This window comes from Hetaerina americana, unplaced genomic scaffold, assembly GCF_022747635.1.
Source record: "Hetaerina americana unplaced genomic scaffold, ioHetAmer1.1.p SCAF_5, whole genome shotgun sequence".
Lineage (NCBI taxonomy): Eukaryota > Metazoa > Arthropoda > Insecta > Odonata > Calopterygidae > Hetaerina > Hetaerina americana.
In genome coordinates this window covers 3,167,397-4,320,829 of record NW_027287095.1, presented here as the reverse complement: position 1 = coordinate 4,320,829, position 1,153,433 = coordinate 3,167,397, and the positions used below count along the sequence as shown (strand labels likewise).

The 1,153,433-nt window shown below is 39.4% G+C and overlaps 3 protein-coding genes across 6 annotated transcripts; all 3 read right to left on the bottom strand.

Annotated features, from left to right (window-relative positions):
* Positions 1-217,594: 217,594 nt before the first annotated feature.
* On the bottom strand, positions 217,595-788,584 carry LOC139693490 (uncharacterized). The gene is made up of 6 exons (XM_071591664.1): positions 787,373-788,584; positions 457,194-457,408; positions 360,065-360,181; positions 236,329-237,062; positions 228,060-228,127; positions 217,595-218,298 (listed from the first exon to the last, which is right to left on the bottom strand). The coding sequence occupies exons 1-6, from the start codon at positions 787,878-787,880 to the stop codon at positions 217,853-217,855; spliced, it is 2,088 nt and encodes a 695-aa protein (XP_071447765.1). The 5' UTR covers positions 787,881-788,584; the 3' UTR covers positions 217,595-217,852.
* A 123,244-nt stretch (positions 788,585-911,828) lies between these two features.
* IFT52 (intraflagellar transport 52) lies at positions 911,829-929,849 on the bottom strand. Of its 2 annotated transcripts, XM_071592789.1 has the most exons (7): positions 929,754-929,849; positions 929,391-929,521; positions 929,093-929,310; positions 928,718-928,859; positions 927,483-927,801; positions 924,501-924,743; positions 911,829-913,983 (listed from the first exon to the last, which is right to left on the bottom strand). In XM_071592789.1, exons 1-7 carry the CDS (start codon positions 929,766-929,768, stop codon positions 913,702-913,704), a joined length of 1,350 nt encoding a protein of 449 aa, XP_071448890.1. In that variant the 5' UTR covers positions 929,769-929,849; the 3' UTR covers positions 911,829-913,701. The 2 variants fall into 2 exon arrangements, with proteins under 2 accessions (XP_071448890.1, XP_071448891.1); XM_071592790.1 differs by lacking the exon at positions 924,501-924,743.
* A 17,646-nt stretch (positions 929,850-947,495) lies between these two features.
* On the bottom strand, positions 947,496-1,151,809 carry Cbp53E (Calbindin 53E). 3 transcript variants are annotated; one of them, XM_071592097.1, is made up of 13 exons: positions 1,151,677-1,151,809; positions 1,065,541-1,065,809; positions 1,006,383-1,006,468; positions 979,163-979,252; positions 977,062-977,148; positions 974,571-974,627; positions 972,335-972,418; positions 970,729-970,784; positions 966,499-966,544; positions 964,583-964,594; positions 959,059-959,115; positions 958,577-958,648; positions 947,496-948,194 (listed from the first exon to the last, which is right to left on the bottom strand). In XM_071592097.1, exons 2-13 carry the CDS (start codon positions 1,065,704-1,065,706, stop codon positions 948,030-948,032), a joined length of 978 nt encoding a protein of 325 aa, XP_071448198.1. In that variant the 5' UTR covers positions 1,065,707-1,065,809; positions 1,151,677-1,151,809; the 3' UTR covers positions 947,496-948,029. The 3 variants fall into 3 exon arrangements, with proteins under 3 accessions (XP_071448198.1, XP_071448199.1, XP_071448200.1); XM_071592098.1 differs by having other exon boundaries at positions 1,151,673-1,151,807; XM_071592099.1 differs by lacking the exon at positions 964,583-964,594 and having other exon boundaries at positions 947,497-948,194.
* Positions 1,151,810-1,153,433: the final 1,624 nt, after the last annotated feature.

Genomic DNA, 1,153,433 nt, shown 5'->3' with positions numbered 1-1,153,433 from the left:
AAAATACCTAGGTGTCACATTCACCAAAGACTTAACTTGGGGGACTCACATACGTAAAGTCTGCGGTCAAGCGTATAAAAAATTGGGATTCATTAGACGCATTGTCGGCAAAAGTGACTCGAAGGTCAAGGAACGTTGTAACCACACTCTTGTAAGGCCTCATTTAGAATACGCATGCAGCGTGTGGGATCCGAGTGAAAAAGGTCTCATTCGGGAAATTGAGAAGGTTCAACGCCGGGCAGCCCGTTTTGTAAAAAATTCCTACGATAAAACGCAAAGCGTCACCGAAATGCTCATGGATTTGGGGTGGGAATCATTGGCTGAGAGACGATTCAATGCAAGATTGAAATTATTAAATAAATTTAGATCCGCATGTTTCAGCACCGAGGTCTCGCAAATTATTCGTACTCCTACTTACATTAGTCGCTTGGATCATGCATATAAAATTCGGGAAATAGATGCCAGAACTAGCCGACTCAAGGACTCCTTCTTCCCACGGACAATACGGGATAGCAACTGCAGGGTTATAGATAGCAAAAATTCCACTTGCCACCCTCAGCGTCTAAAAAATAATTAGTTGTATTTAAATGCATGCTCTTCCACTAACCTTATGTGTTTTGTTATAATAACACATTCTTCCCGAATGACCTCATTCATGTTCTGTTCATCTGTTTTTAAGTTTCCCTTTCAATCCCTCGTGCCTCTCCGCGGGGGGAAATTCCTGCTACCTGCAACGTTGGGTCGCATTCCCTGCCTTTTAAAGACTCTTTGGGGGCAGAGTGTTTCGTGGTGCATTTTCATGTGGTGTTTCAATTTCTTGCTTGTTGTGTCCTGGCTTCCGTGTTGTAGGATGTCTTTCGTGCTGCATCATGGGGTGCAGTTTTTTAGTTGTTTTGCGGTTTATGTGTTTGCATGAGTATTGGATGAAGGGATTTTTGCATGAGTGTGTGCGCTGCTGTTGGTGTAATTTTCCGTGTTGTTTTTTTTTTTTTTTGCATGTGGTATTTTTCTTTTTTACGGTTGGTGACCTAGCACCCCCCGCCACACGCCCTTGCGGCGGCTTGCGGGGTATTATGTAGATGTAGATGGGAAGAAGGAGTCCTTGCGTCTCTTCTTTCCTAAACACAAACTGATCATCCCTTAAGTAATCATTGTTCCATTATTTATCGTGACCTCATTACTGCTATGACTTGACGAGCACTTCACCTATTCCTGAAATCAAATTGTGCATCCACTGATTAATCAATTGATCTCTTATTATTTAAACCTCCTATTATTTCTTAAACCTTGATATTATTACCTAAAACCACTTCATTCACGTTTTTGTAGACGCTAAAGAATTCCGAGGGAATGTTTTTGCCTCTACGGCCGTATTTGATTTCAGTTGATTAATACCTTTCTATTTTGCAATGAATTAAGCATGAACCTAAGCTACCGTCATCATCACCTTGCTGTCAAAATCTTTCTCAAATATACCACTTTTTTATTCTTCACAATTCCATTATACTTTTCTTGACTTAGTTAATAATCCGCCTAATCATTAATGATGTGCACGGATTTCTCCTCCTAACTTCCTGAAAATGGTGTAAAGGGCAGCCATACCTCCGACTTTTCTCGTTTCCACGTTCCTTCTAAATTCTGTGACTGTTTCCTCGTTTCTTTTGTCCTTTTAGTTTCCTCAGGTAGTTTTTACTTGAGTTTATTTTCCTGCGTATGTCTAATTGCGTTTCTACATTATTCACTTTTTACTGCTTGTCAGACTTGCTAATCATCTCATCTGAAATCCATGGTTTCCTTGCACTGTTTAAGTTTACTGGTCCTATAGTTTTTCATGTTTGAATTTTCTTTGTGGAGATGATCCAATTACCATTTTCTGCATTCCATTTCCTATTCTGTCTTCTTGGTTTTTTCCCTTTCAACTTAAGGCTATGCTACATAAGTACTAAATTTTGATCTGAATCCACATCCGCTACTGAGAAACCTTGGGAATTATTACAGCAGTTCCTGAATCAGTTCCTAGCCATATTTTAGTCTGTTTGATAATTCTTTTTGGAATTCTCTTTCTAATTATTAATGTAATTCTCCATGCATAACTACAACTTTTATGGTGTTTAAATCAAGTGTTTTTTATGAGCTAATCATGTCTCCTGCAGAACTCTGTTGTTTTCTGCCCGCGGACTTATTTTGTGCCCACACCAATAACTACTTCACTCCCATCTTTCCTCACTCTCGAAATGGTGTTCTAATCCCACATAGTTATAAAATGAATCCTCTGGGTAATATCCCTAAATATTTCTTTCAACGATTGTATACTATGTATATTTATTCCCGGGGATCGAGATGGTGCGGGGGCTAACGTACTGGCTTCCCACCCTGAGGGCGCGGGTTCAAATCCCGGCGGTGTTGAATATTTTTCAGAGGTATCTCGATCCCTACTTCAGGTGCTTTGTGGAGGGCATTTTGAGTGAGTACGCCGTCCGTCGGATGGGACGTTAAACTGCGGACCCCTTGGCACCTTTCGTAAAGAGTAGGCAAATGCCGACGCCGGGTTTCTCTCCACCCTTCATCCTTTCCTGTCCATCCCCTATGGCGCAAATGACCTCAGCTGTCGGTCGCCTCCCCTCAAAACTACTGCTATATTTATCCCCATCCATATTACTTATTAGTATGCAACACTGAATTATGACCACGGTTTTGGTTCAGCTTTCACTTCTACATAAAACATTCTATCATTCACCGGGGTTACATTTGCTACGCTTCTTACTGGCTTTTTTTTCTTTAAAATTCTTGTCTAGCTTTCTTCCAATCCACTCTCTACCACTCTATAATTTTCACTTCCAACTACTCTTCAATTTCATCCTGTGTGTCAATTAAAATATCGGTATTTTTTCTTAAACTTTAAATCTTTCGATTTTCTATGTTCCTATTCTTAACACTGTTCTAATATTCCAACCCTATTTTAACTGGCTTAGGCTAATTCTGTGTTTTATCGATTCTTCTTTGGCAATGAGGATGGCAAAACTAATCCCGCACAGTTTACGTTCCTCCATTGTCTGTCACGGACGCTGCGATGGCTAACTCCGTCGTCGTCCTCAGGGCGTTAATCAACTGAGTTAGCCATCGTAACTTTGGCAGGTGATAACATTACTCGGCAAAAAACCTGTACATCTACATCTACATCTACATAATACCCCGCAAGCCGCCGCAAGGGCGTGTGGCGGGGGGTGTTAGGTCACCAACCGTAAAAACGAAAAATACCACATGCAAAAAACAACACGGAAAATTACACCCCAGCAGCGCACACACTCATGCAAAACTCCCTCCATCCAATACTCATGCAAACACATACACCGCAAAACAACAAAAAACTGCACCCCAGGATACAGCACCAAAGCCATCCTAAAACACGCAAGCCAGGACACAACAAGCAAGAATTTGAAACATCACTACCACATGAAAATGCACCACAAAACACTCAACCCCCCAAAGAGACAGTAAAAGGAAGGGAATTCGACCAACGTTGCAGGTAGCAGGAATTTCCCCACGCCGGGAGGGAAGAGGGACTGAAAGGGACACTCAAAAACAGATGAACAGAACACGAATGATATCATGCGGAAAGAATGGGTTATTATAACAAAACACATAAGGTTAGTGGAGGAGCATGCATTTAAGTAGAACTAATTATTTTTTAGACACTGAGGGCGGCAAGTGGAATTTTTACTATCTATAATCCTACAGTTGCTATCCCGTATTGTCCGTGGGAAGAAGGAGTCCTTGAGTCGGCTAGTCCTGGCATCTATTTCCCGAATTTTATATGCATGATCCAAGCGACCAATGTATGTAGGAGTACGAATAATCTGCGAGACCTCGGTGCTGAAACATGCGGATCTGAATTTATTTAATAATTTCAGTCTTGCATTGAATCGTCTCTCTTCTAATGATTCCCACCCCAAATCCATGAGCATTTCGGTAACGCTTTGCGTTTTATCGTAGGAATTTTTTACAAAACGGGCTGCCCGGCGTTGAACCTTCTCAATTTCCCGAATGAGACCTTTTTCACTCGGGTCCCACACGCTGCATGCGTATTCTAAATGAGGCCTTACAAGAGCGTGGTAACAGCGTTCCTTGACCTTTGAGTCACTTTTGCCGACAATGCGTCTAATGAATCCCAATTTTTTATTTGCTTGACCGCAGACTTTACGTATGTGAGTCCCCCAAGTTAAGTCTTTAGTGAATGTGACACCTAGGTATTTTACCGTATCAACTACTGCTAGGTCACCTCCAGCTAATTTGTAAGCAAATCCCGTTGATCTTTTAAAGAAATTTACCACTGAACATTTATTATAATTTAGAGTCAATCCCCAGTTAGAACACCATTTAGTAATGCAATCTAAATCCTGCGCTAGAATAAAACGATCCTCATCCCCAGATATCTCCCGATAGATCACCGTGTCATCCGCAAACATCCTAATGTTACTTTTCACTTCGCGGTTCAAATCGTTAACAAAAATCAAGAAAAGTAACGGCCCGATCACACTTCCCTGAGGTACCCCCGACGTGACTCGAACGCTGTCGGAACTAGCGCCATCAAGGACTACCCTCTGTTCCCGCTCTGAAAGAAAATCTTTAACCCAACTTATAGCGCCCTTGTTTATACCCGCGACCTTTAATTTATGAATGAGTTTACCATGTGGGACCTTATCAAATGCCTTTTGAAAATCTAAGAAGATGGCATCCACTTGCCTACCTCTCTCACCAGATACAAGTAAATCATGTGTAAATAATCCTAATTGGGTTTCGCAGGAGCGGGTTTTCCTGAATCCGTGTTGATTGTCACTTAAAAAGTTAATGTTGTCAAGGTGTCTCATTATTGAACTGACAATTATGTGCTCTAATATTTTACAACAGATAGAAGTGAGAGATATAGGTCTGTAATTACTGGGATCCTCCCTGTCACCACTTTTAAAAATAGGCGTTATTTGCGCGGTTTTCCAAATCTTAGGTACTTTGCACTCTGTGAGGGATTTGTTAAATATAAATTCAAGGTACGGGGCAATGTTTGGAGCTAAATGTTTTATCACCCTAGCTGGTATATTTTCGGGACCCGGGGATTTGTTGGGTTTAATCTCATTAAGTAATTTTAGAATTCCTTGTTGGTCCACTGTTATTTTTTCCATGGGTGGAGTATGTATTGTTTCTTGGAGATATGCGGTGGCAACATCATTCGAGAAAACGCTTTGGAAGAATGAATTTAAGATGTTAGCTTTAACCTCGCTGTCTGTATGAATTACATTGCTACAATCCCTTAAGCAAGCCACGGTTTGTTTACTCCCATTTACTTCCCTAACATATGACCAGAAAGCTTTGGGGTCAGTGTCCAAGTGCTCGCAAAGTACTTTGCGTTTAAATTCCAGTAAGGCGCTACGTAATTGTTTTTTGGTTTCAATTTTAGAGGATCTATATGTGTCCCATAATTGTGTATTCTCAGGAGATGATGTGTTCACGCCTGCCCTCTTTACCCTAGAGTGTAGCATTCTCTGCTTTCGAAGGGCTTTTCTAACGTCTTTATTGTACCACCTGGGGTCGCGATTTGCTTTAACGTTTTTTATAGGTATGAAATCTACGATTCCTTTTTGCATGATATTGACAAATTCTGTCCAAGTTTCTTCCACGTTGGCATGACTTAAGCGGGTTTTGAACTCGGGTAGTGAAGAGTTTAATTGATTGGCAAAAGATTCAAAGTCTGCTTTATGGTAATTATAAATTTTTCTTTTTGGTTTAACAATCTTTTTTATTTCTATGTCCAAGTGGACATTAATTGCTTTATGGTCACTCAACCCCTCATCAGTTGATACACTAATAATACGTTCAGGCGTGTTTGTAAGAAATAGATCCAATATGTTTTTTCCACGGGTGGGCATGCGTACTGCTTGATGGAGGGAGTTTCTTTGAACCAATTTTATCATGGAATTGCAAGATTCGCGATCGCGGGTCCCAGATTTAACGATATTGTTGTCCCAATCTATACCAGGGAGATTAAAGTCGCCACCAATTATGTTTATGCTGTTGTTATATTTACGTGTAAAATTGTAAATTTGATCGTTGAGGGTCTGAAGTGTTTTCAAATCTGAGTCTGGAGGTCTGTAGAAAGAGCATAAATTTATGTTGGGTTGATTGGTCCGTAGTAAGGTGCACCAAACACTTTCTATGTTATTATTTTCAAATGAAACTTGCCTGCTTTCAAAATGACTTTTAACTGCCACGAAAACCCCTCCTCCGGGTCTTGTATCTCTATCGTGTCGGTAAACTTTGAAATCTATTGGGAAAATTTCTTGGTCGTTTATGTCATTGCACAGCCAACTCTCTGTGCCTAATACTATATCAGCGGAATGAGTTTGGATGATGTGTTCTAGATCCGCTGATTTGTTCTTGAGGCTTCTGCAATTTATAACAAGTATAGTTAAGTTATTTTGATGTTGAATAACGTCCTTATTTGTGCCTGACTGTAGTTTAGGACGCCTTTGTGGGGAAGTGCGTGTCACAATTCTTTCTAAATCATTGCCAGTGTTGTCGGTGACTTTAATATTTTTATTAATAATATTATACGCGCTATCCCCAGATGTTACTGACCCACTAAGTGACCTGCCCTTTATCCTAAAAAAGGCCTACAGTGGTCGAGTATCCTATCCGCCACCTTACTCGCCGCTTCCGCCGTGTAATGGACCCCAGATCGGTTAAGGGGAGTCCTGCAAGATCGGAGGGTTGGTCTCAGGTCGACGAAGGAGGCTCCTATGTCCGAGCAGAATCTCGATAGTCTCTGGTTTATGCCTTCCACTCGGCTCCAAACCAGAGACCCGCGATCCTCCCTCGGAACGATGCTGCAGACCGTTAGTCCCAGCCGAACCCCCTCGACGCCCTGGACGCGCTTCACCTCGGAGTTCAGTTCCCTAAGGGAACGGAGGACCTCCTCGGATCCACGGTCCGTGACGTCGTTGGTGCCCACATGGGCCACGACCTGCAGCCTAGAGCACTTCGTGCCTTTGACCGCCGCCTCGATTGCCTTCGTCACCTGAGGGACTCCTCCGACTGGTATACACCAGGCGGTCACCCGTTGATCGGCGCCTACGCGGCGCGCCCTTTCCCTCAATGGAACCATTACACGACGGACATTCGAGCTACGAATGTCCGTCAAATGTCATAACCGTCAAAAGGCTACTAAGAAAAAGTAATATCAATTAAAATCTGGAAATAAATTTTTTTTCCATTGATTGCGGTAAGGCTTTCGATTGAGTAATTGGGCAGAATTAATATACCCATTGCAGAAAATATGACCAGATTGTAGGGAAATTTCAGTACAGGTATCATACTGTGTAGGTGTATGTAGTGGATGAACAGTCGGAGTAGGCAGTATTAGAAAGTGGTAAAAGACAGGTATGCTCATTATTACCCGTGACTTTTAACTTATGTTCTGAATAAATCGTAAAAGGGTATGGAAGGAACTGGAGTCAGACATTAATAGGGAATTCGTGAAATCAGTTAGGTTTATGAATTTTAAAGCTTAGTTTACCAGTCAGCTAAGAGATTACAATTATTGCATACAGCATTAGAAAATAAGTTTGATGGGATTAGAATCAATTTAAACAGAGGAAACTTTTTATGGTTTCCAAAAGAGGAGAAAGGTAAGTTAAACCTTTAAATGGGAGGAAAAACACCAATGCGCGTAGAAGAGTTTAACTATCTTTGGAGTGCTTGGGATAAAGTTGCTCTAAGTAGTAGAGACATTAAAGAAGGCTGGAGTGAGGCAAAGACTCTTTCAAATGATGGTGGACGGGGAATCGATGGCAGATATGCTGAGTAAGGATGTTAAGAAAAGGATCGTACTTTGTTACGGAGCGTGGTTTTTTACGGCGTGGAAACTTGGTCTCTTAGGCATTCATCATGAGGTAGAGTGTAGATTGAGGTTTTGGAGATGTCCGTGTGGTGATTGACGGGAAAAATAAAATGGACGGAAAGAAAAACAAACGAAAATATGGTCAAAATGGTGGGGGAGGAAATATGGCTGCTGGAAGAATTCCGAAGAGGGTAGTAAAGATAGATGAAGCGAATTTTGAGCAAAGTTGGGAGGCTGAAGACTATGCCACAGGGGAGCTGTTAGACAAGCGAGGTAAAGGACAAAAAGGATAGAGATGATGGACGGAACGAAGACAGAGTACGTGGAATTGAAGAACATTTAACTGTTGTGTTTCTGGTTTTGTTTCATTAAATAAGGCAAAGAAGTGAAGGTTTGTTTATTTTGTCGATTCAAAATCTACCTTTAATATTAGACTACCAAATGTAAACATGCTTTAAATAATTTTGAAAGACTTCTCCAAAGGAATTACTCCAGTCCTTTTAACTCGCAAAAAGGTCACTAAATTGATATCCAAGAAAAACGCCAATATGCAATACCCAGTTTTAATTGATGCTATATATAATTGTTTGCGAAATATTTTTAAAATGTGTACACAATCGCAATAAAAGATAAATAAATTGTGATCGCATTTAAAATTCGCCCTATTTTTTTATAAAATATACAGTAATCTGTACTTTAAACGAAGTGCTGAACTCTACGGCGTGTGATATTCAAACATCAAGGTAGGGCCAGTTCCTTTCGCTGTGCCGGTTATGGTTTCTCAAGTATATCTGGTAGCCGAAAAATCACACAGCTTGGCTGGAGCTGAGGGTGCCCGGGAATCGAACCCGGGTCCTCCAGTCAATACTCCAATGCTATATCCAGGACTACCGCGTACTCTCTTTTTTTGATATTTTACCACATTTATGTCAAAGCAAAGGTATTTTTTTGGAACACGGGCTTCACCAGGACATACGGCTTTACTAGTCCTATGCGTTCAAGAGGTCGGTTAAGAAAAAATGGTTCAGATAACCTTCATATGCAGCAAGTACTGTTTGCAGAGATGAATTTTCCAAGAATTACGTTTGCAAGTGGGATTTCAAGAATCAGCCTTTGATTTTGATTTATATTTTCAGACTAGAACACCACAAAAGCTGAAATCCTGCAGGTGAATAGCCACGGTAGAGAACACAATTAACCTAATTTTTTCTCAACCGCGATGAATTTTGATCGAGTATTTTCTTAAAATAATCCAGGGAAAGGTTTTGGAACTAACTCAAGCTTTGAATATATGCATTTGAATATTTAATAATGATGACGAAATATCGCTTAGTTGATCTGCAAACTTATTCAATTTAATTCTCTATTCTTGTGTACTCTAGAATAAGATGCGCCAAATGAATACTCGCCATGGTGTAGTTAGCCTTTGGGGTGAATATTGAATACCAATATTCATAAAAATAACTCCGAATTACAGTACCTTCAGTTTGGCATTTACTGTTGACCTTATTAAAATATTTCTTTCCATGAACCGTATTAACGATAAAATTAGGTGCAGAGAAATCGCTACCTTAACAGCAACGATTCTTCCATACCAAAATTTACAAAAATACTGGATATTTGCATCAATATTTTTAATATCCTATCGATTATTTTATTTCGGGTAAGCCCTTGAGATAATGAACATTAAATACGAAGTTTATCATCAATTATATCAGGTAACCTAAAAAACACCAAACAATACATGTACCAATTTTATGGAGTAACTTATGCGTTTATTGGTTCATTTGTAATGAGGTCTCTTCAATGCGGATCAGATAGTGGACATAAATATGGAAACAAATTTGTTAAAAGAAATTTTTTAAAGCCCTATCTCTTCGCCCGGAAATATCTCATTTTGCATGCTACATTTTAGCGGCTTTTGAGGCATAATCAATAAAAAATGCATTTACCTATTTTATAATAGTACCAAGTACTCAAAATTATTGTCGTGATCATCCAACTCATAATGACTAAATTATTTAGGTTCCCTTAAAAATCCAAATATTATTCAATCGAGTCAGGAAAAATAATCCTCAAAGGTCAACGAAGAAATACGCAGGGGAAGAAGTGGGAGAAGAAAGAAAGTAAGAAAGAAAAGAAGCCGTTTTTAGGTAATAAGATGAATATATATGGATGAAGAAAGACGAATATAGTTAGCAAAATTGGAATGACAAAAGAAGCTTTCAATCAGAAGAAACAACAGCCAACGACATAAAGTATATAGACATATGGAAGACGGAAGAAAGAAATTCATTCATTCTTTTATATGGAGCATACGTTTCTACGGATGCGGGTCTTGGACAATAAGAACAGTAGAGAAAAGAAGGTTATGAGTGATTGTGATGATATGAGGAAGAATAAAAGAGGAAAGTCAAAGATGCATTAGGAGAGGCAAGAGGTGTATGACTAAGGCACGAAGAGCTACGAACTAATGAGAGGGGTGGCAGGGAAGAGAATATGGACTTGCTGCAAACCATTCTTCAAATGAAAACCGTAGTTAAGATGATGATATGATAAAATAGAACATTAAGTAATTATAAAATACTGAGAAATATTAAGCAGTTAACGTATAAAAGACGAATCTTCTCCAAGTTTTGAAAATAGCACGAAATTTATACAGCTATCTAAAGCAGATTTCAGGCACTCCCGTCATTTTGAGTGTTGCCATATTATCCCCTGGAAACAAAGAGGAGGTATTGATTATGGCCTCCTATTAATAAAGAGTTTTCGTAAGTGGGATTTACTCGTAACATGCACCGTAAAATTGGGGAGCATGCGACCTAGAGGCTTTGCTCTTTTTTTTGTAACTTTAGGCGACGCGTTAATTCGTTAATCACGCGGAAGGTCCACGCATGCATAGTAGGTACGTAGAAAGAGGAGTTAACGCTGGTTAACGCTCCGTGGAGCGCAAGTCCAGCGGGGAGAAGGATTTAATCGCTCGGTGCAGAGCATAAATCTGGGAGAGTGTAGTGATTCCAGTCGAGGCTCTGAAATTAAGTTTCGTCCTTTGTGCGTGGGGTTCATTGAAGGGGTATCGCTTTCAGCCGGCCGATCTCTTGCCCAATCGGCCGAGGCGCGGGCGGGGTGTGGGCGTGGAGGTGATGGGAAAGGAACAGGGGGTGGTAGACGGCGCAGGGACGAGCGGTGGTCGGCTGAAACAAAGCGACAATACGACCTCGCCTCGCATTTACCAGCCGGAGGAGGCTGGGGGCGGGAGGCGGAGGGGGCGAGAGTGAGGGAACGCGGCAATGGGTGGGAGGGAAAGCGGGGACAGAGCCAGGGACGCCACCGGCGTTGACCCATGGACCTTCCTCAAAGGGGTGTCCGCATATTACGTCGCACGTCTCTTTCGGCTTTATCTGACCCCCTCCTTTCACGGCGAGCTCCACGTCATAAATTTCGAAAATTGTACATACCAGCCCATCTGCCCCTTTTCTGCGCCAGTTTTGGAAATCGGGTACAATGGAGTCGAATACAATACTTGACTTTCGGTTGTGTCCGATCATAAGGAAGTAATTTATCATATTGGCACGAAACGTGTTTACCGACTATCGAAACCTACGTGCTTCGAGTGGCGTTAATCCATCCTCAACCCACACAACAATTCATACTCTGCCAATATATACCCAAATATGTATTTTTTTAAACTAGTTACCCCTTAATTACAATGAAAAATCACTTCCCCACTTCGGTCGTGAAACTTAACGCTTATTTTTTTTAAAACAGTGGTTAGCCAGTATTAAAAAAAATATCAAACGATGGATAATTTTTCTTGAAATACATTCAGTTTTGCCTCATTCCCTTATCGTCAAATAAACGTGCTTTCCATTCTTTACATATCAAACTCTCTTACTTTGCAAGTGAACAGCCTTCATTCCGTATTGTACAGCTTAGTAACTATAATAAGCAGCTGTACATACAAATCAGCTTTCCTTGATTGAATAGTGAATACCATCCTTCAAATTCCTTAGAGGGTAAAGTTTAGAAGTACACATTTATTTCACTCTTTATACTTTCGTATTATTTTATAGTAACAAAAATATTTATTCATAGGCTTATAAGAAAATAAAGTGTGAATTTAGAATTGCCTCTAAAAATTGACCTATGATATTTCCATGACTATATGTAAGAACGCGCAAAACAGAAGAAAGCAAAGAGTCATAAAAAATGGAAAAACAAAAATATTTAGTGAAAGATGAATCGAGGGAAATAGGGTGAAAATTTCGTGAAAACAAGTCATAAACTAACAAAAGCGACTAAAGATCTAATTATCTTGGGCCAGTTGCCTTCAAATAAATTCTTGCCTTAGGGTAACATAAGCAGCACATGGCTGGGTTAAGTATATGCAGCAAATAACTCATAAGCTAATTCAATAACCACTCCGCCTTGTTGACCTTCCACGAGAAGTAAACTGTTTAGCATTTCAGGAACGCACTAATCTCGTTAGTTTCTAGGAACGAGAATGCATGAAGGTCCTAATTACGGCTAGCAAGAAAAAAACAACATGATTTCCTAGCAAAAGTAGATGTGAGGCATACGGGCTAAATTGAAATACTGCAAATTTGAGAAACACAAAGAATATTTCATAGCTCCATGGAAATTTTGCGACCTACCACTTCAGGAAAAAACCACAAGAAAATATTTATTTTGCGTTTCTTTTCTGACTTTATTAAATAAATAACGCAATGATTGCTTCACCTTTTTTCTTGTGCCCACGATCTTTCCGTACAAAGCCGTCGTACCATTATTGAAGAAGCTACCGCTTGGTATATGTAATACCATAAATGAGTATCTTTTAAAATGCGCGCATCTTTCCTAAGGCTATGTGACAATACATCAGATTCATTGCAGAAGACACATATCGAACTTACCACTATATGGAATAAAACCATTGATATGTTAAGTAATTTCACGAAAAAAGAGCTAAAGGAAGTAAAGAATGGTTTGAGACGTGGCTTTGTGGAAGCGATTCATATCGGAAAAGAACATACTTGTTATTCCACACATATTCTATTATATTCGACCTAGGTATTGACTTACAAAGTCATCGACTTGATGATGATCATTTTGTAAGTCGAAGCCTAGGTCGTGTATAATAAATTATATGTGGAAGAATAAAGTATTTTCTTTTCCAAGCTAAAGAAAGGTTTCTAACTTATAGAAATGATATTATTATTAGATAATCTACCAGATAAGGTAGGTTTTTGCATGGACAAAGCTACTCAATAAATAATTTGTGACTCCTAACAAAAACAAAATCCAGCATCCTACTCTATATCATGTCCCTCTCCGTATCTGAGTACCTTTTTCCTCCCTTCATCCCGTCCAACATCCCTATCCTGTTCCTTCCCTTTCCTCGTTTGCCTAACATTCTCCCCTCTATTACAGTTTTCAACATCCCACTTCCGGTCAATACCCCCTCATCCACTTCTCCTGCCTCCATAGGATTTCTCCCAACAAACCCCTGTCCTCGCCCACCATACCAAGTACTTCAGCGTTTGTTTTCTTCTCTGTCCATTTCTCCTTCTCCATTCTTCTCCAAACCCACATTTTAAAAGCCTCCAGTCTACGTCTATCTTCCAGCTTCAAGGACCACGTTTCCGCACCGTACATAGCGGCGCTCCATATCAAAGTTTTTACGAGTCTTTTCGTAATATCCTGACTCAACGTCCCCGTCATTAACTCCCTCCTCCTTGTGAAAGCCTATTTGCCTAGCGCAATTCTTCTCCTTACGCCCCTACTACTCTGACCGCGTTGGTCCAACACACTTCCGATATACGTAACTTATCTACCTGCTCTAGTTTTTACCCTCCTATTTTAATGTTTAGCTTAGCCTTTTCCTATCTAGAAATTCACTCAGCAATGCTTGCAACCCCTTGGCTAACTGACAAACTAAAGCTTTGTCATCAGCGAACCTAACTGATTTTACGAATTCAGCGCCCACTTTCATTCCTCCTTCCAGTTCTTTCCATGCCTCTTTAATCATTTCCTCTACAAAAAGGTTGAAGAGCAACGGTAATTTTGGGCAAATCTGTCTTACACCTCTTCCTAACACTGACCATCCGGACACCCCGTTTCCCACTAGCACCTGAGCAGTCTGAGACATGTACAGGTTGCGGATTAGCCTCTTGTCCCTCCAATCTATTCCAATTTTCTTCAACATACCCAATAGTTTTCCCCAATTCACTCTATCAAACGATTTTTCCAAATTTACGAAACAGGCAAATACGTCCTCGCTGTATTCTATATTCCTCTCGATTAAAAATCTCATTACTGCAATGGCATTACGCGTACCTCTCCCCTTCCTAAACCCAAACTGATGATCCCATTAATAATCATTTGCCCTACTCTCTATCGTTTTGTTTATGATCCTGAGAACAACTTTAGCTACGTGGGACATCAAACTTACTGTCCTGTAGTCCTCTCATGATGCATCCTTTATCTTTTTCGGAATAGGAACTAAAAATGATCTCACAAATTCTTCCGGTCAGATTCATTCCTCATATATACTACGATTCAGCCCATATAGCCTCTTCCTCCCACATTTTCTTAAACATTTCAGTAGTTCCGCAGGAATATTATCAACCCCCACGGCCTTATTTAGTTTCATCTCCCTTAATGCCCTTCCTATCTCATCGTCGAGTATGCCTGGACCTAAGCTATCTTCCTCTACGTCATGTTCCTTTTCTATGTCTAACTTTGTTGGTCTAAGTTCTTTTCTATACCGTTCTTCTATGTACTCCTTCCATCTCTCTTGGATATTCCCTGCGATAACTATTATGTTACCCGACTTTTCTATCACTGTTACCATAGATCTTCTTTCTTACTTCCAAATAAATATTTAACTCTACTGTACAGCTCACCAATTTCGCCCTTCCTCGCCAAACTTTCCTTATCCTCACACTTCGTCTTCTACCATGCTTTTTTTGCTTTATTTGTTACCCGCCTCAATTTATTGTTTAATTCCCTGTACTTAATTTTGCCTAACTCTGTATCTACATTCTTCCATTTTCGCCGCTCATCCATCTTTGTAATCATCTCATCCATGATTCATGTTTCCCTAGTCCTTTTACCGTTAACGGTTCCAATAGTGTCTTTTGCGGCTTTCGTTAACCCTTTCTTGATCCTTTCCCATTTTCCTTCGATAGTACTTCGCTCTTTACCATCCGCTATGATTTTCTTTACAAACTGCTGGTAATCCTTCCTCTTCGAACCATTTAATCCTTCTACATTCCATTTTCTAACTCGTCCGTCGGTTCTGCTTTTATCTCTACTAGTAATAATCTATCCATTACCTAAAGGAGATAGCTTCAGGCGTCACTTTGTGGAAACGATACATATTGCAAAGGAAACACTTGGTTTTAATACTATGGCAACCCCTCGTTTGCTCTCGTCCCCGCCGCTGTATATTATTCTACAATTATCACTCCAGTAATCCCCGCTATCCTTCCATCTCACCTCGCATAGACCTAAAATATCGATATTTCCCCTTCCAATCTCTCGCTTAATATTCTCCGATTTCCCTGTCCTCATCATTTTCCTAACATTCCACGTTCCTATTCGAACAAATCCGGACTTCTTCTCCAGCGTCTTCTGCCCAGCTGCTGCCGGTTTTCCTTTGCAAGGTTTTCGTGGGATGACGACCACAGAAGCTGCCGTGCAAGACACACGGCCGATCGGGCCGAGCCCCGTAGTCTCTTGGAATTAAAATCTTTTTACTGACCATCCTTTTTATCTTGGGAATGATGTTTGAGGTGGTTTGCCGTTGCCTTCCTCAAAAGTGTTTTTAACGTGACGCCATCACTTACTGGCCGCCCCACTGGGGCCAGACGCCATTGCAGCCGCCTCACTGAGGAACAGCGCTGGGTGGACTACCTTTCGTCTGGCTCCTAACCTTTTACCTATCTGGCATGGGTGACCCTACCAGGAGCAATTATTATTACTTTCAATAATAGATACTTGCATTTCATTAATAGATATTATCAAAATAAAATATATATATACTTAATAAAATAAAGATGCATACAATTATATATATATAATATTTATGTATATATATGTATATATATATATATGTATATATATATATATATGTATATATATATATATATATGTATATATATATGTATATATATATATATATATATATATATTTATATATATTATATATATATATATATAACCATTAAAAAGTCTACTGTGAAGTGCGTAATACTGCCGTCGTAACCGTCATGATTTTTTTCAGGCAAACGTTCAATTTGTCTTCTTCTCCTGTTTAATCAGAAGCGGTCTTAACTAAACGAAAATTAGCTCTTCCCCGAGGGGTTACACAAAATGTCTATCACATACGCCTTAATTTCCTGTATGCTTTACTGTACCCTTTTGCTTTCCAAACTGGAAGTAAATGGAAGAGACAAAAAATGTATTTCTTTTTCTTTCTGTATTTTCTTTTTCCATTTTATCATTTGTTACAATTCCCTACATTTGCATCTAAAAATATCACCCGATCCGGGCGATATTTAGAACGATATTATTATTATTATTAAAATTCCACATGTGCTGATATACAGTGTCAGGTGGCACACCAGTCCCAAGTAATCACAAAAGATAATAGATAAAATCAGATTTCAAAACACAAATCTGTTTAACAAAACAAGGGAATCCCCATCTCATTTACATCCATCAATCAGTAAGAAAAAAAGATAAATTAAAAAAATTAACCTGTTACATTTACAACGCACATCAATCAAATTATTACATATATTCGTTACATCTTTTCTTCTCTGTTAGGAAAGGGCTCGAATAGTTTTGCAGGTAAGGTGTTCCAATCAACAATTGTTTTATTTAGAAAATAAAATTTTTTTATTCGTTCTATGTGCCCGGCATTTTACCTTAAATTTGTGGTAATTTCTCCCTTTAAAATTTGGGTTACCCGCCTCTTTCCAAAGATCTGCCCAAGCTTTCTCCCACTTCAAAATGCGGAATATAGTATTCCACAAACCCTACTTACTTTCCTTCCAGTTTGTAGGGGTTCCCAGCCCAGCGTTTCTAGCATGTCATTCACACACTCTATCCTCCTATGCTTCCCCAGTACATATCGGGCAGCCTTTCTTTGTTCCTTTTCCAGTTTTTTGATTTTCCCTTCTTCATGAGGTTCCCATACTAGAGATGCGTACTCTAAAATTGGTCTTACCAGGGTCTGATAAGCCTTCTTCTTGGTTGCTCTAATGCTCCCTTTGCGGTTTCTCATCTCCCAATTATGAGTCCGGGGATTCTTCTTTTTTCTATCCTAGGAATCTTGCAATCTGAAAATTATCTAATTTCTTAAATGCAATGGTATTTTGATATCCTTTGTTGATAAAATATGGCCAGTGGGTTTTCATTTAGCCCAACTCTCTTTGAACAACATTATGATAAAGTACGCATTCCAAATGCATAAAATATGATAGTGAAAGAAATTAAATTTGACTATAAATTATACAAGTCATGAAATTATCGATCAGCGGCAACTTCAACTTTATATTTACATGAAAAAGGCATGAGAAATTGAAATATGAAGGTTTTTATCTCATCAACTGCACCACCTTTAACATTTATAAAATGACGTCGTCGAGGCTACATTTACGCAAGGAAAATTCGATAACCTCTTGGCATATACAATCTTGCAATTATGGTACTTCAAAAAAGTGACCAAAAGAGATTGATTATATTAGAAACCAAATCTAAGGAGGGTTGTCAATATTGGAATCGAATTGGTAATAAATGCAGGTGCTTACTAAAAATCATCCTACGTTAACAACATTAGAGTTTAAAATAAATAAAAAATGCGCAATTAGAAGTGAACAATATCAATGAGGGAGGTTTGAGTTTTTAACTATTTTAAGCAGATTTCGAAGATATTTCCATTGTTATTCACTTCCATAGGATAAATAGTTCATGCTTTCAAACGTTGAAATACAGAATCAATACGCTTAGGCATGAATATTTTAAAGATTTAATAATGTCATGATTATCTAAAGTTGTTCTGGTTAAATTATATTGCTATGATCTGTGAGTTACATAATTCATAAATTCTGATAAAATTTACCTCAGCATTAAGTGAGCGGAGTCAAGGAAGAGTTATCGTTACTAAATGAACGTATTTGTACACTTTTGCAGTTATAATCTGCCTTTCTCTGACACATTTTTAGGTTTAATCAATTGATTTGTGTACGCAAAAACATAAGACGAGGTGGCTAAAGAAACCACCTATTTTGTGAATAAAAGCCAAAAGCGTAAAATTTGAAATTGCAACTGAAGAGCAAATGTTCAATAATACCTTCGTATTGAAGTGAAAAAATTGAGGAAAATCAATAAATAAAAACAACGACTAGGCATTACACGATTGGATATAAAATATTTTCAGGATGTAGCACAACAAAAAGAATGGAAATGAGTTGCAACAAAAAGTAGCCCGTAAGTTATAATTCATGATAAAGATATGAATTAAAAAGAAGATACAAAGAATCTCTTCATTTGGAAGAATTAAAAAACTTAATTCATAATCGTTTTTCAACATTTATAGACAAATATTTTTTAGTGCTAATAAATTAGCTTTCAGCAAGCTAGTAGTATGAAGTTCTTTGTTATGAAAATGAAAAATGGAGGAACATGACTCAATATCATTAATCTGCATAAAGTTATATTTTAGGAACATTTGTCGGGAAAACGGTAAACACCCCGGCTTTTAGCTGGCTCCCTCTTATTCAAAATAAGTTAGATATTTAAAAAATTCTGCCAGTATTCTCCAATCGAATAGTTTTGGTTTCATTATTTTTTGCATGGAATTTGCCGGCAGATAAAACTATATTTACTCTGAAAAGGATGTAGAGAAGCAAAAGAAATTTAGAGCAAGAAAATATTTTAAATAAGGAATAAAAAAGTTACAGGAGACCTGAGAACTTACAAAATCATCATTTTAAAGAACTTTTGCCAGACATGGTAAATTAAAAGACCCTAAAGGGAAATCGATTGAGCAACTGAATGTCAGGAGAGTAGGGAAAGGGCGAGAGGGAGAGATTTGAGAGTGAGGAGATGGGAGGAATTCGGGATACACTCCAGAGGAGGGAAGGGGGGAAAGTGAGGCATAGACGGAAATGCTAACGTTCAACCATGTGAAAACCGGTAAAAATGTCTGCGTTCGCTATCCCAGAATAGGAATAGTAGGGAAGATCATCAGCTCAAAAAGCTCAGACACGCCTCTTAAAACTCAATAGAACGTATTTAGTGCAGCAATAATTGGGATATATTATAAACAACAATACATGGCTAAAAAAAGCCAAATGTACGAGTATGTATGACTCATTCTGGTTAATTCATGATACAACTTTATCATGTAGCGCAAAATGTAAAATTTAATAGAAATTTCAGTCGGTAAGTGACGGTGAATTGGAGCACGTATTTGTTCAATGCCTGCATTTATATAAATGTAGATACTTGTACGTAACAGGTATTATGATATATAATGCAACAAATGCGTGATTTTAAGATGAATGGTGACACGAGATACATTGCTCATCTACACATAAAAAGACGTCAAACGTATATGAATATGAAGAATATTTTATGGGCACACTTCCTCGCTTTGCTGCAGGAACGACAATGTAATATTATCCTTTTTTTGCAAACCCTTCACAAAAACAGGAGCCAATAGAACCAAATATTTGTATTGATTGTGTACTAGTGCACTGCGACACCTAACACCAGCCCATGGAAGAATTTATTTACGTATGATGCTGGAGCAAAAGTATAAAAAGTTTAATTTTTCATGAATATTACGAAATGACATTTTAATGGTTGATTGAAATTGCCGAACAGCTCAACAAAGGATCACACTCGAGAGATACTATTAACGCTGCAACATCGATGACCTCAATCCTCAATCATTTCGGATGTGAATCTGTTAACACCAGTTTCACTGATACTTTCAGACCATCGTATGTTTCATCCGGAAATTCTTGTATCATACTTAAATCACCTCAAATTTCTCAAATGTGACAGCCATGAGCTATGAGATTCGGTGTTTATTGATCTATTGGTCAAAGCTTTTATTTGTGAGAAATGGGTGGTGTACAACTTAAACGATGAAGATAAATAAGTTTGGGATAATAAATTGGCGACAATTTAAATGAAAGTGTTTTAACCATTTTTACCATCCGCCCTAAAATAAAGATTTTCCACGCCTTATTAAACTGTAATCCGGCTCATTTATTTAATATGGCAAGGAAATTTCACATGAGTGTTCTTCGCTCCAGGGTATTATTAATGCACAGAGCGTAAAAAATAATTCCCTCATTTAAATTGCCTGAGATAATTTACTTTCATGAACTTCTTGTACTGTTGTAAAGCCTATCAATGCAGCATATTATCAGAAGCATTTCTAAAAACATTGGAACAAATGTTCAATATGCTATTATTTTTTCAGGGCATAGATTTAGGGCTATTAGGCTTGATCTTTGAAAACATCATCTTGATAAATTAGAAAAGCTATGTAGATGTCATCAAACTTCATCAAGGTACCGCAATAAACTTTGAGGAAATCTACCAAGTTTTTCTAATTCCCCATTTATGAAATCTTTGATGAACGGATCAAGTTACTCGCAAGAATAGAATGAGCGGAAATACTGTTCATGCTCAGTGATCCAAACACGGGAATGTGTAGCGAGCATAAGCAACAGCAGTAGTCGACGATCGGTGACCCTTATGCCACAACCGAGGTCGATTTCTAGTTCCTCTGAAGGTGACAGTGCAGACAACTGTTTATTCTAAGAAACATGCAACGGTGGCACCCGCTAGGGTATCTATGTTCGCATAATCACCCTTCTATTACTGCACTGCCTAAGGCTTCCCCAAGCACAAAATGAACGCCTGTTAGGTAAATGAATGAGTAACCAACCGCTATTCACGCTAATTAACCCTACCAGTTCAATGGTGCGCCTTCAAGAATGAAATTCGACGGCAGAATAAGGAAGAAAGGGGTGTGTTCGCTGATACTGCGGCGTCAACTCAGACGTGAAAGGAATGAGAACGCTAGGAATAGGTTTAAATGTATGCCTGTTACATTTTTCAAATCGGGACGAATTTTCTCCGTGTGTTTTGCGTTTTAGCAAATAACCAAGGAGCTGATAACTAAGTTTAATTACCGAAAATAGGCTCTTTTTTAAACGTACAGCTCCAAAATTAGCGAAAATTAAAATTCCAAATAATCTGCAAGGTTATCAGGGATCGCCGAATGAGGCATGCAGTGAGTTTGACGGGATCATAGTTAGAAAGTTACTAAGGAAATTGCTGGCATATATTCATATGTTTACACCATTTCTCTCCAATCCTTAGAAATGTAACGTGAAATGAATACACCAACTTAAAAGTTGTAAAAAAGTACCTATTAAAAAGCTTGCTTGGAAAATTTCAGTTTATCCCAGAAAAGCGATTAGTATCTTTTAGACGAGTATCTTTTAGAAAAAAACTAAGCATTAATAAAGCAAATCCTACTCATAAATATTAAAAAAAGCTAAAATACATACCACTACCAGCCACTTCATCAAGCTAGAAGGCTGTCTGAGAGATGTGGCCATCTTAATTAATTTCACAATCTGAGTTACATTTCCTTTTCCTCCCCCCTGCCTTCCCAGAGAGATATTCTACCCTGAAAGTTACACAGCCTGCGTATACAGAATTGTATCACGCGGATTTCAAGACAGGGCTATTCAGTTCATATCCGAGTGTTCTATATTCTGGAAATGTATACCTCTTTTAATAGAAGGAGAAAAGTACAACAGCCAGCAAATTATCTTGGTACGTTATGGAGGAAAATATAGATACAACACTTGTATTTCAAAGAATCAGGCGAGATATAGAGAAAGTTCGTCATTAATAGAGAAACACACAATAATTTTGAATAAATAAAATAATATTATATCATGATCAAAGGCAGGCATTTCTCCGCCACCACATAAACATAAAAATAATGACGAATAGGGAATGTGTCAGTTATGTACATAGCGCATCAATGACTGTTCATGTGGGGAACAAAGCAGATTAAGCTAGAGTACCATAATGGATTTTGATCAAAAACTGGCTTTTCAAACAGACTCAAAATCTGCGTTTTATAAAAATAAAAGGACAATTGTGATTCCGCTGTTCTTTATACCAATAAAACAAAAAATTTGTATGAAATAGATAGCAAAGAGTTCACCTATTAAAATTGCCAGTGGATATGTTGTCTGAACCGTAACCTGTATATTCCTCAGACTACTCAAGTGCGTGCGGCGGATGACGACTCGGAATGGACAAGGAGAGGCAGATGTGAGAGGTAGAGATACCCCAGATCAGCTGTTTTTTTAGTATACGATAAATACTACGCACACATAGAAATAATGATTTAAAATTTACGCCAAAAACTGTAGTTATGCACCATATCCATTGTGGAATTTATAAAATCAGTTGCGTTTGCGGTTAATCAACTTTTAGTTAGCCTGTCGGTTGAGAGACTACAAAATATGCTGAGTGTATTTCAAAATCACTGGGATAAGCATGAGATGGAAATCAATACAACTAACCAAAGATAACGAAGTTTTAGAAAATTATAAATGCTAAGTTGAAATTTAAAATTAAAGGGCAAAAACCTGAGCAAGTAGGACACCTTACCAATCTGGAAAGTGTTTTGGGCCAAGGTACTATAAATTTTAGGAACATCAGGGAATGAATTGATAAAGTATGCAACTCAAACACTAGTTCGTAATGAGGAGGGAACTGATGATCGGGGCGTTAAGTAAGGATATCAAAAAACAACTTGCTAAAAAGCTTTGATATACTAATTTAGTTATTACGGCGTGGGAACTTGTTCGTTGAAAATGAATAAAAAATTGCTAGATATTAAGCGTAGATTATAGGCTTTTTAGATGTAAATTTAGAAAAGGATGAAAAAGGTAAAATAAACGAAAAAGGAAAGAAAAAAGAGATATTGCACATGGTGGACGAGGAGAGAAAATTTTGGAGAAATACGAAGGAGGCAAGAAAGGTGGATGCAAAGTTTTTAATAGGGGAAGAAATTTTGAAGAATATGCTACAGGGGAAAACGTAGTGTAAGCAAGGAAGTCTGGTGAAAAGGTTAGGCATATTGAACGGAGAGAAGTTGGGAGGGAGATAGAATCAATGCAGAGCTCAGGATGCTTTTTCAAGTACTTGGAAAGATTATATCTTTCGTGAGGCTATCATTTATAGTGGTATTAAGTTTTGGTCAATCATAAACCTAGCTTACACGGTAGACTACTTACATATAACAAACAATTATATCATTAAACAATTTTAGATACTATAATTTAAAACAGATAGGGAATTTCGGTTCATTATTTATTGCAGTGAGCAATGGGGAAGCAAAGTTATCGGCACAGCATTGTGACATCTAATTTTCCCAGGTTAATATTTTTGTTAGCTAATCAACACTTACTGTAAATAAATTTACCAGGAATTCTCTACCTTTCCAGACACAGTATCGCCGTATTAAGTAGGCATTCTAACAAGCATGTGCTGAAAGATAACTAATACAATAGCTGAACCGGGACCGCTATTAGCCAAGTGAGTTCAAGTCCATCTCAGAAATTTAACAAAATTGAAAAATATACCAGTATTTGCTGGAAGAAAGAGACTCAAGGGATTAAAGTAGATGAAACCCCAAATCGGAAAAAGGGGTTTTTAATCTTCCTCGAATGACAAATGGTTATTATATAGCGTGGGGTACGAGTGGGAGGGGATGAAGGTTTCTTTTTTAGATAAGAGGATAATGTCCACGAGACAAGAAACTGAAAGCAATAAGGTTGAATAGATGCATGATACGCTGCCGCAGATGTAAAAGTGCGACGGAGAAGAATAAGTTAAGTGGGGGGGGGGAGGTAGAAACAGTGTGGGAGTGAAAGTAAGAGTTCTTTTGTTTTTTTAAGGGAAAATGGAAAAAAATCCGCGTGTGATGCGAATGTAACAATGCGGAGATAAGGAGAGTCGTGTGAGGCATTGTTGCCACCGTGGGAGACGGGGTGCAAGAGGTTAAGCAGGGAAGGAATGGGCGTGTACTGTTGCGACGGGGGGTAGAAGATGATTACGATGGGGTGCGAGGGATGAAACTGGAGAAAAGGAGCAGGGGGACGAAGGACGAGGGAAAAGGGAAGAGGTGGCGGAGACATGGGAGACACTGCGAGACGAGCAGAGAATCACAATAAGGGGGAGGCGAGGAACTCGGGTAAATGAGGATGGTAAGGAGGACGGTCGGATAGGGAGGCAGGAAGGGTGAGGGAAAGTTGGACGGGGGTAGTGGGGAGGGCTGTGGAGGAGAAAGACAGGGAGAGGGCGTCGGAGATAAGACGGGGGAGGGCCGAGAAATGCTTGGGCGCCAAGTGGTGGGGCTGAAAGGAGCGAGGGACCGAGAGGAAGGGGGTGGAGGGAAGAAGGTGAAGGTGGTGGGTTTGGGGAATAAATTGTGCTTATTTGGAAACCGTTGGGGGATATATAAAGAGACGCTTTTCGAGAAAAAACTCCTGAATATATTCAAGGCACGCCGAAACCATTTATTTCTAAGCCCAAAAATTAAAAATCATTGATTACGACAATTTACGACTAAAAGCTTTATTTTGTGAATTGGTAAGTTCACCACAAGTATTACCCATAAGTCTGAAAATATAGAGAGACAACGTGATTCGCGTCTTAAGTGCGACATATTTAGTTTTTACTATTTATTTGCAAAGTTATGCTTTTAAAAACGATTAAGTTTTAATCATAAATTAGGCCAGAAATAATGTACTTTAAACTCAGTGGATTCTGCGCTAACTGAATATAAAGATTATTTAAGTGATATGTCGAGATCAAAACCAATTCTCAGTATCAATCAATAGTTAGCATATGGTAAATGTCTCTAATGAATGCGAATTCATAAAATCAAACGCGGTTATAAAAATAAGTTAGTATTACTCTATTCACTGTGTTCAATTGTGTAACTCTATTTTTGCATTATTTTAAATTAATTGATCTGACACCAATTTATAGCGATTATTTTCTGTACTTATTTCTCTGGCCACGATGGATGCGTTAGTAAAATCATTTTCCTTCAGAGGAATGGATTAATTTGAAACAACGCTGATTAGTACTGTATAAAGCCTATAAAATATAAGAATAATTATGTGCAGTAAGAATGCTGCTAGGAAATTATCATCCAGACAAATAATGGAAGATAACTGAATCATATGGTTGCACAATTTCAAGATATATTTTATAATTAAAATTGTTGAATCCCTCTCTCAATTCGAGTAAATTAATCATAGACAAGATTAATCGCAAAGTTCTAGACCAAAAGAGAAATGAAAAGGGTATTTCAAGGAGCATTCGACTCTAACTGGTGTCCATACTTACACTCACTTATTTAGATTACACCTCTGAGTTATAAAAAAACAAAACACAGTAATCAACCCGAAGGTCGGTTTGACAGGTGATGGTAGAGTTCACCCAGTACTAAGCCCGACGGCGTGTGAAATTCACACATCAGGGTAGGGGGGCCAGTTCCTTTCCCTGTGCCAATTATGGTTTCCCAGAAAGATCTGGTACCTGCAACATCACACAGACTGGGTTGAGATGATGGTGCCCAGAGAGGCTTTCCCGGGAACCCGGGCCCTCCGGTCTGGAGTCCAACGCTCAACCTTTTGCCTAGTGCGACCCACATCGGACTTATATGGCAATATAAATGAAGTATGGTCTTAGACTACACAGGACCCTGAACGCGTGTTCCACATTTTTTTAAAGTTTTAAAATGCGATTATGGTTTATGGTTATTCATATTATAAGAAGTCAGGTTCCAGTAAAAGAAAGCATGTATTTAATCGGAATTTGGTTTCATAAAACTTCACCAGCAAAAATATTGATAACACTTACGAGTACTCTTCAATTCCAATTAAATGAAATCCATTTATAAATATGTCATGATACTTCAAAACAAAATTTGAAAGTTAAGTACCTATTTATCAAGCAGCTTCAATTGATGTAATGTTACGGTAATATTGTAGTCATTTTATTTTGATTAGGTAAATAGAAAATTATTATTGCACGAATACCCTGAACTCTAGCTTATATCGGAGATGTTAGCCTTGGTTGATGAATTGTCCGCTCATGAAAGATGTAGAGAGGTATTTGGTTGCTCCTGTATCCAATAAATTAATCTCCTAAAGAATAATTCTCACAGTAAAACATACCGTTCGTTTACTTTCTGAACATTGTTGCAAAAGTTTAATGTTAAACAAGGGAGTACTGTCGTTCCTCTAGAACTGATCATACAGGATATTCATTATTGTTATGGTATTATAGGGAGTGACGTAAAAAGAAAATTAGGTACTATTTAGATACTTAACTTTCATTTGTACCTAAAAATTCTTTATTTTTCTAATAAATACCTTTTAAACTATGAGAACGGTTTTAAGATAAATTTCTTCTTATTTTCCTCCATTCTCAATTTCTTGGTTCATCAATTTTTAAGTAATATCATACTAAAAGTAACCCTCTAATAGTTTACTCATTTTGTACTCCATCAAGCTTATTTTCTCCATCCCTTTCTAACCCCTTTCTCCATCCCTTTTTTATCACGTGGGAGTTAATGTGGGCTAGTCTCCTTCCCATAGTTTTGAGACAAAGCCTCTACTTCTATCGATCATATCATCCGTACTCTTAACGAAGGGTTACGCCACGTCTGTAGCAGAAATTTCTCGGTATCCTCTTTCACTGGGCCATTATTCATGATCCCTGTGGGTCGGAGACTCATCGAGGGATAGAGATTTTTTGGCAGAGCAAGGGTAGCGGATGAATCGCGGAGAGTGATGCGAGAGAGAGTCCTGGACGCGAGAGCGCCCTGAGTTAGCACTGCACAAGTTATTCTCGTGATAAATTCATTTTAACGCGCACAGAGCAGAGGCATAGGCGGAGTTGTCAACTGCAGCTACCGAGTCCTGTTGGAATTGGAAGTGGCACGCACAAGCCATGGAATTACGTATATAATTGAAGACATTTAAGGCCACAGCTTCTTAGTGATTCCGAAGTCTTAAGAATAATAGAAGAAACACAACAAATTTATATTCCTCTAATTGGACTAATTAACCTCGGTATCTAACAAGGTTAAGAGGAAAATATCACTGGATATTGCCAAAGAACCATTTTTACTTTAATGGCCACGTAATTAATTTTACTTAAATGTTGCATAATAATATACCCTATCTTCGAAGATGGCCTGTTACACATAGGTTCTTGTCTCGCCTATATAAAAATGGTACCAAGGACTTTTGTAAATCCTAAATTTTTCTAAAAGCCTGGTCATTAATTGTAAATTATCCTTTAATTTATTCCCTAATAGTACATTTAAACGAAGGGTGCATTTATCTTTATTTACATATTCTTTATCAGTATTCCATCATTCCGCACTGGAAGTGCATTTTTTGGTGAATATAACAACAGACAAAATACAACTTCTGCAAACGCAATTTGGTTTTTTATATTTTAAAATCGGGTTCTTTTTAAGTAAAGTCGGGTACATTTTTATTTATTGAGAGTATTTCCGGTGTAGCAATTTCACAAAAAAGGATGATTTACTGGAATCAGTTGCCTTTCGTGATCGCTGCACTAATAAACAGTCGCCGTCGCCGACATCTTTTGACTGGCTACTAGCATTTGGTTTTCAACAGGCAATTTCCGCAGGCATTGTTATCTGATTTAATCGAAAGATGAACGACTACTAAATCCGAACAATGCCTTCGGTGTCTACTGAAACAATCAAGAGATGACTTTCCATGCATACAACTTTGAGTTCGCGCGAATTTGTAGGTGTATTTACATATACACGAGTGTAAATTTTATTTATATATATGGGTCCATATATACTATATATATATATATATATATATATATATATATATATATATATATTATTTGGAAATCTACAAGTTAAGGTAGGTTTTTGGATGGACACAGCTACTAAATAAACATTTTGTGATTCCTAACAAAATACAAAATCCAGTATCCTACTCTACATAGGACCCCTCTTCATCTCTGAGTACTCTCTTCCTCCCTTCATCCCGTCCAACATCCCTATCCTGTTCCTTCCCTTTCCTCTTTTGCCCAACATTCTACCCTCTATTACAGTCTTCAGTCAAGGGTTTGTAGTCTACATGCCACTGCCGGTCAATACCCCCTTCATCCACTTTTCTTGCCTCCACAGGATGGCTCCCAACAAACCCCTCTCTTCGCTCACCATACCAAGTACTTCCTCGTTTGTTTTCTTCTGCCTCCATTTCACCTTCTCCATTCTTCTTCAAACCCACATTTCAAAAGCCTCCAGTCTACGTCTATCCTCCTGCTTCAATGCCCACGTTTCCGCGGGGTACATTGCTACGCTCCATTTCAAATTTTTACGAGTCTTTTCTTAACATCCTTACTTAACATCCCTTTCTTCAACTCCCTCCTCCTTGTGGAAGCCTCTTTGCCTAATGCAATTCTTCTCCTTTCGTCCCTACTACTTTGACCGTGTTGATCCAAAACACTTCCGAGACAAGTAAACCGTTCTACCTGCTCCAGTTTTTGCCCTCCTATTTTAATGTTAAGCTTAGCCTTTCCCCCCCCCCCCACTTTCATTCCTACCTCCAATGCTTCCCATGACTCTTTAATCATTTCCTCTACATACAGGTTGAAAAGCAACGGCGATAATGGGCAACCCTGCCTTACATCTCTTCCTAACACTGCCCATCCGGACTCCCCGTTCCCGACTTGGACCTGAGCAGTCTGAGACATGCACAGATTGCGGATTAGCCTCCTGTCCCTCCAATCTATTCCTATTTTCAGCAATATACTCATTAGTTTTTCCCAATTCACTTTAACAAAGGCTTCTTCGAAATATACGAAGCAGGCAAATAACTCCTGGTTGTGTTCTATATTCCTCTCGATTAATAATCTCATTACATATTGGCATCACGCGTACCTCTCCCCTTCCTAAACACAAACTCGTCTTCCCCTAAGTAATCATTTGCCCTACTCTCTATCCTTTTGTTTATGATCCTGAGAACAACTTTAGCTGCGTGGGATATCAAACTTATTTTCCTGTTGTCCTCCCATGATGTAGCCTTTACCTTTTTCGGAAAAGGACCCTTCCTTTGCGAATATGACTCGTATTTGTTGTTCATGTGGAACCGTTATACCCAACACCCCAGATATCACCCCTAAGATTGGATGGTTGCAGGAAATGCTGACAAATACACGTGTGGTGGCAGCATTGTAAACTCGCATTAGTTGGGAAAACACAAATTAACAAACCAGTCGATGAAAGCTTCAATAAAGTGGAGAAATGTCAGACCATATTTAAGACGACATATTGGAAGGAAATTGAACCAACTAATTACTTGTATTTCACTGAAAAAATACGATTTTAGGCAATTGTAAGTCATTTAATTCATTAAAAATTCCGAATGTTTTCGGATGAAACGAAATTGTTGATTATTATGCTTAGTTCATAATTTTAACTTCACTCTAAGCTATATTAGACGCCTATTTTTCCTCTAGTTCTCTAACAAATGATAACCTCTTTAATACAACCACTTTCCATATCCACTCGTTTTTCAGTAACTACTGTATCCTCTTCGTGTGAGTCTTCCGATTCCTGCCAGTAAGGCTTATTCGTTTTCCTAGTGACGCCGATTTAGAACGCCGAGTTAAACTTATTACGTCCCTGAACGTATTTTCAAAGTATCTTTAGTCTATCATCGCCGAACTATGGTGTGTCATTCTCTCCTATGGATTGTATGTGCTTCATATTTATGCCAACGATCCAGAAAAATCGAAGGGCCTAACCTCGGAGAGGGCACGCACGCCAGAGGAGTGAGCATGTGATGGACGTTTCAACGAGACAGGGAGAGCAGTGAGACCGGGGAAAAAATTACCTTGTAGTGAGTGCTACAGATTTATGACAGCTGAGGCTATCAACCGCGTTTTTCCTTTTCTCCTCTTTTACGTGTTTCTTTTCACCCATGAAGCAGAACTGACGATTTTTCCCGGTTTTCTCTCCTATGTCTCACAGTAGCCTTTAGCCATCAGCAAATTTGCTCCATATTACCAACGGACATTTAGCAAAACTTTAGATATAAAAAGAACTTCAGGCTTCAGGGATACGAACGTAGATGTTTTTTTATCGCTGGGGTCATTACTACCTAAAACGTGATTTTCCTCTTCATCGCAGTTTTCTACCGCCGATCTTAAAACCTGGCATTAACGTTTATGTTGGATTCCATAACACAAAGTTATAGGAATGACCCGAGACTTCCACAATCATTGCCCTAATAGCAATATCAATAAAGAGTTCATAAAATTCATAAGTTTAAGTTCATCATAAGGTTAAGTGATTGAATGCCGGAACTAAGTCCATTCACTATAAAAGTCACGATTCAACCAAAAGTATGACTTTGTCTTCAGAGATAAGGACTAAATACACGCCGTACTAATATTTAGGCCTTGTAAAATCACACCATGAGAAAGCTGTTTATTTCTACAAGTGTAGTTTCTACCTGCAGTTTTTCAGAGAAAACTTATTCTTAAATTATGTATTAAACCACGAGGCCAATCGACTGAAATTCGTATATGCTTAATAAAAATCATTGTGAAATAATTTTAAAATGCTAAGGTGGAGTGGCGAGCATTGCACCTTTTTTCAATTGCAGAGTGTACATATTTTTCTAATTTCAAATTTGCTATCGAAATTTGTTTAAATTCCTTGGACATGGACTTTCAAACATTTTTGATAATATTCTACTTTCTAACTCATCTTAATCTGATTTGTCTAATTAAAATACCAATGCTTTTTTACTCAATGATCATTTGTCTCTATATGCTCCAAATCCGCTCTTGAGTATTTCAGTCCCTCCAAAATGCGAGATTTTTTATAATCCATTCTGAGCCACCAAAAAAAATTGGCAAACACAATTCTTAAATATCCATCAGTTACTTTTAAACGACCCGCCAATTTATTCGATGCTAAAATTCATTAAACTCTTCTATAAATCCTCTGATGCCCACCGATTCGAGGCGATACCTTTCAATTGACTCAAATGTGAAACACGTCCCATTTTCACCACTCTTGTTTCACTTTATAACTGACCGTTTCCCTCCCATCCAACCTAATTCTCTCCTGCACATTCCGTAATTATAATTTACCAACTGAATGGTAAGCTCTTACTCTCAAGCAGGGGAATGCCCCTCAATATTCGCGTAAACAATCACTGCGCCTCATGCAACCCTTATTCCATATAAACCTCTCATATAGTTCTCAAATATACCTCTAGCTGCAATTTTTACTTTTAAAACTGTAATAGCGTATCAATTCCCTCCTTACCCCTTACCTCCTTAGACACACCGTTTAAGCTCAAAAACCTCCAAGTGGTGGGCACCTGGGTACATGCTGGGACCCGAGCCCCTTGCCCACTAGGAGGGGACCCTCTCTCTTCCCATCAACCTCCACTCCTACAGATCACCTCTCGAAACCACCCCTCCCCCTCTCCGATTTTGTTGCCCATCCCTCTTGTCCATCACCCGTGGTTTTAGCCTTCTTCTTTCCGTCAAAAATTGATTTTTGTTTCTCAGAAATATTAAAAAAAAACAAATTGTTTCTTTTCCTTGAATTCATTGTTGTATGGCTGTGAATACATAGATTTATAAATTTACACAGACATTTTATCGGCCGAAAAAATATTAAAAAGCCACTACTTGCAAATTTAGTTTTCGACTGAGTTACCAAGGGTCTATACTTCCATGCTAAATTCGGGCTGAAAATGTTGGAGCTGCCGAGAAGACAGGGCCGAACCTCTAATCAAGGACGCAACCCTGAAAGCCTGGACATCCAATAACCCGTGCGGCATCACCCAATGATCCGTGCGTGGGTCTGGCGGCGCGGTAAGAACTTTTGCCGAGGGCCCGTGATGCAGGATCAGCTATCCGCCTCAGGAGAGAGAAGAGATCAAGACACGCCCTGACCAACCCACCTCCACATTAGCATGGAAAGGGGAGGGGAGCCGCCTTGTCCACTACCTCCTCTCCCGACAAATAATTCCACCCCTTCCCCAGCCGGTAGGGAGAAGCCTTGGGAAAACTAGAATGGAAACATCCAGGGTTGCGTGGAACGGTCTGCCACCCTCTCAGTCCTTTCCGGCAACCCTTTCGACCCTTTCGCCCATTCCACCCCGTAAACCCTTGACCAAGGAAAAAATCCCTGCCAAGGGAGGTGAGGAAGAAGAGAAGTGGTAGTAGAATAAGGGGTATGACAGAGGCTCCTTCTCCCGTGCGGTTAACTGCATATTCAGGAGAGATAGAGAAAGTGAGGAGAGAAAAGAGAGAGAGAGCGGAGAGGTCAGCGAACGGGAAAGGGGATGGGGGTTGGAGCGTGTTGGGAGAGAGATGAATGGATCGGAGATGGGGAGGGAGGGGGTTGGAAGGGAGGGACCAAAATGGAGAAAGGCCATATGACAAGGGATTATGGTGAGTGACTGACTGGCGGGGAATACATGAGTGAGTGGAAACATGGAGCCGAGGCGGAAGAACGTGCGTGTGGCAGTGTTTGTCAGGCGAGAGGAATGCTTTTCCGGGGGAAAGTGAGAGGAGGAGACAGTGGGTGGGCGTGGTGGGGGGTTTAGCGGGTAGTTGCTGGAAAAAGGAATAGGAGGATGGACGAAGCGAGCGGAAGCGAGCCTAAAATGGAATGTGAGCGGCGAAATGGTTGGTAGGTAGAGAATAAAGTATAAAATAGCGCTTTAGCAGTAGTAGGCACTCGAGAGTGGGGAACAGGGTGAGGAGTAGGCCGTGGTGAGAGGAAGGGTAGTGGTTTTTAGACGTTTTCACCCATTCCAGAGCGGGTCCGGCGCATGGGCGGCTTGGCCAGCTGGGAGGCGAAGGGCTGAAGGTGGGGTGTGGGACAGAGATTAGAAGGGTGGGCAGGGGTGGTGGTGGAAGCGATAATTAAGGGAAAGCGGTCGAATGGGGAGGAAAGTGGAGTGGTATGCGACGGGGAGGTTAGTGGGAGCTAGCAACAAAACACGGACTGTTTCGGGAGCAAAGGGCAGAGAGAGCTGGTGGTTGGTCTCTTGCGAAAAGGGACGGCGGCTTCGTACGTATGGGAAGAGTGGGGCTGGAAACCCTTCTTGGAAATTCGATGGGAAAGAAATATGACCAACTTGTTCGGAGGCTTTAGTGGGATCCTTTCCGAGCGCCCAACATTTCCTAACAAAGCTCATCACTCCAATTGCGTCCAATGAAATGTTATCCTTATTCATTTTCATGCTTATGAAAAAGCTTCCCATATAGCTGGAATGCATTTATTCGAGACTAGTTTAAATACGGGGGAACACATATTTATTATTGCTTAATTTATTGAACAAGAATTTAATTTCAGGCTTTGTTATTAGCTGAATGCATGACGCACAGGGTCATCTCCAAAAATAAGAAAAATAAATCCAGGAAAAAATGTATCGTAGGTTAAAGGAAACATTAATAAAATTCTCCAAAATAGCACCCTTGTGCGTCGAAACACCGCGGCACCTCTACCAGTCCCGGCAGGCTTCCTGGAATACGCCGGGGGTGCAGAGCTGCTTGGGCAGCGTTGCCACACTGTACTTGGCCAGCAATCAGTCACAAGAACGGCGCTTTTTCTAGCTGCAGTCTCCAGTTCCTTGTGATCACCTTTCTGGAAAGTTGTCTCCTTTTCCGCAGCCCATCGAGGACTGCCACGTAAAACTTACCGTTCACTGTCCGTCCCTGAGGAACAAACTCGTTTAACTCAATAACGTTTTTTGAGTTGCAAAAGACGATGAGATAAAGACCATATTTCGGGACATATCCTGCTTAAGGCTTATAAGTTTCATTGTTTTCACCCTTATTTTTCGTCAGCGGCAATCATTGGAATGTGAACCATTTTCATTTAAATTGAGTTTGCCTTCTGCTTCTGATGATTAAAAACGTTTTCCATGAAGGTCAACACTCAGGAACAGGAAATCGTCGCTTCTGGCATGGCCGTATCTATAGGGATAATGAGGAATTAATTTCTCATTAATTTTCACGAGAAAATCATCAACAGCATTTGTGTTGTATCGCCGTACATTGACGTGGCTCATCCCGCTCCTTTGAAATGTGGCCATTTGCGACTTAGGATAATTTCGGTTGTGCACTGCTAGTACATTCTGATGTACCATTTCCTAAACATGGAAGAGTGATATAGTCACTTCATTAATAGCAGACAGAAATTACCATTTCACTGAGTAAACCCGTGGTTAAATCTATAATATTTAATTGCATTAACTGATTTACCTTTCTTAATTCCTGAAAGTGCTTTCAACTTTCTTTAAAGGGCGCTTTCCTCGCGACCGGATAAAATTCTATACACTTGCACTGATCTTTCCATCACGTTTTCTGCACCCTATACTTACTTTCAGCTATCAAATACTTAGCTCTTTGTACTTTCCTCCCGTAATCTGCATTCATATTGTTCTGTTTCCTACTTTTATCAATGTTGACAATTTTACTGTCTGTTCTTCCTTGACTTTTTCAACTTCTCCATTTACTTTTTTAATCGTTTCACAGGTTGCATTCTTTAATCCTTGTTTGAGATATTCGCATCCTTCTTCTACTACACTGTTCACTCTATCCTCGTCAATTATTTTACCAACATTGTCCTTACATTCCTCATTTTTATCTAAATCAGATCTTATAATTTCCATTTTCTTTATCTTCTTTTCTTCCTCTTTTTTTCAATTTAACATTGTATTTACTGAGCATTAAACTGCGACTCGTATCCATATCTGCTCCCGGGAAACTATGCGAATTTATCAAGCAATTCCTAAATCTATGATTTAATATAACTGATACGTCCTTAATTTCTGGCATTTTCCGTGTTTAACTATGTCTATCTTACTATTTAAATCAGGTATTATTTAAATCCCAGCAATTTTTTCTACAAAACTCTACATTTCTCCTTCACCCTCGATCATCCCATTCTACGGAAAAGAACTCTCTGACTTCTATTTGGTGTTCGCCTTCGCACACCAGGGTACCACAATGCTATCTCTCATCATTTTAAAAAGTTTTACAGATAAATTGGCAACCATTTCGCCAAGATGATCGTTTTTATTATCTATTGCTAGCTCTCAATGACCTATTTAGGATATTTACATCTAAATAACCTTTATATTGACCGTGCCTGTTCTTATTTCTCTTATTAGTATATTTTCATTATTCTGATCTACATATATTATCCTTCTCCCCAATTTCCTATTCAGTGCTATGAAATTGACTCGTATATGCCGCGTTGCCTATCCACGTCTCCGCTATACATTATTCTGTGAAAATCGCTGCAATAATTTTCTTATCCTTATATCTCACCTCGCCATTTCCAAAACATCCAATTTCATCTTTTCATATACCGCTTTGTATTTCCTATCCCTTTGTAAACTCCCTGACCTCAAAATCGTCCAGAACTATAGGACTCAATGCAATCCGGTTCCGTTACCTTTCTTGTCTTTTCCACTGCTGCTCCTGACGAGATTCTGATTGGCAAGGATTCTTGTGATGAAAACCACAAAGCTTGTCCTCTCCCACTGCTGAACACGACCCGCGGCTCAGTGAATCGAGTCCTGCAATTGCCAGGACTCACGTCAATTTATCTATAAAATTTTCTTTGCATAAATAATTGACGTGGATCCTGTTACCTTCTAAAATAGTTTTTTTAAAATTTGGTAGCATATCACCGATGACTGTCCAGACTGAAGTCAGACGCATTCGCAGCCGCCTCACTGAGGAACAGACGCAGCGCTGACTACCTTTCGTCTGTCTTCTATCCTTCGATCTATCTGACATGTGTGGCTCTCCCAAGAGCTATTCTCATAGTTCCATTCAACATAGTACTCTGGTGGTCGTCAGGACGCACGAGAACTTTTACCAGGCCATGGTTTTAGTCTGTTAAAAGCATTACGCGCAAGCAATGAAAAATAATCTTTGGATAATATTTACGGCAAAACAGACTACCATTCACTTAATTATCCTGTGTACTCATAATACATAAAATATGACCATTATTTTATTTATAAATAGCATGAATATAATATTGAATATATTTTAATGTGTTAAATTTGAGCACTTTCAATTAATATAAACTAAAATACGGTAACAGATTTTTTTAAGCAGCATAACTGAAGTAGCATGGCAAAAATCTCCTTCATAATAAAATATCCGCCCCATTGAAAACATCTCTTTATGTTTTATAAACACTTCAAATCACGAAAGAAGCGAAATTAAATCCTCGGTAAAATGATATAGGCAAACTTTTATCCTCATAGGTAACCAGTAAAATGGCAAAACTAACTATCTGATTAAAAAGTCTAGACTTCTCACTGGCCGAAGCAACCGGGATTGACAACTTCCCCACTGAAAGCCCCTAGGAGGTTAAATATTTACAGTTGGAAAGTTTAAAATATTCAAGGAACATCTGCTACATAAAACTTTCAGGGTGTTAAACTTCTATCGGTTGCAAATACAAATCGATCGATAAATTTTTAAAAGATCTATTTTTTTCACATTTCTTTCAATACGAATTTTAAAATATACACGAGGTTTTATGGAAATATGCAGGACGCCATCGCATTACTCCCCAGAATTTCAAACCGTAGCTGGATTAAGCGGAAATTGAGTTTTATTCTACTGAAATATTGAAATTTTCTGTAAAAAATGATGATATTTAATGGGTGATGCAGAAAAAATAAACTTCATTCTCATATTCGTCAACTAGTATGGACGCCTATCAAATTTAACGTGGTATTTTTATCGGATGTATTCTATTATTTGTTCAAAATTTTTAATAGAGTCCTTTCCTGCCATGGAAGACAAATTATCACCTCAAGAAATAGCTATTTTGCAATCTGCTTTTTAGTATCCCATTTGGTTATAGTGTAGTTGACATAAAACTCATTAAACTAGAATAATTGCATAAATTGCATCCTGACGTATGTACATTTAATTAAATTTAAACATTTCTGAATGTTTAAATTTTGAACACAACAGTCCAATTTAAATCATGAGTGTAGCTCTTTCTTGTATTTGAGAACTATAATAAAGCGTTGAACTCTAGAGCAATAATTATGAAAGATAAAGAATTAATTTATGGGCACTCTAAATTGGGTTTTAGTTACATAAATAAAAGGTGAAGTTTGGTTCTGAAGGTGTATTTTCTGTTGTGACAGTTGAATTGAAAGAGAAAGGTGAACGGGAACCAAGTTTTCCCAACAATGTATCGATTGAAAGAAAATGGCTTTCTCTTGGAGTAAATCGAGTTTCTCATATTTGTGGAAAAGATAATAAGCGGAAATATCATAAATTATTCAAGCAAAAAGATATTTGCCTCAGTAGCCTAAATAGCAGATAGATATAACCCGCAGGAATACCTATCTACATCACTGAGAGCCTTTTTACCCTCACTTCGACTTCTTGTTTTCTTTTTTCGAAACTGAATGCAATAAGAATCGATTTGATAGAGCATATGGCAACGGATTTCGAGAAAAATATCGAACTCGCGAAAAGGCCGAAAACTACGCTACACTTGACATACCCACTAAATAACTTCCTTGGCGAAGTCCTACGCTTATTCCGTCGAATTTTTTGTACTCTGGGGACGATAATTTTCTTATTCTCGATTACAAATGAAGAAACGGAACATCAGTCGTAGTTAAGGGAGCATTAATAGTAAGGTACGTAAAGTAGCAACGAATTGCGAGATTTATGGAAATGGAATATAAATGCTGAAGTTGAAAAGTGATTGAATTAATAAATGAGGAAAAATCAAACACAATCGTTTGCCTGAAATAAGGCGATTATTATTTTTTTGCGTGTAAAAATACTCGTTTTGCCTATTAGAAAGTCTTTTGCGACAAAATATCAGTTATTAAAGAACGCAGTGAGCACGATGTGACTAAACTATATTTCTGAGCCAAATAAGGTTTTCATGTATGCTAAGAAAATTACTGGCATTAAATAAATTTTAAATTAATAAAAAATAAATTAATTCCAATGGCCATTATTAAAATAGTTATGTTGTCATTAATAGGTGCAATTGAATTATGAATATGTTAATAAGTGCCATTGGTTAATATCATTTGGTGTCGCGTTCGTTTATATTTATTAGAAATCAATGTCTACTCTATTTAATGTCACAAAGAACTGCTAGTCTATAATGCATTATGAGTATATAGCAATCTGGAAGGCTGTTGTGCACTTATGATACACGATAGGCTGTGCATTTAAACGATATAAAGATAATTAGCACTAATTTCAAAGATAATTTTGAAATAAAATCATGGATTCCAAATGTTAGCAAAATAATAGAATAGGTTTCAAAAAAAGCTTTTTTAGAGGTAGAACATTAATACCATCTGCTACGATAATCTCTTTTTAGTTTATCGATTGAAAATAATTTTAAAATACTAAATTATATTTTTTTTATTTATCATAATCAATCAAACAGTTTTCAATCCGAAGTTCGTTTTGATAGGTGAGGGCAACCTCCCTAGTACTTATCACAACGACGTGTGAAATTCACATACAGTATAAGCTTCCATTCCTGTACAGCCTACGGCCCAGGAAGATCTGGTACCTGAAAAATCATATAACTTGGGCGAAGTTTAAAGTTCATGGGAATCGCACCCTGGCCCTCGAACGCTTTACCTTAACTATGAACATATAATCATAAACAATATATAGAATCAAAAACAAAGGAAATATTTAAAAAAACTCTTTTTTCTGAGTTATTAGCTGAATTAACCGAAATAAGTATCCCATGTCATGATGGTTGTCTCTCAAGCCCTTTTTTATTATTAGGAACAAAAAGCACCCCAGCAGTGCTACATCGGAGCTTTAGGTCACTTTCACAGCGGTCCAAGAGACTGTCACACGAGTAGCCTTCTGATCTTCCGATAGCACCTTGGTTACCATCTTGGCAAAACTTTCTCATGGCTAAATCTTAAGTAGGAATGCGATGCACAATTTTTTTCTGAATATATTTTACTCTTCCACTGGCATTCTGACAGCTAAAAGTCTATCAGAATCGAGCATTCGTCTCACTTTTTGTACATTTTCGCCGACCTTTGTCGTTATCAGACGTCCGTAAGGTTCTTCGTCGCCAACCTCCTCTCGACTCTCCCGGAACACCTTGTGCCAAGTAAAAACCATTCCTTGGAACATTAATTCATCTCCCGAATCCGATTTTATGGTGGATTGATGCTCTATTAACATACCATCGTGAATTCGTGACCCGACCTTGGAATAGGGGTCCAGTTTAGCAGCGATCCACATACTGTTACCTCTCGTAGTCAATTGAAGCGGGTCGCCGTAGTTTCCCATAACCTTCTAGCACATTTCCTGACGAAATCCCACTTCGACTGTCCACTTTGGTGGGAAAAACTCATTTTCCTTATTTTTGGCATAGACTCAGAAAGCACGGCCAGACTGACAAATAGAATTTGGACTGTTCAACAATGCTGAACGAATGAGAGATCATTCAGTCTGCAGTGACTTATTTTTGAAAATTTTCATACTGTCAATTTGTTATTTTTTAACAGATTTGACTCCCAGAGCACACTAAATGGGAAATTGGACAAAAAATTCAAATCACTGGCCGAAAGTCTCTGTCAACAATTGGTTTGCTAAAAACCAGGTTTCCATCAGCTCATCTGTAAACCTATCGCATATGGAGCTAATCTAATACTGCTATTTCATAACTTACTGCATTCACTTAAACTAATTATATATAAATTCACAGCTAATGTTAGACCCAATAGATCCCACGAACGTGTTCGTGTATAATCGCTATATTTGTTTCACAAATCCAGAATGCAATTTGTAAGGATGTATCATAAATTATTGCCGTAACATCGTCAATCCTCACTTTTGTCCATTTCACTTTATTCCAGCGTCCGTAATATCTTCTATCCCCGTTTTGTGGAAAAAAGTGAGCATTTAAAAGCGAAAGTTTAAAGTGGGACGGAGGAGGAGTGATGAGTGGGGTGGGCTATAGTCTTCGATCAGAGGGATCCGGCCCCGGATTCGTATGCACGGCCCACGGGGCCCAGGTTTAATCGGGGCGAGGGGGCTTTGTCGACAGACCGGGCGGGACCCTCCCTGCGCTCGTCCAGCCTCCTGTCTGAGCTCCTTCCCATCAATCACTCTGATTAATTCCGAGGGAAACGAAGGTATTCGGGACCCCGGGTTTTCCCGTTCTTCGGAATGCGTCGCCATAAAAAAAAGGGGAGGGGGTTGGAGCAGGAGGGTTGGAGAGTGTTGCGCTTTCGCTCGGCTTTCCGGGGAAATTCATTATTTTTCCCTCCATCCCGCGCGCAATTACCGACTGGGGAGGCAGGCGAGGGCTTGGAGAGAGGGGGGGAGTGTGCATAGGCTCGACGCTCCATCTGGACCCGCGTGGTTAATTGGCCGCTTGGGAAGGGGGAGCTGGATGTAGAGGGACGGCCTCTTTCACCTTCGCGATCGCGTGATCATTATGCGCGGACATTTTTAATTCATTTCGTCGTCACTACCCGCCATCATCACTGCCCGGTAGGAACGGGAAGAGTTTCGTGTGGCGGAAATTTTTGGTTAATCGAGGAAAGCGCTACACTGGATGAGTACATTCGCTAAAAGTACTTAATTGAGAAAGCACGTTTTTTTCAGTTTTCTGGCTAAATTTTACGAAGTAAATGTCCCTAAATCGATTTCAGCCTTGCTCGAAATTATCGCCATTAGTGGTTTTAAGTGGCAAATGCGTCTATACAAAGCCCTCAAGCTACCTCATATCACATGTATTGTGGCAGAGGGTTTTCGGGAACCAACGACGGAAGTAACAACAAAGATATGGTATGAATGAATGAGTTTTTTCTTTATTATTTTGGTAGTTAGCCAATCGAGGTAGCGAATTGCTCGGGTATATATTTCCTCCTCAAGGCCATAGTCCAAATTGTACGATTTGGCAATTTTAGCAATAACTTAAAACAAGTACTCATGCCCACAAGGAATCCCATCGAATAAATTAAAAACAAAGGTGTAACGGTCTTTCTTCTTTATTCTCTACCAGTTGGGTTTGTATAGCTGTGGTTTTACTATCAATTTCATTTTATTCTGAATATAAATGACAGGAGTATATGCTGTCTATGACTAATAATATACCATTTCTCTGTATTATAGCCACCTAAATATTGCAATATTTACAAATGATATTTTCTCAAGTGCAGATTTGTGTTGGCTAAATCAATGACTCAAAATATCGTAACGAACCAAGGAACTCCTTTTTCACCAGGAATGAAAAGGAAATGTATCAAATTAGGATAAATACGTGATTTCGATTCGAATACACATAGTTATTAAGCGATAATCTCGTGGGGATATTACGCTACTGAAAATTGGATTTCGAGTTCAAAACCGGGCAATACCCATGAATGTTCCCAAGAAGTCAAAGCATTGTGCTGGCTTATATGGGTAGTAGACCTATTATAAAACCCTTGGACTGCACAAGCAAAAGCTATGAATACACCAAATTACGAAAGTAATTTTAACTTTGATTCCTTTTCAAAATTTATCTCATTATATAACTGCTGATACGCTACGATTTAGACAACCCTTAGTGAATACTATTTTCTACGCGTCTTAACATTCCAATTCCTTCAGTTCACTGAGTAATCAACTTAGTATTTTTTCACAAAGAAAACTTTACTGAAAAAATATTAAAACTAAAATGCATCTTCTTCAAGCAAATGCTTTACTTCCAACAAAACACAAAATCCATCATCCTACTCTATATCAGGTCCCTCTTAATATCTGAGTACTATGAAAACATTATCGATGGGAAAATACTTAATTAATTTATTCAGTGATCATGAAGTTTTACAAATTAGAGCCTCAACCATCGAATTCTGTCTTCAGTTATACGTACCATCTACTTGCGTTCATGACAATAGAAAATCCTACACAATTTCTCAATTCCCTTAATCTTCCTTCATCCGAGGAATTCAACGATATATTGCCTACCAATATTTTCTTTCGCCTTTTTACGTATATAACCTTGAAACTTCCTCTCTTTAACCGCCATAATCATATTTTTGCTATCAGCTTTCCTCGCTGTCTCAGTGACTTATTCTTCTCCATGAATACATTTTAAAGGCAATAATTTTTTTAGTGAAAATAAATCATTTACAGCAGTCAAACTTAATCTAAAAATATAGGACACAATAAGAAATTGTAGCATCATTTTTCAAAATGTTCCTGGGGAGACCTCAAAGAGATTAGCGCCCCCTAGAGTCAGGAAATAGTATAGTTCTAAATCTATAATCACAGTGGATGTCAAAGTTTTGAGCCTTGGTAACGAGAGATGAATAAGAAATAAACAATGATTTCTATTAATTTTCACATAAAGCAATTAGATATTTTTAAGGAAGTGGCCGCAATTTCCATTGCATGCTGGTACCGGAAGAAGGGAATAGTGTTTAAAATAACGAATTTTATTTATGTATCTTGCTTAAAAACAATTTTTCCTACACACAACAATACTGAATAGCATTTCTTCCGAATGGAATCTACATTTGTAAATTTATATTTTGAGTGTTAAATAATGTTATCTGAGCATATAAAGTGTTTATTTAAAATTCAATTTATGTAGCGTTTAGTCTCGCGAGCGTTGGGCCATATTTTATCTTTTCTCGCAACTTTAACAAAGATTGTATATACAAAAAATATAAGTATTTTTGCGGAACATAATATTTTTCATTTTACGAGTTCATAATTTGCTTGCCATGATTTAACGGTTTTTTTTTAAATGAAAGTCTTTAAATATCCATTTTCAAATGTATACGTTCATACACCCACATTCCTTCCAAGTGGTATGTTAACTTCATGAAGGTGCTTAAGGTTTGCGTGTACAGGGAGGAGTAATTCATTAAGACCTCCGAATAGCCACTTCTCGGCAATACCAATATCATGACGTCTCTTTCTCCGCAAATCCCAGCAGTTGCATCTAAAACTCAGTTATACAATGAGGCAAAAACATAGATATTTGGTCCATGTCGAAGCTCGACTTTTATGAGTAGTTATTCCGGTAGAATAACTTAGCTACTATAGAAAATGGGATTAAAAACGAGGAAAATTAAAGCTTTTGACTCTGGAAAACCGACAAGAACAATATTCCTCCGATTTACACGCTTTAAGAATGGTTTAGTAAAATATCGAATCTGAAAATTAAAGTTCAAGAATTCGTTCAAAAGTGTTATTATAATTCCAGAAAACCCTAAAGTTAATGCAACAATGTCGGAGTGTAAAAACCATTCGCCTTGACCGGCATTGGAACCTGGATCTCTCGATGCTCGATCCCAAAATTTCAGAGTTGAAGAGGACGCGTCGATAGCTTAACAGGCTAAAGCGCTCGACCGGACATTGAGGGATCCGGGTTCGAATCCCGGTCTAGACGAATGATTTTAAACTCTGAAATTGTTGCATTGAAATGCATATTAGTGGATGACTCTGATAAAGGTACTTTTGCGTGCCCCTCCGTAGTTTCTCGGAAATTACCCAAAAACTAGTTTGTAAAAACTAAATTTACCGGAATATGAATGATTTGAAAAAGCAGGCCATAGGTAGCTCATGCAGGAGTGTTGCGGCGTTAAAATGTGTAGAAATAAGTGTAAATGATAGTAAGACTCATCATAGAAATCTCAAAACTCATGCATATAAAGTTGAAGTTTGCAGCATGTTTTGATTGGTTATGGCAGATAAGGATAAGCATTTCTTATTTTTATGATATGCTATTTTAACCGACTAAGGTGGGTTTTGGGTGGAAACAGCCTAAGCAATTGTACAACAATACGTTCCTTTGCCTCTTCTAAAAAATACAATCTGACATCCAACATTACTATAGAATCCAATTCCCTTATCTCCTTCCTTCCTTCATTCCATCCAACATGTCTATCCTATTTCTACCCTCCCCTTTATCAGAGTCTTCAGCATACCATTCCCAATAAAAACACTTTTAATCTATCTATGAGACAGGCTAATAGAATTAAATAACCAAATTTAAATAATTTCTTATTGACCCTATTCAGATATTATTTCTGAGCATTAGTTACTAAAATGATAATTTAATTTGAACTCAGGTATCCCACACACGACGCATATGCTTATGGAAACAGGGCAAAAATTATAAATGATGTCTTCGATTGAACATGCGAATTATTTTTTTTAATCCACGGATTTTTATTTACACTTAGGCGAAAATACTTCAATCTCCATGCACGTTGAACTCGTTTCACATTCCTATTGATATTTGCTTCATAATGCTGCGGTATTATAGAATAGAAGAAAACAGCTTGAAATCCTAAATTATTGAAACAAACTTAAATGGGAAAATAAAACATTTGACCAACCTTCATATCAAATTAGGAAATACAGGGTTGCACCCAAAAGTGGTAGGACTGATTTTTTTTACAAGAATTTTATTGACGATATACTTACATCGACTTAATAATCTTCAAAGCATGCTCCTTGAGCTGCTACACACTTAGTCTAACGTTGCTCCTATTCCCCGTACGCCCGCTGGAAATTTTCTTTAGGGATACCGTTGATGACCCTCGTCGAAGCCTCTTGAACGGCCTTTATCGAGTCAAAACGTCGTCCCTTAAGCTGTATTGTCATCAGGAGGAAGAAGAAGAAGTCCGGTGGTGCCAGATCGGGAGAATAGGGCGGGTGCGGCAGCGTATCAACGCCGTATTTGGCCAGGAGCTGTTTGACGACGAGCGCGCCATTGAACGGCGCGTTGTCATGATGAAGCACCCAGCAGTTTGCATGGCCAAATCCTGTGAAATAATGCGTTGGACGTTGGATGCAGACAGACCCAACTGGTCTGCAATTTCTTCTCTGGTTAAGCGTCTCAGCAGTGTCCTCACTCTGTCCACATTCGTGTCGGTTCTTGCCGTCGACGGCCGTCCGGAGCGATGGTCGTCTTCAACGAGCTCCCTACCCTCTTTAAACAACTTGTGCCACTCAAATACTGTGGAACAGTTTAAGGCAGTGTCCCATTAAGCCTGCTTGATCATATTGAGGGTCTCAGTTGCCGTCTTCCCGAATTTAGCACAAAACTTCACGGAATAACGTTGCTCTAAATTCAGATTCATTTTGTTTTTCGACGCGGACAAAAACGTCCTTCACTAAAAACGGTGTCCTCACTCAACGACAGCCCGCAGGCGACTGAGGTTGGTGTCGGTCTGTTGCTAAGACAATTTTGCCTCATAAATAAATCAGTGAAGCAAACCAGATAGATTTCAGCACTAACCTAAATAAATGTCCCAGCAAAATAACTTGCCTATCATAAAATAAGCTATAAGTTTAATCTTAATATTGACTTCATACGGCGAGCGTCCGGCATTATTCCATTACACCACTGCAAGTAATACGGTGCCTTTGTGTACGAGTTAATTGGCGCCTAAATTCATTTCTACCTCTAAAAGAGACCAGTCTCGCGGAGAGCGGCCTTGGCTAATTACAGTCCTGTTTCATGTGGGCCCCGTTTGCCCAACGTTCGGATTCATAAATTATGCGCTTGAAAATCGCTACGACCGTTCGTGCGTTTATAGCGCCTTAAAAACTTTAGGAAAAAGATGAAGTCGCCTGCCAACTTTTGAGCGTAGCGCAACATAACCAAGCAGCATCCATCCGTTGTAGATTGTCAGCAAGACTGGCAAAACACCAGCAATGTTCCCATCACGAATAACAACCCGCTGAATTCCTGAACATCACGAATAAATCAAAGTAAACCCCGATCATGCATACGTAAGAAACATAAAATAAACATTCAAATGTGAAATTATCCATCAATGCTAACTAATTAATTGATGAACTAGTTAGCTATTTAATTAATTGATTTTATGAATTTTGGATCACATATGAACTCCATAGTGTAATGAAGAGCTGCCATGGATGTGATTTATAACATCGTAATTAGGATTATTTCAGTGTTTTTATCGTGATATTATACTTGTAGTGCCGTAGACCATAAAAGCGGAACCATTATGTTTACGTGGTTTCGCCTTTAGGGTTATCCATTGAATGCAATTTAGCCCTCCATATTTACCAAAGTGATTACCTTTTACAGTAGGAAGTCTCAGCTATCCCATTGGCTAATTGGCTACCATCTCTCATTTCTGCGAACTCAACTCCGAAAATAAATCTCTTTATACTGAAAAACTATATTTGTTCGTTTACATTTTCATTAATTCCATATCTACCAGCGTATTCGCACCATGTTTGAAAGGAATGTTATATTGCACTAGATACAGATATTTTGTGGGTTACCACCCCACCCACCTTTTCCTGATATTCAAGCCCTTGAATTTAAGGGCCGATCATATAGAATATCTTTAATATAAGTAATATCTTTAATATAATGTAAATCGTACTATAGGCAGATATTCGAATGCCTCTGTTAAAATAAACAGTTGGATATAAATATATGTATTTATCTAAGGGATTTAATTATTATGTTAAATGTACTTGTGTCGTCATAAAATCTGGCAAAAGTACTCTTCGATACCCATCAAAATATATTGTGAAGGTTCTTCAGAATTCATAAGTCTTGATGGTACTGCAACTCCATGCCCCAATGTGCCTTGTGTATAACATATATTTTAATTTGAATGTAAATGAATATTTGGAATAAAATTAAAATGAAAAAAGCATTGCCTTGTCTATATTCACATAATACTACCAAAAAATGTTTTCCATAAGAAAAAGCATTATTTAAATTTCATCCAAAAAAATGATAAGAGACAAGGGAGAGGGACATTCTACGGCTATTGTTTTTCATATACTAACACTAATAATAAATTGAAGTAGCTTGAAGTTTTTAGACACTAGGTGAGTAGTGAACCAAGGAAATACCGTTACAAAAATGTCATGAATAATTCAATGTGGTTACCCATAAGTTTTTCGTATATTTAATGTGTAAAAGAAACAAAATACGTATGGTTCAGGGTGTTGTACATCGGACGCAGAAAATATTCGTGTATAATTAAATGCAGAACTATTTTTTCCAAATGCAGATAACAAAAGTTACATTTATATGCAAAGTAAGCAACAATAAACAGAATGTGCACCATTATCATGAGGAATTTTATTGAATTAACTAAGCCTTGTTAGAAAGAAAAATTATCAATAAATTATATAGATTCAATATACATAAAATTTATATACATATATAAAAATACACAAACATATATGTGTATGAATATAAATATTTAAATAAATATATACATGCAATATGTGTATATATCCAATTGTATATTATAATAAAAGGTGTTCATCCAGAAAACGTTTTCGATTAATTGGCATGTAAAAGAACCGAGTTCAGTTTTTCCTCCATTCATTGCAACGCATTGCTGCCGAAATTTGGAGAATGAAAATTAACAATATTTTTGAAAGGAAATTGAAATGAAAAATTAATTTTTTTCTCTCAGGCATACAAAGAGAAAACAGAAGGGTACAGCTGCTGCAAACACATTCCTCGAGGCACGAGTATATTATAGAAATAAATGACGGCGAAAATATTAAAGGGTGTCTCATGAAGTACCTAGGAACGTCACACCTCAAGCTGGTATGGGATAGTAATAATGTCATAAGTAAGTGGGAAATGGGAGCGAGGTAAATTAAATGTGACGGAGAGAAATACTAAAATTAATAAAAAAAGACTAGATAAAATTACTAACAAAAAACGTGGAAATGAATAGAGATGTACGTACGTATTAATAAAAAAGGGGATAGGAAAGCGAAAAAGAGGAAACGAAGAAGGTTTAGGATTAGAGAAATCAGCAATAAACTAAGTTAAAGAGCCATTTTCGTATTTGGAATTGAGAGGAACTTCATTGACAGTGGAAAATTTACCATGTTTAAAATTGGTAAAAAGTTCCATGAAAATATTTTTAAAATTTAATAAAGATTAACTAGGGTGAACTAAAGTAATTATAATATATATAATTAAGGTTGAGTGAATGTAATAAATGTATGTATTAATACGATGCTTCAATAAATATCAAAAGAATATGCGGATTCCTGTTAAAGAAAGTCAGATTCAATTGACGCGAGGTGAAGGAATGTAATGCGAAAGTTAAAGAGAAGTGTAATTTCGCTTTACATTTGGAAAACTTCGCAAGCATTTGGGATCCTTGGGATAAATCGATGATAAAAGAGATAAATCACTTTTAGAGTAAATCCCCCAGATTCTTCAAAAATTGTTACAATAAGAACACGAGTATGACAGACATTTTTGAGGAATCAAGTGAGGGGCCGCTTGAGAAACGAAGAGAACAAGTGAAACTTAGGCATTCGGCAACGTTCAGAACACACGATTTTAACTATTGCATGAAAGGAATTATTATAGCCTCAATTTAAATACATGAAAAGGCTAGGCTACAAAGATAAAATAAGAGCGACATCAGTACATATAGATATAAAAGCTGTTCTCTCTTCGGACAATCAGGAATCTTACTCGCTTTGATAAAAAAATGTTGCTACAAGCGGGAAGCGAATTAAACGCTGCATAGGCGTCAGGTGCATTCTTGGGTGCATGTGCTCGTGCATATTAGTTTCTTGCATATGTTTTTGTATCCGTATAATTTACAATACGTTTTGCATAAAAATATAGATGTTTGTGGGTATATATCATCATGCCTTTTGTTGGTGTTGTGTGTAGTTGCACTGCTTTATGGGTGGTGCTCTAGCACCACACGCCCTTGCGGCGGCTATTGGAGTACTTGCATATATTCGCTGTATATAGATACAAAAAGAATTAGGTGAATTAAACTAATTCATAATCGGATTGCACACTGGACGTTTGAAAATGAACAAATTAAACAAAATTAACATTTATTTTATTCCCTGAGATAACAGTTTACTACAACAAACTCCATCTGCCAAGCTAAACTAACAAAAAAATGTTGTAAAAGAAAGTCGAAGAAAATAAAATAAATCAAGTGAAAATATAATTTATAGGACCTGGTGGTCATAAATACCGACTCTTATTTATGAGAAAATACAAAGTTTTTATTTTCATTCATCATGAATTTTCACAAAGCAGATCCTGAAACCATTGAACCTCATTTAGTACATTCAACAAAATGAATTAATAAAAAAAAATTGAACATAACTGTTTTCGTTGCTTATTTTGTCGCTGTTATCTAAAGCTATTATTTTCTCTTTTCAGCCCGTCTTATAATTTATTTAATAACTTTGGACAATCGTAGATTTTTGCCATTATCTGTTTGCCGCAAACCATTCGTGGCCTTTGTCCTAGCCTCTTAGTATGGTACACATCTCGTATTCTCTGGAACTTCGCTTTTGGTATTATTTATTCTTTCATTTGATTCAGCAGTCAATTGTTACACATTATTTATTTTAGTTGTTTATTCCCCGTTTCTGCCATTGGTCAAGCACGGTACGCTGGGAATATTCTCTATGAGTAAACTACCTTATAGACTTTCTTATCGAGCAAGTCTATGGCTAGGCATCACATTTCTTTATTTTGAATAATACTACATTATTACGAACAATAATAAGCATACCTATTGACAAAGGAACAAATAAATATATTTCATTAATTAGTCTATTAACTTTGAAAATTAATCTAGCATTTTCCCTAGAAATTACTCTCATTAATGACTTTAATGGCATTTCCTTTGGCTGTAAGATTTCTTTTTTGGCTCGGCCCCCTTGCCTCAATCTTCAAAATGGACTTCCTCATGAACTACTTCCTCCAGCCTCACTTATCATTAGCCTCTTTGTTCAAGAGACCGCGATGAAGAAGTTTCATACTTCTTTCAAGCATTGACTGAGCTCTTCTTTTATTTCTCTACACTTTCCGCAAGAGTTGTCAATTGAAATTTTGTTTCTCAGCGGTTTTTTATCTAGCCCATTTTCGTCATTTAAGACTCTGCATTATTTCCCTCTCGTCTATGTATCCTGATGGTCGATTTTTCTCCATAAGTCATCATAATCTTCCGACTCACACTGTCAGTTAAGTCTATCTGCTTTTTTGTACTTACAATATTAAAATATATATCCCAGCACTATCATCATAATCTTTCTCTTAATTTAGTTTCTCTTCTAGTCCACCGGTATATTTATTAATTGTTGCACTGAAAATTTGATTCCTTTCTGGTATTAATTGTGAATCGGAGAAAATATAATCGTGTTTATTCAGCCATATGTCGACTTCAGAGGAAGAAATACAGATTTCATCCACTCGGAATGAAGGAAGCGTACCAACATTGTGAATCCAGAAAAAGTGTAGCCCCTACTTTTGGCAAACCAATAACAGCTGAGTGATCAAATCCTCACATTGAAGAAATTCCATCTTGAAGTGAAAGAGGATAAATTAAATAAATAACAGCCTAAAATTTTAGAGCGCTCCCGTATTGTAAACGTAATGCGGACGACTCTATTTCCAGCTTTTCACCCTTTGTTGGATTATTCGGAAAATGTATTTTGGGACACTGATTGTATTGGTTCCAAATTATGATTTTACTTTGCCAATGAAGTGAATGAGGCTATAAAGAAAAAATATTTCAGAGAATTTTAAAATATCTCACACATACATAATTCCACAATGTAATTCAGCGAGAGAAACCAACACCGTCACCTTTTAAATCCGAAGAATTATTTTGGAATGACATTTTTCGCGATAAAACCAGTAACAAAGGTGTTCTTTCGGTCAATAAATAAGAAATTGGATGGATCTTTACGGAGCAAGAATATTCGGGGAAACGCAAATCCCTATTTCTTGGAAGAGCGAAAGACCTCGGCGGTCAGACCCCCAGATAGCTCCGCCCACCCCCTCACGCCTTCCGCTCGTCAGTGTTCAGATTCTCATACGCCCATCGCTTCCCGAGGGTAAAAAATTTGATTTGGGGGTCACGAGGGTAAAGGGATTGCAGAGGGAGTATTGCCAACGACAGGGGCACCATTGATAGAGCGGGAACGGATAATCCAAGCTCGGCCCTCGTCGCAGAAAGCAGTTTGTGTCCAATTCCCCCGGCGATCGTGTGAAGGAGTCATCACTGAAAAACCCCAGGGTACCGAAAATGAGCAGGTTTTCCATTTCGCATCCTTTTCCATCCATGGAAACCAGTTAGCTGATGGGAAGGTAAGGGTTTTATTCGAGGGAAAGTGGTAGGTCGCGCACGAGTTATTTATTAATATTGCCAACTGAAATTGCCCGTTTTATAGACATGTCGTTCGAAGACATCGTTTTCATCATTTCTCTTTATGTCTATAAAAGGTCGAAAGTGAAAATCACCTGAGAGCATCACACAAGTGATCGGCTACACTTCAATTCAATGGTATGAGGCTCAAACTTGTGAGAGTGTATCTAGAGGAATGAAGGGAAAACGAATGCTTTCATCAAACTTCAATGCGAATCGATCTCACCTGAATATGCTTACTAAAGGTATCACATAGGGGACGAAACTGGTAGTACCCCATAGTTCCACACTCACTTGCACAGCAAACGTCTTAGGTAATGAATAGAATTAGAAAAGCAACCTTCAGATAATATCACTGCCGCATGTCTTTGCTAACTGAATACAAAGAGATGTTTTTACGAAGTTTATCGGTGAGTACATAAATTCTCAACTCGCCCAATCCTCCATGCGGCTCCAAATCAGAGCCAGATAATGATTGCACATATTAACGAAATATTGAAATGCCAAAGTTTATAGAGTGGATCAAAATTTTTGCAAAATGACATAAGTTATAAGTTTCAAACTCCCTTCAGTTGCAATTTATTATGCCATAAATTATAATGCATCAAATATTTTTCCTTAAAATGAAAAATATATAACAATTTATCGATTGTAATCGAATTTCCTTTATTTTATTTAACTAATTCCAGCCATATTCTTAATGCGTCTCCTCCAAATGGATATCAATGTGGTATTTCGATAGATTACGGAAACAAAAAAAAGAATTCAAGTAAATTTTATTAATATAAATACTAAGAAACGCAAGGAATCACCACAAAGGCTAAAATTATTGAGCACACAATGCATGAAGAGAGCCAAGCAGTGGTATAATTAATATTTTGAATGATTCCTGCGGAAATGAAGGCATTTTTCGCGATCATATGCTAACATAGAGATGACTCAATACCCACAACAGTGAAGGGATACCTGGCATTTTCGGATTTCTCATACATTGTTATGTGGATACCATTTCATTCATCTCAAAGGGAATGATAGGACACGGCCATCGATATAGGTGAGTGTAATCCTCCGTTGGGGTTTATTGCAATATTTCTGCATGATTTAGGCAAGTAAATGTATGCCAAATTTCTATTTTCTGGATCATCTTCTGCATGCACGCCAAACATTTATGGATATGTGCATACAGACCTGTACATCCAAGCACTCTCTTTAATGTAGATAGGTATATCCTCACTCTTAAACAAAACACTACCATGCACACCACATGAGGCACCCCGCGAAACCGAAGCACCGCTGCCGCCAGTCCTCTCCCCCGAACTCCCAGCTCACTTCTCCAGCGCCAAATTCTCCTTGCAAATCGCACGAGATCTCTGTTACGTCTGGCTCCTCATTACCTCAGGAAAAATAGCGAATATGTTCAAGTTTTGCATGCAAATCAGATTCTTACATGAAATTTTTTCTTAAAAAAGAAAAGTTTAGAAAATATCCTGGAGACTCCTGACCTACATTCACGTTACCTCCTTCCATTCCCAGAATCTATTTTATGCCAGTCTAATTGGGATTGGAATCCCCTTTGGAAAATTTTACTCGAAGCTATATCAACTTCAATTCCGTAACGTCTACTGCATATCAAAAAGGTAACTTTACGAACTGAATTTTCAATAAAACAAGAAAATTACACGCGAATCTAGTCTTTATACTTTATGCACTGAAAACACTAGTTCTTATGAAGACATCATATTAAACATTGATATTAAGTAGATAAATAATTTCTATAAAAATAAAAATCTCTTGCAAAAGTAATTTATTTAATACCTACATTTTAAAGCTGCGGGAGATGTTGTTGCGTCATGTTTTATGGAGTTTTATGGAGTTGATGTACACTGAAATTTCACATTTTATAAACGATTCGTCCTGACTGGTACTCAAACCCGGATTCCACGATATCCGAAAATTGAGTGTCTAAATTTATGTCACATAGATTTTTAAACAGTCGTCTTCAATCAGTAATACGTACTATCACCTATATCTGCCAGTCTTGCAGAAAGATTTAAGAACAACTCAGTCGCAAAACACATTAAACAACTGCAATCCTTCGAAAAAGGTTCGTTTTTATTAATAACCTTTCATAATATATAATTAATAATATTCCAAGAAGGAAATGGCGAAAAAAACACTATTAGTAACACTTTGCGACCTTTCTCATGCCCATATTTTTGGTCACAATTCACAAATCACTCTTAGGGATGCCAAATTCATCAGAGACCATGCGAACACCTGCCCAACATAACCTTCACTCTTGCAAGATTTTCATCACTTTTCAGGTCGAAAGGCGTCCCGAACGATCGGCGTCTTTAAAATCTTCTCTAACCTCCTGAAATACCAAAAACACCCGATCTACCCAGAGCGTTATCATCATAAGCTGCGTTTAGCGTTTCATGAGCCTATTTCCCGGTTTTACACAGTTTAATTTGATGGTGTTGAACTGTTCAATTAGCTGGTTCATGACAAAGCGTAACGAGGTCACGTTCGAGAGGTTTTGTAAACGCACGAACCGTACTCCGTCAAGACTAGGAATCCGCAGCCACCAACCTCCAGCATTCCCTAAGACCCACCTTCCCTCGAACTCAGCCTGAGGAACCACCACCCGTCCATCCGGGAAAAAAAAGTTAGGGACAGACCTTGTAAAACCACCTTTCACTTATAAAATGTAATGAACAAAGTAAATAAAGGCATTACTCCAATGAACACCCAGAGTAACTCAATTATACCCCATTCAATGAGACGGGATAAACAATGTAAACAAAATTAAAAACTATGCGCTGAATATTTGTGAAAATCATCCATAAATGAATGTATTCAAGGAAACCAGGATGCATATCAATATACATTCAATAACATGATGATTAACAATAAATTTATCTTGGCCTATTGGTTAACTTGAAGCAAGGGTTGAGTAGGGTTACAGATCGAATTTGCGGGAATACGAAAAGTATTTTATAATTTAAATTGAAAAGAAATGTTTGCTATTCAGGAGTAAATCTTTCACGGGCCGAGGACCGATCAACGGTCTGAATAAATACAAAGCGGATGCTATTGACTTTGGACTCGCCATGCGAAATAAAGATAAGAGTGGGAGGGTGATTTGCACATTCGGTCATCTAAATCAAGGAAGTAATGAAATTAAAGGGTGTGCTCCGTGATAGTGATTCTATTTCGAAAATAATCACCTTAGGTGAAATTTTGCTGAAAATAAAGTCTTTGGTGACTATGAAAAGAAAGGGAGCGAGTCGTAGAGTATTAACAAGTCGAATGGGGATGATGAGATAATTCCAATAAATATAAGTAGTCAATAAAAAGATTAATATACGCCATAAGAGTCACAGATATTATTTTAGGAGTGAGGTATCTTTAGGTAGAAATTCAAGAGTTTTTTATTAAGAAAAAACAATGAGCTGGACTTACAGGATGAAAACGGAAATTCTAGGGTAGACATGTAAAGACTGATTTCCAATAGAGAAAGGCGTACTACGATACAAAAACAAGAGTCGGTAGACTGGGAAAAAGTTCAATAAAACAGGAATATGTAATAAGTGTTTCTGATGAAGTGAGCCATGAGCAACGGAAAGATGACGATTGGAATGAATGAAATGATGTTATAAAATCATGATAACGGACAAGTAGACGCATCGGATAATTAACAAAGAGGTTTTGTGAAGAGTGAGGAAAGAACAAATGCAATAAAAATCCTAAACGATTTCTTATGAGAAAGGTTTTCAGATGTGAAAGTCGGATGAAGATAGCCGTCATGAGAAAAAGTCAGCAATAAAAACTACGAAAGGATTGGCCGGTTTTCTATGTTTAGTAATTAAACAGACGTAATTGCGTAATTCGTAAGACGAAGATTGATTGAAGGCTTAAGGCATTAACCGATGAAAATGGAACTGAAGCAAGAGCTGCGTCCAGCTAATCCCAGGATTGATCAAAAGTGATAGCGGCCTTTATTCAAATTTTGCATACACAAATGTTAGTGCTAAGGATATTTTTATGCAAATAGTTACATTTTTATTTGGATTTTTTGTCGCAAGAAAAATATCTCTAAGTATCATGAAACTGGAATCGATGAAAGGTGACACATGCATTTGGAGAGAATGTGATAATATATAAATATTTAAAAAAACAATATACATACGTACATCCTGCATTAATTGGGTGCAGCGATTAAGGAACTGGCTACTCGGTTTCGCACATTTTAAAAGTGGAGCTCAATGTAGATAACATTCAATACACAGCGATTTATGGTAAAATGCAATAACCCATACCATATTTTTCCGGAACCAATCGGAATTAAATGTTATTTATAAGTGAATTTGTGGATTCAATGTAGCTATCGATTGCAGACTCATTAATTTGAGTGCAGAAAAGATGTTGGTTTATATTTCACGTTAAATATTTCAGAATATTTCATGTTAAATATTTATTACTTTGGTTTCAACCCCTTTTTTCGTTTTCATGAGATTCAACATCAGGTATTTTAGCATTGAATATCAAATATTCGAAGAGGACGTCCATCAGGAAATCAATTTTCGTTTGTTGATTTATGGTATCCATAGGTTTCCACAACAACCGCACAGCCTCGAAAATGCATCCCTTGTCCATTTGTAAAAATGAATGGTTACCGTCTCCAACAGTCATACAAACGCTCATCTAATTCTCCAGAGAACATTATATATATATTAACCTTATCAACTAGAATCATAATCGTTTTCTGGGTTTTTATTTGTAGCCATACATCATGCCATTCCATATCGTTGGGAAAAGTTTTAATCAATGAAGAATGACGATATTCTTTCATTTATGGTTTTACATACTTTTCGTACAGCACTTAACCTACACAAATAGGCAAATATGTAGTGGAAATTGCAATTCACCAGTTCAACTAAATTTATAAACAGCTTTAATAAGTAATTTCCATCAAAAAATGAAATTCTAGAGCCATATTAATAATTTGCAGCTAAATATATTGCAATCAATCACAGAACTGATTTTTAAAAAACAATCATTTAAAGGGTAAAAAGAAACTCAGCATTTCCACCAAAAGGATTTAATATTTCACGACCATGGTTTCGATGCTACGCATCATCATCAAGTGATCAATTTTCACGACTATGGAAACCATGGTCGTGAAACATTAAATCCTTTTGGTGGAAAGGTCAAGTTTCTTTTTACCCTCTTAATGAAGGAATTCCACAAAGTTAAACCTGAATCTGTTATGTTAAACAATCATGTAAGCACAATCACGAAGACTCAGAAGCAATGTTTTAAATATTTTCCCTTGGAGCCAAAAGACTGCGCTCAAGGTAAACAATTAGTCAACGTACATTTCCTGTAAGCAATGATATGACTGATACTTTTGTTATTCCATTTGGTGAGGAGTCCTGTTACGGCCGAGGAGTGCATCAATACATCGGTCAATTAAGCTCGCAGAGCAAAATTTTGACTTAAATACTATTATAAATCCTCGCGACGCCACTCATACGACAGGGTATTAGAAAACCGTGCGTAGAGATTTAAAATGGAATAGCTACGAACACAGTACTATATTACACACCGGCTCACTAGAACATTTTGAGAGGACAAGTTTTGACTTTTTCTGCCTCTTCCTCTACTTTGATTAGTCAGAGGCTGGGCGAAGGGAAAGCTAATCTGGAAAATCTCTTAAAAGAATAAATTTTGTCCTGCTTTGAATCGAGAATCTTTATCAAACCGCCGAAGCGATCATTCTGGTCATTGCACAATGGCCTGAGTGATACCTATTTTGAGCAAAAATTTACCATTCCATGCAATACTAAATCGTAGTGAAAATTAATGAAAAATGTCATTACAGAGATAAATTAAGGTGATAATGTATATTTTCTTTCCAATGACAGATTACTCATCACAATTTTACATTCGGTAAGAAACAAGCGGTTGCATAGTAACATACTTAATCTAATTTATCTCTAGCAACAGCTACCTATGCATGCAGAAAAAAAAAATAGAAAAATCGAATATTTACATAAAAGTCACTGCATTCATAGGTCTAAAGCTATTGAAAGAGTGGTGGGAAGCAGAGACATTGGAAGGCAATTGTGGAGGGCGAATGATTCGGAGGGAAGAATGAGGAAGGAAATACATTCACGCGGGCTTAATACTGCCCTCGGTTGTTATTTACGCGTCGGCTCAACCCCTCTCCTCATCCTGGTCACCACACTAACACTCCAACCAATCCCGCCGAATAAAATCCATTCATCCGCTGATTCTGCGGTGTTTTCGAATCAAAATGTAACCCTTAAAACCGCACAAAACTCACTCGCGTCCACGTACCCACGCCACCGACGTCCTTTGTTTGTCCACAATTACGAGGAGAGCGAAAGCTTTTATTCCCAGAATTAATAATTTCATCCTGACTGGCAAAAAATACAAGCGAAGAACCATGCGCACTTTTTGGCATTCCGATAACTCTACCAGTCCCGAGTACCACCGACATCCCTCTCTCAATCCTCCCTTGTTTCCAGCGGTAGACAACTACACGTCCACCCTATTCCTGCTCCACCCCCGTTACTTCCATGTTATTGCCTTTCGACAATTTTTCCAAATCCCCATCTCCAATCAACACCCAATTTTGATATTTGTGTTAACGCCGATAAACGGATGGAAGTTGGTTAACGTTGGTGGAAATGGAGTGTAGGTTGTTTGAATACCTCGGAACGAGCGTTCCGCCTCAATAAACGTGGATACTTTAAATGTTATAAAAATGTTTACCTTTGAATTCTTACGTATGATGCTAAAACTGAGAATTTATCGCTAGCTTATATGCATTTACCATAAGTAAATCTATTGAAAATTAATGGTATTGAACTGACTGCAAAGTATCTTCTAATTTCGATGACATTGACGTACTATTCTTATCTGTATTTCCGAGAAATTCATTACAAATCTTACACCATATTGTTTCAATACAAGGAACGTCTAGTATTTACATATTGTCCAGCTCCGCAATGCATCTTAGTATGTGTAAACAATTACCTCAGTTGATATTTTTTTTTAAGAATAAGGTACATACCCTTCATTGCAATGGGAGTGCCCATTTATTTTCTTTATCTCACTTTGGCATTTGGCTCATTCTTCAATGCCTTTATATCGATATGACCATATTCCACCGTATATATATTTCGTTCTTTGTGAGCTCTTTGTTGACTGGATGGTTCTATGCTCCCTCTCAGGCTTGTTCGTCCTTGCCTTCTAGCTTATATCGCAAAATCCTTGGTAAAATATGCTCATATTTTACCATGAAGCCCGGGGCCCAGCAAATATCACGAACTGATCCTCTTATTCCTTTCCCTCGCTTCTGACCGTTCTGTACAATTTTTGAAAAAAATATTCGCCATTCATTTCCGCACTCTGATTGGGGATCCGGTCACTCTCGTCACTTCTCTGATCCCATCCAATCGCACGCAAGGCCTATATCTCCCTCTCCAAGCCTCCTCCCCCCCCCCGCACTCCCATTTCATCCGCGCGTCCCGGTAAATGCGCCCTGTTGTGCGTGGGCAGGAGTGTAAGTGTTCTCCTCACTCACCACCCCACCCACCTCTCCTCAACTTCCAACCCAATTACGGCTCGCGGTGACGAATTCTTCGCCGGCACCGCGATATGGTTGTCTACCGGCCTTTTGAATCGCGTCGTCTCGGTGACGATTGCTCCATTCGGCGGAGGGATTGCCAGAGTCTCGCCGCTGGTATGACTGAATCATAACCATTTCGCGACAAGGTGAGACTTATTAGTTCACGACCATGCGTGCAACGGCAGATGCAATCAATGGCAGTCATGAGCGTTGACACGCGTGAAAACAACAAATGTCGTTTTATTACTCCACTGGCAGTTTCCTTAATAGTGAATGACATGGCGCCTACAAATGAGTGAACCAGTCATTTTGGCTTGAAAATTGCGAGAATATGAAAGGTATTATCAGGTAAGTATGAAGGTTGAATTTTCCGAGTTAAATTTATGGTATTTCTGGAGAAGCTAAGTAAGATATTGGATCACTAATATTCGCAGAAGAGTTTGCAGTGGCAAATAACGCACATGTTTTGTAATGGTTTTTCAAAAGATTTTTTCAAATTTCTATATATATATATTTCTGAATTCGCTCTTTGCCCTTCATCAAACCAACCCATTGGGCTACCTAAAAATAATTGTTTGAGATATCATAAATATTTTTCATGAAACCTCACGCTTAATCGTTAACATTAAAACTTGGAGTTAAATATTAAGAATATAGTATATAACAACTTCAACATTGACGTAATAAAATACTTTCTTTGAAATAATCTAAGACAGCCACGATAGTAAAAACCAGAGGACTTTGAGAAGAGTGTGATGATTGTAGTACTGCATGCTGAGATCAAGTCATTTAACTTAAAGGAATCAATTGGTGAACAAAGCCTTTTTTCACGAACGAAAACATATCAGAATAACGCAATCTGAAGGTGCTAGGACGGGGGATAATATTTTGCGTCAAAAGCAGTGTGTTTTTAATCTCCGCTGACACACACCGTAGCGTTGGTTTGCAGGGAGCAGCGAATGAATGAATGAATAAAGAAACCAAGAATGGATAAATGCGAAAAATACATAATAAAGAGCGCGGTTTTTAAGCTTAGAAAATGCTTACTCGGGTATTAAGTGAAAGAAAAGAAAGAAAGATAGGTTGACAAAAGAATTCATCTCTTGTTTCATTTAACTAAGAATGCATCCTATTTGATTAACTCCAGAATTTTCTAGCAGTATATTTCCAATAGTTTTACCATACCAAATAAAGAATAAATGCAATCGTATAGTAGCATTCTCCTGGAGTGAGACTTCTATTCTTATAAGTCAATAAAAGTATGATTAGTATAAGATCGGTCAACGCCAAAAGTCGAATTCATCACTTCTACAATAATCAAGTAACAATCACGAAAATAAAAAACGAAAGAAAAATAACAGATCGGGAGGGAGATATAGAGTGGGAGAGTCTTGAAGGCAAAGGGACAAAGAGCTGTGGGTATGAGAGAATGCAAATCGAGATTTGCTAATAATCAGCGCTATCTAACTGCTATATCGGAAGTGGATTTTATGACTTTTAAATATTGGCTGATTGCCGCCAATATCTTAACCGTTGGAATAAACTGTGAATTAGGTGACCATTCTTTAATTCATTGTAAAATTCTTGTACCCAGTATTGTGCAACTTAAATTACAGGAAACACTCAATTTTTGTTCCCCATCATAATGGCTCATAATGGCATCATACACCTCAAAGTAAGTTTTTAAGAATCATTGTTTAGTAAGATAATATATGGAGAATCACAAAATATTGGTTACTGTGCGTGGTGGAAAGACAAGGTAAAACATCATTAATTCAAAAACCAAGCTCGAAAATAAGTGAAAGTGTTTTCCTCCGTATGAGATAGATAAGAAGCGACGGATATAGTAAGGAGGACATATGTAGTAGAATAATCTGGGAAAAGAAGGCTTCCACCACAGGAAAGGCCAATGAAACTCAATTTTGAAATTGAGGAAGCAATTTATGAAAGTGATAAGGTATTTGGATCAAACTTCACTGTATTGCGTATTGAAGTTTTGACGAAGAAAACAGCAGAGTGGAGAATATTAAAAGAAGAAGGATTGATTTAAGAGAAAGATGATGACCAATAAGTCGGATCAAATAATTGAAGGAGAAGGTAGTTCTTAGTAGAGAAAGAGAAATATGAACATCGAAAATTCTTAGGAGTAGAAGGAAAGGAATAAGCTATAAGGTTAGGTTTTTGGTCCGATTGGTTAATGAAGACAAACATTTCCACAAGGAGAGAATGAGGAAATGCAAAGGTACGCATATCAAAGCCAAACAAGATCAATATAAAAACAGCAAGTCGGTAGAATTGAGTGGCGAGATGCGTTAACCAAACTTAGGGTCTATGAAAATTGAGAATGATATTTCTCCATGGTTCCAATTTATATTAATTATATGAAATTTTGTACAATGAATACACCAAATTTTTGTTCCAGAAATATTTACCTTCAAGAAAAAGCATTGCCACAAAAAGCAGTTACCGGTGATTCTAGAGCATTCTTATTAACAGTAAGAAATGGTATGGAATAAAAAGTATCTTGTTTAACAACGTAGCTAAATGAAGGTTTGTACTCATAATTTTAGAATGAAATTACAAAATCACTTTCTTGTGTTAGATTATGAAATTTCTTTTGCGTATGCATTCATATTTCCTCAGTATGATAGGTTTTCTACCGTTTTAGGCAGATTTCGGATGTAGAAAATAGTAAGAATCTATCACCCTGTTTTTCAACGTCAACCTAACCATAATGTAGTTTGACTTATCTTTCTGTATTCTTGGGAATTCGCCATAGTAACCTGCGCTTATTGTGGTGTTCAAGAAGTGATCGTCTTAGTTAAGCCGTATTACCTTCAATACCGTATTACTTTCTCTGCATGGTCATTCCTTGATTATTAACCATCTGTATCTTGGCTCACCTACCGTCGCGTTTCAATCCTGTCGTTATCACTTGTTCCGCTACGCGAACAATCCACAGTTACTCCTGTTAACTGTTCCTATTCCCTATCGATTCTTTCCTCTGTATGACTACTTGGTGGCCCACCGACCGTGACTAGGGACCCATGACCAATTACGTTGGTCCAACGCATACTTCTATTTATAATATTCAATTAATCATTTTCTCCACGTTTACTACACTTATCTCTTACTTTTTTAAAAATATTATGTCCACAATTCGCCGGATCTCTTCTCCTCTGGATATATGGATGAATAAAGCTCCGCGCTAATGCTCCCAGCTATCCTTTCATCTCTCCACGCAGAGCCCTTTAATACCTATATTTTCTCTCTCCATCTCTAACTTACTATTTTTTTAATTTTCCTGTCCTCAACATCGTCCTAACACTCAAATTTCCTATTCTAACGAATGCGATATTCTTCTTTGCCTTTTGTGCTGCTACTGTTGATTTCGCTTTGCGAGGATTTCGTGAGAGTACGAACTACGAAGCCTATTCACCCGTAGCCGGGCACGACTCCCGGACCATTGGATAGAGTCTCGTATTTCCTAGGACCCATACTAATAATACTCACCATGAACGGCTCATGGACTTACAATTCAGCTAGTTTCTATTGCCTTTATCAATAGTGTCCCCATCATTCAAAATTCCGTTCCTCTGGGGTCAGACGCTTTTGCTGTCGCCTTCCTGAGAACCAGAGGCTGCGGGGATTACCTTTCACCTGCTCCTTCCAATCCACCTGACTGGAATGGGCGATCGAACCTCGGGCAATTATCATTGCATATCCCTGCAATTAGAGCCATCAGAACTCATCAGCCATTACACAACTTCAAGTTCGTAGTTCATGTTATGTACCTTTAATAACAGGCCTATAAAACATAAAATATAATTTTAATTGATTAGCACTAATATTGTTGGATATCACAAAATTTCTCAATTAAAGAATTTATATGAAGAAATTTCCAACGAGTAATTAAATTATACATATTTAAAATAAAAATTTCCAAAATATTGATTAAAATAAATCATCACCGATTTCAATGGTTCCTCATCGCCATCACAAGTTATTATAATGTAATATTTATTGCTTGATGATGGTCTGGAAATATTTTAATCGGCGGAGCGAATTGGAATGAAAAGTGTGAAACAATGCCACGTATGCTCTATTTTGAATGAATATCCACAATTCACATGATTACCACGCCTTTCATTAGTTCAACAAATAAAATATATCAAGCGTGGTTTTGTGCATCAATTAGGGACCTATAGAGAACCTAAAAGCGTATGAATTAATTTTAAAATTACACACATCGTATTCTTTCAGTAGAAATTATTGAATAATATATGCATCCAATTTTTCATATTTCAGCCAATTTTAGTCCTAATTATCATTCATTTTAGAGGCTCTTTAAAATATTGAAGTGAAGAGTTCTCCTGTTCAGTCTTTCGACCAAATGTTTTCATGAAAAAGGATCTTCTTAAGTAAATAAAAATACTACTGATTAATATCAAGAAAAACCACTCCCCGAAATTCATTCAAGGCTGAAGAACAAATCTAAATTATAGATAAATCCCAAATATCGCTAACAATTTCATTTGAATAGTTCGAAAGTTGCAGAAAGAACTGAATTCACAATTTTAATTTTTGTTTTAATTATTTAATTATATTTTATTTTGGGAAACATTATTTCAATACGCTATTCTTGGGTTTGGGACTTCAACAGTAATTAAATTAATAACTGATTGAGTATTTATTTTCAAAAATATCTATAAAATACCAAAGTACTTTTATTGACAGCAAAAATTTCAAAGACAGCCACTCATATCAATTTTATTTTACGCATAAGTTTTAAACGTATCGGTTTCTGTATTCCATCGAGACACCGAGTACCTAAAATACACAAGTGGGTAATATCGGACTTGCTGAGTGTAAACATTAATCAACTGCCAAGAATGCAATTTCCATGGGATTAAAACTTCAAATTACGTAACAGTTATCGATCAATTGAAACCAATCAATTAATCAGAAATTTACTTCACCTCACTACCAGGTGAAGTAAATTTCTGATTAAATACAATATTAAAAACAGGCAAAGAGGGAATCGGTATGATGCCCTTTTTGATTTCTACATATATAAGCAATTCTACCATGTTGACCGAGAACACTAATCATATACTCTCATCTACATATGATTTAAACTATGTATGAATATACGTTACCAATCTATGTATACCTGATAATATTCAAATGGATCTGGTTTTAATTAAATGATTTTATCTTATGCTAAATAGAGACTTCCAGATTGGGGCGTCGGGTCAAAGGGAAATAGAGAGGGTCGGCCAAGGAGATGAAGGTGATCATCCGATGGGTTCTAAGAAAATGTCGAGGGACATGAGGTGCTAACGGATATAAGTCACCAGCGTGGGTTAATTTCTCTTCCAGCAAGGAAAAAGCTTGACCTAGGATAGTCAACCGTATAATTTTTTTAAAGGCGATTGTTTGAAAGCCAACCTATTAATAAAATACCCAATGAAAAATTCTACAAGGCCGGCGAGACACTGGAAAGTAAAAGAAACGAAATGTTAATATGTAACATGAAGTCGCTTAGAAGAAGAACTTCTATTTCACGAGATAGGAAATCAAAGTATTTTTCAATTAAATATGTAACTTGTTGAAGGGCGATAAAAAGTAATCCGTTAAACAATATTGCTCCAACACGGGTTGTAGTTATTCTCTGTATATTACAATATTGTATGAAATATGTGAGCATAATATTTTTGTATATAATAATATTCTTCCAGGTCAATGAGTTAAAAGGGATCGTTTATTCAACCAAAACTATGTCAGGGCATAACTCCAAATCATGACGCCGTTTTATCGGAAGATGAATATCCACAGCTAAAAGGGCTCTATCACCATGCTTTACCTGTGAGTCAGGTTCAGATATTTGGTGAGCTGTTGAAAAACTACTAAATATTTGGGGGAAAACGAAATGTTTCAAATTTATAAGTGGTATATAAGAGAACTATAGATTTCCTTATCACAATTTTGTTCCCGAAGTCGAGAAAGTGTAATTCAGCTAAAAGCATGTGAGAAAATTAGTACAGCAGGTATAATTTTACATGCAGCCAAGGTAGTTCTAAAAATCATCAGCATAAGTTTGCAAAATAGTACAAATAACTACATAGGCGAATAATATGGACTAAGCTAATTCTTATTCTGAAGCGCTGTGAGGGTTTAATCTAATCCTATGTGAAAGGGTGTGGTAGAAAAGAAAACGCTGAGCTACGTAGAGACGAATCAGAAAATGTTTGAAGCAGCCGGAAGACAGACAGAAGTTACGAGGGAATGACAAAAGTAACAATGTTGGGTAAATAGAAGTTTTATGGATACTTAGAAGTCAACATCTGTTAAGAATAACCCAGAACCCGCCTTTTAATGAGTAGACTACCTTGACTAAGGTAATAATTATTGACAAATTTGTTTTGAGAACGTCACCGGCATATTAATCTCCAAACATTTTTAGTATCCCTATTAAAGAAAAAACTTTAAAAATCACTCGATTACAATGCCCAATATGAAAAGGTTTTTTTTCATTTTACCCAGATTTATTCAATGTCCTCATATAATCACGATTCTTGTATAGGGAAGACATCAAAAAAATATTGTAGCTATACCCAATGTTTTCATGCTTAACTTTGTGGAAATCCATTATCACTGAAGTAAAAATCACAAAATACTTTGCAACATCTTTTGTCCTCTGATGACGACATCAATGCGTCGATGCTAGCAGTGCCAAATAAAAACTGGTGGAAAAATGCATCGTGTCTTTAACTTCAGTGAAATAGTGTAGATTTTCAATAAATATATTTAGTATTACCGTGAACCAATAGAGTCACCCTCAGCATTAAGGTAAGAAGCGTCATTGCTGACTGATTTAATACTTGTAGATTGGATGTGGACATAATGATTTTACTATTATGTTACATTGGCGGAAGCGAGTAAATTATAAATACGCCCAAGAGTTTCCTTAACAGATGCTAATACCAATATCGCGTGTCATTATAAAATATAAATCACCAACCTATTCTTCTTCAACAAAAGGATTGAGACAAACATTGCACGAAAGCATTACAGTACACAATATTGATGGCAGTCTTTTGTGATAATACATAGAAATAATCGATTTCGCTATGAATTATTGACAACGGCAACAGGAGGACAAGTTTGATTTTTTTTCTTTTTCAAAGTCAAGCAGAATATTATCAATCATATCAAAGTTTTATTTCAAATTCTGTTTTTGTTCGTTTATTACACAAAAAATCAAAGAGTACATCGAATATCTGAGTATTCTTTTAGGGGTGATACGTTGTTTTAGATTTGTTTCTCATATCATTTGCAAAACATGTAAGGAACACCCACCTTCCCAAAATGTCAATGAAAAAATACGCATAATTTTCTCTGATTTCCTGATAAAACGTGAATCGAAAAGTACAAATTTCTAGGCACGTAAAAGTACTGTTACATTTTTTTAACTCAACACGAAATAGTCGGCAGTATGTATATATCCAACGGTATTCTCCGAATGAATACTCTCCTTCATATACACCAATCAGTAAGCTCATACATATATTGTAAAAATTTTCGGAGGAGTCTTGATCCCCTCTATATGCATATTTTCATTGACATTCTTTAAAATAGCCTTAACCTTATAGTAAGATTCCAAAACTCAGAAAAGTACAGGGAAAATCTGAATATTTCTAAAGAATCGGCAATTATTCCAATCAATTTTCCAAAAAGGTAACGGTTAATGTTATCCGTAGGGTAATTAAAGCGAATATTCAAGTAAAGTTTTATCAAGTGCATCAAATAGTATCCATTTCGGAGGTATTCGGAGACGGAATGACGAAGGTATTCACTTAAAAAATGGGTAATAGGTGAAAAAACGATATTTTTTGGCAACAATGTATTCATTCTTAGTTATGAGTATTGACCTCAATTTTCCTTGCCCTCAGTCCTTTATCATTTGACTCCCTAATGAACAACTCAAGAATTTTACGACCACCATGCATACATATGGAAATATATTTTTGTGTGTGCGTGTGTATATATATGCGCACATGTATATGCATATATATATATATATATATATATATATATATATATATATATATATATATATATATACTGATGGTTATGTATGTGCATATCAAGGTATGCACATATGTATTCATACCCACATTTCCAGAGATGGAGATGGATAGATGGGCACTCTATCCCGTTCTCATAATATGCCCGGGATGAATAAATTTTATAAATCGCTTCCAATTTGCTATCCCCCATTCTAACCCCGCCATATCTCCTCCACTAACCCATTTCTACCCTTTTTTTGGCAGAAGTTTCAATTTCACGCCCACTGGCCATCGTATAAATCCACATGATGTGACCGTGGGCTCGGAGGCCCGAGGAGTTTTGGGAGTTGAGGAGGGTTGAAGAAGGGCTGGAAAGTGTTCATTGGGCGGGGCGTGGGGAGGGGAAGGTGGGCGAACGGAGGGGGAGAGAGACCGTCCCGCCAGGGTAGGCCTCGGGAAGGGGCGCACGTGAAAGACGGCGGTAAAGGGACGATAAGGGTGCAGATTGGACGCGTGACGCGGAAACTCGCTCCTTCCTGTCCGTTTCCCCGCGAAACACTTATTCGGACAGGGGCGGATGGAGATTCCGGGACGACGATGGTCGTAGTGGTGGCTGGAGTACACTACACACCACCCTTAGTGCTCAGTGCCCGAGAGTAATTGCCTTTCTTGAACTAGCGGGGAACGGGCCTTCGGGCCGGCTCCGCATCCCCGCGCGCCACGCCGCTTCTAGTTCTCCAACTTGAGCCGACTTTAAACTGTTCGTCTTCCTCCCAATGGCTTCGGCCGGAAAGGAAACGGTGAATGCATCCAACGCAAAGAGCTAGAAGTCGGTAGAAGAGAATTTCCCGACTTTTTTATCCCTTTTGGAAGAATTCATTCACAGCGGGAGAAGAGTGAGTCCTGAAGTTGTGTCCTCAAAGGAATTGGAGGACGCGTTTGAAACTCTTTTTTATTAGGAAGGAATGGGAATTCACTCCTAATGGCTCGTTTGCAAAACATGGGGGTAAAAGAGATTGGTGAAGGGGATGTGATAATATCGGAGCATATCAGGTCATATCTAATGTATGTTTGTGTGTGTGTTTGTGTGTGTTTGTGGGTGTGTATGCGAACCTATGTGCATATAAATATTAAGAAACAAGGTACGCTACCAAAACTGAGAGTGTGGTATAGAACAGTATAATGAAGAATATATACAAGATGAAACCATTTATCCAAGTCAATATCAGGCATTTAGCTTTTAAGAGAAAGCGTAATTCAAACCGAAACTCGTGAGAAAAGCTGATTCCTTAGAAAGCTCTTTTTTAAATTACCTTTCAGTTATAAATGGGCGTTATAAATGGGAGTACCAAGATTGGAAAAGGCAAGTACCAATTCACCATTCTCTCCGTTGGTTCAAAAGTAAGATATGTCTCACTAAGAAAAACTAATGCCGTTGTGATGGCTCAGCAAACATTTCCATGCAAAAACGCAGGATTTTGAAATGGACTCAGGCAAAATCGACCAAATACCATTCCATGAGAGTGACCTTAATCATAACCTATGAGACCCAAGATTACGTAGGCTCCATACTAATTTGGAGAAGGAATTTCTAGATGATGGTGCAGATGAATGATTGGAATTCGAATGCGAGGAACTGGTATACAATATAAAAAAGGCTCATGATGACCACATAAACAAACAAAGCTCTCAATCAAAGAAGTTGAATTTACATTGGTAATTTTAAAAACATATAAGAAATATCTTAAAGAAAATAACCATATTATTTAAAATTTTCGATTCAAAACAATGAGCAGGGTTGAGCTGCCATATTCTTTGAGCTCTTCCCAGAGCTCTTCTTACAGGTGCAATTCTATATGTGCAACTTACAGGTCAATTGCAGCATTTCGACTATCTGACGCGTGGATTATGAAAAGACATGAATTTTTTTAGGTATTATTGTTGAAATGATTCCTCTAAAGCGTATGGAATTTTTTCCTGAATTTGGACCCTGAAATACTCAAAAGACGAGCAAAGTGACTGCCAAGGGTCGAGCATTTTCTTCGTCATATCATATAGGGACACTGTGGCTTCCAAATTCAGATGGTAGGCTTATTTCATTCCCAGTATTCATTTTATTTCATCTGGCAAATACCTGAAAATGAGAGTTTCCTTTCTCCTGGAGTAGATTAGAGATTTTATTTGAGAGCTCATGATTAGTTTTGACAGCCTATGGCATTTTCCAATATGACGGATCGAGAAATGCTCACGCCATGTTTCTGTTCCTTTGACAATGCAAAATAAAATTAGAGGATGCATTAACGTTAACCGAAAATATTCCTTCCCCTACCTTAGGTAATGAATATCCTGAGAGAAATGTCGAATTTCAGGGGCGCAATGAACCCCAGAGAAGAAATTTAGAAAACACTAACAAACTAAAGGATTGATACTCGATAAGTGTCATGCCTTTACACTTTTAAGCTCAAGTATGCTTATTTATGATGTCCATTTCATTATACTCCACATTAAAACTTTTCAATCAAACTCCGTGGGTAACACATCCTCTTGTACTGCTCTAATAAATAACAACTCTTGATTCAACATATAAAAACTCTTTATACACACACAAGGTATTTTATTTAAGTATATATGCATAGATGAATATATTTATGTAACATTTGTACGGCACAATAGATCACAAAAATATAAATAGAGAACACGTAAAAAGACACATTTCAGAAATTTTAAGCTTTCGGCCGTCTCTGAGGCCTGTGACTCAGTCTGGTTTGAAGAACCCCTCAGAGACGGCCGAAAGCTTAAACTTTCTGAAATGTGTCTTTTTTCGTGTTCTCTATTTATATTTTTGTGATCCATTGTATCATAAAAATGTTATATTGCTCTCTTGAGTGCTTCTGCGTCATCGATATACATATGTATAATAAGAAGTAATAATGGGCATTCCTGTCTTAGTCCTCCCTTGCCTAACACTACTAATGCTGTCTCTCCATTCATTATCACACTGTTTTGTCTCGCCTGAACTACTTCGTCTTCGATTACTATTTTACCCAAAGCAGCTTAAATAATAGCATAAACAGAGATTGCTTTCTTAATCCTAACAGTTACTTTTACTTCCCATATAGCACGCTCATTTTCCCCTGTCTCTGTTTACTGCACTGCTTCCTCGTACCGCTCTATCCACCATTTTCCCTTGGTCACATTAGCTTCTTACCTCGGTAAATGAATAGCCATTTCTGTGCTTTCTAATCTCTCTCCTAGTTCTGTTTACATTCTTCCATTTCCCTTCGTTCTACTGTATTTCTATTAATAATATTTCTGTAATCCATGATGCCCTAACATTTTCCCATTTGCCGTTCCTAATGTATCGTGCTTCGCTTTTCTCTTTATCCCTTTTTCAAATTCCAAAGAAACTGGGGGAGATGCCGCAACAGTAACTTTTAACGGAGTCATCCGCTAATGTGCATTTCAATGCAACAATTTCAGAGCGTAAAAATCATTCGCCTTGACTGGGACTCGAACCCAGATCCCTCAATATCCGGTCGAGTGCTTTAGCCACTTAAGCTACCGAGGCGTCCTCTTAAACTCTGAAATTTTGGGGCTTTTAAAGGAACTAGATGTTGTGACGAAATACCGTACATACAATGTCACATGTATTCGTAGTCGTGCGCGAGGCGCCACTGTCCACGAGTTTAAGAGGACGCCTCGGTAGCTTAAGTGGCTAAAGCACTCGACCGGATATTGAGGGATCTGGGTTCGAGTCCCAGTCAAGGCGAATGATTTTTACGCTCTGAAATTGTTGCATTGTTATCCCTTTTTATAATATTCACATTTTCTTCTACAGATCCGTCCCATTATCCTTTATCAGAATTTCAAAAAACTCTTTTAAATATCCTTCCGTTTCGCCTCAGGTCCGTGTTCTGCATTCAGTCATATCACATTCCATCTCCTAAGTCAAACATAAACACTCAATTGGGATCCATTTGCGGGAAAGCGTGTGCGAATTTATCTCACAATTCCTAATATTATACCTAACCACAATTTAATTCAATGGACGTTTCCAAATATATCTTGATATTTTCCATGCATAATCATGTATATTGTGGTGTTTATGTTAAAGGTGTCACACGTAGTTATTTTTAAGATATTTTCCGTTAAAAACGTTTTATAGTTTTCTTCCCGTTGTCATTTCTTTTAACTAAACCTCTTCTTACCAATTCCCGTCCTTCCCTCACCTTTACCAAATGTTTTTCCCATGCACATTCTCATTATTGTTTCCTTTAACTTATCGTATTCATTATCTACTTCTTCCTCGTATGGCTTGTTAGCAAGTATACCTGCATACCACTACATCAACCGCCTTCTCTTATATCTACTAATAATGTTCAGTCATTACTACTATCCCCCTTCACGGCCCTTCTCCCCAGGGTTTAATGCAATGCTTTGACTACTTCCACGTTGAGTCTACGCATCTCGGAGGCATATCACTTTGTAATTACTGCTCCAATATTCTACCGTCCCATCTTTCTCAATCTCTCACTTGATGCTTTCCAACTTCCGTCTCCTCAGCATCTCGTAATATTTTAGGTCCGTTTTATCATGGGCGTTTCTCTACCATGTATTCTGCTGCTGACCACTCGACTGAGCAATGATTGCTCGTGATAACGACCACGAACGCCTGGACTCCTATTCTGCCGGGCAGAATACACTCGGCCCGAGTTCCTTAATGTCCAGGAATCATTTGCATATGTTCCACTATCATTTCTTGGGGAAAACAGTGCAGGTAGCTTCCGTTGCCTTGCTCAAATTAGAGTCAATTTCAGATGAATTTTTTGCTACTCATTTTTAAATTTAATTTAGCAATAAAAAGAAAAAAATACACTTCAAAATGCACTAGTATCCTTTAATACGGCGATTGTCAATTGAAAAATGCAATTCATTCGTAAATTCATCAAAACATAATTTATAAAATAATTTCAAACTTACTATGTTTTTGTTCGGTGGATTTCAGCTCATGAAAATAACGATAAAATTACCCTGATCCCACTTCAATTCTAATTGTGGCTAATTCTACTCTGTCCATTCATATCAGTTAAACAGATTTGCTTTAACAGAAAATGAGAGGCTCAATAGAAACAGCATTGAAATGAATCAATTTCAAAATTTGAAAATGTAATTAACAATCAACAAGATTCAGCAAAGTGCCCACCTAGTTGCTATTAAGAGAATATTTATTAATTATAATGCCTAATTGTTACGGATAATTTTATTTCACTATGTCTCAATTTGGTATTTTTAAACTTTACACATATACCGATCAAATTGATTAACATTCCCGTCTTTCACACGATCTAAAAGCAAGGGAGAATGCCTACTCTATGGGCGAAAGTAACTTTTATATACGTATAATCCCTACGTTAACGTATTAAAAATGCGAATTTGTTTTTTATTTTGCCTCTCTCTTCATTACATGTTCTATATGGTGTCCCTCTACTTCCGACAAGATTCCGGCAGGAGACGAACGAATCAACTCATGGAATTACATTTCTGAATTTTTCGGGGGATGAATTTTGAACAAAGGTCCATTTTCTACGTGAGGTATGGCACAATCATTTTCTTCTATAAATCCCATGCATCAAGTGTTAGTAAGCAATAAATAGAAATATATTCCAATCCTTAGGGTCACTGAGAATGCATGTGTAATTTTAACCATTTATTTTTGACGCATATTGTCAATCATGCCTCTAACATTTATGGCTGAGATACGGCGGGCCTGAAAATCCTGAGAAAGTAGAATCACCATTCAGAACCCAATACGACTATTATAGGAAACACTTTCGCAACTATCGAATAACAAGGTGATATCCAGAGCCGAGGCGGCCGAGTTTGCCGGAATCAACGGTGGCTCCAATTGACGAGATGGTGCGCAATAACCGTAGAATTACCCTTCATGAGATGAAGGAATGCCTTAATGAAGAGAGTGGCTACTTCCTCGGGCAGAATATTGTGTCGGAGATCCTCGGTTACAACAAGGTGTCTCACCAAAGGTGTGTGTTTGCATCATGACAATTCACGTCCACATGTGTCCCATCAAACGACCACCCTACTCAATGAATTCGGCTGGGATATCATCGACCACCCTCCTTACAGCCCGGATGTTGCCCCCAGCGACTACTACTTGTTTCCCGCTCTCAAAAAATACTTTGGAGAACAGAGATTCAAGTCAGACGAGGAAATGCAAGAAGCAGTCGTCAGTTGGCTTCGTGATGCGGTAGGAGAAAGGTACGACGCCGGTATTAAAAAGCTGCTCACAAGGATGCAAAAAGTGTTTGTTCGTCAAGTAGACTATGCAGAAAATAGCTAAATTATCAGCCTTTCCAATGATGTAAACAAAGTTAAGAATAAATTTGATTTTTCATGAAAAAAAAGGAAACCTCACTTTTCAAATCGCCCCCGTATAATAAGACCGTTGGTCGATGTGGGCACGAAGAAAGACTGTCTGGATTGATCCTAACCGTAGGAACCATTGCGCTACAAGGCAGTTTTTTCCTATTATCATCCATTTCAAATTCTGTAGCAAAATGAAACTACTCTAAGTTTTCAACAACTTGTCTTAAATCTGAGATACCTTTTTCTATTTTTTAAAGCATAGGTCTTCGTCTTTTAACACAGTTTTCATATATTTATACCACACCCCGCGAGCAGCCCATAGAACCTTAACAGGAAAGGAAATGGCACTAGTATATAAATATACATACACTTGGAGAAGGATGAAATGCTCGTCTAGGGGATATTGCATTGGTTATATTGCAAGCTATTTTGATTAGAATTGTTGGGTTCCTTAAACTCGACTTTGTGTGAAAATAAATTGGCACATATAAGAACGGGTGTTTGAATGAATAAGGTTGGATTCTATTTTTATTTTCGTGGTAATTATTCAATAATTACTGCGTCAGATTTCCTTGTTCCGTGTCAACCCAAATTTCTAAATTCTTTGCCTTGATAGTTTTCTTTTATGGCCATAGAGGCCGTGCCCTTATTGTTTTTCCGGTTACAATTACTCAAATGGCGCCATACACTAGACCGGAAAGAGCACACAACCATTAATACCGTTTTCACCCCAATAAAGCATGCTCTCAAGAATAATGAAATCTTCAACATCAAACTAATGTCCAACAGGACGTTACACCGACTTCTACCATTTTCTTTTCTACCTCAAATGAGTGCTTGGGGATAATGGGCATTCGTGTTGGAGCATGAGTCACTGCAGCGTTGTTCACCGAACAAGAAATCGACTTCAACAGCAAGGATCTCCGCTATCGATGGCAAGCGCCCGAAGCGGGATCACCCACTGACGGGGACAAGTGGGCCAGCCAATCGAGGGAAGAGGCGGGCGGATTACGGAAGCCAGGGACGACAATCGCCGGGCGATAATCCATCCAGTCACGGGCAGGCCCAATCTCCCGGCCGATCGCTCGGGTCGATTGGTATAGAGAGGCTCAATCGGCCGGTATTGATCATGAGAGAAGGCAGGACTCTGTCACTGGACGGACAATGGAGTGGTCTGCATGGTGTACAATGAATGACGGGTAATAGGGAACGAAGTCGCTTGAGGCCAAATTAAAGAAAACCACTGTTGATCATTTCCTACTGATGTCTTCCCTACCGCTTCACTCTCAGCCCTAACGGATACACTTCTGGAGTATTAATTTTAGTCACGTATTCCATGAGACTCTGAAACTGCCAATTACGTGCGTATTTTAGAATACTATAACAATGGCTCAATGGAGGGAATTTGTTTCTTGAAACACGAAGTGTGTATAGGGTCTACGGATTATGGTAAACTTTGAAATGATTTAATTATTGACGATTGGTGTATAAAACGCCGTTAATATTCCCACTAGAGCTAACATTTTTTCCTCCTAATTTTTTAATTGTAATATTTTTGCCAGTTTTCGTGGTATCAGGCGAGGTTTGCTATGATACTGTCACTTCTCGAAGAATATCGAAAGTTTGATTCGTACTGCTAAATATTCATATCTTCTATATAGTATTTATATATATTTGCACTCATTTTATCTCAATCTATTGTTAAGAGATCTTTAAATAAATTTTTAGATGGGATAGACTTCTTAGGTGAGTAGTTTTGAAAAGGGTACCATGTGGCATATTACGCCAAACAAAAGTTTTTCGGTTCTTTAAGATGGAAGAAAGGAATATTATTGCATCAAATACGTATCGATGTTCATGAGTTAGTAGGAAAATATATTCTAAGTGTAGTACATTATATAATTTTTGTAATTCAAGAATAATCAGCCATTCCTAATATTCCTGCTGAATTGAAATAAAAACCGGCCAAAAAAGATATTACCAGTGATAATTTACTCTATTTTCATCGTCCTACAAAAGTTAAACGATTTTTAATGGGCAATTAAATTTGAGGAAAACAGTCTGCTGATTTAATGGGATTTTTGGATTTATAATTGAAGAATGTCAGACTTAAGGGACAGCCATAACAGTTAAAGTGTAAAAAGGCTATTGGAAACAATAATTGAAATTAAATATATGTCCTTTATCTGGGATATCGGACTAATACTAATAGCCGGTTTAAAAACTGAATAATAATAGAATTACCATTTTTCGCCAAATGATCAATACATGGTTTGCATGAAAAAATGGCAGAACGAGCTATTTAAGCTCTGTGTGAAGTCAACATTCAGATCCTTTGGAAAGGTTTCACATATAAACTCTCTCTAATAAAAAATCGCTGTCACTAGGCCTATTTGCGCATGCTCGGCCGAGTAATAACAAAAATAGTTTGATAGATATGGCGATTGAGAGAGAGAAATGAGCAAAGATGTTTGATATGAAGGTATTTTGAAATTATGATCATGCGGAAAATTCAAAATTGCCATGGTATTCTTTAAAAATGATGAATCTGCGCCCATGAAAAAATAGAGTATTGACAATTTTAAAAATAAGCACGTATGATTCAATATGAAAAATACTATTAAAACATAATAGTAACCTTTATTATCACTGATGAATCCATTAGTCTTTCTGTACTAACCATTGGCAATTGTCTTTGGAAAGTTATATTTATAAAAGCAGCCAACCATGTTTTCAATTGTTCCAGGCTCAACTTTTTGGAAGTTCATATTCGTTAAATGAAGAACACAATGTATATTTTCACTGTTCTTTATTTACGTACAACTAGTTTCAACGATTAGGCGTGATAATGACGTCTAAGCGTTGAGACTAGTTGTACGTAAATAAAGAACAGTGGAAGTATTCACTGTTTTCTTCATTTAATGAGCAGCCAATCATACTTATACATGCATACAAGCATTAAAATATGAGATGCTTAGTGGAATCCAAAGATGCAGCCAACAAATTATTAAGGTTTTGACTTTGGTGGTGCGCAAGCGTTAGGATTAGGTAGTAGATGTGGTGGTTAAGTGGAGTGAACAAAGCGTTGGACTAATAAACTGAGGGCAGGGGTTTGATTCCCAAGCACGCTTCTGGGTACCCTCACCCCATTCTATGCGATTTCTCGGGGGCCAGATGTTCCTAGGAAATCATAAGTGGCCCAGGGAAAGAACTGTTCCTCCTTAACTATCTGATGCGTGAATTTCACAAACAGTGGGGCTTAGTACTGGGTGAGTTCTATCTACCATAACCTATCAAACCGACCTTCGGGTCGATAACAGAGGTTGGTATGTTAAGTGCTTAATTCGAAAAATATAAAAATAAAATAAAAATAATCGAAGTGACCCCCAACCTTTATTTAATTAAATAGTTACATTTTGTACCCTTTTGAAAAGTGGTTATTTTTGCTCCACTGACCGTAAGATGGTAAAGAAAAAGATTGAAATGTAATGAAATAATTGACTTTGTAATTCCACACACTTTCGTGTGTGGGATGTGGAATTCCACACACAAAAAAGTGTGGAATTACAAAGTCAATTATTACATATGCCAGAGTTTTTATCAAATGTATCAGTTTGTCTAAAAAATAGTTTAATTTAGTGATAATAATAATAAAATAAATTTCCAATGTTGAAGTTTTTATTACTTTACACAAAAATATTCTACTTCATCAATTTATTATTATAGAAATAACGCATGATAAAAATCCACAAGAAATATTATCTGTTGATGGCTTGAAACGTAATGGAAAGCTTAGACACCCATTAAATGAAGCCTGCATTTCAGTCTAACTTAACATAATCAATTATGAAATTCATAATTATGTTACGGTTTTTGCCTTGCTACATAAAATCAAATAATTATTAAAAGCAATAAACTGTGTTGCACAAAGTCGAAAATTGCATCCTTTTCTTATTTCATGCGTTTTATGTTGCCATGGGATATTTTTCAATTGACCCTAAGTGTGTTAAATGCTGATATAGTCCTTAATTTGTAATTTAAATTTAGAATTATAAAAAGACTAAATTTTGGATTAAAACTTAAATTTAAAAAATCCTACTAATTTTACAGAAAAATATGGAAACATTTTGTAATCTTAAGCTAATTATAAAACCCATAAAAAAATGAAATCCATGAAGCAAATATATGAAGAAATATATATTTAGCTTTTGAAGAATCTATATGCAGAAATAGCATTTATGAGGAATCAAAATGGCTGCATTAGTAAAAATCTGAAGGTTTGGTCATGATTCGTCATTGAATAACAGCTGAAAGGCGCATTTAGCAAAAAAATCGTTATAAATTTTGCATTTAACGAATTTTACATTCGAGAACTTTGTTCGGGTACCTCGTAATGGCGTCTTTGACGTTAACCATCATACCAAAATGGTTGCTTCCAGGTCCTTTCTATTACTAGGAATAAAAGAGTGCGTTTGGTCCACATCGGGGCAGTATTTCACTTTGGCAGTGGTCCGGGTGATCACGTGAGATTGTCACACGAGTACGAGACTTCTGATATTCCGACCTCCTTATGCTGGTTATGGCTTCCCACGTGGGAAACCATAACCGGCACAGGGAGGGTCTGGTAGGAAGACCTGCTACCCGAAAAATCACATAGCTTAGATGGAGCTGCAGGTGCCCTTAGTGCCTTGCCCGGGAATCGACCCTGGGACCCTCCGGTCAGTAGTCCAACGCTCTACCCCCTGGACTACAGCGACCCACACACACACACACTCACACACACACACCCACACACACATATATATATATATATATATATATATTTATTTTTTTAAATATATATATATATATATGTGTGTGTGTGTGTGTGTGTGTGTGTCGCGGTAGACCAGTGGGTAGAGCGTTGGACTGCTGACCGGAGGGTCGCGGGTTCGATTCCCGGGCAAGGCACTCTGGGCACCTGCAGCTCCACCCAAGCTAAAGTGATTTTTCGGGTACCAGGTCTTCCTGGGAAACCATAACGGCACAGGGAAAGGAACTGGCCCCCCTACCCTGATGTGTGAATCTCACACGCCGTATAGGGCTTAGTACTGGGTGATCTCTACCATCACCTATTGATTACTGTGTTTATGGTTATATATATATATATATATATATATATATATATACACATAACCATATAAATATATATATATATTGCATATATATGCAAATTTAGGCATATGGACTTGATTCTCGTGAATTTTTTTAATCAACCCAATGTTATTATATCTCAGGAAATTGAACGATTGATACAGCGTGGATTATAGGATCCACCAAAAATAGTATAGGTTTTCGGTGCTTTCATAAAAAACTCATCATTGAATTTTCAACATTGAGAGGGTAAAATTTTATAGGTGCTTTTAAAATTGCATTTGGTGAAATGAGTTAATGCTACCTCTATTAAATGAGATTACTACTTTATTACTTTTCTATGATGAATAACACAATACGAACAATTAGTATAGATTTATAAGTTTAATTTATGACTCCATATTGACTAGGGTGCATGATTTCAATAGATAATGCATTCGTATGCATTTTCTACTATTAGCTGACGGATATAATTCCACCTGACAAGCTCTACCAACTCATATATTACCTGCAACTAACGAATACTTCACGGTAAAGACATTGAAAAGGTTATATACCTGATCTGTATGAGGCGTACACTACGTAGCATAGTTTGTTTAAGTTCGCTGAGTGAGCTTTTGATTTAAGGCAAGTTTTGGCCAGAAGGTTTTTGCAAACAATTTCCTGAACCGACCAAATACCTAATATCCTTGCAAGCAATACACCTACTCCTGTAAAATCCCTTGTTACAAAGAGCCTACATCTCTCTACAGCACGTTTCAAACATCGATTCAAGTGAACTTCTAGTAAATATCTCTCTCTCAAAGCCCCTTTGACCTGGGATTGACCAAGATCTCAGCACCCAGTTTCGTGAGTTAGCTCTCCGCTACTATGGTCGAAGCGACTCTCAGGGAACAAAGGAGTATAGAATGGAAGAAAGGAAAATAGAATTGAACTACTGTTCTATGGACTTCCATAAGGAATTCTTGGGGTCAAGTTGATACAAATGTGGTCATTCTCAGAGGTCGGGATTTAAAACTAATAATATATAAAAGTTTACATTCCCTATTGTAACCGAAAATATTTTTATCGATAGTGGCCATATCAAAAATAATCTCTGTTATCAAGCGATAGAAAAGGTAAACCGCCAATAACCAATATCTCTCTTTCTTTTCAAAGAATTTTGCCCCTCTTTTAAGTTTAAGAACTCATCAATTACTCTGAATTATCACTTGAACACTGGAGAGTAGGAAAATTATTTTACTGCAGTTTCTTTAACCGTTTATCGTCTTTGCTTGAGTGCACACCGCAATATTCCTCCCTCATAACCTCACAAAAATATATTTTCAACGTTTCGGTTTATTAATGAGTTCATATGCCTGCTAGGATGTTTTATTCCAGCGGTAGAATAAAAAAATAAGTGGCATTAAAATTTAATTTCGTTCCTAGGAGGAGAGTGCCATGGATAGACTAGTTTGTTCATTTTTAATGAATGAATTTGAGAAATATTCGAAAAAGCAGCTAAAGTAAGCCATATTTTTAGAAGAAAAAAAACCTTATTTCTCAAAAAAAGTAATAATGACATCAACCATGGTTAATATTTAGTCATATTTAATCTGCGCAAAATAATGCGGGCCTAGGTACGTATTGAATGAATTACCACATTCAACAGCAGGAATGTATGAATGTACCACTTTTCACTCATGAATTTAGAGAATTTGAGTCCATGAAATTACCAGCGTCTCTCTTTATCAATTGAGCTCAAACAGTTCGTCTGACCTGCAATTCAATCGTCTTTGAGGTCGCACGATACGCTGAGGGCATTCGACCGAGATTTAGTCGACGCCGTATCCATCGGAATACCTTTATAATTTGTGAAGAGCAAAGCTATTTATTTAGGTAAGCTACTCCATGAGAGCGTATACCAGTTGTTCATATGAGCATATTTTTTACCGCATATACGAGAATGCCTTCAATTCAAATGAAACGGTAAAGATAAAGGAATTCAGTGGCGCTTTTTTCATCAAGTTCTTTATCCTTCCAAAAATAAAAATAAGAAAATCTCTCCCAACCAATTTAAACGGTCAACAAGAAAAAATTTAATTGTATTTGCATAAAACCGGATTACCAAGTGGCGTGATGATCAGTTTGAAATTATAAAAAAAATTAATATGAAAAATATTTTCATTATGAAACTTCACTCTAAATATAGGAATAATAGTACGACAGTCTACATACCTGAAACGATCATGATGATTTTTAATTAAATTGATATGCTTCTATTTAAGGTAGTTTTAAGATTGAAACTGAATGAACATCACTACACATTTTAGCATTTTCTAACAAGAGATAAAATGATATAGAACGTCTTTGCTTTAATAATAACATGCCAAGAAACTGCTGGAGATGCCACGACACTAACTTTTGACGTAGTCATTACAATGCAACAATTTTTGAGTAAAAATCATTCGCTTTGACTAAGATTTGAACTCGGATCCCTCGATGTCTCAAAATTTCGGATAGTATGAAGACAGATCGGTAGCTTAACTGGCTAAAGCACTCGGCCGAATATCGAGAGATTCAGTTTCAGATTCCATTCAAGGTGAATGATTTTTACACACTGAAATTTTTGCATTGTAATACGTACAATATACCGGTTCAAGTCATGAATTTCAATGATTGAATTTGAAATGAGATACTTAAGTAATAACTGCGACAAAAAATAAATATGTTTTTTCAGTCAAATAAAATAAAAATGCTGTGTTCACCGATGAACCATTTCTAAGCTATTTGTTGATGGAAAGAAAGAAGTTTATAAAAATATATTCTTGTCATATTATATATGTATGTTTGTATTCTCACACATATTGTATATTTATTTGCATGGAGAATAATGATGAAGTATTTGTGTATATTAATGCGTATTAATCCATAAAATGAATATGCATAGTGCGGTGATTTAAGTAGATGTTGGTAAGCAACGTTTCAGTAACTCATCATTAAAACTGCATCCAACATCCGTTTTTATTATTACGAAGAACTTTGATTAACCAGTTCATACTTTTTTGAACTTCAAAATAGAGCAAAATACAGTTCCTATTTTTAATAACTCTGGTTCTTTTGGTTCGTTTTCAATTTAAATTTTCCTTCCGTGTAAGATTAGATATATTTTCACGCATATTTACGTTACGAGAACCTCTCTTTTGTGCAATGAAGTCCAAGGACGATAGTGTATTTCACATTTCATTTCTCATCCATTGTTCATTTATTGCATATGTAGTGAGACAGTTACAATTATCTATGTAGGTCCCCACAGAAATAGTGATTAGTATTTTATTGGCTCGATCTCATTTGAACATGTTACTTCCGTGAGCGCGCAACGCGTTTTTACCAATGAATATTTCACCTACGATGAAAGATGTAACATATATATTATCAAAAAATATCTTTATCTAGAAATGTAAGCTCAAGAAATAATAAGCTGGTGTTGATCTCGCCTTATTATTAAAATGTTATCAACTCTCTGATTTACTGTCGTCTTCAGTTTCACTCTAATGCTTAGAAAGGTTAAAAAACCAGCGTTAAAAAGAAATTAGGATAAAAAATTTTAAACAGCAGGATAGCATAAGGCTCCCAAAACTGTCCGATAATACTCTTACGACCAAAACAAAACAAAATCCAAGGGCGAGAATACGAAGCAGTTGACGAACCCAATCCTCTGTCCTATCTCCCACCCCCCCTTCCTCATCCTTTGATTATTATCTTCTCTGTAAGGCGCAGGTGCTATGGCTCGATTCGTGCATTGGTGTGCCAGGTGGACGCCAGAGTTCGAAGGGTCTGGAAATGTGTTCCGTCGTGAGTGACAAATCAATGGCGCCAATGAAGAACTAAGATAGGAAATGAAGTATACTGGGGTAAGATGACGTAGAATTATGTATATATGAAAATTCAAACAGGATGGAGGTTAAAGTTCCAATTTTGATTAAAACAATATCAATTGGTGGTGCGGGGATGCGGCAGAACGGTAATTATAACATTCGGGTGTTGAACGGCGGACAAGACAAAGCACGTTGATCGAACATAAATTGACTTGATAAGGGAGGGTCGACTCTTCAGATACTTAGTCCATCAGGGTAAAATTCCGACATCATGGGAGGGTGATCAGCAGTTCCTTTGTGTGTGCCACTTCTGGCTCTCAAGGAAATTATGTTATTGAATAATTGAACAGAGAGAGGTTGACGATTAATTGAGGCGTCACCGAACAAACTACGGCTCTCCGGGCAATTGCCCAGCAGCCTCCTTACTGGCCTACGGCATCTCGGATACACACCTGGTATTCTTCTTCGTACTTTCAAAGGAAAAAAAATCGTTGTGGTAATTCAGCTACCAGATATTCCTGGGAAACGCCATACAACAAAGGTAAGAAGCTACCTATGCGTAACTTTAAATTCCGCTACACTGCATTATACTTAGGAAAGTTCCCCCGCGTATAAAATCAACCTTAGGGATGGTTGCTGTGGTTCTTAGTTGGAATAATAAATATAGTCAGATGACGGTCATGCAAATCTACTACATTTAAAGGATACCTTAAAAGCCACTACACAGGCGTATGGCAGAGCCACTGTGACGATGCAATGATGTAAGTTGCATAAAAAATAACTGAATATTGATTATATCTGTTGCATAAGTACCTATCAAAGTAGCAGTATATAAATATTTCTCAAATGTATTTGATGGAGTGGAATTGGAAAAGTCAATGAGTATATTGCAGAAAAGAGCAAAAGATTAAAAGGAAAGAAGACTAATCCGGAACCTGTATATGTCTCAGACTGCTCAAATGCGAGTGGGGGATGGGATATCCGGATGGACAGTGTTAGAAAGAGGTGTAAGACATGGTTGTCCATTATCAACGGTGCTGTTCAAAGTGCATGCAGAGGAAATGATTAAAGAGGCATGGAAAGGACTGGAGACAGGAATGAAAGTTGGCTAGGAATTCGTTGAACCAGTTATTTTTGCTGATGACTAGGCTTAAGTTTGTCAGTCAGCCAAGGGGTTGCAAGCATTGCCGAGTGAACTGGAAATTCAGTGTGACAGGTATGGGATGAGAATCAATATTAATAAAACAAAGGTTATGCGATTTTCTAGAAAGAAAAAGGCTAAGCTTAACATTAAAATAGGAGGGCAAAAACTAGCAGGTGTTGCGAGCAGGTAGAACAGTTTACGTAAGTTTACGTATTACGTTTACGTACGCAGTGTTTTGGACCAACACGGTCAAAGTAGTAGGGACGTAAGGAGAAGAATTGCGCTAGGCAACGATGCTTTCTCAAGGAGGAGGGTGTTGATGAGAGGGACGTCGAGTAAGGATATTAAGAAAAGACTCGTAAACACTTTAATATGGAACATAGCTATGTACGGCGCGGAAACGTGGTCATTGAAGCAGGAGGATAGACGTAGATTGGAGGCTTTTGAAATGTGGATGTGGAGAGGAATGGAGGTGAAATGGACGGAGAAGAAAACAAACGAGGAAGTGCTAGGTTGGGTGAAGGAGGAGAGGACATCGTTGGGGGGAATCGTAAAGAGGCAAGAGAAATAAATGGATGAAGGTCGTGTTGATTGGCAGTGGAATATTGAAGGCTGTAACAAAGGGGAGCATGTGTAATGAAAGAAAGCGAGGATGAGGCAGAAATGGGATAGGAATATTGGACAGAATAAAGTGAGGAAGGAAATATACGTAGATGAAGAGAGGATTGCTGCAATGTAGGATGTTGGGATTATTTTTGTTAGGAGAGACAAGATATTAATTTGATAGTTGCTTCCATTCAAAACATACCTTAACTGGTAGATAAGATATAATAAACTAACTACATGTTCGCAGAATGAAATGCTATGCATCTTGAACCATAAACAGCCCACAATGCACTGCTTTGCATCCCATTGCATAGGCAATTCACAACGCACCCACGTATTATTTTTCTCTGCTTTGTGCTAAACAGATCATTGATTATTTTATCGCTTTAACATCATTGACATAAAACATGAGCGTTTAAAGTTGGTGACTTTTTTAATATTTTAACTGCTAACAATTACGCAAGATGTAATAATAAAGGGGTACGCGGTGATCCAGGAGCACAGCTTTAAACAACCAACCGAAGGGCCCGGGTTCGTTTCCGGGCCAGCCTATCAGATAACCGGCGGCTGCACTCAAGCTTAATTTTTCGGGTACCAGATCTTTCTGGGAAACCCTAACCGTCAGAGGAAAAGGAACTGCCCCCCCTTATTAACCTGATGTTTGAATTTCACACGCCGTTGGCCTTAGTACTAGATGAACTCTACCATCACCCATCAAACCAACTTTCGAGTTGATTACTGTGTTTATGTTTCAATAATAATAAAATAAACTATAAACGTTGATTAGTGAGGCACAATCCCAGCGTTTAGCATTTTCTTTATAAATAGTCCGATGATTTTTGGCTTATATTGAAGATTTTTTCATCTTAAATAATTTAATTAAAACGCAACGTCATTATTTTTTCGCTGGTTAGTAAGAATTACATCTCGGTCCATTACGAAAGCATACTTGTGCTTACCACTCGTGCCTAACCTAGGTGCCTATGATGTGATACTAAAATCCAAATTTGCCCGAGGAGGAATTCCTCATTATATACGAATGGGGCCTGAGAAGGTGGGAAGGATGCAAAAGATAAATTGTTCACATTAAATTAGCAAGGTATACAAATATCAACCCTACATTACTTCCCGCAAATTGCCGCAAGGGTGTATGGCGGAGGGGTTACTTGCAGGGGGGAGGGGTAGGAATATACCAACTTCTGGCATATTCATTATATTTAAAATAAAGCATCTGGATTCATATATTTAACCAAGATATGAAGGAATTTTAGAGAGAAAAATATAAAAAATACGTGAAGGAGCACCAATCCTGTGTGAGAAACCAGAAATCGTAGCCACATTTTGCTAAGTTTATAGGAGAAAACGACCAAAATAGTAACCTTAAAATTGAAATGTTAAATATTGGATATAGACGACAGCTTAACTACAACGACACGGTGAATGATAACTTTTTGTTAAATCTCCCACTGTCCAGTACCTGTGTTCTTCATGACAAATGCACCTCTGCTTCCCCACCCTCTCCCATGACCTTCGAAATACGTAATGGGCCTTATTTTGTCGTCAATGTACAGCTTAATCCCACACCCTGACATCCCTGCACTATTCAACAAGAGTGCTCCCCACGGGGGTCCTCCTCCCGCTCTCTACGTAGCATTCCCTCCATTGCTAAATCTTTCACTGACCCAACTCCAAACAATTCCACCTCCCACCCTCCATAGCCTTCCAACATCCCCTCCTATCCGAGTACTATATCTTATATAAAGATACAGATGTGTGTAGATGTCGGCAAGAGTGAGTACCTGAAGATGACGCTTAACGTCAAAATCAGAGTAACGTCTAAATAAAATACTTCGGGATCGCAAAGCATTGCTTTTTACTATTATAAGGACCGAAATTACTCCTGAAACCAACATTTAAACACACTACTTCATGCCAATCTAAACTCATGCACCGTAATCGATGGTTTCAGGCGTTATTTTATGGAATCGGTTCATTCTTAAGCGGATAAAATAATAATACTTTGTAATTCCACAGATTTATTTCACAAACACACGACCCGGGTTTCGACGTACAACTGAAGATGACGTTGTACGTCGAAACCCGGGTCGTGTGTTTGTGAAATAAATCTGTGGAATTACAAAGTATTATTATTTTATCCGCTTACTCATGCACCGTATTAATCATACTATCTGCGTAAGATTGAAAATTACTCCAAAATGAATGGGATATTCATTATTAAGTATAAAGGAACCTAAACCACTGTCGTGGTGTATTTCAGCACAAATAGTTATGTTTAAGTCAAGATCAAAAGTAAATTAATGGATTAATAAGTAAAAAATTATTTTTACATTTCTCGGACAAAATTCAAGAAATAAATGCTGAACAAGTTTCCTTTATGATGTGTATCCTTTTCTAACCCCATGCTCCGGGCAAGCATTGATAAAAAATCTAGAACTAAAGATGCCTACGTAACGTATATAAGACCACAAAATTAAATGTGATAAATAAATACAAAACTTAATGTAAGAACGCTAAGACGATGCAATATTTTGATTCGCCATCCCAAATGTGCCCAAGCACAGGCGTGAATTATGTTGCACCAAAGGAAAAGTTTTTTGCTGGACTGTGCCATAAATAATTCAATACATCGACAATGAAGGGAATTCACATGAAAATTTCACCATTTTATCGATGCCTATCGCAAACAAAACAACGCATTACAACTCAAAGAGGCGTTAAGTGCGTGAAGCGCTGAGGGGTGTGTGGCGTGAGCTTTGACCCCAGAGGGCAATGAATATTCAGTGATTGGCGGCCCACCACGGAGAAGGGGGCACAGGAGGGGCGGGGGAGGGCGTGACGGAGAGTGTTCGTTGTGAGTCGAATGATTCAAAAGAGTGTGGTGGGGGGCGAGTGAGATTGGGAGGAGGATTTCAGAGATATATATATACTGGAGGAGACACGCTCAGCGACAGGGCAACGGAAAAGCAGTTCTCAGCGGTGCACACGCTAGACAGGGAGACGAGTCTACAATCTGCATTCATTTACATAATAATCCAGTAACGATCATTTGTGCGATGGACGAATGAAGAATAGCAACGAATATAAGGGAAACGGGTAGGCGATGTATTGTGCGCTGAGAGTCTCAAAATGAATGGATTCCCTGAGTGGAAGATAGGAATTTTTTGCTAGTTAAGTGAATGGTAAGTGAAAATAGAAAATTAAATAGTAGTTACCAAATAATCATGAAGTCAAACAATTGAAATTTGAAAGAATCACTTCGAAAAGTTGTTAGCACATTTTCTACTCCACCATATTTAGTTTTTTTCTACGCTAGTCTGCTTCCGTAAACGGCCCTGCCTGACTGACTGATTAGTCATTGTCATATCAGCCCCGCGGATTGCCGAAAGTCATCGCTTTTCATCACGCATGTGCGCCCATGAAATTAAAGAAGACGACTGAATATAGTGCAAAATAGTAGTCTCAATATAATCTGTAGGAGATTAAACAATTAGTAGGGTTTTTCATGAAAGTATTCCCGAGAAGAAAGGAAATTATCTTGGCTTTACACAGGTCACGCGCGTTGTTCTTACAAGGAGAAAATTTCATTGCGTACTTAGGGCGATATTCTTCTATCTGTCAGACACATAAGAGATTATGACTGATTAAGATCTAGCAGCGAGCATTTCGAGGTACTGATCAGCCGCATCAAGTCCTGAGGAATGTTCCATACATAAAATGTGTGGTTGAAGTCTACATCTACAAAATACTCCGCATACCGCCCGCCGCAAAGGCGTGTGGGCAAGGACCCCACCCGTAAAATTGAATGCAGCGTAAACAATATATGCAATTTATGTAATTTATGAGTTCATATTTTTAACACTTAACTTTGCCTTTCTATTTCTTGAAAACTGCAAAAATATGGTTTTTATTACATTAATTTATATCTCATACGCATTGCACAGACTTTCGAATGTGCTCAGCAATACTTGCAACTCCTTTGCTGACTGGCAGAATAAAGATTGATCAACCGCAAAAAAAAACTGATCTTTCAAATTCCTCACTGGCTTTCAATCCCATCTCCAAACCACCTCATGCCTCATTAACCATTTCCTCAACATATACGTTGAAAATCACAAATGACCATGGGAAAATCTGTCTTACCCTTCTTTCTAATGCTGCCCATTCCAATTATTCATTTACCACTCACACCTGAGGAGTCTAAGAAATCCAGAGGTGCAATTACCAACTGTCCCTCAGATATGCGTCTTTTTTTGTCTGCAACTCATCAATATATTAGTCTCAATTTACTCTATCCAGCACCTTTTTGAAATATTTAAAATAGACAAATGCAGCCTGTTTATATTCTTTGTTCCCCTCTGTTTGTGGTGACCTCATTATTGCAATGGCTTCACGTGTGCCTCTTTCCTTCCTGAACCCATCCTGATAACCCCATAAGTAATAATTTTCTCTCTATCCTCTTCTTTAGCCCCTTAGAACCACTCGTTTCGGCAGTCTTTTGACGAATTCCTCGAAAAAACTCTGGGATAAAATATTAATATTGCTACCTTTCTCTCTTTTAGAATCAGAACTCAGGGACAGAATGATATGACGGAATCTTCCGGCCAAATTCCTCCATCGCAAATATTATGAATTAGTTCATTAAAATGCTTATTTTTACATTTCCTCAAATTTTTGCCTGAATTTCGTCTATTACAATGAAGTATTTCGATTTCAAATGTCTTAACGTCTTTCCTAATTCGCCACTTAGTACATATGTCTGGCCTTATGCTATTCCAAGCTATTTGACGTACTACTTCGACGTCTAAGCTCGCTAGAATAAAGTCTTTACCATTTAGTTCCTCTTTACATATATTCAGTTTATCTCTCTTGAATAATTTTTGGTTCGTTTATTATCTTTCTTAACTTATCATTTATTATTTGCATGGATTTCCGCTTCTTATTTCCAGACGGTGCTTTCACCTTCCTGTACAGCTCACCAAATTCACCCTTCCTTTGTAAACTTTCCATATCCATGCTCTGCGTTTTCCGTCACGCTTCGCTCTCTCTATTTGTTCCTGCCTCATTTTATTATTCAACCCATAATACGTCCTTCTACCGAACTCTTGTGTTTACATTCTCCCATTTCTTTCTCTTGTTTATCTTTCCACTCATCTCGTCCGTAATTTATGATTTTCTAGTCCTTACCTTCTTTACTTTTCCTCAGGTTTTGTTTACGGTGTCTATTATCTTTTTTTGATACGTTCCAATGTTTCTTCTATTGCGCCCAGCACCGTTTCCTCACTCATAAGTTTCTCCATAGCTCACAGTTATCTCAAATAGCATATTTCTAAATTTCCGTTTTCAAATACCCATCTATAATTTTAATCCATTAACACCATGCATTGCCACTAAATTCTTCTAATTACGTTCTTGTTTAGTGCATTATCTCAGTCGATATTAAGTGTACTGTAATTGTTGAACTAACAAAATACGACTTTGTGCACTGCACATTACGCGTAAAACAGTACTAAGTGCAAATGTAATTGCATAAATATGGATATAATGAATAATGAGGAAATCATTTTATACTCCATGCAAGAAAAGAATAAGTAACGACTTCTAACCAATATAAATTATAAATTTAAATCATATACGTAAATAAGGGGAAAAATGAATATTTAAATGATAAAGAACATTTAAAAACAGTTTTTCTCCACTAAAAACCTATGAGCAGAATATTAAAATGAATTTAATAAAGGACTGCCTTGAAATATGTGCTTGATACTGAAGTAAGTTAGATGCATTTTACTGTGTATCCCAAGGTATTTTGATGTAAAAATTCTATATTAACAAGATGTGTTGCAGATTATTATTTATGTTACAAAATAAGAATTTATGATAATTTAATAATTTAAACAACAACATAATAATAATGGTGAAAGTGAAAATACGACTAGCACGAAAATAGAAATTATTATTCAGGGGTAAAACCTGACAGATTACAAAAAGCTGTGGTTTTTCAGCTTTTGCTTGTAAAAGATTTGTTATGGTTTTCTATTTTCCGTCAACACCAAATTGCCTGTAAAGTATTAGGATGAAAGTGGAGCATATTTTCAAATAAGAGCAGATCGGAGTGGAACGCTTTTACGGTGAAGGAGGGAATAAGAGGAAACAATATTATTGTGAAATGACTGGAAGTACTTAAATTGATGAAACCTAACTCGATGAAATAAACGGAGTTAATAATATAATTTGGTGAATATGGAGCAAGAAATGAGTATTACTAGATTATGGAGGCAGAGATAAAAAAAGAGTTAGCCCATTCTTACTATTTTCGATAAAGATCTGAAAAGAGAAGACAAAGAATAATGATTCTCAATCGAAATATAAGTATCACACTAAGGCGAGGAATCATTGAGGTATGTGAAATTGCGGTGAAATACTTATAAAATCATTAATTAAGAGAAACTTCATTGACATGGAAATAGTAAAACCTTTTTTATTGAAAATATTTGAGGAATTTTACGAGCAAAAATCCACCAGTTGTTATAGATTAAATTAAAATTAATTAAAAAGACCTAGATGTACAGAGAAAATGAACAGATTGATGGAAAATCATATAATAAATCCAATTTTGACTTCATTGGCCCGTGTCTCTATCGAGCATAAGAACTGAACAAATGAACTTTTGTACCATTGGATATTTTACAATCAAGCAATAATAATTCCTATATGTGTAACCATAACACAAATTATAAATCTTAAAATAAAATCTTTTTTAAATTCATTCATGAACAAAAGATAGTAATTAATATATTTAGTGTAGCCTTCACTAAAAATATTGGAATAAATATTTTCTCATCGCCTAGGAATGAATATTTTCAAGACGGATTAATCTTGTGTCCATATTCCCTGTTTAAACTACTTTATTTTTTTACATTCTATAGCCTCCTTCCGTACAAGCCATGGGAATCCATTTGCTTCTCTCTCCAGTGATTTTGAACCCTCAAAATACATAATAAGTATGGCTTTGAACGGCAGCGGGCCTAATTTGTTCTGCGATGGCCGAGTCTTTCCGTTGATAAACCTTGTATTTTAATGTTATATTACCAATATTGAGCATTCCAATCCTCTTTTCCTATATCACGTCTATAAGACCTCTTGTACATTCTTCTTCATGTTTATGGCACTTTCTGCCGTTAACCTAATTGGTTTTTCCTCGTACATTAATGAGACCCTATAAAAAAGCTAAAAGTTAATAATTGGAATGTAATGGTTTTCAATTTTGAGTCTTCCTGTAAATCAAAAACTTGTCTCTTGGACAGTTTATTTTGCCAGTATTAATTTAAATGAAAAGAGAAAGATTAAACAATCCCAAGGGAATGATTAACTACGTAATAGTTTGACATATTGCAATTTAATGCCTCAGTATTTTCAGATTCCCTTCTCACGTTTAGCAAATGGCCTGGTTGTCATTGCAATTTTTAACTTTTTCACTTTTCTCTAGAAGGTCATGGGTATGGGCTTAAAAGTATTTATTTTTTTCAAAAGAAAACTTGTGATGTTGAAAAATCTACAATCTAAATTCAAAGATGAAGCAACCCAAGCCAAGAGAATATATTTGAAGATAATCATATTTTTAAAAGGATTACTGATGATGAAAAAATGTGAAAGATGATTCAAGATAAGTTCCACTGGTACTTTTTGGAGAAAGACTATTTTTGCTGGAAGAATTTTTCTTCCTCCGTCATCTATTCAGCTTATGTTTCATGCTTACCAATAAATGAACGAAACAAAATCCCACGTTTCTAAAGCACGTATTATGCCTTTTCTGAACACTAACACCTCTTTTACAACAGAAACTTTCAAGAATTCACTGCACTTTTCAAACGTAAAATTTTATCAAAATTTAATTCTAACTTCAACATTGAGTGCGACAAATGTTACGTACTCTACCTGCCTTTACCACATTTCAGTCCCCTGCGAAAAATTATTATTTCTGAATGCTTAAATGTCAGAGGCACCCTCTCATGGGTTTAAATAATAAAATTAGATCTCTATTTACGTATTACCTGCGGGAATGTATTAAAAGGTAATTTATTTGAACTTTTTGTTAGTAATAAATGATTTGAAGCCAATTTAATATATTACTTGGTAAAACTATATGTTAGTGAGTCAAGTAAAATCCTTATAACTCCGCTTCAATTTCTAAACATCGTTCGAATGCAAATTTTCTTTTCTCACTGTGATAGCAATGGTTTGATGAGAGGCCTACAATTGACAGAGTGGTATCATTACGCAGCAATCCGGAGCAACAATAGTGTACACATAACTGATCCACTTTCAACATGCAACACAAAGAAAAAGCGATTTTTCATTGGTTTAAACAGGGGTGAAACATTTTTAAAATAAATTTAAATTAATTTACAAATGAAAATTCTGGAGATGATATACTTATTCAAATTTAGCCATGAATTCAAATGCAATAATTGTAACGCAATAGAATTTAGAGAATTAGAATCTTTCATTATTTTCCACTCTAAAATTATTGCATTGTAATGTACATTTAGTGGATGAATCCGTTTAAAGTTACTGCCAATGCAATTTCCGCATTTTCTTGGAATTCAGCAATGAAGTATGGAAGTTTCTAAAAAATGTCATTTCCATGCCAGACTTTCCTCCTCGACTAGGTCAGGTGCGCCGTTTTGTAACGACGAATGCTCTTCCGCGAACTTCGGAAATGATTAAATACTTCTGTTGCTACCTAGTCCTAGAGGACTGCACATGAAAATCTCAAGAGTGAGAAGTGTTTAGTGTTCAAGAAATTACGAGGCAAAATATTTAAGTTTTAACGTTTTCATTTGAATCAGCCTATGTGAGTATTTTCGAGCTCCAATTTTGATTATGTCACACATATTTTGTAATCAGCCTCTAATGCACAAAAATTACCCACTGTATATTGGTCCTGCATTTCATGGATGTCTAAATAATTTTTCTGTCTACGTGGCCATGCACTGCGTTACGATTAGGTTTTTCTATACACATTCTTTCCATTTCATTGCTGTTTTCAAAATGTATTTTGAAACAGGTGTTTTTCATGTGACAAGAATATTATTAAAATTTGCATTCCAAATATTATTATGTTTTTATAGTGAAATAAATGTGCGACATTTTTGGTAGAAATGTTAATCCATATCAAAATTTAAAAAAAATAATGACTACGTTATTTTCAATTTTTAAAAGCTTTTCTAATATTTCCAGCAAAAATAAATTAAAGTTTTTTAGGTATTTTAAGAACCATTCAATGTATCGTTTCAAAATACAAAAGATTATTAACAATTAAGGCAATAATACTTTACCTGTAATCAAAGTTTTAATAATAATTAACCGTTAATATTATTTCAACGCACAAACATTGTTGGTATCCAACTCGCACATAATTTATTGGTTTTTTCAACTTTTAAATACCTGCGAGCACAGTTTTTCAAAGTGAAAATGACATTTACTACTGTAAGAACAAATAATGTACTCTTTTCAAAAATTGATATAAAATGAATATAATAATTTTCATATTGTAAAAACAAATGACTCATTACTTTCCATAATTTGAAAATTTTATTAATATATTGTTTTCTAAAGTCAAAAATACCTTATACATTGATCTCATGATTAATTTCTTAATTTTCCCAATTTGGAAAATATATAAATGGTTTATAGGTACATGATATCATTATAAATGACACGCACAATATTTAGTTAGTTTTTCAAATTTTTAATAGTTGTGAAGATGACTTTTCAAAGTATAAAATAAGTTTGATAATGTAAGATTAACAATAATTCAATATATTCAATACACACGAACCACCTTGTCGAAGATTATTTTCGCACGTAGAAACTGGGTAGTCGGTTGAAAATTGTTATATTTTTAGATCTGTTACACGGTATTGGTAAGGTCGTACGTACGAAGGAAGCGGACTTAATATACTGATATAATCTTCCCAAAATTATGAATAAACGCCAAGTTACCACCGGTATAAACTCAGATCTGATGAAATAAAACGTAGCTAACCGTCCCTTAAGTACACAGACATCCACGTTATAATAGCCATGCGGTCGCGATGAGTAGGGATGAAATGAGAACAACGAAACAAAACGTTAAATTCCTACCAAAAGCTTTAACGAAAATGCCGTACTTGTTAAACTTGCATCATAAATTAAGGATAAATCGTTATCACACATTTGCAATCAGATTCATTTCAGGAAACGCATTAGCAGGTACGAATTTCGCGCAGGAAAACGAAGCCCTTAGCTCGGACGGAATTATAGTTCTGTTTTACCTACGAATTAACTTTCCTCATCCTCCCGCATCATACAAATTTTTAACGATCAATATTTCCAGAAAAATCTCCCTCTTCAATGTACATTTGCTTAAATTCGGATTCTTGCAAAACATACATATTCCCATTTCCCATACTGGCGACCAAATACCTCCAAGATTTTAATCTAAAGCTTTTGATAAGCTGCGGTATATAAAAATATCCGATTTCCTTTAATGCCAAAACCTTTGGAACTCGTTTAAATCAGGCTTTTAAAAATCTCATCAGTATTTTTGAAGAATAACTTGCATGATTTCGTTAAATTAACCCAAAATCATGATTTCGTCACAGTTTAATTAAGTCTCAGCCAAAGAAAATCTTTTGAGTATTATATCGCTTCCAAACAGAAGCAAAGTATAATCCTTGATGATGTTTTACTCTGTGTATATTTAAAACAAAATATTTATAACCACGAAAGTGTCTTGGTTTCTGAAATCGATCCTATAACTTACTCCCAGCTAATTCACAAATATAGCGAGGGAATTATAAGGATTAAATCACATTGATAAATATATGACTAAGTATTATGCAAATGGTCGCACACTATACTCATATGAACCTCGTGTTTTGTATTTATTTATGAATATTTTTCTCATTTCTTTCAGTTTCAACCTGATATAGCATGTATTTTATCACTTTTAAGTGCTGCTACAATGTTCAAGTGGATTTTAAATCGATATAATTATGAATATATCAGTCTGAATTTTTAATTGGTGATCTATACCAATTTTTTGTTCGTCAATTGACAAATACATATGCTTTCGGTTTATAAATACATATAAGGCTGGTGTCCCCAGGACCATAACGCTTGCCTGTCCAGCCACTTCCCAACGAGGCGTTTTTCCATTTAATATAGGTGCTTTAAAAAATTCAATCCCAAATCCAAAGGCACATACAGAGCTGATTGCATAGGAGCAAAGTGACTTTTATTTATAATTCAGGAAAAGAGATATTGGCTGCGGTCAATAGTGAAGCTATCTCATATGGAACTCAAGCCTCAGTCTTGGAATTTTCTATTAATACATTTACGTCAACTTATCTTATTTTCTTACATTATCATGCATCTAAAATTGCTCAATTTTTCTGTTTGATCTAACTTCATTATCAGCGTTGAATTCAACTTTATCTGTTTACTTTATTCAAATAACCTCTTCGTAGATACTTTCTTGCATGTGTTTTGGTGATTGGTATATCGATGATTGGTAATCTACTGTACCGGCAATCGATGATTAGCTCACGTCACTGCTCAGTTTCAATGTAGAAAAGGTGGGGTGTACTTATCGACATCCTGAATTCAGCACCAAAATAGTTTTTCGTGATGGATAGGCAAAGCTTTACTGAAATATTTCCACTGTTAATCAAAGAACATAAAATTATCGACGGAGGCTAATTTATCCACAAATGCAAGCTTATTCATTCCTTTCTGTTTTTGATCAAAACAAATGATTAAACAAGAAATTACTATAAAAATACTTTTTCTTCTCAATAACTCATCAAATAATATCTATGAATTTAAAAGCCGTATTTAGTAAAAAAATACGTTTACATATCATTAAAGAACCAAAAAATGTTCAACGGAAATTCTGGAACGATTTAGATTGGCCTCACGGTTAGAAAACTTTATACACTTTAAATCGAAAGGTGTTCCGAAAAAAATGATTATATTTTTAGTTGTATTAACATTCCATTATGAAATATTAATGGAAATATGCTAATATTTTATTTCTTGTAATACGCTGTTTTTATTTACAAATACAAATGACACCGTGCTCTGCCCTTTCAATCAGCATTTCCCATATGAAAAAGAATAAACGCACGAGAAAAATTAGACACAAAATAGATTGGCAATGGTGGAGAAATTTTACAATATTTCTCAGAAGGATAATACATTATTTTACTCAATATTATAGATGAAAATGTCAGGAGATTCTATGAACAGTTTTACAAGAGGGAAAATAAATAGTAAAACAGATTATATTGCACGGATGGTTTCATCCTTTTTTAAAATAAATATATTTTTTCTATTAAATTTTATTACTAAAAATTATTATATACCAATAGGGTTAATATTATTCCTCATTAATATTTTAACTTTTAATAAAACCATATGACGAATATGTATCTATAACTATTAAACCATGACTTCATGAATCTAAACATTTGATTCCAATCAAAGCGGTCTATTTTCATTAGAAAGTGCCAGATGATTCGGTCCCCACACTTTAGATATTACAAAGACGACACACTCGTTTATATCTTAATTTAATTGTGAAAAGGAGGAATTAAAAGTCGTTGTGAATTTTTTCTAACTTATTTGACCTTTTCCTTGTTTACGGGCAATGACTTTCTTACGTGATAAGAAAATAGGACTCTTTGCAACGCTGGGTGTACATATTATTTATGGCTCATAATTATTTCATCAGTCTAAGCGTTTGTACATTTGTTCCACTATATTCCGGCTTTATATTTGTTGATAATTCAGCCCGTGACTTTATTTCATCCTCTCTTGGAATTTCCCATCACTCCCCATACCGTGTACTACCTCATGCGAACATTTGAAGCAGCATCATGAGATGATCTTTCCGATCCAACGACCTTATCTCTCTTTTCAATTCGGTTTTTTTCATCGGCCCACACCTGACAATAGTCCTGCACACTTGTCAAAATTCCGTCTATCCATATCCCTATGCTCCCTTTTCTGCAGTGTCCCTATCATATTCAACTCATTGTGCACATTTTATTATTATTTTACAGTTACGTTGCAAATAGGAGATTTTCCTGGTGGCAACTGTCAAGTTTGGTCACTTTCAACGAAAATTACATATATACACGTACTATAAAAACATAAAAGAGACAAAACATTTTTACATACAATGACACTTCCACATCACATACAAACAAACTTCCACATCACTAACAAAATGCCGTTTACATCACATACAAACAATATTTTCATAACTACAATGAAGTTTATTACCCAGTGGCTGCTTTACATTCAAACTTAAAACCTATAAAATTGGATGGAAAGGGCTCAAACAAACCTCCAGGCAGCAGGTTCCAATCAATTATAGTTCTATTTAAAAAGGAGTATTTTTTCTTATTTGTTTTTTGCGTCCTTATCTTTATTTTGAAACTATGGTCATTTTTTCCCTTTAAGTTAGGCTTTTCTATCTCTTTCCATAAATCTTCCCACGCTTCGTCTTTTTTAACAATTCTATACATCGCGCCTAACCTACTCCTTTTTCTTCTATTTTTCAAACTCTCCCATTTCAGCACATCTAACATTTCCGTGACACTATCTGTTCTTTTGTACCTTCCGAGTACATATCCTGCCGCCTTTCTTTGAACTTTTTCTATCTTTTTAATATGTCCCACCTCATATGGATCCCATACTATGGAGGAGTATTCTAGGATAGGGATAACCAATTACCTTATATGCTATTTCTTTTGTGGCTACGCTACTTCCTTTTAAATTTCTCATTACCCAATGCAATACTTTGAATGCCTTCCGTGTCAAATTATCTACTTGGACTCCCCACCCAAGATCCCTAGTTAAATAAATGGTTAAATATTTACATTGACTGGTACATGGGATTCTTTCTCCAAAGAGGGTGTAAACTTCCTTTTCTGCATTCTTTTTATTTGAAAAATTTATATGCTTACTTTTACTTATATAAATGCCCATATTATTATTTGTAACCCAGTCACCCTGGCGATGTCATTTTGTAATATTACATGCTCTATCCGTCTTTATATAATGCAGTCATCAGCAAAGAGTCTTATTTGGGAATGTAAATTGTTTGGTAGAACGTTTACGTAAAGATAATAATTAATTGCCTTTCCGCGTAATTGCGTAAAAATAATTAATTGCCTTTCATAGGTCTCTTCTGCTTACCTGCTGTCTTCATCTCGCTTTTCAAACGTCATTTAAGCATTCAAATACAACAGTTTAAAGTATTAAATTCATTGGCATTGACCATAATTTGAATCCGGAGCCCTCGAGGCGAGTGCTTCAGTCAGTTAATCCTCGTACCGTGTGACATTGTAGGCAATGACAATGGTCATGCTACAGCTAATTGGTCTCCTTGTTTTTATGTGCCTGCTTTTATTTGCATCTTCGTTATTTAATTGCTTTTACTTTGTAATGTATGCATGTCAAATCGATTATTCATTTGTTTTTTGCGTCAGCCAGGCATTAATAAAATCATTTCTCCGTTTTTGGTGGCTTTTAATAAATGATTACACGTGAAAATTAAGCATCGAATATTTTGAAAATGAAATTATTTAAGCATCTAAGAAACACTGATTTCAAACGCAAATCTTATACTTTATATTGAACACAAATGTTTTTGATTTACATCAAAACATTAGCTGAGATATTTTGCTTCTTTATGACCTTCCTTCTTTACTATGACCACCAGCGGCTATATAATATTCCCTCCAACACAGTCCTCAACTGGCACTTCCCTCATACAATGCCCTAACCAATTAACCTTGCTTTCTTTGATAATATTTACCAGTTTTTTCTCTTCTCAAATCCTTCGTAGCACTTCCTCATTATTCACTCTATCCTCCCACTTGATTCCTTCCATCCTCCTCCACATCTACAGTTCGAAGACTTCTGGATGTAGCACCTTGCCAATCTCTTTCTGTTTCTTTTTCAGATGTGGAGACAACAATTGGAGAAATTATTAAAAAGGAGATGAAAATCTCTGAACGTAATTTGCGAACACATTTCCTAAGAACTAGTAAAAGCTGCCAAAGATGATTTACCAAATCATGAAAAAAATTGATGCAAAGCCATGAATAAGCAAACATTTGCGGGAAATAAGTTTTGACGATGAATCTTAACAAAACCCTGTAGTACTGAAATTTCCAATTTTATTTAGTTTTGACGCCAAAAGCTAGATTCCAAAATTTCATCGAAATTTCGGTAATTTGTTCATATATCTGGGGTCATTTTAGAAGACAGATTTTTGGAAGGCTTTCAACATACATTTAATGCTTAAGGCTCTCCTCAAACAGGCTACTTTAATTTTATACAGAATTATTAGGCGATGACTCTGATGGCCATCAAAGGTACTTTCGAGGTGATTTACATGGGGTGAGGGAAAACCAAAGTTTTCGTACCGTTGAGAATTAATCAGGATTAGAATTAGCGAATTTTTACCCTCCAGTAATAGTTAAATTTAATTAATAATTAAAAGAGAAATTGTTCAAAAAATACCTTCATATACTAATGATGAGAATTTAAAAGTTCATTATATGGATAGGTAATTACAACGCGAATATTCCCGTAATATCGAATCTAAAACCCAATTTTCTTCACTTAAATTGGATCTAATTTTGGAAATTTTAGGGTAGAATAACAAAGATAGTTAGCGATTCATTTTCAACTTTGAATCAATAATATGGAATAGTATAGATCAAAACTTGAAATAGAAGAGAGAGAAAAATGTCAAAAATGTTTTATGTTGTTTACATCAAGGTCAGCCCATGAATGATGAAATCCTCTTGAAAACCTTGACATCCCATGTCGTTTTCGGAAAGGAAAAACTGTCAAGTTTATCTCCCTTCGAACTCGCTCCACACGTCAATGTCACGTCTTCCACATTAGGGAAGTACGTCGCGTTAAACTGAGGATCGAATTGCACGTCGACGGTCTCCGGTGAAATATCTCGTCTTCAGTAGTTCCTCTTTTTTCATGTTGGGATTTTATCAACCTTCCGAATGACGCAGTCAACAAGGAATTCTATTTGCCCGGGAAATAATTTCAATCCCCTTCTCAACGGGATTGGTTCGGGGAGGATCTGTTTCGGAGCTGCCAAAAAGAATCAGCTCTAAATATCAAATGAAACATAAATGGAACGTTGAACATTCGCCTGAGTTCCCATCAAACTCTAATCCCGCCAAATGCAGCGCATCTTCTCAGTCGTATCAGCATAGATGCCACTCACAAGATAACACGCGGGTTATATTATCCACTCTTCACGTTCCTTTGCCACGTCTGGGCACTGACATACTATATCCATTCTCATGAAAACCGCACGCAAGGCTACGTAGCAGTAATATGAGAGAATGACCTCGCGTTTGTTACAAACCAACAGCTATGCCTGTTCTTGGTTAAGCCGGCAAAAAAGAAACGTTTTCGGGAATATCAGAGGTCAGAGTTATGCCTCCCGGATTGCTGACTTAATACCGTAGACTGCGTAGTTACGCAGCTACGTATGGTGACAATTCCGCAAAAACAACGCCCCGAAAGCTCTTCGGTCATATTCATGGAAGTATCTTGAAGTGTAGCACGTGAAAATCTATCTCTGTCCTACCTCCGAAGCACTCTAAAAATAAATTTCTGGCTAAAGCCATGCATCAAATTCAAAAGTCGAAAAGAGAATTTCCCTCCTCCCCCTCGTCTGTGTCAGATGAGAGCCAATAAACTTTGATGTACGTCTTTGGTTTCAATGCTGCCAACAACATAAAAAGCATGGCTTCACAATGCGATAGCGCGGATCCGTCAAAGATCATTCATACTTAAACTTCTGGAGAAATACGCGAAACTTCAAATTAGCAGTTTTCCTTTAGAAGCACAATTACGTGGTAGTCCAAGGAGAACGGTGCGTCTAAACTCAAATTCATGGAGCCATCACGTTGTCTTAAGCAATTTTATTGTTCCAGCGAAGAGCAGTGACAGGTGTCCGAAAGGATACGGGATTAATGGCCTCCCAGACACACTTAAACGACGAATATATTCATATCCAATGTCCTAATACTTTTCCATAAATGTGTGACCACACGTTTTCCCAAAAAATATCTTCACAAATAAATTTTATCCATAAAATTACTAACACCAAAATGCTGAAATGTGTCATTTAAGGGAACTCAGTTAATTGAATGGCATAAATGCATTATCATTTATAAATATACCCACACTGCTGAGATTTAATAAATTTTTTTAGAAGAACCGTAGATATCATTTTATAAAATCATGAATCGGTAATCACTTTATCACCAACCGTCAAGAATAGCTTCACTAAGCAAAATACGATACAGCATTGTGGGCGACGAAGGTACATACAGCGCCAAGGCTAGCCGCGGCGGTTAGATTTCAAGCTACGAGGGCAGACAAAAAGTCTATAGTTCAAAGAGATTTACGAGAATAGAGAGATTTCCCTTGGTAAAATATATTTCATTAATTCTCTCCAAGGAGACTTAATTTTAAGTAAGAATGATAAGCAGAACGTAAATTACCGTCTAGCAAAATTGAATGGCATTCAGTTCCCAGATATCAGTTACCAGTCTTGGTATTCATTTAATTCCTGCATTAAAAATTCAAAATAAATGTGTAAAAGATATTAATGGCACAATGAAAAACATTAAAGTTTTAGCAAAATGTTTAAACGGATTCGGAAAATGTATCATAAGTATTCATAATTAATTTCGGCGAGGAGTTTCTTAATTTACTAGTTTACATATATTTCTAGAGTCTAAGTTTTTCCGAAATACAGTTAATTTTTCAGCTTTTTCAAAAACAAAGTTCGAGCAATTTTTATTCAGAGTATAAAGACGTTTTATGTGTGAGCAAGAGGTTAAAATGTTTTTATGCAAGTCCATTCAATTTTACCAGAAACCACATTTGTTTTCTTGGCGAAATTTTTATGGAATATTTTTATGGCCTCTTATGGAGCAATATGATAAAAAAAGAATTTTGAAATATTTTCCAAACAGACACAAATATTGAACAACCTACCTAAAGACGAGGCAAAGACAACCTCCCCTGAAGCTAAGCTAACAAGTAATTTCAAGTATTGAGAAATCTTACATAGCTGTAAGACATTATTCAATTCCAATTAATCAAAGTTAAATGTTTTCCAAATATTCTATAGATTAAAATGCAACTCCAATTTACTTGGGAAAATAAATTGCTTGAATTAAAAATATGGAGCATATATTACCTCAGCCTATTTTCAAAGAGAAAAATAGCGCAAACTAAGAGGCAGTTCATGAAGAAGCGGTAACCACTATTTTTTGAACTTGAAGTTGAAAACAAGTAAGAAGTGCATCAAACCATTCGTATGGAGAATAGCCCTGTACGGAATAGAAACATGAAACATTGGGAAAGTGGGCCAACAAAGAACAGATGTCTTTGAAACATGGTACCAGAGGAGAATGACCAAGAGTTAACAGATAGAAATTGCGAGAAAAGAGGAAGTACAAAGAGATTCAGAAGAGACAAAAGACCGCATGGTAAACATGGCAAAAAAGAACTAGATGGGTTGAAGGAAAATGGATTGATTAAAAACGTATCAGAAAAAGAAAATGAAGGGAAGATCTAGTGAGGAAGACTAACTGACCAGTAAATAGGAGATATTATCAAGAACTTAGAAAAAGTATCCGATGGCGAGGGAATTGATTTGAAAAATACAGGACAGTGTTGAACCAGTCAAAAATTAGGGTTGAAGTACTGATAATGGTGAATCTGATTTTTTAAATTGTGAAAATGATAAAAAATATTGAAACATGAGCATAGCTAAATGGAAATAAAAGGAAAAAAGGTGATATGTAAATTTCTTCAAAATGTTCGCAACCTTTTTCAATTCCAGTGCGAAGAGTGCTGGAGTTTACTCAAATTAAGTATCAAATCAGGCTCTGTGTCCTTTAACGAAGAAAAACCCCAATTTTTCAGCTGCTTAGGTTTCGGTCATTCGCCACATATAGTGAAAATACCCTTTTTAATTTGAGAATTTATGCCAGTGGAAAATAAATATGTAGAGTACATGATCAAATATGTAAATTCCCTGCTATTTTCTGTACTCTAAATACCCGATGAATGAGGCGTAATTTAATGATTAAATTGCATGTTTGAATGTAGTTCCACCATCAGAGGTGTGATTTTTGACAAATATCATCTCCTAATTTGCCCTTTGCAGGAATGAAGACATTTCAAAGCGATTAACAAATAACAAAATGTAACATTCGGTAAAAGATTTTATTTGTTTTATCTAGGAATTTATTACATTTTTTACTGTGCATTTTTTATGTAATTTTAATAAATACTTGCGTAAAATTGGCACAAAAAAGCGATAAAAATCACTCCATTAAATGCCTTTATTAGTGATAATAGGATCGGCCAAGAAATGGATTTCTTTTTGATGTCGATTCTCAGTTCATTGAAATAACTTCCGAATTGCCCAAACCAAGCTTTATATTTTACCCATCGGGGCTGGAGATTTGGAAAGTAGTTTTCTGCTTTGTTACAAAAATTTGACGTCGTGTATTGGCTTTGATGGAGCGATTGGGGCAACGTTTCATGTGCCATAGACCAAAATATATTTACTATTAACCAGTAACTATTGGGTAGATAAGAATAATTCAGGTTGATAATGGGTAGTCAACAAAATGAAAAGAGAACGTGATAGAAACTGGTTGATTTCAAATAACTATTATGATGTAGGATGTATGAAGTATACGGTCTCAACTACAAACTGCAGCAATACATAAGATTTAATATACCGGAAAGTGAGGAAGAACATTATGATATGCACAGCAATTCAGAAAACCGTGCCGTCGGTGTTGCAACATACTCAAAAACGTCCTTAATCACCCCGATAAAAGCCATGGTACTAAGGTATAGTTAGTGTGGCTGAGAGAGGGTCACGAATATTTTCAGATTTTTCTTTAAAATTAGCATTTTAAAGAGAAATTAATGCCATAAAATTCTCCAAAAACAACTGTACCTAACTGCTACTTAGAAATAAATGGAGTTTAAAGAATTATAGGTAATTCAAGAAATAGCTAATGTTATCCTTTGGGATGGGCAAATGATGATTTACGGTTGAGGATAATGAGATTATGGGATAACAAGTGATAAATTTCAATCTAGTGAGCCACTTGAATAACACCAGAAGAGGTAATAACATTTTTGTCCTTATTATACCTCTGTGGACCTCAGACATATTTCCAGCAATTAATTTATATTTGTAGAAGATACGATAAATAAGTATAGAAGGACAATACTTGGTGAAACTACAAACACTCGTAAATTGAAAGCAATACGATCAATTATGATATAATAATTCGGCAAAGGATAATTGAAATCTAGATACATAATGCGAGAAACAACGCTAATTAGTATGAAGGAGATAATGTTTTAAATAAAAAAAAGAAAACTTAGAAAAACCTCATTCATCCTTATTTAATAAAGTACTTCAACGCACCGCAAGAGTTAATTTAACAAAATAACCTAAAAATATCAAATAATTTCTAATTCATATATAATATTATACTTGAAAAGAATAATGATGAAAATGCTAAGCTAATTTAACAAAATGAAAATCTCTCATCTGAGTTATGCCAGGAGAATTCTCCAGTTACTTTTTAAAATAGGTTAACTCCACCGAAATAATCTGCGTTTAGGTTGCACCTAAAACATAATATAAGTATTTACGATAATCTGGAATCGGTTATCCTAAATAAATATAACATATTTATTCGTTAGTTAGTTCAATTTTAACAACTCAGCATTTCATTCAATGACTGAAGATAACTTAATTGTACAACGATAGCATTGTACGCGTCTCAAGAGCAAATTCATGTATTGTTCATTTTCTTCTTCATTTAATATTTTTTCAATTTTATTTATTAATAGGCTATTAATCATGTTTCCAATAAATGGCTAATTTCATTTATTACCATAAAAACTTCAAAATTTTAACTGGATACTTTTTAACATGAAGATAAGAAGACATAAAAGTTAAACCTGTTTCGGTGGAGTAATTGATTGCTACATCAAGTGAGACTGGGAATTTCATCATCATTAAAAAAATATTTTACTCTAATGAACTCCAATACATTTATCCTCCCAGTCTGCTACATGGCACCTGGCCATGCTTTACCATGAAAATATTGAAGATTCCATTGAAAATCCAGGTTAGATTACTCAAATGACAATTGGCTCAGTCCCTTTAAATACTTTTAATACAGTAATTGTATTTCTATCATTATTATTGAACACTATTTTTTTACCCTAGAAATCTAAGCATGTTGTGAGAACCTGTTTTTCAGGGCTGCCAAAATGGAGAGAAAGGGTACCGTTGATTCTGTTTGTTGCCATTATAAGAGTTTAAATGAACGCCAGTTAAAGAAAATTTTGAAATAAACAGAGAAACGTAACTATGATGAAATGATGAGTCCTGCGGTTCAATAATGTATCCTTCTTTATTCTTGTAAACATAAGGTGGCTAAGTTTCTATCTCTGAAAGCTTGCCAATAGAACAAGAAAAATGAAAATTGCATGAGAATCTAGTACACTACAAGGGAAATTCATATGGATGGCCAATTACATGTGTACAATGTAATTTACAATGAACCCATGTAATTTAATGTACAAATTATTTAATGCAATTTACACTGTACATTTTAACAAGGTCTTCTCTCATATAACCATAACTACAGCTTAACTTTTTTCGTTTGGAAACACTCAAAAAGGAGCGTTGAATTAGGTCAGGCCTGCCGTTTAATGATGGTGCGAGTAAGTTTTGTCGTTATTTCGGATTATTCAAAGAACATTGATAAAAATCACTTCAAAGCTACTATGAACATATTCAACTTGATAAACCTGAAGATAAGGTACATTAGGAAAAAAAACTATTGTTATCTCCAACTTAAAATTCACGAATTATTACAGGAAAGTTAAAAATGGCTTTATCTCAATTTTTTAAATTTTTTATTGACTAATAATTCCACTAAACCGAAGGCGAATGCATTCCTTAAATAGGCATTTTTTTCAAATCGCGACTTTCATACCATTTACTAAAGCAACCGGAATGATTTCGTCCAGCCTGTATATTTACCCCTGAGAATAATGGAGATGATCCAATTAAGCCGCTCACCTCCTCACTCACATTCATTCCCCTTCGCCACAACCTCCAGGAATGTACACCAAGAATGTTGGGAACAAGGCAGTCTATCCATTGGATGCTCCACCTTCCCTGCTCCGTAATCAGAATATACCGCTCGCATTTATTCATTTACGCGCCGTTGTAATGGTGCAAGTGCCTACATGGGGCTTGTTAATTGAATACCCATTTGGAAAAACATAACTGAGAATGATTTACTCCTAATAGTGGCACCTCACTTACTACCTACAACCCTTTAGCAAAAATCATATTTAAATAAAAATTAAATATGACTGTTTACAAACGTGGGTAAAGTAAACTGTAAAAAAGCAAACAGCATGATGATATTCTACGGGTAGTCAATGAAAACCGAACACCCACCATAACACACAGTCCGCTAAAAACTAGAAGATAGCTTTTTAAGCATCGATACTGGCAGTTGCGGGTGTTTTGTTTTTACTTGACTGGTCCTCATAGGTGTATTAATATGCTGGCATTAGTGTAGTTTGAATTTCAATAAAAATGACAGAAACTGCGTCGGTCCAAATGAACTTCAATAATATTGATAAAAACTGCTTAAGATAGACAGGTTCTCCACTAATTCCTATATGGTTTTAATACATATCAAATGCGGTTTGTGCTGGAATAAAATAGTTCCTCTAGTTTTCTAGGTCTAGGTACGTCAAATTTCGAAATTTTGGGTGAAAAGTTTAATAAAAATGATTAGGAATGGATTCATACTAAACCAGGAGCCCTATAAAGATATTTTACTAGTACCTAAAAGGCAATAACACTGTAAAAGTTTAATCGAATAGTAAAAACCGGCAATAATGTAAACACCATTACACTTTAGGTACTTTCTATCCATATGAGGTCCTCGGGTAATTTAAAGCTGCTGAATATTTTCGTTGTTAGCAAAACTGTGGCCATAATTCACAACAATCAAAAAAATATAAATGAGAAATAGATTTCACAATTTCCTTGTATTTGGTGACAAATAGGGGAACACTCGAATATACAACATTATATTTTTTAAATTAGAGACACTTCAAGCTTTGCATATAGTTGCATCTTAAATCTCGGTAAGTTATTAAGTTTGGAATAAACATTTAAGCATTTCATTCACTGCCAAAAATGTTTGAAATATCTCTATTTTTTCACTTATTTCTTCCAAAAAAAGGAAAATTAAATATCCATAATACAATAATCAGTGAAAACAGCAGTAGCCGCGCAGCTAATAGAAGGACAGATATATTAATGTATGAAGGAAGGAATCATTTCTAATTAGCGGCATAACTTAGAGACCTGAGCAAACTTGCCAAACTCGGATGAGTTCATTCGTCAGAAAATTGGTTATATTTAATCCTACCTATGTTCAAAAGTTGAAAAGATAAATCCATATCGTTGTCTAAAGTCATTGATTTACATTTTGAAGGAGGATACGTTTCAAAATTTGATGACTTGGCTTCCATAAAGATAATTCAAAACTCTCCACATATCCTGGGCAAACATGTAGCTTGTTTTGGAGGACTAATGCATTTACGCTCGGAAAAGCAAATGCTTTGTTCTTCCGTATTTTGGAGAACAAAGTATTTTACTTCCAACATGAATCGCCTCCACAAAGTGACGCCTCAAATCATTTTATTCATTTAGTTTACGCTCATTGCTCCCAACTCATTGGTGGCGTTACTTTTTATATTCACACACTACAAGAAAATGATTACAACCGTGTCATGAAAAATGCACGTTGAAAACTACTGTAATTTTCTACTATATAAAAAAACATTCACGACAAGTATCATTTTCAAGTCTTGCAGTAGTCTCTGTTATCGTGGAACAGTTCCACCACATCACACCTGAATCTGCATTTTTTATGATGTACGGCCTCATCTATTTATTTCAACAATTATATTATTAAAAAATAATTGCCAGCTCGAATCCATATTCATAAATATAGGAAAACGGCGCTATATGTATAAGTATCCTAAAGACATATTTCTGTACGCTAAGTACCAATAAAATGCATTTAAGTTGACCCTGAAAAATGTTTAGCATTTGATTTTTTGAAAAACCACTGAATATTTACAAATATGTGTCGAATGAATATGCAATAACTTTAATTGGAACTGGCCTTGTAATATGCCAATATGCGAGAGACATGATATTTATGTGGGGCTAAATAATGTTTGTAACAGCGGAACATAATAGTTTTAATTCAAATTTCATAAAATTAATATCCAAAAAATATGAAAATTTATAATTAGAAATACTAATGTATATAAAAATATTGAAGACCAATATTACTATGTATATAAGAGAGGTAATTACGATATTATAAAAGCTAAATATACGATTACTCGTATAGAGGTATACTATTATTATCTAGCGGTTAAAGTAGGTTTTTCGATGGACACAGCAACTAAATAAATATTTTGTGACTCCTAACATAACACAAAATCCAGTATCCTACTCCAAATCAGGTACCTCTTCATCTCTGAGTACTTTCTTCCTCTCTTCATCCCGTCCAACATCCCTATCCTGTTCCTACCCTTTCCTTGTTTGCCTACCATTCTCCCCTCTATCACAGTCTTCAACTTCCCACTGCCGGCCAATACCCCCTTCTTCCACTTTTACTGCCTCCATAGGATTTCTCCCAACAAACCCCTCTCTTCGCCCGCCATACCAAGTACTTCCTCTTTTGTTTTCTTCTCTGTCCATTTCACCTTCTCCATTCTTCTCCACACCCACGTTTCAAAAGCCCCCGGTCACGTCTATCCTCCTGCTTCAATGACCACGTTTCCGCGTCGTACATAGCTACGCTCCATATCAAAGTTTTTACGAGTCTTTTGTTTAAATCCGTACTCAAAGTCCCTGTCATCAATTCCTTCCTCCTTGTGAAAGCCTCTTTGACTAGCGCATTTCTCCTTGTTACGTCCTTACCACTTTGATCGTGTTGGTCCAAAGCATTTCCGAGATACGTAAATTGTTCTACCTGTTCTAGTTTTTGCCCTCTTGTTGTTGTTGTATCTGTAGATGTCTATGTAGATGTTAAGCTTGGCCTTTTTCTTTCTAGAAAATCGCATAACCTTTGTTTTATTAATATTGATTTTCATCCCATACCTGTCGCACTGAATTTCCAATTCACTCAGCAATGCTTTCAACCCCTTGGCTGACTGACAAACTAAAGCTTAGTCATCAGCGAACCTAACCGATTTTACGAATTCTCCACCCACTTTGATTCCTATCTCCAGTTCTTCCCATGCCTCTTTAATCATTTTCCCTACATACAGGTTGAATAGCAACGGTGATAATGGGCAAGCCTGCCTTACATCTCTTCCTAACACTGCCCATCCGGACTCCCCGTTCCCGACTCGGACCTGAGCAGTCTGAGACATGCACAGATTGCGGATTAGCCTCCTTTCCCTCCAATCTATTCCTATTTTCTTCAATATAATCATTAGTTTTTCCAAGTTCACTCTATCAAACGCTTTTTCGAAATCTACGAAAAAGGCAAATACCTCCTGGTTGTATTCTATATTCCTCTCGATTTATAATCTCATTACTGCAATGGCATTACGCGTACCTCTCCCCTTCCTAAACCCAAACTGATGATCCCATTAATAATCATTTGCCCTACTCTCTATCGTTTTGTTTATGATCCTGAGAACAACTTTAGCTGCGTGGGATATCAAACTTACTGTCCTGTAATCCTCTCATGATGTATTCTTTATCTTTTTCGGAATAGGAACTAAAAATGATCTCACAAATTCTCCCGGTCAGATTCATTCCTCATATATACTACGATTCAGCCCATATAGCCTCTTCCTCCCACATTTTCTTAAACATTTCAGTAGTTCCGCAGGAATATTATCAACCCCCACGGCCTTATTTAGTTTCATCTCCCTTAATGCCCTTCCTATCTCATCGTCGAGTATGCCAGGACCTAAGCTATCTTCCTCTACGTCATGTTCCTTTTCTATGTCTAACTTTGTTGGTCTAAGTTCTTTACTATACAGTTCTTCCATATATTCCTTCCATCTCTCTTGGATCTTCCCTGCGCCAACTATCATCTTACCCGACTTATCTCTAACTGTTAGCATAGATCTTCCTTTCTTACTTCCCGATAAAGAGTTAACTTTGCTGTACAGCTCACCAATTTCACCCTTCCTCTGCAGACTTTCCATATCCTCACACTGCGTCTTCCACCATCCTTCTTTTGCTTGATTTGTCACCCACCCCAATTTATTGTTGAATTCTTCGTACTTCATTTTGCTTCACTCCTTGGGTACATTCTTCTATTTTCTCCTCTCATCCATCTTCGTAATCATGTCAACCGTGATTCTTAGTTTCCTGGTCCTTTTCGCGTTAACGGTTCCAATAGTACCTTTTGCGTCTCTGGACAACCCTTCATTGATACTTTCCCATTTTTCTTCGACAGTACTTGGCTCTTTACCATCCTCCATGATTTCCTCTACCGCCTGTCCTTCCTTTTCAAAACATTTAATGCTTCTAGATTCCATTTTCTAACTCGCCGCCCCTGCCTTAAATTGTAATCAGAGTCCGCATCCGCTCCCGGGAAGCTGTGGGCATTTTTCACGCTGTTTCTAAACCTGTGTCTAACGAGAATATAATCTAGCTGATTCCTTTCTGAGTCACCTGGTATTTTTTACGTATACCTGCGTCTGTTGTGGTGGCTAAACCAAGTATTGGTGATGACTAACCCCTGTCTCCTGCAGAACTCAACTGCTTTCTCCCCTCGGTCATTCCTTGGTCCTAAACCGTAGTCCCCCACCTCATTACCATCTCTTCCTTTGGCTACCGTCGCATTCCAATCCCCCATCACCATCAAATGTTTCCCTTAAGGAACGCACGCGATTATGTCCTCTAACTAATTGTATACCCTATCGACCTCTTCTTCCTTATGGTTGCTCGGTGGCATGTATGCCTGAATAATAGAATAAAAGTTCGTTGGTTCTGCTTTTATCTCTACTAGTAATATTGTATCCGTTACCGGTTCTATGTTGACTACGCTTCTTCCTACCTCTTCATATAATACTATGGCAACCCCTCGTTGGCTCTCGTCCCCGCCGCTGTATATTATTCTATAATTATCACTCCAATAATCCCCGCTATCCTTCCATCTCACCTCACATAGACCTAAAATATCTATTTTTCCCCTTCTCATCTCTCGCTTGATATTCTTCCATTTCCCTGTCCTCATCATCGTCCCAACATTCCACGTTCCTGTTCTAACTAATTTGGTCTTCTTCTTCTGCGTCTTCCGTCCTGCTGCTTCCCGTTTTCCCTTGCAAGGGTTTCGTGGGATGACGGACAAGGAAGCCTTGCTTGTCCCGCACCCAGACACGACACACGGCCGATCGGGCCAAGGTCTTAAGTTGCCAGGACTCAAAATCTCTCTAGTGACCATCATATTTATCTTGGGAATGATAATTCAGGTGGTTTCCCGTTGCCTTCCTCAATAGTGTTTTTAACGTGATACCATCACTTGCTGGCCGCCCCACTGGGGTCAGACGCCGTTGCAGCCGCCACAATGAGGAACAGGACTACCTTTCGTCTGGATCCTTACCTTCGGCCTATCTGGTATGGGTGACCCCACCAGGAGCAATGATTATTACTCCTGCCAGCACATATCTAGGGGTTATCGGAACGCACAAGCCCTTCCACCACATCAAGGTTGTAGTCCGGGGAGGAAGGGCTATATTATAGTAGCATAAGTATATATTAAAATTAGGTATATTTTTGATGAACACAGACTGAACAAAACTCTATTCTTGATTCTCCCTACGAAACATTCTAACAAGCTGAAGTTAGACAGTGTTTTCTTCATTTTGGCGCACTTACATCCTCTCATCATTCAATCCAACCTTCTTATCCTTTTCCTACCCCTTCCTCGCTTTCCTAACTTACTCAACTCTATCCAAATCCTCATGAGAAAATCACCATTCCATAATGTTTCGTTTGTACCTTTCGCATCACCTATGGATCTCCTCTCCTCCTCCACCATATCTAGAATTTCTTCGTTTGCTTCCTTTCCTGTCCATTTGACTACTCGTATTAACATCCTTCTCCACATCTACATTTCTAAAATCAATAATCTATCATTATCAACCTCATACAAAGCGTAATGTTTCAGCGCCGTAAAAAATGAAGCTCATTGTTATAGTTTTATACTAATTTTTGAAATATCATTACTCAACTTGCCTGGCATCAAATCTGTCATCTTTGAAAGCACATTTGCCTAACGAAATCTTTCTTCTTGTTTCCCTCCTCTTTTAAACAATTTCGTCTAAAATACTGCCAACATGGATAAGCTGTCCAACCTCCTCCATTTTTTTTCCTTCTATTTTAAGGGGTGTCTTCATTCTCCTTATTCTCAAAAACCTAAAAGTCTCTATTTTGCTTACATTGATCCTCATACCATACCTATCTTTACGACTTTGAAACTTGTTCAGCAGTGGTTGAAAATTGTTGTACATTAAGTTATGAAATAATTAGGGGTATATAGTTCGTGAAAACCTTAGTAATTAGTGTGCAGATATCAGACCGTGAAACCCACTAAAAACCTTTAATTACTCGTTTTGAAACCTGATTCCAGCAGGAGTACATAACCCCTAATTTAGGCGTTAGATGTTAACTAATTTCTGCAGGATTCAGCCATCTACTTTTGTGGCGTGTATCATCTATTTATTCAATAATTTACTTAATAATATAATATTTATTAAAGTATGTACTTAGTTAACTATGCATTAATTAATTAAAATGTAAAAGCACATAACTGCAGTCATTTCTACAAACGACGTGGTACTTACCTATGACCCCTATGCTCATTTTCCTCATATTTCCCCATCCAAGTAACATTCTACTGTCTGAGCCAAAACAGTTCTCAAAATGCTAGGACAATGTATTTGAGGGAATATTTTAATTAATTTTAAGTGATTTAAAACTGTGCCTAAATATCACAGGGATAAAATTAAATATATTGCTTAAAATATAAATTTAATTTTACTCTACAGTAGACTATTTGATTGTTTATAATTCAACAAAAATCCATAGTTCGTGTAGCTAAATTTTTTCTTCGTGCAATGAATCAAAAAGTACCTTCTAATGTATGATTTTTTCTCATTTTTCAGTTATTAATGATAGCTTTAACTTAAAAGTTAAGCTTTGAATCCACATGCATAGTAGCTACTGCTATATAAGCTTCACCTATCACGACACATTTTACCACTTCACAAGAAAATAATAATATAACATAATATAATATCCTTTAAAAAATGAATGAGATTTATAATAATAATTTTGCAGATATAATTAACTTTGGAGATATTTTGGATATTTGGATTTTTGCAGATCTAATTACTTAATATCAGCACCTCTATAGTATTGAGGGCATGTGCAAGTTACCCTATAACGATGAAGACGTTGAGACCGTCGTAAAGAACGATAGATGGCTGAAGTGAGCTCACTTCTGCTTCTATTGTCGTGACGATTAACCTTCAGTACGCTGATGAGGGCTACTTTGGGGCCGAAATACGCGTATTCGTATTCACCTTTCTTATCCCTTTCCTTATTTACCCTCTACCCCATCCTTTGACTTGTGCCTAAGCCAACTTATCTCATTTGTACTTTGGTTTCGTTTATTGGAAGTTAAGTTTTGTCGTCTTGAACGACCCTTGAAAACAAATGGAAATGCTTTCTCAACCGTTGAAATATTTCAGGGAATATATTTTTACAAACTTGGCAACGCATAGAAAAAAAATAGTTTTACATACAATACTTATTACTACTTTCACGACGACAAAAATTGTATCCTTGAAATTCGATTTTCTCCCTTGGCCTCTCGACCAGAAATCCTTGCTTTATAAAACTTTTTAGCCTCTCAATATCTCTCCTCTCATCCACTTTCTCAGTCATATTCTAAGTCCTCTACAGACTTTCCCTCATCACGTGCTCAATAAAGTTTTTTGACTGCTTTCCTCTCCATCTGAATGACATCCTTCTCTTTTTTGGCATTACAAAAAAGGACCCGGTCCGAGCCCTATTGCTTTCTTTAAAGTTCCCGAAACATATAAAGGTCCACGTTCAATTATAAAACTTCAACAGTTCTTTCATCACTAGTTTTCCAAATTCCCGGTCATCAGTGAACTCCTTTTTGAAAGTTAATTTGCCAGCGCAATTCTTTCCGTAACGATTGGTTTATTCCAAATTCAAAATATTTTCCAATCCTGAATAGTTCCGCCGCTCTATTTTACGTCCTCAAGCGTGCATATATATGCACACTTGTGATTGATTGAAACTTACATTATTTTTAATATAGGCAGTTCATCTACGAGTATCATCTCGTATATCTTATTTAACTCTTTTTTTATCATTCCGTTGCAAGGACACTGCAATCCCCTGGATGGCTACAATATATCATCCGAACCTACCAGATGAAACAGACTAAATAATCTCATCTTTGCTCCTAGGTGTACGTATCATTACATTCTATGTATTGAGGAAAGCATAGTTACTAATAGACAACTATTTTTTACTTCCTTTATTCTCCCATTACATCCCGATTCTCACCATTAAACAGCCCCAATAAGAGTTTCATTCAAATAAAGATCACCAGTGAGACATCTATTCCTTGATCCCTGCTACAACTATTGTATCCTTAATCCAATACAATATTGAGAGAGCAATCTCTAAATCTACAAAACACAGCAAGTTTCAGAAATACTTTAGCAAGCTTAGGGATTTTCATGAAGGTGATGGCATTATGTGTTGCCTATGTATTGTAAAACAAATCAGTTATGTTCAAAGTAGGTGCCACCTTTTCTCTTTCTGGTTGGAAACTAAAAGCTAGATTTTAATTTGATATTTTATCAACAATACCATCTTTAGGAGTATTCACTCCTAAATATTGCTTTGACAGAAATGGAAAAACCATCTTTAGCTTCATCTTACCGCATCCCTCGTAGTTACGGCGGGGATTAATCTGTACGGATTATGGTGCTTATTTGCATTCACTACATAATTGGCAGATTCATAACAATTCAAATCATACAGCAGGGGATGTATAACATTTACGAAAGAATTATGACCAATAAAATGCCTTACAGGCTATATTACTAATTTTACTTTTGAGAGAGTTCATGGCAAATGTACCAATGCTCACCCCTCGTTCAGTCGTAATAATGGATACAAAAATAAAGTAAATGAGTTCGGAGAGCATTTTTCTGAAGTGCACATTAAACTTTATTTAAATTGCAATAGGAATTGTAAAAGGGAATATTAAAAGAACATCCTCTACTTAGTGCATCCTTCAACTACATCTATAAAATACTCGAAATATTGATAAATAATAAATCAAATGAAATGGATGGCAAACGAAGGGAAACTTTGATGATGGGGGATATTCTCGTATGTAGCAATCTTACCATACCTGTGTTGACTATTCAATATTGCAGTAAAAAACAAAGATATCCCAGTCTGGTGACAGTACTACATGTAGTTGCTCCAAGTTTTAAAAGTGGAAGCAGGGCGGCAGTATAGAATTATTGACCAATTAGCCTGAATAATATTGTCTGTAAATTTTTGAAAGATCAGTAATGAATCACATTAAAATACTTGTGAAATACTTGATTGGTTTAGTCCCAATCGGCATGGGTTAGAAAGGGCTACTCTTGTGATACCCAAACGATTGAGATATTTCAATATCTATTTCACGCTCATAACCATAGATGCTATTGTGAGAGACTTTGTTAAAACATTCAATATGATATGTCATGAAATATTGATTGATGAGGTTAGAAAAATGTTGCTGAACCTAAAAGTGACGAGTTGAATAAAAGTTTGTCACAAGTTATCCATTCATTTTGAAATGAAATGAAATGAAATAATTGGACTTTGTAATTCCACACACTTTATTTTAAAAACACAACCCAGGTTTCGACGTTGAACGTCATCATCAGGTGGTCCTCATAGAAGCACGCTGGCTATATATACCTTCTGATCATAGTGGGTTGGTCAGAGAGGGAGGTTGGAGGGCTAAAAAGATTACGATGTAGCTGGGAAGAAAAGAGAATTACATTTTAGACTTCGAAGAGTGGTAGGTAGTGGTAGGAGTGGGAGGGATACAAAATTTCGTTGGCAAGTTCATCTTTCGAACGGACACATTTCAAAATTTCTAACTGCTCGAGCCTTTGACCTTTATCTTCAAAATGAATAATTTTTGTCACAAATTCACTGTTGTGGTCACCTTCGATGAGGTGCTTTGCAAAGAGGGATGTTATGTTCTTATTTTTTACGCATGTTTGGTGTTATTTAATTCTTTCTTTAAATTTCCGTCCTGTTTGCCCAATATACTTTGTGCTACATTCTGAGCACTTTAATTCATACACTCCACACTCATACCATTTGTTTTCTCTTTCATAGTCTCTATAGACTCTTCAAGTTAAATACGAGGTGTGTCCGAAAGCTATCCGACCTCCGTTCATATCTCCACTCGGTGCCACTCTTCGTCATCCCGGCCGTTGCATCCTTCGAATTAGTCCCCAATGGATTGAACCACATGCTCCCAGCGGTGATCCCACATCTTAAAGCAATTCTCGAACGTAGATTTTGAAATGGCCTTCAGCTCCTCGCGCGTCACATTACTCTGAATCGTCTCATCAAGTCATCGAACCGCTTTCCTTTGAGCGTCTTTTTCAATAATAACTTTGTGTTTCGCAAAAATATGCTGCACAAGACTCAATGAAAGGGCTGGCGCGTTATCGTGGTGGTGAAGTCAGTCACCTCGCTTGACCATAGACGCGGTCGTTTTCTTCTGACGTAATCACGTGATCTTTTCAGAACTTCAACGCAATATTCTTTGGTGATCGTCTGACCTCTTGGAGCAAATTCGTAGTGCACAACACACTCACAATCAAAGAAAATAATTTTAAAAAAAGAGGTCAGATAGTTTTCCGTCACACCTCGTGGATATGGTTTTATTGGACATCCTTTTCATACTCCTTTTCTAATGTTTGCTTCTTTCTCACATCTCTTACTTCCATAAAAGTGCTTTGGTTCTGATAGGAATAAGCTTCCTGTCATCGTAGTCCATTCCTTTTCTCCTAATGGTTTCAAACATAAGTTTCCAATCTACATTACTGAAGACTTTCCTGTTCATTTCTAGCCTTCTCTCTAGGACCAAGCGTGGTGCCAGTATATTCTATTTCGTTCCTTTACCTTCCCGGAAGCCAAATTGATGTTCTCCAAAGTTTTCCTCCACTTTCTTTTCTTTTATCCTTTATTTCATCTTTCTTCCTTCTACTTTATTTTTACTCCTCTTTATATTCTCCATAATCCTTCATATGCACATTGCATAACTTTGAAGGTACTGGCATATTTTCAAAGATGAAATAGTAAGTTCCTTTAATGCCAGGAGGTGGCCATGATATTTTGTTATCGACTTTGCTAATGCATTCTCAGAAAATAATTACTTCATTTTTGCATTTCAAAATAATACGTTGGCAAAATTACATTACACATTCACTGAGCTGCCCTTTTGCTTCTATCGTCGAATTTTCATCGTGACCGTTCGAAAGGAAAAGGTCGTATGACGAGGTCGCACACTCTACCAGTTAATTTTGAACGATTTGCGAGGCATTCTTGTTTATTTATACCGTTAATTTAGCTGGAATTTAATGTTTAATAAGATCGTAATTAATCAATATTTAAATTCTATCGAATGAAAAATTATATGATTAAAACATGCCTGGAATTCTTTGAAAAGTGAAAGTTGTAATTTTGAGTAAATAGATAGTCCGATAGTAAATAGATAGTCCGTAAGTCATTTTCGGGTTTAAATATATTATTTCCTTTAATTTCATTTGACGAATGCCCTTGAAAATATGTTATTTTTCTAATCATATTACGCTAGAATATGAACTACAGGTAATAATAGCTATGCGTAAGACAAGTAAAGTGCAGCAGCGATTTGGACAGAAATTTTCTATTCAAAGAGAATTAGAAAGAGGAATTTACCCCAACTTGATTATGATAAACATTTAATTAAGGCATATGATCAACTGAATTCCCCTATAAACACGGAAAATTATGCTGCCATTCTCGCTGATAACATTTTCAACAATAATTTACCAAATATATTCCCATTCTCAAAAACAGCCAACTTTTAGCAAGTTCAATTTATCAGACGGGTTTAAGTCCCTTCGTTCCGCGTGGAATCCAGTACGGAGCGTTGATAAATTATTTTGAGGATAAATACAGTAGCGATGTTAAATCACACTAAATCATCGTAACTTGATATATTTTTTTAACGTTAACAACCCTGTACCTAAGTGAAGACCTTTCGACAGAGGTGGAAAATTAATTAATTAATTTTAAAAAGCCTATCTGTCATTTACGACGCATAATCCCCACGAACCTCCACATTAGTAGATGCATCAAAAGATCTGTACCAGACGAGGATAATATGGCTGGACCCAATATTCAGGAAAGTGATGATCCTACTCCGCCAATGAGGATTTATCATATTCATTCGCCATGTCCAAAAGATCCCTTCCACTTCAGCTTTGTGATTTAATCGGTATGTAAATTTCGATCCTACGAGAGTTTTACGAGCAGCCGATTTCTGAAATGTAAAGAACTTTACGCTTTAAAAAGTACTAAAAAAAGATCTTCGGAAAAGTTATAGGATATTAAAGATTTCCTTCATTTTCCTCTTCATTGCACTAAACGTGAGGGATGACTCTTTTATGGTATCCTCAAACGCTTGATGTAAGCAGTAAAAACTTAATTTAATCAACTAATATTTCCCCAATAAATGTCTATTGACCGATTTCCAAGGCAGGCAAGAAACCATATAGCATCGAAAACTAACTTTTCGTGGAAAGTATATTGTGGTAATTTTATTTTTTTAATGAGCATCAGCATTTTATTTTATACCCTGGGATGGAAAATTCTTAATTTGGCGATTATGTCTACATGCTTTTTCGAATGGAAAATTTTAATTGTTAAAAATTTTATTATTAATTATATTATTTTAAAAATTCATTTTTGCAGCTAAGGCATCAGTTTCAGAACAAAATTATCCCATTCTTGAAGCAGAATATTTATTTTGATGATTTAATTTCCATTCAAATGTTTCGGGCTTTTGAGCCATGTGCCGAGATTATCTCTGTTCCAGCGCAGCTGTACCGCTGGCCAAGCGACATTTCCCGTGATTCGGTAGATACAATTGAGAACCGTTTGCTAAAATATGAAGGTTGCTGTTCAGAGATTTCCTCATACACAATATTGGACCTTTTTTGTTTTGCGTAAGTATTTTTGTATAACATGAAAACTTCAACTTACGTTCAATAAAGGAGAACTAAGGCGAAGAGTCAATCGTAGACCCTTATTCAATACTTATTTTATGTCCTGGAGTCTAAACAGGAGGAGATTGCAACAGAGTTGACGTGTAAATAAAAGAAAATAAATTGGAAATGACGAAACATTTTTACAGAGAAAATTAAAGACCGATCAGAGTATTGAGTGAGCCATTGCATCATTTGAAAGTTTTTGAGCCTACAGTGGATATCAAAACTTGAGCAAAACGTCTCGCATGACAACTAAGCAGCTCCCAAAAGTCCTTGTGTTTTGTTTGAGGTTACGCAAAAGATAAAGAAAAAACGAGGATGCGCTTATGATTCCCTTAACAATTATAAATTTTTAATGACTGCAAGTGACATTTTATGCGGCTTTGAGCATATACCCTCAATACCGCACGAAGAGGAACAACAACCCTCAGGGAACAAATGCTAGAGTCATCATCACTATCAAAGTTAATATAAGAGATCTGTTCAATGGAGAGTGAGCCTTTTTTTTTGACATAATTCATCGTGAAAAAGTTAACTTTTTTATGTTAAATTGAAGGTTAAATATATATTGCATAATTATATGGTGTAAGTTTCATTGATTTTCCTCCAGTTTGGCGTCAGCAGCAGCCACTGCTATTTTGAGGAAGTCGAATATTACGTAAACATTACACATTAAGCTACACTAAGTTTAATTAAATTGGTGCATAGTAAATTTCGCCAAAAAAATGCATGATTAACTCTAAATTGAACAGCCCTCATATTTAAAAAAAAAGCAGATTCTATACAATTTCTATGAAGTACGTGTTATGCACTATGCCTCGACTGAAGTTCTCATCGTTCACTCTACAACGTTTACCTCTTCTATTCCACATGCTACTCTTCCCCCCTTTCGAGCTATCTAAACATGAAATTCTCTTCTTTACTCTGCCAAGGGGCTGCAAGCATTGCTGAGTGAATTGGAAATTCAGTGCGACAGGTATGGAATGAGAATCAATATTAATAAAACAAAGGTTATGCGATTTTCTAGAAAGAAAAAGGCCAAGCTTAACATTAAAATAGGAGGGCAAAAACTAGAGCAGGTAGAACAGTTTACGTATCTCGGTAGTGTTTTGGACCAACACGGTCAAAGTAGTAGGGACGTAAGGAGAAGAATTGCGCTAGGCAAAGAGGCTTTCACGAGGAGGAGGGAGTTGATGACGGGGACTTTGAGTAAGGATGTTAAGAAAAGACTCGTAAGAACTTTGATATGGAGCGTAGCTATGTACGGCGCGGAAACGTGGTCATTGAATTAGGAGGATAGACGTAGACTGGAGGCTTTTGAAATGTGGGTGTGCAGAAGAATGGAGAAGGTGAAATGAACTGAGAAGAAAACAAATGAGGAAGTACTTGGTATGGTGGGCGAAGAGAGGGGTTTGTTGGGAGCAATCCTATGGAGGCAGGAAAAGTGGATGAAGGGGGTGTTGACCGGCAGTGGGATGTTGAAGACTGTGATAGAGGGTAGAATGTTGGGCAAAAGAGGAAAGGGTAGGAACAGGATAGGGATGTTGGACGGGATGAAGGGAGGAAGAAAGTACTCAGAGATGAAGAGGGACCTGATATAGAGTAGGATGATGGATTTTGTGTTTTGTTAGGAGTAATAAAATATTTGTTTGGTAGTTGTGTCCATCGAAAAACCTACCTTAACCGGTAGATTACCTTAAAAAAAAAAAAAACTCTGCATTGCTCATCCAGCATTCTCCCTTTCCTCAGATTCCTCGGCCGTCCAAATATCTTTCAATATTTCCTCCATCCACTTTTTTTGACTTTTTCAGATTTCACCAAGCAACCTCCTATCCACTCCACCTTATCTAAATGGTCATCATTAGTATTCTTCCGTATTCAACCTACTTTCTCAATTCTTCTCCATATTCACATCTCAAAAGCCTCGAATCGATCTCATCGTCGACCTGCTTCTTGAGAATTATATTCCATTGTCTCTTCCGTAGGTCCCTGTATATGATTTGATTTTAACTCTGATCTCTTGTGTGTCTGCCTAAATATTGCTTGATCATTTAAAAGCCAGCCTAGATCACTCATAGTGCTGCACCCTTTTATTCTCAGCTCAAGTGTTTCCCATGATTTCTCCTGCTCTCCATCCCTTAATAAATCTAACTGATCTTTTCATTGGTAGTTGTTTAGGAAATTTAGTGACAATCCATTGATGATTCTCATGACTACCAATTTTGCATGTGAACACTAAATTTAACGTTCTATATTCCTCATGTAATGCTACTTTAATCTTAATTGTAATCAAATATGATCGAGATAAGTCATGTAGCAAATTATTTCCAAATATATAGCACATATCGAAAGCATAAGTTCAGGGCGCTATTCAATTTTTTTCCAATCTCTAAAAGTGTTTCAGCGATTATATTGTTACTTCACGATTCCATTTAATTAGTCAAGCATTGAAACTGATACAAAATGAACTATGCACTTTTTCTATCCCTATCGCTTTTTAGATGCAAAAATTGTCCCTGAAAATAATCATGAGAGACTGATTGTAAAGAATGCACTCTTGGAAAAATCTCTGTCGGTCCACAAAAAGTACTATGGTCCAAATAACGAAAAGGATCCTGAAGTATCACACTCTAGCTCTCAGAACAACAAAGGCCATTTCCAAATGCTCTTGGCCATTGCATATGCAGATTCCTACAAGGAGGAAATCACAGCAGAAAAGAACACTTTAAGTTCATAAAGAACTTTTATATCTTCCCACAGTGACTGGTCAAAACGTAATGAAGAGCTAAATGCAACCCTTAGTTAACAGAAGAGCCCATTCTTAATTACAAACCCCATATGACGAAAGTGAAAGCCCTTATATTTAAGAGGAAACAGATGGCATGGTCGATATTCCCGCATACGTCACAGGAACGTGCACAATCATTCAACCGTTTTGAATCAATATATATATATATATATATATTGCATAAATGATGTAAATTTTTTACTAAGATATGTACAAACAAATTAACCGTCAGTAATAAAATTAGGATAGGAAAAACGCACCGATATAAGTAATGTCTCTTGAAGGATAAGATATTATGGATAGTCAACCACGCATAGTCATTTTAAATCTGAATGAAACCTGGTACCAATCTAGGTTATATTTTATCTTCACAAATATCTTCGGCATGCCAAGTCATTCGGCTCAGCTGAATGACGCAGCGCTGCATTTGAAATTGTTCCGCGAATCGTGTGCATTTAGTATAACTTCATCACTGATAATTTTCCAATAGGGCAGAATGTAGTTAAAAACCGCTCGTTCCTCTGATTGGATCCTCTGCGTTCTAATTTTTATTGAAATCTTTAATGCTTCCCCTATTCGTTTCAAATACCCTTCAACTGAGGATCCTACCCTGGGCACCCTTAGATAATCTTACGTTTACCACTCCGCAGCGAAGACCCCTGTGGGCTATTTGGTTTCCTCTGCAAGATACGGATCAGGACTACACGGCGCACACCGCTCCCGCTTTGAGTGCCCACCCCCATTTCTTCTCCCGCCCACTCCATCCACCGCAACACGCCGCCAGACTCCTCGGAGGCATATCGCGGGGCACTTGGATAGGAAGCGCGCATGCCATTCCGCTGCGGGAGGGCGGGATAATAACATTCATTTCCCACTTTACACTCTCGATTCCGGGAAGAAAATGTGGCGGTCCACTGTTACCCATAACCTTATCGCTATAAATGGTTGATATGTATCGATAGCAGTTGGCATTGATCATTTTTAATTGCTAATCATCGTGTCGAATGCTTCACCATGATCAATAGTGTTGCTGGATACACAGAAATCACACGGCTTTATTGAAGCTGCGGTTTATGAATCTTCCTGGGAAACCACAAGGATTACCCTGACGTGTGAATTTCACATTCTTTAAACCGTCTTTTATATTAACTCTATCATCACCTATCAAAATAAATTTTGTTTTGATTATTGTTCGTTTTTGGGTTGGAGGTATTTGTTGTGACACGTAAGTATTTTAAAATTTTACGCAATGGAATGGAATTGACCGCAATGGAATACCTTGGTGAGCACTCAGCTGTGCCAGTTAGGACTTAATTAGCGTAAAAATATATGACAACATAGCAAGTAAAACCTTTATGATGAATAAAACATCTAGTACTTTACCAAAGGTACGGTACGACAAGTTTCACCTCACAATGTCATATCCATTGGCATAGATGGGAGTTTAAGAACGAATTATATAATTATAGTCAAAGTGGGAGTGAAAGGAAAGGAATGGGATAGTAAGGAGTTTAGAGCGGAAAGAAGAAGATTGAGGGAGAAACGGAGGAGGGTAAACGTACTCAGAGACATATAGTAGATAAAACATCGCACTGGCTAGGGTCTTAACCTAACCAGCGCGATAGCCACACTCGACCACACATTCGAAGGTTTAGAGGTTGAGGGATGGTAGAATGTTGGTGAATGAACCGCAAAATAAAGTTTTAATGATATAGACATCCATTTTCAGAGGTGAATGAGTGTCCCAAGAAACTGCGGGAGCTGCCGCGACAATATCTTTTGACGGAGTCATCCGCTGAATGTGCTTTACAATCCACAAATTGTTCAGTGTAAAAATCATTCGCCTTGACCGGGATTCGAACCCGGATCCCTCGATGTCCTGCCGAGCGCTTTAGCCAATGAAGATATCATGGCGTCCTCTGACACTCCGAGATTATGGCATTGGCTATACATTGTTATTATCATTTTTGAAATCTTTTTTTTGGCTAATACAATTGCAGTAAAAGTTCGGGGAAAGCAATATGTGGTGTATTTTATAATGGAACTTTGATTCAGAATGATAAGGAATATATCCTACCATTGTATTAAATTACCACCATTCTTCAAAAAACATCAATTCGGTGGGATCCATTAACTCCATACGGTTTCCCAGCCCTATTTATCGCCTGTCACCCCACGCCGTCTCTCTCTCTCCCTTCCCGGGAGCATCTGATTCCAGTCGCACACCTTGCCTCCCGGCGAGAATGGATTTCCTCCCCTGACCCTCCAAAGAAGCCAGCCCCACCACCGCCACGCCTCCGCGACGGGGGTTAGGAGGAGAAGGGGGCGGTGATTGGGATCGGAGAGATAAGGAAGGGCGTGACAGGGAGGGCGTAAACAATTGAAAACGAGAACCAGAATCACCTAGCCGAGTAAGCACCCTTCCCATCCTTCCTGGAACGAAGGAAGAATAAACGATAACATTAAGACAGAGCGGCAATAGATACGAAGAAAACGGGCCGCACCCACCTGTAAATCCACAGTTTTTTGCTGTGCAGAAGCTAACCATGGATAAGAAAGTTGTGTCGCGTAAATGAACTTTTCTTGGAAATAAAGGGAAAATGTTTTCCCTGCGGAAAGCGAACGACTGAATGGTCATTACAACAAAAAAGTTTACATTCCATGCCATAAAAAACGAAAGTGAACACCAGGATGACCTCATTCAAGGCTCCATAGAGGTTTAGAAAAGAGGAATTTAGCTAGCCATGGAAGTTTTAATATTCAGTTCGTAGGTTCATTATAAATGTGCCATAAAATGACAAAACGTAGCTTTGGAGTGTCACTCCCAATTTTATGCACAATTTGGAAGAATTTTAAGGGAATTTCTAAATTAAGCAAGAACCATGAGAAGATATCATTTCCACCTTAGCTCAAAATAAATTTACGGGCAATAATAGGGAAAGCATATTTTAGAATATTGAAGTAATTAGATGAGGACAGGGAAATTGGAGAATGTTAAGCGAGAGATGGAAAGGGGAAATATAGATATTTTAGGTCTATGCGAGGTGAGATGGAAGGATTGCGGGGATTACTGGAGTGACAATTATAGAATAATATACAGCGGCGGGGACGAGAGCCAACGAGTGGTTGCCATAGTATTAAATAAAGAGGTAGGAAGAAACATAGTCAACATAGAGCAGGTAACGGATAGATTATTACTAGTGGAGATAAAAGGAAACCCGACGAACTTGGTTATTTTTCAGGTATACATGCCACCGAGCAACCATAAGGAAGAAGAGGTCGATAGGATATACGATCAGATAGAGGACATGATCGCGTGTGTTCCTGCAGGGAAACATTTGATAGTGATGGGGGATTGGAATGCGACGGTCGGCGAAGGAAGAGATGGTGATGAGGTGGGCGACTACGGTTTAGGCACGAGGAATGACCGCGGGGAGAAAGCAGTAGAGTTCTGCAGGAGACAGGGGTTAGTCATCACCAACACTTGGTTTAGACACCACAAAAGACGCAGGTATACATGGAAAATGTCAGGTTACTCAGAAAGGTATCAGCTAGATTATATTCTTGTTAGACACAGGTTTATGTACAGTGTGATAAATTCGCTCAGCTTCCCGGGAGCGGATGCGGACTCTGACCACAATTTAGTTGTTATGTAATGTAGCGTCCGTTTCAAAAAGATGAGACAGGGGCGGCGAGTTAGAAAATGGAATTTAGAAGCATTTAATGGTTCGAAAAGGAAGGAATAAAAACAGTCGGTAGAGGAAATCATGGAGGATGGTAAAGAGCCAAGTACTCTCGAAGAAAAATGGGAAAGTATCAATGAAGGGTTGTCTAGAGCCGCAAAAGGCACTATTGGAACCGTTAACGCTAAAAGGACTAGGAAACCATGGATCACGGATGACATGATTACAAAGATGGATGAGAGAAGAAAATAGAAGAATGTACACAAGGAGTCACACAAAATAAAGTACAAAGAGTTCACCAATAAATTAGGGCGGGTGACAAGCAAAATTCAAGCAAAAGAAGAATGGTGGAAGACGCATTGCGAGGATATGGAAAGTTTGCATAGGAAGGGTGAAATTGGTGAGCTGCACAGCAAAGTTAAATCTTTATCGGGAAGTAAGAAAGGAAGATCTATGGTAACAGTTAGAGATAAGTCGGGTAAGGTAATAGTTGACGCAGGGAAGATCAAAGAGAGATGGTAGGAGCATATAGAAGAACTGTATAGTAAAGAACTTTAAGTAAAAAGTTAGACATAGAAAAGTGACATGACGTAGACGAAGATAGCTTAAGTCCAGACTTACTAGACGATGAAATAGAAAGGGCATTAAGCGAGATGAAACTAAATAAGGCCGTGGGGGTGGATAACATTCCCGCGGAACCATTGAAATGTTTAGGAAAGTGTGGGAGAAAGAGGCTTATGGGCTGATTCGTAGTATTTATGAGGAATGAATCTGGCCGGAAGACTTTGTGAGATCAGTTTTAGTTCCTATTCCGAAAAAGGTAAAGGCCACGTCATGTGAGGACTATAGGACAATTAGTTTGATATCCCACGCAGCTAAAGTTGTTCTTAGGATCATAAACAAAAGGATAGAGAGTAGGGCAAATGATTACTTAGGGGATGATCAGTTCGGGTTTAGGAAGGGGAGAGGTACGCGTGATGCCATTGTAGTAATGAGCTTATTAATCGAGAGGAAAATAGAGCACAACCAGGAGGTATTTGCCTTTTTCGTAGATTTCGAAAATCGTTTGATAGAGTGAATTGGGGAAAACTAATGAGTATTCTGCAGAAAATAGGAATAGATTGGAGGGAAAGGAGGCTAATCCGCAACCTGTACATGTCTCAGACTGCTCAGGTGCGGGTGGGAAATGGGGAGTCAGGATGGGCAGTGCTAGAAAGGGGTGTAAGGCAGGGTTGCCCATTATCACCGTTGCTGTTCAACCTGTATGCAGAGGAAATGATCACAGAGGCATGGGAAGAATTGGAGGTGGGAATGAAAGTGGGCGGGGAACTCGTAAAATCAGTTAGGTTTGCTGATGACCTAGCTTTAGTTTGTCAGTCAGCCAAGGGGCTGCAAGCATTGCTGAGTGAATTGGAAATTCAGTGCGACAGGTATGGGATGAGAATCAATATTAATAAAACAAAGGTTATGCGATTTTCTAGAAAGAAAAAGGCTAAGCTTAGCATTAGAATAGGTGGGCGAAAACTAGAGCAGGTAGAACAGTTTACATATCTCGGAAGTTTTTTGGACGAACACGGTCAAAGTAGTGGGGAAGTAAGGAGAAGAATTGCGCTAGGCAAAGAGTTTTTCACAAGGAGGAGGGAGTTGATGAGAGGAACGTTGAGTAAGGATGTTAACAAAAGACTCATGGAAACTTTGATATGGAGCGTAGCTATGTACGGCGCGGAAACGTGGTCTTTGAAGCAGGAGGATGGAAGTAGACTGGAGGCTTTTGAAATGTGGGTGTGGAGAAGAATGGAGAAGGTGAAATGGACAGAGAAGAAAACAAATGAGGAAGTTCTTGGTATGGTGGGCGAAGAGAGGGGTTTGTTGGGAGAAATCTTATGGAAGCAGGAAAAGTGGATGAAGGGAGTATTGCCCGTCAGTGGGAAGTTGAAGACTGTGATTTAGGGGAGAATGTTAGAAGGGAGGGGAGGAACAGGATAGGGATATTGGATAAGATGAAGGGAGGGAGAAAGAACTCAGAGATGAAGAGGGACCTGATGTACAGTGGGATGTTGTGTTTTGCTGGGGGTTTTGTTGAATTAGTTTTTTTGTCCATCCAAAAACCTACCTTAACCGGTAGATTACCTAATAATAATATCTTTGATTGTCTCAATTTCCGAAGTAATAGAGGAAATACAGTAATACTAGGTTTAGCTACTAGCTTAATTTAACCTCTAAGGCTAGTTGCTCTATATTTTTATTCGAAAATAGCTCTCGTATATAATGGTAGGCTGGAGAATTAGCTACAGCAATCTACTACACATAGTCTAAAGTTTTTGAACCAATACATAATGTAATAATTCTCCACATACTAGAATATATCTACGTATAATTACCTGGTGATTCTACCATTAAGAACGATTGTTATTCTATCAGTTTTCCCAGTATTCTGAGTGCGTATGTTTTCAAAGGAGTTATCACTTCAAAATTTTACTCATTCCCCTTCCCAAACAAGGTGTGTGCTGTTTACTTATTACCTAGTTTCAGATAAGTACATATCATAGAATATTCATAGGATGGCTTTCAACTGGTTTAGAAAATAAGCAAGTAGAGCTAAATTATTACGAGTCAAAACTTTACATGATTTCTCCATAAAGAATAATGCTGAAAGCGTTTAGCCAAAAAGTATTTTTTTTTAATTTGGGAAAGGTAGGAAGTTTGGTACCCATATTTTTTTACTTAAACCATTAAATTTCAACTTTCACCGAATTTTCCGATAAATATTTTGCTCAATATTGATGAAACTACTACTTTTAAGCCAGTGTCAAATGTCATCAACCTTTTTTTTAAGGGCTATGGCAATGGAGTTTTTTTAAGGCATAGGAATAAAATTATCTTCTCTGTAATTTATGACTTACAGGCCAATTTATTTAATGTTATTTGATTGAAGTGATATAAAAGTGAAATAGTTTCACACTTGAGAAATAAATACCCAAAGTATAATATTTTTTCCATGATAATCTAGGTTCCTACATGTACTAATATTTCGTGAAACTTATTATAGATTAAATTTACAAACAAGAAATTCCTAACAGGTTTGAATGGAATTAAATAATACAGTATAGTTTCTTTTGAGGTGTGAGCTCGGGCGTAATTCTTTATTTTCTCCTAATGCTCTGGCAAGGCACGTAAGATTTAAAGAGAGCGATTGCCCCTTGCTTCTACTCTTTCCACTCACCCACAAAAGTTATGGCCCCGAGGGAATCCTGAGGATACACTTAATCATAAAACTTTTAACTTTCCCGACATCATTCTGATTGCGTAATCTTCAAAAAAAGTGTTTGCACCTGGATATAGCTGTTTCCATTAGCTCACAGTTTTCATTAACGGAAAATGGCTTATAGAATTTTATATTTACTAGCCAAAACTCTCGAAATAGCTCAGAAACGGGTTTTCTCCTGAGCTTTGAGGGCTAAATACGGAGAAAATGGACATAAATGATGCAATAAGTTTTTTTTAAAGATGACAGAAATAATTCCTTATACCCATTATATGCTACAACGTAAAACACATTTAGAGTTGTATTATGCAGCTAAACAGACAAATGATAAAGATCTAGATAGTAGTCCTACTAAGCCAAAGGGTCACCAAAAGGTATTTAGCTTTGCATCTTATGATACACGACCAGATAAGCTATCTAAGCGAATAGAGCAGCAAAAGGTAGCATCGATTCAAACGTGATTCCAAAAAAGTTAATGTTGGATGATTGTCATATGCGGGTTCACTATTAGACACTAAAAAATTAATTCTATTGAGAAATTTTGTGAAAAACCTAACGCAATTACTAGCCATACAAAAATAATAATTGTACAATTCTAAATTTGAATGTGATAAAAGATCAAGAGTAAGGTACACCAAATGACTGGCCACAGAGGCACTTCAATAGGATATGGTCATGAGTTATGTTTGCTTTTCCATGGATGTGTTGATTTCACATGTGGTTTTTTCCCTTTTACCGGTGGTGGCCGTAACACCCCCGATACACACCCTTGCGGGGTATTACATAGATGTAGATGTTAAATTTATAAATAATTAAACCATGCAGATATTTAAAAAAGAATAAACAAATCATGTTCACAAACTAACGGCTGTGATTACATTCCGTATTATCCTGCCGGCTTTCAATACACGCAATAAAACTTCAAATAAAAAAAATAGATTTTTCCTCAGTATAAAATTGTGTCTGAGCATCGATTAACATGTTAGCTTTTTTAAAAGTTAGTTCCATAAAAAACGCCTTATTTGCTGTAAATGCATTCCTACGATTTAACCGATTGAAGGGACCACAGCAATGCAATGTCTCATTTTCTAACTTACATAGCCTATGGATTGATACCTGACAAATGATTCCTTATTTCAATCATGCGCGTAATACATATATTTACTTCAGCCCTTTCACACTTAGTAAACTCACCAGTACTAGATCCATGAAAATATTTTCTCCCTAATTAATATAGTTGTAGAGGTTATGTAGGCAACGGAGTAATAGGAAGTAATAGAGCCATTAAAAGAAGTTTTCAAAACGTTATTTTCAGGTAAAAAATGAAATATACCAGAAAAATTCTTTGTATTTCTGAGGAACCTTTTTATTCCAACATGTATTTAAATGTTAATGGTTACAAATTTGCGCTGTGCCAAGGAACTTCTTTAATAAACTGTGTACGTATACTCGCGAGTAAGCTATTGGTGCTCTGGTTAACATATCCATTTCATTAAACATTTCTGCCTATCATTTCACTACCTAGAACTAGCCTTAATGCAACTTGAAAATAGGATGATGTTTAATAAATGTAGTTTTGATCATCTAGAAAATTACATTAATCCATGTCTGGCTACACTGTATTGAACATCCGCATCATGCTCGACAATTCTCTGCATGCATGCAGGTTAAAGTAACAGGAAATGAGTCCACGGGTATGTCTGACCTTTGAAAACTACCCCAGACGCCGGTTGGAGTTTTCGCACGTAACAATGTTGTGCCATTCTTTGAGTACAGAGTACACATGTCAATAGTGCATGCGATTCGGTGGATCAAACTCCCCATTTAAGTTTTCCAAAATCTTGGGCAGTCTGAGGGTGTCAATTGACTTCGGGAATCAAAGTTACAACAGCAAAGATTCCCTCATGCATAGCGTGCCTTAGCTGGACATACCTCCAGGAGTACGCCTTCTATTTCCCCGTGAGATGCTGCAGAGCTGAAATTTCAGTTTTCATACATTCAACCTCAAGCTAGAAATTACAAAGTGGACAAAAGGTGTTTCTTCGAAATTTATTGCCTACCTCATCATGGTACATGTTTGGATTTCTAGTTACCCCAGAAAAAATGATCCGGGGGCTTGACAGAAAAGGTTCATCGTAGGTATCGGTAAAAATTTGTGCCAACGATAATCAATCGTCTCCTTTAATAACGGAATACGGTTAAAAATGTTGCTAACTTTAAGTCAAGTGACCGCCAGCGCATGTCACGGTTTTTTTCTTCACGCTGGGTCATCCGTATCACACGAAACCAGCAAAAATCGCTTCCGTGGTTTGGAGATACATCGGGATGTGAAGCTCATGGTCGGGAAGACTCAAATAAATGAGCGCCGTGCGCCAATTTCCAACAGTCGTGTATCAGTGAGTATGCTCGGCTCGGGATTGAGTTTCAGCTCCAGAGCGGAGCTCTGCTCAGGAAAGCATGCTCCGCTGAATGCCTACGGAGGAATGATTTCGCGAGCGCACGGCACGGAAACAGAAACAAAACACGAGTGGAACTAAAAATCGCCATTCAAATACACTTTAATAACGTTCTTCTTATTAGCTGACTGAGTGTAACGGTAATATTCAGAATAAAACTATAGTCTTCGGGGTTTTCCTATTGTACATAATATATGAATATATATGTATACATGAATATATATATATATATATATATATGCATATATATGATATATATATGATAAATATATACATATATATATATATATATATATATATATATATATGATATATATTATATATCATATATCACTCACTCACGGACCCTCAAGGGAGACGGACGTGTTTTCAAGCAGCGCATTAGCGACCGCTTGAGAGGATTAGTGACCGCTAGAAGGCACACTCCCTTGGGCGAAATGGGAAAGGGCATGGCGGTGGATGTAAAGTGTATTATTTGCCGTAGAAAATTGAGAAATGGAGTCCAGTGTAGTGGGTGTTGCTCTTGGTACCACTTTAATTGCTCTAAGAGTAAACTGGAGGATTGCGTGAGTGATAATTGGCAGTGCAGTAAGTGTGAAAGTCAGAAGAATCGAAGAGGTTTAGAAGAAAAAGAGGAGGTAATTGAAAAGCTGCAAGCGGATTTAAACATCGCTCGTAAGACAATTTTCAGTCTTTCCGCTGAAAATGAGGAACTGAAAGCATCATTAACAGAGATGAGGCGGCGGGTGAAACAGCAAATCGAAGATGATCTCCACTTTGTCCGAAGGTGTGATAAGAGGAAACCGGAAGATTTAAGGCCGACCAGAAGTGGAACAAGCTCATGTGACGCGGATGCCGATCGGGCTGGAGGAATACGGGAAAGCATCCTACGGAGAGAGCAGCCAAAGAAGCGAGGAGATGGAAGGAAGGATAGGATAAACGTGAGACCGAAGAGGGAAGTGCTTCCGATGAGGGAGGTCATAGTGTCAAGGGAGGGGAGGTCTCTTGGTGATCCAGGGCCACCCAAAGTGAAAATATTTGGTGATTCCATAATACGTTTCGTTGGAGATTGTGGCGAAAGTATCAATGAAGGCGTTCAGTGTTTTCCGGGGATAAGAGTGGAACAATTGGACAATAAAATAGCTAATATGGCTAGTGATGGTGATGAAAGTGTTGTCATAATTCACGTAGGGACAAATGACGTAAAAATTGCTAAGTCAGAAGACCATCTAATCGGTTTTATTTGGGATTTGGCGACCTCGGCCAAAAATAAGTTCAAAAGTGCTCAAATTGTCATTAGTGGAATTCTTCGTAGAAGGGACATACATTGAAAGAGAGTTGACGCCATAAACGAAGGAATAGAGTGGGTTTGCGTGCAACAAAGTCTGACATTTGTGGACCCGAATTGTTGGGTCGGTGATAGACACTTGGGCCGCGATGGAGTGCATTTAAACAGGAAGGGATCCCTGGTTTTGTCAAATCTGTTTAAAAATGTCGCACTAAAGCTCAGTGAGCAGGGAAACCTGTAATGGGCACAAGAGGTGGACCTCGCAATACCGAAGGAAAGGAAGGTAAGGGCTTAATAGTTTTGCAGGTAAACTGCCGAAGTATTCTAAATAAAGTATGCCATTTCGAGACGTTAGTTGATGCATGTAATCCGGATATTGTGATAGGTACGGAGTCGTGGCTAAGTGATCATATTATGTCAAACGAGATTTTTCCCCAAAATTTGTCAGTTTACAGAAGGGATAGGGATGGTCGTGGAGGGGGGATATTTATATGTGTAGATAAAAACCTAATAAGTACATTGGAATGGGTAAGAGATGATTGTGAGATGATGTGTGTTCATGTTAAAGGTAGGAATGGAGGGAAAATTTTAATAATAGTTGCTATGTACAGAAGCCCCAACGAAGGGATGTACGTAGTCGAGGTATTAGCAGACATATGCTCGGCTAACCCTGAGGATCACACCCTCATAGCGGGGGACTTGAACCTTCCAGGTATTCAATGGTCGGCAGACGAGGTCACGGTGGGGGGTGGGAAGGCCCAAGAAATCGTTAGTCGTCTTATAAACGAGGAGGGTTTTGTACAGATGGTGGAAAAACCCACGCGCGGGGGAAACATCCTCGACGTCATACTTGTGAGACCGAAAAAGTGGGTAGGGGAAGTCGATGTCCTTCCGGGAATAAGTGACCATTCAGCTGTGCGTATATATCTAAACTGGGAGAGGGCTCAGTATAAGGGGCTAGTAAACAAAAAGATAGTTTGGCAATATAAACGGGGTGATAGGGAAGGGTTCCAGACCTTTTTAAGGGAAAAATATTCAAAATGGGTAAGTGGTGGGCAGAATGTAGAAGAAATCTGGAAAACATTTAAGGGGATAATGGAGGAGGGATTAAATAAATTTGTCCCGAAAAAAATTCTTAAAGAAAATACTGATCCAGAGTTCTACAACCGCAAAATTAGATCCTTGAAGAAAAAACTGAGAGTGATTCACAAAAAACGGAACGAGAGCTCGGAATGGCTCATAATTTACAAAAAATTAGTTCGTGAATTGAATAGAGAAAAGAAAATAGCCAAAGATAGTTTTCTACAGAAAATAATCGAGATAGATAATGGAAATAAATTTTACAAGTACCTCCGGAGGAGGAAAGACAACAGGGAAAACATAACAGCTTTAAAAAAAGAGGATGGGACACTAATCGTCGATGATAAGGAAAAGGCTAATCCGTTTAATAATTGGTATGCAAGTGTATTTAAGGTTATGGTAAATAAAAAGGATTCTGTAGATTCATCTCTGAGTCAACAAGGAGGCCAAAAAATATTAAATACCAAAAGTATTAAAACGACGAGCGCAGAAATTTATAAAAAAATTATGAAAATGAGGGCAAATAAATCAAAAGGGCCAGATGGTATCTCAATTGACTTGCTTAAATTGGGCGGTAGTGTAGTTTCAAATTATATAAATCATTTATTCAATGTTACGTTAAACAATAATGCCCTGCCAAATGCTTGGAAGGAGGCATATGTTACGCCAATTTTCAAAGGAGGAGATAAGGCACTAGTTGATAATTATAGACCGGTAAGCTTGACATCAGTTGTATGCAAGCTATTAGAAAAGATAATGGCTGATTATCTCTGGGACCTGTGGGAGAGTGAGAATTGGTTGTATAGTCGCCAATACGGTTTTAGAAAAGGGCACTCTTGTGAAACTCAGCTATTAGGGTTCTGCCAAGAAATCTTCGACTCTATGGATGCGGGAATAGAGGTGGATGCTATAATAGTCGACCTGTCAAAAGCCTTTGACAAAGTTGACCACGATCGCTTAATGCTTAAGATGGGCCAATTGCCACTACACACAGATGGAAGAGTAATCTCTTGGGCCAGAAATTTCATGGAAGGTCGAACACAAAGGGTAAAATTAGGAGAAGTGTATTCTGAAAAAGCAAGGGTAACATCGGGAGTCCCACAAGGAAGCGTACTTGGCCCGCTATTGTTTTTAATATATATATAAATGATCTCCCAATAAATATTAATTCTCAGTTAAGACTTTTTGCAGACGACTGTATTATCTACAGGAAAGTCGAAAATGACAGAGACCGTGACAAACTTCAGAGGGACATTAATAAAATGGCAGATTGGGTGACAAAAAATGGGATGGATATTAATGTTAACAAATGCAAATCCATCACTTTTAGCAATAAGGTAAATGGAAACCATAGGGAATATAAATTCTCAGAAAATGTCATTCCTAGAAGTGATACTGTCAAATACTTAGGTGTATATTTAACTAAGGACTTAGGGTGGGGGCTAAATGTGGAGTACATCTATAAGAAAGCTTTCAAAACCTAAGAAATGAGAAACGTGAAAGAAAGTAATGAGAAACCTCAAAGGGAGCGTTAGAGCAACCAAGGAGAAGGCTTATCAGACCCTAGTAAGACCAATTTTAGAGTACGCTTCTCTTGTATGGGACCCTCATGAAGAAGGTCATATTAAAAAACTGGAAAAGGTGTAAAGAAAGGCTGCCCGATATGTACTGGGGAAGCATAGGAGGATGGAGAGTGTGTCTGACATGCTAGAAACGCTGGGCTGGGAACCTCTAGAATCTAGAAGAAAAGTAATCAGACTTTGTGGAATGTTCCGAATTTTGAAGGGGGAGAAAGCTTGGGCAGATCTTAGGAAAGAGGCGGGGAACCCAAATTTTATAGGCAGAAATGATCACAAATTTAAGATAAAATGCCGGGCACAGAGGACAAATAAAAAAAATTTTCTTTTCTAAATAGAACAATTGTTGAGTGGAACACCTTACCTGCAAAAATATTCGAGCCCTTTCCTAACAGAGTGTATACTTTTAAGAATAGATGTAAGGTATATATGTAAAATTTGATTTATGTGTGGTGTATGGTATTATATGTTATAGCTTAATTTTTTTTATGTATCTTTTTTTTTCTTACTGATTAATGGTTGTAAATGGGATGAGGATTCACTTGTTTTGTTAAAGAGATCTGTGTTTGTCTGGTTTTATGTATTATCTTTTGCAATTATTTGGGACTTGTGTGCCACCTGACAATGTCTATTAGCACATGCGTATTTATAATAATAATAATAGAGCGAAGGTTAAATATATATACATATATATATATATATATATATATATATATATATATATATATATATATATATATATATATATATATATATATATATATATATATACACACATTCAAACACGAAATCCCGCCAAACGGCGAATAAATACTCATATATACAGAAACAGATATAAGGAAAAGGGATAGGAACACATATAAAGGACGAACACGACGATATATATATATATATATATATATATATATATATATATATATATATATATATATATATATATATATATATATATATATATATATATCTATATATATATGTATATATATGATATATATATATATATATCATATATATATATATATATATATATATATATATATCAATCATATATATACATATATATATATCTATATATATATTCATAACCATAAACACAGTAATCAACCCGAGGGTCGGTTTAGCAGGTGATGGTAGAGTTCACCCAGTACTAAGCCGTATACGGCGTGTGAAATTCATAAAACAAGGTAGGGGAACCACTTCCTCTCCCTGTGCCGATTATGGTTTCCCAGGAAGATCTGGTACCCGAAAAATCACTTGGGTGGAGCTGCAGGTGCCCAGAGTGCATAGCCCGGGAATTGAACCCGGGACCCTCCGGTCAGCAGTCCAACGCTCTACCCCCTGGACTACCGCGACCCGCATATATATTGAATAAATGTAGAATGAAAAAAATATAGTATATTTTATTATGTAATTTTAATGAGTTAAATATAACTAGCAAATCTGAGTTTGGTAAATGAACGTACTGCTTTCCTCTATAACGCATTGTGCGCTTCTTTCCATCGTTATTTCAACTCATACACACCCATCGGTATATTTAAAATTATAATTTAACTAGTATAAATGTGAGCTTTTCTCGCCGTAATGAATGGTAAAAATTGTGAAAATACGCGCATAATAAGTTATATTTCATATATTAAAAGTAGAGGAACGTCGATGACTATTAGTTGGAGAGGCCAATCGTGGTAGTATTAACAGTTTAACTGTTAAATCAGAGTGATTCGAAATCCGTTTGGATCTCCAATTTTATTCTATAATAACGAAAAACATGTAAAAATATATGCATAAATTCTGAAATAACAGATAATGAAATTAATAGATATGAAATAACGAAGAATGGTTATCCATATAATAGAAATTAATAACGAAGATAATGATAATATATAATGAAATAACGAAGAATGGTTATCCATTTTTGGATGAGTCGACACTTTCAAAATGACCAGTAAACCATTGAAATATAAATACTCCACGGAAAAAACGGCATACTGTTCATATAAATATCTAGGACGAAAGTTGAGGTACCTGCGCAACGATCATAAACCCGAAAGATAGGATTGGATCTAGAACAGCGACTCTCGTGAATCTATTCAGAGCACCACATTTATTTACTTTTTTACTCTCCATGTCTGCCACCTTTGTCAACCGAGATATCGATTGAAAAGTTTATTTACTCGTGTTCTTTCTTTGTTCCAGGATCGCAACACCTTTTTTTCACCACACTCTCAGATGACAAACATCTACGTTGACATATGGAAATTTGATGCAGAAATGACTCGGTGAGAACAAGAAGGTACTAAGGTAAAAGTAAGAACATCTACTTTACATTAGATCAGTTACAAGTCGACTAGTCGCTCATGTTCGAGCGGGAGCACTCAGGGTGAGGCTTCTGATTCGGAGCAATGGAGAGCGAATAGCTACGGCCCGCATTTTTTCCCTTCCCCTTGAGAGGAGTACCGAGAGAGAGAGAGAGAGAGACAGAAGCGCGATGCTGATTTAACCAAGATCTCCTTCCCTCCTTGCTCCTCCAAGACACGCCGACAGGCTCTCCACCCATCCATTCCATCCCTCCCTCCAATCGGGGAACCCCTTAGGGATTCGACTGCCTGCCATCATTCGATCGGGGGAAGCCAAGACGCGTCAGCGGGAGACCGACCAACTTTCCACGCATCCCAGTGTTCATTTGTGTGTGAGTGTGTGTGTTTAGGCACCAATGCTCGGCCTGAAAAGACGGCCCGAATATTCGATGAGGAGGAGGGAGAGAGACCGAGGGTTATGTGCAAGGTTCCCCTTCCTGCCTTCCCTTGAGGAGGAGGCAGGAAAAGGAGTTTCCAAAGGACAGCGTCCTTCAACGCTTCCTAATGGAAACTAGGGCCCTAGAAACCAGGCGCCGCGCTGCTCCCAAGACTCTCCGCCGTCGCCTACTCCACCCCGTCGTCCCTTTGGACTCGAAAACACCTTCCGTCGGCCACATCGTGAGCGCGCGCTTAGGGAGAACGAAAACATCCCATTTCTCTTCCGGCGACAGGCCGGGAAGGAATCCTTTTAAAAGATTTAGACCGATGTATCTGTCATTTTTTTCCTCCAAATAGGACAAAGGTCAACACAATTGAAATACATATGCTGTAATAGATACGATTTATTTTTCTTTGTTTAATATTTTAGAGATTAGGAAATTAATCACATATAAGCGAAGACTGGAGGTAGGAATGAAAGTCGTCGGGGAATTTGTAAAATTAGTTATGTTTGCTGATGACCAAGCTCTAGTTTTTCAGTCAGCCAAGGGGTTGCAAGCATTGCTTAGTGAATTGGAAATTCAGTGCGACAGGTATGGGATGAGAATCAATATTAATAAAACAAAGGTTATGCGATTTTCTAGAAAGAAAAAGGCTAAGCTTTAAATTAAAATAGGAGGGTAAAAACTAGAGCAGGTGGAACAGTTTACCTAACTCGGTAGTGTTTTGGACTAACACGGTCAATGTAGTAGGGACGTAAGGAGAAGAATTGTGCTGGGCAAAGAGGCTTTCACAAGGAGGAGGGAGTTGATGACAGGGACGTTGAGTAAGAATATTAAGAAAAGACTCATCAAAACATTGATATGGAGTGTAGTTATGTACGGCGCAGAAACATGCCACTGAAGTACGATGGCAGACGTAGATTCACGGTTTATGAAATGTGGATGTGGAGAAGGATTGAGAAGGTGAAATGGACCGAAAGGAAAACAAACGAGGAAGTGCTAGGTATGGTGAGCGTGGAGAGGGGTTTGTTGGGAGAAATCATAAGGAGACATGAAAAATAGATGAAAAGCATATTGATCGGCAGTAGGATGTTATAGGAAAATGCCAGGCAAATGAGGAATGGGCAGGAGTAGGATACGGATGCTGGACGGGATGAGAGAAAGAAGGAAGTGCACAGATATGAAGAGGGACTTATTGGAGAGTAGGAAGTTGGGTTGCCAAGTATTTATTTGGTAGTTTTGTCCACCCAAAACCTACCTTAACCGGTAGATTACCTCATAATAAAATAATAAGCGAAATATACCCGACTTTCGTATCATTGCAACTAAAAAGAGTGAGTCCAGAAATAAGTTTTTTACATTTACTTGTAAAACCTTCGATATTCACATTAATTCCTAATGACTTTTTTGTTGAGTGAAGGTGGAATCTGTGCTTAGACATTCTTCCGGGGAAAATGGCAGCTTGAACTCAGAGCCGTCCTTAGAGGGAGTTTGATATTTACATATCCTGATAGCACCGATTGTAATGGTGGTTTTTAACGACAATATAAACGCCTTGACGAAAAGCAGTGTACCTGCTTCTACATGCTGGAAAGTGTTCCCATCAGCCAGGACTAAGATCACGATTATCACGAAAGAAGAGCAGAAATAGCATCCAACGGCGTGAGACGTTGAATTCAGATGATCCTTGGTGGAGAATAATCAAGTAATCAGCATATTTTCTCGTCTTCTCTCCTTCTGCCCTTGGGCGAGCTATACTCCTCGTTTATCTTCACATTTTGTATACCTAAACCCGTGTCGGGCGTCTCCTAAACGCTAATGGCCCCACCGACACCCTTGGCTTCCCCCTCCGGCTCATCCCTTACGTGATGGAGCATAGCCCACTCCCCCGAGGGAAATGCTCGGCGAGTTTAAGCCACCCCCTTCCTCCCGCCAGCGTTTTTCCCATCTGCTCTCGGATGCCTCGCATAGTTTTCATCACTAGGAGCTCATTCCGCCAACCTCACCCCACCGATCACCCGTAACCTGTCTTCATCCTCACTACCCACGAACTCTCTCACCCCAATTGCCCCGAAAATCCCTCGTGTGGGGCCTTCCCTCCCTCAGGACCGCCGCCCACACCGCCAACTCACCTTAGCCCTCCTCCCGTCCCTCGAACACAATCTGCACGTGCCCCGCGCCCTCGCTTCATTAGAGACTTCATCAATCGATCCGCCCGCGAGTGGTGAGTGAGAGGTGAGAAATGGGTGCGGGGGAATGGGGAGAAAGTACCGCACCGCCCTTCCCCCCTCCGGACCATCCTCTCAAAATCCCACCCCCACCCGCACACCTTCGGCTGAAAAACCCCGCCGTCTTGTAATACCGCAGACGGGTGATTATTATTGGGGATGTTGATTCACAGTGACACCTCGGGAATCATTAGAAGATAATACCACTTGAAATATCATCCCACAACATAAAGACAATGCCAACACGGATTCAAACAGACGCTGTGGAATGTCTTTGAGCCGTTTTACTCACGGCTGTCTAAAATTAGAGAATAGCAATGATGAAATATACGTACACAATTTTTTCGGATCACGACAATATTTCATATAATTTCAGGAAATGTATATGAAGTAAAAACGAAAATTGGATGAAATAAATGATAAATTTGCAGCTTTACTGACTCCATTTCTAATCTGAAATAAAAAGTAGTCATTGCGGTGCGACTAGGAACAAGCGAACCAGAAGAAAGCGTAGGATCACATTTATCGTGCAAACGAAGGAATTGTCTAAGGTATCACATAAGAAAAAATGAAATACCGAATAAAAATAGCATAAGAAATAATGAGGGCAAATGACATTGGTTTACTGTAATGCATGTCAGGCATCATTTCGGCTGGAAAAAGATTAAATATTCAAATATTGGGAAATATACTATATTGTTGCTGAAAGTATGATGAATGCCAATGTAAGCACGATATAACGCGATAAATGGAGAGAATTAACGGAAAATAATTATTTAGAAAACAGTTATGTAGAAGTTATGTTAACTCTAAATTAAATCTAACAAATCCCCTAAACCGGACGAAACCCTCATAAGAGTTCTCAAAGAACTCAACTACGACACCGCAATATTCTCTGTAAACTCTGTTATCTCGTAGATATCTAGAGACATTGTCACGCAGAGTTAGATGAATGGTACTCTTGGTGAAAAAAAGTAATCCTAGCATAGGTTGAATAATCTTCCAGACCATTCTGCAAGCTAAATTGTTGAACATCTCAAACCTAATGTGGCCTTAGTCTTTTCCCAAACCTTTTGTGCCTCCAAGATAACAGAGCATGTGAATATTGTAATATTTTAGATGTTTTATGCAAAACAAGAAAATATTCAGCAGTAAAAATTCCCCAGAATTAAAAAAGTAATAAGATTTCACCATACTAAAAAAATTTGGTTGCGATGAAATAGAATGACGCACCTGCAAATGAGCAGATATATGTAGGGAATAGTTTTTTCTTCGGAAAATTCGCCATCACCAAAATAAGGGAGGCATAACATCTAATTAATACAAATCTCCCCTTCAAAAATGTATACCCCTCCATTTCCGTAGCTAAATATTATATAAGAGTTTCATTTCATATCGCACGTTCATACCCCAGACCATTGCTACAGCTCATTGTTGTAGTGTGGCTTCATAAGTAAACTGTAACCCTTATAGAAAAATACACATTACAGTAGAATATAGTTTCATATTACAGAATGACAGATTTTTTTTTAAAAACGGAAATGAAAACTTTTTATGCAAGCCCATACATAAAATAAAGTGAAATTATCTGGACTCAATTTGAAATAGTAATTCATTAATCCCATAATTTTCAAAACGAGCATCATAATATTCTAAAACTCTCCGTGCCTGAAATCCAGTACAATCTCTGGGGACACTCCCTAAAGTGAAATTAAGAAATATGAATAATATGCGAACATGAAAGGAGTTTTTCTATTAGCATCAAGACAGGAATTAGTATCTATACAACCTATATCTGCGAGCCAGAATAGCCATATGGAATAACAGAAGGAGACTCCAGCAATAACATACAGCTATTTATAGAGTCATTTATCCGGCGCAAAGGTTACCTTCGAAGCATTTTCTATTTTAAACACCTCAACAATTAGTATCGAAAGACCTATTTGTCATATTGCTTTCTTTTAATAACAGTTTATGATAACCCACCGCCACAGTATTAAACCATTTGACCTCCTTGATAGATGAAATTGTGAATAATATGGTGCTAGGCCCTTCGGAGGGTTGTCAAATGTACAGATTTCCATATAGAAGGCCAATTTCATGCTATGCTTACTTAAGTTTTTCGGACAATTTGGTTTTCTGATACTCGTAAGCCTTGAATTGAGCTCGAGTCGTCCAAAACCATAAACTGGATTGAGCCCGGGATCCTCCATTCTGAGCTATAACCGTCAACTCTTCAAACGCCGTCGAATCATATGCAACTGAATGTCGGTGATCTTACGACACATCGCTCACCTGGAAGCTCCAAGAGGCTAAACTTGTAATCTAAATCATACTATTCATGCTAAATTTCCTGGTACTTGAAGTTGGAGATGTTATGTCAAAGTAATGAATATAGCAATATGGCGAAATAAACAAAGAAGAGAGACCATTTTTTTCTAACATCTGTTACGGATATTTATAAATTTTCCATAATGATAAATGTGTTTCATGTGACCTTATTTAAAAGTTTTTTTTGCCATTAAATAATTCATTGCTCCACGCTCCTCTCTTAAAGTTTAATACTCAAAGGAATTAGATCACTTCAACTATATATTCTATCTTAAATAGGTTATTCGCAGGACGCGGTAATGCGGAAGCAAATCTGCTGGTCATAAAGTGAGAGTATGATCATTCCGTGGAAAAGTAGAAGGGTGTTGTTTAATCATAAAATAATGTTATCCATTTTGCATCACCTCACGTTCCTTCAAATTTTAGTCCTTGATTTAATATTGAAAACGGCTCCCACTCCGTTTGCTCTAAAAAGTAATTATTTCCAGAAAACAACAAGTTAACAGCGGAGTGCAATAAAAGCAAAGTTTGAAATCCGCCTTCTTTTAATTTACCGTTCTTTATCTTCATGTTTAAAGCCGCCAAAATGAATTATATAGAAAAGTACCTGTGGCCATTTTATAGATGTCCGTGTACCCTGTAGGTGCATTAGGGTCTACATGAATGTTTTGAAAGTCATCCCGAGGTGTTTTGTTAAAGATATAACGAGGCATTTCTTAAAGAAAGGGCAGAAGAATGGAGCGAGAGGAAGGGATGTTCAGAAGAAAGTAGAATTTTCAGGCATACAACTAGAAGTACAATATTGAGGGCATAATTTATGCCTAAAAGAGCAGCTCATGAAGCAAATATTTTCTAAATGTATAACGCTGCCGTCCACCTTAATGTCCACAACCCATTAAGAAAATTTGATTTCACATTGAGCAATTTTACCTTAGATTGAAACACATGTATTATGTGTGTGTGTGTGTGTGTGTGTGTGTGTGTATATATATATATATATATATATATATATATATATATATATATATGTGTGTGTGTGTGTGTGTGTGTCTGTATACACACACACACACATATTACTTTTCCAATAAATCTCAACTGCTATTATAATTTCCCCCTCTAAAGACAGCCAGCCCAGGTGCGTACGCGTCGAGGTGAATCTTTCCATTTTAATAAAAATGTTTTTAACAAAAAGACTTTTCTCCGTTAAGCCTTCTCGATCCCATGGCTGAAACTTTCTCGTTCGGAACCGATACACCAGGCAGTTAAGAACTCGTTATGGAGCCAGACAAGGGTGAGATATGAACACCTCCAATTCTTGAGTCTCGTTTAACAAGATTTCTTGAGCATCACCCATATTTTCTTCGCTGAGCCTCTAATTTCATATATACACGGACCTCATTTTTAAATTTATGAAAATTAACTTTTTAGGCACTGATATCAGGAGACTCTTGTGTGTGTAGATATTATGTGTGTGATATGATAGTTGTGACTAATTAGAAATACAGAATTAGATATACACATACATACTTATTACATATCCATTCATGTATTTCAAGACTTACATACACATATAAATATTTCACATTGGTTTAAAACCTATTTACTTTCACAGCAAAATCAAGTATATAGTCCACTGCTTCTAATGTTCACACCAAAGTATTGGCTCTCTCAAAAAAGGACGTCTAAAGTCGAATATAGTATATACACGCATGAATTTTATTATTCACTTCCAAGTTGAAAGAAAATTTTTGATAGAGAAATGATTGAATGATGCAAATGTATACAGAAGACATGCATGATATATGCATACAAAATTGAAATCAACCCAGTAAAAGTAATATTGGCAAAATAAAAAGTTAATATCTATCTGACTAAAATGTGACTTACTATCTATCTGACACAAAGTACTCTCCTATCGGATCATTAGCTAAATAATTTCGATGTTCATTGCGTACTTCTCTGCCTTTGTACAAATATTTGGCCTCAGCCACTTTCATGTATATTTGTGATTCTATTTTTTTCCCGTAACTCCTCTAATTTTTTCTTTTAATGAGAGTGCTTTTAACCACCTTGATCCATGGATTTCTAGTCCTTCATGATGGTACTCTCATCCAATGAGTTTTTTTGATGCGGCTATGATTGATGCACTCAACTTGACAGCACCAGAGCCAAACTACACCTGCACAACGCCCACTTCTTTCGTATATGTCCGTTGCCATCCATCTAATCCATTTTCATCTGTTCATAGCCCTCCATTACCAACTCATTCCTCACTCTATATCTTCTTTTCATTACTGCTAATAATTTATTTTCTCCAGAGCTTCCGAGTTTAGTCGACATTTAGACCAGGTTTGGCCCCTTGTTACTTTTTGAGATGAACTTATTTTTGTTATTTATTTGAAATACATATTTTGACCACTTGAATCAAATTACAATTATTTGTTATTCAGTCTTTCACTCACATCATTTATCTTGATTTTGAGTCATCTCTCCGCGGAGTTTCACGTGCTTAAAAGTGCAGGAAAAACATTTGCTAGAACCAAGAAATATTTTCAAAGCAGAAAAAATTGTAGGGCTATTTTCCGAGCAGACAAGGTCATGAATAGTAAAAATTATGTTGTTTTTATTGCGTAAAGTAAACAATTTTCCGAAATTGTAAAATATTTTATGATATTTTTCGGTCCTTTATTTGTGCCACCTTTGATAAAGGGCAGCATGGAATTTTGGAGTTTATCCAAACCATTTCAGTGTCATTATTGCAGAGAACTCTCTAATCCCAAGGGCCCTCAAAAATGGAACATAGCATTTTTACGGCAGAGTGAAACAAAAAAAGATAAAATGACGGGCCCTATGCTCCGCCAGCATATAAAAACATCACCCTGGTACAAGAATTTGTTTCAAAGAAGTCATTTTTTTATTTTTTGTCACGATTGTCAATGCTTTGCAAAATATATTTGGTAGATTTATTTAAAAAACAACCATTACTTCCACCACAATAGAGAAAAAATTTAACATTAAATTCGTTTGTCATAAATCACTAATGCAACCAAAGTTGCATTAGTGATTTATTTTATTTATTTATTTTATTATTTATTGATTTATATTACCAACGCAAAGTTTTGTCACTCAAGTGAAGACCATTGTAAAAATTACCATCGACGGAAGAGTAAAAATAGTTTTCCTACCAAAAGTCATAGAATAGTAAAGTTAATAAATCTGCTATTAGAATACGTGTAAAACTATTCATACGAGAAAAATTCATTCAATTTGCAAAACTGTGTTTTAACACAAGGATTTTTTTACAGCAGTTCAAAGTTGGTGTCTTCATTTTCTGTATAAAAATCCAAACTCAAAATTGAATTTATTAGTCCTTTCCAATATTGAGCATATATTACATTTCATTGTTTTGGTATAACTGATCAAAAATATGATATATAGAGGTTCACATGAAAGATAATTTTAAAAATCAATAGGAGTTCTTCACCCTCAAATGAGCTTCACTCACACCACAATGTTTTCAAAAACAAGCCGATGCCACTTCTAGCTTTTTGCTTAAACGCATAAATTTGATTATGCTTCGTGCAAGGCTGACATTTCCTTACTGGCCATTGATATTTTCTGAAAATCTGTTTTAATTTCGTCATTTCAACATTCAATTTTTTCAAGGAAAGATTTTGATTAAGATGCTCAATCTTACCAGAGTTCAATGAACTCTGCCTTTAGCTGAGCTCAGAACTGTTGCAATTTTCAAAATAAAATAAAGATGCCAACTTATAGAACTAAAAAGAAAATTACATTCCTTGTTTCAATACATATTTGGTTCGTGTGTTGGAATAGCGTAATTATTAAATTTTATTCGGATTAATGAATCTGTGTAATATAGTTTTTACTGTGGGAAATGGTAAATATTCACCGCCACATAATTTCAACTTTCAAAAAATGTAGACGCAATGGAATTTACTTTTTTGAGAATCTTTGCGATTTCTGCCATTAATTGGCCGTGCTTCAAGACGATTTAGGTACTACTCAAAGAAATACGTTGTAACTTACATTCGTCGTATATTTATACGTAAAAACTACTTAAAACGCCACAAAAGCACCTTAATGTTTACGGTAAAATATGAATCACGAGGAAGAATCAAATAGCTTTGCGATTCTGCAGATTAGAATTTTAACTGTAAACCAGTCAACCTAAACTTTTTCTCAAAAAAATATGAATCGATGCAATACGGCTGTACCGATGACAACATTGTTAAGTGGTCTCATTTCTGTAAATATTTTATCTCGCGACATGTCATGGAGCTTGTAAATAAATTTGTTTTCCGGAATAGAGATAGAAACATAAATTAATAATTAAAATAAGCGAATCATACACTTTTCAAAATAACAACTTCATGTGAAAATGGTAGACGCTTAACAATAAAAATTAGTTAATATTGGTAATTATTTTACCTATATTTTATTAAACATAAACGTGACAACTATATTGTTCATCCAAAAATGAGCCAAGGTAAGGGTAATGGTTTTATGAATCATTTTTATTAAAATTATGAACTCGTAAATGTATCATTCACTGCTTAGATCAATTAATAATTATTCTATCCAAATATTTTCCCTGAAATACACAGTACACATTTTTATGTTGACACGGGTATTTGAAATAATGGGGTCACTGCTTGCATATGGCGACATAATGAGTTTGCGCTAACTTTAGATGCCTGCCAGAAAGTATGATAAAATGTATGGTGATGAAATCACCGATGAAAAACGTAGAAACTGATCGTATACTGCGTAATTCCCTGACGTGCTACTGCTGAAGTCCTTTCCAGTGGTACGTAAATATTTTTTTAAAAGTATTTGTTTAACATTTCCATCTATTAATAATAAATTCAACTTTTTCTTTAAGATTTATGTGAGTCTTAATGTAGCAGTAAAACGATTTAGGAAATCATTTAATATGTACAAGCTGCGATAAAGTGCACAGAAAAGTTGTATTAAGTTGAGATAGGAATAAATACGAGCATGCAGTATAAAGCAAAGATTCGGAATGAACAAACAATGATATTTTTTCTGCTGGTAAGCCATGGACGGCAAGGCATGCTTATTTTTACAACAGAGTTGTAAGAATTTTTAATAGGTAATGATTTACGCAAAGTTTGGATAATTACACATATATCAACTAAATAAACTTGCAAGGCATATCAAATGCTCCCTTAATTTCTAATAATTTTTTGAAATTATAAAAAAATGCAAAAAATACAAAATCTAATTATTTATTAAATGTAAAATTAAGGAAACTATTTTTTTACAAACTTATTGCAGAAAATATAACGATACATCACCCTCTTTGGATTGCGGATGGTCAAACATAATTCTCGTACTCTGCCTAGAATGTTAAATTGACCACATCAAATGTAGCCTAAATTTGGAGGCTTATTTTACGTTTTTAATAGAACGATGTGCAAAACTATTAGTTTCGATAATTCTCCTAGACAACTTAGACACCATAAAAGATTCAAGAGCTTCTGAAATTTATTTTCTAAGGATGACTAAAACATCAGTGAATTCTACTCAATGAGATAATTAGGATCTACACAAAAATAACTTTGTCCGCACGGATATTGAAACAGCAGGTAGAATTAAATGAACGCCCACCCCGGGATCCTTTTTAATATTTCTTTTCATTACTTCAGACTTTTTTTTCCTGTGACTATTATATGCGCGGCCTCACACGATAGAAAACATATTTCCTGTTACATACAAGATTAATTCAAAACCCACCCTCTACAGAGGTGGCAATGATGAGAAAGTTTGAGCGTTAAAGCCAATGAACAAGCCATATGCTCAAGAAACAAGTATGTATTCCTGCTAATGTATTGCTTTTTTACGGTTTGATTGAAAAATTAGCTAAAATAATTGTTTTATTAAAACATGAATTAAATTCACTGAAAATAATCTATATCCTTGATATTATCCTTTAATAAATACTTGGACTCTCAGTCCTAAATTCTGACCGTATTATATAAAAGTTAAAGCTAGGTACCAATGTCATTTGAAGAAAGTACAGAATATTTTCACCAAACATTTCCATGGCTAAGAAAATATTTAAAAAAAAACTAATGAATTCATCAATTCAAATTACTCTGCTTTGTTAGTGTATTTTTACCATGTCGCGTGACTCGTCCTGAGTGACCATTTCAGTAAATCGATATTTTTCTGGTGTGCATATTTAAAATTATATATAAAGAATTAATAATTAATAGTTTAATACCTAATAAGTACATGGTAATGGTTTTAAAAATATTTCAAATCAAGCAATAGATCATTGAATTCTAAATAATACTAGAACAAATTACAGTAGAAGAAAAACTAAATATTAAACTGCCATTGAAACTATATTGTACTATTGTCTAAGTATGAAATTAGCAGGGAACAGCTCAGCGTTTGTTTATTCCAAAACTCTGTTTTATATCGAATAATCGTATTTATTCCTATTTCATCAACTCAGACGAATCAAAACATATTCTATAAACGGCCTATTGCATTTTGCATCCATAGTTGAACTCAAAGAAAGCAGTGAATTAAGACGAAACATGGTATAGGACTATAGAAATAAGATTCAATACTGAGGTTTTTTTTACGAACAATGAGTTTATGCACAAATCTATATCCAAAATGTTTGTTTGAAAAAAATAATTATTAATGATCTTTCGCCTAAATTATTTGTTAATACAATCATTAGCCGAATTATTACATTTGGAATATCAAATAGAAAGTGATATTTTGTCAATGCAGATGCAATGTAGATGATTTTCTTCTAACTATTAACCTGCGCACTACATGTAAATAAAAAACCAATTAGTGTGTTGGGAAAGTTTTATGGATTTCTCAGAAATTTTAAGCACCTTTCAAGCATTCCTTAAACTGTGTATTCAATGGAATGAATCTGTTATTTGGATAATGTAATTACTTTATTGTTATACGAGAGTTTAATACTAAATACTTTTACTAATTTGACTATTGTTCCTGTCGTTCCTAAGTGGATAACACTCAGACCTTTTCAATCCATACATGGCAACATAAGACCTCAACTTCCCGCAGGAAATAAGGTTGAATATCGATTCCAATAGGTAGTAGCAATACCCGAGAAATACGACGAAATGGACAAAAGCTGTTAATATAAATGATTAATAATAACAACTTCGTGCAGTAAGCGCGAAGTAATTTTTATTTTTTTAGCAAAAATGAAACTGAATTAAGGCAGCATTGACAAACTCCGATTCCTATCTTTCCTATTACAATTTTAATCGAACCTTGTATTCCGTTTGGGAACGCCCCTTTCAGGTTCTACGGAAAATGATCTAAAATTAAAATATTTCTCTATTAATTCATTCATACTAGTTACTGTCTATAACCTTTACCATCACGGATGAACGAACAGCCTTCAAAAAAAGTCAAAGCAAGCACTCACGTTTCAATCTTCAAAGATAACGATCTGAAAAGGAACGGAAATTTCACGGGAGATAGAGAGGGCGTTTCACGTGATGTTTAAGGCGATGTTTGACCCCGAGGTGGCTGCAGGGTCGCACTATTTACGGTTTGGGGTGGAGGGCGATAAGCGCGCCAATCTAGCCGTGAAATCGGCTTGAAGATAAGGCGCATTTTCCGGGAGTGGCGTGAGGGCTAGTAGCGTTCGGCGACAAAAAAATCGCTGCATCTGGGTCCCCTGAGTCTCACGTGACTGCCATTTGAATCGCAAACCCACCAACCCAACCACCGCCATTGCAGAGTATAAAGATGGCAAGGGGTCGAGCGATTACTGCCACCCGACACTTCCTTCAAAACATCGTTCTATTTAACCCTCTTCATAAATTTACCTCGGATGCTTGGCACTTTTGACAAGCAGGCGCTTCGAAAGGTAACACCTCACGTAATTCTCAGTTATCTCCCGAAAAATGTCAAGGGAATCCATTACTCACTCACTCTAGTAATTCATAAAAATTCATTAAGGTTTCGCGAGAATCACAGAATACACAAGGAAGAATCAAATAGCTTTGCTTTTTCACTGAATAAAATTTTTACTGTCGACTAGTTTCGCTTGAATATAGCGAATCTGGTCTGCTACAGTGCCGCGAAACTAGTTGACAGTAAAAATTCAATTCTGTGGAAATTTCAAGTTACTAGTTTCTTCGTTGAGCATTACAATGGAATGCCATAATTTGTCGGCCTCGTCCATCTCTTAATTAGAGAATCGTAGAATTGTAGAAAATAATTCCTGATTTAGGGCGGATACTGGTAATCATTGAGTGTATCGATTTCCAATTCTGGATAGAAAACTAGAAACTATTTTTCCACTCGACTATTCCTTTTGAGTTGAAATTTCATTGATGGAATTTTTTATTCTGCGCAAAAAGAATAACCTTCAAAAAAATTATTCTGATCTTGCTTGAGTTTATACCAATTTACATCGTAAAATTATTACAATTGATATCTTGAAAATTACGATTGGTGTCTTAAAAATTAAGATTTATATCGGAAAAATTGTGTCCGTATTTTATGTAAAATTTTATAATTATCGTGTAGAAAAGTTCAATTAAGCAACTTATGCGATTGTGATGTATAAACATGTGAATTGAAAGTGATATGCTTATTTTATTAAATGTATGGTTCAAGTATATCGGGATTTCTAGCAAACCAAATTTGTTATTTTCAAGAAATATTCCATGAAGAGTGATCGTAAATTATTTATTCAAGTAATTTATTATGCCAAAATATCATTTTTATTATTTTGCTAGCATTACTTATAATGCATATTCGGGAAAATATTAATTGATTTGACTTCAGTTTAATATATGTAAAACGTTCAGTTTGCACACGGTAAAGATGGAGGAAGCTTCAAAGTCCATCTAAAGTTGGAAGTTGAATTTTTAGTCAGTAAAGTATTATCGTTTTACATTTAGTAGTTCTCGTAAACACGTAATGTGATCGGAAAATACCTACCCAAAATGCTGTAAATAATATTACTGTGTCCAGGAACATGAGATAATTAAAACTTGAATATCTTAAGCATGTTTAAGTTTTCTGTCGTGCAATTATCATTATAAATTCAATATAAACAACGAAAACCTGGAATTGAAAGATCAATCAGAAACGTCTGTAACTTTGAACTGATATCATCAGGCCAGATGATAAAACACCGCCTTCGATAAACCAGAGAGTTATTATTTCCATATTCTCTGTCATCCTTTCCTTTCTGCTGTTCCCTATTTTCGTTTGAATTGTGTTCTGACACCGCATTAGTCAGTCAGTTTTCATGAATACTAAGGAAATCACTGAAGTATACACATTTGGGTTATATAACCAAGGATTGGTCCGCGCAGATCCAGAGAAAGAGACGGAAGTTTAACCGCAAGCCACATTTCAAAGGCAGCATTTTACCTGAATAAAGTATAATACAAAATTGGGTAAACAGAAGTTCTTCCTTACAAAGAAATCATATTTACATTGCAAACAACATTTTAAAAAACGTGTTGATGTTAAAGCAATAATTATTTTCAAGGAAAAAGATACAATAAAGCGCTGTATTTATTAGTTGCGACATTATACTCTGTAATTAATATTATGAATTTCAAAAAATAAAGGAGTTCGAAAAATCAAATAATTGCACACCTTTAAGTGTATGTGATTCAATCTTACTGGAACCGTTAGTTTACCTTATTAAGATTATACATGAATGCATTATCGAATAGGACTCTCCAAGGATATTTCCAAACTAAATGACTTGATCTTTGATTAGGTGACACGTGATTTTAAACAAACACTGAGCAAAACAAGCAAACATATACCAACAAGCTAAGCTTCTAATATGTAAACACTAGCCACCACATTAAGGGAGCCCCTTTGATTACTATTTTTCCACTGAAATAATCAAAATTCAACTTCTTCCAAAGAAAAGAATGAGGCAAAGAGAAGGTAACGAAATAGGTACATAAGTATACTTGTATACTTTAATTATAAGCATGCTGCTGTGATTATGACGCGAGAAAAATATGAAGAACGATCGAGCCGGACAAAGAGAAACGTCATTTTTGCAGGTTTAAAAAGAATAGGAATAAGCGATGGATGGGAGATGGGGATTCGCGGGGCAGAAGGATCTGGGAGGCGAGAAAGGGAGCAAGCAATTTCCAGATGAGGAGCGACATCCGCGTCGCGTCCACAATTTGCACCGGGGTGGTTTTTCGGCAAACGAGATGGAAGAGGGGGAAGAAATGGTAAGGGGGGGGGAAAGGGGGTGTCGGCCGAGGGACGGTAAGGGCAACAAAGGAAGAGTGCTTCGGCGAAAAAGCTTTTAACGATTCTGAGCCCAAATTACGCCTTCACATTCGGTTCGGAAGGGTCTGCGAGACAATTTCTGGCGTTGACCTGGAAAAACGTTTGTCGCTCACGAGCTCCGCACGTGTTCGCTGCTTCCATCCTTCCGGCATACGCATGGAATTGGGAGGCAAAAACTGGAGCGATGCGCGAGAGAAAGGTTCTCACAGAGAGTGGGATAGGGAGAGGGGGGGCAGAGGGGTGGGGGGTAGAGGTGATAGCGAGGGACTACGCATTCATCAGCGACGACGGGAGGACGAACATTGGAAAGGAACTTTACGCAGACCACCGCCCCAATATTAGTCCGGGGTAAATTAAAAAGTGACCGGTTGAATAACGCATGGGGGTCGATAGGGAAATATTGCCATGGCTGTAGCTGGGGGAGACATTTTTACGGCTTGCTTCCTCTGGGGAAACAAAGCAGCCCCGCAAGAGAGTTTGGGAGCAGGTAAAAGCAGTGAGGTCAAATAAAGAACCTCATTCCGAATGGGTTACATACATTATTGCCTTCTCACCATTGAATGCAAGAGATGAATGAAAATATCCAAATCGAAGCAGTGAATCCGAATTAAATGCCCCAGTTGTCCAAGCGTTTTTTGAAGAAAACTGCTAGGGTGGAGATTTTATGATTCCTGACGCATTGTTGCAGAAAGAGTACCCCAGAAAATTTCCATTAAATTACTGATCAAGAATATAAAAATGAAGCGATTTATGTGATTCCTGATAAATGTGACGAAATATGCGCGTCAAGACAGTTTCACTAATAAGGACTCCAGTAGCCAACAATCGGACCGAAATATTTTAGCTCCTCACTGCAGGTCACTCACAGCAAACCACATATTATTCAAAGCATCGAGTGATAAATCGTTAAAAAATACTTTTCCGTATAGGTTCTTGGAGTAACTGAGTTTGAAAGCGCTCATAAAGTACGACTTGACACGCAAAAAATTGAAGGGTCAATGATGTGGGTAAATTATTTCACGAGCGAAGACGATTGAAGCTTAAAATATAGCGGTCAGCTTCTCTTGAGACTCTTGAGAGGGATAAGTCACCAGACGGCCTTTATATCATGGGCATCTCCAAAGTAGCGAATACCTCGGGGTCAATATTTGACCCCGAGGATTTCTAACGCTAACTTCAACTATGCATTAATAACAGTTCGTTCCCGAAAAATGATTTTTTATCGATGGCGATTTCTAAGGATGCTTCAAATGAATTTAGGTTCATCATGCCCCAAACTAGATAACCATCAGGAAAAAGATTCGACTTGTGTGCCGAAACTTAATGATCGATTCCTCGAATTTCTGGAAAATGAGACCGTTTCTGATTTTATAATTAATTGTTGCGTCCCTTTCATAACCCTGAAAATGTTAATTTGAAACATTTGATTGTGTAGAATGCGTTCATCTCCGTTATTATGCGTATCCACTGTTTTTTTTAAGAATTGTTTACTCTAAAACATATCGTGCGCAAATCTAAGCAATTTGAACGACAAGTGAATGCTACGTTTCTCTTTTCGATGGAACCATATGTTTTTCTAATTTCAGCCGTGAGAAAATGTTACATGATGAAAATTTAAATCAGAAGCTCTGAATTTTCAAAGTACAGGTAAAACTGATAAGCCTGATATTGAATAATGTTACAGTTAACCTGAGTCATTTAATTTCCGTCTAGTCAAAAAATACGGACTAAGAGAAGGTGAGTGATCGTATTTGGAGCAGAAATTCATGGCATGGAACTTTTAGGACACATACTAGTACGACACTTCTTAAGAACTACATATACCCTTGTATCTGCATTCGTATTTAGGAAATATTACCTGGCTTTAATACTAAGGCACAATCCTGCCTACTATTCGAATTCATCTCGCTTCTCACCGATGTAAAAATATTTAAACCTCGATGCAGATGTAAAGGTGGGGTAAATCACCCGCCTGCCTTCTCACGGAAATCGTTAATTCAATTTACACTTCAGTGAGTTAACTATTCCATAGGAAATGGCCATATATTTTTGCCATTTTTGTACAATTTAAATAGATTGAATTCTACTTTAATGGGATATAACTAAGATCAATTCATAACATGTTATTGTATAAGTGAAATGTAATGTCTTCTATGCAATTTTTTCTACACAAAATCTTGTATTTTAACATGAAAAAATTGAAAAAAGAACACTGAATAAAGATGGCTAAAAGATGAAAAGGGTTTTACTTTTCATCTTCTCTCATTCCATAACACCAATGCTATTTCTACAGATAAGAGTAGATTAGTATAAAAAGACTTAATCAGATTTGAATACCTCACGAATTACTGTAAGGACTGTAGACTCTGCAAACTCATTTCGCAGCTAGTATACCTACGCAGAGTATGGATATATCGCATAGTCGTACCTTCAGCGTTTGAGCCAAATCGTTGATGGGTTAGCTGAAGCTAAAAGAAGATACATAAAATTTCCCCTTCGCAGGAGAAATCTCGCCTTGAAGATCCATCGTGAAGCAGGCTTTGACGGGGATGTGTACCCTCATGAATGCGGTGAAGGGTACTCAGACGGTATTATTTAAGTCCGTTCGCATAATATAGTTATACCCTTAGACCCATCTCCAGATAAATTGCGCCTGGAGACTTTAGGTTTGATGTTTTATCCGATCAGAAACCTTTGTTGCAAACCAATCACAACATAATTCCATATGTATTCAATTAAATGACCAAAAATTAGTTATATTTTAATGCTTCATCCCCTTATATCATATCAGTTGAATTTTACTCCATATCGTTAACATATTAGAGGCTATCAACGAGGACATTTCAATATCCCAGCCGCATATAACTGAGGAATACTCGAGATTAATGTAGAAATTAAACCCAAATGTAACCTTAACAAGGGGCCCAACCTCCATTGGAAGAAAACAAAATGATGAAGAACTTTCATAACTCAAGCTATTTGCTTTTAGTAGTCATTATCAGAATCTCATGGTAGGTAGTCAATAATTAGCAGTATATTATTCAAATTAGGTTTGAGGTAACATGCTAGATTTCAAGATGCCTACCTAGCTATATAAGCTTTTCTCTCAAAACACTTGAAGTTGGCGCTAAACGGCGGAGGAATCTCTAACGGCGAGCAATTAAAAGGTCAACACGGGGGTTACTCTCACGAATCCACATTAAGCCAATGTCTTGCACTGCTCCCAGATCTGACCTACTGTTGACATAGGACGTTAATGGAATAACTAAGTTAAGATACAAGTATTTAGTGATGCAATTATTTGGAGTTATGCTTATTGTTAGTGAAGTATTATTAAAGGCAAAATGGAGATGAGAGAGCTTACATGAAACAAATGTTTCTACAGCCTGTCTACTTGGTTGTAATATAATTGAGTTATAAACACTTCATTAATAACCCGACTCCTCCCTATTTTGAAGATACCAGATTTCAAGTTAAAAATAATGACATTATCAGAAATTCTCATTGAAAAATTTGTTATGCTGAAACTTTAAAACTTGATACACTTCTCAGCTAAATTTTTTATTCCTTAATACATTTTAAAATCGCGTATATAACTATATAAGTTTACAAGACAATCTCCTAATGGAGGGTTTATTGAGGGATATTTTGCGAGTATACCACCGGAAAGGACGAGTTTTGACGAATTTTCAGGGTTTTTCTACGTGTTTCCAAGGCGATTAATGACAAAACTGAAAATAAGTGAAAGCGTTTTTTCACAAAAGTGAAAAAATAGGCTAAAATGTTACCAATTTTTTGCTCTACTTGCATCATCTCTGCTCAGTAAGCATTGTATTATAAAAGGAAACGGTTTCCTCGAAAAGAAAATGTTTCCTCATCAATTCTATGAAAGCTCTTAAAAATTATGACATGTTGTTTTGAAGTTAAGTTTCGTTTTCCTAAATTGAGTTAAAGTATAAAGTCATAAACTAAGATTACGAATGAGAGGCATCGACAGAACATAATTTTTATAATTTCGCTTAGTGCCTAAATGATGCCTTTCGCTTAATGCCTTTTCCTTGACATTTAATCTCTTCAATAATATTCATCATATTTAGGTGAAGAAATACCTTTGGAATGACCCTTGAGCTGAGCTGAGATAAGTCTTATCTAAGTTGATTCGTCATGTTTAAGCGACTTTTAATGCATATGGTTGCATATGGAAATATATTTTAAATGGCAGAAAGCAAACACAGTTTCTGTGAATTTGAGCAACATATTTTAAAATCGGCCACATTAACCTTAGATTTCCTTTAAATTAAGGACTCGGCATTGTATAAAAATCCCTACCTTGTAAGACGATAAATCCTATTATGAATTTATGTCGTGCGATGACTGTCCAGTATAAAATTATCTCATGTATATTCATGCGCATTATTTGTAGGGTAAAAATTATTGTCATACAAATTAGTAGCTTAACTTTAGTCTTAGTCCATGGTCCAGCTTTCTTTTTAATTGATTATGTATCCTTTTTAAAAATTTTAAACCATGTTCTTGCCATTAAGTATGGAAGAAAATTCTCTCCATAATTCTTCTTTGTCTAACGTTAAAAAGGCATTGGTGGACGATTTTTTAAGCTGAAGAACCCGCAGGATTAATGGATACATTTAAACGCAATGGCTGCCACTGACGTAATACAAGCAATGCATTATGTGTAATACAAAAAATATACATTAAGTCAATGCAACTTGTGGTATATATACATTACAAATTATGCAATACAATGCAAACAATAGAATTGTAATTGGTAAACTATCGCTTAAGGTAGGGTTGGATGGACACTGGCCATAACTACAATAATTCCCTTGCCTCTCCACCTCAGGACAAAACGAGGCAAAAACACTTCTTGCATCTTTTCAATTCCGCTTCCTTCTTCCCGTCACCGCGTCCAACATATCTATCCTACTTCCTTCCCCTTTCTGGCTTGCCCAAAGTTCTAACCTCTATCAAAGTCTTCAAGACCCCCTCCCTAATCAGAATACTCTGCATAAAATATTCCTGCCTCCATTGGATTTCTCTCAACATCCCCCCCCACTCCCACCCCACACCCCACGCTTCCTCTTTTGTTTTTCTATTTGTCCAGTCCACCTTCATCTTCACCTCCTTGTCCACATTCATCTTCACCTCCACAATTCATAAACCTCCAATCTCTAAGCCTATCATCTGACTTCAATTACCACATTTCCGCGCTGCAAAAAAACACTCTCCATATCAAATTTTTGGGGAGATTTTTTTAAACATCCTTAATTAACATCCCTGCTATAAATTCCCTCTTTGTGAAATCTTCTTTGTCTAAAGTATTCTTCTTCTTTTGTCCCCATTGCGTTACCGGTTTTGGCCAAGAACACTCCCCATGTCCGTTAAATGCTCCACCTACTCCAGTTTAGAATTCCAATTTTAATATTTAGCTTAGCTTTTCTCTTTCTCGAAAACCGTGTAAGCAATATATTATGTACTTATTTTTTAAAATGTAAATGAGGAATTAAAATAGCAATGGATCACCCTACGTTGAGCAACACAGAAATTCCCATAGTATTTTTCTATCATAAAAAATATGGATTACAAATTTCACCGTTTGCTACACCCATTAAATGAGTAAAGAGCGGCCTAGGAGTACGTTCTTCGAAAAATCCTATTTTTGGTATTAAATTCAGTTTTTTTAAATATAAAATTGCTAACCGAACTTCACCCAGTCTATCTCACTCTGCCCAAATGTCGTGGTTGCTCCTATAAATTCGTGCGTTGATGTTTTAAGTCAAATATTATTACCTACAGAACATAAAAAGTGAATTCACATTTTTTAGCCAGATAGCGATATTCATTCCTGGAATAGTTTTCCGAAAGTATACGCAAAATTGATACCACGGATGACTCTACCTCTCCATCTCCCTTTCATTCGTTGTCATTACACTTCATCAGAACCACCCGGACTCACTTTAATTGCTTGCGATCTTTTACGCACGTCGCCGAAAAATGAAGTGGTGGGTGAATTTACGCGCATAAAGTGAGCCAATAAACGCGGCGAGTTACGATCAAATAAGATTCTTATTTTTATTTAAATCCTCAATTTATATACTTATTTGCAAGTTCTACTTATCTAGTTATACCAATTAAAGACTAGTCTAATTAAAACTTACCAACGTACAGTGATGAAAGGCGTCGTAAAAAATGTAGCGATTCGCGACGTTCCAAAGGGATGCGCAAGGAACTTACTCGTACTTTCAAGCTGGTCTGACGATCGTAGGCAAGAGAGAGATTCAGTAACCTTTTTCACAGTGAAATGCACCAGGAGCCAAAAATATATCTCAACGAAAGTAAGAAATCAAATTTTATGTCAGCCTTTTTTAACTTGAATATTAATATCACACCAATAAAGCCTAAACATTTTCAAATTTAAGCTTTGGGAAATTAAAAAAATTAAAACAAATAGTTCTGAATTTTTAATAAATTAAATTAGAGAATGGAATGATACCAAATTATCTTCTGTAAATTCAGGAAAGACGTGTTATATACGAATTTCCTCTTCCGTGAGTCATCTCATCAATTAACTGGTGCAATAGTAGTTCCGTCGACCTCACAGCTTTGAAGTATGCGTTGGGAACTAACTAAGGTCAGTCTTAGTCGTAACTGTATAATACAGTATTAATAATGAGTGATTTTATTTTAATTAATTTTTCTCCACATGAATATGTCTATATCATGTCTTCTTTTTTTGTTCTCTTATATTTCATGGATTGATTTATTTTTTCAATTTAGTAAATCATAACATTAGAATTATATATCCGTAAGCTTATCACACTCCCCTTCATGTGTGAGTGTTTTCCTGCAGTAGTTTTTTGTCAAGGGTAAAAGCTTTATTTTTTAGGTTGTCCAAACAGTTTTTTGTTTCTTTCTGCACTCCTTGTCCTCATGCTTATTTATTGTATGTGCACCATCATTATCTTGTTCTTTTTTATATTATTTAGTACTCAAATGTAATTATATTTCTATTGAATGGATTTGACGATGGATTAGATGGAAGAAAGAGCTGCCACAGTCACAATCTCACCCGAATTAAGCCGAATTATTATTGTTGTTATGGAAACGCAAATGGCCTCTACCTCTTAGCACCCGAAATTATAGCAATAAAATAACCCGATAGCAAAACATGATTCACGGTCGCACATGAATGAAAAAATTAGGACAACCTCTCTACCAGATGACAGAACTATCTAGACTGGAAAGATGAATTCCAAAGAAACTGCGGGAGATGCCGCAACAGTAACTTTTAACGGAGTCATCCGCTAATGTGAATTTCAATGCAACAATTTCAGAGTGTAAAAATCATTCGCCTTGACTGAGTGTTCCAGTTCCAGGGCGTTCCAGGGCGAAGCTTATTTCGTGAAATTTGGCAGAAATTTGTACTCTCACGCAATAATGATCGATTTGGAGAAAAACACATATGTTGTTGAAATGAGGAAAACTCTTGCTGAAAAAACTCTTGTTGAAATGAGAAAAATATATGCTGTTACTGTGCAATCCGCCATAGCCGTGCTCTAGCAGGAATATCCAAGAGCAGCAGGAATAAATGTGCGTTTTGAGGGTAGATACGTGCACTTATTTATAAGTAAAATGTGTGCTGTTGTGGTATTCCAGGATGTAAAATAGGTCTTTGGGAATATGTTTGAAGGATTGAATACATTTTAGCCATTACTTGATTTATTGCAACAATATTTACCAATCCAATTAAACTTTTCCCAAAAATCCCTCGTCACTGGAATTCGTTTTGGAGCAGATCGCGGGTTCATACAATAGAATTTGAGTCCTGACAGACCTAGATATTAATTCCAATTGTGTGATTCTCTGAGTTTCAGTTCTTCCAGGGAAACTGAACACAGGGCAAAGAAATTAAAAATCCCTTCCCCCTAAAGTGTCATTTACGCATTCCTTGATTACTTAGTAGAAGGATAAGAGTTTTCCTCATTTCAACAAGCCTTCGGGTTTGATACTACTCTTCTTTATGTCACTCATAATTTTTGTGATAAGAATGGGAGTCGATCTGTAGAGCTCACAAACTAATGACACTAAACTTCCCATTTCGCAATTCTAGTTTTCATTGCATAGATAAGTTGGACTTAGACACCTAGAGGCACTAAATTATCAGCAAATACTCTCTCTATTTCTATTTATCTTCCAGAGAAATAGGAAGCAAAACAATGAAGTGAAAACCCCTAAAAAGGAATGAGATAACCACGGTATCGAATCGAAGCGATTTTGAGCGGGAGCGGTGAGGAGGCGAGGGAGAAATCTCGAGGATATTTGTCAACATAAACCCGGGCGGGAAGATTTACGAAGTGGGCTCGATGTTGGTCTCGTGTGCGGAGGCGAGACTCACGACTCCGGCGGCAATTCAGAAAGGGCGTCCGGAGGCGGGCGAGAGGGTGGCGGGGGTTGCTATGGTGAGGGCCCGTGGTTGAGAGGGAAGCTGTGAGGGTTGAGGGAGCCAGCGGGTAGGGGATTGGACTGGTGGGGGTTGACGAAACCACCCCTCTTTTTATACCTTCCAGAACCCCTTTGACTGTGGTACTTGGGGTCGACCGGGAACTGCTCCGAGTTCGACTGGGAAAAGAGGCTGCACACCCGCAGTCAAGGCGAAACTTTCTCAACGAGCGAACCGAGTCGTAAATCCAAAGAAAAATTGCGATTCGGGGACAAAAGTTATGAGAGGCCTGCGAGATTATGAGTTATGGCGTAGTTTTCCTCCAACACTTTGCAAGAGACGCTCCGGTGTGGGGGAGGGGGGCCTGCCCTCCTCCCTCCCCCCCTTGTGCTCCAAGTCCCCTTTGCATTCGACGAAAAATTCTCCCTTCCATACCGCGCCTTCGTCATTCGATTCGCTCTGCGACCTGTCATTCCCCTCACGGCAAATCGGAAGGCAGGGGAACAATTTAGGTCTCAAACCTCGTATTCCGTAATATAATTACCGTTCTTTAAGATTCGAAGTTGAACGATGAAAAAGTTCGAGCACGTAACTACGGACAAGATTCAAAACATTTACCAATGACAACCGAAGTAGGGAACCTCCGAGGAGAACATTCAAGGTGATTCGGACCGTGATATTATTATTGGCTTTAAATGCCATCTTTTGCTTTTAAAAGAAGGTACTTATATTTAGAAGGCAATAAGCTACCCGAAAAATCATTTAAGCAGGGAAATCACGGTTATTCTGATCTGATCAATTCTTATCAATGGGGGAACTAGAATAATGCCCTAGTTCATATCCTGAATATCTACAACAAAATATTCAGAGATCCATTTATAATGCCGATAATAATAGGTTGCATGCCAAGAGTGGGTAACGGAAAAGAAAGGAGAAACCATAGGAGATACGCTGGGAAAGCACCTGATCTTACTTCATAAGAGAAACAACTTTTTCAGGTAGTGGTCCATTTTGACTGAGCGTGGTTAAAATTAATAAACATGGACTGAGCATTTGCTGAAATACTTAGACCATACTGCTGTGTACGTACATATGTCAAAACTCTCGATTCGTATCTCTTTTACATCCACTAGTTTGAGAAAAATTAACTGAGAAGACTTTATGCTTTGCTTTATTTCCTTCTCAGAGAGCTACAAATGAACTGAATTCCCGAAATATAAAATAAGGGCTACATGTAAATGCTCATTCACTTCCCTCAGATCGATGATCCACGGATTAGTTCAATGAATATTACGCTGCGCATCTCCCACGACAACGATAAAGGGGCCTCACACAATTTATGAATCTATTTGTACACTTCACTTGCCAAGAGCCGTTAAAGTTTTTACACTCGTAAACTTGGATGTCCAATCATCACTTCACTGCAGCCAAACTTCAGAGTAAACAATGGTTGATATGCTTTATAAGTCACCTTAAGTAAGCTTTATAATTATTATCATTGCTATTATAAGGTAATCTACCGGTTAAGGAAGGTTTTTGGATGGACACAACTACCAAATAAATATTTTGTGAGACCTTACAAGGTGTTACAAATGCGTTTAAGGTGTTAGGTGTCACAAGCTTCATAATAATCTAACGAAAAGGCCAAACGAACTCTTTAAATCGGAACAAATATCCACAAATATCATTTTGATGTCGTAATTAATCTTTTATGGATCAAAAGGGATCAATCATATAGGGGATTAAACCAAAGAAATAATGCTGTTATTATCGCAACAAATGAAAATTTTAAATCCGAAATTTCCTTGGAACGTCCACTGTAGGTGCTTCTCGAAAAACTCAATTTTATCCATTGCTCGGATAGCTGATATAGTTAAGTCTTCATCTGTGCGCGAAACTGCTATTCATACCCAGTCAAAGACAGGACTAGAAACTGCAAAAAAATCAAAAGTTCTAACCACAATATTGTGGCGTCATGTTTATTGCATTTTACCTATTTTTAAATAAGCTTATTTGGGTTTTTTAATTTATAAAGTTACCTTTAAATATTTATTTGTGGAGTACTTCTCAGAGACAAATTTTTGAGGCAAAATACAGCATTATTAGATTTAAACGTCTACATAATTGCATTTTTATGCATGTTGTTACACAACCGCATATCCTTATTAGGACTTTCAACGTACCATTGAGATCTAAAGAACTTCATCTGGTCTAAAGTAAACATTTTATTTCCCTGCTTCTTCTAATACCTCCTTTTTGCCATACCTTTCCTGAGGAAATTGGCCCTTATTTTCCAAATCTACTTCATTTTTATTCAAATTTCAACGCCTAAGAATTCTTAATTTTCTTCTTCGCCGTCTAACTTGCTTTTAAGAACCTTTACTAAACCTTTGCATCTTGGAAGTCTCCATCCTTCCCTAGTGACTTCTCCTTCTTTGATGTGTACAAGCTCATTCAATTTCATGACTGTTAGCAACGTTTTAATAATTTATTTTTCGCCTTTCAGCTGAAAGTCCCTTTTATTTAATCCTTAACGCTTCCTTAAATAAATTAAATCTACCAACTTTCCTAATTATAACATTAACATTTCTTCGTGAATATCAAACTTCTTTCATTGAATATTCCAGTGGAAGTAGAATTGTTTGATGAGGGCTAGTAAACATGCTTATAATACTTTTGTAATCGATTCAATGACGAGCAGAAGGAATAAAATTTAAACCAATTATTCTCACTTTTAGGTTAACTTTTTCATGTAAACTAATATTCATTTATTGGGTATAGCTTAAAATATCATCAATCCTTTGGAAATTTATTTGAGTATAATTCCATGTGAGCAATGTTTCTCATCAGGCTCCGACAGCAAAAATGTCGGATGGCAGAGTATCGGCTGGTGATGCGGCTGTGGTCGGGATTGATGCGAGCGGGTGTGACTAGAATATTCCAGGCATCCATGGAGTTTACTGAAAAGTTACTCAATTAAAATGCAGCATTTACGAAATGGATTATTGGAATATCTAACTCTGCATTCCACACTAAATAATAACTCATATAAAAATGTCTCCACCCGGATTCTTCTTTTAAATTCCTACGTAAACCCAATCCAGCCAGTTCCCGCTGGGCGTAAATAAAACCACATACATTCATAGGCTGAAGCCATTTCAAGAGGATACACGAAAGGAGAAATAGACGTTATTGTTTATAACTCTGAATAAATAGATCTAATGTGGGAGGGGATCGGGGGCTAACGTACAGGTTTCCCACCGAGAGGGCCCGGGATCAAATCCTTGAGACAGCAAATATTTTAGTATTATCCCGATCCCTACTTGAGGTGCTTTGTGGAGAGCACTTCGAGTGAGCACGCCGTCCGTCGGATCGGACGTTAAACTGCGGACCCCTTGGCGTCTTTAGTTAAGTACAGGCTAATGGCGGCGCCGGGTTTCTCTCCACCTTTCCCTTACCATCCATCCCTAATGCCGCAAATGACCTCAGCTGTCGGTCGCCCCCACAAAAAACTACAAACTGATGTTGGATTCTCAGAGCTTACATGCACGAGGTTTTTTATTTACATATTTTTTTTGGATGTGTCCAGCCGGGACCGTAGACTTGATGACACTAGGTATTTTTCTAGGTATTTTACTAGATATTAGGTGGAGGAAAGAACAAAGTGACAAGTAAGGGGAAGATTAAAAACACACGCAAGGACACTTGGGTGTGTTTCGGAAACTGGCCCTCAATCACAAACAAACAATACAAAAATAATAAATAAGGAAACAAACTTACAACCACCGAATCGCACCCTAGTGATCGAGTGGTTGTAAGTTTCCTTATTTATTATTTTTGTATTGTTTGTGTGTGATTGAGATACACGTGGGTCACTATTTTTCCAAACTCACCCAAGTGGCCTAGTGTGTGTTCCCTATATTCCCTTTACCTGCAACTTTGTTTTTCCCTCCCCCCTCCCTTAAACAAACCTAGTGCCAATCAATTTTACGGTCCCGGTTATCTCGTTTGCCATTGCTTGACGACTGTAGGTATGTTCATTTTATTTTGTTTATTTATTTTATTTTATTTTAAAACATTATTCACATACAGTAGTAGTGACATTTTTCAGTGAAAAATATAAAAAAACATGAAAGAGAACAAAAGACAATAACAGCATAACAATAACAACGACAACCAAGCATGGACAGGGGAAAAATTTATATTTTACCGAAAGGTGAGATAAAGCTTGGGTGGTGAAATTGTTGCATGAGAAGTTAAAAGGATCGACGGTGTGAGGGAGTGAATTTAGAAGGGAGGAGAGGTGAAATAACAGTGGGCGCTTGGTGAGAGATATTCTAGGAATAAGTAGATTTATTTATTTATTTTATTCAGTATTAGTCCGAAAACAGCACATTTTGGCCTTTACGTCGAACTATTAACAACGATAACAATGGTCACATTTACAAACACCCAAGCCCTAGATGGAGGGAAACTCACCCAGGCGGGAATCGAACCCGCGACCCTTGGAATGGCAGATGAGGACGTTACCCCGCCGCCACCGGGATAGATTAGGGTGAGGGTGCTGGTGGATCGGGTTGGTATCCTGAAGTTGAAGAAAGATAGCAGTTCAGGGCAATCAATAACCGAGTTTAGGGTGTTGTGGGGGAGTTTTAAATCAGCTTTAAGTCTGAAGCTTTGGGGACTAGAAATGGATAAAGAAGACAGAACAGCATTTGAGGACATATTGCGGTAATGTGGGACTCGGTATTTGACTGTTTTGGTAAATAAGTGAGAGATGCTATCGAGGGATTTATGATTAGTTGGGGATGAGGTGGACTAAATTTGGGAGCAATATTATACTATGGGAAGGACATTAATTAGAAATACGAATGGAGTGCTATTGGATCTTTAATTTCAGTGAAGCCGTAAATAGGGCTAATAGATACATTACTTTATTTTTTACAGTCTGTATGTGGTCGGATTAATTTAGTTTATTGTCAGTTATAACGCCAAGGTCTTTCATGGTTGTTACTCTATTTAAGGGAGTTGAGTTAATTGAGTAGTTGAACACGAGGAGTTTTTTTCAGAGAAAGAGTCATGATGTTGCGTTTTCCAGGGTTTAAGTTAAGCCTCTAGGTATCACACCATAGGGAAATTTTATGTAAGGCAAGTTGAAGGCGAGTACAGTCAGAAATGTTATTAATTTGCTTGTAGATCTTGCAATCATCAGCGTAGAGAAGGTTATGGACCTGGGAGGAGAGGAGTCGGGAAGGAAGGTCATTAACGAATAAATTGAAAAGATATGGCACAATGACACTGCCCTGGGGAACCCCAGACGTGACAGGAGACCAAGAAGAAGAAGCATCCGAGAGTATCACACGCTGGGTTCTGTGGGTTAGAAAGCTAGAGAGAAGGTTAAGGATTCTAATTTTAAATTTATACAGACTTTCTGCAAAGATAATGTACACTCTACTACTAATCTAAACTACTAAAAATCTCGTGGATTCTAATCTAGTAATATGATTATCCTATTAATAGCCTAAGTTTACCGACATAAATTCCACCTCGCAAAACGCCAACACGGGCAATTCCCTTGAACCGCACCTTGATAAAGTCGAGATGTGAAACGACGATAATCTGACGGAAAATTACAACTCCGTGGCATGTTTCCATCTCACCAGTATTGTTTGAGATAGGCCACGTCAATTGCTTCCGCGTCCACCTCAGAGTGGATCTTGTCTGGAAACGGAAAAAATGGATATTATTCTGTATCACTCTTCATTTCTTTTTTTATCCGTACATTTTATCTTGAGCATCCTTCTCTAGCACCAGGTTTCTAAGGCTTCTGGTCTTTTCTGGTCTATTTTTCCGATGGTCCATGCTTTTGATCCATAGAGCGCCACGCTCCATACGAATGTTATCACGTATTGTTTCCTCGTCTGAAGAACTATCTTCTTTGAACACAGCGGTTGTCTTTTCATTGTGAATACTCTCTTAGCTTGAGCTATTCTTCGCTTTATGTCTGTAGTGCTTCTTCCAATCTATGTGATGGTACTTCCGAGATAGATGAAGGAATGTGCTCTAATTTTTGTCTTTTCAGTGTGACTACTATATTTCGATTCTCTCTTCCACACACTCGGATTTTAGTCTTCACTTGCTTATTTTCATGTTGTATCTTTGTAGAACTTGATCCAACACATTTAGTGACGTTCCAATGCAACAATTTCAGAGTTTAAAAATCATTTGCCTTGACTGGGATTCGAACCCAGATCCCTCAATATCCAGTCGAGTGCTTTAGCCATTTAAGCTATCGAGGCGTCCTCTTAAACTCCGAAACTCCGGCTAAAGCACTCGACCGGATATTGAGGGATCTAGGTTCGAATCCCAGTCAAGGTGAATGATTTTTAAACTCTGAAATTGTTGCATTGAAATGCACATTAGCGGATGACTCCGTTAAAAGTTACTGTTGCGGCATCTCCCGCAGTTTCTTTGGAAAATTTAGTGGTCTTTAAAAATTCTCCTAGTTTTCTGCTATCATTGCAATATTGTCAGCGAAGCGAAGCGCATGTTTATCTCTTCTCCTTTGATCCTAATTCCCTTTAATCCGATGCCTTGTGCTTTTGATATTACCCCGTACAGGTATATGTTGAACAGTGCAGGTGATAGGCTGCAACCTTGTCTAACTCCTTTCATTAATTTTAGCCTCTATATGGCTTCCATTTCTCATTCTCATTGTGGCTACTTGCTTCTTGTATAACTGATGGATTATTCTTCTGTCGTTGTAATCTATTCCGAGTTTTTCCAGCAGTCCAAACATCATGTTCCATCCCCGATTGTTGAAGGCTTTCTCCAAGTCCACGAATTCCAAATACAGTTGCTTGTTCATATGTGCTGTTTCTCTATGATGATTCTCAGACAAAGTATGGCTTCCTGATTCCTTTGTTCTTCCTAAAGCCAAATTTGTTTTCCCATAGGTTGCCTTCAATTTTTCGACTTATTATTCGCGTAAGTATTATTGATGCCTGTGACACAAGACTCAAGGTTCGGTGTTCCTCAAATTTCTCTGTCATCGTCTTTTTTGGTATCGCGATCATCACATTCCTTTGAGTCTTCAGGAAGTCTTCCGTCTTTTTAGGTATCTTTGATTATTCCATACAGATTGTCCTTGGCTTTATTTCCGAGGGTCTTGATGCCATTTTGTCTTCTCCAGAAGCTTTGTTTTTCTTAAGGCCTTTTACTGCTCTGCCGAATTCACTCCTCAGTATGTATGGGCTCTAGTTTTCGTCATTTGTTTCACTCTCGTCCTTCATCAGGTTTTCTTCCAACGGCCTCGGACCTTGGTAGAGTTTTTGATATGAATGATTAATTCAATCTCATGAGAATTGCACGCCCTCGCATATTTGGCACCGAAAGGCCATTATCACACCTGCACATGCTCGGTATTCCCCAGGGGGGGAGGGGCCCCCCCGGGGGAATGAGGAGGGAGAAGAAAAACGGTGGCAGAAAGCATATTCCACATATATATGGAATGTATTTGAAAAAAATGCACATAAATAAGAATATAAATGCTCTTGTGTGTATGTGTGGACGTGTGTGAATGATTAACCTCCTCTCACGGCAACTCCGACTTCCTCGCCCCTCCCTCGGTTCAATCTAAACTCCTTTGACCCCTCCTTTAGCATTTGCCTGAGCCCTCCAGACCCCTTCTCGCCTCTTCGCCAATATTCAAAATCCTCTCGCCCTCTTTTAAGTTATAGCCGCCAACTTTTCCTCCTTCCTATCCCTCACAGCCTCCTTCGGCAAATCTCTCCCCCACGCCAGACTTCGCTTCGACTCTCCCGGGCAAACCACCCTTCCTTTCCTCGCCCTCCAAACCCACACCCTCACACCCCTCAGAGTCCTTCCCTGTTCTCCTTTCCCTCCCCTCGCTCCGCAGCAACAGCCTTCTCTCCTCCCCCGATTCCGAAAACTCACCCCCCCCACTACCCCTTTCCTTTTCTCCACCCGCCTCCCCGTCCCTCGGCGCCATCCCTTCTTTCACACACGTACAAGTCGCTCTCCTCTCTCTTTTCCCTCCGCTCTCCTTCCGTCTCACTCCCGCCCCCCCCTCCGCGGCCCCGCCTGCTACGCGCTTACATTCGGCTCGGCCCTAACGACTCCCTTAATGCCCTATCCCTCCGCCACCCCACCCCCAAAATCCAACCAATATCCCTCCCTCCCCCGCTTTCCCCCGCCGCCAGGTCTCCAAACCATCTCGCAGTCACCCACCCCCTCCACAACCCCCTGGTCTCAGAGCCAGCCCTCGGCGCCATTTCCTCCGTTTAAGCCACCTCGCTCTTACGGTTCATTATGTCTCCGCTCTCCTAGACCCCCCGCGCCCCACGCATTACCTCCTCTCCTCTCCCACGCACCTCATAATTCCCCCCATTCCCCTCTTCCCGCCCCCCCCAGCCCACGAACTCTTCCACGCTCTTTCCCCGACCTCTCTCTCTGTCGCCCCCAGCCGTTATTGTCGAAATTCTATAGTTTCCACACCCACGCGGTACATATGTGCCCGTGTACCTATGTCATGGTCGTTCATTTTGCTTCTCTCACTCTGACTCTCTTTCTCATCACAACCATCGCCTCAGTCGGGTACATAAAACATGACTGCTCCTGTTTTCCCTTCGTCTCACTCTGTCCACTGCAATAGATTGAACAACCGTCGAATTTAAAACTCACGCCGGTTCGATGTTGTCGTAGTCCGGTATTCCATTCTTTGAATACGACGAAGGAATCTGAAGAACATGAAAATAATGATCATTATACATACACTGATTCAATTGTGTATGGTAGTCGATAATGAAAAAAAGAACTCATTAACAGACCATATTCGAAACTTTACGCCACCAAAACTAAATTCCAAATCATATTATTCCTATTTTTAATAGAAAACTCGAGGAATATACTTTTCAGGGCATTGTGACCGAAAATTATTTATGAGCAAACAAATATTTACACTGGCACTCCTTAAGTTGGCAGCTATCCAAGCCCTTGAAAAAATCTATGAATCAAATTTAATGATTTATTTGGGATGGCCCTTATTTTGGGAATAATCTACCTCCAAATGATAGGCAAATAAATTTAAGTAAATAACCTCCATTTTTAGTTTTCCTAAAATCGAAGTTTTTAATTTTTCGCATATGCTACTATACCTGCCAGGCTCTGCATAAGAGTTAAAACAACATCAGCTAGTTTGGGCGGTTTCAATTTTTGCAAAGATAATCAATCGATTATTTTACTGTCCTGTCTCCAAATATTTTCAATGGAAGTCCTTTACAAGCACTAAAAATGTATCTGTTCACAAACTTCAAATTGTAAATGTGAGTGAAACTGAATTACAATACGTTATCTTTTCAAATCACGTCATGGCGGTAGTCGACATTCTACGCTGATAAACTTCAAACGGAAAGAGTCAAGATCAATTCCAGAGAATTATGAACAAACATTAATGAATTAACAATAAAATTAAATGCCGACAGGCAGGTTAAAGGACAAATGAAGCTAGTGAAATCTTTGGAACCCGAAAGTATGCCATGTGGAGAATAAAGTGCCCAGAGCAAGCCCCTCCTTTAGAATTCCAGCCATCCTAGTTCGCTGCGCATTGATGTGATTCTAAGAATAATGCATATTTGGTTCTGAATGAAGATTGTAAATTATACCTTTAAATTTGCCGCGCACTCCACTGCTAATGACATTTATGCTTGGATTTATGAAGGGATAACCCAAGATTTGCGCATAAATAGACCGTCTCTTAAGTGTTCAGGGTTTTCCCCGAGCAATTTTAAGATTGCTCATTTATCAGAGCGATATCAAGCCAAATTAGGTTATTGTTTACGCCCATAGCCTTTTCCGTAAAAGACTCTACTGCAAACTGATCAAATAATTCATATTTACAGAGACTGTGTCGAGGGATTTCGTCGATACATTGATCAAGCACTGGGACTCCTTTATGACCTAAAATATTGCCACCACGTGCAAAATGTAATGCTTTTTCGCTCTGGAACCGCTTCAAAGTTGACGCATTTCGGGAAATTTTAGCGTCCTTGAAACAATTTTATATCTATCTCTTGGTGATTATAAATTTTGCAAACTCGTTTGTTTTCATTTAATTGCAAGTTCTTTGGTGATTCAAATGTTAATCAAGAACATAATTTTAGCATGATCAATATGATCTTGGTACATGGAATGCTTTTAACATGATACTTAGCAGTTTATTGTATCATCTTTTTTTCATTCGACTATAATAATTTTAAATAATTATAAAATTAATGATCTTGAATGCAATTCAAATTTACCACCTACACTCGGAGAATGCTACACTTAAGATGAAGTTAGTTTAATAACCTAAGGGTTTTTTAAGGATCTAACCTACGAATCTACATATTTTTAGGGGAATAAACAATACTTATATGTACATAATGTTTTGCATTTCATAAAGAAATAACGCATAGTTTTTCCAGGTTGGAATACGAAGGTTTTCTATTTAAAATATGTTTTTTCCTATTTTTAAATTCCTAAGCGCAGCACGCACATTAAAAATTATTTTACTCTACTGGAATACTCTTAAGGCAAAAGTCGACTGGAATAAACCGTATTGTTAATTAATTAAGTATGCCCTCCTTCATTATCAGTTTTCGTGGAAAAACCTTATCATATTTTAATGAAAAGCATTTATTTTCATTTCTTAAATGTAATTTTTAAAGCTGATTTCAGATTTGTACACGCTACCAACGAAAAAAATGGAAAAGTTCCGAGCGAAACTTTTAATTTGAATTGCTGGTTCCTTTACGATGGGACTCACATTGCGAAGGAATCTATGTACTGATAAAATTTGCCCACGAAAAACGTAAATGGTTTTCTTTATAGGTATGATATCGCTCATTCCCATCAAATCACGTCGGAAGTGGCCGGTCTTACTTGATAGTTAGGTTATGGATGCTAGTAAAAACAGATGTTTCGGTCCGAAACGAACCCTGGATAAGCGACCACCGACCAATCCCTCCGAACACGATCCATCTTCAAACTACACCCTAACCCTTTCCCTTCGCACTCCTCCTCTCTTACCTAATCCCTACCAACGCCGCTACGATCCTAAAAGTCTCACCCCTTTTAAGGCCACTTCAGGGACGCCCTATTGCCCTTGCCCTCTCCTCCGCGGCAATGTGTCATTACTCCGGTATGGGCCAGAGTGAGGAACGGCTGGTGAGTTCGAGGGATTGGGGAGGGGGTCCTGGCGAGGGCTTTGACTCTCCCCGGTAAAGAAGGGCGAGGAGAGGCGGCGGTAATCCTCCTGGGCCAGACTGCCTCACTTTCCCCACGTGGTTGCCCGGAAACCATGGATATTCGGGCCGCCATAACAGCTCAAGGCTGCGCTGCAGGGGTAATCAGGACGACGCCAACATTTAATCTTGCCACTAAATAACTTCATAAAAGCAAATGGAAAAATGTAAGCATCAGGTTAAATATTTACAATACGAATGAAGCTTAATTCAACCTATTGGCTTAGGCATTTCACTCCATATCTAAGTAATTCACAAACCAGCAATACTTTTGAAACAATAAATTTTATAATGAATCCATAAGTAAATGGCCAAGAGAAAATGTTGGAACTCAGAAAGAAATTTAATATCTTAAATCATAATTTAAAATTAAAATAGCATACACTGTGTGTGTTATATAGCATAGCATACAATGTGTAAATTGATTGGCAGTGGTAGAAATGAGTTGAACTTTCGCAGATAGTTGATGAGTTTATTTTAGAGAAATAAGAGTAGGTGATGACGAAATTGGTATCTAATACGGAATATATATTTATAAGATAGGTCAGGTCATATAATGCTTCCTCATACGCGCAGAATAATAAAGCATGAAAATAGTACCTAGAATCTGATTGGCCGGGAAAAGAAAAGATAGAAAATCAGTGACGCGCAACAGCTTTACTTTTTTCAATATTAACTATAAACATCTATCTTTGTAAGTCTTACTGCTTTCCTTTGTATTTCATAAGGTAAGGTAATACACATGACACAATGGTTTGCAAATACCGGAATTTCTATTATCAGGAATGTTCATACAGGATGCTGTGTAAATATTAATTTTCTCTACTGATCGGTTTTCACATAGTGGCCGCCATTAGCGAATTATTTTACAAGTAAATAAATACCGAACATCAATTTCAATCCCAACCGCTTACAACTTATGAACTTCCACCAACACGCCCATTGATCTACTGGCATGTCATCAGAATATCATCCTCAACAATTAAAGGAAATCCGAAACAAGAATTGAAAAAAGACATCTTTAATTAATGATACAATTTTTCACCATGAAAGTTGAATATTCTAAACATATGAGATTATAATTAAATGAAGAATACAATGTATCTTTCCACTGTCTTTTATTCACGCACAACCAGTTTTAACGCTCAAGCGTCATCATCAGGTACAAATTACCAGATCAGGTACTTTTCCTTCACAGATAGACCCGACAAACCCCCCTCCCCACTGTAAACCAACCAATCGCCTTTCCTGACGCTTAACACCCCTCTCCCCCCTCCCCATCAACGCCGATCGCAACCCCATTTTCTTTCCCCTCCTTCCCCCACCCTCTCTCACCCACCCCTCCTCTCCCTCATGAATGGTATATAAATGGACTGCGTCTTGATTAATTTGCACCTGATGATGACGCTTTAGCGTTGAAACTGGTCGTACGTGAATAAAAGACAGTGAAAAGATGCATTGTATTCTTCATTTAATAAACATGAATTTCCACAAAGTTGAGCTGGGAACAATTGAATAAGAGATTACATTAATTACAACAATTATTAATGAAACGGTCAGTGAATATGACAGTATTTGGAACCGACCTTTTTGAAATATACCCAAGAGAAGTAATAAGAGTACATTTCTGGAATGTGAGTTCATGCAAGGCCTATGCAATACATATAGTAATCTAGATTGACATTTATCAATGCTACCTAATGTCGTTGGCAATTAGTTCTCTTCTTTGATGATCGATTAAAGAGTGCAAATAATTGCAATTTGTATACTTTTTCTTTCGGAAGTGTAACGCCAAAGATATAGTAAATATTTTGCAATAAAGAGTATCATGTCCAGATCTTGGCTAAGTTTCATGGCCATACTGCTTCTCGAAATTGAACAAGTTATACTTTCCATGCAGCAAGATTTAATGACTTTCATCGTTGAATGAAAAGTGCCTGTGGCTTAGTGCAATACATGCTGTCATAGATGATACTATTGATGCGTAGTGTCTAACATCAGTCACCAACTATAGTAAAGGTTCAATAAAATGAGCGATATTTTCATTAGTACAGGTAAATGCCGATGAACGCGCGTGCATGCGGTGACTGCAGCACTTGAGGTACATATGTAGTCGCATTTGAAAGATGGTCATTAACTCTAAAACAAATAGAAATATCTGCATCGGTTACCAATTTTAGTTTTGAAGAGTAGGATGTTGCCATTAGCGGAAAAATGCTAGAAAATTTCGCGTTTTTCCTGCTCTACGATTTAAAAAGGTTTTTCATCACGATATGTGAATTACCTGAATAATTCACTCACGAGTCTATAATTATTGAAATATTTTCAGAAAGAGGTGGTACGTGTTCCTAATAATTGTTTTTCACCCCATCACATTTTGCTAGTTGTATTATTTAAAAATCAAATCACATTTTTTTAAAGATTATCGTAAATGATAGACATTTTTCTATGATATGCTCAAATCACTATAGTTCTCCGTCAACACAAAGCACGTAATATAACTATTCTAGCTAGTGAAGGAAGATCTTCGCCTAGTACTAAGACCAAGAAAGTGTGAAATTCTCACCTCAGGGTAGTGATGGCAGCTCCTTTTCCTCTGCCGTCTATGCTCTCCTTGGAAGACTGCCACCCGATCAATCACAGAGCTTGGTTGAAATTTAGGTGTCCAGAGGAGTCACTCAAATTTGAACTGGGACCTGCGGTCAATACTGTTGCTTTCCACCTTCTAAACTACTACGTATCTCCTTCAAAATAACAATGTACCAAAATTTAGGACGTCGATTTATTATAATACAACTCTATTTGTCAAAAATACATCTAAAAATTATATCCAACGGCCAAACCGATAGTTACACTTTAACACGCCTTTTATGTCTAAGAAGCGGTGAATTTCTGTAAGATTTCCTATATTTCCTATCAAGCTGCACTTTAAACTATATTAAGCTCAAAGTTCCAAGCAAGCCATATTCTATGCTCGATAAGAACGTACAAATGATCTTAACATATAATATCTTGTAACTGGCTGTACCATCTGTTGAAGAGTCCAAGAATGTAGCATTAGGGATGCGTTAGGTATATCATTTAAGGGATTAGACGGCTGGGAGTAACTTGGGGTTATGGCTTAAGGAGATCATTCAATTACCTCAAAGACCCCCTCTTTCACAAAAGTGGTACAGGCCTCACCAGCTCCCCTTTTGTAGGCTGGCTTTATGGATTGGGCCGCTCGAAGCGTGGATGAAACCATTTTGCTCCTCAGCATGCGCAAATTCGAACGCGCATGGTCCGTGGGATCGCGGGGATAAGGACGCACACGCTCGAGACTTAAGCGGCAGGCAACCCCTCCCCCGGGGACCCTCGTGGAAGTAATAATCTCGCTTCTCCCAATGTGCTAATAATATTCGGCCCGAGGCTCTTGTCCTCTCGCCGGCGAGGTCGCGACCGAGGGAAGGCCCCACCGTTCCCACCGTCTCCCCCAACACGTCCCTCAACCCATTCATTCCTTTGCCCGCAAACACCAGGGCACCCGAGCTTGCCCGCCGAGAGCACATCTCACACATCTAATACCTCATAGCATTGGCGAAGCATGTTTATTCAACTGCGCCTCCACAGCAGCAACAGGAGAGTATGAGGCTTCTTTTGTATACTTTTCCGCTACCTGTTGTATTTTTAAAGCATGTCTGAGGACTTCAATTGATGAATTTTTTACAGTTCTAAACGGTCATCATGGATATGAAATAATTCTTCACAATGCATTTCAATTTCTTCGTGGAAACTGTGGAGTAGATTTAATGCCATTTCAATAAGGCATTAATTATTGTAACACGTCAAGCGGCAAGTCGGAAGTCCCGCATTTATGAGAATTACTCGTAGCTACACACATTGTTAAAATGCTAAACTTGAGAAACTTATGAGAAATATTGTTTACCTATGATACCGTTTCGGTCATTGACAGCAAATGGTACGACGCATTTAATACGATCAAAAAGTTAATATATATTCTGAAAACATTTTGGAAAATAATAAGCATGGCAATAAATATACTAAATATTTTAAGCTATCAATCCTCATGTACAGCTTATATAGCCAGCTCATTTACATATACTCCTGTGCATAGAATCCTAACATTATCAGCCATATTTTCATGAAAAACTGGAGTCGAAGAATAGAAGAGAAGTAACAATAATTGATGGAGTAGATTAACGATTTGCAAAATAGCTAGTTTAATACCCTCCCATACTGAATTCAGCAGATATTGTTATGATAAACGTACTTTCATATGTCAAATATATAATGGATATATACATATATATATATACTATATATATATATATATATATATATATATATATATATATATATATATATATATATATATATATATATATATATATCCCTCCCCGGACTACAACGTTGACGTGGTGGAAGGGCTTGTGCGTTCCGATGACCCCTAGAGCTGTGCTGGCGGGAGTAATAATTATTGCTCCTGGTAGGGTAACCCATGCCAGATAGGTCGAAGGTTAGGAGCCAGACGAAAGGTAGTCCACGCAGCGTCTGTTCCTCAGTGAGGCGGCTGCAATGGCGTCAGACCCCAGTGGGGCGGCCAGTAAGTGATGGTGTCACGTTAAAAACACTATTGAGGAAGGCAACGGGAAACCACCTCAATTATCATTCCCTAGAAAAATATGATGCACAATAGAGATATTTTGAGTCCTGGCAACCACGGGGCTCGGCCCAATCGGCCGTGTGTCGTGCCCGGCAGCGGGGGAGGCAAGGCTTCCGCGGTCGTCATCCCACGAAACCCTTGCAAGGGAAAACCAGCAGCAGCAGGACAGAAAACGCAGGAGAAGAAGACAAAATTAGTTAGAATAGGAACGTGGAATGTTAGGACAATGATGAGGACAGGGAAATTGGAGAATGATGGAAAGGGGAAATATAGATATTTTAGGTCTATGCGAGGTGAGATGGAAAGATAGCGGGGATTACTGGAGTGATAAGTATTGAATAATATACAGCGGTGGGGACGAGAGCCAACGAGGGGTTGCCATAGTATTAAATTAAGAAGTAGGAAGAAGCGTAGTCAACATAGAGCAGGTAACGGATAGAATACTACTAGTGGAGATAAAAGCAGAACCGACGAACTTAGTTATTATTCAGGTATACATGCCACCGAGCAACCATAAGGAAGAAGAGGTCGATAAGATATACGATCAGTTAGAGGACATGATCGCATGTGTTCCAGCAGGGAAACATTTGATAGTGATGGGGGACATGAATGCGACGGTAGGCGAAGGAAGAGATGGTGATGAGGTGGGCGACTACGGTTTAGGCACGAGGAATGACCGCGGGGAGAAAGCAGTTGAGTTCTGCAGGAGACAGGGGTTAGTCATCACCAACACTTGGTTTAGACACCACAAAAGACGCAGGTATACATGGAAAATGCCAGGTGACTCAGGAAGATATCAGTTAAATTATATTCTCGTTAGACACAGGTTTAGGAATAATGTGATAAATTCCCACAGCTTTCCGGGAGCGGATGCGGACTCAGACCACAATTTAGTTGTTATGAAATGTAGCGTACGTTTCAAAAAGATAAGGCAGGGGCGGCGAGTTAGAAAATGGAATGTAGAAGCATTAAATGGGTTGAAAAGGAAGGAATACAAACAGGCGGTAGAGAAAATAATGGAGGATAGTAAAGGGCTTATTACTATCGAGGAAAAATGGGAAATGATCAAAAAAGGGTTGTCTAAAGCCGCAAAAGACACTATTGGAACCGTTAACGCTAAAAGGACTAGGAAACCATGAATCACGGATGAGATGATTACAAAGATGGATGACCGGCGAAAATGGAAGAATATAAATACAGAATTAGGCAAAATGAAGTACAAAGAATTGAACAATAAATTGAGGCGGGCAACAAATAAGGCAAAAGACGCATGGTGGAAGACGCAGTGCGAGGATATGGAAAGTCTCCAGAGGAAGGGCGAAATCGGTGCGCTGTACCGCAAAGTTAAATCGTTATCGGGAAGTAAGAAAGGAAGAGCTATGCTAATAGTTAGAGATAAGGCGGGTAAGGTAATAGTTGACGCAGGAAAGATCCAAGAGAGATGGAAGGAGTATATAGAAGAACTGTATAGTAAAGAACTCAGACCAACACAGTTAGATATTGAAAAAGAAAATGACGTAGAGGAAGACAGCTTAGGTCCAGGCATACTAGACAATGAGATAGAAAGGGCATTAAGGGAGATGAAACTAAATAAGGCCGTGGGGGTAGATAACATTCCCGTGGAACTATTAAAATGTTTAGGAAAATGTGGGAGGAAGAGGCTTTATGGGCTGATCCGTAGCATTTATGAGGAGGGAATCTGGCCGGAAGACTTTGTGAGAGCAGTTTTAGTTCCGATTCCGAAAAAGGTAAAGGCCACGTCATGTGAGGACTATAGGACAATTAGTTTGATATCCCACGCAGCTAAAGTTGTTCTCAGGATCATAAACAAACGGATAGAGAGTAGGGCAAATGATTACTTAGGGGATGATCAGTTTGGGTTTAGGAAGGGGAGAGGTACGCGTGATGCCATTGCAGTAATGAGATTATTAATCGAGAGGAATATAGAACACAACCAGGAGGTATTTGCCTGTTTCGTAGATTTCGAAAAAGCGTTTGATAGAGTGAATTGGGAAAAACTAATGAGTATATTGCAGAAAATAGGAATAGATTGGAGGGAAAGGAGGCTAATCCGCAACCTGTACATGTCTCAGACTGCTCGGGTGCGGGTGGGAAACGGGGAGTCAGGATGGGCAGTGTTAGGAAGGGGTGTAAGGCTGGGTTGCCCATTATCACCGTTGCTGTTCAACCTGTATGCAGAGGAAATGATCAAAGAGGCATGGGAAGAACTAGAGGTAGGAATGAAAGTGGGCGGGGAATTCGTAAAATCAGTTAGGTTGGCTGATGACCAAGCTTTAGTTTGTCAGTCAGCCAAGGGGCTGCAAGCATTGCTTAGTCAATTGGAAATTCAGTACGACCGGCATGGGATGAGAATCAATATTAATAAAACAAAGGTTATGCGATTTTCTAGAAAGGAAAAGGCTAAGCTAAACATTAAAATAAGAGGGCAAAAACTAGAACAGGTAGAACAATTTACGTATCTAGGAAGTGTTTTGGACCAACACGGTCTAAGTAGTAGGGACGTAAGGAGAAGAATTGCGCTAGGCAAAGAGGCTTTCACGAGGAGGAGGGAGTTGATGACGGGGACTTTGAGTAAGGATGTTAAGAAAAGACTCGTAAAAACTTTGATATGGAGCGTAGCTATGCACGGCGCGGAAACGTGGTCATTGAAGCAGGAGGATAGACGTAGACTGGAGGCTTTTGAAATGTGGGTGTGGAGAAGAATGGAGTAGGTGAAATGGACAGAGAAGAAAACAAGCGAGGAAGTACTTGGTATGGTGGGCGAAGAGAGGGGTTTGTTGGGAGCAATCCTATGGAGGCAGGAAAAGTGGCTGAAGGGGGTATTGACCGGAAACAGGAAACGGAAGGAACAGGATAGGGATGTTGGACGGGATGAAGGGAAGAAGAAAGTACTCAGAGCTGAAGAGGGACCTGATGTAAATTAGGATGTTGTGTTTTGCTAGGGGTCACAAATTATTAAATTAGTAATTATGTCCATCCAAAAACCTACCTTAACCGGTAGATTACCTAATAATAATATATATATATATATATATATATATATATATATATATAATATATGGGTCACGGTAGTCCAGGGGGCAGAGCGCTGGACTACTGATCGGAAGGTCCTAGGTTCGATTCCCGGGCAAGTCTCTGGGCACCTGGAGCTCTAACCAAGCTATGTACCAGATCCTCCTGGGAAACCATAACCGGCATAGAGAAAGGAACTGGCCCCCCTGACCTGATGTGTGAATTTCACACGCCGTCGCGCTTAGTACTGGGTGAACTCTGCCATCACCTACCAAACCGACCTTCGGGTTGATTACGGTCTATGTCTATTGTATATATATGGATAGATATATACAATATGGTATACATGTATATATTACATATATACATGCATACCATATATGGTATATATGTACACACATATGTATGTATGTATATACATATATGTGGGGTAGAGCGTTGGAATACTAAACGGAGGGCTCGGGTTCGACTCCCGGTCATATATATGGACTTCTATATTTATTTTTTATAAAACAAGAATTCTGTAGGTTGCCATTTTATGAGGTGACGGTATAGCTCCGTTAAAACTTAGGCTTACGCATGTTGTATTCACCAATAAGGGGAGAGGGAGCAGTAAATTTCCATATGTGGCCATTTTATTTTTGAACAAGTTCTAGTTTTAAGGATGATAAATAATGAACTACATAAACAATACTAGTATACAAATATTTCGCTCTAATGCCCAGGCAACAATCATTCCAAAAAAGAATGACAGCAACTAAATAGATGTGGAGGATTGTGAATTTATAAACGATGTCCCAACAAACAAATTTCACTATAATTGCAAAGCAAGGTTTTTTTGAAAGTATTGATCATGGCACTTTGAAATAGATGATAAATATCTGTCATGAAAAGAAATTTATAACATTCTAATTCAGTTTCTTTTACCGTTTCGAAAAAAATTATCATTTCAATAATAGTTTACCCTGTGGCGAGCCAGACGGAATGAACTGTTGCGCCGAATTTTCATGAATACCATGGATTCGACTGGGATTCATATCAGCTTTGCGACCTCATTTGAGAATCCCGAGTTTGGGAGGATTTTCATTACTTTTCCGGCTCCCACTTTTATGCTTGAAGAACACTTCAACTTATCTACAACGTCCGCGGAACCTGACTTTAATTTGAAGACCTCTGGAAACTTCAATGAGAGCAGAAAATCATTGACAACAGTTTATTATTTGCTGTGTGAATTTTTTCATATTTCTTATATCCAATACATAATTGTCCGTGGTTTACTGTGACGTAGATTACTAGCACACATATCTCGTTGGCCGCAACTTCTTCACACCATCGTTACTAGAGTACGTCATTAGAGTATATAAACTTCTACCAAAATGTCGACTAACTTAATTGAAAAAAAAATTTCGAAATAACCCACTGGAAAAATAATATTAGAATTGAAGCAGTCTTCTTTTGAGACTAGGAACATGGAAGTATTACGCTTTCAAGTTCGAGTACGAATAATCCATGCTATTGGCTCAGTGGATTCAGGAAGGATATGAATTAATTGAAAATTCTTTGACCACTATAGGCAGCTCTCCTTGAGTTACTCTTGACCAAGAAAAATTTGAGATACTGCACTATGGTATCGATTAAAACAAAGAGTATGCATAGTAAAATTCATCTCAGCAAAGTGCAAAATGAAAAGTAAAAATAGTTTTACAAGTTTGCATCTTAATATTCAATGCAAACAATTTTAGCATGTTGATCTCATAGAGACCATGCTCTGGTTAATTGCACACTCAAGCCATAACACTTGTCACAAAAAGAGTTAATTGTTTTATCTTCGTTTTTAGGTCACTCACATTAACGAATTAATGTCTTTAATGCTTAATTCCAACTAGAATTTCTTCAATGGGCATAAAAGTTTACAGAAGGATGGGTTGGAACACAATCCTTAAAAATATGGAGGAATAAACTTAGGGAAGGGAGATTGGGGGTATTGATTTGTTTGTATGTGTGTATATCTCTCTTTACAATCCTATCTTAAAATATAGAAGGACGAATTGAATTCTTAAAGGTATCCTTTGACAGTCTAGCACTCTAATTTTGTCATTATCTTCCGGTCAACCTATATAATGCGCAATTTGAAATTTTTTATCGACGCAGGATGCAACATCGCACCCTAGAGCTTTTTGAGTACTTTTAACCTGGCTTTGAGTATCTGATACAGGGGATCTCATATCAGGTCACGGAGTACCTAGGGTTGCCTGGCTTTGATCTCTCTTTCAGATTATTTTTATGTAGATCTGTCGGCTATTAAATGCATTTCGGTCATTCCTCGAATGAACGTTTCCTGGATTAAGCCCCTAATATTCGGCCTGCATATTCGATGTTTTATCTGACCAACAAGCAAAGGCATTTCACCTTTATTTTCGCACCACTCCACTTGTTTTTTCCTCCTAATCTACAAGTGTGTCAGAAAAATGAGAGCTTACTCAGGGCCTGTGATAATGGTTCGTTTTCTGTAAGTTTGGTCCAATGTTGGAGATTTATCGTCCTATTGAGATGGACAGGTCGGTATTAATCGCGATAACCAAGGATCTATTGACCACCCACGAGCGTGCATGTCTACGATTCTTCTTATAAAGTGACTAACCGTATGTTTCACTATAAACTTCAAGATCCCAAACTATACACCATTCTTAAATGCTAATTCAATTGATTTAAAGCAATTCGAGTCCTGTTTTGAAGATCTCCCGATGAAAATGGCAGTTAACCACCCATATGTTTCCGCTTGGCTTCAGTTTAAATAGTCATATCATCTGTGGGATCAAGGAATATCAATGGTAGAGCGCTGAGTTTCTGGCCGGAGAGCCCCGGGTTTGACGATTTTGGCTGACGCATCTGGGCCCTATCAGTTTCCTCCAGATGTGTAATTGTTTAGGTACTAAACCTTTCTTGGAAACTGCAGGTGGCACAAGGAAAGTACTGAACAGATAATGTAAATATAATTAGAGAGATCAAGTGCACAGCATATGGATAAGAGATGCGATTTCCTTCACGAACGATAAAGGCTTAGAATAACGTCCGACCACGCTAGGGGGATGTTTTTTGTGTCAAAATTACTCAGGTGTGTAATCACCCCCTGCCACACATCCAGGCGGAAGCTTACAGGGTACTATGTATTAATGACTATAACAAAAATAAACTGGCCCCGTTAACTGACCTTTGTTAACGAATGGACTTAGCACTAGGTAAGCTCTAACCCCACCTATCAATGCAATATTAGTGTTGACTTCTCAGGTTATGTATGGTGATAGTGATGGAGTGACGTTTACGATACTGTTGAGAAAGGCCACGGAAAGCCACCTAAAATATTTTTCCTACAACCTTACGATGGACACACATGAATATGAGTCTTGGAAACTACGGCACCTCGTTGTTCGACCGCGTGTCATTCTGCAGCTATGGCAAGCCATTCGCGATCATCATCACATGAAATACTTATAGAGCAGAACCAACCGAAGCAGCAGAGGAAAAGATGCAGAAGAGAACTGAACCAGTAAGATTAGAGACTCGGAATGTCATTATCATTTTAAGGGCTAAAAAGCTAAAAAATGGACGTATTGCGGGAGATGGAGTAAAATTCTATGGCCGTACGAAATGAGATGAAAACACAACGGAAATTATTGAAGTAATAATTAAATAGAATAATGTAACGCGTAGCAAAAGAGAGCCAGCAATTAGTATTGGGAATTGAGGTGGAATTAGTATTGGGGGAAATGGTAGGAAGAAGCGTAGTAAGCTTAGGTCAGGTTAGCGATAGGATATTATTATTAAAAGTAGAAGCTGAATCGACGGGATTAAGCATTATTTAGGTCCATCAACCCATCAGTATCAAAAGGAAGAATGGCATACACCGGGCATGCGGTTGAATAAAGGAAATATTGAGTGTGTCATCTGGAGGAAGCATGATAACAATTGAATAATAATGGGGCATTTTAATGCTGCGGAGGGTGATGATGGACATAGGAATAAGGTACAGATTTAGGAAAAGAGTAATCCATTCTTACGTTTACAAATAAATCGGTTGCGGATCCAGATCATAATTCAGTATTAATGTAGTGTAAAGTCAGAGTTAAGAGAATTAAACACAGACAATGGGTAAATAAGTGGGATGCAGGGTATTGAACGGGAATAAAACACAACAAAGCGAAGAAGGTAGACGGAAAACTTGTGTTCAGTAGAGGAAAAATGGGCACATGAATGAATGGTTTTCGAAAGCGGTAAACGTATCATTTGGAAGAGTCAATAGGAAAATAACAAATAAATCATGGATTACTCACGATTTGATTAATAACATAGGAGGTCATATGAAATGAAAGAAAAATGTAGAAACTAATGGAAGGAAGTTCAAGAGTATAAATAACATACCGAGGAGAGAAATTATTAGGAAGAAAGAAGAGTTTTGGAGGATTCAGAGTGAGGACATGGAAAGTTTACAAAGGTGAAATTGGTGTACTGTGCTGAAAAATCAACCATAAGGCAAGGATGATAAATCCTTTTCCATTATGAAAGATAAGGAATCACTAATTGAATCAGGAAAGATTCGAGGAAGATAAAAGGAATACATAGATGAGATATTTGGCTAAAAAATTAAACGGGAGGTATAATACATAGAGAATATGATTCAGATGGCAATAGCTAAGGACCAGACGTATTTAATTGCAGTGTAGAAAGGGAATAAATAATATACAATTATTAGTCCTTGGGGATGAACAGGTATCTGCAGATATACTTAAGAGTGTAATAAAATTTAGAAGACAAAGTATTCATTTGATAATTCGTAGATTTGTGAGGCAGAAATTTATCCGGAATATTTTACTAGTTAGTTCCAATTCCTTAAAAGGGAACGGCAACCCCATGTGAGGACTAGAGAACAATTGTTTCACACGCAGGATAAGTAGACTTAGGATCATCAATAAAAAGATAAAGAGGAGGTTTAATGATTAATTAACGGATTATCATTTAGGGTCCAAGAAAGGGAGAGTTACTGATCAGAAATAGAAAGTCGCAGAGATTGCAATCCGGAAGTATTGGTTTCATTTAATGATTTCATACAGGAGGTTTACATAATAAATTCGTAAGAATTAATTCACTCACAGCAGAAATTCAGCGTTGATTGGATGTATAGGGAAAGGGGTAAAATAGGGATTCAGTCCCGTACAGTCTGGATATGCAGTGATGGGCGAAGGAATAAGATTAGAATGTTCCTTATCACCCGTTCTATCAACCTCATACGAGGATGAAATGATAAAAATACCATGGTGAGAACTGTAGATAGAAATGAAAGTCAGTCTTGAATTAATAAAATATCCATGCAAATGATCATGTTTTAGTGATCCAGTCAGCAAAGGAGCTACTGTCATTGCTGGAGGCTTGAGAAAATTTGTGTAATAGGTATGGAACGAAAATCAGTATAAGTACAGCAAGAGATGAATGGTTGGCGAATTATGAGCATCGTGAAATGTTAAAATAGTAGTGAAAAACTAGATCAGGAGGAAAATGAAAATCTTATACATATTTGGTGTGTCTTGAACAAAAATGTTCCAGTAGTGGTTACATAAGCAAAATAGCGCTGAGCAAAGCTTTAGCGAGTAGGAGGACACTGATGAAAGGGACTTTAGATGGAGGTTTATAATAACTTAACTATGGAGCGTAGTTTTGTGCTTGGAAACTTGGTCTAGGCAGATTGGGTTACTTTTAGATGTAGGTGGGTAGAAAGATAGAAAAGGTAAAATGGACGGATAGGAAATGAAACAAATAAGTACTAGTTATGGCAGGGAAATCCAATAACAGAATGAATGAATTCAGAGCATTGTCATTGGCGGTGAAACTCTGAGCAATGATATAGGCGAGAGAATGTTCGACCAGCATTGAAGGGGTTGGGAAATGATAGGGATATTGTACAAAATGAATCGAGATAAATGGGTGCGGGATTGAAGGACAACTTATTGCAGGGTGGGCTGTCAGGTTTTTTCCTGTTAGGTGAGGTAAGGAAATGTAGGAACGTTCAGTCTCTCCGTTCAGTTCCGACCCTAAATGGTAGAACGCCTAATTTATTTTTGTGACTTGAGGCAAGGGGTGCTTTGAAATATTTTTGAGAAATGAGCATGAATAAGAAATGGGTAAGGAAGTCAAGCTTTAAACTGAAATGGGGAAGAAAAACATTTGTTGAGAAGAGGGTATGAGAAACTCTGGGAGGGAAGAATGTTGAAGTTCTTGATAAAAGGAAGAGCATTAAGAAGCGGGTGCATAATGGCAGGAAATATTTAGGTTCTTGGATGGTAAGAAGCCAGGCCAAGTAGAGGGTAGGAAGATCAGAAAAAGGAAATAATTGATGGATCACTATAGGAAGTAAATGGGATATTGTGCATATCAGTTATCAGGGATCCTCTATAATCTAAATATGATGGAGAGATAACCTTTGATCGATTGGCTGATCAACTGATGCATTGATATCACATAGGGTATGTCCCAAAAAGCAAGTAAAACGATTTTTCCGGGTGAAGCGGACGACTGGAGTGGGGCGATTTGTGGCGTGAAGAATCAAGGCGAATGTTTTTTACACTCTGAAATTGTTGCATTGAAATGCATATTAGCGGATGACTCCTTTAAAAGTTACTCTTGCGGAATCTCCCGCAGTTTCTTTCGAATGGTGCGAGGTGTTGGGAAAGCAGCACGACCGGCGTAAGTTGCCTGCGGGTCGTTACAGTCTGCGGATCGCTGCTAAAATGTATCCCTGTTCGAGGGTTTCCTCAAAAATTCACGATCCCACTTTCTATGGAGCGATGGGCGGTAGCATTTTGTGTTAAACTCGGGAAATAATGTTCGGAGACCATAACCAAGTTTATGGAGGCTTTTGAAGATGGAGAAATGTCACAAGTGATGGTTTTCTGCAAGGTAACGAGGAAGTTGGCGATGGGAAATTCCCTGGACATCCATCAACATAACACAGCGTGATGAAGACGTGCAGAAAGTGAGACACATGCTCGATTCTGATTGACCCCCAAGTGCCAGGATATTAGCAGAAGAGTGCAATATTCAAAAAATCACTGTGCGCTGCATTCTTACAGCAGATTTAGCCATGAGAAAGGTGTGCCAAGATGGTCCACAAGGTGCTGCCGGAAGACTGCTTGAGTGAAAATCTTGCCATGGGCCTCTTGGACTAATGTAAGTGACCTGTTTTCAGAGTAGACGGTTACTGGTGACGAGACATGATTCTTTGTGTACGACTAAAGTACAACCTCTTTTAGTACGAGTTTGGGCCCCTGGATAATGCCAAAGAGGCCATGACGAGGCGGTTGAACGAGATTCTCGTGAAGCGTGGCATAGGCGCTAACACCGGTACATTGATGCTCAAGGGTGTTGTTTTGAAGAGTTTTAGTAAATAGTACTTCGATCTGCGATAAAGTTTTCCCTCGACTTATTATACACATTTTTGGGACAGATCATTTTTATGTAGTCGCTGATAGCATTTTTTTTATTTAAGGGGCGAGTTGAAGTAAGTAGTCACGAGGAAAGTGACCTGAAGACAATATAGAGAAACTCTGGAAATAATCAGTTGCATGGAAAAAAATAATAAAAGCGGTCAAGGAGAAGAAATATGTCGGCATGTGAAGCCGAGTAAAATAGCTCCTTGTCGTTGCATGAGCTATTGGATTTTTAATGGCCGATTGCTAATTTAGACTAATTCCGCATCACATTTCGAGCAAAACCTATAGCGGAAATTCATATAGGCTTTGCATAATATTAATGTGCATATTCTAACGGAGAAAGTGAACATGACACATGTTTCCACCCACACTAGAATCGTCCATTTTATTCGCTCAACACTTCAATATTTTGCGATTTAACTGTCATCTTGTTCCACAAGAGATTAAAACAGGAAAACGTAACTGTTTCACAATGGGGAGTGGGTGAGAAATTTTTTATAACAAATCCCGCGTCCACTGCCATACTTGGTGACGGAATCAATCCACGGAAACGCACGGTGGCCGGATGTAAGTAACGCTGCGGTGCGGGAATTGCATTCGTGATGTCAGGGTGAATGAAATCGGCGAGGAACGGATCCACATCAATATCCTCGAAAGCAAATGGAAATCCGCGGGTTGGGAGGGTGCATGGGTTGGATGTGAAAGACTATAAAGAAAAGAGAGGCAGAGTTAGAGAAGAGCCGATTGCCTAATGTGAAAATGAGAGGACTCGAATGTAGAGGGAGTGTGAAATGCAAGGATCTGAGGAGGTAATTAATGATCAGAATTATAACCAACATTTGTGATCCGAGATATAAAACAATATCCCATTTCGTATTTTTAATTTACGAATTGGACGCCGAAACTATTTTCGAAAAGAAAAAACGAATTTAAAGATACTTTCCAACGATCATGTTAACTTCCTTTTATACACGGTAACACAACAAAAGACTCTTTTTCATTGCTAAATGTACCGTATACATCAAAATAACACAGAAGGAGTATTGAATTCACGCACATTCGTGGCGAGAGAGCAAGTTCCTTTCCCTCTATCATGATGTGGTTTCTCAAAAAGTTAAATTAGCCAGGAACTCGTAATGCTTGGATTTTAGATGCGCTAATCGAAAAATTTCGGCAGGGATATGAATAAAGGAATTACCGGTGAGATAATCAACACTCTATCCACCTAGCTATCGCTCCGAAGCAATCACCTGAGGTAATAATTATTTGTCGCTTAGGTGAGACAATACATTTAAATAGTACTTCATTCGAAAGCCCATTTGTCGTTTATCCAGAGATTTCAGCCAGAAAACCATCCAAAAGACAGAAAATTTCAACCAAGACATAGACCCTATGATAAACCAACGCTTCGCACATTGCAACTCTAGTTCATCAGCGCAATTTCTTGATTTTCATGACCATGCAACTGCGATAGGGTGGATCTCATTGGTATAAACCAACACGGAAGCTTGCCTCGAAGGATGGCTTGGATGTCTAACGGTTATACCATTCCGAATTACTGTTGAAATATCTTTTGGTCGAATCTCCATCATTTAAAACGATTAATCAATGCGAAATTACTCTCTTGATTATTTCACCCATTTTGAGCCATTGGAATAAGTCTGCAAAAAATATTGTTGTTTCATTTTGCTTTTACCGTGAAACGAAGATATTTGCGAGTGTTTTTAATAAAAGCCCAAAGAAGCGAGTAAAATTCTTCCGAACAAGGCTCACCGCTTGAATCTCGGGTAATTATTTCCCTTTAATATCATGTTAAAGACAAAAAATAAATGGCTGAATAATATGCTTTTTTGCATAACGGAGAACTCTCAAAAATTCCAATAGTGAATAAAATTAATTTTAGTGGAAGCTTCACCTGGTGTTACGATCGAACTGATAAGGTGATCAATGCAACTTTCTGGCCGTCATATGTAAGTTTCATTTTCGAGTTAGAATCTAGAGCACACCGTTATTCCCCTACCGGTTACCGTCATGTCTCCCACGTTCCATCTATCGTAATTCATTTTTATTGAGAATACTTACCTGGACATCCTCTTGTTTCATTGCCTTAAATATTTTCTTACAAATCTTCATTTCGCTCACTAATAGCCTAAATTGCAGCCATATTTTACAAATATTTCTAACTACAGGCCTCCATGAGAAAATAAACACTATGATAAAGACATTCTCCGGCTCTTCCATTTCCCATTGAAATCAAAGCAAAAACACTTCTTTGCATTCTAATTACGCTGCTGCTGAATTCCGAGGGCCAACACGAAGGATTCTCAATTATCTTTGTTCAGCCGTTCAAAAAATATTTCAGTTACTTTAATCGCCAAATGAAATTAAATAACTCCAATTTAAAATGTTGGTTTCTCAGAACATTATTTATTGTCCTTTTGTTCTCTTATTATTCAATTTTATATCGATTTTAAAACGCCAGAAATTATGACCCTTATCAATAAATTTCTTATTTACAAAATGTGAAATAGTCACCATTTTTTCAGCATTTACACGGTTCACATTATACTATCTCTGTTCCATGTTTTTATCTTCAATTTTCATTTTTTCGTCCAAAATTGTTTGCATGAATTCCTATACATCCTTCGTCACCTACTTTTTTTAATTAACTGGCATTCTTCAAGTTTACTTATTTCCGTCGATGTATGCCTAACGCACATTATTTTTGCAAATGACTTCATATTTTTATAAACAAATTTCATGTTTTTTATAATGACTTGATAACATGATAGTTTGACTCAGGAAGATAAGTATTTTGTTTTAGCCCTCAATTTATGAAAACATGCAAATAAAGATAATTTTCTTTTCTGCCTTTCTCTGGTATATTTTAGAGCGAAGGTTTGGCTGTTATAGCTGAATTTTATACATATATAGGATTTATATCATGGCTTAAAAATCGAATAAATATATCGCAGGGTATCGGAACGATAGAGCTAACATAGATGAATACATGCAGTAAAAAGTTCTAGTTTATTTTTTTAGGAAGTGGCGCAAACACTGCAAGAAAAAACGCACCAATATCCGTGGATTCCACGTATAATTTTTCCCATCAAGAAGAGGCTGTATCTTGCAAATGAACTCTAGCCGAACGCTCTGTGCTCTCATTCAAGGTCTCGATAAAAGATCCGACACCCCCACCTCCTTAATGGATTAGGTTCGTTCGGCGTCACCTCCTAATGAACAACGAACCTTGCTCTTGCTCATTTCTTCCCCGGCCTCTCGCCGTTTCCCCGTAAGAGGAGGGTCACGAGGCGCCTGAAAGGGGAGCCCAGGAGCGCGTCTAATGAATGGAAATCCTCGGAACTCCGCTGGTACTGCGCGGAGCCGCCATTTTCAAAAGGAACTCGCGGGTTCTCGGGGATGAACCTTAGATCGACTGAATATTGGATGATTGGGAACGGAAACTGGGTCGAGTGTTTGGGAGCGGCGCCTGAAAAAATTGCCGGCGGGGTCCTTCCGGGAGTGAAGGGTGGTGGTTGGGAAGAAAGGAGGTGGGTGAAAATGGGGGTTTAGACGAGCGGAGAGGAGAGCGAGAGGGAAGGGGGATGAACACGCGGGGCGTGCCCGCCGTGATAGCGGAAACAACATCCACGCTGAACTCCCACTGGAATCCCTAGGAAGTAAAAGCACCGAATGGAACATCTCCGCTCGCGCGAAAACTCCCCCAAACATCACAGATAATGGACTCGTATGAAATACGTAACTACCTCTATCCTCACCTTCCTTTCACCACCACGGTTCACTCTGGTGTTTAAATCAACTGTGCTTTTATGTACACTCACCGTATAGTATGTACATATCGATATACATATTTGAATATATTTTGACTGATTTCCAAGGATATCACAGACCTTAGTTTGTAATTTGATCCAAAATGACTTTTGAGAGACATTATAATAGAGAGTTGTAATGCTCATCTGTAAAAATCTCAGATGAAAATTAAGTTTAGCAAAAAATCGTACATTTCTGCCTGTATTGTTTGAATGCGTAATTATTTGAAGCACTTTCCACAATTTATATCAAAATACGAGTCCTGGTTGTGAGTGTGCTGGATTGTCAATATTTCTATGGTTATACTCACTGTCAAGTTAATCTCCTCAGCGCAGATACTGTATCTACAGTGGCACCATTAGATTGCGGTTTAACTCATGAACTTCCAGGGTAAATATCCAAGAACTAACGCTTGAGTGCCAAATACTTCAGAACAGAGTACTACGCGTAGGTACCGAGAAGGCTTATATATCCTAACGAAGACGAATCCTATCCTTCTATGCAAAAAAGTCAGTTATAACAACGAACGGTGGATGATATAATTGGGTGGTGTAGATCGTTCGGGAATGGTCTATTAAGAGCTTAATATAGCGATGCAAAATGGATTATTGATATTTGAACCATTAGGGGCAATCTGAAGGAGCAATTGTTGGCAAATGAAATAACTCCTAAACTAATGAATGTTCAGAATGAAAGTGAATAAAGCTCAAAGTGTGTGCTACAGCTGAAATTGAAGTATAATGTTCACGTCAATTAGGTGAAAATATTTTTTCTAAATGAGATGGCTTATATGTACAAATTAAATATGAGAGTCTGTGTGCTATATCACATGCAGGGTGGGGTTTGTTTCAAGAATATAATTTGAAGAAAAATAAGCTGTTTTTGAAACGGGTAAAAAGAGCTAATGGAGAGGGCTAAGAAGCGATTGCAACATAGTCTAAGAATGACGATAATGTACGGGTTGAAAATGGTAGGAGACATTTGAAGATATTAATGGGAAAAGGTCGGCCGGCATAAATTGAATTCGACTGCTGAAAAGTTGGTATATGTAATGCAACCCTTGGATTTCAATGGCAGTGAACATTTTTGAAAAATGGAAAACTGCTACGTAGTTGGTATATCAAGCGTTATTCTAATATTTGGATGAAAGTACATATTGAAAAATTTCTTTTTACAAACTTTGTTCCAAAAAACTGCAAATACGGAATAATTGTATCAATGTGTATAGGGTAGGAGAAAAAATGACACATATCAATTAAAAAGAGAAATATGTAAAGCACTAAAAACCTTCTTCTCGTAGCTAACTGACCTTTGAATGAGTGTTTTGGATGAATTATCTTGTATACCTTTTTAGAACTTTTTTAAGGCTTGTAGGACTCGAAGAAATTTAAAATTTGGATTAATATCGTCAGAGAAAGCATTGGTAGCAGATTGATTAACTACCTGAAAAAATGACAGCAAAAATAGTAATGTATAAATGTCAGCCACTCACAGTAGGGTACGGGCAATAATTTTTTTAATATCAAGATAAATGCGAATGCAGATTGAATTCGATGGATTTTGGTTTGGTCGGCGTTTATTTATTTATCGACTTCACTGGGGCGAGGTTGAGACTTCAGAGTCCCTTCTCCCACCTAACCCCGACTTATTACATTGAAGGCAATCGCAGTTTAAGGAGTATTTGAGGTAAACCTGGTAGGGTGAGGATGTGGGTCATTAAAGAAAGTGAATAAGATGCACCGATTAAAGACATGTATGAAAGATATTTAATACGTTGGTTTGACCCTGTTAACAAAAAAATTAAATTCAACTCAAGAAACAGATAAGGGAAGATCAAATGGTTGGAGAGGGAGGGAGGTATAGACCGAGAAAGTACAGGGTTCGTCCGGAAAATAAGTGTACTGAGCTCAGGAAAAAAAATTTATTACACTTTTACATATCTTAAGCTAATATTCCTCAAAATAGGACCCTTGTGAGTCGATACACTTGTTCCAGCGGCGTTCCCATTCCTGGAACGCTCCCGCGAAGGCATCATCGGGAACCTCTCGAAGAATCGTCGTCGACCTCTTCTCTGCCCTCCACGAACATCTTGTGCCACCGAAAGATCATGTTTCTGGACATGGCTGACTCCCCGTAAGCCTGGTTAATCATACCGACAGTTTCGGTAGACGATTTCCCAAGCTTTACCGCAAATTTGATGGAATAACGCTGCTCTAAAAACTTCGGCATCGCGTTCCGTGACGTGGGTCGAGCGTGGAGGTTCGCGTTAACAGAGCTCCTCACTACACCACAGCTCAGAGCCGACTGCCTTTTTCAGCGTCGCTTGCCAACATACCCCCCTCTAATCGCAGCCCGTCAAAGTGGTGCTGGGCGCGCCTGGAGCGGCGCGCCCAGCCCAGGAGTCAGTACACTTATTTTCCGGACGAACCTGTAATTGGTAATGTTTACCGAAGAAACTCTCAAAATGGGCAAAATTCCTCAGAAACTGAATGCGCAACTGAACGAAGTATGCATGAATTTGGCAGAGAGGAAAGAAATGTTATAAAATACAATATACGTTAGGGTGATTAAAAAGAGAAATTTTTTGAAATAACCTGAATTAAGGCTTTATCGATTCTGGCTGCCCAGAAAGGGAATAGCGTGAATATGATATACAAAGAGTAGGCATAGAAAGATTTTCAAATATTTCTAATAAGTAACTAGGTCGAGCAGCAGAGAAAAGCTTAGAAATATGAGTAATATTTCCTGGTAAAAAAAACACTGCAATGAGATGTATTCTTGCATTTTTACCCTAAATTAAAACATTTGTAAATATATAAACAGTTTATGTCTTTCACATTTTCCATTATTCAGAATAACCGAGCCACTATTAGCTGCATTTTGTGGTGAGAAATTATTTCCCAGCCTTTTTAGCTCAAATACTTACGCTGTACGTGATATTTTCCCAAGAGATTCGTAAAACTTGTCATTGCTTTTTCCAATTTAATGAGTGGTAAAAAGGCACAGTCCATAAAGGCGGTGAGTATAAGTTTGTTTTTGCAAGCACAGGTGGAATAGGACTAAAAAAGTAGGTAGGAATGTGTTCATAAGTTGAAATTATTTCTTGAGTTACTAGAACCATTCATTCGGTCGAAAGCTCTACCACGTCATGTTACATAAAATTTTCGAATAATTGCCGCATTTCCGCTTTGGCTAAAGACACCTGCGCTACCTTCCCCGGCGAATTATGACATCCGCAGCAGATCTTTCTTTTGACCAACACTAGAAACAAGCATGGTATCCGATAATGTAAAGTCTTGTTAAACCTAGAACATTCCGCTTTTTAAGATTAAAACATTCATTAACTTCCATATGAAGACATATTTTGATATTATAATGAAATAATTAAAATCATGTGATTGCAGGCTTCTATTTTTAAACTTGATAATAACACTGTTTTACTCTGTATCTCTCGGGTATTTCAGTAAAAAAATGCTTCCCTTGAAAGAAACCAGAGTTAGCACTTTGCATGATAAACACAGTATCAAAAAATAAATATTTCCATGCTGACTACCTCACCCCTTCAATTATGCGCAAAGCAACCAGCATTTACAATAGTAATAATAAGGAAATGCTAACGGCAGAGCGTTTGCGAGACAAGATGGTAAGACACTCAAAAAATAGAAATTAATCTAATTATAATACCTAATTCCTAATATCAATATGTGAGGGAAAAATTATTAAAGCATGTATGTAACTCCAAATGAAGATAACCGCTTTTGCTAAGTTTGCGTAGCATTTTGTAATTTCCTTTAAGAAAGGTGTTCTTTCGCCTGATATTCGTCTACCTGACAATTTCGTCTTGGCTGAAATGATTGAAACATCAAAGAGGTATTAAAACTCTTAGAAAAAAATAATTTTCCATTTATTTTTAGCCAGATAGATGCATTTTCATCCAATTGCATCGAGCACCGGTTGAAGTCGTAAACGAAACACTCCCATTTTTCCAGTAATTAAAAACTCTTCCGCCATCAAAATAAAAAATCTGCTCCGTATAATCTATGAACACACTAAATCGGCGGTCATCCTGAAACCCCGTCAAAATGCAGTTACTATTGAAACGGTAGTAATTATATGTGGGAATTTCGCGTCTTGAAATAACTCCGCCATACAGTATTTTGTAGCATTCTGCGTAATCAATTTTTATTGTCCATGTCATTAAGTTATTCACCGCAAATACAATAAAATTTCAAAATAATAACCTAGAAAATTTATAAAAATGCCTTAAGATATAACCAACGTGATGCCACAACTTTGACGGTATTACAGTTTTCATGAATGCCATAAATTCTTCTACAAATATAAATTATTGTACAGGGTCGCACCCAAAAGTGGTAGGACTCAGAATTTTCGGCACCAACTTGGCGCACACCTTGCGCATGGCCAAATCCTGTGAAATAATGCGTTGGACGTTGGATTGCAGACTGGTCTGCAATTTCTTCACTGGTTAAGCGTCGGTCTGTGTTCAGCAGTGTCCTCACTCTGTCCACATTCGTGTCGGTTCTTGCCGTCGACGGCCGTCCAGAGCGATGGTCGTCTTCAACGAGCTCCCTACCCTCTTTAAACAACTTGTGCCACTCAAATACTCTGTACCGGCTTATAGCAGTGTCCCGATAAGCCTGCTTGATCATATCGAGGGTCTCAGTGGCCGTCTTGCCGAGTTTCGCACAAAACTTCACGGAATAACGTTGCTCTAAATTCGGATTCATTTTGTTTTTCGACGCGGACAAAAAACTTGCTTCACTAAAAACGGTGTCCTCACTCAACGACAGCCCGCAGGCGACTGAGGTTGGTGTCGGTCTGTTTCTAAGAGCCCCCTCCACCTTACCCTGCCAGGCAGACCCCCCTCCTCCGCTCCGTTCGCGCTAGAGAAAATCAGTCCTACCACTTTTGGGTGCCTCCCTGTATTTGCTACCTTTCCACCCGACAAAATATTGAAGATGTATGCATGCCCAAATAAAATTCTTTTTTAATTCTGAATTATTTTTCAAATTATCTTTTAATTCAACAAAACAACTCCTAGATCGTAAACATGCGTATGCCCACGTTGCATACAGGTACATTACCTGGTAACTGAACTTTGGGGGCGTTGAAGAAAAAACGGTTAATTTACTCCTAGATGCTCAAAATTTACAAATTCTGCTAAGTGCGCCCAATGAGCATTCCTATCAAACTATCCCAAATGAAATGACTAACACAATTATACAGCACTTGGCTGGTTTTTAGTGCAGGCAGGTTTTGGATCTTTATTACTCGACGATGTCTTGGCTAGATTGTTCAGTATTAGGCCTGTATAGCAACACAAAAGATTCTTCGGAATCAGTAAGACATAGATGATAACGACGGAATACAAATATTTATTTTACGTCTATTTTTTCTGAGGATGAGAAGGAGACTTCCCAGGCCCATCTTCCACATAACCCCTGTAGATTGATAACATTGAAGACAATCACAAACACCCAAGCCCTATAAGGAGGAAAACCAAGGGGGATCGGGATGGTGCGGTGGCTAACGTACTGGCTTCCTACCTAGAAGGCTCGGGTTCATATTCTAGAGACGGTAGATATTTTTCAGCGGTATTCAGACCCCTACTTGAGGTGCTTTGTGGAGACCACTTTGAGTGAGTACGCCGTTCGTCGGATGGGACGTTTAATTGTGGACCCCTTGGTTCTTTTCCTTGACAGTAGGGTAATGACGACACCTGGGTTCTCTCCACCCTCCCTTTGCCATCCATCCCTAATGGCGCAAATGGCCTTACATGTCGGTGGCGTCCCCTTAAAATTACTACCATGAGAAAAACCAGCCTAGGCGGGAATCGAACCCGCGATTTCTGGGTTGGTAGGCGAGAACGTTATTCCGCCACCACCGGGGTCAGCAGTAGATAGAAAGATAGATATGTAGAGTATTTATTAGGACGAAATTTAGACCTAATGGTCTCTTCCAGGGGAAATTCTTCTAGCATTATGGGAAATCGATAACAAAAAGGACAATAAAAAACCACCTATATCTAGAAGAACGGAAATTATATAGATATGACTCGAACCCGCGTCCTCCATTTTCAGACCGGACCGGTAAGCGAAGCCTGAAAAAGGAATGAACCTAAATACTTTTTCTTTTAGGGAGATTTAAATAAAATTTTGTACTTTGAGGAGGGGGATTTTTCACTAACTTGAACAAATTTTAAATCAGACCCGGCAATGTTAACCAAAATTGTGGCCCGGGGTTAACAAAGTTAAGGAGGGAAAGGTCATATACGTATAGACCTAAAATAGCTGGTGTCATTTCCGGGTGTGACCTAGAGCATAAAAGGATTTTTTATGCCACGGAATATCAATTAATGAGTTACTCAGATCTAGGAGATGTAGATGGTGGGGTGGATGAGGGGGAAGGCGAACGAGGGTTTTGGAGGGTGGATTGAGAGGGAGGAAGAAGTGGAGGTGGAGTGGGAGCGGAGGGATGAAGGGAAGAGGGAGCGCAATGCACACGTATGCATACTGGCTTTGTTTAGGCGGCGGGAGTTTTGGATTAAAGCCGCTCACAAAGCTGGCGTTGCACGGGCAGTAAGCCCGGAAATATCCGTGAGTGCGTAAAGCGGCTAAAAATTTCTATCTGTTATCTGTCGACCGTCGGGCCGTCCTTAGAGAATGGGAGAATATCGGGTGAACGAACAAAGTGCTGGGGGAGGAGAGGAGGGATGGAAAATGGGGCGAGCTAAAACGCTGTGCGAAAATATTGTTAGCGGACTTCAGCGAGGGTGGATATCCACGGAGAGACTATTAATAGTATTTTATAGCCAACGAATTTATGCAGGATTTTTAAAAAGGCCCTGAAAAATAATCCATACCACAGAAGGCTCAAAGTACTTACGCACAGCAAAAAAAGCGTTTTTTAATTTTCGCTACCTAGTCAAACTTTCTAAACTCTTTTAATTTATCCAATTTCTTAGGTACATTTCTCTCTCTTCACCGAAAACCCAAAATTCTTCCTTTGGCCAGTATTTTAGGCACACAAATTTTGAAATTCGTCTATATTTTCTCTATCTTCCTACAATTCGCGTCGAAATATTCCTCCCTCCCCAAACATAATCAACGCTGTTTCGTCTTTCGTTCCATATCACCGTTTTGTGTATCCTTCGCCGTCCCATATATTAGAAGCTTCAAAGCGAATCTCTTCCCATTTCCTCTAAGAAATTTCTTTCGAGGCATACAACACCTCTATAATATTCAAAGAAACTGCTGGAGGTGCCGTAATAGTAACTTTTAAAGGAGTCATCCGCTAATATGTATTTCAATGAAACGATTTCAGAGTGTAAAAATCATTTGCCTTGAAATTTTAGAGTTAAAGAAGACGCCTCGATAGCTTAACTGGCTAAAGCACTCGGCCGAACGTCGAGGGATCCGATTCCGGTCGAGGCGAATGATTTTTACGCTCTAAAATTGTTGCACTGAAGCACCTCCATAGTATCAAGGTCTTTAGCTATCTTTAATGTCGCCTGTAATTTGCATCCCTACCGAAATTTCTCTTCCGATTGGACCTTAATATATCCTTCATTTAATTCCCACTGTGAATTTTTATTCCACCAATATGAATGCGGATTTTGGGAATAATTCTGATTATAATATAAAAGACATTTTTTAAATTAAATAGACACCAATTAACATGTGACCCTCATTCCTAATGCAACCATGTTAAGGAACAATATCCAAAAGTCAAAAAGTCAAAAAGTCAAAAAGTTGTTTATTTTTCCAAGAAGTTGTACATAACAGATATAAACTATATGGTAATATGTAACATTTAACAAATATATAATATTGTACAACAAACAAGGAAGCCCTGTTTTAGGCTATTGGCCGATATCCGTAACATGCGGGAATATGCCCTTGGCAAACATATACATCATCATGATTGTCTTACATAACTCTTCACAGGATGAGAACAGTGCTCTATACATTTTTGTCTTCAACTCGTAGTTTCTGTTTTCCTTTTTGCCATCCAAAATCGAAAATAATTTTAGTTTCATGAAGGATTTCACGTGTTCCCGGCGTATGGTATTCAAGAATTTCTCTCGGGGTGAAGACGATGGCAGAGTCAGCTATCGAAACGCCTGTGTACTGCAACCTGACCCGGTGGGAAACCCGAGAGAACTTCTTGAAAATTTTAGTTTCCTTTTTCCGTTACATAGACGTTTCCTTAAACATATTTACCACAGAATTTATCACTCCATTTGAAAAAAAGGCGACTTACTTTGGATATTAAGATGACACGTTTTACCTTGATTGGTGAGAAACAGGAGTTTCAGTAATTTTCATGTATCAATCCATGAAGAAATTGCATATTTAGGAGATGCAAATTGAGTTCAAGTGTTCAATATCAGCGCAGGATGAAGTAAAAATATTCTTTTCTAAGTTTAATTTTGGTTCAAGTGCTCATGTTTTTTTGTCTTTTTTGCAGTAATGTACCTTGATAGTATTTTTGCGTACTTTAACCTAACAGGAGCAGGAATTATATAAGCATTCTATTCCTGATTATTTCCCAATTTTAGGTGTGAATTCAAAAATGTGTAGCTGTTATTTCACTTTTGTTTACTCCACCTTAATTTCACTTGACTTTGATCGCAATCCTTGCATAGGTTTTTATAAAGATATTTCTTTCACGCTCGTATGACTCTCCTGAATTTCTTTCCATTGCAGTCTCAACTTATCATAAGTGAGATAGGTAAAGATCATTTCGTTACTTTTCAGACTCTAATTTGAGAAATAATAAATGTAACTCATAGTTTCCTTTTTACGGCTGTGGTTGATACGCACTAGAAACTCCTTTGGTCTTAACCTATGCTAAAAGCAATACTATATTCTACTATAAAAACGAGAAATCCTTGAAATTGTATTTATTTATTTCCATTCAGATAGTTTGCATGCATAAATGGACAAATGCATACATTTGGGCATTCATAGCGGTCGCTTGGAATATCGAGGGTTCCTCAATATGATTGGAGGAGATGAGGCGCTGTGAAATGGGGCTTGCCGGGATAAAACGCTGAACTTCCCCACCCGAGGAGTTACCTCCGAATACCCTCCCTTACTCCTGACCTGTCCCGTCTGTGCCCTCTCCCAACCGCCCACATCTGTACTCGGGCGGAAGGGAGCGGCGAGGTAAAAATCCGTTCGCCCTTCCCTCGGAGTCCGATCCCCTCCTCCCCCACACCCGCTGAAGTTGCACCACGACAAATTTCCCCGTGCAGTTGGATTTACCTCTGCTCAAGTTTTCCTGCTGCACGGACAGATGCGCCCACTCAAATACTCCGCCAGCGCAAAAAACGAGAAACGTACATCGCGGTTGGGAAATTCGCATAGAGATTTCATCGCTGACATATTCGTCCCCGAGAAGCTCGTAAGGAAATAGTTATCCTCCTGCAGGAAAATTGCAGACGATGACATACTTTGGCACAGCGCCAAATACCCAATAAAAAGAAACATGCCGTTGAATTCAGACTCGTTTGTCAGTTTTCCCAAGCCCTATCATACCAAACGTAACATTATTATAAAAAAATATAATTCGTAATGCCCGTTCTATTTTAAAAATGGGATTTAGCAATTTTACATGGGTCTCAGGGCATCCGGGACATCTCAGGATTGGGTTACTATTGGGCCGGTATATGCACGTTGATGGATATGCACAACGGCAAAGGTATACACAAAACACAGATGACTCTGATGAGTCAAACAATAATTTTTTAAAAATTATATAGAAAGGTTATAAAATTATCCTATCATGCAACGAATTCTACTAATTCACGATATGTTCTATCAGATTAATTAAATTATGATATACTGACTGCCATTTTCCTATTTATACTCTTTCTTATTTATGCACTCTGCACTTCCTTCTTTATTTGATTTCCATAAGTTTAAATGCTTGTAAACCATTTTCAGGTGAATATTCATGCTATCGTATTCATATAATTATATATTGCCTAATTGCATTCCTTTTTTTGTAGCCGATAGTTTTATAATATGTCAGAGAGATCTCCAAGTACTTCTCTATCTTTTAATAAATGCGAGAGACCCGTCTGAAATTAGATATAACCAATGAAGACTCGATTATTGGACGACTATAATTAAGAAACCCTGAATAAATATTTTTAAAACCAAGAACTTAAGCACTCTAGTGTATTATTATTCCATTGCATATGCATTACCACTTCTCCTTCATTTGCCTCCACTGTTATAGGGAACTCATTTCTAAAATTAAAAAAATCTTCCAACGTAAAATAAAAAACCCCTTCGGGAAAAACAGCATAATTGAACAGCATTATTTCAATCCGAAATAATACGACGTCATTTCTTTGACTTGATATTGAAAGGAATCAAAAGAGACTAATTGGTTTTTGCTGGTAATAAATCGTAATGATTCACACAGTGAAATTCTGGATTTTTGTTAATCCACCTCAATACGTATCATCGCCCAAATAAACGTGTTTCTCTACCGATGAGCCATATACGTAGACCACCTGCCGTAGCATTTAATTCAGCAGTCTTTAGTGTTTCTCAATTGATTTAAATGAAAGGGAAGAAATGTATTTGTATTATGTTTGTAGAAACAGTCTCAGTAATCGAGTAGGTGGAATATTCCAATTAACTTCTAACAATCTAGAAGTTCGTCTCTAGACAATGCTTAGCTTCCGTTAGTGAATAGATATTTGCGTTTTCCCCATAATACTACATTTATAAGGGAACAAGCTGACGTCACCGGGCATCAAAACCCAATTAACACAGACAACGACGTAAAGAAATTCAGAATTTAATATCTATCAACGAACATAAATTTGCTTTCTGAAATACTTTTAGGCCTTAACACATAAACGAATTTTAAAAATAAAATCAATACCCATAAGACAGACTAGGCGAAGTTTTGGCTGGATTAAAAGGTTTCGGAGTTCAGACACATGAGAGAGTGCATGCCATAGCAAAGCAAAGTAACGTGAGTGCGTTCACCAGATTGACCGAATGTTCACTAAACTCCATCTTTTCAAATCCACTTTGCATCTTCCGAAGAAAATGGGGAAAAAATTGAACACATAGAAACTTAGAAGAATAATGGTGGCCCAAGACAGAAGTAACGAGATTAATGGTGCATTGCATGCACTCGATGAGAAACGAAATAGCCGAGAGAGTTAACTTGATGGGCATTAGGTTTGTGAAGGGAGGGAGGTAAAAACAAAGTTGCAGGTAAGGAGAAAGATAGGGAACACACACTAGGTCACTTGGTTGTGTTTGGGAAAAAGTAACCCACGTGTACCTCAATTTCACACAAAAAAGAAAAGTTAATAAAAATAAAACAAAATTACAACCACTCGATCACTAGGGTGAGTTGAGGAAAAACTGTCACTCTCGCGAATTGTATTCACACACACATGCAGGGTTTGCAAGGATATCTCCTATGCCAGGCATCCGTTGTACTCACACAGGAATGAAAAAAAATTGAAATTAAAAATCAAAAGAGAAAAAAGAGAACCAAGTCCACGTTCGCAGTCACTCAAACACTCGGGTGTACTTAGACCTTAGTGAATCTCACTCATTCACTTGAACCATGCATATTTTAATTCAATGTTTTCCGATTCTCATCTAATATGTCCTGGCCGGTGTTCAAGTTTATATGGACTAACTAAACCATTACAAAATGCCATGTTGCATATTATTGCCAGAAAAAAATAGGAAATAAACAAAAAATGATCATACTATATTAATTTCCCTATTATCTCGGCACCAGTAGACAGTTTTGAAATAATAGGGAAGAAAGGGGGGTGAGATATGAGATGAGATGACAAATTAGAGTTCTTAAAGAAGGTAGCTTAATTTTTTAAGGCCTTTGACCCAACCAGATCTCTAAATATAAAGTTAGAGAATTGGCTTAGGATGACTATCGTTTTAACTTTAAAATACAAGATTATTTTACGATGAAGTGACAGTAAAAGATGAATAATAATATTTTGTACTCATCATTGGCATTGCTGCTTCTAAATTACAGTCTTGAGTGAGTTGATTACGTAACCTGAAAAAGAGACTATCTTTAATAAGCAATCGTATAATAATCGCGACAAGTTTTAGCATAAGGATCCTTCAATTATGAGCAGCATTTGTGCAGATGAACCTCTTCCCGAATATCGTTAGGCAATGGAATGAGGCCTGCTGAAACTCCTTTCTTTTCTGAAAGTTCATAAAATGCAAATGACTACCTGTATAGCACTTGAACAAGTTGAAATGGATATGAAATTTCGCGAGAAGGCTCATGATTGCGAATGGAAACCCATTGTGATTACGCTGCACATAATTAAAACGAGTTTATAGCAAGTAGTAACTTTGTCAATGCAGATGAATCGACAATGTCTCTTGCGTGCGGTTCGATAATAAACAGCTTAACCGTAGCGGCCATCGTTAAATCATTGATAACCGCACACAACTTATGGCGTATATTTATGGTTTGAGCATTTAATAGTTCAAAAGCGCATGCACACACAACCCATTTGTCTTCATTAAAAAACGAAAAGTGGGAAAAGGAAAGACACAAAGGACTTTAAAGGATCGTCCACCATTGATACATTTTATAAACTATTCATTCTGAAAAAAAACTAATTTTACGACTTTAGATAGTTACCTTTGTAGTATTTTGTATTCACTGGAGGAAAGACATCCGAGTGGCCAATTTACATTCAATATTTCAAATATCTATACGCCCAATTTGAATGCTTTTTTCTTAAGCTAAATCTCAAAGAACTAATTAGTTTATTAAACCCAGTTAGATCAATAATTAAATTATATCAAATTATTATTTTCTGCGTTAAATTAATCGTGATGAAAACGCAAAAATCTTTCTATTTCTTCTTTTGCCCTCTTTTCTGAGAATATTTAGTTCAAGTTTATTCTACATATAAGTATTTCACAATTCAACAACCTTCGCTGGCCTTCTCCCGGAAAAAAGGAAGCTACGAGCGCTTATGGCATCGAACTCCATATCAATTTTTTTATCAATCTGTCTTTCCTTTAAGTGTGGATTCATGTTCAAGTCATCAAACACCCATCTCTTTGTAAAATGCTTCATTCCCTCCTATGCCGATACTGACTTACCTTTCCATTATTTAGAATGTCACAACCGTTCATTTTTCAGGTACTTAATTTTTTGCTGAATTCATTTCCAAAAGCAATGTCGTTCAATGTTATTCCGATTTTTCTTGGAGTACGAATTTACAAAATCATCGTGGAATACCGAGTCCTTGATTACAGAATACTCAGGCTACGTATCACAAAACTACTATCGTATGTTTGCCACTTCTGTAAAACAGTGGCAAGTACTGAACAATGAAAAGCTAATGCGAACAATATCCTTTGCTAAATGTTTTATTTATATTTTAGGGCGCTGTCACCACTGGGAATACCCACGTGACAAAAGAAATCCGGTCAAATGCAGATTTTACATACTCAGCAGTAATATAAAGCTTATTAATGGAAACATTAGCCATACGAAAGCTCAGAAATCAATATGGTTTTAAATCTTCAAGCAATTTTCTTTTCTATTGTAGAATATTTCGATCAATGATCAACATTCCCCAACATTGCCTTGCCATACTATTCAAGACATATTAGCTACCAACTCTATTTCATGGTCAAAACAACTACATGTACCCTTTCGTTACAATGTATAATGAGGGTGCATTTCTACAACTTGCAATTCTATTTTCCCGATAGTCCTCCCAGCCACTCAAGCCAGTTCTCAACCCCACCCTCCCTGCTACCAGGTCTTGTCCGCTCACGAAGTCTCATCGATATAACGACAGGGTTTCACGAAGCGATATCACACGGGGTTTCATCAACTCAGCGTGCCGCATGGAGAGCAAATAGCGTAAACTACATGCCAGATGACTACAAGCGCTTCACTCCCCATTTATTACCAGCCCGCTACAACATGCACATGTTGAGCGGGAGTTAAACGTGTTTACCCATATGCGCGCATAATTGAAAGGTCTAATGTGCAGAACTACTTGTGTGTTGGCCAACTCACGCCCTCCCCGAGAGCTCCCTTCTGCTCGGCGGGCGACGGCTGCCCCACGGCCGGGTTCTCTCTCCGTCATGGGCGGGAGAGGAGAGGAATGCGAGGGTTGGTAAAGAGCGGGGAGAGGGGAAGACCTGTAAAACGGAGGTGTGTGTGCCTCTACCGACACTCGACTTTTTAGAAGGCCGAATGTCGGGAGAGGCGCACACACACACACACACTCAGACACGCGCTGAGTCGACTGCCTACTCGTCTACAGATCTCTGTAACTCCAGTCAAAGCGGTAAGTGACGATAAGGAATGGAGTGAGGTAAATTCCATGCCCTATTTCACTGGATGTATGGTGCAAGCTGCTCTCTGGTATCTTTCTGTTGATCAAGGGGGGAGCTCGTAAACTTCTAAATATCTCTCTCGTCCTGAATCACTCAAAGGTTCCGATTGCAGGTCGAGATGTACGAATGCATTCAACCATCTTCATTCGCACTGCGAGCACCACTGAGAGCCAAAACGCAAAAATTCCTCAGTATATCTTTTAGGTAGAGTCCTGTGTAACCATAACCTCACCATCCCTTTAATGAAGTCATGCTTGAGTAATAACCCCAGCATCCCAAAAATAAATATCTACGGACACATGGCTTCAGTCGGTAATACTTAATTCTTTTATGTGATGGGAACCTCTTTGATATTTAAAATGAAATAAGAAAATGCCCAAAAGACTAACAGAGCGGACATTATTTTTGTGTAATAATTCCTGGAAATTATATTCATGTATAGTAAGGAAATGCCTAATAAACTGAAATGATTTTATCATATCACTGCATTAATTTATGATTCACAGAAATATCAATTGATTTGGTTTTTTTTAAATCACGTCTCATCTTCCCATAAAGTTCATTGGCTCAAAATTGGTATTTATACAATAACATTAAAACAGATTAACACTTCGAAATATTTTGATTTTTAGAAAAAGCGTTTGTTAAAGGAAATCGTTGAAATGTTATTGGCATTATATGACGATAGTAGTCATGTAATGGTGTAGGTATAGCATTTAATGTGCAAAAACTTCCCGAGAGAAAACAAGGACGCTTTCCTCCTTTGTTTGTTTTATTCCTCTTTTATTGAGGAGTTATTTGCCACTATTTATTAACTATTGCCTTCTATTAAGAAATAGTACCTTTTGCGGATGAGATGTGTGACATCGGTCACAAAAGCTACGATGATACGAGTACGATATTACCTGATTTAAACGGAGTGTTTTACACCATATCCGCTAGAAAAATAGAACTCCACACGAGACTGGTTTGGAACGAATTTGCAGGACGTAAAAAAATTGAAAGCCTTCTCGTTTGACCCAGCGCAAACCTCAGGGGGCTCGATATCATAAGTGATGTAATGACTGACCTGACCTGATGAATCGAATAACTTCGCAAGTCGGAGCGCGACTAACGAAGGCCGTTACCTGCGCGTGAATAAATAAAATTTTGGAGATAACAGTCACGATGAAAAATTTTGATTTTGTGATCACATTTCAGGCCTAATGGCCTTGTTCTCAAGAAAAATGAATGTCTTATCACTTTGAATCCGTCCATTTATAAAAATGTGTAACAGCTCTCCTAGACTTTTTGCTGCCGGTCTGAGACGACATAGTCTAAGGCAAGGTAAATATGGTATGGTATTATAGAGTTCACCACTTGCCAATTCATTATGTGCATCGTAACTGCAGCTAAGTCAGTATCTATACACGAATCTCGAACTCATAAGTTGATCATGGCAATAAAAAAATTATTTCAAATGAACTTTATTCCAAGTCTCACGCCCCTAAATTAATTTAATCTGAGCGCAAAAACAAGATTTTCCGGTGTATTATGAATGTCTTTGGGTCCACAGCCAATTTATTATATGCTTTTGAGCTAGTCAGCTCAAACTTACGAAGTTTAGTGTGTTATGAGTCTGACATTCATGAGCAAATATTTTGAATGAAAACTTTAATTGATTAAATTACCCTATTAATTGGCATGTTTGTGAGCATGGTTTCACGTATTAACGGCGATTTGACCCATGTAATTTTGACCTAGAAAGCTCAAACTGGGGGTGTAACTCAAATTGAGATACACACCACTATTTATTTTTCTTTTAAAGTAGAAAAATATAATGTTTTAGCCTTGGATTTGACATCTACGTTTCGTTTTTTTGATTAAATAAAAATAAAATTTGGCTTCACATCAGAAAATTCTCTGGAATATTCCATTTGCATTTTACACAACATTAACCTTCCTTTTAGATTTTTTACCCGTATGAGTACTTAGGGGTATTAGGCTTTGATTTTTCCTATCGTCATATGTATTTTTATCAACTAATATATTATGAATCTTCAAACTAAAACAATAAATTCACATAGGAGACGTGGATTTCTTTACAAATAAAAATGAATGAATATTGGGACATTTCAAACTACTTAGTAATTTATAAATCTAATTTTTTTTAATTCATTCACCTATTAAAATCTGCTAATACCATATGCTAGCTGTTCCACGGAAGCAGAGTCCACGGTAATTCCCCTTTTATGACCCTCAATGTAACGATCCCACACGAAATGAGCACGTCAGCATGCTACACCCATCATCCCCTCAAGAGCAATGATCTGAGAGTAAAGAAGTGACGAGTAGTAGTGAACCGTAATAGTGCAGGAAGAACCAAACGTCCCTAAAAGACTCGCTCCAGACAAAGAGACGGCAATCAAAGTAACAAGTACCACTCCTATGTACATTCGTAGGAGCTTGCACAGAGCCGTTAGGTCAAATTTATCAAGCGTTTATCCCCTCAGAAGGACCCATTATAATCCTACGAATTTCAGTGATCCAACAAAATCTTGCATACACTTATTTGATACCGGATGACATTTCCAAGATTCAAATACGTGAATACACGTTTGAATTGCTGTTTTAAATTCCCGCTCTACTGAATGAAAACAAAATTAAGTTATTCGCCGTTGAACCAATCTATGCTTAATGAACCCCTCTCCCGATATATACCAAGAAAATATGTTTAGACTCAAGTCATCTCTTCTAAGTCTGTGCAACTAATATTGAAGATAATACACGAATTAAAATAGAGCTTATAAACGACGCAGGAATCATCTGAAAATCGACCAATTATTTAAGAAATCATTGCTAATTTTGAGACAAGGCGTGCATTACAGGTAGATAGTGCTACCTGAAAGCATGTAAATAAATGAAATTTTTTTTGCATTTATATTAAAAATAAATCTTAAATTAACTGCCACACCTTAAATTATATCAAATTTTCGTGTGGATTTTATCCTTAACTATTGCATGAATTATGCTACTCTTACGCGTACTGATTATAAAAAAGGAATAGATCAGAAGTAGCTTTAAAATTTCATGTAGTTTGAGTTTACGCCTGTGCAAATTTCTCGCTTTCTTTGGGAACAATAAAGTTACATTTTATTTTTTCGATTTAAAAAAACAAACGAGTCGGTCTGTCAAAACATAGGTTCTCTAATTGATAAATTTTGACCGACGTCAACATACACAGGAATTAGATATGTGGATTGAGAATTTGTTAGCATTAAAGTCGCCCAATGAAGTATTCTTTGCCGTCGTCGTTCAGACCCACATTTATTGGATTTTTTTTTGGTTATCAAATTGTATTATTATTATTGTAAATCTAGTCATATTTGTACAAATACACTGTTTCAAAGCTCACTTTGAAGTTTTCCTGAGTTAGGAGAAGCTTCCAGCTGGAAGAAAAAAAAATAATTTATAACTTAACCTACGTGCGGTACATTTTGCAGTGGAGTTGGCCTTTGCGTTAGGCTTCGCAAAGTCCAAGATTGCCATAAGGTTAGATCGCTCGTCTCTTTCACCGCAACCAAAGGCCCATGACGACCATACTGCAAGGGTGAGGGAGTGGGTGCGCGGCGGCGAAGAGGAGCGGGTTGAACCCTGTGCGACGAAGAGGCGAGCCCGCGAGAGAGCTGTGCTAAGAAGCAAGAGCTGTTCCTCTGCGGTGGCGGTTGGCTTTTCCGTAGCACGCCCCTCCACTGTTCTTCCGCCCCCCATCAAACTCCAACTCCCGCCGCTGAAATGAGGGATAAGACCCTAGGGTTGCCTCACTGCCTTTGAGATCAACTTTGGGACCGGATTTGCTTCCCCACTCCCCCGCCTACGCAAAAACCCCTCCCCTTCCCAATCCTCTTTCCCCCCCCGGAGTACAAAGCAACTTGTCCGTCTCGTGTCGCAAACAAAGAGCGAAGTACTGCAAAAGGCGGGGGTGGATGGCTAACGGGGGGTCGCCTCGTACCAGAAAGCTCTTCTCGTCCCCAAAATTACTTTGGATCCTTTTCAAACAAAGAGATTTCATTTTTAGTTTTACTCGAATGAGAAAATAACGAAGCACAGCTCTGGGCCTCGTGTCGAACGTTATTCCACTCCCGTCGTCACTTTATTCAACAACTTCGGATCTGTATAATAAATCTTGAGGTTCTAAGGCGTGGAGTAATTCATTTCTGAAGGGAATAATACAGTAGATTTCAATCGAAATTAAGCCTGCATCGTTAACGCGGTGGAAACTTAAAAAAATGATATAGATTCGTTAAAATAAAGAGACAGCTCAGAAAATCACTTTTGATAACAGGGTATTTGAAAAAGTATTTTTCTGTGGCGTAATTTACAAGAAAATTTTAAGCGTTAGTAATATTTGTTTCCATGAATCAAACTGAGATGTTCTCTTAACCGATTTAACTATACCTCCTCAACACAAAATCACTAACAAATATCGAAATACCTTTACTAGTTTTCGCAAACCAGGAAGCATGAACAAAAGCAGCTTCGAAGTGCTCCGGATATGCATCTAATCTCGCATCCATCGCTTTAGTTATTCAGCACTGCAATGCGGCGTTTCTAAATATCTTGAGGAGATTAGTACTTTGATCATCTTTCCCAATTTATTTGCTCAGAATTTCATTACTCCGAAGAAAAGACGGCGAATTCGGCATTTTCGTACAAAGCCCCGGAATATAAGTAAATGCATAAACGAATCCTGTCACAACCAAAAAGTCAAAAATAAATTAGTTTCTAAGATCTTTTGAAAAGAATCGTATGAGCATGTATATAGACTAGATGCAAACCGAAGGCCCCACCAAGAAAACCCGAGTCCCATTTAAAAACGTGGACAATCAAATTCTACTTCAAAGAAATTTTCCGGATAATACACAACAGGCAGGATGCATTTTAAAGAAGAGAATTCGTAGTTGAAGAAAAAGCCCGAGGGATGCTACTACATATTAAATTGATTGCGCGTAGTGTGCATCCAAAGGTAGAAATGATTATCATGTTCCAAAACGTACCCTCGTGTGATCAAAAATGCCGGAGAGTTCTTGATTTTGCTGCTTACAAAATATATTCTATTTTGTAAAAGCCCTTTACCGTGCATACGTTCCGGAAACGTCTAAATTCTTTAAAATATACTCGGCACAAAATATTTTATTTAACAGCTTTAAGATGACCTTTAGAGAGCAGATAAGGATCAGAATATAGAAGGTAGCGAACCAAAATAAAACATTTCTGAATTCTGTTATAAAAAAAGGTCCCGTTCTATCGCATTGCCCACTCTAGTATTGCTGTATTAGTAGGTGCCGTTCACTCCTCGTTGGCCTGCGAATTATGATTGACAACATTGAACCTGAAAATCATGCTTTCTATCTAAATGCATACATTCCGCTATTATAACAGAACATAAGTGAGGAAATGGGTACACGGCTCGAATAAGAAATAAAAGTTTATCAGCGTTCCAGATTATCTTGAACAAACCTTTTGAAATAAAACATTCATTCCTGTTTTTATATCTCACGCACACTATTTCACGAACTAAGCAGTTACTAAGCAGTAGTTATTGTGGAGGTTACCGACAGCTGAGGTCATATGCGCCACTAGGGATGGATGGGGAGGGAGGAAGGGAGGTGGAGATAAACCCAGCGCCAGCATTACCCGAATCTTAACGAGAAGTGCCAAGGGGTCCTCCGCAGTTTAACATCCCATCCGACGGACGGCGCACAAAACGAAAGTGCGCTCCACCAAGTAAGGACCTCGAACGCGGACCTTCTGAATGGTAATCCAGTACATTAAGCCACAGCAACAACCCGAATATCCAAGACTCCACGTATTTACTAATTAATCCACGCATCAAAATGTCTACTGACGTACTCCCATTATATTTTCGGAATCCCCAATGGAAATGTTACTGTTATATGTAGATTATTATTATTAGGTAATCTACCGGTTTAGGTAGGTTTCTGGATGGACACAGCTACTAAATAAATATTTTGTGACTCCTAACAAAACACAAAATCCATTATCCTACTCTACATCAGGTCCCTCTTTATCTCTGAGTACTTCCTTCCTCCCTTCATCCCGTCCATGTGTGAGGATATATGCTGAATGCAGCAACAAAAGTTGAAGGACATACTCAAAAAATTATTTGATTGTAAGAGATCAACAATGACGAGCAATAATAAAATAATCCGATTTGAATAGACGACCTTATTTAGAATGAATGATGGAATTTGTAACTTAACAATGCATTATTCAAACTGTGCACGAAACTCGTTAAAACTTATCGCAAGGAAGAGCAATTCAGAGAACTCTCCACTTCCCTTGTGGGAGTCGACATGAGTGGACGCCCACACTAGAAAGCATTTGGGTAGATAAAGGAACTTAATACCTGCAGTAGAGCATGATGCATGCATGCTATAAGGCTTGATGCTGTGATCGTATGTTCTCCTGCCGGTTCAGAGAGAGAGAGAGAGAGTGAAACAGAGAAAGAGATGGAAACAAATAGAGCTATGGGAGCGGTCGCAATGTGGCCAAATTACCGCCATTGAATCAGAAATTGACGCACAATATCGCAAAGCAATAGTATTCAATCATTTTTTAGTTAAATCCGTAGTTTTTCCGTTGCGGAAATAATATAAAGAAAGTGCAGGAATGGAAAATTGGAAACTGCATAAATTGAGATAATCTTAGTGCTTCTAATGTACTCTATTGCTCATATTGTCATCCGTTAAACTCGAGAGACTGCATTCCCGGAAATGGTGCCGCAGAAGAAATATCATCGCACCGCTGGGCTATCAGCGTCTCCCGAATAGACGGAATCAGGCTTCCTTCACTTATGTTAATTGCACTCAAGTTCCTTTAGAAGCACTTACACAAAGATCGCCACATGCACCAAATCAACCACGTGCGCAACAGTGCATTGTTTCATTTGATCGAGATAAAACGAATTCCTTCCTTCGCAAAGTGGTTCCTTCTCAAATAAAGAAATGTGTTGAAACCAAGGAAAAACACCACCGAAACACACTGAGTACTAGCGGAAACTGGCTAGGTTTTTAGTGGTGTGTACTCGCTCGTTCCTTTTCTCCCGATCCCCTTCTCTGGGTTTACAAAACCTTGAGCTCCAAGATTGCTGTAGGGGAAGGTCTCGTTCCCCTTGGACGGAGGGAAGAGCGCGGCACACGTGGAGGGACAGTGGGAATTAAGTGGCGTTTACTTTGCAACATTGGAGAGGCTAAAAAATTCGTACGCTAAGCTCATAGTTCAGTCTGCTGTCTGTGAGGCCCGTCATTGGCCTGCGCCAGGGATCAAATTGCAGCCGCAGCAAGCTGCCCGAGAGGAGTAAAACATCCAGCCCGTGTTTAGAGAGCCAAATCCCCTTTTAAACAGAACTGTCGTTCATTTTGGCGTGTTTTGACGATATATTACACTGGCGAGATACATGTCTCGGCCGGTGTCTAGCGGAATGCGTCCTGGGGGGTATCCGATCCACCATTGCACCCCACCCCTGGTCACTCCACACTATTGTCACTATACATGTACTCGTAAGCGTGGGCAAGAGTAGAATTATTTCATATTGTTCAGCACTCATACCAATAAATCACGTTTTTTTTAAGGAAACGATTTTATTTTAATTACAATGGGATAAATAATCAGAGGTGGAGTACTATGCAATTTTATCCTGTCGTCACTGTCGTACGTTTCTCCTCCGTCGTCCGTATTTTTGGGTGGCGACATTGAAATAACGATATTTCAATATTTTTGTGAGTGTGCGTTGTTTGGCGATGTAATTCCGCTAATTGTGTGCTTTCGGCGCTTTGAGGTGTATTCTGGGATCAATCAAGTTGGATTGAAGAGTGTAAGGGAGATGTTGGCCCTGTAACTTTGGTCTGATCTTACAAAAACTAAAGGGTCAACCATAAAATCTGCGAACTTTTGCTGCACACACTAGGAATGCGATCAATTGTAGCTGTGGGACATTATTAAAATTCCACCAATTAAAGGAACGCGTTTAATGAAAGCCTGGAAGGGTTTCGAAAGAAGTGGCGAAATGTCTGCAGACATGATAATGACTTGATTTGATAAATTAAATAATTTTTGAATAATTCAGAAAATAAACTAACGATACATTGAGAAACCACTTCAGAATACCGTGAAGAATAAAGGAAGGAGAACTGAAAGACAAATGGAGAAGACATTTTTTTGTTGCACAAGGATCCATCCTGTTTATTTATAATTTTTCTTGTCAATACGAGTAAGAAGTGATAGTAATGACAAAAAGCTGAGTAAGGGAGACGGAATGAAGAGGAGGATAGGTGATTAGAAAAACTTGATGCAAAGAGACGCAGAGAAGTATCATGGATAATGAACGTAGGATCTCCAAGGGTCTTTGCCTCTCCTCGTTACACAAAAGACAAGGATATAACTAAGAGTTTAAGTAATATGAATAACCATGCAGAATGGAGTGCAGTAGAAGCTATGCTAATGAAGGTTATAATGAGGTGGTAACTCAACGGGAGGTATCGTTCCAATGCCTCCGAGTTACTACGCCAGTTCACAGGAAAATATTTACCAAATATCAGAAGAGCTCATTTAGCAGCGAAATTTGACGTAACATAGCCCTTAATCGTGCATTAAAAGGTTTTTCTGTCCATTAGACATGTTATTGTCGAACAATTCTTTGAGTGTTTCCTAAAAATGGGAAAATATAATTACTCTCGGAAATTTATGATTTATTTTCATATACTATACCACTTACTACTTAATTTATAGTAATTAAGACATATGACACTGGTGTGTAGCACCCTCAGGGCTGTGCTGTGGGGGGCTTTCGATGTGGGGGGAGGCACATGTGCACACAGACACAACCCGCTCGGCACCGGCCACGATATTTCACGCGCCAATATCTATATGAAGGCGTCAAGATACGCATGAATTGGTCCAGTTGCACTTTGACATCTTTAGTACGGCTATGGTGGGCCGCAGCAGCTATTTCGAGAAATGAGCGCAAATGTACTGGTCATCGGCTGCCTTGTAGCAATGCATTGGATGCAGAGTCAGCTCCGAGACCCAGCTGCGTCAACTCTGACTTGGCCGAGAAAATATCTTTACACCGAGCTAGCAAGCGCGAGATGCAGTACTCACGTAAATTGAGAATTATAGTTGTTAATTCCAACCTCCTGACTAACCTGAATCACTCTCAAATCTCTAAGGTCAAAATTAAACATGACTACAAATATACTTACCCGTGAGGAATTGGAAATCAGGGAAAAGTAAAGTTCCACTTGAGCTCATATTTAAGTAATTTTGGAACGTAATCGGATACGATTACTAGATGGAGGAAATGTAATATAAGAGAGCAGAACTTCTGCTCCACTACAATACATTTTCTGTGATCTCATTGGTTTAAGATTGTTGCGATTTGTTTGTATGGCCAAGCCCATAACCAAGCCTCTCCGTCAATGCCAACGGCTATCTACAAGTCCCAAGCGAAATACCTCTTGGCTACATTTATTTAATCCCTTTCCCACAATAAAAAACCTTCATTATCCCGTAAATGTTGTTCCAGGTACACCAAATAACTTCAATACTACAACTAGATCCTCCTTCCAATATCTGAGCTCTTCTCTTCCACGGACAACCAGCTTTCAAAAGTCACTTCAAGAGGTCTTGTCAAAATTGTAGACTACCATCTCTTACCATCTCCAATAAAATTTGTGAATACAAATTGTTAAGCTTGTTATTTTTTCAGAAACTTACACGCATTTATTCATGATCTTTCCTCTTCGTGAATTATAACCATATTTTGTATGCATGTCCTGTTGTTGTATCCTGTTGAATAGCTCAACTCACTACATCACATTGCCATGTTAATGAAGTACCGTAAATTTCATTTAATGAAAGCTCTAACTTCTTAGCATATCAAAATATTTCGCGTGTAAGACTAATGCAGAATCACGGCAATAGTCGCACTTTAAAAATGTTCTAATCAAAGGGAATTAATTTTATTGCAATGAAAGTTATTCTATTTCAATCCGCCAAGTGCATACCCTCGAAGAAAATAAAGTACCTGTAAAAGGAACAGGGGAAGGTAGGACACTGTTTAATGAGGTCTGTCTTTTGCCCCCTCCTATATTTCAACCTGTAAATATTCAAGAATAGAATTCCTTAGAGCCATTCGGGGACGGGAACTTACCTCATTTCCATCCTTCACCCAGCGTCAGGACTGAGATGCGTTGCTGGTTATCTCTCGAAGGGACCAGGAAAGGACAGCGGTACTGCGTGCTTCCAATTTTAGCGTAGGTATAACCAATTTTCATCCAAATGACGAGGACGATAAAATTAAGCAGAATCTTATTAGTCTTTCCCCAACATATGTTGTATTTTATTGATTTTTAGCTTTCCCAGGAATAATAATGGTATCCCAGTAAACACAGAGTGCCGTGGGCAACCACTCTATTCGTGACCCCCACTCCCATTTGATCACTCACCAGAGACTTGAAGGAAAAACTTTTTTGTCTCTCAAGGAAAATTTTATTCATTTAAAACATGAAATGCCAAACTTTAAGCGAAATATCTTTTGTGAAATAAAACCAAATCTCATGTTCTCTTAAGTCTCGAATTTATTTGTTATTTCAAAAACGTCTCCTCCAGAATCGGGAGAAATTCTTTCAAAGGTTTCTACAGATTCTTAAGATAGGCCGATTGTTTTTATGCAGAAATATTTTACGTGTCTATAGACCTTTAGGGTGCTGTGAGGATTCATTATTTCTTTACTGTTCAACATGAGATTTAAAAAAGTCCAATGTAAATTTCTCAAAAAGGTTACGTGTTAAAGAGAAATAAAATTGCATTTATCAGACCGGAGATATTTTAAGAGGCAGTCGTAAAAAGCGCAATATATTTTTGCAGTTATGCACAAACTATGTTAGTCTAGGAATTCTGCCATTTTTTTATAGATACCATTTACTCATGCCATCGTGAATTCAAAAACTCAGTGGTGCAAATTACATTTAGTTTTCACATATCAAATAACGCATAAGGATTTTATAAAAATTGGAGAATTCTTTCTTAAAGTTTTTCCACCAGAATCCACCGTTCTGACTGCATTAAAGGAGCCACGTTGTTATGGGTTTGTAAAGACGGCTCTCAAATCGAAATGTCTCTTGTGCCCTTCGCCCCATCGGCGAAGTTCCGTTGAAAGAGGAGGTTTTTGGGCTGCTGCCGCCCAAGCGACATCTAGGCGCTCGATCCGATGAAGAGGTCAGGGAGGAGGTCAGGGATCCCTCGGCAAAAAAATATGAACACAACCAAAATATTTTTTCGACAAAACTCATATTTGTACAGTACAGGCGAAAATATATGCGTATAAAAAATATAACCGATTTCGACGAATACAGCCCCCGGCGGGGTTTGGGGTGGTTGACGCCGTCGACGGCGGCGGCCGCGGGGCGTGTCCCAGTGGTGGGCGGCTGCGGTGGACCCGGAAAGAGGCAGTGGAGGCGGCAGGCGGCGGCAGGTTTGGGCCGGGGTGGCGGCCACGGAGGTGGTCGAGCTGCGACGAAAAGGATACGGCGGTAAAAGAGAGGCCCTTGAGGCCCCCAACCCCTTCCCCCACCTCCCATCCCCCACCCTTCCCCTCCCCACACCCTCCCGTGCCCCGCAACACCCCTTCCGGGAAAAAACCCTCCCCACACAGACAAGCACAACACACACTGAGACTCGGCACGCTCCCAGGCACGTACTCTCACTTGCAACATACACGCACAAGCACGCACAGTTACACAAGTACACACATAAATATATATTTAATATAGAGAACAGCCAGAGTACAAAAAAACGATCATCACTTAGCAGCTATTCCAATCAGCCATTAGAAAAAAAAATCCATTTAACTGGCGAGGTATCGCGGTTCGGTCACTCCAGGTGACGGATTTTGGGAAAGCTTGTCTCATTTAAATTCTTTTAAAATAAAAAAATATGCATCCATGACACATATTCGGGCCGGACTTGAAAGGCCAACATGACGAATGCTTATGTGTACCGATTGAAAAGGTAAGTCCCTCTTGGGTCTTGCGAAAAAAGGCATAATGAGAACCAACGAAGTGGTTTTTTTTGGCTCGCATATGCCGACACCTCAGGAAGAAGCACAGAGCACGGAAAAGTACTGGAGAGGAGAAAGGAATGTGAAGTTCCCTTCGAACGCGAACGCAACACCTCGCCATTTAAGAAGGCTTGAAAAAAAAACAACCTTCAGAAGACTACGGAAAAGTGCGCAGCGGATGCACCCAGTCACTCATTATTAAACGACCACACTATTGATCCCCATTCCAACACTTACGGTCGCCATGCTAACTATAAATTCTCCAGGGAAAATCCATTGATAAGTCAATCTATAACGGGGAGAGGGAGGGATCATTAAATGGCGGGATAATCTTAGTACATAACTTAGTACTCCGTATTTTTGGTGTTATTGTTTCTTTTTAAATTTCAAAGAAATGTGAGAAACGAATGTAGAAAATCTTTCATTCGCTCCCCATTTTTAAGCGCAGGTAAGTTTTTTTTTAAGTTCGAAATATTGGTATTTATTTAGCTATTTTAATTAAAGTTTTCAGTTTTTTTTTGAGGTTTTAGATTGAGTTTTTTTGATTAAATAGGGTTGAATTTATAATTAGCATTTTTGATAAAATAAATCCCAGTCCACCGCAGAGACTGGAATAATTTAACACAATAATGAGAGAAAGAAGATAAAAAAGTAAAAACATAAATTATTTAAAATGGTTTCTTTACCTGGAAAATTGGCTCCAAGCAGTTCCAACTTGATCCATTTTTACGAAAAGTTGGATGAGGGAGTTTTTGTTTTTTTGAGTGTTTTTAGGGTCCCATTTTCTCGCGTTTTTTTTGTTAACGGACGATATTAATTGAAATTTGAAGAGTACTCTCCAACAAGTGCTTAAAAGTTGTCATGATTAGTGAGTGGGTTGCAAAGAGAGAAAAAGATGCTGGGAATTGAAGGGGGACCAGGATGGGAATTAGGGGTGGAGCTCACTGTGACAGCAGAGCAGATTTGATAATATACTCAAAGGGAGATATGATAGAACACGTTTCTTTATTGACTTTTAGGATTCACTTTGATACGGTTAACATCAAATACACAGAGCTTAAGGAGGTTTGTTGAGATTTTTGGCTTCACCTTTCTCGTCTTACGATTCGGATGGAGGATTACATTCATTATTATAAGTAGACATTCTGTAATAATGATAATAAAAATTGATTTGAGAAATTAGGAGATCAGATTAAATTGTTTACACACAAAATGCTACTACACATTATTTAAGCACATTTGTTTATTAAACCTAAGGATTAATTATTCTCATACTTAATACAAGACAGGTGAATATATGGAGAAAAACTCGTTTTAATTATAATTATTAAAACATTGTAATGGGGAAAGCATTATGGTAGGGACTTTTATCATCATTTACTAATAAGGTCGAAACCACATAGATATATATATAATATATATATGTATAGATATCATGAGTGAAAAGCATCTATTTACACGCTAACATGGGAGTTTCCTCTATTAAACAAACAGAATATTTTCATGTTTTAAAAACATAGTTTTTAGCAAAAGTTAGCTCTTCCCTTGTTTATACAAACAACACAGTATTTTGATGCTATTTTTGTAATTATTTTCAAAAGTACAAGTCATTTAAATATAATTTCCCTTTTCTTGCTAATGAAACTGTTTTTATAAATTCAGTGTGCAGAAAATAGAGGAAGAGGGATGACATTTACACATGCTACACATTCCACGAAGTTTTAAAGCCAGCATCTGTTTTTCCTTTTTTTACTTTAAATTGGCCATGCCTACTCGGAGAGACCCGCCCCTAGAAGACACTCCACTCCTACGGCTCCTTCCTTTGTAGTAAACTCTCCCCGAAGGGAGGGAGGGAGAGTGTGGCAAAAGAAAAGCATTCTCGGGGGAGGGTGGAAAGGAGGGTCACACCCTCCCTTCCCACCCCCTCATTATTCCTCACTTCCTCTGCTCTAACATTCCATCATATCACACCACACACCGCGTATACCGGGCCCCTCCGCACGACAAAAACACCCTCCTCCTGCCAACCCCTCGGCCCACGGCATACCCTTCACTCCACCCCACTGCCACACACCAAAACCCTCCAGACACATCCCACCGCCACCCAGGAAAAGAAACCCTCCCTCCGCGAAATTGTGAAATCCTTCTACACACCATTCTCCACAAAATACACACACAAAAGAGCAACTACAAACTACGAGTCGAATCGTGATCCCCTTGTTCCAATTGAGCGTTCCGTTATCTTTTTTATTTTACTTTAAAAAATACATTGGCCCAAGCGTCTGCGGGACTCTCCAACTGCCGTGTGGTCCGCTGGTGGACGAAGTTTTTGGTGGAGTGAGGTGAAGGGGGAGCCAGGGAAAGGGGTGTGATTGGGGATGGTGGTGGAGCGTTTAGGGTGGGTGGACGCAGGGTTACCATCGTGTTTTTATTCCTACGGTTTCGGGAGTGGGAAATTGGTATGCGGGATGACAGGCGGAAAGGGCTGCATTCTTGGTGCTTCGCGGACGAATCGGGTTCGTGGGATAGGAGTTGGTCTTGGAGCTTTCTTTCCGAAGCATCTGGGGGGGCAATGGGGGGGGGGGGGTCAGGGGGCAGCAGGCAGGTTGGAGGGTGGTCCCGCGACTTTTCCGTCAAAAGAAAGGGATTCGAGTGGCGGAATTGAGGGAGTATGAGGGAGAACAGGGGTTTGCGGGGGGATAATTGGGCACTCTGCTTTGATGATGCGAGTATCGCTCGTCCCATAGAGCTCGCGCGCACTGAATGATGGAAAGACCCGCCGGGGACGTACCCGCGCGCACCACACACTCCAGAGCACAGCTGAGATGTCCAAATATATATATATATACACACACGTACATATTTATTCACATATGTATATACATATATATTCATATCCTTGTTTATACATATATATATATTCATATTTAGGATGATGATGGTATAAAAACTGAACAGCACGACTTCGAAAAATCGACCGCTTCGAACAACACTAACACCTATATTAGCTTCTTAATACAACTCTAAAAATAAGAGGCATACAAAAAATAGGACACTTTGAAAAATAGTAACATTATGAAAACTGATCAAACCACGGTGGGAAATAATGTAGCCTTCACACCACCAAAAACACCAACTCTCTCCCCCTTTTTTTTGGTCTCTTGCTTTTTTTGTATCATTATGATAATTATTATATTTCTTTTTTTTGCGTCTCCCAAAAGTGTTTCTTAAAAAGTCACTCGTTCTCAGCGTGTGTTTTTGGCGATTCGAAGAAATGTTCAGAGCACTTTTCACAGCATCCTTACTATGAAACCAAATCCCTCCTCTCTCTCTTTTCATCCCCCCTTTTGCGACGCACTCCACAACAACACCCAATCACCCTCTCTCCCTTCACTACAGACACGCCCTGTCATTACCCCCACCTCCTCCTCCTCCCCCTTGGGATGTTTATATACCCATCCAACCCCATCTTCCCCCTTCATGAAAACACCACCTTCCACTGCCCTTCCCCCTATTTCCTCCTCTTCATATCCCGACACTCGTGATAACAGTTCCTTTCACACGCAATGATTTCTTTAATGATTTCCCCCCTCTCCTCTTTGGTCTGGGAAACAAAAGTCGAATAAATTTCAATGACAACTGGATTAGGGCATGCACACACATACACACACGCCCGTGGAGGCCCTTGACGCGATCTCAGAGCGGAAATAGTGAGATAGAAGAGAGAGAGAAGGAGAGAGAAATAACGAAAGAGTCCCCTCGCGTCCTTGGCAGCAACAATTATTTTGTGTGAGAACGGTAAAAGAGCGACTTTCAAGAGATAGAGAGGGGAGTGCGGGTGGTATTGTGTTTTCATTTTTTACAGAATTCTTTCCGGAGGAGGACGAAGGAATGAGTGTGGATTCCGGCGCAGTGAGGGCGGGAGGGAAGGAGTAAGGAAGAGGAAGGGTGGGAGAAGGGGGAGGTCCTTCCTTGAGGGGCTCGGGAGGAGAGTGGGCAGAGAGTAAAATGTGTTCGCAGGTTTGTGCCTCGAGCGAAGGAGAGAAATGGATATGGGGTGAAGAAAATTGGGAGGTGAAGAGGAGGAGGTGAAGGTAGAAAAGAAATGGACCGTTCATGGCGAAGAAAATCCGTTCGAGTCCCTATCTTTTTTCATCGATCGACCATACTTTCCGTTCTGACGACGCATTCATTTTCGTTTAAGTGGCATCTCGGGTGAGGGGGAGGTACGCATCTGTCTTAATAAAAGGTACAAATAATGCAAAAATATTAATCGAAAACGCTCATAAAGCTTAAGAGAGAAAGAGAGAGAGAGAGAAAGAGGGAAAAAAAGGAATTACTCGCACGAGAATCCATGACAGACAAGTGAAAAAATATTGACCACGCCGAATTAATGACAACATATTTCCGTCTATCTCCACGCGTTGGCATTTGTTCGTTCCGTGTATTCGTTCACTCATTGTCCAGTAAAATTACTCACATGCAGTGGTGCGCATGCCACTCTACCCAATGGATTCAACAACAAGTTTTTGAATTTTTTCCCCCATTTCATCCCAAGCGGCGGGGCTCAATCAGCCCTTCGACTCCTTTCAATTTTTTTTCTCTTTTACGTAATAACAATTTCTCACGTGCTCCTGACCCCTGTCGGTGACGCAGCGATCACCCCCGCGGTCCCAAGAGAGCGAAGTGCGGGCCTATTCCCTCACCCCGTTCACTCTCCTGACAGTGGGAGAGACGAAAGAGGAAGGAGGAAAATGGCGCCGACCCGCAAGTGTTCGGAGGGCGATCGCCTTTTGTTTGCGTCCTTCCGGAGTGGGGTTGGGGGAAACTGGCGCTCGAGGCCGAAGGGAGCCGTGGGCCTTAAATTTTTTCGCTTATACTATATTACATTAACGCTTTTTTGGGGCCCCGCGATACTACTTCCGCGGCGAGTTTTGGTCCATTATGGTCAAGTAGGAGGTAGGCAGGCGGATAAGGGAAAGGAGGGAGGTCGGTGAGGCTCCAAAGTACGTAATAGAATCAGGACCACAATCCCATTCGCTCCGAGAGCGTGACATTTCGGGTGATTAGACGGAAACCGTTGAAATATATAAGACATTACTTAGAGTTGTTACTCGTGACCACGTAGCCATATGACGAATCTGATGGAATTATAGCGAAGCCAGTGCTACTCTTTAGCCCGGAAAGGAGAAGATTCAATGGGAAATATGATCAATCGATCAAAGAATTAGGAATTCTTAAACAGAAGGGTCCTGTTTCGCAATTTTTAATGAAAAAACCGCGATCGTGTCATAATCACGAACTAAAAATGAAGGTTTATTCCTATAAAAATTAACAAGGGACAACCGAGCTCCGGCGCTCTTACTTTTCAAAAAATTATAGGAGTTATCAAAAGGCCTTGATTGAAACGCCTACAAGGGAGAGCAGTTTGCAACTTCGGTCCATCAACAGTTCCCAAGTGGCGACAAGACCTCGGCAGTGGCCACGCGGTGGTCATTTTCGTGAATACCTGCAAGTGTCTGTGATGATGAACGTTTGAAACTATGCCTTCTTCGTTGTTTGGGTAGTAAGCTCAACGGTAAGCAAGGTTAATCAACGGTGCCCGTGTAGTCACCCGATAAGAGTTCGCTCGAGAGAGTCATTTTGGGGTCGGTGCCCAGGACGGGTGCGCTTCCTCGGAAAGAAGAGAGATAGAAAGAGAGAGGGAGGGAGTGAGGGATGAGGTGGTGTGGTTGGGGAAGAGAGGTGATCGGAGGGGGACGGGTGGAGTGGGCTGTTGGGCGGGGGAGAGTGAAGGAGGGGAAGGAGGGCCCCCGCCCCCTGCCGCCCCCCCACAAACACACACACACAAAGCGTGTCCACCTCCCCCCTCTGACACTCACTCTCCGATATACGCCGCCCCCACAATCGCGAGGACGACGACCCGCCGTCCCTTTCGTCTCCTCCGCCCCCGCCTCCTCCTCCGCCCCCGCCAAACCGCCTCCGAGCCGTGTGTGGGGGTGTGGGGGCAGAAGATAGGAGCCGTCTTCCTCTCTCTCTCTCTCTCCGTCTTCCTCCTCCTCGTAGCCATTCTTCGTCTTCGCGCTCTTCTTCTTCGTCCGGGGGCGGCGTCTTTCGCGTGCGGCCCCCACCGCCGCCGAAGCCACCACCACTCTGGGAAGGCGGCGAGATTACTTGGGCCGGGCGTAGGGCATGGGCCGGAAACGGTGTCTCTCGACGGCGCCGACCCCGAGGCCGCTGGCCGCCGGGACCTTGAAGCCCTTCCAGCGCCCGGCTCCTCCGTCTGCAGCGAGCCCCGAGCGGGCGACCGGGTCAGCCACCCCCCAGTGGAAAAGGCTCCGAGGGGCGCGCGCTGACCCCCCCACAAACCCTCTCATCATGAAAATACTCCCAACCAACACCATCCCCTACGTCTCCTCCAGCCTCCACACCCATATCCCACCTTCAAACCCCCAATTCCATCCCACCAAACCAAAAGAGTCCTCGCTCCAGCAGTGATAAGGGTGACCAAGTTAATAGGGTCTCCTAGCCGTGTCCGATACCTTTGAGTGCGCGATCCGTTCGCAGGCGGCCTGGATGAGTTCATGAATTCGGTCCGAATACCCAAGAAGGTGGTACCTGACACGAAGCCAGAGACGACGCAAACAGTACGTGGCGATGATCTTCCCGAAGTTTGTTTGACTCCCACCCTCACTTCGAGACGTTCAAGCATCCAGCAGTTAACATTCTGCGAGTCCAAATGACGGATCTGCTTCTCTTGGAATGTTATCTTACGCAATGAATGTAATAGCATGAATTATCATCAAAGAGATAAGGTCCTCTGGCTCATAATGCGCATCCATTACTGCTTAGAAGAAGCAATCTTTGACTTTTGATTGGGAGTCTTGCTTGCGCCAATTATCATCTCCCTCGGTATCCTTACTTCGCAAATACATTTCTCATCTCCACGTTTCTCCTTGTCTCTCTTGAGAATGATGACGGGAGTGTGCATGAGAGTTGGGAGTGAGACCTTGTCACATTTTATACTCGTATCACAGGCCTTGAAGCAAAAGTGAGACCACCTCAAGTTTTCAGCTTGAAGGCTACGTGCCACATTCCGATGATTCTCCCAACGTATTTGTTTTGAAGAAGTATCGCCGGCGTCTCAGTCCGTGCCTTCACATTGTGCAGAAAACTAAAGTTCAGGCCGACGAAACCTTGTATTCAAGACAAATAGATGAGGAGGAACGCGGAACAGGAGCCAGCAGCCTTCAACGCCTTTGCGCACAAAGGGAAATCCCAACAGCTATTTTCTTCTCAATAGTCTTAAATCCGATGGGAGCACCATATAAAAATTAGTACTGAAATGTCGCCATGGTTTCTTGACGTCAGAAGAAGTCGAATGCAAAGTTCCAGGTTACTGCCAACTCTCATGGCTGTAATCATGCCAATGTATTTAAAGACAATTGATTGAACTACTAAACTGAGAATGGCTATGAGCAAAAAGTTTGTTGCAAATACTTTTATTTTCATCAATGCGGACGAAGAGAAAACTTGGCCCTTCATTTTCGAATACTTAGCACATAAATTTTAAAAATATCTATATAATTTTCTACTGATAATTTCATCTTTAACGTTATTGTAGTGACCTTTATGTCGGATATTACTCCGTTGACATTATGAAAGTTCCACGCTTTTGTATCAGTCACAGTAGGGTATTGACGATTTATTCGTGATTGCAGTACTTCATAAAGTTATGGAAATGACTGCTGCAGTAGCATCAAACACCGTGTAGTTAAATATCATAAAGAACTACGCGGTGGAAATCTCCGAAAGTAGAGAATGACTGCACATAAATCATAGTTCCATTGAGCAGTAACGTAAAAATCTACTTCACCGCCTGGTGGCTAACTATTCTATTAGTGGTCACCCGACTACATCTGATGTGACCTCTACAATGCACTGCTACTCTACATAAGTAAACTGAAATTAATTAACCCGATTCAACGGAAACATTTCTGCTCTTCTCGTAATGCAGAAAAATACCAACCATAATTTGATCGTCGGGCCATAGAATATTGCGGATTGTAGTAAAACCGATACAAAGTAAAACAAATGGATGAGAGAATTTGAGAGAATACCTAATGGGGTAAAAAATAAAGAGCTTATTCCTGCCACAATAAAATAATGGGGAGTCATTTTCGTCACTTAACTGGAAATGATGACGTGATAATTTTACTGGTCTAAATACTCAACCTAATTATTCCTCTACAACTGACACTATATATGCGACGCAGCTCAAAAAACAAGAATGCCTTCCCGTCCGGCCAAGGGGCTGCGATTCATTTCGGTTAACCGCAGCGAGTGCCTTAGGAAAACTGGAATCTGTAATTCCATGAAACCGCCAAAATGAAAAGAATGTGAGGAAGTTACAGTGTCACTAACTCATTTTCGTACAAAAAGTAGGTGTCGAGCCTAAACAGTGATTCTCAAAGTGTAAGGTAACCAACATTTTCGACCATCTTTGGACTCTATTTGAAGCAAGAACAGAATATAGCATTCACTTTAAACTTTAAGTGTTTATCCATAGTTATTTTACAACACTGCTTTTAGTTTTAGGTGTGAAATGCACATTCCTTTGTAGCTACTTACTTTACATGGAATGAGTACATTTAAGGAACGGGAATTTATTTAGTTTTAGTTTACATAGTTATCAAAATTATCAATAGTTAAGTTGCAGTTTAACAAAACATGTTGTGCTGCAAACTATGATATAAAATAAGGTAAATATGGGTGTCAGGATATTATTATTAATGTGGCAAGGGAATTGAACAAAACGGAATTTTATCAGTTATGCTTGAATAAGATAATTTTTCCTTGTTAATTTGAAAACGTATGTAAATCAAAAAATCAAAATTAAATGAGTATTAAAATCAATTTCAATTCCATGAATGCCATTAACATTTAGTTTTTCAACGGCATATTCTTTCAAGAATATCCTTTTTTGAAATTTAATGGTAGATGACCACTTGTAAAGGAAAATTATTTATTGCCATTAGATTTTTCCGACCGTCAACTTTATTAATGAAATGGGGTGCTCAGAAAAACAGCGCTTTATGTTCTCCAAGAAATTGATCCTTTAAATGTGACGGTGAATAACAACCAGGAATGGGAGTGGACGTTGTCATATTTACAGCTAAATTATAAATAAAAGCTAAACGCACGTGACTCACCAGTATAGCTGTCTGCAGAGTCGTAATAGTCTCCGGCGCCATCGTCATAGTCCTCATAACCTCCGTACCTTCGAGGGAAATCGAAAGAAGAATTGGAAATGAAGAAAAGCAGACACTCAAAAAACAGCATAATCTCTCTCTGTACATGTTTCTGTACGGACGTCTCTCTCTCAATGTAATTCTATTATCACAATACATGCGATAAAATTTTGCGAATATCAATTCTAATGTAACACGTATCATTTGGTATACCCACCTTCAATCAATCAGTACAATATATCCCATCAGTTAATTCCAGAAAACTCGTTCTTACCACGCTTACTTACCTATACCTTAACTTTTCTTTTTACCCATACCTCAAGTTAGTGTGGCATGTCTAATTGGTAAAAATTATTATTTGTTCCATTAGAAATGACAGTGAATTATCGAAACCAGATAAGAAAATGACCGCGAGAAAAATTACAAAGCAGCTTCCGTTCTCAATAAAGCACAGGGTTAGATCTGTATCATTTGTGTGAACTCATGTTAATAGTGTCTCGATTTATTTGCATGCTATTTAGTGTTTTATCGAGAAATTATATTACTTCTAGACGAAGAGTAAGGTTCATTCATAGCATGATAATAAGATGAAAGTGTTGGTGGGAATTTTAGCAATAATATTTTCAGATAATAATTGCAAACTAGATTCCTCTTGGGAGGAGTTCACCCCAGCCGTACTCTTAAAAATGGGCAAAGGATGGGTGAGGGAAATTGGAGAAAATACAAGCAGTAAATCGATTAAAAATGGTGGGCCCCTGACGCAGAGGGAAACCTCTCGTAAGCCCTGATAGAGTGAGAGTGTATGCGACTAGCAAGGATCACTGCTGCATAGTACATCCAAACTAGAGAATGCGTGATTAATTTTCACTTTTTTAGTATTCAAAAATTTTTGTATTATTCTAAATTTTACTACGTGCGTTTGAGTGCTTGAGAGTAGCATAGATCAATGCTGTATAGTATATCCAAGCTAGATAGTACGTGATTTATTTGCAGTCCTCCATTTCATTGTTCTAACCGTTTGCGGTATTTAAATATTTCAATTATTTTCAGTTTTTTACTATATTTATTGTTGGTCTTATTTTCAGTTAATTATTTAATTTTATAATTTTTATCGATTTACTGCTTGTATTTTCTCCAATTTCCCTCACCCATCCTTTGCCCATTTATAAGAGTACGGCTAGGGTGAACTCTTCCCATTATATTTATACGGCCGTAGTTACCGTTCGCTTTGTATAGATTCCTCTTGTTAAGACAAATGGAAGGCTTTCCAGCATGAATAACTATAACGTGCTCTTGAAATGTGTGAAAATGAAGGATGCAAAGAGATAATTTTATTTTAAGTGCGCAAAATATATAACGATGATAATGATAAACGTCTCCCTCATCGATATGGTGAGTAAGACATCCCCTTGATTTATGGGAGTGATATAATTACCTTTTTCATCTTAAGTGACGTTAGCATGTGATTGAATTCGCCGTAAAACATCGGAGAACGGTGGCGCGAAATGAAACGAAGGACAGATATAATCGATTCCGTTACAGCATTTGATATTGTAACCACCACATATGAAAAAGAGTGGTTTTAAACGGCCGATGAAAATTCCAGGGATTTCCCATCCCCATGACTGAAGACCTATGAGTGACTTTCTAATTAACGGATCGTAATTTGTGAAGTCGCCCAAGTTCCGAGGGTGGCCTTCAGATCCGGATGCTTTGAATTCCCGCCTGCGACAGGACCCCCATCTCATACGCCTTAAGTCGATTCCAGCCGGAGTGAGTTCCAGCGAACAGACTCAATTTAAAGGAGCCACTCTCGCACAAAAACATATTACTCTACGTCGTAGTATGAAAAATATCACCTCTTGCCCGTAACATGAAATTAAATGTGGGCACTTTGGCTTAAAGAACGCAGTGTCTTTGAGTCGTCCCACATTTGGAAATCATAAAACCGACTCTGGCGGAAATATATAAAATTCTAAAAGGTAACGAGGCACAAATTAAAAGATACAAAAAGTAAAAGTTGCATAATGGATGAAAAAGTAGAACAAGTGGAGAAAGAAAAGCCATTTCCAGAGAAATAAACGTGGCGCTAATGGTAGATAATTGGAGTTGTAAATGCAGAACAAACTTCGTTAGGGAAAATGAGCATGGAGGGAAATTACTGTGCCCATTTAAGCTGGATGAGTCGAAAAATAGACGTTGGGAAGCAAGTGGATCGAGATACCATACATAGAACGTAATTAATGGACATCAGTCAATACGAATGAACAAATTAGGCGCAAATAATACAGAAATTTCACGGTTTGGCGAAATTCGTATGCCAACACTTTTTTCAAATACGTATGAATTTTTGCACCAATTTTAAGCAATTTCAAGCCCGGATGGTTAATTTTCATACCTTTAACGTTAGGCCCTTGTCCCCTCTCTGCATGGGGCAGGTTAGTAGGCACAAGGGACCAAGGGGTTTAAGAGCCTTTGGCCCCTGTCAAAGGACGCTTCGCACCAACAATCAAGCAACTCAAAATTTCGATCCTCCTTCATGAAGTTCTACATTTATATTGTTTTCCTCTTTCATTAGTTACCAACAAATATCCATCATTTAGCATCTTCAAGAACCCACTCAAAATCCTGTCTGTCTTTTTCTCCTTCTTTGATTTCCCCAAAAATCTTTCTCTTATCCCTACCCTCTGCCTTTATCCAACTTTTTTTATCCATCCTTCACCCTGCATACATCTCCAAATGATATCATTATATTTTCTGGAGAAGTCAATCCTTGATTGAATTCATTTAAAATAAATTAAGTTTCACTTTAAATTTGTACTTGCCGAATTTATATAGACGGGGTAACTTAAAAAATATGATGGGTGTTCCAAGAAGCAGTGAAAGAAATGCGGAAAAACTAAATCTTTTGGATAAATTTAGTGCTAAGTTTACACATGACCCCAAGGGTTCCTTCTTGTGTGTCTGTCTATGTTGAACCAACTAGACGAAATGAGAGAAAACAGCAGCAGTACAAATAGACTCGAATACTCCTCTTCTCTGATATGTTTAGTGACAGCGGAGTGCATAAGATTAAACGCCAATAAAAATCAAGTGTATCTTAAATTCTAATGACAAATTCATTTCAATCAAATAAATTTACGTGACTAAGAATGGTGTCATAAAACACACTGTTTCACGTCTCCGTGGCATCTGGCAAGGTATCATACTTTTCCCTAAGGGTATATCGAAATACAAGCTTTTTATTGCTTAATAACATTAAATTGTTATTCTTACATTCAAGTTTCCTCTCATTCCTAAAAATTATTCCTTAAACCTTAAACATTTTACTAAAAAATTCCAGGGAAGCAAAGGCGCAAATGTAATATTCATAACGGATACGTGTTTCTAGGTACGCACTATTCTCTGTATATCTCGGTTTTTCTCTTATTTCTCGACAGCGTCTTACTATATTTCTTCTATTATATGTCAAGCGTTTACAATTATTGGCCTCCTTCTTGAGTTATTTCCGTTGGCATACCAACGGTAATAACTCAAGAGCATTTATGCTCGATACATTTGTCTGTTTTTAATACCACTTTAAGCGAATATTTGCCTCCTCCTCTTCGTAGGACTTCTTAACTGGGGAGTCACTCCCAAAATTTCGTTTCTTCCATTACATCGAATATGCGTACTCTTCTGATACTCAGTCATCTGATGCTTCCATTTATAAATGCTTAATAACATGGAATTGCACTCTCTATACATATACTGCAGTTGTTTACCTATTAAATCCCTTTCCAAGCTCATTTTGATGTAAATAAAAACGCTAATCCTCGGTGAAAATATCTCCTTTGCTTGAATTATACTGCTAACAATAACTTAAATGCATCTTTCAGCAATAGTGATTTTCCTCCTAGGCTAAAGCATTCTTCCTATAGTTCCACCAAGATTTTTAAGTAATAAGTGCAACCTCACGACCCTGAGTTAGTGCCTCTGGTGAGTCTAGCCGAGTCAGCATTCTTAATGGGGCGTAGGGAAGATTGGCTTCCTTGGAAAAAACACCAGGTGCTCGAGAATATAATGGCAAACGTTCTCAGGACACGGCAAATTGAAGTACTGCATAGATCTTCGCATATTTAACTTTGCCCTTGATGAAGGATTCCTTGCTCAGTATAGCACATGAGACCCCTAACATAACTGGGAGAGACGCTTAGAGCAATCATACTTGACGTTTGACGTTACAGAATCATCGGGAGGGTGAACGAGACCAACCGAAAGTAAAGACGACGTCACGAGGCATTCCGCGGCGAGAGGACCTATCCAAAAGGTCAAGGATCCACTCTTCTTGTTATGCATGCGAAATTCCTGTGCGGGAATAGTTTAAGGACAACGAGCGCAAAAAAGTGCGCCCGCTTGACCTGGATTAAAGTTGAGAGCAGGGAGGCCCGAGATGGCGCCTTTGACACTCGTTGGCTCTCTCGGAAAATGGCTTTCGGATGCCGTGTTTGGCGGTGGCCACCACTTTTTGCTGCTCGGGTCTGAGGGAAGGCTTCCACCACCATTTCTCCACCTCTGGCTTCCGATTATTCCCAAAAACATCTCACTTGGAGGTCGCGCGCATCCGAAGAAAGTCCTTTCGTCTTCACTTCCAAAGAAACCGTTCCCTCGCCCGCCGACACACTCACCACGAACACCAGCGATCTCCTCATCCGTTCTAATTCCACTTTCTCGTTATATCCCTCGACCGCCGGAAAGGAGATTCAACAGTTTCTAGCTTTTACTTCTTGCCTTTGCTCATATTCCGGAAGATATAAAACTTAACATCCACAAGGAAAGGGCAATTTTTTCTCCTTCGTGTGCTTTGCGGCGAGAGAAGATTGAAAGAGAAAGAAAAGCCAAAGCCACAGTCAAATAGCTTACGTCTAGAGCGTAATCCTTTTTCTTCGTCATAATAATAACCATTCTCCTTTTCCATGCACAAATTACTTGTCAGAAGGAACATATATAGGAAGAAGTAAATTCTGAGAACGGGGAATTCTGCAGTTCTTCAACTTCCCACGGCCTTATTCGCGACCGAGCATTGGGCGGAGGATTAGTATCTTCGAAGAAACCCATACTTCCGCAGACGCTCGCGTCGCCCAAGTCAAGATAGTGTAAGTAAAATACTTAGCTCCCGACCCAATGTCGAAGATGCGAATGGTATTTGCAAAATTTATGAATGGAAACATGACGATGTGTAATATTTCGAGCAGGGTCGTTTCACGAGGAATCTGAGCATCAATATTGAGTAAGCTGCCTAATCTTAGATTTGTGGATGTTAATTCTATGATTTCAGAATGTTTTTGAAGACTTGGTTTGAAGACGTTTACCAATACGACGATACTCGCACGAAAGTACAATACACATCTGGCCTCAAATCTGATACGACTCGTATGTGAAGTGTGCGATATGTAAGGAAATTGACCTTAAATGTGCGATATGAAAGGAAAGTTGTGACAATGATTTTCAACAAGCACTTATGCAACAGAAAACATCTTTTTTGAGATGTGATGTTATTTCTGTGAGTGTAATTCAATTCTTTCTGACATCAGCATTCAACTTAGCAAGTCTCCCCCGCAGTTCACAGGAAACTATCAATTCGAGCAATACACCCCAATGAATGCGAGTGAATAGTGGGAATGAAATGCACATAGCAAAAGTGTGAAAGTGGTTACTTGAGTGAAAGTATTTCGACGTCATGAGCTGCTTGACTGAGCTTCAAATGTCATATTCCGCGCGAAGGAACATCTTTTAATTTGCGAGGAGGGTCGTCGATGCAAATACAAAGAGCAGTGGTGATGGCGACCGCAGGGGTAAGACATTGGGAATGGAAGGATTAAATGAACGTTAGGTGAACGATGGGGAGCAAAGAGTAGAGGGAGAATAGTTTATATTGCGGCGCCTCCAAAATTCTGCGGGATAGTGACACTGGCCCCGACACGGCCGAAGGCGAACGTGGCCGCATACCGTCACGTCAAGGGCCTCTTCTTCAGGGAAAGGAAAAGCCATGGAATCGACATATCAAGCAGAGAGTTCGCGCGTTCCACCCACCTAGGCAGAGAGAAAAATGAGAAAAGGGGGAGAGCGACGAAGGCGCGAGGGTTAACAACGCCCGTGTTCATCTACTCGGATGATCTGCAGCAACGCCGCTTTGTTGATTTCTCTACCTGCCCATCTTTCTCGGAGAAGTGGAAATACGAAGGAGGCAGATGGAAGAAATGGTAATTAAGAAATAGTGGGAAGTTGATGGATGTGTGAGCTTGAGGCATTGTTTGTGATACTGGAGGATAGAAGAGGAAAAAAAAATTTAGGAAATATTCGGAGCGGAAAAAAATATTTAGCAAAAAAAATATTCACGCCGACCTAAAGTGCTTTAACAAATCCAATGATACTATTCGAATATGATTTCATTGTATATACGAAATCCCCATTTGATTGATGGACAATCTGCGATAGTAATTACCTAAGGTAGTCACAAGTTCATCGAAATGAATTGAGCATGAGAGAAAATAATGGCAATAAACACCAAAATATAATAAAAGAATAAAATCCGATTGCAAACATTACTTTTGAAACTTTTTTGATTGAAAAATTTTTGAAAGTTATTTGAAAACTTAACGTAACACACCAAAAGTAAAGAGTATTAAGCTGCTCATTCACTCTGTCCGGCACCATATTAGAACTAACTACATTGGCACGGTGAATATCATTCTGCAATTTATCAGCGAAATTAATTCTTCTCTCTGTGAGATGAAAACACTACGAATTATCCATGCACGTACCACATTCACAGGCAAAATTTAAAATATACACATTAATATGTGACTTGATATCGGATGACCTTTTTGTGGCTGATAAGGATATTTAAAATAAATGTTTGAAAATATTTTGCGGCCCCAACAGACTACTGCGTCATTAAGTGCAAGCATGTGCATGCCATAGAGTGATTGAAATGTAAATATGTTCATCTAAGCATCAATAGTGTGACTAGGATAACTATAATGCTCCATAATGGAAATCGTTGATGGAGGTTTTCTAAATCTCTATGCCCCCTTGGATCGTCCTTCCATAAATGACAGCATTCCTATTTCCTATTAAGGTCTCTATAGATTACTCCATGCACAGACAGTCGCATAGGGTTTTCCTATTTCTTTTGAAACTAAAAAAATCATTACATTAAAATTTTTAAGAGCTTTTTTAATTCCATATGCGCTATTATGTTAATTAAAATTCCCTCCATTCGATTCTGTATAAATACTTTTAAACCCATCATTGATTCCTTCGCTCTTCGAATCATTCTGAAAGCAAATTAATCATCTGAAAGCACAGGTCCTTTTTTTTGTTCGAAATACAACAGGAGTTTAATATTGGTAATTACATTTTTGCGCGCGTAAATAACTAGCAGTTAGATAGTTTTCACTCTTTGTAATGCTTTAATTTTTAAGCAGAGGAATCAAAATTTTTTTCCAAAATAAGGGAGGAGCTTTCCCTATTTATGTATTTGATTATATGCAGACGATATTTTAAAATATAATTAAGGTATTATATGCATATATATATATATATATATATATATATATATATATATATATATATATATATATATATATAATGTATAACACTTAGCACTAGTGGACACAGACAAAAACACAGAAACACACAAAAAAAGAGACTCACTATTTTTCGAATTTTCGGTGGTCGTTGCCACCTTTATCAAGGAAGAGAGGGACAGAACTGTGTTTTTGTCTGTGTCCACTAGTGCTAAGTGTTATACATTATTATTCACGTCCGTGAGACTTTCAAAAAGTGTTTTATATATATATATATATATATATATATATATATATATATATATATATATATATACATACATATATACAATATATATATATATATATAGACATATATACAATATATATATATATATATATATATATATATATATATATATATATATAAAATAAAAACTGGAAACAAATTTTTTCTTCGACATTTTTACCAAGATAAGTTCGACTCTTGGATCGTTTGACACAGTTTTAACACATTTTTCAGCAAAATATTAATGCATTGATTGCAATAATCAAAGAAAATGTCTTGCTCTGTATCCCACTGTGAAATATTTGGTAGAAAGTCGTACAGCAGATATAGAGAGAGAGAGATCAAAAATTGAAGAAATTCAGAGCATAGGAGTATGGCAAAATGCACTTACCCCGTGGGGTCGTATGTGTTGTAGGCTCCATAGTAAAGGCCCCCACCACCGGCCCGTCCTCCCAATAGTCCCCCTCCCGCCACCTCTTCTGCACCGTCCTCGTCGGCCCCTGGGGCCCTCACGCCCTCCATCCCGTACGACTCCTCCATGACTGCCCGGGCCCGCTCCAAAATGCTCATCACCTTCTGCTTGGTGGGCGAGGGCCGGGCGTGGAGCACGGCTCCAGGGGGGGCTAAGTGTGGGGGCGGCGGCTTCCGCATAGACGCCACAATGCCCCCACCCCTCACCGGCATGCCCCCCGCGGCCCCGCCGCCACGCATCAGCGGTGGGAAGCGGCCGCGCACGGAGCCGCCCGCCCGGACGGCCCGCCGCGGGATGCCGAGAGGCAAAGCCCGACCGCCATTGGCCGGCGCGGCGTCCACGGCAGCGGCCAGCAGGCCCGGCGGCCCCTCGGCCCCCTCCAGCCCCGTGGGCACCCCCTCGCCATCCTCACCCAGCTGCGCGGGCACCAGCTGCGCCTCCTGCTGCATCGACGACAGGATCTCCATCTCACGCATCTGTTGCTGGCGGATCTCGTCGTTGTTGTCCGGGATGAGGTACTTGCGGAGGGCGGCGAGGGCGTATGCAACGCGGGCGTGAGCCTCGGCCGGGGCCGCGTAGCCCGTCACCTCCACGTGCAGCTCCTCGCTCAGGTGGGAGTACTTGGGGTCACCGCAGGCCCTCAACTCGGCCTCCTACCGCGAAAGCATGGGGAGAGAGAGAGAGAAAGTTGTAGAACGTCACACCCAACCACGATTAAACCGACGAGGAGGTGCGAGCAATCAATGTTCCCCTTCACGTCCCATCATTAACAGCCCTGGAGAGAGACCCGCGCTGCTCCAGCATAATCATTACATACCTAGTCAAAGAGAAGCGATTAAAGTAAGGGAAAATCAGTTGGAATACGGGTGACCGATTGACTCGGAGAATGCAGAAACTTTCTTTTGTGTGGTCTTGTTGGCTTCCCGCTCCATGCTCCGGGGGCAGTACAAGGCTTGCAAAATGTCCTTTACTCATGAATACTTCACTCATCTACGGCTAAATATTAGAAGTGGCATCAGCGATGTCCGGAAAATTGTTTTAGCTAAGGAAAAGTCGTGCTTTACTAGAATATTAATATTATAGAGATATATTGAGTGACTAATGAAGTCCATTGGTGACTGGATATAGTTACTTGGAGGAATATTATCACAAAAAGCAACTGAAAACTATTTGAGCATGTTCTGAGTCTTCCGAGTCTTTGTTTGATCACTCAAGGAACAATAGATGGAACAAATACGATAACCAAGTGATGAGGTGGGTCAATATTAAAGAAATGAAGAGAGAAATTGGCACATGTATGGAAAGAATGAGGGTGTGTAACGATTCAATATAACTGATGTGATAATGAAATGAGTTACTGTACTTTGACAACCGTTGTCGTTTAATGCCTTTTGATATTTCAATGATGGGCAATTCAAATAGTCATGTGCAATGTCTTCATGACTAGACTTTTTAACTTTTGATCATTGACAGGGCACATCCCCCGGTTATCTGCACGAAGGTCCATTAAACTATTGAAAATATATAGTTATTCAATGACTGTAGGAAAAAAGAGTCCAGCAAAGTGTTATAAATATCGTTATTCAATGACTAAATGCAAAGAAGTGCAGCGAAGTGTTGTTCGAAGCGGATTTAAAAAAAATTAACATTTGTTACAGGGAAAAATATCTATTTTCTCAGAGCCATACTTCAAACGAGCTAAATGGAAAAAATGCGATACCGCATTCCCTAAATAATCCTTTTCGTTTGCCATCATAGATGGAAAGCGATTTTCTCAGTCAGAACGGCCAAAGCCGAAGGCCGATTTTATAGGGTAAGCCTCAGCTCTTGCTTAGCATATACTATGACGCGTGAAGTTGAAACATTTAGGGTGACGGGGGTGGATCCAAGCCTTCAATTCTAGAGAAAATACTGATAAAGAGATTACCGGGCAGTATGGGTTCAATCAGAGATATCATAAGGCAAAGAAATGTTCCATAATGAGAGTTTAACGAAAAAGGTACATGCTTTCCCCTTGGAATTAAATCACAATAAATTATTTGTCATTTGATTTACTTTCATTATAGCTAAAGCATAGAATTTCTATTTTTAACACTGTACACGTATGCAGGCTGAGAAGTGTGCATTAAACTCAAGCATTACCAAATTACTGAAGAGCGTATTAAGTTATTCCTTAGAATGTTTTTCATGTACTCTTACAATGAATGCCATTTATATAAAAGTTTAATGGAATAAACATAAACATTTTTGATTTAATGTCACTTTCTCTTCCTTATTCTTCACTTTTCCCTCGTGTACCTAAAAGCGTGTGAGTGACATTCCAATTATACTTTACATCAGGATAAGTTAACTTAGAAATTGAGACCCCGGCAACTCAAATAATGAGTTGTATGAGCAATTAGGCAGTACTCTTTCTTTTCAATAACATAAATACTCTGAAAACCTGTATTGATATATAACAATTACCTTGACACTTTTTATTTAACCATAGAGTACTTGGGGTTCATAATTTTCTCTCATCCTCGAGAAGAACCAAATTAACTTCAAGAGTTCATCAAAAAATCAAAAGAATTCTATTAAATTAAAACTAATCTTTGATGTTTAATGCTTATGTGAGATAAAGTAGAATAAACTCCCAAATCAAAGGCAACGACATCTTTTGATCAGATTTCGTAAACAACCCATTGGCGACGGTCTCTTAAGGACGAAAACAACTTTGGCTTCATGTACTTATAAACATTACGTACTGGAATAAGCCTAAAGAGGGGAGCCGTGCAAGGTAAACGGGGACGACAGAAACAAATTGCTTTGGGTAAACCTCTTTTGAACTCTTTCCTCGCGGCTAGAGTTTCTGGGGGTTGGGGAGGGGGGGCGGGGAGGGAAGGAAGAGAGCAGCACTTCGTAATTTACCGCGCGTGGATAAAGGAGGATACGAAGAGAGGAGGCTACCAGCGCACCCCCCTCTTCCCCACGCCAACGGGTATCATCAAATCCCTCCTCCCGCCTGCATCCGCGACCGACCTCATCCCATCACCACGTGTTTGCGTTTCAAGCGAATGTCGGAGTGGACCAAGCTCGGTGTGCACCAATCCACAGTGGCCTTCAAAACTCACCCCCCCCTATCCTCCACCTTTCGTTTGCATTTCTGCAGATAGATAAACGATGTGGTATACCTGCTCCCGACGAAGTCGGAATCGTATATGTCCGGAGGTCGGTCGCACGCGTGCTTTGGAAGATCCAATTCCGCAGCCAGGCGGATTGATCCACCCGCAGACACAGGCAAGTGCTCACGACCGCACGCCTCCGCTTCCTTTATGTTTCGCTCTGATGATGGAGGGGTCGTCACTTTGGAGAGACTGCGGTAGACGACGTGAGTCTTCCTGAGCCGGAACGGCGATGATGGCATTTTTTGCTTGCTTTACGACAGTCTAGCCATCCCTTCAACATATCCATACCCTCCCCGGATGCCAACCTCCCTCCATTTGAGTTCGTTTTCGGTTAAGATGAAACAATTCGTACCTCCAATAGGAATGCGAATGCTTCTGCAAAGCGGGATGCAAAGCGAGCACCTTGATCCCAAAACGCGGATCAGTTGCACATTCGAAGAATCTTCAGCTATCGGGCCAGAACGGTAATAATGTGACGAGATTTTGGGACACGATATCTGACGCTTTTTGACAACGCAAATTTTCATGAACATATCCGTGAACATTGGGGGATTTTGCATGCAAACAACACATTGCACATACTCCAGGGAAGATTTGAATAGGCGCCCTAGGATAATACTATTCGGCGAGCGGAGGGTATAACCCAATCGAATTCCTCCTTGATTTTTTCTTCCCCCAAGTAATTCACGCCGATAATCCTCACAGATATCTGACGTTCTGGAGAATATATTTCGCCGATTTTTCTGAATAAAAATTGCGCTTCTCCAATTGAGGGCCAACTGGATTGGAATTACCGTTTTGTGTAGCATGAGTGTCCGTGCACATTCCAATACTCCGAAATGAGAAATGCTCCCCGGAGGAATTATTGAAAGAGCGAGTGACCATAATTGAAGACTGGTGTATCTATTGCACATCACCAATATAAGCTGTACGGTATCTATGGGCAATCAGGGACCCGCCACAAGGCCTCATATCATACCGTGTGTTACACTAAAGTTTATTATACTATTACAGTATGAAGAGGATTGCACGTACTCTCCAGATACATTCGGTTGCACGGAGACAAAAGCTAATTGGATTTTTGTTTCACTGCAGTTTGGAACAAATAATTTTTAGTACATTTCCAACTTTTTCACAGTACTACCAATTTTGACAGTTGACATTAAGGCCAATGTAATAGTTGTTTCAATTGATGAGGGACGATCTCATGATTTAATATGCCAAAATGTCCTATTTAGTTCTACGAAATCCGTATGCATGGGGCCAAACCATTTCCCTAACAGTCTATTGATCCCCAAGAATAACTGATTACAGGGAAGTCGCGCCTTTCGGTTTTTAGACGGGTTCCCCGCAGTCAACTTCTGTGAATGCATTCAGAATTTGAACCCGATTCACTTCAGTGAGTGGATTAATATTTTAGTCAGTAAAAAAGCAGTAGTCATTCTACGTAAACGATACACAGTAACCATTGAAACTCTCCCTAGATGAAGAACTTGTGATACTTTATCAAGCAAAAAGATGAATACTTGAAAAAAATGCAACAGATAAAATAGTCAACCCAAATTATACCAGATGAACGAATACTTACGAGTGATAATGCCATTCCCGTCATTTTCACTTCATTAAAAAAGGCATTTGAGACCGCAGTAACGAATAATCAGCACCAATTCACCCATGTTAATAGGAGGTAAAAACTGTGGCGCTTCCAAATTAATTCACAAAGGGCGATATTTCGGGGTAGAACCATTGCCATTTCTGTTCAATTACATATTCATTCGGTTAATCCCATAAATGCCATTTCAATAATTCATTTATACCTCATTAATACGAATCGGCTCGCCAAATCACCCACACGGATAGACACGTACATTGCCGGTCACTCGTTTCGTCAACAAATGTTGTTCCGGACAGCGTATCATGGCTTCACTTTTTGAATCTCCGCCGGGTCCGTCGGTGGCCATCACTTCCTCCTTAGTCTCCCACCCCCCCTCCGGCCGGCCCAGGATCGCCCCTCTGCCCTCCCCCCTTTGCCTCCTCCACACCTCTCTCCTGACGGACGAATTAATGACATCGGCCGCACGGCTCTAGCATCCCAATCAAAATGGAGCGTGGATCAATTCGTTACAAATTGACACGGGGGACGGCGCGGTGGACCGGATCCGCATCGTGACTCGACTCCATTTGGCTCCCGAGGGGACGCCGCTACCTCCGCGGCCCCCATCGCGCGAATGCGTTCCCCCCCGCAATTATCTCGGCGCGGTGCATCATCATCACCGCCCTCACACTCCTGGCCGCCAGCGCGCGCCCTTAAGGCCGGGGCAGCAGCGAGGCCCTCGCCCAGAGACGAACCCCCATTAAATTCGACGCAATATTCGTATTTTTGATGGTACAATGTTCGCGAAAATACATCAACGGATGAATGCGTAGGAAAGTACTAAACCCTTTTATTTTACTCGGGACATTGAAGCAACACCATCATTTTCCCCTTAAGATTCTTGGAAAAATTTAAATTGGGGTTGAGATGCCAAGAGAGCTGGCAATAGAAACCAAAAACAAAAAATGGTTAGCCAAGAGGATTCTCAGTGAAGTCATTCAGTCATTCAGATCCTACGCATGGGATGGTAGGATGTAATGTGATGAGTGTGAGTTTTGATATTCAACTTTTATTTGATATTCATTTTAAAATAAAGTTCAAGGTAAATAAGGTTTGACTAAAGATAATTCATTTTGAGCAATTAAGGGTTACATCGATACTTTACCAAGTTTTTTAATTTATTAAAAACGAAAAATAATTCAAAAACACGAATCACCCTAAAAGTTCGTATTTTTGGATGAAAAAATGCCTCACATTGGAAAGCATCTTCAACCGTCCGCTACATTTCGCACTTGCACCGAGTCACTCGTTAAGGGTCCATTAAAAACAAAATGTGGCCAGAACTAGCACTCGCAGGCGATTGGCGCTTGGTGCGTGTTGAAGATGAAACCCGCACCACTGCGTCTGGGCGGTGCGAGCGAGTTGCGACCTCAAGTCGCGTCAGGAAAAAATTGTTTCCGATACTTTCTAAACAAAACTTTTCCTCTACGTTGTAACAAAACCTTCAATTCTGCACTATTTTACTCCTCTTCACTCCGTACAACAGGTGTCCCCTAGTTATCCTCCTCTATACTTCTCTACCTCGAGTTCTCACCCCTATCGCAGCCTTCAGCCTTTCATCGTCTAACAAAATGCTCTGCGCCCTCTTCTCTTGCCTACTAATGAATTTTTCCATCTTCTCCCCTGTCCACATCACTAGAATTTCTTTCTCTTTCCGTTCCGTCCATTTAACCTTTTCCATCCTTTTTCGCGCCCATTTCTTAAGCGCACCTAATCTACGCTCATTAATTTCATAAGATACCTAGTTTCTGAGCCTTACAAAACGACGCTCCTTATCGTTAATTCTTAATTCATCATTTAAAATGGAACACTTCAATACGAAATTCATTCATAGGTGATCTACATCAAGTACAATTGTAGCATTAATTAAGAGAGGTAAAATTTTCAATACACATTCTGGTTCTTCTAAGGTAATAAGTTCTGGCTTGACAAAGTAAGTAAAAATAATAAGATTATCTTAATACTCTTTGCAATCGTAAACATTAAATAATATGGATGCACGAAGATTCTTTTAATTATTGACCTTCAGGCAGGGGTCGTGGCGATTGTGGGGGGGGGGGGAAGGGAATGGGGAGAGGCGACGAACTTGGAGGGTGATGTGGTAAGTCGAGCTGGGTTGGTATGAGTCGTTGCCTAGGTGAGAAGCCAGGGGGGGTCGGACGGGGGATGAGAAGGAGGGATGCCGTGGTGGGCGATGTGGAGGGTGGATCTGAGTCCACGGTCGTCCCGCGCTCACGTTTCACCGAGCGAATATTAGGCGGTCGCTCGAGCGTGGGCCGCGGAGTACGCCCCGCCGCACAGTTCCCCGACCGGGTATTAACTCGAAAAAAGCCAAAGTGACCGAAGCGCGCCTCAACCCGGCTATCCTTCCGTGCACCCACCCCAGCGCCCGTTTATTTTTACTCCTCGTAGCCTTTCGGTCACGGGCCAGTTGAAGCGCAGATCGATTTCCATTCGAGCCTGTCTCCCCTTTCTCGTGATCGTAACCGAAAAAGAAAAATAAATAACGATATTAAATAAATGAGTAATCCGACAGGGGACGTCCGTTCACTTTGAGCTGGGATGGAATGCCTTTCAGGCCAATGGAATCAGCGGAAAACGTCAAAACCCGATACAAGTCCGCCAGCAACCCGTTTCGCGCCTGTAAACGAAAGGGGGTAGCGTTTTTTATTTTATTTTTTTTTCAAATTCCCTAATTCCAGCGGCAAACGATATAGGTTGAAGAGAATGCCATTCCCTAGCCGTGGCAACAAATTTTCTCCGTTAAAAATAAGTCACAAGAGCGTAGTCTGTAACTGTAGCCAAAGAATTCCTTTATTTACGTGATAATTATTTGGATGACGACATTAATGAACGAGTCACGTTCCTCCCGAATTTTCAGAGATGGATGCAGAAGATATTTCCTTCACTCCTGTAAAATTATTGACCAAAGATGTGCGTTAATGATGGATATTTTGAAAAGTATTTTAAGGGCGAAATATTTTGTCATGTGGATTCTTCTGATGCGCTTTGCCCCCATTAGCTTCTTTAGTCTCACGCGCCCTTTGGAATTAGTAGACTGCCTCGGTAACAACCAGACTATAGTACGTCGTACGGAAAATGAATCGGAATGTGGGAAAGTGCATCCTGGGTGATTACCAAAAAATCGATAAGTAAAAATACTCCACAACCATAGAACCACTAGATACAACTGATTTTGAGCATTGAGCAGTTTCATTGAGCAAGTCTCCTGGACATATTTCTTGTAAAAATAAGAAAAAACAATGTAAAGTTAAAATTTAAAACTATTCACGAAATGGCTCGAAATTTAACACTAACTCATGTTTAACACGATTTGCTTCCTAAATTGTAGTTGGTAAGATCTGAAAATGGATACAATGGTAAGTTGCGCTACTATGCACTCGTATTTGGAAATGAGACATGTATTTCTATTAAATTCAATTTATCTTTGATGAGCAGTTTTCATTGAAGTGCTTTAGGAAGGCTTTTACAGATAACGAAGGATTAATTACTTAAATATTACACCAACACTTAACAAAAAGGCTAACAACTTTTCAATATTTTAAGTGCTTAAATAATTTTAGTACATAAATTTAAAACTAAAAATTTATGGCTTGAGGGGTTCATACAATTAAACAAATCCTTTAGGACAAAGTTTTTTAAACATTTTACTTGAAATTTAATTCTTTTAGGTACTATTTTTGCGACCTAAAATGGCAATTTTTATGGAGCATATATAACACTAACACCGTCTAATGACTGAGTTATAAGTAGTGACTATTATTATTCGTTTAGAGTTAGATAAGGTTATGCAGCAATTGAACAATAAATAGGTATATAATGCACATGGACAGATTTCTCGGCTGGCGGACTAGCGATCCTCCTATTGATATTTCATAATGCAAAGGGAAGAATCAAATAACTTTGCATTTCCTCATATTCTGTGGAGACGTAAAGTTATTTTATTCTTCCTTCGTCATTACAAAGTTACGGCCTCAAATATCCCTCAGGTCTTTTCTAAAACATTTTGGTTTTTATTAGCAAAATGAAATTAAAAGAACAGCTCTGCAATAATAAAATGCAGAACAGATAACAATTTTCCACTAGATATCTAGTGGAAAATTGTTGCTAACTGTTTTTTTATTGTTTGAATTCCACCACATCACGCCTAAAACTACTCAATTAGCTCTGCAATGCTAAAACGCAGTAATTTCATCTCTGGTTAAGTTTTTTAAAGCCAATGCAAAGAGTTAGTGAGAAATTTAAAGAGAGTTGGTAGAAAACCTTTCCGTTCAAATAAACTTCAGAATATACAACAACGTTTCGCAAAGCTTTTAGACACGCAAACAATCAAGAGTAAACCAAATGCGATAAACTTCGTACTATCGATGACTGACAAGAAAACGTTTTAAGATTACACATGTTTCAATCAGGGAAAGATGGTTGAAGAAAAGCGAGTTACAAAATACGTCTTCTCTCGGAGAATTAATTAGTTATGACCGTAATTTAGGGACAGTTCGCCAAGCCACTGCAGTGAGGTAATCGAGAAATGGAAGGCCGGAGTAAAAGAAATCATGGCGGGTGGAAATTATGAAGCAGGACGGAAAAAGCCTCAATCAGTCAGAGGGGTAACGGTGATGGGGGAGATGAACGAGAGAATATATACCAATACTTAGGAGCTGGAAAGCGTCAATGGAAAGAAGGTAAAGAGCACTAGTAGGGGGGACGAAAGATACGAAGAGGAAGCGTGTATATAAGAGGCTGGAAATAAACCTGGGGAACTCCCGCGGGGTCCTAAGGCCCACCACCCCTGCAAACCAAAGGAGTAGGAGCCACTGCCGTCTGTGAACACGCAAGGCCAGGAGTGTAGGACGGGTGGGGAAGATGCGGAGAAGGACATTGATCACAGCACAGAACTCTCAACTAAAGAGGGGGGGTGACACTGTATGCATGACCCCTTAACACAATGTCACCATGAATGCGTTTCAGGGGAGGAGTTAGCCGAGGATTTTAGGGATGAGGAAAGGTGTGGATGGGATTTTGGTGGGATATAACCAAATTGCTCCCTACACGACTCTGAGTTGGCTGCGTTTTTTCTTCCCAGATCTTGGCGGGCGAGTCGGTACACAGTCCCAACACATTCAGTCGCAGAGTTTCCGGTTGAAATGCAAGGGCATTGTATGGGAATGGCGTGGACACGGGTGGTATTGAGCTTCCTTCAAAGGAGGTCACCTCCGCCAAGCGCAATTCGAAAGGTCATTTTGAGGGGAAACCTTTACCCTTCCTGCATCTCGTCCTGCCTCGGGAAAATGGATCAGGCGGTGCACATTTTCTGGAGTAAAATAAAGTATCTTCTCATCAAGAAGAGAGTTTAAAATGAAGACTTCCTCTGGCAAGGATGTCCGACCCCGTCCCCATCGAGTCATCTCTTGGGTATTCTATATTCTTCCCTTGCTCAACTAGCTCGAGGGCTTTTCGAATGTATTAGGGTATTTCGGAAATAAGAGCGCGCCCTTATTAAAATATACGATACGTAATAAGTTAGGCCTTTATTTCAATGTGAAGACTGCAGAAGCATATCTGTAAGCTGACACATTCCAAATTGCAGATGTAAGCTAAATTATTTAAGATTAAATATTAATTTAAATGCATTAGTATGCACTATATTTGGAAGATCTTCGCATTTGTATTTATCATTTGCTAAATGTTATATCGTAAAATGATTTAAAGGTAGTCACATTTCACTTTGGCTGAATATACAGAGTGGAAAATGAATGCGCTGTAAAATAATGTGCATAGCAATAAAGGGATTATAATAATGTGTATAATAATAAAAAATAATTTGTAAGCATCAGAGAAACGTGGGCGTGAGTAAATTTTACAATGATCAAAAAAATACATTGCTGGGTAGAAAAATGGAATCTCTTTTCACCGCCTATTTTCCTAATCATTTTCTTCTACTATTTTTTTCAATTTCCCAAAATTGCTTCCATTTATGTGAAAAGTCTTTCATCGGGCTGTCATATATTTTTTCCTAGTAGATCTACTGGAAAATTAAGGTCTCTTTAATTGGAGTAATGGATTTTCATATTTCCAGTCTTCCTTTGTACGTAAATATATATATAATTTGTGTAAATAGGTGCAAGCCCCTTCCCCCCCAAAATCATAATTCTTCGAAACGCACAAATATTTCAGCAGCCGCGTGTATGAACAATTTGATTTCACTCCACTCCACGCTGCTCGGATTCCTACAATTCCTTTCCCTATCGAGTCTTCCATCTCCTCACCCAAAAATCCCCACCTCATACCTTGCTTGCATCCTCCCACCATAAGGATTCCCTTCGACCCCCAACCTCCACAGACCACCGCCACATTTGTAAGGGCATTAAATTTTCAGGCGACTTGGTATCACTTGGGTAGGTGCTGCGGCCTCCGAACACTCCAGCAGAGAAACTTTCCCATTCGGGAGCTTTATGTTTAATTTCTTCCCCCCAGGAACCATTATTCACAGCCAACGCGGCGAAAATATTTCCTAGAAATCCGACCCCATCCTGTCCTCGGGCAGTGAGGTATGAGACGGCGACGGGGGATCGAGTGAGCGAGGCCCATTATTCGTGGCGGAAGAGCCCACAGGATAACCCCCCACCCCCTATGCCGCCACACCATTCGACTCGGGACGAGTGAGAAGAGATCGTGGCTGTCTCGCGAAGTGGAAGGGTTTTCCAATGTGACGCAAAGGCGGCTTTTTGTTCTAACTCCGTAAATTGTGTTGCCATCAATCTCATAGTCTACAAATCTTCACGAATAGACTCACCTGAGTCTGAATCGAGTTTTCAATCTATTTTAAGAGGTTTTGAAATAAAGAAATAATGCTAGAACAAATGTGTATGTGCTATGTACGGTGAGACTTATTTTCTCTGTGTGCAGGTAAAACTTACCTTACAAAATATTTATTGAGAAAGGTGTGATTGAAAATACTCAGCAAGGAATAACATTATGTGCATGCGTTATGATAAACTTAAATATTAAAATTTGTTCAGCCGGAAGAAATATCAATTTCCTTTTCTATAATACTCTCTTGAATAGTAACATACATATGTTCGTCCTTTATATGTGTTCCTATCCCTTTTCCGTATATCCAATTCTATGTGAATAAGTATATATATATATATATATATATATATATATATATATATATATATATATATATATATATATATAATATGAAATGCTGATGCCAAAATGGTGTCATGAGCAAATTGTTTTCTTTCTGACATTACAACAACTTGTACCTGCATTCAAGGTATTTGATTTTACTGTGTATCTACGACATTGCCAAGACAAGACAAAAAACAAGGGGTAATAGGGCTCAGAAACCCATCACTTCCCTCGAAGCTCATGGAAAAATGATTTCATTACTCCGTAAAACTACTTATCCCACGGATAAAAGTAATAATTGCAGCTCTGGATCTCTATTTTCTCATCCTTAAACGACAAATGGAGACGTGGTCTTTCACCCTTGATCCACCGCACTGGGTTAAGTCCTCTCTCCTCCTCTTTACTTGCCACTCCACAATATTGACTCGGCAACCATCTTCTCCACGCTCCGCGGATTTAACGGGAACAAACCTTCGAAAGGGACAACTGCGTTAGTAGAACGGCAGGTGGACGAAAGTTTTGCGAGGCATCCACGGAGTCGCACGCGCACGTAAATTAACTCCCGTGTTTTCGTGACAAGACAAAGGGGAAGTTGGGGCTAGGCAACACGATCGCTAATCACGAACTCACGTCCAGGTGTGCACCGGGGAGACCGGCTACAACAACCACTTCACCCCTCCAGGACGACTGGCTGCTTCTCCCTAACCCTTCCCGGCCTTCCCTTCAGCCTACTCCGCCCTATTGCCCCCCTCTCTCTCTCTTTCTCGCCCCCTTCAAACCCCTCCCTTCTCCTTCCAACTCCAAGAGCAAAAGGAGAAGAATGACACGCTGGGGATGCAAGGCTGCAGTCGTCCGAGGTGGGGATTCTCCAAATCCTATTACCTTCCGACAGGCAATGGGGTGGAGAGGAGAGTGAGTTCACGGACAGTTCTCAAGTTGGGCGCAAAAATACTTGCCCTCTCTAATCAAGATGTCAGCCTCAGGGGGCCCGGACATTCGTAAAACAACCTCCATACAAATGTTATATCGTACCATGAAGCTAAGGACTGTCTCTGTAACGACAGTCTTAACAGAAATAGATATTTTTCCAGTAATTTTCAGAAGTTTCCTTTAACTTTCAAATACTTCAGTTCAGATGGATTAAGATTAGATTTTTTGAAATTCAGGTCCTTTTTTATCCACTCTATATCATCACCTTACATGCAATAAACCCCTGATATTAAATAGAATACAAATATATAATTTAATGTGGCTTCATCTCATATTTTGGCTTTAAAAGGCTGAAATTGATACTTAATCGTCCAGAAATCTGGATATATATTATAAATATTAGATTGCTATATGATTGTTTTAATATTTATCTAACTGTTTAGTTAATAAATATTTTTTCCAATTTTTAAAGCAAAACATTCATGGCATTCGTGAAAAATTTTGTATTTATAATTTTGTATTCATATTACTGCGTACGGAAATTAACCAGTAAATAGAATTTCAATGTCGACCCCCATTTTAATACGAATAACATTAATGGTTTATATGAGATGGAGGTTGATGACAAAATAAATAAACACATTAAAAACATTTAATTAGTATTTAAATATCATAGCTCCAGATGAAGTCGCCAAAAATACGATAGATGGGCGGGATAATATTTTAAAGCTACAAATGTGATAATGTTTGCAGTTGTAATCAAATGTTCTATATATGTCTTTTAATTCTACATAATCAGGACCAGAATTAAGTATTGAAGCCCATAATTGAATAAAATCTAAAGATAAGAGAATATGTTCATTGTGGAATTCCACAATATGATAGGAAATAATTTCATATACACTTAGAGTATACCTTGTTTGCATGGCCTCGTGAAAGCTTGTAAAAAAACAATATTTTAATCTTTTTCATTTTTATTAGTTTTCGGGGATACATTTATGATTGTTTCTGTTTTTCTGTCGTCACAATTGTAAATATGACAAATATTAGTCAATAACATGGCCAAGGCAGAATGCACTTTATAAAAACCTTAATCACAATTTTGACGACATTTAATGTTCACAGAAAAAGAGTAGTTGGGTAAAATGCCAAGAGCGGTTCAAATGGATGAATTAAAACTATTAATTTTATTTGAATTTACTAAACAAATCGACAAAATAATAGTTTATAAACAATATGAATTTCCTTGGTTCCAATCATAGCACAAGATCGTAGAATCTTGCAGGCAGGTCTTATAATGCTCATTACCTTTCCTTTGACAATTTTGTAGCTGAGAAGAATAGAACCTCGAAAAATGACTATTACCGGGGGGGCACCCAAAAGTGGTAGGACTGATTTTCTCTGGCGCGAACGGAGCGGTGGAGGGGGTCTGCCTGGCAGGGTAAGGTGGAGGGGGCTCTTAGCAACAGACCGACACCTACCTCAGTCGCCTGCGGGCTGTCGTTGAGTGAGGACACCGTTTTTAGTGAAGCAAGTTTTTTGTCCGCGTCGAAAAACAAAATGAATCTGAATTTAGAGCAACGTTATTCCGTGAAGTTTTGTGCGAAACTCGGGAAGACGGTAACTGAGACCCTCGATATGATCAAGCAGGCTTATGGGGACACTGCCTTAAGCCGTTCCACAGTATTTGAGTGGCACAAGTTGTTTAAAGAGGGTAGGGAGCTAGATGAAGACGACCATCGCTCCGGACGGCCGTCGACGGCAAGAACCGACACGAATGCGGACAGAGTGAGGACACTGCTGAACACAGACCGACGCTTAACCAGTGAAGAAATTGCAGACCAGTTTAGTCTGTCTGCATCCAACGTCCAACGCACTATTTCAGAGGATTTGGCCATGCGCAAGGTGTGCGCCAAGATGGTGCCGAAAATTCTGAGTGTCGACCAACAGCTCCGGACCAAATACGGCGTTGCCACGTTGCCGCACCCACCCTATTCTCCCGATCTGGCACCACCGGACTTCTTCTTCTTCCCTCTGATGAAAAGACAGCTCAAGGGACGACGTTTTGACTGATAAAGGCCGTTCAAGAGGCTTCGGCGAGGGTCATCAACGGCATCCCCAAAGAAAATTTCCAGCGGGCGTACGGGGAATGGGAGCAACGTTATACTAAGTGTGTGGCAGCTCAAGGAGCATACTTTGAAGATTATTAAGTCGATGTAAGTATATCGTCAATAAAATTCTTGTGAAAATATCAGTCCTACCACTTTTGGGTGCGATCCTGTATTTGTCTACATCTTTTATTATCAATCGCAAATTAATATTAATAAATTTATTATTATAAGTTTAATACAAAACCAACTAGATAAATATAAATTGAATGTCCAAAATGTGTTGACACATATCATAGTTGGACAACTAGGTTTAGAAACGTATGGATATTTTTACGTATATAAAAAAAGAAGACTTAAGCTGTCCCTTGGGTAGGCTTCTTCATTAGCACATCAATCACAGAGAATTCACGACCATTGTTTTATAAATGAAGGAGACAACTTGCCACTAAAAACACCATTTCACTATTTTCTTGCGATGCTAAATGGCTGTAAGTCGGACAGTAGAATAAGTTTAACATAAAGTTTTTTTTATCTTTGCCTTTTTTGCTTTCCAAAAATATTATGTAGGCTCAGATGAATTAGATGAGAAGAAAAATTGTGAACCTAACAACAAGTTTGCGTTTTACTGACGAAATATAAGCATTTCAAATACCCTTGTGTCGAGTACTCCATGCTTCGGTTTTTGAAAGCCTAAATCAATACTCTCCTCCATAATCCCTTTTCCACTTTGTTGCCTGTTAGTGTATAGCTCAGCGTTTTGCATAAAACTTCAGCCAATAGGTCAAGGTACTTCAATTGAAGAGCAATTGCTACAAGCCAAGCATTTGGGTAATGCAATAGTATTTACGTGTCATAACCTACTTCAGAATGAATCAATTACGGTATGCACATGAATGTGCCTACCGATATATAATCAAAATTTCTAAGCAGATGCATTATTCACCTAATAAACAAGATATAATTAAGTAAGATAAAAAGTGAAGGAATCGCCATTAATCACATTTACTGTTGTCTAAAGAGGCAAATATGTAAACACAAACGAATTTCTGCTAAATACGTTGATACCGAATTTAAATTCAGAATGAGATACACATAGGTGTTCATTAATCTTTCGTTTTCGATTAATATTCTTCAAACTAATCATTTTTATTAATAACAAACACTTACTAGTTTTTATAATGGCTTGCTTCCAATTTGGCTTTTATATTTTGTGCTCAGGAGCGTTGATTTAAAAAATATAACAAGATTATTTTTATATTGTGAAAGCTCTCGTCCACATTTGTGATAAAAAACAGCATAAATTAATTTATTGAAATAGAGCAACCAATTAAATTAATAATACTGCGTTTAAGAGTATTACAAAATATTTTCAAATAAAGTGATGCCACGAAGGCCTCAAATTTAAATAGTGGAGATGGATTATTAGTCAGTGAATCTGGGACAATGTGGATTATAACTTAGAAATTTATTGCATTCGCCATTAAATGGAGGAAGGTTTTTCAGGGAGCCATGTGAATGGCCGCGAATAACGGATCGAATAATCTGCCGAAGTTCGAATGACCTCACGCGAGGCTGAGAAACACTTAAATACTTCCGCCGTGGAGTTCGGTTTAACGAGGATGGGGGAGGGGGCACGGCGGCCAGGATTTTTATTTATTTCTCTCCCGCCTCCCACGCCTCCTCTCCGCCCCCTCTCCCCCCTGCCACCCTCCACGAGCCTTTGCCTCTACCCGCTCCGCACTTCGGGACCACACGGCCGACCTACCGCGCGGAGATCATTCCGCCGACCCTCTCCGAAGCGCGCGGAGGGAGGGAGGACGAGGAAGGCGCACGGCCGCCTCTGAGAGTTTCTCGCCCCCAAACCGACGAAGGTAACCCACCTCCCTCCTCTCGCCCGCACTCTCCTGCTTTGAGCCGCAGCCGCCCGCACCCACTGCTCCCACTTTCCCCTGCACACCTCCCGCCGTATCTCCCCCCCTACCTCTCCCAGCCTCTCGGCGTTTCTCTTGCAAAGCAATTACAGCCGTGGGATTTCGCCGACGCCCGAGGCGGTGAGCGACTGCACCTTTTACGAACGTATTCGAACCACAGATTCTCGAATACTCACCCCGAAATGTTTCGCTCCATGTTTCCGCTGATTTCGTGCTCCATTCTTTTTATCACTTCCCGGTGGGGGAGCTCACAGAGCACTTCTTTTCCGTTTCACTCACCCCCCCCCCCTCTCTTCCAATCTCTGCCTTCTTCTCGAGGAGAGCATTACATAAACAAACAAATGAACAGAAGCGAATTTTCGAGTTTTTTGTACGTCGGCAAAGCGTGATTTTTCATAACGCGTCTAGTGACGCTGAGGTACGAGGGCAATTTCCTTGAGACAATTTGTCACGAGGGGAAGCCGCTTCCCTATTCTAGCTGTGGCCTTTTCCAACAACTTATAAAAAAGGCTAGAAAGAAAAGTTAAAATTATTGTGTGATTCGTGAAAATTTATCGCAGAATTCCTTAGTGACCTGAATTTTCTACGAGGTCATATAGCCAATCGATCTTTCGAAGAAGTGTTCAGCTTCATATGCCCTTAATTTGAGGACAGTTAAAAGGTTGAAAGTAAAAATCATCATGCTCCAAAATAATGATCCGTCGTATTCATAAAAAGTTATCTTATACATTGAAACTTAGGTGCAACAAATTACAATTTGAAATATTAATAACAGAGATGTAATGCAAAAAAATTGGAAATGAATAAAAACGCAATTAATTGAGAACGAATGCTCTTTAGCAATTCTTTTCAAACTTCGTACGAATATGAGAAATACGTCCACCTGTTTAAACATTCGCCACAAAGCCAACAGTTCTACACATGCACATAACTCCGCAAGCCGCCACATTGACGTGTGGGATGGGGGGTGCCAGTAACAATTGCAGAATTATTAATTTATGCATTCACTTGAATACAAGTCAGTTCATTTAGAAACAGGACCACATTTAAACTGTTAAAATAAGAAATTTGTTCAACTTATTCCCTCTTCCAACCTCCCCTCAATGTTCCATGAGATTCTCCTTTCAGCAGTATCGAGATAAGAGAAGCTTAGCATTATTGACTGCTACGTGTACTTCCACTATTACCTTGTTGTATTTCTCAAAAGGATCCAGGTTTTCCATGCTCAGATCAGTGACAATCAATTCCGAAGATTTATCAAATTTATCTTGAATTTAGAATACATTTTAATATCCATGACGGAGGATGGTCCTATTGAAGATAAATTACTACTGCTTTGGGCTATTTCCCATTATTCATCTCTATACGCAGCTATATCCATTATAGACGCTTGTAAATAATATTTAAAATGAATGGCTTTACATTTGCTGCAATCATTAAAAGAATGGTGAGTACCAATTAAAATTCTTGCTCATTACTTCAGCCAACTATGTAAAAACTATTTGGTAGTAAGTGGTTTTCATTTCATAACTTTCTAGAATATTTTCATGATAATTATAGACTGGTAAGTCGGTTTCTTAAATAATTAGAAAAGTGAAGTAATTAATTGTTACTATTAAGTCTGTCGTTTGATAAATACTTCGTTACATTTTTATCCCTCCACACGGGGAATAAATCTTTGAATTCACTTAATTTAATGCCTTCCCGGAGATAAAGAAGTTCTCAGGATGAAGGAGAAGGGGATGATGAGAGGCGGGACGAAGCGGGCGTCGCTCATCTTTTCACTCCGATGGCGGGAGAAGGAAAAACGCCACATGCATTTACAACCGACTCACTACTCGACAGATGCCTTCCCAGGGACTTCAAAGCCAGCTCAACATTTTCCCGAGCATTGCATCAAAGATCGCTCTCGGCTTGGACGAGAAATTTCGCGAGGGAAGGGAGAGAGGGAGGAGGCAAAAAAAGAGATAAAAATAAGTGCACGTAAACCGAGGCTCCATTCACACGCTACACAGTTTACATTTCGAGGACAATCACTTTGTGACGATGGTGGAGGTCCTCCGCCTAAAATACCGGCTAATGAGCACTCGGCGTAAACATTGAGCGCGCACTGCTTCCGTCACCCGTTCCCAAACACCCTCTCCTTGCTATCCTCTTCATCCAGATCCCACTTCGCAGCTCCGTCCAACGGCCCTCTTTTGAGTTCCGTGCCTTACTCATCATCCTCTGTCATGGATTCACGTATGAACAAAAAAAAAACAAGTTATTTCTTGCAGGCCAGAACATGAGTTTGCGTCAGGGAGCGGACTAGGCATTGATTGTAGCGTTCATAAAAGGAATGGACGGAGGTGATAGGCTTTTCTAATTAGATTCTTGGGTTCCTAACCTTGCTCTACAAGTGAGCTCGAATGATACCAGGGGACAACAAGCACTGGAATCCATAAATTACATAGACACTTTATCATTCTTCATGTGAATAAACTTATTAGGAAAATAAATTGGGGAGTCTAAAAACTTTATCTCCTCTAGAAGTAAACTTACTGTACATACTCAAACCTTTTCATAAGTGTCAGTCTCGCTCGTTTTTGTTGTGGCTAAAGAGGCATCAGTACTAGATACTGTTCTCACCGTTTGCTCAATTTTTTCTGAAAATAATACGCAAAATCTAAAGAATTTCTACACACTTATTTAAATTTAAATATTAATATCCTTTCTGATTGTTCGAGAATACTTTCCCCAAATATTTAACGTTTCCTGACTACCGTGAAATACCATATTTTCTTAACTTTTTTATTATTTTTTCTTAAAAAAGAGTTTTGACTAAGGTAAGTTTATTTAAGATGAAGCCGATTTTTTTCTCCTTTTCTATTTATCGCGAAAGGTTGGACTTGTGAGTTTTTGACTAGTTTTAAGGTCCTTTATTTTATCTAGATTATTTTCCATTAGGGCCTTATTTTATTCATCCAAATTTCCATCACACCGAATTTCATTAGATTTAATTGTATATAGAGTATTGCGACATATTTTGTTCATTGCCAATGCTAATAAATGTTTAATATTATAATGGCATATCAAAATAGAGATGAAACACTTAATAAAGATTACCATCTACATTCCATGTCACGAAAAATCAATAAAATTATTCCAAAGTAGAAATTAAAATCTAACTTTCAACTCAAGTTAAAGAGGGATGCGAAACATGTTTGTATGGCTTAGTTCAGGAAACAGACATTGCAATATGAATTTTAAGGATTTTTGCGTTATGTGAGTAAGAGCTTACGAGTAGTACAGAAGTAGTATATAGCCTGGGTGCATCAACAACCTACCATAAAATGGTAGGTTATTGCTAAAAATAGCACTATGTCAGTTATTTTTCAACTATAATTGACTAATTTAAAGCCTTCTTAATTGCATGAAGTAGTCCCAAGTAGCAAAACAACTTTCCTTACAAGTTTTTACCATTTCTTAAAGAACATTTATTCCCTTTCTATCATGCTGTTGCTATATTACGGGCTTGACATATAAAACTATAATCATTTTCCCCCTGAACAATTCACTCGTTACGCGCACGGCTTTATCGTCCATTTTTAACCCCATCGATATTTATCTGAGCTCGACAAATCGGTCCTTTCCAATAGCTGAATATCGACCGAGGAGATGGGAACCCCAAATCGGCAAGACGCCGATAGGTAAACCTTCATATCGCCCTCGACCCTGCACCACATCCACTCCCAGGGAGTCGTCGACAGAAATTAGCCGAGCGGTCGGAGGAGGGTGACTCTGCCCGCTGAGTGCGGAACCACCTCGGGGAAGCGATTAAGCGCCACCCCCCCCAGAGAGCGACCACCGTATGACATATCTGCAGAGTGCGAAAGATAAGGACGAGGAGAGGGGGGCGCGAACGGGGGAGGGTGTATAGATTGTCGGTCGGTCTTCGAGGGGGTGGGGGGGGGAGAGGGCCGAAGGGGGGCCTCGGTGGGAAGAAGGGCTTCGAGCCATCCCCCGCGCGTGCGCAGTCCCGCTCCACGGGTCAAGAAAGGCCGCGGACGTGACATGGACACGCGTGCGGGACGTGACACGGAGCCAGAGAGTTCCGGCAGTAGAATGCGGAGGTGGCAGGGACGTACGGGTGAATGGGGTCTCTCCTTCGGCTCCCGGGCGACCAACCCGCCTTATGTGGGCGCCTTCGAATTCGCGGACCGTGTCCCAGGCCGCAAGTCAATTTAAAACTACATGTTTATTGAAAATTAAATAAAGGGACTATTAAATGAGAAACTTCATTCTTAACATCAAAGTTATTCATTAAATCCTCTTTCAATATAAAGAATTACTTTCAATACACGAATAATGAAATTACGCGTACACACTGATATTCCTCAGGCAAAAATGCCGAAAACCGTATTGGAAAACCAATACGGCATTTATTTAGAGACTACATTATGTTTGTTCAGGTCCAACGTCCTTCTCAAGTCAATAACCTCAGCAACGCTAAACATTTGTGTGCATTTTACATAATGAGAATAAAATGGTTTCATATTAGGCTAATTGTTTTTTTGAGAATTTAAAATATTCACTTGTGTCTGCAGATACGGAAGTTTACTTTGCATGTGACGGAACAGGAAAAATTTCCTAGATGGCCTATTTCCTAGATGGTTTAATTTCTCTAGCCGACAGACTTAGTACTAAATGATTTCTAGAATGAAAATCCAACTTGCGGTTTGTTTACAGTGATCGAAAGGCGTTTATATTTCGCCACGTGAACATAAAAGCACACCAATAAATTATGGCAACGTTGAATACAAATTAACTATGAGAAAATTTCTTAAAAAAACAACTGCAATAAACAGATAATTATCACATTACCAGTTTTCTCGGAGTCCGCAAAGTCAGTTTAAAAATTTACGCATAATTTATCGGAGGACTTCGTGTCAAACTTTGCCAATCAACCCGTCGGATGATAATTATCATCCTCGTTGTATATCATTGCATAAACATTCAATAAATGATGTTTCCAATAGAAGCATTCAATACTTTTAGTTGGCATTACAACTCGTATCGCGTCCTATCATTCAATCAACGAGAATCTCAGTGAAGGTACTCAGCATCTATCTTCCTAACATTTTTATTTATACCATCAACTTATCTCGCTCGATCCATCGGCGACCGATTCGCGATTCTCATTTTATCGCGAAGTCAACTTATCGTAGCTTCAACTTACGACCGCGTCCATTTGTTGCTGCGTCAGCTAATCGCAGCACGCGGAAATCGCTGTCCAAATTAATAGGAACAGATTCTCGAATGATGGTAAATGCAACACGTATTTTTTATCTCGTTTTCGACAGCAATACTCAATCGATGGTTGCGTGATTACACTTGGGAACGCGAGGCCTAATCGACTGAAATAATAATTTCTCAAAAGGGACATACTTACGTCAAAGTTTTCTCCTCAGAAAACGAGAATGAATTTGATATCCATCACCAGCTTATGATATGCTCAAGACGTGCAAATACATTACGATTTTTTAATAACGGTAATTGGTAGTGTGTTCGAAACTCACAATTGTGCTGCAAAAAAAAATGATTACGCGACGACTTATATATGGCATAAAAAGAAACCATGAACACAGTTATCAACAGAAAAGATCAGTTTGATATGTGATGGTAGAGTTCACCCAATACTAAACCCAACGGCGTGTGATCCACACATCAGATTAGGGGGAGGGGGTAGTTTCTTTCCTTGTGCCTCCTTTTGTATCCGAGGAAAATTTGGTCCCCCAAAAATCATACAGCTTGTGGAAGCTGTAACGTTAAGATAAGTTTGTCAGTAGAGGGTACTCGGATGAAAATTACCTTTAATAAACTGAAAATGAGAAAACTTTCCGCCGCTATAAACTGAACGTAATGTATTGGCCACCTATGGAATGATCCAAAAATTACGACACAACTTTCAACTTTCATAGCCATATGTATTGAGTGTAAGGCCCATTCGCACACTGAGTTCACCACAATATCTCTTCCTCGTTGCATTGAGGAGTGCTCAAAAGCTCGAAAGTGCTCAAAGTGATCCCGTTCTTAAGTTATCCATCTCGCTATCTTTTCGAGGAAATTTATCTTTTATTTCTTTTTTGCCAGTTTTCCTGTGGTCACTATTTAGAACTTAACGCTATAAAGGTCCAACGAGATATATCCTATAAAGATCCAACAAGAGGTGTTTCTGAAGCCCGTAATACAGAAAGAAAGCTAGTTTGGCAATGAAAATGGAAGAAAAAAGAAAGTACTTCACAGAAAAGTATATGAATAGATTCAGGCCCTACCCGATGTAACTTGAGAACGTTGTTTATGATTATATGTATCACTCCCTTGAATGAAATCAGTTGACTCTGTATTGAGTTTACTTAGGCCAAAAAAAAAAAAAACTAAAAATTTGTGAAACAAAATTCCCTGAGTAGGGGCAACATTATTATTAATATATTAAATGTAAATTATAAACTGAAATCAACCAACCAGTTGAAATAAAGTTAATTTTATTCTCTCCTAGGATCTCCAATACGAAAACACCGTGGCACGCGGTATAATTCTAAACTACCTGTACCCATGCGAAAGGAATTACATGATGATTCTTGCTGTGCAGTGAGTGGTAAAGAGTAGCCATGTACGATAAACTCCTTTGGATGGACAATTCTGCATTAATCAGTTGAGCCTCAAATCGTGAAGAAATTAATAAATTATTTCAAAGGTTTTTTTTTAAAGTTTGGCTAGAGAACGAGCATAGTTTTTGTAGGATTAAATAATACTTCAATATCGGTTAAAAAATATAAATGTGTTATTCGCTTAAGTAGTGTATATTATAACTGTCTTATTTCTTCTAATTCTTACTAAGATGTTAATATCGTAGCTCCCAAATAATCACAATAACATCCAAGAAAAAAGACTCTGAGAATTATGTATATACGTATTGTACTAACAACCTGACAGGCTTATAAATACATCTTTTGCGCATAGCAAAAGCTTTTATTTAATATACACTCCCTTCCTAATTTTTTACATGATGGCTTCCATTTTCGTTTCTCGCGATCGCCAAACCCTTATCCTCTAGTTCTATTTGAATGGTTAGAGTGTAGACTATGTATATTTATTGAATATAGAAAAAAATCACGCTTCTAGAAAGATTTTTAACTGATTAAAGCGAAAACCTCTTATTGAGAAGTTAAATGGACTAACATTTCAAACCTATTAATTATGTACGGCAAAGAAACATGCTTACCGGATGGCAATGAGTCCACCACGAAAGCAAGAATAGTAAAAATAAAAAAAGACACGATAACACTGAATTCAAGAATTAATCGAAATACTGATATTTCACTCTGTTTTTCCGAATTACGATACCGAGAATTCACGACAGTCCACCATCTTACGAACACCGATCAGAAGGCTTCTCCTAATTAATGTTTATTAAAGAGCACACAAGCAAGCGGAGCACAGTCAATCAAAGTTCATTGAAAGAGCAACATCAATTTTATATCAATACTCGTATACGGGATGGCAATTAAACATTAATATTTTAGGCAAATCAAAAGCACAATGACAATGCTCCATTGCTAGTCACCTTTCTTATGTGTACTCCGACCAAGTACTTTTGCCTAATTGAAATGAACCAGAAGCAGGAAAGCAAAATGAAAACAAACCATCAAAATTTCAAAATTCATGTGACAAAGGGAACCATCATGCTTTCATGCACCGGCGGAATGCCATGGAAACATCGATATTTCATGAGATGCGATCCAAACTCGTCGATAACCATGCTGCTGTCGAGTGGCGGGGTAGCCGGCGGGCGTTGGGTGTTCGAGCGGCGGAGTCTGCATTTCGCCACACGCACTGGTCCACGCCAGGGCGAGAGGGGAGCAAAGGGTGGGTCACGGGAGGAGGTGGAGTGGGGGAGAAGGGGTCGAGGGTTTTCGGTGTCGACCCAAAGGGGGTCGCGGGGTGCCGAGGAGGGGGACGCACCGAGCTAAGCCTCACTCATCAATAACTCGACCAGCAGCGGTAATTATTTCGAGGGAATGGTAGACGGGGTGGGGGGTGGGAGGGGAAGGGATTGGGGAAATAGGAGCGAAGTGGGGAAACGTAGTGGCAAGCCCCCCGGTTGCTCTCTCCCTGACAGATTTCCAAAAAATGTGGACCGCACGTCAAAAGCACCCCTCTTGGCTGATCTGCAATTATATCGATATTACAGCAGGGGGAAAGAAATCTGATTGCGGAGCACAGGGGTAAATGTTAATCATTTACGAACTATTGGCGCTTAAAGGGAGTTAAACCACCGAAAAAACCGTAATTGCGATTTCCAAATATAACATGAGCTTATCTTTAGAGTCTTGGGGAGGATAGTGAATTCGCACTCTTATTTTGAAGGGAACCTGAAACAAGTTGGGCAAAAAGAAAAGAAGCAATAATCTGGAAATTCATGATTATAGAACAAATAATCTGTACATTTTCACTCTGAATTCTCAAACATCAGAGATCACATTTTCGATACTGGTGTCTCTATTTAGGTAATATTTATGGGGATAGCAAATACCTTAACATTGGAGACATGGAGATTAGGGAGTAAGGTAAGGTGAGGGAAAAAGAAAGAACAGATCTCCGAAAGGGAATAGGAATGGGTAATTGAGATAATGTAGGCCAACTGCACGGGAAGAAGAACATTGGGTCATAAGATACATAGAACTGCAACATAAAATGGAAGGAATAAATAAAATGCACAAAATAAAATATAATAACTATTTGATGTAGTTAAGAGCAATTGCGTCACCGAAAAACCATTATGAGGAGAATGGTACTGCGTCACAAGAGATGAAAAACGAAATTCCATGAGTAGTTTAACATGATTATTTCAAAATCCATTAGGTTCGAGTTCGTCTGGAACAATATTTTTACATTTCATGATAAGAGGATTACAGCTTAATTTCTAGAGCGATATGGAGTTGTAAATGCCCTACCTATTCCGTGTTATTCAAAGACCAATTATATTTTTTCGCCTTTCCCCTTCTCAGTTCATACGCCGCTGTAAATCTATTAATGTTCGCCTATGACAGTGCACAATTGGCCTTTCAGATGATTTTATTATTATCTTGATTTATTTGCGACGCTAATATCTGCCTGTTTTATTTAAAACTCATTCATCTCTTTCTGTTTCATTTTAGTTCGGACAATCCTGTTTATTTGACCTTAAAATTTTGTATTTCATATTCGGCCATCGTGTGAACTCTACTCATAAAATATTTCAAAATGACAGTTATTTCATCTTTCTGTGCCGGAACCTTCACATACGGACCATAAAAAATGGTGTTTTTAAAAGTTATGAAAACATCAAAGTTTTATGAAATACATATCGCGCTGCTATTGGTAAAAACGTGCAATATTCAGCACTGGTGGGTCATGGTTACGCGCTTCAGGTAAACCATGTTAAGACATTATATGACCACCTAATGCATCATGCGGTCAATAAATCAAGCTAAAAATAAAATGATACGAAAAATGACTGGCCCTGTCAATAAGGGATGTCGTGGAAATGAATATTTTCCATTGAGGAGGCAGTGCTTAGTTCGTGAAGTGTGCAAAAAAAGGGGAACACAAAGGCTCTATGAAACAGAGATACATTGATATCTGTAATCAATGTGACTTCGAAAGGATATAAAACTCAAACAATGAAAAAAGGAAACTCTAAGAAGAGTACCCGCACAGTAACAATGGAGGTCGAGTTATTTCACGAAAATGACAGCGACTATTTTCTTCATGAGGCTTCCAATAAGAACACGAGTGTTTAATTATCCCTGGATCTGAAATATTTGTTTCGTTTGGAAAACTCTTGAATCGTAATTATAATAAACAAACATCTAAAATTGGCATGGATGAATTAAATAACAATATAATTATTGAAATTCAATGAAAAAAATAAGAAAATTTCATAGCCTGGTAATAATTATGTATAAAATAGAGATTAATGATATCTATCGTATTCCGTTTATCGTCGTAGAGATAAATATACGGGGAGGAATGAATTATATTAATATTCGGAAAAAATATTTGGTCCGTTTATTTTGTATAATACGAGTAATATATCAAGGTTGTATCCGTTAAACAGCACTATTAACAACCACAGGATACAATATTAACAAGTAAAACGATTCGTTTACGGATAAAGGTAATTGAATTGAGATGGATATTCCAGATATTATATATATATATATATATATATATATATATATATATATATATATATATATATATATATATATATGCTTTCGTAGACGTAACACGGAAGTGGCGAATAGTACAATACACAGTAACACACAATATAGAAACCCAAAAAAAGAGAACACTCACACGTATTTTCTTGATATTTCGGAAACAATCCGTCGAAATATCAAGAAAATACGTGTGAGTGTTCTCTTTTTTTGTGTTTCTATATTGTGTGTTACTGTGTATTGTACTATATATATATATATATATATATATATATATATATATATATATATATATATATAAATATATATATATATATATATATATATATATATATATATGTATATATATATATATGTATACATATATATAAATATTTATATATATCAATATAAATATATATATACATACCCTCCCCGGACTACAACCTTGCCGTGGTGGAAGGACTTGTGCATTCCGATGACCCCTAGAGTTGTGCTGGCAGGAGGGATAATAATTGCTCCTGGTAGGGTCACCCATGCCAGATAGGTCAAAGGTTAGTAGCCATACGAAAGGTAGTCCAAGCAGCGTCTGTTCCTCAGTGAGGCGGCTGCAATGGCGTCTGACCCCAGTGGGGCGGCCAGTAAGTGATGTAGTCACGTTAAAAACGCTGTTCAGGAAGGCAACGGGAAACCACCTCAATTATTATTCCCAAAATTTAAATGATGGACAATACTGAGATTTTGAGTCCTGGCAACTACGGAGCTCGGTCCAATCCGCCATGTGTCGTGCCCGGCAGCGGGAGAGGCAAGGCTTCCGCGGTCGTCATCCCACGAAACCATTGCAAGGGAAAACCGGCAGCAGCAGGACAGAAGACGCAGACGAAGAAGTACACATTAGTTAAAATAGGATCGTGGAAAGTTAGGACAATGATGAGGACAGGGAAACGGGAGCATATTAAGCGAGAGATAGGAAGGGGAAAATAGATATTTTAGGTCTATGCGAGGTGAGATGGAAGGATAGCGGGGTTTACTGGAGTGATAAGTATAGAATAACATACAGCGGCGGGAACGAAAGCCAACGAGGGGTTGCTATAGTATTAAATGAACAGGTAGTATGAAGCGTGTTCCACATAGAGCAGGTAACGGATAGATTATACTGGTAGAGATAAAATCTGAACCGATGAAAAATTTGGGAGTTGAGGTGAAGGAAATCATGGAATATGGTAAAGAGCAAAGTACTATCGAAGAAAAATGGGAAAGTATCAAGAAAGGGTTATCGAAAGCCGCAAAAGACACTATTGGAACCGTTAATGCGAAAAGGACCAGTAAACCATGGATCACGGATGAGATGATTACAAAGATGGATGATTGGAGAAAATGGAAGAATTTAAATACAGAGTTAGGCAAAATGAAGTACAAAGAATTAAACAGTAATTTGAGCCGGGCAACAAATAAAGCAAAGAAAGCATGGTGGAAGACGCAGTGCAAGGAAATGGAAAGTCTGCAGGGGAAGGGTGAATATGGTGCGCTGTACAGCAAAGTTACATCTTATCGGGAAGTAAGAAAGAGAGATCTATGCTAACAGTTAAAGATAAGGCGAGTAAGTTGACATAGGAAAGATCCAAGAGAGATGGAAGGAATATATATAAATAAATAAATATATATATATATATATATATATATATATAAACTGTATAGTAAAGAACTGAGACCAACTAAGAAAGACATAGAAAAAGAACATGACGTAGAGGAAGACAGCTTAGGTCCAGGCATACTAGACAATGAGATAGAAAGGGCATTAAGGGAGATAAAACTAAATAAGGCCGTGGGGGTGGATTAAATTCCCGCGGAACTATTGAAATGTTTAGGGAAATGTGGGAGGAAGAGGCTATATGGGCTGATCCGTAGTATTTATGAGGAAGGAATCTGGCCGGAAGACTTTGTGAGATCAATTTTAGTTCCTATTCCGAAAAAGGTAAAGGCTACGTCATGTGAGGACTACAGGACAATTAGTTTGATATCCCACACAGCTAAAGTTGTTTTCAGTATCATAAGCAAAAGGATAGAGAGTAGGGAAAACGATTACTTAGGGGATGATCAGTTAAGGTTTAGGAAGGGGAGAGGTTCACGTGATGCCATTGCAGTAATGAGATTATTAATCGAGAGGAATATAGAACACAACCAGGGGGTATTTACCTGTTTCGTAGATTTCGAAAAGCGTTTGATAGATTGAATTGGGTAAAACAATGAGTATATAGCAGAAAATATGAATAGATTGGAGGGAAAGGAGGCCAATCCGCAACCTGTACATGTCTCAGACTGCTCAGATGCCAGTGGGGAACGGGGAGTCCGGTTGGCCAGTGTTGGGAAGAGGTATAAGGCAGGGTTCCCCATTATCACCGTTGCTGTTCAACCTGTATGCAGAGGAAATGATCAAAGAGGCATGGGAAGAACTGGAGGTAGGAATGAAAGTGGGCGGGGAATTCGTAAAATCAGTTAGGTTTGCTGATGACCAAGCATGTAGTTTTTCAGTCAGCCAAGGGGTTGCAAGCATTGCTTAGTGAATTGGAAATTCAGTGCGACAGGTATGGGATGAAAATCAATATTAATATAACAAAGGTTATGCGATTTTCTAGCAATAAAAAGACTAAGCTAAATATTAAAAAAGAAGGGCAAAAACTAGAGCAGGTAGAATAATTTACGTATCTCGGGAGTGTTTCGGACCAACACGGTCCAAGTAGTAGGGACGTAAGGAGAAGAATTGCGCTAGCCAAAGAGGCTTTCACGAGTAGGAGGGAGTTGATGACGGGGACGTTGAGTAAGGATGTTAAGAAAAGACTCGTAAAAACTTTGATATGGAGCGTAGCTATGTACGGAGCGGAAACGTGGTCATTGAAGCAGGAGGATAGACGTAGACTGGAGGCTTTTGAAATGTGGGTGTGGAGAAGAATGGAGAAGGTGAAATGGACAGAGAAGAAAACAAATGGGGAAGTACTTGGTGTGGTGGGCGAAGAGAGGGGTTTGTTGGGAGAAATCCTATGGAGGCAGGAAAAGTGGATGAAGGGTGTATTGACCGGCAGTGGGAGGTTAAAGTCTGTGATAGATGGGAGAATGTTGGGCAAACGACGAAAGGGAAGGAACAGGGTAGGGACTTTGGACGGGATGAAGGGAGGAAGAAGGTACTCAGAGGTGAAGAGGGACCTGATGTAGATGTTTTGCTAGGAGTCACAAAATATTTATTCAGGAACTCTGTCCATCCAAAAACCTACCTTAACCGGTAGATTACCTAATAATAATAATTTAATAACAATTGTATTAAAATAAATGACGTATAGTCAAATCAGTAAAAACCCCCTTTCCTGGTCAAATATAGCTCATTGAAGTTTCAATGTCCGAGGTCTTACCTACCTCGGAAATATTAGGTATCATCATTATTGTTAATTTATGTCCATAAGCATACACTGAGAAGGAAGTGTCAACTCAAAAGACATTAACATTCATCATTGTTCAAGATTCTCATCACGTCCTTACGGGTGAAGCATATTTTTTACTCAAATTCACTAGTAGAATTTACTCAAATATTTCTCATAATTAGCTCAAATTTCACAAATCGAATCCTCAGCGGATATAAATTTTTATGCAAATAATTTTAACGCTTAAGTATTATATGATCATGCATATATCAGATTTTTGTTGCAATATAAAAATAGTTGCCGAATAAAGATTGCCAATCGGTTTCCTTACGTGCATTACGTACTTGTACACTGGGCGTCGTGGCGATGGAAATCAAAAGCCAAGGGATACATCTAAGCCAAAGTATCAGGCATCTTTCAGGCTGTTGTGAGAGGTAATTTTGATGGGATATAATTCGATCCGCCCGGTGATGCGATGAGCCCGCAGCCAAGTTGGGATAACATGCGTAGATACAGAGCGAGCTTTGGATGTTTGGCTCGAACGGAAAGGCAATAAAGGAAATGATGACGGAATATGGCCTAGTACTACTGATTCCGTTCTCTGAGCGAGTTACTACTTCAAGTAGACCCTCTCACTCTCCTCTCCCGTCATATACCTCCTCTCCCCGTCGTCCCGTGCTTCACCACCTTTATTCCTTCCTCTGTCGGCGCTTACTGAACGGAATTAGCATGACATATCGGCGTAAGAGGGGTTGAGAGCACTACAGGGAATGGGAGGCGTGCTAGTAGGGGCAATGAATGCATGTAGCCCGTGCAAAATTGATGACCAGGGCATGGAGGGATGACTGGTAGGTCTGCCGCGACTCAACAGCTCACTTTGCTGCGGAAAACCACGTATCAATTATGTAAATTAAAAAAACCTCACTACGCTACCATCAAAAGGGTTGCATACGTGGATGATACCAAGGAATGCGATCCCAATGTAACTCGCAGCTTGAAAACGCTATTGACCACGTGAATAAATCGCCCAACTCAAAATTTATGCATACCATGGGTTTTGAAGGGTCTTGCATCACAACACAATTACTGTACTCATGCAATTGCCACCGAGGAGTGGTTTTTCGTTTCCAATTTACCGCTAATAGGTTCGCAGTGGCCGAAGAATCAATGCTTCCGATAAATCTATATTTAATTTGTATTACACTAATACTACTCCGAGCTATGATCTCGGAATTGAACGGCGGCGAAAGGAGACAACTAATTGTGCGCTGTACAAAAAAAATATTTACTCTTACGTAGGAGGAAAAATCAAACTTCAATAGCCGCAACAAATTCGTGGAACAATAACGACATCTCCCACAGATCAAATGAAAGGACGGTGGAAAAACTTTGCAGAAGCTACGCTCGATTGATGAAAGGGTACGGATATACGTTCTGAAGAAAGCTATAAGCAGGACGTGGGGAAAATGGAGAGAGGAGTTAACGTCGGGCGGGCGAGAGCAAAACGATATTGCGGAAGGTAACGTTCCTTCGGGCAATTAGGCGATTAAAAGGGGAGTGAACGAGGGGGGTTAGATGGCATGTAGGAGGAGAAGGGACGGCTGACGTCTAACGTCGTGGGTCTTCAGGGCCCTCCTCGGAGAGGACGGGTGGGTGGATGCCGGCGAGGCATGGGGGAGTTTCAGGGGCGCCACCGCACGAGGGAGGCAAATTAGTCCGGGGAAGCGGACCGGGCATTTGAGGCGAACGGGGGTTTGAGGGTTTAGGGTGTGGGTGAAAGGTCGGAAGCCATGTTGGGAGTCGCCACCATTAACGTATGCGCCGCCCAGCCGCCCACTTGAAATCATGGGGCGTAGAGTAATGAGGGGAGAGGCGACGAGGCCAGAAAAATGTGCAGAGAGGAAAAATTTGGGGGAGCGAGTAAGATAGTGATTGCAAGAACGAAACATGCCATTGCCTCCATAAAATGAGATACCTAGAAGCATTAAAACGGTTTTGAGCCACATGTAAATTCAGGAATACAAATATAATGATATATCAAAAAATTAGTGAGTAGGAATTCAATATTATACTTATATTTTGAATATAACACACAAAATATGAAAATATAGGAGAGTGAGAGATACAGAGAATATGGAAAGAGAACATAAGGTTCGAGAGTAGACGAGAAAATGAAGAAATCGCCTTTTTCATGACAATTTATTTAGATTGAAGATAACTTCCAGTTATCCAAATGGTGAAGGTCGTTAATTAAACAATATATTTAAGCACCCGTTCACGCAAATGTATGACGTAAATATATATGATGGACTCCATCGATAATATTCATTACATAGACGATTCAATCGATGAGAAATGTTTTAATGGTAAAGGAAATGAAAAAGTAAGTATTATGTCGTATATTACAAATTTAAGAGAAACTACAATTTCACGTTCTCAGAAACATGTATGCGGGATCGAAAACGAACATAAAACAATATAAAATATGAAATTAATTTTTAAATTATAGGATTCAGTTCCAACTTGTTAATATATAAATGAAGTGCATAACATTTTTACAAATAATGTGGCATATAATACATAATAACTACTCAGGCTTCAAGGAATGTCACTCAATGCAAGACACAATATTAACCTAGTACGCATTGGCCAGAATTATTAGTGGCAGGTAAATATGAATGAAGGAACTATGCAAAGTCTCACGGATAAGGCGGAAAGCAATAACTAAAGCTACGAGGCGATCGATAACAAATTTAATGTGAGTAAATATTGACAGGATGATTTTCACGTCAATTCAGAAATCTCTGTGGCAAATAGGAGGGCTCTCCGGAATGCTTACGAACCGAACGCCAATTCTCTCTCACCGCGGCCGATCCCCGAGAGGGATGTTTGGCCGTTTGGATGGATGGAGGAGAGGATCGGAGGGTGGGCGGGGGAGAATTGAAAGGATTGCCGTTTGATTGAATGGGAAGTGTCCGAGAGCGGAGAAATCATTCAAGTCGAGAGGGAGTGCTCCATCGGCCTAAGAGCAAAAAAAAAACGGGGAATCCCTTCTCCCCGCGGCGTCGCCTCCAAGGCCGAATCGAAACCTATAAACTTGCCGGCTGTCCCCGATCTTTGCCTGAGCACAGTAGCGGAGAGGAAGGGCGACCTGACGCCGCTAGGGGGAGACGAAGAGAGGCGAGATTTCAAATGAAATACACGAGAGTGACATTCGGCAGCGCGCAAAATTGGACAAGATCTCGAAGGATTCGATTAGAATGGGACAACAGTGAGATGAGACTTCCCGACGCCGATGCGTGTGCTAAGAAACAGATACCACGCCGTGAGAAGTGAATTCGGATCCTATTTCTTAATGTCCGAGTTAGTAAGTTCAATTTCAATGCTCGCTATCAGAGGACCGTTATATTTGTAAGCGAAATAAGGTTAAAGTCTATCTCGGATATTTTTTTAAATAAGTGATTCGGTGGCATTTCAACTGAATAACACTACATTAACTGAATTAATGTTTCAAAACTAACTTTCGATGATATTTTTAAGCGTAAGAAACAAATAAGTAAATTATTTGTTTAAGAGATTTTACAACCACTAATCCAGATGAATTGAATATGCACAATGGTGAGCATGATTTACGTTGTATTTTAAGGGTTGAACTCCAGTAGAATACTTTACTTATATTCTAATTCATAACAATTTTAATCCAAGATTGGCCTGTGTTCATTTCACTCTATGTTTCCTACGATGCGCTTCCTTTTTGATTATGTTATTTTATGATATATTTCAAAGGATTAAATAAGAATGATTGATAGTTAAGGGTAATCAAATATTCATCGTAATTAGAACCAAGGAGTGATGTCTCTTCATACAAGGATGGAAGAAATTTCGTTCCAAATAACAGCCTATTTTTCCTGAAGCTACATTCAGAGTGCTGCCATAGAAGATGTTTTCCACACACCTCCTCTTGGGCGATGTTTTCGTCAGGCCACCATTCGAGCGTTTCATGAGCATATCCTTTTAGCTCACCGCTTTTGTCCCGAAGGATAAATGGAATATCTCCATCCATTTCGCATTAATAAAGACCATCCATCCATGGAAGCATGGCCCCATGTCACGGCCGTCACTCCCCACTGCCACACTCTCTTTGGAGTCAGCGACCATCACGAACACTCCAGGCCACCCCTTACCCATCTCTCGCACCCCTTAAAAACCATTCTCCTCCCACCCCCGCCCACCACCCGCCTCCCTCTCTCATTCTTCAAAAAGCTTTCTCGAGAGGCTACCATCCTCCGTCTCTTTTTTTTCCTCCACCCTGCCGAATAATGCCTAACCATTTCCTGACTAAGGGATTTATTGCAGGAAAAGCGCTCCCAATTGGTCCAATTAGAGCCGCTTGTCTTGCGTTCCCCGATCTCACCTTCCTTCCCGCTTCTTCTTCCTTCGAAAGAGAAGGAAGTTACATGAAAGGAGCGACCCTGATGATCTACGTCCCTGAGGGCTGAACGAGATGGACGAAGGATGGAAAGAGGGATTGCATCCATAAGAGGAGTCCACGTTACGAAAACCTACGCGCAGCGGAGGATATTATACGATCCAATCAAGAAAATAAGTTGATGGCTCCAGAGAAGACCGATCTCAAAAGAACACTTCTACCAAGGCTAAAACGCGAAAACAATAAAAAACTATTTTTCATTAGGTATTACTTCCGCAGATGCTACAAAGGATTACATATGTAATTAGAAAAACTGTGTAAGTTGAATAATCAACCAACACCAGCATTCTGAGGAAATCATTATCGTTGTATTTCTCAAAGGTAATGAAAGTCGCATAGATGGCTATAGCCTAGTATACTGGTAATTTCTCTTCCCCTACTTTCAAAATCATCCTGACTCAAGTTATTTTGGGAGCAATGCTACACCCAATAAATTACCACTGGTATGTAAACCGCTAGGGTATAAGCATTCATCATTAAATGTCTTAAGCATAATATCCTTAGATAAGATAGTGCTGTTAAATAACTATTATTGAATTATTATTAACTATTATTAGCTAGTTGAATAAAAAGTTTGTATTTTGTAAATAGTGGTTTTCTGCGATAATATTAGGATTTTTATTCAAAAAAAACATTGCAGAAATAAATACGTACTACGTAGGTTATTTTTCTAGATAAAATAATTTTCGTCCTATTTCTTCACAGTGCTACAATTTTGGCACCAAAATATTCTTTGCCTTCTCAATCCTATTTTTATTTATGACTATTATTAACGACGAAATAACACAAGAGTCATCTCAATCATGGTTATTGAGATTTTTCATGAATTTGAAAAAACTATAAAAATCTGCATCCACTGACTGACATAAAAGAAATAAGCTTTAACGCCCTGGTGCTATTAAATTCTAGTGGAAATATCCATTAAAAAATGAAGAACAAGAAACTGTATACAATTATAATTATTTTTTTATTTTTAAAGTTTCTGAGAAATGCCATTCCTCGACTGGTAATTATACCCTTGTGATTGAATTGCAAATGAATGAATCTCATAAACTATCACCGATGCACCTTAAGACCACGCCTCCTTTAAATTCAGCTTTCCTTCCTCGCTCGCTATCTCTTCTGGCCAGCTAAAATCGAGCAACTAAAACTCGGAGGGTAAAGTAAAGAGAGAGCGCTTGAAGGAAAAAATCACGCGGTGGGAGAAGCAGCTCGCTGGGTGGAGAGAAGTTGGAGGGGGTTGGGGAAGGTGAATTGGAGGATGGAAGCATGGGATTGGGAGGGAGTACCTTCCCCCAGCCGTCCAACTAACACCCCCCTTCCCGGATGCACCCTCATCACCCTAGCGATCTTCCCCCGGCTCCCTGTCCGACCAAGCACACTCAACCCTTCTCGCCACCCCCACGCTTCCGACCAATCCTTCATTCGGCCGCTCTTCCCTCCCTCGCGGTGGCAACGAAGGCAATCGCCGATCCATCCACCCAGTGGCTGTCCTTCAAAATGGGAGTAAGCCGATCACTTTCCAGCCGGGGGAGAGAGACCCTCCCACTCACACCCCCCTCCCAAGGCGGGTGAGGGGGGTGAGGGGCGAAGGGAGGACAGGGATATGTGGCGCTTCCCTCCCTGCTGAATAATTATCATCACAACCCCTTGGATGGAAGAACTGAATCGGGAAGAGAGAGATAGGGAGAGGGTGGGAGGCGGAGGGGGGGGAAGCTTGGGTGTGGGGGAGAAGTGTGGAGGTGTGGGGTGAATCAGGGGTGAGATGGAATGCCGCGGGAAGAGGGCGGAGGATCAGTAGCCCTATCGAAAGCACACACGCACACGAGAACACCCACGCATGCAAACAGTTCGCTCTCTTGCACATAAGCATTATCCGATATCCGGCCATTCAGTTCAACACGTCGAGAGGCGAGAAATCGGTCAATCCAAGGGACGATGAAAACTGCTCCTGGAAAAAGGTACCGTTTTTAGTTTCCGATTTTGAACAATGGCAAATTTTAGGTTGGGAAACTGAGGATTTTTTCAATACTTAAATGCAAGAGGAAAATTTCGTTTTGATTTTAAAGCCTCCTGATATGATGACAAATGCCGAAATTTGAAATGTTCAGAATTGGTTTGATATAAAATGGAAATTGAGAGAGGAAATGCGATAATTTTGACGGAATGGGTTTCAACACTTTCTGAAAGACGTCATGTAACAATATGGGAGTAATGTAACGCAAATAATATGACAATGGGCAATATTGGAATTTGGAATTAGCAGGGAAGAAGTAATAATAAAGAAACAGCTGACGTAAGGTAGAAGCGTTCGCCCGCCGAATTTCAACGTTTGAATTTAACGACGAAAGTATACACAGTAAATTTAAAATCAACGTTATACCAAGAAAATCAAGTACAAGAGAACACTGCATCACTTTACAAAATGAGAGCAAGACAGATTGTTTGAGAGAAATAAGGGAGTCAAAGTGAACACGATACAAACAATTCGATACATGAAAGCGAAGAAATATGTGCAGGAAATAATGTAAAATCATGAGAAGAGAAAAGGCTGGAGAGGTAAATCGAGAGTAGAATCACTCAAAATCTAGGCTGATTACATTTTTCAAATATCCATGAGTGTAAAGAGATTTGGTTAGAAAGGAATTCTTTTCAAAACGCAAGTTTTGTGTAAGCTCAAAATTAATTTGGGCTAAATTCTTCCTTTGCCATAGGTAAGTACATGACAGGTTAAATTGTACATCATGCAAAACGTTTCAACTACACAAATCTAGCCCCTGAAAATATTTACTCAACAAAATTTGTCAATCTGATTAAAATACATAAAAGTATAAACTCTTCACAAATAAAATTGAAGGAAAAGTGTTTTGAATGTCATGCCAAATATGTAACAAAATAATAAAAAATTAGATTTTTCATATGTAGCATGTACGAACGCCTACTCAAAACATTTTCCAGCAAATTCCGTAAAAATACTTCCTGAATCTATTAACTCAACTTAAATACGGTGATAAAATAGGTTTAAAAAACAGTAACATTCAATTTCCAACCACATTAACCAGGGTTGACAGCCTGATTGTCTCACTGTCTTATAAGTACTAAAAACTTAATATTGTTCAATATTGCATTACTCTATTGCAAAATCCGATTAAAAAAGACGAAATTCCATTGATTAGATATTTTATGGGGACGGAGGTCCAACTGGTCTTCATCATTAACGAGTTCGGTTCGTGGTTAGACAAAAATTTCACTTGGCTCAGAAAACTAAGTTGAAGTAACCAAAATCTAGTAGCTCGTAAAATGCTATTTTAGAAGACACTCACTACCTTAATTTACCTCCTACCTCAGGGATAAACTGAGGATATGAAGCATCACCATCGTGTTTCATTCACATGAAAATATCACTCTCCATCCCGTCCCCCTTCCCCCTTTCTCTTCCTCCATCAATACCTCTGCCACACGGTTAATACCAATGCAAGTCGAGGTGATATATTTGCATGTCCCTGGACCATCCATTCTAAGGAGAGCGGGGAAGGGGCGAGATATCTGTCTCAAATTTGCTGGCATAATCTTCACGCCGAATTCAGTCGGCCGACGGCGCAGTTGATAATGTTTTGATTAATATGCATTTGTTTCATTTAACCTAGAATATTTTATTGCCTCCAAAACATTAATCCAAGTAATATGCTTAATTTTCAAATGTAAAAATGTAGCTAGTATTAAAATGAGACTAACGTAGTTGTTATACTTCTCATACTGCTCTAGAATTATGTCAAAAATCGAATCAACCATACTACCTTGATCAAAAAGTTCCCGGAATAACCACCGTGTGGCGCTCCCATCGTTCCGATTTGAGTTCTGTTTTTTTTTGTTAAATTGGTACATCTGTTGTTGATATTCCCTTTAAATCTTAGTGTCATAACTTGACATTTGCAAAAGTTACGTAGCCAAGAGTACATCTATCTCTGTGTGTGTTGGCGATTTTTTACAATTTCAGAAATGGATTTAAATTTGCAACAACGAACTTGTATTAAATTTTGCGTAAAAAACGGATTTAGTGGCGCACGGACGTTGGAAATGTTGGAAAAGTGTTTCGGCAACGATTCTCTAAAAAAAACGGTCGTTTACCAGTGGCACGAGCGGTTCAGAAGTGGTCGTGAGTCAATCGAAGATGATGAACGCAGTGGCAGACCATCGACATCGAAAGTCGGTGAAAAAATTGATAAAGTAAAAGAAATGTTGGTCAATAACCTCAAATTAACCATCAGAGAAATAGCAGAGGACTTGAACATTGCCTATGGATCCGCCCAAGACATTGTGGTTAATGATTTGGGTTTCCGTCGTGTAGCAGCAAAGTTGGTTCCAAAAGACCTCAATTTCATGCAAAAAAGAGACCGTGTTGACGTCGCAAAAGACATGATTTGCGAGGCTGAATCCGATCCCACATTCATCAAAAGGATCATTACTGGAGACGAGACGTGGGTTTATGAGTACGACACGCAATCCAGACATCAGGCAAGTGAATGGCGTTCACCAAATGAGCCGAGACCAAAAAAACCACGTCGTTTTCAGTCAAAAAAGAAGGCAATGCTGACGGTTTTCATGGATTACAACGGTGTAGTGCATCATGAATTTTTGCCAGAAGGCCAGACAGTAAACAAAGAGTATTATTTGGGCGTTATGAGACGTTTGCGTGAAGCAATTCGCCGAAAGAGACCAGAAATGTGGGCAGAAAACTCGTGGATTTTGCACCATGATAACGCACCGTCGCACAGTGCTATAATTATTCGTAATTTTTTGACGAAAAATGCAACAAATACCATCCAACAGCCACCGAATTCACCTGATTTGGCTCCCTGTGACTTCTTTCTGTTCAATCGAGTTAAAAAACCATTACGGGGAACGCGTTTTAGCAGCCGAGAGGAAGTAATGGAAAAATCGCAGGAAGCACTGATGGACATACCGAAAACCGACCGTAACTTTTGCAAATGTCAAGTTATGACACTAAGATTTAAAGGGAATATCAACAACAGATGTACCAATTTAACAAAAAAAAAACAGAACTCAAATCGGAACGATGGGAGCGCCACACGGTGGTTATTCCGGGAACTTTTTGATCAAGGAGTATAAACTCAACAACGAGCGATTGACTTAGCAGAAATATACATTTTCCTGATAAAGGAGAAGAATGCAGCTTGTGAAACTTTAAAAATTTATCGACAAGAGCAGAAAAAACCATATCTGATGATGACCAATACAACACTGCATGTTCCGATACCAATGCATAATAAAACCATTCTGATTCCACATGCTTGTACTTTGAATAAATATAAGTATACAGGCATATGTAGGTAGCTGGGAATTCAAGAGTAAATATGAGGTTTGGTTGAAATACATGAAGGGAATTCGATCAGCTGCCGGGTAGCCGGCGCGGTATTCTCATTATTTTAGCGTTTATACTTTCACTCAATCTCGGAAGCGCTATTGATTCCTGTTAGTTGGTCGTATCCTTTCAGTAGATCAAGACTCTTAGGAATAGTGTTCTGGCCCCAATGCTCTAGCACTAATCTAACTGAGGATCGAGATGGTGCGGTTACAATCGTAATGGCTTCCAACTCAGAGGGCCCGGGTTCAAATCCCAGCGGTGTTGAATATTTTTCAGGAGTATCTCGACCCCTACTTGAGGTGCATTGTGGAGGGCACTTCCAGTGAATACGCCGTCCGTCGGATGGGACGTTAACCTGCGGACCCCTTAGTGTCTTTCGTAAAGAGTAGGCTAATGCTGACGCCGGGTTTCTCTCCACCCTTCATCCTTTCCTGTCCATCACTAATGGCGCAAATGACCTCAGCTGTCGGTCGCTTTTCCTAAATACTACTACTACTAATCTAACTTCAAAATGGAGGTGATATGATGCTAGTCTTGATCCTGAAAGGGAAAGAAAAGCAGCACAGCGATGTGGCGTGCGAAGAATAAGAAATGCATTTAGGATGCATGTAAACTATTATAAAACACGCAGGGACGAGGAGGTGATTTGAGTTTCAATGGATCTGCGGCATTCGTACCATTTAAGAGGATTGAAGATGAGTAAAAAGTGATGATGGAGAAAAAGAATGGATTTTCATAAAGAATAGAGATGGGTGGGGTCGTGGAAGGAAGACAGATGTGATGAAGCGATGCGCGCAGGGGAAGGGGAAAGATAGAGCTGGATTAGCGGGAGGACGAGCCAAACTGACGGTTGTCCAAGTGGACCGACATAATGATTTTCACACCTTCACTCCAAGAAATATAAGACGAGACAGAGAGGAAGGTTTTCTCACGAGAGGAGAAGTTACCAAACGTATACATGTCGTCATCAAGTAAATAAGGGGGAAACATCCCAAGACGAAGAAAAGGGTAGCGGTGGAAAGATAATGGAGGATTTCAAAAGCTCCAAAAAAAGAATGCGACGAATAAATGTTTGATGGAACTCTTCTTTTCGGAGAAAATTCTTTTCTCTTCAAACTCCTCCGAGGAAGTCGTATCTCCTTTGCTTTAGCTACGAGGGTTACGTACAGCAAGTTTTCTAGTTTTCCTGAAAAATGCTTACTTAAACATGAGGGAATCAGATACACTAGTTTAGTTCGGAATGTAACACCTTCGCCGCATTTCCCGAAAGGCACAGCCTGTAGTTCTATCTTGCTGTCTAGTCACGACAAGTTTTTATTGGATGACTTCACGGTTTGGGATCTATGGTAAAAACACACACTCGAATACTTCCAATACAAATTGGAATTTGATAAATCATCTATGTCCTAGTCAATTATGACATGATCAAGAGGTGTAGGACGTTTTTCTGTTTGAATAGCAACATTTAAATCCTTACTAGCTTGAACAATCAAACCAGATATTTTAATATCTGCATGACATAAAGAAGTAAATAGGCCATCGATCTATCTCAACGTGGAAGCACTGAACGAAAAAAGGTGTTCATACAGTAGCGGGGCTCGGCGCTGCAGCAAGCAATTTGGCATATTCGTCGTTTAAATGAGAATATGCCACTTGAAATTAATTTGATTCTGTCGCTTCATTTCATCATAAATAGTCTGATTAAACTGAAGTGTAGCTATTCTATATTCGTAATGAATCAGAAACATATGAATGAATTGAATGAGCTAACCCACAACATCGTTGAAGATGCCCAGTTGTAAATCTATAACAGAGATTTAATTGCCTGTTGGAGGCTAAGATGAAGATACGTATGACAAAGTATTAAAACTTCAATAGCTACCTGTACGCACGCATACACTATAATAGCATACTATTAGTGCGTTTCGGCCCTTCCGGCGCCCTAGCTGCACAGCCGTGATGGATATCCGTGAGGAGTTAGAAGCAGTAATTAAAATCGCTGCTAACATTTCTCCTACAGTCTAATATGTTACCACTCCGTAAACTCTTAGGCTCTAGCAACAGAGATAACAGAGAATAAGCTAATATCCTACCATTATATCAAACACTTGTTTGACTGTAGTCATATGCAGGTAAAAAGATAATCAAACTCGGCGATAAGCTGACCGCTCAAAATATGAGAAAACTAAATGGTAATACTATATACCATATATTTATGAAGGAAAATTAACAATGAGCATTAAATTTTTCAATAACTTGGATTAAAGAAATGATAGGAGGGCGAGTTTAATATTTATCTCTATTTAAAGAAATAGTTTCGGATTTAAAGATAACATGATTTGAATTATAATATTTTTGGATTTATATACAGCATGTACAATATCGACGTGTAAACAGCGGCTGGATATTTCAAAGATGATGAAAAACATATTCCTCTTTCCAGCGATTACAGAAATACGTATCACTCTTCCCTGCCAAAGTGGCTAAGGAGGAGGGGCTCAAGGACACTGGGATTCATTTTAATTTGTAATTTCTGTGAAAACAGTAGAAAAATAAATCTCATTCAACTTTCCCGTAAAAAATATAGGCTAGGGATCGATATGGCCACGAAAACTATTGTTAAAAGTCTCGATATGGTATGGCATACAGAGGGTTGCGAAGTGTCTCTGAATTGCATGAATTGGGCGTCACTGAAAGACAGGACGAGCGATGCTGTGCAACACGCCGAAGGGGCAGAGAAGCAACCCGCAAACACTTTTCTGCTTAGCTGATTGCCTAACTTAAGGCGGACGGTGCATTTCATGATGGCGTAACATTTTTAACACGATTTATCGAATCCATTCTGTAAACAAAAAAAGGAAAAGGGCCGACATTACCACAGATAGTGCGGAAACTTCGGAAAACAACTGGAAAATTTCCATCTTGCTCTATAATTTTGTGCAAATGAAAAGTCTTCCCTCGGCCTACCTTAAATCGCGACACGTACTCTCCGAAAGAGGATCTATTTAGTTACTGCTATTCTGCTATTTGTCCTTCTTATGAGTGGGATCCGCAATTCCAACTATCAAGCCAACCGAAGAGTCACTCGTGAGCGCAAGAAATTTAATGCAAAATATGCAAACAATATTTAAAAGTTCTCTAGAGAAGAAGGGTGAAATCGGTGCTCTGCACAGCAAAAATTGTTCGTTATCGGGAAGTAAGAAAGGTAGACCTATGCTAACAGTTAGAGATAAGGCGGGTAAGGTAATAGTTGACACAGGAAAGATCCAAGAGAGATGGAAGGAGTATATAGAAGAACTTTATAGTAAAGAACTAGGACCAACAAAGTTAGACATTGAGAAAGAAAATGACGTAGAGGAAGACAGCTTAGGTCCAAGCATACTAGACAATGGGATAGAAAGGGCATTAAGGGAGATGAAACTAAATAAGGCCGTGGGGATGGGTAAAATTCCCGCGGAACTATTGAAATGTTTAGAAAAATGTGGGAGGAAGAGGCTATATGGGCTGATCCGTAGTATTTATGAGGAAGGAATCTGGCCGGAAGACTTTGTGAGATCAGTTTTAGTTCCTATTCCGAAAGAGGTAAAGGCTACGTCATGTGAGGACTACAGGACAATTAGTTTGATATCGCACACAGCTAAAGTTGTTTTCAGTATCATAAGCAAAAGGATAGAGAGTAGGGCAAATGATTACTTAGGGGATGATCAGTTTGGGTTAAGGAAGGGGAGAGGTACGCGTGATGCCATTGCAGTAATGAGATTATTAATCGAGAGGAATATAGAACACAACCAGGAGGTATTTGCCTGTTTCGTAGATTTCGAAAAAGCGTTTGATAGAGTGAATTAGGGAAAACTAATGGGCATATTGCAGAAAATAGGAATAGATTGGAGGGAAAGGAGGCTAATCCGCAACCTGTACAACATGTCTCAGACTGCTCAGATGCCAGTGGGGAACGGGGAGTCCGGTTGGCCACTGTTGGGAAGAGGTATAAGGCAGGGTTGCCCATTATCACCGTTGCTGTTCAACCTTTATGCAGAGGAAATGATCAAAGAGGCATGGGAAGAACTGGAGGTAGGAATGAAAGTGGGCGGGGAATGTGTAAAATCAGTTAGGTTTCCTGATGACCAAGCTTTAGTTTGTAAGTCAGCCAGGGGGTTGCAAGCATTGCTTAGTGTATTGGAAATTCAGTGCGACAGGTATGGGATGAATCTCAACATTAATAAAACAAAGGTTATGCAATTTTCTAGAAAGAAAAAGGCTAAGCTAAACATTAAAATAGGAAGGCAAAAACTGGAGCAGGTAGAACAGTTGACGTATTTCGGTAGTGTTTTGGACCAACACGGTCAAAGTAGCAGGGACGTAAGGAGAAGAAATGCGCTAGCCAAAGAGGCTTTTGAAGGGAGGAGGGAGTTAATGACAGGGACGTTGAGCAAGGATATTAAGAAAAGACTCGTAAAAATTTTGATATGGAGCGTAGCTGTGCACGGCGCGGAAACGTGGGCATTGAAGCAGGAGGATAGACGTAGACTGGAGGCTTTTGAAATGTGGGTGTGGAGAAGAATGGAGAAAGTGAAATGGACAAAGAAGAAAACAAATGAGGAAGTACTTGGTGTGGTGGGCGAAGAGAGGGGTTTGTTGGGAGAAATCCTATGGAGGCAGGAAAAGTGGATGAAGGAAGTATTGATGGGCAGTGGGATGTTGATGACTGTGATTGAGGGGAGAATGTTAGGCAAACGAGGAAAAGGAAGGAACAGGATAGGGATGTTGGACGGGATGAAGGGAGGAAGAAAGCACTCAGAGAAGAAGAGGGACCTGATGTAGAGTGGGATGTTGTGTTTTCCTGGGGGTCACAAATTGTTGAATTAGTAATTTTGCCCATCCAAAAACCTACCTTAACCAGTAGATTACCAAATAATAATAATAATTTAAAAGTTCATGATTTTTATTTTTAACTTCGCCTATGGTTCTGAATCGTTGATAATAATCGAGTTTCAGAGAATAGCAAGTGACCTGGATTTGAGTGGCGAGACCGTGAGACCCATGACCAGGCGGGGTTAACGTCGAGGCTTGAGGTACTCGTGCGGGTGACGGAAGAGAGTACGGGGCAGAGGACACGTGTCGGCGAAGGGGAACGGCTCGGTCGTGGGGAAAATCATCCCCGGAAGGAATTTTCAAGTAACGAGTTTATGAACAGGATGATGTCCCTATCCTCTTTAGCCTTCTCCTCGTGGGAACTGCTTGCACCTCGTACAATCTTGCATTACGTGGCATTCCAATCGAAAAGGTCAAAACCCCTCGGAGTGCCTTTCCATCACCGCGGAGTCATGCACTGAGAGGACAACAAGGGCAAATGATACTTCAGATAGTAAATTGCGTAATAATTTGCTAAAATATTTTACTTAGCTTTCATCCTCCGCAAATGATTGTGTTGGAGAACTGTAAGTTTTTAGTCTATTTTGTAAAATATTAGACAAAAGAGTTTCAGTTTTTCTCATTTTTTCATTCCTGAGAGCTTTAATCAATAGGATTTAAATAACTAAAATCCGGTGAACCAATTACTGAAACACAAAAAAATAGGAAAAAAGATAAAGTTGAATTTTTTCTAACCGTGATTTAGACGGTGACAGATATAGAATTTTTGCTTCCTTCCCTATATATATATATATATATATATATATATATATATATATATATATATATATATATAAAACTGAAAACAAAAATGTGTCCTGAAAGGGTTACACTAATATTAATAGAGACTGCATTCATTTTGTTCTCGCTATAATAAAATAGATTTAGCTTGGGTTTGATCAAGAGGGCGTAGACATTATTTTGGCCCAGAGAATAGCGCTAATGAATGCGCATCATGCGCGTAGCTATGGTTTGATTTGATGGTTTCATTTGATTCATTCCCAAACGCATGTCTAATGGCTTTATTTCCTTTTGCCATCCAATACTGTGCATCGAAAATAGTCGTGAATAAATCTTTATTTAGCGGAAAATTTTAGTAGTCTTCCTCTCTGTTATTATGCACTAAATATTGCCAACCATTAGGTGGAAACTTTCTGTAAAAGTACTACAGCCATTATAAAAGCTGCAATAATTGTACGAGGATTTTCTCGTATTTTTGAGACAGGAGATGTTATATGCACATTGCAGTTTCAGCAGTGCCTCATGTAGTATGAAATATCTGCAAATAATTAATGAATCTGAATAAACCTACGTACTGATTTTTGCTCCTCCATTTTATGTAGATTAAATTGATATTTACAGTTTGCGAACGCCTAAACTAGAATTCTTTTATGTAAAATCAAAAGTTTGATAGCCAGATGTAAACTGACTAACTTTGAATAAATAACTCTCTAGAGTTTCGCATTCAAAATCCGAGGGTAGTGCCTTCGATATCCACTTCAAAAATAAAATGGTGCGACTTTGTATTTACTAAAACATTTTGAAAAGTCTCATTTGACGTAGGAATAGTCTGCATTCCCTACTGTGCATTCGTGAATTTTTTACACCGTGGGGATCTCAAACATCTAGTTTTTTGTCGTGGATTGATGTAAATTAGTAAGTAAATACGTAAGGCAAAACACTTTCTTAATCGATGAGGAAAGATGCCTTAATTCATATTAGCAATCCAATTGTAGTCTTCACTACTTTGCATGAATCTTTGCATCTTTGGGAATACCTGGACTCAGTTTTTGTTTTATGGTGACGATTAAATCAAACATAATGATTTGTGTTCTTCTGTTTCCCTTTGAATATGTATGCTAGAATTTCTATTTATTTCACTACATATCTATCATGTGCAAAATACGGAATATATCCGCAAAAAATACAAGGATATAATCTTAATCATTAAGGAGACTGGTTTGAGTTTGATTTAGCCCACAAACATTGAATAAAATAAAAGAAATTATTCCTTTTTTTACATAATTAGAACGTCCTAAATGCGATTTATCTGCGTGTTAGCCGATATTTATTACTTCCAACAATATAAGTACTACTTTTATAATAACACTAACTCCCTAGACAACAGATACATTGGAAAAGAGCGTGTTCTCGTAACTTAGGTTTATCAGTAACTGAAGCCCAAGAGGATATTTTAGGAGTAAGGTAGCAGCCACGCACGCTCTGTAAGCTCAGATTTCTAGCTGCCGGATTGCGAAGGGGGATTATATGAGTTCCAATGGTGTTCTCCTTACACCCTAGTGGCCGCAAGGGAGAAAGGGGAACAGTGGACATTGAGAATTGCATTGGAGTGTACAAGTTGGTAGCGAAAGAGAGAAGAAAAGCCAATCCGTTGCACTCCTTCCACAAAAGTGAGATTGCCGAGAAACCACTAGCATGTTTGCTAAGCACTTTAAGACTATTTTGCTTTTGCATTATCAGCTAAAGGCAAACATGATATTGAAAAAATATATAACATTTCACCATGGAAGCGATACGAGCGAAAAGCGCACAATCCTTTGAATGCTATAGGTCGCTCAGATGTGCCTTTACTACGCGTAACGCTCAACCGAATTGCGAGCCTTCTCTCGGCACGCAATTGAATACACGTTGGTCTAGGCTCCAGCTTCGCAAGTGGATTTACTTCTTACGAGTAGAAGAAGTACAATTCTCCGAAGCGGCTTGCCCAACACGAAATAAAGTCAAGAAACTTCGTCGGAGTCTTAACGGAGCAAGAGAATATAAAATTCTCAGAGCTCTTACATGCATCAGAAAGTACACATGGAAAGATAAAAAGAAATAAGATCTTCAGCATGGAGTGTGGAGGATGGAAATACCAAGAGCCCATAAAGTGAAGTGGTCACGAGACATTGCATCACATCGAGGGGAGGGAATTACTTCATCGTTTTCCTCATTCCTCAGTAGATGTGGCTGGATAATGAAGAAAAACGTTATACATACATACATACATATATATATATATATATATATATATATATATATATATATATATATATATGTAAATATATATATATATATATATACATATATATATGTGTGTGTGTATTTATATGTACACATATGTTTTGTCAGTGGATTATATATATATATATATACATATATAATCCACTGACAAAACGGGAACTATTGGTAATAAAAGCATTCCCTGGATTTTAACTTGAAGGTTGAAATCGAGGAGAGAGGATGACGGAAGATTGACCGCGGCGCAACTGACCCCGAATCGTATTTCCCCGCTCCAGTTTTGAAATATTTTAATTAAATAAAAAGAGTGGAATATGGTATTTATTATCTTAAAATGACGCACGGAAAATGTGATACATGAACTGTAGTCACGACGATATTACTTGGTTTTAAAAATTATTAAGTTCAAATATCTTCTAAAAACATTAATAGTGAAATAAAATGCTTTCGTAGCCTTCCTTAAATGGAAATATGTTATAATATGAAGATGCAAAAAAAATACATTTGGAGGATTACACTTTGAAAAATCGCATAATTGACGCAAAAGCTTACATTGCCATTCAAAACCCTAACCAAACAATATATAAGAGCGATAAACATTTGTAGAAAAATTTAAACGTGATATTAATTAATTTAATAAATGAAAGATGCGGTCACTCAAAATTTATTTTATTGAATTTTTTTGCTAATTCTACCTACAATAAATAATAATTAAAAAATGATGGATTTTTTAAAAGCTTTTAAATGCTTAGTGGCCTTTAAAATCAAAATCTTGTTCGAATAATTGCACGCATGACAATGCAACGGTGAAAATAAAAAATCACAGCATTCACTCCCTTACTAAGGGACGAATGAATAAAAGAGGATTTATTTTATTCTCAGGACAAGCCTGCAATCGTTCGCAAATAATATAATGTTATTTTCAACGACCATTAACTCACGCTTCACCAGTTTAGGAAGGTAAAGTCTGCATTGAAATCTGTATATATTTCCCGCAAGAATATATATCAAGTTGTCTCAGTTCATCAGCTAGTAGAGGTATTAGGTTCTATTAGCAGATCAGTGAGATAATTAGCATACGTAAATCATTATAAGAATGCGTCCTGGAAATGCAGGACGCACGTGATTGATTGATCGTTTACTTTCCGCTGTTCTTTCTGTATGTGGTCATCTGGGGAAGACACAAAACATATCAATAAATGAACACTTCTTAAAAAATATCTTACCTAATCTTTTCAATTGGCTTGACTTAGGCGAAACTGTTAATTCAGACCATTTAAATTAAGCCAAGTTACGCTATTTGTGCGAGGAACAAGTGACGCCGGCTCAAAAACATATCATCTTGGATGCTCATTTGAGCGTCCTGGTCCTCATAGGAGCTTAAACTGAGGTTAAACATTTACTCCAACTAGAGTGGAGAAGAGATGAAGAGAGAGGCGACGGATGACAAAGTATCCACCGGCAGCGGACAGTGGCGCCTCTGGGCGGCATAAACTGAAAGCGAGAGCGGAGTGAGTTGGCCGGCTGTCTTCTTCCGAGTGGCGATGGGGATCCCGGAGCGAAAAGAGGCAGGTGGGGACGGGGAGGGGAAGAAGAGGCGCAGAGTGACGGGGAGCGGAGGATGGAGTAGGATTAACGGCGTTGCTAGGCAACTGCTCATTTAAAGCGCGCGCTCCAACCCAAAGTAAACTCCATCCCCTCTGTCGCCGGGGGCACGAGGGATGACAGCAAAGGGGGGGTTGGAGACCCACAGAGAGGACGAGGGATGACGGGGGCACATGAGCTTGCAATGGCTTTTGGCATTTTGGATGGGTTTTGCGGAAGTGTGTGCGGATACGCATTATTACAAACACGCCTTCGAACCGGCGTAAAATCAATTCTAGTTGTGGCTGTGGATCGGAATCACTGAATAACTGTCTCTCTCCGTTTCGCTTCTTTCGAGCAGCAGTAGTAGTTATTAGGGGAGACAAACGACAGCTAAGGTCATTTAGGCCATTACAGATAAATGGGAATGGAGGAGTGGTAGATAGAAACCCCGTGTCGCCATTAGCCTACTCTTCACGAAAGGAGCCAAGGGAACACACAGTTTAACATCCCATCCGACGGACGGTGCACTCACTCGAAGTTCTCTCCACAAAGCACCCCAAGTAGGGATCTGGATACCACGGAATAAAAACAATGCCGCTGCCAGGATTCGAACAAGGATGGGAAGCCAATGTGTTAGCCACCGCATCATCCCGACCCCCGCTGGTATCGGATAAATCAAACAATTAGGTGGAGAGTGTGTATTTGTCGGAAATTTTGCGAAATAATATCGCAACTGAACGGGAAATGCGATTGAATATTGACGGTTGATTTCCCTATCCTATCCGTTTTCTCGAGTATTCATGATTCACTCGCAAAAATTAATAAAGCCCCAGGTTAGTTTGACAGCAGTAACCGCTAATAAAAGCTTCATTTTGTCAGCACTGCCCGGATATTTCCCAGGAGGGCCGAGAATCCATATACTTACACAAAAAATGAATTTCCATTCGTCCAGCTAAACAAATCACGATATGGCGGACCAAGGGAGGCTGAGAATATCCAAACGTGCAATAAGTGGAGAGCTCCAATTGCTCGAGGAACTATTACGCTAGAAATACATATATTCCACATTAATCGGCCTAAAGATTGGTTTTATTGAGATCTTATGTTCGGGTATAGGACCTATTTATGAGGCGACCATCTCAGAGTGCACCAATTAGCTTCGGTGCATGGACATTCACCGCATATGTGCACGGTATGAAGGGCCAAAATTTAATTTCCGTCCCCTTTAAGCTGTATCAGTCGAGTTGGGGGGTGGATATACGCCTCGCCTCCCCTCCTCCTCATTCACAGTGGAAATTTGGAATTCCGTTGGCGAGGGTATGCTCCAAAAGGAGACGGGACTGCCGCGTCCTTTGACTTAGTCAAAGGGTGAACGGGGCGCTCGGCTGGCCACCGGGCCCAAAGGACCTCGCCGGAGCCCAAGTCGAACTTGCTCGGAACGATGGAGCATACTGGTCCGATTAACTCGATTTCCAGTCTGAATAGGGCTTAGATATCATTCAGTTATAACGAAAAGCACCCTCTAAAATCTTAAACATCCCAAAGCACCATTTATTAATCAAAAACTGGCAATTACGTTCTTATTCCTTTGATATAAGGGTTTGAAAATGAGTTATCAACTGACTACGCCTGCTTTGCAGGTGGCATTTAGTACAGAGATAAAGAATACCATGAGTCACTATAGATGCGTCTGGCGAAAAGTTATTATTAATTCATTCTTAGATCCTCCGATGCGGGATCCACGAGCCTACGGAGCTGGAGACGCAGGATGGGATCGACCGGGGTTTGATGTAAAGCGTAAGTGATAGCCTCTTTGGCAAACGGTCATTTGGAAGCATCGGCCTAAGAAGATGGGACGTGATAATCTGATGGTTAGAACGTTGAGATACTAGCTTTAGGGCCAGAGTTTGATTCCCGTTGATTTGGACACCCTCACTTTCATGTACATCTTACCCTGCAATCAACCACGAGAACGCATGGCAGGTTTAGCGCACCATGTATTATAAATAGGGGAAATTTATAAAACTGAGCTTTAGATGAAATCAATCCACTATAAACTTTCCTTTCCACAGAAAATATAGTGATTACTGAACAAGTTTTGCTCATCTGTAGAATCTACAGTCCTGAAGATGCTATAGTGTCGCCAAATTAGATAAAAATAATAGCTGTAGATGAGGATAGAGTGAACTTTATCTTCATCTGTCAAATTAACCTCGATTTTTATGCTTGAATAATGTCACGCAAAGCTTACTTACCCTTTGTGTTTATCAAAATTTTCTTATATCCTAAAGGTGTAATCTTCCTGAAGAGTATACCTACTTGATAGAACCGATGAGGTCCAACGCTTCCTCAACGACATCGTGGCGACCTGGTATGACATAGGTATACAAAAACAGCCAAGCCAGGGCCAACAAAAACACTTTGAATGAAATGGCAGTATATAGAAAATAGAGATACGCGTAAGCTTTAAAATTATGTATTCATTTTTGAAAATAAATGTTTTTTTCTATTTTTTAAAACAGTGAGACCCTTATTTTAGGATTAACCTCGTTCTTCCTGTGAGTTCTCTCTTGCCTAGCAATTATTCAATCTCTTCCCTACCCTTTCTCTTCCTAAGGGTTCTTCGCAACACACGGAACCGCCTCATTAGTGGGAAAAAAAACTGAATTCTCCGACAGCTCTTTTGAAATGTATGTATAGCAATTTAAGATTTTGATTTTCCTCTATGGATGTATTAAAGATGTATTTAAATTTAATCCAATATTCCCCGAAGAAAATAAATCCGATAAAACAAAACAACAAACTATATTATCGTTCAAATGCTCTATTTTATAACTATCAAAATGTTGAGGATTGACGATTTCAATCAATTAAATACCTTACTTAATTTTCATTCAGTTTTTACACATACCGTTAATTTTCCAAAATTAAACCATCAAATTCTTTGTCACTAAAACCTCATTATTGTATTGCATATTACTGAAATTAAATTCGTTAACATAGCAGTGGAAAGCTTAAAATATGATTCAGGTAAACTGACTGACAGCTAAGTAGAGGCAGCTAACTAGTTTGACTCCGAAGTTCATGTATGAGGGCTTATTTCAATTAAATCTCACTTACAAAGTTCATCCAATGGAGACCAGCACCAAAGGACCAAATTGCTCGGGAAATTACATGTCGTACGTGTCTAGCGAACTTCATCTAGAATGGCGCAAATGAGTCTCTGAGCCCGATGCCGCAGGGTTGCACATCACAAGCCAGATGAGAAACTACTTCGGAAGCCTGCCGTGAGCCTGGGCGGTTAATGTCTGACCAAAAGTCAAGAATTGGATTGAGCGCAAAATACCACGTCCTCGCCCTCAGTCTAATTACAACTAATTGGAAAAATAAACTGTTTAGAGTCATTTTCCTGAAAATAATGTCGTGCCACTTGGAAGCGTCGCTTATCATGAGTATTAATTGGATGTAGAAAGGCTAAGTTTTGGAATAACAGGGATTATTGCACCGCACAAGGAGTTAAACAAATTTTGCTCAATAATTTACAAACGCAGGTGCAGACTAATTTCGACCCTTTCTTGTTCGATATTTTAAAGCAGTTATAAACCAGTGAAATGTACCAGATATATTAACGCTACAAAACGTTAACTATGGCAATGTTTTGAATGCAAATTAATCAATTGCGATATCGTTATATTTACCACATATATACACCTCCATAGCAATAAAATTAAATTTAAAAAAATAAATGAAAATAACAAGGTTTCAAAATAATGATGATATATGTTGTATGGAGCTTCCAAGAGGTACATATAAGTCGACGGGTCATCAAGTCAAACGGAGAACTCGGGAAATATATATATATATATATATATATATATATATATATATATATATATATATATATATATAAAGGAGATTTATGGAATCAGAATTTCTTCCTTGGTTATCTAATAATGTTTGGTCCAAGCAAGAGCTAAAACTCTTTGAATGTAATTTTTATATATAATGTTGTATTATTCTCAGTATTCGCGCAGAATTTTAAACAGGGGTAATTCTGTCAGAGGCGAAACCCCTGCTCACTCCGAACCACATGCAACTGAATATAAATTAATGCCTAAAATATCTTAAGATGATTTCTTTGCCCTTTCGGAAGTAGGTTAAATAAACGACTATTTTAGCCCGAAAATTACAAATAAAGGCCTTTCGTTCATTAAAAAAAGGTTTTTCGATTCCGACAATTTAATTTTATGTCTCACATTATTTAATTCCAAAAAAGTTCAATAGAATCGGTCTTTGTGACGCAGGTGACCAAATGCCATTATGATCTATTACCTAAATCCGTAAGATGGATTTAGATGTTACATCAACGCGGTTGGCCATGGATCAAAGTATAATATGATTATTTTCTAAGTAATCAAGAGTTACGTAGATCTAAGAGAACTCGTATTCTCCGGTAATATCCTTACTTGATTCTTGAACTCCACATCAGTAATAATTAAAGCTCCAAAACTTACAAATCCATCTATGTAACACCTTTTGGACTGATAATATTGAAAATCTTACAGATCAATTCTTTTGCTATGATGAGGTGGATACAAGCAAGCCCTCCAATATTCTCAGCCAAAAAGCTATTATGTTACCTGGAACTCGATAGTTTTTACTCATACGACAACTGGGAGAATCATGAGTTTCCTGAACTTGTAGATAAGTACTGTACAACTTCCTCAATGAGGACTGTCAGGAAAAGAGATACAGGGGGATTAAGAGGGGACGAAAGACGTTCGTCTACAGGAGTGGGATGAAGGGGTGAGGAGGGAATCAGCCTGAGGATTCTGAGAGAAGAAGTGGGAAGAATGAGGTTTCAGGGATGTTTTAATGATAATGGCTACATCAATAATGACAAAGCTCCTCTTTCATCCAGCTGAATGCCAATTAAATGCCATTTAATGAGCAAGATGGTTCCGAGTCTTGCGGCGCGCTCTCTCCTTAGGCCTACTCACCGCATCACAACCCCGAGGGGGGAAGGGAAATCTAGAAGTCAGAGGAGGAGAGGATTAGCCCCCCTTTGTTGTCCTCCCGCTCCTTCATAACAAGGAGTACGCTACTCCGAGATCGCCTCCTTCAGCCGCCCTCACCCCACCCTGCGACCGACGAAACCGCGAAGACGAAATCGGCTACAGGAAGTCTTTGCACGTACGACACAATTGGTTCCCAAAAATCGCGTCGCAAAATTGAAGATCCGTAAGTCGAATCACGTTTTCCCCTGGTAGTATCGGTACCCCAAGCATCGTACCTTAAGTGTCGTTGAGCGCGAATCTATGGTCGTTTGTCCGGAGTAAGCTTCCTTCTTTAATGCTTTAGTGTACTGGGCCCGGAAAACGCGAGTTGAAACTTCGTAAGTCGAGAAACTCGCGTAAATGTGCTTAGCTCGCCTATCAAGAGTCAAGGCTGGAGCTCGGCCCCCCATGCTTTTGGATTTTCGTTGGAGGGGCAAGCAAAAGTATTTTTTTCCTTTTGCATTTAAATTACGATTTTCCCAATATCATTGGATGGTTATGAAACTGAATTGTACGGCGTATACTACCTTGATCAAAAAGTTCCCGGAATAACCACCGTGTGGCGCTCCCATCGTTCCGATTTGAGTTCTGTTTTTTTTGTTAAATTGGTACATCTGTTGTTGATATTCCCTTTAAATCTTAGTGTCATAACTTGACATTTGCAAAAGTTACGTAGCCAAGAGTACATCTATCTCTGTGTGTGTTGGCGATTTTTTACAATTTCAGAAATGGATTTAAATTTGCAACAACGAACTTGTATTAAATTTTGCGTAAAAAACGGATTTAGTGGCGCACGGACGTTGGAAATGTTGGAAAAGTGTTTCGGCAACGATTCTCTAAAAAAACGGTCGTTTACCAGTGGCACAAGCGGTTCAGAAGTGGTCGTGAGTCAATCGAAGATGATGAACGCAGTGGCAGACCATCGACATCGAAAGTCGGTGAAAAAATTGATAAAGTAAAAGAAATGTTGGTCAATAACCGCAAATTAACCATCAGAGAAATAGCGGAGGACTTGAACATTGCCTATGGATCCGCCCAAGACATTGTGGTTAATGATTTGGGTTTCCGTCGTGTAGCAGCAAAAGACCTCAATTTCATGCAAAAAAGAGACCGTGTTGACGTCGCAAAAGACATGATTTGCGAGGCTGAATCCGATCCCACATTCATCAAAAGGATCATTACTGGAGACGAGACGTGGGTTTATGAGTACGACACGCAATCCAGACATCAGGCAAGTGAATGGCGTTCACCAAATGAGCCGAGACCAAAAAAACCACGTCGTTTTCAGTCAAAAAAGAAGGCAATGCTGACGGTTTTCATGGATTACAACGGTGTAGTGCATCATGAATTTTTGCCAGAAGGCCAGACAGTAAACAAAGAGTATTATTTGGGCGTTATGAGACGTTTGCGTGAAGCAATTCGCCGAAAGAGACCAGAAATGTGGGCAGAAAACTCGTGGATTTTGCACCATGATAACGCACCGTCGCACAGTGCTATCATTATTCGTAATTTTTTGACGAAAAATGCAACAAATACCATCCAACAGCCACCGAATTCACCTGATTTGGCTCCCTGTGACTTCTTTCTGTTCAATCGAGTTAAAAAACCATTACGGGGAACGCGTTTTAGCAGCCGAGAGGAAGTAATGGAAAAATCGCAGGAAGCACTGATGGACATACCGAAAACCGAATATAAAAAATGTTTCGAGGATTGGATCAAGCGCTGGCATAAGTGTGTTGCAGTCGATGGGGATTACTTTGAAGGGGACAATATAGATTTAGATGAATAAACTTATATTTTTAATTTTCTGAATAAATTCCGGGAAATTTTTGATCAAGGTAGTATGTCAAATTTGAAACTTTAAATTTGCGGAATATGACATTAAATATTTTAATTCGTTGGGTTAGCCGAAATTGGACACTTTCCATCTCCAGCTGTGTCCAACAAAATCCTATCACTGCGTAAAAAATATAAAATGGATATGAAAAGCGCAACGCAAAAGCCCAATCTATAGTTAAGCCGACTCTTGAAAAAATGTGAATTTTTTAAATTAGGAACAGGAAATTGTAGACATCTGCTCCGGCAAGAGTATTATATTTTAAAGAAGAAAATGTAAGAACTTGACGCATGACACGAACTAAAGCTCAGCGCTGAAGCTGGAGCAGAAAAACAAAGTCACGTCTTTCTTCATTAAAAAATATATCACATTGACCAGTTAAATATACCCTTAATTGGGAGAAAAAAACAATGAATATTTTCAATGAAATCAGTGACTAAGTTTCTTTAAGGTCCACATTTTTTTACAAGTAGTACAGATCTCAAACGGCTTATTTGCCTACGTTATATATAATCACCTTGGAAAAGAGAGAATATTATATTCTGAATGATATACATTTTTTTTAAATCCTGTGTTATACGTAGCAATAAAATGCATTTGAGCTGGTGGTAAAGTTTTTAAACTTTCAAGTCACGTCCATTCATCCAGTTCCCATCGTCGTCACAAAACTCACAAGCACAGGCATTTCATTATACCTTCGCTGCAGTCCGTAATTATTTTTTCCTACCCTGGGTAAAATTTTAGATTGCCGGTACACGGATGTGACATCTATGGGGCCGAGACACACACGCGCGTTCTCATTGCCACGATCCACGCTGGGGTACGAAGCAAACGCGAAACGGGGAATTACCTCGAAAAACTTGGACAATCAACAGAGTTCCCGAGTACTGGGATAAAGCGGGCGGCGAGTCTCTCGCTCCGGTGACCCCTACCCATCTCCCGTCGACTCTCTCTCCCCCACACCCAATCCCCTCCTCCTTTCCTTCACCCGCCTCCGGCACCGAACTACGAACGACTCGACCAGTACGAAAAAGTTAACGCGTCTCAATTGAGAGCGCCGTGAATCTCATCTCTCCCGAAAGTAAAGTGCGCGAGGCCACTCACTCGTTATAGAAATAAAATGGAGTGAGGCGAATGGAAGTCGGAGAGAGAAAGAGATGGAGACGCCCCCTTTCGAACCATGTCGTCGAGAGCCGATTCAATTCAAAAGGGCATTTCGCTTTAAGTCCTTTGGCGTGCTCCGGCTAATGGCTTTGATCGCAGTCGTCGGTTGGCTCTGGACGGGCGGATTTTTGGCCAATTAAGAGGGCAAGCGGGGCGTCGAGGGGAGACCACCCGCCAATCTTCGTCGCTCTTTTTCGGCCTTCAGTTGTACCGGCCCTTGGTCATGCGGGTGTCGACGCAATCGCAAAATAAAAGCGCTGACCGAGGCCGCCGCGGCGTCATGCCATTCACTGCCGAGGAGCGGTGGGTGGGATTGAACGGCTGTCACAGAATGAGAGAGGAGGTATGCACTGATGCCGAAGGACACACGTTACATCAATAAAAGGGCATCACGACCAAAGGGAATGAAATGGTTTTTTTGAAATACTAATGGCACCTAATTTATACCAAGAGGGGCATCTTCGACAGGCGAAAGCTAAGAAGGTTGCGACGCGGTCGGGATATTTAGTAACGTTACCTACCCTTATAGATCCAGCCATCTTGGATTTGGAAAAGAATTTTTGTAGCAAGAAAAAGACGGCTACTCTCTGTGTCATTCACTCATTAGTGTGATTGCGATTTAAAGAAATCTTTATGATCAAAATTATTTGCAGAGTTTTCCGAAAGGAGAGAGAAAGATATCTTAAAGAAAGACGGTTGTACGAAATGTATGTACTCATTTATTTCAATCCAACCTACATAACCTTCACCTTACTTTACATAATGCAATATCTATATCATAAACCCATTTCACAGTATAATCTGCATAGCAAAGTGGTCACGATAAATATTATGACATTCCTCCATTTGTAAAAAGGTCATAGTACAAGTATAGCAATAATGGAGAAATGAAATTTATATAGTGCCTTCATTTGCATTGGTAATACTGAGGGCAACAATGCACGTAATATCCTTGCTGCCATTCCAGAAATTCAAAAATGGGTTAGAACCCCGTTAATGCTAGTAAATTAGCACCAACAAAGAATATTTAAAACAAGGGAAATGTAGAAAAATTGAAACCTAATTTTCAACACAGAATTTCCAACTCTAGAAAATTTCATATGGAATCCAACTTAATTATAAGATAACTCAGAAATATTATACTGATTATGGTCATAAATAATTTTAAATGCCATTTTCAAGTAGAATACCACTAATTACACTTGCGCACAGTAGATTTTATAAGCAGAATACAGTACACCAAAAGTTCATGCGCAAGAAAGACAAGTTATGATTCATCAAAGTGGTATAATTTATGCTTTCTCCAGTAATTCAATGAGCTAACACTTTTTATTGTTAGTTTACTATAGATATACTTCCCTACATAAGTATTAACCTTATGGCTACTTATTCCGTACTGGAAGCAAAACTAACTGTCTCCACCACACTTTTCTGAAGCATGCCTGCATCGTATGAAATATTGTTTGGGAAATAGTGTCAGTAACGGCATTACGAATGTCCCAGAAGTGATGCCGAACCGAAAGTTGGGCATTACGGCTAAGTGGCCGACGCCGTTAGGCAGTTTCGCCAGGCCTGCGCCACCATTTAATCAGAGCTGCAATAACACACGGTGGACGAACGGTCGTGAACGCACGAATTCACCCGCATTTGCCGAGGCTCGGTAATTTTGCGGCAGATATGGGAACAAAAATATTAGCGTGTTACGCAAACGGGAGGTGCTGTAAATCCCTTGGGAAACCAGCACTCCACCGCTGAGAGGAAAACATTGAGATTTCCGCCTTCTTTCTCCATGGACTATTTCAACCTGGAGTAAGAAAAACTAAATGTTTAAATCTAATTTACCATGTTACCAATGAAAAACCTTTAGTTTACAAATAAAAGCATAGTGAAAATCCCAGCTCTTACTCTATAACTATTGGTTCTCACTAAACTTGGTTTAACTCTTTCAAGCCAAAAACAAAATTTCTAATTTTTTTAATCTATAAGAAATACATAAAAAGCGACCATAAACGATATAACTTTTGAAATAACTACTGGAGCTTAAAGATCATAAAACCATTAATATTGCAATATAGCTCAAAGCTCAAAAATATGGAATTTTGAAATTTTAAATATATTTCCCAAAGCATAGTTCCGCACAAGCTCCAATAATCGTAATTCCCAAGCCCTCAAATATTAAATGAATATCCGACTACCTCTGACTGACTGTTTGGACCATGATGATGGAAGTGCTGTCTACAATATAATCGAGTTCTCCATTTGTTAGTGGGTCTCCCGCGGTGGCTGACCAATAGGCAGAGAGAAAATAAAGCCTGGATCCCGCCCCCCCAGGACCGTGGCCAAGAGAATACCGACGTCTCCGGCAGCTGTGACGCATGACTCCGTCGACTCAAGCATTCAGCAGGAGAGCTCTTGTCAGTGAAATAGAGCGTAAAACCCAGGAGTTTAAAAACATATTGTCGCTTGAAAAACCTCCACTTCTGAGAATATCTCACGCACAATTATCACTTATGAATTCAGACACCAAAATAAAGTGATCCTCTTCCTCTATTAGAGCGCATGTTTGCTCGTCTTGTAAACAAGTATATACACCTATTTTTTGAAGCGAACAAAAGCCTTGATTATTTATATAAATAAAACATGTCTTTGAAAAATTAACGCCCGTTTATCGGTAAGTAAAGAAACTTTACCTGCAACACTCGTGGCTGAATCTCTGTGCATTATTTTTTTTCCATCTCACCTCTAGCTTGGAATTAAGATTGTGAAAGTCAAATTCAATTTTTTCCATCATATTCAGTGCTTTAACAAACATTGTTACCCACTAGTACAAGTCAGCACTAGTCAGTCAAAAAGGTAATCATTCTTTAAAAAATCTGCTCAACTAATTTTAAGATAAGCAAATTAATTTTAAAATCATATGACTATTAAAAATTACCACTTCAGCTATTGATGAGACAAACGCAGGTCTAAATCAAATCAAACCATCATTAGTTCTAAGATTTAAAAGGCAAAATGAAGAATTTATTTGCAGATAATATGTCTAATGGTTGACGATTCACGTCTCAAAGCTTTTATTAGGTGGGAAACAGATGAGGACATACGAGAGTTTGTACACTGAAGATTTCAGAAAGGAGTTCAGAAAAAAAGGAGTTCAGAAAGGGGGAAAATGGTTACGCTGCGGAAACTTGATTACAGACCAGCAAAAAAGAAACTGGCTTAAGAGCGGAGATGCTATGGGAAGGAAGGCAGGAAGGAACTACCTGAAAAACTAGTACATTTTGGAAAGGCCAGGTTAGTTGATCTTAGTGAAAAAGGACTTACGTCAGCCCCCTAGAGAATCCCTGGCTCAAAAATAAGTGTAACCTCCAAAAACCGCCCTCCAAAACAAAGCTGTGTCATTTTCTAGGTAATTGTTTATCCCTAAGAGACATTGAAACAATCTATCAGGTTGGAATTTTTAGTTTTCATAAACTAGGCATTAGAAATTTTAGTGGTAATTTTAAGAGAGAACCGAAATTTGACGTATTCGTGCCACAGGTGGATAAACAGGGGTAGCCAGGATTAAGTAGAGTTACGTTGGAGAGACACCAGGCATCGGAATGGCCAAGAGATCCGGAATTAAACGTACAGTCTGATGGACAGGGTACTTCTCTCCATGCGGTACTCAAGCGTGGACTGGAATTTCTACAAAAAAAAACTCCGCTAATGTCGAGTTGTATTCGTAAAGCGAGCTCTACAGCGTGTTAAAATTTGCTTCAAACAATGTTTCAACAAACCTATTTCCCCAAGGAGTTAATAGGCTTTCCTAGAGATGTACCTTGATTTATCAATACATTTATGGTTGTTGATAGGTTCTAGAAAAACAGTGAAAACTCCTAAGGTTAGGTTGTCAAAGCTACGAGTACATTTAAAAAACCCTCTGAAAACAATTTTCAGTGAAATAAAAACTCAAATTCGAATGGTCTGTAATGCTGCCAAACAGCAATTTCAGTACCCTTAATTAATATCAACATACTCCGTGTATAGTAATAATGAAGACTTGCAGCTGGAGAGAAACTGAGTCGTAGATTTGAGAAAAGGGCATATTTCTATAGTAATTCATCCATGTCGGTAACTATTCTTGGACTCATTGCTCGCATATCTTAAAAAACACAATTTGTCTCTATAGGAGCCTCGACTCGCCAGTAATAAACATTTTCCGCGACTACTGCTCAAAGTAGGAGAAACGAAGCCACCGAGTCGAGGGATGCGAGGCTATATCAACGCGACCAGGCCCTCATCTTTGTCTTTCATTAGTGAAAGAGAATGGATGGGAATTTTTAAGGTGAGTCATCCCCAATTTTCGACACCACCTCAGGGAGTCGGTGGCGTCCACTCTTAAATATTGGGATTTCAGAAGAGGGCGATGCAGGGTGCGGCGTGGTGAAGGAGGGTTGGCGGGTGAGCGTAAGAAAGGGAGGTGGAAGGGGATGAGATGAGCAAGATAAAACGGAGGCATAATGGAGGCGCAGTTCAACCGAGAGGGGAGAGTGAGAGAGACCGCGGGTTGCGGCGGGACGTAGAGCGGGAAGGGAGGAATTTGGCAGCGGGGATGCTTGAGGAAAATAGAAAGGGGAGGAGGTTGCGAGGCGGAGAAGAGGGCGGTGAACAGGGGATGGGGGGGGGCGTCTTTTTGTCAGAGGGGGCGGATTGGTCCCAGCTGCGCCGAGAGTGCTGTGCTGTGCTCGCACCGAGGGAAGAAAGCGGTGAGATGAAATGGGGATCCAGACTCGAATAAAACTTCGTCGGACAATGGATGGCTCGGAGTGCGAGTAATTCAAAAACGGTTGGGCAGTTAAAAAAGGGAAAGGATGAAAGGGGAAGTGTGTGGGCAGGGTGCAGAGAGGGTTGTGACTGTGGGAGAGAAATGATGAGGAAGGAGTTGACAAACAGAAATAATGGACATGGCTGGGTTGGAGGGATGTGATGGGAGTGGGGTCCCGGTGAGTGACGCTGAGGGTGCTCTGCACTCACGCAAATGCATGTGGCGAGGGATGGCAAGCATTAAGTTTAACCACGCATGCATGTGACTGAAATCTATTCTTCAATGAATCTAAAGGAAATTTGAAATATTCGTACACCGGTCAAAATCTATTAGAGAAAATAAATCATTTCATGCATTCCACGCAAACGGTGATGACTGTTGAATTTTTTTAAAGGCAAATTAACAATTACAGAAAGATTTCTAAAAATTGTTGCGCATTGCTTTCGATATACAAAGCACAATACAAACGTACTCAGACCATTAATAGTCCTCGGCTAAGTATTTTTCTTTTAATTTCTTCAATCTATCTATTGTCTTCAAGCCATAGTAAAAATCTTATTCTTTTCCTACCCCTTCCCCGTAAACCCCCAAGACTCCCTATCGTCACAGTGTCAATAACTATTCAACAACACCTTTACCGACTTCTTTCAGAGTTTTTCGGATTCTTCCCACTTACCTCTTCTTTTTTCATTCACCTCCCCAGTCCATTTGTACATTCACCTCTTAGAAGCCTTTATGGGCGCCCAGAACTTGGAGCCACCGGTGTGACTGGAACATACTTTGTCAATGTTTTAAAACACCTCGATGAATAGGCATTTTGTAAAATTTATACTTTATTTTTTAATTTATCTTGCGAAAAGATTCAAAATTATTCAACCCTAAAGATATTGTTTGAATACGCATCGTGGGCAGATTTACAGGTAGCATACTCCCAGCTAAAGGCAAAATGGGAGTCAACCTATAAGAAACCTCAGTAATGCTCAAAATAAGACCCATATTTTTGGAACATATTTATTACATCCGATGGAAATAGCCCATTACTAATTTTCATTAATTATTAAATAAACGTTCACAATTTTGACGATTAACCCAATACCTCCCCTTATTGACGTAAATAATCCGGAACAAGGTTTACTTAATTTCTTCAAGCTGAATAAACACGGACATTATTGCTCAAAATTACTGACGGAAATGGAAATACTCGGGAGAAAATTTAAATAATACTTATAAAAAGGGATAGAATTTGCCGCTGTTCACCATTTGCAAGGCTCTTTTCATTAAGCTAAAAATAAGTGCACTTTTGCATTTGTTGTTCTTCAGAATCAAATGGCTTACATAATCGCCGAATAAATGTGCTCTGAATAAAATCTAGAATACTTCCAATCGGTGTATTCTTAAATTTAAAATCGCTATTAACGAACGGGTCGGCAGGGTGTTCCCTATTTTGCTAAGTACGGAGTGAAAACTTGTTCTCAATGTTTCTCCCGTTTGGGGGCAACGTGGGTCCACCCTCGTGAATCCACCGAAGATGTAAATAGCATAAAATTAATTTAAATACATACGAGCGCGTTCATGTAACTGAAATAATAATGGGGAGGGACAATTATGAAGAAATATTATAATATCGCCTTAGAGAAAATGAAGTTACTTGAATTCCGTAGTTCTTTTTAAAATTATACCCTTCCCCTTGCCAATCATCAAATCTTTTGCTATTAATTCATTTAGGCTTCTATTTATACTATGGGTACTCATTATTGTAAAAACATTTTTCAGTCATTCTTTCCCGCTTACAATCAATTTTCCGAATTTCATTTTGCCCGCCATCAAAAGAGTTCACCCTGTTTCTTACAACGGTACGATTGAAAAACCTGCGGGATTTCGAAAACGAGTCTAGGGCCAACTCTCTTTGTAATAACCACACTATTTTGAACAACTTCATAGAGCAGCTTTAATGAATATTCCGTCTATTAACCTTGTTCTACGCAGTTGAAAGAAAATGGAGAGCAATATTTTAGTAACCGCTCGCCCTCTCAACCGGTATTGCCCTTCCACATTCCTGAAAACTGCTCGAGAGTTCGGGTCCTGCGCGCCGACCTTACCCGCGATGCACTCGATTTAAAGTGCCACTTCTTCCGCGAGGGAAGGGGAAGAAGTGATGCGGGTTGGGGAAGGGGTTGCGAGTGGGAGTGAATGGGAGGCTCCGCGACCACCTAAAAACACTCGATATTAGAATCCGCCTCTCCGGGCCACCCCCTCGTTTTGTCCCAACTCCCACCCCTCCCTCCCTTAACTCCACACTCTTTGTCTTGAGTTACGCTGAAAGATGCACATAAAGGAAAAACTTATCGAGACTCTTCTTTTACCCGATAAAACGAATGAAACCGTGGAAATAAAATCATGGAGCAGGTATCGGGAAACGTTACGGGTAAATGTGACGCCGTACGGGGGAAAAATTGTGCGAATAGAGAGAAAATGTACCAAATATGCTATTCTGAATAGGATCATTTGAAATGTTTTAGACCTTTAAATTTCAACCCACCATTTCCACAAAAAATTCCAATCGTTACCGCCTAACACGTAAGTTCCGTGAACTCCATTCCAAAGGGAATATTCTTTTAACCATTTGCGGAACGGTTTGAATAGACTTTTTTCTGAGAGTGAAGGACATATATATATATATATATATATATATATATATATATATATATATATATATATATATATATGTCCTTCACGTGCAAGATATATTTCCAGTTGGTTAGGTATAGAATGGAGCATGAATTCAACCCGACGGTAAATGGAACTCGAAGCTTTCTACAAGGATATGATATACGAGTCATAATGGCATTGGACGATTTTTACAGTAGAAAATTTAGCTATTCACTGGACGAAAATATGAGGTATGCTGAACTTACCATACGTACCAGGAAATAAACAATTACCAGTAAATTCAAACAAAGTAAGTAGGTGTCGTATTCTGATTTAGAAATATCAATCAAGAACAAAATTTAAGGTTCATCTAGTATTCAATCTAACAAAAAATTGTCAAAACAGTATTTTTACTACTTGGATTCAGCCATGGATTATGGCTGAATCCAAGTAGAAAAAAGACTAATATATCACATCAAATGGATTGAATGACAAATAAAAGAAGGCTACAAGTGTAATAATTATCCAACATATTCATACTTAGCTAATATTAACATTTGAGTCCCTACTCATTATTTGTAATAAAAAAATTCAATGATTGACGGAGGACCTACGATTGATATTTATATTTTAAATTATCAAAGAGATTAAAATAGAATGGATACTTTTACGCTTTTATTTCCTGTAATCCCTAGGTATGAATGAACAAGGTACACTGGTAGTATTACCCATATTAAAGCCGACTTCCCAATTCAACGGCAGTACATTTTATTATGTACAAGGTAATATCAAGAAACTATTCCTTAATGCCATTTCATGGCTTAATTTAACTGAGAAATAAGAGTTTTATTGAATATTCAACGTTCGCAAGTTAGCGTCCTTGGTCTTAAATCCAGGTTGATTTCCATTCACAGAGATGAGAGTATATGTATTTTCAATGTCAAAACCGAATATTTCGGCAGGCAAAAAATCACTAAATGCAGTGCGAACAATTATTTTCATGATTTTAAAATCTTTATTCCTTATAAAGAGCCAGATTAGGATTGGAGGTCTTAATACGTATATGCCCAGCTGAAACGACATGGGTGAAAGGACCAGAAATGTATTTTCTAAGGTGAAATTTTTGTTGACGCATTAAGTAATCATACATTAGAGACTAATGGGTAGGCAGACCGTTCTATCACTCACCAGATGGCTCTAGATGGATTAACTTCGACTTCGGATACACACAGTTCAGTAAAACTATGTGATTTGTTGGCCATCAGATGTTTCTGGGAAACCACAGGCGGCATTGGGAAAGGAACTGGCCCCCCGACCTGATAAATGAATTTCATACACTACATACGTATACTACGAAGAGAACTCTACTACGCTCAACTTTCAAAACAAACCAACATTCCAGTTGATAACTGTGATTGTTGCAGCCAGTATTAACTCAGTGATTAAAGTTGCTCCTGGCACAAATCCAGATTGATGCCCATCCAAAAAACTGAAAAAGTACGATTTTCTGGTGATTGTAATTTTGAAAGAAACCTTTTCTTTCCATCAGGCTGAGACAACGAGAATACCCTCCCCCTCCTCCCTCTCCGATGTCTTTATTTCATTTGCCATAGAGTTTATTTCAGGGCGGGGGGGGGGGGGGGTGAAATATCTGCTCTCACCTGCCAAAAATATAGATTCGGGTTTATTCCTGTGATGGTGAGGACAAAAATAAAGTGCACAGCATTCATTAGGAGTGATGGAGTAAACAGGTTCACGCATGCTCACCTGCGAAATGGAACAACCGCTAGTAGAGCTTCCTATTCCAGGAACTGAAGGACCGAAACCTACAATCTGGACGGCGAAAGCCCAACTTGGAAACCATACGGGATGAATTTTTGGTCCGTATTCCCACCAAATATTAAGGCAGAGGGGTGAGCTTGTGCATGACCTAACCCTTGAGGTGGTGACATCCAATCGAGGCGAGCCGCCTATTCAAGACGACAACCCTCGAGGTCCCTGACAGTGTCCCCGGACGTCAACGCGTCCCCCTTCATCCCCATCAAAGGAGTAGCCCGGGGCGGGAGGGAGAAATTGGGGGTGAGAGCGAGAGTGTTCACTGGCAAGAGGGGTCCCGTTCAATAGATTGGTGGCATCGTGGTTTCGAGAAGTTGAAACGGTACGTGTCAAGATCACCCACTGCGTGTGAAGAACGTAGGCTGGAGGCGGGGACGCCATTGATTCCTCGTGCCCGAAATTAAGGTTTCGCCTGGAAAATGGGTGGCTGTCATATTCTAAATAGAAATAAGAACTGTTATTTCATATTTTTGCGCTTAATATCTACAGCACACTCATGCTCACTGAATTAATCACGAAAAATCTTGAGCAGGGTAGGGGGAAATATCAGAACAACCTAAAGAAGGAATATTTTACATTCAAAGACAAATCACGCTGGTCATCACGGGAGAGTAAAATATGAGACAAGGGGTTCACCAATGTAAAAAAATATCCTAGGGCAATGCATTTGTCGGCTATCTTCAGCAATTCATTTAGCATCGGCAAAACGCTGTTGTCTGAAATTATGTAGTGGTGCTTAGGCCATTTAGTGGTTTATGTTAACAATGGCCGTAGACTCATAGGTGGAATGAATAAATGAAGCCTGGCATTTACTTCCCAAACATTTTTAAAATAAAAAAAGCCTTCCACTAAATGTACAAAGGTTACGTTTCGAAAAAGATGGTTTAATCCCATAGAAATTGGGCATTAGAGGTAAATATTTATAGCTTACGTTCGACCGTATTGAAAATCAGAAATATTACTCCGATGTTGAAATTTTTTAATGTGTGCATACTGAGGTTATAAGGAGAAAATTCTTCCAGCATCTAACTAATGCCTAACAGATATGGATAGCAATGAAATATAGTTGTAACGGAATATTTTAAAATAAGTTTTCATACGTTGAAACGAAAGAATGATGAAGATTGTAGGGACTGAGTGAGTCAAAAATGAAGAAGAATAGGAAAATCAGACGAAGTGAAAGGTACAAATAAAACGCTACGGGGAAAAAGTTCAGTTCAATCTTGGCACAAAAATTAACCTGAAGGAGAGAAAGAAGAATAAATGGGGATAAATTCAGAGGAAATATGCATAATGGAATGCATCAATCAAATAGATAATGAGAAACTAAAAAAAATAGAGTAATTCTGTCTTCCCAATACACAAAATAAAAAACGTTAGGAAATTTATAATGTTTACCGAGACCGGAATTGACTTATGTTCATAAACGAAAGTCCTTAATTAGATTAGGAAGGTAGACAGCCGTGTGGCGATGAATGCTATAATTGTCCAGAAAGACATTTTGATGAGAGAAAAAAAGAGAAAAATCACAGAGTATTAGTCCTACAGATAAGTGCGCAAAATGGTATCCTCCGGACGAAAAACCCCCCTCCCCAATACGGAGAATTTTGTCAAGTCAATAGGGAAGGTATTTCGCCGTCCGTGCAAGAGAAACTCAAGGAGATGAAATAAGAGCGAGATGTCGTATCTGGCCGAAGGTGGTGCTCTTTGGGTGAATCTTGCCGGGACAAAGAGTGATGAGGGTCAGAGGGTAGTTGGAGGTGGGGGCAAGACGGGGGAGGTTAAGGAGCAGGAAAGTGGACATCCTTCCTGGCCGAAATGGCTCCCCGGGAGAAGTAATGAGTGGTTGAGAAAGGACGCTACTGTGCGTGTGTGTTTGTCTGCGTGTAAATACGGGTGTGCAAGGAGGAGATAAGGACAAGGAAGGAGGGGAAGTTCGCCTAAACGAATGGCTTCTAATTAACGTCACATTACAAAAGCGTCGACTCTTCTAGGGCGGAAGGATTCCCCTCCCACTCTCTTCCTGTTCAAGATGCCGCCTTCGCTGGAGGCAGGTAATTCGAGGCCGCCGATGGCTCCGTATGAAAGGTGGGTTGGAACACTTAACTCCTTGCACAACGTGGACGTGGATGCCGGTCTGCCTACGTGCGGCCTGTCGTGACTGATGTCTCTCTATCTCTCACCCGCCCTTCATCAGGACGGAAGGTTCCAGAATTCACTTCTATCCGCGGTCTCGATTGAAAACCTTTTTGAGTTTCCAGGTAACTATCACAAATATTATCATGGATGGAGAACTTTTTCACTTTAAGACATCCAATGAAAACAAATTCAAAATAATCGGGGAATACAAAATACAATGCCATTCCCTCATCCTAAACAATTAACTTATTTGCCTGCTCATCACTTTTGCCCACTTCAAGACGTCTAAAATTCATGTTCTCTTCATCTTTCTTTCCCGCTTATCCAACATCTCCCCTACCCTATATCCCTTCAACAGCCCAACCACCTCTTTATATCAACAACATTTTACCTTCCTCAAATTTCCGCCACCGACATCTCTTCCCACAACCCTTCCCTTCTTTCCTTAACCCCAATTAACCTCACGCTGAATTCCCGTGTTTGTTCTCTTTCACATTCAGCTCACTTGCTCCGTCTCTCTCCTTACGCAACCCCTTTAAGCTGCCGCTTACATATTTATTCATTTCACCGATTTAGACCACACGGTTCTGAAACATGAAAACTTCATTCTGCATAGAAAGGCCTTGTACAATCAATTCTTCATATATCGATAGGTGTTATTATCAATTACTTCCTTTCGGACCACCTCTTTCTGGGGAATGCAATTTTTTTTCGTATTTTCCTGCCGATTTTCGTCTAAAATACTTCCCATAAAGATTTCTCTAGCTGATTAAATGCGTCACCATATTTTTATACTTAATCTCTTATGTTTTTAACACCTCATTACTATAGTTTTCTCAGTAAACTTAAATGCACACATTTGTATTTGTGTGTGTATATATATATATATATATATATATATATATATATATATATATATATATATATATATATATATATATATATATATATATATATAATTTTCTTGGAATTATTACGAGGTTTTTAACGCATTTGGTATCAACAATATTGGAACGCATAAAACAAGGAGTGAAACAAAAGTTATAATGACTGAACATTACTCAAGATTCAAAACCATCGCTAAGATTTTTATCGGCCTTAGGGTTATCAATGGATATACATACGTGACAGAACACGAAAAGTAAATAGTATTCTGCACCCAACTGCAATAACATTATAAGAGTAATAAAGAGAGATGTGTGGATGGAAAGTTACCCACCTTCTTAGAACTGGTGACAGTGATATGGACAAGGTTTCCTATGATCAGTTGACTGACATTACTGCAGAAATTAAAGTCAACGCAACACCTTTCAAGATTTAATTAACTAAGCTGCAAGGAGCAGGATTGTCTTGTTTTAAAATACAAATAAGTAACCATCCAGCACATGATCATGAAAATCGTGAAGTCATGAAAGTAATGAATATGTGGTAAGAAGAGGATTTAATGGCCCAATTTGAGAGAGGAAAAATGTTACCGTGCTAAGAAGGACCAAGTGGAAGAGATCCAGTTCTAATGAATCATAGAGATTATAGGAGAATTGATGAAGGGGAAACTTAAACGTTTTCGAAAAAAATTCTATTTCGTCCAGACATTACTGAAATAAAATTGTGCGCGTGTGTATTGACGCTGTATTGTTATCTTTATTCCGATTTTTTCACATAAAAGATTTCACGAGGAATAAAACATCGAATGGAACGACCAAGTTCCATCCATCACTTTCCTAAGACATGCATCCCCAAATAGACTACAATTATAAATTAAAAAATTTTCTGCATCAATATTTATTTTATTTTCACCACAATTAATGAACGAGGGTAACGTTTCCCAGAGGGTAGGATTAAAAATGGCGTTGATGTCAAATTCATCAATTGATCATCCGTACTGCCCGAAAAAGAAAAGCCCTTCCAAAACTAAAGGGTCGTTAATAATCCTTTTAAAAATCCCCAAGATATCTCGTTTCAATAGAGCATCAATTTCAGAAACTTTTGCATCATAAAAAAAATCATAAAGTTAGTGAAAACGTATGGCTTTTAGACATGAGCTAAAATTATTATGTTTCCTTGAATACCCATCGCTGACACGTTTTAACAAAATAAATATATAGTAAGGATCATTGCCATTAAGAAGAATGAAAAATTAGTGTACTTGAATAGCTGCCCAAACATTAATTTCATAAAAATTGTATTCATCCAATGGTGAATGCAAATGGTTATTACGAATTTTAATTCCAGCTTCGGGTGTATTTGGCTTTATATAAACCGAGTGACTGCAATAATAGCACTAAAAATAGGAACCATAACTATTTATACATAAATGCAGGATCATTGATACCATATTGCTGACCCATATGGACAAATGGTCTATAATCGTTCACCTCCGACCAAATTAACATCGAAAAAGTCGCCATGACATACAGCACGAGATTTTCCATTGTTTTGGATATGACAGAGAGACAAGTAGTTCCAACTAAAACCACCAATAATTATGCATAGGACGCTAACTTCCATATAAAATAATAACGTTGAGTTATGTATAGTATTAGAATACAAACTGTTAATGAATAAATGGCAATAAATATTTAATAAAATTCGACTTCGGAACCGAGAAATATTTACAATTTAATACAAGACCGCTCATGAGTCTCAAAATTTTACCATGGAGTAAATCGAGCTGCGTATAAACCCACACATTTTAATTACCCTAGTTTTAACACCAAACAAACATTTCCAAGGGTAAAAGCATCCATAACAACCTCTTGGACTGGTTTGACCACTAAACTGGCGAGCGTAATAGGAATAGCGGCGGGAGGGATGTGATGAAGGAACGGTTATAGAGGGCGAATCTAAGGGTGGGACGACTTGTGGGGTTTGAATCATTATTATGTAGGAGAATAATAAGAGGGTTTAAAGCTTCAGAGAGGAATTGATAGCCAGTGGAAAGTGGTTTGCGAAAAATCTAGGTTAACCCACGACAGCGTAGAAACAACTCATGTATTCAACTCATCCGACTGAACGGGTATGTCCCGAGGCCGAAGGATAAACTAGAGCCCACGTTTACAATGGCTTTGAAGAAATCCAAATCTCAGCCAGACGTTCCGTATCCAATTAAAATGAATGGAAAGCAAATATTTTGTGCGGAAAAAACATTTTCTCAGTTTGGAGGCGGTGTTGGGGGAAAGGGAGAAAGAGTAACCACAATCGCAGTTTCGTTGCCTATACGTGCCAGCGATATTTTTCTACGATATTGACTTTTCATGACTTTAAATTCTCTTTTGTTTCACCTGTCCACGCGATTCAATAAATTACTTTGCTTCAATCCCATGCGCAAGACAGGAATTTTGCCAAAAATTATCAAGACTACAGAGGAAAAATCAGGGGAAATGAGTTGGCAACAAACGCCCAATTTCATCATTTCCAATTTTATAAATAATAATTTCCAGAAATTGTAAGCTCGGGTGATGTGATAAACGATAAGTCCTATTACAATGGTTCCTGATGGCACTAAAATGGAAAGGAAAAATGCATTTCAGCAAAAAAAATGGAAAAGGAATAGGAATGAGAACTTGCAAATGCATTTGTATTCATAAATTAGAAGAAAAATGTACACTCTTAAGGAGTGTGTTTACAAAACACATTACAAAAAAGTTTTGACCGGAAACATGAAATATATTTTCAACATTTTACTCAAAACGTAAGCGGAGAGTACTCTGCAAATCTAGACCTCATCGTGGTCCAGCAATACATTGACAGCAACCACATATCATAAATCTCCTCAAGCGTGATGGCTGTCTTTCGGAATATAACAAGTCCCGCACCGCAAGTATCTCGCTAATAATTCGAGAGGGACACACGCAGTTCACGGCCTTGCATTTACAATCCACTGCATCCCGTGTAGTATGGAAAGGCGGCCCTGGAGTCCAAGTGGACGCGACTGCCGCAAAACGTGGGAATACACGTGTAAGGAGGTCGATTGAAGAGCTGGAGTCATGGTACCAACTGACGGATGGACATTAAAATTAAATTTCAGTAAATTCAGTAAATTTCTATTTCAGAACATGAGGGAAGAGGGACATAGGGTTTTTGTTCTTTATTTTCCTTTATCATATCGCCCTCCCCGCTTTCAACATTGCTCGAGCAGATCCGACAGCCGATGCGCCGCCATCCCTGACTTTCCGGTTAGCGCCTAGGGTTTACTGCCCTCGGGCACCCTTGGTGTAGGATGTTGGGCCGTTCTCCTCGGCTGCACATTCACAAATTGAGGCGAGGGGAGCTCGGAAACGCGAAACCGATGTGCATCCACTTGCTCCCGGATGTCAGACAAGCCACTCTCGACACACGCTTTTATTTTTTTGAGCGCGCCTCCTCCAATGGTATGGAGACATCCGAGCTCTCAAGTACCAGCCACATCGGTACTAACCTTTAATTATTAACCTTATTCTGCCTTGGGTATAATCTATTGCCATGAAAAAAAAGCACCATTTAACGAACAATATTTTTCTTTCTTCCACTTAATGGTGCAATTTTGAACCAGAGAGAGAGTTTTTATGCAAAACGATTCTTTCTTTTTTTTAAACGTTTTATGGTGGCTGCAGCAAGCAAAGCAGTCAACATGCGATGCACAGAGAAAACGTATAAAAAGTAACGATTTTGGAGAAGAAACAAATAAAAAGTATCATGCATGATAAAAGGATATTAGAAGGGTAACTAGATGAAAGGGATGGAATAGAACTTACACATATATTCTCTTTCCGGTCGTAAAAGATGATTAATACACGCAACACATAACAAGGCCCATCTCCAATAACTACATTCCCATTTCGCCATAGCCACCCAAGGTTTTTATGCCTGCAAAATATTTCCCCTTTCTGCCGAATTCGAGGCTGGAAAATAATGCATAACTTGCTTCAATTTAGGAAAAGAACTGTCGTAAAAATGCTTCCACTTATTTTCAAAATCCTCATTTAAATTACTCGATATCATTTAAACTAGTTTTGGAAGAGCTACGGAAACCGCAGGCGCAATTTTGTGAAAAAACATTGGAGACCCTGAAGCGACATAACAGTTTTAGCAGTCGGCGTTCTTCGAAGAAATCCCTCAATAACAGGTAACTTCGGCGCAATTTCTCCCAGGGGCGAAAAGGAGGCGCAAGGGATTATTATAAGGGGAAGTTATTGCTCGAAATGTAGCGGAAGCGTTGCCGGTACGCCCTCTCATTGCTCGCTCCGCATCTGAGTTGATCGAGAGAGAGAGAGAGCACAGGGGTAATTTCCTCGGGGATCCTCCGCCTGTTTTCAACGTTTTCCCGTTCGTAGCTCATTCCCATCTAATTTATTCATTAAATTATTCGGGGTCGGATCATCATCTTGGGCCAGGAGATGTCAAAATATAACAACGGCGTACACACGCAGTGGTACCCACCGAGGGCCTGCCGGCGAAGAGAGGGCCCCCCACTGCTTTTGGGCGGGGGCCGCTGGGGGGGGGGGAGTCGACCCGGGGGGGGCAGGCAAGCTGATTTGGTGGCGGAGAAGGACGGAAAGGGGCATTGCGGTGGGATGGGACTGGGGGCGAGGGAAGAGGCAAACAAAGCTACGCCCGTGTTCGACTAAATTCCGCGGGAGTTGGGAGGCGGATGAGTAGGGCACTACTTTCCAAACTTCCTTTGGGGCGCGGTCCTGGCATGCTCTTGTAATCCTGGCCGCTTAACAAGAATACAGTGCGGAGGGGGGATTTGGCCGCAAGCGGCCGGGCAACGTGAAAATTTCCATCTTTCACCCCCCCCCCCATGATCGTCTCCCAAGCCAATCCCTTCCCATTCTCCCCCAGCCCACCGTTTCGCATGCCGAAGAAACCATAAAAGTTTGCATTTTAGGGTCTTGCGAAACGAACTTCCGCCTTTGTGGAGCAAGGGGTTTGCGGTCAATTAAAAAGAAAGGGAATATTCGGAAGGGGGATGAGCATTCGTGCCAGCAAGGCGAGTTAACAGAGTGTGTGGGACTTAAAACGAAAGCACTGTTGCCCGTGGTTCTTTCAGAAATGACCATTTGTGCGTCTGGAGACACAAATTCATTGAATCAATCAGATTACAGCTCTTGAAATGAAGATATTAACTAATTGAAATTTAACCGCAGCGAAGAAGTGAGCGGAAAACAAACGCTTTCCGCTCATTTTTTTATAAGAAACATTATCATTTTTTGTGTAACGGTCTGTTAAAAAATAAGGACTCCTCGTCATTCCAGCATTTTCTTCTTTTACGTAATTAATGAATACGAAATTAATTATATGATTTTGTTCTAGCCGCACATTTTTCTTTCCTATGGTAACCAACTATTTATCACAAATACCTGATTGAAAATATTACTACGATATTGAAGCACATAAATTTAAGATAAATCATCCGAGCTAAGATTGTTAAATTACCAATTACTACAAGTACATAGATTGGAATAATAAAAAACAACCAACAGTTTTCTCCTCTAAGGATCATAAAACTTTTAACCGTGTGGCAAAATAATACTTAACGTCTCAGCTTAAACCACTTGCATACGTGGTTGAAACGCTCATCATTGGTTAATATAATCCATTCGTGAGATAATAATATGCCTTAGGGTCTGGCTATCAATTTATTCGCAGAAATAATAAGAATAACAATTAAATAAATTATATTTTGATATTATGGCAAATTATTTTTGAAACCATGTAATCAAACAGCAAGGATACCCTATTTGACCATATTTGGTAATATTTCTTTCCCCGGGCAAATGGTTTCATCCAGTTTCAAACAGAAGCAGCCCCCTGGTCAATTCCACTAAATGGCAAAAAAGAAAAGAAAGCTTCTCTATCGGAATTGGCCGAGGGAAGCAATAAACCAGACAAAATGCTTGATTAAATTAGAAGCAGAATGAAAAGGAGACAAGGTTTTCGGGAGCGATAAATGCTGTCGTGGTGGCATAAAGCGATAGCAGCGAGAAACGGTGGCGGCGGGCTTACAACGGTGAGAACGGCCGCCCGATCGAAGGGATCGAAGGGAACGTCTTCTTCATTTCCGCATCTGCGTCCCCTTCTTTGAACACGAGCCAGCCAATTATGTCGATGGGCCCGGAGAATCCTCCTGCGTCGTCCGCTTGCCTGCCGCTTCGAGTCCCCGCTCCTTCGGAAGACGACTAGCCATAGCCGACTGACTCTCTCTCTCTCTCACCCTCACCGTCGCTTGCCTCCCCGAGACAAAGAAAACATCCGTCTCTCCGATTTCGAGAAAACGTCCCGTGAGAATGTTCCTCTAAAAGCAGAGCATTGATTACCTCGGGCTGCCTTTGTTAAAAAGTCCTTCCATTTAGATTTTCCCTTTCTTTTCGTCTCCGAGACTGCGACTGCAGATCCGCTAGGGAAGGATTCCCGTGGAACACTCGGGAGTTTCGATTATTAGAAAAAACTTTCCATAATAAAACAAATAATGTATTGGACGAAGACTTTACAAAATTAGAGTTCCCTGGATTTTTTTAATGGCAGTAGCAGAAGAGACCATACCTAACAAATGGCGCGATTGAATACAAGCTGCTGAAGTTTATTCATAAAACGAGAAATACGAAAGTTTCTCAAAGGTACTAAAAAGATAAGTAAAATAAAATGCAATAAAAACTTCGCACACATTTTAATGGAAGTTTATTGCTCCTTAAAATGGTGAAAATATATGTTTTCCAACAAAAAATCATCCGCTTCATATAATAAACTTTATTCGTAATTAAAAAAGTAGAGATCAACTGAAAATTAAATATACTTCCTTTTAAGAGTTTATCTCATGGAACTTCGTGATCAACAAACGCATAATAATGACATAGAAGGAATAATCATAAGAATTGCACAATCAAGCACCAAAATCATTAACTAAAAACGAGGTTAGAATTCCAATGCTTGCGTGGGGTTGCGTATCATAAAAATCCTCTATGAAATCTCAGAAAAGGCCCTGTCAAATCCGTGTACATGTCCGTGTCATGAGTGTTCATTAAGACATGATTGCATGAGCAGACGCAACAAGCTTGGCAGCAGACAACGGCAGAAGGGAGGGTGTGCAGGGTGTGCCGTGGAGTCGGAGTCTGAGGCTAGAAATCCACCTCAAACAGGCCAGAGCATTGGACGTGTCGACGGGTGGTCTCCGATCGAGAATGGATGGGCATCCCTGGCAGTGGAACTCTTGTTACTGAGTCATTAACAGATCGATCACAGCTATTATGCAGAGAAGAACCGTTCCACTGCCAACCAGAGCATTCAGTGAAAACTCTACGCAAACTAATGATCTTTTTCAAAATATTATAACCTCTTGAATATGCTCCTCATTCGTGAAGCAGGGTATACTTCATGAAACTTAGTGCCGGGAAATAGTAGTGACGAGGTATAAAAGATACTGTTTTTTTCATGTTCAAAAAGCCTGAAATTTAATCATCAGACATTAACAATTATTTCAAGTTTAAAATGGCCCCTTACATTGATTTTTACGTTTTAATATATTAGCAAGTTTTCCGCGCGATAAAGAAAGTATTCCGGTATTTTTTTAACGAAGAAAATTAAAAATATTATGGGTACTCTTCTACTGATTACGTTTCCATATAACGACTAGTTTCATCCAATAAGGCTTGTGATCAAGTAAGATTACTTGGCCATGCGTAAGGCAGAGTAAATAGCCCCAATTTCGTTATTTGGTAAATCGAAACCATGCGCCCTTTCCTCGATGCGACGCCGGAAACCATCAATTTCGTCTAAGTACACAGGCGCTTTGATTCCTTTGACTCTGTCCCGTACCTCAATGCTTCTCGCGTTCCATAATTGAACGGAACTCGAGTATTAATGGAATAACGCACATGGCATTTTGAAACCCAATCAGACAGGAACAGTTACTGCAGACAGATTAGTGTACATCCTGCAAATTAGGAATAGATGAATATTGGGAGAAGTGGCCTAGTGCAACGGCGGGGAAGGGGGTTAGGCGGAAGGGTCTCACGATAAGGAAGAATGAGTGGGTGGTGTAAAGGGTTTACACGACCGAGGGTGGTGCTAGGAAGGAGGAAGAACTGCTCTAGGACGACCCGGTTGGGCCCTTGCGCGACGAAGAAGAGGGCACTGAACATGTAGCGAGAGACACAGTCGTCGCAAAGGGCGTGGGTGGGTGGGTGGCTACGTATCCCTCGAGCCTCGTACTCCTGTTCCGGTTGCAAGACAGACACCTCGCTTTGGGGAGAGAAGAGAGGGATGGGGGCCAGGGGGATGGGCAGGGGTTTGAGGGACGGGAGGGAGGGTTAGGGCACATTAAGCAAGGGCCTTGTCAACGGTGGCGCAGATGGACCAAAGGGATTAGCGACGTAATGGACCCCGTCGACGGGATGTTCCTCTCAAGGAAGGTCGACTTAGGGCGTCGTTTTTAAAGAGTGATGGGGAGGGGGTTGGCGAGCGGTCCGGGGGGAGGACGATAGGGTCCGGGAAAGAGAGGGGGCGGGGGTTTTAGGGCTCGGGAAGCGCACCGCTGGGACCTTCGCCGCGGTGGAAAAAGGGGTTGCTGCTGCGTGGAGGACATGCCTGGAGAGACGAAAGGGTTTTATTTTGTCCCCGTCCCATTCCATTCCGACCTTACACACCAACTCCCAGCGCTATGCGATTCCCAATCTCCACAGTACACCCGAATGGGACACAAAAGGAGAGAAGAGAAAGGTACAGATGGGAGGAAGAAGGGCATTCGGTGATACACAGCCCGTCGGAATCTGTGATAGAGAGAGAGAGAGAGAGAGCTAAAGAGGGAGGGAGAAAAGCGAAATACAGACCAAGATAAGTATTACACATTGAAGGGCTGGGTTTGGGAGTGATGCGAGGCCAGGTTTTAAGGGATACGTCTTCTCTTTTAAAGAATCAATTAACCATCAATTTGAAAAAATTCAATGCTAGTCCATCTTTCTGTTAATTGAAAAAGGTGAGAAAAATTACTTCACCTCGAAGTTTTCCTCGAATACATGCAGTATTTCTACGATTTCTCAAATATTTAATCTGATTAAATAATAGAGCTAGTATAACATATTTCATCTCATTAATTTTATATTTTATGTATTTAGACCAAGAGGTGGAATAAAATATAACTCTACCAACATTGACGCCTCTTCCATTTTATGTATTTGCACACGATTTCATTGTTATTTTTTATTTTTTTCCATAGGTTTCGTTTTATAGCACTTGATTTTGCATAATACTTTCCCAGATTGCAGGGCATGGTTTCTTACATCAAGTAGTGCATCAATCCAGTAATTTCTTACAAATGTTCTACCAATTGTAATAAATTACAGTAAAAAAACATAAAATAACCACATACCACTCTGGTAACGTGTAATCGCAACCCAGACAATATTTCCTAGTTCGTCATTGACCACCTAAATAATTTGCTGTTCTTTATTTAATATAAGTAAACAGTTATTAAATTATCTGAAATTGAATATGCAAACAAAATAGTTTCAGGCTTATCTTTGTGGAATTCCTTCAAGATGAAGGTAGAAGAAGAAATTTTGTACTTCCACATAAAAATATAATACTTAACACGACCATTGTTCCGATGCGCAACCTCCTAGTCATTTGGTGTTTACTTTTTATAACAAACCCATCGACGCACAAAGACCATAGAGAAGAAATAGAAAACTACGGATAAATTATCTCCTGAGGCTACCTACACCACATGCTTAGCAATGGAATATATTCCTCTCACCCGGAATATATATTCCTTCTTCTAGTAAATCCGTAAGGCTATATTTCTGCGATGTGAATTCAGCATTGAGATGTGTCCATAAAATATTATTCCTTCTGATGAAAATAAATTCTGCCTTTGAGAATTTGCGAAGCATTTTCTATGCATTACCAAATCAATTTTTATTTGCCACCCAAATTTATAAAAACTAATATTTCAATGAAGACGTTTTAAATAGCTAAAAATATAAAGGCTTCACTAAAGGCTAAATTAAATGGATGCCTATTCAGGCATCCAGGGGAAACGAAGAGAAGTTGCAGTCAGGAGTGCCAGCCTAAACGAGGCGACCCGTCCAAGGGGAGCCCAAGGGTGCGCCAGGACGAGGGGAAGGATACAGTTACACGCCAAAAAAGTGAGCAACGCACCCTGTCGTCACTCACAGTGGCGTCAGCTTACAAGTGGCCTCCGCTGCCTCACAAGAGAGAGAGGGAGAGCTTGCGGCCGGAGCGAGGCTCGCGTGTGAGAGGGAGCTTGGCAACGAAGCCCTTTATCGGCCATCTCCCGAGAAGAGCTCCACCTCCTCCGCCCTCCCGATCTCCTATCTCTCTCTCTCTCTCCACACACGAGCACAAGTCAATCCCACCACCCCGAAATCCTTTTTCTACGAGTAAACGGCACCGTAAGATTGCCGCTAGATAGGCACACTCCATTACGGGTGAAGATTAATCGGTGGGGCAAAAACTCGGACAGGGTCGGAAAGGCGTTCACGTTGGAGAGAGTGCGTGGGAGAGCCGATTAAACGATGAAGAGGGAACGATATGACGTCCTTAACAACGTCGCGGCATGCACTAGGATCCAATATGCCATTTATGAGTCATCGTAATTTAAGGAAAAGCGGATAATATACAAGAATACTCGTTCGCAGGGTATTATTGAAAGTTTAAGAATATTCTTAGATAGCATATTAACACGGGACAGTCTATTCCAACCTATGGATTAGGTCTTCTCGGTTGGGGCAATGTGTTGTAGTAAATATGAAAATGATTTATTACCCATTAGGGGAACGTAGTTCGAAAGGGAAAACCAGTCTACTACCTGTGATACAACGCTCAATTTAATAATTTGATGGAAAATATAACTACTATAAAAAATCGAAGCAAATAATGCATTAATATTAATGATTTTAGGTATTCTATCTTTGAAGTTAGATTATAGACAGACATAACTTATACAAAGATAGATTTCTTAGACTCTTACAAAACACAATCCGACTCTGGCACTGTAACAAACCTTTCTTAAATCCCGTATACTTTTATTTCTCCCATTTATTATGTCCAACATGTGTATCCTATTTCTACCCCGTCCTTCTTGACTAAGGTTCTCCCCTTTGCCGCAGTCTGCATAATTGCACCGCCAATCAAAATACTCCTTTACCTATTTTGTCTGCTTTTTCTGGACTTTTTTAAATAATCGCTTCTCTTCCCTCACCATGTCTAGCATTCACTTGAAAATATGTATATTAAAGAAAAATGTAAGATATATGTACTCCATAGATGGTTTTCGGTTTTTCTTTAAATCAGAATTATCCTTGAAAAAACGGTGATTTAACGAACCTGATATTAAGTCTGAGGGGTTCATTTTGATTTTGTGTCGTTCATTGCATGTATTTTATAGTCAGAAAATGAATCCATGATCACAGCTGCAACATGTGTCAACAAACTCTTTTTAATACGCGCTATTTTCTACAGAAGCAAATATAATGCGTAAAATTATTAAAAATAAAATTGACTCGAAGTAACTGCATTCAATTCAGTTTAATTCCAAATGTATAAACAGGGTTCAAAAACATAACTTACTTTTTTAAAGGGGCTTTTTTTGATAAAAGGAATTTATGCTGCCACACACTGTATCATAATGTTTTACTATTATTATTGGCAGTATATAAATATTATTTGGTCAATTAACACCGTCACATTTTTATTACATAATAATTTTATTGCAATCCATAAAAAAATTCTTTTAAATCAAAACCAAACTTTAAATCCTACCAATTGGTTTATTCACGGGTGAACTGAATAACCTGTCGTGGGGATCGTATTTAGCTGCCTGAATTCCATTTCACCCAGAACATTAGGACGATTCTATGTGAGCATTTATTGGAACGTTCAAACTTATTAGACTGTGACAATGTAATTCACTTTTTGATGTATATTTCACCACAGAAAACAAAGGCCGCCGAAAATTTATCTTCAACCTAATTTTGGCCATGATTTTCATTCCATAATTAAGGAAGTTTGTATTTCTGCCCACTCTATTACCATTTTTGGATTTAACAAGCACTTTCACGTTTCATGGACGGGAAATTCACCTCTCCATTTCAAAGTAAAATTATTTTGTCCCGTTTTTCAACTGGACGTGATTCTCCTACGCTCATAACGATGTACAATCCCCCGAAATACACAGGATAGAATCGAGGGAGAGACTAGTTCCCAGGCTAGGACCCTGATGAAAGTGGAACGGTAATCACGGAGGAATAAAGCGGTTTGGTTGGGGGGATTAATAATAATGTGCTATTATATAGCAGTTACTTAGCCAGCCAGCTTCTAACGAATAGCACCACGGTTGGCCGGGAGTCTTTAGGTTTTCGGAAGTAAGCAAAATAATTTCTAAATTATATTTTATTTATTATTCTAAAAATATGAATAGCTGTTATTCGTTCGGAAGAAGCACTTCCCTTGCGTGTAACACGGAGTACCCTTGCATAATTTATCTTACAGAATGAGCAAATGTTTAGGATTAATGAAATTAAAAAAAAGATACAGTCAACGAATAGTCGATTATAACTATCTAATGGAGTCGTTGATTGAGAAGTAAGAATTTAGGAACCTTATGAAAAATCAACCGTAAGAAGGCTAACGGACTCCATAAAATAATCGGTAGAAATAGTTAAAAATGGCTGGAATTATTGCAATGGTTTATTTATAATTATGAATGAAGGGAAGGAAATGTTAAACTAACGAGAGAATGAGAGCTTCGAACTCTACCGAAAAAACTTCATTGGGATTTGAAAAACATAAAACAGAGAGATAATGGTATCAGTGCGTAATTTGAGGGAGTATTATTTCTTAGCATAGATCAGTTAAATTGATCGTAAAACTGAAAGTTACATGAAGACACATTCATTGTTCAACAAAAAAATAAGCTGGTAAGGGTGTAGTTAGCCACCTAATTTGGCGTATAAAAGTCACACATTCGCCATGCTCTCTTTCCCGCGAAGCTCTATTAATCAGAATAACCCAACGCAAGGATTGTATGTGATACCACGTTTGTGAATTGAGGCAGTGATCCAGCAGTCCTTAGCACAATCTATTTGGTACTGGAATGCCACACGCTGCCACTCTCCCTTTTGTTTCAGCAGATAAACGCCAGAAAACTAGTTTTATTGATTATTCTATATACTTATTTATAACTCAATCTATGTTAAATGTGCAGGTGCATAATAAATATAATATTAATAAATAATATACATATATATATATATGTATTATTATTTATTATTAGGTAATCTACCGATTAAGGTAGGTTTTTGGATGGACACAGCTACTAATTACATATTTTGTGATTCCTAACTAAACACAAAATCCAACATCCTGCTCTACATCAGGTCCCTCTTCATCTCTGAGAACTTTATTCCTCCCTTCATCCCGTCCAGCATCCCTTCCTTCCCTTTCCTCGTTTGCCAAACATTCTCCCCTCTATTACAGTCTTCAACATCCACTGCCGGTCAATACCCCCTTCATCCACTTTTCCTGCCTCCATAGGATTTCTCCCAACAAACCACTCTCTTCGCCCACCATACCAAGTACTTCCTCATTTGTGTTCTTCTCTGTCCATTTCACCTTCTCCATTCCTCTCCACACCCACATTTCAAAAGCCTCCAGTCTACGTCTATCCTCCTGTTTCAGTGACCACGTTTCCGCTCCGTACATAGCTACGCTCCATATCAAAGTTTTTACGAGTCTTTTCTTAACATTCTTATTCAACGTCCCTGTCATCAACTCGCTCCTCCTTGTGAAAGCCTCTTTGCCTAGCGCAATACCCCACCTTACGTCCCAACTACTTTGAGCGTGTTGGTCCAAAACACTACCGAGATACGTAAACTGTTCTACTTGCTCTAATTTTTGCCCTTATTTTTTAATATTTAGCTTAGCCTTTTTCTGAATTTCCAAGTCACTCAGCAATGCTTGCAACCCCTTGGCTGACTGACAAACTAAAGCTTGGTCATCAGCAAACCTAACTGATTTTACGAATTCCCCGCCCACTTTAATTCCTACCTTGAGTATTGAGTACCCAAACCATTTAATGCTTCTACATTCTATTTTCTAAGTCGCTGCCCCTGCATTATCTTTTTGAATTGGGGGAGGCACTCTGGGAACCTGCAGCTCCACCCAAGCTATGTGATTTTTTGGGTACCAGATCTTCCGGGGAAACCATAACCGGCACATAGAAAGGAGCTGCCCCCTACCTTGATGTGTGAATTTACACGCCGTCGGGCTTAGTTCTGGGTGAACTCTACCGTCACCTACCAAACCAACCTCGTGTTGATTAATGTGTTTTTGGTATTTTTATATATAAATATATATACTCTATATCCGGCAGGTACTTTAAGACGATAATAGGCTTGTAATATAAATAGTAAAATAAATCACTTTTTGCCAAATTTCCTTAGAAAACTGAGACTATTATTTAATCTGAAAATGTTTTCTGCTCATTTTATGTAATTTTGTATGCCTTGTAAATTTAACTAAATCAACTGTTACATTTTTGAGACCGACGAGTAATAACATTCATTTAATTTCCCATTTAATGTTGTCTAAATAATATTAACGCCATTTAAAGGTGCTCCTCTGACTGGGCGTTTTTGGCCCATTCATTAAGGAAGTATCCACAAGTTTTTTAAATAGCCACAAACTTCACGGATGAGATTGGGATTGAATCCGGACAATTGGAATCAGTTGGCAAAGAACATCAAGCCTTTTTGATCAAAGTGCTTAAGTTATAATATTTAAATTTTTTTACGCTATAAAAATCTATCTAGTCTAGTAATGTATTGGTGTTAATATGGGGCTGTTTACATAACTGTGCATAAAATGATAATTATAAATTCCACGAGAAATTTCCCGACATGTCTGTAAATGAATCCAATACTGCTATATTTTACGAAATAACATTATTTCTTTTGCGATATGAGAAATAAAAACTTTGAGAATATTATTAATTAAGTGAAATGATTATTAGTAATAACTAAATGCTTGTGCATTATGGTCGATGTTGTAGTCAATATCACAAAAATCAATAGATCATAGAAGAGGCATACGTGCATTGATAAATGAAGTACTTCAAAAGTCTATAACATGAAATAGAAAAATTAAATACTATTGCTAATAACTTCCGACGCCTAGCAAACCAATACTTGCTAGTGCAATATCTCCCACCGAAACAAAAAATTCACTGACATGGAGCACTCAAAGATACGGACACGGCAGCACATATTTTGAGAAAATACACGTATACTGTACAAAAATTGCGCTGGAGCAAAGGAAGCGAAGGGAAACATTTATCAGTCACTGTGCCAGGTATGGTGGCAAAGAGCAAGAAATGACCACAAACCAAGGGTCATGTGACTGGCTATGTTTTTGCATGTTCAAGCGTTTTTGCTCATTGCACTCTCGTTTCCCATCTGCCATATTTCTTGTGCGGTATAACAGTCATGAAGGGACATGAGAGTATGAATGGGCTCTCGTAAACTATTTTGTCTAAAAAAACCGTTCATTTAGTATATATCTGCATTAACTACGCATAATCGCGTGAAATGTTCAAAAATTTCATTTACCGACTTTCTATCTCGTACGGACATCATCCACACCGTATTTAATACATTGTTATGTCGAGCGTCTTTTAAAGATGTGAAATGACATGAGATACAACGTGTATATAATCACCTAGATGACCAAAAATGTTTCACTTCCAACAGTTTCATTTCAATATGAAACGATTGAAACAGTAGCCTTCGGAAGAGGGGTACTCGATGAAAAAATCTTATGGGTGAATTTTAATCGTACGAAACCCTGAAGAAACTGATTTGTTCAATGCGCAAACAGATAAGAAGAGGTCTTCATTATAATATTTAGGCATGGGTGCAAGTTAGTAGGCATAGAAAATTTATTTCAAATTTTAAATAGGAATGGACTCCGATTATGAGACTAACGTAACGTTTCGTTCGCTCAAATCCTGAGTCACTCACTAGAATATGAATTCTTCACTCAAAATTAGACACATCGGTACAGAAATATGTGCGTTTTCCAGAAAAACGAAACAGGATCGATAAAAAACAAAAGCACTTTCGAGAGTCTGTTTGGTCGGCATAGTAAATTCCATTCACTCGATCTGCATCCTTAAGACTTTCCCTTTATACCTTGCCATCCGTTCTGCGTCGCGGGAGCCAACAAGGTTTTTCGTGTATGAAGAGTTTAAGCGTGGGGCTACTATCACAGTTTTCTTCGGGACACCATTTTGGCATGTAGATAAGGAAAGCGATAACTGGAAATGACTCAAGCAGTATCTCTCAATTTCTAAGATTGCGAAAACCGGATGTTATTTCAAAACCTCTTTTCGATAGCATCGGGTACGGGAAGAAGTGAAGATGAAATCTATACTATACCCTCCATTTGAAACGATGGAACAAAGTGCTTTGCCCTTTTCTCCGTGGTTCAATGGCAGTTAACGAACGGGTTCTACAATTATGATGGAGTATCACAAAAAACATGAAATGGTACAAGAGTGGAGGTCAAACACAATTTGTGGTGGAGGCTTAATGGTTGCTGTTTACCTTTTCCATAATTCACTTTCTAATTTTATCTTAGATTTATTGTGTAAAAACTCTATTACCCATTTGGACTTCTTCGATAAAGAAATCCTTTTTGCCAAAGATTTTCATCCAGTAGATATATATTGCATTATATTATAGGTGGGATTTTACCCGCAATATACAATATCTCAAAAATAAAGCCCGCGACATTTTGAGTGTCGCAAAAGGCCAGCAGTTGAAAACTTGTTCTAGCTATTGGGTTGGAATAATCCAACCATTGGAGCTGCAATATACTTACATATATACATATATACTTATACATTATCTTTACCTTCCTCCCCCCCCTTCCTCTTTACCAATACGTTTAAAGTACTCCTCCCCTTTCCATCTTCCCACTAATTCGATTGGTCCCCTAACTCCCACAGTTTCATATATATTTGACGTTTGTCTCCGGTTGTTTACTTTCAACCTTGTGTTGGAGGTGTTTTCCCTTCGGTTCGCTGAAGAGGGCCACTTTGTGGCCAAAACACGCGTGTTCGACGCATATCATCGTTTGCGCTCTATACCTGTGTCCAGATTCTCCCAGAATCTGGTCCCTTTTGAGTGCGTGTGTGTTTCTTGAGTACGTGTGTGTGTGATTGGTCTGTGTCAGTCACAATGTGTGTACCTGAGAATATCCTGGAATTGTTAACGGGGTCTTCTCTACAGCCTCGTGAAAGATTCCATCTCCACCTGAAATTCTTAACAGCGTCTCACAGCCTTGTGAAGGATTTCAGTAAGGATAGTGTGCGTGTGGCTGTGTGTGGTCCCTGACGCGGATTAATTTCCCGTAAACCACTACAGAGGGTATTCTGGTCGAGAGGTTGTGGTTGGTCCCTGACGTGGTTCCCGTTAAACCAACACAACAATTGGTCTGACGAGAGTTGCGACTAATTATTACGGCCATTGGAGTTCCTTCCCCCCCTCTTATTTTAGGTGTTTAGCTCTTATGAATTATATACCTTCAATGTGAAAACTCAACTCTTTCCTTCAAGATAACTTAGCAGCTCATTCGTTCACAAATTCAGTGATACCTTAACTGAGGCCTCGAAACAACTCATCCCTGTTCCTTCCCCAAGGTCATCGTTAAAAGATGTATCAATGTGTGCCTCAATCGCCAGGCCCATAAACCCCAAGTTTATTTGATTTACCAGTTGTATTCTTATGTTTTATTACTCCAAGCCGACTCTTCCATTCATTCCCTCGTCACACGACGACGCCTGAAGAAAGACATAAAATTAGTGTAGATAGTCCCAGAGTTTTGCAGTGGGAATATTCACGTGATCACGTCAAAGGACAAACCCAACCGGTGTGTTATTGTTTGTTAGGAATATATTAAATGTGATCGTAATAGACCGAATCGATAACGAGTCGCCAGCTATCAGATTAGCAAAATCAAACAATTTGCTTTCCTCCTCGGGTAGGAGGGCAACGAGTTTATCGCTTAACATTTTTTTTACTGCTGGCCGAATGGCAGATGGAATGGGGTCACTGACTCACGTCCTTGAGTCTCGCGATGCGCAATTGTCTTCGTGCCGAGTGGAGTGAGATGGCGTGCGCAGGAATGGAAAGCGGAGAGCCCGGAGGAAGGCGGCGGCAGACGCTCGCGATCAACAGGCGAAAGGGAAAAGCAGCTTTCGTTTTGAAGTATTGCAACCCACGGCGTGCCGATTCGTTTAATGTAATTCCATTTCAATCAGTTTCAAGGTACTAATAATAGGCCATGCACGTGCCCTCCGTGGAATCTCAATCGTGATAAGTGAGGAGTAATCATCAAAGATTTATCGTAAACGTTCATCAGGTGATAGCCTTGGTTACGCAGATGGTACACACGCATGATATTTATATAACTCCTTGCGTAATTATATATTTTAGTTCTTACTTCCACTTGGTGCATTAATAAAGTGTATCATGTTTCCAAATTCAAAATTTATTAAATGAACTTTCGCCATACTGTGCTGTGCCAAAAGAAGGCGGAATAATGCAAAGTTGTTTTCTCTTTATAATAACTAGAATGGTTGGAGGGAGCGATGGCACATTTTGCACGGCAATTATCAAGAGTCAATGTCATCAATTTTGCCTGCACGTTACAATTTAAATTCTTTTCAAAATCACTTTTTTTTCAAGCTTCATGCTGTTACCAAAACATTTGACCTTCAGTACTTATGTAATCAAATCAAAGAAAAACATTTCATTAATACACTTTTCTCTCGACCTCAAAATCTTTCGAGTGACCGAGTAATGGATGTTGATTAACCGCGCATTGAGTGAATCCTGAAGATTCCTGACTGCATCAAATGCCGTGACCTAATGATGAAAGAAGACATTTCGCTTTTCCACATAGAATTTATTTTATTATAAACTAGTTTTCGTTACATCGTAACATCTTCAAGTGTTACACTGTAACGAAACCTAGTTCAAAATAAAAAAATTCTATGCGGAAAAGCAGTGTCTTCTTTATTCATTAGAATTTCCACCATGTTACGCCTGAAACTGTGTCAGTGGCCTAATGCTTCGGCATGCAGATAAAAAATCCATTAAACCAAAACTATAGTTTAAATTAATTTCAGTATGGCCTTCGTACAGTAGTACTTTATCAATAGTTAAATATTTTTCCATCATTACTTTTGTGTTAAAACCTAAGCTCTGACTTCCAAACTCGTGGCATTACGCCATAAACATTTTACGTCAAATAAAAAAGGTAACGGTAAAACGCGAGGTACATATTGAACTTTGCTCATTACAAAAATGCAGTTAGGTTATTTATTTAAAATGAGGAGGAAAAATCATTAAAGCCGAAAAATATATGAGTTTTTAGAGAAAGCTACACAGGGGACTAAATTGAAACCTTGGTACTTTATAATGCTTCAAAAGTGCGAATAATGGCAATTTAGACAAAAAAAATTTTCTCTTATCTTCAAATGAGAAATTGTGCATATTTTTCTTTACTTGATGGTGATGATGCTTCATTATCGCTGACTGCAAAATACCTACATGCAATTGATAGAATTCCCCAATGGCAATTAGAAGTGCTATTACCGGTAGGTCCAAAAATGAATTCTAATTTCTGCACAAAGAAAACATACTGCCACATTACTCTCGAAGAAATTAGGTGGAAAATATCCTTCCACGAAACGTTCCAAGGGAGATGCAAATCAGACGCGATAAATTTGGAAGATTACCCACGACGCCATCGTGAAAACCACGGAGAGAGAGATTTAACGTAAACTTAAAGTGAGCACAAAGGAAGGACGCAGAAGAAGAGGGCGAGCCGGAGTGGGGGCGGGGGGGGGGGGGCAACTCTCGGCGAGGAGGCGCCGGCGCCACGGTGGTTGCATTCGGCCCGGGAATGTTAAGTGGGAACAAAGAGCCGGCGTGACAGCCCCGCGTGCATTTAATGCCCGTACCCGCATCCCCTCTTCCCACGCCAAGATCCCCACATGCGACCCGAGGGGCCGCTCGCCGCGGATACCGCGGCAATCGTTCAAAACCCTCGCCCCGTCGCCGAGAGGGGCGGGGGGGGGGAGTTGGGCTATGCTTGGTCTTCCACCTACTCGCGCTCCTCGGTCCGGAGAGCGCGTCCCGCGGTGTCATGCAAAGGGCGCTAATCCCAGCGACGTTGGGGACGGGAGTCGGCGGATGAGGGCGCCGTGGAGAGGGAAGGGGCGTACGTGCGTGTCCTCGGGGATGCAGGTGGCGCCTCGGAATGTGCCCCCGGCACCGCGTCGTGTCGCGGCGATTTTTTGCCCGCACGGGATTTGGAGGAGCAGACGGGAGTGGGTGTTGATGCAGAGTAATGAAAAGCCATGATTCTCATCAAGGATGAAAGCCCTTGGCGGTTACATTAAAGCAATTGTCTGTCTTCCCCCAAGGGAACGATCGTTGATCATTATTCCTCTATGCAAGGAATGCTGGCTGAGGTTTTCAGCAATTGCAGTAACTAATTATCTGTTCTGTTTTCGAATGGTAAAGGGCACACTGTAACAAGACTCACGTTTAACACATAAATTCAAATCGCATTGCCACACTCCCGTGTCGATGCAAGGTTGTCGTAATGTCATGTATCACGTTAAAAAGTCCTGTTTAACATTTCCTCAGGAAAATTTTAATTCAACGGTGCATTACTATTTGAATAAAAAAATCCAACCCTCGACGCTGTTCAAGAACGTTAACAATTCTGATATAATCAAGGAAATTTGTCCCGGGAACGTAAAGTGGGAAGCCGTCCTGAGAGTTTTCTGAAGTTATGGCATTTGTTTTTAACATACTACCTTGATCAAAAAGTTCCCGGAATAACCACCGTGTGGCACTCCCATCGTTCCGATTTGAGTTCTGTTTTTTTTGTTAAATTGGTACATCTGTTGATGATATTCCCTTTAAATCTTAGTGCCATAACTTGACATTTGCAAAAGTTACGTAGCCAAGAGTACATCTATCTCTGTGTGTGTTGGCGATTTTTTACAATTTCAGAAATGGATTTAAATTTGCAACAACGAACTTGTATTAAATTTTGCGTAAAAAACGGATTTAGTGGCGCACGGACGGACCTGACCTGACCTGACCTGGACCTGGATTCGGAACGTTGGAGACGGAGGATAGACCATCAGACCTGGATATACCTACAGAAATTTCGACGTACGCCTCCCTTGGAATATTCTACTGGATACTTCTAACCCTGGTTGCTGACATCATTAAATAATCGAGGGACAGCGAAGCAAGGCGCCGGTGGCGCCCAATATGGACATCGTGCCGCTGCCAGCGGACACTATAAGGACTCCTCTCGACCAGCAGCTGGAAAATACTTCTTCAAACCCTGTTCATACTGCCGGCGCTCTAAATATGGACGTTTCCATGCATCATGGCCAATCACATCAGCATCGGCAATCTAAATATGGCCGTCTGCCCCTGCCGCGAAATTCAACGACGACTGGCGACACGTCAAGGATCCCAGAGGAGCCGGGAAGCGTAGCGCACCATTCCTTTCCATTGAAGAAGCAACTAATAAGCGCCCGGTAAGTACGAGTAATAAATTCTCACCGCTCGTCACGGATCCGGACACGGACAACTCTTCTGCTCCCGTGGCGATGGAGGCTGAAAATTCATCTGCACCATCTGGATCCCCGGCAAGCCGAAAAAAGGAACCATGCCCCCCGGCACTCATCATATACGATGTAGTAGACCACGCGGCCTTGCTGAAACTTGTCCGATCCAAGGCAACGGACAAGTCCTTTACTGCAATCTATACAACCGACTCGACGAGACTTCAACTAAAGACTGCGGCTGATTATGCGGCCATAAAGCAGCTGTTGGTGCAGTCAAATGCACAATTCTCGACCTGGGGCCCGAAATCCCTACGAGCCAATTTCTACGCGGTTCGTGGACTTCCGTGCACCTACCCAGTTGAGCTACTGAAAGAAGATATGGACGCCATGGGGATTCCGGTGGAACGAGTGCATCTGGTGCGGCAGGGAACCTTCTTCCTTGTCGTTGTCAAGGAAAACCCTGAATGGCAAACAAAAGAAATGCTTGCCATAAGATACATCGGCAATTCCCGTGTCAGGGTGGCAAAATATCAGCACAGGGAGCCACAAATGTGTTACCGGTGCACCCGATTCGGACACGCATCTTCCAACTGCACGGCAGCCCCGCGATGCTACAAGTGTGCTGGTGCACATGAAGGCATCCAATGTCCGGATACGGAAAGGAAGAAGACTTGTTGCTGTAACTGCGGAGGAAACCATCCTGCATTTTTCAGGACCTGCCCTGTCTACGCCAAACAGAAGGAGATGAAGATGGCTAGCCTCCGGAGGAAAGGCGCACCAACCCAGGGGGCGAAGAACACCGCCGCTGAAACAGAGCTGCCTTCTCCTCAACAGAAGACGCTTGGTACCTTCAACGCGTCGAAGCCGGGAGACCCAACCAACGCAACCCAACGTCCGACCATGTGCAAGCATCTTGACTTTCCTCCACTCTCGACGCCGGCTCCGGTCGCCAGGGAGACAGCAGAAGAAATAAAAATTCCTCTTCTCCAGAAGAGGCGGGCTGCAGACTCGCAGATGCCGACTCCAACTTTGGCTACATCCCTCTCTTCCATCCTGGAAGCATTGACGTCCTCTGCTGCGCTATTGCAACAACAGCTGCAAGCTTTAACTGTCGCCCTTACCACTATTTTCCCAAACCAAAATGGACCATAGGCGAGAATTAAATAAATCTATCATCCTAGCCACATGGAATGTCGGCGGCGCATTGAAGCGAAAGACCCCTGAATTGCTTGCCTTTCTACGGAAGGCAAGAATCTCAATCGTCTGTCTGCAAGAGACTCATCTCCGTCCTGGAACTTCATACGGCGTTCCAGGCTATGCAGTTTACCGGGATGACCGGCAAACAAGAGGAGGGGGCACGGCGGTCCTCGTTTCGCTTGACCTGGCTGCGAGAAAAATTGACCTACCAGCTCGACTGCATCTAGAGGCGACAGCCATTGAAGTAGATACTTCGATCGGCTCTCTCACAGTGGGGTCACTCTATCTCCCCCCAAAACGACCTCTAGCCACACAGGATTTCGAAGTCATCTTCTCCGGGTCACGGCCGTCGCTTTTTCTCGGGGATCTAAATGCAAAGAATGCTGCATGGCATTCAATTACACCGAACCCTCGGGGTGAAGCGCTGCTCACATGGGCTCAGAACAACGGAGTACGCGTCGCGGGTCCACATGGGCCAACGCATCAGCATCACGGCAGGAGCGAAGACGTCTTAGATATTGCGCTGCACCGTAGGCTCACGAGTTCGCTTTCTCTCGTGGCGACACCGACGTTGGACAGCGACCACTACCCAGTCTGCGCCTATCTGGGATGCTGCCCAACGTTACTTCCCCCACGGCCGGTGCGATGCCTGGACAAAACAGACTGGACAGGGTACAGGCAGATCCTGTCCGACATTTTACCGGAACAGCCGCCATCACTGACGTCACAAGCTATGCTGGACGAATATGCTTCTGTCATAACAGCTGGCGTGGACCAAGCATTACAGAACACCGTGCCAATAAAACTGATCCGCCCTTCTGGACATCTGACGCTGCCTCATTCCATCCTTCGCCGCATCCGCGAAAGAAATCGGCTTCGACGACGATTTCAAAGAACCAAATGTCCCGCGGATGGGGCACGGTTTAGAAGAAAACGAGCCGAAGTGAGGCAGCTCATCCAGGACCACAGGCAGACGACGTGGGAAAGGAAGGTTGCTTCCCTCCGAACCGAAGATGGGAGCATCTGGAGAATGGCAGCTTCTCTTCGCCACAGCATTCGGATCGACCCACCGATCGACTCACCTGGTGGCCCTCTTATCACGGAAGACGAAAAGGCTGAATTTGCAGCAACTACGCTGGAGGCCACTTTCACGTCGACTCCGGATCCACTGGTACCGGATGATCCTAGCGACTTTCCTGAAGAGGATGAAACAACGGAGGAGGGCACCATGACGGTAACGAAGGTTACCGAAAACGACCTGAGAGCAGCCCTTGGACGACTACGCTGCAAGAAAGCACCAGGAGAGGACAACATCCCGAACGAGGCCCTTCGACAGATGCCTGTCTCGCTCGCAACTCACCTGATTACGCTCTTTACGGCCTGCTTCTCCATGGGACATTTTCCGGCCATCTGGAAATCGGCAAAAGTCATCCTATTGCCGAAGCCGCCGAAGTCCGCTAGGAACGTAGAGAACTACCGCCCGATCGCCCTGCTAGCGACCCTGGGAAAGCTGCTTGAGAGGGTACTGCTGCCACATCTCCTGAAGCACATCGCGGCCTACTCAATCTTGCCGGCATCACAGTACGGTTTTCGAGAGGAACACTCCACCACACACCAGCTCGTCCGTCTCGTGGAACAGGTGACGGCCGGATTCAATCGGCGATGCTGCTCAACGGCGGCGTTCTTTGACATCAGGAAAGCCTTCGACCGGGTATGGCACGCTGGTCTCAGGCGAAAACTTGCAATACAGCGGTTTCCAAATTGGCAGCGCCGCTTGCTAACATCATACCTGACAGGAAGGACTTTCCGTGTCGCCTGGGGACGCGCGCTGTCACAGCCGAAACAGGTCCACGCAGGCGTGCCGCAAGGATCGGTGCTCGGACCGATACTTTTTAATCTATATACGGCGGACCTCCCGGTAGACCTTGGACGACATACCATGGTTGCCCTGTATGCGGATGACGCAGCAATAGTGACCACTTCGCGGAGAGCACACATGGCGGCAACATACCTACAGCGAGCAGTAGACAAACTGCTGGAGTGGTACGCCCTGTGGCGAATCAGCGTCAACAGCGCAAAGACACAGACGATTCTTTTTTCACCTGGAGGACTGCGAGAACCAGGAGAAATCCTCGTGGGCACCGAGGAGGCGCCATGGAAGGAAGAGGTGACCTATCTAGGCGTGATACTGGATAAAAGACTGACATTCAAAAGTCACGCCCTCGCTGCCACCAGGAAGGCAAGAGGAAGACGACTACAACTCTCGCCGCTGCTGCGTTCACCGTCCCTCTCTATCAAGACAAAGACGTATCTGTACGTGGCGGCAATTCGCCCAATCTTGATGTACGCTTCACCGGCATGGAGTGGCAGAATGACTCAGACGGCCTTCCACCACTTGGAGGTAACGGAAAGAGGGGCACTCAACAGTGTACTTGGGCTTGGCTGGAACTATGCCGCAGAAATTCTCCACGCCTTAACTGAAACTGCGCCCATTGGAGATGTCATCAAGACTCGCGCGACGGCCTTTTACGAGGAGCTTGAAGGCAAAAAAGAAGAGCACTTGCGGTCGATCGGCGGCTTAAAACCTGTCTCCTGGGAAAGGCACAAACGCCCAAGAGCAGCAACGGGACGGGACGACGACCAACCACCATTGAAAAGGAAAAGGATTTGATTGGACCTTCCTTCATCGACGGGCTAAGAAGCCGCAAACACAGCAGCTGAATGATTAAATCATCGGGCAGCTGCAAGCCAAGCGTCAAGAGGGAACGTTTTGGCAAAAAGAAGACGAGGACGGACGTTGGAAATGTTGGAAAAGTGTTTCGGCAACGATTCTCTAAAAAAACGGTCGTTTACCAGTGGCACGAGCGGTTCAGAAGTGGTCGTGAGTCAATCGAAGATGATGAACGCAGTGGCAGACCATCGACATCGAAAGTCGGTGAAAAAATTGATAAAGTAAAAGAAATGTTGGTCAATAACCGCAAATTAACCATCAGAGAAATAGCGGAGGACTTGAACATTGCCTATGGATCCGCCCAAGACATTGTGGTTAATGATTTGGGTTTCCGTCGTGTAGCAGCAAAGTTGGTGCCAAAATACCTCAATTTCATGCAAAAAAGAGACCGTGTTGACGTCGCAAAAGACATGATTTGCGAGGCTGAATCCGATCCCACATTCATCAAAAGGATCATTACTGGAGACGAGACGTGGGTTTATGAGTACGACACGCAATCCAGACATCAGGCAAGTGAATGGCGTTCACCAAATGAGCCGAGACCAAAAAAACCACGTCGTTTTCAGTCAAAAAAGAAGGCAATGCTGACGGTTTTCATGGATTACAACGGTGTAGTGCATCATGAATTTTTGCCAGAAGGCCAGACAGTAAACAAAGAGTATTATTTGGGCGTTATGAGACGTTTGCGTGAAGCAATTCGCCGAAAGAGACCAGAAATGTGGGCAGAAAACTCGTGGATTTTGCACCATGATAACGCACCGTCGCACAGTGCTATCATTATTCGTAATTTTTTGACGAAAAATGCAACAAATACCATCCAACAGCCACTGAATTCACCTGATTTGGCTCCCTGTGACTTCTTTCTGTTCAATCGAGTTAAAAAACCATTACGGGGAACGCGTTTTAGCAGCCGAGAGGAAGTAATGGAAAAATCGCAGGAAGCACTGATGGACATTCCGAAAACCGAATATAAAAAATGTTTCGAGGATTGGATCAAGCGCTGGCATAAGTGTGTTGCAGTCGATGGGGATTACTTTGAAGGGGACAATATAGATTTAGATGAATAAACTTGTATTTTTAATTTTCTGAATAAATTCCGGGAAATTTTTGATCAAGGTAGTATATGACTACTTATCCTTATTTCACCAAGAATATAATCGGGGTTGTGGATAAAAATATATGAATAATTGATGCGGGATAAGCTATAAGTGTATTGTAGGAATAACATCTTAGAACATGCAGGAAATCTTAGGAAAGGAGACCGATTACATCTAATGAGCATGGGCATAAGTAACATAATATTGTGAATGGGAAGTGATAAACACACTGATGCACATAGGTATAATTTTCTACGGAAAACGATGGTAACAAAAATGATTGACGGGATAACCTTTGAAGAATAATATTCATATGAAACTAATGATGAAGCTAGTGTAGCAATCACTTCAAATTGAAGGCACAAACACATTCTGAGTATTTTGGGGTACCACAGCCCTCAAAAAAAACAAAGGGGAATTATTGTTGGAATTGAGTGTCACGGCTACGAAAATATACAGTTCGAGTGAGGCAAGGAGTGGAAAAATAATACAGAGAAGAGTTTAAAAAAAATGAGTTGGCATATAATGAAAACCATCAATAAATCATTTTTTAAATCATATTTCGAGGAAGAAGTGAATAAGAAAATTTAATCACTTGTTTAATACGCAATTGCAGAAGATTTTAATTTAAAAATATTATTTATTTATATTTTTATAAATTTAAGGTAAGACTGGTCCTCGGTGATCGTGGAAATATGATATTTGGGAAAGAGCAATATGCTGATTATTCACACATATACAGGTATACGTATATGGGTATATCTTCGAAATATAACACTCGTCGGTGACGCACAACTATATAAAAACACATATAGATTTTTAAAACATAGAAACACAAAGAAATGGCACTCATATATGTAGTTTTGACGTTTCGACGGCTTGACCGTCATCGTCGATTCTGATGAAGACGGCCGTGCCGTCGAAACGTCAAAAACTACATAAATATATAACTATTTATTTATTTTTAGTCTTATTAGAAGAATGCATATTTCATATTAGCAGAATGCATATTTCATATGATACTTCAAAATATACCTTTTAATTTTATTGGTTTCCTCATATCAATGACTGCTAAACGATCTAAGCTATGAGGAACCTACGGAGAACAACGGGTGACGCAATAAAGCAAGTGTGTAGTGTCCTTCTTAAGTAAGCCAACATATACCTCTTTGGAGAGGGGACGGATTCGACTGAATATTATAATTCGATAAACGGGAGCTATGAGTCGAGATATCTTTAAAATGAATTTGTCACAGTATTCTTTTATCCCTATAGGTTTGACCCTCATTAATTTAAAACTTCATTGCTTTTGGCTGGAACACAAAATGGACTATTTCGGCTTAAAAATATGAGCCTCGAATATTGTGAGCGCGAAATTCAGAAAATGTTCTGCGAACATTATGCCGACTGGATGAGTGAGTTCCCCCGTCAGCGGTATGGTACGAAGTAGAGAGTGCGAGGGCAAAAACGGCGCAAAATTTGGCGCGCCGTCACTCTTTCGCGGTGTGCAAAAGAAAGTCGTCGAAGGCTCCTCCCTCAAAGAAAAGAAGTTAAGGAGCATCCATGGCCTCCTTTGGAGTGGTGACGGGAAGAAGGAGCTAGGGCGAGAGAAAATGCCCCACCCACCCTTCTCCGCGAGTTGTCTTCGAACACATTCCAAAAGATAAGAAGAGAGACGGAACGGGTCGCGGGAAAATAAAGCCGCCTTGGGTGCACCTAGGCGGCTATAAAGAGCTCGTCGCGGGGGTCTCTCAGTCGAGGGAAGGGCAACTCAAAAATCCGACAAGAAGACTCCTTACGAAAAGGACCGAAGCTAATATTAAACGTTACTTTTGGCTCGAGATGAGTCACGAGATGAAGTTGAAGAGATAGGAGGGTTTTGTGAGTGGGATAAATGGGGTTGAGAGAGGGTTGTCGGCGTCAAAGGAGAGGGTGGGGGAAGGCTTGGATGGAAAGTGGAAGAGGGAGTAGGGCGGGAGACCCAAGTCGTGCGTTGCTCCTCCGAGTTGGCTCCCTCTCCGCATCTTTTTACGGAGTGACAAGAAACGTCTGGGAAAAGAGCGGCAGAGAGCGAGAGAGTGATGTGAAGAAAGAGAGAGAGGAAGAGTGATGTGGAGTGAGGGAGAGAAATGGAAGGGTTGGAGCGGGGAGCCTTGTCTTGGCTTTCCCGTACAGGCAGGCGGCGGTGGAGGCGACGTGGAGTTTCAGAATGGGCGCTTGCGGTGAGGGAGGTGGCAAAAACTGGCGGGGGGAGGAGTGGGCGAAAACAATGGTTCAGCGGCGGCGAGAGAGCGCGTTGGGGGCCGGGGGAGGTGGAGGTGGCGGGGCAAGAAAGGCCTAAATTCCGCAGGAATGGAGGGGGTGACTGGGGCTGGCTGGGTGGCCCTCAGCCGCGCAATAACGTTTCGCAATTACAAGATCGCAGGGGATCGGTGGGTGGAAAGAGGTGTACGGTGGGGGATGAAGAGGGTGGGAGAGTGTTGGTGGAGTTGATGGGGACGAGGGGGAAGAGGGAGCGCTCAGATAAGGAGCGAGCGTAAAATTCAGATGCGCGCAATTTGGGATTTTATGTCGGCTCTCTCGGAACGGAAGGCTCGGGGAGGGAGGGTTGGAGGGAAGGGGAGAGGAAATGGGAAATGGTGCGGATGAGGACGAAAGAGGAGGAGGAAGGACCCGTTTATCTCCCTCTCTCCGCTTCCTTCCATTCCCTCCCTCCGCATCGCCTCTCACCCTTAGCCCGCACGTTCTCACTTAAGCAATAGTTGAATTCTCGTTACCGGAGATCGAGTTGCAAAGCACTGCGATCAATTTGTTTTTGGCTCCGCTTCCGTTGCTACGGTTTAGTGATCCCGATCGTCTAAATGCAAGCCTAGGCCACTTTATACCTTCAATTATGCTTCTCTCAATTATGCTTATACCACTTCTCTCATAAAATATGGAAGCAAAAATGGTGGATCGGAGGAATTTTTATGGGAAATGGCAAACTGGAATATTTTAGTCATAAATTGTCTCATTTTGGGACGAGATTGGGGCCGAAACAGTCCCACCTTCCACATACCCTCCCTCTCACAAATCCTTCACAATGGACATCGAACAAATAATTTTTATTCGTACTAAGACGAAGAAAGAAATGAAATTGCCCCGTACCAAAACGCAGAAAATGTAAAGCTTTTGTAAGTATTGGAATTGCTCATTTTTTTTAGCAACTTCAGAGTAAGTTTCACAGGTGCTCGCATTCTCCTTCCGGTGAAATTGTTTTCTTTTAACATTTATTTTGTTATCAAACTAAAGTCTTTGTAGAGTCCACGAATTCACACATACAACGAACTAATGAAGTGACTCTGCCATTCATATTACTCACTAAACTACTTGATTTTAAGAAATCATTAATTATAATTTGATAGCGGATTTGATCGATGTGCAATAAAAAGAGTGAAAATATAAAAGATAAATTCAATGCATAAGAAAATATATTAGGAATTAGCATGAGAATTTAGAAACACAAGTTAAAACTGAAAACAAACGCCTCAATATATCTTAATTTTTGGACATTTGGCGTTCCTTGAACAGCAATTTATTAGTATTTTGGCAATCTTCCAACATCTGAGGCTTTTGGATCAAGTCGTATCAGTATGTAATTAAGCCGAGGGAAGAGAGGGAGAGTAATTTGGGAGAAGAAGCCAGCAGTCGGTGTTATCCCACTCGAGGCGAAAATCAACCGACGAACCCACAGGTTAACGTACCAAATGACGTTTGTTTGAAGCTTACTCCATTAAACAACAAAGTTATAATCGTAATACTACTAAAACTTTCATCGCCCTTTCTAAGCATACACCATTGTTCAAGATTTTTATTTCCTATTCTTGAAATGTGACTTCATCTCGTTTTTTGAAGGATATTCGAGCAGTTCCCTTCGAGTAAATAGTTTCGTGTTGTCATATTCCGGGACATTGTCATAAAGATAAAATTAGCAGGACATTTTGAATGCAATGATTATCCATACATTTTTTCTTTGTCCTAAAACTCACTGTTTGAGTTTGATTAACTTTATAAGACAAAATAAACTTTTATTTAAGCTTAATGCTAGATTTAGTCATAATTCCGGCGGAAACAGACGGTAAAAACTTACTTGTATATTTTCTTTAACAGTAAAATAACTTTCTCATTTTTTTCTAATCTTTTAATTGTAAACTATATCGTATATCTCAATAATAACTGCTATTTCAATATTTTAAAGCACGTTTCGATTTTTCTCGAATGAAATATTAATTAGTATTGGCTGCAAAATTTAAATGGCACCCGCGAGGAATATATGAAATACAACACAACATCGACTCTACGAAGAGTACCAGTCGGACAATTTGGATCACGTTAATCGATCTTGGCTGTGCCTGTGTTTGCCATCCCCCATCCTTGTTCTTACTTGCAACAGCACTCACGCCTTCGCCTCCACCTCGTCCTCCACTTCCCCGAGCATCATTTCCATCTCGCAAAACCAGCGCTTATTCGATATTGGCATCACTACCGATTTACACTCACTCACTCATCAGAGCGAAAGAACCACAGCAATTAAAATCCATAATCCATCATCTGTACTTTTTTCAACTGAAGCAACGAACAGTATAGCCATTGCCTGCATTGAAAATTGGACACACAAATGTTTGCATAAACGCAAGAAATTATGATTATTTTAAATCAATGAATCTGATTTCGATTAATTACTTAAATTTTGGTTTCATTGAACAACTTTAAAGACTTTTTTCGAACAGGTTTTTGACAGAAATGTGTACTGTCTCTTGCCAAGAGAAATCAAATTTTAAATCATATGCTTATAAAATGTACAGCTTGAGCCATGCATAGGGATGAGATTATAAATATAATCAGTAAAAAAATTGAACAATGGATCATTTTAAAGTAATGTTGGAAGCGTATAATTCAGATCTACAAAATGTACATCATACACTACAATGTTTGTACGCCATCGCTGGACCTTACGTCCTCAAAATTGTGAAATATTATTATTCAATCGTCCAAGTAAATTTTTAAACACATTAAATATACCATCTATGCTACAGAGTTCAAAATTTGAAGAGGATGTAACTGTTTCCCGTCCAATTGTTTACGATACTTAAGACCATGCCGTTCAACGCGTAATTACGTAATCGAGGCGGTTTTTGCTCCGACCATTCATGCCTTGGAGATAGAGAGAGGCAGACGAGATCATCCTCCCACTGAACACGCAGCAAGTGTACGTGGGTGCATTTTCATGCATTTCTAACTCGCTCTCGCCGCCTCAGATCCCGCCGCCGGCCACCGTCGTCATCTCCCCATGCCCACGCCTAAGCGGCCGTTCATTGAACAAGCCGTCGGGCCCTCGCCAAGTCACCCCGTCTCGCGAAGGGAAGGAGAGAGGAAACGAGGGGGGGAGGGGAGGTGGAGCGGTGGCGGGGTGAGGGGGAGAGAGGGAGAGCGACGTGCTGTCCGAGCGAATGGGTTGGCACTCGAGGAATCGTAATTGCACCGCCGCGGCAAACGGGTGCCAACCGTGCCTCACTGGCCCGGCACCCACGTCTCACTCCCCCAGCGCTCACACCACTCTCCCTCCTTCTCTTCATCCCTTCACCCACCCCACGGCCAATTCCTGGCGCAACAGTTTCCACCCTCCCCGACCCACACCCCTCCCTCCATCCTCCGATCCCCAGTCCAACGTATGTGCAATGCGATCCCTCGCCCCCACGCCCTCCGCTCCGGTCCCACTTTTGAGCCTCCTCCTCCCCTTTAAACTCCTCATCACCCCCACCCTGCCGCAGACACTTCTTCTTCCCCCAAGAAACGCTGTCACCGACCCTAAGGTTCGTTTACGCCAGCTTTACGAGTCGCTTTCGAAATTAAGTATAAACGAGACGATGAACGGTGCGTTTGATAACGGATCCGCTCGAAATACGCGCAACCACCCATTGTCAGACAAAGAGAAATCAACACAGGGATTTTAAGACCCTTTGGCGGTTGTGGTATTTGACGAATTACTGTTTTCCGAGTCCATTGATATTCTATCTCATGTCGAGTGAGCAGTTACGTATTTATTTCATCAGTTTCGGCAAAATAATGGAAAATCAAAAAAATAATTAAACAAAGATGAACCTTTAGCGTAACATAGCTCATCAATTCATTATGCTGACTTTCATAGTAAAGCTGATTCCTCCTTGAGCCTTAGAGAAATTAAACTCATGCAATATCACTCTGCCTTCGTAATATGTATCACGAGATTTATTTGGTCAAAAATATTTTGGCTAATCAAAAATTATTTGGTCTTTTTATTGTGTAACTTTTAACTTAGAACAGTAGAGAAAATGAAAATCGTTGCAAGCGAGTCAACGAATGCGGAGTAAGATATAAGTATTGCGCTCATGATCATGCAGTAATGATGGATTCCTTCCTAGATGCTAAGGTAGATATCACAGTAGTTACCCTCGAGCGTGGGTACTACTCAAAAGACCAACTTCTCCAGGTCAAAATTATATTTTTCATTTTTATGTTTGAATATACCCTTTCGTTTTCCGTCTGCCATGACGAACATTACGCATTAAATTATGGAAGAGAACACGATTATTGTGAAAACAAACTGTGATGCACTTTCATTAATACATGTTTATTTTGTCCCCATAATCATGTTGTGCTTTGGATTTTGTAGATTTTATGACTGAGACACTGCAATTTAAGACGATATCACTGACATTAGCATTAAAAATATTGTGATATAAAAACTACTCCTTTAATTCCCATTTTTTTTAAATTTACATGCGTTCAGCAAGACTGCCAAGTGCCACGAACCAACGATGATATATTGTTAAAGCTGTCACCACATTCTGTCATAATAGCACAGAAATTGTCATAATAAACTGGTCTTTCGTAAAAAAATAAGACCAGACACTGTCGAAAAGAGCGTGAGTCATTGTCAAAATAAGGTGAACCGTTGCCAAAATGCATAGAGAAATGTTAGTCTAAACAGGCCGGGAAACAATCCAAGTAAAAAGTAAAGCTTACTCTTGGTTGGAGAGTGCCCGTTGCTGAACTGAAATGCCCAGTTTCCCAAGGCGACAGAATCTACAAAAGCAGCTACCCGCGTTCTCCGCCCTGCAGTGTCAGCATGTTCCAGGGTGAATGAGAAACCTACGGTTATTGGCAAAAGCAACCGAAGGACAGGGAGCACATAACTGCCGTGATCTCGGCTGGGGTCGGTGTTGCAACGCGCGGCGGTGCGAAGCACTTAAAAACTTTACAGCCAGCGTCATAAACGCGAGGCGTAAAGCATTCGCGCGGGCTTATTTCGAGCACACGTAGCGGGCTATTTACGAGAGAGTACCTCAAGAACACATACTGCACCCACACATACACTGCCATGCACACACACACACGCCTAATACACACACACAATATTTTACGCCTTCCCGAAGTTCGTCGGTGCTTAATTATTTAAGGGAAACGAAAAATAAAATCACCCCGACGATCCGCGATCTCCTTTGCTTTGGCACACGTTAACTGGACAGAAACTGGGTTGAAGAATAATATCCATTTTATTTAATGAGGGGCGCTCATACGGAAAATACGGCCTTCTCTCGCTGCGAAGATGGTGGTGGAATGCGAAGTATCAATACTTGGCGAATATGCACGAGTATCAAAACAGAAATTCCAATTCCGGACACATATAGTAGACGGTGGGAGGAAGCTTGCGAGCTTCGTGCATAACTTCCCTTGCCAATTCCCTGCAAGCAAGCCTTGACACGAGAGGAATACGTACGTGAATATTCGATGGGAGAGGGAGGGGGATGAAAAGAAAGGAAAGGTTGACGCTTCACGTAAAATCGGAATGCGTCCCCAAGATTATGGGGCCGTCGGTGTGGCACTGCACTCGGTGCACCTGATGTGGAGGAAATAAACACTCGAACTCCAAGCCGATGCTCCTCCGCCCGCTCCCTTGCTCGCTCGCCTCCATTCGCATCCCGGCCTGCCTTCCGTCCGCCCTCGTTCCCGACGGAGGGTTTGCAGAACTATTTAATTTTTTTAATACTATGGGATCGATTCGCGATCCTCACAGGGGGAAAAAAAGCAATTCCGTCGTCGATAGATCAGAAAACAATGCACAAATGCTTCGTAAACATGCGCACACACTCAAATACTGAACGACATTGAGTTGATAGTCGAGCCGAGTAGAACGACTTGAGTTCGGATAATCCAAAAACAACACGTCAAGCGGGGTTCTTTGGCTCGACATTTTTGGGCTATAGAAGCAGCAGATTATTCAGAGATTATGCTTTCCCTTAGCTAAAGAATGATTCGTAATAGGTATTGATGCGAATTACCAGGCTGCTAGTTATTTCAATGCACCCATTTCCTTCGAATTTTTGTTCTCATTATAAAAATATCGCTTTATTCAAAAGATTTTCTACCTGCGGCAACGTTTTGTTTCTCAAATTAAATATACGGCCGGAAAGACCTCATTGTGGAGCCCACTGACCTTCAACGTTTGTGAGTATTACACAACGTATCATTTAATAGAACGAATTCACAGCCGTACGTATAAACCATCGATGCCCAGAACATCAGCAGCATGACTTCAAAGTGGTCTAAATCAGTCAATTTATTCTAGTCTTGGATTAATGCTACTGATTAGATAATTGTGGGGATCGAGATGGTGCGGGGGCTAACGTACTGGCTTCCCGCCCAGAGGGTCCGGGTTCAAATCCCGGCGGTGTTGAATATTTTTCAGAGGTATCTCGATATCTACTTGAGGTGCTTTGTGGAGGGCACTTTGAGTGAGTACGCCGTCCGTCGGATGTGACGTTAGGCTGCGGACCCCTTGGCGCCTTTCGTAAGGAGTAGGCTAATGCCGACGCCGGGTTTCTCTCCACCCTTCATCCTTTCCTGTCCGTCCCCTATGGCGCAAATGACCTCAGCTATCGATCACCTCCCCTTAATACTACTACTTGATAATTGGAATGTAGACGATTTTTTATGGAATTTAAGCTTTAAACTAAAGGCATCTGCTTATTCAATCCGAGAATCGTAATTAATTGCATAAGGCCATTTTTAAACACCATTAAAAACCAAATAAATGAATTATTACGATTGTTCTGAGCTCAAATAAAAGGTATTTAAATTTTAAAAGTAAATATTGTGATGAAGAAAAGAATTTCGATCATAGACATCAAAATTATTTTTGGTATACGTAGGAATAGGGATTATCCCGGGAGCATAATTGCAGCTCCGCTCATACTCCCATTATGTGTACATGACATGGGAATAAGGGTGAGATGAGACCACAGGGGTTTGATGGAAGCGTCCGTTTCTCATGGTTGGCTTTCCCTCCGTGATGAGATGACATTTTTTCCCTGATTCGAGGACTGAGGGCCGGAGAAGGAGAGATGCGCTGCGGAGTGAGTGGGCAAGTTCAAAGAGGAAGGGTAGTGGAGATGAGGAGGATGGGGAGAAGGGAAGCTATATTGAACAGAGAGACTTGCTATGAAATTAAACCACGGCCTTGTTGCCTGACACACCACACGTTGGTGTTCGTCATTGTCTGGAGCCATCCGTCACTCTTTTAAGGTCAGCTATGAGACGCCGTCCTCTTTCTGACTCATCGTCGAAAGACGGCAGGCCTCGTCTGCTACAATGTCTCAATTCTTTCTTGCACAATTATGTCAGGAATAAATTCCCTGCTATGGTAACTGCCGGCGTAATTATAATCAACGGATAAACATGAGGATACATTCAATGCCCCCGTCACAGAAAGCATCAGCCAACGAAGCGAAAACAGCAATCCAAATTTCTCTGATAATTGATTATATATATATATATATATATATATATATATATATATATATATATATATATATATATATATATATATATATATGCATATCTCGAAAAGTTAATTCAGCGCACAATTGGAAAGTCTAAGAAGATTAATTCCATGGTTAAACGAAAGTAATGCTCATTAGGTTAGCCGCACTAAATTTTAAAATACTGTATTTTGTGGGTACATTCTTTGTTCACATTTCTGATACGTATTAATGATAAAAAAGAAGTACGTATAGTTTTGTCGTTTGATGATAACGCGCGTCAGTAAACCAATTATACGAGTGAAGAAAAAAAATAAAGTTACTTTGAACAAGAGGTACATTGAATGCTAATGTCCTATACGTCTTGCCCTACAAGACTTTATCGATTTGAATAATAGACTCCGTACTTCCGTTTGTATTTTCCCTGCCCATCTTGTTTAATGAACAAAACAAAATTCGAGTTATATGCAGCGTTAAATTGATTCGCATAATAACAGGACAGAGAATGAAGAATCGATTCACATCATGTCACGAGCATATATTCACTATTCCAATACAGCACTATATCGATCCCAAGGTCTACCAATATTTTTCCCGTTCGACTATTTTCCTTATTCCCTTCACCTCAATTGGAATAAATATATGCATTTTGTAAATTGCCATCATTTATGGAACTATTAATTTAGCTAAAGAATAGGTATTACGGATGATTGAGACAAGACAGTTGTAAGAAAATTACAGATAATTTTACCAGCAAATATCCTATTACTTTAACATTTTTTGCCTTTAATATCGTATGTCCAATTCGTGAATGGTCGGGCACGTTCTTTTATTCAAATACACGGTTGCATTTCCCTGCTCTCCCTCATTGGCAACATTTAATGCTTGCTATTTTCGTCGAGGATCACGAGATTTCCCGGTCAAGTTCGCTCGGCGCGGGTTAACAACTGCAGATAAGTGTCCTCGATGATGGAATAGGAAACAGTAAAGGGGAGGGACGAAGGCGGGAGTGGTGGCATGAGGGCAGGGGGGAGATGCGGCGGCGGGCGGGCGAGGATCCGAGGATGCAGCCTGCAATGGAGTCCGGAGCGGGAGGAATTTATCGTGCGTCCCCGGGACAGGGCAAAGCCCCACTCCCCTATCCGACCCGCCGCCCCACGCCCTGACGACTCTCCCGCACGGAAGCCCACCCCGCGCCTCGCCCACTCCTCCTCCTCTCTCCCGAACCATCTCGCTTTTTGTTTTTGCATCCGATCCCATCCTCTTTATTTCCTTTTCTGTTCATTTCCCCTGATATTTGACTGAGAGAGCCGAGGACCTTCCGCGTAAGCTCTCGCGACGTATCCCCCCCCCCGCGAGCCGTCCCCGAACGCTTTTAAATTATCATTTCGCTTCGAGTGCACGGGGGACTCTTCATCGGCTTGGGTTGGTTTTGGGGAGCGAAGAGATTTCCCGTGCATTGTTCTCTCCATGCCAGACGGATAAAAGGAGCGATTTTTTTAAAGGCTTTTAGGCGTTGCGATTTCAAAATTATCTCCGCAGGATGAAAAAAAAAATTATGGCCCGGATGAGCACGGTCCGCCTGTACTTGGCTCATCCATCCAATGGCGTGGTCTCGAATTATGACTCCCCACACGCTTGAGTCGTAGGGAAGGGTTGAATTTTGCAGGTGGTCGGATCGTGATAAGAGCCTGCGAGGAGAGGAGGAGTAGAGAAAAATAAGTGATGAAAAAAACAGTCGGCTATGCATGCTGTGGATGAGTACCAATTAACTTCATTCACCACGGTAAACGGGAAGACACCGGACATGCAGAAGTGATTATCTCCCTTAAATTGTGCATTCTCCAATGGAGTCGAGTGAAGTAAATTAGGTCAGAGTAGAGCTAATGCCAGAAAATCCGGCTGCAAACCTCCAAAGATGGCCTTTAAAAATAAAAAAATATTTTTCACACTAAAATTATAATATGAATACGGAGAAATATACTTCAAGTGGACTTACTTCATCCGCTAGATAAAATCGTTAAAAAGCAGACACTTTGGCCCTATTTAAGGTTAGTAGGCTAATTCAAACACTTGATGTTTCTTGACAATGCCGAGTGATGAAATTTAATTTAAATGTTGGTATTTCACGAAATAACGGCTCTGATCCTGCTGAAATCGTTATTATTTATTTAATTTACTTTGAAAAAACTCTATTGTAATATTTGTTGGGATGGTTCTAAAGTACATTCCCAGCACACAATTCTAAGAAAAGTATGTCGGAATAATAACCTCCGATGACTTCGTAAAATGCCCCTAAATGGATCAGAAAAACTAAAATATCAGAGAAAGCTTGTTTTTTCAACTAAACAATCAAACTTCCCTTTTCCTTCACGCCATTAAAGCAAGAGAAATTATCTCATCATTAAAGCAATTAGTGGTAACGGATACATTTCGTAAGGAAACAAAAAATAAACACACCTCAGCATCTCATTTCATAATTAAATAAGGCGAGATGAATTCAGTCGCATATTTTTACAAATCATCCTCATCCTTAGCAGCAGAGAATGGCGGAGTCCAATCAATATACTAATTGCGGAAGGAAAATTGTGGAGAATGGTTTCTCGAGAATTTCCGATCCATTCGAAAATTTCTTCGGTGAAATGGAGAGCAGCGTTTTGCGTTTTCGAATGTTCAAGCGGGCGGTCTGAGCGTCCACGAATAATTTTCACTCATAGCTTAGGTGCAGTAAAGCCATATAAGTATTTAATACTCATAACTTAACCTTTGAAACCTAGAAAAACCATAAATTAATTTTAAAAATATCAGATAACTAATTTTATGTATCATTCAGAAACCTGAATGCTACAAATCCTATAGAGAATTCAATCTAATTGATCATCTATTACGGCCGGAAATGTATTGAACTTTCCTGAGTTTACTTGAACATGCATAAGATATTTCTAAACATTAACTGAAGCAGGAATAGATTCATTCATCCCATGAAAATCTACGTGTGCTCATCACCTGCACGTTCCTTATTTATTTTACTTATTTAGCGACTTTTTACTAAGGCGAGACTGAGACTTCATAGTATCTTCTTTCCCTTAATCCTCATACTTTACAATGAGGACAATGAAAGACACCCAAGGCTAAAGTAGAGGAAAACCCACTCATACGCTAATCAAACCCGCTATCTGTGCATTAGCAGGCGGGTATGGTTTCGACTTCCAGGTATGTGAGGTAATTTTTCTCAGGCTGATTTCAATTGACCGTAGAACAAAAGAAAAGTATCTGAATTAAATTTAAAATAATTGACAATGCATCGATCTGTTCCGTGTACATACGGTATTAGAGTGCATGAGAATGGTTCTATAATTTTCCACGAAAAAATATTTACGGAAGCTGGACAATTTGTTCACAGGTAAGTAAGTATAAATAGCTATGCTCAGTTTCGTTAAACTAGAACAAGACATTTTCGGCTAAAGAATTTTGACTCAAACGACAAAAAAGTATGCCACGTGTTCGAAGCCAGATTTTAAAGCTAATACCCCTTCAACTTAGTGTCGAATTTCTAATAAAATGCTAAAATTTACACGAATGACGAGATTACAAAAAAAGAGCTAAACAGTGAGAATGAGCTTCATGTCACAGCAGGTGACATACACGTATGAGTGTTCACGTTGACTAAAAGTGAACACTTGTACTAGAAACTGAGCTAAGGCAGATGTTAGTTAGCTATTGAGCGACAAAACCTTTCCAAATCCATCCTCTATCACTTGTGTGAGTGTGTGTGTGTGTGTATGTGTGTCTGTGTATGTGTGTATATATATATATATATATATATATATATATATATATATATATATATATATATATATATATATATATATATATATGTATATGTGTGTGTGTAACGGGATAATAACGTAGCGAGAGCTAAATCAAGAGAAAGAGAAGAAAAATTCGACCCCCCACTTGGATTCCCTTTCCCAAACCTCCTTCCCGGCAAACGTCACGCGTCAATCTTCATCCGTAAATCCAGTCCTCCCTCCCTCTCGTCCTTCCTCCTTTGATCCCTTCCCACCCTCCCCTCTCTTCTCTCTCCCATACCCTTCCATCACCACGTGTTTTGACCCTCAACCTCATTCCCCCAACCGTCCCCGCATCTGTCTTGTATCTTTCCACCCTCCTCCTTCTCCTCGAGCGGCTATTCTGTCTTAGCTCCCGCCCCTTGATCTAAGGCTGCGAATGGACAAAGAGGGGAGGTAAGAGTAAAGGTGGCGTAAGGAACTCCCGCCCTTCGCCCCACCTCACCCCCTGCCCCGCCTAAAGTCCTCCGTCCCAAAGGAGTGTTAAACGAGAGTTAAACTCACAAACAAACTCCCTCATCCCTGGTATCCCACCACGCGCCTCCCCCCCTTTCTCGCCTCGCTCACGACCACAGCTCCCTCCTAACGGCAGAGAATATCACCCCAAGCCCCTTCGCTTCCACCCTCGTTCCCGACCACACTTAAAGCGGCCTCAAGCAGCAATGCTCGTGGCATGTGTGACCCAATAAGATATAAAATTATCCTCGCAATATAAATTGATCTATCAGATATATTTTACATTGTTTTCAACTTTCTAAGGCCTTCATACCTATTCGACTATTTTTCCTTAATATTTGTTCTCCTGTTATATTATTTTCGTAGTATTGAGTCTCTTAACTTGCAGCAACCATTGGCAGCTTAATGTTTATCTTTAATTATATGGTGCTGTGTATTATTTATTCTCAATATTTACATTGAATCCTCAAGAATTATATTTTCCATTGATGATTAAAGAATAAGTGTATAAAACTTTCGAAAACATTTTTAGCATTTCTCCGCTTCAAGTAAATTTTTGTTGCTGTTTTTTCTGTTAATGGTTGTGATAATTTTATTGAAAACCAATGCATACCCAAATTGAAAAGCTTGGATTACGAAGTTATAAAAGACGTTTAATTTTTTTCAGTTTTTTCAAAATTTAAGTCACACATCGTCGTATGGAGTATTTAAGGCATCGTATAACACATTCATAAATTGATCTATGATAACGTAATGTTTATGAGCTGAAGAACTCTTTAAGTTAACTGATAAAAACATTTGGATTAGCTAAGCAATAGTTAATGATAACCTCATCATCTAGCGATATGAATTTAAATATACAGTAAATTAATAAAATAACTCTGTTCCCCCTAGCCGAAGCCCGATGCTCTCTGGTTTTTCGAATAGTAGTGTTTCCCCGGAAACCACTCAGAGAAATGAATTTCCCCTTCCTCCTAAGAAAATATTCCATTTATTACTAATATACGCCTGACGTTAAGAGGAGATTAAATTAATATACATGTACGCAAAAAATATTGGCGTAGTTGATGGTGAATTTGAAGCAATCATGTTTATTTTAATAAGACAATGCTTCCGGAGAAATATTAAACTTGATGAATGATAACACTTGAATTACTTACCACTGCTTTTATCAGGAAATTTCCCGTTCCTTTTACAAGAATTCGAAACGTAGGATGTTAGGATTCTTTCGTTCTTAAAGCAGAACTATTTGCGGGTTTTTGAAATGATTTCCAACGGTCACACACTTATTTGTAAGTTTTTATAATACTAACACCTGTTAACTAACGATAATTACCAGAGAAGCGTTAAAGTGATTCTTGTATGTTAGCATACATCTCTTTCCATTACTAGCAAATAAATTTTATAATTGCTTGGTTTCTTTGCTTCGTCCCCTACCTATGTCCTTTAACAAATATAAACCAAAATCATCATCAACTCGCGAATAATTTGTTTGTACATTAGGCCGTTTTGATAATTAGCAAGTAGAGATTATTCGAAATTAAAAACGTAATTCTCAACTCCTATAAAAAGAAAAACTAATTAGATCATGTTTTGAAAAGAGGAACTGATATTGGTAAATAATTGTAGGACATTATCCTAGAATTCTTTCCCATCGCCCTCAACATATCTTCCCAATGACCTTTTCCGCCTGCACTCCCCTCTGTGACACCCCCACTACTCCCAAGCTACAGCCAAAGTCGTTTTATCGCTCGCGTCGCTACATTTGCTGCTTTTCCGCTCTTTTAGCTAACAGCCTTTATTTTCGAGTTTGGAGAAATGGCGCTCACTTGAAGATGGGCCATTTTCCTTAATGCCCGTCCCATTTTTCATTGTATTTAATTATCAGAGACGGAAGCAGACCTTTTTATCTCGCGGGAAAAAAGTAAAAAAACCAGGTCCAAGTAATTGAGTCGGAACCACCGAACAGTGCCTACTTGCTTCACTAAGGGTCTCGCATATAGCCACTCGAATTTCAAACCTTGACACTAATCACTGTGCAAGTCATAATGTTGGTAAACTATTTTAGAAGTGTTGATGTGGAATATTGATGTACATCCCAGAGCAACTCAACTGCCAAACATTTTATGAGTCTCTAAGTTTTTATAAACTCTTAACCCGTGAGCGGCTTTTTAGTTATGTATATTCCATTTACCAGTGTTTACGCGTCTTCGTTGGAAAAAATATTTTTTTAAAGTGTCATTTATACATAATAACAATGAAATTAATGCATGTAAAACTTCAGGACAAAATTAATAATATTATTAGAAGGATGAAAAAAATAATTGAAATTTTTTTTTCATCAGAAAATATTTTTAACCACTTTACAATAAAGAAGAAGCTTTGTAGATAGGTATTGTTAGAGTGAAAAACCATTCCTATCACATAATACTTATCTACTGCAGTGGTATTTTCACTTAATGAAGTAACTAAAGATAGCTATGCAGTAATAGTGCGGCTGTAGTCGAGCAGTTATTTCGCGACATGAAACTCGATAAGCTATATATTGCAAATGCTTGTTTAAAGGTACACAACTTTGCTGCACAATTATGCAACTTCCTTTAGTATGAACCTTCTTGTTGGCATTCCTATCACCATTCAGCTGTCTGCTTATGCCTGAACGCTAAAAAGCACGAACAAATTTGGAACAAGGGCGCCTTGCTAGACAGTATTGCTGTGTCGTACAGTAGCAATATATAAAAGAAATAAAAGTCTCTCTCCATCATTGTGCATTGAGCACTTTTGCGAGTGCTCATTGTGCATTGAGCACAACCCTTGGGTAAGTTTTTATATATTGGGTTGTGAACTGGCATCATACAATTACCGGTCCGCACATGTCGAGGTTGTTTACTACTTATTTGTCTTTAAAAAATACTCCTTTCCCATACCACTTAAAAACTCAAGCACGTGTGCACGTTATGAACGACGCATATATACTAAGTGTGTTGCTTCCGTCGTAGACTGGCGTGATAAGAAACGTAGGGCACTAGAAGACTGGTGATCATCGAGAATCCCGTATCGTACGGATCGTAGTTATCCATATTGGAGTAGATGCACCGGACGTGTTTGGTGTGAATACCAAATATCAGGAATATGCAGCACTAAACCATCTTTTCCATGCAACTCTAGCGGAAAATAATAATAATAATTTAAGACGTCATGAAAGGACCCAAAAAATATTTAAATTTGATTTCGTATGATAAATTTCAATAGCTACGGGACAGGGGGTTATTTCAGAGACATTATCATCCACACTTCCCTTCTCTTCTGGAGGAATTAAATACAAAATACAACACTTCCTGTAGTGGTAAGACTATGTGGCCTGGCCAAAAAATCATAATTTTTAAATTTGTATTTTATTTTCTTATTTTAAATTTATATCTATAAAATTTTCAATCTATGATAATCGGCATTTATTCTTAAAAACATACAAGTTAGTCGCAAATTACAGTTTCCCTTAATTCAATTTATTAAGCATCATTTGTACACTTCTATTCTTCTTTGAATAGGCCAACGCCAAAGAGAATTGTGGATGGTTTTGACAAACCGAACGGTTTCAGGGATAATTATGTGAAATTGATCAATCACGGAAAGGAACAAGCTATGCAAAATTTTATGACATAAACTGTTGAAACCCGGGTCGTAAATAAATTTTTTTAAATAGTGAAATTTTGCATAGTTTGTTCCTTTCCATGGAGGATGGTTTTGTTTTAATTTGTGCTGAAAGAAGATTCAAAGCATTAAATATAGGGTGTAATATTATTTTAACATATTTTTAGAGCTGATAGATGTAAATAAATATATTCGTAAGACAAAGTCACCGTATTTTAATCAATCACTGAATAATAACCTCAAAGATGTTTTCTGCTTGAAAAGGCGTCGCGATATTTATATCATAATGAATTGGCCCTTATTTTTGCCAATCTTCATTCAAACCTTATTAGTTTTATAACTCACAAGCTAGTAAATTTACATCAGGATTACTTCTGATAAGCTTCTAAGGAGAGTTGCTTTAGGCACTCTAATTGGAATCCACGCGTAGGCAAATGGACACAATTTTTGGAAAAAGTTTTAATTGCTACAGCCACAGCTGAACATTAATTTCGGATGAGGAAATATTTTGAGCATGGCGAATCTCATGACTGACCCACAGAGGGGGGAATAAACTTTGCAAATTAAATGTCAGGTTCAAAATTCATTATTTTACTCAACTGCTCCTCTATCGTAACACCTGACCAATTAAGTAAGTGTCTCCTTCTGACTCCATGCTCGTCTCAAAGGCTCAAAGATTCAAGCAAAGACCAAATTACAGGGAAGAGCATCAAAACCTCTTTCCTATAATCCAGAGTCTCCGTTGAAAACGAAACCGCCTTGGAGAAAGAGACGCGTCTGCTTTGGGGTCCAGTTCCACTTGATCAAACGACAGCAGGTGCCTTGGATGAAGCGCTTCAAGAACTCCCTCCAGCGAAACCGCGCACATGTGCGTTTCAGTGAAAGTTTTTTTCTCTACCGAACTCTATTCTTTGAGATCCTCTGTGTTAATGTGTTTAAAAAAATTAATGCAAAATTGGTTTTGATTGTAGTTTCCGTAATTAAATAATAATGTAAAAAAACGTTGAATATCATAGGTTACACGGAATTGATGCTACAAATCTATTTAAGTTCATTGCAGTTGAACAAAAAAGACGAATCAGAAATTGCTTAATTCGTAGTTTTACTCGGGGCGTGAAACCATTTTTCGAAGAAACAAAAATAGGTTCGACCTAGGGCAATCAATATATGACTAAAATGACAGCTTTTCAAGTGAGGGAAGTTCCAAAGAGGCAATTAAAGAGAATTGTATATATTTGAGGCAGACTTAGTTGTAATAAAACTCGTATGATCAAAGTCTACGATTAAATAGTATTTATGGTATTTTTCTTCCGAAAGAACATGTGGGATCGAGAAATCGTTCAGAAATTCCCATAATAGGAAGCATTCATCAAAGGCTAGAAACAAATTACAAATGAAAGCGATAAACCAAAGACGTGAGAGATTTGGTATCATGAAAGGTTTGATAGGTCTTTAAAACTATAAAAATTACTATTATCTTTTTCTGGCATCGGCTATAGGGTCTACCTTACATCACATTAGGGTGGGCCGCAATAATGGCTGGCCTAATTATATCAGCTGAGGCATTCACAAAGGGAGAGAGGAAAAATAAACTGTGCAAAAAAATGAGAAATATAACTTATTTTAGGATCAAGGAGACAAGAATTTCAAGTGTAAAAAATGAGTTACACTTCGTTCTGAGAAACGAAAGCTCCCACAGATTTTCAAAATGGGGTCAACTTTTTGGCCTATGAAACAAGTACCTCGACTAAGAGTGAGAATTTAGAGTTCCGTTGACTTTTATTAATGGCATGAGATATTACATAAGATAAAATTGGTTAAATTTTAAGTCAACAGAGAGCGTAATAACATGCCGGACAACAGAGAAAGTTTCCCCTGTTGTCCGGCAACCTACTCGTGTTTACCGCTTTGCGGGTTGCTAGTACTGTAGGAGCGCACCTGCCACCAACAGCTCTTCCCAGACCAACTGCTGCGCTTCTCAAACCCTTAATGCGGCCGAGGTGGAACACTCAAAACAAGCTGACGCCCGAGGCAGTGCCGTGTCCTGACAAGCCGACCTTCTCCCCCATCAACAGAGTCAACACAGTTTTTTTCACCCGGGGTTAACAATCCTAAGATCAGCGTGTCCCTTCCTGTCTGGTCTTGCGCCTGTTATATTTATTTATTTATATATACAGTATTAGTCCGAAAACAGCACATTTTGGCCTTTAGATCGAACTATTAACAACGATAACAATGGTCACATTTACAAACACCCAAGCCCTAGATGGAGGGAAACTCACCCAGGCGGGAATCGAACCCGCGACCCTTGGAATGGCAGACGAGGACGTTACCCCGCCGCCACCGGGGTCGGCGTGCCCCAAGGTAGAGATCGCATTCCCGCCTCTAATTTTTTGTACATATCATTATGATTTCTTCAAGACTTCACACAGTTTTACTATTTTCAAATAGATTCTTAATCGAGCTGGTATCGCCAATGTAGGCCTTGGTGAGAACACATAGCTTCCCATTACTAATTCATTCACCCACTTTTTCATTTATTCTTTGCACGATATACATGCATGACATTCATTTCCCTGAACTATAATCTATCATTAACAATCGTTTTAGGTTAGATAAAATTGAAGAATGGCAAAAATTATTTCAAGGACAGAACTGACTTAAAAAGTTGTAGGTCCATTACTATCACCCTTTCTGCTTCTAAAGCTGGGCTCGCTATTCTTCATTCCTTTCATTGCGTTTCCCTTCTCGCAGTTCGGGTTGTTAGTGAGAAAACTATAGGGAATCGTCTTCTTATAAATAATGTGGAAACCGGACAATACCGACCGCTATTCAAAGAAGGCAGCCAACTCCTTGGGTCTATATGATCCCGCTCCCCCCCCCCCCATTCCCATCTCTCCGTCTATCTTTTTCTCTATTTCACCTCCCTCACAGTGGGATGCTGGGCCAGAAATAGTCGCCCACCACCTCTGCCCACTCCCAAACGCCCTCGCTCTCCCATCCTCCCACTCTCCTATCCCCCGACCTCGCACTCCACTCACGCGTTCCGGGATGACGGCACGCGGCCGCAGCCTTCTCCTCAAAGTCTCCCTCCGCACTCACTCCACCCTTCCACATCCACCTATCCTCCACACTCCCTTCACAACCTCTCCATCCCCCCCTTTATGAGACTATTTTTAAAACTCCATTTCACGGCATTCCGATTCGTCCCCTTTCCCCACCCGCTTCCCTTCCCCCCTCCTTCGACTACCTCCTTCCCTCCCTGCATCTCTCTCCCTCCACTCCGAGAGAGAGAGAGAGGGCACCAACTGTGACCCAGGGAGGAGCGCGTGCTGCGTGCCCATCACGCCCCCACTTCCAAGGAGTGGAGTGGTGGGAGATAAGTTGCGTAGGGATGGAGGGTGGCGGTAGGGAGTGGCAAGGGGGGGATAAGGGTGGATTGGGTGGATGGACCAAGGCGCCTCAAACCCCTCTGTGGCATCGCCTCGTGGCCTCTTATCAAAGGGCCGCCGCCAAAGTGTCGGATTACCCGTCATTAGGAGCCACCCACTACCTCTCCCTCCTTCATTTCAGCCCCCCCCCATCCTTTTAAACCTTCCTCTGGATGATTAGAGGTGAAGAAGCAGATTGCTCTCGACCACCCCCCCCTTTCCCCAACCCTTTTCCCTCCCTTCATCTTCCAGAGAGATGGAATCAGAGAGGAGAGGTGAGAGAGAGGAAGAAAAAAATATGGGGAAACGCAACAAAGTTAAAATTGGTGTTATGGTGGAATAACGTCAGGGCCTCGGCTGAATAAAAACTCAAAAAGAAGGTTGAGAAGTGATTTATGGACATCTTAAGATGATATTAATGTTTCTCAGTCTGAGGGAGTTTTATGACGTATTTTTACGGCAATAATGTGAAGGTTACATAATGACTTGAACACATGTTTTTTCCTAGATAAAATAGTTGAATGACAATATTTTGGCATCCGATAGTTAAATATTGGCATAATCCGGCCACTTCTTGGGTATACTTGGAAAGTGTTAGGTTTTTGTTGGACAAGCACCTGCTTAAAATAACTAGACTACGGTGCGTCGACTACAACTTCTGTACGAGTATACCTCTTGGTGTACCGTATTTCTCTCTAGCCCTAGTTAAAAGGCTACCCCAAGCAGTGAAAATTTGACACTGTGTTAAATCCAACCCAAAGACCAGTATTACTCTTTCTGAACCGAGTATTTGGCAGAAATTACTTTCATATCCTTTTGATAATTAATCGCTCACTAAAATACGGATGATTTTCATACTACTCAGCTTTATTATTATTACGTATGCATGAAAAAACGATCTATCAGTCAGTATTAGTATGCTGTTTGATGAAAGAATGGTGCTGAGTTCTGATTACATCACAATTCGGACATTTCTAAGGCAATTTATTTTGAGAGCTTAAATTACTGAGAGACGTGGATAAATTTTTTAGTCATATAATACTCACAGAATCCCGATATTAAGAAGTCACGTCTTCCAACCCTCCACCTGATTGTGTTTACTTCATATTCGTGTTCCTTCAAAGTTAATTGTATGGTTATATCTATCGGTTAGATTAAAGAACGCAAGTGTATTAGGAGTTGTAAATTGTGTGATAAATATTGTTTCTCGAAATTATTGACCTTATACCTAATTTTATTTCCCCGAAAAATAAAGTTATGATATTGTCAACAATTTTGTGAATACAATAAAACACAAATTCTTCAAAATCAGCGTGGAAGGTGCGTTAATAGCAGATGGGGGTGTCGATCAGCATGCATATGCAAACTGATTCCAAGAAAGGTATTTAACAGTGTCTTAACTCTTATAATTGGATATGGCTGATAGAAGGATAGAACGCTGAGGAGATTATGAATTGCCAAAATAGTAACACCTAGGCGATTTTCTTTCGGAAAATAATCTTTAAGGCCATAAAATTGAAATATTTTCGGCAGTTAATCAAGACAGGATTCCAACTGAGTATTTAACCGGAGGAAACGCTGTCTACTTTACAAATTCAAACAGTATTTCGAAGGAATTAACTTAAATTTAACTATGTATCGGAGGGTAAATTAATTGAGAGGAGCTCAAAGAGGAGTGGATGGTAATGGCCTCTAAGGAAGAAGTAGAAAGTAAGGGACTAACATAGGAGAAAGATTTTACTTAAGAAAAAGTTTGCTATGATTAACGGTTAATATCACCAGGTGGTACCTTCCTCAGGACAACACAACCGTCAGCTGTTCTCTAAATAATCCCGTCTTCAGGTGCCGTCTTTGCGGGAAATTACAGTGCTCCGCAGGCCGGTTGCTACCCCCTTTGAAGGCAATTAGACGAGTGGATCTTGAGGGCATCAACGACCCGAATGAAAAATGAAGGAGACACCGACCATAAATTACGCCAAGCTCTCTGGGAGAGAGTAGGAAACTTGGTTCACCGAACACTCCGTGAAGAACGATGAGGAATGAATCCGACTGTCCCCCAGTTGACGAGTATTATGATGCCGGGGACGGCATGAGACCCGAATTAATGAATCCCAATAGCCCTTCCGTGGTTTTCATTACTGAACCGAGCATTAAAATTATTATATTATTTAAGTCGCGGCAGCAAACTAGAAATTGTAAGTTGAAGTATAAATTCTGTGCTCTCTGTCCTATTCCAAAGTCTTAGGCATCTGAGGATATCCTGTTTGACTTTCTTACGGGATGTGGATGCCGCCAGATGTATCACAGGGGTAATGACGCTCACCAAAATGAATTAAGCGAATTGCAACCATCAAGCTAAAAGAGAATATTCTCAAAATATTTTTCTTATTAATTCCACCTAATTTAGTGGTTCACAAAACGTGATTATATAAGAATGTGTCCCCACTGGCCAGAAGGTGTACATCTATGACAATGGGAAAAAACATAATTGGAGTACATCATTTTTAGATGTCGATGCAAGAACGTTCAACTGATATGAGCTCATAACATTGATGAAAGTAACTTTTCCCCTTCATCTTCATTAAAACCTGAATATCAGGGTATCTGACTGAGTACCATTCCTAATTGCAAGAGGGAAAAAATATATAAGAACAGTTTCTAAGATTTCTATGGCTCAGGCTCCCGCATACCTCCGTGATTGACAAATGCGTTACAAAATCTGAAGAAAAAGACGAAAAGCTACTTAAATTGCAATAAAAAAGTTACTTTACTAAATATTAAATACATATAGATTATAGTATTAGGTGTGACAAAACTAAAATCATTCAATGTATTAATATGAAAACGAGAAAGTTTTCTTATCAATAAATATTAATTATCTAACAATTTCTAAGACATCGATTTCCTTGGGTATTAAACTATTATAATAATATATCAACATGCAACGCCACCGAAAAGGGGGTACTTGCCATTCTCTAAAAGCGGCCGAGAAAACAATTCAATTTGTGACCAAAGAGACAAGATCGCCTGGAGTTAATGGGAAGTGTCGTTGCACTTCATCATCCCTAGAGTATCTCCTTCGTCACACTTCCCATTAGCGCAAGCGGCACCGGTGCCGCCACGCTAATTCGCACATCTCATTGCACAAGTGTGCCAACGGCAGGTAGCGGGAGCTCCGCCCGGGTAAAGGGGGAGGCTCACCGAGGCCTCAGCTCGGAGACCGTGCCACGTGCCAAGTCACCTCGGTGGAGGGAGTGAGGGAGGGAGTGGGCGGGGAAGGAGAGGAGCGGAAGCAAGGAGGATTTTCCTTCGTTCCCTAAGGGGTCATTTTCCACCCCTACGACTCCCTCGGTGACCTCTCGCGCAAGCAGAGTCGCTTCTCCTCCTCCTCGGGACGGACCAACCAACGTTGGGGACGCATCCCTCACCCCCGTACGTTTCGGCATCCTCGTCCCGTTCTCCTACACTCCGCTCGCTCCCACCGGCGAGAGAGGAGCAAGGTGTATTCTCGGAGCATCCGGCCCTCCGCAACACGTGAGCGGGGCCGAACGGGGGGAAGATGCGCTCTCTGAAAATAAATCGGGGAACATGGCAGACCGGAAGTGCACCCGATGAAATCTGGAAAGCCCGACGTCACCGCATCCGCCGGCCCTACGGCGATACCCACGTTGGTGTGATGCGAGCGAAAATATTTCCCGGTTGGAGATGCGTAGGACAATCTGCATTGTAAAGGGGTCAAAAAAAACAATACGATTCCACAATTTACTATTTATTAACGAACGGCCATGGTTTCGCTGCCGCACAGCATCATCAGGTGGTAGAGAAGCTATGATCGTGAGTTTATGAACTGTGAAATGTGGACTTGCTATTCTTTTTACCTTCCTCGCAAAGTAGAAGATGTGGACGAGCAAAATGGATTTAATTAGATAGGTCTTAAATGTATTCGTATTCGCAAACGCAACTCCAAAGTAATAATTTTAATTATATGTGGATATTATTTCTACTGGTTTCGGTACTAACCAAGTCCACAACATATGATTACGAAGATGGAGATCAAAGTAGACGATTTGAACGGGCAGCAAAAGTAGGAGTAACACGAAAGTGTTGCTGAGACTTATGTGCACGTATATAGATTTGCAGGTGATCAAACCAAGCGCTGACAAAATTGAAAAACGGGAATTCAAAATGAATTCTTAAAGCGAGTTTACAGCGAGCAACCTTTTGATAATATCACGAATATATTATACCCTAGGAACTATATTTAATATTTCAAATAATTAAATTTCTACATCAAAACTGTCTTAAATGGATGTTTAAAAAATTTAAAAAATGGTAGCTTTATTTTTATATTAAAAGTAAATCATTTAGGGAAGTTAAAGATATCTTAATAAATTATTTTTTTTAATTTTAGAAATGTAATATTTTCTATTAATCAAATGGTTACTAATGGTAAGAATAACTACTGTGAAAACCTAGGGAAATGGCATAATCCGAAAAAAATCCATTACGATAAAAGAAATAATCATATGCTTAAACATTTCAATAGGAAAATGGGATGGGTTTTAATCGTCGTTTTTTACGAATATTCCCAAAAATTTTCATTTCAGTGACTTCCATTTGTATATCTGTACATTATTTTTAAAATAATAGCTAAACGTAACCCCCTTTAAGGCATTAATACTGGAATACATATTAATGGTTGAAAACAACGGAAATAACACTAAAAGGGTCGCATCATAGAGCGCCTAGCTTTATTGCTCAATTTGGCAGTACAGTAGTTTGATGTTTCTCTAGCAGCTCATGTAATGAACACCCGTGGTATTTCTGGAGGTGTGCCGAATTTTCGCGGAAGAGGAAAAATGCGAGGAGGCCTAATAGATGCAAGCAAGGGGATGAGGAGATTGGAGAACCGGTCTTCAGGTCGATGCCAAGCCATCTTGAATCCTACGAAACCAAACACGTCCACCTTGGCCCGCTCCGCTTACCCAGGGAAGGTCGCACGGGCCGACGAAGGCTTTTCAGCGATGGATAGTCGTACAATGCGAGGGAAAACGAGTGGAAGCAAGACGACAAGGAAGGCCAAAGGCGAAGGCAGCCGAGATGGCGAGAGAGAGGTCTCTTCTCCCTCCCCAAACTCAGATTGGCACGTGCGTTCGAGTGCGTGGGATAGAGTTTGGGGTGTGTGTTTGCGGTGCGTGAACGTTCGGGTCCGCGGGGTATAGTGATCGGAGAAGGGAAGAGGAGGAGAAGGGGTCAGAGGACCCCTTTCACTCACCTTGAGTTTATCTCGCATAGAGCCCCTGCCGAGGACGGCCATCTTGGTCATCGTCTCCTCCTGGAGCCTCTTCATGGAGTTCCCTTTTGGTCCAAGTAGTTTCCCGACGAAATTGAACTGCAAAGAGCGAAGAGAAAGGGATGAGCGTGGGCTGGATGGTGTCGAACGGCGACGGTCGGTCGTCGAGAGAAAGGCTTCGCCGAGAGTTGGGGAAAGCGGCGATTTGGGGCGGACGGACGAGGCTTTATATTCTTCGATGGGGGGGACTGAGGCGGGCAAAGGAGGGTCTCCTCCCCGAGAATTTCCACGAAAAAGTCATGAGGAGCGAGGCGGGTGGAGCAATCCAAAGTTTTCAAGTACGCCTCGGGGAATTTTTATATTGTGATATAGGAAACTGAGAGCAGTTTTGGTCGTTTTAATTTTCAATTGGTTGGGAAATAAAAACATGGATTTGAATGGAATGTTTAATTATGAATAAACTGTTTGTTTTGGGAGTAGTATTTTTTTATAAAATAAGAAAGATTTTTAAAGCAACACATTTTATTCTAAGAGACTAATAATAATTTTGATTATCTGAGAATGTTTTGCAGGGGTGCCATAAATTTTAATTATTTTCAAATTTAGTATGCGAGCTGAAACTCATGTTAATAATTATCACAGGGAAATGAGAATCAGTATTTGCATGCACGCGTTAAAATTTACCAAAATATCTTTTTGAAGACTAAGAATAGGAAAAAATGAGTGACATATAATTTTTATTATACGAAAAGGGAACATTTCCGAAAGTCACTAATTACACATAAATTGAGATAACACACTCACTTAAGATGAGTACAATATATGAATATATTGAAGCAAAAATATAACTAACTTGGAAAGTATCACTTTTGATGGAATGAGATAATACTTGGAGATCAAATACAAGAAAGCGATGCTTCAAAAGATATATTTCTTCTAATTATCATTATTCAAGTTTATCGACCTGGTATATTATAGCAGAGAATCGATTTTTACACATCTAGAAAAAGGTCTGCGTATAAAAGTATTAGGCATTTGATTACAAATTTATACCAGTAAAAATATTCGCGCAAGAAAGAGAACAACATAAATTTAAAATGGTACAGCAAAAGCATTCAAAATAGAATTCCGCCAAGAATGGCGGAAATTAGATAGAAAACATTACCTCGAGGTACACTGAGAGGAAAAGTGACATGAAGTGAAAAAGAGATTTAGTGTGCAATAAATAACGATGGATGAATGGTAATAGTAGAGAAAAGAAACATTTAACTGACTCCATAGGCTTAAAATTCGGAAGAGCGATCGATTTGCCTTTAGCTATGTCCGGATTTGGCTCCTCTCCGTTAGTATACTCAAAAATGTGTGCTCAAGTGAGAGAAGTATTACCTCCAAGAGAGTACTACTTTACGGAGAAAGGGCCCCTCAATGTAATCGGGACGGGGAGTCGGCTGAAGTCGAAGGGTTGCCGGGAAGAATCTCACGCAGAGAGAGTAAACTCGCCTGCTTTAAGGTGCTGCAGCCTTCACAAAAGCAGGGTTTCCCAAGGCCGCTTAAAAGGATTCTATTTTCCCCACCCACCCATCGCACTGGTAAAGATTACCTCCGGCCGCAGCAGAGCGATGCCCCTGCAGACTTGCCAGAGAAAGGTTGATGATGATAGTCGAAGATGTGACTCATCTGCGACACTCGTCGGCTTCAAATGTTAGACACCGCCACTTTAGGACTCCGGCAAAAGGTGTATAAATTTCTGCTATCATAAGCTGGCAATAGGAGAAGGCTAGGTCATACCAAAAAACAAATATATTTTCTAAATAATCGCTTAATACAATTGGGACGAAGCAATTTGTACGGTATTAATTTGAGGCAACTTTAATTATAAATTAATATCTTTTATAAAAGTAATTAATGCCCTTATTTTTCTAAAACAAAAAATCCTTAAGACAGTCCTATTTTCATTCAACTTATTTCTATATTAAAATAACTATAAAACTAAGCAATTCTATTAAATAATAGCAAAGAAGTATTCTCTATGCTCATTTTTTAGAAAAATTTGTCTAAACTATTAAAAAGGTTTTGTCTTTCTTTCGTATGAAAGAGAAAGGAAAGATAATTTTCAAACTCACAGACTATTAGGAGCCCGGAGACTTAAATTTACTCATAAAATTTAGCAGTTGGGAAATAACGACTTTCCAAACATATTTTAAATTATTTATTCCACATATTTCAATTCTTTCCTTAGCAAACGTTTCCTTGTTATAGATAGAGAAGTAAAATGAGGGTATTTTCCGTAAACTTTAACGTACATCCGCTACGCAAACTTTGAATAGGCCTTCACTTAATTGCATTCCCTCCATAGGAAGCGTAATCTGGTATGTTAATTCTAGCAAAAGTATTTTTTAAATTAAATTTACGAAGTTACAGCGCTATAAAAGACTGCGTTCACCAGAGATTTAGAAAAAAAACATGTAATTCATCATAATTTTATTAAACTTAAAATCTTCACTCATAATAAACGATGATACATTAAATTCATTCTGAAATGCTTCCCCTCTGAAATATTTTCATCAATTCTCAGAAGAAATTATTTAGGGTTCACACTACTTCTTAATTGTCTAGGAATTACAAGGGGATCCATAAGAGCATTAGCAGAAAGCCATCAGCCGAATTCCGAACACGAAATGACATGACGCCTTCCTGTCGCAATATCTCGCTATGAGAAAAGACAAGAGTGGATCCGAATTAAATGTCTGGTCGAGAGACGTAAGAGAGAAACGGAAGCATCCAAATTAACGAAGTTAGAGACCAAAAGAGTAGTCAAGGCAGGAATGAAAATGTCAAGCGTGCGTCTGAGCAAAGCAATAAAGAACCTCAACAACAACAGCTGGTAGGGATAACGAGCTACGCATGTAAACGATGAACTCTTGAAACTAAGCCCATAGAATTATATTCAATGACCAAGTTGTCCCCTAAAGACATTCTGAATAAGAAAGCACGTGAATGTTACAATGTATGAAGGAATTTGTTAAGAAAGCAGCCGGAAAGCGGGTAAATAATTTATTTTTATCAGTATTTTTATATTTAAATGTTCATTTGAAAATCTTTCCCAAACAAAAACATTAGATTTCTTGTTTTTCTCGTAATTTGAGAAAAATAAACTACATATCAATACAATTAATAACAAAGTAAATTTTTATATCAGCGCAGGCGATAAAGATACGGGGAATACCTGGTAGAAGTGTTTGGGCTTCGGTATTACGATTTTCATTACAGCTCCTAATGCAGAAAAAAGTAATAGTAGTCCTAAGCATGTTTAGTGTCAGTGCCCGAGGTCAGGTTATTGCGGTTATAAGGTAGGCAACGATCCATCGCAATTGATACCCAAAATGCGGAAAATAAACAAAATGAAGATTTTTTTATCAGGACGCAAAAAGAGGAGCTCCAGTGTTTCCTTTTAGAAGAAAAATATTCGGCAATATTGTTAGTCGCAGATTTTTAAATACTCTTACATATACCCTTATTTATACTGTTTCATCTAAGCAGACTCAAACGTCTTTGGCTTGTATTTTTAGAATGAGCCCCTCATTTCACGCTAATGAATTTTTCAAAGATACCAAAGCATATTAAAGACTCGGGAAGTGATTTTATATTAAAATGTATCCATGCGACCAGGAGTACATGAAGCACAACTGGGGCAAGTATTCGAAAAAAACTAAAAATAAATTTTATTTCAAATTAAATAATTAATTTATCATCGATGACTGAATAAAATTTATCCGCTTGAGGTCAGCAGAACAAAACGATACCTTGCCGTGCCGAAGATTTAAGACTCTTTTTCGAGCAAAATTATTTAAGAATTCCGATTCAGATTGAGGGAGTGAGATAGAGGTCGACGCCCAGGTTCCTGCTTCCCTCCACCCTTCTCAGCCCCCAAGCAGCCTTCACAAGTTTTCAAGACGTCCGCCCCAACCACTAGAAGGTGCCTCCCCCAGCTTCTCCCCCTTCTCACGCCTCCGCTTCATTAATTCCGCCACTCGGCACCCACCCCACTTCCCCTCCTCTCCCCCGAGTGACCCCTCACTCCACCTCATCCCCCTCTCTCCATTTCCCCATGTCCTCTGCTCGCATTCGGAGAAAGAAATATCTAAAGGGCCCGCGGTAAAAGAGGAGTTTAGGTTTATTTCCTCTTGGTGTCGCCACCTCACCAGTGGTATGCAAGGGAGTCGTGGACGTTGAAAGAGAGAAAATTCCCGAAAGGGAAACTCAATTACATTTAATAAACACCTTAGAAGGGTTTAATTATCGATAGATCAAAGGCGATGAGAATGATTTAATGAAGGAGATAGCATAATAGTCTCAATTTTATCCATGCAAATTCCTTTGCCCATTCCGGGCAATAGCTCCCTGCCTAATAGCACTTAGCTGACTACGTCTTTAAATTACATAAATTAGGAAGTGTAGCTTAAAAATTGATGTGAAAACTTCATTTCAACCAGTTCAAAGGATTACTTTTAAAAATTTTTATCCAACGTTGAAAGCTAGCGAACTGTTCATGACTAAAAATTTAAAGGCCTATCAACATGAAAGAACAAACAGAACATTGAATTTATCGTAAAAATACTATCGATAAGCGATGATATGAAAGGGTATTGGATTTACCTTATGGTACTGCTTCATAATTACAGAATCAAACGTACGTAACTCCTTCTAAATATATCCATATCGCATATAAGATACAAAACATTTTCTAATTGTAATTGTAAGAGAAGAAGGAAAGAAGCCCCTAGAAACAATGAATATGCAATACACTCGTTCTAAGAGAGTTGTAATCCAAAAACAATATTTACCCTTCTTCTGATAAATCCTCAATGAAAACAGCAAGCCTTTGAACAAGGCATATCAGTTCTTCGACGACTAATACCATTTCAATGCCAATATCCAAAGCAGCAGACTTCATTAAGTATTAATAAATCAGCATTTTATCACGCTGGATGCTGGAGTTTAATCTTCCACTCTGCGCTTAGAAACAAAATGCCTGTGCCAACAGCGAAAACGAGGAAACTTTGTGAAACTTTTATTGCTTCAGTCGACTTCATATGCGCCAAAGTCCAATTTAAACCACTAAAAGTGGGTCTTCCTATTCTTTGAAGAATTCTGGAGAATTGTACGTCAAAGTTCGCCGCAAAAAAATGTCGACCTTCTCCGAGCGCATATTCGAACGAATATCGACGCTGATCCGAAAGGAGATTTAAGGCGGGGTCTATTAAAAAAAAACAAAAAAAAATGTATGGAAACAAATCCTCTCCCGAGCACCGCCTTTTACAGTGATGCGACCGCACATTTATTGCAGCACGCACCAAGTTTATTCCGCAGCAGGCAAAGAGACCCCCGCATGCGGTGTCCCACCACGAGATCCTCTTCACCGCTGTTCGAGGAAATACCACATACGTTATGAGTTTGGAGGATAACAAACTGTGGCATAAAACTCCAAGAGATCCATATGCTTTCGTGTTAAATTACGCGTTACGGTTATTCCCCGGGAGCCCAAAAATCCATCGTAAAATTATAAATAGGCCTCGCGAGGGAAGTTGTCGTTCGCCGTTGCCGGGAATCCCCATTTTTAACTCCCCGGCGGAAGTGACTCCGGTGCGCACGCAGAGAGCGGTGTTGTGCCCTCGGCGCTGCACCACCTCGGGGTCAGCACTTTGCTTTGCGTGATTGGAAAGGAATTGAATTAGACTTCCTTCCCACGCGAAAAAAAAATATATTTTTTGCTCTCCTTTTGGCATGCTTGAATTGAAAACACGCGTGTTTGAAAAAACACACAACCAGAGAGGAAAGATTTGTTGAGCCAGGATAAAATTTCTGATTGCAAAAAGCCCAACTAAAAAATAAAACCGTTACCCTAAGACAAACCTTTCTAAAGTTTAGCTATTTTTTCGCTTGTTCAAGACGGGGATGGTAGGATATACAGCGAAAGGAAAGTGTGAAGGGACCAGAATAGGGCCGGCCCGGAATGTGACTCAAGAACTCATATATACACTCATAGTTAACTAACATATCCACCCAATACTGGCGCAAATGAGATATATAGTAGTATGACCAAGTGAAGAGATATCAAACATGACTATTGATTCAAAACCCTTGCACGATAGATGTAAACTCTTGGTCCGTCTTTACAACATTTAGCAGTGTTATGCAGCTGGCAATTAAGGGATAAGAATATTTAAATTGCCCACAATTCTACCGCATCGGCAACTCACACAGCGCAGCATAATCACTATGACTCATTTTCAGGTATTTTTAAGATGTAAAAAGTATATAAACGCCATTAATAGTTCTTTCAACGTCTGCTCCTTTTTTTTAAATGATACATGGCTGAGATAATTTATATCCTATAGATTGCAAGAGAAGTTATATATTTGATTTCAATGCTAATGTTGGAACAGGGTATTAATTTCAGCCAAGGCTTCAGTGTCAGATAAAAATCATAAATATGGTATCAAGAGAGGTAGGATGAAAGAATAGTAATCGGTTAAGGCAAAGGCGGAAATAGAATGCAGAAAATACTATATTTAGTACATTGGTTGAAATATTGAGAGAGAAAATTAGTTTTTTAAACAGTCATAGTAAGAGGGAAAACGGAAACAAGGTACGCACATCCATAGGATAAAGAGAGAGGTATATATTTGGCGAGAAGGTGGAGGAGACAAATGGCGAAGGAGGTGTGATATAGGGTATTGATTTTTTTATCTCTATATATCTCCTCTGAAACCCAACCTTGGAGTACGACAGAACACGGAGCATAACAGTGAATAAAAAAACAAGAATTTAAGGTAAAAGTTTTCAAGATTGGAGTAAGGAGTGAGGAGGGTTAGAAAATCCCTGCCAGGTGTATTTGAGGCGAACTGGAGTTTCTATGTCTTTTCAGTTCAAAATATTCATCGTTATACGTGCAAGGGAGTCACATGATGTTGAAATGTATTACACTACGATAGGATAGATCATGTTAATAAAATTAAAGAGGTTAGGTGTAAAACAGATAGATTTAATATTGATAGAAATGAGCTCTTACGGCTAGTAATATATAATAAATTTGAAACTCCAATAGCCGTAAACAGTTTACCTTTCTAAACAAAGTGAAAATGAAATTAATTGGCTAGCGCCAAAAGTCAAAAAGGGCTAAAGGTAAAAAAGGATAATGAGGTAGGTAAAAGGGGTAAAAGGTAAAAAAGGAGAGGATAAGAAAGGTGAATACGAATACGCGTATTTCGGCCACAAAGTAGCCCTCTTCAGCGTACTGAAGGGAAATCGTCACTACAACACAAGTCGAAGTGAGTGACCACAATAGAATAATATTCCTCAATTATGAAATTTACTGCGGAGGAAACAGGCGGACAACAACAACACTCCCACGGAAAAATTTATTCCTTTCCCACCAAATTGTTTTCCTTCAAATTCCCAGTTTGCATCGATGATGATAAGCAGGGACAAACCTCCATCGGGGATCGCTAACGCCCACGCCAGCCCTAAGATAACACGGCGCCTCGAGACGACTCGCGTTCCGCCAATTACCTCTCGCCTCCCGCGTGTAAATACCGCCGGGCGCAAGAAAAAGCAATTTGCTTCCCAGGGCTACCTAACCACATTTAAAGCGACAGTCGAGCCCCCCCCCCCCCGCCCCATTCCATCCCTGCTACCCCCTCCCGGCTGCACCCCCGCCCGCCGCCACAGTAATTATTAAAGGCGCTGGAAGGGATTGGATCGCGCGGGAACCACTTCCCCGCCAAACCACCTCCTCCATCTCTCTCAAACCCTCCCCACAACACCCCACTGCCAAGGGCGTGAGCAAACTCCTGAAGAGGCCGCGGAGAAAGGTGGGGGAGAAGGGGGGGTGGTGGAGGTTCCCATATCTCAGGTTGCCTTTGAGGGGAAGAAGAAGTGGAAGGGAAGTGCATTCAGAGGAGAGGGGAAGGAGTTGTGACCCAAGCCCCTATGGGTATCCGTGTCCTTCTTCCTGCAGTCGCCTTCCTCCAGACAACATCAGATCAATCGCACGAGGAAATGCACTCACTATACTAGATTATTTTCCGCGTACTTAAACCATTTAATGTTCTGGAATTCAACCAAGGCTACTCCAAATGACAGCATTTTTTTGCCGTCGCTTGAAAATGCATCGGGTACCGCGGTAATAATTTTTTCTGAGGCCACGGATAAGTGCACAGGGAACATACCACCTAGCTTGACTACTTGCAATCAAGGCTAGGACGAGGAAAATTTCCCCTTTCGTAAGAACAAACTTAAACCGAGTAGAGTGATGAAAACAAGTTCCAGGCAGTTCCTTTCAATACACAGGCTAAAAATTGAAGAATATGAGAAATTGATCAACCTTGTGATAAAAAAGGAAGTCATGAAGAAGGAAGGGTATCAAGATCATGTCAAGTTTGTATTCAATTCTTGAAGTTTTAGAAAACATTATGTACATGAGAATAAATGTATAAAAAAAATTTTGATAAGCCATTAATAAACCAGTCCTTGTATGTTTCATCTGAACGCATCATATATCATTAGATGACATATAATTTTATATATATATATATATATATATATATATATATATATAACGATTGTCCGGAAAAACTCATACGAGCGGCACAGGCTGACACAACATAACACAAATAGAAAAGAATAGACACATATAAAAGAACACTTACACGGTAAATTGTTCGAGCTTTCGGCCCTCTCAGGGGCCTTCTTCAAGAGAGACTGACCTATATATATATATATATATATATATATATATATATATATTAATTATAATGTATGCTAAACCTACCAAGAGGAATCTCTTTCAAGGAGTTTCATTTATATCGGTTGCTTTTTCATGAAAATGACATTCATGTTAAGCTTACTGCAACAGAATGATAAAATAATTTCCTTAGTTGAAGTCGTGGTTATTCTTCAATCCTTTCTATTTAATCGCTTTACTAACGCAATTCGGAATGTAAAAAATATACACTAAACCTAAAGGTTTACCAATATAATATGAAAACAACGATCACGTGCGGAGTGATTGAAGTAAAACAGGTGTAAAGACGATATTTCTCAATCCACAGTTATCCATTCGATAGGGTAGGAAAAGAAAACGTTTCTGCCTGCATCAGATTAGTATTTACATTTAATTCATCTCTGACTGATTTCAAACATAATAGCATGACTGATTTTGTGAAATTATCCAACTTTCTTTCCTCTATTATTTACAAAAGTGATTTAATTGATAAAAAATGCAATATAACTCCAGCCTACGGCTAAAGATCTACCATATTCTCAAAGCATAAGCGATTATAATTTGAGGTAACCTGAATGTTATTATAATACGAATATATTGGCGTCTTCTTATTCATTTTATTGGTAAATATTCAATGATATTTTTATTTGCCGCAAACCTTTTGCCACTAAAAACCTTAAATATTCATGTTTTATTTGTGAAACAAGAGAAACAGTCAAACCAGAGTCTGTTTTACTGAACTATGGCAATACTTGGATTATCATCCAGCGAATAAGCTAGAAAAGCACCAATAAAATTGGACCAAGAATATTAAATAAAGAAATATTTTATCAGCTGTTCACTACTCTACATTATCTGAAACAAAATGAAATTATTGTCTTTGTAATTCCACACACTTTATTTAGAACACGACCCAGGTTTCGACGTTGAACGTCATCATCAGGTTCAACGTCGAAACCTGGGCAGTGTGCTAAATAAAGTGCGTGGAATTACAAAGTCAATAATTTCATTCCATGCTAATTTGATGCGTTAATTCCATAAGGTGACACCAAAGACAACAAAGTTTATATGAGGATTGCTGATAATTATTCGTGTATTCATCGGTCCCCTATCCGATGAATAGGCAGGTGAAGGGATCATTTTCATTCCTGCAGTAGATCAATAAGGGATGGTCACGGTTTCCTTTGTACCATAATTAATAGCTTAGCGTTTAAATTTAATGGAAAAAGGAAAATATCAACAGAGATGTTTCTGGATTAGACTCCTCTTAAATCATCATATGAAACAGAATAGAGACGCCGAAAGGATATGAAAGTGCCGTGTCAAGAAAGAAAGAACAAAATGGGGAGCAGTTTCAAATAAATGAAGGCGATGACGAGGAAGGAATATATTGAATAAAATGCATAAAGCATATCTCCAATTTGTCAAGTTTCTCGGCACGAGGAACCTAAGGAATGGAATAATATGTGCGAATGATTGAGATGTGGTACTGAAGTATAAGCGGGTAAACATTTTCAATTGAAATTTTTCTTGAGACACTGAAACATATTTCTAAGTTATGCAATGAAATTATTTAGGTTATTTACTGGAAGATTTAGCAGACTAAGGCTTTTGGCCACATTCCTCAAATATATTGAAACTACATTAGCTTTGATTAATTTTACGCATTGACCTTCATCTCCATGACATGCCAATGTCGAGGAGAACTTTATTTTCTATTCTCTCTTTAAGCGTGAATAATACCACCTGTGAGGGACCAGTAAATAAAAAAAACATTAATTTGTTTTGCTATTTGTTAAACAATCAATTGAGTATTCTGACAGCATAATTAACGAAGGATATTAGATCGCATAGTTTAAAAGGAATTTGTAATAACACCTGAGATAAAAACAAGTCAAGCCTTGTCTTCTCTTGATTCATGATAGCAAAATGAAATAACGAACATCCATAGGAAAGGGCCAATCAACTGCGCTCGGTTCGTTTGAGAGGAACCACTTATAAGGAGATTGAAAGGGCACTCGACATGCCTCATTTTCATTAAATTCCCTGCAACGTCCCTCAAAGACTCAAAAGAGCGGAAATAAGGAAATCCGTCAATGTTCGTGGAGCAGCAAGTATAAAAGCACTAGTTGAAATAAGTCTTTAATTCTCCTTGTCGAAATCCGTCCTTGCATTGCTCGGCGGGACAGGCAACAACACAGAGAAAGAGAGAGAGAGGAGATGTGAGGAAGCTGACGGGAGACGCGCAGCTAGCTGCTTGAGACATGAGTGCTCGCTTTGTGCGGAAGTCAATCTCGGTGGTCATTAAAAGAAAACCTTTCAAGGGATAATGGATGCTCCGATGCAGAGACAATAAAACGAAGTATTAATGCGACGTATTTAGGAGGTAGGGAAAAATAATTAAGCGAGCAGCACTGATGCAAGTTAAAAAGACCTTTAGTTTTAGACCGTAAGTTCAAGGAAATGTTGCATAAAATTATATCGCAGTGGAACGTATCCCAAAGTGTAAAAATGAAAAGGTACCCTTTTCTCATCACTGCTACTTTATAAAAAAAATTATAACAATACTTATTAGCTGTATACAATTTCTTAACTTAAAAAAAATTAAAATTTGTTCATCTAGAGCAAGCTATTTTTTTTATTTTCACTCATATGGTTCGATTGTTCAATGCGAAATTATCGGCGAATTCAAATTTCCTGTTGCCAAGAGACACACATTTAAAAGCTTCTGCCTCTATAATAAATCTGAATATTTTAACATTTCTGTTTATCCATAAGTAAATACGAGACGTTTATCTATCCAACTATCAATATCCAAAGTCATTGGAATTTTGTGAGAAAGTCGGCTCTAAAGAAAACTGGAGTCAAATGAAATATATTTACCGGTTAGGGAAAGCAAATTTATTAAGGTGGTCTAAAAAAATAATCACCCAGGACTGACATTCTTCGAAATTGAAATTTCAAAATTGCTGATGAAACCAAAGTATGAATACAATCATTTGCCGCTTTTGAACACACGTTTTTGCATTCAATCAAATCACATACGGGATAATTTGATTTGCACAACCTTTTTCCTTATATACTTAATTCTCCATAATAGAGAGGGGTAATTTTTACTGAAATTTTAATTTGCTACATATTTTTTTTCAAATAAATCTCACGACTCAAAAGAATGAATGTACATTACATTGCATCGAGTGTTTACGTAAAAATTGTATATATTTTTAGAAATCAGCATTATTTCCCCAGGCATTATTATTAAAATATAATTGATATAAAGACATCTAGCTAGTGGTGATAAAGTATTTCGTTTTGGGATTACTAAAACTTAAGAAGCGATATTAATACATTGATTGGTTTTTCTAAGGTCTTCTTTAATAAATTACTAGAGTTAACTATTATTTATGAATTGTTTCAACGTCGTACACAGTAACGAGTATGCCTGTTTTTTTTCTTTTTTTGGTATTGGGATAAAAAACATTTATAATAATCTCAGAATAATTCCACAAAAATAAACTTATTCTATAATAATCCATATTTAAATAGCCGATGTATACATTAAAGTTTATATGAAATAGGAAATAACGGGTAAATTCATAGGTATATCAATATTAAGAAAAGAAGATCAATTTTGCGTGTATATAAGCACGATATATTTTCCGCAAGAATTATTTACTCAATTACAATCAGATTTGTTTGCGCTTAAAGGAAAATTAAATAATCCGCTTACCCTCCATTCCGATCCTCCGCACAGAGTGCAAACACTTGAACCGTCTCGACTGACCCTCCCCGGCCCGACAAACTCCATTTATTACGCCAGACAGGCGGCCCTTTGGAAAATAATTTGAATAGGCGCGAGATACGCAAACATTAATGATAACAAGTACAACGTTTTATTCAAATTAATAAAATGTGCGTGCGTCAAGGTATTTAAGCGACCCACAACTCCCGCTCCGCGCGGCCAGCCCGAAAGGTGCGCCGAATACAGCCTGTTCCATCAATTTGTTATCTTCTGGAGCCTAATCCAAAAGGAGGAGAGAGGGAATGTAAAGATAGAGGAGCACTTTGAACACCGGCGACAAATAGTTGGGTGAAAAAAGCGGGAATTCACTCGTACCAAGCCGCATAAGTGAGAGGGAAATAAAAAAAAACTGATAGTAAAATTTTATCTTTTTGTGCTCTACATTTTTTGTTTATTAGCGCCATTTAAGAGCTAGATTTCGCTTCATGTGTGTGTGTATACGGCTGTATACATATATATATATATATATATATATATATATATATATATATATATATATATATATGTATATATATATACATTATACATGTAAATAATTAAATAAACAAATAAATATGTAATACATTCACCTGAAGATGCCACGCAGTGGTGAAACCATGGTCGTCTGAATAAAGTGTAAATGTGGAATTGCTGTGTTTTCTTTCTTTCTATACGATAAATATGTATATATATATATATATATATATATATATATATATTAACCATGAAAATAGTAATAAATGCGGAGGTAGGTTTGGCGTGGGATGGTAGAATCCACCCAGTAATAAGCCCAAAGGCGTGTGATATTCATACATTAGAATCCTTCTCCTGTCATAAATACAGGGAATATATATTAATAAATAAATAAATATATATATATATATATACACACACACACACACATATATATATATATATATATACATATATATATATATATATATATATATATATATATATATATATATATACCTCTTCAGTACTCAGAGATGAAGAGGGACCTGATATAGAGTAGGATGATGGATTTTGTGTTTTTTTAGGAGTAATAAAATATTTCTTTGGTAGTTGTGTCCATCCAAAAACCTACCTTAACCGGTAGATTACCTTAAAATATATATATATATATATATATATATATATATATATATATATATATATATATATATATATATATATGTGAGTGTGTGTGTGTGTGTGTGTGTTTGTGTGTGTGTGTGTATGTGTATGTATATACACATATATATGGTAAATATAGCACCTTTATGGCGTTAACTAATGTTCGATTCGATGCACAGGCATGTATTTAGATAAATCCAATAAAATCACTTCAAGGAGTATGCAATACAGCCTCTCATCTCTTTCTTCTGGTTTCATCTCAAAGCTCATCTCTTTCTTCTGGCTATGCGTGCCACGAAACGCACTGTTCTTTTCCTGTATGTTGTTGTATGAATTCTAACCAATGTCCTTTCCTCTTGTGTATTGTCTATTTCTCCTTTGGTGGGTGAAACAGCCCCCTGACGCCATCTCTTGGCTAAAGAATCGGGGCGCTTGGCGACATATAAGACCCACGGATCTCAGGGTAAATTACATATCCTCGATAGCTGCCTTGATAGCAGGACGTGCCTGTGTTCACCGAGTGTCTAAAATCGCCGGCGTCCGAGGCTTCGGTCGCCGGGGTTTGGAGAGCGGCACTGCCGGACTCTCTCGGAAATCGAGGTTCCGATCGTGTTTTGTTTCGAGCGGCGGTTGACCGCCTAGTTCATCAAGAAGCGCGCAGTTTGACTCTCGACTTCTTCCGCCGGGAAGGCCGTACTTTTGTTTTGTTTAGTGGATCAAGACTGACCTTGACGCCTGGTGTAGAGCTTAGGCTCCTTTTGTTTGCTACCGCCGGGTGCGTGTGGCGGGGAGGGAGCGTTCGTGAGTGTTTTATTTCCCTTTAAAGTGCTCGTTTTTTTTTTGTTGCGCTTTCCTTCTTCATGCTAGTGTGCTGAATTTGATTTCTTCAAATGGCTGTGCGCCGTTTAAACACGCTCGCCTTGCAAGTTGACGAGAAGGCGAAGCCCCCTACCCCGTTGGAGGTCCACCTCTTCACGTTAGAGTCGCTGGGCCTCACACCCGAAGAGATAGTGGCGATCCAATTTGGATACAATCGCCATTTGATATTCCTGAAGTTGGCAACCGAAGCTACAATGACTAGGATTTTAGACAATACTCCGCGGAAACTACCGTTTCCGTCTTTAAGTGACCAGAGGACGACAATAACAATTGACGAGACTTCCGGCAGCCCGTGTAATGTCAGGGTTCTTTGTCTCCCCGTGGAGACCCCATTGGAAGACATAACAGGCGAGCTCCAACGCTTTGGTAAAATAAATCGCTCGTGGGAGAACAGGTGGGAGGGAGAAAATATGGCGCGGGTGCTTACTGGCACCAGGGTTGTGCGGATGACGGTCGAGAGAAACATCCCCTCGTACCTCCACATCGGCGGCAACCGGGCCATCATCATCTATGAGGGTCAGCGCCGCACTTGCGCCCGCTGTAATCAAGAAGGCCACGAGCGCAAGACCTGCCCTCGGAACCAGAGAGGTAAGAGCTATGTGGAGGCAATGATGATGCCCTCCAACCCTAACGCCGCCGTGGAGATGGATCAGCCCGAAGTGGCTGTGGAGGAGAGAGCGCGGTCGCTTCTACTCATCGAGGGTGCGGTCCCGGCTGCTCCCGTTGGTCCCCCGCATCTCCCTTCAATTGGAGGGAAATGTCAGTGGGAGCGAAAATCGTCAACGGAGGAAAGGGAACCGAAAAAGAAGAGGACAGACAAACCCAAACTCCTGGTCTCGAATACCGTTCTACAAATGGTTCACATACCTACCACCTCGCCTAATATCACACGACCTCCAGCCCCCGTCTCCGTGAGCTCGTCAAATGAGGAGGGATGGTCTTTCGCCCCCCTTCCCCCCGCTCTCGCCATCGACGCCCTCGCTACGCAATCCTTGCATCACGGGTTTCAAACACCCCAAGAACCTCTGGTGACAGGTGAGGAGGATGCATCTGATTGCGATGTTTTCCAGTCCCCAACAGCTCATCCCTCGATCCCTTTATCATTGACTGTAAAGGAAGCGTCACCGACCCCGGAAGTCGACCCGCATACAAGTTTCTCAAAGTCAAAAATCCCACATACCCCATCTTCTTTCCCCATTAAGGACAGTCAATGTGTCGACGATCTTCCCAGCGCTTCTCAAGATACGGACCACAAGCAACTATCTCCCCTGATTTTTCCCGACCACAACCCTTCCGCAGATGAGCCCCAGTCCGCCACTCCGACCCTCCCCGAGGGTGCGTCCTGCCCCTTGGCGGCCCCCAGCGGTGCTCCTTCGAAGAAGGCCTCCTGTGGAACGCTGCCGAGTTACCCGCTCTACGTGGAGACCATGGCTGGCTCTTCCTCTTCGGACGAGGCCGGGGGGGAGGGATGCGGCGAAATGCCGCGTCCTCGCTCGTCGACCCGTTGGACGAGGCGTCCCGGGAAACGGCGAAGCACTCGTCGCCCGGGGTCGAGTCGCGACCGGAGCGACGCTAGCCACGATCAGAACTCTGGGAAGTGATGTCCGGTAGCCACCCGGTGCCGGACACACTTCGTCCATCGTTGAAGAGTTTTTTTTTGCTGAATGACTGATTGAATCGATAATTTCAACCCTGCCGTTGATAATTTCTTACAATACATAATTTTCCATTGCTAGCTAAAATCTCCCTCCTAATATCTGTGGACCTTGTCTTCCTTTCTTTTTTTTCTTTCTAAATGTTAATGGTCAAATTCACGAGTATGCGTCTGTATGCATATGCTTATGTATGTGCGTGTGGATATGCATGTGTGCGTATGTATGTACAAGTGGATATGTATGTGGTATATGTATCATATATTTATCCATGTATACACTTATACTAAAGAAAAACATGATGTACCCATAATCTGTGACCTGATATTATGCATAATGCTAACAAACTCTGTAATATAGTATTCTGAACCGAATAAAATAATTTATATCATAGCTCAAGTGGTTAAGAGCATCCGCCCTGCAAGTGGAAAGATCCGGTGTTCGAGTCCCGGTTGAGGAAATATTTTTACTCTTGTGATCCGTTCGATTCCGCCTTCCCCACCTCTATTGTGTTCGTCCTTTATACGTGTTCCTATCCCTTTTCCTTATATCTGTTTCTGTATATATGAGTATTTATTCGCCGTTTGGCGGTATTTCGTGTTTGAATGTGAATTTGGCCAATGTGGCTAATCTCTTTCTTCTGGCTATGCGTGCCACGAAACACACTGTTCCTTTCCTGTATGATGTCGTATGAATTCTAAACCACTGCCTTTTCCTCTTGTGTGTGGTGTATTTCTCCTTTGGTGGGTGAAACAGCCCCCTGACGCCATCTCTTGGCTAAAGATTCGGGGCGCTTGGCGACATATAAGACCCACGGATCTCAGGGTAAATTACATATCCTCGATAGCTCAAGTGGTTAAGAGCATCCGCCCGGCAAGTGGAAAGATCCGGTGTTCGAGTCCCGGTTGAGGAAATATTTTTACTCTTGTGATCCGTTCGATTCCGCCTTCCCCACCTCTATTGTGTTCGTCCTTTATACGTGTTCCTATCCCTTTTCCTTATATATGTTTCTGTATATATGAGTATATATATATATATATATATATATATATTTATCAGGAGGTACATATATACTATATACACACACACATACATATTTACATGTATAAATACGTATATTACGAGGTCGAGGAGCATTTATTGGTCGAGGTATCCCAATCGATGTGACCCCGCTGCCGGCAGAAGGCTGAAGGCAGGGCAGTCACGAATTGCGAGATTCAGAGGGAAGCGAAAGTTGGAGCGATAGGCAATAGGGTTGTGGAGCCGCCCGCTTTGGAAGTAAAAGTTGCAATATAAGTGGGTAAATAAAAAAGGAATGGGTAAATAAAAAAACACTCCAATTTTACGTCCAATGGGGCGTGACAGCAGCAATCACGTACCCCCGAAAGCCATTAGCAATTTCAAAAAGCAGAGCACGTTTTGGATTCTGGAGAACGGGACAGAGGACGGCACTAAGATTATTTTCTCTTTATTTTATTCTTTGGCATTTGGCAGTGGCCCAAGGTGTGTCCCTCCTCTCTGTTTTTTCGCCCGCTACAATCTCTTTGCTTTCAAATTTGCCCTCGGAATAGCGAGGCTTCTACTTCCGAATGCTCTTCTCACCTTTGGCTTGACCATGTCCCATGTCTCCCTGAAAAAAACGAGAGCTGGCTAGAACATGCGGGTAGTCTATCCTACCCTATCTACTTCCATTGGCGCCAGAACATTTGCTCCATCGAATTTTGCCTTCTAAATCAAGCGATGTATATTTTATCCATGAAATGAAAGGGGGTGACTGCATTATTTCTGCTTGAGAAGAAATACGGAAAATAATCACCCGTAAAGTTTTGGTGCATACCGAGGTAAAATTCACTATGGAACCTCAAACAGATCTAAATGGGAAACCATTTCATTCGAGAAAATATAAAATGTTATTGCTCCTTTTCGTTTCACAGACAAAAGCAACGTCACCTCACGCAATGTCTCATCGCAAGTGACGAAACATCCTTTGAATGCTCTTCCTACTTAGTATTAACTATCAACTGTAGTTTGATACTACTCCACACTGACTTTACTTCCACCAACTACTGTCTAATTTTGAAAATTTGTGGTTTTCTTAACATTTTTTCGATACTTCATGTACTAATATTTAAGTTTCATTTCTTTATGAATTATTATTGCCTTGGAATACTTTTTAAGAATGAAACGAGTTTATAGTTTGACACGAACTGCTGAAATTAAATGATATATTGAAGCTCATCTGATACAGCTAACGAAGGCAGATTACGTTAAAAGCTAACCATTAGAACGCTTTAGGCAGATTAGACAAGTTTTCAGATGCTACAGACATCAAGGCATTATAAAAAAAGCATGAGCGTCACCATATTGTCAACATGAAAATTCAAGTGTGACCAAAGTTGTCCTTCTCCCTCTTCTCTTCACTTGTCAGTCAGCAGATTAGTTTAAGCTCTTTTCTATTTGAATTGCTATTATGCTTTCCATTTGATTCCTTCGTTGAAATTTCAAAAAAAAAATTTAATAATTTGCTTTGTGTTTTAGAGTTTTGTTCATCTATTCCAACTTTTTCCATTCTAGTAAATATATACCAACTCCATGAGGACGCAAAACGAGGTCAAAATATTTTCATGTTCGTTTTACCGCCTGTCCCACTTTTTTTTCTCTGAATCCATTGAGAATCTCACCAATGCTAATTTTAGTAATCGCCAACTTCGTTCTTGTAAAAGTTAGTCTCAGAGTTAGTTAAAGAAGCTCTCTACTCACTCCGTAAAGAGCAGACTCAATGTTGAAACTCCCAAGTCAACGACAGCAAACATCAAGCTTTATCCATCAACTACATCTATCAGCAATGAGTTCACTTCTAGGAGGTCAATTTCACAAAGGAAGCAAACTTAGTTCATCTCGGATAAAATCGCAATTTCGTGTCAACATGAGGATAATCGCGATCCAGGCCAGGATTCGAAGAAGAAGTGCATTGGCTCTTTAACGAGACGCCGCACAGTGCTCACCGAGTTGCAAATCAAACTGCCTCGCCCATAAGATTTCGTCCACACGCACCACTTCCGCTCCACCATTCGATATGGATTGCAGAATCGTCCCGAAAGAGTCCAAAAATCCGAGTCCTCGTACCTTCTCACACTATTACTCCGTTTCCGACCGCTTCGAAGCCTCCTCGTCCATTTCACTTGAAGAGAGCGCAACACATGTTGCTTAAGGCCTCGTAATCTCCAGCTTGGGCCGTTTCGCCCATTGCCAGAGGGGAGAGGCAGGAGGCTGCCACTTCAATATCCTTCGACAAAACCTCTCAAACGCCTACCTCCCCCTTGTTTCGTTTTTCCCTCCTCCTTTTTATTCCCCCTGGGTCTCCCTCACTCCTTCCTTCCATTCTTTCCTCGCAGTCCTTCCTCCTCGCGCTTATCCAGCAGACATCTCGACAGCTCTCCCCCTAGACGGCCCCCTTCCCGAAAAAAAAACTACTTCGCAAAAATCTTCCCTTAAATTCCCCACTCTTTTATGTGCCTCTTAAGTTCCCTCCCGTTATAGCCCCATTCCCCCAGGATAAACGTAAACATATATTTTCAATACACCGCGCTACCTTCTTGGAAAAAAAAGGAAAAGCATATTTTTTTCGATTCCCTATGAGCAAGTATCCTCGAGGATGCCCCGCGGAATCCTTTTGGAGCAACAGGGGAACTATTTCGATAACCGCGGCTCTCTAAAGTCGTTCGCCTTTGGGCCTTCATCTGTCTTCCTCCCATAACCCCTCGCTTTTTCGCTCTTCCCCGAGACTTCCACGCAGCTCCATCTCCGTCATTTCCCTAACACCCCCACGCCCCTCACACCCTTTGCGTCCCTTCTGCTTCTCGAACGGCCGCGATTGAAGTGATGCACCTTTTATTAGACGACGAATTCGCAATTCCGTTGCCTGCACTTGAGTACGATGATGGTGATTAAACTACCGCACAATATCGGAAACGGAATGACTCGAGTATTTTTTCCTCTCATTTTTTGATCCCCCTCCCCCAACACGCTGAACTCTATTTTCTTTGCGAATGGGCTCTCCCCCAAGTTTGCAGCTTTCGTGACAGCGATGGACGTGAATCCAGGGTCTCACCATGAAAGCCCTTCCCAGGGATATTCTCCTCGAGAAGTTAATTAAAATTGCATTTCCCTGAGTCAGACGGGCGCCACTCTCCCTCGATATACAGATTCATATTGCGATTCGCGCGTCTGGATTATTTCCCACAGGGCTTGGTGTTTTGGAGAAACTTCAATTTCCTCTTGCGCCTGCTGGAGACAAGCGGAAGCAACGCCATCTCAAACAATCAATTCGCCTTTGCATCTCTGTAGTGCGTAGAATGCACCGCTCCGCATTGATGATGACGTGCTATTACAGACTATCGATCAGCGAAAATTCATATTGAATGCTTTTCAAAACGGTCTAGGAGAAAATTAATATTTTTAATAGAGTTATCACTAAAAGGGTGTGCTCCCCATAGGCACCTGCATCAACATCTACGCCGTACCCTGCAAGTCATTCAGGGGGAGTGTAGTCTACTGCTACTAGAAATTTTATATGAATTCAACTAAAATCACTTCAATATCACACTAAATAGAGTTTTCTCAGAAGACTAAAAACTGTAAACTTACACCTGGAATATCGATTATCCCTCGACATTTCCTGCATCCACTGGCTTTTACGAATTTTCCCAACGCCTTCCTCTCCTTTTGCACCCAAATAAAAAAATTTATTTTTTGTGTTTCCATCAATCGTATCATTTCTAGCCTTCTCCGCTCTACAATTAATAGCTACCTCTTTACGATCATCCTCTTTCCTCAAAGACAGAATTTCGGAATCGTGTAGTTCAACGATCAATTTTTGTGCTTCAGAAGATTTTATGACCTTCTGACGTAATATGGGATTCAATTGTATATTCGGTTTAGAAAATGGATGCGCGATCTCATCACCCCGATGGTAATTTTTACAAGTGATGGTACACCTCCCAAATTATTAAATCGTATGACGTTGGAAATAACAGCGGAAGATTAGAGAAGCTGCTCTTTTCCTTGCACACTTTTAGTTCCCTAAAATTACCCTGCATGGCTTTACATGAGGGTAAGATGCAGATTTTGGCCTGAAACTCACCGATTGGTAGTTGAACACTCTGTCCACTAGACTAACATACCACATTCCCCATAAGTTTTTTCTGGCTATGTGTTTTAATAATTCCACGGGTTTCCATCAAAGATTTTATTCACTGAATCTACCTGTATGAAGTTTCGTATTTTTTTTGGCACATGGCAGAGCTCTTTCTCATCCACTTATTAAATTAATGCGTTCTGCGATGGATGTTTAATTCTGACTATGAACGCGAAATGTTGGTTCGACTAAAGAAAAATAGCACGTTCTCTTTTTTTGTCACAGCTATATATTCCCAATGTGTACTTGATTGATGATGGTTTCGTCAGCCCTGAAGGATTGAGAAAGCGAATTCGATAGCTGCGCTGCTGGAAATCGAGGGATGAGTGCCGGAAAGGAGGGTTTAAGAGTAAGAGGGCGTAATCTCCACCAGTTTCTGGCTGTGGAGGGAGTGCCCCGCCGGTGAGTCGAAGGGAGTGAAGGGTTGATCGGGGCAGGACTGACTCCCGCGAGGACTGGCGGACGAGGGGACGGCGGGGAGGGGCAGCTTTATTCTTAGGGAAGAGGATTACGCAGAGGGCGTAGAGGGATGGTGGTTGGAGAAATGGAGAAGGGTAGAGGGACACCGGAACGAGTCCATAAGAGCCACGCACCACACCCGGGAGTAGGGACTTGGCGAAATTGATTCCGAAGTTTCCGGCCCACCCACAAATATCCTGCAGTTGGCCGAACAAATTAGTCAGTTGATGTGAGCCCGGGGGTCGGAGATTGGGATGGGTGACCGGCATTGGGAGCGAACGGGGAGCGGCGGTTTGGACGCAAGGATGTTAAAGCTAGGTGACGGAGGAGAACCTTAATTTCCAATGAGCCAGGATCAACTGTGCTACTTCAAGCAAAAATCTACTTCTTGGTAGATGCTAGAACCGCGCTTCCATTTAAGTATGTGTGAATTATTGCGTGGTAAACTTTTAGTTTCTTCGAAATAAGGATTTTGATGGGCTACAGCACCTTTCGTATAGCATATTGTTATTGCATTGAACCTACATGCGGTTTTAACGCATTTCCCCTAGTAGTAGTATTTAGGGGAGGCGACCGACAGCTGAGGTCATCTCCTGCCAACCCAATTAGGTCCCATACACTTCATTTCTAAGTAAAGAACATCGATAGTGACTGACCAACATATATATGAGTCAGGTTATTATTCTTAATTATTCGGAATAACGCTTTATTCTCCGAAGTTTTTCAAGAGCACCAATCGAAATCTCAAACCACAAGACTATCCTTGCCTACGCGAACTTCTCTGATAAGCTATCTTGTCCTGTAATCCCCATCGTATACACTCCTCTTCCATTTCTAGCTTCCACCCAAACCCACAAACCCCTTACACATCACAAGGGTCGCACGAGCCCCAAAAGGAACCGACTATGCCCCCAGATGGTGAAGTTGCCGCTCATCCATCCCATTCCACTTTTCTCCACCAAAGCATTCATTTTCGACCAATCCCGTTTTCGTTCACCGTTCACTATCCTTTAACCAAACACCCAACGCCTCAATGTCTTTTTTCCCCCTCCCTTGTTCACAAAGGAGATATCTTCCTTACCCATGCACCACTCCCCTCTGACTCAATTACAATCAAGTTCCCCGATAGTAAAATGAACCATTTAAAATAGTGGCACCTTCCTTCCCCTTTGGGCTTAATCTGTGTAACCTGAAACAACAAGGCCAAATGAAGCGTTAACATCGTATCTCCTATCAATTTCTTGGCTCGAGAGAACCTCCAAGCAGACGTAACAGCAAATCGGAGGGAATTAGGAAAGCATGCCCAAAAGAATCACGGGCATGATGGCACATCGGGTATGGAGTAACTCTTTCCTTTAGCCACAGGAATTCTCTCAATCGTGATCCTAACAAAGGGATTTTTTCTTCGGCCGACAGATCTCAATCCACGCTTTGGTCTGGATCTGAGATTTAATTTCTACGAAGCAAAGCCAAAGAGCGCATCCTTTATTCTTCTGCTGGTGCCCTTATACTCCAAAGTTATAAAGAGTATGTGAGACCAATCCCTCTAAGCATCAAAGGATACATTTCATTTCAAAGATAATTTTGATAATATGCTAACATATAAATATCTTCCCTCTTTCCAGAAAGATCTTTTGGATGGAAATTTAAAATGACTAAGGAAACTGAAAAACGGTAAACCAAAGCTACTCACCTGGCTATTGATAACTGAATGCCTGTTACCAAAAGTAACATCATTATCTAAATTTGATTTTTATCACTGTTTTCTTCCTGTTTGCATTAGTATAAATCATTATTTAATGACGGCTATGAGGGCAATCTACTAAACAGTATCTCAAATATATAACTATGTATTTTATTTATCATATTCCTTATCGATAGAGGTTCCTATGGGCATGTGTAACTGAGCTATAGCACGAAAACAATTCCCATTCAGAAAATGGTGATTAAAACTGAAGACGGGTCTTCTCAGAAGCTGGTTATAAGAAACACTCCACGTTGAACTAGTTAATAATGTTTTCAACATTTTAATACTACGAAAATATTAAAATTTTTATACTTAAGACGCAACTGAATCTTTATATTTTTATTTTCTACATATAATGAAGGCAGGAGAGAAAGTATTGTACTGCTAGTAACTTTCTTCCTATTGTTTCTTTTTCCTTCTGCGAGACATTTATTTAAATTTTCGTTTAAGTGGAAAAGTGACGAGTGATTTTCGTCACACGAGTGACAATTAAGTCAATAATGTGTGAATAGAAATTTTTACACTGTAATAATTTACCAAAAATTTAAAAAATATTTAAAAGTCTGTGATCCCAATTTTTTAAACAAATTTAATGTTTCATTAGGTTTTGAAATACTCCATATAATGAGTAATTAAATAAACAAGTTACTAGAGATGTAAAAGCCAAAAGGTAGAGCCAATAGTGTATGCATCACTCATACATATCAGTCATGAGAGATGGTTACATGAAAATCACTGCACGTTGTTTACTTTTTTATCTGAGATTACTTAAGTTGCCCATTAGGGTTTTAAATAAATACGGGATTTAATCATTTCTCCTTAAACAGTGAATGACCTTCGAGAATGAAAATTAATTAATTCATTTTCAAATTTCATGCTCAATTAAATTCCCTGCATATCATTCAGAATTGTGTTCATTATTTACAACTCATTTTACTTGTAATTAAATATCATAAAGTAAAAATTTGCGAATGATATTCATTGATGCATAAGTGTCTTTGTAATTTAAATTGTGAATGTAATCTAAAATTACCTTGTGTACGACTAAAAGTAGCTAATTAGGTTTCATATTAAATAATTACAAAGGAAAATATATGAGGTAAAATTTATTATTGTGGCCCCAGTACTTGGTTAATTTATACTGACTGAAAATATATTTAAAAGTGAAGAAAAATGAAGGGGTCATTAATGTATAACATGTTTCCAAGTAAAAATTTGCGAATGATATTCATTGATGCGTAAGTGTCTTTGTAATTTAAATTGTGAATGTAATCTAAAATTACCTTGTGTACGACTAAAAGTAGCTAATTAGGTTTCATATTAAATAATTACAAAGGAAAATATATGAGGTAAAATTTATTATTGTGGCCCCAGTACTTGGTTAATTTATACTGACTGAAAATATATTTAAAAGTGAAGAAAAATGAAGGGGTCATTAATGTATAACATGTTTCCGAGTGATAAAACGCAATTAAAAATTACTAGAATAAAGGAATACTGCTGTCTAGAACAGAAATAAAGCACGGAGCTGGTAGTAAAACGCGTGACCGACTGGTTTTTTGTTGTTTCCGGATCACTGCTTGTCGAAGCCTACTTAAGCTCCTACAGTTCAAAGAGTCCAAAATAGCTGAACGCCACCGTAACTCATTTGGAAATGAGCTGGCAATTCTCTGCTCCACGTAGGCATCCAATTAAATAGGGGTTGACAATTTCAAAGAGATTAAAAACGAACATGTTCTATTTGTGAATTTATTCGGTACGAATGACATTTGTGCTATAAATACGTGAATAAATAAAACTTTCCTCTATTAACGATGGACATTCATATTCCAGGAAAAAGTACATTATCTCTTACACCAATGACTTGTTTAATTTCAGGGCTAGCTCATAATAAGCCTTTCCCCAATTACAGTTTTCAAAATCAAATACTACACAGTAGTTACCAAAAAATGAGAAAATTATGAGCTTGTCAGGTTTGGAGAGGATTTGATTAAAACATCACATCCATTCGAAACGAAGTCCATAAATCTAAAAATTAGACTGTTGACGATGACGGAGGAAAACGAGTGAATGACTAAGGCGTGCATTCTATATCCAACGAAAAAAAACTAGAAAAAATAATATTTCAATAGTCTAAGGCATTTTGTTTTGTTCTTAGAATGAAATTATCAGAAGAAAACGAAATGAATAAGTGCCGTAACGACCCTCGAGAATAGGCATTCATCTTATTTGAATAAAAATGGAAATTGGACCAATGATATTCAGCGCATCCGTTCAATTCCCGCCCGATCAAATGGGAAATTGGATGCACTCTGGAGAATTCGACGTTGCCATGGATATGCGGGCTAGGGGAGCTCGATGTGGCTGGGTAAGGAGAACATGTCACAATTCAAGTCCTCGAAACTCCTCTCCCTCTCCGTTTTGCAATTCAATATCTGCCGCACCTCACTTCGTCGCGCCACGTAGATGACGCGAGTTGGAAGGGAAGGGGGACGGGTTGGAAGGGAGGGGAGGGCGGATAGGCGGTCGAGGCTGGGGAACACGAGCGTCCTTAATGAGAAGTCGCGATTCGACAAGGCATCCCGGGGTGACTCGAGAGGCAGCCCCACCTCCTCCGTGTTGCACGTGCCTCCCTGTGGGTGAGAGGGGGGAGGGTAAATGGAAGAGTGCTTGGAGGAGGCCGTGGGCACACTCGACGTGGCCCCGAGCACCGGCGCCAAGCCACCTGAGCGACTCACCCCTAGGCGAGGGTTACGATCCAAACTTTGGCCATGGTTCCGCAACTTCAAGGGCCATCCGTTTCACGTGAAACGACGCGTTTGAACATTTTGGGAAACATCCGCAAGTTAACAACACCGTATGCTAAAAGAACCGTCGAGCGGCTTATCTAATGTACTGATAGGGCAAATGTCTACTGTAGATTCGACGGTTACAGGCTCAGGCTAGTAAAACCACATTCTAAGGCTTGGGATAAAAAGATTCGCAAATTTCACTAAAACATTAATACGGTGTCCTATTAATATAATTGTGAATCTAGCAAGTTTTTGAAACCCATTCGGTATCAATTTAATGAAAATCGCACGAAAATGTGGTAGGAAAATGAAAGGATTACAGATTCCTAACATGAACGAGGGCTTTAAATAAATTGGAAAACATCTGCTGTCGGATAATAATCCTATATCTACAAAAAATGGCAGTGTTTTCGTGAATGCATGGAACTGGCCATCTTAGCTCATTTCTTTCTTCGAACAATGATTGTCTTCAAAGGTAAAAGGTGCGTATGTTTCATTACCTTTATCACAGACTAATGGGACTAAGGTTTCATTATTCTGTTCGAAGCCTTGGGAGATAGTCGAAATAGCCCACAGTGCAATTTCTTACCCGCCGATTTGAGGTAAGTCCTGTGTTACATTAACCGCAGCTGATGCCAAAGTCAAACGTATAGTCACACAAAGACTGACAGAGATACGTTATGATATGATAAGTTCACCTCTGGGGATCACAGAAGTTTTGTGGTTCGATTCGCCTTATAAATAGCACTTTTTTTCTGCTTCGAGTCTTGAATTTTCCTCCTATCCTACCAAAATAGACTGTTTCTATTGTTTGCAATCCATTCCGTTTCTTTCCTTTCCAAGTTGAACCAGTTCCAACTCACTTCTTCACTATGAAATCTTCACAACTGCTACTCTTCGTACACTCCTTAAACGCACCACTGAACCAGGGACTCACGGCCAGAGAAAACCTGTCTCACCCAACGAGATACCTCCGTTTCCCATTCCTTCGACTAAAAATTAGATCTCGAATGAGTTTCTCAGGCAGTTGAATGGGTTTCAACGGTGGTAGCTTTGCCTAACGCCTAAGCGTGTGGTGTCAATGTGGGAGAAAATCATTTGCTAAACTAGCACGCATATAACATGATCACCTTAATTATTTAACCTTTGCATGTGCATTCTCGGTGAAAAATATATCCAACGCCAAAAGGTGTGACCTTTATTTTTTCTCTAAATTTAAACCTTTCTTTCATTCGACTAGGTTTTCCCGAGATAAGAACACCAATCAGTGTGATAAGCAACACCCACAAACTGCTAAAAATTGCTGAAATTCCCAATTCTTTCAATATTTTTCCGCAAGTGTCTCACTCGACAATCACGAGGCATCATCCCAAATAATTAAGAAATAACCTATCATTTTTTTACGACGGTGTTAACTCACCAGCGACAAGATGGGAGGCAACAAGGTTCCTCCGGGAGGACGCCCTTATGTCCGAAAGCAATATTTATATATTTTATGGCTCCTTTCTCGACGGACGAAGGGGCGGGGGAGTGGAGATGAGGTGAGGGGGACGTGGCGCCTAAGCGTGTGGCGTCAATAAAAAATATTTGCCGCGTCATGGGTATCGAGAGTATCGTCGCTACTTGGATCAAGATTCTGCTCTTTTCGCGGGAATGCGAGAGCCCTTCAGTGTCGTAGTTAGAGAACGGGAAGGGAAAAGGGGAAGAAAGCAGGGGGAGGGATGATGGCCGTAGCGGGGAAGGCTGTGGGAGGGTTCGCCTCACTTGGCACGTCCCGACTCTTGGCACTCGTCCCCTCCGGGGAAGAGGAAATTGTCAAATTTCGCCACATTAACGTGAAAGATTCTTTTTCTCTGAAGCTCATTAGAGAAGAATTTACTTACCCTCCGCTTTTAAAATGAATCAGCTAATTCGCTCAAAAATGCGGACCGTTGTGCATATGGCCCTGGGGAGTTTGGATGTGACAGCGGCGTTAAACCAAACAAATTAGAGAAAGAAAATGATTTTTAGGCAAAAAACGTGTTGCAAAGACCCCGTCTACTTTGTTTCAAAATAGCACGCCTCAAAAACGTGATGTAAAATTACATTTCACTTGGCTCTTTTGGTCTGTCAGAGCAGAAATAAGTCGTAAAAAAAAGGCAGCAACGAGAGAAGCGACATCTCTCGTCCGCAAGGACCTTTGTTGATACATAAAATGCAAGTACAAAACGAGAGGCCTTGTTTCCTAGCGTCGTTTAGTAATGCAAACACGCAAAATTTTGTTTTTACGCTCCAAGTGGCTCGCTTCCATATTTTCCAAGTCATAGCGTATCAAATTTAGTGGGTATCAAAATATGCGTATCAAAATATGTGTAGTATATTTCACGTAAGGGACGGTTACTTTGAGGAAGCCAATTTCTTATTCATCGTTTCTTTGGTAACGATTATTGTTCGCTAATAGTTAAGAGAGTTTTTCCAAGTTGTGCCACACCACGCGCTTGGGACAAGAGGCTTACTTAGCGATGCCCCAAAGCCCTCAACCCTGAGCGCACTTCAGCCGATCGTAGTCGAGAACTGTCAATAAACTCAGGAGAGGGCAACCACAAGTTGAGTCTCTCCAGCCTTCATCACCCGCCCACCTCCTCTGGACTTTTCTACCCGCCCCTACTCCCGCAAGTGTTATGAGGTCTTCTGCTCTACTGTAAGGAAATACGGGATCACAAGGGTATCCGACGCACCAGGGGTGATACAGTGCAAAGGTACTCCCAGGTCCGAGAAGCCGCGAACTGTAAGCTCTGGCCAAGAGAGAAGAGAGAGCCAAGAGCACGTGATGAACCTCCAGAAATGAGCTTCAAGCTGGCGGCAATATTCAACGATTGGTGGAAGTCAGTTTTTGAAAGCACTCGTTAAAAACTTGGAAAATAATCAAGCCCTTTTGTTTCTGGGAAGACACAACTCCATAAAACCATTTAAATAAAAAAAACCTCTCCTTTTTGAAGGAGGAAAAAACTTTGAAAGTGTCGACTGCTATTATTTTTTTAGAATTTGATTCGAAAATTCTCAAAAATTGCTGAAAATACAAGCGTGAAAGAAAAGAAACATCTCGTTAAAAATTATATTTGGGGAATTCTATTCCATGGAGCCACGGTAATAACACATAAACGAAAACAGTAGCAGAAATGAGAAGATTGAAGAATGAAAATGTTCATTACTGAGGAACGATGGAGATTCAACATAGTGAAGAAATTACAAATAAAGAAGATTTACGGAAGAAGCTGGAATAGCTAAGAAAAAGAAGAGAGACTCTAATTGGAAACGTTCCAAGGGAAAAAATCTCCTGAGGATCATAAATAAAGGAGGCATGGACAGGGAACTACGGAACAGAGCCATGGCTGAAACAATTCATAAAAATAGTAAGTGATTTCAATGTCAGAAAGTATAGAGGAATGAAGCATGACAGCCAGGTAAGTGTAAGCAGTTCAGCTGAAGATGAAACGCAAATGCAATGAGGGCTGAATTAAGGATTTAAAATCAGGGATAAATACATTTCCATACATATCATTTTTAATTGCTGATTGTTTTTCATGGCCTAAGGGCATATCGAAGACGCCAAAGGATGGATGGAGAATAAGACGTGGGAGCGGCTGAGAGTTATTTTCATAGACTTAAAACAAATTAGTTGCGTGAATGGAAGGGGATATAGAGGTATTAGTATCTTGAGATAAGTGATAATTATCATAGTTTTTTAAATCTTAGACTAACGGACGACGAGGGACGAGTAAAAACCATGCAAGAAGAACCCGTATTCTTTGGACTAGGGTCATAAAATGGTACTCTGACGTGAAACGTAATAATGGTAAGAAGGAAACAAGGTGTTTCCCCATAAAATACATGAGCAGTCAACCAGGTTAGTGTGACCGAAATACTCTAACGTACTCAAGAATAAATAATCTTGTCTGAGATTGAAGAGTAACAAACTATCGTGCCTGTTCTAAATTCCTTTCAAAACGGCAATACATTTAGCTAATTCAAATAATGAAAAAAAACCGTCAAAAAACATGCGTCCATACGCACAAATGATTGCTGAGTTGTATTTTTTTCCCTGCAGTCACGGTTACTCTACTACCTAGTACAAACTAGTAGCACAGTAATATTTAGTGGACCGCTATCTCACATTCAGAAGAGTTCACCCTTACCTAAAAAGAAAATACGTCCGGTAACGACCCTGTTTCCGTTCACTTTAGCTTCATCTACTAAAATAGTTGGTTCAGAGCTCATAAATGAGACACATTATTACCACGTGACCTATTAGGCGATGCTATGAGCGGGAAAGACTTCATGAAAGCCGGGAAAAACCACGAATAAAAAATTTACATAATTTTCAAACAAGCCAGAATATATTTCTAATCGCCAAGATTTTTTCTTCATAAAAACTCCGATGTCGTAATAAATGTAATATATGAAGGAAAAGAAGCATCTGCACTTGAATTTTTAATTTATGGGTTCTTTTCTTTGTAGCAAATGCGAGCCTTTCCCTTTCATTTCTCGTCCCTAAGAGCTAATTTGTCATCGCATATTGCCAATAATTTCACTTCCATTTTGCTCCTTCGCAGTTTCAAAAGGAAGAGCATTGGCGGTATTGAAGTACAAAAGGGAGGTGGCAGAATTTAGTAAGGGGACCAAAGGGGGGAAGAAAGGAAGAGCAATAAGATGAATAAGGGAAGAAAGAGGGGGAAGGGAGGAAGGAAAGAAAGAAACGGGGCATGGGTGCGAGGGCGCGAGTGCGATGGGAAATGAAGCTCAAAGGGATGAAGACGCCATTTTGAATACGGGATCAGGTGTTCCCGTCGATCGCCCGCGTCCTCTCGCGGGGCTCCAATGCGACTATTCCTCCGACGGAGGAAGACCCCAGGGGGGAGCAGGGCGACAATAACAGCCACTGTACCCCACCCAAACCAAATAAAACTCATGCCCTTGCGACACACACCGCCCGCGTGAGCACGTGTGATATTGAAGGCTGGAGACATATCTCTGACCGACGGCACCTTTCCGCACATGATTTCACTTTTATTTAAGTCAAAGGACCCCTCATGTTAAAAAGAAAACTATGGTCAATTTACTGCTAAATTGCTGCCCACAGTGAAGTTATTTAACGATGTCTACTGCCGCGGCTCATTTCTTTTAAGCGCCCCAGTCTCAACGGTAATGAAGAGTTAATTCCTTGACATGACCTTGGGCGAATCTAATCGGTTTTCAGAGTGGAATTTCCCGGGACTTTGAAGCATCTCAGTCGGACATATTCATCGACTTCAAAACATTAACCGGAAAATTCATCAACTAATTCCTAACACGATAAACGATAATATCGATTGGAGAGTAGACCACAATGTTTTATCACGTATTTACATTGCCAGCACACACGATTCGCGAATCGATCTCTTTAACCATATGTTTTCATTAGATCTGGTGAAAATTTAAAACATTAATAAGCTAAAAATTAACATATAAAAATAATCTAATGTCAAATTATAACCATGGAGCACTTTTTATATGATATTTATATGACTCATCAATTGCAACGTAACAGAATAAAACAGATTTTGTATGAACAATCCAATTATCCTCTGAGTCTTATTATTATTATTACTCATCAATAGGCTTGCCTGACAAACTCAAGAGCACACTGCATTAAATTTATGAATCCTATCTACACTTTAATAACACGTTCGATTTACAGAAATTGATACCTATGAACTTCGATCCCGCGATGGAAGCGGCGACAAAATAACCGAGCTCAAGGTCGAAACAGATGATATGCGGATCGTCTGGAATGCGAATCGTCAGGCAGTAAATTAAAAAGTGAACCTCGATACACTCTCCCCGTGGTGGCCACAAAGTACGACGCCGACACGTGAATGGTAGTTTCCGAGGCGGGAGGTAGGGAGGGAGATAGAGAGAGTTGGTCCTTGGGGTGATTTTCAACGATAGCGACCGGATGGGGGAGGGGAGGGAGAATATAGGAGAGGAATGGGGTGAGTGAATGAGGCAAGGGGAGGGATTCCGAAACGGAGGGGATGGAGGAGGAGGCGGAATGAATTCTGCCCTTATCTTCCTCTCATCCCTCTCACTCCGTCGCCGTTGGAGATCTTTCAATCGCGGGGATATAGATAAAAACTGCGTTCCATCGCACGGGTGACGGAGGCGAGGGAGGGATGACGGGGGTGGAGGGAGGCTCGGGGGAGGGGTGAATAAATCTAAATAATCGCATTCGTTGGGGTGGGAAGGGTCTGGATCCCATGGCCCGTGCACAACGACACGATCCAGCCCGACGCCCATTTCCCGGCCCCTGGCAAAGGCAGCAACCACTCGGAAATAATGCGATTGTTTGCAGGTCATTGACTTGATATTTATAGAAAATGTCCGACATTTTCCCTACTTTTTACATGAATTCAGTGGCATGCGGTGTACTAATTAGCCATAACACTACCGAATGCTGTTTTGATGCTATTTCAGCATGAAAAATCCCTTTCATATAGCTGCAATTTCAAAAATTTCAAATTTGCTGCAAACATCCATTTCATGCATGTTTTTTTGCAAATATACACCGCAAAGACAGATCAGATCTCCGCAAAACGTATTTTTTTCAAACAAAATTTTACTCCTATACTGTGTCATATAAGTTTGACAACAAACAAGTGGACATTGAATTTTTTAAAAATATATTTTATTTCTTTTTTAAAGAGAATTATGTGTTTGCATTCTTACTCCCTTAATAATATCTCAATAGATTCATATCTCCGTCACCCTTGTAGATTCACCTAGAGTTACGATTGCTAAACAATCTAACAATGGTACACACGAGCCTTTTGCAGAAAAGATCAATATCCTGGCCAAACCATAATTCTGATCAGGCAGGATGAAAAATAAACCTTTCGATTCGTGTTTAGCTGGAGTGGTTGGGAAGCGGCCGCGCGTATGTTAGCTATTAAGTGAAATACGATGTCCGAGCATTGGACTTTCAGGGCAATAGTGCTGAGTGGATTAAATTAAAGGGGACGTCGGGAGTATATGGGGGGGATGGATATGGGCAGTGGGTTGAGAAAGGGGGAGAAGCGGAGGATGGGAAATGCCGAAAGCAGCCTAATCCTCCATCGGCCCCGGAAATCCCTCTGAGGCTAGGGTCCTTTCCCTTTCGCCTGTACCCTTGCTCCCCACAGCCTCCCGCTGTCCCCCCCCCCAAACTCTTCCAACAACCTTCAATCCATAAGGACACGCACACGTTCGCGCCCTCACACATGCACAACCGTGCAAACAGAAGGGGTCAAAAAGCGCCGTTATTCCCGAGCGAGGGCTCTTCCACAGGCACACGATGGCGGGATGCATGCATACAAGCCCCTGCACGTAGCCACACACACACACACACTCCTCTCTCCATTTGCGAACCACACCGCGCGAGATAAGTCACGTGGGGGTCAGACACCCGAAGGGAATCGTCCGGGTGTGGGGTGACCTTCCTCTGTTGAGCGAGCGACCGTATTCCGCTGAAATTCGGACTCATTCTTGTGTGTATTCCACTGTTGCAAATCTCTTACAGCCCGCATTCCCCCAAAAGAGTGATGCTCACGAAATTATAGGAGTGTTGTGGAATTATTTAGGAAAAATGACGATTTGATTGAAGCTATTCCTCAAACCAGTGGCTATCGGGCCGCTCAAATGTTTGAACCCAGGAGAGAAAATGATGAGAACTCAGGAGATGCAATAGTATCTCCTGAGCATATAGTCTAATAGCATCACGTTTATCCATTATAATAGTCCACACATTGATTATTGTTAAATAATTTAAATAAACAATAAAGTTTCTTTTTATCCTCGGTATTTACCAATAACTGAGGATAAAAAGAAACTTAACTATTATTTTATCAAGTGAATCTGTATTTCACTTTATATTTATACTATTTACCATAGTATATTTTTTTCTTGAAAATGTTCCACCTAACTACTTGATAAACTAACGCAAATAAGAACACTTTATAATTTTGCATAGGAAAGAATGTATTTTTTCTTATAATACTTTCGGACCTAGTGATTATTTCATTAAGTGAACCCAACATAATTTATAAACATCAATTCTTTTAAAGATAATAGCAAAGTTGTGGAATCCCAATACTGTTCCTACTCAGTCAAACCGATTGCCTTCCTCTTCCTTAGAAATAAACAAAAGAGCACCATTTGTCGGAAATTAATGTTAATAAAATTTTTATTGACTGAAAATGGCGTTTGTTTTTACCATTTATTATTGTTTAAAATATAAAAATATGGGCACCAATGCCAATAGAAGCCCAAAATTTAACATTGTTTTTTTCAATACTTTCATTTTGCAAACGGTCAATATGTATTGTAGATGCATTAATTTTTGTAACATTTCTCTAACACACCTGTTTTTTATGCAGTAGATGAAAAGGGTGTAAGATGTGCGTAAATTCCTCTCGGGTCCTCCACCGGGTTATATCGTCCATATTGGCCGACGTTCCGACTCGGTCATCGTCTTCAGGGCTCTGAGTGTAAGATGTGTAACGCAATGGCTATTATTTCAAATCGCTCGTAAATGATAAACTATCGTGATGAGCATCAAACCATTACATGAAAATGAAGAGAGAATGGAAGAGTCTAAAATATCCTGGCCCATGGCCAACCTGAATGATTTTCTGGGTAACAGAACTCTCTGGGATATCAAAAATAACGGAAATGGAAATCCCCTCCCGCTTACATTAACCCGCGACACTCTCACGCCAAATGGAAACATAGGGAAAGAGGTTAAACTTCCACTTTATTAGGTCCCCCTCAGGTTGCTATCCTGAGTATATAACAATAAGAATCCAAAGTTGAAAGGTTGTTGCAAAAGCTAATTTGCAATTTTACTTTATATTGCCATTAATTGCGACTCTTCATTGCATTTGAATATTTTAGTCAAAAATTGGTACCTTGATGGAAAATTTCATAGCAATCACATACCTTTCCTTAAAGAAAACAATCATGACAATAATTGGTTATCCTTCTGATGATAATCCCTCTTTGTCTCTCACCCTCTGCCTTCTAGTGGTCCCTCTTCACCCTTGACGACGTATTCCTATCACTGCTAAAATGGTCTACGATTGCGCTCGTGATCCATGATCAAATGATTCCGGTTTAAGACGGTATCCAGCAAAATCTCCGCAAAATCCTAATGCGTACGAGGAACAACGTTCTTTCACCGCCCAGGATTCCCGGGAGCCCCACCGCCGTACATGTCCCACCCCCATTCCATTGTCTCTTAAAACCGCAGCGCCCGAAGAAGGCGGTAAGGATGAAATGTATTGGGGGACCTTTTTGGTTGGAGGAGTTAGGGAAGGGGAGGTTGAGGGGATGGAGGTCGGTGCTCCCGGCGGCTAATGGCCCTGGCCTCAGACCCCTGGGCCAGGGAAGCAAGGACGAGGAGAGAGCGATAGGGGTGGGGAGGAAATTCGGGACACGCTGTGGCGACGGCGTCCCAGGGCATCATCGCGAATTAAAAGCACCCAGATTTTTATAGTGCTTCGACCGGCGTGCTGCTGGGGACAATGCGGATGCTACATTATTGATCTAAGGGGAAGGAACACCCCTGATTCTAAAACTAGAAGGCAGAAGGGAGAGAAACGTCCTCCGTTGACGAAGGGTTCCTCCTTGAGTCCTCACCGGTGGACACAGAACCCGAGTTCAAACCCCATCGAGTCTCATGACACCCTTCACGCAACATCAATAACCCGAGCATGACTTTTCCAAAGCATTGGTTCTCCGGGTCAAATGATGATTAAAATCGATCAACAGCTAGAATATCGCTCCGTATGACATTATTCCCTCATTTAAGAGAAAGAGTCGTTGAATTTTCCAAATAAAATTGCAAAAATAAAAAAAGCAAAAACGTAAAACTGGTGCATCATGAAAAACAATTTCGGTTAAACTAAAACTGTACATAACCTAACAATTTCAGGTTTCACTTTGTGGAATTCCTTCATGATGAGGGTGAATAAAGAAACTTTGCACTTCCATGGTTTCGATGCTGCGCATCATCATGAAATATTAAATCTTTATGTGGAAGTGCGAAGTTTATTTTTACCCCTATACAAAATCTTTCTAGGCATTCCTCTAGTAGATGTTATTTTAAGCTTCTTAAGTTGCTATTTTCTAATAGCAACTTAAGAAGCTAATATATAAATTACCATTTTTCAACAATTTTCAAATATTCGATAACATGCGCGAAATGTTTCATTTTTTTAATTGGTTTACAATACTTTGTTTAGTGAAATTTCCAGCCATACTGACTTGTCACAGAACGATGAAACAAATGGTTCAAATTAGAACAAAATCCACAATTTTTGAAAATATGTGAGCTGCATGGAAATATCCATTATGAATATAATTGGAAACTATCACGAAATATTTTAATACTTTATCCGTTATATTGGTTTCATAAATGCATGTTGGCTCACGGAGATCGTCGACTAAAAACGCATAGATAACAGAGTTTAGACGGATGAATAAATATCTGTTTCATTTGTAAGTTTATGAGCGAATAAATGCATTTTTATAGTCATTACGTAAAAATTTCATTACATCAAACCTACTGTTGTATTATATTCATTCAAATTGTGCATTTTACCAGAGATATTAAAAAAAGCTTGAAATTTCACGTAGTGGGCTTAGTTTTATATGGTGGAGAGCCATTCATGCTCGTCAGCAAACATCGAAGGTTCAAAATTCTCTTCTTGACCAAGATATTACGCTGCGAGATATGCCGTGAGGCATGGCTTACCCGAACTCAAGAGGAAACAAAATTGACTAAGCGAAATTTCAGTTTAAATATGGTGAGATTAGGATCTTATTATCTCTACTCTAGCGTCTTTGATAATATCTAACTTCGCTTTACCTCTCCACTTTTACATATTGCAGATGAGATAGTTTCACCGATTGCGTCACTCTAAATACCCAAAAGAAAGTAAGTTTCATCATTGAATGATACTGTATTGAATAAATATCTAAAGCTCTTTGGTACGTTCATAGTTACCAGGTGCTACTTGGTGAAATAATTAAAAAATTAAAAGAAATAATTTAGTGTTCCACTGATTTTTCGTTTGTTACAAATTTAGTTAAACTTAAAATTTTCGCTGTGCTGGTAAACTATGGTGTACCATGCCAATACACCGTAAGGTAAATGATAGAAAATTTTCTATACTGATACACCAACAAAATGCTATGGGAGGATACACGGTTTTGTGATTTAGATAACGCATTTTAATAAGCGAATACTCGATACATTCATTATAAAACAAACGTGCTGAATGAGGTGAAAGTACAGAGTGAATAAAATCTCAGCTGACATTAAGTCACCTTTTTATGATACTCTGATATATCAATCATTAATTCTGTTTGCCCAGGGTACTAATAAAGTAAATTATTTCTAATATAGTTCTCCATCTCGCTCTGAGTGTTTAAGGATGTCCTACGTAAATTATGCGGCTGTATTAGTGAATATAGTATACCGTTCACAGTAATGTGAGATGGGATTAGAATGCACACCTCTCACATTACGGATAAATCGCCACTCTGATTCTAGAATGGCTTCGGTAAAACCTCGGAAAATTACTGCATGAAATTTTTTCTCCTCTTTTAGAAAGGTCAATAACACGCTGAAGTAATTCCAAACGCTAGCAATGCTAATTTATCATCCTCTTTAAAATAGCCCACAGAAACCTCACGGCCGTTGATGAACCTAGTAAAGCTTGGAAAAAATTAAATTTTCTTCAAAAGTACATCACAAGTGTTAATCACCTTAAACATCAAGAGTCATGTAGCCCAGGAAGTAGCGATGGCATTCGCGGCAGAACAAAAATGCGGTGAATTAATGCATATTAAATTATCACTTCCTAATTTATAGTCTCATAACGCACAAATGGCACGAATTTCAACTCAGATAATTACGATTATCAAATTTGATATTCGAACCGAACATGAAGGCAACATTCTTTGATGAATTAACCTAATCGGAGTACACTTTATATGGTAATTCAAATATCGATAATTTTACAATATTCAGCAAAATGAGTTAATGTTCACGGGAGGAGACAGCTAGCTAGCATCAATTCTCTTGGTAAGTGAGCTAACATATAGGCAACGAGAGGCCCGGGGAATAGATGGGTGGGAGAAGAGGTGCCGAATTAGGGCCTCTTCCCTCCCACCTCTCTCGGACCCATCTCGAGCAGGCTTGAGCGCCATTCTCTGGGCCCCACCTCGCCCCTCGTCCCGTGGGAAAAACGTTATACTCGGGCGAGGCCACCGCCCGCTCGCTCTATGCGGTGAACAATAGGAGGAAGGACTGGCCGGCGCAGTGCCGACGACTGGAAGAAAGAAAACGGTGACCGGAGGCGACTGACTATATAAATATTTCCCCGCGCTCAACATCTCCTTCTCTCCCCTTTTTATTATTTCCCGGTCGGCTGGACTCCGTCGCCGGCGCCCGCGGGTGACGAACCCCCCCTCCCCCCCCATCTTCCCTCCCCCAGGGAGGGCGGGCGCGCGGTGACGTCTCCGTTCGAGTCGCAAGGGGGACACGGGTGCGAACCTTTCACATCTCCTGCCCCCCCCCCATTTATACGATTGTCCTCGAGGCATCGAAGACTTCCAAAAATATTCTAAAGGGCCAATTGCACGGTCGCGGCCCAATCAGTACAGCTATGATAAATGCAGCACTGAGCGTTTTTTTCTGAAGTGCATAAGGATACTTGGATGGAAAGATATTTTTTTAACGTCTTATATCAACAATTGTTAAAATTGGGTATATTCTATTGTTCTTATTACAAAACTTCCCTCTTTTATTTACTCTGGAAAATTGCCGAGAACATTTCATGACAGAACCTCAGTGAGCAAAGTTAATCTGCGACTAATATTCTTGTAAATACTGTAATATATATACGGAAATGTCACCTCGTGAGGGTATTAAATAAACTGATTTAACTTCACCTTGGTGTTTTCTGTTCTTAGGCCCCTTAATGATATCCCAAATGATTCATTTGAATATCCTTTCCATCAGTTTGGGACCAACACAAACATATTAGAATTGCTTAATACTATATACATGATTAGGAATTCAATATGAATATGAAATTTTTATTCACCTGTGCTCATGAATAAACCGTAATAATATCTTACACAATTATCCTTTGATCAAAACAAAGCTATTGCGGGATCGTCATATACTTCATATTTTTCATCAAAATATAAATAAATACTCTTGCATATACATGAATGTATGTTTTTTTAACTTCTGGCGAAATTTGGTGGGTTTCCCTTGGGCTTAAAAGTTTAGATGAAATGCTAATTTTGATGTCAAGTTCTGGTCAACTTTGACTCAACGATTATAATAAGCCTTTGGGGAGCTAATGGAAAAAAATTATTTTATTCGCCGGATTTAATTAACTACTTGTTTCAAAGCCTTAAAGTAGAATTTTTTACACTGAGGAAATTAAGGTTCAAGCATTTATTCTTCGCTTAGCTCTAATCTACCTGATTTTTATTTCTTCCTTCATTTTGACTTTGAACTCCAAAACACCCACGTGGTGTCAATGGGCTTTCTTCAACATTTTATATGTATGCATAACTATCCCATTGAAGTCTTGGATTTTTTTGCTCTTACGCCGTTAAAAATAAAGTTAGAGTAAAAGGTAAGAACGCCGTGACAGCGGTTTCTCAACACCACACACCTTAACCAAGGGTTCCCCTTGAAAAGCTTTATCAAACTGATTTTCATGGATGGAGAAATGACTTCAGCGCCATTTCGATTCTCACTCACTCGCTGTCTCCCGCAGATTTCACGCCTATTCAGATTTCCCTTTCCATTTGCGGAGAGATTTCTGTCTTGGTGTTTTCGAGGTAAGGCTCCCAAACTCTGAAAGTTTATCACAGGAAATTCTCTTACCTACTCTCTCGAAAACTGCTGAGTTATATGCTCCGCCTGGCCTAAGTTCTGAAGATGACGATGAATGAAAAATGTTATTGTCCACTTAAGAAATGTATTCAACTGTGGAGAAGAGAATTTTGGGAAATAATACACACAGATCAAGTACTTCGCCAGCAAGTACTCGTATCCTGATATCCGCAGAGCGGAAAAGGGGGGAGCGGAAGGGAAAAGGGGGAAGGAGGATGCGCTTAAGAGGCTAAATGTAGGTTTAATACCAATTAACCATTTAAAATAGGAATCTTGAGTCTTGCAATGGATTATCAAATGAGTTTTAAATTTATTTAGCATTTAAAACGAAATACATGCTCAACAAAATGTTCACCATTATCATGAGCGTACTTTGTAAGATAGTTCGACTTAAATTTTCCATCAACTGTCCATCAACTCACATTTCTTATCATTTACTTATTATTTTGTGTCAACAAATTTTAATGTAAGTTCTATTTGTTTTTAAAGCAGATTGTTTTTATGTTATATAGCCTGTTTAGTCCTCTTCCGCAGTTATATATAAAGCCACCAAAGAAATATTTTTACGGACTGAATTCCTTCCTTACATCGACATCGACGCCACTCTTTTCAATCGCTCCGCGGAGATCTTCGTTGCTTACTTGAACTATCTATTTAATCACCATACTTATCAGTTTTTCAATATCAACAACCTGTTATTACTACTAATAATTTAATATAAAATATATCTATGATCATGACATTTTTGGGGACATTCAGGTGTATTTGCGGATGTGTTAAAGTGTGTGCAATAAGATAAAAAAGCAAAATGAAAACAAAAACAGGGTAACAAATACTACAGAAGATGAATGGCTGATGAAACAAGTAAAGTTATTTTTCTGGATAAAGCAGCATTTACTTCATTACAGAAGCAAAAATAATAGCGTAACAAGCATTCTACCAAAAATAAGATGTTTAACGAAGTGAAACTACTGCAACAGCTTGAGAGCAAGAAAATTCCTCATCAAACATCTTTCCGAAATATAGCAGCATATGCTCTCAGAGAATGAAAAGTAAGCATTTCCAGTAATAGAATATAGGGGAAGTTGATTATTGCAGGTGTGCTTATTGTGAAGATAAAATTGTCCGTGTGAAACTTTAAAGAATAAAGACCAAGGATGGAGAAGAAAAGGAGGATGCCTCCTGAAACTCTTATGAAGAAGAGACGGTGATCTGGAGTAGAGATCTGTGGCGTGCAAAATATCTATTGAACATTTACATATATTATGTCGTGTGTACACCAAGAATGAAATGTTTCAAGAAGGTAATATGAGATATGAATGCTGAGATGTAAAGGAAGAATGATGGACATAGTCGAAGAATAAAACTGAAAATAACTGCAGCACGGCAATTTTCTGATTAATAGCTGCTTGTGGCGATGGCGTTGATGAGGTAATACCACGACGTTGCAAAAAAGACATCGAGGCATTAATGGTAAAATACGAGAATTCGAATTACGCTGCCTCCGTGCAGGATCATGTAAATACTTGCGTCAGTCGGTTTGGGTGGAGAGGCAAACGAGCTGGAAGGGAGTCGCCTGGGTAAGTGCGGGAGATAGAGTTGAACGGAGCACTTAACGCCCTTCCTCCTCCACGGCACGTCGCGCGGAATGGGCGATACGACACCTAAGAACGAGCAGGACGAATCTGGTCGATAAGAGAGGAGGAAATGGGAACGGAGGAGGAGGCGGAGGATCGCGGGGAAAAGAGGAAGAAGGAAAACTTGAGGGAAAAGGAGAGAATTTTTCGGGAGTTACTGCTTCTGAAACTTCATATCAATGTTTTTTTTAATGTTACGCAAATTTGCGGAAATTTCCCAGTGAATGAGAATCAGTAAACCTTGAGGTATTCCAATTAAGATAATTCTTTGATAAAGGACTTTTTTTGGCTAGTCACCGGAAAAAATATGCAAAAACCCACGTCTTATGGGTGAATGGTTGCTTTTTTGGTGTTTTATGAAATGTCTCAGTAAAGATTAATGGCTTGTTTACCAAAATGAATATTTAAAATACTTTTTCACGAAGAAGTACGGTATAAAAGCGAATGATTTGGTCGCGAAATTTAAAAAAAAACCAATAAACGTTCCTCGAGGAAAACCTGACATTAAGCAAGTAGTAGAAAATCCTATAACACATGGTATAAAACCTGAAGGCCATTATAAAAAAATAAACGATCTATCCGGCCAGGTAATGAAGGTAACAATAATTTCAACGAACCCGTTGATTATTGTGCTTGTATTAAGGAGCAAAATGAAGCGAGGAGAGCTGAGTGTGGTGGATTTAAGTGAGAAGCGCTGTCTATTTCCACGTTAATTTCCGATGCACTCCCGTAAATAGTGTTCTCAGCAGCTTTAAGTGGATTTTATACGGGAAAGCACGGATTTAATGCGGAAATACCCGCTAAGGAGGCTCTCAGAGCGTCATCCTCTACGAGGGGTTCCTAATGGAAAAGAAGGGAAGGGATTCCTCACAGTTTTCGAGCGGATCCCGCCGAGGAAGAGAGCGTCCCCGTTTCGAAATAACTCTTGCCACTTCTCTGCTTGCGTTGCTTCCGTTTCCAGGTAGGGAGGAATACGACGGTGTAGTGGCAACCTGCTCATCGCGCTCGCAAAGGATATCTTGAAATTAGGAGGCAAATGTGGAGAAGTCAGGAATCGTGGCTGACGGATAACAGAAGTCGAATAAGCAAAAGGAAGTTCTAAATGGTTTACTTTTAATATTACTCCAACCAAACGGTAGCACTTAGTTCGGTTTGACTTTTTATTTTTGAGGGTTTTAAAATATAGAAAATATCTTAGCATTCACCCATTTTACTTCGTGCTAAGATTTAATTTTTTAGCAAGAGACTAGCCAGTCATCAAAGATATCAAATCCGATTTCACAACGCTGTTGCCAGTATCGCCTCTCAGTCTCGTTAGACATTATTGACTCGCTAATGGGGATATTAATCTACCGATTGGGGAATTTAGCAGAAAGAAAAAGAAAAACAGTGTATGCCCGAATATGTACTATTTTCATCTTGGGAGGCGTAATTATCATTTGAAGCATTCTCATGGAAGTTTCTGTAGAGAACAAGACTAAAAAGCATCACTACTACAGTATCACCTATATGCTGTGAGGTGATATAGCACACAGCCTTCTCGGCAGCTTTTGAGAGTCTGTTCCAACATATAATTATATTTACAAAGTTCATCGGCACAAGCTCTAAACATATGGACTAACTCTTAATTCTCTTAAATACCTGTAATAAATTGTTGTATTGAATAACTTTCATTCAGCACATGAAAGCGCATTCATGACGTGAATAAAAATGCTATATTGTTTGGAATATTTTTCAGGAATTTTCTAGTAAATAATACAGGAGATTACATTAGATTTCCTATCAAAATGAAGCGTGCAAAATGGATGCGTAAAATCGAACCCCATTCAAAAAATACTATTCAGCTTTGAGAAAAATTCCTAGAATGCTGGAGAGAGGATTGGGCAGAATATATAGATTACATGTAAGTATTCAAATTAAGCTACAGGGTCGCACCCAAAAGTGGTAGGACTGATTTTCTCTGGCGCGAACGGAGCGGAGGAGGGGGGTCTGCCTGGCAGGGTAAGGTGGAGGGGGCTCTTAGAAACAGACCGACACCAACCTCAGTCGCCTGCGGGCTGTCGTTGAGTGAGGACACCGTTTTTAGTGAAGCAAGTTTTTTGTCCGCGTCGAAAAACAAAATGAATCCGAATTTAGAGCAACGTTATTCCGTGAAGTTTTGTGCGAAACTCGGCAAGACGGCCACTGAGACCCTCGATATGATCAAGCAGGCTTATCGGGACACTGCCATAAGCCGGTACAGAGTATTTGAGTGGCACAAGTTGTTTAAAGAGGGTAGGGAGCTCGTTGAAGACGACCATCGCTCTGGACGGCCGTCGACGGCAAGAACCGATACGAATGTGGACAGAGTGAGGACACTGCTGATCACAGACCGACGCTTAACCAGTGAAGAAATTGCAGACCAGTTGGGTCTGTCTGTATCCAACGTCCAACGCATTATTTCACAGGATTTGGCCATGCGCAAGGTGTGCGCCAAGATGGTGCCGAAAATGCTGAGTCTCCTGGCCAAATACGGCGTTGCCACGTTGCCGCACCCGCCCTATTCTCCCGATCTGGCACCACCGGATTTCTTCTTCTTCCCCCGGATGAAAAGACAGCTCAAGGGACGACGTTTTTACTGGATAAAGGCCGATCAAGAGGCTTCGACGAGGGTCATCAACGGCATCCCCAAAGAAAATTTCCAGCGGGCGTACGGGGAATGGGAGCAACGTTATAATAAGTGTGTAGCAGCTCAAGGAGCATACTTTGAAGATTATTAAGTCGATTTAAGTATATCGTCAATAAAATTCTTGTAAAAAAATCAGTCCTACCACTTTTGGGTGCGACCCTGTATATACAAAATAAGGACATCAACAAATTTAATTTTTGCCACAAATGCAGATGGAGTGGGGTGGTTTGTGATTAGAAAGGTCATGGATGAACTTAACTACAGAAAATAACGCATTTATATAAGGCATTTATAGTGTGCGGATTACTGATAGACTTGACCCCTGTTACGTCACGAATTCACGATGCCATTTTCCATAGAGCCATGTCATGCGATAAAATTGTGCATTAAGCTCGGAAAATACGGTTTGGAGACCATGACAATGATTAAGGATGCTTATGGAGATAGAAAAATTTCCCAAGTGATGGTTTTCTGCTTGCAGAGGAAGCTCTGGCACGATAACGAGGAAGTTGACAATAAGGACTGCCCTGGACATCCATCAACAATACAGTGTGATGAAAATGTGTAAAAGAGTGAGACAAATGCTCAATTCTGATTGACCCCCTAATGTCAGGATGTCATCATATGAGTGCAATATTGATAAAACCAAGGTGCATTGCATTCTGACAGAAGATTTAGAGAATATGAGAAACGTAAGCCAAGATGGTCCCCAAAGTGCTGTTGGAAGACTGCTAATGAGGCAATCTTGCCTTGGACCTCTTGGACTACTGTAAGCCACCCTAATTTTTTAGAATAGATGGTTACTAGTGACGGGACATGGGTCTTTGAGTACGACCCAAGTGTAACTAACGCCTTTGAGTTCCATTTTGGACCACTGGATTATGTCAAAGAGGTAATGACGAGGTGCCTGAATGAGGGTTCTGTTGATGACTATCACAACTGGCGGAGGCAGTGGCATTGGTTTGTCGATACACAAGGGCGCTATTATAAATAATTTTAACAATTTGTACTTTGATCTGCAATAAATGTTTTCCCCAGTTTATTCTACATATTTTTGTGACAGCCTTTGTACATTATAAAACATTTCTAGATTTTGCAGCGCTGTCGTGCTACGACCGGGCATGCAGACAGGCAATAGCATTATCTGTGAGAATAGTGATCTCAAATTAACGACTGTGGTCAAACATCGAGGCACATTATACGGGCGGAAAAGGTAAGCGTGAACAAGAACGGCGAAGGGAGTGCTTTCAGGACCCGAAACTCAGTTGGCGGAGCGGAGAGTGTCGCAACGGACGGGCTTGGCGAGGGAGGTGGTCAGGAAGTGGAGGGGCTTGGGGATTGGGGGAGAGGAGGGAAGAGATCGCACGCTGGGGGGTAAGGTTGGCCACCACCTCACTCCCCCGAAATCAAATGAGTCACGCAAACCGGGCTATATATATATAAGCTATTCACAGAATTATATGTTTGAATGAAAGAAGAATACTGGGTATCTGCCATAAAAGTTTTTTCATTTTGTACAAAAATTTCCACGCATGGAGACCTGCGGATGACACCCATGCGTTGGTACATTTTTCAACGCATTGGCTTCATTCGCAGGTCTCCAAGCGTTGAAACTAATCGTGCAAATGAAATCGTTTCCGTGAACAATACCTAGTTTTCTCCTTTTATTCGAAAATGTATTTCTACTTGGTCGAGGCTAATACCATCGAGTGTATTCTACGTCTGCACGTACACGTATCAAGCCATTTCAATGATTATCTAAATAACTATTCATAGGAAAGTTGTCACGGCGCTGGAAAATTAAGTAAAGCATAACGTAAAATTCATAAATGAAAAAATATTTTCCTAATTTCATTTCTACATAAAAAAATAATTCTTACAAAATTTGATTGAATATCACATTTAGTCTCAAATTGAGACTAATCGTAAGTTACAATTATTATAGATAATAAAACTTTCTTCAATACTTCCATTTCCTCATTCTCTCAGGGAAATTTTTACAACGCTTCATTGACATTTTAGCTCATTTAGATATTTAATTTACATAAAATATGCAACCTAATAGTTGGTGCGAGAGACAGTAATCAGCAAAAAAATACAGATTTCCCTATTTCTTCAATTTCTAGTAACTTACTGTCGAGCAATCCCAAGTTCAAAAAATCTATTGTGATGACATTATTATTACCTTTGACTATACAAACATTACAATAAGTAAGCGGGAGTAGGTTTCCCAAAACTGCGGGTCAAATTAAAACGTATTTTATAATTATGAATGGAAATAAATGCATGGATGTCTAAACTTCCCGAATCAGTATCAAATGGAAATCATTTATCGACGGAATCTCGGAATTAAAATTTCCAATAAAGTGGTGACGGAACGTATGGAGCATTTAGCAAAGAACGTGGTTGACTCACTAAATCAGTTTTTATTAGCCTAAAATGCTTGTCAAAGAGGTAATTTAATATAAATTTTTATAAGAGTACTATTGGAGGTAGATGCAACTTCAGAAATAATATAACTGTTACATAACAATTTTTAAATAACTACACTTTCAAGCCAAACTTCGTAACACGTGGCAATTCGTTTCTGCGGTGATCGTTGCCAAAACGGAAGAGGTATCGACAAGCCACAATAAGCTTAACTGACGCCTAAAACTCCATGAAGGAAAAAAAATTGATGATAAAGCAATGGACCAAATGGCAAAGCAATCTAGACATTGGTGAATTCATTTAAGAAAAGTCAGCATTTTTCCCCCATGGTTCATTCAATCTACTTCGGGGTCGGAACCCCCGTATCTGGATTCAACAAAAGAAGAAAAGAATAAACTTGGAAGAATTTCACTTACAACCCAAAACTTCTCCAGACGATAACTTTCCACATTTATGAACGAGAGAACATGGGATCAGGGGGCTGGCTCACAAACTTCGAATCGTTCCGATTTTGACGCCGTCCGCGGATTTCATAAACTCTCTCTCTCTCGCGGTCCGTGAAAAGTGCTTTTTGCGCACTTTCCACGGGAACGCACTACACGCACTTCTGAAGACTGACATTGAGTGGGAGGTTAGATGTTGGCAATCATGGGCCACGCCATCGGAACAGGGCCAGAGATGCGCCTGGCCGGCATCAATGAGGAGAATGCCTCCCAAGAGCAAGAAGAGGAAGATGAGAAGGAAAGAAGGAGAAGCGAGGGGATGAGAGTTGAAAGAGAGAGAGAGAAATAATGAAGAGAAGGGAGAGAGGAGGTGGATGAGGGGAGTTGGAGGAGGAGAACGAAACAAAGGAGGTCGTGGGCGGGGGGGAAAGAGGGGAGAGCGGGGAAGGAAGATGTAGTCGCGGGTCCTTAGTGTGCGAGGGCGAGCGAAAGGAAGGAAAGGAGGAAATCAATAAGAGCTTGAAAAGGGAGAGAGGAAAGAGAGAGAGAGAGAGGAGAGAGAGAGAGGGAGGAGTGGGGAATGAGCGCCCGTGGCGATTCGAAGCACTCCTTGCCACGTCCCGAACCCTTCTCAACCACTCCCTCGCCCGCCCCCAGCACTTCCAGGGCCCCTATCCTCCCTTGGAGTTACATAGGAAACTGTAAATCCCGCTCTTACACGCCCCCTCATCCTGCTCGCTTCCTGCTACAACAAAATCATCCGCACCGCAAGGGCGGACCTTAAGCAACGAGTGCATCCCTCCCTCCCCGACACTCTCTCCGGACGCTGCTCGCTCGCTCCCGAAAAAAAACCCCTCCCCCTTCCGAAACGCCCCCTTAAACCATTCCCCGCCTAAAACTCAACATCCCCCCGCGCACCTAAGAAACCTCCCCCCTATCCCTGCCTCCTGGCCACCACCCTCCTCTTAATCTCACGCCATCACCACATCCACTTCAGCGAGAGTACAGGCGGCCCTTCCTCCTCTCCCTCCTTCCCTTTCTATATCCGTCTCACCCCGCCCCCAACAGCCTCCCGGTAATCCGCAGCATCCCACCCAGACCTCCCCCACGCCCCCACCCACCCCTTCCTTCCTCCCTATCCTCCGAGACAGCCGCCCTTCCGTTTCATCTCATCGCTTCTCCTCCTCCTCCATAAGGTTTTCAATTTACGGCGATTTCCTCCCCTCTCCTCTCCCTCTTCCCTCGCTCTCCCGATCTCTACCTCATCATTCCATAACTTCGCTCCAGGGCCCCCGTTCACCTTCTCATCCTTGTAGGGGATCATCGCCCCTCCCACCTGCGACGGCCGTGAACAAGGGACGGGAAGAGTGCGAATATTATTTCTCTATAAATTCGTGCCCCCGACTCAGTACTGCAAGTGAAGGGTGGGGGAGGTGGAGATGAAAGGAAACGGCATCGCGGGCGCAGTTTCAACACGCTTGGTGTGAACGAGAGCGCGGCGTAGAAAGGAGGCGCGGCCAAGGTGTGAGTGGGAGAGAGAGAGTGCCGTTGGGATGTGGGGATGAAGGCAAGAGAAGGGTGGCTCAAGAGGGTCTACGTCTACCGAGGGGATACGCGTTACAGTAGTGTGTCCATTATCGGAGGCCCGATCCACCGAAGATTTTTACTTTTTGAGACACAAATCTCACTCTAATGGCGTGTATTCCTACATACTGCATGAAATACTTTTGTGGTGGCTTGACCTAGCGAGTTAAAATGCATTAAAGATGTCGGAAGTCGACACGCAAAGTGACAGAGCAACAACAGAGAAGACAGACAAAGGAAAGAAAGTTATCGATTGAAGAAAAGAAAAATATTTTATTTTTTTAAGCTATTTATGCTAATAGACTTGCCATACCTCATCAATACAATGAAATATCCTCTTTTCGTCATAATATTGGGTCGTATATCAGAGAGTTTTTCGATAATTCGAGATAATTTCAGATCATATTACCTTGGATAATCGAGGCTGCCCCTGCCTTTACTTATCTGCTACTTATAAGTCAGAAATATCGGTAACCAATTGTCGTATTTGAAGAAGACTAGCACGTAACCGTATAAATTAGATACAAAATAACCCAATTTGATTCTTATTAACTGATAACTGGAATGAATGCGCGTATTAAATATCAAAAAGTATTATCGAATTAAAATTAATAAAAAACGAAGTAGTCTAGCCACAAATGAAAAATATTACAAGGCCCTGATGCGCCCTTTCTGGAATAATGACGTAGTATGGGGTGGGATATTTATATATACACACACGAACGTGCGCGCGCACACACACATACACCCACATATATATGAATGGTATATTTGTGTGTGTACACGCACACACACACATACACACACACACATATATATATATATATATATATATATATATATATATATAATGGGACGGCACAATAGAACACAAATAAAATAGTAGCATTTAAAAGGACACTCACATCGTAAATTGCTTAAGCTTTCGGCCTTCTACAAGTAAGACTAAAAATATGCTGGAGAGGGGGAAGGGGTATGGTCGGTGGAGGGGAGGTGTGGTGCACGGAATGCTGGGTGCCTGTATATAGAGGGAAATTAAAGACGACGGTTAAGGGTGGGAATATTGAAAGATCAGAAAGCTAATATATACGCGGATTCTCGAGTTCTCACCTCTGTATTGGTGGCTGAAACGGGTAGGGATTTTAGGATGCTAAGAGCAAAACACTGGTCACCGTTGCTGTTCAACCTGTATGTAGAGGAAAAGATTAAAGAGACATGGGAAGACCTGGAAGTAGGAATGAAAGCGGGCGGGGCATTCGTAAAATCAGTTCGGTTTCCTGATGACCAAGCTTTAGTTTGTTAGTCAGCCAAGGGGTTGCAAGCATTCCTGAGTGAATTTTAAATTCAGTGCGACAGCTATGGGATGATAATCAATATTAATAAGGCACATGCTATGCGATTTTCTAGAGAGAAATATGCTAAGCTAAACATTAAAATAGGAGGGCAAAAACTAGAGCAGGTAGAACAGTTTACGTATCTCGGTAGTGTTTTGGACCAACACGGTCAAAGTAATAGGGACGTAAAGAGAACAATTGCGCTAGGCAAAGAGGCTTTCACAAAGAGGAGGGAGTTGATGACAGGGACATTGAGTAAGGATGTTAAGAAAAGACTGGTAAAACCTTAATATGGAGCGTAGCTATGTGCGGCGCTGAAACGTGGTCATTGAAGTAGGAGGATAGACGTAGATTGGAGGATTTTGAAATGAGGGTGTGGAAAAGAATGGAGAAGGTGAAATGGACCGAGAAGAAAACAAATGAGGAAGTAATTGGTATGGTAAGCGAAGAGAGGGGTTTGTTTGGAGAAATCCTATGGATCCCAACTCATTGATCTTGATCCCAAGAAATTCTACTAATGAACAGGATATAATTTGTTCTCTGCTGTGCTGGTATTTCTTCCTCCCCATAGAGTTAGATGTGCATTTATTTCAAGCGTCGATCTTTAAAACATGACCATAGATATCTCGACGAGTACGAGGAATCAAAAGGTCAGGAAAGCCTAGAAAAATGAAAAGGTAGTACATTCATGAGCCGTATAGCAAATCTTTAACATGGCCATCTTAGTTCCAAAATCAACGAAGTTGACTTTGTTCTCGTTCGAACCTCCACAATGTTGGCTCTAATTAATGCTTGTTTTTTAGCTGCCAACGCCAAAATTCAGAAATAACCCGCAGGGCATTGGCTCCTAACATGCTGTAAAATTGTTTGCGAAGTTAGATTAATTGAGGATGAGAAGTATCTACCTACGAGATTCGTTCCATAATTTTCGCTGCTGAGAGAAACTGAAGAGAAAAAAATCATTTTGTGTAGGGAAAGTGGGAATTACTCAGCGTAATTACATTTTATTCTATATTTAATTGCTTTCCTTGGAAATGGTTCCCTTTTGACCCTTCCCAAATTAACAATTGCCTTGTGTGTGAAGTACCCGTTCAGTTTAAAGTCATTTACTTGATGAGGATGCCAAAGTCAACAAATAAACAACAAGCTATTTCCAACAAACAGATTAAACAGTTCCTGTTCTTAAGATTGGTTGACCCCAAATGTTTTATGAGAGCAAGTAGTAAGTCAAATACTCCGTTCTAGAATTTAGCGGCGCGTCAAATATTTGGCTGATGATACACACATAATAATGCACCACCTCCTATTTTTTTCATCTTACATTATTAGCATATAAAAGGAATAAATTTAGCATATATCCATCCTGCGTGCGGTTAAAATGTAGGTAATATGATACATTATCTTCCAAAAAGCCCCAAGTATTGCCATGACTATCTTATTTTATTTTTGTATTACTCTTTCAAATCAGAAATCGTTTCAATAAAATAAGGGTTTTGAGAGATGTGTGTTCCTTTATCTAAGAGGAGGATCGGTTGAAGAGTTCGTCTTTTATTAAATATGATCCGTCTCTTGTACCGTTGGTGGGCTTATGTAAACGTGAACCTGATTACCACACCACACCGTTCAACACAAAAAGATTTGGGGCTTCTATTGCTATTCCGAAGCAGGTAAATACATGAGAAATTAGATGACTGTTTCGTCCCCAAAAGGTAGCATTATTTTCTTACGATAAAACCTATTGCTTAAATTGTTACTGCCAATTTCTTTTACTTATTAAGCCATATTAGTTTAGGGTACTTTCACAGAAGTAAGAGTAATTATAAATATAACATCAAAATAAAGTCTTCAGCCAGATATACCAAAGAAATATATCTGATTTATGCGTATTTAAACACTTATTCAAATTCAGGTTTTATTAACCTGCAGTTAAATTTTGCTACAACATATGGTAAACGTCTTGATCATGGTTGAAAGTATATACATGTTACAATATGTTAGTAAAGTCAGCCCGCAAACAAAATGAGAACAATGTTATGCCTAGATCGAAGACAGAAAGTTGATCAACAAAATTACCCGCCTGTATCTATTAGCGGAAACAATCAAAATTACTATTGATACGAAAACACCGAAAGGAGTTATATTCATTCCATTTATTTTAAGTGTCCTGAACGGCCAAAACTCTGCTGCAAACAGGGTATTAAACCCTACCCGTAAAGTACATTTAAAATAATCTTTCGTCACAACACCGCCCCAAACCTTTGAACTACTAATGCTTCACTGGTGTTATAGGGCTGGAATGGTCTAGAGGTGGAGCAGTGAAATACCTTTAGTTTCGCTAGAGACCTGAGCCGGGGAACTGTCGAGAAAAAAGGTGCGAAGGTGATGCGACGAAAGACGAAGGATGGGGGGCGAGATGGGTGAGGGAGGCAGGGATATTGCCGGCGAGGGAACGGGGGGCGGGTGCGGGGGAGGGAGGAGAGAGGGGGGGAGGCGAGAATGAAGACGTCTCCGTCCCAGCGGAGGAGATAGGGAGATTTTTCCAGAAAGGCGCTCCCGGGAACGCCGGTCGGTCGCGTGAACGGAGAAGAGAAGAATTGCTCCCTCCCAACTCAGCCCGGTAACCACCTCCTCTCCTTCTTCGCGCCCTGATTGAACCACCTCACCGACCCGCTCGCCCGTGGGCCCCGCACACACAGCCCATCCGCCCGTCAAAACAGGGTTAGGAGGGACTCGAGTGCAAAACCGGGCGCTTGAAAGCGGCCCACTATCTCCCTCCATCCTCACCAAACTCTCCCATGCGGCCCGCTCAAACATGACACCTGCCTGCTAGGGCGTGAATGGGTCGCGGGGGTGGGTAAGGGGCTGTGAAGGACGAGGTAGAGAAGAAGAATAAGGAGTGGGGGCCCTGCAAGAGGACTGCGGTGGGGTAGCAGGTCGGGGAGGGGGGGTGAGAGGATTGGAGGGGGAAGAGGACACTCTAAGGAATGCGTGTGTGTGTGCCGGGGGCACCGTTTGAAAGGCGAGCTGCGTGTATTTAGAGCGGGGTGGGTGAGAACGAGCGGAGGACACGAATAGCGACAGGGAGAGGGTGCGAACACGAGAGCACGCATGTGCAAGTCCGACCCCCTCTTCCCGCCCTTAAGAAGGATGCGAGCGAGACACGTGGCGGAAAAGGAGGAGGCGGGAGGAGGGCTCGGTAGGGGTGGTTGGTGCGGCATCGAGGAGTTGAGTGCGGAAGGGCGAGGCGTGGACGGGGAGGGTGCGACCGGGGCAGACGTCTTCACAAGGACGTCGCCGACTTTCCCTTTCACCTTTCCCCATCCCCTCCCCGACGTCCCTCCCCCCCCCCCCCCCCAAAGCCCCCAGTTGCGTCGCCTCTCCATTCGCCTGCGTTCCTAACACGCAACCAACTCGCCGCGCGCCACTTACCGCTGCCCCCCCCCCTTCCGCCCAGACGGATCACGTGCCGCATCGTAATTTATGGGAATTCATCCGCGAATAAATTACGGCCGTTTGAAAAAGTGCGCTTGTTAGCTCTGGAGAATTAATGTGATCTCAAAGAGTACAAAGAAAGGCAGGGTCACAGTCTAGAGCAGAAGAGTGGAAACTGGCTTCAAAATGGGCGATCTGCAGCTAGAAAATGTGGACGAGTTTCTTTCCTTGATTAAGGAATGTAAAATGCAGTAAACATTTTTAGAAATAAGGATAGGAATAGATAAAAAATAAAGATAGGGATGAATAAGGATAAGAATAAGGATAAAACGCCTTTATTTGAGGTGAGATTGTGACTAGATACTCCCTTCATCCACCTAACCCCTTCTTGTTTACATCCATAAATACATCAACAATCATTAAAACAAAGGGTTCAAACAATTTTTACAGTTATTATAGGAAAATGCGGAATTAGAAACACATAAAAATAATAATAATAAATAAAAATGCTGCATTGGCAAAAAAATTGGGTAAAGAGTAAAAAGATATTTACATTTGTGGGAAAAGCGTAAGGATTGTGAACTGAAATCCGAAACAAAGGAACTCCCAAAACAGGAAAACACCCGCAGAGGAAGGAGAGTACAAACAAAATACGAAACTTACTGATGTATTACTAATGTAAGGTATAGGGATAAATAAGAAATGTGGATAGGGATAGTGGACGGAATGAAAGGAGGGAGGAATTATACGGAGTTGGAGAGGGGATTATTGTGGTGAAGGTTTAGTTGTGTTTTGTCATGAGATATAAGGAAATTGTCGCTTTACTGCTTGGTAACTGTATCCATCCAAGAACTAACTTACCTGGTAGATTGTCCATAGCAATAATTATAAGAAAATGTCTTTCATAGTACGAAATTTAAAATTGAAAATAATGGGTTTGCGGCCACATGAATTATAAAATCTCTGGAATATTAGAAATATAGAATGCAACAAAGGAAAAAGACGACTGTAATCAACAGAAATGTGATGCCACTGAAGAGTGATGAATAGGATCAAATGAACAACTGAAATGGCTTCAGTGCAAAGGGTGGGTGAAAAGGGATGACTTTCGGAAAACAGTGGAATGCTTAATGAATTAGTGACTGTTTGTTTAGGTATGGTAGCACTCGGGAGAAAATCAAGAAAGAAATGCTGAGAGGGAAGACAGCAATGCGAGACATAAAAATGAAATGAATGCTTATGATTACATAAAGAGACTAACAGTGTAGGAATTAAATAAAAAGCCACGTCCTACAAACTCTTAGAGTGGACAGCTATTAATATTAGTAAAAAAGCGTCAGAAATTTTCTCCTAACCAAAACGAGCAAAATCTCCATAGACTAAGAGTTTTAAGGAATGTTTTCAGAAACATGGCTACAATTTTAAAGCCGGTGACAATCTGTACAGATTGGAGTGGACTATCCTTTATACTACCAAGTCGTATTTCTTACATTGAAATTAGTAAAAAATAAATTATTAGTTTTGCTAATTACCATTATCAAAGACAAGCGCCAACATTTGATCTATCTCGGAATTAATTGCAGCCAATCAATCTATTCGCCATTCAAAATACATGGTCAATGGATGTATTTTTTCCTATTGATTTCCGGTTAAACAATAAGCAATTGAATAGGCATGAGCGATTGAAATATCAACTGAGCACGAAAATAATTTACAGAGCAAACGCTTGACTGCAGAAAAGCGTTAATACGACTAAAATCAGGCATTCGCAAGTATATTCCAGCTTAATGCAATACACAATTGATACACACAATATCTTAACCACTCGCCACTAGGATTTTAATAAAATGCACCATTGCCGACAAACAGTATGATCACTATAGTATTACGCGAAGTATTTTAAGTTTCCTTGTAAGTTAGTCGTCAGTTAATATTACGTCTTTTCCTCCTTAAGCCTTCATGACTTAAACTCGCATCCGTTCAAGAATACTTGTCAAATATATATGAGTGCTCTGAAATGATGGATCCAAGAGAAGAAGGAAGCACATTCAACCAAACATTTAAAAAGACGAGAAAATTAAATGGCGCCATGATAAAATTTTATATCTCACTCTAAATAGCATTCACCGTAGAAGTGAGTTTGTGATTTTTAAAGAGAAGGGCTCTCTCCCTCTCAACTCAGACGGAAGCTAAAACATTCCTGTCTTAACAGACTTTGTCGTAGAATCGAGTTTTAGGTTTTTATGAGGAAAAGGCGTCCACTCGCTCAGCTTAAAAGGGAGCTACATACCCGTACATATTTCCATCACTTTTATTACCTTATTTATACAGTTGTTACTTCAGAATTACAAGATGTCAAGGTTTAACATAAATATTATTAATTTAATTTTCAAGTGGTGACATGCAACACCGGGAGACGCGTTCTTCTGCGTATTTATATTTCACGCAAAACCAATTGTAATTTTTTGATTGCTGATGACACTGCTTATAACTATTATAAGTTTAAAAATTCGTACTAAACGTTAACGTGTTAATATTTTTCGATTTTAATATCATTAAGATAACTCAAAACCACAAATAAAAGAGCCGACACCATCGCATCGATCAATACATGAGTAAAACCGAAGAACATATCTATTTGGATGCTTAGAGATCATTGTTAAATATTCAAGTCGTCATTCATATTTCAAAAAATGACGGCACGAGAAAATAATAACGTAGTAAAGGAATAAGTAATCAACGAATCTCGATGAATCAGGCGGAAAGAGAATGTTTTGCCTGAATAAGAGTTAAATAAAAATCCAATGCAAAGAGTTATGTAACCATTTTCGCCTTCACCTTATTTCTCTTTTATTGGATTATTTCCCGGAGGACTAAACCCCTCTAACCAACACTTCAGGAAAAGTATTCATTTCTAATTGAAAACTGATTCCTCAATTTTTTGCTCGTGAATTTTGGTTTTGTGAATTTTAATGACTAACAATATCAAAATATCGATGGTATGTAGAAATATTACCAAAACCAGATGGAAAGTGAAGTTAATAAGCGAAAATTGTTGTGTTAATGCTTAGACGAGGCGTATTGAGAAATTGAATATTGCTTAAACACCAAAAATGACAAAGATTGATGCCTCCAGACATTACTTCTCGCAGTAGGAGACGAGCAGTGATTTCCGACGCCTTTGCTTCTAGTGTTGAATATGTGATGACCCGTAAATGGCCTTGAAACACTATCAATAAACCAATGATAGATCAATGGACATGGCCTACTCATTATTATGCATAACGTCTCCTTCCAATCGTGTCGCAATCTCTTATCTTTCTTGAGACAAAGTTATATCTCGGGCCATTATATTTCACCTGAAATGCCGTAATCAAATGTTTAAACTCACTATGAAATGATTCGATCGTAGACAGTCACGATAAAAATGTTCCTAGTATTTTATCAAATATATGACGAATATGATCATAAAATAACGCAAATGAAAGGAAGCTTAAACCTCTCCAATATAGTTATTGTTATACATTGGAGTGTATCCACACCTATTTGATAAGACAGGGGGTGTGCACATCTTTGGAGCCCATGATGATTGCCCTTAATCCTGGGCTAAAATTAATAAACTTCAAATTCACTTTTTGTTCCCACTCTTATTCTTACTTGATACTATACTATATATGCTGTATTTTGCAAAACACTTTGATTCTCTTCAATTGAAAATATTTACATTATCCTTTGAAAATCCCGCTATCTTTAAATTGTTCTTTGGAGTGAATCCAACTCTCAAGTCTTCAAATTATTGGAAGGAAAGGTATATATCTTCATCAAGTTTTCTCATTAATAGCTGAATATAACAAATATTCAATTTTCAGGACAAAGGTTTTCTAGAGTAATAGAATCGACCTACGCAATTCTATAAGACGTTGGAGAAGAGTTTACAAATTCCATATTCGTCCAATTATAATCTTGACACTGATCCACAGAATCATCTAGCATTATAATATATCGTTTAGGGCGTAGTAATATGAGTTTTATGTAAATCAGGTGAGAGGGGAAGAAGCACTTACGTGTGTTATTCAGTGGAGGGAGTCCCATTTTCTGGCTTATCCCCGAGGTGGGATCATTTGAGTCCCATCTGTGGCCTAAAGGTAAGCAAATTAATCATGACCACTGCGGTTCCCTCTTGAGACAGAAATCTATACCACTATCTAAGAGTTATTTGGCCAGACCATCCACCTGGCTAATGTCGCAATTACCGTTAAATGAATAGGTCACCGGGAAATACCACTTCCTGGCAAACACAAACTGGAACATTAAAAAAGGGGGAAAGTCCAGTAGATTTTGTCGCATGAAAGTGTCATAGCACCTGCTGGGGAAAAAAAACTCATCTAAATATTTGTTTTAAACCTCTAAAATCTTTAAACCAAATAATACACTTTCTGCATTAACGTGATAAGGTATTCATGAATCTAACGAAATAGGGGTCACTGATATTAGCGTTATTCAACAACCTAAAGGGAAAACGTCCATCAGGAAATGCATTCAAAGTATGCTCTCTTTAATTCTTCTCAAATTCTTTAGAGCTTAATTAATTGGAAGAATAAATGCCACTTATAGATCTCATGGGTACAAATATGCACTGTTGTTAATTATACAGGATAAACAGAGGCAGAAATAGATTAAAATAAAGCCAATGTCGGAACTCTTTCGGGATGATGGTTTTGTAAGGCTTGTTTTCCTTATTTATGTTAAAATAATCCTATTGACTCACAATGAAAAATATGAACAAGAAACTGCAAAGACGTGAATAAAAATAAATGAATGATAATTTAAATAGTCAAAGTTAATACGTAACACTGTAACAAGTTGTGCAATACGATGCCACAAGAGCATTCCTTACATTAAGAACCCTCCACCTCAAACAACGCTCATCTCTCTCACTTCAAGACCAAAACGGGACTATGATTTACAATTTCCCAATCTCAAAGATAGTCTCATGACGCTATCAATGATGGTTAATGTTTTAAGTTCGTTTATGAATTGTACGTTGAATCATTCAATAAATTCTAAAATATTCATCATTGTTTATTTAAATTAATTTGTAAAAAAATATAGGTCTTTGTTTTCAGCGATTTTTAGAGATCCACTATTAAATTTTCTGGAAATGGTAATGGTGCAGCGTAAAACTAGGCCTGATCGAATCTATTAAATACCAAAATTAGGCATAATATTATTTGACGCGTCGTTAATGGGAACGCAGATATTACATTTTGAGTTCATCTATCAAGTAGATCCTAGGAAAAACAGCCTTAGGTACCCATCGCAGTCACTGATCTAAATCTTCAAAGACTAGAGAGAAAGTCAAAAGTTAACTCATATCGAGGGCAAAATGTTGTATGATGGCATAATTAGGTGACCTAAGTCCAAAATAAAAGGCCCCGATCGAATTCTACGAACGAGGTAATCACGGCATCTTGGTAGCTACCATGAGCCCCGAGAATCTCCTTTCAGCCATACCTCAACCCCGCTCGGCTGGTGGGTTGTCGTCGCTAGTGTACTTCTACGCGGCCCTCCTTGAACGGTACGTCATTGGAGGTCGGTCACCCGTGGCACGTGTCATGGCCAGGGCCTCCCGGAGGGACCCCATCCGACCGAGTCGCACCCGCCCCACCGCTTGCCGAATTCTCATCCTCCTCCGGGGCCCCTCTCCGCCCTGCTCAATTCCCTTGGATCAAGCGATCCGACTATAGCGTCCGTCTGTGTGGGTAGGGCTCGCAACCCCGTCAGGCCCCGCTCAATCAACGATCTCGGATGAGTAAACCAAGGGAGGAATGATGACGTCTACCCCAAGCGAAACTCTGGAGTTATTAACATTCCATGCACTACTTGATTCCTTTCCCACCAAATATCAGAAGCCTCTCTGAAAGGCTACCAGATACCACAAACGCAAAAAGTCAGTATCTCTGAATAGGATATCACGTGTGTTCAAACGGAGAGGAAGAAATCAGTTTTCAGGCGCTCAAAGGCCTGCTTCCTTTTAGAATCTTGAAATATTCTATACACAAAGTCGATTCCATCGTTGGAATTTAATTCCCATTTCTGTGGTACTCCAGTATGCCTGCATGACTAATCTGGCCCAATGCAAAGTCGTACAACGTTACTTGAAGGATGAATGCAGTCAAATAAAATGTGTACCGTATTACGTTAGTCGTGCAGCATTCTAACTTATATGAAATATTTGCATTTCGATTCGAAAACTTTGAAATAATTTTCCTCAGAGTTTTGCTTATAAAATGTTTCCAACCAATGCCTGTTTTACGTCGCTCATCTGGAATTAAGTGAAAAAATACATATCTGTATAGCTGTCTTAAAGCCACAGGTGTGTTGAATGCTAAATGTTAGCCTTCACGGCCAAAGGATCGGTAAAATATCACGCGTCCGATGAAAATGACTCATTTTCATTCAATCGACAACTTCGAGAGGTCAATAATATTTCTTGGAGTTAGCCTTGATGGAAAAACGTTGGACTCTGGTAGAATTGATTTATTTAATGTCCAAACGCGATAATGCTTGGAGTTGGTAATGCGTTCAATGATGTTAGTCCTCCTAGGGAAATAAAAAAACGATATTCTTCTATTTATTAATAACTATGTAAATCTAATGCTTATTATGTTGGTCTTCAACATCAACGAACGTGATTATCCATGAGCTAAGGAAGTGTAACAAGAAGAACTCCAATAAAAGAGAAAGGCATGTATCCATGAAGAGAAAGAGCACAGCTCTCTTTATTTTATTCTGTAAACCAAAGAAAACGAGCCCATCAGGAAAGAAAACACTTGTGATATCCTATGTTGATCCCGGCTTTCTCTTGGCAAGCAATGAAATTAAGGTTGCCTGCCGAAAGTAATAACGCACAGGAACCGTGGCGAGGCACGCTCGTCACCTTTCCCCTCTCCTTTCTTTGGGAAGACGGAAGAATACGCCGGTGTAGCAATTCAAACCTATTCATCAGCCCGGTAGCGTCACACCACCACACCACCACTATTACCATTATTTCACCTTTTATGGTCACCTCCTTCCCCGCATTATTTATTATTTTCCAAAAACCCGCACTGATTCATGCAAAATGGGGGTCCATCTACAAAAAAATCACCGGGCTGATTTTTCGTCCGCGCCCTATTGAATGCGAGTGCTGCAGCGGCAGCCCTTACGCTTCCTCGCCGCGAGGGAGCACAGCCATCCAGCCGAAAGAGAGGATCCGATCGTCCTTTTACCTAACCCACCCTCCCTCCCTCCTTCCGCACGCCCCCGCGGAAATGATGGGCTGCGACCTAAACAATCTCCGTGCCTGTTTACTTTGCACCAGCATTTTTGCTCCGAGGGGACATCTTGTTCGTTCACGAACTCTCCATAAAAAAAGTCTCTCTCTCGCTCTTTCTCAAATCCCTCCACTACCAACCACCCCCACACCACCCTCATATCCTCCCCCTGCCCTCTACCCATCCTTTTTTCAGGGTGGAACGGTCCCCTCAGCCCACACCCCCTCCCACAAATTCCCACCCACAAGCAACCCTCCCCCTCCACACACGCACGAAACCGTCCCTCCTCCCTACGCCGTATCTTTAAACGATGTAATTCAGGCGTCCGCGCGATACACGCGAGGGGGAGATGGAGTTGGGAGAGCGTGGATGGTGCGGCGGGAGAAGGCAGGGGGGGCGGGGGCAGCTTGGGAGAAAGGAGTGTGTAAGGGGGAGCACGGCGGGTCGATGGGGAACCAGGGGAGGAAGGGGTGGGAAAGAGAGAGAGATATGACCGGCAGCGGGGGGTGGGGAGGCGGAAGAACACTCGTATATTCGCGGAAAATGGAGGGCTGAGGGGGGCAAGAGATGAAGGTGGGGCTGCCGGCGCGTGTGTTCGGCTGTGTATCCTAAGGGGGGAAATGGGGGGGGCGCGGATGTTTGGGTTTCCAAGAGGGGTCGGGGAGGCGTTGAAAGGGGAGAGAAGAAAGGATGGGAAATGGGAGAGATGGGAAAGGGGTCGCGATGAATGGAGAGGGAGGGAAGAGTGTACACAAAGAGGAAGATGAGGAAGAGACGAAAAGTTGAGTACAGAAGGGAAGGGGAGAGGGGCGAGAAGGCTGGCGCGTTGATTGGGTGAGGGTGAAATGAGGCGGGGTTGGAAGAATGAAGGGGGTGGGGGTTGTTGGGGTGCTTCAAAAGAGAGGGGAAGGGGGTGTAGCGAAGCAGGACCCCACGGTCTTCTGCAAACCCATCACATTCCCCTCATCCGAAGCAATTGCGTTCCTCTAAGGGTCCTCGCGGACAAACGAGGACACTTCCCTCCCCGAGGGTCACCTTACTTTTACGGCTCTTTGATGGATCACCTAGGGTTTTACTTATCTGTCATCGATCATGATTTCCGTCGTCCATCGCATCGCGGCCTAATCTTCGTTGGGGCATCGTGGGCCATTTCACGGAGATGAATTTGTGTTTTAAGGAAAAGAACACCTCAGCAATGCGGAAGGGATTAGCTACCTTTGGGCACGAATGATGAAGCATTTACTGAATACTTATTTGGAAGCAGAACTTGCAAATGATCATGACCAATTTTATAGTTTTATGGGAGGAAAAATAAAAACGCGTGCCATGTGTCAGTCCTAAAGCATTCAATATTTGAGTATAAATCAAAGTTTTAATGCTTCTCTAAAAATTGAAGCGAAATCGTTTTATGTTAACTCTAAAGTAATTTATAAAATATGAAATTATAAGGAAAGGAAATATGTATTCACTAAGTTGGATAGAATAGCGATTAGGACACAGAAATACTTGAAAGATATCATTATCAGGAAATTAGATAATATAAATAAATGCTCTGTAACATAAAATCTCAAATTCTTGCCAACTGCAAATACCAAAAATCTTTTTATTTTAATTGAAATTCCTGTTCATTTTGTTTAGCAAAGAAAATTAAGTCATCCATGCAATAAAAATGCCTCTTTGCTTATTTTTTTATTCAGATTTAATATATCGGCAGAAAATGACACTTCCTTCTTTCATTTTTGAGTGAAACTCAGAAGGATATATCGGAGGAATCGGAGGAAAAACTTCCTCTTTCTGTTTTAAATTCCACCAAAACTTGTATTTAGTTTCATAAAAGCAATAAAAACCAATTCCTTGCTCATTTTTATTACTCCTAGGTTATGGATAATTGTCTTGTCCATATAGCCTTGTTAAAGCTAATTTCAAAATTACGAGAGACAAAGTAAAAGGATGTTTGCTTTAAAACTGCTTTTTATATTCAACTCTGCCTTATTGTTTTTATGAACAGAATTCCGCTCGAATATAAGGAATTTTCAAAGTTATATAGTCCTATAAGACGTAAGCTGCAACGTTATGAAAATCGGGTAACTCCCAAGGATCTGCACATCGATCAGAGAGAGGCGCGGAGGACAGGCGCCGATAAATCGATAAGGCAGATATACCGACAGGCATCCTAAACTGTAAGGTGCCCCTATAAAGGCAGTAAAACGGCAGAAGGACGGTCTTTCGGCCAGGGGCGCCCTAGAGGAATGGGTTGGGGATATTGCGGGAATCGGGTTATTACGCATTAGCACGGGCTGCTTCGCAGATGACAAGTGTGCCAATCAACCCTCGACTCCCAAGGAGACACCACGGGAGGGACGATGCATTAAAATTGCCTCCTCTGTCAAATGTCGGAGGAACGTTCGGCGGCATTCTCCCTCGGCGAAGCCATGTTGACTGACTGCCCTTATCGTCCCTCGGACCGCCTGGCGAAGGCATTATTCTGCGGCACATCCAGGCTTCCTTAATGCAAAGTCATATGAATTTGGCTCATCCCAGATAACGGAAAATCCACCGTAGCTTGGTGTTCCTGGAATATGATATCGTAATGACGCTACGATCACTAGAGCAATCCTTCGGCTTAAGCACCGAGTTTGAATAATGCTTAAATTATAATCTGAATGAGCCAAAATCCTTTCATGTCGCAATCTTGGACATTGTTCGCACACGCATGAATGCAAAGTATTATTAATGCATTTTTTATAAAGACTAATGCGAAGTCATGCAATCATTACCTGAACATAAAATTGTTATAATATAAAAAGGATTCGTTAACAAAACCTTATTCAAACTTCTGAATTCCTGAGTAAATGAGGGCCATTCAGTTCTTCTGCTTTTCTTGTCCCTGATTAATTAGGCTTATTGTCCCTGAGTCATTTTGAAATCAAATTCAGGGAAGAGCAGACTGCAAATCGAGAGGGTGAACATGTTTCTCGTGTTATTTTTTGTAAATGGTATGACCAGGATGAGTAAATTATACTATTTTCCATTAATTTAGTTCGCCTTTCAATGTTAGACCTGTAATTCTCCCTGCATGATTTTTCTCCCTTTAATGTACCTTAAGTTTAATGTACCTGTGCTTGCGTCAGCCGGAAGATTTTCTTGGTCATTGCAGTCAAGTCGTAGAAAATATACACCAACTAAATAAGGGTTTAGATGATGACCCTCCAATTTGGCATACATTTTTTTATGAATGCATTACGTCAACTCTTGATCGAAGATTTGATTTGATATCCATAGAGCAAAGGTGAAGTACGACCAGATGGCTGTGAGAACAAAAACTGGCGAATTACCATTGTTCTCAATCATCTAAAAATAACTGAGCTAATAAATGTAGAGTGCGAAACAGTTTCAATTTCATTAGGTCACACCTTAAACAAACATGAAGGGATAACTTGTTGATTCTTCCAAAGAATGAGAATCAATTCTAAATATATAATAAAGTGTCCGAAAATGTTCAAATAAATATGCTGCTATGCATCGTGTTGAATCTGCCTTTAGCCATTGAGGACTTCATTGCTTACAGAAAATAACTATCGCCCTGGCGGAAAATTTAAACCAAGTGAATTTGGAGCGTGCAGCAATTAGGGTAGAGAAAAAATCTAAAAAAATACGAAAAAACGAGAAAAACTTAGGTAGGGAGGAGGAAGTGAGAACTTTTTCGAGAGGATTACATGGAAGACAGGATAGGTGAAGGAATATCGTAGCAGTAGAATTCCGAAGACTGTGATAGAAAGAAGAATTTTTGGTGAGCGAGGTGAGTGGAAAAAATACGTATCGACGGAATAATGGGAGACAGGTTATGCTGAGATATAAGAAGGCTTATTGTAATCTGCGTTTTCAGGGCTGTGCCAGTGGGGCTTAGAAATGTAGCAATTTTGGGTCCAATAATAAACTCTTGACCAATTGACTGCTGCTAATTTAATATTACGACATATTATCAGCCTTGCTAAGAGATACGCAGTAAGAGAGAGAGAGAGAGAGAGAGAGAGAGAGAGAGAGTCATTATCTGCCATCTATTCTGTTTTCTTTTAGATTTAAGGAAAATTCAATGGGGCCTCTCATAAATAGATGTTCCACTCACACATACTCAATGGTATGTCCAAGTTTTGATCGGAGTTGAAACACTCGTGAATCACTTAGTGAAAGTGAGAATAACTGTTCAAAATGCGGCGAGACATAAATGACATGATGTCACGCGATCATGCCAATCGAATGTTTATGGACTGCAAAGGGAAAGGAATGAGGAAAAGATGTCTCTTCAACCTCTGTTGCTCCATATTTCCTTTGATATACATAGGCTACGGACTATTCTATTTTTAATCTTATCGAAAATCAAATTATGGTTTTCAAACTGTCGTCAGATAATGCGAAGAGCTAATTGAGAAAACGGATGGATGGAAATTTTAATCGAGTCATAACCGATGCCATAAATGACGGAATAGTGCATGTCTACACCTATTAAAATAAATTACGAACGGAGCATTTGGTATTAATGAACAATATCGATAGTGATGACATATTTTGGCGTCAATTAAGGTGCTTTTGATTGTATTTTTCGACAAGTCAGTACCAAACTTGGCCGTTGTACCTTGCTATAATCTTTGAAATCCATACTAACCTTATGGCATCAAAAGCAGCTCACACGTCGGTAAGGTGATGCGTTATTTCTTACAGGGCTCACTTAAATTCTCAACACTAATCAAATATAAAAAGTAAAAGTTGATTTTTGTAAATTTGATGCTCATGAAATCTTCATTTTTAATAAGGCATTAACTAGTTGATAAAAACTATGAAAGTGTAATGAATAAGCTGACGAAAATACACAAGTAAATTGTAGAATGCATAATAATATATTTTAATAATAAAAATAGGTTTCCGAATATATAATACCGTTAAACCTACCCTAGGTAAATGAATTTCCAAGCTGTACTCGTAACGACCAATAGTGATCCTCCTCTTACTGAGATTCAACCATTATTTTATTTATAATTTTCTTGGTGTGACAAGAGGCGATACAGGAGAATTATGACAATACAATGGATGGACGGATTAACGGACGAAGAATTTCTACGAAGAGTAGAAGAAAATTTTAATATAAACTCTGAAAGAAAGAAGAAACTGCCTCATCGGACACATTTTGAAACATGACTGTCTCATGAAAGTAGTCTTTGTGAGAGAAATACACGAAAGAAATTGTATAGAGTGATCCAAAATATGAGATTTTGGTAGACTAACTTTGGTATGTTTTGGATTGAGAAAAGTTTTCAACTTTTATATTAGTTTTATTTTTTAATATTCTCAAGGTGTTGACCCCCTACACTGCTTAGCTCCACCCAAAAGACAACCTGACCCCACATTGCATAAAAATCCTCATCAACTGCGCACACATTTTCCCTCCCTTCATTCTATCCAATATTTCTATCATTTAATTTCCTATTCCCCTCTTTCCTAATGTTCTCCCCTCTATTACAGTCTTCAGCATTCCATCACTAACCAAAATGCTCTGCACGCACTTCACTTTCCTCATTTTGGTTTCTCCCAACAACCCCTTCTCTCCCACCATGCCTATTACTTCTTCTTTTCATTTGATTTCTGCACATTTTGCTTCACCCATTCTTCTCCGGGCTCACACCTCAAAAGCTTCCAATTTACTTTGCTTATAATCTTGCTTTAGTAATCAAATTTCCGTGCCATACAAACCCAGGCTCCACATCCTAGTTTTCGAACATGAGATACATGAAATAAATAATAACGGATGTTTAGTAAAAGAGAATGGCTGGTGACCTAACACCCCCTACCACATGCCCTGAAAAAGACTCGGAGAAAGGTCTACAGATGTTATGAAAGAAATGTGATAGCGTGAATTTCTCTGTAGAGGACGTGATTGGAGAGTTTCGTGAAATGAATATCAGGATTTATGACCAGTGATAATTCGAAACAGCACAGGCTTAAAACATTCGATAGCCTCTTACGTAAAAATAAATTTCAAATCATGAATTCCCAGGGGTTCCTGCGTATTTAGTGAAACTTGTTATCTTATATTGACATTCCAAGGGATCGCCGCCCAAGAAAACCTACCACTACTGCTCCGAGGCCTAAATTACAAACACACCCATTTAAGTCATAAAACTATATTAAGAAAAGTTTCCCATCCATAATGACATTAGTAAGGTATTTAAAAGTTTATTTAAGATCAGATAGGACAGGCGACAGAATTAAGTAATGAATGATTATATTTCATTAAAAAATAATAATATTAGAAACTATTTGGGAACATTGCTCCCATTATGGTACTTGTAAGTTAAACGTCATCAGTGATATACCAGTTGTTTTATGCTTTGCTTAAAACTAATTCATTAACTAACAAGTTGAGTTTCGCTAATCTGAACCCAGAACTGACTCCAGATATCTGAATCCAGTGGTCCCCTGTCAGAACAATGAAAATGTATCCAATTTGACTCTGAACTCCTTTAGTATAATAGTCAAAACCACTGGAAATTTCTCTATACTGATCAAACATATCTTAAAGCTACCTGCCCTGGAAATGGTACATTTTGGTGGTCCGCACTCCCTTCATATCATTGCTGTGCGCGCGGTGTCTCCAGAGTCAAGGGCGCACCCTCCAATCCGACTTCTCCGATCGAATACTAAACTAAATCAGGTGTGAAATGAAGGACATAAGGAAGAGTAGAAGTTCTTTTCTGATCAAGGAGTAAGGAAACCTGAAGTTGGGAGGAGAAAAATAAATCCACTACGCAATCGGCCCCATTCTTTCCTTCGGCCAGATACACTACCCGAGGGCATAGGTTGGCCATATAGCCCTGGGCCGCTTGCTCAGCCGACTGGAAAATCCCAAGACTTTTATGGCGGAGAAAGCGAATGAGAGAAAGGTAAGCCATATCTTCTCTGTGGTAGGCCGGCGGCCAGGATGGTTCTCAGATAAAGAGTGGAGGTCTTTTTTTTTCGAGTGGGCATCAAAAGAAATGAAAGGAAGACACAGGGATAGTAGACTGCCCTTCCTCAAATACCGATATACGCCGCTTCGTTTCCCTCGTCCTCTCCTAACACGCCCTCAGTGCCCAAAGTGGAGAGTCCCCAAGCGCATTTAGATTCATCTTCATGTATCGAATGGAATCCGTCGTAGCGAAGACGACCTAGATATCATGAAGCATGATGCATGAAATACTCGCGCCCTTATAATATCATACTATACCGAAGTACGGAAACTCGAAATTGAGAACGGTTGCCGAATTGAAGAAGTATGATATTCGCTGCAGATGAAAAATATTTGATCTTTTAAACGAACACTATCAGCTAAAAACTTTGAAATTTTTTCCTCCTAAACTCGCCTAGAGTTTCATAGTTTAGGACACATAGTTTGCTAGTCGAGTCAAGAAACGAAAAATTCTCGAAAACTTAATTTTGCTGATCGGTGTTCCCTCAATCATATTGAGGTAATACGTGAGAATTTATTTGAAATCAGTATATTTTCTACGCGTCTCAAATGCCCATTATTTCCTCGATTTCAATGATTTTTATTACTTTATTTAAAAAATTTATATTAATTGGCCATTAGAAATAAGCTTCTTGGTTACAGCCGCAACGTTTAAGTACAATACAGGGGTCCCTCAGTTAACTATGGTCTTAATAAATTAAATAAACATTTCCTTTGTGGTATTGTAATTTCCTTTACTTGGGCACCTTTCCTAAACGTGGGCACCTGAGTTATGAACATAATATAGACTGAGTTTCATGTTAACATAAGAAACAATTGAATAATTAAAGGTTAGGCAGAGAGGTTAGGGGCAAACACGCCTCGAAGTAAGGGAGAAATAAGAACGAGCAGGTGCGCGGTTCCAATCTCGCGGCCCCCAGCACAGCCTCCTCGTACCCACCACCAATCCCGGGTCCGCACCGAAGCGCGGCAATTTCCACATACACGACCGGCGACTTTGACGGATAATGTCCTCTCGAGACGACAGTCAGAAGGATAGAAGAAAGGGGATGGAGGAATGAACGTGGTGGGGGAGGGAGGGAGAATTCAATCGCCCCCAGAGCGGGGACGGTCCCCGGGCACACAAAAGAGGGCCGACCCACTTGGGAAATAAAGCTCCAATCTCTCCGTGCTCCTCTACCCCTGAATACCTTTGCCCATCCTCCCACCACTCCTATCCGCTCCTCGGGGTGGATGGTGCGAATGTCTCCTCCCGGCCGAGAAGGAATCGGGACCCACCCCTAGTCCTCTGGAGACGAAACGAAGGAATCTCTACTTTTTTTATGACGACTTCAGAATGATATTCTCCCATCGCTACGGCAACCTCTTCTCAATTTCTCTCGCTGTCTCACGACCCTGCGTGGCGTCCACGGAGAGAGAATTGCGCGGAAGGGACTGCATCAAAACCATGAAGCAGCGGATGGGCCCGAGGGTGCATGGGTGAGAAGTTGGGGCGGGAAAGGTGCATCGGAGGCTTTCTCCATACTCTTGTGATGTGCAAAATTATGCCCTAATTCTTCACCTTGCTGCCTTAGGCCGCCTTTTCTTCAAAGGTGACGGTGTCACACTTTCAAATGTGTTCTATTGAGGGAAACCAGAGAAAAATCCTCTCACTTCCTCCAATTTAAGCGAAAAACCAATTCTAAATATCGATGAAGTTCAGTCCAAAATGTTACTTTAAACATTTATCTTATCTCATACTCTACAAATTGGAAACATGACAGCTTTATGAATGCTGTCTTGTCTCAAAGAAGTCATTCAAAGTAGTCAATCTTCTAGTTTTAGGCAATCCTACAAATAATTCATTTTTCGCACGAATGAAAACTAATATCAATGCCAAAAAATGAATCGCACAAGAAAATTTTAGTAAGTTGTGAAGTAGAATCATTCGCAATATTAAACTCAATTTAGAAGAAAAGGGAGGTCGAAAATATTGAGCTTTATTGTTTCTTTGCGGGAACATAGGTAAATAAAATCAGCTTACACTATAAAAGTGAAAGTTATACATATCTAAGTACCATTAAACCCTCTGGATGATCATCAACCGCACATGCTCAGCTTGCTTTAGTCAGTCACAAAACACGACCACTGACGTTCAGTATTTGGAAGACCTGAAACTCGAGGAGGGAGAGTATCATGTTTCGCCTCGCTTTAATGGCCACTTTTGTGACCTTAACGAAATGCAATTCCGATATGTCGTGTATACGATCCGTTAATACTTGCTCAGACTCTTTGGAATACCTTTACGGATACACAAAAATCTGAGTGTGTACTAGTGGGCTTTCTTTATATGGAGTCAGAAATAAATAGCCCGCGAATAGCATTAACATTTTATTAGTCGTAAACGATTTTTCGATGCCGGGCGAATACAAATAACAGTTTATTATTGCGGTATTCATAAAAAAACCTCATAAAATAACACGAAATATTCAACACTAAAATAGAAACCTGATTCATGAGCTTGCCATAAAACCAGCATCAGGGAATGCATGAGCGATGTAAAAGAAACAGAAAAGCCAGATTTGAATATTCTCACACCTTTAGATCATCTATTTTCCAATGGAATTATGTGGATGCTCTTTCTTTAATCATCTCTGTCACTGACATGGACACAGGGAAAAGTATCTACAACTCCCCTGCCAGTAAGAATTCGTTCCCCCGCCAGGTCGTAGTCAGAGGTTTATTATGACGCGATAACAGATATATTGACAGAAAAAAACCTTTGCGAGATTCCTCGAGGACTGCCCACAAAAAGTTGATAACCTGAGACTTGTCCGGGGTTTTATTAGCTCCATCGATGCCGGGTCGTCCCTTGGGGGGAGGGAGGCGCTTCCGTTCCCTGAGGGGGACCTCGTGTTTATTCTCCGGCGGAGTGTTTTACTGTTCCACACCCAAACGGAGGCGTAAGCCCGCAGCGCGCCACCGAATCCAATATGAGACTGCTCAGCTGAGCGCGTGAACCCACTCACCGGTGGAAGGAGCCCCCTACACAGGGAGCAGCGCAACCAATATCGGAAGGGAGCAAGTATATTTGTGGGAACTCGATCATTTAATTACAGGCCCGGAGTGAGGCAACATAATGATTGCCTCTGAGCGGGATTTTAATATCTCCAATACGTAAAATAATCGATCGTATCCGAAGGATGAGCAATCCTGTTGCCGATATCGAGTAATATTTTATCGGGGCAGTCGATTGGTGGCTGGTAATTATTTATTAGGGATAGGTGAATGATTCGAGGAGTGGATAGGGAATGGAGATTAGGGAGTGAAGGAAGAGCGTTGGGGAAGGAACGATATTCAGGCATGCTATTAAGGATGAGCACCAAAGGGACTACATTGTTTTACGTCCGATGCATGGTGTACCGCTCTTGAAGAGTACGTTACAATGCGTCCAAGAAAGAATTAGAGTGTCACTGAAGAATTCCACATTGTCGGGATTCGGATAAATAATTGGCAGGAGGAGTCAGGACACCAGTCAGGGTAACAGCCCGATCACGATTGTGATCGCAACAGCTTTAAACTAAGAGGAGAGAAACTGCAACATGCCTTGGCCGCGAAGTCGACGTGTGCTGCGAAAACTATTCATTGGAAACAGTAAAAACTATACACAAGTGGAAAGATATATTGAATTAGATCCTACTTCAAAATGGTACAAAACTAGTAGTAATGCCATTTCAGACAAATATGCGGAGAAAAAAGACAAACAAGGCTCTTTTAGAATGGTTGTTGCCTGTAAGAAAACAGAGCTGGCGACCGAAGTCAAAATACTAGGATTGAGCAAACCTAAAGATGAAGGATCAGGACCTAAATGAGGAGGACTGACTAAAAGATTTAGAAGCACGGAAATCGGGAATAATAGTCAACCGCCGAAGAAACAGAAGAAACTTGAAATAAAAAGGTTATTACAGAACGAAATTCCAACTGGGTTGTATCCATTTTGGGGGACCATAATTTAAGTTATATTTTTTTCTATTTTTTTCATTTTTTCGGAATTTGAGGACAATCTTTTTCTTGCAATAACTATATAAGCATACGCAGAAAGGATTCATAAGATGGAAGCACTTCATATTTTAGGGTGATCTAGAAATCAAAACTAGCATGGCATTCGACCTCTTAGGCACAAGAATAACTGATTTACGAGATAACAAGGAATTCGCTTCAGTCAGTGCTGCAGTCAGATAAAAACCACAGTAGTTTGGACTCACAAATGGTATGCTTATCCTCAGTAACATATTCCCAGGCACATGTTTTTGGAACAAATCCCGAAAGAATATTCCTTTGTGTGAATCTAGCTTAAGAAATAGGAAATATCCCCCTATTCTCGTGGAGTGAACCCCCATTCCTCTTCACCCCTTCGCTGCGCCAAATGTTACGTGATAAATGACCAAGATGATATCATATCTCGGCGGGCGTAGGAGTAATTCCGCTCAGTCCTCCGGTCCCAAACCACCATAGCCCTGCCAACCTTATCTGGTTCCGAATCTCCGGAAAAATCTCTGGCACGGAAAATTTAAATCCCTTCCCTCCCCCACCTTCCGTCACCAACTGCAACCCCCCCTCTCCATTTATCCCTCCCACTCCACATCACAAGGATACGCGACCATAATGCTCTCCCATCCGTTTTTCCTCGACGCGTGGGCAGGCCGTAATAGATTCAGGTGAAGCCAACTAGGAGGAAAATTTCTAACGAGCGCGGTTGAACTCTTCACTCGCGTCAGGGCAAACGCGTCGTCGTCCGGCTAAAGGGCCTTCGGAGGTGGGCGGGTGAGGGTGGGAGCGAAGAGGCAAATGCATCACACACTCGGAGAAGCGATCTGACCGTCCACTTTTCCGTATGTCCAGAATGAGACAAGCGCACGGGTAAACCGTACGGAATTGAGTAACATGCGATGCGATGGCTCGGGTGAACGAAAGATGTACGAATGAAAAAAATAAACGATTTAGTTTTGCTGTAGGATTAATAAAAGAAAAAATTCAATTTCAAACGCCAAATCTTTTCCTCTTTTTTGCCAAATATGTTTATTGACGTCGGAGGCAGCTTCACTTTTGGTTATTCGGAGAGGTTTTTTAAAGTAAAACATATATGGATTAAAATGCAATTATAAAAAAATAACAGGTTATTATCACCGTCATTCTACTCACGATAGTAATTTTGAATTGATAGATATCGATGCATGTCTTCTAAAAGAAACCTATCTCTTTTTAAAGCACCACACCGATCCAATGCTGCCTTACGCTATTCATTTCTTCAGTTCCACATGCTTCCCGCCTCCGCCCTGCCGCCTAAAATGGAATTATTTCCCTTCCACTTCCGCGCTTATCCAATTTTCCATATTCTATCACGGCCAAAAGCATCCCATTACCCCTTAATATCGCCTCCAGCCATTTTTCCGCTTTCTTCAAATTTTCTTCAACAGTTTTTTTTGAATCCTCCAACGGCCCAATACATTTTCGTTTATCGTCCGCTCTTTCCATCTTATTTTAGCCATCACTTTCCATGCAAACTCAAAAGCCTCCAATTTACACCCAACCACTTACCTCAAAGTCCACGTGTCGGAACCACACAAGGCTGCGCTTCATATTTTACCTTTCACTTTTATTTTCTTTACGCTTTTACTTCAAACGTCTTTGATCTATTCTCTCATCCTTGTAACTGAATTTTTCTTTGGCATCGTTCTCCTTCTGCTTCGTTAAATCTTACGCCCCACTACTAGGAATTGATGAATGGTACGCTAATTTTTAAAGAAAAGTGAAAAGTAAAGTGGCCAAAACTTTAAAAGAGTATGGCGCCATTATTGTTCATGCTTCTCAAAATCCATCCTATACATCCTATCTCTTGTACTAAGTCATCTGTTAGGGAGATCTGAAGTCCTGTCTCTCTTTTCAACGGCAAAACAAGAGCAAACCATACAAACATGAATGGTGTTTCGATACGTTAGGTTAGAACTCACTTAATACGAGCCCTAACGTGAGAAATTCACACATCACGGTATGGATGCATTTCCTTATCTGGAGCCCCTGATGGTTTTACTCGGAAGACCTGGCGTCGGAAAAACAACACAACTTGAACGAAGATGAGGGTCCGCAAAGATGACTCAGGGAATGAAATAGGATCGGACCGTCGGCAGCCAAGCAATTTGAACCACCACGTCCCACACTTCCCTAAAAACTATATAAAACTTGATTTTAAGCATGGAGGGTGGATCTCAGAGCGCGAGAGAACGTTACTCTACACGGTCCGTTGTGGAGCAAATACGTGAGATTGTAAGGTCTCAAGTCAGCACAAACCTAGCCGCACGCCCTCACTGCTCCTTCATCATTGCTTCGTCTTCCCCTATCCTGTGCTCACCCTCACTCCCTCGCGATCACCCTGAGGGGGGTGGACACCCCTATTCCCCACATCAGCCTTCCACTCCCCATTCCGAACGCTCCCTCCCAACGTCCCGCCCTCGTTATTGTGCGTTCGCCGCCGTCGAGTGTCCCCCCGGAGGTCCATAACTCAGCCACGCGTAGTGAATTACTGTCCAACGTGGCAAAGGGTGGCGTGAGAGAGGGTGGGGGGGAGGAAACAGTATGGGAGGCAGGGAGGAAGGGGAATCTACGTGCTTATTGATCTCTCCTTGGCTCTCCAGCGATTTATGACGCCACGGTGGGTGGGCGGGGATGAGGTGCGGGGAAGGATGAAGAAGGGTGGATGGACAGAGGGACCGACCAGCAGACAGAGTGTGCGTGTGTGTGGAGGGTGGTCATGAAGAGGGGGAACATATTCGGAGTCGAAGGACTCCCGGGGAGGGAGGCTTGGGGTTGGTTGGCAGCCGTGAACTCATACCGACGCATAAGTTCGCTCCGCACATCTCACTCTTTGAGGCCAAAGACGCCAGGCTCCACATTTTACACTTTCAAGGTCTACGGCGATATCCCCACGCGGCAATTTGCTCTCAGCTCCACACATCGAGCTATCGGACCGAATCTCCGGTCTCGAGGGCGAGTCTCCGGGACAAATGACACGCTTCTCCACAAGCCCATCGATGTGCACGTATTCCTCTCAATCCCGAACAACGCGTCGTGGCGGTTGAAACGGATCGAGATCGCCTTAAAGTCCACACAGATCGACAAATTTACCGTGGTCAAATTTGCGACACTGGGAAAAACTAAAGAGAAGATAGTTTCAGGAATTTCGTGGGAATTTCACAACCTAGTCTAACGTATTTTGACAGTACAAATCGTATTGCAAAAGAAACACTTGGTTTTTCCACATAAAATATTTATTCACGACCTAGGTTTCGACGCTCAGCGTCATCTTCAGGTATCGTCTACATCTTCGTCACCTGAAGATGACGCTGAGCGTCGAAACCTAGGTCGTGAATAAATATTTTATGTGGAAAAACCAAGTGTTTCTTTTGCAATATGTATCGTTTCCACAAAGTGACGCCTGAAGTTATCTCCTTTAGTACAAATCGTATTTCGATCGTTCGTTTTTTCATCATTGCTGCAAATTATTCAAACTATTACAAAAATCGGCCCAATGGATTAACTCTCCTCTGTAAACGAGAAATTTTACTTCGCACAGTACTGAATTAATTATAATATTTACATAATTTACAATTTATAACGAAGCCTTTGCACTTTCATTGTGAGAAATGATGTTTAACCAGACTATGCTAAATTTTAGCGTAGACATTGAGATATTGGGACATAAAAAAACGTTAATATGGTTTAAGAAAGATATATGTAAAAATAATAGAATAATGATAAATAAAATATATGCATGAATATACATGAATATGATACCATTGAGTCTGGGAACAATAATGACAGAGTTAATTTTTTTGAAACATCCCTTTTAATTTAACAGCAATCAATACTTCATTCAGACCACCTTAAATTTATCTCAACTCCTATCGACACCAAAACGTCATATTCCCAGGAAACTGGTGGCGCACGTATCGAAAAAATTACATGTGCATTGCATAATGCAATTAATTTTCAATATGTCCTCAAGCAAGCTTCGCTAAGTCCCGGGAGGTACGATTGTTTTTCAATTTCAATGTTTGGTGCTTTCGTTTCGTTTTCAAATTTCCTCAGGAACGGATTTAAAATTAAATAACTAGGTCTGGGCATTTGCATGAAAAATTGGCTCGGTCGCGTGAGTAGTTGAGGTGAAATAAGGATTGGCATTCTTTTCTTCACCCACATGCATCTGCCGGCTCGGTGAATAAAATAAACTCACCGAATCACTGATGACTCTCCGCTGGAAGTGAACGCAACAACGATAATAACAATAAAACACCACGACCCGGCGACCTCGAGTCGAGCTCAATGCGACCGCGAGCAAGATGGTGAGATCATAAAAAGTTCAATTCATCAAAATGTGCAGTTCGGGTCCACAGCGTCAGATGCGGGAGAACTCGAGGCTTTTTATACAAATGCTCCCTCGTCCCTCCCCCCACACCCTACGACCCCCGCAACCCTTCCCTCACCTCCCTCCCCTAACGAACGTTATTCCATTCCGGAACCCGCTGCTAGGCAACCAACCGAGTCTCTCCCACGGAGTCTAATTAAAATGTTTCCCCTCGAACAGCCTCTCTCCCACTCCGCCGCGTTCCCACCCCCCTCTCCGATGACGCCTCCTTCCCCCGCCCCCGCTCGGTTGGGGGCGCTCAAAACCGCTTTCCCCCGTCCACTACCGCGCCCTCCCTCCAACTTTTAACCCCGTCCTGCTCTTGAATTTTCCTCCTCCTTAGCACCACCGACACTCGGAAAAATGCCCCAATTGAGTCGAGCGAAAGAGCGAGAGATATGGGCTGGAGGGGGAGGAAGTGGGCGCCCCCGTTGAATGTCTCCACAGGTAAGGGCGTGGACTTAGATTCGGGTAACTGTATTCGGAATGCATTCGCGGTTTACCTTTTCCTCGAGTGGACAAAGAATGTCCTGCCCTCTGGTGGATGAAGACGAAAAAGCGCACACAATTCAAAGAAAAATGGAGGGAGAACTTTTCCAGAATTTAATTTGCGCCTCCAAACGCCGTGCAGTGGATTTTATTCGCGGCGGGGGAATAAAAGAGCTCCGTTTTATCCTTCGTCGTCCTTTCATAAGAATATTGTCTCTCGTCCTCTCTGCCTTAGCTCACGCGAACTCGTAAATCTCATGAAGGGTCGTTTAATCTTAGCAGCATTCCACATCCTCAGTCACTTCCGTAAGTCTAGGAGTTCTTTACGTAAAAACACAGCCTGCACTGGAGTAACTATGCTCCTTCGCGCTTAAAAAAATAAAATTTTTGTGCCGTCCGCAATGACTGATTGCCTAGTAGGGGGTGAAGCTTTTCCCAACAGAATTTTCCCTAAATACTTGATGCGGCTCCCGCCTTTGTGGCTACGAAGCAGAGTAATGCTAGCATGGAAAAATAATTTTGAGCACGGCCAGAGTGGAAGCCTTCGTACCTGACTCTGAGGCTCGGGTACTGCGTTCGCCTCACACTTTGGTATTCCATCCCCTTCGATTACTATTCTTCTCTATCCCTTTCACGTCTTGTGTGCTGTTTCCATAAACTTCTGACGGAAGAGCCGCATCTTAAGAATGTAGAGATAAACGTGGTGGCTTAACGGTAACTAGACACGAAACAATAGGATGGGTCCTGAACATGAGTTTTATATTGGTACAATTTGGAGAATGGAAATAAAACAGGAATTCTTCAGTAAGAATAAAATTGGCAATTAAATTATTTATAACGTTAATAATTTAACCCATACCAAATGTACGCTAGGAACTCAGAAAATTTTAACTAAATGTTAGCAGACAAAGCTAGCAAACAAGTCTAGTTAAATGACTTATTTATCGTCTATGAAAACTAATGAGTTACTTGGGGAGTGAAGATTCCAAAAGTGACGTCTCGTCCGATTCTTAATTGCAAATGGAGTGAGCCATGTGTGCAGGATCCATTTATCAATTTAAATTCACGCTAGTTATCGTTAAGTACAGAGTTCAACATATAACTTAAAGATTAATCACAGAATAAACAACTGTCATTTATTCTTATGTAAAAATTAATTTTCGATAGTCCATATCATTTCTCTAATCTAATTAATGCCGATTAACGATTGTTTTACTTGACCTAATTCTTTTGAACACATAATTACGGGCCGTAATAAACATTTGCAAGAAGGCATTGAGTGAATTAAGCAAGTTCTACACACACTGATATGAGTTTTCTGTAATCAGATATTATTAAAAAAGATACTTATGACATTTACCTTTAGTCCTGGTGTAGAAGTAATCAAGTAGTGGACACGATATAGCTTAGTTGAAGGTGCATAATAAACGTCGATTCCATCATTAGTCTGTCATTACTCTATTTTCACAGCAGAGAAAAAAATGCATGATGAATTATATGTCCCAGGAACTATGAATCTTCTTAGCCCTGTTTTTTATTACCAAAAATGCCGGAACATCTTGCATCATAATAAACATTTTTAGTCTCACATATTTTCAATCTAACTTAACTCCATTTTCAATATCAATTATTTCCCTCCAAATACCTCGCTTTCTCCAAATTCTTTCATCTTTCACAATCTTCAATATTGTGGCGACTTTGTGGAACCTCAAAAATATGTAGCGTTAAAAAATGTTTAACTGGGTTGAATATATCGGTCTCCAAGGGGAAAACATAAATCATTTAAACATATAGAAGCCATCAATATTAATTGCACTCTACAGCTTATGCTTGTCAACGTAATTGCGTTAATAGAAACATCCACCTCTCTGAGAACGTAAATCTTCTGTGTTGCCGGCAGTGAGGGTGGCTCGATAATCTCGATGCTACGTCAATCAGCCAAATGGCGTACACATTTGCATGGGAAATGTTAGCCCTTTGTTGAAAGTTGAAATCTTTCTCCTTTACAACCTCGCTAGCTCCAGTCTAAAGCCATGGATGTACTCATTATCTTCCATCAATTTCACAAACAGTAGCGTTAGGGATGCAAAGCATTCGAAGGACAATTTGTTCAAACTTTAAGAGTTCGGAACACCTTTTTTACACATTAAAAGTCACAAGTCTTGATTTTGTTTCAGCAGAAAGTAATATATATATTATTACAAGGTATTCTTCCGGTTATGTTAGGTTTTTGGATGGGCCCAACTACCAAATAAATATTTTGTGACTCCTAACAAAACACAATCCAGCAACCTACTCTACATCAAGTCCCTCTTCATCTCTGAGTCTCTCCTTCCTCCCTTCATTCCGTCCAACATCCTAATCATGTTCTTGCTCTTTCCTCGTTTGTCTAACATTCTCCCCTCTATTACAGTCTTCAGCATCCCACTGTCGATCAATACGCCCTTCATCCATTTTTCCTGCCTCCATAGGATTTCTCCCAACAAACCCCTCTCTTCGCCCACCATACCAAGTACTTCCTCATTTGTTTTCTTCTCTGTCCATTTCACCTTCTCCATTCTTCTCCACACCCACATTTCAATGCCTTCAATCTACGTCACGACCACGACCACGTTTCCGCGCCGTACATAGCTACGCTCCGTGCATAAAATAATAAGTAATCGAAAGGAATATAAGAGCATTTTTAATCAGTTTACTTTACTTGATTCTATTCTATTCATTCATGAGATAAATTACGAAAATGTTAAGCCTTTCATTCGTACCAATAATCGATTTAAAACTTTTTATAAACGAAATCATTCTTTACAAATTATTATGCTCGATCATTATGGAGAGTGAATTATCGTAGGTTACTGTGTGATATGAGAACGAAGAAGAATAGAGAAATAAGTTGATCAAAGGGGGGAAGAAGGAAGAAATGTTACAAAAGTTGGGAGAGGAGAGGTTAATAGGCGAAATTCGAGGCTGGCAGAAAAAGGTAGGGGATAAAACACTTGGAAGTCTTGGAATGTTGAAGTCTGTGATAAAAAGTAAAACTGAGAAGAAAAGAGAAAATATCCTTTCTGGACGGAATGAATCGTGGTTGAAATGCACGCTGAACTGGAGGAAACACACGTAGTAAAGGAGTATACAATAGGAACTCCGCGAGATAATAAAAGCGTAATAGTTGTCTGGGAAATAAAAAATGCATCAAATAGGCAAAATAAAATAGACTGGTAGGAATACTAGCTATGATGAATACTGCACGCCAACTCGAAGCAGAAAAGACGCATTTGAAAATAAGTGCGAGGCTCCAAAGAAGGGATGAAGTTTGCTGGATTGGGCAAGTAGATACCCAAAAGAAATGAAAGCATAAATATAAGAACCAAGTGCAGGCATAAACGAAACGAAATTATCTCAATCGAGGTCATTCCGCAGCTCTCTCGCGCTAGCGCGTGCTCCGTTTTGAGTCCGCATCAATCAGGAATCCGACGTAAAAGGTGCAGTAAAAGGGGCGAGATAGTGCGCCGCGGGCGAGGCTGAGCATTTATTTCCTGCGCTCACGCATCGACGCAATCACGCCTCCGAATTTACGAGATGAGCTCATCGCATTCGCCCGCTCCTTGAGAACAGTGACGGCTCTCCAAAGCCCTCGGGAAACAAAAAAAAGGCCAGAGGACGACGTCTCTTCCGACGATAGAATTCTAAACGAGAGCTGTCATTCACCGTGCGCGGAAACATTGTGCCCGATATTATTCTCATTTCCTTAAGAATTCGCGTGCAATAAACTCTCCGAATGCGTACGTCGCATGTTGCCAAAAGGATGCCAACGCGGAGCTAATAAAGCATGAGAAAATGCTATGCAGACGCTACTAGCCGTCGACCAGAAGTAAAATGGAGCACGCAAAGGTTCCAGTAGCAATTCATTACAGCAAACTACTAGGTTCTCTTTTCACTTTCTCATCAATTACAGATGAAAATTAACGGCGATAAATCGATACCCCGTTTCGGTATATGGAATCAGTTAATCAAATTCGGGTTCCAAATATTCTCTTTTATGCTGAAAAAAATATTTGTACACCAGACGCTCGTAAATTGGGAGCAAATAGAGTTATGTGGTTGTGATGTCGTCATAAAACCTAAATTATCCTCCAATGAAATAATATCTCGCAGTAGATAACGCGAGTGTGCCGTTTTACGAGATGGATAAATATTTGCCTTCCATGCAAACCAATAAAAATCTTCGTAATTGTTTAAATTTATGGGTATATCTAACCCGATCATAAATAAATACCTTTCAGTTATCATCCTAATTTTACTACTGGCTACTAAGCAAAAAAAATTTCACATCTCAAATCAAAAGGAAAAAACTTAATTTTAACTCAAGGTATTTTTTCAGCAAGTAAAACAATTGGAAATGTAATTTTCCATAAATAGTTACCTTTGTCATATTAATTAATTTGTCCTTTTCAAGTGAATGTATCCAGAACTATTCCATCTTTTCAGTTTGACTTTCTTCGCTCCTTAGAGGTAGTAACATTTTACTTCAAATATTTAGGTTCTCTAATGCGCCACGTCCTTCCTTTATTGCCGTTTTGATGTTAGCTAAGTTGACTAAATTCCTACCAAAAATGCTCGTTCCGTTTGGCAGCATTCTCAAAATTTTAATAACTCTGTCCGAATTTACGAAGCGAAGATCGACATTAAAAAACTTAAATGAGTGTCGAAATTACATTCCATTGAACAAATTGATGATGGGGTGGAGATAACACGGAAACAATAAAACACATAAGCTCAATTTTATTGCGACGCAAAACGGAGTGGAGCGGACAATATTAGGCGATGTTCCCCAATGAATTGGTGAATATAATAGGCAAAATATAACGACCCATAGAGCACATTCATACACCTTTCCTTCACTTCTTTTTGCCCTCCGTTGAAAATACCTTCATCCCTTCCGAATGAATTGACAACAATGATATCATTTACATTCACACACGAGGACGGTTCAATAAGTACCCGTGTTAGAAATGAAGAAACCATATTTTCGTAAACATTTTATTTTTTATTTCTGAAAATACTTCCCTTTTAGAAAGATACACTTCTCCCAACGTCCCGGCCATTTTTTTAACCCCTCCAAAATATAGGATTTGTCGAACTCTCCAAAATACGCCTCTATCTCGGCGATAACTTCCTCGTTTGAGCTGAATTTTTTTCCCGCGAGCCATTTCTTCATGTTAGGGAATAAGAAAAAGTCGCAGGGAGCCAGATCGGGTGAATACGGGGGGTGCGGGATAACGTAGTTGATGCAGTTTGGCGGCGACAACTCCGGATCAACTTGTTGTCCACCGTGAGCAATCGCGGCACCCATCGGGCCGACAATTTTTTCATCGCCAACTTATCATGTAAATTAATTGCCGTTCCGGTCGACACACCCACGGCCTCTGCTACTTCATGCACTTTTGTTTGTCAATCAGCGAGAATCATGGCGTGGACTTTTTGAATGATTTCCTCGGTAACCACGGTAACCACGTCTGCCGGGCGTCCTGGCGCTCCTCATTAAAAACAGATGTTCGCCTTAAATTCGTTGAACCAATATCTGTGGCCATATATGGCGAAGTGTCCCCACAAACAGCATCCAACTTTAATTTTATCTCCGCGCATTTCTACCCATCCAAATACAAAAAGCGAATTACCGAACGATACTGCTCTTTATCCATCTTAGCGAAAATCACGAAACGCGTCTTACTCGAATGGCTGCCAAATACAAACTAACCTTTAAATAATTCTGCAATTTGTTTCACCGTCGTTTGATAGATGGCAGCACACGATGGTAACATAAACTTCCCTCAGTAACGCCCTTTGTCGTCAAACACGGGTACTTATTGTACCTGTATAAATAACCATAAACACAGTAATCAGCCCGAATGTCGGTTTAGTAGGTGATGGTAGAGTTCACCCAGTACTAAGCCCAATACGGCGTGTGAAATTCACACATCAGGGTAGGGGGGGTCAGTGCCTTCCCTGTGCCGGTTATGGTTTCCCAGGAAGATCTGGTACCCGAAAAATCACTTTAGCTTGGGTGGAGCTGCAGGTGCCCAGAGTGCCTTGCGCGGGAATCGAACCCGGGACCCTCCGGTCAGCAGTCCAACGCTCTACCCCCTGGACTACCGTGACTCACTGTACCTATATATGAGTGTGTATATATATATATATATATATATATATATATATATATATATATATATATATATATGTATATATATATATATATATATACATACACACACTCATATTGCCCGGGATTCGAACCCGGGACCCTCCGATCTGTAGCCCCCTGCAATATATATATATATATATATATATATATATATATATATATATATATATATATATATATATATATATATATGTATATGTACGTATGGGTCGCGGTAGTGCAGGGGGCTACTGATCGGAGGGTCCCGGGTTCGAATCCCGGGCAAGTATCTGGGCACCTGCTGCTCCACCCAAGCTATGTGATTTTTCAGCTACCAGATCCTTCTGTGAAACCATAACTGGAACAGGGAAAGGATCTGGCCCCCCTACCCTGATGTGTTAATTTCACATGCCATCGGGCTTAGTACTGAGTGAACTCTATCATCACCAACGAAACCGACCTTCGGGTTCATCTATGGTTCGGTGTTTATGGTTTTATGTATCAAAAATATTGATTTGTGTATTTATACATTTATGCAATCGCATATATTATTTTTTGGCTATGGAAGAACAGGTAACAGTAGGGTAAGGGGTATAGATAGATAGATAGAGGTCTTAATTTGGGCAAAATTGAGGCCAAATGGTGCCTTCTTCAGAGCGAGAGTGGAGATCTATTGACTAGAGGGGAATATTTTGTTTACGTGAGAGCTAAGCGGTATATGGCTCGCCTCGAAACACGGCCGCCTACACACTATAACTCACGAAGGCTTGCTTCGACAATAGTGTATCAGCCATCGTGGATCGCAGTTTCCCACTGAATTGGGTAAGGGAGTGTGAGGATAGCCCACAGGGCGAGCGCTTCTAGGGTCTCTTGCGCATATTTTCGGGAAGTTCAATGCTTGCCACGTGATTTGAAGAAATTTTGGAACGCCAAAAACCGATAATTGGATGGTGCGTCGTAACTAGGGGCTCGGGGACTTTCTCCGTCTATTCTCATCTTTCATCGCGGTGAAATTTCGGATGATTCAAGCGAATTCGGATAAATTGAGAGTGGACAATTGGGGAAGTTCTACCGAGTGAATTTCAATCTCGTTCGCTTGCTCATGAATTTATCAAATACTTTTTTGGCCATAATACAATAAACCGACTTTACGAATTGACGAGGACAAAACCGCATCAGTTTAATAGAATCATTATAATTTGGTGTTATACCACATCAATTCTATCATTTTGCTCGCAGTAAGCTCGCCTTCCGATTCACAGCCTTTATGAGGCAGACTGAAATATGCATGTCGGTAATTAGTCGTTGAATATTCCTCTCCTCACACGCTTCAGTAATATTTACAATTCCATCAAATAGAAAATTTTTCCCTGCGTTTTAAAACGTTTTCATTTTTTTAAGATTGTTTTAATCTCCCTTAAATATTTTCTGAGCTTGATCGTCAAAATTAAGAATGCAAGCTTAAAAAGTATCATCCTGGTCAGTATAACTCTGAAATGTGAATCGCGTTGCTTATTATACGAGGGTCATCCGGAAGGTAGTACCCGTTCGTGAAATAAAGACACAAAAGTAAATATTAACAAACATAAAAAATTTTATTTGAAAGAGGATACTTTAAACTACTTCTCAACATAATCTCCAAGCAAATTAAGGCATTTGTCATAACGTGTGACAAGTTTCTGTATTCCTGCTGCATAGTCCTTCGCCGCCAGCTCATTGAGATACGCGAGGGACCCATCTTGCACAAATTTTTGCATAATGCAGATGGTGTTTAACAATTTCATGAACAATTGTTCGAGAAACATTGGGAAAATGCTCACAGATGTCATCAATTGTGACGCGCCGATCGTTCCTCACGAATTCGTCAACTGAGCTCACCAGTTGGTCTGTAATGACAGACGGTCTCCCCGAACGCTCATCGTCGTGTGTTCCCCCTCCCCATGTTGAAGTTGCGACACCACCGCCGAACAGACGACTCGTCCATTACATTGTCTCCATACACCTCCTTTAATTGGCGATGAATATCACATGGGCGAACGTTTCTTGCATTGAGGAATTTAATCACTGCCCTCACTTCACAACTGGCGGCGTTCTCAATTTTTTTAAACATTGTAAACAATCACAGAAACAACACAGGCAATGCTAGCGTCACGCAACTTGGCTCAGAGAAGGCAGACAAGCCACTGAAGCTATCTGACCTCGTCCAGCGGCTACTCGCGTCGTCAGCACTTCATGCGGCACGAACGGGTACTACTTTCCGGATGACCCTCGTAGATTCTCTTTTCTCTGCCTGACCATATCCGGTGAGCTACCAAGAGTTTCAATTGCAACTGTATTACGTAGATGTGTAATTGAGCTAAAGTTAAAAAACATGAAGCTGGTGGGTCGGTGTGGAAAGATGAGCGGGTTTACTCAGGACAAATATGAACGGCCTAAGTCTGTCATTTGCGTTATGACATAAAATAGATTATCATGACTTTCATATTATCATTCATTACACAAACTGCTCATGATCTCCTTCCATCATTTTACTTGCCCTTCCCGTATCTTATCCAAACACTCAAGTAATTTTGAAATTAATATGCATATGGATATAGGGAGCCGACAGAAATCACAATGGGCAGGTTGTGAACATTTGCTTATCTATTTGAGAAAGAAAACAATAAAACTCATCGCATATTTCTATAAAACAAGGCTATTACAGAAGGCAAGAGACTTCTGCGGCGGCCTCTTGATTCATGAAAGGAGCCGGCGGCTTAAGGATGGTCCTAATTTAGTCGCGAGTGACGTCTTCATGTTTCGGCACTTTTCCGCCGCGGAAGCTGGGTAGTTACGATTCCCTTGGCGCAAAGGAAACTCCGGCTGACACGGCGAGACCACAGGAGCTTGCGTTGGCGGCGGGAGGATATAAGTGCAGGGGAAGGATTTGCCGGGAGAGAGATAGAGAGGCTTTCTCGTGCGATGACACGGACGGGTTGGAATAGGAGCGCGTCCATAGCGCCGAGTCAGCGGAGGCCCGGGCTCCGTGCGAGGAAGATGGATGGCGCGCAGGGGAGAGGGGCGGGGATGGGCGAGCTCCTTCCGCCGTTTAAGGGGCCGCTCTCACTCCCCTCACAGACGTGGCCAACATGAAAGTTCACCCACACTCCAAAACTAGGGCTGCGCGATTTTGCGATGCGCCATGTTCTTGTACCTATGTCGCACTGCGGTGGAAATGCGATGCTGCGATAGGGATGCGAAGTGTGGCATGCGATGCCATTAGATGGTGCAAATGCAACGCGGGAAATAAGTGAAATGTTTTGAACCGCATGACATTTCGACGAAACTGCTACGTATAGCGGTGTTGTAAATTGGCTGCGATCCAAGATGCAAATGTAAAAATGGTACTTTAATTTGGTCGCGTTTTGTCGGCACTTCTCCCCTGTTTTCTAGGTATCTTTAATAGTGCCATAAGATGTTAGAATCAACTGTCGCACAGAAATGCACTTCATACCCTACCACAACTGTGACATCCATCCTATCGTACGGAAAACAGTTGAATAAGTGTGACGTATTTGACGCTAGCTTGTTGGGGGTCGAGGAAGGATTAGCTCCAGCCATGGAAGGAAAAGTTAATCTATACGTCTTCTATCTCTCGTAAAATAACGCTCCTAACCATCGACTAGGAGCAGGTTTTAAAACAATTGATACACATTCAAAGACGTACGTTTCTTAAGTTTTTCATTAAGAAATGTTACTTTGCTGATACACGCTGAAATACTAATCCTTTGAGAATTTTTACTTTTGACTGAAGATACGCGAGAATGACTGAAAAGAAGGTGGACAAGAAAATATGTAAAACTATTATATATATTATATATATATTATATATATATATTATATATATGTAAATAATATTTTCCATTATTTTATGCAGCACTTCAGACAAATCTTATATTTCTATGGCTAAAGAAAAAGAAGTTTTCATTTCACCGAAATTTAAGGTTTAATATATTTACATATATAAAATTTATTTATTTTATTATTATTATTATTATTATTATTATCATTATTAGGTAAGGTACCGTCAAGGTAGGTTTTTGGATAGACACAGCTCGTAAATAAAATATTTTGTGACTCTTAACAAAGCAAAAAATCCAGCATCCTACTCTACATCAGGTCCCCTCTTCATCTCTGAGTACTTTCTTCCTCCCTTCATCCCGTCCAACATCCCTATCCTGTTCCTTCCATTTCCTCACTTGCCTAACATTCTCCCCTGTATTAAAGTCTTCAACATCCCACTGACGGTCAATACCCCCTTCATCCATTTCTCCCGCCGCCATAGGAATTCTCCCAACAAACCCCTCTCTCCTCCCACCACATCAAGAACTTCCTCATTTGCTTTCTTCTCCGTCCATTTCACCTTCTCCATTCTTCTCCAGACCCACATTTCAAAAGCCTCCAGTCCACGTCTATCCTCCTGCCTCAACGACCACGTTTCCGCGCCGCACATAGCTACGCTCCATATCAAAGTTCTTACGAGTCTTTTCCTAATATCCTTACTCAACGTCCCTGTCATTGACTCGCTCTTCCTTGTGAAAGCCTCTTTGCCTAGCGCAATTCTTCTCCTTACGTCCCTACTATATTTGACCGTGTTGGTCCAAAACACTACCGATATACGAAAACTGTTCCACCTGCTCTAGTTTCTGCCATCCTATTTTAATGTTTAGCTTAGCTTTTTTCTGTCTGGAAAATCGCATAATCTTTGTTTTATTAATATTGATTCTCATCCCATACCTGTCGCACTGAATTTCCAATTCACTCAGCAATGCTTGCAACCCCTTGGCTGACTGACAAACTAAAGCTTGGTCATCAGTGAACCTAACTGATTTTACGAATGCTCGCCCGCTTTCATTCCTACTTCCAGTTCTTCCTATGTCTCTTTAATCATTTCCTCTACATACAGGTTGAACAGCAACGGTGATAATGGGTAACCCTGCCTTACACCCCTTCCTAACACTGCCCATTCTGACTCCCCGTTTCCCACCCTCACCTGAGCAGTCTGAGACATGTACAGGTTTCGGATTAGCCTCCTTTCCCTCCAATCTATTTTTATTTTCTGCATTATACTCATTAGCTTTTCCCAATTCACTCTATCAAACGCTTTTTCGAAATCTACGAAACAGGCAAATACCTCCTGGTTGTGTTCTATATTCCTCTCGATTAATAATCTCATTACTGCAATGGCATCACGCGTACCTCTCCCCTTCATAAACCCAAATTGGTCATCCCTTAATTAATCATTTTCCCTACTCTCTATGCTTTTGTTCATGATCATGAGAACAACTTTAGCTGCGTGGGATATCAAACTTATTATCCTGTAGTCCTCACATGATATGGCCTTATCCTTTTTCCTTTATGTGTGTTCCTATCCCTTTTCCTTATATCTTTTTGCATATAAATGAGTATTTGTTGGTCGTTTGGCGGGATTTCGTGTTTGATTGTGTGTGTGTGTGTGTATATATATATATATATATATATATATATATATATATATATATATATATATAAAACACTGATTGGAATGTTTTAGTCAGATTATATGGTGAATATTATGCCGCAAACAAGTGAAAAATAATCAAACTTAACACTCTTAAGGTAATTGGCCTTTTCCACGGTGCGATTGGGACGTTTTTGAACAAACTTGTACAGAGTGCAATTCCTTAAAGCGAAAATAGTCCCTTTCCACTCATTTTCCCTCACTCACAAAGAAAGTTCGTAACCGCGTCATGGCATGCCAAAGTCTCAATATGAATTTAATTGGTAACTAGTTCAAATCAATTGGGACGCGACCGCGTGGGACCTGGTGGATTATACGCGGTCATGTTTGACCCACGAAAACGACAGGAGGGCAAATAGCTTTCCAGCAAAAGGTGCTGGACTGTGAATGGGGGATGCTTAGTGCGTAGATCATGGTTTTTCTCTTTCTTTCCTGGAATGGAGCAGTGGAGTACGTCCGTTCGAGCTATGGGTCGGGGGTTGGAATGTCCCTTCCACGGAGAGATTGATGGGGATGCAATAAAAGGAGGGCAGGGAGTAAATGATTTCAAGGATGGTCGGGCGAAAGGGGGGAGAGCGAGGAGGACGATGAGTTGCGGCGTCGGCGGACTTTTGTTTTGCACCGCTCGAGAGGTGGCGCTGCGGAGGAGATGGCGGTAAAGAGAGGAGGGTGTAGGGTAAGAGAGCGAGAGTGGAAGGGCTAGAGTCGAGTGAAGATGCCGGGCGACAAGGAGCGGCGTGTGCCGAGCCAAGAACGGCGGTGAGTCCGTCCGTCGGGTGAGTGGAATTTGAGAGGGACAGTGGGGTGAACTACCACTCTCGTTTCCTTCTTTAGACGAAAATTCAACCAAACCCCAGCACATGGATGTCTGAACGATCAGGGAGATAGAAATGGGCGTCAGTTGAACCCGCTGTTGCCAGCCTCAGCGTCCTTTATTGCTGGGGGAGCTTAAAAGTAGAGAGCAGCTTCGATGACGGGGGAGGGATGGGAAGGACCTCCTCTTTTGAGCGTAGAAGATAGGAAGCCAGCTGGATGGGAGGGAAGGAAAAAGTTCCTAAAGTCAGTGGCGTTACACCCCAGACGATATTCTTCAAAATTCCCGCTTCATCCAAGCCACTATCTCTGTCAGCGTAGCTATGGAGAACTTTGAGAGCGTCGGCTTGCATCAAAGCTTTTTATACTTGCACGTCATAGGCTCGTCCAACCAATTCTTTATCATTATTAAACCACTATTATTATTTCCTACATTTAACTTCACCGAGTATTATCCATACTAGGTATTCTCAAGCATTACCAAACATGCCTTGAGATAAAAAAAAAACCTCGCATGAGATCTCAATCCATCACATGAACTTTTAAATCAATATTGAGTCAGATTTAATTGGAAGTAATTCGGGATTAAATGCATAACAACTATAAAAATAGAAAAAATCGAGGTTTGCTGAAATTCGCAGTGAGCGAAGACATTTTATGTGCTAACCATTTCTAAAACTTCACCGAGTACTATCCATACTAGGTATTCTCAAGCATTACCAAACATGCCTTGAGATAAAAAAAACCTCGCGTGAGATCTCAATCCATCACATGAACTTTTAAATCAATATTGAGTCAGATTTAATTGGAAGTAAATCGGGATTAGATGCATAACAACTATAAAAATAGAAAAAATCGAGGTTTGCTGAAATTCGCAGTGAGCGAAGACATTTTATGTGCTAACCATTTCTGAAACTTTCCTCAGAGTATTTGTTTTGATTTCGCTGAACATTTCCAAGCTAGCAGAGCATTAAAATTCCATCTCGTTTAATAGATCCAGCATGACGGTATCAGTAGAGTAGGACTAGGAAATACTATGTTGATTTAGGACTTATGACAGGAACTCCAGCCGAGACTTTCCGCACGTAACGTCCTCCTTTTCTTAATTTGCTTTCACATTTTCAGACGGGTAACTCGATCTGACTTACCAAGTAAAGCACGTTATTATGCAGTCGACTGTAACAAGAGGATCGTCACCGCTTCACACCGTCAAGCCTTTCTTCCACATCATTGTTCTCAAACAACACAGGAGAGAGTCTGGATGAAACAGTCTTTTAATTTCCTGCAATTCTTCTGAATTGAGTGCGCACAATGAGAAGTAGATTGAGTTGAGTGGCCGTAGTGGTGGGGAAGGAACCCTGGGAGGTTTCCAGGAAAGACGGGAGTTCTGAGTTTGTTTGAGTGTGTGTGTGTGCATGCGTCTGCGAGTGGGTGAGAGGGAAAGAGGTCTCCCACTAGCTCCATTGTTCCTGAAACGCAGCCAACCATCTCAGCCAAACTCTCATGCGATGAGTTGAAGGAGGTTCCCCGGAGGGAGGTGGGGAGGGGTGTGGGCGAGGAGGAGAGGGAGGGGGCCTTCATTGAAGCGAGTGACACTCTTCTCGTTCGCCCACTCACTTCAGCCCAAATTGGCGGCTGACGACGTGTTAAAAAAAAAAAAAACAGAATAAACGGAAGCGCACAACACGTGCCACGAGGCCCCTTCCATTTTCCGAAGCTCCCTTCTCCCACGCGCCCCTCTTCCACTAGCCGCCTTCCCATCCCATTTCCTCTCTCCGCGGAACTTCTTATCATTATCCGCTCAGCCTCAAGTGACATCTGCCATTATCAGGGAGGCCGGAACGGGGTGGGACCACCAAAACCCCCTCGAGGTGGCGCCCGAGGGAAGTGAAGGAAAAGGTTTATACATGGCAGGCAACGACCCTTGTGTCTGGGCAAGTATTCTATTCAAAAATAGACTAATTAGGTTTGTTTGTAGTTTTGGCGGTGCCACGAGTTGCCAACAATTTTTGAGTAATGAACTAGATTTAACGTGTCACGTCAACTGCGATGAACGTGTGTGACACCTATTGTTCAACTTAACCATTAGTGTTATTTTTCTCATCAAATTAAATTAATGAAATCCCACTTATGTTACCGTTAAAAGTACAAAATACCTAAATGCTGCAGTTGTAAGTCTTCAAAACACCTCCCCGACCCCTTCGCTGAGTAAATAATCTCACGAAATACCTTTAAGTCAAGTATTTGGCGATGCCAACGTTACGAGTTAGTTACGAGGGTCATCCGGAAAGTAGTACCCGTTTGTGCCGCATGAAGTGCTGACGACGCGAGTAGCCGCTGGACGAGGTCAGATAGCTTCAGTGGCTTGTCTGCCTTCTCTGAGCCAAGTTGCGTGACGCTAGCATGGCCTGTGTTGTTTCTGTGATTGTTTACAATGTTTAAAAAAATTGAGAACGCCGCCAGTTGTGAAGTGAGGGCAGTGATTAAATTCCTCAATGCAAGAAACGTTCGCCCATGTGATATTCATCGCCAATTAAAGGAGGTGTATGGAGACAATGTAATGGACGAGTCGTCTGTTCGGCGGTGGTGTCGCAACTTCAACATGGGGAGGGGGAACACACACGACGATGAGCGTTCGGGGAGACCGTCTGTCATTACAGACCAACTGGTGAGCTCAGTTGACGAATTCGTGAGGAACGATCGGCGCGTCACAATTGATGACATCTGTGAGCATTTTCCCAATGTTTCTCGAACAATTGTTCATGAAATTGCTAAACACCATCTGCATTATGCAAAAATTTGTGCAAGATGGGTCCCTCGCGTATCTCAATGAGCTGGCGGCGAAGGACTATGCAGCAGGAATACAGAAACTTGTCACACGTTATGACAAATGCCTTAATTTGCTTGGAGATTATGTTGAGAAGTAGTTTAAAGTATCCTCTTTCAAATAAAATTTTTTATGTTTGTTAATATTTACTTTTGTGTCTTTATTTCACGAACGGGTACTACTTTCCGGATGACCCTCGTATGTGCTAGCTACTGCGTAAAAAAACGCCTGGGAGATTATCATAGCGTACTCGCTAAGTGATCTTGGCGGAAGCTTCGCTAGCGCAAAGCCAGCGAACTCGAAACAAGAATGAGACTACAGGTAGGACGGAGTAAACCTATCATCGATAAGCGAAGGCTGAGTCTTGAGGGACGGCAAAGCTTTACGATAAATGCACTCAGAAGTTTTCAGCAGAAATAATATCAAATATCAGCTAAATATTGGTTTATGCATATTAATAAAGTCAATCTTATTTCACATGTTTCTTTCGAGATTTTGAGCCACAGTGTACACCAATTAGGCGTTTGCCAACGGATAATACCACTCAATCATTAATGAGATCGACATTATGCTGCCACCATATGCCAGCTGGAAATTTTCATTTGAAATTGTATCGACGAGTATTGAGCCAAAAACGCCAATTGAAGAATGTATGCAGCCCACTCCATTATTTAAAGTGTACACTGACCTTAAAGTAAGGTATGGCATGTATTTGTGAAAAATTATTACCTTAAAAACATCATTCCAAGGTTACAAATTGGAAATGATATTGCAGTAGGCTATCTGGTTTTCTCAAGTGTATTTAGTTACTTTATCACTCTACACTGTGTCACACACTTAAAACATAAAATGTAATAAAAAATAGAAAGTAACGAGTGAGTTCCATAAATCGAATTGTAGCTAATGGCAGCGTAGAATAAAATGAATTTTTGGCAATATATCTTTCGGAACCTCCAAATCTAAAGTCCCATATAGTCTGGCCGAAGACCAAAATTCCCAATTGATAAAATGATTTTCGAAACGACGGAGCCATGGGCAGAATAAACGTTGTACATGAATCAATCCGAGGCAGAGCGAATTGCCCATGCAAGAAATACACAAAGAGGACATTATATATCAGTCGTTTTCCTCAAAACTTTCCCGATGGGTACATATTTATGCGGATCAACTTATCCAGAGGCGCTATATCGTCCCTCAACGAATGAAAAAGTAATAGTAGGTATTACAGGTGACACTCCTGACGAAGCGAAACTGGAAGCAACTTCGAAAGGGAGAGGCGTTAGGGAGTAGGACGGGGGAAGTGGATGGGAAGGGAGGCGAGGAGGGGGGGAGGAAGAGAGACGAGCGAGAAATGGGAGCAGTCTAAGGAAAGAGTAGGCGGGGGTGGGAGCGGGGTGTGGAGGTGGGGGGAGGGGATCGGGAGGAGGGGAAAGAGCGAATGAAGGGTGCGACGTTGATTTATCGGAAGGGAGTCGATTCGGAAAAGCTCCCCTCCCATCCCCTATCCTTTGAGCATCCCTCTTTGCTATATTTATTGCGGGCTGGGGAGTGAGAGGGATTGGGAGTGGGGTGAGGGTTGGAAAAGGGCGGTGTAGGTGCGGTGGAGGGAGTATGGGATTGGGAGAGGACGACGGGGAGAAGCAAAGGACTTCCCATATTTTAGGTGACCGTGCTCATGTTTTGACCTCCCCAGTTTCGAGAGAAGGTTTTTGTGTCCCGTGACACTTAATAAGAAACGAAACCCCAGAGCAGTCTCGGGCGAAGTAGCAAATAAACGAAAATGCAATTATAGCCAAGAGCATGAATGTTGTCGGTCGCGCTCTGCTGCCTAGAGGGTCTAGATTAAGGGAAAAATTTTGGATATAGGAAAACAAGATCCGTCATAGTCAGATTGGCTCTTAGCACTGTTTTCTCTCGACGCCAACACAGTACACTTAGAAATCGGGGGTCATATGGAAAGATTCCTTTGGCCTATTAAACAAGATTATTCTAAACTATTAATCAAGTATATTCTAAACTATTAATTAAGATTATTCCTATACGTTTTCCACGACGATATACGACCACAGAGTATCATCGATGTCCTGTGAAACCTTACAGCAGTCACGCACAGTATTAACAATTTGTTTTCCTTCGTAATGCCCTTTTATTTTCTTTTGTGGCCTGTCAGCGGCCAAATTCGACTACATGGAGTGTATAATTCATAAGAATTATATAAATGGATTCAGCTTGGGAAATCAATCGTGGCTCTAATGCAAAAACCAGTCGGCAGTTCCTTAAAAATTTCGCCGTTCCCGAACGTAAGCCTTGCAAGAGCGAAATGCCCCCAAGCCTTAGGTGTGGCAAAACCGAGATAGGGTTCCCCTCATTCCTTCCCCCATTTCGCCCAACGGGGTAAGGGTCTTCCCCCTAAAACCTTCCCTGACTCACACCTCTCGCTTACATATCCCAACCCGTCCGTGGTTTGCTCCACAAAATACAAATCAACCCCACTTTGTAAGCACGTCAGTAATACCGAACATTGCACTACGGCTTTCCTACAAGAAAAATAATTCTTGGAGGAGAAAGGAGTGAGGGAGAAAAAGTGAGTCCCGTTTTCGTCCATACTAATGAGATTCCTTGACGGAAAGTGGGGCGGGGAAACGGTTCAACTAGCGACACCAGAGGGGCGGGGCCCACTCCTTCGCCACCACAGCGAGTCCTGGCCACACGTAAAACGCCTCCTCACATCCTCACATGCATTTATGATTAACTCATCACTAAAATTCTTTTGATGACAAAGCAACCAAATAGCATAGGTTAATGTATAGTTCTACCGTTTAATCCACGCAAAAATTTAAATAAAGCTAATATATACTCCTTTCCAACACTCAGTGTTAAGCCAAGATTATAGGAGTCGTGTGCCTAGTTTGCGTCGCTTGCAGAAGATGTGGGGATGACAAATTCTACAGCAGTTGATTTTGGCGACATTAATCACGACATTCTAGTAGATGAAAGTGTTAACTTAAATTTCACACTCATCATTTTAATTCCGTTAAGCAACTTCAGAAAAATTTGGCTGAAGTGGTGTACATTTCTAAACTTAACCGAGAATCAATTGACGATGAATCTAGAATATAGAGGAAACAATAGTTCTACGATGGAAAGAATTCAATTCGGATTCCAAATTTTTCTCCCAGGTATACGGCTCTGATTCCAATACAGAAACATTGAGGTAAGCGTTACATTGTATGGATTAAGTTCAGTCGACAGAGTCTCGACAAGCGAAAATGTTCAGTTGGGAAGAGGGAGGTAGAGGGACAAAAAAGGGGTTCGATAGAGAGGGAGTGGGATAGGATCTAGGGGGAAAGAATTGAAAAGGAAGGAGGGGTGATTTTTGGGATATTGGAGAAATTCTTTGGCTCCGCGACAGAAGTGAGGTAGCAGCTGAAGTGGATGGGAGCCGTGGAAGGTTGCTCCTCTGAACAGAGCGGAAGGGAGCCTCTTGGAACCATTTCGGCCAATGGGGAGGAAATGAAGGAGTTACGTAGTTAATGAGGAGTCCATTGTGGACGGGGGAGGAAATGAGAGGGGTGGGGGTGGGCGTGATTGAAAACCGGGGAGAATGGAGAGAAGTACGTACAAGTTCGCAAGGTTCCAGATATGACTGGACCCGACGTGTCCAGACTCCAGAGCTGGTAGTGACGCGCGATGGCTTCATTTACTTCCTTCCGAACTTTTCACTCTCGAAATCCGCGATGAGTGGCTCAACAATGAAAGCCCTTATCTGTAGATTCCGAGAAAATGAATAGCCATACGATGATGAAAACCCTAACGGGGATGGGACAGCCCCTTGGGTCAGGCCTTTGGGAACGATTTCGCTTCCAGCGGTGGCCCTGAGAAATCTGAATGCTCGGGCAAATCCGAGTCCTTTATCTCCACCATTGTTATATTCATTCATGCCCAAATCAACCCTTTCCTTTGAGATAAATTTTGGTCCGATGGAACATCAAAATTTCCCTGAATTCCACGAAAAAAATGCCAAAGAAATGTATTCCGACAAATCATATAAAACGCCGAGTTTAAAGGAAAATATATCTAAAATATTCTAATGAACAGTTGAGAGAGACATGCGTACAATGAATTGGGACCCCAATGAGTTAACTAATTTATATGCATGTTTCATAAAAATCCAACCAAATAAAGTTTAAGATTCTACAAAATAATGCGCTGACCAGTTGTAAACATCTCTTTTTTAAATTTATCGGTGATTTTTTAAAAGAATTTTTACGCTTCTGAGGAAATAAATGCCTTTGAAAAAATTATAAAACCCTTCAATTTGCACTTTCATTACTGCATTCGGAAATACTTTCGTCATGTTCCTCTTGTCGCTACGGATCAAAGTTCATTGAAATATAGTCACAGTAGAGAATAAGAATCATGTTAATAATCTTCGTACTACGTTGGAGTGCCTATTGAATTCCGTAGGTAAGCATTTTATAGGAATTTTTCGCGCAGTAAACTCCTGAGGGATTGCCAGAGCTGAGGGATGACAATTAATACGGACGTACGGACGTGGCGGAGAAGCAGGAGAAGGTAGATAAAGGGACTCGACTTACCTTTGGATGTTCCTTGACGGGCACGAGCACTTTTACGGTGACGCGGATGGGTTTCTCGCGGTAAATGTCCACGTATTTGCCGCCGGGGTTGTTGGAGGCCCCGGACCCGCCGCCGCCCCCTCCCCCTTCCCCGCCTCCACCCTCCATCTTGGGCATTCCGCCCGCGTTGGCGTTGCTATTGGTGACCTTAGCGCCCTGCACTAGGCCCCCAGCATCTGAAAAGGAGGACCAGAATTCTAAAAATGAAAAAAATGGAAGACAAATTACAAGCCTCGAAGTGAGCAGGATATTGACACTCCGGAACCTTTTGGAAAGGAAGATTCTTTTACTCGTATTTATATGCATGTAGATGTTCATCATGATTTTAAAGGGTAGCAGTTCATACATATAAGCGGGATATTTGCACAACTGTGTCATATCAATGTATTTTTCCTGTACCGCATGTACTGTAAACATGCGGTCATCCTCCGCGATTTCTGCCAATGAGAAACGCTATGAAAACTAGATGCCATCAGTCTCTTGAAATAAGATTGCTAAGTTCTGCAGTCAGCCCATAGCATTTATCAACGGTGAAAGTTAGAACTCAAAGGCTTTATAATTAGAAATAAAAACAATCCTGTCTCAAATTAGGATCAGAGTTAGAAAATTGTGTTTTTTGTGTTGTAAAGGTTCGGAAAATGGATATACCAATAATATTCAAGAAAATGTCATTCAAGAATAGTACACTCTTTACGAAAAATTGCTAGATATCTGCATGATATACTGGCTGGCTGTGTATACGCCATTGGATAAATGTATTCCTCCCAAAGCTATAAATTATATTTTCCAACGTTAACATTATAAGGCTCATCATTTGGTCCTTTTTAGAAGTGAATGCTCAGAGCTATCATTTCATTACAATTGTAATACTCTTTTAGTATTCTGCTCCACAGAAATATGCTTTGTGATTATTATAAAAGGTACGAACTCATAAACTAATATTCATTGGAAGCTTACTATGGAGGACATAATAAATATATGAATAACACAAGTGATTTCATTCGTATTCTAACACTCAATTGCACGGCTATTTCTCAATAAAGGATTTTGAGAACACATCTGGCTGATGGTTAATTCTTCGCCCGCTCAATTTTGAAAATGTGTCGAAAAATAAGTATTCAAACTAGGTAATAAACTTTAGAGCGGTAGACAAAAAAACGTTTTCAGACGACTCGGGTACAAGCATCTGGAATCCTGTCCAAAACCCCAACAAACAGCTCGCACCGAACGCAAATGTCCACCCAGGCGGACACCAATCCTCGCAGCGAATTCGCAAACAGCAGATCCCTGGGTTGTATCGCGTGCGTGCGTGCGGTATATCCAGAAGACTGCGGGAAAGAGATTCTCTGCGGCGCGACCCGATTTAAATCTGCGGAACAAATCCGACGACGCTTGGCCCATTAGTCGAACAAGCGCTCGGGGAATGTTTTCGGGAGCGCGGTGGCTTCCTTTGTCCGGGGGCAAGAATGCACGAGGGGCGGTATGAGGGGCGGGGGGAATGGGAGGGACGTGTCGAACAGAAAAATGCTGCCGGAAAGGGAGATAGGAGGGAGGGGCGCGGGGATGGGGGTGAACGCGCCGCCGTGCGGTTCCGGTTATTCCGGGGGGAGGACGCCGATAAACGTGGGAGAGAGGAAATCGGAGCCGTGTCGACGCGAGAGAACGACCAGATTACGTCACGGAATGAGAAATAAAATTTGGAATATTTGTACTCATAAAGACAACGCCTCCCGCTGTCGAGCTCCCCTCACCCCGGGTGGCGATTAATCGGGAAGGGTTGAATTAAGTGAAGGGGTGTATATGAGGGTGTTTGAGAATTTCCGCCTCCCCCTCCAAACTCTCCCCCGCGGACAAGGGAATAAATCGGTCGGTCATCGAAACGCGACTCCGATGTGCATCGGGGGTGTGCGCGCGGGGTTGTTTTAAAGGCGCCTCGGTGATTTGATCTTTTTTTTCCTCCCTCCCACGGGGGAACGGGAAGGAAACCATCGGCATGCGACTCGCACGCCCAGCGAAAAACGGATGCTCAGGAGCGGGCAGGCGGAGTTTGAACGGGACGCGGTTATTGCGCTGAAAAAGGAAACAATTCCATTTCGGATACGTCATACAGTTTGTTTTTTTCTTATCGCCATGAATGTTGTTCTCGAAAATTGCCTATCTTTTATATTCGCTCCCCGAGGTGTCAAACAATTTGATACACCTATGTTTTTAACCTAGAAGTCCCTTATTCAGCAATTATTAACACTTGTATCGATTATTATACATTTATTTCGCGTCATATTTAAATAGCAATTAAGATTATTACAAAATTCTCATTCTCTGACGGACCTTCAAGGAATACGCTTAAGCAGCTTATTATCGACCGTTCAAAGGCACAATCCCATGGGTGGAGTGGGAAAGAGCATGGCGGTGGATGTGAAGTGTATTATTTACCGCAGAAAATTGAGAAATTGTGTCCATTTGAGGATGTTGTCCTTGACACCAATTTAACTGCTCTAAGAGAAAATTATGAAGTTACGTATGCATGAAGTTTGGGGTCAGAAAAATCCCATTCAATGTGACTTATAGCATTTTTAATCCATAAACCGAGGATGATACTTCTAAAGATTACATAATTACCAAGCCTTCTACCATAATTTTAGGCAAATAATACAAATTAAGACCATCAATATTTTGGCGACCGCGGATAAAAATTTATTCCGTTTTTTGTGCATTATGTCTAGATATTTTTTCGAAATCCGTATGCTTCATGAAAATCTTCATTTAGGCTAATAATTGCTTCTGAAATGTCACCGACACGGATTTCGAAGTAAAATTGCAAATTATTGGCACATAAATGATACCGGCAATGATTAATTATATTTGGCAAATTTCAAATAAATATTTAGAAGAGCATGGTGCCAGTGCAGTATGCCACTATGTGAGGGGCAAGGCTAGCGAGAACCCATTGGGTCCCTTGAAGGCCATTTGGCAGCCGGGAAGAGAGTGTAAACAAAGCCAAAGCTGAATGGGAGAATTGCAGTTTGCTTATTATATAAAGTTAACAGTAGAAGGCTGTAACTTACATAATCACACGCTTTCGTTGAGTGAAAAACAACCAGTAAATTTAACATTTTTCTATGAACGGATTGATGATTATCATTGTTTACCCTGGTTATCGCGAAGCGAATACTAAATCCTTTTCGAAATAATTTTAGAAACTCATCACGAAAGTTTCTATACGATGAATGCTCCACGGCGATGCTAAGAATCAAGCACTCTTAGACGGTGCGCAGAGGGTTGAAATCGAAACAGTAGAGAGAGGGATTTACCGGATTGGCTGAATTCTTCATGCACCTCAAGAGGGAATGTTTCCAGACCGCCGTGGAAAGGAGTAATTTAGCAAGCAATTGTAAATATTTAGGATCATTATTATGGCTGAAAGGCGAAGGATAAGTTTTATGGATTTTAAAATTAGATCATCGACCCCCGAAGCATTAGATTTCGTGTTTGCAAAGTATTCCAATTGAAACTAAGGTTTATTGGAAAGAGAAGTTATCAATTTCAAAATCAATTACGCTGTGGCCGTGTTAAAATACATAATTCTTTTTTGTGTTCGTTTCTGAGACGCTTCCTGGACTACGATGTTTTATTTCGGTCCCAGAGGTCTCCACCGTTCCATTTACTTAAGGAACAGCAGTTGTGTTGTGTGTCTAATATTTTTAGGTTTTTAGTGTTTGTAGATTTGTATTTTTCCAGGTTTCATGTTCTTTGCAGAGCGTGACTAATTTTGTACTCAGAGACTTCCCTTAAAGCCATTAAATTATTTATTTCTGTAATTGGTCACTGCGCAAGGGTGATTCATTTTTCCTGGTCGTAGGATTGCATTTTTATAGAAGAGGCAAGTACCAAAAGAGTTAACGATTGAGAAATTTTCATCGATATCATAGGTTCGAAAGAACTCTCCCCAAGGAAGCTTATCTTTGTCGATTTCGAACTTAAAGGCATTGCCATTACTTAAGTAAGGGCAAATAATTTCCAAAGGCGTAGTATTGTTAACAGAAATTTGAAATAATTTTTCTTTAAAAACCAGTCGCGATCTGAAAAAAATCCAAGGGGACATTATATTTTACAATGTAAAGATACATTCAGCAATTATTAAATCCGAAAATGTGCTACTCCAAATGAGGGTGAGAGAGAGTTAAATGGAACTAAACACATACTAGTATTTCAGCTAAGCACGACTTCTGCAAAACACATGCCGTCGCGAGTGACTTTCATCATATCAATGTTGAAATCACCACAACATCACATGCAACTATTTTGAAAGTTCATCTTCAAACGCTTCATTCAGACAGCCAATCTTTGGTGTTTTGTACACTAAATTGGACACCACCTTCAATACATATTTATCACTGCATGTATATACATCTGGTTAAAAACCAGAAACTTTGATACATTTTAAGTCCATAGGCTGTTATGGACATAAATCTCATTTCTACCCCTGACTCTACCCGAGCGTTTGTGGTGAATTACTTGAAATCCCTTAAGACGAACGAAGGCTATTGGTGTTTCCTCCCTAAGGCAGGCATCGGCCACTCCGTTAATATGTCATAGAGGTTCAATAATGTACGTGCTGGGCGCGTTGTCATGGCAAATACTGAGGGTTACATGCTCCCGGTCAAAGGGAAAGACTATTTGTTAGACAACGGCATTTTCAAACGCTAAGGGGTTCGAGGTTTGAGCCCCTTAAATTAAGGGGTCTGTTTCACTTATATACGTATCTCAAGGTCAAATACACTCTGAATTATCAGACGCTCAGAAACTTCTTTCTCCCTCGCACAAAACTTTCTTCCTTTTTCCCAAAAAAATTTAATTTTGCCAATATTTCTTAATATCTTGCTGCTCCGTAGAGTTTTCGGTTTATGCTGCTCAGTTTTCCGTCGATGTAAATTTGATGCGAAATGTTGATATTCCAGACAAGGTTTTTGATAGAAAAATTCCGTTTGCCTCAACGAGCAACTAGAAACCCTAGCCATATTAGCTTGCATGAATTTAACCTTAACTACAGGTGGATTTGATTAAAGTTGGATTTCTCGACGAGATCTTAAAAAAAGAAAATATTCTCACTCATGCATTGTAAGAAACCAATGCATAATTATAAAAATCATGAAATATGCAACAAAACCAGCGTATATGCAGATTAGAAAATTAATTTGGAAATAGAATTACACCTACCTAGGACAATTATATCATCATAAAATCGTGGTGATCGTTAATTTAATTGTACGAAAAATGCTTTGCGTTTGGCAAATTTGCTGGTTACAACGTTTATGTTAAATATTCTGGTAGCGTAATTGTATTCAAGCAAAATTAGACAATGATATGCGGCAGATTGGTAAAACAAACTACCTCCAGCGGTATGACAATGGAAAGCGCAGAGAAGCATGAAATTATCGAAGGAAAACGAAGATAGGAGTAATTGCTAAGGGCATGAAAAATCCCTTAGAAAGTTTTTAATGGAGCTTAAAACCCAAAGAACGATCAGCTTCGGGTGACTTCGGGTAATTTGAAAAGACTTTAGGCTAACAGCAGAGAGAGAGAGAGATCGAATCTCAGTCAATGGAATCTGGAGAATCACCGAGTTGAAGAGGACAAGTAATGCCAAAATGCTTTTATCTCAAGATATTGGAAGTCATCGCCCATTTTCCGCAAACGAAACAACGGTTTCAATAAAGAACGTGGTTGTAATTAATCTTGCAGACGTTTACGTTTTTCTATTACCTAGTTATGGACTTTGAGATTGTCTGCCCATCAGCAAACGCTCATTAATATCAACGTATTTGTGCGATGAATGTGATATCAAATGGAGTGTAAAATAAGTGTGTTCTTCAAAATTCCCTGAAGAGAAAATGTGAGAACCTGAGATTAATTAAGCTGAAAAACAAATCAATGAAAAATAAAAATAATTAATAATATTTGAAAACGTTGTAGTGAAAATTTATTACTGCCGATGGCGGGTGGAATAGCCGCAGACGCTGCGTCAAAGATGAGACATGATAAAAGTAACCACGGTCGCTAATGACTTCCATTGATCTCCACTGAAAATATTGCTTATTTGTTGGCCGCAAATAAATTTCTGGCAGCGCTGGCAATGTATATTTTGCGTCCAATCAATGAATTGGATAAAGCATACAACAACTAATGAGCACTGATTGAAGACTCGTCTGTCAAGCAGGATTAACAAATGAATGTTTGTGTATGCGAGGGAAGCCTGTTTTGTTCCGTCGAGTGAGCACGAAAGATTAAACAAGGAAGCACACACACACACACGCAGTTCTTAGAAAGGACTCAAATCGACGATCCTATTCACGGCGCAAAAAAAACACTCGAATTGTTTTTCGGAGAAGAAAGAGGTGTAGTGTTTACGACGCCGGCGCGGTCGACCCATCTCTCCCTTGCCACCCCACCCACGGCCGGGTAAATTAAGGCGACGGGTTATTAGTTTGGGGGGGGGATGTGTCCAAACAGTTAGCAAAAAAAGGTAAATGAATAAAAGGGATCGCATTGCTAGCACAAAGTGGAGAAGTTTAATCCCTAGAAAGGAACCATTCGAATTGAGAGGGGGGACGAGGATGATGAAAAGGGGAAGGGATGAGAAATTGAAGACATGGAGGGAAGGGTAGAGAGAGGGAGGGAGAGAGGTGGAAAGGCGAAAGAAGGAAAGAGAGAGAGAGAGAAAAAAAGATTGGGACGGGGGATATCTCGGTCCAGCAAGCGAAATTGGAGTGAACATAAAGAAGGCAACACAAAGAACGGTGGCAACAAAGGTAGCAAAAGGTTGCCTCCTCCTCCTCCCCTCATACTCCGTCCACCCTATGCTTGCGAAAACACGGCAAAGAGCAGCGCTAATACATGGAAGTACACACATACGCATGTCAGCAGACACACAAACGCGGCGAGAGAAAGTAATGGAGAGGCCAACTGGGAGCGCCCTCCCCAGCACGGCGGGAGAACGAAGGGAGGAGAATGGGAACAAAAAAATGGAAGGGTGAATGCCCCAAAGAGGAATGGAGAAATATATAGTATATAAAAGAAGAGAAACTGGTGCACGTGTTTGGACGGCCCAGTCGAGTTCCATTGAATGACCAAAAGGAAGCGAAAACAGAGACGAAGCGCAAAAAAAGGAACGTTATTTTTTTTACGGCGAAATTAAAGCAAAAACGAGTAAGGTCCCATCTTACGTTTAACCTTTTCCCATATGACTTAGAGGGAAAAATGAATGTTGGACAAATCCGCTGAATTGAAATAAGTCAATGATTAAGATATTATTTCAGCAGAAAAGACCAGAAAAGGATATTTCGTTCGATGAGACAAACAAGAACTTTTGGTATATACAATTGCGATTTATGTGCTTGATGGTAGTAACTAGTGTGAAATTCGGACACAAAAATTCAATTATAAAGCGAAAAGTAGTAATAGACTATAAAATACCATGTTTATTGGAAAAACAGTACTTATTTACTAAAATTATATCCCTTAGAAAGTGTATAAAGTATGTAAAGTATTTTACTAATCTAGCGGTTGGCGACTTTACAGATCGCCTAGTACTGGTTGAAAGCACTAAGTATACATAGCGTTAAATATACAAATACTAGTACGACCAGTATGCCTCTATGTTTCATTGGATGTTGTCTCATAAATATCATTGCCATTACATTATTTAATGGGTCTATGAATAAATTTGCCACATAATGCGTTGTCAATAGCTTGATACCATCCAATAGGGATGATTCTATTGTTATAAATGAAATGTATGCCAAGGAAATTTAAAATCACTGAAATTATGCTAATTGTTATTGCAATTGCAAATTGTTCCACTAAATACGCCAATTTGTACAGAAAATTCAGAATATAGTAGTCGAAATAATTGAAGTTACCGACAAAATTGAGGTGGCAAAAAGAATTGATTTACCAACTAAAAATTAGTCTGGGTTTGAAGTCGATACCAAAAGGCAAATTGGGGTCCAAGGCAGAGAGATACGTATTCGAAAGTATGAGTAATCAGTTTTGTTTCATAACAAGAAACTGTCCCTGTTGTGAACCTATGACATCATTAAATATACAAATTGTTTTTCCAAAATTTGTACACCATGTAAATATACACGTATACCTAAATGCCCAGCTACATGTAAGCATGTAGACAAGTAGGCAGAGTGGAAATGATGAGATATCAAAGTAGGCCTTGAGGAAAGAGCGCGCCTTGTAAAACAGCTTTCACCGGCGCTTCAACTGCGGCATTGAATTGAAAAATCGATTTGGGATGGAATACACATAGAGAGAATAGAATCATTCATTGAATCATTTATTAGATATTGAAATAGGGAATCTATTTTTCCGCGTCAAAAGTTGAAACTTGAATGCAAATGGTTCAGTCTTCAAAGGTCGTTCAATCCAGAACGATTAATTGACCTCATTGAACATTTCGTGGGCTGCAATTAAATTGAAATTATCTCTATGTGAACATATATTTAGGAGAAGAAAGAGAAAGGAGCGAGGGATTTACGACGGCGGGTGGTGAAATACTGTCTCTCTTGTTATCCACCAAAATACATTGTAATAATTCCGTACATTTGTAGCATTGAAATATTCAGACCGATTAACAGCACTCATATCGGCGGGGAAATACAGGTAGCTGTATGTAGACCCAACGTCAAGAACTCCGTGCTGCACTTGCTCCTAGCCACAAACGATGACCCATGTTTTCGAGAAAAGGTAATCACTGGAGATGGGTCATGGGTCAACGGCTATGACCTTGAAACAAAAGCCCAGTCTTTCCAACAGTCAATTGACGAGATAAAGGGGAATTCGTCTCGGCAGCTGATGGCCATTCCGAAAAAGAAATTTGCCAATTGTTTTGAAAAGTGGAAGAGTTGCTTGGATGAGTGTGTGAGGTCCCAATGGGAATACTTCGAAGGGGACTAAGGTATCATTGTTCTAGGCAGGCAATTTTTCTCAAAATATGGTATGGCTGGATAGATTCCAGACAGATCTCTATGGAAGGAAGCAGATCACATTACAAGAAAGCTTCCTTGAACGGGACCTAAACCACGGATATTCTACTTACCGGGCCAACACCGTTACCAATTCAGCTATCGAGGAAACATAATTAACGCTAACATGCGCGGGTGACTTATCCCACCAAGTGCCCCGACTATTTTTCCAGGAGATGGGAGATGTTTCACTCACCAAAACAGACATGAGCGAGGACACAAGAGGAAAGGATAATAGGGAAAGCAATCATTTAATGTCACAAAGGATAGGAACAGTGCGTTCCATGGCGGCACGCGTAGCCAGAAGAAGGAAACGAGCCACATTGGCCAAATACACATTCAAACACGAAAATCCGCCATGTGGCAAACACATCCATTCACATGGATATGGAAAAGGGAAAGGAACAAATATAAAAGAAGATAAACACAGCTTTGGTGGGGAGGATGGAAGGAAGTAGGTCGCATGCACAAAAATGCTTCTTTGATCGGGTACGGGAAATTATATGTATGTATATATATATATATATATATATATATATATATATATATATATATATATATATATATATATATATATATATATATACATATATGCATACACACACACATTCTCCGAGTCTGACCTGAAGAAGGCCTCAGAGAAGGCAGAAAGCTCAAACAATCTACTATGTGTCATTTTATGTGTTTATACATATATATATATATATATATATATATATATATATAATATACATATATATTTACAGGTGTGTGTTTACGTTTTCTGTATAATATACCTATTAGTCTGATCACACTACGACTTACCCACAGACCTCGAAGTCATCCGGGAGGCAATAAAGGGACTACCGAGTAGAAATCGGCAACACTCACTTTCGACATTTTCCCCTCACCTCGAGGGATGCGAGAAACTGCGATAACGGCTGGTGGGACGCAAAACCACCACCATCGCCATTATTTGCGGGATGCCGCGGGGTGTTTGGGGGTGGGGCGAGATGAGAGGGTTAATTACCATCGGGAGATGGTGGAAGGGAGAGACGGGAGGGGTGCATGCGAGCAATTTACCCTTCCCTCCCCAACGAGCCAATCTTTTGTTCCCGCTAATCGGCTGCCCGCGCATTCCGGGGCCACACGGCGAGGCACTCTCGGCTTCGTCCTCTTCTCGGCTAACCCCCTCTCCCTTGCCGACCGCTCAATGTGGGGTTCACGACGGGTCCATCGCTTGACCAGGGGTCCTTCGGACAATGGATGGGATTCCTCTTATACAGGCACAAACATTGGGACGAAATACGTCCGCGGACATCAGATTTGGAATTGAGGGTGGTAGTGCATTAAAGGTTCGAGGAGTGGGAAGCAATATATCATCACAAAATATATACCCATTTTCATTTGCTACCAAAACTCGTATAATTTCGTCTGAATTTCGTCGATATTCAGTTATTTGATGTTTCAAAATCAAATTTCGATCATTTTACAACCTAAATTGATCCTCGTGTAACTCACGGATATAATTATAAAAAAATATTGCAAATTCACCTTAGGGTTACAATATTCAAATGATTCCCAAAAAATATTAATTGCCCAATGTAACACGTAATACCATTTTCATGTATTATGCTTGTTCCAAGGTTAGTTTTTTGGAATCTGTACAAATACTAAGATGTGGTTCCAGACTGTCTGCTAACGTTATAATAATATTATTTTCCCTTATTTCGATATTGAGCAGTGGTACTAACCACCAGTAATAATACCAGCAAATTAATTTTGCCAAGTCAGTTAATCATGGTGTCCAAGACTACAAGGAAATCGGTCAGTGCGGAATTCCCAAGGTCGAAATACAAAAACCCCGTTCCAATATCTTTTCGTCCTCTACATTTCAACTAAAACAGCCTCTGAGATTGAAATTTATGCCACGTGCATACTCTTCGCTTGAGTGCTGCTATCAAAGCGGCGTAAAACTAGCATTTCGGTTGTACGAGCATAGTGGCGTTGCAGAAGTTTGCATTCCCTAAGGATGTGGGGGAGAATGGGAGGGTGTAGAGGGGGGACGCAAGCTCTTTTTGTCCTGTTTGCTGCCCCGAACGTCGCAGCATTATTTAAGCACAACTTGGAGCAGTTACATCAAGAGTAGACATTTCGAGACATGCAAGCAAGAGAACCACAGGGTGACTGAGCGATGCTTTGACACACGGGTCCACTCGCATCAACTAATGCTAGACCTGTAGCAAATAAGGTAACTTTTGTCTCACGATACACATTAGACATGCTAACTGAGTTTTTAAAGCGCAGAAGGAATCATTCAGAACTGTGCCTACAGCATACAATATTCCCATAGTAACTTAATAGTCACACATCCCATCTCAAAATCACAGAGCTATCTAATTTCTAGCACGCGAAACTGTGCGATAAATAAAAATTTTTCAGAACCTCACTTCACAAAAATAAAAAAAATTATATTCGTAACTATGCCAATGCGTCCGTGTTCTCCTCCGATATTTTCCCTCGCGGTGTGTTGGACTCAATGCGTGCAGTGGGAAAAAGCTTTGCTCCGAAAGGGGAATACCTTTTTGAGATTGATCAAGTTTGCGTTTGCAACCTAGTCGGAAGACACCATCGTAGCCCGTCAAAAGGAGAAATCAAGTAGCCTTAAATCTGAATGATAATAATTTTACCATTAAAGTAATTTACGTCAAATGGAAAGAAACTAGAGGAAAGACGTGTTCAAATAATTTATAAAAGAGCTTTACTGAAACAAAGTATAGAAACACTAGAATGAAGACGCATTTCAACGCCTTAATCACGCAAAATGCCTTACCTTTTCATATTTTCTAAATATATCTGATCAAGAAGATAAAAGATTAACAAATGAAATAATTAATTCTTTCCTTAACTTTTCAGATTGCTTTGCTTTAAGAACAGTTTTGACAATAATTCAATAACACTGGCTATTACTATTCCATCAGCACAAAACACCCAGCATATATTAAATGAGAGACTAAGGGAGACGTAAGTGAAGGACGGAAAATGGGAGCGAAAACATGAGGGGAAGGTTACGGTGGAGAGTGTTTTGCGAGGCAATTGTGACGGTCGGAAGTCCCGAGATCCTAACGAGAAAGTTTGCCAATTCCAACCAAAGCAATAAAGGGACCACTACTTACCCGTTAATCTAAAAATGCGGTAACGAGTCAGGTGGTCCCCTCGGCATTCCCGAGCGATAGAGGTCCATAGTAACGGGCAGATCGGGCAGACACCCATGCACGAGAGTTTTGGGCGAGATGAAATACGTAAGTAGTATATCTGCCGCCGTGAATGCTCACCTGCGAATGAGAGCATGATACGACTCTGAAATCAAACGCGGTGGCATCGGAGCTCTCTCGTTTTTTTACCGTTTCAAAGATGCCAAACACCACGCAATCGCAAAATGCCCCAACCCCGATGGATCGTAGATGGGAGGGGGGAGGGGAAGTAGGTCAGGAGGGGAGGAAAGGGCGGAGGGTAGAGTAAAGGGACATGCGGACAGGAATAGGGGGGACTTTGGACGCGGGCATGAGGATGGGTAGGTATTACGTCGCAGGATGCGTAGAAAGGGATGAGGGAAAGTTTTTTGGGAGGGTTTGTGAGGGCAGGGGAAGGGAAGGAATGAGGGAAGGGAAGGAATGAGGGTTGTGGTGGAGGGGGACAATAACACGTGGCAGGTGCGCCTTTGGCGTGGATTGAAATCCCCTAAATCGGTGAGCGTGTATTTCTTCATCATCGCCTCGTAAATTTCACGGCAAATGAAGAGGGCGTATTAGTATCTGTCTTGTGGTAGGCGGGTGGGGGGCTTATAATCCACTCCCCATCCCATCCCCACTCTACGACCCGGGAAGGACACTGTCACGCTCCGGTCCCGTCCGACCCATCCCGGGGATATTTTTTCTCCACCCTCAACGTCGGAGCAGCAGGTGATGGCCACGCAACGAGTACATAAGCCCCCGTAAAGGGGTTGCGGGAGTTAGGGGGCGGTCTGGGAAGGATCCATCGCCACAACGGGGGGCAGTGGGAACTGAAGAGGGGCCGGGTGTGGAAAGAGACCGAAATGAAGGAAAGTGCGGGCATGGGGTTCAATCTCCTCCCATACGTCCGTGTGACCCCCGCCTGCTCGAATGAGAAGGGTCCGTTCTCAACTCCCGCCCGCGAGAACCCTTTTTTTCCCTCCTAACCACCCCACACCACCCACATCCGCTGTCCGTCTACGTGTACGGAGTGGAGCTTAGCGGAGGACTTGTCGCTGGGGAGGGGGGGAAGCACGGATACGACTCCATGTCGCTTCCCGTAAAAATTTCATTCGAGGGGCTTAAGTCGGCGGCCCCCCGGCCGCAAGTGCGGCGGCCACAATTGGCAGGAGGGGTATTTCATAATCCGGGGTACCAAGCATCCACAGGGCACAGGAGGTTAATTCCATAACAAATGGCCCCGTAAACATGTGCACGACCTAATTTTTTGGAGAAAACAGCAACTTTGAGCTACCCCGTCATCTAAAGGATTTTATCTCTAAGTGCAAGAACAGGAATTTAACATGTACGAAGCGAAAATTTAACATATGGGAGAATCAAATTTGAGCCGCATTTGATGATGAGTTGAGCCAGAACGTGACTCACTACAAGGAAAAAACGTTTAGTAGACTAAAATGAAAAGATTGATTGAGGTAAATTTGATTTATGTACCAAATTTATTCTCTGAATACTTCAAAAATATGTCCTATCTCTGTGAAATTCTGAGATCACAGCCAGTCCAATACTTTGGTTAAAATTCTATAGTATATCTGATGGCAACAGAAAAATGGGGCTTTCACATATAAGGGAATAAGGTAGGAAGAAATAGAATAAGTATTGATGATAATTAGAACCTCAATGATTCTTTCTATAAAAATTCAATCTAAGAAAACAGCTCCACATTTTCCCAAATTGCTAAATATTTTTCAACCTTATGCTATGTCATTGATTGTCCTCATATTGAAACATTTCCTTATTCTTTCCATAGTTATTATTTATCCACCAAAACTTGATTTGTGAGTATCCAAAATATATTTTGTAAAATCAATAATAATATCAAATTTAATCACAACGCTGCGCTAATTCATATCATTGATTTATTTTATAGCACTTCATTCAAGGACGGAAATAATAAACCTAACTTTTGTTAAAACTTCAAAATAATTTGTAGTCGGAAAAATAAGGATGATATTAGCAAAATATGGATAAAAAAATTTTAAAAATAATTGTCCCATCTAGCTCATAGATAAAGTGAAAGATCGGTGGTAAAGGTAGGAGTCTTTGATACCAGTTTTTTCGGTGCCTTTGGTAATAGCTTATCTTGATGAACCACTAAGTATTATGCTGTACATAGGATAAACCAACAAAATTAAGTAGTGAAAATAAATAGATAAGTGGGAAGAAGAGTAATAGGTTCAAGATATAATAGAATTGTTCGTTTTAGGCCGTGAGTTTTGAGTTACACGGCGGAAATATGCTAAAAATACATGGTAATTCCTAGAATGCCAGTATATAGGAATTAATTGTTATCATATGTTTCTGGGTGATTATATTTAATTAGGCGATCAACCAACGAATGGATGTTGCGCACATTCCATAATCGATTCAAAAATTATCCGATGAAAATAAACCGTTAGAAAGCGAATGCTAAGGCTTCTCTAGAAGAACACGGCTTAGATTTTAGTGCAGAAGGGTACACCTTAAATAACATTTCACGCCGAAGCTGAAGACATCGCATCTTTTTCAATTACCATTTTTTATGATTCAAACGCAAAAAAAATCAATATCTCGCTACTGGAAGATACCTCAAGTAACCTTGCAATACAAAGGCGGTGATAGAAAGATTCCAAGTAACTACAGACCGATTAAAAAAAATCGAAATTCTGAAAAACTATATAAAACATCATTGTTCACCTTATTTGGCAGTAAAAACATACTCTGCCATGTCCTGCACGGTTTTAACAAAAAGCAGATAGTGTGAAACACGATTAGATATTTTTATTCTTGATGTACTTAAATCATAGGAAGGAAATTCATCATATGTTTAGATTTCAAGATATCCGTCGTCAAGGTCCCTCACGAGAATTTGATACGTAAACTAAGATATTATTGAAACAATTATTGAATGACCATTTTATTAGGGATTTCTCGCCTGACATTAAGAAATATAAGTCGTCTATGTGGTGAGCTCAGCAGTGGCAAACGTAAGTTCGGGATTGCCCAAGTGAAAGGTAATCGGGCCCAACTCGTTATAAACGACGTACTATTGAAGACAAGATCGTTCTTTCAAGATTAGAGAGATCGACTCTAGAAGGGATACGTCTAAGATACCGTTTATTTTTGGAAAACAATTAGAGACAGAAATAGCTGCGAATCATATCAAGTAGAGATTAAAAATCATCAGTATCTATATAAACACACGAAGATATATATGTGTATATGTATAAGCACACGTATTTAAATTGTATTAATATGCATGATTGCCTCTGTTGGTTGGTGTGTAAATGAGGCCGTATGCGCATATATGCGTCCATACATTTAAAGTAGTCGAGGCTATATTTTACCAGAAACATATCATTCGTATCTCATAACTTCACTAGTAATGGTGGCGGGAAAATGTGTCATGTTCTTCTCTTTGATAAGTGTGTACCAGCTCACTGCATGTTAAATGATTTTTCTGTAGCGAGGCTCATGCATGGTGCGTGACTTTGTCAGTTTGTGTGCTGTGTTTACCTGGTATGGATACACCCCCTGCCAAACACCTTCCAGGTGGTTTGCAGGGTACTATGTAGATGTAGGCAATCATTTACAGATAAATAAGGATGACAGCAGATGGCACGTTACTTCCAAATGATATAAGTACGCCTGATTTTGTAATGGCATAAGGAATTGGATATAGGTATTTATTTGGTACTGTACCGTTAACGGTAAGTTTTGGCTGGAAACAGAATGAACACGCCTGCATTTATTAGCCTTGTTTGACAAGACACATCTACATAATACCCCGTAAGCCGCCGCAGGGGCGTGTGGCGGGGGATGCTAGGTCACCACCTATAAAAGAGAATAAAAACACATGCAAAACCAACAAATTCATGCAAACCTTCACCCACAGTGGTGTATATATTAATGCGAAAACCTTTTTAACTGACGCACATGCAAATACATGTCCTATCGACTAACATACACATGCACCTTAAATGTAGACACAACCTGACACCCCACACAAGAATAAATTTTCTCCAATCCCTCGTACATTCTACTTCGCTTTATTCCGTACAAAATACCAACCCCTATCCTCTCCCTACCTCGCTCATTTGACGTCCTCCCCTGTTTCACAGTTTCACAGTCAGCATTCTATCGCCAATTAGCATGTACTGCATTTATCAAGGGTTAGAATTAATTATCAGAAAAAATTCTTCATTGGAATTAGGGAATGAGAAAATATATCCCAGATTTAAATTATTAACTAGATATGATCGATATAGAAATTTTATAGCAGATTAAATATTTGGGTGGTTGCTATGATACTAATCATTTCATTGGGCACACGCCTTTGAAGAATATGCGGGTCATCGAGGGAAAAAGGATGCACGCGCTATTCGGCGGGATGCAGGAATATATAACAAAAATGAGATGTGTTCTACGCTTTAGTTAAGCCACAACTTCAAATACACTCAAGTATTTGTATAACGTTGCGTTCTCCCTTTTGACAGTAAATTGAATGTAACGGATAAGTCTATCATTGGGAGGTGGAGAAGGGATTGAGGAATACTTCCAAGTCAACAGCTCCTCCACCGAAAGACGTGACCGATCTCACACACGTCTTTTTGCGTTTGTTTCGCAATCGCTTTGCGATGAGCACTTCCCGGGCCAAATACTTGCCTCAAACGCTGAAATTGCCGACTCGTTCCTCAGCCACGTCCTCTCCAGCTCCCTCACCTTCTTACCTCTCGTGCCAATTTGGCCAGAGTCGTCCTCACCACAGTAATCCGAGACATAGACAAGAACGAGAGCCCCAGACCCTCCTGCTTGTAATTCCGACCGCGCTCCCCGGTGCAATCGAGTGGCGCGGACATCCAGGGGTTCACGATCTCCTTTGCCGCTATCGTCGCGAGTGGAAATTCACTTATTTCACATAGCTAGGTACAGGTATAGGGCCGGCTTATTGCGTGCGAGTTGACGCCTTTGATTGCGTAATTCCGGAGGTCGGAAATCGTTCCGAAAGCACTTGTATTCCGGAGCCAAAACATTGCGTGAGTCACCGGCAAAACTTTCACGCAGCGGAAGACGTGCCGTCAACGATTCCACGCCAAGAAATACCACGAGTTGTGACACACACACACACACTCCCTGCTCCTGTCCGCGGTTCCCGTGTCTTACTTTCCCTTCCACGTCGCCTTCTCCTTAACTCGACGAAATATGAAGATTTGCCAAAAGTGCCAGAAGGTGCGTTGATTCAGCTGGGGTTCGGGGGGGAGGGGAAGGGGGTGTGGCGGCGGAGAGAGGGAAGGGAGACCAGGTTGGAGGGAAAGGAAGTTCGATCCCGCAGATCGCGCGGAGACTAAAAAAATAGTCACGCGCCTCGACAAAAAATGGATGAGTGGTAAATTAAAATTGATGTTCTTTTAAAAACTGGAAAAGGTTTTCGTTTCCACGCGAACCGAATTCTGGCATCTGCTCCCGGACCATCCGTCATCCTTGGCGTTTTTGGCGGGCGGATTGAGAAACGACTCGGGGTAATTCTGGAGTCTGCTCTCCTTCTCTCTCTCCCTCCGCCCCGCGGCACTCCACCCCCCCCCCCTGCTACACCGCTTTGGTCTCCCCTCTTCCCCCACCGCACCACTACAAGAGATCGCACACCCTACCCCTTGCCCTCTCGCCGCGGCAATCCGCCCCTCCTTCCGCGGCGGATGCGACCAACAAGATGGGGAGAGACCCCAGATGGGCGGAGAGGAGGATAACGGTCTCTATCAAGGCAGAAATATGGATCATAAGACCCACTTCAGAACTTCATCTGCGGAGAGGGGAGTCGATGTGTGCATAAGGGAAGAGGAGACAAAAGAAAGGGCGAGGATCAATTTATTACGCCAATCACACCATATTTTGTAAGACGGTGAAAGAGGGAGGAAAACATCAAATTATCTCTATGTCATCAAGGGTTTTTAGAGAGAGAGAAGGCGATTTTTGTTAGCTAACTGAGTGATGACCCGTTTGCATGGTTCGCTTTGGCAGAAAATTCAGTGCTAAACGTTAGTTCTAGTGGCATATGGCGGAGGTGAAATGATTGATACACTCCCTATACGAGCAAATTATCACCAAAAATCCAATCGGACTGAAAAATGGCACGCATCGAAATCCGTTCCTCAAACCGAGTTTAAAACTAAGCATTATTCTATTACGGACTTAAGGTAACTTCGATATCATTTGTAAATTGAATTAAATATGAGGATATGGGAGCAGGCATGTTCAAAAGTATGGTCACCCGAGACCAATACCTGGCTATTTCACTCAAAAGAGTCCACTGTCTAGCATAGAAATAAAATCATACAATTCATCTTAGATCGCTTATTTACACAAGTGACCATTTATACCCCCTAAAGTGGGTTAATACAAGGAGGCAGATTAAGTTAATATTAAGGTAAACAGTTAAGTGACAGATATGTGCTTAAAAAAATTCTCACGATAGAAAGATGTAGCACTGAATCAAAAATCTGTAATGCGATTACTTCCAGTCCAAATAGTATAGCCTACCTATAACACCGCAATAGACTCAAAGAATTAATGTCTTTTAATAGAAGAACGGATATCTCCGCCGTCACGGATGGAATAATTTACGCTGTGTTTTTATTCAATTTCCGATGATTATAAAATCGAAACATAGAAATTGATTTCTGAGATTTTTGCCAATCTCACAAATGGCTCTTCAATATCTACTGGACACTCTACGCGGTTTACCTTTGAAAGCATCTGGGATTAGAAGACTTCCACTGAAAAGACTGCTTTCGAATTGCAACTGTGGCAGGTTTCCCGGTACAAATCACGTACCTACCTATTCAACTGAAGAGTGAGTGCTGCTGTAACGGAAGAAGTTTCACCAGTGGAGCAGGAAAGCTATCTAGGCACTGCATGATAGGGGTGTCCAGGGAAGCCCCACACAGTAAGTGAGGCTCTCTCTTTCCGCCTCGAGAGACTCCGAAAATGCCTCGTGGTGCTTTGAGAGAAATGGTGGCGTGCTACCGGGAGCGGAGGAGAACTTTAAGAGGGTATCTAGCCGTTGCGGAACATGTGAGAACGTAAAGGAGTAGAACATTTTGCACTAAAGGAATGACGATTCCATTCAAATGGCGCTCGGTGTTGCGAATGGCCCATACGAGGAAATCATCGGGCGGTACTTTGCAAATTTTTTCTTTAGAAACACATGAAGGCTAACTCCTGTCGAGAATGGTCATTAGACTGTTCTAAATTAGCAATTAAAAGTTAACTTTTGAAGAAAGAAACGGTCCCGCAAATCATGTAAAAACTAACTGAGATGGATTTTAAGTGTGTCGGCATTTGGAGAAATATATTTACTCAACGTTCCTCTGGATTTGCTGCGAGCGTATTGGAATCCTGAATTCTGTCATTGCCACGAGAGGGAAACGCTGCGCCACACAATATATGCCCACAGCCACACTCTTTTTTAGCCAGAGCTTTTTTTTAACAAATGTTTCCTGGTTTTGCTTTAATACTTATTTTCAATTTTTAAGCGATAAAATAAATGTGAATTGTGATATATTAATTCGATTAAGTTTTTAATATAAACGTTCACGGAATAAACATTAATGAATGTGGAATAACTAGAAATGAATAATGAAGATGCAGAATCATATCGTCCAGCCACTCGAGTTACAATGAAATTTATGATTCCCCCGCATAAAAATTATAAATATAAGCAAAGCAAATTTTGTAATTGGTCAATAGAATACATAACATTTAATGCTGGTTGTAGGAACTCTAGAATTAATTAACTCTTATGCACTTCATATGATCATTTTATGACTATAAGATTAATTATAACTTATTACAACAGTCAGCGTAATCAAGCATATGGTTTACTCTCAATTTCATAAACGTATAATATTTTATAATGTATTTTGCTCATATTGACATCACGTGAAACAATAAATTCTGGAAGGATCTTTGAGCCAAAAACTTTAATTTGCCACATTATAAGTAGAAGTTTTCATTATAGTTTAATATCTTCAATCGTTTCTTCGCAATAGTACTCTTATAATTGGATGTATACACGGGCAGGAGATAAACGTAGATATCAACTGAGTGTGTGTGTATGTATTATCATATATATATATATATATATATATATATATATATATATATGAGATAATACACACACACACAGGGGAATTGTACCTAAAACATGGGCCTTGCTCTTAGGGAATTTCTAGTGCCATTTATTTAGAAGCACAATTTAACAGTAAATAATAAAATTAAATTAAACAAACTCAAAATAAACTCACGGTTAACAGCAACATATTATAAAAATACCTCTCGTCGGTATTCTTCAGCATACTTGGTAGTTTACTCTTGAAAATCAATAGCATTAAATAATGCATTTTAGGAAATTCCAAATTTTTAGAAAGATAATCGGCGAAATGAGAATTCACATAAATGCTAGTTGTGAGCTGGTTAAAGGAATTTTACTTGTGCCGTGATCCAACAACGCCCAAGGAAGTCAAAAGCCAACTTCCGGGTGAACAAGCCTGCTTCATAAATCCTAATTCAAATTCATGGCACGACGCTTTACGTTCTAGCATTAACACGGCACATTGCTTAACGCATAGCGACTCATTGTTTTATTCCTACTTTTGCATTTCTTAGGCTATTAATCTAAACCTGTAGTAGAACAAATTAGACCATCACACCTAGGCCTAGGCTTTAAGTCTAGGCTATAAGTCAGGAAATGATATCTCCCAACCTATAAAAACCCCACGAGAGTCATACGGGACAAACGAAAAGTGGCTGATAGGCTGTATATAGAGTGAACTCACGTCTTAGTTCTTCTGTTGGCAATGTACCAAGGCTATGGCGTTCAATGATGACAGAGAGAAAGTATTATTGCTAGATCCCGAAGAATAATTTTACTAATGAGAATAACTTTCCGAAACTATGCATCGAATAAAAGGAACTTTAGCAAGAAGAGCATATTTTTTTTAAAGTAACTATAGAGGAATATTTATCGATTGAGGCAAGATATTATTAACTGCTAGGGAATAATTTTTCGTTGCACAATCAACCATTATCCTTTTATCGATCAAATAATAAATTGATTTTATCTCTCGCGTAATGAAATAAATGAAAAATGGTGAAACAACCATTACGATTCATTTCAATGTAATCATCAAGCGAGTTTGAAATGCTATTAACTGGTCGGTACTCGAGCCAAAGAGAGGTTTTGGCATCGTTCCATTACCTTTGATTTCTTCCTCCATTTACTCCTGAAATTAATACGCTGGTGCAGTCTGCATCAAATTCTTAGAATCTTAACCGCTGCAAAGTGACGCTTGACATTTCTCATTTGAAATTTTGTCCGACCTCGAAAGAGAGTCGACCTGTCACACGCATTTCCCCGCCACTTGCTCCATCCAATAGAATATCCTCTCGCCTAACTAAAGCCAGGCACCGCTCTCTTCGTGACACCGAGCGCACTCCAGTCGCCTCTCCCTCTCCTCTCCTCTGCATTAACCCCCAGCGGCGACGCCTTTCGAAGCCTTTCCTTATCCTCACCCTAGAACCCCGCCGTCACTAATGCACAGAACGAACACATGTTCTCCAAAGCACCTTTTGGGGCTTTTCCACAGGAATAAATAAAGCCGATAGCTCCAAAACCTTTCTTCCCTCCTCATTGCATTAATCCGGTACGAATAGTTTTGAATGTATTTACGGAGTGCACTTTGCTTCGTCCAAATATTCACCACGAAATGCATGCCTCCTTTGTTTCATCCTTTGTTACACTTCCGCCAGCCTACCTACCTGAGATTCGAGTAGAATTTCCTTTATTTAACTCCAAGTTCTTCCTTAGGGTGTTCGGGAACTAAAGCTTGGCTAATAAAGGACCTATATAATCATTTCGCATTAACACTAATGTCACTGTCATCATTAATTACAGCTAATCCTCCTTTGCCCTCCTTGCTTCCCTCTTAGATATTACGTAGAGTTAAAGTTATCGGCGTAATTTTTAAAGGGATTTTTACGCATTAAATCTTGAGTAGGCAAAAAATGATCCTAGAGTGGATGTGGATTTAATCCACCCATGCGGATTTAAAAAATTATTTTTATCAAGTTTTCCTTTTTTTCCAATTGTTGATGTATTCGTTTAATTTCATTCCATTCATTAATTCATTTTAATTTTTTCCCAATAAACTTATAAGAAGAGTGGCATTAGTGGTTGTAAATTTTCTATGCAACATCGAACAAAAATATTACTCCCTATACTCTACTGAAGCTGGGTCTAACGTGATGAGATATGAGAACAACTTAGCAAGCATAAGAATTTCATACTCAACATGCAATCACCTTGCGTATGGTCTTCATTTTCGAGTGAAATAACATGCCATTCTTCATCTTGCAACGCCCAATTCCCGCTAGATGAAAATGGCGCCACCATTTAGTGGTCATCTCAGGAAAGGCTACAGAGGTGGGAGCACATTTACTTAATTAGGATTTATCATTTACGATGCAAAGTACCTCGCCCATGAACATAATTGCTATCTGTGTTTTCTAAAGGATATCCTTGTAATCCTTGGATATTTATGGGCTTGCCAAGAGATTTGCTTGACAAATATCATGGATACACCGGCTTCCATCCTTCCCATACCATGAATCTCAGCTACCATCATCATAATAGAGGATTGAAGAATTTTTTCCACTCCCATAAATATATAATTATTCTCTTACATTTGTTCTCCGCTATGCTATTTACTTTACTAATTACATCCCATCTATACACCAATATATGTATGCATATGTATTTATATATATGTGTATATATATATATATATATATATATATATATATATATATATATATATATATATATTATTTATTTATTTATATTTATTTATTTATTTTAAATGCTCACAACAAAATACATGCAAATATCTCAGGTTTGTGCCGAATATTGTATCTGGTCATACAATTGCAATGGCAATTTGGTCAAATAAAACCCTGATTCAAGGAATTTAACAGTTTCAGGCTTGACTTTGTGGAATTCCTTCATGATGAGGGTAAAAAATAACAAACTTTACACTGCCACACCCTTTTAATGTTCTACGACCATGGTTTCGATCACCTGATGATGATGCGCAGCAACTAAACCATTGTCGTAGGACACTTAAAGTGTGTGGAAGTATAAAGTTTCTGTTATTTTTTACCCTCATGATTCAAGGAATGTTTAAACTTGGGAATAATAGATAATTTGAATGTAAAACATCTGAACAATTATGAGTTTTATTTCATGAAAGTTTTCAGCGAAAAAGTCACTGCATCCTTAGAACAGTAAAGATAAAAATATAGGCTAAAACAGTTTTACATAGCCAAAAAATGTTTAACTTAATCGTGCTTGAATCAAATGTAAAAATGACGGGTTTCTAATTATATAAATAGCGCTTTCTTAAAGATGCACAGTCTCTCTTAATGAAACCCACGCGTGGTGTTACTTAGCAAGAAAGTCATCTTGGTGGAACAATCTCTCCCAATCACGTGACATGGAATTGAGGTGGCCCCTTTAAGAAGGTACAACGACCCCGAGGCAATGTTTGGGTGATGAAAGCCTTATTTCCTTTGGTGCTCGTGCGTTAAGAAAATTCTTTGCCCTCATTTAACATGATAGAACTCGGTTTTATTGGGCAAGCATCTTCTCAACCCTATTATTACACTTAAATACGACTCCCAAATAAACTGAATAGTAATTTTGGTGACTCTTTTCTCATTTTTTTTCTGTAATAGTTGCATGTAAAAGATATAATCAACACTAAAGACACCACCTCAAGCCCCAAAATGATAATAATTTACATGAATACGAATAATCTCGCCAATACTAATTCATGAAATATACCCTGAACTTCATGACTGATGAATAAATTAGTAAATAAATCAGATATAATAATGGTGCCCATTATGCATTATCAATATATCACCCATAGCATCCAGGGCTACTCTAGTTGGTAAACAACGGAAACAAAACGTACTATGAATATTTATTTTTTAAACTTGTGAAGGTTATGGTACACAAGAACCCTGTGAAAATTAAAGGTGGAATTACAATCGTTAGAAAACTTAAACATAGAAAATAATTAAATGAAAAATTTGAGGCATTTAGAACGACCGTCTTGTATCACAAAGAAATTTATTGTAATAATAAAATGCTAACCCCTGTTTTTTACCTTGTATAGCTATTCATCTATTAATCAATTGAGATTAAGCTACATAAATAGCGAGCACATTTACCCAGTCACACGTATTCCATGGACTCGAGTACCTGAAGCATATAGCTCATTAGATAGGATATACCATCGATAATTACAGGTTAATGAAGTAGTAAATTACTACTGTAACCCTCGAAAGGAAATGCATAAAAAAGAAATTGGCTTCAAATTACGCAGAAATACTTAGCGATTACCTTTCACGAAACCTCTCTGTGGCTCCAGAGTTTGTAAGTACTTACAAGCTTTCCATATTTGCGGTAACACCCTGATAAATGCAACTAGGACGAGCCATGAAAATATCACGTAGCAGCGAAAAGGCGTCAAACCCCGTGAGTTACCCTGTGAGTTAAAAAACTACTAACGGCTCCAGAATATTTTTAGGCTTCCATCAAAATTAATTCTATTTCATTTTTCAGCGAAAAGATATAAACTAACATTATAATCATAAATTCAGATTTAAAAAAACATCAATTAATAACAGAGATGGCATGCAAAACCTGAGTTAATTAGCTGAGATAATTAATAGCTCCTCCCACCCATCCTACGAGGTTTTTTCCTGAGGAACGAAATCACAAGTACGTGGAGGATGGAGATAATACTATATTGTAATGGAACATCACAGACGTGAGAATTTAGTTATGGAGAATGGGCACAGGCCTTTCGTATTTTATGGAATTTTTTCACACAAAATCAAAACGATCTCAAAGCTATTTAATAAGTCCCAATTTTTTTGTTAAACTATGCATAGATCCCGATCGCAGATTGGCCCGTCAAATTATTTCCATCATATCTTGAGAAAATTTAATGATTCGCTCAATGAAATCTTCCAGAAACTGTCCTCCGGGTTCAATCCGGCGCCCCATAAGAGGGAAGCCGCGAGTGCGAAACAGAGCGAACTCGCAGCGACGCACGAATGATCAAATCTCTCTTTTATTGCTCCCGTCCTCTTCCCCCCCCTTCCCCCTCAAACGCCCCCCCCCCTCACCGATAGGCTCACTCACTCCGGCCCTCCAGGCAAAACAAATACGTGCGTCCCCGAAGGAGCACGTCCTCCCTCACGTCTCCACGAGTATCCTCCGTCCCACTCTCGTATCTCGCGTCCGCCCTATCCCGCCCCTCATAAAACACGACCATCCCGAACCCCGTAAACTCTCCTCTTCGCCAATGAAGTGAATTGAAGAACCTGCCAATGTTTTCACTCTGTTTCTTCCTCTCACTCCCTTTGCCATGAAGCCCACTACAAAACACTCGCCTGAGAAACACGCACGCACACGGGCAACATTTGGGCAACGTTGTGCATTATGCCCACTCTCCCCACCCCTTTTATCCTAATTCATCGACGTTCACCCCCCCACCCCCGCCTCCAACCGTGGCTTCCAGACCTCCTCACCCACCCTTTCCAAGGTCTTTTGAGCATTCGGATCGCGTTGCCAGGCGATAGGCGTCATTCCCAGCGTGCTTCGCGCGGAATATAAAGAAGAGGGGTAGAGGAGCGGGCCGCCGCGACTCCTTAACATTCCTCTCCCCTCCGCCTCCACCCACTATCCCTCTCCCCTTCACATTCTACCCCCCCCCCTCCCCCGGCGATCCGCTACAAACCCTCAAGCCCATCTCTCCATCTCCCCCACGCCCCCCGGCCCCTGCCCTCCCACCTCATCAATTCAATTCCCAGCCCTCCATTCGGCGGTCGGCAGCGTAAACCTGGCCAAAATCCACTTTTTGGCAGCGACAAAAAATTCATGTCGAAGGGGAAGAAGAAGAACGCAATCCTGTATATAGTCTGATCGTTTGGGGAAGTAAATGGAGGCACGGGTCTGCCGTATGCTATATTTTCAGCGGATGGATCGCACGCAAGGCCGCTGCCCAAGTATCAAAATAATGTCGAAACTTCGAAAGCATGCATTCTGACAGAGTTATGTTCGATATCCGTCGTCTAAGCAAACCAAACCTCATTGAAACAAATCGTCAAAAATACGAGTACATTTTTTTAAAGTGCACTAGTGCATTTAATTCTTTCATGATTGTATCATACGCTTCAAGTATGTAACTTCGAACAAGTGATCGTAGCCTTAGCAGACGCGCATGGCCTATCTAAATCGAATACTCTATAAGCAGATAAAAATGAATGCAATTCTTCACAAAAGGACAGGTTTAAATTCATTAGATTCTTCAAAACTTGATAAAGATTTTAGATAACACGAGAATGAGTTATCCTCAAAGAAAAATGTAAGCTTTGAGAACAATTTTTCATTCACTTGGTTCTAATTCAATTAATATATAAATATTTTTTTAATTACTTCTCTTCCTGCAAACTCGTTATGAGAAAGCGACTACATGCAACCGCGGCGGGCGGCTTAGTAATACCAACGCCAACCACCATGACTCCGAGGTCACCCTTTGGACATAATTTTCATCTCTGGCTGTGAAAAACTTAGGCAACCAGGTCAAGTTCAACGAACATTAGAGCACTTGGATATCTGCCATCTGTCAAGTGTGCTCGAGTTTCAATTTACTATCTGGAGTACATCTGAAGTTCTCTAGAAGTCAGAAAAATAACAACTTTTAAAATTTTGCTAGTGCAAAGAGAACTGGCTTCTACTATAAAGTTGTCTCAACTCTCAATTTTTCATTTATTTGCCCACACCTTTCATAAACCAACCTGAAATAATATCATAATTTTATTTCACCCTACTGTGTTTTATTGTACCGATACAATATGCACAAGTAATGCGATTGAAAATTTTTCCAGATCTCGGTTAAAATTTATGGTGACATATTTTTCAAATTCCACCCCATTTGCGCACAGCTGTGACGAGGATGGAGGAAAGGGAGTCTTAGAGGATATCATTTAGAATGCGGTAATACATAAAAATATCCAATCACTCGTTGGAATTATTTTCTCGCTGGTAGGAGGGAAGTGTAATAAATAGAAAGTTAAGTTGCGTTCCAAAGGTATTTTATCGGACGCAATTTACACAAAATTAAAACAGAGTGTTTTTCCTGCACATAATAAGGCTAATTACTATTGGATATGCAGCTTGTACTAATAGATCTGATTGATGAAACAATGATGCATTTGAAATTGGCTATCAGAAAGAACGAGAATATACTTGATATCTCACATAGTATTATCCCTGAATTGACTGATTATTTCATATTATATTTTGAAATATCACGAATTTCCAAGGATGAAGTAATTTTATGAGTTAAGTAACAATGTGAGATGAATCCAAGAGATGGGAAAAAGGAAAAGTAAAAGAATGAGATTGTAAAAAAAAATGATTCACCAGCTTTATGATTTCGCGACCGTCCTCAGACAGCTCTACTCTCTACCGGTGCATGTGCGTGCGTTTCCTATAGGTCTAAGACGCAAATCTGCGGAATCTCTTCATTCAAGGCAAATTAAATGAAACAAGTCATCTATTTTTTTACTACTTCGTCAAATAATATTTTCATATACGTGAAACCGGGTAGATAGCGTGGCCGAATAAAAAACCGAGTTGAGTCGTTCAAAATGTCCTTATGCTTTATTTTTGTTTGTACCTAGGGACACGCAAAAATTGAATTATTTGTAACTAGTAAGAATTATGAATGTATGAAGGAAAGATGAAATTCTGCCAACCACCGCAACATTATATTTTTATCATGTTCTTTTGGGTCAATAACTAACTCACTTGTCAGTATTTTCAATATCAGCAACTCTCCATCCAAATTTGTTTGCTATGGCAAGAACGGGTTAACATTAGGTAGAAGTCAACAACATTTCTCCGCAAGAATGCTTTTCAACTCAATAAAGAAATACAATCAGGGATGCAGTTCTAATGCCAACATTTTTATCCATTTAATGATATGTTATACCTATTGAAACACAAATAGAAAGACACAAATCTCGCTGAAGAGTAGGAGGTTACAGTCGTTCTAATGAAAAAGCATCCCATTACCTTGATCCTTCAGAGGAGTTCTATTTCTCTTCCATGTTATTGCAGAGATCCTTTGACCAATGTAGCGTCCCGCTCTGCCTTCCCGCCCCCCCCCAGCTCTTTCCGTAGCGAGCGATGCGTTTGGGGACGTCACGGAGGGTCCCCAAAGTCCCGCGGTCGAGTGCACGGACCGGCTCCTGGCCGTAGAAAGGCGGATACACTCGCCCCCGGCCACGGGGAACCGCGGCATGTCGCTCAGAGCGGCGGACTAATCCGGCGGCCCATCCGCATCCTGGCCTCCTCAACCCTTTCATCCAAACAGCATTCGCCTGCACGGTCGATTACAGCGCTTTCCGCTTTCTTTGACCTGAACTCATCCATGCGTGATGAGGAGCACTCAAAAATGTAAAACTACCACAAATTACTGGAGCAGTTGTGCAACGAAAAGAGAATAATTATTTACGTGCAATCAAATGAAATGCATCCCTTTGGAAGCCTACAAAATTAAAAGATAAATACTTTGCTCCAAATATATATATATATATATATATATATATATATATATATATATATATATATATATTTATATATATATTTATATATATATATATAATATATTATATATTTACATATATGTATAATATATTATATACTATATTATATTATATATATGTATATTATATATATATGTATATGTATAATATATTATATACTATATTATATTATATATATGTATATTATACATATGTATATATATATATACATATATATATAATATATTATATATTTACATATATTATATATATGTATATATATATATATATATATATATATATATATATATATATATATGTACACACACACAAAGAGACAAATTCGCGTTCCACATTATTTACTCCAAATTTCTTAAATAACAATTTTTATCTTGGAGCAGTACATTTATCTTTTAATTTTGTAGGCTTCCGAAAGGATGCATTTCATTGGATAGCACCTAATATATCCCTCCCCGGACTACAACCTTGCCGTGGTGGAAGGGCTTGTGCGTTCCGATGACCCCTAGAGCTCTGCTGGAGGGAGTAATAATAATTGCTCCTGGTAAGGTCACCCATGCCAGATAGGTCGACGATTAGGAGCCAGACAAAAGGTAGTCCACGGAGCGTCTGTTCCTAAGTGAGGCGGCTGCAATGGCGCCTGACCCCAGTAAGGCGGCCAGTAAGTCATGGTGTCACGTTAAAAACACTATTGAGGAAGGCAACGTGAAACCACTTCAATTATCATTCCCAAGATTTAATTGAAGGACAATTCAGAGATTTTGAATCCTGGCAACTACGGGGCTCCGCCAAATCGGCCGTGTGTCGTGCCCGGCAGCGGGGGAGGCAAGGCTTCCGCGGTCGTCATCCCACGAAACACTTGCAAGGGAAAACCAGCAGCAGCAGGACAGAAGACGCAGGAGAAGAAGACCAAATTAGTTAGAGTAGGAACGTGGAATGTTAGGACAATGATGAGGACAGGGAAATTGGAGAATGTTAAGCGAGAGATGGAAAGGGGAAATATAGATATTTTAGGTCTATGCTAGGTGAGATGGAAGGATAGCGGGGATTAGGGGAGTGATCAGTATGGAATAATATAGTATACAGCGGCGGGAACGAGAGCCAACGAGGGGTTGCCATAGTATTAAATGAAGAGGTAGGAAGAAGCGTAGTCAACAAGAGCAGGTAACGGATAGAATACTATTAGTAGAGATAAAAGCAGAACCGACGAACTTGGTTTTTATTCAGGTATACATGCCAACGAGCAACCATAAGGAAGAAGAGGTCGATAGGATATACGATCAATTCGAGGACATAATCGCGAGTGTTCCTGCAGGGAAACATTTGATAGTGATGGGGGATTGGAATGCGTCAGTAGGCGAAGGAAGAAATAGTAATGAGTCGGGGGACTTCAGTTTAGGCACAAGGTATGACCGCGGGGAGAAAGCAGTTAACTTCTGCAGGAGACGGGGGTTAGTCATCACCAACACCTGGCTTAGACACCACAAAAGACAGGTATACGTGGAAAATGACAGTTGACTCAGAAAGGTATCAGCTAGATTATATCCTCGTTGGACACAGGTTTATTAACAGCGTGATAAATTCGCAGAGCTTCCCGGGAGCGGATGCAGACTCTGACCACAATTTAGTTGTCATGAAATGTAGCGTCCGTTTCAAAAAGATAAGGCAGGGGCGGCGGGTTAGAAAATGGAACGGAGAAGCATTAAATGGTTCAAAAAGGAATGAGTACAAACAGGCGGTAGAGGAAATCATGGAGGATGGTAAAGAGCTAAGTACTATTGAATAAAAATGGGAAAGTATTAAGAAAGGGTTACCGAAAGCCTCAAAATACACTATTGGAACCGTTAACGCTAAAAGGATTAGGAAACCATGGATCACGGATGAAATGATTACAAAGATGGATGAGCGGAGAAAATGGAAGAATGTACTTGCGGAGTTAGGCAAGATAAAGTAAAAAGAACTAAATAATAAGTTGAGCCGGGTTTCGAATAAAGCGAAAAAATCATGGTGGAAGACGCAGTGCGAGGATATGGAAAGTTTGCAGAGGAAGGGTGAATTCGGTGCACTGTGCCGCAAAGTTAAATCTTCATCGGGATATAAGAAAGGAAGAGCTATGCTCACAGTTAGAGATAAGGCGGGTAAGGTAATAGTTGACACAGGAATGATCCAAGAGAGTTGGAAGGAATATATAGAAGAACTGTGTAGTAAAGAGCTTAGACCGACAAGTTAGACATAGAAAAGGAACATGACGTTGAGGAAGATAGCTTGGGTCCAGGCATACTAGACAATGAGATAGAAAGGGCATTAAGGGAGATGAAACTAAATAAGGTCGTGGGGGTGGATAACATTCTCGCGGAACTATTGAAATGCTTAGGAAAATGTGAGAGGAAGAGGCTATAAGGACTGATTCATAGTATTTATGAGGAGGGAATCTGGCCGGAAGACTTTGTAAGATCAGTTTTAGTTCCTATTCTGAAAATGGTAAACGCTACATCATGTGAGGACTACAGGACAATTAGTTTGATACCCCACGCAGCTAAAGTTGTTCTCAGGATCATTATCAAAAGTATAGAGAGTAGGGCAAATGATTACTTAGGGGATGATCAGTTTGGGTTAAGGAAGGGGAGAGGTACGCGTGTTGCCTTTGCAGTAATGAGATTATTAATCGAGAGGAATATAGAACACAACCAGGAGGTATTTGCCTGTTTCGTAGTTTTCGAAAAAGCGTTTGATAGAGTGAATTGGGAAAAACTAATGAGAATATTGCAGAAAATAGGAATAGATTGGAGGGATAGGAGGCTAATCCCCAACCAGTACATGTCTCATACTGCACAGGTGCGAGTGGGGAACGGTGAGCCCGGTTGGGCAGTATTAGGAAGAGGTGGGAAAGGCAGGGTTGCCCATTATCACCTTTGCAGTTTAACCTGTATGCAGAGGATATGATTAAAGAGGCATGGGAAGAACTTGAGGTAGGAATGAAAGTTGGAGAGGAATTCGTAAAATCAGTTAGGTTTGCTGATGACCAAGCTTTAGTTTGTCAGTCAGCCAAGGGGTTGCAAGCATTGCTTAGTGCATTGGAAATTCAGTGCGACCGGTATGGGATGAGAATCAATATTAATAAAACAAAGGTTATGCGATTTTCTAGAAAGAAAAAGGGTAAGCTTAATTTTAAAATAGGAGGGCAAAAACTAGAGCAGGTAGAACAGTTTACCTATCTCAGTAGTGTTTTGGACCAACACGGTAAAAGTAGTAGGGACGTAAGGAAAAGAATTGCGCTAGGCAAAGTGGCTTTCGAAAGGAGGAGCGAGTTGATGACAGGGACGTTGAATAAGAATGTTTAGAAAAGACTCGTAAAAACTTTGATATGGAGCGTAGCTATGTACGGAGCGGAAACGTGGTCACTGAAACAGGAGGATAGACGTAGACTGGAGGCTTTTGAAATGTGCGTGTGGAGAGGAATGGAGAAGGTAAAATGGACAGAGAAGAACACAAACGAGGAAGTACTTGGTATGGTGGGCGAAGAGAGGGGTTTGTTGGGAGAAATCCTATGGAGGCAGGAAAAGTGGATGAAGGGGGTATTGACCGGCAGTGGGATGTTGAAGACTGTAGTAGAGGGGAGAATGTTTGGCAAACGAGGAAAGGGAAGGAACAAGAAAAAAAAATAAAATAAATAGATAACTAGAAAAAGCACTCTCATATTTTAAATTGTTTGAGTTTCCGGCCTTCTACTGGTCAAAATGGATGGTCTTGGCCGGGGACTATGGAGTCTAGGTGGGTGGGGTGCAAGGTTACACATCAAGGAAGGGGGAATACATTTCAGAGCAGAATACATTTCGCAAATATCAGGTATAGCATAATGGAAACGTGTCTGAGTTGTTAATACATTGTTGAGAGGGCACAATGCAATTGATTTTTTCTGCTGTGAATAAAAATGAAAGACACTTCATAGGTATTGGAAAATAACGCAAAACTTCTAAGCCTTGGAGGCTAGATATCTGGTCCATCATATATTTAAATAATGTTAGACAAAATGCGGCAAAAATTTAAATTCGCAAGTACATAGCGGCTTAAAGAATTAATAGAAATGTATACTGTAATACCGGTGTTTTTGAATTCACGGATTCATTTGGTACAGTTTATGCGAGAATGGTGGTATTAATGTGAAAGATAAAGTACGTAAAATTAAAATGAAGTTTGTTTCTATTTCATTGGTTGAAAGGGAGAGTAGAAGCTTCAAAAGACAACGAACTACAATCAATTATTGTAAAATAATTGCATTTCAGCTTTAAAATATTTCTAGATGCAATAAATTTTGTTTTCGCGATTAAAGAAAGCTTTTTATAAATGGAATATATACGAGTACATAGAAATAGGCAAATAAATGTATTATTATAAAACTTTGAAGGCTGTATATATCCAAAACCTACCCTAACCGGTAGGACGTCATTATTAATAATAACAGAGAAATAATAGCTATTTACTCACTTATACTGACACGCTACTTTCAATACTGATTCAGTTGCACTAATTCAGTGGTATAGTGATCATCCATCCATTAGTTGAACTGAATGAGGTGAAAAAATAGGAAAAGAAATGGATAACTGGAAGCGATGTAGCGGAGTCACCGAAGTAGCAAGAAGAAAGAGGTGGAAGGCGGTGTGGAGAAAACGGAGCAAGTGAAAGTGACGGTCGAATCATTGGGCGATTTCTTCCAAATCATTGGGTTGCCTCGAACAATTCGCCTCGTGCTAGGACCACTCGGCGAGAATTGGGAGGCAGGAGAAACCAATGCCTGGCCAATTCAATCCGACGCACAGTCAACACCAATAAAGAAAGCATATTTCACCCATGTCAACCAATTTTTAGTTGGCTAATAAAAGGAAAATAAGTAATTGGCTTAGTTTTATATAGCTATTATTTTCGAGCTAGCCAATAAACTTGATATAAGAGGCAATCTACGCGCAAAGAAAAAAAAGTTATTTTCCCAATGGTAGACGTTAAATCACAAGCATGCAAATATGTGACTAAAGAACATTTTATTTTACCGACCATCTTATAATTCATTGAATAACACGTGATGTTACAACAGAAGATATCGCAGCCAATTTAGATCATCAGAGACCAATTCAGTTTCAACGAAAAGGGCGAAGCATTAGCAATGTTCCGTAGTTTCTTGTCTCACTTCAGATTGAGAGAGTACGAAAATGTAATTCGCCTTGAAAGTTAAACATTTGAAATCTTTCGGGCTGTTTGCTTGGATACTTCATAATTGTCATAGGGAAAGTAAAATACTTAATTAACAGAACCAAGAATGCTAACTATCAAAGTATTTAACCCAAGTAAAAAACAAATATATGACCAGACAGAAAAATATGTAGGGTATTTCTACTCGTTTTATAAGCCCACGCACACATATTCCATCGTTTATGTGCAATCTTAAAGCGAATTAAGGGAAAATGGTTCCACATTCCACCAGCTGATTTAATATTCCAGAGACGACGTTGATGTAATCTCCGCGGTATCAGACAAACCTCTCCATTCCCAAAATGCTCGTTACCGGATGTAGACCCGCGAAGCAATATGTTACACCCTTTTGAATTTCAAATCGAATGTCAGACTAACATTCCGCGCCTCCGCAATTCCCGGTTGATGCATTATGAGAAATGACAGAGAGAATACATTCCACAGAGGGAAATACGTACACTGCGATTATGCAGTCATATAATCGATATGAATCCTGCGTGCAGACTATTCCGAGGAAACACCTGTATATCGATTACAATGGTTTGGCAGAATTCCTAGACATTACGTTGGGATCTCACTCTAGAGTGTAGTTTCATATTCAGGGTGTAAGAACAGGAGTGAGAGGAGTGAAGACTCAGAATGACGTAAAAAACGATAATATTCTCCTTGTTTTCAAAAAATACCATTTTTCAATAAAATATAATATTAAATTAGTACACAAAGAAACTTTAAAGGTATATTCCATCATTCAGCTATGACATTTTAATTACCATAGTTAGAGAGAACTAAATGCATAATACTGAACTAATTACGTATTTGTTCCACCGCGAAAATAAAAAATATACACCACACATGAATCTTACGTTATCATCACTTAAACCATTTCACGCGCTGCAGGTGATACACAGTTCCTCTCCTTTATTATAATTACCAAAACTTTATAAATTCATGAGCTGGATAGCTTAGAAATAAACACGAGATTAAAGAAAGAAGTTAAAAAACAATTCAATTTTTTACACCTCAATATTAACCTTTAATCAATTCAATTTACCTAAAAAAATCTTATGGAAGAAAATAAATTTCAGGGAAACCATTTAACTCATACTATCGAGCCCTATGCCCGCGAGTTACATGAGTATCGCATTCTAACCAACAATATATATATATATATATATATATATATATATATATATATATATATATATATATATCAAACATTGCACTTCCTTTTATGTAGGCGAATGCATTACCCCCTTATCCATTCGAATGAATAATCACCGGTACTCCTACAATTCTGCCTCACTCTCTTCCCTTCCTATCCCTCCACACGCCAATTCCCACAACCTTTCATTCGACCAGTGTTTTGCTCTCAGCATCCTAGAATCCCTACCTGATTCAGCCACCAATATAGAGGTGAGAATTCGTGAATCCGCCTACATATTAGCTTTCCTTTATTTCAAAATTCCCACCCTTAACCGCCATCTTTAATTTCCCGCCCAGCATTCCCTCCACACCTCCCCCCCCGCCCATACCTCTTTCCCCTCTCCACGGCAACAGCATATGTTCAGTCTCACTTGAAGAAGGCCTCTGAGAGGGCCGAAAACTCGAACAATTTACCGTGTGAGTGTCCTTTTAAATGTTGCTATTCTATTCTGTTTGTGTTAATTAAATAATTTGTGACCCCTAGCAAAACACAACATCCTACTCTACATCAGGTCCCTCTTCAGCTCTGAGTACTTTCTTCCTTCCTTCATCCCGTCCAACATCCCTATCCTGTTCCTTCCCTTTCCTCGTTTGCCTAACATTCTCCCCTCTATCACAGTCTTCAACGTCCAGTTGCCGGTCAATACCCCCTTCATCCACTTTTCCTGCCTCCATAGGATTTCTCCCAACAAACCCCACTCTTCGCCCACCATACCAAGTACTTCCTCATTGGTTTTCTTCTCGGTCGATTTCACCTTCTCCATTCTTCTCCACAACCACATTTCAAAAGCCTCTAATCTTCTTCTATCATCCTGCTTCAGTGACCGCGGGTTCGATTCCCGGGCAAGCCTCAGCTTCACCCGAGCTGTGTGATTTTTCTTTTACCAGATCTTTCTGGGAAAACAGAATTCCATCATCAAATACCAAATCATAGGAGCAAAGAGAAAACATGACCACGTGTATCGTTATCTCTAAAAGAGAAAAACGGGAATTTACTGGCGCAGGAAGAAAAAAAGGCTATCCATGAGGACTAAAGCATGAAAATGGGGCAAGCGACGAAGGAAAAGGAGAAATTGAAGGGTGCCCGCATGCACGCATTGCCCGCGATAAGGGGGGCGGAGGATGGCTGGACGAGGAAGTGGTGATGACCAGCGGAGGGCGGTGTGACCACAGTCGCCGCCTGACTTGTGGGACTCTCCGAGATCGATTCCCGCGGCCACGCCTCCTCCTCTCCCCCTTAACGGTGGACCCGAAGGGAGGAACTGGGGGGGTGGGGATCGAGGCCCACGATGGGCCCGCCAGCCCCCCGCGGCCCGAAAACAAAAGAGACTCAGAAATCCACAAAAAGTGCCATGCCCACCCGCGCGAACTACAAGGGTCAAAGCGGTGGGCCGCACGGATGCGGGCGACCTCACCGGAAGGCCGATTTCAGTGATGGCCCCTACCGCACGCCTAAACCCTGCAGCCTCGCCTGGTGGCCCTCCGAGTCCCACTCCCCCGCATTCGGTCGACTCCGCTGCTCGAATTCGAATCCACTCGGGTCGTTAGTGATCCTAGAGTAGCCCACCTGACAAAGCGGACACCCCCGAGGCACAGTATTTATAAAAATCGTGCCCCGGGCAGTTTTATACTGCTTCCAAGGCATAATGGCCACCCGTGGGGCCAAAGGGTTAGATGAATGTCCCTCGGGGACCTTTATCGCAAGATTCAGATTCCACCTTCCTCCTTCCCAATTGCCTTTTCACAGTACTAACTACTTAAGTAGGTAATCCCTTATGCTGGTACAAGTCCTTAATTTAAACCTTAGCTAGTTCCCGGTTAAATGAGGTAACTGGTAGAAAGCAAGTTAACGGTGGTACTTGTTTCTACGATTAAACTATGTGACTGTGATTTATGGGAGACATTTCTGAAATCCCATTTGGTTGGGTGTTTCCACAGTTAAATTAGGGATCTCTCATGGTTAAGTGAGGCTGGTAACATGATTACGCCCGCTGAGATTGGAATGCCATGTATTTAAAAAAACACACGATAGGCAAGTTAATACCACAATTTAAATTAACGAAATATAAATGAGATAGACTATTCGTCTATGCAGTAATTGGCTTTTTTTGTTCTTGTCAAGAGTACCCAAAATTTGCTCGACGAATGCCTTTTCTGTGAGCCATAAAAAACGTTTTGTTATACGAATATATTGAAGCAGGTTCGTGTTACTCCATACCCACATGCACGTGTTCAATTCAAATGTTTAAGAACCTCCGATAAAAATAGAATATACTTATTTTCGTAAAACTATTTACTTCCCTAAATGCGCATGATTGTTTTTTATGCAAAATCAGATATACTATATTTTCAGAATGTACATTTCACCATTATTAACCTATGCCAAATGTGATTACTCCTGAGAGATTAAGTGCAAACACGTAAACTATTACAATCACATATTTCCATACCCAAATGGACTCCTGCATTTTGTAATCTGGGCACAGATTTTATCGGAAATAATATTTCTAGTAAGTTCATATTAATGGTGTTCAATTGAATGTTCAGGATTATTAGTATGGGTAATCAGTGAGATTAAAAACTAGAATTAAATATGTTTAAAGATATTGTTGACCGATAAAATAAACCCACAACAGAAAAATATCTTTACGCCAGAATGAATTTCTAACCTCTCTAATGCATCCGAATCTATAAACATCACCTTATTACTAGCAAGAACAAATATTCATACTACAACTCCAAAACGCTTCATGTATCTAGTTGAGAAAATTTACAATCTATTATTTTTCATCAAACGTCTGTTGTCATTATAAGTTCATTGAATCAACGGAAACAATTAGAATATACGGCTCAATCTAGGTTAACAAACGGTAGGAAGTATCGAATTTATTCCGGAAATAAATATCCATCGATGTATGATGGAACAGGATGACCATTGAACAACTTCCGTGCAGCAAATACTTCAGACAGGAAACATGTTGAAAGCAAGGTGCCTACACGCCTCCTCCTCGTAACGGAGGGAGGTAGAGGACTGCTGCCTGACATATCATGTCTATCACTTTCTCTGCACCGCCTAAGTTGAAGGAAACGACCAACTTCTGGCGTATCCGAGAAGTAGGATTGAGGGAAGCGGTGGGGAGAAGAGAGGGGGTAGGGTGGGTGAGCATTAATTAATACCAGGCGAGGCGTGGGAGGCAGAAATTGTGGGCTTAAAACCCTCTCGCAAGGAAGGCAAAGCCTAGTGTCTACATTTACGTGGTGACGGTGGAATGGGAACTACAATCTGCGATCAAATATTCCCCATAGAACATCGATAAACATTCTCGTTTCTTCTCTTTCACAACCAGTTCACCTTTTCAAGACGCGCTGCAAGGAAGATCTAACTGTTGTTTGAATATGGGGAGAAGAGAGCTTTTGCATAATCTATCGCTGTGAAATAAGCAGAAATTACCGCTCTACAGGTAATCTAAGTAGATTTCCTGGAACACAAAAGATTGACTCCAGATATTGTTCAAAATATCATAGATCAACGACTCATCGGGGATAATGGGACGGAAAGGGAAAAAAACAAGAAAGACTACTAAAAGGTTTAATGACAGCTGTAAATACCATTAAAATGTGCAGGTATCCCGTTAATAGTCATGTGAAATAATCAAAATGAATTATTTAATTTAAAATGTTTGCTTTTTTCCAGAAAAAATATTAATGAGCAATAAATATCAATTACTGATTCAATAAGTTCAAAGTGAACGAAGAAAAATTAAGAAAGCGCGACCTAATTTACCATATAATATTTACGTTTAACCTCAAGATTAGAATCACTTTCGTGCTATATAACGCCACTCAATACTCGTATGAAGTGATACCTCTGATTTCCATTCGGAATAAATTTCCTCAAATACCATACAAGGTGAAAGTGGTGAGCTCAAGTTTTAATTAACAGTCAATAATTTCAAAGGAAAGAGACCGAAAGGTAGAACAAATATCACCAAAATTCAATTAAAATGGTACAAAATAATCTCTTCTTTGCCAGCTTGCCTAAATTAATTGTTTTTCTTACCTTAATTATATTTAAAAAACCATAAACTGACCTTATGTTCATTGAATACGAAATGCTATCAAAATATACGAAATGCTATCAAGTACTTTATCTTTTGTTTTCCTTTCGGTTCATTTCACATTCTCCATCCTTCTCCACAACCACATTTCATTAGCCTTCAATCTACGCCCATCCTCCTACTTCAGGGACCACGTTTCCGCGCCAAACATAGCTACGCTCCATATCAAAGTTTTTACGAGTATTTTCTTAACATCCTTACTCAACGTCTCTGTCACGTGACTAGAAGTGACTAGAAGCTTTTCTTCTTCCGCATATTTTGCATTCCTGCGTGGGAGCCCACATCCAACGTCCACCCTTCATTTATCTCACTGACGATCATTTCTGCACGGACAGTGCACGCGGGGCAGTGCATTAAACTGGATCCTTAGCCACCGAATCGAACAATCACTGTCGGAGTGAGAGAGAAAGAGTTTGGGGGCAGGGGTCCACTGAGTAAGCAGCGCAGCTGGAGGGGGTGGACAAGTTTGTTGGCGAGAGGGGAGAAGGCGAAAGAGAGAGAGAGCGTTTGGTCGTGCGTGCACCAGAGTGGCGTGCGGAGAAGGTGCAGGGAGAGACGGAGGAAAGGTGGAGGCCGAGAGGACGGAGGCAGATAATTCCCGGGGAGTCGTGAACTAATCTGGCTGGCCGTGATGCTGTAGTGGGGCTCGGGGGAGAGGTGCTCAAGATGGGGGGGAGGAAGATAAACGCGGAAGGGGTGGAAGCGTGTACGTGGTTGGAGGAGGGAGAGGGATTGAAGGAGAGTGTGGGGCAGGGGTAGAGTGTACATTTCCCCAGCTGAGGGGACTCACACACAAGGAGTAGCGTGGACAACTGGAGTGAGTGGGAGAGAGGGGTGAGCAGTGAGTTGGACGAGGGGGAGAGAGAGGGAGGGTAGGAGCCGCGAGGGGAGGCAGGGGAAGAGGGGAGTCCCACGAGTGTGGGAGGCGAGGGGACTCGGTTTGCCCCACCCATTTGGTGCGAGGGAGCGGAGAGAAGCCCCCGGGGGAAGGTGGGTGAAAAGAGTGTGGGGTGGGGGACGAGCCGGAGGGACTGCTTCGGCTTGCCCCTGAGGCATCGCCGGAGAATGGTCTTGGAAAGGGGTGGGAACGGACGCGGGTGAAAAAGCGGAGAGGTGCTTATGGGAGGGATGAGGACGGGGATGATTACAAATTGCAGGGGGGAGAGGGGCGCGTAGGGGAGGGAAGTGGCGATGCTTCGTTTCGGCTGTGTGGCAGAGATATATTCGCCACATTCCGGCCGTTGACTCGCTACTACTTCTTCTCCGCTCTATTACTTCGACTCTGGAGTCTACCGATTAAATCCTTGGGTAGTTTGTTACAAGACCTATTAGCGGGCTACGGTCCACACGACACAGTTTTAAGAATGCAATAATTCAATGTTAAAGAATGCAATAACTCATCATAAAATTCAATATTAAAACAAATGAAAAATCATAAACATTAACAGAAATTACTTTTAAAATCAAATTCATTAATTTTTTATGCTGATACGTGACCAATTTTGTTCAATAAAATGTTCAGCAGAATTGTTAGCAACCGTCATCTACGATTTTAATTAATTTTTTTGGAGGCAACCATAGTGAAATAATTTAATATAGAGGCTACCGATAATGAAGCCTCTTGTTTACATTAAATACTCTGAATATATAATTTAAAATAAATAAATTACATCAAAGGATATTCTGAAAAACGAGATATATCCTTATATGTATCCATTGATAAGAACATTCAGTTTACTAAAGCATGATAAAGGGTAATGTGGACGAAACCTGAGAGTCAAATTCTGTGCATCTATATTCATTACGCTATTTATGTTATTAAAATCTGCAAGCTGAGGTACAATGTATATTATTTACACATAGATGTTAATTGCTTATTGAAACAATTAATATTATTTTAATATCTATTGACTCGTCAAGTTGACATTATTTCCTTTCACTTACCATGTTTGTCAGCACTAGCGTCAAATAAAATATATTAATTACATGCAGCACGCATTTCTGATAAAATATTACAGTATTGCAAACAATATATTGCTTTCTGTACTCTATAACTAAATATTATCATTATAAGTAAATATTCCACAGTTACATTCATTACTATTACTTTTCCAAATATATGGATATTTGTACATAATCACGGCCAAGTGGCAAGCTGAATTAAGCAACAATGCTGTATATTCAGTATTAAATCGACCTGGGAATACATCCCCAACGTAAAAGGTACAAAGAGACTGTGAGTGAATAATAAGTGAATTTTAGTGAGTAAAAATTTCAAATTTGCATCATATACGAATAGAATAAAAATTCTTAAAACAGTATTTGTCCGGAAAAATAATGCGTGCATAAAAGAAATTATCCCAACTGAAATGACAAGGTTGAGCAAAGATGACATCCTAAAACAAAATCAACCCGACTGACTGAAAAAAATGAAATAAATATTCAGTTATATAGCCCGTTGCATTGCAAGCCAATTAAATTTATTTGATTCGAAGCAATATTTTTTCAAAATTAGAAGAAAAAAAAACTATTGGGGAAAGAGCTTTGATGCGGAATGAAACGGGCCAGGTGCAAAAAGGAAGAATAACCGAGCAAGCAATGTGAACCAGGGCGAATGCCATTGGCAAAACTGGGAATCGCGGAGTGAAATAGAAAACAACCACGCCGCCGGAGCTCTTCATTTTAAAGTGGGCCAACGGCCGAGATGGGGGAAGGGTGATGTTGGGAGAGGGGAAGAATAGGCCGCTTTTGGGAGAGGGAATGGGATGGAGACGAACGGCTTTGTGCTAGCGCTGTGGACGCCGCTCTCGTGTTTATGCCGTCCTCGTAAAAATCACAATGGCGCGTAAAATGAAAAAAATACAAATAATACTGAGGGCTCGGAATTAGCAAAAGAGGTGTGACAGAAATAAAACAGAAGACCTGGATGTTTATAGTAAAAATAATAAGCGGGGGAGTGATTATAGGGGGAAAGAGAGAAAGAGGATGAATTGGGTTTGGGCCGAGGTCTCCGGAGCGAACGGGGTGAGGTGGGCAGAGAGTGAGCGAGTGGCAAGGTGAGCGGGACATGCAAGAGCAGACAAGAGGAGGGAGAGGAGCGGCGGTGGGGGAGGGAGGGAAGGCGGGCAGAGAGCAGACTAACGACTCCATTAAGGGCCCAAGTTTGAAAGCATCGGATTCTCCATCTCTTACACGGCAGAGTGGGGGAAGGTGGGTACGTGAGCGGAAGGAATCCCAAAGAGTTCCATCGAAGAGGAGATAGGGAGGGAGTGAAAAGTTTTACGGAAGCATCGCTTCAGGAATACCCCCCCCCTCCACGGTAACCACCGGCACGAACGGAAGACGCGATCCGCCGCCGTCGAGTGTCTCTTTCCCTTCGGCACCGCCAAGCAACAACTGCGATTCCGGCGCGAAAGCAGCGAGGTGGGACTTCGGGGGAAAATGAATGAATTGCGCGTGCCTCACGCGTACCCCTTCCCAGACTTCACTGCAAAGGAGGGCCTCCCCCACGGAAGGTCAAAGCGATCGCATCCACCGTCATGTATGTGGGCGCGGAGAGGGAAGCGGTCTTTCCATCGATGCACCATATCCTCTGAAGAGAATTCGATAAACTTAACCCGCAACGTTTTATGTTGTCAATCTCCAGGTGAACGCGATGTTGGAGGAGGGTGGCCTAGGTCTCTCCGAGGTCTCCTCTCGGGGAACGGAGAGGATACGGGACCAAGAGAAGGAAAACAAAGAGGAAAGGAGAAACATTTCCGGTTCCCTAAGATGTGTGTCCCGGGAATGCGTCATCCTGCTAACATTGCGGTTTCCTTACCACCGGGCGAGCTCTATCTCACACACAAGCACACACAGCGAGCATATTTGTACAAAAAAAAAGTTAGAAAAAAATAATCCAAAAAGACGCCGATTATGAGAAAGCGCGCGGGCTGGAAAGAAAGAGAAGCAAGTCCCTCTGGTGGTGGTAGGGAGGAGGAAAAGCATGGGAGGAGAAAGGGTTTCCATATATATTTTTTAATTTTTATACTTTATATGTTTTTCCGGAGCGAGGCAAAGCGGCAATATCCCGGATGGAAAAGCGGGGTCGCGGAAGGAAGGCCACACGGGGGAAGGGGACCGGGTTAAGACGAAATAGTTCGCAAAAGGGGTCGCGAAAGGAGGCTAGGGAAGGGGAATGAGGCGAAGGAAGGTCAGGAGTACCAAGGGAGCGGAAAAAAGAGATTGCATTTAGATTTAAGGCGCACGGAAAGGGAATACATAATCCACCGATCCAGAAAATCATACGGGCGGGATGAGAGTGGATCTTCGGAATGGTAAAGGAGGTGGGGAGAGGCGGGATGGATAGGGTGGGGGCCTGAGAAGGTTCACGAGAGGGTGGAGCGGCTAGAGTGGGAGGGGTTTGGGGGGAGTCGGGGAAGGGGCAGTCGGAGATGAGCATGTGTGCCCTTATTTGCAAAGGAGGTTAGAGAGCGGTAGGTACAAGAAGGGGAGAGGAAAAATGTTCCCTCCACTATGAAAGAAAAGTAAATTCCTTGAGGACTCGACGGATGGGCCCAGACGAATGGGAGAGCGAGGTAAAGACGGAGAGGAAGAGAAAGAGGGAGAGAGAAAGGAAGATGGAGAGGTAAGGAGGAGCAAAGGGAAATAATGGAAACGGAGAGATGGAAAGGTAAAGTTGGACAGAGAGGAAACGTGTAAGAAAGACAGAGAGGGAGAGAGAGAAAAAAGGAGGAGGAATAGATGGATAGAGGAAGATAAGAATCCAGAGAGAGTGAAGGAAAGACAGATGGGTTGAGGGAATTCGGGGAGATGGAAAGGGAGAATGATTGAGAGGAAGAGGATGGGAAGAAGATTGGAACGATAAAGATGAAAGAGGCGATACAAGCGATACAACATAGGGAAATTAAATGGAGTTAAAGTAATGAATAAAGAGAACCCGCAAATGGTGTTGTGATCGCGTTGCAATGAATACATTACTAAAATCCTTTTTGTGTTCCGCGAGGCATCAAGAGAGGCATTAATGCATAAGTCGCCAGAGGGGGAACACGGGAGGTTTGGGAGGAGTGGAGTAACCCCTCACAAGGCACGCAACAGGGGAGACGGCATGGGACAAGACTGTTGTGAGTGTAAGAAAGAGGGGGGGGGGAGATTGGAGGCAGTGGTGGTTTGAGGGCTTCGCTCCGAGCTCAGGGTCGAATTGATTGCACGGGAATGCACGGAGGGGTAGTGGACCCGGTTGAGGAGAGGGAATGGGGAATCGAGTTTGTTAAGTGATGGCCTCTGTTTATAGTCGTGGACTTTGTTTGATCTTTAAGACATACGCTATGTCACCATAAATCACGTTGAAACCGCGTATACCGCAAAAATTAACAGCAGGGCGAAGATTCACAACAGCGATCCATGGGATGAGATTTTTCTGACGACATCCTATAACCAAATATAGGGTCTTTTCTGATACTGCGGCAATTTCACCTGTTTTTTAAACCATTTTATTTCGTTCATGTGTCTTCGTCGTACTCTAAGCATACGGGGAATGGGCGCATTGTCTTTGTGATCGAAACTTATTCCATAATTGACCATTGAAAACATAATTTTTTGGCATCGTACTATATTATCCTCTACGAGTATATGTAAGGTAAGCGATAAGAAAATAGGCCATATTTCAACAAAATGAATTTTAATTCACAGAACTAAGTGGTTTTCTACATCAGTTAAACAGTTGTTTCAAATTGAAATGTATACGAGTATTTTTGCAAATATCTACAACAGTAAAATGCTTAGGTATCACTTTCAATCGTGAGATTCAAATTGTCCCAGATAGTATTTTCAATAAAACACGTAGCTCAGAAATTTAATTAATGCTCTGGACTAAGGAAATTCCTGAAGAATTTGGCAATTTTCTCGGAGGATTTTCAGAATTCGCCATTGTCCTACCTGAATAATTCATTTCTATGGGAAATTAAAAATTCGTTGTTTCCGAGGGTCATCGAGATGAGAGGTTTTTTCCTATGAAACTAAAAGAAAAGTTTTTACTCGACTGGTAATGAGGAGGTGCTCATTAAACCTTCGTCTGAAGGTAAACTGAGAAAGCCCTAATCCCTCAAAGATTTTAATTTGAATGATGTCGAACGAATGGGGATTGGGTGTGTGTTCGGCGGGAGGTTTTGAGATGAGGGAAGGACGGTTTGAAGGCGAGCGGGCGGGAGAGGAGAGTGAAAGCGAACATTCACGTTCGAATGGTTACGTATTTATAGCGCCGTATTGAGAGTCGGAAGAGTGAGGCTGGGATGGAGGGAATTGAAAGGACAAGGACTGTTGCTGTCGGGGAAAAAGGACGCTAGCTTCCTTCGTAGGGGAGGTTGGGAGAGCGGGAGGAAGAGGGCTGGTGGCGTAGTCTCGTTCGTCGGGGGCCAAACGGGAGTGATGCCAGCGGATGACGAAAGGACGATGTAATCGCCGTGGCCAGAAGAGAGAGAGCAGTCTCCAGTCCGGGGCAGACAGAGGGGGGGAAGTTAAAACCACTGGGGTAAGAGGAGGGTGTGTGGAGATGGAGAGCCGATTACCATGGGGCAAAATGGACAAGCCACCCCCGCTCCCGAGGGGACGCCATTATCTCCACCTCTCGCTGGGGGTCACTGGTCCCCGAGAGTGGCCGCCTGCTTGGTTTCCGTTTGTCGGAAAGGAAAATCAAAAACATTGGTTTTCCATCAGCATTAACCAGCGCTTGCTCATTTTTCGTAGATCTACAGTAAACATATTTTAACTTTTGATGATATACACGTATATTAGCCGTCTGATGATCGATTTTTTCACCGAAATCAGATGAGAGAGGACACGTTATAACAAAACGAGGAAGCGGTGCGGTTTATAGGGTTGTGATATCTAGTGTCGGCTTGCCGAGCAACAATCGAAGGGTGGGATGCGAGTCGAATCAGCTGCGATTAGGAGACGATAGAGCGAAGAAACGATCTCTCAGGCGCGAACCTCGTCTCAAAATTGGAAGTTGAGGCAATCATATTCATTTTTCATGCATCAACAATTCGAGTCACTTCAGTAATCATTTTAAATCTAGGAAAATCCATGTAATTTATAATTACGATGCTAAATTTATTTCTTAGGTACCTTATGACGTCTATGTTTGGAAATCGGAACTACCGAGATAAATTTAGAGCAAATATTCGTACACAGTTTTTCAAAATATTTTCGAGGATCATGGCATTTTACCAAACTTAGCCTAAGATCATTCATTGAGTGTCCCAAGTGTTTTAACGGAGAAGTATTAATACGTGCTTTTAAATTGCGTTTTTTTTGTGCATCCATTTCATTAGGTATTTAACGCTGTGACTTTAAGGCTGAAAATATTCAGCGACGGTCAATGTTTCTCCGCTCGTGCTTTCGTACACTTGTAGAAATGTAGATTATTTACATGACAATTCTAGCTAATGATATGCGGCCTAATTAATATCTCAATGGTAAAGCCTTTGGTTATTGACCAGAGAGTACCTGGTTCTATAGCTACGAATACTCTCTGATTCAACCGCTCAGTGTGATTTCCCTTGCCCCAAATCTTCCTAAGAAACCTTAGGTGACAGGGAGATGATTTGAACCTCTACGAATTTCGTTATACGCAAAGGAAGCCTCAGGGCTCAACAAAAGGCGAGGTCTATGATTATGTATAAAAAAAAAGAGCTTAAAATGAATTACTGTGGGAGGAGGTGGATGAGTTGTCAACCGGCTAAGTATTTATATGATGATAACACGCCAATGACTGAATTTTTCTGAAAAATGAAAATTTAACTACATACAATTTTACTACGCTAATAGTTGGCACGCGATAATTAAAAAAATGTAAGTTTAAAAGACTATTCATTGTACTCTTTCTGATAGCATTTTTCTATTTAAATGAAAATTACGATACCCATTTAACATAGCCATACTTCATCGTTCTTCACCAAATCTTCACCACATCTTCGTTAAATATATAACTATTATGAGTACTTTCTCAAACAGCATCTATGAATTACCATTAATAGATCAAAACTCGTATTATTACTTCGCAATAAGTGGAATACTCGGTTAATTCCCAATTTCTAAAACCATTGGCAACGAAATGAAGGCGAAAAAGAATACTATTAAATAAACTATGCCACAAGGCACAATATTTCCGCTTAAATCTCTTTTCGTAGTGGTCGGCACCTTAATTCATGTCTTATCAGCCTCATGACGAGTAATTTCAGTTGAAAGTTTTCGAATATTTTGAAATACCGCTTTTCGCCGGAAGGTGAGGAGAAAGACTAGAAACCTTTCGAAAGTAAATTCTCTGAAGGATAGTGAATAAGCCGCCCAAGCTCTGGTCTTACAAAAGAGAAATCGCACACTTGATACGAAACTTGGCGAGGGTTTTCTCCGGCCCACCACATAAAATTACCCTGAATTTTATGCATAATTTCCGCATTTCCTCCATGAATAAACCAAAGCCAATGAATAAATAAATGCTAACCACCCCTTCGCAAATGTTTCAAACTAATCCGCAACAAAAAGTTTCCACTCGTGGACCAGAAGTTTTGGCAGCGCATCTGCTAAATACGCTGTGTTGCGCTGACGACAGAATGTGCTGGAGGGAAGTGAGTCCTGGTGGAGCGAGGTCGGAGGGGTGATAGGGTTGAAAAGTAGCGAGGCCGGCGAGGTAAACGGTTCGGATCGCATTTTCCGAATGGTATTAATTCTTCTAACACTCTCTTAATTAATAATATTGCAAATCCATATTGAAGTAGGCAATAGGCAAACTGGGAAGCTCGCGTGATTTTGAGGAATAAAGATGATTTCTATGCAAGGTTGAAACAAAGACCTTGAAGGGGTAGGTTGGAGGTGATAGAAGAAAATTTGCGGGAATAAGGAGAAATAATATGGCCTATTTTTTTCAAATTTAAAAAAGTTTAGGTTAGACGCAAACATATAAATTAGAGAAAAAAATAATTTTATCAGCATTATTTATATTTTTGAAAGTCGTCATGTGGACTGCAAGAATTGTTTTTACCTCCAAACTTTTTGCGTCATTTTAATCAAATATCATTTCTGAAATCAATGATTTTAAAATCGAAGCTGAACTTAAATGGCTCATACAGTTGGTGAGGTCTCCCTGTAATCATTACGACTATTACTTAAATGACCAAACGATTACGTGGTAGAGATAGCTCTAAGAAATTGCCCCGAGTATTTTCTCATCTACACGAATGGACGTCACATAATGGCTAATTAATCGATATCAAGAGTGGTGACTGTTAATGATGCCAGTGGAAAAATTTCAACGCTTATAAATATAATCCACTTACCAAGAAATTTCATAAGTAAAGGGTTTCATGATTCTCGCAGTGAAGTATACAACAGCGGTATAAACTTCTCTTTAAACAATGCATTATTACAGAAGACGCTAAATTGCAGAAAAACACAGCTCGTATCACAATACCACATTTCAGAAATGAGAGGAACACCTCATCATGGTGGACACTGCGATATATTTTATTGAACGGGCAGCACATAAAAGGAAAAGGTATAAGATATAATACGATGGGCCAAGTAGATAAGGATGCTAGAACGGGATTTTGTAATTGAAACGTACACTTTGATGTATGGCGAGAAAAGGAGTGGGTGGGGAGAAGAAACAGCAGACAAAAAAAGGCAAAAAATCATACAATATCAAACTCCAGTCAACTTATAAAAATATTTCTCTCCTTGTAATTAACCTAGTATCAATACATACTACAATTAATAGTTTGACAAAATTAAATAAAATTTCACTTAATAATATTATAAAAGATTTCAATTACGAACCCTAAGACTTTTTGTTAAATTTACGGAAGCTAGGGATTTAATTAAATCTTAAACCTTTAAAGGGTAATAATGGCGCTGAAGACCAACTGGTTCAGCTTATTGAGCCTACAGTAACGTAAACGTCCCTTTTCTTAATCTTTTATGGCAATTTCATCTTTTATCTTAATATAATGATCCTACTACTATGCATTGAGCGCCCTTGAAAGAACTTACATGATCAAAACGCTTTGCTAAAACCATTGTCGGTGTATCTTAAAAGTTTTTAATTTGAGATAACTACGTAGATGCGGAAATTTCGTAAAACAATTCACTTCAAATGCAAAAACGATTCCGATGCTTAGGCTACCACAAGCATTTAGCAATCATCTGCGGTATAAACTTTCGCCAACAGAGCATCTCCGACGACACCAACGACTATTTACTCGTAGGCAAGGGGTTGACGACATTTCCGAGCACCGTCGAAAATTCTCGACGAGGAGTACACACTCATGCCCGCGGCCACCTGGGTACCTCCCGCACGCTTTGCGTTGACAGGACACCCATTATCTACCAATCACGTCCACTCCGTTTTCACGAACACCTCTTCACACATGGCTCCCGGGAATGAAACGTTCGCACACGATCCCAAATGAACAGGCCGGAACTGTTGGCGAATTTCCCTCCGGCAAACACGCGTGGGGCCTTTGATTTTTGATTTGAAAGCGGCGCTGTTCCGTCACATGTCCACCGACTATGCAAACATCTGGACCGAGAGAAAATATGATAAAAATGTAGGAGAGAGAGCGAGAGAACAGGAAAGCCTTGAATGGATAGGCAGGATATTTTATCACCTTGGGAGGAGTTTAGGCTCGTCTAGAGGAACTTGGAAACGTTCTGCACGTTGACATTCAGCATGTGTGGACGCGACGATATTTGACGACATGCACCGATGTGTCGATATCGACCGAGGCTCGTGATACACTGGAACCCGATATCTTTGACACCTACAAATATCGACGTTTAAGACATATACCTTGACGTTCTCCAATAAGTCGATACCTACCGACGACATTGAACACGCAATATCCCTCGATATCCCGATAACCTCCGACATCAGCCTAACTAAATCGATTGAACGCAGCATCGCCTATAACCATTTCATATCAAAGTTTGGGATCAAAAGTCATAATTCTCTCAGTTCTAGTGATGCGGAGAGGTGTATTGATTGACCTCTTCCGCATTCGAACCCAAGGAATAAGGACATATTGGGCAAGGGCATGCACTTACGTAAAGTCGGTAATTGGTGGTACAGCCATGTCTGCAGGTTAGGAAGAGGCGTACGCATGTCACAGAAAATAGTCGTTCTCGCAAAGCAATGGTGTGTGTCCATGAATGGAGCAAATAACATACATAAAAGTGTCCGCAGTATGTCATACGCTGAACAGGATATGATGATCACACACTCCTTGAAGCCAAGGAAGTGAGTTGAACTGAGCAGACCCTCCGTTTCTCCAGGGGCATAATTTTGATGGAAATGAGCGGTCGGTTGTTGCTTGGATTCCAATGTTTTGCACTGTTTGAGCAAATTATTGCATTCACGTAATGCCGGCTTAAATATGCTCACAATGATAGCAATAAACACAAAATAAACCACCGATAGATCATCATGTATCGTACATGTCTTGTGGGTCTCCGCGTGGGAGAATGATTGAATTGATGGGACAACATATGTCGATTTTTTAATTATGATTGAATACAAAGTGCTCTAAATTCTAATGGAAGGAGACTAGAGAATGTCCATGACATGTTCAAAGCTGCTAATTTTTTTGTGATCACTTACTGTAAGAGTATCTTAACTAGAAGAATAACTAATATCCATTCATAAGCACTGGAGTTTATCTAAATCAGACGGGAGTTCGGGAGTCATTTTTACAGGATTTAGTCTCCTTTGATGTCTTTGAGCCAGCAAGGATTCCCCATTCTCTCCTGCCCGAACACATTCTTCTCGAAATGATTTTTAGGGAAACTTTTTATTTTCCTTCCACTTTACCTAACATCTCAATCAATAATATCACTATTGAGTCATATATAACCAAAGAATATTATAAAAGGGATTTAAATTGAGTGGAATAAATCTCTTATTATTAATGTTTTCCATACGTTATTCTTAACTATCGATTAAACTGCGTATTTATTATACTTTTTCCGAAAAAAATTGGGAGTGTAAAGTATTAAACTTGCTGTGCATTATCCATTTCGATCAGGTCTATATAGGATGGGAATAGTGCTGTGTTTTCTCATTTATTTAATTTGGTAATTCTTCATTTATTGTTATCTATACGTGACTTATAAATTACTTTTAACAAATTCCTATCCCATTATAGGGCCAACAGTCTCAAGAGGTGATTGGTGGAGAATCAAAGTTCGAAAGGTTGAACTATTTTGGCAGCAGATTGGGAAATGCAACCTGCTTGAAAGTTGCGATGAAGGATAAACATGGAGAGTAAAATCGTGATATGGCATGATGGCTTTTTCAGATAATATTTACCAATCTATTCAGTCTCACGAATTGGAGGAGCTTTCAGAGAGAGAGAGAGACTTCATATTATGAGTGGAACTTGATTCCGAGAAGTGACTTCCAGTTTTAGCCTCATAGGGCATAAGGAATCAGGGTCAAAAAATCTGGCATTCCTTGGAAGAATCACTGTCGAAGAAACTGGCTCCGAGATGGAGCTACTTATCTAATATGAACCGCAGGTGGCATTTCGTGGTCGGCCGCTTGATTGCATGACATCGAGGGTGATTTCCCTTCGTGACTCCGTGGGGACGACGGTCGCAAATTCGAGCGGCTGGCTGTGAAGTGGGGAAGGACTGGGAGGGAGGGAAGAAAAGGGCGATGCGCCTCGTGGGGATGACTTGTGCCCGCAAACTCGCCACTGAACGAGGGAACTCGGGGTGCGAGTGCAGCTGGAGAATGGGAGGAGCCCAGTCGTTGACGTGAGGACTTTGGTTAGACCACTCACCATCACCATGAATTTGAAACATTGGTCGTTGGAGGCACCATAGGAGGGCTTATTAAATGCTAATTGAGCACATTTATAAATTTAGTTATGCACTTTTCATAGTATGAATATTTCAGAAAGTGCCCTCTTCGGAAGAAAGGCTACTAAAAATCCTGTACTCGTATTTAAATCACATTATTCTATGGTAATGAGGTACTAGCGACGACGGCAAATTGCTATAGATGATGGAAAGGAAGTTAAATGTATAAATGTCATAAAATTATGATGGATAAGAAATAAAAATGAAATCATCAATTAAAAAGAAATGCGAAGGGCGGAGACAGAAAGAATCTGTTAACATTGCTGAAAGATGCAAAAACTACTTGATCGAAAACCGAAGGCATAGCAGTCTCCTGACAATATAGGAAGAATGAATGAGAAGAGTAATATCACAGATCCTAGATGTAAGTGTTATAATAAGGGATGTATATGAATACAAATCAATCTTATTCTTCACGACCGATAAAGGTTAATCGCGCACTCCGATGCTGAAAATAAGGATATTTAAGAATTAATTCATTTCAATACTATTTACTTCAAATTTTAGCTCAGGTCCATTGCGTTGAAGTTGTACAAAATTAAAATACGGTTCAATGGTACTTCATTTGCCTCATCTCTGTTGAATGAAAAAATTATAAATACGTGTAATAACTATGGGAAATCATACCCCTATTTTTTTAATTCAAATTTATATCCACACACTAAGACTCTGACTCCATGGTTCTTTGCGTCAACCTATTTTATTAATATGCACTGAACAATTACCATTGTGAGGAGAATTGCATGCAACAAAAATGAATGAATTTCGTCGATATAGGGTGTGGGAGCGGTATTTTTTATTGAAGATATCGTGTTTAGTGGCATTTGGAGAATGAAAGTACAATTCAACAAAAAATGAATGAATTTCGTCGATATAGGGTGTGGGAGCGGTATTTTCTATTGAAGATATCGTGTTTAGTGGCATTTGGAGAATGAAAGTACAATTAACCTAGTTCTCAGCCGAATGCTCGCATTCTCTCGTTACTTCAGTCAGAAAAAATAATTACTTCCACTTCCTTTCAATGGCTCCGATTGTTTCAATGGACAAGATATGTTTGTCTACAAATAGCGAACTTCAAAAATCAATCCACAGAAGGGTTTTTCCTGGCGAAGTTAGAGCTCCTCTTGCACTTAGTCAAACTCCGTATGAATTACTCACATTCACGATCTGATGGCCAGCTGCCTCAATACGCCGCCTAGATTCTTATTGAAACGTCCAGGTACCAGAAAAGAAGAATGCCGAACATCTCTGGGATTCGAACTCTTATCCAGTTATTCCTAGACAACTGACAATATTCCTGATAAAATATTATCACGAGATATATATATATATATATATATATATATATATATATATATATATATATATATATATATATACACACACATATATATATATACGAGGGTCATCCGGAAAGTAGTACCCGTTCGTGCCGCATGAAGTGCTGACGACGCGAGTAGCCGCTGGACGAGGTCAGATAGCTTCAGTGGCTTGTCTGCCTTCTCTGAGCCAAGTTGCGTGACGCTAGCATTGCCTGTGTTGTTTCTGTGATTGTTTACAATGTTTAAAAAAATTGAGAACGCCGCCAGTTGTGAAGTGAGGGCAGTGATTAAATTCCTCAATGCAAGAAACGTTCGCCCATGTGATATTCATCGCCAATTAAAGGAGGTGTATGGAGACAATGTAATGGACGAGTCGTCTGTTCGGCGGTGGTGTCGCAACTTCAACATGGGGAGGGGGAACACACACGACGATGAGCGTTCGGAGAGACCGTCTGTCATTACAGACCGACTGGTGAGCTCAGTTGACGAATTCGTGAGGAACGATCGGCGCGTCACAATTGATGACATCTGTGAGCATTTTCCCAATGTTTCTCGAACAATTGTTCATGAAATTGTTAAACACCATCTGCATTATGCAAAAATTTGTGCAAGATGGGTCCCTCGCGTATCTCAATGAGCTGGCGGCGAAGGACTATGCAGCAGGAATACAGAAACTTGTCACACGTTATGACAAATGCCTTAATTTGCTTGGAGATTATGTTGAGAAGTAGTTTAAAGTATCCTCTTTCAAATAAAATTTTTTATGTTTGTTAATATTTATTTTTGTGTCTTTATTTCACGAACGGGTACTACTTTCCGGATGACCCTCGTATATATACACACACACACATATATATATATATATACACACACACATATATACATACATATATATACATATATGTATACATATATATATACATATTTATATTTTTCTCAATACACTGTCCCAAATTGCATCGCCATGCATACACCAGCTTGATATTCTTCATGTCAGGGGAGGAAATTTGAAAAGAAATATCGCACGGCTCCATCTCCCGAGGTCTCTGCGAGAGAGGTTTCCAAATCTCTCACCCCTTGGCTCTCACACCTTTCGATTGTTTCGGGAGGGGGAAAGAAAAGGGGTGGTTCCCCACCTTCTCTTACTCCTTCACCACAACGTCCTCCATCCAATCCCCTTCCCCGTAGTTCACTTCGTTTTCCCGCGTCGTAATTCCGCGTGGAGGGGTGGAGGAAGGGGAGATCACAGAGAAGAGGGTCTGTGAACGAATGGGTTGATGGAAGCCCCAATGCACACAGGAATGACGGTGGAACGTGGGATTGGCACGGGGGCGGGGAGGAAGGGGCAGCGGGGGCGAGGAGTGGAGACGTAAGCCGCCGCCTCAGGGAATCAAGAGCAGTGTTTTTCACATTTTTTTCCGAATCCATCTCCTCCTTTAGTTTTTTCCTTTTATTTTCATATTACGCTACCGCCGGAACAACGTAACTCACTTACGATCCCGGCGGAGTGTAAGTAAGCGTACCCATCGCATCTTTCCAATATTCATGCTTCGATATACTAAATCCATTTCCGATATCTCGATGCTTTTCGGTTCTACTTACCCATTATCCACATCTACCTACCGGATTGCGATGCATCTACGAATTTTGGTGCCTATAGGGAAACTTGGGAGAGCTAATGAGTATCTGGAACATATCACGGGCTCTCTCAATCCGAAGAATACGTGGGCGGAGATGAAAAAAACGGTGATAATCTAGTGACTTTGAAACAAACCTTTGCTCCAATGCGAATTTATTTGCATGGAAAAATACTAACGAATATCTCAGAAATTCTTACAACAGCTGGGTCTAGCTCATTTCAAGTATAATAATTGTTACACATGAGTCAGATACGCATATACTTACGAATACTTCTGATTTACGTAAATTTCTCAATCTTAAAACTCACCTGCATTAGGACTTGGGCTAAATATGCAGCACCAGAAATGAAAATACTGTTTAGTGCGCTAATACTAGTAGTATCTCTCAGGAAAAAGGAACGTACTCTCGTAGAGGTCTGTTCTGTTTCCAATGTTATCTCCTCACTAAATAAAGGTAAGGAGAACGATATGCACATCTTGAGTAGGTATCTCCTAGATGAAACAACTATACCCCTCTGCTATTTTTACATTTGATGGGTGTAATTGATTGTGTTTGGCGAACAAAAGCCAAGATTCGCTGAAGAGAGCGACTTGCGTGAAAAATGAGCGACGAGCGAAAGCTATGAAGGTAGCAAACTCATCACTCTTCAACTATGAGCCAAGAAATAAGGAAACGAAATCTTTTGATAACTACCTTCACTTCTCATTGGAACCAAGTACGAACTGGCTTTACTTATTGACACGAGATTCCATTAGAAATATAAAGAGTCATCGAATCTCCAAAACCTATACTATATTATTTAGAAATTCATCGGGAAAGAGCAATTAGCACGGATCGATCATTGATAGAAGAATCAATATTTAAAAAAGTTGATGACTAGCAAACGCATGGCTTTTATTAATTTTATGCATCATATATTTATTTATTCTAGCAATTTTTCAAGTTTCTATACTTGAGTATTCAATGACTTCTGGATTCTTTGTCTTGTTTCATTCCATCACCATCTTTCTCAGGCCATAGTCAGCTCTATCCCCTAAGCATTATGTTTATAGCATTAACACAACCTGCGGTACACAAGAGTATATTAATAAAATGGAGGATGTTTTCTAATGAGTGGTATTTATTTCATAACTGAGTCACCTGGTGGTAAGTTCAACGGCGTATTGATTTCAAACACGATGCGAAATCAGTTCATATGTCGAACAAAATAATGCAATACTTCCATAATTGCAGAAGGTTTTGACTTTTAGTAATTTAAATTAATTTTATCTCTATACGATGCAATAAAACGAGATTTAATTTTATGATAAGGACTGCGAGAGTTATTTTTTAATGTTTATGTAAACAGTGACACGCTAATCTAATTGATAGTTGCCTAAACGGAATTCACTGTAGAAACATGTTATAGCTCGCCATTTATTCTTTTAACGGCTAACCCCTTTCGAATCTACACATTCCTCTTCTTTAAAATGCTCCACTATTTGTTCTAGCAAAAACCATCTGTGGCCTATTGAAATGAAATAAATAACTTCTCGACACAGAGTTACGCCAGAGAAAATAAATTTCATCAGTGGTCATTATTGCTGCTCGACCAGTTTTATTTTCCCTCTATAAAGGCCTTGAACAAGCTAGCGGTCCTCTTGTTTAGTGCAATTTTTGTTTGCATTACATTTCATAAAATAAAATATTTTCCCATATTCATAGAACTTTTATGTTAGTGAGTAACTACACTTGATCCCGTCATTTTTTTTTAATTTGGAAGCATTAAAAGTGGAGAGTTCCCGCATTTCAGGCAATATAATTTATCTCTCGTACATTCTTAGCCGTAACATTGATTTACTATTCACATGAATAGCAGTTGTAACAGTTAGGTTGTTAGATTTTTCGAATCCTACCCGGAGGTTCCCGGGATCGAATGCGGGTGATAATCCGGGATACCACCAGGTAAAAACACTCCCATGTTTTTTATGGTATAGTAATATTTGAGAAAAAACATCGGCATGCAGAAGGTATATTACCCGAGTATATTGCTTGCGCGATTATCACTACCTTATGACTTAGCAAGTTAGCCGTAATATCACCTTCCGAAAAATAAAAATGTACATTGATAAAATATTGAGCATGCGTTCCATTTTATTTCTTTGACATTTTTGAAGCTACATAACAATTTGCTTGCCTTTATTTCAAATAAATTGGACCTTTACACCCCGCCAATAAGGTACGCCTTGTCTCTTGTCAAACCAGAGAAAGGTAAAGTGGTAACGATAGGGATATTTTCGAATCACTGGAGATCTAAGGGGGAGAAGGACATGGGATCGTAAAATAGACGAAAAAATGATACCATAATTTGAGCAAACAAATTGTTAAATGGTGAGGGTAGAGGCGAAAGCGCTGACTCTGGGGGGGGGGGGGAATTCAGGGAGGGTTAACCCCTTTCAAATCAAATCGAGGACGACAGCCGTTGGACCCCTGAGTGGCGAAAAAAATCCGCTTGTTCCCGAGAAACACTGACCAAACGGCAACATCTGACGCAGCATGCCTTTTCCGAAAGGAACACATTCCGGCGCTCTATCTCTCTCCCTCTCCCACACAAAAAACCGGCTTCAAATAAACATGCCTGTGAGGATATTCATTGGTAGGGCGGGGGATGGGTGGGTGAAGGGGCGTAGGGAAGGCGGGAAAGGGAGGGATGGTGTGTAGGCGGCCTAAGGATTGAGTCGTAATATCGAGGAAAAAAATATACGTATGTATATATATAACACACCCACGTAATATAGGTATAAATAATTGCCAGGGAAGAGAAATCGCTCTTGACAATGGAAGGGAAAGGTGAATTAAGGCAAGGGAGTGGAAGAGAAGGGACCTGGGGGTGGTTGGTGGGATGTGGGGTGCGCGCTGAGGGTGGCGGTGGCACGGACAGGCAAACGGTCGGCCGTCCCACGGAAGATTGGAGAGCTTACGAAGGCGGTCGACGGGGTGCAGGTGAAATGGCGATCGGGGGGATGGGAGATGAAAAAGGGAGAGGATAGGGAGGCCATGAGGAGAAACGGGGAGCCGCGTGCGCGGAGGATGTATAGGAAAATGAGGTGGAGTGGGGGGGGTGATGCATGCGGTTTTGCGGGAGCAGAGATTGAGGGAGCGGGGGGGGGGGGAAATCCGAAACAATCGCGGAGGAGGGAACGAGACAGCCCCACGGGAGGAGGACGAGGCCCGCTCGCGCCATTGTTCCCTGCTGGAATTACCCTTTCGCGGTGAAATGTATATCGAGAGATGGAACGTTTTACAGCCTGCAAGGCATTTTTGAGCTTTTGGATTCCGTCGAAGGCAGCGGGAAGAGAAACAGCGGGTGAGAGGCCCCACCGCGAAATGTGGGGATGGCAGATATGGAGAGGGGGTGAAAGGGGGGGAGGTTGAAGGGGAGGAAGAAGACAATATGCGGGGGAGGAGACGGGCAGGGATGTGGAGAGGAGAGGATATGTTCATGAAAAGAGAGAGAAAGAGGGAGGAGAAGAGAGTTCAGGATGATTCGGATTGGAGCGTGGTGGTGAGTGGGTGTGGTGGGGTGGGGGTGAAGGGGAGGGAGGGGTGGGTTGGCGGAGCGGAAGGAAGGGCTAGGGGAGGGGGGTGGCGGAGATCCATGGGGAGTGATTTCCTTCAGCAGCGCTGAGATCGCAAAGAAGAAATGGAAGGCGTAAAATGCGTAACTTTAGTACATGGCACGGCATTACAGCCTCCTGAAGACAATAAAGGCAGAATGTATGGGGAGGCTGACAAGGAGATTAAGTCAAACAGAAAATTGGGGATATAAAAGAAAGAGGTTCTGAAGAAAATGAAGAGGCAAGATGAAAAGAGAAAAGCTTTCCAATCTGCGGAAAGATCAAATCCTTCATTGAGGTCTAAATATTTGATTCTTTTAACCTTAACCCTATATACCACTATTCATTTTACCTCTCCAAATGATTGAAAATCTTGGTGGTAAATTATGATATCGCACAGGAGTGGGAACATCAGGTAAAGTAATTGTAACTGCGGCTTTGAAATTGTTTTACAGATTATTTAAAGCTAACCAATGCATATACGGATTACATTCCAACACGCTTTTAATTTTAAAATAAAGCATTATAACAAAGGGAAGTAGAACCTATGCAAGTTTCATTAGAAAAAGTTGGTTACAGTTGGAAACTAGAAATCATTTTGTACTGGTTTCGTGGACAAGCTAAACCGCTTTAACGTTTATTGAATATCGTGAGTCTTGCATGAAACAATTTGGCCCTATAATTAATTTCTAAAATGCTTTCACATTTGAATTTAAATTTCATCGAATTCCCCGATGTCACATTAGCATTAGTACTATAAATATTTTATTATCATATCTCCTTCACTTTGATGAACTGATTCAAAGAGGCTTTAGGTGATTCATGGATAGTAAACTGACAACAGTATGCACAAAGGCGAGAAAACTATCGAGGGCGTGTAAAGTGAACGAAATGCACTTGGAGAAAAAAGGAGAACAGAAGCAAATGGCATTCAAAATCTGGGAAGTACGCGAGAGTGCAGCAGAATAAATTTGTCGAGCAATAAAATTACAACCACAATATCCGCGTGGCCCAAGAACCGTCCCGATAATCGGAAAACGCAGTCCCATAAAAACAGCGCACCAGGAGAATAGTCCGATGCATTGGATGGTGAGTTGGTCGGCAGCCACAAGAGTAATGAGCCGTCGCGCGGATGATTCTGAACGCCCGAATGAGCAGGAATACTCAATACAATGACAGTGAGCGTGAAAACTGCATCCTGAGCTGGAGCGCCTGAGCCATTGAAATTAGAATGAAAATGTAAAATATAAATTACAAAAAAAACAAGGAAAAGCATATTACCTTCAGATTAATATTGTACAAACTAAACAAAACGTGAACAAGAGTGCTAAATTGGAGCGGATTATCCACTTCGCGGTGTGCAATAATTATGCAACATGCTGAGAAAATTTCTCCCGCTACTCCACCAATTATTTTCTCCAAACTGGACTAGATACTCAGCACGCGTTCAGTTTTTAGACAGTGGAGCAGCTCTTAAAAGTTAAGGAATGCTACGATTCACTCTATATCTCTGTAACAAAAATCATCACTGATTAGCGGAAATGCAAAAAAATCACTGAATTTTCAACAAAACCGGTAAAATATTTTACTTTGAAGCCTGGAGATGGAGGCGCACTTTAAGAATTCCATGTAGAAAATAGGAAACAAGAGAGTATTCAGAGGAGAAGAAAAAAAAGTCATCTTGAAGTTCTAAAAATGAGAACCAGCTCGAACTTACACGCCTCGAGACATTTTAGAATTAACAGGGACACAAAAGAAAGGAAAGCGGATGGTGGACCCTAACATAGACCTAATGAGGAGATAAACCAGAAAAGCTATCCAGGTGTAATACTACAACTACGAATGGATAAAGAATGATTGAGAGATGAAGCCAACGAATCTTTGAATTGAACGCTTTATTCTTAATTCGTAAGTGTTAATTAGCAAGTGAAAGAAACACAATACAATTGAATAACTGATCGAAGCACTTTTCCACTTGATAATTTTTTTTTAATTTTACGACCGGGTTTCCATGTATTACATCATCATCAGCTACAATAAAATTGATTTTAATAAAAGATAAAATTATCCACTGTCTATAGCACATGGTCGCAGATACCATGATCTGTATGGCTTCATACAGTTCGCCAAAGTAATTCAAATTAAAATAATTGTGAATTGAATTTGTATAATTGCAATTGTACTCAACCGAGAGAGCTGATTCGATCCTCGTAGGTCGTCTCAAAGACAAAGGAAAAGCCATTTGTCTGCGGTTGATTTCCTCGTGAGTGGCTACCGAAACAAAACGAAGAGGGGGGGCGGATGGGTTTGGATGGCAAGGGATGGGAAGGGAGCGGGGTTAGTTGGAGCGCAGGGCAAAATTGAGAGGGATCGAGCGGGTGAGGAGGCGAAGGGCTGAGTTCTCGTCGCCGGCAACGGCACGTGTGAATGCGAAACGAAGACGCATGACTTCAAGCGTGGTGGCCTGTGAAGTGAATGAGGTTGGGCGGAGGGGGAAGGGCGGGGGAGAAGAAAGGTTTGTTGCTCTCCTGGAGGATATATTGGAGGGCATGAGAGGGGGTAATGAAGGAGGGGGGGAGAAAAGGGTCACTACCTCCGTCTCTTTCCTTTCAAAGCGATATTGATACCCCGGAGAGATCGTACTTATTTTTTGCATTGGGATGGGTAGGAGTGAGATTGGGTGGGAGGAGGGAGGAGGAAAAAAAGGAGGTGAATTGGGAGGCATTAAGGAGGCAGATGGGAGGTGCGTTAGTGGTGGATGAAGAGAAATGAAGGTCCCCAGGGCGGCGGGGCTTTGAGCCCTAGAATGACAGGGTGGGTGAGGGAGGAGGGTACGACCACAGAAAAGAAACGTTATGGCGGAGTATCGCTCTACTCAGCATAATGGAGTGTGCTCAGTCATTTTTTGGTGAATTTCAAGAGTAAAGAATTAGAATAAATCAAAAGATAACCAAATTAAAGATATTCTTAAGATGGATATCGGGTATGTTCAGCATCAAACTATGGTTCCTTTGTTTCGAAGTCATTTCAGAAATCACAAAAAAGTGTCATTTAATACGGACACCATGTTGAATATCCTCATATTCTATATCTGCTTATGACAATTTACAAAAATAAATTGCAGTAATTAACCTAAAAAAATGGTTAAACTGGTGATTGTAGAGCTCACCTCATATCAAATGGTGTGTGAGATTAATACAATGGAATTTGAGGGTCAGTTCCAGTTCCTTTCACGTCTGTGGTTTCACAGGAAGATCGGTTAGCCGAGCACAAAACTTGGGCGAAGCTGATGGTGTTCAGGGGTGCCACCCAGAATCGAACCGTGACCCTCCGCCAAAAAGCTTTCGCCAATCGCTTTACCGAATGGACTCCCACTCCGTAAACATAACGCTGGTCAAAATGATCTCCATTTGGTAGAGTATGAAAAATCATATAGTATCTGAAACACTAATATCCCTATTTATTCTTGTGTTCATAAATGTAGCAACTAATTCATTTAACATAAAATCTGTGACTTTTGGTTTGAGTATTTCCGCATATTTTCCCTTTTACTGGAAGTCTCAGCAAATAAAAACTAAAAATTGGAAGAGATATGATACATTATCATTTTCTTAATCTTTTTCGTTATCTTGTATTAATATTCTTCTAAGATTTGGAATATCTTAATTTTTTTCAGATATACGTATTAGACCGTGGGGTTGGGTGCGTTTCAAATATTGGCTTTTCAAAATACGTCAAAAAGATATTTTGTTCCAGGTCAGAAGTAATTAGTATTTACGAATTTCCATCAAAAATGCGGATGAGTTTTAGAGCGATCGCACTTTGAAATCAACGCGGCTTAAGTATTAAAAAACGAAATTAGAAAAGAATAACGAACTCTAACATGGTATACTCGTAGAAGAATGGAGAAAGTGAAATGGATAGAGAAGAAAACAAATGAGGAAGTACTTGGTTTGGTGGGCGAATAGAAGGGTTTGTTGAGAGAAATCCTGTGGAGGCAGGAAAAGTGGATGAAGGGGGTATAAACCGGCAGCGGGATGTTGAAGACTGTAATAGAGGGGAGAATGTTAGGCAAACGAGGAAAGGGAAGGAACAGGATAGGGATATTGGACGGGATGAAGGGAGGAAAAAGTACTCAGAGATGAAGAGGGGTCTGATGTAGAGTAGGATACTGGATTTGTATTTTGTTAGGAATCACAAAATATTTATTTAGTAGCTGTGTCCATCCAAAAACCTACCTTAACAGGTAGATAACCTAATAATAATATATGTATATATATATATATATATATATATATATATATATATATATATATGTCCCCAATTCAATACTATGAGTATTTAAGACAATTTTACTATCAAGAAAATATAATGTAAATCGAATAGATTTTATTCGGCGAAAATAATTATCGAAAGTCAATTTTTTATTTCAAATATTTGATTCAAACAACTGCATAGTTTCCTATAGTTGCCTGCCTTCACTGTTATTATCAAAGTTTCTTCGTTTTTTCTACTTATCCTTTTGTTTTTTTTTTTCATTAATTTTCCAGTGTAGTTTCTACTTAACTTTTCTTCTATTTCCATTCACGTTAATTGAAATTCTAATGTTACCCGGTCTGGCAGGGTGCGGTTAATATCTACATTATAGGAGCAATTTAAAGGACTGAGATATCCTTAATTCCTCCGCTCGACTCACACTCCCCAACAACCCTTCATTTCCCCAGCGATGCGTCGAAATACGCTCACCTCCCGGCGTCGGCGCTCGATCAATCGGCCACAAAAAGCTTGAGGATGCGGCAGGCCCCATTTTGTGTGTGGGGGTGGATCAACACAACCGTGTCTGGGGTAGGCAAAAGAAACTCGGCTTCATATAACGGGTGGTGGGGAAATGTAATGAAAAAGTTAAAGAGATGTGTTATTTTGCTCTAGTTAGACCTAATTTGGACTATGCCGCAAATATTTGGGATCCTTGGGAGAAAATTTGGCAAAAAAAATTAGATAATGCTCAGAGAAAATACGCTAAATTCGTTAAAAATTGTTATGATGAGAACACAAGTGTGACAGGTCTCTTAGGGGATTGCGGGGTTGAACCACTTGAAATACGGAGACAACAAGCGAGGCTTAGACTTTTAGAAAGGTTTAAAACAAACGAGTTTAACACTGAAGGAATTATAATGGCCCCACACTACTTCGGTAGATCAGACCACCAATATAAAATAAGGGAGATAGATTCCAGTACAGATGGATACAAATACTCATTCTTTCCCCGAACAATTATAAATCATAACAGTAAGAAACCGAAGTCACTTTAGAATTATTAAAAACATGGAATTTACAAGGCGGAACAAAATTGAACATTGCAAAGATATTATGTATACTTTCAGGTGCATGTGTATATTAGTTGGTAGAATGTGTGTGGGGTGTAAGTGTTCTTGCATGAATGTATGCCCATGTTTTTTTGTGGATGTATGAATTTGTGGTTTCTGCATGCGGTTTTTTTTTCTTTTCTAAATTACTGGTGGTGTCCTAACACCCCCCGCCACACGCCCTTACGGCGGCTTGCGGGGTATTAAGTAGATGTAGATGAAGAAAGGTGAAGAAATACTCGTAAAGAAATGGCAGCAGTAATCAGCATTGAGGGATAGGTAGAAGAATAATTTGGGCACAATTCAATTATTTCTGTCATGCACACCTGAGATTATGACAATTACCTACCTATAAAAAAAACACTCTACGCTATGCTTCTTTCTCCAGAACTAATAAAAACATGTCACAAATGAAAGCTTACATGAAATCAGGAATCAGCATGTAATAAACTCTGCCAAGACACAAGATATTTTCATACAAGTTTCATTCCACAGTCGATACGGTCAAATGGATTTTCTCTGGTGAAAATTTGGTCCCACAAATAATGATGGAGCTAAAATGGATGGTGTGACACAATTAAGGAACCTTTGCCATTTCATAGGATTTCCTTAAAGGAGGTTTTTCTAAAAGAAGAAAACTGAATATGGCGTGGAGTTTATTTATGATATGCACTCGTACATAGAAGACAGGAATTAATTTAGGGGTGCCCTGTCGAGGGAGTGTAAGAAAACAGGTTGTGGAGGCCGTGAGAGTGAAAAATAGATGAAGTTAGACGAGGGGGTAATATGATGAAGACTTGCCTTAAACTATTCGTAAAGTCTATAACTGTTGTTCCAGATTTTACTTTTGGGCAAAAACAAAGAGAAAATGAAAGAAGAATTAGAGTTAGGGAAGAAAAAGTTGAATTTTGGAGACATGGAATAAAAAAAAGGGCAGGAGGAAAATAATTTAGCAAGATCTGAAGGAATTGAAATGTTGACGATAAGATTGGGATATCACGGCAACCTTTTTTCGGGTTATGAATCAATGAACAAGGTAGTTTTATTAATAACAATGGAATAAAAAGAGACAGAAATTTTGGATGAAATTTCAGTCAGTATTCAATAAACAAACGACCAGTGAACCTAATGAACAAATAACGCAGTTAGTTGCAAATTAAATCCTTTTGCCAAGAGAGTAAAATAATTCAATCCCTGCATTTTTTTCCTATACTTGTTTTTGTACTTTAACTTTCCAATCACTAATTAACAGAGTATTTCTAAAGTTCTGTATTACGTGATTAAACATCTACGGTTACCGTTTGAGCTAACCTGGCGTTTAACCTAAGCTAAAAAGACATCGAGGAGGGATTCAATGTTTTTATTCAACTTTTCGGTTCCACTCGTACACTAGTGTGTAGCAGGCCCGGTTGATCTTATTGCCTTCCTAATTAGCTGCGCCGACGTTTCAAAGGTTACAACGATTAGTTATCATAAAACCATCTTCATTAATATCTGAATAGCACATATTTTGCTCAATTTTTCAAAAATATATTAATCGTTTCTCTCACGGAAACTGTTTTTACTATGATTTAAATATTTTCTCTCGCTAAAAAAATATTTGTAACCCTTTATAACAAGGCCACGCAATGACGTAGGTCCCAGCATGGTTTGCATTTTCTAAGTTGAAATATCCTTACGTGACAATTTATAAATGAACCTGATGAATTAAGTTTATTTCCATAGCTTCACCTGCTTTGATCACAAACTGAACCGTGGTAACAATTGCATTTCCCAACCGGTAATTGGTCTTTTAGGGTGGTGGTATATCTGGAATGTGATTTTTAAACGTTTATTGATCGAATTGTTTCAGTGACATCTGTGCATGCTGGAAGAGAAGAGCGGACTTTTGGATGAGAAAAAAAGGCCGATAAGGATGACCCGCTCTGGATTGAGGAAGCAGCATATATCCGTCCGCCTCCATATGGACTCTGAAGACAAAGCGTTCTGCAATTGCTCACTGACGACAATTCCGCTCTTAAATCGCTGGAGCGCCTGCAGCATCCGACAAGGTGTCTTGAAATAGCGACGAAGGGTTCCCCGAGGAGACCATGATCGAGAGAGGGGATGAAAGTTAGGGTTTGGCCTCCCCCTAAAGGATACGACGTCGCCAACAGTTGGGTCCATGTACCACTCACTCTAAACGTGGCAAGAGCCCAGTAAAAAACGCACACAGAGCCGTGAAAACGGCCACCCACCCATTCCATGGCGATCATCCGGTCACATGTTGACTTGGGTATGCCCCAGTTCCGCAAACACCCGGTGGCACTCTTGACGTTCCCCACCTTACCCATTTAATCCCGATGCTCTTTAATAACACGTAATTACTCCGGGAGGCCGAGTGCAAGAGACCCGGCGAAGAGGGAGTCGTCTTTCGGTTCCCAATATTTGGTTTCCGTGGCGCCACACTAACCGCCGCTGATTAAACTTTCTTCCGCTTCACGTCAACGAGATTCCTACTTCCATAATCAAGGCAATTACGTAATTGAAGGACAATTCGAATAGAGCGTCTGTTGAATTAATTTCCAGGGGTTCGGCTGCTCGACACAATAGGAACTGATTGCTTCCAAATACATTATGCCTCCCTCCACCGGCATGATTTATTCGTGAAAAGGCATTCACTCTTAAAATTTCAAACTTTGATTAATCACTGTCATTAAAATTCTAAACTTCTTCCCAGTATTAACCATTCCGATTCTCAGTTCTAGAGTCAAGAATATTCAAAAGGTTACGCATTCTCAAAAGACCAGTTAAGCCGTTTTATTAAGGGGTTATTACAAAATTTCAGGTCAAATTAGAAATTGTATGCAAATTTGCTTGTGGAAAATGGATATTTCAGGGCAAAAGTTGCTCTCGATTATATAACTAGGGACTATCAATCATATTACGTTTTGAATAGAATGGTTTCTGACAGATTTATTGAAAATTGAATTCTTTGAGTTTAAATCATTTCGAAAGAATAGAAAACGGAGATTTAATGCCTACATTACTTCAATGTTCTCTTCATCTTTAACTAAAAAATCCTATTTGGCATTCTACCTTCGGTGGAATGAATTCCTTTTCTAACTATTCAATTTTAGAGCAAATGTATTCCTTCTATTTTCAAAATAAACCAGAAATTTCTCCTGCGATATATGTGCTCCGTCATGTCTACCCAATTGAAGAACATTATCTTCAAAATTAAATACGCCACTAAAGCATTAATCAAAAAAATACGAAGACTGTCCCATTAAGAGTAAGCATGAATTTTCAAACACATAACTTATGAAGAAAAAGTTTAATTTTATGATATTACGTAAGCATAATAAGTAAAGAAAATGTGATACAAGTTTCAATAATTTGGGTACAGTACTCGCAGCCGCTGCAAGTTGAAGCAAGCTCAGCTCGCCGACGGCAAAGATGGAGGTAACACGCGATGCTGAGTTGAAACTTCGCTTTCACCTGAAGAAACCATCAGCCGATGCAAATGTAGTGCTACGGAGGGTTTTTGGAGAGTCCGTTCTTCCTTACGGAATATGGCTGGCTAGAAAATGTTTTTAAATGTTAAGAGAGAGGAAATAATTTGAAAGGAAAATGCACCCGGAGCTTCGGTCATTGCTCTTATGGAAGGAAGTGGGTATCGACACCGCTGCCACCATTATGAGAGAAAATCTTCGAGAATTTCAGAAATAGTGATATTTTTAATTCATCCATATCCAGTCATTTGCATGGTAATAGAAAAATGTACCGGACACACATTTTTACGCGGCAAGTCCCGCAAAATTCATTGCAAAATCGCAATTTTCTCGCGATATATATGTAAAGTGTGGAATTTATCTCGCCTTTAGTCTAGACCTAACCCTATGTGAACATTCTTGTTTCAAAAATGAAGAATAACCTTCGTGAAAAGTGTTTTCTATTGTTAGAGGCAGTTATAGGTGAACTGGACATATTTTCAACTTGCAACGGCTGCCGCTGACGCAACGCTGGAGTGAAATTAATGAAGCCTGTATCGCATATACATTACGCATTAAGCACCAAAGAACATAAAAATATATTATTGCACAATAAATAAAGCAAATAAATCGAGTTCTGATTATCCTATATTAAAACACCCTCGTAATAATATGTCAACACCAAACCGTGCTGCTCTCTATACTAAGTTGAACTCGGTATCAGTACAATTTTACAACAATTTTACAGCAATAACTATCATTGAGTGTAAGAACTTTGAGCATTTTCTTGATGAATGCTCATATTTTCAAAAACATTACTCTTCACGCTTCGCGTTCTTTTGTTGCCACGAAACTCGTGTAGCCCTTGAAAGACGAGATAAGAAGTTTCAAGACAATTATGCGAACTCCAGTCGAGGAAAAACACATGCGCCCTCATTAAAACGCCAAGAAATTTGAGCGGTGGCTTTTATGCGGGGGGCTTGAAAAAATGCTGCAAGGGAAAAAGGTGTTAAAGATTCCTCGCCAAGTTTCTCACCTCCACCGCTTTAACTCCTTTACGCTCCGCACTATCCCTGGGGGCGGCTAAAATGCGAGGCACATAAGACTTTGACATAAGTGCCCCCGGAGAACAAGGGAAACAACTCACCCCCCTCCTTCCATATTTCCTCGAGGAAAGTAAGTGCCCGAGATGTCGCCGACAATTACTAAGGAAAGGCAGATTTAAAGTGTTGAATCCATCTAAAATTCTAAGCGATTAGCCAGCCGTTACTCACTCTTCGTGGTCCTACGCATATTCTACACCGGCATTTTCTTTTTGCGCGCGCCCATATACAGATATTTTCGGCGACAATTTAAAAAAAATATATTAAATAGCTCGCCAACTAATGGACTTTAAATTATTTCCAACAAAGTTTGGGAGAGCTTTTACTAGTGAATAGAAAAAATACATATTTGAATTGGGGATGAGGTATGAAAACCGCTCTGTCCATGTAATAATACGGTGATTATTTAGGTCAATATTAATTTACCGTGTCTAATGCAATCAAAGTAAAAGATCAAATTCGTTGCCCATGGATTAATTGTCAAATAAATAAGCAGAAATTATCGCCGAATCATTTTTACCACGAACGGTTTTTATGTGGAAAGAACTTCAATCCGAGGTCGCTAAACCTGGAAAAAAATATGAGGACACATAGTGATATTGCAATTGATATAGGTCTGAAAGAATATTGCCGATTTCGTAGTCCACGAACGACGACGCTAACACTTCTAGATGCCAGATTAAGGAAGGGCGAGTGAATCAAAATAAGATGTTAACATCTCTCCTGACACGTCATCTGGAAAATATTGGAACTTTTATACCCGTCGGAAATTACAAGTCCTCGTAAACGAAGTTATTTTCGAGTGGAAGAATGAAGTGGAGCGGCATTTACTACAGACACGGTATCACCCTGATTTTTCGCCAAATTAATTTTTCCATTTCTCCACGGCAAAGCACTCGCAAAATCAAGTCCCTGGAATTGTATTTCACAGCGATTCTTCATCGTTAAAATTACACGACAGAGGATTGCCGTCGAGCGGAGAGAGAGAGAAAGGAAGCGAGAGAACGAGGAGTACAAAGGAAGACGACTAGTGTGTTTTTACAGAGGGTTAATCAAGCGCTGCGTATCTTTATCGCCTGAGGCCTTCCGTCTTAAAACAAATTAACGTATTAAACTGCTCTAAGCCCCGCGTTCCGGTTAATTGCGAAATGCAATAAAGGGAGCACGGGGCGACTGCTGTACCGGGACGGAGTTAATTGACTTTAAAGGAGGAGGATGGAGGTACCAGGGTGGGAGGGCCGAAAGCTGAGTTTGGTGCGAGGAAGGAGGGAGGAAAAAAGAAGGCGAAAACCAGGCGACGACATCGCGTTCCTAGGAGGAAAAACAAGTCAATCCCTCCTCGCGAGTTCTTTCTCGGGCAGGGAGGAGGAGAGGGGCCGCGAGGGTTAAAGCGAGCGGGGGCTGGGAGGTGGCGCAGCACCGGAGACGGCGCCGAGGTGGTGCGGAGAGATCGCTTTTTCGTTCCCGCGACCGAATAAACCGAGCGGCTAACGAACTCGCGAGGGAGAGCAGCGGGCGTCGCGGACGGCCGAGAGGATTAACAAGGGCGGGAGAAGAAGGGAATGAGGGTGGGGGTCAAGGGAAAAGAAGACGGCGTCGCCCGGCGGCTGGATGAGAAGAAGGCCGACAGAAAGGTAGAGTGAAGAGAGAAGAGGCGGAGGGGAATTGCTCACCGTTTCATGAAAAAATCACCTCTGGACGGAGTCATCAGCTCTCCCGCGAATGAAGGAGGGCCTCGCCGGAACTAAGCAACACGCCGTGCGAAAACTTAATGTAAAAAAGAAAGTCCGCCCCTGTCTGCATAAATCAGCGGAGATGGAGAAATGGAAGGAGAGAGAGAGAGAGGAACTTGTGATGGGAGCTCGCCGCCGGTATTGGCAAAGCGGAGGGAAAAAAGGATACCAACTCACTAAAACCCGACCGATAAAAAACTTAATCTCGTGAGGCTCGTTTTTATCCGCTGAGGAGCCGGAGGAAACTTTTGCTCCGCAGATAGCGGAGCAGAATAATTAAACAATAAAGCGCACTCTTATCCCCTCGGGTGAAATATATATATCCGTTCTATTTCGAGGGCAGTTGCGGGATCTTGCTTCTTTTCCGATGAAGACTCACGACTGAAGACATTTGAGGAAGACAGGGCCTGCCGCACAATTACTCCCTCCGCAAGGAGCCTTTTCCCCTCCAATTGCCTAAAGAAACCTTTTTCTTTCTAACGCTTTACCATTTCGCGAAAATTTGTTGCATATGAGGAGGAGAAATTTTATTTTTTTCAATCTCCCTCCTTCCCTATACACATACACTCCCTGCCTCTCGCCACTCTCTCATTTCCCGCAAAATCCCACTTATTTTTCTGCAAGGGAATCGCTTTAGGCATTTCTCGAGATTTTCTCCTTATCCTTCAAGTCCCACTTTGTAAATAGTCTTTGCGTAGAGTATCTTCTTCGCTACTTCTTTCTCATTTCCCTCGCCCTCCCAACCCCCCCTGAATGGCTTCTCGTCTCTCTCTCCCCTCTTGCCCGATTTACGGTGGCTATTGTGTGTTTCCCTTCCTTCAAGCGGGAGGAGGGTAAGGGAGATCCCCCAACCAGCCCACACGCGTACTCTTCCGCCATCCCACACTCGCTCTCATGCCTCAAGAACGAAGAAGGGGGCGTAAGCGAACAATAAAGCCTGCAAAGGGAACCACTCCCACTCCCCATAAACACACAATTCCCCCTTCCACCGAACCCTTCTCATCCTATTCCCTCCGATCCTCTCCCTTCCCGTGAGGTCCCCTCATCGTCCCCCCTTCCCTTTCCCGGAACTTCCCAACTTCCATTTTACTTCTTCCAAGAAAAGAAATACCTGTTCCTTTAAGCTTAAGAGGATGGCGTCAGTACGTGGAAAATAATGCCCCCGTGCCACCGCGGCCGCTTAGATTTCTGTCGAGCAGTGCAATTTGATTGTCTACTTTCATGGAGGGAGTCGCTATCGCGTCTATCTACAGGTACATCCGATAAGTCAGAGGTGACGACTGCATCGGCGGCGAGTTGGTTTATTTGCTGCAGGAGGGCGTTTTTTCGTAGACATTCTGAAAATATTCAGAGAAACAGTAACGTGCTGCGAGTGGAATAGTTAAGAGGGTAAGATATTTAGTTATATTAAAACGCGATGGCCACTCGCTGGAGGTTAATCGTGATAGAGGTAACATGTAGAGTGACAGGAGGAAAAGAGATTAATAACTTATAAAAAAATATCTAAATCCTATTATTTGGAAAATTTAATGCAATAGGATCAGTTAGTTGAAGCAACTTGTTACGATTTATTCACTATTACAACTGGCATGCATGCATTTATCGCGCTGTTGCGACTAATTATCGTAAAAAGACTTTTGTGAGTACGGATACGACTTCGCTGTAGTAGTGCTAAGCATGCTAGCTAGATTTCAGAATATAATGAATTACCAGCACTATTTATATCCCCTTGATTGTGACTCAGAGGAAAGTGCTTACAAGAAGAATGAACATGCGCCGACCTTCCGGACAATATCCTTGGGGAACGCTCCATCCGAATCCATTCCCTTAGCTACCTTCCACCTCACCGTCTCATCCCACTCGCACAAATAACCCTCTTCATTCAACTTACGCATAGTTATGTTTCTCAGCAAACTAGATGAGGGTGAGTAAAACTACGATCAATCGCCACCGTAGGAATCCGAGGATTAACTCAAAAAGCGGGTGCCCTCTCTTGCTACCGCAGAAGTTATAAATCCTGCCGTCGTTAAAGCCACGGCACGGTAGACCATTCGTCGCTAACGTGTTACGATAGAAGACCGCAGGCGTACCCTGGAATGGAGTAAGGGGGGGTGAAAGAGAGAGGAAGGAGTTAAGGATGGGTTGACGAACCGCAAAACAGAGACGCACTAAGGACTACTAACAATACGCCCATACATACATGCACCCTTACAGTCGCCCTCCTTCCCCGGAAGTCCCCAGACCTCCTCTCCTCACCAAGGACCCAGGTCTCCACTCCGCAGCCCAGAGCGCCGCCTTTAACCTTCACCTCGCCATCGTCCAACACAAGCAACCGAGACTAGTAGGAAAAACCCATTCGCCCGCCGGCCTTCTTTTCCCCTGTTTGCACACCACCGGTGGAGATGGAAGGAGGGGGTGACAGGGCGGGTTATTCCGCGATCGGGATCTGCTTCTTAATTTCGTTCGGGTTAACTTTTAATCGGCTCGTGGGAAAGCCAATAGCGACGGAAGGAAACGGAAAAGCCTCATCTTCTCCTCCCCGGCTCCTTCTCCCCATTTTCAACCTCTTCTCACCCCCCCCCCCCCCGCACACACACCCGCGATCCCCCCTCCTCCGAAACCCCCACTTCCCTTAAAGGAGCTCAACCACCACAGAGCGACCTCCTAGTAATTGAAATCTGTGCGAGCGTCCAACTACGTAATCGAGTTAAGGACCTCTTCCGCGTCTCTTGGTGAAACCGATCCCAAAGGGGCTCTGGAAGTTTGGCCCGCGGATAGTTTTGGAGGGGGGAGGAGGGAGAACTGAGGGCCAGGGGCGGTTGGGGGCGGGACGAGACGGGGGGAAGATAGAGGGGAAAAGGCTGCGAAGCTCCGAGGGTGGTGGCATCGGAAGAGTGAGAGAGGGAAGGGAAGGAGACAGGGTCAGCGAAGGAGGAACAGACGGACAGTTAAGCGTCTTAATACTTGGTAGTGCAGAGAGGGAAGATTACTTACCACTGGCGACATGGAGTTGACTGAATTAATTTTTGGAGAAACATTTTCTCGTGGAAATACTCACGGAGCGCCAGCTTCACTTCTTGGTATATTAATGCCATGATGAATTATTGATCGGGAAAAACTGAAGTTAAGGGAAGTATCTAGCAAGAAAGATGACCACGAAAAATACGTGATATGTTCATAAATATTTTATCCGCAGGTATGGGATTAAATCCAATGCAAACCTGCCTTATCATCAAATGATTTTTATCGAGAGTCAACTGATGAGCTCAGTTATTTCACAGCTTTAATTTATTTAATTGTAAGATCGAATAGATTTCTGTGAAACGGAATTAAATTCATGAAAATATTTGAATGATATGATGATTTAGCGAAATTCCAAATCAAGATGAAAAATTACAAATTTTCAAAAACTTAGATCGCTGGAAATGTGAGAATTGCAGTTTCGTAAACCGTATTGATCAAGAAAGAGCTGATTCAATGATTGAATCGTATTGATAACCTCTTGATCCGCAGGGTTTCACCAAGTAACGTGCAGGTTCATATGGGCAAAAGAAATATATGTAAGGCAACCTGGAAATGCTTCACCACTCGGCAGGGTGATGTTTATTCCAAGGGCTGGCTGTTGCGTGAGAGTTGGATAATCTATGCCCCGCGCTCGGCAGACAGGGGCCACGGGGGGAGAGAGATGTGGGGAGCAAATGGAAGCGCAGGGGTTGAGGCAGGGAGTGAGGAAGAGCTTTACGAGTCCGACGCGAAGTCTCTTCGACTCTGTTTGAAAATAAAATATATTTTTGCCAGAGTATAAGTCAGCAGCGACAAGCTCCCGGCACTGCATTCATATTCATGCAGTACTGGTTTGCATGAGCGATCATACGAATTATTTCGCTGCGGAAGCACAACCCTTCAGAAAATCCCATCTCCAGTTGGAAAACGCAACATATCCTCCTTTCATTCAAGGGACTTTCCATTAATTTTTAAACAAAAAACACTTTCAAAGATCCGCATCATGCTCCAAAGTACCTTCGGCGTGCATACGTTTTTAATTTATGTCAAATATGAACTATCGTACGCATCATTACATGCCCGAGCTATTTTATTATTGTAGCCTTTATATTATGTGATTACAAAGTCACTAAAGAATATTTTTGTAGAATTCGTAACTGATGTAGTCATTATTTTGAATACTAAACAAGAGGAAAATTTTCTCTTGTTTCTATAAATAATTTAACGAGAAACCTTTTCTCAAGTGAAATGGGGTTAGCACCATAATTTCGAGCTCGATTTTCCGTAAGACAAGCTGTGAAAAGGAATTTTAACAATAAAAAAGGCAAAAAAAACCTCGCATGGAAAAATAAAATATACCTCAGAAGTAGGAAGTATACGTGTAGTATAGAAATAATACCTTTGGCTCTGTAAAAATGTCACTAAATCCAAAAAAATGAGTAGGTGTAATAAATATCATTTGATATGTACTCACAGTAAGACAAAGCATAGAGATGAGCCCCTCAAAAATGGCCATTAAACAGGAAACGTCATGAAGCCGTAACTCATATGTTAGTCACTTTTAATTTAGCAATTTCCAGTTCCCATTTTTACCTGAAATTAAAATAGAAAATTGTTAATTACGCACAAATAAAATATGATCTGATAATGTTATAACTAACACCAGCATATCATAGTACACTTGTATATCACTTCACTAGACAGCGAGATCTTTGGAAACAGATAGAGTTTTATTTAAGAAAATAAACGATCCATTCTCAAAAAATATTAAATGCACAAAATGATATCCGTTAACTTGAGTTAAATATTTCACTAAAAGTTATTACATAACAAATTGATACTGAATGTATGTTAACCTAAAGTGAGGCATTGATGCATTTACATAAAATACTATTTCTTTACAAAAAACAATGAACGTCAGAATGCCAAAAATACTACTAACTAAGTTATTCAATTGATGACGGACTTTATGCCGTCCATATACTAGTTGACGGGGAACATATTTGGCCTATGGAAGTCTAACTGCATGTTGTGTTTTTAAAATAGTTCAATATTCACTGATAAAAATTAAGGTCGTATAGATTTTAAAACTTAATTTTTGGACGCAACAAAATGTATACATTTGAGTTCATCTACATCTATATAATACCCCTCAAGCCGCCGCAATGGCGGTGGGTGTTCGGTCACCACCCGTAAAAGAGAACAAAACCACACGCAAAGTCAAACATCTACGCAAACCTACTCCCACAGTGGCGTATATATTCATGCAAAACCCTTTTCAAATTACACGCATGCAAATAAATATACTATCAACTAACAAATAATTGCACCTTAGTATGCAGTAAAAATTTATTTAATAACGTGCAAGCTAGAATTTGAAAAGTAAGAAGGCGAAATTCCACCACGGACATACAGCATACAACGGTCTCCTCCCATAAGGATACAGGTAAGGAATGTGACCCAACACTGCAGGTAGCGGGATTTTCCGTTAACATCAATAGTTATATGTACATGACCATCAACAAGTAACATAATTTAATGAAAATACGATTCGGCCATAGTCATTTCTTTGGGATGATTATTTTAGTAGAAAATTCCAGAAGAGAGTCTCAGAAGTTAAGGGATAAGTGAAGTCGTTACGTATACTTTAGCTGGTATAGCAGTAATGAAAACAAAAAAGTACTTCGCAAAGAGCGACAACTTCTGAGGTATAACTAAATCATCTCCTATACACAATTCCTTTCCCTTTTTTTCCCCGAGACTCGTCCGTTTAGGCGCTTCGAGCGTAGGCGAGCCCGCTACCGCTGGTGCTCACACTCCTCAGGCGTCGGCTGCCAGAACTGAATGCAGATGAAGGAGCGTCCGTCCTAATTGGACGCAGGGAAGTTCCGTAGGAGGGAAGCGGTGGAGTGTGGCACGAAGGGGTGAGACGGAGGAGTGAGGCGCAAGGTGCTGCGGGGAACGCCATGGAAGGAGGGGGTGAAGATGGAAGACACCGAAAAGCCCTTCCGTGTGTCTTGTGAGGGTAACGGGGGGAACCCGGTGGTTTCGGCGGTGTCGAGCATCCGGCTTCCGGATGCGAGACAACCGGGCAAGTGTCCACCCCCGGACCAAACCTCCCTCCATCCCCATTGGGCGATAACTGCATTCAATTCCGCTACACTGCCACAGGGAATTCCGAAACGATTGGTTGACGGGCTCCGAACCCGTGTCTGCGTTGCAAATATATCGCAAACCCGGTTGTACCAAGCGGTTTAGGGGGCGAGTTTAGATCCGCGTTGAAAGATGGTCCAGCTTAAATCAATGGCTTCTAACGCTTTGTCGTATCGTTGATAATGTGGAAGTCTTAGAACCATTTTAACGCGTCACTATGTCACACGCGAATCATTTCTTTGAACACAAAATAACTGCGAAAACAGCAAGTTAGTTTGAGCAGTTAAAATTACTTCCCCCGAGTGTTCTACGCATAAATGTTTTAGCGAGTAAAATTTTCGACTGGAATCCTAACGAATACGAGACCGTGTTTGTGATGAATATTTTAGGTGTTGACTTCGCTCTTTCTAGAACTTCTGTTACTGTTATTGATTCCAGTAGCTATTTACAAACTACTCACAGCAGTGTTCTCCGTTGAAAGATACAGTCTTCATTATGGGCATAATAATTTTTTAAACATTTTTAATGTTAACAGTGTGAGGCAAAATAACTCGCGGTAAAAACGACGTCCTAATACCCGTCGTGCGGTGGATTTCATTAGAGAGCCATTGCCTCATCATTTCCCACCCATGGCAAATGGTTTCCTTTCCTGCACCTCAGAAGAGAGGAGGACAGCAGACGCGTGTTCCACACCCCGCCATATTGTAGCAGTCCCACTCCCCCTCTTGGATGCCGACATGTGGGGAGAGAGGGTGAACGAAGGCGGGAACACGGACCGGGGGATGATGCACGCTTGCGACTCACGAACCTCCTTCCCCCTCGCCGCCGCCCCGCCATCGCCAGCCCACCGCCCACCCCACAGAGACTAACCACAAGGTCTCCACCAATCTCCCAACACCTCCTTCAAAACGAAACCCAAATGTCAATCGATCTATCGAAGGGGGGCAGATTGAGTGATCCGATCAATAGATCGAACCACGGGACAACGAGCCCCCACCCGTATCAATTCCGGTGAGCCAAACAAGGCGGCAGACCTATTGCTCTGCGTCCGTCGGTCCGTCCGTTTGACCTCTCTCGCCTCCTCCCCTCTTTTGGTTCCCTAACCCTTTCCCCTTTTTAGTCATCTTCCTGCGCAGGGTCCCATCTTTAATCTCGCCTTCAAGCCCCCCCCCCAATCCCCTCTCGCCCGTACCAAGCCTCATGCAACCGCGCCCAAACCCTTCCACCGATGTCCGGCTTGGTCCACGCCAATTTCCTCCCAAAGCCATATTTTATTCCCTCCCGTGACTCCTCCCTCCCTCCTTTTTTAATCCAATCAGTAGTCCCGCAACTTGTGTTAAAAAATAAAGAATTCCATGTCCAATTTTCGGCTCCTCTCCCTGTCCTGGTCCCTGGAATGGAGAACAGTTATTCAGCCGAGAGTATTTTTCCCCTTCTTCATTTTTATACACCCGGATCCTGGAAATGAAGTCACCTACATTGCGTGTCTCTTTTCTCCCTGTTAATTTTTAATGGATGTGATTTTTTTAATTCATCGTCGTTTCTAAATCTCTAAAGTTAAGGTATTGTGCGAAATACTACGCTGGTCGTGAGCTCCGATCCGCGATCATGCAACATACTTTTCCCTCTCAACATTTCCGTTTATTTAGGGGCGAGGATTTATATTTAGGATTTCGAGTCACATACTCGTATTCTCATTACTTTCCTGTTGTCTCAATGCGAGCGTGAATTTGTCTATTGACAGCAACAAGTAAAATCTCTCTGCTGGTCAAATTCTATGCTTTTCAGGATATGTAATTCTTCATATACATAGTTTCTTCGGCATTTTTGGGCGATGAAACATCAAAATTTGACCTTTTCCGATTAAAATTCATGATAAGGCTATAAAGATAATTTTTGCTCCACATAAAACGAGAGTACATCGATATCACAGCCAGAACTATTAAAAGGAGACGATAGATGGAAAGATTTTTCTCTCAAGGGCCGATGAAGGGACCTTTTTGTCGGAACCGTAGGTACACCTAAGGGGATGTCATTAGAATCAGCATATTTTAGCAACCGTTTAAGTCGTCTTCTAACCTAATGCCCCGAGAAAGACTAACTTCGTAAGGGTTCATATGGATTTTGAAATGTCATCCATCTAAGAGTTCAAAAGCGTGTACCTGGAACACGGAACTTCTATTCACAACGCCTGCGGTTTGCCACTGTTTCCGAGACTTGTCAGCATATAGCAACACGATGAATCCCCGGCCACAACTCTTCGAAGGCGCAAAGTACTCCTCCTAATTTCAATTACTGTCATTAGGGACCAACGTTAATATCTCAATAAGGGGATTTAATCACGGGTATTTTCAAACTCACTCGGGCAAAGGGCTCCGCGTAGCTCTTCTCCTGGATCATGTCGAAGCCTAATAAATACTTCAAGCGAAAATTCTCGGACGCGACTTTGCACTTCCTTCGACACAGATCAAGGGCTCCATTTTCACCCACATTAAACATTGATGGGGGCGCACTTATTTATACGGGAGTGAGAGAGCCACGGCTCCTCCCATTTCCACGCTCTCGCCATCTCTACAGCATCTCGCGGAGAATTCCCAAAAGAAGAGGAAAACTCTCGCCTCCTTAACACACTCTTCCGGTGAAACTTCGACTCCCCCTCCTTCTCTCGACTCCCCCTCCGCTCTCGCTGACCGCCGGGAGCTCTCACTATATTTCCCCCGTTTCCTCCCCCCCCGCACTCCCCTAGCGATTCCTCCTTCTCTCCCCTGGAGACGGAATCCCACTCCTCAAAAGGGCCAAAGGCAGCCATCTCCCCTAAGTAATCCTCTCAGCTCGGACCTCTAATCCGCATTAATGATAATAAACTCTCCGCAGCCGATTCCTTCCCTTCCCTCCCTGCTCCTCGCTCTCTCTCTCTCCCTCCATCTTTTATGTATTGCGGTTCACTGAGGGACTGCAAAGATTTCAACCCGGTGCTGCGAGGATCTTGTCACCGGGCCTCTTCCCACCGCCCTTCTCAAAGTTTATTGTCGGAATGCGCAACTGCCGGCACGGCTCCCGTCGGCGCTGCCCCTTTCGTTCCCTTCGACGAAGGCCCTTCCTTGGTTTCCCGCTCCCTCCAACCTCCTCGGCTCCGGTACATACGGCGAGCAAAGAGGTGGATGAAAGGTGACCTCCCTTGGGGGAAAAGTCGGAGGATTTCCGAGGAAAGCTTATTTATTCCTTGCGCTAGAGTAAACGAAAAGCTGATTAACAGGGCATGATAATCCCACATTTAATGTCTCATTAACTTGTATGTATTTTCAGCTATTTACGAGAACAGCGATGTGCCTACTGTTATTCTTCGGTGTCAGGGCTTGATTCGGAAAAGTACAGCCATAAGTTATTTTCATTTTTCCTATTGCATTGCATATTCGGCGAATGATTTGAAAACATTATATGAAACAATCTGAAGATAGTTTACATTTTCGGTAATTTCACCCGCAGCGCCTCGGATTATTCTTACTTACTTATATGCATGCATTTTACACTAATTTTGTTGGCAAATATCTTCCCGTAGGACCCCATGGGATTGGCATGCAGTGAACGTAGTGCATGCTATAACACTCAACGTTTTTTGCTGTATTTTCAAGCTCCCCTTCCATTCCTAATGCTTCTCTGCGGATTTTATCCGCACCGCCCGCTGCCAACAGTGGGAGTGTCACATTTCCTACCTGTGAATTTTAAGAGTAGGGACCATAAGTTGAATACCCATGAATTAATAGAGCATCCCCCTACTTACTTTCCAATTCTGCATGGCCTGTTTTGGTCTGATGGAGGTCCATCTTATACTCGTAGATGGTCGTGATCCATTTTTATTCCCTCCTTTTTCATATCCGAAAGAAAATTCCTAATGGGTGAAATTAACACTTGTTTGGAACTAAGCTATCCGCCAGCATGTATCAAGAGTTGCAAGTTCTTTCCGGGTTTTTATGAATTTCTTTTCATTTTATAATCTATTTAATCACTCTTCATAACCCTTATTCCTTACTTATCTCACCTGGTGCTTGCACCCCGTGCCAAACAATGTTTTGGTGGATTGCGGGGTGTTAATGCAGATCCAGATGAATTATACCAGGCAAAAAGAAAATCAAAGATCATAAAGGTTACCTAGATGCATGCTAAGTTAAATACAAGCTGATTAATTCATAGACCTTAAGTATTTAATTGTAGTATTTTTTTTACCAAGGCAAATATCAGAAGAAGATGTAGCCATGAATTCTGGGATCATTTTAAAAAATATTTACATTGTTTTATAGATGTGAAATTTTGTGACAATAATATTTTTAATCTACTAGGTAGAATTAAAAATAAAATATAGTTATGATCATATAATTTTTTTTCTAATAAGAAATAAATAATTCATACGGCAACAATGCTTCAAATATATTCCAGACCTGCTCTGATATATTATATTTAGTACTGGAAGACCTACAAGGGTGTCGAAGTCATATATTGGCATAGAATAACTTGATAACCTTTATCCTCAAAAAAAGTTGAAAATAATGCTATATTTGGAGTTATTCACACTACGTTTAGAGAAAGGAACGCATACTATATTGCAGTTGGTCATTTTATGCTTGGGAGACAGCTGGCAGAAAGGCAAGATAAGCTTTGAATATTGTGAGTCAAACCAAAATGTTTCCCAAAAGGAAGAGGAATGGGATGACAAGAGTCAAAATTTGAATTCTCGTTTCATTAATTCTCTAATTAAGAATTTCAGAAACTCTTTCTTTTATCATATTTCAAACAATTCTCAAAATTTACTTCAGTGGATTCCCATAACAATTTAAGTATCGAAAGTTCTTAGAAAACACACTAATGGTACCTTGTGAATTATACAGGGTGGATTATACTTTAACTCACTCCTGCTAGAGTAATGCTACAGGAATTTAATTCCTGGAGTGCCTTAACTTCATGACTACCCAGAAGTGAAAGCAACCCCTTTCGCAGAACAGGTATGGTAAAATATTCTTTCGCAGTTAATATTAAATACTGCCTGGTGATTAACAAATATATCAAGAACAGGTGGAAAAGCCCTGTTTATGAGAAAAAATGGACAAAAGTATCAAAGATAGGAAAAAGAAACCTCAACGGATGATTCGCACCCGTTGGAACCATCCATGGGACTAAAACAGAAAAAGATTACAAAGTATTCGAAAAGAAAGGGAGAAGGTTAGGGCGAAAAATGCGGACCGGGGATTGGAGGGTGGGATGGGGGAAGATGGGAATAATGAAGGGACCACGGGGAGTGGATGGTGGGGGCGGAGAAAAGTAGTAAACGGGGCCAAATGGGATGTCAGAGGGCATCCGGAGACAACAAACAAAGGGGTTGGGGTGGCGCGGGAGAGAGCGTGATTGCAGATTGCGGCAGGGGAAGTGAGTGGGGAAATGGCGGGGAGGAAGAAGAGAAAGCGTCGGTGGGCCAGGAGACCGGTGGGCGGCCGAGCAGGGGCATGGGGGTGCGATCGGGGTGTACGCGGGGCGGATGGCGAGGGCCGTGTGCTCCGTGAGCCGTCGAAGGACGGGAGTTGACGGCTCACTTGCTCCCGGTAGTCCGTTATGTGCAGAAAAGCCATTGGGTTGGAATGACAGGGTGAGGGGGATGGGGGGATGGAGAAGGTGAGTGAAACCAGAGACAGGGGGCAGGGGGGGAGGAGTAAGGACACAAGTGAAAGAAGGACGAGGAGAGTGAGAGACAAAGGTGGGCGTAAAGGGTTTACGGTAGGGTTAATGGGAAAAGTTTTTCACTGCCCTGGGGGAGGGGGGAGAAGGGGAGAGGGTGTGTGGGAAAAATGCGGATGAACTAAGGCAAGGACAATGAAAAGGGAAAGAATAGGCGAGGGGGGGGAAGGAATGAGGGGAGGGGATGTCGGGAACAAGCCGGCTGGATGACGACGAGGATGAGGGGAAGCAAACTAGGGGATGGGACCTTCCTGGAATGGGGAGGTGGGAGAGAGAGGCCTCACGCATCTGACCCAGCCGGACGAACGACGGGTCATCATTTGATGTAATACGAGCATTATTCACACCAAAGAGGGTCAATTGCTGCGCGCAAGAAGCTGTATTTGCAGGTCCGGAAATTACTACCAAAACATTAACTCTCGCCACGAAGCGACCTCTCACTCGCGGCCTCATGGGAGGAACCTAGCAGTAAAACGAGGATCTGGATTCTCTCGGAAATACATTATCTCTTTCCATTTTACGCTGGTGCCTCTGGAGTTCCTGCTGGAAGATGCTACACAGACTGCAGAACGGATACGTTTAAGACGTCGTTTTTTCCGGAAACAATGAGAGATAATAGCAGCTGCTACTCACATCAAATAGGGAATAAATAGAACCACCATTAAATATATGTACATACAATTATTTGTAAAAATATGTACATGTATGTATGTATATATATATATATGTGTGTGTGTATGTAGGTATGCATGCGTGTATATAATTTAGGGTGAAAATATGCATGCATACATCTGTGTGTGTGTGTGTATGTCTATGTATACCTATGTATGAGTACATATATTTAATGTAGTTGGGACTATTTTTATGCATAAATATATCACTTTTGTTTCATGATTTAAATAGAAAATGCTGGTGGTACCATGTGCATTCCTCTTTAGTCAGACAAATGTTTACAAGTTACCAGCAGATTAGACATTTTTCTGTGGTCGTATCTCGTGCATTGTGCGTGACTTTGTTCGTGTGCAGTACATGCCTAGTGTGGATACGCCCCTTTCCGCACGTCTCCCCAGCAACTCACAGGGCATTATGCAGATGTAGATGTTATCGATGTCGAAAACGACGACTCACACGATTAATAAACCTGAAAACTTGTTCGAAAGCAACTTTTAAGCAAAAGGCTCCTCTGCTCTCTCTTAACAGAGTGATTTCAACAAAGCTATGCTGCATCTGAATGACTTATCAAGAGAAAAGCATAAGGCACATGGATTAATCGAGCAAGATAGTTCGCGTCGCTCCAACAGATAGCTAGCCTATTAACAGCAGCCACTGTGTCACCATGGAATGAGGCAAAAATATAGAATTATGAATTAAAATATCTTGTCTATTTTATAATGGGAAATAAACTAGAGAATAGACTCCAGTATTCTAATAATATTGCTATGCCATTTTTTGACTATTTAAGATGGGAAAATCATGGAGAAAGTGTATGACATGTCGTCAAAGGCTTTGTGGCAATTTCCCAGAAATGGAACACGATTTATAATTAGAGAAAACATAAGTAAAATATTCTATGCAGCCTTTACCCACTGGCACACTAATGGCGTACTTGAGGAACAAACTTGGATATTTATCATTCTGATTTAATCAACCAGAGTTTATTGATATACACCATCGAATAATCTCTATGATGTGATATGCAAGTATGAAAATTCTTCCAATTTTCTATTTTTACATTGTTTTATGTAGTGATTAAACGTTATGCTAATTTTTAGATCTGTTGAGCAAACGAGTAAGAATACGGCGATTATCTGCATGTTCATGTAAAATGTTAATATTACGTAGAAAATGAACCCAAAATACAACCATTTATTTTTTTGAAGCAACCTCAGTTGGCATGTGTAATTTCAGGTCACGTTGCACATGCTTCGATATTAACGTTTAATTATGACCAAATTTGTAACTATGCATTTCAAGCTAATGTATCTAAATACTTACAAATATATAAGAGTTTGAATACACTTATGGGCAAATATTGATTTTAACTACTTTACTGGCACACTCGAATACACTAAAAATGTGCTTATTTGAAATTATTGTAATCATACATAGGTAGCCTACCTGTCACTGGTAGATTTTCAATGATTCCTAAAAATTCGCGGTTTTCTTAAGGACTTCACACAATGAACTCAATTCAAAGTAAATTACATTTAGAAATACACTTAATAATTCTTCCATTCTGAAGGACTTGTTTCAACATCCATTCGCATCGCCTGTGATGCCAATTTTTACCTATATACCTATCATCCTCGCTACACGCCCTTATGGTGGCTTATGGGGTAGATTTAAGATAATTGCGAAGTAGATATTAGTTTTTTCCTCGCTCCAACTCGTTTACCTCAACTTTTCCCTTCTATCACGGTCCTAAGCATTCCATTACCTTTTAATATCTCATCCGTCCACCTTTCCTCCCTTCTTCGAATCTCTCCCAAGAATTTCTTCTCTTCCGCTGCCGTGCCTAAGGCAGTAGATTCTCAAACCATTTTTAGCGAAAGAGACTCCAGGGGAACTCTCAAGAGCTGAAAGACAACTATTAAAACGAGCCCAAGACTTCTTTGTTTGCCACTACCATATCTATTTTTCTCCATTTCTACACTCAGATTTATGAAGCCTTTCTTCACGTGTATCTTCTTCCCAGGAAGAACACGTTTTGGAATGACACAAAGCCGCTCTGCACATTTTTTAGTCTTTATCAATCTTCCCTTTACGTCTTTATTCCAGGCATTCGCCATCATTTCCTTTATATTTATAAACTATATATTTTCTCTCACATTTTTCCTTAGGAGCCTTACTAATAAACCAAATTTTGCTTAACTTTTGGCAGTACACCTCAGTCAAATAAGTTTATCAGAGTGCTAATGCATATGAATTCATATGGGAGATAGATTCCAGTATATATAGATTCAAATACACATTCTTTCCCAAAAAAATCAGGAATCATGATAGTAAGATATCGAAGACACTACAGAAACTTTAAAAACATTGAATTTACAAGTCGGAACAAAATGAAACATTGCAAAGATATCGGGTATATTTGTAGGTGCATGTGTATGTTAGTTGATAGTTTGATTGTTTGCATGTGTGTGGGATGTAAGGAGTTTTGCAAGAATGCCTACCATGTTTTGTTTATGGGTTGTATTAATTTGTGTTTTTTTTCATACAATTATTTTTTTCCTATTACGCGTGGTGCCCTAATACCCCCCGCCACACGCCCTTGCGGTGGCTTGCGGGGTGTTTAGAAAATGAGTAAATAACCTTTATTAAACGAAAAAATAAAATAGGCAATTTATGCGACGAATATCAATGTCCAGAAATCGCATTTTCTAAATGAAGGAATCATATACTATTGTGACAGTTCTCATTCCAGAGACGTGAAGACATTGTATGGGCATTTAACATTTTTTACACCGTTGCTCTTCAGGGCAGGTATCATTCCTAACTACAGTAGGTTTAAAGGGACCAGGATAAGCACCGCTCTCGAGAAGAGGCGGCATTAGCCACCCGCATGTGGGTTCGTTTCGAATGTGAGGGCTCCGCAGCGTCGCAATCCAAGGGGGAGCATTTGGGTTCAATGGACGTTTACTGCACTCATTGCCATGGCGTTTATACCAACAAAGAGGGAGCGGAAGGCCCGGGTGCACATGCGGCTGCAAATTTTGCCTCCTCTACTTTGTGTGGCCGCAGTCGGAGGGAGGGTTGATGGCGGGGAGGATAGGACAGCTGATGCGGGAGTTGTGTTGAGTATTCCAGAGAGTGGTATAATTGGAGGGCGGGGGAGGACACGGGTATTAGGGAGAGACGACCGTGGACAAGCATAACACACGTGCACATTGCAGTTTAGATTAGGAATGATTTGATTGGCTTTCTAAGAGAAGTTCCAATTAGGGCCGGCTTATGAGAAGGCCCTGAGCGTGAGGATAGGGGGAATTGGGCGGTCCTGGTGCTTAAGGAGACCTTCCGTGGCGGGTGCATCGCGACTCACCACCATCGCTCCTAAAATGACCGAGTTGACATTATTGCAGCGCAAACACGTACTGACGCGGAAGTGAGCTTGAGGTAACGCTTGTAGTTGTCCTTGAGAAGACTTAAAAAATAAACCCCCACGCCATTACGTTTTATATTAGCAAATGTGAAAGTGCTTCGAAACTTCCTCAGCACCTAAACAGAAATATACCCGTATTAAAATAATCTTTCTTGTAATTATAATTTAAAACTTACCATAATAGTAGACTCTTCATAGTACTTCTCTCATTCAAGAAACCCTGTCATTCTTTGCAATGATAATCAGGACAGAAGTGCTCCGGGTTTTTATTAGATCAGTATGCCCATGGAAGCTTCAATATATCTTCCTGCATAATAAAAACCATCTTAAATATGCCTTCAGTTACATATTTTTTAACTCAAAACATCTAAAAATTCTTCTAAATATCTAAAATACGTTCCACAAGTACGTTCTTGTATATCGGAAGTATTAACAACATCTATCAATGTCCGATCGCCTTTAGAACATATTGTCTTCACTTTAAGACGACGAAATCAATATTTAAAAAAAATTGAAATGCTTCATAATACACCATTTTACTAGCTTCATACCAGTATTTAAAATGTTGAGAGCCTATTTTAATTCGTCAGACCTTGAAAACGATTTTAAATATGAAGCTATTTCCAAAAAATATCATATTTAAAATTCCGAAACATTATATGTAGCATCAGTCAGAAGACTAAAATATTTTGCAAACATTTTTTTCCCTCATGTGCTCCTCTTCTGGTTTTTTATGAAATTTTACTCAGGTAAAACTGACTTCAGTTAGAAGCCGGCAAGGCAGTTTTAAAATATGCATTACAATATATATAGGAAAAAATTAAGTCTCATTTTAGACGTTTTAATCCGTAATCCAATCTATTTCAAACGCAAAATTGTATGATTGATGGATCATTCCTGAAATGGGCGATAATTACGGGATGGACATCGAAATAGGTTCAATACAAGCCAAATGCCAGAATTTTAAGAGGCACTCGCGAAGGACAGTCAATTGAAAACGCGATGCGGGAAACATTTAGTGACCGAAAGACACGCTATGGACGATTCGGACATGGCACCGTTTGTCCATTTAAGTGCTTAATTACGATCCATTACCGTTTTACTTCTTTGACGAGATACTTTATGAGAGATACGAGAGCTAGCAAAACTACAGCGACTGCGCATCAAATGACTTGCTGTACTGGATAAATGGCGCAGGGATTACTGATGAGAAGGCATGCCCAGTCGATGCACCACTCGCGTGTACCACTCCGACGCATTAGCAGTTGCCTCTTGTTTGCAGCGTGCTTAATGGCCCATGAAATTTAAATAGGAATACCAAGCGTGAAGCAACATTTTTCCCTTTTTGAGCTTTCCACCAAGCCGGGCTCAGCCGAAAACACAAATTACACTGCAGGAGTTAAAACAAAATGTCACCAATGGAACTCCATGCCAGAGAGAACGACGGAGATCCGCCATCGGGAAGAGAAAAGGTGATGATACACCAGAAAGAACTTTATGAAACCTCGAAATTTGGAAAACCTACTTCAAACCTTTCAACAAATTCCAAATTCAGTATGCATTGACATGGAGATAATATCAGCGTAAATTAATTTCATCATGGTTACCTTTCTATGCTATAATTTCATTTCTCAATTTTTTCAGCATCAAAGTACCTATCACTCATGCTGAAAACCGATCAGTTAAATAAATTTTAGAAAAAAATTGAATCAGAGTAGAGAAGACTAGACTAGTGTGTAAACTACAACTTCAATTATTCGTAGGAATGTACTGTTGCAACCTTAATGGAAAGTATGGGGTTTAAACACGTGCAATCAATAAGAGTAATTTTCATAGACCATTTTTTATGGCTCTTTATAGATCTGAATATTTACAACGAATACTCGTACTTTAGCGAACTCTCTTTTCCTCGCTATTCCTGATCAAACAAAAATAGAATGAAAAATAATGGCTGGTATGTCCCGAGCGCAGTCATTAATTCATGCACAGACTCACATCCTTCATAACTTATCTTTTTCTCCAAAGAAGCATTAACACCTAATACTAATTATTTACCACCCCAAAGTAAGCTTCGCTAACCTTTCTCGCCACGTGAACTTCGGTACTCGTCACAGAGGAGATTTGTCACGATATAAGAAAGGCGGGGAATGAAAGAGATATCTTTTATCTATGGCGTATTCTCTCCAGGCGCTTAGTTGGCTATGGAGATGTCACTGCCGTAAAGACTGCGGCCAACATCGCTGCTTTCATGCATTACGTCCTATTAACTTGCATTTAGGATAATTTTTAGCATTGAACCGAGTAATAATTTAGTTTCAAATACGTCTTATCGAGGTAAATTTACGCCCAGTGCACAAGTATTTTAGCGTGCGATAACTCATTGAGTTTACTTCAAAAACACGTAAGTACGTGAATGTCATTCATTTAGTCGATTCATGAGATTAATTCACCTTTTTTGGTCACCCAAGTATTATTTGCGTAGAGGTAATATGATTTGGTTTTGCATGTGGTTTTATTCTAGTTAACGGGTGGTGATAAAACACCCCCCGCCATGCGCCCTTCGGCGGCTTGCGGGGCATTGTGTAAATGTAAAGAAAAGTGATATGGCTCAAGGAATCTTCCTTAGGACCCAGAGTTTGCTTTTTTCTTGATTTTAAAATTCATTTAAGTCTGGAGTATATATTAGAGGACTTTAGCGGAAGAAATGGAGGCTGATCTTACGCTACTGTTTATACTGGAAACCTAACACCTATCACATGCAAAGAGACACCACTTGCAGATTAACTAAAAATCTAACCCACAGCTACACTAATTAAAAAAGACGGCTGACAATCCATTTTAAAATAACTAGTAAAAACTGGACATGGAGCAAGTTTAAGAGATGGCAATCCGAGGTAAGAAAAAGGGATAGAAACCTATGATCCAAAAACGCCACTGTGCTTTTGAGCAGGGTCTATGATCTATGCAAGCAGTGCTCTTGGCGGGTAGAGAGTGGAAGTCAAATATTCACTCCAGAGTTCAAATTGATTAAAAAGAGCATGGCTCAGTCGGAATGGTCTCGGAAGAAAGTTGGGGTCAGTCGGGGGCAGCGCCGCAGCTGTTCCACTGGCGCCCGAGTCCTCCTCTGAATAAAAAATTGTTTTCAAATGCTGGGCAGGGCCGACTGACCAGGGTCGAAGGGAGAATAAAACATTCAAGTCGCTGCTGCGTTCGGTTTCGAGTCGAGGAACTTGAAATATACATGCATATAAAACCGATGGGATAAGGGTGGACGAATCACGCGGTCGGGGATTTCGATAAGCAATCGGCTAGGGCACACCTGGAAAAAGCTTCCGAGTTATACGTGTGCACCAGCTGCATCTTCACATCCCATTAGTAGTAGGCGTGGTTACTATAGGATGTAAAAGATGGCCGAGTTCATTGACACTTTTAGGGATAGTTAGGCATTTTGGTGGTTGCAGCGTTATAGGAAGCGGAGAGAGGCTGCTGAGGACCTCGTTCTCGGCTTGGGTCTAATCTTAATGAATCGCTCCGAGTGGTCTAAGCAGAATATGTAGCCATGCTCAACCGTGGTTTCACTGAAGTGCTCTCCACATGGCACGGAAGAAAGGATCTATGTCTTTTTATTCTAGCCTCAAATAGGGGACGTTAATTGCACCAATCATCAATAATTGGTGAACTTTAAAACATTAGTTCAGCTTTATTTTCGGAAATTTTGTATTGCCCCTTTGGACATTTTCTATTGTTGTTCTCGTGAATTTTACTAGAGAAAAATAATTAATAATCCCTCTGGGTGCCAGAAAATTCCTCTTTACTTATCGTTGTGGCTTCAGGAACCAATGAAAGGCGGCGCTAGATATACTCCCTTGCGTTAGCTTTACTCAAACGATTTGTATCTATCTAATAGTTTAAATCCTACATGTAAACTTCGTGTTTTTAGTCTCTCCCTAGCGATGTAATTCAATAATAATTTGACGCTCTTTGTTAGTGCATTAAAGTTTTTCATGAAATCTACGTATTTTTATCTACAGCCTTTTTAATTCCGAAATTAGATCCTTCTGGGTACTGTTTCAGATACTAAATGCACTTTTGAGGTTGAGTCTAATCAACTTAAAATGGCATATTTTCTAAATTATTCATTAAAATTTTTCCCTCTATTTTTTTATAAACTAAGTATTTTGAGCTATAATGCACAGATTTTACAAACATGCTCATATAAAATTCGATGATATATGGATTTCAAGCATTATACTTGGCCTGGTATTATTTTACATCCCTTCAAATTTATAGGTGCAAGGGTGGATGGATTTTTTCCAAGAATTCATTACAATCCATTTTTTCTAATTTTATTGGAGACCTCACTGCCATGAAACATTAATATTGCTGATATCGCTTAAAAGAACCCCGCAGCACAATTAATTACTAATATTTAGAAAAGAGATCGGAGTATAACTGACAAATCTGCCACTGCAGGGTACGAACTCGGACCCTCGACATAGGAGACCTATTTAAATAAACTTATACAATGATTTTTTACCAAAGATTGGATATGATAGTAATGTAGTTTTGGTTCAGGTAAGACCTGAATTATGATGTGTATGAACAGATGATTTCATACGACGTAAGAGACAACATAAATCTGCTAGTTCCTGCATGAATAACTAACATCCATACGTAATATACCAAGGTTCGAATATTTGATCCACTTTCAGAACCAATCAGGAAATTTATGGCCTACCGATGGAGAATGCTTTCCCATGGTTATTGCATTGGTAACCGTCGACATTTTCCAACGTTCCCATACTGTAAAACTCATGATTTGAATTGAAATATAGATTCTAAATTACAGTTCAGGCTTCTAAAATGGATTGATTCGTTACCAATATATTCTATGATCCTACTTTCAATCATTTGGCTTTTATTTCTCACAATTAATGAGTTAATTAAATTGAAATAAATTTAAAAAATCTTTAGTAGCCTGCTCTATATTCATTATGATTCACGACCGATATAATCTAAAATATGCAAAAAACTAATTTCATGTGGTGAAAGAAAGAGTACTACAACATTGTTTGTCACTCTCAAACCCTATCTCGACGGGAATGACATTATTCGTTTTTCTTACACAATGAACGAGTGCCCAGTGGCAACGAGACAACATCACAAGGGGATTATGGAAATAAACCTAGCGTGTGTGAAGATTAATCTGATGGAAGACTGTATCCTTCCTCAATAGTACACGGCCCTACGACGCTTTGCTTCCACCGTTAATGATTTAAACTTCATTTGCACTTCCTTTAGTTTTCAACAGCTCGCATTTTATCTTCTCCACTGGGAGTAAAATACGAACCTTTAATATAAAAAAATAGATATTTTTGTAAATTTGAAAATTTCCATTCAAATTATTTTCGAACGGGTACGCGTTGGTTATCTAAGGTTATGAACAATTATTTAGAGTCCGGAAGTTCGAAATTTTAGTTGAAGTTTAATTATTAATACATTGAAAGCAGAATCTAGGGCATCAATTCATGTTTCCTATTGAAAGACATTTAGGCGAATAAGTAGGGAAAATACGACACTTAGTTAGATATAAAACTAACCAAATACACATAACTTAAGTGAGAAAATGTATAATGATCTTCCTTTAAATATTAATATCTAAATTTGAAGAATATAATTGCATAACGAATATGAAATTGCTTCATTTGATGTTTAACGATATTTTAAAACTCATATTATTAAATTCATGACAAAAAGACACATACCACTCTAAAAACACCAGGCCCTGCTAGATGGATGGCTGCTAAGGAAAAAAGTTGATGAAATCATGACCGATAGCCACGCAGGAAAATCTTGAATGAGATATATTGAAATACAAATGAAAGACGTGGAAGCAGAGAAATATGAAGACATGATGTTGACAGCTATGGAAAGAGAGGGTAAAGCTATGTCAGGACAATTTTAGGATTGATGGATATTGATCCTGTCCCGTATTGCTTCCCATTGATGAAGAAGAAACTCAGTTATAATTCTCATCAGTGTCTATTATGAGCCATCGATGGCCTGGAATGCATGGAAAACTGTCAGCGCCCACGTAAGGTCTTCAACTCAGGTGGTGTTTAAGAGACCGCCCAAGAATGCGTGGTAAATGATCCTCCCGGGAGTTAGAATGCGAGTTAGGACCCGCGCCGAAGAGTTAGAGATCAGTAAACGATCGAGAAATTGCCGATATTCAATGCGTAGCCATTTGGAATATTAGAGAACCTGGTTTGTGTTTGAATGGAGGCGTTTAATGTGCCAATAATTGTTTCAATGGAGAAAAATAACTCGCTATGTACGTGTATTATGCCATAAAGAAAGAGACTTGTGTCGCAGAAACATACTTAAACGGAGGACTCAAATTGCTAACGAGACTTGTCACTGATTTCGCATGCATAAACTTTCAAATAAAATTGAAATTATTTCAAAATAAATGGACTGTGAATTCCTTTGGATGCACCCTGCGGTTCCCTCACATTCTTCCCCAAGGAATGTATATCGCAGCACATTAAGTAAGTATTCAATAGCTCTCATTCCCTTCAAACGACCCAAATCGACTGATTACAGCAAGTAACGACGGCATCAAAATTGTCCAGACTTTATCGGAATGTGTGCAAACACGATACCATTAATGAAAGTAGTAACCCATGACCACTTAATATTTTCCGTAAAAGTATATTAGTGGTATGCGGAAGGTGGCCAAATTATCGGGAAGTACTCGTAATGAAGATATCAGACACCTGACCGATAATTCATTCAGGTACTTACTGCATATTGGTATTTTTATCTTTTTGTTAATATTAAATTAAATAAGGGAATATTATTATAAAACGATTGCATGATTAAAAAACAGTAAAATATTTTTCTCTTTTATGAATTTAACCCGGGAGTCCCATTTTTGGAATGTATTGCTAGCATGATGGAATGTATTTTCCCAATTTTACCCGGAGGGCACTCATTACTGAGCATATAATATTATTTTTTATTATATTTTATTGTTGTCGAATGAGGGATTGTTTCATATTAAATTTTGATGCACCACTGCGCCTTTAATAATCTGACGCCATAAATAACAATAAAAATAGAGTAATTATTAGATATTCATAATCAATCTAATAAAATTTTTAAATCTAGAAATAAAATTTTTAATTCATCAAGAGCTAGAGATGAAGCATTCTGGTTTTGATAATATTCCATATACCTATCAGTATTAGCAAAAGACAATTATAATTATCCAGAAGAATAAAATTATATTCCGATGTTCAGATGCACTTCATTACTTGTACCGCATTATTAACCACCCAGATATGAAAACAATCTCACGTGAACCCAATTATGTTTCAATAATTTCGTTTACGTCCTCCTACAATATTGACACTAAATTGAAAGATTAGCAATTTAATAGTCAATAAAATGATGAGGTGCAGTAAAGCAAGAAAACAGGTGAAGCAAAAGCTTTCCGTGAGACGCCATGAATGGAAATGTTTTTCCCGGAGCCCTATGCTAGAGTCCAAGACCCAGATGATTTTTGTAATTAATTCAAATCAACTTCATATTAAGAAGATACGCTTCTCTGGGGGAGCCCATCTGGGAGTTTACATTACTAATGAATTATTGGTTTTACTTAATTTTTTTTGGGGAAGTCCAAAGATGGATACGAGAATATAGTGATGACTAATAACACTGAGTTTCGATACATTATTTGGTAATACCAAATGTTCTTTGTTTCAGAATATCCGGTTGGTCGGATCCTTTCGTGTCAACTCTCGGCCACGCTGATGGCAAGCCTTCCGTGGCCGGTGGCAACTAGGTGGAACGGAAATATTTCAAAATTAAAGCCTCTCGTTGTTTCTAATTTTCACAATGAAATGGTTAACAGCACTAATCAACTCAGTGAGCAATATCTAACTTAATTGGTTAACTACAGGACCATTAATAATGAAATTTGTTATGCTCTGAATACATTATCAACGTAAATGTTGTTGAAAAATAAATAGCATCTCATAGTAACAAATTCCCATTCATTACTATAACTTCTGTCTTGATTTCATCTAATAACATATTTTCACTACATAATAAGCACACTATATTTCATTTAAACTTAAATCATGATATTGAATTATATGAACTCAATAAATACGTTTTTTAACTTCACACTGCTCCCAATTCTTCCTTATCTGAGCATTTGACAGCAAGCCAGCGCATCGATCACACTTACATATGCATGTACCTGGAAATACCGAAATTTCCTTACACCTAATATACACCTTCACTTCATTTATAGATGCTGCTATAACCGAAGTAAAATCCTTCCAAATACCGCTTAAATAAATGAGAGATGAAAATGTTAAAGATTGCCTAAGTGCATTTTGCATTACTCATTTCTAAGAAGATTATTGACTAACAAATTTTAACCTTGGCCTATCTTCTCCCATTCATCGGTATAATGATCCCTTGAGGAACTAAGCAGCTCGAAATGAACACCGAAATAAACGAAGCCAACAATGACAGTGGCTTAGTAGCTAACCCGTTGGAAGCATTGAATACACTTCCACTTCCAACATAAGCGAACAGTTCCGTTCAAACATAGAATAATTAACAAAACTACATATCCAGCATGAGCAAATATAACGTGAGAAAAGAAGAAGATTTAGAAACATGCTTTTCTTTACGTTAAGTATACATCACGTCCGCGTATACTTGCATAAATTACTGAAGGAAATAAAGGCGCGGTGTGGCGTATACCATTCCTGAACATGAGAATTCCATGGTAAATACACGAGATCAAACATCTTTGTGATTTTAGACAGGCTATGCTAAGCCACGGACCGTCGGCGAAGGTAATTTGTAGAAATGTAAAACTATTTGATATGGAAGGGAGGAAACGACAGGGTGGCAAAAGGGAGCTATCTAAAAATTTTTGATGAAAGTTTAGATATTATTATTAGATATTTTAGATACTTTAGTACCCTAGGGTGCAACCGCTAGGGTGTGTAGAAAGGGGGTGTATACACACCAGACTAATTTTGACCCGAATATGGCCATACTGCGATCGGGAAATTGTTATTCTGATTCCTTATTATTACTGGAAAAAATGATATATTAAATCTATTCTACACTTCATCTCACTAATTTTATTGACATGAGTACGATGGGGGCAATAATACATATCCAATATCATCACTAAAAAGACATATTTCCGATTTATGCAAATGGTTAAATTTGTAATTTAGCCTTCGCTCCGTGAGTGATTCCCAGCCTAGATAAATTGAAATATAATAAAAAATCTTTGAAATTGTTATCATAATCGTCTGCATTGCTGTCATATCAGACTATTTTCATCAATGCATGATAATATGGCATACCCATGAGTTTTCCGTTTCATTAAAGTTCACGGTACTTAAATTGAACTAGGCGGAGTGCAAAAAGTATCCACTTGGAGGGCGGGGCCCTTCCCCCCATCCGTCGGATCCACCCTTGAGCGCAGCGAATTTCGCGGAGACCAAGGAATTATCGCCGCGCACGCAACAACACGCTCTACGAGGCAAGCACGCTGCGGCCATATGGTCTTTTGCCTCCAAGGGTGCTTACGCGGGGTTAGGTGGTAGCAGAGACTGCACAGTCTCAATCGCGCCCCAAAATAAAGGCGATTATCCATCTACACGTGAATTCAGAAGCTACCGCGCTGAATTGACCTGGACTCTGATCTAATTAGAGCATAAAGTTGATATGGAGAAAGGTCGTTTTTTTTAGGGATCCGTATGAAGAGTTATTTGGGTAAATTCTACTTTCACTTTGCACCAAAACATGTAAAAGGCCTTAAATGATTACCAATTCAGCCAAAACACCAAACTACCCCATCATGGTCTCTAGACATTTGCGTGTACATTTTCCGTACATATTTTCTTCTTTGAGTAACTCCGGCTAATTGTGCCATATAATTACAATTATTTTTTCGGTTGATTGATAAAATTATTGTTCCTTAGAAAATTATTCTCTTAGCATGGCACTTACTGTTTTGAATTATTTTCAGTTTAAATTTCAATTATCAAGTTTCACACTTGGTATGGGTGACATCTGTCGTTCTTTACGTAACGCATCCCTATTCTTGCAACGGCATTGATCGCTTCAAACTACTTCATTGCTAAAAATACTTTCCAGCATTATCTAGCGCTATGAAACTCAAGCGACCGGCATTAGGTATTCAAAATCAAAAAGAAAAAAAAAACAATTCATTAATTTATTGTAAAGCAACACCATCAACGGGGTGATAGTGTTGCTTGACAAAGGAATCTTGTAAAATGAAATGAATTATTGTGAAAATGGCAGTTTTTATATGCTCAATTGTGGAGAATGGAATATTTCCACCGAGTAAACGCTTGAGATTGTTTTCATAAATCAACCCTTCATCTAACAGAGTAACACATTTCACACGACTCCAAACTTGTAATAAAAGTAATAATTACGTAATTTAATTGATATGACTAAAAAACCAAACAATCGACTATTGATTCGAGGAGACCCTCCGGATGCACCACATCAACGATCGCATGTTGCACAAAAAGCAATTAACCGAGGCAAGCACCAGGCCCGATGCGAGAGAACAGCCTTATGCCCGGCCAGAACAGAGAGAGTTTTAACGGTAACCTGGCATGGCGTGCTGTGTTTATTGCTCCGGAGGCTATTTAAATCCCATGCAGTCGTTGCAATGCGTCAAATGGCATGCTGTGTCCAACCATAAACTCATTCTCCCTTCCGCCCCCTCACCATGAACCCTCGCCCCGGGGAGGAGGGGGGCACCCTTTCCCTGCTCAACCCCACCTCACACCCCCCCAAACACCCTCCTCCGCGTGACGGAACTGTCTTTGCAACGCCGAGCGCCTCCGAAAGTGAGTACTCGGGCGCAGGCAAAGCCGGAGGGGGGGGGGAGAAATCGGATTGCTCACGAATGCAACGGGAATGAAAACTGTAGCGAACTCAAAAATTTAAAAAAACACGCCAATAGAGACGTGAAATATCCAGTTTTATCCAATGGTGGAGCAAAAACGAACAGGAAAGAGAAGCATCACCTAATGCCCGCGAAAAATGTGCCTTTGCTCCCCACGCGAAAGGAGGGGTCCCCGCGGCGCGGTGGCTGATGGGAAAAATGGGCGTGGGTGGAAAGAATGAAAGCGCATTGGGATCGGTCCCTGCCCCGCGTCATTAGATTTATTGAGCTGAATGTTTCCTTCCGCCTTTCCCCCGACCCCAACCTCGCCTCCTCCCGCCCCCTGCCCACTCCCCCTTGCAGTGCTTTAAATTCACGGCCGCTGCCATAAAAGACTCCCGCAACAAACACGTAGCACAAATTAATTTCATCTCCAAGACCATCACTTAAATCCCGGGAAAAAATTCCAAACCGCTGGGCCGTAGCTATGCAAAACCAGAGATGGCGAGGCCATTGGTATTGTGAATTTCGTGATCAAGGTGTCACGAGATCTTAAGATTCTCAAGGCCATCCCTAAGCACGTGGGCACAATCGTGCCTTTAAACTATCTACCCGGCCATTTTGCAATGCCGGCGTCAAGAGGGTTGCCCGACAGCTAAGGGTATTGCAGAGCCCCCGCTGCCACTCCCCTCGTATTCATGCCTTGAGTTTAATCTGCGGATTTTGATAACTGCCACCCATTTATACTTATAGTGAGTAAGATCACTCAAAATAAAGTAAAACAACGAACTAGCTGCAAATACAATTTTGATTTAATCAGCGACTTGAAAAAATATTACTTCTAGCAGAAAGTCGACATTTATATAAATACAAATATTTAATTGTACAGTCTCACTAAATTCCAAGGTAAAAACAAAATTCCATGATATCTTTGCCTAGAAAAATTGAATTAAAAAAATCACACAAAATATAACACTATAATCTTCCCGTTCTCCGTCGTCGGCGCTGGTTGCAAATCAGAAATATCAGTTTTGCTGAGTAAATTCTGACATACTAATTTTAGCGATGTTCTGCCCAGTTAAGTACTTCTATTATGTTCAAACTCCCTGTGCCCAATTTTCCACCCCACCATTTAATCATCTGAGAAGGACCTTATTAATTAGCTCCAAAATGCTATTTACTTTTCTTTTTCTTCCTCGCATTCTCGACCGACCTCCCCTACATCACACCCCATAGCCTCATCCCTCTCTTCTTACAACTCCTCCATTCATTTTTCACGGCCCCAATATTTTCCCAGACAATTGTCTCTTATTTAATTACATCAGGCATTTCTTTGTTTAGCTTCCTCTCTATCCAGACGTTTTTCTCCGCCCTTTTCTACTCACATTCATCAATAATCTCCTCTCAAAGGTCATACATTTGATCAAACAATGAGTTTCGGAATCGGACAACGCTATTCTTCTTGAATCTTTACTCAAATGTCCCTTAAGTCTTCACTTAAAGCGTCGAGGTCAACAATTCATTTTGTAAAGGGGGATCACACCATTATTTTTTAACTGTTTAGTCCGTGTTTGTCCAAAGTACTGTTTAAATAAGTTGAGTATACCGCGTTTTGGAAATAAATAAGTGCACATAACGCTTATTTACGAGCATGCACAATGTGTTCCCATTGAATCTACTTTAAATTTCTAGCATAAAAAATAATAGCGCGACTGCATACCTTATATTATACAGTAGTAAAACTCATAAAAACTAATAAAAAGCAAAAAAAGAACAACAAAGTTTACTTTCAATTATTTATTCTAGCTCACTTTTTCACGGCAAGGAAATATCTTTGGCTTTATATCGGCAACCCCTTTTCCCATCGGTAGTAATTTCCTTCTTGACGAAGTGAAACACAATCTCAGTTTAAATACAAGCTACTCAACATATGATGCGCAGATATCTCATTTTTTCGCAGAATAACGCACCAGCTACATTCCCAGGGTATTATTATTATTAGTAGCTAATCTACCGGTTAAGGTAGTTTTTTGGATGGATATAATTAGTAATTAAATAATTTGTGACCCCGAGCAAAACACAACATCCTACTCTACATCAGGTCTCTCTTCAGGTCTGGGTACTTTCTTCCTCCCTTCATCCCGTCCAACATCCCTATCCTGTTCCTTCCCTTTCCTCGTTTGCCTAACATTCTCCCCTCAATTACAGTCTTCAACATCCCACTGCCGGTCACTACCCCCATCATCCACTTTTCCTGCCTCCATAGGATTTAACCTAACAAACCCCTCTCTTCGCCCACCATACCAAGTACTTCCTCATTTGTTTTCTTCTCTATCCATTTCACCTTCTCCATTCTTCTCCTCACCAACATTTCAAAAGCCTCCAGTCTACGTCTATCCTCCTGCTTCAATGACCACGTTTCCGCGCCGTACATAGCCACGCTTCATATCAAAGTTTTTACGTGTCTTTTCTTAATATCCTTACTCAATGTCCCTTTCATCAATTCCCTCCATGTGAAAGCTTCTTTGCCTAGCGCAATTCTTCTCCTTACGTCCCTACTACTTTGACCGTGTTGGTCCAAAACACTACCGAGATACTTAAACTGCTCGACCTGCTCTAGTTTTTGCCCTCCTACTTTAATGTTTAGCTTAGCCTTTTTCTTTCTAGAAAATCGCATCACCTTTGTTTTATTAATATTGATTTTCATCCCATACCTGTCGCACTGAATTTCCAATTCACTCAGCAATGCTTGAAAACCCTTGGCTGACTGACAAACTACAGCTTGGTCATCAGAAAACCTAACTGATTTTACGAGTTCCCCGCCCACTTTCATTCCTACCTCCAGTTCTTCCCACGCCTCTTTGATAATTTCCTCTGCATACAGGTTGAACAGCAACGGTGATAATGGGCCACCCTGTCTTTCACCTCTTCCTAACACTGCCCATCCGGACTCCCGGCTCCCCACCCGCACCTGAGCAGTCTGAGACATGTACAGGTTGCGGATTAGTCTCCTTTCTCTCCAATCTATTCCTATTTTCTGCAGTATACTCATAGTTTTTCCCAAATCACTCTATCAAACGCTTTTTCGAAATCTACGAAGCAGGCAAATACCTCCTGGCTGTGTTCTATATTCCTCTCGATTAATAATCTCATTACTGCAATGGGATCACGCGTACCTCTCTCCCCTTCCTAAACCCAAAATGATCATCCACTAAGTAATCATTTGCCCTACTCTCTATCCTTTTGTTTATGATCCTTAGAACAACTTAGCTGCGTGGGATATCAAACTTATTGTCCTGTTGCCCTCACATGATGTAGCCTTTACCTTTTTCGGAATAGGTTCCAGGGTACATTGGTCAAAATAAATACCACAGGTTGATACACCGTTTGGATGCTTATTGTTCAAAAGTTCGCAAATGCTTTGGAAATAAATGTTTCTTCAAATAAAACCTACAGGCTTACGTAAATAGATTCTTTTTCATTGACTGCCTACACGTCTAGAAGCCTAGGTAACAGCACCAGTCGAAAATCCTCAATCCACATTCTCCCAGGTCAACAAAAAGGCATAAAAAACTCACGTAAAGCTCACCCACAGTCTGGGAGTATCATAATGTCACAACGCGGGCAGCAAAACCTATCGAAAGGCTAGCTTATTTTTCGCCGGGCTGAGACCGCTTTTATACCCACACAAAAAAAATGAAAAATTCAGCAGCGGGCCAAGGTGGTGGGATGGGGGAATGAGAGAAGGCCAGTTCACCCTTATCTTTAATTAGGTAACGGTCCGAGTTTTAACAACCTTGGGAGTGCATGCATGTATCTACCCATTTTTTGTAAAAAAGGGGTGAGGCAGTCATGCGAAGAAGGGAAAAAGGGCAAGGTAAGAGAGGCGGGGAGAAGGAAGAAGGCTGAGGGTGGTTCGGGGGACGAAGGGTGGGATAGGGCGAGGGGGAAAGTGGAGTGGGAGGGTTCGGCGGAAAGGGCGCTCGCGGGACTACGAAAAGGACGGGCAGGGCCGGGTGGAGGGAGGGAAGGATGGGATGCGGCGGACACTGTGGGCAAAGAGTAGACGCCCCTGTGTCGAAGGGAAGGGCTCATTGTTGCGGACGAGTTGGCGCTTCGGGCGGGGCAGACTGGGTGGGTGAGGGTAGGGTTATGGGGAGGGAGGGAAAGAGGGTGGAAGGAGAAAGGGGATAGAGAGAATGGAAATGAAGCACATATTATTATTAGCGAAGGGGCGCTTGCTTGCGGTTTATTTTTATGGAAACAACGCCACTCCTCCATAGAACGCAGACGAAGGCGGTGCTAGAATGGGGTATGGAGGCGAAAAAGAATAAATCATTAGTTTTACCCCACTCCAAGAGGGAAAAATAATTCGCACAAAGTCTTGCTTATTGCGTAATTTGATAAAAGACGGGGTAGTAGCATAAATATAAGGAGCGTCATTGCCAAATCTGTCCATAATTGGTAATGTTATACAAAATGGAGGAAAACCAGGCGGATGAAAGACAGGTAGCCTTTCCATGAGTACTCAAAGAGAAAGAGAAGGGAGAACTATTTCAAAATATGGTACAGTCCTTAAACTACGAAGAGAACACAAAAAGATAACATAGGCAATCACATACTAATATTCATCACAAAAATGATTCCTTCTTACCGGGTAGCAAGCAGCGATTAGAAATACATATTAGCCAAACAAAATAAGCTGAAATAAAACTGAGACTATATAAGCACATAATTTATAGTAGATTAAGAAGTCACTTTTGTGCTAACAATGGTTTATGATAACATTTAGTCAAAATTATAGTAAAAATTAGATGCAAATAAAAGTCTAAATTAAAAAATCTTCAGCCCTTAAAGCTCTTCCAATTTACTAATGGCCATAATAGCATGAAATTGAAATAAATAAACGAAAGGGCTTATCCTGAAAATTACATGATTTTAGGAGCTTCTCTGAATGTGAAATGAATACTTGAAATAATTTCAAGGAGATAAGAATTTGGAAAATTTAACACATCTTAGTAGCGGCTAATGATATAAAAATCTCTTTTATTTTTTATGATGTTTTTTTTATTTTTAAGATGAATATATTGGTAAGAAACATTTTATTTAGCATCCTAAGTTTTAGCATAGTGAAAATATTTATTATATATAGCGCTTTTTTAGTCAAAAAATATAAATTAAAAAATGAATTACACTTCAATTAGCATAAATTATGCCTGATGTATCAAAAGATGAAGATGTAATTTTTAATTTACCAGCAGATCGAAAGAACGTTACTCAGTGCGTTAAACACGACGCTCAGACATACGAGGTATTACTACGACCGCTAGAATGAAACATAAAGAAAGGGAAAATACTGATTCAAAAGGAAAATATGATAGGAAAAACTGCTGAGCCTAGGAAAGGCCATGAAAGGAGAAAAAGGGGATAGGAGAGGTCTACGGAAGGCGAAGGGATGGTGGGGGTGAATGAGGGAGAGGGGCAGGAGTTGGGGGGAGAAGGGTTGCGGCGGAGGCGAGGGGGCGTTAAAACATTTTCTCTCCTTGGCCGGACAATGCGCGTCCACTGCACTCGACGGAGAGAGAGGGAGGCCCGAGCCCTCTTCCCGTGACCCCAGCCACCACCATCTACAGCACGCATACCACTTTTGTCCCCACCCTCCCTCCTCTACACGATTTCCTTGCGAAGTCTTACCGCATTGCCGTGCCTCAATGATCTTCATCATATTTCGGGGTAAATTATCGCCTTAGCAGGATTCCATTTTATTTATTACGCCACAATTTATTTCGAATTTTATGACTCATGCCCGTTCCGCTATCTTTTTCAAGCTATTCAATCTTTTGTCACCAATTGCATCATGGAATGGTGAAAAAATAAACATTGTGGACAATAGTAAAACAGAAGCCTTATTAACAGTCTCATGACTGCGAATACATAAATGTTTTTGCATGCTTTAGGCGAAGCTTCAACTCGGCAAGTCAAATAATCTTGATATATAGCAGCGGAAACCATAGCATTTGATGTAGGAAACTCCTCAGAGACTACCAGTAATGAGAAATCGCATAGGATAACCTGGCGTAGAACCTGTACACCCATTGGAAGCTCCCACAGCTGGGACAAGACTATGATTACATGCCTCTCCGGCCAGGTTTACTAAGGAAGGCTACCATGTATATGCAGAAGGAAGTAAACACTGCGTCACAGTAAAGCTAAGTGAACGGAAAAGCACAACGTATTTAGAATATCTTACTCGTAAATGTCATAACATTACTTCATAATCTTATTTTTTGGAAACTTCTTGCCTCGAATTAAATGTATTCGTACATAAGGGAGTATATCTTAATATTATTTCATTTTAAGATTATTACCAAGAGGGCCATATCAATCAAAGCAGACTTTAATTAAAAATAATAAAATGACAGAAGGAATTTCAAGTGGCTGAAAAGTGAATATAAATTTTCTCTCTAAAAATCATCTTACATCATGTAATTTGTTTTTGAAAACTTTTATGCATTTATAAAATGACTTATACTAAAAATTTAATTTTTAAGTAATATTTCAAAACTTAAACAAACGAAAAAACTATCTTCTAGATAGCAAATATGAACCTTGCGCAACCGGAACTTCATCTGGTGCGTTCCAAAAATGTAATTACGTAGAATGATTAATAAGAAAATTACCCTAAATTATAAATCTCAATATTTTTTGATGGGGGAGAAATGTACATGATGGTATTAAAAGTGGTATAAAGATTAAAGAGGCGTTCCATGTTAAAGGCGGGCGCTTCGAGCAATGATGATGTCACGAGCGTGCCAGTTACGGACCCACCCCACAGACCCCATCCTTCACACGATCTACCACAGCTGCTGGTGGTTAATATCCCACTCGACGTTTGATTTTCAGCTCAGTTTAATGTTGTTACATTGAGAATCTCTTGTAAAATTAAGTCGAATTCTAGTAACTTGAAAACAGCGTCTTCGTTTTTTCTGAAATATAATTGCTCTTTATCAGGGTTTTCAATCTTTTTCCTGGAAAAAGAAAATAATTTCCCCGCATTTATTTATCATTATTAGTATTTCCTTTGCCCGGTTTCAATGTCTCTAAGCCATAATCAATATTTCGATAAATAACCATGCAGAAAGACCGCCAAAACTCATTCAGTAAAATGAATTAGTTCCACTATATAATACCTGATACTCATAATTTTTCGATCATGCATTTAATATGAAATATTCGTATTTTCAATGGTGGTTAACTACAATGAAATTTATAACCATTGACCAATCCGCATATTTAATCTTATTATCATTGTGTAATTCACGGAAGTCCCGCTCTGATCCACCATGAGTTGATTTTGATTTTTAATATTTATAGTAATACGAGGTACCCTTCGCATTAGTATGCCCTCATTATAAACAATCAGTGCAGATTGATGGATTAAATATTATCAAAGACCACAAAATACCACCAGAGTAAATCAACCTCAAATATATTTGCGCAGACGGACGGGCAACGAGAGTTTTTGACGAAAAATCTCTACCTATAGATATTACACATTGCTGAGGGTTTTATATATTTATTCTATTGATAGCTTATTTTGTTCAATTATGAGAATATATGCCTGAGTGGCTCATCAGAAGCTGTTCCGCTTTGCAATAGGGGGTGCCGACAAATGAGTTGTACTATCTAAACTGATAGAAGAACGGGGGCACTCAATCCCTAAGTAACTAAAATATTCCTAGATGTACTCGTAAATGATCAACAATACGATGCCACAAAATTAAAATTAAACTCACCTAAACAAAAAGTAAACCTTCTATATTCAATACGTATTTAGTTTGTCGATCTCTGAATAGGTGTTGACTTTTTTCACCAAGTCAAACAAGTTCTGAATTTTCATTCTGTCGTTTGAGCATGGCAAATGTTTTGTGAAACTGTTGCGCTTCAAGTTTCAACTTCTAACGACTATAAGGTCTTCATTTAAATAAAGATTGAAAGAGTTTCAGACTAAAAATTGTGACAATATAATGGATAACCATACTGTGACGGTTTAAAGAAAAATTCATATTATCTATGAACACATATCACTCGTTCTTGTTTCCAAACACAATGCAATGAGCCTTTTGGGAACATGTAATTTTTTATTTAACATTCACGTTGACATTTGATTGATACTTCGTCGCATTAAGTTCTATAAACTGATATAATCGGGTCATGAATAACACGCCTTTACGATATAAACTTTTTAACCTTTTTCCCCACCAAAGGACAAGTAGTAGCTGCCTCCGTGATGCATTCGCGTAGGGATGACTGCCCTTCACCCTTGTTCCAAGCCCTATCCATCGACCCAAGTGTGGGTTCAAGTATAGAATTGTATATACGCTCTCAGTTACGGATCAGTGACGAATACCCCTGTTATCTACGGCGCGCCTGAGACCGCCTCGTTGGCTGCAACGGAGCCCCGAACCGCTTACGGACGTCTCCCGTTAAGCCAGCGGTGACGTCGCCCTCGATACGGGAGGGACAAGATGCGCGGACGTTTTTCTATCCTCGGAGGAAAAAAAAACTCGGCGCAGCTGCTAGCAGTGATGCCCAACGCATTCGTCTGCGTTGAGACGGGGGAAACCGCTCGCTATCAAACTGGCTATTTATACTCGACATGCAGCGATTAAAGCCTCCAGACGCGACGGGTGGGGATTGGGAGAGATCTTAGTCCCTCTCTCCAATTCTCTCGGAGCATTTTGAAGATGAAATTCAACCGTTGCAACGTAAAGAAGCCAAGGGGAAAACCAGATATGGAATCCTAAACAGAGTAGGTTGCATTGTTAATGGTCGGAGACCGATCGCTGGGAAAGGTGACGGAACTGCCCGAATATTCGAACGCGACGCTTTCACCACAGCAAGGAGTCATATGATATCGGTGGAAGTAATAGCTCTCCTTTAGCACACAAGTTTAGCTGTCTGTTTAGCAATGCATATTAATTGGTTCGGTTTTTATCGCGATATGGCTTTAACAATCGTAGAACTTTCTAAGATCATTTCTCACTGACTAACCAAAGTGAGATGGATCCTCTCAACGTATCGTACATTGTGACAAACTACTCATCGTTTACCTACCGTATTTTTCCAATAGTAAAATTGTAAGCATTTTCTGCAATATACTATTGCTAACTAACATTCTGGTCATTTATCGCAATTATATACGATCTAAAACTAATAATGAAATTAATAATAAAACGAGTTTATTGGGCCGAGATTGAGACTAGATAGACCCCTTCTTCCACCTAACCCCTTGAATTGATCTGATAGATAAGAAAATAGATAGAAGTTAGTAAACAAACATTTAATACATATACAACTGGAAAGCTGCGAATCTGGATGATCGCAGTTGTGAAAAAAAGTTATTCCAGTCCACTTTTTCCAGGTTTTCTGAATGAAACAAGTTCGGCTTATCCGGGGAGATATTTCTCTGATTAGCAACCAGCGCTAAAAAGAATTGACAGGTAAGCGTCGCAATTATTGTACCAATATCATTTGCATCGTTGAAATACCCTATTCCGTGCATGACTGCTTGCAGCTTTAAGTCTACGACCTTTAAGGGGTCCAATTTCACGGAAACACCCAATCAATGCAGTATCCCCGAGGATTTTGCACACAGCTGACGCAAGTTCAAAATTTGAAGGAGTTTGCCTAACTTTCCGGATTTTTCCATATTTACGAGGCAGTAGGGCCATAAATGAAGCCGTAATGCCCACTTTCGGCGCGCCAATTTTGAATCAAGGGAAAACCGGCGTCTCTTCGTCGAAAAGAATGTTGCTCGTTTGAGTAAACTCCCGTCTCGCTTCCTTCATAAACGCCCTCTGGAAGAACATTTTCGGAATCTGCCAGAGAAGATTCCCAAGGAAAATTGCCCGGACAACTCTTTAGAATACGACGTTCAAGAGCCTTTGGTCATATCGGCCATGAAGGCCATTTCTAACTTCCTAGCAAGTAATATCTAGCAGGTCAGAGCAGCTGCCATTTTAACCAGAATGACTAGATATAATACATGTTCACCGCACCCAGAATTCTGAGAGAAAATATTATTTTTCAAAGGCATTCAAAAGAATGCCTTTGAAATTCCTCCAATTTCTTAATTTAAATGCTAAAATTTTACATGAATAATAATTAAGAACACACCTTGTATATCTATTATAAGTAAGTCGGATGGTTAGCCAAATGAATTCAGCTAATGACGATCAACCGCAGGTTCCGGGGCTTAAAACAGTGGATTCCTCCGAACATTTTCATTTTAAGCCAAGCTCTGAGATTGACTCCTCTATTGAACTTTCTGGAAAACTGCCGTTAGCACTGAAAAATGCAGAAATGTATCTTTCTACCTTGAATGTGTGAACTCCAAGTGCCATCCAGTTTCGTATTACCACTAATACTAACAGCTCGTTATTCACGAGCACTGGTTAAAAACTGTGTTCTCCTAAACCTTCCTGTAGTCTCACTTAACTTTATCTTTTATATTTTTTAACTTCTTGTCTTTCTAGAAGCATTTAATGTTATTAATTGTAGACCACACGGAATTTCCAGCAAGGAATCACGCCATAGGGTTCAAGTGCGTCGTGCCTTTTAGGTGATCATTTAAACATAGAAGTGTGGATGAGGGGATTTTAAATGTGGACTTAAATGCACAATGTGAGCTCTACCCACAGCTCTAAAAAACAAATTTAGGGTGATAACGCTGTTGTTATCATAAATATTCTTGCATTAACTACAGCGTGTGCGTATATTAAACGGAGTAGGTATTATAAATGAAAATAAGTGGTATGGCATATCTAATAATTTTATAAATTAATAAAAATCAAGAAAAATCAATTTTCTTCCCTCAAGTGTCCCCCATTCTTCCTATCGAAACAGTTTTATTTCAGAATCACAATTTTTCAAGAATTATTCTTTCTGTAGAAATATAACATTTGAGTATGTAGCCATATATGGGTTAATATTGAGAAAATAAAAATATAACAAGACAATTTACAGATTTTATCAAGAAGCCCAATCCAACAGTGGCCTATCACGTATTTCAAATATAAATAAATAATCAATGCAGTACTCCCGGAAAGTATCGATCTCGTTATCCAACTTTGACTATCCCTTTTTATCTCCTGCTTCTTAAATTCCTCCATAAACACCAGAATCGTAGAAGGGAATACACTATTTGGTGGTGGTGCGTCGCAAAAAAATGGCACCTAATCGAAAAATATGAAAAATTATCAAAGCATATAAATTCATATATTTTCTTAAACTTTCACCATGATATATATTAGTTTAAATGCTGGAGGCTTGGACTATGAAGACTTTTATTTCTTTAAGTTGTAATAAAAACATTTTTTAATATGTGACTTGTTGGCCCCGTTAATCTGTATTTCAATGTTCTAAGATGAGTAAATAACTACGAAGGTTAAATAAACCCCTTCACTAGATGATGCACGTGTCGCTCGTTGAATAAGATCTCTTCTTGTTTAATCTCTACCTTACCGGCCGTAAATTTAGCAAGTGATCACCTCGAACAAGTGATAATTTAATAACTATATTGTTCGTAAGTGATGATAAATGCTGTTTTTCCATCAATCAGCCAGGAAGTATTGTGAATGACGGAGCAGGGTTCTCGACTAATAAACTAAGGCTGAGTCCGCATCAAGTATTCGAGCCTCTCAGTGAGAAGAAAAGACGTTATTTCAGCAGATCAGAGGAGCGGTGAAGTACTGAGCAAAGCAAGAGAAGGGAAAGGGCCCCCACTTCGATCTCTCTCCAAGCCTAATTTCGGATCGGACGCCAATCGAATGGCCGCTGCCACCTCAACGAGGCATCGGAGTGCTTATCCAACGGCGCCTTCTCTTAAAACCAATGAAACTGCCGTGTCCTCCCGATTGCCCCCAAGTGCTATTTTCATTTGTGAGCTAAGCGCGCGGAAAAGAAGTCAGCAGGACTCGCCTTCGCTATATGTTCTTGTTTCAGATTTGCAGGGGATTTTTTCCACGGTTTGGAAACAAGTAAAATAAATTGAAGTTATTAAAAGAAGAGGATTTATCTTGGATGGAAACGCATAACAGTAATCTGCAAGAAAATCACGCTTAAGAGTTCATTCCTAAGCATTTTCAATATGCATGAAAATTAGTTTCAGTTAGACAAAAGTAAATTGGTTTCTGAAATATTTTAAGCGCCGTGTATTGTAACTTTGGAGAATATCGCATTCATCCACGCTTTTATAAGTTGAGTTATTAAGTACTCAACCACCAAACTTACTAAAACCAAGTCCCAATTAGAATTTTCAATATCTGTTTCTCTTCTGTTTAGTAGTGACTGCGAAAATCTCGAAATTATATCGCACATGCAATTGACAAAAGAGAAATCGCGGACGGCTCCATACTTCTTAATATAAATATTACCGCAGAATTTAAATTAAAAATATTAGAAAAATAAACGAAGATGATTTAGGATGTTATCATGCTCACTTCCCACTGTGATAAAGTAGAAAAAATTGAACGATGAACCACGACTTTAATCCTATAATGAGAATTTTCTGTTTGTATTGTCTTCTTTATCAGACCAATTTTATTAAGAAAACGCAAAATAAACTGACAAAAAAGTTATTGGTCATGTATTGATAACGAAAAATAATCACTCGAGGAAGAAACGTCAATATTCAGGATGTACCATGATACCATACAGCAAAAAATTGGGAAAAATTCCAAATGCTCCTTCGAAAAGGTTTGACTAATGGCCAGACAGACAGCTACGTGGCTACATGCCTACACATTTTGAATTAAGTATCGGATATCGCTGTAGAAGGTCGGAAGTCCTAGGAGTAATAGGGAACATGAAAGAAGAAAAAGCTCCAATATCGATGCGTCGGTCAAGAAAGTGACCATCGGCCGAGAGTAAAATGTATATGCATGCCTAAACTTAGAGTAGACTGAAGAGAAAGAAAGAGGCCATGCCAAGGAAATGGTCGCTCTTCCCATTAGTGATCATCATGTTGGCGGAAATATCGATATTGAAGATTTTTCTTCCTCGTACTAGGTGGCTCCGGCATTAGATACCTTCTACATGCGCTTATATTAAAGATTCATCAAAGAAAAATTGAAAATTAAAGGAGACATTGGTCACATGATTTCCTTCCGCGCAGTTCAAGAAGCGACGTTTTCAAACTTAATTTTGTTTCATCTGTATGATAGCCGACCTACCCACCTCCCACCTCTAACATGCCTTACTTAGGTAAATAAACAACATTGTTTGCGTTACGTGAGCTTGATGAGACCAGAGATGTTAGCAGAGCAGAATTCTTCATAAATCAATACTATAGAAAAACCAAGTTCGGATCTTACAAGAGACTTTGTAGCGTCCGTTTGTAAGCCACGGAAATAACAATGCAGGCTAATTATTCTCGGAGCTCTGGCCATGCAACAGAAGACCTAAACAAAATTGCATTAAAACAAAATGCTTCTTTTGCAATGAGACTCTCTTATCCGGAGAGCGTGATATTATTCTGCGAGGAGTATACAAAGATGTCGAACTCATTTTCTTTGTGAGTTTTACTTCTCGGAAGTGAAATAATAATTCCACCCAATCCTCCCACGGTCCTCCCGACGCCCACCCTTCCCCCTCACTCCACTCCAGCCTCTCATATGTGACCACAGCTTTCGACCATTGAAACTCACCTCCGCCGTTTGCCTTCAGTTACCTGAACCACTCTTCCATCGGGGTATACATATTCCTAGTCTGGGGATCGAGAGGCTGTCACATTTACAGATAAGGAAACCTGTAATTACAACATCTAAAATGAATCAAGTATATGTTGCATGGTTGACAGACATGCCTTAGAGAAGTTTGACTGATAATGAATGCATTTCTCTTGGGATTGGTTTGGAAGAAAGGCATTTTTTGCGGGAGTATATGCGAAATTACATTCTTTAAGTTGACTAGTTTTCAGAATTTAAATTATATTTAAGTAGAAGCCATTTTTAAAACTTGTGGCTCCTACCCAAGAAGAAGTTCAAATTGAAAATCAGGAAATGAGTTGGACTGAAATGGTAATTTCAATTTAGAGCCTTCATATAGGGAGAATAACCAAATTTCTTAATTTCCTTTTCGAATTATTAATCATATAATCGTACAGTAGATATGTTGTATTAATATTAATTTTACAGAGCTCCACCAATGAATGATATAAGGTATTAAAACCTCATTTTGATTATTAAAGACTATTTTAACTCAAGAACTGAAAATATGGCAAGAGACGCTTGGAAGTGCCTCCAGCATTATTTTACACAAAGAGAGTTTTTCCTTGGTTTCTCACTTGTAGGCCCTTTACGCGGAAGAATTCTTTTCCTCACCAATCCCTTGTAAATATTACTTAGTGCTACTGAGCCTGTGAGTTCCTAGGCTTAAAAATTGCATTTGATTAGAAATCTCGAAATGCGTCGAACGCGCCCGTGTTTCTTTGTTATGGTGGGGCACTGATTAAAATCATTTCATACCAATAGTAACTTTAAAATAAAAATATTTCGAAAACTAGAATGATTTAATGCAATTAGAAGTTTTTCAATTAGGATCTCATAAATTACTAAATTGAGATGAATTATATTATTTAGCCTCAAAAAATACACATGTAGCTATAATTCCAATGTTAAATTTGGTGGAATTGGAAAATTGTTTAGAAACACGTCAATAAAATGTGCTATGAAATACTTAAATTGAAATTTTAACAGCCATCTTGACTCAAAAATCGGAATGATTAATCTTTCTAGAATCAAACTCTTTACTAGTGGGACGGAACGGAATCCAATGTCAAATCTTGTGGTAATCATTCTATCTCATGAATCCAAACCCCGAACCCCTTAGCATCTTAGAATCGTAATTTGATTCAGGCGTGGTTTTTCTTACGGTCGATTCGTTTAAATATGCGCATTTCCCACGTTTGCGTATGCGGGGCATATTTTCGGGGGAATGAGGAATGAACTAAGTTCTGGACGCACATCCCGAGCCAAGCCTTAACGCTCTCGCCCTCCCCCTTTCCCCGCGCCCCTCCCCTTCCGCCTACCGTCCCCCTCCGCCCCCTTCCTCCTCTCCAAGTCCCTCCTCCTCACCATATTAAATTCCCTCTCAGTCCGCTTTTTGAACTCTGCCCTCTCTCCCCTGTCACACTCATATCTCCCCCACCCTTGCTCCTCCTACCCATCTTCTCCGCTACCATTCATTGTTGCCAACTATGGAAAATTAAAACCCAAAAGCAAGCCGTATATTCCCGTCTTTCCTTTCCCCGCAGTATTTTTTCCGGTGTTCCCCTGGGGAATGATTATAATTTGGGTGTTTTTCTCGGGTTTATGGTGAGGTTGTTTTTTTTCTTAGTTTTCAAAGCAACAGATCCTGTTACATGAAAAAATATTATTGCTATTTATTTTTTTATTTGGTATTAAATTTAATACAATGTTTTGCATCAATATTTACTTATTGGGACGTAGCATGTTGTTCGCACAGTTAAAATAAATACACATTTAGTGATATAATCACCTTTGACGCAACAATTTCGACATTGGGTTAACGCATTAAACTTGATGCTAATTACATGTCGTCTTGCTAAGTTTTTGAGCTTCATCAACGCTTAATTTATCTGCTTTGCTTATTTTTACTTCATAATAAATCTGAGACTTTTTATGAAGAATTTACTTATTCCGTGAAAACTCTGGTCTTTCCCTCTAAATTCCATTTTGTTAACCGTGCACCCTTCCCCCATTCTTAAATAAATTTGAATTTGACCCCTTGCCACCTCTTTGCCCCATTCTACGTGGTGTCCCACCCCCTTTCCCCTCAGACACCTTTCCATCACCTACCCATCCACCCCTTCCTGCCTCTGTCTCAGGGTAATTCCCTTCCCTCAACCGTCAGCGATTCCCTCGACAGAATCCCACTTCGCTCTCTTCTCGTTTCCATGGTAGCCGAAAGATGAAACTCCTGTCCCCGCTACAACCCGCCACACTCCTCCGGGATCGAGTGTCCGACCGTACTACATGCTCGCAACACCATCCTCTAAGAATACGGCGAACATGCAGAGGAAGCAGATCTCGTGCTAAACGAGGGAGAGCAGCGAAACATGGGAAAAAAACGGGAGAGTTATTCAGTTTTCTTCGTAGATCGATGGATGGATCTTAGGCGTCGACACTTACTACATGTCGGCGCCTACGTATATAAGGATATATAATATTTCCGTATGACTCCTTAGAATGGGCGTTTCTACCCCACGAATAAAATACAGGAAAGATGGAGCGGACGATTTATGGCATGTATTTTGGGGTACTCTCAGGTCAAATAGGGTTAATTGATTAAAAAAATCCATTTTCTCACACAAATGATATGGCAAATGTATTAAATGGCAAATAATACGTCGTTATTCATTGCACTATTACTCGTACAGACATAGATAGCCTACAATGAGACATGGGGAAACATAAGTCTGTCTTCGAGAGAAAGAACAAATGAAGGGAAAACATCGCAAAGGTTATCAGACTTCAAAGAGAACGCTTAAGCCTACATTTTAATTTTGTGCTTCAAATATCTTTCGATAAGAAACATTAATTTTTGGAACTTTAATAGATTGCAAATTGGAAACAGGAGTAATTTATTTTTAACTTAACTCTCCGAGCTTCCCATCTTCTGTTTACGGGATGCCTATGCCTCGGCTTCTAATCCTAGTAAGAGAAATCAGACCATGCTTTCCAAACTGTTTTTGAAGACATGCACAAGAGACCCTTGAATACCTATTGATGAAGGCAGAGTCTAATAGGCACGACTGAGACTATTCTGCAGGCACATAAAATACTCGTAATAGTTGGCCAGACCAGAAATTATATAGTGCAGACAACACATTACTTTAAAGCTCTATTAATACACTCGGGGCTGCAGTAATTTTAAGGGATTAAAACCATGATCTCTTTAACGCTAAACACAGTAACGACATAAGGTAATACTTTTCGTCACCTATTTCTGGTCATTATTTTTTTCTCGTCTGCCATTTGACCTTTCCTTTTGGCTTGGATTACCAAAATATTCTTCGTTTGGCTTCACTTTAAAACACCTCATGAATCCAGAAAGAACAATGTCAAATTCGATCAAAAATTAAAAAAACTAACTTAATGGAGTACTTAAAACTAACTTAACTAGCATAATGGAGTAAGTAGGTCACTCATATCAATATCCCTACCATATTAAACTAAAAAATAAATTTACACTGCAAGTAATGGGAATTCAAACGTCGCCGGTAGGAAATGAAGTCATTAGCAACGAATGAACCAAGACTACCTGTAACTTAATCTACACTCAGTATTAAGTTTTTTATTCAAGTAAAATACAACGCACAGTATTTTTGCTGAATGTACTTCCTAAGACAAGCCCAGAGGAAAACAGAATCCAATTTTCTTACTTAACGTGCATTAGGTACGTAATGAAAATGAAAAAAAAAATTCCTATAATATATCATACATACTCGCAAAAATGGGAAGAAAGTTGTCCCGAAATTAAAATTTCATCTCCAGCCTTTTCTCAAAATAAAAAAATCATGAAATATCACTCTAAAAGTTTAAATTGATATTTAACACTCACCAATTGCCAGGAGATATCACTAGAATCCACAACGCACATTCATTCTACAAAAACCTCCAACTCACCTGTAAAGGAAAGAGAAATAAGTTAATTAAACAAGCAAAGGAATATCAACACAAATCAATATAAATGATCTCTTTTTATTCATAAACCGTAAAAAAAACTTTATCCGCCTATTTAACGCTGTATTCTCCCGTTTTAGCCCACTACATTACGTTCCATTCGGCGGCGATGCTGTCAGATGCATGGCAGTGCGCTTTGAGGTGTTAAACTGAAAGACCATTTGAAGTCATCAAATAAAAAAATCAATTAATGCGACGCAATTTATACGTGAGGAAATTGTTGAAGGCGATGAGAAGACGCTTCTTATGGATTACTTCCTATAAATAAGGCCAGCAAGGTCCGCTATTCTCTGCTTATCAGATGCATGAAGTCAGAAGTTAAGCACTCCTTGCACGCTTTGGCGCTGGGTGCGCATAACGCGAATAGCAATAGACGGTAAGGAGGGCTTGTATCTGACGCAGATAGGCATACGCGGGGCCAGCTTCTTTGGAACACCAAGCTCTAATTTATCGCCGCCCGTGCCGACTCTCAAGGTTGTGCTGTGCATCCTCATCAAGGGCGATTTTTAATTCGTGGCCACTGCTTGCTTGCCAACTCCCGCGTATTCAGCCGCGCACGCAACCAAGGAGACAATTAATATCCCCCTTGGGGCACACGCTATGACGCCAGACACTTCAAATTCTCTCTATGACATAATTTTGGAAGGTAAAAAAAGATTCAAACGACGCTTCCTTTGAAATTAATGTGGTGACTGATATTAAAATATAGATCAACAGCTGCGACGGAGAAGGGCCAAACGTTAACCGGCATTCTGGAGTCTGCGTGGGCACTGCTTGTACCTTGAATACTGTAGCTACCTTAAACTTGTGTGGGTTCTGCATCATTCTACCATGCTTTCGTCAAATAAGACGGAAGCATTGAAGGATGATGCAGAAACCACGATCTTTTTCAGGGATTCAGTACTTCTGCTTGTTGGTTAATTCTGTTGATTCCCACTGTTCCTTCCGCGCAAGAAAAATGCCGTGAATATAAAATTGTTGTGTTGTGATTGCACACACATGGACACTCCTTTAAAGAAATACTCCGACTGAGATAAAAGTTAATTTGACTTTTATAAAAAACTTTGTGAAAAAATGGCGTGAGTGTTTCTTGAAGGAGATTGGGCAAATGTATGACTTCATTCAGTCCATTGCATACAATGTGATAACTCTGATAAATCTCCTTCCTGGGCCTTAAAATAGCTTGATCTAAAGAATCGAAATTTGTGTTTTCCAGTATTAGGCAACTGATGCATTGTTTGGCATAAACTATTTTGATCTGAGCGCCACTTGCATGAGAACTTCCTATGGAGCACCTGGTGGCAGCAACTTGAGTGGTATACCCTTGTGCATATATTCGTGAATATTTATATTTGCGATCATGCAAACAGGCTCTATTATTTTTTTTTAATTTAAAATGTTATATATTAATGCAATAATTGAGGGGGAATTAATCAGTCCATGGCTCCACTATGGTTATTAATTTCAAAATTAAAAAATTTCGAAAAATAATTTTAATTTGGTTACTGTTAAAATCCGCGATCGACTCGAAGAATTTCGAAACTCGAGTGAAGGTAAATTCGCAACATCATCACAGAGGCACGTGAATTAAAGTAAATATACGAAGACCAAAATTTGGCATGGCGGATGCCACGTGGGCGGAGACGGGAAGACATAAATTCATGCGAAAAACTAATAAGGCACACGTGACATAAGAATTCGTTTTGGCACCCTGGGCGGAGGGGACCGCCATCTCTCTGAACAGAGAGAGAGAGAGAGATAAAGAGAAGGCACACTGCCTTGCCGGAGGATGAGGAAAGTCAGCGTCACCCCTCCATCGGTCGGAAGGCTTCTCCCCTCATCTTCCATGACCCATTTCCCGACGCCTAATCCTCTCCTTCACCCAACGACCCCTCCTACGCCGGCCCCCAATTTATATATCCGAAACCCGCATCGAAGGGCCATTCCCTCGCCCAAGACCCTGCTTCACACACACCGGCCCGCCCCTGCCCTTGGCTTAAACACCTTTCTCTCTATTTACCACACACACACATGTTCCGCCTCCACTCGCCCCCGTAGTAATTTTGGATTTTCGTTGCATTAATCAACAATATATTACACAGAGTGAATATTATAGCTTAAAAAAATGATGTCATCATGTACTTTGGTATCAGCAGATGATAATATACGGGGTCACCCCATAACCCCTTAGAAAATCCAATAGATATCACTCGACACATTTATAGTAGGCCTCGTCTCTCACTATACTGTTGTTGAAGTTTGAGCTACAGGTATATCCATCTCGTGGTTTCATTTTCATAGTTGATTGTAGCAACAAACTTACTCTAGTAGAAAAATTTTTAAATCACCCAAAGCATCCCGTTTCGACTGCAATCCCGATTTAGAAAGCAAATTGCCCACTGTGTTCTGTTAAAATATCTACTTCAATACGAATTATATCTAATTGCGAATTTTACTTGTAATTTACATTATAAGTAGTCTTCAATATTGTAAAAAAACGATCTTAAACTAGCAATCAGCATACTAATTTTTGACGTAGCTGAGGTAGATTATAAGAGGATATTTCATCCGGAAACGTTTGGTGCAAATACGAATGTATTTTTTATGGGTTAATCTCGGTGTCTTGCAACGGAGAAGCGCCAAAAGCCAAACTTATCGCAAAAAATGCTCAATGTGCTATCACTTTTTGTCAACAATACTCTAAAAGCGGATGTCTCCATTTTCCCCATGTTTAGTGTTTCCGGTAATTTTTTTGCTGAAAATCGACTTTTTATCACAGATAATGTTAAAGTTGCTTATAGATACACATAAAGTTGAAATTCCTATTCATTTTACTTCGGCAAAGTTATTTCGTGAAATTCAGTTTCCGATGAGCATGACTCCAAAACTTGAATTAATTGGGAATGTTGTCCTAGGGTTTCCATAAGAACCGACGAACTTGGTTATTATTCAGGTATACATGCCACCGAGCAACCATAAGGAAGAAGAAGTAGATAGGATATACGATCAGTTAGAGGACATAATCTCGTGTGTTCCTGCAGGGAAACATTTGATAGTGATGGGGGATTGGAATGTGACGGTAGGCGAAGGAAGAGATGGTGATGAGGTCGGGGACTACGGTTTAGGCACGAGGTATGACCGCGGGGATAAAGCAGTTAACTTCTGCAGGAGACAGGGGTTAGTCATCACCAACACCTGGCTTAGACACCACAAAAGATGGGTATACGTGGAAAATGACAGTTGACTCAGAAAGATATCAGCTAGATTATATCCTGGTTAGACACAGGTTTAGGAACAGCGTGATATATTCGCAGAGCTTCCCGGGAGCGGATGCTAACTCTGACCACAATTTAGTTGTCATGAAATGTAGCGTCCGTTTCCAAAAGATAAGACAGGGGCGGCGAGTTAGAAAAAGGAATTTAGTAGCATTTAATGGTTTGAAAGGAAAGGAATACAATCAGGCGGTAGAGGAAATCATGGAGGATGGTAAAGAGCTAAGTACTATCGAAGAAAAATGGGAAAGTTTCAAGAAAGGGTTGTCTAAAGCCGCAAAAGACACCATTGGAACCGTTAACGCTAAAAGAACTAGGAAACCATGGATCACGGATGAGATGATTACAAAGATGGATAAGCGGCGAAAATGGAAGAATGTAAATACAGAGTTAGGTAAAATGAAGTACAAAGAATTGAACAATAAATTGAGGTGGGCAACAAATAAAGCAAAAGAAGCATGGTGGAAGACGCAGTGCGAGGATATGAAAAGTCTGCAGAGGAAGGGTGAAATCGGTGCGCTGTACAGCAAAGTTAAATCGTTATCGGGAAGTAAGAAAGGAAGATCTATGCTAACAGTTAGAAATAAGGTAGGTAAGATAATAGTTGACAGGAGAGATCCAAGAGAAATGGAAGGAATATATAGAAGAACTGTATAGTAAAGAACTTAGACCAACAAACTTAGACATAGAAAAGGAACATGACGTAGAGAAAGATGGCTTAGGTCCAGGCATACTCGATGAGGAGATAGAAAGGTCATTAAGGGATGAAGCTAAATAACGCCGTGGGGGTGGATAACATTCCTGCGGAACTACTGAAATGTTTAGGCAAATGTGGGAGGAAGAGGCTATATGGGCTGATTCGTAGTATCTATGAGGAAGGAATCTGGCCAGAAGACTTTGTGAGATCAGTTTTAGTTCCTATTCCGAAAAAAGCAAAGGCTCTGTCATGTGAGGACTACAGGACAATACGTTTTATATCCCACGCAGCTAAAGTTGTTCCCAGGATCATAAACAAAAGGCTAGAGAGTAGGGCAAATGATTACTTAGGGGATGACCAGTTTGGGTTTAGGAAGGGCAGAGGTACGCGTGATGCCATTGTAGCAATGAGACAATAAATCGAGAGGAATATGGAATACAACCAGGAGGTATTTGCCTATTTCTTCGACTTTGAAAAAGCGTTTGATAGAGTGGATTGGGGAAAACTATTGAGTATATTGCAGAAAATAGGAATAGATTGTAGGGAAAGGAGGCTAATTCGCACCCTGTATATGTCTCAGACTCCTCAGGTGCGAGTGGGGAACGGAGAGTGTTAGGAAGAGGTGTAAGGCAGGGTTGCCCATTATCGCCGTTGCTGTTCTACTTGTATATAGAGGAAATGATTAAGGAGGCATGGGAAGAACTGGAGGTAGGAATGAAAGTGGGCGGGGAATTCGTAAAATCAGTTCTGAATCCGTAAAATCAGGTTTGCTGATGACCAAGCTTTAGTTTGTCAGGCAGCCGAGGGGCTGCAAGCATTGCTTAGTGAATTGGAAATTCAGTGCGACAGGTATGGGATGAAAATCAATATTAATAAAACAAAGGTTTTGCGATTTTCTTGAAATAAAAAGGCTAAGCTAAACATTAAAGGAGGAGGGCAAAAACTAGAGCAGGTAGAACAGTTTACGTATCTCAGAAGTGTTTTTGACTAACACGGTCAAAGTAGTAGGGACGTAAAGAGAAGAATTGCGCTAGGCAAAGAAGCTTTCACAAGGAGGGAATTGATGAAAGGGACATTGAGTAAGGATATTAAGAAAAGACACGTAAAAACTTTGATATGGAGCGTGGCTATGTACGGCGCGGAAACGTGGTCATTGAAGCAGGAGGATAGACGTAGACTAGAGGCTTTTGAAATGTTGGTGAGGAGAAGAATGGAGAAGGTGAAATGGATAGAGAAGAAAACAAATGAGGAAGTACTTGGTATGGTGGGCGAAGAGAGGGGTTTGTTAGGTTAAATCCTATGGAGGCAGGAAAAGTTGATGAAGGGGGTAGTGACCGGCAGTGGGATGTTGAAGACTCTAATAGAGGGGAGAATGTTAGGCAAACGAGGAAAGAGAACGAACAGGATAGGGATGTTGGAAGGAATGAAGGGAGGAAGAAAGTACTCAGAGATGAAGAGGGACCTGATGTTGAGTAGGATACTGGATTTTGTGTTTTGTTAGGAGTCACAAAATGTTTTATTTATTAGCTGTGCCCATCTAAAAAGCTACCTTAACCGGCAGATTACCTAAAAATAGTATATATATATACACACACATTTATATGTATATGACATGTGTCTATACATTTTTGCTCCAAACACAGGAAAAATGATAAAATTCTCCAATTTAATGATGGTTACACACAAGATAGATTTTTGTTTTGAAGTCTGGTTTTATGTAGTATCTTTTGCAATTATTTGGGACTTGTGTGCCACCTGACAATGTCTAATAGCACATGTGTATTTTTAATAATAATAATAATAATAATATTAGAATCCATTAAAAATAGCGATATTTAGTTAATTTTATAGATCACGTATCTCATCATTTTTAAGAATAAAGAGTTCCGATTATACAGAAGAAAATTAATTTTCCTTCACACCAATGGGTCTATTGGAAAAAATACTGCATTGATTGAACCTACGCGGAATTTCATGTTGATGTTCGATGAATGGCAAACACTGTCAAAATCTGCACATCCAACATCATTTTTCACGCACGGCGATCGGAATTGATAACACGGCATAATATGTGACGTGTGACGGGACGTCAGAATCGTTCGTACGGAGTGTTAAAATAAAGTGGAATATTAAAATTACGCTTTGCTCTTCAATCGTCGACGAACACGAAATTCCGGTGCTGCTGCACCCTTCCTTTTTTTGAAATGATTATTCAGACCACGCCCACCTTCAATCCACTCACGGAACCTTTTTTTTCAGCGTCTCGCGTCCACGTTTTGGTATTTTTTTTGTTGGCACGTGAAACGCAAGAAATATTAGAACTATCGTGCCTGCTCTGTGGCACGTCACGGCCCTGGGAAATAATGTAAACCTCCCTCACAACCAACATCCCTCCTTTGCACGCCGGGCGTTCTTTCCCTTCCCCCGGGCATCCAACTCACTCGTCATCCTCTCCCCCGCCCCTCCCTCCCAATTCACGTCGCTCGCGGCACAAGCGGCAAACAGCCCCTCCTCTCCTCGTCCGATAACTCTCCCTCGCCGCCGGGGGTTGCGAGCGCTATCGGCAGAGGGGGCGCCGACCGAGAGACTGCATATGTGCGGCCGGAATTGAGAGGGGGAAGTTCATGCGGGAGGTGGGGGAGGGGCTGCGAGGGAGGGTGAGAGGGGAGGAGGGACGGAGGACACTAGCAGAGAGCGAGAAAGAAGAGAAGGGAATGAAAACCTCGCGGTGGCAATGGGACGGTGACGATTTATTCCCACTCGGCGGTTCAATAAAGGTACTTAGTATTAAGCATAAATGTGAACATTTAAACTAAACGTAAAATCACACAAAGACTTCGGTTGGTCAGTGACAACTATTATTAATTACGCTTCGTGTTTACTTTCTCTTCTTTGGTTTATTGTAGTTCCTCCTACGGTTTTTCAAATTAATTAGCCATTCCTCATGCCGTCCTAAACCCGTATTCTCTTCCTTTGCTGCTTAACATTTCCCCTTCTTTAACAGCCTTCAACATATCACCAACTCTCGATATTTACTCCACTCGCTATTTTTTCCTCCTTTGAATTGTGTCCATATTTTATTCTCCCAAAACATCAAAAAATTTGTGGTTTCCCTTCCTCACTCTCCAAACCATTTCTTTCCATTCTTCTGCATAACCACGACTCAAAAGTATTTGATATATTTTTTTCCTCTAGTCTCAAAGATCTGGTTTTGTTTATTTTGCATTTGCCTGAAAACAGCCCTTCGGCCTTTACATCGGACTTTGAACAATGATGTAACAATTTTACAAAGACATACACCCAAGCATGTTTTGGCACCAGACACCTCTACACTTCATGTTAAAGCATGTATTTACTAATCTTTCTTTACGCCTTTATGAAGCATACCGTGAGGTAAACCTTGGCGAGGAATTAATTTCCCCATTTCACCTCCTCGTTAACACTACCCTCAACTCGATTGGCAAAATTGTTTGTGCCTATTTCCCCAAATTTACACAAGCCGTCGATGCTAATCATTTTGTCTTTGGCTAGCTTACCGCCAATTTCCATCTTTTAATGGATCCTCCATCATCTACAAGTACATCTACATAATACCCAGCAAGCCGCCGCGGGGGCGTATGGCGGGGTGTGTTAGGTTACCACCCGTAAAAGAGAATAACTCCACATGCAAAACCAAATTTTGTTAACTCTACACAAATATTAGTTTCATCATGCATTTGATAAATTTAAATCACACGAAAGAAAGGACTTACATGTAACAATATTCAGTAAAAAGATACGTCCATTCAAATCATGGTGTTGAACTTTTGCAAAGATTGGTCTATTAATTAAAATAAATAACATTCATCTACATCTACATCTACTTAATACCCCGCAAGCCACCGCAAGGGCGTGTGGCGGGGGGTGTTAGGACACCACCCGTAATTTAGAAAAGAAAAAAACCGCATGCTAGAACCACAAATTCATACATCCACAAAAAAAACATGGCATACATTCATGCAAGAACACTTACACCCCACAAACATTCTACCAACTAACATACACATGCACCTGAAAGTATACCTAACAGCTTTGCAGTGTTTAACTTTGCTCCGACTCGTAAATTCAATGTTTTTAATATTTCCAAACTGACTTCGGTTTCTTACTATTATGATTTCTGATTGTTCGGGGAAAGAATGAGCATTTGTATCTATCTGTACTGGAATTAATCTCCCTTATTTTATCTTTGTGGTCTGATCTACCTAAGTAGTGTGGGGCTATTAGAATTCAGTGTCATAGTTAAGCTCGTTTGTTCTGAACCTTTTTAAAAGTCTGTCTCGATTCTTCTCTCCGCACTTCAAGTGGTTCCCAGCCTTAATCCCCTAAGAGACCTGTCACACTGTGTTCTTATCATAACAATTTTTAACGAATCTAGCGGATTTTCTCTGAGCTTTATCTAATTCTTTTTGCCAAATTTTCTCCCAAGGATCCCAAATACTTGCGGCATATTGCAAATGAGGTCTAACTAGAGTAAAATAACACCTCTCTTTAACTTTCTCATTACATTTCAGGATATCCTTAAATTTATACACTTTCAATTCTAATTATAACCTACCCGTTTGCTGTCATATGCATTTTGATATCCAATTGTGCGAGGAAAAAATGACATTTTAAATATATCTGTTCTGCAATAAATCTCCCTGATTCTACGTTGGTAATCTGATCTACTTTAATAATTAGTATGGTCCTCCACAAAAGAGTTGAACTGTTTTTTAATCCATGGGTAATATCGCCTCCCCCGCTCAAGTGCCGACCAATCCACTGCAAAGCGCAATTAGCAATATGAGACTATGTCAATTTCCCAAGCGCACGGTTCCCTTCTGCCCATTTCCACTTCCCCAGTCCCCACCCTCTCACTCTTTCCCACCCTTCTTCCCCGTCGCGCCCGAGATCCGATTAACTTGTCACCTGAGTGCGTCATCAGACGCGGATCATGCAATCGAGGCTGATGACCTGATATGAAGGCAATGTGGGGGTACGTAGCCCTCTGGTTTAGTTTCCGAGATGATGATGGCTATTCGGAGATTCGAGTCTATCTGCGCCCTTCTCCTACTTTACTATCTTTCCCACATTCCTCTCCACGCAAAGGCACTTGGCTGGGACTGCCCTTCAGATAATTGAGCCACGTAAGAGATCTTTGCGATTATAACAAGGCAATTGAACGGGGTGTCGCCTCTGGGCAATGGGTTTTCGCCTACTGCATTGTAAACCCATGGTGCGACGATTCGCTTTCCAAACAGATTTAAAAGATGTGCACTGATTGGTCAGAGACCACTCTCATCGACTGTGGCGTGATCAGTGGGGTACAGGTATGTACTCCGCTGTACATGTATTACGTTCCATTGTCACGTGCCATTGTGGTAGGCAACGGTACAAATGAAGAAAAATATACCTCGACATCTCCCTTCTAATGGGTGCTCCGCACACTAAGGTTAATTTTTTTCGTGCCGCATGTCAAATTTACAGCCATTTGAAAATTACACATCTGGATGGTCACGTGCACTACACGTACTCATTCTCCCAATTCATTAATCAGAAAGTCCGGGGGTTCTGTCAGGCCAGGGTTTTGCGCCCCATCACACGCAAAGCGATATAATTGAACAGATTTGCCGGCGTGTACTGGAATATTCCCTGAGGATGCTTGTGAAATTACATTTAAAAACATTCATGTTACAATACAACATCAAGGCGCACTTTCGTGTAGTTATATTTAGATATTGATATCGTAGGGTTTCGCACATTCTCAGCGTCCCTTTGTACATTGCAAACATATTTCCCCACGTCAATTTTTAAAGGCTTCTGGTCTATAGAAAAACCGAACATGGAATGCAAAGGAAATTAGTAGGTTTTTAATGTGAATTATTGGCTCGCAGTGCCGAAAGTATTTAGATTTATCCATAGCAGACTCGGATTATGAGATGCCGATGTGATTAACTAGGTGAGAGTTGATGACAGGAACATTGGCTTTTCATGATAAGAAAAGACTCGTTTTAAAACTTTTATCTGGAGCGTTGTTTAGCATGGTGCGGAAACTTGGCCGTTGAAGGAGAACGATATACGTGGATTGGAGGCTCTTGGAATGCGGGTGAGAAGAATGGTGAAAAAGATAAAATGCACGAAAGAAATACCAACGAAGAGCTGCTAGAAATGGTCGGAGAGGAGAGAGGACTGTTGCGAGGGGTCCAAAGGAGACAGTAAAGATGGATGCTGTGGATTTTTATCGGTAGGGCGATGTTGAAGGCTGTGAAGCTAAGGAAGCGAGGTATGGAAAGAAAAAGGATGGACATGTTGAACATAATGAATGAAGATAGAAAATGTTCGGAATTGATATTGCAATTGTTCGTCAATAAAATATTTTCCTTTTGAAAGCCATCATCAAATTAATCACTCTGTTAAGTGTTAAGAGCTAGTAATCCGCGGGCTCAAACTTTTTCATTTAGAGTGAATTAAATAATAACGTTGAAATAAATCACCGAAGTAATTAATCACCGTTTCACATAATATGTATGAATAAGTATAGCATGATTAAGTAGATAAATACCTGGTGGAAAAGAGATAAGTCGGTAAAGGAACAGACGGGAAGACCGATCGTGGGGCGGATGGAAAAGCTGGTTGGCATCAACGGGAGAGTATCGAGGAAGGAGGGAGAGGAGGCGTGAAGGTAGGGATGTGTGGGGGAGGGCACCATGGTGGAAAGAAAATTAAGAGAAGCAACGGATGGAGGGCAACGGACGAGCGAGGGTCAAGATGAGTGGAGGATAAAGTGCAAGATAAAACTGAAGACATAAAAAGAGGAGAGGCGAAAGAAATGAGACATAAAAAAGGGGACGCGAGGTGGCTGGATAATATTGGGGGCTAAAATGGGAAAGATAATGAAGAGGAGGGCGAAGGTTGAGGCGCAAATTACGTGGGGGGCATGAGGGGACAGATTGGGAGGTAGCCGAGAGGCGGAACAAATAGTGGCATGGCAGTAATTCGTTTAGGTATCTGACATATGAGGACACTTTACACCGAAAATATCATCATTGAAGATAAATAAATACACTACAATACAGAACAATAGGTGTCCATGATGGAAAGTGGATAAGTTCATTACTGGATGATTAAATCGAATGAGCCTCTGCATTCAAAAAATAATGAAAATGGAAAAAATAATCGCTTAACTAGGGCAAAGTGGCCATACCACAAAACTTTATTAAATAAGGACTCTCTGTATGTTACTCTCTCAAATATTTTAAGGGCCATCATATTTTGTAATTCCCCATATTACCAGTCCACAGATTATTTTTTCTGTCCAGTAATTGGAGCTTTCTCCGGCAGCAGTTGCTCCAAATTACAGAGTTTACTGTGAATAATGTAGCAGATATTTCTAAAATGCTTCACTGGGCATCAGAGTTAGTCCTTTACGTTATTTCAATTTCTTTCATGTAATGCGTTATCATTCGACTTTAATAAATATTCATGGCCGGACCCTACTTGTAACCCTCGAGGATATCCTTACGGCCAGGACTTGGGTCACGAAACGGCATCTGGGTACCATTGATCAAGAGGCAAAGGTTGAGAGCAATCTAATTCTGAGCCCAAGTCATTGAATCACTTCGACTGAAAGGTAAGGGGCCTCAATTCACAACCCCAACACACACTATGACTCGACAGCAAGACTGAAGGATTTGAAACCCCACGGCCATCGCGATGCCATGGAGAATGACCGCGTTGGGTCAAGATAGGGGCGGAAGATTGAAAGGTAAGGAAACTAAGGGTTGGACGGGAGGGGTTGCTGCTACCCAGAGCTTTAGGGCAAAAAATGATTGGCCAGTAGACGAATGGGAGCAAGAGGGGAAGACATAGGACGTAGATTGGTCGAATATCTCAATGTAAAGGAAGGAAAAATATATTTCCGACGATATTAAAAAAATCAGAGATGCTTACAGGTGATACGGTTACGGCAATTGATTCGTTTCAACTACTCATTTATATCTCGAGTACAGAATGAATATCACTTTGGAGATCCAGGACCAGTAGATAATTGTGTCATTGATTCGATCATTCGTAGTTTTGGTTCAATCTTGTTAAGAAAATACACTTTGGCCTTTTTATTTACGTCCATGGCAGCTTTAACTTTTCATGGTTTTCCAAACATCGACCATTAATTGAAGTAGGTTCATAAACTTAAGTTTTCATGTGTTATTGTAGATATATATTTATTTTACTCCGGTCCGACCAGTGTACTACTGGGATAAAACATCACTGGAAAAAAGATCACCGCGGGCAGGTGACGGGCAGGGTGAAGAGTAGGTAGTACCGTTCTCTCACAACGTTAGGTCTTGGCCTCCCCCGAACGAACACATCCATCGCAGAGCCCGCCGGACACGGTCTATTCGTGGACCAATGAGTAAGGGGCTCGCGCACGTTCGGCTTTAGGTGAGGGGGGTGAGTCAAGTGCGTCATCAAAAGCTGCCCCTCTCGAAAAGAACCAAGGGTGGGGGATGGTTATTGGGGACGCCGCCCCCGCGAGAGAGAGGGATGAATACCCCAGTTCCTCCTCGCCTCCTCAGTCCCCACACGACCGCCCTCCCTCGCCAAAGTACTCGTGTGCGAAGTCCAAAGAAGCTGGAGGGTTGGAGAAGCATGAGGGGGAACTGGGAAGAAGGGTGGTGGTAGGCAGATGGGGTCCACAGGTGAGCGAGGAAGTTGTGGAGCGAGGGTGTGGGGGAAGAGTTCCGGAGTCGAATGAGGAAGGCTCCCCCCCCTCACCCCCGTTAATGGGACCCTCCAAGACTCTCCGCAGTCTCATCGCCTCCCCCTCTTCATCTCGACGAGATGGTTTCGGAGAAACGCGAGATGTCAACGGCCAGGAGGAGGAACGACTTCCCGTCGACGCGGCCGCCTCACATTGGGATAGGGGAGTGAGTGGTGGCGGAGCGGATTGAGGTTTTGAAGTGGCTTTCGGCGGTGCTAGGGAGATACTTCCTTCGGGGGGGGGGGTCGGAATGGGTTGGAAGGAGTGGGCGATGAATGCAAAGGAAGCGTGGTCCCCAGCAGCTACAGCTGACGACAAACTCGAGTTGCCGCGGCTTATTTACTTTCTCGACGAATATGTTGATTCATTCGTGGGTTCCAGCTCCGCGTCAAGTTTTTTCAGAGAATTCTCATTCTAATAAGGTAGTCGACCACGAACCCCCTTTATCATAGCATAATTTAACTTTTAATCCATGTATGCTGTCTCACTGCTCACCCAACGAGTACATAAATAAACTCCGTTAACATGTGAGGAGTTTCGACCTTCACGGCGTTAGGGAATAATATTTTCCATTCATTCATGGATGGCTTTATATCCGCTTTAACACTTTCCTCTATCAAAGAAATCGGATATCAATCGAGAAGTCGATGACCTTATAACATTTTCGTAAGATATATATTTTTATATGTCATCAATAAAAATGGGAGTTTATCGAAATCCTCAATTCGGATTCTCGCGCACGAACAGGGCTCGAGATCCAATCTCCTCGAGATTCAACACGCAGAGGGCCATTAGTGCGGCAATACACGACGTCATTGTCTCGGAATACTATTTCTGAATGGTAGATGGAGTCAAAAAAATCTCAAATTCCATTGCGTAACACCCAATAAAAGTGGAATATCCCACGTGTTTGCTTTGAATAAATAACTCCATTGCGGAAAGCAAAAGTGAGCTCAGCTTGTCACGAAAGTCAAATTCCGAATGTATTCGATGCTCTTTTTTATTGCAAAACTGTTGCCGATTTTATAATATGCCAGAGCACACATCTAGTATAACTTTGGGAAACGAGTCATAGACGAGGAGGTCTTTACAAGGAGTAAGTGTGAGAACCCGAATGAAATCTGAAAAAAAAAATTCTCGAATGGATAGGCAATCTATCCACAAGTATTAGGAAACGCAAAAATATTATTCACAAACCACTCATCTTTGAAATCTTAAAGGGACATAAGCGACATATAATATTCATTTCACGACATCTGAATGGATTAGAATAAGCCTAAAAGAATAAATATTATGTTAAGCCTCAAAACCTAAAATTCAATGAGAATAACTTTTCTAATCATGATGGTTCATGTTGAACTTAAAAACCGTTATTTTTCATTCTGCAAAAATTTTCATTTTTATTATTTAGCATATAATATTGACGATTTCAATGTGGAATGACTAATGCGTTCACAGCCATACTGCATGGCTTTCTGCCGAAAAGGAAACAAAATCGTGAATTCAAAGTAATGAGTAGATTAATGAATCAACTATGGTCCTTAATTTTGCGTAATTAATAATGATATTCATTGGACTAACTAAAGCGTTACACTGGTAAAGTTGAACATGAGCGATACATGTTGAATTAAAATATAGTTACGATGCCAATCACCCTCTACGGCACGCGAAATGGATGGCACACATTCAGGTGCACGTGTCGATGTAGGCATGTAGTCATAAAATCACTTCAGAAGATAAAACAGCACGATAACGGGATAATTTTTAAAAATAAGGCTGGACATTTTCCCTGCCTGATTCACGAGAAATCAGAAAAAAATATAAAAATATGAACCGACGACCGTAATTACGGAAAAAATTAAGCTGAAAATCCATCCGTAAGGATTTGAAACACAAGAAAGCATTTTCGCAGCCCGTCATTGCCCAGATATCCTGAGGAAATTAAAGACATAGCGACGCCTCCGGAGAGGGAAACAATCTTCAGATTTAGGAAACAACCACGAATGATCGTTCGGTGCGCTCAAGAGAACATGCCCCTCCTAATGGATGGATATATTTTCGGCTTCAAAGGATGCCAAACGGAAACCTCCCGGGGGAGGGGAGAGTAGAGGGCGTTTAGGGGGGGAGACGTGGGGTAAGGGGGATATGGAAAGCGCGCCAAACAAAGGGGCGTATCGATTACTGGATTGATTGCTTCGCTCCGCCTGCATCGACTGTGTGTGTAGTCGCATTAATGCCTGTCCGGATGTGCAGTCGCGGGAGGCGTGCCCGGAGCCTACCCATCCGGTGGCGGTGGTCGCGAGAGGGGCGCACGTCGGCTAGGAGAGGACGGGGGAGCGAGTGGTTGCGCGAGGCACCGATTCCACCGGGCGAGCATGTACACAGACCCTTCCCCTAACCGGAAGCTCCCAGGTTCGATCGCCCAAAGTACGACGAAGGGGATTATTATGCCAACGGGGAGACGTAAAATAATCCCAAACATACTAAGAACAGCCTGGTAATCCATTTTAAGATCCACTTTAGTCTCTATTTACATCTGGAGACGATTTCAATTAGCCGCTGGAAGTTGTCTTCAGGTTTGGCTCGCAAAAATTTAAGTGGCAGGGTACGACTGGCTTCCTTGAGCATGGAGAGAAATTACTTGAAAGCATTATCACAAAGATGCTGTTCAATCGAAAGTCGAAAGCATGATTTCTTGAAAACACTTGGCCTGGTTGTTGCTCTAAAGTCAATGAAATGTTCTCTCAAGTCATCAAATTAATCAAGAAGGGTTCACGAAGTACTAGTGGGCCATGAACGCACCCAATAAGGGTTGATCGAGAGTTTTAAGGGTTGGAGTCCGACTGCAGGGTGGCAGTCGTGTAAAAGGCAATCTATGGTGAATAAGAAGATTAGCGAATTAATTTATACCTGTCGCGTGAACGAAAAATTGGGATAGAAAAATAATTTGCTTCACTTATAAATAAAAGAATGAAGATCAAATGAAATTTATATCTGTTTCCATAAGAAAAGAATCAAGGGCCTATCTCAATTCAGAAAATAAATACTTGGTTATTCCACATATATTTCTATTAAACACGACCCGGGTTTCGACTTACTAAGAGGTCGTGTCGCGTACGAAACCGGGGTCGTGATTAATAAAAATATATGTGGAATAACCAAGTATTTATTTTCTGAAATGAATGGCTTCCACAAAGTGACGCCTGAAACCATTCTATCCTTCCTCAATCGCCTAGACATTTTTTATGTTGTTTTCCCAGTACTTCGCATAGTCGTAGACTATGGAATAAAGTAGTGATGAAATATGGATTAAGTTTAGGTTTTCACAAAATGAGACCTTTCGTCGGATTGTGAGTCCGCGAAAACCTTGGGTTCCCAAGCAGTAATCTTAATGAAACGCTTTCAGGGTTTATATCATTTTCTGGTCAGGAAATGCTTTCATATTTTTTCGCGATTTTTTAAATAAATGTGGTTATTAACCGAGTTGATTATAAATATACAGTTAAGAAAAAATGTAAAACGAGGCTTACGACTATATTCACCTAAGAACTCCAAATACCAGCCTGGCTGTGAAGAGTTAACGAGTGCAATAAAACTCCGATCATTCTCATGTTAGGGAGTATTCTTTGTGAACGTACGCTTCTTTATGAGTGATAAACCACCTCGAGTACGTAAACTACTCTTATTGGCACCCTAAAATCATGAACAAAAAAGACAAGATGATGAAGTAGAAAAGTAAGCACAGAAAGGTAAAGCTAAACCTAGAGAGATTATTTAGAAAGATTCTGAAATAAAAAAATAAATATGCAATGCACAAGAAAGGCACCAAAGGATATAAGCATAAATTATCTTAAGAAATGATCTTTTCTATGCAGTAAGACTTACTCAGGAGCGGCAGCATATAAATCAATCCACTAAAATGGATGTGCCTGTGTTTGTTTTCTCATATTTTCCAACCGAGCGAAGAAAAGGCATCCTGTCTATATCTTCACATATCACCCCTCTCACATGCAAGCAGAAGCAATGAAAAGAGTGTCTCTGGGAAAGGGAAACAAGTATCAATCCATGAAGAAGGTGCCGGGGCATATTTATTCGCCCAAACATCCTCTCTCCATAAAGCATCTCCCATTCCGCCCCCATCCCTCAGACCCCTCGGAGGGGGAGGACCCGTTGGGGGAGGAGTAGTTTGCTGCTCCTCCCCACCACCTCATCCACACTCCTCTCCTTCCCAGCTCCAGCCCACCTTGCCGCCTTTTCGGACCCCTCAACACAGCCACCTCGACACCGCCAGGGCCCCCACAGATTATCGATCCCACCGAAATACCCCAACTCCCACACTCCCGTCCTCTCTCCCCCCCCCCACACTTCTCTCTCTCTCACACACACACACACGTACTCACTCGCTCTCTCTCTCTCACTCCACCTCCGCAATCCCCCGACCACACCAAACCCACCCCCTCCAACACTTCGCCCCCTCCCCACCTTCCGCACGCAACAGAGGCGACGGCGGCAGCACGACATTGGTTTAAGCGATGAATGGCACCTGAATTCACCCACGGCCACCCCATCCTCCTCTCCTCTCCCTTCACATACGTCTAGTGAAGTAAATCGAGTCGATTGCATATCCTACAGGCCGCCGAACGGCGTGTTGGCGGGGAGATGCGAATACAAATCGGTGACTGGAAATTCCTGGGTGAAAGTAAAGATTATATGGATACCAGGTACATTCTACATATTTTACTGACATCTAGGTACCAGATTTGAGAAAAGGCATGCCGATATCCCCATCGATCTGTAAGGAAAGCTATAAAATAGGTGTCCGTATTTTTAGCTCCATACAGTTCGACGTAGCCTTTCCTTGATCACGAGTATTAATAATCTGATCCATTGCTGTTGAAATGGACCCGAGTATTTATCCTCCCTCGTTCTCATGGCTCTCTTTATCACGCTCTATAAAAAAGAGGTGATCATAAAAGATCCGAAAAAGATTGTTGGCGGTAGGGAAAGTAAGGAATAGGGAAATGTATGTTTCAAATTGGTTTGAAGTTGGGGTGATCAAGTATTTCTTGGGCAGTTACTGCAATTGCTAAAATATCGGTTTCCTAGCAACTTTCAGATCACTGATACCAAATAAAGGGGTAGGTGAAATGAGTGGTACCATTATCGACACCTTTAAGTTGCTTTCATCATTTATTATATGGTTAAAGATAGTAATTACCTCCGTTTTATTGCGTTAAAGAGGAGTGCCTTTATTTTTTATTCCATTGATCTAATTCTTTATTTGAGGATCTATAAGGTAAATTCGGCTAAACATTGCTAAATTGAACTTCCATTGACAAACAGGTAGCTAGAAAGTTTTAAGGAAAAAGAGGAAAGTTTATCTCTGGTTGAATCTAACATTTTGTCTACGCTCTGAACCTAGAATTGTACTAATTGTAGTGAAACTTTTAATAATGGCTCGATAAGTTTAACCAAGAATTTCTTTTTATCGATATAATGGACGAATCATTCCTAGAAAAGGTTCAAATAAACTGTCCGATTAAAGATTTAAGATAACGCGATCGACCAGTCGGTAGATCCCTGAGTTATTAACCGTAGGGTCCGGGTTCGATTCCGGGTGACGCCTCTGGGCACCCTTAGCTTCACCTAAAGTGTTTGACATTTCGGATACTAATTATTCCTGGTATTCCACAGATGGTACAGGGAAAGGAACAGGTCCCATCTACCCAAATATATGACTTCCACACGCTGTTGAGTTTTGTACTAGGTGAGTTCAACCCCTAACTTTAAAAAAATCGAGTTGATAATTCTGAATTTTTGGAAGGATATTTATCGATTTAAATTGATTGTCTTTTGGTAGTATACACCGATGTGAATGACGCCAAGAAAAGAAAATTTCAGTTTATTCTTCCATTTAGTCCATTACTATCCTGAAGACAGTCTCAAATAGAGCATAGTATAAGGGCAGAACGGCAGAGGATTAGTGAGAAGAAACAAGTGATGGCGGAAGTCAGCGCAAGAAACTATGAAAGAATAGGATATAGTATGTTGTTGATTAAAAGCTGGAAAGTATTACCCAATACATGATTAACAGCTTGAATAATATTATAGGAAAAGGATGCTCTCTATTTAATTGGCACGAAAAATATGCGCAAAAGTAAATCATCTACATCTACATCTACTTAATACCCCGCAAGCCGCCGCAAGGGCGTGTGGCGGGGGGGGGTAGTATCCTGATACTGCGAAAGGCGTAGATAGCCACGTATTAGTTTCGGTAAATATCCGTTCACCTATCATTCCATAATTACTCAGGGTAACTTTATTGCACACTAGGTCCGCAAAATACTGACCATTTTACTTGGATTGATAAATTATACATTTAAAGCCTTAGTTCCTATGGGATTTATTGTCCCCGGGCAATAAAATCAGTTTCTCCTTTTTTTAATTTGCTACTGGGCACTCGCTACCCTCCTCCCTCCCGCCTCAATCCTGGGTCCACCGCAGATGGAAATGAGCGGGCGGTTCGGGAGAAAAGAGTAGGGGAGGGGGATACGAATGCAAAACGGTGGGAGGGTTTGCCGTGGCAATCGGGGTGGCGGAGAGGCGGGGTGGGGGAGAGAGGCGGCGAGGGGGGGGGGTGACGTTACTGCAGTGGCGGCGGAGGTTTCGGTTCGGACTCCCCTTCACCCGCCCCTCTCCCTCCTCTCAAGGACATCTGACCCTCAACGTCCACTCCCTCAACCCCTTTTCCCACTCTCTGTCCACCCTCCCACCCAACGATCTGCGACACGAAGAGCCAGACAACGGGGTGATAGGCGGAAGGTAGGGGTGATTAGCAGAGAATGGGGGAGGGTGAGAGGTGCCATCCACCCCCTACCCCTGCCTTCAAGGCACCCTCTAGCGAACAGTCTTGGTGATGGAACCCGCTCCGCTCTTTTATCACCCTTCGCCCCCAAACCACCGATCTCCCACAACGACCCCGGCTCCTCTTTCGCTCCGCAGGGATAAAGGACGTTTACATCTAAATTCATATCCGTGGCGGAATCGTGTGAGTGTTTTGGTATGGTGTAATTTACGTACATTGAAACAACCACTTTTTCAAATAGCATGCCTTTTCCTATTCTGATTCTTTTAATATCCCAAATAGGCCCATTTCAACTTAACAGCTACATGAAAACCTCCATGTGCGGGATGATAACGTAGGATCCGCTGCTTCTCCCCTTTCGGTTGCCCCGCTATCAGGACGTGGATTTCTTCTCAGTTTCCCGACAAGGCTGCAAAAAACTAGCCCCTGTTAAATGTGTTTTCCTAGCTACTGTCACGGTATGATTGTGCAAAGCTTTGTTTGAAAGAATAATCGACAAAGTAATTGAAATCCATGTGCCAATACTAACATTGCTGAAAGGGAGAGTAAGGCTCGAATTCCGTAGTATTTATATTAACTGGCAAAATGAGCCTACCAGCAGAAATATTCTTTTCATTTAATGCTAAAGTAGCCTTTGCTACTTTAATATACCGTGTGCAGTAAATTCAACCCCTAATAAAAACTTCCTGATATTCAGGTCGTGATAACGAAAGTGATTTTTTACAGTATAATATTCAATTACGATGCTTCATGCAGCACACAGCTTAAAATAGTCCACCATATTCCCTTATATGAAATTGATAATCAAATGCATAGCAAATATACATGTGTGCTAGACATAAAAAATAAATAACTGCTAAGTGGCAGGGAAAAAATGGAAGAAAAAGGTTAAAAAGATGTACAATGATGCATTGTTAATGCTGGAACTAATTTTAACAAGGAGGCCATAAAAGATTGGGAGAATATGTAGTGTGGTGGATAAATATTCCCTGTATGGACAAAAAATTTATGATAATTGGATAGGACTAGCATAGATAAAATTTGCGCTAGCTGTAAGGAAACAAGAACCCAAAAATGGAAATAAGAAGTAGTATGAAAAAATAACAAGAAAGGAAGAATACATTTGAGAGGAGCATAAAGGCATAAAAAGGCACGGTTTGCCCACGAAAGATATCGCAAATCCTGGAAGAGCGCGAATTTAATCAAAGCAAATTGAACGAACGGGAGGTGTCAGCACAAGAAAGATTCCCAGACGACACCCAATGATTGAATAAGTGATGACGTTAGCAACTTTAGTGAATCTAAAGACTTCTTTGAGTATACAAATTAAGGTTTTGAATTAAATCTGAATTTGTTGGATTTGGCCTTAGTGCCTTTAGAATTCTCCCCTTCACTCAAATTAATCAAATACAATTATTTTTAAATCTCCCGTCTCCTCTCCATTATGCAAATCTTTTGGGCATGTATAAATAATTAGCATCTCGACGCTTTCCATTCTGCATATTGGATCGTTTGATCGTTATTCCATGAATTTGAATCGAGGGGGATACATTTGCGCCGTGGAGCAAAAATGCCACGATATGATTAGTAACATGTTCAGCCTTCACTTGCTAAATAACCAATATCGATTTCTACGGGAGCAGGAAGCTTGTTAGTCGAACGATATGTTTGAAGTTCGAGTGGGAAACAGAGATACGCTCAACGGCGACTTGTTGATGGAAAGCTGCCATTTTACCGACACTAAACGAAAAATTAAAGTTGTATCAGTTATAGATTTACGATTTCTCCGGTTTCCGATAAAATGCATACTCGTAGAAGATAAATTCAATGAGAGTGCCTTATCGGAGAGGAAATTTGGTGCTCCAATGCTGTCATCTATCGATCACCGGCACAGTACCTCTCCCACGTAATTGATAGGTGGAAGTGTTATGACATTCGGCAATTTATGGCCAAAATCTATTGAACTTCTATGAAAATACGAAGCGAACAAAAAATATGAATTAAGCATATAAATAATTACGCACATTTAGTTTCTGTGACTTTGCAGAGTTACTCACGGGCCACTTAACATTTTTCATCCTCCACCCCCTTCAATGGTCATTCATTCTCTCCCTCCCTGGAACAGTGGCTGAAGAACCGAAAGGGGATCAATAATGTTCTTTGACACCGGGGACCGCTCGAGGATTGACCTTAACACCTTGCCTTACACCCTCGAGAAACCGCCGCCTCGGCAATTTATGCCCGAAACTCAATCGCCCTTCGACGACGTGAATCGCGTTTCCGCGACCCCAATATCATTTACCGCCCTCCCGTTCTGATGGTAAAGGGAAGGTGGCGGGGGAAGTGAGGGTCTCAGGGTTCACTGCCGCCGCAGCACAAACTTAATGGCATCGTCGCAAAATCCCGCACCCGTAAACGGGGCGATAACCGCCGAAAGGGGGAGAAAGAGACCGGGGGAGAGGGAAGCGCCATATTTCCGTCTTTCGCCCACTCGACCATGGCATCAGGGAATGCCATGGTCGAGTGGGCGAAATTCCGCCGCGGCCCTTCCCCCCCCCCACCTCCCTTCTCTCCCACCGGCGCCATCACTGCACTCATCCCCGGCTGTACCAGACCCGACGCCACTTACGAGACGCACCCCTCGGACTCCTCCTGCCCTATCCCTTCCCCCTGCCGCCTCCGTCCCATCCCATCCTTCTTTCCCCCGTTTACTCAGCATTTGAGATCGCCGTCGACCGCAAAATTCCACGTCTAAAAGCACACAATTTATGAATAGAGCTCCTTCCCTTAAGGCCAAAATAGTTGCTCCAACCGTAGGTTATTAAAAGGGCTATTTAATTTTTGGGAAGGTGCACGAGTTACGGGGAAGCAACTAAGATCAAAGTATCCGCCGACAGCTCTTTGATCGCGGCTCACGCGGGCCCCATGCGATGTTTTATACTTAAAGAATAGATTACGAAAGCAAGTATTACGTCGAACGCTCGGACTAATATTCGCTCACAAAGGTTGCCCCTTTTGTATCCAAAAAAATGTATTCATTATGCAGTTAAATTTTTTAGAGGAATCTTTTTTTGACTTAGCCTAAAATGGGAACGGAATGTAACTGGTGATGGAACGATTTAAAATACCAAGATTTTCTCGGTAGCTTGACTGGCTAAAGCATTCGGCTGGATATCCCAAGGAACCGGGTTAGAATCCTGGTCAAGGAGAACGATTTTTACGCCCTGCAATTTGTTGCATTGTAATTCGTATTAGCGAATGACTCCGTTAAAAATTACTGTCGCGAAATCTACCGCAATTTCTTTAAACTGAATGTTATTTATCTAAAAGTTTAGACTGAAGGTTATGTATCTAAATATGGAAGGAATATATAGAAGAACTGAATGGTAAAGAACTTAGGCCAGCAAAATTAGTAATATAATGAATATGACGTAGATGGAGATAGCTTAGCTCTAGGCGTACTCGACGATGGGGCAGAAAGGGTATTGCGGGAGATGAAATTAAATAAGGCCAAAGGGGTAGACAACATTCCTGCGGAACCTCTGAAAGTCTTAGGGAAGTGTGGAAGTAAGAGTTCACATGGACTGATTCTTAGCAACTATGAGGAAGGAATCGGGCCGGAAGATTTGAGATCGGTGTTAGTTCCTATTCAAAAAAAAGGTAAAGGCTACATAATGTGAGGGCCACAGAACAATAAGCTTGACTTTGCACGCAGCTAAAGTGGCTCTCGGGATAATTAACAAAAGTATGGAGAGCAGGGAAAATGGGAATGATCAGTTTGGACTCAAGAAGGGGAGAGGCACGCGTGATTCCATAGCATTAATGAGGTCACTAATAGAGAGGAATATAGAATACAATCAGGGCTTATTTGCCTGTTTCGTAGATTTGAAAAAGACGTTTGATAGAGTGAATTGGGAAAAAATAATGAATATATTACAGAAACTAGGAAAAGAATGGCAAGTAAATAGAATGCAGCATATTCTTCGTCATGTGTTACCTCTGTCATTGTTTTAGGTTTACTGCAAATATACTAACTTGCTACGGCTGCCGTAATACTGCGGTCAAATTCAAAAATCTAGTTAGTATTACACACATATTAAGATAACATAAAGCCCGCAGGGATACAAGCAATTTCTCATTATCATTTATCATTACACTGCCGTTTATTTATACACCATCTAGTATGTTTCGTTTAAGATTTCCTACTACACAGAAAAGTAATTTTATCATGTAGTAAAGTATTGTGTAATATTGTATATCATTTAAAAGTGTTTTAATTAGATCGTGTGCTGAAAAAACAAGCTGGATTTGTAAAACTTTGTCATAACTGAGTGGCGTAACTAAATTACGTTAGCCTGTAGAGTACCCATAATAATAATTTTTTGGGATCATTCATGAAGTGAAAGTCAATTTGCGTATTAAATGTCCAGCATAGATTGGATGTAGATCTCTTTGCCGATGGCGTTGAAAACGTATTAATAGCCATCCTTGAACTGCGATAGGAAAGATTGTGAAAATAAGATAAGAGAAATCAGGTGTTCAACCGACGGATCCAAGATGCAATGTTTATTGTAAACGATATAGGATAAGAATTACTGCAAGCCACCACATTCGGGGAATATATAATTTCATAGTTCTAATTAATCTAGTGTGTTTTCATCAATTAACCTCTACTTTTATTTTCTTCTATCATAGTGCTCGTGTTGCATGAATGAAGAAGTAATTTTCACTGAGATAACGTAGAGCATGCAGCTAAAATTAACATAAGCGATATTTTTTTTAATATTGTACATGCGGATTGGTTACTAGCATTTAAGTGAAAGTTAACTTAGAAGTTACATGTCTGGTGAGTAATCATTCCCTGCCACACAACCTAGCCGTGGATTTTATGTTACCATGTAGAAGTAGAAGGAATTGAAATATTTAGACCGATGTAAATAAATACGTATCTAGACATTGTTTTGCTTCTAAGGTGGTTCAATTGGCAAGCAGCACTAATGGCTTCGAGTGGCCTGTCTAGAATTAAGCATGGAGGTTTCATCAAATATATTTATGGGCTAATGGGCATACATCTCTGCCTTATTTATCAACTAAACCGAAATGTTAACTTCTCACGCCAATGGCCCCAGGAAAAATCAAATCTCGTCTCAATGACTGCCGTTAAAGACGCATGATGGTTATTTTGAATTCACCCATTTTGTTTTTAATTATACACACCAACTTACAATGTTACTTATACCGTCACGCTGGTAGAATTGCGTTGGAAGAAAATTGTACATAATGTCGAGCTCACCATACTGCTACTCAACACACCATCTAGCTGACAATAGAACCCAAATTTGACGTAAAGTAGTCACATTATACCAAGATTTTAAGTCTTAAAAAATTCGCTTCCACGTGAATAAAACTGTGACTTGATGACATTTGCAACGAAGAAAGGGCAAATATCGCTCTTTCAACTCACTCCTATTTTCCTATAAGTCTGACCTTAGGCTTTGTCAGACGTTTGCTCGACCTGGCTATGAAGAATTGATGCGTTCTCCATCCATCGGTCATCATAGCAACCTTCTTCGGTAAATATTTCATCTGGTGGCGTAGGGAAGAAGGAAATGAGAGACCATCGGAGCGGCGGCTGCCACTGCGTTGCGCTCGCGCGTAGCATCCGAGCCTCCCGAAGCAATTTCACGGCAGAGGGAGGCTGACGAGGGCCGGGGAGTGAAGATATACATTACGTGAGATGGCTCAAAATAAACAATATGGCGGAGGAGGTGCTGGTTTCGGTAATCTGAGGCAAGGATGCCTTATCCTGCGTAAGACAATTGGCACAAGGTGCAAATATGTCCGTGGTCCAAAATTTATTGTATCACTTTCGTCAGTGGAAGTCCTGCCAATACAACTGAAAATCAAAAAGCTCCCTTCTTTGAAATAGAAATCCTTCTTTGCTTCGAGTTTTTTTGGGACGAATTCACTAAAATGTAAATATTTATGCTATTTCCCTGTATAAATGGCGATGTGCTAACATTCATTCCGTCCTATTTGATGCACAGTGTTGGCTGCTTGATACGGATTCGTGTATCAGGGAGCGCGGATTAAAGTTTGATATAAATATTAATAGCGAATTGAGAGCATTTATCCCTCAAAGGATGCTTGGTTGGTAAATGTTTCTGTCGTTTATTAAATCATAACTTTATTGCAAAATCAAATATTTTTCCAGTACATTAATACAGCTCATATATTAAACTCTTACTTATAAAAGATACAATTCCACAACCAAAATATAACTAATTTAAAGGGGCCAATATTATTTATTACAATCCGCCGCTTTCCGTGAATGGCAAAACATATCGAATTACACACCAACCAATATTTTCATCTATTACTTGTGGAATTACTGTTTATTGTATATTTATACAAGCATATCTTCAATCTGCATCTTATACTGCTTCCTCTTACGAGCCAAAATGAAATCGCTATCATACCTATTCAGCATTTACATGAATAATAGAGTTGATCTGACATCTTACTGTTAGTTTCCATTGGAACGGGGAGGGGGTGGCCTATTAGTTTAAATCGTTCGGTATTATTCTGTTTCTCTTAAATAATAGTTAACGTTAAAACATTATCTTTCCCTTATAATTTAACCCCGGGTCTAAAATAAAGGCGCAAAACGATAAATTATAAAATAAGTTTTTCGCAATATGATAAATAGCTGTCATTGTTAGAGATTAATAAATGTCCTTGAAACATTTTAGCAACATTTTTATTTTAGCAATGTTTAATAGAGTTCGGTCAATTGAATGAACTACATCATAGTGTGGGTATTGAGTTTCACCAGAGTGAATTATGAGTGAAATCTATAAGCATGAGTTAGATCTCGTTAAACGTGTAGATCTCCTCGAACGCCCAGGTACCCTGTTTGGGTTATTCAGAGAATGAAGATAGTTTCAAAATTTGCATTAATTGAGAGAATCGCCAATTTAATTCAAAAATATCACTGTGGTACTTGTTCTACTATATCATTTTTATTGAATTTTACAGCGCAACAAAAACGCAGAATTTGGATGCATCCCTTTTTAGTTTCTTGCCCCTTCCGTGGTGCATTGACAATATATCCCGCAGTAGAAATAGATTCTTCAACATTAAATTTTACGTAAGTATTACCCATGGAATGCAGTGCAGTGATTTTTCCTCCCACCGCTCACAAATCTTTTGTTCGCAACTTAACACGATTTGGAGCACGAGACACTTCCCTGCACGAAAGTTCTCCTTATGGTTAGGAATAAAAACAATGATAAAGAAAAATAAAACCATAAAGGAAGCTGGCAACCCTTTTACCGTTTTCGGTGAGAGCGCCTGAATTTTTAATTGGAACGTCCACGCAAGGAACGTCCGCGCCCGTCCTGCCTTTCGCCGCAGACTGCCAAATCCCTTCCGCCCCCTCAATCCCTCTCCCGATCCTCCGAACATGCCAATCTCCCCTCACCCTCCCCCGCTCCCTACATCCAGCCAACCCTTCCTAGGACCCCCTTCCTCCTCCCGTTCCATTCCGCTCTCCCTTTCCTCTCTCTCTCTCTCACCCGTCCCCTACCTACGCCGATTACGGAGGGCTAAAAAAAAGAGCTCACGAGAAGATCAAATTGTCCCAAAAGCCCTCGCCACGCCCTGGGTACGCCGGGGCCATTCCACCGCTTTTTGACCTGCGTTTCCGTCACCCCACGACGACTCGTTCTCGAGGCAATTCTCCGTCGCTGTGTAACGCCGGCACCTCAAGGGGAAATAATTGAGCCGCTGTAATGTCGGCGCAGGGAAAAGACAATATTTTAAGCGACAAGACGAGGCAGAACATAAATTATGTCATTCCATTACGCTTCCTTCCTTTAAATACCGTTCCAATAGTTGCTGTTGGCCGTCTAGTAATTGATTATTCTAGCATATATGTTTGATTGTCAATAACAAACAGTGGAAATTTAGACTGAAAGCGGACGTAGGTACTGTGTGAACAATGAGATCCCATTGTTTAAGATAATGACCACTTCTGGAAAACGACAAACACGTGAAGCATACGGTATTTTGCTCATTAACGACTATCTCATTTTGAGATCAGTTTGACGCAAGGCGTGCAGTTGCTGAAGCTGTAATATTTAACGACCATTTTATGAGAGATTACGTACAAAGGGGCATTGGTTCCATGCGTCAATAAAAACTCTGCCGTTAATGACTGCTCTTTAAAAGTACCATTTTTTTAAATTTTCTATTGTTTTCAATTTTTTTATATCCCTGTCGGTTAGTATCTGCTCTGCTTTACGATGACTGTCGCATGATGTCCAGTTACTTGATTTGGATTGGGATTCTTTCTTTCCACAATAAGAACACTTCTCAGTAGGAAGTGCGAGCAAGGCCCGACAACAAGCATAACTCCACATTAGAGGAAATGATCGCCCTTTGATTCGGGTCTTGTGTTGAAGTCTGGCCGTCCACCTACACTTTCTCTTGCTAGCACGCACTTAGTGCCCACGTCTCGCCTATCCACCCCACCGCCCCTTGCTCCACCGGCCCTTGTTCCTCCGCCTCTCTAAACACCTACACGACTCTCCTGGTTCGCCTGGATCATCCTGCGTGGCATTTTTTCTGCTGGAGCATAAACTTTTCCTATTCGCTGATCTTCCTACCTTTCATACTTGCTCTCTCCGACATTCCTTCTTCTTTCGCGTCAACATGATATAAGCTTAATTCTTATTTTCAATCGTTCAAGATACACCTAGACCTTTCACTTTAAATTTTTGCTTCTCCTTATCGTCATTGGCTGCTCGGGAAATATTATCTTGGAATACAATTTATTTTAAACTAATTACTGACATGAATTACTTTGCCAGAAAAAGAATCATAATTAAATTATGTATTGTCAAACAAATCCGGGAATTCCTCAGCAGAATCATTGAGGGGTCACAAAAATGGTATGCGCAAAAGTGGGAGAAATTTCATTGTAATATAGCGATAGAGGAGACAGCAAATAATGGAAATTGAATAATTAGGGTCCAAATCACAATCTATATTGCGAAATTGCTCGCGTTTCCATTATTGTTTACGCGGCAGCATTCGAAGGACGCAGAAAACGCGGATGAATAAGATGAATAAGAGCTTTCGGTACAAAGAGGATCGCCAGGTCTGGAAGGAAGAGTAAGGGATTTTCGAAGGAATGAAGTAACATGTATTTTATGGACTGAAGGAGGCTTGGGGCACAATAGCAGGGCCAACGTTTTTTTTTTAGTTTTCTTAATTGTTCCACTGAGGAATTCCGTTCATTTTCAATGACGGTCAGGAAAATGTCGACATGCATTGGTCAAACTATTCGCATTATCAAACCGAGAATCATCATTTGGTATGCGTGTGTAGTACACGTGTGCGTGGTACAACGCCCACAAGGTGCGAATGCGAATAGGGATTTCTCTCTCTCACCTAACGAAATCGATTTATACCGATCGCGTATCGCACCCTTCATCAGCGGGAGACATCTCTCGATTCCATTCGACCGAGTTCCGAATGGTTTTTGGACGCTCTGGCACACCGTGCGGTGGAGTAGGTATCAAATTTCGGAACCGGTGTGGAAATCGATTGATCGGCGAAGAGCCAGCCGGCTGGCGGCTGCGCGTCGACACACGTGAAGCAAGGAAAGGATGGGACGGAGCGAACGAAGATCGGCAAGAGGGGTGCGGGGGCGGGAGGGGGCGGGGGTCGATTTCGCATTGGGCGGCACGTCACACGCAGCTCAAGGGGACAGACGGCCGCGCGCGCGCCCGCCTCCCGAATACATTCAACCGAGCGGGCGATCAATCATATTTTAGCAGTGTAAACTCCATAGCGTGGAATCGGCAGTTTTCCGCCGAAATATTCGATCGACAGAATACCCCAGGAAGTCATTATTTTATTCAGAAGGAATTAAGGTGCTCCAGACAATGCCTAATGGGATAAGAACTCCTTTGTCTCACGATGAATTCCATAAACTTAAATATTAAATATCCTACGCTGTCCTCAACTGCTTTTTTAATGATTATCTCTTCGTGTAAATCCGAGCATCTATTAGAAAATTAATCAAAATTAATGAAAAGTATATTCAACAGATTCAGGCGAGATGCTGTGGAAGTTCGTCATTATGAGAAAAACAAAATTTGCACTTTTCCACAATTTATTTGTAACGTACAGGGCGCTCAAGTTCATCGAACCATCTTCAGGTACAAGACAAGATTCAACGTGTGATACATCATATGTATACTTAATTATAAGCAATACCAAATACTCGTACTAAAGAGAGTCAAACATAATATCCTGGAATAGGAGAAAAAACAGAATCTATATAATCAAAAACGAATAATAAAAGGATGCAATAAGATGCAAGGAGATAACTGAAAAATTGATACCACTTCCGTTGATTAGGGAATTTCAAAATCTTATAAAATCCATGGTTTTATAAATTGAAAGTCATATTTCCCCAACCCAATCACAGGAAAAAATGTTTAGGTACAGTGTGTTAGTGACTAGAAATAAACATCTAATGAAAATCGATTAATTTCTGATATTTAACACACAGATTAGGACATTTTATTTCAGATAAATAATAAAAAAGAAGAAAAATAAAAAAAACCTTTAACCAATAAAATAGAAATTTATTAAAACATCAATAAAATCGTCGGCGCATGGCAAAAATCAGAAAATATATCGGCTTATTAATCATTAATGACAGTAGTATACCAGTCAAAATACGCTTGTGACCGGAGATTAAGTACAGCTACACTTCTAACCCTCGCCTAAAACGACAGTAAGTACCCTAAAACAACACAATAAAATCAACCATTTCCTGAACACCAAATACTGCCTACTAGCCTACATTCCGGAACTTGTTAATTGTTTAATATTGGTAAGAAGAAATGCGCGCACGTATTTAAGTACTGCTCCACTTAAATATCTCATCTATGGTATATAGAAGACCCCTCTAACCAACCACTCAGGCCAAAACATCTGAATAGCCGCTTAATAAAATAAATGTCCTTGCGCTCAATACCGATTGTTAGGATCCTAACGACTTGATTAATGAGCTCGGGCCAATTAGTGTCGAAGTAGTTTCATACGTACGTGCATAGTGGTGCAGCTACAAACATACTCCCACATGTACACAGATAGGATGGCCATTTCATGAGGTCTTTTTCCCTCCAGGTCCTGGGTTTCGATAAAATAAAATAGTATAAAAAAGCCTCCTCTGCAGACCGCGAAAACGGATATTCCGTCGGTATACATTTCGCTGATGGCGACCCTCCCTTTTTCCCTGTACCCCTTTTCCAACCTCCCTCTGCTGAAATCCCGGAGTCCGCAAAAACCGCAGTTGTTCGACAGCGCCGCGTGTTCGCTCCCTGGCACTACCCATCCACGCCGAACACAAAATGGACACTTATCAGCGAATTGCGCCGCCGCCCCCCCCCCTCCCCGCCCTTTTGGAGGACCGCGAATTATTATCGGCGTCCAGGGAGAAAGGGCGGCAACATGAGAGGAAGGGGGAGGCGTGGGCGTTCAGTCAACATTGCCTTCGTTCCGTGGGGCGCAGTAAAAGAGGCAATATTTCGCAGATCGAGGAGAAAGAGAAGCATGTCCTCGTCATCTTTGCCACTCGGAGAACGCATCGGTCGGGATTATTGCCCAGTACAGGAGGCGCGATCGCCGAAACTCAAAGACACATTTCTTCTACGCACTCTGAAGCTCACTAGTGCGTCGATGAACGCACGAGTGATAGTCGAGGAGAAACTTGTTTACAATTTATGAGCAAAATTAATATTCCTATGATGGTTTCTTTTCTACTTTTCATCATAATACATAATTTAATTAATAATAACGTACGCTAACGGTGTTGCCTGTATATGTCATTATTACTGTTTAACTTCTATTTACGTATCTTTCGTGCCACTCTATGCTTATTTGGGCAATAATGAACCAATGGATATACAAGTAATATTATTCAGTGGATTCACACAAATAAAGGAGAAACTATTGGTAAAATACGTACTAATCACAAACATTTCATTTATTCTTAGCGTTATTCCATAATATGCATCAGATTTTTCATTTTTTGGAGGACAAATAAGTTAAACCTCGCACGATTCGTACCGTTTTCAAATTTTCCAAGACTGTTTTTCCGAGGCACGCAAACTGTTCTGGAGCTCTCTAAAGCAGAAAGAAGCGAATCCCCTCTAGTATTTCTGGAAGTTTGGTTTGATTTCATAAATGTGCAAAAATACTATTTTCACATAAAAATTATAAATATACCTTTGGAAAACATGAAATGTAAATTGTTTGGACGGGTGTGCAGTGACGGGGTAGGAGAGGAGAGGGCTGGAATAAAAATACAAGTGGAGGCAAAGGAAAGACTTGAAAGGCTGTCTATAAAGGACCTTGCCCGAGAGAGTCAATGTTTACTTTTGCACGCTCGCACCAAATCCCGAAATCGCCAATTTGCCGACGGGAGGATGAGGAGGCGGGGTGGGGATGAGAGGGGAGGGCGGCGGAAGGGTGAAGCAGGGGGTTGTTGGGCGAGGGAGCGTGGAAGGAACCGAAGAGGAGATAACGCCCGCTCTCTAATGTCACTCACTCCTTTTGCGAGAAAAAAATTTACAATGGAAAAAATAAAGGAGCAGCATTCGGGAGCGCATGTTGGGTGGAAGAGTGACGAATGACAGCGACGGAAAGTTTTCCGAGGGATGATGCTCTGAGCGATTTAGTGGGAAATTACTTGGATCCTCAAAATGGACTGATTAGATAGATCTTAAGGATTTCCCCTTTCTTTTAATTTTATCTCTTATATTATTTGAATTGGGATCAGATCATGATGGGCTTTTCAACCTCACGTAAACTCAGCCTTGAATTCTGAAGAAAATAGTGGAAGACCTGGGTCGAAACCAAAACGAAATACCCACGCACAGCGGTTAGAGTGCTCCATCTAATTGCCTGTACTTACTCTGTCGTCGTTTCGTGGGTAAGAAATTCGCCGAGTAAAATTATTATCGTCCCAGTATTATGCGATCAGAAAACAGATCAAATATTTAAGTAACAACCGAACTAAAAGTCTCTGGGCTCCCCTGCAAAAATGCGACACAACTAGCTTCCGAAAATAGTAGAGGGTCTACATTTTAATCTCTCAATTATATTGGGTTTCATACTATGTATTGGCGTAAGAATGGTGACCAATTAAGAGTGAAAATCTATAAATATCTCCAAAAGTTTCCTTTTTCCTCATCGCTGTTTTACCATTTCCCGCTTTTTGTTTGGAAAGGAACTCGCCAAATTCACCCTGTGGTTTCCTCAAAAAATGGCATTTTCGGTATTATATGTGGAAGTTCCGTAAAAAGGTCCTACCTTAAGACCCAAAACCATCTCGATACACATTTGCAAAAATGTGGACGTGGTTTCAAAAAGGTCACAAATAATGCCTCATTGCGGGAATTAGAGAATAAATGAAGATCAATCTTGCATAAAATACTTTGCCAACAACTAATCAACTTCTTTACGAAATAAAACCAGTAATTCTATATTTAAAACACGAGTCAGTGAAATAAATTCGACATCATCATTCAAAAAATAGAGTCAATAAAATTCTAAATAATTATAAAAGATCCGCTTCAAAGGTTCTTACTCCTGAGCCTCGGAAGCATTGAGAGTCTGAACTAACGTAGTTTTTGTAACACACACTCATTAAAGGAATTCCACTGTATTTACTATAATAGTGTAGTCCCACTACAACCTATTTAATGGTACTACCTGTATTGGAAATGGGACGGTGGAAATCACATGGTACTGTTACACACGCGGAGCCGCACGGTCTTTAAGACTAAAATTAATGATAAAACGAAAGTGGCATTCAGTTTGTTGGTACAGGTACCTGTATATTATCTGTCTTCAAATGTCAAGTACCCGTCTTGTTTCACGGATAATCAAAATCATACGTTGATTTCTGTCCCACCAGGTAAAATTATTCCTTTAGAAAAAATGATCAAATGCCAAAAAGAATTTTAAAAACAATAGAATAATCATTACCTGGATTTAGCATTAAAGAACTCCAACTACTATGTTATTGTAATATCTCGCTTTCCATTTCAGATCAATGAACCCACTAAAACGAACCACATTGGACGTTCCGTTTCGTGACATGATATTTGAACCCAGGGCACCACTGCGGTCCGTATAAAATTAACTGATAATTTCCGGTACTATATCATTACTTGTATTCGCCTGATTAGTGATCAACGAGAAGTTGGATAAAAATGATTTGTACGCAAATCTCTCCATTGCTAGCATATACATATAATTTCAAACCGACCGTTTCTGCAGATAGTATCAGTTCTTTTAAGCAATGCGTCAATCAACCTGCAACAGCGTTTCGCAGCGGTTCATTGCCATATTTCTGATTTTTTCCACACATAGCTATCGATTTTTGACGTCAGTAATGGTATTATTAAAAAACACTTGTAGATACTTGTAAATACAAGTTCTTAACCAAAAAATCGATTCCAAAATCGATTGAAGCCATTTCTTCAAATATTTATCATGTCCATCAGGTATAAAATAACGTAATACTACCTTGTCATTAATTTTCTTCGTATTTTTTTCCAATACTGGAAAATCTATTCAAATTCTCAAAAAATGAGCCTTTTTCCATCACATTTTCAGCTTTGCCGAAAAATAGGAACAGCGACTACAGTAGCGGTAGTCTATGCAATTTCAAACATGATTAGTACGTATTAAAGAAATGATATTAACTTTGATTAGTTTGCTTACGCCTACACCTGATAATATGAAACGTTTTTCACGAAGTCATTGCTTCACTCTGAGGAGCAGAATAAAGTCACATAGGGGTAAGTGGGCTCTCGTAAGGAAGAGGAGGAACACTTTGCATTGATTTTCGTGGAGCACACCGCGCACGAGCATTTCCCAGGTGCAGGTTTTCCGTTACCGGTGTGTGGGTGGCACCCGATGAAATTTTCAATACATATAATAGAGCTGTAGAAATTATTCCACGATTTTCCCACACAATGACACCAGTGAGCAGTGATATAAATGCATCCATTCCTGGAGCTACGGGTCCAATCTTCCTTTGAAACAGATTGCATCCCCTCTTTAACGATTTAAAAAATCTTCTCAGCCCTCTATCGGGAGGAACAGTCTCCACAAACCTCCTGGTTCATTACATAGCCCTCAACTGAAGATTTGTTCAGGCGAAGGAACTTTCAATCCAGTGTATTGCTGGTCGTGTTATATTTCTAACATAACAATATGCGAGCATAGCATGCATCAATTCAGTAGTTAAGTCAAATAAATGAAACTTGTACAACGAATGCATTTACACATTATGCCAAGAGTGTAGCAAAAAATTAAATTTTTCAAAATTTTAAGAAAATAAAAAAAGTCGGCACTCTTCTTTTTTGAAATGGGAAACGTAGGAAATGTGAAACGATGCGAAAATATGTACATATATTCGCATTTCCCACAGAAAACAAGTGAATTGCGGAGTTGTTTTCCATTTTTTTGCAAAATTGTGAGTCTGCTAACACCATTCTTATTTTTCCACGAAGGAAAATGCGTCGTAACTTTGCAGAAATGTAACCTCATCAACATCAACTGGAGATGGTGACACTACAAAAATTCTTCAGACGGCTATTTCTTTTAGTTTAAAATCATCCGCCAATGGTTTACGTCGTTTCTAGACAATAATACAATCTTTTACCAGCGTATAGTACTCAACTAGCTGAATACCCGGCTTTGCACGGGTTAGGGAGAAACAATAATATAAATATGCTACATAAATATGAACAACAAATTATAAAGTACAATAATACACTACTTCATACAAATTTAAGAATCTTTTTTATTTAACACCTGTTTATAAACTACATTTTTTGTTTCATATCCTGGAGAAAGAATATATAAATTTTTAGGCGAACCTACTCTGGAGCAAGCAACATAAAGTTGCCCGTGGCTAATACATGGCGATCTTAGATCAACACCACAAAACTTTAAATACTGTCCCTTTGATTTATTAATGGTAATTGAAAAAGCTAGCCGGACTGGAAACTGTAATCTTTTAAAGTTGAAGGGAAGATCAGTTGGGATTAGAGGTATCCGTGGAATAAAAATTATTTCACCTTTTCCTTTTCCAGTTAAAATGACTGCCCGGATTATATTTTTCATTAATTTTGTCACACACAATCGTGTCCCATTGCAGAGTTTTCGTGAATCTAAATTTCGCAATAAAATGATTGGAGATCCTATTTTAAGTATAAGGCGATGTTGTGGCAATCCAGCTGGATCAAGTGAATTTAGGAATTCCGTTGGATAATTGACGGCTTCGTCAGCATCCACTACGGTATCAACCGATTTATATTCAATCACGTCTCCTGGCAGCATGGCTAGTATCTCCTTGTTAATTTCATTAACATCATCGTTCTTAGGAGCAAGAATGGCTCTTTCTCGCAACCATTCTAAATTTTTATAATTTTGATTAACGTTAGGATAGACTGCTTGTATCATATCGCGGACAGTTTTCACCGATACACATAAATCTGATGACAATTTTATCATACCAGATGCTTCAATAACTAATCTATCTTCTCCAATCTCCAAAAGTTTATTTGCACAATTTTGAGCATTCCCATATCTTAAGAGGATTCGCATGTTTTGTTTAAAGCTAATTTCTTGGACATGATTCCATAGAACAGTATGTTTTAAACAGGCATAAATTTCATCGGCTGAAGTCGATTTTGGAATGACAGGCAGAGTTTGACGGAAGTCTCCACACAGGAGTACCAGAGCTCCTCCCATTAAACTGCAGTTTCCTCTAAGATCTTGCGTTGAGGGCCTCAAGAGATTTTTTATGAGCCATCGTACACTCATCCCATACTATCAATTTACATTCTATAAGAACTTGTGCCTGGCCGCTTGTTTTATTTATATGACATGTGGGATTTTCTTGTCGGGATATATTAAGTGGCAACTTAAGGGCAGAGTGGGCTGTTCTTCCTCCTTCCATTAATGTCGCTGCAATACCTGAAGATGCAACGGCTAGAGCAATTTCTCCATGAACCCTGATTTCAGCGAGAACTAAATTAATTAAAAATGTTTTCCCCGTGCCACCAGCAGTATCAAGAAAAATGATACCTCCTTCTTGTTTATCTACTTGATCCATTATTGTTTCGTACGCGAATTTCTGATCTTCATTAAGAAGTGGCTTTTTATCCGCGATGTATGCTTCTAAGTCTAAGACATTGTAGCGAGTTTCACGTATATAATCTGGATTAAATACACCCTGTTGATCTTTACAGGTGCAAAAAGACCAAGTTCCATCAAAGTCTTGTTAACCATGGTGATACACTTTTCCTCCAAAATAATCAAAGTTTTATTAAAAATGTCGGAGTTGAACGTAATATCCAATGTAGGATTTTCACTTCGAACTTAAGCCAGTATATCCTCACTCTTGATTCTTTATATTTTTCCCATAATGTTTTTGGGTTAGATGGATTACAGGAGGTTATTTAGATGGCAAACAAAATTCGGATTTGTCCTGGAAGAGAAATCAAACTGGCCTCTCGCAATGAGTCATCCCAGGGTTGATCTCCTTCTAGCAACCCTAAATTCTGGCAAGCTTCTCTGAATGTCTCACATATTTCTCCGTTTACCGTTCTTAATTCTGCAAATGAGCGAGGTCCTCTAATGGTATGTAGAAGCATTCTTAAAAAATAACATTCGGCGTTGTTAGGACGGACTGTGTAGACTCGGCCCAATGCGTCACATGAATAAATATTATTCTCAGGATCAAAGTTGCCCATTTTTCTTCTACAAAAGACTTTCCTTGATGTATTCCACGTATAATATCTCGGCAATTCTGAATACAATAGTGTTCTTGCAAAAGTATCCTGCTGGCATAGTTGGAAAAATGCTGTTTCTATGACAGCAAAAAAGTAAACAAATTACATACATACAAACAAACACTCTCCTTTATATATATAGATAGAAGCATCGGAATACGTTACATGTTCTTATCAGTAAGGAAAAATAGAAAACACTTTAACCCCACTTTCAGGAATCGAGGGTTTTCGAATGAAAAATCTATCCAACAGAATACGAGGCCTGAAATGCATCCAAGTTTTGTATGGGAGGTATAAGATACTTGTATCATTCAAGCAAAACGTAAAGAAATAGGACAGCAAATGTGGCCACACGAGAACCTATTTCCCCCTCGGCCAACACCACCCGGTCGCACGAATTAAAACAAGGAATCGCCGTGCACGGCCACGTACCTCTCCCGTCGCGGCCGACCGGGGAGTGGCCCCCTTGCCGCACACTCACTCTCGCGGGGACTTCCGCCCAGGGGCGGAGTGCGAGCCGATTATCGTCCCGACCCCTTTTTATCTCACCCTCCCCATCTCTCCCCCCCTTCCCCACACACTCGGATCGCACGAATCGCGCGCACGGACAAGAAGGGGAACTTTCCTCGTTCTCCGTCGGAGAGATTTCCTCCGGGGCGGATCGAAGCGATAACAATTCCCCACGAAAGTCGAGCATTTGCGCATTTACGCGTGCACTTTATACGCGGCCGTAAAAAAAATATTGAACCGGTCGTTTTTCCTTATTGCGCGCTTTAAATACCAACCACCGCTGGGAAAAATGAATGCTAACCTTGGTCCCTGGATAATTAACGGTTTTTTCAAGTAAAAATTTTGAAAGCCCAATTTTCTCTGATATTATCCAGTGATAAGTATCGGTTGTTGCATGCTTTCAACAAACAGCAAAGTAAAGTGATAACAAAAATATCACTTTGGAGCTAGCTCAGTTTCATACCCCTGCATTTGAGTCACAGTCAAAAGTATTTTTGAGATAAGGATGATTAGAACTAGAGCCAAATACAAAGACTTAGTCGTTGTAATACTACCCAGATACTAGGTTATCCGCCAGAGTAATCACTTCCGTGTGTCATTTCGTTTTTTGTAATTATATTTAGAAGAGCCTAACGTCAGTAATTATATCAGTCTTCCAGCACTGTGAATTTTTCTAAGCCTGAAATCGAAATAAAACTTAAACGCAGAAAAAGAAATCCCACAACCCTGATTCTATCAGATTTGAGACAACCATTAATGCGATCTGAAAGCTCATTTAGCGGTTTTATTGTGTTTCACTCAAAATTCCATAGCCACCAGAGAAATGACTCTACGATTTCATTCATCTAAAACTGTTTCGTCGCCGACACAGGGGCCAATCAGAATGTGGAATATCAAAGCAGCCTGCGACGCCGCAGAAATTGCCATCTTTTACCTCACACCGCTGCGTGCGTTGCCGTACTTGCCGCGGCGAGAGAAAACCAGCGGCCGCCGCCATCTGTCGTCTGTTAATTTCCCATCAAAGCACGCAACGCCCAAATCATTCCAGTCTTGTTTGTGTGCTTCTGGTGCTACCGCAAACTTAATAACGGAGAATGATGGTGACTCACGCAGCTGCGACAATCCAAAATCGGTTGTAAGGTTACGCAGCGTAAGCACTGCGACCAGTTACGCGGATATAAAATACGCATGAAGGGCAACATGTGAAGCCTTCAAGTGTGGTAACGATTGTGAGCTTATGAATTTGAAAATGTTGAATTTTCGTCTTCTTCATTTAATATTGTAACCCAATTAATCTCTCATGAATAGCCAGAATATCTTAATCGATTTTTGTTTTTAGATATTTTTCATTTAAAAACATCCATTCGTTTTAGTATATTTTGAATTTGCTTACCTTTCGCAAATTATACGAATTTTCTGTTGATCGCCATGACACCAAGCACCTACCAGAAGTATACGAGTATAATTATATAGCTGTTTTTTCTCACAGTCATAACGTAACAACGGATTTTATAAAGCCTTCTTAACAAATAGGTAACGCGTAACTAGTGTTTTATAAGTCCTTCTACGCCAAACAACAAATTAAGGGATTTGGATCGTGACTAGAGATTATCGAGTCCCTTCCGAGATTATCGAGTACCTTCGTAAAGGTCCGATGGCGAATTAGCATCATTGTATTCAAATCAGTACGGATTGCTGAGTGATGTTCTTCGCGACATTACCTTCAAGATTTTGATGAATAATACTCGCTATTGTTGAAGAAGCACAACAACACATCCAATTTCTAAAATATCCTCCACCGACCTTAATAAATTTAATCCCCTATAAAGTCGTCCCTTCCAAGTCTGATTTTATTTTAAATTCTTTTCTTTCACTCGCTCCTCCTCGAGGGTCCACGAGTCCTGCTTGCCCGCCTGCGACTCCGGTGACCAAGTCAACGGAGGTGCAATATGGACATTCATCAAAATTAAAGGTCCACGGTGCATGAAAAGTGGGCGAGGGGTGAGGTTGCTGTGAGGAGGAGCCGCGGGCTGAGGAGGAGAGACATAATTAAAAGCACGGAATGAAATGAATTGAAGAGGCCTTCCTCGTCGGGAGCGGAGCGAGCCCAACCTCCTTCAGTGAGAGAGAGAGAGAGAGAAAGGGAGGAACATACGACGAGGGCGACACCGGAGCAGCGGGCGGGAGCGCTCGTAACCCCCACCCCATGCCCTCACCCCCTTCCTCCCCCTGCCCCCTCCCCAACACAACAAACAAAAGTAGGTGAAGTCGCGCGTCCCACTCCTCGCGCCGGCTAACAGCGGGAGAGAGCGGCGGAGAGAGGCTGTTCTCTCCCCCCGCCCTTCCCCCTTTCCGACTCCGCCATCCATCCCCCCCCCATACGCCCTTGGGGTTGCAAATGGCCCCGAGGAGGGGGCGGGGAAGAATAATGGCGCGGAGGGAGAAGAAGGGGGAGGAGGTCGCCGGAAGGTGTGCGATGTTGGAAAGGAAACGCAGCCCCATCAATCCTACACTTTAAACCCTTCCTCCCTTCCCTTTACTACCCCTTTCGTGGATAATTTCACACGAGACCCCGTTCCAATAGTCTGAGCATTGTTTATACCATTCCCCTTCCTGGAATTTATTTAACTCTCTGTTCCTCCTCATCCGCTGCTTCGAGGAAAAACCCCGAAGTTCACATTTCAACTGTTTAAGCGTTGTGTATACTCATAATTTTATTTCGGTTTCATCATTAACAGTAGTCTAATTGTTCGGGTAGAAAGTCGATGGAACCCAGCATAAAGCACTGCTGTATTCCTAGCCTCGCTTGAAAGGATTGAAAGGCTTGAAAATCACACCTAATTATGACAAACCGTTGCTTAACTCCACACACTTTCTAGCTTCTTACAAATTATAAAGGGGTTAGCAGAATTTATGGTCAGTAAATTAATTTGCTAAGACAGTTCATCTTTAGTAAATATAGAATGCGCGACTTGATGGCTATACTTTCTAGCATAGGATATATTTAAACTTCATAATCATGTCCCGTCTTCGAATATCGCCTCTCTGTTCATAAATATTGGTTATTTGGCGTTTTTTATATGTTTTTATCACTATCTTCCCGCGCGCTTGCCTGTTATTGTTCCCAGAGATGTGGACAACACAGTAAATTGTTGTATTCTTGTATCCTGTTTTATTTAAGACTTACGGCATTTGATGGCATGTAAAGGTATTTATTCACGCGTTGTTTCGGATTTGACTCAAGTTTATTAGAATTTTATATGCAGCATTGAGTTTGGTGGAAGGGGACGCATACCCATCTCACACTTGTCCCGAATGGAGACAATCATCCTAATGTTTGGAATGCAATGGGCTCGAGGGAAGGGAGAATATGTAGAGAAGGACAGTGAGGGATGCTTGGAGGATGTCGAGGGATCTCTGGAGGTATGTGCCGGGAGGAATCTCAGAGATACGAAATTTTGAATTAATACATTTCGTTTGATTTACCGGCTTAAATTTCAGCTTCTTTCGAAGAAACATTAACCAGGGGAAACTTACCAGTGTGGAAAATAGCACTCTTATCCTCTGAATAGGAAAATTCCTCTCACCAACTCATTTACTATGCAGACCCAGACACGTATCTGTGTGAAAAATATGCCGCAACGTGCATGACCACATGGAGCAACTAAGAAATAGTTTAGTTTGGAGACACTCGGGTAGCCTTGCATTCTGGATATTCTTCCTTGTAATACAAGAATTCAAAAGAATTTATTTCATTTTCCTAGCATGCAGAATTTCGAGGATGGTTATTCAATCGTGTTCTGACTCCCTTAGGCTTTCCATTAATTCCACCGCTTCGTTACAACCCGTAGCTCCCCTATCCACCGTACCCTTTTTCCACCCTCGCGAACACTCCATCCCCGCCCAGGAACACTCTCCTCATCCCCACCCCACAGGGGAAGGATGCCCACGTGGACGCGACCCAGCCGGAACGTGGGAGGGGACGGTGGCTGCAGGGACGTGGGTGGGGGACCGGATGGAGTAAGATGAGAAGGGGAGGAGAGCCTCAATCGCCCGGAAAGGTATAAGGACCGTTGGCAAGAGGGTTGGCCCTCACTGGAAGATGGCTTGAGAGTAGAAAAATGAATTGCAGGTGTATTTTTACAGTTAAGTTTTGAATTTATCTGACTTTCACTCAACGCCACGAAAATCTAGTAACACAATTTGGTTGAAAAGTTATCATTACAAAAAAGAACAGGTGAAAGTCTTCAAAGAGAAGCTTAATGATCATACTTCAAAACACAAAATAATAGATGTCCATGATAATTCACTAATTTTCTTTAATAAATAGAATTTTCTATAATTGTTACAACTATCTAAAAATAATATGTTCTGGCAACATTCTAGGCTTTATATTTACGCCACGTAAGGATTGCGATGAAGAAAAATGGTTGACGATTAATATATATATATATATATATATATATATACATATACATATATATATATATATATATATATATATATATATATATATATTATGTGTGTGTATTTGTGTGTGTGTGTGCATGTGTGTGTGTGTGTATGTATACAAGAGCAGGTAGAAGCATTTAAAGTGGAAGTTCACGGCCAAATCTCTCAAAGCAGGACGCTATATGCCCACTGTTATTAAATCCCATTTTCTCCTTCCAATTTCGGAAGTTTCTCTTACGCTCGGATTTTTTTCTCAATGGAAGAACATACTGCAGCTGTCTCAGCGATGAAAAATGCGGGGACGTTATGGAAATGACGTCCGCTTTTTCAGGTTAATTTCCTGTTTGTCACATGGGATTCCATTTTCGACAAAAATAAGCCTTGCTGAGCATGCCGCACCAAAAGCTCTTTTATTGGAAAATATATCATTTTTTGGCATTAAAAATTGAATTTGCGTGTTATAAATATACAATTTTATTAATCCAAAAACTATGAACCACGAAAGAGGACACATATATTTTAAAGCGCACCTACAACTCCTCGGAGTTAAAATGATATAAAGGAGCGCAATTTTGAAACATATATACATATATCTAAATAATTCAAAAGAAAGAGCGAATTGGCGTTGGCCAACAAAAATAAACAAGGACACTCACATATTGGACAGTGTACCACTTCCCTAAATATTAGGATTAATAACAACCATGCCTCATTGAAGAATCATTCCCTCTTTGGGATGATCCCAAACCCAAATCACGCCTCTGAACATAGCACTCCCTTTGATAAATTCTATAGTGTCCCTATTCTACCATCCCTCACACCCTCTGACCACTCACTCAAACTCAAAACAGTTGAATAGACAAACATTTGGCTCCTCGATTCCTGGAGCCAAGAAACGAGCCAGAAATTAATACCAGACATTAATTACCCCAACTTCCAGATATTTTCATTCCTTCTTCGCTCTCCTAACTGTCCATATTAATCCCAAGCTTCCAAACCTTCCCCTCCCAAATCTTCCCCTTCCATCCAGCGTCCCCTCCTTCCGTTCTATTCCTCTTTAAACCTTCTCCATAGTGCCTTCATTTCCCAGAGGAAGATGGTGTTGCCGCTGAAAATTTTAAATACGAGTAAATATATATATATATATATATATATATATATATATATATATATATATAACACTTTTTGAAAGTCTCACGGACGTGAATAATAATGTATAACACTTAGCACTAGTGGACACAGACAAAAACACAGAAACACAAAAAAAAAAAAAAATTTTTTTTTTGTTTCTGTGTTTTTGTCTGTGTCCACTAGTGCTAAGTGTTATACATTATTATATATATATATATATATGCTTTCGTAGACTTAACACGGAAGTGCCTCTTGATAATTTCGACGGAATTCTACTCCGTCTTCATCGGAAGATAGAGAAGTAATGACTGCTGGAATAGTAGAGAAAATGGAAAACATATGCTTAGGAATATGACGAGGAAGTGCCGAGGATTAACAATCAAAAGGGAGAACACAATAGCAGAAGGAAAAAGGAGGTGGTGAGAGGAGGGAGATAGAAAGAGGAGAATAAGTATGGAGAGGAAATGGAGATGGTAAGCAGGTCGGAATGTGACAGCAGGAGAACTAAGCTGAAGAGGAGCGGGAAGAAGCAGAAAGGTAGGAAAGTAACGGGGTGGGAAAAAAGGGATTCCATTATTTCCAGGGCGGAAATGACACTCATTAGAACCTCAAATACCCTCCGTAGAAAGCCAACGCAACGCATAATTATAGTACTAGTAAAAAGAATTCAATTAAAAAGGAAATATAGGGATTGACAAATGGGACGACAAATATATGGATCGAGTTGCGGTAAAAGTCGACAAAGCAACTTGGACCAGAGAAAGAAGTAATATTTTTTATGGGAGGTGACCGACAGGTAAGGTCATTTGCGCCATTAGGGATCGATGCGAAAGGATGAAGTGAGAAGAGAAACCCGGCTTCGGCATTAGCCTACTCTTGTCGAAAGGCTCCAAGGGGTCCGCTGTTTAACGTCCCATCGGACGGAAGTCGTACTCACTCAAATAGATCTCCACAAAACACCTCAAGTAGGGACCGGGATACTGCTGACAAATATTTGTTGTCTCCAGGATTTGAACCCAGACCCTCTCGGTGGGAAGGCTGTACATTAGCCACCGCACCATTCCGATCCCCCGCAGAGGAAGAAATAGATGCGGGCGAGTAAGAGAAGTTGGTATGGGAGGGGAAATGGAATGAGGGTAATTGGGAAAGATGCATAAAATAGAGAAGAGAGTTGGAGAGGAAGGTAGGGAAGAAATGAACGAGATGATAAGAGGAGGCGCGAGATAAAAAGGGAATTACCTACATCGGAAGGGAGAGGAGAGCGGAAGAATAAAGAGGGTTGATGGCCATGATAAAGGGTGAAGGGGAGCAGAAAGGGCTAAGAAAGATCTTAATGCTCCATTTGGACAGAATTAAGACCAATGCTAGCATTTCGGAATTTAGGCGATTATCAGGCAATGTATGTACAGCATTACATAGTTCTTGAGCTAAAATTGTTTTTTTGAAATAAGATGCATAAAGGAATTTCTTTTACATGGGATGATCTGTTGGACAGGCATAGTTTCCGTAGCCTAAAATTCCCTTCGCAAATATAGTGGGAAGGGTAGAGTTATAGGGTCACAGTTTTAGTGCTCGAGGGGAGAAAAAGCATAAATAGAGGCGTTAGAATAAAGAAATTGATGAAGGGCCGAGAAAAGAGTGATTGGGTAGATTCATACATGACCAGAGTCAAAATGATATCCTCTGCTAGGCCACCTTCTATATTCTCGTCACAGCTCAACGGAAATAGTTTGGAAGTTGAAGAGTATACATTATAAAATATAATTACTTATAGATTCTAGGGAAATAGGTGCAAAATTTCCATGGCCATTATTTTGGAAACAGAGAATAAACAGATGAAACAAAACACTAATACTCAGTAAAATCAAATAAAATGTAAAATTTGCCGAGAGTGAAGATAAATAATTACACGGAGGATGTCCGTTTCACAAGTACGTGCAATATTCACGCGTGTAAAATACATCATAGTTATAGACCTATACCACGGCTATCAACTCAAAGACTAGTTGTTAGGTGAGGGTAGCACTCAGTTAATACGAAGCCCCCGTAAAATATTAACGTATAGTTACTTTATGCGGTTCCGGTTCATATTCACTTATAAATGGCACAAATGATGGCGGTCCGGTTACAATGGGTGTCCTAAGTACCCACTTGAAGGAGAAAAAGTTCTCCATTTTTATGCTTACCCCGGTGGCTTATTTGAGTCGTATAAGTATTGGCATTTGGAATGGAGGGAGAACGAAGAGGAGAATCGGAATGTGAGGATCCATAAAAGTAAGGGAGGAATGGAGATAAGAGAAGGGGAGGGGGGAGTAAGAGATAGAGAGGGAGGTCGGGGGTGAGAGTGAGTCGGCGGCGACGTCGCCCTAACGCCAGCGCCTCTTTTCAGAGTCGCCGCCACATCTCCCACCTTCTCTCTCTCTCTCTCCTTCCCCTCCGCCACCACCTTTGCCCCTGCCACATCACCTGTCACCTCTCTCCTTAGAAGGATGCTCTCTTCCTCTCCTCTCATGAGAGAAGGAGATAGGCAGGGAGTGAAAGGGGAGGGAGAATCGCTTACGTGCTTAACCCTTTAGCTTCTCAAAAGGCAGTCTCGACGCCGAAAACATAAGAACGAGAGAAAAAATGATCATGATAACAACATCTTAACGTGAAGGCCCCGACAGACTCTCTTCAAAAGAGACCCATCCCTCTTTCCCTTTCCCTCTCTCTCGAAAGACTTCACAGCGGATGATTTATAATTATGCATTCGTGGGTGGCTGGAGAAAGTGGAGTGCGCCCGCGGATGGGAGCGGGCGGGGGGGAAGGTGGGTGCGACCCCCAAAGGCCCCGGAGCAAGCGATCCTCTCGCTGCTGCCGAGGTAAGCGAGCGAGGTGCATTATGCACGCTCCCTCGGGCGAGGGGGGGCGCCCGCGCCCCTATCCACGCGACGGCGAAGTATGCAGGTTTCTGCGGGAGGTAAGGCTCCATTAGCACCGCTATATTCGAGACGTGCCTTGCATAACGGATTCGGAGCGAAAAGAAACACTTACCAGGTTAAATACGACTGAACAGCGAAAACTTAAAAATGCTCCGGCTCCAAGTTGCAATACCTATGTATTTCCCAGACGAATACAAAGGATTTGGAATAGTTTGGATGCCAGGAGAACATCGATAGTTTTGGCGAGTGATGCCGTGAAAAGTCTTTTTGAATTTCAACTGTCGTAGCTCTTTCCTTATCGGTGTTTAATGGAATTGAATGCGTCAATCGGCCGTCGATATGAATACCAAGTGATAGCCACAAATACTGCTTTCGGGCACTAGAAATAGGACCAAATTCTGTGATCAACGCCATTACCTTGAAGAGAGATTGGGAAAGCCGTGCAGTGTGACCAAGTATCAATTTCATCGCCGAAGAAGATGTACTAAAACGCGGATGTCACCCTCATTGGTGGCAGTTCTTCCCATTCTCTCCTCTCCCACCCTCCTCTCTTTTTTTATAGGCCCCAAAAGATAAACGAGAACAATATAGCGCATTTCATTTCATCAATCAACGTCCACGTTTAAGTTTCAGCCATTCTCCCGAGTCAACGGGAAAATCGAAGAGGGGCACGAGGAGACGGCAGAGCGAAGGAAGGGTGGTAGAACTCTTGAGGGGAGGAAAGGGGGGATAGGTCCGGGGGATGGCGATCGGTGAGGGGACACCAATTCTCCTTCGCCCCGCCATCCCCCATGACTGTCCTCTGTGGCATTGGTGGCGGGAAAGGGGAGAGCAGTGTTGGGAGAGTGAGAGGGGGGCGGGGGTTCTTCCATGGGAACGAGGGAGGGAAAGGGAGCGGTGGATGGAGAATCGAAAAAGGGCCGTCCTTCACTTCGGCGAGTGACAAAGGGTGCCTTCCCCGGAGAGACAAGAGGGGGTTGCGGCGAGGTGGGGGGGAGGAACGGGGAAGGCGGTGGGACGACGTGGAACATACATCTCTCAGGGCAATCTTAACTCGTTCGCCTTCCCCGATGACATCGCGGCGGGCGAGAGGGCAGGGAGGAGGGCCAAGGGGGTTGCAGTAGGGGGGGCAGCAGCAGGGAGTAGGGACGGGCCTCTCATCCTACCGAGTCTCGACTCGGTCTCGGACGGTGGTCAAGGACAGTGGCCCCGAAGAGCTCGGACGTCACATGGGTTTTAAATCGCCTTCTCAGGTCATTTTTTTATTAAATTGACCTCTCGTGCGCGGAGTTCGGAGAAAGGGAATAAGAGGAAGGTAGGAAGGCACGACGATGTGTGCTCCGATACGTATTTTTAAATCCTTAGCACGTCGGTCGGGAAGGACGTCGGTGGAGGCGATGAAGTGAAACTTAAGTAGGGATCAGGTCGGCTTATCTTTTATCCGCAAACGAAATATGGAAATGGCAGAGGAATTGAAAGAAACTTAGCATATGAAGGACTTCAACTGACGCGAAAACACTATACGTATTAGACTACCGTTGATGAAGCTGGTGATTCGAAGCTGGTGAATGTTTATCACCCGAGGTTATTACAGTAGACTTACAAATAAATATTAATTAATATTTGAGCTAATTATTAAATAAATTATTAATATCCGAACTCTGCGTGTGCTAACACGACCAGAAGAACAAGGTAAACGTACGGCACAGAAGATTGTTATTTTAATTTTGCGTATGAATGAGTGCACCGGCAAAAACGGGTGAATCAAGCCGAAATCCAGCAATTTTATTTATGAAGGCACTTTGGCAGTCAATTGTGGAGTCCAGTGCTATTCTCGCGTTTATAATTTTCCAAAATTTGCTGACGTTTTTTCGTTCGTTCTAGCCTAACAGAAGGGAACCTCGTGGCTCATTACGTACATTTCAGTCCTATCGATGGATAAAAACCCCACAAGAATTTATTACCAAAAGAAAACAGATATATAAAAACGAAAATTGAAGTGGATCGACCGTTACCTTTTCCCAGCTCATATCTAATTATCTCTTATTTATATCCCAATCTCCCTTTTGTCCGGTAGGGCTACGTCGACTAAAAACACCTAGCTGCTTCAAAAAACTACTAAAAAACCACGCGATATAATTATTAAAATTGATACAATTGATAAGTTCCATGAGTAAATCACACGCGGAAAAACTTTGAGTTCCAATCTCATCTTCGGTATTAGTGCTGTCGTGCTGCTGGTTGAGTTTTTGAGCTTTGCTATAACCGAAATTATTATCTACGACTAACGCCATTTTGAACTCGCCTTCCTTTACTACGCGAATTTAAACCTCGGTGTGATCAGCTAAAAGTATTGATAACATTCTCTCCCTTTCAATACTGGATTCCACACACCGCTTTTCGTCATTAAAGCAATAAGCAGTCGTATTTACACATATAGTATGAAAGTATCTTTTTAAATAAAACACTTTAGTACGATATGAGTAAATTAATATAGCACAAGCAAAAGAACAGATTTCTAATTAAAAATGAACAGGGCACGGTATGTGCCTAGAAGAATTCGCTACTACCACCAAGATCTGCACCGGCAGCGGCTCCACGCAGGTTCGATCCAACGGGTGTTACTCGAAATTTCCTACTCGGAAATTTGGGGTATCACCCCGTGGGTAGTAGTAGTATTTAGAGGAGGCGACCGACAGCTGAGGTTATTTGCGCCATTGGGGATGGACAGGAAAGGATGAAGGGTGGACAGAAACCCGGCGTCAGCATTAGCCTACTCTTTACGAAAGACACCAAGGGGTCCGCAGGTTAACGTCCCATCCGACGGACGGCGTATTCACTGGAAGTGCCCTCCACAATGCACCTCAAGGAGGGGTCGAGATACTCCTGAAAAATATTCAACACCGCCAGGATATGAACCCGGGTGGGAACCTCTGGGTGGGAAGCCGGCACGTTAGCCCCCGCACCATCTCGATCCCCCGGTACCACCCGTTCACTCCAAAATGGTCCGCTTATGTCATTCTTACTATATCTGTTGAAGTAAGGCTAAGTATGCAACATAAAAGACGCTTGAGCTATAATAATTAATAATAATGTAGAGAATTTAACTTCTAAATTATATGCATTTTTTGCTGTTAGTGAGCTATTCATCCCAGGATAACGTGTATATTATTGTCCTCCGAACGATGATCACGTCAAACGCAAACGTTTAAACACATTAAGATGAGCGAGGTCAAATTTGGATATGAACAGGCCGATTTATTAGCAGGAAAAACATTCACCTCTGACAATTAAAAATTTAGGAAAACTACTTTCATCTGACACATAGCAAAAGATTAAACGTGAGACTGAATGGTGGACAGTGAATGGAAGAATAATGACAGTGAATGCGAGAGAAGAGACGTGATCAAATAAATAGATTGACGGGAACCAGGAAGTAAAGAATTCTCTTTACTGATATAAAAAAGAAAAGGAAACATATAGCCGTAGTCTAAAACAAATTATTTCTCCGAAAAGTAAAATAAAAAACTAAAATTGGAAAAGTAATTAACTTGGAAATTGTCAGCGAACCCATGGTGTGCAAACATCTCTTAGTTCAATCTCCACAACGATGATTCGAAAGCTGTGTACGCGCAGAGAGGTTTGAATCGTTTAAAAAATATAGCGGGGTTTCCGAACGTATTTGATGGTTGTCGAACGAGTGTCTGCAATAAATGATCCCTCACCCTCTGCGTCCGCTCCATTATTTCCGAGGAGAGCATGAGCAAGGCGGAAGGAGACACGTACCACTAAATAGGGATAGAGGGACACTAAAGCGTGATTTTATGGTCAAATAAGGTTGGGAAACACACTCGAAATCCCTCTAATAACTTATGTCCTAATAAATGCATGCGTCCATCGGCGGCGATGTGATAACAATGTATTCGAAACACGCGGTAGGCTTTTCTTTAAATAAATTATGCTTTTGATAACAACTGATCAAAAGGTGTTTTAAAATAATCTTTGGTCAACACAATCACAAAATGTATCACAAAAATATTTTCCGTTTTCAGTTACCATTTTCCATACATTATGGTATTCCAGTTATAATGTTCCATATTATAGGCCAAGTTTCAAAAGAAATTAAAATTATCACATTAGCAAATAATCAGATTTCATACCACTTGGCGTTCCAATAACGTAATTTCTTTAAAGAACAATTTTTAATAATATGAGGGGCTTTTTTTTCCTTTGACCCTCTTTCCCTTTTCGAAGAAGATATATTTTTAAAATCGTCACAGAGGATTCGTGGCAAAATCAAAATTGACCAAACTTGAAAGAAAAATTATATCTATTTTCTTCAGACATTCTACATGAAAATTTAAAACCATAACGCCCGATATAACTTTCGTTGATAGCAGCTATTCCTCTCCTCCCAGCTTTAGAGTATGTACAAGGCTAAAAATTATTTTCCCGCCCGTGTCTAAAATACGAGAGAATACGATAAAATGCAATGGCTAAGATGAGAGAGAATGATAATAAAGGGTGGGGGTGAGCGGGAGTAAGAGGAAAGAAGTGGAGAAAAAGGGAAGCAATAGGTAGGCTTCGATTTCACGTGGTAACATACATCCATTTGTGCGAACTTGTGTGAGCGTGTCAGAGAATGGCCCGTTCCGAATAAACGACAAAGGGGAAGAGAGAGAGAGAGAGACAGGGAGAGAGCAGCCTTGGAGTAACGATGAGTGTGTATTATTCCCATCGTCATACAAAACTTGAGAATAAAAGACTCGTAGCGAACTATTAATGTTTACCGAGTAAACGTGTGTCAGAGGCAGGCAACACATATAAATAGCGAGCGCCCTTTGGATATTGAGTCACGCTCTGGAGAAACAATGGGTTGAGAAGAGTGCGATTCATGTGATATATATATCGCGCGGCGGATTCTGCCGGGGGATTTTGAATGTTAAACTTTGATCACCATCGATTGACACATATTCCCCCGTAAAGCGTCCTAGGGACAGAATAGCAGGTGGATTGGGAAGGGAGGCGGAGAAATGGCGTGGAAGTGAGGAAACAAATTTCGAAAAAAAAACTTTTTCACTCTCAAGGGGGAGGAGAGGGAAAATAGTCTTCGTTGCTCCCCATATGTTTAGTTTCAAACCCCAAAGATGGGCACAAGCCGTGACGAACTGGGTTTGAAAAACAAAACAAAAGAGGTGAGCGAAATGCATAAGATGAAACGAAAATAAAAAGGAAAAAATATATAGATCTGTGAAGAGAAAGTTAAAACTATGCCTACAACTTAAGCCATTTATTTTAAAAAATTTGAACGATATTTACTACTTTCCTAAATTTGTCATTCAGTTTTCGTACATGATGGTGGATATTACTACGAATTCAATTTGTATTGGCATTTTCATGGAAATCTTTTCATCTTTGAAATGTTAACAGCGAATTAAATAGGAAATAGAAGGCATATTACATTCTTCTACATTTCAAAGCAATATTTTCGGAGTGTAAAAATCATTCGCCTTGACCGGGATTCGAACTCGAATCCCTCAATGTCCGGTCGAGTGCTTTAGCCAGTTAAGCCATCGGTATTTCATCACAACATCTTGTTCCTTTAAAAAGCCTCAAATTTTCACAGTTTAAGAGGATGCCTCGATAGCTTAACTGGCTAAAGTACTCGACCGGACATTGAGGGTTCCGGGTTCGAATCCCGGTCAAAGCGAATGATTTTTACGCTCCCAAAATATTGCATTGAAATGCATATTAGTGGGTGACTCCGTTAAAAGTTACTGTTGCGGCATCTCCCCCAGGTTCTTTGGAATTTTTCTTCTACATTCATCATATTGAAATGAGATATATTGTATATTTATGTTGGAGTAACCAATTAAAACATACCTCTGGAGAAACCTCGCACCCATTCCTATGGAAATCTTGAATACCTGCGCGTAAAAGGAACTGAGGAAGGCATGTCTGACTAAGATGAAAGTGGTCACACGAGAAAACTATGGGAGCGCTAAAGAAACTCGTAGCAGAGGACTCATCTGGGACGGGAGCTTTTTGCAAGGATTTGTTTCACGACAGGCACTCGTCGAGAATGGCCGCACGGAGAGTACAGGGCCTCAAACTTTGCAGCAAACAGTTTGGAAGCGTGAGCAAGGATCCGATCGAGTCCAAATTACTCGACACGAAAAAAGTAGGTCTAGGGAGACCTTCCCATTCATCTCATAAAAACGGACTTCGTGAAATTTACGATGCCGGGAGCCCTACGTGCGGGCATAGAAACTTCAAACTTTTATTGATGGTGACCGAGGGAAACCGCTGGGCTCTCAGCTGGCAGATCTACTTAAAATTTGTAGTAAGTAATTTCAAGGAAAAATAAGAAGGCTACTGAAATACTATTTATATCTCGGTAACATAACTTGTTCCTCGCAAAAAAACGATGAAAGATGGTAATAAGAATGATTTTTTTACAGCAGCCGGGAAAGGACGACAAAAGCTAAGAAGAAGTAATTTCCGTCAATACAGTCACTTATGATTAGTCGCTCATACATTTTAACGGAAGACATAGACATGATTTTGGTCTACAAGATGGAATGGATGATTTTGGTGCCTAGATATTAGCTTACTTCTCTATGATAGAGTGTCCTTAATACTGCATATACTTAATACATTTTAACTGAAGCCTTAGTCATGACTTATTGTTGTGGATTACCTAATTGAAGGGTCTGACATGTTGCAATGTAGGTAATACATCAAATTGTATACAGTCAGTAATGCTTTTCGATGCATATAATATTTTAAAAGATGTGAGAGCTGATTAAGGAATATGACAACTGCTACTTAATAGTTATTGCTAGCGAATTCGACTATAGGAGTATTTTAGATATGACGTTGAGGTAAATGTGAATTCAAAATATAGATATAAGGAAATTGCATACCAAACTTCTGAGCTGGACTGTAATGACAGTAACCAATATACTGCGCTAGGCTAATGAACAATTACCGATGGAGTCATTTAAATTACAATGCAACAATATCAGAGTGTAAAAATCATTCGCCTTGACTGGGATCCCAGTCAAGGCGAATGATTTTTACACTCTGAAATTGTTGCATTGAAATGCACATTAGCGGATGACTCCGTTAAAAGTTATTGTTGCGGCATCTCCCGCAGTTTCTTTGGAATTTGTCATTTAAATTAGATCACTATTTCATAAAATAAAACAATTGAGGTGGTTCTGAATCTTGTGGTGGGTCAATCCGTCATAATTACTGTCTTCAGTAAGCTCCAGTAATACAACATTAAACGTAAGATCATAAAATCAGTAGCTGTTCCCAGCTAAAGAGAAATGCAGTAAATAGAACAATGGAAATGCTGCAGTTAAGAAGAGAAATATCACACAAGTACGGGAAAATTAGCAAATTATTTTTTATATTCAGCCTAGTGCGGAGATCAAACATTAAATATTATCAAACATAAAAGTAGAGTACTAAATACCATGGCACGTGGATACGCATGGCGATCTGAAAATAAAGTCAAAGTTTTTTTCAAATCATTCATAACAGTAGCCTGATATATAAAAATCAAGAAAATTTACACAATGATGAAGCACTGGTTGGGGTAAGAAAAACAGATTCGTAAATGATTGAAGTATAGCAAGTTTCCGTCGTCCGCTTGAGAGGGTAACTGGCTTTTACACGACTCAAGAATGATTGACACGAGCGTGGGAGGATTGCACTCAGCTCCTCTGGAAAGACAAGGTTCGGAATTGAAGATAAGTCAGCCGCAAAGTGAATCTATCCCTCTCCACTGATCCTTCTGTACGCACTCTCTTTTAAAATTCTTCCGTTTCCGATGGCGCCTCGGAATCCTCCGAGTGGCAAGCCCATTCCATCTCGTGTAAGATATGCGTTGCTAGGAAACACACCCGCTGAAGAGGGCGACTAGCCGAAACGTTAAAGGTGTGGGATGATAGTTACACTATTTTCCATAGCATCATTAGTGGACCGACAATCTTAAAAATATGAAGTACCAAAACATTTATTCAAACTACGACTTAAAAGTTGTGTCTACTACTTAACAGCTATATGAGCGTGATAAAAATAAATAAATATATCATTAAATCGCCAAGAATGAAGGCAAGTTCAAGGAAAAGATTTTGCATAGTTTAAAGGTGAACCAAAAGAATTTAGATGACGATATGTCGAATTCACTTAAGGACTTCCTATGCCTTGAGATATTATCCATCGCAGATATCTACATACCTTCCCAACAACTGAAAACATAACTAATTTATTTAAAAAATCAACGTGTAGAAGTGTAGCTATAACATTTTGCGTTGATGTTCACAATTGGAGGGCATAGTTTGTCACATAATCTTGAGGAGATCATGAAAGCCGTAGTTACTCCGTTATAATGTCCTGTGAATGTTAAGATGGAGCGATAAGTGTATATATTAGTTTACTCCTTCTCAGGAATAGGATATGGACCTCATGAGTTTACACGGGTTTAAAGACCTCTTCCTTGCCTTTGGGAGAGCGCTTCGTGAACTCCAAGGGGAATTCAGACTTGAATTAATTGAAGCCTTAGAAAAAAAGGCATAAATATCGTACATATACTACCAACGAATATTGGTCCCAATCATTCAATGGAGAACAAATGATTACGCTTCCTAGCTAGCTGTTCACCCACCAACACAAAGACTTTTCCTATTGACAGAGGAGTAATGCCTAAACGTAATACAACACTCTTGAGCCCGAAACTGAATTGAATTGATTAGATCACAATGTAAATTTTAGTGGCGGCCAAGGCGCAATACCCCGATGGCGATTCGGAATTCGATCAAACCCTCAAAGGGATTGCACATATGACACTCTGCGCTAAAAAAACGTTTATTTTAACGGAAGTCCTCCAAGCTTCCCGCGCTAATTTTCTTTCGGCCGGACCCAGCCGTCAACAACGAAGATGAAAGATTCACACCGCGAAGGAAGAAGGATGGATCGAATCTTCATCGGATTGTGCAACCTGCACGTCTTGTCTCGTGTGCAGGAGGCCTACAATTCATCACCCGCGGGGCAAGGAAATGTCCCGGGCGGCGTCGGGGGGAGTGGCCGCCACATGACGACGGGCTGGCGACCCGGGAGGACGAGGAGACAAGGGATGGGTGGATGGTGAGGGGGGGGGGGGAGGAACACACTTCCCCCGGTGGTCCTCCGGAGCGACTCCAAATTATTCCCCCGGGGTCGTTGTCGACGGGGAGGGTAGGAAATAATACAGGAGCAGGCGCGAGGCCGTGCATCGCAATCCCGCGTCGCATGCATCCCGCCGACAGAGAGCGGCGTCCGATGGGACGGAATTGGGACGTGGAGTTGGGGGAGGGGAGTGGGAGGAGGAGATGAGAACAAGAATGTGGGGAGGAGGTGGAGTGACGCCTCCTCATCATCCTTCCGTGCATCTCGAATTGCCACACACGCTCATTGCGAGCAGAAACTCCTTGCCCCATTCCCTCCCTCAGTGGAAACCATCGGATTCTCATCTCTTGGACATGCTTTTAAGGTGTCACCTCTTTATTATGAAAGTATTCAACTTTTCGAAGAAACCCTCGCGAGTGAGTTGAGGGTAGGGCACGGCACGGAGGTGGGGCAGTGGGAAGAGGGGTGAGGGGGGTTCACACGTCATACGGCCACGTAGATTTTTGTGGGGTCTGGCAAAAAGGGGACGAAGTGTGGTGAGGCCGCATGACGAAGGCTCGCATCCGATTTTCTCCGGGAAGGGAAGAGCGGTGTGAGAAGAGGAGGGAAGAGGGGGAAGAGGGGGAATATTTTGTCGGTGTGGAGGGGGAGGATGGGACGACAATGATTAAAGAGCGGGTGGGTGGGTGAGTGAGTGGCCTGGGCAGCTGCGGGCTCACTCCCCCGATCGCGCCCATCCCCCCACCCTCGGTCACCCACCCCTCACCCTATTCCTCTCGGGGAAGGCGAAAGAGATGATGTGCGAGAGAGATGAGGTAAAAGAGGGTAAGAACTGGAGCCGAGACGGCAGAGAAAAAACACGGTGAACGAGGAAATAGAAATGTAAAATCTACAATGTGGATGATGACAAGCTGGACGGTGGAAGAAGCGAAACGGACTGGTACTGCTGTGAATTCTCCTGCACTTCTATCACTGCAGCGTAAAATCATTCTGAGGGTTTTAATGAGGACGGCATATGTTCTGAGGATAGTATTGTGTGGCATTTTTTTTCAATCATTGGCCCATATCTGCATCTCTAGCAGTGCCGATGTCTTTCTTTTTCGGTCAAAAAAATCAAAAACCAAGGAAGTAAAAAGATTTTAAGAGGAAAATTTTTTCAAGGTGCCCTAATCTCGAAAGATGAGGAAATCATTCATACTCTTTGCCATCTTTTAGATTCTAGGGATCACGGAAAGAGTATTTTCTTAAGAATGTACGAGTGAGTCGGTAGAACCAAAAATATCATGCGACTCCCCTATCATTACCTCATTAGTATAATAATGCATGATCGTGGAAAATGATACAATTGCAAACACAAAAATATTTTCACTTACATTAGGCTCACTTTTTTAATATTTGTGTAAAGGAAGCTCAAAATCTTTACTTAGAATCAAACTATTTTAGCTCTTCAGGTCCTGAGAAAGCTATATTTATTCCTGGCTTCTTGGAGGTTTTTCCAATGGATAATTCAATAAAAGTTTACGATCTGGCGAATCACAGAGAAAGAAAAATCAAAACTATAGGGAACAAATTCCAAAGAAACTGCGTAGGATGCCGCAACAGTAACTTTTAACGGAGTCATCCGCTAATGTGCATTTCAATGCATCAATTTCTGAGCGTAAAAATCATTCGCCTTGACTGGGACTCGAACCCAGATCCCTCAATATCAGGTCGAGTGCTTTAGCCACTTAAGCTACCGAGGCATCCTCTTATAGGGAACAGTTACATAAATATGTACATTTTAAGAATAAATTTGGAGCAGCTACTTTTGCTCAAACTTTTAATTGTTTCTTTTCTTTTTAACGTATTTATTAAAGTAACAATTCTATCCCTCAAAAAAGGCAGTGAACACTGTAATTTAGAACATTTATTTAGTGTATATAATTGTTGAGATCATTGTTAAAAATATTTTTTTTCACGCATGCGTTATGGATGAGTATTAGTTACAGTTTTTTTTCTTATCCCGCATTATCTTATGTAATACTGGGATTATCTTTAATATTATGAAGACGCTTTTCACTTCAGTTTTTATGACCTTACAATCTAATCAGGAAGAGTGATAAATGAGTGCGGTGAGACTGATTTCCGGTGAATGGTTTAGCTGCTAGGATTTAGGAATGAAAGTAACAACAAAAAGTGTATCGTGACAACCTCTAACATTTGCATACACTCTTGGACGTAAATGTTGAGCAGCAAGTCGTCGAAAGAAAGGTTCCATCCCTGGCCGCACGATATCCCTGCAAGCCTCACCAATGGGTGTAACTGTACGAGATGAATGATGCACAAGGGAAGTTAACGCGGTGAAGGTAATTGATGGAGCGAAAGAGACATTCGAAAACAAAAAGGAGCTCATCTCATTTCCCTGTACATTTTTTGCCGAGCAATGTTGAATGCACACCGTTTTCCACTAGCTGATAAGTCAAGGCATTTGATGAAAATCTCTCGTCAAATCAAGCAAATTTATATTAGCATTGTGTATTACGATAACTCTTACTGTAGGTAACAGAGACAAAAACTATTAAAGTTTTTCACTTAACAAAGATTTATTTCCGACTAGTTTCCTACATTTAAAACTGATGTAGTACATTGAAACTAGTCGAAAACACATGCAAATCTTTATTAATTGGAAAATTGTAATATTTTTCGTAACTATTATTATGGTTTAGTTCCACCACATCACATCTGAATCTTTAATTTATCTTACCGTAGGCGTTGATTCTGGGAAATCTTGAGACATACTGTATAATTACTTCAATCAACACTTTTGCTTTTCTCCAATATAGTGCATACAACGATATTAGTACTTATGATATAGAGTTATATAGACACTATTAATTTAAAAAGATATAGCAAAAAGTCTCCAATAGTACCTACTAATTACTGAGTATCATACGCAAATTATGCGTAGCAATTTCAAAGTATCATATGAATGTATTTATTTATCTTTTAGTCCAGAGATCCTATTATTTCATAATTTATATTTATTGATTAAACAACTTACAAACGTTCAAGTAAATGAATAATGGTTGTTATTATTTAACATTTTAACTGAAGTTAAAGAAATATATTCACATATTTTCGTGGATTTCGCATTCAATTCTTCTTTATCTAATGCAGTTCTTAGTATTTTTTATCTCATCTATTTTTAAAATATTTTCGATCGCTATTGTGAACTGTAAAATACTTTGTAAAAATATATCCTCTTCTCCAATCTCTTTTCAAACCTCTTTTTTTAGCATATAAATTGCCTCATCATGATTAATACTTCCATAACATGAATTTTCTGTGATTGTCGTCCGCTGAATATTTCTCACGTTGCTCTGCCTACAAGGTGAAAGATTCCACCGCATCTATTTTCTCTCCTATTAATAACGCACCTGCCTTTGGCGCGCTCTTTCGCACCCATGGTACTCCTCTTTAAATCTATTCACTTACATCCATGAAGTTATTGTACCATTGCATTCAAGAGTGCCTTCAATCCATCTTTATTTTCCGATGTAAGTGTGATGGTACCTGCGAGATGAACCGCGTTAATTCGCGGTAATTCGCCTTGATTCCTTTGACGGTCGTTCCCTGTGCTTATTTTATTAGCTATTCCAAATACTTTCTGCTATATGTGGTGTAAGGTTACATTACAATTTTCTAGCTCATTTATTTATTTTAGTTGCTAATCTATAGAAACCCTAAGTTTGCGGGCTAGGGGAGAAAACGTGTTGCACTTCCTGCATTAAAGGTCCAGAAATCACGTGGAGGGCGAGAGAGAGAGAGATAGATTTGGGGCAGGGGATGAAGACTTGAGGTGAGGCACGATGGCTGAAGTCTAATTATGGAGTTCCATTATCATACGGATCTGCAGACCTCGGGAACCTGGTCGGGAGTCTCCTGAGGCCCCCAACGGGAAGCCTCCGTTGTGGCAGCGACTGATTTCGACGCCGCCACTGTGACCACGACCGTTCCTAATACATCTAAATCTCACCCCGCAAGCTGTCACGGCGGCACGTGGAAGATGGCGTCTGGCCACTAATCAGGTGGTCAAAGGTCGGGCCAGAGGGGAAATCTATTGGTGTTCTCTCGCTAACTCATAAATCCATTGCATGCGGATAGAATAAAAGTATTAGCGACTGCAGAACCTTAGCATTATCGTGGCAACACTCGCGGAGTATATGAAATCAGTCAAAATTATTCAAACGTAAGAGCAGGATAATATAACGGGAGAGTGACGTCTGTCACACTGAGGAGGGTCACTTGAGTGTAATTACACCCGTGGAGAACAGACACAGACATCGCGCGCCCTGAGACCGTAGAGACGGATGGCCATTTCTACCAGCAGTGGAGGTGCAATATACAAATAATAAATCGGGTAAAACTAACCTATATCTCGGATCTGTGTGGAACAGTAAAACTCCGAAAGGAAAATTAAAACTGGCCATTTCGATGAAAACTTCAAAAGAGACTTATTAATGGGGGTCAAAGGAAGAGGGAGAAAGTTTTTCGCCTTTCCCCGTTACCTTTGAAGCATTCCACAAAAGAACATTGGGGGAAGGAAACGGGATACAGGGTTGCGGCATGTGCTCCTCCTGTGGACAACTATAAACCAATCAGGATAGTCAAAAGTTGGGAGTGAAAAAGGACCCAACGATAGGTGAGAGAAAGAGGAAATGGGACGGAAGAGGACTGAGAGAATGGTGGGGTGACGGAGAAGATGGATTAGAGGAAGAAGGGAGTGGGCAAAAATTTCAACAGACTGGCGAGGATCAAGGAGTCCAAAATAATCCCAAAAAAGTGATGGAGCCAACTACAAAACATGGCTACGAAGAATCGAATTTTTTAATTAATGAACAAGTTGGCTGTTCCCTTCGGCAAACATGTTCGCTCGTATTGTTTAATGCTCGAATTTAAACTGACGTAAACTTTTCCTTGGCGGATTTGCTAATTAATAGTTTTAAATCATTGATTTGCACAATGAATTTAGCTGAGTTGTTATTTTGAATGAACGGGAAGTTAATTTTTCACCACTGCTCCACTATTAGAGTTTAGGAAGAACAATAATTGGCTTAGGTTAAATATTTGAATTGCTGCAACTAAAATCATTAAAAAGGTTAAAACATATTTTTATACCCTACAACATATGAAACAAAAGTGAATGACCAGTTATCATAAGTATACAATTCCTTAGGTGACAAAGAGTAAATTACTGTAAAACTCCATGCTTCCTATAATCCAACCTACTGCTTTAATGAAGCATATTTTGGAATGAATGATCCGTTGAGATTTCAATTTCAGGAGGCTAATGGCTGACGTCTAAAATTAATGTTGAATGCGTGAACGCATGAGTAAGTTCATGCCACTGGGGCCTTACTGCGACCGAATCGTCCTAAATCTGTCCTTTCTAGGGCAGACTCCTGCTGGCCGGGGGAAATAGGGGACAAGGTACCTTCCTCCAACGGGTTGAAAGGCAGAAAAATGTCCGGAAAGAAAATTTCTGGGAATTAAAATTCGATACCATCATATTGACTGTGATAGGATAAGGATTGGATTTAAAATTGATTACAGAGTGAGCAGATGTCCTTGAATCCAAAGTATTGGACGGATCTCAACTGACCCTATTTATGACGATTGCATAAATTAAAAAAGAAATTATCCCATAATAATAATAAGGATCTAATCACACTCATCTTTCAAGGGTATTTACCAAGAAGCCTGAATTGGCAAGTCATCGATTTGTTTGACAAGTGGTCAAGGTATGTGTCTGATTTTTCCAACGCACTCTCATGGATGACATGAACGGTCATACGGAATGACATAGCAGCTGCCTGCTCTCAAAATGCATGCTCACTTTCATGGCAGACACTCATACGGTTATATATCGCCAACTTCTATCGCAGCCTTCCCGCTTGTCCGATGGGACTTAATATCACTCGCGTGCGTCAGCACATTATTTTGTACGCCCTGTTATACTCTGCAATCCCATCACTTAAAATTCATCCATTCACGCACTCCTTCCAAAATGTAAAGGGAAGCACATGCCATTATATTTTCCCCCTCCTTTTTGTATGAAGTATTGGGGTGGGACAATGATTCTCTTGTTCCTACACCACTGGTTCCATGAGCTCTTCGTTCGAATGACAAAGTTATTCAACTCTGGTTATATGGTAATGCTCCCAGGACAAACATTTTCTAGCTGTCATTACTTGTTGCCATTTACTATTTGTTGCAAGCAATTTTACAAATTACATAGGATTTCAATTCCTATATTCGAAGAAATAGGTTGAACATAACTAAATAGATTCATATTTCAAGAATTCTATTTAATGCATCCATTAGCTTACAAGGCTCGTTCCCAAAAAGTCAAATGTAAGATAGAAGAAGTAGAGTTAGTTGCCATTTCAACGAAGTACGGTATCTGTAACGCTATATTAAATAAAATGAAAGAATACTTCAATGACAAACTAGCAGAAAACTACCTACTCATGGTATTCCATGATAGAAGTGAAATGCCAAATTAGGCTAATGCTGCAACTAGATTGATGTTATCTTTCACTCGTTAGACTTCATTTAGAATATGCTGTTAGTATATCAGATCCTCATGAAGTTGGATTAATTGCCGAATTAGATCACGTGCTACGTAGATGAAATAGGTTTGTAAAACGTCGTTATGATAAACTCAGTAGCATATGAAAATTATTCGAGAGGCTAGGTGGGGAACCACTCACGAAGCGAAGGCTTAATTACAAATTAAATCTCTTGCATAAATTGGATGTCTCTTTAGAAATGAGACTGAAAATGTGTTATTAGCCCCATCGCACTACGACAGGTGATATCGTGTCAATAAAATTAAAGAAATTTCGCTTGGTACAAATAGATTTAAGATATCAATTTTCCCATGGACGATGAGGGACCAGAGTAACGTTGCTCGATCGCGCCACGGGGGAAAAGTACCTCACATCAAAATTAGTCTGGTCTGTAACCACCACCATCCACATACCCTGGCGATGGCTTGCTGGGTACTAAAACATCCAAAATCAAATAAGCATCTCCTAAGAAATGAAACATGGGAAACTATTAATCCTTAGAATTTCCATCTGAAAAATTATTCTAGATGTCAAGAAATTATTCCAATGTTGTCACACACATGTGTATATAAATATATATATATATATATATATATATATATATATATATATATATATATATAATATATTATATAATATATATCATAGTATATCCTATTATATTTTTCGGGTACCAGGTCTTCCTGGGAAACCATAACCGGCACAGGGAAAGGAACTGGCCCCCCTACCCTGATGCGTGAAATTCACACGCCGTATGGGGCTTAGTACTAGGTGAACTCTACCATCACCTACCAAACCGACCTTCGGGTTGATTACTGTGTTTATGGTTTTTATGGTTATATCCTCTAAACGGCCTTATTTAGTTTCATCTCCCTCAATGCCCTTTCTATCTCATCGTCGAGTATTTCTGGACCTAAGTTATCTTCCTCTACGTCATATTCTTTTTCAATGTCTAACTTTGTTGGTCGAAGTTCTTTACTATACAGTTCTTCTATATACTCCTTCCATCTCTATTGGATCTTTCCTGTGTCAACTATTACCTTACCCGCCTTATCTCTGTTAGCATAGATCTCCCTTTCTTACTTCCCGATAACGATTTAACTTTGCTGTACAGCGCACCGATTTCACCCTCCCTCTGCAGACTTTCCATATCCTTGCACTGCGTCTTCCACCATGCTTCTGTTGCTTTATTTGTTGCCCGCCTCAATTTATTGTTTAACTCTTTGTACTTCATTTTGCCTGACTATGTATTTACATTCTTCCATTTTCGCCACTCATCCATCTTTGTAATAATCTCATCCGTGATCCAGTTGATACTCCTTCCTTTTCAAACCATATAATGCTTCTACATTCCATTATCTAACTCGCCGCCCCTGCCTCTTATTTTTGAAACGGACGCTACATTTCATAACAACTAAATTGTGGTCACAGTCCGCATCCGCTCCCGGGAAACTGTGCGAATTTATCACACTGTTCCTAAACCTGTGTCTTACCAGGATATAACCTAGCTGATACCTTTCTGAGTCACCTGGCATTTTCATGTATACCTGCGTCTTTTGTGGTGTCTAAACCAAGTGTTGGAGATGACTAACCCCCGTCTCCTGCAGAACTCAACTGCTTTCTCCCCGCGGTCATTTCTCGTGCCTAGACCGTAATCCCCCACCTCATCACAATCTCTTCCTTTGCCTTCAGTCACACTCCAAACCCCCATCACTATCAAATGTTTCCCTGCAGGAACGCACGCGATTATGTCCTCTAACTGATCGTATATCCGATTGACCTCTTCTTCCTTATGGTTGCTCGCCGGCATGTATACCTGAATAATAACCAAGTTCGTCGGTTCTGCTTTTATCTCTATTAGTAATAATCTATCCGTTACCGGTTTGATGTTGACTAAGCTTCTTCCTACCCCTTCATTTAATACTATGGCAACCCCTCGTTTGCTCTCGTCCCCGCCGCTGTATATTACGACAGTAATCCCAGCTATCCTTCCATCTCACCTCACATAGACCTAAAATATCTATTTTTCCCATTTTCATCTCTCGCTTAATATTCTCCAATTTCCCTCTCATCATCATTGTCCTAACATTCCACGTTCCTATTCGAACAAATCTGGTCTTCTTCTCCTGCGTCTTCTGTCCAGCTACTGCCGGTTTTCAGTTGCAAGGTTTTCGTGGGATGACGACCACGGAAGCTGCCGGGCACGACACACGGCCGATTGGGCCGAGCCCCGTAGTTGCTTGGCATCAAAATCTGTTTAGTGACCATCCTTTTTATCTTGGGAATGATATCTGAGGTGGTTTGCCGTTGCCTTCTTCAATAGTGTTTTTAACGTGACGCCATGACTTATTGGCCGCCCCTTTGGGGTCAGACGCCATTGCAGCCGCCTCACTGAGGAACAGACGCTGCGTGGACTACCTTTCGTCTGGCTCCTAAACTTCGACCTATCTGGCATGGGTGACCCTACCAGGAGCAATTATTATTACTCCCGCCAGCACAGCTCTATGGGTCATCGGAACGCACAAGTCCGGGGAGGGGTGTGTGGGTATATATATATACGTAAATATGGACGTATTCATTATTAATGTGTAGTCTACCACTAAGGTAGGGATTGGATGGAGACACACTCTATCTGACTACATTTTTAGCCTCTTCTAAAAACCCGACACCCCACACTCCAATAAACTGTTCTTGAGTTCCAGACACACTTCCTTTTTTCATTCACTACGTCTAACATGTCTGTCCTTTCCTACCCCTTCCTCGCTTGCCTTACTTCCGATATCACAATCTTCAACATCCCACCTCCAACCAAAATTAATGCATCTGTCCCGCCTTCTTTGGATTCCTCCCAACAATCCTCTCTCTTCTCCAACAATGCCTTGTACTTCGTTACTTGATTTCCTATCCATCTAATTTTCCTTTTTCAACCCTTTACTTTCCTCTATCTTAAAATCCTTCAATTATCTGGCTTCAACGATAAAGTTTCCGTGCTGTAGAAAACCACGCTCAATATCACATTTTTCACGACTTTTCTTGACCTCCTTATTTAAATTCCTCGTTATCTATTCCCTCGCTATTGTGAAATCTCTGCTCCTAACCACTTAATTAGACAAAGGAGAAGTAGTTAACCTCATATCGATACAAAATACCTTCATATGTAAAAAAAGAGAACGATTTTGAACATTGATGTTTTTTTTTGAGAAAATTTTGAACTTAATAGAAAAATTAAAATGACAGTTGATAAATGGCATAAAAATATTGCGATCGCGTTAAGGGTACCAGAGAAAATGGAAATGACAACCTTTTGTGGTTATTATAGCTTTTCAGTATCTTTTACGCGGTTTCTTTCTTATGATTAGTGCTTTAAACGTTTCACGAGGATGACCCTTATGAATTCAAGTCATTTACAGGATTACGGACATGCAGACGACTTCCAAGCTTAGCCTGAGGACGACCCTAGATTCTTTCTCAATTAAGACTAATGTAAATTCTGCGTCGCGCCTCATAAGTCGCAGCAGGCATGCTTATCGACAATGGGAGAGGAGGAAGCCAAGCGGAAAAGAGAATGAGTCAACTGGGATTTGTTGTGACGTGTGAACTCACCTCGCTATGTTCTGAGGTAGATTTGAGGGAAAGCAAGAAAACACAGAGATTTTCTACCAGCAGGTAATCAAAACACTTCTACTCCTTTACCGGAAACTACAAAAACGTATACTGATACAAAAATAAGATCTCGAGCTGCATCAACGCAACATTCCATTTGAGAGCATCATTTCATAATATTTGAAAAAATTAAATCTGCATATCCATGAATCATGAATATTCTAGTGGTGGCTTTACATTTCTCTTTACACTATGCCTTTGCACAAGGCTCTAAGGTAATATCCTAAATTTATAGGCAATAGTGAAGTATATAAAGCACTTGCAAAACTTTGATTTCACAATTTTAATATTTGATTAGATAAAAACATTTCATTAACTTATCCGAATTTTTTCGTTTATTGTTATTCAGAAACGAGTAGTGAACTACGACTACACAATTGCATCAAAGTTTAAAACTGAATCTCAACCGTCTATTTTTCTCCACTTCTGCCCTACACCTCCATGCAATGCTGGAATTAAAGCTACTGGTATGTAGATACTCACGTTGTTGCTTGAGACTTAAATATGATATAGCACATCGAAACTAGTCGAAAATAAATCTTAATTGAGTGGACATTTGCGAGAGTTTTCGTGTCTGTTCTCATGTGATTCGTTACGAGGCATGAATGTTTCGATAAAGTGTTTCAGTAACCACATGCTCTCGTAGGACGCAAGTATTCAAGGGTCCCTGCTTGCCATTCCTTATGCCTGTAAAAGGAGAGAGGAATGAGGGGATAGAACACGTGAAAGTGACAAAAAGAAGGTAATAGGAAGAAGGAGAAGTGACGGGGACAGAGAGCGGGAAAGATGGCTGAGCGTGGGAAGCAGCGAAAGAGGGGGAGGGAAATGAGATCGTATGTCACCGTGATTAAACCCGCGGTGGGTGGGTGGGAGGGAGGTGAGGCCAGGGGTACGAAATGAGTCCGCCCCTTATATATGGCCACGGCGACGGACATGGGAAGGGCCCGGCGGAACGTAATTGACACAACGGATAATTAAACCGCTACTATTGATAAACACCCCGGCGAACGGTCCGGATAATATAACAAAGATATCGCTAAAATTATCTTTGACGGAAATTCGTAATTATATCTGAGCGGAAATTTACACGAAGGAATGAAATTTTGAACTGCCAAAGCTAAAATTTTCGAGGAGATTTACCTGGATTTGTGAACAGTTGTGATGAAAATTATGCGTAAAAATAATTCCACGTCCATTGTTTTGGTTATTATTATTATAAGGTAATCTACCGGTTACGGTAGGTTTATGGATGGACACAATTACAAAATAAATATTTTTTAATTCATAACAACACACAAAATCCAGCAACCTACTCTGCAACGGGTCTCTCTTCATCTCTGAGTACTTCCTTCCTCCCTTCATCCCGTCCAACATCCCTATTCTGTTCCTGCCCTCTCCATTCTATTACAGTCTTCAACATCCCCCTCCCGATCAATATGCCCTTCATCCATTTTTCGTGCCTCCATAGGATTTCTCCCAACAAACCCCTCTCTTTGCCCACCATACCAAGTACTTCCTTATTTGCTTTCCTCTCAGTCCATTTCACCTTCATTGTTTTGGTATAGACGGTATACTCTTATCACGTGATCCGCTAATTAACTTCTACAAAAAAGAAAATAAATAGCCAATCTTCAATATTAACAATGAAGCACATTGACTACTATTATTCCCAACACAGTAGTGTAAAGTTATCAATATGCAAATATCGTCTAAATGAATAACCGATTATGAGACGCTCCAGTGTTAAATCACCGTCTAACAGTGTAGCTATGCACATAAAAACGTTTACAGCGATGCAAAAATATTTTCCATCGCACAATTTTTTCTTTCGATAACATTAATCGTTAGATAAAACATCTGTTCCATTGTATAGCCTTTCTATATATTCCTTACTGCCAAAATAACTTAATGGTCCATTACTTAGAATAGAATCTATAAACGCAGCCATAACTTATTTTGGTACAATTTTATGGATAGTTTTTAGACATTTTATTCCTTCCCAGAACTTTAATTTAATTTTCAAGTGATCAGCCAATCATAGTGATTATTTAAGATGGTTGAATTTTTTTGTTAAAGAGAAAAATATTCGGGATTTGTTTAAAATTATTTCAGCAAAATTCTATTCTAAAAAAACTGACTTCGACAAATGCATTGAATTTATATAAACTGGTTATATTTTCGATTCGGCAACACCGATTAAGAAAAATATACAGAATAATAATTTCCATAAAATGCACTCCACAAATGGTGGAGAAAAACTGACAACCTTCCAAGAGTTAAGTAGTACCTGTAGTGCATGAGATATATAAAGAAAAAATATTTTTTCTAAAGCATACTTTAAGTGGCCGTAAGTTCACAAAGTAAACACAGTGAAATATGCTGGCTAGTCACCTACGGAGTGGTGTCAAAAATAAAGTCAATTTCATACTGAGGATGTGGTTTCATCATCGTTGAACGGCTCACGAGAAAGAAAATTGAAAAATTCAACGTCGGTTGGAATTTATGGCCACCGATCACGGATATTGGCGTCGAGAAAAGATAACTTAGACCCAAAAGTGCTGGCTGTTTTTTTATTCATCTGTTTGGGGGTGACCGAGCAGGAGCCAGTCATCATTAGTTTTCCTTCCGGGCTTAAATTGGTTTAACTTCATTTGACCAATGAACAACAACGTTTTGTTTGCTAAAAGGAACCGTGCACGGTGATTACTTTAAAGAATTGGAAGGCATAAATAAGCAAAGGAGGGTCGGGCGGAGAGAAAAGTTGAAATGAAATACTGTCGGGATTGAAGGAGTTGGCGAAGATGTATGAACGGCTTCTTCTTAATTGGTGACGCAGCGTCATAAGGCACGGGCCTCTCACTATTCCAATTAGCCCCGAGTGACAGCTAGCTATTAATAGACCGGGAGAGGAAACACTGTAAATATAAATGGCACAAATACATCAACGCGAGACGGTTGTCTCTCTCCGAAAGTCAACGGGAAGACATCCGAGGGAAAACAAAAGAGATCCCATAAACACGGGACAGAAGGGTAAATGGTTCACCAATTATTTATATCTCTGGCGGGTATCATCACATTATATTTTTATAATTAATGTATAACCCAGGACTAAATAAATAATAACATGATTCAAATAGAACAAGAAAGTTTGGCATTATATATATGTGTTGTGTACAGATATATATATATATATATATATATATATATATATATATATATATATATATATATCATTTTTATGACCACCTAAATGGATGACATACCAAACAAACATTGAGGAACATAGAAGAAATTAAAGGCAAAACATTAATATTGATTTTCCCCTAACGCCCCACCTAACATGCTTCCCGAACATACAAATGGCCGATTATATATTCACTTATGTACATCATGTAGCTGTTATTATTGCATTTAATGAAAATGTTACACATAAACTTTGATGTTTTAATAAATGACATACCAGAAGAACAAATAGTAGAAATTAAAGTGATATTAAATCTCACTCCTCTCACTCAATAGAATTACACAGTTTTTACACAGGAAAATCATGGCAGTTTTCGTGTAGCTTAAAACATTTCTCTACTCTACCCTTAAGAACATACGTGCATGCAAATTTCAAACATCAATAAATTTTGGTATCTTTAAATGAATTGAGATTTTTAATTTACTTCTCGGAGGACAGAATGTCTTCGCAGTGGTTACAATTCAGTCTGATTTCGCCAATTAATTTTCATTCAATTTCATCGCAACTATTTAACCCTTAAAAAAGAGCTAAACAATTTTATTTTAAAGAGGATACCAAGAGCATATATTTTGAAACTCTTTCAATAAGACATTTCCTTGAAAAGGCTAGCTTAGTAAAAAAAATCGAAAAAGTGTTACTACGAGTATGTAGATCCTTAAAATAAACATTGCACGAGTAGGATGCGACGGAGTAATCCACCTTACCGCAATAAATGCACAATTGATGAAATATCCACGAATATACGAAGTTGCAGTCGAACTCCTAAATTCACGGATGTAAATATGTATGCAGCCCTTGGAACATTTCCTAGGTAAGAGCCCAGATCAGAATGCGTTTCAAAAATGTAGATTGGCGTTCAATGGAGAATGAGCTTCCGGCGCGGAAAATGTAAGATTAGCGCTCCATCGCAAGCCCTCTCTCAATTGAACATCCCATCCGCCGAAACGGACACAACGCGGTCACGTGGACACCTCGGTCGGAAAGAGAGCCGCTGTGTAATGAGATTCGAAATTCAAAGCGGTCCGAATTATTTAGCAATCCGTAGAGGTCGTCGATTCCTACCCTCGGAAAGGGCAACGGCGAAGAACGCGATGGAATGAATCTTGAGGGCGGACACATGAAAAACACTCGCGGAGGAGAACGACGGGAGGAAAGAAAAAAACAAATGAAAGGGGACTCTCAGCCTCCCTCCACCACCCCCCGAATTGCGAACGTCGAGGGCCGATTAATGAAAAGGGACAGGAGGAAGATTGCAAGGCGCGCATTCTAATTCGCTTTGCGTAAGATTTAATGGAGATGAGAAATGCCGTTTTAATCATCGAGTAGTAGCGATGAGAGATGGAGGGGAGTTCCGGGCTTTTTTCTCCGGTCCGTCACTCTCCGGCCCCCTCACCTTCCTCCTCCTGCCGGAGAGCATCGTCACCTTCGGAAGCTTCCGCGCTCCCTGACCTTATTTCAACCACCACCACCGCGGTCGTCGCTGGCGGGGCGCACGGCGACGGGGGTATTTTTTTGTACTCGAGGTTTTATTTTTCACGAGGAAAGATGTGACAGACGAAGAGACACAAAATGAGATGAGAAAACGGGAGGAGATGGGAGAGGGCTGGGGATTTCGTTTGGGTGTGTGTGTGTGTTATAGGTGCGGAGTGGCTGTGGTGGTGTGTGTGTGTGTGGGGAACGTGGGTTGGAGTTGACGTGGCTCAGGTGAGGAAGACGGCGCCTAGGAAGAGGGAGGGAGGGAGAGGTTATTAAGGGCTATACTTTTGATGAAATCTTTTACTTTCTTGGGGGAAGAGGGAGAGTAGGAGGGGAGATAGAATAAGAGTACGCGGGGTGTGGAGGGGGTATTGTTGGGGAGGTGGGGGGAAGGTAAAATGGGGAATTTGCGAGCCTCGGCTCCCGGGATCTGGCGCACCGTCGACGACGCCGAACGGCCGCGCACATTTCCCAAAGGATGAGACGCCGGGTGCGGCGGGAGGAGCCGTGTGAAGGAGCAGGCAGCACGGCAAAAGTGACTAAGGGATCAAAATCTCAGACCGCGTCGACTTTTGAATTTTCCATTACCTTAGGGTTAGCAAGTGATGTAAATAAGCATGACTAACATTAGGAAAAGAACGGGAAACCTCTAACCTTCGTGCTCCAAACACTTACGTTAGAAAAGTGAATCAAGGTACTGCCGATTTAAAATTCATGTAAATACCTAAGGGTACAGGGAGAGAAAAGAGGCAGACACCGTCATTAAAGGAAAGAAATATAAATATCTTAATAAGGAAAATACTTTTGTAACTTATCTGACGGATAACAGCTGGAGATAATGGAAAAAAATACGTAGAGATGTCACTGAAATGTATCAGAAAAAATATGAAGAAGAGAAACCAATATTCCAAATGAATCAAACCAAATGGCCCAAAGGAGTATGAAAACAATTTTACAGGAAAATAATTCTATTGATTTCGATAATGGAAGAGTTTAGATTCGAGATTGAGGTCGCTATAAGAAGTTTGTCATTAACTCTGCATCAATAATTCATTAGGATGAAAGAAAGTAAAGTTCTGTTGGTATGTATGAGTTCTTCATATGTTATTGTTATTACTTTTACAAATACATTCTTCACCACTCATTTGTGCGGTTTTGAATAAGAAAATGAGAAATCTGTTGAGCCTACTATAACAGCATCTTTGATGGATTTAACTTCCGCCTTTGTGCACAAACTCTTCTTTCCTTAGAGCCGTGTTTCCAAAACACCAGTGACACAGGCAATGAAATATCACTAAAAAGTGTTAAATTAACGGCAAAGAACTCTCTATAATTTATAAATCCGCAAGATGTACGTAAGTGTAATTTTCAACAGCTTAACATGCTTTGACTTGGCATTATCATTTAGGTTGTAATATTCAACCCATACATGCGTGAGGATTCATTGGTGAATATATTACGACATGAATTTTCATCTCAATGCTCATCACCTTGACGTAATGAATTCTGATCTCTTAATAGCACGAAAAAATATGACATTTTACATCAGTTCTTTCCAAAAGTGGCCTTAAAACTTAGAATAAAGAATCTGTGTAAATTTTCATCAAGGCTTCATTATTGATAGAGCATAAACGAACATAATAATTTGTACGACAATTATTAATCTCCCTATTTAGTCATTTCAGTATATTTATATTGCCATATTTTCTACAATATAGTTGTTATTCCATGAAGTTAAACTTCATCTGACATTTCATCTCATAAGGATCCCATGCCGTAGCAGCATATTCTAGTTGGGTTAAATTGGCCGATAAATAACCTTTTACCTTAACCTCACATTTCCACCGCGCTCTTTCAATAAACACAAATTGCTTACGAAAAGATCCATTAAATTTTCTCATGGAAAAAATTTAGCATACACAATGGATCTCGCCGCAAACGATGCGTAATAACTTGACGCCAATTCTCGAGATATTTCAGAAGGCTAGTGAACTTTCAGGTGATTTCGTTAGGTACACACTACATCACTTGCGTGATGCACGAAATTGCGAGCGCTCCGAGGGCAAGGTGCACCTGGCACTGCTCGTAAATAAATATAAGGGGGCTCCTCCCACGTGCGGGCTCGGCCCCAAGCACGGAGCTTACCGACCCTCCGTCGGCCTCTTCTCCCATCAGTCCTCTTTCATCTCTCTCTCTCTGCTTCTAGCTTTATTATTCGGCGCGACGTCGTCCCTAGCCGTCTGCAAATGACGTCGAGATCCCGCGCGGACGCAGCCATGCACATCCGGCAGCCGTTGTAATAAGGATTTTCGGCTGCGCGGCAAGCGACAGCATCTCTTTCACGCCCAGCGTCAGCTTCTTCGCTAGCAGCCGAGGAAGCAACCGCCCCACACACACACACGTCTCTCCTCCCTCCGAGGAATCGCCTGCATGCGCTACCACACTACCTCACGTCATGGAGTGCCAACCCACGACAGGTTTCTGGGAATATGAAGTGGGGAGAAGCAAGAGGGAGTTGGAAAGTTCGGAGAAGAGGATAAGGATGGGCATTCTTCCCTGCAGAGGTTCACCTTATATTAACTAAGATACTCATAAAATAGGGTTGAGTCTGGCTCGTAAATATCTAAGGTGTCCTTCCGCAACTTCCTCAAAAACACTGAAATTATGGATAAGTTTACGGCTACGCGAAGAAACCCAATACATGACTACATATTCCAGCCCGCTGATTGTTTAGGACAAATCTATCTTCGATTCCATTGAACATTTTCTCCACTTGCTATCGCGGGAACCTTCCCATCAGCCATCAAACAAAATCTCTTCTTCTAATTCGGAAATTTTTGCCCCCAAATAAATTGCACCACGTGTCAAATACACACATGACCTGAATGTGGATAACGTGCTTCTTTTCATCAAAGCCTGCATGAGCCATGTCCCAGTGAGAAGTATAATTGAAGGTCAGGTATAACATTCCAAGAAAAAATATAGCCATTCCCACACTGTTCATCTGCCGAGGTGCACCGTTAAGGAGTGGAATGTGAAACCAGGTAAAGAGCAAATTATGCTTTCAACTGTTTCTGTAAGGAAGAGAATTATCATTAAGATGTCAGAAGACACCGAGGACAAAACTCTACATTTGTGTATAATTGAAAGTCAGAGCAGATGATTAAAAAGGAGTTATTACGGCCATGACGTAAAGCGCTGAGCTGAATGAAGAAATTTCCTCCGCGTTTTAAATTCAGCATTTCTCTCAGGAAAAATGGAATGTCACTCTTAATATCCACATGCACTCACTGCTGGTAAAATCCGCTTAACAAGGAATTTATTTCTGCACAAGCACTCATTTCGAAGGACGTCAGAAATGAAACCGTCCCTTTAACCGTGAGCGTTTCATTGTCACCGGATCTACGAACAAGGCCAATCAAAAGAGTCTCTTTTTCCGCGGCGAACAACCGTTGTGTTTCGTGGCGCAGCCAACCATCTGCCTTAACACGAGAATAAAACATTAAAATCCCAGGTGAGAGAGAGAGAGAAATTTTACCTCCCTAATTATTAACCGGCTGGCGGCATGGGGAGAGAGGCGGAGAATGGTGAGGGGTTTGGGAACGGGAAGGGGGAAGGGGGAAGTGGGAAAAAGGGGATATTAAAGGATTTTTGCCGGAGCGCGCCGTGAGGATTGAAGCCGAAAGCTAGCGAAAAGTTAATTTTGCCCTCCGTGTCCTCCTCAAGGGGGGGGGGGGCTCGTTTTTGAGGAATGGGTTCAATGCCATCACATCCACACTATCGCACTCAAGAGGCTGGCTCTCTCGTTGGGATGCGTGCTTGGGAGTAAATATCAAATCTCATAACGAGACCTAGAAAAGAGTCAGGGACAGGCAAGGTGAGGTTGATGGGAGGCCGGAAGCCATGACGAAAAATATGGTCCAAACTTTGAATGCTTGGAAATTGAGGCGGAAATGAGGGGAGTTCAATAGGATTGACGAACCCAGAATATTCCAACTCCTCGAGGGGTTGAGGGACTTGTATAAACTTTCTTCCACTTCTGAGGCCTTTTTAGTAATTTTAGCGGCAACCGATAGAGAAGGGCGCTAAGGAAGTATTTTCCGAACCACCGATATTTCTTGAGAAAGGTGGGAGGAAGGGAAGCTTCACGATTGCTATCCGGACATATGCAACATTACTCCGAAGTACAAGATCAGAAATTCTCGAGAAGGAAAATACCTTCATAGATCAGTGGTATTTTTATCCAGTGAAAGCTGGGAATAACGTTGGTTTCCGTACATGTAAAGTACATTCTAGTTTCAAACTTAAATAAAGAATGTATTCTTTCGAATTTCTGCGTTTCATCAAAAGTATTGAGAACTTCAAAGAATGAATTGATACATTAATTTATTTAATCTTTTAAGTAAATAATTGATTATTAATGTAAAATAATTTCTGGAGGGTTTACGTAGACGTATAGGAAGCTGAGCCAACTCAACCCAATAATTAAGATGAACAAACGTTCTACCGTAAAAAAATTATCTCATGTACTTGAAATGAAATTATCGGAAGTTTGAGTGGTTTCAAATATTCTCACCATCTTTTCAAATTAATGTAAAATTATAACAGAAAGAAGAAAAGATGAATTCTGCAAGAAAACTAAAAGGAAAATGAACTTAAAGCAATATCTCCCATATTTATCAAGAATAAACCTTTCATAAATTATTTATTATTATTTTTAATTAATTCCTTACTTAAGATGAAATACAATCTCTCATCGGCACGATTTTGCTTATAGCTAGAAGAGGAAAGAAGGGAAACAAAGGACTAGACACCTAAAGAATCAAATGAAATGGGTAATAAATTAGCAAACTCCGTGCCCCAAATGACACCAAAGTTATAGCATAAAAATGAGAGGGCTTGCGCGATTTCTTAAAGGCAATGGCTCAAGTTGTAGGAATTGAACAGGGACATTAATAGAAATTAAACTGAAATTCCAATATTAGGAAGAATTAACCTAAAAGCTACGAGGAGAGAAATCAGAAAGAGTGGAATATTTCCACTCTTTCTCTTTCTATGTTCATCCTACCGTAAATAATCCACTCCAATACCTGCAGTCCAAGATACATTGTGTTCTTCATTTAATGAAGGTCAAGAGTCTTTAATGTTAACAGAATAAATCTGCGTGGAGAAGGAATCTCGTCAGATACGACGATGGAGAATATTTTATCACAATTATGAATAACTTGGGAGTATGAAAAAAAGCCTCGGATATATTAGGATGCGCTTGAATATGCGGATCTGAATAAAGAAGTTAAGCACACGTGGATTTGACCCAAAGGAGATCGGTCAAAGTTTAATTCCAGGAGTGCAAGCCTAGTCTCGCCTCCCACTAATCTGGGGCAGGGGGAGGGTCAGGGATGGGCGAGACTTTGCTTGCACTGTGGCGACGAAAAGATAACGGCAGGTCAAAAGTCGAGTGGCAAGGGAGGGATAAACGTACGACAAGCAGAGCTTGCATTGGAAGTGACGATAAAGCGAAAATTTAGACACCAAGAGTAACGCGAAGTTAGGACCGGGAGCTTCAAAATCATGAAGAGGATCATGATAACATGGATGCAATTACGACAGTCGAGCACTCTGGCGTCCTGAAAAAGGACTAGTCAAAGATTAATTTGAAAAGTCCAGAAAATTCTCACCTCTCACTAAGCAGGGAAGAGTTGGCACCAGGCATGTAATCGTCTTCTGAGCTTAGAAAGAAAGACGCTACCAAGTCGACAATCCACAAGCTAAACCCTGCACGATCCTTTGTCCCGCCTGGACTTATTCGTTCAAGCATTAATCCTTAACCCTAACTGGCACATGCCAGCATCACTCTGCAAAGAGTTCGCTGCGATCAAGTTTGCGCCAGGGAGTGAAAAAGATAAGAAACAGAAGAATTAGTTGACACAGCCAAGTTGCCGTGAGGTACTTCGTTCCCCGATATGAAAATCTAAGAGTTATCAATATCACGACTTATTGTGGCGTACAGCTGCCAACTTATTTTATTTCATTGCGTATATGTAAAAAAATACTCATCACAAAGGCAGGAATGACTCACGCTGTTTTTAAAATATTAATTCCTTCATTTACTTGGGTTACTATGGTTTGTAATATACAAAAATTCCGTTATCCTTAAACAAAAATATCGTATGATCGCAAAAATGCTAAGAGACGCTGGGAGCAGCACGCGCGATGCCGTTGCACTAATGAGATCACTAATCGAGAGGAATATAGAATACAATCAGGACGTGTTTACCTGTTTCGTAGATTTAGAAAACACATTTGATAGAGTCAATTGGGAAAACGAATTAGTACATTGCAGAAAATAGGAATAAATTGGAGATAATAGGACAGGCTAATCCGCAACCTGTACATGTCTCAGACTGCACAGATGCGAGTGGGGGACGGGGAGACCGGATGGGCAGTGTTAGGAAGAGGTGTAAGGCAGGGTTACCCATTATCACCGTTGCTGTTCAACTGTATGTAGAGGAAATGATTAAAGAGGCATGGGAAGAACTGGAGGTAGGAATGAAAGTGGGCGGAGAATTCATAAAATCTACATCTACATCTACATAATACCCCGCAAGCCGCCGCAAGGGCGTGTGGCGGGGGGTGTTAGGTCACCAACCGTAAAAAAGAAAAATACCACATGCAAAAAAACAACACGGAAAATTACACCCACAGCCTCGCACACACTCATGCAAAAATCCCTTCATCCAATACTCATGCAAACACATATACCGCAAAACAACTAAAAAACTGCACCCCATGATGCAGCACGAAAGCCATCCTACAACACGGAAGCCAGGACACAACAAGCAAGAAATTGAAACATCACCACCACATGAAAATTCACCACGAAACACTCTACCCCCAAAGAGTCTCTAAAAGGCAGGGAATGCGACCCAACGTTGCAGGTAGCAGGAATTTGCCCCCGCGGAGAGGGACGAGGGATTGAAAGGGAAACTTAAAAACAGATGAACAGAACATGAATGAGGTCATTCGGAAAGAATGGGTTATTATAGCAAAACACATAAGGTTAGTGGAAGAGCATGCATTTAAATACAACTAATTATTTTTTAGACGCTGAGGGTGGCAAGTGGAATTTTTGCTATCTATAACCCTGCAGTTGCTATCCCGTATTGTCCGTGGGAAGAAGGAGTCCTTGAGTCGGCTAGTTCTGGCATCTATTTCCCGAATTTTATCAATAAAATCAGTTAGGATCGCTGATGACCAAGCTTTAGTTTGTCAATCAGCCAAGCCAAGGTTGCAAGCATTGCTGAGTGAATTGTAAATTCAGTTCGATAGATATAGGATTAGAATCAATATTAATAACCCAAAGGTCGTGCGATTATATAGAAAGAGAAAGGTTAACTTAAATATTGAAATACGAGGACAAAAACTAGAGCAGGTTGAACGGTTCATGTATCTCGGAAGTGTTTTGGACCGATATGATCAAATTAGTATGGACATAAGAAAAATAATTGCGTTGGACAAAGAAGCTTTCACAAAGAGGAGAAAATTGATGACAGGGACATTGAATTTTATTAAAAGGCTCCTTAAAAGTTTGTTATGGAGCGTAGTTATGTACGGAGCTGAAACACGGCCTTTGAAGCGGGACGATAGGTTGATGAATGATGATATGGAATGAAATGAATAATTAAATAAGGAATTAAGGAAATGTAAGTGTGGAGAAGGATGGAGAAGGTTAAGTGGGCAGAAGGAAAAACAAATGAAGTGCTGGGTATGGTGGGCGAGGAGAGGGGGTTGTTGGGATAAATCATAAGGAGGCAGGAAAAATGGATGAAGGGCGTATTGATGGGCAGTGGGATGTTGAAGACTGTGATAGAGGGGAGAATGTTAGGCAAACGAAGAAAGGGCAGGAACAGGATAGGGATGCTGGACGGGATGAAGGGGAGGAGGAAGTACGTACACAGATATGAATAGGGGCTTGTTGTAGAGTCGAATTTTGAGCTTGGTTTTGTCAAAAGAATCAAGATATTTGTTTATTTGGTTGTTGTGTCCATCCAAAACTGACCTTAACCGGTAGATTTCACATAATAATAAGAATGTAAATATGGATGCATGACACATTGTAATAGTTTCGTTTATAACGTCCTTATCTAAAAACTAATGGCACACATCCTAAAATAGTACTATATTACCCATAATAATAAATAAATTCACAAATATTCCACGGGTTGGGAAGATTACCTCACCCAAAACGTTTAGTGAAACAAAGTAACTTTGATACCAAAATATTTTTTAGAAAAGTAACGAATATAAAACGAAATATTCATATGGAAAGGTTTAAGGACAAAGACTTTAGCGTGTACTCTCAGCATTGAGGCATTTATGTTGGAAATAAAATTGAAAATTATAATATTCTTCATCACCATGGTACTCAGAAATTTTCAACCCGTTTAAAAAGGAAAAAAAATCCGTTGTGAATTTTGGACTTTGATTTTATGGCTTACGCAAATTGGGCAAAAGTGACTGAATACTTTTATAATTCACAAATACTACGGGAGTAATATATCCTTGGAAAATACCATTGAAAATAAAACAACATGCTTACCAAAGTTATTAAATCAATAAATTAGAGTAGAGGAAAAGTAGAAATGCGTTAAATTTTTACGGTACCAAACGGAATAATTCTTGAGTTTCTACGTTTCAAATACTGATTTGAAGGCAAAATTTTCCTCCCTGAACTATTCCGTCGCACAATGGAGGTTATCGACCACAAAACAAGCAAGAAGTTGGCGGGTTTAAAGGTTTTGTCGAGGCTGGTGCGTTGTTTTTGCCACTATGAGTGGAACGAATTAAGCGGACCTATGAAATCAGAGTTCAACCCAATCCTTCCAACCAGATGTCACGAGGAGGAGTGTCGGTGAGGATCCAAGACGAAAGATTTTGAAGCGCGGGAATAAAAAAAAACTCCATCCTTTCCCTCTCGCCATGGTGTGAATCTCAAGGAACGGCGAGGCTCCACGAGGCAGAGGATGCGGGAAGGGAAGAGAGAGAGAGAGAGAGAGAGGGAGGAAATGTAATTCTCGAGAAACTAATGGACGGGAAAGAGACTATTTTTGAACGCCCTCCCACCCAACCCTACCCCATCCCCACCCTTCCCTTCTCTCTTTCCTTCTTTCCTCTTGAATGTGAAAATAAAGCGAGGGAAAAAGTCGGATCTTTCGACCGAAAAGGTGTGCGTTTTGGGTGGGTGTAGGGAGAAGAAGAGCCATAGGAGGAGTGAGGAAAATAAGAAGAGAAGTGGAAGTGCAAGAGGGGGTGGGGGGGAAGAAGCGATGGGAGGTGAAATCGTGGAGTGGGATTCGGGAATTCCGATAAATAGATCCCTCCCCCCCCAAACCCTCCTTCCATCCACGTCCAAGTTGCGAGACGAAGGAGAACAAAAAGTAGTTAAACTTTTGAGCCGAAAACTACGCTTTCGCTCCTTTGTTTTCTCGTTTTCCCGCGTGGGAAGTTGTCTACCCTTCCGTCCGCCTCCAGCCCTTCCATTCCCTCCTCTCAGGCTCGGGAGAGGAAGCCATAGCAAGAGTAAATAAGGGATGGCGCTCCAATTCCCCTTCCGACCGTGATCACGAAGGGAATCCTCTCCTAGACCGGAAAAAAAACCCTGAAAACTGCCAGTTGACGGTGGGGTGGGGGAAAGAGATGGAGGGCGTATGGGGACGACGGGAAAGCGGCCCGCATTCCGGTAAACAGCAAATAATTGGAGGTGGACGAGCGGCGTTCGAACGAATGGAAACGAAAAGCAATCCTACTCCTTCTCGCCCTCGACCAAATCCCTTTCCTGCCCCCCACCCACCCTCCCTGGTCACTGTTCCTTTCTCTCACCCCTCCCTCCCTCCCCCCGCGGCAATCCCTTCCGTAATCCCTCTCCGGTCTTCTTCGAATGGAGAGGAGGGAGGCGAGTAACGCGCCTCCTTGCCTACGGCGACATACCCACCCTCTTCCCCGCCCGCAAAACCCTTCCACTCCCCCGATCGCTAATTGGCTAAGCCCGATAAGGAGCATTCCCTGATCCCCTCACACACAAAGCTCCCTCCCGCTCCACTCCGCTCCTCTTAACCCCGTCTAACCCTTCCGGCTGCACCCCCCAACACTCGAAGGGGTGGCGACGAAAGGCCTTCCTCGACGGTCATCCACGGTAAAAACGCACCCCGGCCCTCATCCCGCACTTGAGACGGAAAAGGGGATGATGCTCGCCTGGCAACTCATCTGGCGACAGACACCCATAGTGTACGTGCCCTTCGATCGTGCGGAAGTCATTGTTGAAAAGTTCCACCCGCAGCGGGCGTGGGTCGTGCTCGTCGGCCGAAATGGTTATTATGAGAGAAGTTTTTCGACGACGTCGTCTTGGCTCGCACCGTTGGCAGCGTAGGTATCCCATATTTCGCTCGATCAAGTAGGGGTGGATTGGGACTCGGAGGACGCTGGTGGAGCCATCTACCTCCCTCTCTCTTTCCCCAGGGGAGCAAATACGTAGGAAGCGAAGCACTCGCGGTTAATCCCCGGCATCCTTTCCTCGGGGGTCGGGTGCGGTCGCAGATCGGGGCCGTGCCACAAACCCCCAGGATAATCCCCCTCGGCCACCCCCTCACCTCCTTTTGTTCCTCATCCCCAACTAAATTGCTGCGCCAGCGACATTCTGGAAACTCCTAAAAAGCTCTTAAATGCTTGAACCGCTTGTGTGCAAAATATTGTCGAACTCTTTTAGCGTAAAAATGTCCTATACTCAAATATACTAACAGAATATTTCGGAACAGATTAAGGTATTTTTATATCTTTCATTTTTAACAGAAAGTAACTCAAAAGTTTTTTCTTAGTGCTTCTCGTAAACAAAATATGATACATAAAAAATTCAATTTTAAAAACGATATAACTGTGGAGCAAAAATTGAAAAACACTTGATAATTTTTCACAATTGTATATCCAAATGCTTTAGCGGTTTTGACGTTTTCACGTAACTATCAAAAATTAAAGATGAAAATGGCGATAAAGGTAGTTTATTTCAATAAATAATTGGAGAAAATTACCAAGTGTTTTTCAATTGACTTGAGTTGGTTCCACAGCGTCGCAGCTTCTAAAATTGATTCAAATGAAGAACAATAGAAGGTAGGTAGAGATAGCCTGCTTTAGAGTTCCCTCTTCACAATTGCCATTAAATTTGAGTGCGGAAATAAAGTTTATATTAGCTTGGCACCCTGTAAATTTTAATATACGAGGTGGGTCCGAAAATTATCTAATCATTTTTTTTTGATTGTGAGATTGTTGTGCCCTACGAATTTGCTCCAAGAGGTCAGAATATCAACAAAGAATATTACGTTGAAGTTCTTAACAGATTGCGTGATACCGTGAGAAGAAAACGACCTCATATCTGGTAAAGCGGTGACTGGCTGGCTTCTTCATCACAATAACGCGCCAGCGCATTCATCGAACCTTGTGCAGCAGTTTTTGGCGAAACAATAGATCGTACAGCTTCACCAGCCTCCGTACAGTCCCGACATAGCTCCCTGTAAATTTTGGATGTTCTCAAAATTGAAATTGGCGGTCAAAGGAAAGCGGTTCGACGACATCGAGACGATTGAGAGTAATGCGACGCGCGAGCTGAAGGCCATTCCAAAATCTGCGTTCGAGGACTGCTTTAAGATCTGAGAGCGTGTGGTTCAATCAAATGGGGACTACTACTTCGAATGATGATGCTACGGCCCGGATGACCATGAAGATTAGCACCAGTGCGGAGATGTGAACGCAGGTCGGATAGTTTTTGGACATATTTTGTACATGTAAACGACCTATTCACAGAGAGAGATGTATTTTTTCTAAAAAATATTGTATTTTTTACGTTTTTTCGCAGCAACTACTTTTTAAGTTGCTAAGATATACAAGGAAATAGATTATTATTAAGTAATCTACCAGTTAAGGTAGGTTTTTGGATGGACGTAATTACTAATTAAATAATTTGTGGCCCCTAGCAAAACACAACATCCTACTCTACATCAGGTCCCTCTTCAGCTCTGAGTACTTTCTTCCTCCCTTCATCCCGTCTAACATCCCTATCTTGTTCCTTCCCTTTCCTCGTTTGCCTAACATTCTCCCCTCTATTACTGTCTTCAACATGCCAACGCCGGTCAATACAACCTTCATCCATTTTCCTGCCTCCATAGGATTTCTCCAAAAAACCACTCTCCTCGCCTACCATACCAAGTACTTCCTGATTTGTTTTCCTTTCAGTCCATTTCACCTTCTCCAACCTTCTCCACACCCACATTTCATATAACTCCAATCTACGTCTATCCATCTCCTTCAATGGCCACGTTTCCGCGCCGTATATAACTACGCTCCATGTCAAAGTTTTGACGAGCGTTGTGCACTACGCTCCATGCCAAAGTTTTGACGAGCATTGTGCCTCTATGCAGAAAATCAGTGTTATTTATACCAGCTTTTCTGAATTTAAACAACTAGAATTCTCTGCAACTAAGGGTAGAAATAATAAAATAAAACAGTAGGATCATCTCGGGGGAATTTTTTTAGAAACTATTTTTTTTGTGTTCACATTACGAATCTCATTTTACTGCGTTTCAGAAATGAATTTTCTGAACTAAAATGAGTAAATACCACTCATATTAATATTAGATCCAGTCGTTGAACACCCCAAGGAAATTTACGCATGACCGAGTTTCCGTCAAAATGACATTTCCTAGTTTACTTAATGCACAAACATTTCGACCATCGCTTTCTTCATCATCATCCTCTTAACGAATGAAATTGAATCATGTTCGTCGTAAGATATCACTCAAATCTCTATAACGCAACGCAAAAGTACTTAACAAAAGAAAAATAGTTGAGCTTTAAACTTTTCACAGAAAATGACGGAACGTGATTGGTTTCACAACTTCGGAAAAAATGCCTCCAAAATCCAGTCTTCTCTTTATATGCTCGTCCGCGACGTCAGGTGACAACAAATGGCCGGCCGTTGATGGCAACTTGTGGAAATTGACGAAGCCGATTACAGCGACCGAGATTCAATCCTGTGGTAAGCGCTTGGAATTTTGCAAAAGAAGCCCCGAAAGCGCACATGCCGTCGCACCCGTCGTCCCGGCCCAAAGTGATCCTCTCCTTTCGCCTTCACCCTCAACCCCCTATCCGCCTCACAGGGGGAGGGTGGGATCGGAACCGAACTTTTCTCCAACTGAAAGTCATTGATTTATGTTTCGACAAAATGAAAAATACATGCCTGGAAACGAACCTACTTCATCATGATGAAGCCATACAAAAATTTTAGGCCACTTTCCTGGGTCAGCACAAAACCTCTGCTTGTATGAACAAAATGATGCACGTATATTAGAGTACCATAAATATAAGCAGGAAAATATTTGTGCGATATGCCATGCATAAAACCAGAGCAAAAGTCACACAAACCATCGAGGGAACGGAACAGCTGAACGTACTTGCCATGGAGATAAATTGCGCAGTTGCGCAATTAAATATACACATTCTAGGCATAGATATGCCAACAGCAGTTTCAAAGTCCTACAAACTTTACCAAAAGGTGCCGCAAATGCCTACCTCTGCTCACCACCATTTGCATATAATACTACAAGAAATCTTAATCCCGCAAGCTTTTGAGTTTCCCTCGCACCAACTGCGTGACCGAGCGATAGAAACTCGAGCCTAGCTAAAGAGAGCGCCCTGAATGGGTGGCATTCAGATTCATGATAATCTGAGCCGGAAAACTGAATAATAACATCGCCACTAAAAGGGCCAAAAGATTAGGGCAGCGAGCACCTTACGGAGGACTTGGGCGCCTCGACCGCCACGGGCGATTCCGCTCCGCGGCCTCGCCTTCCCAAACGTCGCGTCGTCACCCTCAGGTGGTGGCACGCCAGTCGCGGCGGCCGCGGACCACGCGCACGTGTCGCGGGGATCGGTTCCCGGGGGAAGGGCGGGGGGGAGTGATCCCCTCGCTGCCCTGGCCGGTCATTCGGAATTATTGCATTAAACGGCGTCCGAATCGGGACAGCACACTGATCCATCCGCTTCTTCTCCACGTCCTTGCTCCCCTTAACGCCCCGCCGACGGCGAACACTCGGACGGAGATTCCACGCATGCATGCTCGCCCGAGTCATGTAGAGGCGAAGCCTGTGCATGTGTGTGTGTGTGTGTGAGTGAGTGAGTGAGGGGATGAAACGTGCGCCCCCGACCACTCTGGGATGAGCGAACTGGGGGGTGCAAGGAAGGGAGAGGATTTGCACGACCGAAAGACCTCGTTAAAGCACCGGGAGCATGGAATACGCCCCGTAATGATCCCCCGCGACCCCCGCCCCCCAACCGTACTTCCCCCTACCCACACTCCTCGGCCTTCGTTGGCCACACGCCTTCCTCCACCCCACATCCCCTGCACTCCTCATTTCCTATTTACATGCATACATACCTACGTGCTGCTTCCTGGCTCCTCTGCTCTAACCCGCCCCCACAACCCCACCTGAATCCCTCCCACGCCAGGAAGAGTAAATCCCCACAGGGGGGATGGCATGGAAGGTGGTTTTCTGCACTAAACGGCAAGAACACTAGATTGGGAGAGGGGAGAGAGGGTGGGTGGTAACTGTGGAGAGTGGGTAAGTGTATGACGGTAAGGGATTGAGGAGGGGTGGAGGGCACATTTGCGGTTTCCTCACGCGAAGACTCTCCCGGGGACGAGACGGGGTGGTCGAGACGGTGGGGCGCGTAACGGCATGTCAAAAGCAATCGGCTATTCGGCGCAGGGTAGGTTTGGGGAAGGCGGTGGGACCTTTAGGAAGGGGAAACAGGGGGGGTGACGCGAGGGTTGAGGCACAGGGTGGGGCCGGAGGGGGGTTCTCTCTCGAGCCTTCCGCTATTCTTCCTAATCCCCTTAAGGACGTCGATAACAGCCCCGTAAGACGAAGCGATTGGCATTGCTGATATGCTCGGCTCTCCCAGCTTTACGTAACGAGGAGGCAAGGCAATCTCCATCTCGTCCCCCGCAACTTGTGTGCTTACTTGCCTATTAGAAGACAAATTTTAATATCGATAAGCTTTATGGTACCTAAAAGCGACGCTTGAATGCACACGAGGCCGATTGATATTTGGTAATCATGGATGATAGAAATTCATATAGGGTTTTTCTCGTGGAGAACACACCGAATAAATTATGTGATTCTTATATAAAAAAACCTTTTCCACTTAATATAACCAAGGAATAAAATTTAAAACAATTGTTCCACAATTTGACGGAAGTTGCCGCTACATAATAACATGTTTTCCGTCCATTTTTCAATTGCAAGTGCGAAACCGGAATTCATTCCTCTGTTAAAAAATAGAGAGCATATACTTAAAAGTTTATATTTTATTTTGACAAAAATTTAATATCCACCAAATAAATTGAATATGAAAGATTAAAGTTTTTCGTAAAAACGTAAAGAGTTGCTAATAACTTTTTGAACCTTTTTGAATTAACTTCTGAGACCGATTGTAAAAAAAATATATTTTTCGATAATATCACCCATTCAAAATATAAAAATACTATACGATTTGCCAGAAGAAGGTCCAATAAGCCTGAACTAAATATAATTCCAATTGCAGAGTCAAAATCTCTACCCATGTTACCTCAATATTTTTTATGATAAATATTTCCGTCCCACACGGAGAAAATCGGATCTTGGGAGTCTTTCGCTAAATTCGAGCTTCAAATAAAATGTGTCTCACATCTGGTGTATTAACCTGGCACCAGCAACCCCTTTCGGAGTAGTTGTGTGCACCACTGCCTCAATCTCACCTCGCTCTCGAGTAATCCCGCCGCGTCCTCAACCCCACCCCGGAGTCGGCCAGAGCCAATCAAATCTCCGCTGCGCTCGCCTTTCTGCCGATCCCCCTCCTCGCCCACCACATCCGATCACGGCCCTTCTCCACACCCCACCACACACCATCGGCTGCCTTCCGCATTCCTTACCTGCCGACCTACATCTGCGCCGCTTTTAATACAATATGCATCGCGCACCCACGTGTAACACGTCAGGCGCCTTTAACCTCAGTTCGCACCCGATCACTTGCCATTTCTTGAGATCAGGATTTGATAGTCAAATGTGGCGCACTAACAGTAAAAGTATTTTACTTTTACTTAGTGCACCACATTTGTCACAACACTCCTGTTTACCAGCTGCAATGGATTGCTTTTGCACCTTGACAAATACAACATGACCCTCAAAGCTTCTGGATATACTATATTTAGCGATAATAGTTAAGCACGTTAACCGCCGAGAGCCGCACACATGAAAGGGTGCTCACAATAGTTGGAAAATTAAAGAAAAATAAATATTAATGATGAATTATCCAATGACTACGACAAAAATCTAATATGAATTTATATATTCTAACGCCAATGTAAATGCGGAGCAAATGACCGATCAGAAAAAAACGGCCGGATGATTTCAGTTTAAAAAGTATAAAATTAACTAACTAACGAAAAAAAAACTATAAAATTAACTTTTTTCTGTGACGATTAATAATTTTTATGTTACAAACTCAATGGCGATAAACCAGTAATGGCTTATTTATCATAAACACTTTGGCTCTATATGAAAATAACCAGATCTCTATCGAGATTAGGTGCACGCACGCACGCTGGCCATTTGTACATAAATTGGTAAGGACCTACTTCGTGGCCAGTAAATCACTTCACACGGTAACGACCGACTTGTGACCCTTTGAATAACCTTTCACTTGAACCTAAAGCTGAGACCCATTATCAAGAGAAACTTTTCCCTTACAAAGGGGAGGTGATAAAATATAAGAAAATTAAAATTTATCAAATTGACAGAAGACTCAAAAGCTACATCGGTAAGGTCTACCGACCTTAAGTATACATTTTTAAATTGATAAATTCACTGGTAATATAGTTTGCCTATCGTTCTTAGGATGTGTAAATTGCTTTGGGAATATTAACAAGAAGACCAGAAAAGCAAATTCACATAAAAACAGAAAATAAATTAATTTCGATATGAATGAATAAACATTGCTATTTCGTAGTGTTACAATCCGAAGAAATGGGCCTAGACAGATTGCTCTGAGACTCCAAAAACGGCCAATTGTACCCAACTTCACTGTGAAGGGAAGGGATGACGCGTTTTCTTTGGGCACAATTACCTCTCACGAAAATTTTCGTTTATTCTTAGTACATCTATAGATGAGTGGTGATCAAAACCTAATATTTTAAAGTAATTTGTTTTCCTTTTTTAACAACATAAGATAATTACTAACAATTTTTATTCCTGCATTCCTCTTTAAATGCTTCAATGCAAGTATTGGTTGGATCAAATATTATACTTGATTTTCTCAGCCCTTTGGCTTACTTAATCTTTGTTATGAACGGTCAGTCATTTATGTGACATACGAATCTCTTGACTACTAAAACACTCAACTGGAACAAAACCCTCAAATTAAAGCCGACATACGGCCATAATCTGTTTCAACCGGGAAGCGTTCTGAAAAACGGTTCCAGTTTTTCTCTTATAATTTAGGCTACTTTAACTGGCTTTTCAGTACATCGTTACAAAAGAAACACGATTTTGTTTTCACCAAGCTGCTGAGCATTTATAACAATTGACATGTTCCTTTACTTAGACTGTCAGCGGTCACCACGGATGTTTGCCAGTGTGCGCTCATAACTATTTAAACCGTTTTTTAAATTCGACGAAAATAAATTCTCCTCGGATAGTGAGTGACAATCTTATAAAAAGAAGCCTGCCAACTGGATTTAAGCCTTAGCGGAGCAGTTATTCGCGACCTTTTATTGTTTGCATCACTGCCTTTTTGAAGTCGTAATGTTGCTGCCGCTCGTCACATTTTTATGATCCTCGCTTGAAATGGAAGCATGTATCTACCTACAAAAGTCGGAAATAAAAAAAACACCACATTTAAAATCCAGCAACAGATGCCATTTTCAAATTCTAGGAGTTTTTTTATAAAATACTAAATTTTATTGACAGTGTACTTTAAATACATTTATTAGCGTCTCATCTTTCCACGAATTTTGGGTCACGTTCGATAATTTCTCGCGGATGTCTTTGCATCTTCTCTTAAATATTTATCCTCTCTCCAAGGTACCTTTTAACCATCAGATAGACAGCATAAAAATAACTTTCGATTAAAAAAAAACTACCAAAAGTCACATTTTGAATGATTGATATAATTTAAATACTTAATTGACCCAATTTGACGTGATCCTAGAATTATACTGCAACCTATAACCGGCAATACGCATGAGTGCCCTCATAATTTTTCAACTGAGGTTCTTTAGAAATCGAATAACTAAGCTCGCACAGAAAAGTGGGCATATCCACTCATTAAAAGAATACTGCGGCATTGGATTTTTTTTTCATGAGCTGTTGCCATTCTGGAATTATGATTCAGAATTAATGCATGAGAAATTCGGAATTCCCGCTTTTTTAAATTTGGTTTGTTCTAAATAGTCATACCGAAATCAGAATTAGACGATCGATTGCTTCATTGGTTAAAATATTTCAAACCGTTAGTTTTTTGATAAATACCTCCGAGATAAAAGACCCATCACATCTCGGCCGTTATATATTGATGGAGATATCAGAAACGAAATAGAACCGTATGCGTTGAACATTGCATGCATACTAAGAAATTAAATTAAACTAAACAGGCACAATATTCAAAGTTACTGCTTAGCTCTCGCGCAAGTGGGAGTTAGCAAGTCAATTCACCAAAACCCGCAATGCACTGTCGGACGTCTGGGGCAATTTTTTTTCCTTTTCAATGCAAAGAATTTTTTTTTAATTAACTTGTTTGTCAGAGAATTTTTCCATAATCGGAGTCTACATTAAACGTGGTATAGAGTTGATTTTTTTCTGCAAATAAATACTATTGAAATGGTGCTAACTACGTTGTTTTTCCCAAACGCATCCCCATTAAAATCTTCAAAAAGTAAAATGTTGCATATACTCAATAGCCTACGCCAAGCCCTGTGAATCTTCGAAACACGTCCTTGTCTAAATTCTGTTTTTCAAATATTTCTTTTGGACATTTGGAAAATGAAGTTTTATCGTCCAAAATTTATTTCCATAATTTACTCAATTAGTTAGGCACTGCGCTTTTCAATGACGCCGATGCTATCCTTACAACATTGATAACATTGTTTCTCCAGTTCGCATGGTTACTCTCAGCATTTAAGTAGTTTTCTGCTAAGCGTAAAAGCTTCCCGCGCTTTTACACAACCAACAACTTGTAACCCTCTTAACTCCTTGTATCCCATCTTTATTTCACTTCATATGCAGGTGAATAGAGACGGCCTTGTTTCACCTCTTGCATAATCTCCGCCTAAGACTCGGAGGCACACCGCCGCGCTCTTATTTCAGACTGGTTACTTATCCACCGTCCGAGCACCATCTCTCTCTCACCCCCCCCCCCCGCCATCCCCAATAGACTCTCCCTCACCCCGTCCGGGAGGGAGCGAAAGTTGAATGCGTGAGGAGGGAAGGGTGGTGCATGGAAGAGTGAGTGGTGGCGCGACCTCAGACCCCCCTTCCGCTCTCCGCCCCCCATCCGGGGCTCCCGAGGCCCAGGGTTTCCTCCTACCCAAAGTCCTTGCGATGCTCCTCTTTCGCGGGCATTAAGATGGCGTCTTCTCTCGAGTAAAAACCTTTCTCGAATCTATATCCCCCGACCTGCATTCGTCCAAATTTCAAATTAACAAACAAGAAAAAAATGGCCACGTTTTGCCAGTGAAGATAATGAATCCACCCGCAGGATTCAGGATATTTCTCGTCATTACCGCTATTGGTGTTTTGTTGTTTAGTCTTTTTTGAGCATGAAGGATTTTTTTACACTCATAAAATTTGGGTCATAAATTTTCAGATTTGGCTCGGTCATATGAAATTATTCATTTAATAATGCCACACGGGCCCTGGAGAAACGCGAGAGTCAGTGAGGGGGGCTAAGGGATGGGCGAAGGAGCGAGCCCTGGGTACGAATCTCACCTGTATGAGGTTATCTAAGACTTGGTGGTGGTTTTAATTTTGGTGTTCGCCCAAGATATCTCTTCATATTACATTGCATTAAACTACGTTATGCATAAATATGTGATTTGGTTAGGTCATTTTATTATTAGCATTATCTTATTGATTTTTCAAAGGGTTAACTCGAAATTTAAATGTTCTTCTATACAGGACTTTCCTTTTTAGCAAGTTAACTTTGAGATTACACCTTTGATGCACCAAAGAAATGAAGCAATATTAATTTTTATGGAAGTACCTTCATATTTTTATGAAAATAATAAGCCCGTGTTTACAATCGTTGCATAAAAATAGAGTAAATCTATGAAACTGAACTTATGTCCCGGAAATGGAGCAAGCATCCCATATAAATCTTCTAAATTGTACCAATTTATTTTTTACCGCAATATTTTTCAAAATCTTTATTTTTACTTTGAAAATTTAACAACATTATTGAATTTTGATTTTTCCAGACTATATCTCTCGGAAAAGATTGTTGAAAGTAGCGTTACATACACAAACGCGAAGCTGCCAATTTGTTGTATTGTGCATCATCATTTTTTCATTCAATAGCATACCTCAAATTACATTGCAATCCCATAAAAAAGTCCTTAAGATTACTTTATTAATCGCTATAAATACCGATCCATATTATTCATTATGGTTCACATTATTCGTTTGAAAACTATCGTACAATTGACAGGGATGCTCCAACTATAACGGGAGAAGAAATAAGACTCATTAAAACCTTCGAGGAGAAGAGAGGATAAAGCTTCTGGAAACATTTTTGAAGATTAAGTCATGAGAGTCTTTGAGGGAAAAGTGAACGAAGAAAACCGCGCCCGGATGAGATATGCGAAGCAAATATTGGCAGACGTTAAAGAGAAGATATATGGGGAAAAGAAGTGGTTTGTTGAGGGTAAAATGAGTGGCGGGCTGTGTCAAATCAATTTTAACATGGATAATAATAGATGCCCCCTCTAATTAAGGTGAAATCCCAGCAGTAGCGGCATCCACGGAAATATTCTGTCGGCAAGCGTCTTCTTGCTCACATGAACAAGGTAATTAACTTTTCCCCATGAATTCGTTCTAATAAAGGGTCCTCCTCCGCACTCTCAAATTCCACGTTTGTCTTGGCGTTTTCGAGAGTCACGACGCTCGTCTCGTGTCCTTCTTTTTAAGTTTTAATCTGCGACGACCGCGTACGTGCCCGGTAAGGGAGAGAAAAAAGCATAGTGCCCCCGCCCCATTCCCCTCGACCCTCTGTCTTCGTCGGGCGTCGGCCGTATCCCCGGACAACACGCGAGCGACAATAAACCAGGCAGTGGCGAATGGGGTTGGCGGTGGCGGCAGGGAGGGGGGGAGGGCAAGCGAGCAGTGTCTCCCCGCCGTGACTCCAGACTCAGCGCATATACCCACAATATCTCCTCGCCTATCTCCCAGGCGGAGGCAGTGCGCGGCGCGGGAGAGGAGACCAAAATAAAGGGAATCGCCGGGTAGTTGTTCTCCCTTCTGGGGCAGTGCGGGTTGTAGCCGGGGGAAGTGGGGGGTTTTGAATTGATGGGGCTGGTGCTCGAGTCCACCTCGCGGACCCCGTCTGCGAGAAGGCGGATAAAAGGGGAGGGAGTCGCGAAATACGACGACTGAAAATACTCGCCGGTGCTCAAGACGATGATGATATCTCCCTTAACACTCCTACCGGCTGCGAGGGCCCGGCGTCAACCGGATGCGAATAGGTTCTTGCGCCCTAAGAGCGCTCTTTTGATTCAGGGGATGCCACTCAAAACCATATCAAATTACCTGGCGAAAACATTTCTTGAAAACCTGTCAAATTTCTATCGAGCTCCTTTCATAATTTTACAGGTGCGGGGCTTTTTTTTATTTTAACGGGAGGAGTGATTGATGGAGAGTGAGATAGAGGCTAACGTGAAGACCTCTCGACATCTGTGACAAAACACGGAAGACGGCCTCGGAAACACCCACCTTAAAACAAATCGAGTGACTTTTTGAGTTCCAGTACTTGTGAGAAACCTTAGGTGGAACAAAGGAAAGCAAATGTTCTCCCCTGCCCGGGTTTCGTGGGTTTAAACAAGGGGATTAGGACTTCGTCAACTCTACGTCCACAAATCAAACCGAGCTTAGACGAGAGGAATATTCCTGATTTCTGTGGCATCAGTTTTTTTCCTTTAAGAAAAATCGAGTGCTTTTATATTTACAGAAAAAAATTCCTTTTAAAAAAATTAAAATTAGATAAAGAAAGGTGCAATTTTGTCAACCGTTTTAAATTACAGAGAAAAATCACTGAGAAGAAACAGAAACCGTTACGTTAGACATGAGTAACCATGGTTGGAAGACACAGGAAACTTGAACATTGCACCCATGGCTTCAAAACTACCACATAAATAAATACAAATCATTCGAGTTAAATGCCAGCAAAGCGGTAATAGCCCCCACCACAGTTTTGTGTAAGACCTCAAGTGGAACATGGGGAAAATAGGAGAGCGAGCCATGGATTACATTTAGCCACTCACAATTGGGACTTAAGCGGCATAAAAAAATTATTACGACAACTCAAACCTCGAAAAAGTTTCACTAAAAGATGTGGCTATCCGCAATCTGAAATAGATTTCCCATGTGAGCTGTGGTCCCTCAGAGTGAATGATGTCAAGCGTGTTATCCGTACACCAACCTCTTGGCATAAAGAATTTGAAAAATTGGTCGAAAAAGTTTTAAAAAGATGTTTTGTTTAGATTGGGCGTTTCCTTTTTCCGCTTTACACAGGGATTCACGCGTGAGGCCAAAAACGCAGATTAAATGTAAGTAATTTATGATGGGTGAATAATTAAAGAGAGAGAGAAAGGATACATTTCAACCAGCGTCTAAGTTTGCCGTTCCAGGGGTGTGATATGTCCACTGACTTTAGGTCAACGAGACGAAATATCGCGTGCACTGAGAGTACTGCCCAGATGAAGGCAAAGATGGAGCGAAAACATCACTGAGGCTTTCTTAACTATGTAGAAACGAATTAGCTTAATGCAGCCAACTATTTATTTATTTGATTCGCTATGAGGCCGAGGGTAGCGGTTGATATAGCTGTTCATCATTACGCGCGTGCACAGTAAGCGAGCTATTTTGGCCGAGGGTAGATGGATAGATATTTTAGTACCCTGTAAGCCACAACCATAGTGTGTGAAAGGGGGTGAATACACACCAGCCTAATTTAAACCCAAATATGGCCCTTCTGCGGTCGGACAATTTTATTCTGATTTCTTATCGTTTGTGGAAAAAATACATCTTAAATCTATCTCTTATACCCTTAAACTCTCTAATTTAATTGACATGATCACGCCCACCTTAGTACGATGGGGCTAATAACACATTTTGAACATCACTGCTAAAGAGACAAGTAGTCGGGACGCAGGGAGAAAAATGTAGTTGGGCAAAGAAACTTTCACAAGGAGTAGGGAATTGACGACAGGGACTTTGAGTACGGAGAGTATGACACGGCCGGTCAAAAGGGTGGGTCGATAGAATTTGTACCGCCGACAAGTCATTTAACGGAAGCAAAAGGCACTGTCATAAAACAATTGCAGTCCAAAACCAAATGGAATGCGTTGCAGTAATTTTAAAACACTATTTTAATACTACTGACCTACTGCGTGTGATTATATGCAGTCTTCTTTTGAAAGCAATGAGTGTCTATTGATCGTCTTCAGTTAAAGTTTTTGGTTATAGTGCTTGAAATAATTCAGGCCCTTTTAAGATGTTTTTAGTGGTTTTATTACTTTAAAAAAATACTCCAGTTTTACTGCGAGTGGAAGTTTAGGTTCAGCCGTTTTCTTGATTCATCGCATAGTTACAAGTGATATAAAATACTTTTCCGGCAATCAATACCCATGCATGATTCACAATCCCATTATTTCCCATCACATAATTCACATTCGCTGACCTTCTCCGCGAGTCTAAGAGACTTTCCATGGTCATTCCAATGGCCTTTTTTTTATTGCTTTCCGATAGGTTTTTGCGGTCGTCCATATTATTTGCGATCGTCGGAGAACAATGGTCATATAACTGCCGTGGAGGGGAAAGTAACCTTTCTTCGCGGGTATCCGACGCCGCTTTGAACCAGTTCCTTTTCGAGTTACTGGAGTCGTTGAAAATCTGCTGAAGGGGGGGGGGAAATCAATGGGGATATGAGGGTAAAAGGAGGAGGAGAGAGAGGGACGGACGAATGGACGGAAGGTGGCCAAGGGGGCGGGCGGGGAAAGTATCGGAGCGGCAATGTGCGATGACAGGGAATAGCTTTTTGAGATTAGAGAGGTTCGGGGGTGGGCGGGGGCATTTCCCCGGAGAAGAAGAGAGGAGGCTCCGGGAGCCTTAGGGGTGAGTGTCTGTCGGTGGGGGAGGGGAGGACGGTTTTAAGGGACCAATCTTCCCGACCCTGGGAGAGAGAGCTCCGGTCTGCCTGGCAACGACTCCCGGCGATTGAAGCAAGAGATGAAAGGGAGAAGGATGCATTCGGCAAGGATCCAATTGCCATTCAACCGGGTTCGATTCCCTGTGCCAACCTTTGGAAATTTCCTCGACGAACAGTCGATTTGCAGATTGGTTTGGTAGTCAAGTTTAACGGGGAACATAAGTCTCCTAAATGCCTAAGTGCAAGACGGATCAATCAGTCAATCCTTGGGGGTAAACAACCAATGAAAGATCCAATCATAAATTACGTGTCGCAAAGAAATTTTGTTTTTCGCTCCCACTGAAGTCTGGATTTAGAAGATATAGGAAAAGGATTTGCAACTCTATCAAATGAAATACAACTCGACAGTTTTGGAACAAATTCCATTATTTTTTAGTATTGGGCTCTAAAGTTCGCGTTGGGGTGTACAAGTGTATGCATGTTTTATGCTCTATATGAATTTTAATAAAATATCCTAAATATTAGTCTCTATATAGATCGTAACCTAAAAATCACAATTATAATTAAAATTTACAATTTTCTGTAATTACCATTGTGTGTTGTTTTCAAAATATACTCATTTCGAATTTTTATAATCTACCCTGGGTAAACCATTAAATGTTTTTTTTCGAATTTCCATCCCTTGCATCTCCAATCGGATCTCCACTAACAGTAAAATGCACTTTATCACTCCACGACAAGAGATGAAACAGATGGATGGAACTCTAGCGATCTAAAGACATTGTCATAGTTAAAGAAAATGAGTTATCACATCAAATTTACAATTAGGAAGGAAAGATGGGGCATTCAAAACATGTTACCCGTTCTTTGCCATGCAATATTTGTTTATTCTTGTATATATCGTGTTTTAAAAAAAGCATTGTATCTTCCCAAGGGGACAATTATCCCTGAATAGAACATAACGTATGGACCTCTGCGGGCTATTCTTTCGTACTCGGCAACTTAAGAGGCCATAAGGGATACCATGGTTCATTCAAAAAATCATTTAATGCTCTGAGTGAGAATTTCAGAGAGATGCCGATTAATCCAATGAAATCTTTCCGGGTTGATACAAGTGACAAAAGAAAGCATATAAATTTAAAAGCAATGGACACAAGGGATTATATAAAGAGTACGGAGGAAAATTCCTAAATAGAACTTTGTAGTCACGCACCCAGGAGTACAACACTGGAGTGGGAACCTCGCTACGAAAAAAAAACATGACCCGACCTGGATTTCAACCCAGATTTCCCAGTCGTCGTCAGGTATGCTAACCATTCACCCCACCAGGCTAGTTTCCAGAGGGGGAATTTCTGGCGGTATTTTTTTTTAGAATTACGTTGCTATTAGGCGATTTTCCTGGTGGCAACGGTCAAGTTTGGTCAAAGATAACTCTTACAAAGAAAATTACATACATACACGCACTATAAAAACAGATAGGAGACAAAATATTCTTACGTACAATGACACTTCCACATCACATGCAAACAAACTTCCACATCACATACAAAATGCCGTCCACGTCACATACAAACAATAATTTAATAACTACAATAAAGTTTATTACCCAGTGGCTGCTTGACATTCATACTTAAAACTTCTAAAATTGGATGGAAAGGGCTCAAACAAACCTCCAGGCAGCTGGTTCCAATCAATTATAGTTCTATTTAAAATAGATTATTTTTTCTTATTTGTTTTTTTCGTCCTTATTTTTATTTTTAAACTATGGTCGTTTTTTCCCTTACTAATCGCGCCTCCAGATATAAACAAGATATTACCGTAAACATTTCAATTATGTGGCACAAGAATTAAAAGAGAAAAAGTCATACAAGTATTGCCATCTATTCACATTATTTAGGTTCTGCAGAATGGTCAGGTAGCCAAAAAAATGTTTATTCACAGGAATAAAGATTTGACTTTCTGATTAGGGAAATTCTCTGGTCTATGCCATTATCCACACCGCGGCAAGGATTTCGAGACTGGAGAAAGGCAACAGAAAGAAGAGATACAGCGATTCATTTCCACGACTCTTTTCTTTATAAACAAACGCCTTTCCCTCACCCGCCAGGAGGTCATGCAGTGGGCCACACACCCCCCTTGCGACTCCCGAGCTCCTGCGAGCTCGGGAGTCGCAAGCCACCCCCCCCCCACCCCAGAACCCCTTCTCTGCCCCCACACCACACCCTTCCCCCTGGTGGAACAATAGGCAGGGGCGCAGCGGCGACAAAGCCTCCAAGGGAGGCAAGAGAAGGAGAGGGGATGAGAGAAATCTCCATGTTTCTCGAGGGAGGGCGGTGGAGTGGTAATGAGAGGGAGGGAGGGAGGAGAGGAGATGAGGGTGGAGTTGGGGAGGAGGTGGGGGGCGGTGGGAAAACGGAAAACAATTGAGGAAATTAAAAAAGTGGGAGCGAGCCGAGAGAAAATGAGGAGTCAGGGGTAGTAAAGCCTCCCCAACGCGACCCATCCCTTCGCTTCTCTACGTCCGCAGAGAGGCGGAGTCCAATAAGTCCCACTAAATACGAGGGGAAATAAATAGGAGGACGGCGGAAGACTTAAAATAAATGTGGGAGCTATTTTTTCTCCCTTTGAGGAGGTTTTCACGGGAAGGGGACAGCGGAAGGAATTGGTTGTTCCTCTCTCTCCCTCTTTTTCGGATCCGGGGAAGAGTGAAGCAGGACGGAGGAGAGCAGGGGAGCGAAAAACGAGAAATTTAATTCATTCGGGACATGATTTACGCACGTAAAATTGGAGAAGAAGAATATGTAGAAATGGGGGAGAGGAGGGATGGGGTAGGAAAGGAGGGAGGGGAAAAAAGGCATAAGCGGATGGAAAACGTTAGTTGGAGTGAAAAAAGTGAGGAGGCGAACATCACACGGGTCTGAGTCTCCATTCCCTCCCTTCACGTGCTCTTTCATTATATCAGTATATCTTTTTTCTTCCCTCGGAGGCACGAAAGATGCTAGCGTACTAGAGAGCCGGCGGCGGAGCCAGCTGATGGATCACAGAGGGAATTGTGGCGAATTTGTAGCAATTCTATTACCGCACACGGTAGGTAAGAGTGGGGAGAGGGGGTTAAAAATTGAAAAATTTAAAAAGAGAAGATTCTGAGAAAAAAGTTCCGTACGAGGGGAACACGAGGGGAGGGCGCTGCCCGGAGGCCGATGACGACACTGGAGAACGGAATGCTCGAAAGGAGGCAGCTACGTCGATAAACGGAATTAAGTTTCATTGAGTTGAAAGCGACGGGGAAACATCCGGTGCCTTCGTGGAAACGACAAATCGGAGTGAGTCATCCGGACTCTCAGGCTTTCGAGAGGATTAGTTAAAACTTTGGCGGGTAAATAAATTGAAATGAAGAAACCTCATCCATCAGGGTAAAGAATACATCTCGCGGCTCATACCAAATAAATTTTCAGAAAAACTCTAAAAGAATTTGACTGTTACGTCCGATTGCTAAGAGTGATCACTAATGACTGTTAAGCTAAACAAAACTTTTCAAAAACGGAATACATTTTTCATTCATCAATTAGGTATATTGTTAGAGGGATCACTGTTTTAGGAACGAAGTTGAGAAACGTACCTCAGATGAGTAAGCCAATACTGACATTCTACATCTAGATATATTATCTACATCTAGACATATTATCCCGCAAGCCATCGGAAGGACATGTGGCAGGAGGTTTTAGATTGCCAGCCATTCTACATACGTGTATATTCCATCATGCAACTGGCACCCCGTGATTCACCAAAAAGCGCATAGAAAGGGAGTGACCGCACACCAATCATGCAACATGCCGATATATATTACGAGTATTATATGGTTAGCAGCTATTCCCATGCCCACACAAGGAGGACAAGAAAATACGTTAAAAGAGAGCAGACACGCATGTAATTCAGACCCTTATTACCGGTAAGTATTCAGACAATTCACAAATACAATACTTTATATGCATTCATCTACACCCAACCAGGAACAAAGGCGTACGCCAGGGTGCGTTAGGACACCAGACTTGGAGAGTGTTTGGTAGGAATTTAATAGGGTAACTCCTATTTTAGACGGCGTGTACCTGTTATTTTCTTAGATGTTCCCCCTATTATTTTTGTCATGAATCGAGTCCGGGAAAAAAGAATACTTGAATCTATCAGTTCGACAATCTAACTCTAATTTTATACCAATTGTCGACCCTTCCAATGTAATTAGGGGGCCTAATTATATCTCCAACGTCGGATTCAAAACCACACGCTTTATATCTATGTAATAAGTTTAATATAGCCCTGAGTCTTCGCATATCTAAAGGTTCCCACCCCAGATTCTGTATTAAATGTGTGACGCTTTGGGTCTGTTGGTACGAGTTTTTTTACGAACCTAGCGGCCTTTCTCTGTACCCTATTCAATCAATTAATTAATTAATGTTTTTTAAAATGGATCCCGCACACTCGCCGCATACTCAATGTGAGGTCTTACTAAAGATAAATAGCCAGTTTCCTTCGCCTTTTCGTCACTACACCTCCCGACTACACGTTTGACGAATGCCAGCTTTTTTAAGGTCGGATTGAAGGAGGAATGAACTCCTTTAACCTGGGCTTCACTTGCATCAGGCACACTCTTATTTTCTTTCTTTATTAAGTTTTTTCTTTTTCGCTCTCCTCCTTTATAAAAAAAATTATGCTAGAGCATCCCACGCTTCTTCCAGAAAAACCTAAATTTAGCACAGGAAGTTAGCACGAAATGTCAGACACTTTAGTAATTCCGTATTACTTAGGGGTAAAAGCGCCAGGTTCAAATGAAAATAAAATAATTGAATCTCAGATCGGTGATTAATTATCATTATTTATTCCGATATTTATAGCGTGAATTTTTATAAAATATCAAATTATTTAGATTAAGGAGTTCTTTCAGAGATAACAAATTAAATTATAATTTCTATGGGCTGATGACACTCTAAGTGATCCCTTCCCCTTTTAAAAAGTAATGCTCAAGAATTTTAACATTCATAAACACACTCGTTTATTTCGATCTTTGCCTTCATATTCCAGAAACCATTGCAGCCAGTATTTCGTGAATTAACGCCTAGCGCTGCTCGTTTTGCTCCATTATGATAAATAGTATAAAATATAAAAAACCTCTCTCTCCATTATTCAAAGATTACGGTATTAAAACGAAATATGATTATGGAAACGTTATGTAACAAACTTATTCTCGGGATATCAATATCCCAAAAGAGGTGGAGTAATTTGGCGGGGATAACGTGACGGAAAGCTCACTGTTAACGCTTGTTTCACTTGGGGTTCCAGGGGGCGTAATTCTTGGAGAGGGGTGAACTGGTTTGGGAGTTTAACATTTCTTTCCTTTCCTAATGCTCGTGGGGACAAGGGATGGAGGATGCGGCTTTTGGGAAGGGAGAGAGCAGCAAACGCACGAGGGTAGGTCCCATCTCTTGTTGAACTGAGTACATAACTCTCGAAAAAGGGGGAAGAAAAAGGGGAGTAATGGGAGATGCAGGATTGGAAACCACCGGGCCCTTGGCTACGTGCCTGCTCAAACCTTCTGCTCCTGCAAGTGTTTGCGTGTGTGTGTGCAGGGAGGGTTGAGGAGGCCGGCATGGAGAGGGGAGGCGGAAGACGGGCCCGAAGGAAGATAGGATGAAGGCGCTTTGAAATCCTTCCCTTTCCACGAAATGAAAATCAAATTGTTGCCCACCTCCGGAGGGGAATGGGGTTGGTTGGCAAGGGCCATGGGACGGTGCAGGTGATCCCGTCTCTTCCATCCGCCCCCTCAAAGTACCCTGGTACAAGCGGAAGGCGTCGAACCCCCGTCGTTTTTCCCACTTCCCATCTCCGATTCGGTTTCCCCTCTCGGAGCCTTTAAACTCTTAAAAGGGAAGGGAGATCACGGCATCCCCACCACTACATTCGACCGAGGAGCAGCATTTCAACGCTCTCCAAGTGATTGGACCCGATCATCCAATCGAGCGGCGGGTGCGGAAAACCTTGAGAGGAATGCATCGCCGGCTCCCACCTCCCCTCTCTCACCGCCCACACCCGGAAAACGAAATTACTGCCCCCGCAGCCACATAAACACGCTCCCCTTTCCCTGTGCCTCTCGCCCCCTCCTCCGTCCCCGATCACCTCCTCCGACCACCCCGGAGAGGAGTCGGGTAATCTACTCGGGGCGTGCATTTTTCAAAGGGTTCCCCCCCCTAGGGGTGGCCCCAGCGGTCCAACAGGTCTGCCAAGGCGGCGTAGGTTGGAGCGAGAAGGGGCGGCGGCATCGGGGGCGAGGGAAGCCAGCAGGGGAAGGGGGAGGAAGGAGAGAAATGGGTGTGCAAGGGGGCGATGGGACGGACGGAGGCAGCCCCAGCCTCGGGTCAGGAGGTGGGAGGGCGGGGGAGAGTGCTCGCCCACCCCGGCGGCGGTGGTCTCGCCTCTCCTCCTCAAAAGAGAGAACGTGAGAGAGAGAGGGTACCGGGAAGAGAATGGCGTACCTCTCGCTTTCCCACATACGCCCTCCCTCCTCTAAATCCGCATCCGATGGCCACTCTATATAACTCCTCGCTCCACTCCCTGAAAGGGCTGCTCCCCCATTCGAGTGGCCGCGGAGGAGAAAGCGAAGGGGGAGAGGGGTGTAAGGAGGTGTTTGAGGGAAGGGAAGACGAGAGCGGGAGATATGGGGGGAGAGAGGCAGGGTGTGGGAGCCGGAGGGGGTGTGGGCGTAGCAGGAAGAAGTGGGAGCTGAGGTTCGGGGTGGAAAGGATAGTGGAGGGAGGGAGGGAGGGAGGGTGAGGGGATGTCGGGGGGAGGGAAAGAGACGGGAGAAAACAAAAGAGGAATCAAGAGGAAGGAGTCCGTGGGAAGCGGGAAGTGGATGAAAGAATAAATTCAGTTCTTTACGGGTCCTTGGGAAGTTCTTCCCGTAACATCAAAGCAAAAGTGCCAGAAACAATTTTTCTCGAGCAGATTTCATTAACTGCCACAAGAGAAAATTAAATGATTTACTAAAGAGATGGATCACGTAATGAAAATAGAATGAGAATTTCACCAAGACGACGTTTATCACACCAGAATAAATAGAGGAGAAAAATAAAATTCGCGGATTGTTTTTTTAAACAAAATATATATTTTCTGTTGGTATAAGATATAGATATGTATGGATATATATATATATATATATATAGATATGTCTTGAACAAATATTGTTGTTTTGGATAATTTACCCATTAATAATGGCTATGAAGAAGGTAAATAAGCAAAAAAAAAGTTTTAAGAGAATAACTGGGATTCAAGTGTCATGCATTTTCGTTGTTATATTTTAAGAATATATCCACGTAATACTACGTGTTTCGCACAAACATGTTTTCCAAGAGAAACATTATCATAGCAATTATCAAGTTTACCCTCTAAGAGTTAAGAAACAGCGCAAATGTAAATTCAATGCGTAATTGGAGTGTTACATTTTTATCACATTTTCCTTGCATTCCAGACTTTAAATCGGTATTTTTGTCTCCAATTTAATCCCTCAAGACTATTTCAAGTTTTAACAACGGCGTTTTTTCACATCGTACCGATCCTTTTTTTACATATATTCTGCATTAACATCATAAGTCTCCTTAGATAGCATTGTACTTAACTCTGAGATCAAAATTAGGATATTAAGACGGAATACGGTTAACAGGTCATGGCGAATGGTATTCATTCGGCAGCGCATGAAATTTGATGATTCCGGCAAGATTGGGGCAGGATGTGTGCAGGATGAGTGGAGGGGCGGAGAAGGCGAGAGGAGGAGGAGGCTCGGGCAACGGTGGGAGCAAAGGAAAGGAAATGTTGCATGCGTGAATTCCCTCGCTAAACTCGAACCCTTCGGATTAAACCCGAGAGAGTTACAGCAGCAGTGGCATCGTCACCTCCGGTTAAAATCCCTTCATTACCCTCTCACCCTCGGGGTTTAAGCCGAGTACTTCTCCTCACGACACGAACCATGCAGGATTATGGGAGCTGCACAGAAGAGGACACTTTTTTGAACACTTTCCTTATTTTTCATTGAAGTAAAATGCTTCCGTCATCCATTTCCATGCGATGAGCACCATCCGAGGAAATGAAAAAATAGAGATTCTACTTACTCTATGAGCCAAAGTTCTACAGACACTGACAGCGAGATTACGGAAGATTTATATTTAAAGATATTTGAGCTTACTGTTTTGAATGTGATTCCCTTTCTCTTTGGAAATTATATACTTTTATACTAAGGTTATACTATATCGTACTTCCCACCATTGAACACTCAACAAATTAAATTCTTTTAGCAAAACTCCTTCGCACATGATATTAATTCGTTAAATACTGCTTTGTTAATACTGCATAAAAATATTAACCTATTGTTTTCACCGTGATGCAATATTTTATGGCAAATAATAATCTTTTTAAGGCATTTCTCAAACTGTGTTCAACGAGGGGAACGCTGAAAACAAGAAGAAGACAGAGTTAAACTTAATTAAAGCCCCATCAACTAGATTTCTTCGAACGGGATGACTAGTCACTCTAATTGTTTATTTATTTTTATAGAAAATATTAATTTAAACTCAATTTGAGAGCAAGGCAGGAACATTTACATCACATAGGTCTGTTAAACTCAAATCAAGTTAATATTAATAGAATTAAAGTCTAACTATCCAATAAAATCCCTTGAAAATAGAAAATCATAACTTTTTTCCACCGTACATGGCAAATGCAATCGTTTCAAACATTTTATTGACTAATCAACCATCACCGCCAAATCTCAGGAAAAATTTTCTAAATTAAATATTTTTGGCAAAAACATAGATTAGCATAACGTGGTGAGTTACTTTGGTGAAATAATGAAGTCTTGCGAGATTTGATTATTTCAATAAAACTAGCGGAAGGGAGGATATATAAAATTTGTGATAAGCATAAATGTTTTAAAAAACTATTGAACGATTTCAGAATTTTCAAATCACAATCGGCAACCAAATGATCTAAAACCTTAGATTAAATCAAAACCAAGAGATCATTTATACCCTTGCTGACAATTCCACATATCTTATTTTACTAGGATTTGATTTATTTAGATAAACCCAAAGCCCTTGATGATATCAATATTAGTTACATACAGATTTATTATAACTAATACTATTATTCAATATCTTTCCAATAAAAATATATGGATTACACGCAGAGCGTACAATCTGACCAGATATAAATGACTTCAATCGCAAATTGAATCATAAGAACTTTCTTCTAAGTTAATAATCGGTGTTGAAATGTAGGAAAAATACACAGCCCAATCAATTCGACTCGGAAAGGTGGGACAGCGTAATGTATAGTATTTGAGGAAACCTCAAAGAGATTAATTGCGGGGTCACGTGTCAAGAACATTGTTTAAGTATGTTGCTCAAGCTCAAAAGTAGAGCGACACAGCACTCACGTGAAATACTTACAAATGATAGAGACGTAATACAGAATTCAAGAACAAAATTAAATGCTATCCTATACATTAATAACCTCCTGCATCTTATGAATGCGATATTTACCGATTGATTTGGATTCCCCAACGACAATTTCCTGGGTTTTCAAGAGTAATCACCAGAAATATAGATGTAATAATCAAGTCAATGGTGCACGGAGAAGTGTGATTCAGTTTTGATTACCATCTTTTGAAAGTGAAATGTTGTATAGCGTTGGCAATACCGATAAATAATACACCAAGACATCAGATCAATCATTAACAATACCGATCGCGCCCACTTATTTTTTTCCTTCCCATTCCTCCGCTCGCTCTATCGAGAATAAATCCAATAACTCATTTTCGTGTGTTTTCATCAATTACGCACTTTCCAAGTAACTTGCTTCATGAAATCTTGACTAGTGGATGAATTAACGTAGGCTATTTGGCGATTTGTAAAATTCTTAGACATTAATCGATATAGTATAAAGATGTACAAAGAACTAACAAAAAAGCAGTTTTGCTAGAGCACAGTCGTGTATTATTCACATATTCGTCCTTCTGGGAGATGACCAAATCCACTCCGAGCAATCTAGAAGTTCTACCAGAATAAATGATTCGCATCTTAATGCATCGCATTGATAAATTAAGTTCTTCATTGTAATTAAAGCTCAGCACATAAAATACATGCACACAAAAACCGACACTTGCACAATGAGATCAATTAGGGCACATTTTATTTCCTGCAGTGTTATTCGTATATCATTTAATGAATAAAATAACCTCGAGTATTTTTAGGCTCTGCGAACTTCGTCGTTTCAAATGGTACAAAGGCCACACTTTCCTCGCTAAGGAAGACAACTTCTTTCCTCCCTAGCCAAAGTCCGAGGGGGCAAAGTACATTCGGTTGACTTCAAGCTTCGACCGGCAATGAGTCCTCAAACCTACAATTTCTAATCTCATTTCAGCGGGTTAATAGTAATATCGGTAATAACGTTAATAATTTAAAAAAAGACAAAAAGTGGGTCCACGCCATTCAACCTATGCTCGCCAAAATTCCCCCGTGAGGAGAGCCTAGGGCTTCCACCCAGCCCAACCTTCGCACGCCTCCTTCTGCGCCTCCTTTTCAAAAGCAATATTGGATTATTCAAATTTCCTCGCTAATACGATTAACCCCTTCACGGTGCCCAAGACGTCGAGAGCTGCCCGAAATCCCAACCTCCCCTCCTTCCCTTTTGATCTCTGTGCCAAACCCCCTCACAGTCCTGCACCAGTAGACCCTCCACACACCCCTAACCCTCCATCATCTCCCCAGGGGTACATTCCATTATTCCTCGCGTCCGGCGCCTAACGCACTCTCCCGGCCCATCTCCCGGTCCCTTTTCCACGGCACCGCGGCCGCCTCTCCATTTCCGTTTCTGTACCACGCCATTTTAATTATGCACGCCTTCTCCGGCCCACCCTTCCTTTCCCCCCCCTCTCTTCCTTCCCCTCTCACACGCCCTGCAACCATCCTCATCCCTCGGTTTGTCCCTCACACTCCCGATACATTCGATAACCTACCTTTTATGTATTTCTCACCCTATCCACTTTCCCAGTCTCACTGAGCTTTTTCACGAGGGGGCGGTGTGGTCGCTTTGGTGTGGTAGCCATGGTGGATGCCGGCTTCCCACGCCGAGGACTCGGGCTCTGAAGCCATGCTCGGGAGCTAGGAATGGATCTGCACCAAAATGTTGGTATCAAACTCCGAATTTCGAAGTATCGGGGAAAAGACACAGATAGATTATCCGTGTCATAGCCTACAAGTTCTTCTTTCCCCGATAGATGGGATATTTCATACGCTTCATGTAATGGGATACTTGAATGTGAGCTAATACTAAAATATTAACCCCCAAAATTAACACATCCAAAAATATCCAGATGTTACTACAACCTTTTTAACCACCGTTGGAAATCAATCTAAATTCGAAATGCTTGTCTTATTCAGCGAGCTGAAATCCGATCTGCATTTTAAGGGACTAAACATCACAATGAAGCCAAAATCACAATGAAGTTGTTATATTAATTGTAATTATAGAATTAGCTCGTGGGAAAGCATTACTCATCTATAACTGCCCTTAGTCATGAGTCCCCCTATTATAATCGTTCCACTAAATATTATGAGATTAAAAAGACTTAGAAAGACAAAGAAGATGAGAAAAAACTTGCATGTAGTCTCACCTTGCAACGTCCAAGAAAGGGTGAAATATGACTGGAATGGCAGAATTTTCTTACCTGAAAAAGAAAAATAAAAGTTAGTTTAAAGTGGACAAGACAAACTTCTTCAACAAAACAAATTATTAAATTCAAATAGGAAAAACATCGACATTTCTAACGGTAGTATTTACTTAACACGCATTTAAATATTAATTTGATTTAGATAAATAATAAACTAAGAATTTAAAACCCTAGAAAGGCAATGCGTTTATACGAACAGACTAAGTAATTCACCCTCATTAGATTTCCATCGAAGACCAATTCCAGGCAGTCATAAGTGATTCACTTCAATTATGTGCAAGAGTGAAACATGAATTTGAAGGCTGAATGTTCACAACTACATATATGTGTGAAAAATGAAAAAGAAATGTTGGCAATTCAAGGGGGACAGCTAAACCTTGAGGCTCTTTTTCCTTTCCTGTAGACACAAGGCACTAATGAACTCTTAAGAACGAATGACCTTGCGCTTAGGAGAGCAGGGCATCGTAATACCATCACTGAAATACCCCGAGAATGATAAAATGGCAGCGAACGCATCGTCTACGGGAGGAGAACGGGGAGAGAGAGAGAGAGGTCACGCCAGGTGCGTCGAGTTATTAAAAGGGTTTTATAACCGCTGCCACTCGCCTCGGGCTCATTGTTCCAAACCATTAATGTCAGTCTCATCTCATTCCCCCCCCCCCCGCCCCCGCATCCTCCCTCCCCCCCCCCCCTCCACGCCGGATCCGCGTCTTCGAGCAGAGGATACACGCGGTGCGGATATTTGATTCGACCAGAAAAAAGGTAGACTAGAAAAAAGCTTAAGAACTTCGGGGTTCCCTCTGGCCCGCACCATTCCCACTCCATTCCATCCCGCGAGAGGAGTGCACGAAGTAAACGCCGTGCGCTGTGATGATGTGACCCAAATAAACGTAGTATTTCGCGACCTCTCGCTCCATTGATTTTTTTCTTCTCGGACGGAAAGGGGTAAAGCGTCAGTCCGGCGGCGTCTTCTTGCCTCGCTGCTTCGTCCTCTAAACCATCCCCACCCTCCCATATATCTATCCCCTCCCCTCCTCCCTCATATCACCCCACCTCCCCTCTCCCACTCCTATCCCGTACACATCCACCTCATGCCCTAAACGCCCTCGCCGTGTAACTTTCCGTGTTCCAAGTCCAAGTTCCACCCCTGGATTCGCTAGGTACGCATCCTCGTGCTACTACCGACAAATTTTCGTGACACTCACGAAGGCCAGCTTTCGCGTGAGCTGCCCCTCCATTACGCTGGAGTTCATCACTAGCTACCTTCCCCAAGTCTTCTGATGATAATGGATTTCGGATGGCAAAATGCACCATCATTCTGCTTTCTTCACCGAATGCCTGTGTATATAACCGTAATTACATCTCAATTTTGAGTAAAGTATTCCCATCGTATGTTAGCTTTAGTCATAAAGCTTGAATTTAATTCCAGTATGGATGGATTCGGTGATAAATTTAACATTATTATTTTGATTTTATTTTCTACTTCTAAGAACATCTCATTTTCTAATTCCGTGAACAACTGTCAAAAATCCCAACAACACTTAAAAGGGAGTGGTTATGGACTAAAGTGTGCGTTAGTCAACTATTAGTAGATTCATAGACAATCCATGCGTAATATGAGGGGAACAGTCCTTGAATCCTAAGAAGACTTTATTTTTTGCCAACGCTGTTTAGGGAAGAAATTAACTAGCAAAAAAAGAATAAATCGTTGACTTAATCACTGCTCATTCAAGGTATGAGTTGGAATTAATTTAAATTAGACAGTGGATAAATAGAAGCTTGGTGATTATTTATTTTGTTTCATGCATAATCTTCAGAGCCTTGAACTTGGTTTCAATTGGGAACATTCCTTAAGAGAACAGAACCACATACATAATCAACATAAGGTTCAGAACAAACGAGTTTAACGATGACACTAAAGGAATTACACTGGCCCCAAACTACTTAGGTAGATCAGACCACAAAGATAAAATAAGGGAGATAGATTCCAGTACAGATATATACAAATACTCAATCTTTCCCCGAACAATCAGGAATCATAATAGTACGAAACCGAAGTCATTTTTGAGACATTAAAAATATTTAGTTTACAAGTCGGAGCAAAATTAAACATTGCAAAGATATTAGGTATATCTCTAGGTGCATGTGTATGTTAGTCGGTAGTTTGAGTGTTTGCATACGTGCGGGGTGTAAGTGTTCTTGCATGAATGAATGCACGGTTTTTTTCTTACTTAATTACGGGTGGTGCCCTAACACCCCCCCGCCACACAGTAAGTAGATGTAGATTCCTTTAGCTAACTTTAGCTATACGTTAATCCTTAGGCTACCGCGACGTCTACCTGATGAATCCATACTGCTTCCGGGAATTATCGTCGCGAAGGTGAGTTGATGGACAACTGTTTTGCCCCCAGTGCTGGAGGTGTCTTCAGGTCGAAGACGCCTCCAGGACTGAGGGCGAAAAAGTTGTCCATAAACTCACCTACGCGGCGGTAATTCCCGGAAGCAGCATGGATTCTTTAGCTATAAGTATTGACTTTAGTTTCTATATGGAAGGATTCGGCTGTACATGTGACATCTTCATGTTGATTTTTTTCTATTTCTGAGATTATCTCATTTTATTTTCATTGCGATTTATGGCTCACGACGCCGCCTCCGTACCCGCAATCTACGATTTTGTGGTAACCACCGTTATGGTAAAACCTTATAGGCAAACAAAAAAAAGAATTAAAGCTTGAAGGAAACTTGGATGGATCGTCCAAGAAAAGTGTTCCAAGACGCTCGTGCAGCAAATTACATGTAGAGAGAAATTAGTTTTTCTCCCCTTTATTTATCAGCCTTTAAACATGCGTTATATGAAGTCTCACCCACGTAGATTTTCCAACCCACTCACAGCAGTTGGCACATTTTTCTATTTCGCCCGCCCATACAAAGATTGCCTAAATTTCATGTTCTACTGATCCTAGCATGTGCCATCTCTCATTTATAGAATGCTTAAAAATAATACGAGGTACAATTCACTTTCATGTGATCCTAAAGTTTTAAGCCAGTCATAAAATCACGAAGATGAGAAGAAAATGACGAAGACAAGAGTTAAATCAACGAATAGTTATGAATATTGATCGAGAAGTGGCAGTCCTACTAGGAAAAAAATCTTTATTTTCAAGTTCCATGCTTCCTTCCTTTTTACCGATGAATAGGTTGATTTCCAAAGTTAAACGTGATCAAATTCTTAAGCGTCTCCTATTTCCTACAAAAAAAGCTGACTGCTCTTTATCCATTGACATGCTTGCTTGTTAATTGCATCTGGGGGTTGCTGATCAAAATTCGAGATTTTGGCATCAGACACAAATTTTACCGCCTGGGGAGGAACATGTAAGTTTCGTGGGAATAACGGCGAAGGCGGCGGTAAATATAGAAAAACGTGCGACCCAGCCAGCATCCAATCTAAGCATCTCGCTCCGTTTCGTCTTTCTCCTCCAACCTCTTCACATACGCCTCCCAACTACCTCCTGCCCAATGCCTAATTGATTGGACGGACGGGTCATTCATTCTTTCGCCTCGCTCGCCCATCATTCCCTCCCATCCTCCATCCATCCCCATCCTCCATCCATCCCCATCCGTCCATCCACTCCCCCCACCCCGCAATGGGTCTGCTCGCTCCCTCCAGCCGAGAGTGGCACGCCTTTGTCCCTCCGGAAATCCCCGCGAAGGATGGCTCCCCACACCCGCCCTTCCGAACGCCCCTTCGCGTCTGTCCCTTTCGGTCGGACCGCAGCTAACACCTCCACCCCACGCACGCATTAATCACCGGATCGAGGCGTGCGTCCATTTCACGGGCGGCGGAGAAAGCGATGAATGACGGGCGCGACACGACTCGCATCATCGCCCCTCGCTGTCGGCGGCAAGGGGGCGAGCGAGTCGCCCGGGGCGGAGGGCGGGGGAGGCAGGGTCGACCGAGCGAGGAACTCCCTCGGTCCACAAAACCACGTCTCTCTCGACCGATCATCACGAGCGGTTAACAATCCTAGGGGATTGTTATGCCTGGATGCGCGATTCCATTCTCTCTCCTATGACGACGGCCTAAACTCCTCGTTAATGACTCTACACCGTTCACCATCAAAAGCAAACGATCCTGTGATCTTAGGTAGCACTTCTCAATTTCACTACACCCCTCACTAATATCGTTTATCGTTTATAAATAAATATATTTATATATATATATATATTTATTTATTTAATTATTTATATTGTGGATGTGGAGAAGAATGGAGAAGTTGAAATGGACCGAGAAGAAAACAAATGAGGGAGTACTTGGTATGGTGGGCGAAGAGAGGGGTTTTGTTGGGAGAAATCCAATGGAGGCAGGAAAGATCGGCAGTGGGGTGTTGAAGACTGTAATAGAGGGGAAAATGTTAGGCAAACGAGGAAAGGGCAGGAACAGGATAGGGATGTTGGACGGGATGAAGGGAGGAAGAAAGTACTCAGAGATGAAGAGGGGCCTGATGTAGACTAGGTTGCTGGTTTGTGCTTTTTTAGGAGTCGCAAAATTATTATTTGGTAGTTGTGTCCATCCAAAAATCTACCTTAACCGGTAGATTAACTTATAATAATAATATATACACACACACACACACAAACACGTTGCATCAGCGGAAAATCTTGATTTACATGGATACATCATTATTATTGCATCTGCTTGAAATCCTTTGTCCTCGCATTATTTTCATTGTCTCATTTTTCTCATTGCTGGAGCCAACTTTGACTCAGTAGCAAAGTCTTCCCACTTGTTCAAGCACTTCATTGTCTCCTTTTATTTGACTTCACCACGCTTCAGCTGGAGGCCAACATTTCTTTCGTGCTGCGACGGCGACAAAAAACCTTGGGAAGTGAGGCGGAGAGCTGAAAAAGCTTATAATGGCAACCTACTGTGTCCTTGCATAAACCAATGCTGCATCCCGAGATGGAGATGCTTAATCCTCACAGAGATTAGTATTCATCGAGTCGTGAACGCCTGGAGCCGCGCACACAATCCTTGGAGAGTTTATTATACAGGCACTCCTCAAGACGTCACAATCGTGCTCCTTATAGCTTTGGCTGCGTTTACGCAATTAATTATTATTTTGTTCAAAGAAATGGGTGGTGATTTTGACGTTAAAGTAACGGCAACATGATATTTACGGGTACTTGGATTTCATTCCTCTCTTTCTCCTCCACCAAAAGTATATGCATTTTGGTAACGAATATGCTGCCTCATTCTATTTTTAAATGTAAAGGGTGTATTTTTCAAAGAAACTGCGGGAGGTGCCGCAACAGTAACTTTTAACGGAGTCATTCGATAATGTGTATTTCAATTCAACAATTTCATAGTGTAAATATCATTCGCCTTGACCGGGATTCGAAACCGGATCCCTTAATGTTTAGTCGAGTGCTTTAGCCAGTTTAAGCTATCGATGCGTCCTCCTAAACTCTTAAATTTTGGGGGGTTTAAAGGGACAAGATGTTGTGACGAAATACCGTACATACAATGTCACTCCACTCGTGGACTGAAGCGCGTCGCTTCGAATGCCTGTTCCATTGCATGTACGGTATTTCGTCACAGCATCTTGTTCCTTTAAAAGCCCCCAAAATTTCAGAGCTGAAGAGGACGCATCAATAGCTTAACTGGCTAAAGCTGTCGACCTGACATTGTGGGATTCGGGTTCGAATCCCGGTCAAGGGGAATGATTTTTTTCACTCTGAATATGCTGCATTTTAAGGAGTTTAATTTATTTAGAGGAGATCCTGCTTCCTGACAATCGAAACCGCGTCAAATATACGTAGGCGTGCTTTAATTATGGTTCCCTTGAATTCGCTAGAGAGTTTTCCGTGCATTGGACTCCCGCAGAAGGGGTCTTGGTTCCATCTTCCGCTTATTGTAGAATCAGTGAGACCGGGTGCGTTGCTCATACTTCTATCTCTGCCTAATCTTTTGTCCACCTGGTACCTTAAACCCTAAATCCATCAAAAGTTTGTCAAGCGTCATTATTCTAAGCATATATTTAAGCATTCTATTTTATGCTGAGTTCGTATAATAATGCAATTGCTAACCCTTTTCTGGATATCCAGTGCAAGCAGCCAAAAGAAAAATCTCTCAGCCCATGGTCCAAAAGCGGAAATCCGTAAATTAAAGTGTAAGTTTTAACATAATTAATTATGTCTCTACGTTGAACGAGATCCCTTGAATAAAATTATAGATAAAACAGTTATTTAAAATATCAGTTATAAAAACAATTTCGATTCAAACATGAATAAAATACAAATATGCAATAGCAATAAAGTAAATACAGTATTAATAATAATTTGCAAAAAAAAATACAGAGAATTTCAATTAAGACAATAGTCTTTGAAGATATTCCACTGAGTTTCTGATTTACCATTCATTGGATCGCCTCAAAGCTGAAGTCATGTGAACATGAACATAGCTGAAGGATAGGGAGGACTTTATGTGGGCAACTTATCCGCTTTGGATTACGCAGAACGGCAATATTGTCAGAAAGTGGAGTGAGGGAGGGACGCAGAAGAGGAGGGAAAAGGGGAGGTCTGAAACGACGGTTACGTGAAAGCGGCGGAAATGATGAACGGTAACTGTGGCGGAAACGTCCGATTGAGTCTGTGACATCTCCGAAACTGACACGGATGCGGACGGCTGCATAAACAACAGTTTGATTGTCCTCGTTTCCGCTCGGACTTTCTGAACCTTCTTCACAGCTTTCTAATATCCTTCCCGTCCAGCATATCAATCCGCCATCATGTTTTCCAAATTTAAATTACCCCAAAAGTACTGAATCCCAATCTGCTCGTTCAGCATTTTACAAATTACACATCTATATTTACAACAACCACAGGTGGGGGCGTTATAACAAAACAAGTTGTATAAAAAGGAGAAAAAATATTTACGGAACAGCTGTGGAAATTTACAACTCAAAAATTACGATTCAATAATAAAACTTTCACGTATTATGTTACATTCATCATTATTGTCAGCATTTCAATCCTTATATATAGTAGGTTTGCTGCAGCCAACCATCCCTCGGTGTTCACGGTCAATTCCCTCACCCCTTGATACCTTCTTGGTATTTTGTCCTCGTACATACTTGCCTTTTGGTCTTCCTCGCGGAATATTCCCTTCAATATTCACTTTCTAATATGTTTTGAATCTAACCCATTGTAGCTCAAAGCTATTTAATTCCATCTAGTTGTCCTTTGCATTAGAATTCTCCACATCGTGCTTTCGTCTTATCCTCCTCTTTTTGCTTTCTTGTTCCTCACTTGGTCTCTCCATTTACGCCTTAGCATTTTCCTCCAGCATCGTATTTCGAAGGCTTCCATTCTGCACTGGTTAACTTTCCCAATGTTCCATGGCTCTGATACGTAGAGCGTCATACTTTCTACTACTTTTGAGCAGCTGAATTTGCAACTTTAGGTCCTATGTTTAATCAAACACATGTCATAGCTCATTATTTGTTTTTACAGTAAAGTATTTCTTAAGAACTATGTCTTCAAGATGATTCTTAGGATTATGTACTAACCTACTATAACTATCAATTAAAAATTAAAACTTTTCACTCAATACATGCGAGGGAATCTCCAGATAATATAGATTTAGCTAATTTACGTCCGGTCTTTTCTCGTATATTTTATAGCAGGAAAAAAAGACCTTGGGCACATTGATAAACATCGGCGGAATCGATAAATTTGGTAAATTTTCAGTTTTGACCAATAGATAGCCTTAAATGACAAATATTTAACCAATGAGCGTTTTGTGTTGCATGTTCAAGTGGTGGTGGAGTTTCGCATACTTGCGTGTTGTGTCCTGGCTTGCGCGTTGTTGGATGGCGTTCGTACCGCATCCTGAGGTGCAGTTGTTTGTTGGTTTATGGTATATGTGTTTGCATGAGTGCGGTATGAAGGGATTTTTGCATGAGTGTGTGCGCTGATGTGGGTGTAATTTTCCATGTTGTTATTTTGCATGTAGTATTGGTCCTTTTTACGGTTGGTGACCTAACATTCCCCGCCACACGCCCTTGCGGCGGCTGGTGGGGTACTATGTAGATGAGTTAAATGGAGAATTATTTAACTCTTAAGCATAGCTTTGCAGTGAAATAGTGATTTTTATCGTTGGTAGGGATTTAAAACGTATTTTATAGATTAATTAGTGCCGAAACTGCATTATTAAGAAATACTTAAGGAAAAAAATTCGTTTATGACTCACAAAGATAAAGACCCGAGATTATGGGAAAACATTCTGTTACTTACCATCATCCCATGATACACGTGTAATTCAATTGGTGTATGTCTTACCAAGTAGTCTCAATACGCAGGGCATGAACAGCAGGAACAAAAAAATTCAAAAGAGTGAATCGAGAGCCAAGTTGAGAGAGGATTGTGCGCACGTTCATGGTTCCAAAGAAGTTTACGACTTGGCCCGGAGGGATATAAACGCCGATTGCGAAAGAGAAGTTGACAAGAATAAATGAAAGAAATTCCTCGGGAACTTAGGCGAAGGATAAGTTTGGTTGGCATTATCGCGGTTTACACGATAGCGAGGAAGAAAGATGCTAAAAGAAAAACAATATCATAGAAAACGATCAAAATAAGAATCATGTTTCAGCTGCATGAAACGTTGGATAAAATTGTATAGCTTCAAATGTTACACTGTTTAAAACATGAAGTAAAATCCTGTACAAAAAAATTATTTTCATAGGTCACGATAGTAAAAAATTGGGGGGACAACTCACTTCAAATGACGAAATCGTTAAAATATGTAGAGTAGGAAATCAAACTGTTTCACTACCAAACGAGAGCATGATATTGTTAAATGGTGATTTCATTAGAGATATTCTATCGAATTTCGCTCCATATCAATGCGCTTGGGTCCTCATGAATGTTACGAGGCAGATCTCACAGGAAAATCTAGTTTGAGCACGGGAGCTGAGCTGACACAACGAGCGCGAAGTTGAATCCTTCTTACGGACATTTTTGAGCTCCAAAGGTTCCGGAGAAATGATGACTGCTATAGAAACGAAAACTATCTTAGGGTACCAACAGAAGTTTGAGGCTTTAATCATATTTATCAATAAGAGGACGAGCCTCTCTCCGAATCTACTTTTACCCTCCTTACTGTGGTTTTCTCATGTCCCATGCCATACATTAATTTCACTGCAGACGATATTATTGAAAAACATCAAAAATCATGATTTAGAATTATACTTTTGGCATTATAAACAATATTTCGATGACTTATGGATTCGGAATCACGCAAATTCCCGAAGAACGACAAAATATTCTCAGGCATTACTAAAATTCAATTTTCCCGGAGTTCCTTTCACACGGATTGGATTATTCTCACGCACAATGAACTAATGATCTACAAAATCAGTGATCATTAATAACTCTTACCACGTGGGTTTTTGAAGTTTAAATTAAGTAATGAATGAAATAGATGAAATTTTTAAGAGGGAGAAGGACATGAATAGCGATATATGTTTCTATGAGCCACCTTTAATTCGTTTTTCCGCCATCACTACATGAATGCCATTTGTTACACTTATGTATTTCAAATTGCGATTGAATTTCCTTGACAAAAAGTACACGAAGGAGGGAGACGGACTGTAATCTAGAAAAGGTTCAGGACAAAGGCAAGACAAGTAATCGAAACTGCAAACAGGGAGAATAGGCAAAGATAGGAATACAAAATACCGACTCCATGGAAATCTTACAGAGAGAGAGAGAGTAATTATACCTGAACTCAACGCAGACGGCTGAATACCAAAATGTGACAACGTTTTCTCAATATTTTCTTGGAACTTTAATTTTAAAACTATGACTCAAGGGCAATGCAAAAATTTAAGATCGTAAAAATTATTTTCCCTGACCGAGACCCTGGTCACAGGGAATGATTTGTTCACTCTGAAATTGTTGTATTGCAATCTGCATTAGCAGATGACTCATTTAAAAGCTGCCGTTGCGACATCTCCCGCTGTTTATTTCAATATAATTGAACAATCTAATGGTAAATTGAAATTTAAATGATGAACACATCTCACTCGCCTACAAATGCATGAAAAAAACTGTTCCTATAACACCAACTGCCACACGTCCGCTTGATACACGTAGCTAATAGTTATGAGATAGACGTCGGTTGAATGGGGAAACCCTTCGTAGCCACACAAATTATATCGGCGGGATATTTTTCCACCGATTTCTCCTCATCCTCTGCTTGGGAAACTGAAATCTGATCCAAATTGAGTTGACACGCTCATTTTGCCGACTGATACGAATGCTCAACAAGTATTAAGGACATGTGCAAATTTTAATGAGTTCAACCAATAATAAAAACTTTTAATCAAATAAAACTTTTACCAAATATCATAGTTCTCTTACATTTCATATGCTATTTGGGAGAGGATGCTTGCTTAAAGGAAATGACAGTTAAAATTTCAGTGCAGCAAAAATATGAGAACATACACCAACTTTTTAGTTTCTAAGGCTTTTATCCTTCCATCAACAATAGCAATCGGAAATAATGAACGCGGTCTATTCAATAGGTTTCTGTCCATCGAGTGCGGAATTTGCTCCTCTGTGTCCCAGACTAGAACGGGTCAAGGGTGAAGCTTTTAGCAATCTCACTCAGCTACGAATGAATGGAGCTTTCACTTTTTTGCGCTCGCCTGATAACTTAATATCCATGGCGCCCGACCCCGTCCAATGAAACTCTCGTTAACGCGTTTTAGAGCAAGCCGCCAGGACTTGATGACGCGCTGGTCCAGGCGTTCCAGCTCCGAGTGATTCATGCCCTTCTCCGATATAGTGTCCCGCTCCCCCCTTTAGTGCAGGAGAGGATAGGCTGGATACAACAGTGCACGGGGCAAACGAGTGTATTAATCGCCTGGCCACACGCACTCGGACCCGGCATGAGCATCCCCAAATGGCGGAACCCCATCTTGAACATTGTCTTGTGCCCATCGTCTTGCAGGATGCTCGGCAGACATCATTGTTGTGGAGACGTGGCATTAAAAAGACGTTTTTGTCCCGCGGCCATTAAGCTTAAACAGAGACTTGAAGTGCACCTAATCATTTAATAAATTTCCCCGTAATTTGGGTGACTCATCATGCACTTGACCCTCTCTCCTTAACGAATGGTCCCGCATTGCAGGGCAGCAACAGACCTCTGCCCTTCCATCACTGCTCAACCCACCCCCTACTATTCCTCCCCACTCCCACCCGCTCGCTGCCCATCCCTCGAACGACTTACGGAGGCCAAGGAGTTCGGAACAAGGAGCTTCCATTTATATTTCCTGAGGAATTTAATCATCTCCCGGGCAACTCCTCCTCACGACGCAAAGAGAGTAAGGTTCCCGACGAATCGCATCACTTGTGTGCACCACGCACCGTCTCCTCGAGATTCGCTTTTTCTTCAACAAAGGCACTCGAGCACTGCGGAGTGAAACGTCGCGTTGAACGCACTCACGATGTTGTGTATGTTGTCTAGGTCCATGTACATCCTTGGCGCACTACGTGATACATCACCGCTTAATTTATGGGGAGCATCAGGAAAAATAAGAGTATTTATCATTTCGGCGTGTCGTATTTCTTAAACAGAGAATGAACACGCTTGTCTATGAGTGTGACGAGTATCAGGTTCAAATTTAACGAGCACTCCATTGTTTGGATGAAATTATTGGGAAATATTCCGCAAATGAATTGATTTTTGCGATACAAAAGTTCGCCCGATAACGCAGTTCAGGAAACACTGACGTAAGGGAATTTATCTCTTGATTACTCGGTCTCAGTGATTAAATTATAGATAGGATAACCTAGTGCCTTACTCGATGCCTCGGTCTATCTACAGTAACTAACAGATTCCCAAGTAATGAATAGTTTACGTTTACTCTCACTACCTTGATACCACTTACCTTTGATAGCAGTTATGAAAAGTCGATGCCGGTCCGCTAAGTTCAAAGTAGCCTTTTGATAGTATTTCATGCCCACATGTTCTGATTCTCAGACCCAAGTCCTTCCCGAGTCATACAAATTTTGAAAATTACTCATATCATGTAACAGGGACGTAGATACATTTAGAACGACTGTTCAGTCGTATAGCTGTAGATTTTACGACCCGAGAGACTAGACAGAGAGTAAAAACGTTTCAATTTTATTGTTAACATCTTATAATGATCTGAAATTCATTCGACATAATCTTAATTTTGTTTAATTGATGAATTTGTAAACAAATACGAACATTATACACAGTGGAATTTTTTAGAACATAATTGTTAAATTGCTGCAAAAGCATTGTTGTATCACCCTTTTTCGCCTTCAAGAATGAAATTAAAGGGAGGTTATGTTCCATTCTTCGCCAATTACTCACTGTACCGCGGGGGACCTGTAAGGATAACTTACCAAAGATGCCTTAGGAAATAAGTAACCACGGTGGTACTAAATGTGAACAAGTATCGACAATTACATTAAATTACATAGTACACTACCAGCCATCACTAGGGAGTGTGTATGAGATGATTACAAACCAGACTACTTTTCACCCCAAACACTTCCCCATAGCGCAGCAAGACAACATTATTCTGATCCCGTATCGATCTTCGGAAAAATGACAACTTAAATCTATCTGTTTATAACTTTTTATCTTTCATTTTGTTTAAATTACCCCTCCAACCGTAGTACGATGGGGAAAATAATACATTTTCAATACCATTGCTAATGATGAAGTTTGAATTGTATTTTCCCTCCCAATTGATGTAAGAGATGTATTCTGTATTTTAACAACCGGGAGAGATTCCTAAATTAGCTTCTCTAATTATTTTGAAGCGCTACTCAGTTTATCATAGCAACATTTTACAAATATAGCTCCTCTACGCTGTACGCATTTAATTCGATAATCAATGCAACTTCACAAGAATCTCATATACGAGCAGAATTTCTACATAAGGCCTAACTATCGAAAGATAACATTGCTCTTTAATCTTCCCGTCATATTTCCCCAATAGTCTTCCAATAAATCCCAATTTTTTGTTAGATTGCCCGCACATTCTCCGTATATGTTTCACCCAGGAGAGGTTGTGAGTGAGGGCAACGCTGAAGTATTTAGTCTAGTCTATACTTTCTATTTCCTTATTCCTGATGAAGTATGCGTTGAGGAGGGAATTGGTTTTATTACGAACTTATTTAGCTATGGACTTCAGACACATTAACTATTTTGGAATTCTAGGACTGAATTATTTCTTCAACTAAGCGTTTGATACTTTATTAGATAGCAAAAGAATGAGTCTTACTCTGATAATAAATAACAAAGAGGGTTTTCCGATAATGACACACATTTGACGCGGCATAAGTATTTTCCCGGTCTTCCTCGTCGTATTGTATCATTAAAATTTTGAGCGTTTCCTTCCATGGGTGCAGTATTAGTTGCGGAAACAGTAGCTGTATTGAGACAAGGCACCCACTAAGTAAGATACGTCTGATGCCATAAGATAACGTGAGAGGTCTCTTAGGGGATTTAGACTGGGAGCCACTTGAAGTACGAAAAGAACAAGCGAGACTTAGACTTTTAGAAAGGATCAGAACAAACGAGTTTAATGATGACACTGAAGAAATTATAGTGGCCCCACACTACTTAGGTAGATCAGACCACAAAGATAAAATAAGGGAGATAGATTCCAGTACAGATAGATACAAATACTCATTCTTTCCCCGAACAATCAGAAATCATAATAGCAAGAAACCAAAGTCAATTTAGCAATATTAAAAACATTGAATTTACAAGCTGGAAGAAAATTAAACACATACGAGTGCAAAAATATCCGGTATATTTGTAGGTGTATGTTTATGTTAGTTGGTAGTTTGAGTGTTTGCATGTGTGTTCTTGGATGAACGTTTGCCATGTTTTGTTTGCGGATGGTATACATTTGTGGCTTATGCATGCGGTTTTTTTTTCTTTTTTAATTACGGGTGGTGTCCTAAAACCTCCCGCCACACGCCCATGCGGCGGCGTGCGGGGTATTAAGTAGATGTAGATGGATGTAGATAACAATTCGGCGGTCAATGACGCCTCTTCGAGCATTTCTAGCACTTAAATCTACATACGTACTCTTATCACTAAAGGTTACCCAACGTAATCAGCAAAAGGAAAGGATCGGCAATGACAGAGAATTGAGACAAGGGAAATTAAAATAATGGCTGGAGCGACTTTCCGAGGAGAAGAGTGATTACATACATTTATAAACACTGGCATCTATTTATATTTTAGATTTTATCCCAATTCAAAAATTATATATCTAACTACAGACAAATTGTTGAATTAAAATTATGCTACCTAATTGTTAAACAACGCAGGTGTGACACATAGTAATTAGAACTAAACGTTAAAAAATGCGTAGCGATGAATTTTTGGAAAATGAGTGGTTTCTTTCCGACTGCATTAGGAACACCGAAATAGAACGTGTCGACTCGATTAAATACTTAGGCGTTACCCTCACTCACGACCTCTGCTGGATGAAACATATACGGGGAGTATGTGGACAAGCTAACAAAAAATTAAGATTTATTAGAAGAGGGTAGGATAAAATGAAATGAAAAGGTTAAAGAGAAATGCTATCTTTTACTCGCTAGGCCTCATTTAGAATACTATATGCTGCTAGTATCTGGGATTTTTCACGAAGTCGGATTGATTGCCGAATTGGATCGCGTGCAGCGCAGAGGAGGTACATTTGCGAAAATCTAAGTAGCGTATCAAAATTATCAGAGGATCTAGGTTGAGAATCACTCAGGGAGCGAAGGTTAAATTGCAGATTAAATCTCTTGCATTAATAAGAAGGACGTCTCTTTGGCAATGATATCGAAAATGTGCTATTAGTCCCTTCGTATTACAGTGGGAGGGAACATGTCAATGAAGTTCGAGCATTTAAGTGTAGAACGGATAGATGTAAGACGTAATTTTTCTCACGAACGATCGGGGATCAGAATAAAATAACGTTTGTCCAATAGCGCTGGGAGGGAAAGGTGTTTTGGGACAAGGGTAGTCTGGTGTGTAATCACCCCAGACTACCCTACTCATGACACACATCCTGATGGCGGCTCGCAGAGTGCTAAATAAAGCCAAAACTAATTTTGGAATACAACGATTCCAGCGTTTAAATTATTTCCAATTATGCGTTAATTATTATCTATTGATCTTAAAGTATTCTACCATAACGTGTCATGCGTCCACAGAAAGGGTAATATTTTGCCTAAAATATCTGGGAGGAAAATATTGGCAACCTGAAATATCAGTGTCAAGCATCCATCGTTTCACATTTCCTTCCTTTTTCGGCCGCCCCCCCTTTCCATCGATCTTCCTAATGCGGCGTTCATTAATCTGCGGTTCCTCCGAATATTTTGATCATTCCCCCTCCATTTTAAGCGTATCCCATTGGAGCAGTTAAAGCATTAAAGCAGTTTCATCATTTGATGCTTTAAATTCCCCAAAAGTAACTTTGACGTAACGTGGGAACGCGATGATGCTAGCGATGTCACAGAAGAATTGTGTCAAAAAGGGCATTGAGTGGAATCTTAGTTGTTTCCTAACTGGATAAAAATCTTGGCCGCGGGCCATTTGGTTGAGTTCCAATCCCAGGGAAAGAGAATGCTTTTTGCACAACGACCCTCCCTCTTTTATGCTCTTAGTTTAATGATAAGCAATCGCTAACTCATTAATATATCATGTTTATTTCACATGCAAATGATTATTCTATTTCTTAGGTTTCGAAGCACAACGTCGTCATCAGGTGACGATTTAATGACAACATTAAACTTTGAAACTCAGGTTGTTAATAAATTCTTTATCTGTCTTAACCAAATGTATTAATTCAATCATAAATCACTTCGACAAATGAAGGCCAAAAACCTCCTCATCAACTATCAAATAATTTTTTACAGTAACTTTTCAACTATTTAGTCACAATTTTTTAAATCTGGAAATATAAAGTGTATTCTTTTGAGTCTGTATGCAACTGTTCCATGTGAGTTCATCCGTCGATAACCTTTCCTTTGCATATACACGTTCAGAGCATGACTATTCTTCAAAACCCATAGAAATGGGGTCGAACTCCATTATCCAGTATTATCCGTGACTAGCGCACGCATTAATATTGGATAAAGTCAGAATGTGAAATTGACAGTTCCTTTATGGTTATACCCACTTGGGCATTAGCGACAATTGATTTATCGACGTCAAGTCATCCAAGTATAAAAACATCAAATCAAGATCGAAATCGATTTTATCGCTCCAAAAAAAATAAACCCGTCCCTCTGGATGGATACCACTGAGACAAAGCGACGGACGCAAACGAGGAAAAAACCAAGTTTCGGTGAAGAAGCATGTGGGGTTGGAGAGAGGGCAGGACGAAGGCAGGCGGGGATTAGGGCGTTCGCGGCGTTTTTTTCTTGTGGGAAGGGTTGGGAGGGGCAAAAGGATCACTCTTTGATGGAAAGAGGAGGAGAAACCTTTTTGGGATTACGTAACGCACGGAGACGGAAGCGAAGAAAAACACAGCGATCAGAGGGAAGAGGAGAGCGGTTGGCCGGCCGGCCGATGGCCACAAGATTCACCCCTTCCCATCTCCCACCCTCCCCGCACCATTCTCCGCTCACCCCATTCCCACCCACCCCCCTCCCTCCTACAAAAAACTTCCGCGGGGGAAGCGGGCCGAGGCGGGAGATATGACCGGAGGAGCAGGAGGGGGGAGACGGCGGGAGAGTGGCAGAGAGAGAGGGCACTCAAGATGATTTGAAACAGCCAGGAAGCGACCCTCTCCCCATAACCTTCTCCTCCCCCCCCCCCAACCAGCACATCGAGTTCTCGAGAAGTGGCAAAAAACGCTGGAAATTGGAATGGGGAGGTGAGATCCAAAGTAAGAGAGAGAAGGAGGAGAGGGGATAGTGGCGGTGGGAGGAGCGGGAGGATGGGGGGTCGGAGAGGCCGGAGGAAGCGTCTTAATTCGAGCGAAACATAAGATGGGAGGAGGGCGTGAGGCCATTTCCGCATTAAGGCGAACCGAAGGAATGAGGGGCGGAGGAGTGGGCGTTGCGTACAGCACGCCTCAATGCCCCCAAAACCGTCCCCTCCCTCCCCTCCCCCCCTTCCATCGCCCCCCCTTGTCCTCCTCTCGATTCTCTTCTGCCCTTTTTCCAGAGCATGAGAAAAGATGAGGCTTGAGTAAAGAGGGGGGAGGAGGGGAGGGAGGGTTTAGTGGATGGTATACATAGCTGTATCGAGGAAAGGGTTTGCCGGTGGTGGAAGGCATTCGGCAGTTGATTGGGAGGAGGGAAGTAAACGGGAGGTGCGCATTCAAAGCGAGGGAGGGCGAGGAGGGAAACGCCCTCAGCTCACGCCGAGGGTGATAGCACGGCAGGGAGCGGCGGTCTTTGCAAAATATTATGCGAAATAAGCTCATAAATGGGAAGCGAGGGGATTTGGATGAGGCGGGGACTGCCTCGCTTTTAAAGAATAGCTCCGCCAATTCCAGGGGTCTTGATTAGATGAGGGTTCAGAGTTGCATGGGATGAAGGCACATTTTGAACCTCTGGAACATATTGAAGACGTCATGAGAATCCTTTGCAAATGATTTACGAGCTCGAAAATTGTTTTCCTCACAATAACTCCCTAGGGAATGAAATTAAGGGCTACTTTTGCTAATGGGACTCTTTCGCCATGAACGGGAACGACTTAATTTTCATAAGCACATTTCAAATCTTCGTCGAGTCGCTTGGCATGTACTCGAGGTACTTCCTTGCTGAGCATGAGCAGAAAGCGAATCGCGAAATATTCAAGTGAAGATGCAAGTGAATTGCGAAACATTACAGGCATACATTCAAGCTCGCGTTAAACACCGATGCCGACCAATCGGATGAACTTCTGAGCCTAGAATTTGTGATTAGAGTAACTAGACTACTAAAAAAGTTAATGATTTTTTGGCTATCCTGTCTCTTTTTAATGCATTTTGACCCGCTACACTCTCCATAGTACAAAATTTTCCCAGTCTCCCACGGAGGAATTTAATTAATTTAGATGAAATAATAGATCTAGCAGATTTACAGTAAGTTACCAATGCCTTTTGATCACTGACTTGACAATTTTACTAGCTACATTTCTTACACGCATTGATTGGAAGAGTTTTATCAAATAAAACACAAGGGGGAAGAAAAATCACTCGAGGATCAAAAAGGGGTCACTGAAGTGGCAATACGATCTCATCGTCGAGTATGCCCGTAATTGAGTTCTGTAGGAGACAGGGTTTAGTCACTGCCAACGCTTGGTTTAGACACCACAAAAGGCGTATGTGCACATAGAAATGCGAGGTGACTCAGAAAGATATTCGTTAGATTATATTTTGGTTAGGTAGACGTTTAGGAACAGCGAGAACAATTGGCACAGCTTCCCGGGAGCGGATGCCGACTCTGACCACAATGTGGTTGTAATGGAGTCTAGTATCCGTTTCAAAAAGAAAATGCAGGGGCGGCTGGTAAAAAAAAAGAATGTCGAAGTATTATGGATGTTCATGAAAGGAATATCGGTAGGATGTCAGGGAAAATCATGGATGGAGGTAAAGAGCTAAGTACTATCGAAGAAAAATGGAAATACATATAAAAAGGGATATCGAAAGCCGCAAAAGAAACCGTTTATGGGAAAGGGACAAGTAAACCATGGATCACGGATGAAATGATTAGAAAGATAGCTGAGGAAAGGTAATGGGAGAATGTAAACACAGAGCTACGCAGAAGGAAGTACAAAGAGTTTAATAATAATTAGAGACGGGCAACAAATAGAGCAAAAGAAGTATGTTGGAAGACGCAGTGCTAGGACATGGAAAGTTTGCAGAAGTAGAATTAGTATTTAGGGCAGGCGACCGACAGCTAAGGTAATTTGCGCCATAGGGGATCGACAGGAAAGGATGAAGGGTGGAGATAAACCCGGCGTCGGCATTAGCCTACTCTTTACGAAAGGCGCCAAGGGGTCCACAGCTTAACGTCCCATCCGACGGATGGCGTACTCACTCAAAGTGCCCTCCACAAAGCACCTCAAGTAGGGACCGAGATACCTCTGAAAAATATTCAACACCACCGGGATTTGAACCCGACTTAACTTGGGGCACCCACAACGTAAACTTTGCAGGCAAGCAAATTAAAAATTTGGATTTATTGGACACATTGTTGGCAGGAGCGCTTACAAGGTAAAGGAACGCTGTTACCACGCCTCCTGTAAGGCCTCATTGAGAATATGAACGTAGTATATGGGATCCGACTCAAAAAGACCTCATTCGGGAAATTGAGAAGGTTCAACGCCGGGCAGCCCGCTTCGTTATTTATTTATTTATTTATTTTATTTATTTATTCAGTATAAGTCCGAAAACAGCGCATTCTGGCCTTTACATCGAACTATTAACAACGATAATAATGATCACATTTACAAACACCCAAGCCCTAGGTGGAGGAAAACTCACCCAGGCGGGAATCGAACCCGCGACCCTTGGAATGGCAGACGAGGACGTTACCCCGCCGCCACCGGGGTCGGCGTGGTTAAAAACTCTTACGATAAAACGAAAAGCGTCACTGAAATTCTAATGGAGTTAGGGTGGGAATCATTAGAAGAGAGACGATTCAATGCAAAGTTGAAGTTATAACATAAATTCAGATCCGCATGTTTCAGCAACGAGGTCTCGCAAATTATTCGTACACCAACATACATTGGTCGCTCGGATCGTGCGCATAAAATTCGGGAAATAGATGCCAGAACTAGCCGACTCAAGGACTCCTTCTTCCGACGGACAATGCGGGATAGCAACTTGAGAATTATAGATAGCAAAAATTCCACTTCCCACCCTCAGCGCCTAAGGAATAATTATTTCTACTCAAACGCATGCACTCTCACTAATCTGGGGTGTTTTGTGGTCAAAACCTTTACCGCATGACTGCATGGGACAGCCATTAAAGTACGTCATGCTAGAAACAGTATTGTTTACACTACTTTCTTTGTTTTTATGTTTCGTTGGGTCACATTCCCTACCTGTGTCCTTGGGGGCGGAGACGATGAGTATCATGTCCATGTGGTAGTTAAATTACCCCGTCTTACTTTTCGATTCTAATTCGCACGGCATTGGATAAGTTTTTACTACATTCTAAGGTGCATGTTAGTTGATAATATGTATATTTGCATGCGTGCAAATTAAAAAGGTTTTTGCATGTATATATACACTACTGTGGGTGTAGGTGTGTATAGTTATGCTGGTTTTTCATTTGGTTTTATTATCTTTTAGGTGGTGCCCAAGCCCCATTAAATAAGAACGCTCCTTCAATGGACTGCAGGAGATGTCACGACAGTAACTCTGATGGAATCATCTGCTAATATAAAATGCACCAATATCAGAGCCCAAAGCTTCTATAAAGTTGATAATTTCAACGCTTCTCGGAAAATGACAGCTGCCTATTATCGGCAAAATATCAGTAATAATTGAAGAACCGGTCGACGCTCAATTGAAGGATTCTTAAGATTCTAAGATAAAACTCTAAACCCCGAAAACCAACTTTGCAGCCGTGGGGCAACCAATTCCGGGAAAGTTCCACTGAGTAATTGAAAAATAACGCCTCGGGGACCCCAGCAGGTTGGTATAATATTCTAGAAGCTTACCCACCACTAAAATCGTCCGTTATCCACCCATGTTTGGGATGCGATGAATTCATGAATCTCGCTAATGACAGAAGAATTCAAAACTTGCCTTATTTACGTTAATGACGTTGACTCTGTAAACACTAGTAAGATACGTTTATTTTCCGACGATGCAGTGGTTTACCGCGATATCCGTGATCCTGAGGACACAGCAGATCTATCAGATGGCCTTAATGCTATAGAACGCTGGTACGACAGTTGGAAATCACAAGTAAACTTTAAAAAGTGGTCAGTGATATATTTTCGGTAAAAGACCAATTCCCTTCAGAATGCCTACTGCATCGGGAACACCAAAATGGAATGTGTAGGCTCGATTAAATACCTAGGCGTTACCCTTACTCACGACCTCTCTTTAGTAAAAACATACGGGGAATATGTGGACAAGCTAAGAAAAAATTAGGATTTATTAAAAGAATACTAAGTAAATTTGATGAAAAGGTCTAAGAGTAATGTTATTTTTCGCTGTTTAAGCCTCTTTTAGAATATGCTGCAAGGATATGGGATCCTCACGAAGTTGGATTAATTGAAGAATTGGATCACATGCAGCATCAAGGAGCTAGATTTTTAAAACGTTGCTATGATAGACTTAGTAGCATATCCAAAATTCTAGAGCTCCTAGGCTAGAAATCACACACGGAGCGCAGGTTAAATTACAGATTGAAGCTCTTACACATATTGGAAGGGAGTCTCTTTAGCAGTGATGTTGAAAATGCATTATTACCCACATCGTACTGCGGTAATAGAGACCATGCCAATAAAATTAGAGAGATTAAGTGTAGAACATATAGATTTAAGATGTAATTATTTCAATACAAATTATAGGGGATCATAATAACATTGTTCGACCACGGTAGGGTCATATTTGGGTAAAAATTAGTCTGCTGTGTATTCACCCCCTGCCACAAACCCTGGCGGTGGCTCGCAAGTTGCATAAATAAATAAATACGAAATTTCCATACAAACCAAAAGAATAAACCATCTCTGGGGGAACCCAGGGACTTGGACTAGATCAGTATACAAATTCGTATTGCGGGTGTTGACACCAAGTCTCTTCTCGTGAACCTTCGGATGTGCAAAAGAACTTCTACGGTGCTCGGACGCTGTGGAAAAAGCGGAGAATGTCCTCGGATCGTCGCACGAGTGCCCCAAGAACTCTGTAACGCGGTGGTCTCCTGCTGCGATGAAGCCACGACGTGCCCCCTACGACGGAGGGAAATATAAGGGTCCCAGAGGGAGCGGGGGAGGGGGAGAAAACGAGAGGAATGGGAGGGAGAGATGGAGGAGAGGAAAGGCGAGGGAGGAGAGGGAGAGCCGAATTGCGGGGAGGGAGGGCAGGGAAGAGGGGTTTCGCGTGGAGTAGAAGGATATCAGGAGTGATGGAGGGGGTGTGGGTGGAGCTGGGGAGGGAAGAGATTGGTAGGGGAGAGGGGTGAGAGGCGGTGGCAGCGAGTTGTTTGAAAGGGTTCGAGGGAAAGTAGAAGCGCCAAAGGAACTCTCCAAATAGGAGAGGGTTGTTCGCCAATTATCTGGCCCGCTCCACTATCTGCCGAGGAGAAAGCAAAAGGCCTGTGGGGGAGGGGAGACAGGAAGTGCATGGGTGGGCGCAGAGAGCAAAAGACAGGGATCGAAGGAGGTGAAGGGGAGAGAAGGCGGGGAACGGCGGAGAGGTAGGGATCCAAGGGAATGAAAGAGGGAGTGGAGGGAGTTGGTTGTTCTTTGTAAGGGACAGAATAAGAGATAGAGGGGAGGGAGGAAGAGAGGGAGAGAGAGGAGCGAGAGATTCCCTCTTCCATTTACTTAACGCCCCCTATTCTCCACTTCCCCCACTCGCTCCTTTCATCCCTCGTACCCTCTCCCCACACCTTCAAAACTCAATTCTTTCCCACCACACTCCCGTCCTTGGCTCCCCAACTTCTGATAATATTTTTCCCTTTTTGTACTCGAAGCAACCGAGAATGTTTTATTGAATATATAGACTAGTGGAAAGAATAGGACCGACACACGATTGTAGGTCACGAATTACGTAACGGAATCTGGGATAGAGGAAATGAGAAGACTTTCGAGGATTCGGAGTTTAGAATATGGCTAGCTGATGGTGCAAAACGATGGAGTCCCCCGTACACTATTTGCTGCTTAGGAAGAGAGGAGTTTTTCTCGACTTCCCCAGAGCATATACATTCGTTAATAACGCGACCACATCTGGTGCGCTATGAAAAAAGGTATCGTTTATTTACTTTTCACTAATATCTGGTCTCTGAAAACTTGCCTGGGGCATCGAAGAGAAAACTATAATACGAGTATGCCATCAGTTTGGGTGGTAAAATTTTGAGAAGTTATGGAGAGTAAGAAAACTACCTCAGCATTGTGTCCCATATTGAATAAGCCAATTCCTTGAATAATTTACGAAACTAACTCTTCTAACGAGAAGGATGAGGGATTGTTATTCTTTATATATATGTAGTTGGATCATAAATATACCACTGCGAAAAGTCAATTTATTTCTCAACGAGTTAGGTTGGAGGTAAACAATCTACAAATTTATTATATTCCCTTTAAGAACCGTTGCCAAGGCCATTTAAAGGGCAAACCAGTCGAGTAGGAGCCCGAAGAACCAAGATACGACGCTCAAAACACACCCAGAGCACACATACAGGTATGCACACCATACATATCATATTTGTATCACCAATATATTTACTCCATTGGTGCATGATTTAGTATATCAACTGAACTGTCAAGCATATATTTTTTGTGTGGTAAATATTAACATTTCATGGCGTAATCATCACGAATGCGTTTATGTATATGTATATGTGTATATATATATATATATATATATATATATATATATATATAGTACAATACACAGTAGCACACAATATAGAAACACAAAAAAAGAAGAACACTCACACGTTATTTCTTGATATTTCGACGGAAACAATCCGTCTTCCTCTGAAGATATAGAAGTGGTAGAGAGGTAGAAGATATAGTCACTTCTATATCTTCAGAGGAAGACGGATTGTTTCCGTCGAAATATCAAGAAATAACGTGTGAGTGTTCTTCTTTTTTTGTGTTTCTATATTGTGTGCTACTGTGTATTGTACTATTCGGCACTTCTGTGTTACGTCTACGAAAGCATATATATATATATATATATATATATATATATATATATATATATATATATATATATATAACGATTGTAAGGAAAAGCTCACACCAGCGGCACAATAATGGGCTGACACAATATAACACAAATAGAAAAGAATAGCAACATTTAAAAGAACACTCACACGGTAAATTGTTCGAGCTTTCGGCCCTCTCAGAGGCCTTCATCAAGTGAGACTCTCTGTCTCTCTCTGAGTCTCACTTGAAGAAGGCCTCTGAGAAGGCCTGTTCTTTTAAATGCTGCTATTCTTTTCTATTTGTGTTATATTGTGTTAGCCCATTATATATATATATATATATATATATATATATATATATATATGCATATATATATATATGTATATGTGGGTCGCGGTATTCCAGGGGGTAGAGTTGGACTAATGACTGGAGGGTCCCGGGTTCAATTCCCGGACAAGTCTCTGGGCACCTGCAGCTCCACCCAAGCTACGTGATTTTTGGGTGCCAGATCTTCCTGGGAAACCATAACCGGCACATAGAAAGGAACTGGCCCCCCTACCCTGATGTGTGAATTTCACACGCCGTATAGGGCGTGTACTGGGTGAACTCTACCATCACCTACCAAACCGACCTTCGGGTTGATTACTGTGGTTATGGTTTATATATATATATATATATATATATATATATATATATATATATATATATATATAACTATTGTGAAAGTCTTTGGATAATTACAAACTCCTTTAAAGTGGACATCATACAATTCCACGCAGTGAAGCCCGAAAGTGTAAAAGTATAAATTGCCATATTTCCTTATCTGGTCGTTCAAAGGAGAAATAGAACGAAACTCCCACACAGGGAACCGAAATATCTTAAACCCGCTCCGCGGAACACCGATACCCTTGTCACACAAGCGTATCCATAAATAATCACTTTTTGATGCGTCACGTTCCTCCGTTCGCTCTTTAAAGTGCACAAAAGATTATTTTCGTCCGTCTCTGGTTTGGCTATGGCTTGTTTCTGCCATTTTACCGTCGTTGAGGCCAGCTTGCAGGGAAACGCGAGTAAACAAACGTTGGTGTTTTAACTTTCAAGTCGATTCAAGATTGAACCGTAAAAGATTTCGTCGGGATTCCCAAAAAACGCAACTTTTACTTATGTAACAGTCAAGAAGTCCATCCAACCTTCTTTGTTGTTCTCCTTCATTCATAAATGACGTTCGTAATGAAATACAATATTTCTTCCCTATTTGGAGCAATGCCTTTAGACCAAAAATGAAGGAATTTCAAGGAAATAATGTTATACTTGAGGTGCCAAGTTTACTCCCGATTGAACCACTTCCATGGTTTCATGGGAAAAAAATGAAAAACATCTACATACACATAATACCCCGCAAGCCACGGCAAGGGCGTTTGGCGAGGGGTGTTAGGTCACCACCCGCAAAAAGGAATAATACCACATGCAAAATCAACACATTCATGCAAAACTACACCCACAGCGACGCACACACTCACAAAAATCCCTTCATCCAACACTCATGCGAACGCATACACCATTTGCCAACAAAAAACTGCACCCCAGGATGCAGCATTGAATCCATTCAACAACGCGCAAGCCAGGACCCAACAAGCAAGACTGCGAAACTCCACCACCACATGAACATGCAACATTAAACGCTCTCCTCCCCAAGGAGAAAAGTAAGGATTGTGATCCAACGCTGCAGGTAGCGGGAGGGTCTCCCCGCGGAGAGGGATGAGTGTTGAAAGGGGAGACTTAAATACTGACAGAGCAGATCAAGCAATATTGTTAAGAGCACTAGATTATTTAATGGCATTCTAATGAGGTCATGCCGAAGGGTTTTGACAACAACACACTCGAGGTTAGTGAAAGTGTATGCAATTGAGTAGACCTAATTATTACCTAATCATCTAATTATTAAAACAAGTATAACGATGACAACTGCTGCATTAGTATAAGGTAATTTGGATGAATAACGATGGGCAGTAACAAAGGTAATAATTTTTGGGGTGATTTCTAAAGATGTGCTGATGAAGAATTCAACTTAGAAAAAAGCAAAAATGAGATGAATTATGCCCTTAAGCTGGATGTAGATGACGCAAATATGGGCATACATTACACACGATGTGCCTACGATATCAAAGCATCAATTATGTATCGGAAACACAGAATTTAAAAAAAAGATATGTGAAACTCTTTGTAACCATCACTTGCCCTTGACTGACTACAAGTATCTGTATTGAAACACGATAGCACGATAACCTACTCACTAATACACGTCAAAAAGCGTCTCGAGGCAAATATGGCGTAGATTAAATAGGATTCAGAGGTGAAATCGAATCGTAAAAAACATATGAAAGAGTGGAAGCAAAGAGATGTATAGCAATAACCAAATAGACAAATTAAAATCTCCTAAATTGTGTAGGACAAGAATTCCGCGACAAACACAAGAGTGATGAATAAAAGCAATTCACATTCTGAGTGCTAAAGACATTCATAAATTTTGAATAGGGAGGATAATGAAATGGGGACATCAACAGAGAAAGGCAAAAGATGAAATTTGTAATTAAGGTCAAGAAATCGGAATAGCATTGAAATCATTAGCATCCTTCGAGAATATACTATATTCGCGTTTTTATCAAAAAGTGCAATAAAGGATGTTAAAACTTGCATTCAGCAATAACGACAGGGACATTACGTTAAGCAGTTAGTCGAGGATATAATTTATTGCCATTTGTAACAATAAAATACACAGCAACAAAAGTAACAAAATGTTATAATTTTCTGGATATTCATGAGAAGTGTTTCATAGTTTTTCCTGACTGAGCAAAGCTCCAGAGCTCAAGTCTTAGGCGTTTCAATAAAAATATTTTTGTGTTTAATTAAAAGCTTGTAAAGCCGACCGTCCAATTACATACTTAGCATTAACTCCAATTTGTGACATTTACGTAATAAATGCGAAATTTTATCCATAATTTTCTGTTGAAAGGAGTACTTTGATAACTGTCTTTTAAATGCTATGATTGTTACGCTAATGACATCCCATTACTACGAAGAGGTTCTAGAATTATTCATTCATATTGACGTCCGTTGAAAACCCGTTTCTACGTTAATAACCTGGATTCCAAGCAGGTAATGATTACTGTAATCTAACGAGACATTAAAATTAATGCATCCACGTAGAGCCGTAACTTTGAGGAAATGACAAGTGCTATGTCATCATATCAAAAGGTCATATTTTTACCTTTTTATACATTATACACGTATTGCAATGATTTCATTACAAATAAATTAAATGTTCTAAATTGGATTATTTTGACTTAGGAACTCAAGACGTGTCTCATGCTAATCTATTTTGCAGCCAGCCAAGGTTCAGTTAACCTTGTTGTGTCTCATAGGAGAAACCTAGAGTTGCGAAAATGAAGTATCCCCTGGGAACGCCAGTTTTTTTTGTCTAGGCTTGCTGGCATGGGCTCTAGAGGTTTAGAATATATTTTTCCGCCGAAATACGCGATAAATTGGAATTCCTCGGCTTTAGTTCGAGTAAACAATATCAATCCCACGCTGCGAATGACATGGCTGACTTTAAGATGAACGAGGGCGAGGCCCAAACGCCTCAGGAAATCAGCCAGAATAGAGCCTTCTCATTCACTCTGAAAGTTGAATTTACAGCAGAATCCACGGAAATCATTTATTTATTTGGAAAAGGAAGGCAATTAAGCAAGTAAGTAATTTACTAACTGGGTAATTAATATTATTCATTCGCTAGTTTATCTGCCTATAAAAAAATGACGACGTCCATTTATAAAATAGGAGAATATCCGTAGCCAACAGAATAAACAGCAACACAATGTGTTAGAACTGAGAATTCATTGAAAATGGAAAATGTGACATATTTTATAGGTCATTTCCTAGTTGTAATTTTTCAACATAAACTTTTTCACCGTACTCTTTACATTTACGCATCACTTGCTCTTTTAGGCATTGTCCTATTTTATTTTTACGATTTCTATTTTTGGGCAAACACTTTCACAATTACGGCAGCAATGGAGTTTCATTCATTAATCCATTATGGATTAATGAATGAAAGTGTTCTTACCATAGGAGAGTTGTAAAAAATTTGTGACAATTTCAAAACCCCTCAAAATCTCTCTCAAATAGTTGCTTTTGTACTACGCCTCACGTAGCCTTAACCTTCGTCCGTAGCTTTAACTTTAACCTCTGCCCGCTTCTAGGGCAGCATTCTCTGCTCATAAAATTTTAACTTTTAATTTTTGTCACCAGTATTTTTGACAATTTTTGTGAAATTTTAAAGACCGTAGACAATAGCATTGTGTCCGTTAACACAATGCAAAATCTTTTGATTTCGAATACGGACGTGAGCACGCCACGCTAGGGTGCAACTGACTCATCGACAGACGAAACCGTTAGCGATTCTCTGCGAAGGCATTTCGTGCTGCGACGAAGCAAACGTTCAGGTCGACCCTTTCATCCAGTCAAAAAACAATGCAATTGCCTTTTTTTCGATTACAACGCCAAAATTTTAAAAGTACATAAAACGGGCGTTTCAATTTTTCAACACCCACCTGAAATGTCAATACGCGCTGAATGCGATGAAAAAGTGGACTTGGAGACTTGAAAGGAATTTACAGTCGCAGCCAACGACGTACTTGAAAATTTAAAAAAAACCTGCCTCCAATGAATTAAAGCTGCAGTTCAGCTGTTGCCCCCCGGTGGAATTAAATGGGGTGACATGGGAGAGAGGACACCAAGGAAGAGATAACAGAGATGTGGATTGAAGGAGGGGAGAACATAAGGGTGGGGCAGGAAGGGCTGGGGATGACACGGGGAGGGAAGGAGTGGTTGGGGGAGCAGAGACCTGAGCCATCGGCAATGAGTCGAACGGGCGGACGAGTCCATGCTTCGCTCCCCAGAAGAACTGAACCAAGAGTCTAATGTGCACCGAGCACCGATACCCCCTGATATTCTGCCCCCTCCTCGTGCCCGACCGATACAATGCTCGGCGATGCTTTGCCTCCCCTCCACGCGATGCCCACCGAATGAGTCCTCCCACCATCGACGAATCATCCTCCCCGATTCGGTATTCGTGAGTCGGCGGCAAACACGGCGCTTCCACCACCCACTCGCCTCGCTGCACGTCCCCATTCAACTATACCCGCACCTTTTGCATCGCAGGATCAAAGTCCCTTTGTCCCCCGAGGTCCTTGACCACAGCCTACGTGACTATGAATAGACGCCGAATCATGAAATTCCGAGGGGTGTAACAAATTCGAGCAAGAGTTTTTGGCTTCAAAAGCAGCAGCAAAGTGGAATGGAGAGCGTCTCGCCAAATACAGAAGATTGGACGAGAATACGGAAAGATACTATCAATTTAATCTATTTAATCCCAGAATTCAGCAACCGTAGAGTAGATCCACAAAACATTTACCAGATATGGTAAAAATGTTCAATGGCTACACTATATTCGATAATTAATGGATTATACACCCATGAATTACTAAAATGGCATTGAATAACTTTATACTTCATCCAATTGTATTGTGAAATGTTATAGAAATGAATATTTCCTAGATAATGGTCATTCAAGTGTAATGTTCACCTGTTCACACATTAGTCTAATCGTATAGGTATAATTATGCTGTTAAAATACCAATCAGAAATGTGGTTTTCCTTTTTTTTGCAAAACGACTTATAGTTTCCAATGCCTGACAACACGGCTTGGTCTATATTAATGAACCAAATAAACACTCATTAACGTTCCGGAGATTGCCGATTTTACATTATAAAACACTTTTCGAGGTTAGATCGTCATGCACAAAGTGCCTTTCCGCCCAATCTTTAAGGACAACCTTAAAGTCCTTTTGGGGAAGAATATAAATCAAATGTAGGAGCACGCAAGCCATTGTAATATCCACCTTAGATTCCATTACTTTCTTGCAAAATAGTAATAAATACTGTGCGTTTGGCATAATTTGGAGGAGCTAAGATATTTAGTATATAACTTTTCAATACATTCAAGCTAATAACATTTTGAAATGGGAGTATTAAAGTACTTTATGAATATTTCCTGCAGCAAGATGGAGCCAAGAATTGTATTTCTCTTCGTAAGAGACTATTTTTACAAAATAAATTACTAATCAAGGGCACCTTTCTAAAAATTAAGACAGAAAAAAAACCGCCTGAAAAAGCCACAAATTTATACCATCCGCAAACAAAACATGGCGTACATTCATGCAAGAACACTTAAACCCCACACGCATGCAAACACTCAAACTACCAACTAACATACACATGCACCTACAAATATACCTAATATCCTTGCAATGTCTAATTGTTTTCCGACTTTTAAATTAAATGGTTTTAATATTTCTAAAGGGACTTCGATTTCTTACTACTATGATTTCTGATTGTTCGGGGAAAAGAATGAGTATTTGTATCTATCTGTTCTGGAATATATCTCCCTCATTCTACCCTCCTATGCCTAATGGCGTAAATTACCTCAGCTTTCACCTCCCCTTATAACCAGTGTGTCCTATTCACAATGCCACCTGTAACTCGCTGAGAAATTTAAGCATCAAGGAGAAATATCAGTCATTTTAACGGCCATTATCAATCAACATTGATGTATATGTACTTAAGTATTAATTTACGAGTAAAACATATATTGGAGACGATTTTTATGCGATTCCATTTTTTCAGCGGTAATCACTGCCAGAGAGAACACACCAGACTTCTTTTTTTTTGACCCCGCCCTGCATAGTGTAACCACCTGCCAGTTTGTCTTTGGACCCACGTCACACCGCGCGTAAAAAAGAGACAGAGGTCGTCGTCCCCGGTCAATGAGAGGCTGTGCCCCCTCCCCCCTCACCCACACCGCTACTGTTTCCCCATGGGCTCCGCTCCCCCTCCACTGCCATTAGTCCTACTTACACAAGTTCTAATCCTCACCACTCCACGGCCCAAAGGCATTCGTTCCCGGGATCAAAGGACCCAGACAAACCTCAGAAACGCATTTAATCCCAAAAGAAATCTAGTTTTCACATTTGCTTTTTATGTTTCGTCTCTGTAAAAAATGTCCCTCAGGTTCCTTTTCAATCCTCATGGATACCTGAAGCACACACCTTGCCAAAAATGGAACTAAGTAAGATGATCAGAGAGAGGACGACGTTTCGAAAACTACATCAATTTGTTCCCGTCCTTCCCCAGTTAACTGTAACGAGTGTATTACGGAAAAATTAAAAAATACCCTCGTGCAATCCAGTAATTTTCCAAGAAACTGCCAGAGATGCAGCAGCAGTAACTTTTTGACGGAGTCATCCGCTAATATACATAACAATTCAACAATTTTAGAGTGTAAAAATCATTCCCGGTCAAGGCGAGTGATTTTTACACTATGAAATTGTTCCAATGACTTTATTCCCACCACACTTCAGTGTGCATCGAGTAACAGAAACTCAATTTTTAAACTCATACTTTATTTAAAGCTTAACATTTTAAATTTCAATTTCAATTTGCTCGTGTACAATTACCAACTAACTGTAATTTTAAGTGTTATGCCAACGTTCCCGGTAGGCTGATACTACATGCATATACGAGTAAGGCTCGCATGTAACATGAGCATTACAATGAATTACCCAGGTTTCTGGGTTTCCTCCGTGTTTGTATCGTGTAATTCATCTGAACGCCGCAAAAACCTCCATCATAAAATGAACATTAAATATTTAATGCGGAGAAAAAATGTTGAGGTTTTATGGTTTCCAGTGCCACATCGATAGCTAGATTTTGATCGCTTCGAAAACAGAAGATGTTAAGTGTAAAGCCAGAAAAACGTCGTCAAAACACAGAAAAGCAGTAGCATAGCAAAAACCATTCTATCTGATATATTACCTGACTTAAACGGGTCCCAGTATTTTTACACGCGCTAACTCAGGACCTTTAAGGTAAACCTTTTCCCACGATTTTAAGATTGTGTTGTAAAACCGTAGTCGGGGTGCTTCAAAGGCTTTGACATCTTTCCCACAGACCCCAAAACCCTAAATGTACGAGGTCCATCCAACAAATATACAAACTGGAACAATCTGGCGGCCATGACGTGGACTATAGCCCCACCCACTAGCGACGCTAGTTGCCTGAGACCCAATGAGCCCCCGGCGGTGTTGAATATTTTTCAGAGGTATCTCGATCCCTACTTGAGGTGCTTTGTGGAGGGCACTTTGAGTGAGTACGCCGTCCGTCGGATGGGACGTTAAACTGCGGACCCCTTGGCGCCTTTCGTAAAGAGCAGGCTAATGCCGACGCCGGGTTTCTCTCAACGCCGGGTGTCCATCCCCTATGGCGCAAATGACCTTAGCTGTCGGTCGCCTCCCCTTAAAACTACTACTACCCCAATGAGCCGTATGTGCTTGGCGGATCGTCGAGCTGTGCGTATGGTGCCAGTTATGTTAGTTTCTAATGTCCTATTTTTATACTGTTTGTCGAAAATTGAAATTAACGAAATCACGGAGCAACAAATCTGCATCAAGTTTACCGCACTTCACCTGCGGTGAAATCACTGACATGTTGACAGCTGTTTACGGTGATAATGCTCTGAGGAAAACATCCGTTTTCAAGTGGATTAAGCGTTTTGAAGATGGCCGACAAGACGCCACGGGTGATGGAAGGCCGGGACGACCTTCAACCACCTGTGCTGACAACAACGTTGATCGTGTGCGGTCCCTTGTCCTTACTGATCGTCGACAGACTGCCCGAATGATATCTAATGAACTGAATTTAGGAAAATCAACAGTGCACACTATTCCGTACCATTTACTACTACCGTACCATACCGTTTTCTACCAAATAAAGTAAAACATCCCAGAACAATCTCGGCTGCTTGAAGTTCCCACAGGATGTCAGACGAACGGCCTCACCTTATGGTAACACAACAGGAATCTGCTCGACTCCGATGGCACATCCACGAAATAATTTCGCGGGGGGGGGGGGGGGTAGCTAACTCTATAAGTGACAGGCCCCGCGATGGACGGCCTAGATATTGGGGTACGTTCGATGAGAAAAAGGTCGCCACGCGCAGCACCGCCGTGGGCCACGACGGGTGCCTTTCGAAAGTAAAACAAATTGTCGCCGTCAGGGGAAAGATTGGGGAGCCTTCTTCTTCCCTCCCTATCCGTCCTTCACCGCCCCACCGCCTCCCCCCGCTCCCCGCGCTGCCTCTCGAAGGCCAAGCAAAAAGGACCTCCGCGCTTCACCGGTAGACGCATCCTTCTTATCAGCAGATGGGGAGTGCCAAGGAGTAGGAAGAGGCGCTTCCCTTATCTCCTAATAGGACCCCATTGAGGCGGAGAGTGTGGGAGGAGGTTTAAGGGGTTGGGGACGGGGAGCGACAAAACTTAGACCCAAGCGCCCCGCGGCTAATGAGGGCTGAAGGAAAATATGGACTCAAAACTTTAAATAAAACTCTTACTTTCACGGAGGCTAAGATCTTAGCCTTCTCTCTCACCAACAGATTTCATAAAGAAAACCTAGCATCATAAATCATCCTATTTAAACTATCCCAACATAGGTTGTACTCGTATCTTATTTCAAAATTCATCTACATAATACACCGCAAGTCGCCGCAAGGGCGTGTGGAGGGGGGTGTTAGTTCACCACGCTTAAAAGGGAAAAAAATTAATGTTTAGTTATATTTAACTGACGAAAAAATAAGGAAAAATGAGCGTGGGTGTGCAGGTATACAGGGCAAGACTATCCCATTCGGACGAAATGCAACGGCGAAGGAGGGAGGAGTGCATTCAGCGTCGATAGGGCGTCAAGTAGGAATTGAATTTTCACCTATTTTCAGCCATTTTCCATGGGCCATTAATTATCCGTACAAACTTTATGCAACTTAAAATTGCATGACAAATACATCTCCAACGAGCATAGTACTCGGTAGCAGTGACTGAAAACCACGTTTTACGCAAAATAATACATTTTTCACTGTGTAACAGAAAAATATGCCACATGGTTTCACTGATCATTCCATATAAAGATTAGAACGGCGATCTTGCACAGTTTAACTAACTATTTTCTGGTAAAAAGCATTAAAGAGAGGCCTAGGTTTGGTCAAATATCCGGTAGTAAAAATGTTCCAACGCATACAGAATCCGTCTTTATCGCGGAACCAACTTATATGAACACATGATCAAAATCTGAACTACAATGTTTATCACTACTTTATACGTAATTATGATTTTCACAGGACCAATAACTGCTCTCGTTACTTTTACATACCTACATGTTACATTTTCGAAAATATCGACTGCTGGATTTTCGATGGAGTATTCGTTTTCAGGTGCCATGAATATGCGTGTAGCATTCCGATGATATCTGTCAGTGATAAAGAGCTGACCAGGAAGAAAGAGGGTTCGACTAGTGATATAAGAGCTTGGGATTCAAATCTGGGTGATGCCTCTGCTTATTCCCTACTTAGGCCCCAGTTAGACCCCACCTTGAGCATGCTTCAAGTCCATGAGATCCTCATGAAATAGAACTTCATTTTGGAAAGAGATCGAATTCAAAGTAGAGCAGCTAGGGTTGTGAAAATTTGTTATGAACAAAGCAGCTGTGCCACGACGCTATTGGAAGAATTAGGATGGGAGCCACTAGTTGACCGTAAGCTTAAATGCAAGTTAAATTTACTGCGCCAATCTGAGGATGTCAAAGACATATTACAGGCTCCGACTTGCCATGGTAGATCAGATCACCAAAATAAAATCAGGGAGATTCATTGTAGAACGGATACATTTAAAATATTGCTTTTTCCTCATACCATTAGAAATCAGAATAGACATGACAGCAATCGCGAGGGAGATAATAAGAATTGGTAGTGAATAAATTCTGTCGATATCCTGCATGTTATCCTTTTTATTTAATAGACCTATCTTTTTAACAGTTATAGAGCATAATTTGAAGAAACGTAGTTTCAGGGGAAGCAGATAAGAGACAAAATTCTGCAGTTCGATAGTAGTAGTTGTTTTTTTAGGGGAGGCGACCGACAGCTAAGGTCATTTGCGCCATAGGGGATGGACAGGAAAGGATGAAGGGTGGAGAGAAACCCGGCGTCGGCAACGTATCCTATTATTGAATATTTTTGCACATAAGTACTTTCTTTCGTGTGATAAAAATTTATCGAGTGCATTATCAAACGAATACTTGTGGAGAGAGGACATGATTTGGTTTGGCGTATGGTTTTATTATATTTTATTGGTGGTGACCTAATAACCCGCCATCAGAAGCGGGGGCGTGTGGCGGGAGGTGTTGGTCAGGCTATGTAGATGTAGATAGATTCGTAAACAAACCTTCATCGACTGCTTCCGGAATATTTGGGCATCAAAAGTTGCCTGGAAAACTGAAGGGGCTCGAAATTGGACTCGAAACTGGCCGCTCCCTTGCTCCAATTGATCGCAGGGCTAAGTGGTACAACATAATTCTTTCCTTAACTATCAAAGCAGCCATCATGATGATGACTCGTTTACTGGCGGACCGGCAGTAAATGTTGATGCATGTACGCGTACATGTTTGTAATGGCGGTTTTGTGATTACGATAAGCTAATAGTAATTAAAAGGGACTCACAGGAAATTGGATGACTTTAATGCTCATTAAGACGCGAATAACTGATTGGTATTATGGAAACATTCATCTGTTTATTAATGAGCTATACTGAGGCTCATTCTGGTATTAATCGATATGCATTGTCGAAACGACAATTTGTACGAGTATTTTAATATTCTCGTAATTTCAAGGAATGGAAAACTTTGAAATCATCCTTTTCTGCAGCTCTTGAATAAAAACTTCTATCTTTCGGGAGATATTTTAACATGATCTACTTTTTGTCAAATATTCCCTTACAGTCTCCTTTTGAGTGATTTTCATGCATAGAAAGTTTAGGAAAAATGAATTCTAAGATTTTAAGTTCAAGCAAATCTTCAATCATAACTGCTTTTAAAAAAATGAATTTATTACAAATCACGTGTTGTCTCCTCTTTTAATTTGCTGAATATATTCATTTAATAAGTAATACAATAAGAATTTAGGGCATTAAGATTATGCAATAGATGATTCACAGATGATAATCGTATTTTGCGTTGGAGTAGTTCGTCCAAGATCATAAATAAAAGGAAGCAAATATTTTTAATTATGCGAGGATGTGCAAGCACGGAAGTTCCATTCTTTTTCCGCAACCGATTTGAAAAAATAATTTATTTGAATTAAATTACGAAGCCAATTAACCGGCGAAAAGCACCTCACCGCAAGCTTACATCAAAATCCTTTCCCTTGGTTCGTCGAACAATTGCACTCCAGCGACCGCAAGAATTAAAATTCAGCCGAAAAATTTACCATAATTGTTTTCCAGGAATTTGGACAAGATATAATTTTTCCGCGCTTGATAACTGACTTCACTTTTTTCGCATATAAAATTCTTTAAAAAGAATAACAACAAATTAGAGTAATGAACGCGCTGGACATGTCATATTTTTCCAATTAATTACTTGAATAAGTATCTCTAATGGGGAAAATTGACGAACCTATCTTAAACATGTCGATCACGAGCACACAATAACAGATACACCGTTTTCAGTTACATTGAACCATTAAATGTATATTGTGCTTTCTGTTTTTTATTTGGGAAATGTATGGTTGTGACTTCATGGGAAAATAAGGTAAAATATCTATATAGTAACTACAGGGTTGTACATTTGCAATCATTATTTTCAGGTTCCCCGGAACTGGATAATATAACCGTCGCGTAGGGTACCAACAACAACGCTGTTTGCTTTCGTAGGCCTTAATCAGTGAAAAAAATTATGATATTTTGTAAATAGATATTGATATATTTAATATTTTAGTACTCTATATTATGACCCTACCGCAGTCCGGCAATGTCATTCCGATTCCTTATTGTTCGTGGAAAAATGACATTTAAATCCAACTGTTCTACACTTAATCTCTCTAATTTTGTTGACATTTACTCTTCTACCCTAATACGATAGGGGCAACGATACATTTTGAACAACATCACTGCTAAAGAGACACTCTTCCAATTTATGAATTGGGAAAGAAAAAACTTTTACTTTTTTACCTTTCCGTCTCGCAGTAATGTTTCGACAAAAGTGCTACTTAATTTTGTTCATTGAAGAAGCAATTAGCACTATGAATTTTACATAAATCCATTTATATACGTATTTCAAGATTTTATTCTCTCACCCTTCATACTCACACGCGTTTTTAACAAAGGTTAGTTTCGATTGCTTTCGAGATTCGGATTTCCGAAGCTGTATCTATTTTATGGATCTGTAGCTATTTTATCTGCGTCTTGGGTTATAATCGCCAGTTATTTTAAATATCTCACGAGACTTAAAATGCATGTACTTATACGCATGGCTCTTAAAGTCAGTTTATATTTTCAGTCCTGGTTTCTCAATTTGTAGACACATCCTTTTTAAATAAATTACATGCACTTAATATGGCCGTATGCAAATGAACCAACGATTTGAACTCGACCAAGTTGAATATGAAACCCGGAGATTCATGAAAGACTTATAAACAATTTCCACCCGTCATATGACTTACTACTTGATTATTACAGTTGAATGATTATGCACGCGTCATGCCTCGCTCCGTTTCAATTTTGTGTATATTAACCTTGTTAACTTTATGTCATTCTTTTGAAGAAAATTGGGAAATCCCATTTTTTACTTCATTTCACATCCCATTTACATGATTATTTGACGTTGCCTATTTGTTTGAAATAATTTTTTAAATAATTTATACATGCTTTAATAATTATTCGTAATCAGTAGTTAATGGATTAAATAATCAAATCCCCCACGTGTTAATGTTTGTATTTTATACCATTTATTTCCATTAATGCAATAACTGTCTGTAACTGGGCATAAATACAGGATGTACAGTTATTCCATAAAACCGCGAGCATAAAACCATCCCCTTATCCAACAAAAATACCCTTAATATGGACCGTGTCAACAAAGCCTGCGAGACACACGGTACCCTTTGCGAAAGGCTAAAAAGGCGCGGAGGAGGGCAAGTTCTTCTCTCAGAGTTGGTCAATGTAAATACTTAATTAAGTTAATGTAAATACTTATGTCAATGTCAAGTAAATGTCAATGTAAATACTTAATTAACTTAAGTATGAGGAAAAATACTTCATGCCTTGAAAGTCTTTAAAGCAAACAAAAATACTTTTCACATTTTCGCACTATCGAGAAAGTTCTCTCTCTCCCAGAATTTCAGAGGGATCTAAAAAAAATTCGGAATTTCCAAACTTTTGAGGTCTTGCTCATCCTTATGTCGGCCAAAAACCAACGGCCTGAAAAACTTCAACATGCATTTTTAAATCAGTGATCCTACTGCTAGGGTAAGGGCGAGGTGAACGTATAACGATGAATAAGGCGAAATAGCAGTGAACGTGTTTTTCAGGCACATACCGGGAGACCATTATTCTGTAGTATGAATCTGTTCATACCACAGAATAGAATAAGAACGTATGAGCCTGAGCTCATTTCCTTCGAGGTTTTGATCATTCCAGGTGGTCACAAATATTGCCATTTTTATCTAGCTGGCGTTTCTTGTGAGAAATATATTTTCGAGAAGGTTTTCCCTGAGCAAGAAGTCTGTACTTAGTATTTTAGTATTTTTTTAGTTCCCAGCAAGCCACGGCTGAGGTGTGTGGCAGGGGGCAAATGCACACCAGACTAATATTGACCCGAGTATTTTTACCCCTACCGTAGTTGGATCCCTTATTGTTCACGGAAACACTGTGGCGTGCGTAATAAATCTTCATTGCTGTAATTGCAATGCCCCCACTGCTCTTTCCTCCTGCAACTAGACGGTTATTGATTGCTGGTAATACCTACGACATCTGCATACATAGTCTAAGCGATTTTATAGTTATGACGCCACTCTGAGCCTCACTCTAAGGAGAACGTCTCAGGAAAAAATTTTACTGCATATGTTTAGTGCAGTATTTCCAGCATAAAGGAGGAAAACAGCGGAAGGGCTCATAAACTGGTGAAGATTGAATTTGAAGAAACATGCTAATTCCCAAACGTATGAGATACTAATGGAAAGATAAGTTTAGAGGTCGAACATATTGGAAAGAGATGAAAGAAATATATTGAAGAAATCTATCAAGACCCAAACCACTTGAAGATGACTTAATGAAAGAATAAATCTTGATAGATGGAGACGAACAGGGCCCGGAAATATTGAGAAGCAAACTCGCCGAGCTTTGGAAGACTTGAAGAACAACAAGACATTGGGAGTTGACAAAATAAACGGAAAAATAATGAAGAGAGGGAGTACTCAGGTTGAGGATATTGAAAAACTATTACCATACACATAACATTATTTCTGGAATCCGCGAACTTAGAGAAAACCTTCGGCAACGTCAAACAGAATAAGATAATATTAAAAGCTCTTGGAATAGATAAAAATGACAGAAGGAAATTTCATCACCTCTACAAGAATCAGATAACAATCATGCAAATGAAAAACCGAAGGAAAATAAAACCAAAAAAAGCAAAGGAGTTAGACAAGGATGGAAAATCTCGATAACACTATTCAACGTGTACCTAAAAGGGACAATAACTATTTGAGAATCAAAGGAATCAAGAAAAATGGTGAAAAAATGAACCAGCTGCGGTTCGCAGATGAAGTATCGCAGTAGATGTAGAAACGCGAGAGGACCAGCTGGCAACTTTGAATGCTATAGAGCAAAAGTACTTTGGCATTATTATATGAGCATCAACAAGAAGGAAACGAAAATCCTTGGCTGTATTTTATTAGTTGGGGTAGATGAAGTTTGATCGACATCAAGCACAGAATAGATCAACCAATGAAAGCGTTCATGAAGAAGAGGCAACTACAATATTCAAAATATCTAAAGTGGAAAACAAGGAATCATTTCGTCAAAATTTTTTTGAAAAGAACGGAACTCTTTATCTTTCAGAGAAATGGAGCACTGGAAAAGTTCCAGAGGAGGATTTTAAAGATTAAATGCGTTGACAAAGTGAGGAACGAGGAAGTATGTAAAGAAGAGCAGGAGAGGAAAAGGACAATATGGAGCACTCTACGGCATAGAAGAAGTAGATGGATCGGACACGCCCAGAGGCAAAAGAGGGGAAAATTGAAGGGAATATCCCATTAGGAAGACCAAGAGTATATAGGAGAAATTAAGAAGAATGTAAGATGGAAACATATCAAGTGGGTGAGGGAATTAACATGCATTAGAGAAGTATTGAGGGCCGCAGTATATGAATCTTACTTTTGAAAATGTGATAATTCCAAAGCGCGGATCAAGTGAAGAGAACAGGTGTGCAATATGAGGGAGCTGTAGATGGTCACAAATTTGTAAACGTCTGATAATTCAGTAAACTTTCGTAGCATACGGTGATTTCGGGAAATAGGGAAATTAATCGCTCTAGCCTGATCGATCAGGTCGTCAAATGCCATGCATCTTCCAACGGCTGTAGAAGATCTATCACGCCGCAAGCGGAATTCGTAACAAAATAACAGACAACAACCAAACATTCGTTTCGATTAATTAAAAATTGGCTGTTTTCCACCAACTAAAATTCAATACGGCCGGTTTCAATGTAACTACATCATCATCAGGAAACCACCACCTGGTGATGATGAAGCTACATTGACACCGGTCTTATTAAATTTTATTTTGTGGAAAATTGTCAATTTTTAATAAATCATGAGCCCATAAATTACACCATATTACCCCATATTCCGCCTAAAACCCCTCGTTTCGCTTCGACCTCTCATCTACCTGATTAGCAGAGGGGAAAAGGGGCACTTATTACCTATGACCTGAGAAGGATTTAAGATCAATTTTCTTTTTTTTTGTTTGAGATACATAATCCCAAGTGGTCATTTAACCACAACCAAGAAGAAGAAGAACCCCTAAATGAGTGCAAAAATTTTGATTTTAGCGATTAGGTGCAAAAAAAGCGTCATTTATTACGGAGAACTAATCCTTATGATTGATACTTCAGATTTCGGTGCCCAATAAATATCCATGCATTTGGCCCAGAGGTCTGTTAAGTCAATGGCATTTCATGTGACCATCAACGTAAATTTTCCGATGACATGAAGATAAAGGCAAAGCTCAAATGAGGCGTGAGGAGGGAGACTTCTCCAGAATCATAAGACATTGATAAAAAAAAGTAGCAAGAAAGAAAAAAAGAGGGAAACCTTCGGCATTCGAACGTCTGCTTATTAAAAAAATAAAAGTTTTATGCCTGCATATTTCTCAAGAGAGGCTAGACAATGAGATAAAGGGACTTCAAGAAAATATTTTCGACCCGTTGATGGATAAAAATAAGCACCTCCTCACTTCTACCAGCATAAGAGATTTCCACTCGGGAAACAAACGGCGGATTTTGTCTTGATTTTTCCTCGAGAGAAAGAGGTGATTGAGAGAGACGACGACGTGTAGCCGTTTATTTTTTTTATGAGCCAAAAGCTTCTCTCTTTGGCCATTAAAAAGGTGTGGGCAGGGGAGACGGTTGCAGAGGTTTGCAGCGTGAGTAAAGGGGAAATCGTAGGAGAGGGGGAATTGGGAGGAGAGGCGCGGGGTATGGGTGGGTGGGATGAAGGCGCGAGGATCCTTCCTTCTTCGGAATGATTAAGCAATCCATCCACCCCAAGAGAGGGAATGGGGGCCAGAAACCTGGAGAGTGCTATTTTTAGCGGGCGGAGACTAATTAAAAGGGAAGAAACACATTACGAAGGAGTTTGCTCCCTCCCAGCCCCTTTCTCCCTCCCCCGCGGCCTTCCGTACGCACCCCAGCACCCGGCCATCGTCTCACACCCTCATTCTCTTCAGCAGATTGATGAAAGCAAACCTGCACCCCCCGAAACGCTCTCCTAATCCTTAAGGGGGGATGGCGCCTCAATCCACCATCACTGCCCCCGCCGTCCGACACCCAGACACGCTACACAATTCGGTTATACCCTCAGGGCCTCTATCAAACAATTTTGGACGATTATCGACGGTGGATTTTACGTCCGGTTTCTTCCGGTCCCTCGCTTTCTTTATAAGTGCTCTGCGGAGAGTGATTTTAGGATGGTGTTCGGTCTTTTGGAAGGGATCGCAAGCACGGCCCGGGATACCTCGGTGTTGTTCACCGTTAGGAGGAAGCTAATGCCATTGCCAGGCTTCCCACAACCTTTAGACCCTAAGCCGTTGCGACCACTCGAGCAACTTGGCCTCCGACAAGGAGGAGACGGAAAGGCAAAGGTGTAGTTTACCCTCGTTAACCCTTTTCATTATACTTTAATCCTACAGAAGTTCTGTTAATTAACTTGGAACTTACTTAAATAAAATTGTTGTTACAGTAATTAAGGTGGATTTCCATAAAAACGCTTTGGTTGAATAATCATCGATTCCAAAATTTAGTCGACAAAGTGGAAATCAAAACCACAAAAACCATCTCACGTCTGTAAACCGAGGACATGTTGACGATATCAAATATCAAAGAGATTTTCCTATGCGACCTGGCATTCCACAAAACAAACCCTTCCAAATATCAAAGAGTTATGTCAAAATCAATGTCTTATGAATCCAGTTCATGGAATTTCAACCAGAAAAACGCCATCTCACCTAATCTTGAATAAGAAATCCACTCGATTGTTTCCACTCTATGAATGAACATGTAAAATAAGGGAAACAGATTCCACTACAGATAGATACAAATACTCATTGTTTCCCCGAGCAATCATAAATCATTATAGTAAGAAACCGAAGTCACTTTAGAAATATTAAATACATATAATTTACAAGTCGGAACAAAATTAAACATTGCAAGGATATTTAGTGTATTTCTAGGTGCATGAGTATATTAGTTGATAATTTGAGTGTTTGCATGCGTGTGGGGTGCATGTGTTCTTGTATGAGTGTATGCCATGTTTTGTTTGCGGATTTTATAAATTTGTGGCTTTTTCAGGCGGTTTTTTTTCTTTCTTAATTACGGGTGGTGTCCTAACACCCCCCGCCACACGCCCTTGCGGCGGCTTGCTAGGTATTAAGTAGAGTTAGATGTAGATGAAAAGTCATGGACTTGACCAACGATTATAATGAGAAGATACCTTCTTCAGCTGAGTGTTCACGCACAATCTTTGTTGATCTATAGGTTCATATGTGTCTTCATAAAACTTCATATATACCGCAGATTAAAATAGCATAAATAAAAAAGAAATTATTGACTTTTTGCAATCAAGGATTTCGGTTTAAACGTGCGAATTGTGGGCACCTCCATCATGACCTTTCAACCCCATTGAACACAACAAAGACGGCGGTTGGCCTGATAAATATTTTCGGCCCACTCGTTCCACCCCGCCGCCAGAAGCCCAAAGCTCACTCTCTCTCGCTTACCCCGTTTGGTACGTCACTCCTAGCTCCAACGGAAGCTACACTTCAACCTAGGCATGCCATAATTTCCCCTGCCGTCCGCTCCGAGAGAAATTCCAATGAAAGTTCGCCGGTGAGGATATTATACCCCTATAATGAGTCTCCTTTTCGATAAAAATGCGAGGGAGGGGAGCGAAGGCCCAAAAGGGAAACTCCAAAACGCCCGTGCCGTCATTTAAATAAATTTAAATTTCCCGAAAACCGCAATGCGAATGGAAACCAAGAAATCGATGAAAAATAATTCAGCATACGCTGATGGCACTTTACAATGCAACCTGTTTCCTAGTTCATTCCACGCAACAAAGGCAAATGCAATCGCAATGCGACCAGATTGAGCGATTTATAGTTTTTCCAACTCCTCTCACACGACTTTAACTATAAAAATTTTCACTTAATTTATATTATTTCAAATTACGATAACAAGTTTAATTTTGGACCTGAATATTTGACGCACGACAAATGTAAGGTACACGGGTTCTGCCGCTTTTCCCACGCGTGGAAGCATCGGTACCCTGTCGAGTAAGAGTGAAGCGAGCTTCATTCTCTTATTCGATTGGATGACAACGTTCTTTTGGGCGGGATGAGCGACCGAACCCGTGCACTTAACCTTTGCTGCGCGTCAAACACAAGGCGAGTCACGAAAAAGTGGTTGGCTCAGGGATAAATATGACGTGGCCTAATCTGCCGCTTGAAGTTTTCCCGGGGAGGATACAGCTTAACGTCCTCACCGAGGGGTAAAGAAAACTCTGTTTGAAGAGTTCCTCAAACAGCGCCCACGAGGGAACGCGACGGTGATAAGGCATAAGCGGTGCAGTGGGAGACGTGGGACTGCCTGAAGTTCCTTAGGATCGGCGAGTGATCAGAACTGGAAGGAATCTTGCTGGAGAACGAGAATGCATCGAAATTCGGAGGCGGAGTGGAAATATACTCCGAATAAGATGCAAAGACCGAAGAGAGTTGCATTCCTCACCGAATGCATGGTTTGCCGAACTGAACTACTGAAAGCCGCGAAGAAAGAATTCGATCTGAAAAGTTTATTCTTCTAAAAATAAAAGTGCTGCATATAATTGCATACTAACCGACGGGCTAATCCGCATTCCACTTGGCACTAATTTCTTTTCAGTTTCTCTGCATCGATAGCCATCCATGTGGTTGCGGAATTTCGCCTTCCTACTTTTCCAAATTTAGCATGCACGTCATTGGATAAATTACTGCATCCTAAGGTACAATTGTTTGTTAGATGATAAAATATGTATTTGAATGCGTGTAAAATGAAAGGATTTTTGCATGAATGCATACGCCACTGTGGGTATAGTTTTGCGTAGATAAGTTGATTTTGCATGTGGTTTAGTTCCCTTTTACAGGTGGTGACCTAACCCCCCCCCCCCGCCACACGCCCGCGGCGGTTTGCGGGGTATTATGTAGATGTAGATAGTAGCGGGAAAAGTGCATTTATCATTGCCGTATGATTTTAATTCAAATGACGACAGAGAACCGCACTTAGACGTTTCCAATACTTGGTAAAGTAATTTACCACGCATATTTTTAATATTAAAAAAGGATCAATTAAATAAAAATGTACGTCACAGCTACAAGATAAATGGTTAGAAAACTGGAATTTTAGAGCAACAAAATGTAATATTTAAGTCATAATCCAACAAACTCAATAAAAATTTCCAATTGACATAGTTAAACACCGACAATAGGCGCTCGTTCCAGGCCAACAATTTAATGGTTCAACAGTGAGATCACCTATCATACAAAAGAACGTAGTTGTCGAGGTAGAATCCGAGAATGAGGATTAAATTTAAAATAGGTTATTTTGAAAAATGATTTTCCAGTCTTCTGATAGCAAAAAAAGTACTGATATTAATATCTATCGTGTAATCGAGAGGAATAAAGAATACAATCAGGACGTATTTGGCTGTCTCGTAGATTTCGAAAAAGCGTTTGATTGAGTAAATTTGGAAAACAAATGAGTATATTGAAGAAAATGGGAATGGATTGGAGGGACAGGAGGCTAATCCGCAACCTATACATATCTCAGACTGCTCAGGTGCGAGTGGGGAACGGGAATTCCAGATGGGCAGTGTTAGGAAGAGGTGTAAGGCAGGGTTGCCCATTATCACAGTTGCTGTTCAAACTATATGTGGAAGAAATGATTAAAGAGGCATGGGAAGAACTGGAGGTAGGAATGAAAGGGGGCGGGGAATTCGTAAAATCAGTTAGGTTCGCTGATGACCAAGCTTTAGTTTGTCAGTCAGCCAAGGGGTTGCAAGCATTGCTGAGTTAATTGGAAATTAAGTGCGACATATATGGGATGAAAATCAACATTAGTAAGACAAAGATTATGCGATTTTCCAGAAAGACAAAGGCTTAGCTAAAAATTAAAATAAGAGGGTAAAAACTAGAGCAGCTAGAACAGTTCACGTATCTCGGAAGTGTTTCGGACCAGGACGGTCATAGTGGTAAGGACGTGAGAAGAAGAATTGCGCTAGGCAAAGAGGCTTTCACAAGGAGGAGGGAGTTGATGACAGGGACGTTGAGTAAGGATATTAACTAAAGGGTCGTAAAAACTTTGATATGGAGCGTAGCTATGTACGGCGCAGAAACGTGGTCATTGAAGCAGGAGGATAGGCGTAGATTGGAGGCTTTTGAAATGTGGGTGTGGAGAAGAATGGAGAGGGTGAAATGGACAGAGAAGAAAACAAATGGGGAAGTACTTGGTATGGCGGGCGAAGAGAGGGGTTTGTAGGGAGAAATCCTATGGAGGCAGGAAAAATGGATGAAGGGCGAATTGATCGGTAGTGGGATATTGAAGACTGTAACAGATAGATAGATAGATAGATAGATAGATAGTGGTCTTTATTTGGGCGAAATTGAGACCAAATGGTCCCTTCTTCCATTTAACCCATCGTCATATACATATTATATTAGCCATTAAACTTATAAATACAGTCATATGTACACATAAATACATATAGACAGACATCAATTCATTAACACAGATTTGCACATCGAAAAGAAAAAAGTATATACATATATATAGACACACACATACACATACATACATCTACATCTACATCTACTCAATACCCCGCAAGCCGCCGCAAGGGCGTGTGGCGGGGGGTGCTAGGACACCACCCATAATTTAGAAAAGAAAAATAATAAAAAAAAATCGCATGCAATAACGACAAAATCATATATAAAAAAAACATGGCATACATTCATGCATGAACACTTACACCCCACACACATGCAAACACTCAAACTACCAACTAACATACACATGCACCTGAAAGTATACCTAACATCTCTATAGTGTTTAATTTTGTTCCGACTTGTAAATTCAACGTTTTTAATATTTCTAAAGTGACTTCGGTTTCTTGCTATTATGATTACTGATTGTTCGGGGAAAGAATGAGTATTTGTACCTATCTGTCTTGGAATCTATCTCCCTTAGTTTATCTTTGTGGTCTGATCTACCTAAGTAGTGTGGGGCCATTATAATTCCTTCAGTGTCATATTTAAACTCGTTTGTTCTGAACCTTTGTAAAAGTCTAAGCCTCGCTTGTTCTCTCCGCACTTCAAGTGGTTCCCAGCCTAAATCCCCTAAGAGACCTGTCACACTTGTGTTTTTATCATAACAATTTTTAACAAATCTAGCGGATTTTCTCTGGACTTTATCTAATTCTTTTTGCCAAATTTTCTCCCACGGATCCCAAATACTTGCGGCATATTCCAAATGAGGTCTAACTAGAGCAAAATAACACCTCTCTTTAACTTTTTCATTACATTTCCCCACCACCCGTTTTATGAAGCCAAGTTTCTTTAAAGCTGATCCGCATATTGTCCTGATATGTGCTCCCCATGAAAGGCGTGGTGTTAGAACAACCCCCAAATATTTAACTTGATTTGCCGTAGTCAATACTGAACCCTACACATACACACACATACATACCTATATTCATACACATACCTACACATATACATACATATCCACACACACATACACATACACACATAAACATACATACATGCATTCATACACATACATAAATACAAACATAAGTACGCACATACACACCCATACATACATACATATACATATATAAATTAAGAATACACCTACATATACTCAAATTAAATGACAGTGAGGTCAACAGTACAATAAAATGAGGAAAGTCTGAGCAAAGAATGAGGTTTGTGGGAAAAGCTAGGGAGAGCGTGGCATTGCTCAACTAGTAAAAACCCACGCAGGAAAAACACCCACGAAGAGAAGGGGGGTGTGAAAAACCTGCGAAAACCCTATTAATTAGAGGAAAGATACATGTACATTGTAACAATCATTTTTACAGAGTATACATATTATTAAGTTACTGAAATTGAAATGGAGAAATTAAATACATTGACAACACATGCGGAGTAATGAGAAGCGTGATGTTTCTAAAAATAATTACGCAAACTCCTACCGCTTGAGATGACAAAACAAAAAGCAGGGTAAAAAACAAAGTAGACACAGTGATCTGTATAACAGCTGAGTGGAATGACGGAGGGATACTGGTTAAGTTAAGTACCTGAGGAAAATGAACTTGTGAAGTGCTCTTCTAAATGTTGTTGTTGATGAAGAGTTTTTTATGTCATCTGGGAGAGAGTTCCACAGACGGCATGCTGTAACATGAAAAGATTTGTGATAGATTTCCGTGCGATGGTGTGGGACAAGAAGTTTGTTATTACCCCTGGTATTTCTGTTGTGGATTGAGTTGATGAAGAGGAAGTTTTTGTATAGATAATTAGGGGTGTGCTTTGAAAGTATTCCGTAGAGAAGTGAAAGAATATGTAAATGCCTGCGGCCTTCTAGCTTTAACCAGGATATTCTATTAAATGAGTCGGAAATATGATCGTACTTCCTAAGATCACATATGAACCGCACACAGGAATTATGGGTCTTCTGGAGTTTGGTTTTTAGTTCGCCTGAAAGGTCTTGGTATACTACATCACAGTAATCAAAGTGGGGTATGAGAAGAGTGGACACAAGAAGCATCTTTAAGGAGGGGGGAGCAATGTGCTTTAACCTTTTCAGTGAATGCAGGGATGAGTTAATTTTTCTGCAGATAGCAATTGCATGATCAGTCCAAGATAATGTTTCATTTATGGTTAAGCCTAAATTATTTACTGTCCTTAGGTATGGTATGATAGATCCTTGCAATTTTAGTGGTGGTAGTTTATCAATACTTATTTTAGAATGTATTTTATGGTATCCAATTATGATGGACTGACTTTTGATTGGGTTTATTTTCAATAAATTTTTTATTCCCCATAGTGACAAAGCAGCCAGATCTGCATTAATTTCGTTTATAATTGTAGGTAGGTCTTGAAGGCGGGAATGGTGATATATTTGTAAATCATCGGCATAAAGGTGATGATTGCAATTTAAAATGCATTTACTAATATCGTTTATATACAGGGAAAAAAGCAAAGGTCCAAGAATGGATCCTTGTGGAACACCCCTGTGTATTTGAAGCCAGTTAGAGGATGAATTAGGTGTAGTGACACTTTGGAATCGGTTACTTAGGTATGAGCGAATCCACAGTAAAGACGAGGAAGAAAAATTCAGGTTTTGAAGTTTTGCTAAGAGAATATCTTTGTCAATAGAGTCGAAGGCTTTGGTAAAGTCTAGGAGAGTCATTATTGTCACCTCTTTGCGATCCATGGATAGTCGGATGTCATCTGTTATTTTAAGGAGAGCGGTAGCTGTGCTGTGAGAGGACCGAAAGCCAGATTGTAGAGGATCAAGTAAGTTATTTTCATTCAGAAACTTTGAAATTTGTTCGTGAATGAGTCTCTCGAATGCTTTTGATAAAGGAGGCAAGAGCGGGGAGAATGTTAGGCAAACGAGGAAAGGGAAGGAACAGGATAGGGATGTTGGACGTGATGAAGGGAGGAAGGAATTACTCAGAGATGAAGAGGGACCTAATGTAGAGTAGGTTGCTGGTTTGTGTTTTGTCAGGAGTCACAAAATATTTATTTTTTAGTTGTGTCCATCCAAAAACCTACTTTAACCGGTAGATTACCTTATATAGGCAAATATTTGTAACGTCACATCTTATGTTTTGCAAACATTTGTAACGTCACGTCACATCGTTATGTCACAACATAAAATTCAATAACATAAAATATACGAATCCGTTCTCACATACCTAAATATCTAATAATTCCAAACATAACTTTTTTTATAACTCTACAGTTAATGCGCAAGCTTCGCGAGATACTGAACATATGGAAAAGTATCACAAGAATTATAAAGATCGTGGATGACCTTATCATTCTCCGTTTCGCCAATGACCTCGTAGCAAAGAATCAGGGAGATTGGAAGGCATGATTGAACACAATGAACTAAGTTCTCCAGGGAGGAAGTATGCAAGTAAAACAAAAGTAATAACCATCCGGAAAAGAGAGAATATGGCTTCGGGTGCTGAGTTAAGAGGAGAGAAATCAAATCAAATCTTTGGCCCATCTTGGCAGTGGCGTACCGAGAGATGGAAAAATCGCGACGAATATCGAGCGGTGATCAAGCTAAGAAGGATGTCAAGGTAAGAGAAAGTCATTTAGCGAAGAGGAAATCATTGCGCCCGTTGAAGATCATCTTACAAACAAGATAGTATTACGTGAAAGCATTTAAGTTGAGTATTGCACTCCATGGGGACATGAGCAATTGTGAAAGCAAACCCGAGAAGAATAGAAACCGTCGAGCCATGGTGCTGGAGGTGGATGCTGACGATTAAATTGACAGATAAAGTGAGAATAAATTAGGAAAAGACATGCTGATGGGAGCGATAGGGACGAGAAGAAGTGGGTGGACTGGATACCCCTTGAGACACAATGCAGACATTAAGCACATAATCTTACAGGGTCCACTATTAAAGTAATGCGCATTCTCTGGGAAAAATAGATTTATTGATCGTACTCGTTAAATGCTTAATATTCTTCAAAATACCCCGCCTGCATTAATATACATGCGGATATGTCTGCCGCGCCTGGAAGGCACCTGAAACTCCTCGACGGGACTGTCTCCTCGGGAACGTTGTAACATGCTTTCGGATGTTTTCCACAGTCTCCCAATGCTTTCTTTTCATCTCTCTCTTCAGCCAGGGCAACATGAAAAAGTCGCACGCAGCCAAGTCGGGCCTGTATAGGGGCTGGGGGACTGGAAGTTGGTAACGATGAAAGACGTGTGGCTAGGGGCACGTGGCGTGTGGCTGGGCGCTGCATCGCGCCGTGTTACAAAGTTGAAAAACACACTGCACGCGGAGGCACGTCTTTCCGCTCAGACTGCTCGGAGCAAATTGTCAACCGGCTGCGTTGGAAGGACACCCCACCCGCCACATTTCCCGACCGGTTTTGCTGCGCTGCCATGGATGTTCACGTCACAATAAAATCATGCGCATTACTTTCATATTGATTCATGTATTACAGGTGATTAAATTACTGCGAAATTTATTGCAGTCCTAGCGAAGGAGGACAGTAGAATATTGTTGAGTTTTACAACTGCGATAATGCTAGTCCAAAAAAAATAGCCACCAAACCTGACCCTAGTGCGAAAGACAAAACTGGATCAAATGAAGCAGGAATTACGGCAATGAAGTAAGGAAAAGAGATGGGAAGGTGCCACGAGGCCAAGAGACAGAGAGAGAGCGTACGCTAAGTCAAAAAATATTAAGCAACTCTGCAGCTCTTCCGACAAATTTCGTAATTTTTCATCTGAAGCACGGATTAAAGCTAGAATCCAGAAAAGGAAAACCTTGAGAGGGTAACCGATTCGCTATTAATCCGATGCCGAGAAAACAAAATTAAAACTGATATTACATTTCTAAGGAACAATGATTACGGATCTTCAGTTCACCGGGTCACAGATGGAAGCGTAAAACTCATGTAGTGTCTTGCCGAGGATTGGCTCCACGCCAAATCGAGTTGTTAACTCGACTTTTGGTCAAGAGCCAATGGAAAACATTTTATTCACGTCGATTCACAAACCTCGGTGGTGATACTAACGCCACCCGGGTCACATGAGTGCGACGTGCACACTCCAGGTCGTAAACTCTTTACCATCGGACTCGTCGCTTCCTTCGAGGCGGTGTGCAGTGCCATTGGTGTTGAAACACTCACCGATGCACCCATTCATCGCCATCGGATTCGAAGCGCTCTCATCCCCGCGGGAGAAGGGGAGGCCGAAGTCACGCATGATGCGTGCGAAGCCGAGAAACCGAGCGACAAAAGCGAAGACTTTAAGAGGAGAGAGAGCCAAGTTCCATTTCATCGATTGTGGATAACGCTGTAGCACCTTGGGGGTAAAGAGGGGAGGGATAGGACACACGAAGGGGAGGGTAGGGACAGAGAGTGGGAGGGAGGGGCGTGGGGGAATGAACGTTTTCTGGGATAAGAACGGACGCGGCGGACCGAAACTGGAGAAATAAAAAGGAAATAAGCGAGAAATGGGGATTGGCTGGGGGAGGAGAGGGGGATAGAGAGAGAGAGAGAGGGAAAGAAGGAACGGGGGCAGGACGTCAACGTAGCAGGAGGCTGGCAGGAGACGGGGATTGAAGGGATGAGCGAAAGGTTGAGTGAAAAACGAGCCGACCGGGGCTCTTGAGGGCGAGTGAGGAACGCTTCTCCACGGTCGATAACCGCTGCCGTTTTGTAGAAGGTCCAGAGAGAAAAAATAACACGAGGGCTGTCTTTAAGTAACAAATGGAATCGAGAGGAGATGATGCTAATTAAACCATTTAATGGCGGGCCAATGGAAAAGAGATTTTTCTTTTTGATGATACAAGCAATCCCTTCTCTCGCCTTAAGATGATGGCTCAAGTCGATAAAAAGGGCTAGAGCCGGACGAGCGACTACGTTTCAGAGAAATATTTGAGATCACCTTCTGACATTTGAACTTGGCCAACGTGCTGTAAAAGGGTTACGGATATCCTCTAATTTTCAAAATCGACTTTTTGAATAAAAATTAAAGGAACGTTGTCAAGCATGGTCTCGTACTGGTTCTTCAAAGCACTCAGATGCCGGGACACGGATGGGATGCCTAGCAAACGATGTCACTGGTAATACAAGTTAGGTTTAAAAGTGCCTCTATCTAAAAGTCATACGTAATTAACTAAATGCATTGTCACAAGTGCATTAAAAGTTTAACGAACATTTTGAAGGAAAGGTGAATTTTCCAATGACTGTTGCCTTTCAAGCTCTCTCATATAGCGTGTTATTCAACCCAAGAATATATTTCCAAAGGTATAATCAAATTTAGAAGAACCCCCCAAAATAATCACTGTAAAATAAATACAAAAAATAGAAAAATAATAATCTGAATAATAAATTCATGATAAAATGATCCTTATCCCATCACAACTTTAACGCAAATATTTCGCATTTTTTCTCTTGTGCTTCAGCTTCTGCGTTTATTTCCAGAAAAACATTTTCAACACTATTTAAAAGGTTATGCTTTCTCGAAAAGGACAGCTTATTGCGCTATTGAACGCATCCAAAGACGACCTTTGATTGAAATTTTTTAAATTTGTCCTGCTTAAAATGTATCAGGTGCACAATTAATGAGACAACAAAGACGTGTAAGATGAATAAATGATGAGCCACATTTTTCAATGCTAGGCCTAAATAAATCCATGCCGATTTTTTCAAAGCTTGTTGAATTTCATGCCTTATTGAAAAACCTCAATGCCAAAAAATGGCAAGCCGAAGGTAAGAACGATTTCGAGAAAATCCATCACCAAGTCCTTTATCATTTAAATGGTTTGTGCAATCAAAACGACGGAACGGATACAACCACGATAAATGTTAACGTTACCAAGAATCAATAAATATTTCATTCAAAATATTAATGCATAATACATATTAAAAATTTTTAAAAATACTCACTAAGTTTAGCAGTATGTTAAATATTTTTACTCCCAACAGCGTTACCTGAAAACAGAAACAAGAAAGTATGAATGACACATTTGAAAAATCAGTCGATTATTCAAGAAACTTTAAGGAAGAAGTGCGAAAAACTATTTTTACACTTTTTGGCTACACACGCCTACACCAGGACATTTTAATTGGGTATTATTAAAGGTAAAGGCTCCACGCTTGGGCTCCAGAGTATCGTTTGGATAGAAAGAGGGGGAGACAGTGGAGTAGATGCAACGAGAAAAAAATAAATGATAATGACTCGCTCAAGTTAGGCGCGTGACAACACAAAGTGTTGTGCACTTGCAATAAATGATGTGAAGAATTTCAGGTCAAAGTGGCCACGAGTCCTTGAACATCCCTCTCCAAAGATTCCGATGCGCACAAATTTCTTTCTGGTATGCTTTGGCACTAAGCCTTCACGAGCCGCCTTAATCATTCAACGATTTCTATTAGAAAACTTCTAATGAAGTGGGATCTGCATTCCTGTGAGATATCCTACCCCGCCTGCTCCCCAAATAAGATATAATTTCAATGCCGCGGGGATAAAAGTTAAGAGAACCGTCCACCACGCTTAAAATATTAATCTTTCCATGCACAAATAATTACGTCGGAGGGAAGGAGAAGAGACTGAGGGAATACTAATGAGAGCAAAGAGGGTTCTGGGTGCCGGGCGTAGGGGAGACAAAGCTGACTGACAAGAGGAACGAGGGAAAGAGAAAAAAGAGAATCGCAAATGTGAAAATCATGGTGTACACGTACACGCACACACGGACACACATTTTTCCAGAAAACAGCGGTGGAAGGGTAAGAGAGGAGGTGGAAAGGTAAAGCGGAGTCACAGGGATGGCAAAAATGGGACAAGGTGGGTGGGAGAGTAAGTTTTGGGGGGGGAGAGGATTTAAGAGTTCAAAGGGAAGCGGTGAGGGAGGGAGAGAAGGGGAAGAGTTGAAAAGAGTTATTTCATTTTTTTCAAAAGCGGAAGAAGGTGCGGTGGGTTTGGCGGATGAAGGAAGAGAAGGCGGAATGAAGAGGGAGAATATGAGACAAGAGAGAATGAGGGAGAGAGATGGATAATGGGATAAAATTTTCTCGGTTGTAAACCTCATAGGGCGACCAGGAGAGGCGAGGGAGGGAGGGAGGCCAAAGGGTGGGGAAGGGAGAGAAAGACGGGTGGGGTGGGGGGAAGGGGCGAGGTTTATGGGGATCCGGGACAACAATGGGATGTGACTTATCGCCAGGAATCCGTCTTGTGCGCTATATCTGCCGCTAAGCGGAACGTCCCCAGGAAGCGGAATTTTTCCTCCTCCTCCTTCTTTGCACGGGCCATGAATCACACCAGTGAAGAGTGGTGGGTGAGAGAGAGAGGGAGGAAAAGGAAGGAAAGGGAGAAGGAAGAATGGGAGGGGGGTGGGAATGTGTAAGCCTCCCCGAGATTTTATTGTTCAACGCGCAGACGTAAACACGATGCGACGAAGAGAATGAAAGGGAGGTCGCGGCAAATGTAAAGATTCGAGGTGCGGCGTCCCCCATCCCCTTGAGGGAGGGAGGGAGGTGGTATCTCCGCTCCCTTCAACCCCCTCCCCCCCACTACGCACTTCAAGCCACCCCTCTCCATCACCTCCATCACTTATTCCGGTCCATCGCCCTTCTCAAAAGGAAAGTGGATTATGAGAGGGAGAGACAGGGCGAGAGGAAAACTAAAATAAATGCCAAATTACTGAACCCGGGAGTGACGACTGATGCCGATGATTCATGAAGGCGCTGAAATAACTCAATCGCGAGCAAAAAAATGGACAGATTCTCATCCTAATTTCTCGGGTAAATTCGATATTTTTTCCATTTTGCATCATTTTTTGCCCAATCATTCATGGTCCTTTTTGGTTCATATTCCATGAAACTTGTGTTTTTCCTTCATTTGAACATTCTCCATAGGGTTTAAAACACGAGTGCCTTGCATAAAAATCTAACGTATGACGATTAATTAATTAATTTAGGATTTTTCTTCCGACAAAAATTTTAGTGGAAGAATATCGAGATGCCACGCTGCCACCCATTGACATTTGGTACGCACGAGAAGATAATTAGTTTAAAAATACCTCCTTGTTCTCATATATATATATATATATATATATATATATATATATATATATATATATATATATATATATACATTTATTTATTTATTTAGTTATTTATTTAGGAAGAAATTTAGATGGAGTAGATAAGATGGATGAGGATCGTTTCGGTGTAGCGGGGCAGAAAATTTGTCATGATGGAAAACAATAGTATGGCTTACTTGGAGCCGAGCCATAGTCTACACGATAAGGTCATAGTCACAACCGGGCCATTCTTTTGGGCTCTAAAAACTAGAATTATAGCGCAAGAGAAGGAAGGCGATGGCGAAAGGTAAGCGTAATGAGTAATCTAGGAGGCAGACTAAAAAAGCTTCATTCTAAATAATTAACGTGGGGTGAAAAATAGAGCGACTCAGAACAGCTTAAAATAGCAGAAATCATAAAGGATATAGTTTCTGGCTTTACTGTGCGTGATTCCATCTTGAGCTTCATAGCAGAAAATGCAATTGTACGGTCTAAACCATGTTCGTAAGTCAATAACCACAATTCTGTGGAATTGCTTTTTTCTGTCATTAAGTTCAAGTATGAATCATATCGCACACATTTCTTGCAGTATTTGTTACCCTGTCTTATAAAAATCACAAATAAATTAGAGGGGAAAAAATTAATGATATTCTTTAAGTCAATAAGATTCTGAAAATTCTCTTCCAATATTCCTCGGGTTTTTCTCCTCGCTCTCGGGCCAGGAAAGACTACTCAAAGACTACGCCAAGGGACGGGGGAGAAGGGCCGATAAATATGCAGAGCTCATCGAAGAGACGCAGCGGATATATTCAAATGAAATTCTCTTCTTCCTCTTTCAATCGAGTTAATTCTACCTTATCCATCACACAAAACGTGTTCCTATAACCATTCCCGAAAGGATAGATTGTCCTTGAAAAATTAGAATACAGTATTATATTATGAAAGTTAAACAAAAATGTAGTCTTATGGCTAATTTCCTTCGAAAATGAAAAATATTTTCACAGCAAGTAAAGTCTCTTAAAGAGCAGTATGTGACCTTGAAAAATGCATTACTGATCATAGAAATGGCTATGAATTTTCAAAGATGACAATATCTGTAAACTCACATTTAGGACTGAAATGTCGTCAAATAACACTGCTGGGAATTAAAATGTTGTTTCCACAAGGCATTGGATGGAAAAATTTACAAATAAATTACCGGCATATTTTGGTTTACAGGATGCCATTACTGCTTGAAGCAGTCTCTTCTGTTATATAACCCTCTTTGAGTGACGAGGACAACTACCACGCACAGCACGAAGAGTTGGCTCACTTTCTCCGCAGCCCTTGGTACCTATTCACCGTACATGAAATGACGCATTGAGTAAAACAGCGCTCAGAAAGTGCTGGCACCTTGTATCAAACGCCTCTTAATTGTTACTTGTCACAGTAACATTGGCTATTAAAAACCCATCCAAGAAATTATAGTAATAAAATTTGCCCACTATATTTGTTATGTGATTTAACCGGGGCAACCATCCAGTTTTTGATCAAACTAAGTTAATCCCAAGGACCATATATACTACGTCATGGAGTTAAATTTAAAAGCTTACATTCTGCGTGAAGTGGCATCAAACCATTTTGCTTCAAACTGTTTCACCTAGGCAAATATTTGATGGCAAATTACCACCTATTTCATTTTCAACCTAAGGTTTCACTAAAAAATCGAATTAATATCCCTTCCTATTTACATTATTTAACAAATAATACCTATTAGATGAAGTCTCATTCCTTCAGCTACAAAATGCTTTCTTTATAGGTAGATATAGGCAACTTTAAATGTTGAATTCAGGCGGATGTTTTCTCATCAACTATGTTTTGAACGCAGGAACGAGGAATGATCAAGGCATTGCATTTATTTTCTCCCTCGGGCAATCATAAATATGGGTACGTGTACATGGTATCGTGTAAGTTATTGTCCAGAAAAGTCTTCATCTCAATTATTGCCATTACTGCCAGTAGCACGAGTTCAATTTGAACAACACTTCAATATGTACTCTGGTTTAATTCCAATAATGAAATATATTCCGAATTAAGCGACATTTATTCTCTTTTTACTCTCCTCATATTTCAATAAATCCGCTTCCATAAATAAATCCTCGGCCCAAAAAAATACTTTAAGGTAGTGAAAAATAAATTGAGAATTCCGTAAATTGCAAAAAATCTTAAATTCTTCTACATCATAACTCTTATAGACAACACTTTGGAGTTACATTTCCATCAGAAAGAGGTCTTTCGGATCCCTCTCTCCTCCCGCAAAACAAATCCCATTGCATTATTCCGATTACGAGTTCTAACCTCTCACGGTTTTCTTTTATCGTTTCTCCCCAACTGTTTTCTACTGGCATCCATTAAACCTTCAAAGAATATTATTTTAAAATTAATTTTAATGTATTTTTAAACTGCCCAAAAGGCCGTCCACTGAATCCAAAAAACGACATTTCACAAGAAAAAAGAGGAACTAAATTTCCAAATACCTAAAAAAAACAACCTCGGTGTACATACAAGACTGCTAAGAAGGGTCAAACCAGGTGGTAAATAGTCCCCCGCAAGAAATCCAATTCTGCTTCAAAATAAAAAATTAATGTCCACTTAAGCCAAGTGTCTACATAATCTGATATTCCCATCAGCTGCAACGAAAAATTATTAAGAATGCGAAGTCAACTATAAAAATCTGTAATTTATAAGCGTTTTTCTGATCCCTCGTTTACCTCGAGGACAAACCGATTTTGAACCGTCAAAGACAGATGGTTAGTATATCATAAAAATCTATTAGCTATAAAATTTTACTGCTTTAATGGTTACGAGGGGCAACGTATACATGACAGAAACCAGATATATATTGTGTATATCAGATATGCATGGTATACAGATATATTGTGTATACCAGATATAGTTGTGAACACTTTTAATTGAAAAATTTAACCATCGTTAGCAAGTTAAACATAAGATATGTGCTCCATAGTTGAAATGTAGAAATTTATCTCTAAATATCCCGCGGAGTATTTAAAATGAACTTCATACGTACAAATAACTAATAATTTCATCTTCTCGCTTATTATCGGTATTTTTATTTTGAAGTTAATCCGGATGTGGTACATGTAGATTTCATCTTAATCCACTGACATCGCACATATTCAGACACTCTAACGGTTTTCCCTATCACAATTATCTAATGGTAATAGTATGTAACTGATTTGATATAATACACCATAACACATCCTTAAGATAAGGGCTTCCATGGTCACGACGCAGATATGTTTAAAGTAAAGGTTTCGAAGAAGAATAAGTAAAAATTCAAGGTAGAATTTCATTGAATTTCCTGAACAGCCAAAGTTTCAAATGCATCCGGCCTTCCAATAGCCACCCCTTACTTTAAAATAATGTTGAACACCAAAATACCTTTTAATGGAAAACATATATGAACCTGAGATTCAAATGTAAGCATTCAGTTTTTTTTAAATATGATATACCGGATATTTTTGTGGCCATCTCTCAACGCTGCGCATTCAAAATAAAGCACAGTAAATTTTCTATTTCTTGGAAACCGATATATTACAAAACGGGAAAATATACGAGCATTAAAATTACGAGGGTCATCCGGAAAGTAGTACCCGTTCGTGCCGCATGAAGTGCTGACGACGCGAGTAGCCGCTGGACGAGGTCAGATAGCTTCAGTGGCTTGTCTGCCTTCTCTGAGCCAAGTTGCGTGACGCTAGCATTGCCTGTGTTGTTTCTGTGATTGTTTACAATGTTTAAAAAAATTGAGAACGCCGCCAGTTGTGAAGTGAGGGCAGTGATTAAATTCCTCAATGCAAGAAACGTTCGCCCATGTGATATTCATCGCCAATTAAAGGAGGTGTATGGAGACAATGTAATGGACGAGTCGTCTGTTCGGCGGTGGTGTCGCAACTTCAACATGGGGAGGGGGAACACACACGACGATGAGCGTTCGGAGAGACCGTCTGTCATTACAGACCAACTGGTGAGCTCAGTTGACGAATTCGTGAGGAACGATCGGCGCGTCACAATTGATGACATCTGTGAGCATTTTCCCAATGTTTCTCGAACAATTGTTCATGAAATTGTTAAACACCATCTGCATTATGCAAAAATTTGTGCAAGATGGGTCCCTCGCGTATCTCAATGAGCTGGCGGCGAAGGACTATGCAGCAGGAATACAGAAACTTGTCACACGTTATGACAAATGCCTTAATTTGCTTGGAGATTATGTTGAGAAGTAGTTTAAAGTATCCTCTTTCAAATAAAATTTTTTATGTTTGTTAATATTTACTTTTGTGTCTTTATTTCACGGACGGGTACTACTTTCCGGATGACCCTCGTACTTTACTCACTGAAGAAAGTAAGGCATTGAATCGGAAAATAACGACACGTTAATAATGAATATGCGCCAGGGAGTATGTTTTTAGGTCGAATTTTGGCTTAAATATATACTCGTGTGTGTGCCTTTGTATATATATATATATATATATATATATATATATATATATATATATATATATATATATATATATATATATTTAAACCATAAACACAGTAATCAACCCGAAGGTCGGTTTAGTAGGTGATTATAGAGATCACCCAGTACTAAGCCCTATACGGCGTGTGAAATTCACACATCAGGGTAGGGGGGCCAGTTCCTTTCCCTGTGCCGGTTATGGTTTCCCAGGAAGACCTGGTACCCGAAAAATCACTTTAGGTTGGGTGGAGCTGCAGGTGCCCAGAGTGCCTTGCCCGGAGATCGAGCCCGGGATCCTCCGGTCAGCAGTCCAACGCTCTACCCACTGGACTACCGCAACCCACTATATATATATAGTGGGTTGCGTATATACATATATATATATGTGTGTGTGTGTGTGTGTGGGTCGCAGTAGTCCAGGGGGGCAGACCGTTGGACTGCTGACTGGAAGGGCCAGGGTTCGATTCCCGGGCAAGGCACTCCGGGCAACTGTTTATATATATATATATATATATATATATATATATATATATATATATATATATATATATATATATATATATACTTTCGTAGACGTAACACGGAAGTGCCGAATAGTACAATACTGTATTGTACTATATATATATATAAATATACGTGTATATATATATATAATATAAATATATATATATATATATATATATATACGAAATGGAACGCTCTTCGGCGACGCACACAAATATGTAAAAATACGATGCAGATTTTTTAAAACATAGAAACACAAAGAAAGGACAGTTACATATTTAGTGTTAACGTTTGGACGGCACGACCGTCTGTGGTGACGACGGTCGTGCCGTTGACACGTCAAAACTACATTTGTGAGTGTCCTTTCTTGGTATTTCTATGTTTTTAAAAATCTACATCTGTGCTTATATGAATATACAATTCTCGAAATTTACGCATCTCAGTAACCTTTATGAATACATGACATGAATTCAAACAAACACGAGCGCTAAAACGAATAAATTACTCTCGGAGAAAGTGAAGCCGATACTTAATAATTTTACATTTCAGATTTTAAAGTAGCAACCACCGCAACATCAACAACAAACGACCGGCCAAAGCGCGTCTATTTCCCAATTAGCTTCCACAAAGGCACAGAAGACCCCTGGGACGATTCCCTCTTTGAGCTTGGCGGTTTATCAATAGACTTCGACCCCCCAATGTCCCCTTCTCGAAGCCCAAAACCCGCCGCTTGTGTCTTCGTCGGGCCGCAACACTGAACATACCCCCTCGAAACGGATACTCGCAAAATCAAAATCCTCTCTGCTCCGCCCGAGGATATCATTGTCCACTGTCTAGAGTTTGGAAAGGGAAAATCAGAGATGAACCCAGCACCATGCCCTCGAAATGAGAAATACATTGGTTTTACTTTTATGATGGTAGATTACAATACATATGAATAATTAAAAATATAGTCAAGCAAATAAGCTGGTCAATTTCATCGTAGCAACATTTACATAATAGGTATTTTTCTTCAAAACTTAATCGAATCACCCAAAAAATGAGGAAGAGGCTTCAATCATTCCGGAGAGATGAAACTCTCTGAGGACACCACTAAGTGTACGGTAGCCAGACTACCTTCCACTTGCAATCAACCATATGCTGACGGTAAGCTGTTGATTCTGTAATTTGAAAAACAATTTCATTTAAAAAAAAAGATGTAAAAAGTAAAATAATTGATTATCACGTAAAGAATGCAAATTCTGACATAAATTTAAAAAATCTATCCATGAGGAATACCCCAGATTTTGGAATTAGATGTTTGATTCGAATAGTTTTATCATTCAGCAGAGCAAAAGGCTAAATGAATTATCAATTATATCCCTGGTGTGTTACAAAACTTCCTTTTTTCTACTTTCCATAAGCACGAAAGCAATGTTGCTTACAGATGACTGCGTCACGTTTTAATCCCTCACTTGCACTTGGGAGAATTAAGACGAGGTTCTGAGCGACCACGGGGAAATAAACACATTTTTTGGCGAGACAAGCATTTATTGCTATTGTTTCCATTTTCTGTCCAATGAGCTGTCGACCGAATTAAATTCCAATAGCTGAGAGTCTTTAATCCTTTACCCAAGTGGAGAATGAGCTTTTTCCGCAGGAGAACGATTACATCAGACCTTTATAGAAAGTTTTCCCTTGACTGTTGAGAGAATAGGAGACGATCCTTCCCCACGACTGACAGCGACCGCTGGGAGGGTTTGATTTGTGGTACTTTTATTGTTTCCATGGCAACCGTCTTCTCCCGAAAGCAAAGCAACAAGCAAGAAAATACTACAGCATGTGAAATCAGGCGGAAGCCCAAAGGATAACGCCTCCCCCCTCCCTCCCTCTCTCCCTCCACCAATCCCCTTTCCTTCCCCCCCACCAAGCTAACAACATCTAGCCCCCCCCCACCCTTGCTCATGTGATTTCGCTCAATCAATCCAAGCGACCGCGGACGCCCCTTGGAAGGGGTAGGCCCAAAACCCTCACATCCTCTAAGGAATCGGTGCGCCGAAGTGATCGCGATTACTTTCTTGGGGACCACGTGATCCTCATTGAAAAAAGGAGAGAGGAAAGAAATAGGTTTCTCCTAGCCCACAGAAAAAAGAAATCCTTGAAGATGTTACATTTCCAGCCGTCTTTCTTCCGTTCGCGAGCCCCCGCCGGCCCCCTATTCTTTTCGGGCCATGCCTCACGTCGCCCCACCCGCGCCCCTTGAAAGCGAAGAGAAAATCGGGTGTGGCGAACTCTGGGTCCGTTCAAGCGGGTAGTGACAAGCCCGAAACGTAACATCCGTGACGCCATTCAGGGTGGAACATCCTTCAAAAATATTCCTTTGCAAATTGTTCAACTAACCAATAAATTTGCCAATGGATATTTATGAATAGAAATGTGGTACCCTACTTCTGCAATTAATCCAGTGATGTTCAGTGTTTTTTTACGAAGAGAGTAACACAAATTACCACTATCGTAACGGAAGCAATTACCTATCTATAAAACCTTAATGGTCTCATTGTGATCAAATATTTGTTATATGTGACTTAAAATTACGTAATTGATCTTGTCGGTACATTTAAAATATTGTGAATTTATGTTAACGTCAAAAATCAATGTTCTCTGTCGTTTCGAGAGAGAAAAAACAATTAAAAGAATACCTGATGTAGAGGGAAAGTTGGTTAATATTCCGTTTTCGTGGATAATTTTGTTGACGCAAAAAAATTCTGATTACTGATAGACAGGAAAGTACAAATTAAAATTCGAAAGCAGAGTCCGAGCCGAAAAATTCCTAGTTGCTTTTGATTTCGTTTTGAATATAGGTATAATACTTTTACTCTCCATGGTCTGGTATTTGGTTGAAAGCGTATTTTACAGTCCTTTCACTATCACTAGTTTTGTGGTTAGAGAACGCCTCTGCTTACGTTCCTTATACATTAATGAAACACGACATAAATTATGGACGCCATTAACACTTTACATAAAACCGCGTTAGCTCGAAAATTAAACCGCTTACTAAGGTCGTAGAATTAAATTCCGTCGCGGTATGGGTGGTGTATTGTTTTATTCTCAATTTTCTCTCTCGCAGAATTAAGTTAACTGTCGCAGTACCTAACACTCGAGATCCCTACTCCATTAAATTCGTCCTTTTAGGTAATAAAAATAAACAGAAACGCCAGTCAGACGCCAATTTTTGAAAACAGGGAGATTTTGATAATTTTGTCCAATCTTAACGTTTACCTGGCTAAAATAACGAAATTTTATGACCATGCTCGCGAAGAACGATTTCAATGCGTGGAATATGGAATTAACGCTTGACATTCACTGGCACCCGAGATTGACTTGGGTTGAGCGAGATTGGTGGGCGGGGACCGAGAGGAGCTTGATGGACAGGCTTGTCGAATGTAAATCAGGTCCGATACGCCCTTCCTGCTTCTCAGAAGTAACGAACTCTGTTTATCGCCGGTGAAAAATCATTTCAATAAATTAAGAATAAACTTTGGCATCTAATTTTTTTATGATTGAATGCACAATAAGGTCTAACCAAAACGGTAGATAAAAATGTGCGGAATAATTCCTTCTGTGTTATTGAACAGGTTTTAATGCACAAAAATTTAACCATTTTACGAATAACTGCTTGCAGAAAACACGTGAAATTCAGTGGAAAAGGAAAGCTCTGAGCATCGTAAAATATTTTAGGAAAGCATCGTAAAATATTTTTCCAGAAATTTAAAGCAACAAGAACTTTTTCGATTAATCTTAGAAGCTAGAATAATTGAGTGCAGTAATCTGCTGCATCAGCTGAGTTCGAGAAACCATATTTGAAACCCTGTCACTCACTAAGAAACCCTAGTGCCAATAAAATACGAAATTCAACAGCTGAATGAAAGCAGTTTATATTACATCTACTTTAAAACAGTCAAAATAAACTTTTACTAAAAACCTTTCCGCTCCCAGGCCAGACACGACCAGGCCGACGTATCAACAATTACATGACCGCTTTAAAGATATTTTTATTCAAAGCACAAGTAAAAAATTCAAATAAAATCATCCATATTTCTAAAACATATATTTATGGGGATTTTATTTTTTCTGTGTCTTATTATTAATTTCCGTGACCCTTGCCCAAGTTCTCAATTTTTTAAGTGATCAAGGATGATCTTCTAGAGAAAGCTACCGATTTAATTTTCTCATTTTTCCCCGCGTGAAGGATATTTTTGGGTCACCAGGATACTGTATTATTCATCGCCTTTAAATTTCCTATACAGTGGAACTGGTTAAACGTGTAATTTGGCGCACCGATCTCCTTCCACCGAGATTTTGAATTGGTAGTCTTAGCATAATTATACCTTTTGATACTGATCTCACGGGAAAAACTTTTTAAACTTTGCTAGCACTTGTCACTCAATCAAATTCCCCTGCTATTGCTCGTAACTTTAGGCCCAATCACATAACCATGCAATTATCAAAATAAACATATCATTTGGAGACAAGCAAAAAGATTACTGAACCTCTCTTCCATAACATTGAGGAGTATTACCAGGGGTCAGATTTTCTTCGGTCAGATAAATATTTTCTCGCCGATTGTTTTCCTGCGCCAACCGACTCACATTAAGAGTGCCCTTACTCACTGAAAGAGTTGAACTGAGGCAAGAACGGATTCACTTGGCTCCTAAGAATTAACAAAAAAACAGTCGAGTTTTAAGGTGGGTTACAGTTCGAAGTTTTCGGCCGTAAATTCTTTTCCTCACTTCTTCAAACGCGATCCTTTTTTAGAGAGAGAGGGGACGACCACGAAGGTCGCGAATGGCCGGACGAGACGGGAAATGGACTGTGGAGGGGCAGGGAGAGGGAGAAAAGTCAGGAAAGAAACCAGGAAAGAGACGAACGGCGTCTTAGGCGGTCTCGAGGCCCCGCAATGGGGAGAGTCTCAGGAGCCAATGGGCGGAAAAACGCGATCGGCCGTCGCGTTGGGCAGAAGTCAAGTCTGCCACCGGAACACTCGATCCGTACAACTCGGGGATTCCCACGGTCGGATGCGTCTGAGTGCCCGGAAGGTAAAATCTTTCCAAAGATGCCCTCTATATTTTGTTCTGCCCATTCTTGCAAATTCATGCCCCAAATTTTTTTGTAAATGGGATCGAATTCGAGCTACTTCCTAAGCAACTAACATAAAAGAATGGCTATAAACTTGAATGATAGTATCCTCAGCAATAATGCTAATTATTAAAAATAAATGACCACACATTTCCATTAAAATCACAGTTATAAGGGCATATGACCGGAACTAAACATGAGCAAAATAAGAACAATATTAAAAATATGAAAGAATTAAAAATATGAAAGAATAATCTTCGCTTTTATGTTTATTCGACCCCCAATCTACCTAAGTCCTTTCCGTAGAACCCTCAATGTGGCTTTTTTCTTCTTCGAATCCTCTGCATAACTCCTGGTTTCTCATTCAATAAGCATAAAACCTTACTCTTTCAATAATACATATTTCCAATCCACATAGTAAATCGGCAACATCCCACCAGCCTGTTTTAACGTTGAGTTTCCTCGTTCGTGATCCCCATACTCTACCAGAGGAATTGTTGTTTCATCTTGTACATTCCGCATACCATCAGCATTATGTGATTGCCATCCATCACAACGTCACCGCTTCCAAGGCAGCGGAGATTTTCCACTTGGACTCCTTTCGCTTACCAGTAAAACAGCGTTCTCCTTACACACTCCTCTTCGCGACATCCTCATTACTCCGTTGACAACGCTTCACAAAGATCGAACCTGACATCGACCGATTACTCAAAACACTTTGCGATCATCTCGTGACATGGACCTCGATCCTTCGAGCACGGAGGATTGAAACGAAACCCCACGAAGCGAGGGTGAAGAAGCGGAGGAGTGGATAACTTCGCCACGCCACTGCGACAAGGAACCGAAATAGCGACTGCGAGCTCGGGCCGTGGTCACCGCGGCGGCGTCCACAAGCAACGATCACGCGATGCGGAGGGTGGTGTTCCGACCCTCCCAGCCCTCTCCTCTTCGTCCCTGCACCAATGGACAATGGTCCGATATCACTTCCTGGGCTGTTCAGGATAAATACTATATTCTAATATTCGGGCGATATGGTAGCCAAATGGAGGTGATGTGCCGCCTAATGCCACAGGAGTTCGGCCACTGGTCGGAAGGTTGCGGCTTCAACACTGGTTGGCGCATCTGGACAACCGTAGTGTTAACTAGGAAACTTCCAGGAACTATAAATGTTTGTAAAATTGCAGAGAACAGAAATAAAACTGATATTTATACTCGAAATTTCGCGACCGAAGGGGTTTCTGTCGAGTGATCACCATCCTCTTAGGATGAAAATTGAGTTTAGCGAAAGGGATCCTCCCAATATTCAATAACATCCATCGCACGTGTATACAGTACTACTTATATTCGGTGCTGATACTCGCTTATTCCAACAGGTACCTTTTCTTTAATGGCGAAAATACCCGGGCTTGAAATTCCACTGCCATGATGACTCGAAATATCAAATCCTTTGGATCGCTCCATCGATTGAGGGAGATGACACTTTTCTGAGCTTTATTTTTATTTATTTATTTATTTATTTATTCAGTATTAGTCCGAAAACAGCACATTTTGGCCTTAACATCGAACTTTTAACAATGATAACAATGGTCACATTTACAAACATCCAAGCCCTAGATGGAGGGAAACTCACCCAGGCGGGAATCGAACCCGCGACCCTTGGAATGGCAGACGAAGACCTTTATTCTCACTCTCTCTCCGGCATACAATGTAATAAAATTTCACTGCTCTAAATCATGCCACGCCTGGCCATTAAGCTCCACTAGAGTTTTCCAAGGCGAAATTCCGTCTGCTGCGCATTTATTATCATTAAAACTCACATGTGCACATAGACGATATCATGTGGCACACAAGTCCCAAGTATCACAATCAAACTTGCCTTGGAAAAATAATATAAAATCTCAAATCAAATCAATATCACAAAAGATGATAACTAAAATCAGTCAGAAAAAATACACTTAAAGGAAACTTCCAAACACCAATCTCTAACACACACAAAAGAAAATCCCCATCTCATTAACATCAGTTTCCCAAATAAACAAGAAAAAAAATCAAAACTAAGCTGTTACATACAATGTTACACGACACATCAATAAAATTAAAATATAAATTGTTTACATATTTTCTTAAAAGTATTTACCCTGTTAGGAAAGGGCTCGAAATAGGATTTTGTCTTGTATTTGAGTGTGATGATAACTTCATTATTTTTGTTAAGTCGCGTTTTTCGAGCAAAGTTCGGCGTTTTCGGTGTGACCATACAATCTCAGGGCTCTCGGTCACCACCATTATACACCATCGTGCTTTACTCCACTTTCAACATTCACCCTCAACCTTTCGTTCATGACTTAATATATATTTTTCTAACCCCAATCTCAATCAATACAACATTCCAACATAATTATCCAAAACAACTGTTCTTCACTTTCCATTCTGTGGCCAATATCTGCCAAATAATTTATACTCAGCAAGCGTCTGATTTTTACAATTTATTCACCACACCGAAATCAAAATCACTCTTGAGTTCAGGCAACCACTAGAAAAAATTGCAGTATTCAAATCAAAGGGAAAAATAATTAAATGGCTTTCTAAAAAGGACGTATGCAATTTCGGAAAATCGAGCTCTCCGCTTCCCAGTAAACAAAAGAGCGTTTTACGGCCATGGCCCATGATCCCTTCATGAACGCCCAGGGCACGGATCGGCCGTTTACACCACAGCGCCCTCTTCTATACTCTCCTCAATTGTGTTTGCGGGGAGAATTTTATTCAAACGAGGAATTAAAAAATGACGAAGGTTCATAACCACCCTCTCCACTTCTTTCCTCCGTCTATCACCCCTCACCCCAAAGCCTTTCACCCAAACGTCATCTAAATCTCCTCCCTTATCCCAGGCTGGAATCAAAATAATATCCAAAAACTCAATCCCAATCCTCAATTATCGATAACGTCAATCAGTAATTATTTGCTATTTAGGACGTCTTTGAGACCTTATCTGGTAACTGATCCGAATTAATTCGCATGCTTAAGAATTCCATTCCACTCTCGGAATGTCCTATCACGTCAAAATGAATATTTTAAAATGGAATTGAGTATGAATTAAAAATTTAATTGAAGGTTCAATTTAAACTTGACAACTAAATAAAGATGGGATAAAGATTATTATCAAATAAAGAATAGAAAAATAGCATCGAGGTCATTGGCACGATTTAGGGCCTAAAATTCACCTCGCAAGGAACCGACCACGGATCTGCTTTTCCTTTTGCTGAGGGAATTACGAGGCTATCTATTCAGCGTCACCGATGAGGCCGGCACTAAAACTAAAGCGAAAATAAAACTTTTCATGCAGATTAAAGGCAACCCAACAGAGACTGACCTCATTTCAAAGACTCCTGAAGAATAAATGTCATGACTAAGACTTAAATCCGCGCGACCAGCATCTCTCCTTTACTGCATCGAATAACGGCGTTCAAAGAGTAGCTTGTGTGTCGTTCATTAAACCCCCATCCCCCCCAATCAACGCAGTAAACGTAAATAAGAGTGGAAACTAATCTGGACGATTGCCCACTCGAACAGTGATAGCCACCAATGTTGACTTCCTCGGAACTGCGACTTGACCGCTTTTATCGGCACAATGAAACCCTCAACAATCCCCTGCAATTGAGACTCTTTGTTAGGCCAGTATGTTCTGCTTTGACAGGCGATTACACAAAAGCAGCTGCTACGGTTTAAAACACTTCCGTAAACGATACTAACCTCCTCGAGTATTCAAATAATATACTCAGAGGCTGAGTACTTCGAGTACTCTTAGCTCCTTAAAGAATTTAATTTATCTCTTTCGATAGTTCAACATAAATGCCAAGTCTTCAAACCATATCCCGCCTTGGACCGTAGCGAGAACACAGTTACACTCGCTGACGGAGAACAAAAAGACACAATGCCCAGTCAAGCAAGTTTTAATTTTTCACGTTGACGAATGGAGTAAATACCTCCAGGGCGACCAACCGCTCAATTTCTTTTAATGAGAGTTGGAAGAAGCGTAACATATACGCGCAACGCTGTCAGTCGTTTTTTTCTTTCTCTACGTGATGTTTATCGACGTAAAACGATCGTTTAAATGCTACGGAAAATGGCTTTCATTTGTACAGATCCTCTCTTCAGCAGCATGAAAAACCATTCGCTTGAGAATAAAACTTGGCAGGGATAATGTTATTCCCACCAATTATATTCATTTAAGGATCTCAGTACAACAGCTACTGGATAATCTACAGACTAAAGATATCTACGATTAGAGTTTTAGGCTAACTCTAAATAAAAAGAGATAGACAAGCTGAATGAGAATAAAACAGTTGTACCTGAACAAAGCACTCAAAGCAATTAACTGACTAGCACAAAAGAAAAAAGTACAAGGAACCAGGCTGGTAACTGAATCAAGTGAAGAATTTTATCAAATGAATCCTACGGCCGGTGACCAAATGATAATGATCTTAAAGAAGATGCAGGAAGAATTTTAAGATTTACATAATGAAATTAAATTCAAATTAGAAGGACTATACTTCATGACCCATTCTTTTATTAAGGTCTCAACTTAAAGGGGCAGTTTCGTAAAACAATTTTTCCGAATATCTTAGGCCAAGTATCATTGCAGCGTCCGGTTACATATGTACATAGTAGTAATAGATTTAGGGGAGGCGATTGGCAACTGAGGTCCATTAGGGATGGACGGGAAAGGAGGCAGGGTGGAGAGAAACTTGGCGTCGGCATTACTCTCTACTCTTAAAGGAATACGCCAAGGGGTCCACAGTTGAACCTCCCATCCGACGGACGGCGTACTCCTTAAAGTACTCTTCACAAAGCACCTCAATAGGGTTCGGGATACCACTGAAAAAGATCTGCCATCTCCAGAATTCGAACCTGGGCCCTATACGTGGGAAGCCAGTACACTAGCCATCTCAACATCTTGATCCATGCATAACATACAGGTCTGTACGTATAGTTGATCACGAATGACGTCAATTATTCTACATCCACTTCATTTCTCATCTCATATGATCACGGTATTGGAAGGGATGATTAATTCATTCTTTCAATTAAATGCCACCAAAAACCCTCTTTAAACTTGGTTGAATATAGGTTAATACTCAGTTTTCGCTTTCGGAAATAAAAAACTGAAAATGCTTATCATTTTGGTAACAAATGATGAAACATTATTTGGAATCAATTATAAAAATTTGGCGTTTAATTTAATTTCAAACCATTTACTTTTGGCAAACGAGTTCAGTACTCAAACACGGGAGTGTAGCCAACAGCGCCGAGGACTCGAAGAAAAACAAATTTAAACTTCCAACCCAAGACGTTACAGCCCTATAAAGCATATTGAGCGCTTGAATTCCAAATGTAACTTCTTTTGTTTACCTTGATCCACACGTTGTGTGGCCTTGCACTTTAGGCGGCTAACCACTAATTTATGCTCAAAACCGCCGTGGAATCACACGGTTTCCATTTTGAAATCATATTTACACAGATACGTACAAATAGACGGGCATGTTTTGAAATTTAACCCGGCAACAGTTACCGAAGGCGTCGATCCGTTTAGCTGAAACGCCAACGGCGCCTTTTTCCTCATTTACCTTTAAACATCAAACAACACCGAATCAAATCACACCTCAATGACTAGGAAAGCACCTCGCTAAATAGCGATGATATGACCACAGACTCTCTTCATAGTATAACCCATATTCGCCAGTGCACTGTTTTTAAAAAATTCATTATATGATTCAATAATTTCCGTCATGGTTATATTATATCAACCGCTACATATTAATGTTGCATTTAAATTTTTAATAACTTATTCCGGTAACTTTAGTGTTTATCGAGTTGCATGGAAGTCAAAATTCTCTAACTTTTCCTCGTCGTCTTGGCTACCAACATAATGCGGGGAGCATTCTGTTTAAATCAGCATAAAGTCTGAAAGAATCGGTAAACACTCTTTTTACTTCTCAATTTAGAAGGCAAATTTTTTAAGGCGGAGTTCTATTTTCAAATTATACTTAAGATGAAGGGGATCGAGATGGTGCCGGAGCTAACGTACTAGCTTCCCACCCAGAAGGTCTGGGTTCAAATCCCGGAATTGTTGAATATTTTTCAGAGGTATCCTGATCCCTACTTGAGGTGCTTTGTGTAGGGCACTTTGAATGAGTACCCCGTTCGTCGGATGGGATGTTAAGCTGTAGACCCCTTGGTGCCTTTCGCAAAGAGTAGGCTGATGCCGACGCCGGGTTTCTCTCCACCCTTCATCCTTTCCTGTCCATCCCCAATGGCGCAAATGACCTCAGCTGTCGGTCGCCTCCCCTAAATACTACTTAAGATGAAATCTAAACTGAGGCGAAACCACACCTATTCTAGTTTAATATTTTCCCGTTTTCTGTTTATCGAAGCCTAGTTTTACTAATGCAGCTTGTTTCGATGACCATAGCCTTGCAAAAGTATGCTGAGGGATTCATTTCTGCTTAGGATAATTATGAGGCCTTCCAGACCTTGCTTAACGCGCTAATGGATTGCACGTAACTTGTGATAACACTACCAATTGGGCTGAAATATGAGTATTGCTGATAATATCGCGCTCATCCTTGATCGAATACACTCAACAGCGCAAGCGACTTCCTTCTCTCTCTCTCTCCAGGGTTTCCATCATCAATCTCCGAGGCAAGTAGAGACTATTTAAGTTTTAGGTCAAAGCCTGAATATTTGGCTTTTATCAAACTCAATGAGCCCAGTCAAAGTACAATATAATCAGTTTAATTTTAAAATTAAAATGGATCATAGCGAGCACTGGCAGATAAAAACTCGACTATGATTCGAACCTAGGTCTTCGGCAGGGTTACCTGATTACCAGGGTTGCCAGATAATAACAAATTATTATCTGGCAGTATTCCAAATTATTCTTCTTCGGGGATTAACTTTTAAAGGGGTTGCAAAAAAATAAAGATTTAATCTAGTCCGACGAATATTGATTTTGCAATTATCCAACAAATCTTTACCATGGATACAGATATACCAACCTTCCCGGAATTGAATGAAAGTGAATGAGAGCAGAAGTTTTCTCATGACTAGAATAAATTCAACAAATGCATTGATTCGTGTAAACTAGAGACATTGCGGTGATCACCGGATGACAAAAAAATCGCATTAATCCCTCAAATGTGGATGGAGCCCCGTCGCTAGCGCAGCCGATAAATGGCCCTCCACCCCTCTCTCATCCGCTCCTCTTCACCCCGGATAACACCTCTCCTCCCCCTTTCCACCCCCCTTTTCCCACACTCCTTCGCACGTACTCAATTAAAATTTAATCCCCGAGTCACTTGACGGCTTTATCTTTGATAACCCATTATCGGGAGCATTATGATTGTCGCGCAGGGAAATGTAAGTGACATGGGCGCCTATACGGCAGAGACGCAGAAAAGCCCTTTGCGTGTAAGTAGAGAGAAAGGAATGACTTGAGCGTAGTTAGCGTATCGCACCGACTGGTCGCCTGTCAATAAAGTTTTGCGTAACTCGCGAACACTTAAGAACACTCATCCTTGCATAGGACCGGACGAATCTGACGTCATCTACAGTGATCGAAAATGTGCATGAAAAAATGCACGCTTGGTGCTCTCTGAGCTTACATATTTTTATAATATTTGGTGGAAAACGAGTAATTTATTTGAATGTGTCCAATTGATTCCATTCTATTACCGAAAGTATTGAATCACACTCCAAAAAACGTTTTTGTTTGCTTACTGACGATGCATTCCAAGGCTTTTTAAAAAGGACTTAAGTTTTCGAAACGTGCCTCATATACGTATGATTCTTTTTGTCGTTACAGAAATATCAAAAGTATAATGAATATATTATCGCATGAAGAACAATTTATTAATAAATAAACCAACAATAATTTCGGATCACTTCTAGGGCTATTGCAACGGGATTGTAGGGGCCAACTATAGACAGGATCATATTCTCAACTCCACAACAAATGCAATCCATCCCGCGTCGGGTTTGATTTGTGAAAATGACTTTTTGTAAAGTTAAGTTTAATTCATTATAATATGCTGGGTTTAGTATTGCATCTGTTTTATCGTGAGGCAGCGCTGAAAAGCGAATTCCTCAGGGTTTACGTAAATGTCCGTTTATTTTTAAACTAGCAACGCTCATACGATAAAATTTACAATTTTGCATAATCCGAGTATTTTACAATTTTTAATACTAATAACGTTCCTATTTATGATATTTCTGTTTTGAGAAAAAGTAATCACACCAACTACCGAAAATTATTCTTTCTCGAATGAAATATTCTGTCATGGCAGATTCTCACGGATCACGCCCAGATACTGTGATTTCTGGTTCACCCTCCATTAGGCAAGGTAGAAAATAAATATACCTCCTTTAATTTTAACGTGCGCAAGTATCCAATTTGAAGAGTATAAAGTATTCCTATGGAAAACCCTAAATACAGACCAGGAGCTTATGCATTAGCTCTTTTGTACTCGTAATAAGAGGGGCTGGATTGTTTTTGCGAACAAATTTACGAGCAGAAGGTTCAAGTTTATACGACTCGCACTTGGATCAAAACATAGTCTAAGCACAAAACGTTTTTCACACACCGAGCAGAGTTACTTTCACTGCGTGACAAGTCATAACATTCTACCGCTATGTGAAGGGATTCACTCAAAATGTAACGGTGGGGGAATTTAGTGCGTTAAACAGAGATTCTATGTTGAACCCGCTTCGAAAACAATTTATTCACAATGGATAATATTCCACAATGTATATCTATCAAGAATATATTTTTCACTCACGCCTCCATGATGGATTTTTAGGGCAATAGAAGAGAAAATCGTTAATAGCGCTTTTGGAACTGAAATCGAAAGTTTAAGGTTAACAGAATACCTTAAAGAAAAGTTTTTTAGTTTCTTAAAAAAACTATAATTAGTGAATTTGATAGTTTTTCTTTATTTTTAACCACATTCTACATAATGAATTCCTGAAATTAAGAAGGATACCATATTTTGGCGATCACTTCGGTTTCAAGTTTTATTATTTTCATATTGCATGAAATCCATTCCTAATGAATGCTTTCTTAAATGTTACAGACCTGATACAGAAAATATTTTCCGGAGGTTAATGTGGAATTCTATCATTGCTTGAAAAAAATGATGAAACACCATTTGTCTTCTTTAATTTTTCTCCTATGAGATTTTCAGCCCCAATTAACGGAAATATTGGCAATTTGGTATTTTTTCAGATGTTTTGTCATTCATTCTCTCTAGGTAAAAGAGCTGCAACTTCTCAGGATGCTACGTGTCTCTAAACCGAGTAAAATGCTCTTCAGGGCGGAACAGTTTCACATGCAAACAAACAGGAGAAAATTTGGAATTTTATGTCGAACCCATGACTCCTACGCAGTTGACTGAAAAAATAATAGTCAGTTTGGTCTCTCTAGGAGGCAATAACCGAGAGGGCTTGTTCCAGAGAAATTTCTTGAAATCGTCTCCTGCTTTATGACGGCACAAGAAAGTTGCGGAAACTTTAGCATCGAACTACGGGATAACAGAAGAAGTGGTATTTTACGTAGGCTTGCGACAAAAACCACCCCCCGTAAATTGTGCGTGTCTCTATCTACGAACTTTAGGCCCATCGCTGTCGCCCCGGGTTGTGCGCAGGGGCAGGACGGGTGTGAACGGAAGGGTGGAGGAGGTCGAGATCAGATTCCTTTCGGGAAGGGAGTGGGGGTGGCGGTCGTTGGAGGTGACGCTGCCGAGTGAGGCGTCAATGCCATCCTCGCTGGTAGGGAAAGTAGAATATTCGAGAAGGGCCCATTTCATTTTTACACCCGCTCCGCCGCAGTCTCTCATTCGAAGGGGACGGAGTAACGCCGTCCGCCGGGAAGCGTAGGTGCGATCGCCCGTGGTTTTATATCCGCACATACACGTATTCATCGATATGTGCGTATTTTGATACTTGGCACACGTACCATCGGGTAAGTTGCGATAGAAAGGGAAATTTGGCAGCCGTCCCCGTGAAGGTAACGGAAGGCAGGAGTGTCTGCGGGAAACCGAGAAAGTGGGTTGGGGTAGTTCTGCGGGGAAGACAGGCTGCCCCCATTACGGTGACTGCATACTAAAAGCGTGCATCTTTGGTTGCGCGACGAACTCTTCGCGACCTCCCATTTGCCCTAACTACGACCGCACGTCTTTGTTTTTGGAGGTGGTACACGTGCGTTTGGTAATCAGGAGATTTCCTGGAAATACTTGTGATGGTCCAGAGGTTTTATAAATATATTATAAGAACTCGACAACGGAGTCGTTTGAGTAATAACTTAATTTGAAGCTAATAAAGTCATATAAGAAAAATCAACAAAGAAAACGTTCGTAATTATCTTTGGAAACAACTCGAGCTGATTTCACAATTAGCAATTAGGCCTATTTGATATAAAGGGTAAAATTATGGTAGCGTAGTTAAAGACTTGATCGGTCCCCGGAAGAAATCCAAATGTGTACAGTAGTTACACATTCCACTCTCTTTCGAAAGTGGTGAAGAGAAAAACGAAAAAATGAGGATTTTCTGCATCTTAATAGCTGTATCGTGGCATTATCAGCTTCGTTTGAAAGAATTTAACCCTCCAGCAGCTAAAAATTAATTAAATATTTCAATAATCGGCCTAGCTCTTTCAAGTAATTAAATTGCACGTTCATTTTGGCCATATCTAAGGCCTTATTCCAAGAAGAATAATATAAATTGTAAATTAATATTCTATTATTACTTCCTTAATTAAACTATCTTGGGGTAAAATCGAGTGGCTGAGATCTCAAAAAAACTCCCACATAAAATTATGAAACAATCTTTGGTAATCTCTTTTAAAATGAAATTTATTTTTTTAAAGGAGGAGAAACTAGACAGGGAAGGGGAGGATAAAACTCTACTAGGAGAAAAATATGGCTATTGAGAAAATCGATAGAAGGGTAAAAGAATATTTGTCCTAGGGCTACAAGTACTCCATTAATTAAACTTCTAGGAAGTAACTCACAAAAAGCATTACAGAGGAAATAATAATAGCATAAAAGATGAATAATCTAAATAAACTATTGCGAAAACATTTTTATTTCATAGCCAATGGAAGGGAGCAAGGGGTTTTTCCGTAGAAGATGCAGCGCACGCTATTCCTTTTGGTCGCAGGGCCGTCCACTGACGATATTGTGCAAGAATTTACAAAGAACGTTCCAAAGAAGTGCATGCTCATAACATATCCGGCAATAAGAACACAATGCTCTTGTTTGGACGGCCATTTACCGAGTGGCATCGCTCGCACGCTTTTTAAGTTTCAATAATGGCCGCCGGTAAAAAAAATAACAGAAGCAAAATTCTTTGAAATGATAAAAAAAAAACTTTCGTGAGGGGCCTAGCAAAGCATGGAAAACGCAATCCTTTGACGCATCCCTTAGGAGACCCGGGAAATGCTCCAAAACAAACAATCCTCTAGAGGGCAAGGACGAAAGGGCGAAGGATGCGATTTTTAGACAAGAATCCAATAATTTTCCCCCGGGGTTCAAGGCCGAGAAGGAAGAAGGGTAGCGGGAGGGAGAGGCGGGATGGCGGCGCGGAGGGGTGGCGCCTCTTCGGGGAGGGAGCCAAGGCAGGCCAAGGAAGGCATGCAGCCCAAACTAACCTAAGGAATGAAGATTGCACCGACATTTTTCCTTTTTCATCGCTCCCGCTGAACACAATATAGCGAAAATGCTGCTTCGGAACCGGGCCGGAATACCTTTCTTTATACATTTATTGCGTTTAATTCCACAACCCTTCCAGCCTTTGGGCCGCCAACAATCTATATGGCCTCCCAGTATCTCCTTCACCCGACCCCCGCCACCCATAATCCCTTTCTTCATCCAGGGAACCTCATACACACAAGATTTCCACTCAAACCCCACCGCCCTCCTTCCCCCGATCCCATTCCAAAACGCGGAAGTATCGGCAGCGTGGGAATTTGGATGCGCTCGATACTAAGGCCTCCGCAAAGCGGGAGTGGCGGAACGAGGGCGAAGCTTAAGGAGGAGAGGTGGGGGGTGGGGGAGAGACACGTTGGTGGACAGGGGGGTCGAGTTGGGAGGGGGAAAACATGTTGGTGTTTGCTGTGTGAGGATGTTCCATCTGTCTTTGCGTTCCCACGTCAAACCAACTCACTAATGCGTATCCGATTCGAAAGTATAAGTTAAAAGAGTAAGATATGAGGAACCCCAAGGACGAATTCAAGGACTACCTCTAGCAATGCCTTAAAAAAGAATAAGTCATTTTTCCTGGGGAAGGAAACGGGATAGAAACAGTTTTTCTATTCGGGATTAAAAAACCAACTAGCTAACTTTAATATGAGTCCTGGAAAGTTGATACAATCTAATCAGGTTTTAATTTTATCATGGCTTACGAGTTTTTCGTTCAATTATAAATACATCTTCTCAATTGCAGCTCTTACCCTTAAGCTACACTGCGCATTGTCTGAGGGTAATCGTTAATTAAGTTTGAAGCAAGTATGGGTATACGTTTCAGGATCAAAAATCAAGTAAATAGCTACCTGAGATTATCACAATTATTATTGATTGAGTTCCAAATACTAAGAGTTCATTTTCACTAAATAAACTTTCAGAAATTCCTCTTAAGGTTGTAACTTCTCTGTAATAAAAACAATCCATGGAGTATTATTTAATCCACTGATAGTTACTGACAAAATATAGTATCTTCACAAAGTAGCTTGTCACATAATTTTAACAAAATTATCACAATGACAATATGAGAATTTTTGTAAATGATCAAAGCTAGATGAATTTTGTGAAAACATCATAAACTTCATCTAAACATGCACAAAAGTAAAATAAATAAAAAGTAAAGAAAGAGTTTCTTCCATACATGATGCCTTGGAAAAGTGTTTTAAATTTCAATGTCTTACGCTGAAAATAAACTCCAGATATAATAGCTAGGTTTTATGGGATATTCCGTAAACCTCAGCAGAGAAAGTGCCTCACGACTAGAATGGGCACTCACTCTATCGCAACCACACTCCCACCTCAAGAGCTTAATACAACAAATGCATAAGTTGAATACTTAATGTTTGTACCCTGATTAATTCAACTGTTTTCGATTGAAAAAGGAGAAAATTAACTAAAACTGCTGGCACCGGAACAATTCATTACGATCATAAACTGCTCCGGGTGCTGGGGAGGTTCCTGAAAATATTATTAATTCATTTCCCCAATCCCACTGCCTTCCGGATGATAAGCCAGGTCTATTAAATAATTTCTTCCGAAAACAAAGGCAGCAGTACCATTCCAACAAGTCTAAACGAGCAAGCCGGATTTCAACCATAAACGCATAGTGAGAATGAATTTTAACAGCATGCACATTAAAGTTTGCAAAATTTATTCAGAAGGGAATTATAAAAGCAATTCATTTAAAATTTGATTCGTGCTTCGTAAGCCCTTTTTCTTTGGGATAAAGTAAACCATTCTTTTATCCAGGACTTCATAATTTACTTCAGTACTTTATATTGAGTATGGCAATCCACTACTTTATTGAAAAACAAAAAGGAAATACTATAAAGTAACTGCGTCGCCAAAATGAAATGTCTAAAATAATTGTGCGTCTATTTAACTTTATTTATAATTATTTGCTAAATAATATATTAAATATCTAAATTAAAATTTTTATTTACCATTTTATTAATAATAAATTATTTAACATACTTATTCAACCAGGAAAATTGGAGATAAAACTCGTGTTGCCTATTCGAAGGGAAAAAGCTGTCTACTTATGTGCACGCGTTTGATTTTAAACGATTTAGTTTAAAACTAACAAAGTATATTATATATTTCTTTGTTTTTTTGCATTCCTGTGAATAGGCTAATAAATGATGTGTCCACTCAAAGTCGTGTGAACGCAAATGTAGCGGAAACAAATATTAATACCAAGCACCATGATCCCACCTCTTTACCTTACAGAACAATTGCCCACCATATAAACCTATAATTAAGCTGAAAAATCTCCAGGGGTATCACTCATCACTCAAAAGATTTGTTTGTGCAAGCTACGGAAGTATCGTTGATTCCTTTCCTTTGTGAACGGTTCTTTGAACTTTTCTTTTTCTCACGCAGAAATATGTCATTCTTCCTGCGTCCCCTTTTCAATGTTACACGCTCTTTTCATATTTGATCTAAGAAAAAGCGAGGCTGAGTTTGAGAGCTGACAATGTACAAATCGATCATGTCCCTCAATAATTCTCTGCACTGAGAGAAATATTCACAAAGAAAGGCAACGCACAGCGACAAAATGTGTGACTTGCATTAAGGAGACTGCCAAACGTGGTCAGAGAACACGCGTCTGAAATGATGGCAGAACTCATAAATATCAAGGCAAAGATTACTAAAATCTTGTAAATCGTTTTTTAAACGAAAATTATAATTTATTTTAACTAAAAACATTATTAAAAATTTATTTTCAAATTAGCAATTTCTATGAGAAATTGAAAAATGCGTAGGGTTTTTAAAGAAAAGTGGGTGATCTTTGCAACAACCATTAGCAAAAAATACACTACATTTATTTCGCCACTTTCTATATCCGATTAAATAAAAAATATTGTTACGCATGTATTATCTCGATATTTTAGTGATGTCAGGCGTTAACAGAATAAATTATACAGCCGCAAAAGCCTTTGTTTGGCTGGAAAGTCAATCTGTTCCGGAAATCGACACTAAAAACGACCATCTAATTCTCACAAAACGTAGGACTGCAACCATTCGAATGAAAATAAAACCAGAGGCCGATGAGTTGATCTACTTTGAGAGAGAAGGCGTATTTTGACGGTGAATCGTAGGCCGATTACTGCATCTTCGAGACTTACATGAAAGGGCTCAGTCACTTCCACTTCAATACTTGAGCAGATAAGAGCAAACGTGAGAGCAAAATGATTTTATGTTTTCGAAGCGTCACTGTGACGCAACAGAATTTTTCTGCAGCCACTGTATGTCCTGAACTGCCTTACGAAATTATATTAAACTCTAAGCAGGCAACACTCCTTAGCATTCCAGTAACAAGAAATATGACTGATATTTTAATTTCACTGATTATAAGTAACGCTCAAATTATTATTGGATAATATCAAACTTTAGCAACCGTTACCAGATTCGTATAAAATATTTACTATGTACATAAAAACACTGGTACAGATTTTTAAAACAGAAACACAAAGATAGGTCACTATCATATGTAGTTCAGTTCAGAATTCTGATGATGATGGCCGCGCCATCGAAACGTCAAAGCTACTTTTGTGAGTGTCCTTTCTTCGTGTTTATATGTTTTAAAAATTGATGTCAATGTTTTTACATACTTGTGCGTCGCCGAATAGCGTTCTATTTCGAACATATATGTACATGTGTGTGTGTATGTATGTGTGTATGCATGTATGTGTGTGTGTATGTGTATGTGTATATATATATATATATATATATATATATATATATATATATATATATATATATCATCACTTGATTTGTCTCAATATCCAAGGCCATCGATTATTTACGATGCTGTGGAAACTGCAAGCCAAGTAAGAGCTCCTAAGATTTTAAATATTCTATATATCCGATAAAATCAATTTTACTCAAAAATCACAGCCATCAACCATTGATTAAAATCAGCGCTCCTATATAATATGAAATTTACAACGCAAAAAATATTCAGACTTGAAGACAAATTTCCATTGATTATTTTTTAAATCCTGCATATTTCAGATTTTACCATTTTATATCTAATGAAAGATCCGTGGAGAAGTGAGGGGAACTTGATCGAGGGTGTACTCACAGAGAGGTTGAAGAAGGATTTAATTGGGGAAGAAAAGGATGGCCGGGGGCTGAGGGAGCGAGGGGGGGTGGGAGAAGGGGAGGGGAGGAGTGAGCGGCTTTGGAATGAGGGAGAGGAGAAACGGGTGGAATGCGAGAGAAAATTGAAGCGGGGGGAGACTTGGACGAGGTTGGAACCCTAGCAGTGCCGCCGAAGGAGATTGGAAAACTTGAAACTTTTTTCATCCCAACTCATTAGCGTGGGGATTTATAGGTCTTATGCGATAGGTAACTTCATGTCCCTCCCCCGACCAGTGACTCGCGGCGGCCTACTTCGGTAGTATTCGTACTCTTATCCGGAGACCAAACAAGAGAGTTATGAGCAATTGCGAAGAGTTGTTATTGAGCGTCTTTTTTTTAAAGGGACTTGGTATCAATAACCGCCGAGGAACGGCCGGCTTAAAATTCGCCGAATGCTGCGGTCCGATAAGAGCCTCCTCGGCAATCAGTAATAATCCGAGCGGAGGGGAAGGTTAGGGGTGGGAGTGGAGAGGATGTTTGGAGGAGAGTTGGGGAGGAGGATGAAGGGATGGAAAACAATGAGAAGAAATCGGCCCCCAGGGTGTAACGGGCGGCTGTGCGCACAAAAGCGAAGACTTGCTTGTGTCATCAGGAGTTAACCTAAACTGGATTACGGACGGAGGGAATGGAAACAAACCGCGACGAACATCGACCTTGTGTGGATGGGGAAAAATAAACAATGAAGTACCGGTCGGCTCCTAGAATAACAACAGCATGGCGTCCTCTGGAAGCCGCAGAAAAAAAGAGTCGCTTCATAGGCGCGACTCTGGACGAAGAGGAGCCGACCGACGCCCGCAGAATGGAAAAGACGAAAGCCTTTTATTTCGTCGATAGCCCAGTTACTTTCTACGGTAACTCAGGAGGACTGCTCACGGGAATCGTTTCTAGTCGTTTCAAGTCAAATCCGCACGATTTTCCCACAAAGTCGCGCGAAATATCCTCTCTTCATTCAACACATTGCCAGGCTACGCTGGTAAATGTGCCGGTATCTAACCTCCCCGAAAATAATTAGCAACCTCTTCTGATATTTTGTTGACCCTGTATTTAGTTTATTTCTGTGCGCCCAAGTCTCTCATTTTATGAGTTGCCCCATTTAATCTGCCGCTGTAAATTGGCTGCAGCGCGGTACGTGGGCAAATATTTCAAGGGATAAATACTTTTACAAGGGGATCGAGATGGTGCGGGGGCTAACGTACTGGCTTCCCACCCTGAGGGTGCGGGTTCAAATCCCGGCGGTGTTGAATATTTTTCAGAGGTATCTCGATCACTACTTGAGGTGCTTTGTGGAGGGCACTTTGAGTGAGTACGCCGTCCGTCGGATGGGACGTTAAACTGCGGACCCCTTGGCGCCTTTCGTAAAGAGTAGGCTAATGCCGATGCCGGGTTTCTATCCACCCTTCATCCTTTCCTGTCCATCCCCTATGGCGAAAATGACCTTAGCTGTCGGTCGCCACCCCTCAAAACTACTCCTACTACTTTTACAAGCTACGAGAATGAATGGCCAATTAATTCACTGTTCCAGATTTACTCGATCTCAGATTATAATCATAAAAAGGGAAATTTAATTGCCAAATAATGTTTCGTACAACTTTCAAATAAATCGTAGTGCATATTTTAAAACTGCCTCGTGAAACCAAAAAGTATTTTGAAGACTTGTTCAATCAACATGCATGTCTTATCGAGGGAATTTGAGTTAATTAGTTGCATTTTAATGAACAAAAACATTACAATTTTACATTATATTCAGTCAATTCACTTGGATAGCAAAGGCCACTCTAGATAACAGATATTTCATCAAATTTTTAACAGAACCAGTGTGTTGGTACTATTCATTTCAATAAATTAGTTTTATTTTCACACTCCAGATTTCAACGCATTAATTCCATATACGAATGCAACCTAAAAATTCCTTTTTTTCTCCGTTACATTGGTCTACAAGGCTGCGAACGAGGGGAGAGATTGGAAAGGCGGAACACGAGAGATTGCGAAGAGAATTTTTCTATAGAACATAGTCAAAAAAAGGACTCACTTGGAGGAGCATTGTTATTTCATTCAAACTAAGCGTGAAACTTCGCGAGGCACCTATGGGATTGGGGCGTGGCTCAGATTTTTAAACAAAAATTAATTTAGTATTTTGGTAGAATATTGTCACTAGCTACCCATAAATACGGCAGGAAATATTAATATCGCAAAATAGGATGTAAGATTATGAAATATATATTCTACGCTTATGGCAATTCAATGGTAAAGAATTCCCTTATCTTGTAAAAGACGTAGCGTTAAAATCGAGCCTTTGCACACGGAAAGCAGAGAGAGAAGGAGTTGAATCTTACTTAATCTTGAGTTTGATCCAACACGTCATCATGATTCACATACTAGGAGCGATCTCAAAAGATCCCTGGAAAATGTCGTCCCAACTCCCTGGCTTTCCGTTATTCCACCCTTAAACCACTCCAACCAACCCATACATTAACCTTAACCACCTTTAAAGGGAAAGATATCAATGTTTGAGGCACACCTGAAATTTTTATGTGTATATCCGGTATATCTGAATAAAACTGTTTTAAGGCAATGAATAATACAGCATTGCATTACATAGTACCCAGCAAGACACCGCTAGGGTTTTTCTACACTCTGAAATGGTTGCATTGAAATGTATATTAACGGATGGTTCCTTTAAAAGTTATTGCTGCGGTATCTGCCGTAGTTTCTTGGAATTTCACCGTTAGGGTGTTTGGCAGGGGGTGATTACACGCCAGATTACCCTTGACTCAAGACGCCTTTCTCCTCAAGCGCAATCACACAACGTCACTCTGAGCCCTGATCGCTCGTGGTAAAAATGACATCTTGAATCCATGTGTTCTACAATTAATATTTCTAATTTTACTTATATTATCTCTCCCACCATAGTACGCTGGGCTATTAATAAATGTTCAACAACATCACATTCTGCATTTTCCCTTCCAACTATTGCAAGAGATTTAGTCTGCAATTCAACCTTTGTTCCGTGAATGATTCTCAACCTAGCTTCTCTAATAATATTTTATACGCAACTCAGTTTATCATTTCAACGTTTTACAAATCTAGCTCCTCTACGATGCACGCGATATAAAGAGGTAATCAATTCAACTTCATGAGGATCCCCTATACCAGCAGCATATTTAAAATGAGACCAAACAGAGAAATAAAACATTAACGTTAAAATATTTCATCACATTTCCCCAAAACTCTTCTATTAATTTTTATCTAGGCAAAATTTAGCGTTGGTAAACGGATAAGAATGGAATTCTGATTCATAGCATGACGTTAAACGGCGTTGGGCGAGACCAGCTAGAATGATGGACCCAAAGATGAATTCAGTATTATTCACTTCATTTCCAGGTTTTAATATGATCAGTCAATGAATTCAAAGGAGAATTAATGCATACGATAATGGCTTTAATGTTAAAGTCTGATGATGCATTAATTTAATAGGTTTTTCATTCATTCTGAAGATGAACACGAGAGCAATGTTCAGTATAATCTGAATCTGAACTCACAAATTTCGGAATAAGATCTGCTGCGTTACCACAGTAAAAAAACAACAAAATAATTTAATGAGACTAAGAAAAACCACCAGCATAAAGTACAACCTCTATGATTTTAAGAATAATTATTTCTCTCTCTGCAGATTATTGCGTAAGACCATACAATTCTCTCGTACGTGAAGATACAAGCCGATTAGAGTTACAGTACTTGCTTCTTAGAACATAACGAATTACAAATTATTAATATTAGTAGCTATAAATGAAACACTCTTAGTAAAAATATTCCCTTTCACTGCTCCTTCTCTCCAATGGGTGCGGAATATAAAGAGAGGCGTATACAAGTCTCGCTCTCGCCCGCCTTAGCCTTTTACTGTCGACGGGATGTTTCCCTTGGTTACAATAATAGCCAGCATCCGATGAAAGCGACACGAAGTGCAGCCTCAAAAGGCTGTCTCCTCAGAGACGTGTTGCTCGGAGTTTTTTGTTACGATTCCCTTTCCTAATTATATCACGCCTTTATGTTCTTAATTTTGTCTTCGTAATTCATGCACTAATTCTGAACTCCAGGTCGGGGAAAACGTACAGGGTGGAAAGCCTCAGAAGTGCAGATGGAGCAGTTGCGTGTGGCGTGAGTGGCAGGGAAGGAAGGATGAACGAAATCAGTATGACTACCTTTTCATTCCGATTTTGCGTGATATTTTAAATAGCTATGACAACGAGTAAAAGGCGTCATCATTTGATCATAAAATAGGCAGTCGTATAGAGGAGTAAATAATTAAATCAATAATTATTATTCTAGTTAAAATAGAATTCTTAAAATTTAAGCTCACGCTTAGTAATTCATTCAAACCTATCTCGATAAAATATTTTGGAAGTAAGGTATGGCTTCAAACATATTTGGCATTATTTCATACTATTGCTTCGCCGTACAATGCTCCGACGTTTAAAGATCCTTATATACGTTATAAAATTTACGTTAAAGTGGTGCTCAAGTGACATTCTCCAGAATTAACACTTTGTAATTAATATTATAAATTATTTCATACCATACTCAAGTAAATTTATGAAACATTTAGGCATATGTAAAATAATATACAGGAGAAAATATACTAAATAAAAACCTGGTTTTTAAAATTCCTATTGAAATATTTCGCAAAAAACTATTAAAGCTACAATGAAATTTGAAAATTAAAAACGCTATAATTTCAAAAAGGCCGCAAAAGATATTGAATTTTTTCATTTTGAGAGAAAATGTGAGAATCCTGGATCTCTTTCCTATTCATATTTAAAACTAGCCTTTCAACAGTCAGCATTTAACGACATTACCACAAATCTCTTGAAAAACATTTAGTAAGATTCTTAATAGAAATGCTAAAACACCTTTTCCGAGCTCATTATTCAAAACATGTGAGCCATTTTTGATTTTGAAAGAGTACTTAAAAGTTTGAAAATGAAAATGGACAAGTACAGAGGCCCACAAAACATTGGTTCAAATATAAAATTTTAATAAAAATCATTGCGATTTCACTTTGGGGAAAAAATACTTATCTCTTGATACACACACTCCTCACTTCTCCAGTACTTTATTTCAAAGCGTCACTTATATACCTTTTGGCTTCTGAACCAGTTAATTTATTACTTTGTGTGACTGTCCCGCGCAATGCGGGACATCCGTCATCCACGGACGAAATGGCGGGAGCGGGGCGGCTCGACAATGAGTCGAGGGCGTGGGAGGCTCGCTCTTATTTTTCATTGTCTTTCTCACTCCTCCCCTTCATCGTCTGTCGCTGCAGATTAAAAGCCCTCCGCTTCCCCTCTCCGCCCCCCCTCTCCCCCGCTGTCTGAGGAGGAGCGATATGCAGCCGGCATGCGTTTCAGCGCCCGCCCAACCTCCCCTCTCGCTCGAGCGCGCGGAAATTTCGAGGACGGCGCGATGGCGCACTTCGCCACGCTCCTCGCCTGAAAGTAGAAACCCTCCTCGCTCTAACTTTTTCAACAACTCTCTCTCTCTCTCGCCCCCTCCTCCTCTTCTCTTATTTTATTTATTTTTATGGAAGAGCCCGCCGCGCTCTAACTTCAAAAAGGTTTCAGAAACAACAGCAGTGTCGGGCTGAATCCAATGGCAAAGCAGTCCTTCGTCGTACACTCACGGAATATACCCAGCTTTTTAAATAAGTAAAATAATTATTAAAATGAGTAACCACGGGATCTTTCTAGAATTCACTCGCTTGTTTCATTCGAAAGCTCGTAAGTGAGAGCAAAGGGATTCACTGAGTGAGTAGCTAACCACGAATTTACACGCGCAACTTTTCATCATATTAAGCACGCGGTTATAAAATGCATTAATAAAAAGATCGTTATATACCCTATATGTCTTTTCAATTTGACCCCCAAAAAGTTGTTTTCATTTTCAACGAGCATTCAAGGGAGTGTGGTAAGAGGCATATCCGCCAAAGTTCTTCAAAGCGATCCTTTATGGCAGACGGAGCCCTCCTTCATACGGATGGAAAAATATTATTTCACAATCACATTGAGAGCTTAGGACCAGGCGAGAGCAATTCCTATAAAAAGTGGACGACTCCACCCAATGCTCTGTGGGATGCATGCAAAGCGCGTACTTCCCGATCACGAACATTATTTTTTCTGGCCAGGCTTGGTTTTGTGATTTGACCAAAGCTAAACTGTAATCAACATTGAAAAAGAAAAACGATGAATTGCACTAACCTCAGGAAATCGAATTATTCCCGGTGTAATGACGAATGTCCTACGATTTTTTGAAAATTTCACGAAAAGAATAAAGAGGCCAAATATTCATAATTTTATGGCACGCGTTGACATGAGGCATGTGAGTGTCCTTTTAAATGTTGCTATTCTATTCTATTTGTGTTATATTGGGTCAGCCCATTATTGTGCCGCTCGTGTGAGTTTTTCCGTACAATCGGTATAATATATATATATATATATATATATATATATATATATATATATATATATATATATATATATATATATATATATATATATATACACACAATCCGTACAATCCGTATATATATATACACACACAAACCGTACAATATATATATATATAGCTTTCAAATATATGATGCCTAGATTAAGGGCCGAATATTGGCGGGACTCCAATTCACCCGTTTCTTAGTTGTTTCTGGACTGGCGAACGGTTTGAGCTTCTTTGTAAACTGGAATATAGTGAAAGAAATGGAGTGTGGTGCCTAAGAAATGAGCTGGAGGCCTTTAATGATTTGAATAATTGAGTCTCATTAAATTTTCACCTCGTTTCATCTCGCAATATAACTACTATGCTAAAACTCTAATTATGAGAGAATGTAGGTAACAAATTATGAAGTTCCACGGGCACTAAGTGCAATCAACTTTCCTGGACAAGTAAATTAAGTCAATTTTTTGATGAAACTCATCCCATCACACTCAGAAACAACCAACCGCTGCTGATAACACTTTACTCGACTCCTTAATAATCCTTATAATTGACAAATTGATTAGTTTCTTAAAGCATTAACTCAATTTTAACTATGGCAGCTACCTAATAATGAATCCCAATTGATAGCATAAATTCATTTTTACCATACCTGATACGCGAGATCTTACAGTTTCCTTGGCCCAATTAAATATCTGATTGCATGTTGTAACAAGTAAATGAACGATCCTCACCTCAACAAGGTTCTAAAATTATAGCTTCTACTTTAACGTTTGATATCCCAAACGTATTAATATCATTTGCAAACTTAAAGACGCCGTGACGTGGATGTTTCATCAAAGAGAAGTCTGGAAAAAGATCTAAGAGCTACACTCATAGTTTTTACTCTGCATTGCCACCAAAACAGTTGTGCACCCTACTTGCCACAATATCGTACGTACAAGCATTAAATTTAAACTCCATTAACAAGGTCCTTTTTTTCATAACAAGTACTCATCATAACGTTTTAGTTATTATGTCCATGCTAGTCATTAAAATTTTGGTGCCCAAAATTTGTTTATCTTTTATATAGTATCTGCTGACAAATAAGTATTTCTGACTCAATACGCTATATTTATTTGATTTTTCAGCATCCGAATCTTTGAAATACTTTCATATAAATTTCAATTTCAAACGGTTAGAGCTGGCCTACAAGAGCTCAACAGTTTTAAAACAGAATTATCGAAGCAAAGCTATGGAATGTTTTGTGGAAAAGCACGAGCGACCCCAATGGGCGAATCCACCGGGAAATATGGGGTGAAAGGGGAATGAAAAAAATTCCGCTCTGGAAAAATATAAAAACCTGAGTTACCTAATGCTTGATACGAAAGTGGAGAACACCATTCATATATTCTGATACATAAAAATTGCACTTAGAGCGGAGGATAAAAAAAGAAACAGCTGCAGCAGCTGAAGTGTTTCAATGAATTCGACGTTTTGTGGCATTTGAAAGTTTTTTTTAGTCGATCAGTCCCACTCGCGCACGTTTCCGTAACGCGCGCGGCAAGAACAAGTCTCGCGGCAAATGAGCGTTTCAATTCCGCTCGGACAGCTATTGAACTGAAAGCGGTGGAGCAGTTTTACGAACCACCGACAGCCAGCAGTACGCATGGAGTACACTTCACGGGTAGTTGGAAGGTGACAGCAGCAGAAAGGGAAAAGAAGATTGGATCCGAGAGAAACGTGATGATCTAGAGGAATAATTAAATGGAAGACTTGAAAAGCCAAAAAGAAGAGCGTGGCAAACTCGTCGGAAAAGTCGTGAGACAAGGAAGCTTCCTTAAGAAAATTAAAAACGTTAAGAGTAAACAGAGGTGAGAGGGACCTTAATGAGAGGAAACTGAGAGATAGATAGAAATCGAAGGAAATGATCGAGGTTGATGATTGTTTCAAGCAAAAGTTTCCAAATTTCGGTGCATATCAAGCATTACTGCGATGAAACTTCAAATGCATCTACATAGTCCCCCTCGACTTACTGCAAAGTTCGTTCGGCAAGGATGATTAAGAATCAGCCATGAAAAAATGGAGTAATCAGTGAAGGAGATATTTGCATACATACGTTGCATTAAGAGGAGATATATTAGAGCTGTGGAAGTTCATCTCACAAGTAGATTATCACGGGATGAAAGAAACTCAACGGATATTAAGGGAGACCATCCCAAGCTAAGAAATCGTTCACCACGAGGACGTAGCTAACATTCTGAAAGAAGATAAGCTCATAAACAAGAAACAAAAACCTGAAACCTTCCGTGTGGAGCATGACACACTCTATCAGAGACATGAAAAATTCGAAAACAGACTGGAGAAACCTATGGAAGCCTTCTAAATCTGATTCTGGAGGCGGACGCTTAAGATCAAATGGACAGATGAAATACGAATGAATAACTAAGTATTAAGAAGAGATGGGGGGGAAAAGCATAATATAAGGAGCAGAGTGATGAAAAAAAGAATCAGATAGATCGTAAATACCTTGAGATATAGAATAGAAAACGTCATGATGCAGAGCAAAGAAGAAAAACGCAGGTCTGGTTAAGGGGGATGCTAATCTATTCCCCTCTCCCCAATTCAGTCTCCGCGAATTTACTTTTAAAGGGCGGAACTCGAGCATTGAAGAAAGAGCTAAGTAAAAATTTCTCCACCGGGAATCTGAAGTGAAAAGAAAATTGCAAAGACTTATGGCATTGACATTAATAATAGCACCACAAACTGTACGCTGTCGCCTCATCTTTAGGGCGAACGAGGAGGAAAGTATGTTGATCCCAGAAGGATACGCGTGCATTAGGTCTCTCCCAATCCGATGTGGTCATCACTCATGGCCGTCGTGAATCCGTGTGTTCAACGTGGCTCTTTGCGTACCTTATTATCAACAATAATGCTATGAAACCCCTATTGATTATCCTATGACCATGGTGACACTCAGTCTACGATGGAGAACGATGAACGTGGGATTTCATGGAATTATTCCTTTTCCGCCATTCAGACTGTACGCAACAAAATCTTATATCGATATCCACAAATATTTCTAGCATGACAAGATGTTGTTAATGTATTGCGCGCGTCCATGAGTTTTCGGCGCCGAATAAGACAAGTACGGGCACGTCGGGAATGGAGAAACAAAAAATAACAGCTGCCGTTCAAACCGAGGTTAATGTAGCCATGCGATATGCATGGCTACATTAACCTCGGTCAAGGAAATAAAAATATTTCCTTGACCGGGACCGGTCAAGGAAATATTTTTACTCCTGTGATCCGTTCGATTCCGCCTCCCCCACCTTTATTGTGTTCGTCCTTTATATGTGTTCCTATCCCTTTTCCTTATATCTGTTTCTGTATATATGAGTATTTATTCGCCGTTTGGCGGGATTTCGTGTTTGAATGTATATATATATATATATATATATATATATATATATATATATATATATATATATATATATATATATATATATGTGTGTGTGTGTGTGTGTGTAATAAAAACAAGTACAAACACCCAACCTCTAGCTGGAGAAAAACTCACCTAGGCGGGAATCGAACCAGCGACCTCTGGGTTCTGGGCAGGTGAGAAACCTCAAAGGTCGGCTTGTAATAAAATAAGTATCGTACTTATTTCTGTAATAGTACTGAAAAATAAATTCAACTCGTCTATCAAATGCGTTTCCTCATTTCACGCGATGCGATTTTGAGTAGACTCAATTCAATGCGGAAATAAGCATAGCATAAATCAACCTTTATTATCACCCTACGTAAACTCTATGCACAAAAATAATTAATAATTATCTGTTTATGACCAATCTTTTCAAAATGTCCACTATCTGCTGATATCTAACACCTCAAAATGATGCCTGCGCTAATTCGGGCGAGGTTCATATCGCCGTCGCTGATATGGACACGGTATCGCCGTCAACCATTCTCATTCCAGCGGAATGATGGCGATCACGTGTTACCAACTCATTACTCATCCCACACCCTGTCTGCTCGCCAGACCCTAGGCCGGCATCCGAACGAAGAGCAGTTGTTTCGTTACTTCCTATTTGCATTGGGACGTTTTGCATTGAACTTTTTTAAATGCCTAGTTTTTGCCAAGTCGGGTAATCCATTCAAGCTTGCCAGACAGCCAAAGGGCTTCAGTGCGGATGTTGAATAGCCTCGCTTTTCGTTTTTTTCTCATTTGACTTTCTAGTCTCAAAGATAAAAAAAACGGTTCACTAACTTGATGTTTTTGTTTTTTTTTTAAATTCGATTCCAAAAATTTCAGAAATATTTTCTCTATTTGTTCCAATGATTTTAGTTTTCCATTTATAATGCCTAGCCGAATTAATTACTTTTTTTGAAATAGCTTAGCTTGATTATCAAATTTTCGGATATTAATAAGGACCGGCGCCACCATCCATAGTATACCGTAGCTTAAAATCACTTCACCGTCCAGCAGTCTTCATCAATTGACTCTTTTATCATGAATTTCTGCTGGTTTAGCTCGAGAAATCCCATCAATAGCAGGGACAAATCGGATGGATATGAATTACAGTCGGTGACACCATCCCTCATGATCCTTTCTGAATTTGATTCACGTCAATTTGAAATCGATGCGAAGTAACTTATTTTCCCGGGGAACTCGATATGGGGAACGACCAGGTCGTCCGAATCGTATCAACACATGGTTTCCGCCTGATGACTTTGCACGCCCTCCTCTCTCCCAGCTTCAGATTCCTGGGCTCCTATAATTTAGCCCTGTTTACGCTACGTCGCGCGAAATCCGGACTAAGAGGACAACCAGAGGGGGCGGGGGTGGCGTCAGCCCGGCCGTCGTTATCCCTCCTACGACACCGCAGCCCCCCCTCCCCCACGTCCCCTTGAGCTAGATACATCTCCCCACTTCGCCAATTAAATTTTAACCCAACCCCCGAACCCTTCCTGGGAGCATTCCGACCCCCGCCCCTGCCCGCGGGCTTCATTCGCAACCCTCGCCTACAATCCCCAATCCAACCTCTCGCACCAATCTCCCACGACCGCCTCCCACCCTCCGTAGTAATAGTTTACGGCGCCTGGGGCTCGTGAGGCCGCATTAAATGGACACCCTAGGCGTTTCGACTAGAGCCTCTCCTTCCCCTCTCCGGTACACCCTCCACGCCCCTCCCCGCGCGCCCGGCCGACAAGGAGCGGCCCGGGCGCACCGGGTCACGCGAGGAGACCCTCTTGCCGCTGCGGCAGGGGTTCGTTCTCCGGCTGTAACTCTCAAGGTCCGATTTATTTTGATTCGACTCCGGGTGGAAAGAATTTGAGCGGAGCGTGCTCGCAGTCGCTGACGTACCGACCCCGCCCTAAGTGTGTGCACCCGACGGATTAACCGGGAGAGGATGCGTCCCCTCTCGGCGTTTTGCTATCGGGAACGTGATAAACGCCATTCGTTGTGAATGTGGGGTGTGGGACATAATCCATCATGTTTACATCCGCTTCGGTAAAAAATATAAGACAGGGTTGGCAATATAGAATAGGTGAATGCTATAAAATGCGCTATGCTTAAGATTAGATTGCTGCAAATCTCTTTACGTCATTTTCACGCCAAGAAAAATATTTATCCTTATATCCGTAGGAAAAATCATGAAGTACGGGAAACGCATTGATCTACCTATACTCTGCATCCATTTGCTTACATTTAATCCAATACTTACCACTTCTCTGAAGAGTTAATGTAAAAGCTTGTTGTATACATTATGCTTCAAGATATCCACCATTAAATACATTCGCGCGTAAACGTCTGTCCAATATTCAAAAGGATAATTGCATCAATACAAATAGCAGAAAATATTAATTCAGCGATGCACGATGGAATTATTTAATAATATTTCAATAAAAAGTTTAGACACTATTAGCGAAAACTTTTTACATAATGTATTTTTGTTACTAATGCCAAGAGAAATTTTCACTAATTTTGTAACAAATCTTCTAATTTTACGTCGGAGATAGCTGCGAGTTACATTTAGGGTCGGAATCAAATTCATTGCGTGGCTCTGTGGATGGAAACCGAGCAGGGTTTTCATCTCAGAATTTACGCAACCGTCCGGTGAGAGCCTTCCGTCCGTGGAACGGGCGCAAACTACAAAAGGCACCCTGTATTGTAAACTTCTACAAATGAAATTACAGGCTGATTTCCGCATAATGGACTGTTTGCATGGCGGGTGCACACTGCGTAGTGTTCAGAACGTGTCGCCAGCCATCTCACATCCAAGAGTCGCCCTGAGGCGGTCCCAAGGCGGCCTTCCCATCCCTTAACGGCATACGTTGCGAAAAGCAGGGCGACATTTGCAAGCATGGATAGCTCGGAGGAGGATGTGGTGGTCATTACCGCATGGGCTTACACCTCGCCTTTCGAGAAGGAATGATAAGATGAAGAAACAGAGGGAACTACTTCCCCAATAAGCTCTCGCACCCCTAGGTTGAAAAGAGAACTCCAAATTTGGTAGGCTGGTAATATTAAAGGACATGTCTTCAAATATTTTATCATAAGAAAAATAAAGTTTTCAGGATTATTAGATTTATTACGTATGAACGTTTTTTCACCAGCATCATTAAATAATAATGCTATTCCCATAACTCTTGTGTTGCATAGCATACAAGTACTCGAGCTGTCAAACCAACTTGCTAATATTGATATTGATAGAACTGTTTAACTGTTTACGGCTATTGGAGTTTCACATTTATTATATACAACTTGCTAATGGTTGAATGCGTTCTGCAAACACTTTTGTTTACCAATTCAAGTAAAATAAGAATTATAGCACTGCAAAATATTTAAGGGAATAATTCGGAGTGCACAATTTATAGGGGGCAAAATTTCTTCAATTTGGAACATATAAATTTATATCTCAATGACTATTTCAAGCATGGATTTCATTCTACTTTTTAAAGTAAAGTTTATCGTTTTTCTTATTTTCTTACTTTAAAAACATGAATTCCTGAAAAATATATGCAAGCTGGTTATATTTAACATTGATTTTTTCTTTAAATAATGTTGGCTAATATTTTTTACGTATCAGCATTTGGATATTTTCCAGTATCTATTGAATAAATATTTGCATTTTTTATCGATTCTGCGCTCAATATTCCCTCTATTTTGTTTTTCTTATAGATGCCACTATGAAACTCCCAGTATTTATTGTGGTGCTTAAGCCGCGCTATATTCACTAAATGAATGAAAATCTTTTTATGAGCCATCGAGTAGGAGAAATGCTACAGTTCTTCACATTGGACCTGTGACTGTTACGTAACAGATTCAACATAAACTCTAGAAATCCTTGAACGTGCTTGATGGTAAACTGTTCCATGGAACATTTTACCCCATTTTAATTATATGTGAAAAATAGAAATTTAGAAATCTTTAACATCGAAGGATTATCGGGTTAGGTAGTACGAATTAGTATTTTTCTGGGTATATGCATATATCTCGGAAGGGCTCTAAAAACCTCCCGAAACCGAATTTCAATTGGCAATGTTGCGACACCATCCCCTGTCATCCCTCACTACTAAACAATATTTTTCCACCAGAAGTGGCCTTTGACGTCACGTGTGGGAAACGTTCCGGGGACTCTTTTATTTCTCAGACCCATCCAGAGGTAGCACGCATTTCAAAGTCTCTCAAGACAGTAAAAGATGACATTCTGTTATTCGTCCTTTTCATTGACACCAACGCGAATGAATACACAACCTCGTGTACGTGAGCGCAAAGGCGCATTTAGTTCCTCTTCTGCTGAAAGAATTAAGTGGAGAGCTGAGAGAAGCCAACTGTCAAGCTAAAACCTGGCAGTGGGAATAATTCTAGTGCTCTTAATTTTTAGTATATCACTCTGGGCGACGTGAACTATTTAACCCTTCATAGAAGTTGATTCAAGACCAAGCACATTCGATCTAATTTTTTTTAGCACTTTGACTAATATTCACTTTTTAAAGTCTCCCGTAATGCTTATAAGTAAATCATTCCTAAAATTCGTTTGATCCGTCTACAGTTAGTTGACTCAGCACTAAAATTATTTTTTTAAAATTACAAGGGATATACATTAAAATTTCTTTAACAAAAAAGGTAATTATACATATTTTACCAGCGTTGGGAGATACCGTAAAAAAGGAAGAAATGGTCAAGAATTTGTAATAACGTAGGGAAGATGATATAAATTTTCATTTCGTTCCTCCAACACTGAATTTTGGCGTAGGCTCAAGTACTGAGAAATTTAAACAAATCGCTTGTTTACCCGAGGACTGAGTACTTAGTGCATAACTCAGGGATAACTTCCATTCTGTTGGTTAGTAGGGCGATTCGGTGACGACAGCCGAAATTACCCAGAGGGAGAGAGAATTGACCAAGCGAACGGCATACACAGCATCCCTCTGGGGAAATGGGAGCGATTAATCTTTCCGCAAGCTAAGAAGGTAGGCTCAAAGGCTTGCGCTTCATCGCCGCCTACTTATACTTGGCAATGATCACTCCCAGATCGCTCCTAGGCCGCCATTTGGCTCCCGACCACAGTGCGCGTAACGTGATAAAGCCTGAAACCACACCGCGTCTTCCGAATCGTATTATTTTCAAACTAAAACTGAAAATCGCCCAAATCTCAAATTATATGCACTGGGAGGAAACGGAAACGTTTTATAAGTACACGCACTTGTACGATATTATTCGGTATTTAATCGAGGAAAGAATTTCAAATCTTATTCGAGTATTTCACCATTAAGTGATGATATTGCTTTCTAATAATTTTCTTAATTATCAGAGAATTTTGCTTAAATCCAGATTAAATCTAAACACGCCCACTGCCATGCAAGATGTCACTGAGTGGTTGGTCAGCGGGCGTTGGCGAGGTGCGTATGACATTCAGGCTGGTGAATGGGGTGACTGGCACCCTTCAGAAGTTGATAGTTCGATGCGTGGAAAATACATCATAAATTGAAAGTAAAAATCAATACTTTGAAAAGGGATCCAAATGCATTTGTGGCTGAAGTAGTCTCGTCACATTCGAAAATGGAATTTTGGCAAAATTTGGCAGGTGCGTATTACCTTGGCACCTTGAGCTTTGCCTATCCACTAAGTTCTATCCCATTCCAGGAATGACTCTTGGCTCCTCGGAAGATAGAACACCAGCTATGAAAGAGGGAATAAAAGAAGGAAACTCGGTTGCGCAGAGTTACAAATTGTATTATGTTCCCAATTGAAAAAGATTTCTTCTCTACGACCCTTGATCGATCCTTCGTTGATTTTTATTATTTTTCCAACACACATTCCGATCCACTACAGTAATTCGGAAGTTAATTTAATTCCACAAGTTTCCCATTATTGGAATAAAATGTATCAATCCATTAATATGAAAGCAATGGAGCTTTTATGACTGAAGTAGCCTCTCCTCTCCCCCCCTCCCCAATTGTCGACTTGTAAGAAACGAGACGCTTCACCCTAGGTTTGTCTCTTGGGTTAATATGTTCCTATGATAGTTGCCAAATGGCCGATGCAAATTATTACAAGGTTTTCTTAAATATCTAGGTTACTACAGGCAGTGGATGAATTTACAATGCAAACGTAAAACGACATCAAAAAGGATACGTATTTTGGGTAAAAAAGGAATAAGGATGAAGAGATCAATAAATGAAAACTAGAGTAAAAGAACTTGTTGATAGATATGAAGCTATATCTGCTTGAAAACCTCACCAGGCACTAGCAAATAGAAGATGTAAACATCAACTCAAATTACAAACGAACAGTGAGAGCATTGGTGAATTGCTAGCAAAGAAGCAGGGTATCTTCGTGCTGGATAACCGAAAATCAATGAGAAAAGAGATCGATGACAAATGCCACTGTTTCCGTCAAGTAGGTAATTGATGGGCCACTTGTTAAATATGCATAATCAGCCGCCTCCTTCCAAGGGGTTTCTCGATTCCCGGATGAACAAAAATAAACATTTCTCAGCGTTTCAAGGAAACCGAAGAACCCCTGACTCAACTATCTATCGCCCATCCTCCTTCATCTCACAAAATAATTCTCTACGGTTTATGTTTCTCTCAAGATAGCCAAGTAGGAAAGTTGCGGTTGATCGCTTTGAAACTTTCCTTTACCAAGTTAAAATTTTCCAGATACGCCGCGTAATTCTACAGCACCGACTCCTCCATCGATGGTTATCTTCCCCCGCAACTCCCACAGCGATGACTTACCGTATTCATATCTGTCGGTATTCCTTTCGGCAGGAGCGTTTAAAACCCGCTCACTCCACTCTCGACTCCTAGGACTACTACACCACCAAGAGCTCATTCGTACAGACAAAGAGCCTCCAAACCATGGGCCTCGATCACACTCGCATGTCGCATTTACACTATCGCTTGATTATATATATATACTTGAATGTACATATATATATATATATATATATATATATATATATATATATATATATATATATATATATATATATATATATATATATATATATGTACATTCAAACACGAAATCCCGCCAAACGGCGAACAAAACCTCATTTATATAGAAGCAGATATAAGGAAAAGGGATAGGAACCCCACCCAATTTCCCACCTCTCCTGTGTTCGTCCTTTGTGTGTGTTCCTATCCCTTTTCCTTATGTCTGCTTCTGTTCTTTAAGCATTATTAATTACATGCTTTTCCGTCCCGTTTCGTTTAACTACATATGATGCCGACCAGACGATTGATGACGATCCAGCGCTAAAGCATTGTGGCTCCTACAACGTCATACTCTTGGATAAAATGCATTAAATGTTATAGATATAAAAAATGTTCGAACCCTTTTAACCAATTGATCCGCCTATAATTGTAGTTATCATTACACCTGAGTCCATATTGTGCATCTGTTTCCTGGGAAGGTATATGTTGGTTATATTTGATGACAGGGAAGTGCGAAAGTGTGTACCTGAAGGAATCTCATTTAATTCCCAACGTGTCCAGCGTTTTTTATTGGATGCACGTTGACTGTTCTCAGCAACACGTGCCCCAGGATTCGTCCCTTTCAAACGTTTCTAATTAGGATTGTTGTTACTTTTCTTGAGACATCATATCTTCATATTCATTTCCGTCTGGTTATGTTTCTAACATATAAATGTTGTAACGCATATATTGATCCTAATGCAAATATATATATATTAATCACAAGTCTTTAATATTGGGATCGCGAGTCAAAAACTGCAGGGAATCCTTAACATAGCTCAAGAGAAAGTTGGCTTTGGCACACGAAAATGCAGCAGGAAAACTTGGATGGGATATCCACTCTCGGACATTCAAACGCTCTCGGAAACGAAATGCAGAATCACTTTATCAATAAAATCAGGGGATTTACCCTGACCCTTTTTCATCTTTCGTCCTATTCCGATGGGACCCAGCGACGAGAGCGAACGTCCCGATGAGAGTTCGATGCGGTGACGGGCCTGACCGGGAGTCGACCGGGATCCGAGTGAGTGTTTGGACGCTTCTACCGCCTAGTTGGGGCGAAGATTCGCAAGCGATGGGTGTTTCAAAGAGACAGCTAAATGCTGTCTTTCCCTCCGCCTCTACAATACATTCGCATATGGTAACGATGGTAGCGACACAGCTCAGTAAAAGAGAATGTGAGAGATGGAGGTCCCTGTGCCGTGATTTCAACCCGATTCCTACAACACCCTCAGCAAATCGCACGTTGGGTTTGCCTGAACAGGGTACGAAGGGAGACGTCCGCCCACGTCACAACACGCTTCCAGGTCCACGCAAGACCATTGAAAAAAGGGTAGTGAACCATTTTTCTAAGCTTAAAAAAGAATACCAGGCATTAATGATGCCGCGAACTCCTTCGTGGATATCCAAACATCTTACACATCACGATTTCACAATTTCACGGCGTCCGCAGAGTACAAAAGATGTCCACGATAGTACTCCGATGTGATTCCTATTATTTCTGCTCTGGAATCACCTTCCTTTAATGCAAAGGCGAAATCCGACCCGAAGGTCCGTGTGTTCGTGTGTGTGTGGGGCTGGCAACTGCCGGCGCTTCCCCACGCTGGAGTGGAGCACTTCCATCGATCAAGGGCCTCCCTCCCTCCCTTCCCCGACGCCTCCCCACTCCCCCATTCGCCCTGTCTCGCCTCTCCCACTCACCCCAGGCTCCAAGAGAGACGGGGAGGGAGTGCACGGGGGCTTTCGGGCGGAACGGCCAGGGTCTTTTGATGTGCACCCTCGCGATAATTCCGCGTGTTCATAAAAAATCCTGCCCCGTTCCCTCTCCCTCTCTTCGTTCCTCTGTCTCCTCCGCGCTGGCCTGGAGCAGCCTTCACCAGCATCCCATGCACGTGTCCATGGCAACCGATGGGACACAAAACAACGCCTAATGCAATTAATTTGGGCTCGTTTTATTAAAAAGTTGCATCATCGTTAGCGATTTCACCGAATGAGTGCGCATCCATCCATTCACCTTCTTTCCAGGCTTCAGTTCCCAATCCCTGTAGCTGGTGAGATGACTTCTTGTTACCGAGATTTTGACCGACCGGCGATGATGCAATTCTATAGCATTTCACTTCGAAATTGTTAGAGAACTGGTCATTTTGCTATAGTTGCATAAACTGACTTATTAGAAATCCTGAAGTAGGTGAACTTTTCAAGCTTTCATTACTGCTTGGAAGGGCTGGGTGTGATAAGGTGAATGACATATTCGTGTTCCAGCGAATTCTAAAACTCCAATGAAGTCAGTACTGATTTGTTTTGATTAACATCTACCTATCATTAACATCTATCTTATCCTCGATTGGCTTCCACCTTTTCACCTCTATTTTAAAGCCATATTTCATCAACATAAAACCTTGGAACATATATAAACCCCTAATGGTCGTGTTTCACAGACTAATAGAGAAAATTATGTATTGTTTTCATTCTAGCTGAAAAACGAAGGTTTACCACCCCTGACTTGAGTTTAACTTTGAGGATAGTATTTTGGCATTGTAGCCACTCGCAGTGACTTCTCGGTCGAAAATTTCATATTTAGTAATATATTAAAAATTATGCCATTATTATTTTCTTAAAACACTTGTGAATATTTGTTTGTATTGCTTTTCTTAGAATGTTTCTCCCCTACTCTATTCCCTTGTCCATTAACACTGATCCGCATGAATCCACCGTTCATAGTACGCTTCATCACGACACGTCTTCCGTCCCTTCGCTTTCGCAATCAAAGTCTTTTTCCTCTCTCTGTCCGCCAATATTTTCCATGGATGACCTTTATCCAAAGGGATGGGATCCTTCATCTTAAACGCCATGCTTTGTTTTTTTTACCCATCAAGAGATGTGGACTACCCAACGACAGTTGCATAAGACGTTGAAAAACTATGGTGCTAAAGTATTCTTTTGCAAAAAGGTCAGACACTACTATGTGTGAATCGGTGAATCCGACTTTGACTTATCCGCGATAATTTGATCCTATCTACGATAGTGCTCACACAATTCAAATGGCTGAGTGGTCCGCTTTTCTTTAAGGAGAATAAGGTCACGAGCACTAAAATCTGGCCACTTTCTTTGCTAATACAGATGCATTAAGAAACATAACATTTTCTCCGGTTGCGCTATGTGTCTGCATAGTTTATGATTTGCATCACTTAAACCCTTAGTTGGTATTTCACTACATCCAAGGTTTTCACTCAACCTCCTCAGCATTTGTTATTAACATCTCAATTTCAACGCTTTGCTTTACATCTTTTTCTGAGGAAGAAATAACAAAACTGAACAATGGAGATAAATTGAATCGCAGTAGTACTTGACGATTCATCATAGAAGGTAAAAAATCATTCTTTCTCAAAAGAATATGCGAAAAAATTGTTTTGGTCACCATAGTACAATCTTAAATGAAATAGCATTTCAGTGAAATTCGGTCAAAAGGAATGAGTAACTTCCTTTCTTATCAAAAAGCAAAAAATCGTGGATGGATAGGCTGTAACTTCACTTGAATTCAGTCTTATGACTCGTGAGAGGATAACTGAAGCGATAATAGACTAAGAGCAGAACTGAATAAATGTTGTCCTGAAAGAAGCCTCATTATTCAATACTAAGAACGTTTGGACGATGCAATTTTTGCAATTATCGCCCAGGTAAAGTAATTCAGGAATCAAGCGTCAAAATTCACGCCTCCAAGAACCCAAAGATACCACGGCTACATTATCCCCTTCTTTTTAAGATTCACTGGGTTAAGCACTCCTCTCTAAATTAGACAAAATTGGCAGCAGGTCATGAAGTTTTGAATTTCATTAAATATTTCTGTGTGGATAATCTCGCTCCCCAACTTCATTTGTTATATAAATCGGTAATAATTAAGATTTCTCTTTGAGGATCATGACACACAATTATATAATGAGGCATTACCGGTTAAGATAATATTAAGAATTTATGCATTTGTCACTTTTTTTTAAGACTAATACGAAAAAGAAATTAAAAATTCACGGTATGTTGATCATGAAACGCACTGGAATAAAAACTAAAATACCAAGTAAATCAAAGAAAGATCAGTTCAAAATTTACTATCGCATGGATTTTCTTTGGCAATTATTTTTCTATTTGAACTGATATACGAGTACCTGTTTGAGTAGGGTATGAATAGCGGAATTAACATTGATATTTTACGAGAAGAGAACTCTTGTTTAGCTCAAGATGACAATTACCTATTGCTGCACACGCGCATAATTTCGAATCATGACTTAAACTTCAAAATTACCATTGGGTAGTTGAACTAGAATAGTAAAAAAAAAGTAACCAATCACACACCTTCACGGTGATATGTTCCACAGGGCATAATTTTTATAACAAAGAAATCAGACACAGCAAATTCACTAACCGACGTAATGCCTCCAAATTAAATACCAATTGCACCAGAAACGATTGATTATGTGACTCACGCATGACCCCTCACTCATAGTTCGAAAAATGCTCCCCTTCAACAAATGCGGTTCTGAAGATTCTTTTATTCCGTTACCCGATTGGGTCGGCAGGGGATGCTGCTGCGTGGAAATCTCCGTCACTGGCACACAGAAGAGGATAGTTGCGTGTTCTAACAGATCGAGTAACATTGGTAGAAGGAAGTTCTACATGAACATCTGTTGGACAAGATAATGCGTTGGCGACGGGCTTAAAATCGTATTTACTCCCATTCCGAGAGGCTGGCTCGCAACATTTCTCTACAATGTCCTTCTAACCAACTCACAATGCAAATCGACCTCTGACCGACGCCCACGCTTCTTTGATGCTCTCGGTCCGCTGCCAGGCCCAAGTGCCACGTTCCCAGTTAGCGGGGGGGGGAGGACGGGGTACGATGTGAGAATCAACCTCCCTCGCCGCCCTCCCCAAATCCCCCTACCCATTCTGTTTTGACACTCGCCCTTCCGCTCCGATCCCGAGGGTGGAGCGGGGGAGCCCAGGGGCGGTCCCTCCTCGGGGAGCGAGCGAAGACAGCTGGAAGAGGGTCGGGGTAAGCGGCCGCAGAATATAAGGCCAAGTAGAGGTCTAGTTCTAGGAGGAGCCAGGGGGGAATTTCGCAGATTACGCCATCGGAGATGGAAAATGTGCGCTTGCGTAGCATTTAAAACACGGTCAATCTTCGTCACTGTATGACCTACTACCTTGGCATTTCCACAAATAATCAAAGTACTTCTTAAACAAATGTTTCTCAGGAAACACTGCGCGAGTCATCCAAAACTTTCTTTGGATGTAATTATTTGCGCACCATTAGCATTGAGGATTTTAAAACAAGTTAAACTGCACATACTCACAATACATACTCACAATTACATATTTTCTTCAGCATGGTTTCATGAAATACGATGTTGACCGTTTCAGTCCAAAATAAATCCATAGGTATTTCACATGCTTTTAACTGTTTCGCAACAAAGTCTACTCATAAAACTCCTTCGTTCCGAAAACGATGGTTTCACACGCATCGGTTGATTGATGACATACGAGTATGTTATTAATACGCCACAAAAGTCTATTAAAAATGACAACTTTTAAAACCTAAAAAAGCCTTACTCAAGTTTGAATTGCAGTATATCAAATAAAAATAATTTATATATTTGGATCGCAACTTCGGACATTTCAAATATTAAATGACAAACCGAGTTCGGATTTAACGTTATATTCCATTTCCCAAAGTGACTAAATCATAAATGTCATTTTTTACCGTTTTCTCCTGGATTTCTCATTCCGGAATGAACAGAAGACCAAACTACCCCGCACTCGGCGAACATTAGTGGTTCTCATTCATTTTCTCCCCAGTATTGCTTGGAGGATTTGAACTCGTCCATTTTTTAGGATTGTGCACGTATTGGCTAACTCCACAGTGGCAGGTTTGAATTTCGCAAGAGGTAGCGACATTCTGTGGGAAACTTTAAAAAAAAATAATGGGATGCACGATAGTGGAAAATTGAGATGAAATGCAATACCAGGTCAACGTGCAAGCACACGTACATAGTATGAAATGCCGACCTACCGTCATCATGACCATATTAAAAAATTTTCGTAACCATATCGACAGTGACTGGCATAGCAGATAATTGGCTGTGTATTCTACGGAGAATACCAGTGCGAATTCAGAGTCCGTTATTGTTTCGCCCGCGAGTTTACTACAACTGAGAATTACCGCAAATCCAAGATTCTCGTCATCCTACAAAGTTCATTTTTAAGTATATTTAGATTTTTGGGGCATTTGGTAGGAGCTTGTATTCAACGACTACATTCACAAGATATAAGGTAAATTTTGAGCTCATGCATCCATGGAAACATCAGAAACCCGGTCACTTCCCCCCTCGAATACGTTTTAAAAACTAAAATCTTTATACATCATTTAACTAGCATTGATTAATGCACACCTGATACAAAATTTGAAAGGAATACACTCTTTAAAGCCAATCAAACAAAGAAGTCTTCGACAAAAGAGTAAAGAGGGTGGCAATATTTTGCCGGTATTTGAATTCATATCGCAAGCCGTCCTGCTGAATTCCGTCGACAATCGGGGCCGTCGCGAAAAATTTTACACTTGGTCATTTAAAGTCCATTATAAATATGAATATAAAAATATTTTGCAGGGCCCCACAATGCCACCCGAGATAATATTTTCTTGATCACTCAAATATTATGGAAACGTACACGTATTTAAAACTCAAACCTCCACCCCAAGGATAACACAACATTCCAGACTGTTGCCACGGGAACGGGTAGGAAATATGGAATTGATTAATTTTTGGAAGAATAGCATGTGATAACCGAAATAAATATATTTTACAAACTCCAATATTTATTTAAAAGTATGTCGATAGAAATTATTAGGACGTTTAGGAAAGATATATGAATTTTCTCTTTGAATGCACGTCGCCAGCGATAAGGTTTCACTCCAAATATTATGGGCCCGCGACTCCAGTGCCGTCGATTTCTAGCCAGCGAAACAATACTGGTTGCTAAACACTGCATTCATCCTTCAAGCGAGGAGTTCGAACATCGGGTAATCAAAACACCACTTTCCGAATAAAGGTGAATAGAGGAAGAATACTGGTCGTCAGGTCTGGCGCAGGTGCGCAGCGAAGTATCGGATGGCTCACGGCACAGACGCGAGTATCTCTTAGTTAGGCGGGAGAATACCGACGGCACGAGGAGGAACCCAACGGATTTGTCGAAGGGGAAATGGGAAGAGAGTGGGAAATGGAGAGAAAAAAGCAAGACCCGAGGCGGCGGAGCGCATCGCCCACGACGATTTCGCCGGGCAAAAAGAAAGAAGAAGGCGCCGCGGGATTGGAGGCTTTTTTCCTTTAAGTGAGAACTTCCTTCGGGGAAGGGGGGGGGGGGACGCGTGGGCTGACCGGCTGCTGAGGCCGTCGTCTCCGGTGACGACGAGCGACGACACCGAGGGCAAGGACTCTAGCCGGCTGCCTCTCTCACTCTCTCTCTCGGGTCCATCCACCCTTCCGTCCCCGCAAGAGCAATCGATTACGACTCCAAGGGACACACAAGAAGGCACAACATGTGCGGAGGCCGGATGGGTGGATGATATTTACCGAATCGCTGATGCGTTTGGAGCGGATTGGACTTAGCGGAGGATAGCGGTGGTTCTCGGCGGAAAATACCTGATGCCTACCCCGAGCTGGATGTGAACCGCCCATGGGCAAGTGTGGACAATGGGTGGGCCGGAATGAGGAATTTTTCCCAGGAGTGGAAAATCCCGAAAGAGATGTTCTTTGATGAGATCAGATCAAAAATTGCTATCTTTTGGCGCCTGTTGATTCCGAAATCTATTGAACGATTTGTTATCCGTTTGTTCAAGTAAAGTCGCTTAAAGAATTCGTTGGGTTTTTCGTTAGCAGAACCATTTCCTGTCACTTTGCAAACACGGCCATAATCACGATGTAAATTAATAATATTGTTAATTTTTGATAAAATTATGATGAACAATTTTTACCCGAGGAGCGCAAATAAGACTACGTGCCCAACATTCATGGCTAAGATACTCGGACGATCTGGAGGTATCCGGTACCCGATACCATATGTTCATTCGGCGAGAATCAGCATTTGATAAACACACAGGCATTGGATAAACACAAATTGGACATCTCCAATTTCACGATTATAGATACTATACCTAAGCTAACTAGAAAATTTCATTAGCCGTGTTTAAGAACGTCACTTTCGACCTTTTTCTTCGACAACCGCGGTTTAACTTAACTCAGAAAGCTAAAACGGCGCAGTGAACGTGAATGACCCAATAGGAAACACCCACTCTGCCCAAAATGCAGCCAAGGACGTATGATATGTTCCCACTCACACTTCGTCACCTTACTCCTCTTCATATTGTTTACTTTAGAGGCAATTGGCATATCCCGAAGCCGTGCAATCACCCTTGGCCTAAGCGTGTCGCAAACCATTGTTTCGCCTGAGTCTTATAATTGAAATAGATATCAGCACCATCGAATGAAATGTCCGAGGAAATATTTAAGATTTCCGAAAATTTTAAGTTTTCACCATTTCCCTCCCATTGAATTTGCTCGCGTGGGGTGATTGTTTACTTACCGGTGGCCTAGCTAGTGTGGAGAGGCAATAATAAAAATAGAAGGGAGGAAGGGAGAGAAAAGCACTGGAGGAGCTTCCCTGTGCATCGACGGCAACGCAGAAGATGGAATAACAGGGGAGCGGATTAAAGGAGAAGGGACTCCCTACTACGGGTGACAACACAGGTACTGACCAACAGTGGCCGAGGACACACGGGCCGGGCCAGTACGTGACAGATCGTGATACAGGAGGACGATACTCTGCGGCGACTAGCAAATATCTACTTGAGGCGGGAAAGCAGAAAACATTAAAAACACGCAATAAAAAATAACGAATTCCCTAGAATGATGCATTGGTGTATATTTGTAGCCTTAAAAGTAACCATTAGTAGATGCAATTTAATGTCCTAGATTCACTACCTATGTGAATGTAATATATGCACTGATTCTGCCTGCCTAGAGAGATAATTATTTCGCAAAAAATACCTATTTTCCCTTGAGCTACAAATACGTAGATATTTGTTTCAAGGAGTGGGTGGTCCCTACTGATGAAGCAAGTCGTGACGTCCCGAAAATAAATAAAGAATACATGCCGTGGGTCGCGAATGTCAGCGAGACCCGCCACTGACCTTGATCCTCGATTTCGATGGGGCAGTTGCCGCCCACAGCACCCTCCATCGGCCCCATGCCCTTCCTCTCGTCCGAAGGGACGTAGCCCCCAGCTCCGGCACCGGCTCCTTGAGCCTCCGCGACCCCCGGGTCGCTGCAGTTCCTGAGTCCACGGGCCCCTTGTCCCACGGAGGGCGAAGGCACCGCGGGCACCACCATGACTCCCGCGGCGGACGCGGCGCCTCCCCCTCCCGCCGACCCAACCGCCTTGTTCCCGACCACCGCCAAATTGGCGGCGGCCGCCCCCACGCCGCCGACGCCCACGACGCCCTTGGACGCCGGGTCACCGACGACCACGTCGCCGGGTCTCGGCGCTACGCCTCCGACGGACGCGTTGGCGGTAACAGATGCACCGCCGCCGTTAGCAGTCGGCGTGCTTCGAACGCCGGCCGCGTTGGGGACGACGCCCACAGGCAGGGCCATCATGCCGCTGCCGCAGAAGTTGTTGTCCGCCCTGAAGTCCGACATGTTCCTCGGGCTCGCGAGGGAGAGACGAGGCGCGGGAGGGGGACGGGGATGGATGTGTGTCGGCGGTGGCTGCCGACTCTCCGCTGTGCTCCCGGCTCGCTCGGCACTGCTGGAGAGGGTGGCCGGAAGAAAAGGCTTCTTTCTTTCTCTCTGCTATCTGCGAGGGCGGGGGGAGAAGATGTGGGTGAGCGAGTGCCCCCCAGGAGCGGGAGCACACACACGTGACCCCGCCGCGAGCCTCGAAAGAGTCTCCTCCCAATCGCCTTGTGTTATTCTTCCGGGCGATTCTCCTATCTCTCTCTCCGGATTTTATTTCACCCCGAGTTCACTCCACCAAGATGGCACAATCGGATGAGGATGAGCGGGACCAGGGGCAGATAGAATGAGAGAATCTTAATCGATAGTTTTATTTTTGAGTGGGTGCGAAGATCGTGCGGCGGGGATGATGAGGGCGATGCCGGTGGGTGGATGAGGTGCAGGTGGACGCGGTCGCCAGGCGGATGCTGACGCGTGTATCCCGCCCGGGCGCTCCTCTCTCGGCGGCCCAGAAGGCTGAGACGACGTCTCTCAAGAATCAAGCGATCACCGACCGCTCTTCTCTCGAATCGCGAGGCAAGAAGAGTGCGAGAGAGTGGGTGTGTTAGTGTCTGTCTGTGTGTGTGTATGCGGTGGCTCTGTCGCTCTGCGTGTCTCTCCTCCGCTCCTCCTTCGGCCCGACTGCCTCGCCGCCGGCCCTGCCGTTTTTGCTGCGCGGGAGGGGGGCGCGAGTGAGAGTGAGGAGGGAGGGCGCCAACCCTCCCGGCCCCCACCCATTCGCCCGCCTCCTCTCCAATGCTCCCCCTCCCCGACCCTCCGCCGCCCGCGCGCGCGCGAACCCGCCCGCCCCCTCCTCGCGGGCTGCCAGTTTCGGATTACGGCCGCCTCGACAGCGGCGGCGCTCCCGGGCGGCTCGTCTCTTCCGCGAGCGACCCCTCGCGCCGTCCCTCCCGCACGCAGCGCGTCCTCAGTGGGGTGGGGGGTGTGGAGGGTTAAGGGGGCGGGAAACGGGAGAATAAAGGAAAGGGTTTCTCGTTCGTTTTTTTGCATAAAACGCAATGAGCGTGGGAGGGCAAGGAGTTGGCGTGACGCGCGCGAGAGGACAGCACGGTTCGACGGGGAATTCCTGCGCTCTCAGCCGTCGCCGCCTCGGTCAAAATTCAAACGTCGTCATTTCCTGGTGATAAAATATAATTCTTTTGTAAAAGGTATTGGAAAGGAAGTTATTTACAATAATTCTGAAATATTACGATGCAAATTGGTAGCGATTCGTCAATAAATCATAAAGTTTTGGTTGGATCGTGATACGGACCCGGCTCCTCCAATTAAAACCGGGCTAACCAACCAATTGCAGAATGAATACACTACACTGAACCCTGTGAGAGTTGAAGTGATATATAGCTTTTCTATCAAATGTGAATAAAATCGGTAGTGAGTTTTTAACGTCGAGCACATGACTTTTCATTTGACTATGACACGCACTGAGGAAATAGCTTCGACTTAGCCAGAAGTATCACGCCGAATAACATATGTGCACATGACTAGAGGCAAACAATGAAATACGCTAATGAGTACGCAGTAAATCAAGCTCCAATTCCAAAAGTTATGGAAATAAAGTAATGCCATAATTATTAATTAAAAATCTAATAATATATTTCTAATGAAAATAAAATATCGCTTATCACTGCAGTACGAATAAATACGATGAAAAAGAAGCGATGCGTTTGACATTGTCCAATATGCATACACGGTTTACTAATTGTAAGATTACTGACCATTTAAATTGACGCGAGTGGTCAGAAATCAGTTTCGTTCCCGTAAGCAAGGTCTCAGGTTCGAATCCCTCCTCAGGCATTAGCGTTGTGTGTGGGCGGTTCATCCTAGAGGCAAAATGACGACAATTCAAAAGTGCCTATCAAGTCCTTGGTAATTAACGGTTAAGAGTAGTATCTTTCAAGAAAAAAACCATATTATGGTCCATATAAACATCATCCGGGTATATATTAGCCGACATGCCCACCTCTGGAATCACTACAAGGGCAATGTCTTTTTTTTTAATTCAGGAACGGTTAGACTCATAAACAAGGTCAAAAAATGTCTTTTTAATGTCAACCTCATCTCCAAAGCACATCCAATTCTTCCTTGTTGGTTTTCAGTAATTCGCCCCGATACAGCCGTTTTATTAAGTTCAGTAGGATTTTGAAGCACTTTTCAAAAAGGCAATCAGTTCAGTTCGGTTTTCGCGAGGAAAAACATAATTTAAAGAGAGGTAGTCAAATATGACCTTAATTCGTTTTTACTGACCAAATAAAAAATAAAAATTGTGATCGCATGACAATATAGTTATCTCCACGCCTCACATGCGTGCACTAATGCTTCACCAGTATTTCGATTTCACGAGGAAAAAATCTTTTGGTTGCCTGCGCAAACATTCATGCTCCACCGTTTTTACCCTGTCTATGGAAACACCCTTTCCACCAAGAGCCTCCTCCTTGGGCGCTCCAAGGACATGAAAATCATGACGCTTGAGATGAGGCAATAAGGGGGATGCGTGAGAAGGCACTGTGAATTGAGATTCGTGATCCTTTCGTTGGGTCGCGCAATAGCAAGTTGCAACGGCATACCGGAACGGAGCAGCGGCACGCATACCATGTCGTTTGGACCTTATTGTGGGTTTTCAAATGGTATTGAAGAAGGTAACCAAAAGACTTAGTATTCACTGTTGATCCCACGGGTGTATAACGTTGCGGAACGCGACCCTTTTATTCCCAGAAGCGCGTGAGCATCACCTTGCCGGGCGACGAAGCTGTGCAAATCTTTTTGGTTTAGACGATGTGGAATGCCGCCATAATTCGCTTGTTCGTTTAGTTTCTGGTTGAAAATAATGAACCAATCACAAGTAGCTACGCGTTTCAGATAGCCGTCCGCCACAGTTTCAAACTATCGCAACAGCGCTGTTCAACCAATCCTCGAACTTAAGGGTCCCCGATACCTGCCATGTAAAAGCCGCAACATTTACGAGCGTACGATTTTTTGCGTAAAAAATGAATTTAAGTGTAACAAAGTGTGTAAAATGTAAACAAAGGCCAAAATGGTGAGTCTGCTATGAGTGAAATAAGAGTGGTGTAAGCGTTTCCAAGATGACCGTGGAGACGTTGAAGATGACGAACGCCCCAGCACATCAACAACCAAAAAGATTTTAATATTTCACGACCATGGTTTCAATGCTGCGCATCACCATCAGAGTGGGGGGAGTAAGAGAGAGGGGATAAGTTCAGTTTAGGTGCAGCAGCTTATTAGTGGTCTAGGGGAGGGGGAGGGTATGTATTGGAAGATTACTGGCTCAAATTTGTGAAAGTTTTTATTAATTACATAATTAAGATACGAGTGCATTGGCCAATCGTTGAATAACCACTAGAGAAGTTACCGAGGCCCTAAACATATCGACTGGCTCGTGCCATTCGATTTTTACCAATGATTTAGGCATGAAACGGGTCGCCGCGAAATTCGTACCAAAATTGCTCTATTTCGACCAAAAACAGCCACGCATTAACATGGCTAATTAGGTGTTGGACTGTCCGCAATGACTTAAATTTGCTCCAGAGGGTCATTATTGGTGAAGAATCATGGCTTTATGGCTATGACGTGGAAACTAAAGCTCTAGTTTACATCCCAATGGAAGCTGCAGCACAAGCCAAGACCGAAAAAAGCACGCCAAGTTCGGTCGAATGTGAAAGTTTTGCTTACCGTTTTCTCAGTCTCATGAAAGGACAACACTACGCTACGATTGACAATATAAAGACTGCATCTAAGGAGGATTCTAAAGGATTTTAAAGATTCTAAAGGAGAATGCTAAGGATTCTAAAAAATGATTTTTTGAATTGCTTCGAGGATTGGGAAAAACGTTGGCTCAAGTGTATAATATCTAATGGGAATTACTTTGAAGGGGACAAAATAGTTATTCATGAATAAATAAATATTTGATAAAAACACAAAAGTCGTTATACTTCATATAGTATTCCTTGCTTCTAGCGACCGAATTATTGCTATGGCAAAGCGCGTACCCCTGTCCTTTCTATAACCAAATGATTTTCATTTAAGCATTCATTTGGTCTCTTCTTCATCGTTATATTGATACTCCTAAGTAATAGCTTTTCCACGTGTGAAATCAAAGTTATAGTCCCAGAGACCTCAAACTGCTGCTTTCCCCTTTCTTGGGATGCAATCAATATTGATTTACAGTCTTTCCAACAAATTCTCCCCTCATAAATGAGCCCATAAAAATTCTTCCTTTCCTGTTGCTTTAAATTCATTATTAGTTTGGTAGGGATGTTACATTGCCCACAGCTTTCTTCTATTTTATTTTCTTCAAGGGTTTTTATACCTCTCGGTAATGTATTCCTTGTTTTAACCTATCCTTATCGACATTTTATTCCCTTTTCATTTCCATTTCCGTCTTTGTTTCTTCCATCATACAGTTTCTCCATACATATAAAGATATATAACCATAAACCATAAACACAGTAATTAACCTTAAGGTCAGTTTGGTAGGTTATGATAGAGTTCACTTAGTACTATACCCGACGGCGTGTGAAATTCACACATCTGGGTAGGGGGGCCAGTTCCTCTCCCTGTACCGGTTATGGTTTCCGGAGATCTGCTACCCGAAAAATCACATGGCTTGGTTAGAGCCGCAGGTGCCAAGAGAGGCTTGCCTGGGGATCGAACCCGGGCCCTCCCGTCAGTAGTTCAACGCTCTACCCCTTGACTAACACGACCCACAACCTGCGATTATAGGTCACGAATTACATTGCATCATGGGGAACCATTCATGTCAGAGGAAAACGCCACGTAAAAATACTATATTTGTCAACGAGAGCTAAGTGTTATGAATGTTACTGTTATTGTGTTGTCAGTATAATTTAGTATTCCAATAATATCCTAGGAATGTGAACCAGATTTTCCATGATAGGTTCAGATTAATTTAGACATTTTTACATTTATTTAGGCATCCAAACAGAGAAACACAAAGAAAGGGCCCTCACATTGGTAGTTTCGACGGCTCGACCATCGTCATCAGAATGGCGTTCTCGGGGAAGAGCGGAGAGGACATGTGCGGGGGAGAGGTGAGGGAAGGAGGAGTAAGGGACCAAGAGGAATTGAACAAGGGGTGCGAGGGGATATGTAGGCAGCTTTTGAATGCATTCAGTGGGCGTAGTTCAGTCCGGGGGGTTTTAATGACTGGAACAGTCAGATATGCGCCATCTCGCGGGTCTTCACCTGTATAATTCTCACAGAAGTGAGTGATAAGTTCTCAACTTTATAATAGACCACCACCTTCAACCCATAGCAACTTCAATCTCCTTTTAAATTAATAATTCGTACCACTTGCTGGAACGTCTACACTCAATCCCAATTCCGCACAATACGACCATTCTCATAGCCACAATAGACGTTACAACTCTCTACAACTCCATTCCCCACAAAGAAGGCTTAGAAGCCCTGAAATGTTACATCCCCCTACGCCCCACACCCCATTTACAGATTTGCTCATCGAACTGAGCCAAATCGTCCTCACTAAAAATGCTTTCCAATTCAACGATAAAAAATAGTTTGCAAATAAAAGGCACTGCAATGGGCACGCGTATGGATCCTCATACGTCAATCTTTTTAAGGGTAAACTTTTACATGACTTTCTGCAGCAACAAACCCTCAAACCACTCTTCTGGGCCTGCTATATTGATGACATTTTCCTCCTTTGGTCCCACGGACGCGAAACTTTATCCTCTTTTAATTCCTCTCTCTACTCCTCCTCCTCGGTATCTCTCACTTCTTCTATATCTGACTCGATTATTTCTTTCCTAGATATTGACATTCACCTCAAAAACAATACGTTTTGCACCTCAGTCCACCTTAAACCAACCAATAACCATCAGTATCTTCAATTCGACAGCTACCATCTACCTCATACAAAACTCTCCATCCCCTTCTCAATCTCAGTCCGTGGCCTCCGTCTCCGCAAAAACGCCCCCTCCCAACAGAAATACTTGGACCAGCTACATGACTCTCCTTTTATATCCTGGTTAGACACAGGTTTAGGAACAGTGTGATAAATTCGCACAGCTTCCCGGGAGCGGATGCGGACTCAGACCACAATTTAGTTGTTATGAAATGTAGCGTACGTTTCAAAAAGATAAGGCAGAGGCGGCGAGTTACAAAATGGAATGTAGAAGCATTAAATGGGTTGAAAAGGAAGGAATACAAATAGGCGGTAGAGGAAATTATGGACGATGTTAAAGAGCTAAGTACTATCGAAGAAAAATGGGAAAGTATCAAGAAAGGGTTGCCTAAAGCCGCAAAAGACACTACTGGAACCGTTAACGCTAAAAGGACTAGGAAACCATGGATCACGGATGAGATGATTACAAAGATGGATGAGCGGCGAAAATGGAAGAATACAAATACAGAATTAGGCAAAATGAAGTACAAAGAATTGAACAATACATTGAGGCGGGCAACAAATAAAGAAAAAGAACCATGGTGGAAGACGCAGTGCGAGGATATGGAAAGTCTGCAGAGGAAGGGTGAAATCGGTGCGCTGTACAGCAAAGTTAAATCGTTATCGGGAAATAAGAAAGGAAGAGCTATGCTCACAGTTAGAGATAAGACGGTTAAGGTAATAGTAGACGCAGGAAAGATCCAAGAGAGATGGAAGGAGTATATAGAAGAACTGTATGGTAAAGAACTCAGACCAGCAAAGTTAGATATTGAAAAAGAAAATGACGTAGAGGAAGACAGCCTAGGTCCAGGCACTCTAGACAATGAGATAGAAAGGGCATTAAGAGAGATGAAACTAAATAAGGCCGTGGGGGTAGATAACATTCCCGTGGAACTTTTAAAATGCTTAGGAAAAGGTGGTAGGAAGAGGCTCTATAGGCTGATCCGTAGTATTTATGAGGAGGGAATCTGGCCGGAAGACTTTGTGAGATCAGTTTTAGTTCCTATTCCGAAAAAGGTAAAGGCCACGTCATATTTGGACTATAGGACAATTAGTTTGATATCCCACGCATCTAAAGTTGTTCTCAGGATCATAAGCAAAAGGATAGAGAGTAGGGCAAATTATTACTTAGGGGATGATCAGTTTGGGTTTAGGAAGGGGAGAGGTACACGTGATGCTATTGCAGTAATGAGATTATTAATCGATAGGAGTATAGAACACAACCAGGAGGTATTTGCCTGTTTCGTAGATTTAGAAAAAAGGTTTGATAGAGTGAATTGGGAAAAACTAATGAGTATATGCAGAAGATAGGAATAGATTGGAGGGAAAGGAGGCTAATCCGCAACCTGTACATGTCTCAGACTGCTCAGGTACGGGTGGGAAACGGGGAGTCAGGATGGGCAGTGTTAGGAAGGGGTGTAAGGCAGGGTTGCCCATTATCACCGTTGCTGTTCAACCTGTATGCAGAGGAAATGATCAAAGAGGCATGGGAAGAACTCGAGGTAGGAATGAAAGTGGGCGGGGAATTCGTAAAATCAGTTAGGTTCGCTGATGACCAAGCTTTAGTTTGTCAGTCAGCCAAGGGGTTGCAAGCATTGCTGAATGAATAGGAAATTCAATGCGAAAGATATGGGATGAGAATCAATATTAATAAAACTAAGGTTATGTGATATTCCAAAAAAAGGCTAAGCTAAACATTAAAATAGGAGGGCAAAAACTAGAGCAGGTAGAACAGTTTACGTATCTCGGAAGTGTTTTGGACCAGCAAGGTCAAAGTAGTATGGACGTAAGGAGAAGAATTGCGCTAGGCAAAGAGGCTTTCGCAAGGAGGAGGGAGTTGATGACAGGGACGTTGAGTAAGGATATTAAGAAAAGACTCGTAAAAACTTTGATATGGAGCGTAGCTATGCACGGCGCGGAAACGTGATCATTGAAGCAGTAGGATAGACTTAGATTGGAGGCTTTTGAAATGTGGGTGTGGAGAAGAATGGAGAAGGGGAAATGGACAGAGAAGAAAACAAATGAGGAAGTACTTGGTATGGTGGGTGAAGAGAGGGGTTTGTTGGGAGCAATCCTATGGAGGCAGGAAAAGTGGATGAAGGGGGTGTTGACCGGCAGTGGGATGTTGAAGACTGTGATAGAGAGTAGAATGTTGGGCAAAAGAGGAAAGGGAAGGAACAGGATAGGGATGTTGGACGGGATGAAGGGAGGAAGAAAGTACTCAGAGATGAAGAGGGACCTGATATAGAGTAGAATGATGGATTTTGTTTTGTTAGGAGTAAAAAAATATTTGTTTGGTAGTTGTTTCCATCCAAAAACCTACCTTAACCGGTAGATTACGTTAAAAAATAATAATATAATATAATATAATATAATATAATATAATATAATATAATATAATATAATATAATATAATATAATATAATATAATATAATATAATATAATATAATATAATATAATATAATATAATATAATATAATATAATATAATATAATATAATATAATATAATATAATATAATATAATATAATATAATATAATATAATATAATATAATATAATATAATATAATATAATATAATATAATATAATATAATATAATATAATATAATATAATATAATATAATATAATATAATATAATATAATATAATATAATATAATATAATATAATATAATATAATATAATATAATATAATATAATATAATATAATATAATATAATATAATATAATATAATATAATATAATATAATATAATATAATATAATATAATATAATATAATATAATATAATATAATATAATATAATATAATATAATATAATATAATATAATATAATATAATATAATATAATATAATATAATATAATATAATATAATATAATATAATATAATATAATATAATATAATATAATATAATATAATATAATATAATATAATATAATATAATATAATATAATATAATATAATATAATATAATATAATATAATATAATATAATATAATATAATATAATATAATATAATATAATATAATATAATATAATATAATATAATATAATATAATATAATATAATATAATATAATATAATATAATATAATATAATATAATATAATATAATATAATATAATATAATATAATATAATATAATATAATATAATATAATATAATATAATATAATATAATATAATATAATATAATATAATATAATATAATATAATATAATATAATATAATATAATATAATATAATATAATATAATATAATATAATATAATATAATATAATATAATATAATATAATATAATATAATATAATATAATATAATATAATATAATATAATATAATATAATATAATATAATATAATATAATATAATATAATATAATATAATATAATATAATATAATATAATATAATATAATATAATATAATATAATATAATATAATATAATATAATATAATATAATATAATATAATATAATATAATATAATATAATATAATATAATATAATATAATATAATATAATATAATATAATATAATATAATATAGCATAGCATAGCATAGCATAGCATAGCATAACATAGCATAACTACAATACAATATAATATAATATTTATTTGTTTCCACTAATAACACTCTCTCACTCCCCTTTTTTAAGCTCGCTAGTCTTCTCAACAGTTTCTGATTCATTACTATTACTAACACACGTTGACATTCTGCCCTCTGTATATGTATTTGCATCACTCTGTAACCATTATTCCAACAATTAAAGCTTTGCTTCAAATTTACCTTGTTTGGATCAAATGTGTCCATATTTCTTATCCCCATCTCTAACTTGTAGTTTTTCAGCTTTCCTGTCCACAACATTCTTCTGTCATCCTAAGCGCCCATTCGATTTGGGCATTACTCTTCTTTTTCTTGTTTTCTGATGCCATCTTCTTCGCTTACCAAGGACTCTTCGTTGATGGGTTCGACCTCAATGGTATTTTAACGTGAAGCCATCACTTAAATGGTGGCCAAACGGGGTTATACGACTTTGCAGCCTCTTATCCTCCTCAGAACAGATGCTGCATGGGTTTCCGTTCGTCTGGCTCCGACACCATGCACTACTTGGAATGAGTTACCCCCCGAGATACAAGCATTTACGAAATTCAGAAATTTCTCATCCTAAAAATCATTCATCTTGACCAGGATTCGAACCCTCATCCCTCGAATTATTTGCGATTGTTTGTTTACCTATACAGCTCTTTGGGTCGTAGGTACACGAAAGTGCACTCAATAAGCAAAAATTTTACCCCACAGATGGTGATGGTAAAAACTCGTTAAAACCATAAGCACAGCTGTCAAACCCGAAGGCTGGTTTAATGGGTGAGGGCAGAATTCACCCAATACTAAGCCCAACGTCTCTTCGATATGTGAATGTCACATATCAGGGTAGGGAGGCCAGTTCCTTTCTCTCTGTCACCCATGGTTTCCCAGCGTGTACAGGAATATAAACCCAAACCCCTCTGTCAGTACACTCTATCCCCTACCACTTCCATTATATCTTCAAACCTATATAAAATCAACATTTATTTCGTGGATTTCTCTATGCACCATAAAAAATATGTCTTGAAATGTCTTAGGCCGGCAATTAAGTGATTAGAATGATTGCTAATTTAATAAATAAATGAAAATGTAAGGGAGAGGTGTTACTTCGCTTTAGTTATACCACCTTTAGAATAGGCGGTAAGTATCGGGGATAAATGGGAGGAACCCTAGTTGAAGAATTGGAAAAGGTTAGGGGGATATCAGCTAGATTTATTAAAACTTGCCAAGAGAAGAGAGTAAGAATCACGGCTAGTCTGGGGAAATTAGGTTGGGTAGGCCCTTCATTCTCTAAGAAAACAGAGTAAAAAGACTTTTAGAAAGGTGTAGGACACCTAGAACAGGACATAGGCCATTATGGCGTCAAATCATTTTGGTAGATTTGACCTTCTTGATAAAATCAAATTTAAACCGTACGAGTTGCGTAGTTTAAATGTGATATGGTACAATTCGAACATAAAAATGACCAAATAGTGACAATTTTCCACTCGATAAGATTTATCACACGACCCGTTACGATGTATCACATCACCTTCAGGTTGTACCTGAAGTAAACCCTCGCCTCCTGTGGTCAACAGTGTCTAATTATGTGCCTAATAATTAGTGTCTAATATCTAACAGTCCTAATTATGATTATTATTAAGCCATTGTGTGTGGGCACCCAGACCTCCATTGTCTTCCCGAATAGGTGGTTTTAAGGAGCTAAATGGAAATAGCCATGTTGTAATTATTTCTGAGATCTGGAGGAAGGCTAGTTGGATATTGAAGGTTTCATAGGTTGTTATATATTAATGCTTGATAAACCAATCAACGTCTACGTTTTATCGCCGTTAATGCCATCCCCCGGACGTTCGCGATTGTTTTGCGCAGATTAATAGTCCAGTTGCAATACATTATATTTAGTGTATGTAGGCACGACTCTATTCTCCTCAATCCGATTATCTCAACTCACCCGTCTTAACGGGTAAACAGCAGGTAACAAGCGCTCGTCGTAGTGTTTGCCTGAGATTAATTTCCATTTACCAGTATATTTTTTCCCGAATTTTGGAGTATAATCTATCCTAGCTGCAATATGAACCAGATGCGAGAATAGATGTTTGCCTTGGCATAGACTGAGAAAAGTGATTGTAACAGATTTGTTACCTATAATTTTTTGTATGTATACACAAACATGTATACACTTTGTGTAGTATTAAGATAATCCTTCCTTTAGAGTTTCCTTGGTTTTACTTGTCACACAATTTAATTTAGCGGTGTGTGTCAAGGAATCGTATGAAAATAAACATAGTTTGTTTTTATGATAAACCTTTGGCAGTTGTGGAGACTTTGAAGTGAACGAACGCAAGAATGCATAAGAGGATTATTATTTCAGATGTTTTACGTAGACTGTGCGCTGCAATTTTAAATTACTTCATCAAAATCCGTTGAACGAGCTTCCATAAACTTTGTAAATATTTTTGTAACGACATACAAACTTTTGTAAGGAAACGCTTGAATGCCAGGTGATACAATATATATCCATTACGTACACTGCTCATTGTGTAATTTTGTCTAATATTCGTCAAAGAGATTTTTATCCACAATTTGGAGAGTCCTATTGCTATTATTGTTGCCATTTGTTTGATTTGAGTTATAGTTAAGTAACTAACCCTTTCCGTGCTATTAGATAAATGAAATCACGAAAATAGCGCAGCAGAAACTTAAAGGAGTCACCTATCGTCGGACCTTTCACCAAAGCCACCTGATTCTCATGTCGCTTGAGTTCCGAACAGTCACTGAGTTATAAATCCCGTTTCACTATTTTTTCCTAGAGATGTGAAAAATCTTTTGAAACCTTGAATTTTCTGGAACCTGTACGTTTCTCCGACTGCACATGTGCGGATAGGGAACGAAGATTCGGACTGTTCACGGGAGTAAGCCAGTTATGTCCATTATCTCCTATTATTTCCTATTTATATGCATAAGAATGGCAAGGGAGGCATGAGGAGGGCTAGAGTCTAGAAGAATATGCTTTTGGGGAATTCTTCAAATCAAAATTGCGGAGGATCTAAGGTTAATTAGCCCGTCAACCAAAGGGATTACAATCATTCTTAGCACATAGCACGATTCGTGTAATAGCAATGGGAAGAGAATCAATCATAAGGAAATGAAGGCAATGAGATTAAAAAGATGTAAGGAGGCTAATATAAACATAAAAAGAAGGGGCATAATCTAGACCCTGTGGAGGAGTTCAGCTCTTTAGAAAGTGTTTTGGAAAATGTGGGCAGAGTGGTGGGGATATAAAAAGAAGAATTGTATTACCTAAGGAAGTGGTTACAAAGAGGTGAGAGTTGATGACAGGCACTTTAAGTAAAGACATAGAAGAAGACTAGAGAAAACTTTAACATGGAGCGCCCCATTGTATGTCTCGGAAACTTGGTCGTTCGTGGTACGAGGATATGCGTAGATTGGATGCTTCGAAAATCTGTTGAGACGAGCGAGGAAAATAAAATTGACGGAAAGGTTAACATACGATGGAGTCCTAGACATTGTAGCGGAAGGAAGTGAGTCTAGGGCCCTACTTCTTTGAGAAACTCAAAGCAGGATAAGAGGATTCAGGAGAGACAGTGAGCCAATTGTATGCTGGAAGCACTAAGAGTAGCATGAATACTGTACGTATGATGGTGGTAGACGGAGGAAAATAAAAGGAAGTTTGGATAAAATTAAGGGTGGTAGAAAGAATGGAGGGCTAAAGATTGAGTAATTGTAATATTTAGTATGGGTTTTATGGATAATTCTGTCATTTGAGTTAAGGCTAACGATTGATTTATTGAATATTAACATCTTAATTTTGAGAACTAGTTCTACGCATAATATCCGATAGTTATTAATATGTGTAAGTTTTTAACTATCAATAGCACTCCAGAAGATCTAACGAAATTACTCGAATTATTGAAATAATCAAATCAGTGCATAATTTCAATTAATTCATTATTACACTTGTATCTTAAGTTTAGAAATGTTTAGCAATTATCTAAAGTTTCGCTGTTTAAATTTCCATTTCACTAAGTACTGGCTATGCTATATCTATTTATAAATGTAACATACAAGATCATGCCATAAGGAAAATGTTGCTACAATAGAGAAGTGTTATAATAACATAGCTATAATTTCCCTTTTCCTGAAGGCTTGGACTGCATAGAGGAGAGCCTCCTGAAAGAGTTTATTGAACAACGCACATGAAGAATAGAATAAGTTGTAATTGTAATTTGCATTTAATGTAAATGCAAACGAAATCTCCTTCCGGAATCACAACACCTATAATTCTTCTTGGATAGTTTTGACATTTAAAAAAATCATGCCTTAAAAAGGGCTGTTCGCTCTAAAATAAGTTCTCTCGACTTTTCCACCGCAGTGCAGGGACTGCTTTGTTACAAGTTCCGCACTCTGGCAGATTACGCGCGGCTCGGCCGTTTAAATACTTAAGTGCGACCAACGGCCACCCACGGCGGCGAATGCGAAAAGAGCTTTTCGATGTCTCTCCTCCTTTCGATCTGGATTAGGATATCCCTGTGCCCACTTTCCAAGGCTCTATCTCGTATTGAGGGCCTAGATTAACTATTGCATTCCTGGGATCCCGGGCGCTGGAAACCGTTAAATGCTATAGACCCCTTGGATAGATATTGTGTGATCAATGCAGTAAAAATTAAACATAAAATCCTAGGCTTCTGAGATTTTTCTGTCTGTTTCCCCACAATCTGAACTCAAAGCTAAAAAACCTTCCGCCAAATTAACGTTTTCAAATCCGAACCTCTTAATAAAGCGAAAAAGACAATCTTCGTAAAAAGATTCGTATTTCTAGGGGCATTCATTGAAAAAATTGAAATATTTCACGTTATTTTTACTTAAACAACAAACATTGTTACACATCATACATATACTATGTATAATATATATGTATGTATCATAAATAAATAATAATTACTCACAATATCATTACCCTCATCTATCAAATACACATCTGAGTTGAAAACTGCGAATTAGTTTGGTATTTTTTTGGAACAGACATCTGGAAGTGAGGGTATCAACATTGAATAGAGAATGGAAGACTGCAGTGAACTAATCAGAAGATTGAAATACTAATGATGATGAATGTTTTTGAGTCAAATATAAAGTTACCTCATATATGTTTACGTTACCCAAAATCAAATTTTGTAGTGAAGTTTGAAACTCCGTTTTCTTTCACATGTCATATACGATACAAAAGGCCACGGGCAAAAAAAAATTTGCTAAAATTGTATTGTTCATTTTCTCCCGAGTGATCTGGATGTAAATCAATTCTTTTCTTGATCCCCTATTTTGCTAATACATTCTTCGTCTTATGCTTCAATGCTCTCTTCTCATATAGAAAGCATATAAGTCCCTTCTTCCATAGTCTAGGAAAGATGCTCTGCCAAAATAGTCTAAGTTTTTTTGGTTCCGATGCAATTGAAATTTTATTTGCTATATTATCGTCTACGCAAAATTTCTCAGCAAGAGTAGCTTTTTAAAGCAGAATAAACAAAAGTAAATTCATACCAAGGTCATAATTACTAAGCTAAGGAAGTAGGGTAACATATCTAATGGCTAAATAACAATTTAAAATATAAATTCCACCCTAGTCTAATAAAATATTTTGTTTAATTCAATTAAATGAGCTAATTTATTGGATTCGGATGTCTCACAATCACGTAAAACACAACAAATGAGATGAAATAAATTAAAAGTAACTATAGGATTATCAATTTTAATCAATAATATGTCTCAAGAGATTGGATTTTGAACAACGCGAAGCTGGGAGGGGCCAGGGTGAGAGGACGGGGTAAGGTGGGAGGTTCAATGGTGGCGCGTGAGCACCAAAGACGGCCGTTGATGATGACGCAAAAGACACTTTTGACCACATGAACATCATTTGAAATTTTTAATTAATGGTTTACCATTACTAAATGTTCGAGGGCGTCTAACTCTTGGAGGGTTAATTTTTACCAAATCTCGAGTAGTTAAGGTGAGTTGGAGTTAAATCGCGTTAGTGACTCTTTATCCATAGTAATATCGTACTGCTATGATTTCAGTCTCGTCAAATCAGGTGTTTTTTGGCTATCAGATCTGTAAATGCTCTCTTTCATTGGGTTGTCTGCCTTTAGAAATAACAAAATAGTTTATTTAACTTTTCCAGTCGCTGAATTGATATCTGTATCATGGGATAATTTCAAAATGTTTGGCACTGTAGGATAAAATGATGGAGAAAGGAAGTTACTGTTTTTTCCGATCGTATTCTAGAGAAAAGTTGTTTTGTATTTATCTTAGGTATAACATTAATATTTTTAGTGGAAGTCTATATTTATGATGATTGCTTATTTACATGATGTATATGCTGACGAGTTTACATTATTTACTTGGCTCTTAAAGCAGTTACACTTAAGTGACTTCGAAACTATCCCAAGCAACCCTAAAAATGAATCATGACACCATTTCGATTATTGAAAATGTTGACGCAACCAAAACTTAGAGAATCGAACAAAATAATCTTAGAGAATTCATTTCCCCTTAAATCACTCGTTGTTTCCGCGAAGAAGAGAGGAAATATCACAGACTGAAATCAAAGCTCTACTAAGCACGTAATTAAGTGAGGCAGGATTACTCTCAAGCTGAGTTACCGAGGAATTTCTCCCCTGAGGAGGGAAATTTTCTCAACAGATTTCATCACAACTTCCAAATCATGTGATGATTGATAAAAATTCCCACCCTTGCTAATCTTCGTCAAAGGATAAGTGGCCGCCATCAAATTAAAACGTACCTAACTTGCGCATCCTTCCAACATCTATTTCTCATCCACCATTCGTCCTTTCTTATTTCCATCCTTAATGAATCTGACTGATCATTCCCCACACGTCACTTCCCCTCTTAACTTTCCCTCTCTCCACCTTCCTATCCCCACCCCGCCTATTCTCACTTCTCCCACCCAATCCCCAGGCCACGCTTTCGACCCCCTCCTCACCTCCTACTCCGCCAACTCTAATGAATCACTCCACGGTCCCCCCCGCACTTCTACACAACTACTTTCTTCGTCTGGCTTCTTCCTTGAATCTCCCTTTGGACGAACCATTCGTCAGGATTGCCAACTCAAAGTTATTTGTAGCATGTGATGCCACCACCCTTCAGGGTCTGACCCTTAATTCAACGTCTTTTTGATGTAATTAGTATCTCAGGTTGTGATAAAAGTCATGATTTACGTCAAAATGTTAACCTGTTCTATCAATACTTTTATTTTCCCAAATACTGCTTTTGGTGTCTTAATCTAAATACTATTTATAGAATTAATAGATCACAAATATTTTACTTTTACCAGCAGATGGAAAAAAATTAATGCATGTATGCACTGAATATAATGGCTGCGAGTTACTAATATTCAAGTATTTTGCCCTAATTATAGCTAATTGAGATTAAATAAAAGATTTAGGTTGGAGCCAAAAGCAAATTCATTATTAATAAAACTTTTTGATTTCATTTTCCGGCCCAAGGTATGATGGTGACCCTTAGGAAAATTAAAAGCTTTTCTTTTAATTTTAATGAATTAAATAAGGAATCTACTCTGGGGATATTCCAAACAAACTCGAAGAGGCTCAGTGCGGGAGAGTTGGTAAGTCTCCTCCCCCCTCTCTCCACCCTATTCGCTCTTCTCCAGCTCTTTCCTAAACTTTTTGTAACTGCTCCCCTCTTCGAGTGTCGGTTGCTGACTGGGAAGTGAGGGAGGGCGGGGGATCTCCAGCATCAAAACCGCCTCCCCTTTCACTAGCGCCGTAATTGCGAATCATAAAGGAATACCTTCGTCACTGTTGCTGATGAAAAGCGTCAACGGTCTTCATCTACGCACACCATAATGATCAGCGATATAAGCTGAATTCATCTGGATAAGAAACCGAATCGAGAACTTAAGCCTTGACGGTTCGTTTCATAGCCACCAATCAGCAAAGGAAACTCATCGCAACACGCAGAATGATACGAATGCCCAACAGTTGCAATTTTTCTCGCACTTAGGCAGACGTTCTAGCCTCTCAAATATGAAATCAGTAAAATAGTGATAATTCATGAAGTAGTCGCATGTGAAGACAATGGAATAAGAATTTGAACCGTAGTCCTATTTCCTCGAATATCCCATGAATGATATACTAAAAAACATCGTTACGGGGTGGCGAACCTTTCATGAAGGCAAAGAGTTAAGTACTTTGGGACTTCTTGGTTACCCATCAATCATCAGACATCCAAAGAAAGATTTAATTAAGAAACTTTAAGAATATGAAAAATACACGTGCAAGCATTGCTCGTATTACTCCGAACGGGTTGCGCAACTAGATCATAATTTAAGTCATGTTAAATCTATTATCAACTATGGGAATAAAAGTGTACTATTATTGTTCTTTTTACTCCAAAAAAGGCCAACGGAAAAGTCTTTGCTCACAAGTTTTTTTCGTTCACTACCGGCTTAGATTGGCAGTCTTGTCTAAAACTCTGGTTTCCACCACATGGATGCAGCTATATTCATCTGGTAGGTCAAGATATTCTACAAGATTGTTGGACATTATACCCTATGCCTTTATCGTCCACGTAATTATCGCAAAAACTACTTTCAGTTATCCATTACGAGTATGACCTTTCTTATTTCTTCATAACTTCTCACTGCCTCCACGCTGCCTATATAGCCCATTCTATCCATCTCTACCCCGCTCGCCCAATATTTTCCTTATACAACGGCTCATAACTTACTTCACATTTCAATATCTCCTCCATTTACTGTCTTAATCAAATTTCTCTAGGAACTTTCTCTCTTCCTCTACCGTATTTAATATGTCAATGCTTGTCTTTCTCTCTGTTCGACATATTTTCACCATTCTTCGTCACGGTCAAATCTCAATATCCCCAAACGTCTCATTAAAGAAAATTAAAAGCATCAATTTCTCGTATTTATTACTTAACTGGTTCCATATATATATATATATATATATATATATATATATATATATATATATATATATATATATATATATATATAATCCAATATAAATATATAATTGGATGTTATTTAGCGTTGGAAATTTAAAAACGAACAATAGTCAATAAATTAGTCTGAAACTGTTACTTCAGTAATACCCACTGCCTCTCCATCTCAATTCACGCACACATCATACTCGTATACATTTTTCCTTTCTCTATTTCACTCTCAATCTTATCTAGCTTCCCTACCCTCTTAATCGCCAGAAATTTTCATGCTTCTATCATAACCGTTTGCAGTATTCTTCAGAATCTTCTTTTCCAACGCTTTCAGCTCGGGGTGTCAAAATTTTATTCATCACCATGGAGACTTTGCCTCCCTCACTGCCAGGCACGACAGCCCAGTGGGCCGAGTCTTGCAGCTGCAAGGATTAATTTCCTTTGTATTATGGGATTATACCTGAACTGGTTCAACGTCGCCTTTCTCAATTGGTACAATATAGGTATAAACGTGAGGCAATCACTGAAACGGCGACCCCATTTGTAGTGAGACCTTTTGGCACCCGCCTCGCTGAGGGACGGACGCCACGCGGGTTACCTTTCGTTTGACTACTTCTTTCCATCCATCTAGGCATGAGCGAATATACCAGGATAAATTATCATGACCTCTGCCAGTACACCTCTAGTGTTCCACAAAAAACACAAGCCCTTTCACCAGGTCAAGGTCATTTGTAGTGTATAAGATCGCCAGCGTTATTTTTGCCATAATTATTTTTAGGAATATATATATATATATATAACCAATCATTCAATAAGTCCCGGAACTTATTGAACGGGATATATTTTCGAATGCTCAAGGTATAATTTACATCGACTACCTCAATAAAGGGAAATATATCAATAGCCGCTATTAAATTGAGTAATGGGCGCTTTTGAAGTACGAAATCGCAAAAAAACGACCGCACACGAAGAAGAAAAAAATCAATTTCGTCAAGAAAATACACCGTAATTACAATTCAATGATAACAATGTCCCAATTGAACGAGAACGAACAGACTGAAGCCCAATTCTTGTCCAAATGAACGAGAATTGGGCTTCAGTCTGCTTCCTCACCCACCATTTTCTCCAGATCTAGCCCCCCAGCGACTACTAGCGACTTTGGCTGATTGCTAATCTCAGAAAGATGCTCCAGGGAGAAATATTTGGCTCGAATGAGGAAGTCACCGCTGCAACTGAAGCTTATTTTGAGAGGATAGACAAATAGTTTTACAAGCATGATGGCCTAAAAGTTAGAAAAGCATTGGAATGATTGCATAGCTCTTGAAGGTGATTATGCTTATGAATAAAAATGAATTTTGTTAAACAAATATTGTTTTCTTAGTTAGTCCCGGGACTTATTGAGCAATGGGATATATATATATATATATATATAAAAAACTACCTTGATCAAAAAGTTCCCGGAATAACCACCGTGTGGCGCTCCCATCGTTCCGATTTGAGTTCTGTTTTTTTTTGTTAAATTGGTACATCTGTTGTTGATATTCTATTTAAATCTTAGTGGTCATCACTTGACATTTGCAAAAGTTACGTAGCCAAGAGTACATCTATCTCTGTGTGTGTTGGCGATTTTTTACAATTGCAGAAATGGGATTTAAATTTGCAACAACGAACTTGTATTAAATTTTGCGTAAAAAAACGGATTCAGTGGCGCACGGACCGTTGGAAATGTTGGAAAAGTGTTTCGGCAACGATTCTCTAAAAAAAACGGTCGTTTACCAGTGGCACGAGCGGTTCAGAAGTTGGTCGTGAGTCAATCGAAGATGATGAACGCAGTGGCAGACCATCGACATCGAAAGTCGGTGAAAAAATTGATAAAGTAAAAGAAATGTTGGTCAATAACCGCAAATTAACCATCAGAGAAATAGCGGGAGGACTTGAACATTGCCTATGGATCCGCTCAAGACATTGTGGTTAATGATTTGGGTTTCCGTCGTGTAGCATGCCAAAAGACCTCCATTTCATGCAAAAAAGAGACCGTGGTTGACGTCGCAAAAGACATGATTTGCGAGGCTGAATCCGATCCCACATTCATCAAAAGGATCATTACTGGAGACGAGACGTGGGTTTATGAGTACGACACGCAATCCAGACATCAGGCAAGTGAATGGCGTTCACCAAATGAGCCGAGACCAAAAAAACCACGTCGTTTTCAGTCAAAAAAGAAGGCAATGCTGACGGTTTTCATGGATTACAACGGTGTAGTGCATCATGAATTTTGGCCAGACAGTAAACAAAGAGTATTATTTGGGCGTTATGAGGACGTTTGCGTGAAGCAATTCGCCGAAAGAGACCAAAAATGTGGGCAGAAAACTCGTGGATTTTGCACCATGATAACGCACCGCCGCACAGTGCTATCATTATTCGTAATTTTTTGACGAAAAATGCAACAAATACCATCCAACAGCCACCAAATTCACCTGATTTGGCTCCCTGTGACTTCTTTCTGTTCAATCGAGTTAAAAAAACCATTACGGGGAACGCGTTTTAGCAGCCGAGAGGAAGTAATGGAAAAATCGCAGGAAGCACTGATGGACATACCGAAAACCGAATATAAAAAATGTTTCGAGGATTGGATCAAGCGCTGGCATAAGTGTGTTGCAGTCGATGGGGATTACTTTGAAGGGGACAATATAGATTTAGATGAATAAACTTGTATTTTTAATTTTCTGAATAAATTCCGGGAAATTTTTGATCAAGGTAGTATATATATATATATATATATATATATATATATATATATTATTAGGAAATCTACCCGTTAAGGTAGGTTTTTGGATGGACATAATTACTAATTAAATAATTTGTGACACCAAGCAAAATAAAACATCCTACTTTACATCAGGTCCCTCTTCAGCTCGGAGTACTTTCTTCCTCCCTTCATACATCCCTATCCTGTTCCTTCCCTTTCCTCGTTTGCCTAACATTATCCCCTCAATCACAGTCTTCAACATCCCGCTGCCGGTCAATACCCCCTTCAGCCACTTATCCTGCCTCCATAGGATTGCTCCAACAAACCCCTCTCTTCGCCCACCATAACAAGTACTTCCTCGCTTGTTTTCTTCTCTGTCCATTTCACCTTCTCCATTCCTCTCCACAACCACATTTCAAAAGCCTCCAGTCTACGTCTATCCTCCTGCTTCAATGACAACGTTTCCTCACCGTACATGGCCTACGCTCCATATCAAAGTTTTTTACGAGTCTTTTCTTTACATCCTTACTCAACGTCCCCGTCATCAACTCCCTCCTCCTTGTGAAAGCCTCTTTGCCTACCGCATTCTTCTCCTTACGTCCCTGCTACTATGACCGTGCTAGTCAAAAACACTACCGAGATACGTAAACTGTTCTACCTGCTCTAGTTTTTGCCCTCCTATTTTAAATTTTTAGCTTATCCTCTTTCTTTCTAGAAAATCGCTTGACCTTTGTTTTATTAATATTGATTTTCATCCCATACCTGTCGCATTGAATTTCCAATTCACTCAGCAATGCTTCAACCCCTTGGCTGACTGACAAACTAAAGCTTGGTCATCAGCAAACCTAACTGATTTTACGAATTCCCCGCCCACTTTCATTCCTACGTCCAGCTCTTCACATGCCTCTTTAATCATTTCCTCTGCATACAGGTTGAACAGCAACGGTGATGATGGGCAACCCTGTCTTAAACCTCTTCCTAACACTGCCCATCCGGACTCCCCGTTCCCCACCCGCACTTGAGCAGTGTGAGATATGTACAGGTTGCGGATTAGCTTCCTTTCCCTCCAATCTATTCCTTTTTTCTTTGATATACTCATTAGTTTTCCCCAATGCGCTCATCAATCGCTTTTTTGAAATCTGCAAAATAGGCAAATACCTCCTGGTTGTGTTCTATATTCCTCTCGATTACTAATCTCATTACTGCAATGGCATCACGCGTACCTCTCCCCTTCCTCAGCCCAAACTGATCATCCCCTAAGTAAACATTTGCCCTACTCTCTATCCTTTTGTTTATGATCCTGAGAACAGCTTAAGCTGCGTGGGATATCAAACTTATCGTCCTGTAGTCATCACATGATGTAACCTTTACCTTTTTCGGAATAGGAAGTAAAACTGATCTCACAAAGTCTTCCGGCCAGATTCCTTTCTCAATCATACTACGAATCAGCCCATATAGCCTCTCCCTCCCAAATTTACTTTACATTTCAATAGTTCAGCGGGAATGTTATACACCCCCACGGCCTTATTTAGTTTCATTTCCCTTAATGCCCTTTCTATCTCATCGTCGAGTATGCCTGGACCTAAGCTATCTTCCTCTACGTCATTTTCTTTTTCTATGTCTAACTTTGTTGGTCTAAGTTCTTTACCATACAGTTCTTCTATATATTCCTTCCATCTCTCTTGTATATTTCCTGCGTCAACTATTATCTTACCCGCCTTATCTCTAACTGTTAGCATAGCTCTTCCTTTCTTACTTCCCGATAACGATTTAACTTTGCTGTACAGGGCGCCGATTTCACCCTTCCTGTGCAAACTTTCCATATCGTCACACAGCGTCTTCCACCATGTTTCCTTTGCTTTACTTGTTGCCCGCCTCAATTTATTGTTTTACTCTTTGTCCTTCATTTTTCCTCCTTCTGCGTTTACATTCTTCCATATTCTCATCTCATCCATCTTTGTAATCGTCTCATCCGTGATCCATGGTTTCCTAGTCCTTTTAGCGTTGACGGTTCCAATAGTCTTTTGCGGCTTTAGATAACCCTTTCTTGAAACTTTCCCATTTTTCTTCGATAGTACTTAGCTCTTTACCATTCTCCATGAATTCCTCTACCGCCTGTTGGTACTTCTTCCTTTTCAAACCATTTAATGCTTCTACATTCCATTTTCTAACTCGCCGCCCCTGCCTTATCTTTTTGAAACGTACGCTACATTTCATAACAACTAAATTGTGGTCTGAGTCCGCATCCGCTTCCGGGAAGCTGTGCGAATTTATCACACTGTTCCTAAACCTGTGTCTAACCAGGATATAATCTAGATGATACCTTTCTGAGTCACCTGGCATTTTCCCTGTATACCTGCGTCTTTTTTTGTGTCTAAACCAAGTGTTGGTGATGACTAACCCCTGTCTCCTGCAGAACTCAACTGCTTTCTCTCCGCGGTCATTCCTCGTGCCTAAACCGTAGTCCCCGACCTCATCACCATCTTTTCCTTCGCCTACCGTCGCATTCCAATTCCCCATCACTATCAAATGTTTCCCAGCAGGAACACATGCGATTATGTCCTCTAACTGATCGTATATCCTATCGACCTCTTCTTCCTTGTGGTTGCTCGGTGGCATGTATACCTGAATAATAACCATGTTTGTCGGTTCTGCTTTTATCTACTATAGCTATACATCTCTACTAGTAGTATTCTATCCGTTACCTGCTCTATGTTGACTACGCTTCTTCCTACCTCTTCATTTAATGCTATGGCAACCCCTCGTTGGCTCTCGTTCCCGCCGCTGTATATTATTCTATACTTATCACTCCAGTAATCCCCGCTATCTTTCCATCTCGCCTCGCATAGGCCTAAAATATCTATATTTCCCCTATACATCTCTCGCTTAACATTCTCCAATTTCCCTGCCCTTATCATTGTCCTAACATTCCACGTTCCTATTCTAACTAATTTGGTCTTCTTCTCCTGCGTCTTCTGTCCTGCTGCTGCTGGTTTCCCCTTGCAAGGGTTTCGTGGAATGACGACCGCGGAAGCCTTGCCTCCCTCGGCCGATGCACGACACACGGCGGATTGGGGCGAGCCCCGTAGGTGCCTGGGCTCAAAATCTCTGTATTGTCCATCTTTTTAATCTTGGGAATGATAATTGCGGTGGTTTCCCGTTGCCTTCCTCATAGTGTTTTTAACGTGACACCATCACTTACTGGCCGCCCCACTAGGGTCAGACGCCATTGCAGCCGGCTCACTGAGGAACAGAGGCTGCGTGGACTACCTTTCGTCTGGCTCCTAACCTTCGACCTATCTAGCATGGGTAACCCTACCATGAGCAATTATTATTACTCCCGCCAGCACAGTTGTAGGGGTCATCGGAACGCACAAGCCCTTCCAGCACGTCAAGGTTGTAGTCCGGGGAGGGAGATATATATATATATATATATATATATATATATATATATATATATATATATATATATATATATATATATATATAAACCATAAACACAGTAATCAACCCCAAGATCGGTTTGGTAGGCAATGGTAGAGTTCACCCAGCACTAAGCCTCACGGAATGTGAAATTCACTCATTAGGGTAAGGGGGCCAGTTCCTTTCCCTGTGCCGGTTATAGTTTCTCAGGAGGATCTGGTACCCGGGATCACGTAGATGCGGCAGGTGCCCAGAGACCCTCCGGTCAATAGCCAGACGCTCTACCCCCTGGACTACCGCGACCTATATATATATATATATATATATATATATATATATATATATATATATATATATATATATATATAAAATATCTTCGAAATGGAACGCTCTTCGGCGACGCACAAATATTTAAAAAACAGATTTAGATTTTTAGAATATAGAAACACAAAGAAAGGACACTCACAATTTGTTATTTGACGTTTCGACAGCACGGCTGTCGTCTTCAGAATGGCGATTCTGAAGAAGACAGCCGTGCTGTCGAAACGTCAAATAACAAATTGTGAGTGTCCTTTCTTTGTGTTTCTATATTCTAAAAATCTAAATCTGTTTTTTAAATATTTATATTTATATATATATATATATATATATATACACGCACATACATACATATATATATATATAACCCATCTTAATCATCATATATAGAACCCATCATTAAGACTCTTAGTCAGTAAAAGTCTTACTTGAAGAAGGCCTCGGATAGGGCCGGAAGCTCAAACGATCTACAATGTGAATGTCCTCTATGTTTTATGGGTTACTTGTTTTATTTTTTGTTCTGTTGTACCGTTATATATACATAATATATTTATTATATATATATAAATAATTATCATTTTATTGGGTAATGGTCATCGTAATACTACGTAGTTTTAGGTGTACTACTAAAATTTTACGGTTTCATTTTGAAAGCAATCCAGAAATCTTGACGCCAAACGTTTATCAGTAGTCCCCATATTATTTTGCGTGATTTAAATTATCGTACCACACCAACTACCACACATTAAATATGCACCATAAACGCAGCTAATAAAAAATTTAAATAATACATGTACTTCATTCTTAATTCTACGACAAGCAGTTTACTGTTATCATTATTATTAAATTGACACGATCCCATGGATTGTTGAATTTCGGTTGTTTTAAACAATCAATATTTATTTATGGACTTCTACTTACTTATATACGTTTAAGTTTTGCATAATGTTGGCACCAATAAATTTTGTTTTGTTTTTTACGGTGATTGTTAAGAATTTTAGGAAATTAGAAAAGAAGAAAGTCAAAAGAGAACACAATTTAAGGAAGTGGGTAATGAAATGAAGTAAGTAACGGTAAACGGTAACGGTAGGTAGTCAATGTATCTGTTGATAGAAACTGAAGAAACAGCGTAACTTTCCTCATATATTCTATTTGGCACATTTAAAAATGCTGCCTAGGGAATGGCGAAACATCGAATTCACAGCCTGTCCTCCCAGCCAAGGTGACACCCCAGTCATTGACTCTCAAAGAGAGAACTCCGGCTTTCCTACTTCCACTCCCGTTCCACGTACCCTCCTTCACCCACCGCGGCCTTCCCCTCGCTCCGCCATTTAGAATGCATAATCAGTAAGAATTTTATTCCCTCAGTCCCCCTATTCCGATCATACCAACCCCCTCGGGATGCGAAAAAAAATCGCGCCGTTAACATATGCAACACGTCTTCCAGTCTTCTCGATTTGCATACATGCATTGGACATCAATTTATCACATATTTGATGGAAGATAAGAAGCACGTGGTAACAAATTTTACTCTACTTGCGTAATTATTTTTTAATTATATTCTTTGTAAACTTGATGCAATGAAATATACATACATATCTATATAAATTAAAACTGAATATTTCTGTGACAAATAATAGGTTCGGAATCTAAGATCTTAAAATAAGTGTTATAAAAGCTCAAATCTTCTCAAACGTAGACGTCATTAGCTATTCAGCATTCAAGGAGATAGGAATTTCTCTGGAGTACGATCTTTTATTGCATGCCTATAGTATTAAGAACTGCAATGAATATAAAGCTGTTTGTCAGCACAGTCACATCAACTTCTATACATTGTCAACCATTTAATCACACGTTTATTAGACAGTGCCATGTTATTATTACTCGATGCACACTCTATAAATGGTTCAAAAGATTCCTCATAGATGTAATAAATTGAACACCTATGCATGTTTCAGGTCAATGTTAACAAACTCGTATTTTTAGTGCACGAAATTAATTGTGACATTTAATTAGTTTCATAAATAAGACGTTAAGAGTATCATTTTAGTCACTTAAATCTACAGATTCATCTTATTGAAGTTCTTGGATGTCTTACTGTAATCACTTTTGAATTAGGCAAAAAACATGGAGCCTGTAAACTAGCATTTGTAAAGGCAAGAACAAACACCTCACCCGACCGGATATAGAACAGTGAAATTGATATTGAAAGGTGAAGAGTGAAAAAACCAGTGACGTTAAAATAATCAATAAAGTGCACACAAAAATGCGTTACATTTTAATCTTTCCTGCAGCTCACATCAGTCAAGCTACAATTAGTTTTAAATGCAATGTCTACCTGATTGCGATCAGGAAATATAAAGATCATCCGTAACATGAGAGTGGTATAAGATGGTCTGAGAAATTGAGCATATTAGTTATCTTGAAATCATTGGTATTATAGGGCGTTGTCAAGTCGCTGCTAAAAACCAGAAATCCGAATCATTGCTGTCTAATTTTTAAAGTAGGTACATGCTTTAGTTTTGGGATGTTTTAACTAGAGATAGTTAAATAAATGTATTTAATTAACAAATTATTGAAATCAAAAGTAATATTTTGTAATGTTATGGGGGTAAAAAGAAACTTAGTATTTCAACCAAAAAGTTTTTCATATTTCACAGCCACGGTTTCGATGCTGCGCAGTATCGAAACCATGACGTTTACCAAACTCCATCTATATCATTTGAAATTTAATAAGGTGCTCAAAAAAATATCGGTCGCCGAAATGGTCCTCCCATTTCGTCAAATTGTTCCGCAGATGTCAATCGCTGGTTTCATCTCTCCCAATAAGTCAAGGTGATTTTTTTATTCCCATTGGCTACTTTTTTCCGGTCCGGTTTTATTTACATCGAGATCTTCGGTGTTTTCGACCGCCGAGTTGGCAATGGCTGTTTTCGTCCAGATCCCCTCTTCCTTCTCTCATTTCCATGTCTACTCTTTCAAGACGTCCACGATCCCCTTTCCCAGCGATTCCCTCTCTCTTCTTTCCTCCCTTCTGGAAGAGCGGCCGTGAATCACGCGGATTCCCCAGGGTGGAGGGTCGACCGCCACGCCCTCCTCTATCCTCTCCCCCCCGCCCCCTGCGTATTTGCATTCCCCGCTCGGATGAAGGCGGGGGAGGGCGGAGATTAGTTAGGTCTCAGAGCACATCCACGATGATCAGCGATGTGGAAAAAGGGAGGGCGGGGAAGGTGGAACCGGAATCGGCCTGCTCTCTTTCCCTCCCAAGGAATAATTCGAGATTAGGTGGCGAATCCTCGAGGGTTGTATGATTTCACTGCAGCGGTGGACGGTTTAGCATTAAGCAATAAACCCATGCCGATTAAGGTATGATATTAATGTTCCCGAGGGATGATTTAGCCCCATCATTAAAACTTCCTCTCACGAGTTCGCTATGATTAACACTCGCTTGAGGTCCCTGTTCCCAAGAGCGACTTGCACTTCGTCAACAACGACTAACTTCAATGGAAATTGGTAGGGATTGTTTTACCTGAAATGTTTGATGGCTTATATATATTATATATATATTTAAATTTAAATTACTATTTGAAAACGAGTCGGTAGTGGTTGAAGTGTTCGGATACTTACCGGAAGCTCGGGGTTCAAATTCGGATGAAGCTAATGAAGCCACACTAAATACCAATATTTGCGATTTCCTAGATGGAAAATTTTGCTTTATAAATAGGAACGTATTACAGGGAAAATAATTGACGTTACACTCACAATCCGTGAATTTCAGTCGATATATCACTTAGTGTGGAGTGTAGAAATCCACATACTCTCAAAATGTATTAGTTTTATGGCAGTGATTATGCATTAAGCATTCACAATCCCTTAAAGGCATCATTAACTAATTCCCATCCCCGTTAGTTGAGTAAATATTGGGCGTAAAGAATATGACGTTCGAAAATAGAGTTCCACACTCACTCGTGCGTGCTCAGTAGGATGTTTCGTTTATCTAAGGCGCTGAGAACCTGCTGGGGAACAACTCACGATTGGACTTTTTACTTCATAAATTAAATCCGATGCGCTTCGAGGGTACCTGCGGAAGGTAGTGAAGTTATATTGAAGCTTATGACGAATGTAAGATATTTTGCTAACAGCTCTTTAAAATTTAATTAATCAACATGAGTCAGTTCTCCTTTCGTGACCTTGATTTCGCAAGCCCGTGGGAATATTAAACGTCTTTAATATGAATTTCAGCTTTTAGTAAACTTTTCGCATGGAAGTTGAAAAAATTTATTTTGAGTAGGTGCCAAGTTTTTCTTTCAAATCAGAAATGAATTCGAAGGATGAATTTCTCTCGTGGATGAGCTTTACGCTAATTTAGGAGGAAAATCAGCAAAGTAATACATAACCTTCTTTTTCGAAAGCAAAGTTACTCGCTATACAATTAAAATCTCTGTGAAAATTAGACGAAGAGAGCAACATCATTGACGTCTTATTAAATCTAATTTTTAAATGGAAATACGCACAAATTCTTATAACACAGCAATTTTCTTACAAAACTAGCGAGTGAAAAAAAAGTGAATAATATTTCAGGATACCTTTTCGAAAAGTCAAATATCTAAACCTCAAATGCTCTATTAACCTTATTTACTCCATCATTAGGTAGGATTTCAAAAATGATATCACAATTTTATGATTCTTAATCCACCTCTGTCTCCCATACTAGACTAATAGGTTTACTTTTAACTTTGGCATAGAAAATTAATCAAAGTATTCTTAAATCTGTAAAATCGATCGTTCGAGCCTTCGGGCGAGGACAACGTTAGTGAGTACATCCATAAATTGTGACAGTAAACTGTATATCTGATATTGAAATGTCCGGTAATTCGCGGCATATGGAAATTTGAACATTCAAACATAGGGATGAATTGAATGGAATAAGATACTTTTGGTATAAAATGAAACGAAATGGCCCGAAGAGGGAAGCTTTTTGAGTGGCAGCGACAGAATCATTTACACAGGCTCCATGATTAAAAATGAAGGGTGGGGCAAAATATAGCGTAAAAGTACTGCAATTAGAGCGAAGAGCTTCCTCTAATACTATGAAAGGGTCATTACAGTTAAGTGAGCAACTAAACCCACAGATACCGCAGTGGTACAAGTTTAAATGCCAACAACAGACTACTACGATGGCAACTTGAAGTTGCATTATGATATCTCCGAAGCAGCAAAAAAATGAAAGGGAAATAGGAAATCTAATCATTAGTAGGTGTAGAGGTAGACTTTTCTGGGTACAACGATTGTTAAATTAATTTATTCATCTTGATAGAAGATCTGAAGCGTACTTTCGATGCTAAAACGACATAAAGGCCAAGAAGTGACGAGTAATATATCGTCAACATGCAGCAGGAGATTTAAGAGAGCAGATTCCTTTAAAAATTCAATTACTAGGCTATTTTTTCCCATGTTCTCGTGTGCAGTCCAGATTGGAAACTGACTCGACCTTTACCCTACCTCGCGCAACTGTAAAGATTGCGACTACCCTGTCAGACATTAGTAATGAAATGCGAGTAAAAAATCAAGTTATACTTGATGATTGAATTACAATCATTGGAATAAAGGAAAATAAAGGAAAAAAAGGTGAGTTATGGTCAAGGGAAGCGAAATGAAATGGAGGAGAAATGCTTTCGAAATTCTACGAACAGTATAAATAAGTTATCGTGAGCATGCAAAATACTACCTTGATCAAAAAGTTCCCGGAATAACCACCGTGTGGCGCTCCCATCGTTCCGATTTGAGTTCTGTTTTTTTTGTTAAATTGGTACATCTGTTGTTGATATTCCCTTTAAATCTTAGTGTCATAACTTGACATTTGCAAAAGTTACGGTCGGTTTTCGGTATGTCCATCAGTGCTTCCTGCGATTTTTCCATTACTTCCTCTCGGCTGCTAAAACGCGTTCCCCGTAATGGTTTTTTAACTCGATTGAACAGAAAGAAGTCACAGGGAGCCAAATCAGGTGAATTCGGTGGCTGTTGGATGGTATTTGTTGCATTTTTCGTCAAAAAATTACGAATAATGATAGCACTGTGCGACGGTGCGTTATCATGGTGCAAAATCCACGAGTTTTCTGCCCACATTTCTGGTCTCTTTCGGCGAATTTCTTCACGCAAACGTCTCATAACGCCCAAATAATACTCTTTGTTTACTGTCTGGCAAAAATTCATGATGCACTACACCGTTGTAATCCATGAAAACCGTCAGCATTGCCTTCTTTTTTGACTGAAAACGACGTGGTTTTTTTGGTCTCGGCTCATTTGGTGAACGCCATTCACTTGCCTGATGTCTGGATTGCGTGTCGTACTCATAAACCCACGTCTCGTCTCCAGTAATGATCCTTTTGATGAATGTGGGATCGGATTCAGCCTCGCAAATCATGTCTTTTGCGACGTCAACACGGTCTCTTTTTTGCATGAAATTGAGGTCTTTTGGCATGCTACACGACGGAAACCCAAATCATTAACCACAATGTCTTGAGCGGATCCATAGGCAATGTTCAAGTCCTCCGCTATTTCTCTGATGGTTAATTTGCGGTTATTGACCAACATTTCTTTTACTTTATCAATTTTTTCACCGACTTTCGATGTCGATGGTCTGCCACTGCGTTCATCATCTTCGATTGACTCACGACCACTTCTGAACCGCTCGTGCAACTGGTAAACGACCGTTTTTTTTAGAGAATCGTTGCCGAAACACTTTTCCAACATTTCCAACGTCCGTGCGCCACTAAATCCGTTTTTTACGCAAAATTTAATACAAGTTCGTTGTTGCAAATTTAAATCCATTTCTGCAATTGTAAAAAATCGCCAACACACACAGAGATAGATGTACTCTTGGCTACGTAACTTTTGCAAATGTCAAGTTATGACACTAAGATTTAAAGGGAATATCAACAACAGATGTACCAATTTAACAAAAAAAACAGAACTCAAATCGGAACGATGGGAGCGGCACACGGTGGTTATTCCGGGAACTTTTTGATCAAGGTAGTATGCCAACAGATTTAAGAAGATACTATATTTGGCTATGTATTCGTGGGGCAGAGACTTATGAACCAAATATACATACATGACTGCAAAATCCGGGGACAGCGGCCACAATGCAGTGCTATGAATTGCCATTTAAAATTCAAAAAGCTAGTGACGAAGAGTGAAGACCCACGGGAGTTAGAGAGATTGAAGTAAATAACCGAGGGTGGATTTTCAGGGTAAATAGGAAAAATGTGACAAACGAAGAGAGGATATTGGTTAAAGAGACTGCGAGAAGAAGTGACAAGTGACCTTATCCACGGAGAAGTTGAAGCAGCTTACAGAACTGTTGGACACCTGCTCAATGCACTCAGAGCAAATATCAATGCTATTTGGAGTAGCAATGATGACATTTTACTGAAGATGACAAAGAAGCAGAGAAATGGAGACAGAGTTTGGATAATCTTCATGGCAAGTAAATAATTCAAGTAGGAATGCTGGAAGAAAAGTATGCAATCGACGACGTTAGCGAAGGTAAGGTGAGTTAAAAGTGTACATAGATACCCATGGGTGATAATTTTGTGATGGGTCAAGGTCGATAAGATAGGAATTGATTTCATTTAATATGCTGTGGCGGGGCCATCGGGAATAGGACTGTACGAGACATTTTCAAACACTGTACCTTGTGGTGCCTGCGGCCTCAACTATTCCGCGTATCTTGATTTGTCGATCACTCTAAACCACATCGTGAATTTTATCGATCATTTCGGAGGAAATAATTATCACTGGGCATCTCGAACAATATGTATCATTTCTGGATATACGGCTGGGTTTGAACTTATTTAACCAACTGGAAATAGTCGCAAACAAAGGAGCAGATGTGCCATGAGTCCCATCCAACTCAGCTTTGAGCTCTTTCGGCATTGACCCTTTAAAATAGAAGTGTTGAATAACTCCATAAAATTCATATTTTTTCATTTTTATAAATCAGCAAGAGTTTTTTGCTTCAATCGACTACGAAGTTGAAACCATGCAATCAATATAGCTGAAACTTTAACAGCAGTCTAGTGAGAGATGAGGTTTATTTATTAAACGACTCAAGTATTTATTTCATTTCATGCAGCGTAATTTTTTAGCTTATAATTCAACTCATTTTGCAGTACAGAATTTCCACTACCTCTAGTGGCGTTACTTGACATCAACATATAATTCTTTTACATAAAATTCGATAAAATTACTAGGTGAAATACAATAAGAATTCTTTTATTCCGTAGCCACGGTTTCTATAAATAGTATTACCATGTTGCCTAAGCCATTCTTTTCATCAATTGTATACTTTTAAGCAGTATAATTTTCGCAGTTCCATTAATTTCATCTATAAAATATCAAAATGCGGCATTAACCACTCTACCTTTACAACTTTCTAAATTGCGATTTTAATTGTGTTTATTATTATTTCAACCGTAGATTGCCAATTATAAAGTACGGCACAAGATAATTCATTCTGGTGCCACGCTCTATCAGGAACCAGTTTATATTCTATAACCCCTCATTTTCGAATTAACTATTGGAACAGTATTTGCGCGGCAGTTTCCACGAGCAGAATTAATTCATTTTCAACATGCGCTCGTCAAGTGATTCCAGCTGTATGGCGCAAAGTTAAGCGCTTCAATTAACCTCGTGCATGCGATTAATTTATTCTCTTCCATTCCATCCGAATAGGAGAGTAATGAATCTCATAATGAAAACAAATGGTTTAACTAGATTTCCAATCGATCAATTATATCAGCTGTCCTGTGAGGATCGGCGATAAATCTCCGTTCGGTAATGCCATTATCCAAAAGCGCCCGGCTGCACTGAAACGTCTAATAAACGAATCAATCAAATAAGCAAATAAATAGTCTAAGATAAACCCTTAATTTTAATTTACAAATGGATTAGTAGGCCATTTGGTGACAAGAAAATTGAAAATCATATTCCATTACAATCTGACATCAGGGTGTTTACAATGGCACCAATTTGCCACTCGATAAAATATATCCCTTGAAAACAATCGATTAAATAAAAAAAAATAAACTGATGACCATGACTGCATAAAAATTTGCTATTTCATGATTACAATTACTTGTACAATGTACAATAATTTTCTATCAACTAACATAAGTATAAATTAGAATAAAACAACTTGCATATGAAAAAGAGAATTATCTATAGCCAGAAAAGACACATTGGAGGACTGAAACCGTGGTATATATATATATATATATATATATATATATATATATATATATATATATATATATATATATATATATATATTTCTGCATTCTAATGGAAGTATGAACATAACCGTGATGGAAACCAAACGTCAGACGTCTGAAAAAATAATTCTGTAGTGATTATTTGGAAACTTCACCGAGAGAAAATGCCTAGACAAAATATCATTTAAACTGAAACTGTAACCCCTCAGATTTATGATTGGCAGTAATTTTGACATTTTTTTGGATTGATATCGGATTTGGATAGCATTGAGAACGCTTCCCCGACCAAATTGTAAGTTTGAGTGCACAAGAAGATCAATGTAAACGTACCTTAGGAACGTTATTCAATGCCTCCCAAAAACGATTCATTTCACGATGTGCATAGTGAAAAAATTATTATTTTTTTAAATAATTATCAGTTGAAATAAATTAATTTTATTTACAATTGATACCACTAAGGTCATATTAATGGTAACATATGTCATTCCTTCGGTTTTCTTCACAATGCAGTGGAGCAAGAAACGCTTAAGGGAAAGTAGGACGCCAGCTCTTTCGATCATTCCGCCTTTTGACTGTTGTAATACCTGAAAAAATGAAAAATATATTATTAAAATTAAATTGAAATCTACAACTAAAGAACCCATGGATAAATTTACTCTTTGAGTAGAAGGAGGAGTTTTAAAACTGCGGAATAGGAGAGTGAATAAAAATTTCTCATAAAACTATTTTCCCCGTAGAAAATACTACAGACATCGTCTGTTCCTTGTAGAAGCGGATTCAAAAACGTCGTACGCCAATAGGATTCAGGTTTCATCTGATGTTGTCACGTTATAAATGCACAGAGGAAAGCAAAAGAGGGTCACCTCACCTCGATTATATTCCCAATGTTACTATAACCGAAAAAAATAAAGGCAACAAAAACCAGAAATCATAGGACTCAGACTAACGGGGCAGACAAAGCATGCGTGGAAGTGAACGCAAGAAATCCCAGAAAAAGAGAATTATCTATAGCCAGAAAAGACACATGGGAGGACTGAAACCGTGGTAATGGAGAAAGTAGAGTCAGCACGATGATGAGAACGGAGAATTCAATAAAATATAGAACAAGGAATGGAGAAGAAAAGGTATGTTAGGATTGTGTGAAGTGAGATGGAGATGGTGAGGACTAATGGAGCAATACTTGAAGGAGGTGAGATGAGTCAAAATGGGGTATCCCAAGTACTTAGCAGACAATTAAGGAGAATGGAAGCGTGAATACCGACTAGGCAAGCAAGAAAACATTATTATTAGAAAAGAGAAAATCAAATCCTACAAATGTAGTTTTCATCATGTAGAATGGCCACCAAGTAGTCAATTGGAGGAAGAATCAGATGGTGGATACGGTAAATCACAGGAAATTATTAGAACTGCTCCAGAAAGAAAACTATTTATATAACATAACATTGGAATGAAAGCGAGAGGGAGGAGATATGGGACCGAGGACGGGAATACATTCCAGAGCGAAAGAGACAATGAGAACCCAAAATTGTTTGCATGAGAAAAGGTTAAAAGATTATCAACTACTGATTAGAGCGCAATAGCATTAATAACGTGCAATGAGCATACGAATACCATATACAGTGGAAATTTCCACACATTCCACAGTAAAGACAATAATCCTATGTTTCCAGGGAGCGGAAGTACATTTTTTAAACTTCTGTGCTTATGAAATATAGCTTCAATTTTAAGAGAGTCTAAAGGCAGAGAAATGTGTAAAATTAGTGACTTTAGTTTTTAGCGACTTAAATAGTTTTAATTTAAACAAATCGTAAGGATTAAATTATGCTCTGTGGGTTGTCAAAAATTCTTACGTAACTATGAAAAGGTTTTAGAAAACGCGGGAGGAAGAGTTTGAATGGACTTATTCGTAGCATTTATGAGGGTGGGGTTTATCCTGATAATTTCGTCAGATCAGTTACCTATTACGAAACAGGGAAAATCAGCTATATATGAGGAATACGGAACATTAGATTTGATTCTCCATGCAGCTAAAGTGATTCTGAGGATCAAAAATGATAGGATAGAGAGCAGGACAATTGAGTACTCAGGGGAAAGGGGATAGGCCCACGCGATCCTATTACACAAATGATGTCATTAACGATGAGGAACATAGAATACAATCATTTTTTTTTTTTTGTTTCATAGATTTCGAAAAAGCGTTTTATAGAGTGTGTTGGTTGGAATTAGTGATTATATTGCAGAAAATAGAAGTAGATTGGAGGGTAGGGAAACTTATCCGCAACCTGTACACTCCTCAGACTGCTCAGGTGCGCATGGCTAATGGACAGAGCCCGGATGGGCAAAGTTAAAAATAGAAGACAGAGTGTCCAATATCACCTGTGATGTTCAGCGTATTAGAGGAGGAAATGATTAAAGAATTATGTGAAGAACTGGAGATAGGAATGAAAGTCGGTGGACAATTCATAAAATCAGTTAGATTTTATGAGGATGATCAATATTTAGGCTGTCGAATCAAGCAAGAATTTGCAAACTTTGCTGAGCGTATTAAAAAGTCAGTGCGATAGGTATGGCATGACAATAAATGTAAATAAAACAGGTGATATGGTTTTCTAGGAAGAGAAAAGTTAAGCTAAATGATGGGAGAATGTTACGCAAGCGGAGAAGAGGCAGAAATAGGATAGAGATGTTGGATGGAATGAAGTGAGGAGGGAAGTATGTAGAACTGAAGATAGGCTTATTTTAAGGTTGAATGTCGGGTTGCGTTTTGCTAAGAGAGACGGGATATCCTCGCTGGAGGAGGGAATAGCATAGGTCAGAGAGAAATTTATCAACGGAGTTGGGATGACTGAAGAAGATTCGGTGCCCTCGTACGGAAAGTGAATAAGGAATGGAGCGATTAGTGTGATAAGGGTGGCACCTACACTTTTTGCTCTTCCAACAGAGACATCTCGAACCCCTCCCAAGCAAAATAATCCGAGGGTATGCTCACACTCCCAAACCTTCTTCTACAGCAGAAGCCCACCCCGCTTCAATGTGTACCACTTACTTCCTTGGCATAGGGTCTCATTCATCCTAAAAAACCTCTAACCTATCCTCAAGAACCACATATTCACAACCAACCTTTTTCACAAATGTTCCTCCCTTACTTTCAAAAGTCCCGCAAACCTATCAGATTTCTTCCAATCAACCATTTCATTGATTCAATCCCCACCCCATCACAAAGCCACCCCCATGCCCTGCAATAAATCAAGATGTAGAACAAGTTCTATTTTCAAAACCTCTTTTTAACTCTCTCCCATCAATTCCCTACTCCTCCAGCAATTCAGTGCCAGCTATGCCCTGCCCTCTATATTGGACAGTGTACCAGTTTTCTTAGGATTATTAACCACCGTGCCTCATGCAAGAAATCTCCCTTGTCTGGAATATTTTTTTCCTTATTAAAATGCATATTGTAATTAGAAAACTCATTGCTATCGTACCTCCTAGTTTTTATTGCGGCAGAAGATTGATAGTTAATTATTTATATTGTTTAATGAAAATTTGTTTCATCACAGAATACCGTTTGTTTTTATTTTTGGTTTTACCATTAGCCAAATGACTTTTCCCTCGCTTTCATTATTAAGTTATTCCAATTTTCTGTGAAAACTACGCTAAGCTTTTGCCATTTTGTTGAAATATTTTATCAGTTACTTTCTTCCTCTCGTTCCTAAATCTCTCTCTCGCTCGATCTGTGGCGTAAAATGCATGTAGACAGCTCTCAAGCCCGAGTATTTAATTTTATTAGAATTGCGAAAACCTAAATTTGATATAGATATGATTAAGGGATTTAAATTCAAACACAATAAGCATACACAGTTAAATAAACTCCCGACGATATACGAAGTCTGTTCAAAAAGTATCTTGACTTTTGCGTTTATTCAAAAATTATTTATTTATTCATGAATATTTATTTTGTCCCCTTCAAAGTCATCCCCATTAGATATTATACACTTGTGCCAACGTTTTTTCCAATCCTCGAAGAACTTCAAAAAATCATTTTTTGTGATTTTGTTCAGCTCCTCCTTCGATGCAGTTTTTATCTCTTCTATCGTAGCGTAGCGTCGTCCTTTCATGGGCCTCTTCAGTTTCCGGGACCAGAAAAAGTCACTGGGGGACAGGTCTGGGGAATACGGTGGCTGCGGCATCATTAGTGTGTTGCTTTTGGCCAAAAATTCGCGCACAAGTAGCAATGTGTGAGCAGGGGCGTTGCCATGGTGCAAAAGCCAACTTTTGTTCCTCCACAAATCCAGCGTTTGTGGCGGATGGCTTCGCGCAAATTGCGCATGACTTGCAGGTAATATTCCTTATTGCTTATTCCCTGTGGCAAGAACTCATGGTGCACCACGCCCCTGCAACCTAAGAAAACTGTAAGCAAACTTTTCACATTCGACTGACCTTGGCGCGCTTTTTTTCGGTAATGGCTCGTGCTGCAGCTTCCATTGGGATGTTTGGGAATTTCCACGCCATAGCCATAAACCCATGATTTGTCGCCAGATATGACCCACGAGAACAAATTTGGGTCGTCGCAGACAGAGTCCAACACCTCATTAGCAATGTTAATGCGTTGCTATGTTTGGTCGAAATTGAGCAATTTTGGTACGAATTTCGTGGTGGGCCGAGTCATGCCCAAATCATTGGTAAAAATCGAATGGCGCGAGCCAATCGATATGTTTAGGTCCTCAGCAACTCCTCTAACGGTGATTCGACGATTGGCCAATGCTGTTTTCTTCACTTCATCAATGTTTTCGTCTGTCGTTGACTTGCTCGGGTGTCCGGCACGCTCTACGTCCTTCGCATCTTCTCGGCCCTCTGAGAACGTTTTGTACCACCAACAATCGTTGCTTCGGTCCTAGGTAGCGTCTCCATATGCCACAGTAAACATTTGGAATGCGTCCGCGCACTCAATTTCGTTTTTCACACAAAATTTGACGCAGATACTGTGATCCATTTTTTGGAACACGCAAAAATCGAAGACAAGCCAAAACACGTTCCATCAAAACAGCTGTCAAATATTAATTGAACGTTAAAAATGGCCCATTTTTTCGGCATAAGGGAAAGACATTAGTATCATATATAACGCTACAAAAAAATCAAAAATCAAATATAGGTACCCTGCGGAAAATTCAAATTCGCGATACTTTTTGGACAGACCTCGAATATAACCATTATTGTATCGCAAGAGAGAAACGCCAACCTAATATTGAGCTAGATATATGTATGCTGGAGACGTACATTTAGCAGACATTTATTTAATTAATAATTATATATTACCTGATAATTAAAACCTTAGAAGTGCAAATCAGAATGAAAATGAAGCTCAGAATGCCAAAGAATGCTGCTATAACCGAAGTCTCGCTCCCAAAACGACCGAATATCGGCGCTGTCAGTCCGTCCTCCATCAGCATAGAAAAGAAATTGGGCGGTGGTTTTACTGTGAGCGAAAAGGAATAGAACAGTGTCAATTGCTTGATAGTTAAATATTTCCTACATATAGAGCATGCAGTCTTTTTTAAATCGGGTCATGAAGTAAGAGCAGAATACGCCATGTGCACCGAGGAAACACCAGTAACGGTTGGCTGAGTGGGGATCATTATTATTTAAGGAATACTGAATGATTCAAGGAGTAACATTTAATACTATTCGATATTTATTTATCACTGGCGTCGTGTTTTCTTTTGCTTAGAAACACTTTGCTATTTTTTAGAACCACAGTAATTGCATGGGAAATGTTGTGAGCATACACTTTCCAGCACCGACTGTTGGCCTATTTTATTGCAGGAAAATAACGAAGGGGTAAGTCATATTGATATGGATAGATAGAAAAAAGTATAGTTGGGGAAAAATTTCTTAGAGAAGGGCAATGAGGATCTGGACCCAAATATTGTAAATTATGAATATAGTCGGTAGGTTATGAGGGCCACCTTGAAACGAATCACTAGGAATTTTTACGTTTGTTAATTTAGAGCCCTACGATATTGAGCTCTCATCTTTTTCACACGTCATTTAATTTGCACCATAGTAATTATAATTATCTGCTTACAGAATTAATCCTTAGGAATCTCTATTCACGCATGATTATAAATAATCAAAAATAGTATTAAAAAGGACTTTAAATGTCCACTCTCAAGTAAAAGCAGCACTTAATGGTAGGAACATAAAGAAAAATTATAGGAAGTTTTCAGTGCTAACATCCTTTACTCCTCATTTTAGCTTCCTGTGTTCTCTGTAGTTCCGTTTATTACAAGCGGTTGAATGCTTGTAGATGAAGTTACGGCCTAAAATGAACAATCTGCGTCATATTGCTCTTGCAGAAGAGCGAGAATTTGGCACCATATACGTAATTCATCAAACATTTTCCTTAAGATTATAAAAACGATAATAAAAACTATTTTATAATCTATTCAAATCAACTCACTTGATTTGAATTTTATAACGCTGATCATGGCAGATCACAACTTCAAAACCGTTTCTTTTAAACAATGGATAATCAGTAACCCTTCTTACCGTTTAAATACGGCCGATCAATGATTGAGACTTCTTCCGATAATTGAATGGAGGCAACTCGGAAATATTCGGAGAGAATTATAACAATGAAAGAGTCGTAATTTTTTTTGCAAAATCTATTGCAAGGAGACTCTAGTGAGTATATAGTATAACACATGTTTTTTATTATTTTTTTCATTTCTAAGAAGGTAAACAATTAAACAAAACATTTCAAACTGGCGATGGTCGTCAGATCACTGCGTAGATAAACTTGACTATATTAGTAAATATGTTCATCTTTGAAGGTCAACTGCAGCCGAAATGTGTTGTTTGAAACAGTCTTATTCCGCGTTTTCATTACTCTTGGCCAGATAATTCTACTGGGCGATGTTTGGACACGTCTAATTACCCAAATATTCAAGACTCAAAACGTTTAGCTCGAGAAAAAAACTGTTGAAAACACTAAAGCGTTTCTCGTGATCCCAATTGTTACGGAGATATCAAGTATAGTCTATCAGTCGCAAATAAAATTAAAAATATTTTTGCTAAGTATTACACTTGCGTAAATAGACTAAGCTGGAATGACGTACGCATACAAGGCAACTTAGAGGATGAAAATGTATGGCATTAGCCCTATAAACGATGACGTCTTGATTAAAGGATACGGACTGAAGTTGTTTTTTTATAGATTAAGCATTACCACTTTTAATTCTTACTTTTTCTCTCAATGTTAAAATTGAAGGAAATTGAGCAAACAATCGCAGTTCATAAGAACAAATTATATGATCTAAAAAAAGCACGCTACTGGTCTTAAGGGTTTGAAGGCAATGCGTTCGCCTATTCCTCCTTGTAAAAAATGAGAACCACTGAGGAAAACTTGGAAACAATCAGCGACATATTTGATACTTCGTTCTGTTATACGGTTCTATTTGTCTACTTCACTCAATTCCAATTTAGAATCTGATCATATGATCAACGAGGCATTATTTTTCTCCTGGAATTCACCTTGGATCGCCTGCTTTTAAACTTTGACCGAAGAGGTTTTATTTCTTCATCCGATTATTTAGTTAAAATTTTCACGTTCCCTTCTCTCGTGTGTTGTTTCAAAGACCTCGGGAGTGGATTCCCTCCTCACTTCGGGCCAACACGGTGGTGCATGATCACTTGCAACATTGCCCAAAGGCATTCGAGAGCCATCTGCCGTTTGGTTTCATCGGCATATCCGATCAAACCCTTGTATAATTGCTTCAATCTATTAATCTCTGATGAGGGATCTCGCATCCCACTTCCAGTCCAAGGATACAATCACCAAAACCGACCTCCTTCGGCAGTTAAACCCCCCAAAACTTCGAAGGGAGGAGAATTAATTGAGATTTGAGCGGTGTTTAACGATGCTGTAATGTTTTTGGCTTCAATGTAAGGGAAAAAATTGGTTTCCTGCGCGGAAACCTAAAATTACGGTATTGCAAAAAATGAAGATCATAGCTTTAAAAAATTTCTCCAAAATCGCATATTTGGCTCTCCACAATCCTGAGAGAACCATGTTTCCAAAAACTGGGACTATTGGAATTTCAAAGTCATTTTATACTATGTCGAAAAGTAATTTGATTGTAATAGAGAAATTTTAAAAATTGTAATGGTTTTGTGTTAGCTAATGTTATTCAATTATTTTTTTAATAAAATCATACATTATAATATATGTGGTCCCGTACTAATAATCAATTCCTGCACCTTCGGTTAAATAAAAGGTGCAAATCGTCCCTACCTCCAAATTACTTAATTTGTCCGGGGATATTCCGCGCGCTAAAAAATACAAAAAAATACATCTAATATAAATAGGTGCACTGCAATTGAAAAAATGAGTGGCGGAGGCAAACCTTCCAGTAGAATCCAGTTTGTGGTCCAGGAGAACTGGAGATCCGGTTGAGTGACGACGCAGGTCCACTCGCCTCGATGCTCTTTCCCGACCGCTAAGCTCTCTTCGGAAATCTACGGGGAAAATCAGCGGGGCTTTAATTAAGATGCCGATCTTCCCACCATCATATGTTTGAAGAAGGCTAATTGAGATGCTTATAGGGACCAGAATGAATAATGGTAAATTTACTTTAGATTCCGATTCCAGGACTTTGCTTTTTCACTGGAAAGTAATATTTTCTAATAAACCTCATTATCCAGTTCAATCCATCTCGACTTTGCACTAAACGACTCGATACTACCAGTCCGAATTAACATAACCTGCAGGCAGTGCCTAACTAAATTTCGAAATATAGTTTAATTATTTTTACTAATGCTACTGATTAAAGTATGGCTAATTACAGTAAAAAGTTGATTCTATGTCATACCACAGGAAATATAATAAATATTCCCAGGAAAGTGCATAAATATCTGTTGCTCCCCGGAAGAATAACTTGCTGCTACCCCAAAGATATCGTTTAATTTGTGAATGATAAAAATGAGCGTTCTATTTCTTGATTGCAACTTTCGGAAATGTATCTGACCTGTACTCTATAAATGACTTAGTAACTGACTTTCACAAAAATTTATAATGTCTATTAATTGCAGCAAAGAATAGACGATAGACACACATTTAAAAATACATAATTTTAGATCCACACCTAATACGATATATCATCTATGTTTTACATCGAACTATGGAATAAAATTGATAAAGCATTTAATTAAAGACTGGAGAAGTATCACCGTGTTTAAAAAACCAGAAATAATTATAAACTAAAATCCTAAGCCTAAATATGTTGGTGCTTCGTTCAAATATCCTCGTCAATCATTTTAAAATAAGAGCAGCAAATGGTGTTTTCAGTTCGCAATGAAGTGGCTACTTGGAGAATGTTTCAAAAAATCATGGGAAAATAAAGAGGCACGATTCTCATAGTAATTTCCTCATTAGAAATAAAACAATGGAAGCGAGAAATCATTCATTTTTTACAATATTCGAACCCAGGTCCCAGCCAGCTAAAGCCACTTTCTCGGTATTCCCCACAGGTTACTTCGTTGATATCTCATGGATAATAGCAAGTCCAGCAAAGTTTGTAGTTCTCATCGCATCAGTTATAACAATGGATGGAAAATAGCACAAGTGACAGATGCTGGTTACTAACTGAACCGGGGCAGTGATCGAGTATTATAAATTAGACAAGCTGAAATGACCAAATGTTTAAAATTTGATTTTAACCTCGTAAAAATGGATGTGTCCTCACTGCAATTATTTTTTTAATTTTCATCAAATCTAAATTATTAATAACTCGCTGTTTTTTTTGTCCGGTTTAATATAACTTTAGATGAATGCGACGTATCTAATATGTATTGAATTGACCATTGAGATAATGGATAAATAGAAATTGAAAATGTACGAAGGAAAAGGGCGTCTTATTGGCTTGACTAGACTGTGCCGAAACTGGGTTAGTGTCGTGAAGGATCTCAGGTTTTCCCGGCGTATGGTATTCAAGAAGTTTTCTCGGGTTTCCCACCGGGTCAGGTTGCAGTACACCGACGTTTCGAAGGCTGACTCTGCCATCGTCTTCAGGGTGAAGTGTCTTCTAAAGGGACACTATCTCGCTCTTCAATCCCGTAAGGTTTTAGCGATTTTCGTAACTTAGAAATGTTGGTGATTTGCAACAAACAAGGGGTACCACATGATCCGCTTAAATTTTGAAGGTCACGACGCCTCTCAGAACGTGAGAGGCCCCAAGACGACCAAAAGTTAAACGCAAATCCCAGCAAAACGAAATGGATGACAAAATGAAAGACTTCCATGAAATTGCTGTGAGCTTTAAAAAATATATAGTTTCGAACGGGTATGGGAGATCCACACACTAATTTGGTTCCAATTTTTCATTGGTTTCATCATCAGGTTTGAAATCATTACCCATGGTAACCAATATTTTTAAAAAATTAATACCGGAAGGAAATGCATGAATCATTCTTCTGAAAAAAACAAGCAATTGTCATCAAATATTTAAGTTTGTTTGGATTTTGGAAGTTTCTCGAAGCTGTCTGTAAAAAAGGACAAAGTCGTAAAGCCAGGAAAGGAATCAAAGGGTGATCTAAAAATGAATACATTTCTAGGTGACTCTAACCCTAGGGTCGTTAGTTATGTACTAGTTATAGTCAACAAGTGATGAGTATAATAAACTTTTCAAATAAACTTTTTTTTGACTGAGAACTTAATGCTCATCTAACCAGCTCTCCTCACGAATCGCATTGCTGTATACGTCTTTCAATCATCGAATTTTGCCTAAAACAATCTTTGCAGAAAGTACGCGGGGGTTATGGCAGAAGAGAGGATGCCTCTACCCGCAGGTCGCGACGATAGCTCTATTTAATTCTTTTATGATTCGTGTATGACCTAAAGATTATACGAGGGTCATCCGGAAAGTAGTACCCGTTCGTGCCGCATGAAGTGCTGACGACGCGAGTAGCCGCTGGACGAGGTCAGATAGCTTCAGTGGCTTGTCTGCCTTCTCTGAGCCAAGTTGCGTGACGCTAGCATTGCCTGTGTTGTTTCTGTGATTGTTTACAATGTTTAAAAAAATTGAGAACGCCGCCAGTTGTGAAGTGAGGGCAGTGATTAAATTCCTCAATGCAAGAAACGTTCGCCCATGTGATATTCATCGCCAATTAAAGGAGGTGTATGGAGACAATGTAATGGACGAGTCGTCTGTTCGGCGGTGGTGTCGCAACTTCAACATGGGGAGGGGGAACACACACGACGATGAGCGTTCGGAGAGACCGTCTGTCATTACAGACCAACTGGTGAGCTCAGTTGACGAATTCGTGAGGAACGATCGGCGCGTCACAATTGATGACATCTGTGAGCATTTTCCCAATGTTTCTCGAACAATTGTTCATGAAATTGTTAAACACCATCTGCATTATGCAAAAATTTGTGCAAGATGGGTCCCTCGCGTATCTCAATGAGCTGGCGGCGAAGGACTATGCAGCAGGAATACAGAAACTTGTCACACGTTATGACAAATGCCTTAATTTGCTTGGAGATTATGTTGAGAAGTAGTTTAAAGTATCCTCTTTCAAATAAAATTTTTTATGTTTGTTAATATTTACTTTTGTGTCTTTATTTCACGAACGGGTACTACTTTCCGGATGACCCTCGTATAAATTAGAAGGGAATTTACAGTATTTCGGAGAACCCACCACTTCTGGTGAGATGAAGCCGTAGTCCTTCCACAGGGTTCCGTTGAGGTACCATCGGAGGCGTAGGTCGCCGTACACGAGTCCCAAGGGGATCGCTTTGCAGGGCAGCCGGACCTCCCTCGTCTCCCTCGCGGATACCGTGGCCCTGCGGTCCCTGGCCGTGCGCGTGACGGCGAGGGAGGCCACGCTCAGCGCCAGAGGCACCACCACCCTCGCCTCCTGCTCCTCCTCGCCACTCGACAGCACCTCCTTTGGTTTACCTCGCAGGCGCCGGAAGAGGTTCTTCACCTTCTCCTTCAACCCCTTCGCCTTCGACTCACTCTCCGTCTTTTTACCTTCGATGCTCTGCCACAGGAGACACGTGTAGACTCCGGAATCAGAAGGCGTTATATTCTTCAACTCTAAAAAAAGAATAACATTCTTGATTCATATAGAGATGCTCCGCCAGAGATGGATACATTTATTGGAGTGTACTACTCACAGCCAGAGTCACCAGGAGTAGGACGATGAGATTTTCAAGGATAATACACAGCCATAAACATATTTATATTCTTTACTAATAATAGCAAGTGAGTCAAGTCCATAAATATTTAAGTTTGTGGATCACTATGAGAGACAATTAAAGTTGCATGACTTCAGTAATTTTCTTGGCGTAACACCTGACAGATTAAGTTTCATTATATATGTTAAGCATTTTTCTTTCGGGGTGAAAGCCACCTCACAATCAACAAAATCTGGTTAAAAATATGGATCGGTAAAATAGTAAAATGAAATCTTTCGGAATAAGTAATTTCTAATGAATGCTTAACATAGGAAATTTTAGTTGAATGTTAATCTCAATGAAAATCTTTTGATCTACTATAAATACTGATATTTGAGACTATCATAGGTAAATTGGGAAAGATAGCTAACCCTAAAGTATATCAATAAAATGCTACATTGCTACTACTGAACCCAATTCCCTCTTGCATAAGAAACATTTAACTAGATAGAAGTAGTCTGGTGTGTAATCACCCCCTGCCACACACACTGGTGGTGGCTTGCAGGATACTAAGTAAATAAGAAATGGTGAAATCTAAACTTGAGTGTTATGTATTTATTGAGACCAATATAATTACTTGAAATAGATTTTAGATAAGAGTTTCAATGACGCTAAAGATAGAAGCTCTCCAGGAGAAAAATTAATATTGGAAGGCACATGGATCTTACTTAGCAACAGAGTTTAGCGCACGAAGAGGTGTGTGATCTGTAACTTTAGTATAGAATATATAAATTGATTGAATCGGTGATAATGAGATCTTGAAAGCAAAATCATCATTAAAGACAAAGTGCTCTGTGTAATAAACATCCAAGAAGGTCCCCAAGACATGCATGAAATTCACTATTTCAGAAATTATTTACCGAGGTCATAGTTGTCAAGGATCAGAAGCCCTTCCCTTTCAACCAAGTGGGATCCATCCTTGGTCCACCCAACGGTGGAGTTCGGTGATTCGCTCATCGCAGTCTCCAACAGTTCGATCCCTATCAGATTACCACAGGGCAGAACCACGTCCTTCCCCTCTTCTGCCACTACCCCTGCGTACTTTTTGCGTAGAGTGTCCCTTACACGAGACACGGTACCTGAAAGACGCATATTTTCATTTGCTTTAATTCACCGAGCTTATCAAATGAGTATTAAGGCATCTGGCATAAGAAAATTGAGTAATAAAAGATTTATAAACTTTTTTCTATAAGTATCAGCATAAAAAAATAATATATGACCATATCTGATTTCAAATTTTTTACTACTCCCGGTTCAAGCATTGAAAATTTGATAATCATACAATCTTACCTTACTGTTTTTGATATTTTATATTTTACTCTTCAAGGGGTTAATGTGAAAAGGACTCCAACTGAAATATGAAAATTAGCTCGGACATTTGTATTGCCTTGCATTAATCGACAAACTGAGTATACGATAAAATACATTGCACAAAGGAACACAAAATCGAATGCTGATTTTCACTACTTCTATTACATGTTTATTTTATTCTGTTCACAGATTATGTGAAGGCCACAAAACATTGCCATGGTATAACTACCAACCACATTTAACAATTTCATTTATACTTAACCACTTATCATCTTAATTTCCATAGTTCTTCAGATCAGTAATAACTAAAGATATAAAAATTAACAAATTCCATAGTCTTAAAGTAACAATGTAGTGTTTCGATATTAAAATCAAATTTATATAGCACAAATGTAAACTTTAAGCTTCCATCACAGGAATTTTGACAAATGTACTTCATTTTAGCGGAGAAGTACTATCGACAACATTCTCAGACTTCTTTTTAAGTTTTTCAAAAGAACCAAAATCAGCATTCAACTTTTTTACGACTTTTTATGAGTATTCTAAAGTCTTAGGAACATGAAATGTTCCCCGGTAGAAAATGTGATGCTCCGAGGTCAATATGTCCTTATTTTAATTAAAATTCTTAAAATTATGGAAATAAAAGAAATACGACTCAATCGTTTTGACCGTGTTGACTATTCATCGAGTCTCTTGCAAGATTAATGAATGTTGAAAAGCGATACCGATATCTGGACACTGATACCATATTATTAGACCCTTGTTTGCCTACATAGGGCTTGTAGAGGAAATACCTACGTGGGGACAGAGCACCACAGGAAAATCGATTGCATGGTCCCTGGGACACTGGCTGGCCCTCACAGCCCCGTCCAAAAATATTGGGGGTCGGATTGTTGCACTGCCGTTCCCTCCTCCCGACGCCTCCGCCACAGGAGGCGCTGCACTGCCACGGAGACCACGAGGACCACCCTCCGTCTCTGGGGCCCCCATCGATGTCTGCGACCAGAAAAATTCCAAATGTCAAGCAACCCCGTTTCCAAGTAATTTCACTTAATTTCTACTCTATGCGATTAATTTTCACAAAGTTGGCAAACACCCAATCCAAATATTTTACAAAAGTAATTCAATAAATATTTCAAACTCCTCTCTTTTAGCGTCTTAATATTTCAATGTTAATTAACTATGAGTAATTATAGGCAAACATGGCGCAGGTTTCAAGGATTAAATTTTAAAATGTTCTTCTCCAACTTCACATGCATTACAACCTGAACATTTAGAATTACCTGCAGGAAAGTAGCAATCTTTTGGTACTTGTTTGACGAGAAAATAAAATCTAACGACCCAGGGGGTCTATGCTTTATGAATTGGTAAAGATATCTTTAGCATCTATTTCCCTTATCTCTACACTAGGAAAACTCACCGAGGGAACATGAAGACGCTCATCAATATTGTGTAGACTATCAATGCGATGAGTGCTTATACATAGCTGATACTCAAGCTTTCCTGATTGAAGCCTGTCTTTTCACATTCATGATTCTTTTCGTTCGTATCTTCCAGCGTCGGCTTGTAATTCATCCGTGTACTTTCACGGTAACTTCTCCCCAATGGTGGTATTCAGTAAGAGAGCTTGCATAGGATATGCCCACTTAGTTTATGTTCTTCTTGGAAGTGTCCTCCATAGCCTTCTCCCTTCACACATTCGAAGTATCCATTTTTTTCATTGCCCATCCATTTAAATTCTACATTCTTCTGCAATAACATACTTCCAACGCATCTAAATTTTTGTTTCTAATCTAGATCACATGTACCCCGCAAGCTACCTCTATAATATAAGTGAGGAGGAAACTAAATTATAATTATGATAATACCATTGATAAAAATACGGTGTGTAGTATACTAATACTAGTAAAATGATAATTCTTGAAATATGATAGACAATATTTTTCCCTCTATAAGGGATCAGAATAGCATTGTCGGATTGAGTTAGGGGGGAAGAGTTATTTTGGTTTTTTTCATTCTAATTAGTCTCTTGTATGGTTTTTGTTTCCTCTAGCTTTAGTCATTGTCCTTCTTGCTACATACAGCTCCTCTTATGAGCCTGCAGTAGTAAATCTCACTTAGATACCGCAGTGAATGTACTATAGTTATCAATCACTTCTCCTAAGAATAAATTGGCCCTCTATGACACTTACATCTACGAGGAACTTTATAGAATTCCTATTTAAACTAGAAAGATAGCATCGGCTTGAATATTATTTTCACCCAAGACCATTATATTATGAGCGATAAGTGCGGGTCGGGTCTCCTAAGACCTACCCTTACGAAAACCGTGTTGCATTCTTGTAAGTGAACTCTGAGAATCGAGATGTATCGCGAATGAACACACAAATATGTGCTCTAGGATTTTGCATTTGAGGGGGGTGGGAGAAATTGGTAGGTAATTACTTGGATCTTTTTTTATCTTTTTTAAATATGGGCGTGACATTGGCTACTTTAAGCACTATTCTCTTCATTCTTTCGTAGATAGTTCTGATCGTAATTTTCGGGGTAACAAGCGGTCGCTTGAGGGCCCAGCTGAGAGTGACATTAGTGGAACTAAACATATATTTGTAATTTAACATAATTAGAAAATTTATTTTACGAGTCTCATTTAGCAAAGTCTAGTTGATTTCTGTTGTCCTTTGACCCAAAACTCACTTTTACATCAGATTTAGCCCTAAGAATTTAGTCGTCTATCTCATCATCATTAGCGATGCCTTCTTCCTATATTTTGGCTTACACTTTTCTATCATAAAGATTTTCCCAATGTTCTTCCAATCCGTTGACTTTATCATTACAGTGTACAAATCATTTACGTATGCCGGGATATCCGGCCAGTGCTTTAACTAATTAAGTCACCGAGGCGTCCTCTTACCCTAAATTTCTTGGGGCTTTAAAGAAACAAGATATTTTGGCAAATTAGCGTAGATTATATGTCACAAGTAATCGTATCCATGTGCTACAGTCTACAAGCCAACGTTAAAAAATAAGGTTGTTTTCTCTTGGAACATTCAAAGTACTGCGGGAAATGCCGCAATAGTGACTTCAACGATGTGCACCGAAATACAGAAATTTCAATCCCCGTCAAAGCGTATGATTTTTGAACTCGGGAATTTCTACATTCCGATCCGCATAAGCGAATGACTCCATCAAAGCAACCATCGCGGCATCTCCTGTAGTACTTAGCTTTTGTATCATACTTAAATTTCCTGTCCCTAAAATGTTGTATATTATTGTTACTTCTGTTAATTTTGTTTCGTTCTTTTGTGACACATAGCTTCTTTTTCAAGGATTTCCTCAACAATATAATTTCTTTTGGTCTTTCCAATATTAGGTACATTATTCATCGGTCGATCCTATCTTGAGGTGATTTTTGATCTCTTTCTCCAATTGTAATTGATTAATGGATAACAATAGGTTTCATTCAATTTCTCAGGCTACCATTGGTTTATCATTTTTTCCTTTGGCGCTTTTAATTTGAAATGTGTCAATTAAGATATTTCATTAGTACTGAAGATCCTCATGCATTGTTGGCTACCCCTGGATAGATTTTCAGTACTATTTTGCTTACTAAAGTTATATTTCACGCGGATTCAGACGATTTGACACTTTTTATGACTCCTGCTATCTTCCATGTTTCATCTACGTCGGGAATTGCAGGAATAGAACGTGATTTTCACAACTAGCTTTTACTGCTTGCAAGTATTCAAAAGATTCATTACCACTTTCATTTCGTTTATATAATCCAAATCTCCGTATATTTTAATTGGTCTTCACTAACGATCGTATTCTAGGCTCCATGAATAATTATATTTTTTCTCACCTAACATTTTTTATTCAACCCGGCACCACACACATCCTGCAATTTTCAATGCCGTAGTCTTTCGGCGAACTATTAGGAATCTGTGAGTTTGGTTTCTTCCCTCCGCACATTTCCTCAATTTTGAGCCGGCGCTATGTAATCTCAGAATAATTTTTTATACTCACTCTCCTCATTTATTTTTTTTAATTAATTTTCTAGCAGTAGTTTATAAAACCTCAATTGAAGTTCGTCTCGTTTCGACTTCACGTTTGTATCAGACAATTTCATGCTCGTACATTGAGTATTCCAACGAAGCTGCTGAGTATGTGAAATTTATGACCACGTAGGAGATGATCCATTGTCAGCCTATTGGCATAAATGTTGTGCCACTTAAATTTAGAAGATTAAACTAACCATTGCTCATTATGGGTTTCCCATCATCGAGTCCGTAAAGCTAGTTAGATGATTATTAGTAAAGTGCATATTCCGACGAAATATAGCAAACCTCTTCTAAATTAGAAATAGTCTGGAATTATTCAGAGAAAAAGCAACGCATTGGCATATCTTCATGTTACGGCTGCTCTTTGCGATTTTTTCGCGGTAGTAGATGGCTGGTTACTGGATTTCCTCCGAGTTGGTATCTTATGTTTGATGGTGTTGGAGATGATTCCTGGAAATCAGATATCTACATGTCACATGCTATTTTGGGCGATCTTTTATGAGCTGCAGCTACTCAGAAGTGTGTGCTACCTCCTAAGACCATATAAAACCGATCTGAGAATATCTATCTCAACGTGGGAAGGAAAATATTTGGTTGGGCACGCATATATAAAATGAAGTGGCCATTACCTGGTGGATGACAGTTAGTTGCCCACGTTATTTCACCATTCTCGGAGCCAAGCGAAAACCAGTAGAACAACAAAGTTTCATTGCTCCTAAAATCCATCAGGATCTGCTCTTCGCGGGAGAGTCTAATGTTTGTTTCGTTGAAGCTGCAAGAAAATAGTATATTATCACGAAAAAGGAGTTAAATAAACGCGACTTTCGAAAATACTTCTACAGTACCCTGATGCTGTTATTTTTAATTCTATTTCACTATAACCGAGGCAATATTAGATGCACAGGAAACATTCACATGAAGCATCTCATCTGAATTAAAGGAATAACTCTTTTAGGATTCATTATAATGATTCAGAAGATTAAAAGCATACCCTGTAAATACAGCGCACTAAATGTATAATCTAACCGTTCATATTTTTCATTGATGACAATGAATGCTTCCATCCCAAATCACAATCTACAAACAACTTGAAAAATTGTAAAGAGCATTCACATATACCTTAATATCTTTCGTTTTTGGGGCAGGCACTGTCAATAAAAAAGGAAGGATATCTTCCCTAATAATTTATTTCAAACGACATAATCCTTGTGTACTTATTTTTCATCAGTTATATTTACACATTGTTTTATGCATTATCTACTGAAATATTTTGAAATTAATTTGCATATATAGTTCCCACATAATTTTTAAATATTGTACTGATAGTTGGGTGAGGGTGTTTTTTCAATGAATAGATACGCAAAATTCTATTGACACTACTCTCTGTAACTCACTCGATACTTGGCTCACTTAATAGAAAGCGCCAGGCGGTGAGGTCAGGGGATGAGGGATGGTATGTAAGGGGAAAAAGAGAAAAAAACATTTACTAAAAAATCCGTAATAAGGACGTGGGAAGTGGTGCTCACACACATACGATTAGAGAAAAACCCAGTTTAAAATAAGTTTTAACTCCACCCACAACAGAAGTTTTCAAGTATGGCATCAGTGGGAATAAGAATGAACATCAACCACACCCACGATAAGTGGTCACCATAATAAGGCAAGTCATGCAGAGCTGGAAAGCAAGAGAGGAAAACTCTATTAACCCTCGGCCATGCAACTTGAGGTCCCCACCCTTGACGCCGCAGGTAGAAAATGTGGTAGTAATAGCTGCCGTGCTGGCAGCGGACCTCTTGTGCATAAAGCATACGAGATCAGTGTACGTGCAAAATGAATGCACATAAATAAAATTATATATTCTCTAAACGCTGCGGGAGGCGAGTGACATTCCTGTTAGCTTTAATCCTAGAGTTACGAGGGTCATCCGGAAAGTAGTACCCGTTCGTGAAATAAAGACACAAAAGTAAATATTAACAAACATAAAAAATTTTATTTGAAAGAGGATACTTTAAACTACTTCTCAACATAATCTCCAAGCAAATTAAGGCATTTGTCATAACGTGTGACAAGTTTCTGTATTCCTGCTGCATAGTCCTTCGCCGCCAGCTCATTGAGATACGCGAGGGACCCATCTTGCACAAATTTTTGCATAATGCAGATGGTGTTTAACAATTTCATGAACAATTGTTCGAGAAACATTGGGAAAATGCTCACAGATGTCATCAATTGTGACGCGCCGATCGTTCCTCACGAATTCGTCAACTGAGCTCACCAGTTGGTCTGTAATGACAGACGGTCTCCCCGAACGCTCATCGTCGTGTGTGTTCCCCCTCCCCATGTTGAAGTTGCGACACCACCGCCGAACAGACGACTCGTCCATTACATTGTCTCCATACACCTCCTTTAATTGGCGATGAATATCACATGGGCGAACGTTTCTTGCATTGAGGAATTTAATCACTGCCCTCACTTCACAACTGGCGGCGTTCTCAATTTTTTTAAACATTGTAAACAATCACAGAAACAACACAGGCAATGCTAGCGTCACGCAACTTGGCTCAGAGAAGGCAGACAAGCCACTGAAGCTATCTGACCTCGTCCAGCGGCTACTCGCGTCGTCAGCACTTCATGCGGCACGAACGGGTACTACTTTCCGGATGACCCTCGTACTATCCCGTATTGTGTGTGGAAAAAATGAATCTTTGAGTCCGCAAGTTTTGGCGTCGATTTCTCGAATTTCATATCAATAATCTAAACGACCAATGTGTGTTGGAATAAGAAGAAACGACGAAACCTTCGTGCTGAAACAAACTGCTCTGACAAATTCCAAAGAAACTGCGGGAGATGCCGCAACAGTAACTTTTAACGGAGTCATCCGCTAATGTGCATTTTAATGCAACAATTTCAGAGCGTAAAAATCATTCGCCTTGACTGGGACTCGAACCCAGATCCCTCAATATCCGGTCGAGTGCTTTAGCCACTTAAGCTACCGAGGCGTCCTCTTAAACTCTGAAATTTTGGGGCTTTTAAAGGAACTAGATGTTATGACGAAATACCGTACATACAATGTCACATGCATTCGTAGTCGTGCGCGAGGCGCCACTGTCCACGAGGTTAAAGCCAACTTTAAACACGTATGGTGTTTTCCCTTTGACAAATTCCAAAGAAACTGCGGGAGATGCCGCAACAGTAACTTTTAACGGAGTCATCCGCTAATGTGCATTTTAATGCAACAATTTCAGAGCGTAAAAATCATTCGCCTTGACTGGGACTCGAACCCAGATCCCTCAATATCCGGTCGAGTGCTTTAGCCACTTAAGCTACCGAGGCGTCCTCTTAAACTCTGAAATTTTGGGGCTTTTAAAGGAACTAGATGTTATGACGAAATACCGTACATACAATGTCACATGCATTCGTAGTCGTGCGCGAGGCGCCACTGTCCACGAGGTTAAAGCCAACTTTAAACACGTATGGTGTTTTCCCTTTGACAAATTCCAAAGAAACTGCGGGAGATGCCGCAACAGTAACTTTTAACGGAGTCATCCGCTAATGTGCATTTTAATGCAACAATTTCAGAGCGTAAAAATCATTCGCCTTGACTGGGACTCGAACCCAGATCCCTCAATATCCGGTCGAGTGCTTTAGCCACTTAAGCTACCGAGGCGTCCTCTTAAACTCTGAAATTTTGGGGCTTTTAAAGGAACTAGATGTTATGACGAAATACCGTACATACAATGTCACATGCATTCGTAGTCGTGCGCGAGGCGCCACTGTCCACGAGGTTAAAGCCAACTTTAAACACGTATGGTGTTTTCCCTTTGACAAATTCCAAAGAAACTGCGGGAGATGCCGCAACAGTAACTTTTAACGGAGTCATCCGCTAATGTGCATTTTAATGCAACAATTTCAGAGCGTAAAAATCATTCGCCTTGACTGGGACTCGAACCCAGATCCCTCAATATCCGGTCGAGTGCTTTAGCCACTTAAGCTACCGAGGCGTCCTCTTAAACTCTGAAATTTTGGGGCTTTTAAAGGAACTAGATGTTATGACGAAATACCGTACATACAATGTCACATGCATTCGTAGTCGTGCGCGAGGCGCCACTGTCCACGAGGTTAAAGCCAACTTTAAACACGTATGGTGTTTTCCCTTTGACAAATTCCAAAGAAACTGCGGGAGATGCCGCAACAGTAACTTTTAACGGAGTCATCCGCTAATGTGCATTTTAATGCAACAATTTCAGAGCGTAAAAATCATTCGCCTTGACTGGGACTCGAACCCAGATCCCTCAATATCCGGTCGAGTGCTTTAGCCACTTAAGCTACCGAGGCGTCCTCTTAAACTCTGAAATTTTTGGGGCTTTTAAAGGAACTAGATGTTATGACGAAATACCGTACATACAATGTCACATGCATTCGTAGTCGTGCGCGAGGCGCCACTGTCCACGAGGTTAAAGCCAACTTTAAACACGTATGGTGTTTTCCCTTTGACAAATTCCAAAGAAACTGCGGGAGATGCCGCAACAGTAACTTTTAACGGAGTCATCCGCTAATGTGCATTTTAATGCAACAATTTCAGAGCGTAAAAATCATTCGCCTTGACTGGGACTCGAACCCAGATCCCTCAATATCCGGTCGAGTGCTTTAGCCACTTAAGCTACCGAGGCGTCCTCTTAAACTCTGAAATTTTGGGGCTTTTAAAGGAACTAGATGTTATGACGAAATACCGTACATACAATGTCACATGCATTCGTAGTCGTGCGCGAGGCGCCACTGTCCACGAGGTTAAAGCCAACTTTAAACACGTATGGTGTTTTCCCTTTGACAAATTCCAAAGAAACTGCGGGAGATGCCGCAACAGTAACTTTTAACGGAGTCATCCGCTAATGTGCATTTTAATGCAACAATTTCAGAGCGTAAAAATCATTCGCCTTGACTGGGACTCGAACCCAGATCCCTCAATATCCGGTCGAGTGCTTTAGCCACTTAAGCTACCGAGGCGTCCTCTTAAACTCTGAAATTTTGGGGCTTTTAAAGGAACTAGATGTTATGACGAAATACCGTACATACAATGTCACATGCATTCGTAGTCGTGCGCGAGGCGCCACTGTCCACGAGGTTAAAGCCAACTTTAAACACGTATGGTGTTTTCCCTTTGACAAATTCCAAAGAAACTGCGGGAGATGCCGCAACAGTAACTTTTAACGGAGTCATCCGCTAATGTGCATTTTAATGCAACAATTTCAGAGCGTAAAAATCATTCGCCTTGACTGGGACTCGAACCCAGATCCCTCAATATCCGGTCGAGTGCTTTAGCCACTTAAGCTACCGAGGCGTCCTCTTAAACTCTGAAATTTTGGGGCTTTTAAAGGAACTAGATGTTATGACGAAATACCGTACATACAATGTCACATGCATTCGTAGTCGTGCGCGAGGCGCCACTGTCCACGAGGTTAAAGCCAACTTTAAACACGTATGGTGTTTTCCCTTTGACAAATTCCAAAGAAACTGCGGGAGATGCCGCAACAGTAACTTTTAACGGAGTCATCCGCTAATGTGCATTTTAATGCAACAATTTCAGAGCGTAAAAATCATTCGCCTTGACTGGGACTCGAACCCAGATCCCTCAATATCCGGTCGAGTGCTTTAGCCACTTAAGCTACCGAGGCGTCCTCTTAAACTCTGAAATTTTGGGGCTTTTAAAGGAACTAGATGTTATGACGAAATACCGTACATACAATGTCACATGCATTCGTAGTCGTGCGCGAGGCGCCACTGTCCACGAGGTTAAAGCCAACTTTAAACACGTATGGTGTTTTCCCTTTGACAAATTCCAAAGAAACTGCGGGAGATGCCGCAACAGTAACTTTTAACGGAGTCATCCGCTAATGTGCATTTTAATGCAACAATTTCAGAGCGTAAAAATCATTCGCCTTGACTGGGACTCGAACCCAGATCCCTCAATATCCGGTCGAGTGCTTTAGCCACTTAAGCTACCGAGGCGTCCTCTTAAACTCTGAAATTTTGGGGCTTTTAAAGGAACTAGATGTTATGACGAAATACCGTACATACAATGTCACAGCCTCGGTAGCTTAAGTGGCTAAAGCACTCGACCGGATATTGAGGGATCTGGGTTCGAGTCCCAGTCAAGGCGAATGATTTTTACGCTCTGAAATTGTTGCATTAAAATGCACATTAGCGGATGACTCCGTTAAAAGTTACTGTTGCGGCATCTCCCGCAGTTTCTTTGGAATTTGTCAAAGGGAAAACACCATACGTGTTTAAAGTTGGCTTTAACCTCGTGGACAGTGGCGCCTCGCGCACGACTACGAATGCATGTGACATTGTATGTACGGTATTTCGTCATAACATCTAGTTCCTTTAAAAGCCCCAAAATTTCAGAGTTTAAGAGGACGCCTCGGTAGCTTAAGTGGCTAAAGCACTCGACCGGATATTGAGGGATCTGGGTTCGAGTCCCAGTCAAGGCGAATGATTTTTACGCTCTGAAATTGTTGCATTAAAATGCACATTAGCGGATGACTCCGTTAAAAGTTACTGTTGCGGCATCTCCCGCAGTTTCTTTGGAATTTGTCAAAGGGAAAACACCATACGTGTTTAAAGTTGGCTTTAACCTCGTGGACAGTGGCGCCTCGCGCACGACTACGAATGCATGTGACATTGTATGTACGGTATTTCGTCATAACATCTAGTTCCTTTAAAAGCCCCAAAATTTCAGAGTTTAAGAGGACGCCTCGGTAGCTTAAGTGGCTAAAGCACTCGACCGGATATTGAGGGATCTGGGTTCGAGTCCCAGTCAAGGCGAATGATTTTTACGCTCTGAAATTGTTGCATTAAAATGCACATTAGCGGATGACTCCGTTAAAAGTTACTGTTGCGGCATCTCCCGCAGTTTCTTTGGAATTTGTCAAAGGGAAAACACCATACGTGTTTAAAGTTGGCTTTAACCTCGTGGACAGTGGCGCCTCGCGCACGACTACGAATGCATGTGACATTGTATGTACGGTATTTCGTCATAACATCTAGTTCCTTTAAAAGCCCCAAAATTTCAGAGTTTAAGAGGACGCCTCGGTAGCTTAAGTGGCTAAAGCACTCGACCGGATATTGAGGGATCTGGGTTCGAGTCCCAGTCAAGGCGAATGATTTTTACGCTCTGAAATTGTTGCATTAAAATGCACATTAGCGGATGACTCCGTTAAAAGTTACTGTTGCGGCATCTCCCGCAGTTTCTTTGGAATTTGTCAAAGGGAAAACACCATACGTGTTTAAAGTTGGCTTTAACCTCGTGGACAGTGGCGCCTCGCGCACGACTACGAATGCATGTGACATTGTATGTACGGTATTTCGTCATAACATCTAGTTCCTTTAAAAGCCCCATAATTTCAGAGTTTAAGAGGACGCCTCGGTAGCTTAAGTGGCTAAAGCACTCGACCGGATATTGAGGGATCTGGGTTCGAGTCCCAGTCAAGGCGAATGATTTTTACGCTCTGAAATTGTTGCATTAAAATGCACATTAGCGGATGACTCCGTTAAAAGTTACTGTTGCGGCATCTCCCGCAGTTTCTTTGGAATTTGTCAAAGGGAAAACACCATACGTGTTTAAAGTTGGCTTTAACCTCGTGGACAGTGGCGCCTCGCGCACGACTACGAATGCATGTGACATTGTATGTACGGTATTTCGTCATAACATCTAGTTCCTTTAAAAGCCCCAAAATTTCAGAGTTTAAGAGGACGCCTCGGTAGCTTAAGTGGCTAAAGCACTCGACCGGATATTGAGGGATCTGGGTTCGAGTCCCAGTCAAGGCGAATGATTTTTACGCTCTGAAATTGTTGCATTAAAATGCACATTAGCGGATGACTCCGTTAAAAGTTACTGTTGCGGCATCTCCCGCAGTTTCTTTGGAATTTGTCAAAGGGAAAACACCATACGTGTTTAAAGTTGGCTTTAACCTCGTGGACAGTGGCGCCTCGCGCACGACTACGAATGCATGTGACATTGTATGTACGGTATTTCGTCATAACATCTAGTTCCTTTAAAAGCCCCAAAATTTCAGAGTTTAAGAGGACGCCTCGGTAGCTTAAGTGGCTAAAGCACTCGACCGGATATTGAGGGATCTGGGTTCGAGTCCCAGTCAAGGCGAATGATTTTTACGCTCTGAAATTGTTGCATTAAAATGCACATTAGCGGATGACTCCGTTAAAAGTTACTGTTGCGGCATCTCCCGCAGTTTCTTTGGAATTTGTCAAAGGGAAAACACCATACGTGTTTAAAGTTGGCTTTAACCTCGTGGACAGTGGCGCCTCGCGCACGACTACGAATGCATGTGACATTGTATGTACGGTATTTCGTCATAACATCTAGTTCCTTTAAAAGCCCCAAAATTTCAGAGTTTAAGAGGACGCCTCGGTAGCTTAAGTGGCTAAAGCACTCGACCGGATATTGAGGGATCTGGGTTCGAGTCCCAGTCAAGGCGAATGATTTTTACGCTCTGAAATTGTTGCATTAAAATGCACATTAGCGGATGACTCCGTTAAAAGTTACTGTTGCGGCATCTCCCGCAGTTTCTTTGGAATTTGTCAAAGGGAAAACACCATACGTGTTTAAAGTTGACTTTAACCTCGTGGACAGTGGCGCCTCGCGCACGACTACGAATGCATGTGACATTGTATGTACGGTATTTCGTCATAACATCTAGTTCCTTTAAAAGCCCCAAAATTTCAGAGTTTAAGAGGACGCCTCGGTAGCTTAAGTGGCTAAAGCACTCGACCGGATATTGAGGGATCTGGGTTCGAGTCCCAGTCAAGGCGAATGATTTTTACGCTCTGAAATTGTTGCATTAAAATGCACATTAGCGGATGACTCCGTTAAAAGTTACTGTTGCGGCATCTCCCGCAGTTTCTTTGGAATTTGTCAAAGGGAAAACACCATACGTGTTTAAAGTTGGCTTTAACCTCGTGGACAGTGGCGCCTCGCGCACGACTACGAATGCATGTGACATTGTATGTACGGTATTTCGTCATAACATCTAGTTCCTTTAAAAGCCCCAAAATTTCAGAGTTTAAGAGGACGCCTCGGTAGCTTAAGTGGCTAAAGCACTCGACCGGATATTGAGGGATCTGGGTTCGAGTCCCAGTCAAGGCGAATGATTTTTACGCTCTGAAATTGTTGCATTAAACTGCTCTGAATTAATTTATTAAGCTCAAACGTGTGAAATCGCCTACATTCAAAATGAATCGCAACCAAACTCTAGAAGCATTTCTGTGACGCTTTTTGTTTGGCTTTAACTGTTTTTAATGAATCCCCAGCGTTGAAGCTTCTCAAATTCCAGATCAAGGCCTTTTCCGTCGTATCCCACACACCACATTTATATTCTGAATAGGGTCTCATGAGAGCATGGTAGCGACCTTCCTTGACCTTATATTCAATCCTGCGAGCATTGCATCTATTGAATCCCATTTCTTTATTGGCTCAATCGCAGATTGTTCGTATTTGGGGACCCCATGATAAGTTGTCAGGGATATTTACACATAGGTGTTTTATGGTATCAATTACTTTTACATCAACTCCAGCAAGTGCGTATGAAAACCAGGGGATCTTTTAAAGAAATTTACCACCACATATTTGTTATGATTAAGTTTTAATCCCTTTTTATGCATCATCTCGAAATACTATCAACATTACTTAACGGTATTAATCGATCCTCATCCCCTGGTATTTTCCGGCAAAACACCGAGTGGTTTGTTAATACCCTGATCTTACTATTCACTTCGTGATTCACATTGGTTATAAAACTCAAGAAAAGCAGAGGTCCGATTGCACCTCCCTGAGATACACCCGAGGTCACATTCGGCACCAGCGCTGTCAAGGAAAATCCTCTGATCCCGTTTTGAAAGAGAGTCTTTCGTTCATTTTACTGCCTTCTTATTTATGCCGCAGAGCTTTAAGTAACAAATTAGTTTACCATGGGGAACCTGATCAAATGTTTTTCTAAAATTCAGCAAAGAACCGCATACACTTTCCTATCACTCTCCCGTATAAACTAAGCCATGTCTGAATAAAAATAATTGAGTCTCGCATGAGCAAGCTTTTCTCAATCCGTGATGATCGTTTACCCATGAACTTGATGAAGTCGAGATAACTCATTATCGAACTGACAATAATGTGTTCCAAAATGTTGCAACAAATCGACATGAGGGAAACGGATGTATAATTACTGGGATCACCACTAGAAATACCCTTTAAAATAGGCGTTACACATGAGGTTTTCCATTACCTAGAAACTTTGCATTCTGCGAGGAATGTATTTAATATTACTTCGAGATACGGCGTGATATTGGGAGGTAATTATTTCAGCGCCTTGGCCGGTACATTTCTGTGGCCCGGGGATTAGTTGGATTTAATCTCTTTTAATAATTTGATAATTTATTGTTCGATTGGATTGATCTACGAGGAATCGCCATGGTGCGGAAATCAGCTTTACGTTGACCTAATCCATCGTAATAATTTGGGGAAAACATATCCTTAGCTTTTCAAAATTTCGATGATAATTAAATGTTTTTTTTAATGCCAATTTGCTTGCAAATAATTTTAAATTAACAAGACAGACTTATCCCCTAAAATAATAAATTAAGCTTTAAAGTAATAATTGGGATGATTTCGTGTTGGATTCCTCCATCAGTGCACTGATGAGTACACTTCTATGCCTAGACGGGTAAAATAGATCTAATCTACTTGTAATGACATTGATCAGCAAATTTTTCGTTAATAATACAAAAATAAGATCCGACAATAGTATTCAAAATTAACTGCTTAAAATTTCAAATGAGATGAAAGAGCCCATGGAAACGAGTATTTCACCAAACAATGCGCAGGAAATTTTGAGACAGAAAAGTTTTTCACAAAATATCACCAATAAGAATAATTTTAGTGGTAATTCTTAAGAATTCTTAATTTACACTCAGCAGGATTCAATAACAATGAATTTAATGTAGTACCTCGAAGCGCTGGCGAGCCTGCATTGGAAACGCAACCCCACTTATCTTTGATTAACCAGTGATCACCATGTCCATTAAGGTAAACTCAAAGGAGCCCGAGGCGAAACAGTTCACAAGCGAGGCAGCGCGCAATAATTACTTAAATAGCACCGAACATGCGCACCTTAAACGTATTGCCTCTGGTATCACAATTCAATAATGTAGAGGCCGTCGAAGCGCGAAGTGATGAGATAAGTGCATTGCACCGGTAGAGTGAAGGCACTTTTGCTTCAATTATTATTTTCAACTACCAATAAGGGAGCTATTTTGTCATACGTGTATCTTACGGAATTAGTGTCAAAAGATGGATGAAGCTGCCAGTCTCTGCTGAAAGAGACAAAGTTCTACCGCTCAAATTTCAAATTTCGATTGAATAAGCATAAATAGTAGTAGTTATTATGGGAGGCGACCGACAGCTAAGATAATTTGCGCCATTAGGGATGGACAGGAAAGGATGAAGGGTGGAGAGAAACCCGGTGTAGGCATTAGCGTACTCTTAACGAAAGACACCGACGGACGGCGTACTCACTCTAAGTGACCTCCACAAAGTACCTCAATAGTAGGGATCGAGATGTCACTGAAAAATACTCAACGCCGCCGGGAATCGAACCCAGGCCCTCTGAGTGGGAAGCCAGCGCGATAGCCACCGCATCATCTCGATCCCCATAAGCATCAGTCGCTGACCACGAGAGTGTAAGTCATATCATCAAAGTTATTTCTACCTGCCTCAAGATTCTGTGAAAAGTGGCAATTACAAATCCCAAGATGAAGATTGCACCAACCGCAGGGGGGGGGGGAACAAAAACGGAAAGAAGTTCAATCAGTGCAGAGTCGTGCAGGGGGGAGACGAGCGATACTTGGATCGGGAACCCTACGCGCACAACGCCGGCACAAAAGTTCACAATTAAATAAGCCCATAAGTTGATTGATGTGCCCCCGGCATCAAACGCCGGTCTAAATTGAATTATTCGACGGGCGCACAGTCCGCAGAAGACCCTGGGAGAGTCAAAGCACGGGAATGCGATTAGGCATTCGTGAAATGTATGGTCGAGCTCTCGGCTAGCGTCCAGTGCCGAGGTGCGCAATTCGAACGTGAGCATGGGCACCCTAGCAAGGAACATTCCGGGGATACAGGCCGTCGACGTAAATACCGTAAATTCCCGGTGAAAGGATGCCTATGGTCCTGGTGTCATATGAGGACAACAGAATTTCATATATACATTCGGTGAAGGAGGCCGCTGAACTCCCCTAGTTTCGCGTCCTCACCTTTTAGCGAATATAAAGTTATTTTAGCCATGAAAGAAACAAAGCCACCCGGCATTTAGCCTAAATATTGCAAGGGAATTGGTAAATATATATTTTTTCACTTTTATGTGATGATCTTTGTTTAAAATAATATCAATGATAATCAAGCAATCGTAAGGAATAAAGACGGTTACCTATGACCGAAGACTTAATAACTTCGGGCATCTTACGGCAAAATCTGGTAAAAAAATCCTCGTCAATCAGTGCAAGTGGTTTTAATTGCGTACTGTGTAACGCAATAGATGGACATCCATGTCGAGCGCGAGAATGAGAGACCGCATTATAATAAAATTTACATTATTAATTTTATTGAACTGGATTAGTTACTGGAGTATCTCGTATTATCCTATTTTGTTGAAATGAGGTATTTTCTGATTCCATGAGAAATTGATATTTTTTCTCTTAGCGTAACAATTACGATACTCAAATATATTGGGGGGCAATAAATGTGCGTAACATTTTGCGTATCTGCTCCAGTTACCCAATAACAATGTGGTACATTTAGCAAACGTATTAGAATCATGCTGATTTCTCCAACCAACAACAATTTAAAGTAATTATCTTACACTTTCAACTTACAAGCTTACTTATTGTTTCCCCTAAACCCACCTTTGAAAATACTGAATCAACCTATCTTCTACAAGTCCACAAGAGACACTATCAATATTGTCTATTGAGTGTAATGAGGTGAGGTATCGTATCTATCAACACCTTGAGAAAGTAGAAAATATACATACATATAGGGGGATGTGGCAGTGCAGTGGGTAGAGCGTTGGAGTACTGAACGGAGGGTTCAATTCCCGGGGACACATCTGGGCACCTCTCCGCCTTACTAATGTGCGATTTTTCGGGCACCAGAGCTTCCTGGGAAACCATAGGCAGTTTAGAGAAAAAAACTACCCCCGTGTGAATTTCACCCTCCGCTGGGCTTAGTGTTGCGTGATCTCTACCCTTTAACCAATCAAACTGACCTCCATGTAGCTAACTGTGGTATATACAATTGCAATAACTTGCGCCATTTCGATTTTTTCTTATTTAAGTGCCAGCCTCCTATCTCGTAATTTGGTTAGCGGTAACTTGTACATATCCTCCGCTCTCACGTCCACATGTAGGAATAACGCCAATTTGAATGCTTTCTGAATGGTTAAAGTTTTACTTTTTTAAGTAGCAGGAACAATTTTTGATAGTTTTGTCTTATTTTATGCTTTTGCAACCAATGACAGTTGATATTTTAAGGATACTTAGTGATGACGACTAGAACAATGTTGGTAGCAACTGCTGAATTCCGTATTCACAGAGGCCCAATAGGTTCGCTTTAAATTGATTTTTTCCCAGTTTCCCGAAAATATATCATTAATTAAGAACACCTTCAACAAAAAACACTGAATACATCTTAGCACTTTCCCGAATGAACATATTCCTTCACTTGCTTTAAAAAAACTTGGTATTAGCTCATGGGATTTTGTTCGAAAGCGAAAGATAGATCAAATATGGTTATTCTATGCTTACTTTTCTGCTTCAACTTTCAGCTCTCAGGGAATGTTCCTTACACAACCTAAGTTAAGTATTTGAGCTTGTGTTTTCCAATTTCTTCGCGAATAAAATAAAAAAGCCAATCAATGAGATCATCGAACTTCTGAAAGATTTTCGAATCATAAAGCTGCGGAAAGACTGAAATCAGCATATTGTGACATACTATTGCCTTCAAATTGCAAACTCCCTTGGTCAGAAAAAATAGTTTCACGCGAAGAAAATTTAATGGCATTACTCCTAGGGTGGCCGTCATACTGGGTTGCACAGAAGTGAGAGATGAAACGAATGCCATTATCTTCTTTAATAAACATAAAAACTTGGATACAATGAAGAATATAAGCGACTTTAACATTGGAACGCACGAGAAATAGCTGCTATCCAATTAAAAACTAGGATTTACTTATAGATGACTAGTGTTGGTGACCTGAGGTGGAAATTTTCTGCTGGACTATTTCTTCGTTCTGTATATATTGTAAGTCAGCGTTATTGGAATTGATAAAACTAAATCAGAATGATTATTTAAAAGTGACTCCTGAGACATGAAAAGGAAGAGGAGTGTCTGCAGAGAAGATCCAAAGTTAAGCCAAGGTAGGTAGATATAACTTCAACTCATATAATGATGAGGAGAGGAGTGAATTGCATGATAATTAAAAATATAATGAGCACACTCCAAAGAGGAGAACAAAAAAATTGATTAATGATTACGATGGGCTCCAAGAATAGGAACTAAACCAATTCTGAAAAAAATACTGTGGTAAGAGAACGTGGTATAGTATTTTTGTATTTTTGTTTCAAAAAAGGAATACAAAGCTTTAGTTTTTCAATTGAATCATTGGTTTTTTATATTTATATTTCCTCGTTAACTTCTTTCGACTTAATTCAATCAATTAACCATAATATGAATATGGCCATTTCAACCTTAACTACACCTTTAGAAGATTGAGGTGATCAGTATATAAACTAAGATATATGTATTTCATTATTGTTTATATAAGTTATTTTTCCTCGATTTTTAAATGCATAATGACAAATTGGACTTGCATCACCGCTTAGACGAATCACCCACGCCGCCCAATACGTTAAAAATTTCGTTGAGTGCATAGCTCCTAAAATTCTTCAAAATTAGTCAAAGGTGCTTCGGCCCGAATTGTCACTCAATGTCGTAATATTCTGATGGCATTTACAAATTGCGGGAATTAGGGACGCCCTCCCGCCGGGATTGGGTTGGCCTCGCATCGATCGGGCAGCCAGGCGGGGGCGACGGGCAGAGCTCAGGGGATTCTTTATGGAGCCCGAGGGGGTGGTTACATCCCCCGGGGGATGCGCTACAGTTTCGTGGATGCAAGGGTGTTCTCCATGGGGATAATGGGAAATGGTTGGGGTCTCTATGTTCCTTGGGGGAAGCAACAGTGTAAGCTGCAAATGAATCAAAGAAGTAACAGAAATAGGCCATCCGAACAGTAGGAGATGGAATAAAATAGCATAAAAACAAATTGGGTTCATTCAATTACTTTCATAAAGATGAAAATAGGGGGAACCATACGTTGTCTATTCAAGTTATAACAGTAGATATCGGAGTCATCAGAAGAACATATTTGGTGACGGTACCTGGGAAGTGTCACTTTTGTAAAGGTTTCCACAAGAGAATTTTCCAGTATTCGTGCTGTCATACGCTAACGTAATTACTTATTCCATTCTCGTAATCCTCGTAACAAATTGTTTCTCAATTATTTATTGCCCTTTTTAAGGTTGTTTCTACATAATCCAAATTCGTTCACCTTTGGGTTCTATTACTAATTTTGTTTTTATCCCGATTGATGCTTCTCTTTCTCAGTAATGGCCCCCAAAATCCATCATCCACTCACCGTCGATTTTTCTTACAAAGGTTAATGCTGCATTTTACCAATTTCTATTTTAAAATACGATACTTATACCTCGTATATCTAATAGCCAATTACTGATTCATGAGAAGACACAACAATCAAGGCTTGATGTTCATTCCCGTCGATATTATTAAGCATGGTACGACAGCCCATTACAGGCCGAGAAAAAATACTTGGAAGAGATACAAGCTCCGGGCCTAACGGATGGAAAATAGGCTCAAAATATCCGCGGAACCGTGTTTTTAAAAATTAGTTCATTATAAAAATAATGTAAAAATGCTGGGATGAAAATATCAAGGTGTTATATTGCATTGATTGTACTTCAACTTGAATATGAGTTGAGTATTCGAGACAGCGCCAGAAGGACTAGTTTCTGGATTTAAGAAAATATGGAAAAAATCTACCTGTCTAGTGAAAGTTCTTCATGTTCAACTTTGGAGAGTTTGATATAGGTGGCGCTAGCAGCAGAGTAATCTGATGAATAAATGCACTCCCTAATTGTTTAATTCTGAAAATCTACGTGGAATAAAATTAAATTATTTGGCGAAACTGACAAGTGTGGTCAAGAAAAACTGGCGGCCGATGTACAACATCCTATATCCTTTTCACGCAAATTGTGATCGTAATGGTTATAAATAACGCGTGTAGAAATTAAACTACCCCAAAATGAAAAGTTACCTGATGATCTTGCACGCATCTTGTAAAATTGTTAACAACCGAGTTGCTCTTTCATTTGAACAATCTGCCGTAGACTCTTTTGATAGCTTGTAGAATAAAAAGTAGATATATGGGTTTCCAAATGGTGGAGGAGGGGACCTGATAGCCACAGTTTCGTCTAAATAAAACCTTTCAAATTGAAATGAAATGAAAGTACTGACTTTGTTACTCCATGGAATGACATGGAATAACAAAGTCAACGATTTCATTTCATTGCAATATGTTGTGTAGATTCCATAAAGTTACGCTTTATGGAATTAACGAATACCTTTCAGCTCTTTTTTTTACTTTTCAGTATTTTTACTATTAGGCCCTTAGTACTCTCCCTTCCTGCCAGATTGGACCTTTCTCATCTCTACCGTTATTGAAAACTGCTTGGTGGGTGGCAAACGATCGCAATTGGTAATTAAAGTTGAGCCGGGAACAATTGATCGCAATTGGTATTGGATCGAATGGATAGAAACGTCTACAAACTCCATGGATTGGGGATTTTCATTATTTTTAATATTTAATTATCCGCAGAACTGAAAATTGAAGACTCACTGCATGAGAAATTCGGTAATGAAATAAACCGTTGCTGCTTTCTAATTTGATGCACCGACGACAAAAAGACGATATGAAAATTGCTTTCTGCGTTATCTCTACTAATATTACTATGACCCTGATATTATTTATTGTTCTAATAAGTGAAATGATAAATTCTGCCGCATTTTATCAGAATTTACTGTTAACTTACATCGCCTTAGTCAGTCAACAAATCCAAGGGGAGACTGCTGACTTTTTTGAAAAGGAAAAGGAGGAATACATACAAGTTATAAATATGTACAAACAAACATGCACAAATTGTAAGTTTTAAATCCCCTAAGGGGAAAAGTTTTCACAATAAATGAATTACACCTCCCTACCGGAATCTTCTTTTTCGCCTTCAATATTTCATGAAAATGACATTTTCAGAATAACAAATAATCTTTAATGACTATTATGAGCACGAGTAAGCCAATTGAGTAGAGCTCTGAGCTGCTAAACGGAGGCCCCGAATTCGATTCCGGGTGATGCTTCGGAAGCCCCCTCAAACTATGTAATTACTTGGGTGCAATATTTTCCTGGGTAAGCACAGGCGGCACAGAGAAAAGAACTAGCCTCCCTACCCTGATGTGTGGATATCACACGACGTTGGGCTAATTATTGGATGATCTCAACCCTCTCATGTGGATTCCTTTGCCTCGCATCACGACAGTATGAAACACGGAGCAAAACAGCTCAAACTTCCCGAAAATTAAAGTTACGTAAAGCAAATATTCACGAGCTATACTAGTAGCCGGGAACCAAATATCCACTGCCACACACCACTTGTGTACTTGAGTGTAGCTTGTAGAGTATAGCTTGGACGAGGGTTACCTACTACGTCGATTAATAATATCTTATTAGTGAACGGTTACAATCAGTCACATCTAGTTGCAAAAGCTAAATATTTACTGTAAAATTCAAGAGTGTTACTCTATCACCATAATTAATCTTAACTAATTTAAATTAAATTTATATTAGCCTACGTTAAATCTATTTAAGGTTTAAACCCCAGAATCTATTTGGAACCATGGTTATTTAAGGGTGGCGCATGAAGTACCAGGGGATACCAACTACCACTCAGAACAATGAGTGGGAGGCCACCTTCCCCACTCTGTTTTGGGACAGCTGTTGTTAAGGTGAATTTGAAAAACAATATTCGTGGTGGTAGGATCCGGTGAACGTCGCATGAAAGCACCGTGCATCGAGACGAAGATTCAGAAGTAAGTTGAAGAGATTTTCATAGCTCACGCTCGCTGTCGTTGCTGTAATTGATGCCTTAGATAACATATATGCCATGCCTTTTTTTCAAATTTCGCGACATCAAACCAAAAAAATAAGGCGATTCCTGACGTGCTACCAAAGTCATTAGAGCTAAGCCGCAAGATTCATCGATGCAATTGATCCTCGGAGTAAAATCGCGTTAGCGATAACGCGTAAAAAAAGATCCGAGATCGCGTCACAGCTTCAGTCGCTCACACTCAAGTGCCAAGAAAGAATTAATGACCACGCAGTTTATTCTTCTCCTTGAAGACTCTAAAGGATAAGGCGCCACAAGGGTTGGCACCATGGGGCTTCACCCCCGACCTGCCAGCCTGAAAACCTTTCCGACACCCCCGGGTGAAGCTATGAGAGGCAGACCGGCGGCGTTGACAGAAGGAGAGGGGGAGATAAAGGGATGAGCAACGGGTACGATAAGACCTACCTGATGGTGAAGCGTGTCCATTTGTCGATTCGAAGGAGTTTCTGTGGGAGGCTTGCACGGGCAATCACCTTTATCCTCATGCTGGGTCGCTTGCGTACCAGGAACGTGAAGTTCCCTTTCCTCTCGCCAATGGTTACTCCATAGTAATCTCCCATTCCTGGCTGCCGCATCAATGGTATCAGAGCTATACCATTCCCACGCAGGAGAAACTCCAAATGGGTCGAATTTTCTACGGTGGCATTCAGAGGACGTCTTATGGGCAGCAATTTGGTAAAACTGTCCGTTGAAGTCTTCTCCACATGGCATTCTAACAAAAGTAAATTATTTGCAATAACTTTACATTCTATATTTTTATTTATCTGCTGCCTAATTTGCTCCAAGGAGTCATTTGTAAGACAGTTAGTGAAGCAGCATCAGAGTATAATTACCTAATAGCAGCTTTAATGGTGTCTCTGCAGTGAAGAGCTATCAGACTAAACATTTATCAAATAAAAAACCATAAAATTTAAAACAATATTCATATAAGATGAGGGACTACCAACCAGAGGTTGCATGGAGCACCCAAAATCCAAGCATGCTGAGCAGCAGCAATGACTTCTATAGACTTGGATGGTAAAGTTCTTTTTGCATTGTAGGCACTTAATTGCATTAAAACATAATCAAACATACCTTGGGTGAGCTATATCTGATTGATGATTTGAGTCTTATCCATTCCACAGTCCTGTGTAGGCCATAAGGTCTACACATTGTTATGCCCTTTATTCAAATGTATTGCTGGCAATTAAATGAATCTCATGAAAGAAATTCAAGGTTTACATCTAATTCTTTAAGGGTAGAAGAAAGAGTTTATTATCAATCCCCTCTGTTCATATTTGTTTTTACTTGTGAATATGTGTCACAGATGCTGTTCAGATACAGGGACCCTTGGAAATTTCAATGGCTCTTGCAACTTAATGTTTTTAATTTTAATGCTATGACTATTCCAAAAGTCCATGATGTGCACAGGTAGGTCACATTCCATGTATTGAGGTGTTATTACCAAAGTTAGTTTTTAAGCTTTTTCTAATCTCAGTACAGTCAGTCGTCATAAAGGAGTACTATAGTCGTACAGGAGGAACCTACCAGAATAATAAATGCATGCACACATGCAATTTTTCAACTGTAACAAATGGCTATAATACATGACTAGTATTAAGGGATTTATTCATTTACCCCGAAGGTTTTTGCTTTTTTACAGTTAAAAAACATGCTTAAACGTTGCCAGATATAATATAAGTAATATAAAGTTATTTTCTGACGAAAGAGAAAATATTTCCTGCATGTATCTAAGACACAAAATGCAACACAAGTATGTATGCACATTAGTATTTTCTATTTTTCCTGAATGTCACGCTTTTTTCTGTTCAACTTAAAAAACACTCAAATTATTTCATAGCATTTTTTTTTCATAGCATAGCATATTTAACACTCACCCCAGCAATGAAAGTGCAATCCAATGGTATTTCCCAAAAAAGAGGTGAACGTGAGGAAGAGTGGTGTGAATGGAGCATCAGAAAGAGTAAGGCTTTTCTCATCATAATAATGGGTCCACTCAAAGAGATGCTGGTTACTGTCATCTTTGTAGCTTAGGGTTATTGACCCATGACCTATTTTAATATTGAATCCTCCCCAGCGGCCTGCAGGAACCACATAATGCACTGTCTTTTCTTTTACAAGGTGTTCCCCTAAACAATAGTTTATTATCAAATATTAGTAATAATATTGTAGAGTAATGCCACACCAACAGTGCAGTTTGTACTGAGTGAAAAATAATGAAGGCGTTCATTATTTTCTACTGCTCATTAAATTAATTCAATGGCTCATTTCAAAATTTCATTAATTTCTATTGAGTTTAATATGTCATAATTAGAAAGTATTTGCATATAATAGAAGAATAGAATGTTACACATACATTCGATGGATGAATTTACTTATGGCTATTAATTTTAGGATTTAATTAACAAAGTACCTAAATTATGCTCAATCACTTATATCGCTTCATTAATTAGGAATAAATTCACATACTCAACCATTATTCTTTGCAGTTCCACTTGGCAAAGATATTAGGCACGTAAGTTTAGACAGAAAGAGGATGTGATTTAAATTAGAATGCCTTACAACCAGACCTACTTGATTGCAAGATAGAATGGACATTCAGAGAACTGGAATCAAATAATGTCATGAAGATAAATAAAAGCCCTGAAAGGATTTAGAAAAATTTGGAAGACAGAGATTTTATGAGGGAAGAATTCACTGAAAGATTTCATTTGATGAGTGCTAGTTCCCATCCCAAAAAGTAGAAAGCCATATGTGAGGACTGCAAAAGAATAAGTTGGATTTTACTCACAGCAAAGGTGGTACAAAGGATCATCAATAAGAGAGCTGAGAGGGGGACATATATTTAGTGGACGATCAATTGGAGTTTAGGAAGGGTTAATGGATGATGCCACAATAGTAACGAGGTTGCTCAATAACCTGTACACATCTCAGACCTCTCAGGTGCATGTGGTGGATGGAGAGTCGAAATGGAACATGTGCTAGGCAGGGAATAATATATGGCAGCCCAAAATCACCCATTCCATTCAATATGTATGTGATGGCAGTATAGGAATAGTATGGTAGTCATGGGAATGGATGGAGGCAGGAGTGATTGTAGGTGGGTAATTCATAAATCAGTTAGATTTGCACATAATCAAGCTTGATTTAGCCAGTCAGCCAATGGGTTACAATAATTACTGAGTGCATTATAAAATCAGATTAATATGTAGGGGACGAAGAAAAAATCTAAATAAAATAAAGAATTTGAAAAAATGAAGGTTAAGTTTTACTTAAAAGACAAAAAACTTCAGTATGTTGGACAGTTTACTTATCCTAGAAGTTTTTTAGACAAAATAGACAAATTAGTAGTCAATAAAAAGAAAATTACATTAGACAAAGAAAGTTTCACAAAGAAGGAGTTGAGACAGAGAAGAATGTTGCAGAAAGATTAATTTAAACTTTGGAATGGGGTGTGGTTTTGTATGGCATGGAAACTTGGTATTGAAACTAGATAATAGGCATAGGTAGGGGGTTTTTGAGATGTAGATATGGTAAACAATTGAGAAGGTAAAATGGATGAACACAAAATTAACTAAAAAATACTAGGCATGGTAGGGGAGAAGAGGAGCTGGTTGGGAGAACTTCAAATAAGGCAGGAGAGGGGAATGCAGAGCATTAATTAGAGATGAGATGCTGAAGAGTGTGATGATGGGAATAACAATATTCAAGTAAGGTGGGAGGAGGAAAAGCATAAGAATTTAGGGTGGAATGATGGGAGGAAGGAAGTATGCAGAATTTTAGATGCATTGATTGAAGGGTGAGGTGTCAGCTTGTGTACTATTAGGCAAGGCAAAAATATTTAGGGGTTTTAAATTGTGTCAAAACAAAGCCTATCTTAAACAGATAGCAAGCCCAAGTATCATAACACTCATGACCCTGTGTAGATATATCTTTTATTATGAAGGAGAAGGTGTAGCTTTATGCACCAAGTGATATCTTCTAATGGATGGCATAGAATCAAGTAATACATATGTACATGATATAATGAATCTACATACATATACCATATTTACATGAAAAGAGAAACGTAAAAATGTAATTCATGAACATATTTAAGACATAATTTTCAACTAATAGAATGTTAGTAGGTATATGCATGCAAATATTACCTGATTCATTTTTATAAAACATTTTCACTTTCTGATTATCATCTGCTCCAATCACCAACTTATAATATCTGCAATAAGCAAATTTTTGAGGCTGAATTTATTCCAGTTTTTTAAAGCTCTTTTGGTATTTAAGAATATAGACACATTAATAATTTTCTTAATCATTTCACTTGAATATGGAAAAAACATTCATTTTATTATTATTATAATAAGTTACGTACTGGTTAAGATAGGTTTTCAATGGACACAGCTGCCAAACGGTATAGCAAATATTACCTTGCCTCTCTCAACAAAGCAACTCAACATTCTACCTTACAATAAGCCCTTCTTAAATTCTGCACATTTCCTTCTCCCTTCATTCTGTCCAGCATCCCTATCCTACTCCTACCCCTTCCTCATTTTCCCAACATTCTCCCCTCTATCAGTCTTCAACATCTCATTTCCTATCAATGCTGTATATCCATCTTTTCTCCCTCCTTTGGCTTTATCCCAACAATACCCTATCCTCCCCCATCATGCCTAGGACTTCCTTGTTTGTTCTCATTTCTGTCCGCTTCCCCTCTTACATCCTTCTTCTAACCCATATTTCAAAAGCCTCCAATCTATCCCTATCATACTGCTGCAATGACCATGTTTCCAAGTCATACAAAACCACGCTCTGTATCAAAGTTTTGACAAGCCTTTTCTTAAAATCCTTACTCAACATCCATCCTTGTTATCAGTTCCATCCTCCATGTGAAAGCTACTTTGTCTAACACAATTCTTCTTCTTATGTCTCTACTACTTTGACCATTTTGGTCAAAAACACTTCATGAGATTAGTAAACTGTTCCTCCTGCTCTAGTTTATGAACTTCTATTTTGATATTTAACTGACCTTTTATTTCTGGATTAGGATTCTGGAAGTCTTCCACCCAAATTCCTCCCTCGTAAATGCCATGAATTAGTCCATAAAAACTCTTCCTTCCACCTTTGTCTAAAACTTTAAGTAGTTCTGTGGGAATGTTGTCTACCCTCATGACCTTATTTTTTTATTTCAATTTAAAGCCTTTCTATCTTGCCATCGGGTAGGCCTGGACCTAAGCTATCCTCATCCATGTCATATTCTCTCTCAATATCTAATCTTGCTGGCCTAATGTTTTTACCATAGAGTTCTTCAATATATTCCTTCCACCTGTCTTGGATCTTCTCTGAATCAACTAATATTTTTCCTAACTTATCTCTGACTGTTTGCAACGATTTACTCTTTTTGCTTCCTGAGAGGATTGTAACTTTCTTGCGTAACCTAATTCTTCCGTGAACTTTCCTCAGTGAACTTTCCATGTGCTCAGACTTTGTCTTCCACTTTTTACTTTTGCTCTAATTTTTACCCACCTTAGTTAGTTATTTAACTATTTATACTTCCTTTTACGTAACTCTGTATTTACATTCTTCCATTTCCCTCTCTCATTTATCTTTCTAATCATCTCATCCATAATCCATGGTTTTCTTGTCCGTTTCCTATTTCTGCTCCAATAGTTTTGTTTGCATCTTTTGATATTCCTATTTTTATTTGTTCTTATTTTTTCTCTATAGTGCCCAGTTCCTTGTCCTCTTTCATAACTTTTTCTAAATCCTGCTGATACTCCTTTCTTGCAGACCCTGGTAATGCCTCCACATTCCATTGCCTATACCGTCTTTCCTGTTTTAATTTTTTGAATCGAACACATGAGTGTTAATTATGACAGTCTCAACTTTTCAAATTGAAGGTAGATAATGCCTACCAAGGCTATTTTAAACATCAATTATTTTTATGAGGGGAAGACCATTTATTTCAGATCATTTGAACAATTATACTCACCTCTCTCCTTCGGATGGACGGAAAATAAAAACTAGGCCATCAGTATGATCTGGATCCCACTCCTTCAGCCAAGTTGAAAGACCTTGTGTCTTCCAGTGAGGAAGTATGTATAGCAGTCGCCCCTCACCTACTCCTCTTACCAGGACAGTACATGCCTCTGCAAAGAATTAGAAAAATATGTACAGCTAAACAATCTGGAAAATATACCAACATGATAGGCACTAAGATGTGATCTTGACCTTGAAAAGGATAGGTTGTTTATGAAGAGAAAATGGGCACTGTACAGGAAAATCGACAAGGGCCAACAAGGAGGGGGGGGCAAATTAGAAAAGAATTTAAAAAAATAAAAAATGAAACAAAGAAACTAATTGCATTCTTAATAGGAGTAAGAAAAAGAAAATTTCATGACTCTCTCTTCTTTTTCATCCCTCTTTCCAATTCCATATTTTCTTTTTTTCTTATTTTCCTCATTTTTCTGTCCCCATACCATCAGACTCCTATTACGATCATAGAACAGACTAAAATGTACATTATTTACCTGGTGAATATTGTACAGGTTTTGTATGTAAATGAAAAGAATTTCTTTTAATGTTAGCTCTAGTTTGGTGGAAAGGATATGCAGCTGGTCATTTATTCATAGTGCAAAAGCTCCTGGTGTTTGAATGACTGCCTGCACATGAAGGTTACTGTTTCCCAGTTTAACTTTAATTGCAGTACCTTTGGGAATATTGTCTGAACCTCTTTTTATCTCTGCATATTATTTGCCAGAACTCATTGTCTCTTTAGTGGCCAACATAACATTCTTGGGATAAATAACTGAGGTGTTTTCCTGTTGCCTTCCTCAAAAATCTTTTAGTGTAACTCCATCAATCAAATTATTGCCCCATGGGAATCAGATACTTTTGTAGTCACTTCACTGATGAACAGATGTTGTACAGACTACCTTTCATCTGGCTCTTACCCTTTGCTATGTTTGGCATGGGTGATCACACCACAATGAAATATCATTGCTTCAACCAGCACAGCTCTAGATGTCATCAAAACACACAAGTTCTTCCACCATGTCAAGGTTGTAATTAATGGGGAGGGATGGGAGGAGAGGTGACAGGAATATTAAGAGTAGTCAAAAGGAGGCAGAAAAGATGGATGCAGAGCATATTGATTGGTAATAAGGCTGTGAAAAGGGGGAGAAAGTTAGGCAAATTAGGAAGCTATAGGAATTGGATTGGCATGTTAGATAGGATGACGGGGCAAAATAAGTATACAGCATAGAAGACTTGGAGGGATGTCAGTTTGTGTTTTGTTAGGAGAAGCAAGTAAATGTATTGTTGCACCATTTTAGAGACTGTGTCCATCCAAAACTGACGGTAGTTGGTATCATACCATTACTAATAAATTACCCATCTTCTTTCAAAGTTCTTGCTTAATTTCAGCAAGAAAGTGTCAATCTACTGATGTATCACCTAGGTACTATTGTATCATGAGATGGTGTAGAAGAAGAATTTAGAGATTAATAACCCTACAGGTCGTCAATTATTTTTGGTTTGTTAATTTCAGTTCCCTGTGCCCCTGTAATATCAAAAATCCCTTATTAGACATGAGGTTCTTCCAGGACCTAATCACCATTGATAACATAATGTGCATCTTTCATGCAGAGCTTTAGCTCACAATCTTTTTGGCCCAGTGAGGCAAATCAGCTTGGCAAGTTCTTCAGAATTATTCCTGAAAAATACCCCATAAAAATATATGCAAGTGTACTTGCACCTCTTGATGTAGAATTAAAGTAATAATTAATAGTTATTTTATTCACCGGTTAAAAAGTTCTCCTTATTTTTCCGTAGATATATGCAAAAGATTCACCAAGAGAAAAAACCAGTGAAACCAGTTTTTTGTTCAACTTTTATCAGTGTAAATAAAAATATGTATTAACCTAGCTAAAATAATTAAAAAACCAAAAGCTTGAGTTGAGAAGAAAGAAATGGCTTTAGCTTGCTAACAACTTAAGGAAGGTATAATAATTTGGTTGTTACCACATAAGTTAGCTCCTGCATGGACACAAACTGGACATCCTAAGCCTCACTTAACGAGATATAACCTGATAATATACCTAAAAGAAACCCTACTTTAATTCCACATACTTTCTAACCCTACTTGATTCATCTAGCATGCCTTTTATTTTACCCTGCATCCCTCCATATCTTACTGCCTAACACTCTCCCTGAAAACATCCTTGTCAAAAATTTCCTCCTTTTGAAAGCTTTGTTGCTAATTCTTCTTCTTATATCTTTACTATTTTGAGCATCTTGTTCCAAAACACTTTCATAATAGGTAAACTGTTCTGCCTGATCTAGTTTTTGCCCCCTTTTTTAAGGTCTAACTTATCCTTCCTCCTCCTTGAACACTTCATAACCTGTTTTGCTTACATTTATTCCCATCTTAAATCCATCACACTGATTTACTAATGCACAACAATAATTGTGGCCTTTTGGTAGATGGGCTAACTTAAGCTTGATCATATAGACATCTAATTTTAAGATTTCTCTTCTGACTTTCATTTCTAACTCCAACTCTTAAGGGAGATAATATAAGTTTGCAGTATACCACTTTTGGTAAATAATGCCCACTCAATACTGGGATTTCGTAACATATGAGTATTCTCAACACCAATGGGCTACACCTCAAAACCTCCTCACTCCAACAGACCCTTCTGCATGGGTCCCCTTCCTCTTCCATTTCCTCACCTATCCTCAACCGGGAATAAAATCTTTGTGTTGGTCTCAATATCACTCACTTGACAGTGAAGTAGGAATATCAAAACTGGTCACAATATTCTCCAATTGAAGAAATGCAAAAATTTCTCTTTTTATTAAAAAAACTGTTGTGCAGGGTTGCTCACCTGGTTTCACACAATCTCGTATATCACACACATCAGTTGGAGTTTGGGGATCATTTGTGTAACACCATGGCCCAGCATTATTTCTTGAGGGATTACGACAAAAGTTATTAGCTTTTATTATATCCAGATCAGCAAAAAGAGAAGAATTCTGCAAAGCTTTGGGAACCTAAAATTATAAATAAAAATGTTTCTAATAAAATGGTGTTTATAGGAGATATTCTCACTAACATGAACTTAATTTTAATTTTTCAGAAGAAAATTTTTAATTTAACATATTTGCTCAATTGTTAGAAGTTACTTTTATATTACATCACACTTGGCATGAGATTATTTACTAAATTTCAAAGCCAAATGTGTGGATATTTTTCTTTAGCCAGTAATATTAGCAAGTTACATGATCAAGAATCGAAAGGAACTAATGCCACAGCTTTTAGGAAATGCACCCATTGTCACCAGAATGTGGTAGTATTGGCAAGGAGGGGGGCATAGCCCTAAACTATATTTTCATTGCTCTTATGAATTTACGACCTTACTTTGGGATTTCATGCACATTGGTATGAGGTGGATAAAAAATATTTTTAAAAAATCTGGTCAATTTGGAACTTCTTTCATAAATGATTAAATCTATTATGTTATGGCAACAGGACACTTATGCAAGCTTCTGCAGAGGTGAGAGTACTCTTGTTGCCATATGGTAATTGATAATTTGAGGAGGTAGGAAAATTAGGTTAAGGAAAAAGAAAGTATAATATCAGCTTACTGGCCAATTCTTCACAACATTGGAGCCATGACGGTGTAAGCACTGAAGAATCCCATCCTTGAGTGTGGGATAATCTCATCCAGTACCTATGTATGCTGAATAAAAGATCTCAGACACTTTAAAGGGTCACTTAATTTACTGAGACAGTAGGGGGAAAATGGGATGGGGGAACAACGCCATGGGTAAAGTAACAAATCCCTTCAAATACCACACTAAACTATGAACCCAGTTCAATTCAGATACGTACTCAATGATTCTAATTGGTAATCCAATCACCAAGAATATGTGACCCAAGAAAATAGCATCCCGGTAAAAGGGGTATATTGGAAATGGATGGTATTGGTTTACAAGGAAGTTTCTCTTGTTGCCCTTTGGCCTACCCTCCTCACATGATTTTAGCCTAGCATTTCTGATGGACACAGCACTGATAGATGTATACCAATTCAGTATGGACAACAGCACAGAATTCAGATATTGAAGAATTTAAAAAGCAGTGCTTGTAACTTTCTATCTGTTAAAGAATTAATTCCTTGCACCTTGAAGTGCCCTACTTTTTGTTCATATTACAGTATCAAACAAAGTTAAAGCCAAGGAAAAAGCTATTTCTTTAACAATACTCTAACAGCTGAACCCACATCCTTAATATGGGATTTCTAGTGTTGCTGCCTAGGCTGCAGATATACATAAGAGATTTCATCTCAAGAAATACTATTCGAGCCTGGTGTAATTTTCACTGGATTAAGTGATTGGATAAGATGGTGTTTAACAATGTACCTCATGTGGGGATGAAGTGCTCCATTTTTGGCAAATCCTTCCTGTGATGGTTTGATTTAGGTTTCCAATGTAATCTGTTCCAATTCCAGACATACGGCAGTCTTAAATGAAAAGTAAAATTGCCTCTTCAAAAATAGGCTTATTATATCAATGGGTAGAATTAGATTATTTGAAAACTATGTACTACACACACAAAAGAACACTCAATGAGTACTAAAGGTGATGAATTGCCTTTTATCCTGGTAAATAAATCTAAGGGTTCATTCCCCTGATTTCTACTCTTCCCTCAAGCATGTATTGCCTCACTAATCCAACTACAAACAATGTCTCAATCCATCCTCCTTGCCCTTCTCACTTCCCCAGCGCTACACGAGTGTAATATATACATGGATGTCTGTAAGAGCCATTACCTGACGATCATAATTAACATCTAAACCTGGTGCATATCCAAATAAATTACTGTGAAATCAAAGAGTTATATCTTTCATTCTACTTCTAATCTTACTTTGGTGAGTTAGCATGCATGAAGAGGAAGTTACTTACTCTCAATGCATATCAGATTTTGATGATTGCTCTTTTGAATGTGAAAAAGATATAGCTACTAGAGGACTATGGGAAACAAATGCATACTCCAAAGTGTTTGAATCACTGAAATATTCTAATAAGGGAATGCTGGAACTATTTAATTCAATGGGCTTTTGCATTTTAAATCCAATGCACTTTTAATTTTTTCATTGATAATATAATGAGCATTACGTAAAACCCAATTGAAAACATAGTAACTATCCACTTCAACAATTTACTTTAATTTGGGTTATCACATTAACCTCATCAAATCGCATCACATTCTACATTCTATTATATCATCAAATCCTCCTACCAGTGCAAGAGTGTACTCTACACTGAACCAAGTGCCCTCTATGAGAATACCTATACCCTATTCTGCATAGAATATACTCTCAACAAGAGAACTAAAACAAGAGTATATTCTATATGTCCTGTATAACCTATTTTATACAAAATGGTGGTACTTATTTTATCAGGAAATTTTTCTATCTCATATTACTTATTCTAACTTAAATCAAGAACATAGTAGGCATTTACAAAATATAAAAGTGGCAAAAAACATTCACAGGGGATATTTTGTTACTGCTAGTTAACAGGATTTGGATAATCATGCTGATTATAAATATAGGTTACCACTACTTCCTGAATATTAAATATCTAGAAAGATAATTTGCTTTTAAGGAACATAAAGACTAATTGGTTGCTTTAAAATCCTGCCTCTGCAATTTCATTGCCATTTAGAGTTTACTAAGACTGCATGCATGGGTACCTTCGTATCTACATTTTCTTACTCCACAATCTTCACCCTTGATTTTCATCCTTCCTGATGAATCTTTAACATCCTTCAATAACCTGAAACACCATGGTCCTAAGGGTCCACCTGTAGGATTCCGACAACTATTACCAGCATGCCATGGAGAAATATCAGGAAAGTGGTGCTCATAAGCTGATAGCCCAACTACAACTGTAGGGTCAACCCAAGGGAGGCAAGGCATTCCAGATCGTGAGACCCACTGGCTGCCCATGTACTTTTCTGTTGCCATGACATTCAGGGAAGTAATGCATTCTGGTGGAAGAGCTTCCGGCACCTCATCTTCCTCTGCATAAAGATATTTTTTGTAAGACAATTTTTATCTTTGATGTTAATCTCATCCTGTATGTTAATTTTACATCCTTAATACAAGTAATAGTATAGAGCATAATTACCCTTTGAAAAATAATAAAATATTATTGAGAGTTATAAGGTACCTAGATATCTTATAAATGAGAGATTAACCTAAATGTAACGTCAAACATTAAAGAGAGAAATCTAGAAATTAAACTGGAGAGTTGGTTGTAATACTACCGCTAAAATTTTGGTTAGGACAAACTTAAAAATAAAGTTTTACTCTATTGGCTAGATTTGCTTGTTCATATCAAAAAATTCATGTCTACTTTCAAGGAGTCTTGGTTACCCACCCACTATTACAAATGCAAAAACAAATTGAAATTTGGGAGCAGAGCATTAGTTTGTTCAAGTCCAAGACCCATGAGATTTTTCAATATTACAAGCTCTATATTGGAGCTTGATTTCTGCTCACCTTTTACCTTCTTTCTGATTTTCGTTACCTCATCTCCCCCATTCTTCTCACTATCACAGTCACTTTACCAGAACCCAGTCAAACCTGAATATCAAATATGATCGAACCAAAGCTGCAAGTCTTGGGCCAAAGTTAATTGGATTAAACCTATATAATAAATTACCGCTGAAGTACAAAGGCATAAGAGATGTAACACAGTTTAAAAGACAAATAAAACAAATTCTATCTGAGAAAAATTATTAGTGTCTCTGAATTAGATAATGATAAAATATGGTGTATTTGTAAAATAAAATTAATAAATTATGCTTTGAATTGAATAAAATTATTATTATTCCTATTAACTTCTTGGTGAATCTTCCACTGGATAAATAATCCTTATTGTGAGTAGAGAGAGCAAGTCATTTATCAGCACTAATAAAGTGGGCAAGACAACTGCAAATCAATGGCTAGATGTTCACAAACTTCTTTGGGAAAAGTACACCCTTCAAAATATTTGGATGAAATAAGAAAAATGGGAGCACTTCTAAGGATGACGGAAATGAAAATATTTGCTCACTATTAAATGGACAATATGAAAAGTTTTAATCAAAGGAGAAGAAATTCAGACTATATGGAGAGAATTCATTGAAGAACAATATAGTCGATATAGTAGATCAGTAAATATATTACAGTGAGAATATTACATATGCATATCCCCATATGCTTATGGAATACAATGAAGAAATTTAAGATCTTAACCTTTTAAGAATTCACCTCTTTTTCTCTGCAAAAAATCCCAATTCATTTAGAAAATTGAGTATTTTGAAGTAGGTAGGTGCTTACTTACCTTGAGGAGAACAGAAAAACGTCCAGTGGGAAACTGTTTCATGAGGAGAATATGGTGAGAACCATCGCATCAATCTGGCTGAACTATGTCGAGTTTCCACTAATGTCTGCATCTGACCAATGGTTGCGTCTTTCAATGAAGCATAAACTCCGATTCGGTCCCCAAAAAGACTAAAAAAATATAATGCATGCATTAAAAGTAAAAGTAATGCAGCCTCTTCTCATTTAGGATAACTTTTACTCATGGAAGATATTGCATGAGTCTTTACAGGATGAATGTAAATAATTATTGACAATAATGCCTGCATATTATAATATACAGGTATTTCAAGAATTTTTCCATAATATGAATATATACTTTTATCACAAACTATTGTAGAAATAATGCCAATGGTTTCACCAGTGAAATTAGGAGAGACTGCTTATATCAGCCTATATGCTAGAATAATTACAATTTTCCACAGGATAATTACTAGGTTCATGAAAGAGGGGCAGGTGGTTCCATTTTCACTCAAAAGGAAGAGAATAAAAAAATTACAATCCTTCCAATGATTGAACAAAACAAAACAAAAAACCATCCAGATGCATCCAAAGGCCCTAAAACAGAGTCATAAGTCAGGGTATAAACCAAGTGTTTTCCAGGATCTTATCAGTAGTTTAGTACTAATTATGCAACTTCAAGTATTCATAAAATTATGATAATGTACATGAAGAAATCCTATGGAATATATTTTATTAACTTTAACGCCAATTACATTTTTTCTACATGGAATCCATGCATATACCTTTATACATACATCTAATACCATACATACATCTTTACTACAGCTTAACTCTTGGAAAATTGTAGTTTCGAAAGCATGAGATGCTCAAATGGTGGGGTAAGTAGAGAATAATTGTCAAATCAAGAAGTTGGAAGAGGATTAAGGTTAATATTAAGGTAAGTTAATATTGAAAATTATTAATATGGTAATTATTAATTAACAAATGCTTAATGCAACATTTGAAATTTGGGAGCAGAGCATTAGCTTGTTCAAGTCCAAGACCCATAAGATTTTTCAATATTACAAGCTCTATTTTGGAGTTTGATATCTGCTCCCCTTTTACCTTCCTTGTGATTATCATTACCTCATCATCCCCATTCTGGATACCATCCATGCTTGCACACTAAATATCCAAATTAGTCTTTGTTCTTGAACTAGCATTCAAATTCATATATATTGAAATAACTTACTGATTTACCCTTATCTATGGTTCATGTTCCAAGATGCTACAAAACATATCTTTTATATTGGACTGGATGATACAACTAGTGGAAAATAAGTATACACATAGCAGTAGATTTCAAATTTCCATGACCTACCTCACAGTGAATTCATTCCATTCCCAGTATGTAATTATCACCTCTGAAGAACTCTCATCAATCTTTTTGTATGAGTTGATATGCTGATTGTTATTTTTGTTTCCATAACTAACAACTGTGCGATTTTTATCTCCAATAAGGATCTAAAAGAAATTAATGAATAAAATAAGAGCATCTCTTAAGTGAAATAATAACATCTGCATCTAAATTTGTTAGGTGCATTCATGCAGACTTTCAATAGCAGGAGACTAAAAAATGAAATTTAAAAAAGTTTTTTCATAAACATTGACCAATATATTGAAATGGAAATCAGTTTCAGTTTCTCACTTAGGTCTATCATTAAGTTTTCATTTTTTCAGTTTTCAGGTTTAGTTAAGTTAAGAATGACCACGTTGAAAAAACCCTATTACATATCCATCCATATGCAGAGACACATGAATAAACAGATTGGTATCATTCAGAAAAAGGCAAAAAGGTAATCAGGAGACCTTTACATATTTAGGTCACTATATCAAATTATATCATGAAATAACAAAATTTCTCCTGTTTGGAGAAAGTAAAAAATATATCAAAATGTAGTTGGCCTAATTCCCATACCCATGCTTACCTTGATTCTAGGTCCAATCCCTACAGGAGAAGAGGCAAGTTCAATACCAATTGAATCAAATCCTCTGACATTAAACTTCACATTAGTACCAGTAGGAACCAACCTGAGCCTTTCCCATTGATGTAGGCCAGAATCAATGATTGTGTGCACTGGACATTGTGCTATAAGCAAAACTCCACAATTAGTTGCAACAGTTATTCCCACTCCATTGGTTCACTTTCAGTGGGAGGATACCTATAATGTAGATCTGATAGGTATAGGTCTGAATGATTTAACTATTTTGGGAGAAGTTCACTGGAATTATAATTTAGATCACATAGAGAATGATGATTGAATGCATAAAATAAAGTCAAGTGATCCTTTTTAATTAAGATTATTTACGTTAACATTAATATTTCCCACTTCAGACTCTCTTCACCATTGACTATTGATAACTTCTTTTAATATCAGACTGAAACCATGTAAAACAAACGAAATGTATGGGATAAATTCTTATAAAAATTCATGGCAATCAATGCAAAGGTTGGTTAGAATGTGATAGTAAGTTTAACATCTTGCAATGTCCTGCAGCAGATAATATTAACACATTGGGATCGCTTTCATTCCCTGTGCTGCCTGGTGTTTTTTCAGAAAGAATTGGAACCAAGAAAATAACACATCTTGGGTGAGGGTATCTAGGGACATCAATTAGATTTGGACAAGAAAACTCATATCTTGCAGAAAAAGACTTCCACAGAAGGCACTGGGGCATTTTATTACAGGTGGTAAAGAAGGCCATGGGTAAGCTTGGTATGGATGGACCTTTCTGCCCATGAAATCGTAAGCAATACTTATATTTTGTCACTGAAGGCTGATGTTTTCAAGTTCAAAATAAAACAATTTTGAGAAGAAGATCTTGCATACCAATAAACCCAAGAGGTGATATTTTAATTGAAACATTGAGCAGTTTGGTCAAAAGGAGCTAAATTTCACCTATCTACGAGGGTGGTCCCAGAAGTACCCGGCCTGATCTAGAGATGGTGGTAGTTGTTTGAAAAATATCACTGTATTAGAAAGTATGCTATAAAGCATACGTTTCAAGTTTGAAGACGCCACGTTGTTTAGTATTTGTTAGGCAGCCTTCAATAGTGAACGTTTCCAGTGAATTTATGAAAATGGAGAAAATTGGGTATCATTATGTGATACAATACTTTTATTTGAAAGGCCTCAGCCCAACCAATATAAAAGCTGAACTGGATTCTACTCTGGATGAGTCTGCTTCTTTGTTTACAACAACAAAATATTGGGTAGCAGAGTTTAAATGAGGCCGTACAAGCTGTCAAGACGAGCATCGCATTGGTCGACCAAATGAGGTGACAACTCCAGAAACAGTAAAGAAAATCCACAAAGTAATACTGGATGATCGTCGATTGAAAGTGCAAGAACTAGCAGACAAAGGAGGCATTTCAAAAGTCGGTACATAACATATTAACTGAAAATTTGGGCATAAGAAAGCTGTGTGCAAGATGGGTGCTGCGTTTGCTCACACCCGAGCAAAACCAGTCTCGTGAAGATGTTTCAATTGAGTGCTTAGCAAAGTTTCACAGCAACAAAGCTGAATTTTTGAGCTGTTTCATAACCATGGTTGAAACATGGGTCCATTACTTCACACCCGAGACAAAATAACAATCAGAACAATGGACTTAAAAGGGAGAACCGACTCCAAAGAAGGCAAAGACCGTTTCATCTGCAGGCAAGGTCATGGCATCGGTGTTTGGGGATGCATAGGGGATCATTTTCATTGACTATCTTGAAAAAGCAAAACTATCAACTAATTTATTGCAATGCTAGAGCGAAGAAATCAAGCGAAAGCAGCCACATTTGGCTAAGAAGAAAGTGTTGTTTCATCAAGACAAAACACCAGCTCACAAATCCGTTATTGCAATGGCCAAAATCCATGAATTAAAGTTTGAATTGCTACTCCATACACCCTATTCACCAGATTTAGCGGTCTCGGATTATTTTCTGTTCCAAACTTGAAAAAATGTCTCGGTGGTCAAGGATTTTCCAACCGTGAAGAAGTAATGTCGGCAGTTAATGATTATTTTGAGGGGCAAGACAGTTCTTACCATATAAAGGATATCAAACTTATTGAAAATAGCTGGGAACAGTGTAGAGAGCTGAAAGGAGATTATGTTGAAAAATAAATACATTTTTTTCCAAAATTTTTGTGTTTTCTTCGTTGGGTCGGGTACTTCTGGGATCACCCTCGTACACTCTACAGAATTGAACCCTTAGGCTAAGGATTTCATACTCATTGGCCAGGATGGATACATAAGCATAAAATTAACGTATAACAATGTTATAATTAAATACAATAGCGTAATTAAAATTAACCTTGCTAATGTGAACAATATTTTCTATATCCATTCTACAATGACTTTAACGAGCAATTTCCATTCTTTTTGAGCTTTGTGGATATTGGAATAACCAAATTTTGAAAATATTATACAAACAAAAAAAGACACCATTTAGTTTTCAAATGATCAATTTTCCCAAACACCAACAATGTTTCAAACTTCCACATGCATGCCACAAAAAAATATATATTATCCATGAAGCATACACTCATCACAATCTCCACTCCAAAGCAAAGGTTGCCCAGAGGTACTGATGAATTTGAGATTCTTTAGGTTTTCTTCCTGCTCTCTTGAAGGTTTGGACTCTTTGGGTTCATAAACTAGATGCAGCTGTGATTGCACTTCATTTCCTTTTGCATCAGTGAGTTTGTATACAGCAAGACTTTCTTCATTCCAAGTCATTCGGTACTTACTCCAATTTATTATCTTTTCCATGATATAATTTTCATCACCACTTTCCTGTGCATTTTTTATCCATTATTTAGTGATTAGAAGTGCCTTAATTATCGCATGATGAATAAATGATAAAAATCATGATTAATTATGTTCTTATCAGCTTACTATGTTGTGGTAAATGAGTGACTGGCATGTATACTTTTGTTACATATGTACATTGAAAGAATGTGTGATCTTAGCTTCGTTTTTATGTTAATTCAGTATCACTGCTAAACAAGAGATATATGAGAATTTATTTCGATTTTTCCTCATTTATTTTAGAGTAAGGAAGGTGCAGTGTCATTTTTACTATGCGAATACTGCTAAGAAGAATAGCATAGAATGCTGAAATAAAACTCATGGGTGGTTACATCACCTAACTAGAGGTGGCAACTGAGTATGCTTGGAGAAGTGCAATTGTTTTAGGTATTCAATGATAGCTGATAGTATTTTAATTACAGAACAACAGAACACCAGAGTTAAGACTCTCCCTCTAGTATGCATTCCAATGAATTGATAAAACTGTTCACTCCTCATAACACTGCTTTTGGTACTCCTCTTAAACATTTTACACTATTTGTTTGATTACTATTTAATTCCTATCACTTTCCCCTGAAATCTATCCTAAAAAAACATGGAGAATATTTTCTCAGCCAAAAATGTTTTATGTTAGTGTATGTGGACTGTATATTTGAACATCCTCGTCCAATGCTGTTGATTAGTTACATTGTAAGCTATGCCATTAATTTTATGAAGGAGCCCGATTATATGCAACTTTTGCAGCTATACTAAAAGTCACCTTACCCAAAATACTTTTGATCAATGACTAGTTTTTATTTATGCTGTTTTACTGTTTCTCAAATCACATTCAGCTTATACAATATTCCTTGAAATTTTTGATGGATAATATTACTAAAATTGAACTGGCAATGAAACAATAATTCAGATTAAACGTTGCAGATGATGACCAAAGAATTCAATCAGATTTGAACAGTTGATTCATCTTCTGGTAGCAGAGAGCATCATCTCTATCAAATGATTTGCATATTATACGTCATATTATGTACCTTTAGAATAATATGAGAGTAGCATTCGCTGAGAATAAATGGAAGACTCCCCTGAGCTCCACACAAAAATTGTCAAACACAATCTCATAAATTAAAGAAATGTGTCCATTACAATCTTAGATAAAGTCATGTATCAATTATTAAAAAAAGACAGCTGTTGTTTCCACCTTCTTCTAGGAGAAAGAAATAAAGTACATAATGAGACTAGAGGATTTGTGGGCAATCAGCTTACCTCAGCACCCATAGTTAAATGAATTCCCTCTCGATTCTCTCCCAATCCAATATACCTCAATTCTGTTAAACCTTTGCCATAGAGAGGTAGTCTGAGTTCAAATCCTGGACCATATGGAGATGAAGTTGTGGACAAGAAAATTTTAATAAAGTGACCATTCTTATTTGACACCCATTTGTCCATGAGCCAAGGTTTAAATGAAAATGTCAAGTTTTGAGAGCCTTTTGGTATTGCCACGTAACGAGCATATAAGCTGGGTCCACTGACAAAAGTCATACAATCTGCAAAAGGCATATTGAACGCATTAGTCACAAGAAACACACCATAAACATGTAGTGCGTTTACTGTAAGATAAAATGGACCACTGAGATAAATGCTACATATTTAAGGGCAGGTCAAAGTAAGTACCTGATTGTTAGGAATTAAAGATAAATCACTATTAATTTAAATCATGAGAAAGAGTCCATGGAATGAGAAGATCACCTGTTGCATGTCATACTTTTGAACAGATAGATGAGTGGCAGATAGGGTGCAATGGCAGGATATGCAAGGAGGAGGAATGAAATGAACATACTACACATGCATCATATAATGAGAATGACCTTATATGGTAATGAATGTGAATAGTCCTGGCAATGAGGTATTCACTGTTTCTATCCTCCACATCTGCATTTCAAGGTTACAATGTTGTATACTCTATTAGCTTGCCCGTTTGACCAAGTTTCCATACCATACAAAACTATGCTCCTTATCAAAGTTTTCACTTATATTTTATTATTATCCTAATTCAAGGTAACGATTATCAACTCCCTCTTCCTTTACCAAGCTTCTTTGCCAAATGAAATTTTCCTTATGACCCTAGTAGTAATATATACTAGCAAGAAAAGAAAAAATGAAAATTAGGAAAATGATAGAGAACAAAATTTCAAGTGAGTTAGGAATGCAGGCGAGGGCCCATTAAAGGTGACAGGATATTCTCAGAATAGAGATAACAGGGGTCAGAATAGAGGCTGTGATACATGAGGTCAGAAAGTTGGGAGGAAATGGATTCGCCTTCCCAGAACAGCTGGCTTGCACATTCCACACATGTCTACCTTATCCATTACTCTCTAGGGCATTTTAGCTGTGAATGGCATTGCATCACACAAAAACTTGCAAATATGTCAGCATGCCTTTAATGTTTAAAAATTTGCAGACACAATATTGGCCTAAAGCAGCACGACTCGAATCTTGAAAATCTTCTCAGGGCTTTCTTACAAAGGGCTAATAGGGTTCAATCGCAAGTTGTAAACAGGAACTTGTCCTGGAAGCAACGGGGTTTTCCGTGAGAGAGATCCGCAGGAATGACTTGAATGCCGTCTTAACAAGCGGTGCACAAATATAAAATGATGGATGGGTGTATTCACATTCATCAACATATCAGACTTTACATTGACAATGAAAGTGTTCCCAAGACTGTCTCGTAGTTTGGTGGCATTCTGACGATCGCATCATGTGCACTCACCACGAACTAAGAGTGGATCAAACATCTCTCTCTTTCTCGAATTGTCTGCTTTACTCCGAGGTGATGTGTTGGGGTTTGCTGTAGCGTAGCATCAATTCCAGATACAATGCCCACAACACGGTGTCATTGGAAATGTCTGCCAGCGTTAATATCTCCGATTGAGCGTCAAGCTGTCCACATAAGCCAAACACTGACAAAAGCGACGGTAAATAGCGAGTGGAACAAACAAATTAAGTTGTAGTAAAGTCACGCAAAGGCGAAGCGTATGGCTTGATTGAGGAGTAAAGTAGGTGAACAGGAACAAGTATTCGACGGGGGCGATACTATTATGAAGAGTCTTAATCGAAAAGACTGTGTATGCGAAGCCATCTCCGTCCTCTCTGAATGTATTTGGTTTCGTGCTTCTCCCTCCATCGTTAATCAACCTGCTGCCTTTGCACACTTCGACATGCGAGGAACATTCAATTGAGCTATTAACGTCGGGCTGATATCAAGGTAGTGTGCTTCTTTTCTGTCCAAACATGTAAGTTACGTGAGCAATTGATAGTCGCAGTGACATTCTCGTCGATCTAATACTTTATTACAGAAAAATATGTAGTTGTGTATAGCAATAACTGAACCGATAATTGCATGAATTGGGGGAGGGGATGGAAGCCAAATCTCACGGATCCTTACAAATGAGGGCGGGGAGAAAAGCAGATAATGGCCTTACGTAATTTAAGGTCGTTTACGGATAAATAATGAAAGTTCAACTTCCTCCCACAATTGGCCAATGCATAAGGCCCTCCAAAGGGCTCGGCTAGGGGTTAGAGATGGATTGGAGTGAGGGAGGAGAACAAAATTTGAAAAAGCTTTCTTGAACTCCTTACAGGCAGTTCATCATTTTATTTTACATACTTCAACGTGTAAAGTCATTTTGGCTACTCGAAAATATAATACTTACTCAAACACTCAATTAGGAGGGAACATATTTTTTCTGGGAAGATTTTGTTCCTTGTAAACCTAACTGAAAAATGACTTAGCCACTATTATGCTGATTAAAAGAGAATTATATAAAATGAAAAATGCCAGTATCAAAGGCACATGTCCTAATCGAGCAGAAATGCGGAACTTTCATATGATATACCCGACGAGGTTCTAAAGGAATTACTGAAGTTGTTGTGCATCAGCAAGAAAAACTTGTAGCTTGCGATTAACATAAAAAGTCAGTAACCAACCCTAAGGTCGGTTCGGTAGGCGATGGTAGAGTTCACCCAGTGCTAAGCCAGACGGCGTGTGCAATTCACACATCAGGGTAAGGGGGGCCGGTTCCTTTCCTTGTGCCGGTTATGATTTCCCAGGAAGATCTGGTCCCCGAAAAATCACATAGCTTGGGAGGAGCTGCTGGTGTCCAGAGAGGCCCGAGTATCGAACCCGGGCCCTTCGGTCAGTAATCCAACGCTCCCCTGGTCCCCTGGTCTACCACGACCCACAACTTGCGATTATAGCTCACGAATCACATTGCATCATGGGGAACCATCGATGTCAGAGGAAAACTCCACGTAAAAATACTATATTTGTTAACGAGAGCTAGGTGGAATGAATGTTACTGTTATTGTTACGTCAGTGTGATTTAGTATTCCAATAATATCCTAGGGATGGGGGCCAGATTTTCCATGCAGTGGAAGATGCAAAGCAACTCAGAAAATGCTATTCCATAGTTATTCAGCCCGAGTGTGTCTAAGTAGGGAGAAAAGGTGTCAGTTTTGGTGAATATTATGGGAGGGACTTGAGAGTTGTTGAACATCACACATACGAGCAAGTCAATCCTAAAACCATTATAAATGGTGCTCACTCAGTGATTGGGAAACAAATATCAGAAACAAAAGTAAGAAACATCCTATTCACATATTTTAGCATCCATACAGCGTTCTGATTAATTCTAAGTCTAGACGAGTCTAAAAATTCTTCATATGGTTGAAAGTAACAATATTAAATACTTTTGTATAAGTTTACCTGGCTCGTTGCAGAAAGGTACATCACAGAGCTCAGCAACAATAGCTCTTCCTTCCACGTTAGTGAAGCTTTCCTCATTTTCCATAGCGTCGTGATCAGGCTTGACCCAACACCATGGTCCAGCCGGATTCCCATTCGGATTCCTACAACTCCGCCCTTCAGGGCCGAGGCTGCCACTGGGGAAGTTAGCTTCGGGAAAAGTATAGCCTGAAGTCAGTTCTGAATTTCCCGTCTCCCACTCATGGCACTCTAGACCAGAAACAGATTTAGATAGCACTCCTCCATATTCAGACCCGGCACTGCTCGCTCGGCATTCTGAAATTAAGATACAAGAATTATAGTTAAAAGGCTTTTATATTACCACCACGTAAAAGAGAACCAATGCTATTTGAATGAGATTCCATTTTTTACAATGAAGGAGTCAACATTATGCCTTCAATAGCTGAAAAAAAATTCCAAATCGTCCAGGCTACTACGCACAAATAAATTGGAATCGTATAAGATCTACATAAAAGTTGATCAGTCGTATTCTAGATGTTTTTCTGCTACTACTCGGCCAAGTGGGCTCATTCTACACTGACTACTACTGGGTAAGATAAAAAACAAAATGAGGGGAGGAAAACCTCGCTGCAACAACTGGATGGCTGGTGAAGGCCTTGAACTTCGGTCACTAAGACCGAATTACTTTCATATTAGTCATTAACATGAAGTCAAGACACTTCTACTAAGATAGCCAATACACTGTAAGGATAATACGAGGAGGGTGTACTGAAAACTGTTTGGAACTCCGGGAAAAGTGATTCTACCTTTCAGAAAAGTAACCATATCTTTCGGAAAAGCATCCATATCTTTCGAGTCATCCCCAAAAAATCCATCAAGGTCACCAATGGAACAAGGGATTTTTATTATCTCATCGACCATTTAATAGCCGATGAACACATTCAAGAAGAGAAAACATTCCCTTTTAATTCGCGTTAATTGGAAGCGATCACGATTGAACCACACATAGTGACTGACAATGTAAATTCCTAGGCAAGATAAGGGAGACTGAGGCATTAAAAATTGTTTGGCAAGTTTTCACAACGTACGCAGAAAAAATTTAACAGCACCATAGAATTTATTTACCAAAAGTACAAGATCGTGTCCTTTAAAAGTTTCAAGATAATTATTATGATATTATAGAATTGGGGAATGAAAATATATATATATATATATATATATATATATATATATATATATATATATATATATATTTAATTATATACCCAAAGTATTAATTTCAGCAAAGGAACGAGTCTTAATAAAGTGGGTTTGTGTATGATACTGGCTCTAAGACCTATATAATTCGAACAGTAAAACAAATGACTAAATTAGCAATAATTTTACAAGATCAGTTTTACTCTATAAACATGAAATAAATATTCATGTGACCACAGGTCATCACGTACATTTTTACCTTGGAAATGACACAGAGAAATATCGCAATAGTCAACTTTGAGATCAGGATTTGAAGTGTGACACCACGGTCCTTTGGGACTGTTATTTGGATTACGACACAAGGCTTTCGCCAGTTTTCTTGATCCATCTATAAAATCCTCGTCTGAAATTTTCCCAGATACCTAGATAAAAGTTACTTCAATGTAAACAGTTGTTATGACAAGTTTACACCAAATATAAAATCCTTATAAATCGTCGCATAATGACTATTGGCACACTGTGTTAATTGGCAAGTATTAATACTCGAACTCAAAATATAGAGTTTGAGACAACAAGCAAAATCAAACAAAGATTTGCTCCCTTTGAACGGCGATAAGAGGAAAGTAGTTACATGTTCGTTTGCAGATACCTTGGCCCAGGGTTTGCATTTGTATCCAGTCGAACTTCTCCCAGTTATTCCCGTATATTCAAATCCCGTAATAGTCAGCTTGCAAAACTTGTATTTTGGTTCAACTGTAAGTAAATTTGAGTGGACCTGTAGCTGTGGTAATATATTTAAGTCGTGAATTAATGTAGACACCTACCATTTGATGCACCGAAGGGTATTTGAATCACTGCTAAAATAAATGAAGTGGCAGTGATCGGTAATAACATCATGAGAAGCTTTTATATGCATAAAGTTTTCAGCAATATGAATTTATTTTCTTTTTACATATGAATAGGTAGTCAAGGTCTTGAGTAAAACAATGAATAGTTAAAATAAATAAACAATGATATACGTATAGGATACACACGGTATAAACCTATATAAAATAAATAAATTAATATATATATATATATATATATATATATATATATATATAAACACTGATATAGATTTTTACAAACGTAGAAACACAAAGAAAGGACGCTCATATATGTAGTTTTGCCGTTTTGACGGCACGGCCGTCATTATCAGAATCTGACTCGTCAGAAACATCAAAATTACCCATGTGAGTGTCCTTTCTTTGTGTTTCTAAGTTTCTATAAATCTATCAGTGTTTTTATATATTTGTGATGTGATTAATTTGTGTTTTACATATTTGCGAAGAGGTTCTATTTCGAAGATTATTATTATTAGGTAATATACCGGTTGAGGTAGGTTTTTGGATGGACACATCTACTAAAATAAATATTTCGTGACTCCTAACAAAACACAAAATCCAGCATCCTACTCTACATCAGTAGTAGTAGTATTGAGGGTTTACAGGATGCATCGAAAGCTAAGGTCATTTTGCACCACTGTCAAGATGAACCTCAGTTCCATTTTATTAAGGAATAAATAAATAAGTAAATAAATATACAAATAATTGTTTAAAACAAAAGGCGTTAAAATTATGAGATCCAATCTAAAGCTGCCTCAATAAACCAGTTACCCTTAAAAAAGTAAAAACTCGATTTATAGAGCCAGGATCCCTAAAATATTACTTAAATCTCCCCTTATATTAAACATGTCTCTGGCCCTTTGGCATTTTTTGCATTCAGTTATGATATGTTTTACTTTCAGGGGTTGGTCGCACTCATTGCAGCGGGGCTGTTCTTTTACCTCCATAAAGAGGTACGAGTGAGTGAGGGCAGAGTGCCTATCCCTATCCGAGTGCGCGCAATCGTGACCTCTTCCCTCCGAATGTTCCGGAAGGAGGAGGGCCATGGTGAAACGACCGATTTTATGGCCTTAAGTTTATTATTTTGCAAAGACCGCCAAGCTTCCTTCCACTGGTTCAGGACCAAATTCTACAAGGCAGCCTTTACGTCCTCCATAGGAACCAACGTGAGGTCGGTCTCGGGTTTGCGCAGGGCTTCCTTCGCTGCTTTGTCAGCTTTTTCATTACCTGTTATTCCAACGAGACCAGGAGTCCATATAAAAGATACCCCGTTCCCCTTTCTCTGAAGGGACAAGAGCGTATAATGATCTCCTGAACTATCGGGTACATAGGTGCAAAGATCAATATAGATTTTAGGGCGCTCAACGAGTCTGTACAGATGAGGAAAGAGCCATTGCTTCCTTTGATTTCTCTTAGGGCCGTCCTTATGGCTGACAGTTCGGCTGTGAATATACTGCAAAATTTGTGTAGTTTTTTCCCCACGACTCAATGGTAGCGGGACACGACCGCATAGGCACATGCGGATTCTGACTTCGACCCGTCGGTGTAGACAGGGACAAAGTCTGAGTGCGAGCTGAATGAAGGGTCGCTGGTATTCCGAATCGATCGTCTTTGCTTTAGAGTGCGCATAAGACATGGATTTAACATTGGTTTTGGTGTTAACCAAGGCGGATATTTAGCGTAGGAGGCGGGGCATATTTGAGGAAAGGTAAAATTAACCAGGGGGTAAAGCGTTCGACTACTGACCGGAGGGTCCAGGATTCGATTCTCGGGCGTCTTTCTGGGCACCTGCAGCTCCACCCAAGCTATGTGATTTTTTGCGGGTTCGAGATCTTCCTGGGAAACCATTACCGGCACAAGGAAAGGAACTGGCCTCCCTACCCTGATGTGTGAATTTCACTTGCCGTCGGGCTTAGTACTGGGTGAACTCTGCCATCACCTACCAAACCGGCCTTCGGGTTGATTATTGTGTTTATGGCTTGTATACATATATATATTTATTATTTATTAGGTAATCTATCGGTTAAGGTAGGTTTTTGGATGGACACAGCTAATAAATAAATAGTTTGTGATTCCTAACAAAACACAAAATCCAGTATCCTACTCTAAATCAAGTCCCTCTTCATCTCTGGATACTTTCTTCCTCCCTGCATCCCGTCCAACATCCCTATCCTGTTCCTTCTCTTTCCTCGTTTGCCTAACATTCTCCCCTCAATTACAGTCTTCAAAATCCCACTGCCGGTCAATACCCCCTTCAGCCAATTTACCTACCCCCATAGGATTTCTCCCAACAAACCTCTCTCTTCGCCCACCATATCAAATACTTCCTCATTTGTTTTCCTCTCGGTCCATTTCACCTTTACCATTCTTCTCCACACCCACATTTCAAAAGCCTCCAATCTACGTCTATCCTACTGCTTCAATGATCACGTTTCCGCGCCGTGCATAGCTACGCTCCATATCAAAGTTTTTCCGAGTCTTTTCGTAATATCCTTACCAAACGTCCCTCTCATCAACTCCCTCTTCCTTGTGAAAGCCTCTTTGCCTAGCGCAATTCTTCTCCTTACGTACCTACTACATTGACCGTATTGGTTCAAAACACTTCCGAGATACGTAAACTGTTCTACCTGCTCTGGTTTTTGCCCTCCTATTTTAATTTTTAGCCTATCCTCTTTCTTTCTAGAAAATCGCTTGACCTTTGTTTTATTAATATTGATTTTCATCCCATACCTGTCGTATTGAATTTCCAATTCACTCAGCAATGCTTGCAACCCCTTGGCTGACTGACAAACTAAAGCTTGGTCATCAGCGAACCTAACTGATTTTACGAATTCCCCGCCCACTTTCATTCCCACCTCCAGCTCTTCCCATGCCTCTTTAATCATTTCCTCTGCATACAGGTTGAACAGCAACGGTGATAATGGGCAACCCTGTCTGGCACCCCTTCCTAACACTGCCCATCCGGACTCCCCGTTCCCCACCCGCACCTGAGCAGTCTGAGAAATGTGCAGGTTGCGGATTAGCCTCCGTCCCCTCCAATATATTCCTATTTTCTGCAGAATACTCATTAGTTTTTCCCAATTCACTCTATCAAACGCTTTTTCGAAATCTATGAAACAGGCAAATACCTCCTGGTTGTGTTCTATATTCCTCTCGATTAATAATCTCATTAATGCAATGGCATCACGCTTACCTCTCCCCTTCCTAAACCCAAACTGATCATCCCCTTAGTAATCATTTGCCCTACTCTCTATCCTTTTGTTTATGATCCTGAGAACAACTTTAGCTGCGTGGGATATCAAACTAATTGTCCTATAGTCCTCACATGACGTGGCCTTTACCTTTTTCGGAATAGGAACTAAAACTGATCTCACAAAGTCTTCCGGCCAGATTCCTTCCTCATAGATACTACAAATCATCCCATGTAGCCTCTTCCTCCCTCATTTTCCTAAACACTTCAGTAGTTCCGCAGGAATGTGTTATCCACCCACACGGCCTTATTTAGTTTCACCTTCCTTAATGCCCTTTCTATCTCATCGTCGAGTATGCCTGGACCTAAGCTATCTTCCTCAACGTCATGTTCCTTTTCTATGTCTAACTTTGTTAGTCTAAGTTCTTTACTATAAAGTTCTTCAATATATTCCTTCTATTTCTCTTGGATCTTTCCTGTGTGAACTATTTTCTTACCCACATTATCTCTAACTGTTAGCATAGATCTTCCTTTCTTACTTCCCGTTAAAAATTTAACCTTGCAGTACAGCGCACCAACATCACCCTTCCTGTGCAAACTTTCTATATCCTCACACAGCGTCCTCCACCATATTTCCTTTGCTTTACTTGTTGCCCGCCTCAATGTATTGTTTTACTCTTTGTACTTCATTTTACCTAAATCTGTGTCTACATTCTTCCATTTTCTCATCTCATCCATCTTTGTAATCTCCTCGTGGACTGTAGCGCGTCGCGCACGAATACGAATGCCTGTGACATTGTATGTTCGGTAATTCGTCACAACATCTTGTTCCATTTAAAAAAACCCCAAAATTTCAGCGTTTAAGAGGACGCCTCGGTAGCTTAAGTGGATAAAGCACTCGACCAGGGGACCAGGGATCTAGGTTCGAATCCCAGTCAAGGCGAATGTTTTTTATATTCTGAAATTGTTGCGTTGCCATGGTTTCCTAGTCCTTTCCGCGATAACGGTTCCAATAGTGCCTTTTGCGGCTTTCGATAACTCTTCCTTGATACTTTCCCATTTTTCTGCGATAGTACTAGGCTCTTTACCATCCTCCATGATTTCCTCTACAACATGTTGGTACTCCCTTTTTAATCCATTTAATGCTTCTTCGTTCCATTTTCTAACCCGCCACCCCTGCCTTATCATTTTGAAACGGATGCTACATTTCATAACAACTAAATTGTGGTCCGAGTCCGAATCCGCTCCCGGGAAGCTGTGCGAATTTAACACACTGTTCCTAAACCTGTGTCGAGAGGAGAAATAGACGAAGACACGAGGAAAGGAGAGTAGGGGAAGCAATCATAGAACGTCATGAAGAATAGGAACAGCGTTTTGTTGCATGCAGAGCCAGAAGAAGGAAACGAGCCACATTGGTCAAATTCACAGTCAAGCACGAAAACCCGCCAAATGGCGAAGAAATATTTATTCGCATGGATATAGATATGGTGGAGAAGGCGGAATCAAGCAGATCACAAGCGCTAAAATATTTCCTTTACTGGGAATTGATCCCTGGATCTTTCTACTTGCCGGGCCAATGCTCTAACCACTTGAGCTATTGAAGAGACGTGATTTACACTGAAATCTGCGGGGGGGGGGGTTATGCAACCAACGTCCTCCGATTCTTTGGCCGGGAGATGGCGCTGGGGAGCTGTTTCACCCACGAGAAATGGACGAGGACGATTGGCCACGCTCTGTGGGCGTGGGTTCTCTTCATCTCCTGGTTAAAATGAAGGTTTTTTCAAAATACTAGACTTTTCTCAAGGTGTTAGTGAACTATTTGAATACTTGAGCCTTGCGTTCGGCGCCTTTGAGGCCTGCGTTCGGTCGGTTGCCGGTCGTAGTGGAGAACCCAGATCACCTTAAATGCATTTTTCATATGGAGCTGTTAGCACACTTTGAGCCGAATGGGGAGAACAGTTAATGGACCGAACATTTCTTACACTTCTGGCGCACTTATGGACAATTTAATGATGCATTACATTAGTAGTGCCACGTAAAAAATATCTCACGCACAATGCGCGGGCATAAAATGTCCCTTTGAGGATTTTAATGATTCAACACGCAATGCGTGATAAAATAAACCGATCTTACTTCAAAATAGGAACGAATTTTTTACGAAAAACGGGAATAGATAGGAGGGGTAGGCGACTTGCCCATAACATGTACATGTTTAAAACTTCTCAGGCGGCTGTGGCGGGTCAAGAGCCGGGATGGGTAGCTTAAGGAAGAGCAAGACGGGAATATCCATTGCCACCCGTACTTTCCAGCTTAAATGCAGGAGAAATGGTAAATATGCCATGGAAGGAATTGCAGATAGGGATGAAAATCGGAGGAGAGTCCATACAATCACGTTTGGGAATCGAAGAGTCTATGAGCTTATCTGCCACTCCCTTAGTTTCCATCATACACTAGTCGCAAGAATAGCATGCTTTTCACAGAAGAGGACGTCGCAAAGAAGAGAGAGTCCTTCACAAATACGTGTGCATCGCCTGGATTTCCACAGCTCCTGTTTACCCTACGATACTTTCTTCTTCAGAACTTTACACTTTCTTCCGCCGCTCATACCGTCTAAAATGCAAAATCTTATCATTTCTCTTCACTGCTTGCCCTAAATTCTCCATTTTATTGCCGAATGTCATGCAGTAGTTTTCCCTCTTACCCTATTACATGCAAATATTATATTTAAATTATCATTATTATTATAAGGTAATCTACCGGTTAAGGTAGTTTTTTGGATGGACACAAATGTAGTGACCATCATATTTATCTTGGGAATGATAATTGAGGTAGTTTCCCGTTGCCTTCCTCAATAGTATTTTTAACGTGACACCATCACTTGCTGGCCGCCCCACAGGGGCCAGACGCCGTTGCAGCCGCCTCACTGAGGAACAGACGCTGAGTGGACTACCTTTCGTCTTGCTCCCGTGACCTTCCTCAATAGTGTTTCAACCTATCGGGTGGACCCTACCAGGAGTAATTATTATTACTCCCGCCAGCATAGCTCTAGGGGTCATCGGAACGCACAAGCCCTTCCACCACGTCAAAGTTGTAGTCCATGGGAGGGTATATTCAAATACAGAATGTAAAGTCTTTCATGTCGCAAGTTGCTGGAATCAATAAAACACAATTAAGTTGTCAAAGAACAATTTTATTTCAATATTTACTTATATTAGCTTTTATTAACACACATTTGAAAAACGATACATTGTTTGGAGACTCGGTCCCTCAGTCTTCCGAGTGATGTCATTAAATAATCACAAATTCATCTCAGCTCTTTATTTTTTCATAATTAACAGGATACAGGGAAGTTAGTATATTCGAACAAATTTTGCTTATAAATGGATTCCTTTTGAACGTAGCCCTCACTACCTGCGGTCGGCCAGTTGAACCAGGAGGCCCCCTTGTTCCCCAAGGAAGTAGATTGGGGCTCCAAAGGACTCAACGTCCCTCAGGACGTAGGCGTTGTTGGTTGGTGTCGAATAGTCTGGGATGAGGAACTGATATGACCTTTGTGGAGCTGTACGCTGTTGTTGATGTGGCAACAAGACGTAGTAATTCGGTTGTGAGAGACTGGCCAGGGTCAGCTTGTTCCTTGCATTCACAGGAATGGACGGGGAGGCCTTGTTTTGGGAAGAAAAAGAAATGTGGTAAATTCCTAATTAAAGCCGTCAATGAGAATCTTTCAGTCCAGTCCACTTTGGCCAGAACGAGTTACCATCTTGAAAAAGAGCAATGAAAAATTTGAGTTTTGACTAACAAACATTTTCTCTCTCAAAGCCATTTAATCTTGCCGGCCTCGGTAACGGCGGGGCGTGCTCGCCCGACAACTCAGAGATCGCGGGTTCGATTCCCGGCTAGGTGGGTTTGCCTCCAACTGGGGCTTGGGCGTTGGTAATTATCATTTAATATAATATGTAGGCGTTAGTTGGAAGAAGGGGCTATAAAGTCTCAATCACCCCGATGAAGTCATTTAATAAAAAATAAATGAAATCGAATGAATACTATCTCAAAATATTTCTTGTCAACACATCTTTAATAAAAAAACTTTATTGCTTGTTATAAACAAATTCTCATGTTACCGCGAAAAAAGCTATTATCAGTGAATTGATTTCGCCTCAAGAACCGTTAAAAAAGGGTTCAGAAGGCATATGAATTGCTCATTCTATGAGCAGGCATAAAATGCTATTATCAACGGTTCGAATAAAAAGTGGATGTTATTTTTCATCCCTAAAAAAATGTAAAATTTATGAGGTCATATTTGAAATCTCGGGAATAATTCAAATTTGAAGACAATTGCTAACAGTCGGCGAGTCAATGAAGGCCCTCGAATAACTGGAAATCATTATTAATCGAGTAAAATGGTGACAGAAAGAGACAAACAAAAAAATCAGTATTTGGTAGCTTCTCTAATCATCAGGTGAAGTGAATAAATCCGCAAATAAATGGTCTAAAATATCTCTCCCAAGCAATAGCGACAATTAATTATATTTGCGCGCATGTTTCTGCAACATGGAGAGGCAGGGGGAGAAAAGGTACATATACTTTAACATACAGGTATTGCATGATGCATGAAATGTCTCCCGATATACATAGATATGTTATTTCTTGAGAGGCAGCTAATTGTAGAAGATTTTGATGTTTCTCTCCATGCAATTCTTAAAATATTTGCCTCACATTTACACTACATTTTTTCATTTGCAGAAACTCGTTGAATTATCTTCAATTTTACATGATGAATATCAGTAAACACATGATAATTTCAAATTGAAGAATGAAGGAATGGAATGACTGAGACAGCAGAATACCTTCCTGCAGGAAGCCCGCTGTTGAGAGATTTTTCTGTCACTTGAAAGACTTACCGCTCTCTAATATTAAGTAAGTTTTACACTTGATAACATTCTCGGCGTAATAATCAGCAATCAAAATTTGCATAGCTTAGACACAAGTAAAATATATAAGAAAGTATTTTAAGTCTACTAAACTGGTCCAGTAAAAACGATGATGGTATCCTGACTCCATCGGAGAGGCCTACAGATATTCGGACAGATGAGACTATAATTCCTACAAATAGTTGAATGCAATGACATCCTTGAGAGCCAGCGATTCGAAACTTCTTCTCTCTCACACAGAACGCTTAGCAGTTGCTTTTCTCCTCATGGTAACGCCTTTAAACTGTCTTTCACACATTTTTGTTCATGAAACTGAATAAAATCGACAGTGAATGGTTTAATCGCAAAATAACGCCAAGTAACGTGAAGTTTTTCTAAGTTGGCGAAACAAATTTGATCTGGTTGGATCATACCACGGTTTAGCAGAGCGCAATTATCTGAGCTCATTTAGCCTGAAATTACGTTTACTATTGACCCCAGATTTTCAACTCAACTGGAAAGATTTTTTGACGTGTTCATTTTTTCACAAAAAGGGAAATATGTTAATGTTGATGAAATAACTGTATTTCTCATTAATACTCACACTAATGTCAATCTTTGATTTCATAACTCAAAGACAATTTATATGTTTCAACGATAGTGGTGATAAAGCAATAATAATAAAGGGTTTATGTTAAAGATGTTTACATGTCAGTTGAATCTAAGTCATTTCCACGGCAAACTCTTACAAGAAATAAGTCCTTTCTACGTCCTAAATTCGTCTTCGACTCGAGGGAGAGTGTTTTATAATGCAGCCACAACAATACGTTCAATTCACTGGTCAAGGTTATATCCTACAGGTCATTTTCCAAACATCTGGTTAAGATGAAAACGAGATAACAGAGACCGTAAAATTAATCGGCACTAGGTTGTAAAGGTTATCTCGTTTCCATTGCTTCACGACCGTAGGTACGTTCATTATATATTCACATCTGGTTAAGATATGTGGCATAATTAATGTCCTATTGAGTTTAGGTGGTATTTTTTCACTTAAGAGGGTTTTGTATCGGTTCAGATAAGTGGCGAAATCATTGGCGATGGTTTTTTTTAGCTTTTATTAGATAACGGGACGATCCTGTTTTCCAATACCCACCTCCGGTTCGGCATCTTCCGGAGTGGCTGTTGTGGCGGCTTCTGTAGTGGGTGTCTCGGCTGTGGTGGTCAGCACCTCGGCGTCTGCCTCCGTGGTCACTTCCTCCCCAGGCAAGTAGAAGGGTTTCTCCGGCTTCCAGCCGCTAGGAGGGTAAGGAGGCACCTCGGGTTCCTCTGGTGCCGCTTCCACCTGTCTCTGCGAGAAACTTCGGAACCTCTGAAAGCCCCCACGTGGCGGCGCGGCGGTCACCATTGATGAGAGCATCGCGGCGGTTGAAAGGAGTACGACGGCAGACACCTATGTTTATTTGAAAGAAAAAGAAATAGCGTGCATTTTGCGCGAAGAATACAGAAGATTACACGAGCGGAGTTCATCGCATATTTTTAACTGGCGCGTCTTGAGCGTCGCGCTTTAAGAGACTTGCACGCGAGAAACTCAAATGTCGCGCAACAATTTAAAAACCTCGTCTTTGGGATTCAAAAATTAATAACTCGCAAGTAATCTTCACTGCGGTCGTTACTCAATGATCTTTGAATGCTCTGGTATGATCCAATCAATATGGATTCTCAATACCTTTTCAATATCTCATGTAGTCATATCTAGAGAGGTTCTAATGAGAATCTCGATCCTAAAGAAGGGAAAATTAGCGCAAGAGACAAGTTGGCTATCCTTTCATACGGACGAGCAATTACCACGCTATCATTTGAGATGATATTGCTTAAGTAGGAATTGACGCGTGGAAAATGAAGCTTGATTGTAGTACGTGCTTCTTCCTATTGCTGATCAATAATTCCGGTTCCAGACTATACGAGGCCTGAGTTTTCATGAAATAAAATGTTCACTAAATCTTAAGTATAATGAAAAAAATTAACACGAGAGTTATTCTTGAGAAGATAGTCATGATCTTTGGAGAAGATACAGGTCATTTATTCACACAAGATCAATTATATAAGCAAGTACACATGAAACCTTGCTGCAACCAACATACAATGAATATATTTTGGCATTAATATGCAAAGGAATAGTATTTCCTCGACTCATTTTCAAAAAACTACTCTTGATTTAAAAGTACATATAATGACTTCTGGATAATTATTCGAATAACATAAGTAAAAAAAAATCAGGAACAGTTATGAAAAGGACGTATCTCTTAAAGCGAAGGAATACCTATACTTAAATGACTTCGTCATAATTAACCCGAATTGCAACGCTAATATGCGTAAACATCGGTACTCGCATGGATCTGTGAACGCAAGCAACAGCTCATGATAGAAATTCGCAATTCTAAGAAAAAGAATACCCGTTCAGCATCGAATGCTTTGGGATGATTTAAAATTTGCTTTGAACACATCACTATCAATCGATATTCACTTAAGTTTCTTGTGTTTTATGATTTCGCAGAACTTCCAGCTAATAACTCATTTCTTACTTCCACTCGCACAAGTAGGAGAACTAATACTTGTAGCTTTTGTAAATTCTATGATTTAAGCCAATTACACGAGCTAAATGTACCAAGAAAGTAATAAGCTACGACGTTGCAGATGGCACATACCTTCATTGTAAAGACTGGAGACAATATTACTGGCGAATCCTTTTTTAGACCCCTCTGCGCAACTTTTCAAAGTGCCTCGAATTCTATTAACAATGACCGTTGTTATCACAGAAAGAGATATCGTAGAGGAGTGCTTTGCCCGACGTCTGAGTTAACACTGTGAGATGCTCACTGACTCTTCCTCAGTGGCTCGGCAGTATTTATACGCCTGCGTCTGTGGCGAATAAATGTATACGCATGCATGGTATACGTGTAATACTTCGCTGCAAGCGCATTCGACAAAGGCGACCCAGAAAACGGGGTCCTCCCTAAACAGGTAAGGCCCTCGTTTCATGAACGAATCCATTGTTACGCTAATATTAGGTGTGCTTGGTCAGTTTCGTAACCACGGGGACCGAAGCCCCCATCTCCAATCGGTCACCCGACCGCCTCTTCTCTCGCTCCTACGCGTTGTACGACTGTCACCCATTGTTTCATTCATTCATTTCGCCGGTGTCCCTGTAGAGGGGACGGTCGGGCGTGCGTCTACGTAATGTCACGCGTCCCAATGGGCGCGCGTCTCCCCGGCGTCAAATGAGATGCCCAGCACGTCGGTACCCTTATGCGGCCAGTGTCTTATTTTCTCATGGCCTTGGGTTTGGGGATGTCGGGGAGGCTCTAAAATCCGGTATGTAATGCACTATTAATATTTCGGCATTAGCCAACGCTGTCCCTCACCAAAGCTTAAAGAAATAACAGCCGATTATGACATGGTTCTCATTTAAATGTCATCATGTAACGCCAGGGGGACAATTCTAAGATTAGGTAGACATGCAAGCGACCATCATTTGCCCAAAATTGCTATTCTAAGTTACATCGTCGACAAATTTGCCGCTTAAATTATGTGCGAAAAATTACAGCAGCAGTCGCTGAAAATTGATCAGCCAATGGTAATTTTAATTTTAAACTATGAATACAGTGATGGTGGCGATGAAGAATCTTAAGAGATGTAAATTTTTATTTTCATTAGACACATAGATAAAATATAATATGAGGAAATGATAAGGCACGAACTTCCATTGATGCGACGACAGGTACATTAAAATCAAAAGTCACCGTAAGCAGCAAATAAATGTATTTTGAAAATTAAATGTAAAATTGTTTGTTGACTAACCGCAATAATTTAATACGATAAGGCTTTACGATAGTGAAAAATTGGTGACTATATATAGCATAGTAACACATAATTTTGCTTTATGTTAAGTATTAACAGGTAGCAAAGCTCTCTAAGACTACTGATTCCACCTCCTAATGTTGATTAACGAAGGCATTCCTTGGCTACGTTGATAGAAATACTAGTTTATGGGTATAAAGCCTATTATCAGGACTATTTCTCACACATTAAAACTTCTGGTTATGTTTATTAATTACGTATGCAAGTACATAGGTTGAGGACTATGGCTTATTTTCTCTGAATGTTTAGGTTTTATTATTCACACCCGAATACTTATAATAGCCATGAGCATTCTCTAAAGATGTGCTGATGCGTATGATTTTAGAATGAAAAATACAAATTATTTACATTTTAAATCGAAGACAATTTACGGATGACGGAAATCGATATAATATCATACGTACGGACATATATAATACATGTGAGGGCGTGTAGAACATACCATAAAATACAAAATGGAAAAAACGTGAGCCTTTCAAGACATACTACCTTGATCAAAAAGTTCCCAGAATTTATTCAGAAAATTAAAAATACAAGTTTATTCATCTAAATCTATATTGTCCCCTTCAAAGTAATCCCCATCGACTGCAACACACTTATGCCAGCGCTTGATCCAATCCTCGAAACATTTTTTATATTCGGTTTTCGGTATGTCCATCGGTGCTTCCTGCGATATTTCCATTACTTCCTCTCGGCTGCTAAAACGCGTTCCCCGTAATGGTTTTTTAACTCGATTGAACAGAAAGAAGTCACAGGGAGCCAAATCAGGTGAATTCGGTGGCTGTTGGATGGTATTTGTTGCATTTTTCGTCAAAAAATTACGAATAATGATGGCACTCTGCGACGGTGCGTTATCATGGTGCAAAATCCACGAGTTTTCTGCCCACATTTCTGGTCTCTTTCGGCGAATTGCTTCACGCAAACGTCTCATAACGCCCAAATAATACTCTTTGTTTACTGTCTGGCCTTCTGGCAAAAATTCATGATGCACTACACCGTTGTAATCCATGAAAACCGTCAGCATTGCCTTCTTTTTTGACTGAAAACGACGTGGTTTTTTTGGTCTCGGCTCATTTGGTGAACGCCATTCACTTGCCTGATGTCTGGATTGCGTGTCGTACTCATAAACCCACGTCTCGTCTCCAGTAATGATCCTTTTGATGAATGTGGGATCGGATTCAGCCTCGCAAATCATGTCTTTTGCGACGTCAACACGGTCTCTTTTTTGCATGAAATTGAGGTCCAACTTTGCTGCTACACGACGGAAACCCAAATCATTAACCACAATGTCTTGGGCGGATCCATAGGCAATGTTCAAGTCCTCCGCTATTTCTCTGATGGTTAATTTGCGGTTATTGACCAACATTTCTTTTACTTTATCAATTTTTTCACCGACTTTCGATGTCGATGGTCTGCCACTGCGTTCATCATCTTCGATTGACTCACGACCACTTCTGAACCGCTCGTGCCACTGGTAAACGACCGTTTTTTTTAGAGAATCGTTGCCGAAACACTTTTCCAACATTTCCAACGTCCGTGCGCCACTAAATCCGTTTTTTACGCAAAATTTAATACAAGTTCGTTGTTGCAAATTTAAATCAATTTCTGCAATTGTAAAAAATCGCCAACACACACAGAGATAGATGTACTCTTGGCTACGTACCTTTTGCAAATGTCAAGTTATGACACTAAGATTTAAAGGGAATATCAACAACAGATGTACCAATTTAACAAAAAAAACAGAACTCAAATCGGAACGATGGGAGCGCCACACGGTGGTTATTCCGGGAACTTTTTGATCAAGGTAGTATATCCCTTATTTTTCGAGCGGGTGCTTAACATCCAAAATAATTCGAGCACCATGCTAAACTTAAGTTTTTTATTTCAATTTTTGTTGTTGAAGCAGATTGCAATGCCTCTAAATCAAAATACGTGAAAGATTATTGTGACCGGAGAAATGGAAGAGTAAAAAGTCCCCAATTCCTTGAATAATGGGTATTCAAGCGTATGTACTGCCATTTCTGGTGCTAGGATTCCAATAGTATGATTCATTTTATTTTTTTATCAACTTTGTAGCAGCAACAAATATTTTATTCGTGGTAGAAGAACGTGAAATATTTGCCTGAAATTCAGCAAGTTCATCGCGTGAGTATGCATTGCGTCTTAACACAAATACGTAAATTATTTTAACCTGACATACAATTTCCTAATGGTAAAAATAGTTTTGTTTAAATTGTCATCTTACATTTCAGGATAAAAGAATTGGAAATGAAAAATTTCAATTCGTAAGATCTCACATTTTCTGTATTTACCGGTCAATATAACGCTATTTAATTGTAACCTTGTTCCCTAATGATTTGAAAATATCCTGTTATAGAATATTATTGCATGTAAGTACCGTCTTCCGTGTGAATAACTTTGTTCCCGTGCATGATCAAACTGATATTAGTGTAGTGGTGTCATGATTGTGATTGAGCAAGCATGGCTGGTGACCTAACACCCCCCGCCAAATGCCCTTGCGGCGACTTGCGGGGCACTATGCTGATGTAAATGAAAATCGAATATTAATTTTTAGGCAATTTCTTAGAAAACTTTGAGGCCGATTAGTTTTCCGAAAGTATTCATCACATTTAAAAAATCCCAAATTACTCTGGAAGACATGATTATTCATTCAAGATTAAAGAACTGTTGAACGAACAAGTTTAAGACGTCGATTTTTTTCGAAATCAATTAGAAACAGTAACAGCTACTAATATCATCAATTAGAGATTAAATGGAATCATCATTAAGTCTGTAAACCTAGGTAGATATGCATTTTTGTGTATGTACATACATATTTTTTATGTATGGATATGCTTGTTTCCATCCGTGGGCGTGTGTACGTCTTCATATATACCTGCGTGCATGCGTGCATATATTTACGGCAATCGAGGCTATATTTAACAGCAAATATATCACTCTTGTTGCGCGATTTTACTAGAAATGGTGGTGGTACAATGTGCAATTTTCTCGAGTCCGATAAGTTCACTATATGTAGAATTTTTTTCTGTAGTTTTCCTCATGCATGGAGCGTGGCATGCCTGGTGTGGATGCACCCCCTGCCATACATCTTCCCGATTGTTTAAGTGCATTATGTAGACGTATTTTCAGATTAAAGCAGAGAGTATATGACAATTCCCTAGGTACTATATGTCATAGCTAATATTTGTATAGCTAACTTCAAAACCTTATTTTTCAAACATATCAATTTTTAAAAATATTTTTTTAAATTGAGATGTTTGTCCAAATTTTCGTTACCTTACTTATCATAAATGCTTTATTTATCATTAATTTTTAAAAATATCTCGTGTATATTTGTACCATGGAGATGAATGAATAACGTTTATTTTTATTCGTACATACTTGTATTTAATAAAACCGTGATGGTTGATATCTTAAAATCCCTTCACTTACTTCAGGCAATATTTAAATAAGTAATATCAATTAGCGATTTAATTTCTGAGTAAAGTCCTTGATTGTTGAATGTTTTAGTGGGAATAAAGTATTTTAATGCTCAAAATAAGTTGATTGACCATAGGCGGATTGACCAAAAGAAGTTGATTGAAGGTGGTTCGATGAACTGAAACGCGTTGTACGTTACAAATAAATTGTGGAAAAGTGCAAATTTGTTTCTCTTATAATGACGAACTTCCACTACATCTCGCCTGATTCTGTGGAATATATTGACCATAGGGTTGGTATGATGTTCTCAGTCATGAGAATTTGGTCTTAAAATTGAAATTATCCTATAAATGTAAAAAGAAACAACCATGGCCACTAAGGACTTCATTTTGGATGATTCTCTTTAGAGTATATTTAGTTCCCTGAGTTTGGGACCACACTTCAGCAGACATTTCTGCGAGACTTGTGCTGGATAGGCCTTTTAACCTCCCTTTGGAAGAAAGTTGGGGGAGTCGCTTTTGAGGGTTAAGGTCATTCATTCTCAGAGGTGGGATCCTCCGTTTGCATTGAAGGGTAATGAAAATGGACACCGTGCGTGACCAGACGCTTAATTTTTCGGTCGTTTCGAAAACTACGTGCCACTTCGGGAGGAAGGAACACACTTGCGTAATCCGCGTTGAAGCTTAGGCTAATGTATGCACGTCACTTAAAGTGTCCTTTGAAATACAGATATAAAAACTCGGCTGCGAAGTCTTCGCGGGTTTTCCACCAGGTCAGGGTTTCAGCTGCCGACATTTGGCTAACTCCCGTCATGTCCTCAGGGTGTTTGCATAGGAACTCCACCCGCTTGATTACTTCCTTTGGGATTGGTCGGGTGAGTGAGCCCGTGAAGCTAAAAAGAAGGAATCATGCGGCTAACGAGAGCATGTCGCACATGTCCATCTTTGATTGCGATGACTTGCGTGGGATTTGGTTTCGAGGGTTCTTCAAGATCAGCAATTTTACCCCCTCGCAATACCTATGCGAGGGGGTAAAATTATAAAACAATTATCATTGCTGAATCACATATTAATTATTACCCCTCCATCCTCGTTTGTTTTAAGTATTAACTATTGGTAGTAGTAGTAATGGGGTTTTTAGGGTGCATAGACAGCTATGGTCATTTTGCACCACTGCCAAGACGCTTAGAACCTTAGTTCAATTTTATTATTGTATAAATCTATATATATAAAACAATTCTTGAAGTTCTCTCGGGTTTCCCACCGGGTCAGGTTGCAGTACACCGACGTTTCGAAGGCTGACTCTGGCATCGTCTTCAGGGTGAAGTGACTTCACCCTGAAGACGATGCCAGAGTCAGCCTTCGAAACGTCGGTGTACTGCAACCTGACCCGGTGGGAAACCCGAGAGAACTTCTTGAATACCATACGCCGGGAAAACCTGAAATCCTTCATTATAATATAAAACAAAGTCGTTAATTTTGTTAGTTACACCATTTATAACTCAGGGTCGGCTGTACCGATTTTAATGATGCTTGGTTTTTTCGATACGACTCATTCTAGAATAGCAGAATAACCATTAATATATCTTAATAATAACGTATTGTATCGTCTATTTTAATAACATTCGGTTTTTAGGATTCGTTTCCGCCCAGAATAACCATGAATATATCGTATCGTAATATCGCATCGTAAAATATCGTATCACTTCATCGAAGATATTACAACGTCGGAAGTTAGGTGACGCGGTTCCTGGTCATCCGGATTAGCGTTCTATTGATGTTCTTGGCCGTATTTATACAGTGCATCCGCAAAATGATGAATACATCTATTTGCGGCTGTTACTGTTGAATGTTCGAGGACCAACATCGTTCCACTCCCTACGAACTGTTAATGGTATAGTGTGCCCAAAATTTCGTGCTGCATGCCAAGAGCTCAATTTGCTCGAAAACGATGATCATTGGTACACGACAGTGGCTGAAGCAACTATTTCAGTATCTCCAAGTCAGATACGCACATTATTTGCTATCATCCTTTCGACCTGCTTCCCATCCAATCCACGTGACCTGCGGATCAAATACAAAGAAAACATGTTAGAAGATGTTTTACATCGAATTCGTGTAAGTTCAAGAAATCTCGATAATGAGGTAAATGAGGATGACCAGGCTTTGCTGTTGATTGAAGACATGTGTTACCTCATGCGCGGCAGTTTATTAATGAAGTTAGGAATGCCGCGCCAGATCGTGGGATGAACGAGAATTGAGAATTGGAACGTAAATATGACCAACATGAATCAGACCAATCAGTTCAAACGAATGTACCCTTGCTTAACCCCCAACAAGGCCAATGTGCTTGTGGTCTGAATCTAGAAAACCCATGTTTTTCCCAAGGTCCATTATATGTGGCACGTTCACGTGTTGGTAAACCATCCGCTTTATTTGTTCTTGCGCCTGATAAAAAAACAAAAAATGTTCTATATAAAAAGGTGATTGACTCAAGATAATAAACCTGACTGTATTTATGCATAGATTGAATAAAGAAAATGCCTTTCTGAATAGTCATTCCAATATTTATTTCTTTAGTTTTATAAATTTCTTCCCTTATATTTTTATAACAATTCAAATATGATTAAAATCGGCACAACCGTCCTAGATTTATAAATGGTGTAACTAAACTGTTCATTTATTATTAACAATACACATGTGCTGATAGACAGTGTCAGGTGGCACACGGCCCCAAGTAATCACAAAAGATAATAGATAAAATCAGTCAGTAAAACAAAAGTACATTTAAAGGAAACTTCCAAACACAAATCTCTTTAACAAAACAAGAGAATCTCCATCTCATTTACATCAATCAATCAGCAAGAAAAAAAAGATAAATTAAAAAAATTAAGCTGTCACATATAATACAATACACCACACATCAATCAAATTATTACATATATTCCTTACATCTTTTCTTAAAAGTATACACTCTGTGAGGAAAGGGCTCGAATATTTTTGTAGGTAAGGTGCTCCAATCAAAAATTGTTTTATTTAGAAAAGAAATTTTTTTTATTCGTTCTTTGTGCCCGGCATTTTACCTTAAATTTGTGGTCATTTCTCCCTATAAAATTTGGGTTCCCCGCCTCTTTCCTAAGATCTGCCCAAGCTTTCTCCCCCTCCAGAATGCGGAACATTCCACAAAGTCTGCTTACTTTCCTTCTAGTTCGACGAGGTTCCCAGCCCAGCGTTTCTAGCATGTCAGGCACACTCTCCATCCTCCTATGCTTCCCCAGTACATATCGGGCAGCCTTTCATTGTACCTTTTCCAGTTTTTTGATTTGTCCTCCTTCATGAGGGTCCCATACTAGAGATGCGTACTCTAAAAAAATTAAGATAATTGAGATTCGAACCGGCGACCTTCAGGTTATCAATTCAACGCCCTAGCCACGCTACCATTGAGCCACCTGCATTGACTGTTAGGCGGTACAAAGTTCGCCGGGTCAGCTAGTAAATAAATAAATAAACATTTAAAACAAAAATTATTAAAAATTAAGAGACCTCAACTTAAGGTATTAACTATTTCCGTTGAAACTTTCCACTGAAGTGGAACGGCTTCATCGTGAAATGAATGGACCAAGTCAATCCAGAAAGCTCTCTCGACCTGTTCTAAGACTTTTCGGGCTCGCACACGCAACCGTTGAAAACGTTGGCTGGCTGGCTTTTAAGCATTGTATTTAAAAGAAAACTCTCGTTTATAGAAGGTCCAATTAGCTTGACCGATGAGCCAGTTTTCTGGCGACTAAAAAACTGAAAGACTTTCACCATCGACCAGAATGAGAGGAAATTGATCACCCCCACAAAGATCGTGCTGGGCGGACATTTGCATTTTTGTGTCATGTGCGTTAAAATCTCCCAGTAAAATAAAGGGCCGAGGCAATTTACGATAAGGACCTTCAGATTGAACCAGGTGACCGGCGCACCCTCCGGTAAATAAACGAAACAGAGAGTTATTTTTTCTGGACTAAATATGTAATTTAACAGCCACTACTTGGAATGGTGTTTCAGTTGGACACGGGCAGTGTCAAGGGCCTCCCGAGCAGAAACTACTCCCCCACCTTGGGCGCCTTCCCACTGGCGTCATCCATTTTAAGAACCACATATCCCCTCAAAATGCCACTGTTCGTTAGTTTAAATTGAGTCACTTGCAGAAAGATGCAAGAAGGGTTAAGACCCTGTATTAAATTGGCCAGATTCTCCTTGCGCCGATGGCAACCATTGCAATTCCACTGTAACACAAAAGTCATTTAAAAAATTTTGAATGAAAATAAGTAAAAGTGGCGAATTTTCCAATGCAAGAAAGGATAGAGCAACTCTGCAATTAGTATCAGTTTCATTAAATTACTACCTTTTGGTGGGTCCTTCGAGATTTTCAATGCTTGTTCATTGATAGTTTTTTTGAAATTTTATATGCCTTTTAGCTTTATTAGTTTTTGAACATCTTTTATTAGTTGGGGTGGAGACTAGCGTTCCCATTTGGCTGAGAAGCAACTCTAAGCGAATGATCAAGAAAAAAGTAGAGGGATTAAATTCCCTAAACGTTTTTCACGCTTCGCGATAAGGAAGTTTATTTTGCGTTTTAATTTCAATTGTCTTCCTTTTTTCTCGCCTTTTGAGGCATTCGCGTAAGTATATAGGGTGTGGTCCTTCACAGTTTGCACAGAAGAGCTCAGCGTTGCATTTCATCCCTTCATGCTTATCCTTGCCGCAACGTGGACAGGTTGGCACGTCGGTCGCCGTCACACCAAAGAGACATGCGACCGAATCGTTGGCAGGTGAAACAGCGCTTAGCGTTCGGCATGAACGGTCGTACTGGGACGCGCTAGAACCGCGTGAATACCCTTACAAAAAGCTGGTATAAGGAGAATACTACCTTGATCAAAAAATTCCCGGAATAACCACCGTGTGGCGCTCCCATCGTTCCGATTTGAGTTCTGTTTTTTTTGTTAAATTGGTACATCTGTTGTTGATATTCCCTTTAAATCTTAGTGTCATAACTTGACATTTGCAAAAGTTACGGTCGGTTTTCGGTATGTCCATCAGTGCTTCCTGCGATTTTTCCATTACTTCCTCTCGGCTGCTAAAACGCGTTCCCCGTAATGGTTTTTTAACTCGATTGAACAGAAAGAAGTCACAGGGAGCCAAATCAGGTGAATTCGGTGGCTGTTGGATGGTATTTGTTGCATTTTTCGTCAAAAAATTACGAATAATGATGGCACTCTGCGACGGTGCGTTATCATGGTGCAAAATCCACGAGTTTTCTGCCCACATTTCTGGTCTCTTTCGGCGAATTGCTTCACGCAAACGTCTCATAACGCCCAAATAATACTCTTTGTTTACTGTCTGGCCTTCTGGCAAAAATTCATGATGCACTACACCGTTGTAATCCATGAAAACCGTCAGCATTGCCTTCTTTTTTGACTGAAAACGACGTGGTTTTTTTGGTCTCGGCTCATTTGGTGAACGCCATTCACTTGCCTGATGTCTGGATTGCGTGTCGTACTCATAAACCCACGTCTCGTCTCCAGTAATGATCCTTTTGATGAATGTGGGATCGGATTCAGCCTCGCAAATCATGTCTTTTGCGACGTCAACACGGTCTCTTTTTTGCATGAAATTGAGGTCCAACTTTGCTGCTACACGACGGAAACCCAAATCATTAACCACAATGTCTTGGGCGGATCCATAGGCAATGTTCAAGTCCTCCGCTATTTCTCTGATGGTTAATTTGCGGTTATTGACCAACATTTCTTTTACTTTATCAATTTTTTCACCGACTTTCGATGTCGATGGTCTGCCACTGCGTTCATCATCTTCGATTGACTCACGACCACTTCTGAACCGCTCGTGCCACTGGTAAACGACCGTTTTTTTAGAGAATCGTTGCCGAAACACTTTTCCAACATTTCCAACGTCCGTGCGCCACTAAATCCGTTTTTTACGCAAAATTTAATACAAGTTCGTTGTTGCAAATTTAAATCCATTTCTGCAATTGTAAAAAATCGCCAACACACACAGAGATAGATGTACTCTTGGCTACGTAACTTTTGCAAATGTCAAGTTATGACACTAAGATTTAAAGGGAATATCAACAACAGATGTACCAATTTAACAAAAAAAAACAGAACTCAAATCGGAACGATGGGAGCGCCACACGGTGGTTATTCCGGGAACTTTTTGATCAAGGTAGTAAGAGGACAATGGATACCGTATTTAACGCTTAACCATTTTTCTTTGTTGTCAACCGATGTGCGCGCGATTACTCCATGTGATTACTCGATCTCTTGCTCTCCTCGATGTCGACATACTATGAGAGGTCAAAATGCAAGATTTCGCCCAGACTTGTGTTCAAATTTTCGAGTCTCAACCCGAGCAGGAATATTCTAAAACAGTTTTTCCCCATAAAATGCTCACTTTGCTTTTTATATGCAGTTTCTATTAAAAGTGTATCAAATATACCAATATTAGGAAAGGGGACACTTTAGTAAATGTTTTACCTTCCTTTGAGCACCGAATTATTAAATATTTATTGTTTGTACTTGACACATTCTCTCCCTCGCCCGAGTCCCCATTTTGGGTGGCGGAAGGGTTTTTCCTCCGTGCCAATATTAATTTTCGCCCGCTAGCCTCCCCACCCACCACGGAGCCACGCACTCGGAACGCTGCACCGCAGAATCGGAGCGGGCGCCAGGGCTAGCTCGAGGGATATAAACCCTTAGGATTGGCAGTGTTTCAGGGGTAGAATATTCAGTGCAAGGGTCCACCGAAGCCCTTACACCTATAGCAATCCTACGTAGACCCCCGCCGCCTTGGCACTCGCCACCGGAACGAAAATGTGTTGGATAGCCCCCAGCTACCCGTTTTAACGAAATTGAGGGAGGGGTATTACTCCCTGATTCATTCGGGGCATTCGAAACCCAGCCGGGAACCAGGGATCTAACACTCCAGGATCCTCTTTTCTAACTTACGGCTCTATAGGCACGGCTAACATTTAGTTGGATAGCAGGCCAGATGGTATGGCGGCACACAGACTGATGATACACTTGACTGTTTGGACGACTCTCTTGCTGACTGGGGGTTTCCGGGGCGGTTCCCCGCTCTTTTGGTCGCTTTACGACAATCAGGGATACTGTAGATGACATACATCTGATACATGGATGACGCAATCCGTTGATGTGGTGTCATCCATTCTAAAAACCGTGTATCCCCTTAAAACGCCCTTGTTCTTAGGTGTGAAATGATTCTCTTGCAGAAATATACAAGAAGGGTAAAAAACCTGAATTAAAACGGTCAGCTCCGCCCAGTGCCGAAAATAACAATTGCAGTTCCACTGCAAAACAAAACCCGTTTAAAAAATTTTGAAGCATAAATAAATACACGTAAATGTGAGTAGTCCGTTCTGTGGGATGATCAGCGCTTAATATTGTGATATTTTCTTCCATGCATTGGCAAAATATTCACTATCTTAGATACCGCTACCGTTCTCCATTGCCTCCAGTTTTTTAAAGTTTCTTCGGGGGCGTAGGGGGAGGTGTCTGTTACCTATTTGCCGTGGTCCCTTTGATGGCTTTTTGCGGGCTCTTATTGGAAGAAACTGCCACAGTTGGTATCTCCTTTTCCTTCTCCGCCTTGCTCTTGGACGCCTGAGTCAAATTGGTAATTTGTACTGAAGTTACGGGTCTGTTCGGGTCCTTGCGTGCTGTGTCTGTTTCTATGGTAATCATACACACACTGATGAGTATAGACGATGGAAGAAAACGACCTGGAGGAAGTGCGGGCGATCAGTTTCCTACACTTTCTCCTAGCTTCCATACATGGGATTTTTTCCAGCGACTTCAACTCCATGACCTATTTTCCTCCTTCATCTTTAGGCAATCGCGAGAGTCCATTGGATGTGTACCCTCGCAATTCACGCAGAAGGCTTCTGAGGCACACACTTTACCATCGTGCGTTACTTTGCCACAGGATTGGTAGGTGGCTTTGCCCTCATATTACATCGCGACGTGGAAGAAGCGCTGGCACTGAAAACAACGCATAGGGATGGGTACGAATGGTCGCACTGGAACCGATTCGTAGCTAACGAACACCTTGTCGGGGAGCTTGTCCGGAGTGAACGGGAGTTAAACTGAAGTACTGTTTATAACTTCACCGTGGCACCTTTAGAGAGTCGAGGACAATCAATTACCCCCTGATCAATCATTTCTCTCTTGATATAATCAAATCTAACAAAAGGCTTTCAAATATAACCCGAGGTAGTGGCTTATAACTTCAGCCAATACACGATAAGAACTGCTTATAAGTGACATCCATCCATTAGGATGGGGACTAGTGAAAGGACTGTAAGTCAAATTGAGTAGTTTCATGCGTGATGTGGTGGATTACGAGCCAAGTAAAGAAAATATAGATATAATTTTCCACTGCATGAGCTAAACAGTACGCCCGGTTTTCAATGTACTATATCTTCTACTATTAAACTTACACAGTGGAAAATTATTAATATCTTTGCTTTATTATGACTCTCAGTCAGTTCGGAACTTTCCTCTAGCACCGCGTTACCAAATGCAGACCGATGTATCCAGCAAGGCCCACTCAACTGGCACCACTGGTTGAAGCAGCTATCATCTTCCCCATCCTGTGCCAAGCAGGAGAAGAGGATTTGCAAGAGGGGTGGCATTGCAATTTTCCACAGAAGTATTACTGGTAGGGCAAAAGAATTTGAAATCACTGGTTCTCCACCTTGCTAGGTTAGATGCAATTAACCAACTCCCTCACAATGTTGCCTGTTAATATTGAGTTCTTTCAGAAAAAAGAAACATCTGATATCCCAATAAAGCATAGTTTAAACCTACATCATGTGTCAAGGAAAGATTAGGCATAATAATTCTACCACCACTAAAACACTGGAATAATATTTTTGAAGTTTAGAATGCCCATCAATTTCCATCACGGATGCTATAAAAGCAACGTGCCATGGTTCTCCAACCAGACTAACTTCTTGGTAGTCTCACTCAACCCAAGTCTCTTTGCCCTATCTCCTGAGGGATAGAGACTTCATTCCATGGAAAACACATTTGTCAATACCCATACCACCTCCACAGCATAACTTGCAAAGTATAGCCATTTTCAGCCAATAGCATCCCAATCGAAAGAAATTCAACACACATTCAAAAAGGGCAGCACACTACAGCATTCATACATAGGGTGAGAAGCCAGGACAGTGGCATTACATTATCACTAAAGAAACAATATTAACCATCATCTACGCCTCCTCATATTCCCAGAAGACTAGCTCTGTGAATGGGAATGTCACTGACTCTAGGGTGCTTGGTAATTAATAGCTATATTATCTCAGAAAATGAATTTTTCTTGGGCACGGATACATCTACAGAATCCCCAACCTCATGTGATGCCCAAATACTAGATCCCCATGATTCCAATCTGAGAATTCACAATCGAGGTCACAGGAACCCTAGTAACCACAGACAATCTGAATATGCGCCAAGTTCTGGCAGTGTCCCCAAAAGAGACAGCCAAAACACCACCAGCACTTTTGATGCCTTAAGTGCCCGATCGATTGCCCATTCTGTAACATTCATGTACCCCACTAGGTAATAATTATGCTTATGTTCAATTGTCATTATTAATTCCAACTCCCTGAACCACCACCACGACGACATTCATGATAGTGCTCACAGAACCCAGATTATCATCTTGTCCTGGAATTAACATATTTACTTGAAACAGAGGTCAAAATTCAATTGAATACAGACAAGTGCTTCATAAGGCCTTACCTAAAGATTAAATACTTGGGGAGTGTAGGTAGACATGGAAGCCCTATTGTTGTGCATCACACCAGCAGCTCTTCACACACAATTACCGTAACGTTCAAACTATGGTTTTTCTAATTGCAATCTCGGTCTGCATGGCCTGGTTATGCTATACATATAATACACCTCCCCCCCACATTTAAACACCAATGAAAATCTTTCTTATTGAATGGAATTCATCTACCCAAACTATGATATGCCTGGCTAAATACTATGCCTTTTTCTGATAAATGTTTGCAGTACAATTCATTAAATAGCAATAATTACGTTGGCTTATTTCACATTTAATTTCTTTTTCATCTAATGGCCACAGTACTTGAATTGGTTTCATGGGAACATGACTTGTAGAAATCTTCAGCTCAACAAAAGCACTTTTGCATAATATTCACATTTTCCTAGTAGAGCACTGCCCCTGGTTACTTTTCCCTTTAAAATTTAAGAACTGCAACATTATTCTTCTATCAAGTGTCACCCTATGAAAAATAGTGGCCACAAAATTCTGTGTGGGTGAGACCTTAATTTTGCACGGTCAAGAAAGTTTGAAATAATTTAATTTATACATTAATACCATCTTATTGCCAAAAGCGAATATTTTTAATTGAGACTTTGGTTCCATAAAAACAGGCCTTTTCCTTTTTACCTTAACTCTTAACATTTATAGGAATTGTAACCATGAAGAATGAAGACAATAGACAAGTGGGGATGATAATAATACTTGAAACTTTTAACGCCATGGCCCAACAACCAAACCAGAAACTGTCATGTGTAGGCCATTCTGCACTCAACTTAGAATGAAAGGCACAAAAGGGTCACCAAAAGCATAGAAATAGCTACGTAACACATTCCCTTTGAAATAAATCTGGAACCTATGTACAGGGTTCGTCCGGAAAATAAGTGTACTGATTTTTTCCCGCCGCTCCAGGCGCGCCCAGCACCGCTCTGACGAACTGCGATTGGAGGGGGGTATGTTGGCAAGCGACGCTGAAAAAGGCAGTAGGCTCTGAGCTGTGGTGTAGTGGGGAGCTCTGTTAACGCGAACCTCCACGCTCGACCCACGTCACGGAACGCGATGCCGAAGTTTTTGTAGCAGCGTTATTCCATCAAATTTGCGGTAAAGCTTGGGAAATCGTCTACCGAAACTGTCGGTATGATTAACCAGGCTTACGGGGAGTCAGCCATGTCCAGAAACATGATCTTTCGGTGGCACAAGATGTTCGTGGAGGGCAGAGAAGAGGTCGACGACGAACCACGGCCTGGACGCCCATCAACGACAATCACCGACGAAAATGTGCGAAAAGTTCGCGATGTACTGAACTCTGATCGTCGTCTTAGTGTTCGGATGATAGCAGAGCAGTGTAATGTGCCAAAAACAATAGTGCACGAGATTATTAGGGAGCATTTACAGATGCGAAAAATTTGTGCAAAGTTGGTGCCGAAAGTGCTCAGTGATGATCAAAGACTCAATCGTTTGGAAATCGCGACACAACTTGCGGATCACTGCAAAAATGATCCACATTTTTTAGAGAACGTTGTTTCGGGTGACGAGACGTGGATCTTTGAGTACGACCCGGAGTCGAAGAGACAAAGTGCGGAGTGGCACACCCCATCATCACCCCGTCAAAAGAAAGCTCGCATGAGCAAATCTCGGATCAAGGCGATGCTCATTGTCTTTTTTGACAAAAGGGGAGTCGTCCACTACGAATTTGTACCTGAACGACAAACTGTAAATGCTGCATTTTACGTCCAAGTGCTCGACAGGCTTCGAAAACGAGTCGCCCGCGTCCGGCCAGCGATCAAAAACATCTGGCGGCTGCATCACGACAATGCGCCGTCTCACACCGCGCTTGTCGTGTCGGACTTCTTGGCCAAGCACGGCGTGGCAACGCTGCCGCACCCGCCCTACAGCCCGGACTTGGCACCACCGGACTTCTTTCTGTTCCCGAAGATAAAGAGGAGTTTGAAAGGAACGCGATACGGGACTTTGGACGTCGTGTCTTCGAGAGGTTCCCGATGATGCCTTCGTGGGAGCGTTCTAGGAATGGGAACGCCGCTGGAACAAGTGTATCGACTCACAAGGGTCCTATTTTGAGGAATATTAGCTTAAGATATGTAAAAGTGTAATAAAATTTTTTTCCTGAGCTCAGTACACTTATTTTCCGGACGAACCCTGTAGTTACACAATTAGTAGAAATGACTAGGGTACTAGGATCTACTTGCAGGTCTTCTGTGAATGTATCATTGAACAACAGATTAATTGTACGTGCACCTACAAGCCTTTGGATGGTGATTGTTTGGTTTTGGGGTTGCCTCCTCACCCTTTTAGTTACCTTGTACGATGTCCTACAGTATTCCTGCTTGTACAACAAGAGGGGATACAGTGGGAGTATTCTATCTCCCATCACCCATAGGTGCCATCCAACCTGGAAAAAACATCTCGCCTTTTTGGGGGTGACCTTAAAGGCATCGAGTGATTCACTAGGTTGCAGATAGAAGTTAGACTTCTAACTATGGCAATGTTATGATTCCATAACCCAAAAATCAGCCACCAAGACCAGGAACCATATGAGGTGAATAATTGTTGCAGCATAAAATTCCCATATTAGTAAACCCACCAGTGGGTAACTTCTTCAAAGTTAGTATGGTGTAATTTCCCCCACATTCTTTAAATGTCTAAATATTAAGGTTAGCTACGAAATAAGTGAGTATACTCAATAAGCATTTGTTGACAATACACATAAGTACTCAAGTACATTTAAAAGTCCATACTTCAGTATGGCAACCAAAACATTCTACACAGATTGAAATTAAATTTTAAATACTTTGCCTTTCCACATAAACCACTTTTATTACTACCCAGGTTTCGTAGTAGTAGTAGTTTTGAGGGGAGGCGACCGACAGCTGAGGTCATTTGCGCCATAGGGGATGGATAGGAAAGGATGAAGGGTGGAGAGAAACCCGGCGTCGGCATTAGCCTACTCTTTACGAAAGGCGCCAAGGGGTCCGCAGCTTAACGTCCCATCCGACGGACGGCGTACTCACTCAAAGTGCCCTCCACAAAGCACCTCAAGTGGGGATCGAGATACCTCTGAAAATTATTCAACACCGCCGGGATTTGAACCCGGGCCCTCTGGGTGCGAAGCCAGTACGTTAGCCCCCGCACCATCTCGATCCCCCCCAGGTTTCGTTATGGTATAACATCATCAGGTAAAAATACAAGTCAAACACAGTATATATAGTTCTGGACGGAGTGGAAGAGGAGGGAGGTAGGAAAGCAAGGATTGGTTGAGGTAGGAAGAGGGGGTGGAGGAGGAGGAATGGTAACATTGAAAAATTAGCAGGCTGGGAGAGGGAATTAATACATTGTTGAAACTATAAAATAACAGAAATATACATTGTTGAGAAAGAGAAAAAAAATTAATTATACAAATATTGTTGGAGAGAAAAAAAAATTATATATTCATTTTCTTGGCGTTGGTTAGTAGGCAGAGGAGTGGGGGAATGGGTATTGCGAACGGCACTGGGTAATTAGGTGATTAAGTAGCAGGCTGGGAGGAGTTAATTCATAGTTGAAAAAGTTTAGCTTGGTGTCAGTTTAATTGGCAGATGGGCGAGGAAAATACAATAACGGGGAACGCGAAGGGTAAAGAAATTCGTTGGTCAAAACCACTCCTCCGTAATCCATGTGCTGAAGTATTTCTAACTGCTCCAGTACATTGAGGCGGTGGCCTTTCTTCTCAAAGTGCAGGATTTTGGGGATAAAATCACTGCTGTGACCACAGTCTCTCAGATGTTTGGCGAAGAGTGACGTGGAGATGTTTTTTTCTAAAGCATGCTCGGTGCTCCTTTATTCTCGTCTCAATTCTCCTTCCCGTCTGGCCTATGTAAATACGGTTAGTCTTTGCAGAGGAGTTTGTACACCCCACTCTTGTGTATAGGTTTTACTTGGTCCTTCGTGTGGCATAACAGGTTGATTAATTTAGATTTATTGTAGAAGGCCAGTCTCACCTTTTCTTTTGGGAGGATTCTTTGTACTTTTAATGACAAGTGGCCAAGAAAAGGAAATCTCCGCCACTGTGGCTGGTTTTCTGCAGATGTGGGAGAACTATACAAGGCTAGCTTAGCTAAATGGGATAGTTTCTTGTTGTTGATGAATGGCTCCTGCCCATCACCAGAAGGAAGCATTACAGCAATTCATTTCACTGCATGGATGGTGACTGCATTAACAGCTGCATTACTCTACATTGTGAAAGGGAACAGAAGAACCATCCCACTACCACCTCAAGTAAAAACAGCTCTCTTATTTACTGATTATTCTTTTTCTCTTTTACTATATAAATAGTATTTATTATTTTAGTGAAGAACCTCAATTGAATGAATTATTGTAGAGTTCAACTAGCCCCCCATTTGAATCCCCATGCGATGACAACTCCCAGTGAATAGCTTATGAAGTGATGAGCAAAAATACAATGTAAAGGACATTGAGAAGGATGTATTTGTAAAGTTTTTTTTACATATTCTGAACTAGGTCATGTAACACACCAATAGCCAAAATTTCAAAATCCTACAATATGAACTGGCACACAACTTCAATTGCTGAAAAAGCATATCTGTACATAATTCCATAATCATGATATGCCAAATTTATCACAAAATATATTTGTAATGTAATTTTCTCACTTTCATCCGTACCAAATTACAATTACACACTAGTGTATTCTAAAAACAGTCCATTTTATCCACTGATATTTTTTATACCATCTTCCATAAAATTATACCTGATTAAACTTTCAAAAAGAATTTCAGATTAAACCTGAAAATACCAATGTTGGCAGAGAAGACTAAGTTTCACTTTTTAAGAAAATTAAATTTTTAATAATTTTTCTACAAAATATTTCTTTAGTTATTATTCTATGACAGTGCAAAATAGCAACTCTCATATCAAATACTGGAATTTTCCAATATTTCACAAATTCATAAAAATTATATAATTTTAAAATTGTATGAAACCTTAAGAAAATTGTTCACTAATCAAATATTTAAAATAAATTTTTAAAGACCAATTTGCACATCCGTTCATGAAGCATTTAGCTTTTTAAATTCAGAAATGTGCTGTGCCACATGGTAAAGTATATGTCGGGCATCCCTGACATTCCCTCCTTCCATTTGAGAGGTGATGTGTAACACGTTACCACATTCACGAATAAAATATTCTATATCATTCTCATCTTCCTGATCTCCTACTATGCACTTGTTTGCCAGCTGAGCAAGGCGAGATGATTCCGAACTGAAAGCATCATCTAAATCAAAAAGTTCTAGCTGAGGGTTTCGTAGCTCACGAAATGATGGCGGAAACACCTGAAAGAAGACAAATAAAATGAACCATTATTACATTAAATCACTCAGAATATTATCACTCACTTAAAACACACTGCACCGCTGCATTTGATTTATATGAAATTCTGAATTGAAATAAATGCTATATCTAAGTACACGATGCTTGACATTGCCATATTGTGATTTCAAAAGTCAACATGGTAATCACAAAATTTAAGAACACATATACGAAGCCCCTCCCCGGACTACAACCTTGACGTGGTGGAAGGGCTTGTGCGTTCCGATGACCCCTAGAGCTGTACTGGCGGGAGTAATAATTATTGCTCCTGGTAGGGTCACCCATGCCAGATAGGTCGAAGGTTAGGAGCCAGACGAAAGGTAGTCCACGCAGCATCTGTTCCTCAGTGAGGCGGCTGCAATGGCGTCTGACCCCAGTGGGGCGGCCAGGAAGTGATGGTGTCACGTTAAAAACACTATTGAGGAAGGCAACGGGAAACCACCTCAATTATCATTCCCTAGAAAAATATGATGGACAATAGAGATAATTTGAGTCCTGGCAACCACGGGGCTCGGCCCAATCGGCCGTGTGTCGTGCCCGGCAGCGGGGGAGGCAAGGCTTCCGCGGTCGTCATCCCACGAAACCCTTGCAAGGGAAAACCAGCAGCAGCAGGACAGAAGACGCAGGAGAAGAAGACCAAATTAGTTAGAATAGGAACGTGGAATGTTAGGACAATGATGAGGACAGGGAAATTGGAGAATGTTAAGCGAGAAATGGAAAGGGGAAATATAGATATTTTAGGTCTATGCGAGGTGAGATGGAAAGATAGCGGGGATTACTGGAGTGATAAGTATAGAATAATATACAGCGGTGGGGACGAGAGCCAACGAGGGGTTGCCATAGTATTAAATGAAGAGGTAGGAAGAAGCGTAGTCAACATAGAGCAGGTAACGGATAGAATACTACTAGCGGAGATAAAAGCAGAACCGACGAACTTAGTTATTATTCAGGTATACATGCCACCGAGCAACCATAAGGAAGAAGAGGTCGATAGGATATACGATCAGTTAGAGGACATGATTGCATGTGTTCCTGCAGGGAAACATTTGATAGTGATGGGGGATTGGAATGCGACAGTAGGCGAAGGAAGAGATGGTGATGAGGTGGGGGACTACGGTTTAGGTACGAGGAATGACCGCGGGGAGAAAGCAGTTGAGTTCTGCAGGAGACAGGGCTTAGTTATCACCAACACTTGGTTCAGACACCACAAAAGACGCAGGTATACATGGAAAATGCCAGGTGACTCGGGAAGATATCAGCTATATTATATCCTGGTTAGACACAGGTTTAGGAACAGTGTGATAAATTCCCACAGCTTCCCGGGAGCCGATGCGGACTCAGACCACAATTTAGTTGTTATGAAATGTAGCGTACGTTTTAAAAAGATAATGCAGGGGCGGCGAGTTAGAAAATGGAATGTAGAAGCATTAAATGGGTTGAAAAGAAAGGAATACAAACAGGTGGTAGAGAAAATCATGGAGGACGGTAAAGAGCTAAGTACTATTGAAGAAAAATGGGAATGTATCAAAAAAGGGTTGTCTAAAGCGGCAAAAGACACTATTGGAACCGTTAACGCTAAAAGGACTCGTAAACCATGGATCACGGATGAGATGATTACAAAAATGGATGAGCGGCGAAAATGGAAGAATATAAATACAGAATTAGGCAAAATGAAGTACAAAGAATTGAACAATACATTGAGGCGGGCAACAAATAAAGCAAAGGAAGCATGGTGGAAGACGCAGTGCGAGGATATGGAAAGTCTGCAGAGGAAGGGGGAAATCGGTGCGCTTTACAGCATAGTTAAATCTTTATCGGGAAGTAAGAAAGGGAGATCAACGATAGCAGTTAGAGATAAGGCCGGTAAGGTAATAGTTGACGCAGGAAAGATCCAAGAGAGATGGAAGGAATATGTAGAAGAACTGTATAGTAAAGAGCTTAGACCAACAAAGTTAGACATTGAAAAGGAACATGACGTAGAGGAAGATAGCTTAGGTCCAGGCATACTAGACAATGAGATAGAAAGGGCATTAAGGGAGATGAAACTAAATAAGGCCGTGGGGGTAGATAACATTCCTGTGGAACTTTTGAAATGCTTGGGAAAATGTGGGAAGAAGAGGCTATATGGGCTGATCCGTAGTATTTATGAGGAGGGAATCTGGCCGGAAGACTTCGTGAGATCAGTTTTAGTTCCTATTCCGAAAAAGGTAAAGGCCACGTCATGTGAGGACTATAGGACAATTAGTTTGATATCCCACGCAGCTAAAGTTGTTCTCAGGATCATAAACAAAAGGATAGAGAGTAGGGCAAATGATTACTTAGGGGATGATCAGTTTGGGTTTAGGAAGGGGAGAGGTACGCGTGATGCCATTGCAGTAATGAGATTATTAATTGAGAGGAATATAGAACACAACCAGGAGGTATTTGCCTGTTTCGTAGATTTCGAAAAAGCGTTTGATAGAGTAAATTGGGAAAAACTAATGAGTATATTGCAGAAAATAGGAATAGATTGGAGGGAAAGGAGGCTAATCCGCAACCTGTACATGTCTCAGACTGCTCAGGTGAGGGTGGGAAACGGGGAGTCAGGATGGGCAGTGTTAGGAAGGGGTGTAAGGCAGGGTTGCCCATTATCACCGTTGCTGTTTAACCTGTACGCAGAAGAAATGATCAAAGAGGCATGGGAAGAACTCGAGGTAGGAATGAAAGTGGGCGGGGAATTCGTAAAATCAGTTAGGTTTGCTGATGACCAAGCTTTAGTTTGTCAGTCAGCCAAGGGGCTGCAAGCATTGCTTAGTGAATTGGAAATTCAGTGCGACAGGTATGGGATGAGAATCAATATTAATAAAACAAAGGTTATGCGATTTTCTAGAAAGAAAAAGGCCAAGCTTAACATTAAAATAGGAGGGCAAAAGCTAGAGCAGGTAGAACAGTTTACGTATCTCGGTAGTGTTTTGGACCAACACGGTCAAAGTAGTAGGGACGTAAGGAGAAGAATTGCGCTAGGCAAAGAGGCTTTCACAAGGAGGAGGGAGTTGATGACAGGGACTTTGAGTAAGGATGTTAAGAAAAGACTCGTAAAAACTTTGATATGGAGCGTAGCTATGTACGGAGCGGAAACGTGGTCATTGAAGCAGGAGGATAGACGTAGGTTGGAGGCTTTTGAAATGTGGGTGTGGAGAAGAATGGAGAAGGTGAAATGGACAGAGAAGAAAACAAATGAGGAAGTACTTGGTATGGTGGGCGAAGAGAGGGGTTTGTTGGGAGCAATCCTATGGAGGCAGGAAAAGTGGATGAAGGGGGTGTTGACCGGCAGTGGGATGTTGAAGACTGTGATAGAGGGTAGAATGTTGGGCAAAAGAGGAAAGGGAAGGAACAGGATAGGGTTGTTGGACGGGATGAAGGGAGGAAGGAAGTACTCAGTGATGAGACTCCATCCAAAAACCTACCTTAACCGGTAGATTACTTAAAAAAAAAATATACGAAGCATGCTCAGAAAGTAAAGGCCCTTTGATCAGAGGAAAAAATATATTCATATGAAACACATTTTATTGGCACTTTTAGTTAGCTACCAACCTACTTCACTTCTCTACATAAGCACCATTCACTTCTAATCATTTTTCATACTGCTGCACCAGCTTCTTTAACCTGAGAGTTGAACCAATTGACAATGCCATTCTTGAGATCCTCATCGGTTTTGAAACGTTGTCCACTGAGCCACTGTTTCAAAAGCAAGAAGAGAAAGTAGTCGCTAGGTGCAAGGTTAGGACTGTATGGTGGGTGGTCAAAGAGTTCCCAACGAAAATCTTGAATTTTCGTATTGGTTTTGGCAGCATTGTTTTGGTACCCACCTCGCACACAATTTGTGGTATGCGAGACTTTCTGTAACAATATTGTAGACAGTAGTGCGTCCAAGTTGAGGAAATCCTTTAGCCAGGCCATTAATCATCAATTGATGATCGCATTACAGTTTTTGCTCCACTGGCGAAACAATTTCATCGGTCAGAATACTGGGCCTGCTACTTCGCTCTTCATCATGGACAATTGTTCGTCCATTTTTAAAATCATGGCACCACTGTCTAACCTTTCCTTCACTCATAACTGTAGGTCCATAAACTAGGCATTACTCCTGATGAATTTCAGCAGCCGACAATCATTTTGCATTAAAAATCGTATGACAGAACAATGCACATCACAGCTGGCAGGATGAACGATTGTCACGGAAATGGTCGTTTGCATGCACGGACAAGCAAAGAACTTCTGAAACAAAACAAATGCTGCTATAGCTTCTCAATGAATCAGTAGATGGCGCTGCAGAAAAAAAACTGTGTTCTAAAGCACGAATATTTAAATATAAGAAAACGGCCCTTACTTTATGAATATCCCTCGTATTATACCACAGGACCTTCAGAGGTACTAACCCTAACCAGAAAAAGAATTACTGCCTCTATATTCCAAGCTCAGTTTGAGAAGCTATGCTGCGGCAACATAAATTGAAACAACTGATCTGTCAATTTCTTACTTGTTCTTTACCGAGGCCATCAGGTCATTTTTCCTATGGATACAAAGCATGTTTCGCCAACAGCCATGAATCAATTAGGAATTAGGTTCAACAAGTATTTAAGGTGAAAATTTCAATTTATGTACCTCACAATTATTTTATCCTCAACCAAACATCATTTTTCAGGGTCCAGTCTCCTCTCTATATGAAGCACTACTGTAATGACCTCAAATGTAAATTTCTGAAGCAGGAATTTAAATCAAATCACAAATGTTTCTTGGAGATGACAAGCTGATTTTTATTTTTTTTAGAAGTTTCCCTTCATAAAAGTGTATTAACTTGTTTGTGTACATTGGTTCATGTAAATGAGTACAATGGATTCTAGCTAGCACATTTTCAAATTGTACCAGCATTTTGAAAATGCTTACCAGTGACACATAGAAACAGCTCAATGAATTATGGCATGCAGCGATTGTAATTCTGGTTGCAAAAGCTACAGGTACATCATTTATGGTGAAGTAACTTATTATTGTGCTTGACATAAAGGCCTATCTTTATAAGTTAATCAACCGGTTAGGTAGGTTTTGGATGGACACAGCTACCAAATAAATATTTTGCGACTCCTAACAATACGAAATCCAGCAACCTACTCTACATCAAGTCAATCTTCATCTCTGAGAGCTTCCTTCCTCCCTTCATCTCATTCAACATCCCTATCTTGTTCCTGCCATTTCCTCGTTTGCCTAACATTCTCCCTGATGAGGGTGATCAAAGAAACGTTGCAATTCCACATAAAGATTTAATATTTCATGATCATGGTTTCCATGGTGCACATCATCATCAGGTGACATACATAAAAAATGTTTCAGCTTATCTAGCCTGGCTCCAAGAGATGAGGAAGATGGGTGGGGGGTAAGGGAGAGGGGGAAGTTGCATGTAGGTGCAGCAACCTATTAGTAAGAAGGGTAGGGTATGCATTAGAAGGTTTCTGGCTCAACTTTGTGGAAGTTTATGCTCATTAAATGAAGAGCACAATGTAACACTCCACCGTTCTTACAAATAACACCTTAAAAAAACACACTGTGTTCTACATTTATTTAGGGAGGTGTTTGTCTGCAATGGTTTGACCTTCATTAAGGGAAAGTTGACGGTCAACACTGCCTTGGTGGGCGTGGTGCCGAAATATATTGGAGTCTCTCAGGAATATTAGATTGGGGGAATAGGAGAGGTATGATGTTTCATTGACCACCTCAAAACTCAGATTGATGAGATTTCCAAATTTCTAACTCCTCCAAAGTATTTAACCTGCGTCCTTTCATTTCTGTGTGAAGAATGTCTGCTGTGAAAGTACTGGTATGATTCTTTTCCTCAAGGTGCTTGGTGAATAGGGATCTGTCGTCTTTCTTTGTGAAGAATGATTGGTGTTCTTTGATACGAATATCAAATGTCCTACCTGTCTGTCTAATGTAAATGGCGTTGCAGTTTGCACAATTGAGTTTATAAAGTCATGTTCGTGAAATATTAAATCTTTAAGCGGAAGTGCATAGTTTTTTTTTTACCCTTATCATGAAGGAATCCACAAAGTTAAATCTGAAACTGTTACGTTTAACATTCTTCCCTCTATTACAGTTTTCAGCATACCACTGCCGATCAATACGCCCATCATCCATTTTTCATGCCTCCTTACGATTTCTCCCAATAAACCCCTCTTCTCACCCATCATACCTAACTACCTCATTTGTTTTCCTTTCAGTCCATTTCACCTACTACATCCTTCTCCACACCCACATTTCAAAAGCCTCCAGTCTACGTCTATCCTCCCGCTTCAATGACCACGTTTCCCCGCTATACATAGCTACGCTCCATATCAAAGTTTTTACGAGTCTTTTCTTAACACCCTTACTCAAAGTCCCTGTCATCAACTCCCTCCTCCTTGTGAAAGCCTCTTTGCCTAGCGCAATTCTTCCCCTTACTTCCCCACTACTTTGACCGTGTTGGTCCAAAACACTACCGAGATACGTAAACTGTTCTACCTGCTCTAGTTTTTGCCCTCCTTTTTTAATGTTAAGCTTAGCCATTTTTCTTTCTAGAAAATCGCGTAACCTTTTTTTATTAATATTGGTTCTCATCCCATATCTTTCGCACTGAATTTCCTATTCATTCAGCAATGCTTGCAACCCCTTGGCTGACTGACAAACTAAAGCTTGGTCATCAGCAAACCTAACTGATTTTACGAATTCCCCGCCCACTTTCATTCCTATCTCCAGTTCTTCCCATGCCTCTTTAATCATTTCCTCTGCATACAGGTTGAACAGCAACGGTGATAATGGGCAACCCTGTCTTACACCTCTTCCTAACACTGCCCATCCGGACTCCCCGTTCCCCACCTGCACCTGAGCAGTCTGAGACATGTACAGGTTGCGGATTAGCCTCCTTTCCCTCCAATCTATTCCTATTTTCTGCAATATACTCATTATTTTATCCCAATTTACTATATCAAACGCTTTTTTGAAATCAACAAAACAGGCATATAATTCCTTATTCAAAAGATTGTATTCTATATTTCTCTTGATTACTGATGTCATTGCTGCAATGGCATCACGAGCACCACTTCCCTTCTATATCCAAACTGATCATCCCTTAAGTAATCAATTGCCCTATTCTTTATCCTTAAGTCGATGATCCTGAGAACAACTTTAGAATTGTGGGAAATCAAACTTATTGTTCTGTAGTCCTCAAATGATGTAGCCTTTACCTTTTTTGGAATAGGAACAAACTCTGATCTCACAAAGTCTTCCAGTCAGATTCCCTTCTCATAAATGCTATGAATCAGTCCATATAGTCTGTTCCTACCACATTTTCATAAATATTTCAGTAGTTCTGCAGGAATATTGTCTACTCCCACGGCCTTATTTGATTTCATTTCCCCTAATGCCCTCTCTATCTCATCGTCAAGTATGTCTGGACCTAAGCTATCTTCATCTACGTCATGTTCTCTTCCTATGCCTAGTCTTGGTAGCCTAAGTTATTTACCATACAGTTCTTCTATGTATTCCTTCCATCTGTCATGGATCTTTTCTGTTTCAACTATTATCTTACGCGACTTATCTCCAGATGTTAGTATCCATATCCTCGCACTATGTCTTCCACCATGCCTTTTTTGCTCTATTTGTTGCCCATCTCCATTTATTGTTTAAATCTTTGCACTTTCTCAGTCTAGCTTTGTGTTTACATTTTTCCATTTTCTTCTCTCATCCATCTTTGTAATCATTTCATCTGTGATCCATGATTTCCTTGTACTTTTCCCATTAATGGTTCCTACAGTTTCTTTTGCAGCTTTCAATATCCCTTTTTTAAGCATTCCCAGTTGATACCTTTCTGAATCACCGGGCATTTCCCATGCATACCAATGCCTTTTGCGGTGTCTAAACCAAGTGTTGGTGGTGACTAACCCCTGTCTTCTGCAGAACTCAACTGCTTTCTCCCCACGGTCATTCCTCGTGCCTAAACGTAGTCCCCCACCTCATCACCATCTCTTCCTTCACCTATCATTGCATTCAAATTCCACATCACTATCAAATGTTTCCCTGCAGGAACACAAGCAATAAGTCCTCTAATTAATCATATATTCTATCAACTTTTCCCCCCTTATGATTGGCATGTATACCTGAATAATGATCAAGCTCGTCAGTTCTGCTTTTATCTCTACCAGTAATACTAGTAATACGAGTATTCTATCTGTTGCTTATTCTATGTTGACTACACTTCTTCCTACCTCTTTAGTCAATATTATGGCAACCCCTTGTTTGCTCTTGTCTCCACTGCTGCATATTATTCTATAATTATCACTCCAGTAATCCTCACTATCCTTCCATTTCACCTCGCATAGACCTAAAATATCTATACTTCCGCTTTCCATCTCTTGCTTGACATTCTCCAATCACCCTGTCCTCATCATTGTCCTAACATTCCACATTCCTATTCTAACTAATTTGGTCTTCTTCTCCTGCGTCTACTGTCCTGCTGCTGCCGGTTTTCCTTTGCAAGGGTTTCATGGGATAATGACCATGAAAGCCTTGCCCCCCCCCGCTGCCGGGCATGACACACGGCCGATTGGGCTGAATCACGCAGTTGCCAGGACTCATATCCTATGTAGCGTCCATCATATTAATCTTGGGAATGATAATTGAGGTGATTTCCCATTGCCTTCCTCAATAGTATTTTTAACGTGACACCATCACTTACTGGCTATCCCACTGGGGTCAGATGCCTTTGCAGTCATCTCACTGAGGAACAAATGCTGTCTGGACTACCTATCGTCTGGCTCTTAGCCTTTGACCTATCTGGCATGGGTGACCCTACCAGGAGTAATTATTATTACTCCCACCAGCACAGCTCTAGGGGTCATCAGAACACAATAGTCCTTCCACCATGTCAAGGTTGTAGTCCATGGGAGGGGATAAAGGGCTTTATGCATTACAAAATATATGCCTGCGAATAAATAATTTCTATAGTATGCAAATACAATAGGTCGACATCAATGATTCCACTATCTTCGAGAATAAGGACAGGATTAAGGAGATAGATGCTTCAAAGGGAGTGACAAGAATAACTATGCAATGGTTACGTATTCTCAACAATGTTGAAAGGTTGCTTCTTAAATGGATAAACACAAAGCAATTACAATTTGATACTATTGATGAGAATATCATTTGTGAAAGACAAAAGTGATTTTCGCAAACCTCTTTATGAAGATGCTAGGATCATCAACCATTGAAGAAAAAGTATTTGAGGTAAGCATTGAGTGTTTCAAGAGTTTCAAATGGAGAACCAGCATCCATGGCATTGTGAGGCAAAGTGAAGCAGCTTGCTCTAGAGCAAACATAGCAGAGACAAAGTTAATAAATTTTGAGAGTAACCTGCCATAACAGGTTTTTCAATGTAATACGAGGGAATGTCTGTTCTGGGAATAATGTCAAAGCAAAAATACATAACAGAAGAGGAGGATACATTGTCCAGACACAAGAGAATGAAAGACCATCTCATGCTGCTATTTCAGGTCAATTCTTTCTACTTGTAGATAACCTCTGCTAGTTCAACATTAACAAACTCCACAAGCCTTCAAGAAGTGTAAAGTCCAGAAGAGCAGACTAAATGTGATGTGGAGGTCATGGTAAATTGTTGCATAGAATATAGAGAAGCCTCACCCTAATAAGGCAGTGCCTATGCACCCTACAAATTTATTTCATTATAAGATTGTGTTGCATTTTTACAAAATTTTGAAGAATTGGCAAAAAGAAATATCTTTAGAAAGGTTCCTAGTAAAAAAGAATTAGCTAAGTATCCTAAAAAATAAACTAATTATTTCGATTTTATGTTGTTTTTTTCAAATCAAATTCACATTCCAGGTTAGTTCATTCTGCAATTGAAAAAAAAGATGAAAATGATTCATGATCCCAAATAATGTATACATACTTTTCATTGAATAAACCTTGCATCATCATCATCATCAGTATTTCAAGCCTAGGATTGGTTCACTGCAGCCCTCCATTCTACTCTCTTCAATGTCAATTCCCTCAATCCCTGATACCTTCTCTGTTTTATGTCCTTCTTCATTCGTCCTACATGCATGTCTCTTGGTCTCCCTCGTGGAATCTTCCCTTCTATTTTTCCTTCCATTATAGTCCTTATTAATCCATTTTGCCTACATGTTTGTCCTCTATTTCTTCTTTGCCGAAGAGTCCTCAAACCTCGTACATTATTTATTATTTTGGCATGGAATGCATTATCATATTTTACATTAATTTATATCAAAAAGATTGTTTTGCTCAGCGATTGTAATGATTAGCAAGAAAGGTTTCAGAACAAATTATTCTCCTTAAGCAAGGTTCCACTGTATACCAGTTCTAATCAGCTTAGTATTTTAAATCAGTCTAAATCAGTTTAAATCCTAATCAAAATTTCTAACTAAGGAATACTTACAGCAGTCTGGAGTGAGGGCAATGGATTCTCAAACTGTGGTTTAATCAATCGAAGGGACTCATATTTTACCCTCAATTGATTGTATGCATCCAAAGCTTCGGGTACATGGTCCCCAGAAATTGAAAACAATCTATGATCGAACAATTTGGTGTAGTCAGCAGGGATTTCATCAGACTCTTGCAAGCAAACCCTTAAGCGTTCTGCTAGCTGAGCAGTATCAGGTACTTCATGGTAATCTGAAATCTATTTAAATAATTAAATACATAAAAATGAAATCCTTAAATCCATACAAATCACAGAAAAAGCTAAATAATTTAAGAATATAGAAAGATATTGCTAAATTGAGCAATACAGGGTTCAGGCAAAATCCTGATTATCCAGGGTTTTCACACATTTAACCCATGATATACCTTCTCCCTTTAACTTTGGGTACAGTTGAATTTTCATAAACTATAATGACTTCATATGATACATTTAAGACCCAAAGTGAGAAACATTTAAATTTAAATATGAAATCATCCCATGTAAATAAAACACACCACCATCTTTCTCCAAAAATTGCCATAGGGATTCATTAACAACTTTGAAGAAAACAATTGTAATGAGCACTAAATTGTATTATCCAACTTATTTCATCTATTTGCATTATTAATTTAACTAACCAATCACGTTTTTACATAAATAAATGAAAGATCTATTTCAGAAAAATAGGGTGGTTTTCTTTTGAACATTCAGAAGAAAACTGATTCTTGCCTCAAGGTTGCTGGCCTATTTTCTTCACCATATAGTTCATTTAGTCTCGCCAACCCTCTTGAATCTCCCTACGGTCAAGTAATAATTTTCCTGACTTTTCTTTGATTGTTTGCAATGATTAACCCTTCTTACTTCCTGACAGTGCTTTCACCATCCTATAAAGTGCACCAATTTCACCCTTCCTTTGTAAACTTTCTATAACCTTGCGCTTTGTCTTCCACCATGCATCTTTCACTCTGTATGTTTCCTGCCTCAGTTTATTATTTAACTCTAAACTTACTTCTACCTAACTTTGTTTATATTCTTCCATGCTCTTCTTTCACCTATCTTTATAATCATCTTATCAATAATCCATGGCTTTCTTTCCCTATGGTTTTGTTTGCAGGAAACAAAATCCCTCTTTTAATGCTCTTATTTTTCACAACTCCCTTTTCTCACTCATGATTTTGTACTTCAGCCTGATAATACCTCCTACCCCCCCCCCCCTTATTGTTCTAATTGATTCTTTCCTATTCCATTTCCTAACCAGTCTTCCCTGTTTTATTCTTTTGAATCTGATGTCACACATAACTATTTCTAAATTATGATCTATCTGCATTTGCTCCTGGGAAACTGTGCGAATTGATTACGATGTCCCCAAATCTGTACTTAACCATAATATAGAGTAACTCATATATTTAGTAATACCAGGGTATTTTCTGTGTATAGCTACCCATGCTGTGTTGTTAAACCAAGGGTCTGTTATGATTAAACCCTATTTCCTGCAGAACTCTACTGCTTTCTTCCTGAGGTAATTTCTTGTTCCTAAACCATGGTCCTCAACATGACTATCATCCCTTCCTATGCCCATCCTTGGGCTTCAATACCCCATCACTATCAGGTGTATAATTATTTCCTCTAACTTATGGTATACCTTATCAATTTCTTCCTCCCTATGAGAGCTTAGAGACTTGTATACCTGAACAATGGCCAGGTCCATTGCTTCAGCTTTCACTTCTACTAATAATATTTTATCAGTCACTTGCTTTATGTTTCATAAATCATTTTCCCCATTTTATCCTTTTGAATCTGATGCAATACTTCATTATTACAAACTTATGACCTAAATCCAAAACTGCTCCTGGAAATCTAGGCAAGCTCATCACCAAACAGAGACGCTGCACTTCTTTCTGCCTTTCTGTTCAACATTATTTGCCACCCCTTGCTCGCTCTCTTCCTCTCTGCTGAATGTTAGTCTGTAACTATCACTCCAGTAATCCCCACTACCATTCCATCTCATGCCATGTATATTTCCTCTCTCCATCTCTTGCGCTATATTTTCTAATTTTCCTGCCCTCAACATAATGCTAACATTCCAATTCCCTCTTCTAACTAGTTCATTTCTCTTTTGTGTCTTCCATGGTGCCCCTGTCCATTTATCTTCGCAAGGACTTTGTGAGGTGTGCCAGCTAAGGGAGTCTTGCCCCTCTCACTGTTGGGCGTGACACATGGCCAATTGGGTCGATCCCGGTGGTAGTGAGGACTCATTGTGATTGTTGTGTGATCATTATTGTTTTCATGTTAAATCTAGGGATAAATGATGTGGTTTCCCTTTGCCATCCTCAAAAGTGTTTTTGATGTGACACCATCCTTCAAATGGCCACCTTGCTGAGGAACAGATTCTGCAGAGACTCCTTTTGTGTGGCTCTTACCCTTTCAATCCTATTGAGGATGGAATTCTAAAGAACATTAAAAGCTACCAGCATTTTCATGACTAACGATACATCATTGTAACTATGTTCCAAGCAAAGATTTAGGAGGTTGTAGGTAAAAATCATGAATAAATATGTTTTTGGTGCCCTTATTGTAATGGGATATGATTCAACGTCAAAGATAAAAGAATAATGGAGGTTGGCTTATGGAATTTGAACACAAATCACTAGTATTTAAGCATCATTAAGACTCACACAGAAGATGTCTAAATTATTCACTTTGTCACTCCAGAATACCTAGAATTTTGATGGAAGTACACCTCTATGTAAAATGATAATATTGACACTTTTGTTTTCACTGATACAACCCACTCAGACTGCCCATGGAATGGATCAAATCATTCACCCTTCATTGTTTAGGAGGAGTACAAATGAATGGTAAAAACAGATTCACAAGCGGCTGTTACGTCAACGCATCACTGTGCAATAAATTTTTCACACAATCACAGGAAGTTAACTCAGCAGTAAAAAAACTTACTTCAGGATCTTCAGCATCAACTTTGTTGAGCTCCAACGCAGGGTCACCAGACAGGAACTTAAGTATGATGTCCAAAAGAATCCGATTGGCCTCCTTTTCAAGGTACATGTCAGCCAAGGCATAGAGTGACCCCAAGACAACTATACGTCCACCTCCTTTTGTCTTCTTGACATCACCAGATCTCGAATCTTGAGGCTTATACAGGGCACACACAGGACGATTAGCAGGATATGCTGCACTACCTGATGACAAAGCTGCTATTGCAGGTCGAGCCACATTTAAGGTAGCACCAAATGGGTAAATGAAGGGCAGGGGGGATCTGCAAATCCAATAGATAACTGTGTAAATATAATGACATGCCCCCAGGGAGATCAATAGGGTGGCTTATATTAAATTTAAAAATATCTTGTCTTTCACCATAAGTGTTTTTCACTAATTATAGCCTTTGAATGATGACTTACTTAAGCCATCAGATCAACACATTACTGCATTAAAACAATGTTGAGTTAATTTAATAAGTTAGCATTCATTACTGTGGCAACTTATTTCACACTCAAGAAGATGGAAGATCAGGAATGGCCTTTTTTCTCAAGCAGTATTTTAAATAAGATACATCAAATATGCACTTGAAAATGCTTTAGGGTCAACATGAAATTTCAGGTAAACGTAACTAGAAAAGGATCGAAGCACCCATAACAATCATTAAAATTATACATAAAAAGATAAAAGAGCCTGTGATTATTAATGAACATTCTAGATTAGCAGATTGAAAAATATTATAATGTATCAAATATTTAGAAAAATGAAAATACTTGCTAGGTCAATTAATATAAGGCATAGAAATAATACACAAGCATTAAGTAAAGAGCTCAAAAAGTGACTAATACTGAGTTAAAAATAGACAATAACAGCGCTGTTAACACTAATAAATACATAATCATGAAAACAACTTAATAGCATTCCTGCTTGTGAAAGTTAAAATATGGCAGGCAGTGACGATACAAATCATATTGTATTGAGTGTCCTTCATGAAGTCGTGAGAGGTAATTTGAAAATTGGTAGCTGGCTCATTAAAAAGTGAAAGCAAAAAGATTACCAAATATAAAAATATTACTGTGCTGGTTTTCCCAGAGGAATGTGCTGTGCTGTCTTCATACTCTACATATTAAATGCGCTAAATTACGTAGGACAAGATCCATTCCTGAGCATGCTTGCTTATGAGGAGAGTCACTAACTTTTTATAACTTCCTTCATTTGAAATGCTGGTGTGATTAAGTTTTGCAGCTAAATTTTCAATTCCTTTGTTCAACACACCATTTAAGACCAAACACTCTTTAGGATGAAAATATTTGTAATAATGCGTTCTAATTACAGAATCTGAAAAATGAACATGAAGTTAATAAAGGTTTATAAAATCGAATCAATTAGATTTCTGTCAATTTTACGTTATGTGGCTGTTAATATAAGTATCGTGATCGTTGAACCCTTGTACCCTTATACTTCCTTATTAACGTGGTACATATAATGCAAACGAAACTTAAATTCACATTACACGTTCGATGATGATAAATGCATTTTACAAATAACTCAAAATGAAGCATTCCACATACCACTGTTTATCATGATTCCATACTCCTCCAGAAGAAAATTAATATTGGTTTGAAATGCTTTCTCGCCTCCTTCCCCTAGCAAAACCAGGAGATTACCACCAGAATCGAGATATTGTTTAATACAGTTGAATTCATTCTCAGTGAATTTTTCCCGTGGCCCCGGTAAAACAAATATAGAGCATCCAGCGAGTACTTCTGCAGTCACATCTTCCTTGTTTCTAAAGAAAATGAAGGGTTTCACGGTCTTTCGACAATACATCACTGACGCTACGACTTCTAAGGACTAAATAATACTCACGTCAAAACCTTCCAGTTGCCTTTCAATTTACGCTGGAGAATTTTATACCCATCATTCATTTTTAAAACTTCATTCTTCGATGAATTAAAAACAATGGCCATCATTTTATCTCTCAAATCTTCAGGCATATCCTAAAATGCAAAACATAATTACTATCAGACAATTATGTCAATCAGAAAAAATCAATAATCGCACGAATTGACTGTTATTGACGAAATCATGGTCACTTCTGGTGACACACTGAGAGTCTTTTGTTGCTACGGCTCGAGTAATATGTATATGTGTTCATAATGTTCACTTTAAAACACAAACTGATTCCTTAACCCGACTACTGATACCAATTTATAATGAATCTTCACCTACCACAACTGGCGCCATTCTAGCTCATCAGCCATTCATTCTCTTCTGCTACAGAGTTGAGTTGAGACGGTTGAGACCATCAGTCACGAATCGTTCAATTGAACGAGTCACTCCTTTGAGTGCAATGACTGGAGTCATTAGGAATGAGGTCAACGAGTCTTTAGTGAGCGTTGGCGGTTGGGAATCCATGGGACGGCTGACAGCGTTGTAGACAGGGGCGTATTTACCAGTACGCCAACTACGCTATGGCGTAGGGCGGCTGCTCCCAAGGGGCGGTACAAGTCCCGGAGTTTTTATTTCATCAGTTTTTTCAATTTTTTTAATACGAACATATTGATTCAAAATCCCGTGCGTTTTCATTTTTAGGAAATAGGTTTCACCATAGGCCGCCAGGAGCGCGAATCCTGTGTTTACATTAGTTATTGTCTTGCGAAAGATCACGCTATTCCTTTTTTCGCTAGTTCCTGTTGTTAGGCGCGAGGACCTTGTGGACACATTGAATTTGCTTCGCATTATTTAGAAAATTAATTCCTTTAGGGAGCGGCAGACATTGACTATAGCGTAGGGCGGCAAATGGGGTTAATACGCCCCTGGTTGCAGACTCAATAGAAGAGTATTCCCTCCCCCTTCTGGACATTCCACAATTACTACCTGAAAATAACTAATGGCCAGTAAACTTAAAATGGACGTACCTACAGTCGTAAACCAATGGAAAACGAAAAAGCCAAGACCGTAAACTAGGTTGGCACTGGGTTTGTTTAAGTGGGTGGGTAAAAACAAGGTGACCAATCAGAAGAAAATGGAAAATTACGTGCTCGAACACTCAGTTGTGTTTGGGAAACAGTGACCCTCGTGTACCTCAGTCTCACAAAAACAAAGCAAAAATAAATAATGGAATCAGACAAAACCACTCAATATCAAAGGTGTGTTAAGGAAAATCATTCACTCTCCAATCTCTGAGTGTGGTTGTGAATCGCATTCACACACACTCAGGGTTTTCCAGGAATTGTCCTGTACCAGGGACCCGTTGATCTCACACAGGAATGAACATACTTAAAAGCAAAATTAAAAAGAAAGGGCCCAAGTTCACGCTCGCAGTCACTCATTCTCCCAGGGTTTACAAGTATTCCTCCTATGTTACCCGTCAATCACACAGATGAATACAAAAATATTAAACGGATGGCTCAAGTTCTCACTCATTCACTCGGGTGTGTTCGGAAACAGGGACCTACGGGGAATCACATGTACTCACACTTTTTGGGCATACAAGGTTTTCTTCAATGTCAGTGACCCGTCGATCACACAAAATTCAAATACGAAAAAGAAATGACTTACGTTAGCGCTAAATTACACAATCGCTCAGTTGTGTCAGACCTTGAGAAACGCACTCACTCGCTCAGGGTTTACAAGGATTCCTCTTATGCCAATAACCCATGTATTACATAGATGAAAACAAAAATACTAAGGAAGGTAGTAGGTAAGTGCCAAGAGAAAACCCGACACCTGGTATTTCGCCTGCCAAGCAGGTTTCTTCAGAGAAGAATGGTTGACTGGTCAGTTTCGCCTGTGCAGACGAAACACCTGGTGTCAGGTCTTCTCTGGGCACTAACCTGCCTCCTCTTCATACTACCTTCCTTTGTATTTTGTTCCTCTACACCCCACCCCGAACTCGATGAATAACCACCAAATCCTTCCGCCCACCCATCCCGAACACCCTCTCATTAACTCACATCGCACCCGACCCGGTTCTTCCTCCCCATCATCTCCCCGCCATCACTCGACCGATCCAAACCATTGACGATATACATATATACGAGTGTAAACTTTTTGAAACGAGTGCAGATCGATCGTGAGTGAGGGTAACTCCTTGATATTTAATTGAGTCTTCAAATTCCATTTCCGTGTGCCCAATGCAGTAGGCGTTTGTGTGAGAATTGCTCTTTTTCCAAAAATTTATGACTACGGACTTTTTTTAGTTTAATTCTAATTGCCAAGTGTCGCACCAGTGTTGTATAGTATAAAGGGCGTCTGATAAAGCCGCTGTTTCCTCAGGATCACAGTAAACCACTGTATAATCGGCAGATAAACGTATCTTACTAGCGATTACGGAGTCAATTTCGTTAACGTTAAGTAGGAATAAACGAGGTCCGATAATACTTATCTGGGGAGCACCTGAAGTAACTTCTACTGCATTTGAGATAACTCCATCTATCACTACTCTTGGTACCCGGCCATTCAAACAGTCTTTAATCCAACCCCGGACATTTTTATCTATGCCATATGCTTCTAGCTTTGTGAGCAGTCTACTATAACATACTTTGCCGAAGGCTTTCTTAAAACCTATAAAAATCGCGTCCACTGGAACATTGCTCTCTCCCGAAGTTAGAATATCATTAACAAAAAGTTATGTCTCGCAGGATCTACTTTTATAGAAACCGTGCTGATTATTCATCAAACCAGAGACTTCTTCGCAATTTCCTAAGCTAGATCCTTAAATATACGAGCGGGTATTTTATTGGGCCCGGAGGATTTATTACGCTTAATATTTTTCAGTAAACGTTCTACTCCATTATGTACGATTTCAATTTTGGGCATCGTTGATAGGCACGATTCGGTAAGCTATCGGAGGCATTCGGTCAGATATTGGTGAAGACCCTTTGAAAGAAGGAATTTAATTATTTAGACTTTTCCAAACTGGTGGTTACTCTGTCGCCTTCAGCATTTTTTAATGAATTATCAGTTGACTCATTTCCATGAACTTTTCTGACGTATGACCAAAATGATTTTGGATTCTCTTACAAAATTTCCGCTGACCTTTTCCGAATTCGCTTAAGGATTTCCGTAATTCATTCTTGGCATTCGCCCTAGATAGACTGGTGAGCGCGGATAAATGATGATCTAAACGACCGGGGAATTTTCCCAATAGATTTTGCAGTTTACCGACGCTATAAGGTAATAGATCCGGAGGAGGAGTTTTCGTGGTAGTGAAAAGTTTGTATATGCGTATTTTATGATAATAACAAAGAAAGTGTTTGGTGCACCTTACTGCGATTAAATCAACCCAAAGTTAATTAATGTCTTTCTATAGACCTCCAGGCTCAGATTTGAAAACACTGCATCCCCTGAATGAACAAATGTACAAATTTACACGGAAATATAAAAACAGCATCAACATGATGGTGGTGACTTTAGCCTCTCTGGTATCGACTGGGACAGCAATAGCGTTAAATCTCGGACCCGTGATCGCGAATATCGTAATTCCATAGTTGAATCGATGCAAAGAAAATCCCTCCATCGAGCAGTACGCATGCCCACCAATGGAAAGTACATATTGGACCTACTTCTTACGAAAACCTCGGAACGTATTATGAATGTATGAAATGACGAGGGCTTGAGTGACCATAAATCTATTAATGTCAACTTCGGCGTTGAAATAAAAAAGATTGTTCAACCAAAAACAAAAATTTTTAATTACCATTAATCAGACTGAAAATTTTGCCTGTGAATTAAACTCTTCACTACCCAAGTTCAAAATACGCTGAAATAATGCAAGCGTGGAAGCAGCTTGGACGCAATTTGTCAATATTATGCAAAAAGGCATCACAGATTTCATCCCTATAAAGTATACATATTCGGATATATTGCGCACTGTGGATATTTGCGGATGACTCTGTTGAAAGTTACTGTTGCGGAATCTCCTGCAGTTGCTTTGGAAACTGTGGCTTGCTTAAAAGATTGTCACAATATCGTTCACACTACTAGCGTGGGAAAAGCTAATATTCTAAATACGAGTAAATTCTTCCAAAGTGTTTCCACGAATAATATTGCCACCGAGGATTTTCCAGATACAACACATTCTGAAATCATGGCTAATATTGCAGCGAATGAACAAGGTATTATCAAATTGCTCAAAGATATTAAACCCAGGAAATCCTCGGATCTTGAAAATTTACCGACTAGGGTGTTAAAACATTTAGACTCTGATATCGTCCCGTGCCTCGAAGTTATATTTAACCAATCCCGCACAGAGTGCAAAGTCCTCAATTATTGGAAAACCGCGGAAATAACGTCTATTTTTAAAAGTGGTGACAGGGAGGACCCCAGTAATTACAGACCAATTTCGATAGCATTAAATGTTTAAGTAAAATCAGCACGGATTCAGGAAAAACCGCTCACGCGAGGCCCAATGAGGATTATTTACACATGCCATTCTTTAATCGGGTGAGAGTGGTAGGCAAGTGGATACGACCTTTTTAGATTTTCAAAAGGCATTTAATAAGGTTCACAATGGTACACGAATTCATAAATTGAAGTTCGCTGGTATAAATAAGGGTGCAATAAATTGGGTTGAAGACTTTCTGTCAGAACGGAAACAGAAAGTACCTACTCCTTGACGACTCTAGCTCCGTCATATCCAACATTTCCGTAACACTATTTGTTCTTTCGTGCATTCCGAGTACACATCTTGCTCCCTTTAATTGAACTATTTTTATCTTTTTAATATGCCCAACCTCATGTGAATCCCATAATATGGGCGAATATTCTAGGGTAGGGCTAACCAGTACGTTTTATGCTTTTTCTTTTGTGGCTATGCTACTTCCTTTTAAATTTCTCATTGCCCAATGAAGTACTTTAAATGCCTTCCGTGTCGCATTATCTACTTGAACAACCCACCCAAGATATACTGTAAATCGATAGGTAGTAAAATTTCGTGGTTACGAGCCTGGAAAGGCCATAATTGTTGATAAAACTTATTTTGACTGTGTTTTGAGATGCTCACCGAGTTTATGTGACCGATTTTCTGGAACGAGGGGCAACGGTGAATTCTTCTCAGTATATAAAGACCCTAAAACACCTCCAACGTCGAGTTTGTCGTGTTAAAGGCAGCCTGGCGCCAATAATCTTGCAACATGACAACGCTCGTCCACACACCTCGCGCGCAACTGAAGAGGCTCTGCGAAACCTGAAATTTGGACCGATTCTACACTCTTCTTATTCCCCCGATATTGCGTCTTGCAATTTTTATTTTTTTGACCTCAGCTCAAGAGGCACCTCCAGGGTAATCATTACACCTCGGACGACGAGTTGAAGACAGCTCTCAAGTCCTTGAGAAAAGTCGGAAGAATTTTTCAGTGACGGAATGAAATAACATGTTAGACGTTGGGAGAAATGTGTTAGCCGAAACGGTGACTATGTTGAAAAATGTTGAAATATGAGTTAGAAACTTAAGAATTGTACTTCGATGTGCTTTTTGCCCGATCTTGCTACTTGTTTTTGTTCGCGCACTACAAGCATGTCTGCATAACTTTTCAGCCCACCCTGGTATTACGCAGTCATTTACATGCTTTATGCATTCAAGTGCCTCGATTCTTTGGCCAGGAGAAATGGACAACGACAAGAGGAAAGGACAGTAGGAAAGTCATCATACAACTTCATAAAGGATAGGAACAGTGCATTTCGTGGTGCGCATAGCCAGAAGGAGTTGATCCACGTTGGCCAAATGCACATTCATAGATGAAGACCCACCATATGGGAAACAAATATTCATTTACATGCATACTGACATAGGGAAAATGGATAGAAACACTTATAAAGGACAAACCTAGGAAAGGTGGTGAAGGAAGAATTGAGTAGATGACAAGAGCAAAACTATTTTCTTGCCCGTGCCTTGAACCACGGATCTTTCGACTTTCTGATGTTCTAATTTACACTGAAATCTGCAGGGGGTTTATACAACCATGTTACCTGATTCTTTGGCCAGGAGATAGCATTTGGGAACTGTTTTACCCACCGAAGGAGAAATGGACAACACAAGAGGAAAGGATAGTTGGAAAATGTGTTATCAATTGCTCCTTTGGTGGGTGATACAGCTCCCTAATAACATCTCCTGGCCAAAGAATCGGGGCACCTGGTTGCATAAACCCCCCCCCCCAGATTTCAGTGATTTCAGTTTAAATTAAGTTCCCTTGAGAGCTCAAGTGGTTAAGTGCATTGGCCTAGCAAGTTGCGAGATCCGGTGTTCAAGTACTAGTAAAGGAAATATTTGCCCTTGTGATCTGCATAATTCTGCCTTCCACTCCTCCCTTGGGTTCGTCTTCTATAATGCAAGTGTTCCTATGGCTTTTCCTTACATATATTACCAAGTGAGTGATGAGTATATATGTATACCTGTATACACACATATACACGCATTCAAACACAAAAACCCGCCACATGGCGGACACATATTCATTCTCACAGATAGAGATAAAAGGAAAAGGGAAAGGAACACATAAAGGATGAACATAGAAATGGAACATAGAAATCACAAGTGCAAGAAATTCCCCTTGACCAAGACTCCAACCAAGGATCTTTGACTTGCCGGGATGATTCTTCAACCATTCTTTCCTTTTCCTTTTATCTGTATCCATGAGAATGAATATTCGTTTGCCATGTGGTGGGTTTTCATATATGTTCAACAGATTCAGGCAAGATGCAGTGATAGTTCGTCATTATAGGGAAAACAAAATTTGCACTTTCCACATTCCTGTCCTTAATGGTGTTGTATGATTGTTTTCCTTAGTATCCTTTCCTCTTGCACCTACATCCATTTATTCTTTGGAGGATGAAATAATGCCCAATGCCATCATCTGGCCAAAGAATTAGGGCAAGTGGCAGTGTAAACCGCCCCACAGATTTCAGTGCAATTTATGTTTCCTTGATAGATCAATGGTTAGAGACTCCTAAAGCTCATTTCCTTAATAGCTCAAAGGATAGGCATTGGCCCAGCTAGATTGAAGATCCATGGCTCAAGTCCCAGTCAAGAAAACTTTTGTACACTTGTGATCTACTTGATTCCACCTTTCCAGTGCTTGTTTTTTATAGATATTCCTATCCCTTTTCCTTTTATGCATATATATATATATATATATATTTATATATATATATATATATATATATATATATATATATATATATATATATTTATATATATATATATATATATATATATATATATATATATATATATCCCTCCCCAGACTACAACCTTGACGTGGTGGAAGGGTTTGTGCATTCCGATGACCCCTAGAGCTGTGCTGACGGGAGTAATAATAATAGCTCCTGGTAGGGTCACCCATGACAGATAGGTCAAAGGTTATGGGCCAGACGAAAGGTTGTCCACGCAGCGTCTGTTCCTCAGTGAGGCGGCTGCAATGGCATCTGACCCCAGTGGGGGGGCCAGTAAGTCATGGTGTCACGTTAAAAACACTATTGAGGAAGGCAACGGGAAACCACCTAAATTATCATTCCCAAGATTTATATGATGGGCAATACAAAGATTTTGAGTCCTGGCAACTATGGGGCTCGGCCCAATCAGCCGTGTGTCGTGCCCGGCAGCGGCGGAGGTAAAGTTTCCGCGGGCGTCATCCCACGAAACCCTTGTAAGGGAAAACTGGCAGCAGCGGGACAGAAGACGCAGGAAAAGATGATCGAATTAGTTGGAATAGGAATGTGGAATGGTAGGACAATGATGAGGACAGGGAAAATGGAGAATGTTAAGCGAGAGATGGAAAGGGGAAATATAGATATTTTAGATCTATGCGAGGTGAGATGGAGGGATAGCGGGGATTACTGGAGTGATAATTATAGAATAATATACAGCGGCAGGGACGAGAGCCAACGAGGGGTTGCCAAAGTATTAAATGAAGAGATAGGAAGAAGCGTAGTCAACATAGAGCACATAATGGATAGATAAAGATAGGCTAATACAGATAAAGGCAGAACCGACGAACTTGGTTATTATTCAGGTATACATGCCACTGAGCAACCATAAGGAAGAAGAGGTCGATAGGATATATGATCAGTTAGAGGACATGATCGCGTGTGTTCCTGCAGGGAAACATTTGATAGTGATGGGGGATTGGAATGCGATGGTAGGCGAAGGAAGAGATGGTGATGAGGTCGGGGACTACGGTTTGGGCACGAGGAATGACCGCAGGGAGAAAGCAGTTGAGTTCTGCAGGAGAGAGGGGCTAGTCATCACCAACACTTGGTTTAGACACCACAAAAGACGCAGGTATACATGGAAAATGCCAGGTGATTCAGAACGGTATTAACTGGGAATGCTTAAAAAAGGGATATTGAAAGCTGCAAAAGAAACTGAAGGAACCATTAATGGGAATAGTACAAATATAAGAAAGATATCAGCTAGATTATATCCTGGTTAGATACACGTTTAGGAACAGTGTGATAAATTCAAACAGCTTCCCGGGAGCGGATGTGGACTCTGACCACAATTTAGTTCTTATGAAATCTGGCATCGGTTTCAAAAAGATATGGCAGGGGCGGCGAGTTAGAAAATGGAATGAGGAAGCATTAAATGGTTTGAAAAGGAAGGAATACAAACAGGCGGTAGAGGAAATCATGGAGGATGGTAAAGAGCTAAGTACTATTGAAGAAAAATGGGAAAGTTTCAAGAAAGGGCTGTTTAAAGCCACAAAAGACACTATTGGAACCATTATTGCTAAAAGGACTAGGAAACCATGGATCACGGATGAGATGATTACAAAGATGGATGAGCAGCGAAAATGGAAGAATGTAAATACAGAGTTAGGCAAAATGAAGTACAAAGAATTAAATAATAAATTGAGTTGGGCAACAAATAAAGCAAAAGAAGCGTGGTGGGAGACACAGTGCAAGGATATGGAAAGTCTGCAGAGGAAGGGAGAAATTGGTGCGCTTTATAGCAAAGTTAAATCGTTATCGGGAAGTACAAAAGGAAGATCTATGCTAGCAGTTAGAGATAAGGTGGGTAAGGTAATAGTTGACGCAGGAAAGATACAAGAGAGATGGAAGGAATATATAGAAGAACTGTATAGTAAAGAGCTTAGACCAACAAAGTTAGACATAGAAAAGGAACATGACGTAGAGGAATATAGCTTAGGTCCAGGCATACTAGACAATGAGATAGAAAGGGCATTAAGGGAGATGAAACTAAATAAGGCCGTGGGGGTGGATAACATTCCCGCGGAACTATTGAAATGTTTAGGAAAATGTGGGAGGAAGAAGCTATATGGGCTGATTCGTAGTATCTATGAGGAAGGAATCTGGCCGGAAGACTTTGTGATATCAGTTTTAGATCCTCTTCCGAAAATGGTTAAGGCTACATCACCTGAGGACTACAGGACAATAAGTTTGATATCCCAAGCAGCTAAAGTTGTTCTCAGGATCATAAACAAAAGGATAGAGAGTAGGGCAAGTGATTACTTAGGGGATGATCAGTTTGGGTTTAGGATGGGGAGAGGTACGCATGATGCCATTGCAGTGATGAGATTATTAATCGAGAGGAATATAGAGTACAACCGGGAGGTATTTGCCTGTTTCGTAGATTTCAAAAAAGCATTTGATAGAGTGAATTGGGATAAACTAATGAGTATATTGCAGAAAATAGGAATAGATTGGAGGGAAAGAAGGCTAATCCGCAACCTGTACATGCCCCAGACTGCTCAGGTGCGGGTGGGGAATGGGGAGTCCGGATGGGCAGTGTTAGGAAGGGGTGTAAGGCAGGGATGCCCATTATCACCGTTGCTGTTCAACCTGTATGCAGAGGAAATGATCAATGAGGCATGGGAAGAACTGGAGGTAGGAATGAAAGTGGGCGGGGAATTCGTAAAATCGGTTAGGTTCGCTGATGACCAAGCTTTAGTTTCTCCGTCAGCCAAGGGGTTGCAAGCATTGCTTAGTGAATTGGAAATTCAGTGCGACAGGTATGGGATGAAAATCAATATTAATAAAACCAAGGTTACGCGATTTTCTAGAAAGAAAAATGGCTAAGCTTAACATTAAAATAGGAGGGCAAAAACTAGAGCAGATAGAACAGTTTACATATCTCGGTAGTGTTTTGGACCAACACGGTCAAAGTAGTGGGGAAGTAAGGGGAAGAATTGCGCTAGGCAAAGAGGCTTTCACAAGGAGGAGGGAGTTGATGACAGGGACTTTGAGTAAGGGTGTTAAGAAAAGACTCGTAAAAACTTTGATATGGAGCGTAGCTATGTACAGTGCGGAAACGTGGTCATTGAAGCGGGAGGGTAGACGTAGACTGAAGGCTTTTGAAATGTGGGTGTGGAGAAGAATGGAGAGGGTGAAATGGACAGAGAAGAAAACAAACGAGCAAGTACTTGGTATGGTGGGCGAAGAGAGGAGTTTGTTGGGAGAAATCCTATGGAGCCAGGAAAAGTGGATGAATGGGGTGTGGACCGGCAGGGGGATGTTGAAGACTGTGATAGAGGGGAGAATGTTGGGTAAAAGAGGAAAGGGAAGGAACAGGATAGGGATGTTGGACGGGGTGAAGGGAGGAAGAAAGTACTCAGAGATGAAGAGGGACCTGATATAGAATAGGATGATGGATTTTGTGTTTTGTTAGGAGTAATAAAATGTTTGTTTGGTAGTTGTGTCCATCCAAAAACCTACCTTAACCGGTAGATTACTTTTAAAAAATATATATATATATACATTGAAATTTATTTATTGATTAATTATTATTCATTCATTCATGTCAGTCATTTTGCCTAAGACATTAATAAAGTTGAAGTGATTGAACATGCAAAAATTAATTTTAATGTTGTGAGTGAGTAATGTGAATGAATTGCAGAGTAAAGTGCCCACTGTGCCATTAAGAATGGCAAAAAGTATGCTAATAATGGCAAACTTGTTAATTATCTCCTATGACCAAATGGTGCCATCATAAATAAACTCATTAAACCCAGAAATGATTAAGAGACTATGGCTATATTCTGTAGAAAGAAGTGATACCAATCTTACGTATCAAAGTTAATCTTACCAGAGCATTAAATCATACCAATTAAATATTTTACACTTAAATATCCAGTGTAAACGTTCAAAAAGAATGTTCTTGTGCCTTTTTTATTTGATTACTAGCCTGATATTTTTTGCAACTCTGCACATTGGTTGAACCCAATTTAATTTAAGATTGCCAGCATTGAGGGTTTTTACTTGGTTTCATAGTTTTGTAGATCAGTACCCAAAAATGGTGGTGCGTTGATGTTTGTTAAAAATCACCTCAAGATATGTAATATTTTTGGTAAAATCCCAAGCAGGGAGATTGTTTTGAGTTCTGTGGTTTGCACTTGACATTAAATGATATAAATGCTTTCATTATGTGTGCATACAGGTCACCTCATGATGACTTTTCTGTCTTAGTGGAGCTTTTTTTCATGACTCTAATGCTGCAGATAATGCCATTATCTGTGATGATTACAATATTGACATTGGTTCCTTCCCTGCAGAGAAGAATCATTTATTGGCTACTCTAATGACTTTCAAATTTACCTCTTCCATTAGCAAACTTACAAGGGCAATAGTTCCTTCTCCACAACCATGTATAACATCTTGTTTAATATTTTACCGATTGCAAGTCTAACCTTTCATATACCCTTCTCTGACCATGAAGCACTGCTCTCAAAGTTCTTTTTCAATGGAGATTTAAGCACTTTGTATAATGGGATCCAATGGAAGCAGTGTTACTCTTTTTTAGTTCAATCACATTTCCAATGCTTACTGCAGGAGCAATCCTGGGAGTGCATGTTTACAAGTGATGTTTTTGACCTGCCTGAAATTTCTCAGTCCTCAGAAATTAAGATGCCAAGAAAGAATGCTGTTTCTCTTTGTGATTTTCCAACCAATATGCCAATCGAAACCATGAAAATTGTCTTAACTCCATAACCAGACTGTTTAAAAGTACAAGCAACTAACTGAGGCTAATGCACTATTACAAGGTAAGCCCCACCATACTCAAACAATCCTTCTTCATCCTGCAGTTGACAAAGAAATTGGCAGCATCAATAAAAAAATAAGTAAGAAGCACTCAGCTGGATAAGATGATTTACCTTACTCTCTAATTAAAATTCTCTCATCACTCATTTAGTCAAGAAATCTCTATCTTCAGGCATATTCCCTAATAGGCTAAAGGTAGCCAGAGTAATCTCAATATTTAAAGGAAATTATCCACAAAACAGGAATGACAATAGACCTATTTCTATCCTATCTGTTTTCTCTAAGTAACTTGTACAAGTAATGTATAAAAGCTTATTGCTCTTCTTAAGTAAGTTCAATAGTATCTCTGATTCTCAATTTGGTTTCATAAAATAAATCAACTTAAATTGGTATAAATAAATTTATTCATGATATCCAACTTGAACTTGATAAAAAGAATAATGCAATTGGTGTTTTCTATGAATTTAAAGGCTTTTGACTAAGTTGATCATCCAGTTTTCCTGAGGAAACTTGAGAAAAATGGAATCTCTGGAATAGCCAAAATTGTACTCAGCTGAATTGAAATCATTCACAAACTCCAAATCCTTGATTGATCTAGAGAGTAGTTCCCCAAGGGTCTATACTGGGCCCCTTATTTTTCCTTCTATATATAAACAACCATCCTAATTATTTTGTCAGTGGATCAATGTATATGAATGCAGATGATACAACTCACCTAACTCCCTCCAAGAATCTAAACCATGCCATAGTGCAGAGAAACATTGACTCTATGAATTAACAGTGTGAAGAAAATATGGTTTTTATGAACAAAGAAAAAACAAAATTTATTCAATTTCATCCCCACCAAAGAAAAATCACAGCCTCCCCCCTTTTGAGGATAAATGCATCATTTTTTAAGGGTTCTACCATAGCCAAATTTTTACAGATACATGTTCATGAGTCTCTATCCTCCGAAGTTCTTGTTGATCAACTATACCCTAAAGTTGCCACAGGAGGCTACCTCCTGAGAAAAATTGTCACCATGGTTGACACTGCTGCTTCTCTCTCGGTCTTTCATGTATTGATTCACAGTAGACTGAAATATGACATTGATGTGGGGTAAGCCATATCATTTCATGCCCCCCTTTAGACTACAAAAAAGGGCAGTGAGAATCCTAGGAAAAGTTCCAAGGGCAAGCAGTTGTAATCCTTACAGTAAAATATTCAACATTTTAACTCTTTTCATTTTGTATATATTATATACTATAATCTTAGTGCAGCAAAACAAAGCCATATTCACTTTGAAAACCAGTCCTGATGTACATACCTATTGGTATAACACAGGATCAAGATGGTGCGGGGGCTAACGTACTGGCATATCTTATCAGAACCAATAAACACTATTATTCTTTATTTCAACATTATATCTGTATTGATCATTTTATACTGCGTAAGTACATTCAATTGAAATAATCAATTAGTATACCATGTATTTACCACAGATTTTGCCTTTCACAGTTCTCTAGTTATTACCAATGAAATCAAGAGTATTTTTTTATGTTGGCATGCAAATATTTACTTTTGGGAAGGTCTGAAAAGTATTAGTCAAAGGTTTCATCTTTTGTAATGATTCACTTTACATTAACCATTGTGCAATCAACTCCGAAATTATTTTAAAACTGATTGCCAAGACTTATTTAAATTGTTTTGATGTTCCTAAACTGTATTTTAGGCACAAAATTAAATTTATTTCCGACAATTATTATGGTTGAGGACATAATATTAATAAGTCAGAGATGTATATTTTATAGCTAAAAAGTATTGGTATTAATTTTACTAAATCAATTTAATTTCCACCCGAACAACAATAAAAGGAAATACCTTCCATTGTGAGATAAAACTGATAGTAAATAAAATTAGCATTATTTCAATCAAACATTATATTTGTAAAACAGTTTAGCAATACATTACATTTTATTAATACATTTGTTAGCATATATCAACAAGTTTAACATATCCAAAACATCAAGAGTTCACTTGATATAAAGGAGTTTAATTTCATTAAGTTTCCTCTTGAAATTAATTATCTCAATTCTTAATCCTAGCACACCCACATTTAGTGAACAATTGAGCAAAACTCATAGCTAAGTGCTCATGCTAATTTTCAAACATCAAAATTTCACTGTATTTTTTAGGGTAAAGTGTGTTCCTCATGGTATTAAAAATCAGCTAAATTTTGGATATTTCACTCCAGCAGAACTAAAAAAGAATGTATTTGGAATTTATTTTCTGCAAAGTAATGTTTAGATGTGAAACCATAAATAACAGTGCGATAAATATTTCATTTCTTTTGAAACTTTATTATGCTTCAGAAGCAATTGGATATTACAGCCTCGTAATGATCTTTGCAAATTAATATACCAAAAATAGCATATGAATATCCTTCTGCTGAAAATTTCATAACTCAGGAATTTTCTGAAGGTTCTCACTTGGCAGCCTGTTCAGTAATGATTTTTCATGAAGACATAGAAAAATATTGATATTAATGTGAAAGTAAGCAATAGATAACATGTAATATAACATCTTATTTGCAATAACAAATTAATGATAAAAACTGTACTTCAGCAGGATGCATCAGATTCTCCTTATGTTGATATACCTGTTGACTCTTACAAAGTTAAAAAAACAGGTTATTTAATATCAAGCAAAGAAAATTATCATTCCATTTGAATGAAAAAATTTTCTGAAATTTCATTGTTTTGAGTAGACTTCATGATAAAACATTGCTATCTGAATATTAAAAACATTAAGCTGTTCCTATTTACTACATGACTTACAAATCATTCACTTCCATTCTTTTCTCATTTATTTCTGTGAGTGAAATTCAAAATTTCAAATCAAAAGTAAATTATTAATAAGAAAAGTTTTTATAAGGAGTATTTTGTCTCTTTGAATAGAGTTCATTTTTTCATGAATGTATTTCTGTTAATCATAGATCACGATGAATTGCTTTGTAAACATAAAAGAGACTTTTAACAGTTACATTCTTTTTTCTTCTGTTTTGAATTATCCACCACCTTAGAACAATTTTTTAAATTGTGGTTGTATATGATTCAAATATTGGTGCCATCAATAGGAAGACATCATTGCACTTCTCATAGTTTCTTTCTGGCTTAATTCTCAGTCATCATTTCCTTTTCAAATATAAGTCTAAATTATATTATAAAATATAATATCTAAACCATAGTTCTTATTAGGTAAGGAATGTGACATTTTCTATGTTACTTTTGCTGAGGAAACTTGCCTTAATAGATGAAGGAGTTAAACTACTTTTATGGTGCCTCTAGTGGAATGAGAGGTACTTAAGTATTTATATGTGCATATGAAGATACATGCATATGTGTATGTGTGTAGACACATACACTCATACCTGCAAATAAATATGCTTTTTGTGTAATATTTCTACTTTTGAGAAAAGTATGGACCAACATTGCACTTAGTCTCTCTCATATGCAATTTTTGCTATTCCTCATATAAGAATACAAATTCTGTAACTATAAATACATCTGGATTAGAACAACATTCATTGAGCATTGTAAAACTACACTTCAACCATATTTTACTTGGATATATAATAATCAGTGAATTTTTGAGAGGAATATCAGTAGAAGTATGAATCATGGATACAATTTAAAGAATTTTCATAATTTTAAATTTGATTAGAAGAAGAGTTACTTAGTTTTTTATGATGCAAGATTGCTCTTCCACATATTTTTTTCCATTTGAGATTGTTATTGAGTGCCTATTAGTATAAACACTGAACTGTGGAATGGATAATGAACAGATTCAATGTTTAGGAGACATGCCAGTTTCATTTGTTACTGAAAGTAACAAAACTTTCTTTCTGAATTCATCACTGAAGGCTGTTTCACAAAATGTTGTTACAGAAAGTTGGAAGAACTCTGGAGTAAATAGGTTTTTTATGGTTGCTATTTTAAAATATGCAAACCTATTTTGTATGTGTATAGTTTAGGTTCATTGAATAGGATTCATCAATAAATATGCAATCATTGAATTTATATTCAACTTTGCCTTACTTAAAACTTAGTGGGTTTAGGTGGAATGCAGTGGATTTATAAAATGAAGACTCTTAAGCTGCTTTTATTAGTTAGTGCTTTTGCTTCATAACTTATTCTGATGCTGGTACCTACCATGTCTTGGCTGTTATGTACCTACCTTTGTTTGAAAGAAAAGTAGGAATGTCAGAGATTTTATTCTGCAGGTTTTTGGGGAACATTTTCCAGCATAAGAGATATTTTTGATAAAAATGTTAGCACGCTTTAATCTTATGCTGTTGAATTAATCAATATTAATTTCATGTACCTTTCTTACAGCAAGCCAAATGACTGAATGCCTTTCTTTTTCAAATAACCTTAATTATCAAAGCTGTAGTTTTTTGCTGTTGAAATAAAATAACCAAAGCATGATATTAACTATTGCAGACATGATGTGGTGGAAGGAGTCTACTTGAATAAAAAATATTCCTTTTCCCCTTTTAAACAAGTGTATTGCACAATGAGTTTCAATTTACTTAGTCATCACAATTAGGTCTGCGATTGATTAATAACATTTTCTTTACCTTTTCACTACACTATAAAGATACAGTAAAGCAAAAAACCTGAGTGTACTGTATACTGGATGCTTGAAAAAGAAACCAAAATGCATCATGTAATAAAGTTGTTTAAATGGATAAGTGGGTGCATTATCAATTGAAGCAAAATATTACTGTGGCACACGTATATGTGGCACACTCTTTTGCTTTACAATGCTTCTTAATACTATTTAGAATTGAAATTAATTTATTATTGAGTTACTCCTCAGAAAAAATTATTGGACTTCTTGTTGTTAACTTGGGATCATTGAACTTGTTGTCATTAAATGAACTATTTAGCATTTATTTCAATGATGCTACTGAAGTCCATTTTCAAAATGTTGAACTAATACTTTTACCATAATCATACACTTTCTAATACAGCATCAATAAAAACTTTGTTGCATAATTTGTAGTATTTTTTGGGCCATTGGACGGTTGGCGACGAAGTAAACGGTCATATAATGGTCATAAAAATTCAACAATGAAGAAAACATTTTGGTATTTTTAAATAAGCTCAATTTCCAGTTTAATGGAAAGTTTAAGCAATGTTTTTCATTTTTTTCAAAAACTGCAATTATAAATCTCTGTATTTGGGATTGATTCACTATTCTTTGAACTTCACATGTTTGGAAAAATTAAGTTTTGATGAGATTTGGAGGGGAATAAGTGATACCTGCGACCCTTTAAATGATAAAAATCCCAATTGGGCTTTCTGCTGCACATGCTAAACGTAAAAAATTGAAATCTTGATATATCCAACACAGCCATGAGTGACAATGAAAATGTCTACCTTATCAGGTAGAAATATTTATAGAAATTCTCCTATGGTTTGATAAATATTTAACCATGCAGAGAGTTTACTGTCAATATACCCAAGTGCTTACAATTATATCCAGATTATTTTAGTTCAACTTTGTAACGATCGTATATCTTATCATGTAATTTCTAATTTGTGAACATCAGATTTTTAACAATGATTACACAGACACAGACTTGAAGCATTGCAAAGATAATAAACCTTTCAAATGAACTCTATTTAAGATATAGAAATGGTTTTATTTCCATTCCATTCTGTTGGAATGGAACAAAGTTGTGCAGCAATATTCAAACAAATTGATGTGCCATTACATGTGCTGATTTTAACTCACCATGAATTGCAGTCATTAGTGTCCCATTGATGTGTTCACAAGTGTTGATATTGAGTGTGTGTTAGGTGTATGCATGTGTACATATATATATATATATATATATATATATATATATATATATATATATATATATATATATATATATATATATATATATGTATATATGTGAGTGCATATACACACCAACACATATAAACAGCTTAAGAGCTATGCATAGATATATATTTGTGTGTGATGATAATATTTTATTATCTATAGGACATGAATAGGAAGACAGTAACTTGTGATATACATATAATATATATATAGGCAGTTCCTTAATTTTAGTTACTCAAATTTTTTAAACTAACATATTGGCACATTTACTTTACCACTAAACATCAAGTGAAGTCATCTCATTCTTCAGCCTTTATTATAAAATTATAATGATAAACCTGAGTAAAGAATAAAAATAATAGGCCTTTATATAACATGATACTCTCTGGCCAGCAGCAAAGTACCCCTATGTTTCAGTTGGAGGAAAAAAATAAGAATCGGTGATGGATAATCAATTTCATTTTGCCATGCCTTTAGTTGAATTAATCTAACACATTATTTTAAAAGATTCTACCATAAAATAATAGTGCTGGAATAAAACACCATACAGCATTAAATATTTTTTCAATCATTTGAGCTATGATAGCAATCTCATCAATAACATCTTATCTGTTTATATGCATAAATGGATTAAGATGAATTTTCATGACGATTTTGTTCTTCCTCTTGATTGTGCTTAGCAAGGGCCAGCAGTATCATGGTTAATTCTTTCTTGCTAATTTTCCCATCTTCATCGTAATCACATCCTCGCAAAATAGTCTCTTCAAAATCCTGAAGATCTTGGGCATCATAATCCTTTGTGGAACAGAATAATAGGAGGTTATGTTTACATTTTCTCTCACATTTTTACCAAATTTTAATATTTCATAGTATTTAGGTTGCTAGAGCACATTAAATCATAAAAGAAAAATATTTTTTATTATAATCAATGAGCATAATGAATTTTTCTACATTTTACCACATATTTTCATACTTTCTGAATTTTTCTGTTACTTGCAGGGATTGAACTTTGTACCAATTTTTATTTATAGTAATGCATGGATTAAGTACTCTAATTATCCTAAGTAATGAAACCAAGATGTTAAATACAAAAGTCCTTTTTAAATAAAAATATGAGAGTTTTTTACACCTGGAAGAAGTCAAGCATGAAAATTTATCATATTTTTATTCATACAGTGGCATAGAATCATATGGTTATCTATATCAGCGAAGAGGAATGCCACTTATTTCACATTGCTTATCTCAATTTTGAAGCATATTTAGGCTGTGGTGTTTGCTGAACAACATTCTGTTGGTGGGTACCTTCTTGAGTGCATTATTTTTTGAAATTCTCTTTCTCTCATAACCATTTCCTTATGAATGCTGCATGGACATAATCATAGTAGCTTGACGTCTTTCACTTAGGTGGATTTGAAGCACACCACTGTTGGGATACATACTTAAAAAACTGCTTGAATAGCAGGAGAAAATATTTGGAGGCACATTAACCCCATCCAATGAGGATTAAAATTATATGAAGGAGTATTTGTTCCAGTCATGTTGAAGCTTATTAGCTTGAGGACAAGCTATTCAGCTCACTTGTTGTAATAAACAAACTACTAGTGAATGAATTCATAGCAGGGCTGTCTTCATTTTGTTTGCCTGCTATGAGTCAAATATGGTAACAGAATTGACTTACATGGTTGACAAGACTTTGAAAATCTAGGTGGGACTACCATATTAACGGAAAAAAGACTGAGTAGGTAGTCCAATTTAGCATTTCCAAAACAATTGTCTCATTCCCACAGATGTGTACATGGACTTTTCCTTAGCCATGGGTTTTCTTTTACGGGGAACCTTCAGAGTTTCTTAATTCAACCCAATTATCATTAATTATGCACTGGTTACATTGCAACATTTTCCTCAGGTTGAATGGATCACTTCCCATTGTGAAAATAAGCTAAAGCAACAGACTATTTAAACCATCAAATTGACATATAATGTAGTATAACCTTAAGTTTGGCCAAATTTTTATAACTAATACTTGCGGACTTGATTAGAAGTAGGTTTTGCATGGGCGCAGAAAATCATTATTCAACATCATGATCATCTAAAGAATTAAAATATTCACTCATACTGCATATTTTAAATTTTTTTTCAATTCAGGATTATTAATTTCTCCCCTCAAGCCATATAAAAATCTGTTATCTAACAGTAATGATTTTGTGATTAACTTCAATATCTCACCTCCACCATTTATATCTACCATTCAACTTTTTTCCTTTCTAGAAAAACCCTCAAAAACTTACCCTGATAGTTAGCATTTCTTAGTGATACTTTTCTCTTATTAGAGCTAACTTTTCTATTTCTTCGTGACTACATCTCAGGATCCTTTAATAAATGCTTATCTCCTTCCTAAATAATTTCATCTTGGAATTATACAAACATACACTCCAAAACAAAGTATTCACTAATATTGCCTTTATCTCATCATTAAAAATTCCCATCATGAAATACTCCCGTGAAAATGATTCTTTGAGGATGTTTTTCATTTCTTTATATTTTTATTACAATTTGCCAAAATACTTTACCTATTTGTCAAAATATATTACATACATGTATATGTTAAATGTTCCACTTGCATTATCTGACACCTTTCTATTATATGCTTAATTTTGTCTACAAATTCCTTCAGGAAATTATCGCTACACTTTCTCATTTTTGCTACATAAAAATGGTATACATTTTAGAGCACATCTATGCATGGCGACAACTCTACAATTGCGTTGATGAACAAAGATTCATCAACCACAAATCTGGCTTAACAGCCTCCACATAATGTCCTTCCCAACCAATACCAACTTTTTCTTATCATCTCTTTTTCAAATAAGTTAGAAACCACAGAGGAAGATGGAAAACACTGTCTTATTTCTTTGCATATTCATGCCGATCTACATTGGCTACCCTCATTTGCAGAGTGTGGTAGTTATAAGTCATATATAGAATACACATTCAAACACGACAACCCGCCAAATGGTGAGCATATGTATTTAGCCATTGTAGCTTGTTTCCTTCTTCTGACTATGCCAGCTACGAAACACACTGTTCCCAGCCTTTGACATTGTATGATTGATTTCCTTACTATCCCTTTCTCTTAGGTCCATGTCCATTTCTCATATGATGGGTGAAGAATTGGGGCAGTTGGTTGCATAAACCTCCTGCAGATTTCAGTGTAAATTATATTTCCTCGTTAACTCGAGTGGTTAAGAGCATCGACCTGGCAAGTCGAAACATCCGTGGAGAAGGTCCCGACAAAGGAAACTTTTTTACAAGCGTACAAAAGTTTCCTTGTGTATGCTCACTCGATTTCACCTTCCCCACCATCCCACCATTACTGTATTTTTCTATTGTATGTATGTATTTCTATCTCTTTTCCTTATTTCTACATTCATGTGAATGAATAATATATATTTATTTATCTACTATCACCTACCAGTCCAACTTTTGGGTTGATTACTGGTTTTCTAGTTTATATAAATAAATAAATAAATAAATAGAGTAGTAAATAGAATATATATATATACACTTTGACGGCAAAATAGAATACAGTGTCTTCTCAAATCTAAACATGAACGGTCCACCGACGGAGGTCTTGCCCTAAAAAACCTACGGTCTAACCCCAACATCACAATCACCACCGCCGATATAAAGGTTCCCCTGTTGTAATTTTAAACACTTAAGACTCTATTTACAAAACCCTTAGTCATCTCAACGATGCATCCACTTACAACATTCTCACCAATCACCCCACACCCATTTTCCAAAAAGATGTCTTTTCTCCTCCAATTTGGATCAGATGAAGGTCTTGCCTCTCAAGATTCATTCTTACTTTCACCCCCGAATCCTAGAAGAACCCAGTTTTATATCCTACAGAAAATACACAAACCTAACATCCCCTGTTGTCCGATAGTCTCCAGTTTCAACTCTCCCATCGAAATAATCTCCGCGTTTCTTGATCCCCACCTACAATCTCTTGTCTTCTCCTTGCCCTCTCACATAAAATAAACATAATACTTCTTCCACCGCTTAAATTCTGTCTCAATTACCCCCATCTTCAACCTACTTATGTTCACCATTGATTTGACTTTCCTATACTCCTCCATCTCACATGATGGAGGCTTAGCCTCTCTCCGAAATTATCTCTCTCTACGCCTCAAACTCCAGCGTCCTTCGACCGAATTTTTCCTTATCCTAGCCACTTTCGCCCTCGCAGGAAATGCATTCTCATTACAAAGTAGTGGTTACCTACAAACAAAAGGTGCAACATTGAGAACAATGATGGCACTATCATACGCCAATCTCCTCTAAGGTCACCTTGAAGAGACTTTCCTTACGCAAACAACCCCTCCAATCTCTTTTCTGGGCCCGCTACATGGACGACATTTTTGTTCTCTGGACACACGACTCTTGAGTCTCTCAATTATTTTTTATCGGCCATAAATTCTCCTTTCACAGTTTCGAGATTCTCACCTCTATTACGTGATAAATGACGAATCCGCATATGTGCTAGCATTCCGATCGCTTGAATTACCCGAATTGAACCGTTACCAATAGATCCTCTCTGCTTTTCTCCTCCCTTCCCAGCATCCCTCACCCCAGTCCTCGCATTTCCTCCATCCAAAACCTTCCAGTTTGACCTGAAGATGGCCTAAGAGAAGTCCAAAAGCTCAAACTACCTTAAATGTATCCTTGTGCGTGTTTTCTACCTGTATACATACTTATGTGTTCTCTTGTGCCACCCAAGTGTTATAGTGGTCTCGTGAGTGCTTCTACGTCATCGATATATATATATATATATATATGAATATAAATAAATAAATAAATAAATATACATATATATATATATATATATATATATATATATATATTTATATATATTTATATATATATATATGGGTCGCGGTAGTCTAGTGGGTAGAGCGTTGGACTGCTGACCGGAGGGTCCCGGGTTCGATTCCCGGGCAAGACACCTGCGACTCCACCCAAGCTTAAGTGATTTTTCGGGTACCAGTCTTCCAGGGAAACCATAACCGGCACAGGGAAAGGAACTGGCCCCCCAACCCTGATGTGTGAATTTTCACACGCCGTATAGGGCTTAGTACTGGGTGATCTCTTTTGATGGACATAATTAGTAATTCAATAATTTGTGACCCCTAGCCAAACACAACAACCTACTCTACATCAGATCCCTCTTCATCTCTGAGTACTTTCTTCCTCCCTTCATCCCGTCCAACATCCCTATCCCGTTCCTGCCCTTTCCTCGGTTGCATAGCTTTCTCCCCTCAATTACAGTCTTCAACATCCCACTGCCGGTCAATACCCCCTTCATCCACTTTTCCTGGCTCCATAGGATTTCTCCCAACAAACTCCTCTCTTCGCCCACCATACCAAGTACTTGCTCGTTTGTTTTCTTCTCTGTCCATTTCACCCTCTCCATTCTTCTCCACACCCACATTTCAAAAGCCTTCAGTCTACGTCTACCCTCCCGCTTCAATGACCACGTTTCCGCACTGTACATAGCTACGCTCCATATCAAAGTTTTTACGAGTCTTTTCTTAACACCCTTACTCAAAGTCCCTGTCATCAACTCCCTCCTCCTTGTGAAAGCCTCTTTGCCTAGCGCAATTCTTCCCCTTACTTCCCCACTACTTTGAACGTGTTGGTCCAAAACACTACCGAGATATGTAAACTGTTCTATCTGCTCTAGTTTTTGCCCTCCTATTTTAATGTTAAGCTTAGCCATTTTTCTTTCTAGAAAATCGCGTAACCTTGGTTTTATTAATATTGATTTTCATCCCATACCTGTCGCACTGAATTTCCAATTCACTAAGCAATGCTTGCAACCCCTTGGCTGACGGAGAAACTAAAGCTTGGTCATCAGCGAACCTAACCGATTTTACGAATTCCCCGCCCACTTTCATTCCTACCTCCAGTTCTTCCCATGCCTCATTGATCATTTCCTCTGCATACAGGTTGAACAGCAACGGTGATAATGGGCATCCCTGCCTTACACCCCTTCCTAACACTGCCCATCCGGACTCCCCATTCCCCACCCGCACCTGAGCAGTCTGGGGCATGTACAGGTTGCGGATTAGCCTTCTTTCCCTCCAATCTATTCCTATTTTCTGCAATATGCTCATTAGTTTATCCCAATTCACTCTATCAAACGCTTTTTCGAAATCTACGAAACAGGCAAATACCTCCTGGTTGTACTCAATATTCCTCTCGATTAATAATCTCATCACTGCAATGGCATCATGCGTACCTCTCCCCTTCCTAAACCCAAACTGATCATCCCCTAAAAGTAAACATTTGCCCTACTCTCTATCCTTTTGTTTATGATCCTGAGAACAACTTTAGCTGCGCGGGATATCAAACTTATTGTCCTGTAGTCCTCAGGTGATGTAGCCTTAACCATTTTCGGAATAGGATCTAAAACCGATCTCACAAAGTCTTCCGGCCAGATTCCTTCCTCATAGATACTACGAATCAGCCCATATAGCTTCTTCCTCCCACATTTTCCTAAACATTTCAGTAGTTCCGCGGGAATGTACCCACCCCTACGAATTTATATATATATAAATATATATATATTCATATATATATATATACACACATATCTGTTTCTGTATATATGAGTATTTATTCGCCGTTTGGCGGGATTTCGTGTTTGAATGTGTATATATATATATATATATATATATATATATATATATATATATATATATATATATATATTTAATGGGCAGACACAATATAATACAAATATATATTAGAATAGCAACATTTAAAAGGGCACTCACACGGTAAATTGTTCGAGCTTTCGGCCCTCTCAGAGGCCTTCTTCAACTTGAAGAAGGCCTCTGAGAGGGCCGAAAGCTCGAACAATTTACCGTGTGAGTGCCCTTTTAAATGTTTCTATTCTATTCTATTTGTGTTATATTGTGTCAGCCCATTTTTGTGCCGCTTGTGTGAGTTATATATATATATCACGATTGTACGGAAAAACTCACATACATATGTAAATACATATATATGTGTTTTATGTGTGTGTACGTGTGTTTATATATTCATGTATATATTCATGTATACATTCATACTAAATTTTCATTAATTAGCTGTATTGAACCTGATAATGCCTGAGTGAGCCAAAATACATCACAAAACAAATCTTTTACTGCAAAGTGCATCATTGCTTTATCTTGCCTTGCAACATGGATTCCTTCCCTCCATTCATTTCATTCCTTCTCTTAAAATTCTAGTCACATTTTGTAACCATTATATCATAACATTGACAATAAATGATACTATTTCCCAGTGTCTAATCATAATATAATATAAGATATGAGCCTACGTATGTAGTTCGGCGATTAGATTATACACGTAGACCACTAAAGATTGTTACTTAGGTACTTTTCACTATTTAAAATTGAATTCTGCAACACTTTATCATCGAGGTCATCTATCGATTGTAAACCTTAGTTTCTTACCTTGTTCCCATTTCTTCCTTCAGCATTCATTGCGTTTAAATCTTCCATCACTATCGGTATGCATTCTTCCCGGAAAATTTTCAATTTTTTTACCTTAAGTAGATCACTTCAATATTTTCTCATACTTCTTCCTTCCTATTTTAAGTTTTTGTATCCAAGTATACATTCTATTTAATTTGTGAATCTGCGAATTGACGATTCCAATAACAGTATTCCTTTGCTTACCTTCCGTCTATTAATTAACAATGCATCGAAATTTTCTGCTCAACGTCATTCCAAGTTGTCTCCAACCTTCCACTCTAAATGTTTTTGTTACGGTCGCTACACCATTTTCTCCTATTTAATTATCTCATATCCATAGCTAATTTATTCATGTCTTTTTGGAAACTTTTTAAATTACCTACCCTCAGCATAGTTCTAATATTTTATACTTCTATTTTAGCTTCTGAGGTCCTCTTTAGATTACTTTCCTTGGTTGCTGTTAACTTAACTGTATAGTTATTTAATACATTGGACACCAAGAATACCCTTTATTTTGTACGCATCCAATTCAATGGGTTGGTTCCATTATTTGCCAGATTATACAAAATTTGTTCACATTTCCCCACGGTTAGGTATATGGAAATTCTACCTAATACGATGCATATTTGAAAAGTAAGAGACGTTTTTTATATCTAAATATTTGCGGATCAAAACAAATTTGTACACAAGCAGTGCTATTTACTTAATGTTTTCAAAGTTACTGAAGCTCTTGCTTCGTTTTAGTGGTCGTTGAATGCAGAAAACAATTTCCGCGAAAATTGTCGCTCTCGCCAATTGCGAATTGCGCGTGATATGATTTGATTTTTGTGTCCAAATGGATGATCATCAGCAGCCCCTACTCATCGAGAGTAGTTCCTAGTTAATGTATATACAGTAATGAGTGAAGGAAAGGTTAGATAATGGTGTCAATGCTTCAGAAATGGCCGAACAAATGTGCATGGTGATGAGAGGAGTAGCAGGTCCAGTATTCAGACCAATGAAGTATTGCAGCCAAATCAAGAGGACCAAGAATACGATCTGATCAACGATTGACAATTAGAGCTCTGGCTGATAAAGCTCCTATTGTTGGACCAAAAAATTTCCTTGAACCTGTAAAATACCACTAATAAGTACAATGAGCCGCTGATCATCACCCATCTCCATTCTCCCTTCGCTACCCATCCTGTATTTTATGATTCATATACAAGTTTCGAATAAGTTGCCTATTCTCCTGTTTAATTCTAATTCTGCATTATCCCCATTCAAGCTGGCCCCCTACACAGTCGGACACCTCAAATTCCAAGAAAAAGTAAAAAAAATCCTGATTACATTTGATATTTCTTTCTATAAAAGTTCTCATTACTCCAATTTGAGTTACGAGGTCCCCTAACCTTTCTAAACCGGAACTGATCTTTAACTCGTTAGTTGTTTGCACAACTTTGAAACTTCCTACTGATGATTCCTAGAACTACTTCTGCTGGGAGTGAAATTAAACTTATTGTCATACAGTCCACATTCGTGATTGCTATACATTTTTTCGGAATCGGGAACAAAAGTAACCTGAAGAGACGTGTACGTATCTTCTGGCCATATTCCTTCCTCTTATATACTACGGCCAAGTTCAAAGAATCCCTCCTTTCTATTTTTCCCCAAACCCTTAAGTAATTCTGATCCCTAATCTATTCCTACTGCCTTGGTCTACTTCATACCCCTCAGTGCTCTTTATATCTCGCTAACTAGTATTCCTAGATCCTGACTAATCTCGTCTATGTCACATTTGCTATTTATTTACAAACTGGAGCCGGCATAACATCTTTGAAATTAAGCTCTTCTACGTATTATTTTCATGGACCTTGAACCTTTTCTGACTCTATCAATAACTTCTCTGTCTTACCTCTTACGGTCGGTAGCGTTTTTTCCCTGCTAACTTCTATTATTCTCTTACTTTCTTACCTAGCGCTTATTCCTTACCTTGTGAATAAAATTTCTCCATATCATTCCATTGATCTTTCCACGACATTTCTTGTCTCTATCAACTCCTTGCATAAGTTTATTATTTAGGTCTCTTAGCATTAGTTTCCTCATTTCCGTGCTTACATTCTTACATTTTTTCTTTCATTCATTCATTCTGTGACCCATGGCTTCTAAATTCTCTTTTCCTCCACCATTCCTAATGTTTCCTTTACTGATTTTCCTAACTCGTTCTTAGAGTTTACCCAGCTTTCCCCTACTCTTTTCATTCCCTAAAACTCATTAATATATTTATTGAGTTAGTCATGGTAAATGTTCCTTTTTCTCTGGTTTAACCTTCTAAGATTTGCCTTTGGCACTCTCCTACCCTTCCTGATCCTTTTGGATTCAATTCCATTCCATGACTCAAAAATTATGATTCGAATCTGCACCCGACCCCAGGAAGCCTAATGCATTGACGGCTCAGTTTCTAAATCTATTTTGAACATAAGTTGGTGTTCATGTATACCTTTCATCTACCTACCTGTGTACTTCCACTCGTGATTACCTGATATTATTCTCTGCGCTAAACGGACATCTGCTAGAGGATCACAGTTGAAAAATATTTATTGGAAATTTGCAATATACCTGTAAGACCAATTTATTATAATTTTATCGGCCATTACTGAAATTCCTCGTAAATGGTTTTTGAAAAGGCAGTATCTTATAGGAGAGTATTTGATGGGATTTTGGCCGAAATCTACGACAAAAGAGCAGAAAATTTTACAATTTGGCATCTAATGACCCTATTAAAAAGCCTGGTTTTTCTAAACCAAAAATTTAAGATCCTGGAAGACAAAACAATTACACGTTCTTGTATTTTGCAGCCACTTTGATTTTAAAACTATTAATAGTACAACTTACAATTAAATATAAAAATTACCTGCATATTTGTACTAATACTATAATATTTTTCTTTACTGGAAACTTTTTACTGATCGCTCATGCGCCACTTTAATCTCAAAAAGCCTCTTTAAGATTTTCATTAGATTTTCAAGAGGACTGATCATCATCACACCACCACGCATCAACTTTTATAGAGTAGGCCTCGAATCGGTGACCATTTTCGTATCTCCCTGGAGAGTCACAAACGAAAATAATCCAAGCAGCCTTATTTGCATTCAAATATCACATAGTTGAAATTTAATCTTAAGCAACCTTACTTAATATAACTTAACATACCCACACTAGGGGAAAACTGACTCGTCATGTTAGGAGGGGCGAAAAATCTGAGTGAATGGATGAAAGTTTGAATGAAAGAAGTTGAGGGCACAAGGATGTGACATAAACCTGCACTCTTATTCGAATGGGTTATTGCAGGAAAAAAAGTGTGCCATTCAAAATGAATAGGGAAAATGAACTTACCCTAAAAATATTATTTCAGACATTCCTCTTTTTGGAGTGTATCAACCAAAATGACATACTTCAAAAAGGTGTTATGCTAAGATTTGACACTTGGTCACCACAAAATAATAAATCATTAATTAGGGAAGAATGAAGGAACTTATGCATCTAAAGAAAATTAATTTCATATAAAAGATGCAAATATCATATAATATGCAACCTGTACTAGAGCTAATACTCCATAAAAGGGATCTATTCTGAGAGAGTAATTACCTTTTTAACCAATTCCAGGAGATCCTTTAGGAACCCACGCAGTTCTTCATTTTCTATTGTCCCATTGTTATCCTGCAAATTATTGTGATGGATAATAATAAGTATGCTTTTGTGAAGTAGGACATAAATATCAGTAAATCTAATAATTTAACTGACTCATGACACAATATTCGGCAGTTTAACGGGGCCAACAGCCATTCTAAAAATTTAGTATTTAGAATTTTTACAGCATTGAGTATCAAAAATGTAATCTGAAGCAGTTAAAAAGTGATAATCTTATTTAAATGTTGCAAATATGAACAGTATCAATATCTTAGAAATATTTAAGCATTAAGTAGCTGTCAATAAAACAGTAATACTTATTCCAGATGAATATAAATCAATGTTTAATCCAGGGTCCAAGCTTGTTTGACTCATGATTTAATAGAACTATTGGAATGATTAATTAATACAGGGCCTTGGATTTCCACACAGATACTTACTCTGTCGTAAAGTGAGAAAACTCGTTCAATATCATCCTTCGTCAACTTGGTAGCGCCCTAAAAAGTGAATAAGGACATCAACTAATTAAATTGTAATTAATAATGAGTACCTAAAAACATTCTAAACTCCATAAATATTGAGCTTACAGGATGCATAAGAAGGTAATAGCAATAAATGGAGAGTAAATCAGAATTCTTAACTAGAAATACTAACTTTTAAAAGTGAGTAACGGGAAATGTTCTTATTTTCGTCTCCGAGCTCAGGTAATGTGGACGTTGATAATCCAATTACATGGCATCGGAAAGCGATTAGTCCAAATTAGAGAGAAAAATTAAATAGTAAATCTAATCGCTCTTCTGAATTTTATAAAGACGTGAAGGTAGAGGTAGAGTAATCGGCGTAATGCAATCAGCATCCAGACTTGAACACTAAGAAAATGGCTTCATGCTCAAATCTGACTAGTGCTTCTTGTTACAGCCCTGCAAACCCAGACTTATTTTTATGTACCAAATAATTTGGTAAATAGTATATTGCACACATAAATTGATTTGACATCTTCTCCTTAGGTTCACGAGATTAATGATCCTTTTGACCTATATTGTCAAAGCGAAAGAGTTCATCGCCAACTATCAACTAGGTAATTTGCAAATTATGCGTAAGTGCACTATCACACTTACCTTTGACATTTCCATTTACTTTTTCTCGCAAAAATACCCTGTCTCTTACTCTTCACAGTATCTTGATGCAATATTTGCTACTTTTACGACAAAATTTACAATAGGCAAGATCTTGAGCAATACATAGATGTATTTGCTTAAATTAGTAGCGAGGTTTCTCTGAAAGCATAGAAAATGCCAAAATTTTCTTTACCAGTGATTTAAAAGCAATTAAACACGAATGGTTCATTGAAATAATTAAATAGATAGTTCAGCAGGCTTAGTATTTATTCACCGTTGGTTTTACAGCAAAATGCTTCCATTTTAAGGCAATGAAATTCTCATAACGAATTTAATGAATTTCCTTAAGTTTTTTATAACTAGCATCGTTTTTCTGCAGATATCTTCGGTCATTGTATTTAGGGGAGTTGAAATGTTACCCTTAGATCAACCAATTAAATTACCCTTTTGGGATTTGCTAAAAATGATCTCACAAAATAAATTAGATACAAAATATGCTTCACGTAAAATACACTTAAAATTTATGATCGCATTAACTTTTTCCTCGAAAATGTTTTTCTATTACATTTAAATCAGTATAAAATGCTGAAATTCTTATTTTGGTTGAAAATAATATCAGCAGAGTTCAATTGTTAAGTGAATTATAAGAAATCTTGTCTAGAAAATAGGTTTGAAAATTTTATTATAACTGTATAGCTAAAACAGTAAAACAAGTTTCCTGCAAAAGAAAATCATACTCTAGTATTTGTTTGTTGTTTATGGAAGAAAGGTTTCCATTTAAAAAACCGCGAGAAGGTAAAAATGAAACTGGCAAAAGGAGCATGAAAAATATTCTGAAAATTTAGTGTTCACCACAAAATATTATATCACATGTAAAGCATTATACAGGTAAACATATCTGTAAATAAAGCAATAAACCTGTAAACAACGTTCAAAGGTAATTATGAGAACTATTATCTTAATTTTCTTTTTCTAGTTTAGCAGGGTGCGAGATATTCAACCTTTTTTCCCAGATTAATGAATTGAATATTCGGGCATATGTTTTTTTTATCTTCTATGAGGAGGAAATTTGAAAAAAATGCGGTGCGAGTGTAAAAATGTAATATTCGCAAGAAGATTAGCCGTGCGTTGGCTGACTAAGGGAGTGAGTGAGACAATACGCGGGATGGAACAGATCATCACTTCCTCCTGGTGGCGGCCAGGTGCGAAATGAAGAGCAGGTTTCATGTGGTGAGATGACACAAGGGAGAAAGAGAGATAGAGAGAGAGGGGGGGTAAAGCGTTGGGGACGAGCGCTGTGTGAGAGTGACACTATCTTCATAAAAAGCATACACCGCGTGTCCGCGTCCGTCCGGCCCCGAATTACTGGCTCCATCAGAGGGGATTCTCAAACTGAAGAAACGGTGAATTTTCGCAAGGGACGCTGTCACAAGCGTTCTGGCATATTGACTTTACGACCTCCACACTATTACTCTGGTCTCTCGGAATTCACCGCAGTGAATGAACTACCCCTTTACCACGCAAGTATATCACAAATTAGGCTAGAATTTTCAAATGCATAATTAGAAATTACTTTATTTTTAAAGTATGAGAGCAAAATTTAGTTCACTGCAGAAGTAAGATGGCCTGCCAGACAATGGGGAAACTTATTTTAATAAATATTAATGCATTAAAAATGATGATACGTATTTTATTTGTTTTTATGAATATTTATAAAAATATGCAATTTTATTTATAAACTCATAAATAAAAGATGGACATATTTTAAAATAAATTACATATTATATTAAACGTTGACTAAGCTGTAAGGAATGATATATATAAGAAGTCAAACTTCGAAAATTGTATTAACTGTTCGAAAACTTCAAAAAAATAAGTGAGTTTCCAGAGGAAGCAAAAGGTATTTAAGACCTTATCATTATTCGATGCTAGGCAGCTTACTAGTGCTCGTTAGGAATTCTTATTTTTCGTTAATGAGATTCAAAACCATTAGAACCCTTGCCATTAAGCTGGTAGCTCATGTAAATCTTGCCTGAATCCCAGTTTAATGAAATACGATATGTAATCCACAGACAAATCCACAGCATATTATAAGGAGGCCAATTTCCCATGCAAGAATAAATTAGATGGGGCGGAAACTCAAAATTATAAGAAAAGGTTTAAGACGAAAATTTATTCGGATGATTGGTGCTATTACTTCAACTAATACACCGGAGAAATAATATTCTCAAAAACAAAATGTTTGAGATTTGTTAAATGGATTTTCAATTAAATTAAGCAACCGTTACATTTTGTTCAGATGATAGCTAACTTTTGATGTTACTAAAAACCATAAGTTTTCATGCACAAAGTATATTACAAACGAATGAGTCCTGCAAAGAGTGGGAGATGAACGAACTCCGTGCTCTGAATTCATTGAAAAATATAAGAGAAATCCTCAACAGACGCACTCTACAATAAAATACTATTCCCGTGCATTCTCTAATTATATTTCCATTGAAAAAGAGAGAGAAAATAGCACAAAGGGAAGACCAAGATTAAATATGTAAATCAGACATTATATACACACACACATATATATATATATATATATATATATATATATATATATATATATATATATATATATATATATATATATATATGGGGAATGTAAATGTATATATGTACAGTCCCCATTTATACATATGGGGAATGAAGTAATGATGAAAGTGTGGCTGAGAAAAAAATGAAGTAAACGGATGCAAAGAACTATTCTTTGATTGTATAACTATAGAAGATGACTGCAAATGTTAATATTTGTGAAATAAAACACTTGGTGTTACTTACGAAATGTTTTTTTGAAAGAATGAATCGTGAGTTTGACAGTAAGTGCTAGTAAAAAGATGTTTAATTAGTATACGTGGAGTTGTTTTATACATTTGGTAATTGTAGGGAGATTGTGAGATGAGAGAAAGATCTGATCATTTAAAGGTTGAATCCGGGGGCATGAACATTCGCAGTGGAAAAGAATAATTTCTTCTTCATTGCCATTAAATTTTGTATTTACTCATCTAAGAGTGACAGAATCATTGGAAATGACGGAAGACAGAATCATATCAGGTCCTGTAATATGAAAGGAAAACAGAGATATGTATTCTGTCAGCCTCGCTACAACCTTACGATGACAAAGAAATCAAAGGAATTTTAAAACATTTCAACAATAAAAACTATTAAAAAACCTTTATGCAACGTGCTATGCCAAACTTTTGTGTTAACGTGTCCGTTATCCTGGGGAAATTAGTTATATCGCGTTGCAGCTTGCGCGCAGGCAAGAGAAGTGATGCGATGGTATACGCGAGCTGATAATGTTGGCATTCCATGTGATGGTGAACCTTGAAGATAGACCGCATTTGAGACAGTTTGATGAATACGTATTTGGATGGATTTTGTATTTTGTAAAGGACGATGTATATACATTTTTCACTCTTGGGTAACCTGTCCCGGAGACAGTTTGGGAACTCTCCGAGGAGACATATTTCAATTTTTGTTCCGTGAGTCATTCGTGCAGAGAGTGGAAAGGGCCTCCGTAGTTCCACATGATACACCACAGTTTTGACTAGCGGGTTTTAACTTTGCCATCGCGAGAAGCAATCTTGAAGTTTTCAATGCTATCAAGCCTTAACTTTTGAGATATCTGAAGAGTAATAGATTTTTCAAGCACTAATAAGGACAAAGAAAGTAAAGGAAGCACTAAAGAACCCAAAAGGGATTTTTCTCTGTTCAAACTTCAATTGATGTTCAAATAATTTCCATTTTGCCAATAACAACATGCCGAAGTTTCTTTCATTACGTATGTTATATATTTTAATGGACATTTTAGCTCCATAGTTATACCAATAAATTTTAAAATATTTCTAAAAGATTTTAAACAATAATACTGGGATTATATTTTGAAAAAAATAACACAAAGCTAAACAAAATAATATTTTCAAAGACTATTTTTAATATGATAGATATCTCATATAATTCCTCCACGGTCAATTATGATAGATTGACCTATCAAAAACATCCACACAGTTTGAAGTTTTATCTCAATTTAGATTCCAAGAAACTGCGGAAGATGCCGCAGCGGTAACTTTTAACGGAGTCATCCGCTGATATGCAATTCAATGCAACAATTTCAGAGTGCAAAAACCCAGAGTGCAAAATTTCAGAGTTTAAGAGGACGCCTCGATTGCTTAACTGGCTAAAGCACTCGACCGGACATCGAGGGATCAGGGTTCGAATCCCGGTCAAGGCGAATTACTTTTACACTCTGAAATTGTGGCACTCAACCTAGATAATTTGGTCAATACAGGAGCATGCAATTTATAATTTAACGGTTAATGTTAAGGATAAAAGTTGGCAGCCCTTACTCTAAAATTAGCATTGCCTTCCTTATGTATGCCGGCGAGGAAACAAATGAGGGCGATATTTATATACAATTCCCGAAAGGAATCACATCAAGGAAGAAAACTACGCATGAGGAGGAAAACTCGATGGTCTGTTATTATGCTTCTCATAGTATTCGTAAAAGTAGTAAAAGAGGTAACTGCCAACTTTTGGTTGAACAATAAGAGAACTAGTCTTATGTTAGCACCAGTTATACATAATATAATTTACACTAAATCTTACTAGAAACATTGACAATTTGTTTCTCTTTTGGTTAACTTGGTTTTTTGGGTTTAATGCTAGGATTTAATCAATCTGACGGTCTGGTGTCTACTCTAGAATGGCTAAAAAGCATTAGAGTGTGCTAGAGCCATGCAACTCGTAAGGAAAAGACAGAAATGGTGCAAAGGGATAGATATAGAGAGATACTTACTTCTATTCCTTCCTGTGAATAAAGAAGAATCGAGAAAAGTATAGACATTGAGAAGGAAAATTTGAACCTCTGCTAATGCTTTATTTTTATTTATTTAAACATTAATGTATTATTAACTGAAAAATATATGAAAAAATAGAGAATGAAATTTTAGAATAGAAATATAAGTCGAACTTAAACTTTCAAATCAGGCATTGCTTTCAAAATTAGTGTTTCTTTTTTGATCCATCTTTTGCAACGTTTAACTTGAACTTATGAATATTTCATTATCAATTTAGAATGTGTGCTTTTGAACTACTGGTTTAATTGATTGGCTCAATCATCATTTGTGACTGAAAAATGTCCAGTAGTTATAGAAAGACAACCGAGCGAAATGAGCTCATTAACATTAGCGAAAAATAAAGCATCTAATATTTCGGTTTGACATACCTGTAAGTATATTACGCGCAACGAAGGACGTTTATTTTTAAATTGCTTTCACTTAACTTCATGTGAACAAAAATTAAAAACGACCTTAATGTCGATCAATATCGGATGTACTTATGTCGGTTAAAATGAAGAAAGGTTTTTAAACTGATCTCTTTCCACACATCCTATTGCTTTGTTTATTTCAGCGTTACCTCTCCAACGCTTTGGAATACGGATGTCTTCGCCTCGAAAAGTTTATGCTTGAAGACCGAACACATGACGGCGTCTCAACTCTTAACTGCTGGAAATACCCCCTACAATTGTAAATGTAGCAAGCCCAAACACTTTATGTGAAAACAGGCACCCCACTTCATTCACAGAAAGAGAAGCACTCATTGGGCGATAGTGCCTCACAACTTCTTTGTTTAACCAGCCGTTTTACGCTAGTTGTCACCTATTCATCTCGTTGCTATTATTACTACTCATTTGAATTGAATTTGAAAATCGATTAACACTAGGTGTGCCCGTCCAAATGGATCTACGATCCATGCATGTTTATCATTCTCAATATAACCACAGTTGTTTGCCCAACACAATATTTTACACAAGAAAGTGACGCTAAAATAAAAACAGAGATAAAACTTTACATTGGAACTTAATATGTTTCTCAGGATTTGGAAGTATTCCCAACGAGATAAAGAAATGAGTATAGGCCAATATGCGGTATTGGGATTTAACCAAATCATAACCAGATCATGAAAAAATATTAAAATTTCAGCTAACATTAAGGCACTTTGAAAGGACTGGACTCATAGCCGCAGTAGGGAAAAACTTCGACGGTAAAGATTATTTTCGCTCGACTAAATTCTAGACCGGAACCCTTGCACCTCCACCACGAAACCCTGAATAAGTTAGCCGGATGCTTTGGCAATTTATTATTTTTTAGAGTAATTTTATGACATTTTACTGACTTCATTTCATTTTTTCGCTTTATCTGATTAATTTTTATTAAACTTAAATCATGGAAATAATCTATTAACTATGCATCGGATCATTTTACATGTATGCAAGTTTAACTTTGCTATACTGTTAAAATTTTATCAATACGTTTTTAATTTTTTATCAATATTTTAGAGGAAGTTGAATCAGAAGAAAGACAGTAAGCAGAAAACATTCCATAGATAGACCACAAATAAGATGAAAGATCAAACTAAGTGCAAAGTGCATATTCAAATTAGTTGTCCAAAAATTGCACAGCAAGTATTTAGATATAGTTTTGCCAATTCTGCTAGTGTGCATTACAAGATTATTTTAGAAAACATATAGCTACAACTATTCATATATACACACCGAAAAATCAAGCAAATCACATTTTGGTACAAATATGTACCGCAAGCACATTTCACTTGAGAATTTTTTGTTGCAACGATAATATGCTTAAGATAATTTGTGAAATTAGATTCATCAGAAGGTTCATGGAAGGAATAAAACTTTATACCAATTCTCACCTTAAAAACCTGCCTGCAGAGGAAATTTTCCTTCACGGGTAGTAGTCTGGAAAAGAGCAAGTTCCATAAAATTAGCATAAGTGTGTAATTATAAATTAATAGTATTACGCTTAACTTAAATGCATATTAAATTTATAATTTATATATATAATATATAATTATATGTAATGCAGTGTGAATTGTTTCCGACATACTTGCTATGTTGCGTTAATAATATTACAGAAAATTACCGCGGGGATCTGTAGGAGGGGAATAATAAAGAGAAGTGGCAAATTAATTCATATATAAGGCCATTTTAATGCAAATTGCATTCAATTCACACTCTGGCCTACTACTTCCAATTTTGGTAAATGATCGTAAAGAATAATCATAAAATAAAACATGAGTGATCTAATTTACAAGTATAATGCTCTTTTATTTTCTAATCAAGGCTTTCCCAACCTTAACCTTATAATTTTTTGTAGAATTGCATTGTAAAACTTTTTTCATTTAGAGTCTAGTTAAATAAACTGGTGACGACGGGTTGATTCATAAAAGTCATTTTTTAACTTCTTGATTTATTTTTCCGAAACTTTCTTTGGGGAAGTAGGCGCAGAGAAACGTTATCCTACCGCGAATATTTACTGTTTATAAAATGAACGAAACGTTTACCGAAGGCTTTTATCAGTGATGGTGTTTCGAGAAGGAATTTCAACCCTTTCGGGATTGGGATCACTTTAATTTTTTTTCGGAATATTTTAACGAATGTCCAACAACACAAAAAAATAATATCATCCCCGTTTTAATTGCACACTTTCATTTGCGGTGTATTCTGTTAGCAAGCGACTCAAAAGAAGGCGGAGGTAGTTGAAAACTCTTTAATTTTTCCTAATATTAAACTATGTGGAACTTTCTATCCACGGGTTTTTCCATAATTATTATCTGCTACTCAGCACTCGCAATGATGAATATAACAGAATAGAATGGTATGGTTAGCACATATGACCGTCAGCTAGTACTTCAACCTTACCCTTCAAGGGCTTTCGGAAGAGCATATACGTAGTGTTTTATTTATTGATTCTCTTCCGGAAATACAATTATATTTTATACATTGAATTAGGTTAAAAATATTATATAATTATTAAAATATATTTTATTTTCGATTTCAACGCGAACCCAGTCATTCTTTACGACATCAACTCATTGGCCCTCAACTTGAAAAACGGGAGACTATAATTCAGTAAATATGCGGCATGTGACCTGTGACCTGGTGCAGGTCAGAGGTCATCGGACTGTAAAATGTTGGCGAAAAACGTATAAAAATGCTGATTTGCATGATGTAGTAAGTATGATCGAAATGGCATTGAAAAATATTTCGTCTAATGTATGAGATCAGCTTAAAGAGAGATTTTGAAGTGCTAGTCTTAAGAGAAAAGCTAAAAAATTTGGTCAGAGGTGGCAAAATACCAATACACTTATTTTTAGCTCTGACTGCTTAGAATCGAAGAAAAAATAAATTTTTTAATCTGAATTACACCAGAAATTCTATATTTAAATATTTACTATCGATTAATTATCCAATATCACGAAAAAAGACTCCCAAGAAAACCACGATCAAAAACAAACCTATCGATCAGACATCAATCGATTACTACCATCAAAAGTGTTCAGAGATTAATTTTCGAATTGCTGAACATTTAAGGTGCGCAGGAGGATTGAGTATAGTAGGAGAGTGATACATTTCTTGAAACAATATTTGATAGTCTTCAATAGGATGAATTCTATTGGACACTACCTTGTTTTATGCCAATGGGCAACCGAATGTTCCATAAACAAGGAATATGTCTGCATTGACTCGGCCATTACACAAACATATTTCCACTAAAAATTTTGGGTGAATGTTTTATTTTCAATATGTATCGCACATTATTGATTAGATCTGTGAAAAAATATAACACTTGATTCTGCCGCTTGAACCTTGGAATGCTCTCGCTTCAAAATGTTCTCATGACATGACATTAAATTATATTTTTATTCTCTTGCGGAACGGTGGATGAGAAAATATGTAGCATTCGATCAGATTTTAAATATTACACCGTAGCTCAACCGTGTAACGTAAATCGGAACTATGAATTCCATATTTAAGTTCATTCATTACAAAGGAAAATTAATAAAAGCATGAGGGAATTCAGCAAAAATTAACATAACTTAATTTGCGTCCTCGGGTCTATTTAAGTTTGTTTGAAAGAGAAAAATGTTTCGTTAAGTGTCACATATTATATTTCTGTTAGTGTACAAGGGTCATATCGACGCTCGCTGTGACAGCATATCGCATTACCTACGTTTGTTCACTTCGCTCCTCATCTAATATGAGTAGTGAACTGTAAATTATTTAAAAAGTAAGTAATATAACCACTTGCTAGAAGACATACGTATGTTAACCAAGAAAAAGTTTTAAATGAGTCCATGTCAATAATAGCTACGAGTTTCAAACCCTCGCCAAATGAAACATTTCATATCTATAAACCACTCAACTTATGCAAACGGACTAGTACGTTTCAGAAGTTTCTTGCAATTATTAATAACATACAAAAATATATTAAATCAATAAATAAACCTGATTTGAAAGTTATTTAATTCAGTGTAATTCACAGGTTCATAGTATAGAAACCAATTGTCTAAGAAAAAGTAAAGAAAGCGACTAAACTCGGGAGGAGGCAGAGGAGAGTTTAGAGGTCGGAAAATAAAGAAACAACCGCAGCAAAGAGTGGAGCCAAACATTCAATATGTTGGCGTAAAGTTTTATGCAAAATATTTGGTTCAATCTTAACTTGGATTGATTCCCGCATTTTTTCAGTCTGAAATGTTCGAAATCCAGGCATATTTCAATATTCCTTGCCTTTCTAATTTTTCTTTATGGGTAACAACACCAAACTTATCAGTCTTTTCATATTCTTCAGCTGAATGGAGACGGAATCCGTCCATAACAGAAAATTTCAGACATTTAATGAGATTGAGGAAATTGAAATTAAGGAAAATACTCAATACGGAGTAAACATATTGGAGACGAAAAAAATGCGTGTGATACCCATACTTCTTTCGATTTTACCTTCCACTTTTTTATTTACAGAGAGCCAAAAATTTTGTAACAACCGTGCATGAAATCCACTTGCATCAACATTATTTTCTCTCAAACCAGATGACGCTATATTTTAGCCAATTATTTGGGGAAAAGAGAAATTGCTTTTATTTTCATAATGCAGGATCATTTGAATTTGTTAAACGAAAATTAAAATAAATTATTAACCATAAGAACTAATTGGTCATGAAATTAGAATAAAATAAAGGGTCTAGAGGATAATTTATAGGGTGCGATTAGAGACGGCTGCTTTTAAATAGTCTTTCTAGATCTTCAATTAAGTACCATTTTATTGTTTACTTGTATTTGTACGTCTTTTACTGTAATTATAGCAAATCCCTCTTTAATTTAAAAAATCTCCTATCTTGGGGATTGGAAGTTAAACCTTTACTTTTTAAACGCTTTGCCTTCATGCCGAGCTAATATAAACTTTGCACAAACTTAATTATGTCACGAGATTTTATTAAGTCCTATATTATTTTTAAAATGAGAAACATGAAAAACTGGGATAAAGAATTATGAGATTTGCTGTTAAGGCGTCGTTTTAAATGATTGCTCGAAGGCTATTAGCTTTTGAGTAAGTGTGGAATGTATATGTATACATTATCAAGCTTGATATTGTTTATTGGAGCTTGAAAATTGAAAGTTTTACTTCAGGTAGAAGGAATCGAATGGAAAATTCCAGAAATTAGTGTCTCAGTTATTGCTTTCTGATTAAGTAGTATGCGGAAATAAAAAAAGACATTTCTTTTGCCGTATATGTTAAGTGCCATCATGAGGTAATATTTTTACTTATTTTTCAATTAGTCTCACCAGATTGATTGTTTAAAAACACGATAGTTAAGATAACATATTATATTATCCAATATTTATAATTTTCTGGATCACAACCGATCATTTTCTACTCTTTTTGAAAACTTGCGGTGAATGTTAAAACGCTAGACTCCATATGGGAAGCTAATCTATACAGTATAAATTTGATAATTTGTTAACCTAGCCTTATATTGAAGGAATACGAAAGCTCGCGCTAATATCATATATATAAATGGATCATTGACAAATTTTTATTGTAAAACTCTTGTTCAGGATTAATTGTCAAAATATAGACTTACTTGGCCATTTCTGATAACTGCAAGCGCCCATCTTTGTTGGCATCAAACACTTGGAGCTGAAGGTAGAAATTATGTTAAATGTGGCATGAATAATTTAGTGGTCAAATTTTATGTCATTACAATTTTTTAAATTAGCCTAGCGCATATTAACACAGTTAATAACATGCAACAGTATTTACTTTATTCATCAATAAATGTTATTATTTAATTACGTATTTACTCGAGATAAACTTAAGAATGGCGCCTGTAGTCTATGTAGAGATTTGTCTATTGGTAGTGATTGAATTCCATTCATGCAACAAAATACGAACAAACCCGGCAATTTTTAAAATTATTTAAATTTTTAAATCCATTTTTTTGCGATTCTAGAACCTTGAATCATATCAATTTTTTGCCAATCAGAAGTAATTAAGATTTTTCTTAAATATCTTTCATTATTGAGACAGCAATGGTGCAGGAAATGTGAAGCTAACTTCAAGCGCCATTTCCATCAGATTTTTTAAAATAACAAATTAAAGCATATTATTTATTTATCAAAATGCGGCGACTCAAAAAAATCGTGGAGAATTGCATTTCTAAGAACAGAACCTCTGTTATGCATGTCAAGGATTTTTCCCAATTTATTAGATTTTACTCTATTTTTCGAACTAGCAAAATATTAGACACCATCAATATCATTACAATTTTTGTGAATGCAGTAGAAAGTCAAAGGCGGTTCGATTTAGATTTAGAAGATTAGAACTCTGAAAATAACGGAGACAAGTCAATATATGCCAGGATAAACATATTCTCCTAGCTGCATTTACAAGTATAACGTTTTAAGTTATATGGTATGATATTGGACTTTGGGTGATGACGAACAAACATCCCAGAATTATGAGTCCAAAATAAAACAATCCTTATACTTATTTGTGTATAAGCTCAGCTTCAACGAACACTGGCTTCAGCTTAAGGAGAACATTTTAAAGATGTGAATCGGATGTATGATACCGTTGAAAAATATTAAAGGAAATTATGCTTGATTGTTATTATAAATAAAATCGTCAAATCCAGTGTACACAATACGTTAAGTTTTGCTGTCAAGTTCCATTTTCCGACAGAATTCAAAGCTATAAGAGTATAAATTAACTGTCGGCATTTGTTTAAAATATCAATAAAAAAAGTAACATCAGGAGCCCCTATCAAGTCTCGTAAATAATATTTTTTGCCATTATAGTTTCTAAGCTCAAATGAAAGAACCCTGCGGCATAATGAAAGTATGTTATAAAAAGTCCCCTTTAATAAGGGAAGATATTATTATAAAATAAGACCATATATGTTCCAAATTTCTTGCACCATTCATCGTTTGTGCTGATCTGATAGAAACACCCACAGTAAAAGTAATGATATATTTTACAAACGGAAGAATTTTGATATTTTCTCATCAATTTTGCAAATATTTTGAAAACATGTGACTTGGAAATTTGCGAAAGGATTTTCTTAGACTTGAATTTGTCATAAAGGAGTATTGCTAATTCCATTATTTTGGGCTAAGATCTTGATTAATGCAAAAGTATTTGAATTTGCTTATGGTAAAAAGAACTTTTCATAGCTATAATTTTCTTACCATCGTGTCCGTGTATTCGATTAATTTATCTTCTGATACGTCGTTAATCCTCTTTGCCTCCTTCAGTAAATCTCGTAAGAAGTTCTGTAAGAAAACGGTTTAGTAAGCATTTTAAGAGCAGATATGAAATGGCAGTTTTTATTTGAAAGGTTTTAGAAACAGTTAGAATAGGAAATAAGAAATGGGAATTTTATAAGTAATGCGAGTAGGAGCCCAGCTAGCACAAAAATATGTTAAGGATATCCTATCAAGTTTTAATCCCTGTATTTAAGTGAATAGAATTGAAATTCAAAGATTTTGGGATGAAAGTACTGACACTCAAAAATAGCAATTTTGAATGCATATTGAAAAATTGTCATGAGATAATATGCATATTATTCGGCGAAATTTATTATTTTGAGTTAAATTCGATGAAAATTTCAAGGTTTTACCTAAATGGTCCTTTTATAGTTCCCATGATAAATATTTTCAACGTTGGCAACCATTGGTAGCATTGGCAGTACCTTTCGGCGTGTTTCTGCTTTTGCTTTTTTATCTCATGTTTTTTGATCTCTCCGTGTCTTCGGTAAAATTCAACAACCAACAAATATTACAGCAAACCCGCTGAGATTCTGATATTTTTTGTAGGTTTTCCTTTGAAAAATTAGGCGGGTTTAAATTTTTTTTAATGGCATATCGTTTTTTTCCAACAGATTCAGAGATTTTTGACTACGTATTTTCGTGTAGATTTCCCATGCACGCGGGGATGGGCAAGAGAACAAGTTGCTTTTTTCGCCATGTTTGGGTCTAATCTCAAATTTACGATCTTTCGCGTGCGTGTCTCTTGTAAAACGAAATTAAATTACGACCTCCCCTCATTTCGCAATGAATCCTAGATTAAGCAATAGATTTTACAGCAGCTGAGTTCAATTATGTTTAAATTTCTTCTCATAAAGTGACTTTAATTGTTATAGCTGCGATAATGATTACGTTCTGTGAATATTTTCTCCTTACTAAACCCTAGTTTTTTTTATTTCTCGTGTCTCAATGACACCTGATATTATATTGGTTTTATATTGTTTCCAATTAAATACAAAGTTCAATATTTGGTACCCCCTGTCGAAGAAATTAATGGTTTTTATTTATCAATTTTTCCATCGATTCGATCGGCGTCGGTCGAGGATCTAATTTTTCTGTGGAATAGACTGCTTAGTGCAATGATTTTGTCGCTTATTATATAATGTTAAGTGAAGATTTTTGCGGTAGAGGGATGGTGTGCCCTAACAGTATCATATTTCTGCTTTGCAGTACATATACTGCAAGCGCCATTGAGCTTTAGATTAGGTACCATTCTATGTGTTTCCCAAAAACTTCAGCAAGTGTACTTAGATTGCACTTAGACTGAACTGAAATGAATTTTCTGACGTAGTTCGAAGTATTTTCCATGCAAACACAAGAGGTGGCTAGCTTATGATGAATTGTGTAAATATTTAAAAGTAATTTTCTAATCCTCATCATATCGGTTTTTAAAGAAAGCTTTTCTATCTGAACGTGGTTATTATTTCACGTATTGAAATATATTGTCCCTAGATTAAATAAACCAGTGTTAATAAAGTTCACTATGTACAGCCAGGACATGCAGCACTCATTATTAGTAGGTGGAAGCCATGGCTGACGAGACAGTGAGCCTCTTTAGAAAGAAATTTCCCTCGGAACGCCCTCTATATGTTACTCTTCCGAGTAACTAGATTCGATGGCATTGATTTATGCTATAAGAATTTCAGTTGATATAATATTTTCTCTGACGTAGCTTAAATGTTAATAACGTGTAGCTGCCTTAAACATTTGTTTGATATATTTCATCCTCTTTGATTAAGTAGATTGGATTTTAAACTTTTTTGTAGAAGCGGAAGATAATTTAAATTTAATGGTGAAAAGGTTATAATTATGCACCTAAATTTGTGTGACAATTAAAAAGCTTGCTTTAGTTATGGTTTTGAAAATGTCATGTAAACACACAACCTATAAATACGTACATGTGTGTGTATGTGTATATATATATATATATATATATATATATATATATATATATATACACACACACACACATGTACGTATATATAGGTTGTATATTTACATGATGTGTGTGTATATATATATACATAACAATGCAAATATACATATCTATATATATTTTTCCATTGAATTTGAATGTCCATCAACATTAAACTCAAATAAATTTTTCAGGTTATTATACCTTCAGCTCATCTGCTTCTATGTATCCACTTCCATCGGTATCATACTCTCGCCATATCTGTAGAAGAAAGAGAAAAGCAGTGGTAACAATATCATCTCGCTCCAAAATGCACACGAGTTTGACATGCCGATTATAGTGAAAGGAATATTGCATATTTAATTATACATTGGATACATTAATTGAACGTATAACAGAACTTGTTTGGAGATAACATTTATTGCATCATCCCAATATATGTATAGTGTATAATATTTGGCTGCCTCATATTTTTACTTTTCAATTTCATTATACTTAGAATGCATTCCAAAGGGCTTCTTCTTATTTTGTTGACTTAATGGTGCATTAGGCCTTTGATAAGTGTTCAGCTTGCTTATTAATGTGTAACTGATCGGGGTTAGTGATTTGATACTAAATGCTCTTGGTTCCACGCCAAACAATTCCACATGCAAATTCACTAAGTGAAGGGCTTCAGTTGACTTTTACGTCAAAATTAGCAAACCCGTACTTTGAAAATACACGTCAAAGATTAAACACTTAAATAACAGAATAGAGGCCGTTCTGCTGATCACGATACGAATGAAATTACACTAAGCGAAATTGCGTGCAGTGGAAACTCATTCTATTTTTTAGACTGGAAATGGCATGCTCAACTGCGGGTATAATAAAACATCATCTATCAGATTTAATAAATCCTGAGAGTGGCATAGGGTGTGATGTCAAAACTCATAAAGAACATAAAATCTTCTGCTACGTAGTGAACTTTGGTTGGTCTCTTGCATACTCTATTTATTTCATTAATATAATTAAGTACTTGTGCATTCGGTTTTTAGAACTACTGAATTCTTTTTTATTTCTTATTACTGCATGATTCATTGGATTTCAAATTTTGAAATTAAGAATTTAGTGGAAAGACAAAGGTTAAGAATAAGTTTTTGTTAAAATCTGTTATTAAAAAAAACTTTTCGAACACCTGTGGGCATTCAAAGGTACTGCTTTGCATTTTTCATCAAAATTTTACGCTCTCGTGATGTCCAGTATCCTTTGCAGTCACAACAGATTACTATGTTCATTGATGTAGGTAGCTTTCGGCTTTCATTGAGAGTAATTTTACAATACAAAATATTACATTTTGCAGGTCTTATAGACTTTAACTTTTGTGAAGCGGCGTAGAACGCACCTTCATTTCTCTTCGAAAGACCACAGCTTAAATATATTCAAGCTGAAAATAAATTAAGTTTAAAAACATTCCACTTAAAGCAGAATTCAGAGTCTATCTATGCATCAAAATACGGCTTTGAAAACCTACAAAAATCGTAGGATTAATTGAGGTGAAGATGTTATATGTTAGTCCTCCGAGGAACTAGACTCGATGGCAATAATTTGACGTGCTTTGAGCGCAGTGTCTGCCCATATGGCAAGTCTGCCCATATGGCAATGCTCTGTTTGCATTGTGCATTGCGATTTAAACGCCCAATGTTACCCAGAGAGCAGAATAATGCTGCACTTCCCGCCCTCTGTCCTTGTTCTACCATATTCATTCATTTATCCTTGTGGATAAATATCAAAATATATAAAAATATGTAGAGAAATACATTGAAGAATTACGGTAAAGAATTTATTACTGTCGACTAGTTTCGCTAAACAGTAGCGCTGATGCTACAGTGTAGAAAAACCAGTCCATCATAATAAATTCTTTCCTGTGGATACGCAAAGTCTTTTTGATTCTTCCTTAGTGCAATATTAACTGTATATTTCGTCGGCATTGCAAAATTAAATATCACAGATATATCCTTAATCCGGGTATCACGTAAACTTTTATTTCAAATCAGATCGGTTTCATTAAATTCTACCCGCTATTCATCCATAAATTAATTTCTCACCTCTTACAAACGCCCAATTAGGGGGGCTTTATATAAATCATTTCCTGGACGGACGCTTCCATAGAATTTACCACAACAAGCTACAAGGGAAACAAAGAATCATTATATTTCAATTTTCTAATCATGACTCACACGTTTGTGCAATTGCGTACTGTGGAAAAAAACATTTATGGAAATTTAGTTAAGAGTTAACAAATTTAGGGCAAATTCATGGTAATGCCCGTTTATCTGCAGCCATTGAAGGAAAATCGGATATGGAGTGACCGGATATGAGCGTTCATGTAGCATTTCTGATACTAGCAAAAAGTTAAAATAAAATTTGTTCGCATTCAAAGGTCACTTTAAAAAAGGAAGAATTCAACTACTTCGACCGTTTAGGCGTCATCAGGTACAAACCCAAACCCCATTGTATCTGATGTTGCTTTATCGGGCGACACTAGTTTTACTCTTCCTTTTATCAAATTAAGCTGCGGATACTAGCATAGTTAATTTTAATTGTTTAATTTCAATGTTCCGTGCCAGCAAAGCAGCGCCTACCATGGAGAATTTTATCTTTGGTACTGGCAATGCAGTTACTCAAAGACGTCGGTTGCTAAAAATACACAACTAACCTTCATAAATTCCACGCTTGATTCAAGAGGGTTGTCAAATCTGAATAGGAGAAGGAAGTTCTCTTCCATTGGTAGCAGTTGTGCCAGCTGTAAAAAAAATAAAGAAAGATATATGCACACATTTTTTCCCAGAGCTATTTTCTTAATGTGATGTTTTTTTTAGATTTTTAATAGATATTTTAGTATCCTGTAAGTCACCAAAGGGTGTGTGGCAGTAGGTGAATACACACCTGACTAATTTTTACCCGAACATGACATTACTGAGTCTACACATTCCATCTCGTTAGTCCCGACGCAATAGGCGCTCGGGAGGAAATGACTCTTTTTCCAAAAAGTCATCACTACGCACTTTTTTTAAGTTTAATTCTGATTGCCAAGTTTCGCACCAGCGTTGTATAGCATTAAGATCATCTGATAAAACTCTGTGCCCTCAGGATTACGGGTATCACGGTAAACCAATGCATCGTCGGTCAAATCCATAAAAGTTTCATATTTTTATGTAATATAATAGGAGATTTATAAGCGATATTTTTTTTCCAATTCTAATTGCTGAGTTCTCGTAATTTTTTGTTTATTTGTTATAAAATGACGTAATTCCGATAATCACCCACTAAATAACATTACATAATCACTCTATTTAGCAATTATTTCAAAATAAATCTGACTAAGTCCTAACCCTTAGTAATTATTAACATATTTGGAAAAAATTGAATAGAACAGGGATTGGAAATTTCTATTTGTGTCGGGCTCTTGAGTACCACTGTGAGGGGAAACCAATGTTCTGCAATTAGTTCACTGTGGTTGTCAAAAGCGTTGTTCACACTTAATCCGTTCGAAGTTCAATAATTAAACATTCGAGGCGTCGGGGTGAAACCCTTTGCTGGTGGTTCTGGCTCCGAGCCATAGTTTGTAGACTCTTGGGTTAGATCATTACCCGATAACGCGGCTGGAACTAACCTGAAGGCTTGGGGGCTCGAATGCTTCGGGGAAAGGTCGTTGAGTTGCCATAATGTTTTTCCAAAGTTGACTTTGCTGTGCGATACCATCTTAGCTCTCAAAGCATTTAATAGAATAAATACTAGGCACATATTTGCATGAGGGCTACGACGTAGAACACCCGTGCCTATGGCAATCTGCTGTCATTAAAAATGTGAAAGTATAAAGGGTAAGCGTACATTTTTTCTTCTACTTGTCAATTTATCAAAATAACATACCTTAAAGGAGATATTTAACAAAAATGAATGAGAAAAATATTGTTCTCCGTGGCTCGGCATTATCCTAGAGCGAAGTGACGAGTGTGATAGCAATCTAGCTAAGTAAAATGGTATGAAGATCAGGCTTTTAAGTGAATAAATTTTTTTTATTATTTTAGGAGACTTACTGTAATGACTACCTTGATGATAACGTAGATACATCCGTGAGGAAATTTTAATGATTCATTCATGAAAGGAAAAAAAACAGAAATTCACGTATGTCCTATGGCTGGAATTAAGAATTTGAGCAAACAAAATGAACTTTGAGTTTTATGCTTTAAACTAATATTTTAACTTGAAAATGCCCTTAAGAATTTTACGGTCCATGTCAAGTCTTACTCAAGGAAATTGATTTTTAATCAATACATTGTCGGAGTTACTCTTTGGTCATGGTAAGTTCTGAGCTTTCAATACCGCAGGCATCTTTCTATAATGGTTCAAGGTATTCTTAGGATAAACAATTTTCCGGATTAAAAAAAAATTGAATGGAAATTATCCGGTATAGAGAATTTCCCTCAACTCCACAAATGGAATGTTAAATTTTACTGAAGTTGGATTCGGGTCATTATTGTTTTTTAGTATAAAAACGTTTTTATAATGTTGTTGAGTGTAGCTATTCTTGGTACTGGGTGGATGTATACGGACTAAGTGATAAGGCACTCTGATTTACAGTAGATAAAGGCTACCGAGGCTTGTTTCCGGCGTTTGATATGCCTTGGGAATCATCAGAGGAGAGTGCTTCGAAAAATTCACTACGCGCACCCTTTTGTGGCGCTTGTCCTTTTGCTCCACGGTATCGAGTTGACGTGGTCTCAAAGGCCCTCCGCCAGAGTTGAAGGCTCACTTACCTCCCGGATGTCGATTTTTCCGTCCTGGTTGTCATCATACGCTTCCATGAAACACTGCTTCAGCTCCCCCAGCATCGCATCCGACACAACCTGAGGGTTTAAGAGAAAGTTCCATTTAATACTGACTCCTTTCTATCTCTTAAGTCACAAAGGTAACTGTAGAAAGCAAGTAGGCAAATGAAATAATTGAAGGCTTTTCAAACAAAGAATTTGAGTCAAAAAGAAAGTGGCACTGATTTCATTATCTTGATTGAAGAAAAGTTAATTTTATTTTTATTGAATATAGTGAGCGAATCTTATCAACGAATATTGTAAAGAAGCTACCTTATATTTTAGAATCGGTTCCATTAGAAGAGATTTAATTCATGATTACTAGAAGCAATCTAATGAAATTAATTTTCTTTATTCATCCATGCTAAATGGTGTCATACTTACTTCAGGTACTCCACACTTAAAAACGTCCTGTTGAGCCATCACGCGTATAAGTGGCAGAGTATGTTGTATGCCAACTATTTATTACGCAGGTTATCGCAGAGAACTAAGGATTTTCCCAGTCGAATGACCATTAAAGGAACCGAAGGTGACAATAAAAAACTAATTATACAAAAAAACTAAGGGGCTCAAAATTATAGATGCCATCGATTAATCAGATGTATATTACAATCATTTACATTTATCAGTTCCGTATTCAATTTATTTTATCACATAAAAATTTACAGATTTTGTTCAAAATTGTCTAAAACCTTAATTAGCGCTTTTACTATTTAGCTCCTGATATTTTCTGCAAACGGTTCCCAAATTATTTCCAGCAACACTTTTTTTTTACCGTAGATAGTGTTTCAATATATTCCATTAAAGTTATCCAAGTTTCTTCAGCTTTTTATGATGTAAGAATGGTTTGAAGGTAAGAGTTTTCCAATGTACTTGAAATGCTCCAAGTGACTCAATTAAGTGCTGCTAATTTTATAAGAAATTAAGTTATTCCTATTCAATTACACTTAGCTGTAACAAGTAGTTTTAGGAGGTAAAAATTGATTTTAATTCCGAATCTAATTTTGAAACACTTCGAAGAAAAATCAAAGTGTCTAGATAAATATTGATTTGAGGTCTGAAATTTTTCCCGAAACGCATAAGAGAACCCATTAGCTTATAGGCTTGAATTTTCTTTGCATGAAATCCTTTGAATCACTTGGCCACTTTTAATTCGTTTAGCTGGTGTGGGCATAGATTAAATATCCTTTGGTCCTACTTGATCTCGAGTGTTTCTTGAGTCAAAATACCATTTAACTTTGTAGTTTACATACAACCCTTTGGTTTATATATTTGCCTGGCATAAAGTCTGACCGTCTTTCAAAGTGTATTGATTTGTTAGCAAATTACAGAGGTGAATTATAAAAATATAACTATTTGAAGGGCAAATGCACGGTATTTTTCTTAAATACAATATATGTATTTTTGTCCATTATTTTTGTTGAGCAGTAAGCAATTGGTCATTGTGTGCTTGGCCAAATATTTGTCATTCATAGAAGATCTGGGACACTGTCATAACAAAAGCATTAAAGATAAACCATTAATAATTTTATAATAGAAAAACCCACACAGATATATGTAATACTTCATGGCCGGACATATTAAGACAGAAAGAATGATGAATATTAAATGATATATAACCTATAAACGTAGAAAATCATTAATTGTAGAACAAAACTTATCGTGGTGATCCTGAAAAAAACATATATGCACTGTCATATTAAAAAAATCCTCACATCCGTCTCCCACATAATAATCACGTATACGTTGCCACATCACATATATTTTGCCCTCTTTTCTTTTGTGGAGAATCTTCCTTAGTTTTCCACGACATTCAAATATTCTCCCGATATTTTCATTACTAAACTTTCCATTACTACTCCTTTCTTATTTTTACGTTTCATCTTCATATTATGGAAAGGCTATGCTAGGTTTTACGCTAGCTATTTTCGACTAGAATGAAATTATTTAAAAATCAACATAATTAAGATATTTATAAACCATAGGAATCAAAATTAATGCATTCATACAGTCATAATCAATATATTTCATTACATTAATGAGTGATAATATTTAATTTTAGATGTAAGGTATAGCATGAAATCTGAATAGTAATGTAAACCTTTTAATTTTACATAAAGCGGCCATCCTTAGCTGAGTTTATAAAGACAACTACTATGAAACTATGTAAATTCAAAATTCACAATGAGTTTCCACCTGCGCTTTAAATTTTTATTCTTGAATTCATTTTGCAGTCTACAATCATTTTTTGCCTCACAAAATATTCGGTAGATAAATGAATTGAATTGTTAATCAAGCTAATTTTTGCTTAATGAAGATCGGAGGCTTGGGGCGATTGCTTTTGGAGCATTAGTTTTTCCGGCCAAAGTGGTCTGTAGATTTAATGACAGACTTCCTGGGGACTTATTGAACTACATGTATATAGAACTAATATCCTTTCACACTTAGATCACTCCAAAAATATTCCAAAATATTTTGGTTAAACAATTGTACTTATAATTTCATTTTATAAAATGAATGACTACAAACTTAACGTTAGTTTTAAGAGAATAAAACAGTGAAAACAGTTGAAAAAATGGCATTTTAAAACACTAACCAGGACGATAAGAAGGAAGCACCGGCAAAAAATGCAGAGAAAATGATAATTGAAGAAAGGGAGGTAAAAAAATAGAAGAAAAACGGGAACATATAAAAAAGAGATATCAAAATTCAAACCAAGCTATAAGAAAATACAATAGGAAAAGGGCAAGAAAACCATGGTTTACGGACGAGAGAATTAGAAAAATAAATGGAAATATAGAAGGAGCTAAAAGAATATCAACAAAGAGATGAGTAGAAGGGAGTATTAAGGGTTGAATAATAAACTGAGGCATGAAATCAATACAGTGACAGAAGTGTGGTGGAAAACGTCGCCCAAAGGTACGGAAGATTGACAAAGTAAGGGTGAAATTGGTTCGCTGTACAGGAAGTTGAATGGACTTTTAGAAAGTAATAAGGAAATATCCATAAAACTAATGAAAGATTGGATAAAAGAATTATTAAATGAACCAGAAAAAAATCATGAGAGATGGAAACATTATGTAGAGAATCCATATGATAAAGAAATCCAACCGGCAAGCTAAAAATAATGAGAACATGACATGGATGAGGATAGCTTAGGCTCAGGAATATTTGATGATGAGAGAGAAAGGACATCGAGGGTAATGCAATCAAATAATAATTCTTCGGGGTACTGATTACTTAAGGAAAAATGAGTTTGGGTTCTCAAAGGTAAGAGGCTCGCGTGATGCTCCCGTATAGCAGCAATGGGGTCACTATAGAGAGGCACGTAGTATCAGGTAATATGAACGTATAGGAATGGAGGATGGATTTTTCTTTTTTTTTTTCAGATTTTGTAAAAAAACTTTTGACAGAAAAAAATTAGGTAGAGTTGATGAATTTAATTCAGATAATAGGATTGAGACTGGAGGGTTAAAAGACTAATCCACAAACTGCACATTTTTAAGCCTGGTCTTGTGCGAGTGGCGGGTGGAGAGTATGAATAGGCACTGCTAGAAAGAAGAGTGAGGCAGGATTGCCCATTATCTACCGTGCCTTTCGACGTATATGCGGAGAAAATGATTGAAAAGACATGGGGAGAATAGGAGACCGAAGGAAAAGTCGGTGGAGAATTCATAAAATCAAGTAGGTTTGCGAATAATCAAGTTTGAGTCTACCTGCCAATTAAGGGGCTTCAATCATTGCTGAGAGAATTGAGAAGTCAGTGCGTTAGGTATGAGATGAGTAAGGGTGTAAACAAAACAAAGGTTGTGCACTTATCGAGAAAGAGGAAAATTATGGGGATCGGGATTGGTGCGGTGGCTATCTTACTGGCTTCCCACCCTGAGGGCTCGGGTTCAAATCCTAGCGGTGTTGAACATTTTTCAGAGGTATATCGATCCCTACTTGAGGTACTTTGTGGAGGGCACTTGGAGTGAGTACGCCGTCCGGTGGATGGGAAGCTGCGGACCCCTTGGCGCCTTTCGTTAAGAGTAGGCTAATACCGACGACGGGTTTCTCTCCACCCTCTATCCTTTCCTGTCCATCCCCTGTGGCGCAAATACCCTTAGCAGTCGGTCGCCTCCCTTAAATACTACTACTAGGAAAACTATGTTACGTGTACGTATCGCTGCACCATTGTAATACCTGTGTAAATCCAAAAGCTACTTTAACTCGTAGAATGCTAGTGATATTAAACCATGGTAACTGCAATGGGACCGATATTAAACCTAGCTCTTTTGCTCAATGCAGTACCAGCAAAATCAACTCACAACTTTTAACTCCTAATTTAAAATGATGTGGGTTGAAAATCTAACAGCAATGCTGTGCGCTGTATTTCTTAACCCACGGAAAATACGACGCCATCATTAATCCTTCCTTGCAAATCTAAAAGAGTTTCCCTTCTCATTTATTGAGTGGCATATTTCACCAGTTAAGCTGCATATGAGTTCACAGTCTTGACAGGCTCTCCACATAATTTAAGGTTGATAAAACTCTCATTAAAGTTGAGATCATCGAAGTTTAACATTTTTTGAGACCTTTCGTGCGTTCATGATGAATCAACCTCTTAGCAACTTACTGAAGAGTAGTCTCCGTTCCCCCTCTATCGCACCCCGCCGCCCCATTCCATTTCAACTTAAAACCACCATTGCCTCTAACCTCCCCTCCATCCATCTTTTCTCGGCCATTCTCTCCTCTTTCGAGAGACCCTGGTAAAACTTTTATCGATGTTACCCTCCCGTCCCTTCTCATGTCTGCCTTGCTTATGTGTCCCGGCTTTATTAATGGGTGCAATAAAAAACCAGCAGGCTTTTAAGGGGACCCAAATATAATTGTTGCCTTGTCGAACAGCACGCCGCTGCGTAATTGAATTTCCTCATCGTGCGTTCAAATTCTGATCGGAGGGGACGTCTCAGGACGTAGATCGATGCATGACATTTTCCATTCATTGGCCCTTTGCTAAGGAATCGCCTCAATTTTTTTCGACACTCGAGCTATCTACGGGCAATTAGACTTTTAAACTTCAAAATCATTCAACCTTCTATCAACAAATATTGGCGAGAGGGTCCAATTAACCTCCGGTCCGGAAGGCCCCTTAAAAGGCAAGAGTTTTCATAATTGTTCCCTGACTGAAGTCAAAAATGACCCTTTGTGAGGAGATTTACTCTTTCCCGCCTCGCATAGGGAGTGTGACCCGCCCCATCGCGTCTGATTAAATTTCAGTAGAGGAAAGTTTTTGAAAACGGGAAAGAACATTTAAGATTTGAGCTATACAAAATCACGACAACAGCATTTACATTGCATTCATTAGCTCCCATAATGTCATAGTACAGCCGGAAGAAAGTTGTGCCTTTCTTATATAAGCATTTATCTAAATCCTATGCCATAAGCTAAAACTATGACTGTCGCAACTAATCAAAAAAGATTCCTTTCACATCTTTCAAAGAAGTTACAATTTGTGATTAAATTAAATTAAAGAGTTATTAAAGAATTATTCCTGACGTTTTTCAATGCTCACCATGCTCATAAAAGAACAGGGATATCACTTTGGATATCGCGGCCTTTTGCCCAAATACGATAGCATACGAATGAATGAACCTATCTCGATAAGACTCCATTCGAGGGAGTAAGATTGATCTTTGAGAGAACAACAGAGTATATTGGAACTTAGTCACAAAACCACAATCGTAAATAACTCAATTATTTTATTATTCCTGTGGTTCATGTTCATGTCTTATTCTATTCAGGTGATGGAATGTCTGAAAACATAGTACCAATAGCGATATTTTCAATGTTGACGCAAGATTAATCTTTTCGCTTTGAACGTATCGAAGTTTATTTAACAATTTTGAAGCTGGAAATCACAGAGAAAAGGAAGAAGATAAAATTGAAATGCTATTCAAGCACTTTAAATATAAGTAATGAAAGAATTGAGTAAGTTAATAGTCTGAAAGTAGGGAGCCTTTGATTTTATGGCTATAATCGATATTAATATTACATGGATACTCTGCCTACATAATTGACGTAAAATTTGATTAAACTTAGACGAATCAGGATTTGTCATATCGATAACTGTCCCTTCACCTCATCATAATTGAATCTAAATGTCCGAGAAAATACCGAATCATCGATATTGAGAGAAAAACCAAAGCATTTGGCCATTTTCCCTGAATAAAGACTTTTGCATCGCTTCAGTTCTGATAGCCACGAAACTGCTAACATTAAAGTTACATTCATCTTCACTTCTATCTCGTCCGATCTGAACTTTTAACCGAATTACTACATATCAACTTTGCAACTCGACCTCCTTAAAATGTTTTCACCATGAAGTTTTTTCTTCAAAGAAAACTTTTCTCAAAGTACTAACTAAATTTTTCTCTTGGATCACTATTTGTGGTGGTTTTGTACTTTGTGGTAGTGTTATTTCAGTGAGGATCTTTCCGTAACTGCATGAGACATTCCCGACTAAGCCGCTGAAAGATCTTTTTCAATTATCTCTCAATAATGGAATCCCATTGTTTGCTAATGGAAGTGGGAATGAATGATGTAATTACAGGTCCAAAGTTTGCAATCCGAGCAGCACATCCTTTCTACATGTCATGCGGCACTTTCGTCAATCGGAATATTCAAAATCTCTGATTACTGCCGATGCATCGAAGTATGTACAGATTAACGTCTTATTTCAGGCAACCAATTTCTTTTAAAAACAACTCACTACACTAGAGTTAATGAGATTACGCCGTATTTGTTATAAAATAAAGACTCCAAATATTTTAAAAACCTGTTGTTTGTAAAATGATTGAGAGACACGTATTCGAGTAGATTTAAATAATAGGAAAAGGAATATATAAAAAAAGGTACTACTGAAAATGTATTTACGCTCCAGGTGACATACTGTACATCCATTTATATCCGGCGCATTACGGCAAGAGAATGACACATACCAAAACGGTGCCAATAAATTCGTGCGTCATGATTATTCTAGAGATGTAAATGAAAATTGAAAAAAATATTACTAAAATTTTTCGAAATTATTGAATAAAAACAATAATGAATTAATTATTATACATTATAATCATTTTTATGTGATTATTTATATAATTTAATTTACTATACTTCATCGTGAAAAAAATATTGATACATGGGCAAAGATAAAGGCTAAGAGATTAGTCAAGTGTTCACCATTTGTAATTCCTCAAATCGGCTTGAATTGGAAGTTTTCGGAGAAAGCCTGAGGCACATACCTTATTTTTGCAGAGTTTAATGAAAGTGCAGTCCTTCATGTTATTTGCTCAATGATACTTGCTATTCCGCACCATATGCATCAATAATAGTTGACATTTCACTTTTGGCGGTTTGTTCCAGTTATTTGCAATGTATTTTAACCAATATGTAAACTACCAGATATTTTTCATTTAATCTCAAATTTTATTTCTTTTAGTTTCCGGGATTAACAGCCAGTATATTCAATGAAGAATCCGGATGCTTGGAGAAAACAAAAGAAATATTCCATTCACATGAATAAGATAAATACCTTCAAAATGTACAGGTATACATACTCCGAAGCCTTTCAAAGTAGGTAATTTCAAAAGAGTTCCCCTCTTTCCATCCCATATTCAATCATTCCAGACATTATCCTTTCAAGGTTGAGTATTTGTTTATAATTAATTCAAATACTTACCACCTGTTGAGATACAGGTACATTTGCCATGCACGGTATATGCCATAGTAGGCATTTGGGCGTGGGACTCAAATGAGAATTGAGTGTATTTAAGGAGTAAGTAAATAATCAAGCTCGAAGAAATAAGTTTAATTTAAGAATCCTCTGCTATATAATTACTATATTCGGACATAATATACCAGTTTAAGTAAGATTTTAGGCTCTATTTAAAATAATATTCGAAATCCTTAATGCAAATTGGAGGCCCTAAACCTATCACGAATACTGAAGGTAGACGAAGATGAGACGTGACACTTCAGGTACCACTCGGCTTTTTAATTGAGGAATGCAGCATAATGAAGCCTTTCCGATCAAAAAAATATATCAAACTGAAAAAACTTATAGATACATTTTTGAGATTCGTTATCACGAACAACATGGAAACAAGGAAACGAGAGGTCATGCAGGAGACCGCATGGATTGATTCATGCAAAGGTAGGTTAATGAGTTTTATGAGTGTATTTTAATCACAGCTTAGCTTGTATGGAAGAAGGAGACGAGCAAATAAAGGGTGCAGGATTTAGTCGCGGCGTATGAGTTAACCCCCTTTGAGTTCCAACATCGTCCGAGAACGACCCCCTTATCATTGCCAAATGGAAAAGATCCAACGAATGACCATTCGGTCGAGCAGCGTGTGAGAGATGGAAGAATTGAGGGAATTTTAAACCATTCGACCGAAAAATTGCCCTGACCTAGTGACCCTATTTCTGGTTAGCCACCAATGTCCGATTCGAGCTACATTGGGAAATTTATTCGGTTTCACCTGGATTATTTATCTCGGGTAGGGGCTGAACAACTGTCAGCGTCGTGCCATTTCGAAGGCTGTTTAAGTTTTTCAAAACGTATGAGGGAACTTTAAGGACACTCGTTCCAGAGTTATAATGCTCATGCATAATCCGGAGTAAAACTTTGGAACACATTAGTCACAAACTTTGTGGTCCAGGAGAGAGTACTCGCACAAGGTTCTCGGTCTTCTTTCATCACAATCTTTTCCTCTTTACTCTGCCGACGTCTCCCCCTGCCAATCTCACCCCACACCCCCGAGGAAGTTTAGGTGGGAGTGATGGAAAGGATAAAGAAATGGGGACTGGGTAGTGTGGGAGGGGAGAGGGGCTGCTGTCGAAGGTGACGCATTAGCGAGCAACTTTTGCTGAGGAATCGTAGAATCTCGTGCTGGAAACGCGCCGAACATGCAGAAAATGTTGGGCCCATTAATAACAATGAGAGCGTGTTCCATATTTGCCCAGAAACTGCAAAACTTCTCCAGGAACTTCTTAAGGCTTGGGGGAAATGCACGTGTGAATCTCAATGCAGAAGATTCGAAAGCTTCTTGGCAATCGACATACCTGTACATCCAGATTATACCTTGCGTGATAGTTTAATTTTCCCAAATGTGGATTCAAATATATGTATGTTTATCAGAAATTTTTCCACACTGTTCACACTCGTATTGCAAGAATTTAATGCTAGCTAATGACATTGGAAAACCGATGGTAATTTGCAACGGACGAAAACCGCAGAAAAAGTAAGTATTCCGTTACGGGAAAATAAATCGAACTTTCACAGAATATAATTTCCCGACGGAGATAAAATGTGTTCTTTATTTGATTCACTAAGCAGTTTCTGTCGAGTTTATCGAGTTATCAATCACACCACCTCACTTACAATTTATCCTAACGAGCGATGTCACCTAGTGGTAGAACGTACGACTTTTGACCTTAGGTTCCGGGATAGGTGACAGTAACACCCTCAGCACCATACAATTCGTGCATTTCTTTGGCCAAAGCCACAAGTCAACTTAGAGACCCTTTGAGTTTACTTTTGTTGGAACTACTGATAGAAATAATATGCTTCAACATTTGTTAGCTCTATTTGCCAGAGGAAGCGTAGTCTAAAATTTTTATACTGACTTTATAGTTATTTTCAGAGGACTCGAAAATTTCATTGCAACTTTGAGAGACTTAGATATTCCTGGGAAACCATATTCGGCGCAGGGAAAGGAGTACTTCCCTTCCTGTCCCACCTGAATTTCAAAAAACCATACACTCACCCGTTAAACGAGCTTTCGTTTCGATTATTATGGGTTTTTTCCGCGCTCTATACAAAATTCTTGTGAAAACAGATTTTTCAACGTAAGCCATAAGAAACTAATGTGTTGTGCCTCAAGGTGTAACCCCAAAGTGGTAGAACTAAGAAAAACGGATGCGGAGCATTAATAAAATCAGAAGGGTAAAGAAAAATACTTACGAAAGAAGGAAAATACATAAAAATTTTGTTGGGCTTAACTTTGATTGGCCAAAGTTGTGTCATCAAATGAATTTCATAAGGGATAGTCGAGTGAGAAGCGCAATTACCATTTCCGGGGAAACTCACCAATCAACCTCATGGAAGTTAATAGAACATTATGTAAAGGGACTTTTATCGTTAGACGTTTGATTTGGTTAATAGCGCATATGTAATATTTGAAAAAGTACACGATGATCAAAACCAGATACCTGAAGATGGATAAGCTGGATTTAGTCGATGATACATTGTCTTTCTTTCTTTTGCCTTTCTTCTAAAATGAGTGCTGTGATGACTTTAGTTGTTAGGGCTTGATGATACCCTCCTAAATCGGGATACCAGGTTCGGTTTCGCGTGTCCTAAGGTGTGTTTCTTTGGCAGCCTCCTTCCTTGACGAAGGGATAGCATTTTAGTTTCTAAAATCAGGCACAATAAATAAATAAATCGGTCCAAGACCAACAAGTTCATTCGTTCGGTTCTTTCTTATGCTATGAGCAAAAGAATTTTGACCCCATGTCTCTGGCGAAAGGAAGAGCGTCTGGATCCCATTTCGAAATCTAAACGGCCAAAAAAATGTATTTGTCCAATTAATGTTTGCAGCCACTGTACGCCTGCAATTGGTATTTGTAGCTGTCGCGTCATAAAGAAAAGGCTTAGATAAGTTACCATGAATAAGAAAAGTATGAAATTAGCATATGGTACAAAATGTTGATGTATCATAATATGAAATCATTTTATGACGGGTGAGATGTAAACGGAAAATATAAAGTGAATTGAATAAAAGTTGCATAGAAATATAGTTTAAGGCCTATTAACTACTGGTTTCTCCCCGTGGCAGGTGGGCCAAAGGGGTCATTTCCCTTGCAACCTAAGCATTTGACAAGGCCCGGCTCTTTAATCTACGGAAAAGAGGGTACCTATGAAAAAGCAACCATATATTGATGACATTTAAAAAATTTTCAATCGATGTGTGTATTTTTTTCCAATCGCAGAAAAATTAGTAGTAGTATTAATTAGGACAGGCGACCGACAGCTAAGGTAATTTGCGCCATTAGGGAGGAATAGGAAAGAAGGATGGGGGGAGAGAAACCCGGAATTAGCCTACTCTTAACGAAAGGTGTCAATGCGTCCGCAGTTTAACGTCCCATTTGACGGACGGTGTACTCACGTAAAATGCTCTCCACAAAGCACCTCGGAATACTACTGAAAATATCTGCCGCCGCCAAGATTAGAACCAGGGCTCTCTGGATGGGAAGCCAGTACGCTAGCTACCGCACCATCTCGATCCCCAAAGAAAAATTTAAAAAATTAAATAAAGTCGCACTTTAAATGCAAGATATCTACTTTGTATGAGTTCAACTTGGATTATAATTGAACGGTTAACTTTTGGCAAAATGCTTATAATGTAATGCGTATAATATAATTTATAAAATTTGAATACCATCACTCACCTAGAGTATACACGTAATTTTTCCAAACGTGGGGACATGGCCTTTATGCTTTTCTTTCCCCAAAAAAAATTGTGTAAGTAGATGAAACATTGAAAATCTTGCGGGTATAATGGGTAAACGGTCCAAACGTAGATAAGTAGGGTGAGAACCCCTGCAGACAATGAATCAAAATCTCCCATAACTTCGGCGGATGTGATTAAAATAGCAAATTCGAGCAATATATAAAAGCTACTACTTTAGGTAAACAAGAGTTTCAACTAATCTAAGGGAAAATCTCGGTTAACCTTCAGTCCACTGGGGTTTCGAAACTTGCAATAAAGACTTCATGCGTTCCCACCAATCGACCAACTCAGGCAAGAGTTCCGCTGCTTGACCCAGCCGTTAACCCCCCACATGTTTCCGTGTCATCGTCTCGTCCAATCAAATGCCAGGAGACTCCATTTTGCCGGCCATGGAAGCAAAAACAGCCCCCTCGTGACCAATCTGATTTCCCGAGATGATGTCCTTTCTCCCCCAGTATATGGCTCCCGGTACATTTGACACCTGCGCCCGAAATCTTATTCCCCGGGCTTTTGATGAGGAGAACAGCCCTTGGACTGCTTGGTAACTTTGATGATCGCCTATCGCGCATAAAACATTTGGAATCATTTCCTCTTGGGGTTTTCTACAGCAAATTCCTGAACAGCACTCCTGAACAGAAAAAAGAGATTCTGTACACAAATAAATATTCGTTGGACACAAGACAAACATTTAGGATGGGAATGGTTTGCGCTTTCACTACAAACCCTCACACATTGACAAGCTAGATTTATAGATTGAAGATTACCTCTGTTCATCAATGAAGTTATTAAAAACCTGAATTGAGTATTACATAATTTAATTGAAAAATAAAAATATTCCTCAGGAGGAACTCGGAAACTGGAGGATATTGTTTTATGTTTACCAGAAAAAGTATTTCTCAACTAAACTGTTTGAATTTGATATACATATATATATATATATATATATATATATATATATATATATATATATATATATATATATATATTAAAGTTTGGCAAGATATCTTTGAAACCAGTTATTGCTAAAACTGAACATAGTTTACAAATCTTAAATATGTGAATATCGATTTACACTAATGACTAATAAGGCATCGAATAATGACTTTGCAGCAGTAGTCTTGCAGATATCAAATATTATAAATATAAAATTTCATTCTAAGCAATACCACAAGAGTTTAATAGCATTTAAATATAATTTGTAATCATTTTAAAACAAAAACTTTTTATATATTTTAATATATTCGATGGTATTTTTTAGAAATATTTATATCATTTCTCACCGGGTTCTTTTCGCGATCTCAATGCTCCAATTTGAAGAATGATTTATCGTCATTCTGCTCATTTCAGTTAAATATGTGCCATTTAATTATTTACGCCTGGGAGATATTTCATTTAGGCTGATGTTAGTTATTCCCTCGTCACAAAACGGTAATTCATGTCTTCAGTAATGAGACTTATAATCTCAAATTATAAGCTTCCGCGACAGGTGCGAATATGTTTACTTTTGGCACGAGGAAATGTTAATTTTGGCACATATCTCACTTCGCGGATAATGAATTGAGGACCATATCAGCGTTTACGGTATAAATGAGACATAAAATTAGATGGATGGAAAGCCAGCAAAAGATTAATTCAGCTTTAAATAAATTAAATTTAAATATAAAGAAAATTTTTACTGCCTAAAGAGACTTAAGTGGTGAGGGTACAACATTTTCTCTCTTTTTATGTGCCAAATTTCTGGCAATTTGCGGAAAATTTAATGTATTGCATTTTTTTAATCGTGGGTAAAATTTCACTTGTAAGCTATCCAACAAGTTGACAAAATAGACATAGTAAGATACATAATTTTGGGATACCTGCAGTGTAAAATGTAAATGAAATTTAATTCCGGCACATGGGGAAGGGCCGCCGCTTTCTATTTAAACGCAAACTCTTTGTTACTTTGTTTGCTCACAAAGGAGACACGTAAATTTGTGCTTGTTCTCAATGAATTCAATATCGGGATCAAATTGAAGGTACATGTCAATTCGGCTTCTCTGGCGACCCTGATTTTGTAAATTTGAAGCCACGATGAGGTAATTAATGGGTTTTTAGAGTAAAATTGGTTCAAAAAATCTCAATGCTGAGTCTGCATCATTGCAAAACCTCATTTAAAGGAAGGCTAATGAAAAAAGACCCTTCGGCGCTTAGTTGTTCGGTAGGAGTGTCTCACAATCGGGTTGGGCACGACTAGGTACAGATTAAACTAAGTGTCACCATTCGGGAAAGGCAGTCTTGAACGCAGTAAGACACTCTCCATCTATTCAACGAAAATCTCCTCTAATTAACCACAACCGGACCGCGGAATTAGTCTCGGCTAATTAGTCAGCCTTTGATGTTGTCCGCTACGCAGGAGGTAACGAATACCTTTATGCTAGGAGATGTGAATGAATGAACCCCTTTATCACTCAAAAGGGCCGGATTTTCTGCTGTGCAATTGTTCGTTTCGAAGTGTCAGATTAATCTTACCGAGCCGGACGCGGGAGTGAAAGAGGGGAGATCCGTCATTTCTTTTGAATTCTCACTCATTCCTCTCGTGCACGCTTTCACCACCTTGCGTTTCTTGTCATCACGGTCATAAATCCCAGCACCCAATGGAACCTTGTGGGGTGGGGGAAAAGGTGCGGGGATGGAGAAAGGAAGGGAGTGGAAAATCGTTCGGAATCACATCGCTATAAATCAGCGGAATTAGAACTTCCGTTTGATTTTAACGGAAAAATCTAAAACTTACCCTTGTACATTGTATTTCAAGTGAAGGCTCATTCAAACAAACCGTTGGACACAGTAGCCGTACTGATGAGTGAAAATGAATACTAAAATAAAAGGAAATGATTATTTTATGATAATTTCATTTGAACATAATCTCTTGGTGATAGAGCGAAACTAAGAGTAGTCTCCCGCTTGAAACTACGACGGAGAACAATCATGAAATGCTTTTTTTGTAGTCAATTAACCCTGAAAGTAATTTTTATTCGTTTTTATCTTGTTTTAGATAGAAATTTATAGTATTTTATTTGCATAAATAAAGGCACCTGAACTATATTTAATGAAATTACTATTTAAGTTAGACATATTGATCAATATTCGGAAATTATTATTAATTAAATGAATATTTGGAACTTACTATGAACGGTAAATTTATAGCATTCGTTCGGTAAACACTAAATTTTATGAATTATTTTCTGCGTACGTCTAACCCAACCACAGATGTGCTTACATTAATACATTGGTTTCTCAATGAAGTTGTTTTAGTTAATGATCGATGCCCCGGAGATATAGGCATATCCCAAATAAATACGAATTCCATTCGTTAAATAGTCGCGGAAAAGTTTCAGTGACATTTTTGTTCATTCGAGGATACTGAATTTTCGGCCAATGGGGAAACGTATCCTCTTGGAAAATATTTTGGCTACATTTAACATCAAAATATAGACAATTAACGACAACTACTTTTTATATCTGTACACAACATCAAAAAGAGTTCAGCTTTAGATTAACATGCTAGAAACTGTGGTGCTCAATTTGAAAATACTGCAAACATTGAAAGAAAATCACATTATTTCTTAAAATTTTGGACTCTAACTCCATATAACAATGATAAAAAATAATTCGATGAAATGGTATAAGTTTTTTCCACCGGTGATAAATAAACTTGTTGCTCTAAAATATATTGAAAAGTTTTTCAAATAAACTCTAATATGTAATCCTCCAGCATCTCGGATGTGACGCTAATTTTTTTCACCCTTGGGGAATACGGGCCAATTACTGTCCCTTTTTACGCTCAGTATCTCACCCGAAGAGGACCCTTGAGCGTACTTCCTAGGTAATAGAGCTGGATTTCGTGAAGCATAAAACGTCGCATCTGTGGCACTTGCACTGTTTTAAGTTATTTATAAATCATCGAATGTCATCACCTAACACGGCGCCACTCTTGACTTTAGAGAGGTCCCTCGGAAGCATACTTGGGGGACACGCTCCTCCACATACACACACTACACACACACGCACATGCCCCCAACTTACACCCTCGAACCCGCCACTCCCAACCCCACCCTCCAACGCCAGCCCGCCCGGGCTCTCGCGTCCCATCCCCCGATCCACCCACTCAGTCGGCCCCCCTCCATCCCTCCCTCCAACCCCCTACCCCCGCCCCCCCCCTGCCGGGTGGTGGCGTGGCGAGAACCCCAAAGGTCGATACCGCAATGCGGAGGAAATAAGCGCAATGGAAAAGACAAAAGAAGAGAGAGTGGCGCCCTCGCCCTTTTCGGGCCCTTCTCTCTTTCACTCCTCCTCCCTCTTTTCGCCTCCTCCCCCACTCCCCCCATGTGCCCTCCTCCCGTCTCGCAAAACTTTTACCCCCTCCACCCCGTTAAACTAATCAAGTGAGTATCTTCACATCCAATCCCAGGTCTCCCCTCCGAAAAGAGCGAACATTTCAGCGAAAAGAAGACGCATGCTTTTTATCTTTCTCTCTATCTTCCCATATGACCGTTTCCTGTATGGTTTTCATTTTTCATTCGGACGAGACGGAGGGCCCCGATGCTTCGAAAGAGGTGGATCTAACCCTTCCCGCCACACGAAGAGACGCGCAAGGGCACGGGGAACGAAAACGTCCGGAAAGACACACCGGGTGTTGGAAAGTCTTTCGGCTATTTTTTTAAATTCCCCTTTCAACCATTGCATTCGACGTTTCAGGAAGTTGGGAAGAAGCGGTCACCCTCCCACGATCCCCGTCGGGGCAAATTTCGGTGCATTAGCAAGTATTCCATGAGGTCGAAAGGTGGAGAGGAGCTGCTCGTGTGTCTATGCCTTCCTTATTGGGCGGGGAGGACACGGAAGGAGATGTCTGAGAGAAGAGGAAGGAAAAAGAGGGTGAGGGGGCGATGGGGGAAGGGTGGGAGAAAGGAGAATGTGGCTGCGTGGGAGGAGAGAGAAAGAGAAGGGAAAGCGAGCGAGGGAAAGTTACGAGAGTCAAGGGGCGGGGAGCAGGGAGAGGGGGATGAGGGGTTAGAGGACGGGCATGAATGAATGAGAGGGGAGTGGTGCAGGAGACAGGGGGAGGGGAGATAAGTGGCGGGATGGAAGGCAGGCCGTGGGGGATGAGAGACCGACTCGGCCGGAGGTGATGGGAAAGAGATAGCGGAAGCTATCTATTCCGACACATTATATTTCCGCGGATGAATTTCAACATTCCCTTAATTTTTGGCGCGGGTGGTCTGAAGGTTTTCCCCCTACAAACGCGAAATCTTCAACTGCTCCAAATGGAAGTCATTTAGAACCGCAGAAAATAGGTCATCTCCCGCGCGCAATCTTCCATCACTCCCCCACACGCGGCATCTTTTCTTTCAAATTCATTTTCTGATATACCTACATCGTATGCTCATTAGCGTTTGTTTCGTCGGATAGCAGTTTCAGAACCCGAAGTTCTGTCTGTTAAAAGCTTCTTCAGCGAGCGAATCGAAAAAAATATAACACAGCACAATTTATAGGAGGAGTAATTTGCGATCACATTGTTGCATTAAATTTTTCGATTTCCACGGAGTATTAAGTGTATGAACTTTGTCCCTTTTGCAAAGATTTTGAAAAGAGGGATTCCAGTTATTCGGTGGAATACAATAAGGGTGGTGTGCGATATAGAAAAGGGATAGGATGAAAGGACGAAAAACCAAAGTAAGTACACGCCAGAAAACGCCGGCAAGTGATGGCTTTCATAGGATACCAAGTCACGTTTGATGGATTGAGAAAATGAATCAGTTGCCTTTACATCCGCAGATCGATTGGCGAGGTGTTAAAAAATCAGGCATTTATGTTGGAACCATGAATCCCTCTCCGTGTTCCGCATGAGAGTAAAGAAAGAGTAAAATTACTTCTGAAGGAAAGCGTTTCGTTTAAATAGATCTAACATGGCATATTCATTTATTCAAAGATTAATTAATAGAACACTAAATCGATTCCGTTTTCTCATCTCCACTGACAGAAATCTGTAGTTATTGTTGGTTGTTAGTTTGCCGGACATTATCTGCTCACGCGTAATGTTTGTAAATAATGTTTTACAATAGCGCCTAAATTAGTTTAATGCAAATAAAAAGAATGATATAATATAAATCGCATTATTCTGTATAATTTTTCTTTAACGTATACATGACCAAATGTGCGTTCTCTGCGATGCGGGATATTTAACAAACATTAAATTTAATTGACATACTAAATAACGAAATACTTAAATGACTCCAATTTAATCACTCATTCGGCATTTTGGGTTGAAAGGTGTACATATGCAAATTAAATCAATAACATTTAGCCACAATAATTAATGCAAACATCTCTTGAAAAACGGAAAGGCGCCAAATCAATTCGAAGCCAAAGAACGAGAGGGAAAATTTTAAATCTGCTAATTATCTCCAAATTTTAATCATGAAGAATTAAATAAAATGTTTAAGATTTAGGTAAGAGCGTAAGAGAGCTAATTTCTGTGCTCATTACTTACAAGAAAGTCCAGATGTAACGCGGCAGAAGAATTTTATCGCCGTAATGAAGAAGCCTGGACATATGCCGGCATTGGTGCATAGTTTTGATAATCTACGAGGAGGTCGTGCTGGGAAGTTGATCATCTTACAATTATCAGGCTAAGAAACTGGGAGAAGACGATTCTAGAAGACCGTTCCTTTATATTTGGTTAGCTTATTTATTTCCTCTACCGCTAATTCACCGCGTTTCGGAGCGGGGCTATGATGAGAGAGAGAGGTTGTGAGAACAGGGGGTGGGATGAGGGGCGGCGCCCCCGGTTCGGTCCCCAGCACGAGGAAGAAGGATGGGAAGACGGCAGCCTGAGCGACACGGAATCTAATTTCGGAGCCGTGCGTTATGTACTTTGCTACTCTTCCACAGCACCGGCGTGCGTGGGAGGTCGCTTGGGCGATAAAATATTAGCAGTGTGGTGAGTGTCGTGTCGCGGTTTCGAGACGGCTGCACGAGCTCCTCTTGCGGGAGGGGGGAGGGTGCCATCACCGCAAGCCTTCCCTCTTCCTCTCGCTCCCACTCCCACCCCTCTCTGCCCCTCAGACAATAACGCTTCCGTGGGCCATTTCTCTCTCGAAAATCCAATTTTCGACAGAGATGAGGAGGACTAACAGATTAGCGGGAGGGCGGGCGAAAGAGAAACGAGAGAAGCGGCGAAATGATATGTATAACAGTGGAGTGAGGGAGAAGGGGGGGGGTGGGATCGGGAGTGGAGAGGGAGGGAAAGGATAGGGTGAGCTTGCGGCGGACGATAATCCGCCGAGGGGGGCAAAGAATCGGGATGCCCCGGCAGAGGAAGCGGCGCGCTAATACCGTGGAAAATTATTCCGTCATTACTCGTGGGACGCGTTCGGATATGTTCACTAATTGGGAGTAATTAGTAAAAAGCATCCTCCGGCCACACTTGTGGAAATTAAGATATGAAAGTTGACATTGCATTAGATTCGGAGAGAAAATGAAATGTGGTCGATGGAAAAATTGGTTAAGATTATTTGTCTCGATGATTTTCAAAATAATTGGTTAAGATTATTTGTCCCGATGGTTTTCAAAACGAGTCTTTAATAGCTATAAGCTGAGCTTATTAAATCATACCTTGCACTTAAAAAATAAGGCGGATGCTTTCCAGTCAGCGGCGGTAGTGTCAAACGTACAAAAATGCAATTCATTTTACTCTATTGTTTTCACTTCTATCAATTTTATATATATTCAAACACGAAAACCCACCATACGGCGAAAATATATTCATTCACATCGAAATAGATAAGGAAATGGGATATGAACACATATGAAGGATGAGCACAGAAGAGGGAAGGTGGAATCGAGCAGATTTGAAAACACGATGTCTGCAGTATATTAAAAAAACAATTTTATATGGACAATAGTAAATCAAATTTAGGTTTTAAAATTTCTAAAACTTTAAAAACTCAAATATTCATCTCAAACTTAAGGATTCATCAAGTTAAAGAATATTGGGAAAATTTAACCTTTCCACCCTTCTAAAAATCGATAAAAAATAAATTTTTACCATGGTTTTCATAGAACAGGAATATTTAGGTATAGAATATACGGTGTATACACTATAAATGCTCTACGAACCTCTTTGCAATATTCGAATTCTCATTCTATCAATTATTTCTCATTTTTTTCGTCCCAGAAAATTGAGCAAATTCTGAAAGAATCAGGCTGAAGTATCTAAATAAATAAATGATGGATTATAGCTCTTCAAGAACAGTATATGTACTGTTGATCTAGAGATAATAGCTATCAATATGCAACAATTGAAAAACTATGTTTTATTAACGACTTCAAAATCGGTGCTGTATGTATGCAGGGAGGTAGGGTAGTACTGTCTGCCGCTAAGTTTCTTGAAAGCTGGAAAAGAAAATACTTTGTTCTTCCACATATATTTTATTATTCACGACCTTGGTTTCGACTCACAAAGTCATCATCATCAGGTATGATGACTTCGTTAGTCGAAACCTATTTCGTGAATAATAAAATATATGTGGAAGAACAAAGTATTTTCTTTTCCGATATGAATCGCTTCCACAAAGTGACGCCTCAAACCATTCTAGTTGCTGGAAGCGTTAAAGGGGATTACTCTACTTTTCTGCATCAAATTTTTAATTTCAAAGGATAACCACTTGATAACCTAAAGAGAGATAAACTATTGACCGCTATAAATATCGGACTTTTAAATTGTTACCAAAAAATTAAAATCAGCCAAACGAATCAGCAGAAACAAATGTAATATCACCTGTTTCTGCCGATTGCCATTCAACGGAGCAATACTGTGCCAGTCCGGCGCTAATCTGAGAGGGGAGTTGAGAGATTGCACCACCGCAGACGTGTCCCAGTTCCAGGCAATTGTGAAAAGAGATAAACTGATAATCAAATTATATTCCACTGACCAAATGACTAGTGAATAATGAATATCCGTCGAGGGGTCGACCTGAAAACACCGTGATTTCGGAAGAATGTGAATGATTTATGTGGCGCGACCATATAACTCGTTCAAGCGGCATAAACTAGTTAAAACGTTTCCCATTCAAAAAATCGTTTCACTCCCAAGTTGGACGATGCAGGTAATCAAGAATATACGCAAGAGATTAAGTGAGTCTATATAGCAGTATTTGTACATGCAACACCCTTCGATGGCTCCTAACAGAGGAAAAAGTAGCAGCCTGATTTTTATCAAAGAGTTGGTCCTTAAAAAGCACAGTGGTGCATTAATTTTAGCTGGTAATCTAGGAATCATGATTTTGACATTTCTTCTTGTCTCTTAATATTTCGTCACTGATTGGAAAATAACTTTTCCCGCTGGAAGATTTCCTAGAGGATTTTTTTATTTAGATCTCAACATATTTGAGATTCCTTCAACAACTTGTATCGAATCGCAGAACTCCGTTGTGACCATCACTCAACAACATCCCAACTTTTCTCCACATTTCCGGGAAACTTCCAGGCCATTGCATAAAGAAGGAAACGGATTCCAAAAGGTTTTTCGGAACCCAGGTCAAGAGTATTGACTTGGGGGATCTTTATTCTGAATCCCATTTCTCGGAGGTTTTACCTGGAATCTATTACCGGCTTTTTCAGACCGGTACTCCTAAGGTAAAGATAACCGTAGACTCTGTTCTGTGACTTACGAGCGACAGCCGTCTATTAATGACCGAAGCACTGTGGAGCTTTTTATACAATGAAATCTATTCAACCGGGTACCACAAATGTGCTGATACATGCTGAATACATGTTATTTTGGAATAATACAGAGTAAGATTTTCCTATTAAAAAACATGTAGTGCAAGTGCTAAGGCTAAGGGTAGACTTTTGTTATATTGCTGTAATTATTTAAACCCTATGGTTGAATCACTTTGCATTAGTAAGGGCATCGAAAAGTGAATCAAAATGAGCACTGAAAAGCAGGGAATATAGCAGAGTTATCCATTACGGCCGGTGCGTTTCAAAGTACGTGTATATAAGGAGCAAATGAGCAATTAGGTAATCAGTTAAGGGAATGCAGTCATTGCTGAGCTCATTACAAAATCAATGAGAGATAAGGAGAAAGCATATCATTTAAAAATAAAGATTATAAGATATTTATGAAATATGAAGACTAAAATAAAAATTGACAATGGAGGGAGTTAATAAGGGAATAGTCTATGCTAAGTTAAGAAAAAACTTTCAAATTAAAGGAATTAAATGATTACAGCTTAGCGTTAGGTAAAGAGTGTTTTCAAAGAGTAGGGATATTACTGGGATCTTAAGTAATGATGCAAAGAAAAGATTTCTTTACTTTGGTATGGAGGGGGGTCGTACGATATTTGGCTCCGAAAATTGGTTGCTTGGGTAAAAGGATGAGCATTGATTTGAAGATTTGGAGACACGAGAGGACAAAAATATTAAAGTAGGCGAGAAGAAATATCAAAAATGTGCCAAGTAGGCAGGGCTAGAGAGAAGGAGAGAAGGAAGGAAGGTTTTCTGAAGATATTTATTGAGGCAGGAAAAAGTAATGAGATCTTAATAGAAAATTATGAGCAGAAAATGGTGATGGAAGGGAAAATTTTAAGTCGGCGAGATATAGAGAGAAGAAGAATAGGTATTTTGGACGGCATGAATTAGTGAGTAATGGGGGAAGAAAGTAGTGATTATTTAGGTGTACAATGATTTGGTAGAATGAATTTTGTTGCAAGCCGAATTTGGATTACTTACACTCTTTAGGGAACTCATGGATTTTTATTAACAGTTGTCAGAGTCCATCTCAAGTTTACGTCTAATATTTAGATTACTACTTCGCAGTAAAAGAAAATTAAAAAAAGATTGAAATTTAGATCAGGAGTTCAAATAAACAAGTAAATTGATACCAACTGAAATAAAGAATGTGGAAATCTCTTTCATTATAAATGCTATGATGTTCTTATAAACAGAATTCTTAATGATCATATCTCTTGAATGATGCCAGAAAATGGAGGAGAGTTAACACCAACCATTCCCTTAAACAATAAGAAAAAAATTATGTCCGTGATCAGCTCACATTTTAATAAAAATATGGAAGGGAGAAAGCGACACAGAATTATGCCTACTATGGTATTCTGGAAGCGCAAAACTCTCATTTGCTGGCCTCGAAGTTTGTAATCTGCAATGATCTTAAACTTGGATTTTAAAAACAGTGATGTGCTATCTCAAATAAATTATCAATCCACCAATAGTTCTGAGAGAAGTATCTTTTTTACCTTGAAAATATCACCAAATTGCGAAATTTTATTTTTTAATTTCGGCTAACCTTTAGCATACATCCTGAGGTTAGAGAAAGTCTTCAATGACGAGGGTTAACCAGCGAAGAATATTAAAAAAATCCGTAAATCCAGTTTCTTTTTCCACAGAAGTTGAATAATATTTTCTGTTATTATCTGTCGTATTTGTGAGCGCATTAGCAAGGCAGTGCTCACAAAATACCGAAGAGATATTTCCCGACCCCTCGAATGGGCAATACGCGCATCGGTAGGCGTAAATTAGGAAAGACTAACTTCTCAGATTCCTCCAAGATGTTTTTAAAATATTTTTTGTCTACCGATGGCGACCTTGCAACGAAACCATGGTCGTGCAAAACAAAATTTCCGGTGGAAACTCTGTAAAATTAGCCTTCCCTCATTTACGCCTAGTATGAAAGACTCCAACCAAGTAACGTCTGAGACAGTGGCCCATCCGGCGGTCTTCCTTGCTCACACACATGCTCAAAAATCCTTTCTGCTCGCTCACGGTGTTTAATGAGTGAGACGTAGCAGGCAACCGGGAAAGACGTGACCACCAGATGAAATCTCTTACGGAAGAGCGAGCAGCGTAGGAAGCGAAGGATGAGCTAGCTATTCCGCTTCCTTTCACCGAAACCGGACCCGAAATTCCAGCCGACCCCTTTCAATCCCTGTCCCACTCCACAACCCTCTCGCCGCTCCTCACCTCCCGCCGCTCCGCCCAATCCCACTACCACCCTTCGTCGGGGACACCAGGAGGGAGCGCGGAATCAACTTGATGTGATTCTCGAAGCTCACGAAGCTGCACGATTCTCATTCATCGCCGAGCGGGTTCGTGTCGGGGCGGTGCTTCGTCGCACTGCCGGTCAGGTGGCCGCCGTCGGTGGCGTCCCTTTCAGGGGGATATTAAGCGCCGCTCCGGATATCGCTTTAACTCGCAATGCGAATCCTATCTCCGATAGTTTGGTTGCTGCGAGAGCTTGTAAAGCGGCGAGCTTCGCGATAAGGGGCGTGCGGAGGGTGAGTGGCCCAGTGCCGCCGGATGGATGATCCAGACGGGAAGGACAGGGGAAGGATAGGAAGGACGGGGGGAAGGTTTTCCGCGGGGATAATTATTCCGACGAGAGCTCAATCATACAAGTGAGTGGATTCGACTTCGGGCTGAGAACGGTGACGATCTGGGGGACTTGAGGAGGGGATTGAGTTAATATATTGAATTGGTAAACGAGATGAATATGAATTAATATCTGGGTGGGTCAATTTGTCTGAGATATCTAGATGAAAATTAATGCGGCAGTGCTGTTAAAATGTTGAAAATAATATGTTAATATGGAAAAAATCAAAAATAAATTTCCCCAAACATCAATAAATTTGCGATAACATTTTATACATAATCAATCGCTCAAAAAATGGTAAAAAAAGCGCATGGGAACTGAAATACACATACATACACTCGGTTTCATGGCTCTATGCGAATTTCTCTGAAATTTGCATATTTATGCAGTTATCTTCAGATTGAATTTTGGAAGAATGTTAAATGCTTTTCCGAAATGCTAAATATTACTTAGACTTTAATGAACGATAGTATTTATATATATTTAAATTTATGTATTTAATTTTACTATGAAAAGGGAACATATATTCAACTTATTTAAATTATGAATGAATTTTAGAAAAGAAGTCAATATTATTACAATTTAGAGAAGAGATTCGTCACGAAAAATCTTTACAAATACAGCTACGTTATTTGCAAAATTCATTAATTTGATTAAAAAAATTGACTCATGCTAACATTTTAACTGTAAATTAATCCATTCTTTCATTTCACCTCCTACTCAACTGCAATATCACGTGTGTAGTTAATACTGGTTATCGTAGATCTTCAACCTTTTCAACACAAATTAATTGATGATCGAAACCAAAGATCAAACCATTGGACGCAAGAAAGTTTGTTCTCTAGAATCTTGGTCACAGCATTGCGGTCCCTTGTGGATCATCCGATCTCATTTTAAGTTTGCAACTAATGGGAAAATAATTGAGATTTGTCGTTTTAGAACTGAGTGACTAAGGGAAGGCTCCTATTGGCCATCGTTAATGGAATGGGAGTTCATTAGGCTGAGTTATACGTTTGGGTCCATGTGGGGCCAAGTATAATTTACAATCTGGCTTCGAAAGGATCGTACGTGGAAGGGGATGGGGAGTTGGCATTCAGCCCTGAGAACTCCCACCAACCTTCACTACGATAAATTTACGCTTCGATGAACCTGAAATAAATGGGTAACATATTGGCAAAAATTGATACAGAAAATGAAAAGCGAAAGAGCTTCACTACCAAATGTTACTAAAATATTCTTACATAAAGCCCCCCAAGCCCTTAACAATTTCCTTTTTAATGGGACCCGTAAGTGGTACATTCAAATTGGAATGTGTGTGTCCAGGTTATACTCAATAGAGGACCCGATGTGATAAAAAACGGTTCAGAATTAAGTTTCCCAGATGATAAGGAAGTTGAGGGAACCCCAATGAACCAAGTTACTCTCCATCGCGGAGAGGCCGAGGAGTTTCCTGAAAGTTGTACTACGCAAAGTTTCATTGAAGGGATGTAGAGGTTCGTCCGTGGCTACTAAATGATTCCACTAAAGAAATGTAAATGATAGTAGACTGATGGAAAACATTTTAAGCTAAGCAGTTAATTACGAAATAATTAATAAAAATGTTCGGAGCACACATGAGATGTCTTTGATCAATGTAAAATTGAGGGACCCTTTTATATTCGATATTGACACAGCACCAAAAATGTTATTTTTTTAAAAAGACGGCAGTGACATCAACTAAATAGATTAATTTCAAATGAGCTTTAAAAGAATATTTATAAATATGAATTAATGACCAATAGTAGATGATTAAATTTTAGAAATGCCATAATCGTGCGTCGATACATAAGGGTGCTCTTATGAAGAATTTTTGAAATTTGTACTTTGATCTGCAATACAAATTTTTTTCCTCAGATTTATTCTACTTATTCTTGGGATATACCTTATATGTCCTGGGAATAGTAGCAGTCGATAAATTTACAAGGACTGGAATACAATTCAAAAGTTTTGAATATTTTGGATTAAAATGTACCAAACAATACTAAAAGATAAATCCTTGGAATCTTACTCAACGGTTTTAATCATATTTCGAGAGAATTCTTGAAATAAAGAGAAGATGCCAGTATGAGTATGCATATCACCATGGACATACGAGGGTCATCCGGAAAGTAGTACCCGTTCGTGAAATAAAGACACAAAAGTAAATATTAACAAACATAAAAAATTTTATTTGAAAGAGGATACTTTAAACTACTTCTCAACATAATCTCCAAGCAAATTAAGGCATTTGTCATAACGTGTGACAAGTTTCTGTATTCCTGCTGCATAGTCCTTCGCCGCCAGCTCATTGAGATACGTGAGGGACCCATCTTGCACAAATTTTTGCATAATGCAGATGGTGTTTAACAATTTCATGAACAATTGTTCGAGAAACATTGGGAAAATGCTCACAGATGTCATCAATTGTGACGCGCCGATCGTTCCTCACGAATTCGTCAACTGAGCTCACCAGTTGGTCTGTAGTGACAGACGGTCTCTCCGAACGCTCATCGTCGTGTGTGTTCCCCCTCCCCATGTTGAAGTTGCGACACCACCGCCGAACAGACGACTCGTCCATTACATTGTCTCCATACACCTCCTTTAATTGGCGATGAATATCACATGGGCGAACGTTTCTTGCATTGAGGAATTTAATCACTGCCCTCACTTCACAACTGGCGGCGTTCTCAATTTTTTTAAACATTGTAAACAATCACAGAAACAACACAGGCAATGCTAGCGTCACGCAACTTGGCTCAGAGAAGGCAGACAAGCCACTGAAGCTATCTGACCTCGTCCAGCGGCTACTCGCGTCGTCAGCACTTCATGCGGCACGAACGGGTACTACTTTCCGGATGACCCTCGTAGTTTATCAATAATCTTGATAATTTAATAATATTTTTATGATACAAAATGTTTCCAAATCAATTAAAACTAGTTCGTATGCATAATGCAAAGGCGAAACTCAATTTGATTACAAATGCAGTGTAGTATATCAGGAGGATTTCTGTACTCACACGTGGCTGAATTATTCAACTTATTCTTGAGTCAAGTGCACCAGATGTTTAAGGATTTGGCCGAGTTGAAACCTCAAAGTCGGAAATAATTGCGACAAAATTCGAACTGTGACCCGAAAGGTATAATAAACTAAAATAAAATTTAAGGCACTTACCTCTGGAGAGACATCCGTAGCATTGGCGCTGGAGACGAATTCTCGCAAAAACCCATCTAGCTCGGTGCCCTCGATATATCCGTTGCCTGTGAATATAAAAAATACATCGTTATATTCTATTTCTGAATCCCATAAGTAACTCGTTTTATCCACATTAAACATCCACAATGTTATGCTTATAGCCTAGCTGATTTCGGAAATGCTGCCGATGTGAGGTTTTCTTTTGATATCATATAAGAGGAAAATTTAAGAGGATACAAATAATGCAATTAGAGTGCATATTTTTATCTTATTGCTCTATTGAAGCAATAAAGCTGATTCAATTTCAATAATTTTTAACAAAAAAGTGAATTTAAAACAATTTATTTGGAAAACGAATTGATTTTAAAAATCAATTAAAAATTTTGATTTTGCTCTCCGGACGCCGGTGCCAGTCTCTAAGAACCCGATAAGCTTTTGGCTTAATATCAAGTTCGGTTGCTGCTTTCTAGAGGACGAACGTATTAATGTGTCAGCACAGTTGACATATTAATTTTCAATTAGGTCTTGTGTGTTTACGCTTGTATTTCATCCCATTACATAGGTTACAGTCGATGATATCCAGCCCATAAAAACAATGAAGAGGGATTAAAAATAAGTATAAAACAAATTTATTCGTAGGGACATACGAGTCGTTCGAGTCCGAAATACAAGCAGGATAAATCTGCCCTAGCCATTGATTCTCTTCAGATTGTAAGGATTAGTGTAATAAACAATGAAATTTACACATTTAAGCTAGAATGGCATCGATAAAATTAAAATCAAAATTGTGCAGACTACCTCTTACTGCATTTGACATGTTAAGCGTCGGAAAGAAATAAATCCAAAAAAATAAATAATTATGAAAACTTTATATCTGCGGGATCCAAAGAAAACTATTACAACTAAGTATTGTTTTTTCATCTGGAGACTCACTCCCAAATTCGGAATGTGCGCTGAGGAGAGGTGTCGGAAACGAACGCATCGAAAATTGGAAACTTTCATATTGTTAGCCTGACAACTCGTTCACCTTGGTAAGAATAACCTTCAGATGAATTTAGGTGAAAAGTTAAAGAATAAGTATTTGTGCAAAGATAAATTTGTCTTTTTTGAAATGTAGAGAAACGAAAAACACAAATTCTTGAAGGTATCTGAAAGTTAAAAGGATCACAAGACGCATATCGCTTTCTTGGAATTGAGAAGATCATTTTACAATGTCTTGAGAAAAGAAAATCTATCTATTCTGAAAGAAAGACGGAAGTCTTGCCACCTCTGAAGATGGATACGTAACCGTAAAAAAGAAGATGACACTATTAATTGGAGGTGGAAGTAATAGTAGAGGAGAAGGAAACACGATAAAAGGGATAAGCGAGGATTTACGTAGATTTGACCGGCAACAAATTAACCACTAGAAAATAAATATTTCTCTCAAATATTTTGGGATATGATTAAAATGTCACGCTTTCACATTTTGTCAAAAGTTTTAGCGGAGGGATAAAATCATAGTGGAGAAATAATAAAAGGGAATAATTCAAATTAAAAGAAAATTTATATTTTATAAAAGGCAAAATATCAAAAAATATTAAATTTTGAATAAAACCTTTTAAGAGCGGAATAATTTTAATGTAAGGGAAACAGGATGGCTAAGGGTGAAAAAATAAAAAGCTTTGTGTCAGCACAACCGAAGGAGACTATCAGAGGAAACACTAACAACCATTATAAATCAGAAACTTGAAGAGTATAAATGGTTTGATTAATATATTTGAAGGGGAAACTTTTTTATATAAGACGCTAAAACATAACGCAAATTCCTTCAGAAATAAATATTAAAAGCGTAAAAAATTATACTTAATAATCAACTCAAGGATAACTACGCTGATAAATGCAAAAAAACAACTTTTGATGAACGAATTTAGCGTTTATTGCTGAAATCGTATTTCGTTAATATTGCAGAAAAAATCTCTTTAAGTTTCATTTCTCTCGTTATTCATCAATAACGGGTAACCTATGAGCTAAAGCTCTTTTAAATTATCTCTTCGTCGCCAGAGCAAGCATTGGAAAGTGTTGCATATAATTTTATCCAATTTGAGTTTTTAGGTGTCAGCACCGAACGTAGTCAACCCGCAATTGTAATGGCATCATCGGAAAATGTGTAATTTTACTAACGTGTGGGGGAGGATAACGAGAGAGCAAGTGACTTCATGCGAGAGTGTTAAGCCTATTAGGACACTTTGGGTCCTGGCGACCCCTGGGATTCGGCGACCCCCAGGATATCCTGCAAAGAATTCCAGCTGCGCCAGTGGAGAGGAAATTTGTATTTTTTTCCTAAAAATTATGGCCACAAGGGCTTGGCGTGTCCTTTTCCTGAGAGGTGAAAGCAGTGCCTTTTTGGAAGTTGGGAAATGGTGGGGATGTTTTATATATAGAATTCCGAGCGATGGTGCATGTGCTTTGCTCAACACACTGAAAACCATATCAGGGATCCCTTCAAAATATTTCTTCGTAAGGAAAAATCTGCAGCTCAAAGAAAGTAATGTTAAAGTTAAAGTAATCAAAAAATACTCAAAAGAACACTTACGCACTTTTTAGGTGAATATTTTCCGGGGTTTGGCCATTCAATCTATGTAAAAATGCCTAGTTCCGCTTTTTGTGGCAGTAAGATGTTTTTCAGTGATACGGGCATTACTCAGTTTGCAGCGGTCTAGAATAATTTATTTTTTTTCAAGGTAAGAACCTTAGTTTCGTTTGTAGTTCAACGGAGAAGACGGGTGATTCATATTAATCATTAGACTAATGCAGGATACGCTTATTAAATGACTAATTCACGCACTCATTAATCACAGAGAAACATTTATACTGAATATAATATTTCTTGCTTCAATGGATATATGTCTAGTAATTTCGCCAGTCTCCTTCAAAATCCATTTCATATATTAAACTTAAATTTTTATAAATTATATACCATACTTAACACCAAAAAATAATGTTTAACTAAATTGAAATAATAGAAAGCTTTCTTAGACAAATCTATGACGCTACATAGTATTTATTATCAAAAAGGTGGCATGTAAAGATCATAATTATAAGTAAGGAAGAGAAATTTGCTAACTCCGAGGTCAGGAACCAGCACAAACTAGAACCCCGAAAAATCCAGATTATTTTCTAATGCAATAATACCTTCTACATTTCTATTTGCAGAGGATACTCCATTTGAAAAGGTAGCTCATACATTTTGGATAGTAAATCCATTGTTGGTTTGGCAACTTGGGCGAGTACAGCAATCGGAGATCTCAGAAGGACATGATTGTTACGTCCAGACGCAGCAAGGTTATAGTAATATGCACATACATTTTCGTCTTTGATTGTCAGTAGCATTTTTTTTTCTTTTAGAGATCAAGAAAATATTTTTATCATCAGTCTTTTTATCACAGTAAGACGATGAGAAAAGCCGAATTTAACTTTTTTCCAGATTTCCAAAAATTCCAAATTTGTTGAAAAAATTGAATTGTTGCTTACTTTCATTATAATATAGATCAAACTTTAAATCTTTACACTGTGACTCCTGCGATAATGCCTACAGTTTTTGTCCACTTGTCCAAAGCCATTTCTGAGCCCTAACTGTTCATTCCCTAAGTAATCATTTTCCCTCCTTTCCATCTTTTTTTAATGACGCAAATTTAGCTTCGTGAGATATCAAACTTCTGTAGTCCTCACATATGGCTGCCTTTCCCAGTTTTTAGAATAGGAGATCTGAGAAAATCTGAGAAAATCTGAGAAAATCTTCTGAGAAAATCTTCTGGCCAGGTTCCTCCCGCAAACACACTCCAAATTATTCCATAAAACTCTTCCTCCCAAGTTTTGCTTAACTATTAAGTAGTTTTGAGGAAATTTTTTTATATCCTTATGGCTTACTTTCATTTGGATTCCCTTAATTTCCGTTCTCTTTTTCAATCAGGTATACCCTAGACCTAAGGTATCCTAATCCAAATTATGTTTATTTTCCTTTCTAAGCTTTCCACCTTGATTTCTTTACCATGTAGTTCCTCTATATATGGATCCCTGTTGAATCTACCTTTGGTCATTTACTCATTACCACTTACTTCCTGACAATACTTTCGCCTTTCTGCATAGCGCACCCATTTTACCCTACCGTTGTAAACGTTTGGGTGTACGTAATTATCAAATTCTTATATCAATGTTGAAAGTCCGATGCAAAGGTCGAAGTGCTGTTCTCAGACTAATGCCAAATAAATAAACTTCCCATATCCCCCCGCTACATTTTACATTCTGCCTCTTTGCGCCCTTTGTTCATGCCTCAGTTTATTATTCAACTCTCTGTACCTCCTATTTAACTCAGTTTACATTCTCACATTTCCTTCTCTCGTCCACCATCTTAAGCATCTCGTCTTTAATCTAAGGTTTACCCTTCCTTTTCGGTATTACTTTACTTATAGTTTTGGCGGCGACTTTCGACAGTCCTTTGTGGATTTGTCCTCAATTTCCTTCTATTTTACCCATTTCCCTTTCTAGTCATAATTTTCTCTACTGCCTATTGATACTGTTTCCTTTTTGTCATGGTTAATGTTTCTAAATTCAATATCTATCACGATTTATCCTTGTGAATTTTACGTGGCTTTTCATTATTAATAAATTAATATATAAATCCGTGTCCACTCCCGGGAAACTGAGCGAATTAAACTATTTGGCTTCCTGACCGCAGTCATTCCTAGTTCCTGAGTTCCCTACTAACTGTTCGTAACTACTCACTACTATCTGTTAATTTTCCTGCCGTGACGTTCCAATTTCCCAGTACCATCATCGTTTCCTCCAAGGAATACCCGTTATTATTTCCTCTAATTGATATTATTCTCTATCGATTTCTTTCTCCTAATGATTGATTGGTGCCATGTTTATCCGAACAATGACCGTATTTGTTGGCTGAGCTTTTAGTTCAGCTAGTATTATTATATCACTTGCTTGCTCTATATTTACTACTCTTCTTCCTACGACGTTGTTTAAAATTTTTGTCAGCCCTCGCTGGATCCCTTCCTCTCTGTTTTGTTGTCCTACACCTATCATTCCACCAATTCCCACTATTCGTCCATCTCATCTAATACAACCCTAATATTTATATATTTCCTATATATTGCCTCTATATTTCCTCCCTTCATGTCCCGTCTAATATATTTTTTAATTTTCCTATCTCCAACCACGCTAACACTCACAAGCATAACTGGTTACCTAGTTATTGTCGATTTCGCTTTGCAAGGTAATATTTCAAAATATAATTATTTTATAACTGCATAATTGTAATCAGACTTAATAAACAGTACTCAGAAACCTGAATTCCGTGTTTTCAAGTTTGTTCAATATTTGTACGTCTTGATATTTTAGGGGTACAGAAATTGTATAGATAAAGGGACGCGAATGGAAAATTAAGGGAAATGCTTGTAGATTAGTCTTTGCTACCAACATTTGCGTTAAACCATTCCGCAAATTCAGACAAATATTGTGCACCGGTCAAAATATTATTCTTAGGCTTCAAGATTTATGAAAATATTTGTCAATTAACAATTTTAGAGAGAAATTTAGTGAGGAAAAATTTTGAGTTATTTTAAATCAGCTTGAACTAAAGATGTGGAGGTAAGGAAGCATTAAGTGAATGTTTGGGTGGATCCCCTGGAAATAAAACTGCGGAAGGTCTCTCCTCTCTCTCTCTCTCTCTCTCTCTCTCTCTCTCTCTCTCTCTCTATATATATATATATATATATATATATATATATATATATATATATATATATATATGAGTATATATAGCATATATATATACATATATATAGCATATATATATATGAGTCTCTCTTGAAGAAGGCCTCTGAGAGGGCCGAAAGCTTGAACAATTTACCGTGTGAGTGTCCTTTTAAATGTTGCTATTCTTTTCTATTTGTGTTATATTGTGTCAGTCCATTATATATATATATATATATATATATATATATATATATATATATATACTCATATATACAGAAACAGATATAAGGAAAAGGGATAGGAACACATATAAAGGATATATTTTTATACATATATTTTTACTCTTGTGATCCGTTCGATTCCGCCTTCCCCACCTCTATTGTGTTCGTCCTTTATATGTGTTCCTATCCCTTTTCCTTATATCTGTTTCTGTATATATGAGTATTTATTCGCCGTTTGGCGGGATTTCGTGTTGGAATGTATATATATATATATATATATATATATATATATATATATATATATATATATATATATATATATATATATATATATATATTATATATATATATAAGGCTATCATATACAATTTGATGAAGCCAACCAGGAATATTGAAGAATATAAAAGAAAATAAGAACTAAAATTGTGAATAACTCAACCAAAACTGTGAAAAAAAGAAAATAAAAATGAATGAAGAATACAGAAAAGGAAAAATACAGAGGAGGAAAATTAAAATATGCCATTGATATGTCAAAATTGCTCATGGAGAACTGTATAGAAGTTTTAGTTTCTGGGGTGGATGCTGGGTTTCCATATTAACATTCCACGCATATGAAACATGTAGCCTGAAAAAATTAATTCCATCCTCAAGAATAAAAAAAAAGGATGAATTTTTTTACAAACACTAATGTGGTGAACACAAAAAGTATCATGTATGAAGAGAGCAGAGGCAAAAAAAGATCACATATAAAAAACCTCCCGGGAATTCGTAATATTTCTGTTGTTGGACACCAAAGGAATTCAAAGCGTTTGCAGAAGACATGATTTTTCTACCAATTTAGGAAAAATACAATCCAATGCGCGTATTTTATCCTCTCTTGAGGCATGCAATCTACAAATCAATGCAGAGGTTGAGAAAACAAATTAAAACTCCACTGCAAATATCACCACACTTCTGTGTCTTAACGGGACTTCACTCGGCATTAAACCGGAGATGGAATAAGGTGTTCTTTTTCCTAACCATAAGCTAATAAATAGTTGAATGTGACATAAAAGAATGATCCCGGTATCATTTTCTTCTGAAGAACACTAGGACACGAAAACATGTAATCCAAAACAGGTTTATACATTTCTAATTCTAATGATTTTTTCAATGTTTAAAAGAAATAAGCATATCTTTTTATGCTTTACAATCATGGCAATATGGTTCTTTCATTTTCCACTAGTTGATTATTTAGTGATAAAAATTGCTGAATTTGGAGTTAATTCCACTGACCAAATATTGTTTTGTTTACTGATAACATATAAAAAAGACTGAGCTAGATGTTTTAATTTTTATTTGATATTTGGAAGCAAAATATATACTTAGCTATGAGCTAGCCAAGCACCTGATAACTTCGGATAAACTGAAACGATGACGTTTTACGTTTCAGTTGTAATTTTTATATTGAAACAGGATAGATGATCCTTAAAAAGAATTCAAATATTCAAAAGGTCCAAATAGTTTGCGTATCTTGGTGCCTAGTGTTCAATGATTAAAAAAATAAATATTCATTTTTAAACTAAATGAAATACTCGCAAAGCTAAAATATTCGCTTATAACGCTGATCATGAACGCCCAGGTATATTTCGAATTTGCTCACCACAAACCTTTCATTTGTGTCCGAACTGAAAAGAAATCATAAATATTGGAATAATAAATTAAAGTGCGTTTTGAATGAGTAATTATGGTGATAATTTTAAAAACATCTCGATAGACCATCTCAGCAACCGAACATTATTCAAATTGACAACGGAAATTGATCGTGCCAAAACTTTTCCACCGGCGTATTTTTCTCCTCGCACATCGGGGAGCGTAGTATATTTGTGCATGTCTATACATACGATTACGATTACGGTGATATTAGCATTGAAACCCCACCATGACGTCACCAATAGAACTTGACTTTCAAGATGTGTACTATGAAGTTTATGATTATGTAATAATTAATGCCGATGACTCGCTGTGAATAATCACATTTAATACACGTAATATATTAGTATGTGTGGAAGTAAGTTCACATTCTTATTTAGAGGATGAATAATTTTGGGAATTTTAAGCATTTGAAAAAAATGACAGCATGTTATTCAATCAATGCCCACTCCATTCCAACTCTTCCATATCAGAGGTTATCTCATCCAGGAGTATTGAGCGAATCAAATCATGTTTCTTGAAACAGTCTTCTGGTGCCAAGGGCCATCCTCGGAATCGAGATTACTTTTCGAACAAATTACCAAAGCAAATCCACAGAGTCCAACCCTCCAGGGGGGGCGTCCGTTGGCTCTCTCTCATCACTCTCCCCTTACCACTGCCCTCCTTACCCGAATCCACCCATCCTCAACCGCCCAATCCCCTCCCCATTCCCGAATCCATCGGACGAATTGATGAAGAGGCGGCTCTCCGTAATCCGTCTTTTCAGTCTCTCCGACGCGAGGGAACCTCTGATAGGTTTTCATACTGCTGAAACTCCCTTTTTAACCCGAGGTTTTAGACTCATCCAAAAATCCCTTGTTTTATTCGCCTGGCATTAGATGTTTCGCTCTCGTCTTCCTAGCTGTTCGTAGCATCCGTAGAAAACCTGCAGTATTTTCCTTGCTAAAATTCGCAAATTCTCAGTAAGGAGAGTCAACTCCATTCCATGAGATTTCTGCAGCCTCCGAAAAAGTCCGTGGAACTCCCGAAATCCCACATATTGAGTTTCATGGGTGGTATCACGAGGATTATACAGAATCCATGACTTTCTTATGGGTCTGGCATTCGGTCGCTAGACCGAATGCCAGACTAATAACGATGAAGAGTCTCGAAGAAAAATTTGTTCTTGCTCTATGAATTTTTCCACAGAAAAAGTGTGCCATACTTTGATTAATGAAACTTATTCCATTAAGTGATCAGAAAAAAAGAATATGTGTGTGACGGGGAAGGGGTGTAAGGCGGTGTGGAGAGTAAGGGGTGGCGGAGAGTGAGGAGGATGAATGGAGGAGAATATTCGAAATATACGGGAGCATACATGTAATGGACAGTTGATACAGAGGATACTGAATCTACTTCTCGTCATTAGGCCCAATCTTTGACCAGTCAATCCTTGAATATGAAGACAAAAAGGAGAAAGTGTAGATTAAAAGTGGTTCATTTAATAATAGTTCATCATTAAGAGATTAGGGAATGGATTTAAAGTAACGTGAGTACTCTGGAACAATATATAAGGTAATTAGGAAAAACCACAAGGCAAGTAAGTCAATTCATGTCAGTCATCATAAATTATTGTTTTCAATGTTGAACATGATTTTAAGTGCTTCGGCTGATTTTTGCAGGATTGCTGAGCTTCTATTATATGCAATACACCCCGCGGTCTTGACTCCCGGCTTCTCGGATCGTGGTACAAAAGAGGCGATAGAAATTCATCTGGATGGGGAAAACTTAAATCGCGACAGAGGATACGCCCTTATTTGATCGTTGAAGCCCGTGATGAAGAAAATGAGGACGGCGAGAAGGGGAGAGAGAACATAAGCAACAACCAATCAGAAGTAACCCGAGCCCAAGAGGAGGTTATATATATGAACGGCAAAAATGATGACCGGGTATCAACTCCCTGAGGAAGATTGCGGAGTTAGCCATCGAAACTTTGGCACCTGAATCCTTGACTCAGAGGAAAACCCGCAAAGACTTCACTAGAATGGTTCATAGGGAAAACATTGAATACTACATGATGCTACTTACACTTCAATGGTATCTTTTGCTTTGAAAAGTAATTTTTTAATACATTCATACATATATAATCAATATATTTATAATAGTTAATATATATGTATAGTAAATACGGTATATTACAGTAAATAAACCATGAAAATTACGAGATTCTGCCAAATGAGTCGAGTAATTGTCCAGCCCTTCCGACCAGTCCTGACAGAAAGACCTTCGACCCTAGAGTTAACAGCAGCATAAAAGACACCCTTTAGGATGGCAACTGATGAATTAGAGTCACGAAATTTTAGGACGACTCCGAGGGCTGGGAAATCAGAAAGCATCAGATAAGTGGGGAAAGAAAGTCGAAACCCATATATTAGAACTATCACGATGAAAAGACTGCATTCTGAAAAGACTATGAGATCTGGGGCGAGAGTTACTGGGCTATTTAACAGCAAAAAGGAGGAGGGAATACTGGTATTTATAATTCATTAAAATAAATGCAATGATGAAGCAATTAAGGCAAGAGAGCTTTAAGAAATCTAAAAAAAGTGTGCAGGTATAAATTCTAAATTATTTCCTACGGTAATGCCATCAATTCGCCATATTTTCTTGGTGGGAATGAATATTTGGATCATCAATTAGATTTATTAAAGTGTAAATAATATTTGAATAGCATTAAAAGGGGTTGGAGGCAGCGAAATTGGAATGTAGGAGCTTTTATTGAAAGCAAGGGGGAAATTACACAAAATGGAGGAAACAAATCCCAAAGGGTTCGATGGGATTATAAAAGGATGGAAAAAGAAATTGAAAATGGAAAGGATCTTATAAAGGGTGTAACGATGAGAAGAGAAAGATTATTATCCTTAAAGGGGGAATAAATGAAAGGAGTAGCAATAGTTTTTAGGGGAGCTGACCGAGAGCTGAGGTCATTTGCGCCATTAAGAATGCATGGGAAAGGAAAAGTAAAGGATGGAGAACAACCCAGCGTCGGCATTAGCCTGCTCGTAAACGAAAGTTACTCACTCAAAGTGCTACAAGTAGGGAGCACCTCAAGCAGGGATCGGGATACCACTGAAAAGTATTCTTGAAAAATTATCTACCACTTCCGAGATTCGAACCAGGACCATCTGAGTGGCAAGTCAGTGCGTTAACCACCGCACCATCCCGATACACATTAAAACGAAGTAGAGAAGGAGATTATTTACAGATTGTGTGAAAAATAAGGGGAGAAAATAGTATCGCCGTCGATATCGCATGCCTGTTAATACGCAATTTCGCTTAACTGCGCCAATTTGACGCTGAGGAAAATAACTTAAAACGAGCTGCAGTCGTTACCGAGTGTATTTTAAATCTATCGTTAGTGCTAAAGAGTAAATATTAGAAAAACAAATTAATAAGATGACGAAAAAACGGAAAGTTAACTTCACCGTCAAAATTGGAGGGCATAGAATCGTGCAAGAGACACACTTTATTTTTATCAATGAGGATTAATATGATATTGTAATGGCAACGCAAAGAAAATTTTAAGTATTATTTAATAAAAGAATATGCTTCAGAGGAGAGGTAATTTCAGACTTTTTCCCAAAAAATATCTGAAGAAAAGATTAGAAATTTAATGTAACCTTATATATTTTAGGGACATGATGATTAAAGAAAAGATAAAAGAAGGGGAAAATAAACCAAAACATTAGAATAAAAGAGAAAGAACTCTTAGATAAAGTAGAAGAAGAGAGGAAGTTTCCATGGGACCCACGGTTGAAGGATGCAATTCTAAGATGAAAAAATTGGATAAAGAAAAGAGGAAATGATCGGATATTGAAGGCTGTGATAAAAGGCCAATAGAGGAGGAGCACTTCAATTTCGCAAAAAAGAGAGATATGGACATTCAGATGCCAAGAATGAGTAAATTAATAAGAGTGAGAGGAAGCTATTCTAGAGAAGAATTAGGCGCAGAGATATTTTAGACACCCTGGATGTTATGTAATAATTTAAAGAGTAGCCAAAACATATTGGTAATCACCAGACTTATATTAAGGATAGGACATCATATTGGAGGGTTATATGTAAATTATATCTCTCCATAAACTTGAGTAATTTGATGAAAAAGAGATTAATACTATCTTATATGTGTATATATATATATATATATATATATATATATATATATATATATATATACACATATACACAAGACATAATTACATGCATAAGTAAAGACTTCTACATTACTAATGTTTCACTCATTTCTCCCCATCGAAAACACCTTCGAGATTGTGGAAAATTAGCTGCGAATCTCAAAAAATAATGCCCCTCTTTTGATCAATCATCTTTAATTGTTAATGTTATAAACATTTTTAATGTATCAAATTTGTAACGCAACATTTAGATTTATCATTTTTTCATAAGCATTGCTAGTATTTTCATTTTAGCTGGGATTTTTTCATTATCAGCAAGTTTGATTGAGGTATTTCAAGAAGCTAAAGCGACTGTAATACATCACCAGGAATGCGTTATAATTACTATACCCAGATGAATAGGAAAATATGGGCAAGCAGCTAGATCAAATTTAATAAGCCTTTCTATGTGTACCTTAAGCATAATCCATCGCCGAAATTTGTATTGAAAAGGAAAAAGTGGTTTATGATTTTGAGCCAAGGCCAACTTTGGAGGATGCTCGTTTTTTGCGGTGAAATTAGAAATGAAATGAAATTCGGGGTCAAGATTAAATTTTGTGATTTCATATAGCTGAAAGGTGAAAAAATATAAGCGTAGCGTGTTTTTTCCCCATTTTCGGGTTTTTATTGACTCTTTCAAATGAAAACTTATTTGAGCTGGTGGTGGAGAGAAGTGAGAAATGTTTGAGAAACCCAAAGGCTGGGAAATTCATTGATTCCCACTAATGAACGTCCCCAGCAATAGAACTGAGTAACGAGCAAGAACTCTTTCGTTAATTACAGAACGCTAAACAGCTTTTAAAAACTATAAAATTCCCGTTAGATTTCCTGACCTAAAACGCAAAATTACTCTTGCCCATAGCTAAAGGCTTGAGGCCGGTTTACAAGTGATTAAAGAAATTATTGATATTTCAAAAATTTCAATTTTCATAGAGGATTCAACCTAATAAATTTTTTTGTCTCAGGCGTAACTTTATGGAAATTGTATGTAATATTGAAATGAAATAATTTAATTTGTAATTCCACACACTTTATTTTTAAAAAAACGACCCAGGTTTCGACGTTGAACGTCATCATCAGGACCTGATGATGACGTTCAACGTCGAAACCTGGTCGTCTTTTTTTTAAATAAAGTGTGTGGAATTACAAAGTAAATCATTTCATTTAATTTCAAGGATTAAACCTAAATTAATTAAATTTAGGAGACTCAGAGATACGACTAGGAGACTCAGAAATAGTCCGAGATACGACTGTTTCAAGCCTTGACGGAACTACGCAGCACAGTCCAGCCATAATTTAGATAATAAGCTATAACCTAGAAATTGAAGCATAAGAATGGCATAAATAAATCATTGAGACAACTTTTATTGATACATTCCTTTTGCCTTTAAAATAATTGAGTCCATAAATATTTATTCAACTCTCTATTTGTCTCGGTTATATAATAAGTCACGTCCATTTGCATGAGAGCAAACTGAAGATGATTTTGTCACCACGAAAATATTTCTAGTTTGTATTTATAGCGGATAGTTATTTGCAGTTTCAAAAATATAGATGGTTGCTACATACATAAAGGGATGACATTATGTCTAGCGGGGTAAACCAATTCAGCGTGTATGTTACTATTGTAAACTACTATCGTGTTATGAAACGACGCTTAAAATAATCTAATCGGAGGGGATTAAAGCTTTCTCATTTTGCTTTAAAATGTGAGTTAGGGGGGGATACTATGTTGCATTATGAATTTGATATCAAACTAACTATTCATATTCCAGAAACATCGCCTATCTTGTTACCTGATGAAAACATGCTTGGCAGATAATGTTAACCTGTGGTTTAGGGGTTCTAATCCTGCTTCAATTGGCTTGCTCATGTTTAGTTTCGCAGAGAATTTCGCTTGCTTGTTTTCCGGTAAGATATGAGTTTCATTAACGTCATAAAATTAGAGGCCGAACACTTGTTCCCTCGACGGAGGTCGACAAAGAAAGTCAACCAGAAGATTAAAATAAAGTGAAAATAATGATCTGTGATAAGACAGAAGTGATACAAATATAAAAATGGGCAGTTTATTTGCAAGAAAATATTTTAAATAAGAATTTGACATTTTTAATGTTACATTGGCCACAATGAAAGAGGTAACTTGCGTGTCAAAAAGAAAGAACATACTGTTTGGACACATTTTTAGATAAGATGGAGGCAGAGCAAATTGATTGGCAATGGGATGTTGAAGACTGTGTTAGAGGGGGAAATAACAGACAAACGAAGAAAACGCAGGAGTAGGATAGAGATGTTGGACAAAATGAAGGGAGGAAGGAAGTAAGAGACAAATTTGAAAAGTTTTCGGAATGGAATGGAATAAAACGGCTTATCTCAGTGGAAATTTTTCATTTTTCAATGTAGTTCCCCGGTACAATAAAGCACTTTGTTCAAGGATGTTCCACTGTTTTGATCACATCACGTAAATTAGATTCCTTCAGGCGTGCAAAATACCCGAATACTTCGGCTGTTCTTTGTTTGAAAGAAATTTCCGTCCACCGGGGAAAATTTTGAGCTTGGGGAAAAGATTGAAATCTGATGAAGCCAAATCTGGCGCTTAAGGTGGGTGTGGCAACAATTCATATCTTATTTCACGTATTTTTGCCATGCCAATGACACTTGTGTGTGGTCGTGCATTTTCTTGATGTAAGATGACTTTCTTTCTTTCCCAACTTTCTTGCCTTTTTCATGTATCTCTTTAGCTTTAGGTGGTCCAGAAGGCTATCGTAGTATTACCCAATAATTTTTTGACCATTGAGAAGATAAGCTATTGGTAGAATCCCTTTCGCATCCCAGAAAACTGAAGCAATTACCTTCCTCATCGACCGTATTGCCTTTGCTTTTTTCGGTGGTGAATCAAAATGTTTCCACTGTTTTGACTGCTATTTTTTCTCTTGGGCTCAAGATCTTTCTGTAGTCACAAATCGGCGCAGAAAATCTTCCTTTTTGCTCTTAAAACGGGTCGAACATTGTTTGGAAATTTCCATTCTGATGCATCTGTAATCTTGCGGCACCCATCTAACATAATTTCCTAATATCCAATTCCACTGCTAAAATGTGATACGCCCTTGTATAAGATATTCCCATAGCTTCAGCGATTTCTCGCACTTTCATTCGGAGATCCTCCATGGCCATTCAATGCACTCCTGCAATCTGGGGTAGTGGCCCATTTTGGCCGACAACCTCGTGGATCATCAATTAAGCAGTCCCGACCAAACTTAACTTATTTTTCCACTCGGAAAGGTTGACATGAAGGAGTCCCTTCAGAGTGTCTGAAGGTCGACATGACTTCCTTTTGCTTCATGCCTTTTCTTTATGAAGTATTTAATCACTGCTGAAATCTCAAATTTTTCCATCTTCACAATTCACTTCACGGAAAACCAACAGAAAGGCCTCCGCGCCACAGATATCTTCCCAAAGCACTGTCATGTTGCGTGTTTACTCAAAAAGGATTAACTATTACTACGCTGGAAACTCGTTGCACTAGCGCTGGCATCTAGTGGTTATTCCAGGAACCTTTCAATCTACCCTCGTATGTGAAATAGAGAAGCTTATTGTAGTGTTGGCCAGGTTGTGTTTTCATTGATGACAGATTGCCTTTTGCTGGGAGAGGCAAGGAAATATTTGCTCCACCAATTGGTAGCTTCTGTTCAGCCTAACCCTACCTTAACCAGTTATTTTCATAAAATGATAATAAATTATTGAAAACAGTTGTGTGAGGAAAATGTTCGGGATAAACTAGGGATGAGATAAATGAAGTACATAATGACAGGAATGAAGGGGGGAAGAAAAGAAATATAAACTGGAGAGGCTAACTGACCGGATAATTAAAAAAGTCAAACAAATCTTAGCATTGATTACTGTTAGTAGTGTTTGTTATAATATCCGTCGTTTGACCACATAAAATATAAGTTTGATCATACTTATAATACGATATATCTCAGGCAAGTACTTGGTTCCGTTGACCTCTCCGTATCCGTAGTAAGACAAAATTTTCTTGCAAAGAATTTTTAGAGGGCTGGATTTTATGTTACATTCTGCTATAACGTGAAAACAATAAAAAGCATGAAGATTTATGCATTTTACTGTGAAGAAAGATACAAGATGAAAAAATGACTCAGAGGTCGATGGTAGAAACTTCGGAAGCTTCATAATTCACTTCCCCTTACCTCAAGATTAAGGTGGTTGGATTTAAAATCCCAGGCACGATTGTTAGCTCAAAAGTTAGTTAATTTTCTTTCCAATGTGCTTAAAGATGCACTCGAATATTTGGGTTCAATTGGAAGTCCAATTAAGCTCAAGGTTTACATTCAACCACTTCGTCATTTGGAACCGTAAATGCTCTGAGTAATAATTAATCCTCCGTGTTGAGAAGACTTTCTCTGGGACTTTCCCCTGGGAGATTAAATTATTTGATTCAAAGTTGGCTCAATAAAATGATTTCCAGCTCATATTGTTTTCATGTTCATTAACAATCTCGACATTTTTCATTCAACTTTCCTGACGTACTTGCTTCCCACCCAGGGGGCGTGGGTTCGAATCCCGGCGGCGGCAGATATTTTGCAGTGGTATCCTGATCCCTACATTAAATGCTGCGTGGAGAGCACTTTAAAAGAGTATGCCATCCGTCAGATGGGACGTTAAAACTGCGGACCCCTTTACGCCTTTCATTTTTAGTAGGTCAATGCCAACGCCGGGTTTCTCTCCTCCCTTCCCCCTTTCCCATTCATTCCTAATGGCACAAGTGGCCTCATCTGTCGGTCGCCTTCCCTAAATCAACTGCCACCGAGCAAAATCATTCCATTTCCCTCGAGACGATAAAAAAATGTTGTGGCATGTTTTGTAAAACATACTTAAAACGAAGATACATAACTTAGATCATTAAAGAAATAAAAAATTGCATGCTTATTCCATAAGCAGAGATTCTATTAACGGCAGATAAGACATGAAACATCCCAATATAAACATTGAATTCCTAATGAATAATAACGCAATGTAACGTGCGCTTTCCTGTAATTCTGTAGTTATTGATACATCGAGTAGCCATTTCTTAAAGTTTAATTTATTGTTACGTAAAAAAGATATTTTCGAGAAATAATTTTAGAAAGATAACCACTTTCAGCAAACCTTTCACTTAAATAACCTTACCGAACAAATAATTTTGTAATTCGTTAATATTTGTTAGAATGTGCATTTTTTTATTAGTCAAAATAAATTACCATTGCTGATCATTGGATTATTATGATATCTACTTATTTTCCGCTGACTCTTTCCGCATAACCGTCACGGAAAATCAAGGAAGTGAGTAGTGTTTCACTCCAATTAAGACAGCCTAAAATACTTTGGAAGCTAAAATACAGAAATCCATCTTTCGGTATTTGCGCACTCTCCTTAAAGTGAGGAGAAAACTGAATGCAAAACCAATATCGTACAGTATATGCTCTGCTCGGTTCAATTTTCTGATAAATATACGTATGGAGCAAATATGTAGCAAATGAAGTCAAAGGTTAATGGTTTTTATATTCACACGAATCATTTTCCCTATTGTACAGATAACAACTTTGAGTTTCATATAAATACCAAAGTGGGATTAGAAATTAGTTGACCTCTAAAAATACTCCAAATCAAAAATCTTTTTCATATCTGAAGGAAACAAAAATGTATACAATACATTAACGATGGAGTCTTACTTTGATAGGAAACTCCAGAAATATCGGTTTCATTGAGATCTACAAAAAAGACAATGAGCATCGCCTTGATCCGAGATTTGCTCATGCGAGCTTTCTTTTGACGGGGTGATGATGGGGTATGCCACTCCGCACTTTGTCTCTTCGACTCCAGGTCGTACTCAAAGATCCACGTCTCGTCACCCGAAACAACGTTCTCTAAAAAATGTGGATCATTTTTGCAGTGATCCGCAAGTTGTGTCGCGATTTCCAAACGATTTTAGTCTTTGATCATCACTGAGCACTTTCGGCACCAACTTTGCACAAATTTTTCGCATCTGTAATTGCTCCCTAATAATCTCGTGCACTATTGTTTTTGGCACATTACACTGCTCTGCTATCATCCGAACACTAAGACGACGATCAGAGTTCAGTACATCGCGAACTTTTCGCACATTTTCGTCGGTGAGTGTCGTTGATGGGCGTCCAGGCCGTGGTTCGTCGTCGACCTCTTCTCTGCCCTCCACGAACATCTTGTGCCACCGAAAGATCATGTTTCTGGACATGGCTGACTCCCCGTAAGCCTGGTTAATCATACCGACAGTTTCGGTAGACGATTTCCCAAGCTTTACCGCAAATTTGATGGAATAACGCTGCTCCAAAAACTTCGGCATCGCGTTCCGTGACGTGGGTCGAGCGTAGAGGTTCGCGTTAACAGAGCTCCTCACTACACCACAGCTCAGAGCCAACTGCCTTTTTCAGCGTCGCTTGCCAACATACCCCCATCCAATCGCAGCCCGTCAGAGCGGTGCTGGGCGCGCCTGGAGCGGCGGGCAAAAATCAGTAGTCAGTACACTTATTTTCCGGACGAACCATGTATGTGAATCATTGTATTGTGAAGAAGAAATGAAGGTAGGGAACAATGCCATCCGATTTAGCCGAAGTTGTAGTATATTATAACTTGAATGTAAAGCCCGGAAAAGTAAAAGGATAATTGCCGCTTAGCTATTTTCGTAAAATATTATTTGAAACTCTTTCCTCTTCTCAATTCAACGTTCAAAGGCATAAATTACATGCGCCAGCATCGATTCTGTATTCCCTCCCCCAATAATCGTTTTCAATCGCTTCCCCAAATCGAAGCGCAACCCGATAAACGAATCTGTAAGTATCTGTTGCACGATACGATTTGGAGCGAGATGGCACGTTATGGCGCAGTGGAATAAAGTGGTTTAAGGGTGGAGATATCCAGGTATGTCTCTCCGATAAAATAACTATGGAGAAAGCCTCGAAAGACAGGCATTTATTCTTTATTTACGATATGTAAGGGAACTATTACGGAAGCAGTAGTACATACGTACACGGCGAATGTACATCGATGGACAAGGATGTAAAGGCATATTAATGAATATTATATATAAACTGCTTTCATAAACTAGCTGAAATAAATATAAAATCGTTTAGATATAGTGCAGATTTTACACATAGATGCAATACGTAGTTTATTTTATTGACACTACGATTACAATTATTTTTACACTAATAATATTATATATTATTACTATCATAATCTTAAATAAGATATCTTGCCAATGGAAACGTCCAACTAGATTTTTTCTTCTTTTTGTGAGTGTCCCCTTAAGCTTCTCCCTTCATTCGATCTTAGAAGTACTTCTTCATTTGTTATTCTGTCAATCAAATTTATTTTTATAATTCCAACAAATCACCAGGTTTCCATTCCCTCTAACCTTTTTTGTCAACGCTATCCCCTATGTCTCAAATTAGTAAATAAAGAGACACAATTTATACACTTGAGTGAATCGTTTCTGTGTGCTGATTCTATGTACGTATTACGATTTGGTGTTAGTAGCTATTTCTTCCGAAAGAAAACCTTCTTCGGCATTCCCATTCTGCTACTTATATCCTATTAAGAAAAATAAGAATAATGTCTTATTATTCTTAATAATTCTTGTAATAGCCCAACATTATTTTCAAAATACTTAGTCTACAATGCATGGACACGGATAACAAGGTCACGAGATTGATCAAATGCCATAAAATCGATAGCATTCATGGAATAGGAAATGCTTTGCTACTATTTACCATAAAAAAGTCAAGGAAAGGGCCATACGAGCACGCGCGACAAGGATCTTGCAAAACGAAGCATTTGCAAGTTCGGATTCCTATTTTTAAACTAAATATTTTGGTTATACATAATTACTTTTTATACTGTATTTCACTATACAGTAAGAACTCATCCGTCAACATATCTTATTATCACTAGTACTACCTTTATGAATTACAATGTATCATTTGAAGAGTAGTAATTTGATTTCCTGAGTAATCTTCTAAAAAATAAAACAAACTCATTTTAACATCAAAACAACCAAGCCACCTCGCTCCCTCTCGGAAAAGTGAAAACTCAAGACAACGGAGCGGGAAATTGACATAAAAATTTTATCCCGGGAACAACGATACCGACGGATCCGATATAAACATTCAAAGCGCGTACAGAGTTTCTTGAGAAGATACCCCGCAGTAGCAGTAATTTAGACCAAATGGAGATCCCGGCGACCTGGAATCCACTTTCACTTCAATATGGAATTTTATCCATGGTGTGAGGAGACCCTTGTTTTGATCCCTCAGTGCGGTCACGACCGGCACTCATTTCGCCATTGTGATCCCACCTGCCGATCCATTCCTTATGCCCTGGCAAATATATTCTAACCCTCCAATGGGAACGCTTCTGCCTTAATTCTCTCCTCGAGAGCTCGGAGCCATGGGTGAAAGCGTTTTGTCTCTCTTGAGAGGTTTCTACCATTCGCTTTCACTCATTTCCTCCGGAGCCGTAACAAGTTCCAAAGTGCCTTCCACCCTAGTCGTCGGGGAACTCTCGGAAATAAGGAAAGCCCAACCCTTGGTCTCATCGTTTGGCGGCAGGCATTCGACGACACAATAGACGATCCATCCCTTCCTAACCCCCCCCCCCCCGGGTCTCTCCTGTACCCACTTCGTCCTCTCGGGACCACCATCTATTTAACGACCCCGAAATTTTCATCTCCCGAAACATCGAGCCACCCGTAACATCTCATTCTCTTTAAATGCTCCTTGTGCTCTCGGATACTCCCGCCCTTTCTTTTTTTCTTTATTCGACCCTTTTATTTTGAGAGAAAAGCTTCTGTTTTCCCTCCTCCGACGTCCATCGCTAAAACTGACCTCTCCGCTGACCTGAAAAGCGAGGGTGGGAGTGAAATTTTCCGAGTAGCCGCAGTAGCTTTTGGAAGAGCCTTGGGAGTGCCTCACGGAAGAGCCTTATAAAATATTGCATAGGGAAGCAGGAAGAAGAGGAGAGCCTCTTTAAGAAGTTTCAATCAACATCTTGTTTACTTTGAAATACATTCCGGCCTGAGTTATTCCTTCAGGACGGGTAACTTTCCTCCCGAAAGCGGGGGCATTCGACTATTTTTGCGTCGGGTGAAAAAAATTGAGTTCGGGAAAAAGCATCAAGTGGAATTAAATCTCCACTCTCCATAATCTGTTCGGTACGTTTCTTCCTGGTGCTTTCCTTTTTCGCTCATTTCCCATTCCCTTCCATTATGACGCACTCGAAGTCCCGTTATACCTCAGCTCCTACTTATAGATTTGAAGTAGACCGCTTTCTGAGCGCGATCACTGACTTTTAACGGCCATCAATTGAAGTTAGTGTAATATTCATATATTATGATGATAAAGATATGTAACCAAAGTGATTTGACTAGTACGATGTCTACCTTATACCGGGTCTCTTAACACAAGTTCGAATAAACAATAAAAAATGCAGATTTTGAAGTGAATCTGTGACTAACATTTGAGAGAAAAAAACATAGAAGGGTAGATGTAATAAAAAGATGAATATTTTTATGGAAATGAGCACACTTTTAATAATTATGCATGTTGATGAGTTGCATGCTGATTTTAAAAAAACAGACAAAAACCATTTCTGGGTTTCAGTACATTAGTATCCCCTTCGTTTCAACAGAAACAAAATTATCTACTGTCTTTCAAAAGCGCAGAATTGAAATAGTCAACTATAAAGCCTTTCAATTGAAAAAAACTAGCATGAAGAATACTTATTAGTCCTGCACCACGGTCAAATCTGTCCTCAAACTAGCAAAATTTCCAATTTTGCGTCATCTAGATCTATGGCACGTGATAAGGTTGTCGTTATTGATGTAGAGTTTAAAGGCGTGTCAATACTGATTAATGATATTTAGTTAAAATTTTGTGAATGGCGTCATTAATGGAAGGATAACATCCACGATTTAGATATTTAGTCGCTAATTATGCGAATAAACTGCTCAGCGGGAAAATAATGGCGAGGGTAAACCTAAAAATTCATGGGAAACATTTGTTTTTCTAGGGAGCATCGATATCATTGGAGCTTCCATTGGCGAAAGTTATTGCAACATTAATTATACCGAATTTATTCACGATGCCTGAGTTTTTAAGCAGGAAAAAAATAAACTACTGATGTTCTATACGAAAGGATACATGTTTTACACCTATATAAACCACATCATTAAGCACTTTGCATTTCGGCGATAGCTCGGAGGCACATCAAAATGAGCAATTTACCCCGACTCTACTTTGTCACCATGCTCAGATTTTGATTCATGAATATAGTTGATTACTAATAATCGTATTACACTCTCTTAAAGGGATTTGATTGAAATATTTGTATAAATATAATTTAATCGTAGGGACACCATTATCCACCGATGAGCGGGTATTAAGCAAAAGACGATGGAGAAGAGACGTTGGGTTAGTTGGATAGTATGGAATGGAGGTGCCGTGAAGAGGAGGAGGCAAAGGGGGGGGCGGGGTTGCTAGGGGCGGGAAAGGGGAACTAAATAGCGGGAGGGAGGGCCGGGAGGGGGTGAGTTGCGGGCGACGTACATACCAACCTTGTGAGGTGGCGTCACCTACTCGATGAAAACGCTCGAGGCTCTCTCCGCGGCATGGAAATGAGTAAGGGGTGCTGAGCGGAGAGGGAGAAAAGGAGGGGATGTGGGGGAGAGAGAAGGAGAGGGATTGCCGTGACAGGGTAGGGACGAGAGAGGAGGATGGTCTGTTAGCACTTGAGGCGAGATGGAGCTAGCGAGAGGGCATGGGAGGAAGCGTAGAGTGGGCAGCGCTATCTCGACCGTTCATTCACACAGCCGCGTGAATGGGGCGGAAATCAAGCGTCGTTTTACTAAGTTTGGGATCATTCTTTTCGGCATGGAAGTGGAAAGAGGGAGAGAGAGAACGTAGGATATGCAGGGGAAGTGTTAAAAGGGACGTGAAATCTCTAGGGAGCGAGACGGGAAGGGAATACGGCGGAGGAAGTGTGGAAGGGTGGGCTGGGTGGATAAGGTGGCCCGGGCGTTTTAATTGGAGGCAGCGGCGCGGGAGTGGGATCGCGAAATTGGCGCGGCCCCATAGTTATGGTGCCGACCGGCAGTGTTTCCAGGCTATGAAGTAATGGCGAAAACCGAGGGCATGTTCACTTGATGCAGCGCCGCCGCGTTCCCAGCTAGAGGTGTGTCAAAAATGGTCGGGGCGCGGTAAAGGGAAAAAGTCGTAAAAATGAATTTTATGCGGATTCGAGTGCTGGGCACACTGCGGTGGTCCTCCGCTGAAGGGATTCGTCACGAGAAGTAACAGCGTTGATTAATTAGGTAGGGTGTGCAAACATCCCGTGAAAATAACTTTGCGGGAAATAGAGGATAATGAAGACGTTCCAGTATAGACTTAAGCGTCACAAAAAATGTGTACAGTTGCAAACTTTATGTGTTTTTATCCCTAATGAAATTCTTGCTTGTAAAAAGTTAATGCTGGAAAGGTTGTTGTGTTTTAATTTCATCGTGAACGCTATTTGAAATTCAAAACAGTAGTCTTGCTTTAATTGGTTTCGCCTGTCTTCTACATCCCATATGAAAAGTTCGACGACTTCCTCGCAACTACCCTGAGATAACATTTGCCATCTCCATGAATATTTTTCCATTGGTAGCATAGCTGCTGATATAACTATATGCTTGGGTTTGGGAATGGCTTTCAAAATATATGAAAAAATTTTGCTTACACATAAAAGGTATTGTAGCATAATTTACGTTTTAAAACATTTGTAGCAAGTACACAATGGAAAAATATATTTTTAAACTATGAAATGTAGTTTGCCTTTATTTTTATAATCAACTTTGAAAAATAAGTGCAGACAAATTGGCCTGCTCTACATTTTGAAACTCTTAAAAATGTCGAAACACACTAGTGCTAGCAAGAAAACGCTTCAACGGTTGTGTATTTAATAATTAAGTAAAGTAAATTTTTTAGGTAAATAAATCTACTTAAAAATCAGTTTTCATGGACTTATTTTCATAGACATCCTTAAACTATTCGGGCGCATGTATTTTGGGGACTCCGAGATAACACTAACAGTTATTGGTCCCTAAATATGGGAATATTTATAAACTAACCATTTTGATGCAACAATTTCAAATTGTGAACATCGTTCGTCTTGACCGGGATTCGACCCCAAAAGAGCGGCTCGGTAGCTAAAAAACTTGGCCGGATATTTAACCATTTTTAATTCACTCTTTCTATCCAGCAGCAATGCAAAAATATTAGTTTTTCATCATAAAAATATAAGATCACCCTGAAATGAGCCCAAGAACTTTTGAAATTCCGATATACAGAGTAGGGAAGGGTGGTGACTTCTTTTTCTTTAACCCTCGCGGTTTCTGAGTCGGGACTTCGGATGGGTTGATCGAAGGCATCATTAGGAAAAGCATACTCAGTTTTTGCAGATGTAATTTAATAACCAGAAACTTGGAAAAGAGATGTCATGAAGCGTCGAGCGTTTAATGGTCCTGTTATTTAATATCCTTGATTTTATGAGGGTCTTTATGCTCTCGATAATAAGATGGGTGATTGAATTCTCAATGGATATGGAATAGGGATTCTCAGAGTTTTTCTTAATGATTTCCTCTTGAAAAAGATACCAAAATGTAAATAAGCATTATTTGCTATAAACTTGTCAAATAACAGGTCATATGAGTCCCGTGAAGCTAGCTAGTAAACTAAAAACATAAGCCAAATAAAAACGCAGCGCGGTAAATCAAACATATAGTATCTTTTGGAATAAAATATGGCCATTAACAAAACATTAATATTTGCGCAAAACGATTTCTTAATTTCTCCCATTTTTCTCTAAAATTCACATAAAATGGATCATTTTTGGAAAAAATATTGCTTCTCGTATAAAAATGACCAAACTACAGACCTGTATTTCTATTTTCCGTGAACGGTGACTTTCTTGCTACATCTATAATCGATTTAAAATTTTATTGATTCCTCCATCGGCTACTAATTCAGTATTCACATGCACTCTATGAAGAAAAGTGTACACAATATCACTATTTTACCACACCACAGTAGGATGTGACTTGAATTACTTTTTCGTGTTAAAAAACGTATCGACTGTAGCCGATTAGGACGGGTACACGAATGAATAAGACCACGATGATTATTGCTCAACTATTGGTCATTAAAATGGCATCAATAGTCGATTAGATTAGCATACCTAGCTTTCTATAATATCCTGGAGGTTCAATATTGAATTCTTTTTTGTTGAAGTCATTGTTAAAATGCCTATTGTCAGTTCCAGGCTTTGAAAATCTATAATAACGATATAATGAATTCTTGGATTCACCTAAGATTATATAACACTTTGGAATTAATGAATACTATATGTACCTCGTGCGTATGTACCTTTGTTTAAGTGCGAATTATAATACAGGAGTCTTAAGAATCTCGGATGTATAACTCAGTCACAATTGCAGAAGTCTCGTTATGACACTCAACTTATTCAAAGTGACAACATGAACTAAGCACTCCGAACTGCCCACACGAATACATTTGATGACTTAACAATGTTCTTTTTATCGGTTTTATCGATCGGTTTTGATCGTTACTAAGCGATACCTCGTATCTTTGAGGACAGTTCATTAACAACACTAGTGTGCACTTTACTCCTGAACTGAAATGAAACCATGAATTATCTCATAGACACTATCTAAGCTATCACAGAACAGCAAAACGCTTTATTTTAGTGTGTACATTCTTTATATCTTGCATTTATCTTCGAGTTTACACGAACCTTGATTTATTGGATGACAGTAGAGTTTAGGTTGCTTGAAGCCCTGCGGTTTTCCATTGCTGCGTGACGTTAGCAGTGGTGCACTTAAAAATAAACAAAAGAAATAGTGACGGCGCTTCCTACCTGTGGAGGTTAACAAATGAGACACTGTTTGCATTTCAATCGATTATTCATCACCGTGAAGCCTAAATAAATGATGCCGCGCCGTCAGTTGGCAACAAATAAATCGACGTAATTGGTATCTCTCCCCTCCTCCCCTTTCCCACCGCGTTCCGAGGAAGAGGCATTCCGAGCGATTTTCCATCGCCGACTTTGACGACTGACTCGACACGCACCCCGAGGAAATGCGTCACGGACGACGTCACAACCGTCTTCCGTTTGCCTTGTGGCTCCCCATGTGTGTGTCCTGCGAATGGAGTTATCAGCCCTCGGGAGCCCGTCGTTATTCAGGAGGGGCATACGTGATGTGGAAAACTGATGGCGAGGATCTGAAATAAACCGGGCACAACGTCAGAGAGCATCGAATGCCCTCTTTTTTCATATTTATACGTCTTTACGGCTTTTGATGGGTAGAATTTAAGGAATACTTGTCGTAAGAGCGTTCAAAATAAAAATGAAGGGACCCATGCTCAAATCCTGGTTGATGACTTTGGGCAACTTAATCAAAAATGAAAGCGGTGAGATTGCTCGAACACCAAAACTTCGTGGGAGTCACTTCCAGTAGCATAAAATAGAATCAGGGACCGCTTTCCCGAATGTAATACGCCAATACTCTAAGTGACTTTACCCTACCAATCATAGCCAATCTTATATTTGAACACCGTGGCTGTCATTAGTTATGATTCCTAAGGTACCGACCAAGCATGATCATTGGTCAGGAGAGTTCAGGGAAATAAGTCAACCGTTAATTCACTTAAAAATGATAACCACCAGCTTGAGAAAAAGAGTAACCAGTAGCTTGGAAAAGGCTAACTTATTGAATTCCTTCTTTCAAAGCGTCTTCACCAATATCTCACCGAATGCCACCGATAGCTTACCACATCGTGCCGGTTAACCGATGCCCAAAATTAAAATCTCATTTCATGGAATAGAACGTTTGCTGAAAAATATTAAGCCTAATAAATCCTCCGGACCTGATGAAATACCTACTCGTATATTTAAGGATCTAGCTTCGGCAATTGCGCCGTACCTAGAAATAATATTTAAGAAGCCTCTGGTAGATCTCAAGGTTCTCAGAAATAAGAGGGCGGCTAACGTAACGCCAATATTTAAAAACGAAGAGAAGGAGGTACCGATCAATAACAGATTCATATCCCTTACATCCATTTCGTGGAAGGTTTTGCAAACTGCAGTGGCTAGTTCGATCGTGAGACACCTTGATAATCAGGAGTTATTAATGAAAAATCAGTACGGTTTCTTTTAAAGTAGATCCTGCGAGACACAACTTGCGCTTTTTATTCATGATATTCTAACTTTGGGAGAGAGCAATGTTCCAGTGGACGCGATTATTTCTTGATTTTAAGAAAGCCTTCGACAAAGTACTTCATGTTAAACCACTCGCAAAGATAGAAACAAATGACATAGATAAAAGTATCTGGGGTTGGATTAAAGACTATTTGAATGGCCGGGTTCAAAGAGTAGTGATAGATGGAGTCGGTTCGAAGGCAGTAGAAGTTACTTCAGGTGTTCCTCAGGGAAGTGTCATCGGACATCTTTTATTCTTACTCTAAGTTAACGACATTTACTCCATAGTGACTAGTAAGATACGTTTATTTGCCGACAATGCAGCAATTTCCCGTAACAGCCTTGATTCAGAAGAGAGAGAAGCTTTATCAGATAACCTTGATGCTATACAACGCAGGTGAGCTGTATAGAATTAAGGTCATCTGACATTAGCATCTGTCCCTGGTTAAGCCTCCTTTAGAATATATTGAAAATATATGGAATTCTCACGAAGTTGGATTAGTTGCCAAATCTGATCGCGGGCAGCGTCGAGGAGCTAGATTTGTAAAACTGTGTTATGATGAACTCAGTAGCGTATCCAAAATATTATAGCAGCTAGGCTGGGAATCACTCACTGAGGGAAGGTCAAATAACAGATTGAGGCTCTTGCATACATTGGAAAGATGTCCCTTTAGCAGTGACGTTGAAATTGTATGATTACCCACATCGTAGTACGGTAGAAGAGATAATGCTTGTAAAATTAGAGAGATTAAGTCTGGAACACAAAAATTAAAGATGTCAATTTTCCACGAACGATACGGGATCACAATAACATTGTCCGACCGCGGTAGGGTTATGTTAGAGTAAAAATTAGTCTGGTGTGTTTTCACCCCCTACCACACATCCTAGCAGTGGCAGGCAGTGTATATAAGTAAAATAAAACCATTCATTCCTCTAAGAAGAACTGGGCGTTACACACACAGAATGGCAATTCAATCCCTGAGGAGGTAAAAGTCAGTGATATTTCATTCCTTATATTGGTGCTGAGTGGAAAACGCCCTGTCATGAGGCAGTCCCTCATAAGGATTCTACGTCTAAGAGTAGATTAATGCCAATGCCGTGTTTCCATCTAACTTTCCTTCACTTTCCATAATCATAATTCTCTGATTTCTCAAAGACCCGCTCTCTTTTCTCTTAATACTATTATTTCCTGATATCCCTTCCATAGGTATTCTTTATTGCGTCAACGACGCGTCTGTTTCTTCTACTACCAAAACTAAACATATTTGATTATAACAAATCCATTAAATGAAGCGGCTTTCAGTCATTAAGCCATTAGCTCTAATGATTATTAAAACAATCATATTTAGTCATACTTCATTTCCCGTTGGAAGCTGCTCGCTGATTGGCCAGGGGCCACGCCCCATTAATGCTTGAAATGTCTGAAGCCTTCTCTAAATCGGGCCTCTGCTCATGTCTAAACCATTATTGGCCATTGCCAAGTAAATCTCTCCGTATAGAGATTCAGAGGAATTTCTGAATAAGTAGGAACCAATCTTAAGATAGATATGGTACTCGTGCAACTTTTACGGTAATATAATATCTTTCCTACCTCGAGGACAAACGTTCAAATCTGACAGGGGTCAAGCAATATTTATTACTTTGTTAATATTTCCTTTTCTTTGTGCTGCAACGTTGCACTATACAGGAGAAAGCAAAGCCTTCAAAATATCTTCTGCGGTTTATTTACCTAATTTTATGACTATTACCTGACTATTCGACATGTGGGCTTTAAATTATTTTATCTATGTTGCAAGTGAATTTGGATTAGTGATATATTTGTGATACGTTTTATTTTAACATTGTGTCTTCGTCTAAAGGGCTCTCATTTTTCTATATAGAATTCATCACGCAGCAATTGTTTTGTTCTGTGCAATTAGTTCTCTGTCACGGCAGATTTTAACGAACTTGGAAGATGCTGGCTATATTTCAATCTAAGGTGTCTTTGATGTCATTGTTGCCTTTCCTCCGATACAGATAAATGACAACAATAAGTTTTCATCCAACATTCTTCTAGTTACTATTAATTCAGTCCGCTTTTAAAGCTTACTGTGAACATAACCTCCCACCCTAAATGTCGCAAATTATTTCAGCTGTCTCCTCGGAACGAAGTCAGCCCTAAGCCGTTAGAAAAAAGAAGAAAATCGAGCAAAGACCAAGCTGGAATCACGTGCCATCATCTTAAGTAGCACGTTGTGTACAGCGGAACGTGCAGTGGCAAACTGTAGAGTAATCAGGAGGGAGCCAGTCAAGGGCGAGATTCCATTGTGTGAGATCGTCTGCTCGCCTCGCGGGGTTGGGTGGTGGGATCCCCGTACAATGACAGTCGCTTGACTGCCCCACTCCTCCCTTTCTTCCCTCTTCCATATCGATTGCCGCAGATGTCCTCGTCTGTGAAAAGAATCTCAGAGGAGGGTAGACACACACATCAAAGCGTGAATCCGTGTTTCGCAGCTCGCTGGCAGAACTGGCTTATTTCCATATTCAAGGACTGTAGCCAGTAATGGCGCTGGTATAGAGGCAGGGGAAATATGAAATACGCCGTAAAATAATTTAAATTCACATAGAATGAATTACTGGAGCCCTGGAGCCTAATAAAATCCCAAGGATGACACACATTCGGCTACTTTTAGAACCTGTGATCCCGGTAAAGAGGGGATTTTTATGACTGAGATTGTTCGCAATTCATAGGGGTGGCCGTATTACAGTGGTCATCCAATAATACTCTCTGAATTCGAAAGAAAAACTCTCTTCAACGCTGATCTGAGGTCATAGAAGTTGGGTATCAATTGGGTGTCTGGAGTAACTGGAATTAGTTCCAGAGTTGAAAGATTATCTAGGGCATGCATACGTAATTTCACGTGTAAACGCGATCATTTGCTTTGCACCTAAAACTAGGTACGCAATTCGAATACTCGAACGTTAAATCGTTTCGAAAGACTTAAAAAAACCTGTAATTATTTATGCTATGTCCGTAAGTGTTTTCTGTAGGTATTTATATTATGATAATGGAATTTTAGTTGAAATCTGAGACCTGTAGAATGAAATCATATGCATAATGTTGTGGTCTATTTTATTGGGTTTATTGCTCATGCTCATAAATAAATACATTCCGCAAATTAGAGTATCTTTTATAGCCGTGGCTAGTAAACTGAAAGTATTTTTCATGCTTACTGATTTAAATGTAAGAAATTTACTCGTTAATGCTATTCAATCTCTATTGATAAATGATTTTCAATTTTCAAGTATTACTGTTAATTTAGTTTCGTTAGTCCCAACCGAATCCGAAGGAATTTCATGGGATAAGGTTTGGAAAGAAAAATCATATGGCCTAAGATTGAGACATCACATGAGATTCTTCTACTAATCTCTCAGAATCAATCTAATCTTCCATTTTGACGTGATCATGTAGAGTTTGAGGATCGAGATATTGCGGTGGCTATCGTACTGGCTTCCCATCCGGAGGGTCCGAGCTCAAATCCCGGCGGCGTCGAATATTTTTCTGTGGTTTCTCGATCCCTACTTGAGATGCTTCGTGGAGGGCACTTTGAGTGAATACGCCGTCCGTCGGATGGGACGTTAACCTGCGGACCCCTTGGTGTCTTTCGTTAAGAGTAGACTTGTGCCGACGCTGGGTTTCTCTCCACCCTTCACACTTTTCTGTCCATCCATAACGGCGCAAATAGTGCAAGCCGTCGGCCACCTCTCCTAAATAATGCTACTATATTGAACTTCATTCATCTGAGGTTCTATTTCCTAACGTCTAATTTATGATTGCGTAATCCTGTAAGGGGTTTAATAAAATAGGAGAAGTTTATTAAACATTTTTCATCAGGTTAAACCGTATAACTTTAATCTAATGTGAACTAAAATAATCCTTAATTAGAATTTGTTGCTTAGCCATCTATACACTAGACTAATTATTATTACGCCAATAATATAATGTCTCCGGCCTATGTGGAATTCCTCCAAAATCCAAGGAATGCTAGAGAAAAAGGACAGAAAATGTAAATATATTCATTAAATAGGTATAATAGTCTTTAAATTACTGCAGTTGATTAAACCACCTGGATGAATTTGCATAAGTGGACCGTTACAATGATAGATTCATGTGCTCATTTATTGCTTTCAATTTTAGCCATAATAAATAAGCGTATTTAAACGCGCCCATGGCATATTTTAAGACATAAATTTGGTTTTCATTCATAGTTTTTCTTGATAAAGATTTCATAAAAATAAACCGTAAATTTTCGACAGCCACACAAAGGCTAATGCCCTAACATTTCTCCGACTGGCACATGTAGGCAGGTTGTTAACGATATGATGTGTATAACTGTCAAAAACAACACTTTTTCATTTTAACCACACCCAAAGAATACTAGAGGTATCATCATTATTAACCCCAAGGGGGTCTTCCATTACGGAATGATCTCGCCACTCGTATTTTTTATGAGAGATGACAGTAAACTTTTATGCTACAGTGTGAAGAAAGTGGCGACTCAGCCCGAGAAAGTGATGAACAATGGACATCATTCCAGGGGTGCCGGACACTCCGCTTCCTACCCTTATTATTATTACTACCTTTTTTTTCTTTTCTGTCGCAGTGGCGCGGTTGTCAAGAGCGCCCTCGAGCGTTCATCTCTCCCATCTGGATGTCACCCCCACGAGGCTCTTGGCGCAGTCTCCGCGATTTCATGGCTCCCTGACATCACCCTCCTCCCCTACCCTGCCGTGCGTCCCCCGACCCTCCCAAAAAACACCCACCACCCCCACCCCCACCCGCGCATTCCCTATCTGGCCCGCCCCCACGCGAAATCCCGTGCGCCGCCGCGTCTTAGGCCCTGGATATCCCTCCTTCCTTGGCCGCGAGTACCCGTCTCTCCCTCCCCACCCTCACCAAACCCTTCTCCTTCTTCTCTTCGGCCGTTTGCTCGCCCTGGCTTACGGCGGAGTCGATGTGCTGAGGGCGGGTGTGGCGGGCGGGCGAGGAGTAAGGGCAAATGCATAATAAGGTCACCGGTTGTTACCGCTGAGCCCCGCCGAGCCCCCTTAAACTCCGATCTTCCTCCACCTCCTCCACTCCTCCGCTGACCAATTAAATCCCCGCCCGCCCACCCAATGGCGTCCTCCCACGCTTTGCATTCATCGGGTGGATCCCTTCCAAGAGTGCCCGACTGGAGTGTGCGCTGAATGCAGTGAAGACGGCAGAAGAATGCGGAGCACTCAAAATCGCTGCCAATATTTTTTCCATCTGGTCGGAAGGAAGGCGAATCACTGAATCTCTCCCCTGGAAGATGATGGGCTTATACTATGGGCGGCATTGTATTAAACCCCTTCTCCACACTAAATGTGCACACCGATAAAATATCCTTTACCGAAAGAAATCTTCACACGGTGATTTTTAATGGGCGATTGAATGATGCCTTTAAGCAATATATATAAGCGAATAAATGAATACGTAACATTACGGAAAGATAGATAGGGGTAGGAAAAGAATAGGCAGGTAAGACGGAATGAAGGTAGATTGCTGGATGATCAGGTTCCATCCAAAGGCTAATTCAAACGGTAGACTACCAATGTATTAAGAGAAGTAAGAATGAAGGTAGACTACCAGTTAATAATTTATTTAGCCTGTTTTCAAATATACGCCAAATACACATATTTTTATGTGAATTTAAATTTTTCTTGTAAAATGTACTTAAGAACTGAAAAATATATAATCTAGAAATAAAAGGCATTTTTCGATTTAAAATATAGCTGAGTATATATGTCAATTAAATAATTTAATGTATGACAACATAAAATGCGCTGAATGGAATATCGCTGGCACATCATGATTGCCCGTTGCTTCAAACAATTTATATAAAATTAAACATTTTTCTCCAACAGTAGTCAATTTTTGATTTGCAGACCATAAAATATGTAAAAATGAGAATTCTAAATACATAAAATATATTTTTTGAGCAGTTCCAATTCGTCTCGTGCTCGAAAATTATTTTTAAGCACAATTTGCAACCCACAGCCTATTGGCACGAATAAAGGATTGCGATAAAAATATAATTCATTTAAAATTAAAAGGAAATTTTAAATTACATATCAATTCAAAACCTGTGGTCACAATTTTGTTTCCGCAGAAGGCTTTCGAAGCGTTGAGATTGCAGGATTTGGATTTTTGAGGTCTGCTGCGTTGTTCCAATATCTGGTGGATTTCGTGCCCATGGTAGGAAATGATGAGATTCTTGAACCGAGTTGATGGATTCACGGATCAAAGATCCAACGATGTCTCCTTCGCTGGGTCTTCTAACATTGGAGCAACGCAGTAGAGCCCACAAATCTAAGATCTTCTTGATTATTAGATACTTATTATGCAGTATTCAGCTGAACTTTGTGACAATTGCAGGCCTGGAAAAATCATCTCAGACGGACAAAATTTCGGTTGTGTTGGTAAGTATATTTTTTGCTTAAGTTCAATGGATTACTGTGGTTTCGGGTAAAATCAATTCTACAAAAGTGGCTAAGAAATCTCGGTGTACGTGGATTTACTTCTCTCAGGCACTTAGGACTTCCCTCGGAGGGCGAGCTACTTGAACTTAACTTTTCCCCAGGAAACTTAAACTTTGATAACACGGTTAAGCCACCTCTCAATCACTGCAAATGGCAAGGAAGAAACTGATAAAAGATCAAACTTCCTGGAGACCTTCTCAAAAGAAATTCGCTACTATTTTGTTGTCAACTATGCGAGGACGACTCAATGGAAAAAAATAACTGAGACAGTCTCTTCTCGAGACAATTTTTAGTCCATAATACCTTGGGATAACCTTATTTTCTCCATTAAATTAAGCCTAAAAAAACAATATTTCTGTAAATTTTCTTTTAGTATTCAAATAGTCATCAAAAAAGGAGGTTTTCTATCAAAATTATAACTTATATCAAGTAAAGGTTAGTGTTTTTTTAGTTTTGATGAGAAAGATAAGTGAATTATCTCTATGTATAGGAGTTAAATAGGGGATCGAGATGGTGCGGGGGCTAACGTACTGGCTTCCCACCCTGAGGGCGCGGGTTCAAATCCCGGCGGTGTTGAATATTTTTCAGAGGTATCTCGATCCCTACTTGAGGTGCTTTGTGGAGGGCACTTTGAGTGAGTACGCCGTCCGTCGGATGGGACGTTAAACTGCGGACCCCTTGGCGCCTTTCGTAAAGAGTAGGCTAATGCCGACGCCGGGTTTCTCTCCACCCTTCATCCTTTCCTGTCCATCCCCTATGGCGCAAATGACCTTAGCTGTCGGTCGCCTCCCCTAAAAACTACTACTAGGAGTTAAATAGGGGATCGGAATGGGGTGGTTGGTAACGCACAGGCTTAACACCGAGAGGGCCCGGGTTCAAATCCTGGAGACAACAAATATGTTTCAATGGTAACCCGATCCCTACTTGAGGTGGTTTGTGGAGAGCACTTTGGGCGAGCACAACGTCCGTCGGATCGGACGTTAAACTGCGGACCCCTTGGCACCTTTCGTAAAGAGTAGGCTAATACAAGAGTGAGCTAATGCCGAAGCCGGGTTTCTCTCCACCCAAAGGGAAAGGATCAGTATGCGATATAATATTGGTGTAAAAAGGATTTACCTGTGGAAAATTAGAACGAAATACTATTTCTCTTTGGTAGCTATAAAGTTTGCGATTTCTCAATGTCGTATCATTAGAAGGCTCCAAAAATTTCATTCATGATGTTGATTTTCGGGAATTCAAAAATTCTCCGTGATACGGGGGTTTGAGAAACCGTGCCTCATAGTACCTGGCATGTAAATATAGTTTCCTAAGGGGGTGGGGTCGAAAGAGCGATTGGAAAATGGAGAGTCGATGGACGTCCTCCTTTTCCGGGCACGCGTCGTTGGCGGGATCGAGGGCTCAAGGAAGCGTAATCGCATCTATCGATTGCGGACGGCTTGGGAGAGAGAGACGGGGCCGGGCCGCAAGGCACGCAGCAGCCCGGGAAATGCCGGTGACGCTGCGAAGGAACCCCTCCCGGGAGTTATCAATTCCCAGAAATGATATGAAATCTCTCAGGTGAATTGCTGAGAATTTCCTGGCTCACCTTTCACGGGGAGTGACTCAAGATTCATGCAGCTGAGTATCAAAATATGTAGCAAACCTGACAAGATCTTAGGTTCTGAGGAAGTCCTTTAATTTCTGTGTGGTTTGCTGTGGTCGAACACCGAACAAAGTTCTCGCATTTAATTAAAGAAACTCAATTATCAATGCCAAATTGAAGAGATAAAACCATGACGATATGGAAGTGGTGTTTTATCATATAGTCATTGTTATCCATGAATTTTTTTAGATGTCCAAGTGTTCAACAAGTCATTCACTGCCAATTCCTAACACTACACTTGTAATAAATAATTTAAATAAATCTACGATATCATCAGGTTGTAAAAATCCAAAAGTGTACACGCCGTAAGTTAATTTAATATTTCGGATTTACTTGAATCCACATACAAAGACAAAAATATCTACTTTGTAAAAAGACTCGGCGAGCCATGGAATTGAAAATCTCATGAAATTTCTGCTGTCAGCTGGAATGAAAAATATCCCATCAACGAACGCATCGGGTCGTTCGCGCGATGATGAAAGTTTACGTTAGTGTACACGACTGATTCGGAATTTATGTCTGCCTCAACGCGGATCGCCATTTGCGTTCCCCGGTGCTCCCGCTGGTGCCGCTACCCATTTTTCCTTCACTTCACCGATCCCCAGATAATTCCACACGAGTATTGAAATCGTCGCGTGTATTTTTTTAAAACCCGAATCCACCACGGAAGGTTGGAGGGGGGAGAGGTGAGAGAGGGAAGGGGATTCGCACCGGCAGGTGGGCACACCACACACGCACAAGCGCCCGAAAGGAATTCGCACGGGAATGGGGAGAGGTGGCGGTGCACGCCGTCTCGCGTCCCCGCGACTCGTTTATTTCGAGGCTAGAAGGCCGACGAGTGCGCGGCGCAATTATGGTATCGGAAAATTCATGTCGCCGACGCGTGCGTAATTGAACGCAGACATCGGACCTATCAGAAGACTCGTCGTCCGAAAGAGTGCAGTGTTGGACGGCTGTGGTGTGTGTTTATCTGTGTACTCGTGCGTAGGGTGCGTTTTGGCTTGATATGGGGTTGAGGGAGGGTGGAGAAAGAGGGGTGTGTGGGGGGGGTGCGACGAAGGGGAAACCGTAGGAGGAGGTATAGAGAGCAAAGAGGAGGAGACGGGCACATTTTTCTACCCCTCCTCTTCCTTTCAGGCCGTTCGCCCATGTGTGCGTGCGTGAGTGCGTGAGAAGGGGTGAGTGAGTGAGAGAGAGAGGGGGGGGAGAGAGGGAGGGAGGGGGGAGATGGGGGCGATGTGCTCGGTGCGTGTGTGCACATGTTGCGGGGAGTGTTGGCGGGATCAGAGAAGCAGCGGCGGCGGCGGGAAGGACCCCGTAACCATGGCAACGTGCCGCATTGGCGGGGAGGGGAGAGAAGAGGGTGGGGAGGGGGTTGCGGAAGACAAGGTCCCCGCCGGAGGTGGCGGGGGGGGGTGTTGCTGCTGCTGTGCGAGCGGGGGAAGAGGTCGATTCGTGGTGCGGGGAGGAGAGGAGGAGGGGAATGAGGAAAAAGTATTGTGCGAGGGAGATGCCTCTGATGATGATGCCAGACGATCTGGGCTCACGCAACAAAATAGGATCATATCATCATTCGGGGGTTATCTTAAGGCATTGGTTGACCTACCTGCGCAACCTCTAAAACCGTGTACTTCGACCCTAATTTGATTAATCCCACATCGTTCCTCACGACTACCTTTTCCACTGCTTGTTGCACAAATAACGCAAAGGCTAATTTTTTTTTTAAATTCACTTAAATTCAGTGTATTTGGTATTATGCTTCCCTTCAAGTTGCAGAAGGTAGATACGAGGAATTGGGAAATCAATTTTTAAGCACTAATTCCTAAATCTATACAGCCTGTGATTTAGATTTTTGGATTGAGGGACACAAGTGTAATCACAAACAATCAATCTCAAGGTGGATCAAATCCTCTAAAGAGGGAATCAAACCCACGACCTCTACATTAGCAAGCAAAGAGTGTTATCCTACATCTACCGAGGCTGGAAATGAGAAAATGGCTAAGGTTTTATTATGGAGACCTTTTTTTAAAGGGGATAACGATCAAATTGACAGCATTCGTACTGCCCAGAAATTCAACAAGTTTCACGGGGGAAAGGTATTTTAGATAGACGTTTGTTAATTGAGGTAAAACAGGTCCCATTTTATTAGAGTTTAGAGAACATTTTCTCCATTGATTAAATTTAGAGTTTCTACAAATTAAAATTGATATCGATCGGAAAGAAAATTTTATTTCCCCGGTCGACTTAAGATTTTCTTTGAAGTACCAATTGGACCTGAAGATATTCCTTTTTTGGGTTGTCTCAATAGAACCGTTCTATTCATAAGGAAATTCTCCGTGATTTTCCCTCCTTTTGGAAGTGTTCACGAATGACTTCCTTCGCCATGCGTTTACTAGCAATTCGCATTCGATCATTCCTCTTTTTATTTTCATTTTTTTTCAATTGGTTTTTCGATTATCCCTTCTCTATTGTGGTGAAAATCCACAGTCAAGAAAAATATTTCATATCTTTTCTTTTTGATGAAGCGGTTTCCATCTGATATGAGTTAAGTTTTTTTCTGTTAGGAAAGAATTCCACAGGATTAAATCCTTTGCTCACAATATTTTCGCTGATGTACCTTGTATTAATTTTTTCAGCAGAATAATATGTTTTCGCACGACCAATAAATTTAAAATGTAGGCCAAACGATAGTATAATTTTCTATAGAAAAAGCAGCATTTTGAAGCAGACTTTTATGGTTTGTTTCTTTATGGACGCGATCGGATTTTTTTCTCGGTTGCTTTGGCTCCTGTTCGAAGAACTGAGTTCAAAAGTAATTTCTGTAACATCAGGGGAATATATGCAATGATAGGTTGCATTTTGAGAATTGAAGGCAGGGGTTAGGTACGTGCTGATAATATCTGGCTGTTAAATACGGACGATAAATAGTGCACAGTTTAGTTCCTCATTCGAATGAGAAGTCCTGAACTTGAAGTACTCTTCTTAATATGCCAGACCGAGGTTTGGAATACAACGATGAAATAATATTCTCTTTCGAAATATTCATTGGACTTAGCAGGAATCCACAGCAGCAATTACAAATTTAAGGGTAAAAACAGTAAAGTCGGGGCCATAAGGGACAAGAAGGAAAATTGTCTTAACCCATACTTAGTTTACTTTGTACTTAGTATCATCGGCAAAAAAAGTTGAGAAGAAGGCAAATGGTTACTAAGGAGAAGCTCAGTTTTGGTTTGGTAAGGTTTAGGCAATGCGCGATGACATATCATTATTGAAACCTCTTAGAAAAAAATGCAGTAATGATTTACAATGGTTTGTTTCGTGGATTTGGATTAAACGTTCGATATAGTAAATTTGGTAGAATTTAAGAACATAATCAGAAGAGAGTGGTACACCGAAGGGAGACTAGTGAGGGAGATCAGTGACTTAACCGGCTCCTGTATATATCTTTCAATCAAACTGTGCAGGTAGAGTTGTGAACGGAGAATCGGGATGGACACTGTTAAGCAAGGGATTAAGAAAAGGCCGTTTATTATCAGCCACGGTTTCCAGGGTGCATGCTGAGAGAATGGTGAATGAGGCAACGGAGAAGCCTAAGGAAGGAATGAAAACTGGTGAGAACTGATTAAATCAGCCATATTTTCCGGTGATAAACATTTATGCAGCCACCCAGCAAGGAGGTTACAGTTACTACTCTGTGAATTACAGAATCATTGTGGATAAGTTGGTGAAAACAACGAGAAAAAAGAAATAACTAAAGCTAAGATAACATTTCAAGGACTTAAACTACGAATGAAACAGGTAGAACTGTTCACACACTGGGGGAATTTTTAATTAGAACGGGAGAAAGTATTGAAAGCATTAACATGAGTTTCATTTGCAAAGTGAGCATTCGCAATGAGAAGATAGCTAATGACAGGGACCATAAGTAAATGTTTAAAAGAAAACTAAGTGAAAGAGTTTGACTCTGACACGCTGAGATATAATCATATCACAATTCAAACCATCCTTATTACCTATCGCAATAGTAAAATCACAATTAAACGTAATGAACCCTTTTCCGCAAATGATGGTGTTTTTACATAGTGTTCCTAATCCTTTTTATATATTATTTAGCTATAAATGTTTATAATTCACTGTCGTTAGCGCAAAAATGTTATAAATTTGGCAGAAAACGATTTTATTTTCCTGCGTAAATGGTATAGTCATTTAAGTCAACATCACATGTAACTTTTTCAATATTATTTTTGGTTAAGAAGATTTAAGGGTGATAATATTTTCTTACTACGTATTTCAATTGATTGGGATCTCCGAAGTAGTAATACTTATATTTATCCCAGTCTCCCAATGTGATCTTAATTTTAGGAGGCTTTCAATCTTGATGGATGTCTGGACCCGATCATATCTCGCAGGGTACGTAACTGCACCACCAAGCCTTCATGTGCTTCTGGCACCCGACCAGTAGTTGGGAGAACCGATACACAAATCCTGCTCTGTCCCGATATTTCCCTCGGGATTATTGTTTAGCAATCGAAAGTCAAATGACAAACCCACCATCGCTATGAAGAGCGCCAGAACAAATTAGGACTCGGAATCAAGCAGGGCGAAGCCAGTAGTAATCACACCGATCGGATACCGCCGCCCTTCATCGCGTCGTGCGATCATGCTGTTATACCCCTGGACACGTCCGTATTCCTTCCTAATTCCTTCCTTGCCTTGATCATGTACTTGCCATCAAATTTTACACACGATTCAGGTATTCAAGGGTCCACGAATATAGCAACTTGAGCAAGGGCGAGGAGTAAAGTAGAAGTTATTGAAAAATTGGCTAAAAAAATATATTCAGCGCTAAATGATAGTTCCTAACGAGAGTTTTTGTTGTTTTGATTAACAAATTAGAGAAATAATATTAATTTTAATCTGCTAAGACTTATTAAGACTATAAATTCTCCTCAAATTCCTACACTTATTGAAGAAGAATTTATGGAATCATCACAGGCCTCCATAAATATTTTATGCACAGCTAATGTTAATAAGTACGCGTCTCGCGAGCGATCTAATCTGTTTCAAATTCTTCGTGTTAATTCTGAAGTTTATAAAAGTGCGTGAAATTGGTATGTTAAAGGCAGTGAGATTAGAAGAAGATGAAGCGAAGGATAAAAGTTTTAGGAAAGTGATATCGAGCTGTAAAAGCACAAGCAGGGTTGACGCAAAAAGACTGTTTCAGTGGAGTTTTAATGCGTAAATGCTGATAGAATCATGAGAAACCTTTTTAACCTTTACGTCAATACTAATCCCTCCGCCACACTGTGTTTCCAAAAGTAATAAATGACAACAACTGAGAGAGATACATCTCTTTTGTGGTTTAATATATAAAAAAGGTGCAAACCATTGAAGAGGTTGGTCGAATTCGACTTACATTGATAAAACCAAACGGAGAGAGCAACACGAGGTGGGAAAAAAGGAAGGGACTTTTCATGAAGAGAGAACCTTGAAGAATGGCTATTTAAAAATTCATGTATTTTTATTTTGAACTATAATTTTGAACAATTGAAGTATTGTTCCCAAATAATGAATATGAAATGTAGACAAGAACCTTCCCTCGGTTTGGCAGTAATGTGATGTGGATTTCTTCCCGGTTACTTCCATTGAAAAATTATCCGCAACTAGAAGAAAGCCTTGGAACTACAGTTTAAGTTGATAGATCGTTTGGCTAACCACCGGAAGGCATTCAAAGTTCCACGAGGTGAAAGTAATGGCGTGCGAGAATGGAGCGGGGAGGAGCGGGAGAGGCAGGGCGCCGAGAAAAGCAGTGTGCTGCGGCGAGGAACGCAACGTGTCAAGTGGTGCTGATGTTTGCAGTTATTTTGGGAGTCGCAGTTTTAAGAGATTCTTAGGCCATTTAGAACATTTTTTTGGGTCAGGTGGGAATGTAATTAGAGCACGGACGCGTGAGAAAAAGCACGGAGATAAATTTCTCAACACTCCACTCGAAAAAGAACCTAGGGACTACACCAAGCGGCATCTGAATGCTTCACTTCCATAGGCGTCCTCCAGAAAGTACCAGGGTGGTCAACTAAAACTACGGGGAAGCTCATTCACTCGAAACTATTTAGTATCGATTGGAAATTCAGGCCAAAGATGACGACTTGAGAGTTGTTTCCTATCGAACAAATAAACAGAAATATTTTGAGTGGACCACCTCTTCTAAGAAACGATTTCCCAATAGCTTTGTACCTACTCTAAGAGACAACTCGATTTATGAGACCCTCTGATGGTATTGTGGTAAAATAAATAATGGAAAATTAAAAAACATCTCAATTGGTGCGCATATCAGAAGTGGGATTGAAGTTACGGTCTCCATCTTATCCAGAGAATGAAGGACTGAGAGAGCCATCCGGGGACTACTCAACACACGAAAACCGAGCAACTACTAGTTTCCATTCAATTTAGTGAGCACAACAAATTCAAAAATATACTACAATTCTCCATAAATGTGCACTGTTCGCAATGTTGGGAAGACCAAGAGAATCCAGAACATTCTCCTTGGTTGAACAAATCCTCGCTTCCATTATCGAGGAAACTTTTACGTTCTTGCGACGTTCCAACATTCAGCGAGAGCAGGAGAGTTTAGCAAAGGGAAGCGAAGAAAGGAATGGGGGACGGTCGAGTGGTAAGCTGGGGGAGAATGCAGGCTGACCGTAAGAGAGAGAGAGAGGTTCCATTCGGACGACGTCGGCACAACCGTCTTGAGTTGAAGCTTTGAAGGCAGCGTGTATGTGTGTGTTTGCGTTCCAGTCTGTGTTTGTGTGTGTGTGTGCGAGTGACGGGAGAGTCCGCCGCCCGGGAAAGGAGGGAGATTCGAGAGTGAAGCTGTAATAGGGAGTGATCCCATTGTCCGGGAGAGAGTGGGTGGTCTCCAAACCCGGTAGCTTCGGGGAACATTTGTACCCTGGACTGTTCAAACAATTTCCTCGGCCCAAAGTTGCCAATTTGCCAGTCTAAGGTGCCTCAAATCTAATTGACCGCAGCCCCTCTCCCTCCTTCAACCTACGTCGAAGAGAGAAAGGCAGCCTCTATCGACCTAGAGGTAGAGGCGGACTGAGAAGTGCCTCCAAAACTGTAGTCGTGGTATTCCGGTCAGTTTTCTCTTCCGAGAGTTTTTTTTTTATTTTGGCAACAATTGGACGTTTTTTGTAACAGGGCACTGATAAATAGAAATGTGGTCAGGAATGGTGGTGACCAAGGGAATTTTTCTGATTGAAATGAAAAATGAAAAAATAAACAAGTAAAAAATAAACAGCATACAATCCTAAAGAAAATGTCTGGGTGCTAGATCATAATATAAAAATATTCTAGATGGAAGAAATAGCTTTCAAAAGTTAGAAATTCTGCCTGTAGACAGGCTTTATAGATATGCCATCATAATAGGAAACTATTTAATGACCAATATAAAATACCTGATTTAAATAAAAATGAATTACCATTGAGGAACAACATTAAGTATATGACAAAAAAATGCATACAAATCAAGGCATAAGAAAATTGGAGGTTACTGTGCCTCTAATTTTTAATGCAATACCTTGAGATTTAAGAATATTATAGTCAGTAAACGCTGTGAAATGAAGAATAAAAGGCAGGCTATTATACAGAATGGATTAGAACAAAATGCGACTAAATATATGTAGCTTTATAATTGCATACACTTTAAGCTCTCATTTTTGTTTACTTGGCATCTGCTGTCAAGCCAGAACGAACTGGATTAGCAGGACTAGGATGGGTATTCCATTTATACATTTTTAATCTATATTACTATTGTATATTATGAAGATCATATCACTATGGTGTGTAATAAAGATTATCTGTAATTTTACGTTGCATTGATTGTCTTAATTATTTGTAGCTCATATATGATGAAGATTATACTACTAGAGTTATCAATAAAAAAAGTCATACTGTCAAAAAAAAACATTTGGTTTCATTTTCATGGTGAAACCAGAAATCTGGTTTATTATAGATCCCTGTTTTATACCAGATATCTGGTTTCTTATATACTTTCAATTATACACGCCGAAGTTGCGAATACGTGAAAGATCATTTGATTCACAATGATTACAATTCAACATTCTCATGTTACTTCCGTACATTTTGTAATGTTCTACATTTGGCTGTTATATACGCATAATATCTGAAGTTTTTCATATTGTACTTTAGATATTTAATTTGTGGGTATATGAAGCCATGTGGGGTGAACCTCATAAACGGAAATAAAGAGACTAGCTGGAGATAGAAACCGATACAAAAAATTCGATAGCTGCAACCCAGTCGGGATATTTATATTCATAAAATAAAAAGATATAGTAGCAAAGGGCACATTCATTCATGCTCTTAGTTATCATTAGCTTATAGGAGGAAGAATTTTTACAGGTAATATTTCAATCCATTGTCTTTCTCCAGGAATTGAATTTCACGAGAGCGTTAGTTCTAAACTTGAATTTCTTGTGTGATGACAGGTGAAGGGAATGAAGTGGTCTGGAAACGGGCACGGATACCTTCCCGCTTCGTGCAAAAAAGTGCAAACTCCATGCAAAATCATGAGAATGATAACAAATATGACCCAAAAACACGGAGGGATGTACGAAGGACGCGGTCGGTGGCTCCGAATAGTTAGGCCTATCTCATGGAAGCTCTTGGAGGGCAAAGCAATGGGCGCAGGGAGGAGGAGCGGGGACTGGGAGAAGCTGATGGGGAGTAGGGGGAAGGAAGGGAACTGCAAAAGTTTTCATTTCCACTTTAACTTAAATCATAAGCTCAAAACTCTGAGGATGCAATGGCTCCCGTAGAGGATTACATTATAATGACAGCAGACCTGCATTGCTGTTACAATTAACATTACTCTTTTCCTTGAAAAAAAAAGAATGTAAAAAATTAAATGTTCATGGTTCAAATATGTCTACACGAAAAACAGAATATACGCATGCGATCCACGGCACTCAACGAAATATATTTTACGAAATAATTCCATGCTAGCGATACTTTTACGTACCGTAGTTACTACTTTTACTTACGTTAAAATATTTCTCTGAGTAAGTAACATTATACTCTGTGGAAAGGTGAAATTCTGCGTAAATTTTAGAAAATAGAAAGACGGTGCCAAATTTTAACATGATGGATTATTAGAACCCCAAGTGCACTGCCATCAGTTGATGAATATTTGAGGAATAATTTATTACACATATATCAATATAGGTGTAATAAATCGTACAAAATGAATATTTCATATTTTGCCTGGAAAAATACAATAGGTGATTCGTTTCAAGGTAAAGCACTTCCATCACAATATTACAAAGTTAGGATAAAGAGAAATAGTGTTCACATTTATCAATTCCTTCTGCATGAAAGACGGATGTGTTTTTATTTTTTATCAGTTTAATTGAATGACCATTACATTAATTTTTAAAATAATTAATTGGAAGAAGGGACTTCCTGAACGACTAGTCCTTCTCAACGTAATCTGAATACAAATATAAATCACTTGACTTATATTCTCCCATTTAGAGCAAATAAATTCAAAATAGGTAGTTACCCTAGTTGGAACAAATTATGTGCGAAGCTAGGTTGACAGCGATGATAATGATAAAGAGATCGGGGGCAAAGAAGGGAGCACTGGGAAGGGGAGTTAATTGCCGAGACGAAGGGCGAGGTGGGCGGAAGGAACATCTTTATTGCCTCCAGACAGATAAACGTCTTCACACATTAAGGTCAGCATCTCATCCCACTCCGGCTCTACCCATCCACCGTCGAGGTCGGAGAGAAATGCAACGAAATGAGAAAAAATATGTTGACTCCTTACATCGCTGCTTTAGTATCTGTGAATCTGATAATATTGCGTTCCTGTAATTGAAATAACGTGAGCTTATGGCTTCATATTTATTTATTTAAAAAAATAAAGGAGAATAATCCCATTCTCCTTGTCGTAGCCCTTTTTAGACTTGATGGGAGCCCCGGGGGATCGCCGATGCGGCGGACTCCCGTCTTCCTCAGCGCCACGCCAATATTTTATTCCGACAGTGAGCACCGGCGGTACGAAGCTTGCCATTCTCAAGTGGTGGACGGTAAAGGGGCGCGTGTGAGAAAGGTGACACTGAGAGGGAGCGGGCCAAAGGGATGATGCGGAGATTCGGGAAGGGGGTGCGCGGGAATAAAGTGGAGTAGAATGGTTAAACAAAGAACAGTGGCGAGCGGTGAAATTGCGGTAGTCAACCAAAGGACTGAAGAAACCGACAAAGATTGAGTTCCTTTAATTCACCAGTTTATCACTAGGCGATTAAAGGGACTCGTAATACCTCATTCTCACCACGAAAACAAAAGACAAAAATATATCCCAATAGTTCTAAAATATAATGATCTAAATTTTCACCAAGGTTTAGGCGGAATGGTTCATGATTTCAAAGCCTATGGGAATTTCATCCGCATATAACATTCGAAAATCAAGCTCAGAAAATGGATAGACTACTATCGGAATGCCTTTGACTTCCAACCCTAATGTATTCACATCCATTCTCAGATTTTGGTTTAACTTTTTTCAAATGCTCCAAAATAGGGTTTCACATTCAAAAGCATTACTATTCCCTCTCGTATAATGAAAGGGGGAAGTCGAAATGTAAAACTTCCCGCATCCTCTTTGAGCATACGCTTCTGCTGAGGGTATACATTTGCTGCATCTTGGTTTACGTTGCTCGACCTCAGTTCTTGGAAGTGATCTGTTATTTCGCAACAGACTCGATAATGCATAAGCCAAACCAGATGAAATGGATACACCAAAATAGAACGAAAAAAATGGCTAACTCAAGGAACGTGAGAAGGCGGTTTCCTCAACCTAAAACTCCGATTCAATATTTGGTAAATGTATACGGATATATTTATAGAGAGACGATCGTCTTGGATGAGAAGAAGAGCACGAGGAAGGACGGAGAGACGGAAGGAGTAGGGTCTGAGGGGGAGAGAGGACGAGGGAAGGCTGGGGTGACGGGAAGGGTTTGAGCGGATTGGAAGAGTTTACGTGGGAGTGAGAAAGTTTGTGGGAGGGCCTCAGGGCTGTGACAGTAGAGGAAGGTTTGGAGAAAGGAAAAGAAGGAGGGAGGGAGAAGGCGGGGGCGGATGAGAAGGGAGAGGGTAGGGAGTGAAGATGACATGGGCGAAGTGCTGGTGTGGGAGGGAGGGGTGGGCTCTGATTAGTGGCTAGGGGATGGTGTTGAGGGCGGACGAGGAAGGGAAGCGAAGTTGGGGAGAGATGAAGAGATGAGGGAAGAGAGGGCGAGGAAGGGAAAAGATGTCGACTAAGAGAGACGCCTACCAATGTGGGTATGCTCACGCCCGCATACTCGAGAGCGTTTTGAGTCAGTATTTAATATAAATGCAGCGAAAAATGGACCGAAGTGAATAAAAGAAGACTATTTTGTCAAGAGAATGCTCTAGAGCCTACTTATTTATTAAATTGCCATCATAAATATTTACCTCACTGGTCGTAATCACTCCTAAGTATATGGGTATACCCGCTGTACACCAGTCAAGAAGAATAACTAAAATTACTATTTATTTATTGCAATTTTTGCAAAAAAGAACAATACAGTGATATGGTCAGGAAATGAATGACAGCATTAAAAGAAAGAGTAAATTTTGTGATGAAAAAAGACATTGAAAAATATAACCTCTCCTTAAATAGTAAAATATATCCGCGTAGTAAAACCCAGAGGAGTTGGAATATTCATTAAAACCCGCCGACATGCTTTACAGGTTAATCAGAGTAATGAATCCAATATACTGTAGCATATAAAAATTTATTTGAAAGTGCTGAGAGTAAATAAGAAGACATTTCATCAGTAATTAGATTAAATACTAGGGGAATAAATGGAGAAACGAGGCAGTCTGGTATATTACACACAGGAAAAAAATACACAGAGATACGAATATTTGCAAAAAATTCTCGGAAAATTTATGAAGCCAGCAAGAAACAATAAATTATTTAACAAATTATTTAACAGACACGAATTCATTGAATATTGAATGTTACATTAAATAATTGAACAGGACTCTTAATTCTTACTGATTGGGGCCAATTATCACAAAGATGGGGAAATAACGCATGAAACCAAGTGCATGAATGTAGCGAATTGTTATTAGAGAGCTGAATGGGAAGAGAAAGAATGAGGAATAAAGATTGGGAATGAAATACGTGAAACACGTAGCGAGGACGCATGAGTGAGGAATGGAAACGTCACGTGGTATCCGGCCGCGGAGTTTCGTGGACAATACAATTAATTAATGGAGCGATGGGAAATGAGAGGTTCGCGAATGAAGGACGGTTCCTCTCCCCTCCCCGCTCTAATCCTCCTTTCCCCGGCAAACCCGCCACTCGACCCCGAAGGCACCTTACCCTTCTGGACCACCTTTCAAAAGGCTCCCCCTCTTCTTTTATTCATCGTCATTTAATCTGCAAAACTGATTACTTATCAGTTTTGCGTGTTCCCTTAAAATAGGGCGCCTTTCCCTCGTTACGTACACCCTTTGAGGGAGAGAGAGAAAATTGGTATGGGGAGAGTGTGTCGCGGAATGAGGCTCCATTCAGTGTCTCCCTTTCATCATTCCCGGGACACCTCACCCTCCATTCCCCCGCCAACCCCACCCATCCCCGTCCTTTGCAAAGTGAAATTCTTTCCCTTTTAATTCCATTCTATTAATACGTGACAAGGCAAAAGACCCTCCCCCACCCCAATTCCCCATTTCGACTCCCCAGAACCCCACATCATTTTCCTCAGCTTGCATCACTTTTCAATGGACACACCAGTCCACGTGCCTGCGCCCACTCGTCCCTTCCCCTCAAGCCCCCCTCCCCATCCCGCGCGTGACCCTCCTCCCCCTTGTAGTTCGGATCCACGTCAAAAGTGAACGGCGTCCATATTTCATGGAGCCGGCTTGCCTCACCTTCCTCCCACGCAAGGACACGGTTTTGAAGTAGCCCCTGTGAGATTTAAAAAAATGAATAAATAATCTCTGGTGACAGCGACGGCGTAGGAATTGCATTCAAGATTTCCTCGCCCCGGCCATTATTCCGCATCCCGAAATACTCGCCGAGTGAACGGGCCGGCGGCGTGGCGTTCCATTACGAGGAGGAGGGAGGCGCCCCGCTCCAGAATATCCGAGGTTTATCATTCAAATCCCGCCCCTCCCTCCATTCCAACACAGTGTGGGATGACACAATTCTCCATTCACGTTGACACAATTATTAGTGTCCCTTGAATGGAGTGTTTCTCCTGAAGAATATGAGAAAAAATGAAATAAGTGGAAATGGAATTTTTTACTAATTTATATTTGGAATTTAGGATGACTTTTAAAAAAATGGTGCAAATATTTACGCTATAAAACATATTTTAATGATACTTGGAAGTAAAAAAAATAATTTTTTAAGGTTACAAAAATGTTGATTTTTTCATAGGAGTATTTAAAATGAATGTGTGGTCTGAAGAGAATGGATATTAGAAAGATGAGCGAACGAAATAAAATCGCGACGATGGCTAAAGATTGATTCCTACACAAAAAACCAAAATATTTTTAGCATGCACTCTCGCAGAAAAATTATCAATCATTGGTTGTCACTTTAGATAAATATTTCCTATTAAAAATCCAACAAAAAATGGGACAATAACAAGAAAACAAGTTGAGAGAATTGAAAACATGAAAAAGTGCTGGTAAAATATATTTGAAATTTTTTCTTTGCACAATAGTCAATGAAATAATTAAGGCTGCAATACTAAAGTGTTCTTATCATCATCTATTTTTCATTTTGAGCGAGACATTAAAAACTCAATAAACGTCCTTGCAAACACGTGGCCATCATTTATAGTTTTCAACATACCTTATATATTAAAACGCTACGGTGTTTATGTTTTATTAGTGAAGTTTTCTGAAACTCTGTCCTTGGCAAAATAATAAAATAAAATTTTCCACTCGTGAGTCTATTTAGCACACAATATTTTTGCACAATAAAATTTAACAGGATAGTTATTATGTTAAAATTTTGGTTTTAAGTGTCAAAGAGCTCTAAACAAATTACATTTATTGGGACAAATGTGACGGGAAACCCTCCCGACATTTTTACATAGATTGCCGAACAGGTTCAAGTAGACCTTATGAGGAGTAAAACCTTTTTCTAAACCTCTCCTGAGCTTCGGGACGCATTCTATCAAGGATTCTATCGAACTCATATCTGGGATTCTCGATTGAATTGACTGTCCACAATATCGAGTAATCGATTGAATTGGTGCCCAACGGTATCTGACCAGGACATCTCATCTGTTTTCAAAAGAATTTTCTGTAGATATCCTATTGTAGATATCCTCTTACCCTAAAACTAACTGAAATGGAAAAATATAACAATTATTAGGGGACATTTTTATTTTAAAATTATTTTTGTGTTGAAATACCTGCTCATTAAATAATAATATTACAAAGAATATCTAAGTGTGTATAAAATGAAGAATATAGCCTTGTTCAGTGGTTTTTATTGTTCACTACGAATATAGCTATACTACTTGAATCATTTTAACTAGAAATATGTGTAAAATGACCAAATAAAAAGACATAAGGCATAACTGTATTATTACACTTAATACTTGATGCGGAAATATTAAACTTCATTCAAATTAAACAAAATCAAGTACACCTTCAATCAAACAGTAATAAAAAATAAACAAATTTAAACTTTATAATTTAACTCATTGGGCTCGTAACGTGAAATCATTTCCGAAGAGTAGTTAATATGTACAAGTTGTTTTCAAATTACGTACAAAATTCAACTGTAATCAGATTCGGTACAGGAACGAAAATAAACAGCTAACTATTAGAAATATTCCGAATGCAATTGCAGCATAACCATTTACTTTTCAATGGATTTATGCCAAATTCTGGTGTACCAAACTTTTATTGTATTTAACTGCTTAAAGAATGTCAAGATTATGAAAGAAAACCCGGTTTCACTCTTTTACTATTGAAAAATATTCGAAGGCAAAATCTTTACTGAGTCTTTAAAATATTTTTAATCATCCTTCGTCATTCAAAGCATTAAAAAATCACCATTTATTTCTACGCACGTATCGTCTTCGAATATCTTTCTTTGACAATAAATTGACTTATTTCAAGTATTTGAGTTTTTTCACGCTTGAAAGTGAACCAATCACGAGAAATGTTTGTAAGATAAACGTGCGCATATTCATACTCATACGAGTTCTTGGTCCCTCGAAAATTATATACGTAACATCATTAGTGGGCGCATTAATGAGTAGCCTGCGAGATCGCTTTTATGTATGTTTTTCTAGAACAAACTCCAAAATACGAAGGTTCTCTACAATCAGTCCAGATGTTCTACAAATGTTTACAAAGGAAAAGTACACAGTAATTTGGATGTCATATTATACCTGTATCACGGAAAATTTTATTCATTCTAATAAAATAATTCATTAAGATTTGCGTAAATACACCATATAGGTTGGTAGCAAAAATCTGCTCTGATTTAAATCCTAATTTATTTTAAAGGATTAATCCTTAATGTATTGGTGAACTTGGGAATTTTTCCGTAACAACTTCCAACCAATACTCTGAGAAGAAATGAAGATATTTTAAGGAAATTCTATGAAATTATTCAATCAAGGGTATAAAAAAATGAGTTATTATCTATAAACTTGCATACAGTTAGGTTCAATATTTGCACTATTTAAGGTAAAAAAGATAAGAGGAGGAAAAGATAATTTACGTGGGGATTAGAATTTATATTAATAGCATTTGCGCATAAAAATGCATTCTAAACGCATATAAACCTAAAATTCTCTTTATTTGAAACCGTGTAGATGGAATCTACGTCTTACTCTCCAACGACATGTGGTATTCAGGAAATATATCTCAGCAAACGCAAAACGCTTAGGACTTATTCAATTCCCCCTACTTTACCTACTTCAGTACAGACATTACAAGAATATAACATCAGAGCCGATAGAAAATAGGATTATATTGCCGTTCAGATTAGAAAGTTAATGTAACGGACAGATAAAATGAGGTGGTATTTTACATTAAATAGAGAATTTTATGCATTCATTTCTGCCGATAAAGTGCTAATCAAAAGATTGGATAAAGCTAGAGGAATTGTAGATTTCAAGCATGGACTTATAATAGTGCAAGATGATAGAATATTTAAATCTATTGAAAACGCGTTTCTAGTGTCAAATATATTATTATCAAGTGATCTACCGGTTTAGGTAGGTTTTTAGATGGACACAACTACCAAATAAATATTTTGTGACTCCTAACAAAACACAAAATCCATCATCATACTCTGTATCAGGTCCCTCCTCATCTCCGAGTACTTTCTTCCTCCCTTCATCCCATCCAACATCCCTATCCTTTTCCTTCCCTTTCCTCGTCTATCTAACATTCTCCCCTCAATTACAGTCTTCAAAATCCCACCGCCGGTCAATACCCCCTTCATCCACTTTTGCTGCCTCCATAGGATTTCTCCCAACAAACCCCTGTCATCGCCCACTATACCAAGTACTTCCTCATTTGTTTTCTTCTCTGTCCATTCTACCTTCTCCATTCTTCTCCACACCTATATTTCAAAAGCCTCCAATCTACGTCTATCCTCCTGCTTCAATGACCACGTTTCCGCACCGTACATAGCTACGCTCCATAACAACGTTTTTACGAGTCTTCTCTTAACATCCTTACTCAACGTCCCTCTCACCAACTCCCTCCTCCTTGTGAAAGCCTCTTTTCCTAGCGCAATTCTTCTCCTTACGTCCCTGGAAAATCGCATAACCTTTGTTTTATTATTTGCGGATTTACAGATTGCGGATTAGTCTCATTTCCCTCCAATATATTCCTATTTTCTTCAGTTTACTTATTAAACTTTCCCAATTCACTCTATAAAACGCTTTTTCGAAATCTATGAAACAGGCAAATACGTCCTGATTGTATTATTATATTCCTCTCGATTAGTGATCTCATTACTACAATGGCGTACGTCACCCCTTCACGCGTACGTCTCCCCTTCCTAAACCCAAACTCATCTCCCCCTAAGTGATCATATGCCCTACTCTCTATCCTTTTGTTTATGATCCTGAAAATCACTTCAGCTACGTGGGACATCAAACTTATTGTCCTGTAGTCCTCACAAGATGTAGACTTTATCTTTCTCGGATTAGGAATTAAAACTGATCTCACAAAGTCATCCGGCCAGATTCCTTCCTCATAGATACTACGAATCAGCCCATATAGCCTCTTCCTCCCTCATTTTCCTAAACATTTCAATTGTTCCGCGGAAATGTTATCCACCCCAATGGCCTTATTTAGTTTCATCTCCCTTAATGCCCTTTCTATCTCATCGTCGAATACGCCTCGACCGACGCTATCGTCCTTTACACCATGTTCCTTTTCCATGTCTAACTTTGTTGGTCTAAGCTCTTTACTATACAGTTCTTCTATATATTCCTTCCATCTCTCTTGGATCTTTCCTGAGTCAACTATTACCTTACCCGCCTTATCTCTAACTGTTAGCATAGATCTTCCTTTCTTACTTCCCGATAACGAATTAACTTTGCTGTACAGCGCACCTATTTCACCCTTCCTCAACAAGCTTTCCATATTCTCGCATAGCGTCTTCTACCATGCTTCTTTTGCTTTATTTGTTGCCCGCCTCAATTTATTGTTTTACTCTTTGTCCTTCATTTTACCTCCTTCTGTGTTTACATTCTTCCATATTCTCATCTCATCCATCTTTGTAATCGTCTCATCCGTGATCCATGGTTTACTAGTCCTTTTAGCGTTAACGGTTCCAAAAGTGTATTTTGCGGCTTTAGACAACTCTTTCTTGATACTTTCCCATTTTACTTCGATAGTACTTAGCTCTTTACCATCCGCTATGATTTTCTCTACAAACTGCTGGTAATCCTTCCTTTCCAATCCATTTAGTGCTTCTACATTCCATTTTAAAACCCTCCACCCCTGCCTTATCTTTTGGAAACGGACGTTACATTTCATAACAACTAAATTGTTGAGCCCGCAACCGCTCCCGGGAAGCTGTGCGAATTTATTGCACTGCTCCTAAACCTGTGTCTAACCAGAATATAATCTATATGATACCTTTCTGGGTTACCTGGCATTTTCTATGTATACCGTGTTTTCCATGTTTTGTGGTGTCTAAACCAAGTGTTGGTGATGACTAACCCCGGTCTCCTGCAGAACTCAACTGCTTTCTCCCCGCGGTCATTCCTCGTGCCTAAACCGTAGTCCCCCACCTCATCACCATCTCGTCCTTCGGCTACCGTCGCATTCCAGTCTTCCGTCACTATCAATGTTTTCCTGAAGGAACACACGTGATTATATCCTCTAATTGATCGTATATCCTATCGGCCTCTTCCTCCGTATGGTTGCTCGGTGGCACGTACACCTGAATAATAACCAAGTTCGTTGGTTATGCTTTTATCTCTACTAGTAATTTTCACTCCGTTGCCTGTTCTATGTTGACTACGCTTCTTGCTACCTCTTCATTTAATTCTATGGCAACCCCTCGTTGGCTCTCGTCCCCGCTGCTGTATATTATTCTATAATAATCACTCCAGTAATCCCCGCTATCCTTCCATGTCACCACGCATAGACCTAAAATATCTATTTTCCCCCTTTCCTTTTCCCTCTTAACATTCTCTAGTTTCCCTGTCCATATCATTGTCCTAACATTCCACGTTCCTATTCTAACTAATTTGGTCTTCTTCTCCTGCGTCTTCTGTCCTGCTACTGCTGGTTTTCCCTTGCAAGGGCTTCGTGGGATGACGACCGCGGCAGCTTTGCCTCCCCCGCTGCCGTGCACGACACATGGCCGATTGGGCCGAGCCCCGTAGTTGCCATGACTCATATTCTCTGTAGTATGCAGCATTGACAACTCGGGAATGATAATTGATATGGTTTCCCGTTGCCTTCCTGAACAGTGTTTTTAACGTGACACCACCATTTGCCAAACATAATGAGCCAAATAAATCCTTTTAGGACAGATTAGTTCACATTAAATTTGATTCAGGCAGTGTTGAGGAAATATACCAAGCGCTTCGTAGAATTTGATGGTCATGGCTAAAAAGGTTGATAAACAACTTGATTATTGAAAAATTAGTTTTTTCCTGATGAAATTCAGGAAAAGATGACTTAAATATGTGTGATAAAAAGACCCATTTGTAAAATATTTGTTTTGTGAATATTTACACCAATGATTCTTGAAGAGCCCATTAATACACGTGCATTTTATGATCAATGTCCCACGTCAAACCTCTTGCCATATGCTTCCATGGTGTGTGACAGTGTACGTGTATCAAGTTATTCTTTCACACATATCCATCATTCATACCTAATCGCTCATCACTGTTTACTGCCCATAATGGGACTAAGTTATTCATATGGCCTCTCTATCCGTTTTCGAATAATCGTTCTACGTGAATTCCATTTACTAGACTGCGTTGGATTGGTGTGAGGACCGTCACGACTACCGTTGACGTGGCGGAAGGTCGCTGGAAGAGAAGCTTTATACAGAATGCATTCAATGGTATTTTATTTGTTTGCCATTTATATCCGAAAACGCGTAAAGCCATGAATCTATCTCGCTCATCACCTCTCATTATTTTTCCTTCGGGCGACGGTTTCCCACCTCCCTCCGAGCACCCACGCATTGAGCCTCGTCACAGTGCGGGCTCCACAAAGGATTTTGCTACTGCAGCCCGCATTTTCTCTCCTCGTTTTTGCGTGGACTATCAAAATCGGGCGGGAGAGGGCAGAGAGAGATGAGTGCTTCAAACTTGCTCGTTCAAAATTCAATTTTACGACACTTTTAAGCATTCATTTTGATTCCAGTTGGAATGCGGGATATGTTTCTGAGTTAACTGTCATAATTTCTAAAATTGTTCTAATTTCATAATAGAAAAGAAACTTTGGACATAGAGAAATTTCAATTTTCACATTATTCGATTTATTAACGGGTTAGTTTATAGTGTTTGCACCCCAAAAGTGGTCCTCTCATGAAAATAAATGCCCTTGTTTAATAATCTAGTCAACTTGCTGATGAGGATAAATTAAAATTATTTATTCCCTGCATGAATAAAACATTTGGAAATATAGGCAAAATTATATTTACTACAGTTATTTTGAAATGATTACCCAGAGAAGCATAGAATTAAGGTAATTCTTTATTCTGTAAAAATCATACCTCCACGAATGCCTTTCCAGCGGACTACATCCTTAGCGAAATAATATTTCAAGATATTCTCAATATAAATTTTTGTTTTGCTCTTATGCCATATCAAACATAACACGTTCCTGAATATAGTTTAGTAATAATATAGGCGGGGAGGTAATGGCTGCAGCTAGTCTATTGAGGAAACAGGTTGCTTTGGTAACTCACTTCCCGACAGATAAGAGGGTTACTCCTTCGAATCTAATATTTACGAATTAGTACTGAGTTGACATTTAATCATTTTTTTAATTATGCTTGTGCCTCAAACGAACTTAACCAACAACAATATGAATAGTATATGACTATTTCAGACAGTATTGTGAAAGCATATTACGCTGACCGAAATGAAGACACTGTATCCGTTTAATGCGTACTATTGTGGACTATGGAGGTGCGAGTGATATGTTTCAATACTCTGTAGAGTTCATATAATAATCATTTTTTAAATAATTAAAATAAAAAGAAATTATTACATTATCCCTACCTACGAAAATTAGGCCAAAACTCTCAAGAAGTATTTACATTAGTGAGAAATTAGGAAACTTTATAATTTAAACCAAAAATCAATGTAAGAAAATAAAGGTAATAATGATGGTGCCCAGAAATATACTTGCTCAAAAATTGTGCAATGTTTGTGCACTTAGCCTAATGGCATGTTTCTTTCTCAAAATGAAAATGTTATTTTCTTATTTTTGCACAAAAACCGAATACATAGGAATACCTGTAAGAGCAAAAAGTACGAACCATTTGGCATTTTATGTCATCTAAACACGTAAACGTATATTGTCCATAGACAATATTCGGCTTTCGTGAGATGTAGCGTTCAATAATGGAAAATATTTATGATAAATCTATATTTCAATGTCCATTTGCAATCACGCAAATGTGGGCAGTCCTCATCAATGTTGAAGTCAGGGTAGATTATTCAGCTCTTGACCATATGATTCTACCTTCTAATGAAATTCTTTTCTATGGGAAAACGCTTGGGTTTTGAATGGAGATATATGACATAAACCTGGATTTAAACCCTAGATCTTCCGATCATTAGTTAAACGCTGCATTTATTAGGCTGCGGTATCCCCCGTTTATAATTTTTGAACATTAATAATCAATTTTTTTAAACGATTTCATTAATCGGGAAAATTTTGTTACAGTTGATTTTCAGAATTTAAAAAATGACAATTCAAACCATTCATTCCATGGTGATGCATTGTCAACGTTTATGTCGCATTAACAGGCATACTGGAAACATCCCTGGGGTTGATAGTGCCACAAGCGTGCGTGGTGTGAGACCATTTTGGAGAATGAGGGCGGAGTTCAACGTTAAAGTAGAATACTCTTCGCGGGGATAATGAGGGTGGAGTGGAGGCTGGAAACGAGACAGAGAGAGAGAGAGAAGCGATGGCGCACCGGTCCCAAGGGTATTAACATCCGGAGAGGTGTGAGAGGTGAGTTAATCTGGAGGCACGCAAAAGGAAAAGAGGAATTGTAATTCCGAGAATTTAATGAGGAACTTAAGGAGAGAGAGAGAAAAGCTGTGAAATCTTATTTGAAATAAACAGAAGGAAGACTACGCTCATCGTATATTCTAGTCAAACTAGAAGGATTCTAGTAGTATTATTAAATAAAGGAAAGGTTATTTAAAAGTCGAAAATTAAGTCCGAGCAAGATTTCAGTTTTGAGAGAATAATTTCCAAGTAGTTTTTAAGTTTCTAGAAAGTGTTAAATGAATTTGCAAGTAGAATAGAGAATGAATGCTCAATTCTGGAAACTATCATGCAAAGTTTAGGAACTATTTTATCTTACCTCTCCAATAATTTTCATTTCTCCGGTCTCATAATGAGGCCTGCAGTCACTGTTTTAAGCGACCGAAAAAATAATAACACGTTCATTCTCTGCAGAGTTTACTTTGAAATTTCAAATTTGGTCAAATATGGAATAGACATATAAAGAAATACAGTTTGTTTATATATGTATGTTCGCAACACATGACGCTTATTTATTTAATTATTCTGTAGGTAGCCGACTTTTTATGACACGTTTCGGATAAATAGAGACTGAACAAGCCTACATTTATTAGACTCGCTTAACAAGACAAAACCTCACATCCTATTTTACAGTAAAATATTCTACATTACCATTCACACTCTACTTCCCTTTTTTGATTCAAAATGCCAGTCTTTTTCTTTCCCCAACTTCTCTTTTCCAACGTCCACCCCTCCATTAAAGTCTTCAGAACTTCATCGCTAATTAAGATTCTCTACATCCATATCCCATACCTTCATTTAATATCTCCCAACAACCCTCCCTCCTCCCTTTCCATGTATGCAAACAAAATAGTATACTCTTGCTTGTTTTCCTTTCCGTTCTTCAGCCTTTCCCATTCTTCTCCACCCCACCTCTAAAAACCTACGTCTAGGCTTAAAATACACATGCATATATTCGTATATATATATATATATATATATATATATATATATATATATATATATATATATATATATATATATATATATATATACACACACACACATTCAAACACGAAATCCCGCCAAATAGCGAACAAATACTCATTCACATGGAAATAGATTTAAGGAAAAGGGTTGGGGGGGTGGGGAAGGCGGAATTAAGTAGATCACAAGTGCGCTCTGTTCTCAGAGCATCCTCCCGGCAAGTGGAAAGATCCTGAGTTCAAGTTCCGGTCTAGGAAATATTTTTGCACTTGTGATCTGCTTAATTCCGCCTTCCTCACCTCTATTGTGTTCGTCCTTTATATAGTATGTGTTCCTATCCCTTTTCCTGATATCTATTTACATGTATATATATATATATATGATATATGTATATATATATATATATATATATATATATATATATATATATATATATATATATATATATATATATATATGCATGCATGTTCATTAAATACTCTCATTAAATAATAATATAAATTTTATTCTACGTGAGTTTAAAGATAAATAGAATTTGACAGTTACTAGTCAACTTAGTTTGTAAACGACAGAAAAGAATTATTAAGTATCCTTCGGAGCATGCGCACTTGCAACATGCGGGTCGTTAAGCCAATTACGGGATTATATAATTATCTTTACCTGAACCCTTAAACTATGATATTATTACATTTACTGCTTGCAAGAATGAGTAAAGCAAATTATACTTGGTTTTTCTTGCATAAAAGTATGAAATAATATATAATGATAAAAATAGCTATTAAAAGAGATCACAAAACGCTACATGCTCTGCCCAAAAAAGAGCAGAATAGTTAGGGAAGTTCGCATGATGTTGAATAACCAAGTAATATCCATGTTTTACATATTACTCATTATTATTATTCACTCTTTTTGTTCCATGATTTCTCATTAAATATTTCCGAGGCCAAGTAGCTAAAGAAAGTGTTCATTCTCACCGTCTCTGTCGTAATGACTCCACACTTCCATGAACTGATTGGCTGACAGCTTCTTCAGCTCCCGGCTCTGTGGGTCTCGGAACTGTCGCATGAAGTTGGTCGCCTTATCCAGGTTCAGCTTCTTGGCGGCAGCCGCGGCTGCAGCCGCCCTGTCTGACGAAGACATTCTGTTCGCAAGCGTTGACCTCCAAGGGGTTTCGATTACCCAAATGAGTGCTCAAGGGTTCTTGAAGGCAATCACTCTCCTTCTATTCTGGCCACAGCACACCCTGGGTGAGTAAACGGGTAATAATTAATGAGTGACATTGATGTCGATGGGTAATTAAAGATATCAACCACGGACCTTAACGTGAATATTGATTAGGGTGATACATATCATTATCCCTATGATTACACCGCAAAATATTTCGTAAGTCTAATTCCATCATACTTAAGATCCTATATCACTTATATGCGCCAATAAGGTATAATTCGTTGTTCATATGTATGCTATGAATGACACTGACACCTTTGTATTATTTCAGGCGGCAGAATGAAATAGTACGGCAATGAAAGATGTGTTACGCAACGTTAGGTGAGAGTGAGACATCATAAATACGGGAGGGAAGAAAGATTAGAAGAGTAGAGAGTTGCATTCATAATTCCAGGAAATAAAAATATGAAAAACTAAGGGTAGAGAAAATAATAGCAAACCTCCTTTTCTGAAATGTTTATAATGTCTTTGGAAAAAATAAGCAAAGATTAGTTGGGAGAAGTATTTTTCACATTATTGTGGACACCAAATCTTTAGCAAAAAACATGATTCTTCAAGAAGCAAGATGCCATAAATTTCCGTTGAATCGAAAAAAATTAATTTTTACCGGTTTCTTTCACTGTTACTCATAATTTGCATTACAATAAATGTCAATAGTTTCACAGCTTCATTATCAGATTAATGAAAATTGAATGAACAAGAGTAATAACTATGACTTTTTTGTTGATTCTGATAGAGAGTAATGGCGTAAACTTGAAGGTAGATATTAAATCTGAAATGCTTAATTTCATCGTGTTTATTGTTCAAATATAATGTTTTTGGTTCGTTTTTTTATGACTACTGATAGATATTCCTTTATTTAATAAGGAAGCAAAGCAAACAAACGAAAATAACCATGAAAATGTAGCAATAGTAATCATGAAAATCTAAATAGATCTTTATTAACTTAAATTATGGTGAATTTTATACCTTCATTTTTACGCAAGCATACACTATATGGTTCAAAATTGTGTAAAAAAAGATTTTTTTTACCATTGCTGAACTTGTACTGATAAGAAAAAATCAAATATATTAGTGTGAAATAAAGACTTTTTTGGTTGATCGGCGCTGAAAAATTCTGTTAAAGCCATTGTCAGCAATATAAAGTCGCATTTGGAATGCATGGATTTTTACGTTTCAGATTGATAACGGCTCGATGCCACTCAGAATATATATTTTTAATCTAACCCTTAAACCTTGTTTTACCTTGCGGCTGTTCTATTATTTTTGCGTATCACAAGGATGTTCGACTGCACTTCGGTTTGTACAACTGAAATGTTTTCTTTGCCCGTGTTGTTGGATGAAATTTTTGAGTATGTTGGGGAAGGCATTATTGACTGATATTTTTATATGCTCGGGTATAGAATACATTACCACATAATGTAAATATGTTCCAAATATGATCCAGTTATGAAAATAAATGCTGGAAAACGCTCAGTTGTATGTTAAAATCACAATAATACCGAGAGAACTTCTCAAAATATCTGTATCTATTTGTTCTACAAAAATATATTCAAGAAACACTAACCGTCATTTATAATTAATATTTTATACTTCCACATATTACAATATTCCCTAATGCAAGAGTCCCTAATTCGCCATTTAGACTGAGAAGTTTAGAACTCAGTGCGATATATTTATTTTCAGTTCAATTAATTGATTTAAATTCATAGAAATATGAAAGGTGTGATTTAAACACAAGACTGACCAAAGTTACAAAACTACCAGAAAACATTTATTGTAATAATTCAATGCTTGTTAAAATTGTCTTGTGCAGCTATTTTAAGCAACGGTAACCTTTAACCTTTAATCCCTACAGAATGTTAGAATGACAATGAAAAAATGAAACATTCTCTGGGTGTGAGTTGCTGGGGTAGATTAATATTTTGGTATGAATATGGATTGAGAGATACTAAATAGTAATTTAGAAGTATAAGGTAGGAAATAAACTTAATCCGGCTAAGCGTACATTTACTAGAAGGTAATAAAATGAAATTAGCTGAGGCGATAAAGTCTATAAGGATGTAGGAAAAATCTCTCAGAGACGATGAAAAGGTAGCAGCTGTCATCAGATTGGGGATAGAGTGGGTAAAGTAGAGTTTTCATCACGTTTGTTGTATAAAAATAGAATAATGATGATTGATGAGGAGGAGAGCCCACGAACACAGTAAAAACCTAAATTCTTAGATCCAGACGCACACAAGAAAAATACTGGATATACTACTGAAAGAATCCTTTAGCACAGCAGAAAGAAAAGAAACCTAATTACAACATATGTTCCATCGCCATCCCGTACGATCTCTTCGAGTAAGGATGAGGAGTCGAGTAATTCGAATTAAGAAAATAAAACATCAAATAAAATGGGCTGTAAGAGTTTTATTAAATGTCTGTAGACATTAGCGGAGTTGTAGTTAAAACACTAATCAAACAAGATAGGCGTAGAAGGCCAACTTGGAAATGACAAGGGAGAGAAATAGACACGAAATAAACTATATTCCCCTGCATGATTTAGAAATATAAGAGTCCAGTAAATAGGCACAATATTTTAGTCTATGTCGGTGCTATTTAAAACAGTACGGACGACCAGGGGTGACGCCTGCATTTAAAATTGATGAAGAATCAAAAATATAAAAAGAATGCGCAATACCCTGGAGCAAACTTATTTGAAAGCAATCAACCAAACCCTTAGTAAAATAAATGAAAATAGGAAAAGAAGTGAGTATGATAAAAAGAATGTTATTAAATATTTAGCCTATGAGAAATTTATGAGGAAGAGAATTGATTACAGGCAACCATTTATGACGATTCTGATGACAGAGATCATAAAGGAGTTTACCGGAATATTACAAATGAGTTTTCAGGAGGCTTCCTTCTAAAACTCATTGGAACGAAATCATATGAGAACCGAAGAAGACTTGGAGAAAAGTGAATAGGACGTGATCTCGAAAATACGAGGATGCAAGGAGTACCAAACCTTAAGAATCTTATCTTTAGCTTTGAAAATATTCATGAGAAGTTGTCAGTTAAATTATAGAAAATTTAAGACAAGCATTAAGAAAATCATTTCAAATTTGTGATGAATTAGAAACGAAGGCTTGCATTGGGTTGTTGGTAATATAAATTTTAACAAAACTTTTAAAAGTTTTAAGCAAACCATATCAGAAGATCTTTGACACATTTGAGCGTGTTCATTATTGAGTATTAATGCAATGAACTAAAGAATATAACATGAAAATCAATAGGAGAAAAATAACGATTGAAGGTAGTGTAAGCAGACTTTGAGCTATGAGGACGGAAATTGAAACAGGAGGAATTGTTCCGCAGGCTTGGAACCAGGTTCACACAGGATGGAAGAAGTTCTAATACCGAATAACTCAAGACAAGAAGGAAATCAATTTGTGGATAAGACTGCTAGAGTTCGTTTGAAGAAGACACACTCAAGGAAGCAATCAGTTAAAGTTTTGTGTGGAGTACGTCACTCTATGGATGCGTAAAATGGACCATTATAGAAGCAGATTGAAGAAAAATGGGAGCCGTCGATACCTAGTTCAGAAGGCGAATGCTGAAGATCCGATGGAAAGATAAAATAGGAAATCACTAAATGTACAAAATAAAGGTAGAGAAAGAAGCCGCGTACACCAGGTGACGGAACTAAACAAATTATCACCTAGAGACATAATGAATATCTTAGGAAGATTGCAAAAAATGACAAAACACAACCATCAGGAAAACGTATCAGCAAATACATACAAAGGTAAAAGATTTAGGAGCCAACATTGCGCTAGAGAAATAGTGTTTGATTCGAAAGCATAAAATTCAATTTTGGGAATTGAATCTTATTTCCTACTGTAATTAAAGCTCATGAAATGTATTCAAGTTGTACAAAATTAGTTTAAATGGCATTTTATATTGTATTAATACAAAATTGAGGAATTTTATATTTTTTAAGAACTTCGTGACGAATTTGTATGGCGTCTTTTAATGTGACTGACTAAATCAAAATTTGACGGCAAAATGTTCTTGTCCCTCCCTCGTTGCTCTATTTGTTTGAAGGGCGGTTTCACTGACCTTGCAGACAGGATTTTCTGGTCGGAATACCTTAGAAACTGAAGATGCTGGCCGCAACCCCAGGAAAACCGTCGTCCAGACAGTTTTACTGTGGTTGCAACTTGAGGACAACCCGAACGCCTTAGTGTCATGATTACATCGCCTTCGTTAAATGAATCCAAGTTGTTGCTTAGTCATGTTGTAGAAATAACAGTCCGGAAATTATTTTTTTGCGAAAAACAATGTTGAAACAAAAATGGCGTTCAAAAACATATGAACAGTTAAGACTATGTATGCATTGTTCAAATAAAATCTAAATTCAACCCGTGCATTAAATTATCTGGATATTTTTTCATATTTTAATAATCAATAATAAATAGCAATTATCGCATTAAGTATTTTGAAAAAAAATATTATAAAAATATACACTTGTAATGCCTAATTTAAGGCCATTCCAGATTCTCAAGTACTCTGCATAAAATATTAATTCTTGGAGTGAATAATATCATCGATTTGCCCTGGATTTACACAAGAAGACCTTATACTGACCCTTTTCATTGGTATCCACTAGCACTCACTATTCTTACTATTAACTCAGGGATAATAAAGAGTGATTAAAGCTAAAGGAAAAAAAACTGCTCTGCATTAGCTTGATAACATACTACCGCTTGCAGAAATACGTCATGTTTCGCTATGATCTGATAAAAACAAATAAATAACAATAAATCAACAAAATCTTAACTCATAATTTGCTTGATTATCTGGTACCTGAATGAGCTTTAATTATTATTTTAATACGAGAAATCGAACTCTTGCGTTATTTTCAGATTTTCATCAATTGCTGCTCCATGAATCAACAATTGAGACGAACATAGCTATACTGGATAAGGATTGTGCGACATGTTTACAGAATGAACAGGTAATAAAAAGTGAAGACAAACACAACATTCAAATATGATTCTTTTTCAACAGAATTGTTATTTCACGAGAATCTCACAATGTGCAAAAACAAATACAAATGTATATGCATTGCAAGCGAGGTCCAAACATTCTCGAGATGCGTTTATTTTCCTTCAAATACTAAAATAGATAAATCTATGAAAGCGAAACTCCCTTTTGCTACATGCAAATTTCTATGAACAATATCAATAGGATATTCTTTAAAAAATGTCACCCTAAAAATAAAAACATAGAGGAAAAGTTGTGCTGAATATCAAGAAATATGTACGAAAGACATGCTTTCTAAACTTGAATAAATTACTCTCATTTGAACAAAAAAGATCCACTGTAAGGGACTACTCTTACCATTTAAAAATGTTATCAATTACCATTATTAACTCTCTTAAATTTATGAGTTAATAAAAATTGTGAATGTAATTTTTTTACCACTTTTCCAATGCATTCTAATACTAATATAAAATTAACGTCACAACAAATTTTTTGACCATCACAAATTTTATCTTTTTCATGCTGTAATTAACAGATACTTGTTGAATTTAGAGTTTTAGAGGTTAACTTGGATGATATCTTATGGACTCCAGTTAACCATTCGTCAATTCTGTAACTCCAAGGGTACCTTAATTACTTGTCTTGCATTTAAAAATACAAGCTGTACCTGTGCAATTACCCAGAGGCTAATTATTGAAACAATATGAGCCAATAAATTTCGTTCGACATGCCAAATGATATCATATAAGGAAGTATTATCATCAAATTGAGAGCATACCTAAGAAAAATACAATCTAAAAAATAAAATTTTTCAGCTTGAATCTCAAAAAAAAATAATTAAATTTCATTATAAACTTTTTTTAAAAACAAACCCTCATTCAAATTATAACTAAGGAAATAATGTTTAATGGCTGATATACAGGAATCTTGTATTTGTAGGAAAAGTCAATATTTCGTTCAGAAAGCGGGAGTTCATGATTATAAATGAAAGGAAATATGGAAGGGAACGCGTGCGCGTATTTCCCCGTCTTGAACATTATCACGGCGAAAGAACGATATGCAAAGGGTAAGGGTATTTCATTCGATTGAAATGCGAGCGAAAAGATATATTCACATTTATCCGACCACGATGACGGTGAGAAAACGTCCTCGTCTGCCAACCCAGAGGTCGCGGGCTCGATTCCCATGTAAATAGATTTCCTCCGCCTAGGGCTTAATTGTTACATGGTGGCCGTAGTATTCCAAGAGTAGAGCGTTAGACTACTAACTGGAGGGTCTGGGTTCGATTCCCGGGTGAGCCTATCTGGACAACTGCAGCTCCACCCTTTTCTTGGGTGATTTCTCAGGTTCCAGATCTTCCTGGGAAACCATAACCGGTACAGGGAAAAGAACTGCCACCCCTACCCTTATGTGTGAATTTTGCACGCCGTCGGGCTTAGTACTGGGTGAACTCTCCTAACACGTACCAAACCGACCTTCGAGTTGATCACTGTCTTTATGGTTGTTTACATTTTTGTTTATAAATAAAAAAGCATATGGTATACATATGGTAACATTTTGAGAATCATGTGTTTATGAATGCACAACATTCTTAAAAGTCTGATACAAAGGCCAAAAACTGCTATTTTGAATTAATGCTAAATAAATAAATATCTATTTATTTCTATTAATATGATGAGTCAAGCAAAAAGGAAGAGCCACTATTTTACCAGACTTTTCTCTAGCATGCATTATAATCTCTAGCCACGCTACTCTCGACTTGTTTCGTTCCGTTTTCGTGTGTCAAGACGATTAAGCGCAAGTATTTCTCGGGAAGGGTACACTCCCTAAATTCTCTCCACCTATGTTTCCGAACCTTCATAAATTTTAACCATCGCCAGTTCACCCAATTTCCCATCGGGATGGTGAAAACTCGATGAAACGACCTGGTCAATAGCTCGCAATGGCTCCAACATCACTTATAGGTCACGCTCCTCATCGCTTACCATTTCTGGGTATCTAAATAAATAGGAGGAGAAGAGCAGGAAGCTCAACCATTATACATATCCCATTTTATTCACCACAACCACCCCCCTTAATTTGACCCTATTATTCCATGAATGATCCCTGAAAAACATTTGAGACACATTCCCATTGCTACAACACGCAATGTCCGTCATATATCTCTCATTATTTTCAGTGATACTTTTTATATTAATCAAAAGTGAATGGGTCTTCCTTCTCCACAGTGCCAATTGGGCTCTGGCATTCTAAAAGTCTGGGATATGTCACAAACATTTCACAACATTCATGTTTAATCCCACCGGATACGAAATATTGACTTCAACTTAACTACGCACCATTCTAAGGGTCTATGCCAATAGCATCATCTTCTTGTATTTTTACCATTGCATATGTAATAATACATAAACTTACATATATGTATGTGTATATATAAAAAAACATAAGTGCAGTAATCAAGCCAGAGGTCGGTTTAGCAGGTAATGGTGGAGTTCACCCAGTACTAATACCGACGGCGAGTGAAATTCAAGCATCAGGTTTTCAGGTGGAGGTTTTCAGAGTGGCTTGTCCAGGAATCGACTCCGGGCCCTCCGGTCACCAGTCCGACGCTCTATGCCCTGGACACAATGTGTGTGTGTGCGTATGTTATATATATATATATATATATATATATATATATATATATATATATATATATATATATATATATATATATATATAAATTTATTTTATTAGGTAATCTACCGGTTAAGGTAGGATTTTGAATGGACACAGCTACTAAATAAATATTTCGTGATTCCTAACAAAATCCAGTACCCTTCTCTACATAAGGCCCCTCTTCATCTCTGAGTACTTTATTCCTCCCTTCATCCCGTCCAACATCCCTATCCTGTTCCTTCCCTTTCCTCGTTTGCCTAACATTCTCCACTCAATCACAGTCTTCAGCATCCCACTGCCGGTCAATACCCCCTTCATCCACTTTTCCTGCCTCCATAGGATTTCTCCCAACAAACCCCTCTCTTCGCCCACCATACCAAGTACTTCCTCATTTGTTTTCTTCTCTGTCCATTTCACCTTCTCCATTCTTCTCCACACCTACATTTCAAAAGCCTCCAGTCTACGTCTATCCTCCTGCTTCAATAACCACGTTTCCGCGCCGCACATAGCTACGCTCCATATCAAAGTTTTTACGAGTCTTTTTTTAATATCCTTACTCAACGTCCCTCTCATCAACTCCCTCCTCCTTGTGAAAGCCTCTCACCCTAACGCAATTCTTCTCCTTACGTCCCTACTACTTTGACCGTGTTGGTCCAAAACATTACCGAGATACGTAAACTGTTCTACCTGCTCTAGTTTTCACCCTCCTATTTTAATGTCTAGCTAAGCCATTTTCTTTCTAGAAAATCGCATAACCTTTGCTTTATTAATATTGATTCTCATCCCATACCTGTCGCACTGAATTTCCAATTCACTCAGCAATGCTTGCAACCCCTTGGCTGACTGAAAAACTAAAGCTTGGTCATCAGCAAACCTAACTGATTTTACAAATTCTACACCCACTTTCATTCCTACTTCCAGTTCTTCCCATGCCTCTTTTATCATTTCTTCTACATACAGGTTGAACAGCAACGGTAGTAATGGGCAACCCTGCCGTACACCTGACCGTGACCATTCAGCTGTGCGTATGTATCTAAACTGGGAGAGGGCTCAGTATAAGGGGCTAGTAAACAAAAAGATAGTTTGGCAATATAAACGGGGTGATAGGGAAGGGTTCCAGACCTTTTTAAGGGAAAAGTATTCGCAATGGGTAAGTGGTGGGCAGAATGTAGAAGAAATCTGGAAAACATTTAAGGGGATAATGGAGGAGGGATTAAATAAATTTGTCCCGAAAAAAATTCTTAAAGAAAATACTGATCCAGAGTTCTACAACCGCAAAATTAGATCCTTGAAGAAAAAACTGACAGTGATTCACAAAAAACGGAACGAGAGCTCGGAATGGCTCATAATTGACAAAAAATTAGTTCGTGAATTAAATAGAGAAAAGAAAATAGCCAAAGATAGTTTTCTACAGAAAATAATCGGGATAGATAATGGAAATAAATTTTACAAGTACCTCCGGAGGAGGAAAGACAACAGGGAAAACATAACAGCTTTAAAAAAAGAGGATGGGACACAAATCGTTGATGATAAGGAAAAGGCTAATACGTTTAACAATTGGTATGCAAGTGTATTTAAGTTTATGGTAAATAAAAAGGATCCTGTAGATTCATCTCTGAGTCAACAAGGAGGCGAAAAAATATTAAATACCAAAAGTATTAAAACGACGAGCGCAGAAATTTATAAAAAAATTATGAAAATGAGGGCAAATAAATCAAAAGGGCCAGATGGTATCTCAATTGACTTGCTTAAATTGGGCGGTAGTGTAGTTTCAAATTATATAAATCATTTATTCAATGTTACCTTAAACAATAATGCCCTGCCAAATGCTTGGAAGGAGGCATATGTTACGCCAATTTTCAAAGGAGGAGATAAGGCACAACTTGATAATTATAGACCGGTAAGCTTGACATCAGTTGTATGCAAGCTATTAGAAAAGATAATGGCTGATTACCTCTGGGACTTGTGGGAGAGTGAGAATTGGTTGTATAGTCGCCAATACGGTTTTAGAAAAGGGCACTCTTGCGAAACTCAGCTATTAGGGTTCTGCCAAGAAATGTTCGACTCTATGGATGCGGGAATAGAGGTGGATGCTATAATAGTCGACCTGTCAAAAGCCTTTGACAAAGTTGACCACGATCTCTTAATGCTTAAGATGGGCCAATTGCCACTACACACAGATGGAAGAGTAATCTCTTGGGTCAGAAATTTCATGGAAGGTCGAACTCAAAGGGTCAAATTAGGAGAAGTGTATTCTGAAAAAGCAAGGGTAACATCGGGAGTCCCACAAGGAAGCGCACTTGGCCCGCTCTTGTTTTTAATATATATAAATGATCTCCCAATAAATATTAATTCTCAGATAAGACTTTTTGCAGACGACTGTATTATCTACAGGAAAGTCGAAAATGACAGAGACCGTGACAAACTTCAAAGGGACATTAATAAAATGGCAGATTGGCTGATAAAAAATGGGATGGATATTAATGTTAACAAATGCAAATCAATTACTTTTAGCAATAAGGTAAATGGAAACAATAGGGAATATAAATTCTCAGAAAATGTCATTCCTAGAAGTGATACTGTCAAATACTTAGGTGTATATTTAACTAAGGACTTAGGGTGGGGGCTAAATGTGGAGTGCATCTATAAGAAAGCTTTCAAAACTCTTCATTGGGTAATGAGAAACCTCAAAGGGAGCGTTAGAGCATCCAAGGAGAAGGCTTATCAGACCCTAGTAAGACCAATTTTAGAGTACGCTTCTCTTGTATGGGACCCTCATGAAGAAGGTCATATTAAAAAACTGGAAAAGGTGCAAGGAAAGGCTGCCCGACATGTACTGGGGAAGCATAGGAGGATGGAGAGTGTGTCTGACATGCTAGAAACGCTGGGCTGGGAACCTCTACAAACTAGAAGGAAAGTAAGCAGACTTTGTGGAATGTTCCGCACTCTGAAGGGGGAGAAAGCTTGGGCAGATCTTAGGAAAGAGGCGGGGAACCCAAATTTTATAGGGAGAAATTATCACAAATTTAAGGTAAAATACCGGGCACAGAGAACAAATAAAAAAATTTCTTTTCTAAATAGAACAATTGATGATTGGAACACCTTACCTGCAACAATATTCGAGCCCTTTCCTAACAGAGTGTATACTTTTAAGAATAGATGTAAGGCATATATGTAATAATTTGATTGATGTGTGGCGTATGGTATTATATGTAATAGCTTAATTTTTTTTTTAATTTATCTTTTTTTTTCTTGCTGATTAATGGTTGTAAATGGGATGGGGATTCACTTGTTTTGTTAAAGAGATTTGTGTTTTGAAGTCTAGTTTTATGTATTATCTTTTGCAATTATTTGGGACTTGTGTGCCACCTGACAATGTCTATCAGCACATGTGTATTTTTAATAATAATAATAATAATAACACCTCTTCCTAGCACTGCTCATCCGGACTCCCCGTTCCCCACCCGAACCTAAGCAGTATGAGATATGTACAGGTTGCGGATTAGCCTCCTTTCCCTCCCATCTATTCCTATTTTCTGCAATATACTCATTAGTTTTTCCCAATTCACTCTATCAAACACTTTTCCGAAATCTACGAAAAAGGCAAATACCTCCTGGTTGTATTTTATGTTCCTCTCCATTAATAATCTAATTACTGGAATGGCATCACGCGTACCTCTCCCCTTCCTAAACCCAAACTGATCATCCCCTAAGTAATAATTTGGCCTACTCTCAATCCTTACTTTATGATCCTGAGAATGACTTAAGCTACGTCGGATATCAAATTTATTTTCCTGTAGTCCTCACATTATGTAGCCTTTAACCTTTTCGGAATGGGAACTAACACCGATCTCACAAAGTCTTCCGGGCAGATTTCTTCCTCATAGATACTACGAATCAGCCCGTATAGCCTCCTCCTCCCACATTTTCCTAAACATTTCAGAAGTTCCGCAGGAACATTATCCACCTCCACGGCCTTATTTAGTTTCATCTGCCTTAATGCCCATTCTATCTCATCGTCGAGTATGCCTGGACCTACGCTATCGTCCTCTCCGTCATGTTCCCTTTCTATGTCTAACTTTGTTGGTCTAAGTTGTTTTCTATACAGTTCTTCCATATACTATATTCATTCCATCTCTCTTGGATCTTTCCTGCGTCAACGATTATTTCACCCACCTTATCTCCAACTGTTACTTTAGATCTTCCTTTCTTACTTCCCGATAAAGATTTAACTTAGCAGCACAGCGCAGCAATTTCACCCTTTCTCTGCAAACTTACCATTCCTCACACTGCGTCTTCCGCCCTGCTTCTTTTGCTTTATTTGTAGCCCGACTCAATTTATTGTTTAACTCTTTGTACTTCATTTTGCCTAACTCTGTGTTTACTCTCCCTCCCTCTCTCTCTCTCTCTCTCTCTCTCTCTCTCTCTCTCTATATATATATATATATATATATATATACATATACATATATATATATACACATATATGTATATATATAAATATGTAAAAACACAGATTTAGATTTTTAGAATATAGAAACACAAAGAAAGGACACTCACAATTTGTTATTTGACGTTTCGACAGCACGGCTGTCGTGCTGTCGAAACGTCAAATAACAAATTGTGAGTGTCCTTTATTTGTGTTTCTATATTCTAAAAATCTAAATCTGTGTTTTTACATATTTGTGCGTCGCCGAAGAGCGTTCCATTTCGAAGATATTTTATGTATATATATATATATATATATGTATATATATATATATATATATATTCATTCACAGGGAAATAGATTTAAGGAAAAGGGATATGAACATATAAAAAGGACGAACACAGGAGAGGTGAGGAGGGCGGAATATTTGAATTGAATATTTGTTCGCCAAATGGCGGGATTCCGTGTTTGAATGTGTATTTGGTCAATGCGGCTCGTCTCTTTCTTTTGGCTATTTGCCACGAAACGCAATGTTTGTATCCTTTATGATGTTGTATGATTGCTTTCCTACTGTCCTTTCCACTTGTGCCTCGTCTGTTTCGTCTTTCGTTGGTAAAACAGCTCCCTAACGTCATCTCTTAGCCAAAGAATCGGGGCACTTGGTGGCAAAAAGCCTTCGCAGATTTCAGTGTAAATTCTATTTCTTCGATAGATCAAGTGGTTAGAGCATCGGCCCGGCAAGCCGAAAGATCCAGTATTCAAGTCCCGGTCAAGGAAATATTGTTGCGTTTGGGATCTCCCCCATTCCACACTCCCCACCTCTCATGTGTTTCTCTTTTATATGTTCCTTATAGAAACGAGTATCTCCTATTCCTATCTCTTTTCCTTCTATCTATATCCTTATAAATGAATATCTGTTCACCATATGGAGGAATTCCATGTTCGAATGTATGTATGAAAATATATATATGTATATATGAAGTTAGCTATAGTGGACAAAGACAAAAACGCAGAAACATACAAAAAAAGGAAAAAAAACCCGTGTGTGTGTGTATATATATATATACACACGCATTTCTTTTTTAGTATATATATATATATATATATATATATATATATATATATATATATATATATAGTCATTTACATAGAAACAGATATAAGGAAAAGGGATAGGAACACACATAAAGGACAAACACAGGAGAAGTGGGGAAGGCGGAATCAGGCAGACCACGAGTGTAAAAATATTTCCTGGACCGGGGCTTGAACCCCGGATCTTTCCACTTGCCGGGCGGAGGCTCTTAACCACTTGAGCTATCCAGGAAAATTTATAGTATATCATCGATGTGTGTAAAGGAAGGAAATAATTGCCTAGGTTTTGTGATCCATTAAGGCAGGTTATGTCTGATTGTTTTCATATAGATGACACATCTACCATCAGTTACAAGGTTATACAAGGGTAAATTGACCGTAGATGTCATTAACGGAGGCACAAACAGTCTGTGAATTCATTTTCAAATTTTATATTCCATTTGTCTGCCAAATATAGGTCTGCCAACATCACCGGGTAAGTGAAATGTCTGTGGTTCAGTCTCTGTCCAAGAGAGCATTTTTCAATGCTATATTATGCTCATAATATTCAGGATGCTATTTAATTCTACTTTGTGGCTGAATGATAAATTAATTTGATTATATAAGTAATGAATTCAATGGCTATTTTATTTTACGTACAAAATGGGAGGAAATTAATCATGCAACAAATGGAGACATAGTTTCGCGTAAAGTTGACATTTACAATTCTGTGACTGGAGCATGAAATCGATTAACTGCAATTACCGCTTAATTCTACGAGAAAAGTAAATGATTTTCTTAAGGGGAAGCAAATCTGTATAAAATTGCACTCGAAATAATTTATACATTCCGTATAACCCCCACGCGTCCGGTGAAGCTTTCGTACGTGATATCGTGCGTCTCTCACGGAGCTGAGCATTCGGATAGAGGACGGCGCTTCCTTACTCTCTGCCCTAATTAACCTGACATCCATTGATTCTGAGGTCTAACGTGGCCACAGTTCTTCGGCGCTGTGTGTCACCGCCGCGATATGATCGCCCGACGGACACTTGCGAGGTTGTATCCCGTACCGCCCGCAATACCGACCGCAACCCTTCAGTACGGGGTGCGTGCTCCCGAATCTGCGAGGGCCTCCGCCCCTCTCTTCCCCTAAGCCACCGCCCCTGGTGCGCCTGCCACTCGCTGCCCTGCAGCCTCCATGCACGGAATGAGCAACGACTCATTTTTGGCGGTGGTCAGGTGGTGTGCGCAACGTTGGGTCGCGGCCCGATCATTTAAAGGTCGGAAGTTAATGCAAAGCCAAAGTAGCCCACGATAGGCCCTTTTATGAATCGATACCCACGCTCGTCATCACCTGCTCCTCCTCCACCTCCTCCTCTTCCTCCCAATCTACCCTTCCCCTTCTCATATATTTCCTCCGAAAGCCTTCTCCCACTAATAAGTCACGCCTTGTCTTCGGGGGTGTGTTTTTACGCCGGCTCACATTGCGTTATTTCTATTCCTGGGCAGGGTAGACGGCTGGCTTGGAAATCCATTGGTGACAGTTTAAAAAGAGTTCCATGGAGGAAGTGTTCGCTTCGGGAAATCTAATAAAAATGTAGCGTCCCACGGATGTGGCAGGAAGGTAATGCCGGGGTCGACGGAAAGCGGAAGAAGATCTTATGATTGGGGCTATCATTTACCGCTGTGGCGCGTGATCGGAATCATTCCAAACCTTATTTAGCCTCATCGGCTGCTTTAGAAAAAGGCACGTGCCTTAGCGCGTGTCTGCACGTTGATTATTTCCTCCTCCTCCCCTTCTTACGCAAGGCAAGACATCCTCCATATGGTATCCCTATCGCGGTTATTTAGACCTTTCGAGAGTAGTAATAGATTTTCAGTGAAAGAAACTTTTGAATAGCAGTTCATGGACTACAGAATACATTTAATATCAAGAAAAAAAACCTGCCTGTAAACAATTAATGCTCTGCAAACCCATACATTAGTGTAAAAATATTACAATGGAATCAATATTATATTCACTTATCACAACAGAAAGAGGCAATAGTCGTATCAAACAACAACAGCTGATATGAAACGTAAAGATGATATTTAAAAATTAGAGTGGACCTAGGATGACTTCTAACTCATTTACTGCAACAAAATTGACATCAATATGGCGTTTAATGAAATATTGTCCGTTTCACTCCATTCAAACACCACCCGTGACACAATTATACAGGCGTTTCTGCATAAGAAAACGTATTGTTTTAAATTTAATGCAAATTCTGACATAAATATTGAAGCGCAGTGGTTTAATAATATTTATAAATCTAGCTTTGAGTCTATAGCTTATCTTCTCGATATGTCATAGGCCTAACCTTATTAGCCAATTCTTTAAGATTTTACCTCCTGATGCTTTTCATAAGGACAAAACTTCCTTTCATTTTAGCTTTAACATGGTGTTAATGTGCTGGAAGCGCTTCATGTAGTCCGTTATAAGAAAATCTGATAAATATACGTTCAATTTACAAGCAAGTACCACGAAAATTCCTTGAAATATGCGCTAAAGAAATTACACCATTGTAAGCAACACACGCTGCAGAAGAAGTTTCAGTTTGTTGTCGACATTCATCTCGCAATACGAGTTGATTGATGATGGTTGAAAAAATAAAATTTTAGGCTTTAAATGTCGTGAATATTTTCCTGCGCATCGTATACAAGGCCAGTTAGTTAACCAGCCGGTGGAATATTTAATTAGCAGCGCTTTTATCATATTCCTTGTACGCTCTTTTCATGGCCTCTACCTTCCGGTTAGCATTAATCATCCGCAGTATCCTCCAGAAATTACGACTCCTACGGAAGCTTAACACCCACATAAATATCAACAATTTTGTTTTCACCCAAGAATCCGTGAATTTTGCATTTTTATTGCATTTGATTTATGCAGTGATTGTTTCTACTGGGGAGCAAAGTGAACTAGCCAATAAACACGAGCCTTAAATCAAATCAGTGTGAAATGCATTAACTCGGTTTAATTTTTTGGTTCGCTGGTTATACACTTGCAAGTAAAGAGATATGATTTTTCCCCAAATTTAAAATATAACGAGAAAAGAAAATATGCTGAAAAACCACTTGCCAAAATGACGTGCCGCAACTTTCAATCCGAACGGAATCAATCCTTAGTTTCGAGACTTGATTAATCAATGCTAGACAATAACAAATGAACAAAAACACTAGCCTGTCATTTTGATTCCATTACATTTCACTTATAAGGGGCGTAAATGGCCTTTCGTCTGCTTTGCCCAAAAATCAGTATCAATATTTTCCTTCTATTTTCTGGCATTGAGGATTGTTGTACCAAGGCCCCCTGTAAAAGAATCAATGAGAATCCCGATGTATATGGAAAAAATGAGAATTTTATATACATTTCGCTTTTTAGAAGATACTAAATGAGCATTTAATTATGCCTATGTCTCGTTATCCATGTCTCGCTTTGATCATGTAATATCTCAGGCTGACATCAAATGAGAAAACAGAGAATAAATAAAGAACTTGTATTAGAGGAGAAATAAAGTCTTAAGTAAAGTGAGAATGAGGCTGCTTGTTGTAGGTAATAAATTTTGAAAAGCAAGTTATAATAAAAGTAAATTCGTGCTAAATTAATTTGAATGAAATATATAATATATACATCTACATACTTTCAAACGAAAATATACAAAATATTGAGCAAAAATATTTAGAGATGTTAAAAAATTCTAGCACTCAATTCGTAAGCCTTTTGATTAACATTATATTTTGGCAATTCCGTTCACTACAGTATTTTAATGTGGAAACTTACTGGTGACCCAAGTTTTAAGTGAGTGTAATTTTAAATTCTATTTTGACCACTTGATCAAATTTCTACATTTAAAAATACATACTGTTCATAATATTTCACCGTTATTAAACCATAAATGGATCGTTTAATAGAATCCACTGACGAAAATACTATTGATGGTGATTTGCTTTAATAAATACGGAATTAAATTTCATCTATTGCTATAAATCCATTGAATACAAGAAGTAAGAGATATTACTAATAATATAATATAAGATATTATGGAACTTCTTTTATTTTATCTATATTTTTAAACAACTAATAAATGGTTAATCGTACGAGTCTTTCATAGATTCATGTAATTCTCCGTTTTCGCATTTACTTTAAATGATATACGCATTTGGCAATACTGAAATTAATATAGACTACGAATTTTCCTTTAAGATCAAGACCATATCTTTTGGGTCTCTTTTTACAGAAGAAATATATCTAATATGTCACTAATAGAAATGTCTTTTGTTTTATGATTAAATATCATATACCTGTATACAGGTATATATATCCCATATTTATGAAGTAGATTTTATATTCACAATCAGGAATTTTTCCCGAAGTACACATCAACTACGTATACATTTATATAATATCAGTTACCAATGAAACTCTCAATGTGTTATTTCTATTAACATAATGTCAAACAGCCATCAATCTATCAAATTAACCTTAAGTTTGAATAATAAATTCGCCATTTCCCTTCATAAATTTATTTACTGACGCGACGTCTGGATTTATAAAGGCCTTCACGATCTGGTATTGAATAGCCACCACTGGCGGTGAGTCGAAGAGCGACTGTTGAGGTCGTTTGTACCGCGGAGTGACTTTGCAATTCTGGGTGGACGTGAATTGGGAGGATCAACAGACGCACGCCTTCAATATTGATCTGCGTCCGCATCATACGTGTACTTTTAAAACACATGGCAGCTGGTGTGACAGCCTTTGGTTTCTTAATGAAACTTATTTTTGAGACTTCATCAATCTTTATATGAATAACTGTCAAAGGGAAAATAGTATTTAAAAGAGCTTTTATGCTATTAAATCATACTAATAGCGTTTTTGTGCTATTTCATTGATGGAAAGCAACAGAACATTCAGATATATCGTTAGAAAAGTATTGAAAGGAACTAGCACATAAAATTTCTGCTTTAATAAATTAAGTATGCTTAAATGTTTCATGAAAATTAAGGTGGCGCATTACAAAAACTTTACGTTAAAATATCGATGAAATATAATTAACGTGGCAATATTTTTATCGTGAAATTAAAATTTGAAGCCTGGGAAAAAGCGTACGTTATAAAGGAAAATGGAGGTCATCGTTTGATATCAAGTGGGTCCCTTCAGCATTTGAGCAAGCACTTACCGAATGGCGATTTGTCAAAGACCGGTAGGTCTGGCCAAAAATATTATGGAGTGGCGGTTGGAGAATTCACATGCGAGTAAAGAACCAAGATACATATTGCAATGGTTCTACAAAGAGTCGGGAAAATTACTCTTACCAGGTTTAGAAGTTATTGCAAGCTAACGCATTCCATCTTTAAGGTTTTTAAAAAACTAGAGTATTTATTTAGATTTTAGTGAGTGAATATTTCTCCAACTCTAGACAGTTGACGTGGTTATAAGGATACATAGAGCCTCCGATGGAGAAAAAATGTCTAACTTGCCTTACACTTCAAAAAAATATATATTCACTTCATCGCGGTCCTAGAATAGCCTGCTGGGTCGAGAACGCCTCTTGCTTCCTCCTGGCCCGACGTCGGTGAACAGCGCATCTGAAATCGACAAGTGTTGCCGCTTGTATCCCGGTTTAGCTGTTGACTCGCCGCTTTACTCTGTTTTCACCCTTGCCCTCCCCCGAAGGGTAAAGGTGTGCGTGAGCCTCCAACTCCTCCCAACTCCTCCCAACTCCTCCCAAACCTCCTATCCACCACCAAACCCTCTCCCCCCTCACCGTCAACCCCATCCTCTCCACCCTACACCCGCGAACCGCAACACTTCAGCTCTCAATGGATGAGACAACAAGGGGTCGCTCTCGATTAAATTTTCAGGCAAACTGAACCCCGTTTTTATTATTGGATCTGGGAGTGATCCAGTCACAAAATGTGACCTCGTGGAAAAGAGGCCGCGACCCCAGGAAGTAAAGCGGAGACCCTAAAACTCTGAAACGTAAATATTTCAGTAAAAGTGTATACATTTCCCAAAAGATAAACACAACTACTTACTGGTCGGTGAGGCACTTAATCGGAATGCAGATTAGATGTATCTTTCGTTTACAGGATATATTTTTCATGCAGAGAGCCCGAATAAAACTCTTTATGTAAACATCAAAAGGCTCACAGGAGCTATAAAATGGCTGTTGAGGCCTTTAACTCGACAACTTTCTCTTTAAAAGACGTAGAAAAGAGGCTGAGAACCTATTAAATGAGTTATGTTTTCCGTAAATGTATCATGCATAGAAGAGGCTAGCTTATTTTGAAGAATATAAAACTATACTTTTATATGAATCATTTCATGAGCCATATATTACTTTAATTGAGGTTGCAAGTATAACTAGAAATTCAGGACATATTTCGAATCTTTTGATCCCTATTATGCTCCTATGTTCCTTTTTTATCAAATACTTTTTAACTAAAGATTGATTTTTATTCATCTATCTTGAAATCAGTGATGCTATTGTAATGTTACTGAAATGTAATCCTTATTAATCCATTTTTAAATCTAATTCTTGCAATTTGCCTGCTTGTTAAATATTTTAAATAGGCTTTTAAAAATTATTTTTATATCAAAATTCAGCGATAATCTTAAAAGAAATTTTTTTTAGTTAATCACTTATTACACACGTAAGTTGAGTTTGTAGGTTTAGTTTATTTGACATTAGAACATATGTTTTATCTATTAATTGTGTTCATCTATCTTTTGTGTATCTTTTTGGTTCTTCTTTCATTTGGAGAGATGAAAATAAGTGAACGGAGCACTCGAAATGTGTTGTATCGTCTGCACTATCGTACCCATTAAGGCATGGTTTACTGATTGCTAAATTGATGGTAAAAATATAAACGTTTCCTAAACAGTATCTTGGAAAATGGCTTCTCAAAAAAAAGCAAATATATCGTATATTTTTATTAGTTAAATTAAACAAGTACCCAAATTTCATACTTGATTAAATTGAAATCATTCAAATAATAATCTATGTTCGATATTGATGCATTAATTGGAAGCATAGCTTTCATTGAAAAGTTTTGCATTGGCTTTAATATTTTTTTAAATCGATGCCTCAGATGAAGTTATTAGTGACTACCGTGTTAGTTTCCAAATTTCGCTGCAAGAGGATCATATTTTGATCCCGTGCCTATTCCCGAGTTGTAACGAGACCCTCTCATGGAGCAGAGAGAAAGGATGGTGAAATACACAAGAGACGGTGTAATGAGCAATAGCGATCACTTCGTTCCCGTTGACGCTCATTCCTACGCTAATTATACGCAAAGCTGTTAATGCTCCATAGACGAAAAAACCTCAAAATCCCCGTCATCATACCGCTCCAAAGGCCACGATTTTCGTAAATTTCTTTGTTTAGGATTGCTCAACAGTATCGTTCCAAGTCCTCTGTTAATACGATACCTATTCAAAGTGTACCGTTATTCCAAACCGTACCGTTATTTAGTAAACTGGAATATTCGAAACTTTAATTTGCTCCCTCCGACGACTTTTGGTATCTATTATCGCGAGTGCATTTATGTCGTCAATATCTTGTGTGGGAAACTACATATTTTCTCGCTATTTTGAATTTAAACTATTTTTAAAGTTTCTATTTTTCCATTTTCAACTTTTTTACTTAAATACTCCAAAATTCTTGAACCTGCTTCAGACTTTTTTAGAATTGTTTGGTGAATCATGTTCCTTCGGAATACCACTCAAATTTCAACATCCAAGCTACAATGCATTCAAGATATTTCATAGAATCCAAAGAAAACGCTTTTACTAGCAGATCAGTGTTTAATACTTGAGTATAACACGTCTTGAATAATTGTATGTTTGAGAGAGAACCCGATGCACAAATAATTTCTATTTTTATCATAAAAATTATCTTTCTTTAGGGAACACTCAAATGCGTGGTCCCTAAAAAGTTATTTTAAGAGATAACCTAAAGTTTTTTAAACGAGTGATTTATTATTCAATATATTGGCGTTTATTAAACTTTGTTTCTCGTGTGATCTCATAATCATATTCGCCCACTAGTTAATTTATACTGATGTAACTTCAACAGAAACTTTATACAGAATTTAAGATAAAAATGATGAAAATTTTATTAATATGAACATTGAAATTTAAATCCATACCACATTTTAAAAAAAATTATTTAACGGTGGAAAAGTACGGCATTAGATGCCCAAAATAATAAAGCCGCAATGTAAAAAAGGGAAATGTACCATAATTGCCAAGACAAAAGCTTAGTATTAGCCATTCATTTTTTTAATTATTTTTGTTAAAAAATTGAACATATACTACTTAAAATTTTTAACTACAGCAATAAATTTCCACGTGACTTTTTGCTCTTGTGGTCTATTACGATTGTTTCACGTTTCTTAGTTTTGTGTGTTTATTTATATTAAAATACCGCAAAGTAAGCATTTCACTCTACGATCTGAGCAATAAACATATATGTACAATTGGTTTCATTTGACGGATATATCGCCGTTAAAATCCATGCACTAGATCAGATAGACAAAATAAAAAGGCTTGATGACCTAAGGGATGAGAAATACGGGTCCTTAAATAGAAGAACACTGCGCCCGACACGCTCCATACTATCCGTGATCTTTAAACTCTCCCCTCCTCAAATCAAACGAATTTTATTTTAAAATCTGCTTGCAGTAAACCCTGCGAAAATAAGACGGCAGGTTAAAGAATTTTCGAAGATTGCACCCTTTCATAAAAAGCTCAAGGAATCCGGAAAAGTAACCCTTTAAGAAAGACTTCTTATCTAAGCTTATTAAAGCGCTTTATTGAGCACCAACCCGGAGGTTATTAGCACCCTGGCTCGGTGTGCACTCGACCGTTTCGCGGGGAAATGGGTAGCGGCGGCATCTTTTAGTGTCTCGCTTTAATGAAGGACACCGTTCGCTCCAAGGACCGTTAATTTTCTGTTTTCTCTTGTTATGGAGGCGAGCTATTCGGAGGGTGAATTACCGTCCTCGTGAGCATTTATTGAACCCAAAGTCAGGAAAACATTCATTAAACCATCTGCACTCTTGGAACGGAATTTATTTCTTACCATGCCCATTCCCCGTTCAATCGCTTTTTATTTATTGGTGTGTATACCTGCCCGCATAAGTCCTCACCTATCTCTTCCATAATAATTTTTCAATTGCCTCACAATTTCTTTGCTTTAAAATTTTGAGGTTAACATATTGAATTGAAGTAGGCCACTTTTACACACCACTTTTACTGCCTTCACACACTCAGAAAAAATACATTCTCTGGATTCATTCGTGTATTAAAAATTTACACTCATTAAAACTTGGGAGAATCATCCGAATTCGATAAAAAAAACCAATTTGAATAATGATTTGAAGGATGTAGGCAAATAATTTCGAAAAACTATCAAACTTTCAACACTAAAGCTATAGTTGAACAAGAGTTTAAAGATTATCTCCTTCCATTTCCACGTATCTCTATATTCAACTCTACACCATGGTGAGAAGCAAATAAATATATCCTAAGCAAATATACCCTAACCTGCCCGTTGGAGAGACTTAAAGATAAATCAAACTGGATGAACTCGTGATGAAGATAACAATATATCAAGCAAAAATAAAAATCACCTGAGCCTAAGTAGAAATACAACTTCCCTTCGATCTTAGAAAAGGCTCACCAGAGCGAAGCAAGGATACGTCTAAAATAATTTTTTAAGTAACCCTAGAGAATTTCTATAAAAGAACATAGTATGTACGGGCACTGAAATCTCCTGTTATTAAACATTATATCATTGCGTTCATTGAGAATATTTTTCATTTGGTTTCAATGTGGTACGTATGAAAACCGTCCTTACTAGTTTTTCTAGTTTCAAAATTGCAATTTGCCATATTATAAATATTTTATCATATAGTATTTATTACATTTACATGTTTCTAATTATATGTTCTTATTCTAAATATGAATTTATTCTAGGTTGCCAACAAAAACTGGCGCAGTGCACAAAGAACACAGGACTGAAAAGCTTCTGTCAAAAATTAAATGAATCGTTGTAAAATGAAACCTTCTAAAGCCATATATTTATATCTTTTCTTTGCGAAATGTGCTGCATTATGAGAATAATTGATTAAAGGAATCATCTTGCATTCTAACATCCTTCATTCTGTCCAACATTTGTCTACCTTCTCCCGCCACATAACCTGATTGACTTACGTCCTACGCTCTATCGCAATCTTCAAAATGCCATCGCCAATCAAATTGCTCCACATTTATCTTTTCTGCCTCCTCTGGAGACATGTCAAATCCTCCCCACCTGGGAAACTAAAAGTATTAATTTTCTCTAATAATTTATCCTAAATGATGCGTAATCTTGGAGATATTTTTCCCATAAAAAATATATAAAAATGTGTGCCTTCTCGTTGTAACATATCGTATATTTTTCCAATTATTGAATTAAATGGAGAAAATCAATCAGGTAATACGATGACATACGGAAAATCTTAATTGATTGGTTGATGATTTGAACTAAAATTCCAATTCGATCGTCGAATTTCAGGTGTTAGTGTAAAACTTTACTTAAATCTTCATTATGAATGATATTTGTTTTCTAATTCACCACCTAAACCATATATAAACAAATATTTTCGTACTGATACCCATACACAAACACCCTTTGGCAGAAATTATGGAAAAGTAGTCAGCGACTGTATGAGTTACATTTGAAATTCCAACTAAAGTTGTAGAAATGTAAATGCTTCTTCTATGTTGCTGCAGAGAATGGTTTTAAAAATTTAAAAATAATGAAAATACAGCCTGATTTCCTTTTACACCCTGAAAAATAACCTTTTCGCAACTTGCGGATGCAATTGAGGTAACGATAATCATTCATGATTGATTCGGGATGCTTAATATACATGATTTTGAATATATACCATAATTTAGCAACTCAATACATATTGAATTCTCTGTAAATTAAAATAAAAAAATTTAAAATTTTCAACTACCTTTCAAAATAATTTTAACCTCAATTAATGCAGAAAAAAGTGCTCTAATTAATTTAATTAAAATATAACGATAAACTCTCTTAAAATAATTTAATGCAATTTAAAAATAAATGATATAAGTAGTAATTCGAGTATTTTTTCTTAGTCCTTGGAATGTGATATTATTCAATATCAAATCTTACCCTAGAGGGGTTATGGACATATTATGGAAAAAGAATATCCGAGACTGATATTTTGCACATTATTTGAAGCACCTTAACCCAAAATTCAAAAATGGACGTATAGGGATTTTATTTACGATCTGAATCTAAAATATGAAATTTAATTTATAAGGAATATGTTCTATTTCTATGCATGATCCAAATTGAAACCATCCTCAGAATGGATGCATTGGTTTTTAATGGCTAGGGATTAGAAGGAGAAAGGGGTGGATGAAAACTAAGAGGTGGATGGTGCACGAGCAGAGGTACAATACTGGCCGCGGAAGGAAAACATAAACGGAATGAAACTACGAGACGCATGTAAAAATGTTTAATTAAAACTCGTCATGTAAGGGAAAATTAAAAATCCTGTAAATTTCCGTGCATTATTTTTGCTTAAAGTGTCGAATTGATGTGTTTCTGCGAACGCGTTTGAGAAGACAATTATTAAAGGCTAAAAGAGTGAAGATGGAGGTTATAAAAACTTAAGTTGAACAAGGTGAAATTATATGCCAAGACTACATATTTCTTCAATAGTATTCTATATACATATTAATAATGATAAATAAAAGTTTGTTGATTAAATCAAATCATATCCAAACATTCAACTTAATGTTTACCATTTATTTTTTCTAAATGAATGAAATGATCATATACTTCAAATTTCTCTCGGCGTATTTTGAAACAAACGACTTGCAGCTTACGAGTTTATTACACCTTCATTGAAATGGAAGTATTTTCATATTTGACATATGGTGAAACTTAAAAGCATATAAAAAATATTATAAATAACAAAAAGATACAATTTGTAAATCGGGTGAAGAGTTTGTATTAATAACAGGTAGCGTATTACTTCTAAATCCTTTTCTTCAAATACTTCTCATTTTCTTTTAGTCATAAGAGCAGTTTTGTATGACTTTTATTGGCGTTTATTGAAAAACAACAAGGAATTTGAACGAAGTACATAAATGGTAAAATTAAAGTACATATTGGATATCTTAATGGATTTGAATGCGTTAGGCATTGGCATAGAGATTAAGAGGTATTCAAAACAAGTGACTAAAGCTTTAGTATCCCAAAACTATTGATTATTTACACTTGAATTTCCTAAGGAAGGTGCATTGTGGTCGTGAGAGCTTCTCTCAATTTTTTCAGGGTCAATGAATTGCCATTCAACGAATTTAATAAAAAGATCAAATCCTCATCATGGAAATAAAAGAAATAGATCGAATCTTTATTATTTGAGCATTATTCAGTGCCTCAATCTTAAAAGTGCTAACATTACTTGGCTTTCTGCTTCATTTAAATAGTTAACTTTTCTTTTCCAAATTAATCAGGCGGGATGAATGGCGAATAAATCATGAATGCTGCTCTTTTTTTTCGTTTGATCAAATAAACATCTCTTTGACTTTTTTTCTGGTCAATTTCTCTAACATTTGGATAACTGGACATCAGTGCCTGAGTATAAATACATATTTGAATATATTCTCCCTGGCATTGTCATTTTCAGAAGTTATATTTTTTGCAAAATGTGTTACACCAATATGGGCACACAATACACTCAACTTCTTCTTGCATTGAAAGGAAATGTTTTCGAGTTTTTCGAGCGGCATATAAATATTCAGCGAACGATTTATGTTCGGACCGTTCCATATGGGACGGCTTTTCAGCACCCATACAGCTTTCGACCAGGGAATTCGGCAAGGGAAGCTCTAAATAGAGCCCTCACAACCCAGGTTGACAGTGTCGATTTGAAATGAGGGGATCGGTAGGATTTTGGCTGTCAGAGTGCGAGGCTGGAAACAGAAAAAAGGAGAAAATGAGGTTTTCGACCTTAAGTACGCTCTTCCCAGAAAAGAGGTTCCCAGAAAATTAACTGAAACTCAATCATAATCATGTTGGTCATATTCTGTACCACTTTCAACGAGATAGAGAAATTATGAATCCATATTTGCGCGAAATTTCTAATATTTTCACCCAATCGAAATGAAGAGTATACTAAAAGAAAATAAACTCTAGAGCATAAGAAAAAAGTAAATGAACCTCGTGAAAGTTGAAAACTATTGACTATATATTTTACATGGCAATACACTTAATTAGAAAATATAAAAGGGAATGACTATATATGATGAAGTAGCCATTATTAAACTGTCAGCTCTGAAAATTGTAGACAAAAATTTAATGTTTTCATCTTTTCTACAATTTACAAACCATTTAATGCCAAGGTATAGAAAAATTGTACAAATTAATTTAGCTTAATTTTTTTGTAAAAGTTCTTTGATTTTAATTTGAACACAATAAACTTACAATAATTAGAAATAATATTATATGAAAATAATAATAATGATGTATTTAATTTTTTTAAATTATAATTAATGTGAGAATAATTACCGTTGCCAGCATAATGAAAGAGCCGTACAATAAAAGATTAGACTGGTCTTTCTACGCACGAACTGCTTGGCGGGTCACAATAATTGAGATTTCGTCTAGCGGCGTCTTTGAGAAGCACAGCACCACTTTACCCGGGGCGTTATCTTGAATCGCCTCCGCACAACGACGATCTTGTCTGAGCTTGAACACTTTTTCTCTACAAATTATGTCGATGAGAATGGCGGTGTTAGAGAAGCAGTTTACGTGTGCATTGAATTTTGTTTGAACCTCGGGAAAAGCGCAACTGAAACTTATGCAATGAACCGTTAGGCGTTCGGCAGTGAATCTACGAGTTGGGCAAAGTGTTTTCGTTGGCGCAACGTCTTCCAGTCTGTACAATCCTCGACCGCTGAAGAACCGAGAAGTGGGCGACCATCGACTTCAATAAAAAACGCTCACGTCAATAGTAACGATTAAATGCATGAAAACCGCAGTTTAACTGCCAGGGATATTGCCAATAAAGTTGAAATTAGCGTTGACTTGTGTTTCACTATTTTCACTGAAATATTGGGAATGCAGCGTATCGCAATTTTTGCCGCGAGTGTAAACGGATGAGCAGGGGCCAAAACGTCTTGACATCAGCCAAGAACTGCTCGATCATACAAACGGCAAACGAACCTTTTTAAAAACGATCTTCAAAGGCGACGAGACCTGGGTTTGTGGTTATGATATAGAAACCATAGCCCAGTCTTCACAGCGTGGAAGGAGCCATCTTCCCCACGACCCAAAAAATCTCGAATGTCGCGATCAAACGTGAAGGTGATGTTGGTCGTTTTCTTTGATTAAGAAGGGATAATTCATTATGAATATGTCCCCAAAGGCCAAACTTTGAATGAGCAGCAGTATATAGAGGTAATGAAAAAGTTAATGCGCCATGTTGTGGAAGAGATCGCATATGAAGAAAAACAAGTTTTAGCGATTTAATCACGACAACGCCCCGGTGCACACATCATTGATTGTTATCGAGTTTTTTTCCCAAAATAGCACGCTAGTAATCCCCAAGCCACCCTGATCTTCCAATCTAGCTCCAGTGGACTTATTTCTATGTTCTAAGATGAAATATACCTTGAAAAGATGTTTTGAATCTATTGAAGACAGCCAACAAATTTGTACCGCAGACGTAAAGGCTATCCCAAGAGATTCGTTCCAGGCGGCATTGTAAAGCTGGAAAAAACGCTGGGAGCGTTGTATTGGCAGCAAAGGGGTGTATTTTGAAAGCGATACGCATGGTTAAAGGGTAAATAATAAAAGCAAATGTTTTTTTTCAAAAAGCCTAATATTCCTTTCAACAGACCTTGTATACCCTGTACATGTATCACTGGCGAAGAGACAATTATATACGTGTATTTCGTCTAGTATTTGTATGAGATGACACTTCTACTTCTATTTCTGAATGAACGCTAACGTGACAAATAGTATGCTATCTTTTTACTTTTTATTTTCAAAGTAGAATACGGTATTAGACTTGTTTACAGATGAAAATGCCTTCGCAAAAAACTCATCCAAAGCGAGATTTGTTTAAAATACTAAATTGAACAAATTGTTGATTTATATTCAAAATTAGGTCGTGATCAGGTTGAAGCGTCAAAGTACTGATGTAAAAGACTGTTTTATGGTTATATTTAATTCTTTGTGATAGCATAGGGCCTCTCATCATTAGTAGGTCTTGCATTTATGTTAATAAGAAAATACTGGGAGAAATGAAGCAATAAAATCAGTTTAAAACCCTCTAAAAACTAAACCATTAAATTTCATAAATTTGCTACTTGCCATCAATAATGAAGCAACAGTTACAGAAACTGCCTCTTAAATGCATGTTCCTTGGAAAAAGAAAAAGTTCTTTTCGTGAAACCAAGCGCTTTCGATTCGGTATTGGGGGAGCATTGAAACTTCGTTTATAAGCCGTAAATAGATTGCCTTCGAAACGACTTCTCATTTCATTTCCTACAAATCCAAGAGCTTATTGAGTCACTTCCCGAGTGGCACTCAAGGGACATGGAAAAAATCGTTCGGGAGAGGAATGAAAAAAAGGAAAAGCGAGTTCGGTGAAAATAGATGAGCTTCCCACTCTTCTCCAGCGTTTCGAGTCCATATTCGGGTTGGCGAAGGAGGGTGTGCTACTTCTATGGCGGAAAGCTTAACGAAATATGATGTACACGAAATGGCGACATTTATTGATCCCTCCGGATAGCTATCAATTGGAAATTTCAGACCGCATTAAATTCCAAAAGATGTGAGGTAATGAGAATGGGATGTTTCAGTGAAGCTCGAATTTCATTTCACCGGTAACTTTCCATGCATTAGATCAAACACTCCATGCACGCGTAAACGTCATAAAATAAATTAAACCGATTTTCTATCGCAGCAGCAATACCTGTTTTATTCAAAGAATTCCTTACGCGTATTTATAAATAAAAAATCTGAAATTCCATCTCACATACATTTGTTTTAAACGGTCTAAATTAACGTAATTTAGCTCCATCGCACACTCGTCTTTCTATTACTTAAGTGATAAAATAGCATTCTTAATTTTCCTGGTGGAGGAAGAAATTTTTAGAAAAACACTGTGGATGAAGCAGACTAAGCACTTCATAGGTGGCATTCTATCATATACAGCTGCTGTAGTGACTTATAAGAAACAATTTTTAAAAATAAATATGTTGAATGATGTTGAGCAAGGTTAGCATTTAGAAAAAAATCTGTGTTATTACTTCTATTATTTTAACTAATTTACGAAAAAGGAATGTAAACCACATTTCCGGTAGTCAAAAAAACATTTCGTGTCATATTCCCCATTCAACTGCAGTTAAAATAAAAAATTCTGTCTTAAACTCATATTCATAAGAAACATAATTATTTTAACAGCGATTAAATGTTGATTTGATTAATTGTGATCGATAGCCTTTTACGCTAATTATTCACACCAATAGCACTATTGACTCACACTCATAGCACTAATAACTCACTTTCTTTCCTATAGACGAAATTGACGAAAAGATATCACCTTGAATCTGTCATTCAATTATGCCAACTATAGACTTAGCTTTCTATGAACTACCCCAATGAAACGCAATAGACTGCAATGGATTTTCATTTAACTAAATCTAATGCCATCCAGTAGTTAGCGCAAGGTCAGAATGAACAATTTGCCTTATAACAACTTCTATAGTTCTTGTCTCTTCAAATAATCAACGGTTTACGATTCCCTGAAATTGTTAGATTCCCAAATTTCCGCAACTACAGGTCTTTGATGGTTATTTTACAATGGCACATCATTTAATTGAATTTATGCATTTTTCATTTTCAAATTTAATATATATTTTGATTGTTATGCTTATATATGTGTTACGGAAACATCACCTGATTCAAGAAAGAAGATGAATGTCGTAAGCACCGTTGCCAACTAACGCAATACTTACAAGGACCCGTTTGGCAGGGATGACGGTAGAAAGGTATGGTCTAAATTTAAACTCCATGAATTTCTGCGACATGCAAAGTGGCGTCTTTGACGCGGTTTCAATGCACCGTGCGTGGGCCATTAACTTTACCACTGTACGCAAACGTATTACAACCGAACGAAAAGATTGCTACATCCAGCTTTTAACCTCGCCCGGCTTTGAACTAACGGCCTCTCTGGTTGAACACCACTACTACTAATCTACTGCGATGTTCAATCACTTCAAGGATGGTTATTTTTAGGAATCGCAGTGACACAAGCGCGAACTATTCGGCTTTGTAACTGAGTCACGAAGAATGAAAGGCGGGGTTAGGAGCAGTGGCGGGAAATCGGCCGATTGCGCTCCCAGAGTGGCCTTTACTCTGACCCTGGAAGAAAAGAGCGCACGAGGAGAACCCTCAAATATATCACGCTGTTGTGCTAACCATTATACGTCACTCTGCCATTAAATTCCCCTCCTTCCTAATCCTTTCTACTCTGCTCGTGATCTTACTCCCTTCTAATCACTGATTTACTTTCATGATTTAAACTCTTTTTGAAAGCAAAAGCGTATATATATATATATATATATATATATATATATATATATATATATATATATATATTTCTACCATAAACACAGTAATCAACCCGGTCGGTTTGGTAGGTTATGGTAGAGTTCACCCAGTCCTAAGCCCTATACGGCGTGTGACATCCACACATCAGGGTAGGGGGGCCAGTTCCTTTCCCTTTCCAGGCTATTGTTTCCCTGGAAGACCTGGTACACGAAATATCACATAGTTTGGGTGGAGCTGCAGGTGCCCAGAGTGCCGATATATATATAGGCTGTGTTTTGACGCTGCTTTTTTGACTGTTGCTCTGATTTCTAATTGGCTGATTTATTCATATATTTTCTATAGTTGTTCTATTGAGGAGATTATATTTTACTGAAGCACAAAGCATAGTAGGTTATTTCGCGTATTCTATGCAGATTTTTCAATTGGAATGTGAAATCTTTGGTTTATTTGTGAATATCCTTCTCTCGCTTGCATTACTGTGATTTCCTTGTGGTAAAATTTCGAAGAATATTTTGCCATTTAATGAGAATATTCGATCATTCTTCACACAGTTTTGCTCTCAATGTTTACCGGATAAAATTTACCAGTCATCAGCTGATTGATCAAGTGAAGAGACCGCTTTTATCTGAATAGATTTCCATCGGTTCGAAAATCCAATCCTAAGGCAGTATTGTGCGGACCCAACAACTTTGTGCTGAAATGCGTATTCGATTCTCCGACAGTTCCCCAAGCAAAACGACTCGACTTCATTATTTGCCTCCAACTCCCTTTTGTGAAGTAAATTCAATTCGCTTTTTAAAAAATCGCTTCTTATTCTGTTAAGACCAAAAAAGGGAAACCAGCCATTCACATTATACATCCACGCTGCAAAACCAAAGCTTGAGGAAAATGTTCAACCCCCATTCCCTTGAACGGATCCCGCTGAAATATTTGAAGGACAAATCTCGAGTATTTCGTTTTTATTTTTCTCTCAAATCCATTCAAGATAAATATCGCGACGAACTTCCATTTCGATAGGAATGGAGCGAACTGAATGAGTGAGCGGATGCTTTGAGGGTGAATGAACAGTGAAGCGGTGGAATGGGGTTGCGGTGACGCGATGAGGCGCGTTTGGACGGACGAAATAATGAGTGGGCGGGAAATGTAACGGGGTGGGTGGTGAGTGCGCTTGCACTCCCAAGGATGGAGCTGCGGGATAACCCACATTGGTCTGCTGGGTGTTGGGGTTGGGGCAGGAGGAGGGTGGTGCGGAGAGAATCTGCAAGTTGAATGGCTCCCCTAGGGGATGCATTTATATTCTCGCACAATAAAATTCAGGCACTCCCCGTCGGCCAGTCTTTTTCTATATATCTCAATGGAATTCCATGAATAGATGGCAAGCGACTCGCTGTAGTGCATATCGCATACGCTCCTTTCTACGGGAGGAAAATTTGTGGCGTATATTTCTCGAATAAACACCACCCGGAACGGTGCGACGATTTCGATTTATTGACAATTCTAGTGATACTATTCCCCAAGATCTCGCCCGTCTCTAAACAGTTCAGTGCTTTTTGAAATTTCTCGTAAAATTTGAAACGCATTCAAACAATCCTCGTTTTCTGATTCATAAATCAGAAATATTAGCACTAAATACACATCAAGCTTTCAAACTCCCTTTTCACTCCAAGGTGCATCTTTAATCTTTTTCTGGTTAACTTCAAGTGTTATTTACCCCTGTTACACAGGCAAACTAGCCTGAAATGATTCATAGTTGAATACCTATAAGAAAATGTTTTAATTTAATTTCCAGAGACATTTAGATTACGATTTATTAGAAACGTAAAAATAGCATCAAGAATATTAATTACATGTGGCCAGAAATGGGAGAAATTCTCTCTCAAACCAACCATTTGGTCTCAAAATCGTGGTATTATTGGTATTTTATTGGGTCCATTACCGATTAGCCAAATGTACCTCAAACTTTTAATATTTCTCTTTTCTAAGCAACTACAAAACTACAATGAATGTAAGGATTGTGATTCCACTTAATCAAGCACGCACGAGCTGCATTGGAGCAGCAAGTGGGAAATGGATCAGGGATCGCGTGTTGCATCGCAAATGAAGCCAACAGTAGAGGTAAGCACTCCCAGTGAATAGAATGGTTTTGGGCGTCACTTCTATTCGTATCGGAAAAGGAAATACTTTGCTCTTCCACATACAGATTTTATTATTCACGAACTAGGTTTCGACTTAGAAAGTCATCTGATGATGACTTTGTAAGTCGAAGCCTAAGTCGTGAATAATACATTATATGTAGAAGAGATGTATTTCATTTTCCAACTCCAAATGAATTCCATTGTACCAATGAATTGATTAATACGATGATACCTGGTACATAAGATTGACACGATTTAGACTGAAACATATTGGTTAAATTATTTGGATAAACATCTGTATCCATTTATCCCTCCATGTACATCATTTCAATAGATTAACCGATAAGTTGAAGGCAAGTGCAGGGTTTCTGTATGGTAGCAGCCGAATGATGAACCGATTGGCTTCCAAAAAGAGGCAGAGTAGCTGAATCTGATGACTCTGGCTACACAGAAAGGGGAGTGTAGTATAGAGGACGTCGATGTCCGCCCCTATTCAGCAAGGGCACATGCAATTCAATCAGATACAATGAAAAAGCATTTAACTCGTGCGCGTCTTTGCGCGAATATATGAAACCGGTCAATTGTCGCTATCCATTTCCGGATTATATATTTCTGGAGTATATCATCACTGAAAGTGTGAGATATTAATTATCACATTTTATTCGGGAACCAAAAAATAAAGTAAGCCAGTGAACATTTTCCAACTTGCAAATAATTAAATAAAAATGTTCCTGAAAATGTGAGTAAATGGATATTGAGACGTGTAAAATTTGTTTTGGAAGTACCTTTTTAAAATTTAAATTGTGATTGTTTTAATAATTACATTATTATTTATTATTTCCGTTCCATTATTATAAGCGTTGTAATCGCTAGAGTAACGTTAATCGTAACTAACCAAATTATCCGACCTTTTAAACCTTAAATAATCGCATCTCGTCTCTTTATACAGTCTTCAAACTTTAATTTTTCAGTGTTGATCTTAAATAATAAATTTTAGCGAAATAATAATCTTATTTGATTTTAATAACCCCCACTTGCTCGCAGTTTGACTGTTTTTGTACATCATCTTCGATGAATTCTCCTTCCCCTCAGGTAATTTGTTGTTGAAAAAAGAAATGAAAGTGGCTGTTCACATGTTTCAAATTTCTTAAAACTGACGGCTCCCACAAGTAGACATTTGCCGTTATGATTGTTGTTTAGCGTCAGAAATAATCTACCTTCGATTCTGCTGAATAATCTCCGATAATTTTCACAAGCCGTGAAGGTCAGTGCGACGCAATTCTCAATCTCAAAAATCAAGCAGGCCCTGCGGAATGACCACTGCAATACTTATGAATGCGCCATTGGAAGAAAACATTCATAACAGTCACTGACGAATGCGCTCCTCCTCTTTGTAATTTTAAAACATCACGAGATCTCAGATTAAGTAACCGCCCCTCCCCTTCTAGAAGGGGGAACGAGTGGAGCGGAGGCGTTTACGGGAGAGTGGGAAGTGAAACGGAGTAAGCGGGAGGGCTGGGAGGCATCCTTGGACCCGAGTTGACACGGGCGACGGGCGGAGCATGTTTTTTCACGAACGTTCATGCACATACGGGTACGCATACACTCTGTCAGCGCACGCCGTTATATTTGATGCCCTCCCGTTGCAGTTCGAGGCGGGTTCCCTCCAGCCTCCGGCCGAGACACCCGACGCAGCTGCCGGAACACTGCCTACAGTTCAATCGACGAGCTTGCACGCATAAAAGCAAACACCACAGCACGCGCACACACACACACACATACGCAATCGCGTGAAAACGTGCACACCCAGGAGCGCTAGAGCGGCGTTTGTATTCGCGTTTTAGAGGAATAGAGGACATAATAATCATCGCCGCTCCTCGCAAGCGCTGGGGCTGCAAGCACCCTGACATTCAGCGGGGCTTGCAGGGTGCGCGAGGGAGCTGCGGGTGCGCGGAATGAGACATTCAACTAAGGAACGTGTATTTACAGACGGGTGATGGCTCTCGTTCGTCGACAATTAAGTTCAACTAGCCATTTATTCAAGTTCTCTAATAAAATAAATCAATTAAAATGTTGGACTGAGGTTTAGTAAAGTGATCAAATTTTATTCGGATTTCATGCTGCAGAGTTAGCATGCCTTAACCTCCACATTTTCATCTCCCACCCAAGGGCGTTGACAGATGCGGTTTAAAAAAATCTCAGTTTGTGCTCTGTACCTATCTACAGTAGTAATGTTGTTGCTGAAATATTTTTGAAATTGTTTTAAATAGTCTTAATTCAAAAAGCACACCTCTATCTTCCATAGGTAATAAGTTATCTGAACCTAAATACCGATCTGACCTGAGATGATAATGGTCTCAATGAAAGTTTGATTGTCTATTGGTTATCTCAGTCGCTCTCTTAATCAGAAAAAATTCTGTTCAATTCTTTCTAAAACAATCCATCGAAGTATTCCTGATTTGCGTCCCGGTTATGACAATAAATATTCGTCTATGGATAAAGTGTGTTACTGTTGGCTATGAAGCACTTTAATGTTCTCTTCCAACTTGTTCAGTTTTTTCCTACTAAGCTTAAAAAATATGCGGAATGAATCTCATTTGAACCTTCTATCTCCTGTGGAAATTTTGTATTTGTAGCAGATGGTAGTAGCCTTTAATTTTTGTCGCTGTGTCAATATATCGAGAAATTAAAATAAGATGTATGTTCTGTTATACACAAAAAATGAAATATAGTATGTGGGGAGGAATTAACCTTTAACATATCTTTCTAACCAAGCTATGTCGATTTTGTTATTTCACGTACACTCTGAATAAAAAGTAGTAAGTAACAATGACAGATAGGTGCGAAAGATCACCTATCACCTATTTAATGGCATCTTTACGTGTTTCTAACCTGGTCATGTCTCGACGTCGTAGTGTTTTAATTACACAGAAATTCAGATGTGGAAGGTGATAAGAAACATAATGTAAAATACTATTGCTATGATTTTAAAGTGGCTTTAGTTTATTCAACCCCTATCCTATCCCCAAAAGAGCCATACATAATATTATGCACTACTAGGTCACGGCGTCGAGTGTGCGAAAAAGTTCTTGCCTTTCACTGAGCAGCGGCTATTTCAGAGAAATATCTACATGCATGCAAATGAATTTTTTTAATCGTCTTCTTATGGTTCTGACAGCATAGAGAAGAACACTGAGTTTCATAAAAATGCTTAGGGCACTGATAAAAGACTACTTAACATGTTTTAGTGGCAACGGAAATGTTCAACATCATCAACAAATGATAAACAATCATAGCATTGATTTTATGTAGCTCTCTATACAATTCTCTTGTACATTCTTGTCTCTCAATGTCTTTCCGTTTACTCACTTTCTCGTATTTACCATTTACTAGGTGTATGCTATCAGGCTCTGCGGGCCATTTTGTTCACTTTTTCGTTTACCCCCGTTCGCCAAGTCAACCTGTCCCAAAACATTCCCGATAACTTCATCCACGTCATCAAGTTTCCATTAGACTTCTTATTTCCTCCACTTCTCTAGAAACATGTCTGCCATTTATTCGATAAAACCATTTGATTTTCTTAATTTACTGAAACATCACATTTGTATTGTGTTCAATTTTCTCTGTTCAGCATCTGAGAAGGTTCAGGTTATGGAGGATTATGCTCCAATTATTATTCCTTACTTTCAGGTCTTGCAATTTTTATCAGACTTTGCTCATGGCATAAATCCCGTTTTGCATAAAATACTACTACTAAATATCCTCTTTTCGTTCAATGCTATTAATTTTAGATAAGAATTTTAATGTATTCATACGCAGTGCAACGAAGGAATGTAAATCATTTTTACCATTACTACAAATATCTGACAGGGCTATGATTATATGTAACTTAATGACTTTATGCCTTGATTCATTCCCGGCAAGGTTGTTTTCTGATCTATTAAGCTTGCGAAAAATAAAATTTGAAATCCGCACTTTGATAGTAATGCTGAAATTAATATTATATTTGGCGTTTAGTCATTGCTATTCCAAATTTCACGTATGATATGGCCTTATCAGTAGATTTATCTCAGCCAAAGTGAAATTTTCGTTCAAAATTCGGGATGCACACTATGAATGTTAAAAATATACTTCTGCGCAATTAGGCGGGTCCTGATCCTAATTTTATTGCGCAATCATGATAAAGAATCAAAGGTCGTCATAATTTATGATGTGTCAATTAGCAGCTTTAATATTCCGTATCTATTAAGCTTAAAATATGATGTCAAATTAATATACTAGCATATCTAATAGGATACTCTTCACTGAGATAGATGGTTTATCGAGATTTATTATTTTATAATTGGCAAGAGCATCTCTTACCCAATAAATCTGTCAACGATAAACGATATCTACAAAATTCCCTCCCTATACGCTAAAATAATATGCATACAACTTTATATGCTAATCGTATTAAAATTTAATAATGACTGTACAACAATATAACTTAAGATATCTCTGTTTGGTGTATCGGTTTTGGGTTTTCTTTCCGCAAGAAAAGAATGGCCAATATTTCTTTGAAAATCTGGACTTGGAATGATAACGATGTCATTAAGTAAATATATATATATATATATATATATATATATATATATATATATATATATATACGACTTTCTTTTAACTACATGTTAAGTCTGTAATATACTGCGGAGCGTCTCCACCCTGAAGGCGGGATCCCACATCCACCACGGTTCAGGGTCCTTGGAGAGGCGCTGACCCTTGTCTCAGGCACTTATCCCAGCGTTGTATCCAAACTAATCCAAAGATGGCGAGATAAACTTAGCACGGTAGGCCTCATTGTGAAGTGACTCGAAGAGTCAAAAACCCCCGTTCGGGGCCGGTCCGTGAACACACACACGACCCCTTCTCCACTTTTATCCACATTTATTTCTGCTGAGTCTTTCCGAGCAGGCAATCGCTTTTACTATCATTTTTCGCGACCGCTTTCCCCTTATCTCGTGCCCGCTTGCCTCTTGGCAGCGCGCCTTCCTCAGCCGGAAGACGTCCCGGGTCGAATCTCCAGGGTTTTTTGAAAGAGATTATTAGTGATATGGGGAGGAGAGGGTGGGGAAGAGGGGGGATGAGTGGAAGTGGGTGGACGGCATCGGAAGCGTTCTCTAGGTGCACGACGACGAGGTTTTTCTTTCAAATTTTTCATCTCCTTCCTCTCTCCCGCCTTCTTCATCTTGGAGAAGTGGAGTGAAGAGAAATGGAAGAGGGAGTTGCGCTCGTCTCCGTGATGTGAACGGGAGGGAGTGATGGGGAAGGAGAGGGGTAGAGAAGGGTTTGGAATCACAAATGGCCGAGGCGGGCAGCCGATGTGGGTCAAGTGTCGCTCTAGGAATCGAGGGCGGCGGATAAAGCAGTGGGACGGGGAGAATGATCGCTCGTGTCCCGGGAGCGCGCGTGCGACTTCCAGTCCGCGGCAGCGTACGCCCGGCGCCCTCTTGCGTGTCTAATTAAACCAAGACGTGGGCCAAGGGTGAAGAGGAAAAAAGAACCCGTGAGGAGTGGAGGCGGATCTTATTAATGATGGGGGAGTCGGCCTCGTGGAAGCGTTCGCGAGAGGGAATTAGATATCGCGGAGGAACTTCTCCATGCTTCACCGCGTCTTCTTCTTGTTTATGCCGGGTCTTTTCATCTTGCAATACCCTACTTACGCGATAAATGACCCTAACTAACTCCTGCAATGCATGCAAAAGCGTTTATTTCACGTCGTGTTTCAAGGAAACAAAAACACAACAATAATACTAGTAGGAGCTTTAACTTGTTTACTCTCTCATCCAAGACAACATAGTTTATCATTTTAAAAAAATGTCAATTATAAATTTCACACGAAATTTAAGATAACTCCTTTTATGGTAATTAAATTCATTTGGAAGGGCAAACAGACCAGGCTGCAATTTTGCTATTTTTAAGAGAAATAAATCATTGAATATAAAATGAAATAAAGCAACAGAAAGATATCAAATTCAATATTTTTATAACAAATTATTTCACCTTAAAGTAATTGCTGAGTAACACAAAAGATTATTAGCTGGGAGTGGAGAACACGATGAAGTATGTACCAAATTATATTCCCTCAAGGCTCTAAATAATGATAATATTGATCATTGGGCGTATGTAGATGAAATATGAAATACGCCTGCCGCCTGTGATAAATACATATTTCATGATACCAAAATTATTTCAAAATGAAAAACGAACTGTGTTATAATCGTCAGATTAGAGTCTGCCGTTCATGCTCATTTTTGTCATTATTGACACAGACTCATTTTATAATTTTTTCACTTTTACATCTTAATTTTTTAAATGATAAATTAAATGTAAGAAGAAGAAAGAAAATATTCAAGAGCTCCAATGGCCGCTTATCTTAATGAGTTTGCGAATAATAAAGAAATATTAATATTTCAAGTATGGGCAATGTCATATTTTTTCAGTTTCAAATTCTGAAAACTAGAAAATAGAAATTCTATTTTTGGGGTTTTGAAACTTCATAGAAAACATTTTTTATTGGATATATTCTATTTATAAATCAATAAATACCCAACGATGCATAATGGTTCTTTTTGCCTAAATATTTAGAACAATAAATAATTTTAAAAAGTCAAAATATTTGCACACAGTTTGATGCGAGGTAAATTCAGAGCACAACTCATTTCCTTCTGTCTTAAGTTAGGACAAACTCCAAGTTCCCCGCAAGTAAGGTCGAACTTAAGTGATGTCGCTTCTGAGTTAGTTCGTGAGAACTCTTTAATTGACTTTGGCAACCTGCATTACGCGAATACAAATTTTAGGCTTAAGGGATTTAGAGCGCAACGGTTTCATGAAACTTAATACAAAAAATTCTCCTCGATCGAATCCTCGATGGAATAGACATCTTTTTCCAAGCTACTATATTTCAGGAAAATCCTAACTAAAATAAACTCAATAGTCAGTTTTAAATATTAGCCGCAATTTAAATTCTCCCTCTGAACTTTGAGGCAACTGAAAAGAATTTTTACTGCAATACCAGTCCTAGCTACTATAATTGTAGCTACTATACTTGTACAAATTGGATCGTAATCCGTGATGGCATCAAAGCGGACAGCAAACTATGAGCTCGTGCTAGCATCAATCCGACTAAGATATTTCGCGGCTTTCCAATATGGTTTTATTACGAATGCTTATAGGTTGTACTCAATGACCATGTTCCAATTCCTTGCAATGGTGACGTAATAACGTCACCATATTGTGACGGTTTGTTATTTAATGTGAGCTTCTGGAAATTGAACTGAAATTTGACATTGGCGTCGCGTTCAATTCGCATAAGAACTCGTAAAAGTGCGAAGAGTGATCCACGGTGATCCGTTCAATTCAATTTACAGTGTTTTCTACGCAATAATCAAGGAAAACGCCGCTTAAAAATTCGAAGTGCTCGTTCTTTTTTCTTGTTAACAGCAGCGCTGATATGCGTTCAAAGGCGAAAGAAGCCATATCACCCGAGGCTCAGAAATTTCACTTCGCCACACCCTCCCTCACGGCCAATGCCATGTCCGATCCCCATTAGGTAGATACGTAGGTAGCCCCCATATTTCGGTAGGGAAAGACGAAAGCACAATTGGCTTCAGAGACGATCATGACGTCAAAGGCGTATTTTTTATTGGGTTCCATTTCCAAAAAAACATTTGAGTTCCAAAGTCACGTTGCCCTTGAAACGCTCGCATTACGTCACTGCATACACGTGCTCAATAAATCAAGCATGCGGTAGTTGATCATCTTCGACCCCTTCACCTTCGTTTCAGTACTTCGGAGTATGAATAAGTCATTAATACTTGAAAGAAACATTTGATTTTTAAGTAAAATGCCTCGGTCTCTTTAATTAATGCACCCATAGCTCAGACTAGTAGGACTAAGTTTTGTGCAACGCTTTATTTGTCAAGGGGACTTCTCATGCCTTGAAGGAATTTCGTTTACTCACCCCCGAAGCTATTGTTGTTGGTTTGCCATTGTACGCCCCATTTTCATTATATTCCGGTGACATGCTCACCCGGGAGCCCAAAGAAGCAAAGCAATGCGGGAACATTCTCGCGAACCCTTGGGATCCCTCGCGGGCGCCCCTCTTCCATAAACATAGAATCACTATATATATATGTATGTGTGTGTGTATACATATATATATATATATATATATATATATATATATATATATATATATATATATTCGGCGGCGCCCCTCTCATCTTCTTTGTGGTGAGATTTTTTCCAACGTCTTAAACGACCAAGCACTCCCACAACCGTTCTTTTGTTTCCCTATCAAAACCTTTTCGGTCTGTTAGTGTCAGCGGGTAAATTTTAAGGCCAAAGCACACAAAAGGGCCTTTTGCTATCGTTCCCAAAGGCTTTTTCGAGGGACGATTTTCATTTTAGTCGAGTGTCAACAGTCGTGTCATTCATTTCCGATTTGAAAATAATCTCAACATACCGATCATAGTCACTAAAATGGGAACAACTGATGCCAACAAAACAAATGTGCAACTTGTTTGAATTTCACAATATTTTCCAGCCTTTCAAGAACTATATTTCATTCGAATTCAGTCAGTAAAATAGAATGTTTATTTATTCATTATTTGACATTGACTAAACGCATGCATCCACCCACAGTTTCGGTCCGGATCGTAACGGTGGTATGTAATGAAAGAATTTAATGTGTTTTAAGGACTCGATAATCTTTAGCATAAAGGTGGACCATTAATAAAAAGGGAATAATGATAAATTTTTAAGTATTAAGGATGACAAAAATCATCGAAATAAATATGAACAACGTTTATACACAAGAAAAGTTTTTATAATGATGAATTATGCACAAGTCTATAAAAATTGCGTATGGCAAAACTAATTTAAATCTATTCGAGATTTCTAGGGTTTAAGTTACGTGTAAAGAGCTAGAGTTAGTGTTATAGTATAGTTAAAGAGTTATTTCCTGCGCAATTCTCTTCAGGAACTATGAGCGCCTTCTTCAGATATTTTATGATTACATGATGCTATATGGGTTTCATTTATTTTCATGGGGGACATTTTTTCCGAGGTTGAGCTAATTATTCAAGGTTGAAATTAATGTTTCTTTTCTTTCGTCATATATTCTTCATATATATTTTCGTCGCGCAAATGTTGAGTTAACCTATATCCAAGTCCATTTTTCATTAAAAATTATAATTATTTGTTCATTCTCTGGAGTCGAGCTGTTACCATTTTTTATTTAAGTTGGGGAAAAATATACCTAACCCATTCCTATTCATGGCAATTATTATCGATAAGAAATCTTGAAAATGAATTCCAATTGCCAAGTTACGCTTCCTTCGTGAGTAAAAGGTAGGAAAACTCCAAGGAACAAGTTCGCAATCCTGCTTCCCAAGATAATGTATTCCCTTCTCCAACCTCCGGCTTCCTCTCTCAATCCCACCACCCTCTTCCTCTCTCTCTCTCGCCCTCAACTTGCCGAGAGACGATCGCGGCCCAGTGAGAGTGGTTGCCTCGCACGCCATCTCAGAAGAAATTCGAAGGAAGTGATCGTATCTCCACGCACACCCGCCCCCGGAGGTGAAGAGGAGGTCCGGCACTTCCCGCCCACACGACCCCACGCCCCCATTTCCCTTCATTTCATCGGCAGCGAGAGAAAAGGAAAGGCAGAGAATTTTCTGGAATTCCATGTTTTATTCCTTCTTAAATTAGAAAGGTCGCCATTGCTTGAAGAAACAAAATTATCGTATTTTTCAACACATTTTCCATATTTACGTATTCGCGACTTTTTCCATTAATAAATTAGCAAGGCCTGTGAGCGCGCACATCCGGCATCACTCTTTACAGAAAAACATAGCGCACACATTTGGAATGACATGGAGGTCTTATTTGCAGTTTTACAAAAGGTTGGTCAGTTGTGTTCAAAATTATTTCAGGCGTCAGCGAATCAAAATAATGTAATTCATATACATACCAGAACATATATTCTTTTCGCATGTTCTTGAGAATACGTTCCGAATAAATTAAAATAATTTTTTAATTAATTATTTCCTTGGTATTTTTTGTTTGTTTTTGCATTTGTTTATACTTATGTCATTTGTGAAGGAACATCCTTCGGGTTGTCTTCCATATGAGGGAATTTCTTCTTATTCTATATCTGTTAAATCGAATTATTTATGAATAAATACACAATTTCTGATATTTTATCTCTCATTTTACAAGGCATTCATTTTATCGTTTTTCCTTAAAAAAAGCTACCTGTTAGCTGTACGATTAATTGCCTTTTCTTTTAATATTAAGGATTGAATTAAAATCTTTTGTTTTATTCAGTCGGCAAAATGTATCAAATAATGAATTCACTTGAAACATGGAGGAAATTGAACTGGAAATTCTGTCCAAGTATCACTGATGTAATTCACGTTCGCATCGATATTTCTTCCGGCGACGTTAGCACAGAAGAAAAGATTTGCGTATATTCATTCTTTGGCAAGAACGTAAAGTATTAGGTACAGAGTGATTGAAAAATCAGTTCCAGAGCTCAGCGAATATTCCATTCGGGTATTCCCAACCTAAAGCATGGATAACAGTTTTCAGATTGCCACGCCTTGGATGGCAGTGAAACGTTTTCTAGAGGAGTGTATGGACGGCATTTGTCTTAAGAGGTCTCGAGCACTCCATTCCCTTCCGAGGGACGAACGTGATCAAAATAAGTCAGAGTCTAAGCGGGAGATAAAAGCACCGAGACAAACGAATAAATATATCGAGTGAAAAGAAAGAGGGTCCACTTCCTTTTCCTTCCCTTTCTTTCAACCTTTTTCTCGAAATACGAGTAGTACACCGGCACCCGCCACCCTGCACCCGTATGTTGTGCCCTCGAGCACAGATGGAGGGACTCCGAAAATCCATTAACGTAAATGAGACTTGAATGTTTGGGCAGAGTTCTGACGTAAGACATGGGCGCCCTGGCATGGGTGTTTCTCTAGGTAGTGCAATCAATAGTTAGTGCTCCAAAACCTACAGTCATTTTTAAGCAAAGGTCCATTGTCTCCCAAGACCCTTATTTGCGAGGGGGTTTATTGCCTATAAATACATCTTATAGTGAAAAGGAGGCCATAAAAAGTTTACTTTAAGTGAATGATCGAATATGGAGAATGATGACAAAATGTCAACACTACCTACCTGAGATTTAAAATCATTTCGTGTATGTAATATCCACTCAACGATAAGAATTTGAAGCATCCCAAAAAATCTCATTAAAATTTAGATGTGAATTATTAATTAAATTCATTTTTTAGGACACGTCCAATTAAACGGCATATTGATGATCTAATTTATTAAAAGATCCTTTATTTCTAGCAGTGAAGTCTTCATATGGGTTATACAGATGGCTTTTTATGATCAATTCTCCGTTTATGATAATACGGACGAATTGAACGGTAAAATATTTTCAGATCAATTCGCGCCGACAGCTATTCTGGAAAACGTATAAGCGAAGGAAAAAGTCCATCGCTGGATTAAGCGTCGAAACATTCACGGACGAATAACTGTTGCCATCTAGTATAACCCACAGATAAATTATGGATCCCCATCCGTCGATTGCGCTCATAAAGATAATTCCCCCCTCGTTCAGCCGGATGCCCGCCGGCGCGTTCCCTCCAGCACGCCCTCCCGGAATCGCCGACACCCCCCCCCCCCCATCACACCTCGCCCTCCCCTCGGCATCCCGTTCGCGAATGTACCCCAATTCTGCCCCGTTCACGCGATTATCTGGGTTCGCCCCACCGATTGCTCGTTCCCAGGGCGGCGAGCGGGGGCCGCCGTTGTGGCAACAATCGACGCAGGCGCGTCGCGACGCTCATTTCGTCGCATCGCGGTGGCGGGAGGACAGGGGCGTGGAGGTCCCGGGAAGGGGTTCGAGAGACGGGCGCAACTCTTTTTTCCGCATTGGGTCCATTCATTACAGCGGCGGCGGCGTCGGGGACCCGTGCAACCTACTTCCGTGGGAGATGTGCTCAATGTTCGCCGCTCCACGGAAATTGCTCCTCCCTCGTTTACTTTAAGGCCTTACTGCACGGTGCAAGGTCTCCACTGTGCCGCCTCAGAGAAGCGAAGGCAATGCTTGCGCTTGAGTTCCGAGCCGTATTTTTCTAGTACGTCTCACGTATGTACGTAAATGCATGGGAAAGTGTCCATGGCTGGTTGGCATGGTTCCAGATAGTTTTTTTCATTTCACTTATGTAAACATCGGAAACGATTATGAGAATTTTTGTCCCATTTACCGTAAAAGATGCATGTTTTTTTTCCAGAAAACAACGGTCTCAATGAAAAATCATTTTTTGAAGTTTTGTCCCTTTTTCATGTTAAAGCAGAAGAAGAGAGAGATACATGCATCGCATTTTATTCCTAAGTAAAATTCTGGGACTTTTAAATGGGAGAAGATTTTGGAAATTAAAAAACTAATTCAAAACTTTTGTTAAAATTAAGAATATACATGCTCACACTTATTTTTCATATTTTATTAATTGTAACCAATTTTATAGTTGGTATTTTCCATCTGAATGTTTTATTTGATATTATAAAGTGCAGTGAGAGAAATACCGTGATTGTTACGGATGAGATTCAGTTCAATAATTGCAATATTTTACGAAGACTGGAGAGATATGAATTGCGAGATGAATTATTTACAGGTTGCGATGAACCAGGCATTTGTTGAAACCCTAAACAGTCTTCAATCCCGCAGGGACGGTGTATAAATTCCATTAAATTTAATTAAAAGCAAATTAACTACTTCCGATATTGCTGGTAGAGAACTCATTAGCATATGGATCACAATATATTTTATAGTATGTTTTATGGCACTCAAAGCATTTGAAAACTAAATGTGACAAATATTATTCAAAAAGTAATCAACCATTTGATGGTTCTGTTCAACCACACAAGATTTAAATTTGATGAAATCATCAAATGATTTCCAATTCACTGATATGTTTCCACTGTCTTTTGAATTCCACTGCAAATAGTTTTTGACTTCAAATAAAATTTCGTTCCTTTCTTTTTTCTCTCGCTACTAATTTCATTGGACAGGGAATTACTTGCATTCATGTTATATATTCTCTCCTCATTAACTTACTTTTCCTGATACCTCTAAGTTTACGTGGAAATTAAGTTTCTCATTCACGGAATAAAGTAAATAATCACGGTTAAAGAGAATTAGATTTTAATGAGATATAAAGAGGTATATATATATATATATATATATATATATATATATATATATATATATATATATATATATATATGTATATACAGGGTCGCACCCAAAAGTGGTAGGACTGATTTTTTTACAAGAATTTTATTGACGATATACTTACATCGACTTAAAAATATTCAAATTATGCTCCTTGAGCTGCTACACACTCAGTATAACGTTGCTCCCATTCCCCGTACGCCCGCTGGAAATTTTCTTTGGGGATGCCGTTGATGACCCTCGTCGAAGCCTCTTGAACGGCCTTTATGGAGTCAAAACGTCGTCCCTTGAGCTGTCTTTTTATCAGGGGGAAGAAGAAGTCCGGTGGTGCCAGACCGGGAGAATAGGGCGGGTGCGGCAACGTGGCAACGCCGTATTGCCCAGGAGCTGTCTAACGACGAGCGCGCCATGGCAGAATTTTCGGCACCATCTTGGCGCACACCTTGCACATGGCCAAATCCTGTGAAATAATGCGTTGGACGTTGGATGCAGACAGACCCAACTGGTCTGCAATTTCTTCACTGGTTAAGGGTCGGTCTGTGTTCAGCAGTGTCCTCACTCTGTCCACATTCGTGTCGGTTCTTGCCGTCGACGGCCGTCCGGAGCGATGGTCGTCTTCAACGAGCTCCCTACCCTCTTTAAACAACTTGTGCCACTCAAATACTGTGGAACGACTTAAGGCAGTATCCCCATAAGCCTGCTTGATCATATCGAGGGTCTCAGTTTCCGTCTTCCCGAGTTTCCCGCAAAACTTCACGGAATAACGTTGCTCTAAATTCAGATTCATTTTGTTTTTCGACGCGGACAAAAAACTTGCTTCACTTATAACGGTGTCCTAACTCAACAACAGCCCGCAGACGACTGAGGTTGGTGTTGGTCTGTTGACAGGGTAAATTGACTATCCTCGATAGCTGCCTCGATAGCAGGACGTGCCTGTGTTCACCGAGTGTCTAAAATTCGCCGGCGTCCGAGGCTTCGGCCGCCGGGGTTTGGAGAGCGGCACTGCCGGACTCTCTCAGAAATCGAGGTTCCGATCGTGTTTTGTTTCGAGCGGCGGTTGACCGCCTAGTTCATCAAGAAGCGTGCAGTTTGACTCTCGACTTCTTCCGCCGGGAAGGCCGTGCCTTTGTTTTGTTTACTGGATCAAGACTGACCTTGACTACTAGTGTAGAGCTTAGGCTCCTTTTTATTTGCTACCGCCGGGTGAGCGTAGCGGGGAGGGAGCGTTCGTGAGTGTTTTTTTTTTCTTTCTTTCCTTCTTGGAGTGCTTTCAGTGCGCTCTTCTTCTTTTCTTGGCGCTGGCGTGCTCCATTTGATTTCTTTCAAAATGGTCGTACGTCGCGTAAACACGCTCGCCTTGCAAGTTGATGAGAAGGCGAAACCCCCTACTCCGTTGGAGGTCCACCTCTTTACACTAGAGTCGCTGGGCCTCACACCCGAAGAGATTGTGGCGATCCAATTTGGATATAACCGCCATTTGGTATTCCTGAAATTGGCAACTGAAGCTACTATGAAGAGGATTCTAGATCTTATCCCACGAAAACTACCGTTTCCATCCAAAAATGATCCGAGGACGACGATTACTATTGACGAGACCTCCGGTAGCCCTTGTAATGTCAGGGTTCTATGTCTCCCCGTGGAGACCCCATTGGAAGATATAACAGGCGAGCTTCAGCGTTTTGGAAAAATCCATCGCTCGTGGGAGAACAGGTGGGAGGGCGACAAATTGGCGCGCGTGTTAACAGGTACGAGAGTGGTGCGGATGACGGTCGAAAGAAATATCCCCTCGTACCTCCACATCGGCGGCAACCGGGCCATCATCATCTACGAGGGTCAGCGCCGCACCTGCGCCCGTTGCAACCAAGAAGGCCACGAGCGCAAGACCTGCCCTCGGAACCAGGGAGGGAAGAGCTATGCGGAGGCAATGTTTTTGGCCTCTAATCCGAACACCGCCGAGGAGATAGATGAGCCCGAGATGGCTGTGGAGGAGAGGGCGCGGTCCCTGATACTTATCGAGGGTGCGCCCCCAGCTGTTCCCGCCGAACCCCCGCATCCCCCTCCACTTGGAGGGAAATTTCAGAGGGAGCGAAAGTCGTCAACGGAAGAAAGGGATCCGAAGAAGAAGAGAACGGACGACATTGCACTGCTGATTTCGAACATCGATCAAGCTGCGGTCCCTACCAGCTCGGATACACACTCACGACCACCGGCTCCTATCTCCGTGACCCCGTCAAAAGAGGACAGATCATCCTGCGTCCTTCCTTTCTCTGGCCACGCCAACGATGCGTTCTCCCCGCAATCCTTGCTTCACGGGCTGCTAACTCCCCGAGAATCACGGGTGACAGCGGGGGAGGATGTATCCGATTGCGACTGTCCCCCTTCCTCAACGGCGGGTCCCTCCATTATGGTATCACGGAAAATCAAGAAAGTATCACCGGCCGCGGAAGTTGACACATGTACGAGCAAAACCTTGTCGACGTCAACAATCCCAGACATTCCATCGTCATTCTCCTTTGAGGACAGCCAAGGTGTCGACGATCTTCCCAGGGCTCCTCTAGAGGCGGACCAATTCGACCGATCTCCTCTAATTTCTCCCGACCACCAGTCCGCCACCCCGCCCCCCCCTGAGGCCACCTCCTGGGCTGGGACGGCCCACAGCTCTGCTCGCTCGAACAGGGCCCCCCGTGGAATGCCGCCAAGTAACCCGCTCTTCGTAGAAACCACGGCTGGGTCTTCCTCTTCGGACGAGGTCGGAGGGGAGGTATGCGGTGGCAACTCGAGACCTCGATCGTCGACCCGTCGGACGAAGCGTCCTGGGAAGCGGCGAAGCACTCGTCGCCCGGGTTCGAGCCGCGACCGAAGCGACGTAAGCCATGACCAGGACTCTGGTAAGTGATGTCCGGTGCCCATAGCTGTCCTCTCATTCCACCAATGAATATTGTTTCGCTTAATATTGCTGGCGTTTATAGCGCTTTAAAAATTGCAGTCCTCCAACGTTTTCTCCGCGACCTTAGGGCTGATGTAATCCTCCTTCAAGAGGTAAAGGAGGACATAGTCTGGGATGCGAACATCTTTCAGGCTATCGGCAATTTCGCCGAAAGTCATTCTGGCACCACCACCCTAGTCCGAAATGGCATTCCGTTCTCTCATGTTCGCCGCCACCCCTCGGGCCGAATAACGTCCGTTATCGTGAATGGTATCCATATCACAAACCTTTACGCTCCCTCCGGTGAGCGCGCGAGGGCAGAGCGCGAAACATATTTCAATGAACTTCTCCTCCCCTACCTGTATTCCTTCTCGGGGAAGGCCATATTGGGCGGAGATTTTAACACTATCTACCGCCGAGAGGATAGTGCCTCGAACAGGGATAACGTGACATACTATCCAAGCCGGGCGCTCTCACTGATGCTCGACTCCATTAGAGCGATTGACGCAGTGCGTTCTTATTGCGCCGGTCCCGCCCCCTTCACGCGATCAGGGCCTAACTCTCGGACGCGGATTGACTACCTCTTCGTCTCGACATCCCTAAAGAAAGATGTCCAGACAGTGGACACCCTCCCGGTGTCCTTCTCTGATCACTGCGCAGTGATCATGAGAGTTACGTGCCCGGACACAACCCCGGGCGCGCACGTTCACCGCTGCGGCTCCGTGTGGCGCATGGACCTCCGCGTGTTGGAGGACGCGACTCGTCGTGATTCTATCCGCACCCGGGTGTGTGCACTGATCGCGGCACTCCGTCCCGGTGCAAACCTCGCTCTATGGTGGGACGAGGTTTTCAAACCCCGCATTGTAACCCACATCAAAAGGCAAACTTTCGAGTGGCGTAGGGAAAAGAACTACACCATCTCCTTCTACCGCCGAGCGCTGGAAGAGCTCTTGCGTAAGGATGTGGCGCCGGAGGGTTTCCACGCCCAAGTGTCGTCCCTAAAGAAAATTATCCTGGGCCACGAGCTCCAAAAATACGCTCCCCAAAAGTGGCAAAAAGAACTGGACACGGATAAAGGGGGCCCCCTAACGCTATCTGAGCTTCGGCGCTGGATGAAATCCAACTCTGGCTCCGATATAGACAGAATCCCTGTCAGAGAATCTGCCGCCGGTGACACCGACCTCCTTAAGGAAGCGGCCCGGCACTTTCAAAACACCTTTAACAGGTATCCTCCATGGAAGGAGGGAGACGCACCCCCTCTCCCCCCTCTCCCTACGCTTCCTACAGATCAAAAAGACGATCTTTGTCGAGACATAAGTTCAGACGAACTGGACTGCGTCTCGTCCATGTTCCCGAAGGGCAAAGCACCCGGCTTGGACGGCCTACCCTTTGAATTTTATTTAGCGTACTGGGATGTTTTAAAACCTATTTTAACCCACCTTTTTAACTGTATTTTAGCTAGCGGCTCTCTGACTGCAAGTCAGAGGACCGCCGTGATAACGCTTATACCAAAGAAGACGCGGCCAAAGTCGTTCAACGACTTCAGGCCAATCGCCCTTTTAAACGCAGACTATAAAATATTGGCGCACGTCCTACGATGTAGAATGACGGCTGCTGCCGACATCGTCCTCTCTCCATCCCAGTACGCCGTGTCGAAAACGCGAAACATTTTCGATGCAGCACTTTTAATTCGTGACATCATTTTTTTCCGCCCCCTTGTATGGTGATCGTTTTTTATCGCTCGTGGCTATCGATCTTGAGAAAGCATTTGACCTGGTCCGGATCGAATGGATTCTCACCGTGCTCAAGAAGATGGCCTTCCCCGAATACTTCATTCGTGCCGTATCAACGATGTATAACGGAATATACTCTATAATTAGGATAAACAATGCCACCTCGCCGCCCATCCCCGTCAGTAACTCCGTTCGGCAGGGCTGCCCACTGTCAATGCTGCTGTTCGCCCTTGCCTTAGACCCCATACTCAGACGACTACAGAGCAGTGGAATCGGGGTACGTCGTCACGGCGCCGTCTGCCTGGGCGTCGCATACGCTGACGACATAACGCTCTTCATAGACGACCCGTCCCACATGGCCCTAGCCCACGACATATTAAAGTCATATGAGCAGGGTGGTATCTTCCTCAATAACCGGAAATCCGGGTTTTTGCTGCTGAAGGGCGACCGGCCCTCGAACTCCATCGGTTGGTCAGAAGCGCCCTCGCTCAAAATCTTGGGGTTCTGGTGGGAGAGGGAGTTGGCTCGCACGATTGAGCGAAACTGGGGAATTATTGACCATCATGTAAAATGGAGTGTTGGAAAGCTTTCACTCCCTTCCCTCCCGATCGTGACCCGCGTCCGCCTCCTCAACCAGATTGTCTTCCCAAGGATATGGTATGTGGCCCATCTATGGCCCTTACCCACTAAATACAACGCATACTTTATTAGAGTGTCCAACCAAATGATCTGGAATGGCTACGTAAAGAAAGTGTCCCGAAACCAGCTCTATGGCCCGTTTGAGCAGGGTGGTCTCAATTTAACCGATACAGCTCTAAAGGCGAAGGTGGTCTACGCGAAGCTTAGCCTGCGCATCCTCGGCGGTGACGACGCGTGGCGCAAGGCACTCCTCAAGGACGCGTGGCAGGAACTCGCGCGCGACGTATGCCACCGGAGGGCATTTGATGAAACGAAAAAAGTCGCTTCTCTCCTGCGAGATGGAGAAGCAATTCGGGTGAAGACCCTGTATGTCAGAGCGCTTACCGAGCAGCAACAAGATACATTAAAAAGAACGATTTCTTGGAAAAACTGGGCGACCAGCAGGGCGAACGATGAGGCACGTAGTGGAATGTTTAACCTAATCGCGAACACAGTCATGACGAGGGAAGTGAGGCACCATCTTCGGCTAGCCGATTCGCCCCTTTGTCCGTCATGCGGTCGAATAGACAACGTCGCACATCTCATCCTTGGATGCAACGATAAAATCAGAGAATGGGAAGCTCTAAAAAAGATCTATAAAACCTGGGACGTGTTCGGTGGTGGGGCCATTACCGACATGAATCTGATCACCTTGAACTTTCGGCTCTTTCCGAGCTTCAAATCCTTCATAATGACCACCCTAATCGTGGAATTCACACAGATGAGAACCGCGAATAAACATTCCGCTAAAGGCATGCAAGCATTGGTGGAACGGATGTGGCTGCCCCCGGTACCGGACACACTTCGTCCGTGGTTAAAAAGTTGTTTTTTCTGAATAACTGTGCTTCAAAGCTATCAATAATTCCAACCAAATCTAATGTTCCGTCGCTAATCCAAATAATTCCTTCTATATTTTGTGAACCCTGCCTTTATTATTTCCTTCCACAGTATTGTTCATGGTCACAATTGTTTTATGCCATGTATATGAATTTATGTCTATGTAAGTGTGTAACCATAATAAGAAAAAAAATATTCTGTAACCATAATCTGTAAGCTGACAATGTGTACAATGTAAACACTAGCAGTGTAACATACTAGACCGAATAAAAATAAATTGAACCATAGCTCAAGTGGTTAAGAGCATCCGCCCGGCAAGTGGAAAGATCCGAGGTTCGAGTCCCGGTTGAGGAAATATTTTTACTCTTGTGTTCCGTTCGATTCCGCCTTCCCCACCTCTATTGTGTTCGTCCTTTATATGTGTTCCTATCCCGTTTCCTTATATCTGTTTCTGTATATATGAGTATTTATTCGCCGTTTGGCGGGATTTCGTGTTTGAATGTGTATTTGGCCAATGTGGCTCATCTCTTTCTTCTGGCTATGCGTGCCACGAAACGCACTGTTCCTTTCCTGTATGATGTTGTATGAATTCTAACCCACTGTCCTTTCCTTTCCTTGTGTATTGTCTATTTCTCCTTTGGTGGGTGAAACAGCCCCCTGACGCCATCTCTTGGCTGAAAGAATCGGGGCGCTTGGCGACATATTAGACCCACGGATCTCAGGGTAAATTGACTATCCTCGATAGCTCAAGTGGTTAAGAGCATCCGCCCGGCAAGTGGAAAGATCCGGTGTTCGAGTCCCGGTTGAGGAAATATTTTTACTCTTGTGATCCGTTCGATTCCGCCTTCCCCACCTCTATTGTGTTCGTCCTTTATATGTGTTCCTATCCCGTTTCCTTATATCTGTTTCTGTATATATGAGTTATATATATATATATATATATATATATATATATATATATATATATATATATATATATATATGCTTAAAAGGATGAATTGAGGATTCCAGATGGAAATATTTGGCTAAATTTCTGATTCATTAGGCAAAGTAAGCACGAGGTGAAAATCTTCACAGATTCAGTGTTGATTTTCGAGAGAGAAGGCGTGAATTTCCTCACTAATACTGTTTGAAAGTTTCGAAAAGACGATCCAGTGAGGCATTTCTCACTCATGTGATCCTGAATTTCATAGGAATCATGAATAATTTAAATACGATTCTGCGTCATATGGACCGTGAAACACACGAACAGCCGGTGCAAAGCGAGGAAAACTGTCATTTGGCAGATAAATGGCAAAAAATCGAGCCCAGTGTCCCGCGTCGCACGAGTTTTAAGTTTGGACGACTTATCGCCTTCATTCAAATTCTCTGCACCTGAGGCAAAGAACACTGTTCTACATTGAAGTTTGACATGAATTACCTCTCATAACGAAATCTCCTTTTGCATAAATTCCGCGATATAAATCAGTGGTGAATTTACGTAAATACTGATATATATTCTTTGTAGGTTTAGGATGACTACCAGCTGAATAATCCAAACGTTTTATCAGGAAAACTACCGTAACATACTGCGTATAAAAAATACGAATTTTTAGCTTAGCGCTAAACCTTTTAAGTTATGATTAAAAAACGTACTTTTTTCAATTTAGCATTTCAAGCGTGCTTTTTTAATCCTTAATCAGGTGCACACATTTTTGAGCAGTTGTAGTAGCGGTTCAAGGGTATAAAAAATAAATGGAATAAAAATCATTCTTTTACTCTTATTTAATGCCCTTAATCTAACTGATTTTGATGTGGGTTAGTTAAGTTCAAGCATAACCTTTATTCCGGTTAGCGTCACAGAAGTACGTAGTACATGCCAAAAACAATAGGTACATTTGGCGAAATATATAAACTTCAAATATTCGCACGCTTCGGAAAGCCTATAGCATCTGCTAATATATTTGTACCAGAGTTCATATTCATTTCATAACCACAAAGTGAACATTTAATATCTTCTTAGTATTTAATTGAACCCTCGAATGCATTGCGCAACGCCATTTTAATATTTTGTTCATAATTCAGAAGATCTAATCTTGGGGAAAAATTTACGTTCAACCTGCTTATCGTGATGATTACATGACAATTTAAGTTATCACCCTATATTTTATTCACTGCAAATAGCTAAAATCTTACGTCTTTGCTTGCGAACTAATGTTGTTTTTGAGCGAGATATTTTTACCCTCAATTATGTATATAAGTCATTTAAAAACAACAGCCATCAATAATTTACACCAATATGGAGATAGTTGAGGACGAAGGGCTTTGTGTGTAATCTTTTATGTATTTAACTCCTTATCCACTCTATAACTGCGGAGCTGTTAATGCATTTAAGGTGAAATTTCTTTCCCCCGATGTTCGTTGCCCTCTAAACGTATTAGTGAAAGAGAAAGATATTAAGTGGACAATCACGTCTAAATTTGTGCATAATCCGTGGTGATGGCTCCTTGCAGGTGACTTTAGGTACTTCCGGTATTCGCATATAGATGAAAAATTTCAACATTGATATCCTATGGTATTTTCCCCTGCTAATCAAAAAATATGATCAGATTCAAATATCTTTTACGCACTATTGTATTTTTCTACCAATAGTCTTCATATTTATATCATAGATTAAAGAACTGAATTTCACGACTGTTTTTAGTTGATTTTGAATATTGTACGCTTTTGAAAATAAAGAAAAATACACACATTTAAACTTATGTGATGTGACACTGCTCCAATAGTGACATGATAAAAAATTGGTTTAATTAAAAACGAATAATGCACATAAGTTTCAGAAATAGTGAGTGGGATTCGTGAATTGGAATGTGCTATCTGTAGCTTGCTAGTATATCTTTCACATACAACGCATATCCAAGGCTAAGTCAACACTTGTTTTTCAACCTAAAATACTGAATAAAAGCCTTGGATGGAGTGTATAAGACAAATTCAAGAGAAGGGGAAATTGTTGCCTTCAGAGTTTTTTCGTGGACTCGATTAAGAAGTATGACCAAAATCCAATGAAATAATTGACGACATTGATAAATTTATCAAGTGTTGCATGGCCTTGAAAAAATTGCAGTTGAAAAAATATTTTCGCAGCAAAAAAAAACTGAAAATCTTAAATATTTTCCCAGGTACTGATATTCAGTCTTTTAGTTCTTTAATACTTTGAGCACATCTCTTCCAATGAGTAAAATATTTGCTAACCTCATCAGAACGAGCTCAAAGCGCAGATGCTGGGAATATCTAATGTCAATATCTTTTTTCATTACGCTGTCTGTGCAAGTAGTAGTCATAGCGTATACCATAACGATGCGTGTGAGCAAAAAACAGAATAAATCAAAAACCATTGGAGTTAATTTCCTGTGAAAAATTACAGACAGATTTTAATGTAGGAAGGTTTTTGTCAATGAAACTTGTAAAAGTGGCACAGTTGTGAACAAGCCGTTTTCCCCAATGTTGGCAAATAAAAATTTATTGCATGAAGGGTGTTCGGTACCATTTTACAAGATGAATTTCACCATTTATAGGTGTACCTATGTTACCATCGCTGGTATAGGTTATTCCCACCGTGAGTAGGTATTATTGAAAGCTTGGGAACATATTTGACCTGTTTAGCTATTATTTATCGTTCCTCAATATGATCTGCGCAATCACCCTTTTAACACATTCACGCAATGTGTGCTGTGAAGTCATCACATAATTCGGTGCTAGAATCGATTCAAAAAACAGCTCGAGGAAATCACCCCATTTCCTCTGCAGTTGCTGTAAGAATTAATAAATATACAAAAGATGTTCTTCTGGGGACATACGTGAGAAAAGGTTAGATTTGAGTGTTTTCTTGCTCTTCCGATCAAGAGAAGGGTAGTGAGAGGAGAAAAAATAGAGAAGACCACTCACTGACCTGTTTCCACATTTTTAGTATGAAACATGAAAATTTCTCGAACGCGTCTAGAGACCGTTTTCTCTCCCCGTGGCTTATCGGCGACGGACGAGAGCCTTGGTCGGTCGCTCCCGAGCAAAGGGTGTGGGCCACGAGGAGGGGATGTTATTGACCCGGAGGAGGGGGTTCGGAGGGGTGGTATATGCTTGGAGGACCTCGTAAGGGCCGATTTGTATTCCCACGGCGAACACGGTTTAATATGGCGTCAGGGGAGGACCTTTCTTGCTCAAAATACAGGAGGATTCGCACCGGATAACGGATAAGAGAAGAGAAGAAGTTTTCGCTTTTTAAGGGATTCTCGGACCCGTTGCTCCCATATCCCTCCATAAAATGCATGCATGAGACGACCCTTGGGCCCTCGAACGAATCCATACATACATACACAGGCGTGCCTATTTTACAGTTATTTTTTACGCTGCCCTCTCGGCTGAGAATCAATAGCCACAATATCTCGTGAGAACCTCAAATATTCTTCCCAGGAGCAAAGCTCCGATTCTAGTTTTTTAGTGTGGATTTCGGACTTGTGTTGAATGAGAGGAAATACTTCCGAGTCCTCCAAGAAATAAACGATAAGTTACTTGGATGGTAGTGAGAAAATCTCAGCTTACTAAGAAGCCTCCGATTTTGAGGGAAATTAATATTGGCTAATAGGTGGATGAATAATTAATTACATTTAAGCAACTAACTCATAAACAGAAATGGTGATTTCTTCGTAAAAATCCATCTGTGCTTTATTGACTAAGGTGCATTTATTATCAAACAAAAACCCATTTTTTATTTTATTCGATTTTTCTGTAGTTGAAATTTCTCTAAAGATCATAAAATATTTTTTTCAAATCATGCATAAGTTTGGTTAAATATTCGATTCCTCGTACATACTGGTAAATTATCCAGGGGAATCAAAGCAATGCATGGTATCAGGTCAAGCATCATTTTCCGGGGCTCTCAAACCGTTGGTGTCAATTGACTCGACGTACCAAGTCCCAAACCATTCCAAAAGTTTTCCATGTTTCACATTAATGTTCGAAAGGTCGCGTTGGAGTCCTCTGAGTGCACATCAATTGAAAATGGAAGGGTAAGTCGTTAAGTGCTGAGGACGATGTAATTGAAGTCCGTGTCCACCGCCAATCGAAGTCGGGCGAGTTGTTTTGCGAGTCTCCATGCAATGCGTTCGTCTGTTGGCTCGGAGGCGGTGGCTTCCCAGTTGCACTCTGAGGAGTCCACCTCGTGCTTTGCATGGAGTGTATTCAAGTGCTATGCGGGTAAAATAAATTCGTGCGTAAGCACTTGCATATAATACATACGAGACGGAGTGCTGGAGAACCATAAAATTTTACGCTGCAACCTAGTTCCAAACAGAACTTCGTTTGGAAATTCTCTTGACAGCCTTTTTTTGATTAGCCTAAAGTAAACCCTGATTTATCCCTCACTAGAAAATACACGTTTGATATCTTCATTTTATATATATATAATATTTTATTATAACCGTGATTAGCCTCTATTTTCGCGAAATAAGTCTTACATATTAAGGAAATGAAAAATAGTAACTCAGTGATTCCACAGAAAATTTATTACGATACGACCCGGGTTTCATTATTAAACGTCATCTTTAGGTGACGAAGATGACGAAAAGATTCTGAAGATGACGTTGAATGTCGAAACCCGGGTTGTATCGTAATAAATTTTCTGTAGAATCAAAAATTTACTATTTTTTAATTTTCCAATATGACTCGATTCCATAAAGTTACGCCAGAAACCATCCATTAATTTGAAGGTTTTAGGTAATACCATGTTTACCGATACCGTAAACCAAAATTTCTTGGCCACTATTTTGGAACACTTAGTGCTGATGAAGTGCTCAAATGTACGATGGCAATAAGGATATGCAGTGTACATAATTTTGTCATTTTTGGGCATAGTGAAAAACTCTCTACTGGGTTTCATTTACTGCTTAAATATTTGGCTGCGTGTTCCTTTGTCTTGTGCCTATGAGACTAGCTGATATTGTGATACATATCAATATACTGTCATGCGCAGCGTTATATAGTATGAACGTCCATTTTTTTAAGGCGCATGTACCGGTGACTTCCTTCAACATCCGCCTTACATAGATGAACAGCAGGTGCCCAGCAGAGTCGACCTAAAATGTATTTCGAGGTCTTTAAAAATCGAAGCGGCAAAACGTTATTCCACAACCGGTGGCACGAATTCGCAAATTTCCGGGTTATAATTGGAATTCTATGCAAACGACACCACAGGGAGACTTCCGAGTTGGAGAGGGATCTTCAAAAAGGAACGGCAGTGGGGCCTAAGGATAGAGTTTGTGTGGCATCCATCACTCATTCAAATGAAATGGAAATCAAAGCAATGATGTTCAACAAACTGGCCTGGGGTGGGAGTACATGGAATGGGGGAAGGAGATGGCCGGGAGGCACGTAAGATCGTAAAGGGGCGTGGCAGCTCCCGAGAAAGTGCCTCGTCCTGAGAGGCCCAGGGAAAATGTATTCAAGACATTACACTCTCTGCGGAAATCTTGACTGATAGGGACTAAATATGCGTGTTTCAACGGTAAACGAGAGTTAACTAGCTCCAAGACATTCCTCCAAGGATAGACACCCTGGTGGCTATCAATGACAGAGACATAAAGAGATCTGCTCGTTTGGGTGTGATTGAGACTCTGGTTTTCATCACCACCTGGACACTACACCAACATTTCTATTACCGTAATCGCGATATATGTGGAACAAACGTCTTTCCTTCACTGTTATGGTGACTAGAGTAGCATACTCTTGGAATTTTCCTCTTTATCAGCAGGAGACCGTCTATGAAACGTACAATACGATTGATGAACGCTGGAAACTATTTTAAATCCATGTAAAAGATTCTAAACCTACGAGGGTCATCCGGAAAGTAGTACCCGTTCGTGAAATAAAGACACAAAAGTAAATATTAACAAACATAAAAAATTTTATTTGAAAGAGGATACTTTAAACTACTTCTCAACATAATCTCCAAGCAAATTAAGGCATTTGTCATAACGTGTGACAAGTTTCTGTATTCCTGCTGCATAGTCCTTCGCCGCCAGCTCATTGAGATACGCGAGGGACCCATCTTGCACAATTGTTTGCATAATGCAGATGGTGTTTAACAATTTCATGAACAATTGTTCGAGAAACATTGGGAAAATGCTCACAGATGTCATCAATTGTGACGCGCCGATCGTTCCTCACGAATTCGTCAACTGAGCTCACCAGTTGGTCTGTAATGACAGACGGTCTCTCCGAACGCTCATCGTCGTGTGTGTTCCCCCTCCCCATGTTGAAGTTGCGACACCACCGCCGAACAGACGACTCGTCCATTACATTGTCTCCATACACCTCCTTTAATTGGCGATGAATATCACATGGGCGAACGTTTCTTGCATTGAGGAATTTAATCACTGCCCTCACTTCACAACTGGCGGCGTTCTCAATTTTTTTAAACATTGTAAACAATCACAGAAACAACACAGGCAATGCTAGCGTCACGCAACTTGGCTCAGAGAAGGCAGACAAGCCACTGAAGCTATCTGACCTCGTCCAGCGGCTACTCGCGTCGTCAGCACTTCATGCGGCACGAACGGGTACTACTTTCCGGATGACCCTCGTATTATTAAGTGCGTTTAGATATGCCAAGTCGATGAAAAGTTGGGATTACCCGAAAATTTTCTGTACATAGATATAATTAACCCAGCATACTTAAAATGCTTGTAAATCGCTGAGTACCTGCGAATTAATAAGACTCGTTATAAATTATTCAAATGCGTATATGTAAGCATAAAAAAGAATTTGAAATGGTAACGCACTTTTGCCCGTCTAGAACTAACAATATTAAGGATGAATTTTAATTCAAGAGTCAATGAAAATATTTGAGGTAATCGTAATCGATTGTAATGTCATTGTACACGTGAAAACACGCGAATTCCAATTTAAACTTACTCTACTTCTTTAAGCTAGCTCCGGGTTTAATTCACACGTATTTCACACCTTGACATAATTGAGCTCACTTATTTCGTGACAAATGGGGAGAGGGTGAATAAAATATAAATTAAAAATAGTTAAAAAGGAAATTTGGATTATTAATACCATTATTTTTAAACTTTGAGTTGTTCTAACCAATAACAAAATATATAATGAAAAAGTACTGAACACCGTTGTATTAATTATATGAAAGGCAGTATAAAACATATTTACAATTGAGAGATGTTTTCAGGCTGAAAAATTTGGTAAATATTGCTTTTTTCAATCCTTTCTATCATTACACTTCTCGCAAATTTTCAATTTTTACCGTAATTTTCTTTAAACAAGGCCGCACGACATCCACCTATTTACTGACGATACTAATCACAATTTTCTCGTGTTCCCGATAAAATCATCATTGAACTTATTTTAATAAAAAATAAAATCGAGCTTCCACTGTTCCACACCCATTTTGATGAGTCTAATTTCATTTTCCCAATAATAAAAAAAACAAATAGTTCCTTGGTATCACCATTAAGGTTTCCACGCTCGAATTAAATATCCAGCTCATACTTCGCTAATAGTCTTGCGGGTTAAGACAAGGCCATTGCAACAAATGCGTATTATTGATTGTAGTTAACAAGCAAACTAATGACGGGATCGCGACGACATCGGGAGATGAACGTATCAATTAATTCTTTTGCCACTGACGGCGGTCGTAGAGGGGAAGCTGGGGGAGTTTGCGATTCTAGTTGAGAAATTGGACCAATTTATAGCATTTCCGATTTTCTACAAACGACTCCGGCATTGCCAAAGCGTTCCTCCACCTCCGTTTCATTCGTAACTCTAAAAACTCCTTGTCAACATCCTTGGCCATCTTGTAAAAGGTGATCGTTATCAAAGATAACGAGAAGGAACATCGTGTGGGACGGACGCCGTTATTATGCCACCCACCGGCCTTTGGGATGCATTTCCCATCTCCTCTTCGCTCCAGCAATACGGGCCTCCATCTAACTCTCCCGTGCTTTCCAGAGACCTTCCTTATGCCCCTTTTGAGAGTGAGTCTTCTCCACGTCAACGCGTCGCGGCTTAACGGGGGCTGCGGGTGCCGACGTTAATAATGAATTGAGCTGTTCGTTCTCCGTTAGTGCGTTTGTTGGGACTGGGGGCGGCACGTCACCGTTGGAGAGGGAAGGCGAGAAGTCGGGGAGAGGGAGGGAGGAGGGATTTGAGGTCGGACATAGGACTAATAAACTCCACCGAAATGGAATCGGGGATCTTTTCGAATTGGATGTCATGGGTGAGAGAGAGATATTGCAGTGAGGGGGAAAAATGACTTATGAAGGAGTTAAAACCTGTTCCCCTAGTATTAATGTTATCACTATGATGACACTTCGGAAAGTTCGTCCATTGAGTTAGTATATTTAGAAACCATTTTGGCTCAGAGCCACCGCTGACTTCGTGTGTGCATACCACTAGCAATGGTACCACGAGATTTACTAACTGAAATTTTCCCTTCTACTGATCAGGTGTGAAACTTTTCTTCCACGCGTAACTTTATTTATTTACGCATTCAAACTCATTAAAATTGCGGAAAGGTATTAATTTGGCGTTTTAGATTCGGATATCTATCAAACCAAGAAGCTAAGCCGGACTCACTTCATTTTCAGCACCGTTAAGTCAAGAAATAGCCAAGAGTTTTGCCAGCCAATTACCAAATTTGAATATGATAATGATCCATTATAAGCTTAAATTAATCGGTTTAATCCATAATGGCTCCGATTACGCTTTGAAATATATTGCAGGTAAAAATAAATAAAAATTTGTTTATGTTTTTTTATGGGTTGCTAATATTATTCTTAAAAATTATATGGCTACATTAACAAATAATCGACAATGCATGTCACCTACGGTAATTGAACTTCTTTCTCGTTTATTTAACAGCCTAATTCAATTATTCCTTAATGTAGTCATTCGTTTCAATGCATTTGCATTCTTTTAAGGAGAAAATTTTTCAGTTTAAATGGGTTTTGTAAGACAATCTTTCTGAACTGAATTCATCAATGATTCTGTTTTCTCTGAATATTTCATTATTTACCGTATTGCTTTTCTTTTATTGAGATATTTTCATCGTAATTTTATGCATTAGAATTGGCTCTTATCTTGAAAAATTTGATTTGTGTTAACTTCCTGCTATATTTTTTCGTGCGACTGTCACATTTGGGATTTCTTCTTTCTCTTTTATTCGCTCCTCCTTCCACCACAACATCCCACTCTGGCAAACTCCCCTTTCCCCTCAGACCCTTTGACAAAGCAATGAGTTTATTCCCTTTAATTTTCCATTCCATTGGTGAAATTTCGACCGACTGCGGCTTGAGAAAGACCTCTGTGAACATCGGAGCTAAGAGAATTTGTTCGACTGAGATTCAGCAAAGAAACGTTGGAATACTGTGAATTATTATCCTCGAGAACGGTTATCCGCGATTACAGTTAAAAAAGAAATAGTGGAACAAGTCACCTTGGAGATGAGCGGCAATTGAATCAAACATCTTCTATAATTATTTTGGATACTTCATGGATGGTTGTTACATTAATAATTTGATTTGATGTAATTAAGTCGTGTTTAAGTAAGTCATACATTTTGATCTTCATAGTGTATATGCTTTCCAATAGGAAGGCTAAGTCGCCATTCAATCATAGGAAGAATATGATAATTTTACCTGATCTGATAGAATACACATAAAGACAACATCCTTCACTTATCAGAGATTCGCTAAATGTTTGAATATTTATATTCTTTTGATATCCCTGGCAAACATATGTATGATATATTTCAGGTACTGTTTTTAACGCTTTTACATAATTGGAAAAGGGCGATGAAGAGCTTTCTACCAAAACCGAAGGTTTTGAACGTCTCCCAAAGAGGAGGTGCCATTTTGATTATTTTGGGTGGATACTCAATGGCCATGCGAATATTTTCGGCATGGAAACACGAAACTGTATTAGAAAATCACTGCACGTAACTCAGAAGATGCCCTTCCCGCAAATCCTTCATGGCAAGAGTGGTGCTTTCAAATGTGACTGGGAACTCGATCCAATGGCAAACAAAATTTTTCCAAGGACGCAAAATCGTCCAAACGTACCATAAAAAAATTAACCGGAACACAGTCTTTGGTTGACGATCGTTTGGAATTCAACTAAAAAGTCATTTACCTGCCTATGGTTGGGTAATAAATCCAATGTACTCCGTAAATACAAAATTCAATACAGTATTTTCGACAATTAATGCCTATTGGATTAGTGAATTTGTTATTATAATCTATTGAGAGTATAACTAACCTTCTCTTTTACTTAAGAAATTGAGAAAATCATATTTTAATTCGTATTTTTAACCCTAATATGTTAAAGGCTTAGATATTTTACTACTTACCTAGCATTTTTATATCCTTTTGCACACGTATCGCGTTGAAACTAATGCGTAATATCTTTGAAATATCATTTTCTATATATCTTGAAAAAATTCGAAACAAAAATAGGAAATTTCTGAACATTTATCTTGATCTTTTACTTTTTAAATAGCTTGAAGAAAAATCTAAATTTCTAATCTAGATGAGTGACCAGGTGAGGATCTTAAGATGATACCAACCTATAATTTATTTACTTTGAGGATTAGGTTTTTTTTATTTTGAGGAGCTTGGGTATAAAAAAGAGAGAGAAATAAAAATATAAAAACTACGAAGTTCAATTTCTCAGCAGTATTTTGTCATTTGATTCAATTGAAGACATTTTTGTTCAATATGCTTGCGGAAAATTGCCCAAGAATCAATCGATACGAGGTAGCAATGGCAGTGGAAATTTAACTTGTATAAGGTAGTCGAGACTCACCATAACAATAAGATTTGATCTTACCTGGAATTCCCATTTACGAGTTCCATTAATTTCCAGCAAGCCAAGTTCTTTCAACGAGAATTTACGGTATAAATATGAGTAGAATTTTCAATCAGTAGTACTGGCATTTTGACCAACAAGGATATACATCTTAGCAGGGTGACACGGTTGGAATCACGATGATCATCCAGCGACAAAATGTGTATTTTATCAAAAATTCAAGTCATGGATTTCCAACGTTTTTAAAATCCTTACTCTTTTATATGAGAACCTCAGATCAATTCAATCAGTAATTTAGTATGCCAATAAAGTCTTCATTTGAGTTATATGTTGCTTCGCATTGAATACCCTCGCCAACTAATAATATATTTATAGAATAAGTTCATCAAACGAATATGAAATACAAATATGACCCCCTTCCCTTTAAACCATAATGGAATTCCCAATTCAATGGAGGAAAAAGATTTATTTTCAACTCCTGAGAAAAAAAGAAAGGGAAATAGCCTGGAAGAGGTGAATTCATTTGAATCATTTCTCATTTAAGATAAAAACCTTTTCAGGATAAAAAGGGACGTGAAAAGAATGAAAAGGTCCAAAAGTTTATAAATGGAAACGTAATTTCTTATAAATTTTAACGAAACCATGGCACGCACTTAATGAGGATATTTAAACCAGAATAAGAAAATCATTGACTATTTCTTCAGATTTAATGATGTTAAAAAACGATAAGAAAAATATTTGCCTGAGAAAGCAGAGGAACTTTAAACCTGTCAATTGTGTAATTTAATGCTACTGAAAATATTCAACAGAAAGCCTGTAATGGCGCGAGGAGTACAGCTATTATAGATGTATTCCAAATCTGCATGAGATTAATCATCAAATCTCATCCTCTACTTTTAGAAGTTGGATTGTTTTCTACCATAGGAAAGCTTCACAAACGACTTTAGAAGCATCGTATTTCTCCGATGAACGAAAATCGGTAATGTTTCGCACCTGTGAGCTCAAGGGATTGGTTTATTTCAACATTCTCTGATACCGATCGATGGGTCTAAAGTCATTCTTTTAGGCCTTGTGGGACAAAAGTAACCGGTAACGCAAAACTAGAACATCCTCCTCTTCTCCCGCCCTCATATCCAAATGCTTCAAACCCCTCTCATTCGAGCGTGTCAAGCACGCACAGTCGACCTCCCTTTCGCTGCCTGGCAAAAGGAAAGGGGTTCTTTTACACGTGCTTGAATTTTCTGCGGGGTTGAGGTGTGCGGGATGTTTCGCGATATCCTCGACGAGGCTTTCGAATATTTGGCTTCGCTTCGGTTCATGAATAAGAACTGCGTGCTTTGGGGAATCGCCCGGGCTTCGGAAAGGCGGGAGGCATTTTTCTTTCCCCGGAGAGAGAGAGAATGGAAGGGAAGCACGGGCAGAAACGTTGAGGATCTCCTCCCTTTTCCTCTGACACGTGTGCCACGACCCACTTTATGAATTCCAAGTGCGGCAGCCGCCACAGTCTTACCAATTTCCCGCTTTCGCCTCCGGACGCACCTCGGGAAATTAAGTGGAGTTTGGGAGAAATATCGAGCGATCAGTCGATGTGATTGAACTGAGGGGGATAAGACACGCTCAGCGAGAGAATTAATTATACTATCGTACTACTCGATAGATGAAACGGTTTAGAACAAGATTAGGTCAAATAAAACGAGTTTTTTGTGCACTTTCCCCCGCTTTCTTCTGCAATAAATTTATATTAACCTTCAATTTTATATTAATATTAACCTTCAATTATAACTCCCTTTTCTACTGCAGGGTTTTAATCTTAGCTTAGGATACAGGGGGCGAACTTACACACTTAAAACACTTAAAATTCTTCAAAGTACTGTCTTTGGGCCTCTAATCATTTTTTTCCAGCGACTTTGCCAATACCGGTACGCGCCCTGGAAGGCGTCTTTGGGGACCTCTCGCAAGGTCTTCGTCATAGCTGATTGGATATCTTCTATGGACGAAGAACAGGTTACTTTCAGATCTGCCTTAATCCGAGGAAACAAAAAGAAATCTATTATCATTGTTACTGAAGTTTTGGAAAACTTCAGTGACAATGTGAAACACAACTTTAGACGACAAGTTCAGTTCATTGGCAACCATCTTGATACTCAATCGACGGTCAAAGTCCAACAATTGTCAAACATGAGCCACATTGCTGTCGGTTTGCTGGTTGACGGCCGCCCAGAGCGATGTTCGTCGTGAACCTCTTCCCGGCCCACCTCAAAGGCCTTTAACGACCTCAAAACTTGTGAGTAGAACGGAGCAGAGTCCTCGTAAGCCTCACGAATCATTTTGTTAGTCTCCTCAAGAGATTTTTTCAGTTTAAGACAAAACATTCTGTAATTGCGTAACGTTGCTCGACCGTCGATTCCATTTTTTCGTGGCACAGTCGGCGCGCAGAGGTTTACAATAACTACCTTCCTGCTGCTTGTACAGCAGGAGAGCACTGCGACCGGTTTTTTGGCAAAGTTAAGCAGTACCATCACCTACTCCGAGTGGTTTTATTCCACTCCAACTAATAGTAGCGGCGCGGGTAATGTAATTGCATTAGTTCTGGAACGCACCCTGTATTTATATTTGAATATCTCACCATGATATAAATTTATAATGATGAATATGAAAATTTACATGCTGTTCTTTCACGAAGTCCTCTTCTCTCCACATTGTTTACAGGACTGTATGAACTCGAAAAATCATCTACTAGTGATACTCTACAGGAATTTAAAGAAGGCATTAAAAGACGAAATAAATCTAGATCGGACAGTTTTAAAACATGTATTGGAGCAAAAATGAAATAGGAATTTTTACATAAAAGCTTGGATGAATAACTTTACACCGAACCCTTAACTGAAGTCGAGTTACTGTGAAACGTAATGAGGCAAATATACCAAGGAGTTCAAAAATGTATTTTTTCTCAAAAATGCTCAAGAGTTTAAATCGTGTCATTCAACCGGCACCATTAAATTTTGAATACCAAAGGAGCAGCAAAAATGTACAAAATACATTGCTGTAATGTGTGAACTTGATAAAATTTATACACATTTGTAATGACGGGTGAAAAAACTCACTAGGATGCCTTAAAGAAAAGGAAAATGGAGTGTCCTTGTCAATTCCCACCGATCCGAACAATCAGTGTCGAGTTTATATACTTACATTTGAATCACATGGGAAATTTATTTTCACTGTAAACTGAGCAAGGACTTGGTAAATTCATTTAATTAGCATTGGAATTGTTTTTTTTCATATGAAAGTGAGTTCAGAGTCGGAGTTGTACAACTGAGGATTGGACATCTGAGTGAGGGAAGCAGTAAGAGGAGGAGACTTCCTCGTCACGAAGAGAAAGAGCACTTTCAATGAATGAACTCAATTTTTAATCTCTAACTCTCAAGAGAATTTATCCTAGAATGTGTCCTTTATCTTCACTCTGTAGAGCTTCGGGGCTGAAGTCACTTTTGTTATGCTTTTCAATGAAATACTAAATAAAGAGGGAGCTTTGTCCATACAACAGGTCTGGCGCTCGTTTGCCAAAATTCACTCCACGTTTGGCCAATTCGAAATTTTTGTACTCTTGACACCACTCATGCAAATGCCTTTTACCATTTGACAGATAAGTCCAACGGTCCCTACACTTTTCCCCACATCCCTTCCCTCAGTTATCTGTTTCTGAATTATAGCCCCTTTATCTCAACTTTTAATCGTGTTAGTTATATAGATCAGTTATACATAAAGACTGGATATAATTCAACCCAAACTTGCTAATTCATTCATCCCGTAGCTACCGGAGTCGTGAACGTTAGCAATTGAATGCCCATTACCAAAGTGTCTTCCTTGTTCCATTTTAATTCCACAAAGGTTACACCGGAGATTATGGCATTTTTTTTCTTTTACAATAAAAAGATTTCTTTAAATAAAGCGTGAAACGAAGAAATATTCAGTAAACACCTAAAAAACTGAAGCATCCGGTATCAGCGGTTGCCGGATGCAAATATACGGATTTAATTGGTATAAATGGCTTTGTGTTCATGGTATGAATCTCTGATCTGGCTCTCTGATCGAAATTCCTAAATGAAGGCTTTTATTTATTACATTTGCTCTTGGTTCTAGCCAGTTTCTATCGCAATACGTGGTTGACGTAAACAAAGCATACAATCTGTTCAAATATTTTCTTTGAAAATATCCTAATTCGCCTGTCAAGCGTGAAAACTCTATTTCCATCAACGCCACAGTCATGAGACATTGTTATAGTTCCACTCTTCCAATTGTCACGTCGGTCGTGGATGAATTTCGGGGATAATTGAGTGAAGGGGCTTGATCAAAAGTCACTGCACCCACGACAGTAGAATTTTCCATAACCGACCCATAGTGCCACGGCGTTGCCTGAAGCAATAAGTGGAACATTTTTTCAAATTGTTAAGCTTCAAGTAGAAGTGCAAACTCATGCTAAATAACTCGGTGCCCTAACCCATGTTTTACAATTTCATTTTCTATAGTCCCCATATCATCTATATTAAAAACCCATGAATTATATATATATATATATATATATATATATATATATATATATATATATATATATATATATATATACTCATTCGCCGTTTGGCGGGATTTCGTGTTTGAATGTATATATATATATATATATATATATATATATATATATATATATATACATATATATATATATATATACATACATACACATAAATACATTCAAACATGAAATACCCGCCATTGGCGAGCATATTCTCATTCACATGAAAATAGATATAAGGAAAAGGGATAGGAACACGTATAAAAGACGCACACAAGAGAATATATATATATATATATATATATATATATATATATATATATATATATATATATATATATATATATATAGAGGGTCATCCGGAAAGTAGTACCCGTTCGTGAAATAAAGACACAAAAGTAAATATTAACAAACATAAAAAATTTTATTTGAAAGAGGATACTTTAAACTACTTCTCAACATAATCTCCAAGCAAATTAAGGCATTTGTCATAACGTGTGACAAGTTTCTGTATTCCTGCTGCATAGTCCTTCGCCGCCAGCTCATTGAGATACGCGAGGGACCCATCTTGCACAAATTTTTGCATAATGCAGATGGTGTTTAACAATTTCATGAACAATTGTTCGAGAAACATTGGGAAAATGCTCACAGATGTCATCAATTGTGACGCGCCGATCGTTCCTCACGAATTCGTCAACTGAGCTCACCAGTTGGTCTGTAATGACAGACGGTCTCCCCGAACGCTCATCGTCGTGTGTGTTCCCCCTCCCCATGTTGAAGTTGCGACACCACCGCCGAACAGACGACTCGTCCATTACATTGTCTCCATACACCTCCTTTAATTGGCGATGAATATCACATGGGCGAACGTTTCTTGCATTGAGGAATTTAATCACTGCCCTCACTTCACAACTGGCGGCGTTCTCAATTTTTTTAAACATTGTAAACAATCACAGAAACAACACAGGCAATGCTAGCGTCACGCAACTTGGCTCAGAGAAGGCAGACAAGCCACTGAAGCTATCTGACCTCGTCCAGCGGCTACTCGCGTCGTCAGCACTTCATGCGGCACGAACGGGTACTACTTTCCGGATGACCCTCGTATATATACATATATATATATATATATAAATTAGAATTGGTGGAAAAATTGAATTAAGAGGTCGTCACTTGATGAAATAAAATTCAAAGAAATGAGGGAGATGTCACGATAGTAACTTTAACGGAGTCTTTCTCTAATACGTGGTGAAAATTTTACAAAAAGAACTGTATATTTTTCAAGTACAACAATTTTAGACAACACAAAAGTATTTGCTATATCTAAAAGATTGAGACAAAAAATGATGTATTCGAAGAAACTAAACTTTGTAATGGTCTATCATATTTATCTTTTTTAATTAATCAATTACCTTGATGACTTACATTTATCAGCCGGGACGATGCTCTAATCATTCAACCATCCACACGCATTGGGCCAAGGTGAAACACTGCAGTAAATGCATTTCCATGAGAAGACTGGCATCTTAAAACATCTTGGAAGTAAGAGTAAGTGGGAAGAGGCCAACAGTTTCTGAAACTTCGGATGCAGGGCAAAACGTTCAGGAGACGCCCAGAATACTGAATGAGTGTGCATGATACTCTGGAAGGACTAATCAGAAAGAGTCAAATCGTCCTGACAGTACAATGTGAGGATTCTGATAATAAATTTAGAGAGAGAGCTTACTGATGCAGTAGCGACAGTGTAGGTATATATGCCAACATCGTCATTCAAGTCAGGTCAAGAAGAAATAAAAGGATAAAAATGACTGAGAGGGGTCATAGAAACTTTAAAAGGGAAAAATATGCTAATAGTAAAAGGGAGACTGGAACGCTGAGGCTGGAGAGGAAATCGGTGTTGGACAGTTTGGGTTGGGAAGCTGAAATTTCGTGGGAGAGAAACTGATAGAATTCTGCAACGATTAAAACACGGTAGTGGAGAACAACCTCCTCTGACAATATCGGAGGAGAAACTGTGCATGGAAGATGCCGGGGAAGAGGGCAAGACACCTAATTGATTACATCCTAGTCATAACGAAATATAAGAACCAAGTTAAACAGTGTAAGAGCTACCCCGGCGCATATATAAATTGCGATCGCTACCTGATGGCCGTGAACAGTCAATTGCAATGAAAGACGATGAAGAAAGTGACGTAGAAACCCAATTGAAACTTAAAGATACTGGAGGAGGAGACTTAAGATGCTAGTTCCAAGCATGCAAGCATTCACCGCGACCATCAACATAAAAATAAATTAAACAAATAAGAATAGAATAAAATGGCTATGGAAGGAAAAAAATGAACATAAAAGCCAAATCAGCAGATGAAAAACTCATGAGTAAGGCGACGAAAACTAAGTGGCCATGGATGACTTCTCGAATAAGGACAAGAAACAACACTGAGAGAATCCTTAACAAAAAGTTGCAGAACAAGTCAAAGGAAAGAAAAAAAAAGGCAAAGTGGAATGACCTGCAGAAAAATCAACAGCAGCAGAAAGAATAGAAACTGCGAAATTGCTTATAAACAGAAATTCGAAGAAAAAAACAAAATCTCACAACTTTCGAGGAGCTAATGGAAAGATAATAATTGGAGATGGAAACAATTAGTTGTATTTTCTTCACCTAATTATCCGAATACGTATTTTGACATTTGACTAGGTAATATGCGTTGTTCATATTAACCTGTCCTTGATTTCTTCGATATTAAAATCATTGCGCTCTTCTCGTAGCCCTCTGGCAGTTTTCCGCTGTCTTCGTTATCTTTGATTTTTTCAAAGAGGTTATCCTTTACTTTGACCCCGAGTGCCTTGTTGTCTCCCAGTGGCCTCAAATGAAAGAAAGAACGCGTTCTCCCTTTCATTTGATGGATATACAAACCTTCCAAGAAGGGAATCTTGACCCTATAAGGTTTATCCTGGTGTCTTGTTGCTCTTCAGGCCATTCAGGGCTCTGTTGAGTTAACTTCTTAGCATTTCCAGGCCTCGTTAATTTTCTTCTATCAAGATTTCTTCTCTTTTAATTAAGTGGTTCAGGCCTTCATTAGATTACTATCGTGCTCAAAGAACCTGAGATTGCCAACAAGTAAGCAGTTTGTCAAAACGTTTGCATGGAGACAATGGATCAAGGATATGGAACGTTGGAAAAGTGGACCAGCGAAGAATAAAATCTTTTAAATATGGTCCTGGAGGATGATACTGAAGACAAAATGGACTAGCGTTGTGAAAAATGAGGAAGTCGAGCAGAAGAAGAAAGGAAAATATGGACCGCCGTGCTACGAAAAAGTGCTAGATGGTTTGGATACACCTTGCGGCACATATAAGAAACACGTTAGAACAGAATATCCCGTGAGGAATACTAAGAGAGAAGCACATTCAATAAACTAAGGACTTAAAACAGAAAGCTATCATCAGGTAAGAGAAATAACACATAATTACAAAATGGGACCCTGGGACTACTCAATGCTGTACTCCCAATATATACGAAGAATAATGATTCCCTATCCAGCACTAACTCATGCTTTAACTCTGCATGCATTTCATCTCCCTTAATTCCATCAAAAATTTCTATTCCTTTCTCCCTTCCATCTCAATTTCCCCGATTTCTCCCCTTAATACCTTATTCAATATCCCATTGCCTTTCAATATCTATGGAATTTATTTGTTCTACCGTCTTCAAATTTCCCCAAGCAAAATAATTCAAATTAAATTAATATTTGCTGGCTCCTTCACCATACCTCTCGACTAATTTCTACGATAAATTGAAATCTCGTGTACTTATACAGGTATATCTAAACTTATTTATGAAGTGACGTAAATGAAATATTTACTTATAGATTAAACACAAATTGTTACAAGACCAGGTGCATTTTTAAATTTCACATTTAAACTATCGTAAAAATAAAGTAGCCATCAAGATTTATTTATTTTCAAAATAACGATGAAATACTAATTTATAAAATCGAAGACTCTAAAACATTATCATTATGAACAGAAGACAGTTATAGTTTTCAAGCTTGAAATTTGGAAAATTAGTCAACGTTAGCAATGCAAAGTAATGGTGAGTTTCTCTCTATCAATGTTTCCATTGGCTTAGTTGCTGAACGGAATATTTACTGTCACCGAGCTCAATGACTTAAAAAATGAAATAATACGAGGGTCATCCGGAAAGTAGTACCCGTTCGTGAAATAAAGACACAAAAGTAAATATTAACAAACATAAAAAATTTTATTTGAAAGAGGATACTTTAAACTACTTCTCAACATAATCTCCAAGCAAATTAAGGCATTTGTCATAACGTGTGACAAGTTTCTGTATTCCTGCTGCATAGTCCTTCGCCGCCAGCTCATTGAGATACGCGAGGGACCCATCTTGCACAAATTTTTGCATAATGCAGATGGTGTTTAACAATTTCATGAACAATTGTTCGAGAAACATTGGGAAAATGCTCACAGATGTCATCAATTGTGACGCGCCGATCGTTCCTCACGAATTCGTCAACTGAGCTCACCAGTTGGTCTGTAATGACAGACGGTCTTCCCCGAACGCTCATCGTCGTGTGTGTTCCCCCTCCCCATGTTGAAGTTGCGACACCACCGCCGAACAGACGACTCGTCCATTACATTGTCTCCATACACCTCCTTTAATTGGCGATGAATATCACATGGGCGAACGTTTCTTGCATTGAGGAATTTAATCACTGCCCTCACTTCACAACTGGCGGCGTTCTCAATTTTTTTAAACATTGTAAACAATCACAGAAACAACACAGGCAATGCTAGCGTCACGCAACTTGGCTCAGAGAAGGCAGACAAGCCACTGAAGCTATCTGACCTCGTCCAGCGGCTACTCGCGTCGTCAGCACTTCATGCGGCACGAACGGGTACTACTTTCCGGACGACCCTCGTATTTACGCAAAGGGAGTTGCGCTAGCGCACAGAAATGGATGGAAAGGAAGAAATTTCATAGGCAGAAATGACCACAAATTCAAGGTAAAATGCCGGGCACAAAGAACGAATAAAAAATGTTCCTTTCTAAATAAAACAATTGTTGATTGGAACACCTTACCTGCAAAACTATTCGAGCCCTTTCCTAACAGAGTGCATACTTTATAGAAAAGATGTAAGGAACATATGTAATCATTTGATTGATGTACGGTGTAAAATTATATATAACAGCTTAATTTTTTTTAATTCATAATTTTTTTCTTGCTGATTGATTGATGTTAATGAGACGGGGATTTTCTTGCTTTGTGAAAGAGATTTGTCTTTTGAAGTTCCCTTAAAGTGTACTTTTGTTTTCCTGACTGATTTTATCTTTTGTGATTACTTGGGACTTGCGTGCCACCTGACACTGTCTATCTGCACATTTAAATTTTAATAATAATGAAGTGTAACTTAAAGATTGTAGAAGTTTCCACGAGGATTCATGAGACTCCTGACAAGGCAGGTCCCCATTATTTCCGCGTATGGAGTAGAATCAACGGCAGCTGCTTAGAGAGAAGAAAATAAAAAGGGACTAATCTCTTAAATCTTGCAGACTCCAGCAAATCGTTCAAGCTTGCACCCTTTTCCTTCCACTTTTGCATTGTTCCTCCCATAAAATGATCTGGCTTGCTTAAATCCATTCCTCGCTCCACATTTCTCCGCTAGATTTCGCATGTCTCCGCACAAATCCTTGTGACTGCCAGATGGGTGTGATTCGGTCGAGCAAGAGAACGTCCCACTCGATCTTAGGAAAAGGACTATCCACGAAAATTCTCTCCAGTCCCTTCTCCTGAACCCTCCCTACCCTTTCTCCCCACCCCTCTACAATTTACACCCACTCTTCTCCTACTTCTCACTCAACCTTTTAAGGTTTTCCCCTTCCACTGCATCTCATTAACATCCCCTCGTCTCCCCTCCTCGCACACCATCTCCCCACAGCCATCTCGAGACACCCACTTCCTTTTTGGCCCATATTCCCGCCTTCATAGCTGATGTTACCTTCTTTGGGGACACGGCTTAAAAAGTTCTTCTGTAATTACCAAATAATCCTGCTTGATTTATTTGGACGACTTCTACATTGCCCCGGCGTTTAAATGCATCTAAAAACTTCTTCACGCCATTTTAATTCCGGATTCCCTCTTGGATGTACTAAATAGTTCTTTGTTAAACAGGTAACGCATAACGTGCTAAAACAGAAAAAAGAAGCAATTATTCCACTGACCTGGCCAGAGGGAACCGAAAATGGATTTGAATCGAGGACGCCATAAAACAAAGTGTTTGCGTGGAAAAATTTCCTGCGGTAGATTAGTTGTTGGAGGCGTCCAGTCATTCAACGTTACGATAAGGCATTACGTGTGAGCTGGCTTTTTCACCGCAAACACAATTTACACTGCGCGAAAGCGATGTCTTCTAAGAATTGAAGGCACCCCTTTCCAATTAACTGCCTCGACTACGACGGCATTATTCTTGTTCTTTTTTTCCCATTGATGGAGGAAGCTGAAGCCCGTGAAGGGAAAAGTAAGGAAAACTCGAGTGGAGAAGGTGGCGGAGTTCTTGTCGATATTCCCCCTCTGCTGCCGCTCAGAATTCGGGAGACGTTCGGGAGGCAGGGAGAAAAGGGCTTGGGTGTTTTTCGACTGAAGAGTAGTGGGAAATGTTCAGAAGGGAAGAGGGTTGGAAGGGACGGACGGAATATGCAAGTTCGCCCTCAAGGATAGGTTTTCGAAACTTGGGTTGTTTCCGGAGGAGCTACTGTTTGAGGAACTGCGCAGTTCCATCCCAAAAGGAGGAATGAGCGAGCATTTGAGACGGAATTCAAATCACGGGAAACTTCTTTCTGTGGGATATCATGTTGATTGCGTAAATACAGCCAACTAAAATAGCTTCTTCTCTTTAAAACGGATCTTAATGATGATATAGGGGTTGCTATATACCTGAACGTTAATTGGGTTGAGTAGATAGAAATGAAACTCTTATGTGCGGAACGACTTCATGCACAGTTATGTCAAGCCATTACTATTGTTTGAAAATCTTGTAATTCCGGAAGGCATTCTCGGAATTTTCTCTTTCGTAAGACGGGATCCGTGCACTGTTTCCTTTTACCATTCCACTTCAAACGTCAATGTGCGTCTGCGTGATACGTAAGTCAATGAGCCCTTAATTTGAATCGCAAATAAACTAATTGTATAAAAATTGAAAATGCACTGCAGGATTCGATTTGTATTAAAATCACAATGCACCTCCGATATAGTGAAACACGCAATTTTTTATATTATTTCACACTATTAAGATGTAAGCATTTTCATTGGATTTCATTTTGTAATTTTATGGTGTATAGTCAATTATTTATAGCTCTGTAACTATTGTGAGAATTCAGTATTACGTCCCATAAAGAAAGTTGATTTTCTGACGAAGAATGTTTGCTTGCAGTTCATAGGGAAAACACTCGAAATAATTTAAACCCTTATCAATAAATTAATAATAACAATGAAAATAATACATATAAAGCATAATAGAGATTAAAATAATTCAAAAATTGGAATGATTCCTATTTTTATGCGCTAGATGCGCTAAAAAATGGGGTGCATATGTATGCACCCCATTTTTTCGTTTCGGTCTCCGATATTAAGTTCTAGAATTACCTAAAATTATCCATGTAACAAAATTTTATCGACGCTCTTATGGACTCCCAAGCATAGTAAGTACCTGGACGTTAAAGAAACTAAGGAGCAGTTATTTTAAATAAAGAGCTTTACTATAGCTATGTGGGATATCCGTGAAAGGTGAATCGTCTAACGCTTTCACCGGCATGATGACGTCATGTAAAGAACCAAATAGTGGCACATTCAATTTAGACACATTAGTGGCATCAGGAGAAAGGTCAAACCAGAAAACCACGGATCGTACAACAAACCATTGGCGCACCCGAAAGGAGGCTCTGCAATTACGTCACTTCAGAGATCATTTGCTTCCGTGCTCCGGGCTATTGCCATCGGCAACTGCTCGGAGAATGGAGACGGGGGGAGGAGTTTAGTCACCCCTTCAAGTCCTCGGGAAGTGAGCGGCGAGGGTGACGGGGGAGGAACGGGGCAAATGAGCGAGGGCGCGGAGAACGAGAGATGGAACGAGGGAAAGGGCAACGGGGAAGGGAGTTGGTGGGGTGGGGGGGTAGTTGGGGTGTGAAGGGGGGAGCAATAGGCGGCGAGGGTGGCGCCCAAATCGAATATGACGGCCTGCGATGATCGCTGTGTCAAAGGAGCTCTGCGTCACACGGCGGCAGATTATGAGGGGTTTCTTTACGATCGGACGGGTCAGAAAGTGAACTGAAAGGTGGGTGCGGAGGGATATTGGGTTGACTGTGGCGAGGGGAGGGAGGGAGAGGGTGTGACTTTGGTGGTGGGCATGCGGGGGCGGAAGTAGTAGGATGGATGTGGGGAAGCCACAGTATGCTAGTGGCGAGTGGGGAGGAGACGAGACTCGTAGGAGCAAGCAGTTCGCGTAAAACACCCGAGGTATTGACACTCTCCGACTCGAGTAAGATCCTGCAACAGTTTCACCAAAGTTTGTGTCGCAAACACCTTGTGTGCACTGGGAATCTCGAATCTGAGACTCACTTCGCAGGATCGCTGTGGCACTTACAACATTTCCCCGTGATTCATTCGCTATTGAACACAAGGGGTTTTCTGCAAAGCTCAGAATAGGAGAAAGGTCATGAAGTTGGATCAATTAAATTATATTCGACGGAATAAAAGCTAAATATGAACCAGCTCTATTAAGGACTGAAATACCGCCGCTGCATCGATATCAGACAGCAAAACCAACATAATTTAAATCAAATAATTTAATGGATGACTCTAGCCAGCGACCAGCTTAAATAGTAAGCAAACTGATTTATCATCTGAGGTTTACTTTCCTTCTGGAACAACATATAAAAAGGATTTTCTTTACTATTATTTTTATTTGCGTTTTCTATGAATTTCCAGAAACACTATTTTTCCAGTAGCATGATTCGATCCCCAAATAATAAAAATTACCTGTGGAGAGCATTGAATTTTCTGAAATAACATTACAAAGTTGCAATTAACTGTGAACATTATTAAGTTTTTCTTGTTACCACTCAATAATTTGAACGCCAATTGATATTGTTTTTTAATTAGCCAATAAAATGCTGTACAAATACGTAAACATAAGAATAAAACCTGACTGCCACATAGATAGCGAGACGTAAGTAATATTCGATAGGTTCGTAGGATTTATTGACTGACCTCACTGGTTGAATCGCTACGTAGAGAGAAGGGAAAGGGGTTCAAGACCAAATGATGTACGCAACATAGGAAAGGTAGTCATCTTTACTTTCCCCGCCGACCAAATATCCAAATACAATAGTATGACTTGAGAACAGCCTCGGAGAAGACCGTAGGCACCGGTTTGAGTCATGACGAGGGTCCGGGGAAATATAAATATAGGTGATAAATAAGGTAAAAATGCATGCTTAAAAACAACCCCTTCATTCATATAACCCATGGCTAATATTAATATAGTCCTAAACTCATATTTATTAATTGTAACTTCAAATTTCAATAACTTACGTGCCTTTCAATAAATAATCATACAAATGATTGGAAATAACGCCTTGTGACTACGCTATTGAATTAAAAAGAGCATTATTATTATAAAGCTAACGCTTTTCCTTGTCATATCTTTATAGAATGGAATCCTGGTTAGTTTCTTGTCCTCCGCTTATTAATATGCTTAAATTCAGCGAGTGGTCTCACCTGCTCTGAGGTCGGCCTATGATGCATTTACCATTACGCAATTGACTATTATTTAACACGTTAATGCTCTGTAAACGACGTATCTCAAATTTGGAATCTCATGATTTCGCGAACTTCACGTGCATTTATATTGGTATTCAAATGGTGTGAACAATTTCGTTTACAAAAATATTATTTCTACATTTTATGGATAATTCAACTATATTATGAGAACATATTGTGTTGATCCTACCTCAACAAAACTTCTCAATTAGGCCGGTTATTTTAAACTGTTGATGTTTAATTTTGGTCCAGATTTTGATTCCTATTACCAATTTAGAAATTACTTATGCTTGAGTATATATTTTCTATGATTCTGAGAAAGAGTTGCAGAAAATTTCATTTCAATATAACCTTTGAAAAAAAAGAGGAAAAACACTTCTCTTTCCTGTAAAAATTCGGAAAATAAATCCACTTTTGAATTGACATGCAGTGCACGTATATTTTGAGCTTTTTACATATTTGCTGTCATAAACATTTATTTCCCTTGAACAAAAATATCCGCAGCCAGAATTCCATTCTTTCATTATTTTTCCACCAAACCAGTTAAAGGCTTTTTAAAAGGACAATCAACTATTAAATCATTTTTAATGAAGTGCCACATCCACAATTTTCCTGTAAAGAAAAAATGTTCATAAAATATGTAAAATGGAACCCATCAATCAGTAACTCTATCAGTTTAAGCTTTAACTGCTCCGGTCTAAACTAATTTAATCTGAAAGTAAATCAAATTAGAGTACGTTATGCTTATCAAAGATGAAATACAATTTTAAGCTATCGTGATTAAGGCTGCGCATGAGGGTAGTAGAAAACACCCTCCAAACTATTTATCTTGCAGATAAAATAATGGATCGATAAGTACCTTAGCTCTACTTGTCGCACTTGGTTTAAACGGTTCCCCTCCAATTATTTCCCCGGTATTAAAATCCATTATTCCAAATGGCTGAGGACCTGTTGTGAGCTGTTATAATCGATGGGGTTATTGAATTTTAGCCGTCAGGAGCAACGTGCTTGGGGAAGCGTTCCAAACCGTTTCCGTCGCAAGGGAAGCTATTTCCGTCATCAATTGGGTAAAACGCCATCCGTGCGCTCGACTACCGATCTAAATGGTGTTCCTGGCGTGCGAATTGCGACGCATTGGTTGTGTAAGTGCTTTGATTGATAACTGAGAATCAATTCCAGGTCTCAAGAAGGGATTATGGCGTAAAACTGAAAGAAACTCAAACCGATCGACTCTAAAGGAGCTTGTTACCATGGTAAGTGAACAACTGTTTTATATCACGGGTATTTTGATTGGTAAAGGTTCCATCTTGTTGATGAAAGAATTATCTTAAATGATAAGGGTTAGATGCACATTATTGGGAGCAATGAAAACCCCATATAATGACATTTTTTTGTTCCAATAGAATATACTGATTCTTAGACTCCCCACCTAATTGTTATTATAGCAAGGAGTAATGTGGTCATAGGAATAGGACTGGAGATAAGGAAAGTAAGTAGGTGATAAATTTATCAAATCAGCCAGGCTTGTAGGTCATATGACGTGCGTCGCGTAGCCAGCCAAATGTTGCGAAAATATTGAATGATTATAAAGAAGCATGTTGATTTTGCTGAAAACCATAACGCAATTTCGATTTATCTGGGAACTTAGGACTTCTTAAGTCATTGCTTAACATTTGAATCCCTTGTAACACACTAACTCATTCGTTATCTACGCATACGAACACACTTTCCGCCTCCCTCCATGCAGTCTAATATGCTCAGCATTTTTCTCCTCCTCTCCACGCTTTTCCCCTTTCCGCGCATTCTTCGGCATCGCATTTCTTGTCCGCACCCCTGTTCCTTTCTGTTTCTTTTCAACGCATTTCTTGTTTTAATTGAAATTCTTCCAAACAACTTTCCCTCTTCTCAAAACCTCTCGAAAATCTCATACCGGTAGTGCATAGATATGAACTAAGGGATGACAAAATCAATTATAATCTACAAAAGTAAAAATAATGAACTGCTCACACAAGTAGAAGCATTTTTGAGTCAAGGTTTTCTGTCGTCTTACAGTTAAAAATAGTTTAATAAGTCACGAACCTGGGAGATTATACAAATTGAGCGTCATCTAAAAGAGAGAGAGAGAGAGTATTTCTTTCAATATTTCTCGACTAGAGAGCATTGCTGAAGAAAGATTGCTCGAAATAAACTCAGTCTCCTCCTGAAATCGATCTTGTTCGATATCACCGAATGACGTGCCTCCTTTAATATCCCGTTTCAATAAAATTTTCTTTTCGAAAACCAACAAATAAAACGGAATAAATTCAAACGACATTATTTCACGCTAAATAAGAATATTAATTCACATCAAAATTTGTTGCACTTCCTTATCATTTGAAGGGAATTGAAAAAGATCTCCTTCCCAAATTTTTGTATCTCTAATATTCTTTTACATTTCCCTACTCTATCAGAAACCTTGGCTGGTATTTGTATATTATTGCTAAATTTTCACAGTATCATCCCTTTAGATCACTACCAAATATCTGTAAATTACTATAAAATCTAAATTATTTTATTTGTTGTAAAGAAGGCCGCACTTCAACTTTCCACAAGTCCAGTTTAATTTTCTTTTAAGAGTATACTATTTTCATATCGACATGTGTGGTTATGACAGGATAGTAGTTATAAAACTGGTTTTGAATTTTTTTAATTTTCCAATATCTGATATTTGTTTGACTAATTTTTTAAGTTTCAGTTTCATAAATTAACCACCACATGTTTTTGACATGAGCTTTTGTAGCTCTAATTATTCAAATCTAATTCCATTGTTATTTCTTCTTTGTCTTGGTAACTCAATGAATTTTTTATGCACTTTTATTAACTAAATTTTCCTCGTTAGGCACACTTAACCGTCGTAATTGTGAGTTGCCCTACTAACACGCATCAGCATATTAAATTTTAACACATGAATCACCACGCGAGCCTAATAGCTCTGAGTTCATATCTAGTATTTTTTTCAAGAGCTACTTGATGACCAAAATGCTTCAATCGTTTACTTTCATCTTCGTTCCCTTTGTAGTGGCTATCGTTTCATTTCCTCTGCGTAAGTCCTATCATTACGGCTGAATAAGTGAGCCCTATGATTACTGCTCACTTCATATCTAGTGGATAAGCTAGTGGTTCTATAAAACTCTTTCCCAAGTTCCTCGTATCTGCTTTAACCTTTATTCGGGCCCTTCACTTTGCAGGGCCGAATTTGGCGTCCACCACGCTAAGTTGCGTGACTGCCATGTCGATGAGAGGACCCCTGCTCCCAAAAAAGCGATCGAAACGGGAGGCTAATTGACTTCCATGTCCATGCGTGTCGCACGCATGCATTTTATCTTGATTAATGCATGTTCTCTGGAGGTCAGCCATGAGTTGCTTATACCACGGCATTAGCCTCCACACCTCTCCCATTCCACCCACGCCCCCAGTGTCGAAAGTGAATAAAAAATACGTAGCCGCCCCTAGCAAATATATTCCGCCCTCAACCTAGCAATATTGCGTGATAGCTTATCTCCCATTTCTCCGCTTCAATATTTTAGGTGCATTTGGCAGTTTGACAAGGTCGAAGAATTTGTTTTTCGTGTGGCATCTCAAACGTCAATCGGAGGCTGCTGCCCGTTTGTTCATGCACCTTGCATATCTGTCCGACAACACTAACACCTCAATAAACTTTTCATTTTCACCCAGGATCGTAGAGGTTGTTCATTCAATTTAGATGTTCGTTATTCTACTCGTTGAACCTATATAGACCTGCGCATCTTCACCTTCATAAGGGAACGATGCGCAAGTCCTTTTTCATTTGTCTAATTTTCTCGCAGTCAGGTTTAAAAATTCCCCCTCTGCTGAAATGATCACTAATTATCTTTTCTAAATATCTGAATACTTCGATTTAATCAGCTCTCGAATTTTATCGTATAATCTGCGGGTTAGAATTCCTCGATGAAATTTAAACCCTCCGACTAAATCGGTCAGCTCAAAAAGAGCTGCCATATTTGCTTTGGTGGTGTGGCATCTTATATTACCGCTCTAGTGAAAGACCAAACTATATCAGACAAAGGAATTGCTTCCTAATTTATAACTAAAAAAAAGATTATTCAGAATTTAAAAATAAATGATACCACTGAATAAATATCAATTGAAATAAGAAAACAATGAGTGTTGAAAAAATTGAGTTTATTAGGCAGTTATTTCAACACCGGAGAAAATTACAATTTTATATGCGCATTACATCGTCCCGTACCCTGAAATTTCTTTCGGCGCGTTTTAAGTTGCCATTCAAGGGAGGAGTGCGTGGGTGTCTGTAGGCTGAAAGGAAATATGAGGCTAAATGCGGGATAATGTATAACTTACTCACGCATTGTGAACATTTTCGACGATTATATTTGCTTTATATAGGCATAGTCATACTTGACGTGGGAGGTGAAATTAGCAATTGAAAAATATGAGCTGGATTTTCGGCAATTTATCTAAGTATTCCGCTTGGATTGAATTCTTTTTAAGATAGATTTCTTTTCTGATTATTAGTGTCCTTAAAATTGAAAATGTAATCTATTATATTTAATGTTACCACAAAATAATCATTATTTTAATTTATGTTACAAGTAATACAGATATATATATATATATATATATATATATATATATATATATATATATATATATATATATATATATATACACACTATATTTTATAATTTTTATTCCATCGAATTGACGATTTCCAAGAATAATTGTTGATTAAGACTTTCTGAGCTTAGGCAAGACTCATCTGGAGAAATATTTTGTCTAAAATTAGAGCTCTCAGGAACTATTCGTACTTGGTGCATAAATCTACAACATAATGGTAATAATTTTGCGTGATTCTATTGAAATATTAGGCAACTTCCAGAGAGTTGCCTGTTAAGTATGCTAAGACTGGCATTGAAATATGAAGAAAAAATGATAGTTATTCATCTTATATCATCCTGGCCGTCCACGAAATTTGACCGTCATTCTCATGCGTACTGCAAAATGTGTGCTACGTTGTGATATCAGCGTCCCTATTAGGTTACTTTAAAGGAGAGAAACGACCACAGCTATCCGAATATAAAATAAAAATATCCCAATAACTTCTCTCCGGAATCGGAGTGAATGCGGAGAAGACCCAAGTCGGATTTAATATCCATTCTGACGCACGGCATTCGATTTCATAGTGGGACGAGAACGCTCGTGAGCAAACAAAAAGCGCGCTCAGCGTGTTTTGTGGAATATTTTAAAATAGAAACCGAAACGAATTCGAAATATTCATAAATATTTTATTTTTACCTTTTATTGAAATTATAAGTGTCTAAAGTGATTTTTTTCTCCGGTTTTTTTACAATTGGAACTCTAGGCTAAAGCCGTTATTTGATTATTATTTCATTGGGGTAGCACTCAACTCGTGTGGGAGTTGCATTGAACATATAGTCTTACACGACGAAAGAAACGAACTTTCCCGAGTCTACACGGCAACACCCCTGGTGCGAGTCGCGTTCTTTCTTTGAGAGTTGGAGTCGATAGAAGGGACGCATTTCACTGGCTGATTCCTCCTAAAAGCAAGTTTAACCGAGTGGAGACCGACGTGTTGAGGAAGTCAAACAACAAGCCCTTCGACCCATACCGCCGGTGCAGCGTTATCGTGCAGCCGAAGGGGCACTGATGTATTTACCCGTATGGATTCCTTTATATCCCCGGTGGCTTTCTGTCCCGTTTAGCTTACTGGGTGTGAAACGAGTCATTCAAAACTGCCGTATAGACTAATACATTTTCACGTCTACTCTGACGCTCATTTTGTGGGAATCACGTATGTCCCGATGCTCGTCTTTGAACGCATTTTAACGATATTACACAATATCTTCAATAAGGATCCATCGTGATAACGTTTGGCGGGAGGAGGTAAAAAGGTTTAGCTAAAATGTTAATCACATAAAAATAGGAATTAGGAGATGGTAGTCGACCGCGGGATTGAGTTAGAAAATTTTTTGTTTCATTTTCAGGGCAACGGCGTAGTCAGCTCAGTCAGTAAGTGTTACATCGAATTTATTTAACGGTACAGGGTGCAAAACCCGAGAAATCTTTGTGAGAAAAAAAGTTATCGTTAAAAACCGACATTTCTTCCATCATAAAAACACTGCAGTGATTAGCAAGGACTATGTATATCATGAAAGTCTCTTGTTGAATATCTCTAACTGATCAAGATACATTTGCAAATTCCCTATGGCATTTTATTACGACGAATGATGTCAAAATATAGTGCAGCATTTTCAAAAGTACGAACCGCGATGAAACGATTCCATCACTTTATATTTGATATCATATCATATGTCGCTCACTTACTGTATCAAATTACTTGGCTTGGTGCTCGTATTAACTTTATCTCATCAGCATTTTAAAACTACTTAAACGTAATTCCCCGTGACTGGACCTTCCTATTTTATCGTGTTCTTCAAAAAATATTTTCATTCGGCGTATTGTGCAATCATATGTTTTTAAACTATTACCTTCTCCTTGTTAAGGTCTTCGTAGTGGTTGTAGATAAACAGAAAATCATCCGGAGGGACGCTCCCTCGCGCGTCTGCTGACCGAAATTTAGCCTGGTATTTCGTTTCGCGCGTAGTCATAGAAACAGCGATCAACCCTTGACAATATTCAAAATCAACGTTCAAAATCGACGTGTATGAACAGTAGAATCTGACCCAGGTCGATGGCGCGAGTAATGACGACTGCGCCCTATTACCAATAAACATAATATAAACAAAGCCCCATTACCTGGGGTTACCGAAATCCGTCCTACGATGCTTATGCCTGCTTAATAGAGGTACTAATAGGTTTTACGACGCAAGACTGTGTTAACTGTTGCTCTACAAAGCCTCGGAAAGGGGTAGTTTTACAGCGATTCCTCTCCCTTGATATTATCTTTATTTAGCACGAAGCATTAGTTCCTGGAAAAGTAACAAAAAAACTCGAAAGTCGGACGAAAACGCTGTTGCGCTGAAGAAGAAAGAGCAGGGTATTAGCAGGCAGGGACAAGAGAACCAGAGAGGGAGGGGAACAGAGGAATAGCGGGCGAGGAGGGGAAGCGTCGCAAAAAATTCTCCACCTACCTGTCCGCTGCTTCGAATTCGTCTCCGCTCGCAAACGTCTCTTCTCCCGCCGCTGGCTCGTGCTCCCCGCCGTCGGTCGGTCTCGAGTGCTTCGTGGGACGAGGGCGCTGGGGCAACTAACAATTCCCTCTTTTTGGCCCGGTCGTCGTCAGGGGCCGCTCTCCTCCCGACCCTCGCACCCCTTCCCGCGCGCCCGGCGGAGGAGACGCCGCTGGCGCCTGCGCGCAGGGAAGAGGCGCCCTCCCTCTTTTCAAGGAGGATTCTTCTTCCCCCCTCCTAACCACTGCATACACTCACGGAACGCCCCACTCCCCATTCCCCGTCACCACCGCTCCCCACATCTCCTCCCCTGCTCATGGAGAGTCCACCAGCCTCCTACTTTCTCTCTCTCCCACCGCCCCCTTGCTCGCTCGCGGGTATTTACGCCACCCAGGAAGCGTACGCGAGCGATGGGGGCCCGGGGCCCCAGGCGCTGGCCCCTCCGCCGAAATGTTGGCGGTTCATGCGAGATGGGTCCTCCGAAACCGGAGGGCTGGGGTGAGCCAGAGTTGAGGAGTGGGGATCTCCCTTCCCTGTTTTACACACGGGGTGCCTAGGGGCCACTTAAATTGCTCCTCCGGAGTGGGAAGCTGGTTCTCGACGCGCCGCCGGAGGTAGGCCGGCGTTTATCCATCTCTCTTTGCGGATCTTCGCGGAGAATAACATCCAAGATCGGTCAAGTGGCAGATGGAGAGGGGCGTTAAGGGGTTCATCCGAGCTTGAATTCAAAACGTTTATCGCTGAGTGCACAAATATATTCGCAAATTTCTTGCCCGCTGTTGAGTTCACCACTGTGAATTGTACTCCAAACGTTGCTGCGTGTTTCTAGATAACTCAAGGCGGAATAGAGCGGCGTCTACCAAAATTCATTGAATCAGACTAAAATGGAGTCAATTGTAATATTTATGAGCAAGAAAATAAATTAAAATTAATCTGCATGAAAATTTTTTGCGATACATTGTAACGGTTTATGCTAAAAATTAGGAGTTTGGTTGCCAAGCAATCATTCAATCAACGTATTTTTTCAGCGACTAGTTCTTTCACAGACATAAGAGTGGATCTTTTACCCTGAAAGTGTAAATTTAACACTCCCAATGATTTGGCATAAATTGAGCAATAACTATACTCACCTCTCAAATCAGTCATTATGTTCATTAATGGGTTAGGTCAGGTTGCAATAAAAAATATGCGAGGTCTGTTTAAAGAGTGTCGCGAATTTTGAATTCCCGCAGGTAACGTATATTTAATTTCCGATTTTTTTGTGGCGTTACGTTGGTACTTATGTCTCTCACTAATGCCGAAAAGTTCGGCCATTTTGAATGTTCAGTTAATAGTTGCAGACGCATTCCGAATGTTGACTGTGGCATATGGAGAAGCTACCTTGGATCGAAGCAACGGTTATCGGTGGTACAAAATTTTCCCAGAGGGCCGAGAGGATGTGAACGAGGAAGAGCGTGCCGGACGCCCGAGCACGTCAGCGACAGACGAAAACATTGATGAAGTGAAGAAAATAGCATTGGCCAATCGTCGAATCACCATGAGAGAAGTCTCCGGGGATCTAACCATATCGATTGGTTCGTGCCATTCGATTTTTGCCAATGATTTGGGCATGACACGGGTCGCCGAGAAATTCGTAAAAAAATTGCTCAATTTCGACCGCAAACAGCAACGCAATTACATTGCTAATGACTCTGTCCACGACGACCCAAATTTTCTCC

Excerpts from the sequence above, each read along its gene's own strand:
- IFT52 (XM_071592789.1), bottom strand. Across the intron at positions 927,802-928,717 it reads AATGAAGGAAGTTATAAAAA|ATCCCCCCTGCCCTTCATTT; the intron begins GTTAGTGACTCT and ends TTGGATTTGCAG. Across the intron at positions 913,984-924,500 it reads TGCCCTCACTCCAGACTGCT|GTGTTTCCGCCATCATTTCG; the intron begins GTAAGTATTCCT and ends GTCTTCTTTCAG.
- LOC139693490 (XM_071591664.1), bottom strand. The coding sequence starts at position 787,880 with ATGTCGGACTTCAGGGCGGACAACAACTTCTGCGGCAGCGGCATGATG. Across the intron at positions 457,409-787,372 it reads CATCGAAATCGAGGATCAAG|ATGCTGGGGGCCTAGTGCAG; the intron begins GTCAGTGGCGGG and ends CCTCCTTTTCAG. Across the intron at positions 237,063-360,064 it reads CTATGCGAGATAAACTCAAG|GAGGCCGAGTTGAGGGCCTG; the intron begins GTGAGTGAAAGG and ends CTTTCGCGGTAG.
- Cbp53E (XM_071592097.1), bottom strand. The coding sequence starts at position 1,065,706 with ATGTCTTCGTCAGACAGGGCGGCTGCAGCCGCGGCTGCCGCCAAGAAG. Across the intron at positions 1,006,469-1,065,540 it reads GAGTCATTACGACAGAGACG|GCAACGGATATATCGAGGGC; the intron begins GTGAGAATGAAC and ends TTATATTCACAG. Across the intron at positions 958,649-959,058 it reads TTTTCTCACTTTACGACAGA|GATAACAATGGGACAATAGA; the intron begins GTAAGTATCTGT and ends AATAATTTGCAG.